At 33.8% G+C, this 1153433-nt stretch overlaps 40 protein-coding genes, 10 long non-coding RNA genes, 2 other non-coding genes and 2 pseudogenes across 71 annotated transcripts; 30 read left to right on the top strand and 24 right to left on the bottom strand.

The window, feature by feature from the left end:
* Positions 1–9659: 9659 nt before the first annotated feature.
* LOC149481349 (uncharacterized) lies at positions 9660–10548 on the bottom strand. Its single transcript, XR_016316957.1, has 3 exons — positions 10429–10548; positions 10107–10287; positions 9660–9753 (listed from the first exon to the last, which is right to left on the bottom strand). It is a non-coding gene; the product is annotated as an uncharacterized LOC149481349 (long non-coding RNA).
* A 388-nt stretch (positions 10549–10936) lies between these two features.
* Positions 10937–12033, top strand: LOC149481348 (uncharacterized). The gene is made up of 3 exons (XR_016316961.1): positions 10937–10977; positions 11127–11300; positions 11645–12033. It is a non-coding gene; the product is annotated as an uncharacterized LOC149481348 (long non-coding RNA).
* A 27087-nt stretch (positions 12034–39120) lies between these two features.
* On the top strand, positions 39121–43923 carry LOC149481347 (uncharacterized). The gene is made up of 2 exons (XM_089705645.1): positions 39121–39607; positions 42893–43923. The coding sequence occupies exons 1-2, from the start codon at positions 39272–39274 to the stop codon at positions 43334–43336; spliced, it is 780 nt and encodes a 259-aa protein (XP_089561771.1). The 5' UTR covers positions 39121–39271; the 3' UTR covers positions 43337–43923.
* Positions 43924–88142: 44219 nt separating this feature from the next.
* LOC149481346 (protein charybde-like) lies at positions 88143–90781 on the top strand. The gene is made up of 3 exons (XM_089705669.1): positions 88143–88504; positions 88990–89335; positions 89442–90781. The coding sequence occupies exons 1-3, from the start codon at positions 88450–88452 to the stop codon at positions 89524–89526; spliced, it is 486 nt and encodes a 161-aa protein (XP_089561795.1). The 5' UTR covers positions 88143–88449; the 3' UTR covers positions 89527–90781.
* Positions 90782–197912: 107131 nt separating this feature from the next.
* TRNAA-CGC (transfer RNA alanine (anticodon CGC)) lies at positions 197913–197984 on the top strand. Its single transcript has one exon. It is a non-coding gene; the product is annotated as a tRNA-Ala (tRNA).
* Positions 197985–201968: 3984 nt separating this feature from the next.
* Positions 201969–202040, top strand: TRNAA-CGC (transfer RNA alanine (anticodon CGC)). Its single transcript has one exon. It is a non-coding gene; the product is annotated as a tRNA-Ala (tRNA).
* A 31621-nt stretch (positions 202041–233661) lies between these two features.
* Positions 233662–584022, top strand: LOC149481325 (uncharacterized). The gene is made up of 3 exons (XR_016316904.1): positions 233662–233715; positions 303935–304110; positions 583855–584022. It is a non-coding gene; the product is annotated as an uncharacterized LOC149481325 (long non-coding RNA).
* Positions 281134–292637, bottom strand: LOC149481343 (uncharacterized). The gene is made up of 8 exons (XM_089705816.1): positions 292345–292637; positions 291880–292044; positions 291052–291285; positions 290574–290637; positions 290202–290297; positions 289160–289293; positions 288642–288737; positions 281134–281326 (listed from the first exon to the last, which is right to left on the bottom strand). The coding sequence occupies exons 1-8, from the start codon at positions 292476–292478 to the stop codon at positions 281254–281256; spliced, it is 996 nt and encodes a 331-aa protein (XP_089561942.1). The 5' UTR covers positions 292479–292637; the 3' UTR covers positions 281134–281253.
* LOC149481342 (uncharacterized) lies at positions 293002–296109 on the top strand. The gene is made up of 4 exons (XM_089705817.1): positions 293002–293204; positions 293419–294036; positions 294347–294511; positions 295356–296109. Exons 1-4 carry the CDS (start codon positions 293171–293173, stop codon positions 295514–295516), a joined length of 978 nt encoding a protein of 325 aa, XP_089561943.1. The 5' UTR covers positions 293002–293170; the 3' UTR covers positions 295517–296109.
* LOC149481341 (nucleoside diphosphate kinase 6, mitochondrial-like) lies at positions 297391–299121 on the bottom strand. The gene is made up of 3 exons (XM_089705957.1): positions 298707–299121; positions 298291–298451; positions 297391–297612 (listed from the first exon to the last, which is right to left on the bottom strand). Exons 1-3 carry the CDS (start codon positions 298931–298933, stop codon positions 297467–297469), a joined length of 534 nt encoding a protein of 177 aa, XP_089562083.1. The 5' UTR covers positions 298934–299121; the 3' UTR covers positions 297391–297466.
* Positions 299433–301351, top strand: LOC149481340 (uncharacterized). Its single transcript, XM_089705946.1, has 3 exons — positions 299433–299688; positions 299815–300044; positions 300458–301351. Exons 1-3 carry the CDS (start codon positions 299595–299597, stop codon positions 301316–301318), a joined length of 1185 nt encoding a protein of 394 aa, XP_089562072.1. The 5' UTR covers positions 299433–299594; the 3' UTR covers positions 301319–301351.
* LOC149481339 (U5 small nuclear ribonucleoprotein 40 kDa protein) lies at positions 301604–305492 on the bottom strand. Its single transcript, XM_089705630.1, has 6 exons — positions 305279–305492; positions 305016–305142; positions 304423–304626; positions 303609–303851; positions 302298–302476; positions 301604–301799 (listed from the first exon to the last, which is right to left on the bottom strand). Exons 1-6 carry the CDS (start codon positions 305393–305395, stop codon positions 301620–301622), a joined length of 1050 nt encoding a protein of 349 aa, XP_089561756.1. The 5' UTR covers positions 305396–305492; the 3' UTR covers positions 301604–301619.
* Sting (transmembrane protein sting) lies at positions 309895–319576 on the top strand. 2 transcript variants are annotated; one of them, XM_089705635.1, is made up of 7 exons: positions 309895–310884; positions 311566–311616; positions 311858–312096; positions 312675–312935; positions 313727–313892; positions 314368–314481; positions 318537–319576. In XM_089705635.1, exons 1-7 carry the CDS (start codon positions 310815–310817, stop codon positions 318632–318634), a joined length of 999 nt encoding a protein of 332 aa, XP_089561761.1. In that variant the 5' UTR covers positions 309895–310814; the 3' UTR covers positions 318635–319576. The 2 variants fall into 2 exon arrangements, with proteins under 2 accessions (XP_089561761.1, XP_089561762.1); XM_089705636.1 differs by lacking the exon at positions 311566–311616.
* LOC149481336 (nucleolar pre-ribosomal-associated protein 1) lies at positions 320208–367700 on the top strand. Its single transcript, XM_089706179.1, has 3 exons — positions 320208–320494; positions 361715–366428; positions 366655–367700. The coding sequence occupies exons 1-3, from the start codon at positions 320281–320283 to the stop codon at positions 367640–367642; spliced, it is 5916 nt and encodes a 1971-aa protein (XP_089562305.1). The 5' UTR covers positions 320208–320280; the 3' UTR covers positions 367643–367700.
* On the top strand, positions 330437–351587 carry LOC149481337 (uncharacterized). 2 transcript variants are annotated; one of them, XR_016316931.1, is made up of 5 exons: positions 330437–330453; positions 330726–330824; positions 349941–350002; positions 350215–350776; positions 351179–351587. It is a non-coding gene; the product is annotated as an uncharacterized LOC149481337 (long non-coding RNA). The 2 variants fall into 2 exon arrangements; XR_016316932.1 differs by lacking the exons at positions 330437–330453; positions 330726–330824 and adding an exon at positions 349850–349864.
* dgo (ankyrin repeat domain containing protein 6 diego) lies at positions 404272–469371 on the top strand. The gene is made up of 5 exons (XM_089705536.1): positions 404272–404430; positions 453038–453147; positions 465785–465886; positions 466194–466388; positions 466522–469371. Exons 2-5 carry the CDS (start codon positions 453052–453054, stop codon positions 469168–469170), a joined length of 3042 nt encoding a protein of 1013 aa, XP_089561662.1. The 5' UTR covers positions 404272–404430; positions 453038–453051; the 3' UTR covers positions 469171–469371.
* Positions 410961–459116, bottom strand: LOC149481335 (uncharacterized). 3 transcript variants are annotated; one of them, XM_089705632.1, is made up of 11 exons: positions 458860–459116; positions 420850–420978; positions 420219–420327; positions 419600–419748; positions 418948–419025; positions 418393–418475; positions 416391–416516; positions 415411–415588; positions 414615–414733; positions 412103–412260; positions 410961–411412 (listed from the first exon to the last, which is right to left on the bottom strand). In XM_089705632.1, exons 4-11 carry the CDS (start codon positions 419676–419678, stop codon positions 411187–411189), a joined length of 1047 nt encoding a protein of 348 aa, XP_089561758.1. In that variant the 5' UTR covers positions 419679–419748; positions 420219–420327; positions 420850–420978; positions 458860–459116; the 3' UTR covers positions 410961–411186. The 3 variants fall into 3 exon arrangements, with proteins under 3 accessions (XP_089561758.1, XP_089561757.1, XP_089561759.1); XM_089705631.1 differs by lacking the exon at positions 458860–459116 and adding an exon at positions 425856–426031; XM_089705633.1 differs by lacking the exons at positions 418948–419025; positions 458860–459116 and adding an exon at positions 425856–426031.
* LOC149481333 (mitochondrial tRNA methylthiotransferase CDK5RAP1) lies at positions 470985–480210 on the bottom strand. The gene is made up of 7 exons (XM_089705431.1): positions 479549–480210; positions 476208–476358; positions 475620–475834; positions 474672–474802; positions 474198–474354; positions 471681–471808; positions 470985–471416 (listed from the first exon to the last, which is right to left on the bottom strand). Exons 1-7 carry the CDS (start codon positions 480084–480086, stop codon positions 471015–471017), a joined length of 1722 nt encoding a protein of 573 aa, XP_089561557.1. The 5' UTR covers positions 480087–480210; the 3' UTR covers positions 470985–471014.
* On the top strand, positions 480448–482503 carry LOC149481332 (PEST proteolytic signal-containing nuclear protein-like). Its single transcript, XM_089705432.1, has 4 exons — positions 480448–480647; positions 480779–480937; positions 481128–481386; positions 481574–482503. The coding sequence occupies exons 1-4, from the start codon at positions 480620–480622 to the stop codon at positions 481737–481739; spliced, it is 612 nt and encodes a 203-aa protein (XP_089561558.1). The 5' UTR covers positions 480448–480619; the 3' UTR covers positions 481740–482503.
* RpS26 (ribosomal protein S26) lies at positions 482829–484013 on the bottom strand. The gene is made up of 3 exons (XM_089705504.1): positions 483907–484013; positions 483540–483717; positions 482829–483018 (listed from the first exon to the last, which is right to left on the bottom strand). The coding sequence occupies exons 1-3, from the start codon at positions 483907–483909 to the stop codon at positions 482852–482854; spliced, it is 348 nt and encodes a 115-aa protein (XP_089561630.1). The 5' UTR covers positions 483910–484013; the 3' UTR covers positions 482829–482851.
* Positions 484607–503491, top strand: LOC149481330 (uncharacterized). The gene is made up of 9 exons (XM_089705687.1): positions 484607–485069; positions 487355–487550; positions 487896–488035; positions 488955–489170; positions 493278–493587; positions 494226–494332; positions 499294–499612; positions 499958–500366; positions 501321–503491. The coding sequence occupies exons 1-9, from the start codon at positions 484889–484891 to the stop codon at positions 501387–501389; spliced, it is 1947 nt and encodes a 648-aa protein (XP_089561813.1). The 5' UTR covers positions 484607–484888; the 3' UTR covers positions 501390–503491.
* Positions 504125–515753, bottom strand: Ipk2 (Inositol phosphate kinase 2). Of its 3 annotated transcripts, none has more exons than XM_089705617.1 (7): positions 509061–509080; positions 508848–508925; positions 507904–508042; positions 506838–507083; positions 506220–506408; positions 505497–505686; positions 504125–504672 (listed from the first exon to the last, which is right to left on the bottom strand). In XM_089705617.1, exons 2-7 carry the CDS (start codon positions 508911–508913, stop codon positions 504195–504197), a joined length of 1308 nt encoding a protein of 435 aa, XP_089561743.1. In that variant the 5' UTR covers positions 508914–508925; positions 509061–509080; the 3' UTR covers positions 504125–504194. The 3 variants fall into 3 exon arrangements, with proteins under 3 accessions (XP_089561743.1, XP_089561742.1, XP_089561741.1); XM_089705615.1 differs by lacking the exon at positions 509061–509080 and adding an exon at positions 515636–515753 and having other exon boundaries at positions 504127–504672; XM_089705616.1 differs by lacking the exon at positions 509061–509080 and having other exon boundaries at positions 504126–504672; positions 508848–508944.
* On the bottom strand, positions 511638–515563 carry LOC149481329 (putative 3-hydroxyacyl-CoA dehydrogenase B0272.3). The gene is made up of 5 exons (XM_089705638.1): positions 515379–515563; positions 514768–515040; positions 513921–514006; positions 513395–513609; positions 511638–512029 (listed from the first exon to the last, which is right to left on the bottom strand). Exons 1-5 carry the CDS (start codon positions 515487–515489, stop codon positions 511794–511796), a joined length of 921 nt encoding a protein of 306 aa, XP_089561764.1. The 5' UTR covers positions 515490–515563; the 3' UTR covers positions 511638–511793.
* Positions 516341–519569, top strand: LOC149481327 (hydroxyacyl-coenzyme A dehydrogenase, mitochondrial-like). Its single transcript, XM_089705799.1, has 5 exons — positions 516341–516624; positions 517116–517391; positions 517732–517817; positions 518079–518293; positions 519224–519569. The coding sequence occupies exons 1-5, from the start codon at positions 516511–516513 to the stop codon at positions 519463–519465; spliced, it is 933 nt and encodes a 310-aa protein (XP_089561925.1). The 5' UTR covers positions 516341–516510; the 3' UTR covers positions 519466–519569.
* Positions 519930–521488, bottom strand: Taf9 (TBP-associated factor 9). The gene is made up of 4 exons (XM_089705719.1): positions 521442–521488; positions 520976–521360; positions 520516–520726; positions 519930–520089 (listed from the first exon to the last, which is right to left on the bottom strand). The coding sequence occupies exons 2-4, from the start codon at positions 521341–521343 to the stop codon at positions 519970–519972; spliced, it is 699 nt and encodes a 232-aa protein (XP_089561845.1). The 5' UTR covers positions 521344–521360; positions 521442–521488; the 3' UTR covers positions 519930–519969.
* bsk (mitogen-activated protein kinase dJNK) lies at positions 525007–616468 on the bottom strand. Of its 4 annotated transcripts, XM_089705625.1 has the most exons (14): positions 616313–616468; positions 606315–606337; positions 573740–573768; positions 549770–549829; positions 540322–540451; positions 539745–539899; positions 534474–534603; positions 533344–533541; positions 532157–532291; positions 530794–530923; positions 530234–530391; positions 529345–529470; positions 528882–529025; positions 525007–527411 (listed from the first exon to the last, which is right to left on the bottom strand). In XM_089705625.1, exons 6-13 carry the CDS (start codon positions 539888–539890, stop codon positions 528882–528884), a joined length of 1167 nt encoding a protein of 388 aa, XP_089561751.1. In that variant the 5' UTR covers positions 539891–539899; positions 540322–540451; positions 549770–549829; positions 573740–573768; positions 606315–606337; positions 616313–616468; the 3' UTR covers positions 525007–527411. The 4 variants fall into 4 exon arrangements, 1 of the variants encoding a protein (XP_089561751.1); XR_016316888.1 differs by lacking the exon at positions 525007–527411 and having other exon boundaries at positions 528885–529025; positions 529187–529470; XR_016316889.1 differs by lacking the exons at positions 525007–527411; positions 573740–573768 and having other exon boundaries at positions 528885–529025; positions 529187–529470.
* Positions 616469–617310: 842 nt separating this feature from the next.
* Positions 617311–621153, top strand: lark (RNA-binding protein lark). Of its 2 annotated transcripts, XM_089705795.1 has the most exons (5): positions 617313–617477; positions 617581–618254; positions 618483–618751; positions 619629–619670; positions 620881–621153. In XM_089705795.1, exons 2-5 carry the CDS (start codon positions 617589–617591, stop codon positions 620927–620929), a joined length of 1026 nt encoding a protein of 341 aa, XP_089561921.1. In that variant the 5' UTR covers positions 617313–617477; positions 617581–617588; the 3' UTR covers positions 620930–621153. The 2 variants fall into 2 exon arrangements, with proteins under 2 accessions (XP_089561920.1, XP_089561921.1); XM_089705794.1 differs by having other exon boundaries at positions 617311–618254.
* Positions 621154–625418: 4265 nt separating this feature from the next.
* Positions 625419–727478, bottom strand: tkv (serine/threonine receptor kinase thickveins). 3 transcript variants are annotated; one of them, XM_089705596.1, is made up of 5 exons: positions 727371–727469; positions 691534–691580; positions 680261–680351; positions 627881–628068; positions 625419–627485 (listed from the first exon to the last, which is right to left on the bottom strand). In XM_089705596.1, exons 3-5 carry the CDS (start codon positions 680325–680327, stop codon positions 626247–626249), a joined length of 1494 nt encoding a protein of 497 aa, XP_089561722.1. In that variant the 5' UTR covers positions 680328–680351; positions 691534–691580; positions 727371–727469; the 3' UTR covers positions 625419–626246. The 3 variants fall into 3 exon arrangements, with proteins under 3 accessions (XP_089561722.1, XP_089561721.1, XP_089561724.1); XM_089705595.1 differs by lacking the exon at positions 691534–691580 and having other exon boundaries at positions 727371–727478; XM_089705598.1 differs by lacking the exons at positions 680261–680351; positions 691534–691580; positions 727371–727469 and adding an exon at positions 632409–632621.
* LOC149481322 (uncharacterized) lies at positions 633870–634436 on the top strand. The gene is made up of 2 exons (XR_016316975.1): positions 633870–633948; positions 634042–634436. It is a non-coding gene; the product is annotated as an uncharacterized LOC149481322 (long non-coding RNA).
* A 343-nt stretch (positions 727479–727821) lies between the features above and the next one.
* On the top strand, positions 727822–733372 carry LOC149481320 (large ribosomal subunit protein eL34-like). Its single transcript, XM_089705885.1, has 3 exons — positions 727822–727880; positions 728006–728077; positions 733046–733372. Exons 2-3 carry the CDS (start codon positions 728013–728015, stop codon positions 733338–733340), a joined length of 360 nt encoding a protein of 119 aa, XP_089562011.1. The 5' UTR covers positions 727822–727880; positions 728006–728012; the 3' UTR covers positions 733341–733372.
* A 5361-nt stretch (positions 733373–738733) lies between these two features.
* LOC149481319 (uncharacterized) lies at positions 738734–739358 on the bottom strand. Its single transcript, XR_016316948.1, has 2 exons — positions 739206–739358; positions 738734–739033 (listed from the first exon to the last, which is right to left on the bottom strand). It is a non-coding gene; the product is annotated as an uncharacterized LOC149481319 (long non-coding RNA).
* A 258-nt stretch (positions 739359–739616) lies between these two features.
* On the top strand, positions 739617–741822 carry LOC149481318 (serine/threonine-protein kinase RIO3). Its single transcript, XM_089705585.1, has 2 exons — positions 739617–741119; positions 741292–741822. The coding sequence occupies exons 1-2, from the start codon at positions 739785–739787 to the stop codon at positions 741727–741729; spliced, it is 1773 nt and encodes a 590-aa protein (XP_089561711.1). The 5' UTR covers positions 739617–739784; the 3' UTR covers positions 741730–741822.
* Positions 741823–741863: 41 nt separating this feature from the next.
* LOC149481317 (uncharacterized) lies at positions 741864–746858 on the bottom strand. Its single transcript, XM_089705639.1, has 6 exons — positions 746678–746858; positions 746344–746593; positions 745180–745393; positions 744887–744965; positions 744440–744552; positions 741864–742452 (listed from the first exon to the last, which is right to left on the bottom strand). Exons 1-6 carry the CDS (start codon positions 746740–746742, stop codon positions 742280–742282), a joined length of 894 nt encoding a protein of 297 aa, XP_089561765.1. The 5' UTR covers positions 746743–746858; the 3' UTR covers positions 741864–742279.
* A 255-nt stretch (positions 746859–747113) lies between these two features.
* On the top strand, positions 747114–779641 carry p115 (General vesicular transport factor p115). The gene is made up of 9 exons (XM_089705548.1): positions 747114–747338; positions 748108–748242; positions 749207–750153; positions 750497–750818; positions 751836–751980; positions 753113–753361; positions 755494–755660; positions 778832–779179; positions 779441–779641. The coding sequence occupies exons 1-9, from the start codon at positions 747261–747263 to the stop codon at positions 779531–779533; spliced, it is 2484 nt and encodes an 827-aa protein (XP_089561674.1). The 5' UTR covers positions 747114–747260; the 3' UTR covers positions 779534–779641.
* A 6250-nt stretch (positions 779642–785891) lies between these two features.
* Positions 785892–791492, bottom strand: Vti1a (Vesicle transport through interaction with t-SNAREs 1a). The gene is made up of 7 exons (XM_089705696.1): positions 791204–791492; positions 790578–790636; positions 789985–790105; positions 789412–789617; positions 788886–789062; positions 786985–788451; positions 785892–786949 (listed from the first exon to the last, which is right to left on the bottom strand). The coding sequence occupies exons 1-5, from the start codon at positions 791295–791297 to the stop codon at positions 788913–788915; spliced, it is 630 nt and encodes a 209-aa protein (XP_089561822.1). The 5' UTR covers positions 791298–791492; the 3' UTR covers positions 785892–786949; positions 786985–788451; positions 788886–788912.
* Positions 791493–794696: 3204 nt separating this feature from the next.
* On the top strand, positions 794697–798514 carry LOC149481314 (tyrosine-protein phosphatase non-receptor type 13-like). Its single transcript, XM_089705456.1, has 2 exons — positions 794697–794925; positions 795225–798514. The coding sequence occupies exon 2, from the start codon at positions 795229–795231 to the stop codon at positions 798421–798423; it is 3195 nt and encodes a 1064-aa protein (XP_089561582.1). The 5' UTR covers positions 794697–794925; positions 795225–795228; the 3' UTR covers positions 798424–798514.
* A 1009-nt stretch (positions 798515–799523) lies between these two features.
* On the bottom strand, positions 799524–801612 carry LOC149481313 (heat shock protein 60A-like). The gene has a single exon (XM_089705991.1). The coding sequence runs from the start codon at positions 801456–801458 to the stop codon at positions 799740–799742; it is 1719 nt and encodes a 572-aa protein (XP_089562117.1). The 5' UTR covers positions 801459–801612; the 3' UTR covers positions 799524–799739.
* A 267-nt stretch (positions 801613–801879) lies between these two features.
* Positions 801880–809086, top strand: Adk2 (Adenosine kinase 2). Its single transcript, XM_089705992.1, has 6 exons — positions 801880–802063; positions 802386–802550; positions 803704–803847; positions 806880–807069; positions 807911–808081; positions 808393–809086. Exons 1-6 carry the CDS (start codon positions 802053–802055, stop codon positions 808759–808761), a joined length of 1050 nt encoding a protein of 349 aa, XP_089562118.1. The 5' UTR covers positions 801880–802052; the 3' UTR covers positions 808762–809086.
* A 1064-nt stretch (positions 809087–810150) lies between these two features.
* On the bottom strand, positions 810151–811521 carry LOC149481311 (uncharacterized). Its single transcript, XR_016316953.1, has 2 exons — positions 811278–811521; positions 810151–810781 (listed from the first exon to the last, which is right to left on the bottom strand). It is a non-coding gene; the product is annotated as an uncharacterized LOC149481311 (long non-coding RNA).
* A 706-nt stretch (positions 811522–812227) lies between these two features.
* LOC149481310 (uncharacterized) lies at positions 812228–816953 on the bottom strand. Its single transcript, XM_089705422.1, has 2 exons — positions 812357–816953; positions 812228–812270 (listed from the first exon to the last, which is right to left on the bottom strand). Exon 1 carries the CDS (start codon positions 816921–816923, stop codon positions 815796–815798), a length of 1128 nt encoding a protein of 375 aa, XP_089561548.1. The 5' UTR covers positions 816924–816953; the 3' UTR covers positions 812228–812270; positions 812357–815795.
* Positions 816954–817756: 803 nt separating this feature from the next.
* On the top strand, positions 817757–839298 carry LOC149481309 (uncharacterized). Of its 4 annotated transcripts, none has more exons than XM_089705507.1 (11): positions 817757–818957; positions 819378–819539; positions 822314–822465; positions 823177–824153; positions 825784–826018; positions 826521–826918; positions 827019–830964; positions 831237–831337; positions 832797–832963; positions 836288–836396; positions 837502–839298. In XM_089705507.1, the coding sequence occupies exons 1-11, from the start codon at positions 818418–818420 to the stop codon at positions 837783–837785; spliced, it is 7071 nt and encodes a 2356-aa protein (XP_089561633.1). In that variant the 5' UTR covers positions 817757–818417; the 3' UTR covers positions 837786–839298. The 4 variants fall into 4 exon arrangements, with proteins under 4 accessions (XP_089561633.1, XP_089561632.1, XP_089561635.1 ...); XM_089705506.1 differs by having other exon boundaries at positions 817758–818957; positions 832794–832963; XM_089705509.1 differs by having other exon boundaries at positions 817760–818957; positions 823177–823259.
* A 1857-nt stretch (positions 839299–841155) lies between these two features.
* Positions 841156–842470, bottom strand: jet (F-box and leucine rich repeat protein jetlag). Its single transcript, XM_089705983.1, has 3 exons — positions 842165–842470; positions 841635–842101; positions 841156–841429 (listed from the first exon to the last, which is right to left on the bottom strand). Exons 1-3 carry the CDS (start codon positions 842366–842368, stop codon positions 841276–841278), a joined length of 825 nt encoding a protein of 274 aa, XP_089562109.1. The 5' UTR covers positions 842369–842470; the 3' UTR covers positions 841156–841275.
* A 35588-nt stretch (positions 842471–878058) lies between these two features.
* On the top strand, positions 878059–892266 carry LOC149481307 (cytochrome P450 4C1-like). Its single transcript, XM_089705919.1, has 11 exons — positions 878059–878140; positions 881770–881929; positions 886891–886980; positions 887135–887245; positions 888471–888656; positions 888891–889087; positions 890139–890205; positions 890439–890640; positions 890931–891079; positions 891513–891689; positions 891988–892266. Exons 2-11 carry the CDS (start codon positions 881770–881772, stop codon positions 892146–892148), a joined length of 1500 nt encoding a protein of 499 aa, XP_089562045.1. The 5' UTR covers positions 878059–878140; the 3' UTR covers positions 892149–892266.
* A 138-nt stretch (positions 892267–892404) lies between these two features.
* Positions 892405–894003, bottom strand: LOC149481306 (uncharacterized; annotated as a pseudogene). The gene is made up of 4 exons (XR_016316910.1): positions 893903–894003; positions 893588–893783; positions 893197–893425; positions 892405–893023 (listed from the first exon to the last, which is right to left on the bottom strand). The product of XR_016316910.1 is annotated as an uncharacterized LOC149481306 (transcript).
* Positions 894004–894352: 349 nt separating this feature from the next.
* Positions 894353–895329, bottom strand: LOC149481305 (uncharacterized; annotated as a pseudogene).
* A 2237-nt stretch (positions 895330–897566) lies between these two features.
* LOC149481304 (odorant receptor 22c-like) lies at positions 897567–899134 on the top strand. The gene is made up of 2 exons (XM_089706153.1): positions 897567–897606; positions 898437–899134. Exon 2 carries the CDS (start codon positions 898448–898450, stop codon positions 899132–899134), a length of 687 nt encoding a protein of 228 aa, XP_089562279.1. The 5' UTR covers positions 897567–897606; positions 898437–898447.
* Positions 899135–901298: 2164 nt separating this feature from the next.
* LOC149481303 (uncharacterized) lies at positions 901299–904151 on the bottom strand. The gene is made up of 4 exons (XM_089705955.1): positions 904022–904151; positions 903392–903587; positions 902206–902423; positions 901299–901993 (listed from the first exon to the last, which is right to left on the bottom strand). Exons 1-4 carry the CDS (start codon positions 904149–904151, stop codon positions 901299–901301), a joined length of 1239 nt encoding a protein of 412 aa, XP_089562081.1.
* A 36797-nt stretch (positions 904152–940948) lies between these two features.
* Positions 940949–1114699, top strand: LOC149481299 (Ig-like and fibronectin type-III domain-containing protein 2). Of its 4 annotated transcripts, none has more exons than XM_089705523.1 (30): positions 940949–941104; positions 1007915–1007945; positions 1057316–1057380; positions 1068752–1068818; positions 1087192–1087437; positions 1088037–1088180; positions 1088555–1088780; positions 1089150–1089322; positions 1089705–1090038; positions 1090281–1090434; positions 1092215–1092381; positions 1092762–1092975; positions 1093381–1093506; positions 1094059–1094239; positions 1094675–1094809; positions 1095277–1095455; positions 1096460–1096595; positions 1097195–1097330; positions 1099033–1099234; positions 1101255–1101360; positions 1102943–1103083; positions 1103730–1103908; positions 1105181–1105345; positions 1108813–1108936; positions 1109324–1109525; positions 1110129–1110301; positions 1111669–1111841; positions 1112189–1112272; positions 1112599–1112780; positions 1113209–1114699. In XM_089705523.1, exons 4-30 carry the CDS (start codon positions 1068752–1068754, stop codon positions 1113216–1113218), a joined length of 4359 nt encoding a protein of 1452 aa, XP_089561649.1. In that variant the 5' UTR covers positions 940949–941104; positions 1007915–1007945; positions 1057316–1057380; the 3' UTR covers positions 1113219–1114699. The 4 variants fall into 4 exon arrangements, with proteins under 4 accessions (XP_089561649.1, XP_089561651.1, XP_089561647.1 ...); XM_089705525.1 differs by having other exon boundaries at positions 1088034–1088180; positions 1092221–1092381; XM_089705521.1 differs by having other exon boundaries at positions 1088034–1088180.
* On the bottom strand, positions 971566–1045586 carry LOC149481301 (uncharacterized). Its single transcript, XR_016316902.1, has 3 exons — positions 1044606–1045586; positions 1042957–1044557; positions 971566–971920 (listed from the first exon to the last, which is right to left on the bottom strand). It is a non-coding gene; the product is annotated as an uncharacterized LOC149481301 (long non-coding RNA).
* LOC149481302 (uncharacterized) lies at positions 1036232–1036839 on the top strand. Its single transcript, XR_016316974.1, has 2 exons — positions 1036232–1036338; positions 1036604–1036839. It is a non-coding gene; the product is annotated as an uncharacterized LOC149481302 (long non-coding RNA).
* LOC149481300 (uncharacterized) lies at positions 1084027–1084641 on the top strand. Its single transcript, XR_016316956.1, has 2 exons — positions 1084027–1084345; positions 1084440–1084641. It is a non-coding gene; the product is annotated as an uncharacterized LOC149481300 (long non-coding RNA).
* A 17129-nt stretch (positions 1114700–1131828) lies between the features above and the next one.
* Positions 1131829–1132503, top strand: LOC149481298 (uncharacterized). The gene has a single exon (XM_089706180.1). It carries the CDS (start codon positions 1131829–1131831, stop codon positions 1132501–1132503), a length of 675 nt encoding a protein of 224 aa, XP_089562306.1.
* Positions 1132504–1141995: 9492 nt separating this feature from the next.
* On the top strand, positions 1141996–1142658 carry LOC149481297 (odorant receptor coreceptor-like). The gene has a single exon (XM_089706018.1). The coding sequence runs from the start codon at positions 1142026–1142028 to the stop codon at positions 1142656–1142658; it is 633 nt and encodes a 210-aa protein (XP_089562144.1). The 5' UTR covers positions 1141996–1142025.
* Positions 1142659–1143944: 1286 nt separating this feature from the next.
* Positions 1143945–1145201, bottom strand: LOC149481296 (uncharacterized). The gene is made up of 3 exons (XM_089706119.1): positions 1145063–1145201; positions 1144439–1144633; positions 1143945–1144097 (listed from the first exon to the last, which is right to left on the bottom strand). The coding sequence occupies exons 1-3, from the start codon at positions 1145108–1145110 to the stop codon at positions 1143945–1143947; spliced, it is 396 nt and encodes a 131-aa protein (XP_089562245.1). The 5' UTR covers positions 1145111–1145201.
* Between the last annotated feature and the right edge of the window lie 8232 nt (positions 1145202–1153433).

The raw sequence follows: 1153433 nt of genomic DNA, 5'->3' as shown, positions 1-1153433 counted from the left end.
ATAGTATTGATCATACTTAGTTTATTCATTATTTTATTGACTTATAGTCTATCACAAATCAGTCCTCGAATTTGAGATGTTTTTCTTAAGTACTAGGGAAAACTAAATTAAAAACAGAACTTCTTTTTCAAAACAAAATAAACTTCTAAATAATAATAATAAACATATCAAAGCACATAATATTTATCTATGTTTGGCTTAGTTTTGAGCCTTGTCTGTACATCTTTTCCCAAGTAAAAATCACTGGAACTTCACTGTGTTTTGCCTCAGATATCTCTTCATTGTCATCGTCTTGCTCGGTTTCGTATGTCTCTTCTTGTACCTCCACGTTGTCTTCCACCTCACTGTCATTTTCGTCTTCATAGCAGAACCAGAACTTGATTCTTCCAGCAACAATCTGATTTGATCATCGTTCATTTTGACATGAAGTATGGCCTAAAAAATTGGCCAAAATATAATTTAGAGCAACATTCATACATATATTTTACTATACATACTTCATAAAGAATTCAAAGTCTGTAAAAATATATAAATGTACAAAATATATAATATTAATACTTACACAAAAAGTTGCACCTATACTCGCGTCGGTCTCATGGACCGATTGGCGCCAAATGCAAAAAAAAAATCGCACACACACGTGAACTTCTGCCGACCACGCGACGTGCACTAAAATGAAGTTAGCCCCAAATCCGGAAACTAGCAAGGAACTCGACTTCACAGGATTTACCTGCATAAAAATAATTACGAAAATGTGTTTCGTCGGTCTCACAGACCAACGCGCGAGTATAGGAAGGTTAAAAAACGTAGCTTAAGAAACACAGCACATCACAGCGCAGTACAGCGCAGCATCGTTTAATTGTTAAAAAAATGTAGCTTAAGAAACACAGCACAGCACAACGCAGTACAGCGCAGCATAGCTCGATGTTGATTTGTCACCCTTACTACTTTACATACATACAAGCTTACAATTTACATGATTTCATCAAAATCGTGTTGGATTATTACGTGCTCCTATGACGCATTTTGCAGTTGGATGTCTTCCACTAACTATAAACTATTATTGTATTTATTCATCCCTTTGGTGCAGTGGCACAGAACTGGTAAGTCCTGGGTTCAAGTCGATAGAATTTAACATATTAAGTCAAGCATAGATATATAAAACTGATTAAAACTTTTGAGTATTATAATTCGTCTGCCGTACCAAAAATGAAAATTTTAGAAGCCAACAATTTGGCATAATAAAAATGAACTAAAAAGTATAATTTTTGAACCGGACGTAATAAAAACTGTCATAAACTGAATCAAATGTCGAATGATGCAAATTGGATGAAATTCGACTTCGTGTGTGGTGCCTGTAACCTGGGGTACAAAAAGGATTCAAAATGGATATAAAATGGATTCAAAATGGGGACCTGATGGGCGCTAGATTGGCAATTTCAAACCTTTATGGGATTATATGATTTCATAAGCAATGTAGGATGTTTTTATTTGCAACATGAGGAAATTGTAGATGTTAACGATTAGCACGGGGGCGAAATTGTAAGTATTTCTCCAATAAAATGTATCTCAGTGACCTCAAAACAATAATTATACTTATTTAATACTAGCTGCGCTCCGCGGTTTCACCCGGGTCGGCTCCGCTCCTGTTGGTCTTAGCGTGATGATATATAGCCTATAGCCTTCCTCGATGAATGGGCTATCTAACACCAAAAGAATTTTTGAAATCGGACCAGTAGTTCTAGTTCCTGATATTAGCGCGTTCAAACAAACAAACTCTTCAGCTTTATAATATTAGTATAGAATTGCTATTTAAACTGTATCGTAAAATTATAGCAAGCATTTGATAAAAAAAATACGCCCAATTTCAGTAAGTATCCTTCGAAAAGAAAAACAAGAATTCAATCAGAGTAAGTCGTAAAGTCAGCAAGGCGGGCCGATCGCTTAACTTCGATCATAAAGCGGGCTTAGATGAATTAGCATTCTCTCACACGCAAGGCTTTGATTTATTCCGCCTCGTAAACTCACTGATAAATTTTATAGAGCCGTTAGGATAGGTGGGGTTTTTCGATTCTGCGAAAGTACAAAAGATACTAGTTGGTTTTATTGTTATTAAATAGTTTTTTCTAGTGTTCATTTTATTTTTTCTGTTTTAAGGTAAACTTTTCATTTTACTGTTTTTCTTGAATTTTTTATTTAGGTTAAAACTCTATGCCTCCCAATCTATCTTTGATCCAAATTTCATGCTCTATCTGTTTTTAAGCATTTTTATTTATAATATACTTAACAGTTTTTCTTGGATACTATATTCAGATTAAAAATCTATTATTTCTTCCATATTTTTTACTAGATTTCCGCCCGCGGCTTCGCCCGCGTTTTCAAAGAAAAACTCGCATAGTTCCTGTTCCCGTGGTATTTCCGGGATAAAACCTATCCTATGTGTTATCCCAAGTTACCCTCTATATGTGTGCTAAATTTCATTGTAATCGGTTCCGTAGTTTTTACGTGAAAGAGTAACAAACATCCATACAAACTTTCGCATTTATAATACTAGATTTCCGCCCGCGGCTTCGCCCGCGGCTTCGCCCGCGTTTTCAAAGGAAAACCCGCATAGTTCCCGTTCCCGTGGGATTTCCGGGATAAAACCTATCCTATGTGTTAATCCAAGTTACCCTCTATATGTGTGCTAAATTTCATTGTAATCGGTTCAGTAGTTTTTACGTGAAAGAGTAACAAACATCCATACATACATACATACATCCATACATCCAAACATCCATACATCCTTACAAACTTTCGCCTTTATAATAGTATTAAGATAAGAATAAGAATTAAGATTAGTAGGATAATTCATTCGGTGATAGAGTCACGCAATTACCATATACCTATGTACTTATTATCGACTAAGTTACATGACCTATCACAATACATAGGTACAAAAAAACAGAATGTTATATACGTATACGTGTCATATCTCGGAGTTCATCTTAGCTTGGCCATCTGCCAAACTTTTTTGCAGCTATAAATAGACTAAGGATTTGAGATTAAAAAAAACCTAACTCCAATCTATCTAGACAGCTGCTGCATTTTTTGCAATACCCAATTTTTATTATGAACTTAGATTAGCCAGATGTTAAGTGAGACCTAGGGATTCTAGCTTAGAATAAAAAATAATGAAAAATACTTTGTTTATATCAACTTTAATAGTATAGGTAAGACAAAAAACTTAAAACTAAGGTTTAGCAGCGTAGCACTGGTAAGGAGACGACTCTGCAATATACATAGTGCATACTGCATAGGCTGCATCTGCAAAAAGAAAATAAAAGTACGTGTATTAATTTTATTAAAATAAGTTGTACCAGCATAGGCGTCACGAGGTGAGTCGTTAGTGATTAGTTATATCACTACATAGTATATATAAAACAAAGTCGCTTTCAGTTTCTCTGTCCCTATGTCCCTATGTATGCTTAAATCTATAAAACTACGCAACGAATTTTGATGCGGTTTTAGTGATTCAAGAGGAAGGTTTTAGTATATATATATATATATAATTTATTATGTTTCAGACAAAGCAGGCGAAGCCGCGGGCGGAAAGCTAGTTATACTTAATAATAAAAATAAAAAAATGTTGTGTGGTTTTATGAAACCACGGTAAAAGTGAAACTGTTTGAAGTTCGAACGGTTCCGAACACTGCTTTGTGTAGCGCATGTCGCGTGTATCGCGGCTGCCGAGTATACCTACTCGGCAGCCGCGATACACGCGACATGCGCTACACAGACCAAAAAGTTTGAGACGATGTAATAAAAGTTTCACTTTAAAATTAAGTAAAATGAGTCATTTATATTACGAATAAATCTTTGTCAGTCTGTCTTATCTTGATCGAACAAACCGCTGAATGCATTTGCATGAACTTTTGATTGTAAGAAGTAATATGAATTATTATGGACATGTTAATAATTAAAAAAAACTACTGAGTATGTAAGTACCTATTGTTATGACTACATTTATTTATTTATATCTAACACCTACCTCAACCTTCAATACAAAGACAAACAATATGAAATTATTATTCAAAATACATAACTTGTTAAACATATGTTTATTCTATAAATAGTGTTTATTACTACTTATACGTGTGCGGAATCGAACCCGCGCCCCAGAGGCAAAAAACGCGTGACTGCGCTAAGAGCTTCTAGAATTAGGGTTCCTTGGGAAATAAGTGACAGTTCAACCGACATGAGAAAATATGTTCAAAACAATTTTTAAGTACACACACATAATTATCACTGGGTGTTTTTAATCTAAACCATTCTCGAATGTACGAGAAGAATCACATTTTTTATCAAAATCAGTCCATCCGTTTTGAAAAGTAAGTTACAAACATGTTTATCATATACCATTTAATGTTATTCATCAAATTTAAATTTTCACAAAATTATTAAAAAATACAAAAAAAGTATGAAGAAAACGTAATATCCTACAGAACCAATATAATTGTCCCCCCGCGGGGCCAACCTGTCGCCCCTTGCCCCACTAGGCCCCAATCCCAATCGGTTATTACCGAGGGCTCGTAATCCCCGCTTTTTTATTCAATAATGGTATTGAGTTTTCGTATAAATTGATTTGATGCCATACAAACATACATTGTGAACATTCATTGTTAGTTGGTTCAAAGGATCAGTGGTTAAATGCATGTTTAATAAAAGGTAGTAGGTTCCAAGGGTTTTGAAAAGTTCACTAAACGTATACAGAAATAAGTTATAATAACTGATAAAAGTCTCATCTACTGTCTTATTATTAAATCGAAATTTCATGGTATGAAGGTTTCTTCAAAATACACTAAACAGCTGATCGGTTTTCGATAGAATCTCCACAGAAATAGTTTAAACAAATTAATATTACCTCTAGACGTTTTAATACATAACATTACATCTCAAACATTTATTTATTCAATTAGATTTCTTCTAGAAGCACTTTTGAATCGTCATTACGTATTTTTAACATTTACCACCGATTCGGAAAGCAGTATCTACGGAGAAGAACCGGCAAGAAACTCCATAGTTGCTCTTTAGATTTAGACCTGTACAGTAGACAGTAGTCTGTATTAGGAGCGAAATAAAACCACATATTACTAAATAGTTACTATATAAGTAATAACTCTTTGTAATAGTCAAATTCTTGTTAAAAAATTGTTAAAAACTTCATCAATTCGATGCTATTTTAAGTGAAACTTTTTACTCATATAGGTACCTACCGTTAATTAATCACTTTGCTATCAAAGGTCCCATTGTCCCATGCCCCACGGTCGGGGACAAAGGCTATATATCACCTGACTACCCAAAATTGAATCCATAACCTACTATTTGTACAGGTTTAGTAAAAACTTAGCTACGATCAATAAGAAACTATATACGAGCTGAAATAAACTCTATTTTGTAGGGAATAGAGTTGGTATTTACGTGTCTCGCTTGTTACCAAGCGGTTGAAGGTATCACCAACCTTTTTCTGGGTCGCTCTGTAGCCATTTTGCTTTGAGCGACTCGTCGAAATGCCGTGTTCAGTTTAATTAATTTAATAACGTAATTTCTATTCAAAATGGCTTTGTTAATGAGATCTGAGGATTTATTTTGACGGTTATTTTATGTTTGTAATGTATGTGAAAAAATAGAAAATTCAGAGAATTCATATTTGAGTAATTTTATTATTATTTTAATCTAAACTCTATTCAAATTGGTTAATTAAACATATATGTGTAGATGATCTTGCACGTCGAACGCCGTTCCTTAAAAAATAAGAAATAATGAATTCAGAAAGCTTTTTCTTTATTACTCACAAATTGAATAAGGAAAATTGATATCAAATGCTGCCTTCTCTGGAAATATTCTCTTTGATTTCATTTCTACAAATATTTTCATCGGGACTTTTATGTTTTATATTATATTAAATAAACGTGAATTTACCTTTGTTTTTGGGGTTGTATTTATTGCTATAATATAACATAAAAGTGATATGATTATATTAAAATTCAACGTTAATTCAAACTCATCAATCTATGGATATGGCTGTATAATTTAAGTGCTACCAATATACGTCGATTCTAAAGTAATAATTAAATAATATAATGTGAAAGATTAACTACACGAATGCATAATTTATTTCTAAGCCAATTAGAAAACGTCACAATTGTCCCATCAACTGCGGTCGCTATAAAAAATAATTAATGCAAAAAGGTTGGCAACGGGAGACCGATGCCATAAATGCACTCTACCGAACCACGCCAGGCACGGAACGCAGTAAACACCTTTTCTAATTAAAATTTAAAATGAACCGTAATGCAAGGGAATAGAGGCGACGGATGTACACTTTTCTTTGTGAAGGTCGACGCCGCTAACGTCGTTTCGAAAATGGAACAGAGTTAACCACTGTTGTGTTTGTGTGCGTGTGGCCGTGTCCGTGAACGGTTAGTTGCGTCTGTGTGTACATCAACTCGGTCACGTAGGCTCAGTTGGAACTTACGAGCGCTCCGGACATTTATCACTCCGTGCGCTTTATTACGATTAATTTATTGTAAATTATTGTGTTCATTAAGGAGTTATTTGTTGACATCTGATTTAAATATAGATTAAAGTGTATATACTGTTACTACAAAACAAAATATTCGTTTTGCTTTGTTAAATTCAGAAAACACAACATTAAACTCCTTACTATTCCTCTTAACAAATTTTCACACATATTAGGCAAAAGCCAAGAAGCAGTATAGTCTTATAAGTGGTTAATTTGACGGAAGTATTGTTACAACAGTTGCACATGGCCGTTCCGCTCGTGTGTGCGCCAACACATGTCGGCCGCAGTCGGGTACCGAAGATAGGCGATGGCAGAACGCCTGTCCGCTTTGTTCAGTATTTGCTACCGAATTGCTACTTATATTGAATCATAATGTAACTATCAAATTGATTAGTTGTTGTATTTATTTAACTTGTAATATTTGTATACAGTGTACAAAATATAGTAGACACAACATACCTAATACCAATGTAATTAATTTTTGTAGTGCATGCAGTGCTCATTTTTTATTAGTTGTACTTACATCATGTCCTATATTTTTTGTGTACTTTTTATGTAAAACAATCGATGTACTGCTGCTAATGAGCCTTAATAAAATAAAAATAAAATAAAATAAAATACCTATTGAATTTGTAACTTACTATGTTATAGGTACTTGTAATCTGTATGCATAAACGATTTTAAATATAAATTATTTTAGTTTTACTGATTTACAATGTTAGTTTTCTGAACCTCTAGTAAGTAACTAATTGTTTTTAATTTTTATAATAACAAATCAAAAACAACAACCTATAAGGCTCTAAAAAACATGAATAGGCTCACCTCAGTTGGAATATAATTTGTTTATTTGTCTCCTTTTGAAACGGTACTAAAAGTGAAAACGGTAAACTATCTCTCGTATTGCTAACAAGTTGGTTGGCTAAGAATGGCTAAGATGTAATAAGCTGTATAGCAACAAGATTTTTGTGCATCTAAAAAATCTAAATTAATAAGTACCTACTAATTTAATTACATTGTCATTTTATAAAGCTGAAGAGTTTATTGATTTGTTTGAACGCGATAATCTCTGAAACTACTGGTCCGATTTGAAAAATTTTCTTTCGGTGTTTGATAGCCCATTTATCGAGGAAGGAGGATATATCATCACGCAAAGACCAACAGGAGCGGAGCCACGCGGGTGAAACCGCGGAGCGCAGCTAGTGAATAATAGAGTAAGTATGTTGAGACCTAAACAGCTGATAGAGTTAATACTACACTTTTTTTTAATGATAATAATATTATCTAAATGCACTACACATTGTGTGACAATTCTAATAAAACAAAGATTATAGAAATCGGTCCAGCCGTTCTCGAGTAATATTTAGGATTTATATTTTATACTAATCATTATCCTAATTACCTAATTAAAGATAACGGGATAGATCCCTCAGGGCTTACAATATAAAAGATGATTCAATAAATCCCACATGGCGTATCGAATGATCCATAGATCGGAACAGGGGGGTAACCGGCACCTTTAGAATAACAGTCTTATTATGGGTACGTTTTGTTGCGTTCACAAAATAATCTTACTTTTTTGGCACCGGGACCTTCTAAAACATATGGAAACCAATTGCAACAAGACTGTTTCGAGCGGTTTCGAGACGTCAATCGAAAAATTGGAACCGGCACGCTCTCTTTGACATTTAGCATTCTTGTTATAATGTCAATAATGACAGTTTTAAGCAATTTTAGTGAAGTTGTAAATATGGAACTTTTATAACATTATTTTGAATATTATTAAAAGAATACACATCAAATTTAAGTGAAACGTATGTAGTTGGAAATCTATTTAATAAATGAAGCTTTTAAAGAAGATAATACATTTATTATATTAAAAATGCAAAATTAACATAACTACATCGGGTTGTTCCAAGAAAAGGCTTCAAACCTTTTGATTTAAGAAGAATCGTGTAAATAATTTATTATTGCGAAGTGCGCAATCATCACGAGTCTCTATGAGATATGGGGGCATCATATGAACAATCTTAAAATACAATTATAACCTACAGATTTATCTGTGTAAGATAAAAGTAATGTAAGTACCATACCCAATGCAAATCTTAAGAGTATATTTAAAAATACGTTTGTTTATATGTACACATTCTCCACTTGTTATTTCTCTATTATTATTCTCTAAACATAAATTTTATCTAATACCTACTTAATGTAAATCTATAAAAGATTGTTTATTATTTCTTCTTGATTCAATTTATTTTATCATGTTATATTATTTATATAATAAAACACTTAAAAGTAAATCTACACTCAAATGCACTACCCATATTATACTTATGTTAGGGATCTCATTTAATTTTGAGAAATAATACCATTATTTATTTCCAGATTCTACAATCAATTCCGAGCACTAGGGATAAGATTACCCAGCGTAACCACATGGAAGCATTGATAGTATTCAAGAAGCTATAAAGTGCCAGCGCAACATATGAATATATTTTTTTCAATAGGAAGCAATATCATGCTTTAAATGTATTAGTGCAATTAAAAACATATTTTATAAATTCAAAATCTTTATTTAGTCCTTTTTATTTATTCATTGACAAAACATTTGCTCCTTTACTTCTCTTGATAACATTTATATATAAAAAAATGTAATAAAACATGGAATTATTTGAAAATAGATTCAATTCTATTTTGATGAAATATTAATAATTAGGTATATTACTTAAATCCAAATTTGTAAGTAAATAGCATATTAAAAAGACCCTTGATTAAAAAAATAAAGTCTTATTTATAATACCAGCCTTTAAAACTTAAAATGCAATAAACAAAAACTTTATATTTACATCACAATGAATAATTCCTGCACTAACAGTTTAATGGTATTTATATTTTTATTTTAAATTTAAATCAATTATTGTATTTGCATAATATAGAGTAGATAAATAATTCAAAAACTTGCAGCACTTATGTATACTTTTAATTTCATTTTTATTAAACTTAAAAGTTAAAATGAAAACAATGTAGGTACTATATTAAGGTACAATTAAATTTTTACATTTTCTTTGAATATTTTAAGTGTAGACATGGTGGCGCCTCCCCCAACTTGAAGTTCTCACTACCACATGATCATCTCCCAAGCCGGTACTTCCTTGTTCAATGTTTGGGCAAGCCGGCAATCAACACAACTGTGAAAGATAAATTGGATTTAAACTGATTCTTTGTTGCTTTAACATTTAATAAGTACATTTAATATGTTTACTTTTATTATTAAAGGGATTGTCATGGTGTATGTAATTTAAGATGTTTTTTTAAACAATGTCGGTATAGTTTGTTAAATAATAAATACTTTATTTGTTAATCATTTTTCAAGTATTTTAACATTTTAGTTGTTTATCTTGCAATTCTTAATATCGTATTAAAAAAAAGTTAAATGTGTAGGTGTGTAATTCCCACAGGTAATTCCTTACAAAACTGTTAATATAAGTAGCTTCTAACCAAACATAGATAGGTTTGCTTATAAATTAATATAAATATTTACTTTTGACCAGCTGCTCTAGTTTTTGTGAACTCCCAAATCATTTGCACTTAAACTTTCAGCAGAGAATTCTATCAACTTCGTCTCATCATAACTTTTACCTCGTTGGGAGTTATTCATGTACCTATCTTTGTCTTTGTAATTTCGGGGTCAGGGAGCTTCGCGCACTCTGCACAATGTTCTGCTGTAAGTTAAATAAAAATTACTTCAATTAAGTAACAATAATCAAAACAGACGAAATCATGCAAAAACCAAAACTTTATTCGTAAAAATATATCTCTGTAGTCTGTTATCATAAATCGTCCTTACTCGTACTTTATCTTACCTTGCTATTTCAATATTGCTTTTTCGCACTTTCTCATTTATCCAGAGATGAGATTCACATATTTAAGTTTATGTTTATCTGAAATTTTAGATAATAATATGAATTATTAGGACAGTGACATAACATTTTGATTTTTGACGTTTAATGTTCGATACAAATCATTACGACTTGGCCTAAAAGCCTCGTAGCCAAGCTATTAATCTTAAAAAAATAGACAAAACTTCGGAATTCATTCGCTCTTTGGACATTGTAGGCAATCGTATAGTAATCATGTTGAAAAGGCTCCCGGTACCAAAATAAAGTAAGATTATTTTGTGAACTCAACAAAACAAGGTTGTTATTATAAAAATGGCGGTGATTGAAAATTAAACGTCAAAAATCCAAATGTCATAATCACTGTCCTCGTATTATTATCTAAAATTTGGATAAATCAAATTGAAAAATTGCGAAAGATAAGTAATATCTCTCGTTAGAGAGTAGTATATTCTTTGAGTAATATGCATTAAAAAATGCATGAAAGAGGCATGAAAGAGCAATTGAAATAGCAAGGTAAGATAATATACGAGTAATAAATATATCTAAAACATTGGACGATTTATGATAACACAGATATATTTTTACGAATAAAGTATTGGTTTTTGCATGATTTCGTCTGTTTTGATTATTGTTAATTGAAGTAATTTTTATTTAACTTGCAGCAGAACATTGTGCAGAGTGCGCGAAGCTCCTTGACCCTAAAGTTACAAAGACAAAGTTACATAAATAACTCCCAACGAGTTAAAAGTTATGCTGAGACGAAGTTGATAGAATTCTCTGAAAGTATAAGTGCAAATGATTTGGGAGTTCACAAAAACTAGAGCAGCTGGTCAAAAGTAAATATTTATATTAATTTATAAGCAAACCTACTTATCTATGTTTGGTTAGAAGCTACTTATATTAAAAGTTTTCTAAGGCATTGTACCTACACATTTAAGTTTTTTTTAATACAATATTAAGAATTGCAAGATAAACAACTAAAACGTTGAAATACTTGAAAAATTATTAACAAATAAGGTATTTAACAAACCATACCGACATTGTTTAAAAAACTTCTTTTTAGACGTTTACATACACCATGACAAGCCCTTTAATAATAAAAGTAAACATATTAAATGTAAGTACTTATTAAATTTTAAAGCAACAAAGAATCAGTTTAAGTCCAATTTATCTTTCACAGTTGTGTTGATTGCCGGCTTGCCCAAACATTGAACAAGGAAGTACCGGCTTGGGAGATGATCATGTGGTAGTGAGAACTTCAAGTTGGGGGAGGCGCCACCATGTCTACACTTAAAATATTCATATTTGTATCATACATCTGAAAATGTAAAAATTTAATTGTACCTTAATATAGTACCTACATTGTTTTCATTTAAGTTTAATAAAAATGAAATTAAAAGTATACATAAGTGCTGCAAGTTTTTAAATTATTTATCTACTCTTTATTGTGCAAATACAATAATTGATTTAAATTTAAAATAAAAATATAAATACCATTAATCTATTAGTGTAGGAATTATTCATTGTGATGTAAATATAAAGTTTTTGTTTATTGCATTTTAAGTTTTAAAGGCTTAAATAAAACTTAATTTTTTTTAATCAAGGGTGTTTTTAATATGCTTTTTACTTACAAATTTGGATTTGAGTTATATATATCTACCTAATTGTTTTTAATAAATATTTAAGCTAAATAGAATTGAATCTAATTTCGAATACTTCCATGTTTTATCACTCTTTTTTTTATATAAATGATATCAAGAGAAGTAAAGGAGCAAATGATTTGTCAATAAATAAATAAAAAGGACTAAATAAAGATTTTGGATTTATAAATGTTTTTTATTGCACTTAAAGTATGATATTGCTTATGACATTTAAAGTATGATATTGCTTCCTATTGAAAAAAATATATTCATGTTGCGCTGGCACTATGGCTTCTTGAATACTATCAATGCTTCCATGTGGTTACTCTGGGTAATCTTATTCCTAGTGCTCGGAATTGATTGTAGAATCTGGAAATAAATAATGGTTTTATTTCTCAAAATTAAATGAGATCCTTAACAACAGATTAGATAAGTATAATATGGGTAGTGTATTTGAGTGTAGATTTACTTTTATAGTCTTATATTCTATATAGGTAAATAATAACATGATGAAATATATTGAATCATGAAGAAATAATAAACAATCTTTTATAGATTTACATTAAGTATTAGATAAAATTTATGTTTAGGGAATAAACTGTAGAGTTGCATTTTATTATACAGAGAAATAACAAGTGGAGAATGTGTACATAAACAGACGTATTTTTAAATAGATTTGCATTGGGTATGGTACTTACACAGATAAATCTGTAGGTTATATTGTATTTTCAAATTGTTCATATGATGCCCCCATATCTTATAGGGACTCGTGATGATTACGCACTTGTTTACTATTTAGGTACACGATTCTTCTTAAATCAAAAGGTTTGAAGCCTTTTCTTCGAACAAGCCGATGTAAAGTTCTATTATTATCTGATAACTGTCAAATTGTCAAATAGATCGCAGTTCGCACCGGTCCCAATAATTGAGTGAACTATTACGAGTGACGTCATCAAAATTGCTAGAAAAACAAAATCAGTTTAACGCTGCAACAAGCTTGCGTTAAGGGTGTCACGGTACGAAAAGACATAGTAATGTTATAATAAGCTTGCTATAAGAGATGCCGGTTACCCCCCAGGTCTTGATTTTGCCATAAACGGCTCGCACCTGTGGCTAAGCTAGCAAACCGTTATCTTGCTTTGCCTGCAATACTAGTTGAATACTGTGGGTTTGTGTCGGAAATTACTACATATTTAGTAATCCGTGGTTTTAGTGTATTTATTTGTTAAATTCTACTCAACACGGGTGAATCCGCGGGCGGATAGCTAGTAAGTATTGCTAGTGTGACCAATCGATTTGAGATGCACACAAGGACATTGAAACCGATATAATTGAACTGTTGTTTCTTTTAACTGTTAAAAAATTTAATAAATAAGTAACGCAGTAATTTAACTAGACTTTATATCGATAATCATGCATACAATTTATAATATGTAATAGAATTAAAAACAAGCGAGCAATACATTCTGAGATTAAAATTAACAGAAGCATTCATAATTATTGTTCCTCTTCAGTCTTCTGTTAAAATGGAGGTTTAAATAAAAGAAAAAAGTATTTTAAAATACCTGATACAGAAGATCTTTTATACATATTGCATGATAAAAAACTTTTGTATGTCTAAACCACGACGTTATCTTGGTCCCATAAATGTTTATGGCCCACGACCCATGGAAAAAAGGGTTACAGATAAAATATATTTCGTCATTGGACATTCTTTATTGACTCTATGGGTCAATTCTGTTTGCAGTGGGCATTTGGTTGTGTATGTCAGTTCAACCATGGTTCAACCAGTTCCATCTTTTCATTGGATTTTTATATTATGTATGTTGGTCTTCTCTGTTGTTTTTTTATTTGGATACTATGCGAGCGAAACTGTAAATAAGAATAAAACTTATAATTTTTTATTTTCTGTAATAAAACCTGTTTTCTCAAATAAAAAGCATTTGCAATTTTTTTTTGCATAATACATGCCTATTAAGAATTTTAATTTTGTCCATATCCTACGAATCCTATCCTACGAAAGTTTGTGAGGATGGATGTGTATGTGTATGTTTGTTACCCTTTCACGCAAATACCACTGAACCGATTACAATGAAATTTAGCACACATATAGATGGTAACTTAGGATAGGTTTTATCCCGGAAATCCCACGGGAACGGGAAATATGCGGGTTTTTCTTTGAAAACGCGGGCGAAGGCGCGGGCGGAAAGCTAGTTATTAATAAATTTATACATGTAGAATTATACATGTAGAATTATTAGCAATTTAGAAGCAGCGTGCATTTTTTAAAGTCGATTCTTGCAAACGTATGTTTTGTGTGTTACGTCACACTTTTAGGTATCCTTTAGGATGCCTTTAATATAGGTATTTAAAGCTCTATTAACCTAATAAATGATCAGATTACCATAGTAAATAATTAATTTGTGTATGTTCTGTCAAACAAGCACTTAAATGAATTAGCATAAAGCACACGAGACTGACATCATGATAACTGCAATCGTCACGACTTGTCTGTTGAGAATTGTCTGTTTGTCCGTGCGTGATCTTAATTGAATCTTCAAATATAGAACTTTGTGTTAACTTTATTATATTACTTTTATTTTAATTACATATACATATTTAATACATGTTTATACATCGCACGTCATCTTAATAATATATTGTATAATGTGTTATGTACCCTATCTTATTTTTCCATTTAAAACTCACTAAGTCATTTTACATTATCTTATCTATCATATTTTAAAAATTCATCCAAATGCGTTCGGTGTTTCAGACGTGATATTCACACACACTGACAGAGTTACTTTCGGACTCACACTTTTTTTGTGTAGAATTAAAAATCGTAGAAACATATTTCCAATCTGTCACAATTACATTCATCTTCAGCACTTTCATTTAATTTCATTCCTGTATTTTTTCGATTTGTTTTAGTCGTCTTATCACTGAGAGGAGATAATATGGCGCCAGAGTTTTTTCGCAACTTTTACAAAACCAGAATGTGTATGCAATAAATGTTTTATGTATTTAGAAAGAAATCTGTTTTATTTATGTAAATATGTAATTTTTATTACATAGATTAAAGTGCATGTGTGATATAGTTCTGTGCATGTGTGTAATAAAATCTACTAGGTTAGAAACAGTATCGAACTAAGAACAATCAACCTACTATGCCATCGTAAAAGATATGAAAATGTTGAGGAAAAATAAAATTTGAACAATTATTTCATTAAGTTAGCTAATAAATTTTAAGAAAGGAATCTACTTTGATATTGACTATATCTCGCTCCAGCGCTTAGAGCCTATTATACATTTTTCCTACAAAAATGTTTTTTAAAGCAAGCAAACACGCGGTAAAACATAGTTAAACAATTAAAATAACTATGAATAAATTCTCGTTCCGCCCTTCGTCGTGAAAAGGTATTGGAGTGATATCATTATTATATTTCATCTCAATGTAAATGACTGCATGCCTATTTTTAGAAATCGGTTAACATTTATAACTAGGAAGTACAGTGCAATGAAATAGATTACATTTCATTTATATTGAATTTAATTGTTATAAAATTTGTAGTGAAACTTCGTTAGGCGCGTTGTGGATAAAATTTCAAGGTCGCGTCATGGCTTTTCCGTCACAACATGGAGTAAGGCGACGATTTTGGTATTCTTGAATCCAAAGAAGTTTCATTTCTGACACGTGTGCTCGACACACGCTATTTTTTTAGGTAGAGTACCTACATGATATTACAAAACTGTACTAATATTTATTTGTAATTTTTAACGAATGGAATATTGTTAATTGAATTGAAAAGTGAAATTGCATAAGTAAACAAAATTTCTTATATCCCTATAGGCTTTCAACTATTTTCATAGAAAAAAAATGTATCGGACACAGACAAACAGACAGATTCGCATTAATAATAAATTTATTTGGATTGTTTATTATTTACATCGGAAGTGTATATTATTCACAAAACTCACTTATTTTAAATTATTGTAAATGTTGTAATTTAATTAAAGGTAGGTAATAATCTTATAATATAAAAATGAATCCCAAAATGTGTTGGTAAGCGCATAACTTGAGAACGGCTGAACCGATTTCGTTAATTCTTTTTTTATTATATTCCTTGAAGTACGAGGATGGTTCTTACGTAGAGAAAACGTAAATATGTACCACGGGCGAAGCCGGGGCAGATTGCTAGTTTAATAAAAAAATAACTTTCAGTATGACTCACATTTTTATTACAGCTTGCATAAAAATCCGCTTTGTATTCGACAGTCTGATGTAATAAGTTTATTACAGTTATAAAAACTACTGCTAAAGAATAACTATGTAATTTTTTATTATCACTTTGTCGGCACTGCTGCACTGTTAAGTGTTAAGTGAATAAAAAGTTATGTTAAGTAAATAATTCTAGAACAGTATTAAAGGTTGGATTTGAAATGTAAAAATAATTTATAGTCTATTTTTTATATTATACTAGCAGTCCGCCCCGGCTTCGCCCGTGGTACATATTTACGTTTTCTCTACGTAAGAACCATCCTCGTACTTCAAGGAATATAATAAAAAAAGAATTATCGGAATCGGTTCAGCCGTTCTCGAGTTATGCGCTTACCAACACATTTTGCGATTCATTTTTATATATAAGAAGATGTATTTAAATGCAACAAGATTTTAAAATGATAATCTTTACTAATTAATTAATTATTATAAAGCTGAAGAGTTTGTTTGTTTGTTTGAACGCGCTAATCTCGTAAACTACTGGTCCGATTTGAAAAATTCTTTCGGTGTTAGATAGCTAATTTATTGAGGAAGTCTATAGGCTATATATCATCACGCTAAGACCAACAGGAGTGGAGCAACGCGGGTAAAACCGCGCTGCACAGCTAGTTCTTGATATATTGTAAATAGACAAAGTTATGATAACTTACAATTATCTGAATCACATTTCATTGTTCTTATTATGAATATATATTTAAATATTTTAAAATAAAATTTATTATTGTAGGTAACACTAGAAAAAACCATTTTCATCATAAAACCAGTAATAGAACCCGTGCCTTCTGGCAGAAGAATGATAATATCAACCACTGCACCAATATAGCACAAAATACACACATTATACTTACATAATTAAAATTCCGTTCAAAAACGAATAATTTTAATGGTCAATGAATACTCAATAAGGCGTAATCATGCTTTCGTTGAAAATAACATTAAAACAAAAACCCTGTTATTATTTAAATTCAAATTTAAAGAGCATAGCTTTTTAGCCTCCTGCTGAAATCATATATAATTTATTCGTTATACGATATTAGATCTTAAATGTATATGTATAGAGTGCATATTTAATGTTGTTACAGGGCCAGGGGTGTGTTGTGACGTAATTAGGGGAGTTTGGAAGGTACTACGCAGTGGATAATTCTTAAATTGCTATGAACTTACAGGATTTACTTTGTTTAGATATTGAATGACTTGATCGCATTAGCGTGTAAGTATTTATGTAATTACCCGACTTAAGAAAGGTTGTTTTTGTTTTTTCACATTTAGTACCTACGTAATGTATATAATACTGTAGTACATATTTTATATAACTCAGAATTCTTAAACTTCGATTTGCAGAATTGCAGTTATAAATATTATCTTTATATTAATTGTATTTAATACAATTATATTAATATTTTCAATTGAAAAAAAAAATTTGTAATCCAGCAAAATAATTTCCTTTTTACGAAATTACATTCAATTCAAATATTTGACATTTTTTTTCGTATTTCTCATTTACAATATTAATAATAGGACCCTATATACATAGTTATAACGTATAACTCAAACAGGGATTCTAATTTGGTGCTATAAAATCGGCTATAAAAATATAATAGTAGACGATTAAAACTAGGGATATACTATAAATTAATAATTTAAAACAGACAGTATGGGGTGATATTTTGTTTAGATATTAAATCGGTTTTATTGCCACTACCTGTACTTTTATTACGAAACCTTTGAATTTTATCGTTTTGTAACGAGCCGTTTTATAACACACTAGCGGTCCGCCGCGGCTTCGCCCGTGGTACATATTTCGCAATAAAAGGTAGCCTATGTTCTTTCTCAGGGTCTAAAGATTATCTGTGCCAAATTTCATCAAAATCGGTCCAGTAGTTTATGCGTGAAAACCATACATACATACAAACCTTTCCTCTTTATAATATTAGTATAGATAACTTTCCGCGGCTTTGCCCGTGCTCTATAATTCCCCTTTTATCTACAAAAATTATATAGTATTTAGTTTCGTCTATACCTAATTTAGTCAAATTTATCCAAATTCAGGGATTTACGTAATAAATCTAAATAAACGGAGTTTCTCAAATTGTTTGCCGGTTCTGCATAGATAGGCTGTACTGCTTTCCAAATCGGTGGTAAATGTTAAAAATATGTTATGACGATTCAAAAGCGCTACTTGTAGGAGGCGAATTGAATAAATAAATGTTTGAGTTTCAGTGGTTAAGTTCGATTTAGATGAATGTATGTTACTTTCACGCATTAATAGCTGATCGTATGTACCTACTAGTAATTTGGCACACAGATAGATATACGTCCTACTATCACAAAGGTCATTTATTTGTATACACACAAGTAGAACCGCGGGTCGAAGCTAGTAAAATAACAAAAGCCTTTGTCCCTGTTTTATTCCCCACAAAATGTTTACGGTTTTGATAATAACGAAAGTTAGTTCGTAAGTATTGTTAGTTTGTAAGTTATCAAACTGTTGGTTACACTTAAACTTGAAATATGGCTTATGACGTCATTAAGTTTTTTGTTATATCAAAGGGAAGGATGTAAATAAGTAATACCTGAAAGTTAGGAAACAAATAGTACTATTATTAGAATGAATTGCATAGTTTATTTGTATGTTTGTTGATCTTGCAAAAATCATGTTTGTTTGAACGCGCTAAACTCAGAAACCACGGCTTTGATTTGAAAAATTATTTCACTGTTAGATAGTCTATTTATCGAGGAAGACTATAGGCTTATATAATCACGCTAAGACTAATAAGAGCGGAGCAATGTGGGTAAAACCGGGGGGCATAGCTAGTTTTTAATATAAAAACCTAGTCCGTATTTCCAAACCATCAATTTTAAAGCAATAAAAATATAATATATATAAGAACAATGTGGCCAGTATAAATCTCTACATAAAAGCAAATGATACCATCATTTTATGAAATCGGTTAAAACAAAGAAGTAGGTATTATTAAATTTAATGATGATAGATAATTGTGTGTTCCGAAATGGTATTATATGCAAATGTTAACAATGGAAGTCGAATTTAGGCGAAGTAATTTGTGAAGGTACATTATGTAATATGGGTATAATCTTATCTTATCTTATATATAAAATTCTCGTGTCACAATGTTAGTCTGCATACTCCTCCGAAACGGGTGGACCGATTCTCATGAAATTTTCTGTGCATATCGGGTAAGTCTGAGAATCGGCCAACATCTATTTTTCATATGTACCACGGGCGAAGCCGGGGCGGACCGCTAGTAATATTATAATATGTTCCCCTGCGGGGAGGGGAAAATATCATACATATAATCACTACATAGTAGTTACATATATAAAAAAGTCGCTTTCTCTGTCGCTTTGTCCCTATGTATGCATAAATCTTTAAAACTACGCAACGGATTTTGATGCGGTTTTTTTTTAATAGATAAGGTGATTCGAGAAGAAGGTTTTAGTATATAATTTATTAGGTTTTAGACAAAGCGGGCGAAGCCGCGGGCGGAAAGCTAGCTCGATATAAAATACAATTATCTGTTATAGAATCTCGTAATCGAGTGCCATAAATTATATTTGAAGCTAAAAAATGGCTCATTAAAAAAACGTATTGTGTTACATCAAGCAGTTTAAAATTTAAATCCAATTTGCACCCTCATATATTTCAAGCACGGAGCACCCCTTAATTAATTTATATTCCAAGGACATTATTTTTAATATATTTTGGAGATAGAGATAGAGTATACTGTATAATTATGAAAAAGTAAAAAAAAAACTAAAAACTATATTTAATTTTTTTTTTCTAAATTTCAATAGAAACAATATACCTTCTATACTTATTCATTTACACGTGTTAACGCATCGAAATAAAAACAAGTACAAACACTTAACCCATTTTTTGTCAAGTCCACAAAAACTCGCATAAATCTACCCTACCCTTATACCTGCTATGCACTTGTTAAATTACAATGCAATTTGAACTGTATCTGCTTGGATTAGAGTTTAATTTAGCTTGATCAGGGTAGGCTAAATTGGTATTACATCAATTGCATGCACATAGTTCATAGGAAAATGATATCTATGCAATATTTATACGGCTTTAATTCCAAAATCGATAGATAGAAGACCGATGATACTGGAAATTGAACTTTACGTCTTAAAGCCGAAAACAGTTATTATTTTTGTAGGGGTTTATATGACAAATAGCCCCAAAAGAGGGTTCGGTCACAGTACAAATAGTAACAGAAGTAAACTAGAGATACAACATGCTGTGTTTCATGTTGCTGTGAAACAGATGGGAAATTGGTGAAACGTTTAATTATTTTACCTAAGTGCTGTAATAATACGCAGGTTAAATAAAATAATAGTGTTAGCACAGATAATATAAAACTTATACCAGGTGTTAGCGCAACAGTAGGCTCGTTGATTGGGCCTTAGTTAGCTTACTGAGTTGTCTGCACTGTGGTTCGGTTGCTAAGGGCCAAATCCTGATCGGAGTGCGTTTCCAACTGGGATATTCCCTTGTGTAGGTTTATGTAGGGCTGTCAAAAATTATTTTTTCTTTTCAATTTAACGTGTTGAAGAATTATAGATATATTTTTGTATTGTAAAATATTTTTATTGTTAATTTCGTATATAAATGTTGTTTATCGTTTCTGAAATCCAGTTTATTTCAATAAAATATTTTTTTGCAATCATCGTGCTATTTTGAAAATTCTACGTCAAGCGGTAAAACACAACATTTTTTACTATTAAAACAATAAATAGGTACATAAAATATAAATAATAACCAAATATAATAAAATTAATAACAAAATATTATGACATAATATTTATGCAAGTGACAGCCCTATCTTATATTGCAACCCCAAAATACTAACTGCGTAATTAATAATCGTAATTGGTCAGAGATTTACAGCGCAATACCGTGGCTGTACCTACCGTAGGATTTTGTTGCGTATTGCGTAATATTAACTCTTTTGTTAAAGCCGAGAGGGTCAAAATTATTATTAAAGATTGGATAAAATCTAATCATTTAGGGACAGGTATTATCTAATAATTAGGCCGAGAATAAAAAGACAAGAAATTTGTAAAAACTGGTGGTAAGTTTATTCTTATTTCTATGTACGGATTATTGAACTTTCTTTATTCGTATTAAGTAGGTTCTACTTAGATAGCTATTATTGTGTAAAAGAGTAACAATCTTTTGAATTTATAAAATCTGATCCTACAATTAAAAATCTTTGTTTATAAGACGTTTTAATGTTGTTGTTTTTCTACAAATATAAGCTTGTCCTAGTTTGTACATTTTTACGTGTGTTTGTCAGTCTGTCAATCCTGTCAGGACCGTAATCCGCGTCACTTTAACTGATATAGTTTCCCTTCTGATGCAATTTGATACGCGTCACTCGCAGATATTCAATAAATGAAACTAAATTGATATGTAGAGTAGGTAATCATGGGGTAGTTTTCCTGTTTTTTACGTGAAAAGCATCGAATTTTTTAACCATTTATCGTAAACTAGATTACCGCCCGCGGCTTCGCCCGCGGCTTCGCCCGCTTTGTCTCAAACCTAATAAATTATACACTAAAACCTTCCTATTGAATCACTATGTATTAAAAAAAACCGCATCAAAATCCGTTCCGTAGTTTAAGATTTTAGCATACAAAGGGACATAGGGACAGAAAAAGCGAAGGTATGTAGTGATAGTGACAGTGATAATCTTCAAAACTTATTAAAAGTTTGTATACCTAATGATATATTCATTTTTGTGAACTTGTTAATCACATATTACATCCAAGATTTCAAAGCACAACACAGGAATCTCAAACAAATGTTTTAATTTGCTTGATAAATTCCAACGTGATTAAACTCTAAAATGGCGTCATTAATTTCTAAACACATGCCCCGGAATTACTCATTAGTTACTGACATTAGCGGGTCGTGGTGTCATCCCGGAATCCCCGGGGATCCCGGGATGGGATCCTACGTGGAGTTGGTGGAATATCTCATAAATTGTTGGCAATTGCGCTTTATTCTTATTTGTTTTATAGATTGTGGTAATCTCATATTTTTATAAGTAGCCTGTATGTTTGTTATGTAATATATGTAATTGTTTTTACTGTCAGCGTGTTACTTTTAGACAAAGCGGGCGAAGCCGCGGGCGCAAAGCTAGTTAGCTATAATAAAGATACGTACAAGAATAAATTATGTATGATATAGGCCCGAAAAACAGGCGCCATATTTTTTGAAAGTTTTTGTATGTTTAAATCTCAACCAACATTTACACCTAAACAAAGGTGCGTTAATTTCACATAATGGCAATAAGGATACCTTTAATATCAACATTACCCAAACTTTTTTAAAAATTCTCCAACACACATTATACCGAAACACAAAAGCACATAATGTCTATCTGTTTATACAAAGTCGCTTCCACATTCTCAATGACTCCATTATAAAAGGCTATTTATTTTTATTTACGCATCAACCCGAATGAGGTCGCAAAATCTCTGTCCTCAATTATGCAAATATTATTAAGAGGTATTTAATTTAAAGAAGCTTTTAAAAACTTCGGGCGTGCTTAATTACCCGAGTTTTATGTGAGCTTTCCCAATTTATACCTAATTCCCTTTATATTCCTTTGTTCTGTTTTTTAATATTAAGTAATGGCGTGCCTTTGTTTGGTTACGTAAATATTGTAAGAAATGGTTGAGAAGAAATTTTAAGAAAGATCTTTTTTGGTTTCTCGGTTTTCAATTTTTAAAAGAATCGTTAAAACAAAATAGCTACGACTTGGAACCTTTGTTCGATAATGTTGGCTAAAAGAATCTTCTTTAAATAAATAAAGAGTGTTCTTGTTAAAAAATTTGTCCATTTAATTAGCCATGTAAGTCATAACATAGGTATCATAATATTAAATACTAACGGCCCGCCCCGGCTTCGCCCGTGGTACATATTTCCAAATTTCATCAACATCGGTCCAGTAGTTTATGCGTGAAAACCATACATACATACATACAAACCTTTCCTCTTTATAATATTAGTATAGATTAGTATAGACAACGACATCCAACATCCCAGTCTTTCCAACCCCCAAACTTTACCCTCTAAACACTCCAGATTTCATGCCACAACACCCAACCCATATGTCAAGAAGATTTAGCGCAAATTTAATAAACGTAATGGTAGAAGAACATATTTATCGGGACCCTCGGTTCCGTTTTACGACTCTGGAAAAGAATGTATCAATGAGTTGCGTATGCTAATGTCCCGGGGACAATCCCGGGGACGGTCCCGGTCGGATTAACCAGTATTAACTATAACTCTCAATTTTATTACCTTGAGAAGAATACTTACAGAGATCCTTTGTGTCCCCGTATTATTTTATGACATTTTTTCCTTAGGCATTGTTGTATAAATACGTTACTTTTGGAAGTTGTAAAATATCACGGAATTATCGAAGCACAATTGGATTTTTTATTGGATTGACGAACAGATCGTAAAGATCGAATTTAGCACGTTATTTAGTACGTTTTTCTGTTTGGTATTAAAAAGTTTCATGTATAAAAATATGTAATAATCGTAAAACCTGTTTGTCAAGAGGGAACTTATCCATTTTTTTTTCTCGCAATAAATGCTGAATTTACTACACTAACAGTTGGATCCGTGTCTTCACACGGATATCAAATAAAAAAATATTCTAGTTTATAGTTTTATCGTAATAAAAAAATATAAAACACATAATATTTACAACAGTAATCCGAAACAAATGGCAAAATTATACTGAACTAGCTGTGCTCCGCGGTTTTACCCGCAGTGCTTCGCTCCTGTTGGTCTTAGCGTGACGATAGCCTTCCTCGATAAATGGGCTATCTAACACCGAAACAATTTTTCAAATCAGACCAGTAGTTTCCGAGATTAGCACGCAAACAAACAAACTCTTCAGCTTTATAATATTAGTATGGATAATCAGCCATTTAGCTTCCAAGTTACTATCGGTGGTAACAGAAATACCTACGAAATAACTTTAGATATTGTCAAAAATACCCAGCAGTAGCCATTTCATTTTATATTCGAATAGATGTCTCCCAGATTCATTATTTCCATACACTGAACATAAAGCCCCTGCATTGTGTGACATCGGTGCATTTTCACACAATTTAAAACATTTGAATGTATGACGTAACAATAGTTCAACCCTATACTTAACCCGTAATATTAGTGATGGTCGAACGGAACCTACTGGGTCCAAGGGACCGGCCAAACCGGACCCTTTGTGACGAAGTTTTGTAAGACGTTTGATAGCTTGTAATTAGGGCCATGTTCAATGCAGGGTTATATAATTAGAATGCTGCTGTTTTCACAAGAATTGAATATAATATTTTGTATTAAAAGAACACGTGTATTTGATAAATAATAAATTATATGTTTATAATCGTGGATTTGGTTCTGGCTGATAAAGTAACTTTTTAATGAGCTCTATTATTAGAAATCTGAAAACGGGAACTTTTCGCACATCGAGCTAAAAAAATACCTCAAAAACACATTAGCAACAAAAACTATAGTATTAAAAAATGTTTTAAACACACTATGGCAATAGAGTCATCAAACTTAACCGACTGTGCAAAGTATGATAAAGTAATCATCTAGATTGACATAACAGTAATTGCTCGACATAAAAAGGTGAAAATACATCTAGTATGTAATTAACTACATACAATGGCTCGTCAGGTAACTCGCCGGAACGAACTACTATTACTATTTTATATAAATGGTCATTAGGAGGAAATAATCATTATTTTTAGTCCACAAATAATGCAAAAAGTAAAAAAAACTTCAGGAAAAACTAAACATTGAAGTCTAATTGAATAAATAAAGTTTTGAGTTTGAGTTTGAGTTTAGTTTCATGCTAAAACCTATGATATAATCGTTTTCCTAATTATTGTAACAGTATGTAATATACTTGTTTTTAATTCTGTCGTAAAATCCACAGCCCGTAATAAGTAGGAGTTAGTATCTAGTATGTACTAGTTTTTGTCATATTTTTTATTTATTAGAAGGTAAAAAATACCACTAGCTATTCTCTAGTAATATGCTTTCATAAAATACGTTTTATCATTACGCCTAAAAGGCTTTTTGGTGATAATTCGGCAAATGTTTTTCGCAGTAAGGCTTAAGTGCCTTGGCGACGTTTTGGCGGCCTTTGGTAACTCATGGTTCTTACACTACTGCATAAAAGAGGGTATTGTTTTCAGGTTTGTATCCATGATAGCTTGTAAATGGCTGGACAGATTTAGATGTGGTTGTAGAAGTATAGGTTACAAAGGTTAGGTTACACGTTGAAGTTGTTTTGAAGTGTAATTTGTTTAGGCGCGTGGAGAGTAAAATTGCAAGGACGCGTCATGGCAATACCGTCACGTCATGGAGCAAGCGACGATTTTGGTAACTTTGAATCTATCCAAAGAAGTTTCACTTCTGACACTGATTTGACTTTTTTGTGGAATTTTTTTTGTTTGTTTAAAATTAGCGTCTTAAAAAGCAAGTGATTGACATGAGTTATATGTGTTACCGAATACCGGCCTTTGAAACGTTACAAAATATGTGTTTTTTATGTTTTGTTATTTGTTGTTTTGACCAAGATTGCCGAGTAATGAACTGAAATAATCTCCTTTATTTATTATCTTCAATTGTGTAATATTTTTTTATATCTTTATTCCTAGAGATAACTATATATCGACATTATAATTATATTAAAAATAAATCGAGTAGTATTAATATTAAAGTAAGTAGATAACTAACTATATAAATAAATTTTATTTACTAAAATAAATATTTTGTACCATGAAAATAAAAGCTTGGACTACCAATAAACTATACTGATTAAATCTTTTATTAATATAGTTAAAAATGAAAATCGTATAAATTTCAAATAATTTCCCAGCATTTAGTAGAAAAGTGGGAAATAATTTTGAATACAAGAATAGTATAATAGTCTTATTACGTAATTATAATGTGACGATCTTGATAATTCGAAAAACTTGTACATTGGGAAAACGAAGAATATAATTTTCGGTATAAGTTCAGATAGGATAACCACACTTGCTCGATTAGCGGGATATTATTAATTAATTAATGATAAGTAATTAATTAATGATATCCCGCCTTATACCTTTTTTATTATGAAATAAAAAAAGGTATTAATTATTAAAATGCATTATAAGAATATTCTAATTTATCTCAGTAATCATAATTTTTATTGATAGATACCATGTACCATGTATCTTAAAATATGGCATGTATTCAGATTATTTCTTCATTTAGGTACTATTTAAGCGAAAAATATTTTAATTTTAACTAAATGCTTGATCTAATAAGATATTTCGACGTATGGTGTATGCAAAATTTAAGTCTCCATATTTTTTAAATATCAATTAAATAGTTCACAGCTCCCTACACAATTCCCATAACCATAAGGATCAAGTATCATAAAAATATAATCCCTGAAGCGAATCTATGCAGCTTTTCACCGCGGGGAGTGCAGCTAAGTTAAGCAGTAATAAAAAAGTGTAAACTTTGTCCCCCGAAGTAACGAGGTGTGGCCACCCTAGCTCCTAATAATATGGCACGCACAATAGCAGGGTTATAAAATACCTAAGTTAAACGCGGACCCCGCGGTGCGTTCAAATTATAGCGGACTGAGTTATAAGCGAAAGCGTTTTAGGAATAAAGCTTTATTTTTTTGTGTATCATGATGGTAAATAAGTATACCATTCTCGTAATTAATGCATTTTGTTCCTACTGCACTTCGCAGGAACAAAAACCTTTGTTAGTAGCGCAGGTGCTATCGAAAAATGAGTCACAAAAAAATACACACTTACGGTTTTAAAAGTATACTAATTCCAAATCGTATTCTATACGTGCATGTATCAGAATTTAAAATGCTATAAAATAAAACTGCTTTTTCGGCTAATGCTAAGCGATTTAATAAGTGTTTATATTTATTTAGATTTTTATATAATCACTACATAGTATAAAACAAAGTCGCTTTCCCTGTCCCTATGTCCCTATGTCCCTATGTCCCTTTGTACGCTTAAATCTTTGAAACTACGCAACGGATTTTGATGCGGTTTTTTTTAATAGATAGAGTGATTCAAGAGGAAGGTTTATATGTATAATAACATCCATTAAGTAGTGGAGAAGTACTGTTATTTATGAGGTTTCTAATGTGATGTCGTAAAAAATTAAATTTTTTCCGCTTATATTGCAAACGCAGGCTAAACCCTATCAAAATAATGTACTAAGTATTATACACATTGAAAAGGTCTACAGAAAAGTCCGGGATGGTATATGTCTATCTCTTATGGATAATCCACAATAAAATTTTTTTGTCATTTACTTTTTACGACAAATAATAGCTAATTTTCGAAGCGATTTTCTCCAATACAGCATTAATTCTTAACCAATTAAATACCTTGAATACATTTTTCATTTAATATAGATCTATATGGCCCTTTACACCGTATGATTTAAGTGAATATTTTCGAAGATATTACAGATTTAAAAATTGCGGGACGTAGCATTTGCGGCGGTACCGGCCGGCCGGGCCGCTATGTTTTTATGTACAACGTTCACAGTTTTTCTGTAGTGTATTTAGTATCAGCATTGCACCCGTGCGAAGCCGGGGCGGGTCGCTAGTAGTAAATAAAGAAAACAATGTATTCGTCATTATACTTCCGCATTAAACATACCATTTAACATCCAACAATATAAGGCATATATCAATGTAGGCTAGGTATGCATGGATTACAATTAATTATTTTTTCTATATTTATGGTGTTAATGACATTTTTCTGTGTTTATAAATGGGTTCATCTCGCATTTCATTGCATTTATTTATATGGTGAGAGTGGGTGGTGCACGATCTATATTTTATATAATATATTACTCAATATAGAATGATTTATAAATATTCTAAGGTATTGGCATAGAAGCGGTTACGATAGACAATTTCAAACACGTAAATTCTCTTTTAAAGGCTAGTACCCAGAAAATCAAATCAAAATACTAAGACGCACATTAAAAACAATGGTAGTTTCTTTGTTAAAATAAATACAATTTTATTCTTACACCACACCCCAAACCCCATGAAAAGTTGTTCTGTCCGGCCGTACACAAAAATCAAGAATATACCGTCGGTGAAACTTCGGCACAATAGAATTAATGGTTACCTCTTTTGTGTTCCCGTAACTTGCCTGATGTATAGTTACCCTAATTTCGTGGGTGGAATTTTTTGTGGAATTACCTCCAATTTTGTTGGGAAATATAGTGAAGACGGTTGTGACGTCATATGAGTGACGTCACGAGTTTTCTTTGTCCCTTTGTTTAGGTCGATGTAATATTGATAGGCTTTCTTGATGTTGTTATAATATGTATTGTAATGTTTTGTTTATAATTGGCGGCATAGTTTTGCATTTACTTTAGTATATATAGCAATTAGCAATGTATTATGTTTGTTAACTTTTTAGAGGTATATTCAGTGCGATGATTAAATAAGTCTGATGTTTATGTAGTAAATTATATCAGTACTGAGAACACTTTTTCATTAATGTATTTTATGACTTTTCTTTTTATTATGTGTGTGATGAAATAAGTTTTTATCATGATATTTTATGTCACATTCCTTTGTATATGTTTCTTCTTTCATGAAAATAGTGTACAGTATAAACAATCGGATTATAATGTTTTGATAATACCTATCAGCGAAGCATACCTAATTTATGGAAATTCGACGAAACATGGCGTTTTGTCAAGTAAATGGAAAATTTCTATTTAAAATATGTACCTATATGTAATTATTTTCAATTTTTTACCTATAGAAATACATGCATAGTAGAAAAAACAGTATGTTTCTCACATTATATATTTTTCTATCGAACCTATGTACACATCGCTATAATTATTATCACGACTGCACCCAAGGGATCACCTATGGTGTGTCACATAATCTCCATAGGGACTAAAATAACCCGTATTAAAACCCTTTGGTATAAAACCTCTGATAATTTAACGGTCAGAAACCCCGCCCTAAACTTGTATCGTAAATTTTCCTCTCCATACCGTCATTTATGGAAATAACCAATTTTCATGAGCGCCCTTTGATGGAAAAGTAACTTTATGATACGGGAATAAGATTGCATTTATGAGGCAAGTTATAAAAATTACCTTTTGATTGAGACAAATTTTATGTTTCTGTTTAAGTTATTCTATTGTTTAGGATATATACATATTGTGTATCTTCTATATGCTGTATGAAGTTATTATTGTAACTAGTTTTTACGCGTGGATTCGCTCCCGTGGCTCGATTGCGGAAGCTTTGCAATTTACAAATTTGTGAGCTCTTTGTGTATCATTATTTAGATGGAGATGTTTTATAAACTACGAATTTAGATGAACATAAGATGATTTTACACAGTCAAAGTATATTTATTTAGTTTTTTCTGGTTTTTACCATAAAATGGGTATCATAAATAAATAAAAAATATGGGTAGAATTAATATTATGTTTAATTTGTACTTGTTAGGACTTAGGACTTTGGAACTTATGTAGTAGCCAGTAGGTAACTAGTTACTGTTTAGTAATAAATATGTGCCTATATCCTCACATAAGCCATCAAAAAGAGTACATATAATATGGAAATGAGAAATATAATAACGAAACAAAGGAACAAGTGAAAGGTACGCCATTAGTGATTAGACGTCGGTCATCCGGCAGCAAACAGCAAACATAACAAATGCCATGTGTCACAGTTCCGCCATTTTGTGGCAATCCCGGAAATCGGAAGTCGATGCAATATATATAATTATTTGCTATGCTTATGCTATATTTGCCGCGTGTTTTTATATGAAAAGGAATGTATATTAATTAAGATAAATTATCGGGCTTTTTTGTCTATAATATAATAACTAGGTAATTCTAAAAGTTATATTGTTTTACAATCTCTGAACTATGTTATTTTAAACATGTTCTCTGACATGTTACAGCTCTATAAAACCACTTAGTATCAGTTAATTATTAATGTTAGATTTTAATCTAGATAGACTTATGTAACTAAGTAGTGCCCTAGGTCTAAGTAACTAAGTGACGTAAGCAAGCTGATGCAACATATCAAGCGGATATCATATAAAGTTATACAATTGTTATTTTTATCAAGGAAACTATAATAAACATTTTATATATTACTAGCGGTCCGCCCCGGCTTCGCCCGTGGTACATATGAAAAATAGATGTTGGCCGATTCTCAGACTTACCGATATGCACAGAATATTTCATGAGAATCGGTCCACCCGTTTCGGAGGAGTATGCAGACTAACATTGTGACACGAGAATTTTATATATTTGAGAGAGATTTGATTAACTGTATTTAAAATTTATAATTAGCACTCTGGTAAATATTAGGTAATATAGACTACAGTTAGCTATCCCGGCAAACGTCGTACTCTGCAGTTCACCCAATATGCTCACAAAATTGCGTAAGAATCGGTCCAGCCGTTTGGAAGGAATATGGTACCTAACTAACATAGTGACACGAGAATTTTGTATACAAATACAATAGAGATAACACTCAAGCACGTAAGTACATATAAAATTTTGAAATCGGTTCAGTGTTTCCTGAATTTAGCGCTTTCAAACAAACACTTTAACTTTATATTATTGGGTATTGAAGTGATCGGTGGTAAATGTTAAAAATATGTAATGACCAAAAGTGTTTCTAGAAGAAGTCTAATGAATAAATCAATGTTTGAGTTTGAGATTATAATTTAAATTTTAAAATATGTACCTGTCGATTTCTTCACTTGTGAATAAAAGCAAAACGTGCTTACTCGATGTTTCAAAATTTTATTAGACAGTAGTATTAAATAGACATACTAATTAGTAATTAGTAATTACTAAGGTCAGTTTCATAACTTGCTGATAATGTCTCTGATAGCTTGTTCAGCACTTTTTAACACATATTTTCATATCTATACTAATATTATAAAGCTGAAGAGTTGGTTTGTTTGAACGCGCTAATCTCAGAAACTATACTGATCCGATTTGAAAAATTTTTACGGGTTTAGATAGCCTATTTATCGAGGAAGGCTGACTATATCCTATATCCTATCTATATCCTGGCTTTATATAAAACCGCAGGGCACAGCTAGTATTAGATATATTATATTGGTAATGGTTATGATTACTTACCTACTGCCTATGTAAAGTGCAAATAAAAGAAAGCGGTAGAATGAGAGTTGTTTTACAGTAATATGAATCATAATATCGATAAAAGATATTTAACAAAGCATAATTATTAGAACATACTATATTTAAGAAAATTAAAAAAAAAACATCATATATTTTCGCACATCGAAATTGATGCTAATAACATTGTTTTTCAGTAATAAATAACAAAAATGTTTACTTTCAACTATTTCACGAAAAACAAGGGTTCATTGTCACCTTTATTTTGGTGATACAGCGGCTGTTCGACAATAGACTCAAAATCAATAACTTAAGATCGAAAATAGCTTTTTATTTACAATTTACATGGGAAACGTTATCTCCATCGATCATATTCAAAAACGCAAGCGAAATTGGACTCTTTTATTATAAAAATAAGAAACCAGGCCAAAGCAAGTGATATTACATCATCTTTCAAGACCTTTTAGAGTTATTTCAGTGCAAAATAAAGAATCTATAGATTTCTTTTATCTATTAGCTCTTACGGGTCGTGGGTTCGATTCCGATATGTAAATACGGAAATTTAAAATATTATAGGTTATCAATAAAAAACGTCTTTAAATAAAAAAGTTTTATCTTCTTGTATTTACTCATACAAGTATAAATAGTAACATATACAACGAGTTCTTATTCGTGACTCGATTAACATTTTAAATCGATTATATTATTATTGTTTTTTAACCAACTTCAAAGTTTTATTTTTGTATACGAATAAATTCACAATTTATAATACGTTTACTAAAATAATTTCATGAGTTTATTATTTAAGCAAAAAGCAAAAAGAAACAATATTTATCTTCTTTTTCTCAAATGGAATCTCCCGATCCCAGTAAAGAAACATAAAGTTACATCAAATAAAGTGCATCAAGTACAATTTCCTATATAGAGACCAAAATACAATATAATAATTAAATTTAACATAATTTTGGAATGAAACGGTATATTTTGAGTGTGCGATGAGCCACCGACGGACACGGAGTGAATGTTTTGTAAACTTGTCTGTGCGTACACACAAAACAAATAAATAACGGACGTTATCAACATTTTTGTGGATCTTTTTGGAGATATTATTTATATAATTACTTATGTATATGGTAGGTATTACCCGTTACTTATAGTCCACTCAAAACTCAAACTCAGAATTTTATGTATCGGGCAAAATAAAACTGTTGTTTAAAAATAAAACGGTACGTTAGTAGTTCAATAGTACTTATATATAATTACAGTTTTTTTATCGATTTATTCCTATTCTATAAAAAATACTCTTATTAGAAGATCACGTCGCGTCGCGTCGTTAGAATTTTCAACATAACAACACCGGAAATCGAATCTGGTTCTACCATCTCATACCGTATAATATTTTATGAATTAGCAAGATATAATATAAATCCCACGTCTTATGTATTTATTTTATTAATACTGAATGCAACAATATATATCTTCGATAAATAAGTTCATCGGTATCTGGTTATTAATTTGAACAACACGAATTGTATTGAACGTTGAATTAAAATTGCATAGTAACACCAAATTTCACGTATCGATAAATATGTATGTAAATATGTTTGTTCCTTACTTGCGCACTTCCTCTCCCCCCTTTCCCCCCTTTTTCGCACTTTACATAACGTATTAAATGTTTTTTGCAAATACTTATCTATTCAATTTGCATATAACTGTAACAATAATATTATTGCAAATTTAAAAATGTTTTTTTATGAAATACTTACTATTGAGATAATCAGAATAGAGGAGGTTGTAAAAATTGAAAATATACTATCCGCTTCTCCCGGCTTCGCTCGGGTTCACCCAGGGTAAAAAATTAACTTTCTAATTGTAAAATAACAAAACAAAAATCAAACCTCATTATACCAGTTTTTTTTTATAAACTTATGGGAACTATTGTATTATTCGCGTTTATACATATACTAGCTTACTGCCCACGGCTTCGCCCGCTTTATCTAAAACCTAATAAATTATATACTCAAAACTTCCTCTTGAATCACTCTATCTATTAAAAAAAACCGCATCAAAATCCGTTGCGTAGTTTTAAAGATATAAGCATGCAAAGGGACATAGGGACAGAGAAAGCGACTTTGTTTTATACTATGTAGTGATGATGAAGTAGCATTTTTAGATCATAATTTTGGACAATCATCTAACATACATGCAGGCTTGTGAACAATGAGTGCGCTTTTACAAAACCAGTTAAGCATCGAAGCCCTATAGGAAGTGCAAACTGCAGGAAGCCAGCTCAGCCTGGCTAATTGGATCTGAGCCAAGCTGTCTAGATGGACGGTTTTATTGTTCTTACTGTAAAAGTAGCGACAGCTTCAATTGGTTGAGTATGTTGATTGAATTGTTACATTATTTGAATGAAAAAAGACGGGTTGCACTCCGGGAGTGCCGGCAGAAGTGAAAACTTGATTATTAATGTTGAGCATGTTTGATATTTTGGAATCATGGAATGGTATCCGTCTTACGCTTTTTCGATCAGGTCACGTGTCCTGACGCGAGTTTAAGATTTTATACCCATTACAGAAAAAGTGCTCAACGCCGCTAAAGAAGTTTTCACTTCAAAAAGTAGTTAATATTTTTCATCTAGGTACCTACTTACAAAAAAAACTACTTTCCATCCTTTGATTCATTTTATTCATTTAGAAATTTTTATTTTGAAACGCCTTAAAATCGGTTAAAAATTAAAATGTACTTATAGGTATAATATGTATATTGAGTGACATAGTTCGTTAGCTTATTAAAACAAAAAAAATATATAATAGATATGGAAGTTTTCTCCCCGAAGTTTCCACAGTTCTTAATTATTTACAAGAACCCCTCACATAACTGTAAATTGAAGGTTGTCATAAAAACCAGGAAGTATTAGTGGAAAAAATAACATATAGAATTCATAACGTCGGTGCGTCGGATATTGTAGCCTCAATTATATAAATTATGTCAATGAACGATATAATTTTCCATTATATTTCTCGGAACACCATTCCTACAGTTCGAAGGTTGTAAAATACATTGGAAAATAACTTGAAAGTTTTCTGTGGAAGCTTTAGCATTGAAAATTTATGAGTACCTATAAGTGAAGTCCCATATGTCTCCAAGTGGGGTCAGGGGCAGATGCATTCTTCATACATCTGTTTCACTGATCGATTTTCTTTAGGGACAAGTTGGTGATTGGCCTTCTGTGTCCTGCCAGACCGAGACATTTTTTTTTCTTCGTCTCCACCGGGAATCGAACCCAGGACCCCTCGGTTCTACGCTCACGTGTCAACCACTGTACCAATGAGTACCTATACCTACCTATAATTTATTTGTCAAAAAGTATCTAAAACGTATCTCAGATTAAATCCTTTCTCAAGAATCACAGTAAATAATCAAAACTATGAATAAAAAAACATGATGAACTTAAATCTATATACTAATACTAGCGGTCCGCCCCGGCTTCGCCCGTGGTACATGTTTACGTTTTCTCTACATAAGAACCATCCTCGTACTTCAAGGCATATAATAAAAAAATAATTATCGAAATCGGTTCAGCCGTTCTCGAGTTATGCGCTTACCAACACATTTTGCGATTCATTTTTATATATAGGTAAGATTATAAAGCTGAAGAGTTTGTTTGAACGCGCTAATCTCAGGAACTTTCGGTGTTAGATAGCCCATTTATCGAGGAAGGCTATAAGGCTATATGGGCTATGTATCATCACGCTAAGACCAACAGGAACGGAGCAATGCGGGTGAAACCGCGGGGAACAGCTAGTAAAATTATAATTACAAAGCAAATCGATGTTATATTATTGCATTCGTATTGAACAACACTCGTTCGCAGACTCCTCAATCAAAATTGTTTTTCATTTTTTGTTAACAACGAAGTATTAAATAATTAATAAATGAATAAAAACTTTATTTTATATAAATTTTCATTTTAATCCATTTCCTTTATGTACACACAAAAAAGTACAAAATAGGTATATAATATAGATATACTTATACATAACTTGCAATCCCAAGAAGAAAGAAATCCCCTAAACTAATAATATAATGTCCATATATTTTAGGGAAAAATAACCAAATCGGTACAAATACAATAAATAAAATACACGTAAAAGGAAAGAGTCGACTTTCACGAGCGATAAGCGTTGCGTAACATAATATGTTTTATTTGCGATAAGCCAGTAAATCTGTTTTGTATTACGTCATTTTTAGTTAAATCCGGCGACACGAGTTTCTTTTGTATTTGTAATAAATAAAGGAATTAAAGGTATATTTAAATTTAACAATATATACTTATTGAGAAATTAAACAATTACTTTTGATTAAAATTGCGATTTATATTGTAAACCTTGATTTATCTTAATTCTTTCAACGAAACCAAAATCATCAAAAGTGAGATTGTTTTTAAGACATGTACCAAAAGTGAGTGTTTTTAAGATACATCCACATATGTATAGAGAAAATACATATTATAGAACTGATCCTATATCCTACCTACGACGGACTTTTGTTAACTATTTTACATTGTAAGCATTCGAAAAGCATTCGAATATTCGGATCATATTTTCCAACTGAATTCATTAAAATATTAATACCTATAATATTATGTAATCCTAATACAATAAGGACTTATATTTTCCAACATGACGAGCACATTAGCGACCGAGGCCATGCGGCTGCCATAATCTTAACACATGCCGGCACTAAAAATATTCCAAACAATGAAATTATGTAAAATTTATCTGCGGATTCTGCATATACTTTATTATTTTAGGGTGATATGGAGCTGTTTTGTATTGAGCCAGCTATTGGCGTCAGTAAGTTACTGTACAAGAGCAGTATATTGTCGTGTTTTCCAGGAGAAATAGGAATCGTTTTACTAAGACACTTATTTTTCAGTAGTTTTATGAGTTTCGAATTTTCTTTGTATTTCGTTTTAAAAATAATTATGTCCAAAATATAGACTAACCTAGTGTCAATTATAATCTTGCTTTTACATTAACAAATTATCCGGTAATACATAAATAATCATAAGTGAAGTGAATATCCACACATAGTTCCACGATATCGTAAATTAAATAATTCGCAATTCTATCAAGCCAGTAACTATCACACATGCTCAAACGAGGCACTAGGTAGCAAGTTATTTCGCAGTCATAAAAGCGAGTCGTAAATTCCTCACAAATGCGTCCCTTTGTTCCGAGGGTGTCCCTCCCTTACGATAAGGCTCTCGATGACTGAGGGATGATTTGTTTATCGATATCGGCGGGTGCAGAATCACATCCGAAATGATTTAGGATGTCAATATGTTGGAGATTTTTGGTGATGGTACTTACTGTGTTTGTGATTTTATTAAAATTTCGGATTGGCAATTAGGGTTGTTGTTTACTTATTGAAAATTTTAAGTGGAAAACATTTTTTCTCTATTATATTGATCTAATATTATAAGTTACTAGCGGTCCGCCCCGGCTTCGCCCGTGGTGCATATGAAAAATAGATGTTGGCCGATTCTCAGACTTACCCGATATGCACAGAAAATTTCATGAGAATCGGTCCACCCGTTTCGGAGGAGTATGCAGACTAACATTGTGACACGAGAATTTTATATATAAGATAATATTCTAATATTTCTTAATTTCTTTTTAAGTGAAGTTATATAACACATCAATTATAACTTCCCAATTATTCATCTCCAACAACCATTAAATAATAAATAGTAATTATCTTTCATATTCATTCACTTAAATCATTAATAACAATAAAACCGTGTCAGAATAACTAAAAGCCACAAGTTTTAAACTTAAATTCCCTTTCCCATATTGTATCTAAATTACGACTTGTGTACAATGGTGCGGAAATCCCCCCCCCCCCCTCCCCTCCTGTAAGCCACCCCTTATATGATATACGTCCATTCAATTTACGCAACACCCTGTATAGGTTTAAATTATGCGTGTCTTGAAGGGCACAGATAATGTACCTAAATAAGTAAATAATAATAGTTGTATAGAAAATTTTAGATTTTTAAAGTGTTCGCGTTCAGAGTTAAATTTCAGTCACGTCATGGCAATACCGTCACGTCATGAAGTAAGGAGACGATTTTGGTATCTGTGAATCTTGCCAAAGAAGTTTCACTTTTGACATGTGTGCTCTTTTTTTATTACATATATTTAATTTTGTAATACAACTATCATGCAATAAAAATAGTCACTTCATTTTTTTTTAATACTTATGTGCTTTATTTCTTTTCATTACCAATAAAGAAAAATGTTACATGACCTATATAATCTAAACGAGTTTTATAATTATATAAAAACTTGCATAAATCTTCAATTAATAGGTATAGAGATAAGATCGAGATAACCTATAAACATATACATTTTTACAGATAAAATATGTAATAACAATTAGACTCTTTCAGTACACGAATAATAATAAAAAAAATTTTTAATAAAAAATAAGCATTTATTTTGCCATCTAAGGTAATTACAAAAAAATTAAAAGAGTAATAATAACTTTTAATAGACTTCGACAAAGAATCATTACAAACGCGTTACTCCGAATACATAATATAAATGCACATTTTAAGCTACTTGTATAAGAATTAATATTTTCTTTGCTTGGTTTTGAAATGCCCATGATTGTATGTACAGAAACGTTTAATTCTTATAATATTTATGCGGGTTCACATGCAATCGAATGCACCTGAATACACGCGGAATTTCATTAAAATCGGTCCAGCCATTAACGAGGACTTCAGTGACACACACAGAAGAAATGTGTAGAGTGCTTCACAAAAAGCCACGCCATATTTCATAAAAGTTGACACTTAAATAATATTATGTTAAGATTCATGGTCCACCAACACATAATTTACTCGTAATTCTGGGACATAAATTAGACCAGTGTGGGGACCAAATTTAATTTGCACTGGGGACGGAGCCGGGGCCATTCGGATCATTGTTATTTTGTATTATGAAAAATAACTTTTTTTGTATACGAAATAATTGTTTTGCCTATTTTTAGAATAACGAATGTATTTTGAAGACAAGTTCTGTATAATTTTGTTGTTTTATCTATTAAATAATAATAATCAAAGACAATAAAAATGCATAGATGTACGAAGAAAATAGGCTTTTAATGACAAAGCATTGATAAGGAGTGAAGTAAGTTTGAAATAAACTTTAAAGATGTGTTCTGTAGACTTTAAAACTAAAAATAATTCAAAAATTGTTTAGAGGATCAGAAAACATTTAAATCGGTATACAGTGTAAAACAAATATTAAAATACTGCTACTTTCAGAGCAGTATTTAGTATAAGCCAACGCAACGTGCATCTAAATAATATTTTCTATCGCACCAATGAATATACGCACAGAATAATATACATACGCGCAGTTCGTTCTACTGTTCTAGAAAGGTCACCGAACAGCGAACCGAGCCTGAACGAGCGCCCCTCGCCAGTCTCCGCTCGAATCGCGGGCGAACGAACGTATGCGAACGGCCCGCGCCATTTCTATACCGCTCGCCAACCCGACCGAATTAAATAACCCTCTCTCCTACCACGCGCTCCCCACGTACATGCCATCGTAAACCGGCCGCGTTATGTTCACGTCAGACGACCGCGAAGTCGAGTGGACGAACAATCAAGTGATAGCGCTAGTTAATGAATACAAAAACAGGCCGTTGCTATGGGACCAGAACCATGACTTGTTTAGAGCGCAGACCGCTAAATATGAAGCGTGGACGGAGATCGCTCAGCTGTATGACATGGAAGTCACAGATCTGCGCAAGAAATTCAACTCGATACTGGCTTCGCATCGCCGGGAGAAAGCCAAAGTTCGGTTCGGGACACGCTCCAAATGGTTCCTGTATGACCATCTCAGCTTCTTGCCGAACCACGTTGATAACCCGAAAGGCTCTGTGACGAAAGTGGTCCTGGTAATAAGTTTTACATTGCTTGTTTGTTGAGGGATTTGAATGTATTGTGAGTGCGCAATATGGTGCGCAATGTATTGTAAATACTACGAGTAAATACCTACGTGCATCTTTTGTGTAAAGTTTATAAACTTCTCACAGTAGGTATATAATTAAATTTTAAACATTGTTTAGTTGACGATAATTTTATAACATAAAAACTGATGTTTTTATTCACTGCAAAGTAAATAAAATTTATTATGCTGAGCGTATTAAGTGATATTATTAAAGTTCATGAGAATGATTTTTATACTTGGTCCATTGAAAAGTTACATTTGGGGTCGCATTTTTTAGAGGACGCAATTTTATTTTTTTGATGTGTAGGGGGGGTCAGTGTGAAGCTATCACCAAGTTTGTGGGGTCGCCACCCTTGTCCCACGACCGCCATCTTGAAAATAGCGGTTGAAATGGTTTTTACGATATATCTCTTAAACTATTTATCTGATAATAAAACAATGTTAACATTATTCGTTGCAAATTAAATTCTCTACAACTTAGGTTCAGTAACTTTTTGTCGTAGAACTATAAACAAAAAAGTTATAAGCGAAACTGTTCAGAAATTAGAGATGTTTATATTTTTCAATAAAACTTTTTTTTATAAGTTTACGAAGAAATTATATCAGACCATTTTTGTAGATTGTTTTTCGTAGAACAACTTTTATTTACAATATTTTTTCATTAAGTAAATAGCTAAGGTTTTACAGCCATCCGAAGTGAGTACTATTTTAAGTACTCTTTACTATACAGAATACGATATATTATGTGTGTAATAATAATAATTTGTCACCAGTAATTATTTTATTTTTGTTATAATAATATTTTTAATAATTAATTTTACAATATTATTAAAAATTAATTATTGAATCTTTTCCCCACAACCCAGGAGGTAGAGTCTGGAAGTGCGTTTTTTTTTACGTCGAAAAGCAGGACTAAAATGTTCTGCAGTGTGCTTCCATTGTTGTGGAGTCTGGGAAAAGAGCCAATAGCCAATTTATTATGTATAGTTACTACTGAAAAATAGTACTCACTTCTGAGCGCTGTAAAACCTTAGCTATTGACGTAATGAAAAAATGTTGTATATAAAAGTTGTTCCTCGAAAAACAATCTACAAAAATAGTCTTATATCATTTCTTCGTAAAATGATAAAAAAAAGTTTTATTGAAAAATATAAATAGCTCTAATTTCTGAACATTTTCGCTTATAACTTTTTTATTTATAGTTCTACGACAAAAAGTTACTGAATCAAAGTTGTAGAGAATTTAATTTGCAACAAATAATGTTAAAATTGTTTTATTATCAGATAAATAGTTTAAGAGATATATCGTTAAAACCATTTCCACCGCTATTTTCAAGATGGCGGCCATGGGACAAGGGTGGCGACCCCACAAACTTGGTTTTAGCTTCACACTGACCCCCCCTACACATAAAAAAAATAAAATTGCGTCCTCTAAAAAACTCAAGGTCAGGCCTAAAAAATGTAACATTTCAATGGATCAACTTATTCATTGTTGCTATGGCAACGACTATTTCAATTGGTGTTGTATTTTCAATTTTCATCATGGCGCGGACGAAAAGAAAAAGATTGAAAGGATTTTCGCATTTAATGTGGATCAGAAAATGCACTTCATAATAATTATTGTAACTATAATATAAATTAATAATCTACTTACTTATTAAATATTATTATTGAATAAAAGATTTATTAATCTTAACCTTCGATAAAATGATAAGAGGGAATATTCATTTGAAACACATATTATGTACCTACTAGATTTCCGCCCGCGGCTTCGCCCGCGTTTTCAAAGGAAAACCCGCATAGTTCCCGTTCCCGTGGGATTTCCGGGATAAAACCTATCCTATGTGTTAATCCAAGTTACCCTCTATATGTGTGCTAAATTTCATTGTAAGCGGTTCAGTAGTTTTTACGTGAAAGAGTAACAAACATCCACTCATCCATACTTACAAACTTTCGCCTTTATAATATGTAGTATTAAGATAATACTTGATTTAAATGACCATTTAATGATGAAACTGCGAATTGAAATTGTTTCGAGTGCACTAATCACTTTCTATTACCATTTACAAAGTGATACAATTTCTATCATCAAACAGTTATCTCCGCCGAGAATCGAACTAGTTACCTTTTCTCTAGAGCCTAGGTTATTCACCTTTCGTGTCAAGGGAGGCTTGTCGCCAACGGACCGCCAGTCAACATTGGCCCTGACACAGTACTGAAAACTATTAACACCAAGACAATTGTTTCAATTCCGCTCCGATAAAGTGACCTTAATGCTCCAATTGACAAACTATTTTAGTTCTTATTTCAAGGGGATAAAGTTTAAAATGTGTTATGGGTTGTTGTCAAACGATTTTCGTTCTTATTGGATGGTGTTAAGGGACGTTATGCGTATACATGGTATGCAAAATAAGATAAATGTTAACTGCTGCTCTATACACGTTCAATTTTAGGTAATTCGATCTATATAAAGGTATTTTGGTATTTCTAGTATAGATAGGAAGATAGAAAATATTAATTATTTACCCGCATTGCTCCGCTCTTAGCGTGATGATATATAGCCTATAGCCTTCTTCGATAAATGGGCTATCAAACATAGAAATAATTTTTCAAATCGGACCAGCAGATTTTGAGATTAGCGCGTTCAAACAAACAAACTCTTTATAATATTAGTTTCACATCTTTTGCATTTGATTGCAAGGGATGTATCTGAAAGGAAGTAACGTTGTGTAAACTATTATTATCTAAATGATTTTACTGTAAAAAAATAATAAATGATTTAAAAAGCAATGCTAATCTAAAAGGGAAAGTGTACATGGCGACAAACGTCGCCATTATCATTACATTACGGCGCTTTTTTATTTAAGTCCATTGTAAATTGTAATGCATTGATAAAAACAACATTAGCACAAGTGCAATGCAAGCAAGAATGAAATTGTACAATCAGTGAGAGATTTTTTTTTATTATTACCTTTTGCATCGACACATACTTCGTGCTTTTGCTGTATCCTGTCGTTTAGAAATTGAAAATTTATTTGAAAAGTAAAAGAAACACAGTACTAATTAAAATAATTAGGCATGGATTAAACGGTGTCTCTAGTCTTTCTCATTAAAAGTTATATGATCTAAAAAAAAGGTCAATCAGTTTAATTGAAAATCAAACAAATGTATCTTGATCCAGCACCAATATAATAAGTTATTCTAGCATAGCTAACATACATTTAATTCCACAGACACCGGCTGAAGAGGTAATGGACGAAGAAGAGCAGGACAGTGATTTAGACAATGACCTCGACGTGTCCCACCAAGAGATCATCATCAAAAACGAGCCAGAAGTCGCGACTCCACCCAAAAGGGTCACCTTGTACAAAAGAGAACCCCGCATCGTCAAGCACATCGCCAAACCAAGGAACGATAGACCAATATCTGAAGCTATGAAAATCATCAAAACTTCTACTCTAAAAAGGAAAGACGAATGTGATAGCTTCGGCGATTATATAGCAGTGTCTTTAAGAAAACATGATGAACGGACTCGGTCGATGATCAAACAGGCAATTAATAACATACTATTTGAACAGGAGATGAAGAAGTATAGTTCCCATCATTTCACCATGGTTGAGGTGGAAGAGAATCCGCTCAATCTTGGTGGTGAAGGAGACGGTGATTGTGATAAGTGATGGACTGACGTTAGCTTATAGTGCTTGTCATCATCATCATCATCATCAGCCCATATACGTTCCCACTGCTGGGACACGGGCCTCCTATGAGGGTACAGGCCATAATCCACCAAGCTGGCCAAGTGCGTGTTGTTGGATGACACATATCGTTGAACTTTTTAATTCTTCGACATGTCGGTTTCCTCGCAATGTTTTCCTTCACCGTTCGAGCAGTGGTGATGTTACAACATGCGCAGATAAATTGAAGAATCAATTTATTTCCTTCGCGCTCGCCTGGTTTCGAACCCCGGACTTATCGATTCGAAGTCTGAGGTCTCACCACTGAGCCACCACTGCTATAGTGCTTGTATTTACTTCTAAATAGTGTTAATTGTTATAGAAAGGTACTAATTGTTTTTTGAACCAATATCATTCCGATATACAATTTATAGGTATTTTTCTATCATTACTTCAAGAAGATTTTCGTTCGATAATGCCATTCTAGTGTAAATGGTTTGAAAAATAACATTATTTAAACATTCAAATTGTATATAATTAAGATTTAGATTAATCTTATCTAAGCTTGTGATAATAAAAAGTTGAAACCATTTGTCGTTTATATCTCTGAAATCTAGATAATAGTATTTTTCCACAGCCTGATACGTTGGACGTTTCCTGAACGAAATTCTGCGAACAGCAAGAGGAAAGATCCGAAATTATAAAAAATATTGATGTAAGAACGTCTACTATAGTCACACATAATTACTTATGAGCACGCAATGCTCCGAACAGTTTTCCTTAATTTTTTGCATCTATCCATCATGTATCTAGTCCACCTGCCTACGTGCCAACTGGCACGCTGCGTCATTACTCACAAAATGCGTTCCTTTCAAACAATTTTACATCCATTTCTCCTGACATTGCGTTAACATCGTCCGCATCGTTCACTGAGTCAGCAATGAATCCGCTATCGATGAGTTTCCTTTCGAATGCATTTAAAAAATGCATCGCCGGTATTTTATCGTGTAATTCATTCATTTCTGCGTGCGCATGCTCTGCTGAGGCGGCTTTCACTGTAAAAACGGTAATGGATGTAAAACATTCGTTGTAATGGTGGTAAAGTGTTGCATTAGAGCAGAACAGATCACGCCACTTTACGTCACGACTCACGAGCTACCTATTTATATGAATTAGCTGCAATTGCAAGTTGTTACTAACAGATTATGTTTCAGTGAAGGTTACAATGGTATAAAAACAAATAACATTGATAATCGCTATCTAGATATATGTTACGTATATCGTCATGTTTTTAGTGATTTCAAATATGAATGCCTACATTTTTTGAACAATTACTATCGGATTCCTGGCTTTACACGCGCCGTACGATGGCATTATTAAACTTAATTATGCCAATACCTCTTTTTATAGTTGTTTGTAACAAACTTCTATTTCTTTCCTTTTTACAATTAACGTCAATTTCTCAATCTCAATTTTTTTAGCATATATAGAATGCCAAGCAGTTACCATGTATGTAAATGGTAGAGTAGTCTTAAATATTATTAAATTTGTACCCTAAGATTACCTACATACTAATTAGATTGTGCAGACTTAAATGAAATTATTGTAAATATTCTATATTCTGTAACATTTTCTGCATTTTCCTTAAAAATATTGTAGGTGCAAAATTAAAAAAAATCGTAGGAAAGACAGATTTAATTTAATTTAATTTATTTATTTATTTACTCTTTAATACAACTAAACAGACTTACATACTAAAATATACAAAAATAAAAGCAAGGAGCAGTTTAGTGTATTTGGCGGCCTTATCACTTAGTAGTGATATCTTCCATGCAACCAGGACAGAAGGTAATCAGCTCAATTAAGTTATAAAGGTAGGTCGAGAGAAAAAAGAAAGAAAAAATAATATGAAATATATCAACAGAATTAACCTAGAACTCAAGAACAGTAAAATAATCTATTCAAAACACACGCTTCCACGTCAACAGATAACTTAGGTTTATTTCTAGTATTATCTAGATTATTAACCGACTTCAAAAAAAAGGAGGAGGTTATCAATTCGGCCGGTATGTTTTTTTTTTATGTATGTACACCGATTACTCCGTGGTTTCTGAACCGATTTACGTGATTCTTTTTTTGTTCGATGCGGGATGGTGTCGAATTGGTCCCATAAAAATTTTATTCGGATAGGCCCAGTAGTTTTTATTTTATGAGCATTTTTGTCTGTATTTGTAAATGTTGCAAGTGCAAGTTTGAAGTCGGTTGTTTTTAACGCAGTTATTAATAAAATATTTAATAACACGTGCGTCATACGTTTATTAGTTAAATAGATCAAAGTGTGAATAGGCTGCAATTAATAATAATGCTTGTTTTCGAGATTTTATCTGTATACTGATGAAATTGATAGCAAGTAAAACTGTGTGAATTCCTTTGTTAGTGCGATATGTAAGATCTTTCTAGATTTCTTTTTACCTCGTTATATAGGTTTGAGTGTGGTAATTAGTGTTTTTATTTTTTACTTAAGAGGTTTGTGGGTTTTTGAGTTAATTGCAAACATAGTTCTGTATGTAAAAGGAAATGATAATCTTTCTTCTTTTCGAAAAAAAATGTTTTAGAAAATTGTGTAGCTAAAAAAAATTATAGACGAATAAACATAAATACTTAAGTATATAAAATAAATGTAGTATAATTTAGCGGTTGTCTAGAGTCTAGACCTAGAAAATTCTATATTGTTATACTTATAACTGACTCATGCGTAATTATAGATGTTTTATACAAGTGAGTAACTAGATATACCTAACTATTTGAGTATATGAAGCAGATACTATTATCATAGATAATATAATGCCTACTATACTAGTACTAATATATTAGGTACTAGCGGTCCGCCCCGGCTTCGCCCGTGGTACATAGGTATTTCGCAATAAAAGGTAGCCTATGTTCTTCCTCAGGGTCTAAAGATTATCTGTGCCAAATTTCATCAAAATTGGTCCAGTAGTTTATGCGTGAAAACCATACATACATACATACATACAAACCTTTCCTCTTTATAATATTAATATAGATTATTATTAAAATAAATGAGAAAGTTTTCATTTGTTTGTCTTTCTCTCACGTCGCACCGGAGCGATTTCATGATACGATTTTTCTATTGAAAGTTAGAAGGCATGAGTATTGAGTATAACCATAGTATAACTTTATACTATGGTAAATAATCGCTGCCCTAGTTCAACAGTAAGATATTTTGAACAAAGTATGTTTTGAGTTATTCATACTTTTATGATTTTAGTGTCATTAATTCACTCGTTGTTAATTGAAATGTGGTTGATTTTTTAAAACTATAGTTTGGTTTAGGGCGCGGGCACACGATGCGTTGCGGCGCCGCACCGCAAAGATTTCACCGTGTCAGTGGGCACACGAGTGGTGCGGCGCCGTAACGTTGTTCTGTCGCAGCGGCGTCGTAGCAGCGTTGCACAGCGTGTCCTTCCTTGTGATGCAAAACAACTGAGCGGTGCCGCTCCGACGTCGCACCGCATTCACCCCTCCCCGCCTCGTCTTGGTGGTTACAAGTCCGGTGCGGCGCCGGAGCGCATCGTGTGACATGCCACAGATATTTCTATGTAAGACGACGCAGCGACACCGCTCCGGCGCCGCACCGCCGCCGCAACGCATCGTGTGCCCCCGCTCTTAATGTGTTACGGAGTTATTTATATTTCAATATTAATAAAATAATTTGAATATTAGTTTTAAGGCTTTTAATAGTAAGATAACCTTATATTGAACTCAGACTAAATAAAACATGTTTTGTATTTTTAATGTTGTCTCTAAAATGGTTTATTAAAAATTAAGTTTATATTGTAACTCATAGAGTTATTGTTTTTTGTTTTGTTTAAGAAATACTAAAGATTTATCCAACCAAGCTTCCAAATTTATGGAAAATCCACTGAGATCGACACAATTTTAAGATATCTCAGTATTACAGTACATCGATATTTGAGAATGTAAGTTGTCCGACTAAATCCGCGGAAATGTTTGGTAACGGGATAGGAAAATTAATTAAAAACTGAGAAATAGTTTGCTTGTAATGTATTATTTATTATACCTAGTATCTTAATTGCACAAATCAGTCTCATATTATAAGTTAAAATCTTATTATTATTTTTGCACAAGTCAGTTTAACTATTACTAGCTTACCGCCCGCGGCTTCGCCCGCTTTGTCTAAAACCTAATAAATTATATACTAAAACCTTCCTCTTGAATCACTCTATCTATTAAAAAAAACTGCATCAAAATCCGTTGCGTAGTTTTAACTTTTAAAGATTTAAGCATACAAAGGGAGATAGGGACAGAGAAAGCGACTTTGTGAAGCGAAGATTTTGGAGCCGAATTTGTATGGATCTTCTTTTTTTAACCGCCTTCAAAAAAAGGACGAGGTTATCAATTCGGCCGGTATATTTTTACTTGGATACATTTGATGTCACCCCATACAATTTTTTGACCATTTTCGTCTAAGTTGAAATTTTTCACCATTTTAGACAGTTTTTTCCAGTCATAAATCTGTTGGTAACCTATTTCATTGACTGTATAAGGTTTACCAGTTTTTTGGCTGATTTTAATTTTTTTTGGCAGTTAGATGTCTCAACATAGAAATGTTTTTATAATTCCATATAAGGACATTTGAAGATGTCTCTGTGTAGAAATAAAAGAAAAGTAAAAATCTTCCTGACTTTGTAAGATATCTTAAGATGTCAGATTCTTGAACTAAAGGTCGTTAAAAATATGCCAGTGAGACATTTAAATTTGGGCACTTTGGTTGCGTTTTACAAATATCTGAGTTTTGAACCAGACAGAAGAGCGAATTTTTCACATGAAACAAAACTTATCTCAATTTTGTTTTTTTTTAAGATATCTTAAGCCTTATATCCACTTGAGCATGCTCAGGCGAATGAGCGGCTCATTTGGCCGAGCCGCTCAAGTGGAGACGCCTGAGCATGTTCGGGCCGCGCGTGCTCAGGCGTCTCCACTTGAGCGGCTCGGCCAAATGAGCCGCTCATTCGCCTGAGCATGCTCAAGTGGATACAAGGCTTTACTGTTGAACTAGGACAGCAGTATAACATAGGGTACTTTTAATTACATCTCATTTCCATGTGAATTGCGTTCGACTATGTGCGAATCCGCGGGCGGAAAGCTAGTAAGTAAGTATAGTAAAAAATACTTTTCTCAATATTTCAAAATAACTAGGTCATAATATAGACAAGTCAGATAAATTGGACTTATATTATCTGCAGCTGTCGACCTTCAGAGCCATTATTCTGATATTTTATCATTTTCTCTGATGAGTGTCATTTTAATGTCTATGTATTACATTATCGGGACATTTATATGGAAAAAGCATCAAAATATGTTTTGCAGAAGAGACTAGCTCATCCCGCGACATCGTTCACTTTTACATAATATTAAAAAATAAGAATTGTTTATGAATCTTTTTTTATACATTTTTAATCCTTTCCTGTGGAATTCAACTAATAAATCTATTACAGAGTAAAAATATAAATATTGGTTAGGTTCTATTGATAACTGTTTTTCTCTGTTATAGATATTTAAAAGGAATTTCTTAAAATTAACTTACAAAAATCGTTATTCCATAAAAAAATATACGTATTACCTAATTTAATTAGATTTTTACTATTGAAAGTTGAAACAATTCTTAAATCTATACATACATTCAAAAAATAATATGAATAATTTGCCCTACATATAAATGCCTAGTGCATGTAAATGAACACTTGATATGTAATCGAATACGGAACCTTTATCATATTAGCGAAGGTTGCCTCGACACAGACAAACTGTCGCCAGGCCTGCAAATAGGTCGTATGTCCACCCCGAAGCAATTAGCAAATTTAAACCTTAATGTTTCTGTTATAAAATCTATTTTCTCTTATCAAATAATTGACGGCTTGTGTTGGCATGTGTTGTTGACAATATTCCATCTTGCGTCATAGCTTCTCTTATCTTAATGGAATAAAGTTCGGTTTTGCTTGACCGCGTGTGAGATATGTTTGTAATCTTATCGACGGGCTACAAATATAAATATGCGAATGATGACGTACTTATTGTAAGGTGATAGAGTTCATTTTCGTAAAGCATGAATGTAATATATTTTTGGAGATAATGCGCGTACGTCAGTAGCTACATTGAATAATAATAATGCATTTTAAATAATAATGTTGTTTATTTGAATGATTTTAAACATTGCATAATTAATAGGCAAATACATTGGACACGTTTTATAAACATTTCATATGAATTATAGTAAACAAAATAAACTGAGAAATGCTAATAAAATTTGAATAATACCTACCAAAATTGAATTTAAAGGGTTAAAAATATTATATTTTTGGTAATCTGAAAACTATTAGTAATCGAATCGAATCTTTATATTGTCATTCAAAACGGCTAAGCAGGTTTTGATGAAATTACCTTAAAAACTTAAAATATCGTTTACCCGGTAAAGTCAGGTTCCTATTCAAAAAAGCAATAGCATTGCGTGAATATTGATAATATTTATTTATATTTCAATAACAGTGTATCAAACTTACCGTGGAAAATCTCTCACAAACGCTGATTTGTAGAATTATTTGCTGTAGAACGAATTATTCCCGGTATTTCCATGTGATAAAATATTTTATATTGATATGAAAAATATTAAGCTATTTAATAAACTACTAGTCCGGGATCCATCGCCAATTTTTCGTGAGTAGCTTTATTTTGATGAGATGCCCAATAATTTCATGTACGAAACTCGATTGTGGTAGCTACCAGAGGAAACAAGGATAAAATATTTTGATTTGATGGTTCTCAAATATTAATTAGTAATTACTAACTGAATGTTTTTTTTTTTTGTTCAATCTCAAGAAAATTATCTAAATTATTCGAAAAAATATTTGTCCTACAAAATCTATGGTTTGATCAAAGAGTCCCCCTTTCCAATGTGTATCGATAACGAAGTCATCATAAATGATTACTAGCCAGCTGATTTTTTTATTTTCACTTATTTAATACTTATATAATTCAACAGACATATTGTCCTACAAATTGCGTAATAATTTATATTTGAGAACCGTCAAATCAAAATTTTTTATCCTTGTTACCTCTGTAAGCTACCACAATCGAGAGTTTCGTACATGAAATTATTGGGCATCTCATCAAAATAAAGCTACTCACGAAAAATTAGCTTGATAGTAATCACTTGCAAAAATGGGCGATGTATCCCGGACTATACCTACATATTTCTGAATTAGGTATGGCGGCTTGTGAATTCAATAAATAATAAAAATTCCGTCCCGCCTTTCTTGATTTATTCAAGGAGTAAAATTTAACAAATAACATTTTTATTTTTTACACAACTCTATTCATTCAATGTGTCAAAAATTTACAAATAAAATCAAAGTTTAAATTTTAAACCTACCGTTAAATTACAGATTAACCAAAATATACTTTTTAATGAAAAAATATTTACTTTTACTATAATTACTTACATATTTTTGAAATAAAACATTTTTACTCATCAACTTCTACATTCACAATTTTCCTTTGATAAAGATTTCCTATCTATGATAGATTTCCTATATTCATATAATATGTAAAATAAAAATTATTGAAAAATCCTTATCAACTCAAACAGTGGTTTAACAATAATTCGTCATACGTTGATAAGATATTGAAAAATGTCCTCCCAAAGCTGAATTAAATCCATATATGGGTAACTGCTGTATCGAGTTTTATCAGTTTCCGAGAAAGTGTTGTTATTTTCCTTGTTAAAAATATGTACATACCACGCGGTTAAAATATTGAACTACATTTTATTATGGCACGTGTTACTGAAACCATAATTAATTTGTATTTACTTACATATTAAAACTGACAAATAAATATTTTTATTGTTGAGGAAAACTGTTTTTTTTATATGTTATACAACAATCACATAATTATACTCTTATTGCCTTGCAAATATTTATTTTCTATATTAAAAAAAAATCATGTCATCAAACATCATGATTCCGTAATGAAAATTCTGAATTAAAAATCTCTAGACAAACCACTTTAAAAAATTACAACACCCAAAAATCACTAACACTGACTATAATAAAAATATAATTCCAGAAAAAAGCCAGACCTTCCCGTAATTCCTAGAAACAATATTTGTTACCCCCGTGTGTACGTGCATCGGATCACATCATACTTTTGGCGAATCATCAGCCGAGATGGACGCCATCTTGTTCTTGTTCTACTTTTCAAGGAAGTTTTAATATTATTTCTAGATAGTGTTAAGAAGAATTGGATTTTATCATTTCCACTGAAATTTACGTAAAGTGAAGTCCATATTTTTAATAGGATTTAAAAATCTCTCTGTTTAATATTAATAATTATAAGTTTAAAAAAATATAACAACAGAAATAACAACATTCAAATGTTTTATTTTTGGAAAAATAACAAAAACAAAATTGAATATGAAATGTTCTCCTATTTTAAAATATGCAGATAGGTACCATAATATGCAGATTTGAATTATAAATAATTGGATTAATCTCGCATCAATTAATTTCAAATTAGGCTAACGAAGCACAGTATTTTTTTGACCCTTCTTTTGCGACAGCCTAATTTTATTGAATGAATGTATGGATATATACATGACAAACGCAAGAGTAAAACTCCCATGAAGCTCACTATCATACTTTTCGAAAAAATTCAATCTGAATAAAAAGTACCGGTATTTTATATAATTCAATTTTAATTTTTTATTAATTTTTCTACCATTATAACACATTTTTTTGCATTGCGAGCGTCAAGGCTAGCCATAGGGCCAATTTTCGATCCATTCGGGGAAGAGCTGTGACTTCGCAATTTCGAGATAATCGCATAAATAACAAAATTTCATTTCTTTTTTTGTGACTGAACTTTTAAGAATAGGCAAATTATTTTTACTTCAAAACATAGTTATATGTATGGACTACTTCCACAAAAAAAACCGATCGCGAAAAGAGCGGGATTCGCGAGATATTAATTTCTGAAAAAGTACCGGTTCTTTAACGATTTTTTTGTATAAAATCCTAAATCACACTTTATCAATATTTTTATTTCATACTTTCATATAAAGGTAAGTAGGTACCCCAATTACTATTTCTTTTCTTTATTTATATACTTATACCACATTATACTATGAAGAGGATTACATAAATTTGTAAGTTTCCTTGTTTGTAAAATTATTAAAATAAACTTGACCTTGGATTTGGCAGGAAAAAATATGTAGCTAAGGGAGTGAAATGAAATGTGAAAATGTCTAAACTAAAAATACGTCATTTTCATTTGTTAGAATGAGTGAACTGTCTTCAATTTCAGTACAATATGATTCTTCTTCGTTGTGTTCATCTTCTTCTTCATTAAATTGAAATGGTTTCAACATTTCGATAACAGCAGAGGGCAAAGGCAATTTTTTCATACTGTTTTGGCGCATACTCAAACGTGTATTCGATATAACTGGATCGGACGATTCCAATGCCCTATGAAATAAGTCTTCCATTGTGTGTTTTCTGTCGTCTTTTCGGCTGTGATGTTCGCGGTCATATCGCCAATATTTATTTCTGGACTCTCCAGCTTGTTCGGATAAAACACCTACGGGCAGTACCGAGTTTTCTATAATTTCTTGGCCGTGAATAAGGATTTTGTGCATTGTCGTCGTCATGGGGTGCCAGTTGTAATTAGCTACATATTTTTTGGCTAAATTTCTGCAAAAAATTCCGAACTTCGTTGAGTCTACCGGTAGACCGCAGTTAATTGCCACTAAAATTACGTGTATGTCATCTACAAGCCATCTACTTATTCCTAATATGTCTGCAAATATGCCGCGACTTTCCTCATTAGCGAAAACTCTTCGAGCAGTATTTCCGTCATTAGTTGTTCCAGAGTTCGGACGTACAACATCTACTAGTATACCCAGACGATCCCGTATTTGCGCCTGAATTGTTTTTTTTCGGTCTTCAGTAATTATGCCCGCAGGTGACAACTTTGAGACTCGCCACTGTCTTACTCGGGGGTCATTTTTGTATCCCAAGTGGAGTAAGAACTCTAGAAATCTTATAAATGCATGAAGAGGGCTCAGACCATTTTTTATAGCTTCTTTATTAATTTGTGTAGAGAACGCCAAATCCAGGTCATTGAATTTAGTTGCTGTCAACCCGCAAATTGGACACCTTAGTTGAGAAAAGGTATTGTTGATGATATTGTACACCTTGCCATCTATTATACTTAATGTAAGATTACAAATAGTTTTTACTATGAAGCCTTTTGATGTGGCTGCTGCGATAGGGGACAAATTTTTTAATTGTTGTTCAACGTACTGTTTTTCTCTGAGAATAAGAGACTTTGACTCTTTTCTATATTGAATATGTAGAGGCCTGCAAGAGCGATATGATTGAGGTGTTGGATTTACCCAGAGAATTTGACTGCTGCACGTTTCCATGACCTTTAATGGTACGAAGGTTGTGGCAAATATAGTATTTTCATCATACAAAGGATCTTGGGGTGCCTTCTGCTTATATAATGATTGGCCTGTGCTGCCGTCAAAGCCCCAAGAGCCTTCAAATTTACAAGACAATTCGTCCAAATCCATTCGTTCGCAATACGCATTAATGACATCATCACAGAGACTTACAATTCTTTTAAATGTGTGTGCAAGCAGACCTTGTAGCGAAACAGAAGCTTCAACTTCATTTGCCAAGACTCCATCCTCTGGGTAACACTCCAGTTTTGCTTTTGCTACAAGTCTGTACGGTGGAAAAGCTTTAAAACCTCTTTTATTTAAATCTTGTTGTAAAAATTTATATGTTTCGACACTATATTTTCGGTCAATAAGTATACCAAGCGCTTCTTCTGGAGAGTATGGATTACTGTACTGATTTATTTTTGCCAACACTTCAGTTGATTTATTTGCAGACTCCAAACATATCTTTATCACAGCTTCTAAGTCATGGGCACTTTTTTTGCTTAGTTTTTTGTTGTCATGAGATTTAATGACTTTAGTAAATGATGAAATCAGTTTTGCTGATGGTTCATTCTGAATCAATAATTCTAGTGATTTTTGTTTTCTAAGTTGCGTTCGTTTATGAAGTTTTGCATATTCTTCATCTTTATTACAACAGGCAATTTCACGCAAGACCAAGCGATGAGGATCGGGAACTATTGGGTGTTCATCGGCTACCTCAGATGGCACGTCCAAAACCATAGGCGATACATCCAAGACGGCAGGTGGTACATTCACAACCTCAGAAGGTTTCGAAATGACATCTTGAGGAAGATCATTTATAAAAGGCTTATTCAACCAAGCGTTATTTTTTTTTCGAAATTGTGACAAAATTCTGTTGCTATCGTTATATCTTTTCTCAACTTTGTTGATAAAACGGTTTATAGCAATGTTAAAATTTTTCTCCTGTGGTTCTGAAAGGGGTGTATTTAATATAGTTGCAAAAATCGATTTTACAAAAATATTCCTTTCCGATTTGGATAAGTCAAACGGTTTTCCATAGCGACCATGGAGTTTTTTACTCTCTTGATCCAGATATATGTATATATCATATCGAGTTAGTGTATGGCAGCCTGTTTCTACATCTAGCCTGTATGAGGCCACCTCCGAAGGATAAGAGGTTCCAGCTACAGCGTTATCCATAGCCTTTACGTATACAAAACTGTATGAATGGCAGTGAAAGTATTTAATCAAATAAAATAATTGGATTAAAGAAATTAAAAAACAAAGTAAAAAAGAAAAGTCAAAAATCAACAACCAATAAATGGCTTTACAAAACGAAATAGAAGATTTAATTAGGGTTTTGACCCACAACCAACCAACTGAAACGGTTGGACCGATAAAACCAACCGATTTTTCGTTTAAAGCGGATAAAACGCTAATTCAACCAACCTTACTTTTCAAACTACCAACTTTACTTTTTTTTACTTATTTCTCCAAACCAATTAACCCAACTCATGGAAATCAGCTTACATCTTATATGTAACTAACAAAACATTTCAATAGCGCGATTCAGCGCGCAAAAGCGCCCTCTAGTCTGGATTGCGAAAACTCCACACACCCCGATAATGTCAACTAATAAGTTGAAATAAATAGTCGTAATCTTGATATCTAGTGCCTAGAGAAAGCAATTTCAATTGATGGATGAGTTGAATAAAAAAAATTTGAACTATTTATTTTTATTTATCTAATTAAATGTCATCCGACCAAACAAATAGAGAATTTATTGAAAGTCTTTTAAAGCAAAAACATTTTTATTATAACACCTTATGTCGCGATAAACGCTAAATAACATCAATAAAAAAATAATTAAGATTAATTTGTAAATGATGTAATTTTACTGCATAAAGAAATTTTGTTTAATTTTAACTCAATTTTTTTTATAACTTTTTTATTTTTTATATTTTGTTATAGACACTTCAATTTACTAACAATATGTCTCATCAAATTTTCTGTAGTATTCCGTCATCTGAGAAACGCAACTCTATATAAGTTCAATTTATATTGTGGATTTTATACAAAAAATTCGTTAAAGAACCGGTACTTTTTCAGAAATTAATATCTCGCGAATCCCGCTCTTTTCGCGATCGGTTTTTTTTGTGGAAGTAGTCCATACATATAACTATGTTTTGAAGTAAAAATAATTTGCCTATTCTTAAAAGTTCAGTCACAAAAAAAGAAATGAAATTTTGTTATTTATGCGATTATCTCGAAATTGCGAAGTCACAGCTCTTCCCCGAATGGATCGAAAATTGGCCCTATGGCTAGCCTTGACGCTCGCAATGCAAAAAAATGTGTTATAATGGTAGAAAAATTAATAAAAAATTAAAATTGAATTATATAAAATACCGGTACTTTTTATTCAGATTGAATTTTTTCGAAAAGTATGATAGTGAGCTTCATGGGAGTTTTACTCTTGCGTTTGTCATGTATATATCCATACATTCATTCAATAAAATTAGGCTGTCGCAAAAGAAGGGTCAAAAAAATACTGTGCGAAGCGACCGTAATTTTCGATGTTATTTGCTCCAGTTTTTCACAGATATTTATTAGCATATTAATATATGTAATAATATTTGATAAAATAATTAAAAATCAATAACATCTTCTTAACTATATTCCTCACAATATTTTTTGTTTAAGTTAAAAGTAGTACCTAAGTATACTACCTACTTATATTCATGTTTCATAGCTTAGCATTTTTGTAGTAAGAAATTTAAATAAAAATTCGAAAATATGAATGCTTGTCTGCCTAAATATTATTTTGAGCGTATTTTTTTAAGTACATAGGTATGTAACTACACTTTTCTTTTGGCAAATATTGAGTTTATGTAAAATTTGGTTCTTGTAGAGTTCTTTTCGAGCATACGAAATTTTAATTTATAATTTTATATATTTACAGTCCCTAATATGGATGTAGGTATATTACTTTTATCTAACTAGGTACACCTTTAAACCTTTATATTTATTATTTACTATTGATTGCACAAAACTAGAAATAAACACGTAAAAAATCCATCAAATACTTATCAAGAAAGGCAATAATCAAATTATTTATGTAACAAAGGACGTACAGAACAAGGTTCCTTAACCTGAACACCCGTCTCTGTCGCTCCTAGCGCAAGTGGTACTTCCCTCTCGCTCGCACGCTGCATAGGCTGATGAAAGTCACGTATACTTTTCAACAGCTGATTTTTAAACAGGATTTTTTGAGGTTTGACTCTAAATGGCTGTAGTTTTTACGGTATTTGTAAGGTAAAATCGTGATTTATGGGTATTTGTGGCATTTTCATATGGATTCTGCTGAAATTTAATTAACGACTAGATAAATAGAATTTTACCATTTATAAGTAAAACCAACTTATGTACATACAATATATTATGTATTTGTCATTAAAATTTCGAACACAAAATAATCACTGAATCGATGATAATTTTTAATGTAAGTAGAGTGTAGAGTGTAAATCCTAAGTAATGTAATCCTATAATAGAGTCATTGTGTAAATCTATGTAACCTAGCATGTTAAAATTATTTACAAGAGACACGTTCCTTTCTCGATTAATTCATTTTATTAGTAAACTGTAATTCTGAAAACTATACAACGAGTGGTCAACAAAAATCCGAATTTGCATAAATCTTTAAAATCCGCAGTCATTACAAGAAAATAATATCCTTGGATGTTCACCGAAACATACCGTTTCTATTTCACTTACTTGGCCTCGTGTTGAGAATAAATTATTTAAATAATATATTAAACACGCTATTTGCATTAACTCCAACAATTATGTACCTGCTCGTGGTCGAACATAAAAATAAAATTGTGAATGACTCATATCCATTATTCTTAGTTCGTAAACATGTAATTATATATTAACATACACTTTATATTTTAATTTATTTTCCAACCGTTTTGTAGGAAACTTGGCACTTTTGTTTGCTTGTGATTTTGTTGTTTATCCGCTAAGTGACGGCTAAATTTAACATTTTTGTGTGTATTTTTGGTATATAGCTCTTATTATCTATAATATATATAAAACTCAAAGGTGACTGATATAGTGATCTATCAACGCACAGCCCAAACCACTGGACGTATCGGGCTGAAATTTGGCATGCAGGTAGATGTCATAACGTAGGCGTCCCCTAAGAAAGGATTTTAGAAAATTCATCCCCTAAAGGGGTAAAATAGGGGATGAAAGTTTGTACGATGAAAATTTATCTTTTCCACGCAGGCGAAGCTGCGGGCAACAGCCTATATACCTAGCTGTTATTTTTAGTCTCTCGACAAGCTTATTTGCTTGACTTTTTATGTAGTAACCTTTGTATGAGTGCTACATAATATATGTATAGCCTCAGGAAAAATATAGTGTACCTTTATACAAAGGTAAAATAATTAATTTTTGAAATCGATCCTGAGTAATTAGCGCGTTTAAACAAATAACTAAAAACTAAATATTATAGGACATTATTACACAAATCGACCTAGTCCCACAGTTAGCTCAATAAAATTAAGGCTTGTGTTGTGGGTACTAGGCGACGATAAATATAATATTTAATAAATACATATATATAGATAATAGCACCCAGACCCAAGAACAAATAATTGAGTTCATCACACAAATATTTGCCCTGACCGGGGATCGCACCCGGGACCGTCGGCTCAGTAGGCAGTTACATTACCACTGCGCCAACCGCGTCGTCAATCTCTCCAGCTCCATATTAACTCCACAGAAGTTTAGATACCTATTACAGATTTTAATTATTTTAAATCTGTCTAGGCAAAAAGTTCAACTTGCAAGAAAAGTAGTGTATAAGTACAACGAGTTTTTTTTATATCTTCCTGTGATGAAAGCGAGCGTGCGGTTACCGAGTTCAGTCTATTGTGTTCTGTTCTAGGAATATTATAATGAATTAAAAAGATAGCAATCATTGGTGTAATATATTCATGGCAAATAAGTTTGTATGTTTGTATGGATGACGAATGGATACGTGACTTTAGAAACATATACACAAACCAGTGGAGAAAAATAGATGATGCAATAATGAAAGATTATGCATGACATTGGTATAGAAAATTTTATACATATCAATAATGAGGATTAACGTGATAGGATGTACTATATAGTTTTACTTATCACTACATAGTATAAAACAAAGTCGCATTCTCTGTCCCTATTTCCCTATGTCCCTATGTCCCTTTGTACGCTTAAATCTTTGAAACTGCACAACGGATTTTGATGCGGTTTTTTTTAATAGATAGAGTGATTCAAGAGGAAGGTTTATATGTATAATAACATCCATTAAATAGTGGAGAAGTACTGTTATTTTTGAGGTTTCTAATGTGATGTCGTAAATAATTACATTTTTTCCGCTTACATTGCAAACGCAGGCTGAACCCTACGAGTTTTATCAAAATAATGTACTAAGTATTGTACACATTGAAAAGGTCTACAGAAAAGTCCGCGATGGCATATGTCTATCTCTTATGGATTACCCACAATAACTTTTTTTGTCATTTACTTTTTACGTCAAATAATGGCTAATTTTCGAAGCGATTTAAACCAATACAGCATTAATCCATAACCAATTAAAAACCTTGAATACATTGTTCATTTAATATAGATCTATATGGCCCTTTACACCGTATGATTTAAGTGAATATTTTCGAAGATATTACAGATTTAAAAATTGCGGGACGTACCGTTTGCAGCGGTACCGGCCGGCCGGGCCGCTATGTTTTTATATACAACGTTAAAAGTTTTTCTGTAGTGTATTTAGTATCAGCATTGCACCCGTGCAAAGCCGGGGCGGGTCGCTAGTCTTAATATACAGGGTGTCCCAAGAAGTATGGATGAACTGAAGCCAGGAGGTAGAGGACCTAGAGGGCTATCCGAATCACCCCCATGTGTGTTATGCGATTTTTCGTAGTTTCGGAGTTATGACTCTTTTTTCAATTTTTCACCTATCGCCAAGTACGATGATATTTTCACTCATGGTGACGTCAACTATTGCGCTAGATGCTTGATTTTTTTTGTGTGCTAAGCTGAAAGATAGGCCAATTCAGTATGGTAACACTTACTATCGTTAGATCTTCGAATAGAATAAAAAAAAGAATTAAATGCCAAGAAAGATAAAATTACCCAGTATGTTCACAACTTCAAGGGCCCATAAAAAAATAAAATCACATAAGAAAAGTTTTCCGTTTGGCTTTTAAAAACTTGCTCTATCTATCAGGTAGCTACCCTGAAAATTTCATTTTATTATTCAGAAGGCTTCAATCGAAAAATTGAAATCTAAATGTGGTAAGTGCAAAAATTTTATTAACATGATGATCATTAAAACCAATAAATAGGTGTTTAGTTACCAGAATTTTTTTTAAAATAACCCCGCTGTTGCTCAATGCAAGTGCGACATCACCGTAAAAAGTTGTCTATTAAATGTCTTTATGCCCTTTTATAATTTTAAATGGTTTCTTCTGCTACTATGAATTTCCGGGCTATTTCGTCCAAATTGTGGCATTCTCTCAAGTAGCCGAGGTCTATTTAGTATCCCCATTGAAACAAATCAATTGGGTTTAGGTCGAGGGACCGTGGAGGCCAGGTTTTAAGACAAGCGTCACCGGCGCATGCGCAGGCTGCAACGACCAATCCATCTTTCAGGGTATCTTTACCCTTTAGCCTGGCCTGAACGGTCTCCGGACATAAACCATATTGATTTTTTTCCGTGGGGATACTACAAAGACGAGAGACTGCTACAATTTGGACGAAATAACCCGGAAATTCATAGTAGCAGAAGAAACCATTAAAAATGATAAAAGGGCATTCAGACATTTAAAAGACAACTTTTTACGGTGATGTCGCACTTGCACTGAGCAACAGCGGGGTCATTTTAAAAAATTCTGGTAATTAAACACCTATTTATTGGTTTTAATGATCATCATGTTAATAAAATTTTTGCACTTACCACATTTAGATTTCAATTTTTCGATTGAAGCCTTCTGAATAATAAAATGAAATTTTCAGGGTAGCTACCTGATAGATAGAGCAAGTTTTTAAAAGCCAAACGGAAAACATTTTTTATGTGATTTTATTTTTTTACGGACCCTTGAAGTGGTGAACATACCGGGAAATTTTACCTTTCTTGGCATTTCATCCTTTTTTTTATTCCATTCAAAGATCTAACGATAGTAAATATTACCATCCTGAATTGGCCTATCTTTCAGCGTAGCACACAAAAAAAAATCAAGCATCTTCCGCAATAATTGATGTCACCATGAGTGAAAATATCGTCGTACTCGGCGATAGGTGAAAAATTGAAAAAAGAGTCATAACTCCGAAAATACGAAAAATTGCATAACACACATGGGGGTGATTCGGATAGCCCTCTAGGTCCTCTACCTCCCAGCTTCCGTTCATCACTACTTTTTGGGACACCCTGTATATAAATCTCGTGTCACAATGTTTGTCCTCAATGGACTCCTAAACCACTTAACCGATTATAATAAAATTCGCACACCATGTGCAGTTCGATCCAACTTGAGAGATAGGATAGTTTAAACATGTAGGTACCACGGGCGAAGCCGGGGCGAACCGCTAGTAGAAATATAGTTTGATACATGGTTGAGATAGCTTCTTAAAATGGAATTAAAAGGGAGGTTTTATCGCTCGTAAGCGATTTCTTCCAAGCAACTCTATATTGATAGATAATAGATATAGTAAGCAAGAATTAAAAAAAATACCTATGTTTCTTTTAATAAAATCAACCTTTAAAGTTTAATTAGTGAACAATTATAAAGTGCTCGGTGAATTATTTGTAACAATGCATTTTGTAACTTTAACGTCAAATGTTGAAAACAACAACAAAAATAATCTCTGACGCAAATTTATTGTTTATATTTTTACGCAAATTACTATAATTTATTGAACTAATTGTGATAGGGTTTTTCTATTAAAAATGATACGCTTTTTAGCAAAATAAATACCTGTACTCAGTCTGTGTTATTCCTAGAATCCTAGATAGAGATAATTCTCTTCATATCTTATAAATTTTTATCTTAATTGGTACAAAAATATAGAATCCAAAACTTTTTCATTTCTCTTCGCTTTCAGATATAGTAATTAATCGATTGATTATGCTGTGACCACCACTTATTTAACTTAAACAAATATAGCTACCAAAAACTTATAACTAGGCGTAAAATGAAAAAAAAAATACATTCACCCTCAAAATACTAAACTCAGCATAATGACAAAATGGGTTATACCTTTTATGCAACTAGCTTTCACACGTAGCTTCGCTTGGTTTCTCTAAAACCATTCTATCTATAAAAAACACAACAAAATATATTGTGAAACAATCATACATAGAGACAGACAGCGGGAAGCGACTTTGTTTTATACTATGAACTTATGAAGTGATATGAACAGAATAGGCTCATTTTTCAGTAAAACATTATGAAAGATTACCAAATAATATTTAGTAGACTATTTGTCGCAATTCTGAGTCAGAGATAACCAGCACGGTCCTGTTCCGTGGCCACGGTGTTTTCTGTTGCTTATCTTATCTATCACGGTGGTGTGATGTGTTATTTTTAAATTATTACAGTGGATATAAGGATACTAGGTATTAGAAGATGTTTGTTATGAGTTGAGAACATTCTCGTGTGAGGAAATATGAAAATATGCTGTTGAATCTCAGATAATGTTTTTTCGTCACATTTGTTACTTCTTTTTTTAATTAAACTTATTTGTTGTAAAATGCCTGTTGTAAATATGCAATAAAATTGAATTAATTCTCTTTGTATCGTTTATTTAATTACCAACATAAATTAACACACCCAAATCTTATTTGTATAGATTTTTTTCCAAAAAATTACAACCTAAATTACTTACCTATCTTTTCACATCCCAGTTCTTAGGTATTATTAATTTCGATATACCTCAAAATTAACCTCAACTAAAACTAAAACACAATTCTAAAACAATTATTAGCATAAACATAATCATATTACATATTGTATGTCGCGCAGACAGGCCGGCGTCGCACACAGTACATACATGATACTCGACACCTTAATACGATTTGCTGATTTATTTCTTATGCAAATTATATATAACTAGCTGGAAAACAAAATGTTTTAACCTTGAGTTTTTAGTTTTATTGATGGACTAGCTTCCGCCCACGACTTTGTACGTGCATCCCCGTTTTTCCCCGTTCCCGCAAGAATTTCGGGAAATCCTTTCTTAGCGGATGCCTACGTCCTAACTCCTAACATCTACCTGCATGCCAAATTTCAGCCCGATACGTCCAGTGGTTTGGGCTGTGCGTTGATAGATCACTATATCAGTCACCTTTGAGTTTTATATAATATATATATATATATAGATTTTGGAAGGAAGGATTACGTCAATGACATGATTTTTGGAAATAAAGGTTCAGAATCAGGTTTACAGAATCCTCTTTCCTGACTAAGCATTGGACTTTAAAATACTCTACTTAACTACTAGTATCTACTATTTGATACATTTTCAATTTCATTTAGCTCTTTAAAACATTTTAGCAGGAAATATACTTATTTTTTCGTGAAACAACATATTTATGAAACAAGAATAGCTGATAAATGATAAAGTATTTTTCCATTTATTACAAAATACATGAATCAAATGTGACTATGCAAACGTATGTATAATATTATGAATAACACATATAAAATTGAATATAATATCCGGTCAATAACCTAGGTTTCATGTATGAAAAATGCAATATGGCTGGGTGTGGTCTTATCTCTTATCAATATCAGCTGTCATTGCTGATAATATTCGTCGGGAAAGCGTGAAATGATTGTCACATGTCTTGTAGGTGCAGTCATTAACTTATTATTATAAAAAGTAATATATTACTAGCTGTGCCCGCGGTTTTACCCACGTTGCTCCTGTTGGTCTTAGCGTGATGATACGCCTTCCTCGATAAATGGGCTACTAACACCGAAAGAGTTTATCAAATCGGACCAGTAATTCCTGAGATTAGCGCGTTCAAACAAACAAACTCTTCAGCTTTATAATATTAGTATAGATCGTGTGTTGAACTGCATTATTAGTATGATTTTCAGGTGTTAAGGAATGCTTGTAAAACGATGTCTTTCCTAATAAAAACTGACTGAATTTCTCTTTTATTAAGCTTTTTCCTGTGCTTTTCTGTCATGATTTTCAAGAGGAGTGAGGAGATGAAAAAAATTAATAAGTGAATCATTTATTTGCAATTAAACATGGTATATAAAGCGGTTACTATTAATTTAGTAACGCGAGCGAATGAACCAGGAGCTTTTTCATTGAGATCGAGGATGAAGACTGCTGTTTCTCTGTAAAAAAATATCCAAAAAATTAAGACTGTGGTTAAAATAAATCTAAAAAAGTTTAAAAATGTTTTTATTACGCCCCGACCCTAAATTATTACATCATATTTAGCCGTCATTTAACAGGATTATATCAGTATTTTATTTCTTACTCAAGTCTTACTCAATTATAGCACTCATGTCATCATGTGAAATCCTAGCGATTATAAAATACTAGCTGCTGTGCCCCGCGGTTTCACCCGCATTGCTCCGCTCTTGTTGGTCTTAGTGGTCTTAGCGTGATGATATATTTTTTTTTAAATCGGACCAGTAGTTCCTGAGATTAGCGCGTTCAAACAAACAAACTCTTCAGCTTTATAATATTAGTATAGATTGAATATTATTAAATTTAAAAGAAAATGCGAATGACGCATTACAATGCACCTTAACATTTCATAATAATAAATAATTCATTAATTTAAAACAAAGGGTCGCCCTAATTCACTAACCTATATTATATCGAATGATTCACGTGAACAAAACACAATCAGTATCGGTCACGCAAAACGTGACCTTAGAATAGTGAAATTGCTGACGTGCAAACATATAACATGAATCATTTTATAGTTTTAACTTTTATGAACTGTGAATCATCCTTTCTATGATTTGCATGTGTTTTATTTTTTGTATGCGTGACTTTAAGTTATATAACGAAATTCTTTACATATATGTATATATACATATTTGTTGGCTTGTTTTGCCATTTTAGTTACATTTTTTGCAAATGAACAATCTACACATTACTATATTTCATGAATTAAGTATTAGGGTATAAAAGAAGCTATATTTTGAAAGATGAAAAATGAAAACGCATTAAAAGTAGGTACATAATTATTTTTGCGATAGGAATAATAGCATCATAAATGAATGATAACTATTATTTCATTGCACGTGACAGCCACTTTACAATAGTCAGTAATCAGTATTTCAAAAGTATGATACTGACAAAAATTACACATAAACCTTATAAAACCCCCCTATTACTTGTGATTGACAATTCTTCAGTACCTAAACAAATGCCGTAAGAATTAAAAATTTGAAAAATTTACAAAAAATACCGTCCTAAATGCTCATTTCGTACACTGAAGTTAATAAATGTGATATAAATGTACCCTCGCGTTGGTAAAAATTACATTCGACTGAAGTGAAGTGATCTCGTCAAGATTTTCCGGTCTCTTATCTGTGACGTCACTTGTCGACACCTGCCCCGGGCATAAAGTCCCCTTCATTTATTTGATTGTAGCTCCTGGATGGGCAGACGGGCGACTTACTTACAGTATACCTACTACTTATTAAACCACGTGATGATAGAAACAGTCAGAATCTGGCATGTGAACATATAGACGCTTCAGGTAATACACACGCTGAATGAGTATACACGAAAAAAATAATACAAATATTGAAAATAAATTGCCGAGCTTTTTCTTCAATTCTTTTTCAGATCTCGATGCCATCTTTATTAGTAACTGGCGCGATTAAATGAGTTTTGACAATAAAATTAAGTTTCAGTTAATGCCTCTACAAATAAAATGAATATTGATAATTTAAAGGAATCTAACAGAAAATTTCTCACAGACTTATGTGCTCTATGACTACACATGCTTCCTTGCGACATTTATACCCCAAGACAAAAACGGGACAAAAAGTCGCTCGTATACCCAATCCCCCTATTTCTTTACCTTTCCGCTCACTCACGTCAGTTCATCACAGAAATGCATTTCGTTTATTCGCTCGTGTGACGAGAATCATCTGGTGTTCGGTTACAAAATATAATATTCATTGCTCAAGGAAATATACAGTATCTGGCGGTTGGTATTGGCTAAATTAAGTCAAAACAAATTTGTTTTAACAATGTAACAGTATCTTTGATTAGAAGGAAAAAGATTCAAGATTTTTTGGGAGTTCGGTTTGTATTTTCGTGACTTGTTTTATGTTTGGAAATTTGGAAGGGCAACCCTATAGAAAAAAAGAAACAGAACACCTGAGTTTTCCTGATATGCTATTATTATTAAGTCCTTTTTCATTAAATATAACGCAAAATAGGGATGTCCTGCATTTTCAAAAGTAGTTTCCAATTATAAAATATCAGAAAACAGACAATCCATTAAGGGTCTTTATATAAATTACCAGTAATTTCTAGCAGCACTAAAACACAGTTTAAACAGTAATTTTATTTACCTATGAAGTATTAGTGAAAGCGGTCCAGCCAGTTTTTAGTTCTATTTTGCTCTTAGAAAGCGATGCCTTAACGAACATAAGTCTATAATATAATCTAGTACAAATGGCACTCATATGATTTCTTTGATATAATTTACCCCTCTTGTGCTCTCGTAAATCTTTTCTGTACTTCTAGATAAAGACAGCCTTACTTGGTAAATTTGTAAAAAATATGTATAAAGCCAGGAAATCTCAACCAAATTTGTTGAATAGTTTTTGGATGAAAGAATGACACAGCACATCTTCAAACTTCTGGATTTAATGAGCGGTTGGTTATAAAACTAAGATATTGTGACTAAGATGCTATATTTATATTTTATAATTAGCTCCCGCCCACGACTTTGTACTTGCATCCCCGTTTTTCCCCGTTCCCGCAAGAATTTCGGGAAATCCTTTCTTAGCGGATGCCTACGTCCTAACATCTACCTGCATGCCAAATTTCAGCCCGATACGTCCAGTGGTTTGGGCTGTGCGTTGATAGATCACTATATCAGTCACCTTTGAGTTTTATATATGTATATACGTATATATAGAAGATTACATATATAAGTATTTACTCGTCAAAGACTTCCAGGTCTTCCACCATCCTCTTACCAGAGTCCAGAGCTTCCCTGTTGCCTGCCTTGCTGCCAGTTCTTCTCTGCAAACGTATTCAACTAATTATATAGACTCATTTCTAATAGTAAAGTGTATTGTCGATAGTCGTTTAACTTGTACTCTAACATTCATAAATTATTGTACCTGTGTCTACTTATGTATAAATGAATTATAACATACCTCGAAATGTGGACAAATACGCTTGTAGGTATGGGGACAACACACCTTATGACAACAGCAATAATATGCTAATCAAATCATAATGTCAATGATAATTTTATTATAAAAAATGCAAAAGTAACCGTGACTTTAAGTCGATGAGTAAGTAATTAAACAGCTGATCGTTTAAAAACTTCATATTAATATATTTTTGCTGATTGCATGTTACATTGATGACGTGAGTTCAATCAGCAAGAATATACAATTTCTTTGCAAGATCAAATCGAATTTGTTGCATTTTTTATCTGTTTATACAGAAATAACTTTTTACTAACACCATAAATGGCTGTGTTTTTGTCACTTTTGCACGCCTCATAAGCGAAGCGTTGAGGTGGGTACTACTGTCACTTCGCGCAAAACATCTGATTTTTCAAACTTAAAATGTCTTTATGTATCATACATTGCACTTGTAAGATAATACATACACACACATATTAAGAAAAAACACTATTTTTAACGTTCATGATATTTTTGATGTCATTTTTGTTATTTAAACTAGTTAAAAAACAGTTTAAAAAAGTTCTGTCTTGGACGTCCGTGTGTCTGTATGTGCGGATCCTTTTTCTTGTTAACACGATAGCGACCGAAATACTTTACTAATCGAGTCTTTTTTTTTCTCTTACGCTTGAGTATGCTCAGGAATAGAATCCTTTCATTTTTCAGGGTCTGATTCGATGTGGTTTAATTGTTATTAAATAAACAAAAATAATAATTAATAAATATTTATTAAAAAAAAATTATGAGGCGTGCACTTTTGGATTTTCCAAATTATTTCACACTGCAACGTGGTTATTTTTTTCGTAAGATGTTTATTCTTCATTTACGATATTTAACATTGACTGACCGGTTGGCTTGGTTGGTAGTGGCCCTGCCTTCCAAGCCAGAGGTCGTGGGTTCGATTCCCACCCGGGGCAAATATTTGTGTGATAAACATAGATGTTTGCTCTGTGTCTGGGTGTTAATTATCTATAATATATAAGTATTTATTTAAAATTATATATGTATGTTTATCAGCCATCTGGTTTCCATAACACAAGCGAAAGCTTAGTATGGGAATTGGGATCAGGATCGTGCGGTGTGTGAAAATTGTCCTGAAATATTTATTTATTTATTTATTTATTGCGTAAAAGTTTTAGCCATTGTCAAGCTCGTTCAAACCCTGGCCTTTTATTGGTAATCGGATGCCAGATGGTATATATAAGGTGTATAATAGAAAAATTCAAGAACACTAATATATCTACCATAATATATGTAATTAAAAGAATAAATTCGCCTAGCAACAGCGAGAAAAAAAACAAGTGGAAATGTCAATGTCGATTGTCGATATACATATACAGTATATCTAAACATAGCATTAAAAAAGAATTAATTATTTTCTACGGCTATATTTAGCGGTAATAGCAAGAGGCAAATTGCTATATAAGCACCGGTTTATCAAATGATTGTGGATAATGATTTCCTTTAGGAAAGTACTTTCGCGCTCAAACGAGTAAAGTTCCGCCATCTTGCAGGATTGCCATATTAATAATGCATTATTTAGACACGGTGCAATTTTATGGTGTTTTCCTGAATGTAAATAAAATTATTACTCTGTATTTCTGTTATAAATCCTACTAATATTATAAATGCGACAGTTTGTGAGGATGGATGTATGTGTATGTGTAGGTGTGTATGTTTGTTACTTTTTCACGAAAAAGCTACTGAACCGATTACAATGAAATTTAGTACAGAAATATAGAGGGTAACTTGGATTAACATCCAAGTTACCCTCTATATTTCAACACATAAAGAGGTTTTATCCCGGAAATCCCACGGGAACAGGAACTATGCGGGTTTTTCTTTGAACACACGGGCGAAGCCGCGGGCGGAAAGCTATTTTGATAAATTGAACCAAAAACTCGTAGTTTAAATTTTGCACGTGTAATTTTATTATTTCCTGTACTTGTATAATAGTAATTAAATATTTCAGGTGTATGTTACTGTGTGAGTCATACCAAGATTACCAACATAATATATTATATAGACGCCTAAATTTTAAACATTACATTTGAGTCATGAACAAATTGACTTCTATTTCTACCTCATTAAATTATAAATTACATTAACACTATATTATAATATATTTCAGGTATTTCCTGAAAGCTGTAGGTTCAGAGGGCAAGGTACAAACACAATCTGCAATGCAGATGTGAAACCACGCGTTTTGGCTGGCATTGACCCAAAATCTTTTATAATTAATTAATGTGTTGCCTAACTTTATAATACAGTGGTCACTTCCTATGTTTTCAGCGTAATTAGCTTTACTTGAGAAGAAACTGTTTGTAACTAGCTTAGGTGTTCAAGAGATGTTAGGGTGATGAACGAACATGCCAATGCTTTCTCTTATAAAAATAACTAGCGAGTTTCTGTGTATGTTTCTTTATCGCATTTCTTTTTTTCATTGTGTTTTTGGACTTAATTTTTAAGAAATTAGTACTGCATTAAATGGTATACAAATATTATTTCTTTCTTTCATTCTCCTTTTCGTGCTAGCTTTTAATTATATTTTTTTCAAATAAATTACCTACGAACTGAATATTACCATCGATTGTGAAACTAAAAAAATAATAATTTTAGAAACTTAAATTATTTGCTAAATAAGTTCGATTCCCAAAAGACTCAAAATCATTTCACGATTCACAATTTCATAAGATGATCCACATGATTTGAATATATGTTTCCGAGAACGTATTGTTTTGCTCGACCGCACGTAGTAGCCGTGAGATTTCTCCGTAAAGATAGCTTGTTGCTACGCGGCTGTTAGCGACTGAAATTAAACCGGTTTTATGACTCATTTTCGTGACGGAAACTGTGTCAGATTGTAGGTTAGTAACATTTATACGGACGTTATATAAAATTGTTATTTTTTGTACGTTTTACATAATTATTTATTTCGTATGTATAATTTATTTTTATTTTTTTGTGATGTTTTAACTTTAATATAAACAATAAACATGCTGAGTATAAATAATACTTTCTTATTATAATATTTATTCGACTCCATTAAAATACTTCACATTTTGATAGTTTGTTTTATATCTTTTACGAATAAACATTTTTTTTTTTCTTCACTACGTAATACCTATAACAATCAAAAAGAGTGTCTTAACTTTCCTATTACAGTGATAACATCACACGATATTTCTTTTGACTTAAACTAAATATAAAATAGGAAAAAAAATAATTCGCATAGACCTCGCATCTTCTCAAAATGGTTAAATACCCATTAAACATCACACAAATGACTTTATTTCCCAGTACCCACATTTCCTTAGAACTACGAATTATTTGTAATGATGTAGCAATATAAATTATAACAGAATTGAAGGCATCATGACTGGCAAGTCGTGATTCATTTCATAACTTCCTCTACTGTGGAAAATCGTACGAAAACGCGTAAAGTGATACGGTTGAAAATTATTTTAAACTAGCAGTGCTCCGCGGTTTCACCCGCGTGGCTCCGCTCCTGTTGGTCTTAGCGTGATGATACATAGGCTATATATAGCCTTCCTCGATGAATGGGCTATCTAACACCGAAAGAATTTTTCAAATCGGACCCGTATTTCCTGAGATTAGGGCGTTCAAACAAACAAACTCTCCAGCCTTATAATATTAAGTATAGATTATTCTATATCATTCTTATAAAAAAACATTATTTATATTCGAATACATAAAAAACTACCACGTGCTGGAAAGTTTCCTAAAAAATTCCATCATTAACAGACGAGTTATTTAGTACCTGTATGCCATCATGCTGAACCTGTCCATGACTCATACATTTACCTATTTCAAGTATATTTTCTCCATCAATAGGTCAGATTTATAACCTAGAAAGTTCCTGCCCCTTATGGGGTATGGGCCACATTGCTTTGCCCATTATTGCCCATTTATCGAGGAAGGCTATAGGCTATATATTATATCACAATAAGCCCAACAGGAGCGGAGCCACGCGGGTGAAACCGCGGAGCGCAGCTAGTCATAAATATGTTCACAGATAACTTATAAAAATTACTTACAGGTATTAAATAACTCGTCTGTTAATGATGGAATTTTTTTCGAAACTTTCCAGCACGTGGTACTTTTTTATGTATTCAAATATAAATAATGTTTTTTTTTTTTATAATAGACATAATTGAATTCCGTAAAGCGACCTTTAATCCAAATAAATTGATTATTAAATACAAAATAAGGAAAATAATGCAGTTATCATTTAGATGGCGTTCGCATATGTCTAGTGCGATAATAATTAATAATACACGAGTTAAATAATAATTAATAAATATTATTATTATTAAATGACCGTTAGACTCGTTTGAGTGACGTTTGAGATGATGAAATAATCACCTTCCTTGCAATAATTCTTACATCATTCCATCAGGTACTGACACGTTCTACAAAACTATCAAGGGAATATCAGCTGTATCATTCAGGAATAAGGTTTAGAATAGTGTGAACAGTTTGCATAGTAACGGCAAACTTGGCGCAAACAATGATGATCTTTTTCATTTTTTTTTATATTAATGTGGAAAGTTATGTGATTGTTATAAATAGATAGGAAATTAATTACTTACAATGCTAGAGAAAGCAAAAATACGCGGTATAATTAAACTACATGAAAAACACATAAGTATATGTTTCTTTTTATTGTTAAATATAGTTTGATTTGAATGGAAAAAGTTGTTAATTTTGAAAAAAATTTTACAGCTCTAAAACAATTTAACTTACTTACATCTATATTCTATACACATAATAAATCTGTAGAAGGGTCAATTCTGTACATTGAAAATATTGAAAAAATAAATAGCAGGGGGTGTTACTGGATCGATACCAAACCCAAATATATGTGATTAAATTTTTTTTTTATAAGATGTCATTGTCAGTTACTCAAAATGGAGAAATAAACCATCCACGCGAAGACCGACATCCGCGCGGACGGAGTTGCGGGCGGAAGCTAGTACTAATATATAAAACTCAAGTGTCGAAAAAAGCTGCATGTATGTATGCAAGTATCACATTTTGACCAATAGGAGCGCGGTAGTAAAAAGTCTAGGTAATGCTGGTAAAACCGCAGGTCACATATAGTTATCAAATAATATATATATATATAAATAATATATATATCAGATTATTTTATTCATTCGGATGACCAAAAAGTGACATATGTACTTACAAATTGCGGGCTTCGAGATGGAAAAAAATTATTTACTCCCAAAAAAAAATTTAATTACTTTCTAGAAAACAATTTTTTTTAAACCTTTGTAATTAGAATTACTTTGCAATGAATTCAGGTCGTTTTCTTAATTTATTGAAAAAGTGAAATCAAGTTTTTTTTTTATTGACGTTGCATTAATTAGTCTTTAAATATAAAATTATACATAGGTATGTAATTGAACCTTTTTTATTAATTTTAATTTTTAATGGTTTTAACAGGATATGACGTAATTTTACAGTTTTTGTCTTGTTTTTGTATTGTTATATATATTATGTGTACTTTATGTAATAATTATTAATAGCCAGCCTTGAAGTTAAGTAAAAAATTAACTTAGATAAGAATCCTATTTACATTCGCTTATAATTAACATAATCTATTTTAAAATTATTTTTTTGCATGTTTATCTCCAATTTCATGCTATATGCTTTTTTTTTCATTTATTTTTAAGGGAAACTTTAATATGACCGCCTCCTTGGTACAGTGGTTGACGCATGTGCGTAGAATCGAGGCTGGGTTCGATTCCCGGTGGAGACGAAAAGAAAAAAATGTCTCTGGCAGAACACAGAAGGCTGATCACCTACTTGTCTCTAAAGAAAATGGATTAGTGAAACAGATGTATGAATAATGGCATCTGCCCCTTACCCCACTTGGGAACACAGGACTTCATTTTTTTAATATATTAAAATTAAAAACTATCCTCTCCATGAGGCTTATCAATTTTAATAAAAAACGCATGGCATTTATTTTTTTCATTAAAGCAATTATTTTAATGGTATCTATACAGGGTGTCCGGACATGACATACCGATATTTGAAGGGGCTATTCTCCAGGTATTTTTATCGACAATTCAACCCCTCTACAGTCCCCTACCTCACCCCCCCTCAAAATGGCAAACCTATCAATTCGGATAGTGAATTTATGAAAATTATAATAACTTCGAAAGTGAGTGTCACAAAATACTAAATTTGGTTTTATTTGAACAATAACAAGTTATTCTAGGGACCACTAAACAAATTTAATTGATAAGAGTGATGAAACATACTTTAAAAAATTCGAAAACCATTTTGAGGGGGGTGAGGTAGGGGACTGTAGAGGGGTTGAATTGTCGATAAAAATACCTGGAGAATAGGCCCTTCAAATATCGGTATGTCATGTCCATGTGTACACACTGTTGTTTTCAACTGTAACTTACATGTAACATTATGTCCCACTCCCCAATTCCCCTGGGCCATAGATATAAATATTTTAATGAATTTAGTAAAGTAATAAACGAGTTATCAACCGTTTAACTAATTAGCGAGCGATTACGACTCTTTCTAGAACAGTTTCATCATTAATGATACAGTAATTACGGATTTCATTAATCTTGAAACCAATTTGATATCCAGTTATTAAGTGTATAACGAGTTATCTTAAAGTTAATAAAAATCGATTAATTGTTGTCAGACCTATTAACATTAATAGATTTAACGATCTGGTGTAAATCTTACTTACCTACTTATTACTAGACTAGCTTTCGCCCACGACTTTGTACGTGCATCCCCGTTTTTACCCGTTCCCGCAAGAATTTCGGGAAATCCTTACTTAGCGGATGCCTACGTCCTATCATCTACCTGCATGCCAAATTTCAGCCCGATACGTCCAGTGGTTTGGGCTGTGCGTTGATAGATCACTATATCAGTCACCTTTGAGTTTTATATATATAGATACTTACCGTGGTTAGTAAGTTAAGACCTGGGTTTTCCTATTAATTATACTTCCAAGTACCTAATTGAAACGTTCTAATTTTTCCAAATTTTACTTCTAGTCGATATAATAATTATTTTTAACAAAAAACTAAACCGCCTTCGCATTGTCAGCTGGGTTGCTTTGACATTCATGGATTACTATAATCATCATCAATTTTCTTTATTACTTCCCAAAATAACATTTTATTTAATTTTAATAAATACAAATAAATTGAGTCAATCATAGCAAAGGTCGCGTTAAATTCTAGTTTATATTACGTCTGCCCTTTCAACCTTCGGCGAATCATCAATATATTTGATATCTATAACTAAGAATTAAATATTGTCTGTCATATGGATAAGTAATTCATATATTTATTGTGTAATACTACCAAATCAATATACAAAAAAAAAATACAAAAAAAATATTTTTTTTAATGAAATTTTTCTATAATTAAGGAAAACATACTTAAAATATATTGTATAGGTAGGTAATCAATGAAAAATGAAAACCCCGTTCACTCGAATTTATGAATCATTATCGAGTTGCAGGGTGATGAAATACTTTAAAAAATGACAGGTACATAACCAGAATCGTAATATGATGTAAGTACTTACAGATATTTGCAATTATATTAAGACCATAGCTATTGGTTTTTTGAAGTGAAACTTCTTTATCGGGCTTGGAAAAAAATTTAGTGTAACATTTTTTCGTTACGCGTGACATTTTTCCGTTACGCGCCATCTTTTTCTTATCCCTACCACGCGTGATTCGACGTATTTCTGCAGTAGTTGCATATAGTAAATTATTTTTTGAAAAATAAGGTCATAAAGAAGTTTCACTTCTTACGTGTGTACACTAGTACACGCACACATTTTTTTTTTTGATAATATTTTGGTTGATTATAGCACTTTTTGGGATCATATTCACCAAAAATAAAAACATGATATTCTTCTTAAAAATAAACTAAACGTCCACTTCAATAATTTCCAAAAATATATACTATTATATATTTTCTTATTTAGGCAAATAATATATTTGAAGTAAAAGAACCTAAACAAGTGAACTCTGATTAATCCAATTTGTGTTAATTATTCGCGTGGGCCTAATTTAATAAAGTAGGATCTAATAAAAATGTTTTTCGTGTTAGGAATTAGGATGTTTTTAGCTTTGCTAAATAATGAACAACTACTAAAAAGGACTTCGCTTAGAATGTAACAATAATTATTGCATTTATTTGCTAATTAGATAAATTAAATAAACCTAGATTTATTTAAACAGCTTTCAAATACGATTAAATGCGTGCATTATTTTGCATTCGGTTGAGTTCGATTTTATAAAGTTAACAAAATATTCAATTTATTAGTCTATATGTCGTCGTCGTCGTCGTCGTTTCAGCCGTGGAACGTCCACTGCTGGACAAAGGCCTCCCTCAGGGTTTTCCACCACGTCCGGTCACCGGCGGCCTGCATCCAGCGGCTCCCTGCCACTCGGACCAGGTCGTCTATCCATCTTGTGGGTGGTCGTCCCACGCTATAGTCTATATGTATCTAAAATAAATAACACATACAAATAAACTTGCAAAAGCAATCAACCATGGTGTTTTCGAATCAACACGGAAAATTTACACAAAATTGATAACGTTATGTGACGTATTATTCGTCAAAAGTGCTTTTTCCACTACATTCTATTACGTTACAATTTCATCATATAATACTTTTTACCTTCATTTTAAAGTGACTCATGATCATACGATTATGACTGCAAAGAAAATTTAAATTTATATAATGTGAATCATTAAACCAATTCTGATTTCGTTTTGCCTTCATTGTAATTGTTTTACATGAAATTATCGAATCAAGTTTTAATTTATAAAATTATAATGTTAAGGTGTAAATGCTAAAATTAACTTTTTATTTGTATTTTTATATCTGAACTGTTTGTAAAAACTTGTTTTAATGTTTTCAATTAACAAAATAACCTCAATTTTGTTTTTCAGGTTTCTTTAGAGCACAATCGACCAAAAAACAAAATACTGAAAACAAAAAACTATTTGATGACACACAGCTAAATTAAATAATTAAAAACAGTGACTGTACAAACAAAAAAACTCAATTATAATTGTTAAACGTTAAAGAAATTTCCATTGTAAGTAATTATATATTTTCTTAGTATATTATATAAAATATACGAAGACGTGACGATTGACAGGCACGCTGAGTCAGACTCAGTTGATATATAATTAGACTATACCTATTCTTTGTCTTTATTGTATGGATATTGTGTATGTTTGTATGTTGGATAATGACGTTTCGAAAGTGCTTCTAGAAGAAGTCTAATTGAATAAATGAATGTTTGAGTTTAATACAGTTTTCCTTCATTCTAGACTTGTTTCATCATTTTATAGTAGACCCTTTCCGCCCGCGGCTTCGCCCGCGTTTTCAAAGAAAAAGCCGCATAGTTCCCGTTCCCGTGGGATTTCCGGGATAAGACCTATCCTATGTGTTAATCCAAGTTACCCTCTATATGTGTGCTAAATTTCATTATCATCGGTGTAGTTAGTAGTTTTTTTGTGAAAGAGTAACAACATACACACCTACACTTACACATTACACATACATCCATCCTCACAAACTTTAGCATAATATATTATATTTAATATGATAAGTATCACTTCTACTGATTAGTTCTTTTCGCAGGTAAAACCACGGTGCACAGCTAGTGTTGAATAAATATATCCGTAGCAACAACTTAACCTTTGTTACAAAAGTTATTATACCTAAAGGCAGGCTCATTATTTTTTTATCTTCGTTTTTTGTCTTTGTTAATCTTACGCGTATGAGTCACTTTTTAAACAATACACAATGTTTATAATGCAGTTTAGCGGAATTAATTATTATTAAAGATATATGAAAATTCATTTTATACGCACCTAATATAAATCTCATAGATAGCCTATATTTTTTTTTCTTTGATCTCCTTAATTTTCCTCAACAAAAACAAAAAATATAGATATAGCTGTCGTGCAAAACCAACGTCAATTATTGTTTTACATTAAAACAGATGAAAAAAAGAAAAAGATAAAACAAATAAAACGAAGAACTGTCACGTATTGAATGTATAATTGACGTAACATCGTACGACTAGATGTCTGGGATCTGCGCATGCGTCACTAAAACGTCATATAGGATAATATTGCTTATTTGATGATGTTACTATAAATATAATAAATGACAAACTTATGGACGTAAGTAAATGATTTTGAAAGAAAATTTATGATACTAGAAGTCTCTGCAGACCATCTGTTTAAAACTTGACATTGGCAGAATCCGTCCTCACTGGGATCGGGAGTTGCCTCTTGGAAAAAGAAGATGATGTTCTAGAAAAACCTTTATCTTGTCTTATATATAAAAATGAATCGCAAAATGTGTTGGTAAGCGCATAACTCGAGAACGGCTGAACCGATTTCGATAATTCTTTTTTTATTATATTCCTTGAAGTACGAGGATGGTTTTTATGTAGAGAAAACGTAAATATGTACCTACCACGGGCGAAGCCGGGGCGGACCGCTAGTCTTATATATAAAAATGAATCGCAAAATGTGTTGGTAAGCGCATAACTCGAGAACGGCTGAACCGATTTCGATAATTCTTTTTTTATTATATTCCTTGAAGTACGAGGATGGTTTTTATGTAGAGAAAACGTAAATATGTACCACGGGCGAAGCCGGGGCGGACCGCTAGTTAAAAAATAAAAATGTTACATAGAATAGGTATACCTAATCGCACATTTAATTTTCAAATTAACGTTTTAACTGTATTATGCGACGTGTGTGAGCTCTAGCAAGACAGACTAACAAACAGACCTGAAACCAGATACCAAAGATCTACACAGTAGTATTTTTCGTTATAAATAAGTTATGCTTTGATACTTTTTGATTAAAATAATTGTGACTTGTGAAGTGAAAGCATTTTTTTTATTAAATAGATATCTATATCCTGACCTCTCAACAAAAAGTACCTACTTAACATACACACACTGTGTGACACACACACGTATGTGCAATGTCTATACGTCACAACTCACAACACAGTATACCGTATACGTCATTGTTTTAACAAAAAGTGCACCGCTTTCTGTAAGCTTTCTTTATGCGAACAATGGTTTACTGTATCATACATTAATTATAGTGTTAGTTCGTGAACTATTTAATTTTGAAATAATGGTTTTATATGAGAATCGAGTGCTTTATGAATGCAGTTTAAAAGTTAGGTCAGGCGAGTTTAAAATACAATAATTTTTTTATATAGGTAGTTACCTATGATAGTTCAATTATGAAATATTAAACGGTAAGTAATATAATCCAGAATAATTATTTTATTATAAACTAGCGGTCCGCCCTGGCTTCGCCCGTGGTACATATTTCGCAATAAAAGGTAGCCTATGTTCTTTCTCAGGGTCTAAAGATTGTCTGTGCCAAATTTCATCAAAATCGGTCCAGTAGTTTATGCGTGAAAACCATACATACATACATACATAATTACAAACCTTTCCTCTTTATAATATTAGTATAGATATGTTAAATATGAACACTACACATTTAGCCTTTTTGAAGATATTTTAATTTTCGAGATATTTCTATGGCTAAAGCTAATTTGCTGCACGGATTAAATTTGCTGCTGTTAAATGATGTATTTTGATGATTGAAAAGCACTAAAAGGTCTAGTTTTTTACATTCTTTATTTATTTAGGGATTTTTGTACAAAAATACGATCTTTATTATATCTCAAACAATGAAAAGTATAGTTTAATATGGGTTGAATAAATAAATGTTTGAATTGAGTTTAAATATCCGTGCAAACGAAATTTGTCTTCACCATGAATTTAGTTGTCATCACAATAAAAATAATTGAAATGTATTGAACTAAATAAATGCCTGCCAAGTGCCAATGACTGTTTCATTGGTGGACGATTTATTTCTTTGAACATTTAGTTAATAATATTTTTATTAATAAACTATTGCATCAAGGTGAAGTAACGTTAGGGTTTTTCCAATGAATTTGAATGAGAAAATTTTATATTTTATTTATACGGAATTTTCTATAAGTATGCAAGAACAACTGACCGAATTTAGATGCAACTTACTAAAGAGATAGTTTAAATCTAACTTTGTAGCGTAAAATCTTATTTCAAGTAAAAAATGGAATGTCATCAAGGAAAAGAAAGGTGTGATAATTGTCATATCACAAAGAGTAATAATTAGTGAGCTACCCGTTTCCCACAATCGTATCATTAACGGTATATGCTAACTCGCTCTGAATACAAGCACAAACACACACCCACATATGAAGATGTTAACTGTTCTTAACCGACTTTGAAAATATGATGATGCTGTAAAGATTATTCTATAATTTGAGATACAATATATGTATGAACTATGAAATGTATTTTATTTATAATTTTGAATTATTTCATGCATCAATACGTCAATCACCCGAAAAATAATTTGTTTATAGTTTCGGCATGTGTGTAAACGGCTGAATCGATTTTGAACAAACTACACTGGAAGTTTGTAGTAGATTGCTGTGGGTTCAAACTTTAAACTCAATTATGCGCCAAATAGAATGTCACCCTCCCTGTAGTAATAATTTAATATTCTTCAAAGAAAAACCAATTTTACACTAACATATTTCACTATTATAATAAATTTCTCAATTTTAAATTACTTTTGAACTAAATGAGTTTGTACCTCTAATGAAAGAATAATATCAATAAATATCACTTAGAAACGACACAAAGTAATAAACTCTAAGTCAGAAAGTTAATTTTGCGTGTAAGAGCTATCGAATAATGTAATTACACCATTTTGTGTTGACTTGGTACCTACAGTGGTTTTTTATTGCATAGAGATTAGGATTCTTTTAGAAAATTATATTTTTGTTTTATTTATGAGGACTATATAAGTTGTTTCTTTTTTTATTAAGCTTCAAAATGTTAGAAAAAATATATCATACAATAAAATGTATTTTATCTGTTAACTAGTTTCTTTGTTAAACTGTAAATAGTATAAATTATATTTACTTAAAAATATAAACTTATGAAATGGCATCTATCCAATGTCTAAACGTTATTGTTTGTTTGTGTGTTATTTAAACCAAAAAATCAACAGATTTTGATGTTAATTTGTCACCAGTAGGTAAGTTACGCTTGCAAAACATACGCACACATATTTATTCAGTCAACCAAATCAAAGCCGGGACAGACCATAGAATATTCAAAAATGTATTTAAAAAAACGTAAAATATCTGCCAACGAGGGGAGCGCAGATTGTAGCGGGAACGAATGTCCCAATTCTGCCCCATTACCCCGTCGAGTGGCATTTGTTTTTAATTAAGCACCCGCCAACAAACATATTATTTGTTAAAAAACGTTAATTGGACGAAAATGTCAATGCATTTGTTAAATAGAAATGAATAGATGTTATAATTGTGCTTTCTGAACGACCAAAAAGTTGATTCAGTTTTTTTTAAATGTTTTCGTGTTATTGAATTATGGTTTTAGATTAGGTTCGTATAAAATAAATAAAAAAAACGTTTGGTTTTTAAAATACTGTTTTGATTAAAAATTGATACTTAAGTATACTTACAAAAAAATGATTAAGTTTTGGTGTTTGAGGTTTGACGTCACTGAGATAATATATTTCGTAGTTTAACCTGTTTTATTTTTTCTTTGTGAAACTTTTCTTAAGTATTTCTTTATATATATTTAAAGATAATAAATTATTTAATATCTCATATATTAGTCATTCAATATTGCCTACTTTTTGGCGAAAATTACTTACATCTGTAAATTCAAGTAATTTGCAGTTTATAATGCTATCGAATATCGTCTAGTTTTTTTTAACATAAAAAATAACAGCAAGCAAAGGTGTTAACATCACCCTATTTTATCATTGAGCTGTTAGTGTCCCCTTGTATGTAATCACGGCTACAGCTGCGCCCCGGCGTTACGTGCGTCCAGTTGCTATGCAGGCCGACTTACGTCACGTGACGTCACGGCAGCCATTTTAATATACCATTGATCGTTGAAGTTTATATTGTCAATAGTTTTTTTCAATTGAATTTGTGTAAAGTTTTAATGTTTGCTTGAATTATAGTTACTATACGCAGGATGATAGGTAGGTAATAAAAATAATATTTGTCATTAAAAAAAATCTGTTTCAGATAGGTAAGTCGAATTATATCAAAGTAATTTGGATGCAATTTTAGCAATATAATACGTATTGTTGAAAATATTATAATTTTTTATTATTATTCTGTAACTACTATTTTAATCTATAATTTAAATCAAACTTAACATCATATAGAGACTAACATTTTTGATTATTTCTCCACTAACATCCTCTATATCAATTACTAGCTGCTCCGCGCGGTTTCACCCCCGTGGCTCCACCCCTGTTGGTCGTAGCGTGATGATATATAGCCTATAACCTTCCTCGATAAATGGGCTATCTAACACCGAAAGAATTTTTCAAATCGGACCAGTAGTTCCCGAGATTAGCGCGTTCAAACAAACAAACAAACTCTTCAGCTTTAGCTAGTATAGATAAAAAGATATACCTAATAATGTAAAAACTAAAAACTACATACTAAATAGGCAATAAAACTTAAAACATTCAAGGAAAAACCGAGCAAAATTAGAAAAACGTAAAACGTTAACTTTTTATTTGTGAGAACTGCTCAGTTGCATTTACATGCAATAATTAATAATTACATATTTTGTTGCTATGCAGTTTTACACATTCGCTTTTATACCAACAAAGGAATATCAACCGTATTACAATGCATTAGATATCAAATTGACTTGAAGTAAAATTTAACAGCCGTGTTATTTTTGGAGGTGCATTTATTTAGACAAAGAAAAATGTTTTTGCATTGTGAGTGAAGGGTGTAATTCGTTTTATGCAATTTGACTTGTTAATTTGCGCTTTAGGTATAATTTTATTGCAATATTCAAACTAACTCATTTATTTTATCGTTTTTAAGGAACTTTGGTTTGGTCAAATTATTTATCACTTAAGGAACGACAGGACCTGTTGTATATCCTACTATAATATTATAAATGCGAAAGTTTGTGAGGATGTGTGTGTGTTTGTTACTCTTTCACGCAAATACTACTGAACCGATTACAATGAAATTTAGCATACATATAGAGGGTATTTTGGATTAACACATAGGATAGGTTTTATCCCGGAAATCGCACTCGAACGGGAACTATGCGGGTTTTTCTTTGAAAACGCGGGCGAAGCCGCGGGCGGAAAGCTAGTATTTTTATATATCCTCACATAATCAACCTAATATAAAGGCGTAAGTTTATGAGTGGATGTATGGAGAAATGCAAATAAGGCCAAATCTGTTTGTAATTTTGTAAAGAGATTGGCTTAGAATTAAAACCACTTTTGCTGAATACCACGCAAGTAAATAATATCGTAATAATTAATAACATAGGTACTTTAGATATGAACTCATTTTATTGATTTCGGGAAGGTCTAAGAGAGCATATTACGTGTGTATGTTGCAATTACTATGATATTACATACGGATGTATTGGAAGATAACCTTTTAACTCGGTTACCAATAAATTACTAAAATTAAGTGAGATATTCTGTATTGTTGCACAAAAGAATTGATTATAATTACATACGTAATATAATAACATATTAGCGTATAGTGATTTGATGATTTCTATATAATTTAGACTTTTTTACAAAGCAAATATTACGTCTAACAATAAAACATGAAAAGCAATTTACGATCTAAAAACGAAACTTTGTCGACAATGTTAAATTGCTTCAAAATTTATCGATTGAAAACTATAGTATAATTAATTCCCACAATAACAAGCATTAAACTCGATCGATATATCATAATAATCGGAAAGCGCTGTAGCGATTGTGGTATTAAATTTAAAGCGCTGCAATACGGTAGCAGTCGTAAATCAACGAAATAGCCTCAAATATCGGTGATTTTGGGCCCACGCACAACACTAATTATTATTACCTGGCTAGGGATGGGTTATCGATGTTTTTTATTGTTTTTACTTTTTAGAGATGGCGGGGTTTAGTGGGTTGTGCCGTGTGCGTGGAAGAATGTTAGTTTTCGATCACTTTGAGTTATTGTATTTTGTATGTTTTAAAGATGTAGTATTCTTTAATCTACACTAGAAAATCTAGCAGAATGTGTGAAAAAAGAATTGTTTGTTATTGAATTCATTATTTAATAATTTCGTAAAGATAATAGAAGGAAAGTTGTGATAGAGGAATGGTACGATTTTATTACTTATCACTATGGAAGCATATTATTTAACAAGAATTAAATTACGAATAGGTATTCAAAAATAAAATCAACAACATGAATTTTCATCGACAATAGGTATTATAGCACAACACTATCGCACCAAAACTTGTGTCTTATCTCTTTGTACATAATATTATATACCTAAACTAGTGTTTCAGTTTAAAATGATATTTATCAGAATTATTTACTAAAACCTTAAAGACAGTTTTCTTTAACAACAGTGATGATTCAAATTGTAGATATTATAGATTTTTCAAGGTGAAGTGATACACTACATATTATTTTAGTAATATCCTGGCCTTTGGGTTCAAATCCCGATTGAGACGAATAAGTTTCAATTCAGATTATAATTTCACTAATGTTACGTGTATAGATTTTCACAAATGGAAACGGAAAATGTATGCGCCTCATATAGAAACAAAAAAAAATCACAAATTGTAAACAGTGTACTAATGATATTCTGAAATTTGTTATAACCCAAAATTTCAATATTTGTGCATACTGCATTCTATAAGAACTACTGCACAGATTGCGATGTAATATTATGTTCGATATTTTAGTAAGTAGATAAGTTAAACATCTCTGTGGATCTATACGGAAAACTATGCCTTTTCTGGTTTATTAATTTTATTACTTTATTTTGCCAAAATATCGCTACATATATTTAATATTTAAATATACCTACGTCAATACATAAACTTGAGGTGTTTAAAAAAAGTAGATTATAATGAAAATAATATCAAACGACTTAATTATAATAATAATAAATTATCTGAAGTGTTTATCCTTACATTTAACTTTTTTCTATTCTGTAGGTATAGATATTATATAATTTTTTGCTTGTTACCAACTACTATTTAACTGAAATATTCACCAAGCAAATGAACACTTATATTGTTAAAATAATACAAATACATTTTACATTATATTCAAATAAAAAGTTTATTAAAATTCTGCCTATTCATTGCTAATTTTTATTCTAAATATTCTCAAATATAACTTTATGCGTTGATAACAAAAACTTATCATTAAAAAGAAATTAAAATACTAGTATAGATAATATAATGACACGAAAAAAATCTCATGTAATAAATTTCAACAAGTAAAGGAAAATGGGATATTTAATTTGGCGTTATTATAATGAAATAAAACAGCAAAGTATAATAACCACATTTATTAACTCAAACACATATAATACACAAATTTGAAGTCTACATAACAAGGTCACACATAACAGAATGGCACGTGTAATGATATAAACAGTTTTTAAATTGCAAATGAATGCTTGCCCAAACTCAGTAATGGACGAGTTCAGAATATTAATTACAGATTAGACAATAGGGTCGTCAACTATGTACTTTTAGAGCTGTCGAAAACATATTATAGGACAAAGGAATAAGTTAGTCCGTTCATGTAACATGTATTGACCATGTTTGATCGTGGATTACATGAAAATCGTATTTATCAAACATAACTTTTAACATTTTATTACATCAGTTAATCTGATAATACTTACTTTAATAATTTATGTCCGTGTTTTATGTTACTGAACTAGTTCATGTTATCATTCATGCAAAAAATCTATAATATACTTTTTCATATATAATTAGGTTCAAGGTTTAGACTTATTAATCGCTGACAACCCTATTACAAAAACAATTGGCCGTAAAATCCGACCAAAAATATTGGTCACGACTTTTTATTCGTTTGTTTCTTGAACCGCGTTTTGTATTCGATTGTATAATACCTGACCGATATGTGACCATATTATTTATGAGGTATTAGTCATGTTATATTATTATGTTTCACTTGGTATTAGGTACTATTATATATATTAACTTTGTGGATGCCCACTTTCACGACATGTTGTCGGTACCTTTTAAATACTCCGTCTCGTATCCCATTAATATGATATAAAAATAGCTTAGTTATTTTAAGACTACATTAAATTGACTTAAAATATTAGTTTAATGTGTAATAATAAAAAAATATGTAATAGAATTTGAGCGTGAATTTCATCTTTGTTGCCATACGATGTGTGTGAATCGGACAAAGAAAATGTACGTGAGGTGAATAATACCTTGAAATTAAGGTTTTTCGTTTTATACCGTATTACTTATTTTATTTAGGGCCGATTTTTCAATGCTTGGATAAAACTTATTCGTCGAATAATGTATAAAACTACTATTTTAAAAACGTATTCTTATTGCCCGTATTTGACAGTTTACGTGACATTTTAATATTTTCGTGTAATACTTTATTGGACGGATAAGTTTTATCCAAGCATTGAAAAATCGGCCCTTAGAAATATAGTTTTAATCACAAAATCTATTTTATACTTACATTTTTTTACATCTAAAGTTATGTTTTTGTCTAATAAATAATGGAATTACATATTTTTTTATATGTTTAGTGAATTTCTCTCACTCATATAGTGTTAAAGTCGCAACAAAAAGTTTTTTTTTCTACTTTTTATCAAGATCTTTATGATCTATTTCCGGTTCATAAGCTATAACTACCTATTCTTAGCAAACATAACAATTAAAAACCTACTAAATCATTATAATTTATAACTTAAGTTTTCGCTTTTTACTGATGTAAATTTTCACTTTCATTTCAAAGGGACAGAAAGATTAAATACATTGGAGCCTTCACAAAAAACAAAAAAGTTTTAAAACCGGCCAGCGATTTTTTTGTTGTCCCTACCTCAAACCCTGTCTTGCATCATCCTGGCAACATTAGGGAACGAGTAACAGGTTTAAACAATATGTCTATTCACGGACCGACCGGCTCGGACTTGGCTCTTTTTTGTAACTTTCAATGCATTCAAGCAATAAGACGATTTGATTACGTCAGCTTATTTCACTTGGTTTTTTTATTTGTACATCTGAAAAACAGATTTTTATAATATGTATCATTTTTTTTAATCTGTGACAAGATGTTTTGTTATTATACCTATACCTACTTTATCTCACAAAGTGAAATGACTTCTTCTTGTTTTTAAGACATTCTAACTTTTAAACAAAAGATAAGCGTATTATTACATTTCGAACATAATTACCAACGTTATCACAAACAATTGAAACAAAAACGATTTTCACGTTAGTAAACAAGATTACTTTTTTAACGGTTGACAAAAAAGCGAAGTGATGTAATTATCATCGAATATCGATCCGCTAGGGGCATAAGTGTAAAGATGAATTTAGTCACGATTCGTCGAACGCTGGTCGTTTTTGATAAGTTTCATCGTGAGTCACCGCAGGCAAGCCGGCCGGCGCTGCGTGGCAACCGAATTGCCATTTCTCTTTTATAACTTTTTTGTACTTTTTGCACGACCGTTGCTATGCCGATACGGAAACTTTTTTAACGTACCTTTGTCATGAAGAGTTATTTTTTCACCTTACATGTAGGTATAATATCTCGAAAATTAGAAATATGAAAGTTATCTCTGTCATTTGTCACGGTTTATCACGGTTATCGCTATGTAAATAAATTATAAGTTTTGGTACATCATTTGTGTAAAGGTAACGACCTTAAAGCATCCGGTGCTCATTAGAGCTAAATGTTGATGTAGAATTGTTTAAAAACTTTCTAGTAATCTGACGCAACTCTCGATGCGGTTTCAATAACTTGCACTGTTTAATAATTCTGGGCGTTTCTTATTGTGGTTTTACAGTTTATGACATTACAAGCGGTGCATAATGACTTAGTTGCTAAGCGGTTTTTTTGTTACAACAATGGGTATTGTCTTAGTCGCCTTGTATAAAGCGGTTCTTTAGCAACCCGTTACAGACAATAATTTTATGCTACCGATGTGACAAGTTTTATAGTTCTCGAAATTTCTAGAACATTACAATTTTATTAGTTTTACAAACACATATTATCGTTTTTATGACTTTTTATAATTTATAACATACTTATTTCTTTTTTTTTCAGTATGTAAAATTATAAAGTTGTGTTGTATGTTACATTCTTCAAATTAGATTTTTTAAGTAAACATGTTCGTACAATGATAACGTTCTAAGATGTTCGAACTCGGCCAGCCAAGTCGTCGCCGACCGGCTCGACCGATAACAGCTTATCTATACCGCACTACAGATATCTTACACTTATCTGTACTTACACATTGTCTGCATTTACATTGTTACAATAGAAACCAAACTTATGAACTAGACTTAAAACTAAAATAAACACATTTTTCAACTTTTATACCGTATTCGCTACGGTATTACATCACGCATACGTTAAACACTTGAAATAATTTCGATTTCGTCAAAAACTTTTTGTTCCTCCGGTGGAACGAGAACAAAGAACGCCGGCCGGCTTTTTGAGCAGAGCTCAGGTGGAGCGACAGAGAAACGTGCTCTCAGCGCCGCGAGCGATGCGAACTGGCGCGCGGGGAGGCCGCGGCCGGCCGCGGAGAGACCCCCCGCACCCCCGCCTTCGGCGCTCTATATAAACTGAAAACACTTCCCGGCAGCGTCAGTCCGTCACAGAAAGCGACAGGGTCGGGTGGGTCGAACAGTGAGCCTAGGGTGAGAGACGAAACCCTGTGGTTACGAGATCAGATCTGATGAAGTCGTGTTAACTCCGGACGTTTTCTATTCCCAATCGATCTCTACACGATTACTAGTCGCCGGTCGTGAAGCCGGCCGTTCAGTGCGCATTCGCAGTACAAAAGAGACTTGTGATATTTTTCTAGTATATAAGTTCCGGAACGGAACGCTTTAATTTTTTTGGTATTTAAAGTGTACAATATAAGTAAAAATTTGGAAAATATGGAAATCCTGCCGGTTACGAGTCAGTTTAACGTCGGATTCAATAGTGAAAAAGGTGAGTCTACTTTCTATTCTGTAGCGAGTGGTGAGGGAAGCCGGCTTTCTAAGCGCTCAGCTGTGTTGCTATGCGGCGCGCGCAGCACTCTGCCTCCGGCCTCTGACGAAATACACAATCTACTTATCTTTTGCTGCAATACCATTACATTCAGTCACACTGATTAATTAAAAAAAAAACTCATTGTCTTATAACGTCCGTTAAGTAGTGTCAACGTCAAGTCGGCTTGAGGCCCAAACGTCACGGTCAGCTGACGAAACAGCTGTTCGATCGATGCGCTCTCTCGCCCTTAATGTAGCTTTCCTTGTTCTTTTTCTGCATTGCAATAATTCTCATTCAGTAGTTTAGATAATAACTTTCAATTTACATTTAAATAATTTTATTTTACTTTTTAACGAATAGGGATGTCATGGATGCAACTTTTTATCGATACTTTTAACTTTTTGAAATTTCATTTTATAAATGTTTCGTTTCTATTGTTATAGCCTGGAATGGGCCGACGTGGCGGGAAGCGCCGGTGCCGGTTCCGACGGAAACGGCGTTGGCCCAGAGGCTCGAGAGGGAGTTGCGGGCGGCCAAGGGAGCCAGCGAGCTAGCCACCGCCGAGGTGCTGGTGCCTGCCGAGTTGCTCGCGAGAGCCTCGCGGCAGACCCTGGCGCTGGCGGAGGGCGAGCCCTGCGGCTCGCGGGGTGCCGCCGTCATTGTCGACGTGGCGGGGAGGCGGTTAGCGGCTTTCAAAATCGACCCCAACACGTTGACAACGCACGAGATCCACTTACACCTGGAGCACGATGCGACGAACTGGACCAGCCTGTTGCCGCAGTTTTTAAAGTAAGCATCGACACTCATTGATATATTCTCATTTGAAATTTATTCTTATCGGACAATTTGTCTGAATACTATGTAGCAGCATACTAATGAGCTCTCTTCTTTACAGAAATTTAACGCGAGGCGGCACCATCATCATCAGCCCCCAGTTCACGATAGAAAAGAAAAAACTTTTCCGAAGCCAGGCAGAGTGAGCCCCGGCGCGTGCGAGCGAGCCGACTGATTGCCCTCCTCGTTACTACGTATCGTTATTTTAACAAATATCAATATTATATGTATATTAATTATATTTTTAATAAGAGAAAAAAAGCACAGCGTGATATGTAATGTATAGTTGTAGAATAAGCGCGCGGTGGAGCGCATAGGGCGCGCGAAGGCGAGGCGAAATGCGCTTTGTGGCACAAAGCGTCGCTCTTCGCTCGCCGGTCGCGCGCGGCGGGCGGGCGGCCCCGATCTCGCGCTCCCGCGGCTCTGCCCACCGTAGCGGCCGCCCGCGCCGTCCGCACTCCGCACTTATGTTAATCGTTGTTGTATTTTATTGTGGGATGTCTGTCTGTTAGTGGCTGGGCGAGTGCTTGTCGCGGCGGCGTTAGGTGCGCACCGAGATCTCAGTCGCCGCCGCGCGTGTGATACTGATGATACCCTGAACGATTTAGTGTTACGTATTTTTTTGTTTCGAGTTCAATTCTATTCTGAAGTTGTGTAGACGTATATTACAATATGTCTCGTAATCGTATTTATTAGAGGCGATCTCGCGAGGGATCAGATATGTGTACGTTTTCGTAATTGTACTAGTTCGTACATTTGTTTGTGATACTACTTTTGTAATGTATAAAATTTAAATGAGAAAATATTATACTTTAATGAATAAGAGAGCACGCATGCAGATTATAATGTTGAGTGAAGTCGTAAGTGGAGGCAATAGAGGGAGAGAGCGCGGAGTTCCGCGTTGTAATATACTGCAAAGATCTCAGGTTATATTATTATAGTTATAACAAGTATTAAGTTATTTAAGTTAATATAAAGATTGTAATTTTTATAAGATTGTTTTCTATCAGCGCGCAATGCAGCGTTCTATAGTCCAGTGTGTAAAGAGAGAAATTTTGTACTAACAGTACCTTTATAGATGACGAGATATTATCGAATTAAAGCATTTTCTTCATCCAGTGTACAGTACTATGTAATGTAAATCAATAGACTAACAGTTTTTAAAGAAATCTAAATGTTTGTAGGGTCCAGTGTTTTAAAAACGCACAATATCATAGTCCTAGAATTCACTTTCATCAAAAAAACATTAAAAAAATCATACAAAAAAATACTTCTTAAACTTGGAATATACAAAAACTAACAATAAAGTGTATCAATTGTTTATAATTGATATTTATTTCATAGACAGTAAAAAAAGAAAATGTAGAAATTATAAAAAAATACATAGTTTCAAAAAATTTATTTGATTGTTTCTGTTGAACCCCTTTATTCCTGTACAACCTTTACCCGAACACATGAAGAATATCACATTTATAAAAGGAACATGATATCCAAACATAACCATACTCGCTAGCAAAAACAATCTGAAAGTTGAAGCAATAGATTTAAGAACTGGCTTGAAACCAGTCTGAGTCGGTCACCGGAGGCGCTTGGCAACCGGTTATCGACAACAACCCTCATCCTCTCAACACTACGATACATTTATACAGACCCTATAATCTAAGCAATAACCAGGTTACAACTTTTCACCTTTTATCGCTGCTATCTCGATAATTTACAATATCAGCGAGCGTTCCACATAAATAAATCGAATGGGCACTAAACGTAAATGAAAATATGAAAACAACCGCTGATAAAGCCCAGTATGAGTGCCAAGAGATTCTGAATGACCTGGATTCTATCGATTAAATTAATTCGATGTTTTTTTACAATTGGGTCACTCACTATTTTATTCAAACACGAATCTTGAAAAGAAAATAGTAGCGTGATATAAAATGATGTAGGCATTGGTTATTTTAATCTGGTATCTACTAAGCTTCTCTACGTGATATGCAGTTATAATAATTTCCAAGAATCGGTGTCGATATTATCGATTCCAAGCGGAAATTGAATCGGCAGCGACGTCATTTTGTGACATCCCTCGCCTATCTGCTCAATAAATGCTCCCTAATGTCCATCTTTCTGTACGAATGTTATTTCATACTAAGCAAATCGCATTCGCCTATCACTAAAGTTATAATATTACTCGGTCAAAAAATGTAAACTTAACAAGATTCAAAGGCTATTGTTGATACTATCATAAAATTGAATTATTCTGTTAACATTAAAACGAAGCACGAACCGAAATGTCAACGTATACAAACCATAGGTTTAGCTGGCGTTGAACAAAAGAGTTGATAGAACATTTTCCACAGAGGTCAGTGACTAGCGCTAGCGACTATGGTTTTCGGCATACCCTTGCACAATGGCCAATTTATACGAGGGTTCACTTTCTAACCGCAATGCTTTAAACAAGGCGATTGCTATCATGATTACTGGCTTCGAGACAATGAGATAATATTAAGATTATACATCGTTGAGTTTTGAAATTCAAATATCTATAATTGAACGTGATGCGTGGCTGATAGCGATGTGTTCTGCTCGTTTTATTGTTTTCAAATGATTATAGCTGTATTATGAATAGTGGTTGTTGGAAAAATACAGTTTCAATTATACCTACATGCAAGTGAAATGGAAAAAGTATCGATATGTGCAAACATCACTAAAATGAAAGATTCCGTAAATTCTAATTTCTTTGTTGAAGTGAAATCGTTATTCAAAGGAGCTAAGGAAATCTGGGTCAGGAAAAAATACTTATTAATTATTAGAATGTAATTGTTGTGGATTAATATTTTTCACATAAGGAGAACTAAAAGCAGTGTAGCTAGCGCCATCTAGTAGCATAATGCAACAACGAAGCGCGTCACGTACACAATTATAAAACAAATTGCATGATATTCCTGAATCAAATACCTACTATATTTAAAATCGTTTTCTATATTATAAATGCTGTAAAAAAGATATTAATTATAATTGGAATTTGTGAGGTACTTTTTTTTATAATAATTTGCTAAGATAATTTGGTTCAAAACTACTCTTAAAAATATACCCAGATGAAGAATTTTGCAGTAATTACTTATTTAAACATTTTTAAAGCTCCAATGTGTGTTAACTGCAACTAAATGATCGATCGTTTTAAGATAATTACAATCGTTCAGAAATTAGATAAAAATTAAAATCAAATAATTACATAATATCCCACTTTTGGGTGGATTACATAACATTTATAAAAAGTCTCATGCTTTGTGTGATTATACAAATAATATAAATCGCTTTATCCAAATGTTGTTGTCAAGATTTTGCTTACTGATAGATTTTTTTATGAATATAAAGAAAATTAGAGTGAAACCGCAAACCGATATTAGTTATTATTTCTATAATAATGTGGCGTCACGTCATTTATATTAATATCTTTATTAATTATCACTGTAATTAAGCCTATAAATTTTCATTAATTATTAGGCATGGCTATAATTTGATATTGACGGAAGCGCCATTTTGTAATATTTTAAATTGGCGGTTTATTACATGTGTATTTATTTATATGTGTTTGTACTATATGTATATTTTTATAGTACATTTAAAAAAAAAAAAATCAGTGCGTGTCGCATGAAGTATGTATTTACAAAGATATGTAGGTATCATTAAAACATGCTATAAGATGAATTACTAAAATTGTTTTCAAAAGTCAAAAAAGATTCGTAACTATTAGAATAAAAAATGAATTAAATATGACTCATTGAAAAAACTTCAAAAAATGTTGTGTGGTTTTATGAAACCACGGTAAAAGTGAAACTTTCCGAACACTGCTTTATACCTACTCGGCAGCCGACCGTCACGCGACATGCGCTACACAGACCAAAAAGTTTGAGACGATGTAATAAAAGTTTCACTTTAATAATATAATTCCAATAAGCAATATGATTCTAATCGCTCCATTCATAAAATTAAGATACCTATAAGAAAACATTATTTTTTACACGTTCGCTCGATGCTAAATTTTAATACATACTTATTTTCAGTGATCTGATATACCTACCTAATTTACCTATATTGATCATCTTCTTTACTTGTTCTCGATAAACAGTGACATGAAGTTTGATTAACTTCTTTTTTAAACTTTTTGAAGTATTCCTTTAAAAAATGTCAGTTTATGATATATCATGAAGTGCATTGAACCTAGTTTTCTTATGTACCTACAAAGTTCTATAAATACCCACCTAATTGATTCTGTAGCAATAAATACGGTTTATTATTTGTTCGATTATATTCTGGTTCGTACCGGTTTGAATCATTCGTTGATATGAAATATTGTGATAAGCGGTCATTATTTTTGTCGTTACTAAGTGCACCTAGTATAGTGCATTGTTAATATGTTGCAGCTAATTCGTTAAAACAGCCGTTTCTTTAATTGCCTAGGCTCTTTAGTCTTTACTATTTATTAATCCGCCGATTGATAAAACTACTGACATGATTAATCTGGACTTAAAATAGCGTTCAGTCTCATACATAAAACTTACTTAAAAAAAAATACGTGTAGCACTCGAGGACTGCCGCGGTAAAGCTAGCATAGCATCGCATCGCTGTGCCAGTTGGAGTGGGGGGTGTTAGGTTTTTCGTTACGGAATTTTTACATTCGGTCGCCGCGCTCAAAATCTATACTAATATTATAAAGCTGAAGAATTTGTTTTATTGTTTAAACGCAGTAATCTCGGGAACTACTGGTTCGATTTGAAAAATTCTTTCAGTATTAGATAGCTCATTTAGCGAGGAAAGCTATATGCTATATTATAACATCACGCTAAGATCAACAGGAGTCAGGAGTGGAGCCACGCGGATGAAACCGCGGGGCGCAGCTAGTCTGAGATAAAAGCTATGTATGCAATAGCTTAATATATAATGTTGTAGTATCTACAAACTAACAATACCAACTTTGTCCAGGATGAAAAGTATATTATTGTATGTTCTAGTTTTTATATTTGTAGCCTGCGTTTAAACCTACGTCTCTATTTTAAACAAATCTTTACCCTTGTTTCTGAGGCTTGTGAGTTAACATCTGACCTTTTCCTTAGTAATTTTCGATATTATATATATAGTCGTATCGATATTATAAGTATCGTAGTAGTCGTAACACAATCTTCATGATTTTATACTCAGTTCTATTGAAGCCCTTTATAATTATAACCCATAACTTTACAAAATTCATAATTTACAAGAAAACAGGTTCGATGTCAAAACAATTTGTCTGTTATACGAATAATGGGTTAAAAGCAATCGCTTTTGAGTTGAAACTTTGAAAGCTCGAGGCTTATTTTAGTAACTGGAAAGCCATTAGGTAGAAAGGGGCGGACAGAACATCCAAAGATAATTAATAGATTTTAATTTTCATAAGTGTGCATGAGTTTTTTTGGGAGACAACGTTTAATTAATTTTAAATTAGTTTCAAGATGGGATAGATACAGAAAGTAAAGATGTATTGGAAAATATATTTTGTTGTGAGTAATGTGTTTTATTTCAGATCGTAATAATCTGTGGTAATAATCTCTGAACGTGGCTTTCCTAGTCTCATCATCATATCATCAAACTGTAGGTACTCATCATCATCATCATCAGCCCATATACGTTCCCACTGCTGGGACACGGGCCTCCTATGAGGGTACATGCCATAATCCACCACGCTAGCCAAGTGCGGGTTGGCGGATGACATAATTTGTCGTCGAACTTTTGATTCTTCGACATGTCGGTTTCCTCACGATGTTTTCCTTCACCGTTCGAGCAGTGGTGATGTTACAACATGCGCAGATAAATTGAATAAACAATTTATTTCCTTGCACGCTCGCCTGGTCTCGAACCCCGGACTTATTCCTAAATAACGGGATTGGCTAGTCTAAATTACCTTTCCAAATTACTTATCCCAGTTGAAACATTGATGGTCTTATTACGAAAACTAAAATAGACCTGGTTAGAGTCCAGATTATAAAACCATGGCTTAACTTTAGTACAGAGGTTTAAATTTGTGCTTGACTAATGTCCTGAACTATGGTTTAACGCTCAAACTTGTTTTCTAATTAAACTTTTATTTAGGCCGTGGTTTTAATACGTTTTAGACCTGGTTTTAAGTTAGTCTGTGATAATAGATATTGTAATAATATGATGTAAGTTTAGGAAGCATCTAGCTTTTACGTACATGTCTTTTTTAATCTATACTAATATTATAAAGAGGAAAGGTTTGTATGTATGTATGTATGGTTTTCACGCATAATCTACTGGACCGATTTTGATGAAATTTGGCACAGATAATCTTTAGACCCTGAGAAAGAACATAGGCTACCTTTTATTGCGAAATATGTACCACGGGCAAAGCCGCGGCGGACCGCTATTAAAAATATGGTTAAAACCATGTTAAAACACATCAAACTGGCACCAACACACCCAGCACGTTATCTCAATCGAAGGAGTTGGCAATCGTTAGCTGTCACAGCCATTAGGAATATCTAAATCTTTTTTATTGGATTTTAACGAGAGTTTAAGTGACAGGTCGCCAGTGGCCTTAATGAGTGGCCATTGTTTGGAACCGGTTTTTTAATAATAGTTATATCCTAGGTTTTACTGAACTGAAATCTTGAATTTGCGAACCTCTCATTTTGGAAGTCGGTTAAATAAAGGTTTTTTTTTTTGCAAGAAAGTACACACCTACAAGTGTGAAGAAATAACATGTAGATATACAGGGTGTAATCGTTAAGTGTGCACAAGCGATTATTCCGTAACTATTGCAGATATCAAAAAACTTTAAACTGATATCGAAAGTACTTAACCTAATGAGTAAAATGGCCATAATAAATTTTAAAAAATAAAACGAGAAATATCTAAAAATGTATATTAAACGCTCCCATACCGCTCCCATAATGAAAATACATAACGCCCATAACGCTCCCATAATGAAAATACATATAAGTAAATATAAATACACATAATAAACAGAATGTTTTTCAAAGCTACCCTCATTATTCTACAAATAGCCATAAAATTATCAATGAATACAACTCCATGATAATGAACCTTCCAATTCAGAACATTTAATTAAAGCTAAGCAATAAGAACAGAGATACCCTGGGGCTGCCATATTCCTTCTCGAATTTGTTGTAAGTTCATTAAAAAAGTAAAAACTTCAAATACTTTTCAAAAGGAAATTAATTTATTGTAATAATTGGTTCTTTAAAATTTTCTCTATTTATTGTTTGATGTAAAAAAAGTTTATTTATTGACAATGGTTAATTTTCACATAGGTTAATAGGTACTTAATATTATACCAAGATACCTACATAAATTATTAAGAAATCTAGATTTAATACTAGTTATTCCTACAAATTCAAACGAGAATTATTTCATACTACAAAATATACCTATTACTTAAATAAAGACATTGCTATATTAATATACATTGAACTATCGTAATATCAGAAAACGTCATGGCAACACTGCCCTAAAGCCATTTCGGACAGTTACCAATTGTAATTAAGCGGCAACTAATTGATTATTGATTAAACCAACTTCCCTTTCACTTCAAAGCTAAATAAATCAAATGCAAACCAATTTTCATTAAAAGCACCGCATTTGGATTAAAATCCTTTCGTAATCTATACTTATAATAAATCTGTAGAGAGGCCAATTCTGTACATGAAATATATTAAAAAAAAAAACTATGAAGGGGTGATAAGGGATCGCTACTGATGCCAAAAATGCAATCAGTAAAATTTTTGTCTGTCTGTCTGTCTGTCTGTCTGTCTGTCTGTATATTCGTTATAGAAACAAAAACTACCCGACGGATTTTAACTAAATTTGGCACAATTATTCTTCATACTCCTGGGCAGGTTATAGTAAAAGAATCATGTAAATCGGTGTAGAAACACCAAAGTTATACATGAAATACGTTATAAGTCATCGCGCGTGAATACAGAATCATGCCATAAGGATTATTTTTGTGTATCAGTTGCCGCGTTCGACGCGCTGCGCGGCGGGAGCTATAAAAATTAAAAAGGCGGCGGGTCTGCACCCGTTTCGCGTTGTCACGGCATCACGTGTGAATGGCTGAACTGATTTCGATTATTCTTTTCTATTATATTCCTTCAAGTACGAGGATGGTTCTTATGTAGAGAAAACGTAAATATGTACCACGGGCGAAGCCGGGGCGGACCGCTAGTTGGAAATAAACGCGTAAATACAGTCAAATTTAGTACCGATGTACAATTGGTGCTCGTAATATAATTATAATCTTTCGACATACATTACGACTCAACGAACAATTCACATCCATCGATCGCTGCATTCGCTTCTTACTTATTTTCTTCTAACGTGTTCATACAATATAACCGTCGATGTATGTCGAATGTTAGATAGTCCCAAAAATTATGCTTTGTTTTTGGTACCGTGGTACGGGGGTCGAATGAATCCAGACTCCTACCGTTTACGAGTTGTAAACAACACAATTAAGGCCCGAGCAATTGATGGACTTTCCACGAGAGCACAGAGGCGCTCTGTGTCTAATTGTGTCGGTTTTAAACGGCCATTTTGGTGCGTTGTGCTCCTGTGTACTCCAGTTGGAAAGCCATACAAACGCAGTTGCTATGCGGAGTCGAAGTTAGTTTTGTTTGTGAATTTATTTATAACTGCAATGCATTAAGTCTATATTCGGATAATCGTGTTGATGTTTGACGTCAAATTGATCGTTTCATACTGTTTACATTTCACACAGCGATTTGGTGATTGCAATAGGGTTGCAACAGGGTTGCAGCTTTACAAGAAGAGTTATTATAGTTAAACTGATAAAAAATGAAGCATTAGGAAAAAATAGATAAAATGAGTACTTTATTTGGCTATCCAATTTAAATTTGCTGTTTTCTAGATATGAGGTAAGTAAATATGAATAAAAAAATATTCAAGATAAGGGAATAGACATACGGACCTGCCTATTACTAAAAATATATTTGACTATCTTTATTATGTGATTGATAACTTAAGACAGAGTGAATTGGGGCTTTATTTGAACCCCTGTCCCAAAAAGGGACACAAAATTCTGACAAATAAGTATAAAGTAACCCTCAAGTTAAATGGCTCATTCAACTCTCGCTTTAAATTATAAACCAACTTTATTATATTTGTTTGTGAGTTGCAAATCTGAAACGCATGAACCAATTAAGATGTAATATAGTGTTTGGATAGATATCGATATCATTTAACATTAAGATCAAGATAACATTTTTTTGCATAAAATGTTGTGGTTTTCACAAAAACAAAAGAAATGAACTACATACTCTCTTTAGATTAGAAGGAAAATTTTCACATTGTTTTTGGAAGTAGGTACATAAATAATATTTACTTTAAGTAAGTATTATAATTTATAATTCAATTGTTTATATATTTACATGTATTGTCCTTAAGTTCGCACATGTGCAAATATAAACATTTTTGCTGTTAAAAACGGAAAAATGTTAGTTATAAGAAATATTATCTTTTATAACAATAAATAGAATCGAAATGTGTATATCGTTATTGCCAAAAAGTTGAATACCTGGAGAAAAAATAAAATAACATCAACAATTAAAAACCTCAAGCAAATGGTCCTGTTTCTGATGGTCAAGTTTCAAAATCTAGCTTTTAAGTTTTTGGTACCTGAATCATCATCATAAGCTCCACATGCCATGCCCCCTATTCTGCAAAAACCTTGAAAATTCATTGATGAATAGAAATGGTTAATTTAAAATAATTTTAAAATCAACCATTATGAGCACAGAACTATATCGTTCTGACTTCTGTGATTATGACTAACTCTGTCAATAACAGGATGTTATATCGGAACATGTGAAGCTAAATGCAATATATTAATAATATAAACATATAGGTATTCTACACTTTTGTCTTTGATTTGTTTTTAACCGACTTCATAAAAGGAAGAGGTATATGTTAAGGTTTTTAGGTATGTAACTATGTTCACCTTTTTTTTTGACTTTCCATTTTTCATTAACGTTTATTTTTCATAGTAATAGGGACCATTACGTTTATACCTTTACTTACTTAAAAATATTTAATCGAAATAGGTTCATCAGGTGTGGATATAGGGATTAATTTAAATTGAAACTTTAAAAAGTGGTTAAACCATAAACCATTTGATTTTATTAAAAGAGATAAGAACACAAAGAGTTGTGCAAACAACAATTAAAATTACATCATCGTTTATAATCGTAAATGACAACTGATTGAATTTATAAATTGTTTTTCATTTCAAATGAATTTTTCTGCCTAATGAAGGATCGCAATTAGCAACAACTTTTTTCAGAAATATTTAAAATGCAAATAATTTCTTGCATTTAAAAATGTCCATTTCATTAACAAATAATTGCAATTTTTTTTTTTTTTTTTAAAATAAAAATATCTTTATTTCACAACCACAATTACAAAATATACAAAAACGATGGTCCCGTACTAGACTATAGTCTGTATTACGGGTACCGATGTCCTTCCATGTTACAGTTGAGAAATATAGTGACGTAATTTAAACAGAGAATAAAGTAAAAAAAAATATATATATATATATATATATAATGTAAAAGTTGTGTCTGTGGGTGTGTTTGTGAGTGTATGAGTGTGTGAGTGTGAGTGTGTGTGTGTGTGTGACATGTCTTACGTGTGTGCATGATTGGAGGAGTGTGGGTTCATGTAATGGTAGAAGAGCATGAGTAGAATGTGTTTACGTTTGAATAACTTATATAGACTCTCACGTTAACAGCGGGTCTTAGAGATAATTACATTTTCTGTGTAGTAGTAATCCTTTGAGAGCAGCCATTTAGTTATAGTTTTTTTACTTTTATATCGTGATAAATTAAATATTTTCAACTCTTTATTTATTACATTATATAAGTGTGGTCCCAAATATAGAAATTGCCTACGGAAAAAGGTCGTATTGAAAGTTTGATGTTTTACTACATCTCTAGTTGAACGCTGAGTTAAGTTTATGTTAGAGAAACTTACATTAATGTTTATTAGATTATGGAATTTAAGGACAGTGTCTAATATATAGAGTTGTCTAATAGATAATACATTGAATAAATTATATATATCCTTTGTGGGAAAACGAACTGGCTTAAAAGCTGACACCTTAAGTATTGACCTCTGGCATCTCTCTAAAGGTAGAAGAATAGTTTTATGAGTGCCACCCCAAGCTACAATACAATACCTAAGTATACTCTGACAGAGAGAAAGATAAACAGTTTTAAGTAGGTTAAGTTCAGCTACCTGTCGTAGTTTTTTAAAGGTCCAGATCAGTTTACGAGTACGAGAACACAAATTATCGATATGCAATTGCCACGTCAGACGGGAGTCTAGAATAACCCCTAGGTACTTAATATTATTAGCAATCTCAATTGTATGACAAGAACACAAACTTATGTTGTTATAATTACAAGTATGAGCTTTGATTGAGAGGTCGATCGGCAAAACATCATTTTTTAAACTGAAGTTAATACACTTAGTTTTTTTAAGGTTTATTGTGAGCTTATTACAACGAAGCCAGTCCAGTATGATTTGAAAACCACTTTGCGCGTTGTGAAAAACATGCCTCCAACTTATACCATTAAAAAGCAGGACCGTGTCATCCGCGAATGTAATTATTTTACAACAGTTTAAATTTAGAAGACACAGATCGTTGATGTAGGCTAAGAATAGACTAGGTCCGAGTACACTGCCTTGCGGAACGCCATAAAATACAGGCATATCGGTGCTCACAAGATTATTTATTTTAATTCTTTGGGTTCTGGCAGTTAAATAATCAGTAAAAAGATCAAGTGCAAGCCCGCGTATTCCAAAACTTTCCAATTTAGACAAAAGGATGGGAACAGAAACAGTGTCGAAAGCCTTGGTTAAGTCGAGGAAAATACCTATACATTTTTCTCTTTTATCTAGCCTATTGGTTATATAATTAGTTAAGTCCAATACTGCTCCCTCTGTAGATTTATCCGCCTGAAAACCAAATTGATTTTGAGCTATAAGCTTGTTAATAGTAAAAAAGTTCATTAATCTCTTATTTATAATTTTCTCGAAAATTTTACTGAAAACTGGTAAAACTGATATAGGTCTATAGTTTTCGACACTGTTCCTGTCACCGCCCTTAAATACCGGGGTTATGAGAGATTTCTTAAAATAGTTAGGGAAACTACCAGTTTCAATGGATAGGTTGAAAATTTTAGTTAGTGGCTTAGCCAAAATATTTTTGTTCATTTTGATTAAATGGGTAGGTATACCATCCCAGCCAGTAGCAGAATCATTTTTTAAATTATTTATTATTGATAAAATTTCGGATTCACTAGTAGGTAGCAGTACAAATGAATTACAGGGTGGATGAAAATTTACGTTTTTATGTTGTGACTGGGAACTAGAGCAATCAGGAATATTTTCAGCTAATTTCCGGCCTATGTTTGAAAAATACCTATTAATATTATTTAATGTATTTATTGGAGAATCTTTACCGCTTATTAAAGGTGTTGGGGAATTTTTATTAATATTCATTTGTGCAATTTCTTTTATGGACCGCCACAAAAGTTTTGGATTATTAAGGGATGTTTGCAATTTAGACTTCTCATAAGTTTTTTTGACATTTTTCAGCAATTTATTACAAAATGATCTGTATCTAGTATAAGTTAACTTTAAAATTTCGTTGTTAGGCTGTTTTTTAGATTTAATGTGCAATTTATCGCGGTTTTTGATACATTTTAGTATACCCGGGGTTATCCAGGGCTTAAGAATTTTTTTGCGCTTAGATCTAATAATTTTTTTAGTGTGAGCTTGGATAATTTCCTTAATGGTGTCAACTAATATGTTTGCAGCAGTGTTTGCGTTCGTAGCCTGTAAGACAGTAGTATAATCGATTTTATCTAGATCACGAGAAACCTCTTCCCAATCAGTCCTATTTACAGAATTTTCAGAGATCATAGGTTTGACAGCACGTGCATCGGTGTCCATTGTGAGCACAATCGGTTTATGATCAGTTATGAAAGAATTTATAATAAATACTTGAGCATTACAATGAGAGCCTAAAAGAACATGATCCAAACAATTTAATTCTCTTGTAGGTATGGTATGAGCTGGCAATAAACCTAGCTGAGAGGTTAGAGTTAGATAGGAACCCGAATTTTTGTCTCTAGAATCTGTTTTGATGTCTATATTCATATCACCGATTAAAACTATATTTTTAACATGTTTCACACTCTTCACAACAGTTTCCAAGCCGTTTAAAAATGTGTCAGTGGAACGAAATGATGGAGGCCTATAGACAGCAATAATAGCGCAGTCATTAACAGTTAGAATTAGACAATTCGCTTCATCAAATTTCGGTTCCCTTACATGATATTTAAGATCGCTTTTGATATATAAAGTAAGACCGTCATTTTGGTTAATATTATGGGATGAAAAATGATGATTATAGCCTTTAAGATTAGGAGGATCTTTTTCCTCGGACAACCAACATTCCGTAAGGACCAGTACATCTAAATCTAACCCCATACTGTCTAATAGGAGCTCCAATTGATCCATGTTTTTGTATATACTACGAATATTATGCGTCATTATTTTTAGTTTATCATTTACACAGTCCATAAAAGTGATACACTGGTCAGGATCGCAAACCCTTGAGTCAGCTATCGTCACCATATCAAGATCTACTTGAATATCATTTAACGAAGCCATTTTTAAGTTTTATAATATAAAGAACAGTAATAAAGCAACTATTGTAAATAAGTCTGAAAGAGTTCATTATTAGACCACATAAAGAGTTGAAAAATAAATGCCATATTATAAAACCCGATATAAATATTATGATACATGATGAGATTATACGTAAAACAGATGATATGTTAACGTGTTTGTGTGAGTCTTTAGGTGTGTTTTTTGTGTTGTAATATGAGTGTATTAAATATATAATATTAGCGTTATACGTGTTCAAGTAGATTTTGCAGTTAATTAAACAATGATAGAAAAAAATTACTAATATAACATAAATTACAGAATGAAGAGAAGTTATGTCTAAAATGTATATATTAATCCTGTTTATGATGGGCTTTAAGTTGATCCAAATCCTCCTCTCTTTCGATTCTAATTGGTGGTAAACCTTCTTTCCTGCGTAGAAACACTTTTCCACTCGCAGTCCAGCAGAATTTATAGCCAGATGTGTTAGCAAAATCTCTAGCAAGAAAAAATAGTCTTTTTGTTTTAGGAGTGAGATATTCCGACATATATATTTTATTGCTATTACCAACAATATCTAGATCGGCTGTGCATAGTTTGTTTTCCTGTTGATCTTTGTTGTACTTCTTGAAACCTGACAAAACCTTTTCCTTTATAAAAACGTTTGAGAACTTAACCACTATTGGTTTTGATTCTGGTTTCGAACCTATGCGAAAGATGTTAGAAATATCATTCGGATTAAGCGGAACACCAATTAGTTTCGTGGCTTTTGATACAATTCCTAAGAGATCATGCGTATTCTCCTTTTTTTGTGGAGGTATATTTCTAATTTCTATAATAATTGATTTTAATATTACGTTTTTTTTACACATTTCACTTATTTGAACAATCATTTTTCTAAGTTTTAATATCTCCAGGAATCGAACCCAGAACTTATTACAGTTTCCGCGCTAACCACTGCACCAAGGCGTTAATGAACGATAGAAAAACAAAAACAACACTAAACACCATCATCATGAATTAAATCGTATTAAAATTCTAAAAACCCTCACTTTCAATCTCAAATCCACATAAAACAAACTTAGTGATGTCAAAAGTGAAGAAAAACACGCGTTCATTTGAAATTATAATCACTCACGACTCGCGCGCTATTAATTTAGAATTTTAAATATAACAACACATTGCAAAACAAACCTTACCAATGAAAAAATACACTTGAAAATCAAATATACTTCACCATCCATTGCTGCTTATACACCACTTGTTTATAACATATTGTACTATACAAACGCAGCAATGGTTTGCAAAATTGATAATTGTAACATCGATGTTTGTGAACGTGCAATGTCATAATACCAGATTCTGTTATAAAGTAAATTGGCAGAATTGAGTAGCAGTAGATTGACTAATTGTAAAGATTATTTTTATACACGGAAGGCTGTAATTGAATTAAGGACGATGGTAACCTAGATAGAGTTAGTTTAGTACACGTGTGAAATAAGTTTGCCTTTTAGACTGCAACATATAAAAATTTATGCAGTAGATTAGAGGATTCGTATATAATATATAGGAGTACCTACTAATAAGATAATTTGATTCGCGTAAATCAAGTACATACTAATATTTGCGAAAGTTTGTAATTATGCATGTGTATGTGTTGGTACTTGGTGTGTATGTTTGTTACTCTTTCTTGCAAATACTACTGAACCTATTACAATGAAATTTAGCACACATACATACCTATATAGAGGGTAACTTTTATCCTGGAAATCCCACGGGAACTATAAATTAAGCTAGTCATCTATAATACGAAAAATATTAGTTTGTTATATCTCAGTAAGTTTAATTCTATGGAAAATAATAATATACGTACATTCATAGATGAATTTATATTTAGTGAAATTTTAAAATTGCATAATGTAACATGGTGTTTTGGTAATTACAAACTTTGGTAATTATGAAGATAGAGATTTCTATGTCAGTTTGTACAATCAGAATGCAATAGTGATTATGATTAAGTACATTCGTATAAGAATTAGATTCACCTACCTACATACTATTAAAAAAACATATTTCGAATAACTCTATAAGTAATATATATTTTTTAAATGCTTATGAAGTTATAAAAATTGTTTATTCTAATAAAATCATATTATGCAAAAAGTATCAGCCGTTCCATATATTAAACCGGACAAACGAAAACAAAAACTTCAAATATTAAAAAAAGGCCTAACTATTTAAGTGTTAAAAAGACTAAAAGCATTTAAAAAACTGTGAAATTACTGATACTAGTATACCTACTGTCATAAATCATAATATTGTACATATTTTTAAATTTTATGTGTAACCTTTGACCTAATGATTAAAGATTGTTAATAAAATACAATAACCATATGGATACCTACTAAACTTATATACCTACGCTAGTCTTAATATCGAAGTTCCCTGTCCCCTTTTTGGGTATGGGACATTAGGCCACATTACATATTATTAACATTGATGCACTTTGTGATATTATGACTTTTTTTAAGTTCGAATATAGGACACAGATAAAAAGGCAATCAAAATATGGCAAATTGCATGCATAAATATATTCTTTACATGATTCTGAAATTCTCTCTGATTTCCAATAGTCTTTTTAAGTTTTCCAAGCTACGTTAAAATAATAGGTACCTATGAGACAGAAAAATATTTTTAAGAAAAAATTAAAACTACAACGGATTTAAAACAAATTTATTTATTTGACCACACGTGTACATTATAAATAAATCACATTAAATTCCACGATCAGTCTAGAAAGAATCGATATCCAAAAATATGTACACACACACGCGCGGCGCACACACGCGCGCCCACGCACACATGTAGCGGGGTTCATTCACACAGAACCTTGACACACATACACTGTGACGCACACTAGCGCACGGGCATTACCTTTGACATTAGATAAGTAAATAAGTGCAAGGTATTGAGTGCTTTTTGTGGTGGCGTCCATTTTTTTGTGGAGAAAATGTATTTTTCATCCGCATTTCCAAAACTATTTTTACGGAAGAGTCGTGAGATTGCTAATGAATTTAATTTTTGCTATATGTATAGCATGCTAGCTGTGCCCCGCGGTTTTACCTGCATTGCTATTGGTCATAGCGTGATAATATTACCTATAGCCTGTATTGTCTTCCTCTATAAAAAGACTATCTAACAGCAAATAATTTTTCAAATCGGACTAGTGGTTCCTGAGATTAGCGTGTACAAGCAAACAAACATACTCTTCAGCTTTATAGTATTCGTAAGTACATATAATATACTTCAAAATTGAACATATTTTATTTTATAGGTGCTTGACGTTGACCACAATCTCGCCTGCTGGTAAGCGAAGAAGTGGCATAAGATGGAGTGTTCCTAGAAGGTACCTGTTCACTCTACGCTTGAAGACTCCCATATTGTACTCGTCGGGGATCACAGATTCAGGAAGCATTTTCTATAATAAATATTATTTTTTGCTTTTATATATTTTATTATTAAAACCTAGGGTAAAAGTGGGATAGATGCCGCACGGGGATAGATGCCCCATTTTCAAAAAACCTCACTTCCCAGAGTCGTGACTACGAATTAATGATTTAAATAGGAGCTCCTATCACCCCGCACCTCGGGTACGCATGAGCTGTTGTTTGGTGAAGACGTGTTTCGCTAGTGCGTGTTATAATATCCGGGGCGAACTTCACGAACACGTTAAAATTTAAAAAGGTTGATATTTGCCTTTGCATAACTTTATAAGTATTAATAAATTTCACTATATTTCTTATTATGTCTATACACTAGTTCATTAAGTACAAATCTAAGTGAAAATAGTGGCTCTTTTATTTTTATTTAATAAAAAAAAATACTGGGGCAGCTATCCTTATCAAAAAGGATAGTTGCCCCTTTATTTTCGAGGGATAGATGCCCTTAGGGGCCTCTAAGGGCATCTATCCCTCAATACATATGTACTGTATGTTATTATCGATAATCACAGGAACTGTTTATATTTTTACCTGATTGCGTCAGAGGTTTTCTCTATATTATCCGATTTTACTCGTTTAATTTGCTTTTTTGTTATGTATACTTATTAATGATCTGTCCTTATACTGATTGTAGGAGAACCACGCCACGAAAATACAAAAGAAAAGAAGGAGTGTGAGCGCAAGTATATTCTTGGACAACATAACAACTATGTTAACATGACATTTACTTGTTTATCATATAAATTTTATTAGATTTCGCGTTTATAGAGTATGTAAGGCATCTATCCCACTCTGTAGGCATCTATCCTCCTTAGTATTTTCATGGTGGGGCAACTATCCAACTAGGTAGGCATCTATCCTCAAAAAAGGTGTTCTACAAAAATATTTATTACACATTATCTATAAATGATAGGATAAAAAATATATATAGTAATTCAAAACAGATAATTAACCTAGCTATATTCATACAAAGTGTTCGTATAAGATTCATGTTTTTAAAATTATGAGGCTATTTCAAAAAGTGGGGCATCTATCCCACTTTTACCCTATACAAAAGAGTTCCAGAAGAAGTGGCACTGCGCAATGAACGAAAAATACAATATTCTGTATTCTAATTGGAAGAAAAAAATTTTTGATCACAATTTAAATTTTAATATTTTTATTAATTTGCAAAGTCTATAGATAACGAACACGAACAGATGGCGCCAAAGATTTGTATCACAAGATTATGAAAATGTATTTAAATAAACACGCCGAATATCTTCTTTCCAAGTTTCCATAAAAACTCATGTTCACAAAAAAACAGCACGAGTATAATTATAAAATAAACTTTATACAACATTATATCAATATTTAGGAAGTATGAACTTTGATCTTTTTGTACGAAAACAATTTTACCCACTGTGCGATGTGTTATTTATTATTATTTTTATCTGCTAGAATATATTATTTTTGGAAATTCTAGTTTAGCAAGGACGACGCAATAGGTAATTACTTAGGTAATCACTTTAAACAATGTTAATGTGAAAAACCCAATACTTTGTTGTTTATGTGTACTAAAAACTACTGAATCGATATTGCTGAAGTTTGATCAAAAGAGAGATTATACCTATAAATATCACATATTTCTGCCGGTACCACAGAATACTAATTAATAGTAGCTAACGCTACCGGTACCAATACCATGCCAGCAAAACAGCGAACCTAAACATATAGCAAAGTACATTCATATTATTATTTTATATATATGCCTATAATATAGGCCCTAAAGTGAAGTCCCGTGTCCCCGTAGTGGGGTAGGGGGCAGATGTATTATTCATACATCTGTTTCACTGATCGATTTTTCTTTAGGGACAAGTAGGTGATCAGCCTTCTGTGTCCTGCCAGACCGAGACATTTTTTTTTTCGTCTCCACCGGGAATCGAACCCAGGACCCCTCGGTTCTACGCTCACGCGTCAACCACTGTACCGAGGAGGCGGTCCTAGGCCCTAGACAGCTAATTATTGTCAGGTAAGTTTAGAATGGCATCTTTACTATGAAATGGTATGAAAATAAATCAAAGTTGATATGATTTTAAAGAAGCAACTACATGGTCACTCTGTCTGGCTCTTCTCTGTAGAATCGACTGCTTTCTGAACCGGTGGTAAATCTGAAAATTATGTATTCATAAGGAAGTTGTAAAAAAATGTTTGGGTGTGATATCGATGATCACAGTGTGTAAACCTGCAAAGTTTTTCGCGACATAATCGCGTGTTATCGCGTTATCAGTGAACCGGTCGAGTTTCAAAAACAACCGGTTAGTTTTTTTTGCGCTTTACCCACTGTTCTAAACTTTGTTACCGTTAAGTGTTACGTCATTATTTTTTTAAATGACATTTAAATGTTTATTGGCTATTAAATATGCGGGTTGATATTTATTAATTATTTGTGGCAGTTAAGATTGTATGAAGTATCTGGATTACCACTTAATATTGGCTATCGTGAATTGAAGATAAATCTAATATTATTTAAATATTTATTAAAATAAAAGTTTTTGCATAAGTTATAAGTATCATTAACAAGTAATAATATTTTTTATCGGATACATTTGAAATTAACAACGAATTAGGTACCTACTAAAAAAAAGAACAAACAAAATATCGCTAATAATCTTGAAATTCTAGACACGTGCATACTTACAAACAATTATTTTAGTTTAATCTAATCTTAGGTAAGTACCTCTTAATAATACAGATAACACAAAATTTAAACTATGTCTGCCCTTGACAGACAAACGAACATACATATTTTAATTAGTTCGAGGTAGACCGGGAACCGAGATAAAAATTTAGGCCAGGCAATTATTACTTCCCACAAAAATAAAAGAGCGTGTGTCCCGAGCACACGATTCAGAAGTGAAACTTCTTTGGCAAGATTCAAAGATACCATGATGTGACGGTATTGCCATGACGACATCTTGAAATTTTACTCTCAAGTCTCAACGCACCTACAGAAGTTGCATAAATTTAAAGAATTAAGCATACAGGGACGAACAGACAGCGACTTTGAAAAACCCGCATAGTTCCCGTTCCCGTGGGATTTCCGGGATAAAACCTAACCTATGTGTTAAATGTTAATCCATGTTACCCTCTATATGTGCTTAATTTCATTGTAATCGGTTCAGTAGTATTTGCGTGAAAGAGTAACAAACACACACATACACATCCTCACAAACTTTCGCATTTATTAACCGACTTCAAAAAAAAGGAGGAGGTTATCAATTCGGCCGGTATGTTTTTTTTTATGTATGTACACCGATTACTCCGAGGTTTCTGAACCGATTTACGTGATTCTTTTTTTGTTTGATGCGGAATGATGTCGAATTGGTCCCATAAAAAAATTATGCGGATAGGCCCAGTAGTTTTTATTTTATGAGCATTTTTGTCTGATCTCGATGACTTAACTGAAATGTAGCAAGTAACTTTGATTCACTTCCCGGTAACCGATTGAGCTGAAATTTTGTATACGTATGTAAATTGGATAGCGATGAAACAATATCATGATATAGAGCTGATTTGATGATGGAATCGGAAGGTGGCCATAGGAACTCAGTAATATATTGACTCAACTTTATCGAGTTTGGGCTCGTTTGATTCGTGTTGAAAAAAAAAATACACTCAAAAGTATTAAATAAAAATAACTACGTTAAAACAACCGACTTCAAAAACGGAAAAGTAAAAAATAAAAAAGATTTGATATTATTAATAATTACTACAAATTATTTAGATGTGCTATTGCACGCCTCATAAGCGAAGCGTTGAGGTGGGTACTACTGTCACTTCGCGCAAAACATCTGATTTTTCAAACTTAAAATGTCTTTATGTATCATACATTGCACTTGTAAGATAATACATACACACACATATTAAGAAAAAACACTATTTTTAACGTTCATGATATTTTTGATGTCATTTTTGTTATTTAAACTAGTTAAAAAACAGTTAAAAAAAGTTCTGTCTTGGACGTCCGTGTGTCTGTATGTGCGGATCCTTTTTCTTGTTAACACGATAGCGACCGAAATACTTTACTAATCGAGTCTTTTTTTTTCTCTTACGCTTGAGTATGCTCAGGAATAGAACCCTTTCATTTTTCAGGGTCTGATTCGATGTGGTTTAATTGTTATTAAATAAACAAAAATAATAATTAATAAATATTTATTAAAAAAAATTATGAGGCGTGCACTTTTGGATTTTCCAAATTATTTACTAAATAGGTTTGATGTCGGTGCACGGGCTTAATACGAAATAAATTAAATACGAAATACGAATTGCTTAGTGCTTGGCACCGACTTTTAATATTTTTAATATTAGTAGGACTATGTACTTACTGATTCATATTTTCTGACCTTTTCATGACTTATTTCATGTTTATACCTAATATGGGATTTATTCGATTATCCAAACGTCCACAAAAATCTTCAAATTTATAAAGTTGATGATAACAATATTTAAATTACTAATACCGATCTCAAGGGCAATTCAAAAAAATACCAATATTGTAAACACATTGGTTATTCATTGCCAAATCTTCCTTATTCCCATGGTATAAGGTATATTTTCGATTACGCGTCCGTTGGATCAAGGTCACAAGGTTTATTTTTAACCTAGAGCTAGCTTTAGTCGATTGAGATCGAAACTCCTGTTTACATGCAAGCTCTGTTTAAATTTTCCTTTATGGTAATATATTTTACATCTATTTTCGCCTATTTTCGCGTGTGTTTTTGTAAAATTGGTCTAAAAATATCCAAACCTTTACACCTTTTTTTAACCTTTAAACCTTTGCTTGGTTTTGTATAATTGATAAACAATTATGTTTTAATTGTTAAAAAGCTTTTTATCCTACTAATATTATAAAAAGTTTGTGAGCATGGATGGATGCAGGATGGATGTAGGTATGGATTACCTACTCTTTCACGCAATAACGCAAAATTTGAATTTGAAATTTGAATTAATCTTGTCTTCTATACAATACTACTAGCTTACCGCCCGCGGCTTCGCCCGCGTTTTCAAAGAAAAACTCACATAGTTCCTGTGGGATTTCCGGAATAAAAAGTAGCCTATGCTGGGTCTTCAGCTACTTATAAACCAAATTTCAATGTAATCGGTTCAGTAGTATTTGTGTGAAAGAGTAACAAACAAACACATACACTGCATACATCCTCACAAACTTTCGCATTTATAATAGGTAGTATGTATTAGGATAATTACCAGAAGCACAGAATACATAATAACTAGTAGCTAGAATTTATTAGAAACTAGCGGTCCGCCCCGGCTTCGCCCGTGGTACATGTTTACGTTTTCTCTACATAAGAACCATCCTCGTACTTCAAGGAATATAATAAAAAAAGAATTATCGAAATCGGTTCAGCCGTTCTCGAGTTATGCGCTTACCAACACATTTTGCGATTCATTTTTATATATAAGAAGATTTATTACAATTTAACTAAAATAAAAAGTACCATTCATAAAAGTTACAACGAGCTTGCTTTTTAGAACTACGTCAACACGAATTGTGTTGATTTATAAAAATAAAAATGCCTAGATTTATTTTTATATCAAAAAATGCGAACATTCGATTATAAAGAACACACGTATGGCCACGTGATTACTGACTATGTCTGACCTGTGACGTCACTTATTTAATCGCACGTTAGCCCAATTTTTAATCTAAATTAAATTGATGCTATTTATTTTGTAATCTATTCTTGACTGGTTTGAACCGGTATTGTGTAGTTTGACCGACTGCGCGAGTGTGGTTTATGGTTTTGTAAAACGTATTAATTGTATATACATAATTGTATTTATTCTATATTTTAAATATGTATTTAATATTTTCAATAAATTTTTCATGAATTCGCCTTTTTTACCAGTCTGTAAAATTCATTATTAAATTGTCTATTATTACAAATAATTGCAGATCTGCAGAATTCAATTTTTACGAAAAGAAAGTTGAAACATAAATGATAATTCATCTAAAGTACGGACAAAGTCGCGAAACATAACTAGTTATTGAAAGATATGACAAATAGATATCGAGACGTCAGACAGCGTCAGCCTGATAACGCACAATCACAGACATCCGACACACTTATTATTATATATTGTTATGTGATAATAAATTAAATGCATATAGTAAAGATTTTTGTAACAACTATATTATGTGTGAATTTGGTGCATGTTTTAACTGCGAGAAGGCAAAAGAAAAATAATAAAATGTATAACAAAGTTAATGAAAATCTACTAATGTATTTTTATAATACATCGTAATAAACCCAGGAATTTTATAATAGATACTGTAACAATTATTATTAAATAAAGAATAAAATAATTATTAAACTAGATTTTAGATTCAAGTCCATTTAATTGATACTGATATGACATTTTTAGTTCTTAATTTGACGTCAAACCGATATAATAGTTAAAGAAGTTACTATCGTACGCGTGATATGAGAAAGTTTTGACATACATACAAACTCACAAGTCACAACTCGATGTAAACATGGACACAATAGCTCGGAATGGGGTGACCATGAATTATTATGATTTACTTATTTTATTAACTTTAGTATTTATGACTAGCGGTGCGCCCCAGCTTCGTCCGTAGTAATATAATATATCATATAGTATTCAAGGATCATGTACATATTAAACGGTGAATGAATTGAAATCGCAGGAGCAAAGCGCAAAAACAAAAAAGAGCGTGTGTGCCGAGCACACGTGTCAGAAGTGAAACTTCTCTGGAAAGATTCAAAGGTACCAAATCGTCCCCTTACACCATGACGTGACGGTATTGCCATGACGCAACGCGCCTAAAGAAGGGTCACTTCAAAAATGTTTTTCGTATTTGTAGATTGCATATTTATAGTCAGCATTTTTTATTTTTCAATTTTAAATTATAAAGGCTCGTGAAAATTGAACGCCCACATAATAATTTTAACTTGTTTTTTTTCTTTACAAACTGGATAAAAATATGTTTTCGAGTCCATGTTTTAATTGGATTGCAGAGCTGTAGCTGATGGCAAAGTCTAAAAATAAATTAACGTTAAAAGTCTCGAAAGTCGAAACGTAATTAATAATATAAATACAATTTGTTCGAAACTTCGTTTGTTTTTAAGTCGTATTTTTAGATTATTTCATTTGCATACTAAAATGATTCATTTGTATTATTTCTTAATCCAATTTAGGTAATTTTATGTATTACAGAGCGAAAAGATTAAAGGCTATTTATTATGAAGGAACTCTTTATATGTATACTACCTTTCCGCCCGCGGCTTCGCCCGCTTTGTCTAAAACATAATAAATTATTTACTAAACCCTTCCTCTTGAATCACTCTATCTATTAAAAAAAACCGCATCAAAATCCGTTGCGTAGTTTTAAAGATTTAAGCATACATAGGGAGATAGGGACATAGGGACAGAGAAAGCGACTTTGTTTTATACTATGTAGTGATAGTGATAGTGATACTTTTGTGCATGTTATATTAAAGATCAACAAAATATACATAAAATAAATAACGAAAGTGTGTTGGCTTTTAGTATTTTGCTAGGGTTATGTATTTTTCTGGTTATTGGTGGTGGTGGAATTATAAGTTCTATCTTTGCCCTGCGGTTTTACCTGCATTTCTCCGCTCCTATTGTCTTAGCGTGATGATATAAAGCTTATATGTACTTAGAGCCTTCCTCGATAAATGGGCTATCTAATACCTAAAAAAAATTTCAAATCGGACCAGTAGTTACTGAGATTAGCGCGTTCAAACAAACAAACAAACAAACTCCTCAGCTTTATAATATTAGTATAGATTTCTAATTTCTGATAAATCATATTCACCCTAAATGATAGGTATAGATAAGAAAATATATACTTACGTCTTGTCGTCACTGTAAATAGACACTGCTACTATGTAATAAATTAATACTAATTAATTGAAAACTTTTTGAATGAAGCAAGTTTGTAAGATTCTCTAAGTATTTTAATTAATGTGTTTATACTTTATTTGTAAATTGATTACACAGAATATTATAGACTGATTTTGAATTTATAACATAGCCAGTTTAACGTAGGTAATAAATATTATAGAGATAGTAGAGATGAAAATATATTTCAGTTTTATATGTATGTTTGTTCAATATTATTTTGATAAAAATAGTACGTAAATATAATTTATACATAAGAACCCATTGCTAGTAGGTAATAATTATAACTCAAGCCGTCTATATTTTTATGAATAAGTATACATATTTTCAATAAGGTAAACAAAATAAGAAGAATTCTGTCCAATCTTGAAATATTGTAAAAAAACACTTTTTGAACACAACTTTAAGTGGTTTTAACAGGATGAATGATATCGTAAACTTAGATAAAAACCGACCATGAGGTAAAAATAAATATTTTTCGCATTTATAGAAGTAAAGTAATGAATTAAATCGCTTGTCTGTTCACAAATATTATTACAACTGAACTGTGAACTGAATAAATACATTTTTAAATAATGAATCACGATCCGTTGAACCAAAGTATTACTTACTGTTAATTAAAATACTTGAAAATAAAATATTTCAGTCGACTTGGCTTCTAGAAGTAAACTCCTTAAAATCATTAACTATGAGAATAATTTAGTATTTTAATTAGGTATTTTTGTTCGTTTGTTTATATCTGAAAAGCTCGGAAACTGTTGGAATGATTTTTCTCAATTTGGCGATAAAAAGTTATGTTTTTGCAAACGACAAAATTGCTACTAAATCGGTTAAGTAGTTTTTTAAAAAAAGTTCTCCTGCACACATGAAAAGTTGCAATATACAAAAAAAAGGAACACAGGAACCATAGAGATAATAATATGTACTACGTAGTACATATTATCTCTATGACAGGAACATTTTAAATCTTGACTCTATTTATCTCTGCTTAAAAATGTGATTTAATCACATACAAAAGATGTTCAACATACTTTTTAAGTCGTTAAAATATAAAAGTTATTTGAGAGGATGGTTGGTTGTTTGTAACTTTACAATAACAACTTATCGGATCCATATGAAATTTGCTACACATAGACATTAAAGTCTGTATTAGCATATATCTATATTTCTATAGGATACACAGTTGTTGTTTACCTCACACGTCAGTATCAATAATGTTTAGGAAAATAGATCAAGTAGGTACATTATAATAACGCACACATCCGCAGCTGTCATTTAGATAACACGGCCTCTTATTTTGCATTCATTTTATCAATTTATTTTAATAAATGCCACGGTAAACGCGACCTTATAACAAGGGAGGAAGGCACAGATTGCCGAAAATATGCAACAATGGAGGCAACTGGGTTGATACAACCAGATTGAACTGGTTATGTACGTAATAATCCTTACGCGTAACGGTGAAGATAGGAAATACAAGTGTATCCACCTGACTTTGCTTCCTTTTGATGTAATGTGAGCAGAAATTGACGGTGGCTTAGAGGCGAGGACCTCGGACTTTTAACCAGTCTGGTGTTCGAGACCAGGAGAGCGTGCAGGAAATAAAATGTTTTTTTCAATGTGCACTGCTAAACGGTGAAGTATCGTGAGGAAACCGACATGACGAGGAATCTAAAATCCGATGACTTGTTAGTTGTAACACTTGTAACATCTGCCAACCCGTACTTGACCAGCGTGGTGGACTATGGCCTGTACATAGGAGCCCCTTGTCCCAGCAGTGGGAACGTACCTATAAGGGCTTATAATGATGAGCAGAAGATGTACCTACGTAACTGATATAATTTGAACTATGTGTTAAATATAGTATAAAAAAATATATTATGTATCATAAAATTATGAAATAAAGATTTATTTACGTTTTTAATAGGTTTTTATTAAAGTATCAACATACAGACAGCGACAAGTATCACGATTTATATAGAACTAGCGACCCGCCCCGGCTTCGCACGGGTGCAATGGCGGCCGGCCGGTACCGCCGCAAACGCTGCGTTCCGCAATTTTTAAATCTGTAATATCTTCGAAAATATTCACTTAAATCATACGGTGTAAAGGGCCATATAGATCTATATTAAATGAACAATGTATTCAAGGTATTAAATTGGATAAGGATTAATGCTGTATTGGTTAAAATCGCATCGAAAATTAGCCATTATTTGTCGTAAAAAGTAAATGACAAAAAAAAAGTTATTGTGGGTTATCCATAAGAGATAGACATATACCATCCTTTTCAATGTGTATAATACTTAGTACATTATTTTGATAAAACTCGTAGGGTTCAGCCTGCGTTTGCAATATAAGCGGAAAAAAATGTAATTATTTACGACATCACATTAGAAACCTCAAAATAATAGTACTTCTCCACTATTTAATGGATGTTATTATACATATAAACCTTCCTCTTGAATCACTCTATCTATTAAAAAAAACCGCATCAAAATCCGTTGCGTAGTTTCAAAGATTTAAGCGTACAAAGGGACATAGGGACATAGGGACAGGGAAAGCGACTTTGTTTTATACTATGTAGTGATGTCTTTTCTCAAACCAAAATGAGCGTGAGAAACAAAATTTATATGACAGCATTTATTATCATTAGATATGTTAATTATATTAGTTTTTCTATCATTTATTACACGAATATGATTATTCAAAAATAGTTTATTATGCATATTAATTACGATTTCACTGTACGTTTGACAGTTGCCTTAATCCTTAGCAAGTAAACAAGATTAAAATCACATTCAAATTGTGTTTCAAAATAGTAAAAACGAATTTTTAAATTCTGGACTTTTCAGGTCATTTCGCATTGTGACATATAATTAAAAACAAATGAACTTTTAACGAAAATGTTGAAAATAAATTGAGTATAGATCACTACGTCATAGATGTAAGGGTGTGTTCTCATTGTACTGGTTAAATTAAATAAAAAAAAATACAACTACAAATTAAGAAGCCCTTTCGTTTTTATAATCGCCGTTTAAAAACAGGTACTTTTTAGTTTTTTTTTATTCTTAACATGAATAAAAAGTTTTGAGATTGAGTTTGAATAGCTGTTGATGTAAGAAATCCTTATGCATTGTAATTTGTAACACGCAACGTTTTGATAAATAATCAGGGGCCGTATTATGACTTCTTATTTCCAGAAAGTTTACGCCGTGAACTGAACCAACTGAACTGACTGGCAAATTCATAGAATACCATAATTAACCATAGCTGGTTATTGCGATCATAATATAATGTGTATAATGATATTCACGGCGTAAGCTGTTGGGAAATAAGAGGTCATAAATCATAATACGGCCCCAGTTGATGTATTTTAGCGGATTAATTTTTAGAAAATTATTACTTACATACACTTAAAAAATAATTATTTTCACCGCCCGCAAAAAAATAATTTATTATTTTGCTACGCACATGTGTACATACCTTTATTGATGACTAATCGTTTGTCACAGGAAGCATTAATATCCAAAATCATTTACAATGTAAATTTATAGTTATTTTTAATTCAAATTAAGTGCTATTACAGTGGGGACATATGCAATTTTAATTCTCTTCATATTTGTTATATTTTCGAGAAAATTTCGTGAAAATAAATTAATGTTTAGTAATTTTTTGTCTTAAATTACTATTTTATGTAATTTCTTTAAATGTATAAGTCTGGGTTTTCCATGAGTACATGTTATATACTAGGATACTTCGGAAAAAAAATAAATAAAAAGAAAAGATAATTGATTACACTGAATTACGTAATTACTATTGTTTACATAACTGAAATATGAAATAATAAATATATTTAGTGGTTGTCTCATTCCATTGGCCCTTAATCTTTCTACAGAAGGGGCTTACAAGAAAAAACTATAAAACTTTAAATAACCGCGATCAGGAAAATATTTAATAACTAGCGGTCCGCCCCGGCTTCGCCCGTGGTACCTACATGTTTAAGTTTTTTTTCATAAGAACCATCCTCGTACTTCAAGGAATAGATTCCGCAGCGCACGTTATGACAGAATTTTTAATAAGGAATTTTTTACACCTTGGGTTACTTTATCGCATTTTTGGTAAGGATCTCTAATTTTTTTGAAAATGCCATATAGCCTATGTTGCTCAGTGAAGATGCAGCTTTCTAATGGTGAAAGAATTTTTGAAATCGGTCCAGTAGTTTATGCGTGTAAACCATACTGGCATACATACATACATATATATTATATACCTTTCCTTTTTATAATATTAGTACATATAGACAAGAAAGCCTCGTAGCATCCTCGTAGCAAGTATGTCACGATTTTTAAGCCTTTGATTTTGAAGTGAAACTTCTTTTGGCGCGTTGAGAGTAAAATTTCAAGGTCTCGTCATGGCAATACCGTCAAGCCATGCCCATGATTTTATTATCTTTGAATCTTGCCAAAGAAGTTTCACTTCTGACACGTGTGCTCGGCATGCACGCTGTTTTTCTTTTGTTTGTTACAAACCAAAATAAACTCATAAGCCACCAAACTGCTTTAAAAAGTACGCAAAATGGAGTTACATAAGGCATTTTATTTTATCCCGCCTCTACCGGGGCGGAACCGGGGCGCGTGCATAGTATATTTTCCTTTTAACCGTATTAAATATAAAATAATTACAATGTTCCTTCCGCAATACATAACCTTCGTTCGTATGACTCATATACTTTACGAATTCAGGAAATAATCTTATTATTTACGAGATAAAGAACTTTGGAAAACAGATTCAATCTTTGTTCAATATTGACTTGTGTGTAATGTGCGAGGAAAAACGGTCAAATAGAGCTCAAAATGTATAAAATGTAATCCAATATCATTACTTTTATTATGTACATTATTTTGAGACGTGTATAGTTATTTTTTTATTTTGAAAGAATTTTCGAAATAAGTCCAATAGTTCCTGAGATTTGCCTGTTTAAACATACAAACTCTTCAGCTTTACATTATTAGTATTATTACTATAGATGCAATCTAAATAGTATTGTAGTGTACAGTAAATATTAAATAAAACCGATACAAAGATCAATTTGCCGCTTCCCTTAGCAACTAAGCATTAGTAATCAAGATATATCATGCTAGAACACTATTCTGGTCGAGTAGCACTTGAAAACTCAATTGAAGCACTAAAGTGTTTAAGTGCAATAAAACACTAGCATAAATAGAAATAACGTAGTGTGATGAGTGATCAAATGTGTATAATTATGATAAATTTCACAGATTTTTATACGGAACTTTAAAAATTATAAAAAAATCTAGGTATATTAATATAGGTATATACCTACACATTTTTTATAAGTGGTAATTGCATTGATGTAAAACTTAGATGATTTTATTTTTATTTAACACTCAGATTTAACATTAGGATTAAGAAAGCTCTATAATATCTTTTTAGAGCTTTGTCGAGTAAAAAAGGTTATTTTTTATCCCATTTTAACCCGGGCGAAGACGAGCCAATCAGCCAGTTAAAATATACGTACCTACTTCCTAGTATATCGCCTGGAAGAAATCGCTGATAAGCGATAAGGTCACCTTTTGTACTTTACGTCCAACCTTTTATTAAGTTTTCGCTAAGATTTCGAATTGAAACATTAAAACGTCAAATGTATTTTCTAAAATAAATCATGTAAGTACTTACTCTATAGTTTTTCAATTAATTTATGTCTGATTTTTATTTATTTTTAATTTATTCCACCATAAGACGACATACAAACAGATACATAGTCTGTATATATGAGATATACAGGGTGGAAGGTTAAGATGGGGCATGAAGGGCAGGTACCTTAACCGTTGTAGCTACATAAAAACGTTCTTAGGAGACTATCCTTAAATTCTTGAGAAATTTTAATCTGCATTCACAGATTTTTGAAAAAATGTACGGTCAGCAAAGAAATCGGCAGTTTTAAAAAAAAATTTTTTTGATGCCAATCGATCCAGTTTCTCATGGGGATCAAAACACTCTAAAAGACCAACTGAGGTATGAGTACTAGAAAAGTCAGAAATCGCGAAAAACTATTTTCATTCATGAAGAAGTAAAAAGACAAAGGCACAGCAACATAACATGCCAGCGACGCGGGGCGTGAGCGGGCGGTGGCTGGCAGCTCGTGCACGAGATGAAAAATTATGTAAATTTGAATATCAAACGAACACGTCACATTTTTAGGGCTTATGTAAACAATAACACATAGAAAACAAAAGTTACCAGAAGTCTACACTAAAAATGTCCTTAAATAATTTAGAACGTTTAGATCTGTTAGAGGCTTACTTTTTAAATAATAAAAACCCAGCAGTTGCATTGGAATGGTACAGGAATAAATACCCAATGCGACATGTACCGACGCGAAAGGTAATTGCGAATCTTGTAAAAAATCTAGCAGAAAGTGGTTCATTTAAGAAAAGCTTGACACGTCCGCGTCGTTCACGCGTATTGAATGAGAATACGGTGATAGCAATTTTAGCACTAATTGTGGAAGCATATCCCGAAATTTCTTCAAAACAAGTTGCCGTCGAAGTTGGTTGTTCGCACTGGATAGTTTTAAAAACATGGAAGAAATACGGCTACAAATGCTACCGCCATGGGCGATTAGTCCAAGCATTGCAATCTGGGGACTACATGCACGCAGAGTTGCATTTTGTAGATGGTTACGGGGCAAATTTAGTCGTCGTCGTCGTCGTCGTCGTCGTGTCAGCCGTGGGACGTCCACTGCTGGACAAAGGCCTCCCTCAGGGTTTTCCACCACGACCGGTCACCGGCGGCCTGCATCCAGCGGCTCCCTGCCACTCGGACCAGGTCGTCTGTCCATCTTGTGGCAAATTTAGTAGAGATAATGATTTTATGAGTTTTCTATTAGCGCATCTTTTGTTGAATCACTTATTTTCTTAGTGAATGTGTGGAAATAGTTTTTCGCGATTTCTGACTTTTCTAGTACTCATACCTCAGTTGGTCTTTTAGAGTGTTTTGATCCCCATGACAAAACTGGATCGATTGGCATCATAAAAATTTTTTTTGAAAACTGCCGATTTCCTTACTGACCGTACATTTTTTCAAAAATCTGTGAATGCAGATTAAAATTTCTCAAGAATTTAAGGATAGTCTCCTAAGAACGTTTTCATGTAGCTACAACGGTTAAGGTACCTGCCCTTCATGCCCCATCTTAACCTTCCACCCTGTATACAGACTATGTATCTGTATATATAGAGTTTAGCCTGGATATGACCAGACTATAAACTCTATAATCAAAAAGTACTGCATGGATTTTCTTCAAATTTTGCATTTATATTACTAACAGGTCGGGTCATCCTATAGGCTTTATCATCACGCTAAGACCAAAAGGAGCGGAATTATGCAAGTAAAACCGCGCGCGGGGCACAGCTAAAATAATAACATAATCAAACGCTAAATAGGTCACAGATAATGATAGAGCGGCTTTCTTTGCAATCTGGTTGATAGCTGATAACTGATTGATATATTACAATCTCTTATCAGCTGGTCACTTAAAGCTTTATAAGTTTTTTTCATAATATAATAAAGATTTGTTTGTTTGTTTGTGTGGTATTCGATATGGGAATTTAGTCAATCTTTGTACGTAGCGTAGTTTTTTTTTTTTTTTTTTGTGTGGTGTCTCAATGTTAGCCAGAAGGGCTTCTACATTTTAACGCGGACGCGGGGGTGAACTGAAGGTTCACCCTGGTAGCGTAAGCGTATGCACAAGGGCGTCCCCCCTTGACGGGGATCTCGAACCTCGGCTTGGGCTGTCGCTTGAGTGGAGGAGGCCAGAAGGGCCCTAATCGGACGGGACGTAGCGTAGTACGTAAAAAAAAGATGTATGTAGCGTACATCTTTTTTTTAATCGACTTGGAGCTAAGAAATCTCGGGAAAAAAAATAGATTAAAATATAAAAGTGCTGAAAAGATTAAACCAATTTTCCACGAGACATTAAAATATATAGGTATGTATTTAAAAGGTAAAATCCATACTAATATTATAAATGCGAAAGTAACTCTGTCTGTCTGTCTGTTACTCAATCACGCCTAAACTACTGAACCAATTTGCATGAAATTTGGTATGGAGATATTTTGATACCCGAGAAAGGACATAGGCTACCTTTTATTGTCAAATATGTACCACGGGCGAAGCCGGGGCGGACCTCTAGTATTTTTTAATCTAAAAAATAGTAAAGTATTTTATAATCTAATTAAAATATGTTTTTTAATTTATTTAACTAAGTACTTAATCGATTTAGCATGTTTAGCATTTGCGATTATTTGATACCAGTTAGGACTAGTTTATACTCGATGTAGAAATAATCCAAAGATTAAATAATAGAACATACTACGTTTATGTTTATGAACTCTATTTATATTATACGTGATAACATTTTTAAAGTATTAACTATCTCTACACGAAAATTTAATAAGATGGTTTTAGTAATTTTTTGACACATAAAAATAACCAGTGTGGATTTGGCTTACCACTAATTTTAATAAAAAAAATCATGTCATAATCGAACCTACTATACATTGCTGTTTTACTATTTAACCATTGCACATATTAACAGTAAGATAAGCTTGAAGCACCAATGAAATTATTATCCTTGAAGAAGTATGTTAAAAATTTATGTTTGTAAGTCAAGTAGAGTTTACCCACTGTGCTTAATAAATGTGATTATACACAATATAATTTATTTTATTATAAGGAAACATAAACAAAATTTGTTGGTTTAATTTTTAATATTTTTATTGATTTTAAGCTATACTCAGCTTTTACATCGGAAATATGATTAATTTCTATTGAAGTTTTGCAAAAATCACATGAGAATCGATTTAGAGGGTTGTGTTCATGTATAGATGAAATTAAAATATTTTGCATGAAGTTTAAAATATTTTTGGTATATTTAATTATTCCAAAAACTGACACAATCCGTCCAAATTGCCATTTGGATAGGTTTCTCTACCATCTTTTTTTTTTGGTAACGGGGAGGAACACTTTAAAAGACACTCTCTTTTGGGGAAAAAGATAGCATGTGGGATTTTTACCCACTAAAACCTCCTCGACGGCCAAACCCAAAGCTTCTCAAACACCTAGAAACACATACACTAAATTATTATTAAAGATATTTATTTCTAGAATTAGAACAGTCAGTAAACACCAATAATAATTTCTAATACCTTATCTATACTTCCGTATGGAGACGAGAGCTGATAAAACAAGACGTCAGTTACAATAAATGGTATCATTTAAGACATAATTAGCATTGAATATAAGCTTCCTTATCAATCCGTATATTTTAGGAAGTAATCTTGTTTTTCATTTCGTTTTTTTTTTATTTATTATTTCTTTATTTGTATCAGGCAGCATTGCCCATATATTGTTAGTAGTACTTATTCTAGTGTTAGTAAAACTACATATACTTATTTTTAGATTTAAGAGTTACAAGCCATTTTTTGTTGATAAAATTATGTACATTATTGAGAACTTTTAAAATAAAGTTTTGGCTTTAGTTCATTCATTAGTGTTTTACTTTATTAAATTTAAAGATAGCGTAATAAAGAAATTGTATTTATTTGGGAGTAAACAAGAAAAAATACCTGAAGACAGGATGTCACAACACATCATATAACAACAGGTAATCCTAGCCTTATTAAAAGCTAAATATGTATGTGTTTTAACGCACACATTATATTAACTCAAACTCAAACATTTATTTATTCAATTAGACTTCTTCGAGAAGCACTTTTGAAACGTCAATACATATTTTTAACATTTACCACCCATTCGGAAAGCAGTATATCTATGGAGAAGAACCGGCAAGAAACTCCATAGTTGCCTCCATAGTTAACTTTCTACCACCTGTAGCCTAACTAACATTACTTGAAGTCCGCAAAACGGCTAAGCCACGTTTTGAAGTAAGGTATAGTTTGTTAAATTAGGGCTTGTAAGTTATGGCGTGTAGAGTTGGACGCTTGGCTCTACATTAGATCTCATAGCTTTTTCAGAGTGCAAGAGAGTCTTGGCAACATTTGGCATGAAAATATTTTGTTTGGATAACATTTACTGTCTTTATATCTCTATACATATATTCATTTCATTTATTGACGTATTACATTCATTTCCTTCTATCTTAATATATATAAATCTCGTGTCACAATGTTTGTCCTCCATGGACTCCTAAACCACTTAACCGATTATAATAAAATTCGCACACCATGTGCAGTTCGATCCAACTTGAGAGATAGGATAGTTTAAACATGTAGGTACCACGGGCGAAGCCGGGGAGGACCGCTAGTATTCTAACATTTTTTTAACAATTTATGACGCTTCTTACGTCAGCGTCCCAGACAAAATCCCACTTTAAAAAATACCAATAAAATATATATCAACCGTTTAAAACTACTTCACGTATGAGCGCGTCAGAATCGCGTAGGTTATTATTTAGTTGTTTACAACTTAGATCGGTCAGCGAACCTAGGCGAGATGTGATCGAGGTGACTTCTATGATATATTTCAATCTGGTTTTGCACGTGGTTTACCTTTTTATATATTTGGGTATTGTTATCAAAGGTTGGAAAGAAATATGTTGGAATTGTTTTTTATCTATGCTAGTATTACAATGCTGAAGAGTTTGTTTGTTTGCTTGAACGTGTTAATATCAGGAAACACGAATCCGATTTGAATAATTATTTCAGCGTAGTATTATAAATACTTGTAAGTATTTGTACCTACATAGGTTGTGCAGCTACATTAATTACTTACAGAGAGAGCTTTAAACGACCACAGTGATTTGATTTTTTTGTGAGAAAAAAATCCATCTTACTTTTGTTATTCAACAAATTTTTTATGCTCCACTTTATGAAATATTGTCTCTTTTGCATTTAGCGATAAAATATTGCCAAAAAACATGTTTACCAATGAAAATCAAATGTCTTTGTTACAACACGAACCACTCGAAAGGTGTGTTTTATCACAATATTTCCTTTTGAAAATAAAATTTTCACAAAAATGGGGCAACGTCTTTAAACTGTATTTTTAGCCTCAAGCGAGAACCTGTTTAATTAAAAATGGCTAAAATTGCTAAAATCCAAGGTAACACTTGTGATAAAAACATGACTTCATTGACAAATGCGGACAAAAGAAAACATATTTATTGTACAAGTGTTTTGCGGGAAATAATACAAGTTGATACCGTGACTAATGCTGCATGTTTTGGCATTTAACGATGTTTTATTTTTGTGTTCATTTCTATTATTACTGTATATGGATAGAAATTTTTGGAAAATCAACCAACTAACTCGTAATGTGCATAACCAGTTTGATGCATTTTTTGTAGTTTTTGGTTTATAATTTCTAAAATATATGGATATTAGTGAAGTATGTTCTCTTGCATAGCATATATTAACAATGTATGTCTTGATGTGTTGACAATTGTGATGAGAAAATAAATAAAGTTAATTTAATAAATTATAATAAATTCTAACCTATACGTTCGCTTTAATCTTAGCAAAAAAAAAATGCATGTGGTGATCTAGTTTTATACTCAGTATCTACTTTACCTACATTATCTATGACTATCTATCATATATTTTGGTCGTATTTTGATAAATATTCTAATAATAAAGTATTTTATTACATGGTATCGTTATATGGTAGAGCAAAGAAATGTGTCTGAGTTTTATCGCCCACTGCCCATGGGGTAAGTAGAGCTTAAACAAGTAATATACATACATAATATATTATTTTTCTTTTATTTCATAGTGGGAGGAGTTGCTGATAGCCTGATGGTAACCGACATGAAGTTGCAGAAGTAGGACCACTGCAAAGACGGCGCTTTTAAAGGATAATCGAGTTTTTCCACTAATAATGTGCAACTTCATTTAGTTTGAAGTTTGAAGTGTTTCTATTGGTTATTTACAAAAACATTCCTCATTACACATCCTCGCACATTATTGATGGAAAAGCACCCTAGGAAAATGTGTACAAAAAATGACAAACATTACAACATTAATACAAATAAGTATATACAAATATTATTGTCGAACGGCCTTGAGCACGTGTTAGCTCACGCTACATTCTTATGTAAATAATATATTAATTAAATACAAAAAAATCTCGCAAATTGCTCGACTCGTTTCTAAGGAAAATACTTTATTTGAACATATGGTAACTCGATGTTTATCTCTTGATGATTTTGCGCGAACATGTAGAATATAAATTTTAAATAATTTTAATACAGGTTTTAGATCTGTTATAAAATGTTCTTGAAGTTTTTAAATTTAATAGAAAACAGTTAAAAATGACGTTAACGTTGAACAGGTTTTAATCCAACTAAACAATTATATATTTTTATTTAAATACCCTTTTCTTTATAATTTGTCTTTTTATGTTGTTGGTTCATTATTTTTTTTTTTTTTGTAATTAATGAGAAAATATGATAATATACAACCCTTAACGAATAACTAATCAATACATAGTATAAAACAAAGTCGCTTTCTCTGTCCCTATGTCCCTATGTATGCTTAAATCTTTAAAACTAAGAAACAGATTTTGATGCGGCTTTTTTTAATAGATAGAGTGATTCAAGAGGAATTCTTTAGTATATAATTCATTAGGTTTTAGCGGGGGAAACCACGGGTGGGAAGCTAGTTAATTATAAAACTGATTTCACTGTACATTGCAGTCTACAATCACATGAAAAATGCATTAAAAACATGTATGATAACATGAATAACACCCAATATTTGAACAACCGGAAACATTCGGATGTACATTACACACACACACACGCACACACACGAACGCAGTACACAGCTGTGGTAACAATAAATTAAATTGAAATCGATAAAAAATGTGCACTTTTAGCCGATAAAACGGTAAAAATAGCATCACGTTTAGTATATGTACTTGTTTGCTTTGACTAACTACTAAGTGCATGTATATTATACTAGCGGTCCGCCCCGGCTTCGCCCGTGGTACCTACATATGAAAAATAGATGTTGGCCGATTCTCAGACTTACCCGATATGCACAGAAAATTTCATGAGAATCGGTCCAGCCGTTTCGGAGGAGTATGGCAACGAAAACTGTGACACGAGAATTTTATACATAAGAGATATACTTTGGCTCTATGGTTTCGCTTGTTTGTTCGTAGGATGAATTACACGTAGAATGATTACAGTAGGATACATGAATTACAGTAGGATTTAATTTACACGATACACAAAAAACTGTAAAAAGTAAGAATTTGAATGTATTGCTAATTTTTTGCAAAAGTGGTTTGGTTGTTTGAAATGAATGAAAAAATATATTAGTAGGATTAGCATTTATCTGCTTGCTAAATTACCTAATGGTGTAATCTTTTAATAATATTTTTTTTTTATATTTCTATCTTCTTACGTATCTCCATGTTTATTAAACTTTACATTTTATCAAACTACGAGCGTGATAGAAAATAATATTCAGTGCAGCGTCTACTGTATAGTATATAATATGTATTATGTACTAGCGGTCCGCCCCGGCTTCGCCCGTGGTACATGTTTACGTTTTCTCTACATAAGAACCATCCTAGTACTTCAAGGAATATAATAAAAAAAGAATTATCGAAATCGGTTCAGCCGTTCTCGAGTTATGCGCTTACCAACACATTTTGCGATTCATTTTTATATATAAGAGAAGATAATACCTATTTATTATATTATGTGTGCTTCACGCAGGCTTAGCTGGCTGGCTGAAAAAAAAAAATATGATATTATGTAGATATCATCGTATACTTCCTCAACAATACACTACATATTTTTTATTTATTTATATTTATTTATTTATAGATAGTTATCTTATATATAAAAATGAATCGCAAAATGTGTTGGTAAGCGCATAACTCGAGAACGGCTGAACCGATTTCGATAATTCTTTTTTTATTATATTCCTTGAAGTACGAGGATGGTTTTTATGTAGAGAAAACATAAATATGTACCACGGGCGAAGCCGGGGCGCACCGCTAGTAATCTTTAAAAATATGTGCGTCGTAGACCAAATTTCATGATATTTCAACGCAACGTAGTCGTAGTATGATATTTTTATACTTATAATTTTTATAAATAGAACTGTTATGAATATGTTGGAGTTTTTTGTTGTGTGCCTTTCGAAGTTTAAAAAAACTACCACTCAAACTCTTAAAAAAATAATTAAAACAGTTTGCAGTTTTAATTTTGAGTAATATGACGTCATCATAATAGATCGACCAGATCCGATGCTTTCCAGTATTCATGAGTACCTAGAACCTATAATATGTAAACACTGTTTTAGTTAGAATTACTTTTTGCTCTAGATTTCTGGAGTTTATCAAACTAAATACTATTCTTAGGAAATTTGCTTTACTGGGTCTTTAACGCAGAGAATAGCTGCTAGGCTGCTACGAAATCTGAATTATATTATGATTGATTTTAAAGGTTTGTTACAAGATTAGATAGTAGATTTTTTTATCTTTTAATGTAACTACTATGAAGATCTATCCAGAAGATATATGGTTGTTTAATTCTTAGTATAAAAACTACTAAACGGATTTGATGAAATTTGACACAGAGATAATTAGTTACGATCTTGTAGAGTCCATTTACTTCTTTTAATACTACTTGAACAACCCTTGAGATTTCCGCTAGCTTAAATGTAGTTTTCTGTTCTAATCTAAATCTATACTAATATTATAATGCTAAAGATTTTGTTTGTTTGTTTGAACGCGCTAATCTCGGGAACCACTGGTCCCATTTGAAAATTCTTTCGGTGTTAGATAGCCCATTTGTCGAGGAAGGCTATAGGCTATATATCATCACGCTAAGACCAACAGGAACGGAGCATTGCGGGTAAAACCGCGGAGCACAGCTAGTAAGAATATATTTATTGAATAATAATAAATAAATAATAAATATTCAGGACAATTTTCACACACGGCACTGTCTGATCACATAGGTACTAAGCTTTCGCTTGTGTTATGGAAACCAGATGGCTGATAAGCATACATATATAATTTTAAATAAATACTTATATAGATAATTAACCCCCAGACACAGAGCAAACATCTATGTTCATCACAGAAATATTTGCCCCGGGTTGGAATCGAACCCACGACCTCTGGCTTGGAAGACAGGGCCACTACCAACCAAGCCAACCAGTTAGTCATGTTATGACTTATGACATATACAATCCAGTTTTCTATATTTAAACAAACAGAACATGAAGTATAACATTATCACATCACAATTATCACATCACAATAAATCAAGTGAATAGTAAATAAAACATTGAGCTACGTGCGCCTGCGCGTAAATCATACTGATAGGATTGTATGTGTGTGCAACGCACACATGTATGGAATTAAGGTTGATGTTTAGAGTAAGTAATTAACAAATGTTTGGACTTTTTGGGGCAATTAAACTTGTAGAAAAGAGGATATTTAAAAATAAGTTTAATTTGTGAAATTGTGAATGTCTTCTCGCGGGAAATTTGAAAACCTCGTAGAGAAGAGGATATTTAAAAATAAGTTTAATTTGTGAAATTGTGAATGTCTTCGGCATCTTGGCAGTGATTTGATTTTTATTTAGTTTTAGAGATAAGTAGTTAGGATGTAGAAACATAAATATTCGCCTCGAATATATTCAGTTTGCTGGAGCTTCTTCTTTTGCTTTCAGTTAATATATTCAGTTACATTTAATACAGGTTCTACATAATCTTGAAATTTACAGGAAAGAGAGAATGCCACCTGCACCACAGTAAAATTGACAGAAGGCGGTCTTATAAGCAATCTCTCCCGGACCACCCAAGGGACCACCCATTAGAAACGATACATTCATGGTGTTGCTATATTTCAATTATTTTTTAATAAATTGTGCAGTATACACAGGTGTTGCTACATTCCAATAATTTGTTAAAAAATTATGAATAATTATTGATTATTGTAAAGCGGCAACCCTATCACTATCGAGTATGCGAAGCGTGTTATAGCAAAGTTTATAGCTTTCCGCCGATAACTCGGAATAATAACCATTGCAGATATTAACAATATATCTGTGCCTCCAGTGAATAAGGGAGTAAGACGAGTTATTCCCTTTGGTTTTTATTGCACCATTGGATTCAGCTCGTCAAAATACACAACATATCAAAAGGTCATATCTCTAGCTGCGTCCTAACCCATTTTTTCGAATGACCCAAACGGTATAAGTAGGGTGTGATTAACGGTATAAGTTACCTTATCCATCATTTTAGGCAATCGCAAAGGAACTATTCGTCTCGAGTCAAAAGTACCCACGAACACAAAGACGTATGTGTAGTTATACTTTTTGAATAAAGACTTAATTCATTTTGTTCCATCAGTCCTAACACTATTTTAGTATAAACGCATTTGTGTCATTTTTCTAACATGAGCATAAAGGAACAACTCTTTTAGTGTCAACGGTTCAAGTGACGACATGAGACAGTTTGGCATTAATGCCGTGTTGCTATTGGTCTATTAATTGAATACTGCACGGAAACAACACACACTATTCCTTATTATTTTTAAATCGTTTCTTCAATAAATCTGCAACAACAAATCTTTATATTTTTAAAAAAAGGTATTTATCAGTTAACTTGGGATACTAATATATTTCTATGGAAATTAACTATTTTTTGCAATAGATATTAAAAATACAGTTAACACTTTGGTAATTTGCCTTTTTTATAGGAAAAAAATCCGCAATATCGATACTTCTTTGGTCCTGCATTTTCGTAAACATTTTATGGATACTCTGGTACCACATATTTTGAAAAAATTGGGCTATTGTCACGTAGAGTCTCTTCAACGTGCGTGCCATAAGTCGTATTTGCATCCAAGGCACCTTCAAATCTGTGCTTAATTTTTTCATAAAATCTTTGCGGCTCATTGTATTTTCTTTATTTATCTACATTATTTTGATATTATATGATATATAAATTATATAGATATATAAATTCTATATCATGCCGTAAAATATCGCCACTGACCACCTATAACTTTTCCTGTATTAACTGAACATACAGGAATATGGTTTTCGGGCTTCTCTTATCTCTTTATAGTGCTTGTATCCTCAATGTATACCACCATGACATTGTGGCGTTGACACTTTTATTATCTTTATTTAATTATCTGTGGCGTTCCGAAACGGAACGCACTTGATCGAATTTTAAATTGATTCGACGATTTATTTACACTAGGACAATAGTTAATACGCAAAACGCAGTACGCAGTTGATACGTATTTAATACCAATACTCAATGATTGTCTCCTGCTAACCTGTACAGACTAGACTCATTGTGGTGACTGGTGAAACACTGTATAGCATTAACAACATAGTACTGTATTATTGAAAGATCGATTAAAGGTTTATTTTACGACTTTCATTATACATGGGTATAACAAAACCCCATAACATATTCGGTTTTACTCCGGACAACATCTTCAGCCACCCAATCCCTTTGCTTGAAGTCCAAATCCAGCGGAGGACAATAATCGTCATTTACTAAAATTGAAGGTTTTTTCGTCCTAGTATAAAAGTTGTCTAGATCCCATTTTATACTCAATCTATAGTATAATACTATAGATATCATGTGAAACGTGACTTGGAAAAAATTTATTCAAATAAATCACAAAATAAAAATTTGAAACAATTTTAAAAGTTAAGAAAAGCCCAATTATACGTCAAAATGACGCACAACATCCTCTTTATAACCAAATGGCGGAATTTACCTGGATGAGCCAACTATGTACTGCTAGGTCTCGACGGCTAATAAGTTGGTTCTGGATTTTGCAGCGATTCGATGGTTAATATAGAAGAGAACATACGTCAAATTTACGAAGATTGGACTTCTAGGGTTAAATGAATACCTAAATGTTGTTTTGTTTTTATTATCTAATAACGATAAAAAAACCCGTTTATTACATTCGTTTTTCAAGCTACGTGCATAGTGTTTCCACTAAAATGCCTCAATTGAGTCATAAAGTACACAAATTTCAAGCATAATAAGTCACATCATTTCTATAAAACCAAAACTGGCAATAATATAAGTCGTGTTGTGCGATTATGAACATAGTGCATAAGGGCATAAGTCGTTATATTGCAAAGAGTAAAAAAAAAAATTATGTGAATACATTGAGTTATTCCATGAAGTACTCGTTCATAAGGCCACAACTACAAAAAAACACGAAAAAAGTATATTTATGGGGTTGTTACAATATGTGTTCATATGTAAAAATATAGTCTAACATCATATCTTACACATACAAGCTTAAAATTTTGAATTAATAAAGATTTAGTATTGATATATAGTTTTTTGTCTCTCCTGAAAAGTGCTGTTTTTGAGTTATTCCCTTATTCACTGGAGGCACAGATATTCTGTTTTGTTATGTTTACTAGATTTAAATTAAATATTATTTATAATGTCTGTTTGTTTTATTATGTCACTATTAATTTGAAATATATCATATATTATGATGGAATGTAGGTGTAGTCATTTAATTGTATTGAAAGTTTCAATAAATTGTGATAGGATAACGTAGCAAAAAAGAAGCGTGTGTGCACACGTGTCAGAAGTGAAACTTCTTTGACAATATTCAAAGATACCGAAACCGTCACCTTACTCCATGTCGTGACGGTTTTTGCCATGACGCGACCTTGAAATTATACTCTCAACGCGCATAAAGAAGTTTCACTTCAAAACTTCGTTTTTAAATGTTAGATTTTCTAAACTACATACCAGGTATCTTGGATAAGTACAAAATTTCATTGAAAATAGAATAATTACTCTTAAGGGCAAAATCCCATTAAAACCTTATATGATTTAAAAGATCATTTAAGATACTAATTACATTTGCAATATATGCAGACCTTATACCATAAAAATTATAGTATTTTTAAGCTAAAAATACTTTGCTGACGAAAGACTGATACTTTGTATGGAAACTGTGTACTTTTCTTACTGCACCAGAAATCGAACCTGAGACCTCGAGGTTCTACGCTAAAAATATACACTAAACTAAAAACTCAAACTCAAACATTTATTTATTCAATTAGACTTCTTTTAGAAGCACTTTCAAATCGTCATTACATATTTTTAACATTTACCACCGATTCGGAAAGCAAAGTATCTATGAAGAAGAACCGGCAAGAAACTCCATAGTTGCTCTTTTAAAACCATGCCAATATTACAATTCAATTGTCAATATTACGACTATTCAGCATATATTATGATATAGCGTAAGGCCGCGTTTCCATCTGCAAGAAAACTTCCGCAAGAAATGTCCGACAGTCTGTCTGACAGCAACTTGCAAGTCTACTTGCAGGTGGAAACGCGGAATTAGACTTGCAAGCTGATGTCAGACAGACTGTCGGACATTTCTTGCAATTGGACAGGCGGCCTTACTCTAAATTCAATGAAAATCAGCACAAAAAGTAAATTAATATTAAAATACAATTTCTAGAAAACTTCTCCAATTCCTATTGAATAAACTCGTCTTACATAAACTATACTAGAAATTTCTTCACTTTACGGTTTCTAAGTTATAAGTTATAACTTATAATAAACGAGGGATTATAGTTGTTAGTTGTTACAATAATAATATAATTGCAATTCCCAATTACAAATTACAATAGCAATGATTATTTAATAATATGTAAACGAGAATATCGACTTTAATGCAAACTTATCGAGCACCTGTTACTATCTGTGTTGCGGCTAAAACTAAAGTTATGGAAGTTTATAAAAAACCTGAAAATGACTTGTGTTAATTTGTTGTAATTGTTGCCAAATATTATTTATATTTTATAAAGGGAGATACAATTTCTAAATAAAGAGTCAAAGAAAAATTGAATCTATGGTACGAAGAATCTAGCTATCTATTTAAATTTTAAACTACATAACAAAGGAGATCAATAAAAAGTAAGCTTTATGTTCTTATAAAGAACCTTTGAATTTGCAATTTGCATCAAGCCAATTAATTTTCTAAGCATAGTTTCTGCACAGGAGCGGCACTTGCCTTCGCTCATATGTATTCACCATTGCAAGTCTAGCATTAGGTCCAACATAGACAGACAGGCTCCTTCTACATCCTACACATAAATCTATACTTAATATTATAAAGCTGAAGAGTTTGTTTGTTTGTTTGAACGCGCTAATCTCAGGCACTACTGGTCAGTATTGAAAAATTATTTCGGTGTTAGATAGCCCATTTATCGAGGAAGGCTAACAGGAGCGGAGCCACGCGGGTGAAACCGCGTAGAGCTTAATCTAGTTCTAGCGCCGAAGCTAGTTTTAAATAAACCTTTCTTGTAAATTGAAGAACACATGTAACGGTATTGCGTTTTCTTATCTTTCAAAATGAGCTTCTTTTCATTGAGTACTTTTGAAGTAAAACTTCAAGGTCATGTCATGGCAATACCGTCACGTCATGGAGTAAGGCAACGATTTTGGTATCTTTGAATCTTGCCAACGAAGTTTCACTGACACGTGTGCTCGGCACACACGGTCTTATTTCAAAACGTCCAGTATTGAGTAGCTGTAATTTTCCCAGTTTACCCGTAACATACAGTTCATTGCGCCGGCCCTCACCTACTTCGGGGTCGGCGAGGCAGGTCGCCTAGCCTCTATCTATCTAGATATATACAGATATATTTGTGTCAGTCTATTTGTATTATTGTTTGAGGGTGAACGGGTTTGAAGTAAATAAGAGATAAATGTAGCTTATTGGATAAATAAAGAAATATATGTTTTGTATGGATTCTCTGTTTCTTCTATGTTTTAGTGGGGAATGTATTTTTAAAGGATTAACTTTAATTTAATCTGGCTTAAAGAATTGATTTTAAACGTTTAGAATATGCACGTAAATTAGGGGAAATTTGTGAAAAATTTCTTTTTATAGTTTAATACAGTATTTTTTCTTAGAAAAGCAAATGCAATGTAGAAGTTGAGTGAACTGTGACTATTTCCAATGAACTTAATTGAACTTACAATTTACAGTTCTGTTGATAAATGCTATAAAATTAAGAAAATAAATACCATTTGTTTAGAAAACAGTTTCTTCAGAAAACTGGCAAGATAGTCCAACAGCTAACTAATTCTTAAAATAGATATTTACTGCTTCGAATGATTTATAACATTTCTGCCAATTCATGGAAAAATAAATGATAGCATTTATACATTATAGCTCTATTTCTCTGAAAACATAAACTCAAACATTTATATATTCAATAATTAGACTTCTTATAGAAGCACTTTCGAATCGTCATTACATATTTCTAACATTTACCATCGATTCGGAAAGCAGTAACTATGGAGAAGAACCTAATAATATAATGAAATACATAATATCCCCAAATTCCAGTCCAATCTATCCCTATGTATCCAGGAGCCAGAAAAGCGGGAAAACTCATTTCCATTCAAATTTTTCAATCCAGAAGCGTCCATAAAAATATCGTGCAGTAAATAATAAAATATTCAATTGCAGTACAACAAATGCAAAACACTACAGTATCTAATGTTGCCTATAAAATATTAATAATAAACACTACTGCAAGGGATTTTATATCTTAATTTTATGAGATAAGGTTGGTATTACATTGTAGATGTGTATATAGGTCGTAAGATCCTTGTGGCAGGTCAGTCACCGCAGTTCGTTAAACCTGCAATCTCTATGCAACTGCATGCTAAACAGAATCTGTTTATGTGTATTTGTTTTACTTTTAAACGGATTCTGAGGTTGCTTTTTCATTGATTTTATAGCAAAATCAGTGATATTGGAAACACGTAGTAGGTATGTAGGGAGGCATTTTGGGACTGTTAAGTGTGAAGTTGATGTTTTTATATTACTAGCTGTAGTTCTCGGTTTTACTCGCGTGGTCTCTGAGTAAAGAATAGCCTATAATTATAGTATAAAACATCCATCCAATGCAAACTTTCACTTTTAGAAAATATATAAGTAGGATAGGATGTTATGTTGAAAATTGTTTACAGATTACTTAAAATGTTGTTATTATCTTTATGAGTGATTCTATTAAATTAATGTTGTTGTTTATGAATTTGTTATTGCTTGAGTATTCAATAAGAACATGATTTATCCAAGTAATAGGAAAGTTGGTACATAGTTTTATTGAAACAATTATTGAATAGTAAATGAACTTTATCCATCTAGATATTAATATTATAAAGCTGAAGAGTTTGTTTGAACGCGCTAATCTCAGGAACTAATGGTCCGATTTGAAAAATTATTTCGGTGTTATATAGCCCATTTATCGAGGAAGGCTATTTGGCTATATAAAATCATGCTAAGAACAATAGGAGCGGAGCAATACGGGCAAAACCGCGGGGCAAGCTAGTAAAATATATCATTTAAATTTTAAATCATTTTTATAACAGAAAGCTTTTTCCAAATGTATAATAATTAATAACTACTCTATTTGCTAGCGCAAGAACGTAACACAAAAAATTGTATTGTATCCCAAACAATTCAAAAACCATGGTCACCATCTAACACCATTATTACCTAATTTCGTGAATAAACAGCCAATTTGAATAAGCCGCTTTAAAAAATAAACTATAACAATTGGCGTCGTAAAGCAGATAGCATCAAGCGCTTCACAATAAGCGCTTCAAGCGCTGTATTGTAATGGCAGATATAATTAGTTATCATAAAGCGACCGGCGTTGTTTACAAACCAGAAGGGTGGATAGGAGTTTAAATTATTTAGGATAGATATATTATATGTTTATTGTTATACAATCTCGTCGTTGGCAGATGAGAAATCACGCTTACCATCGACTGCGCTATGTACTTTTTGTAGCAGGTAGGTAGGTATATTTAATAGAAAAGGATAGGATAAATAAAAGCCAATGAAAAGTTATCAATTAAAATGAGTCTTATTTCTCAAATTTTGAATAATTTCGAAAATTTTCCGTACACTTAAATTACACTTCGCTATAAACTTAATATTACTTAATTAATATCGTCGTAAAGTTTATAATAGTACAACAAACCCGTGATTCTTTATAGACTTACCTAAACACATCATACTGTGAAATCCTTTGTCCCGTTATCAAATGTATAGATAAACTAATCAATTTTCTTAACACATGGCAAGTAAATCAACCATAAGCTCTACTAGATCGTACTTCTTCATCAAATTTACTATAGAATGATCATTTAATAAAAAAAAAATGTGAGCCGTCATGGGACGCCTGGCAGATGTGAAACATCGTTCGGTTTACAAGTGAGCCTATAGATGTGTATAGCGTGGCGACCCGTCGCCATGGCAAGCGACCAAGCGTGTTTCACATCAATAAATTTGGGACTTATCCCATAAGTTTCAAACACGTGGTCACCACACTGTAACTGTAGCCGGCTCTATCATAGCCCACCGGAAAGGCGCAAATGCAAATTAATTAGGGGACACTCATTATTCGCTTCCTGATGTAAATTGGGACAGATATGTTTTTGTTTTTTGCTATATATGTACTTATATGTGTAATAAATAAATATTTACTATTGAACAGCTGAGGTAGAGGCAATGATAATTTTGATAACAAATATTTTGTTGTTTTAACTACAGTTACTGATCTAATTCTGGTTCTTAGTTTTTTTAACAAAATAGTTTTTTTTTATATTTTAAACCTGTGCTGTTCTATTGTAGAGTAATTAATGTATTTATCTATGTATTAAATTCTAGTTATAGCTCGCAAATGGATGAACCGATTTTCATGATTAAACTGTGATTTTTTGAAATTTAAAGTCTTCTAATTGTAGCCATTATTGTAAGAAATAACTTTATTTGAATGTTATATCGGCCATATTAAGTTCAACTTTGTCAAAAATTTGCCTTTCAACCTTTCTCTTTTTCAGTGAATAATAAAAATAATTATGAAAACACAACATTCAAGTCAGTTTATGTATTTACATAATAAAATTGAATGTGATACAAATACATATTTTGCAAACATAAATGATATTATATTTATCCAAATTGGGTCAAATAATAATGTGGTTATGATAAGCTGGTTAGTTTTAATGAAAATTATGTGTTTATTTTGTATATTCTGTATTGAATAACGCAGTGGAGAGATAACAAAAACAGATTAATATATTTTGAAAATAGATTTATTGTGTGGTTTTGTATTTTACCTATATATGTTTGTTTGTATTTGTATCTGAGTTTACTAACCAACAGATCTGACTTCGTTTATATTTTTTTTATTGACACCTATTTTCTCAAAAATTTAATTAAAAATTAAAATTAGTCTAAATGATTTAAAATAAGTGAAGTTCTTACATAGATTGAACCAACAAAAAATGAAGTATCGTCATCTATCTTAAAAATATATACTTTACTTTCAGATGCCTTAAATGAAACATTCTTTACAACAAATAACGCTTCAATTTTATTTATTTGTACATATAAAACGCTTGAACGATTTCCAAGGTCCCGTCCCCATGGGGTATGGGGCAAATGATCGATTTTCCTCCAGAGAATAGTCAAGTGCCAGTCGGAAAACGTTGTATTGAGTTTTCCGTTTTCTCGCCTGTTAAATAACTTAAGAAATTATGTTGTTATGATGTTCTATTTTAAGGTGTCTTTACATTTTTATCGTCTACTAGCGGTCCGCCCCGGCTTCGCCCGTGGTACATATTTACGTTTTCTCTACATAAAAACCATCCTCGTACTTCAAGGAATATAATAAAAAAAGAATTATCGAAATCGGTTCAGCCGTTCTCGAGTTATGCGCTTACCAACACATTTTGCGATTCATTTTTATATATAAGATCTAAGTATAGGAAATCTTCTTTTTTAAACGTCAATTCAACTGTAAATATGATACTTTTTTTTTAATATTCCATACATTTCATTTTATATAGTTTAATTAGGTGTGAAATCAGTCAGTACCTTCGTATACGTAGCTAAATCATGGAACCTTAGGCAACATGTACAATATACAAGAGAGGCTTCGTAATTTATAAACATATAATCCTAACAGCTTCCCATAATTTATAGTGAAGATATATCCCAAATTCGGAGACGCAAACTAAATTTCACGTACACTGCGCCGCGTCAGTGAGCATGAGGCAATAAATCGTGCACGGTTCGCTTGTCACCCAGTAATGTATAGCTTGCTGAATGCTTTATACCAACTCCCCGGGGCTTTTATATTTTCTTCGCTTTTGGCTTAGATATTGAGGCTTTTAAACGCTGAGCGAGTTTAGAATATACCGTTTTATTGGGTTTAAATGGCGCTTGAAATTTTCTTTTATTTCGTTTTGTTTTGGGAATTGTTTTATGTAAGGTAAACACTTATATTAGATTGATCACTATTTTATTCTATCTATTTTTTAATATTTATCTACTTTTTACATTGAGGTATTATTACTATCTACGTACTAGAGGACACCACGAACAAAACCTGTGCGAGTGGCTATAGTGAGTCATACACTTTGTAGATATTCTGCCTCTTTTTACTTATCAGTTAAAACCAATCAATGTAACAAAAAAAAATGTTTGATACGATTGACTCTAACTCTTGTTACAAATAGTGTAGTAGCGATGTCCTCTCTAGTACGTAGTACATAGTAATTCAATGACTTTTTAATATCTTATACTTTGGAAGAAAACCTGTTATTTTAATTTGAAACTAAACTTTACCAATTAAATTATTTACACGTAGATTACTTACAAGTAGGCCAATAATAATAAAACAAAATCACACTTTCTACGTCATCACGTCATTGTTTCTAATATAAATATTTACAATTATGTAATTATCTTTGGTTGCAATATATAAACTTCCTTTGTATATCACGTGTAGATCAGCCTTAATCAAGTGGTCACGTTGACAACATTGTATAATTTACGTAATAACTATAATTACGTAAAATTCATCAATATTTGTTATTTGGTTCCGTATCTTGCACTCTAGTAATAGATCTCAATGGCAACTGCATAAGCAAAGTATTTGATAAGAAATGCTGCTAAAATCATCGAGGCTAAAATATGTTTCTTATAGTCGAGCTTTTAAAAGCAGAAGCTTAACTAAAAGCTAAACATCTGTTAAAGCAACTACTACTTAAGCATAAACGCAGGATATACAAGTGATAACTGCGTTAAAAACAACCGACTTCAACTTGCACTTGCAACATTTACAAATACAGACAAAAATGCTCATAAAATAAAAACTTCTAGGCCTATCATGGGCCTATCCGAATAAAATTTTTATGGGACCAATTCGACACCATCCCGCATCGAACAAAAAAAGAATCACGTAAATCGGTTCAGAAACCTCGGAGTAATCGGTGTACATACATAAAAAAAAAAACATACCGGCCGAATTGATAACCTCCTCCTTTTTTTTGAAGTCGGTTAAAAAGTATGGTCCATAATGTTATATATCCTGCAGAGAACTTCTCAAGACATATTAGTTATGTTATGTATAATAGTCGAAATTTTATTTACTTTAAAACATCATTATCACGATCAGCGATCATTTTTGCCACTGCAGGGACAGATCCTCTGAAAGTTCTGACCATAATCCGCCACGCTGGCCCAGTGCGGGTTGGCACGTCATGTCGTCGAACTTTGTTTCTTCGCAGACTTGTTTTCTTACGATGTTTTCTTTCACAGATTGGAGCAGCGATGACATGAATGATTAGCAAATACATTGAGAAATCAATTGAATTGTTAACTCAAGGAACCCTAAAACAAATTAATAAGTAAACAGATCCTTTTCAAGGTGACAATAATGAAGACTCATCAGTTTTTGTGTAAACACCAGGTGACTCACCTCGTTACTAATTCTGCTTATATTCAATCCATCCCATATACTGTACCTACCTTTAAATTTTTAGGTATTACATAGTAACAATACTTCCTATACCATACTTCATAAATAGAGCTAAATAGATATGTTAACAAGTATCAACTAATTGGATCTTAACAGACCATTTATTAAACCCTAACACAAGCCAAGCAAATGAATATTAATCCAACTTAATTGTAAACTTAGATTGAATAAGCAATATAAGTAAGTCACGCCAAATTTGAACTTTACATAGAGCGTGACATTTGGAAATGCTACAATGATCTTTCGCTTTACGCAAACGGGCCTTGGTTCGACTCCCCGCCGAGTCATAAATCTTGCTGTATGGCTCCCGGCCTCTTTACACCACTACGGTCATGTGGTTTGTTCCGCTTTGCACTAGTGATAAATATTTATAGATTTTCAGAGGAAAATGGAGACTTCTCTGTTTTAACGTGTTCACAGGTATATAGATAGCTGTTTGCTGTTATACGTAGGTAAATCTTCTTTCATCACTTGCTTAAATTGTTTGTAACTACAATTTAGTTACATAGTTCAATTTATTGAAATCGGTTTTACAACTTTGACATGAAAACAAAATTGAAAATATGCAGAGGAATAAATCAGTCGGGATTTTGATAAGTTGGAAAAAATAGTAAAGAGAAAGAGAAAAGAAGAATGCAGGTACTTAAATTGAATCAAGTTACAATATCAATTGTAATACAATATTGATTCTAAATAATTTAAAACAGATAGAAAATACACCAGAGCCAAGCAGAACAAACTGCTAATTATTATAGAACTTTGAATTTTGTAAATATCATTGTTAATAGATATAGATAGAATAATAAATTGCCAGCTCGTAATAGCAGCAGTTAAAGGAGGAGGCAACACAATAAAGAGTGAAGAAATGATAAAAATTCGATGGTATTAAAGTTAACTACTTAATTACTTATTAACTGTAACTTCCATTCAAACTAAAATATTCATATATGGAGTGACAATTTAGTTCCATATTATAATATAGACCTATACAGAAAATAAGTTTAAATGATTTGAAATTAATTTGATGACCGTTATGAATAAAACTTAGCCGATTGTACGAAAGCTTTACGGTTTTCTAAAGCTTTATATGCGATAAGATTTTGAGCTTTTCAGTGATTGCTTATGACGGTCAACGCTAAAAATTTAATATAGTATCTACATTTTTCTAGAAAACAAAAGAGTGTGTGTGGGCTAGCACACGTGTCAAAAGTGAAACTTTTTTGGCAAGATTCAGATACCAATATCGTCGTCTTTCTCAATGATGTGACGGTATTGCCATGACGCGATCTTGAAATTTTACTCTCAACGCGCCTAAAGAAGTTTCTCTTCAAAAACACCACAGAAGCACAATACGTAGAGACATTATTGAAAATCATTTACCATCAATTGCTACACATATGAAACCACGTTTAACATCCGTTTAACAGTTTCCAGAACGTTCTACTTAATATTTTCCAGTCGATAAATAGCTATATATAAATATGGGCCATTTTCGAGGTCGGCCATCATCCAGTTTAATAGTATGAGCTCGTTATGATGTTACAATGAATTAGATGTGACGAGAAGCAGATCTCATGACCTACAAACTAATGTATTACAAATATTATTGACGTGTATTTTTAAATTGGTTTAGATATCAGCCATTGAGATTACGTCCGCGAAAGTTACAAAGTTTTTAATTTTTTTGTATTTTTATCTGACTTCGAAATTTAGGTTCAAAAATTGATATAGTTCTGCTTAGATGTATGATGAGTCTATTGACAGTGATGGTTCTATTTTATTTATATATATTACTATTTTTATAATTACCTAGCTGATTCTTTTGGTTCTTTTAATCTCTACTGTAAATTTATATTAAAACCGGTGTTAACTTCATGGCGATTATTCTGTATTCCTGTCAAGATCTTCTGTTTGCGCCTGCGTCTGCTTTCTTGGTAATCTGGCTTCTGCACTGAAAAAATAAACAAAATCCATTGAAAATGACAGCACAGGTAACATTGAATGATCAACGAATCTACTTGCATTATCTTGTTTGACTTTTCAATTAAGATATGGCTTCTGCACTGTAAAATAAACATAATCCATTGAAAATTACAGTATAGGTAACATTGAATGATCAACGAATCTACTTGCATTATCTTGTTTGACTTTTCAATTAAGATAACTACATCTTCATCTCTAAAATTCTACCATTATCTCTATGCTAAAAATAGGATCATTTGCACCATATCCCGCTTATAAACATTTACAGACGTTATAGCACTCATCTTTTACACTACACTAGTTGTCCTTTCAATAAGCATCTAATTAATGTTCTAAATGTTATCAATTAATGGTCCATTCCCCACATCTCGAGATTTATGTGTTTGATAAGGGCTCATAAACAGTTTAGTAATACCACGAGACATTCGAGTTTACGGGAACATTATAGCGTAGATAATGTAATTATCGTTAAATTTTATGGCGTGGTATTAGGGCTGGTATCAGAGCCCCTTGAGAGTTAATGCCAATAAATGAGTGGATAAATAATTAAGACGTGGTTGAATTCACGTAGAAGGATGTTTATCACTGACTAGCTGTGCCACGCAGTTTCACCCGCATTGCTCCACTTTTTGGTCTTAGGATGAAAATATATAGCCTATAACCTTCCTCGATAAATGGGCTATCTAACACCGAAAGAATTTTTCAAATCGGACCCGTAGTTCCTGAGATTAGCGTGTTCAAACAAACAAACTCTTCAGTTTTATAATATTAGTATGGATACGCGCAGTTTCTGATAGGATAATATTTAATGTGGAATAGGGATATTGATAAACGAAGAATCGTTGTTAATTATGTGTAATAATGGTCCGGGTGCTAAAAGGTTGTTAGTATTATGACACGGGATGGTTTTCAATCATGTGTTTTAGTAGATACTTAATATAAATTGGTAGTAAAGAGATAAATAGCATTCAAACACTATATTTAACTTTATTCAAACTCTGTAAGTGTTAAATAATTTAAGATAAATTTCCTTGACTGCACCTTTACCTCTATCTTCATAAAATAGCTTCTTAGATTCGTTCAACTTGTTTTAATGAATAGAACTCGTATAGTTACACTCAATATTACCTCTGACGGGGCTATTTTAACTATTCGTTAATAGTTTAAAATTTTCTTTATAAACCAATTTATATTACCACTAGATTTCCGCCCGCGGCTTCGCCCGCGTTTTCAAAGAAAAACCCGCATAGTTCCTGTTCCCGTGGGATTTCCGGGATAAAACCTATCCTATGTGTTAATCCAAGTTACCCTCTATATGTGTGCTAAATTTCATTGTAATCGGTTCAGTAGTTTTTACATGAAAGAGTAACAAACAACCATACATCCATACATCCATACTTACAAACTTTCGCCTTTATAATAGTATTAAGATAAACCAATTTAAAGTGAAAAGTACACGCTTATCAATACACAATATATTCATAACTATTATTCAACTTAAAGGACTGGTTTTGAACAATATATTCTTTTGATTCTGAAAATCCTACAGAATTACTTAGATAAAACTGTTTCTCAAACCAGGAAATAAAAAATGATATAAATAGAAAAAACAATACAATTAGCGAGTGTAGCATCACGTTGTTAAATTGAATTTGCCGCGCTATTTGACCCACACAAAGGGCCAAGGTGGAAAGTGGCCGGCCAACTGTGTCTCCGGCACGTTGCGTTGTGACACGACACGATACGACACGATATAATCATACGATACGATACGATACACAACGATACGATCATACGATGCGATAATTGCAATGCAATTTAGTAAACTAAGGTAATTTGTAAGAATTAATCAAAATGGTACAGATCAGACTACTATCTGTACCAGGGACTGAAAATATTCATAAATGTGATTCTTTTCCTGCATTTTATGGATGTGTACTGTGAATTAAGTAACTTTTGAACTAATAGGTTAGTTGGACAAGTAAATAGACACACACATACGCGGTACGCCTAAACTTTCAGTAAAGGATATATACGATATATGTCTATTTTAAAACAGTGCAATGGACACAATCCCCGTTCAGATGTTATCTGGTAACAAATGACCGACTGTAGAGATACTAGATAACCGCTATTGTGATAATACGTTTTATTTCGAGCCTATCTGACCCCTGACGCACGTTGTTCACGCATTTTAATTTGATTTTTTTATTGTTTTTGTTGCGTTTCAGTTACTTTGAATGAATAGAATTAAAGTGTCTTGGATATATGTATAACATGCTTTTTATTATACTAGTCAAATGTAACAGTTTAAACATTAAAATGAGGTACTTACTTTAGTAAACAATTCATAAGTGGCCAAAATTAATATGACAATAATCAATTTTTACCTCTTTATTGACGGTTTTCTTACCTTACCACGTATTTTCATGGTGTGAGCACAATCTCATGCCCCATGATTCCATTGTTCTATATTTTCTATTCATAATTAATTAATATCATAAATCATACAAACAATTGCTTCTTTGGTATTTTTGGGAGAAAGAATTACTATATAACCAAGTTCGTTACACATGTGTACATTACATTATGTTACATATATCTAAAAAAAATTAACAACGAACATATCTTTTTGTCTGTTTGTCTTTTACATAAACGAAACATTTACAGAACTCATAAACAAGCAAAGCAAAGTTAACACAGTAATCCATTTAAAACTAGTTTTCTCGACACCAGATTCCATTTATCTAGTTTCCAATAATCTCCCTAACTTTTATAACCAAAAACAGCTTTAACTGAACTGTTTTTAAAAGTTTTCAATAAACATTATTCAAGTTGCTTCAGTTACCAAGCGCTAAAGGACGAAATAAATCGTCAGAGAGGGATAAATATAGGTCATGGTAACGAGAGGAAAGAGGACAAATACAATCACAATGGACGCAATTTATGATTCTGCCATTGTTTCAAGAACAGTTGATATTTATAGCTGTATTTCTAATGATAATGTGGGGCGTTGTTTAGTAGAAACTGTTTAAAAAATACGCTCAAAAATGGGTTTATATTCGAACGAATTGTATATTTTTATTTGGGACTTTATCATTTGTGTAACAAATTAAGGAATACAAGTTCTATTTTGAAATACGGATAGATATTATTATGTTAAATACTGTTTGGTTAATTAGAACTCATGTTACGCGTCTAACGAAGCTGAAATGTATTTTTAAAGTTAAGGGCGTAGTAATTATGTATGTATGACACCAATTTATATACGAAAATCCATAATGTAGTAATTTCCAGTAATAAAGGTCTTTCTGTATAGGTAACTTCATTGAATGTATTTCTTGAAACGGTAAAATGTAATAACTTACAATTTAAAGAAAAATCAAAGCAATAGAAAATTATTGAAAAGCGGGACAGGTTCCTTTTGCCTTTATCTTTATCCAAAAAGCCTACAAATAGTAAAAAAACATCCAATAATATCCGTGAAACACGGTTAAACGGGTATACCATATCTTAAATCCGCTAAAATTCAACACGTGCGTACAGGGCCTTTAACCTTTCGTGATTTCGTCTATCGTGAAATATATAAAATTTCCACCTATCAATGAAAGCACCTGACATTCTGAGCAGCTGATATTCCACCTGCTTATTATCTCATTAATAACTTTTACTAACGGGACTGTATTTTATTTATTTATTTATTTATTGGTTTACCAACGTTTGTTTACATTTTTACATTTTTACAAAAGTTTAGATACACAAAATAAACAAACATGGTTAATGTAACAAACACTTACTGGCAAACACAGCATGCAAAAACGTTAAACCAGTTTATTTTTTAAGTACATAAAAAAAGAAAATTAATAAAAACAGAAAAAAAAAGTATGCATATACAGTTAAACATCATCCATTAAAAGAAAAATCTTGAAAAATTTTACGGAGTTTGCTGGGGGAGTCCGAAAAAATTTCGAAAAGCTCACAGTGTTTATTAATAGTATTACAAAATCTTGGAACTGGAGAATTACGGCCCGAGACAGTTCTGCGAAGAGGAGGACAGAGTGGTAGCAAAACCTTACGTGGGTACCTAGAAGGCACTCTTATGTTGAGTCTTTGCAGTATTTGAGGACAATCGATTTTGTTATTAAACAATTTTGATACAAAAAGGACGTCTAGCATAACTCTACGATTATCCAAAGAAGTCATTTTAAAAAAAGAAAGTTGTTTTTTATAAGACGGTAGCTGTTTCTTTGATTTACCACTTGTAAAGACTAGGTGCAATAAAAATCTTCTTTGGATCCTTTCCACACGTAAGGAATGACACGCATAGTGTGGTCTCCAGACCACGGAGCCATATTCCAAAATGCTACGGACTAGGCTGTTAAATAAAGATATCTTTGATGTAGCGTTTTGTAGACCTTTCATGTTGCGAATCAAAAGGCCCAAAATTTTGGCCGCACGTGTAACAATATGGTGTATATGTGGGACGAAAGTTAATTTATTATCGAAAATGATACCTAAGTCTCTTATTTGCTCATGCTCTTGGACAATCTCAGATTTTATAAGATAATTGTGGCGTATCAGATTTATCTTGCGTGAAAATCTTACTAAGAAGCATTTTTTAGGATTAAGGTCCATTTTATTACAGTTGCACCAATCAACAAGTTTGTCAATGTCACTTTGTAGTTTGTAACAATCATCGATTGAGTTGATTGTTCTGCAAAACTTAAGATCGTCAGCGTACATAAAACTTACTGAGAAAGATAACAGGTCAGGTATATCGTTAACGAAGGTGTTAAATAATATTGGGCCTAAATGCGATCCCTGAGGAACCCCAGAATTAATATTGTGTATTGTAGAGCGAAAGCCATTGACAACTACATAAAAACTCCGCTTGGACAAGTAAGAATTAAACCATTGTAAGAACTGACCTGAGATTCCATATATGTGTAACTTTTTCAATAATAGTATGTGTGAAACCTTGTCAAAAGCTTTACTGAAATCGGTATAAATAACATCGACTTGCCCATTTTGATCTAGGGAACTAGACAGACTTTCACAAAAATCCACTAAGTTAGTCGTAGTGGACCGAGATGGCAAGAATCCGTGTTGACTAAAACTAAAGAATTGCTTGAGATGGTTCTGCAATAATGGGCAAATTAAGCATTCCAATATTTTACCGAAGGATGACAATATGGATATGGGTCTGTAGTTCTTGATTAATTCGGAAGAACCAGTTTTATGTATTGGAACGACTTTAGCAAACTTCCATTTAGTTGGAAATACACCTGAAGACAGTGATTTGTTGTATATTTTTAAGACGGGCCATGCCAACTGCTCCGCACACTCCACAATGAACACTGGAGGTATTCCGTCGGGACCTGCTCCCTTCCGTTTATCTAGACTCTTCAATTTTCTTAGAACCGTCCGATAATTCAGAGTGGGGATATTTAGATGTAAATTATTATTTCCTAATTGGTGAAGAATACTAGAAGCAGCACTTTTTTTATTATATTCACTATCGATATCATCGTCGTGCAATGTATTGTCATCACTTGTATAAACTGATGCAAAGAAGTTAGAAAACAGCTCACAAATAAGATTTCCATCTGAGGTGGTTATTGATCCATTTGTCATGGATGCAGGATAGGAGCTGCTGCCGCCCCTTTTTGATTTGATGTAGGACCAGAAAAGCTTAGGGTTACTTTGAAATTTATTTTCCAGATCTTTCATGTAGCGGGAATAGTTATCTTTTGCTAGCTTTTCGCATCTCGAACTGAGCAATTTAAGCTGCAACTCATCACGTGGATTTTTAAAAATTTTGTACCTACGTCTTACACGATGTTTTTCATTTAAACTGCGTTTTAAACTATAATCAAACCATGGAGGAAACTTTTTAGATTTAAGTTTGCGTTTTGGTACATTATCAACAATAATTTGATTTAATACCGTATAAAAGACCTCAACCATATCGTCCACAGTCCGAGAATTTGCAAATAAATCTTTCCAATTGCATTCACCTAGCAGTTTAGATATGATTTCGTAGTTAGCTTTATGAAAATTGAAATAAGCTGTTTCTTTATTATATATGAGATTCGATTCCCGATTAAACGAAATGTCAATATCTAAAGGGGGGTGTAAAACATCTATAGTACTTAAGGGGTCCAGAGACTCAGATACAATGCAAGAATTTATGTTAGACAAGACTAAATCTAGAATACGGTTAGATGTATTATAAACATGGTTATGTTGTTTCAAATTATTCAAATAAATAAAATCTACTAACGGTTGATATAAACTAGGAATTTTAAATTCAGCTGTTTCATCCCCCAACATACTCCAATTAAAGTTACTTAAATTAAAGTCACCTATTATACAGTAATGACTGGGGCGGTACACCACCAGAAATTTGTTACAATCGTTCAGAAATTGGTCCAATAACGTGCGATTAACTGGTGGAGGCAAGTAAGTGACGCAAATTGCCAACTGATGCGGTGGAAAGGATTTGAATGTGGGTGTATCAATAATCACCCAAAAGCTTTCTAGAGATGAATGTTCAAAAAAAATTGGTTTAGAGATAATTTTAGTAGAAACTGCTATCAAGACTCCACCACCATCACGTTTGCAATTTGTAGAGTCACCTCTGTCTCGCCTGTAAACAATGTATCTAGAGTCAAACAATTCACTACTGAGCACAGAACTGTTCAGCCAAGTCTCAGTTAGAACTATTACATCAAAACCGTTACACAAAACTTGTCTAGAAAAAGCGTGAGTTTTAGTTCTTAAACCACGCGTATTTTGGTAGTATAAATTCAACATTATTAATAATTATGGTCCATATACACACACACGCACTGTAAGAAATTAATTAATTTTCTTTAACACTTCCAAGCTTTTAACGATTATGTAATTGGAGCCATCATTTTTCCTCATGTAAATTCTACCATTTCGAATCCAAACATATCTGTAACCTATTTCCTTCGCTCTAATCCTTGTAGCCGCATGTAGCGCCTTGTTAGCGGGGGACAGATGTTCGCTGACAAAGATTGGACAGGAATTGCCTGAGACGCCGAGATGTGAGCTATTTAATTTATTATGTGGGTTCGATTTATTGAACTTTGCTATTGAGGCGAGTAAATCATCGCGAATCTTAACCGATGTTAAATGAACTATTATTGAGCGTGGTCTATTGCTAGTTCTGTTGACTTTAGCAGTGCGTGTGCAATTGAGGATATCTTTTTCGTTCAGGTTTGATTTAACTGTTTTACACAAATTACTGACTATTTTGCACAGATCCTCATTGTTTCGCTCCGGAACGCACTGTAGTTCAACATTATTCTGACGTAGCTGCTGTTCCGATTGACTTATTCTCGACTGTAGATCATCAACAGTATTAATCAAATTCACATTTTGCTTTTCTAATGCTGAAATCTTGCTTTTATATAGTTCCATGTCATTTTTAAATTCTTCGTATGCATTATTAAAGAAGTTCATAGAATCCTTGAGTTGAGATAGTTCCTCCTTAATTGGTTTAAATTCCTTTGTAATAGCAGCCCTTATGTTATCATTTATATTAGATAGAATTTCTTTCAAGTTCATTTTTATTGCTTCATCGACCACTTCCCTCACGAGATCACGTGTGAGTGAGTTATTTAAGTCCATAGGAGGAGAATTAAGTGCCTGCCTTTTACTACCTCTAGTGGTGGATATATTACGGATAGGCGTGTTATCGTTTTTAGAGCTTTTTGGCAAAGCTCTTACGCAATCGGGGCAGCTCCAAACGGCTTTCATCTCAGAGTTCAATAAACTCTCATCTAGAGACATGCATGCATAGTGATATTTTTTATTACACTTTTGGCACAACATATAACTCTCGCCTTCCTCATCTTTAGGAATACAGCAACCCCAACTTGAGTTATTATTCATATTTAATAAGTATGACTGATGTTTTATATAAATAATAAGCAAGAGGTCAAGCAACTTTTTCAAATCAATTCCCAGCAAAAATTACAAAATTTCATTTATTTTTATTGCGTAGGTACAATAATTATCTATTATTACTGAATAATACAATGCAGCGATACGCTTCAATTCATTGCTAGGCGAAGCACCGTTACCGTTAGTCGTCCAAGCTGTTGAAGGTGAACGGGTTTGCAAGGTCGTTGTGCGAAAAGGAGCGACAATTATTAGATGCGGCAATAAGTGCACAAGCAAGCGGGAGGGACAATACAGTCAATGAACCGGTTTGGATGTCGCACATTAGTCCACTCAATTTTTAAACGGTTTAAAAAGTTTTTAAATGATTACTCACGTATTTACTGTAGTAAAGATGTTATTATAACACTAATACGTGGATCACATCACAAGCTTTAAGATAATATGCAACACTTGTAAATTAAACTGTTAAATACTACTCTTATTTTAATAAGTATACGGAGCTAATAAAACTGGGTGCGCGCGCGCGAAGAGTTCGCGAAGTATGAAGTATTTAATAATGAAATTTAGGCGGAACGGAAGAAGGGAAATGTGTTGTGTTAAATGTAATATATATATATATATATATATATATATGTGTGTGTAATATATATATATATATATATATATATATATGTTACCGGAAATGTATGTAATCCGTCATTGTATACAATTCCTAGGAAATGTATATAATTCCTAAAATCGCACGGAAATGTGTGAAGTAAATTATTTTATACACATTTCCTAGGAAATCTATACATTTCCTAGGAAATCTATACATTTCCTAAATAGCTATCGGAAATGTAAAACATTTAAGATATTGATATGTCGCAGGCAAATTGTATATAATCTGGCCGTTTACAAACGGTTGGAATTTTGTAGTAAATATGCCGATAATTCGTAATCAGAAATTTTTGGTTTGGATAAGGGGGTGGGTTAGGTTAGGTTCGTGTTTTTTAAAACTGAATACCGCAGATTTTCGGCGGTATGGCGACCATTTGGAATCGTCCGAAAAGTATGGTATGGTGATTTTCGTAAATGGCTACACGACGATGGTTACCTGTGCAAAAGTTAGCCTGGTACAAATGGTTGAATTGTTTTTTTTTAAATCAACACATTTGCGTCGGTAGGTATGGCGGGCTGTAAGTCACACCGGAAAAGTTTGGCATGACACTACCGCCTACTTCTTTTTATGGGCTATCGGTAAATTCTAAAATTTTTGTGTTACAAATCGTTTGACTTTCGCTATTTTTACGACGAGTTCGACTAACGCCCACGCGACTAAGCCGCCGGTACCAGTGTTCACACCATCGTTTTTCTTTTTGTCATTGCGTACTAAGACCCCTGTAGAACCGCCATCCTGTTGTTGTGTGTTACAAATGACTCGAAATTTTGTGTCAGTATCTCCCGGTCTATAAATGCGAAAGTTTGTGAGGATGTGTGTGTTTTTGTTACTCTTTCATGCAAATACTACTGAACCGATTACAATGAAATTTAGCACACATATAGAGGGTAACTTGGATTAACATAGGATAGGTTTTATCCCGGAAATCCCACGGGAACGGGAAATATGCGGGTTTTCCTTTGAAACCGCGGGCGAAGTTACTTCAGTGTTTCTCACAACAATGTAATGGTTAATGAAAATTGGTATTTTCATTGTATAGCAACAAAACTTATGCTATATCTACTATCTACTATATAAAAATAAGTCGGGTTTTCCTTCCTGACGCTATAACTCCAGTACGCACGAACCGATTTCCACGGTTGTGCATTCGTTGGAAAGGTTTCGGGCTCCGTGAGGTTTATAGCAAAGAAAAGGTGTCTCTGGTGGTGAAACGGCGTTCGCCCCGTTTGCTAGTGTAATATAAATAAAAAAGGAAATGTTTCTTTGATTGTTTGAATTATTTTTTATTTAATAATTGATTAGATAAATAGATCCCAATCTACTGGACCCATTTAAAAAATTAATTTACCATCAGAATCCTACATTATCCCTGACGAACATAGGATATATTTTATGATGTTTTTATTCCAGGTCAACTCGCGCGGATCCGGGACCATCGGCTAGTATAAAATAAAGTAATAGTGTTCATGCCCTTAGTTTTATTTATAACCTCTTTAATTTAATTTTATTAATCTAAGATCGTGCATTTGGGCGCAAAATTTTGCTCCTTTGTCTGTTCAAATTTTCTGGTCTATAGAAATTCGTCGAATACAATCTATGTGAAGACAAGGCCAATAATAGGCTAATAGTATACAAACGTCACGGATGTGTAGCAACCCGGCCACCTCTGATATCATAATTATACTATAATAATCGTTTTTTCAGGCCAAGACAGTAGCGTTAATTGGTCGATCAATGGTGATTGTTTGAAACCATTTGCAATTATAATTGGTGCGAAATTGCATTGTTTCTACGCGAAACATTGAATGCATTTTAATTATAGGGTGCAAGGGATGAGATTCGAGGTGTTACATGATGGTGAGGGAAAGTGTTTTTAACAGACAGGTATTTTATTTATACAATACTAGCCCGCAAAAACCCGCATAGTTCCCGTTCCCGTGGGATTTCCGGGATTGCGTCATTTTCCCGGGATAAAAAGCAGCCTATGTCCTTTCTCAGGTATCAAAATATCTCTATACCATATTTCATGCAAATTGGTTCAGTAGTTAAGGCGTGATTGAGTAACAGACAGACAGACAGAGTTACTTTCGCATTTATAATATTAGTATGGATTGAGTGCCTGGTTCAAAATATAGGGCATAAAGAATGTTATAGGTATCAGGTTCAAATCTTTTTATTATTATATGTGTTAAAAAATATGTAATCACATTTTGTGGTATTTTTTAGGGTTCCGTAGCCAAAATGGCAAAAACGGAACCCTTATAGTTTCGTCATGTCCGTCTGTCCGTCTGTCCGTCTGTCCGTCTGTCACAGCCGATTTACTCGGAAACTATAAGTACTACAGTGATGAAATTTGATGGGAATATGTGTTGTATGAACCGCTACAAAAATATGACACTAAATAGTAAAAAAAAGAATTGGGGGTGGGGCCCCCCATACATGTAACTGAGGGATGAAATTTTTTTTTTCGATGTACATACCCGTGTGGGGTATCAATGGAAAGGTCTTTTAAAATGATATAAAGTTTTCTAAAAAACATTTTTCTTAAAGTGAACGGTTTTTGAGATATCAGCTCTCAAAGTCGTAAAAAGTATGTCCCCCCCCCTCTATTTTTATAACTACGGGGTATAAAATTCTAAAAAAAATAGAGGTGATGCATGCTAATTAACTCTTTCAACGATTTTTGGTTTGATCAAAGTATCTCTTATAGTTTTTGAGATAGGTTGATTTAACTGTAATTTATTATATTTGCTGCTACGGAACCCTTTGTGCGCGAGCCCGACTCGCACTTGGCCGGTTTTTTAGATAATAATATAGTCACATGAATATAAAATAGAGTTACTTGAAATTGAAAAGAATTAACTCTATAACGTTCCCGAAATATTTTCGTCTGTCAATTAACGTTCTAGTAACTGAGAAATACTTACAGTATTTATTTAATCTTCTAAATTTGCTATCATTATATTTTTGGGGCGGAAATTCTATATCTATAGTTGTTATCATGACCTAAATTTATCCAGAATTCATTGAAACTAATGAAGTTATTTCTTATATCCCTTAATGATAAAAATAAAGCAGAACAACGATATCCAAGAGAGAGAAATTTCCACTAAAACACGCTATTTCACCCAACTTGCACCACATTGCGTAGTGCGTCTGTTGTCATGCTACCTTGTTTTTGTCTTGACGTAACCGCTGTTGCTACGCGCGCTATCTCAACATCGCTTCTTGTGAGAGGTAACAGAGAAATAAAAGTAATACATATGTATGTGTATGTGTGGATTGATTTTACTGCCTATTTTTTGTAACAATAAATTATTATAATTTTGTTTTATTTTATTTTCCTTGCTGAGATTAATAAAACAAATTGTGAATCAACAAATAGTACACACAACACAAAATAAACAATGCCATATTCAATTCATTTTATAATACCGTTATTCCGTAAGTAGCCTAAATATTATTAATTCTGCCTACTTTCCTGCTAATAACTATGACACAAGGTACCTACATAATCCCCCCAGGGGACGACTATCCCCATTCGGGGGGACTGGCTCAAGTAACTATTTCTTTTTTAACCTTTATCTATACATATAATAAAATCGTAGGAAAGTCAAAACTGTACATTGAATATTTTTTTAAAAGAATACATAATCCATGATCTATAATCGATATAGAAGCCAAAAACATAGTTTTTAGAATTTTTGTCTGTTTGTCTGTTTGTCTGTTTGTCTGTTTGTCTGTTTGTCTGTATGTTTGTCCAGGCTAATCTCGAAAAGTACTGCATAGATTGACTTCAAATTTTGCATGAATATTACTAACAGGTCGGGTGAGGCTTTTTTAAACATATTATCATGCTATCACCTCCGGGGGAGGAGCTGTGAACCTTTTTTTTTCTTACGTATTCCGTGTATTACGACAGCGTACAATCTAAAGACTCATGTTTAAATGTTGGTTTCGGGTAAGCCATGCTATTATCTAGCTTTACACAATAAAAACTATGTCATTTACGTAATTTGGGCAGAGAATCAGTTTAATGAATTTATTAGTATACAAATTTGAAACAGCGCCATCTATGAGATTTCGTAAAAATCAAATCAATTTACATGTTAACACTACTGAACACAATGTTAAAAATTAATAATTTAAATATAATTATGTTATTTATTTATTTAACTCTTTAACCCATATCTTCCCTTCCCTATAAGGTGCGCTTATAATTCGTGTGAATATACTACATTTTTAAAAGTGAGGGTAGATGTTTATTATTTTAAGTCAAACTAGACACCATTACAGTTAATCTAATATTGATTGTGTTCATTGGTTACATTTTTAAAAATCTTCGTGTTTTAAAAATTCGATAACGAGGCGGGACTCGAACCAGCATTCTTTAGTGGTCGAATTTTTTCTATTCTTTATAAATTTATTGTTTATGAATTTATATTTATAAACAATAATACAAAAAGGTTAGTTCGTTGATAATTATTATTTCTTCATCATTTACATGTTGTAAGTAAAAATTTACTTTGACTGTTAATACTTTTGTTCAGTATTTACCTGTATGATTATTGCTTGGTAATTAATATATTTTCATGTCGTATACCTAATTAAAAACAAAAGTTTGATGTGAAACTAGCTGGATTTATTTTTACACACTCACAGTCTTATATTTTGTGTTAATGTTAAAATAGTATTTATAGTGTAAATCATAATATTTTTTCACAATTAAAAATATTTCCTTTTTTTGATGGTGTTGGCATCGAATTAAACCGCGCTGTCGTTTCGTTCACAAAAAGTGAAGTTATGAGGACCGAATATGTAGCCGCCTCAACTTACGGAAACGAGAGTAACCTGCGTTGTCTGTTAGTTATTGTATAGTCGAATTTAACGTTACATGGAAATTGGCATCTAATTATATGAATAATACTTATATTAAATCTGTAGAGGTCAATTCTGTACATGAAATATATTTCCTAAATAACTATCACGAGGTGATTAGGGATCGACACTGACGCCAAAAATTTTTGTCCGTCTGTCTGTCTGTATAACCGTTATAGAAACAAAAACTACTCGACGGATTTAAACGAAACTTGGTACAATTATTAGTATGAAAGAAATGTTCTCCATATTATATAAAAAATATCTCCCGACATCATAATTAATGTCTATCTTTTATGGTTGAGCTTAGGAGTTCAAAGCTTTCTGATTATATTTGTCTACTAGCTGTGCCCGCGACTTCGTCCGCGTGGAATAGTGACTATGGGACCTATGACCATGGGCTCAGGGTGGGGCAACAATAATTGTTTTTATTTTCATGCTTCCACTCCCACGCCCACTCCCAGGCCCACGCCAACGCCCACGCCCACTCCCCTTCACAATTGGTACCTACCAGATCAAAGCCAGGGTAAGCGCCCCACCCAGCCCCACCGTGGCTACGCCCATGCTGAATTACTACTTAACATACAATTATTGAGTAAATACGTACTACCATAAATAATTAAAAGAATTGTTATTAAAATTTCTTACTAAACTGAGCTAAAAAACTTACGTACCAACTTATTAAAGAAAATCAAGAAATGAAATGCCTAACCTATACCAAATAGTTACTACATAATATTGTAATTAAAAATTATGATTAGTATATAATATCGAAAATCAAAAAAGAAATGCCTAACTAATTCTACGTAAAATTTCTTTTAAATTATGTCATATTATTTTTTAGGAACCAGGGGGGGAGATGAGCAAATTCTATTTCCTTCCTTTCTTAAATGGATGTTTTTAATAATGTATGGTGTAGCCACTGATCAGCTTAATCGATACTCAATTTTTATCAAATCCAGCAACAAATCCAAATTAGATGTTTCCTGTCTCACGCACGTAACTAAAGGCTGAAGAGAGAGAGAGGGAGCACGTAACTTAACCGTTTAGACGAAGAAAAGTGTATAGAAAAAGGAATAAATAATTTCATAAACTTCCCAACGATCTTTAAAAATAAATTATTATATCATTTTTTTCAGTCCCACTTTTACCCCTATGTAGGTATAATAATTAGTGGATGAACCGATTTCGATACAATTTATCTAAGAACCAGCGTCGGAAAATATGCTGCCTAACAAAAAAAAGCCGTATCTAATTCGGTTTACCTGTTAGCCAGCTACGGTGCCATAGACAGACACACACACACACACAGAAATACATAGCAGTCAAACACATAACACCCGTCTTTTTGCGTCGGGGGTTAAAAATATAATACGACATAATTTAAAGGACATTTTGTGTGGAAAATTTACCTATTAGAAGTAACCATAATGTTAATTTGACCCCGCCCCCCCTACTACCTCAGCTTACCCCCAAACCCTTGGGGAATTTTGATATGATCATCTGGACATGTAAAGGAATAACTGTAGCGTTACATAACAGATAAATTACGTTTTATCGTACACTGTACAGTGTACAATAGAATGCCTTAGCAAATGTTCACCGTGATTACTTATAAATTGTCATAACTTTTTTATTTATGAACTGATTGACATGAAATAAACACTAACTGTTAAATGAAGATTACCACAATACATTAGTGGAAACCGCATCTAAATCGGATAAGCCGTTTCTGAGATTAGCGTGCACAAACATACAGACAAACAGACAAAAAAATTTTTAACTACAGTTTTGGGTTCAAGATCGATTTAATAATAACACCTGCTAATTTTTTTCTACATATTTTCATTGTACAGACATCGCTTTTCCACAATTTTATTATATGTATTGATGATGATGATGATTGATGATTATAACACTCTCAGTCCGTTTTAACTTAATTTTTATTTACTCGCATCAGTGCCACCTAAAAAATCTTTATATCGAAATTCGAGCAAAGCTAAGAAAATGAGAAATAAGAGTTCTCAAGGATCGTTAGAGGTAAGAGGCTTACTATTGACCGAAAACAACATATTGTGTTATGCCGAGAACCTGAAACCGCTTCACAACGAGAATTGCGGCTCACAGCTGACCGCGAACGGCATGTACTATCCTGTGAGACCGAAACCTTCACTGAGAGGGTATAACGTCTCACAGCTGATCGCAAATGGCATATTTTATCTCGATAATCTGAAACTTTTATTCAATATGAAGACCGATTGACAAATGATAGGGTGCACCATAATATTATTCGATCTCTTGAAGATGAACATGAGCATAAGCAATGACTAGAGTAGGGACGCGAATATTACCATTATTTGAGACAAGATTATTTGAGACAAGTACGATTAATAAGTTTGTTTAATGAAAGATTAAGAATTGAAACTATTTGGTCTCTTGAAACGGACGAATAGCGAGAGGCCCGTCTTACTGTAGACAGATTTCGACAGTCTTAATGACTTAAGAGGTAAACATAGAAGATCAATCTACGAATTCGGTGGTGTGGTCCGACAAATATAAAAGTGGGTTTGCTTATAACCTCACAATTGATTACAGATCATCTTCTGTATAGGCGATATTAACGTAGTATGTTCTTTTTGTAATGCTTTAAAGAGGAGTAAGGAGTCGGCTTTCGTTTGAAGATACACCAGAACCTTTGAAATCACTACTTTTAGAGGAACATGTGCAATCTAAACAGTTCTTAGACAATATTCGCTCTTATAGTAGTGCGTTTTAAATGATCCTTTGGTGCTCAACAATTATCAGAGGATCCTTTCATGCTTACTTTTAAGATACAAGGTCAAGTTTATCATTTGATAGGATCCCTTTTGCCTGAAGGCCAACCTAAGTTTCTTCAAATATATTTTGTATTCGACTACAACGAATAGTCGAATACAAGAAATCAATATTTCTCGAATTTAAAATATTACAATTTTTCCTACAGTAGGGCGACGAATGTATTTTCGCATAGTAACGGAGGGGAACTCGCGGGGGGTCAAGTGATGCGGGCCACGCTTACCACGCCACCACAAACATGCTTAGTTTGTTGTACCGAGCGCGAAAGAAAGTCATCGTGTTTTTAGTAAAATTACTATGTAAACTAACGTAATTTAATACTTAGGTACATATTATACAGGGTGTAATCGTTAAGTGTGCACAGGCGATTTTTCCGTAAGTATTACAGATAACAAAAAAACTTTAAACTGATATCGAAAGTACTTAACCTAATGAGTAAAATGGCCGTAATAAATTTTTAAAAATAAATCGAGAAATATCAAAAAGATTATCTTTAAACCCTCACATACATTAAGTATGAAATATGAATATCCCATATACATTTAATATGAAAGATTTTAGCTTTATTTTTCTTTTTTGGTTTTCTGCTTTAATTACTTCGCAAATTTGAAGTGGCATTTTCCACACTTCTTCCGGACATTTTCACGCATTTTCCGGATATTTTCCGGGGATTTTCCGAGCATATTCCGGGCATTTTCCAGGCATTTTCCACGCTTTTTCCGGACATTTCCACGCGTTTTCCGGATATTTTCCAGACATTTCCGGATATTTTCCAGACATTTCCCTGGCATTTTCCGGTTATTTTCCGGGATTTTCCAGACATTTTCCGGGAATTTCCCAGGGATTTTCCGAGCATTTTCCGGGGATTTTCCGAGCATATACCGGGGATTTTCCGAGCATTTCCCGGATATTTTCCAGGCATTTTCCAGGGATTTTCCACGGTTTTTCCGGAAATTTCCACGCATTTTCCGAGCATTTCCCAGGCATTTTCCGGTTATTTTCCGGGAATTTCCCAGGCTTTTCCGGGGATTTTCCGAGCATTTTCCGGGGATTTTCCGAGCAATTCCCGGGGATTTTCCGAGCATTTCCTGGATATTTTCCGGACATTTTCCAGGCATTTTTCAGGGATTTTCCCACGGTTTTTCCGGAAATTTCCACGCATTTTCCGAGCATTTCCCGGGGATTTTCCGAGCATTTCCCGGATATTTTCCGGACATTTTCACGCATTTTCCGAGCATTTCCCAGGCATTTTCCGGTTATTTTCCGGGAATTTCCCAGGATTTTCCGAGCATTTCCCGGATTTTCCGGGGAATTTCCCAGGATTTTCCGGGGATTTTCCGGATGTTTTCCAGACATTTTCCGGACATTTCCCTGGCATTTTCCGGGGATTTTCCAGACATTTTCCGGGGATTTTCCGAGCATTTCCCGGGGATTTTCCGGATGTTTTCCAGACATTTTCCGGACATTTCTCTGGCATTTTCCGGGGATTTTCCAGACATTTTCCGGGGATTTTCCCACGGTTTTTCCGGAAATTTCCACGCATTTTCCGAGCATTTCCCAGGCATTTCCGGTTATTTTCCGGGAATTTCCCAGGCTTTTCCGGGGATTTTCCGAGTATTTCCCGGGGATTTTCCGGATGTTTTCCAGACAATTTCCGGACATTTTCCTGGCATTTCCGGTTATTTTCCGGGAATTTCCCAGGCTTTTCCGGCGATTTTCCGAGTATTTCCCGGGGATTTTCCGGATGTTTTCCAGACAATTTCCGGACATTTTCCTGGCATTTTCCGGGGATTTTCCAGACATTTTCCGGGGATTTTCCGAGCATTTCCCGGGGATTTTCCGGATGTTTTCCAGAAATTTTCCGGACATTTCCCTGGCATTTTCCGGGGATTTTCCAGACATTTTCCGGGGATTTTCCGAGCATTTCCCGGGGATTTTCCGGATGTTTTCCAGACAGTTTCCGGACATTTCTCTGGCATTTTCCGGGGATTTTCCAGACATTTTCCGGGGATTTTCCCACGGTTTTTCCGAAAATTTCCACGCATTTTCCGAGCATTTCCCAGGCATTTTCCGGTTATTTTCCGGGAATTTCCCAGGCTTTTCCGGGGATTTTCCGAGCATTTTCCGGACATTTCCCTGGCATTTTCCGGGGATTTTCCAGACATTTCCCGGGGATCTTCCGAGCATTTCCCGGATATTTTCCGGACATTTTCACGCATTTTCCGAGCATTTCCCAGGCATTTTCCGGTTATTTTCCGGGAATTTCCCAGGCTTTTCCGGGGATTTTCCGAGCATTTCCCGGGGATTTTCCAGACATTTACAAAAAAAGAAAAAGAAAGCTAAAATCTTTCATATTAAATGTAGGTATATGGGATATTCATATTTCATACTTAATGTATGGGAGGGTTTAAAGATAATTTTTTTGATATTTCTCGATTTATTTTTAAAAATTTATTTTATTATTTTACTCATTAGGTTAAGTACTTTCGATATCAGTTTAAAGTTTTTTGTTATCTGTGATACTTACGGAAAAATCGCCTGTGCACACTTAACGATTACACCCTGTATAATGATGCGCTCAAACTGTTAATCTACATTTAATTTAGATTATTATTTGAATTACTAAGTAATGTAGAATTTAAATCAAATTCATGTTTTCCTCAGATTTTCGATGTCCTCCGATTTTAAGATTTTCTTATCAGAGTATTCAATTTTAATGTAGTTTATTTTTATAAGAGACAATTAAGAACATTCAAAAATAAAGTGTCACGTATTTTTTTTAAACGACGAATGACGAAAAACGACGTAATCGCGGACGAAGTCGCGGGCAACAGCTAGTAAGTAAATAAATTCAATGTAATTTTATTACTTAATAGTAATAACGATAACAATTAGTGTCACCTTTTTTAAGTCGGAATATATCGTTCTTGTTTTTCTCTTCAAGGTATAAACTTATAAGTAGGTACAATGTAATAACAATGCCCCAATTATGATTCACAATTATTGAATTACCAACACAACATAATTCATAAAAACATTAGCCTCTTTTGCATAATCGTGTAAAAACATACAATTACAAAATGAGACATCGTACCGTGGAAAAATAACATTAAATAAAGTATTTAATAATAATTTATTGTGTCCGTAAACCGAGGTAATTGTCGGTTGTGTGTATAAATTAAAGATAGTAACATAGTTTCACTTTATTTGTCTGTTTGGCCGGAATTCGTTCGCTATTTCAACTATATGCTGCACTGCAGGACATAATGAGGGAACGCTATTTTTATTTATAATAAGATATAGATTATATTATGGTTACAGTGTTTTCTTTATTAGCTTGATAATATAGCATTGCGTTTTCAAAACTAAATCGTAATCAAAAGTAGGTATTTGACTCTGTTTTATATTCTACAAAAAATACAAAATTTGCATTTAATAAGTAAAGAAAAAAATATATTTTTCAAAGTAAATTATCTATCAATCGAAGGTCGCGTAATTGTATTTCACCTGCCGATTAGCATCATTAATATAATTTTCAAATTTAATTTGTCGATTATGAGCAGATGTAGCTGTGATTTGTAGATATAATAATAATTTGCTAATGGGCACCAATCTTTTGATCGGAAGCCATGATAATAATGTCAAGGATTTGACAATTACACCTGCTTAAAATCTAGTAGAACATGTTTTTGATCGTATTTTACAGAAATCATCGCAGTAATAAACATTCCTTTTAATTTATTTCACAAGCTATAAGACATTCACAATTCAAAAAATAAAGTAAATATATTTAATTAATGTCAGAGAAGCTGTGGGAAATTATGTTATGACCATTTTTCAAAGTCGTAACATTAGTTCTAGAGATTCATACATGCAGTCTAGCCTTAGTAGTAAATCTATTCATTTAATTAACTAAGAATAACATTACATAAATCATTGTCGACCTCTAACTAGATTTAGAAACTTACTTTACTAGTTACTTATCATAAACTGTAAGGTATGACGTATAAGAAAATGTAATAAGCGCTATAAAAATACATTTACTCGCCATAGCCAACAAAAAGCTAGAAAATAATGAATCTGACGTTTTCATGACCTAATTAATACAATGCAATAATGATAATCGATAGAAAAACAAGGAAAATTGATGTAATTATCCGTACAAAACAAATTAACTATGAAGATTTATTAATTTATTCAATCGTCACTCATTATAAAATAGTAAACAATAATATTATTTATCGCGGTACATTTGTTTACAACATTCCAACTTGACACACCCACTTCGCATCCGTTATAGCGATGACTAGACTTTTAAAAGTCTACGTTGTTTTCATAGCGATCTTTTTTATAAGAAATCTCTATTTCTATATATAGTCTAAGTTAAAAATGTTTATATGTATTGTAAAGATTATAAAGATGTGTGTAATTTTTAATAAAATGATAGAATATTGTATTATTAGATATTATTATATTTTCGACATAATATTATTCAAGTTTAAAATACTGCCACACTTATTCACTAATTTACATTATTAACAGCTTAACACTGAATAAATAGAAAGAGTCGTGCAGCATACTCATATCTCTTACATGATAAGTATCAAAATCCTTATTAACTACGTGCATACAATAAGTACCATTAAAATTAACATAATAATGCCCAATCACTTAATCACAAAGCGGAAATGAAACCGAGTGTTCCCGTTTTATGTCCAGCACTGTACCTGTATGGTAACTACACCGTAGCACGCGACAACCGAAACTGTTCCCTTTTTTTTGTTATTTGTAATACTTCCTGACAATTAAAATATTTCATGGGGCCCTTTGTCGCCTATTTACAAGTTTTATGACGCTATAATATGGTACTATATGGATAGTAGGTTTTAATGTTTTTGCAAATGTATTACATTGAGTCATAGTTTGTGAATTATTACTTTGGGACAGTTTAAGCCCTTAATTAAAATTGTAGATTATTATAGAGCACATGAAAGTCATTGTTTTTTTTTTTTATAACATAAGAAGGCAAACGAGCAGACGCCTTGCCTGGTGGTAAGCTAAGTGCGCCGCCCATAGACTACCGCAACTGATGTTACGGGTGTTGCCTACTTGAAGAGGGAAATATATAGGGTAAAATAGGATATGCCATCGGTGGATTAGGGAATAGGTAGTTTATTGGCCTTTCAGGTAGCTGTAAGCTCTTTTTTTGAAGGTGTCCATATTGAAGCTGTTCGGGAATACTGACTTAGGTAGTTTATTCCATAGTAAAGCAGTACGCGGAAGAAAGTTGCGCATAAAGCGCACGGTTGTGCTTCGCCAACCATCCAGGTGGTGTGGGTGGTAGAGGTTTATGTTCTTAGTAATTTAATATCATAATGTATTATTTTTATTCGGCGTTCTCAAAGGGTAGCTTTTTTAACTGAAATAGATGAGTGTGACTGTTTACTTTCTAACTAAATAAAAATCTAGAGAACAAGAAACATAATATAATATAACAGCAAATTATTTGTATTATCTATACTAAAGCTGAAGATTTTGTTTGAACGCGTTAATCTCGGAAACTACTGGACCGATTTGAAAAATTCTTTCGGTGTTAGATAGCCCATTTGTCTAGAAAGGCTATAGGCTATATATCGTCACGCTAAGATCAACAGGACCGGAGCACTCCGGGTAAAACCGCGGAGCACAGCAAATTTTTCATAAATAGCTTGAAAACTTTATTCGAATAGGCTTTAATTATCTCTAAAGCGTTTTACCTTCTATTCAGACGATTTATAAGTTGCGAAAACATCTAGAAAAGAGAGCAAATAACATATTTGGTAAGAATAAACAACATTTGGGAGTAAAAGCCATTTCACCGCGCATTAGTGGTGATTGAATCGAGAAATCGTATTTGCGAAATTCAGTTACTGTAACTAGATTTGCTTGTTCCGAGTCACCTGACTTTCTTATTATTTATTAGTACACTAGGTTTTGCACGTGGTTTTTCCTGTTATAGTAATTTTTGTAGAGCTCTCATGGTATATCCATACTAATATTATAAATGCGAAAGTAACTCTGCCTGTCTGTCTGTTACTCAATCACGCCTTAACTACTGAACCAATTTGCATGAAATTTGGTATAGAGATATTTTGAAACCCGAGAAAGGACATAGGATAGGTTTTATCCCGGAAATCTTACGGGAACGGGTTTTTATTGAAAACGCGGGCGAAGCCGCGGGCGGAAAGCTAGTCTTTTATAATATGTATAAAAATGAATCGCAAAATGCGCATAACTCGAGAACGGTAGAACTGATTTCGTTATTTTTTTTTTTATAATATTCCTTGAAGTATGAGGATGGTTCTTATGGAGAGAAAACGTAGACTCGTACCACGGGCGAAGCCGGGGCGGACCGCTAGCGGTAGTTAAATGGATGTGAAGTTGTTAATGAAGTATCAAGTTAACTCTACATTTCAAGAGCCCTCTAATATTACTAAAAAAAAATGTTGTGTGGTTTTATGAAACCACGGTAAAAGTGAAACTGTTCGAACGGTTCCGAACACTGCTTTGTGTAGCGCATGTCGCGTGACGGTCGGCTGCCGAGTAGGTATACCTACTCGGCAGCCGCGATACACGCGACATGCGCTACACAGACCAAAAAGTTTGAGACGATGTAATAAAAGTTTCACTTTAAAACTATGAATAAAATTGACTTTATTAACTTGGCATCCCTTTAAATGTATTAAATTTTATAGTTTATTCCCCATACTTGTTCCAAGACAAAATAAATCTTAATTATCAACAATAATATATCAAACTATCTGTGTCTGGCGGTTTTACCCGCAGTGCTCTGTTAGCGTGATTATATAATATAGCCTATCGCCTTCCTCGATAAATGGGCTATCTAACACCGAAAAAAATTTTCAATTCAGACCAGTAGTTCCTGAGATTAGCTCGTTCGAACAAACAAACAAACTCATTTACATACATTATAAATAATAGTAAATTCTAATTTTATTGGCAAAAAATTAAACATCTTTACCACGTTTCTAGCGACATGTACATTTAATTCAACTTTGTACCAATCTCGATTTTAAACTTTGTGAATAAATTAAACACAAATTATCATTAATATTACAAATAGTTACAAACTCAATTCCCAATAAGTAATAAATTATTGATAACAAAAACAGCTCGATATTTTAAAATTGTATATTTTCACGCAACAAAACTATTTATGCAAGGTATAATTAAATTCACATTAATATTAAATAAGACATAATTAGATTTTCATCGATTGTTAGTCGTTTTTAACAATGACGACTGTTTCAATTACTGTACTGTATATGATTAATAGACATTACAATCTATACACATAATACAAATTAGTGCCTATTTATTTTAAAATTACAACTTTAATTTTACTACAAATATTAAAAAAAATTGGTGTTTGATGTTTGGTTAACTGTTGAAAGGATTTTGATGAAACTTGACAGTATTGAAACATAAGATTTAGGGCCGATTTTTCAATGCTTGGATAAAACTTATCCGTCCAATTAAGTATTACACGATAATATTAATATGTCACGTAAACTGTCAAATACGGGCAATTAGAATAAGTTTATAAAATGGTAGTTTTATACATTATTCGACGAATAAGTTTTAACCAAGGATTGAAAAATCAGCCCTTAGAAATACAATATACACGTATACTAACTTTTCACCCACATCTATACAGGGTGTCCCACTGTTAGTATATTAAGCTCAAAGGAGGTTATAGTTTTGCATACGCTGAGTACGTAAAAAATACTTATAAAATTCCAGACGCATTTTTTTTCAAATAGTTGAATTCTTAAAACTCTATGCGTATACCCATAACAAGCAACCCGCCCAACTTTGCCACCCGCACGTGAGCTATCGTTTAAGATTATGTTTTCATAGACAAAATGCTCAGTGCTCACACAGAAACGGTATATGCCGGCTGCGTGAAGCTAGAGAAGAAAACATTTATTTTCAGGAAAAATTTAGCAAACAATTTTTGACGTAATTTTGTTGTTTAAGTATTTTTACGTGATCAGTGTATGCAAAACTACAAGTCCCTTCGCGCTTAGTATACCGATAGTGGGACACCCTGTATATGAATTATTGTAATGACAAAAATACCTAATATTAAAAAAATCTCAACGTCTTTTCTTCGAACTAATCTATGAAGGAGCTGAAACTAAAAGTGATTTTCCGGAAGTAACCTGATCTAATAAGGCTTACTAACTTGCTAAGGTAACATTTATTTAGTAAACAGAATTAGGTTTGCCCGCATACAATCTCATTTGATGCCCCTTTGAGATTAGGTACCTTAATCCCCTTCAGAAGGGCACACATGATTTTATAGGGCGGGATGCATAAGATATTAATCTTTAAACATGTATTTTAGCGTTAATTTTGTATTTTTGTCTGTATAAACACTTGTTATAAATGGTAAATTATAGACTTCTTTGTAAGGACTTGTTTTAGTTTTTTGTATTGGAGTTTAAAATTGATTTCACCGAAACTTTGTATAATATCAATTATCAATCATTAAAAAAAGAGCGTGTGTAAGCACACGTGACACGTGTCAGAAGTGAAACATCTTTGGCAACATTCAAAGATTCCAAATCAACGCCTTACGTGACGTGACGGTATTGCCATGACGCGACCTTGAAATTTTGCTCTCAACGCACCTAAAGATGTTTCACTTCAAAAATGTGTGATATTTAATATTAGCTAAGGATACTTGAAATAAATCCACAAACACATGCAAACTAAACAAACGAAACAAGTATCTATTAAATACAAAGTAATTAAGAGGCAGAAGTGATATTGTTTTACGTTTACTGCAATGATGCAGTCAATGAGCCATAAAATATCTGTCTGAACACGCAGTTAGATTTATTTATAATAAATTATTTTACACAGAGTACACTATTTATGATAATCTTATTTCACAGCTAATCTGGGGGCACGGCAGTGCCCCCGCCAAGTCGAGCAAAAAAAAAGCGGCACGGCCGTACCATCCTTTTCTCGAAGCAATTCGGGCCTTTTTCGACCCCCTATAATTCGGTTGTGGATAAAGCAAGAAACCTGAATCTTCAGTAACTAATCCGGCATTGTATAAACACGGAATATTTAAAATTTCAGTCAATTTGAACCAGTAGTTTAAGAATGACAACTTGTTAAAGTTTCTAAATTTTGTCACTCACTGACTCACCGATCATCAAAAGTCCAAGGCACTTCTAGCAGACTTAGAAGCTTCATATTTGGAATACATATAGAGTTTAGTGTCTTAATCATGGGAAAACTTAAATATTTTGTAATTTCAGTCCAGTTTTCCAAATACACCAACTGCATCAATAACTTTGTAATCCCATATAAATATATGGGATTACAAAGTTATTTATGCAGTTGGTGGTTGGTGGTGGTTATAAATTTAATAGGTGTAGATAGGTACCTACCATATGAGGCAAGGGAGGGGGTATAGGGTGGGTAAGGGTGTGTTTAGCCCATGAAACTGAACAACATTATTACTTGTAAAATGGTCGACGTAATGAAAAACACATGATTGGACATGTCTTGAAGTACGAAAATCTAATAAAACAATATATGTATTATAATTTAAATCTGTTATATATAAATTGTTGGCGCGACTAGCCTCCTTACAGACAGACTGGCCTCTATTTTACTCTATGACTGACAAGCAAAATATACGCCAAAATGACAGAACAATGAAATGTGAATCAAGAAGTAGTACCGGAAAAGAAAAAGAGGAAGACTACATATAAAAATAAGAAAATATCATAAGACCTTTAACAAAATTCGTTAGAAGTAGATGGTATCAAAAAGAAAGGCTCTACAAAAAGAAGTGAGATCCCATCAAAAACATCCTGTAAAAAACCCAAGTCTCGCAGCTCAGTCTTTCTACCGTCAAAAGTTGTGAGATCCATGTAATACCAAGTCGGTTAATCTATTTAGTGTCTACTTGAAGGACCTTCTGTCTTAAGTTATTACATAAGTTATTATCATGCCAATATTAAAAATATTTAACGTTTTAAACAAATAGATCGACTTGGACATCGCATGAAAACAAAATGAATATTACAATATTATATTAGATTCTTTAGTCTCTCGCGCCTCACGCGATTGAAACTCTCGTTCCTGTTGGTCGCTGGCCCGTCGTGCTGTGTAGTGTGATACATACTAATAATCAAATCAAGCGATGTCCAAGTCGATCTATTTGTTTAAAACGTTAAATATTTTTAATATTGGCATGATAATAACTTATGTAATAACTTAAGACAGAAGGTCCTTCAAGTAGACACTAAATAGATTAACCGACTTGGTATTACATGGATCTCACAACTTTTGACGGTAGAAAGACTGAGCTGCGAGACTTGGGTTTTTTACAGGATGTTTTTGATGGGATTATGCTTTACAATTAATGAAGCTTAAACAGCAGTAACAAGTATTAAAATACGATAGTATAAATAAACATTTTGAAACATTTTTTAATAGTTATATAACACAGCAACTAGGTACGTTGATTAGAAAAGTAATATGTATTCTATTTCCAGACTTTATTATATGAAATAATCTTATATTATATAAAAATCTTATATATAAAAATGAATCGCAAAATGTGTTGGTAAGCGCATAACTCGAGAACGGCTGAACCGATTTCGATAATTCTTTTTTTATTATATTCCTTGAAGTACGAGGATGGTTTTTATGTAGAGAAAACGTAAATATGTACCACGGTCGAAGCTGGGGCGGACCGCTAGTGAAAAATAAATCTATATTATTCATCATCATCATCAGCCCTTATAGTTTCCACTATTGAGACACGAGCCTCCATGAAAATTATGCATCCTAAAGTTTGTATACGAAGCTACCTTCTTGTCCATAAAGAAAATCGGTTAGTGGAATATATATGAAACTTATAGCTTTCCACCCGCGGCTTCGCCCGCTTTATCTAAAACATAATAAATTATATACTAAAACCTTCCTCTTGAATCACTCTATCTATAAAAAAAACCGCATCAAAATCCGTTGCGTAGTTTTAAGATTTAAGCATACATAGGGACATAGGGACATAGGGACATAGGGACAGAGAAAGCGACTTTGTTTTATACTATCTAGTGAAGCACCTGGCCTATTCGAGGTAAACCGTTAAATAATATCGAATCTACATTATTATTATTTATTAAAAGCGCTACATAAACCCAATACAAACATTCGCAATTGCACATTATTTATTATACCAATTACTGATAAAATATCAGCAAAACGAATTTAAAAATACACTTTACATCGGCCATTGCTGACCGTACCTCATTATTTCTGCTATCAAATGTTTCCACGTCGACGCGTTTCAAATAAATCAACAATTTGAATACAATATTGATTTATTATTACATATATGTAGAATTTCAATGGATGAGAGATTTTAATACGTTTTAGTTTTTTTAATTGAATTAAATCATTTTACTTGAACGCAGATAATATTTTAATTTTTTAAACCTCTTATACAATTTAAATGTTAATTTCATCCAAAGTCTAGAAAGTTCTTGAATAGAAGAAGAAAATACACTCTTCACATATTTTCTATTTTAAGAAAATGTCACCATAAACAAAGGAAAGAATATTCTAGCATCATTGAAGTAAATGTCTAAATTTATTAATTCCCTATAATTATAATAACCAGAATTATTAACCAAAATATCCTTAATCTTAGAAATAAGAATAACGTGTGTATGACATAAGCTGCAAATAAAAACCAGAAATATTTATATCACAATCTTCCTTTATCAAATCCCAAGAAATATCAGCAAATATCAGATATTTCTCCGTTATGGCCGGTAATCCATAACGCAGGCTCGATTATAACAAAGATGGCGGCCATGTCACATCCGCTTCCGGTGACAAATGGTGCATTGAGGGCCTCTGAAAAACAACTGACCGGTCCAGGGGTGGATAACCTTTTTATTATCTATTTTTGATACAATATTTTAGTAGTTCATTAATTAAATGTTTAAAACTGATTAAGCAAAACTTAAATAGCAAAGGTACTGTACTACAAATAGTTTATTTCGAGTTCTAAATGTGAGGATAAATAAGGTAATGCGTTTTAAACCCTATGAAACGTTTCGAGTAAAGTCGAGTAGAGATTAAGAAGACGAACGAAATTAAAATAGATTAAAGTATGTTTAATCAATCAAAAAATATTATCTGAAAAATAGTATAACCAAGCTTATATAACCCTATTTTCTATGGTAAATACAATAATAAAGAGTTACTGTTAATTCTTCATGTTTAAGACAATTGAAAAATAAACAATAGTATTACAATATACAATAATTAATTATGCATACAGCCACTTTTTACAGTGTTATTCAATTGTTTAACAGTTAAAAATAAGTTAATTCATTGTTGTTTTTATGTTAAATGATTATTAAATTGTATTTGTTATTATCTGTTGGCATTAATTAATATCTACTTGTTGATTACAATGTAGTGATGATAAAAATTACAGATTGGAATAGAAATAAAAAACAACAGAAGTTTATATTATATTATATTATCAAAGACATGTGAGAAAATAACAATACGTAATTTTAATTAAAAAATAATAAAACATGAAACAAAAGTAAATTAAAAGCAGCAGAAATTGTTAAATTAGTGAAAAGCATCCTTGACAAAAATGAATAAATTATAATATTTTATCTAAAGTTATAATAAAATAAATAATAAATAAATAATTAATATTATAGGACATTATTACACAAATCGACCTAGTCCCACAGTAAGCTCAATTAAGGCTTGTGTTGTGGGTACTAGGCGACGATATTTAATAAATACATATATAGATAACACCCAGACCCAAGAACAAATAATTGAGTTCATCACACAAATATTTGCCCTGACCGGGGATCGAACCCGGGACCGTCGGCTCAGTAGGCAGTTACTTTACCACTGCGCCAACCGCGTCGTCGAAGTTTGATTTATTAATCAAACTTTAGATAAAATATTATAATTTAAAATAGGATGCTCTATTGAGCATCCTATTTTCTTTCATTTGTATCTCATGTTAAATAAATTCTAGTAATTTATTATGTTAAATTTTGCCCTAAATGTTATTTATTAAATGCAAATGACTTACTGCGTTTAACATACAAATGCTAATCATTACATGCAAAATTTCGAATATGACTTATATCCAAAATGCCCAATACCCTACGCATTAAAAAGTTGGATTAAATCATTATTCACGAAACGATTCCACAAAGATAGCATTATGTAAATGAACGGGTAAAGTTTAAATACAGCTATTATTTCTGCGTGCCAAAGGTTCATAACTACTGACAATCAGCCAAGTTATAGACGCAGAATTATGTGCGTATTATGTTCGTTTTTGTTGGCATTTTCCTAATACTATGCCTGAATCATTGGAATAGGAACCTTCCGTTTCCGTGATTGTATCTTTATTATAGAGATTTGATTGTTTGTTTGGATATACATATATAGAAAACTAATTAATCGTTTTTCTTTTTTGGAAATTTCTTCAAGAATTGTGAATTATTACTGCGAGAGGATGTATTTTTTTTTTGCGCTGGCTTTTCAAAACACCGTCGAGGTCTGGTATAAATTGCTGTTAATTTGTTTTCGTAGTGATCCAATGTTGTTTTGCAAAATTAAAAAAATATAGAGTATTCCTTTGTTGTAGCTACGTACAACCGTAGCTACAAAATAAAAATGGAAAGATAATAAGTAAAAGTTCGCCTTGATCAAAGGAAAATCTTGTGTAAAGTTTTAGTGTAAGTCAATACCGCATTAGGTTAAGCCTGTGAAGGTAATTGATGTAATGAAATAAATAAATAAATAAATAATAGTCCGGGATACATCGCCCATTTTTGCCCATTTATTACGCAATTTGTAGCCTGTAGGACAATATGTCTGTTGAATTATATAAGTATTAAATAAGTGAAAATAAAAAAATCAGCTGGTTAGTAATCATTTATGATGACTTCGTTATCGATACACATTGGAAAGGGGGACTCTTTGATCAAACCATAGATTTTGTAGGACAAATATTTTTTCGAATAATTTAGATAATTATCTTGAGATTGAACAAAAAAAAACATTCAGTTAGTAATTAATATTTGAGAACCATCAAATCAAAATATTTTATCCTTGTTTCCTCTGTAAGCTACCACAATCGAGAGTTTCGTACATGAAATTATTGGGCATCTCATCAAAATAAAGCTACTCACGAAAAATTAGCTTGATAGTAATCACTTGCAAAAATGGGCGATGTATCCCGGACTATAAATAAATATAATCAAAGGTAACTAATTGAAAGATTTGAAAGGTAACTTATTACTTTACGTTGAAATTGGTGAAATATTGCCATAATTAAATATAGGCTCTATGTTGATCCTAAATCCTGTATTGTATAAAAAAACATAAATTTCACGTTTATAATATTCCTCAGTAGGACGAAAGGCTCTTCAGTTAATCAGTTTCGGCTTTACTTAGTACAAGATGTCTTGATCCTAAATGACTTTCATTTTTTTCGTAAAAAGTAATCTCTATACAAACATAAAAACACCGAACCTTCTTCACCCAGTTAAAAACACTCATTATCGTAAGAAATAATCTCTCCCCAGCCATCTCGGTACGTAAAAACTTTGCCATTTTTGCCGTTTTATGGGCGTGTTTTCGAAAAAAACAAAAATAAATTATCCTTACGTTGTTTATCACAAAGTTACCTGTAAGTGCTGAGTGACCGCGTCTGATTTATGTGAGGGGATTTCTCTATATATCGACGTAATATTTGTTATCAATGGCTTTGTTTTTCCGCCAAATAAGGCTTTTTCTTTTTGGACACAATACATAGTGTCAGCCATGTCTCGTCTCATACAATGTGCGTCTTTGTGGAGACTGTTTACCTTTTATAAGATGAGCTTCTCTATTGTGTAGGAAGACATGGAGGTGTAAGTGCATTTATGTAACGTGTGCTTTAAAAAAAAAAGCGTAGTAAGAGGATAGTACCTATTCGTGATACAAAATTTATTATTTAAATAAATTCTGATTGAGTCACCATGGACTTTGAAATTTGTGATTATTTAGGGAATGCATGGATACCAAACAAACAAATATTTAGATGTTGTTTAAAAATAGACCAATATCCTTTTAAGTTTCATTGTTAAAATAATTATGAAAAAATAATGGCAGAAGAAAAGTGTTTAAATAGGTAAATAATATATTATTTTCCAGAAAATAACATGGCATTTTTAATAAATATTCTCCTCACAGTAGACCACCAAATTTTCTAAATCTTACACTGCCGACAAAAAAGAATTAAAATTTTCTTTTCTGTCACATTTTCCACTACACCGTAGTCACTAGACATATTCAACCCCCAGGTAGCTAAAGGTGCTAAAACGAATGCTTAGACCCCAATACTCTAACCGATTGGCATACCACAGATAACAAAAGTGCTCCCTGACAGCTTGATAGATTGACAACTTGACAGTGTAGGGCGGGAACGCCTGGCCTTCAGAAGAACAGCGTTTGGCTTATAATAACTATCCAAAAAGACTGTAAAAAGTATCTGATCTCCAACTACGCCTTATTAAAAAGAAAACAATTACTTTCTTGTTAGATATTGTTATAAAATTAACAGCGTCATTTAATATGTAGAGACATTTTTAAGTCTCAATATAACATCTTTAAAACGAATATATGTACTTAAACTAAATCTATTTGAAAAGAATTCGATTTCAAATACACATTTTCTCGTATAGAAACATCAATAAACTTATTCTCCACGCTTATTACTATCGCATTCTTTATTGATAAAAGATATTGCGACTTCAAAAGCGTTTAATAAAATAAAACGGGCGTTTAGAAGCGTGCAATCGCGCGCCGTCTGAAGCACCCTTAAGCCCAACAAAGCCCTCAATAATCATTGTGATATGTGTTGCTATCGTGAAAAAAACGCGCTATTTCTGAAATGTCATATTTCTGGCGACAATGTACAGCGTATTTTATTTGATGTTAGTTAAAAGCCATTTCGTAAATGATTACTTTTCCTGTTTGCTTTGAGGCGTGTTTTTTTACCCTAATGGATGAGGTTTGTGTATGACGTGAGGATGTTTTTAAATGTAGGTTACGTTATTTGCGAGATAAGTTTATTGCACTCAAAAAGTTAAGACTCTGATCTTAAAATAACGATAACAAGTTTATATATTGAAAATGCTTAAACAGTAATACATAAGCATTTTATATTCTGCGAGCTTTCAAAATGTTGTCAATTAAATCACGTAGATCTTTTATTAGATCTGGACAAAAATTTAAATTATTAGAACCTAATTTATACAGTTTAAGTCTTGCTTAGGTTTCTGTGAAATGCTGAACGAAGGAAAAGCCCGTTTAATAGCGCGACACTGAAATGTATTGAATAGCAAATGTATTGTCAGACAATATATTATTTATTAATACAAAAAATCCAATAACAATGACAACCATTAAATATAAAAAAAACTTTCAAGACAACAACATTCATTAAATTTGAATAACAGATAACAGTTAATTATACACCTGGCAGTAATTACATACATACATGTCATTACACGTTTCGCCACGTGCCGCCCGTTCGTGTGTACAGCGCCTAATAATATAAATCTATAAATAATTGTACGATAAAGTGATGAAAATCGTAAACATCAAACATTGAAGATATGCCAAAACGTGTTCATACGTAGTGTAAGGCACGAGAGGCTTTTGTTTTTGCATATATGAGTTTCTAATCTTAACAACGACTTATCGCAAAGTAAATACAATAAAATCCCCAAGAAATTATTTAATTGGGATCCTATTATGTCTAGGTCTATTTCAATAGGTTAAGCTCCGTAGAAATTTTCTCCATAAAAAAAAAACAAAATAGTAGGTAAAATAAATACGAATACGAAGTTGAATGTTTCATTGGTCCCAATAAAAGAAATAGTGCCAATTGTTAAATAAATTCGCATTATACAGGGTGTCCCACTGTTGGTATACCAAGCTCAAAGGAGGTTATAGTTTTGCATACGCTGAGTTCGTAAAAAATACTTATAAAATTCCAGACGCATTTTTTTTTTTCAAATAGATGAAAACTAAGAAATCTATGTGTACACCCATAACAAGCAACCCGCCCAACTTTACCACCAGTACGTGAGCTATCGTTTAAGATTATGTTTTCATAGACAAAATGCTTACATTAGAAAAGCGGTATATGCCGGTTGCGCGAAGCTAGAGAAGAAAACATGGATTTTCAGGAAAAATTAAGCAAAAAATTTTTGACGTAACTTTGTTGTTTAAGTATTTTTTACGTGATCAGTGTATGCTAAACTACAAATCTCTTCGCGCTTAGTATACAAATAGTGGGACACCTTGTATAATGCTACAAGTAGGTATACTAATTAGTCATAGAGATAATAAATACATAAAACGACGTATACGCGTGTCTTTTCTGTGTTGTTTATTCTCTCATCTTTACAAGCTGAATGGTCAATTTAAAAACAAATTATTTTCTGTCAATATTCCTTGACTCCTTCTCGGTATGAACTGACCCACTTATCAAAATGTCAAAGTTTATCAATGTTGACCTATTTGTTTCGAAAGGAATATATTTTGAGAAACGAAAAGGGATTTCGAAATAACACCTATTGTATAATAATTGATTTACAAAATATCTGTAAATTTAAAAGCTTTTTCTAGAAAATAAGTTTAATAGATCGATACCGATGAAAAGCTAGTCAAAATTACGGCCGCAATACTATTATTATATGTATTACTAGCGGTCCGCCTCGGCTTCGCCCGTGGTACATATTTACGTTTTCTCTACATAAGAACTATCCTTGTAATTCAGGGAATATAATAAAAAAGAATTATCGAAATCGGTTCAGCCGTTCACACGTGATGCCGTGACAACGCGAAACTTGTTTCATTTTGATATATATTGATGAAGGTATAATTAACAACGGTCATCATCATACCTACTATCAAGAAAAGCTACTGCACATGTATTGCAAATTAATTTACCATTAACAGTTCATAATTCTTGTGTTCTTGTTAAAAATAGTTGTTATGAAAGTAACAAGGGAGGTGTTGGCTACACGCCAGGAGAAACTTGCAGCGGTAAAGCGCTTGAATATTATCCGTTGTTGGTAAATTTAGTGGCCTTGAAATGTGTTTGGGAATGGTATCATCAATGGTTCGTAGCAGTAATGGAAAAGTAAAGAAAATTTTATACGAAAATAAACTGAAAATAGTAGTTTCCTGTTCTTTCATTTCTTCAGTTAGTAGGTATTTTCGTAAACTTCGCCTTTTCTTCGTATCTTACAAAGTGAAACTTCTTTAGCAAGAGTCAAAGTTACCAAAATCGTCGCTCTATTCCATGACGTGACGGTATTGCTATGACGCGACCTCAAAATTTTATTCTCAACGCGCCTAAAGATGTTCAAAATACCAAAAAAATTCAGCAATCAATTGTCCAATATATTAAACGACTTATTTTCCTACAGCGCTTGAAGCGCTGCCGTGTCTACCTCACGCACTAACATTGCTTCAGGTTATGATGTGTTGAATAATATACAACACTGTAATCAAGGAATAACCTATTTACAGTGTAATAGAGGGCAAGGACCCCGGGGAGATGAGAACGTGTAAAGTATTACCTATATCTATCTATATATATAAAACTCAAAGGTGACTGATATAGTGATCTATCAACGCACAGCCCAAACCACTAAACGTATCAGGCTAAAATTTGGCATGCAGGTAGATGTTAGGATGTAGGCATCCGCTAAGAAAGGATTTCCCGAAATTCTTGCGGGAACGGGGAAAAACGGAGATGCACCGTGCACGTACAAAGTCGTGGGCGGAAGCTAGTTTATTTAATAAAGAAAAAGAATTTATATCTATACTAATATTAAAAGCGTTTGTTTGTTTGCTTGAACGCGCTAATGTCAGGAACCAGTCGGTCCGATTTGAAAAATTATTTCAATATTGCTCTATGTCATTGATTTTTCAAATCGGATATCTATATCATCACGCTAAGACCAATAGGAGCGGAGCAGTGCGGGTGAAACCACGGGACACAACTAGTCATGGATAAGAATAAAAATAGAAGTAGCTATAATTAAACAAAGCTTATTTTATCACATTTGTTGTTGGTATTTAATTTATTTTAATTTTTGTCGCAGATAATAAATATTTTTTTAACTTTAGGTAGGTATATGTTTAGGTTTTTTTCTACAAGAAGTTTATAAAATGCGTGTTCTTTTTCAATAAAATGAATTAATTTTATTTATACTGAAAATGATAATTTTTATTTATAATAATACTTTGTGTTACAATATTAAATGGTTTCGCTGATAACATAATGGATGTTAATTGAAACTGCATCTTTACGGGTTTATTCGTTACATAAGTAATTAAAATCGGTCTAATATAACAAGATTACTGGTTAATCTTGGGTTAGACTTCAATTACGAACTGATGTCTATAAAATAAAGTTGATTATTGTGTGTATTTGTATGTTTGTTTGTAAATTTAATTTTTTACAACATATTTTGAAAATAAAACAACATAACATTTTTTCATACAGGAGAAAGCTAACATAACATACTACAACTACATTATTCTCATAGGTATCCATTAACCATTTTATTTATAACGTAAAATTTAATTTTGACTTTTGTTTATAAGCCCTGTCAATATCCAATCTTCGTAAATAAATCGAATCTTTTCAGAAAAACAAGTCTTTTCAGTAATTAAGGAAAATTCCAGGAAGGATCAGATGGAATCAAAATCGGAGTTTTTAATATTTTATTATGTACATTTAAATGAACAAAGATGACGATGAAACAAAAATATCACAAAATATAAATAATGTATAAGATGTTTCACGTGAACGTGTATCTTATTCACAATCAATATTATACAATAATGAATAAATCACAAATTAACTCATTAATTTTAAATTATTCTCCACGATGAAGTCATATCGATTACTAGCTGTGCCCCGTGGATTCACTCGTGAACAAAGCTTTAAAAATAGGGGATGATTTTTAAAATAAAGTTTTAGGCTCTGTGACAACTTTTAAATTCCAATTACCATTTCATGATAATAGTTTGGGCGAATAAGAAGAAAGACATACCTAAAAAATATTTTGTATCTACTATTATATCTAATTATACGCAGCTGCCCCCAGGAAATAAGTATAAAAATTGAGTGGCTCTCTATTTAGAATATCTTTATTAATCTTGACTGTATGTAACAGATGTAAAGATCTTTCTATTTTCGTAAAATAATTTAATTCCACTGACCTATCGCGTCAGAGCCGTATGGTTTTCTTAACTCAGATAAATCTTAAATAGCTTCAATTAGGGTGACCTTGACTGCGGATCATGTATTAATTTCTTTTTCTACGTTAGTAAAAATTTACTTTATGCCAAGAATGTGTCATATTTGTTAAATATACGTCATTAGGTACGATAGTATTCTTTAAAAGATAGCACGCGTTTTTTATAATAAGCTAGCGGTCCGCCCCGGCTTCGCCCGTGGTACATGTTTACGTTTTCTCTACATAAAAACCATCCTCGTACTTCCAGGAATATAATAAAAAAAGAATTATCGAAGTCGGTTCAGCCGTTCTCGAGTTATGCGCTTACCAACACATTTTGCGATTCATTTTTATATATAAGAAAGAAGATATCTGCTATTTTGACATACAAATAGGTACGTATGTTTTTTCTTTTGTTCGAATCGATTTAAAAAATAGCTCTACCTTGTTTGAATTCGAGTTCTTTTCAGTCGGAGGGTGTAATACCTACTATATTGGGAATAATTGGAAAATCAGTCTGTATCTAATAAAAATTACAGAAAAATGTATTCTCGTATCAGACGAGTATTTGGGATGTTTTTCTTTTTGTTTACTTATGCCGTGGACATTTTATTACCGTAAGCAAATAAAGCAATATGATGTATTTGGATCATCTAGATTAATTACCATGCCGAAAATAAGCGTCCAAATGAAGAATGATTTTTGGCAACAACAAACATATCAAAATATTATTTTAACTTATGACAGTTCAATAACAAAAAAGCGCGTACATTTGGCACAGTTGTAAATAATAGATTTCGTCAATTTTAATATTAGAGATTCTAATTTGATACACACGTGCAATTTTCCCGCCACGTGGCGGCCATATTGGAAATATGACAGCTGACGTCAGAGCGCGGAATTTGCGACCGGCCAGCATTTGAGGTGACAGCTGACACGAACCTCTTTGGAGTAAATGCGTTTATATTTGAAAGCACGTGTGTGGGGAATTGCAATCCGCAAGGGATTGGGATGGTAGCTATAATATACTAGCTCGTATATTTTGTGGCGTGCCAACGACTTCGCTTTCATTAGACGCATAACTATCGAGTGGCACAATTTGCTTCTCATTTTTTACATTAACATCGTGCGTTGAATTATTGTTTAGCATTGTGAAATGTAATAACTTTTATTTATGTCCACCCTTTTAATTAACCTGAATGGCTACCCGTACTATTAAATTGTAAGGTCGATGATTGTACTAAATGATTATTTCGTTATTTAATTTTTGAATAGCATTGAAGTGCAAAAATAATCCTATAACACAATAAACTCAAAAGCAAGAAAAGATTTACTGAAATTATTTACAGAATCTTTTATAAGTGCCAGAAAAAGGCGAACGGCATTCATTAATACAAATACAGCGCCATTTCAACTTCACGACTTATTTAAATTAAAACTCAATGATACATTCACAAAAATCTCTTTTATTCGGCGGGATATTATTCCCGTGTTTATGTATTTTTAAGATCTCTTCAGAGTTTCGCAACCTTTGAAGCTCGGTGTCGAAATAAGGAAAATGTAATAACAAAGAGTGGAGAGAACCTTGCTCCCCATTCAGGGGACATTTAAACGTTGTTTTTTAAAGCTTTTCTCGGTATCGGAATTTCTCCCCGTGGAAAAATTATATCTGTAATTCAATATGCTGTATATTGACTTGCAATGTCTTATTTTCCCTTTTTAATTTGGAAAACAATCGCACATTTATGTATGCGGGATTTCGAGAGTTGTGCTGTTGCTAATGCGACATCGTGCATCGCAAGGAAAGTTTTAGATCATGCCGAATACGATAGCGTATTTTGGTGTTTATTGTCTTTTGTAAGATTATGGGGACTAAAGAGAACGTCCACTTTAAATCACTACATAGTATAAAACAAAGTCGCTTTTTCTATCCCTATTTCCCTGTGTCCCTTTGTATGCTTAAATCTTTAAAACTACGCAACGGATTTTGATGCGGTTTTTTTAATAGATAGAGTGATTCAAGAGGAAGGTTTTAGTATATCTAATAAATATTATAAAGGCGAAAGTTTGTAAGGATGTATGGATGTATGGATGTATGGATGTTTGTTACTCTTTCACGTAAAAACTACTGAACCGATTACAATGAAATTTATCACACATATAGAGGGTAGCTTGGATTAACACATAGGATAGTTTTTATCCCGGAAATCCCACGGGAACGGGAACTATGCGGGTTTTCCTTTGCAAACGCGGGCGAAGCCGCGAGCGGAAATCTAGTACAGTATAATTTACTAGGTTTTAGACAAAGCGGGCAAAGCCGCGGGCGGTAAGCTAGTTAACTATAAAGTATAAAATGTAAATGCTGCATAATAATTTCGATTATGTTTTATGACTGCTGAAACGTATTATTTAATTATCTTATAACTTAAAAAAGAGTCATTTACTAGCAGTAGAAGCTCAGAATCAGATTAAATATTTTCGCGATAAGAAAGAAAGAAAGAAAGAAAGAAAGAAAGAAAGAAACATTTATTTATCAGAGACAGCACAACACACACACATACATAGACATAAAACATAAAACCGTACAAGTTAAATAAGAAAACACCGCAATAAGAAATAGTTACAATAAAAGAAGCAAATACTTAAATTAATAACATGAAAAACACGTACAAAAAAAAAAAACAAGGTATAAGTATAATATCTCCTAAAAATAAATCAGTCTTTCCAATAGCTTATTGAACTTAATTTGAAGATGAGATTTCTTAAGTATCAAATATCCCGATATTCAATTTGGGACATCTCGAAGCTAATCTTAAGATCTTCCTCTCAACTATTTTCAGTTTTCCATTGAAAGGTAATATCAATTCGATAATAAAATTGATTCAATAGAAACTTGATTAAATACGAAATATCTTGAGCTATTTTAAGGATCATTCGGTAATTCATTCGAAACTGCCACAAAAACTGCGTTTTCTGAAAATCTGGTCACATCCAGCATTATGGCCTATATCTTACACATCCCATGCTTTCTATGCCATTTTCCCACCCTCGAAAAACCATCCATAACCGGTTCAATCCAGCCAACACCGGTTCAACAATATCACGTGCCAAGTTCCTTGCACCCGAGTCTATTTGCAAATCGCGGTGCGCATTCAACGCATTGAAAAGCAAAGCTGTTCTTTATATTCAATATGCGACGTCCTCCATAATGCATGAGCGAGGTGGATTCTAATTCGAGGCCTATTTTTTATCTGTGACTGTATAGATAATGGGAATTGTCCTTTTTCAGCTAGCGATAAAGATTTTTCCGATCTATGATAGACTGGCTTTCTGGAACAATCTGCACATTTCCAGATGAAATTGTTTTCATAACATCATGCCATAACATAAGAAACATAATGAATCAAGGAAACTAACATTTACCCAGTTATGATAAGATTTATGTGGTACTCAGTAGAGGTTTGAATTGTTTACCAACTTCTGGACAATATGACAAACTGAAGCTTATACTTTCTGAGAAATTTCTCGAAATACTGAACTGCATTAAGCCAATTCTTGAAATCGAAGACCTCTCTACTGCAGCTGTCAATGCAAATGCTAAAAACTTGGCAGTTGGCAACAATCGAAATATTATGAGAAATTTTAAAGAATTGGGTTTCTTTCAATCCAACTAATAGTAAAAAGTATACTTTTTGTAAATTCTACTGCTCAATAGATAATAATGCATCCCAAATTGTTAAAAAATGTATCTGTACATTGTTGAGATAAACAGAATTACGCATTACAATATTAATAATTAAAAATCAAAAATTGATACTACAAGAAGATTTCTTGAAATTCCAAGTTCACATCCAAAGGGCAGTTATGTAAAAATTATTTCCACAACACGGAACTAACATATATTTTGTAATTTCGATTGGAACAGAGTCCGCATAGTTATTGAAACTTCGCCAAAACGTAATAGCTGAGCCTATAAAGACTTGCCAAGTACTTTCTTATACGTATAAGATTGTTATCCAGTGCTATATGTGGAGTAAATAATATATATCTTTTGTTGGAAGAAAATTTTGACATGGTAATTTATTTTCACTTTACTGTGTGTGTGATATCACAACTCAACAGAAGATGTGTGTGTAAAAGTAGAAGGAGAATGCTATTGTATTAAGTGCAATAAGGGATCCATTTTTTCTTGAAAGTAGGCAACTCGGCGGTAACCACTAGGCGAATCACCAGCTCGGCTGCTTACTGTAACATAAAAAAAAAAACAATTTGAATATTATTACTTTTAAAACTTTGACATGTATGTCAAAGTTTTAAAAGTAATAATAAAAAAAGTAATAATAAGATTAGAAATAAAGTAATAATAAGATTTTCGGTTATTTTTTTTTTAAATAACCGAAAATCTTAGTAAGGGGTCGTGCCATGTGTGAAAAATGTCCTGAAATATTTATTTATTCATCTTTCATAGTATATCTTTCTCTGCTACAAAACCTAAAGGGATTTATTGATGAGGTGCACATCGTCAAATTTAAGGGTGTGTTCGCTTTCTTGGAGGGACTTCAACTAGTGATAGATTACATGCAAATAATCCCACTGTAGGGTTGCCAAAAATTAAAAAAATTCATGTTTTAATTTTTTAAATTTATTGTAACTAACTTATTTAGGCAGTTTTAGTTTTAGAATGCTAGCTTTCGTTTTAATATCGGAATGCCCTCGTTCAAAATTTAATTTAAACAAAAAAATACATCAACATTGTTTAAAGTTTTAAACAATCAATTCATCATTTATTTGGCGTGTTTCGTGTCAATAAACTTTTCTTAGAAGATAATTTTCTTATAAACAATAGCAGCGATAGCATGCCAAAATATGTGTGCTGATAAAGTATCTCTACACTTTCTATAAAACGATGAATGGAATCCTTTTTTTTTAAGTGGGGAAATCTTATATAGATACCCACGGCCCCCGGGAAAGGAGCCGTACTAATATTATAAATGCGAAAGTTAGTGAGGATGGATGGATGGATGTTTCTAACTCTTTCACGCAAATACTATTGAATCGATTACAATGAAATTTGGTATGTAGGTAGCTGAAGACCCAGAATAAGACAAAGACATTATATCCCAGAAATCCCACGGGAATGGGAACTATGCGGGTTTTTTCTTAGGAAACGCGGGCGAATCCGCGGAAATCTAGTATATTATATAATGCAACCGATAAAGTCAAATTTGAACCGGATATTCCAGAGATTAACGTATTGAAGGAAAAAAACTCTACGATTTTATAATATTAAGTAAAGATCTCGAAAAAGCTTCTGTTGGTAATTATAACCAAAACCAATTTAAGAAATTAAACTATTTATACAAAACAAACCAATAAATCATTCTTGATTAAATATTTTAACCATATCCGAAGCCATTACCCCAAATTAAGTTTTTTCGTTCAAAATATTTTCCCATGCATATATTTCACTAGACCATTGGAGGCAATTATTGAAATATTAATGCCTATATTAATACAATTTAATAAGAACCTGGATTCCATCTGTTAATTGCAGTTTTGCCGTGTTCGGTTATTAATGTGACATAGGGCTGATTTTTCAATCCTTGGTTAAAACTTATTCGTCGAATAATGTATAAAACTACCATTTTAAAAACGTATTCTAATTGCCCGTATTTGACAGTTTACGTGACATTTTAATATTATCGTGTTAAAACTTTATTGGACGGATAAGTTTTATCCGAGCATTGAAAAATCGGCCCTAACATAATAAGTAATAAGTCCAATTCATGATAATAACCTTATAAATGTATGTGTGTCTGTTTTTGATGAGCTTTATGATTAAACTGCTGACCCAAAATAGAGACACTGAAATAATAGAAATTCAATTCAAGGTCCACGTATATACATTACTAGCTGCGCTTCGCGGTTTTACCCGCGTGGCTCCGCTCTTGTTGGTCTTAGCGTGATGATATATAATAGCCTATAGCCTTCCTCGATGAATGGGCTGTCTAACACCGAAAGAATTTTTCAAAACGGACCAGTAATTCCTGAGATGAGCGCGTTCAAACAAACAAACAAAAAAAACTCTTCAGCTTTATAATCCATACTAATATTATAAATGCGAAAGTAACTCTGTCTGTCTGTCTGTTACTCAATCACGCCTTAACTACTGAACCAATTTGCATGAAATTTGGTATAGAGATATTTTGATACCCGAGAAAGGACATAGGCCACTTTTTATTGCGAAATATGTACCACGGGCGAAGCCGGGGCGGACCGCTAGTATTAGTATAGATACACAATATATTATAATATGTGCAATAATGTGAAAAAGTAACGTGCATCAATTACTACAGGCTGGGCATGCCACACTTTATGAATTTTAAATATTGAACTTAATTTTTAAATATGTTTGATAATTGTAATAGAATCTTCTAAATTAATAAATACTGGACCGATTTCACGTGATATGCACGTGACCCCTGAGTGCTATAGGCTATATATGTACCACGGGTGCAGCCGGGGCAAACAGCAAATTGCATATAAATAAATTCTAAAACTAGCATGTGGCAGCCCTATCAGCTAGCGACAGTATTGACTGAACGGGGTTCCTTAGATAAATAACTCACGTTAAGCCCCTGACGAGCCTACATCCTCTAAGTTGAATCGCTTTGGTACTGTGCATACTAGTCTTTCACCCCGGCTTTCCTTGGTATCTCGAACCTTATACTTTTCCCGGATACAATTTTCATCTTATGAGCAAGGAGTTACAATGTATGGTATAAAATTCGGCAAATGCATAATTTACAAGATATAATAAAATAATGAGTTTTAGTGATTGCAACAAAATCACTAAGTTTCATATGTATATTTTTTATACATATATGCACTTTGCATATGCGTGTATGCAAACAATCAATAAATTATATTTGGAACTGAACTCCTTTTTAACGCATAAACCTTCGAAAAGTCAATGCATTGCAAGACATCAATGCATTGTAACATACAAACTAAGCACAAACAAAAATTGATATGTATAATACCTACTTAAAACATTAAACTCGTACACAGATAATATAATAGTCGTATTAAAAGAGTTAATGTACCACTTAACAGTCACGTGTCATCCGCCAACCCGCACTTGGCCAGCGTGGTGGATTATGGCCTGTACCCTCATAGAAGGCCCGTGTCCCAGCAGTGGGAACGTATATGGGCTGATGATGATAACAGTCACGTGGCGTTCTCCGGCAAGTAACGTGCGTTATAATTTAACGGTGCATTTACATCAAACGAAACGCAGTACGAAACGTAGAGCAAGAGCATTCTTTCGTGATCTTTTAGTGTAAATGAAAACGCGAATTCAGTGTTGTTCAGTATTAGAATTTAGAACATTTCATATAATCTTTTCGAACGCATACGCACTAAGAACAACGAAATAATACTCTACGCTTGTTTACACTAAAATAAATTGATATGTTGGGGATAGAATGAGGATTCTCTCGTTTGATGCAAATTCACCGTTATACATACATACATAAACGCTTTCTTCGATGCCCAATAGATATTTAAATTGGAGAGTTTCACCATTTCTTCGCAAATTATAAATTGAAATATCATATCACGTTGACTTCCACGCTAGTTTAATAATTTAAAATCAATTGATTTATTTTCTTCCTTTCTTTTATAGGGAAATTTTCGATCATTCGATTTTAAAGGAGATTTAGATACTAAAGGTAGTAATAATGAAATCATTATATATAAAGCTTAATAACTTTTTGAAGTGAAACTTCTTTAGGCGCGTTGAGAGTACATATTTTATGGTAATACCGTCACGTCAAGGACTAAGGCGACGATTTTGGAATCTTTGTATCTTGCTAAAGAAGTTTTACTTCTGACATGTTTGCTTGGGACACACTCTCTTTTTATATAATTAAATGTTTTGTATTCTTATCTATTTATTATTATTATTTAAGTAAAATTATAACATAGTCTCTACCAAAAAGGTTTCATACAATATGCATATTACACCCATATCTCATAATATTGTTTCTTAAAAAAAGGTTTTTTATTTCCTCAAAATAATCACATTACAACACAAGCAAGATAACTCACAACACAAAGTAAATTTGAACAAAGGCTTCAAACGAATCATACGTATATTGGGAGGCTTTCAATATGGCTTCAAAGGAAATCTTTGAATTTCGCTAAATCACGTTTGTGTGGAATATATGTACCTTCCTGTTTATTGGAAGTGTAAATTTAATTATAATTTAGTAGAATGTAAAGTGAATTTATGATTAGAAATAAGAAAACTGTTGACTGATATAGTGATCTATCAACGCACAGCCCAAACTACTGGACGTATCGGGCTGAAATTTGGCATGCAGGTAGATGTTAGGATGAAGGCATCCGCTAAAAAAGGATTTCCCGAAATTCTTGCGGGAACGGGGAAAAACGGGGATGCAAGTACAAAGTCGTGGGCGGAAGCTAGTATTGTATAGAAATTTTGTTTTTACCCCTATTCAAACAAAACTACAGATACTTAGAATTTATTCCGTAACTTCTTCTATTGAAAATGTGTCATATGATTACTTTAAATGGATACAATGCTTATAAACCAACTGCACCAACCAACCTTAACATTTAATCTATCTAATATTATAAGCTGAAGAGTTTGTTTGTTTGAACGCGCTAATCAGGAACTACTGGTCCGACTTGAAAACTTCTTTCGTTGTTAGATAGCCCATTTATCGAGGAAGGCTATAATCTATATCATCACGCTAAGTCCAACAAGGGCGGAGCACTCCGGGTAAAACCGCGGGGCACAACTAGTTTAAAATAATATTCATTTCTTACAAGCAATTATTCACATACATTTTACAGCTACAGGCTAGCTTAAATTCCCTAAACATTAAGGGCATGTTTACGATACGTAAACCCGTAGGCGTGGTACACATAAAGCGCAGGAATCGTTAAACGCACGCTTGTTCCGGCCTTATGTAGAGTTTATAAGTACACCTTAAAATTTTTACAGCAGTTTGCTGTTTGCAAGTGTTAAGCTTTTACATGATATATTTATGTGCAAATTATCTTATTGAATGTCGTTTTGTTATTTGGTGTGTTTCTAGTAGTAATTATTAAAGTTTAACTTGTTGGCTCTACCAAGAGTCTGTTCGAAATAATTATTTTTTAAGTAGTTGAACGTATTTAAATTAATTTTAAATCGATAAAACATGATGCCAAAATTGGTTATCCATCTTCCAATACAATTTAGGTTTTGTATTTTTTGCAATTTTAAGGAACTACCTGTAAAGTGTAAATATATTCCGAACAAGGTTAACAAATTGGCTAATCACAAAGCAATACTATAATATTAGTGACTTCTTAAATCAAAAATAATAATTTTAAATTAATTGACATCATAATTGACATAATATTTATTTATAATCATTTTATTACTATAATTTTGCAATGTACCTATTGAGATCTAGTGTTGTGTGAAGTATTATGTATAATGTAATTTATAATCTACACTAATATTATAAAGAGGAAAACTTTGTTTGTTTGTATGATTGTAATGAATAGGCTCATAAACTACTGGACCGATTTTAAAAATTCTTTCACCATTCGAAAGCTACATTATCCACGAGTAGCATAGGCTAGGTTTTATCCAGGAAATCCCACGGGAACGGGAACTATGCGGGTTTTTCTTTGAAAACGCGGGCGAAGCCGCAGGCGGAAAGCTAGTATAAGATATTTGCACGCTCAACTACGAGCAGAATGTCTAAGAACCTATAAAATTTGTACCTCAGCTATGTAACTACATTCAGCAAATAAAGACAATTTGAATTTGAATTTGCAATTAAGCTCTATGCCTAAGCTATACTTCCACCCTTTTTATACAAATAAAACATGCACAAATAAAACCATCTAAAAATTACATATTATTGCAAAAACTATTAAATGGCACTTAACATAAAAATAGTTGTTTTGCAAAATTTCTATGCTATTTTTACAAAAGTATCCCTTAATATTATACATTTTATATTCTGCGAGTCGTAAAAAAATGAATAAACTACAAAAAATAACGACAAAACGTGATACATTATTTATGTGAGAAACTGAGACTATCGCGAGGCAGTAAAATTTTTATTTCCATTTGAAAACAATAAAAATTTTCTTATCAAACATTTTCATGTTAAACTGCTTTGTTTACATTAACGTGCGCAATCGATTATTGTACTTATCCCTATGGTAATAAGTGTGTGTTTTGTATATTAAATACAGTGGAACATAATGATTATGTCTGGAACGTGATTCCATGACCAACCACAACGTTATCGGAAAATTTTTCAGATAAATTAAATTTTCAGTCACATGATCATATTACGACGTTCTTAAATTGCCGTAGGTCATGATTTGTTTTTACTTCTTCAGTAAAATTTAAGCTTTAATTTTACGTTCGTATTCTATGGCAGCATGTAAAAAATATGGAGAGCGAAAAATAAAATTACTAAAGAAAAAAAAAATGGGTTGGATTTGAAAGAAATTGAGATTTTACTTGCAATAATGTCAACCTGGCTTTACCACTTGTCTTCTGAATAATTAATATTAGCTGTTAAATTGGTCATTAATATATCATTCTACTGACAAGCAAAAAAAATGTTGCAATGTGGGCGCAAGTCTATGTATACAGAAATTTCCAAATGTTCTGAAAAACTTAATGAAAGAAAATTTATTAATTAACTAGCGGTCCGCCCCGGCTTCACCCGTGGTACATATTTATGTTTTCTCTACATAAGAACCATCCTGGTACTTCAAGGAATATAATAAAAAAAGAATTATCGAAATCGGTCCACCCGTTCTCGAGTTATGCGCTTACCAACACATTTTGCGATTCATTTTTATATTATAGACTAGCGGTCCGCCCCGGCTTCGCCCGTGGTACATATTTTCGTTTTCTCTACATAAAAACCATCCTCGTAGGGGAGCAAGGGGCTAGATGTAACAGGGGTAAGTAGTAACAGACCTTTTTCAATAGCAATGTAAACCATATCGATGTCTTTTTTTTACTGAATCTTACGATTATAACTGGCCACACCGCTTCATCACAGCCAGTGTCCTGCTAGCCAGATGATTAGCTAGATGTGTGCAAGGGCTTCATTGGCGCCAGTTAACGTATTATTTCACTTTCGTTAATTTTTGGGTGGCTTTACTATTTACGACTAATTAGAGTTGTATGTATTTTATTTGATGATAGAATATAACTATTAATGATGTTCTGTAATTGTTTTTAAAATTACTAAGTTGATTTAATAGTTATCGTGATAAATATTAAAAATTATACCTAGGGGCTAGTTGTAACAAAATCTCGGGGTTAGTAGTAACATGTTACAACTTGCCCCCAGATTGCTGTGAGTTCCTATTAGTATTTGTATAATGTATAATACATTACAAATACTAACAGGAACCACCATACAGGACATAGCATATTTGTTTTGATTTAGAATGAGAGAGTATAAGAGAAAGACAGAGCGGGCAATACTAAGAAGAAGAAGAGCAATGAAAGTCCAAAAGTAGGTTATGTTAAGCCTAGACAAGTATTCACAGAAGAAGAAGAACGTAAAATGTCTATATATGTATATACTTAAGTGTGCTGAAATATACTTTGGATTACTTCCTATCGAAATAAGGAAACTAGCTTACTAGTTAAAAACTTAAATCGTTAATTTGTTGATTAAGTATATAAAAAGTATGTTTCAGTTAATTATTTAATGAGAAAATACAAATTTTGGAAGTACTTAGTTAGTTATTGTTATAAATAAAGCAAAATAATTAGATATGTGAAAAAAATAAATGATTGAAGGTGTCACATTTTTGTTTTTAATTGATGTTACTACTTGCCCCAATAGATGTTACAACTAACCCCAAGCACGGGGTACGTTGTAACACTTCCCTTTTTTAAATAAAACAGTAATTGCGGAAGAGTTAGCTGGATTTTTGATATTTTTTCGATTTAACATAATAGAAGAATAGTTAAAGTTTCAATCAAAGTTTAGTTAATGATAAGCTAGCCAAGATATCGCGAGATATAAAAGTATTTTTGAAAATTGTTACAACTAGCCCCTCGCTCCCCTACTTCAAGGAATATAATAAAAAAAGAATTATCGAAATCGGTTCAGCCGTTCTCGAGTTATGCGCTTACCAACACATTTTGCGATTCATTTTTATATATAAGACTAGCGGTCCGCCCCGGCTTTGTCCGTGGTACCTACATGTTTAAACTATCCTATCTCTCAAGTTGGATCGAACTGCACATGGAGTGCGAATTTTATTATAATCGGTTAAGTGGTTTAGGAGTCCATTGAGGACAAACATTGTGACACGAGATTTATATACATATATTAAGATACTAGCGGACCGCCCCGGCTTCGCCCGTGGTACATATTTACGTTTTCTCTACATAAGAACCATCCTCGTACTTCAAGGAATATAATAGAAAAGAATTATCGAAATCGGTTCAGCCGTTCACACGTGATGCCGTGACAACGCGAAACGGGTGCGGACCCGCCGCCTTTTTATAGCTCCCGCCGCGAAGAGCGTCGAACGCGGCAACTGATACACAAAAATAATCCTTATGGCATGTAATTCACGCGCGATGACTTATAGCGTATTTCATGTATAACTTTGGTCTTTCTACACCGATTTACATGATTCTTTTACTATAACCTGCCCAGGAGTATGAAGAATAATTGTGCCAAATTTCGTTAAAATCCGTCGTGTAGTTTTTGTTTCTATAACGAATATACAGACAGACAGACAGACAGACAGACAGACAGACAAAAATTTTACTGATTGCATTTTTGGCATCAGTAGCGATCCCTTATCACCCCTTCATAGTTTTTTTTTAAATATATTTCATGTACAGAATTGGCCTCTCTACAGATTTATTATAAGTATAGATTAAGAAAATTTATTTATTAACCTATAGAAAATTGCACTTAAAGTTTATTTGGAAATGCTTTTGCATGTTTAAAAGTGTACATATCTGCCTATCTCTATGTACACCAGTAAAAGTAACAGCATGTCTATTGCAAGTTGCAACTAATGTATAATATCTTTACAACATTTTTTTTTAAGTTTTGGAATATTACATCTTTATACAGGGTGTCCCACTGTTGGTATACTAAGCTCAAAGGAGGTTATAGTTTTGCATACGCTGAGTACGTAAAAAATACTTAAAAAATTCCAGACGCATTCTTTTTTTCAAATAGATGAATTCTTAAAACTCAATGTGTACAACCCTAATAAGCAACCCGCCCATTTTTGCCACCAGCACGTGAGCTATCGTTTAAGGTTATGTTTTCATAGACAAAATGCTCACATTAGAGAAGCGGTATATGACGGCTGCGCGAAGCTAGAGAAGAAAACATGGATTTTCAGGAAAAATTTAGCAAAAATTTTTTGACGTAATTTTGTTGTTTAAGTATTTTTTACGTGATCAGTGTATGCAAAACTACAAGTCCCTTCGCGCTTAGTATACCAAATGTGGGACACCCTGTATATGTATGTATTTATATGTATAACTAGCTTTCCGCCCCCGGCTTCGCCCGCGCAGTCAAAGAAAAACAGTTCCCGTGGGATATCCAGGATAAAACCTATCCTATGTCCCGGGGTAAAAAGTAGCCTATGTCCTTTCTCGGGTATCAAAATATCTCCATACTAAATTTCATGCAAATTGGTTCAGTAGTTTAGGCGTGGTTGAGTAACAGACAGACAGACAGAGTTACTTTCGCACTTATAATATTAGTATGGATTATTCGTGCATGATTATAAAGTAGCAAACTAAAATAGATAGATTCTTGGAAACTATTATACTTAAATTAATATACATATGTATTTAGAATTTAAAATTAACGCAATTAGAATTAGATCGAATAAAACACAACTCTACATTAAATTTATAATGCCTCTAGCAGATATTTTATTTCTCTCAAGTCATATAAAACATTGCAGTGTAGTACATAACACTTATATATTTTATTTATATACTAAACTAGTATATTAAATGGTAGAAAAACGTGACCTTAGTTGTATTGCAGTACGAATTTGCTACGGATAAAAATCTACAGCATTTTCAAGGGCAAAGTATGCATTTAATTCGTTTAAAAGAAATATATTTAACATAATTTGATATATTAGTGTACATATATTAACTTTTAATGTGTGAAATTAAAATTGATATGATTTTAAAAGAGCAACTACAGTGATTCTTGCCGACAGTTCTCTGTATAAACTGCTTTCTGAATTGGTGGTAAATATTAATCTTTTTTTGATTAAAAAGCGCTTTTTAAAGTCTAGTTGAATGAATTAATGTTTGAGTTTGAGTTTTAGTTAGATTTTATATATAAGAGATTACAAATATTATATCACGGATGTATTTTATTCCTGTGAAATTGATTTTCTTTGCAGGTAAATAAGGCGATGAAACTTCTTTGATCCTTGCATGACCCGATCTCTTTTGTTTTTTTTTTTTATAATAGTAATCCTATTGCAACAATTTATTATACTACACTAATTAAAAAAGTAATTATTTAAAAACGAGTACTCTGAAGAGGGATTTATCATCAATACAGTACAAAAGAAGATTCTGGTAAATCAATGTACAAAGGTATGATTGTTACCTGATAAGTAAAAAATAAAGTAGAATAGACTTTCAACTAACTAATACTAATTTAACAATCATAAATGCAACTCCACCTAAACAAAACTTAGCACCTTGTACTCGAAAGAAACGAAGAAATCCACTGTTTTTACATTTCTAGTCGTTCAAGAAGTCACTCATGTCCCAAATGGTAATGTATCCAGCATTCACGTCTGCGACTGGTTTTTGTTGTATACTGCTATACAACCCAGAAATACGGTTCTTTGAACCGCTACCACGAAGTTTTCTAGGTGGAGTGTCGCTGAAGTGTCGCTAAGTTGTTGCGAAAATGTCGCTTAGATTCAATTCGTATATAAGACTTGAAAAATGCTTTATGGAGGATTATAATAAGTATATAGAGATAAGACTAAATTTTCATATACTTACATAACAAAAAAAAGAATATATATCACTGTATAATGAAAAGTTACTTACAATCTGATCAAAAGGAAATAAGACAGAAGGATCATACAATCTTTCTCTTATTGAAAACTACTGCTTTATACGTATTTAAAATGCAATTTAGGGCCAATTTTTCAATGCTTGGATAAAACTTATTCGTCGAATAATGTATAAAACTACCATTTTAAAAACGTATCCTAATTGCCCGTATTTGACAGTTTACGTGACATTTTAATATTATCGTGTAATACTTTATTGGACGGATAAGTTTTATCCGAGCATTGAAAAATCGGCCCTTAGTCAAATAAGATATTATTACTTACTATACTTACCACCTTATCATTGTCAAATAATGTTACCTAACTATATGTTCTATATGTGGTAATATTAACAATAATTTTTCAATTAACTTTTAAAATCAATTTATTTATCGCATGTGGCTGGAGGCATAAATTTCTAAATTTATAATTAACTGGTTATCAAATTAAAATCTCTAGTAACCGATTGCATTTTAAATAGACGCATACGAATAATAATTTAAATTAATTCACGCAATTATTTACTGTATTTTTCTATTTGTAATGATGAAACAGTGTAACGTTACACAATCTAATTTATTACATACTAGATTTCCGCCCGCGGCTTCGCCCGCGTTTGCAAAGGAAAACCCGCATAGTTCCCGTTCCCGTGGGATTTCCGGGATAAAACCTATCCTATGTGTTAATCCAAGTTACCCTCTATATGTGTGCTAAATTTCATTGTAATCGGTTCAGTAGTTTTTACGTGAAAGAGTAACAAACATCCATACATCCATACATCCATACATCCTTACAAACTTTCGCCTTTATAATATATATTAGAATATTAGATATTAGATTTCATAAGTGTTTGGAACTATTACTTATTTAATATATTATCTGTTGGAAACTAAAAAGTTCAAAGAACCTTCGGAACCTAATTAATTATTACAATAGTTTTGACGACAATTGCTTACAAAAATAGCAATGAAAACTATCATACTAATCCAGTTTTATAATGAATCTTTAATTGTGTATGTTTGTTAAAGAAGAAAGTCGTTTCAATCTTACGTAAAAAAAATACCCGTTTCAGATGAAATCTACACTTACCTTACCTAATATTGTTTTATTACCCAGAATAGCTACACCTACACCATATAGTTACATAGTTCCACGAGCAAAACCGGAGCGAAAAGCAATATCAAACAGTAGAAAATTCAATATATCTTCGTTTACAATTCCGTTAGTGGTACGGGGGCCTAGCGATACGTGTCGCAAAGAAATTAGAACGGGTCGCGTGGTAGGGGGGAGATCTGCCTTCACTTTAGTTGCTAGGCGAAAATTGTAAATGCGAGTGCAGTGCCGCGCTTAGCGATGTCGATGTAGTCGATAGGGATTTATCGACGTATCTAGTGACAAGAAGCGCAATATGATACTTAATATGTTGGGTGACTGTTAATTGAAAAGTCAATAAATATTATGCATACTTAAAAGATAATCTGATCGTATACAAATCGATAGCATCTTTTTAAGTAGATAAAACCACCACACCTACAATATTTAATTATTCAGATACATAATACTTTAACATACAATAACCTCTAAGTATGAAAACTACAACAAACATCCTTTAAATAAAGTCTATAAATAAAAACATTGAAAAGGAAACAATAAATAAAAAATACAATCCATTTATTCCAATTACAACACAATAATTATAAAAATTAACACATATGCAAATCAAGTAATCATGAACGAACAACTTTAATGCCTTACAAAACATAACAATTCCACATTCGTATAACAATTTAGCATATTTAATAATGTCTAATCATCGTTTCCGAACGTTGGGCAACACTTACGAATACGTGAAATTTCGACAATTTTCGCTGACGTTGCACAACACTATTATCGCAGAACGCACACAGACGCAAAATGTTGAATAAAATAGACAACGCAAACTTATTCTATGCATTTCGTATTCACCTGTTTAGGCTATTTCGAACTTTAACGTATTATAAATAGGGTGGAAAATGTCCAAATATGTTTGTTGTATGTATTTGCAATGTATAAAGTCATCGACCCGTATACGAACCTACCTCAATGCGAAAAATATAAGTGTTGCTAAGCGTTTGTGTTGCAATTTGATCATTTTGTTGATACACCTGTCGATTGTTAGATTTTACTGGAAACATCGATAGAAACGTGCTAACACAAGAAATATATGGAACTTATTTTGTCTGTTTGTCTCTGACCTTTTTATCTTCTTATACATATTCAGTTCATTTCGATATGATGATAAGAACGGCCTTGAAAAAAATACCTTTATATTGAAAATTTAACTTATAGGGGCTGAAAATTGAAATAGGGGATGGATTTCTATGTATTTTTATGGCGGGAAAACATTGAAGGTCTCAATGTCCTTAAATATATTTGTTGCAATTAAATATGTATTTTTATTTTTTAGTAAACAAGTTTGAGGGATTTTCTCAATATAAATGTGAGTGGTAATTTTTCCGTTTTTCATATTATGTTTTTAAATTTAAGCTCACGAGCATCAGGGGGTGTAACTCAGTGGTAGAGTGTCTGCTTCGCATGCTGAAAGTCCTGGGTTCAAATCCCAGCACCTCCAAACACATTACTTTTATGTTATTTAAAGTAAGTGATACTTACTTAATATTTATTTATAATATTTTAGGTACTTACTAAAAAATTTAAATAATTATTCTAATACGTATTTTACCCATCGCGATTTTCACCGCTTTTGTTCAACTAATTAAAACTGCATTTAAAAATGGTTCAGCAGGTTTTACATAAAAGAACAAAGAATATGAATATTTTTAAGTTGTTAGCAGGTTTTATGTTTACAACATAATAATTAGCGTATGTAGTTGCTAGACTTGTTTTTCATTATATTTTCGTTTATGTAGGTATTTATAAAATGGTTCCAAACTTTAACATATACATAGTAACTTACCTATTCATTATGTGCGTATACCTACTATTAAATTGTCTTTTCGATTAGACTGCTTCACAATTATTATATACTAGCGGTCCGCCCCGGCTTCGCCCGTGGTACATATTTACGTTTTCTCTACATAAAAACCATCCTCGTACTTCAAGGAATATAATAAAAAAAGAATTATCGAAATCGGTTCAGCCGTTCTCGAGTTATGCGCTTACCAACACATTTTGCGATTCATTTTTATATATAAGATTCATTTCTAATTATTATGTTTTACCTTATTAAGGCCTTACTCCAATGATTACCTAACATAATATCACTATAGTACAATAATTTCCAATTAATCAAATATCCAACTATGGTAAAAAAGCCATAGTATATGTAAATTATGGTTGGTGAAGTAACAATATTATGTCACTATGTAAATTGTAGGAAGCATTGTGTAACTTGACTTGTGTATGCCTTCTAGATTTTATTGACTATTTTCTTTTTTTCATCCGATTTCAAATAAATGAAGTTTTCGACTTTAATTTGTGTGTTTGTTACCGCATAATTTTCGACTGGGTGAACCGATTTTGATGATTATTTTTTAATTTTTTTCATTTGAAATTTTATCTTGTTCTTACAATTTAAAGGTTTAGTTTTTTGTCAAAAAATAATTGTTATTTAAGTTGTAAATATCTGGATATTGTAATAAATGTATGTATGTTTGTGATACAGCGCCTATTATATTGAATACAGATTGTTTGATCGAAACAAAAAAAAATCAATAGTCTACATCTACATAATAAATTGCTTTTATTGGAAATTGAATAATTTTGATTCAAAAACTTATTAATCTTATTGATATTCCAAAGAAAACTTAGGTATATTAAAAGTAGAGTAATTTTAATACTGAAAAGATGTAAATTTCGCAGCGCTTAAATATGGCCTCCAAAGCATTACATAACTTGAACATACATAAATTTCAGGCAAAATCTAAAATGTTGCCAGTCACAAAATATCAGTTTCGCAGTCCATTGAACAGAATTCTATCTGGGCGCAAATAAATCAGCTTTTCGGTATCGGATCCGGGGGAAATTAAACACGTCAAAACGGATTATAACCTGACGTTTGCCGTTAAAAAGGAAAGGTGGAAAAATTGCTTTTTAGTTTGCTCCTGACATTTGTAGGACTTATTGATGAATTAGGAAATTTTGTAAGGTTTTTACCTCTCTCGGATGTGGTTAATTCTTAGTATAAGGAAATCGATTATAAATAAGACTGATAAAATATATTATATATTTTTTTTAATTTAAAAAATGATAATATGATAAATTCAAATGATAGATTAAACACTGTGACAAAAGTAAGCTACGAATTAAGATTGCTAAATTGCTTGTAAATTGTTACATCGAAATTAATTAATGCTGTACATGTGATGTTTTTAAATGATAGAGACGTTTCACCATTGTTGATAGTTCTCCTGATTACCTGTTCGCATGTGTTTGACGTATATTTTCATACATTATCTGTCTATTAAACTAGCAGATATGTTAAATAGAAGATTTCCAGAAGCTATGAAATCGTCCAATAGTATCACTTGTGTTTCTTGAGAGACTAGATTATGCTTTTTTAACTCAGATCACTGATGGGTTATCATGAGCGCTTTTTCACTTAGCAACAGATACCTGCATCAAGTAAACTGTATTAAACACCGTAAAATACCATGATTACATTGATCAAAGAAAGCATAGACAATAATAATATGTCACGAAACAACGACGGTCGTGTGAAACAAATTGCCGTTCGCATCGCTCGTGTTCTTGCTGATAAACCGGTGTTGCTAGGCGCGGTCTGGCCTACTATACGGATAGTCGGGTGGAGAAGGGATTTTCTATATAATATAAAACCTGTAAAAGAAAATTGTGGGATAAAAACGACAAAAATGAATACAGGACACACAAGTTTTGAAGTTACTTCATATGGGATTAAAAAAACAATTTTGCCAAACCCATTTTTTGATGTGCTTATTAAAACTGAAATAGTTATCACCTACAATCTAATGCATACTGCATAGTACAATTGATTTCTAATATAATTATGTATTACTGAACTCCTCCGAAAGACTGGAACGATTTTTATTAAATTTTATTTAGGTCTTTAAATCAACATATATCTTCATAAGTGAGAATAAAATTTGACAGATCAGCTAGTATGTTATAAAATACTAGGTTTCCGCCCGCGGCTGCGCCGCGCAGTCAAAGAAAAACCCGCATAGTTCCCGTTCCCATGGTATTTCAGGGATTGCGTCATTTTCCCGGGATAAAAAGTAGCAAGTAGAGTAAAAAGTAGATGTCCTTTCTCGGGTATCAAAATATCTCCATACCAAATTTCATGAAAATTGTTCAGTAGTTTAGGCGTGATTGAGTAACAGACAGAGTTACTTTCGCATTTATAATATTAGTATGGATAAGGGAATTTAATACGTTTTTTCTGACATTTGAATTAGTAATCTATTTAGAGCGACTTGGAGAGGCCTTTGCTCAGCATTGGGACACGACAGGCTGATATAATAATAATAATATAATAAAAATCTATTTACAGAAAACGAATCGCCAAATGTGTTGCAAAGCGTAAACTTGTCCAATTCGGCTAACTAGTTTTTAACGTATATCTTAGGGCACAAGGAAAGTTCTTACATAGAGAAAGAACGTAATAGGTCAGAACAATGTTTGCAAGGGCAGCTAGTATCACTACATAGTATAAAACAAAGTCGCTTTCTCTGTCTTTATGTCCCTATGTCCCTTTGTATGCTTAAATCTTTAAAACTACGCAACGGATTTTGATGCGGTTTTTTTTAATAGATAGAGTGATTCAAGAGGATGGTTTTAGTATATAATTTATTAGGTTTTAGACAAAGCGGGCGAAGCCGCGGGTGGTAAGCTAGTATATTATAACTGACTTCTTTACCCGACTGTACATAAACGAGCGATGTTAGAAAGCGCCGGCGCCAGCTACCACTCTTAAACTTAATTATCCCAACAATAGCAATGCAATATATGAAAGTTGTGTTTGCGGACCCTACGATCTGTGCCCAAATTAATGGTACCGTGTCTCATCGCTTTAATGGATACCGTGTGATTGTATTCTAGAGGTAATATTAGCACAGATTAGAATTTAGATGTAATAGTAAATAAATACATTTATATAATAAGTAAATAAATCTGTACTTATTATAATTGATACTTTTTTTTAGAGGTAGTTAAATACTCGTAGATATACTATGAACATATTATAACAGAATGCTGTGATCGATTCGACCATTATTAATAAATAAATGAAGAGGATTTGACACACACACTTAAATGAAATATGTATAGGGGTGTGTCAAATCTGCACTCCTACTAAGTCTGCCAAATTAATAAAAAGGGATACAAAGATGGTTCACGTATATAGAAGACTAGCGAACTACCCTGGCTTCAACCGTAGTACAATCATAGCTTTTCCTATTCAGGAATCACTAAAATTTTCAGCTGTGAAAGATTTTTTTAAATCGGTAGTTCCTGAGATAAGCGGGTGCAAACAAATTATGTATATTATACCTACGTATAAAATACTGACTCATGCTTGAACTAGATTAAGTACTGTAATTTCGAACAATTGAACACCGGGGGTGTAACTCAGTGGTAGAGTGTCTGCTTCGCATGCTGAAAGTCCTGGGTTCAAATCCCAGCACCTCCAAAAGCAAAATACTTTTTATTTTTTCATTTACTTTTATTATGAATGTTTTGCTTAGATTTATTAGATTTTTTAAGAAATTTGCAACAATTTGTTTTTAGAGATGAAAATGATAATTTAAAAAGTACAATACATATTGCGCATATGATTATTTATATAACAGTATTTATTTATGTAGGTACACACTTTTTATAGTGTTAAATAGAAATAGATACGGTACAGTTAATCAAAACAAAAGAGAGACATAGTAATTGTTATAGATAACAATACAACTAGTATTAATAAAAAAACGAGTGACTTTTTATTTAACAAAAACATTAACTTCAAAGAATTACAAAGATTTAGTAAATTTTCCTATATAATGTCTACTTAAAAAATTACTGTAGTAAATTTGATATTTTTTAAGGTTAGTTTATGTTCTATAATACCTATCTAGTTTCTACATTGTATTTGCACCTCTATTCAATAAAGTCTAAGTACATACAATAATAATATCAAAATACGAAAATAATAACCTAATCTAATATCATAGTGCCAAGTGTGATCTTTAATTGATAACATACACGGGGTCAACAACCTGCCCTACATTTGGCTGATCGCAGATGAACTGTTACTATGCGCTACTATCCTATTTTCTGCATAAATTGTACAAGCCAAACCAACCCTTATTCCCTAGGCATAAATGACGATTATCGCGTGTATTATTTTTGTATTCGAAAAACGTGTGTCACCGTACACATGTGGTTTGCATGCGTCCATGTTTTATGTGCTTTCTCTTGTGATTTTACTACTTCTGGTGTAAAGGTTAACTTTTTATGTTGAAGGTGTAGATGTTTATTGCACCCTTCCACACTTTAAAGCTTGCGGAAGATATATTAGAAAATAAATAATAAATAAAAAATCCGTAAAATTGTAAATCTATAGGCGCCATGCTTCTTTACTAAAAAAATATATTTTGATATTACTTGTATGACTAGCCTGAAAAACTCAGGCCCAGAGATAAAGAAGATATTAAGAAGTAATATGAAAGTAATTAAAAAGAATTGTCTTTTGTCCGTAAAATATAATTTAGTGTACGAACTTTCAGCTCAAAGCTTACCCAACCAACAAATCGTTGCTCTATAGAAGGGATAAGAACGTTTCAGAGGTGCTAACTGTTAGTTCTATAAGGGTGATAAGAACGTTGTATAAACCCCAAAGTGGCGCATTTATAAAGCCATTTGATGGTATTGTGTTGCTGTAGCAGCAACTCAGATGCCAATCGGACCTATAGAAGAGTACACTTATAGAATCGCGATGCTGTTATAGAGCAAAGTAGTGATATAAAAGGAACCGCGATGCTGTTACAGCGCGAAGTTGTGTTTAAAGAGTTACCGCAAATCTTTTGTAGCACGAAGTTGCGATGTACAAGTCACTGCGACGCTATAATTATAATACAAAATGGTAAATCGTGTACCAATTGATAATACGAGTAAATGACTATAGGAACCATCATCGTGGTGTCGAGTATTAATTTTGTTACACTGTTAATTATGTTAGATACATAAACTGACTTGTGAATGAAATTTTACTGATAGATTATATGCATAATTACGCTGTTTTTTTCATGCCCCCCTCGAATTATTGAGTTTTAAGTAATTAAAAAACTAATTTTACACCAAATTGCTGTATAGGATGCCAAATAGCAACTCCGTGGCTATTATACGTCCGCAAACGAACGTAGTTTTGACAACTGTCATGCCATGTACTGGATTAAATTAGTAGGGTTCCCTGATGTAAATAGAAAACCCATAACATGTTTTATTTTGTATTTTCTAGTGTAAATTCCGATTTTTAGATTCCGATCCCGAAGTGTCAAGCAAAACACTAGTGTCTGAATGGTCTGCTTCTGAATTATCACAAACCACATGATGGCTGTTAACTTGGTTTTGTTCATAGGATGTAACAGATTGTACGGAATCATTGTCCGTATTCGAAGCCTCACCTTGAATTTGTCTGGTGTCAATCGTTACTGAAGCTGCGATTTTTTTAAATTCATTCAATCCATGATTATTAAATAGAACCCTTCATTTATTTACGAGACGGTGCTGACAATATGGCAGGTTTTTGTTGTTTTAAAGTGAAAGAAACTCTCTTATAGGCCGTATATCTCTCGTAAGTGTCGCATTTTACTACATTAATACGCCGTTTTTGTTACATAACAGAGTTATTAACTCTTTTATACAGTAAATCAGTCCTATAACTCTGACCACTCAGCTATTAAACCACTGCGTTATAATGGGCAGAAAAACACTAATATAATTCAATTAGGTTACAAAGAAGTGATATAAAACTCGGATATATCACCTAATTGCTGTATTATGGAGTTTCAGCAACCATGAAGATTCACAGTGCTATAATAGTAATAAGGAAAACCATTACAACACTAAATTGTCCTATTGTAGATTTTTTTACGCCTCTATAGGCATGGGACTATAAAGGTTACCCTAGAATCGTTTATTGCACTAATTTGCTGTAAAAAAGAGACCACCAGCGCTGTTATGTGATAATATCGTCCTGTTATTGCTGTACCAAAATCTGGATAAGAGCTGCTCTATAAACGCCGTATAAAATAGTGATATAAACGTTTACATCACCTTGTTATGGGACAAATTTGCTGTGTATGATTATAGAGCAAAATCATCTCATTAAACGCTATTATACAACAAGCTTGTCACCGCGACACTGTTATACGTCATTTAAAAAGCTTTTTAGTGATGTAAGTTATTGTTATAGAACATCTTTGCTGGTTGGGTACTTTAAGTTCATATACTTTTGTCCAAACTCATAATTTTTAAAAGTTACTTATCCGTCCAATAAAGTATTACACGATAATATTAAAATGTCACGTAAACTGTCAAATACGGGCAATTAGAATACCTGTTTAAAATGGTAGTTTTATACATTATTCGACGAATAAGTTTTATCCAAGCATTGAAAAATCGGCCCTAATACTATTATTAATGTGGTACAATACATAGTTTACATGTTAAATTGCAATGTTCCCTTGCGACATTGCACATTACAGCTGCTGTTTTCCTATGATTGTTTTTACTGAAAGCTCGAAAATATATTATATTTTAATTGCCTTTGTCACCAAAGCAACACAAAGTAAGTATATTTTTCATGTTATATGTTAATAGCTTACCGCCCGTCTAAAACCCAATAAATTATATACTAAAACCTTCCCCTTGAATCACTCTATCTATTAAAAAAAAACCGCATCCAAAAGATTTAAGCATACAAAGGGACATAGGGACAGAGAAAGCGACTTTGTTTTATACTATGTAGTTATATCACTACATTTTTTATTTCATAAGTTCACTTTTACAAATGTATACCTAGTAACTTAGCAAACCACTTGCAAAATAATATACCGACCCTGTCACCCTGACTTCCGAACTACTCTCTAAGAGCATTAGTTTTGTATTAGCTACTAGCGGTCCGCCCCGGCTTCGCCCGTGGTACATGTTTACGTTTTCTCTACAAAAGAACCATCCTCGTACTTCAAGGAATATAATAAAAAAAGAATTATCGAAATCGGTTCAGCCGTTCTCGAGTTATGCGCTTACCAACACATTTTGCGATTCATTTTTATATATAAGAAAGATAATAGAGAGATTTGAACAACTCAATTACATCATTATTTATTAATCATATCATTATAAGCTTGGAAGCCTCAAGCCTCTATTTACCAATAACTAAAGAACATATTATGATAATTTGAACAAACTTTACTAACTTTACAATACACCATTTAAAATTCTAGCGACACAGCCATTGCGTAGTTTTACTCCCAACAAAACTCCTATGCAAGCAAGAACTAGTAAAAAGCACTAATGAACTAATACTGTAAAGCCATAAAATTAGCATTGAACACTAACTTAAAGAATTAATGGTCCGTTACAAAACACAAGGGCTTTTAGATGAGCATCGCGGGCATTAATGTACCTTCACCATTGAATAAACTATCTTGTTACTTGGTAATTGGTTGATTTATAGACCTCTTTTTATCTCAGACTAGCTGTGCCCCGCGGTTTTCGTGTCGCAGTGCTCCGCTCCTTAGCATGATGATATATAGCCTATATCCTCGATAAATGGGCTATCTAACACCGAAAGAATTTCAAATATAAATTTCAAATCGGACCAGTAGTTCCTGAGATTAGCGCGTTCAAACAAACAAACTTTTCATACTTTATAATATAGGTTATATACACGACAAACCATTGAGTCATACGTCGACTCACGTCGATTTAAACGAAAATCTATGTTTATAAAAACAATTACTTTTCATCTGTCTCTATAGAAGTCGGGAATTACTGGACCGATTTAGCTTGTTTTGTTTGTAGAAGTTAAGGGATATTTTGACAAGTTCATAAATCGATTTATATGAATACATTATACATAGTATAAAACAAAGTCGCTTTCTCTGTCCCTATGTTCCTAAATCCTAAGGATTCCTAATTCCTTGGATATATAAAACCTAGACTTTAGAAACATTCTAATCAACACTTGTCATTGCAGTTTTCATCAGATTATCAAATAAATCAACTCATAACTTATATACATGTAAATCTACAAATAAAAAAACGAGGAACGAATACCACTAATACGAACTACTGCGAATGATTTAATATTCATTCGTATAAAAAACAATAATTAATACGTTAATGATGTGTTAACAAATACAGTATCGTGTGAAAGCTTCAATCGTAATTAACATTAAAAGAATAATTACGAAAATGTGAAGCAGAAAAGGACTGGATATTATCTACTAAGACTTGAATTAATCAGGTCAAGTTGTTAGGGACTGAATGCCATAGATGAGGGATTGTAAAAATCAGTTCAATTTTGATTTTCACCTCTTAGGAGAGTCAAAATGGAAGTTGCTTAATTATAGAAGTGAATATATTAATTTGATAATGGAATTATGTGTGAATTTATGTCCTGATCAGTAATTTATATTGCTTATAAAAATACCATAGGTAGTAACCATAGAGATCGTGATCTGTGGTAGTAACCTAACTACATTACGAAATACAATTTACGAACATTATCACTAATAAAATAAAGTTGTTAGCAAAAAAAACGAAGAGAAAGCTTTCATCATTTCCGAGAACTTCTTAAAAGCAAAGAAAAATAAATGTTTAAACTATTTTATAATAAGATATTAAAACAAAACAATATTTAAAAAAAACTTTTGCAGTTATACTATCTTCATCTTATGCTAATAAACTCAAACTCAAACATTTATTTATTCAATTAGACTTCTTCTAGAAGCACTTTTGAATCGTCATTACATATTTTTAACATTTACCACCGATTTGAAAAGCAGTATGGAGAAGAACCGGCAAAAAACTATTAAGTACTTATTGTACAAAAAAAGTTACATTCACAATCTACAATCATATTAACTTCGCATATAGAAACAGATATAAGTCCGACCACACCCTTTCATTAATCATCGTTACAATTAAAGGCACTTACTTTAATTACACATATCATTTGTTCCTTTATTTATTAGAGGAAACTGTTTTCCATATTAGCCCTATTGTCATAGTGTCATATTTTATGTAAATATTCACTTATAATACCACAAGAGCTTCAAAATTATCGGGTATTTTCCGATAGGTTCGTTGCAAACAAATGAAGGAGTCAAGTTTTTAGTCAAGGTTAAAAAATCACGAGCGCGAAGCGCGAGTGATTTTTCCTGAAAAACTTGACGACTTTATTTGTTTGCAGGGAACCTTGAGGGAAATGCCAGATAATTTTGAAGCTCGTGTGGTATTCGGGAGATTATTTTTCCGTCCAAAATGTCGGCCAATAATTTCACAATTGAATTGAACCTGTCAGTTTGACGTCAACGACCAGAGAAAATTTTCAAAAAATTATCAGTATAATACCATGTAGGTTGTACCACGTGACGTCGAATGGTGCAATTCTATTGGTCGATATTTGGGTCGGAAAAATAATCTGTATAATATACTAGCTGTTGCCCGCGACTTCGTCCGCGATTCGGTCGTTTTTCGTCATTCGTCGTTTAAAAAAAATACATGACACTTTATTTTTGAATGTTCTTAATTGTCTCTTATAAAATTTAACTACATTAAAATTGAATACTCTGATAAGAAAATCTTAAAATCATCGAAAATCATAGACATCGAATATCTGAGGAAAACATGAATGAATGTGATTTAAATTCTACATTTCGTAGTAATTAAAATAATAATCTAAATTAAATGTAGATTAACAGTTTGAGCGCACCATTATAGAATATGTACCTAAGTAATAAATTACGTTAGTTTAGATAGTAACTTTACTAAAAACACGATGACTTTCTTTCGCGCTCGGTACCACAAACTAAACATGTTTGTGGTACGTGGCCCGCGTCACTTTACCCCCCACGAGTTCCCCTCCGTTGCTATGCGAAAATACATTCGTCGCCCTACTGTAGGAAAAATTGTAATACTGTGGCCTGGGCGTTATAACACGCTCAGGGAATTCCTGAGTGCTGATAGACTTCCGTCTATCGGCATTTATACCAATTTTATATTAATATCACCATCTTGAGGAAAAGCTTCTAATGTCGATTTAAAACGCATATATACGGATTAACCTGATGAATTAACATGTTCTAAAATTGTGAAATGAGTTCAGTTTTAAATTCGAGAAATATTGATTTCTTGTATTCGATTATTCGTCGTAGTCGAATACAAAATAATATATTTAAAGAAACTTAGGTTGGCCTTCAGGCAAAAGGGATCCTATCAAATGATAAACTTGACCTTGTATCTTAAAAGTAAAAATGAAAGGAGCATCTGATAATTGTTGAGCACCAAAGGATCATTTAAAACGCAATACCATAAGAGCTAATATTGTCTAAGAACTGTTTAGATTGCACATGTTCCTCTAAAACTTAAAAGTAGTGATTTCAAAGGTTCCGGCGTATCTTCAAACGAAAGCCGACTCCTTACTCCACTTTAAAGCATTACAAAAAGAACATACTACGTTAATATCGCCTATACAGAAGATGATCTGTAATCAATTGTGAGGTTATAAGCAAACCCACTTTTATATTATTTTGTCGGACCACACCACCGAATTTGTAGATTGATCTTCTATGTTTACCTCTAAGTCATTAAGACTATGTCGAAATCTGTCTGCAGTAAGACGGGCCTCTCGCTATTCGTCCGTTTAAAGAGACCAATAGTTTCAATTCTTAATCTTTCATTAAACAAACTTATTAATCGTTCTTGTCTCAAATAATGGTAATATTCGCGTCCCTACTCTAGTCATTACTTATGCTCATGTTCATCTTCGAGAGATCGAATAATATTATGGTGCATCCTATTATTTGTCAAACGGTCTTCATATTGAGTAAAAGGTTCAGAATTCTCGAGATAAAATATGACGATCGTGATCAGCTGTGAGACGTAATTCCCTCTCAGTGAAGGTTTCGGTCTCACGGGATAGTACAATATGCCATTTGCGATCAGCTGTGAGACGTTATATATACCCTCTCAGTGAAGGTTTCGGTCTCACAGGATAGTACATGCCGTTCGCGGTCAGCTGTGAGCCGCAATTCTCGTTGTGAAGCGGTTTCAGGTTCGGCATAACACATGTTGTTTTCGGTCAATAGTAAGCCTCTTATCTCTAACGATCCTTGAGAACTCTTATTTCTCATTTTCTTAACTTTGCTCGAATTTCGATATATAAAGATTTTTTAGGTGGCACTGATGCGGGTGAATAAAAATTAAGTTAAAACGGACTAAGAGTGTTATAATCTCAATCATCATCATCAATACATATAATAAAATTGTGGAAAAGTGATGTCTGTACAATTAAAATATGTAGAAAAAAATTAGCAGGTGTTATTATTATCGAGAAATCGAGAGAAACCATTTTTTTCTCTTAAAAGCTCCCCCGCTCGCACTTCCCGAACTCCGATTGACCGTAATTTATTTTTCCTTACATTTTTATCATATCCTTTTCTAATGGGTTTCATCCTACTGCGATTTTTTTTTGTTTCAAAAATTATCTACCCTGGTGTATAGGTAAATTTTCCACATAAAATGTCCTTTAAATTATGTCGTATTATATTTTTAACCCCCGACGCAAAAAGACTGGTGTTATGTGTTTGACCGCTATGTATTTCTGTGTGTGTATGTGTGTCTGTCTATGGCACCGTAGCTGGCTAACAGGTAAACCGAATTAGATGCGGTTTTTTTTGTTAGGCAGAATATTTTCCGACGCTGGTTCTTAGATAAAGTGTATCAAAATTGGTTCATCCACTTATTATACCTACATAGGGGTAAAAGTGGGAATGAAAAAAATGAAAGTTATAATTTATTTTTAAAGATCGTCGGGAAGTTTATGAAATTATTTATTCCTTTTTCTATACACTTTTCTTCGTCTCAACGGTTTAGTTACGTGCTCTCTCTCTCTTCAGCCTTTAGTTACGTGCGTGAGACAGGAAAGATCTACTTTGGATTTGTTTCTGGATTTGATAAAAACTGAGTATCGATTAAGCTGATCAGTGGCTACTGGCTACACCATAGATTATTAAAAACATCCGTTTAAGAAAGGAAGGAAATAGAATTTGCTCCTCTCCCCCCCCCCCCTGGTTCCTAAGAAATAATATGACATAATTTAAAAGAAATTTTACGTAGAATTAGTTATAGTTAGGCATTTCTTTTTTGATTTTCGATATTATATACTAATCATAATTTTTAATTACAATAATATGTAGTAACTATTTGGTATAGGTTAGGCATTTCATTTCTTGATTTTCTTTAATAAGTTGGTACGTAAGTTTTTTAGCTCAGTTTAGTAAGAAATTTTAATAACAATTCTTTTAATTATTTATGGTAGTACAACAGTACAGTATGGTTGTACGTATTTACTCAATAATTGTATGTTATGTAGTAATTCAGCATGGGCGTAGCCACGGTGGGGCTGGGTGGGGCGCTTACCCGGGCTTTGATCTGGTAGGTACTAATTGTGAAGGGGAGTGGGCGTGGGCGTGGGATTAGGACTGAACGTGGCATATGGCGTGGGAGTGCGAGTGGGCGCGGGAGTGGGAGCATGAAAATAAAAATGATTTTTTATTGTTGCCCCACCCTGAGCCCATGGTCATAGGTCCCATAGTCACTATTCCACGCGAACGAAGTCGCGGGGACAGCTAGTAGACAAATATAATCAGAAAGCTTTGAACTCCTAAGCTCAACCATAAAAGATAGACATTTATGATGTCGGGAGATATTTTTTATATAATATGGAGAACATTTCTTTCATACTTGATTTCTGTGTAGCTTTAACCATTAAGATACACGCATTAAGAACGCACACGCGACGAAAGCTTAAAAATGGAGTTGCTGCTCTGCTCACGAATATGAAAAATAATTGTACCAAGTTTCGTTTAAATCCGTCGAGTAGTTTTTGTTTCTATAACGGTTATACAGACAGACAGACGGACAAACATTTTTGACGTCGATGTCGATCTCTAATCACCTCGTGATAGTTATTTAGGAAATATATTTCATGTGCAGAATTGACCTCTACAGATTTAATATAAGTAGGTATACATATATTTAGATTCCAATTTCCATGTAACGTTAAATTCGACTATACAATAACTAACAGACAACGCAGGTTACTCTCGTTTCCGTAAGTTGAGGCGGCTACATATTCGGTCCTAATAACATGACTTTTTGTGAACGAAACGACAGCGCGGTTTAATTCGATGGCAACACCATCAGAAAAAAGGAAATATTTTTAACTTTGAAAAAATATTATGATTTACACTATTAATACTATTTTAACATTAACACAAAATATAAGACTGTGAGTGTGTAAAAATAAATCCAGCTAGTTTCACATCACACTTATGTTTATAATTAGGTATACGACATGAAAATATATTAATTACCAAGCAATAATCATACAGATAAATACTGAACAAAAGTATTAACAGTCAAAGTATATTTTTACTAACAACATGTAAATGATGAAGGAATAATAATTATCAACGAACTAACCTTTTTGTATTAGAGTCCCGCATCGTGATCGAATTATTAAAACACGAAGATTTTTAAAAATGTAACCAATGAACACAATCAATATTAGATTAACTGTAATGGTGTCTAGTTTGACTTAAAATAATATACATCTACCCTCACTTTTAAAAATGTAGTATATTCACACGAATTATATAAGCGCACCTTATAGGGAAGGGAAGATTTATTATGGGTTAAAGAGTTAAATAAATAAATAACATAATTATATTTAAATTATTAATTTTTAACATTGTGTTCAGTAGTGATAACATGTAAATTGATTTGATTTTTACGAAATCTCATAGATGGCGCTGAATCAAATTTGTCTTTATAGTACTAAGATTCATTAAACAGTTTCTCTGCCCAAATTACGTAAATGACGTAGTTTTTATAGTGTAAAGCTAGATAATAGCATGGCTTACTCAAAAACAACATTTAAACATGAGTCTTTAGATTGTACGCTGTCGTAGTACACGGAATACGTAAGAAAAGTAAAGGTTCACAGCTCCTCCCCCGGAGGTGATAGCATGATAATATGTTTAAAAAAACCTCACACGACCTGTTAGTAATATTCATGCAAAATTTGAAGTCAATCTATGCAGTACTTTTCGAGATTAGCTCGGACAAACATACAGACAAACAGACAAACAGACAAACAGACAAACAGACAAACAGACAAAAATTCTAAAAACTATATTTTTGGCTTCTATATCGATTATAGATCATGGATTATGTATTCTTTTAAAAAAATATTCAATGTACAGTTTTGACTTTCCTACGATTTTATTATATGTATAATAGATTATGACCAATGACTATGTAAAGTCAATGTAAATATAGTTTGGAGACCTTAAACATGCTTGAATAAGATAATTTCGTGAAATTATTGTATTGACAACGATCCTTGATAAGTGTACAAAGTTGAAATTACGAGGCTAGTTTTTCAAACTAGGATAGGAGGCTAGTGTCAGTAAGCTAGCAAGCTAGTACTTCTGGCTTCGCTTCGAGTAGAGTTACAAGTATACCTACTCATATATAAGTGAAACAACAAGCGTGTTAATAAGCATACAATCACTGTTTGCCTATTATATCAATATTTTATGAGAAATATCTCTTCAACCAAACGAAGCCGCGTCTCTAGCTATATTAACAGCTGTAGTCTTGTATTTCATCTTACATAAAACTCGGAACGTTTCTCTAAAACCTGACGCAATATTTTTTAATCAAGAGAGCCAAAAAGGGCGGCCTGAGTTATATCTTAAATAATTATACATATTATGATATATTTGACATCTGCTTTAAAACAGAAAAAGCACGTACTTTCTAAACAGGTTGTTATATCATTATATGTATAAACGAATTGACTAATATTTGAAGAAGACACGGAAACTTTGAAGTGCTTAGCTTTCTAGGTATTAGATAAATATTATATTATTAATGGGACGTTTTTTTATATATTTTTCTTGTTTTCTGAACTTGGTAAGGCTTCTGATTTCAAATAAATATAATAAAAGTTTGTTGAATTATGATGAGAGACTGCGGGCTGAAACTATGTAGTTTGCTCATAGTTTGTGAGGATGAATGGATGGACGTTTATGACCTACTCTTCACGCAATTACATCTGACGTGAATAAAAAGACGTGTGGCGCTCGGGGACTGCCGCGGTAAAGCTATTGCATAGCATGCCTGCAAGCCACACCTCCGAGCCACATCTTTCTACTCATGTGTCCGAGGCCCGAGCCCGTCGGAGTGGGGAGCGTGAGGTTTTTTCGTTACGGAATTTCTCGATTCGGTCCCCGCGCTCAAGGCCCGTGATAGAAGCTATTCAATTGGATGTTGATATACATGATAGAAGCTATGGAAATTGGATTTATTGATTGATTAACATAGAGCAACACAGAGGCATCTTTTTATCCAACTACCAAACGAAACCACCGCTTAAAGCTAGAGTATTGACAAAAACATCCGCCCAAATATTGAAATAATTAAACTTCAGGATATATTTCACATAACCCAGGGCCGGCATCAGATAACCAAGTTAAAATTAAACATTAAATGTACGTGACGGAGATTTTTGAAAGTCCTGTAATGGCTTATCTAATATTCAATTCGGGTCTGGCCCGGGTGGGACATAAATTTCAACTTGGAAGGCCATTCATTTTGCAATTATTACCGGTTTTTATTTCACCCCTGCTCTTAATTACGATCAGGGCTGGGAGATGTGTGTTTTTGCGAGTACATGGAGAGTCGTGAGTACATATAAGTATAAAAAATTGTTATGTTTTTCAAGTGTAGTTTTTTGTATTTACCCTGACCTACCTACCTCGTACCTACATACATGCATTTACGAATGTAATGAAAAAAAATGATTCAGAAACCTATAAGATATTCGTGGATATACCTAGTATCATTTCAAAAACTGCATTCCGAACCGATGTTACATATCTGTTTTAATATTTTATCATTCAATTGGAATTTTGTTAGAAATTCTGAAATTTTTAACGACAGAGTTTTACTTACTTACATTTTGTAAAATTTAAATATATTTTTAATACGTGACAACCCTAAATTATCAACCCTTTCACGGACTACTATAAATATACGCCGTGATCCGAAAAATGTAACTTTATTTCATTAATTTCGGCCCCATATTTTAGATGGTTTAATTTGGAAGCTTCGATGTGTTTGATTTACGGTAATTGTTAAATGATACTACCCTTTTACATAAACGATACTTTTTAAATTTTCTTTTTTATCGTAGATATTTGAAAAAAACCACCCTACGTTTTTATATGTATGCATGGGCTAATCTATATAATTAATTTTTTTAAACATTTGTCACACTTTCATGTAAAAACTACTGGACGGATTTGGATGAAACTTTACAGGAATATAGGTTAAACATCAGAATGACATATGAGCTATAGAAATACTAGATTTTGCACGCGGGTTCTTCCGCGGATGAAATCGCGCGGCACAGCTAATAAAATATAAGCTAATAATATTATTACATACTAGCGGTCCGCCCCGGCTTCGCCCGTGGTACATATTTACGTTTTCTCTACATAAAAACCATCCTCGTACTTCAAGGAATATAATAAAAAAAGAATTATCGAAATCGGTTCAGCCGTTCTCGAGTTATGCGCTTACCAACACATTTTGCGATTCATTTTTATATATAAGAAGATTATACGTAGTCATTTTTGCGTGATTAACAAACATTTAAACAAACATATGACATTTATAATATTACTAGGCTGATTTATATTTCAAAATTGTAATTTAAATATTTAAATTAAATATTCATCGGATTTCTGAGAACTTTATTATAATTTGATTGTATAAGACCTAGTTTAATTTTATAATGTCTAGATTTTTGCAATATGTCGTTGGATTATTATCAAGATTCACAAATATAAGACCTATCTGTATTGAATAGATTTTAATAAAATGATAAAATAAAATTAGCAATTAGCTTAAATCAGATGAATATTGCTTTTTAACGGTGAAGTTAAAATATAGAAGGATGTAATTTTACGTATTTTTACCCGTCTATAGGTTAGTATAGATTTTCAGCTGCGGTATTTTAAAAAACTGCTTATTTTAATATTATTTAACAAATTACTAATTCGAGATAGTGCAATTACTTCATTTTCATTTATTCAGTATAATATAATTGTTAACAATCTTACAAAATCTTCTTAAAATCAGTAAATTTGTTTCCTAGGACACAGTGTTATGATACGAGCATTTTTAGAGCTCAGATTTTCAGTGTTTAGCTACATCAAAATGAAATCCAAACTGACATTTTTAAATCCAATAAACGAAAGAGCAATACTGAAGTTATATCCCCAGATTGAAACCGTTGCGCAGTCAATGTATAACCCGGGCGAGTCAACTTGAGACCTGCTACCTATACCCGTCTCTTTCACTCTCACGTGATAATAGAATGGAGTGAAAGGGACAGGACCATTTTTCAGGTGTCAAGTTAACTCGCGCGAGTTATAAACTAAAATAAACAGGAAGCACGCACCGGACGGAACGTTCAAATAAACAATTTTAATATAATATTCTCAGCCATTTGATTTATGGTGAAATTTCACAATCTGGTTTGCGTTATATCATGTTAGTGACAAAGATGTTCTTTTGGCTTGCGTAATTTATTCATTGGTGTGAATTAATCTTTCGATATTAATCCGACGTCTACAGATTTTGTATGTGAATAATAATTAAGTAATAACTGTTTATTTTTTTAATTACTTGCTTGTTTCAAACTGCTATTTATTTTACTCTTGTTTCAGGTAAAGGTTTTTTTCATATTGTAGGTTAGTGCATAATTTATAGGATTATAGCAATGGTACAGATAACAGAATACATAATACATAGTTGCTAACGCGCAATGGCATAAGTTCATTAAAATCAGATCAATAAATTGATTGAAAAGTTTAACAAAACAACAAATAGGTATATTCACAGGCCTTCATCATTAGGAACAACATATTAAAATACTAAAATAGAAGAATAAATAAAACAAAAATAGCTTTAAACGCGATAAGAAAACAAAGAAATCGAAAAGCAGTACTTTTTAAAAACATATAAAAAATTCAGCGACAAAGCTATAGCAATAAAGAGGTCATTGACACCAATTGAGTGTTAAAGTACTTTAAAATAGAGAAATGACCTGATGCCACCCACACAGTGCATTTGGACTATTAATGCTGAGATTATTTTTATTTTCTACAATTGTGAGACTATTTGAATATTTCATGATATTAGCTTTTGTTTGCTTTCTGTGGAGAATTTAAGATTTTTTTAATGCATACTAATATTATAAACGCGAAAGTAACTCTGTCTGTCTGTCTGTTACTCAATCACGCCTTAACTACTGAAACAATTTGCATGAAATTTGGTATAGAGATATTTTGATACCCGAGAAAGGACATAGGATAGGTTTTATCCCGGGATCGGGTTTTTCTTTGAAAACACGGACGAAGCCGCGGGCAGAAAACTAGTTACATATATATGTTTTTTATTATATTATTCTATACTCTGTTGTTAACTGTATTGAAGAAATCCCGATTTAAATGAAGTCTGGATCAGTTTCAATTATTTTATGAAATATATAAACCAACATTTTCTACAAAAACTGCTAAAACGATTTAAGATCAATTTTAGGGCGCAAATAGATTATAGTAAAATTAATAATAGTTCTCAGGTAATAAAATATAGTATAAGGTTCTCAGTAGTTCAGCTTATAATAATAATAACCACTAGACCAATTCACATTATCTTTGTTTTACGAAAACAAGCGTCATACCAGATTTAAAAAATAAACAAGAGTATTTTGAATTTTCACAATCGAAAAACACAGATCTTTAATTATTAAAACCATCACTAAAACAACAAACAGGAAAATGTATCTATACTTGTAAGGGTCGGGGTGACAAGTTGAACGAAATGCAGATTGATACTACAGTATTTATTGAGTAAACGTAACTACAGACTATTGACAATAATAACTGTGATGCGCGCCGTGCTATCAAGGTGAATCCCAACAGGGGTGGAAGTTCACTATGATAACAGCGGGAATATCTGGGTACTTGACACTAAAACGTCTCAGCAAAGGTGAAAGCGTATAGCGTGCGTGTATCCAGGCCCTAACCGGACGGAACCGAACCGAACATTTGTATGCGGCCGAAGGTCACTATTCTTAGTGAGATAAACGATAGCGAGATCTAAATATCGTGATACGACAGCTGGTGCCATCTAGTTGTGAGTGCGGTCAACTTGCATACATTGTGTTACAGATTCTCCCCCTCTGTCCATGAAGTCGACCCGACGAGTAGGACAGGAACAGGAATGTAGCTTTTATTGACGATTCTAGAAGCCTTGGTCGTTATAACTTTAGCGTCTGTGGTTTGCTTCTTAGTGGGTTCTGGCACTACGGCATCTTCAGAACGATATCTCGTTAAAGCCGAGGCATGATACACACCAACAGGTGTATTGGAATCGGTGCTTGCTAATCCAAAGGAGTGTTCAGTTTCACTCTCCCCCTGCACCAAAACTGCACCCACAGCGTAGCTACTAGCTTCAGTTTTAATTGTATACGGTACGATTCGGTTTCCATTGCCAACAGGCATTTTCTTGGTCAGACGAGTAAGTGGTTCGGCAATCTTAGCGAAAGCAGGAATGAACCTTCTGTACCATGAACATTGTTCGAATGAACAAAACTTAATAAGTGTTACGATCACGGTTCCTTCGTTCAACCGGATTTGTTTGAATACAAATGGTACACCAGTTCACTGGTGTGAATCCGTGTTGAATATTAAGGCAATACGATACATTGCTGTATCACAGAGCTCACGAACTGCGTGTCGCTGATAAACGTCTTCGACGATAAAGATCCAGTTCTGGTTCTTGGCAGTTCGGGGCAGTAGCCTGGTCACTTCGAATCGTTGATTGCTGGCTGTGGTCTGGAGTAAACCAGCGGGCACCCTCCCCCTGCACCAAAATTGCATCCAAAACGTAGCTACTAGCGTTGGTTTCATCCGCTTGGGCAAAAACTGGGGAAGACACCAAAAGCTCTCGAAGCCTTGCAAATGATTTTGTCCTCTCAATCTCCAACCCTCTTCCACTCATTAATTAATAATGTGGGTCGTCTTTCGTAGGCGTCGTAGCGCAGGCGAACGTTGTCTCGTAGATGCTCTACAGATCTCGTAGCACGTCGTAGCACGGTGACGTCACGTCGACAGGCCTCACGTCAGGGCGCCAGTTGTAAAGGGGAGGGGGTGAAGGGTGACAGTGAATGCTGGTTGATACTACAGTATTTATTGAGTAAACGTAACTACAGACTATTGACAATAATAACTGTGATGCGCGCCGTGCTATCAAGGTGAATCCCAACAGGGGTGGAAGTTCACTATGATAACAGCGGGAATATCTGGGTACTTGACACTAAAACGTCTCAGCAAAGGTGAAAGCGTATAGCGTGCGTGTATCCAGGCCCTAACCGGACGGAACCGAACCGAACATTTGTATGCGGCCGAAGGTCACTATTCTTAGTGAGATAAACGATAGCGAGATCTAAATATCGTGATACGACAGCTGGTGCCATCTAGTTGTGAGTGCGGTCAACTTGCATACATTGTGTTACATACTCAAATCCAAATGACAGTTTTTACGTTTTAACATGTAAACACATGTATAAATTTAACACGTCACATGTTACGTTGATTATTAGGGCTAGCTCACAAGAGTGGATTGATTTCTTTACTGTATTCTACTAGCTTTTTGCCCGCTACTTCGCTCGAATAATAAAAGTAAATTGACATAAAAATGTATGGCGGTGAACAGTAGCCTCCATGAATGAAGGAAAGACAAACAAATACACTTTTTTTCATTTATAACATTATAAAATAAAGATGTATATCGTATAGATGAACAATGTGGTTTTATGAGTACAGTATGACGCTTTAAAGGCACAATCACAATCTAATTCATTGTACCTAAATCGTAATGTATTAAAACAAAACATTGTATTTTGTGGCAAGTTACTTCTAGAAGAGAAACTAAAGTTAATAAACTAATAAACGTGGTATGAATGTTCTAAATTGATTATACATGGTATGTACTTAATAAGTTTATAAGAAAAAATATTTCCACTGACAACTCTACATTTCATTTACTCGTGTGTACACAGCCATAACAAAAACGATTCCTACGTGCACTGAGATTAAATAACTGTATCGTAAATAATACTATAATAGCTTTATTTTTGATGTTATAGGAGATTAAGTGAAAATATATTAACCACAACGCAACAACAATTGAAATTTATTTATAATACACTAGCGGTCCGCCCCGGCTTCGCCCGTTGTAAGTACCTACATGTTTACGTTTTTTTTCATAAGAACCATCCTCGTACTTCAAGGAATAGATTCCGCAGCGCACACGATGACAGAACTTTTATTAAGGAATTTTTTATACCTTGGGTTACATTATTGCATTTTTGGTAAGGATCTCTAATTTTTTTTGAAAATGCAATATAGCCTATGTTGCTCAGTGAAGATGCAGCTTTCTAATGGTGAAAGAATTTTTGAAATCGGTCCAGTAGTTTATGCGTGAAAACCATACATACATACATACATATATAATTACAAACCTTTCCTCTTTATAATATTAGTATAGAAGTATAGATAACATATTGAAATAAACATCTACTTATAATACGTCATTTTGCAAATTAAATATAGTGTAGCTATTATTTATACAACCGGTCATTAAGTTATTAAATCCAATATACTACCAATTTACAATCATTAAAATATAATTTTAAAGGGATTTTCAAGAAAGCGTGAAAATTAATGACATGTCTTCATGGACATCCTAATATGTTAATTTATAGGAGTAGGTATGAGCAAACAAACATTTTTAAACCAAAGATTAGGCATTTCATTTGTTTGATTTTACACAGATTTTTTTTAAATTATAACGTGCCTGATACCAATTTTTTATAAATATTGTATGTAATTATGAAAAATACTTTGCGTTGATTAGCATTTATTTTCTTAATGTGGGTTCTAAATTATTATAAGAAGGAAGTCGTTTCTTTTATATATTATATAGACTTTTTTTATTTTCGAAAAAAAAAATGTACTAATGACATTTTTTTTAAACCGAAAGAGTAGAAGAAATTCGGTTGCTATTTTTTTCTATTCTTTAAAAATATCATTTATAAAGCATTTGAATGGTACCTATAAAACAAAAAAGAAAAAACTTATTTTTCCTTCACTACGTGAGTTTTCACAAGCGGAAAAGCAATTTCGATAGAGTTAATCTCCAACCAAAGAATGTATTTATAGCAATATAATTGAAAACTGAGACATCCGCAAGCCTCGCCAGGGTCAATTCCTGGTTGTCACGCATGTTTGTTTGCGCGTCACTCGCGATTCCGTGTTTTAATATAGATTTGGTTTGTATTTGTGAAATATTTACTAAGTGAACTAGGATTTTGTATCGAAAGAAAATTTTAAGATTACTGAAATATTAACATTGTGTGTCATTTGTTACCACCAGTTCAATCTAATAGGTACACACTTTTAATGCAGTTGATAATAGTCCTACTAATATTATAAATGCGAAAGTTTGTGAGGATGTGTGTGTGTTTGTTACTCTTTCACGCAAATACTACTGAACCGATTACAATGAAATTTAGCACGGGTAACTTGGATTAACACATAGGAAAGGTTTTATCCCGGAAATCCCACGGGAACGGGAACTATGCGGGTTTTTCTTTTAAAACGCGGGCGAAGCCGCGGGCGGAAAGCTAGTGATAAAATAGATTTCCTATCTGGTTTATACATTGTATAATTTACTCGTGAAATGAGGGTCATTCATATTAATAACATGCATGTAAGGAGATATTTAAAAAACAAATCCCTTATCAACAACGTGACCTACATCAACCCTTTTTTAAATTTAGAAACGTCCCAATCTTATTTACGAATAAAACACCTGAAAATTGCGTCAAACATAAATCGCGCAGATGCGGCACCGAAGCCCGATTATACATTGTATTTTGACAGTTCTTACAACACGCACATCAATTTATATACCGTATTTATATCTCAACAAGCCGTAAAATATGTCGTGATCACGTCTAGCGCCAAGCGATTTTATAATAAAAACTCGTCTTCCTGTGAGTGTGTCCAAGTAGGCCAGTAATAATGTTCTTTTCAGTGATTATTTATATGCGTGGGCGTTAGATTGCGACCCACTTGCCTTGGTTCGCCACGAATTGACAAAGATTAAACATGTGCGCAGAGGTCAATGAAACTTTGACGTCTGATTGGAACAGATTATAAATCGATTTTGGCGGTATCTGTGTTGTTGGAATTCAGTTAAGTGTTCGATTATGTTTTGAATTTATAATACTAAATTGTTATTTAATCTGTAAGCGATAGTATTTTAATTTTTAAGTAGTTTTCGTCTGCTAATTGAATATTCAAAAAATGACCAGTTAATTTGTATTTACAAACACGTTTTTTACAAAATGGTATGTCTGTAAATAGTCTAATCTATAACCCCTAGAGTTTTAACAATAAATAAGGTTAAGCACTAACTAAAAACCGCTGACCTAGAATCTTTCATGTGACCGTGTTACCACTGATATATGGACGAGATTTCTATGTAGATTGATACAAATTACTTTCGCTAAATTATTTAAAAAACCCTATAAATAAAGAAACACGGTTAATATCTGTTAGTTATGAATTTATTTATTTTTTCATCGATTGTGATATTTATGTGCGATTTTTGTTTTGGAGACCCCTTTATGTGACATTAAAAAATATATTATATTTAGATTGATTCATAATTCTGTATATAAAGGGATACAAAACAAAGTATAATATAAAAGGATTCTTAAAATTATATATTTCTAACCGATAATTTCTTTCTTTCTTATGCTGCGGCACGCGTCTTCAACCAATAATAACTATATACTGAAATACACGTATGTAATAGAATGCAGAAATAATTAATTTATTTATACGAATATAATTCTGGTTATAACAATGAAGGTCTACCGAAATAGCACTGCAATTATAGAAAATCATGCGTGGGCTTAGTATCCATCCTTCCATAACATGTGTTGAAACATGTTCATCGATCAAATACGATTACATTAATTATTTCAAAATAAAAAAAATGTGTGCGTGTACACTCGTAAGAAGTTAAACTTTTTCAAAAAATAATTTACTATATGCAACTTTACAGAAATACGTAGAATCACGCGTCGTAGGGATAAGAAAAAGATGGCGCGTAACGGAAAAATGACACGCGTAACGAAAAAATGTTACACTAAATTTTGTTCCAACCCCGATAAAGAAGTTTCACTTCAAAAGAGCACAAAACGTTTAATCTACTATCCTACTAATATTATAAATACGAAAGTTTGTGAGGATGGATGCATGTTTTTACTCTTTCACGCAAATACTACTGAACCGATTATAATGAAATTTGGAATATAGGTAGCTGAAGACCCAGAAGACATAGGCTAATAGGAAAAATGCGAATATCTATTTAACTATAAATGAGTCAACGTCTTTTTATATTAAGTAGATTATTCGTTGCTGAAAACAAATTTCTGAGTAGGTACTTTAAAAATCTCAAATAATATAAAATTATCATATCACAAATACAGTAAAATTGAAACAACAATATTAAAATTGTAAATGATACATAACAATAATACTAATAAATAGCTACACTAGGTACCGTGAAAACTACAAATAACAGATTTCCTTGAAAATAACAATTAGATCTACCTTAGGCGGAAACCAATCTCTTCATAAACATAAGTAATATCAGAGGTCGCCAGATTGGGACCTTGTTGCAACATAAGACCTCTAAATTGTGTGCTTGTATACAGACCTTACACACTGCACGTGTTTCGACAATCTTTAATATATATAAATTTCGTGTCACAATGTTTGTCCTCAATGGACTCCTAAACCACTTAACCGATTATAATAAAATTCGCACACCATGTGCAGTTCGATCCAACTTGAGAGATAGGATAGTTTAAACATGTAGGTACCGCGGGGAAGCCGGGGCGGACCGCTAGTATTTAATATAATATTTATAGTATTTTACAACACTAACAGTCTGCCCCGGCTTCGCCCGTGGTACATGTTTACGTTTTCTCTCCATAAGAACCATCCTCGTACTGCAAGAAATATTATAAAAAAAGAATTAACGAAATCGATTCAGCCGTTCTCGAGTTTTGCGCTTAGCAACACATTTGGCGATTCATTTTTATTAAGAACCTTTATAGATATATAAATAATCTTGTTTTATGTTAAAATATAGTCAGATTTATAAAAGTTCAGATTAATTCAGAGATGGTAGACCGTAGAACTTTTAACCCTCATGTTAAGTTTAAATTTTTTACGGTAATGTAGGTAGTTAAAATTATTGATTTAAATTTAAAGATCACACATAAAGACTCATTTAAACACGAATTAACAGAAACATAATTGAAATAGTTAGTTATTTATTCTGCACAGTGAGTAAGCCCTAAGGGCCGTATTGAAATGAAACATAAATTATGCTAATATAGTATTATTGAATTTATAAGTCATATTTACGATTATATTATGTTATTTATTAGACAATGTTATTTCATCTGTGACACGAATCCATTGCAAATCGAACTAATTAAAACGGTTTCGAAATATTTACAAAATAATATTTCAGAAGCAATAAGTCATTATTTCTGTAAATTACAGAATTGGATTTCAGTGCATTATTGAAAAAGCTGCTGAAATAATAATTGAAGTGAGACTTCTTTATCGGGGTTGGAAAAAAAAATAGTGTAACATTTTTTCGTTACGCGTGACATTATTCCGTTGCGCGCCATCTGTTTCTTATCCCTACGACGCGTGATTCGACGTATTTTTGTAAAGTTGCATATAGTAAATTATTTTTTGAAAAATAAAGTCATAAAGAAGTTTCACTTCTTACCTGTGTACACTAGTACACGCACACATTTTTTTTATTGTATTTATATATTAAGTATAATATACTTGCATACTCCTACTTTTTGTTTTTATGTGTATATTGATAAGATACGAAAAATGCCCTTGTTTTAAATAAATGCTTATCAGATAAATGGGCTATCTAAAACCGAAAGAATTTTTCAAATCGGACCAGTAGTTCCTGAGATTAACGCGTTCAAACAAACAAACTCTTCAGCTTAGTATAGATGAAAATATAGGTTTCGTATCTTCCATAAAAAAGTTTATTTTTAGACCAATCAATGTGTGTTTGTTACGAAATCAATGAAACAGCACAGTGTAAGAAAGCATTGTGTAAATACAGAAATATTATATTAAATGTATCGAATAATCGATCGGTATACATATTTCATAACAATTAGCAATGAGCAGGGCCGAATCGTAGTGAGTGTTCGATTTATAGCTTCATAAACATCTCGATTGCTACACTTCGATACAGAAATACGCATTGATTTGGATGACTTTATGCAACATTGTGATTAAGTGTTTCTAATTATAATAAACCTTTTTTTATAATCTTTATCAGTTTTAAAGAGTAAGTAGCCAAATACAGTAGCACCTCTATAAGTCGAATATCAAGGGAGACGCCAAAAAATTCGAGTTATAGAGTTTTCAACTTAAGGAGGATTTCGACTTAGGCGGATTTTGATTCGACATAAAGAGTTTGAGGTTTATTCTTATAAATTTTGAGTTAGAGAGGTAAAGTACATTAAAATTCAACTTGCAGACGTGACAAACATGTTTTTATTTATTATTTATAAATCAACATTATTTCAAATCATTTTAAAATAATTTGGAAAATCCAAAAGTGCACGCCTCATAATTTTTTTTTTAATAAATATTTATTAATTATTATTTTTGTTTATTTAATAACAATTAAACCACATCGAATCAGACACTGAAAAATGAAAAGGTTCTATTCCTGAGCATACTCAAGCGTAAGAGAAAAAAAAAGACTCGATTAGTAAAGTATTTCGGTCGCTATCGTGTTAACAAGAAAAAGGATCCGCACATACAGACACACGGACGTCCAAGACAGAATTTTTTTAAACTGTTTTTTAACTAGTTTAAATAACAAAAATGACATCAAAAATATCATGAACGTTAAAAATAGTGTTTTTTCTTAATATGTGTGTGTATGTATTATCTTACAAGTGCAATGTATGATACATAAAGACATTTTAAGTTTGAAAAATCAGATGTTTTGCGCGAAGTGACAGTAGTACCCACCTCAACGCTTCGCTTATGAGGCGTGCAATAAAAAATATGGCATTAAAAAGTCAGTATTTTTTTTGCTTTAGATAATTTGGTTGTTCTCTAGCATTGTCTAATCTATAAAGAACAGAAAATTCTTCTTCTTCAGAGATACTGGTTTGCTCCATAAAATTTCGTAAGGTATTCAGTGCGGTTCTTGCCTCTTTGATGAAAACGAATGGAGCGCATGTACTATTCACGTCTTCTATGTCATCTTAATCATTAGTATGGGTTTTCTGAGCTACTGATAATTTCGTCATCAGATACCTACCTACTTAATGGAAACACGTGTTTACGTGAGTCATAAATTTATTATCGTATACTCCTAAAATGTTTTCTAAGAAACAATTATAGTGTACACTGTACTGCACTGTCGGCAAGTTGTTAAAGTCCAAATGATCAAGTTATAAAGATAAAGATTGTAAAATAAAATGTTGCCTTGTTCGAATTACAGAGGTCAAATTTAATTTTTCGAGTTATAGAGTGAAAATATGTACCAAAATGGCTTGGAGGGACTCGGTGATTATTTCGACTAACAGAGGGCCAAGATTTCAAGTTACGGAGGTTTTCGGGTTTGAAAGGAAGGGAACAAGACATTTTTTCGAGATTTGGAGGTTTTTGACTTATCGAGGTTCGACTTAACGAGGTGCTACTTTATTAAAAAGGCACACTAGTTCTAAGGCTATTCATATAAATATTCGAAGGATTTTTCGATTGTAATCCGCGGGCGCCCCGGTGTGAAAATAATCATTTTTAGATTATAAATATTTTCGTATTTTTTTACATAAAATAATAATATGATACGAGTCTAGTAGGTTTAAAATACGGTTTGAGTTTAAAGGACGTAGCCATATGCGATTTGACTCCACATGAAAAAAGTACGAAAAGTAACTGAACATCGAGAAGCTAGTAAGTAGGGAATGAAACATTAACTAAACAGGTATTTAAATATGCAAAAAATTTTAAAACACAAACAGAGCACCATACCTATTACATGAAGCGGTCCCTTACTACAACACAGCGTCGTTCAAAGGGATAGCGGTCGCAAATAGATGACCTTGGCTGAATAAATTATTATTTTGTTGTTCAAACCTCACTGCTGCTCTATTCCTGCCTCTGTGCGGGTGGTACAGCAAATTATTATTTACTGTAATGCCCTTTTTACGTTTATTTGTGTGTATTGAACCTTTATTTAGTGAAGGTATCTAACATCCGAAACTAACAGGCAACCAAAGTTTTAGGTTATGTGAAAATTCAGAATACCTCAAAAGTTTAGGTCACTTATTTACTGAATTTACTGATTACGATATCTACAAAAAAAGAATGATGATAATATTTGCACGTTTAAATGAAAATATAACTTGAGAGAGATGCAAGCAGTGAGTAAGTAAAGTAGAGATATGAAATCATCATGAATTTGTCCGTAAAAGAAACTACGAAGCCCTAACCCGATTATATTTTTGGTATCCTAACCTAACCTTTGCGATTTAAAATGAATCGATAACAAGGCATTGTCGAACACAAACAAACCTTGCGCACATCGACAGTTCGACACATTACACAATTTGTGGATTTGTTTAGGCCGAGGTTAGCTTAAAATTACCACAGAATAAACAGATGATCAGTAACCTAAAAAGGTTGAACTCTTCTTTTTAGGTTAGTATATAGTTATTCGCTTATCCGGCCAGACTGGACTCAATGCCTAGAAGATAGAAATAGGTATTGTATTGTAAGTGCTGATACACTATTAGCCCCGGGAAATTATCGCAATCTACACAAAAAAACATATGCCATATTTTGTTCGCTACAGCTAATTAATTAATTAAAAATAAAATACAGATATTGGACGGCTTTATTTATGAGTGAGGATCTATGATTTTTTGGAGAACAGAAGTCAACGGTTCGTTGAAGACCGTAGATCAAAGAAAACTTCTCTCTTATATACAAACATCCACGGTATATAAAGTGAAAACACGACAAAGAAATTTGCTTATAAATGATTTTAGTTTTTCGTGAAAGTTGATTGATTTCTTCCATATAAGTTTTATTTAAAAAATACAACGAAAAAAATAGCTTAATACAATTTTATCTCCAAAAACCTACTGTCTTACATCTTACTTATAAATACAGGGAGGAACGTAGTACAGGTATAACAAGAAAAAGCCGTTTTTGGGATTTCAATTCGTTAATATTACGATGTTTGAAGAAATAACTGCTATTTTTTAGTCTCAATGGATTTTTTTTGCAAGGATCAATCACAAAATTGTCTATTTTGTATGTTTGTTACTCTTTCACGAAATAACTACTGGGCGGATTTTGATGAAACTTTACACTAATATAGGAATATATTGCGGATTCGTCCACGGGTGAAACCGCGCGGCACAGCTAGTTGATGTGACATAAAAGTGCTTTTGAAAGATTTTTAGTCGAATGAATATCTAATATTTGCTTTACAACATTATGTAAAGTCTATCTGGAAAAGTTGTTTATGTAATAGCTGTAGGCGTTCTGTAAACACGACTAGTAGATTGAAACTAGTATTTGGGGTACGTAAATAATATACATAAAGGTCAATCAACCCTCGGGAATCGTGATTAGCGCTTTACTGAAAAGATCGAGGTTCGATTCTGCAAAACTCATACAGTTTCAAAAGTTAAAGGTGTTGGTACATACTTTTCCAGTCGATATAAGTAGATATAATTTTACAATATTTATAAAAAATTGAAAGAACGTTCTTCTTACTAAAAATATTTTAAATAAACTTGTCTGTCTGTTCAATTGTCCATTAATTATTATTAATCATGTATAATTTAAAGGCTAATAATTTGATGAATGTTTAAAAATATGCAGTATTTGAATTTTTATTACACATCGTTTATATTCGATAAACGATTTTTAAAAACAATAAAAGTTGGAAAATTATTGATTTTTTTCATCATTTCCATCTTTCTGTAGAGTTCACTACACAAACATTCAAAATCTAACACGAACCACTTCCTATAAAAAACAATCATCTTAAAATCTTGATAATATCACATGTTATCTTTAGCAATTATTTTTAAACAATTATTGATATAACCTTGCTTTACACATTAAGCTCAAAACCAATATAAAAACGAGCGTGGATCCAAAATATTATATCAACATACAAACACGCCTGGCCTCGTCTCCAATTATTGAGACAAACAAAGATTTTCTTATTAACTTCGCAAATACTTACATAAAGAGTTATGAATCGGATGTAAAAATAAAAGGTTTCTATATAATATATGGAAGCTTCGATCGTCTAAACCTATATATGTATATACATATCTATACTAATATTATAAAGCTAAAGAGTTTGTTTGTTTGTTTGAACGCGCTAATCTCCGGAACTACTGGTCCGATTTGAAAAATTATTTCGGTGTTAGATAGCACATTCATCGAAGAAGGCTATCCATACTAATATTATAAATGCGAAAGTAACTCTGTCTGTCTGTCTGTTACTCAATCACGCCTAAACTACTGAACCAATTTTCATGAAATTTGGTATGGAGATATTTTGATACCCGAGAAAGGACATAGGCTACTTTTTATCCCGGGAAAATGATGTAATCCCGGAAACCCCACGGGAACGGGAACTATGCGGGTTTTTCTTTGATTGCGCGGGCGGAAACCTAGTAGGCTATATATATCATCACGCTAAGATCAACAGGAGCGGAGCCACGCGGGTGAAACCGCGGAGCGCAGCTAGTTTGTCAATATACTTGTAAAAATTAAGTAGCATTTGTTAGAAACTTATTTGTTTAAGACATACGATATAATTTTTTTCATACCCAAAGTCTATGTCATTTATAAAAAGTTATTTTGCACACACAAAGCTATAGATAAACTAGACTTACCAAATAGTTATAGTTCGGTTTCTTATACAATTATTGAAAAGAAAATCGACATATTATCAGCATTTTCTCGTTCCTATTTTTAAGTTGCAACTGAAAAAATCATGGAGATATTAAAATATAAATATAATGTAACACTTTACTTGTGTTAAAGATTTGTAAAATAAGTTTAGTTAGTGGTAACAAAGATTATTTCCACAGATTATTTCCTACAAAAACACAAAGCACAACCTTATTTCTTTGTTGTTTAGATATATTTTTTACATTCTATATCACTAAATTTTTCAATGTTTCCTTCCGATTGAAATGTTAAGATTAAAGGGCATAAAATACATTGTATCTATTGTATCTATCTGACCTTTGAGTAAGCTTTGCGGTCAATCTTTAAATATTTACCAGCGTATAAAAGAGAAAGTTAAATCATGAGATACATTGAAAAACATAGTATATGATCATTATAAAAGAATCTAAATATCTTTGAAAAGTACAAAGCATAGGTAATAATATCATATATAATATAATATTATAATTAATTGTCTAATTTTCATTAACATTAGTACATCTATATTATAATAAAATAATTTGGAAAATCCAAAAGTGCACGCCTCATAATTTTTTTTTTAATAAATATTTATTAATTATTATTTTTGTTTATTTAATAACAATTAAACCACATCGAATCAGACCCTGAAAAATGAAAGGGTTCTATTCCTGAGCATACTCAAGCGTAAGAGAAAAAAAAAGACTCGATTAGTAAAGTATTTCGGTCGCTATCGTGTTAACAAGAAAAAGGATCCGCACATACAGACACACGGACGTCCAAGACAGAACTTTTTTAAACTGTTTTTTAACTAGTTTAAATAACAAAAATGACATCAAAAATATCATGAACGTTAAAAATAGTGTTTTTTCTTAATATGTGTGTGTATGTATTATCTTACAAGTGCAATGTATGATACATAAAGACATTTTAAGTTTGAAAAATCAGATGTTTTGCGCGAAGTGACAGTAGTACCCACCTCAACGCTTCGCTTATGAGGCGTGCAAAATGAATCGCCAAATGTGTTGGTAAGCGCAAAACTCGAGAACGGCTGAACCGATTTTATATTCCTCGAAGTACGAGGATGGTTCGCATCGAGAGCAAACGTAGACAAGTACCATGGGCGAAGCCGGGGCGGGGACTAATATAATTAATAACATAGAATCTTCCTAATTCTTATATCCCATCTATACACTTTTTTGTATTAAACTTTTGTCAAGTTATGATAAAATCTAACAACTCAAAAAATACGTTTCACAACATAGGGATAGAGTGAAAACAAACTAGCGTTTAAACTTATAATATTATTCATAGGTTAGGAAATCCAAGCAATTTAAATGCTAAGCGAGATTTAAGATCTTTATTGTTAACTATTTGAACAGCGAATATTAGCGCCACTTGATGTTTGGTCGTTTAGTAAACAAGAGAGGTTGTCGCAATTTTCAAAGTTGTACATGAAAATTGCGAAAGCTGTAATATGAACATAACAATGAGATTAAAATAACAATACAAGAATGCTATTAAGAAATGCCTAGTTTGGTGATAAAAGCTTGATTTGATATGGTTACATGAGTCTAATAATATTTTTTTCATTGCAATGGTACTTCACGAAAATAAATCTTGTTGGGATAAACTTCATGCTCCCGAGCGAAGCCGCGAGGAGCATACTACTAATGTACCCTAATTTCAACTGTCATAATACCTAAACGACATGTTCTAACTATGAAATCATCCCAGCGTCTACTTAAAAATAAAAAAGTGAAACTGAAATAAACCAATGTTTTCTATACTTCACTCTATACTTAACATCTACTTTTATTTCACGTGATTCTTCAATAAATCACCAAATAATAATTTAGATTTTGATTCAAAACTTTTCCAATTCAGATAAGGCAATCTAAACCAAGGGGTTTGAACCTGCGACCCGTGATATTATCTTGATGTCTTATCACAGAGCCATCACGATATTTATTAGATCGAACACGTTATCAAGAGAAGCCGGGCTGATAGCTAGTGCATGTTTAAATTACAATATGTTGTTTATTTGAACGGTGAACCTTCGAATCGAGCGGACTTGCGCAACTTAAAGCAAACTGTTGCTAGGCGTCATAGATTAATTGTGTAGATGTAGTGGATGTTGAAGTGTTTTATGCCGCTGAGTCTAGGAGATTGTAGAGGCAACCTCTACTGAGCTGAAATTAAGTTTTATGACAGTAAATTTAGTTTAAATGTAAGAAAAATCAATAGTTATTTCTTAAGATTTGAATGGTATGTGATTCAGCAGAATCGTCCAAAACAATTGTTTATTTGATATGTATATAATATGAGCTTATACTGCGTAATTGATAGAATTGACCCACATATAAAAGTACAACGAATACAACATATCGTTAGTAGCAATGTCAAATATGTACTAATAATAAAGTGATGTGATCTTTCACGCTTTCCCTCACAATTCACAATCCCCTTGTCATACTAATATATTCGGTACAAACAAAGTGATCACGTGACCACACCACATCTGCAGCACACAATCTATGACCATGTCATCGACCGCCATTCGAGGCTGACACACAGCAAACAGCAGAGACGCACACACGCGCACCACTTACACTTCACACGTGCGCGGGTGTGCGTGGATGTTGAAAGAGCCTTTGTATGGATTTGTTTTTTTACTATATAGCGTTACTAAATGTATTGCGAGTAAATGAATAGTTGTTATGTAATTTGAACGCGTATTTACTGTATTATCCACGCTGTATTATGGGGGTAATGTTGGTGCAATGCTTCTGAAATTGGTAGCTGTATTCTTTGTTGATATTTATTTTGTTTCTGGATCTTTTTGATGGTATAGTAATAGGTATTATATTTATAGAGTTATAGAACTATGAAAAGTCAAGAAGAAGTAATTTTAAAAGAACTTTCTTTCAGACTACCATAATTAATTAATTATTGATGGTTGAGCTATAAAACATAAACAACTTGTCAGAAATTTTCATAATTTTTGGACAATGCAAACAAAGAAACAAGAGCTCTTCATTATTTTTTACATACATTTATCAATTTATGCTCAAGCAGATAATATACGTACAAATGGAGTGAAAATTTAATTGAGTATACTAAAATTAAATGTAAATGAATTAACAAAAACATAATGAAGATGAAATTGCCACACCCTCCACACACTTGTGGAAGTTACTGCATATAACTGGGTCGTCTAATAAAAGTATACCATCTTTCTCATACAGCAAATTTAATTAATCATGCACATCATATCCTATTCCCATCTAAATTAATATGTATTTAGTAGCAAATCCTTTTATAACACACTCGTGAATCATCCAGTTGAAGTTTTTTCACTATTCCCTAATACATAATATTATAATCCATACTAATATTATAAATGCGAAAGTAACTCTGTCTGTGTGTCTGTTACTCAATCACGCCTAAACTACTGAACCAATTTGCATGAAATTTGGTATGGAGATATTTTGATACCCGAGAAAGGACATAGGCTACATTTTATTGCGAAATATGTACCACAAGCGAAGCCGGGGCGGACCACTAGTACATATACAGGGTGTCCCACTATTGGTATACTAAGCGCGAAGGGACTTGTAGTTTTGCATACATTGATCACGTAAAAAATACTTAAACAACAAAATAACATCAAAAATGTTTTGCTAATTTTTTCCTGAAAATCCATGTTTTCTTCTCTAGCTTCGCGCAGCCGGCATATACCGCTTTGCTAATTTTGCATTTTGTCTATTAAGACATAATCTTAAACGATAGCCCACGTGCGGGTGGCCAAGTAGAGCGGGCTGCTTGTTAGGGGTGTACACATAGAGTTTTTAGAATTCATTTATTTGAAAAAAAACTGCGTCTGGAATTTTATAAGTATTTTTACGTACTCAGCGTATGCAAAACTATAACCTCCTTTGAGCTTAGTATACCAACAGTGGGACACCCTGTATATTTTCTAACAGCTGTCGGGGCCTAAAAGCAGGCCATTCAAGTAGACTCTCGAGGATTCTCCCATTTTCTCTGGAGAAATAAAACCTTCCTACTTCCACATCTTAATAATTTACTTCTTTAGTTATTTACTAGCCATTCACACCGGCTCTGGCCGGATAGTATCTTTGTTTTTGTAAGGTTTTAAAATGTTAAACAGTTATTATTCTAGGTACTTACCACATGAAGATAAAACCAACAAATCGAAAATTTAATTAGTTAAAACAACTACTTAGGTACTACTTTTTTTTATTTAGGTATATCTATAGTTTACTAACTGGGCTGGTTTCATCCAGGGCAGAATTTGTATTTCTATAGCTTACCTATCTGTTATTTTCGAAGTCAGTTACATCATTACCGTCTGTTCCGTGATTTTGGCGTTAAGGGTAACAGATATACATCCATACGTTCTAACTTTCACGTTAATATTAGTAGGATTAATTATCTACAAATAAAAGCTTTTGGTGACATACTAGTTCCTTTCTCATCGCATTAAAAAATCAAGTTTTCTATATAATAGACCACGGATTAAGATAAGATTAACATCAGAATGAAATGAACTCATTAATTTTAACAAATTGTAGCGAAAGTTGTCATATTGCTATGAATATGAAAGCTTTTTTTTCTATTTTTATGTTGAAGTTTTAAAATATTTTAGTACGATTAGGTTTATAATTGGCTTTTCTTACCATCAAAAACTATCAATGTATCAAAGAGTTTTATCCTTTTAAAATAGTATCTATATGTGTCTTTTTGCCTGTTAGCTTCACTACATAGTATAAAACAAAGTCGCTTTCTCTGTCCCTATGTCCCTATGTATGCTTAAATCTTTATAACTACGCAACGGATTTTGATGCGTTTTTTTTTTAATAAAAAGATTAATTCAGGAGGAAGGTTTTAGTATATAATTTATTAGGTTTTAGACAACGCGGGCGTAGCCGCGGGCGGAAAGCTAGTATGTCAATAAACGTTAAAGCCATTGAGAAAATCCTTTATTTTTTTTCTAATTAGAAATATTGCTTATACTATATGGAAAATTAACTTCGAATTCATAGAAATTTCCAGCCAACAGAAACCCTTCTGTACTTAATTAATAGCAATGTTCATTACCTCCACATTATGTAGAGAAACATAAGAAATATGTCAAGGACAATTTTCTTATTACAGAAACGAGTACACAGGAGTTTGCGCACACTTTTTATAAAAGTGGAACTAAAAGATGAATCTCATTCATTCCTTTGAGAAGATAACAATAGACCAGTTATAATTAAATTGTAATAATGCATTTATGTTGCTTTCTTAAAAATAGAAACTAACAGGTTTCTTATTGATTTAACTTAGTCTTTTAAAATCAAATAGGTACGTATTTGTAACAATAGGCATAAGAATAATAAATAATTAGTTGTATAGAATATGGTAATTTATAATAATAAATATTATCTTTACCTATACTAACTTTATATTATAATATACTGTGAAAAAATACACAATAAATACACATTAAATATATCATTGTTTACAAAGTACAAACCATATAATAAGATAAAAAATAATTATACTCTATATAAAGAGCTGTTTATTTGGCGAATAATGAATCTATTGTATTCTATTACCCACTTGAGGTACAGTCTACAACTCATGTTTAATACCTTAAATACGTTCATGGGATTTTGAACTCTACTGCTAAAGTTTTAAGGGTGTTTAAAGGTTGATACATTTATGTAGAGGTAGTGTCACAGTGTATGCCAGTATTGTATATCAAGGTTGCAAAATTAACATACTAGAGGCAATTAATCAGCTGCACACCGACGCACACTTATAATTAAATAGGATTATATTAATTTCAATATAATATTGTTAAGGACGATTGGATAATTCATATAATTTATCTTTGTTTTGGTTCAGCTGCGATTTAGTTTGATGGAACAGTTGCATGAAAATGTATAGAAAGAGTAAGAACTAATCTAGGTGCTTTCTAGTGCTGTGCTAGTTAAGCGTAGCTTAAATGTGTTAGTTAAAAACCGTGTAAAGGTACGCTAACTAAGTATAATTACTTGCATTCTCCAATGTTTATCAGGTCTTTAAGGATCATTAATGTAAGCAGTTTAACTATTCAAAAAACAAAAAATTTTGCAGAATTTTAGCTCATCTTATATGCTTATCACTCGTTCATTGTTATTACATAGCCAGATAGGTACGGTCTACAAGGGTTATATGTCATTGAAATCATGTCTAAGTTCTTTTATGACATCTGAAATAATCTTCACAGGCTCCAAACAATAGTTTAACCATTTATTCCTAAAACCATTTAAAAATAACAATATTTTTACATAACAAGCACTCAATTAACATCCACACCGCTCAAACCCAGGACCTCATATGAACCAAAGAACCTACAACCGGTTAAGCTAAATAAGCTCATTATGGCCGTGTCTATTCCGGGCGATAAACGAGGAAACAAAATATATAAATAAATCCGACTATTAACGTCAACATCTCCCAAAATACGGTGTCTCGTTAGCCGCGGCTGCCGCTTACACCAATACGAACAGATTAAAGTAATAGTTTTTTTATTATGTATATAAAAACAAGAACTTAAAAACTTTCAAATACTTTGTTTTGTAAAATGAGTTGTACATAAGAAATAGAAGGACTTTTTTGCAAATAAAACTCAAAACAAACTCAAACTCAAACTCAAACATTCATTTATTCAATTAGACTACTATTTAGTAGCACTTTCGAATCGTCATTACATAGTATTTTTAACATTTACCACCGATTCGGAAAGCAGTATCTATGGAGAAGAATCGGCAAGAAACTCCATAGTTGCTCTTTTAAATAATGTCAATAAATTTACATAATATGTAACTTATATCTACCTAACTACATAATATGCCAAAGAACTGTCCTGTGGTTTTTACGCGACAACCCTCCATGGGTCTTTATCGTCCATATATTCCTGAATACTGTAGTACGCTCTCTGAACTAGTACATTTTTTATGTAAGTTTTAAATTTAGAACTACTAAACTCTTTAATATTGTGAGGAATTCTATTGTATAAGCGTATACCTTGACCCATAAATGAATTTTTAACTTTAGCTAATCGGAAAAATGGCATTTCAATTCTATTCTTGTTCCTTGTGCCATAATCGTGTCTATCTCCTACTCTTGTGTGTAAGTCAGAGCTTTTGTGTACATGCAAAATATTATTAAATATATACTGTGATGGTACAGTAAGGATACCAGTATTCTTAAAATGATCTCTTAGTGAGTCCCGAGCACGTAAATTATATATAGAGCGAATGGCTCTTTTCTGTAAGATAAATATAGTTTCTATATCTGCAGCCCTGCCCCACAGTAGAATTCCATAGGACATTATGCTATGAAAGTAGCTGAAATAAACCAATCTAGCCGTATCTTCATCGGTGAGATGCCTTATTTTTCGGACTGCATATGCAGCAGAACTGAGCTTACCTGCAGCGGTGTTGACATGGGCTCCCCACTGTAGTTTCTCGTCCAATGTTAACCCTAGAAATACAGTAGACTCAGTAGGATGCAATACCTCCCCGTTCAAGGTAATATCTCTGTTCAACTTTTTTACATTAGGAAGTAAAAATTCAACACAAGTGGTTTTTTTGGCATTTAATAATAAATTATTGGCAGTAAACCATTCAGATATGTGTAAAAGAGCACTGTTCACTTCGTCGACATTTGGGTCATGCCTGTCCACATTAAAAATTAATGAGGTATCATCTGCAAACAGAACTATTTCACACCTATCCTGCAAATAATAGGGAAGATCATTGACATATACCAAGAACAAGAAGGGACCTAAAATTGACCCCTGTGGAACACCAATGTTAATTGACGCACCGCTAGAACGTTCTCCATTAACAACTACAGTCTGTATCCTATCATGCAGGTATGACGCTATGAGGTTCTGGGCTTTTCCTTTTATTCCATAGTGATTAAGTTTACGTAACAAAGTACAATGTTCAACGCAGTCAAATGCCTTGGAGAGGTCACAAAATATCCCTAGATAATACAATAAATATATGTACAAGAAAAGAAAAAATGGAGAAAAACTAATAAACTGTAACAAAAGAAACTGTCGACGTATGTTGGAAGAGTTATCCTGACCTTAGAAGTAAGGCTGATTTTCAGTGCCTCAAAACATTATTTTAAGAATGTGTTGCTTGTTCGTATGTGCCATGCATGTATTTTAATACCAAATAGGAAAGAAGTTAAAGACCAAAAATTGTCAAACATTTTCAGTTCTAGAGGAATATGTTAGAAGGTGACTTCGGTTAACAATATAATGTTATGTCACAATATCAGCTTATAATAGAATGAAAGTAATACAAAAAATAGAAAAGTAAAATCTAAATAAACTAATATATTATAGTATAATCGCATAGATAACAGTTGTACAAATTGTTACATATCGGTGTAAATAGTGTTTCAATTTGTTATACAAAATAACAAGAAGCCGTGTGGTTTGGAAAGTCGATCGCTGGGTCAGCGAGACAGGTCCGTATGAATTGTATTCAATATTTGATATTTATTCAAATTATTACTCTATAAGGAAATATAATCTTCTTGTATTACATGCCTGTTATTGGAAATTGTAAATGTAACAAATAAAACGACTCGCTCAAACAGAAAACAGAAATATATTTAGTTGCTTCCCCAAATATAAACATCAATTGAAATCCTCAATAAGTTTTACAGAATTATTTTGTTTATGTCTATTTTATTTTATTAATATAACAAACTTTGCGTGTGTTTGGAATAAATAATCAGTAAAACTGCAGATTATACTTTTTTGGCAATTTATACATATATGTAGGTAGGTAAACAATTTGAAAATTATCATTCAACACTCAACAGGGAAGACCCGGGTTCGATGATTGTCTAAACAAGGGAAAATAATGGCCTAGCACAGCAGGCAACGACGCGACGTCATTACAGCTGAATATATCCCCTTTTTGCTGAAAAACAATCAATCAGAAGGACAAATTAAGATGTCCCAAATAATATGAGGTCACTTATATAAAACTAGCTTTGCTCGGCGGTTTTACCCGCAGTGCTCCGCTCCTGTTGGTCTTAGCGTGATGATAGTATATGAGTATAATATAGTCTATATTCTATAGCCTTCCTCGATAAATGGGCTATCTAACACCGAAATAATTGTTCAAATCGGATCAGTAGTTCCCGAGATTAGCGTGTTCAAACAAACAAACTCCTCAGCTTTAATATTAGTATTTTTAATATTAGTATAGATGTAACTTATCAACAAAACGCCAAGTACTACTGAATTTACTATTACCACATTACAATAAAACACCATAATAATTAATGCAAACATTGATTAAAATTCAAAAGTAAGTAAAAATAATAATAGTTTAATAAAACTAAAAAAACACGCTTTTTATAGAAAACCGAACTAAAAAATAGAAAATTTTATCAAATTAGTGTATTGTCATCGGTCCTCAATAAATCTACAAAGTTTGAACGAAGTCGGTTACAAACAAACAAACATACAGGTGAAGCTAATATAAAGCGTGTAATAATAAAGCGCATCCTTGCTTACCATCACTTAAAATATTAAAATCTCTACGCTCTAAACGGTCGTGTCAATAAAAAACTGGTTATTAAAAAATAACAATAACAAGCATTACATATGTTAACTGCTTTGTTTACTCCGATACCTCGCCCCCCCCTCCCCCGCCTCGCCATGTCACCCCCCTCTACCGTCCTTGGTGTAATATACAGGCTAAATAGATTGCGAAAATGTAGCTATTGTAGCTTCACTCTTCAGTTAATAGGTATAGCAAGTGTTTACTCTGCGGCGATTATTTTGAAACGGACATGCGTAGTGTTTGTTTTGGTGTGTTTTGCTTAAAAAAGGGCCTTCAATTATCAATAACAACTATTAATTATAATCGGAGAATAGAGCCCTATAGATCTATCTAGGAAATGACATAAAAACATGTCCCAGATACCTACACTTTTTGTCATATCAATTTATAATTATAATACCTAATTAACAATAATATATACCACTAGCTTTCCGCCCTCGGCTTCGCCCGCGCAGTCTAAGAAAAAGCCCGCATAGTTCCCGTTCCCGAGCGATTTCCGGGATAAAACCTATCCTATGTCCTTTCTCGGGTATCAAAATATCTCTATACCAAATTTCATGTAAATTGGTTCAGTAGTTAAGGCGTGATTGAGTAACAGACAGACAGACAGAGTTACTTTCGCATTTATAATATTAATATGGATTAATCACTACTATAGAGTCATACTCGACAAAATATAAAATACGAATAGCTTCGCAATTTATTCGCATTCTATTAGACGCAGGGTTTAAAAACATGACTTCATTTCAATTTAATTTACGAGTAAAGTTTGGAAGTGTCGGTATAAGCTTTTATAAGCTTTTACCACAGCTTTGTGCGTGGTAAGTGATAATATCAATTTGATTTTAAATCGTTTTTCGTGATCATCGATGTAAAGGTTATAACCTTTGTTAGGTGAAGGGACATGGGTTCAATTTTTTATATTTTGAATTGTTGTGTATGTTTTAATGATTATCTAGAATTTAAGAGGATTTGAAAATTGTTTAGTATTTAAGAATTGTAAAAGTTTTTCTCTGAATAAATGAATCCATACTAATATCATGGACGAATATTTTGGTTATATTTGTCTTTGCTAATACATATTATAAATGCGAAAGTAACTCTGTCTGTCTGTCTGTTACTCAATCACGCCTTAACTACTGAACCAATTTGCATGAAATTTGGTATAGAGATATTTTGACACCCGAGAAAGGACATAGGAATTAGGATAGGTTTTATCCCGGAAATCCCTCGGGAACTATGCGGGTTTTTCTTTGATTGCGCGGGTGATGCCGCGGGTGGAAAGCTAGTAATAAATAAATAAATAAAAAGTATTACATTCATACGCATCTATTAAAATAAATAAAAGTGAATAGTAATGAATACTTACGTGCTTTTTATCTAATGTCTTTATCCTAATTATATTAATTATTTTTTATATTTGGCTCGTTCTAGCCCAGTACATTTTGCACAAATATATCCATATAACAGCGATCAATATGAGCAGCGCACGCGCACCTAGATAGCGAGCGACGCCGGGACGCATGCTAATGTTCTATTGTTTACACGCCGCGGCACATGCTGTGCATTTGTAGGTATCATCGTGTAGACTAAGAGATGGTGTATTTTCCTTTATGTAGAACTAGATTTCCGCCCGCGGCTTCGCCCGCGTTTTTTAAAGGAAAACCCGCATAGTTCCCGTTCCCGTGGGATTTCCGGGATAAAAACTATCCTATGTGTTAATCCAAGTTACCCTCTATATGTGTGCTAAATTTCATTGTAATCGGTTCAGTAGTTTTTACGTGAAAGAGTAACAAACATCCATACATCCATACATCCTTACAAACTTTCGCCTTTATAATATATACATATTAGATTAGATATTAGATATTTATCGATTGTAAGAGGTATTTAGATATAGAGCTGTGTATGTGATTAGAGTGGCATAGACATGAGTTTTAAAAATTTAATTACATGTTAATTATGTATGTACATAAACTACACAGAACTTACAGAATAGTAGTTGTAAATATGTGCCTTAGAATAAGATATGTCTAAAAAGTAAAAATGTAGATCACAGGAACAATCAGCAATCTAGATTAGTATATAGGATAGTTTTTGTCAACTATGGAGTTTCTTGCCGATTCTTCTCCATAGATACTGCTTTCCGAATCGGTGGTAAATGTTAAAAATACTTATGTAATGACGATTCGAAAGTGCTACTAAATAGTAGTCTAATTGAATAAATGAATGTTTGAGTTTGTTTGAGTTTGAGTTTTACGGCATAATCCTAGTAGAGTCCCTGATGACAATGATTAATATCGCAAAGCCCATCTAATGCTATTACCAACACTTTAATAAGAAGGACAAATCAAAAAAAAAGACGTGTGGCACTCGAGGACTGCCGCGGTCAAGCTATTGCATAGCATGCCTTCAAGCCACACCTCCGTGCCCGTCGGAGTGGGGAGCGTGAGGTTTTTCGTTACGGAATTTCTGGATTCGGTCCCCGCGCTCAAAGCCCGCGATAGAAGCTATGCAATAGCTTAACAACCAAAAACAAATAGTCTCTTCCAACGCTACTACACTTTTTGTATTTAATAAAAAGATTCGATCAAATACTGCACCGACTCTCAAACCAAACCACACGGTAATCGTGTATCGAATACGCTGTACAGATTAAATAAAAATTATGATAAATAAATTATGCAGCACACCGCGTGATTTCAAACACAAGCTATATATAGCACTCGGCGTTGCTTGTAAACTACCCTCATTTGAGGACTCTTACGGGCCATTAGAAACACATTATGGTATACATTTTTGATTGCGGTAGGCGTTGTTGAGTACATTTTGGGCTTGATAAATTGGTCACGAAAGAATCGAAAATCTGTGTCGTTAGTTGTTATTTATTAACACAATATCAATGATTAAATACACCTGAAAACCGGTATAGGTAACATACACCAATGTTAGATAAGTATTTTATGCGAATTCTACTAAACCGTTTTGATATAGGTTATGGAATCCATACTTAATATTATAAATGCGAAAGTAACTCTGTCTGTCTGTCTGTCTGTTACTCAATCACGCCTTAACTACTGAACCAATTGATAGGTTTTATCCCGGAAATCCCACGGGAACGGGAACTATGCGGGTTTTTCTTTGACTGCGCGGGCGATGCCGCGGGTGGAAAGCTAGTTATTTATAAGTACAGGTAAGTAAGTATATAATAAGTATGCTTCCTTTTCTTCGGGCATCATTCAGTCTTCTTAAAAATTCTTAAAAGAGTTTTCTCATAAGATACCTATTATATTTTGTTTTAAGAAAGTAATAAATAAACTAATACTTTATTTTAGAAAGTAAAAGACATATCATAATCTTAGGATACTCGTTTTGTTTCCTTGGTTCTAAGAAAAAAGATAATAGTAGTCGTAAATGGCACCAGTATATCAACTCCAAGGAAATTGAAATAATACATTTATTACTACGTGAAGCATTTTTGAATCGTCATAACAGTTTTAATATTTACCACCGATTCGGAAAGCAGTATCTATGGAGTAGAACCGGCAAAACACTCCAATCTATATAACAGTTCAGTGTGGTGGATTATAGCAAAGATTACGGTCTGAACACTCATGAGAGTACTGCATCTTGTACAAAATATGAAAAATAACAACTTCTTGTGTCCTTGCAATGGGATAAATTAAACTAATTCTGACTTATATGATTTTAACTTATAACTCTATAAGCAACCTTTGATCCTAATGTGTTGTGACTCTCAAGTCTCAGTTCTTTCCGCAATACAGAAGCCAGTCTCCAATATAATAATTGAAGTCAATCTTAAAACTCGTTTAACTGTATTTCAAGAGATCCCATGGACATTGAGTACGAAGATAATTTATTATTTAACTTACAAAAACATCTGTTAATCTAAAAATAAATACCGAAAATCCCATAAAACAGTTTTATTGAGAAGTATTGGGCTGTAAAAGAGAATATATGAGAAAGAGGTTTATTTGTGACATTTATTATTTGTCCGTCTGTTTGACACACCCCAGGTGATATTTAAGTGTTGTGTCGTAAAAAATTCTTTTTTTTACATGTTCACGCCTTTGATAATTCGAGGAGTTTTCCGTTTGATTAATTTTATATTCGCTTATAAACCCTGACAAATTGAGATGTAGGTGGTAACCGTGTGTTTTATTTACAATCTGTTCATTATGGGCCCTCTTCACAATCGAGAGTGTTGGCCCAACAAATGATCGTCGATGATGGCCGCCATTAAGGCGATTATGAATTAACATCTACAATGATGGCCGATCATAGACTTTCAGGCCCTCTACGCTATCGTGATTGCCTCTACTCGCCCAACGCTGCCCATTGTGAAGAGAACCCTTACGCTTAGCGACTACTTTGCTCTATGGAATCAAAGCTAGGATTCTTTGTCTAAAGGACACCTGTTACATCTTGTTAAAATAACTTTTAAAAATGATTCATGAAGATGTTACCGTGTTCTAATTGTTCAATTAAATGTAATTTTATAATTTATTTTTGACGTGACAACGTCTTATAATTCGATAGAGCCGGCTGCACGCACGAAAAAACATGACTCATGCGGCGTTACCTCGTTCTGAGGCGTTCCATGTAAGGCTTGAAGTGCAAGCGAGAGCGCGGAACGAGCGACAAAGAAGCACAATCGGACGATGTCACGTTCAACTATCGTCAGTAAACCGACTTTACAGACAACCAATTTTTTTTTACTATATCTCCAACATCTTGTTCTGCCATTTATGCATGTTATCCTACTAATATTATAGATGCGAAAGTTTGTGAGGATATGTGTGTGTAAAACGCGGGCGAAGCCGCGGGTGGAAATCTAGTTTAATATACTAACGCCATGTTATATAATTTGCATTTTTATAACCATTATATTTTACCTTTTAGTAAAACTAGTATTATTGGAGGTATCATGACTAACACGTCTATATTTAGGTTTTAAGGCAGCCTAGATTAGACTGGACAAATAAGTTTAAATGTCTTTGCTATTAAAGGAGATGTCTATGTTAAAACCAGATTTATTGCAAAAGAGGATATTTTACTTTGTCATTATGGGAAAAAAAGGAAAAATTATCAATTCTCTTATGAGTCATATCAGTTTAACTCTTACTATGATATTTTCGATTAAAGTCCTCTGTCGATTTAATCTTTTTATGATTTGATTTATTTATTTTTTTACATTGCCCGTACGAGGTTTATTACTATTCAACACCTCAAAATGTTTATGTTATAATATTTTTAAACATAGATAAAGATGATTGATATACATATAAATAATTGATATATTTATTGTATTTTTTTTTATTGACGATAGGGATTAGGGAAGAGCTTGACCACAATCTCGCCTGATGTTGAGCTGAGATGTGGTCTAAGATGGTACGCGCTTCCCTAGAAGGTACCTGTTCACTCTACGTATACCTACTCCACTATTGTATTTGCTTTACAAAAATAAATCCTACATTTTAAACTATATAACTAACAAACAACTGTGATTGACATGATTTAAATATGTACATTAATTTAAATAATATAAATATTATAAGGCTTTTTATTATAGAGGAAGGTAAACTTGTGCCTGCATCTGTCTCATCTATGCTAATATTATAAAGCTGAAGAGTTTGTTTGTTTGTTTGAACGCGCTAATCCCAGGAACTAGGTACTGGTCCGATTTGAAAAATTCTTTCGGTGTTTAGATAGCCCATTTATCGAGGTAGGCTACTCACGCTAAGACCAACAAGAGCGGAGCAATGCGGGTGAAACCGCGGAGCACAGCTAGTATATAATATGTTGTGTTACCTTATAAAAGAGGAATTGGTTATTTTTGAGAAATCTATTTTTTCTCGTAATGATTAATATATATTCTTTTATCTGCATTTCCTATCATAAATGGTTATTTTATTCGATACTTCAAAATGCATAACCCACTTATTATTGACAAACTCGTATTTTACAATATAATACGATATAAATACTATAAAAATGCTCATTAAAATACAGTTTTGTAATAAATCCAAATACTTCTAATCGGGTTCATAGACACGAAAACAAGTTTGTCAGTCTGTCTGTCACGACCTTCTTAACGAAACCATTTGTATGATAATAGTTTTTGGCGCCACAACTTTAAGATTTATTCATTCTGCATACACATTGTGTTTAGCTGATTAAATTGGTTGTTTTCTTAATTAATTCGAATAAATTATAATATTTTATTACGCTTGAATGACTCTCATCTTGGTCAAACTGGTTAAAAATTATGAGTTTGAGAGAAACGTAAAGAAAGACGAGATTTGCTTACAGACTCTATGATTCATCAAGTATTTTCATAATTTTATTAAATAAATGTAAATGAGAAATAATAAAGGAATATCTGCCGCCAAGTCGAGCAAAACAGCGGCATGGCCGATAAAACCTAACGACTACAAATATATTAAATATTATAAAAATAAGTATACTCAGAGAAATATTCGTATATCCTTAAATTTAAAAAAAATAATCAAAGCCATTCTCCAATGATTAATCAATAAAAAAACACACCCAATTCCATGCATCCGTTCACTACAAACAGACAGACAAAACACAACACTAATATTTTACATATATTTTATTCATAACATTTCAATTCAAAATTCATAGCGAGAAGTCAGTAATTTGACCGATATTAAAGCCTCAGGCAGGCATACAGTTAGTGCCCTCGTAAAATTCTATCGGGCCATTTGTATAATACGTATACCCGAAGCAGTGGGGCAAGTCTCGTATTCAGTTTTTATATTATCAGATAATTTGGGCTGATAATGAATATGTGGAAAGAAAGAATGGAAACTATAAGTAGAAGAAAATTATGAAGATAAATGCAACACCAAAGCAACAAATAAACAATAATTAATAAAGTAGAGTCAATATTTTTAAAGTGAAACTTTTATTACATCGTCTCAAACTTTTTGGTCTGTGTAGCGCATGTCGCGTGTATCGCGGCTGCCGAGTAGGTATACCTACTCGGCAGCCGACCGTCACGCGACATGCGCTGCACAAAGCAGTGTTCGGAACCGTTCGAACAGTTTCACATTTACCGTGGTTTCATAAAACCACACAACATTTTTTTTTCTAAGTAAACCCTTTTTTTTAAAGTGGGGAAATCTTCCAAAGATACCCACGGCTCCCGGGGAAGGAGCCGTGGGTTATGTCGGATTCTTACCGACTAAAACCCCTCTGTGTTCCGTCGAGCTGCTTTAATGATGGGGCCGCGGGTATTGGTTGGAATTCTTCCGCGACCTTCTAAGTAAACCCTGTATTTGTGTGGAAACAAAGGATGTAATGCCAACAATATAACACTAGAAGTAACAAAATCAAAGCTACACAAAAACTAAACACACATAACTAACAGGATTCATATATAATGATTTTAACTTTGATAATTACCACAAAAAAATACGACGTAAAATACGTCTCGCTCGAAGAGCTCTACACAACTCTTTCAATAATATTTTATAGTAAATCTTTATGTTATACGGTTTAAAATATTTAATGATTATATTTTTTTGTATGGTAGGTTTTAAGGCTAAAAAATATCCGAATATATTCCTGTATCAATAATTATTATTATTTCCCTACCTAAACTCACTTCCTTTAGTATTATTTCTCATTCCTTTCTTGTACCAATAGCGGAATAAAATAAAATTATATTGCCAGTTATAAGTTACCTATTTAAAATAGTTTTAAACATAATTCATGTTCTATACACAATACGAATATAACACAATATATAAAAATAAACCCAAAAGCTCTTTATATATTTAGGTAGCACATAATTTGCTAAATAAGCGTTTTGAATACATTTTAAAATAGTAATTCCATCAAATTTAATTCAACAAAATATAATATTTATGCAAAGCGTTCAAAACATAATTCAAACAACTTGAGTGTACATTGAAATGGTCTAAATACGAAAGCACTCTACTAATAATTTCGTAAAAATTCGTGAAATTGTTGAAAGTTCACGTTATGAAAACTTTTAATTAATCCTGAAATTTTGGCCAGCGGAGTGTAAGGGTCAGATTGCCCTAAGAAGGAATTAAATTTGGGTAGGTACTTTATATGCCTTGGTCTAGTTTGGTTGGGTTTATTATAGAGGTCATTTTGAGGTAGTTTTTAGTATATTAAGAAAGTAATCGTAATTAATGGTATATTTTCTTTTATAACTAGTGTTCTGTGGTTAAATAAAATTATGTGAGAGGATACCTTCACAGTATGTAATAAGATTTTTATTAAAAGTTATTTCTCGTGATATCGGAGGAAAGTATAGATCCTATCTAGTAAGATTTTTTATAAATTTTGTCACATTTTAACAGGTTTCTATTAACTTCAACTGTATTTTTGAAGTGAAACTTCTTTATCGGGTTTGGAAAAAAATTTAGTGTAACATTTTTTCGTTACGCGTGACATTTTTCCGTTACGCGCCATCTTTTTCTTATCCCTACCACGCGTGATTCGACGTATTTCTGTAAAGTTGTTTGAAAAATAAGGTCATAAAGAAGTTTCACTTCTTACGTGTGCACACTAGTGCACGCACACATTTTTTTTTACTACAGTTGAAGTTAATAAAAATACTTATAAAACGAGTTTCTTAGTATTCCAGGAACAGTAGACCTGTCATTAATACAATTAAAAGTTTATCAATAAAAGTAAATGTATCAATTCTTTGACAAAGCGCTCGAACAAGTTTCGATTAAATTATAACAATTAACAACAATGAAGGGTTAAGTTAATTTAATGAATACTCCAAAGAACTTGAAATGAATTTGTAACTTCCAAGTGAATTCATGCAAAAATTTCTTTGAAACTTTGTAAAAGTGAGTTAAAATCGAATCTCTTTGTAAACGATTAATTTTGTTCGATACAGCCTGTTTCCTGTTACAATGTTGCTTATTTTATCCATACTTTGAAAGTTAGTCTGTCTGTTTGACATGCTTTCAGAGTTGTTTTCCCTTGAACAAATTTTGGTGGATTTTCCTATGTAGATACATACTTTGCAAGATTACCTATTGCTATAGAAAATCTCATAGCTGTTTTTAATAATCCCCTTTTTTTAGATTTCTAGAAGATTCCGCTGCTTGCTAGCAGCTCGATAAATGGGCTATCCGACACAAATATATTTTCAATTCGATCCAGCAGTTCCTGATATTCGCTCGTCTAAACAAACAAAAAAATAAATTCTTAATCATTCTAATATTGCACGCCTCATAAGCGAAGCGTTGAGGTGGGTACTACTGTCACTTCGCGCAAAACATCTGATTTTTCAAACTTAAAATGTCTTTATGTATCATACATTGCACTTGTAAGATAATACATACACACACATATTAAGAAAAAACACTATTTTTAACGTTCATGATATTTTTGATGTCATTTTTGTTATTTAAACTAGTTAAAAAACAGTTTAAAAAAGTTCTGTCTTGGACGTCCGTGTGTCTGTATGTGCGGATCCTTTTTCTTGTTAACACGATAGCGACCGAAATACTTTACTAATCGAGTCTTTTTTTTTCTCTTACGCTTGAGTATGCTCAGGAATAGAACCCTTTCATTTTTCAGGGTCTGATTCGATGTGGTTTAATTGTTATTAAATAAACAAAAATAATAATTAATAAATATTTATTAAAAAAAAATTATGAGGCGTGCACTTTTGGATTTTCCAAATTATTTATTTAATGAAGCCAAGTGGACATATAATTACCAGGCGAAACATGACTTTACTGGAACAACTCATAAAAGAACATAGCATTGAGACATTTTATTTTCTCATAAAAGAAACGAAAAGAAAAGATATTTTTCTTGTACTCACAGCAATTTTTTATCCGAAACTCAAATGCGAAGTTCGGAAACAATTCGTTAGAAATAACAACATCAAAGACAAATATTTAAGTTGAAAATCTAAACCAAAACTCCCATATCTCAAGTTACAAATTTTAACTTAAAGAGCCAAAGTTTAATTATCCACAAAGCTATACGAACGGATTTCCTTTAGGGCAGTTACACACGAACAAATATTAACTAAGTACATTTATTTGCAATATTAAAATTTTACAGTCTCAAGAAGGCAAAATGTTTTTTCTTAATATTGCTAATAAAATATAGAAAAGTCAAAAATGATTTTCAAATAGTAAATTACAATTTTATTTTGGATTATAATTATTTTTAAAAATGAGCATTTACGTAGTCTCAAAAAGTATTTATTTTGAATGAATGAAGAAAAAATATTTTGATAACTAACAGTGAAAATTGATTAGTAAAAAGATCTGTTTTATGGTAACTTCTACATTTTATCTGTTACACACATTTCAAAACATATACATCGTAATATAAAAGACAGACATGATTAAATCTTTTTCTAAACTATGATATTTCTAATTATAATTATACTGTCAAAAGTTCCCAAACCAAGCAAAAACGCGTACATAAAAAAGGCCTGCAAAAACTCGGTACACCAAGAACACAACTAAATGTTCGCTAAACACGGCGCAGGCTCCGAGTTGCGAAATGTATTCGTGTTTCGGGAATTTCGCGCTCATTCCGAATTATGATGATCCTGAAGAAACTTTCCTTTACAGTGCGTGGTCCAAGTTGCAATTGTAACTTTAGGGCCTTTATTCCAAGGTTTAGAATTAATGTAACGTATTATTAAATGTGTAAAATACATTATAGAATATTCTCTACATTGTAGCTTAAGATGTTATATATTGATCAGGGTTTTTAACACAATTAAGTTACGAATTATATTTGTAAGTTATCCTAGTTTTCGATTATATATTTTTGCGTAAAGTACACACAAGAACTTTTAGGTGTGCAGCATTTAAAGCAGTTTGTTATTCAAGTACTTTTTGTTCTTTACCTTTCGGTAAACAATGTGAGATATCAAGGTAAATAATTATTAATATATCAATTTCCATTACACGGAATTATCTGTAAAAAGTGTATCTAAATACATATTATTGAACAGGACAGATAATTAGAAAATAGATTTGTTTATGTACCAAGACTCAAAATTAAATAAACCATCGTCCATAAAAAAGATAACTTGTAATAAAATAACCTTTTTTTTCCATTGTACCTTAACAAATTTAACTTTTAATTTATCTTAACACTTGCACCAGCTCCCAAAACGAGATTCCATTTGGTACGCAGTGACGTCAGCTGCGGAAGCCTGCCGCCATTTTGCGTTATATACGACACGTCTTCACCTCACATTTTGTGCACGTACCTACCAGATATTTAATAAATCCCATAGCAAAGGTATTTGAGGAAAATTCACGGGGTTTGTAAAGAAACACGCTGTGAAGTAATTGCTAAAAGCGTGACTTTGCAAGGCAATAAGTAGAATATCCAAGTGGATTTTGGATGTTAATTTTTTTACTCTGTCTTGCCTTTGACTGTTTGTATGTTTAATATAATTTGTTCCTGTGTGTCATGTCTGCAATAAAAAGGAAATATCCTCCGTCTTTTCATTAAATATTAATTTACATCCCTACATACATCGAAATAAGTAAAGAACGAACCGTGATTTTACTCCATTTTAATAACCTACAATAAAACGAAAAATATTTGCAAGAAATCCTTTTTCGTTTCTTATTATCTTTACAATCAAAATAACACCCTCAGTAAAAAATACAAACCAAACATATTTCTAACCAAGCACTTAGTTCCTACACCTGCTCATAAAACCTTGATTTAAAAAAGCAGCTGTATCAAACGCAAATTATTTCCCTAGCATTGATTTGTTTTAAACACCTTTGATGACGTCATTTGTATTTACGATATCCTCAATTTAATGATATAATGAAAGGTTAATTGTAATGGACGATAGTTTATCATTTAAATCTATCTTCACCTTACCAGATTTATAAGATACGGTATAGCTATTGCGTAGTACTCTTTAAAGGTTTAGTTCTTTGAAAAATAAACTATTCATAGGGCGAGAACGTTTTGTAACTTAAATTATTATATTATGATGCACTAAATATATATTATAATATGGCTGTCAACGTTGATCGTAACGTAAAGTATCAAAAAAATGGTCCATTCCCAGAAACTGCCTACGTTTCAAGAGAACAACATCACAAAGACATTTAAGTCAAATAAATCCAACATTTTATTCTAGTAGATTATTTTATACGGTCGTAAAACTAAATGCGGAACCCGTGAACGGCTCGCTTTGAGTGCAATTTCAGTTTTATTGTTAGGTATGTTCCCCAGATTGGGAGATGGGGAAAAGCTGATGATTGCTTTTAAACTAAGTAGTGTTTTAATGGGCTTTTGTGCGTAATGTGATGTGAGGAACAATGTTTCAATTTGTTGAAGATCACTGGATCTGTGTAATAGTAGTTCTACAAATGATCATAAGTGTAAGGGTGGTTTTATATCGGAATTATTTCTTTCAATCGACATGTTGCAAAATGCAAAAGGCCTATAATAGTCCAGTAATTTGGTACAAAAAGTAGGTTTGCTTGGAAACTTTTCCGGGAGTTTTTGAAATTGGGTGTTTTTACGGCCTTCGGTGTGCTGTTTTCAAATTTCCACTTTTTCTCGTATCTTTTCTGCTCGTTCCGCCATGATAATAAATTTAGCCTATATTTCGTTGAGAATATTTCTATACTTATAGCCTAAAGTTAAACATCAGGAAACATGAAATGACGAAAATAGTTTTAAAGAAAGCCTCTTGCACATTATAGCTGACTGGCAAGTTTTATTTATTATATTTTTAAGATTATAGAAGTTTAAATCAAATAAATTTTTCTTTGTAGGTACTCAAATCTGGTAAACTTAGGATGCTTCTTTTGAACTATGCGCTCGTCGTCGTCACTTATGCTACATTTATATGCTAAAAATGTTCAAAAACACCTCTATCTATGTATCTAAGACGCTTCGCCTTGGCCTACTTTATTTCTATTGTCCATTTTTCCCTATCGCCTTTCCTCCTAACTCTTTACGACTGAGGAATAAATGTCCTTTATCTTCATCTGAATTAAGGATTTCTTTGTCATCTGCTTTTATTAGGAAATCTGTTTGTTTTTGTTACATACTGTTTATTTCTCTTTCATCATCAATGTCAACATGTCTTTCCAGGAGCAGTTTTCTGTAACAAAAAATGGTATACGGCAATGAATATCAAGGTAACAGTGTCATGTAATTATAACTTTTTATTAAAGGAAATTTTCTATTAATTTAAGAAAAATCTTGATATCCATACCTACTAATATTATAAATGCGAAAGTAACTCTGTCTGTTTGATACTCAATCACGCCTTAACTACTGAACCAATTTGCATGAAATTTGGTATAGAGATATTTTGATACCCGAGAAAGGACATAGGCTATTTTTTACCCCGGGACATAGGATAGGTTTTATTCCGGAAATCCCACGGGAACGGGTTTTTCTTTGACTGCGCGGGCGAAGCTGCGGGTGGAAAGCTAGTTCTACATAATCATTCAATTAGGTTTGCTTTCGACAAGACTTGAATATCAATACGAATTTTCGTATAATTCCAAATAAGGGCCGATTTTTCAATGCTTGGATAAAACTTATCCGTCCAATAAAGTATTACACGATAATATTAAAATGTCACGTAAACTGTCAAATACGGGCAATTAGAAGACGTTTTTAAAATGGTAGTTTTATACATTATTCGACGAATAAGTTTTATCCAAGCATTGAAAAATCGGCCCTTAATCAGTTAAAAGTGACTCATATTTAGTAAATTATGAAAATTCATATTGATATATTCAAGTCCTTATGCCAATAACAATTACTATAGAATGAACACAAAGAATAGCGACACAACTTTCAACATTGAGAATATACAACTTCCCTACATCTATCCGTGTTTTTTTTTTTTTTTGAGGTGTAAGAAGATGTGTAGGAATATCCATACTTCTTAATCTAAAACTAGAACTCATTCACACGTATACATACACATATATACATTTAACTATGAAGCTGAACGAATGAAAATAAATATCAATCTTAACACGGAAGTCTTCAGTTACACTAAATATAATATAATATTCCGTTCATAAACCACTAATAATACCATTAATTTTGAGAAACCAACTAATTAGCGTGAAGAAGCAAAACAAATGTTAAACGATGAACAGACATACAAGAAGACAGGGATTCGTCTGCGCACAGCTGTTGTAACAACGTGTTTTCGGGGTATTCCGAAAATAGTTAAAATGTGTTAAAACAGGGAGGCATTTTGCGTAGGTAGTTTAGGGCTTCATGGCTGGAGCCCATGTGAAAACGGTAAGTAAATTAATCAAACATTCACAAAAGCTGCATATCTGCGAAAATGTGTATGGTCTTCAGACCAAGTCAAAAAACTGTATTATTACTGTTAAGTCATATTTAAACTATTATTTTTAACTTCATACATTTTTAGTTCCCTTTTTTACTAAATAAAATTGAACCAAAAAGTATCGTCCCATAATATATTATGTATTTTGTGGTTGTTATTTATATTATGACTTAAGTTGAAATTCTGACAGTCTGAGTTTTATAGTAAAACCAAGTTATTTTAACTTCTCATGAACACAAACTCTACATTCCTTTACAGTTTCTTCAACACTCGAAAAGCTAGCGCCCTAAAACCTCATATTTACCAGTCTAATCCAGCCCTGTTTACAGTTGGGAGGGCGAGCGGATCTGCGGTTTTCACCTAGTCCTAAACCGCCGCTTTGTAGTCGACATTCGTTGTAAAATTTTATTACTCATAAAAAATGCTATCGCCGATCAAGCAGCCGTGTGTGGGCGAGTGTCACATAGAATTATATTAGAAAGTTATGTTTAATATCCGTTTTGTGTCATAATTTTGTATTATCATAATTTAATTAAATCAAAGGTGGTGATGAAATTCTATGAAAAGTTTTGGTACAAATACTCATTTCGTGGGGAATGTAGAATTATTGAAAACACGGCGTATTAAATTTTTTTCAGGTTAGGTACTACATAATAAATAAAATTTATTTCATTGTTTCTATTAAATGTTATTTTTTTTAATTGTTGAAAAAAATAAATGTCTATTGGAGCCACACACACATTATAATATTGAATTAAACGTTTCTTCAGTCAGAATAAATCAGTGAATCGATATTATATATAATATAACTATATATATTTACTACAAGCGCACAAACTTGCAACTATATTATATCCTACTAATATTATAAACCTGAAGTTTATGAGGATGGATATATATGTATGCTTGTTACTCTTTCGCTCGAAAACTACTGAACGTATTTTGATGATACTTGGCAGTTATACACCTTATCTGCCAGATTAATCCATAAGCTATAGAAATATTATGCTTTTGTTTATTTATTTACGGTATAGGTACGCAAAACCATACATAAAGGCAACTTGTATTAACACATAGGATAGTTTTTATCCCAAAAATCCCACTGGAGCGGGAATTATGCGGATTTTTCTTTGACTACGCGGGCAAAGCCGCGGGCGAAAAGCTAGTTATTCTATATAATGATACTCACAGTCAATAACTCAAAATGATGCACCATGTGGGATGAAATCGAGTAAAAATAATAAATAAAGGGCTCTTCACACGAGCACATGCATTTAGTTTATTGTTTCACACATTAATGGCTATCGGCTTTCGAATTTTGTGATAATAAATGGCTTTTGTAAATATGTGTGTGGTCTTAGGATATACTGAACCTTATGAAATAATAGTTACGAGAACAACAAACTCAAAATCAAACTTATACATTTATTTATTCTATAAGACTTCTTTTAGAAGCACTTTAGAATCACCATTATATATTTTTAACATTTACTATCGAATCGGATATATGGAGAAGAACTGTCAAGAAACTCCAAAGTTGCTCTTTTAAAATCATGTCAATATTACTTTATATAATAAGCATTTAATCTGTTATAAAGTCTATTTACCTATATGATTATTTTCGTTTCGCCCAATTTGGGTTAAAAAATTTCTGCCGTATTTTATAAGTAGTAACTCAAGCGACTTTCATTCTATAAAATAAATAAATCTTGACCATAACAAAAAAGACATTTATCGTCGACAATGTCGGGTTTCATCTAGTGTAAACAGTAAACTATTACTCATTAAAAACCTTCAACCCAACCTAATAAACATCAAAATAAATTCAGCAAAAACAATTGACAAACAAAAAAGAGCGAGTGTTCCGAGTACACGAGTCAGAAGTGAAACTTCTTTGCAAGATTTAAAGGTACCAAAATCGTTGCCTTACTCTATGACGTGACGGCCATTTGCATTGCCATGCCATGCCATTGCCATGACGCAACCTTGAAATTTTACTCTAAAGAAGTTTGACTCCAAAAAACAAATACGTTGCCCTTTCAACCTACCTATACATAGATAAGTATTATCTATTACTTCGTAATTTCACAGACATTACGTCTAGCAATACTATCAGAAAACATAACAATTTTATAACGTCACTTACACGTGGTGAGTTAACCAGACGCCATTACAAGTGTAGATAATTATTATGTATGCTATGTTTGTACGATCCTCGTGTCTGTTTGTAACCAAACTCCGAAACTTGACCAGTTAATATGTTTGCAATTTCTGCTCTATGGAATAATATAGTTTTATGAAAAAGAAATAGTTGACAAATACTATTGTGTCCAGGGGTGTCCCTTAACACACAAACGAAAGGGTAGAAGAAATTCGATTGCTCTGGCGAATGGCAGGATCATGGGTGGCTGAGTGGTCAGGCATCGCAATCGCGTCGAAAAGGACCTCGAAAACGATTTTTTTTTAAATTAATATCAGAAATGTATTTGTTGACTATGTTTTACTCTCCTAAAATATGATATGAATGTCCTGGCAGAACAATTTTCCCCGAGTCAGATGATACATGTAATAAATTATACTAAAAATAATAACATATACAAAATAATAACATATCAGGCTGCCTGGTAGAGATTGCTTTGTAGCAGCATGACTACCATTTGTTCAAAATTTATAAGTATTATAAATAAATAATACGCATGTAAAAAGTAACTATAAATACGTACAACAGATGAACAGACAAGAGTTAATAGAATAGAGTAAAACGATATTACTCATTCATGATATAAACTATTAATTTTTAATTGATGTGTATGAAACACAATTATTGTGCTTTTAACTCGCAAAAATGTTTTTTTTGTTTTGGAAAAGTACAATTTTTAACTAAATTTTCGTAGATTGTAAAATAATGTAGAAAATTCCAAATTGCTATTTAGCATTTTTACTTTACATCAACTACATAGATGTGTTAAACAACAAAACCCCTTTTTCATTGTGTTATTTAAAATGCTTTATGTAAAATCATGAAAGGAGCCAGGAAGAAAGTCGCAACATTTAAAATAGCACGTGTATTTAATTCATAGAAATTTCTAACAATAAAGAAACTTGACTCACTAATAAGTTAGTGAAACACTTAAAATGTAAATGCATTAAATAAATATATCCCAGAGTGACACACAATACTTATGTAACGAGAACCACGTGTGACCTTGTGTGAGCTTGTTGCAGATAAAACACAATATCAGGACATTTATGAAATGCCTAGGCCCTAGAGTAGATGTCCACTTTCATAGGGTGGCCTAGATGTACAGTGTACACTGCTTATTAAATAGATCAATACAAAGCCATCGTGTTATTTTTGCATTGTTAATAATATTTGACAGCATAATTATTATATTTATATTGAGAGCGTTGTACATGTAGGGTGCGAGTTGCAGGTATAAACTATGAAATACAGTTTATTTGAGTTACACAAAAAAATTCAAGTCTGCTTACTCGTAAAATGCCTCCATTTAGTCATTCTTTATAATAGTAGTTTAGTAATAGACGATTCCTAAGAGAATGTTTTCTTTTGCTTTTCATTACATCAATACAGTAGTAGTACATTATTATAAGATCCAATAAAACATAATACATATACAATCGCTGATTAAAACAGTATCTATCGAAGTCCCTTCCCAATATTCTGACTAAAATCTCTACTACTTTTAATATAAATACTTGTTAAATTTACTTATTTATTAGTTGATGCTTATTGATGTTAATACATTCATGTTGTTACTTCGCTGAATGTCGATATTTACATTTAAACCGCAACAAAATATAATATGGCTCTATATCTGTTATAATTGTATAATCATTTATGCTTTACGTTAATTAATATATTCTATATCGATCTCTTTGTTATTTCAAGCAATTGATTATTATCTAATATGTATAATGCAATATGGTACTTGTTTTACATAATGTGTATATGTAAATAAAATAATGTTTCTGTTATATTGTTATTTAGGTATATAATTGATTGAGTTGATAATTCGTTGAAATATTTAGCTATAAAACTAATACAAAGTTTATTGTATTTTTAAAATCTTCAATATTGGTAATGTAGAGTGGAAAAAAGTATGCTTATTTTTCCAAATTACTAGCTGTCCCGGCAAAAGGGGTATGAAATATAGATGTTAGAAAATTCTTAGACCTACCCGATATGCACAGAAAATTTCATGTGAATCGGTCCAGCCGTTTAGAGGAGTATGGTTACTTACATTGTGACACATGAGTTTTATATAATATATTAGAGATGCAATTCTATCATACTCTAGGTAGCGTTAGCTACTATTAAGTATTCTGTGCTCTAGACTAGCTCTATAAATATCGACACTTTACCAATAACATCACTACTTTTGCGTTTGTCACTAAATAAAATACATATAATATAATACCTATATGTATAATGTTATCAATTCATATTAGCGTTCCTCATGGGTCATTGAAAATAGTATTTTATCAGGCACACTCCACACACGTGGCGAACGATAAAATGTATAATATAATATATTATATAAGTATGTATATGTAGGAATCTACGCATCACATTAATAATTACGAAGTCCTTTGAAATAGTTTATTCTGGAATCTTCGGCTTAACAAACCAGATCGGATCGGCGGTTTTTAACGTGAAAGAGTGACAAACAACCATCATTTTTTACAAACATTTGCGTTTATATTATTTGAAGAAAATAGTGTGGACGGTGTGTGTCTAATATCAAGTAACTGCATTTTATTAAACTCCTTTTATGACATACACGGTAACTAGAATACTAGTACTACTAATACTAATACTAGTACTTAGAACTTCAAGAAAAGAGCGTACTCCTCCCTCAAAGGCCGGCAACGCACCCACAATACTCCAGAGTCTGTGGTTGTTCATGGGCGGCGCCAATCATCGCTTTCTGTCCGGTGACGCGCAAGCTCGTTTGCCCGCTTATACATAAAAAAAACTGTATCCAAACATAACTTTTTCTTTAACTTAAGTCTGTATAAAAAAGTATTTTCCATTCGAATATTTGTTTATTACTTGTTTTAATCGCTAGCGAATACACTGCCTTGATTCATAAGGCTAAGTAATAACTTAGAACAGTTTTATTTTGCTTAGTAAAGAAATGACTAAACTGCTCTATCTCCCAAAATATTCCTCATCAACTAACATATAAATTATTTAATAATGATAAATGGTAGAGAGTAACTTAGGACAGTTTCATTTTGGCAAAGATGAGATATAATATGTATTATTATAATTGACATGATATTTTTAAAGGAGCAAGTGCGGATTTTCGATTCTTCTTTGCAGAAACAACTTTCCGAAACTATGGTAAATGGTATAACTATGTTAGATGATGATTCAAAAGTGCTTTTAGAAGAAGTCTAATTGAATAAATAAATGTTTGAGTTTCTATATTACTAACCTACATACAACATTATTATATAACGATACATATAGTCATATATGGTTTCTAAAACTTAAAAAAAGCTTTCATAAGTCACGTAAAACGCGCATATAATTTACGGCTGTGTGCATGTGTGTGTGTTTACCGTAATTACACATGGACGTCTGTGTGGGCGGTTAAGTTATGACCGGGACACGTGGCCGCGACCCACGGGTACAGTCGAATGGAGACGTGGTTATTGGATTTTATTATATTTTTTATACTAGGTGTGCTCTGCAGTTTTACCCGCAGTGCTCCACTCCTATTGGTCTTAGCGTGATGATATAATATAGCAGAAATAATTTTTCAAATCGGACCAGTAGTTCCTGTGTTTAGCGCGTTCAAACAAACAAACAGACAAACTTCAGTTTTATATTTATTTTTTATTGGTATATGTTCCATGTAAAAAAATGCAATGAAATAGTTTTTTTAGGCGTTATTCAATCTTCTTCGTGTCCATGGCAGCTGCTTAGATTGCTAAGTTACCTACGAAGCTACCATAATAAGCCGGCTCTACATCTAGTATGTCGCCATAAACACTTAAAACAATAGTTAATTCAATTTCCAATTGTTACTGCAGCCAAATGAGGAGATACTTTTACAATTCACAATGTAACAAACAAACTAACAAACATACAATTAACAATGATTCTAAACAGCAAAGTTTCTGAAGTACTACAGATAGAGTAGTACCCACTAGTAGTGTAGAGATGAGATTTAATGTTATTTTATAATTTTGGAAAAAAGAGTTCCTTTTTTATTAGCAAATTGATTCACCTATTTATATCGATTATTTTAAATTTGAAAACACATTTTCACCCGACGATACAAAACCGAGTTGGTCGGACGTGTCTATGAAACTCTTTTTATGGATAAAATAAATAAGTCATACGTGATTTCGTCGGCTCCGGTCACGGTTTACGAAATAGCCGATTTATTTTCTACACACTTAACGTTGCATTGGTTTAACTGATGGTAATACGATAATAGCAGAGTTTAGTTTATATTTTCAAGTCACAGGCATTTTGCATGTATTTTCCAATAGCTGCGCTCCGCGGTTTCACCCGCGTGGTTCCGCTCCTGTTGGTCTTAGCGTGATGGTATATAGCCTATAGCCTTCCTCGAGGAATGGGCTATCTAACAGCGAAATAATTTTTCGAATCGGAATAGTTCCTGATATTAGCGCGTTCAAACAAACAAACAAACTCTTCAGCTTTATAATATTAGTCTAGATTCTAAGACGACATTTTTCGTAGATGTTTTAGTCAAACTCAAAGAAACAACTCAAACATTTATTTATTCAACTACTCTTATATAGGCTTTTAAAACTTTTAAACATAATTAAATCATTTACGGTCGTAGCGATGTTATATTACATCAGGTTTACGGTTACAGATTGATCTAAACTGACACAAATAAAAAATTATGCAGTAAGTTAAGTAGAAAACGACATTATTCCTCAGTGAAAATATTTGTAATAGGTATTAGGTACAAAAGAATAATATTGCTAATTGGAAGGAGGAAACCTGGGTATAAGAAAATCACTATCACTACATAGTATAAAATAAAGTCGCTTTCTCTGTCCCTATGTCCCTATGTATGCTTAAATCTTTAAAACTACGCAACGGATTTTGTTGCGGTTTTTTGTAATAGATAGAGTGATTCAAGAGGAAGGTTTTATTATATAATTTATTATGTATTAGACAAAGCGGGCGAAGCCGCGGGCGGAAAGCTAGTAATAGATACAATCTAACCTGGGTATAATCAAACCCAAAAAATTACTAAATAACAATATTGTTCGTCCAGAAAAGTTGTTGTTTCCAGCTAGTCCTAGTACATTTCCACTGAATTTAATCTTCAAATCGCCGAATATCTTGGCCCAATTGCGATCATTTCATGATCTTAGCGCTGTAAACAACTTTACAAACATCTATTCTACTCGTATTAAGATAACAATCCATCAATACAAAGCACGAATGTAGCAACTATCCTTTGATCTTCAATGTTTACGAAATAACTAATACATAAAGAATTTTTTATTTACGCTCGGCAAAATATTTAGGCAAAGAAAATGAGAGCAGGTAGAAATTGGCCGAAAGTATTGGGGAAAATCGCTTTATATTTTTGTTTTGGAGTGAAGTCCCGTTTGCATTACTGGAACGGTTTGTTGATCTAGGAGTTTAATAATTTTAGCTACCTACGATTAATGATTAAATTGCTTATTACAGGCTCCTCACCGCATAATTAATTGGTAATCGGATAAAAGCTCTATTTGATAGACTGTGTTTTAAACTCTCTGTGGCAAAATTTATTCATCCATCTTTGAATACATTTCGGATAAAGAAATAATGTAAATTCATTAACTTGTACAGTTTCCAAGAGTTTAAAGAATTTTAACTGAAAAATAACAAAACGATAACTACGGTAAGGTTGTCATATTATATGTAGTTACTTACGTTAATTTTCACAACTTGCACATGCTGTTTGGTCTAGGATATACTAGCGCCAGTACTATCCCAACACAAACGCGCCTAATGAGGGGCTAGCAGGATAAAAGGGATGATTGGGGAAGTTTCCCCTTAAAGTTTTTTGTCCTAAGTAATTTATATCGCGTTTTAACACTCGGGCCAGCTCACTAAATCATCTAAGGGATCTTAGTATTACAGTAACAAACTTTTTAATGGCAAAAAGATAATGTGCTCTTACCTTTTTATATATCTCTTTTCCAGTTCACTAGTTTTATAATCTATTTATAAGATTAAATCTATTTATAATATTCAACCTTTCTATTCTTCTGACTCGGCAAATCTTTTCTACCAGGACACCCTTATCATTTAGGGATATAAAAATAGTTTACGACATATTCTGCGACCTACCAAAATACAGAAATAATTCATATAAATCGGCCAATCCGTTTCAAAGAAGTTTTTTACAAACACACACATTTAATGATTAATATATCTCTATTTTGAAGTTACATAGGTATTTTATAATATCAACTTTGCTATCTCAAATCCCATTTTGTATAAAATAAAGAAATATTTGAATTTATTTAAATTTCTGCCCCTTATATGCAGAATTTACATAATATAACAATAAATACATATTATTATAAAACAAAGTAGCTTTCCCTTCTTTGCCTATGTATGCTTGGATCTTTAAAACTACGCAACGGATTTTGATGCGGGTTTTAATAAATAAAGTGTTTAAAGAGGAAGGTTTATAATTTATATGTATAGGATTACTAGTACTTACCTAACAATTTCAAAACATTAAAACTGCGAAAATATGATCTCTACAATAACCTCCATCATAGCCGCACCCAAAAAAATGACCAGTTTAATAAAATCGAATCTATTCGCAGTCAGTCAAGATAAGTGCTTATTATAAGTGTCGACTTTCTTGGCGCCATCATTAGAAAGGCCGGCTGCTGGCTCCATTACTGTATGTTATCTAAATGGACTCACTAGTTGGTACGCGTGGCTGCGTCCGAATTTTGATTACAAGTTTATGTGGATAGATGGTTTATTGCACACAACATTTATATGCAAACATGTGTAATAACATATATTATATGTATAATGTGTTTATTAAACTTATTATATACCTAATTTAATATTTAGTTTTATAGTATTCATATCCCTCCTAATAATCCATTATATCAAGATGAAAATCTATCTGTGTGCTTGGTAGATATGTTTTCATGGACGATTTCGATGAAATATGTATCTCAAATATATTAAGTTACCTAAATCATTTATTCCAAAATGATATCTTGAAAGTTGAAATACGCATTTACAATGACATGATAAAAATAAAAATAACGCCGTAGGTAAAATGCATTATATAAGACGCATATTAATTATAAGGTATAGCAATTTCCTCTAATGGTATCAACCTTGTATCAACCTTCTAAATTACATGGCGTATGATGGAAAGCGTTTCAAATGAAAGTAGAGTTCACTTGTATTTACCCGAATAATACAAAATGTATTAATACTAAGATCTGAATGCAATGAATGAATGAATGAATGAATGAATGATATGAAATGTAGAGCTAATATTAATTTCGCATATAGAGAATAAACATATTACAAGTATCTAAGTTTCAGAAAAAAAGAACTATTCTGTTTGTATTCTGCATGGTTTTTATAACATAACTAGCTGCGTTCTGCGGCTTCACTCGTGTAGCTCCGCTCCTGTTGGTTTTAGCGTGATAATATATAGCCTATAAGCCTTCTTCGATGAATGGGCTATCCAACACCGAAAGAATTTTTCAAAACGGACCAGTAGTTCCTGAGATTAGCGCGTTCAAACAAACAAACTCTTCAGCTTTATAATATTAGTATAGATATGTTTCAAAGCGATATGTGCTGTCTCCTTTCATAATAAGTATAACTAACGGATCTTATGTAGAAAAAAGCCAGTCAAGTCACGACCACACCTACAAATAAGGGATGTTCTAAATCAGCTTACACGCTAAGTTGGCGCGGAAGCCGCAGGAGAGTGCCCTTGAATAATACATCAATCCTTCCTTATCTTACCCCACAAGCACAACACTCTGTATAATCTGGGAACTTTGTAAATTCACTTGGACAATGTTTCGGCACACCCTGTTAATTGTGAAGCGAACGGTGTTTGCGCAACTCAATTTTGAATATAAAACGTTATTATACGTGTCAAAGTTTGGGCGTTGTTTTGTAAATTGCGCAAACAGCTGGGCGGGTGGAAAATTTCGTATTAAAGAGACTTTTTATTTTAACTCTAAGGAAAATAATGCGAAGTTATTTGAATACTGAAATACATCGTGTCCTAATGTCTATAATAGAAATAATATAATAGTCCGGGATACATCGCCCATTTTTGCAAGTGATTACTATCAAGCTAATTTTTTGTGAGTAGCTTTATTTTGATGAGATGCCCAATAATTTCATGTATAAAACTCTCGATTGTGGTAGCTACCAGAGGAAACAAGGATAAAATATTTTGATTTGATGGTTCTCAAATATTAATTACTAACTGAATGTTTTTTTTTGTTCAATATCAAGAAAATTATCTAAATTATTCGAAAAAATATTTGTCCTACAAAATCTATGGTTTGATCAAAGAGTCCCCCTTTCCAATGTGTATCGATAACGAAGTCATCATAAATGATTACTAACCAGCAGATTTTTTTATTTTCACTTATTTAATACTTATATAATTCAACAGACATATTGTCCTACAAATTGCGTAATAAATATTTGAGAACCGTCAAATCAAAAATTTTTATCCTTGTTAATTCTGTAAGCTACCACAATCGAGAGTTTCGTACATGAAATTATTGGGCATCTCATCAAAATAAAGCTACTCACGAAAAATTAGCTTGATAGTAATCACTTGCAAAAATGGGCGATGTATCCCGGACTATAAGTAAAATACAAGAAAATTATGCATTAAATCCAGGATAGTATATTATGTTATAGGTAGGTACTTCAAAATTGATATGATTTTTAAAACTATGGAGTTTCTTGCCAGTTCTTCTCCATAGATACTGCTTTCCGAATCGGTGGTAAATGTTATGTTATGACGACTCAAAAGTGCTTCTAGAAGAAGTCTCATTGAATAAATAAAATAAATGTGTTTGAGTTAAAAGAAAATTCTTATTTAATTACGGTTAAGGAAACAACTTTTCAGACAATATTTAGAAATACCTAGTACCTACTGTATATTACTTAATATCATTTTAATACGATATCATCTATTATAGTTTAAACGAAAAAAACATGTTATGTAAATCCACAACAAGTTTCTTCGATACAACAACAGTTATAATATATTTATGAGCAATTTAAATGGCGCCTTATAAATAAATGAGCAATGTTTACGTTCTCATCATTTGCATTAATTTATATTACAGTTATATTAAATTTCCGGAATAGATAAATTTTGTATCGTCTCTAGAAAATAATATTTCACAATTTTGATATACTTCTGATTATTCGTTACTTTAATAAATACTTTGATTATGTAAAATTCTCTACATATATTTAAACTAGCTTACCGCCCGCGGCTTCGCCCGCTTTGTCTAAAACCTAATAAATTATATATTAAGACCTTCCTCTTGAATCACTCTATCTATTAAACCGCAAAAACCGTTGTGTTAGTTTTAAAGATTTAAGCATACAAACGGACATAGGGAAATAGGGACAGAGAAAGCAACTTTGATTTATACTATGTAGTGATAGTGATGATACTCATAATATCTATAAATTTTTTGCAAAAGGTTTAAAAAAGTTTTACGTTGAACTGAAATATTGTGTAAAGACTTCTTCCAAAAGCTTCGAATCGTTTATTAAACGATATAGTAACGCATCAAAGCATTTTCATCAGAGGTTATTCAAAACGGCTCAAAATTCAAGCATTTTATTTTATTTTTTAAAGAGAATCAGCAAACTCATTTAGGGATTTTGATCCAATGAAGCGAATAGTGGAAATAATTGAATTAACTTCGTCCGAGCACCGAATTTCCTCCCCTGTAAATGAACTATTCAGAATCTAGACCAATGCGCTTTTAAAATTAATTGTGTATTTTAACTCTATTTTCTGCTTACCCTTGGTCGAATGAAATACCTACTGGTTGATGTAGTTTTACTTATTTTTATATCATACTAGCGGTCCGCCCCGGCTTCGCCCGTGGTACATATTTCGCAATAAAAAGTGGCCTATGTCCTTTCTCGGGTATCAAAATATCTCTATACCAAATTTCATGCAAATTGGTTCAGTAGTTAGGCGTGATTGAGTAACAGACAGACAGACAGAGTTACTTTCGCATTTATAATATTAGTATGGATGTGCTATGAATATATTAAATAGGTTTGAAGTTGGTGCCGAACATTAAGCAATTAAGCCCGTGCACCGACATCAAACCTTTTTAATAAATAGCACATATAAATAATATGTAGTAAATAATAATGTCAAATCTTTTTTATGGTACGGGAGCTATTAACGTTTTAAAAAAAGTCAATTTAGTATAGTTGGGTTTTTGATATACTGTTTCTCTTGCTATTTCGGTTAGAGTCCGCGCTGTCTGGCTGGCGGTTGTGGTTGCGTTTATTAGTGCGCACAGGAAAATATCCGTAATTTAAAGTCATTTATTAACGCGTAATTTTTAATCTTTTGCCTTTAGATAGATCCATCAGACATAAATTTGTTATTGCAAGACGTTTTTTTCGATGTTAAACAGGTGCCATACGCAATTTTTTATTTCAAAATCATTAAAATGTCATCGAAATAAGTGAAATTACATCAATGAAAATTAAGCTCTCCGTGCGATTATAGCTTTTTTGAAAATTAAGCCTCCGTGCGATTAGAGCTTTTTGTGAAAATTAAGCTCTCCATGCGATGAGAGCTTTTTGTGAAAATTAAGCTCTCCGTGCGATTAGAGCTTTTGTGAAAATTAAACTCTCCGTGCGATTAGAGCTTTTTGTGAAAATTAAGCTCTCCGTGTGATTAAGAGCTTTTTTGTGAAAATTTAGCTTTCCGTGCGAATAGAGCTTTTTGTGAAAATTAAGCTCTCCATGCGATTAGAGCTTTTTATGAAAATTAAGCTCTCCGTGTGATTAGAGCTTCTTGTGAAAATTAAGCTCTCCGTGTGATTAGAGCTTCTTGTGAAAATTAAGCTCTCTGTGTGATTAGAGCTTCTTGTGAAAATTAAGCTTTCCGTGTGATTAGAGCTTTTTGTGAAAATTAAGCTCTCCATGCGATTAGAGCTTTTATGTGAAAATTAAGCTCTCCGTGTGATTAGAGCTTTTTGTGAAAATTAAGCTTTCCGTGCGAATAGAGCTTTTTGTGAAAATTAAGCTCTCCATGCGATTAGAGCTTTTTGTGAAAATTAAGCTTTCCGTGCGATTAGAGCTTTTTTCGAAAATTAAGCTCTCCGTGCGATTAGAGCTTTTTGTGAAAATTAAGCTCTCCGTGCGATGAGAGTTTTTTGTGAAAATTAAGCTCTCCATGCGATTAGAGCTTTTTTGTGAAAATTAAGCTTTCCGTGCGAATAGAGCTTTTTGTGAATATAAAGCTTTCCGTGCGATTAGAGCTTTTTATGAAAATTAAGCTCTCCATGCGATTTGAGCTTTTATGTTAAAATTAAGCTCTCCGTGCGATTAGAGCTTTTTGTGAAAATTAAGCTTACCGTGCGATTAGAGCTTTTTGCGAAAATTAAGCTCTCCGTGCGATTAGAGCTTTTTGTGAAAATTAAGCTTTCCGTGCGATTAAAGCTTTTTGCGAAAATTAAGCTCTCCGTGCGATTAGAGCTTTTTGTGAAAATTAAGCTTTCCGTGCGATTAAAGCTTTTTGTGAAAATTAAGGTCTCCGTGCGATTAGAGCTTTTTTGTGAAAATTTAGCTCTCCATGCGATTAGAGCTTTTTTGTGAAAATTAAGCTTTCCGTGCGAATAGAGCTTTTTGTGAATATAAAGCTTTCCGTGCGATTAGAGCTTTTTATGAAAATTAAGCTCTCCATGCGATTTGAGCTTTTATGTTAAAATTAAGCTCTCCGTGCGATTAGAGCTTTTTGTGAAAATTAAGCTTACCGTGCGATTAGAGCTTTTTGCGAAAATTAAGCTCTCCGTGCGATTAGAGCTTTTTGTGAAAATTAAGCTTTCCGTGCGATTAAAGCTTTTTGCGAAAATTAAGCTCTCCGTGCGATTAGAGCTTTTTGTGAAAATTAAGCTTTCCGTGCGATTAAAGCTTTTTGTGAAAATTAAGGTCTCCGTGCGATTAGAGCTTTTTTGTGAAAATTTAGCTTTCCGTGCGATTAGAGCCTTTAATGAAAATTAAGCTCTCCATGCGATTTTATGCGGTTATCAATCCGGCCGGTATATTTTTTTTTTATGTATGTACACCGATTACTCCGAGGTTTCTGAACCGATTTACGTGATTCTTTTTTTGTTCGATGCGGGATGGTGTCGAATTGGTCCCATAAATTTTTTTTTTCGGATAGGCCCAGTAGTTTTTATTTTATGAGCATTTTTGTCTGTACTCGATGACTAAGTTGATATGTAGCAAGTAACTTTGATTCACTTCCCGGTAACCGATTGAGCTGAAATTTTGAATACGTATGTAAATTTGATAGCGATGAAACATTATCATGACATGAAGCTGATTTGATGATGGTATCGGAAGGTGGCCATAGGAACTCAGTAATATATTGACTCAACTTTATCGAGTTTGGGCTCGTTTGATTCGTGTTGGAAAATACACTAAAAAGTATTAAATAAAAATAACTGCGTTAAAAACAACCGACTTCAAAAACGGAAAAGTAAGAAATAAAAAAGATTTGATATTATTAACTACTACATAATATTATTGTACATATTTCGCAATAAAAAGTGGCCTATGTCCTTTCTCGGGTATCAAAATATCTCTATACCAAATTTCATGCAAATTGGTTCAGTAGTTAAGGCGTGATTGAGTAACAGACAGACAGACAGAGTTACTTTCGCATTTATAATATTAGTATGGATTACTCAGCAAATGATCGTAGTTTAAATATAATTCACATTTATATACCTCAAAGGAGTCATAATTTTTCAAGTTTTTTATATGAGGTATAAAAATAAATGAGTAATATTTTAATCAAACACAATAAGAAAATTTACGTGCATATTCGGGAAACCACTTTTTATTCGGCGGTTTACCATACTTTCATCCTTTCACCACTTCAATCTAGCAAATTGCTGAACCGATTTTGATGAAAAATATGTACAGACCATTATCAGAAAACTTTTTAAATAAAATCACATCGGATCACCCATTTTAGACTTATCTTACCACATACAATGATAGACATTAGAATAAAAATACCTTTTTTTAGCTTTAAATCATATAACTCGTATTACAATTTAAAAGCCAAATTGTTTCAGTATTGCATAAGCGAAAGCTTTCCATCCCGTGACGTCACAGAGCACAGCTTAGCAGTAACTAATCCCTCCCTTTCATTACTAAAGAAGTAAAGAACACTTTTTGTATCAACGACAATATGAGACGACTTGACTCGCTGGGGATAAAAACTTGTAGAACAAAGGCGGAGCGGGCGAAGCGTGTTACACAGGAACGGTGGTTCCGTATATTTACTAGTTTTGTTAAAATATATTTTATATGTATTATTAATGGGAAATTGACTTATCTCAATATAAATTTTATCTGCAGTCCATTTTCGTGCGGTTACATTTTATAAATTATTAACAGTAAATTTCGATAGTTATTATTTATTTCATTAATTTAATTATCATTCTTCCCTTTAACATTCACAAAGTGATACTTAATTGCAAATTCTCATATTTTACCAGTACTTAAATAGTATCATAATATTTTTACATCAATTAACACAAATAAAAAATCACATATTTAAGAACTTTACACATTTCGTTATTGACTTATCAAAACAGCAGTTCTAAAAAATAGCAAAACTTACAAAGACATACGGAACTCTAGGCCAGTAAAAGCTTTATTACTTGGAAGCTCATTTGCGCCGGGAGCTTTCTTACCGTCTATTTATTCTTGTACAAATAATATTAAAACTCCGGCCCGTTGTACCAAGTTTTTCTTTTTGAGATATTCGCGTTGTTTTAAAATTTGTTTAAGAGTTCCGAGTCGACTTTATGGGATGAAATTCATGTTCTTGTTTAATGAAATTGGCTGAGATATTTTATTATGACCTTCAAGGGCTATTGGGTGTCTAACATGTCCAATATACTGAAAATTTTTCATATATATTTTGTGTAGTAGATACTATGTTATTTCGTCTAACTTGAGGGAGCAGTTTTAAGTTTTATTAAAGCAAATGAAGTAAAGATATGTAGGTAATAAATTAATTAATCAGGTTGTATTTTTCAATTTTATTACTCGATGGGTTGCAATAAGTTTTCGGAGCTTTCTTTTGAGTCTCAAAATAATAATTACATATCACATCTATATATATATATAAATGAAACCCGTTTCGCGTTGTCACGGCATGGACCGATTTCGATAATCCTTTTTTTCCTCCTTGAACTACGAGGATGGTTCTTATGTAGAGAAAACGTAAATATGTACCACGGGCGAAGCCGGGGCGTACCGCTAGTTTATTATAATACCTGAAATAAAAAACATGTATTACTTTCACCACAAACATGTAATTTTGCGTGGCATCTTATAAGGTAAATGAGTTTTATATCTTACCGTTACAAAACTTCCGTCATAAAAATATATCAAGGAACAACAACGAACCCCAAAACATGAATTATTAATGACAATTTGTTTTGGTGGAATATTTATAGGTAAATAATTAAAAATATAGATGGTCGAGTAACCGTGAAATTGATCTGACGTTTTCCTTTGCACATAAATCAAGTGGTTCGGGGTTCCGTGGGGAAATGAGCTTCTTGGAAATCTAGTCATTAAATATTATATTAAAGAAATATATTTTACAGTATCTTCTTGTGATTGATGAGAGCCACGAATTTTCTGATAGAAAATGCAGCTTTGCTGACGATGTTTGAATAATGAATATCTTATTTTATATATAAAAGGTGTATTGTATTTATGTGAAACGTTTTGAATGAATAAAGTTTTATATGATACTAGCTCGGTTCAGTAGTATTTGCGTGAAAGAGTAACAAACATACACACATCCATCCTCACAAACTTTCGCATTTATAATATTAGTAGGATAGGATACTTGGCCGTAAATTCTAGCTGCGCCTCCAAAATCACGTACAAACGTAGACAATCCAATACAGTATGATAAATGATCTACAATAGATATCGAAATTGCCAGCCAAATTATTAAAACATAGCATTAGTATGCACTATATCTAAAGTAAACGAATTCAGTCACACAATCCCTCAAACAATTCCTCCCATATTTCAACAAATGTCTCGTAAAAAATACAATTTTAAGCAAAAGAACGTTCTTCATACGGAACCCTTATCTTTAAGTATTCTTCACCCTTATTGAGCTCGGAAAACGTATTTATCTTACGTAAAACTGTTTTCACAAAGGGTGATACGATGTTATAATATTCGGAGGAGTTTTATAAAAACAGGCAAGAGACTCGTTAAAATGGATTAAAACGGAAGTTGGAAAGATTTAGAATTTTGACCCACTTCAAGGAGTATTACCGCCTCCTCGGTACAGTGGTTGACGCGTGAGCGTAGAACCGAGGGGTCCTGGGTTCGATTCCCGGTGGAGACAAAAAAAAATGTCTCGGTCTGGCAGGACACAGAAGGCTGATCGCCTACTTGTCCCTAAAGAAAAATCGATCAGTGAAACAGATGTATGAATAATGCATCTGCCCCCTACCCCACTACGGGGACACGGGACTTCACTTCAAGGAGTATGGTTTCCATGGATATTAAGGATTTTAAGCTAAGCTTAAGATTATTAGTTGTTATCTTTAATACCTCTTTAGACGGAGTATAACAGGGAATAATCTTTCATTTGTTACGACTTTTAAATAGGCACTTAAGACGTGTTTTAGCAATTAATTAAATACAAAAGTATACGCTACATCTTATATATAAAAATGAATCGCAAAATGTGTTGGTAAGCGCATAACTCGAGAACGGCTGAACCGATTTCGATAATTCTTTTTTTATTATATTCCTTGAAGTACGAGGATGGTTCTTATGTAGAGAAAACGTAAACATGTGCCACGGGCGAAGCCGGGGTGGACCGCTAGTACAATATAAAAGTTATAGCAATGAAATTGTGTAACAAAATAAAAATATTACAATTATTTTACTGGTTTCTTTGAAATAATTTTACATATTGTTATAACTCTTGCGGGATACAATTAATAGCAAGCTGTATACATTATTGAATAAAAATCAAGACTCTACAATTTGTATAGTTATAAATGCAAAAGTTAAACATAACCATCAAACGCTTTTTTGAAATTAATTTGTGTTGTTGTTAAATAATAATTAGGTAATAGGTAATTAATTAAAATCCTACTAATATTATAAATGCGAAAGTTTGTGAGGATGAGTGTGTGTGTGTTTGTTACTCTTTCGCAAAAATACTATTGAACCGATAACAATGAAATTTAGCACACATATAAAGGGTAACTTGTATTAACACATGGGATATGTTTTATCCCGTAAATCCCTCGGGAACGGGAACTATGCGGGTTTTTCTTTGAAAACGCGGGCGAAGCCGCGGGCGGAAAGCTAGTACTAGGCAACATTGCTAACGGAATACTAGGAACGTAGTATGCTACAGCCCATGTGAATTAACATAAAACGGCAATAGCTGCATAAAATTTTAATCCCATGAAAATAAATCAACCGTAATAATTAATCAACAGCGAATCTTATTTAGAACACAATAAGAAAGTTTGCGTGTTAAACATCAGTTTTGAGGGTAGTTTTAAATTATACGCCATTGGAACGCCATACACCCGCCTAGTTACCGCTAAGCACGGAAAGAGTCGTAAAATTCTTGTGTAAAGTTTGATTAAAACATTTATCGGCTCACTAATTTGAAATAAAAGCGAAAATCCATTTGGATTCATGCGTTTATGGACAAGCTTTGTATGGAACAGTGGTGTTTCGTGGGTGTATGGGAGAAGTGTGGTTGTTGATGTTATATTAAATAGCTGTAATCATTCAATATGTTTAGCTATTGTATAAAAGTAAATACGTAATATCCTTTGTTCTGCATAGGTACAATCATTTAAAAGTGCTGCTACGTATAGTAGTAATTAATTTCAAGCTTCATCATAGCTACTTATGGTACCTACTCGGAAGAGAAGCTTATAATATGATGGTCCAGGTCATATCTATACACTTTTAATATGTACATTTTTCAGTTATTTACATGTTAAAACCTTCACACTTTTCCATCTGTTCAAGCCTTAATAAAAACATTTGAATGCAATAAAAACATGTATTTCTCTCTATATATATATATATACCAATCCAATATCCCTTATAAGCAACCGACTTATTCATAACTGAACTATAGAACAGACTCGTAAAAACAGTTACATCATCGGGATTCGGGAGCAGTCTTTGTAATTCCAACATCTTTGTACAACCGTAAAGTCAGAATAATATAAGGGTTTTACGAGCATATTGTACTACCCGTTCGCTTCGAGTTGGCCGCTCCCACCCTTCCCGCTTCACCGCACCGCACTCCTAGACAGACCCTGTTAGTACCGTCAGTAACGCAATCACGTGCGCTCGTTCGTCACTAATATCGCTCCCGTTGTTTTTGGTTATGTTATTTGATCGTTTTGTTAAGTTTATTATTGTTAAGTTTTATAGGTATATTTTTTTACTGCTATTAGCGAGGAAATCGCTGAAGTAAGTAATTATACAAACTGTTTTTGTTATTTTATTTTTCGGAGTGTTATTATTTTTTTTGTCAACGGTACCAGTCGATGAGCCTGTGACATCATTTTGTAACGGTCATCGACGGCCAACTCGAAGCGAACGGGTAGTAAGTCGGCAAAACTAGAAGCGTACCTATACGAAGAATATGCCTAGTTTTATAGCCAATACGTTTTACTGTTCTCATAAGTTGGCAAAGTGGCGCTAGCTGAGATGTGCGGCACCGATTTATCAAAATTGTTTTGTTGGGAGATGGAGCAAAATAGGTCGATATCTATAAAAATATTGTCGTCTAATGCACGCTGCTTATGGTCCGTTTTATGTGGGATTCTTTTATGGTATATGTAATCCAGGGTGTGGTCTTTGTTTTAGTGTATTTCACTGAGGGTTTGTCGTGATAAGCAGATGTTTATCAAGACAATGTTTGGAATGAAAAATTGAAAAACGAAAGATTATTTGATTCTGAACAATGGAACGTATTATCATTCAAGATAGGTGTTTAGTTTAGAATAAAAAATACATCATAGAAACTGCTTATTTTTAACTAGATACAGCAGCTTCAAATAACCAATTATGCGCTCAACCACATGTTCGAAAATACATGCTATTATAATGTTGCCGAGAATTTTCCATCATGTCTGCCTATATCCAAATTCAACATAAAATGATTCGGATAACAGCCCATCCATTTAAATCAGCGTGGTAAACCTCAACCGAAATAAACAGCATTTGGAGTAATAAAATTGGATATCGGATATGTCCAATAACACTCGGAAGGGAATTTAATTAAATGTTTAATTAATTGATATCTCCCTTTGGTGCTATTCGTCAATGTCATTCGCTTTCAAATAATTCACTCAATGAGTAATTTGACGAGTGTAAATCTGATTTTCCCGCCTCCAATTATTCACTTTTCTAATCATTTGGGATTGGCTTACTCGGGATTCGGTTATACAGGTTGATTTTTAATGTTAATCATTTGCATTTTTAATATTAATCACCTTTTATATATTATTGTATATTAGCTTTCACACCAGCTTTTCTTTTCATGCGTTTTATTATGTTGCAGATTCTCCATTCAATTTTCCCATTACTTTTTCAGTCTCTTGAAGTTTACATAACAAAATTATGGGTATGTTTTAGTCCAATACTCTCTGTGCTTATGTATTATTTAAAATTCATCTAAATCGATTCAGCGCTACAAATATATGGTAATTTTAGACTATTACTTGCTATTGACCGCGGATTCGCCCGCGTGTTCAAAAGATTTTGTAAAAAATATTATTTAGATTACCTTCACTCATGACTCAAAGCTGTCCTTTGTTCTACATAAAAATACTCTTATCGCTCCCAATTAAATTGAAAACTTGCCACACCTATAAAGTAACCCTGAGCAAAAACAATATAATATTTCTCGCAGAGTAATTAAGGTAGAAAGGTCGTCCAGGGAGCCATTTTCGTAGCACGTATTTTACTGCTCGAGTTTGTGAATATGACCTTTAAAATGTGCTTTAATGTGTCATTATATTATGTTGAACCCTTTATGTTATGTCGCATATATAGCTGTAGTGAAAACACCTAAGTTTGTCGCATAAATATAGTTTAATAGCGAAGGTATTGGGTTTTATTATGATGGAATAACTAAGCCCAAAGTTGTGCAGTTTACAGTTTTATTAATCAAGTTATAAATTAACTTCTAACTTTACTCTTCAATTCAAGTATTTTTCTATGAAATTGCTTATAATGCTTTATTTCTTAAATACATGCTGCCCATTTTGAAACCGTATTTGAATACAAAATTAAAACTGCATTTACTTATATTACTGAACGGAAATTATTTAAAATTGAATACGTGCTCTATCTGTATTTGCTCAAAATTAATTGATTTGAGTAAAAGAAAGAAATTTCAATACAATATTTCTCTAGATCTTTTCAAGGTATTTGCTACGATATAATATGAATCCATACTAATATTATAAATGCGAAAGTAACTCTGTCTGTCTGTCTGTTACTAAATCACGCCTTAACTACTGAACCAATTTGCATGAAATTTGGTATAGAGATGTTTTGAAACCCGAGAAAGGACATAGGATAGGTTTTTTCCCGGAAATCCTACGGGAACGGGTTTTTCTTTGAAAACGCGGGCGAAGCCGCGGGCGGAAAGCTAGTTACCTATATGTCGTATTTAAACGTACATACCTACATTATTTGATTTAAAATACAATGTAAATTGTACCTATCACCTATTTATAAGTTTATAACCTTGTCTTCTGTATTACGAACAATTACGAACTGTTAATCATATAATAATTATGCTGAAAAAACTGTACGCGTCTATATATTTTATGCATCGATACTGAAAACAATAGAGGTAGGTACTATTACCTAGTAGGTATGGAATTATTATATTATCTGTGCTATTACCACGGCCGCGGCATTAGTACTATTCTTTCTCCAAATACCGCATGAAGCCATAAATATCCTAAAACAAAACCGAATTATTCAAATAGAAGTATCTAAATTCTGAAATCTCAATACCGGCTTATCGGAATATTCGCGCAAAATAGATTTTTACCCCGAGGTCCTGGCGATTCCCCCTCATTCCGATCCTGCAGGGCCCTTTATCAATCTCTAACGTCCCTTTTTCCTTGAAATTGCAGGCTTTTTCACAGAATGTGAACTAACAAAAGCGTTTTCGTGTATAATGTGTTCATTTGGATCTTTACGGAGCATACCAGCTGGGTCACTGCTAAGTTATGGGCGATTGTGTTTTGAAGGTACTATAGGGCATAACCTCAATTTCGTAAGTAGTCCAAAATCATAATTTATTTTCGAAAAAGTACGACATGTAACACCTTCCCTATGTAAGACTGAAAAGTAATGAAGGCCGGTCTATTTTTTTTTTTTTGTTATTTTTATTCTAGCAGATTAATAAAATCGTGAAACCTGCACTGAACTTACAATAGCTTGTATATAGATAAACAATAATAATATGTTATTTGAAAAGTATAAAACTTCCATATCGTTATTGCCAAATATCAAAACAATATTTTACAAACATGAAACATGTAACATGTAACATATTAAACGTAAAATATCTTGAGAAAAAATATGTTATCAATATAACACAAAGAGATGGAAAGAAACAATTTAATAATTTCGTATTATTAACTGATAAAACGTCTTCATTCTTACAACCCTTATTTTTCCCGCGCTCCGTTCCATTTCCACAGATAACATTTATTTCGTTTCGAAAACGTCAATATAACTCTTGATATACCTACCTACCTCGTAGTTCTTCTTTACGAAGGGACTGTAACAAATTACTTTTATCTTAATCGAGTTTCTATTAAATTTTTGTTTGTTTCACTAGCAGTAACTTTTAATGAGGTTGTTTTTTAGTTATCGACTTTAAATAATATTTTGGTATCTCTGAATCTTTTGATGAATGTTTTATGGTAAATGTGAAAGCATGTTATAAATATTAAATAGCATACCTTTTCTTACTCAATATTATGAATTACTAATTTCTTAATAACATACATAATACAATCTAGTTTAGTTAATCTCCTTTTTCTGAAAACCGTTAAAACGTAGTTAAAATACATAATCCATATACCTACCTACGCAGTTACGAAATAAAGTGTCAGTCTGTCAATGTCACAACCGCTATTATGGCGCGAACTTTTTATATAGGTATCTGCCAAAGTGCTCATACATAAACTAGCGGATGTTTTTTCGGCAAAAACAATATTTGTTCGCGTCAAACACCTCGGCTAGGATATGTAAAGATCGCTCATATCCCTGGAACGTGGGTTGGCAATCCGCATTTTAGTGCAGGGTTAGTAGGGTGGGCTGGCGATGTAAGCTTGAGGTATTAAGTTGAAAATTTCGTAAGTATACAAAAAGATTATCTTTTTTTTACACCGGACAGACTTATGAATTTTTTTTTATTTTAATCTATAAAATATCTACATATGTATATAGGTACTTATGTATGTTTATAATATGTTCATGCCGTTTCATCACAGACCTGTGCGTTTCAATTTTCATCATCAAAAAGCTGCTACGGATTCGCAGTGTCTCGTTTCTAAAACTTCAATCATAAAGATCTAGATGATTTTTGCTGCGAATCTTCCTGTAAATAATTATACTTGATTAAAATTAACGACTCTTTTAATACTAAATGATTAAACAATCTAAAGAAACAATACTTAATCAGTTACTTTACCTTTAACCACTATTTCGTCCAAAAATCTCTTCGAATGCTACAACAGAAAATTGTAAGAATGTTCTCTATTAATGTTCTTATCTCTATGCTAATACCTATGGAACAGTCTAGAACTTTCCATTATCTATGGTCACAGCAGCCATTTAAACTCGGGATGACGTCACGTCGGTTCACCATCGTCCCGCTACGTGACGGGGCGCGGGACGCGTGTCACGTTGCCTGTGTACTGGTTATTGTCTAAACTAAACGATGAAGGATTGAACGCATTTGTCACGGATATGGAGGAAAATATAATAATGTATTAGAAAAGAATTTAGGATTTTTTATTGTGTAGAATTCAGTAAATAAATTGAATATATGTAGAGCTTTGTTAAGCTTTGTTTTGTTTCAGACTAAGTACTCCAATTCACTTTGGTTTTAAATTTTAATTTTAAAAATTACCAAACGAAAAAGAACAGAGCATATTACAATTTTATATGATACTAATTGGCCTCGTTAAGGATGATCAAACGATTACGTGGTTACCAAAAAAATTAAGTCTTACTTTACGTACATATTTCTAACAAAAGAGGTCTTATTTGTTGGACAAACGTGTAACGTGTATAAAATTGAACAAATTAAGAAGAAAGTAGTGAATTATTGGTAAATTACTTATATAAGACTTTTATAACAAATCAAGCAAAAGACAACAAAATTCTCCTTGAATCAAAAACATCCTACTTAATGTGATTTGTGATATACGCTGTCCTAGTTCAACAGTAAGATATCTTAAAAAAAAACAAAATTGAGATAAGTTTTGTTTCATGTGAAAAATTCGCTCTTCTGTCTGGTTCAAAACTCAGATATTTGTAAAACGCAACCAAAGTGCTCAAATTTAAATGTCTCACTGGCATATTTTTAACGACCTTTAGTTCAAGAATCTGACATCTTAAGATATCTTACAAAGTCAGGAAGATTTTTACTTTTCTTTTATTTCTACACAGAGACATCTTCAAATGTCATCATATGGAATTATAAAAACATTTCTATGTTGAGACATCTAACTGCCAAAAAAAATTAAAATCAGCCAAAAAAACTGGTAAACCTTATACAGTCAATGAAATAGGTTACCAACAGATTTATGACTGGAAAAAACTGTCTAAAATGGTGAAAAATTTCAACTTAGACGAAAATGGTCAAAAAATTGTATGGGGTGACATCAAATGTATCCAAGTAAAAATATACCAGCCGAATTGATAACCTCGTCCTTTTTTTGAAGGCGGTTAAAAAAAGAAGATCCATACAAATTTGGCTACAAAATCTTCGCTTCACAAAGTCACTTTCTCTGTCCCTATCTCCCTTTGTATGCTTAAATCTTTAAAAGTTAAAACTACGCAACGGATTTTGATGCGGTTTTTTTTAATAGATAGAGTGATTCAAGAGGAAGGTTTTAGTATATAATTTATTAGGTTTTAGACAAAGCGGGCGAAGCCGCGGGCGGTAAGCTAGTAATAGTTAAACTGACTTGTGCAAAAATAATAATAAGATTTTAACTGATAATATGAGACTGATTTGTGCAATTAAGATACTAGGTAATAAATAATACATTACAAGCAAACTAATTCTCAGTTTTTAATTAATTTTCCTATCCCGTTACCAAACATTTCCGCGGATTTAGTCGGACAACTTACATTCTCAAATATCGATGTACTGTAATACTGAGATATCTTAAAATTATGTCGATCTCTGTGGATTTTCCATAAATTTGGAAGCTTGGTTGGATAAATCTTTAGTATTTCTTAAACAAAACAAAAAACAATAACTCTATGAGTTACAATATAAACTAAATTTTTAATAAACCATTTTAGAGACAACATTAAAAATACAAAACATGTAAGTTCAATATAAGGTTATCTTCTATTAAAAGCCTTAAAACTAATATTCAAATTATTTTATTAAGTAATATTGAAATATAAATAACTCCGTAACACATTAAACCAAACTATAGTTTTAAAAAATCAACCACATTTCAATTAACAACGAGTGAATTAATGACACTAAAATCATAAAAGTATGAATAACTCAAAACATACTTTGTTCAAAATATCTTACTGTTGAACTAGGGCATAATTAACAATATGAAGTGCAAAGATTTTATTAAAATCTTTGCACTTCATATTGTTAATTAAATTACAAGTAAGAAACTATCGCTAACAGAATCGATATATAAAAACGCAATATCACTTGGGAAATTATTCGTGCGCCATAAAATTATAATAATCTACTTTATTGGTGTTCTGTTATGCGCATAATTATGTAAATGCGAGTCACGGTGCCATCGACGTTTCATATTTTACTCGCTTTACTGCCGCCGCTCAAAAGATGAACCTGTTTTTTATGTTGCAATAATTTGGAGCTAATTTTAAAGATTTAAGGACTACGTCATTTTTCCATTGTTTTGATCATGTTTACACAAAGGCATTAATTGCTATTTACTTACCACACGATCATTTAAATTACTTATACAATTCAATTGATTTTCATTAATCATTTCACCACTACTACTTTGTATCAATGCTGAAGGAAACATAGTAGGTATGGAAAATACCATGTCCAAGAACGTAAAAAATTGACGACATATTGTGTTGAAACAAAAAAGTTTTACTTTCTATCTTTGATAAAGGCAAGATATAGGTATTAAAAATATCACAAATAGGTTATTATATTATAAATAAAACACAATTATATAATTTAACTGTTTATTCAAAGAAAAAATAATGCATACTTACATGAATTGGCATAATTTCCATGATTGTTAAAGAAAAATATTACGGTAAAATAAAATGTCTGAGTAAAATTAATTTAACACAAAATCAATCTCAATGAACACCTCATTTCATTCGAATAAAATTTCTGAGAAAAATTAATTTAATACAAAATCAATCTCAATATAAGAACTCCTTAAACATTTCATTCGAACATAAACAAAAAGTCTAGGTACTCATAAAATATGAAAAAGGTAAGTAATAAATTAAACACGATTTTATACAATTGATCAGCCAAATTATCAATAGTTAAAAAATAAACAAAATTGAGACAACATATAAAACTAAAGATTTCATAATAATTATTACACATTACAGAATTTTTTTTTTTTTTTTACAGTAGAATTCTAGGAAAAACAATACTTTTTAATATAAACAAACAACCATCCCAAACACAATTTCCTGGAAAAGACTACAAAAAAACATTCCAAAATCTCAATATTTTATTACAATCATATCATATCATACTACTTCCGTTTCACGGTTTCTCCCGGGGGCGTGTCAATCTTCTCTGATGTTATTTCGTATTGCGTGTCCAACCTACAAAATGTACAATTATAATATTATCTATATTTCCTGTTTTAATTCTTGAAAAATTTAGGAAAAAAATATTTTCACAGTAACAACATGAATTAGGGAGTACACGAGGAAAATAGGAGAGCAATTTTCATAAAAATGGTGAAAAATATATTTTCTGAAGCTTAAAATTCAATTTTATTCATGCAATTGTAGCGCTATTGAATCGTCATATTATTCAATAATTATGTTCCTTAAACGATATTATACATTATGCATATTTATATTTGTTAGGTACTTTATTATTTAAAAAGGTACCTACTACAGAGGACAACTATGATCTCGATACTTCACATATTTTACGAACATTTTAACGTCTTGAGCATATTATTAAATTAGTCTTATGTAAAGCTATAAGTATATCTTCTTTACATGCCTTGAAAAGCTCACATAAAACACAATTGTTTCAGGAAGGAGCAGTCCTTCCAGGAAATACACAAGAAACAATGTAATTTATTAGACATACAACGTAACATGTTCTGTAATTTAATTAATTTAGGGAACGAGAACAAAATAACGAGAACACACAAAAATTACTCTACAACGAAACATAAAAAGCAATCTATGGAAAACTCGAGAAAATGTGTATTTGAAGACCATAAAAAAACGGAAACGTTCCAAGCTATGAAACAGGAAAGTGTAAAAAACAATATGAATACAGAAAAATTATAATCAAACGCCAACCATGTAATAGTTCCTAACGTAGCAACCTGGGGGCATCCACACCGACTATTGACCAGTAAATTTGAAGGTTAAATGTTAAAATATACGCTCGTACCGACATATTGACAAACTCTGAATGGATTATCCGAGCGTCATCTAATATTTATAGGGTAAGGAACCGATTCTTGTACACAATACTGGGAAAGAGATATTAATGTTGGAAACTCGTTGGCAACTTATCTAACTTTGAAATTGCTTATATTAGGGGTGTTTGTACAAGAATAGAGACACTTTTCATTATAGGCTAGCCGTAATTACTTTTCAGAAAACTGTAAGTTATAATAAAGACAGTATTATTATTGGGTAGGTACCTACCTAGTTACGGAACGAGGGTCGTTATTTTTTTCAGAGTTTTATCGAATTGAAGAATTCAATGTGGAAAGTTTTATACTAAGACCACTAACGAAACCACTTTTAATATCAGCTCTAGTCCTTTAATTTACGATCCAGGCAATATATTTCAGACTTCACAACCCTTATGATATCGACGCTTACCAGGAAAAATCCAACATTCGTGCCGCGTTAGCAGCAATATCCACCTTTTTATTAACATAAGCATATTTACATAAACATATTTTCAAAAGAATCCGAAGAAATTGTAAAAGTCAAAAGGACACATTTGTGATTCAACCGTATAAAAATGTCCGACTGCTGACTTCAGAATTTCCTTTAATGCCTCTTTAATGGATGCCCACTTATCGCCGTATAATGGGCTTAAAATTATACAGGTCGGGAATCGAACTGGGGACTTAGAGGTGAAAGGGCGATATCCTGGTGGCATTGACTGGACACTTCTAGAGCCGTGACGTCATCGATGGCGATGGACTGGTAATTCGGACATTATACAATGTAAGTCGGATTAGAGTAATGTAATCCGAGCATTGTAAACGAGCGATTAGAAACTTAGAATTACTTACTCATACATTTACTGCAGCAAAGTGTAATATTTATAGACTGATCTGTACTGAACTAGCACGCAGGATTTTTTTAATTTATCGATTCCGGTAGAGAAAAAAATCGGGCGGACATGATTTAATTCTGGCATAACAGCGAACGATGTCGCGGACAGCAGCTAGTCGTAAATAATGCTCGCGACATTAAATAATAACTACTTGTTTCTGATAAATGCATTGTTTTATATCACCGAGCGCTAGGATATCATAGTTTTCTATCTACATAGTTTTTTCTATATTTTCATCAGCAAAATCTGCGTAGGTATGGCATTGACTTTACTCATCTAGTCATGTACTTAATCTTAGTAAATGTAGTCTGTATTAAAGCAAGCAGTACCTGTCTTACAATTATGTAACAAATTATGTTAAATTATACAAATCCCAAGTGTCTACACTAGTTGATAAAATAAATGAGCAAGTACATTTAAAACCATTGCGATGGCAAAATTAATGTCACTTATAAACTATCTAAACATACGTTTCAATTAAACAAGGTGATTGTTAAACAAATCATAAACTGAATTTCAAAAAACAATTGTCAATTGAATTTCCACCATTTCATATTTCATACACAAAATGATGGCCAAACAAAATGCCCTACGCCCGATTGTACTTAATTATCCCCAGTCATTCATCACAGGCGACGAACAAAACCTTTTAACAGTACAAAGGACACAGGCCACCCTTTTATCGTACCATGTACGACACTACACCGGTTTGCTGTCATACTTGTTACAGAAAAACGTGTATTTTTCCTAGCTGTAGTGGATTTTATTTAGTAGCAATGGCTTTGAACGCATTGTTAAAGAAAAGACGGTTTTGAGAGATGGTATCACCTTTCAGTAGACAAGTACTTTACACAGTACTTTTTTACAGACAGACTTTGCGAAGTAAATGTCAAAACGGTTGATTGATCGTGATTTTTCATGGTAGATTATGTATCCAGGTACCATATAATTCACACTGTAGCTACAAAACGCATTAGTAACATTAAGACATTGGATAGAATAACATAATATGATAATCAATTCCAGTAATATGTATCTAATGAAAATATAATATTGGTACCTATTACTTAATATTCTACATGATGACTATCTTTTAAAACTTAGCAAACTGACTGATAGGGAGAAACTTGTTTCCATAAACTTTGGGAAACAATTCTACTATTACACCGAAGATGTAATAATCACACGACACAGGATGAAATATGCACTCACCGGCAGAATACATCATGTAGATAGGGAACCATTCCAAAAAATAGACATCACTTCAGATGATAAAATCAGTCTAAAAAGTTTCAATTATAAAATATCTATTTCCTCAACTCCACCTATTTATTTACTTCAGAATTTCTACGACTATTCCACATTATGTACTGCCCTATTATCCAACATCTAGCCGAGCCATAATGAATTGAAATGTCATACAATCATACAATTGAGGTTTTTAAGGGCCCCGTATTATAAAGGAATAAAAGATGAAGACAAGGAAGATTGTTCAATGCACTGCAGTTAAGCGCATTGAATAGCTGAATAGATGATGGGTACCCGTGCTCGGTTGTTGACCTTACACACCTGGACACTCAACCTAGGCCAGGGTTGACGATTTTAATTGAAATAATAATAATTAGTTCGATTTATTGCGTAGGTACATGTGACCACATGAAGAAATAAATTAGTGAGAAAGAAGAAGAAAATTGTTTTCTTACTATTTGACGTGCAAAAGCTATAATGACAATGGATATACTATTGAAAGCTCTGACTGAAATGTCATCATCCGAAAAACGGGAAACTTGGTTTAACTTATAGGGTATTGTAATGTGGCAAGTAGCTAGTCACAAATATTAATAAATTCTAGCATCATAAGTCTAATCTTGGTCAATTATCATCAAGCAGCAGGAGTAGCGTAGAACAGAGTAAAAAAATATGTATAGGACCGGTTGAAGGAAATTTTTACGAATGCCACATAGATTCCCAAAAACAGAAAAGGAAAAGAACCTTTAAGTTCCAAGTTTCGGATACGACACCAAAAAACTTTTCTCCAGCAACCCTGAATCAAATTCACAAGTGTTCGCATTATACACCACATTACTCGGAATATTGATAATTCTTTTTCTACCCAACAATATATTTCAGTCTGGGGTCACTGCACATGTAAATACGAAATGAGGGGGTCACTGTATTGGTGTGCCGGCATTTTGCACGTGGCGCGAGTTGCCATGGCAACCGGTTTCATCAAAGGGTTACGTTTAGAAACGCTGATTGGATCATTATCTTGACAGTTGGGGTGAAAAGGGCTTAAATAATGTATGCTGATCTGGCTAAGTTTGAGATCCGGAGGTGGTACTCATAATACGATAAAGTATACATGAACTGGCATCTATACCACAGTACCTACTGCTATACGAGCTATACTATCAGGTAACAATTGGTGATTTTGTAGGAATATAAAAGTATAATGCTTTTTTTGAAGTCGGTTGAAAAGGGAAATGGTTCACGATTTATGCTCGTGTTAACGCAAAATTGAAAATGAAAAATGAAAATGAAAAATAAATTTATTTCATACACACAATTTTCAAATACAGAAAGTGGATGAGTCCTCCTAGTAAGTTTACAAAAACCTGTGTCAGGAGGACCCGCTCTTCCTTAACTAAAGTTTACAAATATAATACGTGTGCAGATGTATATGTATAAGTGAGTGAATGAGTGTGTGTGTGTGTGTGTGTGTGTGTGTGTGTGTTTGGGTATGTTTAAGCTATTACGGAATATTATAAAATGTAGTGTAGAAGCGCCTCAGTATCCTCATAGGAAAGTGTTTTTAAATAATGAATAACTGTTTTTTTAAAATCACGATGATTAAGTCTATGTATATCCAAAATATTATTAAGACGATTATAGAGGTAAATGGACCTTGCTTTAAATTGGTGTTTAGCAAAAACTGTTTTGGTACATATAGTGTTAAAAACGTCTTTCTTTCTCCTTCTATTTTCAGTTGATTTGTCAAAAGGAGCCATTTTACGAATTTTAGTAGTAACTAAAAGAATGTACAACTGTCTAACTGTTAGAAGATCGCAGATTTTATATAGTTCCGAAGTTGAAAACCTTCGCGGTTTAAAATACATCACTTTAAGTAGACAACGATGGCCACGTTCCACGTCCAAGAGTTTAGTTTTATTTGCTCCACCCCAGATAGGGATACAATAGTTAATTACAGATTGCACAAGAGATTTATAAATTTGGTTAATGAGTTCAGGAGTGGTTATATGTCTTAACATTTTAAAAATCCATATAAATTTCCGGGTTCTTTCATTAATATAGTCTAGATGGCAATACCAAGAGAGGCGATAATCTAAAATTATGCCTAGATATTTAGTAAAGGAGACTTTTTCAATTAAATTACAATTACAATTCAAGTTATTTGTATTATTACATTCATGAAGTTTTAAAGAAAAGTTATTATTAGGTTGAGTTCTATTGTTTATTGAGAAACAAATATAATTCGTTTTTTTAATGTTTAATGTAAGTAAATTCAATTTAAGCCAATCATAAATCTTTGAGAGACCCAGTTGAGCAATAGAGTACACCATATTCCATGAGCGCCCAGAAAACACTATAGCGGTGTCATCTGCGTACGAAATGATTTTACCACCATCAATAGGAAGGTTAGTAAGATCGTTAATGTAAATTAGAAACAGAGTCGGGCCAAGGACACTACCCTGGGGTACACCAAAAGTAATGTCCATATCCCGACTCACTTGATTATCAATTTTAACTCTTTGGGTGCGGTTTAACAAATAATCCGTTAACAATTTAAGAGGTGTTCCCCGAATTCCTACACGCTCTAATTTGTGAACAAGAGTGGGAAAAGAGACGGTATCGAAGGCCTTTTTTAAGTCCAGAAAGACAGTTAAACACTTATTTCCTAGGTCAAGTTGGTCTATGATTGAAGATGTGAGAGCCAAAACTGCATCTTCAGTGGATAACCCATGTCTAAATCCGTACTGTGAATTCGAGAGTATACAGTTTTTTTCAAAGAAGTTTAACAATCTATTATTTAAGAGTCTCTCAATAACTTTAGATAAAGCAGGTAAAACTGAGATTGGCCGATAATTATTGATATCGTCCCTATCCCCACCCTTGTGCACGGGGGTAACAATTGATTTTTTTAAGAAGAGTGGAAAGACGCCCTGCCTGAAACACAAGTTTGCAAGATGGCTAATATGAGGGGCAATAGCAGTTATACATAATTTCAAAAATTTTGTTGGTATGTTGTCCCAGCCAGGGGCACTGTCAGATTTAAGAGACATAACCACACTTATAACTTCGCCAGGGTCTGTTTCTAAAAGTACAAAGGATGAGCTTGGCTGAGCAGACAAGCTAAAACTGTTATTATCTGGAGAGACGGATGGAGGATTATTCAAAAGATCATCTGCCAGAGTTTTACCAATATTCGCAAAAAAGTAATTCACAGAGTTAAGAGAATCAGTAGACGTTTGTTCTAAGTTAAGTAGTAGGTCTTTACAATGCGATTTATTTGTCTTAAAGTGAGTTATTTCTTTAATAGATTTCCATAATTTCTTCGAATTCTTAGCGGATTTTGCAAGTAATTGTCTATCATATTTACGTTTTAATTTTTTTATCAAGTTGTTACAGTGATTTCTATATCGTCTAAAGGTAAGTTTCAAAATTTCATTGTGTGGATCAGATCGAAGTTGAAGCTGCATTTTGTTTCTGTTTCGGATACATCTAAGAATGCCCTTTGTTATCCAAGGCTTGACAGTACGTTGGTTCCTCGGAAGATGTTTAGTAATTTTACTTTCTTCTAATGATTCTGTAAGGTACTTTATTAAACGTTCTGTTACTATATTAGGATCATCACAAAAAAGCAATGATTTTAAATTTTTATTAAGAAGTCTATTATAAGCGTCGTCGTAGTCAATATATTCAACATTTTTTTTATTTATTCTTGAATTTTTAATAATTTTTGAGACACTCAAAAATACAGATAAATGATCAGTTACGGTAGTATTCAATACGGCAATATTAGCAAGAAACACTTCCTTGTTTACTTTCAATATGATGTGGTCTAAGCAGCTGGATTCCCTTGTGGGTAGCTTATGGCCAGCTACTAGGCCATGAGTAGCTAGCATATTTAAATAGTAATTTTTATTATTCCGGTCATATGTTTGTTCGTTAGCACTCTGAATTGAAAATGAATGAAAATTGTTCAATAAGTTCTTAGAAACATGGCAGACAACCACCCTTTCTAAGATATCGTATATTTTTAATGAATAAATAAGGCAATTAACCATCTTGAATTGCCAGTTCTAAGAAATATTTTATAATAAGAATAAATAAGGGAAGTATCTTGTCAGTAAATTTCTGTATAAATTGCCTATTGAAAAGGTACCTGATTCTTGCATAATTTCACGATTCAAGAGCGAATGAAAAAGGCCTTTGAAAGAAACCTAATTGCCTGAATAAATGTTTGTGTAATCTGTGAAACAAATAATATAAATATCTCACATTTAAGGATATAATAATGTTTAATTAATTATTAAATAATTTGTGTAATGCAATTTTAAAGTAGTAATAACTTACCGTAAGTTCCTCAAACGACAGTCAGAAATAATACTGATTCGGGACCGGGAATCTCCGTCTAAGGGCGGAAGAGTGGCCTTTGATCTTCCAATCATGCTGTAAGAGATACTATTAATTAATTTATGATAGTATTAAGTTACGTAAATTTTATTTCGGAACTTATGAAAATATTAAATGACCGAGAATATAAAAAACTAAATAAATTTTCGAACAGTTTATATTCTTGAACACAATGAAGCCGGCTAGTAATCGGATTTGCAAAGAAATAATTCTAGTTAAGACGTATGTACTATTTACTGACCTTAATTTATACAATGTTTAAAATATTTTAGTAGAATTGTTTAGTTATCTATATTGTTCCAATACTCCAAAGGGGATTATTAGTAGATAAAAAACAAATTACATAAGTTTAACCTAGGTCTATATGTTTAATATGTACTAAGTAATGTTGTTTGTTGCAATAGGGTTGCCATGAACAATTGTTTAAAAACCTATAAATAAATTATTGAAAAAATAACCTAGGTCTGCTAAACAGTTTGCTCTTCTCAGTGAGTTTCCGCTTGGGCCGCAGACGGTCTACTATCGAATCACCAGCCCCATGCAACGATCCATCCACGGGTGTGGTGGTTTTCAACGCACTGTATGTTGACTCCTGGATGAAAAAATCTTTTCTGCAGATATTATTTCTCCACAAAAAGTAGATTATGAATTTTTTAAAGCATAAGTAAAAAATTCTTTGGGATTTTAACCCGCGTCTTTTCGGGGCGAATTTTTCTCATTTATAAAGCATTTAATGCGATAAAACGAAATATATGATAAGACTAAAGGCTAGTAGGATAGAAGCTAGATAGGCTTTTAAAAGTATGGCCTACCTGTAAACTCATTCATCAATATACATAATATATTCAACCGATTGAAGCTGTGAGCTGATGAAAAATTTATTATGTAGCAAATTTAGATGTTTAGATGATTTATTACAATTATTTGTATAAAATAATAAAACCATTATCAATACTTTCCCTTGTAAAATCCTAAATCCTGAAGTGTAGTTATTTTCATGTTCATTTTATTTTTATTGAAAACTATAGATTGTTTATGCCACACTCATGCCTCATGGTGAAGTTAGGTGACTTATCTATATAAGTTCTATTCTATAATAGGTTGGTATATAATATAGAATATACATATTTTAATCCTCTAAATACCGTTTATTTCCAGATCTATAATACTTGAGAAAATACGATTATAAGAAATACTTTGAACTCATTACATTATGTAAGATAAACATAAACAGATAAATACAAAGTGAAGTGGCCATTATTAGAAAAATTCTCGGATAATAGGATTATTTTACTCGCAACTTATTTTCAAAACAAAAATAATTTTCCAAACTCTTGAACCGATATTTACGGAACTCTACATCATAATGACGTCATTAATAATAAGCTACGAAAGAATTAAGAATTGCCAGCAACAAAATCTTTCTTTATACAGTTATCTATGTCTGTGAGTTATACATTACTACATAAATATGTTTTTAGAAATAAATTTAATACTTACCTTATGCGATATTTCCTCAGTGCTGTAGTCGGTTATCTTCTGCAATATTTCGCTCTCTGCACAAATATTCGGTTCGCTTGTTACGCTGCTCGAATCCTTTGATACGAATTAAACTTTAGTACATATAAATAATATGATCCCATATGATACGAAATGAAAATAACAAATGTGTAGCAAATTATAAGATTTAAAAAAAAAGTTTCAAAATTTACGTGAAAACTTTTTTAAGAAAAAACCTTAGCAGTTTTTGCAATAAGACGAATCCAATGTCTTCTCTAACTTCATTGGGCCGTTTATAAACCTCTACCTAACTTACTGGCTACTTGAATATAAAACTACTATGTACTTATTAATTAATGACTTCATGCTTACATAACTGAGAGTTTTATATTTATCCGTCTCACTTTCGAATGGTAGATTCACTTTACCTGGAAAGCTGTGAAAAATTATAATCATTTTTAATTTTTCATCATGAAAAATGTAGTTTTGTTATAACGTTCTGGTTCGACCACAAGGATTGGATTTTTTTCTCTCAATATAATATTATTATAGTAAGTCAGAAACATCTAGTAGTTATTAACGACTCGATTGACGATAATGAAAAAAATTATCCATATTTATATAGCTTTGCCCCGTGCCCGTGGTGCCGCTCGAACATTCCTATTTTCCATTTATATCCAAATAACGAGAACATCATTCGAATCTCGTTCAACGATAGATGAGAAAACGGAAACAGAGATACTTTCATTTTTTTTTCACTAAACATGCAAAAATAAATATAGATGATAGAATATCTTGTGAGTGAGTGAGCGAATGAATGAATGATTCGAAACATATTAGTAAATTTCACCAGCAATCAGACGGTATATCATCAACGATTGGATAATCTATCGACGAGCTGCTGGGCCACTTCTTAATGCCCTCCTCTTGGGTATCTTCTAGCACCATCAGGTCATGCTGGCACCAAGTGTCCTTGGGGCAAGGGTCTGGTGGAGTGTCCGGGGTCCACGACTCGCGTCGCTTGGGGATGTAGCAGGGGGGATACGCGCTCGGCTCCTCGCCGGGATCGTGTCGGTAGAAGTACCTGTATAGGTAGGTTTTGGCTAGATCCGGCTCGAAGGACCAATGTGCGAACCGTTTATAGCGCATTTGTATTGTTATTTGTTATAAAAATAGACGGTGACGTACTTTATTATGTAGTCGAACGATAATAGTTAAGATATGCAAACATCTACAAACAAAATTCGTGGAAATCGTTTCAGATATAATATCTTGATTTAGAAATAGTTCTATGAATAAATTCGATACTGCTTTTCAATACATTACTTTTATACTACTACTTTTCATTGTGTCATATAATTCTTATTATGTTATAGAAAAGTATATAACTACTTTAAACAATATTTCATCGAAAAAAAGAATCGTGAAGAAGCTTTCCGCTTTTTTTATCGTACACATAAAATTATTACATTCTAGCTGGCGCCAGTGAATTTACTCAAACGTAACTTAAAAAGATAGCCTATGTACTTATCAACAACATAACTTTATGTGTGCTAAATTACGTATCCAATATTTTTCAATGAAAGACCATTAAGTAATAAACATCCGCCTTACTTTTGCTTTTTATTCACATTTAATTTAGGAAATTAGGATGTTTGATAGATAAATAAATAAATACCAGTCAATCAACTTGAGCCACGCTTTAGCAGCACAATGTGCTGTAAACAAGGCGTTTTGCCGCTCCATATATTTGTCATAGCAGATCTTCATAGCTTCTTCGATTATCTCTTCCCGAATATCGAGTATCATCAAATCGTCTTCTTCCTTTTGTAGTATTTCTGCCCTAAATGTAACTTTCTATTAAAACGTTACGAAAGTAATTCTGTCGGTTTGTCTGTTCTTCTTCATATCAACCACTGAACCGATTTCAATGAAATTTGGTACAGAGATAGCTTGAGACCTGAGAAAGGACATAGGAACTATGCGGGTTTCTCCTTTGACTACGCGAACGAAACAGCGAATGTTAGTACCTACCTACATTAAAAATCTTCAAATTATGCATATAACAATACCTATTATTATTTTATCGATAACAGCTTAGAATCTGCGCTACTTTTATATTACAACAATAATATGTTCTTACCATGTCCTTTCTGGAACATCTTTGGGCAAAGCCATTAATGTTCTTTGGTCGTCTGCCAACATAAGCTTTTTCCCTCGTCGAGAAATTTTATATTTGCCCTTGTCGGGCGAGGTTTTGCCAGCACTACTCATCATGATGAAAATATCTTATTTTAAACGATAACAACAAAAATTGTTTACATTAGATTGGACAATTCCGCAAAAGCTGAAAGGTAGATATTTCATAAATTTTTCTTTAATGTCTATGGAAAGCACTCGTGTACCTAAACGATGAAAATAGGTACGGCGGTGTATTATGAAATTTATTTCCTAGCATTGAGCAGAGCAGTCAGAAAAAGTTGTCAATTTCTCCTAGGGTAGATTTTAATAACGCAAAAATGTTTTAGTTCCCGCATTAGACAATATTTTTATAGGGCTTATCTATATTATCTAAGTTCTAGTTGAATGATTTACATAATAACAAGATAACGTTCTGTAGGTGTAGTGTATAGTCGTCAGGTTTTTTGTAATTCTGTTCTGATAATAGATAACTTTATTAACGAATTAAATAATCAAAATAATTAATAACATTATTTTAATTTTTGAACACTATGTGGCCAGAAACAAAACCAAAAACATTATTGTCTATGAAGTAAACGGTTGACATATGTTTGAAAATAAAAGTGACAAAAACCGAATGCATATTGCTAGATTTTCGAAATTATTAATCTTCAGTTATTTATTTGAAAAATGAAAGGAAATTACATTTATAGTGTATAATTTGTGTGTAAAGAACTCTAAATGATGAGTGTATATTTTCTGATATTAATTTCTGTTTTTTGAGGACAATGTACACTTTGAAAGGAATTTTTCCAGAACCCAGTAAGTATTGTTTTCATCATTGAGATATTACGTAGTAATAATAGCTCAATGGTTTTTATATGAAATTACTACACTGAATTTTACTTATTCAACTCATATATATTAGGATGGCCTAATTTAAATTAAAAGTAAGTTTCGCTGACAAAGATAATGTAACTGTATTTATTGGTAAATTATCAAATACATCATCTAATGTTTTCTTTATTGTTTACAGAAAAGGAGCAAAAAAAGAACTTCATAAGAGAAAACATGAAACAATTAAAGTTTATACAAGGCAAATCACCTAAAGAACCAAAGTATACATTAAAAAGCGGGCATCCTCCACGCTTTTCGAGTTCCCTTGCGGCTTCGAACACGTTAGGTCAAGTCAAATCCTCTCCATCTAGTAAGAGTGGGAAGGTGATACTCAATATTGGCAAAACAAGTGCCTTGGGTGGCCGTAAAAAGCTCCCAGATGTAAGAATAAAGAAAGGCGATATGGCGGAATTTTTAAAGCGAAAAGAGCAAAGACAATCTAATGTACCAGAAGACCAATCAGACGATGAGGTGAAATCAACAGAATCATCAGGAAGGTTGCGGGATATAGGCTGTCAGACAATTGAAAGCAATCTCTCGCAACGCCTCGAAAGTGCCAAACTAACTATGTTGTACAATAGGGAAGAAGACAGTGAAACTAAAATAAAAGCGAGCGGAGACTCTGGTCGTCACAAAAGCTCATCACCAGTGACACACACACCCAGGCGGGCTGGTGATGATTTAATGGAAGAAAGAAATAGGAGTCGATTGAATTCTATTTTGGAAAAGAAAGATAAAGACCCATATTTGCCTTCAGGTTGATATTTTTTATGTTTTTAGAACTAGAATTAATCTAATATAAATTACCTATGTAAACTTAATACCAGTATCCTCAAAACATGTGAAAAAATAAAAAAAATTATCTTAATATATATAAATCACGTGTCACAATGTTTGTCCTCAATGGACTCCTAAACCACTTAACCGATTATAATAAAATTCACACTCCATGTGCAGTTCGATCCAACTTGAGAGATAGATAGTTTAAACATGTAGGTACCACGGGCGAAGCCGGGGCGGATCGCTAGTAAATTATATAAATCTGATTTAATAAATTAAAATTCCAGGATACCAAAAAGGAGTACTACCTCGTTATCTCCGAGAACGCAAAGAGCAAGAAGCCAAGGAGCTAGAGGGAGCCAAAGCAGATGACGATCACATTGTATGTCCCCCGGGTCATGTCACACTGCCAGATAGTGAGAAGCGAGAGACTTTGCGAATGCTGCGGAATAGTGAGTGTTTTCATGTTTAGAAATAAGTATTTGACAGCGCCAACATCAAGGTTTTAAAAAAAAACGAACAGCCAATATATAGCAGCACGCGCTCACAACTTGGGTCATTTGTTCGTCGACAGTTGCGTAGTGCACATCTATCACAAGCTTACTATAATTTATTTCTGATAGTTATAGTTATTTTTAATAATTATAATTATTAATTGTAATAGTCCAAGTGATTATTTGAAGACCTTTGTGTCCTTTTTTTAAAACAATCCCGGAGCCTGATGCCTACATATTGTTTAAATTAGTTCCACTGTTTATATCTTTTTAATATGTGTAGGTAATAGTTTATATTTAGATACATAAAAATACAAATAATTAGTATTAAATATTCTTTAGCAGCAAATAAAATACTAATTAATAAATGAAAATCTTCCTTTGGTGAGCTAAAAAGGCAGTGTTATTGTTACATCACAATCTTATGCTCACAAAAAAAAAATTAATTTATTTATTTAAATTAAATACACACAACAATTCACTATAATATATAAAACTCAATACAGGGTGTAATCGTTAAGTGTGCACAGGCGATTATTCCGTAACTATTACAGATATCAAAAATCTTTATACTGATATCGGATTGTCATATCTCATACTAAATGTATGGGAGTGTTTGTTGTAAAATTTTTGGATATTTCCTGTTTTATTTTTAAAAAGTTATTATTGTCATTTTGCTCATTAGGTAAAGGGCTTTCGATATCAGTATAAAGTTTTTTGATATCTGCAATATCTACGGAATAATTGCCTGTGCACACTTAACAATTACATCCTGTATATGTATAATATAAATATTCCACAGGTTTTGCGGAACTGGTGAGCGAGTTAAACAAAATGCCGGTCAAAACAGATACATTAAGGATGAGAAATCGCAAAATGGAACTCGAGAAGCAACTAGCGAAACTCGAGGAAGGCATCAAGGTGTTCTCTCGGCCAAAAGTGTTTGTCAAAATTGGAGAATAACTTGCTGTTTTTATAAACAGTATTGATGATTGACGATTTGTTACACTTAAATTTTTGTGATGTTACTGCAACATAAAAAAAATTAATGTGAAGAGAAGATTGTAACATAAATATGGTGAAGAATGTTTTAGATTATAATGATGACAAATGCCTAGAATGCATATATGTGACATAATATTTTTCTGATCATAATTTACTGTTAGTAATTTATGTATGTAACTAATTGGATTTTTAATATTTATTTATACTTGATGCGAAAAATGCTAGCTAATTTTTTTATGGTAAATTTTTAATAACTTGGAATTTGGATCGAGTTAAACTCGATTGTAGAATGTAGACCTACAATTCTTGCCTTTTATATTTTGTACCTGTAAAAAAATTTTAAATTATATAAAATTTTCCTGTAAAATGAAGTTAATATTTTGAATTAACTGTAAAATGTCTAAATTTTATGTATCATAGATTTTTAATTAATATCACAAATGATTCCTAAATAATACCGTCCAGTATTTAAAATTACTAGTTTAAATAAGAGAAATAGTCAAATTATTTGTTGCTATGTAGTGTCGTAATTATTGTATTTTAGTTTTAATTAATTAATGTATGTTATGTTCATGTAACTAATATAATGACGTGAATTAATGTTTGTATGATTTACAGTGTCTATAACTTTTGGAAATTTAATATATATTTGTTTCCAAAATGATTTTTTATCAATATCATCTCAACTAGCCTGTGCATCGTAATCCTTCCTAAAAAAAATTTCTACACCTGAAGCTATAATAATTTATAATATAGACAGCTATAGTAATATTGAGAAGTTATATACAGTAACAAGCTTCCCGCCCGCGGCTTCGGCCGCGTTTTCAAAGAATAACCCGCATAGTTCCTGTTCCCGTGGGATTTCCGGGATAAAACCTATCCTATGTGTTAATCCAAGTTACCCTCTATATGTGTGCTTAATTTAATTGTAATCGGTTCGGTAGTATTTGCGTGAAAGAGTAACAAACATACACATACACATCCATCCTCACAAACTTTCACATTTATAATATTAGTAGGATAGGATTTTATACACTGATACATTTGAGAACTACATAAATGATTGTATAGACCCATAGAAATCTAAATAACAAGACACATAGAAGTGCTATAATGTCATAATTCGTATGAAAACCGCTGTCGCCAAAATCAACACATTTAAACCGATAGCTAAACAGTACACACAAGTAAACTATGCCTTTTATTGGACAGCTTGATTTTAGTGAAAACTAACTTAAATATTAAATTAAGCTTTTTAATATGTATCCTAACGCACGAATTTACGGTTTATTTTAGAATAACATCCCTAAGCATATGAGACGTTTTGTTTATTTTTGCTCCAATACGCAAAAATTCGGCTTTTCTACAACAGAGGTTGTCAATTTTCAATAGATAAAACTTTGAACATAAACTCATAGAAATAAGGTTGAAATTTGTGTTAAACGTGATAATAAGAATGGTCATGGTCATGTGGCATGGTAACCACCTGAGCGGCGACAATGTCACGCGCGCTTACCACTTCTATTGCCTTGTTATTTAGATTTCTATGTATAGACCACATATAATATAATACTATACTAGGTATAGACTATTCATTTTTTTAACCTGTTAAAACAAACTACGTTGACATAAGCCTTATATTACAAATATGGTAGGCATCACTATGGTAAAGAGAAAGACGCGGGTTCGAATTCCGCCACTTTGTTCCTGCTCTACTTTCTTACGAATGTTCAATTATTTATAAATTATATTGAATGCTTTATCAAGATACTAAAAATCAAATATCAGTTGCCGTTCTTCCAAATTAAATATCGATAAATAATATGCAATAATTAAAACAAAGACTATAATTCAATATGAATAAAATTAAAGTAACATTATACTAATTAAATTAGTACATAACAAAGTTCACAGTTTTCTAACATGCTGAAACAAATGCCTATTAAATATAATGGGCCCTTTTCTGTAGAACTCTTCTTTGTTTGTGTGCCATTCGTAGAAGGAGAATTCGGGAAAGAAAAATTTGATTTCCCTCTCTGCTGATGTTGGCGAATCTGGAATAATTAGGTTTGTTATCATTAAAATTATAAAAAAAAAATTTGGGAAAAATGCATTTTATTATGACTTTCAATGTTAAGGAAATCTACATTAATATTATAGAGGAAATATTTTTTTTGTTTGTTTGTATTGAATAGGCTCCAAAAGTACTGACAGATTATAATGATTTTTTTCAGTAATAGGAAGCTGCATTATCAACAAGTAACATCCATACTAATATTATAAATGCGAAAGTAACTCTGTCTGTCTGTCTGTTACTCAATCACACCTAAACTACAGAACCAATTTTCATGAAATTTGGTACTTATGGAGATATTTTGATACCCGAGAAAGGACCTTTATTTTTATCCCGGGAAAATGACGTAATCCCGGAAATCCCACGGGAACGGGAACTACGCGGGTTTTTCTTTGACTGCGCGGGCGAAGCCGCGGGCGGAAAGCTAGTAAGCTATATTTTAAATTGCTTTTAACCTGGGCCAGCCGATTTTTTTAAAGGAAAAATACTTTGGTTTATGACTGTATTAAGGAGTAAGTATGTATTTAAAGTTATTAAAAAAGTATTTAAGCCTATACTAATACCAGCTACAGTTCTTGTTACATAGGTATTATTAAAAGTTTAAATATACAATTTTAATGTATACAGTAACTCATATAAAATAATAAATGATTTATACCTGAGCCATGAGCAACATTCCTAGTATCAGATATCCCAAACATGCCTCGCAAAGAGGTTGGATCTTCAAATTGTGCTTTGTAAACTTTGGTTGGACCTAGCATCTTTCTCCACAGTTCTATGGCATTTGTATGCCCGATTATATGCAAATCTATATAACCACTGAAAATGTTAAAAATCATTATGTATTAGCATTAAGAGATCGTTACACATTTTCTAATATTAGTTACAACTTAACCTAAGTTAAGAATTTTCTATATCAAATAAATATAGTTACATACTCTCCATGTAGGTGGTTCAAATTTGGTAATATTAATCGAATAAGGTATAATCAGTTATTTGATAAGCATCCAAAATATTAAGATTTTCTAGAGTACATATTTCTGCTAGAGTGTAATTATTTATAATAAACATTACCTAGACATGAAAGTTACAAGCCGGTTGAAGAAGAACTTTCCCGCATGTTCTATGTAGAAGTTACCGGCAGTTTCTTGATCCAGGAAAACTCTTTTCGTTTCAATCACAACAAATTTATCTTTTATAACGTTTCTTATGTATGAAAGGGCGACTGGATTTTTTACTGCATGAGGCTTGATAATAGCCAATGATAGCTGTAATTTCGACATTATGTTATGAGTACACATTTTCTCTAAAATCCATGTTTTCTAATTACCTATTTTAAAAATTATTTGAGAGTATTGTTTTGAAATTTGATCATAATATCTTGACACTTGACAGTTGGCAACTTGACATTGACATTTGAAATATTTTTTTAGTTTTGTATTTTTTTTATACAATGCAAGGCATTCACATACTGACATACATAATTTCGATTAATATATAAAATACTAGCTGCGCTCCGAGGTTTCACCCGCGTGACTCTGTTGGTCTTAGCGTGATGTCCATAGCCTTCCTCGATAAATGGGCTATCTGACACGGAAAGAATTTTTCAAATCGGACCAGTAGTTCCCGAGATTAACGCGTTCAAACAAACAAACAAACTCTTCAGCTTGATAATATTAGTATAGATATTATTTTTATGAGTAGGGTACCTATTGATTTTAAATACAATCCTCAATCCTGACAACTAGTTGTGAGTTGTCATCTTATTTGACTTTTGACTTTGAGGTTTCCTCCAGTTTCCTCCGTCGGCCGTCCTCGTCGGTTTTTAAAACTACAAATACTGCAATTTTCAAATACATGTTGTGATTTTTTTAATTTTGATACACATCAATACCCTGATGTAATACGGAAAATCGTAGAAATGATGTAAATATTTAAGAAGAACAAATACAATCGAGGAAAATGGTTATTTGTAAATATTTTCAACAAGGCTGTTGTCGTTATGGACAAAATTGCAGATATGAACATGTTTATAGTTCGAAATACACCTACCATGGTGAGTAAACATTACTCTTACATTATAACTATCTGGGGAATAACATTTGTATTACCCGAATTTTTACCGTTAGATTTGGATCTCTTAGTTAAAACTACAAGTTAACATTTTATTTTTAACTTACAGCGGGTTCAAACCAGCAACAAGCACCAGCAAGCAATACAATTACAGATGAACAGTTAATCAATCAAGTGCACCAAGATATACAAGCGGCACTTAAGGGAGGACAGTGGATATTGAGTTGTTATTCACCATATAAAGAAAAAGCATGCTTTCCCGGTATTGCAGACTTGTCGCCAGAAGAGGCTAGATTGATTATTTACGAAGCTAAATCTAATAATGCCTTAGATCAAGCGGTGAGTGGACTTGAGGCAATAATAAGTTGAATTTATTTCCATTAACATTTAATTCTTGTTGTAAACATCCATACTAATATTATAAATGCGAAAGTAACTCTGTCTGTCTGTCTGTTACTCAATCACGCCTAAACTACTGAACCAATTTGCATGAAGTTTGGTATGGAGATATTTTGATACCCGAGAAAGGACATAGGCTACCTTTTATTGCGAAATATGTACCACAGGCGAAGCCGGGGCGGACCACTAGTAACTGATAAGGTAAAATCTTTGTGTGTGGAAAAATCTAAATAACAAATAGGACAGATGTTACTTTGATAATCCTACAAACTAATATCAAGTCCTTGAATACTATTTTTACACACAGATGCATTACTGTGTAAATAAATAATGTTTAATAATTTCATTTACAGGTCACATATATGAACAATTTATTTAAAGAAACAAGACAGAAGTATGAACAATTAGTACAACCGTCGGCTCAAATAATTAAGATTTTAAGAAGCTTGTACAATGGAGAAGCAGTATCATCTCCATTTGGATCTGGTAACCAAGGTTTTGGTTCTAATGCTACTTCAATATTCCGCAGTGCAGTACAACAAGATCCCTTTAAAAACCAACAAGCTGGTGTGTTCAGCAATAATGCAAATCAAAGCACATTCAGTCAACAAACCACGAATCCACAGTCAATTTTTGCTCAAGCACGTCAGAACATATTTGGCCCTTCACAACCGTCAAATATATTCCAAACGCAACCACAAGAAACAACAGCAAAATCGATTTTCGCACAAGCCACTCAAAACAGTTTTGGACCGCCACAGCAGCAACAACAAAGTGTTTTTGCAACGAATCAACAACAACAAAATGTTTTCGCGACAAATCAACAACAGAATGTATTTGCAACAAACCCACAGAGTGTTTTTGCTACAAATCAACAACAACAAAACGTTTTCGCGCCAAATCAACAACAGAATGTATTTGCAACTAATCCACAGAACGTGTTTGCAATCAACCAATCACAACAAAATGTGTTTTCAAACAATCAACAACAGAATCCATTTAGTGTACAACAAAATCAAACATCAAATGTATTTCAACAAAATGATGTGTTTGGTGTTTCAAAGAATGCTTTTCAACAACAGCCTGTTGATGATAGCAATGTTTATAGCAAAATTGAAGACTTGTCTCCGAGTGATTTAGACGCTTTTAACAGTGCAGAGTTCAAATTAGGTTTCATACCGGAATTACCTCCACCTCATAGTTTGTGTGTTTAAAGATTATTTAATAAGTAAATTAATAAATTAACTAATTAACATAATTTTGTCTTTGACTGGTCCACTATCCACTTAATAATTTAATATTCTTCTAGTGTTTGAACTTGCTTTTCAAAATATCTTCTAATTTCACCTAATCTCTACTTTCAAATTTTTTTTTCTGGAAATAGCAGTTTCTTAAAAAAAAAGGTAACATACCTAAAAATTTATAATAAAGTTATCCAAATTTAACCAATTTTGAAAAAACCTTCACCAGATCCAAAAAATGAAAAGCAAACACTTGATAAAATATGTATTTATTCTAATTATCGATTTCTCCCAAATATATTTGTTTATCACTAGACGCAGACAGGACGATGGGCTCATTTCTATGGAAGTTGACATCGTTGACCGCACCATTGTGACCGGGCAGTTTGTACAACACCCGACGCGATGTTGTATCCCAAATGTATAGGAATCTATCTGCTGAACCAGCTGCCACCTGGAATAATAACATTTAATATTGGAATAGATTTATTATTTATATTATTAAGTTTCTACACTAATGGCTGGTTTCACAGCTTCTGAATATGATCTGTAACTTATATCAATCAAATAACAACTAATGCATGAAAATTTTAATTAAAAAAGTGTTAAACTGTCAGTCATATTAACAGGTCGAGAATAAACCCTACTTAAATTCTAAATGTAAAGATAATAGATTCTGTATGTAAAGATAAAGTTAAGTTAACAATCCAATATTTCGCCTCTTTTTACTTCTTCAAGTAATAAATACGTAAATATTAAAAAAAAATTGATAACTCAGAAACTAGTGATCAGTTGTATAATTCAAGGCGTCATTGTTTATAAGCCGCGCTTAATTTCACGTATAAAACAGATTACTTCGCGGTCGTCCACACTAGTCAGGCAATTACCTGACTTTATACCATTACAAATTTAATTTTTTTAACACTATACCAATAAATAGCAAAAAAATAACCTTAGAACCATCAGGAGACCAGGCACACCGCAGCAGGTTCTTCTCAAAGTTATGCTGATGTCCCGACATGAGTTTCACACATCTCTCCGAAGGTGCAAACGGTCTGACATCCCATATCCTTAATGTGTTGTCCATTGAGTTGGATAGTAGGTACGAACCGTCGTATGATAGCGCCATACCTGTAAATACATAAAATTTAATATTTATATATTATGTTCATATCAATGGATTACCATAATTTCTTGATTAAAATATAAACTTAAACATTTATCGGTCAATTAAGGAAAGCTGGCATGTTCACAGTACTCACACTTATGCAATTTCACTTACAGTATGTTCAAAAATAAATGCGACTCTAGTTTCATTTTAGACTTGAATTGTAAATTGGTGCGTTGTAGATATCTACTGAATATTAAAATAAACATATCCACCCACACACATATACACGTACGCATATACACACACACACACTCTCAATACTTAAAATGGCTATTATTTGTTTAAAATATATATATTCAAAACTAGCGGTCCGCCCCGGCTTCGCCCGTGGTACATATTTACGTTTTCTCTACGTAAGAACCTCCTCGTACTTCAAGGAATATAATAAAAAAAGAATTATCGAAATCGGTTCAGCCGTTCTCGAGTTATGCGCTTACCAACACATTTTGGGATTCATTTTTATATTATAAGATATATTTCTATAATATAATATATGTATTTCTTTTTTGTTGTTCTGTTATGTAATATGATGAAAGAGATTGAGACTCACAACACAGGGGATCCTAGTGTGGGGTTCAATGCAACATATGTAACAATATTATGTAAAAAATTTTTGAAACAAATAAAGAAATTTTTATTTTTATTATTTTTTTTATTAAACTAAACTTCCGTTAGTGGCGTTTTTGAATCGTCAAAATACGGAAAATTTATAATTTATCATTGGTGCGGAGAGCAGTTTCTACATTAAGAGAGCTGCACTAGAAGATCTAGCAAAAAACTCTGTAGTTACTATTATGTTCATATCAATGGATTACCATCTTCCATCAATTCATTAATACCGTGGTAAGCTACTATATTATAGTGTACTTAATTATATAAATTGCACCTAATGTAATTGGTTGAAAAGTGTAAATTAATCAAAATATATATTATTAAATTAACTGCATCACGAAAGATGCAACAGCAGGAGTGGTAGATTGATATTTAGCTAATTTTGAATGACTAGCTGCTTTTCCCGGTGTTCCACATATGATTCAAGGTATTAATTATTAGCCATAAACTGTCATTACAACAAAAATCAAAAATCCTCACCTGTAACTGTATCCGTATGTCCTTTAATCTTATAAGATACCGACTTAGTTCTAATATCCCACACTTTAATAACATTATCAAGTCCTCCAGATATGATTTTCTCGGCTGTATCATTGAACAAAACTGATGTAACTGGGTATGAACTATCTAGTGATGCGATGGGGTTGCGTTTTCTTGCATCCCACAATTTTATTGTATTGTCATCTGAAGCTGACACTAGAAGTTCTGGTCCTCTTCTAGCTCCTAAAATTAATAAAAAAATTAAGCTGAGTAAGATTTTAATTATGTGTGCTCCATTTGTTAATATATGTTATTTAGTCTGTCAGTTATTCATTAACGGCCTTACTTATAAAAAGTTAAACAATGGATAAATTTCAACCATTTCCTACCATAGCTGTGTCCTGCTCTTGCTCACATGAAACGTCATTCATAAAAACAAGACAGGTTATTGCAATAACTAATCCATTGCATAGCGAATGGGTAACATTTTATAAGTAAGACCGTTAAAGTTGTAATGTATACATATATTTTTTTTTTTTTATACAAGATAGGCAGGCGTTTGACCACTATCCCGCCTGATGTAAAGCGGTGAAGTGATCTATGAAGGAGCACGTCTGCTTAGAAGAAGCCTATTCACTCTAGACTTGAAAAGCATATAATTATTTAACATAATTTCAAAACAATTAATTACAATTTTATACCTCTCAAGACAAATTTTATAATTAAATTTACAATGCAAAACTAAATCTAGTTTCTTGTTCTAGTTGCTTTTTTTTTTATTGGCTTTGTATCTGTACTTCTATTTGAAACAAACCTGAAACAGAGTTAACAAAGTTGGCATGTCCCTTGAGCTTTTTGATCCTCGTTCCCGTGGGAACGTCCCACACGGCTACAGTATTGTCCGTCGCACATGAGTACATGTGGGCGCCATCTGGAGAGAAGCACAGCTCCATGATCGCGCCCGTGTGCCCCTTCATCACCATCACATTCTCACACTGGCCGTAAACATTCCATAGAACTGAAATTGAATGTAAATCCTACTTATTACTATTATAAAGGCGAAAGTTTGTAAGTGGATGTTTGTTACTCTTTCACGTAAAAACTACTGAATGGATTTGAATGAAATTTAGCACACATATAGAGGGTAACTGGGATTAACACATAGGATAGGTTTTATCCTGGAAATTCCACGGGAACTATGCGAGTTATGTATATATGCGAAGCCGCGGGCAGAAATCTAGTAGATTATATAATCTGTTAATATTTAGTTTACTAGATTTTTGGCAAATTGAAATTAAAGCAGTTAAATAATCGTACAATTTATAAGTGCAAGATGAAGAATGTAGATAGGTAGTTGTAAATTAATCTTACTCAGTTATATAGTTGCTTAGAGAACAGATTACTTACAGATTTGTCTGTCAAATCCTGCAGAGGCGAGATGCTTGCCCTCTGGATGGAATTTAGCTGTGAATATCTCGCCTTGATGACCTTCTAGTAACATAATCGGCGCGTACAGATTAGATGTTCGTGGAACCTAAAAAGGATCAAAAAAATGGACAGTTACAAATGTTTAGCGACTCTTTTAATAAAGAAATCTAAAGAAAGAGGTTGCTGATTGTGTTTTGTAATCATGAGAAACATTACACTTTAAAATACCAAAATCAAATTACCGTCGCAGTAACCACAGCTTTTTCTCTAGTACCGGCAACAGATATTTCATGGCGTGTCTTTTTTGCTGGCACAACCGAATATTCATCAGCTTTTCGTTTTATTTCTAACTCTGGCATTTTTAAATGTATTGATTTTAGTTATTGTTTTTAAACAAACACAAAACACACCGCAATTCCAAAACCAACTCCACAAACCACAGTCCAATTCTGTCAAGTGTCAGATCACAATCACAATTCACATATGAAATATGAATCACAGACTAATAATACCTACTTTATTACAGAGAATATGAATCCACCCATCTCGGCCACCCATAGACTACATAATATTATACTAAAGAATCCACCACAGATTATGTACTTTCTATTTTGAGCAGTTCATAACTTGATGCAGTCGTGGTCTGAGCAATGTCGTGGTCGTCGTATATGCATATATTGCATACGACGACCGTCAATATATTATAATATTCGTGCACGAGCGATGAAGTAAATCATAACTTAATCGCGTAATTATTGAGAGTAAACCGTCACGTCCGGGTCCGCGTCATGGGTAAGGCATAGATTTTGGTATTTTTGAATTCTTGATATAGAAGTTACACTTCTGAGACACGTGTGCTCGGCACACAATATACTCTTTTTTATATATTAGGTAGGTAGTTGAGTTATTTAAATTGATTAAATAAAATTATTGCATACTAGGGAAAAATTTCTACTGCACCACGCAACTCTTTCAAAGATCTGTCTACCTATATTACTTGCTCTGTGGATCGTAGGCGCGGGTCAAACACAAGCGGCGCGGGCGCCGGGCGCGGGCGTGCCGCTTGTTTTTGACGGTTGACCCGCGCCGTAGACAGAGAAGTTTCTCTGTCTACACCTCTACACTGTGGATCTGTCGCAAAAAGGTCGCAAAGAGTCGTAGAGGGAGAATGAACCAAAGAGTATATCTGTGTTACCCGTTATATTTTACCTTGATTTTACCTATTGAGTTATTCTGATTTCTGTCATCAAATGACGTTTTACAAGAAGACGGCCAAAGGGAAAAGCGTGGGAAACTTCGAAGTTGGAGGGAGTGTTTCTAAAGCTTATTTAATTTTAATTATTTTTTTCGTAGTCAGAGGTGTTTATTTTGTAAATATTACTTGTATTTATTATATATATTTGTAAATTTATATAGTTTTGTGTTATGTATATATTGGTAAGTTTTCTTTTATATTTTTAGTATGTAAGAATCCTCGTACGAGTTTCGGGCGGGAATATGAATGACCCTCAGGTCCTATTGTGGCAAGTTTACACTCGGTCCTTAAGCTCTGGAAGACTACCTGAATAGCAATGGATGATAAGATTGCTGGAGGACGGATACCAGTTGACCGAACAGCCCGTGGGTGATTACTAAATGGTCAAGAGTAGAACGATTGCGGAAAGAAAACCGCATTACATTGCAGCAGTTTTATAATCGTTACGTCTTGAGATTTACTAACTGTTCGTTTACTTGGCTTGCTTCATACACGTCTTACTTCTTTCATTTAGAGTACGCTCTACACTGATGAAACTCGCTCACCTACTGAACAGAAACGAAATGGATATCAATCAAAGCATTTATTTCGTTAATATACTACCACAGACACATTTTGAAAACACTTACACGTCTAGTCTATACAAACAACTATTAATAAGCAATTTTTCTACCGTTATTCAATAATCACCGCGGACGGCGGTGTTGAGAGTATTCGTTACTTCATTTGGTGGTTAATACAAAGATTACAACACTGCATGACCGTAGCATTTCAAAGTGTACTAGAGTCAAACCGCTACAAGAATCGCTACATTACAAAAATATTCTGCCTATACTGTTTCATAAGTAAGTGTTTCTTTTCTTTAATATTTAACACGAGAAGATTGAAGTCGAAAATTCATATAACGTGCATACACTATACTTGCCTGATACTGTGATGCTGTAACCACGTTGACAGCAGGAAGAATCACGATTTGATTTGAAACTTTATTCGTTACAGCGATGGAAAAATAGGCAGCAGTTGTAGTTGCAAGTGTACAACTCTTCCAAACATAGCCTCCTCTTCGTGAATGGTTTCAAATAATCGATAAGATACGCATGGAACTTTTTTTCATTGCTGCTGTTTACACCACTCCACCTTGTCAACATACAGTCAGTGTTTCCAACGAGCGAATGTTTGATTATTAAGATCGTGTCGCACAAGTCACAACGCAAGTTTGTGACATGATTTTCTCTTACCGGATCCGGAATAAGTTTTGGGCCCTCGGTGGCCGTCTTGGAACACGATGGTCTAGTAATGTGATCGTGAAAGAAAGCAAACTGACAGAGGCAGTTGATTATTGTGTTAGGCGCGAAGAAAGTTGTAGGCTCCAGGTCACTGTTCGCCAAGCCTGGATGTAAAAAATTAATAGAGACGCACTGATGACATATCGAGAACAGACAGTCCTGACACTTGTGCTTTCTCATAACACGATTGCAGTTTACTGATACGTTATAGAGTTTCCGACATGATTTGTAGAATAAATTTTGTAATGCTTCGGCCTGTGATTCAGTAAAACTGGACTCTCTTAGTAGGTTTTTATAATCGTTAGATCGAAACTTACTCATTACTGTATCAACCCAGAAATGGCTATCGTTGATTCTGTTTTCGGTGCTGCTAGACGCTACAGACTTGCTAGCAGATGGTTTGTTTCCAGATTTCAAGTTTGGGCCAGCCTCTTTTCTCGTTGTTTCCGATGTCGATGCTTTCGTTGTCGATGCTTTTGATGTCGATGCTTTCGTTTTCGATGCTTTTGATGTCGATGCTTTCTTTGTCGATGCTTTCGTTGTTGGTGCTTTTGATGTCGATGCTTTCGTTTTCGATGCTTTTGATGTCGATGCTTTTGATGTCGATGCTTTTGATGTCGATGCTCTTGATGTCGATGCTTTTGATGTCGATGCTTTTGATGTTGATGCTTTCGATGTCGATGCTTGCGACGTCGATGGCTGCGATGTCGACGGTTGTGACGTCGATGCTTTCGATGTCGATGGCTGCGATGTCGACGGTTGCGACGTCGATGCTTTCGAAGTCGATGGCTGCGATGTCGACGGTTGCGACGTCGATGCTTTCTGAGACTGTTTTTTCCTAGTCTCGCGTGCCGGCTTCACGTTTGGCTTATCAGAAGCCGCGAGTTCGGTTTCTTGCGACTTGTTATCAGTAACCTCACTTTGATTGCGTAATGGTTCGGTTTGTGAGCTAGCAGTCACTACCTTTGTTTCTTTTTCAACGATTTCCATGATTGGCGTGATCTGCTTTTCTTCTGGTTCGATTTGCAGCCCACCGTAGTAGGGACGTTTCTTCGGCAAGAGTATGATTGGCTTCGTTGCAGGAGAATCACCGATGACATCTTGTTCCTTATCACCACTGTTGCTCGTTCCAGCAGCCGGAACATTCTTAGTCGCTGATGTTTTTGTCGGATCCAACATTGTCAAAGGACACGTCACTTCTGTCAGAATGTCCGGTCTCCCAAGTGATAAATCAAGAGCACAGTCGGATTCGCTATTAGTATTACGCCCGTAGCACACCTCCGCTGCAGAACTATAACAGCGGAACCGCAGTAGTTTCGCTCTGTCTTGTCCCGTGTACGAGAAGCGGAACAGTAGCGAAACTGCCTGTTCTAACACATACATCTAACTATTTTTTATCTCTTTCTTCGCGCGGTTTCGCAGATCTCTTCTAACGCCAGCCACATTACCGCGCTCACGCCGCTATTTGCTTGCGGTGCCGCATTGTTTTCGCGCGTGTTTGTCAAAACCGACAAAAATAAAACGCGGAACTACATTGTTATTGTAAAAGAGTATGTAAATCATCAAAACTCTGAGGGGTCATTCTAAAAATACATATGTATATGTATAGAAACGATCTTCATGGGACTCGAGTTCTTTACATAGTAGGTTTTCTCCTAATTTCTGTCTTTTTTTATTAATCTCATGCACCCAAATTCTACGAGTTTTATGTCTTTTCAAAGTTAAAGTCCACAATAATATTTCTTCTTCCTCTGACTCCGATAACGACGTCATTTCGCTTCGATCGTTGCTTCTTGACCACATTCTTGACTGACTCACATGAGGTTTCGCCGATGCCGGTTCCACTAATCAAACTACACTTGATCACAGCGGAATTCATCTAGCGGTTCCGCGGTCATGGTATCGCAGCGGAGGTGTGCTACGGGCGTTAAAGTCAGACATTGTAACTTATAAAAACAATGAAGTGCGATAACGCCTTTAGTACACCTACGCATTCGTATGCGGCAGCGAGTCTCTGGCCTCTGCGGAACTACTGCATAGCGAAATATCTGCGGAACGTTAGTACACATCAATGTTTTCGCAACTTTTTCGCAATGATGGAAGCAATAAAGTCCCACGCCTGCTTTGAGCGTGCTGATATCCGCAATGACTCATGTTGTTTACGCCCTCCCGGCGCACGAATAAATTAGTCACGATTTTCTTCCTTTCAGTGCGGTTGTTATCGTACTCCTGATACGTTTCGGTCTTGACGTACCTGATTGAATGCTTTCGCGTGATGCAACCGTAAAACTACTATATTACTTGCTCTGTGCGTAAAACGATATTCCCAGCGTAAACAAAAACTAGTTACCCGGCGTGTGCTGGCGGCAAACGAAACTGCGATAAAACGATCGACACGTCCATTAGGTACTATATTTTTTGGTCTGTGACGTCCATCGCTGGGAATGATTTGAGCGGCACTGACCTAGTGACCTCGAGCCGCACATAAAAACGAGACGTTTTTTTTTTGCAGATAACGTGACGGAATGTGTTATCGCTTTTTTACTACCCAAGCGTGCTCACACCACCAATTTATCTAATGAGTTGCTAAGCTGACCTTGTTCTATGTTTACCATGGAGTCGAGCGACGAGCAAGGTACTATGAGCAGTTTGAGCGTTCTAGGAGGTAACATATGTCGTCAAGGGGATATTTTTATTTTGCCGAATGTCGTCACACTCTCGTGACGTCGTCGTTTTGATTTAACGCCTACGAGTGCTACCATATTGGCAAGATTTATGTGACAGTGGGTGCGATAATGTATTTTATAGCAATAATTATCTAAGCTACATGCATTTGTAAGAGTAACGGAACTTGATGCCGTAATGTATTGTATACTAAATATTTTCATTTGTGACATTGATCATGTTCCCTATTCATGTGGACGGACTGTGTAGTGTATGGACGGATTACAGAAGTTTAGGTACTCGTTGGTAGAGTCAAACTACCAAATACCAAATACTGTTCTGTGCCAACAGCCAAATACCAATCGGTTCACTAGTGACAGTCAAAGACTACAATGTTCAAACGAATGGTGAGCCGTGAGAGTGCTATAAGGTATATCTCCCACTAGAGAGCCACTATATCTCAGCAGATAACCTGTCGAATGTACAAACCCTTTGTTAGCTCCTATACTTACGGATCTTCAGAGATGTGAAGAAATGTAGATTTTGCTATGGAATTTAGAATTAAATGAAAAAATGGTCCAGGGAGATGGTAGAAATCACATTTTCGTGGCGGAAATTATATTTGCGTTAGGATTATTTGTTGGTAAGTTGAGAAACATAATATTTTTTTAAATAACTGGGGTAGGTATCTCGAAAGCCTTTATTGAAGACTAATATGCCTAATAGGTCATTCTTCACATACTTATTTAATATTACCGTTAACTATTAGAAAACACGCAGCACTATTATGTTTAATCATACTTAAAAATGATTCATAATATTATTAGGAATGTATGTTTATAACCTATTCTCCATTATGCCAGTTGGTGTGTTTACATGATAGGCTTTCTCAGAATATTTTAAATAAAACTATAACAGGAAGTGAAGCGGAGCCTTTACTTATGTCACTTTTATAAACAATGAAACACTTTGATAAGAACAGCCTTATTGTACAAATGAAATAGTGCTTTAAAAACATTAAACATTGAGATGTATATCTGTTATGGCCGCCAACCATCCCACAATGCTTGATCTAATTCTGCTTTGCAAGACTTAGCTAAATATTCCCACAAAACATTGGATGTGGTCCTAAATTTGAGAGAAAAGTTTTAAAGAGTGAACATTTCTTTATTTTCATACATATTTGAATGGTATGAAAATAATTATATATTGAAAACTCTGTTCTGTTCCTCGAGTTAACAAGAACATTGTCTTAATATCAACATGCCATTTATGAATTATCATGATTTGATTAAATATAGTGCTACTCTTATATTTTGTATAGGTTCAAGCAGTTTTGATAGTGGTAATAATATTAAATTGGCAGTCACAATTGGTGAGTTATATATATTTTATGATATTATTGTGTGAACCAAATTGATTGTATCATTTAAAATATAGAATCATGTTAATAAGAACAATTAGGAAATGTAAGAATATTTTGATTTACTTACTGTGTAAAATACAAATATTATTGATTTTATTTTAGGCAATGATTTCTACTTTTTAAACTATCCGCTAATATAATACTAAGTCCTAAGTTAATTCAAACAATTTATTTTAATTATTTATTTCAGGTCGATACATTGTGTATCTATTGATAATTAAAGTTTTTCACGAAATTTGTTCAGTGGGTTTTAATGTTATTTACCGTAAATACAAATTTGAATATGATAAAATATTAGAAAAATACAAGAACGACTTGACAGTACTAGTGGTTGCTGCTGGCTTATTGATTTATCAGAAGGAGAAAGTGTTAGAGCAAGACTTTGTTCTTTTATACATTGCATATTTATTCACAAAGTACACTGAAATGGTAATTGCATTATTTTTATTTTATAGCTGCCCCAGCAGACGGTTTTCTTCTCCATTGCCTTTTTTTCGTATTTGTACATAAGAATCTTATCTCCATAAGAATCTTTGTTATGCTTTAACAAAAATGTTAAAAAAATAGCTGAATTGGTCAAGCCATTCTCAAGTGCTTGGCAACACATTTGGCGATTTATTTTTATTATATTATAAAATATCTCATAAACCGCATTCATAATGCTAATACAATTAAGTAGTTCTTATTGGAAAAGAATGTCAATTTTCAAATTCATTTTGTTTATGAAACAAACGTGATAGAATGAAATATCAATTATCCTCTAACTAGCTGCGCTCCGCGGTTTCACCCGCGTGGCTTTGCTTCTGTTGGTCTTAGCGTGATGATATATAGCTTATAGCCTTCCTCGATAAATGGGTTATCCAACACCGAAATAATTTTTCAAATTGGACCAGTAGTTCTTGAGATTAGCGCATTAAAACAAACAAACAAACTCTTCAGCTTTATAATATTAGTATAGATGATATCAATGCACTTATGTGTATTTTATTGTAATGTTGATGTTCCAGGAGGAAAAACAAAAGTCTATAAATTATGGTATTGGAATGGCGTGTAGTTTCTTCGAGGGTTATCTGGCTCATATTATACCAAGTGATGGAGCTTCATTTGTTGGTTTTGAGGAGAATATAAACATATATGAGGCAAGGCACAATGTAGTGTTTCCAGTTAAAAAATTGTTTATTATTATAACCAAATCACTGTATTGCCCTCCGGACTTAAAGCATTTCAATAAGACGGATAAAAACTTGCCATACTTGGAGGCATGCCAGGTTAGTATGTATTTGATTTTTTATTTCATAGCTACTAGCTTAAACCTACCCTTATAAAAATCTACCATTACAAATTATATATATAGATTTAGTTGTCATAATTTTATTTACAATATACAAAACGATTTAACTCGAAAGCTACTCTACCAATAAATAATATTACTTGTTTATCTGGTGTCAATCCAATCTAATTTTATATCCATCATTTTATATCCATAAAAATGAGTATGTACACCACGGTCAACCAAATGTTGAAATGTTTTGGTTGAGTCGAGCTACGTCACTGCACATGTTGCATAGAGTCACTGCTTATACCATATACCGTACCCTTGACAAATAAAAAAAAAGGGAAGTCCCATGTCCCCTAGTGGGGTAAAGGGCAGATGCATTATACATCTGTTTCACTGATCGATATTCTTTAGGGACAAGTAAGTGATCAGCCTTCTGTGTCCTGCCAGACCGAGACATTTTTTTTTCTTCGTCTCCACCGGGAATCGAACCCAGGACCCCTCGGTTCTACGATCACGCGTCAATCACTGTACCAAGGAGGCAGTCGCTTATACCATTTAACCGTTTACAAATATGTGGTATCTAAGTCTAAGGCCGCGTTTCCATCTGCAAGAAAACTTGCGCAAGAAATGTCCGACAGTCCGTCTGACAGCAGCTTGCAAGTCTAATTCCGCGTTTCCACCTGCAAGTAGACTTGCAAGCTGCTGTCAGACAGACTGTCGGACATTTCTTGCGGAGGTTTTCTTGCAGATAGAAACGCGGCCTAACTAAATGTTGGTCAGTCGCTAGAGGGCATAGAGAAAGACGTGGCTGCGGTGAAAAACCGCAAATACTGTAACAGCGCATACAAGATTCATCGGGCAGCCCCGCCCCTGTATCTCGCGGTAGAGTGCGCTACCCCATTGCACACCTTGCATAGAGTGCTAGAGAAGCGGGCCCTTTGTGAGGGTGAGGTTCTTTCCTATTATCTATAATATAATAAGTAAATAATAATAACTGAATATTTCAGGACAATTTTCACACACGGCACGATCTGATCCCATACTAAGCTTTCGCTTGTGTTATGGAAACCAGATGGCGGATAACCATTCATAATATATAATTTTAAATAAATACTTATATATAGATAATTATGAGGCTGATGAGTTTATTTTTAAGTTTGAGTTAATTTTTTTAATTTGTAAAAAATGAGGATTAAAATTTATTCGTACATGTGTGATGTGTTGTTATATGCTATGAATTGTAGCACCTTTAAATACCATGTTTACTTGCAAATATCGATTTATTTAATGGTATATATACGTAATTTTTTTAGTAGGAATTCCCGAATCTGAAAATTTGATTCATTTTCAATTTTATTTTCAACACACAAAGACTGTAATGAATGAATATTCAGTATACATATAAGCTTTAATATTTTCAGAACTCGGCACAGTAAATGTGAAGGAAGTTGTCGACGACTTTTGTAGGACGCTCGAAACGCTTATAGAGAAAAGCCCCGACTGCCGCGGGAAGTGTGTGCTCGTGCATTTTGATGGTGAGTTGCCAGTCAATCAATTATCTATATAAAAAACTAGCGGTCCGCCCCGGCTTCGCCCGTGGTACCTACATGTTTAAACTATCCTATCTCTCAAGTTGGATCGAACTGCACATGGTGTGCGAATTTTATTATAATCGGTTAAGTGGTTTAGGAGTCCATTGAGGACAAACATTGTGACACAAGATTAATATATATTAAAACTAGCGGTCCGCCCTGGCTTCGCCCGTGGTACATATTTCGCAATAAAAAGTGGCCTATGTCCTTTCTCGGGTATCAAAATATCTCTATACCAAATTTCATGCAAGTTTGTTCAGTAGTTAAGGTGTGAATGAGTAACAGACAGACAGACAGAGTTACTTTCGCATTTATAATATTATTAAGTATGGATGTGCTATTTATTAAATAGGTTTGAAGTCGGTGCCGAACATTAAGCACTTAGTATTAAGCCCGTGCACCGACATCAAACCTTTTTAATAAATAGCACATATTAATAATAATATGTAGTAATTAATAAAATCAAATCTTTTTTATTCTTACTTTTCCGTTTTTGAAGTCGGTTGTTTTTAACGCAGTTATTTTTATTAGTGAATATTAAACTTTCCGTGCGATTAGAGCTTTTTATGAAAATTAAGCTCTCCGTGTGCTTAGAGCTTCTTGTGAAAATTAAGCTCTCCGTGCGATTAGAGCCTTTAATGAAAATTAAGCTCCGTGCGATTAGAGATTTTTGTGAAAATTAAGCTCTCCGTGCCATTAGAGCTTTTTGTGAAAATTAAGGTTTCCGTTCGATTACAGCTTTTAATGAAAATTAAGCTCTCCGTGCGATTATAGCTTTTTGTGAAAATTAAGCTCTCCGTGCGATTAGAGCTTTTTGTGAAAATTAAGCTCTCCATGCGATTAGAGCTTTTTGTGAAAATTAAGCTCTCCGTGCGATTAGAGCTTTTGTGAAAATAAAACTCTCCGTGCGATTAGAGCTTTTTGTGAAAATTAAGCTTTCCGTGTGATTAGAGCTTTTTGTGAAAATTAAGCTCTCCATGCGATTAGAGCTTTTTGTGAAAATTTAGCTTTCCGTGCGTATAGAGCTTTTTGTGAAAATTAAGCTCTCCGTGTGATTAGAGCTTTTTGTGAAAATTAAGCTCTCCGTGCGATTAAGAGCTTTTTTGTGAAAATTTAGCTTTCCGTGCGATTAGAGCTATTACGCACTGTCGAACAGTCGCCGGCGACTCAGTCGCCGGCGACTGGACTTACTCCTGGACGACTGACGACTAAGTGCGCAAGCCCCTATTTAAACTATAGTAAGTCACAGTCGCCGGCGACTGGTCGACAGTGCGTAATAGCTCTTAGAGCTTTTTATGAAAATTAAGCTCTCCGTGTGATTAGAGCTTCTTGTGAAAATTAAGCTCTCTGTGTGATTAGAGCTTCTTGTGAAAATAAAACTCTCCGTGCGATTAGAGCTTTTTGTGAAAATTAAGCTCTCCGTGCGATTAAGAGCTTTTTTGTGAAAATTTAGCTTTCCGTGCGATTAGAGCTATTACGCACTGTCGAACAGTCGCCGGCGACTCAGTCGCCGGCGACTGGACTTACTCCTGGACGACTGACGACTAAGTGCGCAAGCCCCTATTTAAACTATAGTAAGTCACAGTCGCCGGCGACTGGTCGACAGTGCGTAATAGCTCTTAGAGCTTTTTATGAAAATTAAGCTCTCCGTGTGATTAGAGCTTCTTGTGAAAATTAAGCTCTCTGTGTGATTAGAGCTTCTTGTGAAAATTATGCTTTCCGTGTGATTAGAGCTTTTTGTGAAAATTAAGCTCTCCATGCGATTAGAGCTTTTTTGTGAAAATTAAGCTTTCCGTGCGAATAGAACTTTTTGTGAATATAAAGCTTTCCGTGCGATTAGAGCTTTTTATGAAAATTAAGCTCTCCATGCGATTAGAGCTTTTTTGTGAAAATTAAGCTCTCCGTGCGATTAGAGCTTTTTGTGAAAATTAAGCTTTCCGTGCGATTAGAGCTTTTTGTGAAAATTAAGCTCTCCGTGCAATTAGAACTTTTTGTGAAAATTAAGCTTTCCGTGCGATTAAAGCTTTTTGTGAAAATTAAGCTCTCCGTGCGATGAGAGTTTTTTGTGAAAATTAAGCTCTCCGTGCGATTAGAGCTTTTTTGTGAAAATTTAGCTTTCCGTGCGATTATAGCCTTTAATGAAAATTAAGCTCTCCATGCGATTTTATGCGGTTATCAATTCGGCCGGTATATTTTTTTTATGTATGTACACCGATTACTCCGAGGTTTCTGAACCGATTTACGTGATTCTTTTTTTGTTCGATGCGGGATGGTGTCGAATTGGTCCCATAAAATTTTTTTTTCGGATAGGCCCAGTAGTTTTTGCACGCTTTATATTAGCTTCACCTGTATGTTTGTTTGTAACCGACTTCTTTGGGCGCGATTTTGACCCACTTTAAACGACCAGATTTCGTTCATACTTTGTAGATTTATTGAGGACCGATGACAATACACTAATTTGATAAAAATTTTCTATTTTTTAGTTCGGTTTTCTATAAAAAGCGTGTTTTTTAGTTTTTTTTAACTATTATTATTATTTATTATTTTATGAGCATTTTTGTCTGTACTCGATGACTAAATTTAAATGTAGCAAGCATAGAAATCTAAATAACAAGACACATAGAAGGGCTATAATGTCATAATTCGTATGAAAACCGCTGTCGCCAAAATCAACACATTCAAACCGAAAGCTAAACAGTACACACAAGTAAACTATGCCTTTTATTGGACAGCTTGATTTTAGTGAAAACTAACTATCTATTAAATTAAGCTTTTGAATATGTATCCTAACGCACGAATTTACGGTTTATTTTAGAATAACATCCCTAAGTATATGAGACTTTTTGCTCCAATACGAACAAACGTGATAATAAGAATGGTCGACTGTGTCATTCATTGTTATTTCGATTACTATGGTGACACTCGTAATACTTGTAAATATTCTATAATTTTAAGGAAAAACGGCATTATTTCTAAAAAAATATATTTTCCGATGAAATATTATTCCTTTATAAGTATAATTACAACTTGTGGAAGAATTTCCGCAATGGGAATTGCTGAAACACACTATGTATACACTCATACGTCTCCAGAGCAACTGAACAGTGACGAATGCACTGGTGATGTGCAAATCACCTGAGTGGCGACAAGGTCACGCACGCTTACGACTTCTAGTGTCTTGTTATTTAGATTTCTATGGTAGCAAGTAACTTTGATTCACTTCCCGGTAACCGATTGAGCTGAAATTTTGAATACGCATGTAAATTTGATAGCGATGAAACATTATCATGACATGAAGCTGATTTGATGATGGAATCGGAAGGTGGCCACAGGAACTCAGTAATATATTGACTCAACTTTATCGTGTTGAAAAATACACTAAAAAGTATTAAATAAAAATAACTGCGTTAAAAACAACCGACTTCAAAAACGGAAAAGTAAGAAATAAAAAAGATTTGATATTATTAACTACTACATATTATTTATACTAGCGGTCCGCCCCGGCTTCGCCCGTGGTACATATTTCGCAATAAAAAGTGGCCTATGTCCTTTCTCGGGTATCAAAATATCTCTATACCAAATTTCATGCAAATTGGTTCAGTAGTTAAGGCGTGATTGAGTAACAGACAGACAGACAGAGTTACTTTCGCATTTATAATATTAGTATGGATTAGTATGGATTAATAAAACATAAACATAAAAAGAGCGTAAATGTCGAGCACACGTGGCAGAAGTGAAACTTCTTTGGCGAGGTTCAAAGATACCAAAATCGTCGCCTTAGTCCATAGCGTAACGGTATTGCCATGACGCGACCTTGAAATTTTACTCACTACGCGCCTAAAGAAGTTTCACTTCAATAATCTTAAAAAAAATTCGGCTCCTGTTCTGTGGACATTTCTTTATATTGTTTGTGTAGTTAATTTTTAATGTTGTAGTTTTTTGCGACATGTACATAATACATATTATTATGTATTAATGTATCAATTGTTTATTTTCAGATAAAGATCCAAACCAGAATCTCGCAGACGTGCTTATAGAAAAAATACGTGAATTGGAGCCAAAGTTTGAAAGTATGATTAAGCAAGACAGGTTTTAACCTCTCTTTCTATCACTTAGAGATATCTTTTATTGAAGCGAGAAAGCATATTTTTTGTAATTAGAGTAAGAGTTATTTTTTGTCAGTCTTATTTGCTGAGTCTCATGTTATTTATAAGTTAAGGAAAGGGACAGGTATAGATTCTATAGACAAACAAGACTTAAAATATAGACTATAAGTCAAATTTTTATGTTAAAATTTAATCATAGGATTATTTCGTTTTTTTTTATTTTTATTAAGTATTGTTTTTAAGCGTTATTGATAAATCTTATAATAAATTACTATAATTACAACGCATACAAGTACTGTACATGTATGAATGTTAACAGTGAATTACTTTGGCCAATAAACCTGTTACATTGTCAGTTATGTATTAATTTATAGGTACATTTGCTGTCTTTAAATGTTAATTTTCATTTTCTCAATAGTAGTTACCTATATAAAGATGGTGTTGAATGCTAAGTCACTAGCCAACAGATAGCCAGTATATACCTGATATAGATAATATATTTTTGTATAAATTAGTATTAAGAAAAATGTTCTGAAGGTCTCAATTTATAGTTTTTTAAGTGCATAGGCACCACAGTTTCTTAGCTATCTGCTAAATAACGAAATATTTTATAATCAGTTTAGATTTTTGTATAACCTGTGAATATCTTTGACATTTATGTGCATTTGGCGCGAAATTTACAGATGTTTGTTAGTTGAATAAAAAAAATTGGGAGTTACAATAATAGTATATTTTATGTTGTGGTCAAAAGAAAAAAGTCATTAAATTATTGACTGTGATAAATAAGATGTTAGCCTTAAATATGTGAGTCCTGCTATTTTATAAGTTTTGATGCTAAACATTTAATGTGCTCGGCGCGAATATAAGAATTTTATTAATTTTGAAATTATCTTAATATTTTGATACGTGTTATTATTAAATGATGACAATTATTTTACCTAGTTTTATTTACTATTCTATAAAAAAACCCGAGATCCAACCTGTGCAAAGTTAGCCCCCCTATTCAGTAAAATAAATTTTGGTCATTTTTTTTTCGTTATGGTCATTATGGTTAACGAATATATTCTAGTCACAGGTGGTTTTCATACTAATTATAACATTAGAGCACTTCTATTTATTTTTACTGTTCTGTGATTCTAGTACATCAACTACTGGAATCACAGACATGGGGATAAGTGGCATAAAGTTTATCGTGAGTTTATCACTCAAGACTACTCAAAACATCTTTCTCACCAACAGTATTGTTTTATCGCTTAAAGATTTGAAACAATGTTTGCAAGAAAAAAAGATAGTATCAGTTCCAAAATTAGTCTTCTTTCCTTTGTCTTGTGATAATAGATTTTTAGAACCCACCACAGAACACCACAAAAACAAATAGAAGTGCTCTAAAGTTATAATTATTAGTAGTATGAAAACCAATGTGTAACCCACTTATTAGAATAAATCCATAAGTCCGATAATTTAATATTTATTATCTGTCTTTTTTGACATTTAAAATTTGTCTTTGACATAGAAATTTGACAGTGCATGATATTGTAAATTGTCAATTGTCATAACTCATAATAAACGCACATGTTAGTTTAATAGCAGAATATTTTAAAATTTTAGATAATTGTTATAGTGGAATATTTAAAATATGGGGAAAAGAAAATACAACGATGATTCTGAAGAATCTGTTAAAAGAAGCAAAAAACCTAGTGCTTCTGAAGACGACAATGAACAAAATGAAGATGCACAACCTCAAAGTGATATTAATGCTGAGAATGAAAATAAAAAGACGAAAAAGCACCTTAATTTTGATATTAAACACTTCCGAAAAGAGTTAGCGGAAAAACAGGGACAGACAATGGGTGAGGCTATTAATATAGACATTGAATAAGCTAAAAGTTTTCTTAAAACTAGATTCATAATTTCCTATAATTTCAATAACAAAGTACCTATCAGTGTTAAGTATCATTAAACGTCAGCTTTTTGTACTATTTACTATTTATATAAAATAATAAACTTGTTATTATTGATATTTCTAACTTCTAGTAATTATATTGACCGACCCGCGAAGGCGCAAAAAAAACCGAAATTTACTTATTAATAATTTATTGTAAAAAAATTACATGATAAATTATTCCTAACTTAAACTATGTCCCTCCCGTTCGATGTTGGAACAAAGAGTGCTCGTCGTCCACGGCGAAGCAACTACAGCGTCGCGGTGGCGATGATTGCCGCAACACTCTCAGGAATCGCAGGTGTGCGCGATGTCGCAATTGCTAACAGGTGCAAGTCCTTCTTGGGTGGCCCCATGCATCCTCTAATGGTTAAGGCGTGTATATACAGTACATAACACCTCCCTCCTGAAGTTCAGCGATTATTGGCGGGCAAGGCTCGTTAATATCGCTGAAATTTCACACTCCGCCGATTGATGTTCTATTTCTTCTTTTTGATTACCATGAACACTCGTAGTTTTTGGTTTTGATGTACGCACTCTCCGTACGACGTACCATGTCACTAGGGCAACTGCACTCGTTATTAATATAACATATATCGGTATGATGGAAGGCTGCATATAGAGAATCTCGTATCCGTTGTTAGTACTGATAGGCATTTCCATTGATATAGCTCTGTTACTAGCGTGTAATTTATCCAAATTTATCGAATTCAACTTCAGAACTTCTTCATCTGTATTATATTGGCTGGAATCTGGCAGGTTTGCAATTTTCATTATCTGTCCTTTGATATGGTCTTCTCTATTGACTATCTTGAAAGCCTCCGTTTGAAGAATGCAGTTTTTGGGTATTGTGGCTAAGTAGCTTCCTTTAATGACGTCATATTGATCTTGCGAGCATGATAGGTGAATTTTTGATGGCTTGGGGAAACTGATGACGTAGTGGGCGTCGTCTAATTTTTCTAGTGCGGGTGCTCCGAGCTCCACAGGCGTGAAGAGACAAGATGCGACGACTCGTTGCGTGGTAATAAGGTGATACACGCAGTCATTTTTGGATCGATGATGGTTCAGCTTGTCCTCACATAGATACCCTAGGCCAGACTTCGGGCATTCTGCCTCCATGTACATAAAATCCTCGTCGTGAATTGCCACAAAAGGATAGGGTGGAATTAGGACTTTACTATCTTTATTAGGAACTATGGATAATTTAAATAATTCAAAGGTAGCAGGAAGGACAACCGGGAACATAAAAACTATAACTATATTTCTATTACTATAATAATAGCCTAGTTTAACTAAATCAAAATATTCTCTATAATTAACTTGAGGGATTTGATCTTTGCCATAAAATTTGTTTAACTTATTTAACATTTCTTTTAGTGAATTTGAATTGAACATAAGATGATGCGTACTTTTCGCACGAATAAAACCTAATAAATTTTCTAATCTATGTAATTCCTCAGATATATCATCAATGTTATCTGATAAAATTGCTACGCGTTGAATTAAATCGATGTATATAGTAATGTTTAAATTATTTTCCTTTAAATCATTTATAGCTATTTCAATTTTTTCCTGATTTTTAATTAAGTTGTTTAAAATGTCAGATTGTTGGTTTATCCAATCTTTACTGAGGCTTATATGATTATTCATTTCTGTGACCAATCTATTTTCATTATTTTGTAATAATTTAATTGCGGTATCATATTTAATTGCATCCGTATAGTCTAGGTTACCAGAAATACTTTTTATTACTGAACCTAAACCATCTATGAGACCTCTCTTTTTGCGATTGGGTTCAAAAGTTTCTAACTGATTTGATAATTTAATAATCTTATAATGCAGGTGTTCGATATTATAATATATAAAGCTACACTACCACTGACTGACTGACATCGCTTTTCTCGGAAACTACGTGGAAAGTGGGGGGGATAACGACGTGATCGTGTAGAGGTGCGCCGAGCGACCAGAGGAAAAATATAGCGATCTCGATCATCTTCGAAAACCAAGTGGACCCCTGGAGGTGCGCAACAACGGTGATACCTGGAGGGGGGGTGTCTGAACAAAAAATGCTCGGAACTGGTGGCGATTACCAGGGGGGGTGGAAAAATGGGCATTTTCGCAAAAAAAAGATGGCCGCCGTACTTTGCCAAAATCGCCGTTTATGAATCCTTACGTCTCAAATTTGGCACACGTGCTCTGTTCGAGCCGGCGAATCGATCGGTGCCCCGTTCGAGTGGCTCCGGGCCCCCGTTTCCAACTTCCATACAACGTAAAATCCAACGGCCCGCGGAAACGGTGCGAGTTGGGTGGGGGGTCCGGGAACTAAAAATGATCACCACCCTGGGACGCTACCAGGGAGCCATAGTGGGTCGCTCGATTTTGGAATTTTTCCATTTTTGGCGCAAACATAAAAACGTAAATTTAGACGAGGTGGCGCAACGGAGAAATACACCAATGATGCATTCGTACTCGCCCAGCTCCCAGGATATCCAGAAAAATACGAAATCTTAAACTTTCTCACAGCCCGCGGAGACGGTCAACGGCCCGCGCAAACGGTAGCAGCTACATCTGGGGTGCTCAAACTAAACTTGTAGTAGACCTCGAGCAATTACCACAGATAGTGAAAAAAGTTCAAAATGGCGGAAAAAATGGCCGCCGCCATACAAATGCTAAAACGGCCATTGCTGGGCCGATCGCGCTGAAACTTGGCACAGGGGCTTTAATCGAGCCGCACATTAAGTTGGCACACTCATAATCGAGTTTCCATCGCTGGTTTCCGAGTTTCATACAACGCGAAATTCGACGGCTCTCCGAAACGGCGCCAGATAGGTGGAGGGTGTAGAACTAAAAAATGATCAGGAAGATGGGGCGCTACCAGGGCAATGGAGAAATTTCAAATTGGACGCAATTTTTTTTTCAAAAATGGCCAATTTTTCAAAGCAAGATGGTGGCGCCGGTTACTTTACGATCGGTCTGAAAATTGACTTTTGTGCTCTTATCGGTCATATTTACAAAACTGCATACTCAGAATCTCTCTCCGACCCCTGGTTTCCATTTTCCATACATCACGAAATTCAACGGCTCTCTGAACCGGTGGCACTTAGGTCGGGGTCGCCGAAGTAAAAAATGCTTCAAAACCTGGTCCGCTTCCAGGCATATAATAATTTTTGGTAAAAAGCGAAATTTTTTTTTTCGAAAATTTTGTATGGAAATTTCCATAGTAGGAAGGGTAATAGGAATAGCAACGGCAAAAGACGGCGCCGCGGGCTGCTTGCTGCCCGCGCACCGCGCAACCTCGAAGGTCGACAGCCTCCCGGAGCAGAAAATATTTATTAACTTTTGAACTACCGCACGAGCCAAGCGAGCGAAGCGAGCGAATCACGGCAGCGGCTGGCGTAAATATTCAAATAGGTAGCGAGGAGCGAAGCGACGAGCGATTTAGGTTAACTTTTGAACTTCCGCACTAGCCAAGCGAGCGAAGCGAGCAAGTCACGTCAGCGGCCTGCGTAAATATTCAAAGAAGTAGCGAGGAGCGAAGCGACGAGCGAGTTAGGTTACTTTTGAACTACCGCACTAGCCAAGCGAGTGAAGCGAGCAAGTCACGTCAGCGGCCGGCGTAAATATTCAAAGAAGTAGCGAGGAGCGAAGCGACGAGCCAGTTAGGTTAATTTTTGAACTACCGCACTAGCCAAGCGAGCGAAGCGAGCAAGTCACGTCAGCGGCCGGCGTAAATACTCAAAGAAGTAGCGAGGAGCGAAGCGACGAGCGAGTTAGGTTACTTTTGAACTACCGCACGAGCCAAGCGAGCGAAGCGAGCAAGTCACGTCAGCGGCCGGCGTAAATATTCAAATAGGTAGCGAGGAGCGAAGCGACGAGCGTGTTAAGTAAACTCTTGAACAGTTTATTATGAAAAGTCACTGCTCGCTATCGATTAGACACCTCAAATTCGGGGATCACATTTCAAGAATTTGACCAATATTTGAATAAGTAATTTATAAACAGTTTCGACTGACTGTAGAATCGCTGTTAGCAGATGTAACAAATGGACAGGAAATTCAAATTCATTTTCAAATGACTGAAGATTTCTGCCCTGGGATGAGCCGCGAGCTGCTTGCAGCTCGCGCACCACGCACCCTCGAAGGTAGACAGCCCCCCGGAATAGAAAATATTTGAATGGGAAATTTATAAGCACTTGCGATTGACTGTGGAATCGCTGTTAGCAGATATTAACAAATTGACGGGGAATTTTTATGCATTTTCAACTGACTGAAGATTTCTGCCCTGGGATGCTTCGCGGGCTGCTTGCAGCCCGCGCACCACGCACCCTCGAAGGTGGGCAGCCTCCCGAAGTGGAAAATACTTGAATGGAGAATTTATAAGCATTACCGACTGACTGTAGAATCGCTGTTAGCAGATGTAACAAATGGACAGGAAATTCAAATGCATTTTCAAATGACTGAAGATTTCTGCCCTGGGATGAGCCGCGAGCTGCTTGCAGCTCGCGCACCACGCACCCTCGAAGGTAGACAGCCCCCCGGAATAGAAAATATTTGAATGGGAAATTTATAAGCACTTGCGATTGACTGTGGAATCGCTGTTAGCAGATATTAACAAATTGACGGGGAATTTTTATGCATTTTCAACTGACTGAAGATTTCTGCCCTGGGATGCTTCGCGGGCTGCTTGCAGCCCGCGCACCACGCACCCTCGAAGGTGGGCAGCCTCCCGAAGTGGAAAATACTTGAATGGAGAATTTATAAGCATTACCGACTGACTGTAGAATCGCTGTTAGCAGATGTAACAAATGGACAGGAAATTCGAATGCATTTTCAAATGACTGCCCTATTGCTTCAACCCAGAGGCAAAAGAGGCTCGCGGGCTGCTTGCAGCCCGCGTACCACGCACCCTCGAAGGTCGACAGCATTTCAAAATAGAAAATATTTGAATTGGGAATTTATAAGCACTTCCGATTGACTGTGGAATCGCAGTTAGCAGAAAATTATAAATGGACTTGGAATTCTAACACATATTCTAATGACTGCCCTATTGCTTCAACCCAGGGGCAAAAGGGGCTCGCGGGCTGCTTGCAGCCCGCGCACAACGCACCAGCTAGTTATAATATATAAAGCTACACTACCACTCACTGACTCACTGACATCGCTTTTCTCGGAAACTACGGGGAAAGTGGGGGGGATTTTGACGTGATCGTGTAGAGGTGCGCCGAGTGACCAGAGGAAAAATATAGCGATCTCGATCACCTTCGAATACCAAGTGGACCCCTGGTGGTGCGCCAAAACGGTGGCACTTGGAGGGGGGTGTCTGAACAAAAAATGCTCGGAACTGGTGGCGATTACCAGGGGTGGTGGAAAAATGGGGATTTTCGCGAAAACAAGATGGCCGCCGTACTTTGCCAAAATCGCCGTTTATGAATCCTTACGTCTCAAATTTGGCACACGTGCTCTGTTCGAGCCGGCGAATCGATCGGTGCCCCGTTCGAGTGGCTCCGGGCTCCCGTTTCCGACTTTCATACATTGGAAAATCCAACGGCCCGCGGAAACGGTGCGAGTTGGGTGGGGGGTGTCGGAACTAAAAATGATCACCACCCTGGGACGCTACCAGGGAGCCATAGTGGGACGCTCGATTTTGGAATTTTCCCATTTTTGGCGCAAACATAAAAACGTAAATTTAGACGAGGTGGCGCAACGGAGAAATACACCAATGATGCATTCGTACTCGCCCAGCTCCCAGGATATCCAGAAAAATACGAAATCTTAAACTTTCCCTCATCTCTCGAAGACGGTCAACGGCCCGCGCAAATGGTAGCAGCTACATCTGGGGTGCTCGAACTAAACTTGGAGTAGACCTCGAGCAATTACCACAGATAGTGAAAAAAATTCAAAATGGCGGAAAAAATGGCCGCCGCCATACAATTTCTAAAACGGCCACCGCTGGGCCGATCGCGCTGAAACTTGGCACAGGGGCTTTAATCGAGCCGCACATTAAGGTGGGATACTCATCATCGAGTTTCCATCGCTGGTTTCCGAGTTTCATACAACGCGAAATTCGACGGCTCTCCGAAACGGCGCCAGATAGGTGGGGGGTGTAGAACTAAAAAATGATCAGGAAGATGGGGCGCTACCAGGGCAATGGAGAAATTTCAAATTGGACGCAATTTTTTTTTCAAAAATGGCCAATTTTTCAAAGCAAGATGGTGGCGCCGGTTACTTTACGATCGGTCTGAAAATTGACTTCTATGCTCTAATCGGCCAGATTTACAAAACTGCATACTCAGAATTTCTCTCCGACCCCCGGTTTCCATTTTCCATACATCACGAAATTCAATGGTTCTCTGAACTGGTGGCAGGTAGGTCAGGGTCGCCGAAGTAAAAAATGCTTCAAAACCTGGTCCGCTTTCAGGCATATAATATTTTTTTGTAGAAAGTGAAATTTTTTTTTTCGAAAATTTTGTATGGGAATTTCCATAGTAGGAAGGGTAATAGGAATATAGCAACGGAAAAAGATGGCACCGCGGGCTGCTTGCTGCCCGCGCACTGCGCAACCTCGAAGGTCGACAGCCTCCCGGAGTAGAAAATATTTGAATAAGTAGGTTATTTATAAGCAGTTTCGACTGACTGTGGAATCGCTGTTTTTTTTTTAGCTATCCGCGCGCCAGCGGCTTCGCCAGCGTAGTTGAAGAACCCGCATAGTTGTGAATAAAATAATAATGTAAGTAATGAACCGAGATGAGTAATTTCTATTGATGTTATTAAAACAAGTACTTAGGTATTAAAAAATCGAGGTTAAACAACCATTTTTTTTTTCTCTACGAACGGATCTCACCAGTGTTGAGATTTCGACTCGACTTATCGTAATTGACACAGTTAAACAGGACGAATAAATATTGTCCATTGATTGCTATGGGGTCTATAAACCCATCGTATATTTGCATAACAATTTTTTTCAAAAATATTTAATGTGTAGAAATCTAAGGTAGAAATGGACTGTTTAATTTTTTATTAAATATGTAAGTTACATATCGTTTCTGTAAATTTTGTTTTGTGTGCATTGTACAATAAAGTGTTTTCTATTTCTATTTCTATTTCTAAGTGGGTAAGTACATAGATTTAAATAAAAATGATTCAAGTGCGAGTTGGACTCACAACACTAAGGTTTCCGTATAAGTATGAAACTTCACTATAAGACCTTGCCAAGATTGCTTAGGTATATCTACGGTTTTTATTATTTTTGTTGTCGAAGCGACATCGACATCATGATCTCTGAAATTTTCAAATGTAGGTATCAAGGTTCATGAGATCAGAGATACAGCCTGGTAGCAGATGGACAGACAGCCAGTTAGTAATATAGTTCCCTTTTTACCCTATGAGTATAGATTCTTAAAAACAGAAAATTATCATTGTTTATAAATTTTTAAAACAATAATATTCAAGATCTGTAGAACAAGTGTAGAACCTATTATACTATCTCATTAAACATGTAAGAATAGTAATAACTAATAAGTATTTATTTATAACTAGATTTCCGCCCGCGGCTTCGCCCGTTTTGCAAAGGAAAACCCGCATAGTTCCCGTTCCCGTAGGATTTCCGGGATAAAAACTATCCTATGTGTTAATCCAAGTTACCCTCTATATGTGTGCTAAATTTCATTGTAATCGGTTCAGTAATTTTTACGTGAAAGAGTAACAAACATCCATACATCCATACATCCTTACAAACTTTCGCCTTTATAATATTTATTAGATGATTTTTTATTTCATTTAGCTTTTACCAATGTTGTACCTAATAAAAATTAAGTCTGAATAAAATGTACCTACCTACCCTCTTCAAATATTTATATGATTTCAAATCAAATTGGAATAATAAAAATTAATAATCAACAAGCATTCAATGAGAATTTTATAAATCAATATGTACTTACTTTAAAATATGCAATATGTAAAGTTAACATTAAAATATATTTTAAAAAATTATATGAAAGCAATTTAAATTATTTGTATAGCAATATATCTAAATCATTTTTTTCTACTTTATGAATATTATTACTAAGAGACACTAGATTAATAAGAAAATGAAACACATTAAAAAGTTTCCATTATAATATATTTACACTGAAAACATAATATCCAAACCATGATATTTATTTAATTTAATTATAAACATGACTTGGTGTAGGGATAGATACCATGTTTAAATTAATATTTTAATGATACAGTAACTTTTATTTCATATTTTTGTCAAGACTTCTGCAGGGATCCCAAGTTACATTGTTCTTGAAAGATATTTTTTGGATAGATATATTAAATTAATGATGTTTGGTGAATTAAAATTGATAAAGAGTACGGCCACATTACTATACTCGGTTCCTTTTTTCTTATAGCAAACAATGCTGTTTAAAATGTAGACGGCTTTCACTTATTAGGTATTTGCTTTATATTATAGTAAAAGAACTAAGAAGTATAAAATGTACAGTAACAATAGCTATCAAGTTTTCAGAGACATCATGGTTATTCAAATTGAAATTTATACACTATTTTTTCATCTATATAATACCATCAATGGGTCAATCAGTCTATGTTATTCAATATTAATAATACTAATAACTTTCTGGAATCTTTTATAAATTTAAAATGTGAGCATCTGCAAATCATAAAACATTTCCTTTATGTTTGGTAAATTCAACTTTTGTTTTTCTTCATTTTCATATTCTGATCTTATTAGATTTCACTTGTTTTACACTTGGCATTGTAGTCTTCTTTCATCACAAAAATATATTATGTTTTAATTCATCCATTGTTCGATTTTTATTCAATGACATGAAAACTTCTTATCCACTTCTTTTGGAATGATAAATTGGCAAAACATATTTTTGTTATGCATAAATAACACATAATATTTTACATTATACACAAGAAGCCGTTTTCTTATTTGTTTTCGGAAAGTTGTTTGTTGACATAAAATTATTCATTTGACGTTTCAATGATCATTTAAAATTTGACATTAGTATCAATAGTAAAAAAGTGCATTAACAATTGAAAGACTTTAATTCATTAAATCTTTAAAAGAAATATAATGACGTAAAAATAAAACAGATTTAATGAAATAAAAAATTACGAGCACGTATAACTTTTTTCCAAGTGCATTTAAATTAAAACATTGCTATTATGACTAAAAAATATATAATGTTGGCAGCATTGGATATATTTTTCTCAAATCAGAATAAACTTGAATAAAATTTATTAATTTGCAATTTATTTAAGACGATACGTTTTTGTTTACTTTAGAATAATTTTATAAATATTTTAGTTGTGTTTAATAATTATGAAAATATTGATTTCTTGTTTATGTTTATAAAAAGCATAATTTGACTTTTATCCATATTTGATATTCAAGGTATTCATAGACACAGTCTTCTATAATTATTGTGTAATAATAAAAATAAATTAAACATTAGTTTCTTGTTATTATTATATTTTATTAAAAGAAATAATAAATATATTTGTATTTAATATATTCAATATAGCATATTTTCGAAAAATAATTAAATATGAAAATAATAAAACATAAAATATTATTAGACTCCTAACAGTTGGATTTTAATATAATACATATTATTATGTTTCTAAATTATTTTATTATTATTTTAATATATTTTTTAGATTAGATTACGTATTTTAAATATTTCTTATTAATTAAAATATATTTTAATTAAAAAAAATACATAACTGTGAAATTGTCTATTCCCACTTTTTTCGTAATGTTTGCAATTATTTTTACTTCCGGTGGGAAATAAGAATAAACGCCCCGCGCCCGCGCCAATTCTCTTCCATTAACATTTCATCTGTTCGCAGGGTAAGTCGATTTACATATTTTATTATTAATTATTGGTCTCATATTGTACTTGGAGTGATTAATTAATGATTTGAGTTTTATTGTTGTCTTTCTTTATACATTTTCCTTACTAACAATTAAATTTGTTACTTTAGGTAATTATAAAATATAAAAAGACTTCATTTCAATTCATGATGATTTATTCTTTTGTTTTTTTTCAATGGTTTAATAAAAACAAGTGATGTCTGATTTTTAATGCTTTGTTTTTTTAAATAGTCATTTATCGTTTTCAGTAACTTCGAGATTCTACGTGACTTCGTGCCTCAACATGTTCCAAGCATCATCTAGCAACAATGGCGGCAACGCAGCGGCAATGGCGTGCATCGCTACCGGTAAGCTTTATTCAATTTATTAGGTTTAAAGTCAATTAATATACCTACATATATTTTCATAAGGCTCTGTTAGGTAGGTAATCAATCACTTTTATCTTTTATTGTGCAAATTGAAATGTTCTGAATAAGTTGATACCTACTTTTAATAATAACAAAGATTTTTTTTATAAAATTGGTATCTGATGTTTAACATCTTAATACCTACGTAATTACCGTTGTTGTCATGTGTGTCTATGTACTTACTACTTACCTTATAGGTTACAGAATAAAGTCATTTTCTTTAACATAAAATAGAATAGAAAATAATATTTTAAAATAATATATAATAATATGTATAAATGTAGTAGGTAATAAGTCGGTAATATATTTTTTTTCCTAATTTGTTGTACTTACATCGAAATGAGCGGGAATCGCGAACCGGCAACGCGCGCGACGAGCGGGCGCGCCGCTCGCCGCGGACGGCGTCGGTCGCCATTTTGTGTGATAGATATATTTATTATAAAAATAAATTAGATATTTGGTAATTCATTCAACATTGTAAATATCCTTAAATAGTAAAAATTTAATTATTATAAATCATGAAATTGTCTCTGATCATTCAAACACATGTTAGGTATATCAATGTTCTGTATTTTAACGTATGTTATAAGGATACATACCTACCTATTTTCTTTTTAATGAAAGCTTTCTGCCAGTGAGTAGTTAAAATTGGTCCAGACGCTTTGAAAATTTGTATGTAATTGAACGTATATTATATATTTTATTTTATATTTATTTATTTTTAACTTATCTGTGGGTATAGATAAAGTATTGATATTTTCGGTTTAATTTCAATTAATTCTTCACATTATGTAGCGAAGTTAATTTACACTATTATATTAGAAAACTAGCGACCCCGGCTTCGCACGGGTGCAATGGCGGCTGGCCGGTAGGTACCTACCGCCGCAAACGCTATGTCCCGCAATTTTTAAATCTGTAATATTTTCGAAAATATTCACTTAAGTCATACGGTGTAAAGGGCCATATAGATCTATATTAAATGAACAATGTATTCAAGGTATTTAATTGGTTAAGGATTAATGCTGTATTAGTTAAAATCGCTTCGAAAATTAACCATTATTCATTGTCGTAAAAAGTAAATGTCAGAAAAAAGTTATTGTGGGTTATCCATAAGAGATAGACATAATATACATATTATATATAACCATCACGGACTTTTCTATAGACCTTTTCAGTGTTTACAATACTTAGTATATTATTTTGATAAAACTCGTTGGGTTCAGCCTGCGTTTGCAATGTAAGCGGAAAAAATGCGTTTGATAAAATTATTTGCGACATCACATTAGAAACCTCAAAAATAACAGTACTCCATTATTTAATGGATGTTATTATACATATTATAAACCTTCCTCTTGAATCACTCTTATCTACCTATTAAAAAAAACCGTATCAAAATCCGTTGCGTAGTTTCAGATTTAAGCATACAAAGGGACATAAGGAAATAGGGACAGAGAAAGCGACTTTGTTTTATACTATGTAGTGATAGTGATGTAGATAGGTACTTACTTTCAACATTAAAGCGAGATTTATAAACCAGATTTTAGAATTACATAGGAGACGGAAGGACGACTAAGTTGTATCATATACCTACTAGAGTCATTTTACTTGATAGGTAATGAGATTAATTTTAATTTGATATTACAAATATATAAGTTATATGTATACCTACATGATTTAATAATTGCCAATAACAGTATGTAAACTATTTCCATAAAATAATAACATTCCATCATATTACGTAAGTACATAGTTTTGATAGGATTAAAATTAACATGATAAATAATTCTAGATATGTTTGATTATACGAGTATAATATTATACTGAAACGTAGATCGTCGCGAATATTTTTTTATAGATTGCGGGGTAAGGTAGAATGACGCCATATTTTCTATTCGTATTTAGTAGCGAGCTTAGTATTTTTTTTAGAGTAGTTTCGACTCCTTTTTCATTTTGGATCTCATTCTCAACCCATATCTAATCGATTTATATTTTTGTGTTACGAAATTTTAGAAATGAAGTAGTGATTTCACTAGGGATACTTTCTTTAACATATTTCATACGGATTTGTATTTTATAATCATAGGTACAACGCATTATTCTTTGTTTGGGACATTTCAATTTGCTTAACAAATTATAAATAAATTGTGCGGCACTATATAAATATTATGTTACTTCTGACCTGATAAAATCTCATTCTGTTTTTATTATTATTTTAATCGGTCAAATTATTATTAAAGGGTCAACGCATCAAGCCGATCCCCGGTTTAAGGGTAACAACGCACAATGTGTCGCGATGGCAACATGCGCGGCTGTTTACTCTTCTATTCTAAATAGAGCCGTATTTTCTCAGGAAAATATTGACACTATTTTAGACTTTGGTGACATGTTATACATTCAAGTAAGACCACTTGGGGTTGCGCATAATCATCCTCATTTATATCCTGAAGAATTGCCTTCTGATATACGTGTAGGGACCTATTTGGCTAATATTAAATCGATGGCAGACAACGATAGTTGGATCGACAACGGACTGTTTCCCACATGTGACAGCGACATAGCCACTTACACTTTACAATTAAAATTAATCCTAAAAAATAAAATATTTCACACTGCACATAACGACTCCACACATAGCTACCTTTTCACCGGCGCTAATAATACGATATCTTTTTGGAGGTCAAATAATTCATATTTTATTTTTAATAGCCATAAAGTAGACGCTAATAATAAATACGTCCATAACTCGCATTCGGTAGGAGCCGCACGTCTCTTTCAGTGCAACAATTTAGATACTCTTGCAAAGTTTTTGTTTTGGAATCCGGCGTTTGGTAGTCAATATCAAATTCATAAAATTATTTTAAATCATTTTCATAGTGTAAATATTATTAATGAATTAGTTAGTGTAGACAATCAATTAGTTAATGTAGACGACCCTAAATTGTCTAATTTAAAACCGATAGTTTTAGTTAATAAAGGTATACCCCCAAAATATGACCCTAAATTAAATTCCCTAAAACCAAAAGTTTTAATTCAAAATATTCGCGACCCTAAATTAACAACACTGACACCCGTTGTCTGCATAACAAAATTATCCGACGTTAGGATTGTAGGTAAAAAACGCGGTAGACCGGCTAAATATAATAACAAACAAAACAATATAAACGTAGATTCAGATAGTTCATCAGTAAATTCAGTAGAAGTAGGACGTAAGAGGGGACGACCAGGTAGGCGATCTATAGATGCAAATTCTCATTTAAAAGCGGTCACAAAGTATAATGAAAAACATCCCGAGGTTAATAGGCAGGCAGTTCAGAAATATAACGAAAGCAATCCTGAAATTCATAGGCGGGCAGTTCAGAAGTATAGTCAGAGTAATCCAGAAGTTAATAGGCAAGCCGTTCAAAAGTATAGTCAAAGTAACCCAGAGGTTAATAAGCAAGCAGTAGATAGGTACAATGAAGTAAATCGAAATTTAGACGTTGAATTACGGAATTCAAACAATTTAATAGGTACAAAGAGTGGCGACGGCTTAACTGTCGTCAAATTGTATAGTTTTAAAAACATTTCATTATTAGATAGGGAAGCGTTTTTGTGTAGGCACTGTAATGCTAGATTGTTCTTTGAGGAAAAGAATCGTATCAAGTGGTGCTGTGGGGCTGGCGCTTATAACGTTCAAAATTTCCCGCCTTTAAATGAACCATTTTATAGCTTTCCTTCTTTTTTGCATAAACCTAGGGCTTATAATAATTTATTTGCTTTTAGTGCTTTAGGCGTTTCACACGGATTTCAACATCCGACAACGGGGGTATCATTTTTAAAAATTCAAGGGAGGGTTTATCACAGAGTTTTCGATCTTGCGTACTCAGAAACTACTAATCCGGCTGGACTTTACATCTATGATAACAGTGAGCGAGAGAGCCTCGCTACAAATTTAAATTTAGATTTAACTGTCATTCGATCGATTACAAATTTCTTGCATAATCACAACCCTTATATAGAGTGCTTCAAGCGGCTGAGCCAAGAACCATCCGACCACGCACACCTCATTTTTGAGCACACCACACGACGCACACATGGCAACATTCTCGGTGATATGCCTTTAGGCAACGAGATTGCTGCCATTATAAGCAATGAGCAGGAGCGTTACATTCCTCGCGCCATTGCAATCTGGAAAATTGGAGACAAAAAGCCTCACACAGTAGATATAATGCATCCCCTATATGAAACTTTTCAATATCCATTATTGTATCCGCACGGTAACCCTGGATGGTTTCCTAACAAAACGGACAATAATGGAGCAAAACTAACCCAAAACAAATATGTTAGATGTCTCCTTCTGAGCGAATCCCGTTTCAACGATTTTAATCGTTTGTCCGAAGAGTGGTTAGTTGATATGCAATGTAGGATTTTAGAAGAAAGACTTCGTTACCTGTATAACATCCAAAAAGGTAACACGGATAATGCTCTCCGTTCCGCTCCATTAAGAGAAGTAGAGTCAGTTTTACAGCAGATCAGTGTAGATGAGACTATTCGAGGAGAGGGTGGGGTTGTGCCTGGTAGAGTTTATTTGCCAAGTAGTTACACGGGGGGGCCTAGATATATGAAGCAAAAGTATATGGATGCTATGGCAGTAGTTAACAGATTAGGATTGCCATCTTTTCTTTTAACTTTAACTTGCAATCCCAAATGGCCTGAAATACAAAATTCAACAACAGGTCATCATAATACGCCTTCAATTTGTGCTAGAGTTTTTAACATTAAATTACAACAACTTTTGAGGGATCTTCGCACAGGGGTTTGGTTTGGTAAAATTGTTTATATTTTATATGTAATAGAGTTCCAAAAACGGGGATTACCACACGCTCATATCTGTTTTGCAGTCGAGGGTGGTGGCCCCGTTCACGGTACTGATGTGGATAAATTTATTAGAGCAGATATTCCTGACGCTTCAGAAGTTGATGGAAAATTAAGAAAAGCTGTTTTAGATTACATGGTACATGGTCCATGCGGTCCGCCGCATAGGACAGATTTAAAATGTTGGGATAGTGAAAAAAAAAAATGTACAAGCTATTTCCCAAAACCAGAGACAGAAGTCACATATTGTAATGATAAAGGGTTTATTAACTTAAAGCGTAATAGTAAGAATACAGCCACCATTAAGTACAGAGGGAGGGATGTAGAAATTAGTGATTTGTGGATAGTACCATACAACGCTGCACTTCTTCTTAGATATGATTGCCATTTAAATTTAGAATCAGTGTCCACTCGAACAGTCATTAAATATCTCTTTAAATATATGACTAAAGGTCCAGACGAGGCTCGAGTCGCCATTGTTCCAGATGAACTAAAAAATAACGAAATAGAACAGTACGTCACAAAACGATACATCGGTTCTGGTGAGGCTGCTTGGAGAGTTTTTGAGTTTGACGTCACGGGACGTGAGCCTACTGTAAAGATGTTAGACGTGCATTTAGAAAATCATCAATCAATTTTTTTTAAGGCGGGAAATGAAGCGCGTGCAGTTCAGAATTCGGGTTCGGATCTCGTCACGTATTTTAATCGTCCCCTCGGTGAAGAATTCGATAGTTTAACATATTTAGATTTTTACGAGAGGTATATCGTTCATTCCAGCCGCCCCTCAACAAAAAATACAACCATTTATAATATGACCAACGGTAAATTTTTGACGAAAAGACAGAGGGGAGAAATAGTGACGCGTTTATTTTGGGTCGCGCCCAACAGAGGTGAACAATTTTATTTAAGATTACTGTTAGCTTTACACCCCTGCCGTAGTTACAGGGATCTTTATAACTTGGGTGGTCCAAATTGTAACACATTCCAGGAGGCCGCTAAAGCCGTTGGTATCGCCAACGATGAAGCCGAATACGAGATAGCTATGCAGGAAGCTTCATGTTTTTTGACCGGACCACGCCTGCGTAACTTTTTTGTATTATTGGCTGTTAACGGGGTAGCAGTAGCGACACTGTGGGAAAAATTTAAAAATGAGCTAGCTGAAGATATACTTAACCGCGTAAATAACGATCCGGATAGAGCGTACACCCAGGCCTTGGTTCAAATTGACCGTCTATTGCGAAAACATGGTTCGTGTTTGTTAGAGCAAGGTTTGCCTGACGCGCACGATGACACCACCGAACTAGGTCGTGAGAAGGCTCTACACGATGCAGACGGGTTACGCGAATTTGTGGATGTTTGGACGCCCAAGCTGTCTCATGACCAGCGGCAAGTGTTCGAATATGTGCAAAATTTGCTCACTGATCACGGTTTTCGCAATAGTAACGAAAGTGCTATTTATATAGACGGTCCGGCAGGCACTGGTAAAACGTTGCTATTAAATACGATAGCAGCGTACGTGAGGGGCGTACTCAACGGTGTAGTTTTATGCACAGCGAGTTCAGGTATTGCCGCGCAGAACTATGACGGCGGTATGACTGCGCACAGTATGTTTAAGTATCCGTTAAGCGCTATTGACGATTTAGGCTATTGGTATGTAACAAACGGAACCCAGAGAGCTGAACTCATACTACACTCCGATTTAATTATTTACGACGAAGCGCCGATGGTACACAAGTACCTCATTCATTTGTTAGATAGGTCTTTGCAAGACTTGACAAAGTCTAATAAAAGTTTTGGGGGAAAGGTTATCATTTTTGCTGGAGATTTTCGTCAGATTCCGCCCGTAGTTACCAACGCCAAGTGTCATTCCGATATATTTAATGCGTCAGTAAAATCATCGCCCTTATGGCAGAGTTTAAAGACGTTTTCACTAACTACACCTCAGAGGTGTAGTGAAGACAGTGTTTTTTCCGATTTTTTGCTTCAAATAGGTTCAAATAATTTGCCTTTACATTCGGTAAAGGTCGGTAGATCTTGTCAAAATTTAATAGACCTTTCACTTTTATCATTTACTACTGATTTAAATGAGTTAATTAATTTTGTTTTTTCGGATTTCCTTTTAGAAAACGAGCCAGAAGTTTGTATAGGTAGGGCCATTCTTTCCACTCACAATTCAAATATTAGAGAAATAAATAGGACTGTATTAGACCGTTTGCCAGGCGACCTTTTACATTTCTATTCAGTAGATAAAACGGCTACGGATGACACTGACGAATTGTATTTAGGCGTAGACGTGTTGAATAGTATGCACCCTAAAGGTATACCAGAACACGATCTCACTTTAAAAGTAGGATGTATTTGTATAATAATTCGTAACCTTAGTTTTTCAGATCATTTAGTTAATGGTACAAAAGTTATAATCGTAGCGACTTCACCTCGATTAATAACAGTTCGCAAACCGGGAATAGCCGAATTGTTTTTTATACCGCGAATCATGTTTAAAGCCCCCATTGATCATAATAGTCCAATAGAAATGTGTCGATTGCAATTTCCCCTTCAGGTGTGTTATGCAATGACCATTCATAAGAGTCAAGGTCAAACTATTAATAGGGTCGGCATAGATTTAAGATCGGACGTATTTAGTCACGGACAGTTGTACGTGGCATTAGGTCGCGTACGGGATAGGAACGATTTAATGCTTCTTGTACATAGGGAAAAATTAATTAACGGTAAACCTTACGTAAATAACGTCGTCATTCCACAGTTACTTTAGGGATTTCCCACCATGCATTACACTATTCACTTTGCTTGGTAGATTGACGAGTTACACTTGCAAGCATTACACACTCGGCTTCCTGGAATGAAATTGTTCACCTCCGTTCTATATCAGAAATCAATTATTAAAATCAAATCATGTTGCCAACGTTTACATTGTGCGTATTTTTTTATGAACTCTTATCATCACGACGCTAACATTAAAAAACGAATTGATTCTACGTTAAAGTTGAAACACTGTGTAACAAATTATTTGTATTAAAGTAAAATGCGAGAGCGAATGTATAAGTTTGTTATTGGTTTTAAGGTTGTATGCGCATTGTCGAGTATTTATATGTCAGTGGCGGTGACAGTAATTTATAAAATTGACTGAACTTTTCTTATATATAATAATGTTATAATGGATATGTAAAGTCATAGCAGCTGCTTGGTTCATAGGAATTTAAATGGATTTGAATGGACCTTATCGGCTCGGTGACAGGTGGAAATGCGTGTCGAGAGTCCTCTGCAAGGCGGTAGGTCGTGAGTTCCGGAGCCGGCGGCCGGCCGTGGGAGGCGCAGGAGCGACTCTGTCGCAGAGGTGAGTGCGGTGCCCTAAGTCACTTTGCATTGGCGCTGCGTCGCGCCTGCAGTGATGGCGGTGACTAGATGTAGACAGTGTCGAAACAATAGAATATTACGATTGATAATGCGGGGCGTTTCTCTCAAGTTGTATGTATTAATATTTATATTACATCTCATATAATATGTCATAATTGTGCTAACCTAACCAAAATATTTGCGTATTTGAAAAAAAATGGACAGATCACGGATACACAAAATAAAAACAATTTTATGTTCCTATAAATAATTGTTATTTATTCTAAGTATCAAATTTGATAAATGTTGAGTGAATGTTATCACTATCATGTAAACAAAATTTAAATGGATATGATTATTAATATTATTTTATTAATATACCGAGAAATATTCACAAAACGAAAGATGTCGTTTACTTTAAAAGTCAAAGCAGTATCATGAAAGGTCGGGAACCTTCAGATGCTGGGAAATGTTACCCAGGCATTTTTTTTTTCTTTTTCATATAAATCGCATTTTACTTTTCCAAAAAGCTGGTACATCTCAGTAAAATGAGCATTCTTTCGATTTCTTTTGCTGCAAAGATTTCGTAGTGGGATTATGTTGTAGGCAATAAAAAGACAAAAAAAGCAAAACAGAATATTGTTCATTGACTATTAAATAAAAATAATCATACTTTTACATTTAAGTTGTGCTTTAAATTCAGTGATTTAACTTTATTTATGGTTATTTCCGAGATACCAAATTAGGCTTATTTTTCCGAAATTAACCGAATAGAAATAATATTTATTAACTATCAAATTATGTGGTAATATAAAATGTGCTAACCCTAAGCTTCTTTTGATGCTGAGCAATGTTGTAAAATATAGATCGCTACATTATTAGGTAATTTTGCCCATCATTGTAACTTTTGTTTAAAACAACCTTCAGTGGTAGTTATAATATTTCAAACGTTATTTAATGACATATTATGAGTAAAAGAAACCTGTGTTTTCGCCATCATGCACAAACTATCGACTTGAATTTTCACCATTTTTTTTTTCCCGCGAAATAACACATGATATTCAATGAGTTACAACAAGTTGCTGATTTAAATTAGCGACACACACAATAGGCAGTGTTGACAGACAAATTAACCAACTATTTTACACCAAATACTTTGAATGTTGCCAAAGTATGAAGGTATTTTAACAATTTAAAAATTTGCATGAAGTGTTCTTCAAAGCAAAGCTGATGACCCATTGTACGCCAATCATCACATTTTCAGTACCCAATCACTTTATTACTTTATCTATGAATATTTTATTCGTATTATTATTTATCAAAATACAAACTCGATGCCATAAAGCATTGGTAGCACATCTCGTCTCTCTTTGCTTGAAGTGTTCTTCAAAGCAAAGCTGATGACCCATTGTACGCCAATCATCACATTTTCAGTACCCAATCACTTTATTAATTTATCTATGAATATTTTATTAGTATTATTATTTATCAAAATAAAACTCGATGCCATAAAGCATTGGTAGCACATCTCGTCTCTCTTTGCTTGAAGTGTTCTTCAAAGCAAAGCTGATGACCCATTGTACGCCAATCATCACATTTTCAGTACCCAACCACTATATTAACCCAGTTGTTACTATCGTTCTTTTAAAAGGACGCACCATAAATAAAATTGTTATTAACAATGAGGGCATTTTTGAAAAAAATGTTTATATTCGTTTGAAACCTCACGGTTGTAGGAATTGGAAAATTAAAGTGTTGTGTCGTTTTATAACAGTGGTATATTTTTAAATTATTTTAGAATTTCAGTCATTTTCCATTGATAAATCAAGTTAAATGTATTATCAATAAATTACAACAAATTACTTGATTTATTTTAAATACACGTAATTTGAAACGTGTTTTATCAGAAATATATATTACCTACTATTAGATTACATTTTATTTGTGATATTTATGCAGTTTTAATTGCCGTTCTTTTAAAAGGCCAGTAGTAATATGTACTACTACAGAGTACTTTTTTGCGCATGCACTCTTTGAAGAGCATCACAGCATCGGCGAAGCCATGGTGCTCTACTATGGCGGCCATCCATGCAAGCAATTCATAAGAGGGAAACCAATAAGATGGGGGTATGAATTTTGGGTGGGAGCGACACGGTTAGGTTGCAGAGTTTGGTGTGATCCATACCAAGAACAATCGAATGATGTTGGTAATCAACACAAATACCAAATGCCTCTGGGATTGGGTGCAAGCGTTGTATTACAGTATGCCGATGTACTGCGACAAATATAGGGCAAAGCTGCATTCCATTTATTTTTTAACAACTTTTTTACGTCCATTCATCTCATTGATGAACTTCGAGTACGAGGAATAAAGGCTACTGGCACAGTACGGGAAAATCGCGTCGCGAAATGCCCTTTGCCTTTGAGAATTGAAAAAGACACCACGAGGTACATTCAAGCATCAATCGACCAGAGCAGAACAAATTTATTTTGCAAATGGAATGATAACAGTGTTGTGACTGTTGCATCAAACGTTGATACGATTCAGCCTGTGTCTACGGTAAAGAGATTTTCACAACAACAGAAGAAAAATATACATGTCGTAAAAAAAGTACGAGAAAATGGGATGGGAGGGTTGGACAGATCCGACCAGAGCATCGGTTTGTACAAGACATCTATCAGAGGCAAGAAGTGGTATTTTTCTTTGACTTGTCATGGACTAGATATGGCAGTACATAATTCTTGGCAAATATATAAGTAAAAGGGGGCCATTATGATTATCTCCACATTCGTAGAAGTGTTGGAACTGCTCTGCTCGAAACATATAAGAATGAGGAACGTAAAGGTGCTAGAGTTTCCGTGAAACCTCTGGATTTGATGGAAAAGATCACATCATTAGGTACAGAGACAAGCAGCTTCGGTGTATAGAATGTCACAAGAAAGCCAATTTCTATTGTCCTAAATGTAATGGAACCTTGCATTCTAAATTATGTTTTGAAAACTTTCATATTGCTACATAAAAATATGTGAAATGTATGTTGTCATTTTAATATCATAGTCTACCTACTTAGTAGTACATATTACTACCGTCCTTTTAAAAGGACACCATTTTCCGAGATTTCCACGATAGATAAAATTTTTATACTATTTTTCCAGTTAAACTTTTTGCAATATGGACACAATATGTAAATTTCACCTTAATATGATAACAAAAATTGTTTCAGTAACATCTGGGTTAATATACCTATGAATATTTTTTTAGTATTAATTTATTATTTATCAAAATACAAACTCGATACCATAAAGCATTGGTAGCACATCTTGTCTCTCTTTGCTTGAAGTGTTCTTCAAAGCAAAGCTGATGACCCATTGTACGCCAATCATCACATTTTCAGTACCCAATCACTTTATTACTTTATCTATGAATATTTTATTCGTATTATTATTTATCAAAATACAAACTCGATGCCATAAAGCATTGGTAGCACATCTCGTCTCTCTTTGCTTGAAGTGTTCTTCAAAGCAAAGCTGATGACCCATTGTACGCCAATCATCACATTTTCAGTACCCAATCACTTTATTAATTTATCTATGAATATTTTATTAGTATTATTATTTATCAAAATAAAACTCGATGCCATAAAGCATTGGTAGCACATCTCGTCTCTCTTTGCTTGAAGTGTTCTTCAAAGCAAAGCTGATGACCCATTGTACGCCAATCATCACATTTTCAGTACCCAACCACTATATTAATATACCTATGAATATTTTTTTAGTATTAATTTATTATTTATCAAAATACAAACTCGATACCATAAAGCATTGGTAGCACATCTTGTCTCTCTTTGCTTGAAGTGTTCTTCAAAGCAAAGCTGATGACCCATTGTACGCCAATCATCACATTTTCAGTACTCAACCACTATATTAATTTACCTATGAATATTTTTTTAGTATTAATTTATTATTTATCAAAATACAAACTCGATACCATAAAGCATTGGTAGCACATCTTGTCTCTCTTTGCTTGAAGTGTTCTTCAAAGCAAAGCTGATGACCCATTGTACGCCAATCATCACATTTTCAGTACCCAATCACTTTATTAATTTATCTATGAATATTTTATTCGTATTATTATTTATCAAAATACAAACTCGATGCCATAAAGCATTGGTAGCACATCTCGTCTCTCTTTGCTTGAAGTGTTCTTCAAAGCAAAGCTGATGACCCATTGTACGCCAATCATCACATTTTCAGTACCCAATCACTTTATTAATTTATCTATGAATATTTTATTAGTATTATTATTTATCAAAATACACTCGATACCATAAAGCATTGGTTGCACATCTTGTCTCTCTTTGCTTGAAGTGTTGTTCAAAGCAAAGCTGATGACCCCCTGTACGCCAATCATCACATTTTCAGTACCCAACCACTATATTAATTTATCTATGAATATTTTATTAGTATTAATTTATTATTTATCTACTGAATGAACTATATACTGAAGCCCTATGCTTCTTGAGGAGATAAAGGAACAATCATCAACATTATTTTATTATAAGTATCGAAATATAAACTCAGCACCATAAAACATAAGAGGTACATCTTGTCTCCTCTTTTCTATTCAAAGCAAAGCTTATGATTGGGTATAATAATATACAACATTTTCAGTACTTAAATTGTAAATTATACCCGAATCCTCATAAATTGAAACTTTGATTACAGATTATATATTATAATAATCACACCTGCGCAAAGCATGCATATGCATTTACGAGTATTTTATGTAAAAAATATTGTAACAAGAATATTATGGTTATTCATCACATCGAATAAATTCAAGCGTTTGTTACTAACGTAAATAATATAAAGGGTGGAATTTTTACTTCTTAGATTATTTCGTATGCCTTTAATTTGCATAAATTAAAATGTATTTTTAATTATTCTATTTAAAACGGCAAATTGTTTAATAGCTACCAAAAAAAATACATAAAAAATATCAGAAAAAAGAAATATACAAAAAAAACACACAAAAAAGAACAAAAACAAAAAAAAATATCAGAAAAAAAGAAATATACAAAAAAAGACAAAAAAAACACTAAAAAGAACAAAAAAAAATAACAAAAAAAAAACGAAAAAATAATAATGATAGAACATCAAGAATATATTTGCCGCATCAACGAAACAAGAAACAAATACTGGAATTACATACGTTATCTAATTAAAATAGCCATTTTACTATTATAATAAACAGTCATAGCCATTTTACTATTATAGAAAGCAATGAAAACATTGGTCAGACGCAATAGCCAAACAAACATGAGTGACATGATGACTTTTTCTCACTCCAAAAATGTCTCGAAGCTGACAAAAGAAATTTTCTGTTCACCAAAGGAAACGTCGTAAGTGGACAAAATCCTTGATAAAAGCCAAAGAAAATTGACTATCACAGTGAAAGTTCACGGTAAATATAATATATGTAATTAAAAAAAATGGCATTATGATCCAGTTGCCGTCGTATGTGAGGTCACAAAGTTTTGGAACTAAACTGAAGTGCAAATTATAACCGAACGAACATGAAACTAAAATCCTAATATTAACGACATCAAATACAACACTGAAGGCTATGCTTTTATGATTGATTTGTATGATAATATTTTCTGAAACGACATCCAAACAAGAACATGAATTCTATCCGGTTGCTGATCGCACTCGCTGGGCTTCCCAAAAGGGTCTCACCCGGTGGGGTTGATCGCACGGATCCTGCAAGCAAGTGAAGTTAATGAATTTTAATTTACCTACATAAAAATACTTGACTGTATTCAGTATTGAAGTATGGTGGAATAGTTCGATATATATGTGAATAGCGTTTATTTAGTAATTCCAGTATTTTGAATCACCTCAATCAAGCAAGATCAAGATTTATTTTATAATTTAGTATAAAAAAATGTATTCGTATTAATTTATTCTTTCATCTCGTTTTAAATGGAACTAAAGTTTAAAACAAATGTTGGTTGTCGATTATTATGTACTTATGAAAAAAAAATATATTAACATACACGTTACGTTGTCAACAGTTATTTTAAAATAAATTAAAGTTATAATATTGTAATTCGTATTGCAAAAATAAAAACTTTCTTCCTTACTTTTACTCTGCCTTCTCTTCTTCGAGAGAAACTTTATTGAATTAAAGTATCAGGCAACTCTTCTATTTTTTCGCTATACCTTCTTATGTAACTCGCCCTTTTCGTTTCGTGTTATTTAATTACACCACTGTGCCTATTCTTCTTTCTCTTCTTTATATCTTCTCTAAATTCTTCTTAATACGTTATAGTTTATACTACTTATGTGTAATTTAAAAAAAAGTCAACGTTAACCTGTAATATTAAGAACTCATTGTATATAAAGTACATACTATCATTATGTAAAATACATTTTATCTTAATGTACCTAATGTTGGAATACAGCTGGTCGACTGGTTATTTATTTTGTAATTTGAAACATTTCATTGCTTGCTTGCTTAAAATAATTAAAGTGACTATGTAGTAAGTACGGTTATCGTACAAACTCCAAACCTATCGAGAACTGAAGAATTGTTATACTAACTAAGTACAATCAATTGCTTTTTTCACATGCATATAATATATCTATAAAATATAATTTTAGTTTTTATTAGATACATAAGTAGAACATTTATGTTTACGTATCACCTATAAGTTTTTGTTATTTACAATATTTTATTAAGACAATGTAAAATGTATGAAATACTCTAAGAGTTGAAAACATCTTTTGTTAGTATGATAACCATATTCTTGAATATTTTCCAACGCAAAAAAAAACTACATTATCAAAAACAATTAATCAATATCATAATTACTTCGAAAATGCATAGTGTCTTATTGTGATTTTTTTACCAAGGATATCTTTGCCCGAAGATCAATTCATAAGTCACTTTTTAAATTGCAAAAATACCTTCATACTTTGGCAACATTCAAAGTATTTGGTGTAAAATAGTTGGTTAATTTGTCTGTCAACACTGCCTATTGTGTGTGTCGCTAATTTAAATCAGCGACTTGTTGTAACTCATTGAATATCATGTGTCATTTCGCGGGAAAAAAAAATGGTGAAAATTCAAGTTGATAGTTTGTGCATGATGGCGAAAACACAGGTTTCTTTTACTCATAATATGTCATTAAATAACGTTTGAAATATTATAACTACCACTGAAGGTTGTTTTAAACAAAAGTTACAATGATGGGCAAAATTACCTAATAATGTAGCGATCTATATTTTACAACATTGCTCAGCATCAAAGAAGCTTAGGGTTAGCACATTTTATATTACCACATAATTTGATAGTTAATAAATATTATTTATAACGAAGTCGGTGCAAGTGACATTTACCCTCAGACGCGATACTTGTCCACCCGTTCAACTTAACGGAATAACAATTCCCCAGTCAGAAGATGTGCGTTACTTGGGTATATACTTGGACAGACGTCTTACATGGAAGAAACATATATTCACAAAAAGGAAAGCTCTTAGTGTACAGTTTCGCAAATTGTACTGGCTCTTGGCGCGTAACTCTGGCCTTTCACTGAACAACAAACTTCTTTTGTACAAGTCTATCCTCAAACCAATTTGGTCATATGGAGTTGAACTTTGGGGTACTGCAGCTCACTCTAATCTGGAAATTATACAACGTTTCCAGTCAAAAATACTTCGTATCATATCTCGAGCTCCGTGGTTCATTAGCAATTGTCATCTTCACCGTGACTTGTTTATTCCAACTGTTAAAGAGGAAATTCTCAAGAAACTTAAGACATATAAAAGCCGTATAAAAAATCACCCCAACATACTTGTCTGGAACATGATGGAGCCCACTCGCACTTTTAAGCGCATAAAACGGAGAGCTCCACAAGACCTCCTTCAACCGTAGAATCAGACTCACCATGATCATAGAAAATATTATATGGAGACGCCACTGGGCGTTTGCCATGCATGCCAACATTAAAACTTTTAACCACCAGCTTAATGCTTAATAAGGCAGATTGCAGGTTTAGAGGAGATTTAAAAAAAAAAAAAAAAAAAAATATTATTTCTATTCGGTTAATTTCGGAAAAATAAGCCTAATTTGGTATCTTGGAAATAACCATAAATAAAGTTAAATCACTGAATTTAAAGCACAACTTAAATGTAAAAGTATGATTATTTTTATTTAATAGTCAATGAACAATATTCTGTTTTGCTTTTTTTGTCTTTTTATTGCCTACAACATAATCCCACTACGAAATCTTTGCAGCAAAAGAAATCGAAAGAATGCTCATTTTACTGAGATGTACCAGCTTTTTGGAAAAGTAAAATGCGATTTATATGAAAAAGAGAAAAAAAATGCCTGGGTAACATTTCCCAGCATCTGAAGGTTCCCGACCTTTCATGATACTGCTTTGACTTTTAAAGTAAACGACATCTTTCGTTTTGTGAATATTTCACGGTATATTAATAAAATAATATTAATAAACATGTCCATTTAAATTTTGTTTACATGATAGTGATAACATTCACTCAACAATTACGTTTTACATCTCACTACTACAACATATTGGCTGCATCATATCGATCGCTTGGCTTCATCCTACGGTGCTTCAAAGAATTCAAGGATCCTAAAACAGCGCTTGTACTTTACAACAACTTCGTTCGTAGTCGTCTGGAGTATTGTTGTACAGTCTGGAACCCATCTTATCAAACGCATATAATTCGGATCGAGCGTTTACAAAAATTACTGGTCCGTTGTCTAGCATTCAGAACTGGAATTGGTAAAACCTGCACAAGTTATCTGGACAGACTCAATAACTTCAAGATGTTGAGCTTAAAATCTCGACGTACAATGTTAGATATATTTTTCTTATATAAAATAATTAATAATTGTATTGATTCTTCTGAATTATTGGGCAGAATATGTATTAATGTCCCCGCCAGGATCCCTCGATATCCCTGCGCTATACTCAGAACTCCTCCATTTCGAACAAACTTATGGAAGCATTCCCCAATAGTTAGACTTACCCATGAGTACAACGTTGTTGCAGCAAAGTCGCGTGAAATTGATATATTTCACAATTCACTTGCGGTATTCAAGCGTATTCTTAATAAACATTTCAATGAAACATGTCGATAAGCACCATACTATTTACAATAAATTGTAATAATAATAATAGTAGTCAGCATTAGTTTTTTAATTAGTAATTAGTAATATTAGTAAAAACGATATTATTGCAAATTTGTTTTGGATCTACTTTGGTTAATTATTATTTGTTTGTTTGTATTTCCTGCATCAGAAATTGTATTTCATTTTTTCATTAAACTAACATGATATTGTTATCCGTTTAAATATACGATTGTTGTAATTTCCTATAAGTAAAGAAACATATAGGACTTATTGTTATTATACGATAAGCTATTTTAGTATTAAGAGTTTATAAATTATGTTTTCTTTGTTGGAAATTCTTAATAAAAATAAAAACATTTATCAAATTTGATATTTATTTTAAATAACAATTATTTATAGGAACATAAAATTGTTTTTATTTTGTGTATCCGTGATCTGTCCATTTTTTTTTTCAAATACGCAAATATTTTGGTTAGGTTAGCACAATTATTATGACATATTATATGAGATGTAATATAAATATTAATACATATAACTTGAGAGAAACGCCCCGCATTATCAATCGTAATATTCTATTGTTTCGACACTGTCTACATCTAGCCACCGCCATCACTGCAGGCGCGACGCAGCGCCAATGCAAAGCGACTTAGGGCACCGCACTCACCTCTGCGTCAGAGCCGCTCCTGCGCCCGCCGCGGCGCGCGCCGGCCCGGCCACGTCTCGCCGCCGAGCGAGGCCGCTCGCGCGCAGCTCCGCCCGACACCGGCCCGGTACCGTCCGCGGATCCATTCCTTCCGTTGGACTAAAAGCGCCCGCTATCGTCTTTCATGATCCATCGTTATTCTATATTCGAAGGGCTATCATTTCATTTTTATAAATTGCATCACGTCCGACGTATATTTACAGTACAACGCGCTACATCATTACTTCTAATATCGTACTTTTACATTCGCTGAGCGCATTTTACAGTAATATTTAAATATTTTGTCTCGCTATGCTTCAATTTTCTATGTAGATCAATCAATTTTGTTTTTTAACATAAACTTACATGCACAACACAAACTATATTTTTGTGTACATAAAATCAATAAAGTTTAGTTTATAGGTATATAGACTAGAGTAAACTAGAGTAAATTAATTTAGATCGTGTAAATTATTGATGTAGAATGTAGATATTTTATTCATACATTTTATTTACGTGTATACCTAAGTATATATTTTTGATAGAATCATGGTTATATTTATTTAATTTTATTTTATTACACGCATAACGCTTTACTTAAACACGTGTCAATCATATACACACTTTACAATTTTTATTTCTTTTATAGTTAAGTATAATAGTAGTAATTAGTGTATATCGAGTACTTAGACGGTAGTTAGGTAACTCCGCCTGTGTTTGAGGGTGAATAGAATAAATTTTATAAGATTATTTTATTCTACCTCATCGCAGCCAGTCCCAAGCCTGGATAAAGGAGGAGGTGGTAGTTTTGCATTAATACAGAAAGTTTCAGATATAGGTAATCTGCTCAGTATGATGTGAAACACCTCGCTGCCAGTCAAAAAAATTGAAAACAGTGTTCCTTTTTGCGGATATTTGTCATAGGTTTATATTATCTTTTATAATATTCTTACTATCTTTCTAAATTTATGATACAACTTATATATTTCATATTTTCCAGATCGCAGAAGACGGACAAACAACACAAAAGAATAGGTTTAATATGACAACATTAAATCACAAGTTAAGTATATTATATTTGTTTGGCATAATTCCTGTTTGTCTAAAAAGAAGCATTAAAAAAACATAATATCTTGATTAAGTTTAGATAACAAAAGTATGGATGCAAAACTCTCAATAAATTTAAAAAAAGTGTATTAAAACGTTTAAAATGATTGCCAGTGATAAAAAATGAGGATAATCAAATATTTTATAAATGTTTTTTTTTTTTTCAGAAACGCCACAATTGAATCCCAGTAGAAATAGGAAAATATAAAAGACCAGTTTCATCCATAGGAAGAAAGATACTACTTATTTTACCAATAAAAGGACTTGAGGGCAAAATATTTTACATGTACATCAAGTAGCAAGTTAAGTACATAATATATTTATTGACCTAATTCCTGTTTGTGAAACATTTAAACTGCATAAATATAATAAATAACACATCATGATTAAATTTACATTTTAATCGACTTCGAAATTGGACTTATTCTCTTTTTCGCTTTGTTACATCATAATTTTTCACTGGGAAAACCGATTTTGAGAATTCTTTTTTTTTATTTGAAAGCTGCCTGCAATGTGGTGGTCCCAATTATTTGATTTAGTTTTGACAAATTGAAGGTTTTCATTAAATGTGGTTTTTTTTTTCAGAAATGCCACAAATTACTCTATAACATAAAGACAGTTTCATCAGGAGGAGGAATGACACAACCAATAAAAGGAATAATTGAAGTCAAAATATTGTACATATATAAAACAGGCTTTGTATCAGTACAAAATGGAATCACCAGTTAAGTATGTTAATTATATTTTTGGACTAATTTTTGTTTATGAAACGATCAAACTACATAAAGTATTGATGAAAAATAGTTTCCTCAATGCAACCTCTGTTACTATTAGAACAAAATATATTTTTTTATAAATTTATACTATTAACTATATTTGTTGTAAAATACATTAAAATCTTTAATGTCTAATCTAACTATAAAACTCTCGTCACAAACAATAAGTTTTATAATAAACATCGCTGTTAAAAACCAAAGTTGTGACTTTCAAGAATTCATATTATATCTATTAATAAATTGAATTTCAATCTAATTTTTATTATGGACTATTCTTGATTTTTGATTGATACTCATACTCATGCATGTGAAAAAGGATAACAAAAATATGTATTCATATTTTAAACAATTTCAGCCAGACGCGCCAGGTGCTCAAAGCAGCGTCACTAAGAAGAAACACGTGAAAGCACGAAACAGACCACCATCGTGCTCCGTGGAAGATCCGCATTGTTACGCTCCTATTGGTCTTAGCAAGATGTTATATTATATTATGTTTAGCCTTTAATATATTGATCCGACCTGTTTTTATAATATTTATTCAAAATTTTAAGTTTATCCATGCACTACTGTTTACGTCTAGCCCGGGGTAGCATATTTTTTGCTTCGATTATTATTTTGTAAATCGCACCCAAAAAATAATATTCAAGTGTATTTTCCTACGTTTTTTTTATGTATAGATTTTATTTAAGTTGTATGAAAAAATGTATTACTGTTACCATTAGTTGAATAATATAGTTATGTTAATAAAACCATTTTAGTTTCAATTATTGTTGTTTTATTCGCAATTCAAAAATAATTATTATTATTGATTTTATGAAACTAAATTTTGATATAATATGTAAATAATCTATGAAGATAGCTGTTTTATTATTGAAATAATTAAAGTTTTGATTAGATAAATTGCCTATCATCTACTACACAAGACAATGTTTAGTACTTGCCATAGAAACACATAGAAATGAACTACTAAAATCATTATTCACATGTTCGATTCAATAAACAGTGTATGAAGAACTTAACAAATTAATCATTGCAAACCGACAGATGGAACTGATATAAATAACTATATTTTTATCTTTTTATAATAAACTTTGTTATAACTTCCTAACACCTAATTCAGTAGGTACATAAATTAAAAAAGGCACTACGAGGATTATAAAATGATAGAATTAAAAAAAAAAACACTGATGAATGATATTGACAAATGAAAATTTTAAGATTTTAACTAAATAATATTATTGGTCCTAACTACTATTTAAATTATTGGCTTGCAGCTAAATTACTAAAATACCTAAGGGACTAGAAATATTGAGAAAACAACTTCAATTAAAAATCAACAAAGTCGATAAGTAAAATTATTTCGAGGTTTTACATAACGAACTACCTACCTACCTACTTAACATTTAATTTTAATATCAGCTACACTCCACAGGAGTACTTGTTTATATAATTCAGTTTTTTGTTAGTTTCAAGACAAGAGGTAATCATTATTTGTAGGTATATGAATATGTTCAATGAAATTAAAACACATTATTTAGGTATCTTATTTTGTATTGTATCTTTTAAAAACACGTTTTGCCAAGATCATTTTTTCATTAAATAATTTCAATCTTCTATTTTCATTATTGCTTCTGTTAAAAACAATCGCTTTCTATACTATCGAAGTCGTTCAAAACTGAAAGAGAAATTAGTGATATTTAAATTTTGTATTATAATGTTTAATATATAGTATTTAAAGACAAGTAATTTATCGGCTGGGATCTTAGAGACTAGGCTGCTCGAAAACTGAGCATTGATTTATTTATTTTTTCTTATATTTCGCTTTTTTATACTTTTAATTAAATAAGAAAAATAGGGTAGTACATAGTACATATTATATGATAAATGAATATCGATCAAATTATGAAGTATGGTGGTGTAAGATTTTTAAACATTATTTTTTCAATTATTATTCTTCAATATATAATATGTATATCATAATAACAATATTAAAGATTGATGTAACACAGTATAAATATACAGGTATTACATATATTTAACTTAAATGTGTCAGTTTGTTATTTTCTTTTTAGTTGGTACAACTATAAGTATGTACATACAACAAAAATACACAAATTACATTGCCAATTACATTCTGTTGTTGAAACATGTATAATGATTATAATAGAAAAAACGTACAATTTCGGTGTATTTTTTTTACATCAATGATCACATGTATATATATATATTTTATGATTATGAAACGATGAATTGCGATTAAGTACTTGTTTGTTTAATTGAGTAAGTGTTGTCTTGGACTTTTTTTTCTGACAAAATAAAAATTAGAAATTATATTGCTATAGTCCAAGAGCTGATGATAGCTAGAATAATTATAGATAAAAAAAACAACATCGTTTGTTAAAACTCTTAGAGCACACGGAAGCTCGCGGGCTGCTTGCAGCCCGCGCACAACGCACCAGCTAGTGTGAATTATAAAGCGAAAATAATCTATCGTGCAAATTAGGTGTTAATGAATTTAATTGATCCTTTACTATGGTTATACTATCGCGAATATCTTTTAAATTAATAATTTGCAAAAATGAATGATAATGTGTGACAATTCTTGCAGTTCCAATATTAAATGGTAGTATACCGGGTCCATCATCCAAGCTACTCAGGGTGGGATCCTCCGCTTGAATCAGGCACAGGATCAGAGGAAGGATTCTGTAACAATTTAGGTACCCTCTTAAACCTAAATTTAGCAACAGCGCCATATTTCTTCTTAGTATATATATGAATAGGTAAATCAGCCGGTACATCTGTTATAGGGATATCTAGAATTGAGTTCTCCGCGTCAGTATGAACTGTGACGGTGTCGGAATTTGCTTTAAGAGTATCTGATTTCGAATGTGCAGTAATCTTAATTGAATTGGAATGAACAGTAATTGTATCTGAACTTCTTTTTATTAATGAAGGTGTTGTCTCTGTTGGATTAACCGCTAAAGAATCTGTTTCCTCATTATTAATTTGAATTCGCGATAAAGCATCGGCGTTACAATTTTGTTTTCCCTGCTTATAAATTACGGTGTAATCGTATTCGCTAAGTTTGAGCCTCCAACGTGTGAGACGGGAATTAGGTTCCTTTAAATTCATGACCCATTGAAGGGGTCTATGATCAGTTATAATTTTAAACTTACGGCCAAAAAGGTAAGGGCGGAAATACTTCGTTGCCCAGACAATTGCTAATAGCTCCTTCTCAATCGTGCTATAATTAATTTCGCTACTATTAAGTGTACGTGAAGCGTACGCAATTGGTTTATCGGAACCAACGGGGCCTTGAGAGAGCACAGCACCGATAGCTAAATTCGACGCGTCAGTTGTAAGAATAAATTCTTTATTGAAATCAGGATATTGAAGAATTGGATCGTTCATTAATAATGTTTTACATCTATTGAAACATTCAATGTAATCTTTAGAAAATGTTATCTTTGAACCCTTTTTTAAGCATTGTGTCATGGGTTTCGTGATTTTAGCGAAATCTGGTATGAATTTCCTATAATAACCTAAAAGACCTAGAAATCGTTTAATGTCGGTTGGAGTTTTCGGAAGAGGATACCTTTGGATGGCAGATATCTTATCTGGGTTAGGCTTTATCCCATCTTTGCTAATAATGTGACCTAGATACGCGGTTTCAAGTTTAAGAAATTCCGATTTATCCATCTGTATTTTAAAGTTGGATTCACGCAATCTCTGAAACACTTTCCCAAGATTAACGATATGTTCCTGTAAAGAAGTGCTAAACACTATTATATCATCTAGGTAAACTAGACAAATAGAATTTTGCAAATCTCTCAGTACATTATCCATTACTCTTTGAAAAGTAGATGGACTATTCTTTAGACCCATGGGCATTCTTAAGAATTCAAAATGACCATGTTCTACACTAAAAGCAGTTTTTGGAATGTCAGCCGGGTTCATTTCCACTTGATAAAACCCACTTGCTAAATCTAGCGTTGTGAAGTATTGACAGTTACCCAATTTACGTAAGACATCTGTAATATTAGGAATCGGATATTTTTCATCCAAAGTTTTCTCATTTAACTTTCTAATCGTATAGGAGCTACCGACGTTGACAAGTGAGAATTTTAGTATAGTTGGTTCCTTGATATACTGTTCCTCTTGCTATTTCGGTTAGAGTCCGGGCTGTCTGGCTGGTCGCAGTAGTTGCGTTTAGTAGTGCGCATCTTATCTGTACAGGATAATTTCCTTAATTTTAAGTCATTTTTTAACGCGTAATTTTTAATACTTTGCCTTTAGATAGATCCATCAGACATAGTTTTTTTATTGCAAGACGTTTTTTTCGTTGTTAAATAGGTGCCAGACGCAATTTTTTATTTCGTTTTTATAAAAAATTCAAATTATTTTAGAATGTCTGTAAATTTCATATTATGTTCTTCAAACATAATATAATCTAAAATTAATTAGCCAGACGCTAATTCGATTGTTAAGTATTAAATAATGTGTATAAATAAAAAAAAGTAATGAAGCATGCAGCTCATCAGCTAGTGTATTTTAATTATGCGACAGGAAATAATTGCAAGAATACAATATTATTTACACTTGTTCTTATAAATAAAAGCTAAAATGAAAAAAAAAAACATAAAAGTGAAAAATAAAATATTAAAGTTACCATACATTGAAAATAGAATAAAATCTATAGATATCAATGAAGGTTAAACAATTACATTGTTAAATTTAAAAAGCCATCTTCATAATCATCATCATCTTCCCTCACACTGTCAGAATTATTTATGTTATCGTCTAAGGAATTGTTATTGTTTTCCAATATTCCATCATCTGTAAATAACTAGAAAATTAGTATAAATTTATAAAGAATAGAAAAAATTCGATCACGAGGCGGGACTCGAACCCGCATCCTTCGCGCCATTCCGGGGCTTTATAAATTTATATTTATAAAGCATTTGAATGCCATAAAACCAAAAAAATATAAATTCAACAAAAAAGGTCGTGTTCCATCGTTACAATATTGTATTCACTGAAAAGTGCTTCATATTGGTTGAGATGGTTGTTAAATCATCTCAATAGATGGCGCGCGGTGTGTCCCTTAAGACACATAAAACTGAAGGAATAGAATAAATTCGATTACTCAGGCGGGTCACGAGTGGCTGAGTTGGTTAGGCATCCGCCCCGGAATGGCGCGAAGGATGCGGGTTCGAGTCCCGCCTCGTGATCGAATTTTTTCTATTCTTTATAAATTTATATTTATAAAGCATTTGAATGCCATAAAACCAAAAAAATATAAATTCAACAAAAAAGGTCGTGTTCCATCGTTACAATATTGTATTCACTGAAAAGTGCTTCATATTGGTTGAGATGGTTGTTAAATCATCTCAATAGATGGCGCGCGGTGTGTCCCTTAAGACACATAAAACTGAAGGAATAGAATAAATTCGATTACTCAGGCGGGTCACGAGTGGCTGAGTTGGTTAGGCATCCGCCCCGGAATGGCGCGAAGGATGCGGGTTCGAGTCCCGCCTCGTGATCGAATTTTTTCTATTCTTTATAAATTTATATTTATAAAGCATTTGAATGCCATAAAACCAAAAAAATATAAATTCAACAAAAAAGGTCGTGTTCCATCGTTACAATATTGTATTCACTGAAAAGTGCTTCATATTGGTTGAGATGGTTGTTAAATCATCTCAATAGATGGCGCGCGGTGTGTCCCTTAAGACACATAAAACTGAAGGAATAGAATAAATTCGATTACTCAGGCGGGTCACGAGTGGCTGAGTTGGTTAGGCATCCGCCCCGGAATGGCGCGAAGGATGCGGGTTCGAGTCCCGCCTCGTGATCGAATTTTTTCTATTCTTTATAAATTTATATTTATAAAGCATTTGAATGCCATAAAACTAGAAAATTAGTTTCAATAATGATGTACACACATACACACACAACACACATACACCACACCACACCACACAAGACACACACACGTGAACACACACACAGTACACACTCACATGTTTAAGTTTGTATTGAATTTAACTAAAGTAGTTAGCATGAATTTATATAGCTAGTATACTAGCGGTCCGCCCCGGCTTCGCCCGTGATACCTACATGTTTAAACTATCCTATCTCTCAAGTTGGATCGAACTGCACATGGTGTGCGAATTTTATTATAATCGGTTAAGTGGTTTAGGAGTCCATTGAGGACAAACATTATGACACGAGATTTATGTATATATATATTAAGATTAATGAATTAATATTGTTATCATCATCACTACATGGTATAAAACAAAGTCGCTTTCTCTGTCCCTATGTCCCTTTAAATCTTTGAAACTACGCAACGGATTTTGATGCGGTTTTTTTAATAGATAGAGTGATTCAAGAGGAAGGTTTATATGTATAATAACACCCATTAAATAGTGGAAAAGTACTGTTATTTTTGAGGTTTCTAATGTGATGTCGTAAATAATTACATTTTTTCCACATACAGTGCAAACGCAGGCTGAACCCTACGAGTTTTATCAAAATAATGTACTAACTATAATAGTACACATTGAAAAGGTCTACAGAAAAGTCCGTGATGGTATATGTCTATCTCTTATGGATAACCCACAATAACTTTTTTTTGTCATTTACTTTTTACGACAAATAATAATGGCTAATTTTCGAAGCGATTTTAACCAATAGGTACAGCATTAATCCTTAACCAATTAAAGACCTTGAATACATTGTTCATTAAATATAGATCTATATGGCCCTTTACACCGTATGATTTAAGTGAATATTTTCGAAGATATTACAGATTTAAAAATTGCGGGACGTAGCGTTTGCGGCGGTACCGGCCGGCCGCCCGGCTATATATTTCTTACCCGTGCGAAGCCGGAGCGGGCCGCTATGTTTTTAAATTCAACGTTCACAGTTTTTCTGTAAGTAGTGTATTTAGTATCAGCATTGCACCCGTGCGAAGCCAGGGCCAGGCGGGTCGCTAGTTAGTTATAAAAAAAAATTGTTTTGTATAGAAGATTGTTGATGTACCCTAATAGTTTATTTTTTAGCCTAAGGAATAAAATGTACCAATGGAAGGTACTTGTTCCCACAACACAGGGAATCCTAGAGTAGGAACAATTCAATTTCTATGCATCGTATATTTTCGAAAAAAAAAAGTTATTTTTTATTGTTATTTAATTTTCGCGGCCGACCCTTTCTATCTCTCTTGCACTTTAAACTATCTCTCCATGTACACAATCACCAAATTGTTATACTTACCTACTTTCACTACGTTTTTATTTGTACATATTTAATACTTAACAATCGAATTAGCGTCTGGCTAATTAATTTTAGATTATATTATGTTTGAAGAACATAATATGAAATTTACAGACATTCTAAAATAATTTGAATTTTTTATAAAAACGAAATAAAAAATTGCGTCTGGCACCTATTTAACAACGAAAAAAACGTCTTGCATTAAAAAAATTATGTCTGATAGATCTATCTAAAGGCAAAATATTAAAAATTACGCGTTAAAAAATGACTTAAAATTAAGGAAATTATCCTGTGCAGATAAGATGCGCACTAAAAAACGCAACCACTGCGACCAGCCAGACAGCCCGGACTCTAACCGAAATAGCAAGAGGAACAGTATATCAAAAAACCAACTATACTAAAATGACTTTTTTTTTAACGTTAATAGCTCCCGTACCATAAAATCAACAACTAAACGCCATTTAACTTTACCGGATGCATCTGCCTTTTTAGGTACTACCCAAATAGGAGAGCTCCATGCTGAATCTGATGGTCTAATAATACCCTGTTCTAACATTTTACTTATCTGATTCTGTACTTCCTGCCTATGAATAAATGGATAGCGATAACTTTTCGTATAAACCGGTATTTCATCCTTAGTTCTAATAGAATGTTTAATTTTATTCGTAAATGTTAAGTTTTCTCCTTCTATATAAAATACATCCGCATACTGTGTACATAATGACTCTAAATTTAAACGTTCCTCATTATTTAAGTGGTCAGTACGCAAGCGAGATAATACCTGTTTCACACGGTCGGACGAACGTTTGGTGCGCGTGCACTCGTTATTATAAACCTCGGCACATACCGGTCGATCCATTGAAAAAATTACATCATTACGGGTTGGATTAGAAATTTCCACGATAGCGCGATTGCTCCTCGCCTTCGTTAAACATTCAGAAATATGACAATTACATATAATTTGTTCCGGTATAATAGCGTCTCCATTCTCAACATCTACGGGTAATCTAACTAATTTACTACTTCCTGCGGGTATGACGTCCTCATAAAGATTAGCGTTCCGTGAGTCATATACTAATAACCGATTCGTAGCATTGCAAGTATTTAAAGTTTTAGTTTTATAATTAATGGATGCTTCCCATTTATCTAACAAATCTGAACCTATTAAGCCGTCGAAATAATTGTGAAATTTATAAACGAAAAATGTGATATCGTCAGGGTCATTAAATTCAGGAAAACTAGGTAATGTTATAGAATAATTATTACGTGTTACAGCATGAACATTACTTACTTCAAAGGGATCATAATTAAGAGTAACGTCCGGAAAATATCTCTGTACTGCATCGGGGCTAAGAAAAGATTGGTTAGCTCCAGTATCAATTAACAATTTAAGTGGAGGATTATGAATTTGAATATAAGGAAGTTGACGTTGCGTGTGTAGATTTAATTCTATTTTGGTTTTTCTAATTTTTGGTGGATTCTGAAAATCCTGATCGTGTTCTGAACGTACGTCACACGTTTCAACAAAATTTTCAGGTGCGTCTGTCTGTTCGTAATGTACATAAGGTTCATATTCCGTACAGTAATATTCATTATTATAATAGTCATCTTCATAAGGATATAAATCGGTACAGTAATAATCTTCGTCATCTATATATTCATTATGATTCATCTCCCTAGTCTTAAAATAATTACTCGGGGGTGGATTGCCAAATTTTGACCAATCATGAGCGCGTGCAAAAGATGTCGGTGGTAAAGTCTTTGTCACGTAATGGCTAACGCCACTCATAGGATGCGGTTTCGGTTGCGCGGGATGTTTAGGCTGTAATCTGAACGTATTGCTCTGCGGGTTATAGTTAGGGGGTGCAGCGCGGAAAATTTGCATAGTACGAGTTGGACGTGCTGGTCCTTGCGGTTGATTAAAATTTCGATTAAAATTTGGTGGCTTAAATTGCGGTCTAAACGAATGTATAGGCTGTAGTTTAGAAGATATAGGTTCACTAAAATCATTATGTCTATAAAACGGTTCATGCGAGTACGGCATTCTAAAAGGTACGTGGGGTTTCCTATCAAAAGTTTCATTACGTTGTTGAAGGTATAAAGTGCTTTGTTCTTCATTAACGTATTCTAATGCCTTTTCAATGGTTGCGGGGCGCATGCAACGTATGCGTGAGCCTAACGGATCTCTTAAACCACGTAGGAAAGCCTGTAGTGTTAATTTTTGATACAGGTCCCTTTTTGCCTCACGAGTAGTAACGACTGTTTCATGTAATGCTATATACGTCATTATGGTACTAAAAAGATGCTGACATCTTTCATAGAACTCTTGAGGAGAGCTACGACCTTGCGTTAATAAGGCTAAATCGTTATAAAGGGCGGTCTCATCTCTATGGTCAGAAAAGTTATTAACTAATACGCTTCTTATACCGTGCCAAGTAGTAGGTATACCATTTGCATTAATAACTCGGGCTGCGGGCCCAGTAACTTTATTTAAAATACCATTACATAACGCGGCAGTTTTTAAAGTATTTCCGGGATCTTTATCTATAAATTCCTCAGCTAATTGGTCACTTAAATGTATAAATCTTGTTAAAACGTTAACATTACCATCAAATTCTGGCAAAAGCCTAAGTGCATTAAAAATTTTATCCAAATCTGACATTTTAAATATCTGTATTACCTATATAAAAATATATTAAATTTAATTAAATTTATTTACTTCGTTAAACTAATATAAAAAATTAATAATCTTTACCTAATATATTTGAATTATAAAATGAATTAATTAGTAAAATTCGAAAATTAATCAATTCGTAATTAATTGATATTTAAATTTATTAATCTTTTATCAACCTAATATCTATATATTTGAATTTTACAAATTGATTTTGTAAAATTCTACAATTAATTCTCGATGAATTAATATATTTCAAGCCTACGCACTACAGTTCCTCGGTTCCCGTGAATGGGTAATCTAGGAAAACTTACAATCTAGGAGTGGCAAGACACTAAGAGAATTAGTGTACTTACAGGATTTTCATTTCGGCCTTTCCTGCAGTATCAATGTTTGGATACCCTTCGCGTTGCGGCGGCCAACGGTGTAGGTTCTGGATCCCCGTCGTCGTCCCTCCGATGGAATAGCGATACTCGATGCTTGTAGTTTCGCGTTCCGAGAGACGGCTCTCAAGGATTATCCTACCGACTGCGCCAATTATATTGACCGACCCGCGAAGGCGCAAAAAAAACCGAAATTTACTTATTAATAATTTATTGTAAAAAAAATTACATGATAAATTATTCCTAACTTAAACTATGTCCCTCCCGTTCAATGTTGGAACAAAGAGTGCTCGTCGTCCACGGCGAAGCAACTACAGCGTCGCGGTGGCGATGATTGCCGCAACACTCTCAGGAATCGCAGGTGTGCGCGATGTCGCAATTGCTAACAGGTGCAAGTCCTTCTTGGGTGGCCCCATGCATCCTCTAATGGTTAAGGCGTGTATATACAGTACATAACATAGTCACTAATTGAACACTACATTGTTTTGATACTTATCTTCACATACTTAGATCTACAAATAAGGTTATAATTTATTCAAACATCTATTTTTTTCAGCTCTCACACAATTTCTTCAAGTGTGCCTGAACCCAGACAGTGATATAGACTACTTAGCGGAGTACCTTAGAGTAGGAGGCAATTCACATGAAATTCTACGCCAAATATCTACTGACAATAAAAAAAATCTATCTCTCGCCACTCCTACGTTTCATATTTTTCACTTAATCATTCTTAAGGTACAATCATCAATGCCACAAATGATTATGATAACGGAAGAGGCTTGTCGCTACTTCTTAAACACCTTTATACCTACCGTTGAGATCATGATTAGTGAGAACTCAGGGCCTCGGCACAGAAAGATTATACTCAACTTACTAACCTCAATGGTCACAATGAGCTCTGATTTAGGTGTAGAAGTACTAAATCAGCTACCGTTAACACCTAAACATTTACAATACATTGTTGAGAAACCAAATTACAAAGAGAAAGACAATGTAAGAACAGCATTTGTACATTTCATGACTTCATTCCTAGTTGATGGTCACTTACCGCTCATTAAAGCATTGCTCGAAAAGCAAGGATTGCTTCCATTAGTAATACCTGGTTTAATACAGGATGAATCAGAGGCTGTTGTTATGTTTCTCAATATTCTGGAGAAGAATGTTATCAATAATACATTGATATCGAAAACTCTGAAACTAAAAACATTCAGTCATCAGGTGCTGCACAATTTGTTCAAAGTGTTCAATTGGAAGGGACCTCCGGAATTAAATAATGATGTTCGAAATGAGTCGCGCCCAGAAATTCTAACATTGTTGTCAAATATAATAAAAACATTGTTCACATCGCACAAACTTGGATTGTATTTTGTCGATCCATATCTTGGTACGGGCGAGACAAACAAGAATCAAAATTTATACAAGGCTTTGCTCAGCTTAAAAAGGCCATGGGAGAATAATTATGAGTGTGACACAGTTCTTGAGATTGTATTTAAATGTCCCGACTTACACAGAGCACTTATTCATGTAATTGAACAAAGTTTTCAACCACAACATTCGCCGATATGGGAAAAAGCGACGGAATTTACGATTGCGCTCATAAATAAATTGCATCCGGAAGACATGGTGCCTCGTTTACATAACTTGAACTCAATGCAAACTGTTAATTTTATAAGATTTGTGACGTTACCTGTACCATTATTAAAATTAATGCAAGCAAGTATAGGAACAGATCAACAAATATCATTATACAGCATAAAAGTGCTAGTAAAGATGTTGCAATCACTTAAACGTTATATGGCCTTGCTGGAGTTGGAAGATACCAATATAAAATTGATGGAATTAAGAAGTAAACTTGAGTATTTCATTCCGAAGCATGTGCCAGCACCAAACGTCATTGTTTCCTTAATAAATGATATAACAAGTGGCAATGAAAAGGATGAAGTCTCTCAAGATTATAAGCTACCAAAATTGAATACAGCAGATTCTCTTTTATCACTTATAGATTTATTGTTGCTATACAATTACGTACATCCTGCATTTTTTGAATCTCTTGAAAGTAGTATTGACATGAAAACAATTTTGAAATTTACAAAGACATTGTCGTCAGGTCAGATTTCCCTTTTGAAGTTTAAAGTCGTGTCCTTGTGGTTGATATTGGATGAAACAGCTATATCTCTTAAAAATCCCATGTTTAAGGATCTATTTCTCATCATGCTGGAAGTTTTTACGAGTGATGAAGAGGACACATGGATAGAAGCAAAAGAAACATTGCACAATTTTTTCAAGAACACTGAAATTTTCGAAACCGATGAAAACGAAATACATTTGATGTTATATTCTTTACGCAATGCACAAGTTAACCCTATATCCATTGTAGCTGATATAGTAGAATATGTCCTAAAAAATAAAAACGATTTGACAGATTATATTAAAAATCAAATGGTTAATTTCGAGATATCTGATGAGAGTAATGAAGCTAATTTGGAGAAATTATTTAACGATTTAATGAATAATAAAAATACAGAAGATAGTATGTTTTTGGAAAATAAATTGCCTTCTCCATTTATTATTGGATCCATACAGTATATTCAAGGGAACAAAGAAGCAAAAAAGAGTTTAAAAGGATTCTTGTCATTGTTTATAGCTAATTTATTGCATTGCAATTACTCCCCAGAGTTATCGGAAGTTTTAATTGGAGACTCGAAATTAGATGTCAGGAGTTATGTGGCTGATTGGACTACAAAGCCTGTTTCTTTACCGGATACACTAGTAAAAGATGAAAGTTTGCTTAAAATATCCAACTCAATTATTAACGACGAAGATATTACTATTACTGACATATTTCCAATATTAATTAGTTCTGAAGATGATTACGACTTTGCCCTCGATAATTTATTTTATAAAATACCTTTACAAAAATCAGACAGCACTCAACTATTTATATGGGCGAAATATTTAATGTTCTGTGCAGTTGGATTATCAAAAACTGATGAACTAAACCCAGAGAAACAGAAGAAAATCATAACATATTTTCAAGTAATAATTGCGATTGGAAAAAAACATCACTTCATAGGTACCGTCAGGAATATTCTTCTAAATTTATTCAAAAATACTCACTTCCTCAAAATATTTAAGGCATTGGATGTCAGTAAGAAATCGTATATTCTCGTAACTGATTTCTTGTTACAAATTATTACACAGAATAGAGATATAGTTGATTACTTGGACAGAAAACATTTCATTTTGCGCTCATTCCAACATAAAACTTACACGGAAATTGTAAAGGCATTCATAAAAATAAATAAACGAAAAAATGTAAACAGTGATCATACAATAAAAGTACTAGATATTGTTGGACTCTCGAAAGAAAACGACAATCAAGTATTTGATCTAATTTTTAATACAGAATTAGAGTCTTGTATTAAAGATGATAAAGAACCAAGTGTGGTTATAGAAATATTAAGAGTTTTAATTGAGAAATATTCAAAATCTATTGACTTGGAACTTTCAGCTGAAATTGTAACGAAATCTATGAAGTTATACACGGATTTAATAACAAACAAAGATTTTACAATTAATTTAACAGGTTTAGAAGATGCATTAACAGATTATTTTGAGAATAAACCACACCAAGTTTTGCATGTCACAGAAGAAGAGTTTAAGAAATTTTTCCATGCAAATACAATACGAAAGTCAACATCAAATCTTGCTTCAGTTTTACTGAAATTAAATAATAAGTTCTGTATTGTATACAAAGATGAAATAAATAGACCAGAAATATTGAGTCAAAGAGAACTAACATTGCCACTTGGAAACGCTATTGTGAATCATAGTCAATTTCTGGCAAATAATAAGGATATCTTGGAAAAATTATATGATGAATATAAGTCCAATATCAATAAATATTTAGAGAAGCCCCATAAAGCGGGACAGGTATACATAGCTAGTTGGAAGTTGCTGAAGAAACTTATGACAGAATGTATGACGATACCAGATTGTAAAAAAATATTTTCTAAGATTCACAAATTCGAAGTCTTGGATTTAAGTCATGTTAAATTACTTCAAGTAATTCTATACAAAATTTATCTTAACGCTGAAGAAAATAAAATAGAATATTTTATTAATTACATTTCGGCAGTACTCAATGTAGTGTTGAATTGTTTGAAAGATGAAAAAATTAATGATTTAGATGAAACAATATCCTATGTCTATAGTACAACACAAATAGGTAAGATAAAACAATTGGTTGACAATAAAGATGAATTCAAAAAAGTAATAGATGGCGCGACGTGGAAGAACTTTTGCAAAGCGGTTCTAAAAAGTGCTCTGAAAGTAAAAACAGCGGATCAAGATAATAGCTTAGGACCGAAACTTCTGTGTTTACTTACGGTATTAGTCAAGTATTTTTATCCTGTAGATCATGAGGATGTTGCTGTTCTGTTCGACATGGTGACGTCGCATTCCGAATTCTTAAATGTCATGCTCAGTTATCACAGTCTGGAGATAAAATCTAGGTTGCTCCAGTTTCTATATAGCCTTATTACTTTGAACAAATCTATTATGAAATCACAGCAAATACCGGTTTATTTGAGTGCATATCATGCCACGAAGAACCCCTGTGATAGATTGATATTATCGATTTTACAATACTACGAAAGTAATGGATTACCTGTGAATGAGTACAAACCTTATCTCTGGGGAGATTCAGCCGCTAACTATTACGCTGTAAGGAAGAAGCGTACTGCCTCTCTATGGAGCCATCCTACACCAAACCAAGTATTAAACTTATTTGACAGAGAAATTATCGCGAAGACAGTACGTAACTTCCCAGTTGAGCAAAGATTAGACTACTATTTCGAGCTGCCTGAAACGTGCGAGTCGCTAAAAGATGTTACGATTAAGATGTATTTGGAAAATGAACATGAGCAAAAAGCGAAGATTGCCAAATGTGAAACAGTACAAGACAATGAGTCGATATTAAAGGGTTTGTTAAAAAAGGACGAATACAGCACAATTGTGAATAAATATAAGGAGAGTGATGTGTTATCTGTGTCGCATTTCGATGAAGATGACGAGATATACGATCCAGCCTTTCTATTTCCCCTCTTGAGTCATTTATTAGCTCCTGGGTCTATGGCGTCGTGTTTCAAGCTGCTTAGAACTGGTCTATTATCAGTCACGGTGGTGGCACTAGGTTCACACTGCCCAATGATGAGGGCTGCTGCTTACCATGTTCTGCATAGATTTTGCATGCTATTGGAGTTGGAAACGTAAGTATAATTTTTTGATTGCATACATTTTTCATTTTTCTAAACGCAACAGTAATTTTTTGTAACTCTAGTTTTGATAGTTGAATGTTATATTTTCGATTGTGTTTGATTCGAATATTATTAGAAATATTTGATTTTCCTTTTTCTAGTTCTAGCCTATTCTAGATTACCTATTTCTAGTTTATTTTTTCCAATATAGTTAAAATATTTATCAAATTTATTGCAGGAAACACAAAAATGACAAGCTGCTGTTAACAGATTTCGTCACAACGCTGCGCCAGAGTTTAACAAAAGCAATGAAAGATGCAGCCAAAGAAGATAGTATTTTCGGTGACTTGAAGAATCCAAAATTACCAGCGATTGGCGTTTTATATTTAGCCAAAGCGTTGACAGTTTGTACTGCGCCCTCCGAACCTCTGTACAAACCTGTTAATAACTTCTTAATAGCAAAACAATTTGTCGATCTATCTATTGTCCCAGACTTCCTTAGTCTTTTCCATGACAATGAAGTAGAAAGCCTCGAAAGACGACTCTGGATACTAGACGTGATGACGAATGGAATAAAAACAATGATAGACGTTGTTGTTGTATTCAAAAGCATGTGTTTGAAGATGCTCATGGATTTCTACACGACGGTGCTCTGCGACAAACGGACTAAAGTTAAAATTATCAGAGTCATAAATTCAATAGTCGCGATACCAAAAGCTTTTGAAATATTACTCGAAGGGCACGGTCTTATGGCGTGGTTACATTCTATTGTCTGGTACATCGCTAAAGACGATAAGGTAGTTGTTGAAGAGATTCTTGTTCTAATTAAAACTATTATCGAGAGTATGAATATCAATACTTTCCACAAACAAATGAGACTCAAAGTTTCTGATGTTAAAGTAAAAAGCGACGTTGAATACGAAATATTAAGTTTTATTTACGAATTATTGAATCATGTAGATTGTCATGATGTTGACTATGTTATTTCTTACGTTAATCTTTATAATTTAATATCTAAAAGGACTATTAAGTTTTTGACAAAGAAACAGGTAACAAATGTGGTACATAAATGTAGTGAAAAAATCAAAGGCTCCGAGAGCGTTAAGATCATAAGTCAAGCTCTAGTTTTGAAAAATCCTAGTATGTTACGGAGCAAAATTATTAAAAATGACGGTAATAGATTGGTTAGAGAATTAGACATGCTAGTTGATGCTTATATTTCATAGATATAAAACAATTGTATTGTAAAATATATAAGATAGAAATTAAATAAATACTATTGTATTATAACAAGTTTGTTTTATTGCCCAGTAAATTATCATTTTCATCTAAGTGAAGTCCCGTGTCCCCGTAGTGGGGTAGGGGGCAGATGCATTATTCATACATCTGTTTCACTGATCGATTTTTCTTTAGGGACAAGTAGGTGATCAGCCTTCTGTGTTCTGCCAGACTGAGACATTTTTTTTTCGTCTCCACCGGGAATCGAACCCAGGACCCCTCGGTTCTACGCTCACGCGTCAACCACTGTACCGAGGAGGCGGTCATCATTTTCATCTGCGTGCGTATTTTTATATTAATTCCCACTTCTGAAACATAATTTCTGTGTCACTTAATATGTGGTATCTAACTTAATATCATAATGAATCTCGCTAAAAAGTATTCGCACACTGAAGGTAAATTTCCCATTGCCTTTAGGTTTTTGGACCAAATAGATTTGACGATATTTTACTTCCAAGTTTTGAGCTCAATTTAATTATATAGGTATATAATTTTAATATGTATAAAGTTCTGCATAACATATGCCTGTACCTTTCCAATTAGAAACATACATTTGATGTTATTTGTCTTGTTGCAATCAGAGGTATTAGAAATGGTGAAACTTGTAAACTCTGCGATGTAATGTTATCTTGCGGATATGTCGATAGGTGTCGATAGATAGTGATAGCGATAGCTACAATTATTACACTGTCCCTTCTCTAGCTATAAATTTGAAACAAATAAGCAAATAGGTACCTAATAGATTTAAGGAAAGTCTACACTAATTGTCAACCGTAGCGCAAACTGCATATTTTCTTGACTTGACAACTATCTAACTAAATTTTATCCTGCAGATTAGATTTAATATGTGTATCCATAATATCCAAAGTTAAATACCCCAAAACTTTCTGGACGTAGGCGTAGCACTTATTAGAAAATGATGACCATGTGACCGTGCATAATATGAAATTTAAATATGTAATTATAATGACTCGGCTAATTGTGTTAGACGCCTACATACAGCAGCATAGCAGTTATTTAGTTTCGTAAACATGATGGTTAACTACATTGATAATAAATATCATAAGATTATTAGTTATAAATTTTAATATAACTACATCTATGTATTTGAATTATTAATCGTTCTAATCAATAAAAGTATGCTTAATTCACCACGCTTCCTACTTCTTAATTAAGTACCTACTTACGATTAATTTGAAATAACGAAAGTGTCCTTATGTAATCCAGTAGGTACATATTTTTCTTCTCTTATAGATAGATAAAAGAAAAGATATTTCCATGTTTAATACTAAACAAATCCCATGAACAGTCAAATTTGTGTACAACAACGTTTGTCGAAACCATTCGATACCTACTAGTAATTTTAATTCTTAAACATTTATCCCACTAACATATTCATATAAATTTCCGATAATTTCAATCGTTTTAATCCTATCGATATGTGTAAATACTTGCAATTTATATTTGTCTTATCTAATGGATATAAGCTTACAATACAAGGGTTATTAGCAATAAATATAGTTCCTGTGACAAGCGGTACGAGGGGCATGCCAAAAAAAACTAGATAAGTACTCGAAAACCATAATGGTTAGGGAGCCAGGTGCAAATTTGGTTAACTATTTCCTCTCAAGAGATAATTCGTCAGACGCATGAGAGTATAGTATTATAAAGCCTCGTGAACGTCAGCTGGAGCTCCGTTGGGGGGGTGAGCGGTTGTAGCCTCCCACGCACATAGGAAAAAAAATACATTCATTCATTCATTTCCTCTCAGCTAAAAATTTGTCAAATTGTAGCTAACCCAATATCTCAACGAAAAAAAATAGTCAGCTGGTTACAACATGGTGTATTATACGTCAGCTGGTGTCTCGAACATGAAAGTTAAATTTAAAGAAAAATTTATTTTCCGTTATTTCCTCTCAAACAAAAATTTACCTGATGATAGCTTATATGTAACTGTGGATAAATATATATGTCAGCTGGCTGTATCTTGGTGGAAAAACCGTCAGCTGATACGGGAGGCTACAACCGCTCTTCCCCCCAACCGAGCTCCAGCTGACGTTCACGAGGCTTCATAATACTGTACTTTGATGCATTTTACTAATTGAGTATTTGAATTAAAATTTTTTTTGTGATAAATGGAAAGATTATATATTAGTTTTATAACAAAACTGTTTTTATTTTTATTTTTTTGCAATAATTCAAAAGTTATTTCAAAATAAAAATTAGTCTTTGAATCCAGTACCGAAGCACGCCGACAACTCCCGAAGCGTCACCTGACCGCGTGTGACGTCATAATGTTAGTTTTCACTTTTCACTCATTGCAGTTGATAGAAAAATAAATATAGTTTGAAAAACTAAACAGGATAATAAGATAAATTCATGAAATTATTGTATTGTTACCGGGTTTTTATAAGTATACAAAATTTAAATTAAATCCGTCTGTTTATAGTGAGTCTAAATAGAATCGAAAGGAGAATTGGTTACATACAAACATATGTTTTAAGCTGATCCTGGCGTTCCTTATCACAATAAATTTATGATATTATTGTATTGTCATCGGACCTTGATAAGTGTTCAAAATTTGAACAAAATCCGTGGGTCAAAATCGAGTCGAAACTTCGAAAGGAGTCGGTTGCATACAAACATACAGGTGAAGCTAATAAAAGCGTGTGAATAATAAATACAGTGTTTTGATCTATTTAATTTTGTTGTCATTATTAAATTACATATTAATTATATTAATTGTTAATTATATTACTTAAATTTATATTAAAAATGGCGAACCTCAAAAGTTATCCTTTTGTACCATTATGTACGAATACTACAAAGGCAACTCCTGACAAAAATCGGTGATCATAAATATATCAACATCAAGAATATTATTTTCGTAACTAACTAACTAATTCGGAACCAACTAACAAATCGTATTTTAATTTTTAGCAATAAACTTTCAATATTATTGTCTAGTCACGTGTAATAGCCGTAAACCCTATGTACTGCAGTTAATAGCTATAACAATATGATGTCACAACTGTGGTGACCAGTCATGGCGCGTTTGTAGTCACGTGATTCTAATTTAAATTTCATCAATTTTTAATTGCTTATAATTAACGGAAAAAAAATTTTTTTGAAGTTATTTGTATTAAATATCAATATTATTAATAATAAAGTTTCAGAATACATAAAAAAAATCAATAATTTTTTTTTATTCAAATACTCAATTACCGCTTGAGAGGAACTTGGTCATAAAATCTGCTGCTGGCTCCCGGACCATAATATTTATTATTTGTTACTTATATCTATCTTTTCAAAGTATTCACCCCGAGCATGTATACACTTTTCCATGCGTTTAAACCACTTGGAAAACACCTCTGACCACTCTTTTCCAGATACCTCGGAAATTTCGAAATTATAGGCAGCCAATGCATCTTCCTTGCTCTCAAATCTATTTCCTTTCAAATTTTCTTTAATTTTGGGAAACAAGTAAAAATCACAAGGTGCCAAGTCAGGAGAGTATGGCGGGTGAGGCAGGATAGACACATTTTTTGAATTAAAAAAATCAAGTGTTCTGGCGGACGTGTGCGCCGAGGCGTTGTCGTGGTGCCAAAGAAGGTGCCGGATTCCTGACTTCGGTCGCTTGTCACACCAAGCTGACAATACTGAGGGGGCACAAATTGACACATACCACTCAGAATTAACTGTTTTTTGATCCTCTAGCACTACAGTAGCGATATGACCGGTCTTACAAAAAAACGAGGCAATCATTTGTTTTTGCGTGCTGCGTGCACGACGACATTTCGTTGGTGTTGGTTCATTATCGAAGCACCATACAGTCGATTGTCGTTTTGTTTCAGGATCGTAGTTATACAGCCATGTTTCGTCACCTGTAAGTATATCGTATACGTTTTTCTTCTCGCCTCCGTCGAATTTCTCTATCATAAATCGGCACCAATCTACCCGGCGGTCTTTCTGCTCATCGGTCAGTTTGTGCGGCACCCATCTTGAACAACGCTTACGGAGAGAAAGGTGATCATGAATAATGGTTTGCAACGCTGCTGATCCAATACCCAGTTCTCGCTCAAGCTCTACATATGTAATTCGTCGGTTTTCGCGAATAAATTTTTCAGTTGCTTGAATATTTTCTTTAGTGACTGCGGTTGGCGGCCGACCTGTCCTCGCTTCATCTTCAAAGCTTCCCCGTCCTCTTTTGAATTCAGCAAACCAATTAAAAACTGTTGCTCGTGAACAAGCAGATTCACCAAAAGTAGTAACCAAAAGTTTAAAACATTCTTGCGGCTTTAAACCTTTTTTATAATCATAATAAACTAGCGGTCCGCCCCGGCTTCGCCCGTGGTACATGTTTACGTTTTCTCTACATAAGAACCATCCTCGTACTTCAAGGAATATAATAAAAAAAGAATTATCGAAATCGGTTCAGCCGTTCTCGAGTTATGCGCTTACCAACACATTTTGCGATTCATTTTTAGGTATATATAAGATCATAGCGCGAAAATCTCGTCGATTGAGTTCCATTGTTGCAAGCAAATTCCCGCCAGATTGTCACAAAAATAAGCCTTTATGAGCAAAAAATATTTGAATTCAAATATGTTCCATATTTAAATTTGACACTAAATAACCAGTGTTTACGATGGTGTATAACTTGCCAGTATCAAATTATTAAGTAAAGAGCATCTAACAACTTTTGGCATGACCCTCGTAATTTCCCTGTCTCCATTGCAATCAAGATTATTCTTAGATCATTAATGATCTAAGAGATTATTGGTTACGAGTAAATATATTTACGTAGGTATATATTGATGTGTCGGCTTTAAAAGGTGTGTGAAATATGACTTTACTATATAGGTATCTATAATATAAATAATATGTAGTAAATGATTATTTAGGTTTTCAGCTGACAATAGTACCTAATTGGATTTGTTTCAAAGCACTATTTTTTTTGGCCGCCTCCTTGGTACAGTGGTTGACGCATGAGTTCAACACCAAGGGGTCCTGGGTTCGATTCCCGGTGGAGACGAAGAAAAAAAAATGTCTCGGTCTGGTAGGACACAGAAGGCTGATCACCAACTAGTCCCTAAAGAAAATTGATCAGTAAAACAGATGTATAATGCATCTGCCCTTTACCCCACTAGGGGACAAGGGACTTCACTTTTCAATGCATATTTTTTTGGAATGATAGGTGTGCGTGTCACCTAATTATAAGACTAATCAGGAAATAGATCATTATCAAGTTCATTATTAGAATAAAAACATGAATACCTACCTAATATACCTACGTATCCTCCTCCTACCTAAATATCTATGTACAACTAGCGGTCCGCCCCGGCTTCGCCCGTGGTACCTAGTTGGATCGAACTGCACATGGTGTGCGAATTTTATTATAATCGGTTGAGTGGTTTCTGGTTTAGGAGTCCATTGAGGACAAACATTGTGACACGAGATTTATATATAATATTTATTATTATATTCGTCCATGTATATATTAAGTTACTTAGGTACCTATATTTAAATGTATATTGCAAAGCAGGAAGGCTTAACCAAATTAAACTTGTTTATAGCAGCTATGTGACAATCTATACATCAATACATATAATAAAATCGTAGAAAAGTGATGTCTGTACAATATATAATAAATCTGTAGAAGGGTCAATTCTGTACATTGAAAATATTGAAAAAATAAATAGCAGGGGGTGTTACTGGATCGATACCAAACCCAAATATGTGATTAAAAAAATTTTTTGTTGTTGTCTGTCTGTCTGTCTGTCTGTATGTGAAGACATCACGTGAAAACTAACGGTTCGATTTCGATGAAACTTGGTATAATTATACCTTATTATCCTGGGCGTAAAATAGGATACTTTTTATCCTGAAAAAATACGAAGAAAAAAAATAATCTTAATTTTTCAGTTTTATCCATAGACGTTGTTCTGTAGAACAGCGAACACACGTTGGGTATTATTATAGGCCTAGCCGTATTTGAGTCCAATAGATATTTATAAGATGTTATTGTCAGAGTTACTCAAAATGGAGAAATGAACCATCCACGCGAAGACCGACATCCGCGCGGACGGAGTCGCGGGCGGAAGCTAGTTTGACATAAATTATTAGAACAACGTTAAGTTGACATGTTAAAGGATTAAAACCATTCTAATACAATTTTTATGCATAATCAAATGTACACAGTTGCATTGAGTTACTATGTAAATACTACGTAGGTACCTACGTAGTAATAATACCTCAATGCAATTATGTTTTTAAATGTAAACGTAATATAAAAGAGTATAATCATTTTTTCGCATTGGTAGCGTTTAGCTACTATAATGTATTCTGGCATTGATCGGGCAATGTGGCATTGGTATAATCTTAGTATTTGTAATGTCTTTTTCATATCTTATACGCTCGAAAGAGAAACAACATCCCATATTTTCAGTTGTAAGCTCATGGACTGCCTGTAGACTACAAAATTGCATAAACTATGGAAAAAATTTATGCTTTTAAGTAAAACATGAATAATATTTGATCACTTAGTTTAATAATAATTTATATTTGCTTGTGTTGTGTGTGTGTGTGAACTGTGAAATGTTTCTGTGCGATTTTACGCCAGTTAATAATATTATTTAAAGTTGTTGTCATAGCAACCTTTGAAATATCAACACCAGTTTTGAGGTGATTCCATACAATTTAAAAATGTAAGTAGTTGCTAAAGTAGGAATTAGAGATTTTATTATATATTTTTTATTAGGTAATTAAGTAGTAGTTACCTACCTAGCATGCCTGTAAAAATAATTATAAATGCCAAATTTTTTCGTAAATACTCCTTCAATGAATATTGATATAAATGAAAAAAACCCACACTAATATAATGATCACCCCTAAATTATCCAAACACACAAATTCAGAAACTACACAGCGATTTCACAAACAGATACTATCCAATCAATAAGCCAGTGTCACGATTCGTAGTTAAGATCACGAAGTGCATGTACCTATGTCCATAGAGTGCTATGTAGACACGAACATGCTCTATTATTTATGGTAAAACTGTTAGGATTCTCTAGAGGTTAAAAGCTCACTGAAATCAAGATTCCAATTTCTAAATTACTCAGAAAATATTCAATGATTTTGGATTTGTAATTGATATACTTATTATGAATTGAAATTATAACATGCATGACCTATTTATAGTCAGTAATTAATAAGATAAAGTTCGTAGTTAGTTTTGGTAAATAGAAATTCACAAATCTCTACACTCTACAAGATCCTCCGTAGCACTTTGTTTTTCGTTACAATATATGTAGGTATATACTCGATTCACAAGACAATAAATCTATTCAATTTATAAAAAAAGTCTAAAGCTGTAACTAAGTATAAATGATAGTTTTCGTATTTTTAAAAATTGACAAATTGTTCGACTGTAAATTCATCCTTTTAATATGTTAATGACTATAGGTAATATTGAACATCATATCGTAGACTAGCTGTTCCCCGCGGTTTCACCCGCATTGCTCCGCTCCTGTTGATCTTAGCGTGATATATAGCCTATAGCCTTCCTCGATAAATGGGCTATCTAACACCGAAAGAATTTTTCAAATCGGACCAGTAGTTCCCGAAATTAGCGCGTTCAAACAAACAAACAAACAAACTCTTCAGCTTTATAATATTAGTATAGATTCGTAATTGTATATTAGGTATCTAAGTAGGTATAAAAATAGATACGTTATTAAATATAATGCATACATTTTAACAAAACGTCTCGTTATAAGTACCTATTTATTACTATAAATACTTCTATTTTCGTTCGCTCCAATATTACTATTTATGCCTTAGCTATTTTAGCTATTTTAACTTTTTAAGTCTATTTGCACGCATTCGCGATCGACCAAACTTCGCTCGGGGGTCTTCTTCGCGTGTTTCAGCAAATACTTAATAGGAAATTACCTATTGACGTAGCACAGATGATATAATACTATACTAGGTAGTACATTCATGAGGCGAAACGTGGGTTGTTTTACATTTGATATTTTATTTGATTCCAAATTTTCATTGATAATTAACTCTAGACTTTTATTAGAATGCTATACAATATAAAATTATGTATGCAGAGAATAGAGCCAAAAGAAGGAATTAGGCTTGTTTACATAAACTCAAACATTTATTTATTCAATTAGACTTCTTCTAGAAGCACTTTTGAAACGTCATTACATATTTTTAACATTTACCACCGATTCGGAAAGCAGAAGAACGGAGAAGAACCGGCAAGAAACTCCATAGTTGCTCTTTTTAATAATCCCGAAGACGTACCGTAGACACACATATTTTGTTTACAAGTATACATATACATATACATGCTTAAGTTATTCCACGTTATAATTCCTAATTATTATTTGAGTATTTTTTTACCTAAGTATATTACAAAGATACCTATTATAGGTTAATTTGTTTTTTCTTGAAATTCGTCTCTACAGTAGCTACATACCTAATACATTAACAAAACTGCATTGTAAAATTATTCAATCCTTATTATACAAAACATTATACATATTATAATTTAATTATAAAATTAGAAACTCTACCTCTTTATAGCATAAAGATTAATACCTATGCATTTTATAGAGCACTCTACAGTCTAAATTGCCATTGAATTGTCAACTTAATATTCACACCTACCTATCGTCCTGAATTAACTATGTAGTTTGATCGATAACATGTATTGGGGCCATTAAATAAGCGGAAAGATTGCGCATGCGTTTATTGTAATAACTAATACTAGCAACCCGCCTGCGGCTTCGACCGCTTTGTCTAAACCTAATGAATGATATACTAAAACCTTCCTCGAGACTCTATCTATTAACAAAACCGCATAGAAATCCGTTGCGTAATTTTAAAGATTTAAGCATACATAGGGATATGGGAACAGAGAAAGCGACTTTGTTTTATACTATGTAGTGATTAAAAAAGGGTAGGTAATTCCCGGAAGACACGTACACATAAGCCTACGTAATTGTCTGCAAAGAGAATCAATCAGTGAAAGAACATAGTTTCCAAATTTTTTAGTTATTAGAAGATTTAAAATCAAAAACTTTACGTGTCTCTATGCTTGATTCAGTAAAGTTATTTCAGCAATTTTCTTTCGAACTTATGATGAATTAATGAATTCAATTCAATTCTTCAAATATGGGCAACTACATAGAAAGTTTTGATACACATTATAGAGAACAAATAATTCGCACAGACTAAATAAAACGCATACAATTTTAAGGCCCGATCCGTAACCGCGTTCTTATCGTATCGGTGTCGTATCGTTTTACACCACGTTAAGATACCGTGCGACCACGAAGCGTGAATTATGTTGCAAAAACCACATTTGTGTTGCTCATTTTTCTTTGCCCGTATTGAGGACAAAATAAGGTTTGATTACGTGTGAACTGTTAAAATTAGTTTGGTATTTTGGTATAAAACAAACTCATACTTTTATTTAGCCGTGTAATGTGTATGCATCTTTTAAAAGCAATTTCGAATCATTAAATTTATTTTTAAGCTATTGCACAGCTTTTATCTCAGATTTTGAGCGCGGTGACCGAATGTAAAAATTCCGTAACGAAAAAACGTAACACCCCCCACTCCAACCGGCACAGCGATGCATGCTTGCGATGCAATAGCTTTACCGCGGCAGTCCTCGAGTGCCACACGTATTTTTTTTTATATTCATATTCGTCGGATTGAAAAACATTGCATGCGTTTTTAATTATGTATTTCCATAAACGCGTAATTTGTCTTTATATCAAAACACAATTCTTCATACATTTAACTTTCTCATAAAAATTAATAGCTCAATAAATTGAGGTTCACATACAAATTATAGCGGCCTTGTTAATGAATTTTACGATACATTGAAAACTATAAGTCGTATATCATGCCTCGATGAATTTTACAAGTAGCTGATAACTGACGGTTTATAACTGCAACCGGCCATATTGTTTTTAATCATGCACGCTGTTTTTCTGTTAAAAGATAATAATTTGATTTATGTTAATGTGTGTTTTGCTGAATTCGAATTGATTGTGTTTATATATTATGTATTATGTAGATATGGGCGTTGAGAAGGCTTTTTTTATTATTTTAAAATTTGCAGCTCTATTTTCTACTTGTTTATTCTTATTGTAGTAGGTAGTGATGATATAAAACCGACGACTATAAACAAACAATATCTTAAGAAAAATGAAATAAAGATATAATTATGTAAGAACAGGGATAGGAGGATACTTATCATATACACATACCTACAACTCTTTAGCTAAAGCCTTCAAACTGAAATATTAAAATATACTACAAAAGCACAAGTATAAACGAAAAATGTAAAACTGTGCTGCAAAAAAAGTAAAAACGAGCGCAAATACGTTGAACACTTCTTTTATATGGAATAATAAGATTTACCAACCACTGCGGCATTTTACGTATATTGCCGACACTTTAACTTCACGAACGACGAAATATTCTCCGCAAAAACTATTACCTCCATTTGGAGAAGGTTTATTAATGCATTAAATAACTATTAACACTTATAAAGGCCCTAAAATTAAATTCCCATTCAATGCCTTTAAAGTTATAAGGAACGTGACAGGTGCTTAGGCTTGGTATACACGAACTGTTAGATCGAACGTTTTAAGTATGAAATCTTGAATTTTTGAGAAAATTCCTCATTCTCTAATTTAATTATTGTTTGTTAAATGTTTAACATGCGTCAAAAAAGCTCTCTTCACATAACAACTTCCAATTTATTTATTTAAGCACAGGAAAGCTTTAACTTAACATAGATTGATTTGTCCAATTAATATATTTATTCAGGATTTGGCACATAAGTAATTATAACTCCGCTCTATGCGCCAAAAAATATCACCAAACACTAGGCATATGTTTGCGAGCAACAAGTCAGAATATTATTAAATGAGCACAATTATGCACTCACTTATTTGAGGTATACAATTTTCTTCTATTAAAGCTATCGATTTCCAACTTTCAAATAAACTTTTCACGAAAACAGTATCCAATTTATTTCTTAGTTCTCACAGCCATTTCAAACATTACATTTACGCAATACTTTTATTTTTCAGCGTTTGTCACGTTACAAACGTGCCTTATCCCCTTCACACAACAGGCCTTATCCCCTTTAAACATAATCCGAATCATGGGCAACCACCCGCAGTGTCCGCGTAGATTTATAATCACTTGTCAAGAATAAAATCGCGTTTCTCGATGCATTGTTCAAAATAATCGTCTTATTGTGATGTGGGTATAATTTGTTTTGACTCGGCTCTGATTGAAGATGTATACTTGTGTTAAAGACGCTTCTTATTTAACGCTTTATAGTTAGAAATAGAGACTGTAACTTTAATCCTGTCGTATGTGACGTAGTAAGTGCTTAGCGCTTTCCAAAGTAGCGCCATAAATTGACTATTGCCGTTGTAGAAATAAGAAAGATACTTCGTTAAAGTTATACATATTTTAATAGCCCAGTCGTCACTCACTCCTTAATCTTAAACTCAACCTCTAGGCTCTAGCCCAGATGCAAAGCCGAATTCAAATATTTGTTAATTCAATTTATATTATTTACATAGAACATGTACAATTAGAGCAAAGTAATGAATTCCATTATTTCTTGCCAGAATTAAACTCTAGAGCCATTAGTATTTTCACAATATAACCGACGTTTACGCTAAAAGGGAGATAGGTTACGATTAACTAATTCCTATCCCGTATTATCTGCAAAGCTAAGAACAAAGTCGTGTACGACGCAAAAATAAATTACTTCGTGAGACAGAATTCAATATACCCTAGTCTATGCGTCTCGTAAATCGATGCGAATCGATAAGAAATATCGATTTACAATAAATCGGCAACTCGGTGTGCACCATTAAAGGGCTCATTCGATTTTTTAATCGATTTGAAAAATTATAATTGATTTATGGTGGCATGTAATTGTTATTATACCGATTTTATCTGCGCGGTTATAAAAAGCTTCTTTTCTGCCTCAAAAGATTAAATTAGCTATGAATTATGTAAATATTTATTGATATTGCGATTTAATGTAGAACAGGTTGGTCCTGTAGGTGGTGCTATGGAAGATTATTCAAGTGAGTGGTAGAATGATGGTGAGATCATTTTTTGTGGTCTATCTTGGTCCTGGGTGGTCGATTATGCGCGTTTATTACATAGTTGATTGAACAAATTGTTCCTTAGTTTATGCTTATCAAAATATCGAATGTGATGGAATGAATAAAAGAATTTCGGTGATTGTTTTACCGTCAATATTAAATTGTTGAAAATTGATGAGATTCTTTCAAACTGGTATCATTAACGTATCCTCGTACCTGTTATCAACTTATATAAACTAATATTATAAAGCTGAAGAGTTTGTTTGTTTGAACGCGCTAATCTCGGGAACTACTGGTCCGATCCATTCATCGAGCAAGGCTATAGGCTATATACCTATCTGCATCTAGCTAAGACCAACAGGAGCGGAGCACTGCGGGTAAAACCGTGGAGCACAGCTAGTTAAGTTATAATGACGAACAAACAGAATAAGGCGAATTGCTTAAATAGACTACTATTACTTTTGATCAACTTCGTAAAAATGTATACGAAATTAAAAGGAAGCTTTTTGTTTAACCATAAACTAACATCATTGTAAACATAGTAATTAGTAATGTCCCCTCAGTAACATAAGAATCGAAGCCAAACACTAGATAATCTATTCGATATTTAATACCGCGTGTCTACAGGTTTCTGACACTATTTAACCGTAATATATTCAGTTTACGACATGGCTGTTGCAAGATCATATTTATTTATCGACTGGTGTCTCAACGAACACTTTTTTTTCTTCTTTATGTCTATGGTACTTAAAAATATGTACTTTTATCGTGACAAAATCAAACGTTTATCTCGAGAAAAAAAGAGCGCCAAAAGTGGTTTATCGCAGATAAAACCAAAACTAAAAGTAATTACACAAAATACTCTGACAAATATCTTGCAAATGTTTTAATATAATTGTTTATGAAAAAAAAATCATAATAAGTATTACCATGTCAAGTAGAAAACGTAAAAGTGTGAAAATTAGAGCTAACTTGGTGATTTTTTTTTATCGAGTAAATTTTAATATTTTATGTTTTTGATTAAACAGAATCGTTGAACATATCATTTAGTTTGATATATATTTTATTTTTTAGATTTGGTCTTGCATATTACACGTATCATCTAATAGAAGATTGGTTATTTTGCTTTATGCGCCCCCTTAAATTTATGATATTCGCACGAACATGGCACGAACGCTAAAGTGAGATACTTCGTGTTTATGTTTTTTACTATACCTACCACTTATTCTGTGATTTTATTTCTATTATAATATAACAAATAGGTAAATTTGGTCAAAAGGATGGCTGTGACTCAATCGACTGATCAGACAGGGATCAAATAGAAAATGTGTAAATTATAATATTTTGTACCTATAGCGGTATAGCCTATTTTATTCTTTATAACTTAGTCTATTGAAACTTTTTAAGTCTTTAAAGTATTGAAAAACTAGTAAGTAACTAGTAGTTTTTCATTTCAATCCTTAACCATTCCCTATTCAATAAAATAAAATGTATATTTGTATGTATGTTAAGAGCTCGACAAAAGCTCTGCACATTTAGCACTCGCACGTATCCTCATAAATATTGTCATTACGGAGGCATCTTCAAACTTCCGTGGCCCGACTGACCAATCACGTACGCCCAATTTTAAAGATAATTTGCTTTTTATAATTATGTACAATTACTTAAGTATGACGAGGAGCGAGGTAACTGTTTACTTGTTCAATATACTGTATACCCATACTCAAACTCAAAAAATGTTTATTCAAATAAACTTTTACGTGTTTATGATCGGCAAGTAAGTCGACAGGAAAACATATAGCTACAAAAAAAATTGGTTGTCTGTAAAGTCGGTTTACTGAGACAACATCCGATTGTGCTTCTTTGTCGCTCGTTCCGCGCTCTCGCTTGCACTTCAAGCCTATGGAACGCCTCAGAGCGAGGTAACGCCGCATGAGTCATGTTTTTTCGTGCGTGTAGCCGGCTCTATCGAATTATAAGACGTTGTCACGTCAATAAACAAAATTTAAATAAGAGACTAGATTAAGGTTTACTAGATTTTAAGTTTTATTTGTATTAGAATCCTATGATTGTAATGTGGATCTGAATAAAATGCTTTTTAATTAAGTAACTCGATAGTTTTTTAAGGAATATTTGCCAATATAATAGAATATATAATAGCGTTCCCGCGGGATTTCCGGGATTGCGTCATTTTCCCGGGATAAAAAGTAGCCTATGTCCTTTCTCGGGTATCAAAATATCTCCATACCAAATTTCATGCAAATTGGTTCAGTAGTTTAGGCGTGATTGAGTAACAGACAGACAGAGCTACTTTCGCATTTATAATATTAGTATGGATTATCTGTGCCAATATTAATGAAACCTTTGATAAGGTCCCGATTAGGTGCAATACCTTTGCCTAGATAGCCCTTACCTTTCTTATTTTTTTTTTTTTTTTTTTTTTTTTTTATGTTAATAGCAGGCAAACGAGCAGACGGGTCACCTGATGTTAAGTGAACATCGTCGCCCACTTGCACCCACAATACCAGGGGTATGGCGAGTGTGTTGCCGGCCTTTAAGGTAAGTGTACGCTCTTTTCTTGAAGGTCCCCAAATCGTATCTCATTGGAAACACTGCCCGCGGGAGCAGATTCCAAATTTCCGTAGCACGAGGCAAAAAGCTTCTTTTAAAGCGAACTGTTGTTGATCGCCAGCTGTCCAGATGGTATGGATGGAATTTGAGCTTATGACGTGCTGTACGGTGGTGGAATTCAGCCGCAGGCAGTGTTCCAAACAGTTCTTCAGAGCACTCCCCATGATAAATGCGGTAGAAGACGCATAATGAGGCGACTTCTCTACGCAGTGCTAAAGAATCAAGCCGATCGGTTAGACTTGGCTCGCCAACGAGGCGCACAGCTCTCCGTTGGATTCGGTCAAATGGAAGGAGATACTGTTGAGGTGCACCGGCCCAGAGATGGGAGCAGTATTCCATATGCGGCCTGACTTGCGCCTTATAAAGGTTAAGGCGATGGCTCGGAGTGAAATACTGCCCCGCTCTACAGAGTACACCTAATTTCTGGGAAGCTAACTTAGCTTTTCCTTCCAGATGACAAGAGAACTGCACATCACTCGTGATTTCGAGACCAAGAATTCCGATACTGGCTGTGGCTTTAAGGGGAGTACTTTGAAAAATGGGAGTCGCGATAAAGGGATTCTTCTTAGCGGTAAATGCGCAGACTTGTGTCTTATTGGGGTTAAATTGGACCAGGTTAATTCGACCCCAATTCGAGACTTCATCTAAGGAAGTTTCGATTTCGGACACAAGATCGTTCCGGCACTCAATGACGCGATCCCGAGAAATATTGCTTCGGCCGGCATAAACTGCATCACACGTACTGTCATCTGCATAGCAATGAATGCTGCTAACGCGCAGCAAATCATTGATATGCAGAAGAAACAGTGTGGGAGACAGAACGCAGCCTTGTGGTACACCAGCATTCACGAGCTTAGGTTCTGAGCATGAACCGTCGACCACGACTTTCATACTACGCTCAGTGAGAAAACTGGCGACCCATCGGCAAAATTTCTCGGGAAGCCCATAGGAAGAAAGCTTCGAAAGAAGCGCTTTGTGCCAGACCCGATCAAAGGCTTTCGCTATGTCCAAACTGACCGCCAATGCTTCACCCTTGCTCTCTATCGCCTCCGCCCAACGATGTGTTAAATATACTAGAAGATCACCAGCCGATCGTCCGTGACGGAATCCATACTGACGGTCACAGATCAGCTGATGCTCCTCCAGATATTTCAGCAACTGGCGATTGATAATGGTTTCCATTATCTTGGAGAGCAAAGAAGTGATAGCTATGGGTCGATAATTGGACGGGTCCGAGCGATCGCCCTTTTTCGGGATCGGATGCACTAAAGCCGTCTTCCATGAGTTCGGGACAACGCCTGTAGAGTAGGAGTACCGGAAAAGTCGCGTCAGAACCGGAGTCAACTCAGGTGCGCACATCTTAAGCACAATGGGAGGAATACCGTCAGGGCCACTTGACTTATGGACGTCCAGGGAAAGGAGTGCTTTACGCACTGCTCTCTGACTAAAACGAATGTCAGGCATGGATGCTTCACATCGTGGGATGGTAGGTGGCAAGAACCCTGTATCGTCCAACGTCGAATTAGCAGCAAAAAGAGAGCCAAGAAGGTCGGCTTTCTCTTTTGCTGTGTGGGCCAACGAGTCATTCTCCCTGCACAGAGATGGTAGGGACGGCTGACAAAAATTCCCTTGCACAGCTTTAGCGAGGGCCCAAAAGGCTCGAGTTCCCGAAGGAAGTAGGGCAAGTCTTTCGCCAAGCTTAGCAATGTGCTCTGCTTTCGCTCTTGCAATAGCCTTCTTGAAGGACCTAGAGGCCGAGTTCAATTCTCTTTTCAATGTACGGGCGTTTGGATCACTAGACGCGAGTGCATTGGCCCAGGCCTGGAAGCAATCTTGTTTACGGCGCGATGCCGATTTGCAAGAGCGACCAAACCAAGGCTGGGACTTGCCACCCACGGGAACAACAGAGTTTGGAACAAAGAGCTCCATTCCCTGAAGCACCACATCGGCGACAGAGTCAGCACACGCACTAGGATCACTCGCGGAGAAACAAACTCGGCTCCAGGGATAAGATGAGAAGAAAGTACGCATCCCATCCCAATCTGCCGACTTATAGTGCCAAACGCGACGGTGGCCTGCACGTGGAGGCCGAGGTAAGCGCAAGATTGGCACTGAACTCCGGACTAGGCAGTGGTCGGAAGAGCCCATAGGAGCATCGACATTTACCTGGTAGCCTTCCGGGTGGGAAGTCAGCAGAAGGTCCAACAAAGAAGGCGTATGATCCTCAATGTCTGGAATTCGCGTGGGCGATGATACCAATTGCGTGAGGTTATAGGCAAGAGCGAAGTCGTGTACAGATCTACCCGCGTGGTCGGTTGTTCGAGACTTGAGAAATTCAGCATGATGAGCATTGAAGTCACCAAGGACAACAATTTCTGCAGCAGGAGTCTGATTAAGCACGGTGTCAACCGACGACTGAATGTGCTCAAAGAGTCGGTCCGATTCGTCATTTCCGCTATGGGACCTATAAAGGCACGCATAGATGCGCGGGTGGTCGTCGCATTCTACACGTAGCCAAAGGATGGAAAGGTCCCTACCTTCAAGATGACCAAGGCGACGAAAGCAGATATCTTCCCGGATATATGCGCATACACCAGCGCGGGGTAAAAAATTGTGCTCCAGGCTGAAGCCAGGGTAACTAAGGTATGATGCATCTGACGGTGAAGATATCTGAGTTTCGGTTAGAAACAGTAAGGCCGGCTTCGCCGTTTCGAGGTGGTAATGCACGGCGTTGATGTTAGAGTGAATACCCCTGATATTGCAGAAGTTAACGCGGAGCGTGGAGAGGGGTGCGCTGGTCTTTCTGCTCTTTTTGCCTGGTAGGGAAGTAACGAGCGGTATTTTGCCCTCCCCAGAATACGTAGGGCGGCCTGAACAAGATTGCTCAGGGAGGGATTCTCCAGCATCGATGGAGCTGGTACCCTCCTGGGGTAAATGTCTGTTTAAAACCGCTGCCATGATGCTTCAAGGGGGGGGGGGGGGGAGATGGGCTTCCGGATGCCTCACTTACCCAATGCGAAACGCAAATTTATGCTTCACGCCGGTTTCCTGTGAGGTAGTGGTCCTGCCCCGGACGAACTACAGCCCGTTCGTGCTACATACAGAGACTGTATGCAGCTGTAGTTCTACCACTCTAAACTAATCGCCAGAGCCTCGTTTGTAGACCAGCAGGGTGCACCACGAGCAGGTGAGGTTGGCTTTGGCCAATAGGTGTTATATGGCCATGACACCCCAAAATTCTTATTAAATACCTTTGTAGAGACCGACCCTTTTTGTCGATTTAATGCAGATCAAGTAGAGAATGGATATCGCAAGATAAAGTGGATGCAATTAACTATAGAGAAAATGATAATAATAATTATTTGGGTACTAAATTCCAATTAAGGCAACGGTGATATTGGGTTCAGTATTATATTGTTTGAAATGCATATATGCACATATTATCAAATAATTTTTCCATTTTTCCATTTTTTTTTCCTTGCTGCTCCTCTACTAAAGCTTTTCTCGTAAAAGAAGTTGTTCCTTTTATGGTAAGTTAACAATAAGCATTATAATATTCAGAGATGAGTGTAGCCAGCTACTAAGGATGAAGAACGCTAGTTGAAAGAATGTTTGAATTCTATTTATTTATTTATTTATATACTCTTTATTGCACACACAAAGTTTGACAAAATCAGGATATTATACTAAGCAATTGGCGGCTTTATTGCTTAACAGCAATTTCTTCCAAACAACCAAAGTATTTTGACACGTAATATCTTTTAAAAATCATTGCTCTATTATGTAACCGACTCTTAAACTTTAGCGACGATTTAAAATTCTCAGCTAATTATAGTAATGCACCAATAAATGACTACTGCATGAAGACTGCATGTCAGATTCAGGTAACACTTGACAGCGGGTCGATGGCCTCTGTTCCCGCGCTTTTCGCCGAATGTATTGTGACATTTCTTGCAACGCGCGTAATAAAAAAAGTATGAAAAAAACGTGAAAATTCAAAACTTATTAAGAATAAAAGTATGCATAATAATCCATAATATTCTACCTTATTTTTCTACGTTAAATCTTATATTCTGAATTCTTTAGTTCATTTCCTGCAATGCTGAAATTCAGAATTAGGTTTCAATATCAACTGCAAAGTGCAAGTCATGTTGTCAAGACAGAAAATTGTTAAGATGTTTTACATGAATTCTCATTAGAATATTCACATACATTTTTAGAGAATTTCATAGAATTACGACGACGACTATAATATCAATCGATTATTTTATATTGAAACTAGCTTTCCGCTCGCGGCTTCGCCCGCTTTGTCTAAAACCTAATAAATTATTTACTAAAACCTTCCTCTATCTATTAAAAAAAACGCATCAAAATCCGTTGCGTAATTTTAAAGATTTAAGCATACATAGGGACAGAGAGCGACTTTGTTTTATACTATGTAGTGAAGCGACATTTGTATACTTCGCTACTAATTGAAATAGGTGTTGCTATGTAAAAAATATGTATAACTTCTTTTTTAATGATATTGCATACATTCCTTTTTGAATCGTCAGCAATATTTTTAATTACAGAAACACAATGTTACCAGGTAGCTCCAAAAGCACAAAAAGCTTAACTGCAAAGTCGTGTTTAAAACTCAATTAAGTAATATACTGGTTTCACCCGCCAATTTTGTTGCTATGGCTTTTTATTATGATAACTGCTTTTATTTTCTTGTGAATCTTTTTTATAAATGATTAAATACTAAGATATAATTACTTCATGTAAGTTTATTAGTTGATAACATAATTTGTGAGTGAGAAATTAATAATTAGGAAAGTTAATTTGCGATGAAGTTGGTACCAACAATAAAAATGTAGTACATAATTTCTTTAGACTTATTGGGCAAAACATTTCTTTATACTTATTTGCCATTCTTTACTTAATATTAAACTGTGCGTGCTGCGGTTTAGCTTCAATAACTATTGGACTGTAAATCCCCTGACACTTTTTATTTATAATCTAAGCAAAAAATCTGATATTAAAATTCTTAGAAATATGGCATTTTAGTGAAGTATCTTACTTAATACTAAGCAAGTTTATTTATAGGTAACTAAAACGAAACACTTCAAACAAACGAACAAACGAAACGCTTGTTATCTTTCCACAAAATAAAGCAGAAAACACAAAATTAATCGTATTCCTATAAGCTCCGATCAGTCATGATTCAGTATCACAATACCGTAAGATTATTTTTGATGAAGTACATGTCCGTAAATGTTGAAAAAAGCAGTAATCCTATTGAAAACCAGTCCTCTCCCTCTATTGTTTTACGTTGCCTTAAAACGATTCTTGAACTCTGGTAATTGTGGCATAAGCTTTATCCATTACGGGTTGTGTATGTCATATTATGTCGATTTACGGTAGACAATGAGCATTGTAATGTCAGCAAGCGATTGGATCGTGTTAGTGAGGGTCGTGGTGGGGCGCGCTGGAGGCAAACTTGGCTGGACTGATGGGAGTGGGGTTTAAGGCAGGAGATTATTTTATATGTTAATACATGAATTTTTTAATTGGTAAAAGGTAATCTTATTACCTATGAATGGCTGAAACAGATATTATATAATACATATCATTAAAATATTAAAGTTGGATTTGGTTTATCGTATATTATATTTCTGACTTCAATTAAAATTTTTGTTTCACGTCAAAAAGCCAATACCTTATAAATATTATAATGTTCTATCAAAATTAATTCATTCAGTATCACATACAGATACTGCCGTCTGTCACATAAATAACTACTTACAGATTATATAAAAAATCGCATTCTCTTAAAACTTGCACCATGCAACGCCCGGGGACATTGTAGAGATATTTCCGAAGCTCAGTCGATGCACTCTCAAAAGGAATGTATTCATTTTATACGCCTTCACGTTACTCCAGTATTTCTAGCACTTTCTTTATGTTTGCATTATCATACTGTCTTCAGCATGCGGGTTTGCTCACGTAGCAAGCTTACAACTACCTTAAATTATTAAACTAGGCTTGAGATAAAAAATAATTTTTTATTTCAAATTGGTAGAGTACGAAATCTTTTATTATATCGTCAATAAACACTTTCAATTTAGGATTTATTTAACTTGAATATGATTTGAAAAAATTGAATTTTATGTAAAATATTGGTAATTAATACCTACTCGATATTTAATTACTTTTTCAATTTTGATCGAAACACGACTGATTTCTCAACCCTTCGAAGAAATACCATATAAAGTCCTATATTTATGCTAAAAGATCAAGTCCTATATATGCAAAAAACTTGAATAAATCTGTGTTCCATTTCTTTTCATAATCTTTTCATCTATATATTTTAACGTATGCAAGAGCAAAGTAAAAATGAATTTACATCTAACATACCTAAATGCCTCTAATTTCTAACTCATATTCATATCACATATTCACAAAAATGTATTAAATTAAACTGAATCTCGATAACGTTGAGACTGCGCGCAATCAGTACTTAAAAGGGTCTAATCATTTGAGATAACGACGACTTTACACAAATGGTTAGACTTTCCACTTAGACACCGTATTTGTTGTTTAGACTGAGCTTTATAAAGACTGTATAGTAACGTGAGCTATTCTGTTTTTCCCGCTTTTGCTTTTTTTGTTGTCTATTTTTCAGATGTTATTGATTTTTTTTTGTTTAAGCTCTACATATGTATTTCTTCAAAATTTCATGGAGCAGAAGCTATACTATTACTGCCTGCATTAACATTTTTACAAGAAATACGCATAAAGCAATCATATACACAAATTGTGACACAAATATATAATTTCACACTATGAATTATATAAGACTAGCTTTCCACCCGCGGCATCGCCCACGCAAAAGAAAGAAAAACCCGCATAGTTCCCGCTCCCGTGCAGGGATTTCCGGCATAAAACCTATCCTATGTCCTTTCTCGGGTATCAAAATATCTCTATACCAAATTTCATGCAAATTGGTTCAGTAGTTAAGGCGTGATTGAGTAACAGACAGACAGACAGTTACTTTCGCATTTATAATATTAGTATGGATTTGTAATAAATAATAATTATTAGCAATGCCTTAAGATCTAGAAATATCTCGTATCCATGGAAACGGAGGTTTATCGCAAGAACTTGCAAACTACTGATTGAGGTAAATTCCGTTCAGTGATATAATTAGCTATGAATTAAAGTACTAATTGAACGAATGTTACGCGTAAATGTCACGTTTCAAGATTTATTTATTTTTTTACTCAGAGTGGAATGTGGAATATTTGTATTTGTATTTTGCTTGATATTTGGGTATAAATTATAATAATTGGTAATGGGAACTCTCATTTAAAAAATTTATGGATTTTATTCTTTAAAACAATAAAAAGTTAGGAATTTCCAGCATCTATTTGTAAAAGCTTAGGCCCAAATTACTCGAATACGAGTTAGCTGTTAGTTGATTGAATATGTATAACTTCTTTCACGATATCACTAGATTTTCTTTCGGAGAATAAATAAATAAATAAAACATTTATTTGCACAACATAATTAAACGAATATTAATAATAAGTAAGCTAAGATAAATCGAGACGAGTAATATTTTCTCCATCTAAGCATCTTTTGATTTAACAGCTAAATTCAAGCATTGAAATTGGAACCGTGAAACAACATTTTAGAACACCATATATTTTGTACTTTTTAGGGCTGATTTCTTCAATCCATAGTTAAATTTTCTCCGTCCAATAAAACATTACACAATAATACACAGATGTTACGTGTAAAATGCCAAAAAACGGACAAGTGACACATTTTTGAAATGTACAGTTGTATAATACGATATTCAATGAATAAGTTAAGGATTGAATAATCGCCCCTTAGTATATTTGTAAATTTACAGTCATTAATCAAAGCTAGGTACATCTATTTACGCATTGATGGATGACGATTATAATCAAAGTCAGCACATTTTTTATCTTATTATCATAACACCATCTGTATGGCATCCAAATGGAGGCAACAATAAATACCAGTGATTTATCCGTCTGTCAGTTTGTATCACGATTTGTTATAGTTACCGTTTCGAGCAAATGTTATACGTTGGTAATGTGCTTTTATTTTTATGGATGGAAGAGGATTAACATTGTTGATGAATAGTGTTGTTTAAAATTTATGTACCTATATTTTATTTCTAGATGAATGTTTGTCGTAAAGATGATTGTATTTTTATATGTATTTATATGTATTTTTATAAGAATTATGTTTGGATAATTATTGGGTATAAACTACCAACTTTTTAAGTGATTACGCATAAAGGCAAAATAAAGAGGAACTCTACATAAAATATAAATTCATTGTATAGTATTGTATATTCTATGTGTATTTTTTTTTAAACTTAAACGAATTAAGTATTCATTAATCTAAGAAAAGATATCTTATGAATTTGCAAAATGATTTACTTACGTCATATCCGACATATCCGAATTATTTTAATTAGAAAACTATACTCATAAATCTGTTTCATCACAAAACTTAATTAATTCAAAGTATACAACAGTCATCAATATCAACGCCATCTTAACATCCAATTAGAGGGAAACAAATTACATTAGCACATTATTTATTATCCAATTTACATACACACGGCTTTTATAATCGAGACGTGACTGAATATTTGCTTAATTATGTTGACAGGTGCAATGGCTGAATTGACAGGCTATGCTTCTATTGTATAAAAATCAAGGCAAAGCCTGAATTGTTAAAATTGTTAATAGTGTGTTGAGGTAATTATCATGAATGATTTTAACTTGAGTTAGAAGTAGAGTCAATATAGAGAGCATTTATTTATTTATTTAGGCTTATTAAAAGATTTTTAGAATGAGTAGTTAAATAAAAAGTAATATGTAATTCAAATAATTTAAAGTAAGTAATAAGTTATTTAATGCAACGTATCGACGAAAGTATCAATATATTTGTACTTTAGAGCAAGTATGGTTACGGGTGCATAAATAAAACACATTATATCTGTTTAACTATATCTATTACTTAATGTAAATAGTAAATACATATAATTATTTCATTTAAATCCGAAAGCATTCACGTCTACGATCACAAAAACTAATTGATTAAAAAGTAAAATAAAAAGTTAAAATCCACTCATTGGTATGCAAAACAAATAGTTTTACAACTATAAAACTACTTACATTCTCATACTTTAGCAAAGTTACAGGTTTTACTCAATTTATTCTATAGAAATTTAAATGTATCAATAAACTCATATTCTTAATAGTGCTGTAAGCGCGTTATCGATTTAGCTCAAGTATCGATGTGTCGATATCGACACCATTAGCCACACTACACCGCACAGACGGACACGGCTAGGGTGACTATATTAACATTATTAATAAACCTTGCTAATATTATAAATGAAAAAGTGTTTGTTTGTCTGTCTTTCACGTCGTGATGAAGCGATTTTATGATACGATATTTATGCTTGCAGATAGGTGTCTAGAGGGTGATATAAGCTACTTTTTAATTTACTTTGACTACGCAGACGAAGCTGTGGACAACAGTTATAAATATGTAGTTATAAATAATATAGCAGTGAAATCTCTATATCCCAAATTAAGAAAACAAGTATCAGGAGTCAGCGCCCTTACCATAAAAAAATAATTAATTTCAACAGTTATGGCAATAAATAAAAAATTAGAGACAAACTATCAATCGGGTTTCAATCTACCTTTCCTATTTAACTTATCTATATTTGTTAGATCGTATCTCTAGACCCGATTTGAATATATTTCACACTTTCACACTAAGATAGAACACAGAGATTATATAGAGTTATAGAGCAACATACACACAAACTTCATACATTTAAGTTCCCATCAGGTTGCCTGGTAAAGACCACTGCTTAGCGATAAGGTCGCCTCGTGTACAAACGATGCCCTTTTTACTAATATTACTTTTGTCATACCTTAGTTTGTACACTAAAGTGTTATAATTACTGTGTTACTATTAAAAAAAATACGTGTGGCACTCGAGGACTGCCGCGGTAAAGCTATTGCATAGCATCGCATTGCTGTGTCGGTTGGAGTGGGGGGTGTTACGTTTTTTCGTTACGGAATTTTTACATTCGGTCGCCGCGCTCAAAGTCTGAGATAAAAGCTATGCAATAGCTTAATAACTTTATGATAACCAGTGAGCAAAGTGAGCCTTGCTAGTTAAAACACAATTTAAGCCATAATTGTTAAATATTCGGTAATGGCATGATGACAAGAGCAAGCTGCAAGACAAACGATGTCTTGCGACAGGTTCACTTTCGTATTTCGTTCGTAACGGTGCGGTGTGCGCCGGCGCAGCTTTTTGTTTGGAAACCAGTCACGATTTGTTCGCGAAATCTATTCTATGTAAATAGCCAGTTGTATGGTTGTCCAATTAAATGTATTGGGTTACTTAATAATGGTATTATGTACAGAATTAAGGGTTGTTAAATATAATGTATGAAACGTGGATAATAAAAGCTCAAAGAGAAATTCATTCGATAACTTATTAACCGTTTAAGTTACTTGATTTTTTTTAATCGGTAATAACCATAGGATAGTTCATTTATTTCTTTACATAATTTATATTTATTGCATTTATGCTTTATCACAATTTTATTCCACCATTAGTTTTATTTCTAAACATAATTTTGAATTTTGAATATGAAAGATACATGTATGTACCTTAAATTAATCAAGTTTTTTTTTTATAAATTCCGTACCTATACAAAATTAAATTGTCTGGCAAAAAGGTTGACCATATAAGAATTAATTTTCAAGATCTGCTTTCTTTTACTATAATTTAAATAAATTGCCTTTTTCTCTATATTTAATTACTTTAGCCAGCACAAAGCCTACGCTAGTTCTACAGGCCATTCATTAAAATGAATACGGAGTTCCGTATGTTAAACGGTAGTACACAAGGAAGGCTTTTGTTCAAAGTTCAAGCCTTAAAAGGTTGTTTTGTGTAGAACATCTGTTTCCGACCAATGCAGCTGCCTGTTTCATTTGAATTTATTTGACGGTATGTTTAGGTGAATTAAATTAAAAAAAATATGAGCAAATGGCGTAATAATGAATGGATTAGTGTGCTAAAAGGTTGGGTTCAATTCCCGTGATTGCAAATCTAAAAAACTTTTTTTCGTAAGCTTTTTTTCGTATCAAAGTTAAAAGGTGTAAAACATATTTAATTTTGCATACGTAGATTATTTTGAATGAATGCAAATACCTTTGCTGTGAGGTGTTAAGTGCCAAGTATTGTGGTTGCATCTACAGTTTATTTTTATTAACAAAACGACACAAAAAGTGTATAATGATTGCGTTGTCAGATACCAAGACTATGGTGTTACCTAGACTATAAAAGCTAAAGTCTGTCTGTCTGTATTATGTGTGTATGCATTGAATACGTTAGCCGAGAACAATACAGTACCAGGGGAACATAAAATGGACAGAGTTGGCAAACTAGTACTCGACTCCATAGAGATGTCACGACATGGGCGAAGGGTTATGCTGATTGAAAAATTAAATAACTTTCTACCTTATAACTTGAGTATAGAGTCGATTTTTCTTAATCAATGTTCGTAACATGCGTGTCTTGTTCTTTTATTTGCAGCAATAAATATATGAAACACCTAGCTCTGTTTTTGTGTGTTATTTGAAGTTGATAGTTAATATAAATCAATATGAAGCTTACATCTCTATATTCTTGAGTGATACTGAGTCTGTGATGGGAATGAGAAAGTCTTGTTTCTACTTTGTAATGAATAAAGAATTTTAGAAAATAGATTTATAAAGGTTGGTCGAGTCCTGTAATTGAAGTATATTTTACTAGCTTCCGCCCGCGGCTTCGCCCGCGTGGTGTTTTATAAAAGGTAGCCTATGTTCTTTCTTAGGGTCTAAAGATTGTCTGTGTCAAATTTCATCAAAATCGGTTGAGAGGTTTAAGCGGGAAAGCGTAACAGACAGACAGACAGAGTTACTTTCGCATTTATAATATGTATTAGTAGGGATAACGTTTAATATTATGTAAGTTGAAAAAAATGCATGTTTCTAACGAAGGTATTCTTACTTTTGCTGAAGTTTGGCGTGCTGATAAATTATGATTTATGCGAATATTTAATTTCATTTCACACTCATAACCTTTTCCAATTATTTATATTATTTAGATTATATGTACCTAATCCAAGTTTTTAAACATGTACATTAAAAAAAGAGGTTCTAAACTTTAATTTTCAAATGAAATATCCGCTTAAAACACACACAAAAGAATATTTATTACATGATTTTGTTCAACCTTTTTGTTCTCAATGAATGGCATCGATTTCATATTAATAAATAAATCCTACGTCATTCGGATTTTATTCACGTTTCGACGCAAATCGCGTTAATTTACGACAGACTAATAGTCGATAGGAATTATTGTTGAAATCGTGTTAAAAACAACAATTTTACAGTCAATTACACATTTGCTTGATGAAACGGTATTTACATAAGTCTAGCGGTTTGTGAGAGTCGTTGTTATCTTTTGATTTATGAAATAGGTACATACTAGCTTTCCGCCCGCGGCTTCGCCCGCTTTGTGTAAAACCTAATAAATTATATACTAAAACCTTCCTCTTGAATCACTCTATCTATTACAAAAAACGCATCAAAATCCGTTGCGTAGTTTCTAAGATTTAAGCATACATATGGACAGAAAAAGCGACTTTGTTTTATACTATGTAGTGATGAACGTGTCTTTGTAATGAATTGGTTCCATTTCTTTCTTTCTTTAAGTTATATTAAGTACCTAATTTTATATAAAATTAAAATTCTGAAATAAGTGCCTAAACTTTATACGATTGTATACCCTTGTTTTGTTTTCAAAGTTATTTGTACTACAGATAGAGCCAGACAATTTTAATTAAATTAATTTTTAGTTGTCATATAACTTACCTTTGTATGAAAAATAACTATACGATTTTTGTATGTTTTTCCCATTACTGCATTAGGTGCAAATAGGTTATTCAAAAATTTTAATCTAGTTAATTTATGAAAAATTAGACATAAAATACACTACTAATTACTTCAAAAATATCAAAGCGTAACCGAATCACAAAATAAAATCAAGATGCGCAAGCGTCGATCAATTCAATATGGCGTCAATTAGCTAGCCTCCCACTGCCTAGGTTCTCGATCTGGATTCCTAGAAACTATTTCTAGTCGAAGGGACTTGATAAACAACTTATTTCTTTGCGACAAGCTCGTAGGATGTGTTTTTCCATATGCCACGGTGGATTGTTCAATGTATGGTTTTATCGATATTCCTGTCTGACGTTAGAAGTTAGATGTGATTGATTTAACACAGGTTTAACCTAGCATAGGGGTCATTGTTTAAACTCTGTATGTAAAATAAAAATGTATGTCCCTGCAAATAAGATCTGTATACACCTTGTGCTTCTGTTTTTGAGTCAAATAAACTTTTTTTTTTTTTAACTCGAAGTCATATTTATTCATTCAGTTATAATCTTTGAGCTCAAATACATTAAATATATGCTAGGGTCAAATTATTACATACTATCCCTATCGTATCGCTTCACACAAATCCATAGTAAAAGTATATAAAACAAAGTGTGTTGCTAACCTTGAGAACGACTCGACCAATTCGGTTTTTTTTTACATTTTTCATATACATAGACACAGATGAAAAAGGGGCAAAGGGGCAGAACAGCTTCTGTTGGGGCAACTATTTATCATATAAAACAAAATCCAAACGTGTTGACGTGTGATCATATTATATTATTTTATTTGAGAAAACTTAAATTTCGATAAACATTAATAATAAAGAATTAATTAAAAACAACAATAGATCCTATCAAGATCAAGTCAAATCATAGTGCACCATCATGACAGTTGAAATATGATTTCAGATTGGGCTTCTGTTATGCGCGGGCGCATGCGTAACTTGATAGTATGTGAAGCCCTTTGTCTAAATACAGTGGGCTTGTAAATTAGTCTGAAGTTACGAAACCGTTTATTTTGATTTCATTAATCATCACGAAATAGCATTTTCCACTTGTGAGGTCCCTAATGTTTCACTAAAATAATATTAGACATAAAAAATACTTAGATAATGTCATCCATATTATTTACAATACAAAACACTTTATTTAACATGCACATAGTAACACAAAAAAGAAATCAATTAAGGTCTTATCTTATTTAGTATCGCATCATTACCGAAAAAGCTCTACATGGAATGTCTTTATATTATACTAGCGGTCCGCCCCGGCTTCGCCCGTGGTACATATTTCGCAATAAAAAGGAGCCTATGTTCTTTGAAATGAAATGAAATGAAATGATTTATTTGTATGAATTGTGGTTACAAAGCAAAGTTATAATAAATTTCACGTCCGCACAATTCGCCAACAATTGGCATGCAAATATTTTAATTTTATAATTTAAACTAATTCACGTAAGTTATTATTTAAGCAAAACAAAAGGGTCTTTCTCAGGGTCTAAAGATTATCTGTGCCAAATTTCATCAAAATCGGTCCAGTAGTTTATGCGTGAAAAACATACGTATACATACATAATTACAAACCTTCCCTCTTTATAATATTATTAGTATAGATACCTATATAATATGTATTTTATGACCTGAATTAATCGGTAGTTTTGAATCAACCAATTGAAGTACATATAACCATAAATGTAACCAGGCGAGAAGCTAGTACTTAATTCCCTTCGTTACCTATCCATTAGAAATAGAGCAGGCAATAAATTAATTGAATCAGACGCAAGTCGTTATCACTTTAAATAAATCCTCGTTGATAAAAGTAATTTTCCACATCGAAATCAATTTGTTAAACTGTCAGTAGCTACCTCAGAAACCGCTGAACCTAAATAAGTAAGTGGAGAGTTTAATCATTGTGACGTGTGCTTATTGGGTGTGAGATTACATTAAGTTATTTTATAGATACTGTTGATTGTACGATTTATAAAAAAACGTTTAGTTAGGAAAGGGTATAGGAAAAACGATAAGTTTAAATGTTACGATTAAACGGCATACGTTTCAGATTTATGGACGACGTTAGTATTTACATAGTATTTATAGATGAAGTTATAATTTTATATAATGAATTGAAGTTCTGTGTCCACACATCTATTACACTGATCGACTTTCTTTACAAGTAAGTGGTCAGCCTTCTGTGTCCTGCTACCGAGAATTTTTTATCAATAAATATAACTTAAGACCCCTAGGTGTTAACCACTGTACCAAGGAGGCAGACGGCAGTATCTTATTTAATGTAAAAATTTAAAAATTATTCATAATCATTAAAAGTCAAACAACAGAAGTCTCAGCAAACGGTGACTAACCTCTCGAAGCTTCAGCACGAATTTTAAGTACATAAATTGGTTTCAGATTGGATTTTTCTGATAAAAACCAACCAAACATATAGATATTTGTGTTTTTACGTAATATGTACCGTTAATCGAAATATAACGTGCTGTATAAAATCTTAATTCGATACATTCTAATTGAATTAATTACCAATATATTTAAATTATATGGATGACGTTAAGCTTAACTATTATAATTCAATCATCGTTTGTCTGATAACTCCTACGCAATAACAGTTTACAAATTCCATTTAAAAATACGAATTTTATAGATTTTGTGTATATATACAATTATTACCATATCCAAATTATTACTTTTGATTGTTTGTTTTCGTTAATTTAAATATAAAGAATGCGAAAAAGTTATTATGGCTTTCTTATAAACTTTTTTACAAATACTTTTGTTCTATTGAATTTATAAATTAGAACTTACGAACAGAAACGAGTTGGATATAATCCCATTTGATAAATAAATTCTAATTCAAACAGTACGAATCACGATTGCAATTAGTTTATATATATATTTCAAGTGCCAGTTAAATAATTGCAGTTTAAATTATTAATATTACAAGCAATGTAACACTATGTAATGAATAAATAATTGAGCAAATATCGACTCCGCGCCGTTTAATTACTCAGTAACAACTTCGATATGCTAATTAGAGATAGATTAACGATGTTATGGTTGTGGACTAAGGTCTAGATTCTAGACTTACTACTACTATAGCTACTAGCACAGATAATATAATACTAGTATATTATCTATACTAATATTATAAAGCTGAAGAGTTTGTTTGTTTGAACCCGCTAATCTCGGGAACTACTGGTCCGATTAAAAAAATTATTTCAGTGATAGATAGCTCATTTATCGAGGAAGGCTATAGGGTATATATCATCATGCTACGACCAACAGGAGTGAAGCCACGGGGGTGAAACCGCGCGGAGCAGCTAGTTACTAATAATTGACCGCTTCCTTGGTTCGGTGGTTGACGCGTGAGCATAGAACCGAGGGGTCCTGGGTTTGATTCCCGATGGAGACGAAGAAAAAAATTGTCACGGTCTGGCAGGAAATAGAAGGCTGATCACCTTCTTGTCCCTAAAGAAAATCGATCAGTGAAACAGATGTATGCATAATGCATCTGCCCCTTACCCCACTAGGGGACACGGGACTTCACTTCACTAGTAAATACTTGTTCTTTTTATATGCTGAGGAATTTGAAGGAAATGTGTGAATCGTAGTCATTGCTTTTCCTTTTATGATGTAGGCTGAAGTATTTGGAGGTAGGTACATGTCTATGATTCATGTTAATTTGCACCTTTTGTTTTTAAATCGCTTTGATGGTTAAGTAGGACCGGAAGAAAAATGCTTGATTTAAACAAGGTCATAGTTTACCTTTATTTTTAATTTCAATCGAAATGGTAAGCCAGCGTGATGGACTTTTTATACGACACGCTTTCATTTCAATTTGATTTTACATGGTTATACGAGTATAAGAGAGATTTAGTAATGGAATTATATTTTAGGCATTTTTCTTAAGATTTCTGAGGGTTTCGGGTGGAAAGCTAGTAAAACATAAAAGAAAAGGTTCTAATATTAACTTGTTTATAAGTACATAAATATTTTTAAACGCTGCATATACTAATAGAAACAAACCAACTCAATTATAGTGAAATCTCTATCGTACAAAATTATCATAACAACTCTACAATTCGCTCTAGATATCACCGGTAACGCTCTGTGAACTCTATCATTGGACATTTATATTTGTCTGTCTGTGTCTCCGACAATTGAGACGTAATGAGCGTGACAGTCAAATTACCACGACAGTTGTCAAGTCTCTGATTATTATGTAAAACTAAATATAGAGTTGTAGAGCGTAACTGTCTTGCTTAACTTTCCTAGTTTCTACTTTTTTTTAAATAATAATATCGATGGTATATTATTTAGCATTTTCCGATCAATTCAAGATCTGGCTGTGAATTATAGGAGCATACCAAGAGCATACAGTATACAATTTTTAATTATTGTCGTGATTTAATAGAATATGTAATAGTCTTAATTGTGGACACAGATGATGTAAATTGTGGACGATATGCAACTGCATCTGTGATTCACCTTATTAAAACCTCTTTGCCTATAAATGTAAGATTTCATAAAATTTCCATTTGAAAAGTTAATCTTCATACCTATAATTTATATGTAGAGGTTTTTTCACACAATGTGGTTTTACAGTTTTTACTCTTTAAACCATTCTTTTGTTATGATAATAAATAAGGTTTCCTTGCGAATGGGTAACGCGTGTAAAATTAGATGAAAAAGAAATTCAACATAGATTGGGAACCCCTCTATTTTCTGATCCGATTTGCGCTTGACCGGTTTTTTATGATTGTATTATTAAAAGTAAATTGATATGAACACAGTGTTCCAAGAATAAACGAGACGCATAATCAAAGATGTATTATTTTAAAGGGAAATGACTTAATATTAAAGTGCGTACGTAAATCGTTAAGCACGCATTTTATAGTATGTACTTAGACCTGCCTGGGGTGATGACAGAATTGCTTAATAAAATAGGAGTGTTAATTATGTACCAATTATTATTTTTATGTCCTGTTAAGAGGCCATGACATTTAATTTTAATGCCTTGTAATGGTAATGCAAAATTGTTTCGCATAGATTCAGATTTTTTATTGTCAGAGTATAAAATAATTATATATTAACAGTTAATTTTAAATTGATATTTAGTGTAATTTTGCAAATTTTAATGCTTTACAGACAGTTTTTAGTACGTTTTAAAAACATTTTTTTATATAAAATAAATGTTTCTTACTCTTTTTCTTTCATACAATAGAAAAGTACCTTCATAACACGCAACATAAAATCCACAAAATAAAGCTCAAATAATACAAAGCTTCGCTACACTGCAAAATATTATAATATATATTTAACAAGCACTTTTGCGGACCAAAATAAAACCCACGGAAACGAGAAGCATATATACTTTTATTTCAAGTCGCTTCTTCCTTAATCAGTCATGTGAAAAAACATCGATTGAATACTCTCGTCATACAGATAACAAGTTCGACTCACAAGCACTCAGTCACGTATCGAGGCGCGCCGGGGGTCAAACATAGTTCGCTCTTGAATATTAAAACGCGTGCTTTTTTGAGCGCCGCGCGCGTGACATCGGCCCGTTTTAATTTGAAATTTATCGACAAAAACTACACTACAAAAAAGGTTGCCGACGTTTCTATAACGTAAAATTAACAAATACTTTTTTTTGTGTAAATATATTTAATAGTTTTTATATTATTACAGCTCAATATCTTTATAAATAAAACTAATGGTCCGCCCGGGCTTCGCCCGTGGTACATATTTAGTATCATATGTCCTTCTCCTGGCTCTAAACTACCTCCCTGCCAATTTTCAGCTAAATCGGTTCAGCCGTTCTTGAGTTATATGTGGAGTAACTAACACGACTTTCTTTTATATATTCTTTTATATAAATGTAGAGCTCAAATGTAGAGTCATGCTTACACTAAATATAATATATTATTACATATGATACATAACAATAAAACAAAAAAGATATTTTATGCAACAAAAAAGTATAATGAAACCATTAAAAAGTTATAATTGTATTTTTACAAACTCTCATAATATAATGAAGGATAGTAAGATACACGCGAATTGTTAATCAAAGCAAAAATAATAAATCGTATATTCCTTGAAGTTTAATTATGTTCAATAACAAATAGCCCCTAAATATCGACTAATGAGCATATAGTCCTGCTACGAACCCTATTTGTCTACTAATTGGGTTCTCATAAGTCACGAATATGTCTTCTTTATTACCAGGGGTGCATAAAGAGGTAATAAGTACATTTCACCCCCCATGGGGTTTTAAAACTAGAAGCAATTCCTTTTATAAAGTTATTTATGTGATATTTATGGCAATTATAAAATGTTTGCGTTATTTAGTGGGTAAATAACTAAATAGTCAGTAGGGATGCTTTTTATTGATATAATTGGCAACGTTGAGAACTATATATGTATTTATTTAGATTCTTTATAACAGTTGATATACAAGTATAATTATAATTTTTAATCAATAACTCAGTACGTGAAAAAAAGTTAGAACTTTTATAGAGCTCTTGTGACATAAGTTATCACACTAATTTAAACAGAATTATAATACGTATACAGATAAAAACCTAAATGAGTTTTCGTATATGTAGAGTCATTTAAGTATTAAATAAATGACTGATTTATTTAATAAATAATAAGTTCGTGACATAGAGCTATAATTTTTTTTTTTCTTTATTAATTTACCATTTAGTAACACTATATAACCTTTACAAATTTTCGCCAAACTGTAAAACAGTTTGTTGGCGTTGCGCTCCTACTTATTATAGATTAACCTAGGTTATACATTGCCAAATTAGTTAGTTGATAAACAATCTTCTCGTAAACTTGTAAATTTTCTTGTAATTTCGCTTACGAAAGAATTCAAACGACTAACTAAACCAACAAAAGCCAGCTTTTAATGACTTGTTAAAAAGGCGACCCGGAAAGTCCTGGTTTCAAGGCTAAAGTTAATATTACAAAGCCTTAAGTAATAGTCGAAGTCGAAGACGTTTTGTATAGCTCTATTTAAGTTATATTACATAAACATAAACATAGTATAAGTTAAATAAAACTTATATTACATATTTTACTTACTACGTATTATTCATATCTATATTTAACTGAAAAAATATTGACATTTAAACCGTTAACACGTTCGCTGCGAAACAGGGCTTGAAACACCCTGTCCGTGTCTCGTCGTTATAGCGGTAGGAAAAAACTTAAACTTCTCTGTCGTGCGGGAGGCATAACTTCCATCTGGTTAAGTGTAGGAAAGTGATATCTATATATCTGAGATGTGCTATTGATTCCTAGTTCAATGGTATACCGACCTTAATACCGGGTTTCTTAGACCTCGTGCCGCACTGAACAAATAAAAATTCTAACACAGTGCGGAACGAGGTTGCGAACACCTCGTACCACCGCGCACCTCGTACCGCACCCTAAGCTAGCTTCACGCGGTTAGTGTTGTGCAACGCATTCGAGACTATTTGTGGAACAACTTATTGAAGCTTTTACAAAGAAGGACTTGAATGTGGATACAGGTACCTAATTTTCAAACTACTCGTTATAATAAATATCGTTAATAGAAACGTGAATGTTGAGTAACTTTCTTCAAATAGGTTGATAATCATGATTACTATTAGTGTGTTTGTTCATTGAATCAACTAGCGGCAAATCCAAAACACCCGGCAATCGGTGTATGGCTCATCAAAATTTAACTCTTGCCCAAGTCAACAAGCCAACAAACAAGGCACATCATCTCTTAAAGGGATCAAAGAAGAGGAGATGTGTAGGATGTTACGAAAAACTCCGCATCTTCTTAACAAGTCGTGACTCTTGAGGCCGACAAAAAAAGTAAAGGAAATTCTCACAGAATGCACTGGTTGCAAACAATATTCTGGTTTGGCCTGTTTTAATAAAAAACATCCATAAGTTTGATAAATAAATACAATTAAATAAAATCGATATTTCTTTTCCCATCACTAAATTATATGAAAAACTGCTATTGTTCAGTGCGGTATGGGGTACATCAGACCCCACATTTTATTTTACCCATAGAATCTAAACTAACTAATCTAACCACGGGCGGCGGTAGATTTAGGTTAATGAACTCATTGTTAATAATAATCACGACAAAAGCCGCACACTTTGTCTTATTTGGCGCCAAAAAAAGGATTTTGGTCTCCTACGGGCGGTGGGGTTTAATATGCCTCGTGCCGCCACAATCTCTGGTATAGGACAAGGTTTAAAACGACCCGTAACGCAGTAATGGAAAGTACAGATATATCTGTGCCGCAGCGAACGTGTTAAAGTTTGTTTTTCTCGTAGGTTGTGTTATGTATACTTAATGGCCAGATCTAAAGTGAAACTTTTTAGACATGTCAAAGACTTTTTACTACTGAATAACGTGGTGTTATAGCGACGTATACTAACGTCCCAGTCAGTCGTTAAAGTCCCCTCAAAGCCTTATCTCACATTTGATTAGATAAGATAAATATCACACAGAGGCTTATGAATGAGTCTGCGGTTAAAATAAAAGAAATTCATTTCCACAGACCAAACTTTGTACAAATAGTAATTTAGCACAGCTGCACTTATACAACGCAACAACTTTTTAGAAGCCAAAAAAGAGCTTTCGTTGAACTGCTCTATCTCTTTCAGATCACACGTGAGTGAGAGAGACGGGTGTAAGCGGAGTCGCGACGACGCGTCAGTTGTCGAAAACCTCCGAAACGCGAAGGTTGTATGTTATGTGGTGTTTTAAAACATTGTGAATAAAATTGTTTATTTTTGTGTGATTTTTTGTGCTTAACAGTGTATGTTGTGTGTGTTTGTGTGTGAACTCGATGCAGGCACGTTTCTTATTGGATGCATCTGAGGTGAGACGTTCGAACAGTTTTTATATGTAAATAGTCAAGGATTTTATAAGTATGTAACGTACATTCCGAAGCGATATACGATAATAAAAAACGCACTGTTTTGATCAATTTGTATGAACTACTGATGAGTTTATTAGACCTATTTGTAATAAGCAACCTTGGTTTTAATTAAATAAATGATTTGATTTTGTAATACGTAACGTTCACTTATACTGTTTTATTAACGTGCATATAAGTAATAAATACTTTTAACATTTAAATGTAGAGTTTAAGAAAAAACGAAGAGACTTTCAGTGAAAATACACGTAGGTATTTATACACAAATTATAGTACCTATCGATCCATTTATACATATTTTATTAATAATATGCAAACGTAAAAATTAAAGACATATGCATACTAAAATGACTACCTAACATGTCATGCGATTCTTACTATTATTTAAAGTCAACATCAAGTTAGAAAGTAAAAATACTTCATACTTCTTGTAAGCATCATAATTCATACTTTCCCAATTCAATTCATATTATATTTATATTCTAAAAAATATAGAGTCTCATTCTAACATATTTTTTCTATTCAATATAGAGTCTCTACAAAGATATTCTCTACCTAATAATATGTTAATCTATCATAAATAATAAAAACATTATAATTAATGATAAAAGACAATTATCAGCACATATAAATGACCTCAATACATAAGTACTGGTGAATCATTAAATCATTAAGGCGGAGCGTGATAAAAATCATCATTAATCATTAAACGAAGCCAAGATGGTGAACTTTTAATGGTCAAGCGTGAGAGCCTTGGACTTACTTAACTTAAAAGGACAACTGTTTGAACTTAAACATAAAATGTGGAGTTAACTGAAATCAACAAAATTACTAAAAACTTAATTAAATGTCGAGGAAACAATAAGTTCAAATTTGAGTTTGAATTAAGAAAAGAAATATAAAATATTTAACTTATACATTTAAATATACATAGTTTATTAAAACATTATTTTTTCGCTTTTTATTTGATTTAATGTTTACGTAACTTAAGAGTACTTACAAATATAATATAGTAATAAAAAAATGTGTGCGTGTACTAGTGTACACAGTACACACGTAAGAAGTAAAACTTCTTTATGACCTTATTTTTCAAAAAATAATTTACTATATGCAACTTTACAGAAATACGTCGAATCACGCGTGGTAGAGATAAGGAAAAAGATGGCGCGTAACGGAAAAATGTCACGCGTAACGAAAAAATGTTACACTAAATTTTTTTCCAACCCCGATAAAGAAGTTTCACTTCAAAAATTGTAATTACACTATAGTTATACATATTATACAATATTCTACACTATACAAATTCCTCGTAACTTCTAAGCTATCAACTAAACTCAGCAATTTATAGTCCTCCCGTAAGTGCAATGCCGCAGATGTTATCATAGAAAAGACATCAACGCGCTCGAATAATATCATAACCCATGCATTTGCAAGTAATATGTTAATTTTAAACGGTTTCTTACAGTTTTTATCAAGCTTTCGATAGAATATTACGCGTGAGAACGATTCGCGTAATGAATGAATATTAATGACAGCTAGACGTTGTTTATTAATATTAAATCAAACATTTTAGCGCCGCCTGTTTGTGGATTGCATTTTTTTTTCTATTTTTTTTTACATTGCTCAAGATTGCTCTATACATCTTTGAACATAATAATTATTGTATTAATTCAAAGTTTGTTAAGTGCGTAAAGTTTAATACCAATATACTATATATATAATGGATGTACAACTAAATAAGAAATTAAACACGCGTATAACATTCACCAGAATATTCGCAATAATATATTTAAATAACACTAAATAGTCCCTTTGCGATCACCTTTTAGCTACTTTTTATGCTAAATTAATGGTTTTAAGTTGTTTAAGTTTTACTTGGATTATCGACATAAACTTAAATTAATATTATAATATGCTATTAATACTTACGAGGGATGTACCTATCTCTGTCTGTGATTTTGCGAGTTTTAAAGCTTTTCTGGGTACTTTAACTAAACTCGCAAAAGCACAAACATATTTTTATTATGATTTTATATACATAGGATACCTACCATCTGTCAATGTACATAACGTATATGTATAAAATTCTTTTGTTTCTAACCTAACACCCCAGAAAAGAGCAAACACTACAGAAATGATTTTATAGATGTTTGATGTTTTGTGTACGTTCGATAAGACTGTGTATGGGCTCTTACAAATTATTTTCCTATCCTCGAAGCGATCCTGCAGCAGAATAACGTTTGTCACATTGGCTAGTTATAGGTAATATAATAATAAAAAATAAGTTTTCAAAGTAAACAAGTTTGTTAAGCAAATAATGTCACTTCGAGTTAAATCGTGGGCATTAATCTTGTTTATAAAATTATAGGAGTTATTCCACCTTCAACGAACCAACATTTAAAGTCATAAAATATCCATAAGTGTATATATTTTATTTCTACCTCTTGAAATAACACCTGAGGTCTTTAAAGATTACTGTAATCTGAACATAAAATCCGAATGAAATGGAAACTGTATGAAGCCATGAAAACGTCCTCAGAGCCCGTAAAACGCATTAACTTTGTAATATATCGCTTTCAATCTAAATTCTTTGAAATTTGACCCTTATTTGTTGGATAATAAAGTCTATTGTTATATCTTTATTTGCTTTGTGTTTGATTTGATGTTTGAATTAATTTTAATCTAATGGCAATATATTTTCTGAATGCTTATTGAGATATTTTTTACGAGTACGCGCTTTTGTTTACTCAAAATTAGCATTTTTATTGAGCACATTGTGATTAAACAGAAATCGTATCTATAAATTTGGTGTCCATGTAAAACAAGGATGCATGCTTTTTTTATGAGCTTTGAATTCTAAGAGAAATAAATAATATTTATGAACAAATTAACTTAAGTACGTGTATCATGTTTAATTTATTAACACTATAATATGAAAGAAGAAACTCAATTTAGCTGCTAGAATACAGATATATCGTGCAACTAAAACCTACAAGTGTGTTATGATATTTTAGCGCTCTGACACAAATAGTAGGTACCTGTACTAAAATCGATTCTCGAACACAAAAACATATTTAATATTTCCTTTCTCAAACCTAGCCAATTAGCCATCAATAAAATAAATATGAAACGCATTCATCCCATGCCATCTACACCACACAAGCGTGACCTCATTTAAGGCAATAAAAATTATCAATACTATAGTTTAAATTAAAAAATATGCCGGATATAAGATATTTGATGACAGTAAATGATTTATAACATAATTTACTACAAAAGGTCAGGGTGGGTCGTGAAAACAAATCTCCACAAAGGCAAACGATTTGCGAAACAGCTTGATATAATAGGACGCAATTAATCTCCTATTCGAGATGTAGGGTTGCCACTAACGCAGTTATAAATGTGAAAGTTTGTTACTTTGTGAAAGATCTTATCATTGATAAAAAAAATATCATTTCTCCTGACTCGAGAACATATCTTGGAAGCAAGCAATAAATTAAAATTTCTAATTCTTGCAAAGAAATGGTACTATAGCAATATTCATGTAAAATAAATATGTTCACTGTTTTGAAATGTTCTATATTAATATCAATTATCAGCCCAGCTTGCAAGAAAGCTATTTTATGAAGTACTATAAATAAAGAACGACAAGTAAAAAAATGAATCAATTTTAATTTATGATGTTGTAACTATGTATCAAATTGAGTGTGCTACTGGTATCCAATTTTAAGAATTAAATAATTTGTACGAACAAATTTATGCTGTAACTATTTATCTTTATATGTAATCACCAGGAAAACAACACCTAATGCACTAATCATTAGGTTAATGCTTTTTTATCGTGCGTCACCAGAAAAATTACTTCTCATGTTAGGAAATAATATTAAATAACGCGCAAAATTAGCCACGGTCACATCTCCAAGTACTAAAATAGCCTCATGTACGATTGTCATACGAAAACCTCGTTGCGACAGCCCTACTGCGTCGCGGTCTTTCACCTCGACAACTTTTTCTGTCTGTCCGTTGATTTCCAGCCTATAGATACATTTCTACGTATTCTCAATACTTATTCTCTACACGCCAAGATATATCTTATTCCATTGTAATAGCAGATACATTTAATTGAATAAATTTCGAAAGTTTGTACGTGATAGCATAAATCTTTCGATAAACGGCTGAATTAATTACCTGAGAGTATTTGGATCAAGTACTCTATTAACATATGTTGACAGTTGTTTAAGTAACTCGTCGATTTTACGTATAAATTGGCGGGAAAAGTTTGCATTCTTTTTACCATACAGTGTTTATTACACCTAGCTCTTCCTCTCGTCTTGGTTTCTATAGAAAAATATGTCGGCTGGCTGAATATTAAAAGTTTAACACTTTTGAACGGTTTTAAACGTGCTCTAAAGTAGGTATTTGGAAAATAACAGAAAAAGTAGATAATAACGCATTTAAAATCCGTTAAAAAGTTGAAATGTAGAGTAGAGAGAGAGAAATGTAGAACACATATATACACTTTTTCGATTAATAGAGATAGATATCTTAATATATTCATTTACTTTTAAAAATGTTATTGTTGAGTAATATCTAATTTAATAATAATTATATATGTCTAATTAGCGCAAAGTCAAAACATAAAATATATTATGGTGTAACATACATATAGAAATAAGGTCAAGAAAATAATAGCCTTGAAGTTTGAATAACTATGTATTTTAATTAAATTATTAACTAATATAAATTTGCATATCATTTATCTTTTAATATGTCTGATATATTTTTTTATTAATTCTATTTGTTGTACCTTATACATGTACTTACAAAAAGAAATAAAAGAATTTGATTTGGAAATAAGTTGTGTGTGTAAATATGCATCTGCTTTAAATAAGTTTTATTAACTTGTTAAGATAATTGAAAAGTCGAATCCAGATAAATAAAATCGAATATAATTTAAATATCTTTATTGCAAATATCTTTCATCAAAATTAACAAACATAAAAACATTACAAAATACACGATCACTTGAAACCGTGCTCTCATTAAAAACAGCCTTGAATATAAAAATATCTTTGATAACATCTTGATTACTTGATTGTTAATTCCACTCGTTTCACTTACGCATTTTATGGTCGATATATAGATTGGTATTTGTGTGTTTATATTGTGAATATTGAACATCAATTTAAATACATAATAGCTACAAAAAGAGCGTGCTTAGCACACGTATCAGAAGTGAAACTTATTTGGCAAGATTCATAGATACTCAAATCGTCGCCTACTCCATGAACTGACGATATTTCCATAAAATTTTACCCTCAACGCGACTAAAGAAGTTTCACTTCAAAAATATTGAAAAGTATGATTAATTTACTATCAAGCAAATATCTACCACACTTTATGTTGTGCGAACACAAAACAAAGAACCTACACCAATATTGACCAATATTAAACAAAATTGATTCAATTTGCAAGATCGAAAACATCATAAAACCGCAAGAAATGTACAGCACTAAAAAATAATGGCACATAATTTGCCGTAAAACCAGTAGCTTTTCGGGAAACAACCTGATAACACCGCAGATTGTTTGATCTACGCATCAAACACTCCGACCATTTTTTATAACCAGATTGAAGTTTGAGAGATTCTCTTAAAGATTACAGTGATATATCACCCACTTAGAATACTGGTTAAGAGTTTCAACGGAGAGGAAAGAAAAGGAAATCGATTCGCAGTAAAAATAAGTCGTTCTGATAGGTTGCTATGTCCCAGTAAAAATGCTTTTGATACATATTTGTTACCATCATTTGATCATTCATTGGCATAACTCAATCACAAAGGAACGAAATATATTAAAATTAATTAATGAAGTTAAGCTTTTGCAGATTTATGATTCTATTTAACGAATTAGCAAGCTGAAGTGGCAGTGGGCCGGTCATAAGTGCCGCAGAACGGACAACCGCTGGGGCACACATGTCTTAGAGTGGAGACCGCGGCTCGGCAAACGTAGCGTAGGACGCGCCCTGCTACACGGTGGAGTGACGACCGCGACGTCCGCAAGGTTGCTGGCCACAACTGGCGGCAAAGAGCCAACGACCGGACTCAGTGACGTGCATTAGGAGAGGCCTACGTCCAGCAGTGGACATCGAAAGGCTGATGAAGATGAAGAAGAAGATAGGATTCTATTTATATAGAATGATGCTTTTTAATTACGAGTCAGTTAATGTTTCATGAATCCATTGCCGGAACATAAAACGTACAAAGTATTAACTGCTTGTAATGTGTTGGATTTATTTGCACTTGGACAGGTATAAGAATAAACCAGGCAAGTCATTACTTAAATTAGAAACCAGTTAAATACAATAAATTTAAAATTATCACTTGTTTTCATTTTAAAATCCTGTATTCTAATACCACACTAAGTAGGGTTTCAATAAAAAAATAAAACATTTAAATGTTGTCCATGGTATTTTAATTTTTTAATAACATACATAATATAGTCATAATATTATAGTCTATACACGAGTTGGCACAGCAGGCGGTCTTATTGCTAAGGCAGCGATCTTTTTTAGACAATCTGGTGGACAACATCTTCCAGCAATACTTTCTGCACAATAACTTTTACAAAAACAGAACAAACTGGCAGTCGAAAATTACCTTAAATATAAACTACATCTTTCACAAAACCTTCGTCGTACCTACATGGCCCACCACCAAGCACTATACGGCACGAACCATTTGGTCCTCAGATATATATACGTGGGGTACCACGCGTGTGTAGACACGGTGACACGGTGAGGGTGTAGGAGGTTCTTCACGTACTCCACTTTACCGTACAGAGTGACTTCTAGAACTGCTCGAAACGAGAAGTAGAAGCGAAACTCGACGTACGCGACCGATTGGAAGTATATGAAGCATTCGTTCCTGTAATGTTTTAAAAGGGAAAAAGATTTAGAATTAAATAAGAGTTAATTTAAAGTTTTTAATGTTAACATGTCTGTTTTTTGAATGGCATCTTATTATATTCTTATGAGTTTAAAAAGATCGTCACTACTGCAAAGCAATGTTTCGAATTCCATCTCACGATAAACAAACTAGGCACCTATATATAAAAAACTTTAAGGTTACTAACCAGGGAGCTTAATTTGTACAACACAGCTGTGGAATTATTTATTTATTCGAGTACCACATCACAGATAATAGCATGCTTGTTGGACGATGTCCAAAGATAGTGTCATAGATGTATGATTAAGTAAATTCCCATGTCTTGTGGGAATGGGGCAGATGCATTATACCTACAGCTGTTTTACTAATTGTTTTTCTTTACGAAGAAGTAGGTAGAAGGTAAACAGAAGATGAATATCCATGGAATGTCGCTTAAGAATCATAAGACAGTTCTCTGGTATTATTATGTAAAATTAAAAAGATTTTTAAACAGCAATTACGGAGTTTCTTGTCAGTTCTTCTGCGTAGAAACTACTTACCGAATCGGTGGTAAGTGGCAAAACTACGTCATCATCACTCATGACGATTCAAACATGCTAGAAGGAGTCTATTTGAAGAAATAAACTTTAGAGTATGATAATAACGGCTACATCAAACTGTTTAACTTACGGTTGTAAATCCTTCTTCTTATCGAGCCGGTAGCCCGTCCTGTCCGCAGTCAGGTCTTGGTAGCAATGGTTCTCCACCCAGATCGCCGCGTTACTGCGAGCCGACACCTCTAGCACTACAGTGGCGCAAGACACCTCTGCTGCTTGCGCGACTGACATCTGAAGAAAAAGTTATTAATGTGTTGTTTATAACTTAATTAAAAGGAAGAGATTTCATGAATATTGTGATTATTGCAGTCATCTTAATATATATATATATATATATATATATAAATCTCGTGCCACAATGTTTGTCCTCAATGGACTCCTAAACCACTTAACCGATTATAATAAAACTAGCCGCTCCGCGCGGTTTCACCCCCGTGGCTCCTCTCCTGTTGGTCGTAGCGTGATGATATATAGCCTATAGCCTTCCTCGATAAATGTGTAATCTAACACCGAAAGAATTTTTCAAATCGGACCAGTAGTTCTCGAGATAAGCGCGTTCAAACAAACAAACAAACAAACAAACAAACAAACAAACAAACAAACTCTTCAGCTTTATAATATTAGTATAGATTCGCACACCATGTGCAGTTCGATCCAACTTGAGAGATAGGATAGTTTAAATCTCAAATCGTTTTAGAGAAAGCGGGCGAAGCCGCGGGCGGTAAGCTAGTCTCTATATAAAATTGAATCCCTATTTCCCTTGGTCAGGTATCACGTATGAACGACTGGACTGATTTCGATATTTGTTATTGCATAGCTTTTATCTCAGACTTTGAGCGCGGCGACCGAATGTAAAAATTCCGTAACGAAAAAACCTAAGAGGCCGTATCGATTTTAGAGTGATTTTGACTTGTTTCTGTAATTCTTTAGGAGCTCGTGCAAGAAAACTAAATTAGTAACAATGTGTTATAATATCTTAAATTAAAGATTTATTCAATATCTAAAAAGTAACCGAGACAGTTTATTGATTTTCATTGTCCAGTTTGTTTAATAGCCAATAACCTGAGGCGTGTTTCAATTTTTTCAATGCGGGGCGTTCGTGTCTTTGTAGTTTACACAGAATTTAAAAGAAGAAGTTTTCTTATAAAATATACAACAATAAAGACACTGAGACACTCTCAAAAGTGTTCGAGGAATTTTAAGTACTTTTATTCAAAAATTCAAAAAAAATCTAAGTTAAAATAGCATTACTTTGATGAAATTTTATGCGTATATGGCGTCAAATTTCTAGTACATACAACAGAGTTAAAAAAAATAAAAAAATACACATTAAATGATAGATTTATGCTTAAAAGTTTGCAATAAAAAAATACATATTATATGTTTTATGAAAGTAATGGAATAATTTAAAGTTCTCTAGAATTTTCGAATATATACGGGAGCGCAAACGCTGTTACGGCAGATCTATATAATCGAAAATTCTAGAGAACTTTAAATTATTTCATTACTTTCATAAAACATAGTAGTTAGTTTTTTTAACCGAGCTCCTAAAGAATTACAGAAACAAGTCAAAATCACTCTAAAATCGATACGGCCTCCTAACACCCCCCACTCCAACCGGCAATGCTATGCAATAGCTTTACCGCGGCAGTCCTCGAGTGTCACACGTATTTTATCACAAGATCCTTCTCCTGTCCATAAAAAATATGGACTTATGACGTACTTAAATAAGATGTCATAAATGTAATCTGTATCCTTTTTCGGAAATTCTAAAATAAAATAAATAAATAAATAAAGGAAAGATTTAGAAATTCGGTCAGACAAAAAATAAGAAAACATAACGCAAACTACACACATTTGACAGTTCTCCACGACAGAGTCTGTCGGGTCAGCTAGTCTTCTTATATATAAAAATGAATCGCAAAATGAGTTGGTAAGCGCATAACTCGAGAACGGCTGAACCGATTTCGATAATTCTTTTTTTATTATATTCCTTGAAGTACGACGATGGTTCTTATGTAGAGAAAACGTAAACATGTACCACGGGCGAAGCCGGGGCGGACCGCTAGTCTTATATATAAAAATGAATCGCAAAATGTGTTGGTAAGCGCATAACTCGAGAACGGCTGAACCGATTTCGATAATTCTTTTTTTATTATATTCCTTGAAGTACGAGGATGGTTTTTATGTAGAGAAAACGTAAACATGTACCTACCACGGGCGAAGCCGGGGCGGACCGCTAGTTATATATAAAAATGAATCGCAAAATGTGTTGGTAAGCGCATAACTCGAGAACGGCTGAACCGATTTCGATAATTCTTTTTTTATTATATTCCTTGAAGTACGAGGATGGTTCTTATGTAGAAAACGTAAACATGTACCACGGGCGAAGCCGGGGCGGACCGCTAGTTAAAAATAAATATGGTTATGAAACATGTGTTTTAGTACTAAACTAGTTCGTTCTGCATTACTTGCATTTATCCACATGGAAAAACCGAAGGCTCCAACGTCTGCGTGTTTTTTACGAATCAAAATGTATAAAAATAAGTTTTATCTTACAAAAAAAAAATGTAAGGAAAACCTACGAAAAAGAAGCCTTGTGCAAAATTCTTGGTCGCCAGAATTTCCGTGTTGTCTTTGTAAAGAACGCTTCCCCGCTTTTTTCTCTCGCACTGACCAAAGTTTTTTGGCTGTCTCACTTTGGCTGAAATGTTTAGAAGAAATCATAAAGATCACATGAATACGTGTAGGTTTTAACTAGATAGCTTTACAATTATTGTAAAAAGACAGCTTCTTTTCATGTGATTACATATTATTTAAAAAAATAAGACATTGCTAAATTAAGAATTTACACTCGATTCTTATACTCTATCGTTAAATCGTCACATTTAAAAATATTAAAAAAAAAATTAAAAAAAACATTCAACACAATATAAATTTGAATATTATAAGAACAACTATAATTATTGCCAGTCCACAAACAAAATTCCAACCATTAGCAAAACTCGAACAAAAAAAACCCGCTCCTTAGGAGCTACTCAAAAATGACTGAACTAATCAGTAATTACGATTACAAACCAGTTACAAATTGTATCTCGCATACAACGCTACTCAAGTTATAAGGTTTCAGTCACTTGTCAATGTTTGCTCGTTCATTTTTATCATAAAAAACAAAGAAACTCGGGAAACCAGTAGCGTGGAGACCGGCACGACGCGTCGCGCGTGATTGGTTGCTAACGCGTTACTCACCAGTTAGTAACTAGTCGCGTCGTGTGCGAATCTCCATAGAACATGTATGGGCTGTGACGCTCAGGCAACTCGTGAGTAATTTGAGTTTGTGACTAGTTCTTTTTGAGTAGCTCCATGAGCGAAGGGCCTTACATTTATACATAACGAGTTTGATAGGTGACACCCTTCTGAACACCAATGCCTCTTCATCCAAATATTTCTCTTGTAGTGGAGCCTGCGTGATCACTTCGTCTATCCACATGAGGTAGTCGTGGACGTTGATAAAGCGAGCTGGCGCCGCGCAGCCTGGACCACGGAGACCGAAACCTATCTAAAAAATATAAATTACTAACTTTCCGCCCGCGGTTCGCTCGCGTTTTCAAAGAAAAACCCGCATAGTTTCCGTTCCCGTGGGATTTCCGGGATAAAATCTATCCTATGTGTTAATCCAAGTTACCCTCTATATGTGTGTTAAATTTCATAGTAATCGGTTCAGTAGTATTTGCGTGAAAGAGTAACAAACATACACATACACATCCATCCTCACAAACTTTCACATTTATAATATTAGTAGGATTAGTAGGATCTTTCTATGTGATGAAGTTGTTATTCTGGTAAAATTCATTCTTATACGAATTTAAACGAATTAAGGGCCGATTTTTCAATGCTTGGATAAAACTTATCCGTCCAACACGAATGTCACGTAAACTGTCAAATACGGGCAATTAGAATACGTTTTTAACCCATTGAGCCCCGAACGGCCCGATCGGTCCACGACACAATAGATTTTCTATTGTGTCTGTGATTCCGGGGCCTGAGTTATTAAAATGGTAGTTTTATACATTATTCGACGAATAAGTTTAATCCAAGCATTGAAAAATCGGCCCTTAAACGCGAGGAATTAAAAACAAATTAAAATGATTATTCGTTGTTCAAAAGCGATCTTCGCAAAAAAAATCGATCGTTCAATCATTTTATTTGCATTTAGGTAGGTATTTTTTCAAACTAAGTAGGCTGTAAGTCATCAGTAAGTAAATCATTCGCAGTTATCACTTATCTCCTCATTGCATACAATAACTCTCGAAATAGTATTTGAAGGTATACGAATATACATATATCTAGTTAAATCATACCAACTTCCAGAAGCCCCAAGCCTGCCTGGTGATGAGAGCATAACCACCATCCCAAACACAAGGGTCCTTCATGTTTATTGATTTAGCACATAAGGGTTTAACTGGCGTCATTTTTTTGTAATTTAACTGAAAAGCAAAAAATAGTCGATATAAATGTAAACGGTTAAATAGTACTGATTATATTTATTAAACTCTAAATAAAATTAATGTAATAGACTGAGTGAGGATCAATGCGAGCAATGCGATAATGATATCAAGTATTGAATTGATTAAAAATTTATCTTATTATTAGTTACTAGCGAACCCGGCGGACTCCGTTTCGCCGCCTTATGTTTAAATACCAAACGAAATGTTACATAAGGCGCTGAAAAATGATTTTCCAGGTTTTCCCGCTTTTCTTTTGAAATGTTTCTTGAATTTTCTTTGCTACAAACCTCACGGAGCCAGAGACCTTTCCAACGAATGCAAATCCGTGGAAATCGGTTTGTGCGTTCTGGAGTTATAGCGTCAGGAAGGAAAACCTGACTTATTTTTATATAGTAGAGACGATAACAAAGTTTCTTGGCTGTTACCAGTAACCTCCAACTTAGTGCGAAACTGTTATTCAAATTAAGTTACTAAATTACAGCAAACTATTATCTATACTTATACTTATCAATACTAATATTATAAAGCTGAAGAGTTTATTTGTTTGAACGCGCTAATCTCAGGAACAACTGGTCCAATTTGAAAAATTCTTTCGGCGTTAGATAGCCCATTTATCGAGGAAGGCTATAGGCTATATATCATCTCGCTAAGACCAACAGGAGCGGAACACTGCGGGTAAAACCGCGGAGCGAAGCTAGTTATAAATATAATCTTTTTATGGTAGAGATGATGTTAAGCATAAACAATCCCAACCCTGATGATGTTACAGGTGTTTTGCTGGCCTTTTAAGGACATATATAATATATACGCTAATACCCTAAGGGCCCTTAAGGTTGGGTCGCCTAAGATCGGATGTGACATAAGATCGGATGCATGGAATAACTCGCAAACTAGGCAATATTCTCTACTGCTACCAACACTACTAGATCCGCCATTTTGTTCTGCCCCTCTCTTCACTCTGCGGCCGGCCAGCGACCAGACGGGACGTGTACACAGGTGATTCAGCAGAAAAGGTGTATTTTGTGGCGAAAATCGTCGATCCGATCTTACCTACAAAATTTTGATGGCTCATTGTGGAGAGTACTTTCATTGAAATAATGTAATTAATTATTTTGGGGCAGAATTAGCGAATCCTCTTTCCATCTGTATACTTTGATTACGCCTAGGACGTTCACAACCCAAGATCCGATCTTCCCTCCCAATGCCGAAGATCGGACCGAAGTTTAGCTCTTGACTGCGCCTTATGCAATAATGCGCAATAATTATTAACTTTTAATATATTTAACTATCCAATGACGCTATGACTATCAGACCTTAGGTACATTTTCATTATTTAGTCCTAGAACACGGAGGATAAAAGTTTGAGAAACTTAATTAGGATGAGGAGGGAAGACCGGACTAAAAAAACGCAATAAAAAAAAAAAAACTTCTTTGTCAAATTTTTTGAGGAATTTCCTGACTCAATCATTGATGCTCAATGTATGGACGTAAGTCCGGATGTTTTCCTAATGTTAACATTATTATTAAACGCATAGAAGTGAAGATACTACATAGTCCGATCTTCGGCCGAACTGTTATTTTCTTCACTATGGTAAGTCGAAAAAAGTCTGCTTTTTAGGCTCTAAATTTGCTTAGATAGATAGCATCTACGTAAACCAAAAAATTAGGGGTTAAACAATATTTTCTTGTCATCAATTTACAGTTGACCGCAACAGAAAAACGACATCGAATCATGAGAAATAAAATAAAAAATACAGTACGTATAAAATTTTCGGCATATGCGTCCGATCTTAGGCGACCCAACCTTACATGGTAGTTGTTCGTATAATTTTTTGTAATAAATAAAAATAAAAACCTTTGCCTGAAAATAGAATTCTTCACAATCTTGGTTCTCGACGAAGTTCACTTTGACTACTTCCTTTGCTAAATCTACCTTTTCTGTGAACAAATATTTCTAGCAGAATTACAATTTGTAGATATCGATAAAAATCATGAAAATAGAAAATAACACAAAGAGTTCAAATAATTTTAATATTTGTAGCTAAGATTTGTAGTATTTAAATTGAATACTTATCAAGTTAAACCTCAGGCTGAATTAATATGACTGACCGGTTGGCTTGGTTGGTAGTGGCCCTGCCTTTCAAGCCAGAGGTCGTGGGTTCGATTCCCACCCGGGGCAAATATTTGTGTGATGAACATAGATGTTTGCTCTGTGTCTGCGTGTTAATTATCTATATAAGTATTTATTTAAAATTATAATATATACAGTATGTTTATCAGCCATCTGGTTTCCATAACACAAGCGAAAGCTTAGTATGGGATCAGATCGTGCCGTGTGTAAAAATTGTCCTGAAATATAAATATAAATATTCTGCGACGTATAATATAGTAATGGTAAGTAAAAACTTACCATCAGTCATTTTTACCACATACATATCGTAAAAAGCGCCACCACCTCTAATTGGCATGCATATTGGTAACAGAGGTGCTGTAATATAAACAAAATACATTTAACAAACAGGCACTTATCGTGTCTTCAATATAAATGTTGGTCAGTGTCTAAAAATGAAATTGTGAAAGATAACATGGCTGTGGGAACTTCCTTTAACTACGCAGGTGATGACGCGGTTAAGAGCTAGTAGTATTTTGGTGTGTTTGACTACGCGAGTATTATATTTACAAAATAAATACCATTGTACGGATTTTAAACGAGATTTATTCATTGTGCTATCTTTCCGTACGCGTCTTCGCCCGCTTTGTCTAAAACCTAATAAATTATATACTGAAACCTTCCTGTTGAATCACTCTATCCGCTAAAATCCGTTGCGTAGTTTTAAAGATTTAAGCATACATAGGGACATAGGGACAGAGAAAGCGACTTTGTTTTATACTATGTAGTGATGTAGTGATGATATTATTTACCCGACGCGGACGTTACGAACACTTTGCAGCGAGCGTGGTCATGAGAAGATAATATAATAATTCATCGGGTTTAAAATCCATTACAAATGCTTTTATTATCAGCTATTATAGTAGTTAATATAGCATGAAACAAAACTCACCAATGCCAAAATCTTTCCTGGAATACAGTTCAAGAAGTGCCACAGTAGCAAACGTCTGTTTTTCATACTCAGGGTGCATGTAGTAATCAACCACGTCTATAGAATATTTATTTGTAGCTGTCTGCCATGCTATGAACTTCGTATTATTTCTATAAAGTAATAATAATTCATCTTTGGTACATAATATCTTACATCTATACTTAATATTTTAACGCCAAAGAGTTTGTTAATTTGTTGGTTTGAACGCGCTAATTTCAGGAACTACTGGTCCGATTTGAAAAGATCTTTCGGTGTTAGATAGCCTATTTATCGAGGAAGGCTATATATTATCATCACGCTAAGACCAACAGGAGCGGAGCAACGCGGGTATAACCCTGGGGCACAGCTAGTCTGTTCTATGGGGTAGAATTAATGCAAACTATAATGACTTAAGTATCAATTGATTGTATTTGTAGGGTAGAAATAATTCTGGAAGATGTATCTTTTCTAAGAACCACTAACACAATGCCCTTCGCGACACTTTCAACGAAATAAAGAATAGATAAGTTTCTAAACTAAATCTAAATCGTTTGAATACGCGCTTATTAGTGATCCAGGTATATTAAAGTATTAAACTCACACTAAAGTGGCTGGCTGTATCCTAGCTACATCTTCAGCAGGAGCAAGCACAAAAGTGGGATGGATGAGGATCCCACCCGTTATCGCGAATCTTGTAGCACCACCGATATCTAGAATTAAAAACAAAACTTGCCCAAAGAATACAGAACATTTCTTAAACAATATTTTTCTGCATGATTAAAGTGAATGTTCTTTGACGTGAGTAGAGCAGAATATAGATATAATTGATTCGAAGTGGCTTTATTTAAACTGTTAATTATTTATTTTTTTGTTTGTTTGTCTCTAAGAACAAAATATCTACAGGTTTGTACACTATGTAGTTGTAGTGTAAATTGGTAAATCTTCATTTCATTCACTTCGTATGCACTATTTATTATAATACTTATATCTATTTTAACTCTACACTGTTGAAAATTGAAATATCAAATCTATACTAATATTATAAAGCTGAAGAGTTTGTTTGTTTGTTTGAACGCGCTAATCTCAGGAACTACTGGTCCGATTTGAAAAATACTTTCAGTGTTAGATAGCCCATTCATCGAGGAAGGTTATAGGATATATCATCACCCTGAGACCAACAGGAGCTGAGCAATGCGGGTGAAACCGCGGGGCACAGTGGTATTAAAACTCACAAAAGCTATGTTGTACGACACCAAGCCACGGGAACCGTCCGATGTCAGACACTGTACCCTCCGGGAGGGTCTGCTCTATGTCACTTGAACAACTAATTTTATCCCACTTTATACTATTGCATATTAGAGCTGAAAATTTATGAAAAATAACTAATTAGTGTTACCTATAATATGTACTAAATTACTATATTGATATGTTCTAACTATGCTTATAGGAAATAGTAACCAATTAATTAAATATGATTAATATTAAATATTACAGTACTACTTGAACAAAATAACGATAATTTGATTTGATTTGATTTGACAAACCAAAAATTACCAATATTTCAGCTCTTGAATTGTTACTACCATGCGACTTTTTACATTTTAATTAAAACATATAAAGATATGAGAAATTGTATAAAATAAGTATTATTGAATAAGCATTATTAAAATGGACTGAAGTTGATTTTTACATTAAACAAGTATATTAAAGAAAGAAATCACTCATATAATAACAGCAAATCTTTTCATTTACTATATTAAATGTTTTATTACCTTGCAATCCAATTAAAACGAGAATATAAAACATTTTATTTAAAATTACGAGCCCATTTTAGTCGCACCTTCGTCACATAAATCAATGATTACTCTGTCGAAGAAGTTTTCATTGTTTACAAAATATTTGTTAATTTTCAGTAAACACAGGAACGAGAACATTTGTACATAATATCCGTGTTTTCTTACCGTGGGAAATAGATTAAGAAAGTGTTATGTTCATTGTTTTAAAGTGTAGTGACTAGTGATAGTGTATGGAAGTTTATCTCTTTATTAATCTTGCTATGTACCTCTTCGTCGTATAGTCTCTACATTTTATGTATTGAGCAAGTTACCAGCTATATATGTGCTAAATTTCATTGTAATCAGTTCAGTAGCATTTGCGTGAAAGAGTAACAAACATAATATATACACATACCCATACATTCATTATCACAAACTTTCGCATTTATAATATTAGTAGGACTTTGCTATGGTCTATGATCTTTACTAGTTATACCGACGACTGCGCGAAAAGTAATTATATGACTTCATAATTTTACAAAACTGTCGAAAACGAGGGTTAATTATTATTTTAAGGATTCGTAGATTCACTTCTAAATTAATCAATTACTTTTGCTTAAAAAGGGTGTTTAAAACATCACATTTAAAATATACAACTAACACTTTTAAAACTATCTCTATGAAAATTCCTATAATTAACAAATTTAATTAAAAATTTATTGGAATTTAGCTAAATTTGAGCTTATAATAATATAATAGAGAAATACGTGAAAGGCACTTAAGTTTCTATGCAAATGAGCTGATTCGAAGAGGTCTATTAGATTAAAGATCTCACTAAAATAAACAAGGGAGTCACGTACCGCGGTTTCTAATTTATGTAATAAAATGGAAATTTAATGTTTAAATAAGGTTTAAATATATTAAACTAGATGAACTTTGAGAGAATCCTACTTCAATTATTATAGCAAAACTAGCGGCCCGCCCCGGCTTCGCCCGTGGTACATATGAAAAATAGATGTTGGCCGATTCTCAGACTTACCCGATATGCACAGAAAATTTCATGAGAATCGGTCCACCCGTTTCGGAGGAGTATGCAGACTAACATTGTGACACGAGAATTTTATATATAAGATATTATAGGGAAGGATAGAAGTTTGATACTCTTTCACACAAAAATGGAATATCGAATCCGGATGAAATTTTGCATTTAGATAGAGGCTACTTATTTGTTAATTAAACGCTGTAACAAGCTTTATAATAGGTAATCTTGGTTCCGAGGGCGGGGACCTGGTGATCTGTGATACCGGTTAAAACCCATTTCAGACACCAGCTCCTCCAACTCCAGCTTATTGTTTGATAATTTTGTATGCATGTAGATTAATTTATGTGATTGGGAATTGTGAGGAGAAATAAATAAATGATTTGATTTGATTTGAATCTTTTAACAAAACAATACAGATTAGGTACAGATTAATTAAGTATCAGAAGTAACGTACATTCCGCCACGATGTACGTGGCGGAATTCATCTGAAAAGACATTTTCTGACAAATATATTCATTAGGTACATATTATTATAAGTAATTGACTTTATTTCAAAGCTATTATTTGAGCATATGAGAGGATTATTGCGTAGATATTTATTTAATAAGATGCCTTGTTAGTGACGCAAAAGATGGGCCAGAAGGTTATATGTACAATTTCACATGGTCAGTAGCTATTGACCATTCATTGCATGTTGTAAATTCTCAAGTGTAGCATACAATTTAACTTGTTATATATTTTTTTAATAAATTGTAAGTAACTGGCATAATGATTTCATGTCGAAACAAAATAATGTTCATTGTTTGTTTTATATCATACCTATTGAAAAAAAAAAGGTTAATTTGACACATGAATTAATTTTTATAGTTTTTAAATTTAGGGCTGATTTTTCAATCCTTGGATAAAACTTATTCGTCGAATAATATATAAAACTACCATTTTAAAAACGTATTCTAATTGTCCGTATTTGACAGTTTACGTGGCATTTTAATAGTATCGTGTAATACTTTATTGGACAGATAAGTTTTAACCAAGCATTGAAAAATCGGGCTTTAAATACATTTTTATGAAATTCACGAATAAATTATGGTAATTTAGTATAAATTATTCTGTGTATCAGCAAAAAAATGTCGATTATCAATTGTTGTCCAAAACAAAACCATGACGGATATAATCACTTGAAGGTCCAATGTGACCTCCGAGCGATATAATAACATAATGTTATTATACCATATGACGATTTGAATAATTGCTGTAATTCGGTCACTTTATTACTTGTTTGAAAATTTAATACCCAACAACACGGCAATGGTAGATACCTTAACTTTTTTGTTTTTGTGTTGTTTCTTATGTTTTGTATCCGTTCTAATATTATTTCATAATTTTAGTGGCAACAATAAAAACGTAAATCATATTATTTGCTAGGTACTAGGTATTTATTAGAATTAGAATTTGAATATATTATACATTATCATATATTTATTAAAGCAATTGTCGTTAATTAATCTCAGTAAAGATACTGCAATGATTTATACAAACCAACAGATATACCGTATCACATCACTAAATTAAAAACCATGCTACTCACAAGACTTACTGAATAATTCATTCCAAGCTTAAAATTGCCAAAGAATGTTAATTACGTACTCTCTATTCTCCAGTCCCGTGTAAGCTAATCATCTAAAAATCAGTAAATCACACTGACGTTTCGAATCGAATTTTTAGTTTTCTGATTAATTGGTCTAAAGGGAAAAATAATTACTCCCTCAGAAGCCCTCCCATGGTGATAGAAGTAATTCATTAGTTAGGGTATTTATTCCCGTTTAAAGAGCTCGATTAAAGGAACCGTGATTAATTTGAAGTGTGTTTTTAAATTGGGCATGGAGTAGGGTAGATTGGGTTAAGAGAGTAGTGTTTTTTAGGTATTTGAAATATATTTGGATGATTGTTGTTTAGTCATAATTAAAACTTCAATATTAATGGAAAATGGTAAATGTTAAAAATATGTTATGAGTTATGACGATTCAAAAGTGCTTCTAGAGTCTCATTGAATAAATAAATGTTTGAGTTCAAGTTTAATGCGTTTTTACTAAACTTGTATTTGTGTTACTAATTTGAAAATTGCAAAAAAGCCGTTTAACTGTTTACACCCATTTAAATGATTCTGTAGCGGAAACTAAACATTAAACATCACACGTCAAGCAGTAATTGCAAACATATCAAATATATTATAAATAAGTGAAAAATAGAGCCTAACAATAGCACAAATTTACGCTTTATTCGCCTTGTTAAATCTACCATAAACAACAATGAATACGGGCATACAGCCAGGGCTGTCAACCGGCAGGATTATTTCATTAATTTTATTTCTTTCAAACTGCGTGATAAATTAGATTTATGGATGATAAATTGTAATTTATGTGACACCTGCAGTAAAGCATCATAACTACTTGATACACCTACTAAGATTATTATTTATTGCCGTATTATTTGTATTTGATACAGACCACTTTCTAGACTTCATAAAAAGCTATATTTATTGGTTTAATCATATAATAAATATGTTATAATTACAAAAATTTGGTTCGTTAAAGAATCATAGGGTCTTAACTTAAGGACATAAATTATATTAATATTATTGATGTTTACATTTGTGATTATAATACACTAGCTTTCCGCCCGCGGCTTCGCCCGCATTTTCAAAGATAAACCCGCATAGTTCCCGTTCCCGTGTGATTTCCGGGATAAAACCTATCCTATGTGTTAATCCAAGTTATCCTCTATATGTGTGCTAAAATTCATTGTAATCGGTTCAGTAGTTTTTGCGTGAAAGAGTAACAAACATCCATACAAACTTTCACATTTATAATATTTATTGGATTAAACATTTATTAAGGATCATCAATTTCAAATTCAATAAATGCTTATAACATATTCTAATAGCATTTGCTTACAACGAATTAATAACTTATTTGTTACTTTTAACTCACAACAAACCTTATTCGACAGTTTTTACGCACTGCAAACATCTGCTAGAAACTTCTTGTGACAACCCTAAAAGGAGCGCGATCAGATGTCTGGAACAAATGGTTAACCTTTTCACCTTCCCTGGCGTCCTGGTCACTCACCTGGCCCTATCCTTCATATATCTTTATATCTAGCTTAAGAAATAAATAATTAAACGGCCGGTTTGCAAATCGCCAATTATACTCTGACCTGACATCCTGTTAAACCACAGTTAAACGCAGTTTTATTGTTTGATTGGATGACGCTCTCGGCTTTATCTTTTTTTGGTAAAGCCTATATTATGCGTATCTTATTTTAGCGAAATACGTTTTATTGATTTGTGCGAAAAAAACATTGCATTTTTAAGTACCTACTATCATAGTCTTTTCTAAATTCATTTAATATATATATATACATATAACTATCTTAGGAATATCGCGTTAAAAACTTTTAAATTTCTATATCTACTATCACTAGGTATACGATTTTGCCGCGTCAATGTTAAATAAAACTTTAAATAAGAAATGTTAAATAAAACTTTGTTTGTAGAACGGAAAAATTAACACGTCACGAACGCATGTGTGAAATAGTACTTTCTATTGTTCAAACTAATTGTTTCACTACTTTTCACTCCATCAAAGGCCTCGTACAATGCCGTAATGAATGAACAGCGTGCTATAAAAGAAACGGAAGGAAACAAATTACTACAAACTATGTAAAGACTATGTAAAAACTATGTATCTATACATATAATAAAATCGTAGGAAAGTCAAAACTGTACATTGAATATTTTTTTAAAAGAATACATAATCCATGATCTATAATCGATATAGAAGCCAAAAATATAGTTTTTAGAATTTTTGTCTGTTTGTCTGTTTGTCTGTTTGTCTGTTTGTCTGTATGTTTGACCGAGCTAATCTCGAAAAGTACTGCATAGATTTACTTCAAATTTTGCATGAATATTCCTAAGAGGTCGGGTGAGGATAGTTTAAACATATTATCATGATATCACCTTCGGGGGAGGAGCTGTGAACCTTTATTTTTCTTACATATTCCGTGTACTACGACAGCGTACAATCTAAAGACTCATGTTTAAATGTTGGTTTCGAGTAAGCCATGCTATTATCTAGCTTTACAAAATAAAAACAATGTCATTTACGTAATTTGGGCAGAGAAACAGTTTAATGAATTTAGTAGTATAAAGACAAATCTGAAACAGCGCCATCTATGAGATTTCGTAAAAATCAAATCAATTTACATGTTAACACTACTGAAAATACTGTTGAAAATTAATAATTTAAATATAATCATGTTATTTATTTAACTCTTTAACCCATATCTTCCCTTCCCTATAAGGTGCGCTTATATTTCGTGTGAATATACTACATTTTTAAAAGTGAGGGTAGATGTTTATTATAGTAGACACCATTACAATCTCAGAGCAATATTACAATTAATCTAATATTGATTGTGTTCATTGGTTACATTTTTAAAATCTTCGTGTTTTATAAATTTATAAAGAATAGAAAAAATTCGATCACGAGGCGGGACTCGAACCCACATAATTTCGTGATCGAATGTTTCTATTCTTTATAAATTTATTATTTATAAATTTATATTTATAAAGCATTTGAATGTCATAAAACCAAAAATATCAAATTCAATCTTTGTGTTTTGTGAATTTTCACCCTGCGTTCCCACAAAAGGTAAGTTGTTACTTTTATAGGTATTTATTATTTATAATGATAGCAATTCATGTTTTTTAAAGTGAAACTTTTATTACATCGTCTCAAACTTTTTGGTCTGTGTAGCGCATGTCGCGTGACGGTCGAACCGTACGATAATTATCGTACAAATACGATAATTTTGTGCCTAAGTTTCACTTTTACCGTGGTTTCATAAAACCACACAACATTTTTATTGGTTTTATAAAGGTTTTATATTACACTTTTAGAATGAAATAATAAAATGATGAATTCTTTTTGACTTTTACAAGATTTTGAGGTGCGTTGGGAACAGTAGTTTGTTGATAAAATTTTATTTGTAAGTAGCTTTTTTTATAGATTTACAGTTAACTTTTGATTTTTTATTTACAGATTCAATGTTCATAAAATTATATCGCCTTTGGAAGACGATTTCTGCTGACAATTTTACAACACCACTTGAAAATTGATGATTTGATGATGAAGATAGTGGCAGCGAGGATTAAGTGGAAATTAGTAGATAATCATCCGCTTCGTCAATTTTTGACTGAAGTTAATGTCCAACGTATGGTTCAATCATTGGAAGTATCTCGGGTAATTTTGGAGGATATTTTTCAGGAAGGAGAGAAGGGGCAGCCAACCACATATCAAAGTACTACGTTTTAGTACCGAAAAAAATGTTATTGCCAAATGAAACATAAATTTTGCACTCACAACTGTACAAGTTATGATTTTTATTCTGACTTTGCTGTTATCTAATTATAATATTTATCGTTATGGCTATCGACCGTACTGGGATGAGAGTACATGATATACTCATCATCCAGGATTGCATAGAGCATTTTCACACTGAAAAAGATGTTTTCTTTGAATCGTAGTTGCTTCATTTATTTATTTTTAATCATTTTACATAATATGTTTTATATTTGCCCATTTTCATTATATTTTATAAATAAAATGGAACCAACATAACTTTGTTGTGTATCATTTCTCTATTAATAACCCGTAGGCATATTTTCCAAGCGCCCCATTTAAGGTGCGGTCCTGAAATTTTAATGTAGACTTTTGCCTAATATAAGCTCAAGCTCATTTTTAGATGAAAATAACAAAGAGAACTTATTTATTAAAATTTAGTAGATAAAAGAAATTATGTTACGATTTTATAAGAAAACACAGTATATTTATTAGGCGGCGGTGATTTTCCAGGCAAAAGATATTCATCAGCTCAATAAAATTGAATAGTATGTTGTTAGTTATTCTTTAAATTCACAGATTGTAATGAGCGTTTCCGCATGCAAGTTGTATCGTAGTTTAGATATATCATAGTTTTGACACATTAAAGTTCCAACAAAACCCTCAAAATTTTGAGCAGAGTTGAGCAAGATAATTTAAAAAATGTGCTGTGTTAAGTATTATAGAAAAGGTTAGTTCGTTGATAATTATTATTTCTTCATCATTTACATGTTGTTAAATGTTAGTAAAAATAAACTTTGACTGTTAATACTTTTGTTCAGTATTTACCTGTATGATTATTGCTTGGTAATTAATATGTATATTTTCATGTCGTATAGCTAATTATACACATAAGTGTGATGTGAAACTAGCTGGATTTATTTTTACACACTCACAGCCATATATTTTATATTAAAATAGTGTTAATAGTGTAAATCATAATATTTTTTCACAATTAAAAATATTTCCTTTTTTCCGATGGTATTGGCATCGAATTAAACCGCGCTGTCGTTTCGTTCACTAAAAGTGATGTTATGAGGATTGAGGACCGAATATGTAGCCGCCTCAACTTACGGAAACGAGAGTAACCTGCGTTGTCTGTTAGTTATTGTATAGTCGAATTTAACGTTACATGGAAATTGGAATCTAAATATATTATTGTAGTATATGAGTGAGGGTAGATAAAAATAATGTCACCGATCGTGTGTCAGTTAACTCAGTTTTGTTGTGTCAAATAAAAGTGATTGCATCATCCTTGTGTTTTAATATAAATTAAGCCTCAAATACCATAATTGGCGACGAGGAAATAGTAATTCACACGTGAAAAAGTACAAAGAATACAGTGAAATATGTCTTTTGTTGGAAATGCATCATTTGGCAGCAATCTCACGTTCGACCACCGCGCGCAAGAATGGAGTATATTCATTAGTCGTTTTAAGCAGTATTGCACGGCTAACAGCATTGATGAAAATACAGACAAAGCCGGGGTGAAGCGCCGCGCGTTGTTGTTAACAGCGTTGGTAGAAGACACTTATCGCGTCGCTAAAGATTTAGTATTTCCTTCGGATTTAGAAAACATCGAGTACGCTACACTCGTACAGAAGTTAAACGATCATTTTATCTCGAAGAGAAGTACTTTTGCTGAAAGATATTTGTTTTATAAGGCTGAACAAAGACCGGGGGAAGATTTAACTGAATGGGCGGCGCGAGTACGACATTTAGCGCAACATTGTGGCTTCAAGGGCGAATTGGACACAGCACTACGTGATAGATTCGTATTGGGTCTAGTATATGCCAAAGAAAAAGAAAAGTTATTCGCTGAGAATATCGATAATTTGTCTTTCAACAAGGCGTTGGAGATGGCATTAAGCGTGCAGTGTGCCCGCTTGGCATTGCAAAGTGCTGATTCGGCATCATCGGCGAGTTTGCAGCCGGGAGTTGAACGAGGTCCGGTTGGTGTGTTCGCCGTCCGTCCCGGCGCCCCCGGGAGGGCGGCCCGGGGCCCCAGCTTCAGTGAGAAAGTGTTATGTGTAGTGTGCGGTGGTAAAGGCCATTCAAAAGAGCAGTGTCGTTTTAAAAGTTATAGTTGTAATAAGTGCGGTAAACAAGGGCATTTACAACGAGTTTGTAACGTTAATGTTAAGCGTAATAATTATGTAGAAATGCACGGCGAGGACTCTGAAGTTGGTGAGTTATTTAATATTAAATGTTTAAATGGAGAACCTATGCGTCTTTCGGTGTTGTTGGATTCGTTAAAGTTTATTTGTGAAATCGACAGCGGTAGTGCAGTATCCGTTTTGCCATATCTTATTTATGAAAAATATTTTAAACGTAAACTGTTGTTACAACCGAGTAGTGTGGTGTTTAATTGTTATAACGGGACTAGAATTAACCCATTGGGTTATATTTGTATGAACGTTACCTATGATAATATTGTTAAACCGATTAATTTTTTTATTGTAAACACACACAAAAACCAACCGATACTTTTAGGCCGTGATTTTATTTCTATTTTTAGTTTGGAGTTTAGTTCGTGTAACTACAACAGTTTAGAATCAAACGGACTTGCAGATAAGATTTTAAATAAATATTCTGTACTTTTTAGTGATACCTTAGGTACGTTTAATAAATATAAAGTGACTTTAAAAATCAAACCAGGGAGTCAATTGAAATTTTTTAAACCTAGACCGGTGCCGATTCCATTGAAAGCTAAAGTGGAGGCGGAATTAAATCGTTTACTTGATTTAGGTATTTTGGAAAAGGTTGATTACTCTGATTTTGCAACACCTATCGTTCCCGTTTTAAAACCCGACGGTAATATAAGAATTTGTGGGGATTTTTCAGTAACTTTAAACAAAGTGTTGTACATCGATAATTATCCTCTGCCTAGGATCGAAGATATTTTTTCTAAATTACACGGAGGGTTAGAATTTTCAAAGCTAGATCTTTCTAGGGCTTACAATCAATTATTACTAGATAATTCCAAAGAATTGACATGTATCAATACTCATTTAGGTCTCTTTCGATACAATAGACTGGTTTTTGGTTTATCGAATGCTCCGTGCATTTTTCAGCGTACTATGGATCAGTTATTGGTGGGTATTGAGGGAGTTTGCGTCTTTTTGGATGATATTTTGATAACGGGTCCTACAAAAGCATTGCATTTGCAGAGATTGGAGCTGGTTTTGAATAGATTGCAAGATGCGGGTTTACGTGTAAAACGAGAGAAATGTAAATTATTTCAGACGTCTATCGAATATCTCGGTTTCGTCATAGATAAAAACGGTCTACATAAATCAAAACAAAAAGTTGAAGCTATTTTAAACGCAAGTTGCCCAAAGAACGTTAGTGAGTTGAAATCTTTTCTAGGTATGGTAAATTATTATAGATGTTTCATACCAAACACGTCGAGTGTTTTGGATCCGTTACATTTGTTATTAAAAAAAGATACAAAATGGTTTTGGGGCCGTGAACAGAATGAGGCGTTTTGTAGAATTAAACAAGAATTATCATCAGATCGGGTGCTGGCCCACTTCAACCCCGAGCTGTGTACGATAGTGACGGCGGACGCGGGGCCGGCGGGGCTGGGCGCCGTGCTGGCACAGCGGCAGCCGGACGGTGCTGAGCGGGTCGTGGCGTATGCGTCGCGGTCGTTGGCGCCCGCGGAGCGTAATTATGCGCAGATTCAGAAAGAGGCATCTGCTATAGTTTTTGCAATAAAAAAATTCCATCATTATTTGTACGGTCGTACTGTTCCTTTCACCTTACGAACTGATCATAAGCCTTTGTTGTCGATATTTGCATCAAAAAAGGGTATTCCCGAACTCGCTGCGAACCGTTTGCAGCGATATGCGTTGTTTTTATCGGCATACAATTTTAATATCGAATATATTAATAGCAATAACAATGTTGCAGATTTTTTGTCTCGATCGGTTCTAGAAACTCCGTCTGAATCTGAATGTGATTTAAATACAACCGACTCGTGTTCATACGTCAATTTTATTGCGAATTTGTTTTTAAAACCTATATCTTTTAACGAAATTAAGAGCGCTACTGAAAATGATAATATTTTCCTTAAAATTATAAATTTCATTAAGCACGGTTGGCCTAAAAAGCTAGAGGACGTAGATTTAAAACCCTATTTTATGTGTAGAAATGAACTTTCATATGAAGACGGTTGCATTATGCGCGGCCATAAGATTGTAATTCCTACCATTTTACGTGAACGTTTATTGAATGAATTGCATAGTTCTCATTTTGGAATCGTTAAAACTAAGAATGAAGCGCGCACTCGTATGTGGTGGCCTAACATCGATAAGCATATTGAGCAGAAAATTGGTTCATGTAGTATTTGCAATGTTTTTCGTAGCAGCCCCCCGCGCGCGCCCCTCGCTCATTGGTCCTACCCCGAGCGTCCTTGGGAGCGCATTCATTTAGATATGTTTTCATTGAACAATAAAAATTTTTTAGTAGCAGTTGATGCATATTCTAAATGGGTAGAATGTTTTATTATGTCAACGACAGATAGTGAAGCGGTGGTATTGAGAGTCAGTGAAATGTTTAGTAGATTTGGATTAGTTAAAGTTATAGTGACGGATAATGGAACAAATTTTTGTTCAGCTTATTTTGAAAATTTTTGTCAACGCAATGGAGTAAAACATGTAACTATTGCACCGTACCACCCAGCGTCTAACGGTCAGGCCGAAAATACTGTGAAAACATTTAAACGCAGCATTCAGGTGATTTTAAACGAAGGCAGCTCCAAAATTTTAGTTGATAAATTATACGAATATTTATTTAATTATAGAAATTCGGCTCACTGCACTACCGGTGTCTCTCCCGCAGAGTTGATGTTTGGCCGTAAATTACGTTGCCGTTTAGATTTACTTTGTGAACGTAGTACGGTGGCTGGTGGCACTTCACCAACCTCAGAGTCTTTGTCAAGTATCATTAAGGATAATGTTCATGCTAAACAGATTTCACAAAGTAATGCCTATGGGGGTCATCGTAAAATTATATTTAAAACCGGAGATGAAGTTTTGTTTAAACACTTTTATAAAAATGGAACTAAACATACATATAAATTTGGTATAATTAAAAAAAACATTGGCTCAAGAATGTATTTGGTTTATGTACCAGAACAAAATGTCTATGTTCGCAAACATATAGATCAAATTTTGATTTATAAGGGTTCTAAAAAATACAATGAACATGTTACTGATGATGTGAGTTGTTTCGGAGACTACTCTTCTAATGAGGTGACTGAATCTTCAGTTCCTGTGGAGCATGATACGGAACAAGATCCACCGCAATTGCAGGGGGTTCCTCAGGATTCAAACGTCTTGTCATCGCCAGCTCCTCAACAAGAGCAGGTAGAGGAGGAGAGTGAATCGGTACCAGTTGGCTCAGATTCTGAAGGAAGCTCTGTCACTACTGGCGTGAGTTCTCCTTCCGCCCCTATAGACCCTCGGAGTGACGATCAGTTGACACCTCGTAGATATCCTTTGCGTATACGTAAAAAACGTAAATTTCTGTAATACCTAGTTATTAAGTTGTAAATAAAGGTGGAGGGATTGTAGTATATGAGTGAGGGTAGATAAAAATAATGTCACCGATCGTGTGTCAGTTAACTCAGTTTTGTTGTGTCAAATAAAAGTGATTGCATCATCCTTGTGTTTTAATATAAATTAAGCCTCAAATACCATAATTATGTATACTTACTATATTAAATCTGTACATGAAATATATTTCCTAAATAACTATCACGGGGTGATTAGGGATTGACACTGATGCCAACGAAGCAAACAGTAAAATTTTTGTCCGTCTGTCTGTCCGTATAACCGTTATAGAAACAAAAACTACTCGACGGATTTAAACGAAACTTGGTACAATAATTATTTTACATATTCCTGAGCAGAGCAGTAAAAGTAGAGTTAAAGCTACACAGAAATCATATTGTATGAAAGAAATGTTCTCCTTATTATATAAAAAATATCTCCCGACATCATAAATGTATATCTTTTATGGTTGACTCACAATAACACGTGTAACTTCCGATAGCTTAGGAGTTCGAAGCTTTCTGATTATATTTGTCTATAACACTCTCAGTCCGTTTCAACTCAATTTTTATTTTCATGCATCAGTGCCACCTAAAAAATCTTTATCTCGAAAATCGAGCAAAGCTAAGAAAATGAGAAATAAGAGTTCTCAAGAATCGTTAGAGGTTAGAGGCTTACTATAGGCCGAAAACAACATGTGTTATGCCGAGAACCTGAAACCGCTTCACAACGAGAATTGCGGCTCACAGCTGACCGTGAACGGCATGTACTATCCCGTGAGACCGAAACCTTCACTGAGAGGGTATAATGTCTCACAGCTGATCACGGCCGTCATATTTTATCTCGAGAATCTGAAACTTTTACTCAATATGAAGACCGTTTGACAAATGATAGGGTGCACCATAATATTATTCGATCTCTTGAAGATGAACATGAGCATAAGCAATGACTAGAGTAAGGACGCGAATATTACAATTAATTGAGACAAAAACGATTAATAAGTTTGTTTAATGAAAGATTAAGAATTGAAACTATTCGGTCTCTGGAAACGGACGAATAGCAAGAGGCCCCTCTTACTGCAGACTGATTTCGACATAGTCTTAATGACTTAAATTAGAGGTAAACATAGAAGATCAATCTACTAATTCGGTGGTGGGGTCCGACAAATATAAAAGTGGGTTTGCTTATAACCTCACAATTGATTACAGATCATCTTCTGTATAGGCGATATTAACGTAGTATGCTATTTTTGTAATGCTTTAAAGTGGAGTAAGGACAATTTTAGAACATGTTTCATCAGGTTAATTCGTATGTATGCAGTTTTAAATCGACATTAGAAGCTTTTCCTCAAGATGGTGAATGGTGATATTAATATAAAATTGTTATAAATGCCGATAGACGGACGTCTATCGGCACTCAGGAACTTCCTGGGCGTGTTATAACGCCCAGGCCACAGTATTACAATTTTTTCTACAGCAGGGCGACGAATGTATTTTCGCATAGCAACGGAGGGGAACTCGCGGGGGGTCAAGTGACGCGGGCCACGTACCATTAACATGCTTAGTTTGTGGTACCGAGCGCGAAAGAAAGTCATCGTGTTTTTGTTTTGTTACTATGTAAACTAACGTAATTTAATACTTAGGTACAATATATTCTATAACGGTGCGCTCAAACTGTTAATCTACATTTAATTTAGATTATTATTTGAAATACTAAGTAATGTAGAATTTAAATCACATTCATTCATGTTTTCCTCAGATTTTCGATTTCCTCCGATTTTAAGATTTTCTTATCAGTGTTCAATTTTAATTTAGTTACATTTTATAAGAGACAATTAAGAATATTCAAAAATAAAGTGTCACGTATTTTTTTAAACGACGAATGACGAAAAACGACGTAATCGCGGACGAAGTCGCGGGCAACAGCTAGTAGTAAATAAAACGAAACTCTAGAAGAAAATTATACATAATGTGAATACAGTTATATATTAGCATAGTTCCTAGTTCTACTTTTATTTTAAACTAGCTTACCATCCGCGGTTTCGACCGTATTGTCTAACACCTAATAAATTATATACTTACCTTCCTCTTGAATCACTCTATCTATTAAAATCTGTTCCGTAGTTTTAAAGATTTAAAAATTAAACATACAAAGGGACATAGGGACAGAGAAAGCGACTTTGTTTTATACTATGTAGTGATATAAATAAATAAAAAAAAAAAAATATATATATAAATTGATATAAATAGCAACGTAATCTAGTATAATATGTACCTATAAGTACGTTTTGTACGTAGGAATACATATATTGTCTTTATGCTTTTGTCAACATTGTATAAGGTATTTATTGAACGAGGCATTTTTATGACAAAAAAGGAAAGTATCACTTTAATACATAGGTAACAAGTTATCCCTGGTAATAGCTAATTACTTATGGATACAGGAACATTTAATTTAATTTAGTTGAGTACTAAAGTTTTATGTAGGTAATAATGATCTATCTCCAATAACACTCTATATTTATACGCCATAAAATCGGAATCTTCAACTCAGCTTCAACAGGTTTTAAATATAATCTAGGTTTTTATTTTTATTTTACACGGGTAGGAAGGAACCAAGGTACACGTGGGACCATAAATAATCTGTCTTATCAGTATCACTATCAATTTATTTGAGAATCCATACTAATATTATAAATGCGAGTAACTCTGTCTGTCTGTCTGTTACTCAATCACGCCTTAACTACTGAACCAATTTGCATGAAATTTGGTATAGAGATATTTTGATACCCGAGAAAGGACATAGGCTCTTTTTTATCCCGGGAAATAGGATAGGTTTTATCCCGGAAATCCCACGGGAGCGGGAACTACGCGGGTATTTCTTTGACTGCGCGGGCGAAGCTGCGGGTGGAAAGCTAGTAGGAAGAATAAATAAAGGACTGACATTTGAATACCTTGATTGAAATGGTTAATAAGTAAAAGCCACGTAAAAGCGTTTAAAATCAGAAATCTTTGGAAGCGGTAGTAAGTATGTATTTAAATTTAATGAATTATAACGTTTTCAATACATCGTAAATTCTATAAATTATTATTTTCATTAAAAAGTCTATTAAATTAAGTTGGATTAAATTTGTCGGTCAGTTCTTAGACGAATCATAAATTATTACAGAAGATCCGCTAAACTATTCAAGTTTAAATAACGATTACACTTTCATTTTTCATATCAATGAATGTAATTCAGCTTGTTTAAACCATGTTTAAACTGAGATATTTTCAGTCTTAGAAACAAAACCTTTCACTATATCCATATCCTATAATACCTATACTCACACGCATTTCACCAGCAGGATGAAATATTGCCTAAACCTTCTAACTCAAACTCAAAACATAATATCTTCTATAGCTAAATTCCCTAAAACCTAAAACCATATTGCTAAGCATGTAGACCTATTGTTTTTAAAAATAGGGTTAACCTCGTGTTGCTGTCAAATCGTGATTCCTCTTATTTCGTTTTAATAAAGTAATTCTCAAAAAATAATTGAGTACAATAATGATATAGATATTATTAATAGAGAGTAGGTACTATAGAAGATATGAATCTATAGTGGTTATTATGTGTATAGTACCTTCTAAATAGGACAAAAATTATGATCGACAGCTTGGAGAGTCACTGCCATCCTTATTATACAATCATCTCATTTAATTCAAGGTATTAATAATTATAAAACGATCCCTTTAAGTGGGATGCTGGGCTATGAATTGAAAAATAAACTTTATTTCAAGTGAATGTGGTGCATTTTGGATTGTTTATTAAATCGGCATAGTCACTATGCTTTTAATTTTGGTGAATATGAAATGCTATAATTTATGTGAGACATGGGTATATTTTGAAGTCGATTTAAATTCTTGCTTTTTTGCATTTCAAAGATGAACTAATTGCCAGATTAAATTTAAATTATACTAACCACAGATTAGATAGAGATATTTTATTTAAATTAAGAAAAAAATATATAAGTAGGTACGATACGGTTTTCGGCATTCTTTGTAATAAAATCCAATATTAATATATAAATCTCGTGTCACAATGTTTGTCCTCAATGGACTCCTAAACCACTTAACCGGATTATAATAAAATTCGCACACCATGTGCAATTCGATCCAACTTGAGAGATAGGATAGTTTAAACATGTAGGTACCACGGGCGAAGCCAGGGCGGACCGCTAGTATATATGTATATGTCGTGGTCATATCGTAGATTTGATCATTTCATGATATGAGTGGCCGTTTCACGAAATGGTCGCATATCGTGAAATGCCCAACATAGTTTGATCAGATCGTTAAATCGTCAACGTTTCACGATTTGGTCATCCACATTTGGCCAGATCGTATAAAATATAAAGAGTCCATAAAATATTAAAAAAATTCAGAATAACTATATTCTAAAAACTTGTTTAATGTCATTAAAGTTAGTGCCGCGGCAGCGGCCGGCGAATGCCAGAAGCGAATCGTTTTTGCAATAGAAAACAGTTAGGTTAGGTTAGGTTAGACTTTGATAAACAACGCACGAGCCGAGCGAGCAAAGCGAGCGTGCCGCGGCAGCGGCCGGCGAGTGCCAGAAGCGGATCGCTTTATAAAAAACAAACAATTATAATAATATAGTAGTAGTTTCTTAAATTATTTTATTTAAGTCGCATTTTTTCTTAAATACATATAAGATATCCACATTTTCCATAGTACTCGTACCTCTTCGTCGTAAATTCTTTGCTATGACTTTCTTCATAATATTGTTATTAAACGAATTATGAAGTTTTTAACTGCGAATAATTTAATTTTCGCCAGCGGCCGCCATCTTATCACATAAACACAGAGCTTGCAGCGCCTCTACCAACGATTAATGTAACTATTTTACGATATGATCAAATAATTTTGATCATTTCATGAAAAAACCGTGCGTTAATTGGCCATATCGTGAAACGATTTCTTATCATTGATCTGCCCAAACCACATCATGATGTGGCCAAACTAAATTGGCCATTTCACGATATGCGACCATTTCGTGAAATGGCCACTCATATCATGAAATGATCAAATCTACGATATGACCACGACATATATATACGTTAGAGATATTTTACTAGATATTGAATGAAAAATTCGTACTTTACGACTTTCGTATCTATTTACACTCCCATAAATTAAGTTAATAATATATTGTATGAGAAAGATATAGTATCTTTATTACTTAATTTATGTCCTTAAACCGATAAAACGGCTTGTTACGGTATCAAAAAGATATGAGTTAAGGCAATGTCCATTTTAGAAGATAGAAAAATATATATTTTATTATCTTAATATTATTTTTAATTAAACGTACGCATTTTAAATCGTGTTCTACATTTAAATTAGATTAGACATAATCTTAATTTCTACAAAAAACAGATATCCAAAATGTATATCCGCCATGTTGCTTTTTAGTTTTTTTACCGACACATGTCCCTTTATACCCAAAGATAGAGATTACAATATCTTAATACACACATTTTTAATTAAAATTCTGAATAGAATGTTATTGAAGTGTATTCCTTTTACTCAACGATAATACAAGCTATAATTTTACATACAAATGACGTCTTTCAACTCGTTTCTTGTCCACAAGGCACAAACTAAAACCACATCTTGATGTTCAAATAAATCATTTAATAATATATGAACTGTAGGTTTGAAATAAGACGTTCAAACGCCATAAATTTTCTTAATGTGTTCAACAATATATCGTAAATGGTGGAATGAAGTGATAAATTTAAAGTTTTTTATGGCCCGTTCGTGTTGGACCAAATACCGCTGTAACAAGGATAAAAAAACTACAAATAAGGAATTTTAAGGAATGAATCGATGCAGATATGTGACTGTTTTTACCTTTTTTATTTTATTCTCGATGTTTTTAGCGAAATACAAGATACTTAATTGGATGGTAATCAAGTGAATGTTTTTATATTGAGGTGTAGGTACTTTTCATCACTACATAGTATAAAACAAAGTCGCTTTCTCTGTCCCTATGTCCCTTTGTATGCTTAAATCTTTAAAACTACGCAACGGATTTTGATGCGGTTTTTTTAATAGATAGAGTGATTCAAGAGGAAGGTTTTAGTATATAATTTATTAGGTTTTAGACAAAGAGGGCGAAGCCGCGGGCGGTAAGCTAGCTTATTATATAAATTATTTTATAATTTGCTGTCTGTCCGGACTCCGGTGTCCTTATGTTGGTTCTTATTCTTAGATCTGTTAAACTACGTAACGGATTTCGATGCGGTATTTTTAATAACCATTTGTTGATTTAGATAATTTGTAACTACATTCTTGCAAATAAATATAAGTAAGTAATTTGAATTTGATATTCATTTCTAAGTTGATAAATTGCTGAGCCAAAGGCCCTTGCTCTATTCTAATCGTCAATCCTTTCCTAATCCCAAAAAGAAAAGTTCTATCAATATTGTTGCAGCCAATTCTGAAATAAATTTGTTTTTCTTTTATAAGGTTAGGTACGTTCGATTAAGCAGTTCCGAATTGCAATAAACAATACATTTATATTAAATAATATATTATTTGATAAAGGAAGCATTCGATATTCTTATCTCCAACAATTTGTTTCGTATTGGATAGAGGTTTTGCATTATTAATAAGGGTCGTCGTTAATCTGTCTTGTAACTGTGTGAACATGTCGTTAATAATTTGCTTAAATGTTGCATTTAAACTAATTTAAATCCACACATATATTTGAATATATTTAAATGCAAGTATTTTAATTCTTCACATTTTTGTATCAGCAGAAGGCTCCACTCTCAAGGCTGTTTTGTGTGCCATTTGTGATTATGAAGTGAAACTTCTTTAGGCGCGTTGAGAGTAGATTCGTCATAACAATACCGTCACGCAATGGAGTAAGGCGACGATTTTGGTATCTTTGAAGCTTGCCAAAGAAGTTTCACTTCCGACATGTGCTCGGCACACACGCTATTTTGATTTCATGCATTTATAAAAAAATAGCGTTTAAAAATATAACACTTATGTTCAGTACGTATCTATACTAATATTATAAAGAGGAAAGGTTTGTATGTATGTATGTATGGTTTTCACACACAAACTACTGGACCGATTATGATGAAATTTGGCACAGATAATCTTTAGACCCTGAGACAGAAGATAGGCTACCTTTTATTGCGAAAGGCTATTTACCACGAGCGAAGCCGGGGCGGACCGCTAGTAAATAATTAATCACGTGAATATACAGAATAAATCACGTGAAGTCATTTCTCTAATTTCTAAATGCCAAGATTCTAGATTACACTATCGATTTATCAAAGTCACCATTAAGTTTGCATTGTCCGAGACTATTAGCATACCTATTACTAGTATAGTATATAGATATTATATTATATGTGCTACTAGCTTTCCGCCCGCGGCTTCGCCCGCGTTTTCAGAGAAAATCCCGTTCCCGTAGGATTTCCGGGATAAAACCTATCCTATGTCCTTTCTCGGGTATCAAAATATATCTATACCAAATTTCATGCAAATTGGTTCAGTAGTTCAGGCGTGATTGAGTAACAGACAGACAGACAGAGTTACTTTCGCATTTATAATATTAGTATGGATTACTTCCATTATAACGGGAATTGCTATTGTTCCATAGTCATGTTGGTTTATTAGATAGTTTTATTTAAATACTAGCTTTCCACCCGCGGCTTCGCCCGCGTTTTCAAAGAAAAACCCGCATATTTTCCATTCTAAACTATATTGAAGAATGCTTATTTTAACAGAATTATTAAATATTAAATCTCTTGTACCTACTATATTTTTCGTACCTAGTTTGTATCTAAAACAAGCTGCTCCCCGCGGTTTCGTTCCTTCCTTGATAAATGGGCTATTTAAGGGGGCGCATAAAGCAAAATAACCAATCTTCTATTAGATGATACGTGTAATATGCAAGACCAAACCTAAAAAATAAAATATATATCAAACTAGATGATATGTTCAACGATTCTGTTTAATCAAAAACATAAAATATTAAAATTTACTCGATAAAAAAAAATCACCAAGTTAGCTCTAATTTTCACACTTTTACGTTTTCTACTTGACATGGTAATACTTATTATGATTTTTTTTTCATAAACAATTATATTAAAACATTTGCAAGATATTTGTCAGAGCATTTTGTGTAATTACTTTTAGTTTTGGTTTTATCTGCGATAAACCACTTTTATCGTGACAAAATCAAACGTTTATCTCGAGAAAAAAAGAGCGCCAAAAGTGGTTTATCGCAGATAAAACCAAAACTAAAAGTAATTACACAAAATGCTCTGACAAATATCTTGCAAATGTTTTAATATAATTGTTTATGAAAAAAAAATCATAATAAGTATTACCATGTCAAGTAGAAAACGTAAAAGTGTGAAAATTAGAGCTAACTTGGTGATTTTTTTTTATCGAGTAAATTTTAATATTTTATGTTTTTGATTAAACAGAATCGTTGAACATATCATCTAGTTTGATATATATTTTATTTTTTAGATTTGGTCTTGCATATTACACGTATCATCTAATAGAAGATTGGTTATTTTGCTTTATGCGCCCCCTTAACACCGAAAGAGTTTGTCAAATCGGTCCAGTAAGTCCTGATATTAGCGCGTTCAAATAAATAAACAAACTCTTCAGTTTTATAATATTCGTATAGATAACCTTTTGTAATTTAAACTTATATTTCCTCCAAAGTGAAATGTTACCAGGAATAAGATAAACATTCACTTTCAAACAATAACCTGCGTGGGTGTAAATCATTGTTTTGTATGTATGTAGGTGACAAAGCTATAAATTACTCACCCACTAATATTTTTACATTTTGATAGCTCCATAGAGATATAAAATAGCGTATAAATGAGATATGTCTTTAAAATATATTGAAGATTTATTTTTAAAAGCTTTATTTAGTTGTATCGCCATAAAACTTTGTTGTTTTTAATTTGTTTTATTCGTGAAAAGGCGTTACAACTTAATTTTTCAAGTTTGGTTGTACATGTCATTTAAAACTTACCTAAATTAAGATTTTTAATGATTCATGACAGTAGATAATAAATCCTTTATCATTTATTTTATTTTTTAGAATAGGATACTCAAAATGGGATTCGATTAGTCGATTACCCATACATTTCCTACCTTCTGATCCTAGAAATAACCTAGTATAAGAAATAACACGCGTACTGCGATTCTACAGAGCTACCTAATTGATGTATGTACTATGTAGTTGATAACAAATCGCAGCAAGTCAACGACTATTAGCAAAGTTAAGGTATAGTTGGGTCGAACGTCGTCGTCGACAACTACATTGGCAACTAAACATCCACAAAAATATTAAATCAAAAGTTTCGTCTAACACTAGAATATCCAAAATTATATTGAGCTACTATAGAAGATATGAATTTTTACAAATTACCATTAAAATATCCTATTTACATATGTCGGTTTATAGGTACGCTTGTGGAGATTAACAAAAAAAATCCTTTGAAATATGTGCACAAAATTTATCAGATGGAATTTCAATGTGAATTTTGTTTATCCAACATCCATGTTAGGATTTTGGTACATTACTAGCGACTCGTCTCAGCTTCGCATGTATATAATAATTATGCTTGTAACTTTCCGCCCGCGGCTTCACCCGCTTTGTCTAAAATCTAATAAATTATATACTAACACCTTCCTCTTGAATAACTCTACCATGAAAAATCGCTCTATGTATACACTATTATTTACCGAATCGATTCAATATTAAATGAAAAATCTTTACTGATTAATATTTATATATTCTACAAGCATTTCTTTCAGTAGTTAATACGGTTCGTAGTTACAGTAAGGAAAGCATTAGCCATAATTATAGACCGGGCTAACTTATAAGGTCTACATCTAGGTTGTAGCGCCAAATAAAAACTATCTAGACAGACTATCTGCTAAACGGTTGGTTATAAAGTTCTGTTACAATTTGCCTTTCATTTAGGAATGGAAAATAAAATCAGAAATATGTGCCTAGTTACTTAGTATACCTATTTATCATTTTAAATGCCTCCAATATTAATGTAAAATGAAATGAAGCTCTTTCCCACTTCATTGCATATTTTTTTGGTAACGTGTAAAAGTTCATAATATTATTTTAAAAAATTAGAATTGGAAAATTCTTCGAGTTACTAGTTATTATTCTATGCCTAAAATAAAGAATCCTACGGAAAAAACTTACATAAAGAAGAACCATTTTTTTTCTTTTTATCCCTCTTTATGAGAAAGCAAAAAAGGTTTCTTTTTTATATATACAAAGAAATATGCAGAGATCAAATTTTCTCTACTGGCAATAAATTTTCATATATTTTAAAGCTGACGCGATTTCGTCAGCTCACACCACATAAATATAAACGGAGATACCATGTACAAGTGTAAATGTAGATATTGAAAGAGTTAAACAATTTAAATACCTTGGGCATGTGCTTACCGATGACCTCCGAGACAATGTGGACATTGAGCGGGAGCGACGGGCGTTGGCGGTTAGAGCCAATATGTTGGCTCGTAGATTTGCTCGTTGTAGTAAGGACGTAAAAATAATGCTTTTTAAGGCGTTCTGTCAGAATCTCTACACGAGCAGTCTATGGGCCAGCTATGCGGATCGATCGCTAAATACTCTTCGTGTCCTGTATAACAATGCCTTCCGAATGCTGTTGAAACTGCCACGCTTCTGCAGCGCCTCCGGGATGTTTGCTCAAGCACACACATCGGATTTCTGGGCCGTGATTCGCAAACAAACAGCTTCTCTTTTAAGGAGAGTGCGGGGCAGTTCCAACAGTATAATAAGGACCATCGCGGAGGATGTAAGTGCGCCCATCATGGGACACTTTGTGCGTACACTTGTTGCATCAAAGCGACTTGTCTATGCGTAGAGTGTCCTATGGTGGACTTAGTTATTAGTTATTAGGACTTAGTTTTTAGTTTTTTAGATATAATTATTAACACTAATACTTAGGTTTTTTTTATTTTACTAACAAAATATGGATCTGCGATATCCGAATTGTATGCAAATAAATAATAAATAAATAAATAAATAACACATATATTTAAATCTATTTGCTATTAATACTAAATTTACAGCTTGTATTAACGATACGCAGGTTTCACTTAATTATAAAAACTCTAATGTTTGATAATTTGCATAATGACTATATTACGAATATAATTAATCAGAAGGCACAGGTTACAAACCTGTTGATTTTTAGAAAAAAATGTTTTTTAGGCTTTTTAATGTCATTATTTGGATGTATAATTCCTTTTCTAATGGTTAATGCGCATAATTAACTACCTATATTATAAGATATAATATATATCTAGAAAATTTAAAGTTTATAATATAGGTATTAATTAGTTAACTAGTTTATTGAACAAATCGAAAATCAAGAGAGGCAGACTAACATTCATGTTATGATTGTTTTATTATAATCTCCAAAATAGTGAAGGAGAAACTATTAAAAAGGCGTTGTTTGATTCACATTACATAAAAACTTTATGTTTTAGTGTTATTTTCACATTATAAATCCTAATATCTCAAAAGTTAACTGCACTTCTTATGATATTTACCACCATTTATATTTTCACCAAATAATTAAATAAATCCTATGATTTAAAAAAACTCAAATCATTATGTACAAAAAGTTGACGATTTCTGCATTCAACTACAAAATTACATAACTACGTTTCCGTTCGTCACGCATGAACCTTACACATTGGCTTACATCTGTCGTTAATTAATTTAATTCCTATCAAATGTTACTAGCACAGGTCAATTATAACGTGGGAATGTTTAATTTTTAGGGGAATTTAATTTGTTCGATTGGTTTAGAATTATTGAGTAATATGTTATGTTATCCGCCAACCCGCACTTGGCCAGCGTGGTGGATTATGGCCTGTACCCTCATAGGAGGCCCGTGTTCCAGCAGTGGGAACGTATATGGGCTGATGATGAGGTATGATGTTATGGAGATAGATTTCTTGTGATGACCTTAATTCAATCTGTAAGTTAACGAGCATATTGGAATAAAAGCAGAAATAAAGGCTCCACACTTTAATGTGCATTTACATCAAGCGAGCTAATGCTCTTTCTAACCCCACTATGTCAAATTCTTTTAGTGTAAACTCAGTAAAGGCGTAGAGCATTCATTCGTTGTTCTTAGTGCGTTAAAAGATTCCATGCAATGCTCTAATACTGAATACGAGTTTTCGTTTACACTAAAAGATCAGGAAAGAATGTTCTTGCTCTAGCTCTAGCTCTATGTTCGGTTGATGTAATTGCACTGATATAGTTTTCAAATCGAAATAACATTATAAACTCTATCACACTTTTTTATAGTTTTGAATAACATATTATTATTATTGAATCATGGCTATAATCGTAAAAATATATTTATGCAAATTTAACTTTATGTCTCTGTTAGAAGTAATAAAAGCCAAAGTAACAAGCCCGAAAAGTGATGGAGAAATAAACTCTTATCTTAACGATTCACATAAAATTTTTATATTTCAACCTAGAACTTGGGATGTCTTAAAATACACTTAATTTAAGATAAAACCGTAGGTATTATTAAAAACGAGGACTAAATCTTTATTATATAATTTTCTACAAATACTCGTATAAAAGTTACACCCAAATCGGTTCAGAAATAGAGAAATTATCTTTGTAAGAATCACAAACATACATTAGTACTGACCCCAATGATATTTTGTTTGTATAATATATACAGTGTGTCCGGACATGACATACCGATATTTGAAGGGGCTATTCTCCAGGTATTTTTATCGACAATTCAACCCCTCTACAGTCCCCTACCTCACCCCCCTCAAAATGGCAAACCTATCAATTCGGATAGTGAATTTATGAAAATTGTAATAACTTCGAAAGTGAGTGTCACAAAATACTAAATTTGGTTTCATTTGAACAATAACAAGTTATTCTAGGGACCACTAAACAAATTTAATTGATAAGAGTGATGAAACATACTTTAAAAAATTCGAAAACCATTTTGAGGGGGGTGAGGTAGGGGACTGTAGAGGGGTTGAATTGTCGATAAAAATACCTGGAGAATAGCCCCTTCAAATATCGGTATGTCATGTCCGGACACACTGTATTATTATTGACTGACCCCACTAATTGTCTCTTGTAAAATATAGTGGCTTAAATCTAATTGGCACTTCAGCTGCCAAGCTTAATTATAATTTGTTTAAATCCTTTGAAAAAATCAATTGTTATTCCGTTTTTTTACCCACTATACTAACGAGGCTATGACAGTTTAATGATCCATTATAAAAACAAGATAAAACTATTTAACGTTATCAAAACCTCTACAGCAAATATATCATCTAACACAGTCACGACTAAGTCTCAAAGTCAATCTCTTTGTCACTCTGGTGTCAATAACTCAATCTCATTGTCTTTCTAATCACCAGTTTAACTTGACCCAAAGCGATGGAATTTTGATGGCTCGGAGACGAGATAATGTGACATTGTTGAGTTGTTTTTTGCTATCATAATGATATGTATGTGGATTGGTCGTGAGTCGATCGAAGAGGGTTTTATTGCAATTCCAAGTTACTTTGTTGTCAGCTTTAATTATTGGATTCGGTGTATTTGATGTTGTTTTATAGCGTATACACTATACAGGGTGTCCCACCGTCGGTATTCTAAAGTCAATGGAGGTTATAGTTTTGCAAACGCTGAGTACGTAAAAAATACTTAAAAAATCCAGATGCATCTTTTTTTCAAATAGATGAATTCTTAAAATTATTTGTGTACACAAGCAACCCGCCCAACTTAACCACCCGCACGTGAGCTATCGTTTATGATTCGGTTTTCATAGACAAAATGCTCACATCAGCAAAGCGTTATATGCCGGCTGCGCGAAGCTAGAGAAGGAAACATGAACTTTAAGGAAAAATTTAGCAAAAAAATTTTTGGCGTTATTTTGTTGTTTCAGTATTTTTTACATGATCAGTGTATGCACACGACAACAAGTCCCTTCGCGCTTAGTATACCGATAGTGGGACACCCTGTATATTTTATATTGGTAACATTTTATACCTTAAAAACGTGGTGATATAAATCAGTCATCATTAATGGTTAATGGCATGTACACATCATTAATATTGGGGAGAAATCATTAAGATAGGACTTTACTGGGAAAAAGACTGATGTGGAAAATTGGCAGACATTTTTCCGCAGATATCCTGTTTATTGATGTAGAAAAAGTTGTTCACCAGGATCCGCTCCAGTTCATTAGTATTGCATTTTTATTTACAGTATAAAAAACAGATTTAAGCAAAAGAATATTATTCAGTTTGATTTTTAGGTATTGGAGATAAATGTACCTAAATCTATACTAATATTATACAGAGGAAAAGTTTGTAATTATGTATGTATGTATGGTTTTCATTCATAAACTACTGGACCGATTTTGATGAAATTTGGCACAGATAATCTTTAGACCCTGAGAAAGAACATAGGACATAGAACCTTTTATTGCGAAATATGTACCACGGGCGAAGCCGGGGCGGACCGCTAGTCATAAATACAAAGATTCTAAGTGTGTAGCCATTAGTTATTTGCAAGTTATAAAATTAATATATTATCGAGATATGAGAAATATTAAAATTAATAGTTCCTGGTGACATTCATTAAATAATTATGCAAATAAAACAACTCCATATCTGCGTGGCATCCATTCAAACCACGCATCCACTAAAGACCAAATTACACATAATAGTCATGTAAATTGGTGTCTAGACTTCGCAACCGGTTAGGCTTTGTATTGTAGTGTAAATATACTAAGAATATTATAACGTAACATGAAATGGAAAGACTTGCTTTATCGGAAATTATTTTCTCAGATTGCACACAAACAGAAAATACAAATTTTACTTAATAGGAGGACATATTTTGTCAAAAGGCGTAGGTACCTAATGTTTAAGTAAAACTCAAATTTTAATGTTCATTCAAAAAACTAATCTATCTACAATTGTCATGAATAACTTGAAGTTCATGTTTTTAAGAGTTCGATCATTGATATAATAAACAGAAATGTATAATCTTCTTAATTATTTTAACGGTCGGGCTAGGTATATAAACTAAAAAGTATACGTAGATATTCATAAAAATGTTCAAAAAATTATTACCAGTTATTTAAACCTTTGACAGTCTATTTTTTACATTTTAGTTACATCTATTTAATATCTCCTCCATTTTTAGCTCTTACTATCTTTATTCTAACATAAATAAGACTTTTGCAACTACAAGTTTTAAACTACACTTCCTCTTTACTTGGTAGTAAAGCAAGACCGTGACGTATAAATCTATTTATTTGTAAGCCATTCAACAGTCAATCACTAGTAATATTTGGTAGAAGGAGTGTCTGCATTGGACCGTAAATAATTCCTTATTGTTAAGAATACTACTAGATACGTGTGTTGTAAGCATACGCGATTTTATAGACGGCTAAAAGACCTGATATAAATTCATATATTTATAGAAGAATTCGTAAAATAAACTTTGAAACAGATGAAATAAAAAACTTTGAGAAGGATTTGTTGGGCTACGGTTTCATTTTACACTGGACTTCTATTTTTGCTACTATATTCTTTCTCAAAATATACGTTTTGTAGATAAAGGCGACGTATAGAGCAACTTAAATATAATTAATATTTGCGGTCTTTATTTTTAATATTCTTATAGAACACATTTCTTTAATTGGGTTTCTCCCAACTATAAATTAGAATTAACAGCTGCTGGACAATTATTAAGAAAAATATTTACATCCAATAAAAACAAATATACTACCTATATCGCTGTCGCTTATATTCAAAGCTATGAATATATTTTACAAATACAATCAATAAGTATGTCAAATATATGGATCAGATATCAGTTTAGATCAAGATGAGCATACGATTGCACTATTGTTTAGTTCAATAATATTGTTATACCACAGATAATATAATACCATAGATAAATAATATACTAGTTATACTGTTGAACTTTAGGCGTGAATGGTAAGTTTTTGAAACAGAATCAAAAAATCTATTGTTATTTTTATGTTTGTATTGAATCGTAAATTGTGATTTTAAAATAAGAAATGTAAAGCGTTCGTAAAATGTTTTTGTAAATGACACTAAAATTTCATTTAGTATATTTGAAAGTATAAATTTTAAAAAGTAGGTACTAAAATAAAAAAATGAATTAAAATAAGACAATAAACTTTAAAGACAAAAAACGTCAACAATTCAGTTTTAAAATAAAATAAAAATATTATCAATTTCCACATAGTATCGAACGAATTTACATTAAAAGAATTAAGTCCACCGTTTTAACTTTTAATACCTATATTATTAAAACATATCTCATCACACATTCTGCTGTTTTTACCGCACCCCATTATTCGACGTCAATCACAACGTCAATCATATTTTAAATTACATCCAACTTCGTTACAAGAATGCTGTTTCTCGCACGAATATGTATCAGAATGTTCATATTATTTCATAAACGTAGATATTGATATGTCATTTTGCACAACTCATCACTCCGATCATATTCAGCCGAGTAATATAGATCCAGCTAACGACTGGAATTTCATAAAATGTGATTTCATACAATTATATCAGTTATTATCACAGACGTCTTGGCTAGATGTGTTGCATGCCCAGAATGTGGATGTTGCTTGCAATCTATTTTATTCTAAAATTTACACTATATTTGATTCTTGTGTACCCAGGAAGAAGCGTAAGAATTCAAGCTGCAGACGCTACCCAGTTTGGTTTTCCAATGATATTATTAAAGAGATTAAGATCAAATCTGAATTGCATGCAGTGTGGAAGCGTTCAAAGTCCTGCGAAAGTTACACACATTTTTCGAATCATAGAGCGCAGTTAAAAATTCGAATAGAAACTGCCTACATAAACTATATGAAAGCAATCGAGGACAACATTAAAGTGGCCCCACGTAAGTTTTGGCAGCACATTTCGAATCTCAGATCGAAGGGAGGCTTTGAGCCTACCGTTTCCTATATGAGTTCAACTTTCTCGGGACCTGCGGCTGCTGAGGCTTTTGCTAATTACTTCGCTAGTGTATTTTTGCCAGATTCTCCGACCTTGAATGTCGATGAGTGTAATATATCGGATAGCTCATCTAATAGTAATTACATAAACATAAAAAATATCACCACCGATGATGTCGTCACTGGTATTAACAAGTTGAAGCTCAGTAGCGCTGTGGGACCTGATTGTCTTCCTCCTGCTTTTATCAAAGGAGCTAGAGATTTCCTTTCTGTACCATTATGTCATATTTTCAACCTTGGCCTCAAGTCGGGTGTCTACCCAGCAACATGGAAGCTGTCTAGAGTTATACCCATCCCTAAGAGCTCAAACAAATTACTAGTTGAAGAGTATCGACCAATAGCTATTCTATCCTCAGCTGCTAAAATTTTCGAAAGCATCCTACATAAATATATTTACATGCAGGTGAATAAGTATCTGTGTAATGAACAGCATGGATTCAGGACCATGAGATCGGTTGATACAAATTTAATGACTCTTGTCGAATATATTTCGGTTCGACTCGATCGAGGGCGTCAAGTTGATGTACTTTACTTTGACTTCCAGAAGGCCTTTGATAGAGTGAACAATGACATATTGTTGGCGAAGCTCTGTGCTATAGGTTTTTCTCCGGGACTTCTTCGGCTGCTGGCGGATTATTTGCGTGACCGACAACAGTTCGTCAGACTCGGTCTGTATGAATCTAAATCCTACCACACGCGTTCAGGAGTTAGTCAAGGTTCCATACTGGGGCCTCTCTTATTTTTGATCATGGTAAACGACCTACCTAGAGTGGTATCTCATGCTAGGAGTCTTCTTTACGCTGATGATTTCAAATTGTATTTGGAAATCGGGTCTGAGTTAGATTGCTTAGCTCTTCAACATGACATCGATGCTATTTATGAGTGGAGCATTAGAAACAAATTGGAATTTAACATAGAGAAATGCTTTGTGATGACCTTCGGTCGGATGAGGCACCCGATACACTTTGATTACAAGATCAAAAATACATCCATTAAAAGAAGCACTGTAATTAAGGACTTGGGTGTCACATTTGATCGCGGGCTCACATTTCACGATCATGTGGCAATGTTGGCAAAGGAATCTTTTAGACGGCTTGGGTTTGTTCTTCGGAATGTGCGTGATTTTCGAACCGGACGCGCCATAGGGCTTGTATATGGAGCCCTGGTCCGCAGCAAGTTGGAGGCTAGTTCTTGTGTATGGAACACACACGAGGGAAAATATACCCTGATGCTCGAAAAAATCCAAAAGGCTTTCCTTCGGTTCCTGTTCAAGCATCAATTTGGGTACTATCCCTATTTATATCCGACAATGTTTTTGCTAGGCTGTCTTGGGTACAACTCATTGGAGACACGTAGGAAATACAATCAATTAGCCTTTGTCTGCAAGATTCTGCGTGGCAAAATTGACGCTATTGATTTGAGTGATGAGGTGTGTAAATTATTTGTGCCTGATAATTACTGTCGAGCGCGCAAGCATGTGCTCTTTGCTATACCGCCGGCTCACACTACAGCCCGAGCCTTATCACCACGCGCTCTCACTGCGCTCAATGCTCTCCTCAATAACAACCCCGAATGCGATCTGTTCGCGGATGGATGGGGCTCGTTGTTGTCGGCGTGCTTGAGCTTTTCTGAAAAGTTTTGAATGGTTTTTGTTTTTAATACTAGCAATCAATTTATCATATTTATTGCTGGTGTTGGGAACAGAAACCATTCATTGTATTAATTCATTATATATTAATTTATTGTTATTCTTTTTATATGTAATTTGTAATTTGATTTAATTTTATTTTATTTTTTGTAATATAATTTATGTAATTTTTTATAATTAATGTAATTGGTGCAATACCGTTTTAATTATAATAATAAATAAATAAATAAATAAATTTATTGTCTGTCTTTGTAACTTTAAAGAAAAGGTCGGGGTTTTCGTTCTTAAAGACCTTAAAACACATGCAAATTAACAATTTTCAATTTTATAATTATACTTTATAGCTGTTTACAATATAATGTTACGAGTTAGTGAAATTAGATTAATTATGCTTGTATCGTTGTCCGTTTCATTTATCCACCAATCCAAATTTCCTGGCATTATCGTTTTTATAGCTAGTCCATTTAACTTACTCTACACTGCTCTATAATCTATACTAACTGCGCTCCACGGTTTTACTCGCGTGGCTCCGCTTCTGTTGGTCTTAGCGTGATGATATACATATAGCCTATATAGCCTTCACCGAAAGAATTTTTCAAATCGGACCAGTAGTTTTTGAGATTAGCGCGTTCAAACAGCAAACTCTTCAGCTTCATAAAATTAGTATAGATTAAAGTATTCAGCCAACTATAAGACTTTCACAATACCCAGCAGTATTATATAGACTGTTCATTAACTATTTCACAGTTCACTAATATAATATCTTATTTGTTCCAGTAATGCAATAGCGTATGGGTGGCGCGCTGCTGGAAGCGGCGGCGCGCGGCGACGCGGGGCGCATCGCGAGCCTCCTGCGAGCCGGGGCTCCCGTCGACGAGACTGACGAGGTATGTAGCCCTTCCAAGGCCCTCTTTATATATCTGGACAAGATACCTATATACGCTATTATGTAAAACAATTCGTAAGTAACGCGACTTTAAAAAAAACAATTCGTAGGACTAGATACACCACAGAGCTACCGTGTGTACGGTATCCAGTGTATACAGTAAAGGTGTACACTGGGCAATACAGTCAAACAATTCATGACACTTCACACTTCTTACCGCCCGACTTACTAAGACAAACGGTGTTTATATTTCATATATTTTTCATATTCAAATTATTCGCTCAACGCTAACTGTTAATTCTAATAAAATATACGGCTGGTATTAGATCTGTACACTGTACAGATAATTAATTAATATTTAATAATCCTAGTGATAAAGAGGATCTTAATTATTTACCACTCTACTGGTCTGACATCATGAACATTATTATCACCTTGATTACGCTTTTCAGGATTGTGTCGCAACAAATTATTGTAAAATATTGTAATCCACGTATCTTTTAGTGTGAAACACTGACAAATACACAACTTACTCTACAATATTGTAAAGATATGGTAAGATTCATAACATTTCTGCATGGCCACCCACTAGCTTAATATAATCTGTCAAATGCCTTACATAGAGAATGTATATCATGCGAACATAATATTTGCGTATTATTATGCTGAAAAGCGTCTGTATAAACAGACAGTAACGTCTTGTTCCATTCAATGTAGATTCTTATATTAAGACTATGTTAACGTATCATTTATCTGTATCTTGCAAATCACGTAATATATTGCATTTGAATGCATAGGTATTTATTAAGATAAATATCCAAAAGCTTATACGCATATCGTTTGTTCAATTAACATAGTTAAAGTTACTACTAGAAGCATTTGAGTGCTTTGAGCGGACGAAGCATACCAGCTTACCGCCCGCGGTTTTGTCTAAAACCTAATAAATTATATACTAAAACCTTCTTCTTGAATCACTATCTATTTAAAAAACGCATCAATATCCATTCCATAGTTTTAAAGATTTAAGCATACAAACGGATATGGACAGAGAAAGCGACTTTGTTTTATACTATGTAGTGAAGAATAAATCTGTGTCAATATATCGTGGGTTAATCGATTTTTTTTATATTCTGTAGAACTATTCAATAACACCTGTCCATTAAAATAACTCACACCCAATTACTCTCATAATTGCAATATGGCATAATATTTCGCAATTTATCACCTGATAAATTAACTTAATAAATGAACCATACCATACGTCGGCATACATCCAACATTCAACTCAGTAGCGATGCATATAGCTGCAATGCTGGCACCCTACTGAGACTGAATTAATGCCTTGAAACACCTCTAACATTCTATTTTAAATTCTATATTATACACAATAAAGTTCAATTTTACTTACCCAGTCAACAGATTACATTATAAAGGTAGTACACACTACAATTCATGTCGCGTCCACACCACATTTGGTATGAATAATTAAATTCGATATTTCGCTCAATACGTATAGAATAATCGATAAATCAATGTGACGATTAATATATCGCGTGGTGTATACAAAATAGATCTCATTAAATTGAGTCTAGCGAACGTCTCAACCTAACTTTGATGCACATATATTGAATAATATTGATATTTATTAAAGATTGCTATAAAATTCGAAGATTGATGTAATGAAAATTACTTAACTAATGTGTACACGTCCTGTTATATTTTGATATTTTTAAGATAAAATAATGTAGTTAAAATTCCTTCTTAATTGTTATCTGTATAAAGCCGAAAGTATTCTACTTGAGATTGCCTATAAAGCGACCAATTTGAAATTACACTTAAATTTATGGCTCTACGTTCCAAGGAACACGCCTACTAAATCTTTATTGGCTATAATATCTTTGATTACCTACATTTTTTTAGCATATAATGATCATCTATAAATACTTCTTTTTTCGACTAATTATAAAGAACAGTTTATTATCTTTCATCAAATTAAAAGCTAGTGCAAAAAGTTTTACATTTTTATATTCAACATAACTATAGCAAAAAGCCGAAATTACTGCAAAACTTTATAATAAAATTACATTGCCAATTATGTATATGAGATGTGTCATGTACATAAATATTAATAAGGAATTCCATCGCGAATGTGTTTTGAATAAAATATTATGATCAGAGAAACTGGTTCATCTATGCAATGCAATAAATAATTCGTTTGTTATTTATTTTATCTGTGAACGGGAATGGCGGGAACAGTTTATTATCTGTGCTTGAAGTTGAGCGTGTCCGCAGTCGATATCGCAGTTACAACGAAATTGAAGAAAAAGTACAAGAGACTGTAACCGGTTTTCTGGACTAGTTTTTTAATGATGCCCTGCGACTGAGCTGAGACTAGATGACAGATGATAAAAGTTTCCAATACCGATACATTTGATACGTTAGCGTCTAAACTGTGATTCGGTTTTTGTGAATCACATTCCAAGATAATCTGTTATTGTCGTGTTAAAACATTTTCAGCTTTTTATGAAAGATATTTCATTTTGATTTGCACTTTATGTGAGATTTTTTAATACAATAAGAGCTTCTAACTTGTATATATATTCTATTGTTTTTTCTCAACGACATTCCGAATAAGCAGTCGTTAACCTTTTGACCGCCAGAGCAAAAACGCATCGCCGTGCCCTCCACGCCAAGCCACAAATTCAATGAGATAACCTTGAAAATAGTAGGGATTCCAAAATGTTATCGATAAACATAATAATTCACGTCTGAATATTTGAATAAACAGCTTATAACACAAAAATAATATTTATTTAACCTCATCTCCTACTGTAAAAACTTAAGACCACATGAAATAGCAACTATCAACAAAAAAATCAACCTTTTGAGATACAAAAATACATATAAAATTGCAGCAAGTTACAGCACTATTCTCTATCAGTTACGCCCCATTGGCATGTATACATGCCAATGGCGCGGGCAACCATCCTTTTTTTTATAATCTCTCGCTTCTGATTAGGGATGTGTAGCTGTATACCTATTATTATAACTTATCGAGTTTATTTATTAAGTTTATATGAACTATGGGTATTATTGTGGAGTGTTTATTTGTAAATATCAAAACAACTATTACCTTTAAATAAAGGGAATTGCATTATGAGCTATTACGCACTGTCGACCAGTCGCCGGCGACTCAGTCGCCGGCGACTGGACTTACTCCTGGACGACAGTGCGCAAGCCCCTATTTAAACTATAGTAAGTCACAGTCGCCGGCGACTTGTCGACAGTGCGTAATAGCTCTAAAACTACATATTTATTTTCCAATCATTTAGTTTAATACTTGAGTTATTACAAATACTAATTATATGTAGGTTACCATATTTTGATATGACATAGCGACAATTTGTATCATAAGAATATTCTAATAAAGGCACTCACACTCTCGGCAATACTCGATAAAATATTTTTACAACTTTCCGCACTTAACAACACGGCACGCGCTTACGACGTCACCAGTCCGACATCTATTCATGTCAATGGCGCAGAAGGGATTGCATATCGATACTGTGCTAGGGATGCGCATGATTGGCGAAAAGGAAAATATTCAAATCAACAATATCCACAATATAGACAATATGGTATTATACCAAAGAATGTAGTATTTACCTTTTTTCTCAGTGACTAAGCTTATATATTTTTTTTGTAGTTATTACAAAAATGAAGCGAATTAGAGTAATTTCGCTGAAATTTTAATGAAGTTACTTGAATATTACACTACATCACTAGTAGGCACGTATACATGTCATTGGCGCGAGAGAACATGCTTTTTTAGCCATTAATTAAGTTATTTTTTGTCATCAAATATTTGAATAACTACTTGGCAATTTTGTTTACTGTGTACAATTATGTAATAACTGGGGATTCAGTTCATAAACTGTATAAATAAAACACGTAAAAGTAAAGGTTTAATATGTTTATTTTGTATTTATCTATGATCTGTTTCTTGGCATGTATAGGTGTCGTTGGCGCACAGGGCACGATTGCGCATGACATCTATAGATGTCATTGGCGTTCAAAAGGTTAAAAAAGGGACCACTCATTTAACACTTGAAAAAATCCACACGACAAAAAGTTTGAAAGTAAAGAGTTTGTATACCTCTTTTATTTCCAAATTAAACGACAAAAAAACTTTCCATGTCCAATTAGGTACTTAATTAATATGTATTGGCCCGGACTGAGACATTTTACATTTAAAGTAATTAACCTTTAAGGCATTCGAGATAAAAATAAACATTGTGGTCGAAGGTATTTCACAGTTTCACGCTGCAGTGCTTTTCAATATTAGATTGTGTGCATTAACCGAAGTTGTATTCCGAAGCATGCTCCGTGGCAGAATTGTTTTGTAAATACTATAATGACCTGTCGGTCTGTCTGTGGTCTGAAATAGCTTTCTTTCAATATGCCTACAATTTATGGGGGAGGAATGAAAGGCTGCGTTTGTTTTGTGAAATGATTTATGTGGAATAGATAGGTATAATATGGTTACATTTACTTTATCTATTGTAAATCTTTTGTTTGCTCGTAATGTATCTATATATCAAGATTTCGTAATATCTATTCATTGAAAGATTTTAAGCATAAATTTCAGTTTTTACAGATAACGTGTAATTGTAATACATTAAAAACTGGAATTGCAATCACGAGAGTTATTAATCCTATTTATTTTAACCCTCTTTTGAAGCCGCAATGCCGCATAATAATATTGATTACTATGTCAGTCTTAATACCTATAGGTAAAGCAAATACGATACAACAACTAAGAAACTATCTAATTTAAGTAACTAATAGGTACTATTTTAATAAGATCTTGTTAGTTATTCTATTTCCCTATTACCATGTTTAAGAATACAGTGACTGGGAAACGGGTACAATTGCGATCGTACGTTAAAATAACGGGTCTGTGTCCCACAAGCTTGCTTCTGCCCTCGACGTCGTTTGTAGTTTAAATTAAATACTAGAGTACTTAGTCTTTTCCCTTACGGGTTTTCTTTGAAGATTTCTTAAGAAGCAGTGGCAGGTAACTTATTTTTTTTTTATATGACGAGAAAGCAATGCTTATAGAAGCCCAGGTGAAGAAATTGGTTGTAGAATATTAGATGATAAATTGATACAAATATAATAGTTAGTAGTTATGCCAATTATGTGCGTTATCTTAAACACGTGTTAGATTAGTTTTTCAATATTTAAAAGGCAAAGATATTCAAATAAAAAAATGTGGTTTGTAAGCATATAGATAGGTGTCGATTCTTGAAATTCTATTAACACTATATAATACCTTGTACATATTTAGATAATGTATGTTAATATTTTTTAACTCTGATAGAGTCATAAAATTTACGCTATTTTTCTAAAATTTTCAATCATAAAAAACTTTTTTTCCAACAAAAATCGTAGATAATATTTACTTAACTATAAATATACTTTTACCTACATGTTGAACATTAATATCGATAATCGATACGCTTACGAAACGGTGAACATAATCACCTAATTTAAATTCTGTTCATCGAATGTTTTTCCTGCAAGGCAGCCATCTTGTGTTAAGAACCGCTGCACATCATTTCCTGATCTCATTCAAATATGATTGATTATGTGTTATTCGTGACTACTTAGGCACTAATCCATAAGAAGTGTTACTAAATATATAACTTACGTAAATTGCTATAGAGCCCGTAGCTTCACTGACACGGTAGGGAACTACTCAAGCAAAAAGTAGCCTCCCGTCCGATTAGGGCCCTACTGGCCTCCTCCACTCAAGCGACAGCCTAAGCCGAGGTTCGAGATCCCCGTCAAGGGGGGACGCCCTTGTGCATGTCGCTACCAGGGTGAACCTTCAGTTCACCACCGCGTCCGCGTTAAAATGTAGAAGCCCTTCTGGCTAACATTGAGAAACACCACACAAAAAAAAGTAGCCTATGTACCTAGTATTCCTATACACTATCTAGCTTTGTATAAAGTTTCTTACAAATCGTTCACCTGTTTTTTGAAAGAGTGAAAAACATAAATATAGTTTCTCTCTTTATTATCTATTGTACATATAATATGTATGTACAGTGCGACACAAAAGAGATGAAAATAAATGAGGGCGCCACCGTCGCTCATATAGCAACACTGATACTGCGACGCAAGCGATCTTGATACTATAGAATAAAAATCCAAAAATCTATATAATATAATCTAAAATAAATACCGCGATTTAAACCGTTATAATTGTTTCATTGTAGCAATAGTGTAAAATATTTAAGACAAAAATACATTAGTATTTTAATTGACCTACCTAGGTCAAATTTTACTTAAATGTATTTGGAATTAGTTATTTTATAAAAATCGGTCAAGTGTTTAGACTGCAGAGGCGCACATAGAATCAAACATACAAACAAACAAGCATACATGCAGCTCAAAAACATTACCCTCTTTCTGGGTCCGTCGGGTAGAAAAAAACAAGGCGATTTGAAAACCACATATTTTTATTTTTTTTGTAGATAAATTTTGTACATTAATATAATTCATCAAAATTTAAATATTCTACTCCTTCAAAGGACTGATCATCAATCTGTTTCGAAGTACTGGCAAGAGGGTACGCGGCATCTTCAGTATCTGTAAATATGATACAGTAAATATGATTTTTTTTCTTATGGTTTGATTGATTAATAGATAGATAGCTGTATGAAAACAGTTATCACTATACTATGTAGTAAAATCTAAACTAGGTACTTTATTTGAGGCTGGTTGGATTGGATATAACTTCTTGACTCAAATTGTGCTGGTCGCACTATAAAAACTAGTTTTTGTTTACATACAAATAACCTCAAATTAAATTGCGAAAACGTAATAATCGCCATACATACATACATTAAACACTCGTCACTAATGGAATATTCTATTTTACGTAGTACTGAGCAAAAATAAATGGAATCTCACCGGTATATTCTGATGTACGTTTGTAAACGTTTTCCAAATCAGTCAATAAATTTCCAGCTTGAAATTCGGACAAACACCGAATAAAAACTTTATACACCACATCACGGACACCGCTACGTTTAACCTTTTTCATGATGACTCCTTTTTTATTTAAATTTCTTGTTCTAAATAACAATTTTATCTCAATAATTCTCCACTTCACGAAAAAAACAAAAAATTTTTATTCAACTTGACAGCTACATTGCCAATTCAGGGTTGCCAGGTAATGAAAAACGAATTAGTTCCAAAATAATTAATTTCATCTCTTTTATGTCGTACTATATTGTGCTGTAAAAATTTGAACCAAGAAGTTAAAATCCATTTTAATGTATGTCGCTCATTCAGTGTACGTAAACATTTTTTTTTATTCTACGTTCTTATGTATCTAACAATATAAACATTTTAGATAAATTTAAAAAAACGACGGAGGTTTATTCTTAACATTTTTTAAGTTGAATATAAATAATCTACTTAAAAATTGCCAGAAAATGCCACAGATAAAATATAATCTTTGTCTATGAATAGTCAGCTTACAGCGCGATCGATCAATTCAAAACCAGCCTAAATTAGTCATTCTGATTAATAGTGGTCGAGATAAAATGTACTATGAATAAAACATTTGACAATTTGATAGAAACTGCTTTTATATTTTTTTTCTGTATTCATTCCATTTTTTAACCTCTTCTAATTGTGATTAACGATGAATACACGCCTTTTTTATAGTGGGGAAATCTTCCAAAGATACCCACGGCCCCCGGGGAAGGAGCCGTGGGTTATGTCGGGTTCTTACCGACTAAAACCCCACTGTGTTCCGTCGAGCCGCTTTAATGATGGGGCCGCGGGTATTTGTTAGAATTCTTCCGCGACATGAATACACGCCTGAGATCTTGAGAACGAGAAGTTTATTTTGTTAAGCTTACAAAATATTTAAGAAACTAACACATCATTCCCACGGGACTCTAACTAGATATCAAAATGCAGTAATCGTGATGACAAACTAAAAAAACATTACAACTAGTAATAGTAAACACGCATTGCCCGTTAAACACAAATAACGTATTTATTTGTAGGTACCATTACTTTAAAAGGCTTTCTGCTTCCAATTATAGCAGCCTCACTAATAACATTAAAAGCTTCCGTTTACAAAGAAAATGAAAGTGATTAAGTATATATACCGTTTCCTACAACCGTAAAAATCATTTTAAGGTTATGTAAGAGTTCAGACTTTAGTTGAATGAAAGAAAAAGTTTAAATGCTTGTAATTCCTGTTCTAATGAGAAACACTTATAATAAAAACGTAAAAAACATGTATGCATTTACGATCGTTTAAAGCATTTTAATTTTTAATGTAACGAACATGTTTTTTAACTGTATGTTTTGCTCTTGATACGCTATTTTAATTTGATAGCTTCTACATATTTTATTAGAATTGAGCAGAGCGTTCCTTTCCATAAGAAAACTAAAGTGTTGACATCGTTCTTTATTACCTACCCTAAGATAATAAACAAATCTTTTGTTGCTCTCATTTGTACGCAATTGTGAATGTACAATTTTTAAATAATTTATGTACACTAATTCACCCAATTCTACATTTTACATAATCTAAATAGACTAATTTAAATTTAAAAACCGAAACTTGATCGAGCCCCTTTTTGCGTTCAAAAACAAATTTGAATTTATAACCGGCTTTTAATTACCTAGCCGCTTGTTTAATGTTCGCTTTCAAATAGTGTTGAAAGAGGTTAAAAACTTATAATAAAGGCATTTTGTTGTAAAACCTGTAATATATTCATAAACGGGCCTCATAATTGAATAACAGCATTTTATAGCAATCTTTAATTGAGTTGAATGAAATATTATCGTATGTGAGTATGGACAAGATCGTTCATAATTTCTGCACGTATCTTGACAATTATTATTATGCAAAGTGCAAAGATTAACTTCTCAAGTGCGTTTCAGTTAACTAAAATAAAGATCTGAAGTGTTATGCTTTCTAAAGACGCAATAAAATGGAAGACATGAAAGAATTTTACGTATTCTTCATTCTAAAAACTAATATTACAAATAGTAAATACTACCAATATGCGAGTTTTAACCACTTATGGTTCTCCGCCGTAGAGCATTTCTCCTCCTAAATAATGTTATGTAAGTAATTGAGTTGATACATCCTGTTTGCAGTTTTATTTTCACAACAAAAAGTATCTACTGAATCTGCTTCTAGTAAGAAATAAGCTAAAATATACCATAGGTACTTCGAATTATTTCAGTTATAAGGTATCTATTATAAAACTATTTACCAAGGAAAACAAATAGGTATACAGTTGTGAATTGTAATGTCTGCATATGAATGTCATCAAGTCCCGCAAGCATCTCAATCGACTCTAATTTATAGAAAATTTCCTCTGTTTTCATAAAATGGGTTTGGGATTACGGGTATAACACAATCTATTGGAATGTCTTGTGTATTTACTGGAGTGTATTTAACGTTTTTGTATAAGTATCTTTCATTATTTATTATATGTATTCGTAATTTAGCACAGATAATATAATGCTAAATTAGTCGTTGTAGCAGACGATATTGGATAGCAAAAAACTTTTTTCTTTTAAATGAAGCTCAGAATAAAATATGGAAAACATTGAAACAGCTAGTTTATTTCTGTAATTGGTTGACTATCGAATTGATGATACTTATACTTAGGTATAATTTGTAATAAAAAAATTATAAGACCTTCCAAAACATTACCTACTATCGAGTACTTTTGTATTTTTTCTTTAATTAAATTACAATTATTTGCGATCAGAGCACTAAAATATTTTAAGAATCGGAATCGAAAATTGATTTTATAAAATAGTTAGCAGAATAGATACGGTTTTTATTTAACTTAGAAAAATTTTGCGATTGTTAAGTTTGATTTAACGAAGCTATTAAACATTTTATACTTACTTTTAACCTTATTATTTTAGATAAAATACACGATTTTATAAAAAAAAATACCGGGACTAATCGATTCTTCTTGGCAAAACTATATTCTTAGAAATATTTTTTACATACCTATGTTAGTGAAACCAATCTTTCTAAGAAAAATGTAAGGTATTATTAAGTATTAATTAAGTAATAATAATGTAAAGTTATATAAAACTGAAAGCACTATTATTGTCGTTTTATTACATTTATAATTCTAGTATTTTTCTACCGTGCGTCGCTAGTCTGATATTATTTTATTAGAATCTGCCTGGAATTTTTCTTTCCCACGAGAATTTCTGCATGTAAAACTCACATATACAGGGTGTCCCACTGTTGGTATACTAAGCTCAAAGGAGGTTATAGTTTTGCATACGCTGAGTACGTAAAAAATACTTATAAAATTCCAGACGCATTTTTTTTTCAAATAGATGAATTCTTAAAACTCTATGTGTACACCCCTAACAAGCAACCCGCCTAACTTTGCCACCAGCAAGTGAGCTATCGTTTAAGATTATGTTTTCATAGATGAAATGTTCACATTAGAGAAGCGGTATATGCCGGCTGCGCGAAGCTAGAGAAGAAAACATGGATTTTCAGGAAAAATTTAGCAAAAAATTTTTGACGTAATTTTTTTGTTTAAGTATTTTTTACGTGATCAGTGTATGCAAAACTACAAGTCCCTTCGCGCTTAGTATACCAATAGTGGGACACCCTGTATAGAAAAATACAAAGGTCGATTATTCTTCTATTTTTATGGAAATACCTAATGAAGCTAGTAATATTTACATACTTACCCATCTACATATTGCATTAGGCCTTAGCATTAGGCACATATGTATTTAAAAATGAAATATTCCAGATTTTGAAGTTTTCGCTTAAAAATAGTACTTATAAGTATTATTCGGTCACAAGAGTCAAGAAGTTTTTGGAAAATTATATTTGATAAATAAAAATGTCACACTTAAATACCTAGTTAGATTATAGGTACCTTTTTTAATTGCATATGTGTATATGCCCTTATTAGTAAGGTACGTTTTTGTTGTCCCTCTCTTAATTGGTTACATAGATAAAACGTCCACCGTATTGTGCCGTTTAATCCACCATAAATTAAACGAATCAGACTCGTTCAGAAATGCACTGAATCGACCGATTTACAGCCCAATTACATGGTCGGTTCCCTTACATAAACCCAGACAAAGTTTACGACTACCGCCGCGAGTAATCGTTGAAAAACAACATTCGCATTGTTTATGTGGGATAAAGGATAATTTAAATAAAAGAAGGTTCGAGAACAGATGTCGGGAAAATTCCGGAGACGTTTGTTTATTGCCAACAAATCTGCAATGTCAACCATACCGTGTACTGTCTACTTATCATGGCATTGAAGTTTTCAAGAAATTCCGATTTCAAAACTTTATTCACACAACTAAAGTTAACGATGATTTAGTGAACTTATGTGCATAACTCATGAGTTTAATGTCCTAGAGATCCTGTATTAAGGCCATACTGAAAATTAAATAACAAAAGACAGTTCTTCTTAATCAATTAAAGGAATAGATCATATTATGTACCTATATCTAGCCAATAATAATCAAAGGAAGGACGTCGAAATTGTAGAGCACTGTGAACCTAATTTATTTTAGTACCAACGCACCCTCAATTAGGTAATAAATGCTGTTTTGTATCCAAGTACATATAATAATCGATCTTATATACTAACAAACAATCATCAAATACTGCAAATATATACAACTAGCGGTCCGCCCCGGCTTCGCCCGTGGTATACTAACCTACTACTAAACTAAACTACTATATGTTTACGTTTTCTCTACATAAGAACCATCCTCGTACTTCCAGGAATATAATAAAAAAGAATTATCGAAATCGGTTCAGCCGTTCTCGAGTTATGCGCTTACCAACACATTTTGCGATTCATTTTTATATATAAGTTTAAGACATGCAACACTACAAAACAGTTCATTCTGAGCCTACGCTTCGGAAAAACAATTCGTTAAACAGGTGCTCCATATTGAATCGGCCATCTTGTTTTTGTGACACGTCAAACGGCTGACATTTCGTAACGTCTACACAGTTATGTAATAATTATAGCCTTAGCAGCTTGATAACGTAACTGTATTAGGAAAGTTGAGGAATGTGTATCATTTATTATTATTAAATCTCTAATAAAAACATGTATCGTTTTTTGTAAAATAGTACGAACGATGGACACTGTTAGCTGGCTTGTTATCTGAAATTAGTTACCGTTATTTTTAAAAAACGTTGTAAACACATTCAATGTATTGAACACATAAGAGCAATATTTCAGTATGGATAGGACATGTATTTTTCCTTCCATAGTTACATTAGAAGTAAATATCATCGAACTATTTTCTCAGTTATTCCTTTATCCCCACTAAAGAACACAGTTGTAATATACCTAGCTATCCGCCCGCGGCTTCGCCCGCTTTGCCTAAAACCTTTTAAATTATATACTAAAAAACCTTCCTCTTGAATCACTCCTATTAAAAAACCGCATCAAAGCCGTTGCGTAGTTTTAAAGGTTTAGAGAATATCGGAACATAGGAACAGAGAAAGCTACTTTGTTTTATACTACGCAGTGATGCAAAATTCATTTTCAATCAATAAATTTCAGAATGGGTGCAGTGCGTTGCAGAGAGCCGCCGCAGATGGGCACGTGGAGGTCGTCAAATTGCTGCTGGAGCAGGGAGCTGATCCAAATAAACAGGATAACCTGGTAAATTAACTAATATATAGATAAATCATGAATTTATTTTACCTTATTTATTTGCTAAATTGTTGCTTTATTTTCCCTAATTTATAAACTAACTATAGGTACCTAGTCTTTAATTATTTCATCTGGAAAAAAAATCGTTTGAAATTCTCTATAGGTATAGCGTGTGTTCTCTATAGGTATATATAAGGCGACCATTAATTGGTATCTTTAAACATTGCCTAAGAAGTTTCACCTCTGACACGTGTGCTTGGAACATATGCTCTTTTTTAAATTAATGTATATTTTAATATGCACATATATTTTTCAGCACGGCAACACAGCAGCCCACGAAGCAGCATGGAAAGGCTATTCACGTTGCGTCGCGCTCCTGTCGCGGTGCTGCGACCTGCGCGTGCGCAACGCGGCCGGTTTCGCACCGTTACACCTCGCGACACAGAACGGACATAATCAGTCTGCTAGAGAAATACTATTGGCTGGCGCACCGCCTGATTTACAGAACAATGCAAGTATCTATTGGAGCCGATTGACTTTAAACCCGCTATTTCAAGTAGACCGAAATATCATAATTTAATAACTCAGTATTGATATCTGTATTCTGGTATAGCGAAAAGTTAACAATTTGCTTGTTATTTCAGTATGGAGACACCTCACTTCACACGGCAGCGCGCTATGGTCACGCCGGTGTCACGCGGATCCTTATTTCTGCCCAGTGCAGAGTCTCCGAACAAAATAAGAACGGAGACACCGCTCTACACATAGCAGCCGCAATGGGAAGGAGGAAATTGACCAGGATATTACTCGAAGCTGGTTGCGATAAGTCACTAAGAAACCACCAGAGTGAAACCGCCAGAGATATCGCTACTAGAAAAGGGTTGGATGAAATTATCGCTATACTCAACACACCAGTAGCGAAACAACCAAAAAAGAAAGAAAAGCAAAGAGATAAAAGCAAAGAACGCGGGATCGATGAACCGGATGATGGCAAGAAGAGAGACAGAAGTAAAGAAAAGAAGAAGAAGAATGTTCATTTCGAAACTCCTCCTGTTCAGTGGTCACCTTACGGTTGCCATTATTATCCTGATCCAAAATATTTCCCTAAACCTAAGCTAAGTTCCCTACCCACCGAACCGTTGAAGAAAGGCGAACAGTATTATTTGGACTTAGCTGGTAATATAAAGAAGGGTCCAATTGGAGCAGGATACACTTGTTATTGTGCACCGTTCTTTAAGCACATGGAAGATAAACTTAATGGAGATAAAAAAGACTTAAAGAAACACATAGATCGAGCGCATGAGAGGCTAGACCAAAAAGTCACAGATTTGGAAATGAAGACACAGGGACAGATATCTGAATTAACACGGTTCGTAGCAGCAGAACGAGCTATGTGCAAAGAAAGGCATAAACATTTAGAGCAATGGTTAACCCGAGGTATGATGTTCCGAGCATCAGAAAGAGTAAAGAAATTAGACTTTAGTCCAAAGGGATCGTTAGACATACCACCGATAAAAAGGACAAGAAGCTTAGAACTCTTAGATGCAAATGCAGAATGGGGAACAGTTAATCATTTAATTAAAAACTTCAACGACGGCTCAGATCGTTATGAATGCCATACCAAAGATATGGATTGTAAAGCCACGTCAAAAAGCACTGAAGGTTTAGATAGATCACCTCGCAGCCCAAGGCGAAAACATATTCTTAAGAATTCAAGAAGCAGTGATCATTTAGATGCTGGACCCAGCAGATGTTCCCGATCACCTCTAAGTGTAGCGCCTCATATGACTTGTATTACCGACTCGACACATAATGTAACAGCAGAAATACACGTCAAGTCAAATAAAGTATCAGTATCTCAATCGCCTGTATCAAATGACGGAGCAAGTGTAAGTGATAGAGAGAGATATGTATCACCCGGTCGACAATCTCAACCATTATCACCAAACAGTATGAAGTCTCCAGTTAGTCAAACAGATGATATTGAAACTGAACATAGAAGTCAGTATGAAAGTTCCCAAAACGTGCCTGCGTGGAAAAGTCAAGTGCTACAAAGAACTGCAGATGATATACGAAAGAGAGTTATGTTGGAAAAAGAAATGGCAGATGTATTAAATAGAAATTCACAATCCTTAGATATATCACAGGACGGGTACGTTAGATTAACTAAGCCTGTGAATCAACAAGAAAGCAATATTGAAAGGGAGCCAAGAAAATCAGTACAAGAATTAGTAGCGCAAGTGGAACACCATCAAAGGTGTACTTCGCCTGAACGTTTGCCATTATCTATAAAAGTACCTGAAAGAGAACAAGCAATGCCGAGTAAACCACAACCGATACAGCCAATATTGAAGATGCCACAACAGCCGCAGCGGCCCGCTCCCGTTCTAAAGGAAAAACCACCGAAAACCAAACGATTTAGCCTACATAATCTCATACCGTTCCCAACGAGAAAAGCATTTCAAAGTCCACCTAAGGAAAACGATAATAACTCTGAAAGTAGTGATGAAGAAGATAATCCTATAAGGACTACTAATCAACCCGGCCCTATGCGCAATACAAATCTGCTTCAAACTTTACCTCTTCCAAACTATGAAACGATGTCCACTAAATCGCAATCACCCGCCCCGCAAGTCCAGTCCTACCCGCACGACGTACGCATGATTCCGAAAGACGCTTACTTCCACGAAATACCCAACAGACAAGTTCACCATCAAATGCCATACAGAGACATGATCGACAACGGTCTGCCCATGCCACAGTATAATTGTCAAAATCAATACGATTATAACGAACCGGGTCTACCTCAAGCGCAGCCACAAAGTCGAAGCAGAAACCCTATATACCACCATCAAACAGGAGTTTTCAACGCTATGATGCAGGACCACATCATCCGTGAAATAGAGAGAATACCTCATTGCTATAGCGAGCATTTGGATCAAAATACAGAGGTTGAGATAGCTAATCAAAACGAGCACTTTCGAGGTTACTACGATAACCGTCCACCAATGTATCCCAACTTTGGAAGAAACCCTCACGGATTGAGGAAGCCAGACCACAATTTACTTCACAGCAGACTGCAGTCTCTCGCTATAAACACGCATTTAACAGAAACACAAAGCCAAACAGACAGAGAGTCGCATAATGACTCCGGTTATAGTACAAAAGTTTATGGCAGTTCGCAGGGCCCGTCACCGAGTCTTTCTGGACACGTAGAAGATAATCTCTCTGGACAAAGAGTGAATGTTATGAACGGTAAAGATGGACAGATTGGCGCCTCAAGCCTTGTGTAGAATACGCTTCTAAATGAGAATCGTTTATTGCAGGGATGCATTTTCGACGAAATGTTTAACTAGATCTTATTATATTTCATGCATACATTAAAGAAATTTACATTGTTAATTACAATATGGGTCTTTTTTAAAGAACAATCTATTTGTATAATCCCAGTAATAGTTATGTATTCCACATTTTATACGCACTTTTAATATTACGGCCGAGCTTTCATCTATACTTATAATAAATCTGTAGAGAGGCCAATTCTGTACATGAAATATATTAAAAAAAAACTATGAAGGGGTGATAAGGGATCGCTACTGATGCCAAAAATGCAATCAGTAAAATTTTTGTCTGTCTGTCTGTCTGTCTGTATATTCGTTATAGAAACAAAAACTACACGACGGATTTTAACCAAATTTGGCACAATTATTCTTCATACTCCTGGGCAGGTTATAGTAAAAGAATCATGTAAATCGGTGTAGAAACACCAAAGTTATACATGAAATACGCTATAAGTCATCGCGCGTGAATACAGAATCATGCCATAAGGATTATTTTTGTGTGTCAGTTGCCGCGTTCGACGCGCTTCGCGGCGGGAGCTATAAAAAGGCGGCGGGTCTGCACCCGTTTCGCGTTGTCATGGCATCACGTGTGAACGGCTGAACCGATTTCGATAATTCTTTTCTATTATATTCCTTGAAGTACGAGGATGGTTTTTATGTAGAGAAAACGTAAATATGTACCACGGGCGAAGCGGGGGCGGACCGCTAGTTTTAAATAAAATTGTTAGTGTGAGAACATTTATGGACAACATAGTGGATTTTAAAATTGTTTTAAAAATATGTACATGTATAATAATACTAAGCTATTAAGAGTCACTATTTTTGTATAATTTTGATAACCAAAATTGAATTGTGTATTTGAGATGAGAAAACATTATATACCTATTTATAAAAGCAATTTGTTTAATGGAGTAATACTTCTGTAATCCTGCAAGTAAAGTGAATAAAGAAGTCTTCGAATTTAGCCACCAGCATTTTCTTAACTTTAAGTGACACTCACAGGTGACACTATAAGAAGAATTTGGAATATTATTGAGAGATTTTAAATCATATCTGGCGTAAATACGCACTCACTTTAGACTTATATCACGGGCACCAACACAAATACATAAATAGGCATGTCTGGTCAAAGTAAATATTTACTCAAGTCAGTATAAAAAGAATTAAAATATTACAGACTGATAAAAGCTCTTTGCGATTTCCGACAAGAATCACTTATCTATATACCTACTAGAAGAATAGACGCTTCCTAACCTTACATTACACAAATGAATCCGTCTAAAATAATTTGTATTCTAATACCATGGACTACACTTACTAATGAAAAAACCTACAATAATAATATTATATTATTAATTATTAACTTACTTTGACCAAACATGTGAAAAATCACAATTTCACAAGTACAAATATTAATAATTGTTGCCATCACAATAAACTATCTTGTCTAGTTATTAAAGGCTGATTCTTGTAAAATAACGCAGTCTTATTTTGTATGATAGTTTTAATGCGTGTTAATGTAAAGTAATATAGCATATATTTATTGTATTTAACATTTAAGGTACGTTTTTACTGATTTGAACACAATAAATGCACTTTTGAAGTGACATAACTATAATTTTGTTTTATTTTATTCATTTATTGTATCTAATTTCTTCTGTTAATAATGTTAATTCTGCCATATCATCAATGCTGAAATTAGAATAAATATTAGTAGAAAAGTAAACTATTTCAATGATATTAATTCTTAGGTATAAAATGAAAATGGCTTTTTCTAATTTGATCATTTTTATTTTTTATGCTACTAAATTATTTACAAGTTTATGCCTATCCGCCCAACCAAAGTCTTTATAAAACTCCCTAATACTAGTATGATACAAAGCTTCTCCATTTAACACTGACGACCTAGCCGAAGTTATCTTTACACTAACATAATCCCCTGGTTTCACTTCTCTGTTTCCATCACTTGAGGGCAAAGAAGTTTGATCAAAAAGAACTTTCAAATAGAATTCATTTCTGCCAATAATTTTGCCAGATTTTGGTACCACTCCCTCAACTAAAACAAGGTGGATGTTGCCAATCTCTAATTCATTTAATTGTTGACATGTCCGTCTGTACAATTCGATCATTCTATTATGTCTCTCTTTTTTAACCTCTTCAGGAACGTCGTCTTGGTAGCGACGGTAGGCAGCGGTTTTCTGTAATGTCATTAATTCATGTAAGAAATAGCAAAGGCTCAAGTGGTGCTCCCTGAAGCACCCCGTATTAAAACACCTTTAATAAAGATACAAATAAATAAATAATAGATTTTTTTAGATTATACATAAAAACAAATTCACACTCGATATGATTTTTAAGAGAATGTAACAAAAAATAATAATAGCTCAACAAAGTTTGCACTGTAAATAATATTTTTAAAGAAAGTAATATTAAAAATGTTACCTAAAATGCTATATACATACCTCTCTCATGCTGTAGGGAAAAAGGAAAGCCACGTTATAATTAACCTCCTTCATCAAAGTGAGGGTCTCTTCAAACTCTTCATCTGTTTCACCGCAGAACCCACAAATCATATCTGTAGATAGACCCACTGGAAAATATATGAAAACATAATAAATAAATAATATAAAGCTATAAAATATATTTGATCGTTCAATTTGGACGCGGTTACGTCAGGAACTTTTGGTTGTAATTAAAATAATAATAAGTTAAATGCCCATTTATTTATGAATCTTAATAAACTATATTTTGAGACGTCTACAAACAACAGGCGCCGAAAATCAAAGATAAATTATGTATGTATTTTTGCAAAAACTCATCGATTCACGAAAATAAAGTACCTAGCGAGCTGATAAAAGTAAGCACCCTGTATCAAAAATAAGAAAAAAATTACAATTACAAATATTTAAATACTAGCTTTCCGCCTGCAGCTTCGCCTGCGTTTCAAAGAAAAACCCGCATAGTTCCCGTTCCCGAATCCAAGTTACCCTCTATATGTGTGCTAAATTTCATTGGAATCGGTTCAGTAGTATTTGCGTGAAAGAGTAACAAACACACACACACATACATCCTCACAAACTTTCGCATTTATGTGTGTCTGTGCCTAGCACACGTGTCAGAAGTGAAACTTCTTTAGCAAGATTCAAAGATACCAAAATCGTCGCCTTATTCCATGACATGAAATTGCCATGAAATTGATTTGATTGACCTTCAAATTTTAATCTCAACGCGCCGAAAGAGGTTTCACTTCAATTATATCACTCACTCACTCACACTCACACTCACTCACTCACACTCACTTACTCACACACTCACTCACACTAACTCACTCACACTCACTCACACTCACTCACTCCCACATCCACCCACTCACTCACACTCCCACACCCACTCACTCACTCACACTCACTCACACTAACTCACACACACTCACTCACTTCACAAGGTTCAGTACTGGGTCCCCTTCTATGGAATATTATGTACGATGGACTGCTCAAATGTAAAGTACCAAGTGAAACACAACTCGTTGCATTCGCCGATGATCTGGCATTGGTGGTAGTAGCCAAATACTTGGAGGAAGTAAATTGGGTATTTGATAGGACCTTTCAAGTAATTCAAGAGTGGATGAACTCTGCTGGATTGGAGCTAGCAAAACACAAAACTGAGGCCGTACTTATTACCAGTAGGAAACTGACAGAAACAATGTCACTCAAAGTCGGCAACTATGAGGTTACAACGCAGCCATACGTACGCTACCTTGGGATAATGCTTGATTCACGGCTAAACTTCAAACATCATGCCGAACACATAGCAACCAAAGCAGCGGTGGTAGCGACAACGTTAGCCCGACTTATGCCCAATATTGGAGGTCCCAAACAACATAGAAGAAGACTTTTATCATCTGTGTCAACGTCGGTACTCCTGTATGGTGCTCCACTCTGGTCTGACGTGCTGCAAAAACAACAACCCAAACGACAGGTCGCGTCGACGTACAGGGTCAGCGCATTACGTATTGCCAGCGCATTCCGCACCGTGTCCGTGGAGGCATCATGCGTGATCTCAGGATTACTTCCAATTGAAGTCCTAGCAGAAGAACGGAAGAACCTATACAATCGCAAGAAATCCAGCACAACACTCACAATGGCTGAGTTGAAAAGGGATGAAAGACGAAGGAGTGTCGAAAGGTGGCAACATATATGGGATACCTCCACTAAAGGAAGATGGACTCACCGCCTCATCCCGCAAATTAAACCCTGGGTCAACCGAAATCATGGCGAGGTCAATTATTACCTGACTCAAATGCTTTCTGGCCACGGTTGTTACCGAGAATACCTGCACCGGTTCAAACACGAAGACTCTCCAGACTGCACAACATGCAGCGGACAGGACGAAAACGCCGAACATGTATTCTTCGCATGTCCAGATTACCAGGAAGCTCGGCAGACCTGGAAAAGTATAGTAGGAGCAGAAGTTTGTCCTGAAACGCTAGTAGCAGCGATGCTCTCATCAAAACAAGCATGGGAAGCAACAAGCAACTTCGCAACAGAGGTATTAAAAGACCTACGAAGCAAGGAGCAGATGCGAAAAGCTGTGGCGTAATACCTAAATAAGAGGAAGAGCAGCAATGCTATACGTCCCCCCGTGAAGTAAAGCCTAACGGCCATCCCACGGGGATACGGACTGGAGAAAGAGGGTTGTTTTAGTCGGTATGGACCATGAGACCATGATCGAGACCGACATACCAGGTCACAGATCTAGACCTGAGATACTCAACGGTATTTTTTCCCTCTATAATAAAAAAAAAAAAAAAAAAAAAAACACTCACTCACTTACACTCACTCCCACACCCACTAACTCACACACTCACTCACACATCCTCCCACTCACTCACACACTCACTCACACCCACTCACTCACTCCCACATCCACCCACTCACTCACACCCACTCACTCACACTCACTCACTCACTCACACTCACCGCTCGGTATAACCCCGCGGACCCGTTCCACCAGCCGCAGATACGCGTCGCGCGTGTACCCGCGGCGCATGCGCTGTAGCACGGCGCTCGAACCCGACTGCGCGGGCAGGTGTAGTAATTTACATATGTTGGGACGCTCGGCTATCACTTGTAAAACCTGTTTAATGAAAAAAGAGCGTGTGTACCGAGCACACGTATAATAATACGCACTAATTTTTTGAAAAAATAATTTACTATATATGCAACTTTACAGAAATATGTCAACCACGCGTAGTAGGGATAAAAACAAGATGGCGCGTAACGGAAAAATGTCACGCGTAACGAAAAAATGTTACACAAATTTTTTTTCCAACCCCGATAAAGAAGTTTCACTTCAAAAATAATGAATGAATTTCTTAAAATAATTAATTTCTTAAAATAGGATAGTTATAGTTACGTTCAATCTTGTCAGAAATAAAAACTCATAAGTCATACCTCATCAGGAAAGTCCTTAGGGTGTGCGGCTGTGAATCGAATCCTCATTTCGGGATCTATAGATGATACTTTGTCTAGTAAATCTGCAAATCTCATCCCACCCTTTTTGCTCTTGTATACTGTTTTAAAACCTATACAATTACAAATCTATGTTAATTTCATAAAACCATATAATTCTACAGATAAAGTAACTAAATCATTGTAAAAGACTGAAAACAAATTACAAAAAAAAAAACTTTTAATTGCTATGTCCACATAAAATGCACGCTCATCATGCACAATAACGCACGCTTTTGTGAATTATTGATGATTTCAAAACGCAGGCATTTGTCTTGCGTAGAACAATCAAAATCCGACGCGCAACGCGACGTTGTCGTTTTGTGAACGCACCACGGCAACGTCGCGTCAGCCGCACGTCGTGCGTTCATCTCGCAGCGCGTGCGCGGATATATGTCTTTATATTTTGACCGACTATCGAGATGCTATGTAGGTAGCGTGCATTCGTCATGTAACGCATCCATATACAATGAATAGGTCTTACTTGTTATTGTTATTACAAAACACATTTAAATTATTAAATTATTTTTTTTAGGTTTATCATTTTACACACTCCACTAAAGTCAGTTTTATAAGTGAAAGTAAAATAGGGCGGCTTCTTAACTGCCGTTTCAAAATACAATATTGTTGGTGTATAAACTATCTATCACTTGACAAGGCATTGGTAATCTATACTAATATCTATACTCATATTATAAAGAGGATAGTTTTGTATGTATATTTGTATGGTTTTCAAGCATAAACTACTGGACCGGTTTTGATGAAATCTGGCACAGATAATTTTAGATCCTGAGAAAGAACATAGGCTACCTTCCATTGCGAAATATGTACCACGGTCGAAGCCGGGGCGGGCCGCTAGTGATTAATAAAATTATATTTCATTCAACTCACCGGGCGCTAAATTCGTTTCAAACTTCTCTGTCCTCTGCGTAACATCCCTATAACTGTTCACATTCTGTCCCAACAGCGTCACTTCCTTCACCCCTTGGTCAGATAGTTGTCCTACTTCCTCCACTATGGAGTCCACTGGACGCGATCTCTCGCGGCCTCTCGTGAACGGCACTATGCAATAGGTGCACATGTTGTCACATCCACGCATGATCGAACTAAAATAAAGATATTTTTCTCGTTGAGTATGAAGCAACTTTTCTTGCTTAGTATGAAGCCACTGTTTACAGTTTAAGCAAGATTGATGGTAAAAAAATTAAAGTTAACAAAAGTTACAAGTTGTTAAATTGGCAAAATTCTACAAACTTTGGAAATTTATTTTTTTCATCTCCATTATTGATCAAATTGGTATAATATATTAGAAAGGCAAAAAAATCTGAATGCAATAAGTATTATAATGACTAATGTACACTTTGTTGGTTGAATTATTTACCTACAAATTGTTTTAAAAATCAAACGAATTAAGAGAAAAATAAAAATTTATATGTTAAAATATATCTGTAGCATATTAAAAACAATAATAATTCTTACATAAAAGCAGAAACACTATCCTGGTTCAACCTAACAGGCACCACATCAGCGTAGGTTTCATCCAAAGACAACAACACATTAACAGCTGTTTGCCCATTGTCTGTGAGAGCTAACAATCTCGGCAGATCTCTGTAGCTATCTGGTCCGGCAACTGTGAAAAGCAATGTGCTTGAACAATTTGGTAAATATTTATATCTGTAGAAAAACAGTTATGTGATTTTACACACAGACATGGGGGCCTGAACCTCAATCCAATGTGACAAATTAATGTATGAATTCAAATAAAGATTTTATTCATTTATTTATTTACCATTTATTGTACACACCACATAATGATATTTTTGCATAAGTTATTTCTTTTATTCAACAAGGAAAATTTCATCTAAATTATAACATTAAATTTACTAGCATTTTATATTTATAGTAAAACTAGCTGGTGCGTTGTGCGCGGGCTGCAAGCAGCCCGCGAGCCCCTTTTGCCCCTGGGTTGAAGCAATAGGGCAGTCATTTGAAAATGCATCAAAATCCCCCGTCAATTTGTTATTATTTGCCAACAGCGATTCCACAGTCAATCGGAAGTGCTTATAAAGTCCCAATTCAAATATTTTCTATTTTGAAATGCTGTCGACCTTCGAGGGTGCGTGGTGCGCGGGCTGCAAGCAGCCCGCGAGCCTCTTTTGCCTCTGGGTTGAAGCAATAGGGCAGTCATTTGAAAATGCATTCGAATTTCCTGTCCATTTGTTACATCTGCTAACAGCGATTCTAAAGTCTGTCGGTAATGCTTATAAATTCTCCATTCAAGTATTTTCCACTTCGGGAGGCTGCCCACCTTCGAGGGTGCGTGGTGCGCGGGCTGCAAGCAGCCCGCGAAGCATCCCAGGGAAGAAATCTTCAGTCAGTTGAAAATGCATAAAAATTCCCCGTCAATTTGTTAATATCTGCTAACAGCGATTCCACAGTCAATCGGAAGTGCTTATAAATTTCCCATTCAAATATTTTCTATTCCGGGGGGCTGTATACCTTCGAGGGTGCGTGGTGCGCGAGCTGCAAGCAGCTCGCGGCTCATCCCAGGACAGAAATCTTCAGTCATTTGAAAATGCATTTGAATTTCCTGTCCATTTGTTACATCTGCTAACAGCGATTCTACAGTCAGTCGAAACTGTTTATAAATTACTTATTCAAATATTGGTTAAATTCTTGAAACGTGATCCCCGAATTTCATCATTTTGAGGTGTCTAATCGATAGCGGGCAGTGACTTTTCATAATAAACTGTTAAAGAGTTTACTTAACACGCTCGTCGCTTCGCTCCTCGCTACCTATTTGAATATTTAAGCCGGCCGCTGACGTGACTTGCTCGCTTCGCTCGCTTGGCTAGTGCGGTAGTTCAAAAGTAACCTAACTCGCTCGTCGCTTCGCTCCTCGCTACTTCTTTGAATATATACGCCGGCCGCTGACGTGACTTGCTCGCTTCGCTCGCTTGGCTAGTGCAGTAGTTCAAAAGTTAACCTAACTCGCTCGTCGCTTCGCTCCTCGCTACTTCTTTGAATATTTACGCCGGCCGCTGACGTGACTTGCTCGCTTCGCTCGCTTGGCTAGTGCGGTAGTTCAAAAGTTAACCTAACTCGCTCGTCGCTTCGCTCCTCGCTACCTATTTGAATATTTACGCCAGCCGCTGCCGTGATTCGCTCGCTTCGCTCGCTTGGCTCGTGCGGTAGTTCAAAAGTTAATAAATATTTTCTACTCCGGGAGGCTGTCGACCTTCGAGGTTGCGCGGTGCGCGGGCAGCAAGCAGCCCGCGGCGCCGTCTTTTGCCGTTGCTATTCAATTACCCTTCCTACTATGGAAATTTCCATACAAAATTTTCGAAAAAAAAAAATTTCGCTTTTTACCAAAAATTTTTATATGCCTGGAAGCGGACCAGGTTTTGAAGCATTTTTTACTTCGGCGACCCCGACCTACCTGCCACCGGTTCAGAGAGCCGTTGAATTTCGTGATGTATGGAAAATGGAAACCGGGGGTCGGAAAGAAATTCTGAGTATGCAGTATTGTAAATCTGACCGATTAGAGCACAAAAGTCAATTTTCAGACCGATCGTAAAGTAATCGGCGCCACCATCTTGCTTTGAAAAATTGGCCATTTTTGAAAAAAAAAAATTGCGTCCAATTTGAAATTTCTCCATTGCCCTGGTAGCGCCCCATTTTCCTGATCATTTTTTAGTTCTACACCCCCCACCTATCTGGCGCCGTTTCGGAGAGCCGTCGAATTTCGCGTTGTATGAAACTCGGAAACCAGCTATGGAAACTCGATGATGAGTATGCCAACGTAATGTGAGGCTCGATTAAAGCCCCTGTGCCAAGTTTCAGCGCGATCGGACCAGCGATGGCCGTTTTAGCATTTGTATGGCGGCGGCCATTTTTTCCGCCATTTTGAATTTTTTTCACTATCTGTGGTAATTGCTCGAGGTCTACTCCAACTTTCGTTTGAGCACCCCAGATGTAGCTGCTACCGTTTGCGCGGGCCGTTGACCGTCTTCGAGAGATGAGGGAAAGTTTAAGATTTCGTATTTTTCTGGATATCCTGGGAGCTGGGCGAGTACGAATTCATCATTGGTGTATTTCTCCGTTGCGCCACCTCGTCTAAATTTACGTTTTTATGTTTGCGCCAAAAATGGAAAAATTCCAAAATCGAGTGACCCACTATGGCTCCCTGGTAGCGTCCCAGGGTGGTGATCATTTTTAGTTCCGGGACCCCCCACCCAACTCGCACTGTTTCCGCGGGCCGTTGGATTTTACGTTGTATGGAAGTTGGAAACTGGGGCCCGGAGCCACTCGAACGGGGCACCGATCGATTTGCCGGCTCGAACAGAGCACGTGTGCCAAATTTGAGACGTAAGGATTCATAAACGGCGATTTTGGCAAAGTACGGCGGCCATCTTGTTTTCGCGAAAATCCCCATTTTTCCATCACCCCTGGTAATCGCCACCAGTTCCGAGCATTTTTTCTTCAGACACCCCCCCTCCAGGTGGCACCGTTTCTGCGCACCACCAGGGGTCCACTCGGTATTCAAAGAGGATCGAGATCGCTATATTTTTCCTCTGGTCACTCGGCGCACCTCTACACGATCACGTCGTTATCCCCCCCACTTTCCACGTAGTTTCCGAGAAAACCGATGTCAGTGAGTCAGTGAGTGGTAGTGTAGCTTTATATATTTATAGTAAAATACAGGTTTAATCCAAGTGGCAATAAAATGTACCTATTATTGTTAATCTATTCCAGATAATAAATGAAATACAAAATATGTTGCTACAAACTTAACTAACTTTACTAAAACTTAAACTCACCAACATCTACTGCTTTTTCCTTCTCAATAAGTTTCTCCTTCAACCGTTCAGCCATACAACCCAAAATACCGATCTTAACTGGTCTGTTCCTGTTCTTAGACAAAGCCCTTCGGCGCTTATAGCCCCGCAAGTGATCTAAACGGTACCAAATCTTCGATTCAGCACCTTCTCTGATAGCGCACGTCATAACGAGAAATATATCTGCTTCTTCCTCTACGTCTGTCCTCACAAAACCATCTTTCTTCAATATTGACCACACAATTTCGGTGTCACTCAAATTCATTTGGCATCCAAATACATCGAAGAAAACTTTTCGTTTTGACGTATCCTGAATACTATCTGGCAAATATGGTATGTGAGGAGGATGTGTTATCACTTCTGTTACACCAGTAGAAGCTGTTATAAAGTCCTTTAAACTTGGTCCATCCTTGAGTTTGTTTTTCACCGGCGCACTAATCTGATCAGATTTACATCGACATCGTAGAGCTGAATTGCTTAATAACTTGAATAACCGCTTGCCACGAGGTAATAATAACATTTTATAAGATTAACGCAAATGGGCTCTCTTTTGAAATAAGTAAATTGTTGTATAATAACACACAAAATAAAAATAACCTCACATGTTATCAGCTGTGTATGACAATCCGCAGATGTCAAATATGATGTGACAAATGACATCATGACGTGAGCTTGGATTCGTTCGTATTCAATTTTAAAATAATGTAATATTATAATAATATTTCGAGTATTTACACTCGAAGAAAGCCATATTTATATTCCATTATAACATGACTCATGAAAATATATATGGACAATATGGCTCTTTTTTTAGAAAGTTTTCGAATAACATTCATTCATTTTAGAACGAATCATTTTTTTATGACGTTTGAATGACATTGCCTGTTGACGTTTACCAGTAATATGGCGATCTAAAAAAAAGCCAAGCTGAAAACTTGATTTTACGAGCTCGCTTAATACTTATATTTCACAAGTATTCATAATTCCCTTCCTGAATAGATGAAAATAGTTTATCAAATATTTTTTAATGATTGAACAGTATAAGGCACAAACATGAGTGAGCGTTACCGAGATTATAAAGGTATTCGATAGTTAAGGGTAAACTTTACTTTGTCTCTAAACTTAGAGAAAATGATGGCTAGAGCAGCCAATTGTTCCATTTTGTACGGATATGCACTTTATTTATCTTTGCCAGTGTTTTTACATTGGCAGGGTCATCTCGATCGTCGCGTGATGATTCTAGGAGGTATGCTGAGAGCTATGGACGAAAGACGCGGTCCAGGTCGAGGTCCCCGACGCGAAAGCATTCACGGAGCCCCTATAGGAAGTCGCCCGATAGCAGGAGTCGAGACAGAGATACATATTATGAAGGTTGGATGGCTTTATCTTTTTCCTTTCAAGTATTTACTTATGACGCGTAATTAGTTCACATGCGTGAACTTGAAAATACTTAAAACTAATTAAAATAACATTATTATGTACGAAGATTAACTAATTCAACCTTCAAATGTTTTTCCCTTCTGAAAATATTATGTAATTTAATAAAATCTAACTATTTTAGAAAAACAAAGGCACTCACCTGAATCATGGGATTCTGACGAAGAAGTCCCTGCGCCGCCGCCTCCGCCACGCATTAGTAAAATATCTATTGGATTCACAAAGCCCAAGGCACCAATTAAGATGTCTCTAGGTGGGTCGTCGAAACCTGTACCAATGGTTGTGCCTAAGCCAACAGTAGCGTCAGTGTTCAACACTGATGATGATGATGAGCCTGAAGAAATGCCAGCTGAAGCTCGAATGAGGATGAGAAATATTGGCAGGTATGTTACCAAGCTAGAGATAAGTTTGCACCTAAAGCTCAGATATAAACTTGTCAATTTTTGTTTCATTTTTTACAGAACTATTTAAAAGTCGAGTCTTAAGAAAACGATAGTATGTAGTGATAATTTAAATCTGTATTCTATCATTATTTGTATATGACTGTTTTTAATTTGAATGTCCTTACAGGGAGACGCCAACATCCGCTGGACCAAATTCCTTTGGCAAAACAAAACAAGGCTTCTGTGATGCAAAAAAGGTGTTTGAGAAAAACCTCAAGCAAGCCCTTGAAACAGCTGAAAAGCCAGACTTCACAAAGTTACCCAAAACTATATATAAACTACAAGGGCCATAAACAATTTGAATTTATTAGTGTAGGCTTGTTTATTATTTAGGCATGCTAAGTTTGCTGTATGAAGATTGTAGTAATCTATTTTTATATTTCAATAAATATTCTGACAAGTAGAGATCTAATACAATAAGATCAAGCAATGTATTATAACCCTTTTACTTCCATATACTAGTAATTGAATATTATTTGTAATAAAATGCCATTCTATATTAATAAATGCTATTTGTTATGTCCATTTTACAAGCATGTTTTATTCAATAGAAATCAATGTAGGTACCAATTTTATTACATCATCCATTGCACCAGATTATATTATCGTTGGTGTCTTAGTATTATTTTTTGACCCTAAACAGATTTATGTGTATGTATCAGGAAATTAATCTTCAATTAACATGCAGTTGAATTTTTTTACAAAAATATTCAAAAATAGAGATAGAAAATTTTGTAATATCTGGTTCGGATCAAGACAAGACAAATGGAATATCAATAAAATTTCATAATATAAATATCTCCCTTTGATATTTTTATAATAACCACTCAGAAAGTAGTTACAATAGATGTTTTTGCAAAATAGAGAACACAGTATGAAAATGTGTTAACTAATACAAAATTCAAATTTGATTTGTGATTCACAGGTTATAAGGGTTAGTGATCCTTATGTAAAAATGAAAATAATAAAATGTATATCAAAATGCTCTCGTTTTACTAAATGGTACTCCATTGTATTGTATAATTCTGTACATTGAAATTAATAAATTTTAGCTGAATTAATTTTTATTTTATTGTAAGACCTATGGACCCTTATTTTAGTAAAGATTGTAAAATTTCTTGAACATAATTCTCTCATCAATTATGAATTAAAGTTTATTCTCTCAAAACTAATTTTTTAATAGCAGCAGTAAAATTTTTACTACATAATAACTCAGGCCCCGGAATCACAAACACAATAGAAAATCTATTGTGTCGTGGTCCGATTGGGCCATTCGGGGTTAAATGGTGTAAAAACATTTGTATATCTCTCATTTGATTTTGCCACTAACTACAATTTTTTTCAAGCTATGTAGAATGTGGGGCAAAAATAACACAAGTCAATGGATTTTTACAAATTTATTAAATTACTTCCTCTGTACATTTTGCGGACGCTGCATGTCTCTTGGGAAGTTGCTCTTGGGTGGAGTACGGATACGCCTGTCCTTCTTGGACCTGTTGCGCACTACTTTACTGTGGATTGCGCATGACACGCAGTAATGCAACTTTGCATATAACTTGGGCAGCTGGAATGCTGTAACAAAATGGTTTTATGTTCAATTGGTATTTTTCAAGAGTTGTTGTGGAAAACTAACCTAAGGATATTCTTTTCTTTGTATAATAATTCATCAAACAATAAAAATGAGGTTGTAATGTAGTCACTCATAGGGTAAGGGGAAAATGGGACTAATGGCTTGGTTCACATTATTTATTTGAACATTGTTTAGTCTAAAAAGGTTCAAGATAAGATTTTAAAATTCGTGTTTTATGTTCTATGCTTTTTCAACCTCTAATGTAGATTATAATTCTAAGAAATAAAATGATAATCGAACACAAAAAGAAATAAAAGGCAGGCTTTCTACAAAACTACATTCAATAAATAAATGATATTTTCACATACAATTTCCAAAATCAATTTCTGGCAATGGATCGCGATAACGTTACGATTCGTAGCTGCGATTGTCAAGATACTTCAGAATTTTGGTCAAAGATTTACCAAATAAATTATTTAATGCTTATCAGGCATTCTAAAACTGAATAACAATAAGCACTTACAGGTGTAAACGGAGGCTTCGTTTATATCTCTCACAGCGGCAGCTTCAACGATATTCCTGATCACAAACTTTTTGATAGCCTTGTCCTTTGGCACGCAACGAGCGCAGTTGGTGCATCTCACGGCCTTAACGTGTCCACGGCCGTGCTTGGCTCGTCCTCCGTTACGGCGTTTGCGTGTCTGAAACCAAAAATTACACCTTCACACCACATGCCTGACATGACAACCACCACGCGTGCATTCCAAATACAATCATTTACGAGAAATTACAATGAAATAATAGCTCTCCTTCAAAACTGTGGCAATTTAAATGCATTTTAACATTTATTAACTTTTATCAACCACTTTTAACTTAAAAATTTTACGCACCATTTTTATAACCTCTACAGTAAACGAAGAAGCACGGAAAAGAAAGACTTGATACGCATAGACAACGAAAATTGTATGTAGAGGTGTATCCGAAAGATGTTAATGTCAACCATAGATTAAATAAGGTTGAAAAATATTTGATAAATTATATTATTTAGTTTAGAGAGATTAATTTAATAAAATAACAAATTAAATAATACATCCTTAACATTTTAAATATGAATATATTGAAAATAATTCAGCCTTTCAACATTGCCTGTATAATTTGGAGAAAAACATATAGAATAATTTATTACTTAAATATAATTTCGAACAGATTTTTGTAGGTATTTCAACAGTTTTCAAGAAGTTTCAGAAGTTACTTCACTTGACACTTCTTAAAATACACATACCTAGTTTATCAAAGTGTATACTCTTCATACTATTATCCTTAGCTGTTTCTAAATTAAATGTGCTTTTTAAATGTGCTTTTTAAATGTGCTTTAATTTTTCTTCAAAACTGAGAGAAACAGAAATACGGCTTTAGATTTACCCGTTATATCTGATATTCAATAATACATTAAAAATTTAATATATTGATATGAAAAATATTGTGGAAAAATAAGTTTGAGGATGAGGACACAGTTTATTTAAATTTTCCCACTCAGGTTCATAGACAATTTTGGACGTGGAATTTGTTTTTCTACATCAATCAAATTTTTATAATCTGTGGCTGGTAAAAATATTTCCTTCATTCAATCGTTGTGTGTAATATTATTTTTGTTGCTAAATAGTCTCAGTTTCTTTAAATTTTTATTTGTTCTGCTTACTTTTCTTCTTCCAAACATTCAATTAAACATATAACGAAATAATTCAAGATTTGCAAACGATTAAGTTTTATTCGTCATCAAGTGTGTAACCATTTTATCACAATCAAAGTGCTATAAAAATTCTTTGAAGTGCAATGTGGCGCAGGTAGTTAATTGTTTGTACCGCGTGTGAAATGTCACAACATGGATACCCTGAGAGACTATCGAATACATCGAAGGGCTTCCAGGAAGATGTGTCCAGCCAACAGACCATGGAAGTCTTGGTGGAAACCCTCACTGGGACAGCGTTCGAAATCACTGTCTCGCCTTCCGACACTATTTTCGATATAAAGTCGAAAATATATAGAGTAGAAGGTGAGTATTGGGTTTTTCATGTGATTACACAATATATTGTTTCTTGTTATCACGCGTCATCTCGACAAAGAATGTCGTGGCTTTTGTACTGCGTAAATCATACAAATTTATAGCGTATAGCTTGAACACTTGTTGATATGAACTAAAATATTATTTCCCTGTTATTTAAGGTCAGTATATCAGTAGATATCCTCAAAATAGTCCAATAAAATTGTCAGACTTTGAACTTTTAAATATTGTAAATAAAAGAATTTGTTGTAATGCATTAATTGTATTGAATGTAATAATTATTTTACCAATGTCTCTATTACACATATTCTAAAACATGTAGCATGATAAGCACTTATTAAAAATTATTATAATCTCAAAACTATGACTAATAGGTACATTTCATAACATAAGTTTGAAATGTGTTTTCTAATCATGCTTGTTACAGTCTGTAGAACATTAAGTTGTTTGGTTATATCTATTGGAGAGTCCTATAAGAAAATAAGTTCATTGTTTATAAAGTAAAGAAAGAAATTCTTAACTTATTATGGGTACAAAAAAAGCTTTCACAAATATAACTTAAAAATAGTCCAATTTATTATTATGTATATTTTATTCAGTAAAACTAAAAAGTAATCAGTAATAACACAAAGTTTATGTGAGGTCTAATATATATATTTTTTATATTGCCACTACAAATAAAAACTATGTTACAAATTATGTTAACTACTTTCTGAAGATTAAACAGTGCTCAAAATCAGAACAGATATTATTAAGAGGAAAGATATCAAATCTTATATAAATTGTATGTTTTGAATGTTGTAAATGCATAATACTCAGAAACAATAACAAAAGGTCCTTGAATCTACATTTTTGGTTAATTAGTTCTGCAACTTCCTTCTTCCTGAGTGACATAATATTTATTTTTGCAAAAAGTTAATATAATTCATAAAATTTGCATTATTTCCCTCTCTTCATATGCAATCATAATTATTTTATTATAAATGGCAAATATTCATAAACCTTTAATTTTAATTATATCAGCCACAATACTAAAATATTCTGTACATAATGAAATATGTAGAAAACACACAAATAACACAGAATATTTTTCTTTTCCAAAAAGAAAGCTACAAAAAGCCTAGGATGATTCATAGGATAAAAATAATTAATTCATAAGCCAAGTGGTAGCTTGGCCAACCAACCAAGCCTATGATTTGAACATAAACTCTTTTGAAGAAGCCCCTGTTTTTGATCCACAATCAATGTTCCTATCAAACTGTATTAACACTAGTTTTAATATTGACTGTTCTGAATGCACAGTTTGATCATACCCTGATTTATATCTCAAATAATGAAATTTCATCACATGTTCTCTCAAAGACTGTACTCAATGAACATACTAGTGTTTGTTTAATTGTTCCTCTATATCTATAAATTAATTTGTATGTACATCTCGACTTTTCAGAAATTATAAAAATTGCATAGCAACAGAAAATACATGGTTTTCTTTATAATTCAATGTCAGGAGCGGTGAAAGTGATGATTTCATCTGGCCTTCCTCCAAATTCAGTGAATCATCATGTGACATATAGTGCATATGATAGTGTTTAGCTAGTGAATGACCACCTGCCATGAAACTATACTAGAACATGTCTATGGCTTCACTTGTATTTTATAGAGATAATATAGTTTATCTAAAATCGTACCTGGGATAACTCACTTCTATAAAAGGAAAGCACCTTTTTTGAAATGATAATTTCAGTCACTAAAACAATAAAAAATTTATGGTGTAAATAATGTATATGACCTAAAAACTAATGATCAAATCAAAAGAAGTTGTATTTATTATCATTTTGCATTTGCAGCAATAACAAAACAACACATTTGCAATGGTTCAATTAATTTTTAAGCTTTATATAAACTTCTAATCTGATTTGTAATACATAAATGCTCCTCCAATCTATATTTTTACCACATTCTACATTCTACCTTAATTCTACTATTCTACATACTTACCTTGATATTTTCATGAAAGGATTTCTATCTATCTACTAACTTTTCGTCCGCTTTGTCTAAAGCCTAATAAATTATATACTAAAACATTCATCTTCTATTATTCCACCTATTAAAAATAACTGCATGAAATCCATTGTATAGTTTTAAAGATCTAAGCATACATATGACAGTCGCGGGAAGTGTAGCTTTCTGTTTCTACTATGTAGTGTTAATACATCCATATTTTTGTGACTTTACAAAAATGTCACTATAGGTATCTTCTTAACACACGTATTCAGGTATCCCAGTAGCGCAACAGCACCTAGTTTACAACCTCCGCGAGCTGGAAGACGCGCGTTCCCTCCGCGAGCAGTCCGTGTGCGATGGGGCGAAGCTCCGCCTGGTGCTCGGGCTCCGCGGTGGGCCGGTGGCCACGCGACGCCTGCCGCCGCCCGAGCCTTGGCACGATATTGAGCGGCTGCTTGCTTCTAAAAGGTAGTTTTTTTTATTACAGATTTAAATATTTTTTTTGACGTTTGACGTCATCACCATACTGCAGGGGCACAAACCTTCTATTGATAATTTAAGTAAAAAGTGATTTTATGAAGTCACATCTAGGTTACATTTTGTTTTATTTATTCCAGTTTTAATATGTTGTTTATTTGCTAATTGTTGTTCACATGACTGTTATTATTAAGACATGAATAAACTGCCTTTTTAGAAAGATTTTATATACATTTAACGATGGAAGTGAGATTTTCAATGATTGCTAGATGTTAAATCTTACATAATGTGTTTGTAATTTAATTTTTAGCTACTAATTTACATGTAAATCCGTAGCGGCGAATGCGAGAGCAGCTCGGGCAGCGGCTGCAAGGTGACGGTGGTTGTGTTCCGCGAGGGGGAGCGCGTGAACATGCTGCGCGTCCGGGAGAACAAGGACGGCACCTACTCGCCCATCGATAGCAATAAGTGTGAGTGTGAGTTGGGTTTAGTGTGCACACACATACTCAAACATTCATTTATTCAATGAGACTACTATTTAGTAGCACTTTCGAATCGACATTACATAAGTAGGTATTTTTAACATTTACCACCGATTCGGAAAGCAGTATCTATGGAGAAGAATCGGCAAGAAACTCCATATTAGGGAATAAAGTGTGCTGATGTGTGGTGCGGTGTGCTGACACCCCCTGTTGTGTAGTGTTACGGCACAGAATACATAATAGTAGCTAAATGCTACAGAACGGACACTCTCCGCCTCCCGCCAAAATTAAACTTACCTCACCCCCGCGCGATCAGACATAAAATGGGCCATATTTTTCTGCAAGGACGATACGCAACGAAGATTGACAACATTAATCAAATTGACTGAAAGTAATTTTATTATTTTGGATTTGTGATTATCGTTTTCGTAGAAAATGGTTAGATATTGTGCTGTTTACGGATGTATTTCATCAGAAAAACGCGAATTTTTTTTTACCCTAGTCACAAATGTGCCAACCATAAAGCGTTAACACACACATTTGCAGTCTCTACAGTGTGACTGTCAAAATGATCATTTTGTATGGAGTGTCCGGGGTGTGGTTACGGTCCAATACAAAACACGCTTGATGACACCGCATTGTGAACACTGTAAAAGAGCCACAACAAAAGCTTTAGCTCTAATGAAAATGCTCCGTCACTCATGTTATTAGAGAAATTTGTGTTATGTCTGATATGCTATTCCACCACGATGCGTTGTGGCAATACAATGAAAAAAAGCTATGCCAAATTTAAAATCCATGATGGCCGCCATACATCCCTGAAGATTTTTTTATTTAAATTTAAGTTAAGTTTTTAACCCGGAAGTTGAGAGAGAGTAGCAGAAGAATTCAAATTCCCTTATATTTTTCACAGACTCATCGTCCCTCAGTCACCTAGTGGAGTGCGACACGGACGAGTGTGTCATCGGCGCCTCCAGAGCCCCGGGGCCGAGCACCAGTGGAGCCCCCGGAGCCCCCGGAGCCCCTGGAGCCCCCGGGGCCACTGGGGGACAGGAAAACGCGGTCACGATGGCAAAGATGATGCAGCTGAGGCAAAGGATGCACTCGCTCACCACTAGGACACCTGTTGGTTAGTGTTTAACGATATTTATTTATTTATTACTAGCTTCCGCCCGCGACTCCGTCCGCGCGGATGTCGGTCTTCACGTGGATGGTTTATATCTCCATTTTGAGTACCTAACTCTGACAATGACATCTTAGAACCCAAATACGGCTGGCCTATAATAATACGCAACGTGTGTTCGCGGTTCTACAGAACAACGTCTATGGATAAAACTGAAAAATTAAGATTAATTTTTTTCTACGTGTTTTTCCAGGATAAAAAGTATCCTATTTTACGCCCAGGATAATAAGGTATAATTATACCAAGTTTCATCGAAATCGAACCGGTAGTTTTCACGTGATATCTTCACATACAGACAGACAGACAGACAGACAAAAATTTTTTTAATCACATATTTGTGTTTGGTATCGATCCAGTAAAACCCCCTGCTATTTTTTCAATATTTTCAATGTACAGAATTGACCCTTCTACAGATTTATTATATGTATAGATTACATAAATCAATAACCTTTACCAGGATAAACCCAATGCGGTACTGACTATTGTAGAGCCATTTTAATAGGCAACATTTGACAGTTCAACAAAATTCAACAACGTAACCTAGTAACCACGACATAGAATAACATGATATTTCGTTTTGTTAGAACTGCACATTTGTTTAACTTTTTTCAATTACGATTACATATTTATAATAATAATGACCGATAGAAGTAATTTTAGGACTTGATTTTACTGATAAACCATTCTAAACATAATGAACAATTTCTGATTTAAAGAACTGACGTCGCTACAATTTTGTGTCAATAAACCTTTTTTCTTTTTAAATACCAGAGACGTTACTCTAAAAATCGAAATCTGACATCTAGAATCGAATGCATTGATTACTTGGGAATAAAAATTATCATAAATTATTGACATGTGTTTCAAGTTCGATTGACAAATGTTTCAAGTCCGTATCGATTAATTCACTTTAATCGATGTTTTTAAGCAGGTTACCACCCTATGAAGATAAAATTGATAGACGTCAAATGTTGCCTATTAAATTGGCTCTACTATAACACTATAATTCTATACTAATTTATATATGTTTCTTGGTAAAAATACTACTAATTTCTTGATATTATAAAAATACAAGCTGGAAACTTTATTAAAGAAAGTCTCGCTAACTTGAACCAAGCATTATGCCGGAATAATCCTCAAGAAAAAGAAGATGATTGCGATCGCTATGGAAAAATATTGGCAAATAAGCTAAGACAATTGCCAGAATACGAAAGATTAATTTTCATGCACCAAATTGATGGCATGTTCATACAACGGCGACGTAGTGTAAATCAGAATAACATTTCATCACCGATATTTGTTTCGTCTCCTTCACCTTCTCCCTCTCCCAATATCCTGTAGTCTCTTCAACAATATACGGGTAGGCCCGAGTCTTCTTTTACTTCCTATTCTGAACCTATATTGTTACATAGGACATATTATGATCCAAACCATGATTCCGAAATGGCTCAATCTGAACCAATAATTGACAACACAACTAACATCATGCAATATCCCCCCGTTATACAACTACCTAAGCAATCCAATACAAACACCACTACAATCAGAATTCTGTCTAATGAAATAGTTTCACCTCCCCGTACTCAAACTGAATCCATTTCCCAATCTCAAAACAAGTACAATTTAATTGCCAATGCATTTGAGAATGCTTGATTTTTACTGTAGTGTTTAGGAATGTTTTTAATATTAAGCTATGTTTAATTCAAGTAAGAACATAAATAAAAAAATATAAACCTATTGAATGCATTTTTACTCACCTTGATTTCATTCCTTAATAAATGAACCAGCGCTTTACATACTTCAGGTACAATTTCTGATATAAGCTTTGGTGATATTTTAAATAGGAAGTGCAGGCTATGAGAATAGCTGTCTCCTGATGCCAGAAACCGTAATGTTATGGCTAAACGAATTATTTCTGGTATTGATGGTCTAATTGGGTATCTGCTTTGGAAATAATTGGAGAAACTTTCTGAAGTAAATATTCAAAGTCCACTGTTGACATTCGAGTAAGTTAGCTAATGACGTATAAATACACAAAATTTAATAACTTTATTATAGCAACAAATTAAATTTAAGACTTTATTGAAATTGGAATTTTAAATTTCGTGTCACTACTACACATGCTACAATTGCTCGCAACGCTTTTGGAAATGCAACCTAAACAATCGTTGTCCTGAATGAAGTTCAAATATTCGATAACAGATGGCGCCACTATGTAGGGTTGGAATGTTCCTTATATCTTTAGAAACACGTCCTTTAGATTAAAACGGGAACTTTCTAGCTTCTGTAGCGGTAGCGTATGTAGTAAAGGCGCGAAATTTAAAAACCTAAATTTTTAAATGTTTTGAGAACTAATTTGGATAACTAAAATTATGTCGCTTTAACTCCAAAATATACGTTAAATAATGACGTATAAATACACAAAATTTAAATTTAAGATTTTATTCAAATTTGAATTTTAAATTTCGCGCCACTACTACACATGCTGCAATGACTCACAACTATGGAGACTATACACTATTGGAGTGTATAGTCTCCGAAGTTCAAATATTCGATAACAGATGGCGCCACTGCACTTAAAATCCAAGTTGAAGGGTCGGAAAGTCCCTTATATCTTTAAAAACATGCCCTTTAGATTAAAACGGGAACTTTCTTGTTCGAGGGGGGATAAAGGGCTATCACACCACATAAGTCCCTTTATCGTGTCGGGACTCCTTTTTAAGTTTTATCGGCACGCACATTTTATCGACTTAGTTTTATTATATACTAGCGGTCCGCCCCGGCTTCGCCCGTGGTACATATTTACGTTTTCTCTACGTAAGAACCATCCTCGTACTTCAAGGAATATAATAAAAAAAAGAATTAACGAAATCGGTTCAGCCGTTCTCGAGTTATGCGCTTACCAACACATTTTGCGATTCATTTTTATATATAAGAAGATATAGATTACTCAAAAAATAAGTGTAACTATAACTTAGAAAAAATATGTGACGAAATTAGAAATGTGTAATAATTAGTTAACAAATATTTAGTACATTTTTATACTCAAGTATTATATTATGTAATGTAATATTAATATTGGAAATGTGAATGTTTGTCTGTCCGTGTCATGTTTACAAGGTGAAACCGCTAAATCGATTTTTATTGGCATGTAGATAGTTAAGGATTCAAGGTCATATATTTGCTACTTTTACTTTCAAGAAATTTCCCTTTAATAACATATGTAAACAACATTCTTGTTAATAATTTAGTCTTCGAGTAATTTTTGAATTTAATATTAATATTGTGTAATGTGTTTATCCAATTGTTTATTCATTATTTTTTAAAGTGAAACTTTTATTACATCGTCTCAAACTTTTTGGTCTGTGTAGCGCATGTCGCGTGTCGGTCGGCTGCCGAGTAGGTATACCTACTCGGCAGCCGACCGTCACGCGACATGCGCTACACAAAGCAGTGTTCGGAACCGTTCGAACAGTTTCACTTTTACCGTGGTTTCATAAAACCACACAACATTTTTTTATATACATATCATGTTAAGATATTCAAGCGTTGTATTCAAAAATTGCCCACATGTTTTGCATGACTTGATTTTAATTTGATAATTAACATTCCTTACTTTTACTAGACATTGTGAATGGTTCTCTTTAGTAACACTTAATTGTTTTTAAAGACCCTTCTTTAAAATTCAAAGATAGCTTGTTTTTATATATTACTAGCTTTCCGCCCGCGGCTTCGCCTGCTTTATCAAAAACCTAATAAGTTATATATTAAAATCTCTTGAATCACTCTATCTATTAAAAACCGCATCAATATCCGTTGCGTCAGTTTTAAAGATTTAAGCATACATAGGGATAGAGAAAGCGACTATGCAGTAGCGACATGACATTTTGATCTCAAAATATTTTTGATAAAATACTTCATGTTACTTTTATAATTTACAATCAGAAGATAACATGAATGTATTTGTATGTAATGTACATGTTATTTTCACACCATAACGATTATTTATTGAAAAAACAATAATTATAATACAATTTTAATAAATTTTTGCAGGCAAACGAGATATACAAAAGACTAGAAGCGAAGAAATTTTATCCGTCCCTAGTTTACTAGACGATACCGAGTACCGAGCGTTCAGCCCGGCTGAGGATTCGTACCCATATTCTCACGGACTCGAGTACTCGCGAGGTCTAGAGTACTCACGAGGTTTAGAGTACTCACGAGGCCTAGAGTACTCACGAGGTCTCGAGTACTCACGAGGACTCGAGTGTGCAAGAGGGTTGGAGTGCTCGCTGGGAGAAAGATATGCTTTGCTCCCGCCCAGTGCGGGTTCGGAACCCGATTTGCCTGATGCGGATGACAGGTGAGTTTTTTTTTAAGTTTATTATAAAATGTAAATTCTTGCTAAAATTAACAGTGTGAAAATGTTTGACTTTGTTTGACCTTTTTTCAGCTATTTTATGCCATGATATTTTTTCTGGTGTTAAATATACTAGATAGTGGCATAGGGTTTCTTTTTGGTGCAGTGAAATATCTCAAATTGTTAAATATTTCATGCCCATGAGAAGATCCATTATGATGCGCATTTGGTTTTCTGAAATGAATTTACTACAGATGAAATGAATTTATTCGCAAGAAAAGTGGTTATACATTGGTGATATGAGAAAACACAATTCGCCAGTCACAGCTGGTATATGGTAAATGGTAAAACTGACGATTCGAAAGCTTCTAGAAGAAAAATGTTTGAGTTTGGAATTTGTATATAGTGTTAAAAATGTTTGATACATACGTTTCAATAAAAAAAAGACGGGTTGCACTCCGGGAGTGCCGGCAGAAGTGAAAACTTGATTATTAACGTTGAGCATGTTTGATATCCATCCGTTACGCTTTTTCGATCAGGCCACGTGTCCTGACGCGAGTTTAAGATTTTATATCCATTACAGAAAAAGTGCTCAACGCCGCTAAAGAAGTTTTCACTTCAAAAATGTAACTTGTCCGCAGGCTGAAGCTATCGGACGCGCTGTCCGGGCCGATACTGGTGAAGCGCAGCAGCGGCGCGGGCGAGCCGCCCGAGCGGGACGCGCACCTCGCCTTGCGCGCTGACGCGGGTGAGTGACACAGTATACAGATACAACCAATGATCATACAGGCTGAAGCTATCGGACGCGCTGTCCGGGCCGATACTGGTGAAGCGCAGCAGCGGCGCGGGCGAGCCGCCCGAGCGGGACGCGCACCTCGCCTTGCGCGCTGACGCGGGTGAGTGACACAGTATACAGATACAACCAATGATCATACAGGCTGAAGCTATCGGACGCGCTGTCCGGGCCGATACTGGTGAAGCGCAGCAGCGGCGCGGGCGAGCCGCCCGAGCGGGACGCGCACCTCGCCTTGCGCGCTGACGCGGGTGAGTGACACAGTATACAGATACAACCAATGATCATACAGGCTGAAGCTATCGGACGCGCTGTCCGGGCCGATACTGGTGAAGCGCAGCAGCGGCGCGGGCGAGCCGCCCGAGCGGGACGCGCACCTCGCCTTGCGCGCTGACGCGGGTGAGTGACACAGTATACAGATACAACCAATGATCATACAGGCTGAAGCTATCGGACGCGCTGTCCGGGCCGATACTGGTGAAGCGCAGCAGCGGCGCGGGCGAGCCGCCCGAGCGGGACGCGCACCTCGCCTTGCGCGCTGACGCGGGTGAGTAACGGGCCTTATTTGTATTACTTACTTACTTACTTACAGTGGGATCCGTTTATAATGACACTAGCTGTGTCCCGCGGTTTCACCCGCATTGCTTCGCTCCTGTTGATCGTAGCGTGATGATATATAGCCTATAGCCTTCCTCGATAAATGAGCTATCTAACACCGAAAGAATTTTTCAAATCGGACCAGTAGTTCCCGAGATTAGCGCGTTCAAACAAACTCTTCAGCTTTATAATATTAGTATAAATCTGCCGGTGCTCCCACAGTATACATAATACATATACAACCAGTAGGGATAACTTCATAGAACACGTTCGAAATGGCTCACGCACGGAGGCTTTATATTTTATCTGCCGGTGTTGTCACAGTATACAGATACAACCAGTAGGGATAACTTCATAGAACACATTCGAAATGGCTCACGCACGGAGGCTTTATATTTTATCTGCTGGTGTTGTCACAGTATACAGATACAACCAGTAGGGATACATCCATAGAACACGTTCGAAATGGCTCACGCACGGAGGCTTTATATTTTATCTGCCGGTGTTGTCACAGTATACAGATACAACCAGTAGGGATAACTTCATAGAACACATTCGAAATGGCTCACGCACGGAGGCTTTATATTTTATCTGCCGGTGTTGTCACAGTATACAGATACAACCAGTAGTGATAACTTCATAGAACACGTTCGAAATGGCTCACGCACGGAGGCTTTATATTTTATCTGCCGGTGTTGTCACAGTATACAGATACAACCAGTAGGGATAACTTCATAGAACACGTTCGAAATGGCTCACGCACACAAGCAAGCGTATTTACGAGAATCGTAATTCTGACTGACCGGTTGGCTTAGTTGGTAGTGCCAAACTTTCAAGCCAGAGGTTGTGGGTTCCATTCCCAACTGGGGCAAAATTAATATTTGTGTGATAAACATAGATATTTGCTCTGTGTCTGGGTGTTAATTATCTATATAAGTATTTATTTAAAATTATATATGTACTAGAGGTCCGCCCCGGCTTCGCCCGTGGTACATATTTCGCAATAAAAGGTAGCCTATGTCCTTTCTCGGGTATCAAAATATGTCCATACCAAATTTCATGCAAATTGGTTCAGTAGTTTAGGCGTGATTGAGTAACAGACAGACAGACAGAGTTACTTTCGCATTTATAATATTAAGTATGGATGTGCTATTTATTAAATAGGTTTGAAGTCGGTGCCGAACATTAACCACTTAGTATTAAGTAGATAAATAATATGAATTAATTAATTATATCAAATCTTTTTTATTTCTTACTTTTCCGTTTTTGAAGTCGGTTGTTTTTAACGCAGTTATTTTTATTAGTGAATATTAAGCTTTCCGTGCGATTAGAGCTTTTTATGAAAATTAAGCTCTCCGTGCGATGAGAGCTTTTTGTGAAAATTAAGCTCTCCGTGCGATTAGAGCTTTTTTGTGAAAATTTAGCTTTCCGTGCGAATAGAGCTTTTCGTGAAAATTAAGCTTTCCGTGCGATTAGAGCTTTTTGTGATAATTAAGCTCTCCGTGCGATGAGAGTTTTTTGTGAACATTAAGCTCTCCGTGCGATTAGAGCTTTTTTGTGAAAATTTAGCTTTCCGTGCGAATAGAGCTTTTTATGAAAATTAAGCTCTCCGTGCGATTAGAGCTTTTTGTGAAAATTAAGCTCTCCGTGCGATGAGAGCTTTCTGTGAAAATTAAGCTCTCCGTGCGATTAGAGCTTTTTTTTTAAATTTAGCTTTCCGTGCGAATATAGCTTTTTGTGAAAATTAAGCTTTCCGTGCGATTAGAGCTTTTTGTGAAAATTAAGCTTTCCGTGCGATTAGAGCTTTTTGTGAAAATTAAGCTCTCCGTGCGATGAGAGTTTTTTGTGAACATTAAGCTCTCCGTGCGATTAAAGCTTTTTTGTGAAAATTTAGCTTTCCGTGCGAATAGAGCTTTTTGTGAAAATTAAGCTCTCCGTGCGATTAGAGCTTTTTTTGAAAATTAAGCTCTCCGTGCGATTAGAGCTTTTTGTGAAAATTAAGCTCCCCGTGCGATTAGAGCCTTTAATGAAAATTAAGCTCTCCGTGCGATGAGATTTTTTTGTGAAAATTGGGCTCTCCGTGCGATTAGAGCTTTTTTGTGAAAATTTAGCTTTCCGTGCGAATAGAGCTTTTTGTGAAAATTAAGCTTTCCGTGCGATTAGAGCTTTTTGTGAAAATTAAGCTCTCCGTGCGATTAGAGCCTTTAATGAAAATTAAGCTCTCCATGCGATGAGAGCCTTTAATGAAAATATTAAGCTCTCCATGCGATTAGAGCTTTCTGTGAAAATTAAGCTCTCCGTGCGATTAGAGCTTTTTTTTAAAATTTAGCTTTCCGTGCGAATATAGCTTTTTGTGAAAATTAAGCTTTCCGTGCGATTAGAGCTTTTTGTGAAAATTAAGCTTTCCGTGCGATTAGAGCTTTTTGTGAAAATTAAGCTCTCCGTGCGATGAGAGTTTTTTGTGAACATTAAGCTCTCCGTGCGATTAGAGCTTTTTTGTGAAAATTTAGCTTTCCGTGCGAATAGAGCTTTTTGTGAAAATTAAGCTCTCCGTGCGATTAGAGCTTTTTTTGAAAATTAAGCTCTCCGTGCGATTAGAGCTTTTTGTGAAAATTAAGCTCCCCGTGCGATTAGAGCCTTTAATGAAAATTAAGCTCTCCGTGCGATGAGATTTTTTTGTGAAAATTGGGCTCTCCGTGCGATTAGAGCTTTTTTGTGAAAATTTAGCTTTCCGTGCGAATAGAGCTTTTTGTGAAAATTAAGCTTTCCGTGCGATTAGAGCTTTTTGTGAAAATTAAGCTCTCCGTGCGATTAGAGCCTTTAATGAAAATTAAGCTCTCCATGCGATGAGAGCCTTTAATGAAAATATTAAGCTCTCCATGCGATTAGAGCTTTTTTGTGAAAATTAAGCTCCCCGTGCGATTAGAGCCTTTAATGAAAATTAAGCTCTCCGTGCGATGAGATTTTTTTGTGAAAATTGGGCTCTCCGTGCGATTAGAGCTTTTTTGTGAAAATTTAGCTTTCCGTGCGAATAGAGCTTTTTGTGAAAATTAAGCTTTCCGTGCGATTAGAGCTTTTTGTGAAAATTAAGCTCTCCGTGCGATTAGAGCCTTTAATGAAAATTAAGCTCTCCATGCGATGAGAGCCTTTAATGAAAATATTAAGCTCTCCATGCGATTAGAGCTTTTTTGTGAAAATTAAGCTTTCCGTGCGAATAGAGCTTTTTTGTGAATATTAAGCTTTCCGTGCGATTAGAGCTTTTTGTGAAAATTAAGCTCTCCGTGCGATTAGGTTTTAACAGACTTCAAAAAAAGGAGGAGGCAATTCGGCCGGTATATATTTTTTTTTATGTATGTACACCGATTACTCCGAGGTTTCTGAACCGATTTACGTGATTCTTTTTTTGTTCGATGCGGGATGGTGTCGAATTGGTCCCATTTTTTCGGATAGGCCCAGTAGTTTTTATTTTATGAGCATTTTTGTCTGTACTCGATGACTAAATTGAAATGTAGCAAGTAACTTTGATTCACTTCCCGGTAACCGATTGAGCTGAAATTTTGTATACGTGTGTAAATTTGATAGCGATGAAACATTATCATAACATGAAGTTGATTTGATGATGGAATCGGAAGGTGGCCATAGGAACTCAGTACCTAATATATTGACTCAACTTTATCGAGTTTGGGCTCGTTTGATTCGTGTTGAAAAATACACTAAAAAGTATTAAATAAAAATAACTGCGTTAAAAACAACCGACTTCAAAAACGGAAAAGTAAGAAATAAAAAAGATTTGATATTATTAACTACTACATATTATTTATACTAGCGGTCCGCCCCGGCTTCGCCCGTGGTACATATTTCGCAATAAAAAGTGGCCTATGTCCTTTCTCGGGTATCAAAATATCTCTATACAAAATTTCATGCAAATTGGTTCAGTAGTTAAGGCGTGATTGAGTAACAGACAGACAGAGTTACTTTCGCATTTATAATATTAGTATGGATGTTTATTAGCTGGTTATCTGGTTTCCATACCACAAGCGAAAGCTTAATTTGGGACCAGATCGTGCCGTGTGTGAAAATTGTCCTGAAAAATATTTATTTATTCTTATATCTGTCAATTATTATCATTACACCCGGACCCTTACAATTCTCATGTCTGAAAGAACACTCGTTGTATCTGTATATTGTGTTTGAGTGGTGCCTTTATGTTTAACTTTTTTTTTGTTTTGACACTTGGTTGACAGGAGGGAGAGTGCAAGTTTCATCAATTGTAATAAATTTCAAAGACATATATTTATCAACATAATTTCACATTCCAGGTCCGCTAGTAGTTGGCGAGAGTGGCTGGCGAGCCCGTGGTTTTGGCTCTAGTTCGCAATTAGCCGGAGGAAGTCTTGCTGGCTCATTGGCCGGAGGTCTTACTGGCTCATTAGCCGGGGGACTTACTGGCTCATTAGCCGGAGGTCTTACTGGCTCATTAGCCGGGGGACTGGCCGGTAGTCTGGCTCCAGGGGCTGTGGGTTCGTCGTCAGCGTTGCACGTGCGGAGCGCCCGCCATACTGCCAGGGCTTCGCCCCCGCTGTCTGATGCGCTGTTCTCTTCGTCAACGTCCGATTTGGAGCATTTGAAGAGAAATAGGTGGGTAGGATCAAGTGAAAGTGATTTTTTTTTCAAGATGACGACTAGTACTTTGTATATTTTCTTCTTATTCGGCTTATAGTTACATGATTTTATTTTTTTTTTTTATAGCATGTTTATTATTAAAAGTTAAAGTAAATAATATTAGAAAATGTATTTGTAACTGGTAATTTGTAAAACTTGACACACAAAACATACGTAATTTTATGCGTGATTTCTATTAAATTCAACTAGTTTGATCAGCCGTTAAATATAAAATAAACAGCCTACATTTTCGGTTGATTGAACTGCGTCATTTCCATAACGTCATAACACATATTTCTATCCAAAAATCACAAATTCCAGAATCCTGCCAGCCCTCAGCCGACACCGTAACCGCGAACACTTACACTTGAGCGACGAGCGTCTAGACACTGACCAACCCCCAACCATCCAACCCCCACAACCCTCACAACCCCCACGGAACAAGGAAGTCGGCAGCGAACGGCGGCAGCGACGCATAGACAAGATCACGGAACTCGAACAGAAGGAACAACGTGAACAGAAGGAACAGCGTGAACAGAATGAACAACGTGAACATCGTGAACAGAATGAACAAAAAGAACAGAAAGAACAGAAGAAGAAGATAAAGATTCGGTGCGCGTTCTGCAAGAAACGATTGAGTATAGCGACGGTTCACACGTGTAGGTGCGGAGTGGAATTTTGTGCGCCGCATAGATATGCAGAGGTGCATGGGTGTGCGTATGATTATAAGGTGGGTTGAGCTTTTTATTGTAATTTAAGTGAAATAAGAATAAAAAAAAAGACGGGTTGCACTCCGGGAGTGCCGGCAGAAGTGAAAACTTGATTATTAACGTTGAGCATGTTTGATATCCATCCGTCTTACGCTTTTTCGATCAGGTCACGTGTCCTGACGCGAGTTTAAGATTTATACCCATTACAGAAAAAGTGCTCAACGCTGCTAAAGAAGTTTTCACTTCGAAAACTTGCTTTAGTTATCATATTATTTCTCTTGAAGTACAGAATTTGACATTTCAATTTAGGTAATGTATATTTAACATTTTAAAATTTAAACCAATAAAATTAAGTTATAATATGTGGACTTTGCTGTCAAGTTTCAAGCAGTTGTTGGTAATAGTTAATTAAATAGTTAATTAAATTTTGCCTGACTAATATTAAATTTAAATTCTTAACTTTGATTATCATAATGATTCCTTTGATTTAATAACAGTTGCAGTGACGTCACAAATAGACGCAGGATCGATCCTTTTCATCATTTTTGATTCAATTATAATTTTTGTATAGTTTAGACTTTAGAATTTGAAATGAAACACAATTCACTAGTTCCACTTTTATTGGTTTTTGAATGCGATTATTTCCAAAAACACGAACAGCTACGTAGCAGCATCGTGAAGTATAATTTATTATTCAAATTCATTTATTTCCTTTATTTTATTATTGAAGTGAAACTTCTTTATCGGGGTTGGACAAAAATTTAGTGTAACATTTTTTTCGTTACGCGCCATCTTGTTTTTATCCCTACCACGCGTGATTGACGTATTTCTGTAAAGTTGCATATAGTAAATTATTTTTTGAAAAATAAGGTCATAAAGAAGTTTCACTTCTTACGTGTGTACACTAGTACACGCACACATTTTTTGTATCTAATTGATTGTATAAATAAATAAAACATAATATATAATTCCAGGCGGGAGCCCACTTATACCTGCAGCGCGCAAACCCGCTCGTTAGCGCGCCGAAGCTGCCCAAGATATGAGTGATAATAAAGTGTGCGGTTGTGTAGTGATAGTGATAGTGATAGTGCGGACCCACTCAGTGTAAAACCACCTCGAGGTGGTTCCTTCAAATTTCTGTTCAAGTGCCTGTCGAGATGAGTTTTGGAACGAAATGTATGTATCTTTTGACTAATTTAATGATTTAATTGTAGCAATGTTTTTTTAATTTGTGTTTGGAATTTTAAGATTTTTTTTTACACTTTCCCCGTTCAAAACCAGTCTACAACCGCACTCGTATGTATGGACGGATATGTCATAACGTCAAGTGTCTTATTGCTAACGGTTACTAATTATACATATATCCATTGTTTGTTTATATTAGCTGTAACGTCACTGGGGAGTTTTTCCGACTACATGTATACACTGTTGCGTAATGATAAGGTTGACTCGGAATTGTTCAATTCACCAATTGATTTTGATTTGCGTATTTTGAAACGATTTTTGAGTGAAATAAACGATGTTTAAATTTTCAACATGCTTGCCGTAAATGACATGTTAGTGACTGCTGTTTAAACATTGGTTGTTTTATTGATGATTGTTGTAAAATATCATGTGGTTTTATCCATATTTCAATTTGTTGGTGAAGTGTAGCTATGTTACTATGATTCAAATATGCTGTAACCACACATAAAACATGTTAACTAAAGAACTCAGTGTTTGAAGATTTATAAGCCCAGCTATATTGTGCCTATAATTTGTTTAAAAATTATTAAAAGTTTATAAAAATATCCTAAAATAAAGATTAATGACAAAACATGTTTTAGTGTGGGTTGCAATGTGTTTGAATGTTTGGAGACTATAAGCCCTGCTTGCAAATAATTATATTCTATATTGTACAATAATTTTCAGAATTATAAATACTTTGAAAAACTCCTGCGCGACCCGGGGTGTATCCCCATTTTGCGTATTCTTAGTTGCTTGTACTAATTGGTGGGAAAGGAAAGTGGGGGGAGACACTCGCTCGATTTTATTTGTAAAATTACAGCGAGGCGGGGCACCTAATGAATGTGATATATAACTAAATTAAGTTTAAAATGTTATATAATGCCATTTGTGTGTTTGTTTTCGTAATTAAATATAATTAATGAAAAAAAAAATTATCAAAAAAATATATAAATATTAATAAATATAAATAAATACTCCGGTTATGACCTTAGTTGAGGTGCTTTGTGCTAGTTTGTACCATTTCTATATTTTTCCGTTTTATATTGTAATGCATAGATTAATGCTTTATTTTCTGTGGTCGGTGTGATTATGTACAATGTGCGAGACGCGTGCGACGAAGAGTTTTGTTGTCGTCGCTCGCGTGTCGCCGGCCTAATATTCACTCTAATGTTGATTTGGAACGATCCCTCGTGGGTATTTTTGTAGAAGTTTTGATACTTCTGTTAAAATTGTCTATTATTCAACATTGTATGTCGTCTACATCGAGTATTGTGCTCTAAGTGGTGTTCATTTGATATTGTAGCAACGTTTTTGTACAGTTTTTGACCAGAATACAAAGAATTTTCGAATTAAATCACAATTCTGTGCAATTTTTTTTTGCTTTTTTATTGTTAATATTTTGGGGTGTTGAAAATAGTTTGCATTAGTTCAATTTTTATCGTTAATTTTGTCTGATTGAAAAACAATGAAATAGTTCTGTAACAATATGTTATAATATGTGTAAGGCAAAGAATTAAAACCTATTAACTTAGGCAACTTGTATTTGAGGCTAACATAGTAACCATTTAAACTTTTCAAGATTTATCAATTTTTTGGTGCACAAAAATATAAGCAGTCAAAAACATTTTAAATATGTACTATAAAATTTAAAATATATCTAGTATTATATGTCCTCATACTCGCAGGTTACATTGCTGCTGGCAGTAATTTATTATATTTATGTAATTGTGATTATAAAAATATCTAAAATTGTAATATGTATTATAATATGAAAAAGCAATTGTTACTAGCACTTACCATTTAGAGCAAATGAACCACGTTTTCGTACTAGACTGTATATTTAAGTTTATAGAATCATTTTATTTGGGAGAATAATTTTGGCTGATTTTGAAATAAAATATTTATAATGCGAAAGCGATATCTGTATTTCATTTTACCTATAAGTACATTTTATTACAAAAATAAACTATGCTATCTAATGTACAACTATAATAATATAATCATTTTACACATTTGAGCTTCTATAATAACAATTTAAAATTTTATTTCTCTATTAGAGCTAGCGCGCACGAGCAACTTTGTCTCTGCAACTATTTTGTCTCTCCACCCATGGGCTAGTATGAAAGTGCGCGCACGTAGCGACGCAACTCCCCATACAATTGATGGGAGAGACAAAATAGTTGCGGAGACAAAGTTGCTTGTGCGCGCTAGCTCTTATAAAATTTTGCTTACACACTACAAGTTAGTACCAACAATGAAACTTCTAACAAAATAACATCATTTTAAGGATGAACAATGGACAATTTCTACATTATATTACTAATAATACACACTATATATCTATTATTTACAATATAACTTTTACATTTTTCGATCTTTGACCATTTTTAAGATATGTATATTGTATATGTAGTTTTGAATATATTTGTTTCTCTAAATTTACGAAAAATACTTAAACTTATTTGAAATGAAAATCAATTACATATGGATAACATGTTTAACTATTGACAAACATAAGTAAAACTATAGAAATTAACTTTAATTTTGTATTCTTATATACATTTATATCAAAAACTAACAATTCATAACACTTAAATAATACTTCAGCAACAAACGAACAATCAAAAAACCTGATCGTCCGTTTCTCTCAACAGATTTTCAAATATACTCACAAAATTATCCAAACCTTCTTTAAAATTGTAATCCACTGATTTTTCCTCATCATTAAAGAACGCATGAGCAAAGTCAATCACTTTGACCGTTCCCCACGGATTAGGTGCAGGTGTCTCTTGAGATAATTGGTCCAATTGAGCTCGATAATTCATCTTTATTTTACACAATTTATCTTCATAGTTGTTCTCGAAGGAGTGGTTATGGTTTAGTTTGTCCAGGGCTTCCGTCCAGGGTGAGGTTATGGGTGGTGGGGGTGAGAAGGTGGTTCTGCTGTTCATGGGGCTTAGGGGAACGGAGCTAAGTTTCTTGTAAACAGGGCCTTTGGATGAGATCTGTCCGCTGAAGTTGGAGCCTGCTACGGGGCTTATCGAGTGGATGGATTTGCGGCGCCCTATCGGTTCTGATGGACGGCATTTTATTTTCGATCTAGAATGTGGAATATTTATAATTTAGTTTTATAATTATTTTTGAGACGAAAAATGCGAATGAAAGTTCTGTTTCTTTGTAAACGCCTTAATCTTTTCCAGTTTTTATGGTACAAATGAAGATATTATGTATTGATACCTTAGAAATTTATCTAAATAGGAGCGAAATTGTAAAATAAATAAAAATATTAAAATCAGCAATATATCTACAGGTATTGCAGTAGTTATATATGCGGAAGGTGTATTTTTATCTAATCCCCTATTATTAACTTGTTTATTACTGCTGTTTATCAAGTAATAATAATTATTGTTGGCTCATAAATTGCCTCTCAAGTGGTGCTTTGATGTTTTAATAAATTCTCCGTATTTTCTTTGTCATATACAATCCATACTAATATTATAAATACGAAAGTAATTCTGTCTGTCTGTCTGTTACTCAATCAGGCCTAAACTACTAAACCAATTTTCATGAAATTTGGTATGGAGATATTTTGATACCCGAGAAAGGACATGGCTACTTTTTATCCCGGGAAAATGACGCAATCCCAGAAATCCCACGGGAACGGGAATTATGGTTTTTCTTTGACTGCGCGGGCGGAAACCTAGTATAATATAAAGGAATTTAAGGTTTTTTATTTTTTACATGGTCTAGACTAGATTGTGATTTTTCGTTATTTTTGACATTAGGTAGGTACATACGATTTCTTCTCATTGACTACCTTCATAAGTTTACTTTACAAACATTTTCAAATTTTTAATGCGTCCAGTTCCATACTTTCATCAATTCTTGCAAACTTAACAATTCTAAATAGTTTAAAACCTTACCCGGTAGCCACATCCCCACAGCACTCTCTCAGTTTAGCAGCATCATACGCCAGCAACAAGGAAGCTGAATATAACTTCACGGCCGTTTGTCTCGCGGCCCATTTCTGTAGCGCCCATAGAGATGAGAGGAATTGTAGTATTAACGCACGGCATAGACGGGCCCCGAGACCATTGAGGTAGTTTTTTATCGCTGAAATTGTAATAATCTTATATACAAATAGTTTCGTTGGAGTTGTTTTTATCCGACTGTGACAGAAGGAAGGTTATGTTTTTGTCTAGTCTAGAAGTTTGAACCTAAACGGCTTATCGTATTTTTTATGTTAGCGGTATCAATAGAATCGTCTTAGTTTCGTCAGTGACACAGGGCACATCAAAATTAAAAAAAAATAGCGCCAAAAAATAATTTATAGTAAAATTTTCACTCAGGTTGTTTTTTTTTATCACTGGATTTTGTTGATAGCATTAGAAATAGCGTAGATTGATCGGGAAAATTTTACTGCTTATGTGTGATGTGTCGTGTCTCATGTGTGCTGCGTCGTGACTCGTGTGGCAATCTGTTGTCGCGCATGCGATTCATAGCGTCCTTGCCGTAGCATAGCAGTGTGTGTTTAGCGTTGTGTGCACAGATTAAGTATAAGTTACTACGTAAGTTATGTCATCTAGATATGTATATGTATAATGTCGTGTGTAGTATGTCACGTGTGTGTGTATAATGTGTCTCACCGGCGGTGACCATGTGCCCGCGCAGTCTCTTCCCCGCGTCCTTGCCGTACCGCAGCAGGCGGCCGCTGTCCAGGCGCCGCACGCAGTACCCGGGGATGCAGAAGCCCCACTGAGATTTGCAAGCAGCGTATTTGCTGCGTTCGCGGGCTATTTTGTCTTCGGACGCGAATGGGTCCCATGTTCGCTTGCCTGTGAGACGTTATGACGTCGTGTACGATATTGAGGTGGAATATTGCGGTTTACATGTAAGCTAGTTTAAAAAGGCTAATCAACAAGTAAATTGAAGTATGTACATGGGTTTTTTGCTGGTGTTGATATAGATTTATGGTGAGGGTCAATACCAATAGCAAAAAAATAAAATGCCTATCACAAAAAAATCTATCAATGGACTGTGGAAGATGTCTATTTTGTCATGAAGTGTATTGACTACCTGACCAACCAGAAACTTTGTTGTTCTTTTAAATCTAATTTAAACTAATAAAGATACCAGAGAATGGTCGTCATTTTAAATCATACCAATATTACAAAATTTTTCTTTTGTAATAATAACGATGGCAGAGAACTGTCCCACCACATTCATAACCAAAAAAATCTCACATTCTGCCCAAAAAAACTCACCAATCTTAACATCCATGATACACGGCTCCAGCATGCCAACTGTAAGATCCTCCATGATAATATACTCCTGCTCGAAGCCATTGTACGTGAACTTCTTACTACCGAAGAACTTCGGCACATACTTCCGCAGTTCCACCAGATCCTCGTCGCGGGAAGAGAAGACGGTCTTGTAGAAGTCTACTTCCCGTTGCTGGCATTCCTTGAGTATTGGTTTTAGAACTGTTCCATCATTACATTGGAGTAGACCTGTACAGCATTTATGATAATAATAGAGGTGCTAAATTGTATATTTGAAGTGTTCTTCTAAAAAAGGCTTCTTGAGAGCAAAATTTAAAGTCGCGTGATGGCAATACTATCACGTCATGGAGTAAGGCGACGATTTTGTTATCTTTGAATCTTGCCAAAGAATATTCTCTTCTGACACGTGTGCTCGGCACACACCGAAGTTTATTGGAGTATTATGACTTATGAGTCAACCGGTTGAGTAGATTACGTATCATTCCGCTACACAAATAAAAGATTTATCTCTATTGTTGGCTCAAAAATAATTTTGATCCGTAAGTTGTAATCAATGATTAACTAGAATTAAGATACAATCTAATTTGCGAAGGTATATAATATTATATACTTAGTCATAAATAAAATAAGTATAATCCACTACTTGAAAACACATCCGCTACATTCTTCTAAAGGCTTATTAATGAAGTGTTTTGTTTTCTTGACCATGTCCTTTTCAAGATCTTGGTAGATATCCTTTCAGACAAACAGACATATTCGTATTATAACTTCTCTACTTCCTACCCATAGGTTTGGCAAATTTATGATCTCAAAGCAACCTATATATTTTTTTATTATTTTTTTAAATAATTATCCTATCGTATGATCGCAGAAAAGCGAAAAAGTAATAGGTAGTATTTGTATTATGTATTTTGTTCAATTCTCTTTAATGCCCATACCTATCTAATAAATAGTACCTACCTATTACCAACTTCGCGTTCGTCATAATTAAATTAATTGGAAGTATCACGTACATAGAACTTGATTTCCATATGTTACAAAAACTCACCCAAATATTTAGTATCGCTATCAGTTCCCTTGTGGCCTGCGACTTGCTGGCTGTACTTCTGCAGCTCCACAGATGCTGTCGGCGGGATGAGCGGCTTGGCCGTCATCTCGTCGGTGCGCGGGCGCAGGTTGTAATGCACCTTAGGCAATAAATATATAGATTTTAAATTTTTAAATATACATAGTTATTTGGTAAATAATATATGGATTTTTTACGTCATCTGTATTGTTGACAACACTGACTGAAAAATAACATCGATCGTTCGTAATTAATCTCCTATATTAGGTAGGTACCTATAAATTATATTGCGAAAGAAAAAGCCAATGCGTTTAATTTATTTTTAATCAACTTTAGTGACAACAAACACCAATACCTAAAACACTGAACGATGTTCCTATTGACCCTACATGGATAAACTATTGTTTTTAACCGACTTCAAAAAAAAGGAGGAGGTTATCAATTCGGCCGGTATGTTTTTTTTTTTTATGTATGTACACCGATTACTCCGTGGTTTCTGAACCGATTTACGTGATTCTTTTTTTGTTCGATGCGGGATGGTGTCGAATTGGTCCCATAAAAATTTTATTCGGATAGGCCCAGTAGTTTTTATTTTATGAGCATTTTTGTCTGTATTTGTAAATGTTGCAAGTGCAAGTTTGAAGTCGGTTGTTTTTAACGCAGTTATTGACTTGTTTATTATCTAATTTATTTAACACTTTTACGATAATTATAAAAAAAAGAAATAGTTCCTACTCCTACGACATACAGTTAAAAATAATGAAGGTATGTTTTTAAGGGACATCTTAATCCTCAAAATAATGCCAATTAATTATTTTAAGTAAAAAATGTACACCTAAAATAATCTCACTCAGTAATATTGTAACTGGTTAGTTAACTAGTTACTTTGCAAAAAAAAACCTTTTAAAAAACAGTACGTTAATTACCTGACAAATGGACCTCTGTCGCCTCGGTGGTATCCGTTCCTTCGTTCGTTGGGATACATCACTCATTTAGCAGATTACCTAAAACAAAAATTATACTTTAAATCCACGCCAAACACCAAAAAAAGAATCGCCCAAAAACAATACAGTCGTTATTTCACAAAACAAAACAAAGATATAGCGTGACGTTCGGTTTTTACAATCACTTTACAATACCCGCATAAAAACGACGCAGTTATCATTAATGAATGGTGTCAAAAACACGATTTCAAGCTATAAATATTCAAAATGAGCAACACACACGCGACAGACAAAAAAAAATAATCAAAAGAGTAAAACAATACTACAGAAAGAATAATGTTGTGTGGTTTTATGAAATCACGGTAAAAGTGAAACTGTTCGAACGGTTCCGAACACTGCTTTGTGTAGCGCATGTCGCGGACGGTCGGCTGCCGAGTAGGTATACCTACTCGGCAGCCGACCGTCCGCGACATGCGCTACACAGACCAAAAAGTTTGAGACGATGTAATAAAAGTTTCACTTTAATAATTCAAGGTACGAGTTAGAAAACCCAACGAATCCGTTGTAAATAAGGAAAATATTCATGACGAATATAATATGTAAATGAATAACGAAAGTTGTGTCATCGCAGGTACAATATTAAAATAAATAATTCACTATACTTATTTGGTAAGTATAGAATAACCGTAATAACTAATCACACAACATTTTATAAATTTAAATAATGGACATCTAAACGTTCTACAGTACCTACTTGCGTTAAAACACGATTTTCTATTATGTTACAAAGAAACATTAATATGGATAGCAAACTACAAAGCAAACTTAATTAAAAATAACGACATATTACAAAATACAATGTAAGCAGAATATATATCAGTGCATCTCTTACAAAGGCAACTCAGTTTTTAGCTGCGATTTTTGTAGCATCGCAGTTTTTAAGTACACTGAACAACAAAAGTGATTAAAAATCAACAAACCTTAATGACCACAAAACAAAAGCAATGAACGAGCGAAATTAACAATGTGAAACGTAAAGACTGACCAAGTAAAGATTTCCAATAAGAACTATTTATCTTATCTCACACAAATCAATCGTCTTATCAAATTTACAACACCATATTCGCATTTTATAATCAATATTATTCATATTCACGTGTTGTTCATAAAAATGTTGCTGATATCATACTTTTTTTGCTACAATTATATTAGTTGACTTTTAAAAGAGCTCAAGTACGTTATTTTTATGATTTGAATAAGGTACGGCTCATTTTTCCTATTTTGAGAATATTATCTCGGACTATGAAAATTATGGAATCGTCTTGAAAGGACTCAACATTAATGATTAAAGTTGAGGGAGGCGGGATCGGCTTTATAGTCCACTTATAAAATAATTCAATGTCTGCACGACTGTCTCAAAAGAGAAACGATCGGACTGAATGTTAATGTTTGTGAACTAGTTTTATCCTCCCATGACTAAATATTTGACCCGATGTAAAGGGTTTTATTAAAATTTTTGCAGTCGTAAAAATCATATTAAATTAATTAGTTAGGTACTTATTTGTGTGTTTTTTGTTAGAGATAATTAACGATCGTTTTTATAATGCGAAAGATTGCACCTATTTATTAAATACGTCAAGTATGGTAAGTTTGGTTATTTATTCATGATTTAGGTATTACTCATATTAACCATTATTTTATTATCGTAGGTATATCGGCGGCATTAAGTACCCACGATACAGATATAGGTAGTTAAAGGTTTACAATTTCTTTCAAAGAATACCTACTCGTTAATCTTATCGGCGTGAAACCCAAATATTCTATTTCTTATGTAGGTAAACAGTGATTTAACAGGGTAATTAAAAAACACACAAACTAGCGCTAATCATTTAATTAACAATCAAAATCTATGATATTACACCAGTTACATAATATTCGATTTAAATTCATTAATATTTATATATACCCTCCCCTGATTTTCTGCCAAGTTTGCCCTCTTCAACTAATTTATTCAACAACGGTATAGGTTCAAACACTGGGTTGCCAGTTTTTTCCAACATTACAGCTAGAATAGCCTTTTTATTGTCTAAGCCAGTGTAATCGGATAGTTCCAGGGGGCCCATGGGATAACCTGCGCCTAACTTCATGGCTGTATCGATGTCTTCAGCTGATGCATCCCCTAGAATAGAATTTTAAAGGAAAACACATGATTTTAGTAGGGATCTTCGATTACGTGGAGTTTTGTCACCTCTGTAAGGATCGGAATAACTATAAATATTTTACTTGTTATGCCCTTTAAAGTCGCGGTCGGTTGGTTGCCGGCGGAATTAAAGTTAAGTGATAATATGCCAAGTTTTATGTAAATAGAGTTACTCATCATTTTAAAATTTATAAAAAAAAACGTTTTTGCGATCTCAAGTAAGGCTACTTTGCTCAGTTAACGAAAATATGCTTAGTTTCTGAACATATAATTTTTGGGATTTATTTGGGATCCTGTAGTGTACTTGTTATACAATATATGTATTCAATGTCAGGCTCATTTCTCATTAGTATTTATTTAAAATGCGATTATATTATATATCTAATTATGTAATGCGTTAGGTGCTTATGATAACGATATACCTATTTTTATCGAATACGTCATGATGTGATAATTGGAGTCGGTCTAATTCATTATTGATTATGTAAATAAGTATATTTTCATACAGTATCATAAATTAACAGGAAAGACATAAGATAAATGCATAGCTGGGTACGAAATAAAAGTAACAGTTATAAATTTAAAATCGTTTATTATAAACTGTAAAAATCCAATAAGTAAAAATACAAAACAGTCTTACAAAAATAAGAGCTTTAATCATTTCATTTCTTATAACTATTTTTGGAAAAATATATCTTGATCAAATCAATTTAACATTATACAATTGATTACTTCTTATACTTATAGAATCCTTCCCCACTTTTGATTCCCAATTTTCCCTCAGCTACCATTTTGTCCAATAACGGGATAGGTTTGAACACTGGATCTTTGGTCTTTTCATACAAAACCTGAAGAACGAATTTATTAGTATCCAGACCGGTGTAGTCGGCTAGTTCTAACGGTCCCATTGGATAACCTGCGCCTAACTTCATGCCAATGTCAATGTCCTCTTTGGAAGCGTCACCTGGAATGTTCCATGAAAAATGAATAGTGAATATAGATGGCACATTCTTTATATAAGATAAACACGTAAAACGCAAAAAGCAACGGATATGATTGAGATGAACACTGGCATCCTGGCAGTTAGATTTTAAGTTAGTTACCCTCTATATGTGAGCTAAATTTCATTGTAATCGGTTCAGTAGTATTTGCGTGAAAGAGTAACACACACACACACACACATCCTCACAAACTTTCGCATTTATAATATTAGTAGGATAGGATACAAGAAGGAAGCCATTTATTAACACAATATGTATATGTTACGGCTAAAGGTAGGTGAGAACATAAACTTAAGATTAGCCGGCTAAACTTAGGTTTATTTTCGACGAGGTGTTAATGTTAGTTTGTTCTATCTTTAGCCGGCTAAACTTAAGTGTAACCGCAGGCCCGTGGCTAAAAATGTCGGGGTGGGTAGATTTGGTTACTATAGTACATGTAAGGAACAGGGCGAGTGTTTTCTGGCACTTCGCCGGCTGCTGCCGCAGCACGCTCGCTGCGCTCGCTCGGCTCGTGCGGGTCTTAAGAGTTCTAACCTAACCTAACCTAGCCACCAGCTTTCTGCCCTGAGTCGGGGTGGGTAGATTTGGTTACTATAATACATGTAAGGAACAGGGCGAGTGTTTTCTGGCACTGTGCGGGCCCATCAAGCCCTCCACCGGCCCGGCGCTAACCAAATCTACCCACCCCGACATTTTTAGCCACGGGCCTGCGGTTACACTTAAGTTTAGCCGGCTAAAGATAGAACAAACTAACATTAACACCTCGTCGAAAATAAACCTAAGTTTAGCCGGCTAATCTTAAGTTTATGTTCTCACCTACCTTTAGCCGTGACATATACAACTAAAATATAAAGGAAGTGAATCATAAATACTTACATACATAAATAGGCATAAGTTTAATGTAGCATGCACAATCTTAATTAGCATAACACCCATGCAATAATAATATATAATTTTATATGACGTACTTAAATATAAAATATATTAAATACCCAAATTTCAATTAACTTAGACTTTTAGATAATTATTTCCGCGAATATTAATCAACATTACGTGTAAGCTTTCGAAGAAAAAGCGGAATCTTGACAAACTATGTTTGGAACCCACATAAAACCACTTATTACCATTTGTAACTACTTATTAGTTATTACCGTTTTATACCACTAATTACCAAACATCAACCCATTACACCCCATTATTATTAATTCCATAATACCTTATTAAGTAATATCCACCACAAATTACCAGATATGAACCACATATTACTACTTATTACCAAAAGTCACCCCTTTATACCATTTATTACAAAAATATTACATGAAATATACCTCTCTCATACATCCTCAAAGCCTCTGCACTGTATGGACCCAGTAATCTATTGACCACAAAGCCAGGAGTATCCTTGCAAGTGATACAAGTCTTGCCCACTGACTTTCCCCACTCCATCATGGCTTGGTAGGTCTCTTCAGAAATATGGTCGCCTTTAATAACTTCTAGAAGACGCATCACTGGGACAGGGTTGAAGAAATGGAGACCACCAAACCTAAAAAATATCTTTTTTGCTACTAATCACTATTATGGTGTGAATTTGAAAGTAACTTGTATAGTGAACTCAGAATTATTTTTTTAATTTTGCACATGCATTTTCTATAGCTGAGAAAAACGGGAGATCGGAGAAAAATAATACATCCTATTTTATGTTGAAAATATGACAAATAAGATTTTTGGATGAACAACACAGAAAAATAGATCTGAATTTTCAAATTTTAAAAAGAAGATGGATGACAAACTACAATTAAATTGGATATAGCGACTCTAGGATGTGCTGAAGCTATTTATAACTATATATCTCACCTGTCTTTCCTCTTAATTCCAGCACCAATTTCATTGATGGATATTGAAGATGTATTTGTAGCCAGAATTGTGTGCTGCGGAGCTAGCTAAAAATTGTTACAAATAATTTGCATACAATTTTATTCGTAATTTAAATTTATGTAGACCTATAAAACGAATTTAGTTAAGTCATTATTAATCATTGTTTTTGTTGAACGTGTGGCAGAAATATTTGACCATTAAGTTTTTTGTTTTATTTATATAATTATTAATTAAAATTTATTTCAATACTTAATCTTATAAGTACAGTAATATAAGGTAAAATCCTCCTTTATATACAGTGTGTCCGGACATGACATACCGATATTTGAAGGGGCTATTCTCCAGGTATTTTTATCGACAATTCAACCCCTCTACAGTCCCCTACCTCACCCCCCTCAAAATGGTTTTCGAATTTTTTAAAGTATGTTTCATCACTCTTATCAATTAAATTTGTTTAGTGGTCCCTAGAATAACTTGTTATTGTTCAAATAAAACCAAATTTAGTATTTTGTGACACTCACTTTCGAAGTTATTACAATTTTCATAAATTCACTATCCGAATTGATAGGTTTGCCATTTTGAGGGGGGTGAGGTAGGGGACTGTAGAGGGGTTGAATTGTCGATAAAAATACCTGGAGAATAGCCCCTTCAAATATCGGTATGTCATGTCCGGACACACTGTATAAGTAAACAAATCATTCTTTTGCATGGTTACAGACACACTATCAGTTGATAAATAACAGCAATTTTAATATTCTATTCAATAATAAACAATATTTAGGAATGTTATAGAAATGTTTTTTCTTAGATATATTATATGTATTACCTCATCAAGTTTATTAAACAATTGCTGTTTAATATCCAATTTCTCAACAATGGCCTCAATAATGAGATCTGCGTTCACGCCATCTTCAACTTTAGTGGACACTTTGATTCTATCAAATGATTCCTTGACATAATTATCAATTTTACTCGCATCATCCTTGTGGATCTTCTTTGCGACTCTTCTTAGATTGTTCTCAATGGACTTTTGGCTCTTTTGCAATATATCTGGGCTTAAATCTACTAGTGTTACATTTTGACCGGCTTGCGCTGAAACCTGTGAAGAAATATCTTTGTACTGGATTATAGTGTAGAAATAAAATAAAAAAATTAATGAATTTAAGAATCCAATATTACTTTTTCATTAAGCACTGCATAGTCAGTACTTTTGTCTAGCGTTTAAAATTAGCATTGTTTCAAATGTAATTTTAACCTTTGACCCCTTGAGTTCCTTGACCTTCATTAACACAATAGTAACATTTATGTTTTCTAGTACATCTATAAATATTGTATGGATAATGGAAACAACCAGTAAATAAAATATACAGACTTAGGTACCTACTGATCTAGGTGAATTCTTGATTACCTATTTAAAAATATTAAGTAACAACTTACCTGCGCTATTCCACTGCCCATAAGCCCGCCACCTACCACAGTAACAGTTTTGATTGCATTTAATGAAGAGGAACTAGAAAAATTTCTAGTTAAACCCACTAATTTATTCATTATAACGTGTTATCAACGCGACGGAGCTCGGCAAATGACGAGAAAGTTGCCGGGAACTTGCACCGGCTCTACAAGTACCTATTGAGTAGGCACAGCGCGAAAAACGTTGATAAATTAGATAACTTGTAGGTAGGGCTTTATCTTACCTGCCGTAAATAAAGTGTTGATCCCCATTATATCAGTGAAGATACCACATTCCTATCGCTATATTTTTGATAACACAATTTAAAGATAAGGTATTGTTTATCACAAAAAATAAATCATGTCATATTGGTATTTATGTTATGTCATAGACTCAAATTTCAATGTCAAATCAAGTCAAATGTCTGTAGCCTCAGAGGAATAAACCTATCCTCTGAGTCTGTAGCTCTATTCCTCTGAGGTCTGTAGCCTCTCTGTAGCTATTAGGTAGCTATATATTATTTGTTAAATTCTGTCAATCACAAATCAAGAGTCCACCAGCGATACTTTTTATGCGTTTAATTAAAATCCTGCAAATATAGCGAATTGTTTTGGTTTGTTTCATCTACAATATCACAGCATCTACCGAAGAAAAAGAAATAATAAATTATAGAAGCGCATTGTAGAAGCGCCAACGGCCAAATTAATTTGAATGGCGAACATAGCCTACGTACGACATAATATACATCCAGTATACATCCACGCATTCATTTATGAAGGGGTTAATTTAATGTTACAAACAGACACTCCAATTAAATGAAGGTGTATAGATTTTCATGCCATGCAAATTTGGCCATAGATAATGTTATTTTGCTGGTAATATTGTCTATTGACATAGTGCAGCGCTGGCACTTGGCACTTGGCAAATGGCAGTGACCTAAGGCAGTGACACTCACTTGTTTTTAATCCAACTTCCGATTCCGATTGTCAAAGATTAGAAATTGAACTTTGGAATTAATTTAAATTTAAAAGTTTTTTTATGTATTTTTTCCCGTTTAAAATACAGTACTCAGTAAAACCGGTTTAAATCTATTCGTATTTTAAATAATAACTTTATAAAATGATTCAATTTGGAATAATCGCTAGGAACTTTTCAAGTTCCTCAGCTGTTCAAAGTGCAATTAAAAATGTTACCGTTATAGGAGGTGGATTGATGGGATCAGGAATTGCCCAGGTATTTAAATATTTTATATATAGCATAAACCTCTCTATTAAAAAATAAAAATTTAAAATACCCACATTTTAAACTCTCTTATCACCTGTTGTTTTTTGAAGTGAAAACGTTTATGAATTAAATGTTTTTTTAATTAATTCATTAATAAATAATTATTTTCTTGGATGTGACTACAGTACTACTAGTTTGGCCATACAGAAATATTTATTTTGTCTAACCATGAAAGAGCAACGCCCTTCTACAGCTAATTTAGTCTTATCTCCTAACTCATACCTATATAATTAACATATTTTATTGTTTATACAAAAAACCTTCTTCCCCGTTTCTTAATATCTTTTTTAATTGATTCATTAGATCTGTAAAATGTGTATTGAGTAATATCAGAGTCATTGGTGTAGGACACGGGTTCAAATTCCACCACATCTGTGAAATTTTAAGAATAATGCTATCAATCTAAAATTAAAATAATTAATTATGCTTTTTTTTCACAGATAACAGCACAAGCTGGCCAAAATGTAACCTTAGTAGATGTAAACTCGGATGTATTAGCCAAATCCCAAAAGTCAATTCAGAACAGCCTCGGCAAAGTTGCCAAGAAAATATACAAAGATAATCCTCAAGAGGCTGAGAAGTTTATGACTGAGTCGTTTGCCAGAATTAAGACTTCCACAGACCCTGTTAGTGCGGTACAGGGCACGGATTTGGTGATTGAAGCCATTGTTGAGAATATTGATGTTAAACACACACTTTTCCAGAAACTTGATAGCGTGAGTATATTGTTATTTGACTTTAAAATACTGTTATTTTCATATATATTTTAATTAAGTGTACTTATAGATGATTCTGTTACTGATTATGATCATAATATGTACAATCTGCTTGAAGTTTACTGTTATGCAATAAGTATTTTAAATCTTATTCTTATAATTAAGAGATGTACTGAGTAGGGAACTTGGTATGTACATATATTGATTCCTCTGTGTATTTTAAAGATGGTTTGGTGGAAATTATTAAAAAAAAATCAATTATTTTTTTGTAAGTACCTACCTATTTCTTTTTTGCAGTGTTACATATTTTTTATGCAACGATACCCTTTCGTTTTTATAGGCTGCCCCAGACCACACTATATTTGCATCAAACACCTCATCATTATCAATCAATGAAATTGCGTCCATTGTGAAGAGGAAGGATAAGTATGTTGGATTTTATTAAATAACAAATCTATACAACAACAACAACAACACTAACAAATCTATATTATAAAGCTGAAGAGTTTGTTTGAACGCGCTAATCTTGGGAAATGCTGGTCCGATTTGAAAAATATGTTCGGTGTTAGATAGCCCATCGAGGAAGGCTAAGGCTATCATCTTGCTAAGACCAACAGGAGTGGAGCACTGCGGGTAAAACCGCGGAGCACAGCTAGTAAGAATATATATAATACTTATTAATTACAGATTTGGTGGCCTCCATTTCTTCAACCCCGTCCCCGTAATGCGTCTCCTCGAAGTAGTCCGAGGCAGTGAGACCTCAGACACCACATATAATACAATGATGCAATGGGGCAAGTCAGTGGGCAAGACGTGTGTAGCTTGCAAGGATACGCCTGGGTTCATTGTGAATAGACTGCTTGTGCCGTATATGGCTGAGGCTTTAAGGTTGTTGGAGAGAGGTTGGTCTTATATTTTTTCTGTTTTAATTCTATTTAAAAACCACCTTATTCATAAAACAAAACCCATACAAAGGTTGTCTGGCAGATATTGCTTATATTATTCGACCAAGCCAACTAGACGCTCGGGTGGAATGCGGCCTCCCCGCCCGCTTACCGCCTCAGGTACCGCGTGGCGCGTTCGCCTTAGTACGGTTCGCAGCATCGACGCATTCGTACGTTTCGCATCGCTAGTTATTTCTGTACTTTTTATTATTAATCGTTAAAGCTTGTTGTTGACTGTTAAGTTTTTTGTTGTTATTTGTTTAAGTTTTTACTGTGTTGTTATTCATAGACAGCCCTCGAAATGGGGAAAAATAAGACTATTCATAGCGGAGAGCGAACAGTGATATTATTAATATTTTTTTTTTGCTATCTGTACCCGAGAAATGGGCGGGTGACGTCACAGCTGAAAAGGGTCTAGTTGGCTTGGTCACGTAGTAAGTGATAAGGCTGTGTATTGAACATGTTAAATCCTTCCTACTAATATTATAAATATTAAATGCGAAAGTTTGTGAAGGTGAATGTTTGTTACTCTTTCATGCAAATACAAATGAACCGATTACAATGAAATTTAGCACACATAAAGGGTAACTTAGATTAACATTTAGGATAGGTTTTATCCCAGACATCCCCCGGGAACGGGAATTATAAGAATGAAAGAAAGAAAGAAAACGTTTATTTAATGGCACATGGCCTCACAAGTACATATTGAAAACAATTTATACAATACTATATGGTATTAAAAATACACATTATACAGGTTTTTCTTTGAAAACGCGGGCGAAGCCGCGGGCGGAAAGCTAGTTATATTATAATTAACAATTCGCGGTTAAAATCCGTTGAAATCTTTAATTTATAAAACATCAAATAATTTTTTTAATTTCTCAACAGGTGATGCTTCCGCCCGCGACATCGACGTGGCTATGAAGTTAGGAGCGGGCTATCCCATGGGTCCCATTGAATTGGTAGACTATGTGGGATTAGATACTACCAAATTCATTCTCGATGGTTGGCACAAAAAGTTCCCGGACCAACCTTTGTTCAAACCTATCGCTATTATGAACAAATTGGTCGCTGAAGGCAAGCTCGGAGTCAAGACTGGGGAAGGTTTCTACAAATATGAAAAGAAATAGAGTATTTATAAAGAGATTATACAGTTTTTTGAATGTTTTATAGATAAGCGAAGATATTATGTATTTTTGAAAGTGTTATTGTATTAAATATTTAATTTTATTAATTAGTTGTTTTATTTATTCCACCAGTGGGTTATTAGTGTTTCTTTTTACATAAATTAAACCTATTATTGAACTGAAAGCTTTTCTATTGTAAAAACATTAGAATTAAAATACATACTCATACAAGTTTTAAATTAGCAAGGAGCAATGTATGCAACTGAATTCCTGACTGGGTTGATTTTTATGAAATTTATGTGTGCAGTAAAATTTTACAAGTAGTTTAAATTCAATCCAATAGGTTTACTGTACCATACTACATTCACATTTCAAAATTTTACCAGTACAATTTATTCATTGCATTTTACTAAAGACTAATGTTAGATTTCGTATAGGAAAATTGGGTAAAAAATGAAAACCAAATCTTGAAAAAAAGTACTTTAATTGCTCTTAAACTAAATAAATCTACATATCATAGTCATCATCTTCCCTCTTTCTTTTCTGTGAAATTTCATCGATCTCCATTTTAACTGGGTTCTGTTGCGGAGGACCAGCGGTCACACGCACTGCTGGCTTGGCTACTACCTGTACAATGAAAAAACATGTTTTAATTATAACTTATACAATGAGGCAAAATAATTGGTAGTTAGTATGTGGTAATGAGCAAAGTAATAAGATTATTTACAACTAGTGGTTCGCCCCTGGTTCGCCCCGGCTTCGCCTGTGGTACATATTTAGTATCCTATGTCCTTCTCCTGGCTCTAAACTACCTCCCTGCCAATTTTCAGCTAAATTGGTTCAGCCGTTCTTGAGTTATAAGTGGAGTAACTAACACGACTTTCTTTGATATATATAGATTTTACTATGCTTTTTCGTTTAAATTTTTATAAACTAGAAATTTTATATACTGTTATATTTATTTATACAATATATCATGCTGTTACTGTCTCTCTGGTTGAAAATTTTAATTTATTTTATTTGGTTGTCTATGTTGATAATGGAATAGCTTACCTTACTCCCAGAAGTAAATTTAAGGACAGGTTTTGGAGCTGCCTTAGTGCTGACGTTAACGATGGCCCCCGGGGGTCTCTTCACAACAACATTCTGTGAGGATTTGGGAGCGGTGACAGTTTTGATTGTGGGAGTAGTGGGGACTGGGGGTTTGGCTGTTGTCTTCTTTGTGACTGATTTTAGACGGTAATTGCAGGCTGATAAGCAGTAACTGAAAATGGTAATGTTTGTAAAATAGTAAATACATTTGGAAATAAATAGATATAAGTTTTCTTCAGCTAAGTATTACAGTAAATTGATATGCAAAATCTATCTTTCTAAAGCATTTTATAATATTGTGAGATCAATTATTTAACTTGAAATGGGGTTGCATTACTTCAGCATAATACAAGATCTTTGTAATGGTATATCAAATGTGATTCTTTTATTAATCTGAAATATTCATTTACTCATAGCTTACCGGTCAGGTGGCAATCTCAATCCACAATGTGGTTTGATCAAAGGGAGTGGATTAACATTCTTAACTCTAGCGAGTTCCAGCAACACTTCTCTCGGCGGTGGACTCGTGAAGGACTTATCCAATTGCATCTGCACAGCAAGTCTAACATCATCTAGATCGATAGTCTTTTTCTTAGCGTGATTAGCAAAAACGCGCGCGTCGTCCAACACAGAAGTTACATATCTGTAGGTGAATTCTAAAAGCTGATTGACCACTCGGGGCTCATAGTCTGTGATACCAACTTCTTTCATAATAGACATAATCACTTGAGCATCTTTTGGGATGTGTTTTGTTTGGTTGTTTGCTTTCGATTTATCTTTTTCAGACATTTTTGTGAATGTGGCAGCTAATTAGGTTAAAAATAGGTAAAATTTAATGCAACATTCATAAAATTATCAAAACTAATTAGAATTAAATATAGAGTAACCCAAAAATATTAGAAATAAGGTAATTATAATAATTATTTTCGTATGTACACAAGCAACAAACTAGAAATTGCCAAATGTCAAATGACAAGTTGAAGTTTGGGTGACAGCGTCAACACAATGTCGTAATCATGGACGTATAAAAAAAGACGGACGCCGTATTACGAACAAACAACGTGAAGCCACCATAGTAAGCTAGCGATCGTGTAAAGACAATAAACACGCACACACTCTCACCATAGTAAGCTAGTCGGCCGCCATTACGTCGTGAACTACCGACTGATTAACTGCGTCACTGTTTCACAAAAAATATTTAAAATGCCGTCTTGCGTGGTTAAATGGTGTCGCAACAGTACAATTTTAAATAACAAAACACAAGGGATTACATTCCACAGGGAAGCAAGTTATTTCTTTTATGTTTTAATGACAAAATTACTACCGTCATATCCTCCAACATTGCCCGCTTTTCACAGTGTTTTGATCATATACAAGAAAAAACAAAATATGGACAGAATTGATGCTGTTATTTGAGTAGGGAATTGAATTTAGAATGAATAGATATACTTGAAATAATTATATTCTTAATAGTTTCTCTAAAAATAAGGAAGAAAGAGGTGGGCGAAATAAGGTGGAAAAGTATACAACTTTGCCCACCTTTAATATTTCAGCCATTTTAAGACTTACGTAGCTGTTTTTAAGAGACAAAGTACAAGACAAGGCAAAGATGCTGAATCTCTTACAAAATATGATCCAAAATAAGTAGATCTTCATTAAATTGTATGGGCAAAGTTAGGTGTAATTTTCTCACAATCTTCATACAAAAATCTTTAGGGTTTAGGGTTGTCACTTGTCACAAAAAAATAAACTAGGTAAAGGATGAAAAAATTAAGTTTAATAAAATATGTAGGTGGGTAACAAGTAATAGGTAGGTACACATGCAATAATATTGCGTTCGTACTGTTTCTAGGTATATCTTTAAAATGAAATTGAAATTATGAATATTTATGTACCTATACGTAACTTCTACTAAACATTTAAAAAGTACCTAGCTAGGCATACATACTCGTACAATCCTACCTAGGTACGTAAAAGAAAAAACATGCTGTGTACTTAATTTACACCTAAAAAAAATTACCTTGCTACCTATTTGAGAAGTCTGTTAAAAATGTGTCAGCCCTAGCACCTCAAAACGGTTGGGCAATGTTGGGATAGGTCATACTACGTTTATTAACCTAACATTGCCCAGCGACAAAACTCCTATAATACTACGTATTTTTGCTTGGAAATAACAAATAACCTCCTTTTTTATATTCTAGTTTAATAAATAATAAGAAATATTCACGTATTCTAATTGATTCCCAGTGATCAGAGACAAGTTTTTTTAGAAAAATTTGGCACCACCAAAAAATCTCCTTCTTTGTCGACATGTAGCAGCAGACTGATTGACGTTATACATGTGCTATCTAATCAGTATTGCGAGAAAAGACTTTAATTTTCTACCAAAAAACAAAACAAGTCTTAAATGTCATGCTACTCCACATAAACACTCGGGAAAGTTAAAATTTCTATTTGGGCAAAGATAGGCTGGAAAGGCAATGTTGGAGGATATGACGGTACGGAAAAATTTATAGAAAAAATTACAGCCGCCATTGTCATCAGGACAGCTGTTGCCATGGGAACATGGCACACACACATGGATGTTTCGCCGCCATTACTAGGCTTCACTCAATGTTTAGGCGATATACCGTCCGTCTTTTTTTATACGTCCATGGTCGTAATTTATAGCGAGTCTACACCATATACACCATCCACACTAATATTTGTATACGTAGTATATTATTATTAGTCTGTGCTAATATTATAAATGCGAAAGTAACTCTGTCTGTCTGTCTGTTACTCAATCACGCCTTAACTACTGAAAGAATTTGCATGAAATTTGGTATAGAGATATTTTGATACCCGAGAAAGGACATAGGCCACTTTTATTGCGAAATATGTACCACGGGCGAAGCCGGGGCGGACCGCTAGTAGTCTATATATTTAATACAGAGAGTCTACACAACACTAATTTGGAGAACTTGTGTTTGCGCAAGCGGAACGTGTCGCGTAGTTTTGTTTAATTTACCTTTTCAAACCAATAAAAATATCGATACAATCTCCATACAGTTTTGTTGGCGCTTAGATCCAAATTGAGTATTGACTTTGGAATAAAAATTAAATTTGAAGTAATTTATGAGATCCTTTTCTTCATTTATAAACAACTAGATTTCCGCCCGCGTTTTCAAAGAAAATCCCGCATAGTTCCTGTTCCCGTGGGATTTCTGGGATAAACCTATCCTGTGTTAATCCTCTGTGCTAATTTTCATTGTAATCGGTTCATTAGTATTTGCGTGACAGAGTAACAAACATCCATATATCCATCCTCAAACTCTCTAATCTTATATATAAAAATGAATCCCAAAATGTGTTGGTAAGCGCATAACTTGAGAACGGCTGAACCGATTTCGTTAATTCTTTTTTTATTATATTCCTTGAAGTACGAGGATGGTTCTTACGTAGAGAAAACGTAAACATGTACCACGGGCGAAGCCGGGGCGGACTGCTAGTTTATAATATTAGTAGGATATTATCTAAGGATATTATGATTTGCTTAAATTACGCTTATTTATGTTTACAGTTTTATAAAGTGATTGTACTTCCATATTACGATTGTAGTCCTTTCCCAGTCACAATCGATCAGTGTGTAATCTCGTTCAAGACTAGCTAATTTTCAACGATATATAATAGGTATTTATTATCTATAATAATATTAAAAAGCTGAAGAGTTTGTTTGTTTGAACGCGCTAATCTCAGGAACCACTGGTCCGATTTGAAAAATTCTTTCGGTTTTAAATATTCTCTATTTATGGAGGAAGGCTATATATTATTATCATCACACTAGAGTATTAGCATGCGAGTCAATGAACACGGATTACACGGAAGCATTCACTTCTATCCTTTTACCATTTTTTTCATTCTTTATAATAAGTACTATGGGTTGTAATGAAATAGGTTTGAAATTTTGAATTCCTTTCTATGATCATTAAAAAAATACATAATTATTCATTCACGTTGGTATTGGTTGAAGATTCCTTTGTTTCCTAACTATTTATCTATTCATTTTGAAAGCGATTTTTATTATTCTTATGTAATTCTTGTGAGTGTTAATAGTTGCCATACTTCTCGGAAATTAATGGACCAATTTTGATGGACCAATTTCCATGAAATTTTATATATTAAGGTCTGAATGTAAAGAATTCATTACCTACTAAGTGAAAAGTAACTGGCGGAACAACGTTTTCCGAGTCAGTTAGCGAAGATAACATTTTAGAGCATAACATTTGCGTAAGAAATATTTTACTTGAAATGATCTTGATTCGCTCAATTACTTAATTTTGTTAAGGCTCGTGAGAGCTCAGCACTCAGTTCACCTTATAATTTCTAATTCTTAGGTTGATCGTGATATCTTTATAATTGAATGGATATACAACTTAAAGGTAGTGAAGTAGGGGTGAAAAATCAAACACGTTTTATAATAACCATTTCAATTTATTCAGTTAAAATATGAAATAACTTACGTGTACAGTAAAAATAAGTTGTTTTAGATAGTCATCGAAGTGTAACTCAAAGAATACCGCTAAGCGCCGCTCGGCCTCAACATCGCTACCTTAAACCTCGTGTACTAAAATACAATCTAAAGATTACATTATTGTAATTTGCATTAGGTACATTTAACATATAAATGGACAATTTGGACGTACAGTGTGAACTTTATCGTTACTATAGCGAAACAGAATGTGCTATAGATAGTACCCATGCTCTTCACTTTCGTTCCATTCAGCCTATACGATTACTTAATATTTACATACTTATAATTAATTAAATATTTTTGTTTATTTTTAGGTTATATACGAATACGATGCACTTGTAAATGGTTAACACTTTTGACAGTTGCATTTCCCGCCATTCCGCGCATTCTCTATGGAACAAAAGTAAAGCAACATTCGCTTGCAGAGCGGCTGCTTACTGCTCACTGCTTACTGCTTACTGCTCACTGCTCAGAGCAGCTTCGACACAATCTATCTATTGCGACCTCTGATATGTTCCATGACGAAATATAATCAACTGCTAAGTGAGGAAGGATAACATATTAACATTATTGCTTATTTGCTCTCTCAACCGTTTAGCGCCCGTTTTCTCTATAGCTAATAAATTGTGCTACTTCATGAAACCATCCTTTATGACTATCGTCATCCATTATTCTTATTTTAATATTATATCACCTAGTGAGGTTTCAAACAATAACCTACTGTCCCTCACACGTTTTGTTAAATTTCATCGATATATTTTTATCTATGGTCTTCAATATTCATAACGGGAAAATATTCCTCACAATCGATAAAAACGTACTTAAATTATTAATAATTACTCGAATACAATATCGATTGTTACAATATGAGTGTATTTCTTCAGGTTGACGCATAATATCGTATATTTTTGTTTATCTCAACGTGTGAGGCGACCTAAATAATCTACTTAGGTAAAAATGTACTTATATTTCTACTTATACAGTCAACAACGCAACTAGGGTCTACTTACGAAAAACTATGAACATCACCAAATTCCGATTGGCTATATGACGTAATAAAAATTTCGTTATATGTTCGGAAATTTTGGGATAATCTGCGCTAATTTGCGGGTAAAAATGTCGGTCGGGTTACGTTCTACAAAAATAAAAAAGTCCTACTGGATACGAACGACTCATTCCACGTCAGAATATACATCCATATACGCAACATCCATATATTTTCCAAAATTAAAAAAAAAAAAGTTCACAAAAAATTGGCGGCAACACCAAAAATTCGTTCAAAAATTCATTGATTGCCATAAAATTTATTATGTCACACGCAAACGCATTCAGCCGATACACAATAAAAATAATGATTGCACATAAAAATAACATAACAACACATAAGCTCAATACATAAATAAACTTAGCGCATAAAAAAATACCCTTACGCGTCAAATAACAAAAAAAAACGTACATATAAAAAATATTCGTACAATTCTGACAGATTACTAGTAAAAGGCACTCTTTTTCGCAAATGAAAAGAAAAAACGTTGGGTAGGAACCTATATGTGTGGGAGGGGGGGGTGTATGTGTGGGGAGGGGGGGGGGTTGCTTACACTATAAGAACAGGAAGAATACAATAGACGAGCCGGTCCGTGCCGCTTGTGTGAGACCCGCTGCGTTCCGTTCCACGAGCGAGTGCGGTTACAATGTCACTTGGATAAATAAATAAACGGCACGAACGATCGTTTCACTCAATATTTGTAGATGTATTTGTGATTTATTTTTTTCTTTCTTAACTTTGTTTAGTCATCTGACCATCCGTCAGTCAATTGAAAGCTTTCAATTAAATTTGATAACTTTTTTATAGCATATAAATGCTTTACAAATGATCCATTCTCTCGGGTAGCCGCCTAGACGTTGCCACGGAATGGCAAAAAGACGTGTGATCGAATCCCGGGTAGTCATCGATTTTTAAGCTATTGCATAGCTTCTATCGCGGGCCTTGAGCGCGGGGACCGAATCCAGAAATTGCGTAACGAGAAACCTCACGCTCCCCACTCCGACGGGCGCGGAGGTGTGGCTTGAAGGCATAGCATGCAATAGCTTTACCGCGGCAGTCCCCGAGTGCCACACGTCTTTTTTTTTAAATTTCTCAGCTTTCAAGTATCGCATTTATATTGAAACGATCGTTCATGCCATTTGTTTATCACATTTTAACCCCGCTTTCGAGTGACATTATCATATGTACGTCACTTTTATATTGCACAGAGTATATCAAGTCCGCGGCGCAGAGACGACACTCCTCGACTATTGTCCTTGCACGTGCTATGTTTATGTCGCCGGGGTGGGGCTGTCGTACCTGTGGGATTAGATGAATAAAAAAAAAAGATTAAAAAAAAACACGTTTAAAAAAAATGTATAGGGTAATATTGAAAATTGTGATTTAAAGTCAAAACAAATATAAATAAATTGGTATTTTATAGTATTCGACAACATCTACGCATGACTATCAAACGTGATTACGGTTAAATGTCTGCTGTTTTTAATAAAAAAAAAAATGTAATGTAAGGGATGATGGGATGGGGGAATATCGTGTTACATAGTATAGTTAAAAATCATGTTTTACAATAGTTTATATAAATGACAGCGGATGCATCAGATGCATGGGAATGCATCTATACTAATATTATAAAGCTGATGAGTTTGTTATTTGTTTGAATGTGCTAATCTACTGAAAAATTAATTCGGTGTTAGATAGCCCATTTATCGAGGAATTGGCTATATATCATCACGTTAAGAGCGTATACGCATTATGCGGGTAGCCGTCCGGCTGACCGCAATCACAATTATGTACGTAATATTCATTTCTATGCGCACTGTGCGGTCTGCGGTAGCCGCATCGCAGTGCGCATAGAAATGAATATTACGTACATAATTGTGCTTGCGGTCAGCCGGACGGCTACCCGCAATGCGGCTACCCGCATAGTGCGTATACGCTCTTAGAGTTAAGAGTTAAGACCAATAGGAGCGGAGCAATGCTGGTTAATCCGCAGAGCACAGCTAGTATGGAAAATACGTGATTGGTATGTGTGAGTGAGTGAGTGAGTGAGTGAGTGAGTGAGTGAGTGAAGGCGAGTGAGTGAAAGTGAGAGTGAGTGAGTGAGTGTGAGTGAGTGAGTGAGTGCGAGTGAGTGAGTGAGTGAGTGCGAGTGAGTGAGTGCGAGTGAGTGAGTGAGTTCGAGTGAGTGAGTGTGAGTGAGATTGAGTGAGTGAGTGAAAATAAGGGAGAGTGTGAGTGAGAGCGAGTGAGTGAGTGAGTTCGAGTGAGTGAGTGAGTGCGAGTGAGTGAGTTCGAGTGAGTGAGAGCGAGTGAGTGAGTGAGTGAGTTCGAGTGAGTGTCAGTGAGTGAGTTCGAGTGAGTGAGTTCGAGTAAGTGAGTGTGAGTGAGTTCGAGTGAGTTCGAGTAAGTGAGTTCGAGTGAGTGAGTGGCGAGTGCGAGTGAGTGAGTGAGTTCGAGTGAGTGAGTGCGAGTGAGTGAGTTCGAGTGAGTGAGTGAGTTCGAGTGAGTGCGAGTGAGTGAGTGCGAGTGAGTGAGTGCGAGTGAGTGAGTGAGTTCGAGTGAGTGAGTGAGTGAGAGTGAGTGAGTTCGAGTGAGTGAGTTCGAGTGAGTGAGTGCGAGTGAGTGCGAGTGAGTGAGTGCGAGTGAGTGAGTGAGTTCGAGTGAGTGAGTGAGTGCGAGTGAGTGAGTGAGTGCGAGTGAGTGAGTGCGAGTGAGTGAGTGAGTTCGAGTGAGTGAGTGCGAGTGAGTGTGTGAGTGAGAGTGTAATACCTAGGAGATGGCGGGCGCGGGGTCGGGCGCGGCGAGGTGCGGCGCGGGCGCGTACTCCACCACCTCGGTGTAGATCAGCTGCTTCCACTGCTCCACCGTGTGCTCGCGCTCGTCCACCGAGTGGTCGTACGCGGCGGGCGCCGGCTGTACAGTGTTACACCCGCGTTACAGGATTATGTCAATCGGTGACACACACAGAATGGCAAATAATTATTTCATTGCGATCCCACTATGCGGATTTTTCTTTGACTGCGCGAGCGAAGCCGCGGGTAGAAAGCTAGTAAATAAATAAATAATTGACTGACCGCATTGACCTCCCCCTCGTCGTACCACACGTTGATGTAGGGGTGCAGCAGCGCCTCGTCCACGGAGATGCGCCGCTCGGGGTCGATCACCAGCATGCGGGACAGCAGGTCGCGCGCTTGGGACGCCTGCCAGACATACATACAGACAGATAACTGACCGCATTGACCTCCCCCTCGTCGTACCACACGTTGATGTAGGGGTGCAGCAGCGCCTCGTCCACGGAGATGCGCCGCTCGGGGTCGATCACCAGCATGCGGGACAGCAGGTCGCGCGCTTGGGACGCCTGACAGACATACATACTGATATTAGCCCATGACAAAACAAAGAGAAAGACATGTGAGTGAAGTCCCATGTCCCCAAGTGGGGTAAGGGGCGGATGCATTATACATCTGTTTCACTGATCGATTTTCTTTAAGGACAAGTAGGTGATCAGCCTTCTGTGTCCTACCAGACCAAGACATTTTTTTTTTCTTCGTCTCCACCGGGAATCGAACCCAGGATCCCACGGTGCTACGCTCACGCGTCAACCACTGTACCAAGGAGGCGGTCAAGAGAAAGACATATACATGGAATTATTGTATTAGTATTAGTCAAAAGTGCTTTTATAGGAAATCTTATTGAATAAATAAATGTTTGAGTTTGAGTTAGTCTATGATCCTACAGTAGGATTAGTGCATTCATCGATTTTGCTAAAACCAAAATTTTATTTATATGTAATTAATAAATTTTATTATATAATTAGGAGAATATGTATATCGATTAGGTTGCCAGTCAAATTTAAAAAGGTCGTGTTCCATCGTTACAATATTGTGAAAAATGTTTCGTGTTGGTTGAGATGGTTGTTAATCATCTCAATAGATGGCGCGCGGTGTGTCCCTTAGACACATAAAACTGAAGGAATAGAATAAATTCGATCGCTCTGGCGGGTCACGAGTGGCCGAGTTGGTCAGGCATCCGCCCCGGTTTGGCGCGAAAGGATGCGGGTTCGAATCCCGCCTCGTGATCGAATTCTTTCTATTCTTTATAAATTTACAACTATATTTTACCTTGAGCCGGTTGTGCTCGTTGCTGTCGGAGGGGAACAGTATGTCGGGGAAGAGCCGCTCGAACGTGTAGCCGGCGTAGCGCGGTCTGTTCTCCACGTAGTTGCGCACTGTGGGCTGCAGCCGCGCCATGAACGCGGCCGACGGGGTGCCCAGTTGCTCTGTAACATGAGCAATAAGTGAAATTTAAAACTACCCACAGGATTTAAAATTTTTAAATAATAAAAAAATTGCTTATAGGGTGAAATAATTGCTTCGTAACACGTGAAATTGAAATTTGTAAACTACCCCCATGTTTAAAAAATAAAAATAAATCATCATGAGGCAAAATTCGAACCTGTGACCTCATTCATTAATGAATGTATGTATAATAATGTTTTTGGTTCAATAAATCTTTTTCGTAGCAATGTTAGAGTTGACACCTCTTTGCGTGTGTGTGCGCGCGTATTATTATGCAAGATTATTAAATGTTGTCATATATGTAATATGTGTGTGTGTGTGATTGATATGCGTGTATGTGCATAATTGCGCCCCTTTCACATCTTTTTGTATGTATGTCTCACCGATGATCTTGTTCCACTGGTCGATGTGGTCGGTGCCGGGGAACAGCACTCCGCCGCGGATCATCTCGCCCATGATGCAGCCCACCGACCAGATGTCTACGTTCTCTGTATAGCCCATGCCGAGGATCACCTGAAGATGACAAAGAAATAAATTATTTAACAAATAATATAATCATCTCAATAGATGGCGCGCCATGTGTCCCTTAGACACATAAATCTGAAGGAATAGAATAAATTCGATCGCTCTGGCGGGTCAACCCGCGTTACGATCGAAGATCATTTAATTATATCTTCTTGCCGAGTAATTCTTCTGTACATGTACTATTAACTATTCTATGGCCAAAATGTCGCTTTTTGATCTGGTGGAAACATCTAATACCTTCTATTATCTCCCATGTGTAAACGTTTACTTTACACTTATCAATATTGGGGCTAAGTGGTGTGATAAGTACTAAGTACTAAGTCTGCATTAACTGGGCATAAAACTTACGAATAAAATATGTCACTATCTATACTCATTAACATTGTAAAGCTGAAGAGTTTGTTTTTTTGTTTGAACGCGTTAATCTCGGAAACTACTGGTCCGATTTGAAAAATTCTTTCAGTGTTAGATAGCCCATTTATCGAGAAAGGCTATAGGCTATATATCATCTCGCTAAGACCAACAGGAGCGGGGAACACTGCGGGTAAAACCGCGGAGCACAGCTAGTTTTATATAAACTGCTATTGTGTTAAACACCGATCGATATTATTTTCCGATTTCGCTCACCTCAGGCGCGCGATAGTATCTCGTGACGACGTAGGGCGTCATCATGAAGGTGGTGCCGGCCGTGCGCGCGAGACCGAAGTGTTAGTATAGATGACTCACCTCAGGCGCGCGATAGTATCTCGTGACGACGTAGGGCGTCATCATGAAGGTGGTGCCGGCCGTGCGCGCGAGACCGAAGTGTTAGTATAGATGACTCACCTCAGGCGCGCGATAGTATCTCGTGACGACGTAGGGCGTCATCATGAAGGTGGTGCCGGCCGTGCGCGCGAGACCGAAGTGTTAGTATAGATGACTCACCTCAGGCGCGCGATAGTATCTCGTGACGACGTAGGGCGTCATCATGAAGGTGGTGCCGGCCGTGCGCGCGAGACCGAAGTGTTAGTATAGATGACTCACCTCAGGCGCGCGATAGTATCTCGTGACGACGTAGGGCGTCATCATGAAGGTGGTGCCGGCCGTGCGCGCGAGACCGAAGTGTTAGTATAGATGACTCACCTCAGGCGCGCGATAGTATCTCGTGACGACGTAGGGCGTCATCATGAAGGTGGTGCCGGCCGTGCGCGCGAGACCGAAGTGTTAGTATAGATGACTCACCTCAGGCGCGCGATAGTATCTCGTGACGACGTAGGGCGTCATCATGAAGGTGGTGCCGGCCGTGCGCGCGAGACCGAAGTCCAGGATCTTCAGCGTGCAGTCGCTCTTCACCACTATGTTGGACGGCTTCAGGTCCTGCAAGAGTGTATGAATGAATGAATGAATGAATTGAACACCATACAAAATAGAAAAAAAACAGACATACATTATACAGCGGCATTAATGGCTACTAAATCTCTTCCAGATAACCAAACACAAAAAATAACATAGTGTGTTATGGAGGGAATAGTATTCGGAATTCAAAATATTGTTTTTTTTGATATACCTAATTCAGATTATGACAGTATTCTTAATACAAATTCTGTTTCTTTTTAATGGCATAATAGAATAAGCATATGTAACATATTGTATAAAAATAATTCAAATTTTGTTCCTTTTTAATGGCATAGTCAGGAATAATTTAAAATTTGTTCCATTCTAATGGCATAGCCAGGAATAATTCAAAATTTGTTCCATTTTAATGGCATAGCCAGGAATAATTCAAAATTTGTTCCATTTTAATGGCATAGCCAGGAATAATTCAAAATTTGTTCCATTTTAATGGCATAGCCAGGAATAACTCAAAATTTGTTCCTATCTAATGGCATTGAAGTCCCGTGTACCCGTAGTGGGGTAGGGGGCAGATGCATTATTCATACATCTGTTTCACTGATCGATTTTTCTTTAGGGACAAGTAGGTGATCAGCATTCTGTGTCCTGCCAGACCGAGACATTTTTTTTTTCGTCTCCACCGGGAATCGAACCCAGGACCCCTCGGTTCTACGCTCACGCGTCAACCACTGTACCGAGGAGGCGGTAATGGCATAGCCAGGAATAATTAAAAAAAAATTTAATGGTATGAGCATGTATAACTTTTCGAATCATAATGCTCTAAAATTAAATTATCAATGTTTTGTTTGTTATAATTTAAATTACATAAAATAATTCTAATCTTCTTATATATAAAAATGAATCTCAAAATGTGTTGGTAAGCGCATAACTCGAGAACGGCTGAGCCGATTTCGATAATTCTTTTTTTATTATATTCCTTGAAGTACGAGGATGGTTCTTACGTAGAGAAAACGTAAATATGTACCACGGGTGAAGCCGGGGCGGACTGCTAGTGAATAAATAGACATAAATCTCACCCGATGCACGATCCCAGCCAAGTGCAGATGCTTGATGCCGCACAGCATCTGGTACAGCAGGTAGCTCATCCGCTCGTGGTCCAGGTCCATCTGGATCACCTGGCACAGGTTCGCGTCCATCAGCTCCATCACCAGGTACACGTCCTGGAACTCCTCGAGGCTCTTCTGTGGTGTGAACGCGTTTAGGAGCCCGATAATCTGGAATAGGATGATGAGATAGTAAATAAATAGATAAAAAAAAGACGGGTTGCACTCCGGCAGAAGTGAAAACTTGATTATTAACGTTCAGCATGTTTGATATTTTGGAATGGTATCCGTCTTACGCATGGAATATAAGGGCTAAAAAAAAAAATCCGTCTTACGCTTTTTCGATCAGGCCACGTGTCCTGACGGGAATTTAAGTTTTTAAACCCAACGCCGCTAAAGAAGTGTTCACTTCAATAATTTATTTTCACATAATAATTTTACAAATCAAAGTGACCCAGGATAGTAAAAACTGTTTTTCAGGAGCCTGTATCTTCCATTTACAAATTACACGGACACGAATATATCAGTGACAATTTAAATAGAATCGAAAATAAATTAAAATTTACATGCAAGTAAAAATATACTAATTGATTCATTTAGATAATATCTCAAATATCATTATAATTGCATCTGGTATTCCGTAATAAACATATGGATGGATTCCACGGGGAATGATGTTATTGCTATTGCTGTTATTACTTAATCGTTTAGCAGTTATTTGGGATCATTATTATTTTACAATAAAAAAATTGTCGTTAAATTTATACGAATTCTTACTACAGAATGACTTGCAGCTCTTCTCTGTAGCTTACTACTTCTATATACATAATTAAATTATGTATTGTGAAGATTTAAATGCGCTTCAACTATAGAATTCTAGTTGAATGAATTATAAAATATTATATGACATAATATCTACTTATATCATAGTTTGTTTAGTTGGCAAGGACTCAGTTCTTTGATTTAAATATATATTTCAAGTTATTTTACCATTTAGCACTGATTTTTTGTAACCAGTAACTCCCACATTCTTTCCAAATACATACAGCAATCCATCATGTTAGAATTCAATATTTTGTAGAGATAAACATAAATATACTTACATTTTTATGATTGACGAGTTTCATCAGCTTGAACTCGCGGTAAGCGCGCTTCGCGTGCGTGACATTCTGGAACGGTCTAGAAAGTTTCTTGATCGCGACGTTCTGCTGCGTCACCGTGTCGTATGCCGCGCTGTTGACAACGTGCTCATGTGAAATGGCGCGAAAATTACTTTTATTTTTTTATTTCTTTTTACAGACTATGCAAGTAGTAGCTGTCAAGAAAGGTGAGGTTCTAATACAGTTTTTTTTTTAATTTTTATACATGACGTTTTTGTGCTTGTAATGGATTCTCAGCTTTTTTATAGTCTCCGCTTGGAATAGGGTTAATGCTTAATAGATATACGACATAGATTAGAAGGTTTTATGTTTCTGAATTTAAAGGATTAAGAGAATAGAGATTAGTGTTCTAGTGTAGGGTCCTAAGTGTTACAAAAATATTAAAAAACAATTTTAAGCTATTGCATAGCTTCTATCGCGGGCCTTGAGCGCGGGGACCGAATCGAGAAATTCCGTAACGAAAAAACCTCACGCTCCCCACTCCGACGGGCTCGGAGGTGTGGCTTGAAGGCATGCTATGCAATAGCTTTAGGGTGACAAATCAACATCGAGCTATGCTGCGCTGTACTGCGCTGTGCTGTGTTTAGTCAACTCGCTCGTTTAATATTTTAATGAGGATACAAACAAACCATGCTGTGCTGCGCTGTGTGAGGCTACGCTCTGTTTAAAAACGCAGCAGTTTCGAGCGAGGCGCGCTACCCGCCGTGCTGAGCCGCGCTGTGCCGAACTGTGCTATGTTTTTATGGAGCTCTGCCATGCTGCGCTGTGTCTTAATTCAATTCTTCAATTAAATTCTCCGTATTTTTCACGTATGGTGTGAGGTAACAAGCTACCGTGACTGGACTCTTTTAACGACAAAATAACACATAAAATATCCATATCCGCTTCTTCTTCACTTTCATCTTCATCGGATTCAACTATGTCGTAATGTTTACGTTTTTTTGAAAATAGGGTCATATTTGACGAGATAAACGACTACACGAGCTGCTGATTACTTTATACTGAGCTAGATTGTTAAAAAACGTAGCTTAAGAAACACAGCACAGCACAGCGCAATACAGCGCAGCATAGCTCGATGTTGATTTGTCACCCTTACCGCGGCAGTCCCCGAGTGCCACACGTCTTTTTTTTTCACTATTTTCAAACTAAATGCTAAACAATAAACACCAGATATATTTTTTTTATGTCTCTTTTGGAACAAATTCAAAAACAAAAAATTTCCTCGAAAATAGTACAGACTTTGAAATATTAAACTAGAAGTAAGTTTTATTTATGATGTCACATAAAATAGACAGAATTAATTTCAGAAGCTAATGAAACTTTAGTTATAAGTCCATTGGTTCTCAACCATTCATGATAAAAAGTACTTTAACAGAATTTCCTATTAAATATCTATTTTAAAACGAAATTATTAATTAAATACAGAAACTTTAAGCTCTATATTAACAATATTAAATATTTTGTATTGAATGGTAGGTATTTAATTTCTTATATTCATAAAATAGTTTTATGTTTATTATTCCAGTTATAAGATAGTTTATTATAAAAATTAAAACATAAACAATATAGAAAAGAGTACAACACACATATTTAAAAACATTGAATGCCTCCAAGTCCAAATGAAAAAATAATATATGAAGAAATACAAAAAGCCATGCAACAAAATACAATAAAAATTAATGAGTGTGATATAAATAAATAATATTATTATAAATTATAATATAAAAGATGTGAGACAATGATTAGAAATATTTAGCAGCCTAGCACATTTTAATTTGTTTGTGTTCAAAATACAGCGAATCTTGGTTTCTCTAGTAAGGTTAGTTAGAAAATATCTATTATGTTATTTATTTTATAGGTGTTATTTTTGCGAGCTTTTAATATTGGTAAATAATAAATATGTTAACAGTCTCTAAACATCTTATCGTATTATTAATAAGATTTCTGACACACTTTTTACAAACAGCTATTATTCTAGATCCCAATACAAGTTCAAAATAGTAACATTTAAATCCCACCCTATTTCTAATCCAATAAACGACATTTATTAATAGAAAAATGACGAGATATTAAATAAAACGCATCAATACTTCAAATTTATTCATCCGAAAAAAATTTAACTTCAATTTCGTATCTAATAAAATTGTTCCGTTACGAAGGAAGGAAGCATGTATTAATAAAATTTTCATAACGTTATCGCATTCGTATTATTGAAAATATATCTGAAAATCTTTTATTTATGATCCAATAAACATCGTATGTTTCATCAAAGCGTTTTCGATTATATTTAACGTACGACTGACAATTCGTATGAATTTTCTCGTATATTCTAATAAAAACAGAAGTTTTAGCGATTGTCATATCTTTTCTTTGAAGTACCGCTAAATATACGAATTCAAATAAAACCCTAATCATAAATACAGACATCGATTACGTAACAACAATTTCCTCTTTTTTATTAAAAAATTAATTTAAAAACACGAGATTATACTTTATGTATGATCTAATAAAAGACATTACATTTTCGAGATTAAAATTACAATATGCCTTTGCCCTTTATCTTTCCTTAAAATTTCTATTTTAACTTTTATTAAATAGTGATATTTTAGTTATCGGTCACATTGGACCTTCAGTGGTTAGTAAATAACGGTGACCCAGACGTTCACTTAAAAATATTTTAGGGCCGAAATTGTACAGTTATCTTCTGTCAATAAATAATTATTGAGTGTTATTTACATCCCTTTCCAATCACCCCATACAACTGGCAACAACAACTAATTTTACACCTTACAATGTACCATCTCGTACACGACAAATTTCGACATCATTTTACTTTACACTATATGCACATAACCTACGACATTTTGAATCCCTATCAAAATACCATAAAAAACCCGACATCGCTTACCCTATACATAACCTAACTCACATAAAACTCAACGATATCACAATCCCCGTAACTCAAAACCTCAACCGGCACACCAATCAGCATTAGTCACTATATTAGTCCTGTGAACCAAAGCGATGAAAAAGCGCTCGCTTACCAAACCGTGCCCTGCGCGCCGGCGCCGCGGCGCACTAGCTCCGTATACCGCGTGGGTACCGTGAACACCGTGTCACCGAGTGTGACCGAGTAAAACTGAACCATCGCTACCGGTTATATACACTCGATCAGCTATAACAGAAATATATTGCATAGTAAAAAGAGTGAAGTTATCTTCGGACAGAGGTACATCGCGCCGTATGTACGCGGAGCGCTTGACCACGCCCCCCGTTCATGTACGTACGCAAGCTTGCGTGCGCACACAACACCGCTCAGTTCCTAATCATGGACCGATCTCGTGAGGGCCGTGCCAATTCTGTGAGCGGTCGGTGTTTGTTTATACAATTATTTAAAATATCAATGTGACAAGTGACAACCCTGTGCGGCGCTAAACTGTGGCTAAACGCTGGGAGTTGGCCTACTTCTCTCTTTTTACTATGTATATTATGCAGTTCTGCGTCGCCGTTCGCCTGTGTGCCTGTGTAAGCTGAGAATCTTGGGTACGAAATGGACTTAAAACATCTAACCAACTTAATAGTGATGTATAGGAAAGCTCATACCCTGTATCTAACCATGTTGCCTTACATGTATTGGAATGATTTTGGTGAAGTTGACTATTGAGTATTGACATTTGATAAGCTGAGTTAACTTTAAATTGCATGATGATTTACAAGACTATTTTCTATCAAGTGAATGCCATAGATAATAAACTAATATGTTATTTTGTACATAGAGAAATTAACATAAATTTAATAGTCATATCTTCTTGAAAAAATAACAAATTTATAGAAAGGAACTTACAGTCCATAAATGTAGGTCAGGAATGAAATCGTTAATCTATAACCGACATTATTGAATACATAATGTGCTGAGGTTGTTTTTACTTTGTATTTTATTACAATTCATACAATGTATGTATGTATCTTGAATTAAAAATAAGTTTTCTGCATCAACATTCTGCATTTTATTCATAAATACACAGAATAAAAATATAAAAGTCCAGAAATAATAAATGTAACTTAAAAAAAAAGAATGTATATATTGTGAATCGTGCTCTAAAATAAACGCGCACAAAATAACTACATAAATTAAAATAAAGGCTCTTTTCACTACACGTACATACATAAATGAATGGAATAAACAAAATAAAAATGTGAATATATTTGCATGCAGCAAGTTGAGGCGTGATTGTATACAGCGTGCTTCCAAACAAAAATAAATTATGCTTCACGATGAGAGTAATGAAGTTATAATAAAATAAGAGTGAGAATTTCTATTTCAACATTTAGTTATAATTTTAAATCCACATTTGAATATGTATGTTTTACAGTGGTTTTACATTTTTTGAATAACATAAATTTCAATTTATAATTTTGTATAACTAAAGAGTTAAGGTTGTACTGTCAAAAGTATATTGTATTTACTTACCTATATCTTTGAATATTTTTATCACAAAACGTTTTAAAACCATACTAAATTAATACTATTTTTACTATTCTGTCATGTTTAAATAATCTGCTAATAATTATTCAAAAACCCGTTGTTTAATAACAAGGTTAACTTTTATCATATTTCAAAAACCCGATGTACATAATATGAATAATTTAACAATAATATTCAAAGCAGTTCCGAGAGTTATAAAGACAAACATTGACATTTCAAATAACATGGAATAAACAAAGGAAACCAGTTAAAGATGCAAAGTTATAATTTTACGTACTTTCTTGTGTAACATGAAGATTTTAAACATTGTTTTTACATTGTTTTTGATAATAAAGTTAATTGTTACGATACCTACGATTCTACCATCAGATTATGATAATGATGATCTAATCCAAAACATATCGTATTAATAAATGCTCAATTTACGAAAAATTGCTTAAAGATTAGCAACAATACCCAATATCCCTAAACTCGTTTGATATGATGATGAAAAAAAAACTATGATATCCTCGAAAAATAACCTTAATCTATTCCTAAACACATTTTATTTACCCTACCAACAACAATTTATGACATACCCCGATAAATCGCCTATAAGAAGTATTTTTCAACATAAAACCCTAACGACAAACAAGAAAAAACATTCTAATATACTCCTAACAACAAAAAATCACAAAAAATTACAAAAAATTACAAAAAAACTACAAAAAATACCAAAAAACCCTCACCACACGATCCCCTGAGCGCCCGATCCGATCGGCTTCAAGTTCTGGTAGCGCTTGAGAATGGTGAAGCGTGTGTCGCCGACCTCGACCGTGTAGAAGTGCGGGTGGCGGGGCGGGGTCGACATGCTGGCGGGCGCCGCGTGGGGCATCGACTACCCCTGGAATAAGGGGTGGATAAGTGAGTAAAAAATAGGAAAAAATGCACAAAGAAGAAAAAATAATGTAAAAACATCATATTTCTAAAAATTGTGTTATAAATATAAAGGGACAGTTATATCGAATACAATTAGAAAATAAAATCAATGGTACAGTGTTTCAAATATAAAAAAAATAAAGAAAAGTAGGGCAACAGTTGTTTTTTTTTAACAAAAAACTTGGTGATATTGTATTTCACTGAGAAATCAAATGTTGTGAAATCCTTTTAAAAAACAGCGGAGAAGTAGAAAGAACATTATCAAGTTATAATATTTAAAGCTCAATTTTTTTGGCATTGGCCTGTATACTGTATACATTAGGTTACACTTATTACATAGAAAATCATCACTTTTAAACTTTTAGTGCAAAAAATGTTAAAACTAACCTTAAAATGTCTTCAATGTAGAATTTGTCCTGGTCTCCATAAAGCGATGCCGGGGTATCAAACTAGTTGCGTCTCCAAGAACTGAATATCGCACGTGCGCTCTTTTCACAGGTCAACACTATTGTTGCGTCTGTAATAAAAATAAACAATAATTATAGAAGGCATAGACATATCTATTTATTCTAAGAAGTAGGTATATTTTCTGGGACATGAAAGAAAAATTTTCTACAAAATGATTTGTAGTATTATATTGTTTTACACTTGATCATACTATCATCAACAAATAGCAAAGAATTCACTTAAAAATCCGATAACTGATCAATACACAGATATCTCTCTCATGAAATTGATGTCCATTTAAAAACAAAACAATTAAAACGACACAACAAACTCTACTTGACTAATGAAATAATTTAACGCTATCAAAACTTCAAACACGCCGCGTTCAAGTTATCATTTCATTACATCTATTACAGTTATTCTGAAGCTCGTTACATTTAGTGCAGAAAGGAAACACTCACGAAACCCTTATTTCCACAAATATTTCTTGGAAGGATAAATTGTTTGAGCTATTATAATTTACTTCGTGACAACTTAATTTCGTTTTTCAGCGTTTCCTTTTCAAATTTAGAACTTTAGAATAAATCGATGACTTTTTTTTATTCGGTGTAAGTTCGGTGTAATGTTACACAGATAAAAAAGGTGAAAAAGTTTTTTTTTTAAAAAAGGTTAAATAAATCCGTCAGCCAGTATTTAATTTGTAAATTCAAATTTATTCCTTAATTGCTTTAAAATTTAAATGTTACTGAACGACATCGTTAAGCTTTTCCCCGTTTTAATGTTCTCCAATAGGAACGAAAATTACCGTTTAAATTCTTTGTTTAAAATTTAAAATAAAAATATGGGATCAACAAACATTTGCGCTACAAAATAACGAGCTATAAACTTTAAAGCTCATGTAGGTAGGAATTTTAAATGACAATTTAAAACGAAATTGCCAGGAGCCTTAACACCTAACGCGGATCATAAAAATAATTGATAATCTCACCGTCAAAATGAGGTTTGGCGGGAAATTACTTTTTATTTAAAAGTGGCAATTTCGTGGCCATTTAGGTTAGTCGTTTTATTGAATATTCATTCCTTTTTAATATAAAATGGGAAAAGGTGTTTCGGATTAAGATTCTAATACTTTTGAAATTCTTTCGAGTTTCGATACTATAATAACTTCGTAAAACGATTATGAATAGTTTATCTAATTCTCTTTCTTTCCTTCAAAATGAAAAGGGAATTTCGAACGTAAACCTGAAATTACTAAATACTTGAAAATAAAATCATTATCATAAACGTTTCGTATTTTATAAATTTAAAAACCAGAGAACCTATTCCATTCCATTTTACATAGACAACCAATGAATAGACTAAAACGTAGGTAATTGATGGATTATTTCCCAGTGCAGTCAAAGCCGCTTCAGAATCAACATCTATTCAAATCTACATATTGTATGTTTTGAGTTAAACTCAAGCTTTTCAATGAAACCGCAGTTTAAAATTAAACCTTCATTCATTGAAAATTATTTGCAGATATATTGTAACTGGCAACATTACGCTCGCTATCTGTGCCCGCTTTACATGTAGGCGTAATTAATGTTTTTAATCTGTTTCGTAATTTAAATTTAGCGGAATATTATATGCACTTTGTGTCTATATCTCATAATAATCAGGCTTTTTAAACATTAATTAAATGGGAATAATTTTGAACTCAATAAAGCATAAAAAACTGTGAACGTAGTAATACAATTTTTTAATGATAAATTATTGTCGAAGTGGAAATTAAACTGTTGATTTAGAAATTTTCTAATTTAAATACATAATTAGTAACCACTCTTTAGTGGTTAATATTAATATGTGTTACTAACGAGAACTATAATAAGACAAACGACGGAGATTGGCAATGTCTTATTCATTATCTAACAATCAACAACATTTCGATAATGACTTCATTAGCACTATTTAATTCATGACTACATATTCACCACAAACTACAATAAATTTAAAGCTATGCTTACAAACAGCGCCGAATATTCCCCAAAGAACGAACACTGCCAAATAAATTAAACAGTTCAAAATCCCATAAGAACCAAGTTTTCGTCTTCCTCATTCGTTCAATCCGGAACGTGACTTAGCTGGACTTAAACCATTGAGATACAAAACACACAAATAATACAAATAATACGGAAAAGTGCAAAGGAATAACTTTCATCGTTAAGTACCTAACTAGATAATAATTTTTAAAACTTAGAGCAAAAAAATGGCGCACAGATTTTGTTCGTGGTGTCTCCTCCATACGTAGTAATATTATCTCAATGACTTAAACCAAGTTTACATAAACCGATGTTTTACATAATCACGTTTAAATAACATTAGATAAAAAACTGCGAACAGGGATGGTGGGGCATTTTATAAAAAAGAATAATTATAATTGGGCGGTACTTTCGGGTACGTGTGCGTGTTTAGTCGTGGTCCTCATTAATTTCCATGAATTTATCACTGTTAAAAGGTTAAGGCCCTGTAATAAAATCTTTTCGGTATTACTTTTTTATTTTCCATTTTCTAGCACCAAAGCGTTGCTAAATCAAAATATACATATAATATAATACATGTCAAAATATATAAAAGAAATAACGTGTGAAAAAACCAACATCTTTGGTTTTACCGCAGCGATGCGACTACTTCTATAAACATAGACATGTATAATATATAAAATTCCTCATTCCGTCCGTCCCTGTGTCCACTTCAAGTAAGTAGCGCCACTTGTACCGCAACTAAAATTAGCCATGTGTTAATTAAAATGAAGCTAAACTTTTCAGAAAATTTAAAACCTTAGATTTAAAATGTAAATTATGTCGAGAAAACAGGAACGGTGTTAATTACTTGTTGATGAATTTATAAATCTCTACTGTTACATAAGAAGAAGTGAATTTATCTGAATAAAAAATAAAAAGACGTGTGGCACTCGGGGACTGCCGCGGTAAAAGCTATTGCATAGCATGCCTTCAAGCCACACCTCCGAGCCCGTCGGAGTGGGGAGCGTGAGGTTTTTTCGTTACGGAATTTCTCGATTCGGTCCCCGCACTCAAGGCCCGCAATAGAAGCTATGCAATAGCTTAACATATTGTTTAAAGGAAATCTTATTTTCTCAATTAATGTTATGTAATAAATGTCTTGTATTATGAATGAATGAAATACTCTTTATTGTACATACACAGTAATAAATTTTGTTACATAGTTAAGCTTATAATAGAGATGTACAAAGAGCGGCTTTATCGCTCGTGAGCGATTTTTTCCAAGCAACTCGATGTAGATATAGATATATTGCGCAAGAATTAAACAGTACCTAGAGTAAGACAAGAAAAGAAGAAACAGTAAACATAGAATAATTTGGAAAATCCAAAAGTGCACGCCTCATAATTTTTTTTTTAATAAATATTTATTAATTATTATTTTTGTTTATTTAATAACAATTAAACCACATCGAATCAGACCCTGAAAAATGAAAGGGTTCTATTCCTGAGCATACTCAAGCGTAAGAGAAAAAAAAAGACTCGATTAGTAAAGTATTTCGGTCGCTATCGTGTTAACAAGAAAAAGGATCCGCACATACAGACACACGGACGTCCAAGACAGAACTTTTTTAAACTGTTTTTTAACTAGTTTAAATAACAAAAATGACATCAAAAATATCATGAACGTTAAAAATAGTGTTTTTTCTTAATATGTGTGTGTATGTATTATCTTACAAGTGCAATGTATGATACATAAAGACATTTTAAGTTTGAAAAATCAGATGTTTTGCGCGAAGTGACAGTAGTACCCACCTCAACGCTTCGCTTATGAGGCGTGCAAAAGTATTATACATTACTCGTTTGATCGCCTTATTCTTCACCGGTTGAAACAGTGATAAACTACAGAATAAGGTTGACCAACTGAGTTTAGAAACTCAGATTACTAAACCGTGACTGCGTCTAGAACCTTCGACTATTCACTATAGATTTTATTCAGAGGCATGGAGTGAGGCTTCTAAGTACTTAACCCCGACAAGGTCCGATTCTAACCTATAACATATTGAAACGTATTTATTAACGAACTTTGTAAAATACATGGCAACAGCAGGAAAATTTTTCCAATTAGAATTCTTGGATAGATGCTTGGATAGTTTTCTTTAGGATACCATAAAATCAAGCCATATTTTAATAATGAGAAACATAAAATCTCTCATAACTCTGGTACTACACAAGATCATCTATTTAATAAAATTACGAGGCCAGGAGCGTTCCTTTTATATTTTAACGACTTTCTATCGCAAGTATGTCAAGTGCGACCGTAATTGGCGCGTCCCTTCCCCCTTCCAAGGGGGAGGAGAGGGACAAACATAGTGTTGGCTGTTAGATCGGTTTTAATGTATTATGTATATAGAAATTATAACTAAAAGAACACAATAACCATTAATTTAAAAGAATAGAGGAAAAAACAGCGACATCATAATAAAGTAAAAATCATGTGCTGTTTGTTGCTAATATGAATAGCATACAGATACCATAGATGACATTATTTTTATTACAAAAATTTGCGAAGACACTTCTTCAGTATAGTTATACCGTTGAGATGGCTTTTTATTGAGTAAGCTCCATACAATGTTTTATACATTTCTGTTCATAACAGGTAAATTTACAAAATGGAACCAAATACGACCTCTATTTTCCCTAGGGCAAGTCTATTCGCATTACATCAGACATTCGTCCATCATTCAGTTATTTTGGAACAGGCTCTGGGGAGCAAGTTGAATCAGGGTAAACCGTTACATCCGCATTACTAAAAACAACCAAACATTTGTGTTGATTAGGCAAATGAAGAATTTTTGATGACGGCATTCTAAATTCACAGCCTATTCTAGAGAATGTCGGTAAGTAAACAACAAAAGTTAAGTAACTAATAAACGACGAAGATTTATCTGCACATAGTTTTATAATTATTTAATTCAATGCTATGCAAAGCAATGTGCTAATAATAGTAGTAGCATTTTTTATATCACAATAGAGTGTGTAGAACTTCAAAGTTATTAAAAACTAGTTTATTAATTCCTCTTGGTTTTTGTTTAGTACATATACATATAGTTATAATCATCACAGTTAGCGTTTCTTTTATAGAAAACTAGAGGTCCGCCCCGGCTTCGCCCGTGGTACATATTATTTCGCAATAAAAGGTAGCCCATGTCCTTTTTCGGGTATCAAAATATCTTCATACCAAATTTCATGCAAATTGGTTCAGTAGTTTAGGCGTGATTGAGTAACAGACAGACAGTCAGAGTTACTTTCGCATTTATAATATTAGTATGGATGTAATACCATATACACATCTTTTACAAACACCATTGCTTTATCCGAGCACCTACCCTGTTTTTTAGTGCCAAAACATTACAAGTACCAAGTCCACCTAGTCTCCTCTAAGTGCTGACAGATACATTTCAACACTGGCAGACGATCGCTCTTCTCGATTTATGATATAAGCTGTGAGGAGTGATAGCCGACTATCTCGACGATATCCTGATATTTATGATCTTTAAAATCGCCGACGTGATGTAGCGTGATTAATTAACGGACAATACAACGTTTGTGTCTTTGTTGTCTATTAATAGTAGGTATTGAGGAAAATATATTGACGTAAAGTTATGATGGAACAAGGAACAGCGGACATACCTTCAATAAACAAATTTACACAAGTTAGAAGATAACATAATATGAGATAGTTACAACCACAGAAAGTCACTCCAACTAAAAATAAACTTTAAAAATTTCATGTTAAAGAAACTACATTCGAGAAAAACGAAAAAATATTGGTTTTAGGCTTTATTACCTGCAGTTATGGTCATTTTGTGATACGACAGTGACATTTCCTCTGGTATTTGATAAATTAACTCCGCATTCCCAAACATTCCGCACACCAGCTGAACTCTATTAAGCAGGGCAGATCCTCAATCAATATCCGTGCAGAAATAATTTTCCAGCATCGTGTCGAGCATACTTAATGGGTGCTTAACTTCCCTTATCATTAATAGACCCCTGGGACAAGTCTAGACACGTTCGTCACCAACAAATCTACAGTATTTCACTATTCGGGCATGAAATTATAGGAATTCATTAAGTTAGGGGTCTATTTTGGTACTTGATCGGTAGGTTTGATAGGAAACGATACGCAGGGAGTATTGGTAGGGAATTTCGGATTGTTCCTATAAGAAAATATTGCTTACTTTTATACTTTTTATGTATATTAATGCTGGAATTTTATAATTAATGTATGTTTTTAATTGTTGGAGAAGGATTCCTAATACGTTTAAAACTTTTTCGTTGATTTTAAAATATGACTAATTTATGGCGGCAGTTCAGGCGTTCTACAGTAAGCGAGGCCACGGGTAGACATCGACGTATTTTGTGTACCTACTAAGATCAGACAATTGTATCATTTCTAGATTGCCATTCTATTCGACAATGGGTGCATTTGATACTATAATAGGTAGGTATCATGAACCAATATCTCCTTTCAAATTAATTTCTAATAAACCCATCGGAGCAAGAATTCTCGAGTAATATCATGAAAACAGAGCAAATAACGATCAAAAGGTTCACCGATGTGACAACACGAGGCGTAATAGATTTCCCCAGGAATCCTCCGCATTACTAAAGCGACGTTCCTCAAAGGATTTTATTATTAGCAATTTTAAGAACTATACGATAAAAATGTCGTAAATCAAAGTAACATTGAGTCAGCGTTCGAGGGAGCGGGAATAAAATCTCAGGGATTTATTCCATTTGGGGGTCAGGGGAAAACGTCTCTTGAAATATTGGAACCAATTATAACAATATGATTTGCTGTGAACACGGACTGTTGGAGGGCGTTTTTTGTTATAAAGAGAATAATAAATGTTGCTTTTGAGTAGTTTTAAAATTGAGTGTTATTCTTTTTGTCACTTATGTTGAAAGTTACGAGTTACCATCATACTTAGCCATCATACTTGGAACGCCTTTTTTATGTTTTTAATTTCTTGACAATCTGTTTTCCTGATATTATTTTTAATAGAAATCGTTTGAAAGCGCTGTGGCTCTGTTTAACTTTGAAAATTTATTTTCAAGTATTCATTGAAATATCGAAGAATTCTATTAAAATATTAACTGTTAATGTAACTAAAATGGAAGCGCTTCAAAGTCTAGTTGCAAGTAAATATTCAAGTTCAAGAAGTGTTTGACGGACCTATCTAAATAAGAAATTCGATACTTGACTCGCAAAAGGTAGAAACTTTCAGATCTGAAAGGTCAAAGGTCAGAATACACCCACGCTCACTTGACTTGAACCTAGCGTTTAGACATTCATGTATTTTTAAAGCATCTATTTAATAACATTTCATTGAAATAACTCCCTACTTGAATTAATTTTGTTATAGACTTTATGAATGGGTTGGACATTGTTGACCTTTTTAATAGTGGGATGATATATATTTTCAGAACAAAAGGACTTGATACACGTTTATTTACAAAGACAATGTCCACAAGATAAAGGGACTTTTGTAATCAATTTAAAATAGAAACAAAACCAATCTTTAGTGAGGTTTTTACAACACAACATTTTTACCAAGATTACTTAACCTAATCTTTCACAAAATTTTACAGAACAGACCCAGAGGCAATATCCCATTTTCATGAGGCAGCAGCAGGCACATAAGACACATTATAAATGAGAAATTATATTTTCTGTAGTAGTATTGAATCTATGATCTCTCGATTAAAATAATCATGCACATAGATATAGCATAGCATGATAGAAGCAGAAGTAATCAATATTATCTAAATAAAATAATAAATTTAAATAAAACCCAATCATCTTATAATTCACCACCAAAATATTACAAAATCAAACACTCATCCGGAATAACAAAGCTGTTTATAACAATAGTATTTGCTCGCTCATTTGCCGAGCTCGGAGCTAATCCTCGATCGATGTTCTTCACTCCAAATTGCGGAGATAACGCTTTACTGCCTTCGAGACGTTATTGTCAAGACAAATTAACATTGGTTATAGATAATTAGTCGATATTTACAAGTGATGTTACGGTTAATTGGATTTTATTGATCTATCATTATTATAGGCAGCTTTGATTGGATTTCGATTCACAGAGAATTTCGCAATGAAACGTATATTTGACAAATATGCATGGTTACGCGAATAAAATGATAAATAAGGCAGATATCTCTTAAATACAAAATAGTAGACGTATTATTTCTTATGACGTATAGAAAGGGTATCTATTTTAAGTGTAGGATAGGCGACCTCCTACATGTCGTAGGGATATGAGGATACCAGGGATTTAAGAAATCGTTTGGATATTATTGTTACTTAAATGTTCTTAATAATCTTTTAGAGATAGGTAGGACAGGAAAGTAATACAACGCCTCTAGCTGTTACTCATAGCAAGTCATATCTCGTAGCGTTTTCTAGACACTTAATCAGTACCATGATTTACCTATTTGACAGATGCTTTCGAGAAATACTGTCAATCGAATGCCGTAAGAACGCAAGATTCGATTGCGAACTCATGGTAAGGGTACTGTTATCTCAAGCGAGGGCCATCAAAGCACGTTTATATGCAAAATAGAATCGATCCCCGTCAGGGGCTCAGCGAAATGGGACCATTCAGGGCCGTGACGGGGCCATTCGAATACTTCGCAATGACGGCTTAGATTTGTATAAACAATACAAGATAATTAGACTCGTTGGAATATTTTAATGGTTGTTTTCAAAACTTCTGGAAATTTTCTATTCAGTTGACTGTTAGTTAAAATGACAAATAATAGAAAAATTCAACGTCAAAGTGTTAAATAGGCGTACAGGATACTAGTTACTTTATAAATATGAGGTTATGTTATTATTATTACATTTATGTACTTATTATAATAAAAAAAATGACACTCACTCGATAATAGATAAATGGATAGAAAGATAAAAAGTAATCTTCAAGAAAACCGTCTAAAAACCTTTTAATATCGCAAACCTAATCAAATACAGTTACATCTTTGAAAAAGGTCTTCAATCGTACTTTGTTACTTTTTTAATAATTGTTCGAGGTCTAAAATTAGACTTATTGGATTTTCGCAAGATCAGTAATATTTATTCCATGAGTAGAGGCACTTTAGTTCTTAGAATTTGTGGATGCAAGATATTGCTGATTGGTTATAATTTATTTCAAAATGTACATGTTCCTATAGGTATTTTATATTTTGACCAATGACCATACTGTACAGGGCAATCTTTTTGTTTTGCCTGATAAAATAAAGTTTTCATGTGTACATTTTATTAGTTCTTTTATATTTTTACGTTACAAGTAAAAAAAAAATTCGCTTACCATAAGATCCATGCATCCATTTTGCGACGAAATAATATTCTGGATGTTTTCAGCTACTGTCTGAAACAATAAAAATGTATATATAAGTTGTAATAATGCAGTAAATTATGAATCATGTAATTTTCTTTTTCTTAATTTAAGCTATAATATGTTTCAAAATACTTTTATTAGTTCAAATATGATTCAGCCTATTTATAGCATACGAATACTTTAAAATATAAGAAGAAAATTATATTTATTTTAATTTTAACTACAATATAAATAACACTTTATATAGATGTCTTGTATTAAATTTGAAAACCCTGTATTTCCCCTTTTTTTTGTGTGGTGTCTCTCAATGTTAGCCAGAAGGGCTTCTACATTTACATACGTGGGGCAGTTATTCCATAAATACTAGAAATATTATTTAATAGATCCCCAATGAGCCATTCCCAAACTAGACGATCGTCCCTCAAAGATACGCCTAACCGCGACGCCTATAGAAAGGCATAGAGTCGCCTATCGCTACATAAATCTATCAATAACCGCTCCACGGTTATCCTATATTCTGATGTTAATCCACCCGGAATGGTCCGGATTATGGGCGTTCAACCACTGATGTGCTGTATATTGAATTTTTCGCTAGAAAATATCAATTTCTGTGATGGAAAATTGTATTGGTTTATGTATAGAGGACATGTGGATATTGCCTTTTAGAGTGATATAGTAAAATGAATGGAATGGAATAGTTTTATAACAATTTTTATTTAACGTTGCGTGTTAGGAAAATTGTGTGGACTTTAAAACTATCAGAATTCATCAAATCGACAGGAAATTTCTTTTCAGTTATTTAGCATGTATTTCTTAAGAATTTGCAATAAAAACATGTTAACACTAACTTTAAAAAAAATATGTAACTCCATGCATCGCTCGTACACTTTCAAGATTTGCAAATTATCGAACGTACCCCGGACAAAGTCGCGGATATCAACTAGTACGTCAATAAAAGTTCTTTTCCTTTCTTTCAACTACCCAATAGCGTTAATATATAGTGGTTTTTCTTATTTCAAACGCCTTGGCCGACATAGCCATTGTAACATTCTGCCGCAGGCAATTCGTGGGTAAAGCGGAATGTGTCAGAAGGGAGTTTCTTTATGAGGAAAAAGTGAAAATACGTTTATTACATAGATGAAATACTCTATAATCTTCTTATATATAAAAATGAATCGCAAAATGTGTTGGTAAGCGCATAACTCGAGAACGGCTGAACCGATTTCGATAATTCTTTTTTATTATATTCCTTGAAGTACGAGGATGGTTCTTATGTAGAGAAAACGTAAACATGTACCACGGGCGAAGCCGGGGCGGACCGCTAGTAAAGAATAAAAGTCTGCCTTTTAAATGTGTTGATTACAATTCTGTTGGAGATTAGCAAAAATGTCTCAATCTAGCAGAAGGTAGAAATACGTCTAATAATAATCTGTAAAACAGTATTATTACTATATGTGATTTATACTATTACAAATTTAAATTAAATCCTCTTTTTTTCAATAGAATTTAATTCTAGTTCATTGTAACCACGTAATCTCAAATTGTTACAGAGAATTTCCCTCTAAAACGAGAACTATACAAAATATTTCCAAGTTTCTGAATTTCCAACTCTTGATAAGAAATAATGCTTTGAAGACGGCAAAGTTTGCGTTTGCGGCATTGCTAGCCCTTGATACACTTCAATAGTTTGTATTAGAATAAAATATTGCATTTACTTTATCATTACATAGTATAAAACAAAGTCACTTTCTATCTCCCTTTGTATGCTTAAATCTTTAACACTAAGTAACGGATTTTGATTTTTTAATAGATAGTTTGGTTCTCGGGGAAGGTATTAGTATATAATTTGTTAAGTTTTAAACAAAGCAGGCGAAGCCGCGGGCGGATAGTTAAGATTAGTATATTATTCTACTTGATTATTACACACTAGCTGTTCCCCGCGGTTTCACATGCATTGCTCCGCTCCTGTTGGTCTTAGCGTGATGATATATAGCCTATAACCTTCCTCGATAAATGGGCTATCTAACACCGAAAGAATTTTTCAAATCGGACCAGTAGTTTCTGAGATTAGCGCGTTCAAACAAACAAACAAACTCTTCAGCTTTATAATATTAGTATAGATTACTACAAAACTAATACGTATACATTATTAATTAATCAGTACATAAATACTATATTAAACGGTGCGTTTAATAGCGTTTTATTTTAGGATACTTATACAATGTGAGTTTACTCCAGCGAGTATATCGACTGAGTTCACAACCAATGGTCTGAGTAATTGTTTGATGTTTACCGCTAAAGGATATGCGCCTTTGCCAGGTTCAAGGGAATAATATGTTTATTGCGAGCTATTACATACTACCCGCTTTTTTGTGCTTTTAAATGGGTATTGGAACAACTTTAAAAGGGACTCTTAGTTTGTTAGAAAGTAAAGCCTTTTCGATGCAGTTAACGCAACTTTATTTTTCATTGTGTTTTAAACGTTGCTATTTATTTTTAGACATTATAGTATCATAATAATATATTGCCAGTTCGCACCAGGCGACGCGTCTGCTCGTTTGCTCACTTATAGCATAAAAAAGTCCTATATCCGGTCGAAAAGCTTTCGAATTTGTAAATAATATTATGAAGTAAATCGTGGATTAAACCCGCTGTAAAATTGTAAGAAGTACACAGCAGAAATAAATTCTGTAGTTACTTTTGTTAACGTTATACAAACTTTCATATAAAACAATTCCCCAGTATATTACATTTTCTTTAATGAACTGACACAATGTTCACAAGAGATAAGCAATTCCTTTGTCATAATTATAATACCTTTTCGCTCCAAGCCAATCACTCACGGTAAGTGGGATCCCAAATTATCTGATCCGATATTGAGATGGGAAAAATAAAACTTGTTCTTTTGATCTCGAGATATTTCTGCCGTGTTTTCACGTCGCGTTTATTTTGAAAATGTTTATCTTTTCCTTTCTGGCAAATTCTATAGATGCAATAAGTTAAAAAGTAATTTAAATATTTGACTATACGTTAAATTTCCGTTATTTATGTTAACCAGTAAACATCATTTTTGACACACTTTGCAAGGGGCTTATTGAACTGGTTTCTTAAAATATCTATTACTTGTTAGTAGCTTATTGAAGTGGAAAATGCCTCGGCTGCCTTGATCGTTTATAAGCGAGAGGATATCTCTACAATTTGTATTTCTAACACTTTAATGTAATAGTAGGTAAATCGGTGATTTCAATAATGTTCAGCAGTCTTACTAACCACCCATATAATACCTGAAAATATATAATAAATAACTCCGATCCGTTTCAACGTACGTTAGTTGCATAGAAGATAACTTTAAATCAAAATTTAGATAAACATAAAGCCCTTCTCCCTCCGACTCTTCAAATTAAACGCCTTCCAAAAATTTCATATCTTTTCAAACATAGCCCTTCTCTACAAGACATCTAGACTAGACCACACCAAAAATTGCCTATTTATTCAGGGGCACTACGATAATTGGGTCGCATAGCGTCATAAAAACGATATCGGCCTAAATATGATAATATATACGAGGGTAGAATATTTGCAAGTTTCGCCTTTTGCCTTTGTCGAAATGAAACGAGAATTAACATTTCTTTCCTCGATGCTAAGTTAAGTGATTTCATTTGAATAAATACGTTATTTTGTTTATTAAGGGCGGAGTGATGAGGCAGGTATCATTACGTATTACGGTTATTCTGACTTCATTATCTTCATTAGTTTTATTCATTAACTTTCAAGTCATTGACTTAAGATTCATTATTCATTTTTTATTTGGTCAAATTTAAATTATGAAAATACATTTTTGTAAGTTGCTGTTTGTTTATACTTGATCTACAATCAAACAAATTTCATCCATTTCTTTATAAAAACACTAGCGGTCCAGTAGTTTATGCGTGAAAACCATACATACATACAAACCTTTCCTCTTTATAATATTATAAGTATAAGTATAGATTAATTCAAATTACGTATTAAAATCTTATTAAGGCAATAAGTATCTTAGGTAAGTATACCTACGTGCGTTAGACAAATAAAGTAGGTAGGTATTAAAGAAACAACTTATGCGAAATTTATAACGATAATATTTTAAAGAAAACGTACATTTATGAATCCAAAGAACCACTCCCTGACTCACTTATATATTACCTATATACACGACTAATCCTCAGATATCTTTGCAAGATAATGTACTGGTTTTGTTTGCGTATATCTGGGCTTAAAGCTCGTCGGAGCTTGGAGCTTATGCAAATAAGCTTACACGGGAGAAATTGAAAGCTTTCACGACGCTTTTTCGTAGACATTTCTCCGCACACTTGTCGCTTTGGAAGCTCGTTTTTCTAAATTATTCAGTATTTATTAGTCTACAGTTTGATAGTGGTTTGATAGATATATTTTTCTTTGTTGGCGCCATAAATTGGACATTGATAATCTGTGGTACTTACAGCGCCACATGGCAACACTGTTATTCGGGAAGACATCTTTGATTTACATTTTACACGGCATTCTATACAATCCTTTTTTGTTAACCTACTTTTTACTTTTGTTAGATGAACTAAAGTACATAATTGAGATAAATTGCTTTCTATTATACAACCCGACATACATAACATTCTTGGATATTCCGTTTTCATCAAATTTTCAACCCACTCTGTAACCTATGTATTTAAGTAAAAAGTAAAAAGTAAAAGTAAAAAATTATTTATTCTTTAAGACACGTACATCAGTCATAATACATACATTATTACATAGTGCTTAATACAGTTTCTTAAAGAAAAACGTTAAAATACAGGAAATAAAATCATTGGTTCCCGCACTAGGCAATGCATAAGAACTTTTTGATAGGCAAGTTATCATAGGTATATTTGTTCATAAATTATCTATACTTCTATACTAATATTATAAAGAGGAAAAGTTTGTAAGTATGTATGTAAGTATGTATGTATGGTTTTCACGCAAAAACTACTGGACCGATTTCAAAAATTCTTTCACCATTAGAAAGCTGCATCTTTACTGAGCAACATAGGCTATATTGCATTTTCAAAAAAATTAGAGATCCTTACCAAAAATGCAATAATGTAACCCAAGGTGTAAAAAAATCCTCAATAAAACTTCTGTCATCGCGTGCGCTGCGGAATCTATTGAAGATAGAACAAAAAAATGTTCTACGGTATTATAGAATGGATCAATATCTACAAGAAAGTCCGCGATACCATATGTCCATCTTCAGTAGTTATGTTACTACAACAACTTTTTTACGTTTTCAAAGTAAATAGAAGTGCCGACAGTAATCAAACCATGTTATCCATACACATATATTAATCCTTATCCCATTAAATGATGTTTTATTATAGACTGTTTCAATACCAGCAAAATACTTTTTAAATGAAAAGAATTGGATATTCCATTCAAAAGATATAACGAATTTTTAAAAGTGTCAATCTACAGAAAATAGTAGGTATACTGTTCGAGCAGGCCGTAGTGCGGGGGTCACGGAGGAATTCTACCAATATGCGTCTTGACGGAACACAGTGGGGTTTTGGTCGGTAGGAATCCGACATAACCCACGGCCCCTCCCCCGGAGGCCGTGGGTATCTATGAAAGATTTCCCCACTAAAACAAAAAAAAAGGCCTTAGTGCGGGACGGGGTAAAGGTGATTTTCATGTGATTAAAAATTAAACCTATAGTCCGACCTATAGTAGACTTTTCACTGTAACGATATCGCTATCTATGCGTGTGAAACCGCAGGGCATTGCTAGTATTATATAAAAAAGTCTCATCTGGTTATCAGATGGGTGAATTCCATCTTAATTCAGATTTTAGTCTATCATATATTTTTTAAAGAAAACTGAGACATGACTGTCTTTTTAGTATATGCATATTAGTTTTTTTTAAATATAATGAATCAATTAGATATCTTTAAATATACATATTCAGAAACAATAAAATACTAATTCCGTTTGTTCTTATTCTAACGTCTTAATTTATGAACTAATTATCTAATTAAGAATTCATCTAAATCCATGATAATTTTACGTGTATTCGGAAAAGTTTTCAATAAATGAGAAAGAAGTACAAAAGGAACTTACAAATGAATAAAATATATATCCGTATTGAACAGTAGAAAAGCTTCGTGTTTTATCTGAATTATTAAGCATTTGTCCACATGTTGTCCTTCAATTACTTTCCAAAGTAACTTATCTCTTTTACTTTTCGTAAAGCAATTTGCCTGATAAATAAAAAACAAGGCGAAATCACCCTCTCAGCAGCTTTTTAAATTTATGTCTAATTAGTCCGGGATACATCGTCCATTTTTGCAAGTGATTACTATCAAGCTAATTTTTCGTGAGTAGCTTTATTTTGATGAGATGCCCAATAATTTCATGTACAAAACTCTCGATTGTGGTAGCTACCAGAGGAAACAAGGATAAAATATTTTGATTTGATGGTTCTCAAATATTAATTACCAACTGAATGTTTTTTTTTGTTCAATCTCAAGATAATTATCTAAATTATTCGAAAAAATATTTGTCCTACAAAATCTATGGTTTGATCAAAGAGTCCCCCTTTCCAATGTGTATCGATAACGAAGTCATCATAAATGATTACTAACCAGCTGATTTTTTTATTTTAACTTATTTAATACTTGTATAATTCAACGGACATATTGTCCTACAAATTGCGTAATAAATATTTGAGAACCGTCAAATCAAAAATTTTTATCCTTGTTACCTCTGTAAGCTACCACAATCGAGAGTTTCGTATATGAAATTATTGGGCATCTCATCAAAATAAAGCTACTCACGAAAAATTAGCTTGATAGTAATCACTTGCAAAAATGGGCGATGTATCCCGGACTAAATATTATATACCTAGCGTTTCTTTGTTTTAAAAATCTAAACTCTGGAACGTTTAAAATGAAAAATTATTTTGTGCTCGATATTACATTTATCGAAGGCTACTAGCAATATTAAATCACGCTACGACCAATATACGAAATATATTTTCCGAGGAAAAGGCAACAAGAATTAAATTATTTTCAAGAGGAAAATATGATCTATGTTTAAATTAGGTGTGCCAGTTTTATCACTATGTTTTGTTCACCGATCAGAGTTGATATTATATCGTTTTCTTTCGTGCAAAAAAACGGTTTTCTCAGTTTCAACATCATATTCTACTTAAGAAATTGAAGTAAATCAACACATTTTGAAAAGATTTTCTGCACTCTTTACATTTAAACGTTTAATTATCACCGACACCTTTTGCTAGCAGACAAGAGGCTACTACATATCATATTAAATTTCCCCCCACAAAACATATAATACGCCATTTTTTAATATCACCGGACATTGATTTACGAACACCACACGTAGCAAATAAAACGCAATCGATAGCAGCAAGGCCAACACCTGTTCAGCTCACATTTCATGTCGACGAACTTTTGCCTTGATTTGCATTATTTAGGAAGTTTTATTGATGTGTTTTCGCAACTTTGGTAAGTAGTGTCTGTTGGTATCTTTTGTACATTTAAAATTAATAGATTAGATGATTAAACAACATCTTGTATTTGTTTTATTTGTATAAAGTAGATAGTCCAGTGGATATATCATTGTCTGAGTAACATAGGCTATATTTTTGTTTTTATTTTCGTTAAGTTATTATCTATACTAATATTATAAAGCTGAAGTTTGCTTGTTTGTTTGTTTGAACGCGCTAATTTCAGGAACTACTGGTCCGATTTGAAAAATTCTTTCGGTATAGTGTAGTGCCCATTTATCGAGGAAGGCCAAAGGCTATATTATATCATCACGCTAAGATCAACAGGAGTGGATCAATGCGGGTGAAACCGCGGGGCGCAGCTGGAAACTTTATAATATACAATCAGAATGTAAAGAATATGCGCACGAAAGATTTGAGAAAGCTTATGTCGCATACAAAAAAATATTTAAACAACATTTTATGCAATAAACAGCATTTTTTGAGACGTTCTTAACGTACAGTATTCAATTCAGAAACCGGTCGTATATCAAGTAAACAAACATTAGTATCATGCATCCACCACCTTATCGTATATCAAGTAAACAAACATTAGTATCATGCATCCACCTTTACACACTAAAGCTGGGTTTCCATTAACCACCATCCCATAGTGGATGCCATTAAATTGGATGCGAATCCAATTTGACGTGAGCCTTCACAATTCCCAGTGTCAGGCACAAGTGTACAGGCAGCTTAGCTCTACGTAACAATAACAAAGCCAGAACAGTATTTGAAGATAAAAGATGCATTTGAAACAATATTCATCACGGCTTGCTTTGTAAGCTTTACTAGCTTTGACATGTCGAGTTAAAAACCTATTGATTTTATAAAGTTTGAAGTTGAATTTTTCATATACTTGAAATTTAAAATAATTCAAGTAAATTATATTCGTACTAGCAATCGCTAATCTCATAATTTTGTTTTATTAAATTAAAACTGCAATAAGTCCATGCTTGTATGATAGGTACTTTCGAATCACTTCACGATCGCTTTATTTATCTCTCAAAACATTTGGCAATATGATATAGTCACACGAATTTAAATAACGTCTGGACCAATATTAAATCAAGCCGAGTCACTATTTTATTATTTAAAAAAATCCAATACAAATAATAACATAGCAGTTTAAATAAACCTATAATGACCTCACATATCATTATAAATTATCTCCTGCTATAATATTTCTCGATAGACGTCAACCAACACGCCCCCCCACTCTGACGTCACACCCTCCCAGATAGCGCTGTTCCCTTTGTTACCCCGGCTTCCTGTCTTATTCTATTTGTGTACTGTTACGAATATAATCGATGAAGGTTTATTCCACTTTGTATCGTGTATTTTGTAACAGGCGGTGGACTTTGATGATCGATTTAGCAATATGTTTGGATTTTTATACAGATTAGACATTTTTATCCCGTTATATATACCAGGTGAAAGGTAAGACGTTAGAAAAATTTAGACAGGAGCTTCTACTCATGAAACTGAACAACTTTTGTTCTACAACTTTGCTGCATTCGTAAAAAAAAATTGGACTTTGTAAGGAAACTTCGCTAATCAGCTGACCGATTTCCATACAAAGTCCAAATTTTTTTCTACGAATTCAGCAAAGTTGTTCAGTTTCATGCGAAGAAGCTCCTGTCAAAATGCGTCTGACGTCTTACCAGTCACCCTGTATACTTAATCCATACTTATAATATTATAAATGCGAAAGTAACTCTGTCTGTCTGTCTGTTACTCAATCACGCCTCAACTACTGAACCAATTTGTATGAAATTTGGTATGGAGATATTTTGATACCCGAGAAAGGACATAGGCTACCTTTTATTGCGAAATATGTACCTACCACGGGCGAAGCCGGGGCGGACCTCTAGTACGTAATAAATTATAAATGTACGTAATAAAATCAAGTCGTATTAGGTACTCCATATAAGGTGCTGAGAATATCACTTTAACTAGCCGACACAAAAATTAAAATGAACAATCAAAATATAAAATATTAGCTTTTACTTACATAAAAAAATATACAAAGGAAAATTCCGAAACATTTGTTATTAAAACCTTGACCTTGAGTTCTTCACCCTGATAAAGAACACATAATAAACGAAATTCAAATAAATAATTGGTACTTAACTTTTGCTATAAATGAATAATTTAGTCAGTAATATGAGGCCAAATAAAATTTACCCAATTACACACAAAAAACATTCTTAAAAACGTCCAAAATAAAGTAATCAATGATTAGAATCGCGTGCACACTCGTTATTAAGCCATCTAGATTTGAGATACAGTCACAACGACACCACGCGCCATCGGTACGGGTATCGGTACCGATATCTGGCACCGTTGCCAAAATAACGGTTTTATTGCGCTCTCAGTTATGAAGGTTCGGTGCCAAAGTGAAATAACAAATGTCAAGGCTATAGGATGCTGTAGAATGTAGATGATTCGATTATAGACTAAGTAAAAGTTATGGATAGGCCAAATGGAAATTATATTGTTTGCGTACGCGAATTTAAAGTTTTTTTTTGATAATAAATAAATGTCATTTGCATATTGTGATTTCTATTAAAAAAATACATGTTACAATTTTGCGTTCAATATGAATCGAAAGGTTTTGGACTAGAAGCTGTTTTATTGGCCAATATTGATACATGTATTGCGTATTAAAACATCAATTAACTACATATTTATTTCAAAATAATATTTTCAAAGAAAAAGCAGTCATTCTGTGATACACATATTTATTCAACAGCCATACTGCATAAACAAAACTGAAACATAAATATTCATACACTATTGTGATTCGTAAAGTTTATATAATACTATATCTTCAACACCAAATTCACAAGGGAGGCTATACCGCCTGAGTTGCCACAACTAAAATATGGCTTAAGCAAAATTGTGAACTGTACACACTACCGGGCCCGGCGGGACATTAAAAATTTTAAACATTCTTTATATTCCGACCAAATTACATGAACTGTACTTAAGAATAGTGCTTAAAGAATTATTGTCATGTCCTGCGAATTTTATTTAAAAGAAATTTTATTATTTGTATGCGAATAAACTATAAAAAATCCAATCTATTCCGCAGTACATAAGGATATCTAAAGATAAACCTAGTTCCTGATCTGTATATACCTAAGTATTATGTACTTTACGGATGTATTTTTCTGCAACGAACAGGCTTGACGTAATACAAGCTTACGCAAGAACCCGCAACGTACATGAGACGGGAATTAATAAATAAACTAGCAACTTGGACTCAATTCCATGGTAGGTCAAGGGATAAAAGTGAACAGTTTATAGAAAAAAATAAAACTTGGCACTACTTTTGATTTAATCTGTTCATAGACAACTCATTACAAATCAATACACACCCTAGCCGTAAAAAAAACAATCATACTTTTTTTTCTTTATGGCCAGGAAACCATACATGCAAATTATTACATTTGCAAATTCTGTTCCATTTTCAAATACGTTCCTAATGCAATTTTTTATCTGTGCCATTTCATTTTTAAATTCACGAATGGAATAACCAGTCAATAGGCATGACGAAAGATTTTGAAATCCTCTTCCATAATGTGTGTATACGTTTACTATACAAGAAAAACCCTATATTTCGGTAATATACTTAAATTTAACGAAGATTAAAGCCATTTTTCAAAAAATATTTAATATCTGTGCCAAAACAGCTCGCAGGTGTCATGGCGTAGGCGTGACGTCAAACTTTGGTAAATACGTAATTATTTGTACGCATTGTGAAGAAAATTAAAAAAGTCTTTATTTAATATGTGTTATATAAACGAATTTCAAAGTTTATGAGTGGTGTGCAGCATTGCAGTATGAATCCACATAAAAATAATGCTCAAAAATGTGTTAGTAATTATTTCAAGCGAGAAATAATAAGAAATGATTGTATATAGTTGGTGCGGAGAACCCCGAACCACGTATTCGTGAATTCCCAATTGTATTTATGTTCTGAGTCGATAAAGCATACGTGAAACAATAGAAAATAAATAAAAATGCGTATTCTCAACATATTCATAACATCAAAACACATCTGACGCGAGTTGTTTACTTATGCGTGACGTCACGCGTGTTTTAGTCAAAATGGCTAACTGCAGAATTTCAATGTTTTATTTTATTGATAATCTCATTAATCTTAATGGTTTTAAGATTTCTAAGTCACTATATTGAATTTATTTATTGTACATTTTCCCTTAAAAACACTAATACGATCATTTATGGATACTGTCGTCATGCCTATTCTGAAACAGTTTGCAATGATGCGTGTCAAACGGTCCCGCCGATATTTCATTTTTCCCGCCATTTTCACTCTGTTATACGATTATGCTTATTCGCATTACCAATTGAGTGCGTTTCGTGGTCGCGTATTAATAAAAGGTTTGCTTTTGGAATACGATATTTCGATAACAGTGGTGGTGTGTGCCAACAAAATGTAGTGTGAACCAGAAGAGAAATATTATTTAAAAATAACCAATGTATTCAAGGTATGTATATTTTTTACGATTCATTATTTTGATGCAATGCAGTAAAAATGTATTTTGGTATCCTTCCATAAATTTAATGAAAAACTTTACTTCATACGTAGTTAGCAAACAAAATCTAATATAAAATCAAAATATTCAAGTTCTTATTGCACCCCACGGAGAACCAATGTGCATAGACTTAGACGAACTTATTTATAGCTTACGTAGCTTTAAGTTGCAACTTTAAACTTGTGGCTATAAAATATTCAATGCGATTGCACTCAGGCTATAAATAAGAACAACTTCCTACAAATTGTAGATTTTACCCCTTTCACCAACCTTATGATACAGTAAAATAGGAGAGTATAGTTCAAAATGTTTTTTATCCTGCACCTTTATCCTGCACCGTAACCATAATATAACAAATCGATATTAATCCATCAGTCCTCGGAATCACAGACACAATAGAAAATCTATTGTGTCGCGCCCCGATCGGGCCTTACGGTGGTCAATGGGTTAATATGGTTTATTTAAATACTAGCTATACGAGCACGGCTTCGTCCGCTTTGTAGAAAAATTAACAAATTATAGACTAAAACACCTCCTCTTTAATCACTATCTTTTAAAAATGCCGATCAAAATCAGTTGCGTAATTTTAAAGATCTAAGCGTACAGACACCCAGACCGCGGAAAGGGACTTCTTTTTATATACTATGTAGTTATTTATTTGAATTTCATTATGTTACATAACAAAACATGAAATTTAAAGCTTTCTGTATAAAATTAGAATGAAATACAGCAGTAATTTTAAAGAAATTTTCGTACAATACAGGAAAGTATGTCAAACGCGCATCCATTGAGAACACGGAAGCCTGCATGTGCTCCGTCTCTTTCACACCCGCTTGCTATCTCCCTCTATAAAGCTCAGTTCACGAATGCAGCACGCTATTGCGATTATAGAAATGAATATTTACTGTAATTGTATGCATGACCTAAAGAGGATGGTTCTCTCACTTTAATTTCAAACAGAATATTATGTATAATTTAATTGCTTTTTAGATAACTTATGCGTACGTTTTGTATTGGATAATATTTTGTAATATTGACTGTCTGGCCCCTGTCTGTAGTGTGGCCAACAGCGTAGTCTATTAAACGATAAATTTCTTATATTCTTGAAATTACAAACACCCTTTATTTTAGCACAGTTTTGTCGCAATATGTTTACAAATACTTTTTTCTCACATTATTGGTATATTTAGTTTAGAAATTTACATATATTTTACATAAATTCTCTTGCATATACAACTGAAACTAAACCTCACACCACTTTAAACAAATCAAAGAGACAAACACACACTATACCGAGAACTAAAACGCATTCAGTTCATAACAGTCGCTGCAATAGTCGCTCGATCGACTGCAGAGCAACGACCTAACACAACAACATTGTGAAATGACTTCAGCATTGTTTCCTTGTGACATAAAACTGTCGTGTTGGTATGAAATTCTAAATTAATATTCACTTTAGAAGGGTAGTTTTGTTTAGTATAATTTTTTTAGTAGACTATAAGTTTTTGGGGTATAATCTTATATATAACTAGCGGTCCGCCCCGGCTTCGCCCGTGGTACATGTTTATTGTTTACGTTTTCTCTACATAAAAACCATCCTCGTACTTCAAGGAATATAATAAAAAAAGAATTATCGAAATCGGTTCAGCCATTCTCGAGTTATGCGCTTACCAACACATTTTGCGATTCATTTTTATATATAAGAAAATGAATCGCAAAATGTGTTGGTAAGCGCATAACTCGAGAACGGCTGAACCGATTTCGATAATTCTTTTTTTATTATATTCCTTGAAGTACGAGGATGGTTTTTATGTAGAGAAAACGTAAACATGTACCACGGGCGAAGCCGGGGCGGACCGCTAGTTATTTATATTTCTAATCATTTAAACCATGATTCTTTGTACTTTTAACATGTTTTATTTTAGGGCATTATTTTTTATATTTCATCAGATTATTATTACAATTTTGTAAAATCTTTGGGCTCTTAGCCATTTCGTATCTCTTTTCATGATAAAATGTTACATTTAGATAAAGATTTATCCGAAACTACCCGCAAATGTCCGATCATCGATAAAAGTGGGATTTATTTGATAATAAGCCTCGGTTCACGCTTCCTACACTTGACAAATAGCAATGAAATACCCGGGGATATTTTTGTTACAATCTTTTGAATATTCGTATAAGTTTGTAGTAGTAGGGGAGGCCAAGAGGGGGATTTTGGGATTTACTCGAGCGCGTCAGATTAGTATAAGGGACGGTACCTTAGCTATTCATTAGTACCTCTAGTCAATATGAGCAGTTATGGTTGGTGGGTGCGCTCAGGGGCCCCGCTGGAAAATTTGAATAATCCATAATTCCCTAAGGTTGAGCTCGAATCGTCAGATTAGCGAAATGGGGACTTCTTATATTGTAATTAACCCCCCCATATATTAATCTGACGCGCTCGAGTAATATTACTTTAATTTTTTACCCTTTCTTCATAGCGATTAAATCGCCACTTAAATCGTCAGATTAACGTATACTTTTTTTCAGTGACGTCCTGGAGCATGCAAAATATCAATATCTAACGCGCTTGAGTATTTCCAAGCCAATTTTTTTCTTTTTTAAATTAAAAAAAAATCAAAAAACCCTTCCCCACCGCTAAAAGTGAAAACATTATAGGACCTTTTTTTCTCGCTATGGTCTAATCTACCAATTCTAATAGGTTCCCGTGACGCTCGAGTAAATCCACATTTAGCATCCTGGGCTCCCCTACTATAGCACATTAGACAGACCGGTTGGCTTGGTTGGTAGTGGGTTGGCCTTCCAAGCCAAGAGGTATTGGGTTCGATTCCCACCCGGGGCAAATATTTGTGTGATGAACATAGATGTTTGCTCTGTGTCTGGGTGTTAATTATCTATGTAAGTATTTATTTAAAAAATTGTATATGTATGTTTATCAGCCATCTGGTTTCCATAACACAAGCGAAAGCGTAGTATGGGATCAGATTGTGCCGTGTGTGAAAACTATCCTGAAATATTTATTTATTTATTTCACATTACATATTTTATTATGAGAAAAGTTGAGATATGGTCGTCTGATATGAACTCCACTATCTACCGAATCTATAGTGTATAAACTCTATACAATTAAATTTAACGAAGTGTCTAGTCGTCCGCTAAACGGATGAATAAAATAAATTAGTCGTCCGATTACCGGATGAATAAAATAATTTAATCGTCCGATTATTCGGATTAATAGATAACCTTTTAACACTAAAGCTAGTTGGGTTGGACTAAAGCAAAGGGGGCGCAGGACTTAGAAAATTTTTGATGGAGTTGGTGTCATTATAACACCTGTTTATTATTGTTTTATCGTAAAGATTACGCTAATATAAGCATGTTTTATAGGAACAACTTTTCTCTAAAATCAAAAATGGCCGAGATATTCGCCCTTAATTCGTTAGGTTAGGTTTAGGTTAGGTTAGCCGTTAGGTTACGTTAGGTTAGGTTTCTTAAAAAAAAAACTACACAGAAATAGGAGCCCCGCGAAGCGGGGCTCCGTCGACGCGCAAAAAAAATCAAGTTTTAGGTTAGGTTAGCCGTTAGGTTAGGTTACTTAAAAAAAAAACTACACAGAAATAGGAGACCCGCGAAGCGGGGCTCCGTCGACGCGCAAAAAAATAATCAAGGTTAGGTTAGCCGTTAGGTTACGTTAGGTTAGGTTTCTTAAAAAAAAAACTAAACAGAAATAGGAGCCCCGCGAAGCGGGGCTCCGTCGACGCGCAAAAAAAAATCAAGTTTAGGTTAGGTTAGGTTTCTTAAAAAAAAAACTACACAGAAATAGGAGCCCCGCGAAGCGGGGCTCTGTCGACGCGCAAAAAAAAATCAAGTTTAGGTTAGGTTAGGTTAGGTTAGGTTAGGTTAGGTTAGGTTTCTTAAAAAAAAAACTACACAGAAATAGGAGCCCCGCAAAGCGGGGCTCCGTCGGCGCGCAAAAAAAAAATCAAATACCAACGTGTGCCCTCCTCCCCCCTCCTCCCCCCACAAAAAACCTATAATACGTGCGGCAGTTCTCTAAAGAAACCCCGATAACCTAACTATATAGATAAATAGATGTTATCGGACGATTAAATTATTTTATTCATCCGGTAATCGGACGACTAATTTATTTTATTCATCCGTTTAGCGGACGACTAGCTTTGTCCTAAATTTAAAACATGAAATTTAAAAATTATCGGTCAATATATAATAGAGAATCCATTTACAAAGATGTCGTCGTTGACAATCTATTTTACCATATTGTATAGAAACCTATGCCCCTCATAGCACATGAGGGTAAGATGTAGAAACTGTTTTACAAGGAAAATACAAAACTTATTGTTATTACAATATCTTCATAGTACTAGTACATAATAATAGTTACACAGTACAGTATAATTTTCAACACCAGTACATTGAGCGCTCCGCATTGAGGCTACGATAGTTTGCTTCCATTGTGGCATTAATATCGTGCGAACAAAAGTGCTTTTTGTTCCAATGTAATTACGATTTACATTTCAATTACAAGCCTAAAAAAAGTGCGAAGCTATGGAACTTTTTGTAACTAGGTGGTAAAAAATGTTTTTAAATTTTATTTTAAACTAGCTGTGCCTCGCGGTTTTACCCGCGTGGCTCCGCTCCTGTCGGTCAGCGTGATGATAATATATAGCCTATAGCCTTCCTCGATAAATGGGCTATCTAACACCGTAATAATTTTTCAAATTAAATCAGTAGTTCCTGAGATTAGCGCGTTCAAACAAACAAACAGTTCACCTTTATAATATTAGTATATTATAGTATATACATATTACGTCGGGCGTACGTACGTTCATCGTAAATATATTTAACAGCTCTTCGAAAGTATATCACCGCTACTGTATCTAAAACTTTTCATAAAAATAGCTTCTAAGTACTATATCTTCCATTCACACTATCTTACTTATAACACCCCATATTAACCATTTTAAATTCATTTTTAATTACATCACCAATTTAACCCACAACTCTTTCACACCGTACATTCACACAACACCCTGTATACCCCAAGACACCATCAATCATTAACACAAAACAAACAGGGTGTTCCCTAGGCAGGCCAACGCCCCGGCAACAAGGTCGCGCGAACGATGACTTGCAAATGCAGCATGTGATTTCATAACCGTTTGCTACAACTGTGCTTATATGAACATACTTATGTATAGATAGTAATAGAGATATGTTTGAAATATGAGTACATAGTCATGATAGTTACTTGTGTTGGGTATTATGCGAGTCAGCATTTATCACTACACAGTATAAAACAAAGTCACTTTCCCTGTCCCTATGTCCCTTTGTACGCTTAAATCTTTGAAACTACGCAACGGATTTTAATGCGGTTTTTTGTAATAGATAGAGTGATTCAAGAGGAAGGTTTATATGTATAATAACATCCATTAAATAGTGGAGAAGTACTGTTATTTTTGAGGTTTCTAATGTGATGTCGTAAATAATTACATTTTTTTCGCTTACATTGCAAACACAGGCTGAACCCTACGAGTTTTATCAAAATAATGTACTAAGTATTATACACATTGAAAAGGTCTACAAAAAAGTCCACGATGGTATATGTCTATCTCTTATGGATAACCCACAATAACTCTTTTTTGTCATTTACTTTTTACGACAAATAATGGCTAATTTTCGAAGCGATTTTAACCAAACCATACGTCAAAGCCATAAGAATCATTTTAACCGTCGTTCGAAATCCTCGAGATCCAAAAGTAACGATACTTTAAATATCATCAGTACAATTGTATCCATTCCTTTAAGTAGGCTTTCAGTCTGAAATATGTTCCCAGTAAAACGGGGCCGACTTGTAACAAATGAGGGTACTGCGGAAATTCCCTTCTCCGTCATCTTCTAGATGAAATTAAGCTATTATTATACTACTACTTGGCTTCGCTTCACTTTAATCTAAGTTTATTCAAAGAACTGTTGTCAAAAGGTGTATTTGCACATAGGAATTGTTATATTTGTATTTTTAATATAAGAAAAATGTCTCTATGACTAAGAAGTAAATCACAAAAAGAAATAAATCAGATTTAATTTCGTACTGAAAATGAAACATTTCAATAAGAATTTGATTGGTACTTGATTATTACATATTAGCACATATTATAACCATTATTATATAGCATTTCTACATATCTATAAATGCTATTTCTGTCAGAAAAAAATGACCAATATTAGTAGACGTTTCAAGAAATAAACAACTAAAACTTAGACGCAACACAATTTATTTAGTCGTGCTCAAACATAAAATAATACACTATGAATAAATAAATAAATACACAGTGTCTTAAAATTGAATATCTTCAAAGTAAAAAGACTTCTTACTCGTAGATATTCTGACTTCTGCCACTTATAAATTCTGAAACCACGTAATTACTAGCATATTTTGTAATTACGGAGTTCAAAGTGAATTAATAATGGTAAGAAGAGGGAGAGTTACATTGAGAGGGCACTTGAGAGTTCCTGAGGACTGCATCAAGTGGTAACAAATTGTACCCTAGACTTACTTATCCAGGTTTCAGACTTAGTACGTACCTACTTTCAGAATTGAAACCTTATTTGTACAATAATTTGGAGTATAAATTTTAACAGGTTCTCAATGCGGGTGTATCATTATTATTTCGACAGTAGGTACTATGCACTGGGTGTAACGATTTTGATATTTTTTTTTATACATGGTGTTTTCCAGTCCCTATTAAATTTGGTTAAGTTCTAGCAATTTAAAGGCGATTTAGTTTTTTGTTAAAAATTATTATTATTGAATAACATGATCATAATATTGCTATTTTATCATTTAGTAATTTATTTTGTTCTTATCTTCGTAAACAAACAATTTAGATTAAGTATTTGGAAACGACTAATTGGAGGATATTTATGGAACAAAGAAATAATGAAAATAAAAGGTTTCGGCAAGAATATTTCACTTATTCCTATAAGGAAGTAATTTGATGAATACGAAAAGTTACCGGGAGGGTTCTAGCTCCTTCATTACGTTAATTAATGAAGAATTTTAATAAAACGAAACTTTTACGGGTTTACGGATTTATACGCGAATGGATATTGAATTTCTAATGTTTTTTTTTTCTTTCTTAATGAAGGTAAGATAATATTATGGATATTTATTTTAAACAATTGTTAAGTTAATAATACAATAAAGTTAACGTTGAGAAAATTAAATATACACACAAATATTAATCACATTTCTTCCGTAGAAACTTGGCAATAAAAACCAGCACAATAAAACAAATAAACGAAACATTTAAAACACCAAAATAAATGACTACTAACGTTTAATTAATGGGTTTTATATTCAAAAGTAGCTTAGATTCCGCCATTAAATAGCTAAGACCTTGAGACCATTAAAATGCCAACTTTCTGCTCCCCAACGGAAGCCTCTATTATTTAACGAAAGCTTACAAGCTCAGACGCTAGTTTCAAAAGCTTTCATAATTGTAATTTCCTACAAGGGAACTAGCGGCCCTTGCCTTCTCAATGATTCCTTTAGTACATTTCTATGTTACAAGAACCTGTATACCTAAGTTCTAAAATAGTTAATGAAGTAAGCCTATGATATTATATAGAGTAGTATTATCTTAGAGAACGACATTAAAAAGTCACAACGTAGCACATTTCGTAGCCGTGCTACGTCGCTACGGCGTCCCGTAGCAAACAATTGAGATCCAGTGCTTTAATCTCAAAGATTTCAGCATATAAATGTACACAGTAAGGACTCAACATAAATGCGTTGCCTGAATGGACGTACGAAGATACGTCTTAAGATAAAAGGATGCTCTGTGCTGCTCATGCCGCCCTGGTACTTTGTTAAAATCGTTTCGAAGTAATTGGGACAGAAACTCGTTTTGTATATGGATGCTGGAAAATTTTGGATTTAGGTCTTCGCTTTAGTTCTACTATAGAGCCTAAATAAATGAAATTTAATTGGGTTTTATTGTATGTTACGTAGAACACTTTACTCCCGTGGATAGGCAGAAAAAAATATTGTTTGTATAAAAATATTGCATACTAGAGAACAATCATTAAAAATAATTACAATATAAAATGTATACCTTTAATTGTTTTCTCGAATCACAAACATCATTAGAAACCTAAATAAATCACACAATAGTTTCTTTGAAAACCGAAAATACACCCATTATATGAACTAAGAAGAAAATAAAATACATGATTTATAGCGGTATAAATCTCAGTAATATAGAAATAATTGGACATAGCGGCGCGCACTCAATAATGAGCGTGTTTGCAATTACTTTTAATGATATTCCCACATGACGTATTCCAAAATCGTTGGGAATACGAATAAATACAAACCCTATCTCAATTTGGAACAATTATTCCCGAAAAACACATTTCATTTCGCATATTGAATACGTTCATTGTGCGAGTTGATTTTTACGATCGTGTCTGCCAATTTTGCGTGAAAAATGTTAGAAATTTTAGCATTTTGTGAACTAATGAACGAATCAAATTGAACGTTTTGAAAGGATTGTATTTTTTATGAAATGGCGTCGTTTATTGTTACTTCGAGCATATTAAGAATATGTTTCAGTTCAGTAGTGCACTTAAATTTGCAGATTTAAATTTACTACATAAATCTGCACCTTACGTAGGACGACTTATCCATATGATTCGTATCTTTACCTAGGTTCTAGAACATAGCAACCTTTTGGGACAACCGGCTATACATTGACACAAAATTATACCTCGTAAACAGTACAAAGCTCTACAGTACAACAAAGATAACTTTACAGATACACACACAGGTACACATTGAAACAAAATAACGTAGTACTGCAGTACAATACTAATAATATTACAGATTACAGTACACATTATAATAACAGTACATAGCCGTTACACTGATAACATTACAGATTACAGTACATTACAATAAGAGTACATAGCACTGCAGTACATACTGATAACATAGCAACAGTACAAGTAATGATTGCGAGCCGTGGAAGCCTGCCAGGACGTATTACCGCGGCGCGAATGTTGATTACATTAACGCTGGGATATTTTTTGGCACATATATACGGTAGAGAGGGATTATGTGAAAATTAAGCAAATATAGGTTGACGGAATTGTAGTAATGCAATCTGAAAGTAACCAGCTTATATTTTGTGTTTGCCTATTCGCGACTACTGTTTTTAGGGTTCCGTAGCCAAAATGGCAAAAACGGAACCCTTATAGTTTCGTCATGTCCGTCTGTCCGTCTGTCCGTCTGTCCGTCTGTCACAGCCGATTTACTCGGAAACTATAAGTACTACAGTGATGAAATTTGATGGGAATATGTGTTGTATGAACCGCTACAAAAATATGACACTAAATAGTAAAAAAAAGAATTGGGGGTGGGGCCCCCCATACATGTAACTGAGGGATGAAATTTTTTTTTTCGATGTACATACCCGTGTGGGGTATCAATGGAAAGGTCTTTTAAAATGATATAAAGTTTTCTAAAAAACATTTTTCTTAAAGTGAACGGTTTTTGAGATATCAGCTCTCAAAGTCGTAAAAAGTATGTCCCCCCCCCTCTATTTTTATAACTACGGGGTATAAAATTCTAAAAAAAATAGAGGTGATGCATGCTAATTAACTCTTTCAACGATTTTTGGTTTGATCAAAGTATCTCTTATAGTTTTTGAGATAGGTTGATTTAACTGTAATTTATTATATTTGCTGCTACGGAACCCTTTGTGCGCGAGCCCGACTCGCACTTGGCCGGTTTATTTATACAAAAATATCTTACGACAAAATATATGGGAAAGATAATATAATCGATAAATAACGTTTTAGTTCCATTGGCAGTCGTAAATTTTGAAATAAAGTTAAATCAAGTCTTATAAGTGATTCTATAAACAAATCAGTTTTTCTCTTCTATCATAAAGATAACAAATACGTTTGTAATTACTTGACACATTCACGACACGACACGACAATTATCACATTTCAAAATGATTATCGCAAATATATTTAAAATTCTTATTTTCCTGATACCACGGAAACTTCGGCATAAAACAATCCGATTATGTTATATTCCAAATTATCGAGGCACCCTCACACGACCAAGCTCAAAATAAACACGTAAAATTCGCGAAACATCGACCAGATTACGCGATAAGCGCGACGTGACGCGGCTACCGCTAAATTTGATACGCTGAGTAAATAAGTTTACGCTTTTGCGCAATTTTGCCAGGTACTAGCTAAGACATGATGTTAAGTTAGTAGGTATTTTTTACTTTACGGGGTGTAAATATAACAGAAACGGTAGGTGGTGGATCGATAATAATCCATCAAACCAGTAGCAACTATAAAACAAAACATAAAACTAAGTTAACCTTCACAGACTAAAAAGATTAATTATTTATTACTTTAAAACTGATATAAATTACACACATTACAAGCAATTCGTAAATTCATAAATATTTTCTCGTCTATTATTTACAACGACGATAGCTACCGGCTTACTCGTGTAAATTAAAATGCAGGAAAACATTCAAAATTGCGTTCAAAAATACGACATGAATTACTCGTAAAAAATATAAAAGCATCACGGTCATACCACATACAGCATAGAACGCATAAATAATATTTTGACGTTTTCGAAATGTGAATTTGAATTTAAAAAACCAACCGTTTTCACTCACATCACCGACCAATGTTCACGGTCCGATGCAAAAACATACGCTTGAAAAAAAAGCAGATACCCAACTCTATCGTAGGGTAATTTGAATAAAGTAATTTAGTCTGTGGTTCCGCTGTGGTGTACAAACAGATCCGTCAAGTGTGTGTTCTTTTATATTCATTTGACTATATTTGCATAAAAGATGTTTATAAATAACTTGGTGTGAACGTATTCTGTGAATTTATTGGAGGTTTAAGTAAAAATATTTTATAATAATTGTTATCAAGTTATCGGCAATATTCTGTATGAAATCTTAGTGTTTAGTTAATTTGAAATTAGTAATTTAACGAACCTTATCGATCACAGAGTTTTTGAAACTCATTCAAGTAGCATAAAAAGCCATAAAATTAAGCCTTCACAAAGTATTTCACAAAATCCAAAGTTATTTCATATCGGCTCAATATTTTCTATAATATACTAGAGGCAATACTACTAGCTTACTATTTCATAATACATATTTAAATTAAAGATTCACCTTATAATAAGCTCATATATTTATATAGCAATGTATTTTTGAGTTACCTCAACAAAACATTACTCAACAAAGCACCATTTAACGATATTGGCTCAGGTTCGACCGCATGGCTTTATCCGCTCACAATTACAATTCTACCCTCACAAAATTCAAACAGCTTTACATTTGAAATACGACCTTCTATATATATACAGCTATAGTTCAAATTCCCTCATCACTCTACCGTATAAAACACGCCAGCGGAAATTACACTCTAACATCCTAGATGTAGGTGTGAAAATCGTCTCAAACGAGGGTAGGAAACGTTTACGGTGTTGGAAGGAACTGAAGGTTCGTTGACCTCCATCTCCTGAAAGTGTCACGGTTCACTTAGTGGGGTTCAGATGTTTTATTGTTTCTGCGCACAACTTTACAGAAACCGTTATTAAAATACAGGTATATTTTTTTAATGAAAATATATTCTGAAAGTTTCGCGGTTTTAATGTAAACGTACAATTTTTAATCTTGTGACGTAATCATAATTTGTGAAATTTTACATACGGGAGGAAGTACTTACCAATGAATGTTATTTAGCCCTCTCTCTATCTGTAACAAAAATAATATAATTAACAATGCTGTAATTAATACAGAGTTCAATATTATGAAATTTTTTGTTAGGTTTGTTTCTTGGGACGAACATTTTTTATGTTTATGCATCAATCGTCTAATCAACTCAATTTAAATACTAAAAAGCATTTCTGAAAAAAATATCGCGTTATTTTTATTACGTAAATCTCAATAAACTTTTATACCATTCAACAATAAGAAAACAACAACCAACAGAGTGCAATACTCGAAAGAAATATCAATAAAAGCAATTCCCATTTGGAGTATCGAGGCTTAGCCTACTTATTGTGCTGCTCCGAACAGACTGCACAATTTTCAATTCGATTTTATACTTTACGAACTTTAATTAGCATTCTTTTAAGTGGATGTACTGAATGTGGAAGCGAGATAATTAGACTTGTGAAAACCTTTAAAATTTAGTTTAAAGATGACATTTTGTAATTTTGATATTTTTGATAAAACATCCTTAATAATTCAGTGATAGAAACATCCTAATTAATTTAAACATTTTTCTTTTGCATATAGTTTTTCATGTTCTATATAAATTTTATAACGCAATTATTATATTGAAAAAGCTTTACGAAGAAAATATTTGTAAATAAATAGTTCGCGTCCATGCAATTTATTAGAATAACGATAAATTCTCACCTTTTTTTTATAATGATGAAAAATAAAAAGCCTTTTGAGCCCTTTGAAATTTAACGCGTCTTTGACCCTTTGAACCTGGCTTATTATCATAGATACAAACAAAATACCTTAACTGGATATCCACTTATATTCAATGGTACTTCGGAACGTAGATATTTACTAAATTGGATAGTTTCCATCTAGAAGCATATTTCGATTGTTGAGTTTACAGAACAATAGTTCGTACATACACTTATGAGGATACCAAGCTTAATAATGACGACTATCATACTAGTATACAGACTAGCTGTTGTCCACGGTTTCACACGAGTGGTCACAGCAATTCTATCTTCATAGGAATAAGATATTATACTGCAGTAAAAAGTAGCCTTAAAATAGCGCCGTGGCGCTGTGAAAGTAGGATTATGTGTGTAACTTGAAAAGTATGAGGATGGTATTTTAATCCATTGGAAGTTCCAGCATTAGCATGAAAAACAATACAAAACTATTAAGTGATTGTTACTTTTGATCATTAATTTTCTGTTGTTATACCTACAAAATTTTATAGCTATAAAGCTGCCAATAAATGATGTCATTGAAGGCCTGAAGGGTGCTAGGCTTGTTCTAGCGTTTATAAATAATTAATTGATTCCATTTGTTTTGTCCCTAAAATAGAACCTACGAAGGTCGTCTGACCTACGCCACACCTATCACAGACCATACAAATTAACTATTTTATGAGCCTTACATACTTGAATAGTATCTGCTTATATCCCTATGTATAAAAACATATATTTGTCAGTATTTATAGAACATAATCATGTGATGATCTTCAGCAAAGTGTTGTGCATGAGCTCACTAAGGTACCTGAGCTGGTTGGTAATCCAGTGTAAAAGTACAGTACTGTAAAAGTTCTAGGTGATTAGTGTGTGGTTTGTTCTGGCAGAACAACGTTTACTTGTTAAGTTGGTTTATATTATAGGTTGGATATTGTTGGACAAGCAACAACGAATGAGAACCCAAAAGCTCTTCGAGTGCTAGTATAATTGCTGCATTGCAAAGTCTTGAGTTTTGTAGATATAAGATAAGGTATATGTATCTACATTCTACATGGAAATAATACACCTTGCCGTAAAATTTGCTTTAGTGTAGAGTTGGCAAAATCTCAGCAATAACTCTGAATAAAATTATGTACTCACGGAAGGTTATAAAAGTCACTTTCACCATTACGAAGTCTCGCCATTCCTTAATTATAGAGGCCATACAAATAATAATTTTCGAGGTATTGGTAAGTTATGAAAGTCATTTTTACGTAATGTAATATTTACAGAATTAATCATATTTTTGCCCCATCAAGGGCACGAACTTGGGTATAGGATATTGGGAAATATTAATTTTTCTTTGAGGTAAATATTTCAATTTTCAATAGAGATAGAGAGAGGAATTCTAACTTAATGTATGACAAGAAACTGTCAGAGATTTCCAAGTGTTTGTATGCAACTTACCGTAGAAGATCGTTCAAAACAGGAATTTGTCATGCAAAAGCAAATCAAAAATCCTGCAAGGCTTAAACCCGAGCTGTCAAAGTGCGAAACCATCGCATTAGGTGGCAATAGTTCTGCCAATTTGCACTGTCCATCTAGCGACCAGATCGTCACTAGTGGACAGAGATACAACTAATTGAATGGAGAAACAAACGCTTCAAACCAGCATTAGAAAACAGTTCTAAAGAGCAATTTGTCATGCAAAAGCAATGCAAATTCCTGCATTTAGAAGACATAAACTCGAATTGTCAGAGCGCGACACCATCGCATTAGTTCTACCAATTTATTGAATGAAGAAACATTCACTTTAATTATATTATAATATATAACATTCCAGCATAAAAGAACATATCAAAACAGTAATTTGTAATGCAAAATCGTGCATTTAGAAGACATAAACTCGAGATATATCAGATTAGTTCTGCCAATTTGCGCAGCGCCATCTAGCGGGCAGCTTGACCATTTAGCCGCTAGTGTACAAAGATGCAATTAATCGAATGAGCCAGACGTGTTTGTGGACGCTCCCTTTGTGAATAAATTAATCTGCACGCCGTTAGTGTTTATGTCTGTCGGCTGTTATTTTAGCATAATGCTTTTACAACGTGATGTCTGCAAGTTCAACAACTCATGTGCACTATTTTAAGCTGTTCATTTGTGCATGTTATATTTTTAATAAAGTCAAATTTATGCGCGTTTTATTTATATGAGGGTGTTGTATATGTAAATCTCATAGTCTGCTTCTTAATACAATCACATCTAATATGTACATTGTACTTTTTATTAATTACATACGTATATATCTAGATCTAATCGAACGGCCACACTCTTTATTTTTATAAAACCTCCATTTCTAAAACAAATATTTAATTTACGCGTTTCTACTAACCAGTAAGATTCATTATTTTTTTAATGGTCACATTTTAGTATATAGTTATATTTCAACAGTCTCAAATTCTATAATTTACCTCAATACCTACTCTTCATTCGAACTTCATCCCACAAAACCCAGTATTTTACTTTCTATTATCAACTCAACCATATTGAAATGAAATTCCACAACTGGCAAGTTACACGATCCGCTTAACCTCAGCTTAACTAATCCGCCGGTCAAATCCATCCAACTAATTGTAACTGCGAACTAAACTCGGAATGTGCTAGCCCATTAATGAGGTGATGTTTCAAACTTTGTCGTCCGTTAACAGCTTTGCAATGGCCGTTTTAGGACGATGCATGACCATTGAGCATAAAATTCTCTATAGCTTTACGATACGTAAAATCTTCAAGTGTATATTAGGAGTTTTTTTTAATACTTTTAATGAATTTTATTGCATCTAGTAATTTATGTGGCAGATCTACAGTATAAAGTACTAGCATTCCGCCCGCGGGTTCGCCCGCGTTTTCAAAGAAAAACCGGCATAGTTCCCGTTCTCGTGGTATTTCCGGGATAAAACTTATCCTATGTGTTAATCAAAATTACCCTCTATATGTGTGCTTAGTTTCATTGTAATCGGTTCAGTAGTATTTGCGTGAAAGACTAACAAACACACACATACACATCCTCACAAACTTTCGCATTTATAATATTAGGAGGAAGTATAATAAATATATATATAATATATATATATTATTCATAATATATATATATTATTCATAATATATGACGAACCACTGCAAATTACACGCTCGCAAAAAATAGAGCTCCGCAAATTAAAATAGTACCAATTTTTTTTCAATATGCATTTGACACCATTGTTTTCTAAATTTTCGAAAAATAATAACAATTACCTATGTGGTACACTCTCCGAAGAACTTAATCCTTACTTATATTAAAATTCAATGTTAACTTTTTTTATCTTAATAATACTTAGGCTACACAAGCGTGCACACAATTTCTTGAAATATTTGTTTAACATTATCACTCAAAAAATTATCCATTAACATTACCCAGCATTAAAAACATTAATTAATGTTCACTCTTAAGCGAAACCACTATCAGTGTGCACCGCGCCTTATCCGCATCGAATCGTACGAGCACATTATCAACGCATGACTGAAATATAAATTGGACTCTCCATTTAAAACAGAAATTATTTTAAACGTGCCCGGGGATTTAATGTTATTAAAATATGGAATTTATTTATTCTGTGGCTACTGAATGTTGAAATCGCGGCTTGGTTTTTGTTTATTGACAGTTTCAGGTCGACTTTTACATGTGTAGTAAAGATAATTAAAGTAATGTTTTTGATTGGTATTATTGGTAGATATATTAAGATTGTAATAAAGATATCGTTTATAGATATAAACAAACCTTGACAATATTAGAGAGATCTCTAATATTGTCAAGGTTTGTTTAAATGAAGACACATTAAATACATAGAATAACAATTTCTTCTCTCTATCTGGTTATAATTTTTACTATGACCGCAGTAGCTGTACATCCGCTAGATTTTATTAATTCCTAAAAAAATAAGACTTGCATGGTACCTTGTACATGCGTATTATTTATCTCTATACGAGGCTATCCATCAACACTACATATCTCCAATCCCTAATAGTTCCCATTTAGTTCCCAAATCCGTGTTAAATCGACACCCACCCGGCGGGAGACGCGATGACATGTATTTACGCAACCCCCGTGATTAATCGCTATCTCGACTACGTTGTGGGATTATCTTGAGTAGTATGTACTACTAGTAGTAGTCTGTTTGATACTAAACAAAAAGTACCTTAATTGGTATTGTTCTTTATTTTTTATACTTAAGTCAAAATTAAAGTAGCTTTGCAAACAATAAAATTGAGTTTCAAAATACAAATATTTTTTTTGCAAGACTGTACTTATATTTTTAGCACCTTTTAGTGTGTTATTATTATTACATATATATTATAAAGGGCAGAATACACTATTATTTGGGTGTGCAAATAATGACTTGATTAAATAATGAACTTGGGATTGACTTTAGGGGGTTTAAAATTGAAGCATATTTTTTTGCAAATTAAAATACTTCATAGTGAGTAATTATTTCAGCATTTTGATATAAACCACAGTAAAACAACACGACTCTTCAAATTCAAACTTGTCTTACCGCATCTAACTAACAACAAGTAACTTTGAAAGAACAATAGACAACTTTTAAAAGTTGCCCTTATCTTGAAATGGCAATTATCAAGGAAGCCTATAGGCTATACATAATATATCACCATGCTTAAACCGGAAAATAGGAGCGAAGCAATGCGGATAAAACCGCGGGGCACAGCTATTTATTTTATAAATTCACAAAAAACTTTTCCTTCGTTCTAAAACAGATTTTACACTCAAAAAAAGTAAACGAAAATTCCCCTTCCAGTTTCCTCAAGGGAATATTATGATTGATTGTCTCTTTAAACGAAATTCATTCGAAAACAACCCCTAAAATCTAATCCCCTTATAGCGTCCACACTTACATAATAAATTGTATGTTTATATTGATACTGTCACGTTATTTTCTACCTATTAAATATGAATGGACCTGGGTATATGAACTGGAATTTTATAAACACACGCCATGAATCAAGGCTATTTTATACGGTTATTTTCGAAAATAGTCCAATAATAATTTTGGAACGAAGTTCCTTGTCGCACGTTGTGAAAGGGGGCAGGGGGAAAGGTTCTTACGAAAAGTTGTCACGACACTTTTTGCTAGAGTTGTAAGCCGTGCGGCGTGCGCGTGGTTCTCTTTCTGTCTCTCTCTAACTTATTTATTTATTTATTTAATCATTTATTGTACCACACCATTTAATATTTCAATATGTACAGTATAATATATATCTGTTTGGATGCGAAGTACAAAAGGTGACCTTATCGCTTAAAAGCGATTTCTTCCAGGCCACCTAGGTAGAGAATAGATAATATATAATACATATAATTAATGTAACTTAGCACTTCGTTTCATCCGGATGTCCCTTGACATCGCTATAGTTTTTTTTTTATATCTTAAACGTCTTGTATATTCGTCCTTAGTTTTAGAATTAATCCTAAGAATTCCTTCATTATAGTTCTATGACAATAAGGAAACAAATGAAAAGGGAATCTCTATTGTATTTTATTAAGATCGCTAATTTTAATCAAGTTTACCCAACTTTAACAAATAATTACGCAGAACACAAAATCTAGCTTACATTTAGACACAAATTGAATATACGACGCAAAAGCATTTCCATATCCGTGTAAGCGAGATGGACATATCCTCTGCACTCGTCACACTACGTAAAGGGGTAATATTAGGGTTGTCAATTCAAATAAAACTCGTGTAACTATTTTTAGATAGAAAGTTGATTTGGATCTGTGTAAACTAGTATGTGTTATAGATAGGATGAGTGTTTTAAATCATAATCTTTTTAAAACCCGAATCTATTGATATCTACCTTTGGCACTGGCACATCTGTTAAATACAAAATAAAAATAATAACTTGTTTTTTGGAAATCAAAAGTACCCAACCTATACTTAAGTTTAAAAAGTCGAGCCTAATAAAACACGCAACAATGATGTTTAAATACACTCTAGTGACAACCCTACCTGTTTATATCCAGAACAATGACGCCCCTGATAAAGTGCCTATCTAGCAAGGGTGTAATTATGTATAGGGATCAGGCTTTGAGCTAATTACGTGTTTAATATTAATGGAAACTAGAATGTCGCTGGTCTTGAGCTAAGATGTATCGATTAATCATTAGGCTAAAGATAACCGATCTGCCCCCCTAGACAAGTGGCTTTCTATTAGCGTAAAGTTCAAGAGAATAGATTACGAATGTATGAGATTGACGTTTGATTACGACGACGACGACGATTGATTACGTCAATCTCATACATTCATAATCTATTCTATTGAACTTTACGCTAATAGAAAGCCACTTGTCTAGGGGGGCTGTTATAGGGCATCTGTAAACTTATTAGCATGTCAATTTATATAATTTATTGATACATACATTGTAAGTTGTTCGTAAAGGGATTCTTCACACGTCAGGGTGTATAATCGAATCAAATTTTAGATAATATCTAATGTTAGGCAGTTGTTTGAAGTTCGTGAAGTTAATTAAAATATGTTTGAAACAGTTGTATCTATTTAAAATGTGTATTTAAATATTCGTATACAAGTATGAATAGATAATATACTTACCTTTATTTTTCTATTTGTCCATCACTTGTTAATTTCGAGATTGCGTGGTCATAATTTTTACCAAAAAAACGAAAATTATTATCCATAATAAGTTACAACATCTCATGCGAGAATTCTAAAATTAAAGTCACGTATAAATGTATTATTTATATCATGTTTAAATCGCATGTCGGTCCCAAAAGCGAGAGATCAAAGACATCAACTATTGTGCAGAATTATTCATTACCTACTAAAGAACGAGGGAGCAGATTAACGAGACTTCCTTCAAATATTAATGAAAAATAGCTATTAATAGAACATTTCCTGAGGGAAAATGGAGGTTTAATTACGTATTTTTCCTTTGAGCGAGTTATCTGCAGGGATTAATTTATATACATAAAATTTTAGTTGCTTAATTCTCGTGTTTTTTATTTAGGCATAAAATCTATAAAACAACGAATGTACATCCTGGTATAACGGTTATAATGTAAGTATAGAACCGAGGGGTCCAGAGTTCAAATCCCAGAGGAGAAAAAGGGTACAAAGGCTGGTCACCTATTTGCCCGTTAGAGAATCGGTCAATAAAACAGATGTGATATGTAGGGGATATATAGAAATCCATACTTAATATTATAAATGCGAAAGTAAGTAGTAACTCTGTCTGTCTGTCTGTTACTCAATCACGCCTTAACTTCTGAACCAATTTGCATGAAATTTGGTATAGAAATATTTTGATACCCGAGAAAGGACATAGGCTACTTTTTATCCCGGGACATAGGATAGGTTTTATCCCGGAAATCTCACGGGAACGGGAACTATGTGGGTTTTTCTTTGACTACGCGGGCGAAGCTGCGGGTGGAAAGCTAGTTTATTATATTTTATCATACGAGTAGGAACTAAGCCAAACCACGTGCATATCTAGTTCTTAAGCTAAACCGTATTTATCAGAAATGTAGGTCGCTACTTCCTAGAAGGATCCTAGAAAAGATTTATCGTGTACCTCAAGGTATACCTTACTAAGGTATACAGGTAGGTACAGTATTGTAGGTCAATGCCAGTTTATGCCATAAAATTCAGTTTTATTGCCTACATTTACGATCAACTTTCACACGCAGCTTCACTTCTCTGTTGCTAAGGAAAATAAAAATATTTGTAATAGAATTACACACATATTTGTTAAAAGGTTATTAACCTTTATCTTAAATATCAAATAGAATTATAGCTTTTGTGCAAAGAATAATATTCTGTAATTAAAATATAGGTATTCGTATATTAGTTTAATTTGTATGTTAACAAAATATATTTCTTTGATGGAAATTAATAAACCTAAAAGTATACAAAGAGCATTTTAATTAATATTTAGAATTGTTATCCTTGGAACCAGACGCCATTTAACACGTTTGTCACTTACCATTTATTAATTTTTAAGTACTTTTGCGTCATCATGCGCTACTAGACCGGGAGATACTGACACAAAATTTCGAGTCATTTGTAACAAGGATGGCGGTTCTACAGGGGTCTTAGTACGCAATGACAAAAAGAAAAATGATGGTGTGAACGCTGGTACCGGTGGCTTAGTCGCGTGGGCGTTTGTCGAACTCGTCGGAAAAATAGCGAAAGTCAAACGATTTGTAACACAAAAATTTTAGAATTTGCCGATAGCCCATAAAAAAGTAGTAGGCGGTAGTGTCATGCCATACTTTTCCGGTGTGACTTACAGCCCGCCATACCGACGCGAATGTGTTGATTTAAATAAAACAATCATTCAACCATTTGTACCAGGCTAACTTTTGCACAGGTAACTATCGTCGTGCAGCCATTTACGAAAATCGCCATGCCATACTTTTCGGACGATTCCAAATGGTCGCCATACCGCCGAAAATCTGCAAAAAATTTTTATTTCGCCAAACTTTTTGTACCAGTATTGCATTTGGATTTTTGGAGAGTATTTGATAAAATGTGACCATTATTATATTTGCCATACTTCTAGTAGGGGGAAAAAGTGCTGTCATACTTGAAAACTTAATTTATTATTAATTTATATAAGTGAAGATTTCCAACACATAGATCTTTGAAATTTTGTATTTATATTTGTTGATCCTCAAACTTACAGGAAAAATAAGTGCCATACTGTTACAAATCGTTTGACTTTCGCTATTTTCCGACGAGTTCGACTAACGCCCACGCGACTAAGCCGCCGGTACCAGCGTTCACGCCATCGTTTTTCTTTTTGTCATTGCGTACTAAGACCCCTGTAGAACCGCCATCCTGTTACAAATCACTCGAAATTTTGTGTCAGTATCTCCCGGTCTATACGCTGTGTTAATAACCATAGCAGTACTACGACACATGTTTATTTCGTCTACGACGCTACGGCGCTACGGCGTAGCGGTCACGTACAGGTGAACGTGTTTAGATTATATTTAGCTAAATTGTTCAAAGGTATTTTGTTGTATATCTGTGGATATATAAAAAAGTAAATGTAAGACAGCTTGTAGATACATTTCTTGGGTTCATTAATAGATTAAATTCGCAAGGTAGGGCGTAGAGTAATTTTACGACTCACACAAATTATTCACTGCTACCGATTCACATAAAAGTAAAGAAAATAAAAAATGCGCTGAAATAGTATGACAGGTAAGACAACAATCAAATTATTAACAACTGAGAATTTTACACATAGGTACATTTAGCTTACAATGACAATAAACGATAAAATTTGTATAGGACCATAAAAAGGCCGTTTTTATCTCAATACTAGCGGTCCGCCCCGGCTTCGCCCGTGGTACGTGTTAACATTTTCTCTCCATAAGAACCATCCTCATACTTCAAGGAATATTATAAAAAAAGAATTAGCGAAATCGGTTCAGCCGTTCTCGAGTTATGCGCTTACCAACACATTTTGCGATTCATTTTTATATATAAGAAGAAGATAACCTCACTACGACCACATAATTATTTAATCACTGTCACATTTAAATCATTCACAAAACCACGTATTTGCATCCACAAATCTATTTCCAACTAAATCAAAACCAGTCAATCTTGAATAAAACAAGCAACCCTGCACGCCTGTCAGTTACGAAATCAATTAAGGCCCTATAAATATTTCCTACGGCTCCGCTCGCTAATCTCTCTGCCTGTGACAGCTCACTCGGGTAATTGTATTACGGCAACGCCGCAATATCTGTAGTTATACCAAAGGATCCTAAACAATGTCAGTCTAAACGTCTGATATGAGAATACTGCAATGATATTATAAGAAAAAAGCTTTCTTTTAATCGATCTTGCCTGCTGGTAAGCTTATTATGAGACCAAATATGGAGCGCTCTTCCCTAGAAGGTTCCCTGTTCACTCTTCTATTGATATTTCTACGTAGATAGGTTATTAGCGCTCCGGGGTGGCACAAAATGTGGCTAATTAGCCAGTATTTACTTCAGTTGTGTCTTTCGCTCAAGATAATTAAATGCAATCTTACTTTGACGTCTAATCTTGCGTTTGCCGTTTTTGATGATCGAATGTAGTGATAGTAACATACCCCTTTTCGCTTATAATATACATTGGAATATTGAGTTTAAACTAGTCCGAGATATTACAAACTCAATTTTCACCGCAATATTGCAACTATAGACAGAAACTATTGATCGCTCGTTGAGTAATGGATCGCATATGTGGGAAGCTTTCTGTGAAAACTTTAATAGTCGTGTTCTTTAGAATAAAGGATGTGAAGTTGGAATGATAAATATCTTTGGGTTTAAATTGGATATATTTTTACGATTCGAAATGGGATATATTTGATGTTATTTTATAATGCGAACAAAGAGGCTATGTTGTAAATTGATAAAGTATCCAAATATTTTTTTTCGTTTTACAGCATTGATGCTATAAAATAACGAGTATATGAAAAAAAAATTTTTTCAAAGCGATTATAATTACATGCTCTATCTACTCCTCCAAAAATTTATAACAGTACTAGTGGTCCGCCCCGGCTTCGCCCGTGGTACCTACATGTTTAAACTATCCTATCTCTCAAGTTGGATCGAACTGCACATGGTGTGCGAATTTTATTATAATCGGTTAAGTGGTTTAGGAGTCCATTGAGGACAAACATTGTGACACGAGATTTATATATATTAAGATTTACTCGACAAACTCACAAAAATACGCATTTCCACATTACAACAGTCACGAAAAATATTCAGCCATATTTCATAAGCCCGTCACGCTCCCAGGGGCCTTTTATGTTTTCCAATATGCAGCCTTCTTCAAGTAAAAAAACGAAAACCGACGAAACCCGCAGATGTTGAAACGAAACCAATTAGATGGACCCTTGCAAATAGAAACGGCACCGGACCGTATTGTTTTACGAACACAAGCCTTCCACGCGAATTACAATTCTATATCTGCATGAGTAAGGTCTGAATTCGATTTCTATTATGTTAGATAAGGGTTGCCTATACTATCCGGAAGAGGACTTATTTTGTGTCTATTAATACCGTCGAAAGGCTGTGAATATTGCCTGCAGTAAAATCATTACTAAAACAATGAACTATGACGGGAATGGTATCATTCCTGATTTTAATATTTTTCTGTTATATTTCCCACTAAGTAGTTTGTTATTTCATAATACCTAACAGCTGAACGTCTAGATCTTCAACAGTTTATGTAATCATTGCCGAAAATTTCTGAAGTCACAGATTATTATATGTATAAAATATCACTAATTTCTCTTATATTAAGAACTAGCTTTCCGCCCGCGGCTTCACCCGCGTTTTCAAAGAAAAACCCGTTCCCGTAGGATTTCCGGGATAAAACCTATCCTATGTCCTTTCTCGGGTATCAAAATATCTGTATACCAAATTTCATGCAAATTGGTTCAGTAGTTGAGGCATGATTGAGTAACAGACAGACAGACAGAGTTACTTTCGCATTTATAATATTAGTATGGATTGGATATCTCTCATTTGTCAAACAGACACGTTCGTTTAATTTTTCACGGTAGTTAGTATCTCATGCAATGTTATGTTCTCAATTTCTCTCTCAATATTGTTAAAATATATTTTACCAAAACATTTGACGTAGCAGCCATGAAAGCGAGGTCTATGTCATCGAGCGAACTATGCATGAATTCACGTCACTCGCTAGCCAGATATAATAGACTTCAAATTTGTATAGCTTGGACAACCCTATTCTAGCATACGACACTACAGAGCGCGTCCCACGAATATAGACTTTATTACAAGTAATTAACTACCATATTTGTAAGCACGTTGCGCTAACATTACACCGTCTGTCAATTCATGCAATTATAATCGTTAATGCTTTGGTTTTAGTTTCAAACTTCCGTGCACCCGAGGGTTAAGCCGAAGAATAATGAATTGAATTTAAAATAGCACTTCTCTCGTCTCAATTAACGGAAAGAATTCGTTGTTGGAAATTTTTCACGAGTTTTTATAAGACAACATTGTCTATTTTATTCAGATTGAAATTCTTTTTTAATGGTGATTTTCTTAAAATAATGCAAACAATTATATTCCTTATTTTAATTAATGAATACAATAAGAAATAGGACGTAGGTTTTGTAATATCTGTAATGCAACTACCCGAGTAAACAATGACAAATGAAAATAAATAGTGATATCACCTACTAGTATTTCTATTTAATATTTTTATCCGAGGCAATGCACTCGACATTGCAGACAATAGCTAATTGGATGAAATCTCTCAGCGAATCGTGTTGAGCGTTCAAAACGTTTTGTTTTTAAAATTAGATAAAGATTTATACTTGACTAGCTTACCGCCCACGGCTTCGCCCCCTTTGTCTAAAAACCTAATAAACGGTACACTTAAACCTTCCTCTAACCCTATATTTATTTATTATCCCTATATTAAAAAAAAAAAACTGCATCAATATTCGTTGTTCAGTTTTAAAGATCTAACCGCATACATACAGACAGACGCGGGAAGCGACTTTGCTTTATACTATACATTAAATTATATTTGTTTACCATACATCCATACTAATATTATAAATGCGAAAGTAACTCTGTCTGTCTGTCTGTTACTCAATCACGCCTAAACTACTGAACCAATTTGCATGAAATTTGGTATGGAGATATTTTGATACCCGAGAAAGGACATAGGCTACATTTTATTGCGAAATATGTACCACGGGCGAAGCCGGGGCGGACCACTAGTTAATAAATAAATAAACATTATATTGTATGGCTCAGTATACATGCACTAATGCACTTCTCTATTCCATCAATATTATATTATAATACAAACACGGATAGCTCGTGCTCATATTTCTTGCTCTTAATGGGAAAGGGAGAACTCAATGGGACAATTACATTTTAATGAGGGGTTACTTAGAATCTCAAATATCTATGAAACTCATATGTATGCTTTAATAACCTATTCATGAGCTTCTAAAATAAAAACATACGACATCATATACGATAGAAAACATCACTTCGCTACATAATATAAAACAATATCGCTTCCTCTTTTTGTATATGTCTATCCCTATGCATATAGCTTCACAGATTTACAAATAATTTTGATGCACTTTTTAAACAGATAGAGTAGTTCTCGAAGACGGTTTCAGTATATTATAAAACGGACATTATTTAAAAGAGCAACTATGGAGTTTCATGCCGGTTCTTCTCCGTAGATAGCTTTCCGAACGTGTGGTAAATGTTAAAAATTTGTAATAACGTTTCAAAAGTGCTTCTAGAAGAAGTCTAATTGAATAAATAAATGTTTGAGTTTATAATTTTTTAAGTTTTAGATAAGGCGCTTACCACTGGCGAAAACAGTAGATAATAAATCTTAATTTAATTAAAATATTGTAAATTTCCTGATCCTAAAACAACGGGTTTCTTAATCATATAATAATGATCTTTAAACTAAAGCAATACCGTTAAAGCAACAAGGAGTAATGGCATATAGGTGAAAAAGCTAATGTGAGCCGATCACGCAATCGTTATGATTTACTGAACTTGTAATTAATGTATTATTCTGAACTATTTATAGAAGTTTGTTCCAATTAGTTACGAACGTATAAAATTTTATTTTGGTTCTTATCTAAAGAACGAAATAATTTGATAATAATTTTTTTTTCTTTATGTTGGTAGGACAAATGCGTTTTCGTCGGATACATTTTCGTTTAATTTGGATGAGGAGTTATTATTCCATAATTAATAGTTTTAACTTGAAAAATTCATTATCAAAAAGCGATTCTGATAAGTTTCTATAATAATGGAAATCTAGTACAGATTTCCGCCCGCGGCTTCGCCCGCGTTTTCAAAGGAAAACCCGCATAGTTCCCGTTCCCGTGGGATTTCCGGGATAAAACCTATCCTATGTGTTAATCCAAGTTACCCTCTATATGTGTGCTAAATTTCATTGTAATCGGTTCAGTAGTTTTTACGTGAAAGAGTAACAAACATCCATACATCCATACATCCATACATCCATACATCCATACATCCATACATCCATACAAACTTTCGCCTTTATAATAGTATTTAGATTAGATTTAGATATAACCTTGCTATGTCCTACTACTATTCAAAACTACCCGTGGCTTCATTCGCATTCCTGCACTGCATATAACATTACCTTGACTCAATCACCATTGCAGATTACACGTGTATTATTTTATGTAAAAATGTAAGTCCGCTAACGATACAACAGAACCCTCATAAATAAAACCTACTTCAAAAATCGCAAATAAAAATAAATAATGAGTAAAAAATTTCTACGTACCGAGTACCGACGGTGCTCAGCGCGTCCTCGCGAAATAAAATAAAAAGCTTCGAAAGGCTTAAATCCGAAAGCAAAAAGGCATTATGTCAATTAATTTGCAACCGGAATGCGAATGAAAAACCTTGTTTTCTTTTCATTGCTGTTTAATGAACGTCAATGAGTTATAAGTGGGCTACAAAATGCATCAGCTATGGTGCAGTTTTTGAAAGTATAGTTCAACAATTACGTTCGCTATTGGAAATGTTTTTATGTATTAATTAGGTCGAGATCGTTGTATGCTTTATTGCTTTCAAAACAAAACCAGAATAAGGGCCGATTTTTCAATGCCCAGATAAACAGCTAGATAGACTTTATTCTTCAGTTAACAAAATATTCAATTTTTCAATAGACGAATAGGACTTATCTATCGAATAACTACGTTATTTGAGGAATAAATCTATTTGCCGCTCCAACGGCCAGATAGCGCGCTATTCGACGGTTAGGCGTTTGAGTTGACAACTGACGCGTCAAATTTGGGATATTTTCGTATGTCATAACATAGAGCGTAGAATTATTAACAATTAAACCTCTTTCTATATAATTATTATCAATTAAAATCATATTGAAATTGATGTTTTTGATAGTACTGATGACCATGCCATTGAAAATTTGCCGAACGCTGCCTTTAAGTATGTCGTTTCCATCGTAAAATATATAAATTGAAACACAAATTTAACCAAACTCTTTACTTGAATCAAAACAACAATCAACAATCATAGAAGACAAGTGCACTCCTGACGTGAGTCATAATGACGGTTGTTGACAAATTGCAAGAGTTGACTCTATCCCGCTCTAACCTGACTAATTTAATATGTTTGTTTCGCCACTCCGAGAGCAGAGCTGCCAATATGGAAATATTTGGTCAGATAGTTATTCATCAAATAAATCACGATTGAAAAATAGGCGAGCCGTTATGAGTTAGATAAATAATTGAATAAATCTATTCGACGGGTAGTTATTAGACTGTTTATCTCGGGATTGAAAAATCGGCCCTAAGTATGTCAAACGTTCATAAATCATTATTCATTCAACTGTTAACTTATTTGAATTCTGACTACCTATTGATACAGTTCGATCTATCCTGTCTTTACAAGACGAGCCCCTGTAATGGGGGTGTCTGTAATGTAACCCTTAGCAAATGTTTTCATTGTCACCACCGTGAACTGTTTGCATTTGGTTTGTTGCGAAGCTATTGCTTATTTTAATGTTACTTACAGAAACTTCAGAATGTTCAGAATATTTTCGAAGAATATTTTTCGCAAAGTAGCAATAGTGAATTTATAAATTACTAGCTGCTCCGCGCTACTATTCCGATTTGAAAAATTCTTTCGGTGTTAGATACCCCATTTATCGAGGAAGGCTATAGGCTATAATATCATCACGCTACGACCAACAAGATCGGAGCAATGCGGGTGAAACCGCCGAGCATAGCTAGTTTATAATAATCACTGACTAAAAACCATCTCGGGTGCGTACCGGACATGCGAACGGTGACGTCAGCGAACACCTAATCAATATTGGGGTGAACACCCTCGCGTGTGTCAATGGGCAAGTTTGCGTATGTACTAGTTGCGATTTGTACGGATTTTATAACTTGGGGTTACAATGTCCCTACGTCGCTTTGTGACACTACTAGACTTTTTTTTTGAGGCGACTTTGGTAATACAGACATTTTAGGCAGATTTAACTTTTATTTGGAACTTTATCGGTATAGGGTAAAACGAAAAATACATATTAATAATTTGTATCTCTATCTCTATATTCTATCTTCTCTATTAAGTTAGTTACCATACTCCTCTGCAACGGCTGCCAACATCTATTTTTCATACCCCTAAGACCTACCTCTAAGTGATAAGAGTAAGGCAGAATAGAGTTTGCCGGGACACCTAGTGTTCACATAAATTTAGATTTTCTTCTCCTGTACGGTTGGCAACGGAAGCACTTACTTGTTTGCGGTAAAATATAATAGTGCTATTTCGTGTTATGCTACAACGTTGAATTGTGTGCTCTATTTTATTCATCAAAATGTGAAATTAATAGCAACGTTATGTAAAATGCTACTTTTAAAATGCGAAAATCGTATTTATTTTTACACAAACTGTAATTGGTTGCTCACTGCGAACTTCCTTTTTATGAATCTAACGTTTATAAAACGGAAAACATTTAAAATAAACCCTTTACTGCAATCGAAACCTAACTATTACCCTTTCCTTTTCTAATCACAATCTACTTAGCAACGAATACAACACGACCTCTCAAAGAATCCCGTCATTTCTCATAAACACCCTAAATCAAACTGAAGTTTAATAAGAACAAATAGTCCCACGATAGACAACCGAAAGCGTCCAATCATGGCGCCACCGGTCTAGACAATGGGGCGGTTGTCTCACCTTGAGAATAGAAATCTTGAACAGCTGAGAAACTGTTCAGAACGTGTCAAGATCGAAACATATTTTGTGTTAAAGGTCACTTGTTTGTGCACTGTGAAAAGTGGCTACATGGCACGTGTTTTTAAAATTGGTCACAGATCTAAAATTCGATACCTTCTATAAAACTAGATGTCTTTAAATATAATTTATGTAAATGTTTATTCCACTTTTTATTCCACGCATAGATATGTGGACAATGGACATTAGAACCTCAACCGCTTTGGAAGGAGGTACCAATAAATTTGTTTTATTTCTAAACCATCGCAATTTATGGTTTAAAATTGAAACATTAATTTATTTATACATGTACAGAACCAGACAGAAGTCTTGTAGATACTAAAGGAGTAAAATTGTATAATCGAAATTTCAATAAAACTTAAGTTAAACAAGATCATAAGGCAGATAAATTGTAATTGTAAATTATAAATTTATAACTTAGCTTGACAGTTCCACCCCAACTAATGAATTTTAATTTAAAACTTCAAATACCAACGTTCTAAGTTGAAGTTTTGTGTACTAAGTAAGTACTAAGTACTAGCCTCAATGGCAGTCAAGAAGGAAATTAAAGCCTTTAAGAGAAGTTTCGAATATTTAAGTTACGTACTTATTTCCTCTCGAGTCCTGCCGGAAAACTTTCGTACTTGGTGTGCAGTTACTAAATATACGCTTATTAAAGTGTTTCAAACTAAATTCGAGGTGAAAGAAAATTATTTCGCTTCAAAGAACATGATTATTAACTTTTTAAATATGTTAAAAATATACAAAATAAGTAATAAATCACATCATAATATAATTCATATAGTATACGTTATGGAATAGTTTGAAACTATAAAATATATTATTTAAAAATTATGTATTAATTCAACGCAATATACATACTTTTATGGAAAAACCTAACAACTTTCTAAAAATATACAATCATACAATCACAATAAACAATATTCAACCGCCATAACCCCAACCAGCACATACACAACCCTCGAATCCGAGCGCCATTTTACAAAAATGTCGGAATACATTTTAAAACGTTCTCAGACAATTTACTATTATTGGCCATCTAGGTTCCACACGTTCCATGCGTCACTGTCAGAGCGTCTGTCTAGACTTGCCTTTGTTATCTTGTATCTCTGTGGAAATATTGTGGTATTGATAGTGTGATCATTCTGTAGAAATTGAGTGGTATAGTGCCACAAACTTATCTGACCCGGTGACAGGTGTCACTGATGTCGCTTTCTTTTATATAAACAAAATATTTCGTATGAAAAGTCTGTGAAAATGTGACATTTCAAAATGGCGGCACGTAGTTCCAGTTTTTGCCACCGGGTCAGATAAGTTTGTGGCACTGTAGTGTGATAATGTACCACTACATAGTATAAAACAAAGTCGCTTTCTCTGTCCCTTTGTATGCTTAAATCTTTAAAAGTAACAAAAAGATTTTGATGCGGTTTTTTTAATAGATAGAGTGATTCATGAGGAAGGTTTTAGTATATAATTTATTAGGTTTTAGACAAAGCGAGCGAAGCCGCTGGCGGTAAGCTAGTTAGTAATATATCTATCACTTAAAGTTATAGATAATTTTTTTATGACGATACACGGATTTTAGAGACATAAAAAACAAACAATTATCAGAAAGTAGAAATATTGTGATATTGTTATTATAGTAATTCTGTCTACAACAAATCGATTTACAATCTCTAAATAGTTACCTTGTAAATCGATTTGTTGAAGATCCTGGGTGGATTTTAAATGCAGATAGATGTATTTTACAGAAAGACATAAAAATCTTGTCGAATATAAACTTGCATGTATAAATGGGAGATGAAAATTGCTACAATCACGAGATTACGTGATCTGCATACAACTAACTTCTCTCAAGAATTTTCTGGCAACATTACTTTGACGTTAAGCAGCTGACATCCCCGTGACCCTTAACTTTGGCGCCGTCACGTTGAATAAAAAATGGCTTCTTGCAGACGCGTTGCTAACGATTACATCAACCAGTAAAATTTGAGTTTTGATATTGAGAATTATTAACAGGCTCAAATGTATTTATCTTAACAATTTCGGTACTCTCTCGCTACTCACAATTTAGCAAGCAAGCCAATGTTAGGAGTTACTTAGATAAATATATTTATCTAAGGAGTAAGATTAGCTCACAGTCTAAAGTCATTTAGGGCCGATTTTTCAATGCTTTGTTAAAATTTATCCGTCCAATAAAGTATTACAAGATAATATTAAAACGTCACTAGACTGTCAAATACGGGCAATTAGAATACGTTTTTAAAATGGTAGTTTACATTATTCGACGAATAAGTTTTATCCAAGGATTGAAAAATCGGCCCTCAAAATCATACCACTCTAAAACGTCTCTCTTATAGTAAATTCATAACAAAAATAAACTCCGAAACTACATTTATACACTTGAACGAACCTTACGTAACGACTTGAAACACAAAACTTTTCACAAAAGTTTGCCCGCATCAAAAGCCCATATTCCCCCGCCCGGGGGAGCCGAGCTAATATTTTACAGTTGTCAAGCCGGCCACAAAACATTGGGAATGACGAAGGACACTCCCGAATTATGTAGGACGGTTAGAGGCGCCCACTTAATGTATCTTTTGGCATACGTTTTAAGCCTTTATAATAGAAACGACTTTATACTGACTGGTTACTTGGGAAAATATTTGAATAGGTAACACATAAATTAATGACCACATCAATTTATTTCGTTTAATACACAATTTTTCTTTTGTCAGGTTTTATTGCATTACATTTATTATTATTAGAGCAAATTATATGGCATTCGATAAATCTTAATATATATAAATCTCGTGTCACAATGTTTGTCCTCAATGGACTCCTAAACCACTTAACCGATTATAATAAAATTCGCACACCATGTGCAGTTCGATCCAACTTGAGAGATAGGATAGTTTAAACATGTAGGTACCACGGGCGAAGCCGGGGCGGACTGCTAGTATTTTTGTATATAAAGAATATCTATTGACCTTAATCTAATAATGTTAACACAAATACAAGAACAAAACATCACACCGATAAATACTCCAACAATCAGACGAAACGGCGCGGCGGGCCTGACGAAAAAAATACAGTTGCAAATAACAGGAAACAGTAGGACTTGGAAAATATGGTGCAAACAAAATAGAAACGTCAAATAATTAACCTAAAATAAGCCACTACTAGCGAACTTCATTACCACGAAAGAAAAATACAACATGATTAGGTTAAACTTTGAGGAACGAATATAATAAAGAACGGGTCTGCTGTATGCTTGAATTATTTTTAATAATGAGTAATCGTAGTTAGTAAAAGTAGAATAAAGTGATGATGAAGTTTTTGCTTTTATTCGTGATGTAGGCCTTTTCTTTCATTTACTATAGGCTTCCCTAGCATTTCTGTAGTGTATGTCCTTCCCTATTATCGGCTCTTAGACGCACACGACCTCTCACTCCGACCGCCTGCAGCCAACTGAGCTGTGTGAGCGGTGTCACCGTTGCACGTGCGCAAGAGATGACATAATACTTCCATCTCTTTCACTCACATACACTACATCCCTCCTTTATTTTAGAAATTTTTAATTTTTTCAATTAATTTTATTAAATAAAATATTATGTTCTATTCGGGTATGTTATATGCATGCTTCTATTCTAGTCTATACCTAAGCACCAGTATCAGTCAAGTATCAGTTAGTAAACACAGCTCAGGGTCCGCTCCATACCAGCGATAGAGTAGAATGTGTCACCTGGCCTAGTAATATAATTCTATCTATATGCAACATCTCTCCTTTTCATTTTTTTTTCTTTTTTTTCCATTAAGTATATGTATATTCAAAATTATAATAATTTTTACAATATATGTATTCAAATCGATATTAATTAATAATTTTTTCAAACTCAAACCTTCATTCATCAACCATACCTCGTCCAGAAACGTTTAAAACGTTTCGTTTAAGGACAAAATATGAATTTACCACTGGTTCGGAAAGCCGCCTCAACAGAGAAGAGCCGGCAATAATATATAGGCATATAGTCGCTCCTTCAAAATCATAGAAATGTAACATCTTACATAGGTATTTATAATAACAATAATGACAATTTATTCAAGTATACGACAATCTATCATGAATAAGTTGTATACTTATATTTAAGTTTATTAAGTCATTATTTATTTATTAACCAATGGGACGAAATCGTTTTCAGTAACTTAATGTTCCTTCTGTAACTTAACTATACTTTTGACTAACTGTACCTGTACTGTACCTGTACTGTACCTGTTCTGTACCTGTTCTGTACCTGTACTGTACTTAACCTGTTTTATTTTTTCCTTACATGACTATTGCACTACCTTGTTGATATGTTGCACTCACTATTTATCATGACCTGCACTCCAGGTCATTTAGAAGAGGTGAATGCTGCTTCTCCTGACGCATAATTTAATTCACTTTACCTGCACCGGCATCTGCACCATCTAAGTAACCACTGTTTTCCCACATATTAAAATTATTAATAAACGATAGCTGCAAACCGAATTATTACCAAGTGAAATGCCTATAGACTGGGTACATAATTAAATGCTCGGTTATTATTTAATATCTATATTCTGTATATGTACTTCGTTACTAAAACAATATATGTTCCGATTTTAATTCAATATACCTAATAAAATCGGAATGTAATATAATATGTATATATCTGTACCCTAAATAATATAATAAATATTATACGGCAGAATTGTAACCAAACATTAATTGGTTCATTATTTATTCTTATTTAAGCAACAACAACTTATCATATGATCCTTAGGCACAAGGAAGATTTGTTTATTTATTCGTTTGTCCGTCTCTCTTTCATATCGCAATAAAGCGATTTATGATATATTTTTGGGTGATAGTTTAGAGGCTAGAAAGTGGCAGCCTTTTTTATAGCGCATTAAATATATTTAATTCATACAGATACATAGTATTACAACGTTAAGGTTCATAATTATCGATTATTTAAATACCAACTTTTGGGTATAAACCACTCTGACAGAATTATAGTCTTAGTGGAGCTTGCTCTGCAACAGTACAATATCATACTATACTGTGCCATTGACTTCTATTGAACCGTTTTTAGCTTCACCTGTATGTTCGTATGACTGTATGCAACCGATTCTTTTCGATTCGCTTATGACCTACCCAAACCGTACAGATTTAACTTCAGTGACAATATTACAACAATTTATTGACAATACAATAATGAATATTTAGTAAAGCGTGATTAATAATGTATTACTTTTTTTTATACTTCTTATTGTAACCTCAACACACACGCGGTGTTGTTCATTGTATGATTATTACATTAATAACACATAGGTATTTAAAATTCCATTAATGTAACGAACCTAAAACGAATCAAAATGTATCATTTTGTTGATGACTTTTTTTATTTGTTACTTATGATAACATTTGTATTTGTATTACTGACAACTTAATAGCCACTTGAAAAAGAAAAAGAATATAACTTAATGACAATAATAATGGCTAGACATTAATCACACATTAATGGTCTGAAAATAAGTAGTTGGATACATATTTTTTTTTAACTGTACAATGTTAACTGTAACAATCAGTAATACAAATTTAACTGTAACAATCAGTAATACAAATTTAACTGTAACAATCAATAAAAACTTTGTTTTCCTATAACTATATAAGTATTTGCATAAATTAAGTAATTAACTTGAATTTACAATATTCAATTTTGCATTTCGAAATCAATACACCTCAATATTGTAGAGATTAATACTTGGAATTTATATTCTGACTAATGCACGAATGGTGACCTTTTCGCGATAATACATTTTTTTTTTGCTTTGACAAGAAATCTTTACCGTATTTCTTAATTGATAATCTTTTATTCAATCTAGTACGATATCCATTATTTTTTCGCAGCGGTGTTAATGCATTAGGTGCGATATTTAATGTTCAAAAGATGAGCTCTTAAAAGATGTATTACGTAAGTACCTACTTTATGAATATGAAATCAGACCAGTCTTACAAACCACCATTAAAACTTGGATTTTATATGAATTACTACGTTGTAAATCTTATTAAATTCTTAATAACTTTTTAAACTTGTAAATAAAATTATTAGTGTATTGACTTTTATAATACTATTCACGTTGATGTTTGTGTTGCTGATTTTCTCGTCTATTATAAAATTGGTGTTTTTTAATTAAAAACAGTCGTTCGTTATTAATATAGTAATAACTAGATGCACATGGTGTATGATTTTACCATGGTTCTTACATATACCTTGCATATACCAATATTTGCGGTATGATGTGGTTATGATCCATTTTTTATTTTACATTAAATGTTCGTCTTGAAATTGACCTTTATTATCTATCTAAAAATTTCAAGTGTATATTTGACAGGTTGTTTGTCACTGTACACTATCTATCAAAGTAATCTACTATATAAAAATAAGTCGGGTTTTCCTTCCTGACGCTACAACTCCAGAACGCACGAACCGATTTCCACGGCTTTGCACTCGTTGGAAAGGTCTCGGGCTCCGTGAGGTTTATAACAAGGAAAAGGTGTCTCTGGTGCGAAACGGACTTCGCCAGGTTTGCTAGTTATTAACAATTAACGATTCATATTTTATGCCAACTGTCTATTGTCCAACTTTTGTCTTTCACGGTATATTATTGTATAAATTACGTAAAAGTCGTTTTCAACGTTCCAACATGTAATGATTAACAGTGTGTTATACCTAACCCCAAACCGGGGTGCTACATTTCCGCTGAGAGAGTGGTGTTATGCTACTGCTACGTTCCGTTTAGAAAGCTTCTACATACCCGCAACGTTCCCGCGCAGGGAATTGTCGCGTCCTTGCCACGTTCCGATAAGGAACCTCATACGCTGCTACATACCGCTTAAGACCCATCTTCAGTAGTACTACGACATTGCTACGATTGCCGCTGAGGAAATCCTTCTACATCTTGCTTGCTTCGGCTCCTTAATTCCTGTTGAAGGAATTCAGCGACCAACCCTAAAGACACCCTACCGCCTAGCATTCGCAACGAGACGCGCACTCCATCTTACGTCCACCTATATCAGTAAGAGCCCTACCGGAGGGTTTGGACCTAGGCACACCACGACCCTTATTGTTACTGATATTTGTATTTTATTTTATTAAATAACTAAATTAATTGCCGACTGTATGGTGAGTATCTAGTTCTCATGATTATTTTTTTGTTTCCACCTCACCTACAACGCCACATAGTATATACAATAAAAATGAATAGCCAAATATGTTGCTAAGTGTAAAACTCAAACCTCGGCACGCAGCGTATCGGCTCGACCAATTCGGATAATATTCATGTTCCAATTCGTTTAACGAACCGATAAAAGGCGAAAGAGCATTACAACGTCTGCCAGGTGGGTAGTTTGAAATAATGAATATTGAGACTACTCTGTATGTCTCTCATTCCATTTATTTTTGTTTTCGAATATTCATTGTTTTATTACCTTACCCTGTTTATCATTATTATATTATCACTTAACCTGTCTAACTTTATAGTTGTCGGATGTGCAATACCTATCGCAGATATTTTAGGTATTGTTATCATTATGATTATTCTTTCGTTGTTTAACAAAATCTGCTATGAAATTATGAAAATATTAAGTCACTTTTAGATAAGAATAATAAAATCTACTGTAAATATTTTAGTATTTACTGTATGCTCTTAAAAATTGTATTATTCCATTTTTTATTTGGATATCAATACTAACCGTAAGTAATTTCGAAGATACAATCTATCTTACGAACAATACTTCACTGTGAAATGGTGACGAACTATCACTTTTTTTTTTTAAGATCGCGTATTTAAGTGCATGAATTCGCAATAGGGGCATCACCCAAAATATAAACATTTTATACGAGCATCACCCGTATCACATCACTACAGGCATCACCTGTATTGTAATTATATTACGACTACCAGGCATCATTTGGTATAAAATTACAAAGTACACACGGGCGTCACCCGATTTTTGTTTTTGCACCACCAGGCATCATCTGGTATAACATTATAAAATACACACGGGCGTCACCCGATTTTTGTTTTTTGCACCACCAGGCATCATCTGGTATAACATTATAAAATACACACGGGCGTCACCGATTTTTCTTGACCACCAGGCATTATCTGGTAACACAGTACAAATTACGTACACGGGCGTTACCCTTTTTAAAGTGAAACTTTTATTACATCGTCTCAAACTTTTTGGTCTGTGTAGCGCATGTCGCGTGACGGTCGGCTGCCGAGTAGGTATAAAGCAGTGTTCGGAACCGTTCGAACAGTTTCACTTTTACCGTGGTTTCATAAAACCACACAACATTTTTTTTTTGTCAGGCTTCATCTTGTAACATTATAGCTTAACAACAACAACTTTAGAAATCCCTTGTCGTGGTCCACATCACCATCGAAACACATACATCGACTTACATGAACTTCCATAATGTTACTATATTAGCCTGTCCAGGAAACTTACGTTCCTTGCATGATAACCATTAATTAATTCTTTATGCAATAATGAATAATCTTAAATAATACTCATGCAACTTCACATCGAGTAATTAAATAAGATATAAGTGGGTATTTGGTATAATTATATTTTTGTAACCAGACAAATCTATTCTGAGCTGATAGGGAATCGAACCTTCTTAGCTCATTTAATCATGTTTAACCAATCCTTTAAGCAGGTTTTTACATATCAGTATCAATAAATTTATATGTAAACAAATGTCCCAAAATAATAATCTACAGCCTCGACTAAACAAAATATCACATTTAGTCTCGCATAACGCAGTTACAGTCCTATGCATGACTACGTGAGTACATATACTGGACGACGCTAGCTGTATACCCGTACACTGTACAGTGTATTTATCAAACAGGCACCATACGCTCGAGCAATAAAGACAGCCCGCGTATGCATTGGTATCAGTGTAGTTATGTATACGAGAAACAATTGACAACACCTACTTTATCCTTCTGGCTACAATTATTTAAGAGGTTTTGCTAAATCTTTATGAAAACGAAACCTTCGTTTTCTACGGCGCGGAGGCCGGAGGCCTCTCGAAAGGCACGCACATGTTATTTATCTACTTTGTGCGGATATTTTTTTTTTATGTAAGCGGCACAAAATATCATAATGAAAATAGGTATGTGTGTATATTATTATTAACTTTAATATTCCCTTCGATGTAACTCGACTGTGGATATAATTAGTTCAATAGTTATCACAGCACACCTATTTCCTCCCTTTTTTTTGTTTTGTAATTTTTTTTTTATTATCAAAAAAAAAATTACTTACATTTATTCCCGATTTACCTCGTCGCCAAAAATGTAGTGTATGTCCTTCCCTATTATCGGCTCTTAGACGCACACGACCTCTCACTCCGACCGCCTGCAGCCAACTGAGCTGTGTGAGCGGTGTCACCGTTGCACGTGCGCAAGAGATGACATAATACTTCCATCTCTTTCACTCACATACACTACAATTTCAAAGGTTTTTGTAAAAAATAACGCATGTTACGTATTAACAGCATACGAGTAGAACTGCATGAAATACGAAAGTCTTTATTTCTGCCTAAACAACTACACATACACGAATTGGGCATTACTTCGGATATTTTCACTATCCCCAAATATTATGTACAAAGCCTGTTCATATACTGTAAATAATAAGCAAACAGCTTCCAGGCACAGGGTAAGCCAACCGACTAACATTGTAATCGCTGCTACACATCTACGAGCGTAGCCTATAGCGTAGCACTCGTAGCATGGTATTTATTACACATGGATACCTCGTAGCGCTCTTGTAGCGTGAGATATGTAACCCAATTATACGTAGCTACGTGCTACGGTATGTGGAAACCAGTGGCTTGTTTGCGGTTGTGTACACAACTAGTGCAAGTATTGATTAATGCTTGGAAAGTGTCCCTGCTATCGATTATATGTAGAGGACATTAGACTTTTATGCCAGGAATTGGTGAAAACCAACAAATTTGATCACTGAACTACAAACACAGACACACAATACACACACGGTGTAGGTATATATCACATTATGGAATATAGAGATTTTCATAATTATTCTATTATTAATTAAACATTTAAAAATTCTAATTTCTAATGAACATGAGGAAACTTTATTTTCAATTAGCTGTAATGTTTTATCCAATACCGCATAGTTAATACATGGTATAACGATATACCAGTCGCGGTTAGGATATACATTATAATTAGTCAAGCGCAAGCCTAGCCACGATTTATCTACATGTTATTTTTTGCATCCATTTTAACACACGATACGATTTTTGTTATTCTCGTATTATTATTTATTATTTTCTTTATTGGAAAACATACAGAGACAAAGACAGAGATGTATAATACAAAAAAATCTTATTAACTAAAGATACATGAAAATGCCTCTTTATAGTGTTTGTTTTTTCACTGGGAACATATATTATTATTTTTGCCAACACTCAGCAGTAAGAGAGACAAAGAAAACTAATCGATAATAATTAATAATTATCATGCGTACATAAAGACGGAGGTAAACAGTAAACACGTATTTGCAAAATCTTTACACATTAACATTCTTAATTGAGTTTGGTAGCCAAATAATCTATTTAATGCTAAAAGTGGTACTTTTGTGTTGTTTCAATTCTATCTAAATATTCTATCATTTGTAATACTGTGAATATAACATTTATGTTCACAAAAATGTTTGAATTTGATTCGATACTCAAATAGTTTTCCACTTTTATGCAGAATAAAAACCAATAATATCACAATTCTCTTCAATTCCTACAACTACCACCACAAATAAAACGTGTCACGTCACGTGCGGCCCAGTTCAACTTCGTATCGTGTCACAATGGAGCCGCACACCTGTCCCCCAGGTACTGTGTAGTTACAGCCAAGTGGCAGATACCTCGTGTAATTATTTCCACGATTACGCCGCCATTGGCTCGCATTGTTCCAGACGTGTAACGAGAACTTGCTAGGTATAGTAGGTACAAATTATGGGGAAAGATAGCTGTAATGGGTTTCCGTTTTTTTCGTAAATTATCTGTAATCTTATGAAATTCGATACCTACAAAATCAACTACCTGGCCTTTATTTATTTACTAAAAGATATTCTCCTTTTTCTCTTAATGAGGGTATCCGCTCAATTAGTAATTTGAATTAGTAAGGGTAATTATTAAAACAAACCCTCGACAATTCTTGAGTAAGATAAATCACCTTTTGACATCAAAACAAAAGCAAAACGTTGAAAGGTCGAAAGATACTTTATTTTTACAATACATAAGTAAAATACAAATTCAGCTGTATACTTTACAATTATGAAAAGTAATCTAACAATTATAGTTCTAATTTAGACATTCAGAACAATTACTTACTAGAGGTATGAAACCTATACCTGGCCTTCAACACGATTCGTCAATTAAAACTTCATCCCCATTGTTTACATTTAGTTGGGCGTAATAAACAAAATTTCCTTTGTTGGCTGCACCTGATAGCCCGCGGCTTACGTACCCCACTCTTGAGGGGGATCCTGTATTCTAGCTATGTATTGCGAGGGAGATCACTTAACGATCCGGGTATGATAAGCGCTTACTACTTGGGGAGCGGAAACCATCTTTAGTTACTTGGATTAGCTTTCGACTTGTACCTTGTTACAGTTGGACAATACCGTGGCAACTTTATTTAAACTGCAAAAGAAGCGTGAAATAAGGTCGCTGATATTAAAGAATATATTATTTATCGCATGTTGTTTTTTCTGAAACCTTTTTAATTTGTAAAAAATGGAAATCTAACCACTTATATAATGAAATGCTAAAGCTGTTATCACGTGTAACTCTTCTGCATGGGCACTCTTAATGAAAATTCTTAATCTCGTGGAATCTATAAACTTAAACGCTACAGCAACGGAGAATTCAGGAGAATTCACGTGAAAAACCACGTCTCGACTTCACGCGAACGAAATCGCAGACACAGCTAGTAATTAACAAGTTGATAAGTCACTTTTCAAGGCTTTATTTTGCTTACTTCAGCGAAATGGAAAGTGCTTTAATTCCAATACGTTCTATCCACTATCATTGTTATATATTATTATGTATGTAAGTGGCAGGCAAATTGTACGATTTCAAATATTCAAAGTTCGTCAAATTGCGTACCTAGTTTTATAATATGCTGAGAACTTGTAATTATAATTTTGGTTTGGTTAACTATTTAGTAAAAATCTATCAACAATAGTATGTTCTTTGCTACTCCTTTCACCAGAAGTGTTATTATAATGTACAAGGTTTCCGCACGTGGCTTCGCCCGTGCAGTCAAAGGAAAACCCGCATAGTTCCCGTTCCCGTGGGATTTCCGGGATTGCGTCATTTTCCCGGGATAAAATGTAGCCTATGTCTTTTATCAGGTATCAAAATATCTCTATACCAAATTTCATGAAAATTGGTTCAGTAGTTTAGGCGTGATTGAGTAACAGACAGACAGACAGAGTTACTTTCGCATTTATAATATTAGTATAGTATGGATTAAAGCAGTATTAATTCCAGTGTGGCAAAGTGATGGGGCTAGACGACCTATAGTAATAGTTCTATCGTTTTACCCTGGAATTAACACTGCTTCAAGACATGGCACCCCAGTACCCATATCACGAACTCCGTATGCACACGGCGTCCGTATCGACCGAGCATACCAACTTCGCAGCTGAAGTGACACTCACAAACTTTGTCACTTTACAACCGAGATAAACAATTTAAAATTTTATCACGCAAGAGACTGCAGCGTGCAAATCTTTTGTGTGAACTTATTTATTACTCACTTGGAAATTATATTTACTGCAAAATGTGAAAGCTCCTAAAATTGTTGTTATAAAGGAGATATAAAATAAAGATAGTAGTTTTTTTATGTAATTGTTGATTCATTGAATAGGGAAAGAGAAGAGATTTACATATTATCCAGAAAAAGAAAAAGAAAGTAGGCAAGTACATATTTATTGTAAATAATTATAGAAGGGCAATTTTAAAGGGCAATTTTTTACAAAATTCTAATATACCTACCATGTTATACTAAACATTTTATAAGAAATATATTAATGGTCAAACATATTATTATATAAGTACATGTGATAAATCATTCCTCCGCAGGTGGTATGCGAGCTCATTTTTCTAAAGAGTGGGCGGGTATTCGAACATTTATATTTTCTTCAGGTTTTGGTATTTCTTTAGTGTGTATACTAGGTTATAAAATACACCATTTATCTACTTTTCGTTCTAAGATAAATATTCTATGAGCTTTTATTTTATACTAGCGGTCCGCCCCGGCTTCACCCGTAGTACATGTTTACGTTTTCTCTACATAAGAACCATCCTCGTACTTCAAGGAATATAATAAAAAAAGAATTATCGAAATCGGTCCACCCGTTCACGCGTGATGCCATGACAACGCGAAACGGGTTTCATTTTTATATTTATACTAGCGGTCCGCCCCGGCTTCGCCCGTGGTACATATTTATGTTTTCTCTACATAAGAACCATCCTGGTACTTCAAGGAATATAATAAAAAAAGAATTATCGAAATCGGTCCACCCGTTCTCGAGTTATGCGCTTACCAACACATTTTGCGATTCATTTTTTTTTTATATTTATATAGATTATATCCTAGATTTTAAATATCACCGTTAGATATGTCTTGTACGTGATACGTGAGTGCAATATGCTACGGGTGAAGCCAGGTCGGACCGCTGGTTATTTATAAAAAAAATCCGCAATAGACTCAGATATTAATAATCATCCTTTTAAAGCACAATTATATACCACGTTAAAATACCACTACCTACTTTAGTACTTATGCGATAGGCGTTCAAACTTGCATGCCAAATAAACATTCCGAATGCCAGTTACACAAGTTACAAACACGCCACTCGAAGTATTTAAAGGGGTCACTGCTGTCCAATCAGTTGCGCAAATTTTCCTTTATATTTGTCCAACACAATAATTTATTCAACGTCAAACAGGAAAGAAACACAACCTAAATTTAAATTAACCAAAAATTGAAACAGGTCTTATTTATATAGACTGCAACCATACTTTAAAGACGAAAATGTAATATACAGTGACTATAAGATTTTGGACTGAATAGTGCAACCAATATAGACTAAGTAAAGTTATCATCCATATGCATGCAGGCAAAATATTACTATTGTTGTGATCATGAAACCACTTCAAAGATACGGTCAAACTATAAAAACATCCAAACTCATTTGCAGCACTTTTGAAACGTCATAACATTTACCATTTAACACCGATTCGATAAAGAATATATCAATCAAAACTTTAACAAATTCTTAACAACGAGCAGCCCTGACTCCGCAATCAATAATTCATAGGATTCAATAAATACTGATGATTTCCACTGGGAGCCGCTAACTCGACCCTCGAGAACGTCTTTGCTGAGATACACGTTTTAATTGTTGACATTGTGTCTATAATTACGTTGATTTTACAAGCACTTGAGTTTTCTTTTATTTTGGTAAGAAAATTTGGTAAAGAACATAAATATTTTGCATTTTTGTGCAAAAAATAAGGAAAAGATATTAGTATATTAATTTCATAATATTATAACACAAGACATCATTTATTAGTGTATTATGTATTTATATTCTTAATTTCAGTTTTTACTGTGAATAAAAACTAGCATTTTTAAAAGGCGGTACAACTGAAAACTATATAATACCAATCTATAGAAATACTCAAACTCAATAGAAATACAATAATTGCCGTATAATATAAACGATCGTTTAAATGCTACGAGTTGCCTACGTAACATGCTACGTCGTAGCGTTCAGAACTTTGAAATTGCCGAGAAACGAAATAGCACTTAAACTTACCGGGGTAGCTGCAGACACAGTATCTGTGGAAGATAACAATTTATATTAATATCAAGTACAAAAAATATTAAAAAAGGAATAAATAAGTAAGGATAGTATTTTAATTTCCAATCAAGATATATCACTATAACAATAAACTAGTTACTTTAAACTTTTTAGAATAATTTCATATTAAATTAAATAATTTAATTTCATATTAAAAACCCACTCAAAGCTTTTAAATGTAACTTTAAACTTATCATTATTTTTTCATTTCTATTCAGTAAAATTTATGTTACGTATTTATTCTCATAACTTGTTACAACCGTAATTATTACCGCTAATTTCCACAAGGCACAACCCTAATTGTAAACCCTTTATTATTTTAAAAAATACGTAGCAACCTTCCTATAGTAGCTATAAGTAAAAATAAAAGAGGGAAACAAACGGTCCCCTTTCCACATTCACCTACAAAAACTCCACTACATAAATTACATGAAGCCGAACACTAACGAGCAAATGCACACCAATCTAGATCTAATTGACACCGTCGCTAGATCTTAATTCCCTTAATTACTCTCGAACTAGCGTCTAATAGGGGTGGTCCAAACTATTAGAGCGGAGGTCAAATGAATTACTAAGTTAGGAATAGGATATGTTAGATTTAACCACCTGTATTTACAAGAGACTTACAAAATAACTGTATAAAAAGCTACAATTTACAAACAGAACAGTGTATCTATACTTAATATAAGCTGAAGAGTTTGTTTGTTTGAACGCGCTAATCTCGGGAACTACTGGTCCTATTTGAAAAATTATTTCGGTGTTAGATAGCCATTTATCGAGGAAGGCTTTATCATCTCGCTAAGACAAACAGGAGCGGAGCAATGCGGCTAAAACCGCAGAGCACAGCTAGTAGCTTATAAAACCCTGCTATAAATCAATAATTTCACAAAAGAAACAAGTTCTAGTTTCTATCTTATAAACTCCCCCAGTGTTTGAGACTGTGTATTGAATTTCAATTAGGTACCAATAAAAGAATACACTGGCGAGTGTTTATTTATTCTAACTTTATTGCATCCGTAATAGATTATCTAGACAACTTTTCAATTACCACTTGTTATTTTTTCAGGAATATAGAATTTTATTTAACGCAGTATTCTATAAATTTATAAGTAACGTAACATTTAAATCTTTGACTATTATTAAACATCAGACTTGATATTATAACCCACAGAAACTCCCTTTTATATTTAAAGGGTCCAAAGGTCATACCGGTATATAATAGTCGGTATATAATATTCAAAGCTGAAGAGCTTCGATTTCCTTTTCGACACCACACTGAAAATTTGAAACCATGTTTGTCTAACTGTTGATATTATAATTCTTATTATGCTCCTTTTTTGTGTATGTACTTTGCAATATTTTGTCCTAGTCCTTTCAATCTACTTACACACGACAAATTCATCTCACTGACCAGCCAACATTTCTAACTACATACTCCAAATGTCAATTTCCTAGGCCATTTATGTAACATGTATTGAATAGGCTTATGTCAGCCGTTGGTGGCCGGCTCGGATACATTTCAGAACACGCAACATTGGCCTAACTTCTGTGCCTATGTTGAATCAAATATTTAACAATGCCAAACTTTCAGTGGCAAACGAATTAAAACAGAACTGTTTCTAAAATTCATATCTATCTTCAATTTATCATTTTGAGTTTAAACTTTAAACAAATTATCGATATAATAAATGTCCTCCATTGTAGGACTATTTGTTGGTAAAATAAATAGTCCTACAATTGAGATCGCTTAAATAGTTGCATGAATTTCGATCAAATTTAATGCGTACAACCTAAGCGTACAACAGCTTAAGATAGAATACATGTGTAGGATAATATCCTAATTAAAACTGGCCTAAATCTAAATTTCTCCTCTAAATTCTAGAATATATTTAAATAATTTGGAAAATCCAAAAGTGCACGCCTCATAATTTTTTTTTAATAAATATTTATTAATTATTATTTTTGTTTATTTAATAACAATTAAACCACATCGAATCAGACCCTGAAAAATGAAAGGGTTCTATTCCTGAGCATACTCAAGCGTAAGAGAAAAAAAAAGACTCGATTAGTAAAGTATTTCGGTCGCTATCGTGTTAACAAGAAAAAGGATCCGCACATACAGACACACGGACGTCCAAGACAGAACTTTTTTAAACTGTTTATAACTAGTTTAAATAACAAAAATGACATCAAAAATATCATGAACGTTAAAAATAGTGTTTTTTCTTAATATGTGTGTGTATGTATTATCTTACAAGTGCAATGTATGATACATAAAGACATTTTAAGTTTGAAAAATCAGATGTTTTGCGCGAAGTGACAGTAGTACCCACCTCAACGCTTCGCTTATGAGGCGTGCAATAGTAGGAAAAAATGTCAATAGGCAAAAATATTCGAATCATTTTAATACCGACTTAGAAACATGGCTGAAAGGTTTTACATATTGTCTGGTAACCAGGTCACAATAATTATCTGTTAATACGATTAGAGAAGGTTTAATTATCAGCTTTGCGCTTATATAATAAAAACCAAATAAAGGTTTCTAATATATATAAAGTCAACCTAGAAATTCATGGGAAGAATGGATAATGACCCTAATTTTGAAAATATTAGTCAGAAATCTCAATAAAGACTCCGAAATAATAGTCATTTGATCTTTCTGACAAAATGTAAAATGTATTTTTCTATGCATTATAAAGGTTTTGTGTGAGTACTCGTGACTCCATAGATCCTCAGCATTGTGCAGATTTTGAACCTCTTTGCAAATCAAAAGAAGCAAACTATCGTACCTTTATCACTATCACTACATAGTATAAAACAAAGTCGCCTTTTCCGTCCCTATGTCCCTTTGTATGCTTAAATCTTTAAAACCACGCAACGGATTTTGATGCGGTTTTTTTTAATAGAGTGATTCAAGAGGGAGGTTTTAGTGTATAATTTATTAGAATTTGACAAAGCGGGCGAAGCCGCGAGCGGTAAGCTAGTGATATAATAAGTTAAAATTAATGGAAGTATAACTAAACTGTCGTATAACCAACTTTAATACGGGCCGGGTTAGCTAGCTTACTAACTTCATTATTCAAGTTATCAAATATGAGTCTAGTTTCCATGTTGAAATTATCATCTTTAATATTCATGCCAGTTAGCCCGACGAGCTTTTGACCGCTTATTTCAGTCCAGATATGACAATCGGTATTTGTAGGAAAGGATGGCTTTTCCGGGAATTTTTAGCTGTTCTTTTGAATATCTGTAATTACTATTGCAATGAATGTTTTTATTCTAGTATTATTCATTCGCCATAACTTATTAATAAAAATTATTTTATTCCGGCTTATAATAGATATTATAAGGTTCAGCGTGACTCGACGCCTTTCCGGCTTCCTTCCACCGGCATGTTGGCTGAACGCTATTTCCGTTACACCGAAAATAATTAAGTAGGTCATATCTACTACTTGCTGTTCTACATCCGATATATAAACAATAATGGAATAAAAACAGCATTATGTAATAAATATCTTAAAAATAAAAGCATTACAACTGCAATAGTGACGCGGTGTACCAACGCCATCTATCCCGCGCGGCGGGAACTAAACGTATTACATAAAACTCACCGCGCAAATTTCAAAATCGAACAGAACACGACGAGAGCACAGACAAAGCACTGTTTATGTCACAGTTAGCACAAAGGTATATTATCAGCGGCAAGTGTTCGTTCGCACGTGTGACGGGCCCGGGCGGCGCGGGCGGACTGCCGCGGCGCTGCGCCCCAACCTGCGCGGACCTAACCCGAATACCTACCCGGGCAAAGAGTAAAAAACTTAGATGTGCTGTGACGTAGATATTAGATAACTTAGAGGGATGCGTAGGCAAAGAATGTGCACGTTAGACACAGCATCGATCGAAGGTGGAATGTATAACCTATACATTTTCTCATTTATGATTTTTTTTTATACTCCCTATATAGTGGAACCAACATTATCTGTTAAACATGCGATAGATAATGGTGTGGCTTCGTAATAGCCGCATTATTATATTGTATAAAATAATAAAAGCCAGCACTTTATACGGAAATAATATTCTTTTGTTCCAAATAAAAATCGTAGCAGTTGCTACGCGGATTTTTGTTTCACTATTATAATGTACGTTGATCAAAAAATACGTTCTCAGCTATTTAAATGTTTTACTTTATACACATGTTGTGAATGTACCTATAAAAGTGGTATTTAGGCTATGGATGAAATACTTAGTTTATGCATGAAAAATAAGGACACTCGAAAAGATGTTGCTAGCCAAAGAATGATCGAACAATTTCTGACGCGGAAAATGTTACCTCCGAGTATAATTCGTAAACCTCAAGCTATGAATGTGAAATTTGATTTCTTATAATATTTCAATCGAATAATCGGCATCATTATACTAGGTAGAGACAATCTATTTTATCCTCGAAAAGACATCTGACTAAATTCGCTAGTATGTATATATTTATAAACATTTTTTTTAAGTTTGTATCAGGCGTAGAACGTTTATGCTTGTTTCGATAAGCTCGACTGTGTGTGTTACTCTAAACTTCGATTAACCCATATATTTGATGCCATTATTGCTCTACATTCTGACCAGTCATTTCAAAGGCTACATTCGTCAGTCAAAATCAGCGTTATTACTTTTTCTGCAACACTTGCTGATATGCGAACCATTTTGGCACTTTTTTGCTTTATGCACTTACTAGCTGCCCCGGCAGACGTTGTTCTGCCCTACTCTGCTCTTTTTTTACGTGAAATTAAAATTGGCCGAATAGGTCGAGTTTATGTTTTGCGCTTAGCAACACGTTTGTCGATTCATTTATATATTATTGTGATTTTTTTACGTCAAATAACATTATACCTATGCATATGCTAGATTTACGATTGCACTTTAATCGACAGTAACAACTACATAGTTAAGCATATACCATCAATATCATAGTAAACATTTGATCAACGTTGACGTGCTCAGAGAGGAAGCCCCACAAGAGGCGAGCTATTTACGGCCCTCCTTGCAACCTCTCGACACACTTCCACGAAGATAAATTAAATAAAAACCCTCTTTAATAAATAAAACTAGCGCTGACCTGGCCTTAATTAAGTTAATTGTGATATTTCGTTTTACGTTGTTGGTCACATATTGATATTCTGTGTAAGTCGTTGCTACGGTTATCTATTTAATTAGAAACACAAATTCCCATACTTGCTGTATGTTAGCATGTATAAATTTTCTGCGAAAGCAAACTGTGCAACTTACTAAGGTCATTTTCGTTTTAAGAAAATTGTAATTCTGACCATTCAGTTCAAAGGTTATCTGTTCCACTAATACTAGTTCTAATAAATATAAATATTAAATAAATAAATCGAAAAACACAAATGATTATTAAATACCTAACGGGTAAAAAGTTTAAATCTACTTATTTTTAGTTAACTTCGTAGCTAGCTACAAAGCTAATCTTGAATTTGTAAATGTATATCCTGAAGAAGCCACCAGATAACACCGGGAACAGATAATAATATCGCGGGTAATTTTATTATAATTTCATCGTTTACAAACGCACGCCATTTTGAAAAATGCTCAGAATTAGGCAATTAGCATTTTCCAAAGATACACATGGAACCGGTTGCAGGCCGACATAGTCCTATATTGCTGTGTAATCCTACTTCTACTGTGTGATAAAAATTAAAAATGAATCTCCAAATATGTTACTAAGCGCAAATCTCGAGAACAGCTCACGTTTTTAAAGGCACAAAGATTTATTTTGTAGAAAAAACACGAGGAACAAAATTAAACCAAATATTCCTGATACCGAATTCTCGACATATTACGTTTTATGCGTATTGGTTTAGGGTCTTCATATAGATAATATCTACATAATATATAACATCTATATAATATATAGATATATATAAGTAACATCTATCTGCATAGCAATTACTCTATTCAAAAAAAATATTAATGATACAGAAAAAGTCTTGTTTTCTTCGTTTCTTATATTTGTAGATAACAGACATAATATCAGGAAGATTTTAACGGATTTTAAACGCGTATTCATTATATTATCCCGACGTTTCGCACACTTTGCAGTAAGCATGGTCACGGGGAGACAGTCCCCAGTCTCCCTAGGCCCCAGTCTAAATTAAACAAAACACTATAATAGTTAATACTTGTGAATTCCAAAATCGGTCAAATTGTTTCAAGTTTTTTTATTAGGTACGTATACAAAGAAGCAAAAAAAAATAGCGTTGACACTTCTTGTGGATAGCTAAGAAACTCAAACATAAACTACGAAATAAAAAAGATTCAAAATGTTCCATACATTTATTAAGCAAAAATAAGCCAAACACTTCAACTTAAAATGCAAATAAAAACAAGATACAAAAAGCTATAATACGACAAACACAATTGTAAAAGTAATGCTTTATTAAAAAAATATTTATGTATGTATTATAAAATGGATTCAAAATTAAATCAAAAGGAAATGATATAAAAACGGTTGGACAAGAAAGACGGAATAGAATTTTATATTATAACTAGCGGTCCGCCCCGGCTTCGCCCGTGGTACATATGAAAAATAGATGTTGGCCGATTCTCAGACTTACCCGATATGCACAGAAAATTTCATGAGAATCGGTCCACCCGTTTCGGAGGAGTATGCAGACTAACATTGTGACACGAGAATTTTATATATAAGATAATCTATGTTTTGGAGAGACCTCTGTCATCTGTGCATGATAAAGCCATACTATTTTTTTTATTATTATCAGTAATAAAAAAACCCAAATACCCCAAAAAACAACCTCTAAATTATCAAAATGTAAAGTGATTAAAAAAATTATATCTTAAATGCTATTTAACCTTTGTTTTGTATAAAATATATGATTTTTCAGTTAAATGATCATAGTTTTTGTGGTGTTATCTCCCTTCATGCTCATACGCATTTTATAAGAACGATTTACATTACTTGCAAACGACATAAATTTGCACATTACAATATAAAAGAGAATAGAGAGCAGAAACATTATTATGTAGCTCTGTTTCTTATTTCATCGGGTAAATATTTGATGTAATGTATCAATTCTTGATTTATCTCTATGCTTGTATTAACGGATTTTGAATATGATTCAACACAAATGTTGTTCAAAGAGTTAGTTGTATTGAGGAGGGCTTCCATCAATGTTAGATCAAGAGGTGGAGACATTCTGCAGTATTCACTCTTGTTGCCTGTTAAACAAATTCTTATTTAACCCATTGACCACCGTAAGGCCCGATCGGGGCGCGACACAATAGATTTTCTATTGTGTCTGTGATTCCGAGGACTGATGGATTAATACTGATCATTTGCAAATGCAGTTAAGGCGATCCTCACACTGCCCCGCATCATGCTGCATGTTGCGTGACTGCGTGTTTAACGTTACTTGTAAGTATCTCCGTTTGTATAGAAAACACGCACAGTCCAACACACTGAAAATGCAACCACGCGCGTTCATGCGGGTCACGCGCATACACGCGGAGAAACATGCATCCCCGCGCGTAGATGCGGGGCGAGACGCAAGGTATGGCACACCGAATCCCGCAGTGCCGCGCGTGATTTTGAATGGGCGTGACGTATGTGTTAGAAAATGGATCTCGATATCGATCGATTTAAATAAGGATGTATCCAGTATCTTCTATAGGCACGATTTCTTTTAATTTGACCGTACAAAAACCAAGCAGCGTCCTGAATGAGTTCCACACTATTAACCATTTTTATCAAAACTATCGTGATGCTCACACCACAGAGAACGGCGAATAAATGATTAATGAGAGCCGCCGCGCCGTGTGTGAATCTACAAATGCACCTACGCGCGTGAGTGCGCAAAAAACCCGCACGATGATGCAGATCTGCACTCCCGCAGGAACGCGCGTAGGTGCTTCGACATGCAACATGCAGCGTGATGCGGGGCAGTGTGAGGATCGCCTAAATATCTTCAATATTTTTGGGATTTATAATCAAAACAGATTAGTTCATAAAACTGACTGTTGATAAATACTAGAATAACTTTAAATATACATAACTAATAATTGCATGAATAAAATGGATTATTAAGAATATTACATACATGTAACAAAAATGTTTTAAAACAAATAATTTCATTTATACACTTAAGAAGCAATAGAGATACATATATATCTGAAGCCATACATACATCTAAACTTATTAACCTAATAAGGTTTGAAAAAATGTGTAGGCCTATTTCAATATATTTCTATATACCATCATCTCTGCATTTTGTGAAATTATCTTAAAAATTGATTTGGTAAATTGAATTAGTTGACACAGTAACACAAAATGTTGTTTGTGTTTCATGGCAGTCATGTACAGTAACACAAAATGTTGTTTGTGTGTTTCATGGCACTGGCAATGACTTGAAAACTTTCGTTCAAAAGTGATATATTCGGTTCAAATGTGACATTTTTTGGTCTTGCATGCATTTCTCGGAGAACACAGTTTCATTTGATGGATATGTTTATGGTTTATAGAAGCTAATCTTCATCTTTGTGGGATCCCCAACTTGCGTCATACTGAAGAAGAGATTTACGCTTATAATAATTTAAGAATTGTAAAAGTCATGCTTTTTTCAAAATAAATTATAAATAAATAAATAAGAGATTAATATTAAATAATTTAAGTCTCATGTGTCGCTTTAATGATGTAATCAATGCACTTTTTATCAAAATTAAATTATAAAACACATATTTTACCTCTTTAACCTATGTGTTAATCAATACAAGTATTCACTCTATACAGTATAAAAATCAATTGCTGTGTAATAAATTGATCTAACAATTTATCTGTGCATGTAATAACATCAACACTGCTCAAAACTTTAAACATTTTGAGGAAACTGACATGATGAAGAATCAAAAGTTTGACAACATTTGACATCCGCCAACCCGCAATGGCCAGCGTGGTAATTATAGCCTGATCCCAGAGGAGGTCCATGTCCCAGCAGTGAGAACATATATTGGCCGATAATGATGAAGGTACATGTTTGATGTTATCCATCATTATGACAGATTAACAAGAGTTTCTTATTTTCAGTATTTAAAGCATTTACTGTATATGATGATTCAAAAGAGCTTCTGAATGAAGTCTAGTTAAATAAATAAATGTTTGAGTAAGGGCCGATTTTTCAATGCTTGGATAAAACTTATCCGTCCAATAAAGTATTACACGATAATATTAAAATGTCACGTAAACTGTCAAATACGGGCAATTAGAATACCTTTTTAAAATATGGTAGTTTTATACATTATTTGACGAATAAGTTTTAACCAAGGATTGAAAAACCAGCCCTAAGTAACACATTAAATCTAGGATGTTTTATCATATGGTGACTTAATTATGTACAAAGATAAAAACAAAATTGTTTACTGATTAGCAAGACATTGTACCTATTTCAAAGACACAATTTATAAGGATTTAAATAATGTAAAGCTGATTGAAAAAATACTTATGACATTGAGTATTGAAGACAGTAATAACACCAATTAACCTTCAATTAGATTTTAAACTATTGATTACATAGAAATGTTAAAATTTGGACACCACTTTCCAAAGAAATATTAATTAGGTAATAGGTAATTAACAAAGACAGTTAAGAATTCATATTTTAATTATTCCTATAGAGTATATTTCACAAAATTATGAATGTAAATTTCAAAATGTCAAGTAGAGAAGTTGGTAGCAAAGATTTCCAATATTAAAAACATGCTGTTTAAAGACAATTAACTTCAAATATTCATACGTTTTATTAAACTGTTCATATTTTTCAATGCGTCAGTCACCTATTTTTTTACTAGTACATTCAAGAGAAACTCCTATTCGGCAATCGGCATATTGCTTTTACTAAAAATATACAATATAAAAGAAAATAAACAATACATACCAAAGAAGATAAAACAGAGATGAAGCGCACACTCGTTCAATTAAAACACGTTATTAAATAACACAGGAAATAAAAGTATATTGTTTGTTCTAATAGGACTTTTTCCAATATTTTCAGACCACCACAGTAAAATTAAATGACATTAAATTGTCAAACGCAGAATGCAGATAGCACAGAGTAAGTAACACAGATAACTATAGTCAGGTAAGTAATTGACAGATAGGTAATAGAGAATAGAATAACTAAATATGTGCTGTGCACGGCTGTGCATGTAAAGCTAGTGAGAAAAAAAAATGACTTTTTAATTTTTCATTAGATTCAAAAAAACGTGACGATATTTTTTTTTGAGTGAGGAGTAATGATGATTTTATTTTTATGAATAACTGGCTTTCCACCCGCGGCTTCGCCCGCGCAGTCAAAGAAAAACCCGCATAGTTCTCGTCCCCGTGGGATTTCCGGGATAAAACCTATCCTATGTCCCTGGTTAAAAAGTAGCCTATTTCCTTTCTCGGGTATCAAAATATCTCTAAACCAAATTTCATGCAAATTAATTCAGTAGTTAAGGCGTGATTGAGTAACAGACAGAGTAACTCGCATTTATAATATTAAATGGATTAAAATAGTAAATGTCACACGTCTTGTTCATTTTCCTATTTTTCAGTAGTTTTACAAATTGTAGAAAATATTTTTTTTAATCCTGATAAAAAATTAAATAGTTTACATTCTTCTTTGCGTTAAATTTACTTCTACAGTTACAAATTAGATAATGTAATGCATACAGTAAATATAAACATTATTACATAAATTTTATTTTCAGAAAAGAACTAGGAAGGTTTGTTGAAATTTATAAATGTTTCATCAATATCTATAGGATTCATATTTTATATTATTAAATTTAAATAACACACAAAGAAAATATTTCGTGTGCATCGTGTTATATTAATTATGTACTTTATAGAGGCAACTGGCAAGTATCAGTTACTGGCAACACTGTATTTTTACGGAAACACGGAAACTCTGTAATTTGACAACGTGGTGGCCATTTTGTGGTGAATTTTGCGTTGGTGGTGATTTTTAGCATAGAAGTAGTATTTAACGTTTTGTAGTGAAGATTGTTTTTCAATTGTGATATAGAAATCAATTTAAGTGTTATTTTTATACAAAGGTAAGTGCAGGTGAATAAGCGTGACCGATCATCAATACCGACCGATCTTCGACCATACAAATGGACGCTTCTGACTCACTTAGCCCAATTATGTGCGTTTCAGAAACTAAAATGCCGGGCGCCGGTACTTTCAAAATCTTCGTCGGGAATCTATCCGATAAAACGACAGACGCTGATTTAAGACCGTTGTTCGAAAAGTACGGTACGGTCGTAGAATGCGATATCGTCAGAAATTACGGTTTCGTGCATATGGAAAACGAGCAAGTCGGCCGCGAAGCCATTCAAAACCTTAACGGAGAGATAGTTCATGGTCAGGCGATTAAAATAGAAGCGGCCAAGAGTCGAAAGGCGCCGTCGACGCCGACCACTAAAATCTTCGTCGGTAACCTCACGGACAAAACGCGCGCGCCCGAAGTCCGCGAACTGTTTCAGAAGTTCGGCACGGTCGTGGAATGCGATATCGTTCGTAACTATGGCTTCGTGCACTTGGACGCGACGGGCGACGTGAACGAAGCGATTAAAGAGTTGAACGGTATGATGGTAGACGGGCAGCCCATGAAGGTGCAGTTGTCGACGAGCCGGGTGCGGCAGCGGCCGGGCATGGGCGACCCCGAGCAGTGCTACCGCTGCGGCCGCGGCGGCCACTGGTCCAAGGAGTGCCCCAAGGTCATGGGCCCGGACCGCAACGGTTTCCGCGATCGAGCGTTCGGCCGCGACCCCTACCCCCCGCCGCCGCCGCCGCCCTTCCTCCGCGATCGCATGATGGGAGGATTTGGGGTAACGCGTTGTTTTATTTCGTAATTCGTACCGGTACCGAAATGCATGCCGAGCGTGGTCGACTTCCGTACGCGGTTGTATCTCGGGTCGGGTCTCACCACGGGCTTGTAATGCTTTGACAAAAGTTTAAACAGCTATAGACAGTTGGAAGTAATTTGAAGTGTACGAATATTGTGCAGTTTAATTTCACAGGTAGGATAATGTGTTAATGATTGTCTATTCTACCAGGATCCGTATGACACCTACTATGATCGTGCACGTTTTGACTCGCCGAGGGATCTGTTCGAGCGCCGATACCCTGTTGGGAGTGCCAGGGGACTAGAAATGGGTGCGACAAGAGCAAGAGGTGACTTTGTGTCTCCCCCACTGCGGCGCGAGCCAATGCCGCCGATGCCCAGCTTGCCTCCCATGAGCAGAAGCATGGGGTCGATGCGCTCATCATATGACGCTATGTACAGCCGTAGAAGTCCCCCGAGAGGACCACAAATGTCTAGAGGGTAAGATTTTTGACACATATGCCATAGATTATTGCCAAGATTTTTTCAAAAAATTTATATCAGTATGTAAATTTGGCTGGGAAAAAAAATTCATTCTTATCTTGATTTTGCATAGTACATAGTTAAATTCATTGACAGCAACTGGTTGCATTTAGTTTTATTCATGATAAACATTTGTATTACAAACAAGTTTAATCAACACCTGCCAACTTGTTTACAAAACACCTTGGTAACATAAAACACCAAGAACATACAAACCTATTTATATAATACTAGTTGTGCTCCGCGGTTTCACCCGTAGTGCTCCGCTCCTGTTGGTCTTAACAAGATGATATATAGCTTTCATCGATAAATGGGCTATCTAACACCGAATTTTTCAAATCAAACCAAAAGAAATTTAAAATCGGACCAATAGTTCCTGAGATTAGTGCATTCAAACAAACAAACTCTTCAGCTTTATAATATTAGTATAGATATGGGGATGGTGTTAATTAAAAAGCAAAATTAGCTTATTTAAATTTATTTTTCCTTTACCAAACAAAATACAACACCATAACTTATTACAAATTACAATCCGTAGAGAATCCAATAAAAGAGTGAAGCTCCTTTTGACAGATTATCGTAACACAAAATACAGAGTAAAAATATAGTTTATGACAACATTCCTTATTTTTTAATTTAAGTCATTCAGCTTATTCCCACATAATATATTTTAATTTTAATTAATTATTAAAATTTACTACATCTTCATAAATTCTAACAATATGTAAACATGAGGTGCTTTCCCCAATTTAAAAAAAATGAAACTCAACACAACAATACTGTTAAAGAACAACAAATTTCTATAGGATTTAAAACCATTAATTTTCATTTTCAGATTATATGAAGACTTCAGTAGAGACACATTTGATGACCGAAGGTAAATATGATGCACACTAAAATTTTTACTAGCTTCACCTGTATGTTTATTTATGTAAACAATTCTTTTAGACTCAATTTTGAAACACTTAAAACGAACAGATTTATTTCAAACTTTGTACACTGATCAATGATGCGAGTAAGGATCAGTGACAATACAATGATTTCATGATTTTAAGCTTGTTTTTGAGTAAAATGGAGATAAATAATTAGACAATTTCAAGACAAATTGTTTCATTTAATACATAGGAGCAATCTAAACGCGATGCGTGACGCGACGTTGCCGTATCGCACGACGCACTCATTACGGTGCATTTACATCAAGCGAACATTGAGCAAGAGCATTCTTTCGTGATCTTTTAGTTTAAAGGAAAATTCGTTTTCAGTGCTGTTCAGTTTTATAACATTGCATAGAATCTTTTCGAACGCACTAAGAACAACGAAAGAATGCTCTTCGCCTGTTTACACTAAAATAATGACATGGATGGGGTTAGAATGAGCATTCGCTCGTTTGATGTAAATGCAACGAGCAATGTCGCGTCACACATCACGTTTTGATAGTTTCTATGCAGATGCTCATTATGAGTGCGTTGTGCGGTGCGGCAACGCAGCGTCACCCGCTCGTCATGCGTTTTTTGTGCGACCGTGGATACAGTTTTGTTTTGTAGCATTTGTCATGCAATCGTCAATTGAAGAACGTGCGTAAATTTGGACAAAAAGCCTAATTAAATTGAAAAAGTAATTTCTATACAATATGAGAGTTTTAAAGACGAGAAAACAATCAATCAATAACGTTAAAACTACTGGGCAAAAGAAAAGTTACTAAGAAACGTGGTCGGTATTTTCTTCATACAAATTCTCACGCAGTTTTCTCCCGGAATATTGATCATAAAGCGTTGAATTTTTATAGCAGAATAATTATTATCTATAGCAAGCAAATTCTCCCCCTTTTGTAAAGAGCACGCATGATTTAAAGTATCTTCCCTAATTTCATAAGTCCCGGGCACAATAAGTTCTATACTCTTTTCAGACTCAAATGTTATAGATGACTTAAAATTTAAAAAATATACATTTGCAATGAGAAATTTTTAAATTCAAACATTGTCTATTCTTTAAAAATATTCTCATGTATAAGCATTTCATTTCCATAGAATAAATAAAGGTCTGTTTAATGTCAATTATGATTATTAATTGTGTTTATTTTGTTCCAGGCCAGGACTGCGCGGGCCGTCTCCCTCCAGAAGATACGCGCCATACTGAAATATTTGCTTACATGAGCACAAAGCTACAGTCCTTTAGTGTGATTACTAATTATTTTTGACTACCTTAGATATCAAATCTTACAAATATGGACAATATTTTACTGGTTTAGGTGACCGCAAATGACTGATTTGCAGATTTTTAATATTTGTGCGTGATTGTATGGTTGCTGGATGAATGTAATGCTAACGAATGTTTATAGGATAATAAATATCATATAAGTACATGTTTCGTTTTATTTTCTTCCTTCTGACCTAAAAATGTTATTTATGAATCATTTTAAAGCTCATAAAAATTTCAAAATGGTCCTTGATTCTAAGTCATCGCAGTAGTTTAAGCATCTGCTTACCGAATAATCTATATATAATATTTGTATTTAGGACGTAAGTGAAATGCTAAGTCCATGGATAATAATCTATATATAGCCTATATAATATTGTAATAGGGTATAAAATAGTCAAATTATCAAACTAATCTCAGATACCAATCACATGACAAAATTACATACAAGTAAAAATCCGTCAAGCCGTTTCTGAAGAGCAATTAACACTGACACGAGAAAAACTGAAAAGTAAGTTTGTAGGAAATTAAACTAAGTTCACAATAATTGTAGGCTACATATTACCACGATCGAAGCCGGGCACAGAACAGTAAAGTAGATAGAAGTGTGATGTGGGCGTGGCCCACGTGTCACTTGTAAGGTAAGATCCACAGAACAGTAAAAACATATAGAAGTGCTGTAATGTCTAATTAGTATGAAAACCAGTGTCGCCAAAGCCACACATTTAAACCGATAGTTATACAGTACACTACAAGTAAACTATGCCTTTGATTGGACAGCTTAATTTGAGTAAAAACTGACTTAGGTTATAAATTCAGCATTTCAATATGTACCCTAACGCACCATGTTACGGTTTATTTTAGTATAACATCCCTAGGTATATTAGCTGTTTTGTTTCTCATTGCACAGAAATTCCAAATTCGAAAACATTCAGCTACTCCACAACAGAGGGCGTTAGTTTTCGATAGATATAAATTTGAAACGCAACACATAGAGATAAGGTTGAAATTTGTGTAACTCAACATTAATGACATTAACTTGATATTTATCTGATGCTATGCTCTGAGGGATGTCAGCCTTGTTATCGATAATTCACAAATAAATATTTTTTGTGTATTTTTTTTTCTTTCGTTTATATGAGTATAGTATAATGCGTCACATTTTGGAGTATGTTTATTACTACTAAGTACGTCTTTTTATATTATTATTATTAAATAAAAAACGGAATAGAATAGTATAAATCTATATTTACAAAATACAAACAGAAAATATGCATTATTTTAAATCTTGAACTGCTGTAGGTTTGATGTATCGGTGGCCTTTGTTAGACTGCTTAGTGCTGTTCGACATCCAGTTAACTCGTCACGTTGCATTTATCCATTTCTCTTTTAAATAAGCCTCTTTGGGAAATCTATAAAATAAATTGGACAAATGAAAGCTTTAAAAAGCTAAGGAAAAATAAAATAAAATTTAATATTTATAATGTTTGTCTTTTCTAAAGTATCGATACTGTCGATATGCGCCACAAGCATCACTAAACCGACATTCGTTTGTTTATTGCAATAATATTCTAGAAAGTCTTGTTTGCTGTTTAATCTATAATAGTACTAATTTCTTATGGGTTAAGGTTCATTTTGACTAGATATTTGTGTACAATTTTGACAAATTACGACAAGCGAAGTTATAACATAAAATATATGTAAAATAAATAAAAATAAGACTTACCGATGGTATGAAATGCCTCCATTGCTGATATTATTTCGTCTGCTATCATTTTTGCACTCTAATTCCTAAAACACACGTCCTAATTAATGAATAAATATGGAAAAAAGGTTTGACAGCTGACAACCGACTCGAATATTTTTCTGCGCACAACTGAGAGCAAGTTAGGTGATCTTACCTTACTTGTGACACGTGGGCCACGCCCACATCACACTTCTATTTGTTTTTACTGTTCTGTGTTGTGGTGCATATCGACAGTATCGATACTTTAGAAAAGACAAACATTATAAATATTAAATTTTATTTTATTTTTCCTTAGCTTTCATTTGTCTAATTTATTTATAGATTTCCCAAAGAGGCTAATTTAAAAGAGAAATGGATAAATGCAACGTGACGAGTTAACTGGATGCCGAACAGTACTAAGCGGTCTAACAAAGGCCACCGATACATCAAACCTACAGCAGTTCCAAGATCTAAAATAATGCATATTTTCTGTTTGTATTTTGTAAATATAGATTTATACTATTCTATTCCGTTTTTTATTTAATAATAATAATATAAAAAGACGTACTTAGTAGTAATAAACATACTCCAAAATGTGACGCATTATACTATACTCATATAAACGAAAGAAAAAAAAATACACAAAAAATATTTATTTGTGAATTATCGATAACAAGGCTGACATCCCTCAGAGCATAGCATCAGATAAATATCAAGTTAATGTCATTAATGTTGAGTTACACAAATTTCAACCTTATCTCTATGTGTTGCGTTTCAAATTTATATCTATCGAAAACTAACGCCCTCTGTTGTGGAGTAGCTGAATGTTTTCGAATTTGGAATTTCTGTGCAATGAGAAACAAAACAGCTAATATACCTAGGGATGTTATACTAAAATAAACCGTAACATGGTGCGTTAGGGTACATATTGAAATGCTGAATTTATAACCTAAGTCAGTTTTTACTCAAATTAAGCTGTCCAATCAAAGGCATAGTTTACTTGTAGTGTACTGTATAACTATCGGTTTAAATGTGTGGCTTTGGCGACACTGGTTTTCATACTAATTAGACATTACAGCACTTCTATATGTTTTTACTGTTCTGTGAAGCCGGGGTAGTTGGTTAAACTTATAAAATTCCACTTGATTGATCGTCAAATGACAACAAAAAGCATACAACACACAAAATTTGTAACAGGTAGCTTGTCTACAAGATATGAATATTTTGATTAGAGCTTTTTTTGTGAAAATTTAGCTTTCCGTGTGAATAGAGCTTTTTGTGAAAATTAAGCTTTTTGTGAAAATAAAGCTCTCCGTGCGATGAGTTTTTGTGAAAATTAAGCTCTCCGTGCGATTAGAGCTTTTTGTGAAAATTAAGCTCTCCGTGCGATGAGAGTTTTTTGTGAAAATTAAGCTCCGTGCGATTAGAGCTTTTTTGTGAAAATTTAGCTTTCCGTGCGAATAGTTTTTGTGAAAATTAAGCTCTCCATGCGATTAGAGCTTTTTTCGAAAGGTGGCCATAGGAACAGGAATATATTGACTCAACTTTATCGAGTTTGGGCTCGTTTGATTCGTGTTGAAAAATACACTAAAAAGTATTAAATAAAAATAACTGCGTAAAAAACAACCGACTTCAAAAACGGAAAAGTAAGAAATAAAAAAGATTAACTACTACATATTATTTATACTAGCGGTCCGCCCCGGCTTCGCCCGTGGTACATATTTCGCAATAAAAAGTGGCCTATGTCCTTTCTCGGGTATCAAAATATCTCTATACCAAATTTCATGCAAATTGGTTCAGTAGTTAAGGCGTGATTGACAGACACAGAGTTACTTTCGCATTTATAATATTAATAGTATAGATAGTATGGATTGTTAAGTATGTCAGACTGTCTCTTCATCAAAAACTTCATAGGGAAGTACAAAATTTTGTAGTCTACAGGAGTGAAACCACCGGAGGAAGCAGTAGATTGATTTAAATTATGTGAACTAGACAGAAGATTCAAGACTTTATGTCTTGAATCTTCTGTCTAGTATATTACCTACAATATTATCTGAGCTCTTGCTTAATATTTGTATGATAGAATAGAAACATTTACATTTGCTAGAGAATTCAGAATATTAGAACTTTAATGTATTTAGTAGCCAATAGATGGCGTTGCTATTGATCGCGGTCGGTCGAATTATTCGACCGACACCAAGTACTAGAAAAGGCGATGTGCATTTACAAAATATCAAATATATTTTACTAAGATTTTTCATTTCATACTTTACATTTCAATGAGCTTCTAACAAAATATGTACCTAACTTTTGTTTAGCATGATGGCAAATTAATAGACTGAAATAACTTGAACTGAATTGATTTTAATGAAATTTGGCACTATTTTCGTGGCTTAGACTTTACCATGCCCAGTTTGACCTCGAATAAAAAAATAATTTATTGTAATAAAGTTAGGAAGTTCGATATAGTTAATAGTAATTGTATAGCTTTCTAGAGGTAAAAGAATGCTTAAAATCAGATCGGTAGTTTTTGGCACTATTTGTAAGTTAAGGTTAATGTCAAATTTAACAGTCACGGTGCCTTTCATAGAGACAGCGAAATGGGTTGCACCTGGGCATTTTTTAGCATAGTTGAAGTTATCAAAGTTTCAATAATCATTGGGTAAACTAAAATAATTTTAGGGTAAATAAAAGTCAGCAATATTCCATATATATTTTATTGTAACTTAACTAAAAACATGTATTAGATACTACACTAACACTATATATACACAACACTGTACATTAAATGCATCGCTGGCACTTGATTCGAACTTCAGTAATGTCTCCATATTGGAATGTAAAAAGCCTATTGTTTAAAAGAGTCGTTAAATTAATATTTCAGCTATTTGAAAATAGTTTAATTTGGGTAAAATCATGTCAAAATTTCACAGATGATAGGATCGAATCAAGCGCGTCGCGACAGACATACAATAATACTACTCGAAGGCATCTCAAAGACTCATTCGTTTCTAATACTTTCCACGCCTTTTAATTAGTCTTTTAACACATCTCTTAAGTACAATCCCTAGAAACATCCGCCACTCACACGTATGAACACTTTCGGCTCGACGTCGGTCGAGCGACACCTCATTCGTAAAACTTATTGTCGAAATATCACAATTCACTCGACGAAAGCGCATCGAGCGTCCGTCTACAGAGCTGCCATCTATCGGAAGACTTCAACGCTGAACCCCGGCGCTAATCTACATCATCGTTCGGGTCGGGCCGGCTCGGCCTATCTGTCTATTTTACAATCTTATAAATACAAAAAGTCGGCGGCCGTCCCGCCCGAAGGAACGAACTAAATATGTACAACAAAATCGACGACACCATCAGAACGAAACAGAGATTCCGGGAGGGGGCGAAACGAGTCACTGGGAGTCAATTTCGAATTCACTATCAACTTAACAATACTGAGATTTCCGGGCGGCGGTCGCGGGGCGGGGGGCGGGGGGGCAGGGCACGGGGGGCAGGGTGCAGGGGCACGGCTCACACGAGCTTGACGGCCGAGTCGGCGCGCAGGCGCGCGAGCGACTTCTTGACGCGCAGCGCCGTGAGCCTGACGGGCGGGTTGTGGTGCCAGCACTCGGCCGCCAGGCGCGCCAGGCCCGCCAGCGGCGGGCTGCGGGCCCAGCGGGGGGGCGCGGCGGGCCGCTCGCGCGCGCGCACCACCACCGCGTGCATGTCCTCGAAGCTGGGGTCGGGCGGCACGCGGCCCGCGTACGGCAGCGCGTAGGGCTCCGCGCGCCCGTCCGCCGTGGCGCAGCGCCGCCCGAGCTCCCACAGCACGAGCCCGAGCGAGTACACGTCGGCCATCTTGAACGCCTCGAAGTTGGTGACGTCGAGCCGCTCGTCGAGCACCTCGGGCGCCATGTAGCGGCGCGTGCCGACCCGCGTGTTGGGCGCGATGTCCACCTCGTCGCGCTCCGCCACGTAGCGCACGGCGAGCCCGAAGTCCGCGATGGCGCACTGCCCGTTGCGCTTCACGAGGATGTTCTTGCTCTTGATGTCGCGGTGCGCGATCGCCGGCTTGCCCTTCGTGCCGAAGATGTCCATGTGCAGGTGCGCCAGCCCGCTCACTATCGAGTAGGCCATCGTCAGCATGCCGTTCGTGTCCAGTACAACAGTCTGCAGGTAATCATGGAGCGAGCCGTGCTCGTGGTAGTCGGTGATGAGCAGCATCTGCGTCCAGGAGCCGGTGCCCTTGATGTCGGCGGCGATGAAGCCGAGGATGTTCTCGTGGCGCATGAGCACCGTCTGGTAGATCTCGGTCTCGCGGAACCAGGACGCCTCCTCGGTGGTGAAGAACACCTTGACGGCGACCTTCTCGCCGCGCCACGTGGCGAGCCACACCTCGCCGTAGCGGCCCTTGCCGATGGACTCGAGCATCTGGATCTGCTTGGCGACGGTGCGCTGCACGAGCAGCGGCAGGCCGGAGCCGGAGCCCGAGGAGGCGTCGGGCGGCGGCGCGGGCGGGGAGGGGGGCCGCTTGGGCCCGCGGCGCCGCAGCAGCAGCCACAGCGCGGCCAGCGCGGCCAGCAGCGCCACGCCCAGCGCGGCGGCGGCCAGCGCGCCCGGGCTGGCCCCGCCCGCCGCCGCCCCGCGCGGCGCCTCCGTCACCTCGGGCGGCGGCTCGGGCAGCGCGGGGTGCAGGCGCCGGTTGCACAGGTCGCGCGAGCAGCACTCGATCACCTTCGGGTGCTGGTGCGGCACTTGCGAGCTCTTGCACTGGAATAAATAACATCGACACGTTACATACACTATATTTCACATATTAATGCTTATGGATAATAAAAAAATATTATTATATAAATGAATTTTCGGTTATAGAATATCATCATAACATATCATCATAACGGTAAACTCATGTATTCAATCGGAAAAATAATTTCTTTAAACGTAATTTCATAAAAATTAAGAACACCTATAGGTGTTACCCAGCCAAGACACTAATTTTCTTTTACCTACTTTAATTAATTTTTTTTTATAAAAAAATCGTATTTATTCTATAAAAACACATTTTTAGGTTATTGATACATATTGTTATTCTAGCCGTGAGAATCTGTAAATAGAATAAAGCTGTAGATAATCCTAAAACATAAATAAATAAAAGATCCCCTCACCTGCATGAACCCCGATTCATCCGGCGGCAGGCAGCCGGCGGTCCTGTCGAGCACGACCAGCCCATTGTCGTCGAGCACCTCCTCCACGGACACGAAGCAGTAGCCGCCGGGCTGCGTGCTGCACGTGCCGTTGGGCGCGCCGTCGGGGCACGCGCTCGCGCCCGAGCACTCGCACAGTATGCCCCGACCTGCGAAATAAACAAAGTGTGGGTTAGATATTTGTAAATAGATAACACGATAAAAATCTGTAGCATATCATTGTTACAGTCAAAACTAAAATCACTTTTCAAACTCAAATCAAACTCAAACTAAACTTTTGACTGTAAAAATCAGCCAAAAACATTTTTGACCAACGCACTTAATCAAAAATGTTTTTAAAGCATAAAGCGTTTTATTATATTACATTAGATTTTAAGACATTCGTAATTAATGAGAAATCACATGTTGTAACTTGTGTAGAACATCAGTAAATTATTAATCCATTCATATGCTATTTTGCATTACAAACAGGTTCAGACGAAATGAATATAAACTGTAGCCATATTTGCATTATGAAATCGTCTAGATAAGTACGTCACAACATGAAAATTATTTATTTAAATCTGTTAACAGACACATTTAAATACAATAATGACTTAGATGTAAGTATTATTTTGTTATACCCTAACTTCTCAAACCAAAATGCAAATATCAAAATACTTGGCCAGCGTAGTGGAAGAACCTGAAATCTCATGGGAGGCCCGTATCCTATCAGTGGGAACATATAATGCATACAACAGCTGATGATGATGATATCAAAATAAAAAGAACAATGGCGGTCCGCGCCGGCTCGTCTCAACATCTTGTTGCACTCATATGCGCAAGCGCATAACACAATACACCCGCAACCTGACCTAGGCAAACTTGGAGACGTGCCATACACACGGAAGTGCACGATGCCCTCGCCCGCTTGCTCGTTATGAATTAACACATGCAAAGACATAACTTGTGCTGTAACGACTGTCACTCCCATCTGCAGGACGAACGAGAATTGTGATCCAAACTACTATTTTTAAACCCTTCTTCTCCGTAGAAACTGCTTTCCGAATCGGTGGTAAATGGTAAAACTATGTTATGACGAAAGTGCTTGCAGAAGAATTCTAATTGAATAAATAAATGTTTAAGTTTGAGTTAATTAAAACTTTCATGAGCTGGGTCCCACAGCTATACAGATAGCTCGATGAGCTGTATTTGCGAGAAAGAATAACAAACATAAAAAACACCCTTTCTTATTACAAACTTTCACGTTCCTAATATTAGTAGGAGTAGGATAGAAGGAACTAAGATAGCAGGATAATTCGTTTGTTCCAACAAAATACTGCAACAAAAGTGATCCTATTAGACGACCATATAATCCCGTCGATAGGTGTCAGTGCACAAATTCAATAACTTAGATCGGACAAAGGCTATTACGAGCAAAATGCAAATCTGGCGAATTGATCTCGTTACTAACACGTGGTAAAGCTGGGGTTTTGTTTAATACTGTTAAGGTTACACTATCAGGAGGTTACCATGAGGTCTTAAAGCAGTATTATTTTCAGAATGGAGAAGTGCTGGCACTAGACGACCTATTCAGCTCTGTCATTTTTCTACACGGGAAATAAAACTGCTTTAAGACATCATGGTATTTACTTGGTGTAACATAACAGTCTTATCTTGATGAATAGAGAGAGAAAACATCTGTTGTTCTAAATACTCATTAATTTAAACAATATTCGATATCGGAAGCAAATATGTACTTCGTTCCAATAATTGGGGATGAGAGACATCATCCTGTAATTACATTGGCAATGATAATTAATTCCAGGTAAGTTGGATAACTGGGACACACGTTACGGCGCAAGAGGAAAAACGTCACGTTCGATTCATAATTATTTTAATGCGTCATTGCGACTAATACGAAAGGATGTATGATATAGGGAAAACCGTGATATGTAGTATGAACAACTGTGGTTACGGTTGTCATAATAGTCCGGGATACATCGCCCATTTTTGCAAGTGATTACTATCAAGCTAATTTTTCGTGAGTAGCTTTATTTTGATGAGATGGTTAGTAAGTTAAGCTGGTTAGTAATCATTTATGATGACTTCGTTATCGATACACATTGGAAACACACACTCTTTGATCAAACCATAGATTTTGAAGGACAAATATTTTTTCGAATAATTTAGATAATTATCTTGAGATTGAACAAAAAAAACATTCAGTTAGTAATTAATATTTGAGAACCGTCAAATCAAAATTTTTTATCCTTGTTACTTCTATAAGCTACCACAATCGAGAGTTTCGTACATGAAATTATTGGGCATCTCATCAAAATAAAGCTACTCACGAAAAATTAGCTTGATAGTAATCACTTGCAAAAATGGGCGATGTATCCCGGACTATAATCTATCTAGTCAGATTGAACATCATAGAGTTACTAAGAAATAGATCAAACTTCAGTCCGGCTGAATATCATAAAGTTAATAATAGATCAGACAGTCTGTTAATTTTATTTTCAGTTCATATCTTTATGAAAATAGTGTTCTCTTATTTCATTCAATTCAATATTTAGTTGATCAAGTGGTAGGTATACAAACTGCGTTGTTGTCATCCTACGTATGAGTTGTATGTTTATAATTTTTAACAACTTGTTAGAAGCGTATTGAATATTTCGAAACCATAAAAATTAACTATTGTCTAATAAACTGGAGAAAATAAATGCAATAGATATCAAACTAACTAGTAAGAGTGATAGTAATTGTTAAATCGATTAAATCATTACTATCAAGGTTTATTTAAGTACACAATATAAAATCGAACCAAGATTGCTACTGTCTAGACTAAAACATTTATGAAAATGAGATTCGAATAACTGGCATTCAATCGCTATGGTAAATGTAGCGGAGAATAATTTAAATTTATGAGCAGATAAATCTATTTCTCGTCTTATATTTAAAGATATATTTAATGTTGATTTACAATTGTATTATCTATTTGAACAATGGAATACTAATGCAACTGAAGATAAAAGTTTTACAAATTGCGTTATTCTGAAATTCTCTAAAATCTATCATTTCGCTAAAGAATCGGGACAAATTTTCAAGGGATGGAAAATATCAAGTTCTTTCAATGTAGAGAAGGAAAACAATACGATATCGAGAAGTCGTGTTACAGCTGAGAATGGCAATTAATAAACTTATGAGGCTTGATTTATATAGTTTAGCAATTACAATCCCGCACATACGTACATTGATTGCGCGACAAATGCGAACTACCATGTATGCAATGTCCAAGGTAGATATTTATCGCGTCTTCATAAAATTTTCCACTCCACCTAACATTATATGCTATTTTTATATCATATCGGAGCGAGTTATTAATTCCAATTACCCCAGTTATGATAAGTCGCTAATCAATCGTGGAAACGTTTTCATTATTTTTATCGTCACCTGGATTTGTTTGTTTTGGATCATGGATATCATCAAATTCACTACTTTCATTGTCATGGATATGATCAATTTTATAATTATTATTTACATTCGAACTCAATTCCTTCCTTCTAATAAATTGAATATATTTTATATTTTTATTGCAGCAGTCATGTGAAAGAAACGTAGTTTCTATTTATAATAACTGATGTTTGAGCGGAGAATGAATAGGGCTCCGGTTTTTTGGCACATTCGACAGGTACCCGGCCCTTAGACCCATATAAGGGATCAGCGTGAATCTTAAAAACAACAATAGGCACCGATGGCAGGTAGGCTTTTGAGAGACGGATAGATGTGTTTACTTTCCAAAGTATTAAAACTCATCTATTTCTGATCTCTGATGTTTTAAATCTGTGGACTACTTTATCTAAATTAATTCAATTAGGATATACCTACTAACATTTTATAATATGTTGTTAGGCTTGTTTTCTTGTGAAGCATTTGATAAAATATTACGATCCAAATAACAACGATCTTTGGACATAACATTATTTAATATCCTATGGCAGATGATACTAATACTATTTTGGTATGAAAATTCAGCATGGTAGAATTGAAAAAACTTTTCTAAACAGCAAAGCATTCAATCAATCTTATAATTAAGAATCTAACGAGAAGGGATCCAATTATAAAACATCATTAGTGCTGGAATCCTAGCAATGTAAAACAGAAACGTAGCTATAATTAGATATAAACTATGCTAGTTAATAACTGATATCGAATGTAATGTGAGATACATCGTAAATGTTACAAATAAACTGGCCCTATGACGCGACTTAGCGATAAAACTGAATGAACTATTGTCACTACGGTTTATTCTTGGCCATTCGCGAGGACGTTTAGCATAATCTAGGCTTACTTACGACTCGGAACGAACTACAAAGACAGGAAACGACCCAACCTCATCCTCTAGCCATAGAACCACTCACTGGCCAACGATACCGATACACAAAAGTGAAATCACAACACCAACACATAAATATAGCAATGGAGTATATGAGATAAAACCACGTACTCTCACGTAATCTCATGTCGGAGAAAATCCGTAGCGGTCCAGGCGAAGCGTCCGCGCTATCATTTAAATTTAACTTGGGACACCGCCGTCTGTCGCCGGCTATATTTTTACACCGCGTATAATTCACGACACACGCAGTCTCAGCAGAGGAACGTTTGACTCTAAACGCACGCGTCTCTCGCAACGGATGCGGCGCGAATGAGTCGTGCGCGGCTCGCGGCGTCCCCCTCGGCCGCGTGTCCCCCGCGCCCGCCCCCCGCGCCGCCCCCGCTCGCGCCCCGCGCCCTCTCCGGTGCAGTATGCACTACAGCCTCCACATGGCTCGAGCTCGAAGCACGCCGGGCCGATAGCGCGCGAGCATTCATTGACTGCCGAGATAATAGCAACATTTTGTACACGTAAACATTACAACGGGGCGTCCGGCCAAATCGACACTAATCAAAAGACGCCGCGCCTGTGATCATGATTGTTTTGAAATGTATGTTTATTTATGTGTCATGAATTTTTATGTTTTCCTATTAAACGCGGCTTTTTCTTTGGAAGTCTCAAAGTAAATTCTGAATAAATGAAATATTCAATTTCACATTCCTTATCGGGCAACCATCTAAACATATACAAGAATAGTTATACTGTGTACAAAGTACATTAAATTTCGACCACAACAACTGTTTTGTAACAAACACATATAAAGAAATCTTTGTTTCTAACACAAGAACGCTTATTCACGAACGAGGAAGTGGGATAAATAAATTTATTTTCGGTACAACAGACAGAGAATATTATCTCAAAGTTCATGAACAGCTTTCATAATATACAAAATGTATCATTGTGTTATATCTACAAGATTTTCCTTGATGGATCCACGGGTGGATTACAAAGATAACAATGTCTATAGATAATATTTTTGGACACACGTGTATCATCAATTATTTCATATTGTGATATAATAATTGCGAAATTCGTTTTATGATACAAATACATATATAATGAGCGAACTTATAATATCTAATTGTAACCTTTTGGATTTATGAACCAAAACACATAAAATAAACAAAACACGTAACACCTAACCAGACATACAAATAAATCATTTAACACAAACTAATAAGTAGCTTTGTATTTAATACCAAATTTTCTCATCGATTATGCCTATGTACATAGTATAAAAAGAACAAGTAAGTTTAATCTTCGTTCATGTACGTACACAAGCTTGACGCACGCACACAACGCCGCTCGGTTCCTTCTCATGGACCGGTCTGGTGAGGGCCGCGCCGCGCCATTGCTGTGACCGGTCGGTGTTTGTTTATACAATTAACCCTTAATTACTCGCGTGGGGTATATCTAACCCCACGGCGTATTTGAAGCGTCCTATCTCCGCCATTTTTAAAGCTACCTGCGTGCCTTTCTTAGTAGCTGCCTAAATATCTTCCCCTGCCGTGAATCATCGCGAGCGCTGCTCTATGTCGTGTGGTTGTGCCAGGAGATCGCGTCTGGGGTATATATTGCCCCACGCGAGTATTCGTGCAACTTTTTTGGACGAGTGAGTATGTGTATTTTTATTTTATAATGTGCAGTACATATACTAAATGGTTCGTTTTTTTACTTATCTTTGTTTTATGTTTATTTGTTTTAGGTTAGAACGCCTAAAATGGCAAGTAAGCGTCTTTCTGACTACCAGATTGTTGAGCGTTTGGAAGACGACGAAGAAAGCATCATAGATAGTTCCGATGAAGATGAGGTAGACGAGGACGTGATCCATAGTGATCACAACTCAACCAAATGTGTGCTAACTATAACGTCGGCAGACGAACAAAAATATGGCCTATGGTTTATATTTACCACACTGCCTAGGGCTATACAAAAACGGCTAAAAAAATGCTCAAGTTCAGGATCCTAGCCCCACTTCCAGAGGTGGTCCATCGACAACTTATAAAAGGTGTCATATCTGTCCAAGGTCAAAGGATAAAAAAACACGATTTATGTGTGCCAAATCCCACCAGCAAGTTTGTCACGACCATTCCACTATGATATGTGATAAATGTATTGAATAAAAAGGTCCTAACTTTATAGTTTCATCTTTAAAAGTTTATTATATTTATATTGATTAGAGATAGTATTATAATTTAGAACAATGTTGTCTCTTTCTAATTTTTATAATAAAAATAAAAGTATGTCATTAAAAATATGTTTTATTGTACCTTTAAAATTGGGGTTAAATATACCCCACGCGAGCGTAAGTGTAACTAAATGGACGCGAGTAATTAAGGGTTAATAAAAATATCAACGTGACAAGTGATAACCCTGCGCCTCGCGAGTTTACGTACCGTGCGCTCCTAAACACCGGGAATCTGCCTACTTGTTCTCTTTATACTATGGCTACGTATCCCTAACGCTATAAAACGTAATTGCTATGATCTAATCAACCATTAAACGATACTTTTACTACTGGACCCACATTATTTTAATGGCTACAGTTCAAAATTATGAGTTGCACTTATCTTTATTTATCAACTAGATTTCCGCCCGCGGCTTCGCCCGCGTTTTCAAAGGAAAACCCGCATAGTTCCCGTTTCCGTGGGATTTCCGGGATAAAACCTACCCTATGTGTTAATCCAAGTTATCCTCTATATGTGTGCTAAATTTCATTGTAATCGGTTCAGTAGTTTTTACGTGAAAGAGTAACAAACATCCATACATCCATACATCCTTACTAACTTTCGCCTTTATAATATATATTAGATATTAGATATTAGACTAGCTAGGTGCCCGTGGCGCCGTTCACATGCACATCGTATTTTAACTATTAACTAGTATGTAACGCAATTTGTTTTCGTGACAAAGGTAGATGAACATAGTCTTGTTCTGCTCAAAATATTTTTTTATAATATTGGACCATTTTCGTTCAGTAGACTTGAAAATAGCTTTAAGTCAATATTTGGGTCACGGTATTTAAGACTTTAGGAATTTTATCTAGTGTTCGCATTTAATAATTTTAGAAATATAACGAATAGGTATGGACTATACCTAGGTATAGTCTACCTATGCCTAGGTGAGCCACAGGTATAGAGCTAACATTTGAGACAGAGATACTGAAATCTATCAGAATCTTGGAAATATTTTCAATGAAAATAAGTTACTAATTACAAGACAAATTCGCCTCAATTCCTCAAAAGAAACAACAACACATACATTCCTCCATAGTCTATCACACGAAAATCGAATACCCTCTTGCCTACATGTATCTTGCACATACTTTTCACGATTCACGCGATTTTTTCCCATTTCCTAACAAATGTACGTTTATTTGTACCAGAATCGTGTACATAATTTGGGCGTGCACATGTTCCCGAGGTACCGATATATCTCCGATCGGCCATTAATGCATCTCAAGGATGCGCCGCGGACTTTGCGCAGGGTTGCATTTCGTATAATGAATTAATGTTTTAATTGATAAAGTGGATGCCAGAATTATATTAAAACTACGCAAATTTAGAATTTAAAGACATAATCGTCATTTTCTTCATCCTATCGGCTATCGCCATGTTCAGTGACTTGCCAGTCATGACAAAATTATCAATATGCACGCTAATTTTCAAAATTATGTGTAAAAAAGGGTTTCGATAAAGAGAATTAGGTAATCCATGATTATTTGAACAGAGTTGAATCGTGGGGCTTTTCTTATTAAATTTTCTTCAATCGAATACACGTTTGTTAACCGACTTCAAAAAAAAAAAGGAGGAGGTTATCAATTCGGCCGGTATATATATATTTTTTTTTCAATTTATATTAATCTAGAATCCTAGAATATTATTGTTATTGATGTGTATTAGATATAACTTGTAGTTCATTTATTTATGGGTTTTTTATCTGTGCAATCTTATCAGACACTTACAGATTAAAAAGTTTGTCCTAAATTGTATAAAATTCGTAACACTTTTATAAAACACATTTATCACTATGTGTGTATACAATGTTATTCTTATCATCAATTGACTGAACAAAATGGTTGATTAAAATTTACAAGTTATCGATGTGTACATCATCTTTTATTTTTAAATGTGACAAAATTGTAAGACCTTGATATGAAATGCAGTAATTTGAGGAAGCATGGCGAGAATGTTCTGAGTTATTTAGCTTGACGATTGTGAAACAAGTTTATTATATAATTTTGTATAATAAACTAGCGGTCCGCCCCGGCTTCGCCCGTGGTACATGTTTACGTTTTCTCTACATAAGAACCATCCTCGTACTTCAAGGAATATAATAAAAAAAGAATTATTGAAATCGGTTCAGCCGTTCTCGAGTTATGCGCTTACCAACATATTTTGCGATTCATTTTTTTTTTATATATAAGATTTAAATGACATAATATGCTTTTCACCAATATATTTGCTGATGTATGATAATATAATATGCTAAAGGATTTTCGTGGCACATTTTAGCTCGTACTTCAATAAATACAATTTTGATAATGATAAAAATGCAAACATTATTTATTACCAACACAAACGCACGTCCATCATTCTGATCCAAATCCAAATTCCAAAACTTTCCAACCAAGATGCAATCACATCGAGTGCGAAAGTTGATAACTCAATCGATTAGACGCAATCGAGTTCTCGCTACCGATGTATCGATTATAATCGATTAGTTGTATACACGCAGGCGAATCGGGGGCACAGTGATGTATGTATTGCATCTCAGTCAATCAGATTTAGATACGAGTGCCACTGGAGTCTGGATTGCAGAACGAATTGGAGTTGTTCCATAAACTTTTAAGAGCTTTTGATCGAATTTTGTTCCAATTACCTATTATCATTGTTAGAATAAACTTTTAAAGATAGTTTTCGTGACACGATGGCGTAAATAACCTGAAAAAGTTTAAACAGTATTTTCTGACTATGCTTCTGAAACTTGGTAGAATACTGCAGCTTGCCGTACGAAGTCGAATTATAATTTAAAAGGTAAAATAAAGTTGATCTCAACAATTATGTTTTTTTAAATCTACTCTTTTTTATAATAAATACGATATCTTTCAATCACACGTAACAAACAAACTCCCCTAAGCCACCCCTCATTCCACAAATCATCTCGACAAAACCAATATCATTTAACGTAATCACAGCATCCCACCTCACTTAGCTATTAACTTAATAAATAATAATATACTTGCTAGACAAAATAAAGTTGATTCTTCAGAATCACGTCTGAGTTTAAACTATACTAATATTATAAAGCTGAAGAGTTTGTTTGTTTGTTTGTTTGTTTGATTATAATCTCGGGAACTACTGATCCGATTTGAAAAATTCTTTCGGTGTTAGATAGCCCATTTATCGAGGAAGGTTATAGGCTATATATCATCACGCTACGACCAACAGGGGTGGAGCCACGGGGGTTAAACCGCGCGGAGCAGCTAGTAGATAATAAGTAGTAGTAGATAGTAGATACATAATATTAAGGTAATAGATAAATCCCTAAAAAGACAATAAATTTTGCAGTGGTAATAGTTTAAAGGCTAATCACAAACATTTGTAAAATTTTACATTCATAAAAATATTTTACACTTTTCAGTTTTGATTCGACATTTCAACTAAATATTCCAAACTAATCCTGCGCAGACGCATACCTAGTTCCCATTACACACGCTTGTCAAGTCGCATCTATCGAGGCGCGTATTATGGTCCCGCTCCCAAATCTCGGGCACAAAAAACCCCAGAATCCAGTTTGAAGGCGGCGCGCGCGCCACCCCGCCGCCATATAAATTATGCTCTAGTGCTCACGCCTGTTAGCCGTGGTACCACACTACACTACACTTGAAATTTGGATCCGTTTACGTATTAAAATCTATACTAACATTATAAATCTTGTTTGTTTGTTTGAACGCGCTAATCTCGGGAACTACTGATCCTATTAGAAAAATTCTTTCGGTGTGGGCTATTTATCGAGGAAGGCTATTATAGGTAAAAGTACTGCGGGTAAAACCGTGGAGCACAGCTAGTACAAAATATATGCTCACTCCATTCACCAATTCGTGAGGTCGGAGTGACCTACGCCACGTCGAATGCGCGGGAGTCACGAGTCACGACACGGTAACGGGAGCAGGCTACGTGTGCACCAGCCTTGATTAATTAGGCTACGGTTTGCTAATATGTAAACCACATAGCCAAGGGCTCTATAAATGTTGAGGCTACTTATGTCGATATACGAGAACCACACACAAATCCCTCTTCCATTGACCACTTAGTGTGGTCAGCATGGTATCGAGTGTGGACTGTGGAGTGACCCTCGCCACATCACGGAATGCGCGGGAGTCACGAGTCACGACACGGTAACGGGTGCAGGCCTTCATTAATTAGCTAGCGGTTTGCTGATATGTGAAGCACATATCAAAAGGCTTGTCAAACAATGTCTTTGTAGATAGAAGTTTGAGTTAGGTGGCGGTAGAGTCAGCAAAAAAGGAATGTAAAACATTTTTGACGTGACAACGTCTTATAATTCGATAGAGCGGTTGCACGCACGAAAAAACATGACTCATGCGGCGTTACCTCGCTCTGCGGCGTTACCTCGCTCTGAGGCGTTCCATGTAAGGCTTGAAGTGCAAGCGAGAGCGCGGAACGAGCGACAAAGAAGCACAATCGGACGTTGTCACGTTCAACTATCGTCAGTAAACTGACTTTACAGACAACCAATTTTTTTTTACACATTAAGCATAACTATGAATTTCTATAAATATAAAGAGGTGCTACATGTATTCTGGACTTTATATACCTAATTAAGAATAACTTACATTCTAAAATAGCGATGGTAATAAGATCTAATAATACTAACAACCCTTTCCAAGAACTCAGTTTATGTAAATTCCTTATATTATAAAACTCCTACGACGCCTCGGACTGCCCAGGGCTGTACTTCTATAAGTGTAGCCATAACCTAGCTGCCTCTGGCTACTGCATCTAGTTTCGTTATTCCAGCTTAAAATCTCAACTGCACACGCATAAGCATTCATTATTGGAAATAACGAAGTCGTCGTAAGGTACGGGAGCTTTTTGGTTTTACTCCAAAATTAATAAAAGAACTAAGAAGAGTCTTCATTTACAAGAGACATCTTTACTATATCATTCATCTTATATATAAAATTCTCGTGTCACAATGTTAGTCTGCATACTCCTCCGAAACGGGTGGACCGATTCTCATGAAATTTTCTGTGCATATCGGGTTAGTCTGAGAATCGGCCAACATCTATTTTTCATATGTACCACGGGCGAAGCCGGGGCGGACCGCTAGTATTCTATAGAGGAAAGATAATTTGTTTTCTAGGTACCATTAAACTCAGCATACACTCGACGAAATTTAAAAACACATTTAACATTTGAAATCTGTACGGAGTAGATATCATAGGCTATATTTTAATAAAGCGGGGATAGTTACCTACTTTTAATTATAAAGAAGAATCTATACATACAGGGTGTACCAAAAAGTAGTGATGAACGGAAGCTGAGAGGTAGAGGACCTAGAGGGCTATCCGAATCACCCCCATGTATGTTATGCGATTTTTCGTATTTTCGGAGTTATGACGATTTTTTCAATTTTTCACCTATCGCCGAGTACGATGATATTTTCACTCATGCTGATGTCAATGATTGCGGAAGATGCTTGATTTTTTTTGTGTGCTAAGCTGAAAGATAGGCTAATTCAGTATGGTAACATTTACTATCGTTAGATCTTTGAATGGAATACAAAAAAAGAATTAAATGGCAAGAAAGATAAAATTACCCAGTATGTTCACCACTTCAAGGGCCCGTAAAAAAATAAAATCACATAAAAAAAGTTTTCCGTTTGACTTTTAAAAACTTGCTCTATCTATCAGATAGCTACCCTGAAAATTTCATTTTATTATTCAGAAGGCTTCAATCGAAAAATTTAAATCTAAATGTGGTAAGTGCAAAAATTGAATTAACATGATGATCATTAAAACCAATAAATAGGTGTTTAATTACCAGAAATTTTTAAAATAACCCCGCTGTTGCTCAATGCAAGTGCGACATCACCGTAAAAAGTTGTCTTTTAAATGCCTGAATGCCCTTTTATCATTTTTAATGGATTCTTCTGCTACTATGAATTTCCGGGTTATTTCGTCCAAATTGTGGCATTCTCTCATGTAGCCGAGGTATTTTTAATATTCCCATTGAAACAAATCAATGGGGTTTAGGTCGAGGGACCGTGGAGGCCAGGCTTTAAGGCAGGCGTCACCGGCGCATGCGCAGGCTGCAACGACCAATCCATCTTTCAGGGTATCTTTGCCCTTTAGCCTGGCCTGCGCGGTCCCCGGACATAAACCCTATTGATTTTTTTCCGTGGGGATACTACAAAGACGAGAGACTGCCACAATTTGGACGAAATAACCCGGAAATTCATAGTAGCAGAAGAAACCATTAAAAATGATAAAAGGGCATTCAGACATTTAAAAGACAACTTTTTACGGTGATGTCGCACTTGCATTGAGCAACAGCGGGGTTATTTTAAAAATTTCTGGTAATTAAACACCTATTTATTGGTTTTAATGATCATCATGTTAATTCAATTTTTGCACTTACCACATTTAGATTTAAATTTTTCGATTGAAGCCTTCTGAATAATAAAATGAAATTTTCAGGGTAGCTATCTGATAGATAGAGCAAGTTTTTAAAAGTCAAACGGAAAACTTTTTTTATGTGATTTTGTTTTTTTACGGGCCCTTGAAGTGGTGAACATACTGGGTAATTTTATCTTTCTTGCCATTTAATTATTTTTTTTATTCCATTCAAAGATCTAACGATAGTAAATGTTACCATACTGAATTGGCCTATCTTTCAGCTTAGCACACAAAAAAAATCAAGCATCTTCCGCAATCATTGACGTCAGCATGAGTGAAAATATCATCGTACTCGGCGATAGGTGAAAAATTGAAAAAATCGTCATAACTCCGAAAATACGAAAAATCGCATAACATACATGGGGGTGATTCGGATAGCCCTCTAGGTCCTCTACCTCTCAGCTTCCGTTCATCACTACTTTTTGGTACACCCTGTATAATAAATCTGTAGAAGGGTCAATTCTGTACATTGAAAATATTGAAAAAATAAATAGCAGGGGGTGTTACTGGATCGATACCAAACCCAAATATGTGATTAAAAAAATTTTTGTCTGTCTGTCTGTCTGTATGTGAAGGCATCACGTGAAAACTAACGGTTCGATTTTGATGAAACTTGGTACAATTATACCTTATTATCCTGGGCATAAAATAGGATACTTTTTATCCCGGAAAAATATGTAGAAAAAAAATAAATCTTATTTTTTCTTAATTTTTACGCGCGGACGGAGTCGCGGGCGGAAGCTAGTATAGAAATAATAACTCTACTAGCAAGAGAAACTATCCGTAAAAACTAAAAACATAGGATTCCGTACTCCCACACGATGTATGTTCCAAACGTAACCCAACCCTAACCAACCAGTTTTATTTATTTCAAAATCAGATAGCATACCCATCATTGGAGAGATACGGGCGTTCGTTGATAACGCGGCTCGTTATCAGCCAGCTATACACACGTAAATAAACTTACGAAACATTGAACTCGTTGCTAAATATTTTCTTTTACTATAAATATCTAAGCGTATGTTATGTCCGGGTTTTGCTATCGTTGGTTTAAGAGCTTTGTAAAATAATTATATCCAGATAATTGAAAAGTAATTACATAATATAATATACTAGCGGTACGCCCCGGCTTCGCCCGTGGTACCTACATGTTTAAACTATCCTATCTCTCAAGTTGGATCGAACTGCACATGGTGTGCGAATTTTATTATAATCGGTTAAGTGGTTTAGGAGTCCATTGAGGACAAACATTGTGACACGAGATTTATATATGTTACCGGAAATGTATGAAATCAAGGAATTGTATACAATTCCTAGGAAATGTGTACAATTCCGATACCATTTAGGAAATGTATAAAATATTGTTTAAAAAACTATTTAATGCATGCATATCCTAGGAAATGTATAATCTTCCCAGGAATTGTATACAATTCCAATATCGTATTAGGAAATGTGTAAAGTAAATGCTTTCTGTAATAAAACACGTTGTTATTTTTTTATTATAGCTCTTATTGATACAATCGGGTAACAGTCATACCGTAAAATTGTAATAATATTATGTTCATATTATTATCTTACTAATTAACATTTTAAAAATCGTAGTTTTAAAAAACACGAACCTAACCTAACCCACCCCCTTATCCAGACCAAAAATTTCTGATTACGAATTATCGGCATAGTTACTACAAAATGCCGACCGTTTGTAAACGGCCAGATTATATACAATTAGCCTGCGACGTATCAATATCTTAAATGTTTTACCTTTTCCGATAGCTATTTAGGAAATGTATAGATTTCCTAGGAAATGTGTATAAAATAATTAATTTCACACATTTCCGTGCGATTTTAGGAATTGTATACATTTCCTAGGAATTGTATACAATGACGGATTACATACATTTCCGGTAACATATACATATATTAAGATGTTAATATAGAACGATGCAGCAAACTTGACAGTTGACACACATCATGAATATAAAAATTATAAGGCATAACTACTGAGATATACTATCTAGAAATCTAAGGGTGTTTGCCACCAATAATGTGCGAGGATGTGTAGTGAGGAATATGTTTGTAAAGAACCAATCATATCGCTTCATTTAGATTGAAGCGTTTCGCGTTTGAAGCGATAGATATGTACTATTGGTTATTTACAAACATGATGGAAAAGCACCGTAATGGTAGAGATCATTACATACAAATACATATTTTCAACGTATAAAAACTTACCACCATCATAAATTTATATAATAATTAAAGGAATAGGTATACAAGTTATAAAATAAATAAAATAAAAATAGTTTATTTCGTAACAATACATAAATACAAAACAAATTAGACACGACGATCGCCTCAACTAGGAACATTCCTGTGCTAGAGACGGTCGACGCCTTCCTCTCCAGACTTTGTTTAGTTAACTTATATACTAGTAGACAAGTTTAAAACGATTAATAAGATGAACGCTCTGTGATTTCTAACAAGTAACGATACGCGTAAATAATCTTTCATTAGCATAAAATATTTTATTGGTATTTAAACGAGTATGAAACATAACTATTCTAAAATTAGATTAGAATTTTTAGAATCTTCACCGCTGATTTATAGTATTAAATATTTTAATGTGAGATCACATTGTCCTAGTAGTATTATAAAATTAATTTTGTTTATTCACATGTGTGGCTCAATTCAGTCACACAAAAATATGATGCGGATAAAATGCGATGTAGCTTTAATCCCTCTTCTGAAGTGAGATGGTTTGCCTACAAAAACATAGATAGACGAACAGCAAGTAAAGAAAATAACATATTAAATATCCATTGCAATGTAGGTACTATACTTAAATCACATTAATAGTGTAGTAATGTATAGTACGTATAAATATATTATCTCATATTACTATAAATGGGAAAATAAAATAGAAGAAAATATCCTGGCTCATAAAAAAATAGCAGACACTTCAATCTCGCCAAGTACACACATATTTACAGAACTGTTATCTCCATAGTTACCTGCCGTGAGAATTATTATTACCTCACTTATCGGTTAACGACGGATTGAACCCGAGACTCTGTTTACATGCGAATGTATCACTATACCCTTATCGGCTTATATAATTTGCATATTATGTGCATGATGAAATGTGTGTGCTATTTTTAAGAGTGCGAAGATAAAAAATAATGAGATATAAACTTCAGTCTTGATCTTTATATTTTATCACGAATGTGAAGATGTCGAACTGCACCGGATTAATTTTGTTGATTTCATTTATTTTCTGTACTTAAAATTAAAACAGAAGAGATTTCACTGTTCGTTTGTTACAGTTTAACTTCAAAACTTGACAAAATTTAAATGATTGTGATTATAATTTATACCATTAGAAAGCTTCATGTTTGCCTAGTACTTATAAGTTATATTTTTTAACTCAAACAAAGCTGAGATGTACTGTATGTATTTCTAAATCGCAACATATACCTAAACCTTAATTTAATATGAGGATATACTATACAAGACAAATAAACAAATAAGAAATACTAAATAGTACACGTACAAAAATATTAACACAAAATTTTACCAACCAGATTATTTTTAGTTATCTGTCTTGACACAAAAAAAAACAATTATCTATTTGGATTTTTAGTGTCTAATTAAAACTTTATTGGCGCCTTAAATCTATTATTATCAATGGATTCAATTAATTTATCGTTAGCACGTACAGAACGCATGCCGAGCGTTTGTTATATTATTTTTTTTATAATATTATTCTTTCAACAGACCATTGACACGACATTCGTATACAAAACAATGTTTGGGGATCTTCCTAATAATATGTACATGAAAGTTAAATATAATTCTAACTCGTTCATTTATTAAAATTTAAGTTTTACAATTCGGAGGTTATTGCCGAATTACAGAACTTATAGAATAACTCTTCAAATCTGGAATCTAAATACTTTTAAAATGTTCGTTTTATGAATTTTTGTGAAAAATAAACTCTTTTTTTTTTTTTTTTTTACTCTAGATAGGGAAGCGCTTGACCACAATCTCGCCTGATGGAAAGCTAAGATGTGGTCTAAGATGGTACACGCTTCCCTAGTAGGTACCGGTTCACTCTTCGCTTGAAGTATGTATAATATTAGTACATAATATATAATGAAGGTAATTAGAGATTAAATGTGTTTTAATCGTTAAGGCTTAAGCTATATTTAATCGTTAAGGACGCTGTCACAAATCTGCGTTACTCAAATTTAGGTATCTAACGACGTAACTTTGTTCGCGGCAATATCACGCTCACGTAAACATAGCGCATTCCATTTTATAGACCATCTTCATACTTGATATTATTTTTAATTTTTGATATTATGTATTTTTATTGAAATTGATTCCAGAAGATTACTAGGAACTTTAAAAATTCATTTTGTTACTTTTATTAGTAGGTACGATCCTAATAAGTATGTTAGTATATTCAAACAACTTAAAAAAGTGTGACTATTTTACATCATTATTTCATTGAATAATAATCTATGAATTGTATACAATATCAAATCTTTTTAAGAAATGTAGAATTATTATCATACATATGATGTTACCGGCACTGTATTAAATCCGGCATTGTATACAATTCTTAGTAAATGTATGTTATTCCGAAAAATAGTCGGAATGAAATAAATTATAGGTATTCGTCACATAACACATTACCTAGGATACTCTTAAATCTGAACTTTTCCTACGTAGCAAACACATTTGCAAGTGTGGGTAGTTTTTGGGGTAGCTATTAACCAATATGAGGTCAAAACTAAAATCCAAGATGGCGCCGACGAAAATTTTACATCTTTTCGTCATGGGTGTCATTTTCAAGGTTTTGGAGTAGCTCTTAACAAATATGAGGTCAAAACTAAAATCCAAGATGGCGCCGACGAAAATTTGACTTTTTTCGTGATGGGTGTCATTTTCATGGTTTTTGGGGTAGCTATTAACGAATATGAGGTTAAAACCAAAATCCAAGATGGCGCCGACGAAAATTTGACATCTTTTCTTAATAATAAAGAAGTAAACTAAAATAAAATAACAAAGATTTTCGTCGGCGCCATCTTGGATTTTATTTTTGACCTCATATTGGTTAATAGCTACCCCAAAAACCATGAAAATGACACCCATGACGAAAAGATGTAAAATTTTCGTCGGCGCCATCTTGGATTTTAGTTTTGACCTCATATTAGTTAATAGCTACCCCAAAAACCATGAAAATGACACCCATGATGAAAAGATGTAAAATTTTCGTCGGCGCCATCTTGGATTTTATTTTTGACCTCATATTGGTTAATAGCTACCCCAAAAACCATGAAAATGACACCCATGACGAAAAGATGGCAAATTTTCGTCGGCGCCATTTTGGATTTAAGTTTTGTCAAATTGCTTTACCCCACCAATCCGTTCAACAACCCATAAAAAAAGAGGATCTCAGTCAACATAATTTTTAAAACATAATTTTAAATTACAAATAACTGGAATATGAAATTTATACAGTTTACTCTTATAAAGTATCAAATATTTCAAATCACGAAAACGACAGTATACGCACAATAATCTTTTTCTAATTCGATTTTATTTTTGGGACGAGGAGCGATACACCCGTCCTTCCAAGAGCGCTTCTGAGCGCGGTCTGACGACCCGCGAGAGCAAAATGTATGAAGAAATCGACAAGTATTTTTAATTTAGCTTATAATTGAAATAAAATTTTGATTTAGATACAAAAAAATTATCACAATCTATAAAGGACTATATATCCCTCAATAATTTATAGGTAAGAAGATAGATTAGGCTTTTAATTTTCTTAAAAGTGTACCGTTTTAGACCCCATTTTTTTGCATTTTATGCGATCATTGTGCTGGGAAAATCGTATTTCAGTGACAATTTTGTATGACGTCGTACAATTTTTATAAGATGATCGTAGAACTGAATATATTATCTTTAAATTAAGATATTACTTTGTTCTCACGTGTAAGTGCTTTGAGTTAAAATTGTACCGTAAAATAGCGGTTTTTGTTAAAAATCTGTTATAGCACCCTTAAACACATTTAGGCTTATAATATCAAAAATTTTTTATCGTGTTAAAAATATCTGTAAGACAATTATAATAAACCAGGGATTACCATAAATAGATTCTTATTTCTTATCATAATGTTTTTAAAGATAAAATCGATGACTGTGTGACAAGTAAAGCCGAATAATTTTGTTGTATAATTAAATCGATGAATGATAACTCATTGAGCATTTCTGTGAAACTATATTTTATTAATAAAAACGAAATCATATCTTGAGGAAATGCAATATCTGATACTGAAATTCCATTCGAATTCGCGGACTAGTAATATTATTTTACTACACAATTCAATCTAGATATTATAATGTAAGTATTATGAGTACCTATTGTTTAATTCAGAACGACTGAACCGAAGTTTGTGATATATCCGCCTCAGAGAGCGGAATTATAACTATAAATGCGAAAGTATGTTGTATTCTGTGGTTGTATTGTTCGACCGCCTCGTCGGCACAGTGGTTGACGCGTGAGCGTAACACCGAGGGGTCCTGGGTTCAATTCCCGGTGGAGACGAAGAAAAAAAAATGTCTTGGTCTGGTAGGACACAGAAGGCTGATCACCTACTTGTCCCTAAAGAAAATCGATCAGTGAAACAGATGTATAATGCATCTGCCCCTTACTCCACTAGGGGACATGGGACTTCACTTTGTTGTATTGTTGGTCTTTTTCACATCGTAACAGAGCAATTTTTTCGTATATTCCTTTTAAATTTACCTACTTTGAATACACAGAAGCCGCGGGCCACAGTATCTAATAAACCATTTAATAGATTATTTCAATACATCACTTCACGCGTACATAGACTCACATTACGAAACGTTACCAAATGCCAAACTGTTGACTCTCCCAGCTCGTCTTCATTGTGGCGATAACATTTTTCTCATAGCGAACTGCAATGCCGGTGGTCGCCGTGAATTATTATATATTATGTACATATGTACACGCTTTATTTATGGTTTTGTGACACGTGGATTAGGGTCACCACCCGTACATTGAAGAACTTTGGCTTGCCAATGTATTTACAAAAAAGAATTGGAAAAATGTGTTTTTTTTTGTATATAGATATGTGAAACTTTTTTTTTGTCTTTTTCTTATTATGCCCTGCTACAAACACGATTACATTTTTACAGTAAAATTTTATATAAATAGGTATCAAATTCTTCGATTTTAAATTTCAATATTATCTTTCTCGATAATAAATAAGGTTTTGTTATATACAGGGTAGGCAGCCCTACCATCGATATTATAATACATGGAAAAATTAATCACTTATGCAACAGCACTTAGGTCGGTTTTTATAAACGGACAACTGGCTTATTTGTCTGTTTTGTGTTCGTTAAGATTATAATTGATACTGGAATCGTTTGAGGAATGTTTTCTTGAGAACACTGAATTATTTATTGCGCGGATTGTTATACATTATTGTGATATGATATTGTCGTTATTATATAGGAGGAAGTTTATTCAAATCCATACTAATATTATAAATTCGAAAGTAACTCTGTCTGTCTGTTACTCAATCACGCCTAAACTACTGAACCAATTTTCATGAAATTTGGTATGGAGATATTTTGATACACGAGAAAGGACATAGGCTACTTTTTATCCCGGGAAAATGACACAATCCCGGAAATCCTACGGGAACGGGAACTATGCGGGTTTTTCTTTGACTGCGCGGGCGAAGCCGCGGGCGGAAACCTAGTTAATTATATTGGATTAAACGATACGTTGAGAAATATATCAATTATCAGGAAAAGAGAGACATAGCAGACTTTACATTAAATTCTGATTTCTCATATAATGATATTTAATAGCTATATGCATTTCCAACACGATTTTTTTTTATAATTTGTCGCCAGATAGTTATTACATATCTATACAAATATTATAAAGAGGAAAGGTTTGATTTTTTGTTTGTTTGTTTGTTTGTATGAATTGAATAGGCTCCGAAACTACTTGGCAGATTTGAAAAATTCTTTCACTGTTGGAAAGCTACATCATTTCTGAGTGACATAGGCTAGGTTTTATCCCGGAAATCCCACGGGAACGGGAACTATGCGGGTTTTTTTTTGAAAACGCGGGCGAAGCCGCAGGCGGAAAGCTAGTTGAATTATAATGGATTGACTGCGTTCAAATTTAAATTCACATCCCACTAACTTTAAAACGAATAAAAATAACCATGCTCCAAAATTAAATTGACAAAAAATTAACATCTAATCTAGCATTCGAATAAATAACCTCCAAATCTAGCGATCAACATAATATTATAACGCTATTAACCGTCCAATATGGCGCGAGTTCATTTGTTACATTAATGCACAACATATTAAAACCACGCCATTAACCGTTGACCTGCGCGAGCGCAATTTATCGAAAGCCCTCAGGCTGTGTGTGGACGCAACTTTCACGGGCGTAGGCGGCTGTGCTTTACCGTACCATTAGCTTTACTTCAAGCAAAACTACACCCAACTCAATACACAATAAGACATAAATTTCCTTGTCACAAATACAGATATGGATCCTAATAATCGTGTATGCTAATATATCCTCTATTATGCAGATTATAAGTCGGATAATTGTTCGATAACAAATCGCCCACTGAATCCAGTATTGCGTTAGGGTCGCTCGGATATGTCACTACAGATGCAGAGCTGGTACATACATAGGTCTCGTGGAAATGCTAATTTGATATTAATATACAAGATTAATTAATAATTATGTTTTTTTTCTGTTTCACAATAAAGATCATTATGAATTTTCTAATAAAATTACTCATCTGTGGTTGAAGAAAAAAGTGTTATTGACTGGAGTCATGTGTTCAAAGCATGATTATGGGTATATTAATAATTTTTAAATTAAACTTTATTATTCACTATTCCCTATATGCTTTTGCGGTCGAACTGGGTTAAAACCTGAAAACTACAGAAAAATGTATCTTACCCTATTGGTAATACAATTTTCCCAACCTAATTCAGTTACCAAACTTTTAGGTCATTTTTTGCCACCAAATCCACCACCCAAGCGACTCATTTTTTATCACTTAACCTAGCAAATATCCACCGTCACACCCGTGTACATATTTAGCCATACACATGCGCGTGCGACGCCTACACGCGATTTGTTCGACATCGCTTGACACCTTAATGCATGTCAAACGGGACATGGTGTATGGGCGTTGTGATTTGATTCGAGACAAAAAATGTCGTTAATATGACGTGATAATGGACACAATAATTCTGAGTAAAGGTAAACTAACAACTAGCAATCAATACTTAGTAAACAACAATTGACTTCAAGGTTTTCTTTTGAATCAAACTGTGAAAGTAATAACTACTCACTTTGTTATTATAAACACTTATTTTATTAACGTTGAAATAGAGAACTTCATTCTGTCTAAAGCCAATCAACTAGTATAATAAAGTTACAATGACAAGATGACAAAGATTTCCCTCCACAGTCTAAAGTTTCACTGTTCAATTAGGAAATTTGAGAACCATAAAAACAAACGTATCTTTAAACGAAGATAAAATGGATGTGTAATTGACAATTTAAATGCAAATACCGTTGCTGATGTCAGCCAACAACCTACAGCGATGTACGGACTTACCTACCTAATAATGCTCTAAACACGTAACTGTTGTAATCGATTTGATAATGAATTTATCAAGCCATTGTTTCATCACCGGGCTTATCTATCAACTGCGCAGCGAACGAGATCCGATCAACAAAATATATCAAAATATTGTAAATATGTGAATCATGTACTTTTCGAAGAAGATGACGCTGCTAAACGCAATAAATTAGGCGGAGATCTAATTTATTGCCTTAAACAGCATCTTCATCATTATATTCGAGTTCTTATAATTGCAGTAATGCATGAATAAGTAATTAGTGAACAAATAATACTAATTTATATTTTCTGATCGAAAATTGACACGATTTAATTAAATCAATACAAAATAGCAAAATACTTCAACTCCACTCCAGTACTCCTTTGCGTACCCTATAAGCTTTTGTCTAGGCAAAAAAACGCTTGCCAGTACAACACCACGACGACTGCTTGCAGAGTCTCGTCGATGCGCATGTTTGAGTGAGCCATTTCACCGTATTGCAGATAGTTTCCGAACTGTTCAGTGTTCATATTCTATTTACTGTGTTCACTCACCTATCACCAACACCCTTGCAAACTCACTACGATCACTATCCGCACGCGTGATGTCGATGCACCAGCTCGCTATCAGATATCACAGACACCTCTCAGCCGATAGCGGCCGCGCCCCTCTCATTAAGATTACGGCTGCTTAGATAACGCTACTGCGCAGTTCCACTGTTTCAGGGTTGACGGGTATGGGAGATAAGGTGGCGACAATTTATGATGGAAATTTAAAGCTTGTTCAAATTTGAGAGGATAATATCTACGTAATCTATTTAACTGGGATGAGTAAGCTTTGGTAATACGGAATTACAAACAAGACCATTTTAGTTCAAATGAAAGATGGGTGGATAGTCTTCAGAGGCTAACAAATTAACAATGCTCTTCATTTAATTGTTTTTATCTGGAATCGGCAATTATCATTTCATATGATAATGCAAAAAAAATATTAATAGATACAAATTTAATATCGTCTATTTTTAACAAAAACGCCATTCAAGTACTGTTAGATCTTAGACGAAACAATGTTAACCATAACATATTATAATGACACAGACAGTAAAGTCCAACTAAGATTATAAGATATTATTATTGATAGTTCTTGGTTTATTAAAAACGCGTTAGCATATAATTAATTAAAATTCGAGGTTACCAAAATTCTTTACTACACCACCCAAACTAAACATCCCCGGCGCTTCGAGCATTATCATCACAGATAGTATAATACTATACTATTGTTATTAAGATCACGAACCTGACATATTGGCAATTAATTATTATTTGCCAACTTTATTATGAATAGATCTACAGCATACAAATTCACGCGTATCACAAATTCGCGATGGGCATGCGCACGCGCCGTTTAATGGCGGACGTAATAAATTCATGTCATCGTATCGCCGCTGCTGGAAGTTTTGTCAACAACATTGTCTTTGCCGTTTGCTTTGGGCTTATCGTACGTGTAAATTCTAGTGTTAACATGGGCGATAATTTTAAACTTTTCTACATTATAAGACTGGCATGGCATGTTTGGGTTAAAAACTTTGGAGCATCCACGCAGAGTCGTTAGGTATGTAAGCGTAAAATTAAAGAATATAATATGTGATATGCAAGATTTATTTCGTCACGAGTCGTTATTTTAATAGATTAGTGATAATAGTAGTAGTAATTTATGTTGTCGTCCGCTCCATAAATTAACATCTTCACTCAGGAATAGAAAAATTCATTCACGACATGCTCATTAAGTTAATTTTTAAAACACTTTACTAAAACAGGTCCGAAACAAGCTCTTCTACGAGCGATCGAAACATAAAACCACAAAAGAACAGCTGTTTATCCGACATTAATAAAAACTAAACCAATTGGAAATTTGATATTTTCAAGACCGCTCGAATTACACTATCGAATTTGAGGCAATAAAAATCGTATGATCATTAGTTTCCATTCGGTTTTACATCGCCACCCACTGGGAATGCACCGCTGGGTTCATGCGACAGGCGACGAGTCAGTGGCCAAGAAAAATCCTACAGAAAAGACTTAGTTTATACAGAATTTTTCTACAATCTATTATTACACTCGCAATTTTCCATGGTATCTGAAACTTTTAACATTTTGGATATATACAATACATATAGGAAATTAGAAGAGACGAAAAGATACTCAATACTTCTTCAACTACCACCATACTTAGCAATGACAATAGACTCAATCCATACTAATATTATAAATGCGAAAGTAACTCTGTCTGTCTGTCTGTTACTCAATCACGCCTAAACTACTGAACCAATATTCATGAAATTTGGTATGGAGATATTTTGATACCCGAGAAAGGACATAGGCTACTTTTTATCCCGGGAAAATGACGCAATCCCGGAAATCCCACGGGAACTATGCGGGTTTTTCTTTGACTGCGCGGGCGAAGCCGCGGGTGGAAACCTAGTAGTCTATAAACACACTTCCAAAATATCAAGCGTTATATCCAGCCTTCAATCTTTCCGACGAAAGTCTAATTTCCCAACGAATCCTCTTACTTCAAAGCATTACGTCACAGTTCACTAGTCGATGATAATTAAATCCACCGCCAACGCCAACTTTTCCCACTATCCTATGGATCTAAAATTGCGATACGGGACCGGCCCACGCGCGGCGAGAGGTCACACGCCTACAGTACATGGTACTGCGTTATGTCATAAGTAACAGATGCATACGTTTTGTTTTGATTGTTATTTTACTTATCATTTTGCTACATAATTTGTTAGGAGCTTCGATGACAAGGCGTAAGGATAAAGCAATCATTTTGAGCCTTAGCGGAAATGCGCAAAGTACCAGTATTTTCCAATATAACGTATAAAGCACATTGTTTTCGTTTTCAACTCATATTATTATATTCAGGAGTAAGTTTTTCTAATTCTAATTATTATTTTCGGATGTTGCCGCCATTTCTAAGACTTGCTTGCATACTTCATTGCAATACTTCAACGATACCTCAATGAAAACTATCAAGTACATTTTCAATAAGTCAACCTCTAAATTCTAAGCCACAAGCTACATAACATTTGCAAGGGTGATTACTGATTACATACATGACTGTTCACGCATTAACTCGCGGGGGAGGCAAGTACTTCGTTCTCTGTACTCTATAGATAGACTATAGAGTATACTGTATAGAGGAAAACTATACAAATGACTGAAACCTTACTATTTAAGAGCATTTCAACATTCCATGCCAATTAAGCTTTGCACTGAGCTACGCTTTGTTGTTTTTCGATATCACTTGAACGGCTTGTAATGGTATTAGTGGTGAATATTTTAAATTCCGTATCATTTTGATTTTCCGATTCATTTATTTAGCATGACTTACTTATGTTGACGACATAGTTAGAAAAATATTTTCTCGTAATGTATGAATTTGTATTTGATGAGTCGACTGGTTTATTTAATTTAAAATTATTTTTAAAATTTTATTGTTCTGCTCTTTGATCACGTTTTTTTAAACAATACAAATCCACTTTCCATACCTAAATTTAAACTTCACAACCCGATCCGAAATCGACCATTGTCTCACTTTACAACACTATAGAAGCCGCCAAAAACCATAAACCACATATCTCGAAAACAATAAAACTTTAGAAAGGTAATCTATTAAAGTAAAAGGCCCGTATGAGGAAATTCCGATGGTCGCGTGCCGGGTCATAGGTGGGCGACACAACCGCCGTTCGAGCATAAAATAATAATAATCAACCTCCGCACATAGTCCGATCGTTTAGGACGCGGTGTCGACTGTCGAAATTCTTTGGAATTTTTGTTAAGGTGCGGTTATACCTACGATTTTCATTCTAAGGGTGCACTCACACACATCAGTCACCGTCACGGCACGTCACCGGACAGGATTAAAAAAAAATATGTATCAATAGTTCTAGTATGACTCTGTTCCCACACGACAGTCGCCGGCACGAAATCTATCAGTGACGTCACCGGTCAGGCACGTCAAATAATCTTTCCATACATGTATCATACTTTTATCCCCACTCACCCGGTGCCGTCACGTCTCAGTTCAGTCAGCGTCGTGCTACCGTCAATAATTGCTACATGTTCTCTAGCGTGACACACGTCTAATCACTGACTAACCTGATGTATGTGTTCAATGATTCAGTCAAACCGGCGACGTGACTGACGGACAACATGACGGTGACTGGTGTTTGTGGATACGTACACAAACCGTCACCGATCAGTCATCGGTGACTTGACGGTGACTGATGTGTGTGAGTGCACCCTAAGGGTGCACTCACACACATCAGTCACCGTCACGGCACGTCACCGGACAGGATTAAAAAAAAATATGTATCAATAGTTCTAGTATGACTCTGTTCCCACACGACAGTCGCCGGCACGAAATCTATCAGTGACGTCACCGGTCAGGCACGTCAAATAATCTTTCCATACATGTATCATACTTTTATCCCCACTCACCCGGTGCCGTCACGTCTCAGTTCAGTCAGCGTCGTGCTACCGTCAATAATTGCTACATGTTCTCTAGCGTGACACACGTCTAATCACTGACTAACCTGATGTATGTGTTCAATGATTCAGTCAAACCGGCGACGTGACTGACGGACAACATGACGGTGACTGGTGTTTGTGGATACGTACACAAACCGTCACCGATCAGTCATCGGTGCCGTGACGGTGACTGATGTGTGTGAGTGCACCCTAAATCAAACAATACGCCGAAACTTCTATATTATTTGAAACAAAATATTTACACTAGACAATATTCTTTATAATTTGATACGTATGCAAAATTTTATTTTTACAAAATAATGTGATTAATTTGTAAGTCCAAAGCGGACAAAAATGTGACTTTGACAACCTAAAATACAATTTACTATATTGAGCTACAACAGCTTTAATTTTATAAATCTTTGTTGTTTTTTCGAATAAAATTCTTGCTGCTGGCAGCAGTGCTTTGCTGTCCATAATCATTCAAATTCATTTATAAGCCAGTTAACAACTTTAATACAATGATGATAAAAAAAAATTATTTACTACGCTAACGCTTGAACTCATCTTCGCCTTAACAGTTCTAATGGGTTCACTCTTCCCTTATCTACGGAAGGTATATTTTAATTAGACGATTGAGCAATGCTATGAATTGAAATGAAGCTTACAAATTTACTTGTTTAATTCTTTATTTTGTAACACGTAGCTTTTCGTTTTACATTGAAAGCATTACGAAATAACTTGATGGATATTAATATCACTCGGTACGCTACCTTGAAATACTTCAATTATATCAATTGTAACTATTTAACAGTTTATTATTTTATTTTTATTACCGTTTTGTCATTAAGACATTCCATTCAAAATTAATTTGAAATTCACCAAACTTTATATATCTATATGCTTATAGAAATTCCCTTAATTATATAGGTGCGTCAACACAGCATCATCATTAGGTGACAACAGATAATAAATAATCAATTACACCAATAATGTATCTTTACGAGCGCATGCGCAGACGACACGCTGCTACTAACGGTCCCTCGAAAGGTCTTGTTAATATTGACCCTGACAAACATTTTTATTGGATTCCAGTAACGATGCAAGATTAGCATTTCCACGGGCCCTTACCGTCACAAACATGTTAATAAGTATGCATAGGTACTAGCTTGTAGTTATATGCCTCATTTAGAATGCAAATTATAATTTACTACTAACTACTAATGATAATACCATTATAATGTGATCTTTGAAATGTATGACAACTAGTAGATTATAGAGACCAACCTATATGCATATGACCCGAACAAATTTTGTGCGATGTGTATTTAAATCGATTAATGTATGCGATATTGATGCATAATTTAATATTTAAACATTAACATATTGCAACACCAAAATAAACTAACTTTTTATCAGAGCATAGTAAAGTTACATTTGGAATAAATGAAAATGTTCATTAAAAAAACAATACACGATAAAAACGGAGTAAACCTACTTACAAACTATACAAGAAAGAAAGATAACTTATTTTTAGATTTATTTATAAACTAGAAAAACGACACGAAAAGCATAAAACCGTTCAAGATATTATTGCATTAATAACCCCGAATTCGCAAATGAGTCAGAATTCAGAAAGCATCGCGTGAAAGGTGAGCCGTTGTCCAAAATCGCGTCCAAATATGGTAATTTTAAGAGTTTAATATATTGGGCGCCATCAGACACCTGTTAAGTGAAAATATTAGTTGCGAAATGGAGAAAAAAAAGCTCCAGTCTCGAGAACCGGTTGTCGTTTAATTGAGCCGGAGATCTCGCCAAGTTTTCAACTAATTTGGTAGTGGTTTACGAAACACGAAGAAATACAAGGGGGCTATAAATGGCGCTGGCGCAAGGAATGTAGATTGTTGGGATATTTTTATTGGGTTCAATCGTAATAAAGTGGAAGTCGGATTATCTAATGCGGGTAGGCGGAAAGGTTAATGTGGTCATGTTACGCGCTTAAATTCAAAACTAAGTTCAAGCGCCATAAAATCGAAACTGCCTACCTACTACATAAATAAATAATTTATTGATTTGAAACTAAATTATGCACATTGTGTTAGCAATACATATTAATGAAATCGCGTCCCCATAATCGTTTATGGCAGGACAATAATGAGTACCCAAATAAAAGTCATCTTATGACCTTCCGCCAAGCCACACAAACTTCAGCATTTCAAGACCAGCCAACGGGTTCGTCGCCAGGTTATCGATTTTCTTTCTCAAGACCAGTTAGTAGTTAGTACCCATCAATTACCCAACACCTAACCTCCGTCAAAAAAGCGCATGAATCACGCCAACACGCAAACCGGTACGTCTACGTTACGTCGACCCCAATCGTCTCTATAGATGAATGGAGATGGCGAAGCACTGCTGAGACCATTGACGACATAGCTTATAACGGTGTACTTGCATGTCATTATGTTCGCCGTTCATTGATAAAAAGCTCGTCTTTATTTAACATGGTTACGACTTCCGCGATTCCACACCTGACTAGTGACCATATATTAAAGTTTAATTAGTATATGGTACACCTTGTGAGAACTAAGTCAAAATTTGGATTTTGTGAATGGCATTATTAATTGCTGTGTGAACGATACGGATGTCATCCATTTGCGTTTATTAGACGTCTTATATAATACGCAAAAATTATGACAGTAATGTAAATAATATTTAAATTTGTATTTTAAAAACTGTCAATATAAATTGGCAACATTTTGCATTTTAAGCACTTATTAATAACAAAATTCATGTTTAATAATCTTATGTTATTATTAAAAATTACAAGTTAAGTTACATTCATAAATTTGGACACTTCTAGTATAAATTTGACATATCCTAAACATACATGACCATCTATTACAATAACTATGAACAGTTCTCCATAGATAGAGTCGTAGGCAATCACCTCGTAGCGACGGCGTCGTCTACCGGATACCCTTGTCATCCAGATCTACACAACACAATTATAGCAATGGTACCGATACCAGCTGCAGCTCACGCCTGTCTGGACATCTTAGATTCATTTGTCAATAACAGATAAGTGATCGAGACTATTTTGTAATTTGTACTGATCATATTACACCTCTCACGTATTAGCTGTAAGGTTGGATATTAAATGGACATGAAAAAGAATGTAGATTCCATTATTTATGTACTTATCGAGATTTCTGAAATAAACCTCTTTTGTAAGAACATTAGAACTATCACTGAAGTACTGAACAAAATATAGATCTTCTTATATATAAAAATGAATCGCAAAATGTGTTGGTAAGCGCATAACTCGAGAACGGCTGAACCGATTTCGATAATTCTTTTTTTATTATATTCCTTGAAGTACGAGGATGGTTTTTATGTAGAGAAAACGTAAATATGTACCACGGACGAAGCCGGGGCGGACCGCTAGTATAGAATACAATCGATATGAAATTACTTTACTAGCTGAATGTAGTAACATTTATGGTAAGATTCTTTAAAATAATAAGATTAAATTGTAATGAAGACACAACATTATGTTTTAGGTCATTTCAGATATCTTAAGCCTTGTTTCCACTTGAGCATGCTCAGGCGAATGAGCGGCTCATTTGGCCGAGCCGCTCAAGTGGAGACGCCTGAGCATGCCCGGGCCGCGCGTGCTCAGGCGTCTCCACTTGAGCGGCTCGGCCAGATGAGCCGCTCATTCGCCTGAGCATGCTCAAGTGGAAACAAGGCTTAAGACGAGTGAACGTACAAGCTTTTCGTATTCACGTCTACCATAACCAATTATAGATTCCAGTTTTACACCTAGACCATCCAAAACCAAAACTAGTTCTGCACACAACCTGCACCGCATCCGGTACAAATTTCGACAAGACGCGTCTGTGGGAGCGCCTCCATTCACAGTTCCCGACGAAACCAGTTTGATTTCGCGATGTAACAGCGGATATTAAATCAGTCGTCTATAACTGATTGATGAGTGATTAGACGTGTGATCGATGTACGATTTATACGACGGCTGCGGTCATTAAATTAGCTGCTATAGATAGATAGATATGATCAATGAGCCCGCGAACCGTGTTCACGTTGCTGGGAACCGAACCGCCGATTTGCGGCACTATTGCTCGACAGGTTCGAGATGAGAAATTTGTATCGAAATCAATCGTCTGGTTTTTATTGGGTGCAGTTTTAATGAGATACATTTATTCAAAGGCCACTGGTACGGTTGGTTAATATGAGCACAACGAAAGACTTAAAGAGGATTTAAAATCATACATTTCGCGCTCTTTAAAATCCAAAAAGTAAACATACATAGTTGTATTGATGACTTTTGGAAACATAACCTTTGTTTACATACATTGAATTGCCTTTACAATTTACATGCCTGTCTACCTACATACTCGTTCAATAAATGATTTTTATTATTTTTTTTTTGTATTTCCTCACCTTCCCCATAAACTCTCACAAACCCAAACTGATCAGATTCTAACACCGTACAGAGTAATGTGCTGGGTTCGTAGTTTGTACCCAGCATTACTACGACAACATCTAGTTAGTAAGACACTATCTATGTGACGTCAATGTCGAGCGTCGTCCACTGTCCATCAGTACGCGTCGCACGCAACAATCATAAAGGCCCTTCCAGACTCACGCCGAGAACACCCGAGAACACCCGAGAAGCGTGAATGTGAACAGTTTCTCGCCTTCTCGTTCTCGTTCTCGCCTGTTCTCCGATCGTTGTCGGTTTTTTTGCCCGCTTCAAAGGGTTTCTCGGGCGTGAACCGAGAACAGTACTACATTCTCGTTTTGTCTCAGTTGTAACCAAGGCGCCGTCAGAGAGTGACGTACATGTATTGTTAATTTTGTCTTTAAATATCTTACGCGTCAACCATGTGGACCAACGAATTATCCTTATCTATAATATATAATTAGTTATCCTAATCCTTTTTTTTGTTTTATTTTTGGCTAAAACATAATGAAAGTACGCAATGGCACATAAAGTCAATCCTGCTGCCGTCTCCGTAGCGTCGTCCATATCGGTTGGGAGCGAGATGACTAATGAGAACATTTGAGAATGTGAATACTTTCTTGTTCTCGGCGAAAAGTCTTGGCGAGACTTCTCGCCGAGACTTCTCGCGTGAGTCTGGAGGTGCTATAACATAAATACCGGCGCATCTCGCATGGCTTCGTTCAACAATTGCAAGTGTATCAAGCGAGCTATGACACGTCACATAATTCTATTGCTACTGTTTTTAAATAGTAATTGGCTATTTGAGAGATTGTATCTTCTGATTTATTATTGATCACTTAACAATATTTGAGCTGAATGTATATCGAGATAATATTAAGAATCGATGTTTGTAAAATGTACATGTGTATAATAGTCTCTTTTAAGATAACATTATATTAGGATCTGATGCTCATATTATTTTTAAATTGACGCCAAAACGAATGAAAACCCATTCACTTTAACATTCGCTTTAAGACTTGAGACCTCTCTTCGTCTATCGTAACTCGTAAGCGTAAGTTCAATTACATATAAAACAAACAAGACCAATCTAACCTCGCAGGTCATGAAGCGAATGCATCAGCTCGCTCGTGCAGTATTAAGTCACAAGTAATAACTCATAACATCACGTGAGCTACATCATTCGCGTAGTAATGGCTGAATTTCACCCGCACAAACACAAACATACGCCATACACACACACATGCGTCATACATATTACATACATACACACGCGCTGCGCATACGCACGCGTGCGTCTGTGTGCGTTTCCGGTCGCATCTGTGACTGATCGAGTCCGATGTCCAGTGTACTACTCATCAGATAGGCTAATAACAACCTTATATCTATTGACGTAGAGATTATTTTCAATCGACGTGTAATTCGATGCACTAAATAGTAAAGAGTTATGGAATAAAATATTTAAACCGGGTAGAAACGCATTTGCATAATGACTTAATTACAAAGTGATCCCGGATTACTTAATGAAATAACTGCAGTTTATGACGGACACCTGATCGTTCTCATGAGGTGATTGAATCCATGCTTAGAGTTGAAATCTAATTAGGGGAATATGTACTTGTATGTACGACTGTAACGGGAAATAAAAAAAAATAAAAACATTTTGTAAAATAATCTTACAAATGCTTTTTATTTGATCTTATAGGATAAGTAAAATAAAATATTCTTTCCATGGTGTATCTAATTTTCCAAACCTCAAGTCAAAACATAAATTATTGTACAAAAATCAAATCAAAGACAAAAATTATTGTACAAAACATCGCGATCGCTAGTACCTACCATACAATTTATTAGAAGTAACAAACATTCCTGTGACAAAGATATTTTCAGAATATCGCGATACAGACGTCTGGTCGTGTACAGACTATAATTACACACGTTTCAGACACAACAAAAACAATGCGATCTATATCTGTACATTCTCTAATTATCTCCGATACAGTGGTACTGTAAAGGTATGCGTCTCTATATACTTGCATGAAATAATTTTATGAACGACAAATCTATGGATAAATCACTACATATAGACTACAAGCCCGCATATGAAAAAAATATGGGTCAAATGAACCACCAGGGGTCATATCTAGAACGAAAGAAGAGCAAAAAATAATAAGATTCATCACTATGCCGTCACTTGTAAGCTGTCCAACTGAGTGCAGATGAGAATTGAAAAGTACAGGTAGACTCGGTAAATTTTGGTCATATATTTTTGTACGGCATTCTTAACCATCGATAGATCCATTAAAAATAATAAGAAACCGCTCAGTGCCGTACAAAAATGTTGGTCCACCAAGTCGGAATTTTAATTTAATTTCCGAGAGTTACCGGGGGTAAATTTGGTCATTTGACCATGTACGGCATCTGTGTCATACTATTGCTATACTGCTTTTAATCCATTATTCCGCAACGCCGTACAAAAATCAATGGGGACAAGGGGAAAAAATCGAGAGTTGCAATCCCCTCTCTTTCCCCACTCCAGGGGGTCATTTGACTAAGTACGGCTTCGGTTCCAAAACATTATCTAGCACTCAAAAGTACTATTAAAAGCAATGCCGTCAAAAAATAATTGTTCTTTTAAATGTATACCAATAATCATCTTAATTTCATCGAATTCTTGATATATAAAGAGCTGTAAGGTCATTTGACCCTGTACGGGAACTTTTTTTTTAACATGATATTGTAAAATTCAATTGTTGTATAGTATTGCCGTTCAAAAGAAACCGTTCTAAAAAAAGTTATAGAGAAATGCAAAACCAGAAATTTTGTTAAAGTTTAAACATCGTAGATTAATGAAATATAATAGTTTTCTACACTTTATTCGTTGTTTTAAATAGTATTAACATAGATAAATTAGGATAAAACGATGCCGTACATTTTTGTGCAGACCACATCTTTTAGGCTGATGAAAGCGACGAAAGCTACAATTTTAAGGGTGCTTTATGGCCATTTGATACAGTACGGCATTAACATATTTTTACCCAACTACGGCAAAGCAAAAGGAGGGTTATGGTTTTGACAGGTCATGTATGTATGTTCATCTATTCCCTCGTAACTTCTAAACTACTTATCAGAATTCGACAAATAACATATCATTAGAAGCATCTGAATTGTTCACTGGATAACCAGCGACCAGCTAGCTAAAGGCTATATGGGGTTTCACAAAATCTAATGTGGCGCCCTCTAGCGGACAAAACATACAGAGTAAAAAAATAAAGTTAAGATAAATATGCCGTGTTTGGTATCATTTGAAAGCGCTTTACTTGTACATTTTGAATATGTATATAATACTAGCATTTGCTTGTGACTTTACCTGTATTCATGGGCTGATTGCATATAATTCACATCTTTTCGTTCATAGCTTTTTTATTAGTTCATCAATTTAACGGAGTCCATTCCACTTGACTCCGACTTTCCAAGGTGATAATTAACCACCTCGAGCTTCTTAATTTTAATGTATATTTATATTTTATTATCAAAATAAAAAGCAAACATTTCGTTATATGGATTTTTTCTTTTTCAGATTTTTCCCCTTTGAACCAACGAAAATGTACGGCACATGAAAAAATATTATCTATGCATAAAATACTTTAAAAATAAATTTATTTCGTGGTGTGTCAAATGACCCCCTGGAGTGGGGAAAGAGAGGGGATTACAACTCTCGATTTTTTCCCCTTGTCCCCATGATTTTTGTACGGCGTTGCGGAATAATGGATTAAAAGCAGTATAGCAATAGTATGACACAGATGCCGTACATGGTCAAATGACCAAATTTACCCCCGGTAACTCTCGGAAATTAAATAAAAATTCCGACTTGGTGGACCAACATTTTTGTACGGCACTGAGCGGTTTCTTATTATTTTTAATGGATCTATCGATGGTTAAGAATGCCGTACAAAAATATATGACCAAAATTTACCGAGTCTACCTGTACTTTTCAATTCTCATCTGCACTCAGTTGGACAGCTTACAAGTGACGGCATAATGATGAATCTTATTATTTTTTGCTCTTCTTTCGTACTAGATATGTCCCGTGGTGGTTCATTTGACCCATATTTTTTTCATATGCGGGCTTGTAGTCTAATACTATAAAACAAAGTCGCCTTCTCTTCCCTACGTATGCTTAAATCTTTAAAACTACGCCGCCGACTTTAATGCAGTTTTGTTTTAATAGATAGGTATAGTGATTCAAGAAAATGGTTTTACTATATCATTAAATAGGATTTAGACAAAACGGGCAAAGCCGCGGACGTAAAGCTATAATATGTATTATAAATTTTTACGCTACTCGTTCACACGATTTGACATGTCTGACATTTCCGTTACAATTGTGTCGTCAATGTGACATTTTAGAAATGAAGCCGGTGAATGCGCCGGTTTTAAATTATCTGTATAAGTAAAAAGTGCTGTAAATAAAGGAACACGTGAGATACCAAATTGTTGTCGGATTATTCTTTATCTATTTCCTACCACAACGCCCGCGCCGTACCGCCGTACGCGAGAATAACCACGTACCAAAACTACTCAAAATCAGTATTTACAAAAAATACGTGAGATACTATTTTGACGTCGGATTATTTTCTATCCATATTCCATAACGAAAAACAAATAATCCCAAAAGAATCTCTCAAACCAAATATATACTAGAATATATTGTCTTGAATAAAATTAAATTTGAAATTTTTACTAACATTATTAGTATATTAGAAAATTGTAACTGACAAGTGGACCAATGATGTTTCGATAAATAAATGAATTAGTATTATAACTAGTGACAAATCTCAATACCATTGTAGCAGTGTTCAATCACGCTATATTTATAGAAACAAGACAATGTAGACGTGAGGGCGGTGCGCGAGCGTCTAATTACCGCACTAAGTTCGTGAGACGGCCCGGCGCGAATCGCTTCTGCCAAACACGCCGCCTACAATATTCTGTCGGAAATTTTCAGTTTGTAGCGTTCTCTGCTTCATGTGAATTTAAAAAAACCCTACCACAATCCCTATCCCTTTAATCACTACTGCTACATTTCGCGCAATATATCGATTTAATTTCTGTGGGTAGAGTATCATTCATATATTATATTTAAAAATAGTCTGAAACACTTATTGTTTTAACTATATTAAAAAAAATATAGTTAAAACATGAAGTGTCTATGTTTTAGATATTTTTTCATATCGTAATAACTAATAATATTAAAGAAAAACAAAGTGTTGAAAACGTTATTTAAAAACTAAAGCTACATCGCACTTAACTCAAAAGTTTACAATACAATGTCTTAATTTTTTCGCCTCACATACATAAATAAATTATTAAATTAATCGAGCTAAATTTAATGGCCCCGAAACATCGCTATAAAATTTAGCGAAGCGATACTTTATTGCACTAAAGGGACACATCCAGGTATTTGATCATTAAAATCTTTTGTCCTTTTTTACATTTGTAAACTAATAAAATGTAGACAACAATAAAAACAACATAAATATCTATTCAGTATACAGTATACCTAAAGATTTAATAAATACCATTTCATCTCCCTACTTGGAATTTATCATACACAGTAACTTACAAAATCTCTACAACAGTATTTTTTTTCATACAACTGCAACGGAGTAATTACCTACCAATCAGAGAATTTTTCAAAAACAGATTTAAATGTATTTATATCATAGTATAAACTAAAAGTGTTACATTTATACATTTTTCAATATCTTAAGTCCAATTACACCCAAAGAGCCATAAACGCAAGAACGTATACAAAAGAAACTTGAGAACAACAACAATACATTCATCTACGAATTCATTTCCATAAATTCAGACGACAAATCGCTTTATAATAACATAGACTCGAAGCGAACGCCCCGCTGCATAAATTGCATAAATAACACAGCAAGTACAATTTCAATTATTAATGAAACGACAACAATTCGCCGCCGCATCGCGCAGGTACATTTTGCAAGACGCCCACAACCTCTCTGATATTACCAAACTGCATTATACAATCAACATCAACAGTACTAAACTCAACTCCATTATACGCGACATTATTTCAAAATGCCACAACTATAATCCCATAAAAATGATAGAACCAGACAATAACATTGGACGCAGGTAAAGCGCTCCTCCAATCTTTTGTTCGACTTCCATAGCCGACAGCAAGTCTGCCAGGTGTCCATTGTGCAGTTTTCTATTAAATTCCCAGAAATCGAAGCATTTGTCGCACATGTGCCTGTAAATGTACCTGTGCTCGTAAACTCCTTTGTGAAACACACGTGAATAGCTTCGGAATATTTCCAAAGGTTAGTCGAGCATAGAAAACGTCCGAGAAGCTTATGGACATTTTAAATTACTTTTGTCAAGCATTAATAAAAGTCTATTGATATTTTATGTTACGCTCAAATTGTTTTCGTTTATAGAGGAAGTGGATAAAATTGAAAAGATGTTAATGCACTCCGCAAAAAATGCCATACAGGAAAATGAGATAGTCAATAATCGTCGTGTCTCATGTATGTAAACTTTTATGATGTGGGTCCAAATAAATATTTTTTCATTTCATTTTTTCATTTCATTTCAATTAGTTAATAAATCCTAGAATTTATGGCACGTTTTTAATTTATCGTGGGAAATTATTAACAGCAGACAGCACATCCGTTTTGGATATAAGACGTCTCAAAACAGTTAATTGCAAAAAATTACTATCTAAATGTATTATGCTTTCACAAAAAATTAATTAAAATAGCTTTTTTCATACTAATAGCATAAAAAATATGTGACGCGTATACTTCCTTACCTACCTACTTAGATGTCAGTCTGTCCTTATTTAGGGGTGTAAACAACATTATTATTACAACACGTTAGGATGATCCCCAAGAAAAATTTCATAACTAAGTTAACACCAAAATCACCAATAGATAAAATAATAAATTTACCTACAAAATTACCTACATTTGGTCAAATAAAATAGCACCAACACCTACACGAACACTATTACCAACTAAATCCCTACCGTTCTCGAATGTCACGTAACCGTATCCAATCCGATGCATGCACACCTCGCTGATAGCTGGAAACAAGACACCGAGACCAGCCAATGACCCCGTACGAACAGACCACATAGTGTATAATATGTATGTGAGTTTTAAGCAGCGTGTGAAGGTAATTAATGAATGGTAAACTCAAGCCCTTTATTCATTGTTAACATATTAAGAAACAAAGTTGATGCACGAGTTGATAACACCGATAAAGCCAAAGAGCGACAATATTTACATTATTCACTAATATTAAAAGTTTCCACTTTCCAGCAATAAAATCAATTGTTGTACAACAAATAATGATACGAAAAGATGGTAAAAGTTCCTCAGGACAATTATACAAATTCTTGAAAAAATACTGATTGCCAAGCTCAGTCTCAGCTCAGTCGTTGAATTTTTCTCTCCATTAAATAAATGAAATTCTCTATTTATGTTGATTGGCCTCAACCTTTATCGGTTAAGCCTAAGGCATTGCCATTACTATAAATATACAAACAAATCAGTCAGACTTTGAATTGTGCCAATGAAATCTTCGAAAATAAAATCAGTTCACGACCTAAAAGCTGAATTTTCGCAAAATAGGTCAGTATGTAGATTATCTTCTTGTTTTGATAAAAAAAAAACACAAACACAAAATAAAGAACTTCCATGACGTCTACCATACTTCAAAAATTGTATCATTAAAAAATTTAAGGTGCTTCATTTTACCAATTCTAGTTAAACTCTCTCTACCCATAACCCAAGGTCAAACAACGTCTTCCAAACATCAAAAATTTAAAATACTCTATTTTTGCCTATATTTTTTTCCCATGTTAAACATTCTCCCTTTCCAAGGTCACCCAACATCTTCCCTATATCAAACTACTAATAAGACCAAACTGCATCACAAAGGCAAACGCATACATCAAGCGCAGACGGAAAAGCAAGATCGTTTCGCGTTAGTGATTACGATAAACATCAGTGTTAGTGTCAATCCGACACGAGAACATTGCACCAAACACTGTCATTATTACACTATCATTACAACACGTTTCCCATGGGTTTCTTTCCTGTTTGTAATAATATGGACAATCATGTAGATAGCGATTTTACTTGTAAACTGGGTGAAATAACGCTAAATGATTTTTTCATTTAGCCAAATAATTGGTATATCTCTTCGCTTGATTTCTCTACTTCGTTATTACTTATTAATACAAAATATGACGATTTGATTGGTTGTACGTACGTAGTTTAATCTATATACATATTATAGAAAAATGAAACCCATTTTCTTTGGTCACGGCATCACGCGTGAACGGGTGGACCGATTTCGATAATTTTTTTTTATTCTATTCCTTGAAGTACGAGGATGGTTCTTATGTAGAGAAAACGTAAATATGTACCACGGGCGAAGCCGGGGCGGACCGCTAGTAACGGATAAATTGAAAAACTACTAAAAAAATGACTGAAAATGAACTGATTCCCAGTTCAATTCGAGCGAGTGTTTAGTTAATAAAGATATTTAAAAAATACTTTCTTTAAAACATTGGAACGTAGAATTCGATACGAAAGGGTTAAATAGTTAAATACCAACGAACGAGTGTACCCTTTAACCATCGTGCATTCCATACTATGAGCGAGCAACCGATAGCTTTACACCTAAACCACATTCACTGCAAGAAGATTAACGGAAAAGTAATGAAGTTACAGTTTATTTTAGGTAAAACAGATAATGTACTTTTAAATGTCAATTTAATTTAATTACCATGCTAGTAATAAGGTATTTTTGCAGTTCGCGCTGATTACAATCATAAAATCGAATTTTGAATTTGGAATAAAATGTCACATCTCTACAGGCTACAGAAAGCATGACAGATCACAAACAATCGAGCAAATTTTAAATTTCAAATTTTAAATCAAATTTAGAATTTAGAACAAAATGTCATCTGCACACAGTCTACAGCGTCGATGACAGTTCGCGTCGATCGCAATTTAACAGGAACCGATGTTGGCGCGCCCACATACAGAACGGGAATGCAGAAATAGATGTGTCGCGCGTGCGATGACAGGCTTATTATGCAACGGCTAAAGATCAATCCACACCGGCCACTGTACTAAATTTAATTTCACTTACACAAAGTTTGTATGGATGCCTAGGATATCTTTGATTTATGAACAGATGACTAGTAGATGGTATGCTCATAAATATATTTACAGAATAATGAAATTTTGGCATTAATGACATTATATCAGATCACTTTTTGTTAAATGATTTTGTGAAAAACAATGGTTTATTTATTTATGTATATTCACAAAGCTACAAGTAAATTTTAATCACTACGTACCTACATAGTATATAAAATACACTACATAGTATCTATACATATAATAAAATCGTAGGAAAGTCAAAACTGTACATTGAATATTTTTTTAAAAGAATACATAATCCATGATCTATAATCGATATAGAAGCCAAAAATATAGTTTTTAGAATTTTTGTCTGTTTGTCTGTTTGTCTGTTTGTCTGTATGTTTGTCCGAGCTAATCTCGAAAAGTACTGCATAGATTGACTTCAAATTTTGCATGAATATTACTAACAGGTCGTGTGAGGTTTTTTTAAACATATTATCATGCTATCACCTCCGGGGGAGGAGCTGTTAACCTTTACTTTTCTTACGTATTCCGTGAACTACGACAGCGTACAATCTAAAGACTCATGTTTAAATGTTGTTTTTGAGTAAGCCATGCTATTATCTAGCTTTACACTATAAAAACTACGTCATTTACGTTATTTGGGCAGAGAAACTGTTTAATGAATCTTAGTACTATAAAGACAAATTTGATTCAGCGCCATCTATGAGATTTCGTAAAAATCAAATCAATTTACATGTTAACACTACTGAACACAATGTTAAAAATTAATAATTTAAATATAATTATGTTATTTATTTATTTAACTCTTTAACCCATAATAAATCTTCCCTTCCCTATAAGGTGCGCTTATATAATTCGTGTGAATATACTACATTTTTAAAAGTGAGGGTAGATGTATATTATTTTAAGTCAAACTAGACACCATTACAGTTAATCTAATATTGATTGTGTTCATTGGTTACATTTTTAAAAATCTTCGTGTTTTAATAATTCGATCACGAGGCGGGACTCTAATACAAAAAGGTTAGTTCGTTGATAATTATTATTCCTTCATCATTTACATGTTGTTAGTAAAAATATACTTTGACTGTTAATACTTTTGTTCAGTATTTATCTGTATGATTATTGCTTGGTAATTAATATATTTTCATGTCGTTTACCTAATTATAAATATAAGTGTGATGTGAAACTAGCTGGATTTATTTTTACACACTCACAGTCTTATATTTTGTGTTAATGTTAAAATAGTATTAATAGTGTAAATCATAATATTTTTTCAAAGTTAAAAATATTTCCTTTTTTCTGATGGTGTTGCCATCGAATTAAACCGCGCTGTCGTTTCGTTCACAAAAAGTCATGTTATTAGGACCGAATATGTAGCCGCCTCAACTTACGGAAACGAGAGTAACCTGCGTTGTCTGTTAGTTATTATATAGTCGAATTTAACGTTACATGGAAATTGGAATCTAAATATATGTATACCTACTTATATTAAATCTGTAGAGGTCAATTCTGCACATGAAATATATTTCCTAAATAACTATCACGAGGTGATTAGAGATCGACATCGACGTCAAAAATGTTTGTCCGTCTGTCTGTCTGTATAACCGTTATAGAAACAAAAACTACTCGACGGATTTAAACGAAACTTGGTACAATTATTTTTCATATTCGTGAGCAGAGCAGCAACTCCATTTTTAAGCTTTCGTCGCGTGTGCGTTCTTAATGCGTGTATCTTAATGGTTAAAGCTACACAGAAATCAAGTATGAAAGAAATGTTCTCCATATTATATAAAAAATATCTCCCGACATCATAAATGTCTATCTTTTATGGTTGAGCTTAGGAGTTCAAAGCTTTCTGATTATATTTGTCTACTAGCTGTCCCCGCGACTTCGTTCGCGTGGAATAGTGACTATGGGACCTATGACATGGCATGGGCATATATATGGGCAACAATAAAAAATCATTTTTATTTTCATGCTCCCACTCCCGCGCCCACTCGCACTCCCACGCCATATGCCACGTTCAGTCCCAATCCCACGCCCACGCCCACTCCCCTTCACAATTAGTACCTACCAGATCAAAGCCAGGGTAAGCGCCCCACCCAGCCCCACCGTGGCTACGCCCATGCTGAATTACTACTTAACATACAATTATTGAGTAAATACGTACAACCATACTGTACTGTTGTACTACCATAAATAATTAAAAGAATTGTTATTAAAATTTCTTACTAAACTGAGCTAAAAAACTTACGTACCAAATTATTAAAGAAAATCAAGAAATGAAATGCCTAACCTATACCAAATAGTTACTACATATTGTAATTAAAAATTATGATTAGTATATAATATCGAAAATCAAAAAAGAAATGCCTAACTAATTCTACGTAAAATTTCTTTTAAATTATGTCATATTATTTTTTAGGAACCAGGGGGGGGGAGAGGAGCAAATTCTATTTCCTTCCTTTCTTAAACGGATGTTTTTAATAATCTATGGTGTAGCCAGTAGCCACTGATCAGCTTAATCGATACTCAGTTTTTATCAAATCCAGAAACAAATCCAAATTAGATCTTTCCTGTCTCACGCACGTAACTAAAGGCTGAAGAGAGAGAGAGCACGTAACTAAACCGTTTAGACGAAGAAAAGTGTATAGAAAAAGGAATAAATAATTTCATAAACTTCCCGACGATCTTTAAAAATAAATTATAACTTTCATTTTTTTCATTCCCACTTTTACCCCTATGTAGGTATAATAAGTGGATGAACCAATTTTGATACACTTTATCTAAGAACCAGCGTCGGAAAATATTCTGCCTAACAAAAAAAACCGCATCTAATTCGGTTTACCTGTTAGCCAGCTACGGTGCCATAGACAGACACACACACACACACAGAAATACATAGCGGTCAAACACATAACACCAGTCTTTTTGCGTCGGGGGTTAAAAATATAATACGACATAATTTAAAGGACATTTTATGTGGAAAATTTACCTATACACCAGGGTAGATAATTTTTGAAACAAAAAAAAATCGCAGTAGGATGAAACCCATTAGAAAAGGATATGATAAAAATGTAAGGAAAAATAAATTACGGTCAATCGGAGTTCGGGAAGTGGGAGGGGGGGAGCTTTTAAGAGAAAAAAATGGTTTCTCTCGATTTCTCGATAATAATAACACCTGCTAATTTTTTTCTACATATTTTAATTGTACAGACATCACTTTTCCACAATTTTATTATATGTATTGATGATGATGATTGAGATTATAACACTCTTAGTCCGTTTTAATTTTTATTCACCCGCATCAGTGCCACCTAAAAAATCTTTATATATCGAAATTCGAGCAAAGTTAAGAAAATGAGAAATAAGAGTTCTCAAGGATCGTTAGAGATAAGAGGCTTACTATTGACCGAAAACAACATGTGTTATGCCGAACCTGAAACCGCTTCACAACGAGAATTGCGGCTCACAGCTGACCGCGAACGGCATGTACTATCCTGTGAGACCGAAACCTTCACTGAGGGTATATATAACGTCTCACAGCTGATCGCAAATGGCATATTGTACTATCCCGTGAGACCGAAACCCTCACTGAGAGGGAATTACGTCTCACAGCTGATCACGATCGTCATATTTTATCTCGAGAATTCTGAAACTTTTACTCAATATGAAGACCGTTTGACAAATAATAGGGTGCACCATAATATTATTCGATCTCTCGAAGATGAACATGAGCATAAGCAATGACTAGAGTAGGGACGCGAATATTACCATTATTTGAGACAAGAACGATTAATAAGTTTGTTTAATGTAAGATTAAGAATTGAAACTATTGGTCTCTTTAAACGGACGAATAGCGAGAGGCCCGTCTTATTGCAAACAGATTTCGACATAGTCTTAATGACTTAGAGGTAAACATAGAAGATCAATCTACAAATTCGGTGGTGTGGTCCGACAAAATAATATAAAAGTGGGTTTGCTTATAACCTCACAATTGATTACAGATCATCTTCTGTATAGGCGATATTAACGTAGTATGTTCTTTTTGTAATGCTTTAAAGTGGAGTAAGGAGTCGGCTTTCGTTTGAAGATACGCCGGAACCTTTGAAATCACTACTTTTAAGTTTTAGAGGAACATGTGCAATCTTAACAGTTCTTAGACAATATTAGCTCTTATAGTATTGCGTTTTAAATGATCCTTTGGTGCTCAACAATTATTAGATGCTCCTTTCATTCTTACTTTTAAGATACAAGGTCAAGTTTATCATTTGATAGGATCCCTTTTGCCTGAAGGCCAACCTAAGTTTCTTTAAATATATTTTGTATTCGACTACGACGAATAATCGAATACAAGAAATCAATATTTCTCGAATTTAAAACTGAACTCATTTCACAATTTTAGAACATGTTACTTCATCAGGTTAATCCGTATATATGCGTTTTAAATCGACATTAGAAGCTTTTCCTCAAGATGGTGATATTAATATAAAATTGGTATAAATGCCGATAGACGGAAGTCTATCAGCACTCAGGAATTCCCTGAGCGTGTTATAACGCCCAGGCCGCAGTATTACAATTTTTCCTACAGTAGGGCGACGAATGTATTTTCGCATAGCAACGGAGGGGAACTCGTGGGGGGTAAAGTGACGCGGGCCACGTACCACAAACATGTTTAGTTTGTGGTACCGAGCGCGAAAGAAAGTCATCGTGTTTTTAGTAAAGTTACAATGTAAACTAACGTAATTTATTACTTAGGTACATATTCTATAATGGTGCGCTCAAACTGTTAATCTACATTTAATTTAGATTATTATTTTAATTACTAAGAAATGTAGAATTTAAATCACATTCATTCATGTTTTCTTCAGATATTCGATGTCTATGATTTTCGATGATTTTAAGATTTTCTTATCAGAGTATTCAATTTTAATGTAGTTAAATTTTATAAGAGACAATTAAGAACATTCAAAAATAAAGTGTCACGTATTTTTTTTAAACGACGAATGACGAAAAACGACCGAATCGCGGACGAAGTCGCGGGCAACAGCTAGTATACTATATACCTATACAGTATAAAACTAATTCGCTGCCCGCTGTCTGTCTGTACCTATGTATGCTTAGGTAAATCTATAAAACTCGCAACAGATGTTGATGCGGTTTTTTAATAGATAGAGTGATTCTAGAGGAATATTTAGGAATGTCATTTGTTAAATTTAGACAACGCGGACGAAAGGTAAGTACCTACAATACAGAATTGTTTGACATGTGTAGGTCCTATACCTACCTAAATCAAAATTCAAATTCAAATTAATTATTTCACAATAAAACACAAAGAGTAACACGCTAATCGCCTCTCCATCCTGACACAAAATTAGATTAGCACAGATTTATTAGTGTTCTTATTAATTCAGACTGAAACGTGATTGATGCAGCTCCCGAAATAACTATCAAAGTGATCGTACCAAAGTATCTGGTCATATTTCATTAATATTACAATATATATATTATAATATTATCATACCTTAAGGTTGAGCAATGAAACTGGTTGCGTTAGAGACAAAGTGTTTTATTACATTGTTGAATTATTTTAAACTTACTTGATAACTAGTTAAAAAGGAAATTATGTAAAAAAAACTAGTTGACCTATATGTTGTTATGCCAGGACAACCTAATCAATTAAAGGTATGATTTTTTGAAGTGAAACTTCTTTAGGCACGTTGAGAGTAAAATTTCAAGGTCACGTCATGGCAATACCGTCACGTCATGAGGTAAGGCGACGATTTTGGTATCTTTGATTAGGCCAATGATGTTTCACTTCTGAGTTCTGACACGACGTGTGCTCGGCACACACGCTCTTTTTTATTAGGGTTCCGTACCTCAAAAGGAAAAAACGGAACCCTTATAGGATCACTTTGTTGTCCGTCTGTCCGTCCGTCCGTCCGTCCGTCTGTCAAGACCCTTTTTCTCAGGAACGCGTGGAGGTATGAAGCTGAAATTTATATCAATTACTCAGGTATACTGTCCCTTGAAGCTGTGAAAAAATCAAACTTCTAAGGCAACGCAATCAAAAGATACAGCCGTTTATGCCGCAAATTTTCGACACTTGCAAGGGAATCAAAACCTACAGGGTGCTTCCCGTGAACTCAGAATCTTGAAATTTGGTACGAAGCAACGTCTTATAGCATAGATAAAGGAAAAATTACGAAAACCATAAATTTTTAGTTATATCACATAATATATTTTTTTTAATAATTTTAAACTTACTACCCATTTCCTCATAAACGCGTAGAGGTATTAAATTGAAATTCATACCAAATACTCAGGTCTATAATACCTTTAAGCTGTAACAAAATCAAACTTCTATGTCAACGCAATCAAAAGAAACAAGGTTTGTACGGAACCCTCGGTGCGCGAGTCCGACTCGCACTTGGCCGGTATTTTTATAATCGGTGAAGCCGTTCCCGACTTTAGAGTATTTTGAGTTTTATAATTCAATTTTATAAAATACTAGCTTTCCGCCCGCGGCTTCGCCAAATACCCTCCATAATCCAAGTTACCCTCTATATGTGTGCTTAATTTCATTGTAATCGGTTCAGTAGTATTTGCGTGAAAGAGTAACAACTAACAAACATCCATACATACAAACTTTCGCCTTTATAATACATAGTATTAGGATGTATGTATTACCAAATTTTTCTGACTTGTTTAACCAAACATTTTGCATTAAAATTCGAATAGATTATTCCAAATGTATGCAGCTTAGCATAACGAATTTAAAGTTGTATTAAATTGATCTAGTTTTGTTTGAGCAATGATAAATTGAGCTTTTTTAAATATTAAATTAAATGTAAATGCCAACTAATTATAATTGTAAATATACTAACTAGCTTAACATTGCAATCGACGGTATTTAAATAAACATTACAACCTAAACATTTTTAAAACACAGTGGTTTTATCGACAAACATAAATTTTGCATTAATTTATAAACATCATTAAATAATTTATTAAAACTTAGAATAATTACCATTAAAAATACATAAGAATTATGAGATACCATTTTTTTATTTCTGGTCGTATTTGATTACTATTCAGACATACAGTCAACTTTTTATAACGACCAATTTCTAATCACCATCATCTACCATTAATTCCACCAAGAAGTACCCAAATAAGCTCACGACCAACCCACCTTGGCCACGGACACCGGCGGCGCGACCGACGGCGCGACGGGCGGCGCGGCGATTCGCGCGGCGCGGTAAGCACGCCACGGGCAGTTGCGTTCGCCGCCGCGACCAGTGTAGACGAGGAGACGAGATGGCTTTATCAAAGTTAGCTCGACGTTGTTTGGAGAGTAGCAGCTTTTTTGCTCAAGATTTAATGTTTGGAAGATATAGTGGAGTACACGAATTAAATAGAAATCGTGTTACAGACGGAGAATTCCACCAAAAATATGAAAAATATAGGCATGATGAAAAATTATGTTGCGGGTGGCTAGACTTCCAAATAGCTGGTCTAGCTAGAATTTCTGCAATAAAAGCTTCCGTCTCCATTTTCGCGAAAAAAAAACAAACTATTTTAAATTAAGTTCGCTCCGGGAGTAGTCGCCGCGTCTGCCGCTCGACTCCGTGGCCTGCGCCGTAATAACTCATACATTTGTTTCGATCGCTAGTCGTGCCGCGCGATTCGCTCGGGGAAATTCGCCGGTCGTCTCGCTGGTCGCCGCTGCGCGTGGCATGCCCAGTACATTTCCATACATTTGATTCATTCGCAAGACGCGCCGCCAGTCGCGCCGCGCGAATTTTCGCTATAGCGAATTGTCCGTGGCCAGCACGTTAATAATGTACATTGTGTACATCTTCAATCACACAATATACACAGCGCAATACAATCTAATTATATTATTGCATGATTGATGTTCCCAAAATAACAATCAAAGAGATCGTCTAAAACAAACCGCCAGCATAATGTTCCATATCGTATCCATGACTACTAATGACTACTTATGAAGAAGCTGCGTTAAAACATCCTAGAGGTCAAGAACAGATAAACATAAATATATTTACAAATGTGAAACACAAACTTAAAATTCAGAATATCACTTACAAATTTTATCGCTCGATACTTATTAAAAACAACTTAACAATGATTTTATACACCCTTAATTGTGTTGTCACCGAACCATAAACACGATTTTACAAAATTATGATAACGCGTATCTCACTGGGCTTGTTCCTCTAACCGCAATTTATAAGTATAAGGACGACCAAAATCGGTTGCATTATTTTTTAATCGAGGCGGACCGTTTGATGCACCATTAATTATATTCACACCTTCGCCGTCCGTTTTCGGTTTTAGGTTTTTTTACATGACGTTCTCGGAAAGATGGCGGCGCGCGGCAAAAAGAGCAAGAGTCGGGGACTCGGGGCGGCGGGATGCCGTGGCCACGTGACATTCGGACACGCTCACTCGCTTTTGCTTTTATTTCACAAACAAAACGCTTTGTTGGACAAACGTTTTGTGATTCTTGCCCAGTTTTATGTGTGCAAGCTATAACCACATCCTCTTCTTATTCTAGACGTATGAGGTATGCGCGTAACTAAAAACTTCCACGAAATCATCGAATAAAATTGTCTTCCACGTCGCGTTTAGCGTCTACAAACAATTCATCTGTAATCTTTATGACATCATCTAAACCGTCCGAATAGTGATTTTATCAATTATCGCCGTATTCTGAGTTGACATAACGAGGCGAATGTTCGCAGCGCATAAAATTAAATGTAACTAGATGACCCGCGCGATACCACGGGGATAGGTATTTCGGGAAATTCCGAGACATCGCCGCTACAAAGGCTGGATTCTCTGAACGAGTAACTGCGGCTTGTTTTTTTCGTTGGTCGCGAACAAACATTTCACACTTGAGAATGTTATACATTCAAGCACACGTTCGAAGCTTTCTTGGTAGTCTAGGCTTTTGGGTTTTTATTTTTAAACCCGTAAAGCGTCTGTTAAAGCCTTGTGTTTACGCTGAGAAGAAAAATTCCTGTCGCCAAGTTTGTTATATAGTATAATGAAACAATTTCAATACAGCCTTGAATTAAAAGATAATCTCATGCTATACGGTGTAGATGTATAAAATATCCGGCACGATTTAATTAATTTTGCATTAACGCCGCCTCCGTATGACTGGGCAGATGGAGGTTTTAAATCTCAATATAATCTGACTCTGAAATTAATTTTAAGTTTGTCATAAGCCAGAATTATTATTGAATCGCATCAATTTCAAAGGGTCGATTAATTGATGCAAACATAATCTCACCTCATATATTTTGGAAGACCAAAACTTTTGATAAATAATCAGTCCTGAATTATAATTTAATGTAACTAATGAGACTATTAAAACCGACCAAATTGTTACAAATTGGACCACATTTTTAATAAACAAATCTTAAACTGGAAAAATTTAATTCAATAATTTATATTATGGGAATGCATTTTAAGATTCAATACAATGAAATAACTACAACATAAGGTACATATTATGATATCAAAATTTCTTCTTATACATCTCTAAAGATTTCTTTAAAAAACACACACACCCTAATTAATAAGGCCGTAACTCACACGGAGCGTGAAACAAAAGCCCGCAATGACCGGGCAATGCTAATTATTGTTCAGTCAATCGAATCACTTGATCAAGCGTGCAAGGTCGACGGACTGCACGGTCTGATGCTGGAGAGGCATAGACTGCATGTCTTCACTACATGGTATAAAGCAAAGTTGCTTGTCGCGTCTGCCTGTATGTATGCTTAAATCTTTAAAACTACGCAACGGATTTTGATGCGTTTAATAGATAGATTCAAGAGGAAGGTTTGAGTATATAATTTATTAGGTTTTAGACAAAGCGGACGAAGCTGCGCGCGGAAAGTTAGTAACTAATAAGTTAGCATATTCGTACGCTTTGCTTGTTACCGTTGATTCCCGTCAACTTCTTGATACTAACTATCTATATGTGAAATGAGAGCATCGGATAAAAAAATTGTCAGTCGATAATTTCGATGTGACGAGAATGACAAACAAATAATCTATTAGTATTTATAATAGTGATGATACATAGGTATGTATGGTTGGGATGATGAGTATGACCTAGTTAAATTAGATTTTATTTGCACTTCATTAGTTAAATTTAAAGCTTCTAATTATTTTTTTACATCGGTTTGGCGACATTCAAAATGTGGACAGCATTAGAATAATTAGTAAAAACACTGGAAATAGATGACCCAATAACATATTCTACATATTTAAAAATATCTTAACCATTTTAAATACACCAACCATCAAGACTATTTATATTCAGAGACAATAATCAAATCCACATCTTATCTAGATACGATATTATAAGATTTATCTATCATGTTGTTACCACACAAAATCTACACCATCATCTATAGGTACTAATAATATTATAAAGCTGAAGAATTTGTTTGTTTGTTTGTTTGTAGGCGCTAATCTCAGAAACTGCTGGTCCAATTTGAAAAATTATTTCGGTGTTATATAGCCCATTTACCGAGGAAGGCAATATATGATCACACTACGTCTACGACCAACAGGGGTGGAGCACTGCGGGTAAAACCACACGGCACAGCGTCATTACATACAGTCTATCCTACACAGCCTTGCCTTCAAAATCATATCCAAAAGCACAAAATAACAATCACTACATCCATGATCTATCTCAGTGCCAGATGCGATCGCAGTTATCTATTTACGTAAGTGTACCAGTGGAGCGGACGCAATAACCATCCACCGGCCGAGCTGTGACGCGCTTCCGACATCCCGATTCCCTTCGAGAATGGACATCTGGTTATTCACTTTCCTTGTGGCTTTTGGAATACTGCATTCATTATTGCATGAGGTATAACGTGTTTTAAAGTACAAGTTATGTCACAAAATATTGTAGATACAATTTGCAAGGTTGAATATATTCCAAAAATCCTTGAAATGGACAAAATTTGGCACTTCAATTGCCTAGTGAGTGTCGGGAATACTGTCTTTGCTATAACGATAGGTAAAACGTGTATTAAAGTACCAAGTTACGAACTTGTGTACAATCTGCACGGTTTAAAAGTTAATAATCAACCTCAAAAAAAATATATATATACCTACATAAAAATAAGAAAATTTTATTTTCTACAAAATAATTAGCTATCCCTATATGTCTTCATTATATATAAATGAAGACATAACAGTCGACAAACCTTTACGCAGTGGCAGGAGCGTCGGCTTCTTGTTCGGCGCAGACATCATATGTCGTTCGAATGTCATTGGTGGGTTGGCTCCGTTACATATCTGCAATGAAAACAAATACTATTAGTTATATGCGTAATTAGTGTGTGTCTATGTATTTATTAATAATGGAATACAAATAAAAAATCAGATCTAAACTAAAAGAGTACAAAATTTTATAATCAAATCTTTGTTATTAACAAAAAAGTATTCGTTTAGACATTTCTATAGTTTATAAACTCGATTTTTGTATTAGGTACCATTCAAAATGAATTTCTGAAAGAAATACTGTTAAAAACATACATAACAGAAAAACCTTTTCTCAACAATATTTGCTCATAAAGAATCTCATCAACGCACTATCATACCTACGTAGAACTATGTAAGTAAGTACTATTAAGTATCATATGGAAGAACGCAAACAATTAATAAATAGCATTATATGTACTATCAAAGCTAACCACCGAGCGCGGAGCGGCCCGATCGGGCCACGACAATGTCTGTGATTCCGGGGGCTGAGGCATCTAAGAATCTATCTTAACAAAGTGTAAACCATATATAGCAGGTACTACAAGATTCCTAAGCAAAAACATCCATATGACCACTGCTACGGTTCATCGATGGGCTATGCGTATGACACACAATAGCAAATACATATTTGTCATATACGCATTGCACATGGCCATCATTCCTTCACGTTTTGTTGTTTCCGCATGTCATAATATACTTATACAAATAATCATAATATACACATAGAAATAGTTTGCTAACTGGAGCGACTTAGCTTACATTGTACGGTATACCTGGTTAAAAAGTGAATGAAATAGTTAAAGGTTAACGATCCTATATGCTTATCCAGACTACAATGTACCTCTGTACCAAGTTTCATAAATATAGCATTATTTTTGGGTGAATGAGTAAAAACCATACATCTTTTTATTCTTAAAATATTTCAGTATCTACATTTTTTAAGTTAATTATTTTAGATTATGAAATCTATCGTGTGAACTTTATCCGACGAAATCTTCCCAGCTCAACTTATCATCTCCGATATCCGATATCACCATCTAATCTAACTGTGAGATAACTAACAGATTATTAAAATAAATTAATTCCACATTAACCCGTAATAGGGTCAGGAGACAGACCATCAACCGCTGTACCATTTAGGGACAGATAAACCAAAAACGTAGCACTTTTTACCTGTACATACAAACATGGCTAGTACAATCTATGCTACACGCTACATAGCTATTCCCACAGCAATGAATTAAATAATAAAAAGCAGTTCCCTCTACTTGGGCACGATTTAATAGCTACGTGTCAATCTCCCAGAGACCTTAAAAGGGATGTGGAGAAAAAGGGCAAAATGATATGTCAACGAGAGAGCGTGTAGGGTGTACACTGTACACGTATCATGCTTGGTATGTACCTTTTATAATTTCTTTGCTATATATAAAACTATTTGGAACCAATATACAAGCGGATTCGGGTGAGATTGAATTTGATAAAGAAATAACAATTTACTTTACCATATTTGAGAACGAAACAATTTAAACTCTTATTCAGTTTTTTGATATCCGTCGTTGAAACAAGCAGAGAGATTATTAATGAAGGAAGATCTAAATAAGATTTCAGTATCATAACATGTATACGTATGGTAGTAGGTATATTCCCGACCCTATGTGTTATAACGTAGAAAACGACAGCTAAAATTAATTTTATATTTATGCATCTGTGATATAAAGATTACTACAGCCAAAACTCAACAAAAACGAATCAGTCCAGTAAGGTCTCGCATCACAGTCACCCTACAGCTAGATAATAGATGCAAACAGACACCGGCTCGTTGGCCTGTGCAAACGGACAAACAGACAAACAGGCGAACACACAAACAGCCTCTATTTACCCCGGCGCGTACAATATTTGAGCACAATTTGAAGGTACGACGCCGTCGACGTCTGCCCAATTAGCAAGAATGTCGACGACATTTCGAGAATATTCTATAAGTAAATAGGGATATTCAAAGTAAATGCTCCAATGTAAATAAATAAACACACCAACGTGACTCTTGTACACGGTGCATGCTTATTTTCGGGTAAAGTGTTGGTTTGTAGAGCCTTGTTTGTTCTGAGTAAGTAGTGTAGGTTTCGAAATTTTAGGGTTTTTCCATGTTACATAAAATAAACACAGACACAAATACGACAGGAATACTATACATTAGTTACATGGTACAAATTGAAAATCATGATGCTTCAAACTTCTACTAATCATCCATGAAGCATCATTCGATGCTTAAGAACGCAAATACATATTCTATTACACCTGGGAAGGTAAGTACCCCCCACACGAGCCAACTAATTAATACCCAAGATTGGATATTACTAGACATTACAAACTAACGGATATATGTATTTATAATCGAGCTGTAGAAAGCGCTGGCCGCACTATATACGGTATTGCTCGCTACCAAGTTACAAACGCAAAAGGCTTTCACATACAATATTAATATACCATAATTATAAACAGAAGAAATCGCATACTAATTATACTTATTATATCAATTAATTAATTTTGTTTAGCGTTTTATATGTCGAAATAACAATATTGTAATTGTTTTGACGATTAGAATAACAAAAAATATTCATAAAAAGTTAAACGCAATCGTCTGTTGATCTTCGCTGTAACGAATTTCGCCTCACGTAATATTTACCCATGAATATAATCCTTTGTTACAAAAGTTGTTGATTAGAAAACATACAATAATAGGACAAAAAATAATACAGTACACACAAGATTATGTAAGACCTGTGGTAAGACTTAAGTTTTTACACCGAATATTTCATTTACTTATAAATCAAGGAGTGTGGCAATATTAACAAATATCCTTTCTATTCTTATAAAATACATAACAAAATGATCAGACCACCACGTCCATACAAAAACGAGGAGACAATCCGAGCAGTCCATAACGAGCATATAATTAAGCAGCACTTAAAAGCGCCGGTTAATAAAAATACCTTCATGTACAACAATGAATCTATTTATACATAGCAGCGGCTCAGTCGCGTCAAAGGCACCACTCTGAGTGGACGTGTCGCGCTGCCGTGTTCGACATAGCGACACGGTTTTGCTCTTACGCCCGACATTTTTGTTACAATCCCCGTTTTTCACGCACGCTTCTCGCCTTTGCCGGAATTTAAACGATCGATTTTCGAGCCGGCTCGACGGGAAGTAATGTTTTGTTGTTGGGTTTGGTTAAATCACGTTCGGTGGTTTAGTTTTCGAATTCGTAAAGATTTTTTACAGAGTTATCACATAACGCTGAAATAATTAAGTGATAATAATTACTAATAAAGTAGAGTAGATGCAGAGATAAAGTTTTGCACGTAGCTTTTGACTAACATGAATCACTATTAGTATATGTGACAAAACTATTTATCCTAATGAAATTACGTTTCGAAGTCAATACTCCTTGCTGTCCTTACCTAAATTATAATAATTTCACGTCTGCTCTCGATAATTTTAATACAATAGCTCATATTACTAATTTTCATTGTACCAATTCATTACCTTACCGACCGAAATTACATTTGAATGCGCATCAATATTAAATATCAAAAAATTTACTATTAAACTTAAACAAATATACTTCGTTTAGGAGCGGTTTTGAATCAAAATACAGGGCAAATAATTTTTTACAATGATGATAATTCAGCCATCCCATACCTACCTACCCTACCAACCAGAACCAGAGCAACCTACACACCAAAAAAACCCAACTCATATTCCATACCGCCAACCTTTGAATCAAGATGCCATCGGGAATGTATAACAAAACCACCATTGTACCTTGTGTTTTAGCTGCGCCGGCCGGCGCGGGCGCGGCTACATAGTGACCGCGGCGCCGCGCATGCGCCGTCGCACGAATAGCAAATACCACGCCGTGTGCGGCCTGCTATCTGTGTATTGATGGACGCAGGAGGAAATAAAACTTTCGTTTTAGGAAAATATATTTGTTTACGTTTGTAAAACAGATGTGATGATGATTAGGTGGTTGTTGGCATTTTCTATCACCGTGACTTAAAAAATTGACCACGTCCCTATAAAGTACAAAATATAGGGTCAAGAGCTTTTTAGGCGACGTATTATAGGTCGCCTAAAATAGTGCATCACGTTTTGTGTTTTAAATTTCTAGGAAACTTAAAATTAATTACCTATAGTTACACTGAAAACTGGCATTTGTAATAGTTATTAATAATAATATCTACGAGAAGTTAGTTTTAAACACGACAAATAAAAAATGTTAATCCGAAACGGATAATCTTAAAAATATATTCACAGTAAAAACTATAATACCAACTCAATAAATAAAAAAACGCCGTGCGTGCGTCCCATACATTAGAACTATAAAGATACGAGAGAAGTAATACCAATTACTGTATATTTGCAATTTATTACGCCTTCACGGCTATACCATCTTTATGGTTGAATATAAATGTTTCAACCGAGTAAATTGAATTTCCACAGTTTATTAATATTATAATATGAAACAATAAAAAATAATTATGAAATTTCATCCTTTGCCATCAATTTTTATTTAAACCTATGGTCGTAAATTATTTAACCCAATTTATTTTAAAAACACTTAAAAATCAACATCATATTTATATATTTGTTTTTATACATTTTACTAGCTTTCCGCCCGCGGCTTCGCCAGCCATGTCCAAAACCTAAAAATTAATACCTTCCTCTTGAATCACTTCATCTATCAAAAAAACCGCATCAAAATACGTCGCGTAGTTTTACATAGGCATACATAGTTAGCCCCCAATTATTTTAAAAACAATTATTGCTCTCCTTACCTAAATAACAATAATTTCACGTCTGCTCTCGATAATTTCAATACAAAAGCTCATATTATTAATTTTCATAGTACCAATTCACTGTACCAATGACCGAAATGTCACGTTTTGTGTTTTAAGTCTTTAGGAAACTTACTATGTAGTGATGCGCATTGTGCATATTAACTTTTCCGGTATAATTCTTTGCTATACTATTTCTAGTATCAATATCACAACAAAAGAGACTTTATCCACATTGTACAAATTCCATTACCAACACATTCAATCACGAAACCATTTCATTCCGATCGAATGTACGAGCTCAAAACAATTGTCTCAAGCCGTGTCAAACCATTTAAAGCACTTCCACATTCCTGCATTGAAGCACTTAACGCTTGATTTACAGATACCGGATCGATTAAGCACCAACAAAATGGTTATTATTACGAAATCGTAACATTGTTCGAGCGGATAGCGTTCATTGTGTAGCAGAAATAGCGCTGTTACAAAATCCATGGCGTTACCATAAAGCGCTTTATGGCTGGACGTAGATGGCGATCGCCGTACATGGTGTGGGGATTATACATGGTATTTCTGTGCGCATGCGCTTTGTTTCTTTACTTACATATATTAGGGGAACTTTCCTTGGACGTGGACAGTCCACCTTTAACATTAAGGGCATGTTTCAGAATGTCCACGATAATTGTTTCGAGGATAAATTTAATGTCTTCTCAAATCATTTATAACAGAACTGTTTTAGCATTTACCCTAACATATTACAACTTTAAAAAATGCAAATTGCTGCATCATACCAAGCATTCTTATTTCTTACTAATACCATCTCTGTCTTCTCCCCACTATCGTACAATGTTGCCCCACAAATTCGCTATTACCCTCCTCAAATGGTTACCAACCACCACAAAAACTCCAATGATAATATGTTACATTACAATACATAATTCATTCCGTGTTCAGCAAAGCATAGGTGTTTTTAACCCCATATCGATGGTAATGGTCTGTCCAATAGTCCATAACAGTATAGTCTCGTATGCGATTTAATTGACTCCATTATAGCAAGTTAATTGCAAAATTACATCGCTTTTAAGGCAGAAGAATTGTAGTAAGAACGTATTTACTGCGATTTGAATTTTATTGATGGTATGGACGCATCTAGAGGAGAGAATATTATGTATGATTATTAAACAAAGAAAAAATAAGAAAAATTTGTGTCACAAAAAAATGTTAAAGTTTAATATTTGTTTACTGCGGCCATAGTCCTTTTTGTAATTTACACATGAATCCATGCCAAGAACTAGTTAGAATATTTACAAGTAAAACATTCTAAACACAATGCATTTATCATATTATTTTCATGCAAAATCTCATCAAAATCCCATCCCCCATTTTCGTGTGAAATTACAATAACAAACACCCATATATCCTTACGAAGTATATTATACCACTAGGGTTTTTACATGACAATGTCTGCCTCCCGGAGAGCCCCGCTGCGCCACTCGTGTCCTCTCACATCAATTTACTTCCCTTATTACATTTTATTCATATGGCTTTAGACACGGTTGGTAACGTTGAATTAATCTAATTGGAGGTATAGTGATTTATTTGATTAATTTGTAACAATAAATACTAATAATAATATAAAAGATGGGCTTGAGCTCTGTTCAAAATGATAATATTATTAAAATATTGAGAGATTGATAGGTTAAAGTAAGTTAAAGTTTAAACTGTATTAAACTTAAAATTAACAATATAAATAAAGATTGGTTGAGACTTGAGAAACATCAATCTGCTAGGTTTCAGAAATATGTGTAAACCCTTATGCCCTCGATTGCCTGAATCATATTTCCCTTTAATTTATTTCACAAACCTTCGAATAAGAAACGCAAGGTTGATGTGAGGTATGACACAGCATTAAAAGTGTTTAAGATTATAACTCAATTAAATTATTTCAATACTATTAATTTTAGTAATAATTGCTCAGATTATTTACTACTTGAAGTACAAAGTCTTTGAACAGAACTACTTACGAAATCAATTCATGATTCACTATCTTCACGGACGGTTGAATGTGGACAAACTTAACAAAACAGCAGTTTCAGGCCAGACAACAATTATAAGTGAACATAAATGACCCAAATTATATTAAAAGATGGAATGTGAAAAACGTAAACTTTCAGGAAAGGCTACAACGAACCTCAGTCTTTTATGTTAACATCAGTTAAAATAATCAAAATTACTCGAAGAAAGACAAAAAAGTCTCATAAGACACCACTTTACTCGACAAGAAAACGCCCTAATAAATTTCTCAAAAGAAAAACACCTAAACCGCAAATTCCTCCCCTGTCCTTGGTGCAAGAATTTAGAAGGTAAGCCTACCGTATCCGCGATGCAGGCCACTACAACACTTGCATATAACATAATCACAATTTGATTACAAATTCAAATTAGCTTTGATTTATCATCGACCACCTGAATGCTGCTGTCACGATTAAATTAGTCTTGGGCTTGCTGTGCGATGTTGTTTAGAATGTGCTGACTTTTGTTGCCCTTGTTGCTATGTGCTGCAATATTGGTTTAACATTGTCGTTGATTATTGTAGTTATGGTCTGTGTTATAATGAATTAAAAGTGTTGTAGTTGTATTTGTGATCAAACGTATTTTCAATTGATAATAGTAGAATCTGTTAAACACTGAAAAATTTATCTTGCTGGAAGGGTAAGTAAAAGCGAAATAACAAGCACCTTTTTGTGACTATAATAGAAGTAGGCTATTTAGCAATGTGTATTTACAAATCATTTAAAACAGGTGGTACAAACCACACCACAAAAACAGCAAAACAAAACAACAGATCTCACTCAACACGCCGATTACAGAACACCGGTAACATCCACGACACAAGATCGCCCAGAGCGTTTCCTAAACGTCCTCAATTCAAACCGCGTCTAGTCTAGCATTAAGCTATAAACGTAAATGCAGTACCACAGCACTTTTAGCCCAGGGCTGATTGCAAATGCCGACATCGCTCGAGGCTCTGCATTAAGTGAAAAACCAAATTGACCAATACGCATCGATTCGCTGAAATTATCCGGACATACCGCATTCGTATAATCAATCACCATTAAGTTTTATTAACGCCGATGGAGACGAATCCATGTGGCTATAATGATATGACGATGCGAAGAAAGTTCGTAATGGCGTTCGTGTCATTTGCGAGACGCTGGGTACGTGTTGTCCAACCTGTTCATTATGGTGCTTTTTATGGAATGAGGCATAAATGAGAAGAGGTACGTCATCGTGCTAAAAATAGCTAATTTTCTAAATGTCCCTGATTTAATAATATAGAATAGTCGTGTGAACTAAAGAAAGGTTAATTTTACAGATAACAATATAACTAACACTACACTGCTTTACAGTTTATGTTCGATACAATCACATCTACCTACATATAAGAAGCTTGAACACTAGAATCAAAACCAACCGCTTACATCACCAATTCAAAAGACACACGTCTTAACAGACAAAACGACCAACGTTTTACCACTTCCCGCCCAACGGGACGACACATTAAAATCAAACACCCATTGCACATTACGATCAATCATAATTCAATAAACGATCCTCATCCGCTCCACCCATCGCAGCATCCTGCTGCAATCACCACAATTGGAGCGAATGGAGACAATAACACTATTATATACCTACCCGCATGTGACAATTGAACGCCGGCCACCGGTTGACCTTAGAGATTTTGTTGTCTTTAATTTACTTAATAATTCAATCGACACACCACTGTGCCTTAATTGACGTACTATAAATGAAACACACTATACAGACTAAATAAAATAAATTAAATACACAATAAATACGCTACGTACAACTATAAAATTTCTAGCCAATAGTGCCAAAATGAATCTACTACCTATTTCTTATCTTTATAATCATTAATCACACAACATACATATTTCCAGCGATGAAGATAGAAGTCACAAGTCATCTTAAAACTCAAACCGAATTAAACTACACTAGATATTTAACTTTACAACAATTCATACTGCGCTCAAACTCATACTCAGAAAAGTTAGAGCAAAATTAAACCATCACATCACACTTCCTAACTTTGTACCACAACTTTGTACATGCAACGCTATCAATAATTCTTCTAATCTATACTTATACTTAATATTATAAAGCTGAAGAGTTTGTTTGCTTGAACACGCTAATCTCAGGAACTGCTGGTCCGATTTGAAAAATTCTTTCGGTGTTAGATAGCCCATTTATCGAGGAAGGCTTATAGGCTATATAGAACTGCGGGTAAAACCGCAGGGCACAGCTAGTAATGCATATTATTAGTTGAATCATTTAAGTATCTAGTTATCAAGTAGCCGGTAGCCAGGGTCCCCGTTCGTCCATCATGATGAGGGAGACAGTCTCAATTGAAATTAAATTGGCCCGTCTCATTGGTAATTGGTTACATCGATGAAATCTGACGTCGCTATAATTTTATTACAGCTACTACATGATGGTAATGTTTGAGTGAATTCAAAAGGTACAGTTAAATTAACTGTACTTATTCATTTAACTATTTATATGTTTGAAACTTGTGGTCATTCTTTTAGCCAACTTTCCGTATTTACTTTACAAATTCATTGTTTACGTTCTATAGTTTTTAGTAGATATCTTCAACATTTGAAGTCGTTTAGTGCGGCAAAGATTACAATATTTTTCCAAGACGACATTTAGTATACCATAAATTCGTACAGAGCGTTAATAAATTGTACTCGATGATTTTTTAAATAACGTCAAGTCTATATAAAATTCTTCAACGCACCTATTGGCGGTGACTTCTTACTCATAATTTAAATCTCATGTATTTAAATTTAAAGTTCAAAAATCCTCTTTTATTCTCATCTATCTTTTATCTTCAATTTGATCATTGAATACAACATACAAACATATTTCGTTATAACAGATTATTAAAAATATTGTAAAAACGGTAGCGACGCTCTGGTAAAATTTTCTCCGGTCCTAAGCATATAATAACATGAGTGATTGATGATAATCCAACGCAGTCAAATTGTTTATTAAAAAGTCGCCGGTAGCCATCCATCACGGCAGATTACTGATATTTCATATATTTTATTAGGTGAATACAAACAAATTGATTTTTGAATACACATCTCATATAACGGAAGTATATTTTACGAAATTATAATTATAAGGTCCAATACGTTACTCTTAAATGGTGTGTTTGTATTTGAGTAATTAAATACATATTACGTTTTCTTTCTGTGTGATATGAAAGCATATATATTTAGTTTTTCCATTGGTTCGATTTCATTATGTATGACAGAAATAAAACTAGAAGCTCTTTACAGTCAGTAGGTAATAAAGGTCAAAAATCTCTCGTTCCAAATTACAGAACATGAAATTAGTTCAACCTTATGCTAATAGAAGCTCACTTATATAAAGATTCCATAGATAAAACGTACAATATTAGCAAGAACCGCAAATAGCATTCAGCTAATACCAACAACACTGTCAAACATCATTAGAAAACCGATACTTGTAGGTATAATAAATTATCTAATGTCACGTATATAATTAAGAACGGGATTGTAGAATTTTAACCATAGTATAAAGAGAACAAGTACCTAAGTTATCTTCAAACAAAGGTTTATCGCGCCGCGGCCGTTTTGTATGTACATATATACATAGTATAAAGAGAACAAGTAAGTTATCTTCGAACAAAGGTACATCGCGCCGTTTGTATGTACGCGGAGCGCTTGGCCACGACCCCCGTTCATATGCGTACGCAAGCTTGACGCACGCACACAACGCCGCTCGGTTCCTTCTCATGGACCGTTCTCGTGAGGGTCGCGCCATTGCTGTGAACAGACGGTGTTTGTTTATACAATTATTTAAAATATTAATGTGACAAGTGACAACCCAGCGCCTCGCGTGTTTAGCTGTTTAGGTACCGTGCGCTCCTACGCCGGGAGTCTGCCTACTTGTTCTCTTTATACTGTGTTAAAATAAAACAGTTGGGCGCGTTATCCAATTATTATCGTTATCTCATTCCGCAAACAAGACTTGCAAATGAAACCTTGTAGATTCTAGATTGCTTACACTTCCAATTTATTGAGAGCGAAATGTATCGTTGATGTTTAGCGATAAATTGGAGCTCTAAATGCACAAGTCTAGGGCTAAAAGTGCATTTTAGATGAACTTTCTTTTAAGTTTAGTGCTCTAGTTAAATTTAAAAAAGAACATTATACTCCTACTTTATACTTATACGTGATTTGTTTTTTATGTATACTAATAAAATATATAATAGAAACATGTTTGTAAATTCAATAATGTCATGCATAATTAATTTAACTCACATAAATCCATAGATTTTTGGAAATCCAGCTTATTTCCCTTTACGTACCTGAAACAAAATAATCGAATTATAAATTAAGCTAAATACTAAACAGCATTTAAATAAATAGCATTAAGAGAAATTTCTTTGTACTTATAGTTTTAAGCTTTATCTACACAAAACTGTCAAATATAAGAAAAATAATAAGAAGTGTATCTTTTTCTTTTACCATATATTTTCCCTAAGAATGAAACCATCTTGCCTCTTGTATCTTTTCCTCCATTATACCGACAAAAGTATTTTATATCAATTTATTCTACATATTCCATTCATATTCAACACCATCAGAACGAGTCGAAGAATTCCTAAAATTTCACCTCTGCGCGGGCGCTCATCTAAAATTCCGATTTATATTAACACGATGACAAGTGTCAACATTATGTTAATTCTTAAGTAGCCCCTACACCGTAATGTAAGCATGGCATGCGTTTACGGGAATTGTAATGTTACATGAAAAAAAATGTTGTGTGGTTTTATGAAACCACGGTAAAAGTGAAACTGTTCGAACGGTTCCGAACACTGCTTTGTGTAGCGCATGTCGCGTGTCGGTCGGCTGCCGAGTAGGTGTATTATACCTACTCGGCAGCCGCGATACACGCGACATGCGCTACACAGACCAAAAAGTTTGAGACGATGTAATAAAAGTTTCACTTTAATATTGAAATCAAAATTCATACATTTTGCTCATCAAGCTCGATCAAGCTGCATGACAGTCAAACTTGCAGGATAGAAAATAGTTTTACCAATCAGCTGCCAAAACGAAGTTTTCATATCATTCATTTCAATCATCGACCCAAACGATCATTCATGCATGACACCATGCACGCATGTCATGCTCCATTATCCGTCTAGGGCCAACTTTATACAGTAACGCGTGGGCTGGGCCAAACAAAACTGCCTACAACGACTAAATTGATTATAATAATATTTAGAAACGTTTTAGTCGCGTATAATTTGTCAGATTATTTTATTTTATTAGCGTTTTGAATAAACGTTACCATTTATGGATCCTAATGTATGACACTTTATTTGAATCGATTTCAATGATAGGCCAGAGGTTTTCAATTTGACCCGTGAATAGTTTTGTAAGGTCAAGATATTATTTAATAAAATTCAATCTATACTAATATTATAAAGCTGAAGAGTTTGTTTGTTTATTTGAACGCGCTAATCTCGGGAACTACTGGTCCGATTTGAAAAATTCTTTCGGTGTTAGATAGCCCATTTATCGAGGAAGGTTATAGGCTATATATCATCGCGCTACGACCAACAGGGGTGGAGCCACGGGGGTGAAACCGCGCGGAGCAGCTAGTTAGATAATAAAATAACACGAGTTTTATAAATGAACTAGCTTTCCGCCCGCGGCTTCGCCCGCTTTGTCTAAAACATAATAAATTACATATATACTAAAACCTTCCTCTTGAATCACTCTATCTATTAAAAAAAACCGCATCAAAATCCGTTGCGTAGTTTTAAAGATTTAAGCATTAGAAATACATAATAATATGTAATAGTTTTATTTTATCGAAAAAAGTACATCCAACATAGGATGTTTCTTTACGTAAAATTAAAAATAAAATTTAGCTCGTTATTCGTGACACAGATATTAAAATCAGTGAACCTTGTAGTCACATTTGTAATGATTCTTTCTCGTAAAACAAGAGTTCTTATATAATAAAACCTTCCAAGTATTTATTGTGGCATTTTAGAAACCAGACACAACTGCCTTCTAGGGGAAAATATAAATTTACATGAATGCATCTTAAATTCCTAAGTACATGTAGTTTAACTTGAAATTTTTTTAACCGACTCCTTGATTTGACTCGCTTTAAACGGACAGATTCAATTCAAACTTTGTAGACATATCAAGGATCACTGAAAATACAATAATTTCATGAGTTTGTGTTTTGTAGTTTTTTTTAACTATATTATTTCTCTTTGTACGATAAGTCAGATAATTCACAACTTCAGTATTCTAATCAAAAGTTCAAAAACAAGAAGGAGAAACTCAACATAAATATCACCATTGTCTTTGCTCATTTAATTTCGTAACTATGTGTCTATGGTATGAATGGTTAATCATAAACAAACGAAACTTAATTAAAGACGTTTGATCGACAGCTTGCATTATGATTCTTCTATAGTAAATGGTATTCGTTATATCATTATAATTACGTATTGTCCATGTGTCTTGAAAAATTAAAATTTTAACATTTTAATCGCGTTAACGCTCATGATTTTCTTCGGCTTTGTGTGGTTAATTTAATTGGTTAAAGTTAGTTTCTCAATATGAGCATACCTACTATATATTTTTTTAAATTCCAGGATCGACTAAATTCAAATTTGCATTCGCATTTAATTTGATTTGAAATGAGAATCACCTTGATCACACATCGCCCAACGCGATTTAATATATTTTTATTTGAATTTAAATTCTCACTTGACTTGATTTGATTTGATTTGAATTCCAAATCTCACACAATCACCACACACCACACTATAGAGCGGCGTCTTTGACACCCGACACCGCGGACGCACACCGCCGCTCGCAACCCGACACTCGGCGGACCCACCAATAGCAGTCATGTCATATCATTGTGATTACCGGCCGTGTGACTTCATAATATGTCGTCTAATGTATCATTGAACACATCACCCATCGTCCATCATAATATTTTTTTTTAGTTTAAATTAAAATTTCAAATTCACGAAATTTTAATTTTTGAAATTTGAAATTCGAAACTCGAATTCACATTAGAACTGAGAACAATCCGTTTCTAAGTAAGACAAATCACTTCTCAGCATAGAGCGGCTCCTTTGCCACCCGACACCACGGTCGACACTCGGTCACCCACCAATAGCAGTCATGTCATATTATCAATGTGATTGCTATAACCCGTCTGATTTCATATTATGTTGACGTATCATGATACTATTAAGTTTTTTTTTTTATTATTATAAAAAACATCCAGTACGTTATACTTGTGATATTTTCAATTAATTAACGTTCATACAAATAATAATGTGGATGTTGTTAGGTACTGTGTAGCATTTAGAATTTTTATGCAGGTATGAAATCCAAAGGAACATTGCACCTTTTTAGTGTACTAAATCAAACACTAAATTAACTCAAGTAACCAATAAAAACAACAATGCTTGCCCTGAGAAGTGTCGAACAAAACATTAGACACCATTATGGTAAAATTAAGAGGCAATTATGAATTTGATGACAAATATTTTCCGCTTACACAATATCGATATAACGACGCCGATTCACAAATTAAAATAAAAACTCATATATTAAAGAAAACTTGAATATGCAAATAAATATTCGACCAGCATGAGGTCTGAACACTTAATTATTTTTAACAAATAAGGAGTGTCATTTAATACAAAAAAATAAAACGAGAAATCTGAGAGCCACCTGACAGACATTTTCTAGCAAGTCTGGCTTTCCTATAACATACCTGTTTTATCGGAAATAAAGGAGATTTATAATCTAAATGTTAATTTATCTTCATCACATTTGTTCTATCTTCTCCATTCATTTCTTCTAACGTCTAAAAATATCTACTTCCAATTTCCAAACTTACGCAACAAAGTATAATACTTTTTATCCTAATAAACAAAACTCATAGTTCTTCATATGATCTATTTTAATTCTACAAAAATATAAATAAGAAAAGAGCAAACCCGTCGTAAGGATGAACATTATATTATACTAGCTTACCGCCCGCGGCTTCGCCCGCTTTGTCTAAAACCCAATAAATTATATACTAAAACCTTCCTCTTGAATCACTCTATCTATTTAAAAAAAACCGCATCCAAATCCGTTGCGTAGTTTTAAAAATTTAAGCATACAAAGGGACATAGGGAAAAAGGGACAGAAAAAACGACTTTGTTTTATACTATGTAGTGAAACGCAACTGAACAAGAAAGAAACCTTATGCAATAAACTGCATACAAAGGACATCCGACATTCCGCTACAAAACAAACAATTGTCTTCTCGAATAAAGCTCAAACGTTTAATACATAACAGTACCATATTCGCGTTATTAAATCATATCAAAATCGCCATTTTATCTCGTTCTTGGCTCCGAAATGCGGTTGGCTGAAGCTGCTCCTATAATACATTTCGACTATATTGTACGACCGGACAATTACCATTTTCGGTACATTTTCGCAATTTTGGCGCTGACTCACAAGGTTTAAATTTAAACGTTCAAAAATGCATGCTTTCGTAAATTTTGCGAATTTAATGTGCTCACTTTCAAACCTAATTGAATTTCAATGTTGCTCGTTTTAAAACTTTTTGTTCGTGTATACTTTTACATGTTTTATTGGCACTGCTATTGAGAGCAAAATGTGGTATCAGGAATGTACCTACGCCTTTAATTAATCGATTAACACATACAAAATTAACTAAAGAGCAAATTACAATCGAGCAATCAAACTTCGCTTTAAAAATAACCTCCGAACCCTCATCTCATACGTATTCATATTCATGCCACTTCATACGGCCAACGTCATCAAATCTCATCCACATTTCGCCGAAGCGAACAATTGTTCCCCATGATTAATGGATACCAAACATCGAACAATACGTTCAAACAAACGAGAGTGTAAGGGTGCTTTTTCACCAACAATGTGTGAGGAATGTGCTTTTTTTTTTTGGCAATAGGGAAGCGCTTGACCACAATCTCGCCTGATGTTAAGCTGAGATGTGGTCTAAGGTGGAACGCGCTTCCCTAGAAGGTACCTGTTCACTCTACGCTTGAAGACCCCCATGTTGTACTCGTCGGGGAACACAGACTCAGGAAGCATGTTCCAGTCCCTCGCGGTTCGGATAAAGAATGTGGAACCGAACCGCTTAGTCCAGGTACATGGAACGTCCACCATATGGCGATGCCTAGAATCTGTTTGTAAATATCCAATAGTATCGCTTCGAACGCTCAACGCTTCAAACTTCAAACTAAATGAAGCGATATGATTGGTTTCTACAAACACGTTCCTCGCTACACATCCTCGCACATCATTGGTGGAAAAGCACCTTTAATCTATTAATCACCAGCTGATCAACACGACGTGTGCCTGTCATCGATCATGAGCCCGTCGTACGGACAGATCGACAAGATTTACAGGCGTTCGACTGGTGCATTGATAGAGGTCTCACTTGAACGATTGCGAAGTTGATCTCAAATTGGCATTTTACTAGCACTAATGTGTTCTTGATGTAGCTACAACTTGTTGTTGTAATTCTTAAAGTATATATCTTCATGAATATCATCAATCTGTAATAACATCGATACCAAATGATAACGTGTTTTGGGTATATTTAAAATAAAATCACGTATTTCGTTTACTTTCTTTTATTCTTCTATTTCAGTTATTTCGGTCACAGTTTATCAAACTTTGCTTAAAAATTAAAAGTTACATAATAGCCACGACACATTATCTTCACGATCGATATACGACACGAGATGTCGTCAGGACCCAATGAAACCGGCACTAAATCTAAACTTAGCTGTTTATACGTGGCCGCCCTTTGATACTGCACCTTTTGATGTTATATCATGCAGGGACAGGCCGCGGACATTAACGTTTGATCCAAAGATCTGATCCAAAAAGATCGTCGACCTCGTTTTTGAGGTTATTAACAGTCCAACATTTAAGGAAAAAGTGATTGTATAAATAACTCTGCGTCCTATTTTTCCGAAATACGCTAAGAATTCGACAGAGCGTCATTACCAACAGGCGTTTTATTCAGAGCTTTATAGAGCTTTATATGACCACTAATATAGAAATCAACTATTTCTTATCATTATGCAAATGAATAGTTTCAAGAAAAATTAAAGTATTAGAGTGTTTAATAGACATGCAGGTAATACTTATAATTTGATATCTTAAGTGAATTTCGTAGCAGGATGTCAATTAAGACTACGCTAGTGCAAATCGTTGACCCAACATAAATTGTTTCCGTAATTATCCTGTACGTATATTTTATGCTTGATTTATTAAAGCTAAAGGCCAAAATCATGAAATCGAGAGACATAGAAAATGATGATTAAACGAACTATACAGCGAACATAACAAAAAAAAGAGCGTGTGTGCCGAGCACATGTGTCAGAAGTGAAACTTCTTTAGCAAGATTCAAAGAACCATAATCGTCGCCTTACGCCATGACGTGACGGTATTGCCATGACGCGACTGGAAATTTTTCTCTCAACGTGCCTACTTTGCACGCCATTTAAATGGCAGTATAATATGTGATTTTTTTTACATAGGTAAAAAAACCACCTTTAAATTACCATATACGAGCAAATAAACATGTTTGATTTGATTTGAAAAAACTTTTAATTAGCCTAAACAACATAAACACACTATATGCCTATTAGACCAGCAAGGTACCAACGTAGGCGCTAGCCGTGGGCGACTAACGGTCAAGTCAGAGGGCACCACTCGTGCCTCCATTCCGTCCACAATCCGTTTCACAATGCCCCTAAACGATATCTCGGGTCATTATCATAATAGTGCCGTTCTATTGGCTTTTACCAATGATTTAGTACTACGTTTCTTTGGAAGATTTGGTGATCTACTTTCGGAATGCTTAATTTTATAGATACGTCCAAGTGATCGTGATTGTAAATCCATACGATAAATACCGAAGCAGTTCAGCTCAAACAGTCCTGGTACCTTACCTATTATCAAATTCAAATTCAAATGATTTATTGTGATTCACAGGTTATACATTGTATGAGGGTTATTAGTTATTACATTGTATGAGGAGATCCGCTGTGATCTGCCATGTGGCGTATCGATTCTATCTTAAATTAAAACCAATTCATCATACGGATTTTTTTCACGTTTCTATCTCAACATACTTTGACTGTTATGTCCGATATATTCCTTCTCGCATATTTGCTTAATCATTAGATGACCAGAGATTCAGGTCAGAGTAACAAACAAAGTTTGGTCTGGGTCAAACCAAACCTTACTATGGAGAGTCATTACTAACTAGTAACTACCACATACCAAATTGCCATAACTTTTTCCCATTAAGAAAACAAGCAATATATAAGTGGGCGTCACATCCCACGTTGATTTCTATTTAACAAATCTATTAATTCACCAATTAGATACTTTTAATGAATCCAAGATATCATCTTAATCGTACGAACATGCTGCAGTGTTTCATTACTTTCATTTTATTGCAGCTTGATGGGGAATTAATTTATTTTAATTATTGTACAAACCGATTTACCATTACCATTGAAACATAGGAGAATTTAAATTTCTACCGTATTAGGCGCGCCAATTAAGTACCCATTGAAGAACATCGAAACATTCATTTCGGCAGTATGCAGAATTTAACATATACAATTTTACAAGAAAATTATATGTTTGAAAGCACGTACAAATAGCCAATTTTTCCATCTTAAGTTAGGTATATGTAAATTAGGATACGAAGAAATAAATCTAAATTTAAATACATTTTAAAATATTATCTCTAAAACATATACATATTCTAATGATACGGAACGGCGCTGTCGAATTCGCGTTTTATTTCTATCGCTATAGCGCATATAAAAATAAACTTTAAAAATAAACGACACAAAAAATTACCTAACAACGCAACAGCAATTGCATAACAGAGTCCATGTCATAAAAACGCAGTTTATTTTCAAATTACATTGAAATTATGTTTTATAGCAAGGAAACATAAACATTTACGATCTGAATATGTTACGGGGAAAGCAAATGATTTCGCCCTGGTGTGAGATAAACAGGAACCCGTCATTATTGCACGCCTAATAAAACATTGAATATATAAAACATAAATATTATTTATGGAGTGAATAAAAATATTGTTTATTAGTTTGTTGATTGCCAAATTGTTAAAAATGCCTTTGAACTAAGTCTATACGATTTTAATAATCTTTTGATTTAGTATCTGCATAGTAGAAATGGAGTAACTGTTATCTAATCTGTGACTGTGCTATTAATTTAGATAACTTATACTAAGTTGATCAAGAAAAGGTGCATTGCAAAAGGTGCCCTATTATTCAAACTGGTCCATATATATAAATAAATACACACAAACAATCATTCTTATGACGTCACAAGTACAATTGCAAGTCTATTAAAGAACACGATAACACATCGTGACACCAGACGACCAATCAATGAAACAAACAATAAATAAATAATTTACACCCGCGATAACCCAACCTAAATCGTAACACGCTTCCACGGTTCACCTAACTACGATATTTGAGATATCTCCATTGAAGAACGACAATTAGATCAAAAACATTTAGATAATATAATTTTACGACGCAATTTATGTGGAGGCATTAGCGAAATTAACGACTGAGATGGAATTTGATATTCATAATAGTTAATAACGTTTTGTACGAGAAATCTTTGCTCATAAGTCATAACTCATAACAATAACATTAACATAGGCTTTTAAATTTTTATGAATTGATCTCGACTATAAAGTTGCAGGTAGCTGTAATCTTAGGGTAGATAATGTTAAATTGCAAATTATTTTTAAACAATTCAAGTCTACTAAAATCAGTAGCCGTACATCCGTTCATAGTTCGTAGTTCGCACCAAACAAAGAGATCTTAGAAAAATAAAGTTTAATAAACACCCATAGAGCAACAATCGACTATGTAAAAGAATCATCAAAAATCTCAGCAACAATCCAGTGCAATAAAATCACACCAATCAGTCGGGGTCACGTCCGCCGCAGGAGTGCAATCCACAATCTACAATGTTGTCACAGATACTATTAACCCTTCCCCTCCCTCCCCCCTCACCGCAACGCGCGATACAATACCGTTTACGGAAACCCGATCTCATCTACATACACCTGACCGCAAGGGAGGTGCATCACACAATTTTGATACATATATTTAGCAATATAAGGTATAAATTTGTCTGTGTTCTGGAGATCTGGTTTATGATTTTATGATCATTCGCCGCGCATACAATGATAGCCAGTGAATCGTGAACACAGACGAGTTTTCTTACATAATGTAAGCCGTTTTGAAGTTCTCATCATTTGCACATTTGTATTTATTAAATATTAACTATTCCTTTAAAGGGATATTGCAATTCAGATATTTTTTTCATAAATCTATTCAAGCGTACTTAGAGCAGACTAAACTATACTCGGTGTTCGCAAAGCAATCTTGATACAAAATAGAGTTGTGAAACCAAATAACCATTTAACAACAGAATTTATGAACGAGAGAAAACCGCGAAAAGTACCTATAGTACATATTATATTATATGAAAATTAACTAACATTAAAAATTGAACTTCTAATCAATCAACTACCCCCTTAGTAAAACACCTACTCTTCCTACCGGAGTACTAGCAACAAAATAGACAATCATAAAAACAATTTTTCCAACAATCTATCGATATGGAACGCAATAAATCGCAATGCCCATTTAAATGCAGTCACCATTGCCTTAACTAGCATTAATTGACTTCATAGTGAATTTATGCGACCAGAGTCATGTGCGTACTCTGAATACTGTTGGGAACGCGTGTGAACTGATCATGGGAGTATGCCAATTATATTACTTTCCGAAATACAATTTCTTATATAACTACCGTCAATTTATGGCTATACTTGTAAAGAAACCCGGAGAAAATTTTATAATTTTTAAGACCCTAATCTCTTTGTACGTGTACAGATTTTCGACAAATCTTAGATAGATTTTTCCTGTTACTTTTTGGTGAAAGTATTTTGTAAGGAGTACATCTTGATGAGCTCCTGATAGTGTCTGAAAAACAAGATAATACTTTGGCTCTAGCTTAAGAAGTTTTACAGATTTAGAACTTTAGAAGATTCACCGATTAAGTTTTTATCTAAGATTTACAGCAGATCCACCATTACATCTACGAGACCTTTCAAATATTAAAAAAGTTATAATTTGAGCTTGTTATTTAATTTTATAAATAATAAACTATCGAGGAAGATGGTATTCACAAAACTGTTTTGACTAAGGTCTACGAGGAAAATAATGCACAAAAGTAAAATTACAATTATTTTTTTGCAGAAAAAGGAGGTTGCGCACTACAACTGGAATAAGAAGTCTTCAAAAGAAGATTCGCAAAATAAATCATAACAAACAAAACGCAAACAACGCCACTTGTATCTACTAGTCTACCCTCAGTTCTCAATACACTCGCAGCAAATGACAGACGAGACACACTCGCGAACAAAACACGCGTTCGTTTATCTCTCCCGTGTTTACAGTTGCGCTGCGCGGCCTGCGCGGGCGCCGCCGAGTCGCCAGCGCGCGAGCGCTTGGATAATTCATAAGAACCACGCGTTAGGGTTGTCACATCACTAGATTTGTTGTGTATGTGAAGCTTATGTCTCTAATAATGTTGTGTGCAATCAATCAAATCTGATTGATTTGTTGTAAAGTATTACATAGTTGTGTTTAAAACAAAACTAATATTTAGATTACAGATTAGTTAATATAACCATAAAGTCGTCTAAAAAGCTTTTTTACATAAAACTAATGCACAATTAATAAAATATTTATGATGCTTTGTGAAGTAAATAAAGCAGAAGATGAATCAGTCTATGTGAACTCAAAATAAATATTATACTGTTAGTTTTAAATAACGGATCATCAGCAAATTAATGATACAGTAGCAGCGTTAACTTATCTTACTTCTAGTCATTATAGCTGATCTATAAGGTGACACCCCTATTTGGAGTACGGCACCGATTTGTGGAGGACAACGTTTCCGGGCTTCCTTATCTGCTTTTATAGCCCACCTAAAATGGTAGTATTATAATGCAAGGCTTCGAATTAAAGTCATTTATCATCGTCGTGTAGCGGTATCCATCAAAAAAACACGTGACACGGATAGAAATATGCAAATATAGTTATCATACGGGCGATTTGTTAAGTGGAGTTAATTTTAACGTTTCGTGTGCCTCTATCTATTTAGAACTACATATCAATGCAATTAGGGACGAGATTAAAGTCCGAAAAACAAAGCCATTTATACCGTTAAGGAAAGCTCCTCAAATCCAAGTAAATACGTCATCATACAAATAAAAAAGCCTTTGAACAATATAAAGATGAACTCTTAAAAAGCAATAAAAAAATTAGCATCGAACTATCAACTCTCTTTATTCACATAACATAAAGAGAAAATGACAGCGCGAAGTCGCGAAACGACCCATTTTAATGGTCCATATTGGTGCTGAATAAAAACTGGAGTCGTTTAGACCTGTTCCTGCAGGACCGCTGGCGCCTCGCCTTTGTTATTTGTTGAGTTGACCTGGCGGAGGGCATAAAACATCAAATCATAAATTACTCTCGCACTCAACTTTAACGAGTGCAACGAAAACGAGCCTCTCAAAAAAATCGCTTACGTCTTTAGATAATTTACATTCGCAACAGATCACTCACCAGATTGCGATCGTGAGATTTGTTTGCTGTTCTCATTTCTACGCAAAAATTAATTATTCAACGTCCGTTACGCGCCGCGTTTGCGAATGTCACAGCGCTGAATCGACATAAACATTCACTGCAGAAAAAAAGACAGTTCAAATCGTTCCCAGTAAACGTTACCAGCGATACATGTCCGATGTCGTGTCTCGTCCCGTGGTGGGCGATGGTAAAAACTCTTGTCGTCCCAATAAGGACGTAGCTACGTGCTCGGACACTACCGTTTGCGATTATCTCACGGCCCGAAGAATAGGGTCATGTGGGAATAATTGCATCCGAACTAAGTAATACGTAAAAAGTGAACAAACCATATTCCGTAGTCACGGAATAGCTGGTCGTGCGCGATGCAAATGATAAGTATTTAGATAAAAAGTACAAGACGTGGATATGATATTACTTAACTATGGAACCAGTTGGTAATAATGGAGGCTGCGTGCACAGAGTTTCTATAATTAGACCGAGTTGAGGTAAAACGTGCGACAGAGTAGTTTCTGCTAATGTAGAAATGTATGTTAGCGCTAAGGCACTAACCGCACTGTGAAACTTTAAACACTTGAAACATTGTAATCTTATCATTAATATTGCTAAGTGTAAGTTGCAAAATGTGCGGTGTAGCAAAAGTAACAAAGCTGCGGTGTTTGTCATACCACTTCAATAATATTTTATTTGATCACATTTTATTAAATGTTCTGTAGCTATATGTAATTTAAAGACACAAATCGTTTTTTTTATTTCAATACATATATTGTATTCTATTTATATTACATTGCCACTTTTCTGTTTATTACTGTGATTCCGCATTGCATGTCACGTTTGAACCTTACATACGAGCACTTTCTTGAATGAAAATTGCAAATACCAGAAACATGTTCGCTACTCGGCACAGGACAAATACGACGAAACTGTTTACAAGAAAAACAAACAAAGAATTCTATAATCAAGTACAGGAAATTACTAATGGGCAGAGTGACCGTTGATCAAAATAATTGTTAAAGAAAGTTGTTACGAACTTGCGAGTCCGTTTTTGCTATTGAATTTTCTTTGTAACCTCAATACGGCATCGATGTCCGAGGTAGCTCACAGTAATTAACCAGTAAAGGCATTTTAATACGCACGATAACAGAACCCGTGGGGCTACGACTCGAGTAGGTAATAAATATTAATGACCAGTCTTGACGCCTTTTTTGACTCGGGCAAGACGCAAACAGAAATCTAAGCGGATAAAAACTTAGAATACTGAGCGCTTTTAAAAAACATTAGTTTTATTTTCATATGATTATAGCCGAAAGGCGAGGTGTATCAAGATGCTGAGAGCCATAAACGAAAAACGGACCGGTTTGTGTTATCGATGGCGAGCCGCGATAGGGGGCGAGGCGCCTGCCCGCCGACCACCGCCGTCAGAATAATTGGAAGCCACAGGACTTCACACCATCCTCGCAACCATTGACCCAAACACCTGCGCCCTCTCGCTCCCACCCGCCCCAACTTGCATTGTGTAGAGAAGAATGCACTGCGGGAACGTATCTCCATAAATGGTTATAGCACTTGACGATTCGAATCGAAAATTGGAATCAACATAATGTATGATATGAGACTGGAATTTGGATCGTTAGATGTAATCGAAATTGTGTATTTTCATTATAATGAGATCGTTTTTAGTAGCTTAAAGTTTGTTTATATCATTTATGTACCTAAATACTGCGCAGGATTTGGTCAGTGCAGAGTGCAGAAGGACAAAATATATTAAGTTGGGTTCGCAACGTCGTCGACCCAACGAGACGTCGCGGAATCTAGGGAGAGAATGAGTATTTCGGTCCGAACGGATGTTCATAGGCTTCCTCGGCAGTAAATCCACAAAATATATAAATAACTCGACTTTAAAGCAACATAAACTCCACTGACTTTTATGACGGAGGCAGTCGATAAGAGTTTACGATTGTACCGATTATGCCCATTGAACATTCATAGACCAGTGTAACAGAGACTAGAAACTTTACTACATTTCTATAGGAGAATGATATTCTAGGGTAGTATTATGAAACTAGACAGGGCTCTTGCTTTACTGGTCGCTATTTGCCAAAGGCGTCAGCGACAACAATGTAATAAGTAGATTTAAGTATTCACTAGAAAGCCAACAAGTAAACACTAATATTTGTGATCGACTTGCAACGAAAGCTCAAAGTACGATTCACAGAATTTCTTATTGCCCCAAGTAACTGCGATTCGAATTCTGAGAGCAAACATCAAAAGCGAATATATTTGAATAAACAACAGAAAATATATTTACAATGTTATTTTATTTTTTATTGCATTTCCCTAAACTGATTTCTAGCTACACGATGATTATAACAACGAATATTCTCGAATAGATTTTAATTAATTTGTTTATGAAGATGTTTTTTTTTCACCAGTAATTAAATGCCAATTGGCCGCAATATATAGCAATAAATAAGTATTTTAAACGGATCGTTTCACAAATACATTTGAAGCAGATTTAATGCCAGCTACCAGGGCAACATAAAAAGATAAGAACAAGAGGTGCGATCTTAATAAGATCGTGGGAGTAAAGTGTGGGCTGGTCGAAGCCCCCGACTAATTAAAAAGATTTTGTAAGCTGTCAACGGGAGATAAAATTCACTTTGATGACGCCGCTTACATATTAAAGAATTAAGCTGGGCGATTTCAACAAAAACTGTAATCCTAATTCAATTAGAATTAAAATAGCTTTATAGAGCCGTTTTAGATAAGTCGGTTAAGACGTTAATTTTGTAATTAATCAATATGCTTTAGAAAGCTATATCAATTACATTACGACATTTGCATTAGTTATGCTATTTCGGAAACACTAATTTGTCTAGGAAACGAGTTTATTTCAGTTTTACGTATCAACAAATACTGGAATAATTAAAAACATAATAAATTCATTTGAAGGATCATCTAAATGTCATATTAAAAAAAATTAAGCCTTTGTAATCGTAATCAAATTGTCTACAAAACAGAAATATACCTGTAATTATTATTTTACTGCTTTCAAACAAAGTAATTAAAATTTTATAGTCTACAAAAAGAAGCATCCCTTTATAAATTTGAAAATTTACAGCTTGATTTGAGGGCTGCGATAAAAATTTCTCAAACGTTCTTCCAACAAAAAGTTTTTAATTGCTACCCTCTTTTCACATCTGCTGTTAAACAGTTACTACTTATCTTAAAACTTTTTGCGATCTTTTTTAGTATCAACCAACTATACTCTCACATAAAAACTATCAACGCTACGGCGAACTTACGAACTCCCATAAAATAAAATTTATCAAAAACGATAACCTTATCGTGAAACAACGTTTACTACCCTAAAGAAATATTAACGAATTCAGATCTATGAGAATCACCACCTATCTCAATATATCAACTTAATCAGATAAGAAAAATAAGTAAGTTATGCATGGTAACTACATCCGTCGATGTTAAATCTATGAATCGCGTATAGTACCTTACTAAATGAATGATACTAGTAAAATCAAACTGTAAGTACCTACATACGCGGCTAATTTCAAAGGCTGCGAGGTCACAGATGGAATAGAAACACTAAGCTCATTTAAAACTATAGAAACAAAAGGCACCCAGGATGAGATCACCGCAAAGCACTGACAATTGCAAAGCAAATATTTGGAACAATGTGTGTCACTTTGATTAGAGCTCGCCTCGCCTCAATTGTCGCAGTATTGATGATTTGCAAACAACAATTGGGTATTATATGGAGTATTTACATAGGAAATACAGACCATAGAGTCTTGCACTTTTCTTTGGATCAAACCTAGCCAAATGTAATTAGGTTAGATTACGTAAGGAACTTTTGGATAGTTCAAAATAAATAATTTCAATATCAGTGTATGAGGTCAATTCTCAAAACGCACTTGTAGTTTTTGTGACCGTGTATTATAAATGTTAAACCAATATCTTCCGCATATATCAATCTTAGAGACCAAACTAAAAAATTTCCAAACCAAAATATTAAAGCCGTGATTAATAGCAGACATAAAGCCTTCATCTTTTAACTCCAAACCCACGTATGTCACCTCTCTTAACGATGTATAGAAGTGATAAATAAGCCGAATTTTTTCTTCTTCTAACAACAGCGCACAATGGTCCTCTAACGAAAGGATTCGACCCGGGTTCGGTTCTGTAATGAGACCCTTTGTGAGCCGCTAGACGGGAAATCATTATTTAACCGTAGCCAATGTACACTCGAATGAAAAAGTGAATAGGGAAAAATACAACGTCCCTTCGTGTTTAGGCTTCATTTTAATACGTGTTCGTGGTCTGGGAACCGATTGAGCTTTTAAATTTCGTGGTGTAATGTCATGGTTAGAATTGTATAATATTTTTTCATAATTTAGTTAGGAGATAACATTATGAGCTAACAGGAAGATGAACACCTAGGATAAATGCAAGATGTTATCAGAGGTTGCCTTTTTTTCTTATAAGGACGAATCGACGAATCTTGAATTTGGACAAAGTGTAATTTACTAAATCGAGTGTCACGAATTAGGTACTATATCGTATTTGTTGACATTGTTATTGTTATATATACTATATCAATTTATTTCTTTAGATACCTACTTATAAAAATTAATATAATATGTAATACATGCATACATTGAAATTGCTCATACATTTTTTGCTTTTATCACAATTCATACTTGACTAATTAGAATAAATTCACCGAAGCGGGTCCAGCCAGTATAAAGGGGACTAACGGAACTTATTATAAATATTCCGCGAAATCCAGAGAACTTACCGGATGCGGGATGTATTAATGCGATGTGAATTCATGCGCCTAATACGATCTTTGCGAAATAAATTTCAAATTTAATAAGACGGCATTTATCAAGCATTTAAAGATAAACTCTGCTGCAAATATCTCTGATGATTTTGAAGTTGTTACTCGCGCCAGAAAATTACATTCCTATTTCTTCCATATTTTACTTCATGTTCGACTTGAAGGGCTTTCGCATATTGCTGGAGGCACCTTAAAACCTTCATATCAAATGCACTTTGACATAGGGAATGCAATCCGGATTACCCGGAATCCGATAAATCCGGATTTTGCTCGAATTTAAATAGGCTTTTAAATCCGGATATAAAGAATGGAATCCGGATTTTTTGAACATATTAATTATTAGCACAGTATTACAATATTTATAGGTTCTAATGTTTCTTTCGTTAGACGATAGATGGCACTGTAAGTGCATCCCGTTCCCGCGCAAGCAGTCGAATTTGGCGCGAATCGCGACACGTCGCGAAGCGGGCCTAGAAATAATACGTTTGAATTTAGATCTTATCACATTGCATTACTGTTGACTTTTGTTTACAACAATTTATCACCATTCGAAGCGTCGACTGGAACGTATTTCAGCTTACGCAGCTTCGAGTATTCGAGTGAAGACAGGCTAAGTAATGGAGTAGCTTCCATTTATAATGTTTTATTTTAGCTATGATTAATAAGTTTTTTTTTTTAACTTTGTAGAATCTTGTTTATTGAAGTTATACTTTGTGTGTAGTTGTGTTCATGAAAATTTGAATTTTGTTATTACTGATTTTGATAAAAATAAGAACTCTGATTGAAAGACTGTCATCATTACTAATATAGAATGAAAAAGCAAAATAGGATTTTGCTTACCTACTGATTTAGAAAATTGAAGCTGTTTCGTTTTAATATGTTTGTATATGATGAAAACTCTGTTTGCAATTTATGTTGTTTCTATTATCTAAGAAAATATTAAATGTTTTGTTATAATGTTTATATGTCTGATGGATGTGACAAGGAGTCTGCTTTATGTTTTTTCTTTACCAAAGTGTAAAAGTTTTTATTTTATTAGAATTTTAGAGTTTGTCCAGTTAATTTCTAGGTATTGAAAAATATAAATACATTTGATTTAACTAAGATTCATGTTTTTTATTGATTTTACATAATAATAAACGTTTCAAATGGAAAAGTCAAATTTTTCATTCAAAATCCGCTAAATCCGGATTCTCCGGATTATTGTATAAATCCGTTTTTCAAAATCCGGATTTTTTAAAGTAAACGGATTTGCATTCCCTACTTTGACATCGTTAACCCGCAAACAACCAGCAACATGCTTCATAAATAATTCCAACGTCCACTGCGGTACTTGTGTCGCTCAGTGTACATTTACATTTTTAATTTATAAGGTGTCCACGGTTTGTTTAGAGTGGACGTTACGCCCACGTAAACTTTCATTCCGACCATCGGGTCTGTGACTTGGCAATAAAATTCGTGATTTAGACATTTTTAACAGACTCAAATTAGACTGCACCTTTATCATGAATAATGAATATATTTCGAAATATAGACGGTATGATGGCTTTATCGAACGTTGATTGTTATTTAGTGTGCGTTTCATTGACATTTTGAAATCTATTGTCTTTGGCGGTTTAGTGTTGAAAATGTTTCATAACGCTATGTACAATATCATATATCCAGGGCATTATTAAGGATGAATCAATTTTTATTTCTACTTGTATTTACTACCCTTTTCAGACATTACTCAAATAGATGATGACGACTTATTCAAAAAAAGGTCAAAATTATCCAAAGAAGAAATTCAAACAGAAAAACATCTCCTTTTTTTAATCCATAGACCTCTAAAAATACCCACTCACATAGCAAATTCAAACACAAACATACAAACAAACCAGTTAAGTAGTGATATCCTCACTAATCCTTGCTGGCGCCTCGCGTCACTCATTGTGACTGACGGACATACAAATGAAGATTGACTGCAAGATGGATTGTTTATAATACAACTTCTAACTAGTTTGGGATCATCTCACTGATGAATATGGAATCTATTCAGTGTTGTATTGAAGAATTCTCTTTGGATGTAGTGGAATAGGTTATGTACGTTATTAAAATGATATGGGAGACTAAAGAAAAGATTGATCGAGTTTAATAGAAACAAGTACACTAGTACAGTACAATAACAATATTACAATTGCAATACAAATAAATCAAATGAAATATAAACTTTTTTTTATCAACAACTTCTTTCATTGTTATCAAATCGACACGCGCTGACTAAATTTTCAAATAAGCATATTTTAAATTTGAAGATACGTTTCAAAGGTGATACCTAAAGCGAGAGGACACGTATTCTGCGTAATTCAAGAAATACTTAACTACAGCTTTTATAAAAGCACATGAATAATACAAAACAACAATTAACAATTAAGTAATCTCCCGTATATAAAACTCGTTTCGCATGTCTGTCCTTTCAACAGACAGACTTTGATCTTAATCTTAACTAGAATATAAATATAAATAGATTTTCAAAGCAATTGAATCACCTTCCAAAAGTTAAATTACCTAAGTTATTTATCGTACACTATATTGCACGCCTCATAAGCGAAGCGTTGAGGTGGGTACTACTGTCACTTCGCGCAAAACATCTGATTTTTCAAACTTATAATGTCTTTATGTATCATACATTGCACTTGTAAGATAATACATACACACACATATTAAGAAAAAACACTATTTTTAACGTTCATGATATTTTTGATGTCATTTTTGTTATTTAAACTAGTTAAAAAACAGTTTAAAAAAGTTCTGTCTTGGACGTCCGTGTGTCTGTATGTGCGGATCCTTTTTCTTGTTAACACGATAGCGACCGAAATACTTTACTAATCGAGTCTTTTTTTTTCTCTTACGCTTGAGTATGCTCAGGAATAGAACCCTTTCATTTTTCAGGGTCTGATTCGATGTGGTTTAATTGTTATTAAATAAACAAAAATAATAATTAATAAATATTTATTAAAAAAAAATTATGAGGCGTGCACTTTTGGATTTTCCAAATTATTTTTTATATGTATAGTATTAAGTATAGTTTAGGCAGAACATAACTGTTTATAAAATGCTGAATAGATTTTTGTGTCATACAAAAAATGCAGTAATTCTGAAAGAGCATCTAACAATCTAAATCTAAAAGGTATTGAAATGTAATGTCTATGTTATTACATGAAGGTGAATTATAATCAAATCAAAATCTTCACTTATTCATAGGTATCATGAATAGAGACATTTCAACTGTGCATTTCAAAGAACATACAACATTTATAGACACAGTTACGAATTACGATACCATAAACACCCACCTATTTTGACACCACACGCACGACAAGAACCATTTAGAGGTCAATAAATCCCAACAAATTCACTCTATCCTCTACACAGGAAATCCTATCCTATCCTACTAATATTATAAATGCGAAAGTTTGTGAGGACGGATGTATGTGTATGTGTTTGTAAGTCTTTCACGCAAATACTACTGAACCTATTAAAATGAAATTTAGCACACATCTAGAGGGTAACTTGGATTAACACATAGGATAGCTTTTATCCCTGAAGTCCCAAGGGTAGGGGAACTATGCGTATGCGGGTTTTTCTTAGAAAACCGCGGGCGAAACCGCGGCCGGAAAGCTAGTATCGTCATAAACCCAAGCTCACGAATATCGTATCAATCAACTTTTACTATCAAATATTATGGGCACGACATTGAATTACTTGCGAAAGAGCTGCGCTGAATTACATAAGCGAATAATTGTTACAAGTGTAATTAATTTCCTTTCCTTTTATATTTTTAATACCTCACAAATTGATTTTATCGCACAAATTCTGGTTATCGTTCAAACATAATTAAGATTAAAACGAAAAAAATACAAAAGGTATAAGATTGAAGATGCAAAACATGCATATTATTTTGTGAGCAGTGTTATCACGCGCACGTTAGAAAAAATCTAATCAACCTATGTAGAGAACTTCTTTTTTTCTATGAAACGTACATCAACCAAAAATTCTATATTTTTTTAACCATTTACATATGCTGATTAATTTTCAATACATACACTAGTGACTAGCCTATAACACGTTTGATAAGCACATATTATACACATAACATTACAACGCTTAGCGGCTTCAGCTAAGCCTCTTAGGGACAAATTATGACCCCACAGAGCCCAGTAATAGTCCCGTATCGAATGCCATTCACCACGCGAGTAATGTCGATGGCTGTATCTACTAATCTGATTTATGCATACCAATGTGTTCTGAATAATAATCCTCTCGAACGCGACACGGCAATATTTCATGTTATTAGACAAATGTGGGTAACAAATAAAAAAATATTGAAAAAAATGAGGGATTGGGATGGTTGGGTTGGCTGTTTTGAGAGGTTTTTTGTAATTAATAATGATTTATAACTGTTTGTAATTTACTGACTGGCAATGCATTAATTTGTCTTATTAGATACACGATGTAAATGCATTAGCTAATGAGTTATTGAAACCTGCGCTATCATTTAACAGAATTAAAATTATACATACTCCTTAATATGAAAGGCTCTACAATCTATTGCAATCCTGGGTAATATTGTACTTAATAAACACTATGATTTTAATTTGAAATCCAGTTCCAAGTAATGTTAAAGGTTAAACCCGAACTCAGTACGTCAGAACATAAATACAAAATGGACACCTGCTTGAAATCCAGTCCACAATCTATACAAACCACACCATTAATATCAATAACGCATTAATATCAATAGCATTGTATTCTCGAAAAGCATTAGCAACCCACGTAGGTACCATAGTATAAAGAGAACAAGTAGGCCGACTCAAAGCGTTTAGGAGCGCACGGTACCTAAACTCGCGAGGTGCAGGGTTGTCACTTCTTACATTGATATTTTAAATAATTGTATAAAAAAACACGAACCGATCGCAGCAATGGCGCGGCCCTCACGAGAATGGTCCATGAGAAGGAACCGAGCGACGTTGTGTGCGTGCGTCAAGCTTGCGTACGCACATGAACGGGGGTCGTGGCCAAGCGCTCCGCGTACATACAAACGGCGCGATGTACCTTTATCCGAAGATAACTTACTTGTTCTCTTTATACTATGTAGGTACCATCTGAAGAAATCCAACGAAACCCGTCAATCAAAACTCAAAAGCTATTCAATTTGTACAATAACCGCTCCATCTGTATGTAGATAGGACGATGACATTGTATTTGTATTCATTTATTTTTATCTTAAATATTCGTCTTTAGCTATTATTGGTACGAGATTATTTTAAACTTTATAGTACATATAATCTTTCTCCTACTATCTATTAATAGCATTCAGATCTACTTTTCTATCGTAACGTACCGTCCTTAAACAACTTTATAAGATCGTCTTTGAGATTCTTCTTATAAATGAGATAATACGATTAAATACCACATCTGTAATTTAGTTAAAACTAATAAAAGCATATTTTTTCCGTAACCTAATTTTAAAACTTTAAGTGATATTAAAAGGAAACAAAAACTATTAATTAATGCCCTATATCCTGCCGTTAGGCGCGACATCACTAACAAGTCAAATTAGTTTTATAAAACTTACACGTTTCCGAAAACAATTCAAACTACTAATAAGGTTAAAAAGGGATTAAATTAAAATTCAAGAAACGCACCTCATATCCGGATTCTCACAGATAATAATCAGATTATCCAGTAAAGGATCGCAATTAGCACTTATTAGCATTAATGATTACAAATCGTTACAATTAAACTTAAAAAACTATATAAGGTAAAATAGGTACTTACTAAAATTATGTAACACGCAATGGGAAACGACACAAAGGTTAATTTATACACCTATAGTCTATACATATGTACCTACTTATATTATGTTTAAATTGTTTCATAGATATTACAAATAAATAATAATATAATCTCAGACAGTAAACCAACGCCATCTAGTGAAAAGCTCAGCGAAACTTATGCAACTAGGCACTTGTAAAATTATTTCCAATTTCCGCAAAAGCACAGTGAATCGAAACAGATAATATTGCTGCAAAGCAAAAGGTTACAGCCAAAAGTAATGTAAAAATTAAATTGATAAATAATACAAGTAATGTACGAAAAATACGTCCTACTTCTTAGACGTAGACTATACGATAAGACAGATATTACATACACACCACTTACAGAGCCTAGCATCTAGGCTACACATAATATTTTTATTCAAAGAAATTCTGAAGCCCTTTTTATCAGACGGAAGCCAATTAGCATACATTCTTGAGATAAGTGAATTCTGACCCGAAAGCGGCATAGCAGTGCACTTGAATAATTTGAATTTTACCCAGAAGCGCAATTAAAGCATTTTGGGTTACTTTGGCCGAATATTTTCCAAAATTGCCGCTTGAGAGGAATTTTTAAGTTCTAATTAGCCGCTCGAATTATAACTGCTGTGTGTGTTGTACCGCTGAGAATTACTTGTATGTGTTATGTAAGTAGGTATATACTGTATATCAAGAAATACTTATATGCAAAAGTTAACGAAGTTCGTATTAGATTAGATTTGATATAAAAGGTGAAGTTAGAAGAAAAGATGAAGTTAGTAAGTTCACGGAAACAAATTATTCGAATATAATTGTTTTTATCATCAATTAAAAACACTCCTATTAAGTATTACGAAAATCCGTAATCTTATCTTCACACACTCCAGATAAAAATACGCTTTATATCCCACCTACAAGTAGTTCAAAATAGCATAAACTATTTGAGGCTCATTAACGGAAACCTAAAAACGCAATTAACCCAAAACCGAGCAATCAACATCACTAAACTTTGGCCATTTTCATAATGCGCCATACCTACCTACCATCCGTATTCTTAATCATCTATATTAGTGTAAAAACACACACGTTCTTACGACTGATTTGATTTATAAGCTCCATAAATCGCTGAGTCCAACGAACTTGAATATAGGCTTTATTTCTTGCGCAATAAGGATGCGGGTAGATAAATATTACGGCGAAGGTCCGGGCAGGCGCCACGAGGTGCGTTTTTTTAGTCTGTGATTTTATTTTATAATTCGATACGGGATCAGAATACCAATTATGCTGGGTACGGACACAGGTAGATGCGGCGCGGTTTGTGACCATAACGCGATGGTAATGTCGTTGATCCGTACGGAATCGTTGGTTTCTGTAAAAAATTGATTGTTACTTGTACATCTATTGCGAGCTATTTACCCGGCTTTTTGCGCACGATTGCATATGTATACCATTTGTATTGCGTTCAATATTGATACATCTCCGCAATTCGATGTTAATCGAGCTGAGTTATGTAAATGACGCATAGTAATATACGATGTAACGTTTTAATTAAAAAAAATGTTGCCTAAAAACTTTGTTTATTTATTACGTCGACAAGTTCGTTAATTCAAGCGACAAAAAACAGTGTCATCGGTATTTATTTGTTTCCGAACATCCAATTAATTTAAAATGCAACCGTTTTCTTGCATATAAATTAAAGAATCTTTATTATCCTCACACGCGTACGTTTGACTTTTAAGTACATTGGAATCGACTTTTCTTAGAATTATTATTAATAAATCTTAAATTCTTGTATTAGTCGACACCTCAATAATAAAAAAGATCGCCCAAAGGGTTCACAAACACAACACTTAAACTTGAAGCTTTCACGAAAATCGATATCCCACATTAGCGTCTCTATTATAAAATTACATTGTTACTAAAAGCATTCGGTAGAGGATTCTCATTCGAAATAATGACTACAATCAGCCAAATGGAATCTATCATTGGATCAATTTATGTGGCTCGTATTGTGCACCCATACATTAGGGTATTGAAACCCTGCGCCGGCGCAGGCGTCCGTCATTTTGTAATTTAACAGTAGCCGAGCGTTTATCTTAATCCGACCGGTCGTTCTCATTTTTAAATATCATTTTATGTTGTTATTCTTATATAAAAAAATGCTAGCCATGAGAAATAAGAATGGTTCGTATATGGAGTGATTTGAAAATGTTTGTGTTTATTACAGAGAATCTGAAGAATACATAAATCTATGTTTTTGAAACAAAAATTATATATGTAAAAGAAGCCTATTAATGGAAGTACATACAGTAAAATAAAATCTGAGTTATAATTCGCATGGAGATGCTAGTTGGTAATTATTGTTAAAGCAAGTAATCCAAAGTAAAGATGTCGTAACTTTTGCAGCAAATATCAAAAATGTTATAAGACCCAAAACATCCATACTAATATTATAAATGCGAAAGTAACTCTGTCTGTCTATCTGTTACTCAATCACGCCTAAACTACTGAACCAATTTTCATGAAATTTGGTATGGAGATATTTTGATACCCGAGAAAGGACATAGGCTACTTTTTATCCCGGGAAAATGACGCAATCCCGGAAATACCACGGGCGGAAACCTAGTAAATTATAAAACTGATTCTCTTACCTATGAGACCCATTTTCTATGGTTGTTAGTTATAATGACCATTTTACACTAAATCACTGTAATTATATCAAAATTTAAGCGCTTCCGTATATGTTTACCTAATAATACCTAACCTAACCTAATAATATGACAAGACTTCCAAGAGTTATATCAAAGTTATTTCATGTCTGTATATTTACTATTTTAAACTTGCGTGAGAAAACAAAATCGTTATGTTGAAGCGATTTATTCTTCCTTGGCAAAAAATAAGCATGTATTTAAAAATACATAATATACAGATACAAATTATCTCTAAATGTCATCATCAGGTATAAAAGTCATATTTAAACGTTTTTACTAGACTAGAGAACAAACTTAAGATATTTAAAGCAATATAGCGTGTTGTAACTACATTTTTATTTATGTAGCCTTTTATATTACAGACTACAAGGAATCATTGTTCTCTATATGTAACAAATAAAAAAAAATCCCTAACACTATTTAGATTGTCGAAGTGCAATACAGAAACTCTGGTATAGATAAACCTAAAACCATTTGTCCAAGGTAACAGTAACAATATGTAGGTACCTACCAACCTAGAAAGCCTACATCTAACACAAAAAAGCTCAGCTATCTATCTACAGTCACGTAATCAGGATGGTCTAGAATACTCAATTAAAATATTTAACTAACTCAGCACCGAGATAAGTATTGAGGGCGAGATTACGTTAGAAAAATCGCCATTTTCATGTCTCTAGATAGGAAATATTTACTCATTAGCTGAGTAAGTACTACTAAGTAAGTACTCACACCTTATCGTGAAGTATTCCATCTATCTTTTGGCGTAATAGATAATGTCTATTTTAGGAATTGGAGGCGAGACCTTTTTATGCACTTCAAAGTTACATAATATGTAAGTAAAAACGATAAAATGTTTAACGAAAGTAAAAGTGTAGTCCCAAGTGTTATATGCAGTATTAAATTAATATTTATTGCTCTGTGTTCGTAGTAAATACACTTACTCCTAGGTCAATTTAAATTCAATAATTATAAGTCTTATAGTAGCTTCTTCCTTTTAATTAAGAACAAGATATCTCAAAGACATTAACTGAATCAAGTTTAGGTGAAACTAGGTACTTATAGTCAAGTAACGTAGCAGAAGAACCTTACAAATTTATAGTACCAGTATTATCACCAACTATCAAGTAAATATTCCTTGTTAATTAACTCGATAGCGTAATACAACAGCAAAACATAATCTCATATCACTAAGTTACACATAAAAATAGGCCATTAAAAGACAAGCCACACCACGCAAAGAAACTTTTTATCTGTCATCTCCTCACTAAACTACAAACCTTATAATTAATTATCCATAGCTTGTTTTCGCGAGTGTGGCGTGCCCCGCGATAACAAGGTCGCCTGCGCCGGCGCCGGCCGTGCACGAGCCGATGGGCGATGGCAAATTACTCCTAAGTGACGCCTCCCTTACTATCATTATGTATAAGACGTATTTATGTAATTCTTTAATTACTTAAATATGTAGTAGTAAATGGGACTGATGACAAACGCGTATTGTAAATATAGACGCAATTCAATAACGAGTCATCAATAAGGTAAAATATGTAAGTCAGCAAAAAGCTATAGGTATACATAAAGGTTTTTGCTGACCTTACGTACTATGTACCAATGTACTACGATTTTGTTGTTATAATTCAAATTCTAAATAAAGACTTCAGTAGTTACATTGAACTTACAAACCCCGGGAGTAACTCATTGTATATTGGCCATAAATTTGATTAAACCAGTCGACATACACAAATGCTAACATGATTAATATCACATTAATTAATAAAGTTATTGCGCATTTATTACGTATAAATCTTCTAAAACGAGTTTCAATCAAATGTCAAATTGTTAAATTTAACTATCCTCTAATAAAAACAAAATACATTCCTAATCAAAATTATCTCTGCTCAGACGGGCATTTAATCAAGGCCAATCATAATCGATTGTCAACGGTGCAGCGGGGAAAATTAAACGACAATTTCGGGCGAACAAAACTCCAACGCTATAAATCCGATCCTGACATTAAAAACACGCCCAAAAAGAGTTAAGCGTTCGGGAGATCGTCGAATACAGATTACTGGACGCAGGTGTTAAATAAAAATAATAAAATCCGACGCGGGCGAAGCAAAAAGAGGAGTGGATGCGGCCGTTCGGCGCCGAACGAGGCATAATTTCGTTCGCAACGCCCGAACAACAAAAAAGACGTGTACCCGTCCAGTTAAACCAAACTCCGAGCACGCCTCGACATTCGCCATTCAGAGAGAATCCGATGCGATTACCGCGCTTTATTGCCTTATAAGCACACCCATAACTTACCGTCACTGTACACCTAATAGGGTATGGAGATAATCATAAAATATTGCCATAATTTATCAGGAAGTCGCATGCTATTTCTAATGGAGTTCTAACAAAGAGCACTGCAGCAGTAAAAGCGGTGAATATCGATACTTGGGAATATTTCGCGGGGAAAATTATCGGTTGTAATGCGAGTGCGAGTTGCAATAAGGAAGGTAATAGCTCTTCTCACGTACGTACAAATTACAGGCAATATCAGAGGCTCGGGATTCGTGCGCAAAAACTGCTTGCCATTCCCTGCACGCACTGCTCATATAAAGATCTAAATAATTTATTTACATCTGGCATCTTGTATTTTTGTAAAATAAAAACTAATGGTATATTCAGGTAGGAAGAATTAACAAAATTATTTATTCAAATTTTAACTAGAAGTGAGTTTAATACTGCCATATCATTTTTCTAATGAAAATTTTATCTTCTCTTGGAAGGAAAGGACGTAATCATACAAAAATGTCATAGCAATTACACAGCACAAGCACCGTCAGTTGGAACTTACAAAATTGCTAGCGATAGACAAGATAAAACACTGGTTTGCTATCTGATGCAGGTATATGATATTACATTAAGTACGTGAACACAGCCAGTGAAGGCAACCGTTATCGTCAACAAAAGTCAGTCGTTGCCACAATAGATGCGACGATCACGCAAGATGCTCAGATAATCCGAAAATTTATACCTCGCCTTACAGTTGAATAAACTTCTCAAATATCTATAGGTATTTTTATAGGGGTTCGCTAGTAAATCAGATGTTAAGCTTTTAAGATCTGTTTTGTTAGGGTTCGGAAAGTCATTGGAGCGCATGTGGAAAAATAATATTAAATCTTTATAAGCTTTGATGCGTGTTATTCGACACTCTACTAGGAATAACATTTTTACTACTAATACGTTTCATAGTGGAATAATAAGTCCAATTAGATTAAGTTATTTTTTCAAAAAACATTTCATCATTTAGAAATTATTCGACGTTATAATTTATAAATATTAATTTTATACTGTTCAACGTTATTTTATACCTTAGCAATTTTAGTACACTTGTCTATTTAGTTTTAGGCCACTAAACTATTATTTTAATGGAAAGTCACCTCTACGATCAAGATCATGCAGTCCAAATCCGCTTGATCAGTAAATCACAAATAAGTAAAACCAATATTCGATTGTTTCATTAGCGATTATACAATCTCAGGTTCTCGTGACAAAAGACAAGAGGGCACACCCACATTCCCGAGGCTCTAATCTTGCATGCTTTGTATTTAGATTGAACATTAATATTCATTATTTGAACGGAATTTAGTTAACTGTTGGAAATCATTTCAACGATACACGACTTTCTAGATATCGCCGGTTCCTATAACAGCGATGTTATTTACTTAATGTAATTCGTATTAATTCTGTATTATTGTTTTAAAAGATGTTCTTTGTTTTGTCGAGCCTAATCTTTATGTACAAAATGAAACAATTACAAATTAAATCATTGGATAAGTTAACTCCTTTCCTTGGAAATCTATATAACCATTTAAAGTAACGACGGTTTTATCTAACTTTTCGACTGCATCTAAATCGTACATGAACAATATAACTAGCATTTCATATTTAGCGCTTGAATCAAAGACGTGTACTCAACTTCGCAATTACCGACACCTTGTTATTCGAATGCGTTAATTACATTCAATAGAAACGCAGCAACTTGCATTACGCGGCGTATTTACGGTCGGGAACGGTTTCGGAACATGAGTAACAACATTTGCGTAGAATTCGTAAGGAAATCCGAATGGAATGCGATACCGTGTTTACTCGGCAAACAATGTATTGTTTTACAATAAATACCTCGATTTAGAGGGGTAACGCCCTAGATCGTAAACTGTTAAACTTAAAACAATACGTTCTTAGTATTTTATGTTGGGGTCGTCGACTTGTAAACATACGTGAGCGATTCTTACGAGCACGCTTGTACGCTGTCGTAAGGCTGTGACGTAAGCCGGGATCGATGTGGACACTCCATTTCGGCTATATTTATCTTTAGCCTTCGGAGCAGCACCAAACTCGCGGGAACCGTGACTGCATGCTGTTTGCCTGTTTATTTAGCGATGTTTGTGTTTTCTTAGACTTTTCTTATGTAAAGCGTGTTGATTACGGAATATGATACAAGATATGATTTGTTTACCTGTCTGATGAATGTGAATCGTGTTCTTTAATCAACAAAGCGCATTCCGTGCTCATAATTCACAGTTGAAAGTTATTTTTAACATGAATAATAATTTGATAATAACACAAAGCAATAAGCCTCTTATCCTAATATTGAGCATACTTGTATAAATGTAATAACTAATAAGCATAATTACAATACACACCAACACTTATTAGTATCGATTACTCAAATAATTCAATAGGGATTACGACATGTTTTTCATTTTCAAATATATTATGATACGGATTAACTTAAAAACGAAATTTATAGCATAACATTAATCCGTATATAAATTTCAATTATATGAAATATCACAGTCCCATCTTGAGAGCCTTCCAATAGGTTGTAATCGTAAGCCGAGAATCTAAAAATTATGGCCAACAAAACGAATGGACTATTGTTGTCAGGATCAAATTGATGGACGTTAGTTGTACCTATATTTCCGAGTAAAAAATATACTTTGAATTTATTCTATTCATAAATGTTATGAGGCAGTTTCTTTAAATGTACCTACAGTACAAACTTCATTTTTTTTTATAGATGCATTTATTTTGATATATTAAAATATATTAATAGAATCATAGGTACAATTCGAAAAGTTTTAGGATGGTACATCCTACTCGTTACAGTATAATACGTTTCATTTACGCTCGGCTCTTAATACTATGTCTTACGATACAACGAAGTAAAATAACAGACGAGGCCAGGCTTAGGTCGAAATAACTTTGAATATATAAAAATATATCACTGTAACAAAAAGTTATAACATCGAGCGTGATAATCTAATGGTGTTCGGCGCACATTACTGTCAGTTTCAGATTGGTCACGGCAAAAATAAGGGGTTATAGCGTCCCCGAAAACACCTTTGCTTTTTCATACCGTGGTGGATTAGTTCTAATGTGCCTTTGAGATTAATTTTCCCACGAAAATTCGTTTATATATGGTTCGCATAATTCGAAGTCCGTGAAGATGAATGTAAGTTTGTTCCTCTTTCACCCAAAAACAATTCAGCGTTTTGACTGAAATTTTCAAAGTAGATTATGGTCTAGAATCTAATAAATATTATAAAGGCTAAAGTTTGTAAGGATGTATGGATGTATGGATGTATGGATGTTTGTTACTCTTTCACGTAAAAACTACTCAACCGATTACAATGAAATTTAGCACACATATAGAGGGTAACTTGGATTAACACATAGGATAGTTTTTATCCCGGAAATCCCACGGGAACGGGAACTATGCGGGTTTTCCTTTGCAAACGCGGGCGAAGCCGCGGGCGGAAATCTAGTGTGAAATATACAACTATCCTAATTTCTTGCTCCTTAATTAAAGGTCTCCTTTCTCCTTAGCAGGGCACGACGCCAAAAAGCCAAGACGGTTAGTCCTGCTGGTGTGACAAAATATGTTCATCTTCAAAAGCTTTGTGCATAATAACTTCGTAAGCATAGCTGACTATTCCCTGTATAACTAGCATAAATCGTGTATGCTCCACCTATAACTAGAACCTCTAAGCATCAGAGTGAGCCATCTATTACCGCCCCCGGCCCCATGGTACCAGCGTAGGATGGATATCATCCCACGAGTCTAATGAGAGCTTTGCTATTTATTCCTTTAGCGATTACATTATTCCATCTTGATTTAGGCATAACGTTGCTTTGCTTAATTTGCTGTATCTCATTTCGCTGGTCTTAAATATAGCCAACGAATAGCTTTATTCCTAATCTGAATTGTATCTATGTGATGAAATATAATTTATAAATATTTATTTCCTCAATCTCTACCAAAATGGAACTATCTATTTTTATTTATTTGAATACGTATGGTTAAATGTATATTTTGTATAGATTCGTACTAGAATATCCAAATTGATGATATTATTGGAAAATTCGAAATTGTAAATAAAATATATTTCGAAATATAGGAATTGGGGTCACATGCATGTGGCTACGGAAGCAACAACAATTACCTATTGCTATTTGCTGTCATACCTACATGTTACATGAACATCATCATTTCATAGAAATTCCTCTCCAAAACGGACGAAGGTGTAACAATATTAGTAATACAGAATGTTCTGAGGGACGTCGGGTTAAAATGAACAATAGTGGTTTTCAAGGGCGCGCGCATTGTCGCGAGGTGTTGCCGCGTCTCGAAAATAAGAAAAAAGTTAACCCGCTCTCTGATCCTATGCATGAGGGTTGTCGGCCGAGATTTCTTAATTTATTTGTATTACGTATGTAATTGTTATAACTATTTATACTTAGTGAACGTTATCATCTGTATAAAAAAATACAAATTAATGCGGTAATATTAAAAAGCTTTATGTAACTTTTTTTGGATAACACTTACACTGTAAGGTCTCTAAAATTTGTATTCACTTATTTGTAAGTAAAATTAGCTTAATATTTTTTTTTCCTAAATTCAACAGATCTTGACTTGATAAAAATTAAATTGGGCCACCATAAACACTAACTCATCTTAATCTCACATCACTATATAAATAGCACAACTGAATAATTGTAGCACTCGTTCAAATTTCTATAAATAGCGGTGCGAAAGCGAAAACAATGTTATTCATTAGCCACACAATTAACTTCATTCATGAATGTTACTCGTAAGAAATATGTCCGGTGCGCGATGATTCATTTTACGCGACCGCAGAAATATGGAAATTAGTTTGGCAAATAAACGCTAATGATTAACGAATTTGTTACCGGTTGTTCATTGAACAAATGTAGAATTTTAATTATCCGCAACAAACTCATTTCAAACCGACATATCCAAAAATTCGGAAGTACTCAATTTGTAACGTGTTTTATTAGTAACGTTCACGTTATACGTTGAAAATACGTAAGTACTAATAGTTACTAATTATTAGAAAAGCATTTCTATAAAAATTCATTAATTTCAAGTTTTGAATAACAATATTCAATATAATAAAAATAATAAAACCTAAAATCAGCGTTTCCCAACCCTATTCCGCCGCATTGTTATTCCAAAATGACCCATCTCAATGTCGATGAATTCCCCGAAGCCCGAACCAACAACGTAAGCGCCTTTGAGCGCTGTAAAGGCTTATTTCTGACACCTCCAATGAAACATGGCGGCCGACGTTTAACATTTAAAAGAAAAAAAAAACACCCGCCGAATGTCTGATTTGTTACGATATTTTTTATAGGAATCATCTCGAGACCTTATCTCCGTGCCGACCGCAACTTTGTCAGTATAAGTTATAAAATGTTACATTGATATTAATTAAAATTTAGCTGTTCATTTTTATTATGCAATCCTTTAACTAAATTTGATTGAGAATGGCGGTACGTTATGTTATAAAACAAGACATATTAATCAAAGAGCTTTTTTTAAATATGCTATAGATATGGAATATAGATGATTTAATAATTTTTTTCAACAATATGTTTTTTCAGATGCTGTACAGATGTGCTCTGATGAAGTTTTTAGTATTGGGATTAAATTATTAATTTTACTTGTATGTAATCTATATAATAATAAAACTCAAAGGTGACTGATATAGTGATCTATCAACGCACAGCCCAAACCACTGGACGTATCGGGCTGAAATTTGGCATGCAGGTAGATGTCATAACGTAGGCGTCCCCTAAGAAAGGATTTTAGAAAATTCATCCCCCAAGGGGATCAAATAGGGGATGAAAGTTTGTACCATGAAAATTTATCTTTTCCACGCAGGCGAAGCTGCGGGCAACAGCTAGTAAAGTAATAAAATTCATTAGGAATTCAAAAAAATTATCTGAAAATATTAAACAAGACTTATTTGACTATTCTTTATTTCTTTACTGAATAAAATAGTGTGGGGAACAACAACAAATTTAATAAGTAGGTATTAATTGTGAAAGTTTTTCAAAGTAACATTATGATATCTTTCAAGTCACTTGGCAATCTCAGAAGTTTATTTACACTAAAGTAGTTTATTTATTATACAAACTAAATTAAACAATTAAGAAAAATAAATATTTGCATAAATAACTATCTAATGTATGCCTATTTGTTTGCAAACATGAAATTATACATTGTATATTTTATTTAAATATAATAAGGGTATCATTTAATCTATCACCAATTTAATTAGTTTTGTGTTTCTTAAATAATAGGGTTTGTCCTCAAAATAGTAGATCTGTCACCAAAATGTAGTCACCAAACAATGCAAAATCAGTTCCACAATAAATCACCTAAAATCCTGAGATATAAGGTCTAGTACCAAATAAATGTTTTTGTATATATTATAATAGGTGTGTCCTAATAAGTATTTAAGCAAACTAATTTAAAGAGATCACCAATAAATCATATTATGTTACTAGAAAATTGCATTAAGTTCAAATAAAAAATTAGGGTTGTCATCATCGTTTCAACCAAAAGATTCTGCTACCTTACTAGACTCCCAAGGTTCTAAATTCCCACTGGTAGTATAAATTATATTTAAATTTAGCAGAGTAGTAAATAAAACAATTAAAGTCAAAATAATCAATATTTATTCTTATTGTTTAAAATAATTACCACTGAACAATCAGCGCTGGTTTAAAATAGCTGGCTTATGGCTAGCAGAATAGAAGATAAAACACTTAATTAAAGTTAAAATAATCAATATTTATTCTTAATTTTTAAAGCGCGCCAATTTGTCTCCGCCCCTTTGATCATTTTTTCATTTAAATTATAAATTGATGTATTAAATTGGTAACGAATACTATTAATTTCATATCTGAACGAAATAAAATGTTACTATGTATTGGTGACAAAATATCAAATAAAAAGGAGTCGCAGTCAGGGATCGATAATCGATTTATTTGGTGACAGATCTACCATTCTGAGCACAGAGCTATTATTTAAGTAACAAAACTGTTATTATAAGAACAAAGTTTATATTCATGTAATGCAATATAATTTTATTTTTTATCGATCTCTTATTTAAAACATATATATTAACATTAATTTGATAATTGATACCTGGGAGCAATTTTTGTTTATCTGAGAACGAAAATATTTCGTGGTGATAGATCTATTTATTAGATGATACAACTTGATGACAAATATAAATTTTGGTGATAGAAAATATAGTTCCCATATAATAATTTATGAAGGCTAGTGTTTAAGTGAGTGACTGTAAATTAAAGTTTTACGTGACAAAAATAATGTATACCCCATTACAGAATACACAGTGACAGAATTACTAAGTGAGCTACTAACTGCGAGTGACTTAAAATTATTATATAGTTAATGCTCATGTTAGGAAAAATCACTATTATTATAAATTATAGTGATTTTTCCTAACATGAGCATTAACTTAAACTGACCATCCGTTAAAAACTTGACATTGACAGAATCCGTCCTCACTGGGATCGGGAGTTGCCATTTGAAAAAAAGAAGAAGACTTAAATTCATGAGAACAGTGAAAACATTAATTTGAGAACTTAAAATACAAAATGAGAAGTTTCATAATATTTGAGCCGTAAAATATTTGTTTGAGTGACAATATTACATCCTGATTAATATTTTATGTTTTATCTCAAATGATATGTTACAATAGAAAAATCAAACTAAGAGCGAGTTTAAACCAAAACAATCAACAACTGCTTTTCCAAAATAATTACATATTTTAAAATTAGTGACAAAAACATTAATGGAAAGTGGTAAATCTAATGAGCGGAAAAACAATTATTACATAAACATTGTATCGTTGTGTTGACCTTGTCGTTGGTGACTGCGAATGTGAATTTTTATAATTACCGATTTTAACTGAACATGAAGGTATTGAATACTAATAGGTATACCTATTTGAATTTTAACCAGAAAATATTGAAACAATGTTATGAAGATATCAATATTTATAAGACATTTATATAGTTAACCAATACTTGCAAATTTGTAGCACAACTAATATTAATTTATGGCTATGTTCTGAAACTATTAATTGCCATTTCTTTATAATGTATTACAATGGTTTTTAAGTATATTCAAGTCAGTAGGAATCAATCATAGGTATAAGAAACAGATGGTATTACAAAATTCTAGTATTAATTAAATAAATAATGAGAATCTGCTTGTGTTTATAATTTATATGACGAATGTATGTAGGTATATATTAAATTGATTTATGTGTCCATTAAGTCACGACAAACACCAAATAACTTTTTCTTATAAATAGTACTGTATCGAAAATATATTTCTCAAACTATTTGGCCGTAAAACAACATCCACAAATAGTACACTGAAAAGAAGTTGTGATTTTTTTGTAATGTTGTTATCTCATAAAATTCCTGTCATCTTTCTTAGACATATATCTTTGTATTGGTCCCATAGATGAGTTCGTTGAGGTACATATATTGTATTAGGGGTTGTAATAAATATACAACTTACCCATTCTATTAAAAATTTCACTGAATACACGATATTTATTACTTTAAACACAAACACTACAAAACATCACATAAGAGCGGCCATCTTACTAACCTTGCATTATTGTTACCATGTATAAATATTTAAGGGAGTTAGTTCTCAATTCACAATTTGTAGATTTTTCAATAAAGAGTTTATTAATATTATTTATCAAACAAACAATATTTGTCTGCAAAGAGAAATACTAAATAAATGAAACTTGATAAATATTTAATAAATTGCTTTAAATTTTATTATATAAAACAATTTTAAGATGTAAATACATTAAAATTATCATTTAGTACAATAATACTATAAATAAAAATAATTGAAATTAACTTCTTGTAGCATATTGATTTATTTAAAAATTAAAAATTTTCATAATAAACTTTGGAAAATAAATTTGAAAAAGGGACAATGAAAACAAACTTATGCGAGTGTTACCATCTAAAAGAAATTGTTTTTCTTTTCTTGTCAACAGCTGTCAAATAGGTACGGTTCAAAGTGGAAAATAAATTAATCGAATGAAATCATTAATAAATCTCGTTAAAAACTATCGGTGAATGGTGAAATAAAAACATCTACGTGTGTTAATTATAATTTATTTCATATTTCAGCTTCAAAATGGTACAGCGTCTAACATTTAGACGGCGATTGTCGTACAATACCAAGTCAAACCAGAGGAGAATGTAAGTGAATCTATTATATTATTCTGTAATAATGAGCAGTCTTACAGTTAAATAGATGACATACATATTTCTAACGATATTTAAAATGAAAATGTATTTGATTTGGTAAGTATACAAATACATAACCTATAATGTTTACGGCTAACCTATGTGATGGTGAATGATATATGTACTTTACTTCGCTTTTTCCTGTGTTTCAAACTCATTTTAGTCGTATATACTTCACAACACTTGCGGTATTACTTCTCTACCAATTATGAAACTTTCAAATACAGTATTACAAAGATTCAATGTTACAACTTGTATGCATCACTAAATACTTCAAGAAGTAAATACGCCTCTGTGGAGTTTTTATATCAATTAACATTTTACCACATTTTCTTGAAATAGTATAAAAACTTCAATGAAATATAATGATGTTACAAAATGTGTCTTCCAACAATATATTGTTAAAACTCATCACACTAACCATACATTATAAACATTGCTATCAGTTCCATTGTTTGAAACAGAGTTTAATTGATGAATCGAACTATAGTTAAATCAAAAAACATTTACTGTTATTAAATATTTCTGTAACAGAATGCCTAGAGCTTTAAATTTGGCTTTTATATGATCATGTCTAATTTTATTTTACATACTAGTTCAAGTGTCAGTATTTCATATTAAAATTCACCATATCCTGAAGTATATCTTCTTATATATAAAAATGAATCGCAAAATGTGTTGGTAAGCGCATAACTTTAGAACGGCTGAACCACAGACATGTATATTTTAGTAGACAACGCAAGTACCGCGATCTGTATGAAAACCAAGCGTGTCATATTTTTTGTACTGACCTTGACGCGTTATGACGTCACGAGCGCTTTTTAGTGATGGTAATTTCATTTTACGCTAAATCGATTAGGACGCCACTCGCGCGGCGATTCTAGTATCGTCCTATCCCATCGAAGTAAATCGAAAGAAATCAGATCAAACGGTTCTAAGAGGTAGACAGATCTATGTCTAAGAGGTAGTTAAATAAATGAATCGTGATCGATTACTAAATCGATTCAAGACAGAAAAATGATAATTACCATAGACAGAGGAATGATAAAATAAAATTATAAACCTTTTAATATTCTAACAAGTAAACTAATGTGTTTTAGCTTTTTCTTACATATGCCCATTGAGTTACCATGTACTACGTACTAGAGAGGCCATCGAAAGAAAGTAATGAAACTGTCAATCATGAATCAATCAATCTTTATGTCCCGTTGCATCGATCCATTTTTCTTTTATGTTCGGGTTACTTGGAAAACTGAAAAAACAAACATAGTCTAAGCAATAAGGAGTTTTCTTAAAAAACTCCCAAGATGACACTTAAACTAATGGCGTCCATGTCATAATATTTATTTTTAGTACCTTTGTATTAAAATACTTAAAAGTTCTAGGTCAAGTCCTATTAAATGACAAAAAAAAATCTATGCCTTTTTTTCTGAAAAATTGCTACTTCAAATTATCATTTTTCTGTTCGATTATAAAATCGATTAGAATCGAGAACTGTTGCATCAAATGAACATCACTAACCACAAAATTGGACAGAAAAATGAGAACAGAAAAATGAGAAGACGCTATTCATTGCTTGTTATCATACGACGCGATCTTTACCGTGCCAAGTAAAAGCCGCAATGTATTCCGAATCATTTCGTATGAGTTGGTATCCGTGTTTGTCACGATCGTTTTCCACAGATATTCTTTATTTGATTTTAAAATAAATAGTGCATATTCTGATTAGAAAATTACTTGCCGGTGGAAGGAAACATCTCTGCTAACTCGGCCACTCACAGTTGTGGAGTTTCTACAGTTTATAACGGCGCAATTCGGCATTTTACTTTATTCAGCTTCACGTCTTTCCTTGGCGAACTGCAAGCGCGGACTGAGTGTAGGCCAGCGTCAAGTAAGAGTCATAAACTTAGTTTGGACACGGGAAGTACATACACTCGCTTAGTCTATCTTGATACACGTCTGTGGGCTGAACCGATTTCGATAATTCTTTTTTTATTATATTCCTTGAAGTACGAGGATGGTTTTTATGTAGAGAAAATGTAAATATGTACCACGGGCGAAGCCGGGGCGAACCGCTAGTTGTAAAATAAATATGCTTGCTGCTGTCTGTCCCTATTGCGCTGATTACACCTAACGAGTACAGTGGCGAGTCAGTAAATACGCTTTCTGCCGAGACAGTTGCCGAACCGAGTGGGTGTTTACACGTATTTCACTAGTGGTGAGTCAGTTCAGTTTTGATCACGACGCGGACGTCTGCAATGGATCGAAAAAAAAAAAGAATTTAAACGGGTTTTAAATCGGCTGTTACCAGATATTATTAACGAATTGTGGGATTTATTAGAAATAATAAATAAAAATAATAATTCTTTGAAAAAATACAATGACGAAACGAACGAGTGGCGAGTGGCCGAGTGACGCGACGAGTGCGTGTTTATACCTGCCGAGCGGGATAGCGAGTGGGTACTCGGCCGAGTAAACAAATTGGGATTCTAGTGACTGTCTCGCCGCTCTTCTCGGCCGAGTACTCGGCCGAGCACTCGTTGAAGTGTTTATACCAACCGAGCACTCGGCCGAGGACACTGACTCGCCACTGTACTCGTTAGGTGTAATCGCCGCATATGTATGATTTTATACTTTGCAACAGATTTTATTGGGGCTGTTTATTAATAGAAACTCAAGATGAATATTTGAATGTATATCAGCTGACCCAACAGACATACTGTCTTTGCATAAATTGCCGAACCCATGAAGTTTATATGGCTGTTATATTTTCGCATTATTTTTAATCTTGGCGCAATTTTTTGCGATTTTTTTTCATAAATTCACCTGACAACAATGCACACATCTAAATAAGGGATTTATTTTTAACAAATTTCACTATATATAGGAATTTGCTGCATACACTTATTAAACTTCAGCTATTTTTATATCACTAAGTGATACTAATGATGTTCATCTTATAGTTTAGTAATTTAATAAAATATCCTTAATAGGATTCCAATTTCCACTACATAAATTTGTTCTGATAAAATAATAAAAAAAATTTGGAAAATCCAAAAGTGCACGCCTCATAATTTTTTTTTAATAAATATTTATTAATTATTATTTTTGTTTATTTAATAACAATTAAACCACATCGAATCAGACCCTGAAAAATGAAAGGGTTCTATTCCTGAGCATACTCAAGCGTAAGAGAAAAAAAAAGACTCGATTAGTAAAGTATTTCGGTCGCTATCGTGTTAACAAGAAAAAGGATCCGCACATACAGACACACGGACGTCCAAGACAGAACTTTTTTAAACTGTTTTTTAACTAGTTTAAATAACAAAAATGACATCAAAAATATCATGAACGTTAAAAATAGTGTTTTTTCTTAATATGTGTGTGTATGTATTATCTTACAAGTGCAATGTATGATACATAAAGACATTTTAAGTTTGAAAAATCAGATGTTTTGCGCGAAGTGACAGTAGTACCCACCTCAACGCTTCGCTTATGAGGCGTGCAATTATGTGTTCCACATCTTAATTTGTTGAATCTTACTAGCTGCTTGATCTAGTTTACAAAAATAGCCTTTGCCATTCCTTCAGGCCCTGCGCAGACGGCACACTTTTTGTGCGATCGAGTCTGCGGCGCACAAAAAGTCTGCATGGCGCGCAAAAAGTCGGTCGCGGATTTTTCACAGACTCAACGCACACGACGCACATCTTCGATCATTTTGTCGGCAGAGCTGTAGGGACGTAGACGCTATGGAAATCGTATAAAGTGTGCGCCGTCTGCGTTAGCGCGCGTTGAAGCAAACGTTCAATTCTTTTCACACACTTTTGTGCGGAGCGGCGCGGTGCGGTCTGCCCGAATTACACGGATTTTTTGTGCGCCGGACTTTTTGCGCGTCGTGTGCGTTACTGCATATAATTTCATAGGTTCTATTTTCACAGACTAAAAAGTGCGTCACGGATAGTCTGTCGTCTGCGTATGGCCTTATGCAATTCATTTTTACTATATAGATTATACTCCAGTCAGTTAAGACAATCAATTCACAATAATTCCAAAAGTTTTCAAACTTCGGTCAAGTGAATGGTACATTGGGGCGAAAATAAATCTCATTTTGCAACCTTGTCCGCAGTCCGGAACTGCAATTAAATTATTTTTTGCTGTATGGTCGTGAAAAAAATTCCAAAAGTTCTGCAAACTTGGGGAAGTTTTCGATATAATATTTCATATCACGTATTAAATTTGCAACCAATCTCAGTGTACGGAACATCTTTTGATATTGAATATTAATGTTTTTTTTATTTATTTAACTGAATGAGGTTGCAAATTTGTAAATGTATCAGAATATATGTTTTCGAAGTTTGCAACCAAGTTCCAAAACTTTTGTAATTATTCCGAGACCACCTTACTCGAAAAAATGACCACGAATTAAAAATAATTATAAATAAACATGTTCCGGTCAACGAAAAAGGTTGCAAATTTATACAACTGTTCGGTATATATTTCCGATATCTGTGTCGAGTTTGCAGAACTTTTGGAATTTTTTTCACGACCATACAGCAAAAAATAATTTAATTGCAATTTTAACAATGTTCCGTACACTTAGATTGGTTGCAAATTTAATACGTGATATGAAATATTATATCGAAAACTTTCCCAAGTTTGCAGAACTTTTGGAATTTTTTTCACGACCATACAGCAAAAAAATAATTTAATTGCAATTTTAACAATGTTCCGGACTGCGGACAAGGTTGCAAAATGAGATTTATTGTCGTCCCAATGTACTATTCACTTGACCGAAGTTTGAAAACTTTTGGAATTATTGTTAAATTTTCGATTTCGGATGTCGATTCTGACTGATCTATTAGTATAGTCAATTGTGTTATGAATGAACATTCACTAATCTATATCCTATTTCAATTACAGAGTACGAACACCTGGTGGCCGTCTAGTCTACCAATACGTCAAGAAGCCCAAGAAGATCCCGAGATGTGGCCAATGCAAGAGCAAGCTCAGGGGTATCCAACCTGCCAGGCCCGCGGAACGTTCCAGACTGTGCTACCGTAAAAAGACCGTAAAACGCGTATACGGTGGAGTCCTCTGCCACAAGTGCGTCAAACAACGCATCGTCAGAGCTTTCCTCATTGAAGAACAAAAGATCGTTAAGGTTCTCAAGGCACAGCAAGCGACGGCGCGGGCTGGCAAGAAGGCCGCGAAATGAGGATAAGGTGTAAATATAACTAAAAAATCCAACAGTTGTTTTATTGTAATCACCAATCATAATAGGTTTCTAATGTGATGTCGTAAAAAACATTTTTTCCGCTTACATTGCAAACGCAGGCTGAACCCTGCGAGTTTTATCAAAATAATGTACTAAGTATTATACACATTGAATAGGTCTACAGAAAAGTCCGCGATGGTATATGTCCATCTCTTATGGATAACCCACAATAACTTTTTTTTGTCATTTACTTATTACGACAAATAATGGCTAATGTTTGATGCGATTTTAACCAATACAGCGATACGATTTTAATCCTTAACCAATTAAATACCTTGAATACATTGTTCATCTTCTTATATATAAAAATGAATCGCAAAATGTGTTGGTAAGCGCATAACTCGAGAACGGCTGAACCGATTTCGATAATTCTTTTTTTATTATATTCATTATTAAGTACGAGGATGGTTCTTATTTAGAGAAAACGTAAACATGTACCACGGGCGAAGCCGAGGCGGACCGCTAGTTTAATATAGATCTATATGGCCCTTTACACCGTATGATTTAGGGCCGATTTTTCAATGCCCAGATAAACAGCTAGATAGACTTTATTCTTCAGTTAACAAAATATTCAATTTTTCAATAGACGAATAGGACTTATCTTTCGAATAACTACGTTATTTGAGGAATAAATCTATTTGCCACTCCAACGGCCAGATAGCGCGCTATTCGACGGTTAGGCGTTTGAGTTGACAACTGACGCGTCAAATTTGGGATATTTTCGTATGTCATAACATAGAGCGTAGAATTATTAACAATTAAACCTCTTTCTATATAATTATTATCAATTAAAATCATATTGAAATTGATGTTTTTGATAGTACTGATGACCATGCCATTGAAAATTTGCCGAACGCTGCCTTTAGGTATGTCGTTTCCATCGTAAAATATATAAATTGAAACAAAAATTTAACCAAACTCTTTACTCGAATCAAAACAACAATCAACAATCATAGAAGACGAGCAATACAAGACAAACTTAAAATGCACTTCTGACGTGAGTCATAATGACGGTTGTTGACAAATTGCAAGAGTTGACTCTATCCCGCTCTAACCTGACTAATTTAATATGTTTGTTTCGCCACTCCGAGAGCAGAGCTGCCAATATGGAAATATTTGGTCAGATAGTTATTCATCAAATAAATCACGATTGAAAAATAGGAGAGCCGTTATGAGTTAGATAAATAATTGAATAAATCTATTCGAGGGGTAGTTATTAGTCTGTTTATCTCGGGAATGAAAAATCGGCCCTTAAGTGAATATTTTCGAAGATATTACAGATTTAAAAATTGCTGGACGTAGCGTTTGCGGCGGTACCCGCCGCCGGCCGCCCGGCTATCTATTTTATACCCGTACGAAGTCGAAGCGGGCCGCTATGTTTTTATATACAACGTTCACAGTTTTTTTGTAGTGTATTTAGTATCAGCATTGCACCCGTGCGAAGCCGGGGCGGGTCGCTAGTTATAAATAATTTAGGTACATTAAATAGCCTTCGGCGTCCATATTTTTACCCATATTGTCTTTAAACAAATATATCCAGAGCATGTAGTTCGCTTTATTAATTACTAGCGGTCCGCCCCGGCTTCGCCCGTGGTACATATGAAAAATAGATGTTGGCTGATTCTCAGACTTAGAGCGTATACGCACTATGCGGGTAGCCGCATTGCGGGTAGCCGTCCGGCTGACCGCAAGCACAATTATGTACGTAATATTCATTTCTATGCGCACTGCGATGCGGCTACCGCAGACCGCATAGTGCGCTATCTATTTTATACCCGTACGAAGTCGAAGCGGGCCGCTATGTTTTTATATACAACGTTCACAGTTTTTTTGTAGTGTATTTAGTATCAGCATTGCACCCGTGCGAAGCCGGGGCGGGTCGCTAGTTATAAATAATTGGTACATTAAATAGCCTTCGGCGTCCATATTTTTACCCATATTGTCTTTAAACAAATATATCCAGAGCATGTAGTTCGCTTTATTAATTACTAGCGGTCCGCCCCGGCTTCGCCCGTGGTACATATGAAAAATAGATGTTGGCCGATTCTCAGACTTAGAGCGTATACGCACTATGCGGGTAGCCGTCCGGCTGACCGCAAGCACAATTATGTACGTAATATTCATTTCTATGCGCACTATGCGGTCTGCGTTTAAATTTTCTTTTGTATAACGTAGGTATACTGTTAAGAATTTAATGGGAGAAGCCACTGGCTCCTGAGACACAGTATTTAACTAATTCAGGAGCCTATGGATTCATATTTAAGCTGTACCTATTTATTTATGTCAATAAAGTTATTATTATTATTATGTTTCTCTGTTCCATAATACTCGGGTACCACCAGAAGGACGGTACCCGGATCTTTGGAAGGCTTACGTGGGGACACGGATCCAACACGCAGAGGCCCTTTCGAGAATTTTAATGTGTTGTGGGACACCAGCCGCGGCCTGCCCATGACTGCACTATAGAGATACAGCCCTAGGCAGTCCGCGGCCGATGTAGGACTATTGCAAGATAAGGGAATAAAAATAAACTGCGGTAGCCGCATCGCAGTGCGCATAGAAATGAATATTACGTACATAATTGTGCTTGCGGTCAGCTGGACGGCTACCCGCATAGTGCGTATACGCTCTTACCCGATATGCACAGAAAATTACATGAGAATCGGTCCACCCGTTTCGGAGGAGTATGCAGACTAACATTGTGACACGAGAATTTTATATATAAGATTATTAACCCTTAAATGCATATTGTATCAAAAACGAAACGGAAAGTTTTATACGATTCAGAGCCCTTTAAATTTTTATTACGCATAATTTTGACTTATAATGTAAAAGAATACTTAGTAGTTTCTGAACGAAAAAGTAAAGCATTGTGATTGGTCCGCCATTTCGTAATGCGTTCATATGTCATTGTTCGCTGACAGTTACAAATGAGGTTACAAATTTTAAACTTGTCGTTTTATTATGTAGGCTTGTAGGTAGGTATTTGATTAGCATAAATTCTTCATCGATAGTAAAATGTTTCATAAGACAGTGCGCGCACGAGCAACTTTGTCTCCGCAACTATTTTGTCTCCGCAACTATTTTGTCTCTCCCACCTATGGGCTAGTATGAAAGTGCGCGCACGTAGCGACGCAACTCCCCATACAAATTGATGGGAGAGACAAAATAGTTGCGGAGACAAAGTTGCTCGTGCGCGCTCGCTCTAATACAGTACCGTCATATCCTCCAACATTGCCTTTCCAGCCTATCTTTGCCCAAATATAAATTTTAACTTTCCCGAGTGTTTATGTGGAGTAGCATGACATTTAAGACTTGTTTTGTTTTTTTATAGAAAATTAAAGTCTTTTCTCGCAACACTGATTAGATAACACATGTATAAGACAGTGCGCGCACGAGCAACTTTGTCTCCGCAACTATTTTGTCTCCGCAACTATTTTGTCTCTCCCACCTATGGGCTAGTATGAAAGTGCGCGCACGTAGCGACGCAACTCCCCATACAAATTGATGGGAGAGACAAAATAGTTGCGGAGACAAAGTTGCTCGTGCGCGCTCGCTCTAACGTCAATCACCCCGTTTTCCAATTACAGCACTAGAGCGCATTATGCGGCATAATGCTTAACGTTGAATGTTCCAACTACAGCAACGCTTCGCACAATCGAGCACTAGAAAAAGTAATGGGCGTGAATTGATGCGTGCAATCGATTTATTGTTAGTAATTATTAATTGTTGGAAAAAAATTTAAAGCTTTCGTTTCATTGTAGTTTTTTCGAAATAATCAAAGTTAATTCAAATTGTGTTAAAAAAATAAATATAAGTATGGATGAAGGTACAAACATTGAAAATAATGTTTATGAAAAAATCGAAATCCAAATTACTTAAAATAACCGTAAATATTTTTCAACCAATTATTATGTATACCATTTTATTTACACATTAATGAGGTTATTGCTAACTCTAAGAATTTTTTTTTTCAACACTGAACTTAGCGCAACCTGCTGGTGCGTTTCACGTTCCAATTAAGCATCAGCATAATTCGGCATTGTGCGGCACTGAGTCGCATTATGCTCTGTAATTGGAAAACGGGGTCAGTCTGCTGCTACATGTCGACAAAGAAGGAGGTGTTTTGGTGGTGCCAAATTTTTCTAAAAAAACTTGTCTCTGATCACTGGGAATCAATTAGAATACGTGAATATTTCTTATTATTTATTAAACTAGAATATAAAAAAGGAGGTTATTTGTTATTTCCAAGCAAAAATACGTAGTATTATAGGAGTTTTGTCGCTGGGCAATGTTAGGTTAATAAATGTAGTGTGACCTATCCCAACATTGCCCAACCGTTTTGAGGTGCTAGGGCTGACACATTTTTAACAGACTTCTCAAATAGGTAGCAAGGTAATTTTTTTTAGGTATAAATTAAGTACAAAGCATGTTTTTTCTTTTAGGTACCTAGGTAGGATTGTACGAGTATGTATGCCTACCTAGGTACTTTTTAAATGTTTAGTAGAAGCATAGAAGTTACGTATAGGTACATAAATATTCATAATTTCAGTTTCATTTTAAAGATATACCTAGAAACAGTACGAACGCAATATTATTGCATGTGTACCTACCTGTTACTTGTTACCCACCTACATATTTTATTAAACTTAATTTTTTTCATCCTTTACCTAGTTGATTTTTTTGTGACAACCCTAAACCCTAAAGATTTTTGTATGAAGATTGTGAGAAAATTACACCTAACTTTGCCCATACAATTTAATGAAGATCTACTTATTTTGGATCATTTTTTGTAAGAGATTCGGCATCTTTGCCTTGTCTTGTACTTTGTCTCTTAAAAACAGCTACGTAAGTCTTAAAATGGCTGAAATATTAAAGGTGGGCAAAGTTGTATACTTTTCCACCTTATTTCGCCCACCACTTTCTTCCTTATTTTTAGAGAAACTATTAAGAATATGATTATTTCAAGTATATCTATTCATTCTAAATTCAATTCCCTACTCAAATAACAGCATCAATTCTGTCCATATTTTGTTTTTTCTTGTATATGATCAAAACACTGTGAAAAGCGGGCAATGTTGGAGGATATTGTCTGGCTAACGAAAGATGAGACTGGAAAAAGGCGGCAAATTCAAAAAATCAACATATGGCAAACTAGGTTATAGTTGGAAATATAGTTTTAATACTTTTATTTATTATTTTCTCTTACGAGCAAAAAAAAAACAACAAACTCTTCATCTGTATAATATTGTTTTATGTAATATAGTACAGTTAAGTGATACAGATAGACAAAAAAGAACACCGAATGAAAGCAAGAAAAAACACAATAAAAATACAATTAAAGTTTGTTTAATCAATATAATCATATTAAATCTAAAAATTCAACCGCGAGTGAATAGTAAGAATCACTATCATTATCTCTGACTCTTATTATGAACTCTTCCATTTCTGCAGTTATTCCATCTCGTTTTTTATACTATCTTCAACACGAATAACATGGTCCGGTCATAGAAGAAATCTCGTCAAGATACTGATTTTGTGTCTTTAAACATTTTGAACGAAACAGATCATTCAATTTTTTTTATTGTTGCTTGAATAGTTTATAACTGAACTATTGGTATCATCCATATTACCTGCAAAATAATAAATATTAAACAATGCAATCAAAATGAATAGTATCAAAATATCAAAGTCACACTTAACAATGCATTGAGATATTTCACGTAAACACTCTTGTTTTTCCTTGAAAACTACATCTCTTTCAACTTGTTTCTTTTCAAATTTACTAATCATAGTAAAAAGAACCTTTTTTAAGTCGCTTTTCAATGTTTTCGTCTCGTTTTCAATTAGAAATCACTAAAATCGCGGAAATAATTTTCACTTTGACACATCAACAACTCAGGTTTTATTGACAATTACGTAATTATAAGTGTTGCCATATAAATTTTCGAAATAAAAAGCCAGTCTCATCTTTCGTTAGCCAAACTCTATGACGGTAAGATTTTTAAGTAAATTAATTTAATTTAACTTTGTTTCTTGAAGTAATGGAGATAATCCTGTGAGATAAAATCCTTAGAATAAAATCACAGGAGTTAATTGCATCGTCAAACCAAGGTCAAACCAGACACGTTTCATCCAAAGCTACTATTATGTATTCTGTGGTATAAGTATTCTTTGATTTTATCTATGGTCATTGATTTGTCAATTGTATTTTTGACATTTCATCATATTGTGAAAATTGTGAAATCACAATTCACAAATCAATTTGTTTGGTCGGAACTTGGAATTACTATAAATAGTTTTATTTTAAATATTATACGCAATTTTTATTTTAATTTTAACCTGAAGCAATCTAATATCTGTGATAATTATTATTTAAGCAATATGTCGAATCCGTGGAAAAGAGTGTCAGCACCTGTTGATGTGCAAAACCTATCAGATATTATGTCTGAAGAATACGCTAAGGGATTACAAGTAAAAGAGGAATTAAAGTTCGCGGAGCATATATCGGATAACAATGTTACTTCCGAATCCAATGAACTATCCCCTGAAATTCTTAGACAAATCGAAGAGTCCAATGTAAAGGAATATTGCGACTCAGATGCTATAATTGCAAAAGTTTTGCAATGCCAGTTCGATAAAGAATACGATGATGAGTTAAAGCGCGTGGAGAAAAAGAAGAACGGAGAATCCAAGGTGTCTGTATCATATGATAATTATCGGACGGTACCTGAACATTTAGTTTATGATTCTGACTCCGATGACGACGGTGAAATCACTGAAAGAAAGGACTGGGACAGATTTGAAACTAACGAAAAAGAGTTCGCTAGTTTGCCAAAGAGGGGTTACATTATAAAAGATGGGGAAATGGTTACAAAACACGACGGCGTTATAAACGCTCGAAGAAATGCATGCAGAGTGATGGCATTCCCACCAGAAGTGTGTACTGGCGATGGCGCCGGATTCGACATGAAATTACCCAATCATGTGTTCAACCAACTCAAAGAGCATACAAGATGGAACACTGCCCGTAAACACAAAATGTTAGACAGAAAAGAGAGTCAAGCTACAGCTGAAATGGGTCTCGATGAATCCACCAGACTTATCCTCTTCAAACTGATCAACAACGGTCTACTGGAGGATATCAATGGAGTCATATCAACTGGCAAAGAATCAGTTGTCCTCCATGCTAACAGCGATCCTTCCTATCCAGATATGGTGCTGCCAAAAGAATGCGCTATCAAAGTCTTCAAAACTACACTCAATGAGTTCAAAACTCGTGATAAGTACATTGAAGCGGACTATAGATTTAAAGATCGGTTTTCCAAGCAGAATCCTCGTAAAATTGTGCACATGTGGGCTGAAAAGGAAATGCATAATATGATGCGTATACAGAAAGTTGGCTTAAATTGCCCTGAAATGGTTTGCTTGAAGAAGCACATCCTTGTGATGTCCTTTATTGGGAAAGATAATAAGCCTGCTCCTAAGTTGAGAGATGTCATATTGAAGCCAGATCAATGGGAGAGTGTGTACCATGAGATTGTGGATGCAATGAACAAGTTGTATAATGTAGGACATCTGGTACATGCTGATTTGTCCGAATACAATATTCTGTGGTGGGACAACAAATGCTGGTTCATAGATGTGTCGCAGTCTGTTCAGCCTGATCATCCTAATGGTTTGGAGTTCCTTTTGAGGGATTGCAAAAACATTATCAATGTAAGTATTTATTGTTTATATTTTGAAATTTACGAGTCAAGTCGCATTATGCAACATTGTAAACAATTGCATAACAATTTACAATATCATGCCAAGGTGTAAATTGCTTTCAATGTTATTTATTACATAATTAATCAAAGATTTATATAATAATGTGTCAATTTATTTTCAGTTCTTTGAAAAGAAAGGAGTACCAAGTATAAAAACAGCTGATGAATTGTTCAAATTCATTACTGGATTTGAAGAAGTAGATGTCAATTTATTGGAAGGAGTCCATACAACATATAACTCCTTGTCTTCTCGTTTTGAAATAGCTCTGGATGATAATCGCAATGTCAGCTATCCGTTTGAGTATTGCTGGCAAAAGACAAATGAAAAGCCCAAGTCTGAAAAGGATTCTGGAAGCGATGACGAGTTTGATGAAATGTGGATACATTCTCAGAAGAATAGAGCTATTGATATAGCTACTAACTTCGCGAATGAAGTAAAAATTGGCGACGAAAGTATTGTCGTCGATAAAGAGGCAAACTTCGGAAATGTCATTAAGGATCCGTCTTTGGAAACTGATGGGATTACTAGTACTAGTAGTCGTATTGATAAAAAGTCTTAATCGCAATTGTTTCTATTTTGAATTGAATTTACATATACATACTCTGTATTGAAAATAATCAAACAGAATTTAGTGAAGCTGTTTAAGAAAAACTGTTGAACAAAAAAAAAATGGGAGAAAAACAAATAAAAATGTGCAATGGTTCTTAATATTTTATTTCAACGTATTACATTATATTATACAAATATTATGAGATCACAAAAATAACACTTAAAAATAAAATGTAACATTTGTGCTTATAAAAATTGAACAAATTAAAAAATGTTACAAAATGTACAATCTTATTCTACTTCTTCTAAAATGCTCTTCAAACAAATATACAAACAATACATAGTTACATAATTCATTAATGTAGGTACTTTAAAATAATTATCCTCCTAAAATGAGACAAAACTATCTTCACCAGTCTTAAAAAAGGGGAAACCGTAATAACTCAGGCCCTGGAATCACAGACACAATAGAAAATCTATTGTGTCATGGACCGATCGGGCCGTTCGGGGCTCAATGGGTTAAATAACATTATTTATTATTCCATATTATAATCACAATTTTACTGCTCTTCTTGTAGTTTCTCAATTAGTATATCAAGTAGATCACTTTGCTGACTTGTCAAATGTAGTTTAGTGTCTGACGAAATATTGATAAGGGCCTGTTGGTCTGACATGTTGGTTGATATAATAATTGACTGCAACTTCAGTTTTAGATCTGGGTTGAATGGTATTGCTGAAATAAACACATTCTAGATATAAAAATTAATTATATAAAAATTATTAATGGTTAGACATCACTGCAATGAAAATACATGTTATATAAATTCAAATACAAATAAATTAGTTGAAAAGATGAACATAATATTATAGTGTGGTTTAAGTTTCAGAGCATTCATTATAGAATGAATTTAGGTAACATATTATCTTAAAAATACAGTGGTGGTCACATAATTAAAGACACCCCCTAATTGACCATAAAATATTTAGATTAGGAAGTACAATTATCTGAAAAAGGTATTTAATCTAGTATTATTTTTATTAAACCATACAAGACAATATGTTCTTTAAAATGAGGGATAAAAAATAGTTATATTCCTTATTAGTTTCGACATTTGCTCTCTGTGGGAATGTAACACAAACTTTGTTAACGTACGTGTAGCTGGCCACTTAATTAAAGACAACAAGAAATGAGCTATAATTTTTATAAATAAAAATAAACGGCATTGTGCTTTACTTCGTTTTGTCGCGTAATTTCATAAATCGTTGACGCTCTATAATTTCTTTGGGTATTTTTAACTTTTAAAATTAAAATTCGTACGTTTAATAGTTTTAATATCAATTATTATGGTTAAAAACAAGAGTTGCGACTCGTCCATAAGAAAAAATATTTTTAACTTCCATGATAATTAAACTGTTTCAAGGATATGATTATGAATGCTATAAAACATGTCAAGATGTTCCACACGACCGAAAACGTACTCAGAAAAGCAAAACCAAGTGAAACTACTCGGCCGAAAGATTAAAAAATGGTGTTTATGGCTAAAACGATCTATTTAAAGGGTCGGAACTGATACAGTTCAGAGTTGTATGGTGCAGCAGGCTTGAAGAGGGTGTCTGCAAGGACAATTAGACGGAGACTGTCTGAGAAAATCTTGCACTGAAGAGTATCTCGGAAAGTAGCACTTTTGACAAAACAAAATGTGAAGGCAAGATTTCACTTTGCTACAAAATACGAACACTGGACTGAACGAGAGTGGAAACATGTGCTGTTTTGGCATGAAACTAAGATTAATCTGATTAATTCTGTCAGAAAACAATATGTAAGACGCCATCTCAATAAGGAAATGGATCCAAGATACTCTAAAAAGTAGTCATACATGGGGGTGGAAATATCAAAGTGTGGCGCTGTTTTTCTGGACTTGGTTTTGGACCTGTCAAAAAGACAGAAGGCAACATGGATAAATTCCAGTACAAGTATATTTTAGAGCAATCCATGCTGCCCTATGCAGAGGAAAATTTACCTTTTGTCTGGACTTTTAAACACGATAATGATCCTAAGCACACAGCAAAAGTAGTGAAGTGCTTGTTAAGGAACCAATCTGTAACTGTTTTGGATTGGCCCCCCTTCAGTCCGGATTCAAATCCGATCGAAAACTTATGAAATCAAGAAAGAAAGAAGTCGCGGCAAAGCGATCGTCAAACATCGACTACCTTTGCAAAGCATTTTCGAAGAATGGAACCAATTTAGTGATGCAACTTGAACAAAATTAGTTGCTTCAATGCCCAAGAGATGTAAACCGTCATTACTGCCAAAGGATATGCAACCAAATATTGAAAAGTGTAAAAATGTTTTGTAAATACGTCAGGTATTTTGTGTTGTAAAAATAATCTCATTAAAATAATATTTTTTTATATTTCTTATAAGCGAGTCTAATGTCTTTAATTATATGGCCAGACCTTTGCTAGGTTAAAACTGCTAGTAGTAAGGATGAACCGAATAAAATCTAACAAACCGACAAGTTTTGTAGATAAAATTTAGTTTAGCATTAGACAACACATACCTGAATATTTTAAAATTATTTAACAAGCTCCAATGGTAGTGTAAAAAATAATTTTGAGAGAATTGTCTTGGGTAGTATAAAATGTTCTTAGTGTCTTTAATTATGTGACCACCACTGTAAATATGTTATTAAAAATGAATTACTTGATAAGTAACTTACAATAATTATCTTCATCATTCATTATATCTGATAGCAATTTTTTCAAAGATTCTGTTCTGTTTGCTTCGTCCATATCAACAATAAGAGCAAGGAGAATTCTGCATACTTGTACTCTGTAAAAATATACATTATAATATAGTGAAAAATAAATGTTACCCTTAATATATGTATACCTTGACAACTAATTATAAAGTAAGATTATGTTATTTATTATTATACTAGCTTACCGCCCGCGGCTTCGCCCGCTTTGTCTAAAACCTAATAAATTATATTATACTAAAACCTTCCTCTTGAATCACTCGTATCTATTAAAAAAACCGCATCAAAATCCGTTGCGTAGTTTTAAAGATTTAAGCATACAAAGGGACATAGGGACAGAGAAAGCGACTTTGCTTTATACTATGTAGTGATATTGTTATAGAATATAGATAGATTTAATATTCTTACTCCGCTAATATCCTCTCTGGTTTATGGTAGTCAAAATCTACAATAGTATTGCCAGTTATCAAAGCTCTTTCAAGTTTACCTGAAATAAAAATATCATCATTCATTTAAAATTTGAACATAACTTTAAAAAATATGCAAAAGCCATAATTCTTATTTATAACAATTATGATAATTATTTATGTTCAGTCCATTAGCACTGTTTATGCTAAAGTACGGATCAAATCAGTAGTAATTCTTAATTTTTATTGTTATTCAATATAAATTTCACTCAGTAATTATTAAAAAACTCTCACCAGCATCTATTTGCATATTCATCAGCTTAAACAAGCACATTAGCTTTAGAGCCTCTTCTTCAATTGTATCTATTGCTTGTTCATAATATGCTATAGCTTCCAGTTTATGATCTAATTCTAGAAGGTCATTTGATATTTCCATCAGAACAGAAGTGCGTAATGGTGACTTTTCAGGATACTTATGTAACGCTTGCAGAAAACATCCTATTGCTGCCTGAAATGAAAAGCATTTAATTATAGACTTTTAAATGACACTCATAGTTGTATGGATATATCTTAATATAATTTATAAATCTCGTGACACAATGTTTGTCCTCAATGGACTCCTAAACCACTTAACCGATAATAATAAAATTCGCACACATGTGCAGTTCGATCCGACTTGAGAGATAGGATAGTTTAAACATGTAGGTAGGTAGGGGTGGACCGCTAGTAAGTTTATAAGGTAAATGGATTCACATGATCCAACCAGATGGTTGGATCATGTGAAAAAAATAAAACCGGCCAAGTGCGAGTCGGGCTCGCGCACAAAGGGTTCCGTAGCAGCAAATATAATAAATTACAGTTAAATCAACCTATCTCAAAAACTATAAGAGATACTTTGATCAAACCAAAAATCGTTGAAAGAGTTAATTAGCATGCATCACCTCTATTTTTTTTAGAATTTTATACCCCGTAGTTATAAAAATAGAGGGGGGGGGACATACTTTTTACGACTTTGAGAGCTGATATCTCAAAAACCGTTCACTTTAAGAAAAATGTTTTTTAGAAAACTTTATATCATTTTAAAAGACCTTTCCATTGATACCCCACACGGGTATGTACATCGAAAAAAAAAATTTCATCCCTCAGTTACATGTATGGGGGGCCCCACCCCCAATTCTTTTTTTTACTATTTAGTGTCATATTTTTGTAGCGGTTCATACAACACATATTCCCATCAAATTTCATCACTGTAGTACTTATAGTTTCCGAGTAAATCGGCTGTGACAGACGGACAGACGGACAGACGGACAGACGGACATGACGAAACTATAAGGGTTCCGTTTTTGCCATTTTGGCTACGGAACCCTAAAAAGGAGATCCTTTAAATGTCAATTACACTATTTAAATCTGATAGATAAACTTTTATGTAATGGAATAGTTTGCAATATTACAACTTACCTCTAAATTTTCTCTATCAGGGCTATACAATTTTAAAGCGGATATTTTTTTCTCAGCCTTCATAAACTGCCGAGCTGCGTTAATGTACTGTTCAGCTTCGCCAAGTGAGTTTCCTGCGGATGCTTCACATTTCGCAGCACCGATATACGTTTGTCCAGCGAAAGATGGTTGCTCTGAATGTTCACACTGAATTGCAAGCCCTATAAACTCGTTTGTGGCTTCAGAAACATTTGGCTTACGCATGAAGCGTCTGCAAAGGAAGCAATGTATTTAATAACATTATTTATGTATTTTCTAATAAGAATTGTACAGCTGATGAAGGTAAAAGCTATACTTTTTAAGTTTCGTATTTATATTGATGTACTGCTCGTTGAAACTTGCACTTAGATCTGTAGACATAATGAAAACTTTTGCGCTTGAATTGATTAAAATAGAGTAGAAGATTTAAGAATAATCTTAATAATTAAATAATATGAAATAAGTAAACAATAATCGCTCTGAGTGCATCAATCAAATGACAAACACCACAGATTATTCATTCTCTGTCTACGGAAATGCAATTTATTTTTCCTTCTGTCACTATTATTATAAGCTAAAAATAAGATTTGCGTATTTATACCTAAAACACCATGAATATTATTTAAGTACATATGTTTCTTAAAACAGTTATAATTAGTTCTTGCATTTAACTAGCTTTACTGAGAGCTGTAAACAGTTTACACCTTACTCTGTGGTACACAATACAATTGACATTGACATTGACAGCTATTTTGATTGATGTTTGAATGTTGTAATCCAAAATGCTTTGACGTGTACTCGTATCCTTATATTTTGGAAATTAACGCGATTATTATGTATTTCATATATTAAATATTTAGGGAATAAGTGAAAACGAAAGTATTCATACTTATAACAAAATGGATTTCTTTAAAAGTGGGTTGAAGACTGTTTTAGGGGCGCCGGAACCCGGCCAACTGCCTTCTGGAGCTGAAACAGTGAGTTTTCTCTAAATATCCTACTTGAACTATTAATAATATTCACTTTTTTGTATTTTCGGTGTTCATGCAATATGTGTGGGCGATTTTATTTAAGAAAATCGCAGTCTGTGGAAATTTTCAGTCAGATACAATGGTAGGAATTATGAAATGTCTGCTAATTAAATTCATTTAATGAGATATAAACAAGTTTCTCAATCTAGTTTTTGCCTGTGCTGGATTATGTGTCTTAGATAGTAGTAATCGATTTTTTTGTATGTCTTCAAATTAATAATATTACGTTTTCTAAATGCATTCTTAATTTTAAATCTATTATTTCAAGTCTTATTTTTAAATTATTGGTTTTAGATCACTTTTAGTGTAAACAGTTTACATCCAACAAATATGTTGTGATAAAATATGATTAAAAAAAATACATTACACTATGTTTAACTAGCTAACTTCTTTAAATCTTAGATTATGGCTTGTGTGAAACACCAACACCAATTTAGCTTTGTTTATATTGAAATTATAACAACCAATTAAGAATTTTTTTTACGCATCTTCAAATCCCTCCTCGTGATTGTATTTTTTCTAGTCTTCAAAAATTTATATTTATAAGGTTTTGTGTTTAACTCTTTATTATAATGATCAAGTGACATTGCATTTCTATCAGGTATATCAAAGTACCCACATTATAATTAATAATTAATATTACAACCAAAGTATCAAATTCATGAATTAAGACTATACTAAAAAATATTCATAAATATTTATTCACACAATACAGGTTGAACGTCTAGTGGACAGGGTCAACAACTCAACACTTCTGGAAGATCGACGAGATGCCTGCCGTGCCTTGAAAGCTATGTCTAGGAAGTACAGGGTGGAGGTGGGCGCTCAGGGCATTGATACATTGAAACAGGTAATTTTAAGTTTATTGTGATGATTTGTATGTTAAGTTGTAAATTTATGTTGTGTTTATTATTCTCACTCTTCAATAAAATTGTTTAAAGAGCTTATAACTAATTAAATTTTTAAATACAGAAAACTATTTATTGGGCCGCCTTATTACTTAGAAGTGATATTTAATATTTAGGTTAATAATCAAACAAAATGTACACATGAAATCCACAAAATATAAATAAATGTAAAACCAACATATAAAATATTATAGATACTGTTGTTCTGTGGAAAAAAACTATAAAATTTATTTAGAATTAATAAATCAAAATAAGCTTATGTAAAGCAGTACTATTTTTGGATATATTGCAATCAGTCACTCTACTTTTAATATTACCATAAAATAAAAATAAAATCCACATCCACAAATGGAAGACCACATCCATCTCTATCATACCTTTCACGAGAAAGTCACCTTATTTAATACTAGCGGTCCGCCCCGGCTTCGCCCGTGGTACATATTTCGCAATAAAAGGTAGCCTATGTTCTTTCTCAGGGTCTAAAGATTGTCTATGCCAAATTTCATCAAAATCGGTTAAGAGGTTTATGCGTGAAAACCATACATACATACATAATTACGTAATTACAAACTTTTCCTCTTTATAATATTAGTATAGATATCAAAAGCACCTGAAATCTCATATCTTCCGATTGACAAACTATCATTCAACAGATATTTTACAAAACAATACGCCTATGAGAGGATTTATGTGTAAAATGGCTGTTGTCTCGTAATTCATGCACATTATGTAACAATACATGTTTGATATGAGTACGATTTCAACTCCTGTGTCAAGGAGTTTTTCGCATTTATAAGTAGTATTTGTGGGCATTGAACATGAAAAGACATTATTTTTCTTTGACATTTTTCCAAACAATGGAATCTACTGAATGTTATGTTTTTTTATCTACTTTCATATTTACAGGTGTTAGAACTTGATCGCGCGGACAATGAAACAATAAACTATGCCTTAGACACCCTAAATAACATAATGTCACCGTCACAATTTGAAGAAGAGGAAGATAATCCTCACGTTCCTATGAATATCGGTGAGCAATTCACTGAGATGTTCATAAAGGACCCGCACAATATTCAACTTGTGTTAGATCTCTTAGATGAATACGATTTTAGAGTTCGACTGTCTGCCGTTCAATTATTAACCTCCCTTCTTACAAATAGGACTAAGGACATTCAGGAAATAATTCTAGTCAAACCTATGGGTGTCTCCAAAATGATGGATTTACTTGGAGACACTAGAGAAGTTATCCGTAACGAAACTCTCCTTCTACTAATAAAATTGACGAAGGGCAATGCGAATATACAAAAGATTGTCGCTTTCGAAAACGCGTTCGATAGATTGTTCGAAATAGTTTCGAGCGAGGGCTATTCGGATGGAGGGATCATTGTCGAAGATTGTTTATTGCTCATGTTGAATCTATTGAAGAATAACAGTAGTAATATAAACTTCTTTAAAGAGGGTAGTTATATACAGAAGACATTGCCGATGTTCAATATGCCCGATGATTCGGAAGACGTGGGTTGGTCACCTCAGAAAGTATCGAACGTTCATTGTATGCTACAAATAGTGAGAACATTGGTGTCTCCGAGCAATTCAGCACAGATTATATCGAGTTGTCAGAAAATTATGAAAAATGTTGGATTGTTGAATGCTCTGTGCAATATTTTGATGGCGAGTGGAGTTCCAGCAGATATACTTACGGAGACGATAAATACAGTCGGTGAAGTGGTAAGAGGTGATCTAGCTAATCAGGACTTCATTGGGAACGTAATGGCGCCGTCGAATCCGCCGCGACCAGCTATCGTCGTTCTGCTTATGTCCATGGTAAATGAAAAGCAACCCTTCGCTCTTAGGTAAGCTTAAAAACTTACTTAAAACAAGTATAATAGTTTTATAATATCAGTAATATTTGGTTACAAAAAGGGGTTTTTATGTTTCGTCGTTATCTAACGAATTTCCTGTTCGCCATCTTATCTTTTTGAATAATGGCGTCGTAAAGCAGTTTTTGACTACATCCGTTACAAGTCATCTTACGTCTGAAAATATTTGTGTCCAAAATTAAAAAGGAAAATAAAATATGTCCTAACCATCATTTCCTAAACGCTATAGTTCCGGGCTCCGGCGTACGAGCTCTGCAAAGTTTAACTCAATATGTATTTTCGCGAAATAATTCTAAAGTGAATTATATTTTCCCAGGTGTGCAGTGCTCTACTGCTTCCAATGCTATCTGTACCATAATGAGATGAGCCAAGCATCTCTGGTACAGACTCTCCTACCATCGTCCACAGATGTCTCTAGCCTCACAAGTGGTCAATTACTCTGTGGCGGGCTATTCTCCTCCGATGTTCTATCCAATTGGTTCTCTGCTGTTGCTCTAATGCACTCTTTGATAGATAATCCTGGACAGAAGGAGCAGTTACTTAGGGTACTGTTGGCCACAAATGTTGGCAGTACGCCGGTGTCTCTGTTGCATCAGTGCACTGTGCTGCTGCAGCAGACTACGAAACTGCAGTCTAAAGTAAGTTCAGAATATTTTTTCTCTATGATAAAAAAAATTCGGGTGCAAATTTCCAGTGCGAAAACATTGTTTCTGCACATTTAAATGTTCTGAGCAGGAGCAGGATATATTTTGATAATTTTTTTCTATTCGGATTCGAACCCGCGTCTTTAACCATCCCGGGCCGATTTTTATGAAGCGTTTTTTAAATAAAAGCATTATTTTAGTACCTGTTTCATATTTTTATGTACCTACCCTCTTTTGCTGCTAATGATTTTAAGTTTTTCGTCCATTCTATCCAAGTGTACATGATAAATATTTCCCATTGAGTTCAGTAAATAGTTCAAGTAAATAGCTGCGCTCCGCGGTTTCTCCCGCGTGGCTCCGCTCCTGTTGGTCTTAGCGAGATGATATATAGCCTCGATAAATGGGTTATCTAACACCGAAAGAATTTTTCAAATCGGACTAGTAGTTCCCGAGATTAGCGCGTTCAAACAAACAAACAAACTCTTCAGCTTTATAATATTAGTATAGATTTGTATGCTACTTTGATGAAATTGATTTGAATTCTGGTTTAATATCCAGGTGTACGTAATAAACATCATTATGCAGCACATTTCTATAATTGAAATCTTGTTGAAACTAATAAATTTTTTGAGGATTATTTGTTGAGCATTAAGTTATAAGTTATAATATACTAGCTTCCGCCCACGACTTTGTACGTGCACCCCCGTTTTTCCCCTTTCCCGCAAGAATTTCGGGAAATCCTTTCTTAGCGGATGCCTACGTCCTAACATCTACCTGCATGCCAAATTTCAGCCCGATACGTCTAGCGGGGCTGTGCGTTGATAGATCACTATATCAGTCACCTTTGAGTTTTATATATATAGAAGCAAGAAGCTTATATCTAATACACTGGAGATTTCATTATGAACATTAACTTGTAACAAGAAAATATGACATTGAATGACGCCTGTATGTTTTTTATCCCTTTCACACCTAAAGCTTCTTGTATATAAGTAATGACCACGTTTCCAGGTAGCACTACTAATGCTACTATCGCAGTGGATGAGCCACTGTCCGGGCGCAGTGAGTGCGTTCCTGCAAGTGCCCGGGGGAGTGGGCTACCTCGTCAACCAGACCTGCTCCAATGAACACGACGATAACGAGTATCTGCTGCAAGGTGAGTAGCACTACTGCACTTATCTAATTGGATTACAGCTGAATTTGATATTTTTGGTTTTATTGCATTCAAATCCATACTAATATTATAAATATTATAAATGCTCTGTCTGTCTGTCTGTTACTCAATCACGCCTAAACTACTGAACCAATTTGCATGAAATTTGGTATGGAGATATTTTGATACCCGAGAAAGGACATAGGCTACTTTTTATTGCGAAATATGTACCACGGGCGAAGCCGAGGCGGACCGCTAGTGCTTTATAAATATAAATTTATAAAGAATACAAAAAATTCGTACACGAGGTGGAACTCGAACCCGTGTGTCCCTTAGACAAAATGAAAGAATAGAATAAATTCGATCGCTCTGGCGGGTCACAGGGATCACAATGGCTGAGTTGGTCAAGCATCCGCCCCAGATTTGCGTAAAAGGATGTCGATTACAGCTAATAATATATTATTAAATGACAAAATAACAACTTGTTGAATTTTTATTTCCTTACATACAAAAACTAGTAGATACTGCTGTTTGAACCGGGGGTAAATTTTTATTTTTCTGCATTTTGATGATTCTTTCATTAAATAAATGTTTGAGTTTGCAATACTGGAGTAATAAGATTATCTCTTCCAGGTTCATTGCTGATAGTAGGTCTGGGTAGTCCGTCTAGTCGTGAAGTGAAAAATATACTCCCACATATACTCTCATGTACTCCCAAGAGCATCTGCTGCAGAATTTCCACTTGGTAGCTATTGCTATATACAGAAAAAGACCAGAAGAATATAGACCAAAATAAAAATTCATGTTCTGGTATACTTTTCCAAGAATAAGTGATAAAGTAAAATATAAACTAGATCTGTTAATTGTCTCTACTAAAACAAAACAGACTATCTAGACACGTGGTAGCGTGTCAAGCCAAGTTTATTATATAAACAATTAAAAAAATATATCAATGTTTGTTACAGGGGCTGTACCTTTTTAAATTTGAATTTGAATTATGGTATTATAAGAATTTGCCAGTCAGTTCAATTCCCGGCGTAACTTGACTGGAAATTAGAGGTCATAATACGGCCCCTGCTAATAACAATTAATTTGTTTTTTTTTTTACCAAAACAGTATGTAACTAATATTTCAGGTCTGTCCGCGTTCCTGCTGGCGATCTGCATACACTTCAACGACGACTCCGTAGAGAGTTACTCGCAAGAGTCCCTCAAGCAACTGCTGACCAAGAGGATAGGAGTCGAGACCTTTACTGCGAAACTCAGCGAAGTATCCAAACATGAACTGTACAATAAAGCGGCGAAACACCCGCAGTTAAGGGTCAAGATAGCGTCAGAAATATTGATCGACTACGAATTCTGTAGACTGTTCAAAGTTTTGGAGAGTGAGTTGATCGTTTATTTTTATGGTGGAGCAGTTGTTTTATCGTTTTTATCAAGCGAAATATTTTTTATGAGAAAGCCGAAGTGTGAAATATTTTTGGATTCAAAAATTGGTTGTGGTTGTCACGCTGGTATCTATTTTGTGGATATCTACCTACAAAATTTAGGAAACTGCACAGTTTACAATCCTAATCCATACTAATATTATTAATGCGAAAGTAACTCTGTCTGTCTGTCTGTTACTCAATCACGCCTTAACTACTGAACCAATTTGCATGAAATTTGGTATAGAGATATTTTGATACCCGAGAAAGGACATAGGCCACTTTTTATTGCGAAATATCGCTATCAAATTTACATACGTATACAAAATTTCAGCTCAATCGGTTACCGGGAAGTGAATCAAAGTTACTTGCTACATTTCAATTTAGTCATCGAGTACAGACAAAAATGTTCATAAAATAAAAACTACTGGGCCTATCCGAAAAAAAAATTTATGGGACCAATTCGACACCATCCCGCATCGAACAAAAAAAAAACGAAACCAAGGAGTAATCGAAAAATATACCGGCCGAATTGATAACCTCCTCCTTTTTTTGAAGTCGGTTAAAAACTAATCGCACGGAGAGCTTAATTTTCACAAAAAGCTCTAATCGCACAGAAAGCTTAATTTTCACAAAAAGCTCTAATCACACGGAAAGCTTAATATTCACTAAAAACTAATCGCATGCAGAGCTTAATTTTCATTAAAGGCTCTAATCGCACGGAGAGCTTAATTTTCACAAAAAGCTCTAATCGCACGGAGAGCTTAATTTTCACAAAAAGCTCTAATCGCATGGAGAGTTTAATTTTCACAAAAAGCTCTAATCGCACGGAAAGATAAATTTTCACAAAAAAGGTCTAATCGCACGTAGAGCTTAATTTTCACAAAAAAATTCTCATCGCACGGAGAGCTTAATTTTCACAAAAAGCTCTAATCGCACGGAAAGCTTAATTTTCACAAAAAGCTCGATTCGCACGGAAAGCTTAATTTTCACAAAAAAGCTCTAATCGCACGGAGAGCTTAATTTTCACAAAAAGCTCTCATCGTACGGAGAGCTTAATTTTCACAAAAAGCTCTAATCGCACGGATAGCTTAATTTTCATAAAAAGCTCTAATCGCACGGAAAGCTTAATATTCACTAAAAACTAATCGCATGAAGAGCTTAATTTTCATTAAAGGCTCTAATCGCACGGAGAGCCTAATTTTCACAAAAAACTAATCGCACGGAAAGCTTAATAAACACTATCTATTAAAAAAACTGCATCAAAATCCGTTGCGTAGTTTCAAAGATTTAAGAGTACAAAGGGACATAGGGATATAGGGACATAGGGACAGAGAAAGCGACTTTGTTTTATACTATGTAGTGATATGTGCTATTTATTAAAAAGGTTTGATGTCGGTGCACGGGCTTAATACTAAATGCTTAATGTTCGGCACCGACTTCAAACCTATTTAATAAATAGCACATCCATACTAATATTATAAATGCGAAAGTAACTCTGTCTGTCTGGCACACACATACACACATAGGCCACTTTTTATTGCGAAATATGTACCACGGGCGAAGCCGGGGCGGACCGCTAGTATATAATAATTTGAAATTGACATAAACCTTACTAGCATTTGCCTGCTATTGCTATAAGTTTCGCTCGCGTGTTCAAAGAAAATTTGCATAAATAAGACCTTATTACATACCGCGCGGTAAAATTACCCATTTAACTTTCTACCGTCAAATTTTCTTCAAACACAAAAATTATATAATTAAACATGAAAAAGAGACAAGAACATAAACACACTTTCTCATTTATAATATAACGCGAATCATGTAAAAAGAACGCTGGATGAAAGCGATGGGGTGTGTTTTGGCATGTATCGAGTTTAGCACGAAAGTTATTTGCTGCTTATTTTATTTTTGAAGTAGGCTCTCGAGTCGTGGCTTCTCAACTACATATTTGTTATTCTTATACCACCTCATAACACCAAATAGACCAATAAATCGCCAATGCGCAGCTTAACCGTCAGCGTTCTTTTTACATGACGCGACCTATATGACTACTAATAAAGACTCATTCCAGATACCCATATTTCCAGACGTGCTGATCCAAAGCGTGTCCCAGAAGCAAGAGAACGGTCCCGAAACGGTCGCTGCTGAAGATAACCTCGAGCAGTACAAGTCACTGATCCGGCAACAAGATGCAAGGCTCCAGGAGCTCGTGCACCAGCTGGAAGCGCTCGTGCAGCAGAACCGCCTGCTGCAGGTGCGTGCGTCACGCTGTGTGCTGCGTCACGCTGTGTGCTGCGTCACGCTGTGTGCTGCGTCACGCTGTGTGCTGCGTCACGCTGTGTGCTGCGTCACGCTGTGTGCTGCGGCACGCGTAGTATCAAAATATCGTTAGTTTTGTGACACGTGGCTTATAGCGTGCCACATTGTCAAAATTTCGCTGTGAGTAGCGTGGGAATAAGGTCAAAATGTTCCAGTAAGTTGCGTGACACTTCGCGTATCGTCAAAATATTGCTGTAAGTACTGTGCCGCTTCGGGAATTGAAGAAATGTTGCTGTGAGCTGCGTGACATTTCACGCATAGTCAACATGTTGCTGTAAGCTGTGTGACACTTCACGCATCGTCAACATGTTGCTGTAAGTACCGTGCCACTTAGGCCATCATCAAAATGTTATTGTAAGCTGCGTGCAGCGTGATACTTCGCACATCATACAAATGTTGCTGTAAGCTGCGTGACACTTCACGCATCGTCAAAATGTTGCTGTAAACTGCGTGACACTTCGCGCATCGTCAAAATATTGCTGTAAGCTGCGTGACACTTCGCGCATCGTCAAAATGTTGCTGCAAGCTACGTGACACTTCGCGCATCGTCAAAATGTTGCTGTAAGCTGCCTGACACTTCACGCATCGTCAAAATGTTGCTGTAAGTACCGTGCCGCTTGGGCCATCATCAAAATGTTATTATAAGCTGTGTGACACTTCACGCATCGTCAACATGTTGCTGTAAGTACCGTGCCACTTAGGCCATCATCAAAATGTTATTGTAAGCTGCGTGCAGCGTGATTCTTCGCACATCATACAAATGTTGCTGTAAGCTGCGTGACACTTCACGCATCGTCAAAATGTTGCTGTAAGCTGCGTGACACTTCGCGCATCGTCAAAATATTGCTGTAAGCTGCGTGACACTTCGCGCATCGTCAAAATATTGCTGTAAGCTGCGTGACACTTCGCGCATCGTCAAAATATTGCTGTAAGTACCGTGCCGCTTCGGGAATTGAAGAAATGTTGCTGCAAGCTACGTGACACTTCGCGCATCGTCAAAATGTTGCTGCAAGCTACGTGACACTTCGCGCATCGTCAAAATGTTGCTGTAAGCTGCCTGACACATCACGCATCGTCAAAATGTTGCTGTAAGTACCGTGCCGCTTGGGCCATCATCAAAATGTTATTATAAGCTGTGTGACACTTCGCGCATCGTCAAAATGTTGCTGCAAGCTACGTGACACTTCGCGCATCGTCAAAATGTTGCTGTAAGCTGCCTGACACTTCACACATCGTCAAAATGTTGCTGTAAGCTGCGTGACACTTCGCGCATCGTCAAAATGTTGCTGTAAGTACCGTGCCCCTTGGGCCATCATCAAAATGTTATTATAAGCTGTGTGACACTTCACACATCGTCAAAATGTTGCTGTAAGCTGCGTGACACTTCACGCATCGTCAAAATGTTGCTGTAAGCTGCGTGACACTTCACGCATCGTCAAAATGTTGCTGTAAGCTGCGTGACACTTCACACATCGTCAAAATGTTGCTGTAAGTACCGTGCCGCTTGGGCCATCATCAAAATGTTATTATAAGCTGTGTGACACTTCACACATCGTCAAAATGTTGCTGTAAGCTGCGTGACACTTCACGCATCGTCAAAATGTTGCTGTAAGCTGCCTGACACTTCATGCATCGTCAAAATGTTGCTGTAAGCTGCCTGACACTTCACGCATCGTCAAAATGTTGCTGTAAGCTGCCTGACACTTCACGCATCGTCAAAATGTTGCTGTAAGTACCGTGCCGCTTGGGCCATCATCAAAATGTTATTATAAGCTGTGTGACACTTCACACATCGTCAAAATGTTGCTGCAAGCTACGTGACACTTCGCGCATCGTCAAAATGTTGCTGCAAGCTACGTGACACTTCGCGCATCGTCAAAATGTTGCTGTAAGCTGCCTGACACTTCATGCATCGTCAAAATGTTGCTGTAAGTACCGTGCCGCTTGGGCCATCATCAAAATGTTATTATAAGCTGTGTGACACTTCACGCATCGTCAACATGTTGCTGTAAGTACCGTGCCACTTAGGCCATCATCAAAATGTTATTGTAAGCTGCGTGCAGCGTGATACTTCGCACATCATACAAATGTTGCTGTAAGCTGCGTGACACTTCACGCATCGTCAAAATGTTGCTGTAAGCTGCGTGACACTTCGCGCATCGTCAAAATATTGCTGTAAGCTGCGTGACACTTCGCGCATCGTCAAAATATTGCTGTAAGCTGGGTGACACTTCGCGCATCGTCAAAATATTGCTGTAAGTACCGTGCCGCTTCGGGAATTGAAGAAATGTTGCTGCAAGCTACGTGACACTTCGCGCATCGTCAAAATGTTGCTGCAAGCTACGTGACACTTCGCGCATCGTCAAAATGTTGCTGTAAGCTGCCTGACACTTCACGCATCGTCAAAATGTTGCTGTAAGTACCGTGCCACTTGGGCCATCATCAAAATGTTATTATAAGCTGTGTGACACTTCGCGCATCGTCAAAATGTTGCTGCAAGCTACGTGACACTTCGCGCATCGTCAAAATGTTGCTGTAAGCTGCCTGACACTTCACACATCGTCAAAATGTTGCTGTAAGCTGCGTGACACTTCGCGCATCGTCAAAATGTTGCTGTAAGTACCGTGCCCCTTGGGCCATCATCAAAATGTTATTATAAGCTGTGTGACACTTCACACATCGTCAAAATGTTGCTGTAAGCTGCGTGACACTTCACGCATCGTCAAAATGTTGCTGTAACTACCGTGCCGCTTGGGCCATCATCAAAATGTTATTATAAGCTGCGTGACACTTCACGCATCGTCAAAATGTTGCTGTAAGCTGCCTGACACTTCACGCATCGTCAAAATGTTGCTGTAAGTACCGTGCCGCTTGGGCCATCATCAAAATGTTATTATAAGCTGTGTGACACTTCACACATCGTCAAAATGTTGCTGTAAGCTGCGTGACACTTCACACATCGTCAAAATGTTGCTGTAAGCTGCCTGACACTTCACGCATCGTCAAAATGTTTCTTTAAGCTGCGTGACACTTCACGCATCGTCAAAATGTTGCTGTAAGCTGCCTGACACTTCACGCATCGTCAAAATGTTGCTGTAAGCTGCCTGACACTTCACGCATCGTCAAAATGTTGCTGTAAGCTGCGTGACACTTCACACATCGTCAAAATGTTGCTGTAAGTACCGTGCCGCTTGGGACATTGTCAAAATGTTATTATAAGCTGTGTGACACTTCACACATCGTCAAAATGTTGCTGTAAGCTGCGTGACACTTCGCGCATCGTCAAAATGTTGCTGTAAGTACCGTGCCACTTGGGACATTGTCAAAATGTTATTATAAGCTGCGTGACACTTCACGCATCGTCAAAATGTTGCTGTAAGCTGCCTGACACTTCACGCATCGTCAACATGTTGCTGTAAGTACCGTGCCGCTTGGGCCATCATCAAAATGTTATTATAAGCTGTGTGACACTTCACGCATCGTCAAAATGTTGCTGTAAGCTGCGTGACACTTCACACATCGTCAAAATGTTGCTGTAAGTACCGTGCCGCTTGGGCCATCATCAAAATGTTATTATAAGCTGCGTGACACTTCACGCATCGTCAAAATGTTGCTGTAAGCTGCCTGACACTTCACGCATCGTCAAAATGTTGCTGTAAGCTGCCTGACACTTCACGCATCGTCAAAATGTTGCTGTAAGCTGCGTGACACTTCACGCATCGTCAAAATGTTGCTGTAAGCTGCGTGACACTTCACACATCGTCAAAATGTTGCTGTAACTACCGTGCCGCTTGGGCCATCATCAAAATGTTATTATAAGCTGCGTGACACTTCACACATCGTCAAAATGTTGCTGTAAGCTGCGTGACACTTCGCGCATCGTCAAAATGTTGCTGTAAGTACCGTGCCGCTTGGGCCATCATCAAAATGTTATTATAAGCTGTGTAACACTTCACACATCGTCAAAATGTTGCTGTAAGCTGCGTGACACTTCGCGCATCGTCAACATGTTGCTGTAAGTACCGTGCCGCTTGGGCCATCATCAAAATGTTATTATAAGCTGTGTGACACTTCACACAGCGTCAAAATGTTGCTGTAAGCTGCGTGACACTTCACACATCGTCAAAATGTTGCTGTAAGTACCATGCCGCTTGGGCCATCATCAAAATGTTATTATAAGCTGTGTGACACTTCACACATCGTCAAAATGTTGCTGTAAGCTGCGTGACACTTCACACATCGTCAAAATGTTGCTGTAAGTACCGTGCCGCTTGGGCCATCATCAAAATGTTATTATAAGCTGTGTGACACTTCACACATCGTCAAAATGTTGCTGTAAGCTGCGTGACACTTCGCGCATCGTCAAAATGTTGCTGTAAGTACCGTGCCACTTGGGACATTGTCAAAATGTTATTATAAGCTGCGTGACACTTCACGCATCGTCAAAATGTTGCTGTAAGCTGCCTGCCACTTCACGCATCGTCAAAATGTTGCTGTAAGTACCGTGCCGCTTGGGCCATCATCAAAATGTTATTATAAGCTGTGTGACACTTCACACATCGTCAAAATGTTGCTGTAAGCTGCGTGACACTTCGCGCATCGTCAAAATGTTGCTGTAAGTACCGTGCCACTTGGGACATTGTCAAAATGTTATTATAAGCTGCGTGACACTTCACGCATCGTCAAAATGTTGCTGTAAGCTGCCTGACACTTCACGCATCGTCAACATGTTGCTGTAAGTACCGTGCCGCTTGGGCCATCATCAAAATGTTATTATAAGCTGTGTGACAATTCACACATCGTCAAAATGTTGCTGTAAGCTGCGTGACACTTCACACATCGTCAAAATGTTGCTGTAAGTACCATGCCGCTTGGGCCATCATCAAAATGTTATTATAAGCTGTGTGACACTTCACACATCGTCAAAATGTTGCTGTTAGCTGCGTGACTTTTCACACATCGTCAAAATGTTGCTGTAAGTACCGTGCCGCTTGGGCCATCATCAAAATGTTATTATAAGCTGTGTGACACTTCACACATCGTCAAAATGTTGCTGTAAGCTGCGTGACACTTCACGCATCGTCAAAATGTTGCTGTAAGCTGCCTGACACTTCACGCATCGTCAAAATGTTGCTGTAAGCTGCCTGACACTTCACGCATCGTCAAAATGTTGCTTTAAGCTGCGTGACACTTCACGCATCGTCAAAATGTTGCTGTAAGCTGCGTGACACTTCACGCATCGTCAAAATGTTGCTGTAAGCTGCCTGACACTTCACGCATCGTCAAAATGTTGCTGTAAGCTGCGTGACACTTCACGCATCGTCAAAATGTTGCTGTAAGCTGCCTGACACTTCACGCATCGTCAAAATGTTGCTGTAAGCTGCGTGACACTTCACACATCGTCAAAATGTTGCTGTAAGTACCGTGCCGCTTGGGCCATCATTAAAATGTTATTATAAGCTGTGTGACACTTCACACATCGTCAAAATGTTGCTGTAAGCTGCGTGACACTTCACACATCGTCAAAATGTTGCTGTAAGTACCGGGCCGCTTGGGCCATCATCAAAATGTTATTATAAGCTGTGTGACACTTCACACATCGTCAAAATGTTGCTGTAAGCTGCGTGACACTTCACACATCGTCAAAATGTTGCTGTAAGCTGCCTGACACTTCACGCATCGTCAAAATGTTTCTGTAAGCTGCGTGACACTTCATGCATCGTCAAAATGTTGCTGGAAGCTGCCTGACACTTCACGCATCGTCAAAATGTTGCTGTAAGCTGCCTGACACTTCACGCATCGTCAAAATGTTGCTGTATGCTGCGTGACACTTCACGCATCGTCAAAATGTTGCTGTAAGCTGCGTGACACTTCGCGCATCGTCAACATGTTGCTGTAAGTACCGTGCCGCTTGGGCCATCATCAAAATGTTATTATAAGCTGTGTGACACTTCACACAGCGTCAAAATGTTGCTGTAAGCTGCGTGACACTTCACACATCGTCAAAATGTTGCTGTAAGTACCATGCCGCTTGGGCCATCATCAAAATGTTATTATAAGCTGTGTGACACTTCACACATCGTCAAAATGTTGCTGTAAGCTGCGTGACACTTCACACATCGTCAAAATGTTGCTGTAAGTACCGTGCCGCTTGGGCCATCATCAAAATGTTATTATAAGCTGTGTGACACTTCACACATCGTCAAAATGTTGCTGTAAGCTGCGTGACACTTCGCGCATCGTCAAAATGTTGCTGTAAGTACCGTGCCACTTGGGACATTGTCAAAATGTTATTATAAGCTGCGTGACACTTCACGCATCGTCAAAATGTTGCTGTAAGCTGCCTGCCACTTCACGCATCGTCAAAATGTTGCTGTAAGTACCGTGCCGCTTGGGCCATCATCAAAATGTTTTTATAAGCTGTGTGACACTTCACACATCGTCAAAATGTTGCTGTAAGCTGCGTGACACTTCGCGCATCGTCAAAATGTTGCTGTAAGTACCGTGCCACTTGGGACATTGTCAAAATGTTATTATAAGCTGCGTGACACTTCACGCATCGTCAAAATGTTGCTGTAAGCTGCCTGACACTTCACGCATCGTCAACATGTTGCTGTAAGTACCGTGCCGCTTGGGCCATCATCAAAATGTTATTATAAGCTGTGTGACACTTCACACATCGTCAAAATGTTGCTGTAAGCTGCGTGACACTTCACACATCGTCAAAATGTTGCTGTAAGTACCATGCCGCTTGGGCCATCATCAAAATGTTATTATAAGCTGTGTGACACTTCACACATCGTCAAAATGTTGCTGTTAGCTGCGTGACTTTTCACACATCGTCAAAATGTTGCTGTAAGTACCGTGCCGCTTGGGCCATCATCAAAATGTTATTATGTTCAGTCATATCAGTTTAGATCTGGTGTCGTATGTGACTAGACATTCTCCTGATTGTTGTTTGAAGTGTTTAAAATTTTTAAAATTAAAGTTTTTGCTCACCGCGCCCGCGTGGATTAGAACTCGGATTTCTAATTCGATAGTCCGACCCTACGACAGCGCAGCTATTTATGCTAAGAGACTCCGCGCGAAATACGTGAACGCTTATCTACGTACGTCGTATAAGATTTGTGTGGTGTCCCCAACCTTCGGTATGAATAATTGTAAGCGCTGCAACGAAAAAGTATCTGATGGCGCTCTTTGTTCGAGCTGCCGTAACACTTACCACTTCCACTGTGCGACGTTATCTGAAATTGGCTGGCGGAGACTTGGCACTGAACGACAAAATTCTTGGTGCTGTCCTGACTGTAGAAACTCTGTCTCATCCGGTGACGCCGTTAAACCTAGTACTGAGCCTAATTCCTATCAGTCATCTTTGAATAGGATTGAGGAAATGCTATCACCGCTCTCTACTCTGCCGGAAAAGGTTGAAAAGTTAAGGAGTGATTTGAACGACTTAACGAGCAAAATAAATGCAAATGTGATTGAAGATTTATACAAAAGACTGGAAGATATAGACTGCAAGTTATCCATAGTTGACAGACTAAACGAAGATATGAAGAAGTTAAAGTCAGATATGAAGGGATTTGGAGAACGCTTTCAAAGGTCAGAAGTTGAAGCAGCTAAGAGTCGTAACACTATAAATACTCTTCTAGCGAAAATCTCTGCCCTGGAACTTGAACAAGGTCGCACAGAACAAAAGAATAGATTTTTAAATGTGGAAATTATCGGTGTGCCTGAAGAATCAAATGAAAACTTACAAAAAGTATTCCTTCGTCTAGCCTCCGCTATTAGCTGTAACCTCAACCAGGAAGATGTTGAATTCATTACAAGGGTTCAATCATTCAGAGACAAGAAGGACAGCCCACGAAAGATAATAGTCAAACTGAAAGACAAAGCCACAAAGGATACTTTGATCAATAACTTTAAAAAGTCTAACAAAGTAAAAGGCATAACATCACATGACCTTGGTTTCACGGGTAACTCCCTGAAGATATTTATTAATGAACATCTTACAATCGCTAATAAATTATTACTTAACAACTGCAAGCAACGTGCCAAAGAAAGAAACATTAAGTTCGTTTGGATCAGAAATTGCACCATATATTTACGCGCACATGAGAAAGCGCCGGCGAAGGTCATAGCTTCGGATGAAGACCTGAAGAATTTTTTAGAAACCTGCCCTTAACCATTTATTTCAATAGCAATTTACTTCTTTTAGTTATGTTATTAATTTTAAGTTTTGATCATGCCCTACATATTACATACGCTTTTATATCCTCAGTATCCACCACTTACAATTTTTTAACATACTTAAACACTACACAATATAAATACATTTTAATTTACATTATACGTGAGCTCTCAATAAATTATTTTACGTCAACTTCATATATAAATAATTATTATTACGACTTCATTATAAAAGGTTCCGCTCCCCTATACTGCATTACTTTTTTCAGAACTGCCCGCAATATTTTTAACAATTTTTGTCGTGTTCCGATAGTTTTATTCTATAATTATCGTTATGATATTCATGTGAATAGTGTAATATTAATAAAAATACTTAAGATAGGTAAATGTATTGCCGCGATAATACTTTATATAACTTGTAAGTTAATATTATTTCGATTTAATCGATTACTTTGCTATTGTACTTTACTTAACATTTAAATTGTTTTATACTTGTTCTCAATGACTTCCAAACGTAATTATATTAACATTTACTACCAAAACACTCGCGGCTTGCGAACTAAGTTACCGGAACTGCATAAAAATATCGTTTTAAGCAATTATGATATTATTATTTTAACGGAAAGTTGGTTGTGTGATGGAATTCTTGACTCAGAGATTTGTGATTCACGCTATGACGTTTTCAGATTTGATAGGAAACATAAAATGAAAGGCGGAGGCGTTGTTATATGCGTTAAAAAAGCGTTTTGTGGTTACTTAACTCAAAATATTACGTGCGGTAACGTGGAAAGTGTCTGGCTAACTATACCTGGTAAGTCTTTTAACTGTCAATTTGGTAAAAGTCAAGGTGACCTTCACATTGTTGCTGTGTACTTGCCTCCTAATTCTGATTTGCCTGGTAATATAAGATCTTTAAACGCAGCGTTACTGTCCTTGTATGAATGTTACCCTAATAACAAATATTTGATAGTGGGCGATTTTAATTTGCCGTTTATTACTTGGTTGAAGGATCACTCTTTTATTATTACAGATACCTGTACTAATGATCTTTTAGATGCCTCTCTGGACCTAATGAATTTAACAACCTTAATGGGGGCTAATCAGTACAACCTATCACCTAACTGTTGTGGTAATATTTTAGATCTCGTGTTCTCTAATTTATCTATTGATTGTAATGATATTATATCCTCTGATTCCCTTGTCAACATTGATCGATACCATCAACCATTTGTAATTACAATAAAAGATGTTTATATACAACCGTTACGTTCCCAGTTTTCTAAAATAAAAAAATTCTATAAGGCTGATTATACTACAATAAATCGTGAAATTAGTAAAATAAATTGGACTGACGTTTTAAATTCCGCATCAATTAATATTTCCATCGATAAATTTTATAATGTTTTAAATTCTCTTATAGAGAAATACGTACCGTCTGTTAGGATTTCATCTCGTCGTCAATATCCGAAATGGTATACGCCTGCATTAATTAATTTAATAAAAGAAAAATATAAGTTTCACTTTCGTTGGAAGAAATACAAAAATCCAAACGATTACGCGTCTTTTTCACTGCTTAGAACTAGAGTAAAAAAACTTCAGGACGAAGCGTACTTAAAATACATTTTACGTTGCCAAAAATCTATTAAAACCACGCCTAAAGAATTCTGGACGTATATTAAAGACAAACGAAATAACTCTAGTTACCCATGCAGTATGATTTTCCGTGAACGCAACCTTACTGATGGTAACGACATTTGTTCAGCGTTTAGTGAATTTTTTTTATCCGTTTTTCAATCCGATGATAATACTACTGACCCAATTACTACTGTAGACGATTTTGAGCTTGCTGATAGCCTTTGCTCAATCACAATTAAAGATCAGGAGATTATTAAGCTAATTCGGGATTTGGACTATAGAAAGGGAGCCGGGTCGGATGGCATACCGGCTGTCTTCATTAAAAACTGTGGAACTAGTCTTAGAACACCTTTACGCATACTCTTCCAACGTTCCATAACCGAAGGAATTTTCCCAGACTTATGGAAAAAGGCTTTAATTGTGCCCATACATAAAAAAGGCTCGAAGAAAGATATAACTAACTATAGGGGCATATCACTACTTAATATATTTGCTAAAATGCTGGAAAAAGTAGTATACCAAAAAATCTACACTCATACACTTAAATGTATTCCTACTCAACAACACGGTTTTATTAAATCACGGAACGTTACTACTAACTTATTAGACTTAACACATTACACAAATAACAACATGAGTGAAGGAGCACAGGTCGATGTAATTTACACAGATTTCGAGAAGGCATTTGATAGAGTAAGTCATAATGTTCTTATCCGTAAGCTTTATGCGGTGGGTATCAGGGGTGATCTTCTCAGATGGATAGAGTCTTATATCAGGAACCGCAGTCAATCGGTGATTCTAGGAGGGTTTAAATCAGATTTTGTTGATATTACTTCGGGCGTCCCGCAGGGATCGCATCTCGGTCCCTTATTGTATAACATTTATTTATTCGACATTGGTAACAGCTTTGTAAATTCTAATTTCTTACTTTATGCTGATGATAAAAAAATATTCAGAAAAGTCACTTCCTCTTACGATTGTCAATGTCTTCAGGATGATCTTAATAGATTAAGTGACTATTATAAATTAAATAAAATATCAATTAATATAAAAAAATGCCAAAAAATAAGTTTTACCCGTAATAGAAATAATAATATTATTTGTTTTGATTATAAAATTAATAGTGAATCTATACCTGCTGTTACTTCAGTAAGGGACCTAGGTGTGATTCTGGACGTCAAACTTGCATATCGTACACACGTGGATTTTATTGTTCATAAAGCCTACAAAAATCTTGGTTTCATCTTGCGACAAGCTGATCCATTTAACGACATTACTTGCTTGAAAGTTCTTTATTTTGCCTACGTACGTAGTGTTCTCGAATTTGCAAGTGTGATCTGGCGACCGCAATATAAATGTCACATTAAAAGATTGGAAGCAATACAAAAAATATTTGTGAACAAAATGAATTATAAAACAAAACATTATTCGTTGAATTATGAACAGGCTTGCTCACATTATGGGTTAAATACGTTGGAGGATAGGAGAGATATAATAGACATTATGCTGTTATACGATATCGTGAACAACAAGTTTGACTATTCCACAGCGTTGGAAAATATAAAGTTTCTTGTACCCACACAGCGTACTCGCCATACACGCCTATTCCACGTGCCGGCTACATCAACTAATTATCTAAAAATGTCACCGCTCCATAGGCTCCCGGACATTTATAATAAAAAATTTTCTTCTGTGGATCCCTTCTGTTTATCGCGTACTAGTTTTAAAAAGCAAATTTTACAATTAATCAATACTGAAGCTCAGCTCACATAATAATATAATACATTAGCTTCTTACACTCACTGCTATTACACTCACACATTCTCATACACGCACTTTCACACACACACACACACTCACACTCACAATCACATCCTACTTACCTGGTTTTACTTAATATTAAATTAAGTTGGTTTTAATTTATTATGAATTCATAGATATTTAAAACATTTCCTTTCTTTATAAATACTTATTGGGCTTGATCAATGCTTACTTTACCTACATGAAATTAAAATATTTTCTCTTATCATTTGTAAAATTCTTATACTAGTCTTTGTTCACATACGTATATTATTTTTACTACCTATCGGTGTACCTTTTAATTGGCGTAGCTTAGTATTTATTCATCTCAAAAATTGTATCACTAGCTGTAAGGTACCTTATCATAAATAAATAAATAAATAAATAAATAAATAAATAAATAAATTATAAGCTGTGTGACACTTCACACATCGTCAAAATGTTGCTGTAAGCTGCGTGACACTTCACGCATCGTCAAAATGTTGCTGTAAGCTGCCTGACACTTCACGCATCGTCAAAATGTTGCTGTAAGCTGCCTGACACTTCACGCATCGTCAAAATGTTGCTTTAAGCTGCGTGACACTTCACGCATCGTCAAAATGTTGCTGTAAGCTGCGTGACACTTCACGCATCGTCAAAATGTTGCTGTAAGCTGCCTGACACTTCACGCATCGTCAAAATGTTGCTGTAAGCTGCGTGACACTTCACGCATCGTCAAAATGTTGCTGTAAGCTGCCTGACACTTCACGCATCGTCAAAATGTTGCTGTAAGCTGCGTGACACTTCACACATCGTCAAAATGTTGCTGTAAGTACCGTGCCGCTTGGGCCATCATTAAAATGTTATTATAAGCTGTGTGACACTTCACACATCGTCAAAATGTTGCTGTAAGCTGCGTGACACTTCACACATCGTCAAAATGTTGCTGTAAGTACCGGGCCGCTTGGGCCATCATCAAAATGTTATTATAAGCTGTGTGACACTTCACACATCGTCAAAATGTTGCTGTAAGCTGCGTGACACTTCACACATCGTCAAAATGTTGCTGTAAGCTGCCTGACACTTCACGCATCGTCAAAATGTTTCTGTAAGCTGCGTGACACTTCGCGCATCGTCAAAATGTTGCTGTAAGTACCGTGCCACTTGGGACATTGTCAAAATGTTATTATAAGCTGCGTGACACTTCACGCATCGTCAAAATGTTGCTGTAAGCTGCCTGCCACTTCACGCATCGTCAAAATGTTGCTGTAAGTACCGTGCCGCTTGGGCCATCATCAAAATGTTATTATAAGCTGTGTGACACTTCACACATCGTCAAAATGTTGCTGTAAGCTGCGTGACACTTCGCGCATCGTCAAAATGTTGCTGTAAGTACCGTGCCACTTGGGACATTGTCAAAATGTTATTATAAGCTGCGTGACACTTCACGCATCGTCAAAATGTTGCTGTAAGCTGCCTGACACTTCACGCATCGTCAACATGTTGCTGTAAGTACCGTGCCGCTTGGGCCATCATCAAAATGTTATTATAAGCTGTGTGACAATTCACACATCGTCAAAATGTTGCTGTAAGCTGCGTGACACTTCACACATCGTCAAAATGTTGCTGTAAGTACCATGCCGCTTGGGCCATCATCAAAATGTTATTATAAGCTGTGTGACACTTCACACATCGTCAAAATGTTGCTGTTAGCTGCGTGACTTTTCACACATCGTCAAAATGTTGCTGTAAGTACCGTGCCGCTTGGGCCATCATCAAAATGTTATTATAAGCTGTGTGACACTTCACACATCGTCAAAATGTTGCTGTAAGCTGCGTGACACTTCACGCATCGTCAAAATGTTGCTGTAAGCTGCCTGACACTTCACGCATCGTCAAAATGTTGCTGTAAGCTGCCTGACACTTCACGCATCGTCAAAATGTTGCTTTAAGCTGCGTGACACTTCACGCATCGTCAAAATGTTGCTGTAAGCTGCGTGACACTTCACGCATCGTCAAAATGTTGCTGTAAGCTGCCTGACACTTCACGCATCGTCAAAATGTTGCTGTAAGCTGCGTGACACTTCACGCATCGTCAAAATGTTGCTGTAAGCTGCCTGACACTTCACGCATCGTCAAAATGTTGCTGTAAGCTGCGTGACACTTCACACATCGTCAAAATGTTGCTGTAAGTACCGTGCCGCTTGGGCCATCATTAAAATGTTATTATAAGCTGTGTGACACTTCACACATCGTCAAAATGTTGCTGTAAGCTGCGTGACACTTCACACATCGTCAAAATGTTGCTGTAAGTACCGGGCCGCTTGGGCCATCATCAAAATGTTATTATAAGCTGTGTGACACTTCACACATCGTCAAAATGTTGCTGTAAGCTGCGTGACACTTCACACATCGTCAAAATGTTGCTGTAAGCTGCCTGACACTTCACGCATCGTCAAAATGTTTCTGTAAGCTGCGTGACACTTCATGCATCGTCAAAATGTTGCTGGAAGCTGCCTGACACTTCACGCATCGTCAAAATGTTGCTGTAAGCTGCCTGACACTTCACGCATCGTCAAAATGTTGCTGTATGCTGCGTGACACTTCACGCATCGTCAAAATGTTGCTGTAAGCTGCGTGACACTTCGCGCATCGTCAACATGTTGCTGTAAGTACCGTGCCGCTTGGGCCATCATCAAAATGTTATTATAAGCTGTGTGACACTTCACACAGCGTCAAAATGTTGCTGTAAGCTGCGTGACACTTCACACATCGTCAAAATGTTGCTGTAAGTACCATGCCGCTTGGGCCATCATCAAAATGTTATTATAAGCTGTGTGACACTTCACACATCGTCAAAATGTTGCTGTAAGCTGCGTGACACTTCACACATCGTCAAAATGTTGCTGTAAGTACCGTGCCGCTTGGGCCATCATCAAAATGTTATTATAAGCTGTGTGACACTTCACACATCGTCAAAATGTTGCTGTAAGCTGCGTGACACTTCGCGCATCGTCAAAATGTTGCTGTAAGTACCGTGCCACTTGGGACATTGTCAAAATGTTATTATAAGCTGCGTGACACTTCACGCATCGTCAAAATGTTGCTGTAAGCTGCCTGCCACTTCACGCATCGTCAAAATGTTGCTGTAAGTACCGTGCCGCTTGGGCCATCATCAAAATGTTATTATAAGCTGTGTGACACTTCACACATCGTCAAAATGTTGCTGTAAGCTGCGTGACACTTCGCGCATCGTCAAAATGTTGCTGTAAGTACCGTGCCACTTGGGACATTGTCAAAATGTTATTATAAGCTGCGTGACACTTCACGCATCGTCAAAATGTTGCTGTAAGCTGCCTGACACTTCACGCATCGTCAACATGTTGCTGTAAGTACCGTGCCGCTTGGGCCATCATCAAAATGTTATTATAAGCTGTGTGACACTTCACACATCGTCAAAATGTTGCTGTAAGCTGCGTGACACTTCACACATCGTCAAAATGTTGCTGTAAGTACCATGCCGCTTGGGCCATCATCAAAATGTTATTATAAGCTGTGTGACACTTCACACATCGTCAAAATGTTGCTGTTAGCTGCGTGACTTTTCACACATCGTCAAAATGTTGCTGTAAGTACCGTGCCGCTTGGGCCATCATCAAAATGTTATTATAAGCTGTGTGACACTTCACACATCGTCAAAATGTTGCTGTAAGCTGCGTGACACTTCACGCATCGTCAAAATGTTGCTGTAAGCTGCCTGACACTTCACGCATCGTCAAAATGTTGCTGTAAGCTGCCTGACACTTCACGCATCGTCAAAATGTTGCTTTAAGCTGCGTGACACTTCACGCATCGTCAAAATGTTGCTGTAAGCTGCGTGACACTTCACGCATCGTCAAAATGTTGCTGTAAGCTGCCTGACACTTCACGCATCGTCAAAATGTTGCTGTAAGCTGCGTGACACTTCACGCATCGTCAAAATGTTGCTGTAAGCTGCCTGACACTTCACGCATCGTCAAAATGTTGCTGTAAGCTGCGTGACACTTCACACATCGTCAAAATGTTGCTGTAAGTACCGTGCCGCTTGGGCCATCATTAAAATGTTATTATAAGCTGTGTGACACTTCACACATCGTCAAAATGTTGCTGTAAGCTGCGTGACACTTCACACATCGTCAAAATGTTGCTGTAAGTACCGGGCCGCTTGGGCCATCATCAAAATGTTATTATAAGCTGTGTGACACTTCACACATCGTCAAAATGTTGCTGTAAGCTGCGTGACACTTCACACATCGTCAAAATGTTGCTGTAAGCTGCCTGACACTTCACGCATCGTCAAAATGTTTCTGTAAGCTGCGTGACACTTCACGCATCGTCAAAATGTTGCTGGAAGCTGCCTGACACTTCACGCATCGTCAAAATGTTGCTGTAAGCTGCCTGACACTTCACGCATCGTCAAAATGTTGCTGTATGCTGCGTGACACTTCACGCATCGTCAAAATGTTGCCGTAAGCTGCGTGACACTTCACACATCGTCAAAATGTTGCTGTAAGTACCGTGCCGATTGGGCCATCATCAAAATGTTATTATAAGCTGCGTGACACTTCACGCATCGTCAAAATGTTGCTGTAAGCTGCCTGACACTTCACGCATCGTCAAAATGTTGCTGTAAGTACCGTGCCGCTTGGGCCATCATCAAAATGTTATTATAAGCTGTGTGACACTTCACACATCGTCAAAATGTTGCTGTAAGCTGCGTGACACTTCACACATCGTCAAAATGTTGCTGTAAGCTGCCTGACACTTCACGCATCGTCAAAATGTTTCTTTAAGCTGCGTGACACTTCACGCATCGTCAAAATATTGCTGTAAGCTGCCTGACACTTCACGCATCGTCAAAATGTTGCTGTAAGCTGCCTGACACTTCACGCATCGTCAAAATGTTGCTGTAAGCTGCGTGACACTTCACACATCGTCAAAATGTTGCTGTAAGTACCGTGCCGCTTGGGACATTGTCAAAATGTTATTATAAGCTGTGTGACACTTCACACATCGTCAAAATGTTGCTGTAAGCTGCGTGACACTTCGCGCATCGTCAAAATGTTGCTGTAAGTACCGTGCCACTTGGGACATTGTCAAAATGTTATTATAAGCTGCGTGACACTTCACGCATCGTCAAAATGTTGCTGTAAGCTGCCTGACACTTCACGCATCGTCAACATGTTGCTGTAAGTACCGTGCCGCTTGGGCCATCATCAAAATGTTATTATAAGCTGTGTGACACTTCACACATCGTCAAAATGTTGCTGTAAGCTGCGTGACACTTCACACATCGTCAAAATGTTGCTGTAAGTACCATGCCGCTTGGGCCATCATCAAAATGTTATTATAAGCTGTGTGACACTTCACACATCGTCAAAATGTTGCTGTAAGCTGCGTGACACTTCGCGCATCGTCAAAATGTTGCTGTAAGTACCGTGCCACTTGGGACATTGTCAAAATGTTATTATAAGCTGCGTGACACTTCACGCATCGTCAAAATGTTGCTGTAAGCTGTGTGACACTTCACGCATCGTCAAAATGTTGCTGTAAGTACCGTGCCGCTTGGGCCATCATCAAAATGTTATTATAAGCTGTGTAACACTTCACACATCGTCAAAATGTTGCTGTAAGCTGCGTGACACTTCGCGCATCGTCAAAATGTTGCTGTAAGTACCGTGCCACTTGGGACATTGTCAAAATGTTATTATAAGCTGCGTGACACTTCACGCATCGTCAAAATGTTGCTGTAAGCTGCCTGACACTTCACGCATCGTCAAAATGTTGCTATAAGCTGCGAGACACTTCACGCATCGTCAAAATGTTGCTGTAAGCTGCGTGACACTTCACGCATCGTCAAAATGTTGCTGTAAGCTGCCTGACACTTCACGCATCGTCAAAATGTTGCTGTAAGCTGCGTGACACTTCACGCATCGTCAAAATGTTGCTGTAAGCTGCCTGACACTTCACGCATCGTCAAAATGTTGCTGTAAGTACCGTGCCGCTTGGGCCATCATCAAAATGTTATTATAAGCTGTGTGACACTTCACACATCGTCAAAATGTTGCTGTAAGCTGCCTGACACTTCACGCATCGTCAAAATGTTGCTGTAAGCTGCCTGACACTTCACGCATCGTCAAAATGTTGCTGTAAGCTGCGTGACACTTCACGCATCGTCAAAATGTTGCTGTAAGCTGCGTGACACTTCACACATCGTCAAAATGTTGCTGTAACTACCGTGCCGCTTGGGCCATCATCAAAATGTTATTATAAGCTGCGTGACACTTCACACATCGTCAAAATGTTGCTGTAAGCTGCGTGACACTTCGCGCATCGTCAAAATGTTGCTGTAAGTACCGTGCCGCTTGGGCCATCATCAAAATGTTATTATAAGCTGTGTAACACTTCACACATCGTCAAAATGTTGCTGTAAGCTGCGTGACACTTCGCGCATCGTCAACATGTTGCTGTAAGTACCGTGCCGCTTGGGCCATCATCAAAATGTTATTATAAGCTGTGTGACACTTCACACAGCGTCAAAATGTTGCTGTAAGCTGCGTGACACTTCACACATCGTCAAAATGTTGCTGTAAGTACCATGCCGCTTGGGCCATCATCAAAATGTTATTATAAGCTGTGTGACACTTCACACATCGTCAAAATGTTGCTGTAAGCTGCGTGACACTTCACACATCGTCAAAATGTTGCTGTAAGTACCGTGCCGCTTGGGCCATCATCAAAATGTTATTATAAGCTGTGTGACACTTCACACATCGTCAAAATGTTGCTGTAAGCTGCTCGACACTTCGCGCATCGTCAAAATGTTGCTGTAAGTACCGTGCCACTTGGGACATTGTCAAAATGTTATTATAAGCTGCGTGACACTTCACGCATCGTCAAAATGTTGCTGTAAGCTGCCTGCCACTTCACGCATCGTCAAAATGTTGCTGTAAGTACCGTGCCGCTTGGGCCATCATCAAAATGTTATTATAAGCTGTGTGACACTTCACACATCGTCAAAATGTTGCTGTAAGCTGCGTGACACTTCGCGCATCGTCAAAATGTTGCTGTAAGTACCGTGCCACTTGGGACATTGTCAAAATGTTATTGTAAGCTGCGTGACACTTCACGCATCGTCAAAATGTTGCTGTAAGCTGCCTGACACTTCGCGCATCGTCAACATGTTGCTGTAAGTACCGTGCCGCTTGGGCCATCATCAAAATGTTATTATAAGCTGTGTGACACTTCACACATCGTCAAAATGTTGCTGTAAGCTGCGTGACACTTCACACATCGTCAAAATGTTGCTGTAAGTACCATGCCGCTTGGGCCATCATCAAAATGTTATTATAAGCTGTGTGACACTTCACACATCGTCAAAATGTTGCTGTTAGCTGCGTGACTTTTCACACATCGTCAAAATGTTGCTGTAAGTACCGTGCCGCTTGGGCCATCATCAAAATGTTATTATAAGCTGTGTGACACTTCACACATCGTCAAAATGTTGCTGTAAGCTGCCTGACACTTCACGCATCGTCAAAATGTTGCTGTAAGCTGCCTGACACTTCACGCATCGTCAAAATGTTGCTTTAAGCTGCGTGACACTTCACGCATCGTCAAAATGTTGCTGTAAGCTGCGTGACACTTCACGCATCGTCAAAATGTTGCTGTAAGCTGCCTGACACTTCACGCATCGTCAAAATGTTGCTGTAAGCTGCGTGACACTTCACGCATCGTCAAAATGTTGCTGTAAGCTGCCTGACACTTCACGCATCGTCAAAATGTTGCTGTAAGCTGCGTGACACTTCACACATCGTCAAAATGTTGCTGTAAGTACCGTGCCGCTTGGGCCATCATTAAAATGTTATTATAAGCTGTGTGACACTTCACACATCGTCAAAATGTTGCTGTAAGCTGCGTGACACTTCACACATCGTCAAAATGTTGCTGTAAGTACCGTGCCGCTTGGGCCATCATCAAAATGTTATTATAAGCTGTGTGACACTTCACACATCGTCAAAATGTTGCTGTAAGCTGCGTGACACTTCACACATCGTCAAAATGTTGCTGTAAGCTGCCTGACACTTCACGCATCGTCAAAATGTTTCTGTAAGCTGCGTGACACTTCACGCATCGTCAAAATGTTGCTGGAAGCTGCCTGACACTTCACGCATCGTCAAAATGTTGCTGTAAGCTGCCTGACACTTCACGCATCGTCAAAATGTTGCTGTAAGCTGCGTGACACTTCACGCATCGTCAAAATGTTGCTGTAAGCTGCGTGACACTTCACACATCGTCAAAATGTTGCTGTAAGTACCGTGCCGATTGGGCCATCATCAAAATGTTATTATAAGCTGTGTGACACTTCACACATCGTCAAAATGTTGCTGTAAGCTGCGTGACACTTCACACATCGTCAAAATGTTGCTGTAAGCTGCGTGACACTTCACGCATCGTCAAAATGTTGCTGTAAGCTGCCTGACACTTCACGCACCGTCAAAATGTTGCTGTAAGCTGCCTGACACTTCACGCATCGTCAAAATGTTGCTGTAAGCTGCGTGACACTTCACGCATCGTCAAAATGTTGCTGTAAGCTGCGTGACACTTCACGCATCGTCAAAATGTTGCTGTAAGCTGCGTGACACTTCACACATCGTCAAAATGTTGCTGTAAGCTGCGTGACACTTCACACATCGTCAAAATGTTGCTGTAAGTACCGTGCCGCTTGGGCCATCATCAAAATGTTATTATAAGCTGTGTGACACTTCACACATCGTCAAAATGTTGCTGTAAGCTGCTCGACACTTCGCGCATCGTCAAAATGTTGCTGTAAGTACCGTGCCACTTGGGACATTGTCAAAATGTTATTATAAGCTGCGTGACACTTCACGCATCGTCAAAATGTTGCTGTAAGCTGCCTGCCACTTCACGCATCGTCAAAATGTTGCTGTAAGTACCGTGCCGCTTGGGCCATCATCAAAATGTTATTATAAGCTGTGTGACACTTCACACATCGTCAAAATGTTGCTGTAAGCTGCGTGACACTTCGCGCATCGTCAAAATGTTGCTGTAAGTACCGTGCCACTTGGGACATTGTCAAAATGTTATTGTAAGCTGCGTGACACTTCACGCATCGTCAAAATGTTGCTGTAAGCTGCCTGACACTTCGCGCATCGTCAACATGTTGCTGTAAGTACCGTGCCGCTTGGGCCATCATCAAAATGTTATTATAAGCTGTGTGACACTTCACACATCGTCAAAATGTTGCTGTAAGCTGCGTGACACTTCACACATCGTCAAAATGTTGCTGTAAGTACCATGCCGCTTGGGCCATCATCAAAATGTTATTATAAGCTGTGTGACACTTCACACATCGTCAAAATGTTGCTGTTAGCTGCGTGACTTTTCACACATCGTCAAAATGTTGCTGTAAGTACCGTGCCGCTTGGGCCATCATCAAAATGTTATTATAAGCTGTGTGACACTTCACACATCGTCAAAATGTTGCTGTAAGCTGCCTGACACTTCACGCATCGTCAAAATGTTGCTGTAAGCTGCCTGACACTTCACGCATCGTCAAAATGTTGCTTTAAGCTGCGTGACACTTCACGCATCGTCAAAATGTTGCTGTAAGCTGCGTGACACTTCACGCATCGTCAAAATGTTGCTGTAAGCTGCCTGACACTTCACGCATCGTCAAAATGTTGCTGTAAGCTGCGTGACACTTCACGCATCGTCAAAATGTTGCTGTAAGCTGCCTGACACTTCACGCATCGTCAAAATGTTGCTGTAAGCTGCGTGACACTTCACACATCGTCAAAATGTTGCTGTAAGTACCGTGCCGCTTGGGCCATCATTAAAATGTTATTATAAGCTGTGTGACACTTCACACATCGTCAAAATGTTGCTGTAAGCTGCGTGACACTTCACACATCGTCAAAATGTTGCTGTAAGTACCGTGCCGCTTGGGCCATCATCAAAATGTTATTATAAGCTGTGTGACACTTCACACATCGTCAAAATGTTGCTGTAAGCTGCGTGACACTTCACACATCGTCAAAATGTTGCTGTAAGCTGCCTGACACTTCACGCATCGTCAAAATGTTTCTGTAAGCTGCGTGACACTTCACGCATCGTCAAAATGTTGCTGGAAGCTGCCTGACACTTCACGCATCGTCAAAATGTTGCTGTAAGCTGCCTGACACTTCACGCATCGTCAAAATGTTGCTGTAAGCTGCGTGACACTTCACGCATCGTCAAAATGTTGCTGTAAGCTGCGTGACACTTCACACATCGTCAAAATGTTGCTGTAAGTACCGTGCCGATTGGGCCATCATCAAAATGTTATTATAAGCTGTGTGACACTTCACACATCGTCAAAATGTTGCTGTAAGCTGCGTGACACTTCACACATCGTCAAAATGTTGCTGTAAGCTGCGTGACACTTCACGCATCGTCAAAATGTTGCTGTAAGCTGCCTGACACTTCACGCACCGTCAAAATGTTGCTGTAAGCTGCCTGACACTTCACGCATCGTCAAAATGTTGCTGTAAGCTGCGTGACACTTCACGCATCGTCAAAATGTTGCTGTAAGCTGCGTGACACTTCACGCATCGTCAAAATGTTGCTGTAAGCTGCGTGACACTTCACACATCGTCAAAATGTTGCTGTAAGTACCGTGCCGCTTGGGCCATCATCAAAATGTTATTATAAGCTGTGTGACACTTCACACATCGTCAAAATGTTGCTGTAAGCTGCCTGACACTTCACGCACCGTCAAAATGTTGCTGTAAGCTGCCTGACACTTCACGCATCGTCAAAATGTTGCTGTAAGCTGCGTGACACTTCACGCATCGTCAAAATGTTGCTGTAAGCTGCGTGACACTTCACGCATCGTCAAAATGTTGCTGTAAGCTGCGTGACACTTCACACATCGTCAAAATGTTGCTGTAAGTACCGTGCCGCTTGGGCCATCATCAAAATGTTATTATAAGCTGTGTGACACTTCACACATCGTCAAAATGTTGCTGTAAGCTGCCTGACACTTCATGCATCGTCAAAATGTTGCTGTAAGCTGCGTGACACTTCACGCATCGTCAAAATGTTGCTGTAAGCTGCGTGACACTTCGCGCATCGTCAAAATGTTGCTGTAAGTACCGTGCCGCTTGGGCCATCATCAAAATGTTATTATAAGCTGTGTGACACTTCACACATCGTCAAAATGTTGCTGTAAGCTGCGTGACACTTCACGCATCGTCAAAATGTTGCTGTTAGTACCGTGCCGCTTGGGCCATCATCAAAATGTTATTATAAGCTGTGTGACACTTCACACATCGTCAAAATGTTGCTGTAAGCTGCGTGACACTTCACACATCGTCAAAATGTTGCTGTAAGCTGCGTGACACTTTACGCATCGTCAAAATGTTTCTATAAGCTGCGTACTAAAATAAATTATTTTTCCAGGGTGCCCTCAACGACTCGATAGCATCGAATTCGCTCCTCAAAGACGAGAATACGCTGCTAAAAGCGCAAGTTTCCGCCAAATTACCAAACCAAATGCAAATACAACAAATGAGTCAGTCAAGCCAGGCCACGCCGGGGCAAACCCACCAATCCAGTCAAGCTAATCATGTAGCCCCAAACCAAGATTTTCTGGTCGAATATGATAACAAAATACAAGCTTTGAATGCAGAAGTGAACAGACTAAATGAGGTGTTGAATAGTTCTGAAGAAGGGAAAAGAAATTCTGAACAGGAGTTGGAGAAATTGAGGAAGGATCAAGATGACTTGCTGGAATTGCTCGCTGATCAGGTTTGTGTTTTGGAAATATCTAGACCGACTTTAGAATATTACCTAGCTTTTTTGTTTGTTTGTAATAAACGCAAAAACTATGAAAGCGAGTAGAAAGTTTATTTTCCTGTACAAAACTTCATTTATAAGTCTGCAATGAGAATTTATTTAATCTTGCATGCTCTTTTAAATTCACTTTTTACATCTTATAAAATCCGGGGAAAAAATGTACCCCTAAAATAATTTGTCAACTTTTACACTTACAAATATTTTCTTTTACAGGATTTGAAAATAAACGAATATAAAATGCGATTGATGTCTTTGGGCCAAAATGTAGATGAAGAAGCCGCGGAAACGGAACTCAATCTGACGTAGAGCCTACACATGTATTAAATTATAAGATGTATCGTTTTCGTTAGAAATTTATTTTACGATCCACTATGTATAATAAAATGATGTTTTAATATATGTTGTATTTATTAATGTGGTGTTTTATTTAATGGCCTGATTTCCCAAAACGAGGAACAATCTTAGGATATATTATAATATGACTATTAGAGTAAAACTATAGCTATAAATTTAATTAATATGAACACAAAAAGGTCAATAGTTGCAGGTTCGAATCCCGCCTCAAGATCAAATATTTCTATATTTTAAAAAATTATATGAATACAAAATGAATAGGAACTGAGTTAACGACATAAAAATAATCCTTGTGATCTTATAGCTGTGCACTTATCTGAGTTTAAACTGTAGCGTTATTTTTTGTAATCGACTTAATTTACTGGTTTTAACTTTATTTATGAAAAAAGGCTTCCTATAATTTTGTAAAGCATTGTATTTTTTGGTTCTTGATGCATTTAGACCAAACGAACATAGAGCTAAAGCGAAAACTCGTATTCAGTGTTGTTCAGTATTAGAACATTGCATATAATCTATTCGAACACACTGAACAACAAAAGAATGTTCTAAGCCTGTTTACACAAAAATAATTTGACTTAGCAAATGCACCGTTACACTTTTGCAAAAGTATGGAAGGCAGGCAAAATTAAACCGCGCCTTGCCTGGTGTAGGTCTGCTAAATTCAGTCAAGTGTTAAAAATATGATATAGAAGTGTAGGTACTATATTGTTTTTTGCAAGTACCTAACGTCACGTTCATGCAAATATTAGACGCTCGGTGTGGCGCAATTCTCACAGCGAGTGTTCTTCACTGTAACATTTTGTTGTACCTTACATAAACTATTAGTTAAAAATACAATATAACTATTATAAAGGCGAAAGTTTGTATGGATGTATGGATGTTTGTTACTCTTTCACGTAAAAATAACTATTATAAAGGCGAAAGTTTGTATGGATGTATGGATGTTTGTTACTCTTTCACGTAAAAACTACTGAACCGATTACAATGAAATTTAGCACACATATAGAGGGTAACTTGGATTAACACATAGGATAGGTTTTATCCCGGAAATCCCACGGGAACGGGAACTATCCGGGTTTTCCTTTGAAAACGCGGGCGAAGCCGCGGGCGGAAATCTAGTACAATATAATAGTACTCTTTATATTTGAATCTATTAGGTTTTTGATGAATAGAACATTATACGGAACATTGAGCATTCGTCATTTTTAAATTTGTGAGCATCAGGGTGCTTTTCAATCGGAGATGTGCTATGCTACGTTGCTGTGGATGCATTTGTTATCCACCATCATATTCATTGGTGCAATGGTGGAAACGGATTCAGCTAAGCTACTTTTATACAGGGTGTAATCGTTAAATGTGCACAGGCGATTATTCCGTAACTATTACAGATATTAAAAAACTTTAAACTGATATCGAAAGTACTTTACCTAATCACTAATGAGTAAAATGGCCATAATAAATTTTTAAAAATAAAACGAGGAATATCCATAGTTTCGGAATAATCGCTTGTGCACACATAACGATTACACACTGTATATGAAAGGATGCGTGCTGTGTGCTATGGTTGCTTATTTATACCATTTTATACTATAGATGTGTGCTGTCACGAGTGATTTATAGTCAGGGCCGTCTTAGACTATGCCGGGGCCCTTGGGCACACAAGAATTGGGGGCCCTTTGAAACATAAAGAAATCAAACTATAATAGGTATACAAATTTTTTCCCACAATTATATGTTTTTGCCCTAAATTGAAAATTAAAAAAGTAATAAGAAACGAGAAAATTTCTATGTAAAATTTTTGCTCCATTTTTTTAATACATTTTACAAAAAAGTTACTTCTGACCAATCTTGTATTATATGGTCTTTTGAGGAAATTTTTTTTCCTTATTTTTTTTATATAATTCATTTGAAACGCTGCTGCTGTAATGGCGATCCAAAGTTGACTTAAATTTAATTTAATTAAGAAATATTTAAAGAATTACTTTTTGAAATTACCTTTCTCTTTTTCAAATTTATCTTTTTAATTAGCGTCTTGATTTTTTCATTCGTAGCCGTTTCAAATTGATCAAAATTATTGCGTGCATTATTAACATAATTTATTCAAGGCCAAGGCAAATGGCAAAAGTCAAAACGCTTGTCATCTATTCGTATAGAAATGGTCCGGTGTGAACAGAGTTCACTAAACCTTTAAAACTACAAAATTTCATATCCAGCAGAAAATTAGTAAAATTGTTCAAAGGATTACTAAAAATAAAATACAAAATTACATTCAATACATTCCAGGTTATAAATAAAAAAAATAGGTGATTTCGCGATTAATACTGAAACGATAAGTTTTATCATAAAATCATTTAGGTGTGAAGTGATTTAAGAAACGTGTGCATATTATAAGGATGGGATGAGTTTATAAATCGTTATATCTTAGAAAATGGTAGGAAGCTACATCTTATGAAAATAATGTATTGATTCTTTTGTATAGATAATTTTATGATCTACAATTTGGGTAAAAGTGGTTATATGATAAAACTTACCGTTTCGGTAAAAATCACGAAAAACCTATATATTATCTATTGACTTTTAGGAATTTTTTTTCCTAGTAACAGAAGGATAGGAAATTTTAATATATTTTTGAAGTGAAACTTCTTTAGGCGCGTTGAGAGTAAAATTTCAAGGTCGCATCATAACAATACCGTAACGTTATGAAGTAATTCAACGATTTTGGTATCTTATAATCTTGCCAAAGAAGTGGGCTATTTAGCACCGAAATAATTTTTCGAATCGCACCAGTAGTTCCCGAGATTAGCGCGTTCAAACAAAAAAAACAAACTCTTCAGCTTTATAATATTAAGTATAGATTGTGTTTTTAATAATTTTACCAAATTTCGGCTGGATGGGAATTTTGGTCGTGGTCGTCGTCGTCCTTGGTAGTGTGACCGAAACATTAGCAAAACGTCATAAGCATATATCAATTAGTATCAATAGCGGATTCTATTCTCTAGCGTTTCTGCCACTTGTCTAGAGGCCCAGAGATTAAAGTTTTGTCACAACGCCGTTGTATGCTATTCTGTAAACTTAGACTTGTTATTAATTTTCATAATTCCCAAAATAATTCAAGTAAAAATATATGTCTGATAAGTTAATTATAATGGTGTTCGAATCACTCGAATTATTCCTATACATAGATGTTTTGATTCGAATAAATCTGAAAATGATCTGACATTCTGGCAACGAGAAAAGTGTATTGCTTTTTAATAAAATATTTTGAGATTTATGTGAGAAAAATTGTCAGTCCTACATCTCCAGGGGGGCCCCCAGACGATGGGGGGCCCTGGGCACTGGCCCCCTGTGCCCCTATGGTAAAGACGGTAATGTTTATAGTCCTTTCCACCTAAGATGATTTCTGTGACACATCGATTTTTGACACGTGTAGAGATGTCGGTTACTGAAATCGTATCAATTGTTTCCGATAATCGATAATATTCTATATGGAAATGAAATCGATTTGAATAAAGTACCAAAATTAGTTTTTTCGGCATTTCGCCAACAATTAACTAAGGAAGCTTAGCAAACAACAGCAACAAAAAGTCAACAATAACAATTAGTAAAAATAACAGAATACCACGTAAAGTATCAATATAAAAAAGCAACTTGTATACAAGGCTGACGTACTCGTACAGACGATTGTCTCGATTGACAAACGATCACAAGATGGGCGCCGATTATATGATTTTCCAACTCTATGATTTTTCAACGATCCATTTCATGTACACGAATTGCGTAGGTATTATATTTTTGTGTTATTTTATTTTATTTTTCATTATATTAAACTAAACAATACTGTTTTTGATTTATAAGCTTAAGATGTTTCATTTTTATATTTTTGGTAATAATGCCGCCATAAAATAAAAATATTATGCACTAAAATTATTTTGACTTTTTAAACATAAAATACGTAATTCGGAACACGATGAAGTGTCACAGGAATCATCCTAAATCTCGGAGCAATTAACAAGCCTGGAGAAGTAACAATTAATTGAACGTTTCTTATATAGTGGCTCTCTTTTATTCAATACCCTTATTAATGCGATAGAAAGAGACAACACACTGTTATCGGCTTGGCATTCAAATCCACATGTAGCCACTTTTTGTTCTAAAAAGGTAGTGCTTGCCACTTTATCGAATACTAAAATATCGATAAATAAAAAAATTAAGTTATAAAATTGCTTGAAGATAATTTAAGATCCTTTTAATTTTGAATTATGGATAGGTAATTCCAAATTTTAAGATTCGTTTAATTTGGAATTATTCATTTACGATGCGTATTGACTGCCTTGCATTGTATGGTAGTGGTATTTATAAAAAAATATTATTAGGTATTTCGGTTTCGATTGTTTTTTATGGTTTCGTAAAAAGGTACGTATTTTTTCCTGTTTTCATAGATTCATTCATAGAATTATACGGAACCCTTCGTGCGCGAATCTGACTTCCACCTGGTTGATCTTTTTACAAATCAATAATCGTATCCTACTAATATTATAAAAGCAAAAATATATAAGAATGGACATCTGATATTCTTTCACGAAAAAACTACTGAATGAGTTTTTATGGAACTTTACAATTATACATATTATAGATTAAACATCAGAATAACATATAGGCTACAATTTACCGCGGGAAAATAACTCATTCCCACAGGAAAAAAATTGGTAAAAGTTTAAAATAAATTGCTTCAAATAAAACAAATAAAATTTAAAAATTTTTTTTACAACATTTTATTTCGATACTTAATTAACAAATTACAATATTTATTATTTAAAATAGATGCCACCTTAAACTTGTGGCACAGCATCTCTGCAAAGCACTTTACTTTTCTTCCCGTCTGATTCGAAATGATTTGAACAAGGCCGAGAATGTTTTGAAGGCTTCCAATTTTCCCTTTGCTATAGCTTTAACCCAAACATCTTTTAATTTTTCTCAAGCCAGAAACCTGCAAATATCAATAAAATCCATACTTAAATACCTTTTTTTTTTCTCCTAACCTAAAGCAGTCATTATCAATGAAGTACTTCGTACCTACTCAAGTATCGATAATTGCACAACACTATGGAAGTTATATTTTGCATTTTTTCTAAAAACAAAGCTGATTATGATTTCATTTCAATGATTACGGTTAGATAAAACATAGATGATTATGAAAATAACGTAAATTTACTTATTTATAATACAATTAACAAAAAAATTGATCAAAACACTAACCTGTGAAAAGACAAATTCCAATCTTCATCCGATTTCCCAGTACTACGGCTTTTGCAGCCGTGAACAACACAAGCCATGTAATCTTTAGTAAATTATCTTTTCAGAAAATAACTTAAGAAACTAGAAAACACGTTTTTCACTTCAAAAACAATAATTAAAATCACCATGCGTTAGTGACCAGACTGGTCACTAAAACAAATTGTAATGAGCACATGTCATTTCAAACTGTCGAACTGACATATATCTATCCTCTTTTTTCGCATGACATTTTGCCATAAGCCAAAAAGGCCAAACTAGTGCTTTATTGTTCAATTAATTGTTACTTCTCCAGGCTTGTTAATTGCTCCGAGTCCTAAATGAAAAGGACTATAGTTATGTACTTATGTGCGGTGCCTACTATTAATTGATACCTTACAATTAAGCTCGAGCCACGGATCTTCATAGCGCATCTTACTCACACCGCTACATAGCTTAGTATCAGTGGAAACGGTCACATACTTTCATAACATAGCTATTAGCTATTACATTTTCGTAGCATAGCTGCATTGAACATCTCTGGTGGAAAAACACCCTTACTCTGAACAGAGCATCGACCAATCGCAGAAATCTTTATCATTTCATGTTCTACGAATGATCTTTGCTGCTTTTTTATGTTCTGAATTCAGAACACGCATATTTTTGATAGTGAGCATTCGGTATGCTCATTATCGTTTGCTGTGTAACAAAATTGGTGTGTTTTGACTAACTTTTTACTCTTTAATATTATAATAATATGTAGAACAGAAAATAATCCCTATATTTTATGAGTCAATTACTGTTTTATTTTATTGACATTATGAGGATAAATCGAATGTTTTCATTTTTTTATTATATTATGTAGATAAAAGTATGAAATTAAATAAGTATAAATTTAAGCTTAGTCCGCAATTGTGGTGGATTTTATTACGGGAATCGAACCCCACTTTTCTATATGCACAAGCTACTGTAGTTGGCTTTTACTCATTTCTTCAGCAGTAATCTCCTAACTTATCAGGAAAAGGAAACAAAATAAAAACACAGAATAAGTATAAGTCATTTATTGAAAAAGGTAGGCCAATAAGTACATTTACTACCTAAACTACAGACAGTCTCACATCAAGATATTATAAAATAGTGAATATTGTGTTATTTACAAGAAGGATGACAGTAAGCATAGTGGGCTAGCTTAGTTATAAAAAGCCTTGACTATATAGAATCTGTAGGGTCTATAGCTCAAGTATCAGACTAATTTCGTTATTTTAATAATACTAGGTATAGGTTTAAGTAGTTAATCATCCGATTGTAGATATTATAATATGAGATGTATTGAACAGAACTTAATTAAAATATAAGCTACTGTTAACAGTCATTCTCATTATAAGTTTACAATGTTTTTTGTTTCAACACATGTTGATGAAAGAACGATACATACACATTACAAATTTTATTTCAGTCATCTTAACAAGTACATATTGTATTAGCGAGTATAATTAAGATGATAGTTCTTCTTCATTCCAGTTAGTTTCCATTTAGATTGCAGCAATTATGTCGCGTCGATAAAATATGATAAGTTTTAATATTAGTGAAAGCAAATATTTTGATGAAGTTAAAAATATGTTTATCTAGATGAAAATGTACTGGTTCTAATTGAATTTTAATGATACTTATACTATTTTTTGATTAACATTCAACAGAACATTACAGATTTATTATGAAAAAAAGAAACATATTTCTGCACCATTTAATAACGAACGAACGAATTAAAGAATTAAATAGTAGGTAACAGTAGGTATCCTTAAAAAAGCAAAAAGAAAATTAATTTTAATGTAAAACAATAAAAAATCATGATTTATAAGAATTGGGCTAAATAGTCGCGAAAAATTTAAAGGATAAATAAATTTGTACTAAAGACTATTTAATAAATACTTATCTAACGAAATAGTTACCTAATAGACTAAAGCCATACATATCATTTTTATTGCACAACCGTATAGGTACTATAAATAAATTAATACATTTCAAGCAACATTTCAATTTAGAATTAAAAATGATTCCTATAGCAATTTTTATTACTATTAGTGTATGTATCTTAGACTCTTAGATCATTACTTACTGATCTAAGGTTAGACTATAAGGATGATTTTATGAATGTATTTTAAAAATTCGTATAATTTAAATTCACTACTACATATATGATTAACAGTATATCCCGTGACAAAAAGGAAGTAAATACATTGTTTTGGTGTGTTTTATTGAGAGATAAATTAAATTAATTCTTATAGTATAGGTTTTGTAGCAATGACAACTAGTTTTAACCCAAATAAACTTTATTACAATATGTTACTGCGAAAGTATACTATCGAAATTATATTTTTTAATTAAGGATTACTTAAACAATGACACCAACACCCTATCTTCACATTGATTATATACAAGTAGCATTGCTCGCGCAAAAAAATGTTTTGATACAAACTTTCATCCCCTATTTTATCCCCTTGTGGGTAGAATTCATCAAAATCCTTTCTTAGCGAAAGCCTGCTATGATACTGCCTATCAGCATGCCAAATTCCATCCCGATCGGTTTAGTAGTTTAGGCTGTGCGTTCATACCTACATCAGTCAGTCACAATGCATCCAATACAGTTAGATTTAAATATTTAATGATTAAAATCTATGATTACAGGTCATTTATCGAAATATACCGATGATTATTAATCTACGATCTGTACAAATTCATCACACGCCAATCACTTTCCCTTACACCATGTAAAACACTGAAAAACTCACTAAGTTTGTTCCCACTTATTCTAATATCTATCCACTCCAAGGTCTTCCAAATATTGCCTGTACCAGTTCAATCATTCATCCATATCTTATAATTATTATTTTATAAATATTCGAAAGAAATTTTTACTTTTTTTATTGATGGTAGATTAAAATTGTTATACATATTAACTCAGTACATAGTAACTCAATGGCATAAAGATTATTTTTTTCAATTGTTCTAAATACAATGTCTAAATATAAGAAAACAGTATGGATTCTATAGATTTATATGCGTAAAGCCGAGATCAGTGAAGCCTCCAGGAATGTACACATTTCATTAAATTTCCTAATATTTCGTTAGGAATATAGAATGTATGTAGTTAATTCTTAAAATATCTACAAATTACAAGATATTGCAGTCAATTGAGTACGCCTGTTGTGTGCAAAATGTTAAAAACTATTTTGTATCGTGAAAACAGCTTTTTTTCTATGCAGCAATCTGCAATGCCCGCGCAAAATTGAAATCTGTCATTTGTTTGCACAGATAATAATTAATAACATTTTCATGTCACATATCGATGTCAACCACAGACAAGAAATATTGTTCCCGCGCAAAACTTCCACATTTTTTTTTTTGACATTGACACTTGCACAGATAACGATAGTGTTCTAGTAATACCCGCGCAAAACTTTATACTTAAAACGTAGTATAGCAAGTACTAGTTTTGCGAACAGGAAGATCCTTAAACCTGTGGGCAATATCTTGGTGCAGATCATGTAGAGATAGTAGATCCACTGTGCTAGGACTCTGTGATCCAGGTAGAAATATTCCTGAAAATTAAAAAAAAATCACTTATTAGAATAAATTAATTTAACGTTATTCTTAATTAAGGCGTTTTGAAAGTTTAACGAAAACAAAAAAAAAGGTTTACAAAATTGTCCTTATTATTAAATCTTTTAAATAATGTATTCATTACACGACAGTTAGTTTGTTTTTTTTTTTCATTAATTTTTGAAGTGAACTTCTTAGGGCAAGTTGAGAGTAAAATTTCAAGGACGCGTCATGGCAATACCGTCACGTCAAAGAAGTTTCACTTCTGACACGTGTGCTCGGTGCACGCTCTTTTTTTATCAAATCTTTAAATGACATGACATATTACACGACTGTTTTATTTTTTTTATTTTTTTTTATTTCACACTAGCAACACCGTCGCCACACGTCACCCAGCAGCGCCAGCAGCACCAGCACCACGTGTCACACGCACCTGGCAGTGCCCCAGCAGCAGGCGTAGCTAGGTGACGTACAGGTAGAGCCCGAGCGCGGCCAGCAGCGCCAGCAGCACCAGCACGGCGCCCAGCACCAGCCGCGTTTGTAGAGCTCGCGCTAACATGCTCTGTGCTACCCGCCCGGAGCGGGACAGCGTCGCGTCTGTCTCGCGCAACTGAAATAGAAAAGTACTGCTTTAATGCGCGTACTCGTACAAATAATGCACGTTTTTGTTGAAATAAATCCGTCCAGGATTTCCAAAGTTACAAGGATGGTCATTTCGGTTATGAGTGTGTTCTTCGGGCAGTACTTCAATGACGTCTTGCTGTGAGCATCATGTCCGATTTCAACCACAATCGCAGTGTTGCTACTTGCTAGTAAAGAATAACTGAATAAAGGTTTTATTTATTTTTTAATGTTCAATAATTTTGTATTTTTATATGTTCAAAAAATCGCAATAAAAAAAAGAAAATTTCTTGTTAAGACAAAGAAAATTTTTTTTAATCAAAAAATGACGTCCATACCCTTCCCCTGGACCGCTGTATAGTCTCTCGCTGGCTGTGCAAGTCTTGCAGCACGGCGGCACCGATCTGTTCCGTCTCCAGCACCACCCGGTAGCCCTCGGTGAGGTTCTTGCCAGTTCGCTCTAGACGTTCAGTGTTGTCGAGCAGCTTACGTCGCTGCTCGTTCACTGTCGACCAGTCTTCGTACTCGTCGGGGTCTATGTTGTCTGCGAATGGATGCGTTATTGTTATAATATTGTAGTTTCTTGTTAATTTAGGCATATTTATTTCTATTTTGAGTCATATTAACATTGAACATAGTTTAATAAAACCACGTAAAACCACGGCAAACGTGGCGTAACATGTCCATGTTCTTAACACACCTTTTTTTTTCTATAATACTGGCTGTTTTACTATTTGTGGACATGATTGCATAAAATACAAAGATTCTTTTTGAAAAAAATCATTAATTAAAAAAAAAATTATTGATTGCAAATAGTGTTAATTACTATAAAACTACAAGTACTATTTTATCACAAAAAGTAGTATTATTTTCTTCAATTAATATTTACAAAAATCACACAAAAAACTCACATGTAGCGGAGTTATTAAACACGGAGCGATACTCTTCGCGCACGCGCTGCAACTCCGCTCGGTACGCCGCGACGCGGGACCCGGCGCCCGAGCCACGGTACTCCAACTCTAGTTGCTCAAGCTTAAAAGCAATACAAACAGTTTGAAAATTTAATATAAAAATCCAATTTTATATTTTTAATTTTTTAAAGTGAAACTTTTATTACATCGTCTCAAACTTTTTGGTCTGTGTAGCGCATGTTGCGTAGGTACGTATCGCGAGTAGGTATCTACTCGGCAGCCGACCGTCACGCGACATGCGCTACACAAAGCAGTGTTCGGAACCGTTCAAACAGTTTCACTTCTACCGTGGTTTCATAAAACCACACAACATTTTTTTAATATTTAAAAATTTGCTATATGTTATGTTTCAGAATCCAGACATGTTTCGGTTTCATCGAACCATGGGATTTTTGATAGCATGAATAACATGAAATTTATAGTTTGAAAGAGCAAAATTCTCCCAAAACACCTAGTAAAATAAAAAATAAACAACATAAATTAAATAAAACAAATTCGCAACAATGAGTTTTATTTTTCTTTCTTGTACTTACCAAGTCATTGGCTTCTTCAAAGTTAGACTGAATCTCTCTGGAGAGTTTATCACGGTCCTCTGAAAGAAAAAAAATATAAGTTGGAACTCTAGTTTCAAATAAATCATTAATGCAAGGCTTTTTTATTTCTCTATGAGCTAAACCACCAAAAGTTACCCTTACCACTAACTACATACATAAGAGTTTAAAAAATAATACAACATAATTAGTCAGCAAATCTAATTAATATGCACATAAAAAATAATAAAAAACTGTCAGCCACTACCCAACCATATTTTTGTGTTTGGTTTGTTTGAGAAAAAAAATTTAAAAAAGGGTCGCCTAACTTCGAAATTTAAATCTTATTATCTTAGTTTAAACTTTAAGAGATGGTTTCTTCTGCCTCTGATGAAAATCCAATTAAAACACAAATTGTAATTTGCACAGTTACCACTTGAGATAAAGGAAGATAGTCATACAAAGACTAGAATTTATTGTATAGTTTACAACACAATAGACTCAATTTCCCTAAATTCAAATCCTATAAGATCAACAAAAGTTTATTTGCCAAGTTGATTAAAATTTAACAATACAAATTTATTGAACGACAAGCAAAAATGTAATATGTTCATCAAATAAATACATACCGTCGTTTCCAGATTTCAGACGACCAATTTTTGCAGTAATGTCAGCAGTTAAAACTGAATATTGTTGTTCGTATGATTGAATTAAAGTAGCCATCTTATTTAATTGCAAACACTAACAACTGCACACATTATTCGATACACAAAGCCACAATTGTGATTAATGGAATGATATTCTTACAATCGCACCTCATAAAATTTATATTGCAATTTAATACGAAATAAGAACGATTTTTATATTTTGCTGGAGAAATTTCGAAGATTTTGATCCATCAAAATACCTCACTTACCGCTGTCATTAATTTGACAAATTATGTCAAAAGCGGAAAGCCATAACCAATAGTCATCGATTCTCAAATTCTCAGATTGCGGATGATGAATGGATGATGATGATGTTAAGATATTATAATATGTATTGCTAAAAAATTACTAGGTACCTACTTCAAATTCACTTTTTTCTAATTAATTCTACCAATCTTCCAATCTTCTTTTATTTAATGATCAAACTTTTATGTAGGAAGAACTCATTTAATAATTTCTCGAAATAATAAAATAGCATGGGATAGCGTGATAATAAATATATTTTATCCGAAAAATTATCGTTAAAAAGAGTGTGTATGCCGAGCACATGAGTCAGAAGTGAAACTTCTTTGGCAGGATTTAAATATATACCAAAGAGTAAAGTAATACATACGGAAATATACCAAAATCGTCGCTCTTAGGAGAGAGTACACATTAGGCCAAAGAGTATAATGTATAATAGGGCATTAGGCGCATGGCATGGCGTTGCGCTAGGCGCGCGTTGGTAGCGTATAGCTATAGTACTATAGTCCATTGAATGAGTCCCTCCAAGGGGGGTCTAGAGTGCGTGAGTTAGTAACGTAAGATGTTTCTTCGGAAACATGTCAAGAGTCCCTAGGTAATAAACATACTAAAACCCCGGGACATTAGGAGGAGCCCCGGAGTGGGGGGAGGGGGGAAAAGGGTCCATTTTTTTCATTTTTCGCTTAAATCTCAAAAACGGGACATGTTAGAGAAAAACTTTCAAGGAAACGTTGAAAGGCCATAAAATTATCTACAAGTTGTACCTCAATCATTTTTTACTATATCCTACCGTTTCTGAGTTATACGCAGTAAAAAATGATTTTGGCTCAAACAATTTCCCCATACTACAATCAATCGATCAAAAAATATGTCTTTCTTCCAAAAAACTCAAATGTGCAACTTGTGACGGGTACTGATAGATTGCTCATAATTAGGTCTATAATTGGTAAAATAAACACATTCCTCCATGGAAGCCTTTAGGAGGAATCGATTGTCAAAATATTATATTAGGGCGTATTCAGAAAGAAAGCTTGAAACTTATAAGCGCTTATCGGCGCTTGTCATGTTCATATATTTTCCTGCGCGGGTTACCAGCACTGACAGGAAAATATATGAACATGACAAGCGCCGATAAGCGCTTATAAGTTTCAAGCTTTCTTTCTGAATACGCCCTTAGGGTAGTTTGAGTTACTGAACTTGATCTTTTTATTTTTTTCTTCCAAAAAACTCAAAAGTGCAACTTGTGACCGGTACAGATAAATTGTTCATAATTAGGTCTATCATTGATAAAAATACTAGATTCCACCACGGAGGCGTTTACGGGGAATTGAATTTTATTAGGGTAGTTACGATACTTGAACTTTTTATTTTTTTTCTTCGAAAAAACTCAAAAGTGCAACTTGTGACCGACACCGATAGATTGCTCATAATTAGGTCTATCATTGATAAAAAAACCAGATTCCACCATGGAGGCGTTTAGGAGGTATTGAATTTTATTAGGGTAGTTACGATACTTGAACTTTTTAACTAACTACACTAATAAAATTCAATTCCCCGTAAACGCCTCCATGGTGGAATCTGTTTTTTTTATCAATGATAGACCTAATTATGAGCAATCTATCGGTACCGGTCACAAGTTGCACTTTTGAGTTTTTTGGAAGAAAAAAAATAAAAAGTTCAAGTATCGAAACTACCCTAATAAAATTCAATTCCCCGTAAACGCCTCCGTGGTGGAATCTAGTATTTTTATCAATGATAGACCTAATTAAGATCAATCTATCTGTAACGGTCACAAGTTGCACTTTTGAGTTTTTTGGAAGAAAAAAATAAAAAGATCAAGTTCAGTAACTCAAACTGCCCTAATATAATATTTTGACAATCGATTCCTCCTAAAGGCTTCCATGTAGGAATGTGTTTATTTTACCAATTATAGACCTAATTAAGAGCAATCTATCAATACCGGTCACAAGTTGCACTTTTGAGTTTTTTGGAAGAAAAAAATAAAAAGATCAAGTTCAGTAACTCAAACTACCCTAATATAATATTTTAACAATCGATTCCTCCTAAAGGCTTCCATGGAGGAATGTGTTTATTTTACCAATTATAGACCTAATTAAGAGTAATCTATCAGTACCGGTCACAAGTTGCACTTTTGAGTTTTTTGGAAGAAAAAAATAAAAAGATCAAGTTCAGTAACTACCCTAATCAAAATTCAATTCCCCGTAAACGCCTCCGTCGTGGGAACTGGTATTTTTATCAATGATAGACCTAATTATGAGCAATCTATCTGTACCGGTCACAAGTTGCACTTTTGAGTTTTTTGGAAGAAAAAAATAAAAAGATCAAGTTCACAAACTCAAATTACCCTAATATAATATTTTGACAATCGATTCCTCCTAAAGGCTCCCATTGAGGAATGTGTTTATTTTACCAATTATAGACCTAATTAAGAGCAATCTATCAGTACCGGTCACAAGTTGCACATTTGAGTTTTTTGGAAGAAAGAAATATTTTTTGATCGATTGATGTGTAGTATGGGGAAATTGTTTGAGCGAAAATCATTTTTTACTGCGTATAACTCAGAAACGGTAGGATATAGGAAAAAATGATTGAGGTACAACTTGTAGATAATTTTATGGCCTTTCAACTTTTCCTTGAAAGTTTTTCTCTAACATGTACCGTTTTTGAGATTTAAGCGAAAAATGAAAAAAATGGTCCCATTTCCCCCCTCCCCCCACTCCGGGGCTCCTCCTAGTGTCCCGGGGTTTTAGTATGTTTATTACCTAGGGACTCTTGACATGTTTCCGAAAAAACATCTTACGTTACTAACTCACGCACTCTAGAACTTTTTATTCAATGGACTACTAGTAATCTATTAAATATAAAAGTTTCACTGCAATACGGTGTACAAAGACGGTGGTTCTTCTCTTTTCCACAAGTATTGATAATAGACAACTAGGTATTACTCGCATTACTAATTTATTAGAAGTGTAATTAATTATATGTCGTAAGCTAATCCATATTCCATATAATATTAAAAAATCTTAAAATGATAGCAATAAAGAAGCGCATTTAAATATATTTTAAAAACAATTATTTTTTGCTTAATGTTTTGATTAAAACTTATCTAGTGGCAAGTGGCAACTCTATGATTAATTCCTCACTGCTCACTACAAGTGGATTTTTTTTATAAACTGAACAAGTGCGTCCAAACAAAGTAACAGGTGTATTTACTAGTTATAAATTTTTCTATAAATTATCATTTGTAATGTAAACAATGCGGAAGAACCTTGCGGAAATGTATTTCATAGTTTCATTAGATTAAATAAAACAATTGCTATTTACTTTACAACAAGATACGTTGGAGAAGTGCTTTGAAGTTTGAAAAGTTTCACGAATGTGTAAGTTCAATATTTTTAAACGTTTATTGATTTATTTCATTATAATTAGGAATTAATATAGCAATATAATTTATTACGAGAATTCTCAGTATTTACAGAGATTATAAATTTATGTAAATTTACATAACTTTGTACTTTTACTTGCGCTATGGCGAATGACTAAACTTATTAACTTGCATAATTAAATCATAGATTGTCCGTATATGGTAATTTAACGACCTCTTGTTTCTAGAGTTTCTTTGTTATGGATTTAATTATCATTAATATTGTTAAATAATTATATTTTTTTTTATTTTCAGAATTATGCCGCGAAATTATGAAGAGGATTCTGGACGCAGCTCATGTTCCGCCGCGTCTATAACCTTAAGCCCTGTTATCGATTACCATTTCGAACAGCCACTTTCATACAAATCAGATGATATACAACCTCCAGATACTAACTTGGTAGTGAGTACAAAACCTAGGAGTTATGTTAACCTCGTGAAATCGCCAGACGAAAAGGATCCATTCCCTAGTTGTAGATTACCAAACAAACAGAGAAAACCAGTGTTAAACTTTTTTGATACTCCACGCATGGGTGGACTGAGCAATGCTCACTCAACATTGAATATTGCTTGTAGCACCCAAATAGAAACATCTAATACTCAAAATGCTGTGTCCATGAATGCCTTACACAAAGAGAAATTGGTTAAAAACAAGCAATTCTCAAACAGTAATTTTAGAAGAACCAAACCAGTGCAAAGAGCAGCATCTCGTTTATATAAAGCAGAGACGTTGAAAGGAAAGGATGGCTGTGTTGGCCCAGAATTTATTGTTCGGGCATCACAGCCTGCAAAAAGTATAGATTTAACAATTTCCGCTTTGTGTGATAAGAAAGTAATAACAGTTGTTCTATTAAACGGACAAAAGATAGACATTTTATGTGACCCAAATAGTGTAACAGTTGGTCAAATATTTGAAGCTCTTGTTCATAGTGAAAAATATGAGCACAATTTCATGTTAGGCATTGCTGTACTTATTGGAGGAGATTTTGTATTTTTACCCGACGATTATAAAATAAAGAAAATAGCACCTGAAAATTGGCATAAGAATAGTAATAAGAAACACAAAAATGCAGATGAAGATATTTCTTTAACAGTATTTTTAAGAATTAAATTTTTCTTGCCTAAAAATATTGCCAGTAATATTCAAGGTGGAGAATGGAGGTATCGGGTATATTTGCAGTTAAGGAGAGCAACAGTTGAAGGACAAATGATCTCAACGATACAGAATCTCATTTTATTAGCTGGTTATGCATTGCATATAGAGTTTGGTGAATTTTCATATAGAGAACATGGCACTGCAGATTATTTTTTACTAGAACATTATTTACCGGAATCACTGATCACTAATGATATGGCAGATATTAAGTTACGAATGAAAAGAGCTCATGAATCTCGAAGGGGCTTAGAAAGGAATAGAGCAATAGTAAATTATATAACACTAGCACAAACATTTCGTGATTATGGTGCACATTTTTATTCAGCTATTTGGGCTACGAGAGATGGGTTTTGTAGGGATGTTTGGTTGTCAATAGGACCTAGAGGAATAACGCTATATTCAAGGACAAGCCAGATTCTCGATTCACCAAATAGCAGTACAAACCGCATTGTGTTACAAAGCTTACCATGGCATCATATTCACAATTTTTACTACAATAAGAAAAGCCTCTATATTGTACCTAACGCATATTCAGGACTATCAAAAATCGGAATTAAATATAAGTTAAAAATGACCGACAATAAAAGTTATTTTATATTCTGGCTAGCATCACTTCATCATAGATTATATTTAAAACTTTATGCTAAGGAAGACTTTATCAGTTATTTGTCCAGTGAATTAAGTTGTCCATTCACTACCGATAGCCCAAAGAAGGCAGAAGTGAGCAATTACCAGGATAGTTATAATCTCGCTGTGAGAAACCCTGTGCGGGTAAGACGACCTGTACGGCGAAGATTCAAAGTAGATCTGTTTGGTGATAAAAAAGCGCAAAATAAAGAAAATGAAAAACCTAACACTGAGGAATTGTTACGGCGAATATTGTCGCCCCAAAATAGCGATGATAGTATTTTAAACAGTCCACCTGGTCATGGTAGTTCTTCTAATGATGGCTTATCATCATCTGAAAGTAGCTTACCAAGAAGGCATGGCGTTAAAATGGGAACACGAGTTTTCAATGGAATGAAATCATCAGGATTAAATAACACTTTAAGATCGCCACAATATATGTATATGCATTCTGAGGGTGACCTGGTCGCAACACAGAGTGATTCAGATGACTTAAGCTCAGAACAAAAACAGCATTGTAATGTAAATAGCATGAAACTGTTACCCGAAAGGGCTTATAGCCAAAACATGTCACAAGCACCTACAGCTTATGTACTGGAATCACCAAAAGTATATTCAGATGTATTTAATTACAATGAAGGAAATGAATCTTGTGTAAATACATCCATTTTTGAGAAACTAGACAATATGGAATGTGTTCAAGGTGAAAGAGTATTTGTGACAGCTGTTTTAGAAAGAGATGATAATAATGCTTTAGGTCTACAGGTTGCAGAGGGCTCTGATGGAAATGTATACATAAAATCTATCACACCTGATAGTTCTGCAGATTTAAATAAGAAATTATTGCCTGGAGACCAAATAATATCTGTTAATGGACAAACTTTATTAAATTTAAAATATGACAAAGCCTTATCTCTGTTACAATCGGCTCCCAAAGAAGTAGAATTGATAGTTCTTCAAAATACATTAAAAAGTACAACTGCAGAACACCAAGAGGACAGAAGTGATACAAGCAAAAGCAGAGAAAACAAATTTAAAGAAAGCATTGTGTCTCTAGATGCTGAGCTGACAGATGATGAACTGTTAAATGAAGAAGCTTTGAAGACAATATATGCACTTATAAAGTTAACGAAAGAGAAAGTTGTGAATAGAATAAAAGAAAAGTCTAGCAGACAAAATACACCTGTTAGAAGTAACTTGCAAAAATGTTACTCTGAGAACAGAGTATATGATGAATCTGATTTAGGTGATCAATCTTCACAGGACAATTCGCCTGCTAAGAAAAATGACCAGAAATTCAATTCTTGGCGCGGGATTGTCCCTAATTCAAAGTATAAGCGGCGACCGTTAAGTTTAAGCATTCCGTCCGATGTTAATTTACCTGATAACTATTTAGATGACACCAGTGATATTTTAAAGAAGTCTTCTTTAAAATCTATACAATCTTCACTGAATAGTGTAGATAAGACTGGTAATAGCGGTTCTATGAAGAATGTGGCTTTGCCCCGTAATTTTGGGTTGAGCAGAAGGTGGTTAGGTCCAGTAAAATACCCAGTAACTCCCTGTAAAAATACAAATACTGACAATACAGCAGTAAGCAGCGATGTCGTACGGACGAGGCATTTTGTTTACGGCACTGGTGATTCAGATGAAGATCAAATATTTTTATAGTACCTTACTATTTTTACATAAATGTACATATTATATACGTGTAGTTTTTATTGACAAATATTTAAGAAATAAATATGATTCTTATACACCACCAATTGTCTTTCATTTGTTATTAAATTCTCTTGTAAGCAATTGCTTTCTTTTATACCTAAGTTACTTACCCACCTACATAAAGTTTTCGGTAAATAAGAAGTCATTAGAATATTACAATCGTATGTAGGTACTATATGATGAACTAGGTATCAGATAAGAAATAAAAGATAAGTTACAAGACAATTTAATTTATATTTTAAGTAGGTATCTAAGTAACTGAGATACATTATCGTATTACGTAACGTAAATACCTATTGGAGTCTGTAATTCATATTGTAGGTGATTGTAGGTACCTAGCTACTCTACTTTGAGACAAACTAGTGCGTATTAAATATTATGCTAATGAGTTTTAGGCTTTATCGCAATGAGATAATGTCGAAAGCATTATGATGTAGGCATAATATTTACCCCTTGACCTACCTATTAGCACAGAATACATAATAGTAGCTAAACGCTACTATTCGATTATAAGTTGATATCCAATTATATTTTATGTTTACCTAATCAATAATGTATGCATGTATTTATCGCCATCTCCTGGTTGATATAAGAACCTAATTGCATATAGCTGACTACTGGGTTATTGACCGCATGTGCTAAGTAGTCTATTATTACACATCGCGAGCTTTAACTTTGTCCAAGTACAACAAATTGCATTTCAATTTGTATTACTTATAACTTGGCGACTATGTATTCAACCGATTCATAAAAATATTTTTTAAATTGAAAGCTACTTCATTACCATCTGACTTCTCTTAATTTATTGTCGAACACTCGGTTATTACATAATAGGTATTCGAATAAATAAGTTTTAACATAAATCTAGGTACAAAAAAATACAATAAAGGGATATTAGGAGTTAAACTATTTATATTTTTAATGCATCATGCAGATAAAATTAATTCAACTCATTGTCATGATAGGTAGAAGTAGATAATAAGAAGGTAAAATATATTTTTTTGTCAAATGATACAGATGGTTAGAAGGAAGAATAAAAGACAGAAATAAACAACATTATGTATTTTAAAAATAACACCTTGCTCCACTGAAGCAAACATTAAACTAAATAATTCTAAGACGGATGTCTTTCTAATCTAACACAATCAGACTCAATAAAAAATATATTCATTCACTGCACATATAAATTGCATAACTCATTCACTGCAACCTTAGGAGAAAATTGTCCTTTATTATTAAATGCAATTGCAAATGCTATAGACGGCTTACATCATACCACCCATGCCCCCCATTCCACCCATACCACCCATTCCTGCCATGGGGTTTGGTTCCTTCTCTTGTGGAATATCACAAATGACAGCCTCTGCTGTTGTCAAGAGCGAGGCAACACCGCTGGCATCTGTCAGTGCTGTCCTCACAACCTTCGTGGGGTCAATGATTCCCTTCTCAATCATGTTCACATACTCATTGTTCAGGGCATCATATCCAAATTCAGGTCCAAGTTCTTCTACTTTAGCTACAACAACAGAGCCATCGATACCAGCATTACGGGCAATGGTCATGCACGGCATTCTTAAAGCTTTCTTGATGATTTCTACACCAGTGGCCTGGTCGGTGTTACTTGTTTTCAGTTCATTCAGCATTGGGATACATCTGAGAAGGGCTGAACCACCACCAGGAACAATACCTTCTTCAACAGCTGCTCTGGTTGCATTTAAAGCATCATTAACCCTGTCTTTCTTCTCATTTACTTCTACTTCACTGGAACCTCCAACGTGTAGAACAGCAACACCAGATGCTAGCCTGGCAAGACGCTCCTGGAGCTTTTCCTTTTCATATTCAGAGGTGGTTTCTTGAATTTGATCACGGATTTGCTCTGCTCTCCTGTCAATGTCAGATTTCTTACCTTTGCCCTTCAAGAATAGTGTGTCGTCCTTTGTAATGACAACCTCACCTACTTGGCCTAGGTCTGATAACTGTACATCTTCAAGTTTGATCAGGTTAGCATCATCACCAAAAACAACACCGCCAGCAGCAATGGCCATGTCACTGAGTGTAGCTTTCCTGTTGTCGCCGAAGCCTGGGGCTTTCACGGCAGCTACCTGTAGACCAATCTTTAATCTATTAACAACCAATGTGGAAAGAGCCTCGCCATCAACATCTTCGGCAACAATGACCAAGGGCTTTCTCTGTTGGTTAGCCAACTCCAAAGCAGGAATGATTGTTTGTACATTGCTGATCTTCTTTTCAGAGAATAAAATGAGCGCATCTTGGAATTCAACCTTTGCACCCTTTGAAGAGTTGATGAAATATGGTGAAATGTAACCTCTATCGAATTTCATACCTTCAATTACTTCCAATTCGTCGGTGAGTGTTTTACCATCCTTTACTGTGATAACTCCATCGCGTCCAACCTTCTTCATGGCATCGGCGATGAGCTGGCCAATGGCAATATCACCGTTAGCAGAGATGGTGGCTACCTGCGCGATCTCTTCTGGTGTCGTAACAGGCTTGGACATACCCTTCAATTTGTCTTTAACGGCATCTACGGCCATCATTACGCCGCGGCGAATCTCGATCGGGTTAGCGCCTTTCGAAATCTTCTCGAAACCTTCCTTTGCAATAGCTCTGGCAAGTACTGTAGCTGTTGTAGTTCCATCACCGGCTTCTTCGTTTGTGTTGTTTGCAACATTTTGTACTAACTTAGCTCCAATGTTCTGGAATTTGTCTTTTAATTCTATTCCCTTGGCAACTGTTACGCCGTCTTTGGTTATCTTTGGTGAGCCCCACGATTGCTCCAGAATCACGTTTCGGCCTTTAGGGCCCATTGTGACTGCAACCGCATCGGCTAAGACGTCCACACCCTGGAGCATGAGAGCTCTTACATCAGCACCGAATCTTACATCTTTGGCATAAAATCTTGAAAGTTGGTGCGATTTTTGTATGGAGACGCTTTGACGAACAACACGAGGCAGACGCAACATTTTTAAGTGAACTTAAACTGGAATGATAAAACAGACTTCGCAGAAGACTTCGAACTCACACTTCTCGAAGATTCTCACTGTTCTATGAAGAATCGCGAAACGTGATTTTGTGCACCGGGTTCTAGGTTATGTCACAAAGCAGAGACAATAGAGTAGAATAAACTTTTTATAATACCAATAAGAATTCTGATAAAAAGGTTAAAATATATACTAGCTTTTTACTATATATCTGTAATATGTTCTAAAAATTGGTATGCATTTCTAACAAAACAATTAAACAGATAGTGATTTAATTATAAGAAAGTATTTAGAATATTATCCCAGAAATTTTTATTTTCAATGGCAATACCAATAGATAAACGAAGTCAGCTGTCATGTTATATGTCAAAGCAATAATGTCAACAATTCGTGTTCGTTTTTTTTTGCATTCTTCAGTTACGTAGACGTCTGAGAGCACGTTTTTGTTAGAAAAACATGCGGTGATTTTCATTACGCTAAAATTATTGATATTGTTTTTAATTTAGTGTATTTCTTACTAGCGACGCTTTCGGTCGTTTGATTACTGTTTATTTCTTCGGGATCAATTATTACATAATGGATAATAGGTGACTTTTTGCATTTATTAGACATCCTTTTGCGATGGCCATAATTAATTCGCTTAAATTGAACTATAATTAAATGATAATTTTTTATCACTACAAAGCAAATTTAAGTGCACGCTAGGAACTTTAACGTCATCTGTATTGAAAACTAGAATATGTTTATGTTATACATATATTATTTCACAGCCTTTACATATTATTTCCTAATTAATTGTCGCTTATATTTTAAATAAGATTAAATATTATTAAATCTTGCGCAATCGGCGGATTTATTAAACAGAGACAGAGAAAGTCAAATATATTTTACTATATGCATCATTTACAGCTGCATTTGTGTTCGGGACGGAGTCCTCGTAGGCATTGGTAATCCCTTGTTGGATATCTCTGCTATTGTTGATGAAGCGTTACTCAAGAAATATGGCCTCCAAGCTGATGATGCTATCATGGCTGAGGACAAACACATGCCGCTGTATAAGGAACTTATGGAGAAGTAGGTTTTATTTCTATTATTATTTTTTAATTGACGGAAATACTTTTTCGTACTCGTTTTACTATAGATGTTCATAGAGTATTAGTTTTGTGTAACAACTTTATAATTTATCACAATTTTTATATTTTAACACTCAGTAAAACAGTTTTTTTTTATTCATTGCACTGTTATGCGCATAGATAGTCATGATGGTTATTCATGTTTGTTTGCAACCATTACTTTAATATTATACTTTAACCCATTGAGCTCCGAACGGCCCGATCGGTCTACGACACAATAGATTTTCTATTGTGTCTGTGATTCCAGGGCCTGAGTTATTAATATTATTATTACTTAAAATTATTTTATAATAATTTATAACAAATTTTTATATTTGAAAAATATATGGTGATAATTATTTTATGTAAGAAAAATATAAAAATTTTAATTTGAATGTATCAATAGTAATTATACAAACAAACAATTTATTCCTTGGCTCAACGCCCAGTATTCTTGCTGCTACGTCAGTTGTATGTTGATTGTCAGAAGTATCAATCTAAATGGCAATAAATCATTTGTATATTATTTAAGAGAATTTCTATAACTCATACGCACTTTGATCCATGACGTAGTGGCTTCATCTGAAGTATGTAGGGTATTTGCTTGATTATAGCACAGCCAAAAAATGGCTTATGATATTAGTTTTGTACAAGCTGTTCTCGCGCCTTTGCTCGCGTGTATTTTACGTTATTGCTTAGTAGCCGAATATATTTTCTATCCATTTTTCTTTGGCAAGATTTTGTGGCAGAATGCAGTAATATTATGTCTATCACTGTTCCAAAATTTGATCGAAGTTGGATTAGCGGTTTAGGGATTTATGTCCAATATTATTAATATTAATTCAAAATTTTCTGTTCTTCTTAAGTACCACAATGTGTTACTTATTACAATGTTAAATCAGTAACAATTCCAGCGTGGAAAAAGACACTGCTATATATAGGTCGTCTAGCGCCATCACTTTCTCACTGGGAATACTCCTTTCAAGACATCATGGTAACCTGATTCGGATCTGATTCTGATTCTTATCCCATCGACGATTCCGTTAACTTTATATTCTGTATTATTTTCTGTTTCTTTAAAATTAGTTTACAAAAGTTTGCTATATTTTTTACAGATATAACGCCGAGTTCATAGCTGGAGGCAGTGTACAGAACTCTCTACGAGTCGCTCAGTGGATTCTAAAGAAACCTAAGCTATGTGTATACTTTGGTTGTGTTGGAAATGATGACTATGCCAAAATATTAAAGGAGAGAGCCGAGTTAGTAGTTTTGTAAATGTCGTATCTATAAGGCGTCTATGGTGCGATATTATATTTTATGAGCTATTTATAAAGTAGAACGTGGTATTGCCATGTATCAAAGAAATTAGTGTTGAAATCAGGGTGTACTTGATAGTGACCCTGATGTTCTGACAGAGAATGTTCATTTGATCCCACTTCTGAAGCAATATCATCTTTATTTATATCTTCTAGTTTTCATAGGACAGGATTTGCTTAGCCTAGGATTAGTTGAGATTAGATAAAATATAGATAGCGTAAAATTACGTTCGATTCAGCGAAACGTTCTTAATATAGTTCATACTACGATTTCTTTACAATACATTATTCATTAATGTTAGACGCACATCAATCAAGATAACCGAACACTCGTCCATTGATAGACACGATTGATAAGGCATTGATGGTGTTATCTTTGATTATCGGCCTAGTATTTGTGGGCATATTTTGGTAATTCGTGAGGTGAGGTGAGGCTTATCGTAATGATAGGTGTTAATTACCGCAAACAAAAGATAAACTTAGTAGTTTAAATATTTTTAATGTGAGGGAAAAAAAGTCACGACATGACAGACTATTATTTCAAAAGACTGTTAGAATATGTTTTTTTTAGTAAATTTAAATGTTTACCTGAATATTTTGTAAAGATTTGTTAAGATAATTAAAATGGAGATTAAAAAATATTATGTGTGATGACATCTTCTAATTTTTAGCGCAAAAGTCTGACCTTAAGGGTGCACTCACACACATCAGTCACCGTCAAGTCACCGATGACTGATCGGTGACGGTTTGTGTACGTATCCACAAACACCAGTCACCGTCATGTTGTCCGTCAGTCACGTCGCCGGTTTGACTGAATCATTGAACACATACATCAGGTTAGTGAGTGATTAGACGTGTGTCACGCTAGAGAACATGTAGCAATTGACGGTAGCACGACGCTGACTGAACTGAGACGTGACGGCACCGGGTGAGTGGGGATAAAAGTATGATACATGTATGGAAAGATTATTTGACGTGCCTGACCGGGGACGTCACTGATAGATTTCGTGCCGGCGACTGTCGTGTGGGAACAGAGTCATACTAGAACTATTGATACATATTTTTTTTTAATCCTGTCCGGTGACGTGCCGTGACGGTGACTGATGTGTGTGAGTGCACCCTAATACTATGCAATTTTTAGAGGTAGACTTCTCAATATACTGCGTGGAACTATTCCTCTGCAATATTATTACTATCTCTTTTTAAATTATGCTTCTGTGAAAAACAAACAAGTTATTTCCACGTATATCGCTTGCTTAACAAGCGTCTCTCTAAAGGAGTTGTTTATCATCCCATCGAGATAACATTTGGCCGTCTTATCTTGTTCGTGACAAGATATCACTCGCATTGTCGTGACGAATTACATCATTCCTTTGGTTTTGGTTAACTTATAACGATGTATTGTATGAAATTTTATAAATGTACGGCAACTTTTCCAAGTAAATGATTACGAAATACATTGTTTCGTTGCTTTTCCAAGCAAGTCATTTTTACGTGTCTCAAAAAATATCTGAGAATTGTAAAAATGTCTTCTATCGGAATGAATTCTCGTATTATCAAAGACATTTTTGGTCTGAAAATAGTTGATAAAATTTTATTTCTTCTCGAACTCTAGATAAAAGAGAAATTATCTACTCTGGCTCCTAAGACGCAGTTTTAAACTAGTTCGGGAGCCAAAGGATTATCTAGACCTGTATAATTGTTATTATGTCAATAAAGATTTTTTTTATTATTTTTATTTATAAACGGCATTTAAGAGAAAGTTTGGTTAATCCATAAAATAAAATGTGTCATCATAATCCACACTATAGTAACTAAGTTACGTTGATAATGAAGTAGTTATCGTCCGACCTTTCCGAAAATTTGCACGGTGATAAGAATAATACTTGAACGTAAAACAACAAAAGGAAATTGTTCGTGAATTGGACGTGGTAATATATTCACCACAGTTAATACCAATAGCAATATTAATTAGATACGGTAGACACTGTTCTACTGGCTGTTTATTAAGATAGCGTTTATACTAATTTATTCTAGCTGTGCAATACACAGTAATTTATAAATACCACGATTGGAATTTTAATCATGATACTTCCATATACTTCTTATTCACAATATAATTTAAATAAATATACATCATGATACCGATTCGCTATATACTATGGTCGAAGCGTTTGGTCCTTCGAGATGACTAATAATAAAGCATTTGGTCCTTCGAGTCCATATAAATGACTTTAGAATAATAAAATATATTTACATTTAAATATCTCATAATATTTCCAGCACTGGTTATATTTAGCCGATATAATATTAGATGTGTGATAAACTGATGACATTACATGATTTCATAGATACCATTTCAGTTGTGCAAATATGGGTTGCAAATTTGCAATTCATCTATTCGCTGATAACATTATAGTATATTATTTGTCTGAGCATTTTCAGTCGCATAGATACTCATGTTATTTGAACAACTAACATTCTTATCTGTTTGTGTAATGTTATTAATATGATAGGAACAGAAAATGGGTGTTTAGACTTTATCCGTTTGAATAACAACAATATCGCATGGTTATTATTCGTGTATTTTAACGGGCTTCTGTTAGGATTATTCTATTATTTTCCATTTTTTCTTCATTTTATAACTAGCTTACCGCCCGCGGCTTCGCCCGCTTTGTCTAAAACCTTATAAATTATATACTAAAACCTTCCTCTTGAATCACTTTGTCTATTAAAAAAAACGCATCAAAATCCGTTGCGTAGTTATAAGATTTAAGCATACAAAGGGACATAGGGACAGAGAAAGCGACTTTGTTTTATACTATGTAGTGATGTCAAGATCACCTTCAGAGATATAACAAAAAAAGTAATCAAACAGGTCATCAAAAAATACCTTGATCCAGTAATTTTTCAATCATTTTAACATAATTTTAATTTAGAAAGGTACCTGATATACTCAAGTCCCACAATTTCAGAGCGGACGGCGTATCGGTCCAATACCAGATATGCGATACCACGCCGACGGGCACGTGCGCGGTGCTCGTCACGGGCACGCACCGCTCGCTGTGCGCGAATCTGGCCGCGGCGCAGAAGTTCACAGTTGACCATCTTGCGAAGGACGAGTGCAAGAAGAGTATAGAGGGCGCGCGGTTCTTTTATGCGTCTGTAAGTTTTGAATACTGGAAACGATTTTCTTTTATTTCAGAGCAAGCTATATGAGATATATTTAATTGTTGATGAATTTAGAATGATCCTTTATATTGTAAAAACCAACTATAGCACTTAAATTCTGGAAAATAAATTATTTAATTTGAAAAAAAAAAGCAAAGGGGCAGGTGATGTAAAGTGGTCACCACCGCCCCATATACACTTGTATCACTGGTGGTTTTACAGGTATTATGCCGGCCTTTTAAGGACAAATAAGTTCTTTTATTGAAGGCCCCAATGTCATAGTTTTTATGTATTTTTGCATGGTTGAACAGGGAAAATAAAAAAATTATTATGTAAGTCATTTTTTTAGTTAGTAAAAATGTAGATGTCTCTCGGTGAAAATCAAATGTAAAAAAATGCTTTTTGAAAGACAGAATAGACTATAGACTATCCTTTTCAAAAACTGTAATAAAATACAAATGGAATTAAATTCACACTATTTGACATCAAAGACAGCGAACAACCCTATTTTCACAAGTTTCTTGTGAAAATAGGGTTGATGTTAAAATAACAATTCGACGACGCGGTTGGCGCAGTGGTAAAGTAACTGCCTACTGAGCCGACGGTCCCGGGTTCGATCCCCGGTCAGGGCAAATATTTGTGTGATGAACTCAACTATTTGTTCTTGGGTCTGGGTGTTATTATCTATATATGTATTTATTAAATATTATATTTATCGTCGCCTAGTACCCACAACACAAGCCTTAATTGAGCTTACTGTGGGACTAGGTCGATTTGTGTAATAATGTCCTATAATATTTATTTATTTATTTAACAATGATTAACAACATTACAGGGTTTCTTCGTAGCAGTATCCCCTGAGTCCATAATGCAGCTCGCCAACCACGCAAACGCGAACAACCACACGTTCATAATGAATTTGAGCGCGCCGTTCGTGTCGCAGTTCTATAAGGAGCCGTTGGCGGAAATAATGCCCTATGTGGATGTACTGTTTGGTAATGAATCGGTGAGTTGTTTTTTTAATCTGTGAACGTATTTTTTGATGCAAATAGTTTTTAAGATTTTACGGGGGAATGGGTATTAAAAAAAATGTATATATTATCAAGAAATGAATAATAAATCAAAAAGAATTTGGTATTTTCAATCCATTCTTGATATTTTATCTTGTTCGTGTCTTATATGTATTCAAAATTAAAAATGGCAATAATCAACTTGCCAGTAAAAAAAAATAGAAATATGTGTTATAATTTGTATTTCTTAAATTCCAATAAAAGTTACATGTACCTTAATTTTCTTGTTTTATCTACATTTTCACAGGAAGCCGACGCGTTCGCCAAAGCGTTCGACATATCGGAAACAAATGTTAAAGACATTGCATTGAAAATAGCAGCGCTACCGAAACAAAACGAAGCGCGGCCACGTGTCGTAGTAATCACACAAGGCAAAGAGCCCGTTATATTAGTAGAGGGTACTAAAGTAACGTTCATTCCAGTTATTTGCCTCACTAGAGAACAAATTGTCGATACAAATGGCGCGGGAGACGCGTTCGCGGGCGGTTTTCTCAGCCAAATGGTTCTAAACAAATCGTATGAAACGTGCGTCAAGTGTGGTATCTACAGCGCGACGCACATCATACAACACTCCGGTTGTACGTTTAGCGGCGACAGCGACTTTCAAGAAAGTTAATGATTGTTTTTTTTAATAATCAATTTTTTTTCTTTATTGTTTGTCATGTTTTGTTGTAACTGGTAAGTGGATTTTGTGACCATAGACAATGGAATGGTTGTATTTGAATTTAGAATTTTGAACTGGAAATATTGTGTGTGGTTTTGAAAAAAGCTATTGGAGCTTCCATATTTGAAAAATATGTTTGCGATTTGCACTAAATTTGTTTATTGAGCAATATTTAAAGCAATATTATGGGATAAGTTTTACACTTTTTGTTTAAATAAAATATGTTACCAATATAATTATTGAAAAATGCATGAATATAGACAATAGATTTAGATATTATATAGATTGATAATATTGTTATAGGTAAACCAGAATCTGATGGCAATTAGGGAAATCAAAATTTTGAGTGTGCAACCCTAGGGAAAATGGACTGAACGATCTTGATACTTTTTATTTTTTTTTTGCCCTCAATATCATTAGTCACATTACACAAGTGGATAATACTGTAATTAATAATGAGATATCCACGTAATATTATGGAGGTACTTATTACATGTATAATATACATATTATTTTTCTAAAGGTAATACATAATATTATGTATTTACACATACCTATATAATTATGGCATGTGAAAATAATTATGGATGTAATGATAATGCAGATCAAAACTTATTTACTATATTTAACGATTGTTTATAATTTTTTATAAAATAAAACAATAATAAAATAAAATCATGTTTATTTTCGTAAGTAATACACATTATTAAATTGACTTGTACACCTTGGATTTGACAAATAGCCGAATTGGAAACTCCTGTAATAAGTTTTCATAAAATTATATTTTAATCAACAAACAATATTATAGTGACCTATTTATAACATTTTTAATTTAAAGTATCAAAACGGGTAAGTCCACCTTAGCAATAAAATCTTTCACGCGCTTTAAAATTGAAAATTGTGATGTGTTTGACCCTTCTTCATCGAATATTTTTCTATACACATTGTAAACAACACCTCCTGCTTGTGATCGCAGCGGTTTTATCGACATTTCGAAGATTTTGAAGACAAAATCCTAAAAATTAATCATCAACACAAATAATTTGACAACCAATTTGATAGTTGTCAAATAAAGTTGCCACATGAATATCTTTTATTTTTTAAATATAAATATGCCATCAGATTCTGGTAGACCTATACTGGCTGGTTTCAGAAATATGCAATAGTACTTGTTTTGTTTGGACAAGTTTATAAAGAGGATAAAATCTTAAAGTCATAGACTCGAATAAAAAGTGAATATTAATTTTAAACTATACATAGTGATAGAAATAAAATAACCATGTTATGTTTTATTTTTTAATGTAAGATAGAAAATTTAAAAAAGTTAACATTTATGTCAAAAGTAAATGTATTTGAGAAAAAATAAACACGATATTTATAACTTTGTCACATTATAAACTTAACAGTCAGTTAAAGTTGTTTTTTTATATTTAACAAAAGTATGTCATAAAATACAGCTACAAAAACTAAACACTTAAAAATTACCAACTTTTTTCATTCATTTTAAACTAATAGTATATGAAGGCACATCAATGACTTAAAGTAAGGTTTTGCTTAAGAACTAACAAAGTTTTGCTAAGCAATACTGATTGAAAACTACCACTAGCTTACAACTACATTAACAAGAATATATATGAAAAATATGGCAAATTTTACCTTGCATGGTAATTCTTAGTATAAAAATTGGATAAAAACAGGAACGCTTAAGTCAAAATACTACAGAAAATAAGACTAATGACCAAAAACAACAGAGTAACGCACAGCATGGACATCCCAATATGGAATGTTATACTCGTCTCCCAAAAGGGGCATACATCTATACACTTCTATTAAGGAAAAATTGTTAATAGCTTGGAGAATCTTACTTATCTGTCTTGTAACTCTCCTGTCTGGATTTATTGTGTAATAGTAATGTGGTACTTGTTCGACTGCTTCCTGCTTCTCTTTCTTCTTGGCGTTTTTGGTTTTATTTCTGAAAATGTATTGTATAAATTACTACTGAGAAACTTTGTTATTGTTTATGCAATATTTGGCAATATGTTATTCTTTATGAATTGTATATTAAGTATAATATTCAAAAGATATCAGAAAGATGTGGTTGTACTTATAATGGCTGATGTGAATAAAACAATTTTCCTAGTGAACATTTTATTTTTATTTTCCTTTTCTCTTTAGTAGTTTAAAAATTAAATATGTTGCCCTCTGGTAAACACAGACATTTAATTAGAATATTATTTAGTACGTACATAATTTTTTTCGAAAAGAAAGGAGGTTCTATGGCCCACTGTATTTTTAGACATTTAAAAGGTAGTAAATTAGGTACATACTGGTTGTGGCGCAAATTACTTCTTAGTAGTAGGCATTAAATAAAATTTTCACCGAGCTTAATACCATTCTACATATCTCAGGGCTAATTCAAACTACGAAATTAGAACTTTGTTTATAAACAACAGTTTCAAATCACTCACCCAATTCTTTGTTGTTTCATATTGCGTCTATTCTTTCGAGGCATTTTGGCGAATAAAAAATTCAATTTATAAAATAACTTTTTATGAAGTTACAACTTAAAAATATATGTTGTTTAAAAGTACTTTTTTCGTATCCTTTCCTTTATATCATTGATAATCCATGTTGATATTTTTAAGTTTGTGTTAATACCCACAAATAGTTGAGACAAAATTTACCTAAAGAAATATTGCAACTCTGCATTCTGCACTGTGCGGAATTTTTTAAATAATTTCGCCGCCAACGTTCTGTCAAGTGTCATTAATGATACTTGTCACTTGTCAATTTGCCTATTGAAAAGGGGCTTACAAAATTTCGATCTACCTTCATATTATAAATAAATCTACGAAATAAATGCATTGTTCTTAAAAACTTGCGTACTCAGAGGAATAAACCTATCCTCTGAGCTTGCGTACCTATATAAGGTGTGACGTCAATTTAAGAACTACGACTTTTTTTTACAGTTCATGCATGTATATTAAAACTCAAACGAATTCAGCTTATGGCCAAACCAATGGGCTCAACGTGGGCTAAACTGATTAAGGAACCAGCTGCCCCGGTACGAGCGGCACGATGCTGTTCTACCCTATTTATTGCCCCCTTTTCGTGTCTTTCTCCGTAAGAACCTTCCTTGTGCATTAACAAAAATGTTAAAATAAAATTAGCCGAATTGGTCGAGCCATTCTCGCTTTTCAACACATTTATCATTTTAGTTAGTAGTTATAGATTTCGTAAAATAAACGATTTTTTTTCTCTCAATCTATACTTGTCTTATTATGTAATTAAACTCTAAATTATATATGTATAGAGTAAGGTAAACTTTTTAACATTGTTTGCATGTTTGTTTGTACTTTGTACTGGGAGTAATCTTCAAAAGAATTGATGTGGCTGTGAAAATTTTATTTTATTTTGTATGTAATGGTGAATTATAGAAACAAAAAACCAAAGTTGTTGCTCTGTAACAAGAGATTTATTTTTATTTTCACAAAACACAATTATTTTACAATTAAACATTTAATACAAGTTATACTTAATTACTAACCTGTAACAAGAGAAACAACATTAAAAGCTATTGCTTCAAATAATGTTTGCTCTTAAATATTTCTTTATAAAATAAACCACGTTGCTTAATCACTTTAAAAAACCAGAGAGTATAAATTTTAAGGAATGAACCATAACGAGCAGAGCTGTCACCACAGATTAAATACTTTAAAATTAATAAATGTAAAAGACAATGTTATTCAAAATGCAATGAAGTAGGGAAAGAGCTTCATTTCATTTTACATCTCCCCCCCTAAAATGTTATACAGCTAAATAATAGAATGACATATTATGTAGTTATTTAATAGAATGATAATGCTATTTAGACAGTGGTATAAGCTTGGTAATGTGAAACAAGTTAGATTCAAATTTTTTGTAACCCGTATTTACTTTATAAATAGAGTTAGATAATTTTTCCAAAATTTCATAAGGTCCAATCTTTAATTCGTCAAGTTTTTTCCTGTTTAACCGATTGCCATTTTCCACATAGACAAAGTCTCCTGCTTTCAATTGAATATTTTTTCTATTTTTGTCGAATTGTTGCTTATTATAATTATGTGATTTGATAGTTCTCTCCAAAGCGATCTTCCTATCTTGTAATAAATCATTTTGTGTTTTATGTTCTCTCAATTCGTCAGGTAACATATCAATAACTCTTCCTTCCATTAAATATATTGGTGAAAATCCGGTCACAGTGTGTTCAGTTTCATTATATTTCCGGGTACATTCATGGGCAATAGTTGTCCATGCTACTTTATCGTTCTTTTCATTTATTTTACACCTTATCCTGTTCACTAACGTTTGGTTTAAGCGTTCATTTATTCCATTTGAAAACGGTGCATTTACTGCGGTAAAGACAATAGGTATGTTTTCTTGTTTTAAGAAATTTTTGAACTCTTTAGAATTTATTCCTGGGTATTGATCTGATAGGATCATCCCAATTTTATTTTCAGGAGTAATTTTTTTTACAAGTTTTATAAAATCATTTCCGCTTTGAGTTTTTGATGTCAATATGTAAGCATACCTAGTGAAATGGTCAATTAAAAGATGTAAATAGGTCTTAGTAGAGCGAGAGCCCCCAAATCCACCAATGGTATCTATTGAGACTATTTCAAAGGGATACGAAGCGGGACCCAGATGAGACATTAGTCCATATTTAAATTTAGTTCTGGATTTATTTTTAATGCATATTTCACAATTATCACATATTTGTTTAATATTATGTATTAAATTTTTTGCTGTATAATATGGTTTGATTTTATTTTCTGTTTGTGTTCTTCCTATATGACAATATGTATGGTGTATGTTTTTTATTAATTTTTTACTAAATTCTTCGGTGAGTATAATTTTCTCTTTTTTTCCTATTTTTTTTAAATATATTTTATCTTTTAATATAAGTTTATTTTTATATAGTCTTATACTTTCATTGTTCTCTTGATCATTCTTGATGTCTTCTATATTAATAAAATTTACTGTTTTCAAAATTTCATCCTGATTTATATGTGGTTCTAATACAGGGTTTCTGCTTAAACTGTCTGCTTCTAAATTATACTTTCCCGGTGAGTATATAATTTCAAAGTTAAATTGTGATAAGTAATATGTAAGATCTCCAAGTTCTTCATCCGTTCTTGCCTTTATATTCATTTTTTCTAACGGTTTATGATCTGTAAACACTTTAAATTTTTTTCCTATGAGCCAATGTTGCCAGTATTTTACGGCTTCTTTAATCGCTAAACATTCAAGATAAATAGCTTTTTTCCGTTTTTGACTTTCATTTAATTTTCTCGAAAAATAGGCGCATGGCTTTTCTTCTCCATTTTCTTGGAGTTGTTTCAAAATAGCCCCTATACCTTGTATGCTTGCATCTGTATAAATATGTATGGGTAAATTTGGATCAAATATTTCTAAAATAGGTTTCATGCAAAGCAATTTTTTTATGGTATCAAAAGTTTCTTGACATTTTTCTGTCCAATAAAATTTTTGATCTTTCCTTAATAAATTATGGATTGGATCTAGCATGATAGATATATTTGGTATATATTTACCATAGAAATTTATTTTTCCTAAAAACTGTCGAATGTTTTTCTTCGTTTTTGGAATCGGAAAATCTTTTATAGCTATTAAATTGTCCTTGAGTGGAGAAACTGTGTTATTTCTTATTATGTGACCTAGATACTTCACAGAATCCTGAGCAAAAGTACATTTAGAGAATTTTAATCTAAAGCCCTCCTTTGAAATAGCTTCTAATAATAATGATAAATGTTTAATGTGTTCAGCGAATGTCTGTGAAAAAACTAAAATGTCATCAATAAAATTTACTGTAAAATTGGATAGTTGATGTTTTCTAATAATGCTAGTTAGTATTCTTTGGAAAATTGCAGGAGAAGTTTTTAAACCAAATGGTAGACAGGTCCATTGAAAGTGATTTTCCTGAGTAACAAACGCTGTTTTTTTCCTGTCTTCCACTTTTAAAGGAATAGACCAGAATGCAGAATTTATATCTAATGTAGAGAAAAATTTACAATTTCTTGTTTTAACCATTAAATCCTCTATAAGCGGAAATGGTTGAGACTGAGGAACCACTATTTTATTGAGATCCCTGAAATCGATGCATAATCTAGACTTTCGGCCTTCTTCTTTTTTGTAGGCTAATGTTACAGGGGCCGCAAAAGGACTATAAGATTCTTCAATTAGGTTTTTCTCTAACAATTTTGAAACTTGTTTTTCTATTTCTTTTTTATCCTCAAAATTGCACCTATATGGCCTCTTGCTACAATATGTGTCGACTAGTAAATCTATATGTGCTTCATAGCCCTGCACTGAACCTACATCATATTTATCTTTTGCAAATAGTGTTTTATATTTGCTAATTAAATCATCTATTTCTGACCGTTGCTGAATGTTCAAGTGATTCACTGAGATATTAAAGTTTTTGACTTCTATGTGTTCATTAAAGTTTACTTTATATTTATCATTCATAAAAAAATTATTTGTTACTTCCCTATCCTTGTTTACATCCATGAAATATTGTTTGTTTTGAATCTTATCCCCTGTTGAGTCAGAAACATTCTTGTTTATTTGACTTATCTTGTCAATTGATTTTTGTGTAATCTCTAAATTTTCATTTTGAATCAGTTGAAAAGATTTAATGCAATCCAATCCAATCAAAAAATCATATTCAAAATTTTGTTCATCTATGACAAAAACAGGTATATTTTTTTCCATTTCAAATATTTTAATTTTTAATGTTACTATTCCTGTTGACTTTTTTACACCATTAATCGTCCTTAAATTTGCCTGACAACTGCTGTGGTTGTTGGGGTTATTTTTTTTTGCTAATAATCTTGAATTAATTAAACTTACATTTGAACCTGAATCATAAACCCCTAATGTTTCCACAGAATCATTTATTATTAACTTAATTTTGATTAATGGTGGAATTAACAGTTTTTTGGATCTATTTCATTTAGACTTAATTCTAATTCAGAATTGTTAACACTTCTAATAAGTTCTTTTTTTGAGCGATCACCGTCTTTATTTTTGTACCAACATACCGATTCAGAATGATAACGAGTAGCTTTCTTTTCTTTCTCACAGATCCGACATGGTCGGTCTTTTAAATTATCTTCTTTAATTTTTTTCGGGTCGACTCCCTTTTTATCTAAAATTTTCTTATTTATTAAATGTTCTAAGCCCCGAATACTATTAAACAAATCCTCAGTCTCTTTCAATTGATTTCTATCAATTTTATCAGCAATAAAATTAGGTAACCCAATTACAATTAAATCAATTAAAGTAGGTTTATCTATTAATTTGTTTATCTCTAATAAAAGTCTTTCCTTCTTTAGAGCATATTCTAACAATGAGCCCTGCCTATATTTAAACAAAAAAGCATACCTTATTGGTGTCCAGCCCTTGGTCGCATAAGTTTCACAAAAGTTTTTTTTCCAAATATACCATTTTGAACTTATTGTATATTTTATAAGCATAGAATTATACCAATCTTGACATGAGTCGTCCAAAAATAACCTAAACACTTGAATCTTCTGAATATCTTCATCGATGCCTATACGAGTACACTCAGCTTCAAAGATGTCCATCCACTGTGTTACACTTGATGTTCTTTTTGTGAATTTTTCTATTACAAACTTTTCAGATATTGATTTCAAATTAAACTGTTTAGAATCTTTCTTCAATTCCGAGAAATTTTCCAAAATTCTTGTAAGAACTTCTGTTGAAGGTTCATTCGTAAATACCTGCTGTTGTGCTTTTTCTTCCAGAAAATACCCTTTAAATTGCATGTTTCCATCTTCGTCCATATAAGCATCATGTAACTCGGGTGTTAGTGCAATCCATACGTGTCTTTTTTCGTGCCTTCTTTGCAGCGTGGCTTTTAATTTTTGAAAATGTTGGGTTTTTATTACCACGTCGTGTAATCTCACCGGTTGAAATTGTTCCGGAATGAGGAAAGTGTGGTTATCAGCGTCCATAATTGAGGTTATGCATATTACATTTGTTTTTGGATCCTCGCTTTGTTTTACGGTAAATTCGAATTTTAATTTCTCCATTGTTTAAATATTAGCTTTTTTAATGTTGTTTTGTAATGGTGAATTATAGAAACAAAAAACCAAAGTTGTTGCTCTGTAACAAGAGATTTATTTTTATTTTCACAAAACACAATTATTTTACAATTAAACATTTAATACAAGTTATACTTAATTACTAACCTGTAACAAGAGAAACAACATTAAAAGCTATTGCTTCAAATAATGTTTGCTCTTAAATATTTCTTTATAAAATAAACCACGTTGCTTAATCACTTTAAAAAACCAGAGAGTATAAATTTTAAGGAATGAACCATAACGAGCAGAGCTGTCACCACAGATTAAATACTTTAAAATTAATAAATGTAAAAGACAATGTTATTCAAAATGCAATGAAGTAGGGAAAGAGCTTCATTTCATTTTACATGTATATAAAGGAATAAAATTTATAAGTAACAGTAGAAGTAAATTTTAGTGGGATGAGTATTATATTCAGCGTAGGAGGCGGCTACTATTAAGTATTCTGTGGTAGGAGTTCACTTGTATTTCTTATTTTCCATCTTCTTAATTTACATAGATTTGAATTATGTGTGTTTATTTTTAATTTAATAAGAACAGTCTGAAGAACATAAATAGTTATTTTATTAATATATAAAATAAAAGAGGACAATGAATTACGATTACACGATCGTCTTTGTATACAATATTCACAGATATTCTAAAAATATTTTTAATCTTTAATAACCATAGACAAACCTAACAAATGATTAGACCATAAACAAAATACGAGTACAAAGTGTGTAGATAATGGTAAATTAAAATTAAAATGGCAATACAATATTACCGACAGGATATCAAAATTGTTTTTTCATGTAGCAAGAAATCTGATTGATGGTTTGATAGCCATTTTGAAGAGCCTTTTGTTGGTGTTTTGTGAATGTTTTTATGATAAATTAGCAGAAATTTAAATACATGACAACTGATTAAGCACAAAAAATAAAATAAATTTAAATACGAGCAATCATTAGCCAAAAATAACAGTGTTATTTGTTTTGTGAAGACGCATTGTGAGAAAAAAAAAACCGGAACAACTACTAAGTGTATTTCAATATTGTAATGACGTATTATTTTTAGTGATTTAAATATAAAGTGTTTTGGATGTAAAACGAACTGGAAAAGGATGATTGTGCATTTATGAATAAATACTTTTATTTACGTTGTGTGTAGATTTATTCAAGACGTAAATTGTAATTGCCACAAGATGGCCGCCATTGGATACTCGCTCCGCCAAAACCCGCTTGTGAGGCCCGATGTGTCATCCGTGAGTGAGCACCTTGCGCGCATGTTGTAAGCTGGCGTCTCGTATCGCGGCCGAATTTTCCGGCCGCTTCCAGCGAGGTTCCATTTTATAAAATGGAATTTCGCTCGGGGCGCCAAAATACAATGGGTGTTGACATATCTCAAGCGACTATACCGTACCGTTACTCAGACGGCCGTAACAAATAATCTAAAACAAAAATGATTGAACCAGACGACGTCGGAAAAGAAGTGTGGAAGCGATGGATTCTTGAAGCGATACATAAAATACGATCGCAAAAGCAGAGGCCGAGCGTTGAACGCATCTGTCATGCGATAAGACAGCATCACAACTATCACGAAGATGTTGTTTCGGAGCGTTTAGAGAGAGCCGTGCGCGATGGTGCCGTGTTAAAAGTGTACAATAAGGGTCAGAGCACGTACAAGGATCCATGTGGAGTGCAAAATAAAATTCTGCGGATAGCTGCAGACGCGGATATCACCCGTGTTGTGGCTAAAGCGGTCCGAGAGTTGGGCGAACGAGATGGTTCCAACTTGAAAACAATTGAAAAACATTTGCGGCAAGCATACCAAGTGTCAGTGGAGGAAAACACGGATGTGCGTGCTTTGTTACGAGCTGCCGCGAAGCGTGCGGTGGCTCGGGGGCTGTTGACCAACGTATCTGGTAACTACCAGGTCACGGACCGTCCAGCTGGCGTGGAGCGTCAGAAACTGAAGAAAAGCTCGGAGTCACCCGAAAAGGTAAGTACCTAATACAATGTAAACAAATGTTTTGTAAACAGTATCTGATTAGAAAAACTACAACATGTTAAAAATCATTGTTTACTTTCGTTAGCATTGGTTGTTTGGCAATGTGAAACTAAAGTTCTAAATGTTTTTATTTAAGTTTTTGTTTAATTATATCATTATACATAATTTTTTATTTCAAATTTTTTTCTGAAGTTACATTTGGTTTTTACTTAAACAAACAATCCACATGGATTTGTATCAAAAAGATTCCCAAGTTACTTTTATTTTATTTATTTACTGTAACTTCCATTTTATAACAATCAATATCCACTTTGTCTTTTATGGAGTTAATAGTTTGATAAAAGTAAATACAATATTAAAACAAGAATAATGTAATATTGTAGCATTAAAAAGAACACTACAATATTTCAGAAGCTAATTGGAGGAGTGCCTGTCTGTGCAGAGTGTCTAGGGACAGATGCAAGGAATCGCCTGGGTTCTGCGGAGGCGTTGATCTGCTGCACCCAGTGCAAGTCCTATGCGCACCCTACTTGCTTGAATTTATTGGAATATGTCAACCTAAATACTATTAAGGTATGCTTTTGTTTTATTTAATAAAGATTCAAATTTGAATGCATTTATTTAAGAATTAAAATAAAATTTACATGCTATATTATTAAATTAATTTATTTAGTACATGCTTAGTAGAATACATATATTATGTAGTAATACAAATATATACATACAAATGTATATTGCACCATTTATTAAAAGTATTTTGAAACATTTTTATAACAATAAAACAGCCATAAAAAGAATCAGAAAATGAAAAACATAAATGCTAATTAAATAGAACAGGTTTTTAGATTATACTTATGTTCAATATAATATGCTTTAAAATAAATAATTGAATGGATTATTTTTGTATAAAAAAATTATATGTTGGTTTTTAACAACAAATATTTTGTTAACCCATTGAGCCCCGAACGGCCCGATCGGTCCTCAACACAATAGATTTTCTATTGTGTCTGTGATTCTGGGGCCTGAGTTATTACATTGAGCAGCCAGATACTAAATGCTAAGTCTAAAATATTATCTATTTTTAGAAATCATTTGTGTATCCCTCACTTGATTAATTAAACTAATTATTATTATTGCCATCAAATGCATGAAGATAAGCATGATTTACAAAAGTATGTGTTAGGTTTATTTTTAACAACATATAATATCTATTATAATCTATGTAATCAAATGATTGATACATACAATTTCCAATACACAGTGCAGGAAAATGTAATGCAATTATTTACATAATTGTTTTCTTAGATTACATGCATATTAAAACAATGCTGCTTTAATCATGAAATAAAATCACTACATAAAACAAAGTCTCTTCCTGCTATAATATAATATGCTTAGATTTTTAAAACTGCTAAGGACATGCAGTATAGATAGAGAGGTATTCAAGTAAGGTTTTATATTATTTGTTGATAAAGAGGGTAGACAGGTTAGTTAGTTTTATATAAATAGTTTAATTTGTTTCTGAACATTATGTATATGTAATTTTGATGAAGATGTAGTCATCTGCCCTGAAAATTGAAATGACAACTATATCATTCTAGTAGTAGATGGGCAGCGATGAGCGAGTAGAGGCAATCACGATAGTGTAGCCTAAATGTCTAATCGGCCATCATTTTAGATGTCTATTCATAATCGCCATAATGTCAAACCTTGACGATTAATTGTTGGGCTAAAACTGCCCATTGTGATATAATATAACTAGCAATGCCCTGCGGTTTCACCCGCATAGGTAGCGATATCGTTACAGTGAAAAGTCTACTATAGGTCCGACTATAGGTTTAATTTTTAATCACATGAAAATCACCTTTACCCCGTCCCGCACTACGGCCTTTTTTTTTGTTTTAGTGGGGAAATCTTTCATAGATACCCACGGCCTCCGGGGGAAGGGCCGTGGGTTATATCGGATTCCTACCGACCAAAACCCCACTGTGTTCCGTCAAGACGCATATTGGTAGAATTCCTCCGTGACCCCCGCACTACGGCCTGCTCGAACAGTATACCTACTATTTTCTGTAGATTGACACTTTTAAAAATTCGTTATATCTTTTGAATGGAATATCCAATTCTTTTCATTTAAAAAGTATTTTGCTGGTATTGAAACAGTCTATAATAAAACATCATTTAATGGGATAAGGATTAATATATGTGTATGGATAACATGGTTTGATTACTGTCGGCACTTCTATTTACTTTGAAAACGTAAAAAAGTTGTTGTAGTAACATAACTACTGAAGATGGACATATGGTATCGCGGACTTTCTTGTAGATATTGATCCATTCTATAATACCGTAGAACATTTTTTTGTTCTATCTTCAATAGATTCCGCAGCGCACGCGATGACAGAAGTTTTATTGAGGATTTTTTTACACCTTGGGTTACATTATTGCATTTTTGGTAAAGATCTCAATTTTTTTTGAAAATGCAATATAGCCTATGTTGCTCAGTAAAGATGCAGCTTTCTAATGGTGAAAGAATTTTTGAAATCGGTCCAGTAGTTTTTGCGTGAAAACCATACATACATACATACATACATACATACTTACAAACTTTTCCTCTTTATAATATTAGTATAGAAGTATAGATAGGGTCTATAATAATTTGTATACAAACTTTTCAAATTCAAAATCAAATGATTTATTGTTCTTCACAGGTTATAAGGGTTATTACGTATGGAGTGATCCGCTGTGATCTGCCATGTGGCGTACAATTTTTAAAAATGTTTTACATAGATAATTAATTAATTTTGCAACTCAAAGTTGCGTAATTCAACTATGTCTGACCGGTTGGCTTGGTTGGTAGTGGCCCTGCCTTCCAAGCCAGAGATCGTGGGTTCGATTTCCACCCGGGGCAAATATTTGTGTGATGAACATAGATGTTTGCTCTGTGTCTGGGTGTTAATTAATTATATAAGTATTTATTTAAAATTATATATGTATGTTTATCAGTCATCTGGTTTCCATAACACAAGCGAAAGCTTAGTATGGGAACAGATCGTGCTGTGTGTGAAATTTATATTATACAGGGTGACTGGTAAGACGTCAGACGCATTTTGACAGGAGCTTCTTCTCATGAAACTGAACAACTTTGCTGAATTTGTTGAAAAAAATTTGTACTTTATATGGAAATCGGTCAGCTGATTAGCGAAGTTTCCTTACAAAGTCCAATTTTTTTTACGAATTCAGCAAAGTTGTTCAGTTTTATGAGTAGAAGCTCCTGTCTAAATTCGTCTAACGTCTTACCTTTCACCTGGTATATTATTATGTAGTAAAAAGTAATGTGTGTGTAGAGCGGCCGGTGGTGCTGCGGCGAGTGCGCGCGGTGCGCACTGTGCGGCGCGCGCGGCGAGTGGGCGGCGCGCTGCTCGGCGTGCAGCAGCGTCGCGCACCCGCGCTGCGCGCCGCCGCCCTTCACGTGCGAGACCTGCGCGACTAGGCCTAGGTATGGGAGTATAATTAATTCATTTCGGCTGTTTGTGTAGAAATTAAAGATTTTTAACGAATTTTAAACGCGATTTATTCATTATACATATTATTTTCCCGACGTTTCGCAAATTTTGCAGCGAGCATGGTCACGGGGAGACTGAAATGTTATATGTCTTGACGCCTTGACGGTCTCGGTTTGTAAACTGCAAAGTGTGCGAAACGTCGGGAAAATAATATAATGAATAAATCGCGTTTAAAATCCGTCAAAAATCTTCAGCTGTTTGTTTATGAAAAATGATAGAAGTGATTAACTATTTTTTCTAGTTATGAATATGGAATTGTATTGTTGTTGTATTATGTTTGAGTTAATGATTTAGATGTTTTTTAATGATGATAAATGAATTAACTTGCAACTGTGAAATATTATTTTTTAAATGTTGGTCGAGTGAATAAATTTTTAAAGAAAAGATAATGTTACGATTTTTTTGTTGAGTAAAATTAAAGTACTACGTGTTTAATGATGTACTTGAATCTAACAGCATATATTTTGGGATATAGGTTATTCTAGTTTGTCAAGTTTAGTAGTAAATACACTTTATTTTTAAGTTTATCTACACATTACAAACATTGTAACTAGTAAAAAATGGTTATTTAAAGAATCTTTATACACCTTTTAATTTGTTAAACTTGTCGCTATCACAGTATGGATTACTTTTATCATTTTCAGGATGACAATGAGCGGGACGCCCAAGAAACGGAAACCAAAAGCGGCGGCGCGGCGGGCCGACTCCGACGACGAGCCGTCCGACGGTAATGCCTCCCCATACCGCGTCCCGTCCGAACAGAGAATGTCCAAGGAGAAACAAAAGTTCTTCAGATTCTCCGCGTTCAACCTCGTCAAGCGGCGCCGGCGCGAGTCGTCCGAGGACAGCTGGGAGGGCAGCCAGTGGGGCGGCGTGCGAGTCACCCGCGTGCAGCGCCTCGAGCTGCGCCTGCGCCGCTCGCCGGAGCCCGAGCCGCCCCCGCCCGCGCCCACCCTGTTCGAGCGGCTCGCCACCGAACCCGCTACCGTCTGGGGCTTCGCGGCAGAAGCGCAGAAGCAGCCGCTCCTGCGAGAGGAGCCGCCCCGACTGAGCCCTCCCCGACCGAGCCCTCCCCGAACGAGCTCCCCCCGTCCGAGTTCACGGGCCTCGAGACCTAATCTAGCAGAGATACGGCAAAGGAGACGCAGCAGATGCAGCGATAGACTGCTCTCGACGCTATTCGACGGCCTGTCTGAATTCTATTCGGTGCGGACTGCGTCTAGATCGCAATCGCGGCACAGATCCCGGCCTCCGAAACGCGAAGAGAGTCCGGAGGCGGAGGACAGGCAGGTGTTGAAGGAGACGAGGAGTACGTTTCGGAGGTATCAAGCGTCGCTAAAGAAGGAGAAATGCGAGGGGGAGGGTGAGAGGGAGATGGAGGGTGAGAGGGAGATGGAGGGTGAGAGGGAGATGGAGGGTGAGAGGGAGATGGAGGGTGAGAGGGAGATGGAGGAGAGGGGGCGGGGCTTGGTGCGGCTGAGCGCGAGCGCGCTGGTGCGCAGCCTGGCGGCGGGCAAGCGCGCGGGCGGCGCGGGGCGCGGCGGGAGCGCGGGGCGCGGCGGGAGCGCGGAGGACGCCAAACTATCGCGCGGCCTAGCGCTGGCGGCCACCAATCAGACGGGTAAGATCGGTTCGCGGCGCGGTGAAAGTGTTCGGTGGATCTGACCGTCTCGCTCTGATTGTTGGCCGCCGGCGCGACGCGATTGCGAGATCTCGATCCCTCCATTGATATACGCCCCTTTAGCGGCGCGGGCGCTCTGATTCTCTGTTTCGATTTGTTGTCGCTATATCAATGGACTCGTCTCGGTTCTGGTATGGGTGTCTCGCAGTCGGCCGCGTGCGAGTCGGGCTTCAGTCGCGATACGATCCAATGCGACGGTGTTTTACGTTAAATTGCGCTTTCATTTTTATTCCCTGTTCGGACGGTGAGTTGTACGTTTTCTCTGTTCGGACGTGTCACTTCGGCAGTATCCACACATGCACTTTCGCTCGCGCGTCTTTATATTGTTACTGTGTGTGTTTTATTATTAATTTTATGTTTTTTATTTGTGTGTGGAAATAACTGCATGTATATTTTATGTTCAGTTTGGTTGCCACAATCTATTCAATTTATTCTCAGACCTTTATATTGTCAGGCTTTTTCATGTTTCCTCTAAGAATTTGTAATCTTAAATATTTGCATATACATCTCATCATTCATATTCACAACCTATTATGTAACAAAATATCCTCATTAACAAGATAAAAAGTAAAACAACTAAAACCCAACTACGACAAAAAACGACGCTGAAAAAGTATAAAACAAAAGTTAAATTGATGAACTAATAAAGAAGCTATGAACGAAAAGATGTGAATTATATGCAATCAGCCCATGAATACAGGTAAAGTCACAAGCAAATGCTAGTAATATATATATATTCAAAATGTGCAAGTAAAAAGCTTTCAAATGATACCAAACACGGCATATTTATCTTAACTTTATTTTTTTACTCTGTATATTTTGTCCGCTAGAGGGCGCCACATTAGATTTTGTGAAACCCCATATAGCCTATAACCAGCGGACAATTAAGACGCTTCTAATGATATGTCATTTGTCGAATTCTGATAAGTAGTTTAGAAGTTACGAGGGAACAGATGAACATACATACATACATACATACATACATACATACATATATACATACATACATACATACATACATACATAGCCTGTCAAAATCATAACCCTCCTTTTGCTTTGCCGTAGTCGGGTAAAAATCATGAGCCACATAGTTATGTAAATCAAAAAGATGTTATGATATCAATAACTACTTTGTACTTGAACATATAAAAATAAAGTAATTTTTTTCTTATGTAACCCTTCCTGTCTTTGATCTTTAAAAACAACTAGATACACAATCCTAAACAAAAACGAAATTAAAACTGCCCTAAAATATGTACCTATATCCAAATTCCAAAGAATCAAACTTTAAAGCAAATAAAGCTTATTAACATTTGTATATTGACAAAATGAACCAAAACGATAATTTTAACGCTAGTTCCGCGTAAAAATGCTGGTCAATATACAAAAAATAAATTCAACCTGAGTCAAATGAAATATTGTCGAATTTACAATGCACCGAAAAAATCACTATTTATTTTGGTGATGACGTTGTCTTTGCTTGTGTATCTAGTTGTTATTAACGATCGAAGCTTTTTGTACCAAGACTTTTTTTAAAGACCGACCATAAAAAAGTAAAACAATTTTACAGAAGGGAAGCGTCTCCCTCCCGGCGTAACAGAAGCGGATGCAGAATTATTTGCAGCTGCTAGAACAGCGGGGGGTGGGGAGGAGACTTCGGGGGCAGGGTTGGGGGCAAGTTCAGGGTTGGGGGCAAGTTCTGGGGCAGGGGCAAGTTCGGGGGCAAGGTGCCCCTCGGCGATCGAGTTTGGCCAGTGGGAGATCGAGACGTGGTACTCGAGTCCGTTCCCGCAGGAGTATGCGAGGTGAGTCATGTGTATATTATAAATAAATAAATAAATAAATAGATCCTTATTTCAGATACCAAACTCCATATTTATATAATTACAATTACATGTACAATTTTGAATATTTTAGGAACACTTAACTGTTTCATTTAAAATACTATAAAATTCAACTATTTACGGTTCTTATTCAGATGAACACATAACCAATACTTAAGAATGGGACTGTTCAAGTATTCGGACAGCGTATATAATATAATTTTGTTATTAGAGGAGCGTATACGCGACCAAAAAAGATGCTATTTATAATGTAGTAGGTAAATAATATTTTGAAATGTGAAGTCTAAAGTGAATTGGATAAAATATGTTCGTGATTTTTTTGTTATACTAGACATTGTTTAAAGATTTAAATTGTAAAACAACAAGATAATAAACAGTTAACACAATGCAGAAGAAATAACTTAGGTTTAATTTTGTTTCTACATTATTTCTTAAAGTATAACAAAAAAATATCCTCTTGCAGATTACCGAAGCTGTTCCTTTGCGAGTTTTGCCTTAAATACGCGAAAAGCCGCGCAGTGTTAGTGCGGCACCTTGACAAGTGCCTCTGGAGACACCCTCCAGCCACGGAGATATACCGACGTGGGGATATTTCCGTCTTCGAAGTAGACGGAAATGCCAATAAGAGCTATTGCCAAAACCTCTGTCTCTTGGCGAAATTGTTCCTCGACCACAAAACCCTGTACTACGATGTCGAACCCTTCCTTTTCTATGTGTTGACGAAAAATGACAGCAAAGGATGTCATCTAGTTGGATACTTTTCTAAGGAGAAACATTGCCAGCAAAAGTATAACGTGTCGTGCATCATGACAATGCCGCAGTATCAAAGACAGGGCTTTGGACGATTCTTGATACATTTTAGTGAGTGGTGAAATTATTTTTCTTTATTAATTCTGAAATGTTATTTGTTTTTGCGTATAATTGTATGGGACTTGTATTAATTTCGCTATTTCTTTCACAGGTTATTTACTCTCGAAGGAAGAAGGTCAGCCAGGAACTCCAGAAAAACCTTTGTCTGATTTAGGCAGAGTTTCGTATCACGCCTATTGGAAATCTGTTATTCTGGAATTCCTTGATGAATATAGAAATAAGCCATTCACATTTGAAGATATTGCCTTGACCACGGGAATGCATATGAATGACATAGCTATCACATTTCAGCTGCTTGGTTTTGTAAGATATGTTCCAAGTGACGATACTGTCAAATTAGGCATTTGCGTCGATTGGAATAGGGTCGATAATCACATGAAAAAGCTAAGGGCTAAACCACGGCTGGAAATTGATCCTGAATGTCTAAGGTGGACTCCACTATTAGCACCAACAGTGAATCCCTTCAGATCACCGGAAGAGAACTCGGGTGACCAAGAAACAGAAAACGATGAAGGCGATTTGAAAACAGAGAGTGAACACACTGAAACAGAGCCTGAAATGCCATCTAAAGCGGATAGTGCAGTTAATAACACGGAAAAGGCACCCGACAGCCAAGTAGAAGTTACATCTTCAGGTAGAAGAAGAACGAGGCCGCTCAAGTACAGCGAAAGTACGTATCAAACTACGCCAACAATTAGTGACGGTACAAGAAAACGGAAACGTGACAGTAACAGAAAAATATCGGAAACAATTGAAGAAGAAAAGAAAGATGAAGTTGTCAGAAGGCCGAGAAGTAAAAGTGTGGCGCGTCGATCATCGCGAGTCTTACAGAATGAAGCTAATGAAATTGTTGAAAATAATGTACAGAGTGGTAAAGATGCGTATGCTTCAGACAGTCAAGATAGTCAGGAGAGTTTGGAAACGCGAGTAACTCCGGCTAGCAAAGTAAAGAGTAAGCGAAAACTCGTGTGGCGTGGAAGACAAACTAAGCGGCAACGAATGAACAAGGCCAAAAAAAGGAGCGATTCGCCCGTCGCAAAGAAAACAAAACTCGATGAAGATACATGTAAATCGAATGATATTGATCATAAGGATGAACCAGTGCCTGAAAAAGAAACTGCAGTTCAGGTCAACGATGAAAAAGTTGAAGAGAAAGCTAAGAATTCGGAAGAGAGTTCGGAAGACTCCTCAGGTGAGGCGGACGATGAAATGGATGTTGAGGAAGGAGAAGATAGGAAGAGCGTCGCAAGTAAACCCGCTACGCCACGACCCATCGAGGAAAACAGTACGGATAACCACACCAGTGATATGGAACTTGATAGCATTCACATGGATTCACCAAAATCGATCGCGGAAAAAGATCAAGTTATCAATGAAACAACAGATAATAAATGCGACCGTGAACCTCCTTTACAAAATCTGGAAAACCTTAATGTGAATGCTGATGAAAGCGAAAACAAAGCCAGTGAACCTGAACCAAAAGAGAAAGAATTAACCAGGAATGGAGAAATTAAATCACCAGCGAAATCAGTTCTAGATGATAAGGACACGATCATCATTTCAGAATCGGACGATAATAATAGCCAAAGTTGTCCACTTCCATCTCCTAAAGCAAATGATATAATACCAGTTCAAAATAGTGAGTCAAAACCAAAGGAAATACAAGAAAATGAAAGTCCTTCCAAAGTTATGCCTGTAGTGACCACAGAAAATGCGCACATAGTCTTAGATGCAAAAGGACCTGAAGATATCAGCAGGAATAAATCATCAATAGACCTTATTGTACCGAATGTTGCTAAAATACATCAAATAGAAACTATAGTTGTGGAAGGAGAGTCAGATAATCCTAATTCACCTCAAACAGGCATTTCTCCTAAGAAAAACGATAAAACCGTCATAAGTGAATCGCCAAAAGCGAAGAAATCACCAGAAAAAATGAATGCCGATATTATTTCTGAACAGAAAAGGTTTGAAATGCGAAAAGAGACAGTTATACATCAGAATATGGATGACACAAAAAACACAGAGAAAAAGTCACCAAATAAAATCGAGTCTATCATTCAAAGTTTAGATCCACACAGAGATGTTATAAGTATGAAACGGCCTGATCCACCAAAAACAGATTCATTCATAGACATTACAAGTAAATTGCATAATCCGATTACCAGCCAAGAAAGTGAGATAACGTTTCGAAATGATACATTAAATACTCGTAAAGATGAGATTGTCGTATCCAGGAGTATTATTGAGACCAACATGCAAAATTATCAAACATCTATGAGTAATTCTATGACAATCCAACCAATAAACTCGATGCAGCATTCTTATATGAATCATAGGCCGCCAGTCACTAAGGAATCGCAAGGAGTCCAAACTGACAAAGTTCTCATTAAAAATAGTGAACAAAATAGAGTCATGACAAGTATGCCGGACTCAACACCCGTTATTAGTAAAACAACGACGAAACTCGAAGTTCCACATCCTATATCATCTCCTGTAGTTAATCCTGTATCGATACCAAAAGTCCCAAACGTGACTGATATTAATTTTTTACCGCGATGTCAAAGCGCTAACGCCGCTGTCAATATGGGCTTGGAAAGAACTGATTTGGATCATACGTTTGCAAACAACTCGTTACAAACTGCGTTAAGTGGCTCTATGAACATAATACAAACAAGTTCTCAAGATAAGAACGATCCCAACCAAAGGCCAAGAGAGAAAAGTAAACTTCGGGACGTTAGAGTTAACTCTGCGCACAGTAAATTAGAGAAAACTGATAAAAAGCCGTCTAAAAATGATACGCCAAGAAGCACTCCGGAGCCGAAGATGTTTTTTCCAGACCAAAGTGCAAACGCAAGGAAGCCAGAGACGTCTGTGCCAATAAACGTCATAAATTCCGTCACGGTCACGAGCAAATCTGATACTAAATCCAGTGAGGCGCCGAAGAAGCAAGATTTTTTTAAGAAGGAAAAATCTAACACCACAAAATGCGAGACAAAAAACGTTTCTGCTAAACATGACAAGACTTGCAGCTCGCAGCTATTAAAAGCGGATCAAAATGATTTAAACAAAATGTTGCCGAAATTTAAATATGACAATGAACTCGTTCCAAAGGCGGACTATACGATGAATCAAATCCCGAACTACCATACAACACACGCTCAATATCCACAATGGCCGCCGTGGGATCCGACGAGGTTGCAGAGCACGTGGGATCACAACAGGTTTCTTGACATGAAGAACAACGACAAAACCTACCTCGACAAATTCCAAGGGTTCAACTTGCCGCATTTAGATCAAATGCAGAAGTCGCCGCAAAAGTTCAACCAGAAAGATTTTCACAATATCGCGTACAGTGCGCTCTCTAGCAGCATTTACACGACGCAGCTGTCGCACTATAAGGAGGCTAAAGCTCCGACAAGCAAAGCTTCTGAATGCAGCCAAAAGAACGAATGCAAGCCAACTAAGCAGTCGAAAATCACGACCGGTTGTCAGACGCAATGCGAGCCGAAGAAGTCGCAGTCGCACAACGAAGCTCAAATGAAGCAAATGATGCAGCGGCAAGTGAACAAGCAGCCCGAAGTGGCGACGAGTTGCGCGGAGTACCGGCAACAGAGCCCGCAAGTTCTCACCTCGCCGGGCTGCAAGTCGTACCAGAACGGACCTTGCATACAGGAGAAGGAAATCGAGAAGAAGTCTCGCCAGCATTCGAAGAAAGAAGAGTCTCCGAAAGAGAACAGTAAAGAAGAGATGTGCGAGTCTGTTAGTCCAGCTCTACAGTCTATGGGGGTGTATACGCCGGACTCTACGAGTAACTCGGTGCATTCAGTGCAGTACCCGGCTTGTGAATTAGATGTTAGCCAGTTGGGACTGGAATCTCCGACCAGTATAGGCTCAGACCTGGCGTCTCCATGCTCCATGATGCACATGCACCCGGCTCCAAGCCCGCAGTACCCGCACTCGTCGATACACATACCGTCAATCATGAGCCAGCCCAACCAGCCGCCGAAACAACAGAAGATCAATAATCGGAATAGGTTAGTTGATTTTTATTGGTACAGTTATGATTAAAGTATGTTTTCGCATAGACTTAAAAAAAACTGTAGACTATAAAAAATTCTAATTTGTATTTGTTGCTTTTTTATAGCCAAAGTAAAAATAACCTAAGTTTTATTTAAATAATTCAATTAGATACGTGTATTAATTCGTAAATTTCATGCTTTATATTTACTTCAAAATCAGTTTCATATAATTACAATTATATTTGCGTGAATGTGTCGTGATATTTATGACTTGTTTATTTTAATAGGAACAGCTCAGCCAGCGGCAACGCGGAGAGCAAAGCGATGCGCAGCGCGGCAACGCCGCCCGCGAGACATCGTGCAACGCCGCCCGCGCACCAGCCGCATGGTAAGATTCTTAGTTACTATTTGTTTGGGAAAATAATAAACAAATTAAAAATAATAAATATGCACTTTGTTGAAAAGTTTATTCATGCTCTGTTAATTTTTTTATTACACGCTTTATATTAGCTTCACCTGTAGGTTTGTAACCGACTTCTTTGGGCGCGATTTTGACCCACTTTAAACGGCCAGATTTCGTTCAAACTTTGTAGATTTATTGAGGACCGATGACAATACACTAATTTGATAAAAATTTTCTATTTTTTAGTTCGGTTTTCTATAAAAAGCGTGTTTTTTAGTTTTTTTAAACTATTATTATTTCTTTTCACATCCTTCGGTCCATAATTGTGATGAAATCAAGCACGGGCTGCGGTTTAATTTACGTATATCACAATTTTCCATCTACATATTATATTGTACAATGTTCAACATTTCATTTTTCCACTTAATTGTACCTTTTTTTGTATCGTAATTTTCCACATAATTTTACCGATTTCCACAGTTTGTGTTTTTCATATCCTTGAGTCTGTATGTTGGAATTCACTACTTGTCTGTACCATTTACACGGTGTACTTATGTCGAAAATTACGTCACACTAATTACGAACTTTAGTACACCATGTTTGAATTTTTTTTTTATGTCAGAGCAAGCAAAGAGGCAGGTGGGCCACCTGATGTTAAGTGGTCACCACCGCCCATAAACACTTGTAACACTAGAAGTGTTGCAGGTGCTTTGCCGGCCTGTTATGGATAAATAAGCTCTTTTCTGATTGATGATTCGAAAGTGCTTCTAGAAGATGACTAAGGAATGAAATAAATGTTTGTTTTTAAGCTATTGCATAGCTTCTATCGCGGGCCTTGAGCGCGGGGACCGAATCCAGAAATTCCGTAACGTAAAAACCTCACGCTCCCCTCTCCGACGGGCACGGAGGTGTGGCTTGAAGGCATAGCATGCAATAGCTTTACCGCGGCAGTCCTCGAGTGCCACACGTCTTTTTTTTACACGCTTTTTATTAGCTTCACCTGTATGTTTGTTTGTAACCGACTTCTTTGGGCGCGATTTTGACCCACTTTAAACGGCCAGATTTCGTTCAAACTTTGTAGATTTATTGAGGACCGATGACAAATGACAATTCACTAATTTGATAAAACTATTCCATTTTTCAATTTGCGAAATATTTTCTATTTTTTAGTTCGGTTTTCTATAAAAAGCGTGTTTTTTAGTTTTTGAAGTGAAAACTTCTTTAGCGGCGTTGGGTATAAAATCTTAAACTCGCGTCAGGACACGTGGCCTGATCGAAAAAGCGTAAGACGGATTTTTTTTTAGCACTTATATTCCATGCGTAAGACGGATACCATTCCAAAATATCAAACATGCTGAACGTTAATAATCAAGTTTTCACTTCTGCCGGCACTCCCGGAGAGCAACCCGTCTTTTTTTAAACTATTAATTATTATGTTTAGCAGGCGTGATGCAATCAAGTACGAGTGGTGGGGGCGGGTACCAGGGCGGCTACCTGGGGTTCCAGCAGCAGCAGCAGTACCACGCGGGCTGGGCGCCGTCGTGCTCGCTCGCCAAGCTGCAGCAGATGGCCGACGCGCCGCAGCACCCGCCGCACACGCCTCCCGCGCAGGTTATATTCAAACTCAAACTCAAACATTTATTTATTCAATTAGACTTCTTATAGAAACACTTTTGAAACGTCATTACATATTTTAAAATTTACCACCGATTCGGAAAGCAGTATCTACGGAGAAGAACCGACAAGAAACTCCATAGTTGCTCTTTTAAATCATGTCAGTTTTACAATTTTACAAAATACATATGTAATATCATATATTATAATTCAACTATCTATAATTATCAAACACATCTATTTATCGACAATTCACCTACTTTACGTACAGCGAGAAAAAACTGTTTATGATGTAGAAAATAGTTTGGATTTGTGTCACCCTTGAACAAGAATTTTGTATACATTAGTTTACTATTGCGTGAATAATGATAACTTTATACTAATACAGCCGTACAAATAAACGAGTTATAACATTTTATGAAAAGAATAAACTAAGAATAAGGAAAAATCATACTACAATCTAAATTTGAGATAATAGCAATGAGAGTAATACGAGAAGTAGAAAAAGTTCAGCAAATTAATAATTTCATTACGTACCTATTGAAATGGAAAATTTAGTATGAACTGTCAAAATATACGAAATTATGAAAAACCCTTTTGATATTTATAATGATTTATTTATTTACGACATGCGCCAAACCATACATACATAAAACACTTATTGCACGCCTCATAAGCGAAGCGTTGAGGTGGGTACTACTGTCGCTTCGCGCAAAACATCTGATTTTTCAAACTTAAAATGTCTTTATGTATCATACATTGCACTTTTAAGATAATACATACACACACATATTAAGAAAAAACACTATTTTTAACGTTCATGATATTTTTGATGTCATTTTTGTTATTTAAACTAGTTAAAAAACAGTTTAAAAAAGTTCTGTCTTGGACGTCCGTGTGTCTGTATGTGCGGATCCTTTTTCTTGTTAACACGATAGCGACCGAAATACTTTACTAATCGAGTCTTTTTTTTTCTCTTACGCTTGAGTATGCTCAGGAATAGAACCCTTTCATTTTTCAGGGTCTGATTCGATGTGGTTTAATTGTTATTAAATAAACAAAAATAATAATTAATAAATAATTATTAAAAAAAAATTATGAGGCGTGCACTTTTGGATTTTCCAAACTATTTCTAAACTTATCACAATAATATAAACTTTCGTTGAAAATATAAATCTTCTAAGCTTGGAGTTGTATGTTTTGAGTACCAGTTATTTGCAACTCTCTATCTCAAGGTGGGTTTATCTTCTGTTCTCCGGACATTGGATAGCGTTCTCTTTCATTTGCTTGCATATTTAATGATATATTTAAATTATTTCAAATAAATATTTAAAAAATAAATAAACAGAACATCGTATGATGAAACTTCACAACAAATTCGACGAAGTCAAACAAGCGTCAATATGACAGCACCAAGGTTTAACCGTAGACAATTTCAATGTTTTTCATAATTTTGTGAATGAATTGCTACGTTGCCGCTCCGCGCCTATTGCATAGCGTGAGCATAGTTACATCGACGTTATTCCAAATTTATTTGTAAGAAATTATGACATCCTTATTCTTTATTTATTCTTATCATATCTATTCATTGCATAAGGTTTGAATAAGCAAGTTTTTATTTGTACGGCTGATTATATATAAGCTGAAGAGTTTGTTTGTTTGTTTGAACGCACTAATCTCGGGAACTACTGGTCCGATTTGAAAAATTATTTCGGTGTTAGATAGCCCATTTATCGAGGAAGGTTATAGGCTATACAGGGTGTAATCGTTAAGTGTGCACAGGCGATTTTTCCGTAAGTATTACAGATAACAAAAAACTTTAAACTGATATCGAAAGTACTTAACCTAATGAGTAAAATGGCCGTAATAAATTTTTAAAAATAAATCGAGAAATATCAAAAAAATTATTTAACTGAATATGAAATATGAATATCCCATATACATTTAATATGAAAGATTTTAGCTTTCTTTTTCTTTTTTTGGTTTTCTGCTTTAATTACTTCGCAAATTTGAAGTGGCATTTTCCACGCTTTTTCCGGACATTTTCACGCATTTTCCGGATATTTTCCAGATATTTTCCAGGCATTTCACAGACATTTTCCAGGCATTTTCCGGACATTTCCCTGACATTTTCCGGGGATTTTCCAGGCATTTTCCACGCTTTTCCCGGGGATTTTCCCAGGCATTTTCCACGCTTTTCCGGACATTTTCACACATTTTCCGGACATTTTCACGCTTTTTCCGGGAAATTTTCCGGGCAATTTCCCAGACATTTTACGGGAATTACCCAGGCATTTTCCGGGGATTTTCCAAGCATTCCCCAGGCATTTTCCGGGGATTTTCCAAGCATTCCCCAGGCATTATCCGGGATTTTCCCGGGCATTTTCCGGGGATTTTCCAGGCATTTTCCATGCTTTTTCCGGACTTTTTCACGCGTTTTCCGGATATTTTCCAGGCATTTTCCGGGAATTTCCCAGGCATTTTCCGGGATTTTCCCGGACATTTCCCAAGCATTTCCCAGGCATTTTCCGGATATTTTCCAGGCATTTCCCAGACATTTTCCGGACATTTCCCTGGCATTTTCCGGGGATTTTCCAGGCATTTTCCACGCTTGTCCCGGATATTTTCCGGAAAATGCGTGAGAATATCCGGGACAAGCGTGGAAAATTCCTGGAAAATCCCCCGAAAATGCCAGGATAATGTCCGGAAAATGTCTGGAAAATATCCGGAAAATGCCTGGGAAATGCCTGGAAAATCCCCAGGAAATGTCCGGAAAATGCCTGGAAAATATCTGGAAAATGCGTGAAAATGTCCGGAAAAGCGTGGAAATTGCCTGGAAAATCCCCGGAAAATGCCCGGGAAATGCCCGGAAAATTCCCGGAAAATATCCGTTGGATTTAGTTATGTTTTGATAGCTTGTTAAAGTTATTGTTTACGCGTAGAATAAACGAGTTTTGACGAAAGTTAGTGCTGACTGCAGGAGTAAAGATAGGAGTATATTTACGAGATAAAATATGTTGGTATTAAGGCGGCAAGCAGTCGGTCTCAACTGCTTGAAGCAGTCCGTGTGCGGCTTCCTCGCTGAATGGACTATCTAACACCGAAATAATTTTTCAAATAGGACCAGTATTTTCTGAAATTAGCGCGTACAAACAAACAAACTCTTCAGCTTTATCATATTAGTATAGATATACAGTAAAACCATAGAATAAATACTCTAACGCGACAAGAAGCGACACTGAAGCATGTGTGCTCGTAAAATTTCTGTGTAAATATACTTATGAAGTTGTTAACAAAAATGTTTTTATTCTTATCTTCCAGTACGGACAACAAGCGGGCACCCCGCCAAGTGGTCACTACCACGCGCCGAAGTACTATGCGCCGGCGCATAACCAACTCGACTCGCCACGGAACACAAGAAACGCTACCAGTTAGTATGCCTGTTTTATTAAGCTATTGCATAGCTTCTATCGCGGGCCTTGAGCGCGGGGACCGAATCCAGAAATTGCGTAACGAAAAACCTCACGCTCCCCACTCCGACGGGCGCGGAGGTGTGGCTTGAAGGCATAGCATACAATAGCTTTACCGCGGCAGTCCTCGAGTGCCACACGTCTTTTTTATTTTATGTTTTGTTTATAATTGTCACGTTATGACTTACTAGCTTACTAGCTTCGCCCGCAACTTTGCCCGCATAGTCAGAGGAAAACCCGCGTAGTTCCCGTTGCCGTAAGATTTTTGGCATAAAAACTGTATTATGTGTTAATCCAAGTTAACCTCTATGAGTGCCAAATTTCACGAAAATCGGTTCAAAATTTTTTTTCTTGAAGGAGTAACAAACAAAAAACAAATAAACATACATATAAACTTTCGTATTTATAATATTGGCAGGATACATATGTTTATGTGAGTTAAAAAATTGAAGCACAAAAAAATTGTTATGTATGAATAAGACAATTCGTATGTATGATTTGTTAATTTAATTTTTCATTATACAAAATGCAGATGGAAAATTTATAGTTTTAGTATTTTTCCTTTGTTGTAATGTCATAAAAAGCGAAAAAAGGTTATGTAAATTTGTTTTAAATATAATTATCTGCATTTATGTGATGAATCATTTTTGCATCTTTGTTATTTTTTTTTTATTATAATGAATATTTAACCTCTATCCAAACTTGATCCAAACTTATGGGAAATATTTATGTGGTCTACTTGAGTGAATGTCTGTCTAGAAGGAATCTATTCTTCATTGTTTGCAATAATAACTGTTGGAGCTAATTTGAACTTTTTGGACGTGAACAAACCCATTCACTACAGGACATTGGCAAAATTGTGGCAACGCAGTACTGTCATAAATTAAAAAAGACGGGTTGCACTTCGGGAGTGCCGGCAGAAGTGAAAACTTGATTATTAACGTTCAGCATTTGATATTTTGGAATGGTATCCGTCTTACGCATGGAATATAAAAGCTAAAAAAAAAAAGTCCGTCTTACGCTATATTGAATTGAATTGCAATAATAATGTTTCAATACTTGCAGGTAACCTCAGTCAAATCCAACACGTGCCGATGGGCCCCGGTTCGCGTATGTCGCCGAACTTGAACACGCATCTCCTCAATCAATACAGTTTAAACGGTTACCGAGTGCCTCCACAGCAGCAGTTCAACAACCTGCCCGTGCAAATGATGAACGTACAACCAAGTGTACAGTACCCTGCCCCAGATCCAAGGGCACAACAACCTAATGTGTACGCCTATGCGGGGTATATCAACCCCCCACCACCTTTGACCATGCAAACTTTAAATTCCACTATGCGTCGGTAGCCTCGACCGAAGACACAGTGCAAGTGATAGTGCAGTGAAAGTGCAGAAATAGTGATTAAACTGTGTACTAAGAATTGTATCGGACGTTTGTTTGGGACGGTTTCGCGAAATTTAACTGCGTTGTGAATACTTATGCGGGAACTGATTGACCACGAGTGTTAAGTTATAGTACAAATAATGTTAGTGTAAATATGGAAACGTAACACCACTTGAGTTGCCTTGTCAGTGTTTCAGTTGGGGCAGCTTTTTGTTTAAGGGCGTATGTGTAAGGGGTGGGGCAAATTGCTGTTAACATAGCATAATTATGTCATGAAATGCTTCCGAATTTCGTCCAAATGTTTTTAAATGGTAATTGTAACTATGTTTTCTGTTTATTTATTATTTTTAATAATTTTATCAATTTATATAGAGTGTAATGTTTTATTAATTTTTGGGCAATTTGTTCAGGTTTTTGTTATGAATTGATCACTACAATTTGGCCCCACCCCAACTCGCAACGATGTTTGTAAAAATAATGTGTATGTAGATTCTCTCTGAGGAAACTGACGAAATGCTGAGAAAAGTACAAAATTACTGAATAAAAATGTATTTAAAGACTTATTTTGTATTTGTACCGTCAATGAAATGTAGCATAATAATTGTATAGTGCAATAAAGTGTGGATACAATTGCAATTTTTATCTGTTTACAGTTTAGATATCGGCACATGAACTGTGATAATCTTTTGATCGGACAGTAATATATCGGGGCGTGTTAAATCATGTAATTAATATTTTATAACTCCCAAAGAAATCATAAGTATTAAGTGTTTTAATGAGAGTTGCGTGCAATCGATTCGGAAATTGTACCGTTTATGTAAAAATTTGTTTAAAATGCTTATGTTTTATGTGTATATGCTGTTTTGTTTTTCCATTGAGATGTAATATACATACATTATCTGTACAGTCCGTGAATAGTAATAATATTATCATAGGTCCGTCTGATCTGTTCATAAAAGTGCCTCTTTCTCGTCCCAAACTATGCTTAATTCCAGTGTAAGATATTGTAAATGGACCGCTTTACTTAACACAAGGCTGTATTCATAGGATCAATGACGCTAGTGTATTTGTATAATAATTTTAATTTTATCCATGTGATAGGATAGGTTCACGTTAGCGAGTATGATTGGTGAGCCATTTCATATGAAACGGGCCTAAAGATTAATTTTATATTTTTTTAATATAAGTTTTAACAAGCTAATTTCTTTTACGCTTTACGTTTAAGGGTTATTTTTCGTGTTATCCTAGTTATTTATTGCCAAATGTTATTAACAATCGCGGTAATTAAATTTTAAGTTACGATTAGTTGCCCGTCGTCGCGAGACGAGGCGTCCCTACAGTAAATTATTTGTAAGATCTGCTCCTTACGTTATGAATGTTATTTGTTACTAATGTGTAGAATAAAAAATATTGTAAATACAATAACAATAAGACCTTGTAGCAGGTGTTATCACACAAAATATAATTTTGTGAAAATTTGTGCAGTTTTATTTCATACCTGGTGTACTACCACATAAACTCATACCCTCACCATTTTATTTTTGGAAAATTTATTCTGCATGACGACTCGACCACTTTTTCATGCTGTGTAGATTCGAAAGCGAATAAAATTATTTCTTATATGAAATATAAAATAATCGATTTTTAATGTTCAAACATCGTTACATACCTTCATTCATACGAAAGTGTGCGTAACGTGGCCAAAGTTCGGCATGGTTACTGTTACGCCTGCTATTTGAATTATTGACGACACAATGCCATCTTCGCTTCGCCTGGGCGTAAGTTCAGCGGCAACTTATTTTGTAGAACATACATTATCCAGGGCAAAAATTAGGTTTGATAGCCATTACGCCAGGACGCTCGAGACATTGAATACAACCAGAAAGTTGCGCTTCAGTGTGCTAAGTGTGTGTGTGCATACTAATTCGGCTATGACGCAGACGCGATAATAACGTTTCGTACTCGATCAAACTCACACTAGGGGTACTGAATCCTGCTACAGTTCGACGAAACATGTATACTATGTGTATTATTTATTTTATTTGGTCAACCAACTAAAATCATAACTAATATACCTAGCTTTTCCTCCGCTTAGTGCATGCCCATGACAATGAGATGTTTCACTTTCACATAAAGTAGAGCCTCCTATCTCCAGATAAAAATAATCGTCATAAAATCGTTCTGTTGCGACGTGAAAGACCAACAAACAAACATTTTTTTCATATATAATATTTATAATGCAAGATACATTCGTCATTATTTCTATACATTGTGGATAATAATAGTTTTATATTTCTTATATTTCACTAGCTTTCTGCTTTTGTAGGACATGGAAATTTCCATTGAACTACTTTTACTTTGGCATAATTTCATAAAATTTTACTTTTGTACCTACGTGTACAGATAGAGAAGTATACTAAACGATGATTAAATAAAACAAAAGAGTCCATTGTATTTATTTATTTCCTATAATTTAATAAAAATATTGTCATCATAATAATTATAGGTACTATATACAAAGTTGAGATCTCAAGCCTATTGTTATAAAAACTAACAGGCGGAAAAGCTACTTGAAACTAAATGAATACAAAACAACATATTATTCAATAAAATCAACACTTATTACACAAAACAAAGATAAACATTTTTTTATGGGTAAGGTCAACATTCTTAAGATATTCTATGATATTTGGTGTATGTACTCAAAAGTCAAATAAATATCAACAAAAAACAGTTTCAAAATAAAATAAACCATTTCATTTACTAGTAACATTCTCTGGTATTCAATTACTTATCTATGGCAAGATGATTAATTTCTTGCAAATTATAAAAATAAAACACATAGAGCAGAAACATTTATTTCCATGTTTAAGAGAAACTTAAACATCTATTATAATCTGCCTAAAATGTACCTAACTACATTAAACATAAAAAAATCTTACAAAGTTGTAATGCAAAATATCTTACAAGACATAGATTGGATGCTTTTTTAATTTTTACAAATATACAAATAAAAATCAGAATTTAGACATATTTAAAATATCAAAATATTATTTTTAACTTAACAAAGTCAATGAAAAATTATTAAAAAAATACAGAAACTTTATCCACAATACTATTATATATCATCTCACATTGCAAGGGTTCCTTATATACAATATTTATAGTAAAGTATTAAGACTAGTTATTTCTTATACAAAACACAAAAAGTAGAATACACTAATTACAATAATAAAATATTAGTTGACACAACTCATCAATCATTTCAACAAATAAGGATAATTTTCAGAAAACAACATGATAACTGGGAAAAATAAACATTATTTATTCCACTAAAGCATTTTCATAATATTAATAGCCAATTGCTTCCATAGACGACCATGTTGGCCAAAATAATATCAATTACAAGGAACCCTGCACACTAAGCATAAACGCTAGAAATAGCACAACCATTCAAATTTGCACATAAACAGGTAACGGCACAGCCTGAGCTGGTCTCCGATCCAGGTGGACCCTGTCTCTCATTAATCGGAGACTATTCTCGGTAACTTTAGTACAGCCGCGCACGAGTAGGCCCTCTAGTTGCGGTAAATGGAGTGCTAGAGCTCTGGAAAATTAAGAAGTGAATAATTATATAATTGTTTCAACTTTTACTATTACTTCCAACAAATATCAACAAACTAACTTCTATGTTATTTAATTAATAGGGAAATATATTTTTTTAACTTAAACAAGGTTTATAAGAACTTGCAATATCATATTGCAATGTAAAAATATATACGAGTGCTTAAAAATACTAAATGTAATCTCACCTCACTCCCTTGTCCGTTATGTCACAACATCCACCCAAATTGAGGAGTTTTAACGATTTACTATATTTGGACATTGTATATAGACACTTATCAGTTACTTGCTTATTACCCTCTAAGTTTAAAGTCTTTATTTGCCTAAACTTCTTAATGAATATCAGAATACAACTCTCAGAAATTGAAACACAATATGCTAAATCTACATCCTCCAATTTACTCTGGTGAAGGGCCAAAGCTTCCACTGCACCAGTCGTAAGCCAAGCGCATCGTGCGAGCTTTAATATTTGCAAATTATCACAATATAGGATCACTGGCTGTAGACTTTTAGCGCTCAGGTTATTGCACTGACTAAGATTCAAGTTGATAAGCCCAGTATTACGTCGTAACATCGGTATCAACTCAGCATCTGTAATCGTCGCACATTTGCTTAAATTCAGCAGTTTTAACTTCGTACAAGTGGTACCGAAAACCTGTAAATATTACATTGTTATTATTTATCCAACAGATTTACATTTCATTCAAAATTTACTTACATTGAACGTGTGAGGCGAGAAGCCTTTGTTCATCAATTTTAGAGACTTCAATTTCGAGAAATACATATCCACAATTTGAAGACAAGTCCGTGAAACACATCGAAATATGAAACATTCTTGTATTGAAAGAAAGGGCATAATTTTGGCCACTATGATATCTTCCCAATATAAATCAAATAAATGCGTTTTCCTCTTCCTGTTCATGTTGTCTTATTTTCAATTCGGCTTGCACAGAAATAGGACAATAAATATTTATAATGTTCGGTCAATTTCCAGATTTATCGATCATTTTGTGTTTTTGTTCAAATGTCTACTTGACTATTTACATGTCACATTGACAAAGCATGACATAATAAGCATAAGTCCATAACAGGGTGCGTTCATTGTTTCAAGTTTCTTTCACTACGAGCTTTATTCCACCTTTAATCGAATACATATTTTTAAAAGATCTTTGGAGTGTCATTTTATTTTAATTATTATTATTAATTAATTGAAAACAAAAGTAATATGCTACATTTTTAAAATGCAATATATTTTTATGTTGTTGGTTTTATTTCGAAGTGCTAACTACATAGACCGGGAGATACTGACACAAAATTTCGAGTCATTTGTAACAAGGATGGCGGTTCTACAGGGGTCTTAGTACGCAATGACAAAAAGAAAAATGATGGTGTGAACGCTGGTACCGGTGGCTTAGTCGCGTGGGCGTTTGTCGAACTCGTCGGAAAAATAGCGAAAGTCAAACGATTTGTAACACAAAAATTTTAGAATTTACCGATAGCCCATAAAAAAGTAGTAGGCGGTAGTGTCATGCCATACTTTTCCGGTGTGACTTACAGCCCGCCATACCGACGCGAATGTGTTGATTTAAATAAAACAATCATTCAACCATTTGTACCAGGCTAACTTTTGCACAGGTAACTATCGTCGTGCAGCCATTTACGAAAATCGCCATACCATACTTTTCGGACGATTCCAAATGGTCGCCGTACCGCCGAAAATCTGCAAAAAATTTTTATTTCGCCAAACTTTTTGTACCAGTATTGCATTTGGATTTTTGGAGAGTATTTGATAAAATGTGACCATTATTATATTTGCCATACTTCTAGTAGGGGGAAAAAGTGCTGTCATACTTGAAAACTTAATTTATTATTAATTTATATAAGTGAAGATGTCCAACACATAGATCTTTGAAATTTTGTATTTATATTTGTTGATCCTCAAACTTACAGGAAAAATAAGTGCCATACTGTTACAAATCGTTTGACTTTCGCTATTTTCCGACGAGTTCGACTAACGCCCACGCGACTAAGCCGCCGGTACCAGCGTTCACGCCATCGTTTTTCTTTTTGTCATTGCGTACTAAGACCCCTGTAGAACCGCCATCCTGTTACAAATAACTCGAAATTTTGTGTCAGTATCTCCCGGTCTAACAAATTTCATTTATTTGTCCTAGACTTCATGTTTTAATGTTACTTCTTAGAACCACCAAAACTTGTAGGCCTCTACGTCGATTCATACGTTTTTCACATATTGTGAAAGGATTTTTTTATTATAAATCATCCTCGATAATCAAGAAAAACATGATTAAATTAAATATATTTTATTCCTAAAACTGTTAGGTACACCAGTTAGATCGTATTTCATGCATGAGTGCACTTATTTGTGGTAGAGTAAGTTCAAATTGAACTCATAATGTACGGTTGTCATAAATAAAGACTTAAATACCGTATCAGATGGGTAATAAATGACTAGGTTATCATTATATGGGTAGGGTAAGTGCACCAGTGAATGAAACCTTAAGGCAATTCTCAACTTTGATGCGGGTAATTAAAAACAATTTCAGTAATATAGCATCATGACCTCTACCATCGTGACTGCAAACTATTCAAGATTTATTAAAACGCATGTTTCGAGCTACAATTAGAACCGTTATCAAAATATTTGATAATTTAACCGAAAATACCCTAAAACACCAGTGAATGAACGCCATTTTCTAGTAAATGAACCCAATAAAAACCAGTAAATGAACACAAATATTGTATTTATTAAAGTGTGAAAAAACAACAACAGGCAATCAACAATAAGTACCTAGGTATTATTTATAACAATTTTTTAAAGTCTTATTTCAACCACTGTCTTAAGACTATAAAACCAACTAAAATCTACATCTCAGTCTTTAAAAATTAAACTTAAAAAGTGTTCTTCAACGTAATTATTAAATTCAATAAAGATATGCTTAATCTGAAATTCAGTCTCAAAATTAACGATTATATGTGAATTTTTGGAAAAAAAATATTCGCGGTCATGGTGACTTTGGACAGTAATTGAACTATTGGTGTCATTGGTTGTAATTGGTAATTGTAATTGGTGGTGTGGTAAAGTATCATACCACGGCAATGGTATAGGACTTCTAAGTTTTTCATAATTGTAATTGTTTGTTTCATTTTGGATAATAAAGTTTACTATGTCGTCTGTGGTCTCAAGCCGTGACTTATTACTAGTGTCGAATAGAATGTTGTCGTCAAGAAGAATGCTGCAGACTTGCAGCATTCTTCTTGACGACCGAACGGAATTCCGAACGGATGGATTGACTTCATTTTCCTCAGTGCATACATGAATTTGGGCTGATTCAGTAATAGTCAACACGACAGGACTGCTTGGATTAGGTGAGGAAAGATGAGGCTCTTGGTCAACGAAAGAATTAGTCTCTTGATTTTCAGCAGACGTATTAGATAAATCAAGTGGAGTATCTGTGGCTGGTGGGGGTTTCATAGGTTGACGTCGGTTCTCAAGTTTTGCCTCACATTTACTCCATCAAGCATATAAATGGTGTACATGAGCTCGATTAGTAATATAAGACTGCAGCAATTAGTTTTTGATAGTGTGTCCAACTTCGTATTCGATCACCTTCATTGTACTTCTTAAATCGTCCTTTTGATCATCAGTAATGCTCGCGTCCATATCTTTAGCTATTTGTTGTCTTCTTGTATTGATGCACTTAGAATAGTCAACTGCATTTGGGTCAATAGGAAATAGCCCACAAGTCTTGAAAGCCTTTTGTACAATTTCGACTTTGATTGATTTGTCATAAGCCTACACTTTTACCAGGTCTATTATTAGTGAATTTGGTATTTCTTTGATTTGTGTCCAAGAAATTTTTAACTGTATCATAAACCTCTTTTGGATGCATAGGAACACCAACCTTGGCTTTATTTAAAATCCAGCGAGCAAGTTTTCGCTCTTCTTCAAACGTTAGCTGCGACACTGGACCCATTTTTCGTTGCCACGGAACTTTATTGTTGATTTTGTTGTGTAGAGTTGACTTTGGTATGTTATATGTTTTGCTCGCTTTATTTATAGGTACTAGTTTCACCTCTGATTATAGCATTCAGTGCTTTCTCCAGTGTCTCTTGGCTGTACCGAAATCTAGTATATGACTTTTTGATGGGATCTATTGTATTTGCCTTAAAAAATAAAACAAGAATTTTGAAATATAATATAGTTACATTTATAGTGTCTTGCCATGGCCAGCTATCAGCCGAATACGACCTACCTACATAATAATTAGCAATCACAAAGTAAAATTTGATTTTCGTTCATTCATTGGATCAATAAAAGTTAAATTACCGGTAATTGAACACGTCAGTTTTTCATAGTCCATTCGATGGATTTTAAAAACCAATGAATGAACACCTGTGTTCCAATACTAGCCAAAAGATTTGAAATCATTTTCGGAACGTGATTTGTAAAAATAAACTTATTACCATCAGCCGAAGTTAACTTATTAATAAATCTTTAAAATTTTTGATGTCCCAGTGAATGAACGGCCGTTCATTCACTAGGATTTTGGCAATTTTTAGAGCTAGTGCATGAACACGTGTTTTATTCAAATTCTACTAGCAAATATGAATAAAATTGACTGAAAATATAAGCAATAATTTATCTACAACCTCTATGTAAACAAAAACCAGTCTAAAACCTTGAAATATGACTACAAAGCTACGATATGAATAACAGTGTCTTACCTGGATCCTAAATTCCTGTCCATACAAAATATATTTGCCTCACACGCGTTAACTTTCCATAGATGCCATTTTGCAACTAAGCTATCTATTTAACAAGAATTGGTGTAACTATCTCCGAAACAATGTTACCAATGAAAAAAATACAAAGTAGGTTGGTAGAAGTTGTTTATTTTCTTATTCTGGAGAAAAAACCACGTTCCGTTCATTCACTGGGGTGTGTTCATTTATTGGTGCACTTACCCTATTTATCTGTATTGTCCAGTTGCCCAGACTGTTCACGTAACCGGTAACGTTAATGTTTTTCTTCACATAGTAACATATATTTCCTAGCTGACCAAACATTGTTCTACTAGTTCGTTGGATCTACCGAATTTACATTTAAAATTGAAAATTTCTTAAAAATCGGTCAAGCCGTTTCCGAAGAGTAAAGCAACGACACACAGAAGTAAAGAAAAGGACAGTTACTGCCAGCATCGGTTCCTATTAAATTTGTATCGCTGTTTCTCTCTCTTCAAAAACTTATTTTACAATCGAAAGCCCTAGTTACGCTTATTTTCAACCTATGTACACGAACAATTTATTATTTGTTTTGGCGTAAAAACACAATGCAATTAATAAAAAAAATTGTTTGATTGTATTGACCTACAATTACTTAGGCTTATGTATGTACAATACAGGGTTACTTGTAAAACTCCAGCAACCTCGCAGGACAAGATAGATAACATCATAAGTAACAACATTTGTTCTACGAATTTTGATAATTTGTTAGATTTTATTTTCATACAAAAATAAATATTCATTTAATTTTCTGTCATCCCAAAAATTACGTAAACAAGAAGTGAACGAGAGGGGGAAGGGGGCGTCGCGTTGTCCTTTCGATAATGAATAGAACATAGACTTATAAATGTTAGTAGAGTACAATAAAAGCTTAAAAAATAATTTAAAAATAATTTATTGCGTTATGCGAATAGTCGTAGAACAATTAATGTTGTTACTTATGATGTTAGCTATCTTATCCTGCGAGGTTTCTGGTGTTTTATAAATGACCCTGTATATCTATGAGGGTGCATTCAATACAAGAGTAACATATTAAAATTCAATCGAGAGGTTGTTTTTTCTCAAAAATTCAGCCTTCAAATTCAAATTCATGTATTCGCATGAAAATATAATTTTTTTTTTGTTCTTTTGACATACTAGCATAACTACCTACCTATTTCCAGTAGTTAATAACATTAATAAGAAAATTCTTAAATTATTCTTTCATATATTATGGTTTATACTATAAATATATTTAAATAAATCCATATTAGTGATGTAAATGTAGATACTTCTTTTGCAACGTTAAAAACTTTACGTAGTAAATAGTAGGTACATATTATATAATAATTAAATAGTATACATTAACAAAACTTGGTGTAGTTAAGTAATTTAAACAGTAAAAAGGTGTCATCTCCAAATAATAAATAATAATACCTACTATATTATTTTACAACAATAACATGACAATCAACATTGTTTTCAGTTTTCACCAAGAAGCTTATATCTAATACACTCACAATATACACGCTCTCACAAAAACAATATAGACTACAAGCCCGCATAGGACAAAAATATGGGTCAAATGAACCACCAGGGGACATATCTAGAACGATAGCAGAGCAAAAAATAATAAGATTCATCACTATGCCGTCACTTGTAAGCTGTCCAACTGAGTGCAGATGAGAATTGAAAAGTACAGGTAGACTCGGTAAATTTTGGTCATATATTTTTGTACGGCATTCTTAACCATCGATAGATCCATTAAAAATAATAAGAAACCGCTCAGTGCCGTACAAAAATGGTGGTCCACCAAGTCGGAATTTTTATTTAATTTCCGAGAGTTACCGGGGGTAAATTTGGTCATTTGACCATGTACGGCATCTGTGTCATACTATTGCTATACTGCTTTTAATCCATTATTCCGCAACGCCGTACAAAAATCATGGGGACAAGGGGAAAAAATCGAGAGATACAATCCCCTCTCTTTCCCCACTCCAGGGGGTCATTTGACTAAGTACGGCTTCGGTTCCAAAACATTATCTAGCACTCAAAAGTACTATTAAAAGCAATGCCGTCAAAAAATAATTGTTCTTTTAAATGTATACCAATAATCATCTTAATTTCATCGAATTCTTGATATAAAGAGCTGTAAGGTCATTTGACCCTGTACGGGAACTTTTTTTTTAACATGATATTGTAAAATTCAATTGTTGTATAGTATTGCCGTTCCAAAGAAACCGTTCTAAAAAAAGTTATAGAGAAATGCAAAACCAGAAATTTTGTTAAAGTTTAAACATCGTAGATTAATGAAATATAATAGTTTTCTACACTTTATCCGTTGTTTTAAATAGTATTAACATAGATAAATTAGGAAAAAACGATGCCGTACATTTTTGTGCAGACCACATCTTTTAGGCTGATGAAAGCGACGAAAGCTACAATTTTAAGAGTGCTGTATGGCCATTTGATACAGTACGGCATTAACATATTTTTACCCAACTACGGCAAAGCAAAAGGAGGGTTATGGTTGTTTACAGGTCATGTATGTATGTTCATCTATTCCCTCGTAACTTCTAAACTACTTATCAGAATTCGACAAATGACATATCATTAGAGGAGTCTGAATTGTTCACTGGATAACCAACGACCAGCTAGCTAAAGGCTATATGGGGTTTCACAAAATCTAATGTGGCGCCCTCTAGCGGACAAAACATACAGAGTAAAAAAATAAAGTTAAGATAAATATGCAGTGTTTGGTATCATTTGAAAGCGCTTTACTTGTACATTTTGAATATGTATATATTACTAGCATTTGCTTGTGACTTTACCTGTATTCATGGACCGATTGCATATAATTCACATCTTTTCGTTCATAGCTTTTTTATTAGTTCATCAATTTAACGGAGTCCATTCCACCTGACTCCGACTTTCCAATTTGATAATTAACCACCTCGAGCTTCTTAATATTAATGTATATTTATATTTTATTATAAAAATATAAAGCAAACATTTCGTTATATGGATTTTTTTCTTTTTCAGATTTTTCCCCTATGAACCAACGAAAATGTACGGCACATGAAAAAATATTATCTATGCATAAAATACTTTAAAAATAAATTTATTTCGTGTTGTGTCAAATGACCCCCTGGAGTGGGGAAAGAGAGGGGATTACAACTCTCGATTTTTTCCCCTTGTCCCCATGATTTTTGTACGGCGTTGCGGCATAATGGATTAAAAGAAGTATAGCAATAGTATGACACAGATGCCGTACATGGTCAAATGACCAAATTTACCCCCGGTAACTCTCGGAAATTAAATAAAAATTCCGACTTGGTGGACCACCATTTTTGTACGGCACTGAGCGGTTTCTTATTATTTTTAATGGATCTATCGATGGTTAAGAATGCCGTACAAAAATATATGACCAAAATTTACCGAGTCTACCTGTACTTTTCAATTCTCATCTGCACTCAGTTGGACAGCTTACAAGTGACGGCATAGTGATGAATCTTATTATTTTTTGCTCTGCTATCGTTCTAGATATGTCCCCTGGTGGTTCATTTGACCCATATTTTTGTCCTATGCGGGCTTGTAGTCTAATAGAGCAACAAGTGATTATTGTCATTATGGATTTTTTTTTTATATCATGAGAAGATAAGAATAAAAATTATTACATATTATGGTATTTGAACTTTGTAATGGCATTTTTTTTAAATAACAATAAACACATTGTAGTGTAGTACCTAATTTCGCAGTTATTTGTTAGATCTTCAGATCTATCCTTTTTTGTGTTTTGATATTCAAATAAATGTATGAAGCTAGCTGTATATTACACGACTCGACAAAAAAATTTTCGTTCTTTGTCCTAAAGTTTATACTATTATTTTCCAGTTAGTTATGCACAAAAACGAAAAGAAAATACCTTTTTTCGGTATAAAGTTTGCTTTTGTGATAGTTATAATAATAATACTCATTTTTCAATTTTTTCATAAATTTTAATTGATTTTAATATTTTTAAAAAGACCACGCGGTGAGAGTGGGGTGTTAACGTTTACAATGTGCCGCTAGATGGCACCCGAGTGATAAACAACCATCAGGTGTTATTTACAAGCCCAGAATAACTTAAAATGTCGTCACGAAAGTGCAAATACGATGCTGATGCATTTTGTTTTATATGTGGTCAATTTATTAAAGTTCGAGACGTGAAATATGAACTAAAGACATCTCATGTTCTCTGTGAAGCCTATGAAGCATATTTTGACTGTCCTGTACGGAATCAACATAAGCCATGGGCTCCACATGTTGCTTGTAGTTATTGTAAAAGGTGTTTGGAAGGTAAGGCAAATTACAAATTTTAAGGCCATGGGCTGCAGGATGTCATTAAAAGTACATATGCTGCATGCTCATTTGGATAAATTTAAAAACAATATGGGAGCCTATTCCGAAGAGCAAGGAGAACGTTTCCATCAGGACATCATAAATTTTGAACAACGCTATCAAGGCCAATTCAATGAAAACATGATGGGCGACTATATTTGGGGTTTATTGAGAGAAAGTAGCTATGAACATAAAAGAAAAATTAAAAGTGTGCACTTTTAAGTTATTTTCCCACTTTTCTGTAAGCTAATTTGATAGTAAAACTTAATAAAAATAATAAACATTTTTATTTCAATAGTTTTATTTTCAATCAAAAATTAAAATCCGAGATTTTTAAAAATTTCGTTCAATCAGTCTTCTAAGCACAAAAGCAAAGTTTTTCATGCCATATATTTTTTTTCCGTCTAATTACGACCTAAACTACCAAATTTAATGCTTTGCAATCAAAGTCAAATTTCATGGTGACCCGTTGTTATTCGCCAAAAATTTAGATTTCTAATTTTATTAGAATTTATGGAATCGGTCAAGTAGTTTTTGATTTAAATCGTAGGTCTGATGAACACACATTGTTGGTCGACCGCCTCCTTGGTACTGTGGTTGACGCGTGAGCGTAGGACCGAGGGGTCCTGGGTTCGATTCCCGGTGGATACGATGAAAAAAAATGTCTCGGTTTCGCAGGACACAGAACTCAGAAGGCTGATCACATACTTGTCCCTAAAGAAAATTGATCAGTGAAACAGAGTAGATATAATGCATGATGCATCTGCCCCTTTCCTCACCATGGGATATGGCACTTCACTTCTTTTATTTGTTCAATTATAAGTTGTCAAATATATCACTTCACAATTGTTTTGCGTATCATAACTCGTAATATTTATGCGTTATGACCTGTGGTTATGAGTTATGACTATGCCAGATTAGTGTACCGTCGTAAAGATGCAAAAACGTTTTTATTTATATGCGTAGCGTAGGTCAATACTGTTGAGATTTTGACCCGCGATATTCGACTATGCACAAAAACTATAAAGTTTTTCTTAGGTTTATGTTGTATCCGTTACAAAAATAATGAAATTTCTTCTTATATACAAGGTAAGTGTTTCCTACTGAAAAACTATTGAATAGAACAGAGCTAAGATAATTATGTAAAATCCTTGCTAAATCTTGTTGCAACATTTAAATAAATTACAAGACAATTCTGAACAATTTATTGAGAGGTTACCGATAGATTTAAATTTGTTTCTAATTATTACGAGTGGCATAGTGAGTTCTTAGGTTTAGAGCAGTAGTCGCGGAAGAATTCCAACCAATACCCGCGGGCCCATCATTATAGCGGCTCGATGGAACACAGTGGGGTTTTAGAATCCGACATAACCCACGGCTCCTTCCCCGGGGGCCGTGGGTGTCTTTGGAAGATTTCCCCACTATAAAAAAAAGTTTAGAGCAGTAGGTATTAAAGTATGTGCAGCAATCAGCTATACCTATAGGATGTTATAGTCAATTTAGGTGCGTATAAAGCAAAATTACCAATCTTCTATTAGATGATACGTGTAATATTCAAGACCAAATCTAAAAAATAAAATATATGGGTGATTATACAAAAATGGGGTAACTCGATGTCATCAGCCAATTTAAACAAAGTCTTATTATATTTTATTCAAATAACAATCTTTTTTAAAACAATGAAGCGTCCTTTATTTGGTCACTCAATTTCACTTCTTTATTTAAAATACAAATGAATAAAAAAAATAAATTAATACCTCAAACGTCAGTACTTTGGCATGTCACAACTCCGAAAACCAACAATCAAGTGACTATCGTTTAAACATTATCATCGATTTAAGAAAACTTACTAATTCACTACAATCTTTGATGTACATAGTATTATATACTACAACTTTCATAACGCAATGTTTTCCATTTTATTTAAAAAATAAAATTAAACTTTGTCATCGTTTTCACTAGTCAGTCCGTTGTGTGTTTTTTAAATTCGAAATTCTCGCTAAATATCACCAAGTCGAGGTCAAATCCCTGTCTAAGTATTAATGTTGGTAATGAAGTTACTTGTGCACCGCATATTTTGACGGCCGTCATAACTGTACCAGCGCTAGGGTTGTGTTTGTCCTCTAAAATCTTGCTGCGCCAGTCAACATTTCAGTCCTATGGTGAGTCGTTATTTTATTGTTAATCCGATTTTTATTTTCATTTATAAATGGTTAACTATGATTTGTAAAAATATAGTTTGTTGATATTAGAAATTAGGCAAAAAAACATAATTTGTGATTATAACCTCATATTAAGTCCCTTTTCATCAATCCGCTGGCATCAGTCCTTTGTCAGATATCGTGCCAGAGGACTGACACGACCCCATAGTACTGATGATTCTGTCGTTTTTGAGAACTTTTATCTTGATTGCTATTGGTATAAGCATTTCTATTTCATATTTCAGTTTAAAACATCATGCGCCACGCTAAAAGAACCTGAATTTGACTAGGGAAGAAACATTTAAGAAAGAGTAGCAAAGAAAAGAGCTATTGAAACAAACTACTACTAATTTTATTAAAAAAGATCTTATTTTATTTTAATTATTGATTTTGATGCTTTCAGGGCATAGCTTTTTATATTTATCAGATAAATACGTATACGTATATTACTGTGAAGTAAAATTACCTCAAAATAACATAAAAGTTAATTAATATACTTAATAACATTATAAAAATGTCAAGGGGCTCTTATGAAAACTCAGATGAGACTTTCATTCGAGACTTTGGTTTTTAATTTTACTATAATTAGTACTTTTAACATAAATATTGGTAGATTTTTAGGGCTCCGGACCTCAAAAGGAAAAAACAGAACCCTTATAGGATCACTTTGTTATCCGTTTGTCTGTTAAGACGTTTTTTTTGGAACGCGTGGAGGTATCAATCTGAAATTTATATTGGATACTCAAGATTAAGAACCCTTGGGGCTGTAAAAAAATCAAACTTATAACGCAACGCAATCAAAAGATACCTACATCCGTTAATACTGCAAATTTCCGCAAAATTCAATATTCGCAAGGGAATAAAAAAACACACAGGATGCTTGCCGTGTATACAGTCTACTATAAACTGCTATATAGTTTACTTCTACTTGGTAAATAGCAACGTCTTATAACACAGATAAGGAAAAATTGCTAAAAGTGTAAATTTTTAGTTACAAACATAATAAAAAATAGGTTTTTTAGGACTCCAACTCGCACTTGGCCGTTTTTTTGTTTCTATTGTTTGTGAATTACTTGAAATATCAAGTAAAACTAAGTCAAAGTAGAAAAAGTTAAGTAAGAGGGTAAGAATATTCACGTAGCGTTAAATGTCAGAAGGCTGTTTTGAAACTTGAGACTTTGTTTTTTCCCAGTATCACATATTATTAATTATCATTTTTAAACGTAACTAAGTGATTTTAATACTTAAAAGACATGTGCCATTATTAAAACTGAGAGATTTGTAGTAATTTTCATTCAATTTCTTTAAGAATATTACAAAATTGTGTTTTTTATCAGTACCATGTTAGCCTCGTCAGTCCCCTGGAGGCCAATTCCAGAAAATTTAAAATATCTCACAATCTACTTAAAAAACTGGCTGGCCCGATTTGGAACAATATATTCATTAGATTAGCTATCATATACACCCTAATTTGTAACAATCTGATATAAAAAATATAGTAAACAAAATATCCTCAAAAGTTACCCCATTTTTGTATAATCACCCATATATCAAACTAGATGATATGTTCAACGATTCTGTTTAATCAAAAACATAAAATATTAAAATTTACTCGAAAAAAAAAATCACCAAGTTAGCTCTAATTTTCACACTTTTACGTTTTCTACTTGACATGGTAATACTTATTATGATTTTTTTTTTTCCTGAAAAACTTGACGACTTTATTTGTATGCAGGGAACCTTGAGGGAAATGCCAGATAATCTTGAAGCTCGTGTGGTATTCGGGAGATTATTTTTCCGTCCCAAATGTCGGCCAATAATTTCACAATTGAATTGAACTTGTCAGTTTGACGTCAACAACCAGAGAATATTTTCAAAAAATTATCAGTATAATACCATGTAGGTTGTACCACGTGACGTCGAATGGTGCAATTCTATTGGTCGATATTTGGGTCGGAAAAATAATCCATAATAAATCCCATCATTTCAGAGACGCGAAAGAAAAGAACGTCTTAACGGAACCAATTTTTATATTACAACCAATTTTTGATACTATGTATATATAATTAATAAATTTTAAGAAATTAAAGGACTTATTTGCCTCGACATAAATTGATGGGGTTAAGTTGGCAATTTATGAATAAAACTAGCTGTCCCGGCAAACGTTATTCTGCCGTACTCTTGTCACTTATTGGTAAGAAAAAAGATGTTGGCCGATTCTCAGATCTACCCAATAGACATACAAAATTTTACGAAAATCGGTCCAGCCGTTTTGGAGGAGTATGGTAACTAACATTGTGACGCAAAATGTGAAGAAGCCGCGGGCGATAAGCTAGTAATATTGTGATTTGACTTTCCCTTGTGCTACATGTTTTTTTTTCAGTTAACAATGGGAAGCCCAAATTATTGTTGTTTTGTCAGTGACAAATGAATAAATAACTATTTTTTTTGTATCTATTTTATTATTTGTACTAAACATAAATTGATAAATATCTATGCATAGTAATTTAAGTAAACACATTCCTAGCAGTCTGTAAGAAATAACTTTTTTAATACAATGTTATAAACAAACTCAAACTCAAACTCAAACTCAAACATTTATTTATTCAATTAGACTTCTTCAGTCCATGGAAAACTTGTTAGAATTTGCGAACAGCATTTGTTTATTAAATTTTTAATTTTTAATACCCTGTCTTATTAATAGCCTAAGTTTCGGATTATATTTAGAACTAGAGGTCCGCCCCGGCTTCGCCCGTGGTACATATTTCGCAATAAAAGGTAGCCTATGTCCTTTCTCGGGTATCAAAATATCTCCATACCAAATTTCATGCAAATTGGTTCAGTAGTTTAGGCGTGATTGAGTAACAGACAGACAGACAGAGTTACTTTCGCATTTATAATATTAGTATGGATAACAAGTTGTTATGTATGTCGGGTTGTATAATAGAAAGCAATTAATCTCAAGTATGTACTTTATTTCATGTAACAAATGTAAAAATAAATTAACAGAAAAGGATTGTATAGAATGCCGTGTAAAATGTAAATCAAAGATGTCTATTGTCTTCCCGAATAATAGTGTTGGTGTTGCCAGGTGGCGCTGTAACTAGCACAGATTATCAATGTCCAATTTATGGCGCCAACACAAGTAATTATAAAAATTAAGTAGACAAACAAGTTAATTATATTTTTTATCATAAAGTGTTTAATTATAAGTACTAACTTTTCCATATGCAATCACGGCCGATGCCATTTTCGTATCATTTCTTGGAATTCATTAATATAGATACTCGGTTTTGTTATTTAGGTTAGTAATCTTTGTGTTCAAGTACACCAAGATACAATTAATATCATCATCAGCCCATATATAATCCACCACGATGGCCAAGTGCGGGTTGACAGTTGACACATGTCGTCGAACTTATGATGATTCTTCGACATGTCGGTTTACTCACGATGCATGTATTCCTATTTCCTGCACGCTCGCCTGGTCTCGAACCCCTGACTTATCGATTTGAAGACCGAGGTCCTCACCACTGAGACACAGCACCATTACCTATAACTAAAATTAATAATAATATAGTGTATAGTCAAGTGGACAGTCATTACTGTTGCACATGGTTCGCAAAATGTGACTTGCACGGGCTTAATATAACTTCAATATAGACGGGTATAATTTTTAATTAATAAGCATGTACACGTAATAACATATATTATACGTTATTGATGGCATATTTGTATTAATAGCTAGTAGTTACCGACTGCATATCAAAAGTTCCGGTTATGCCTTAATAACCTATTGTAAATAAATGCATAATTTTGTTTCTTAACTGGCTAAGCATTTTTGCGGAAATATAAATAGCCTTAAAAACTTCTACTATAATTCTAAATTATTAATATCTATTTCTTTTTGATATGAATTAATACGACGTTAAAATAATAAGCGAAATCAGTCGAGCCGCTTACGCGTTAAACCATGACCTAGGTAAATAGGGTTACGTACCTACATAGAGACTTAGGCTGTATCCGCACAGTGGTATTTCACCGGAAGGTTTTTGTTCTTGTGTCTTCAATTCCGTTTAGTTGTACCTAGCACACACTGCGAATGCATTTGTTGAATTCAGTTCTCAGCTGAGAAACACGTGTAAAATGGATGGATCTTATAGCACAGCTGAGCGAAACGCGAATTTTATTCCAGTGCGGACATAGCCATACCAGTATTATGGTCTATTAAAAACAAGAGCGGTATAGGCTACCCACGGCGCGGCGGTAGCGGATACCGCTCTATTTTGAATTGGCCTTCATATTATCTGTGGCCATACTTACTGTGGCCTTACTGCACGAAATATTCGCGCAGAAATAGTTCGCACCGCTTCGCTTTCAATTTGCAGCACATCAGAATTATTTTCCGCGCGAATTTTCTACCACCACTGCGGAAACGTCCTTTCGATTCAATGTGTTTAAAAAATTGCAAAAATCCGCGCGGTGTTATATCGCAGTGCGGACAAGCCCTTAGAGTCTTTGATATGACGATCATTTATAAAAAGTAAAAACCCAAGGGGAAAATTGTTAAAATAGTTTTAAACATTAATAACTGTCAACCAGAGTATGTTTCCATCAAATAAATATATACCTAGGTATAGGCTGGTTAATTTATGTATTGAATGATAATTGCACTAATGATGATAATTATTTGTCAGTTTTATCCTCAATGCAGTTCCTTATCTAAAGATTATAAAATCTTTAGCATTCACAATGTAATTGGAGTTAGATCCTGGATTCATTATTATGTACACGTAGAATTCTGAGTTGGCAATAATTTCGTCAATTTAAGGTTGATGTTCCGACCGTCCCTCCATACATTTTTGATTACCTCTAAACACTTAACACAGACACTATTTCTTTAAAACTAATCATTTTATCACTTCTCTATAATGAAATGTGTGCGCGTTCGACCTTTTTAATCAATAATTTACAATATTTACTTAGAAAAACAACAGTAAAATACCGGAAAAATTTGACACTTCTACAGTAGTGTGCGTGACTTTTGCCAAGCGAAACACGACATAAAGCACGACATCTAGCGCATAGACTATATACTTATTACAGATCTAGCGCGTCAATGTCTAAACGAAAGGCGATGTTTAGACATTGACGCGCTAGATGTCGTGCATTCGCGTTCGTTATCTTATGCATAATGAGCATAATTCTAATAAATCAAAGTTCTGTGTAAAAATTGAGTAATTTCATTTCCAATCGTTCAAAGAAAATAACAATAAAATAAAATAAAACTAATGAGTAATGACCTTAGAAACTATGTTTTTTTTTATTTATTACTCATTATTGTTCGTCCGTCGTAGGTCTGTAAACTGTATTGTACACTGAAGGTAAATGGTACTGTAGGTACTTTAGTTCGGCGTCGTCGCTCGTCGGCTTGATATAAAATTACATTCTTGATTTCATTGACACGCGCTATGATTTGCGCGCGGAATTTCTTGTGTTGTGAATTTATTTTTGTATGCTATGCATTTTAATTGATTCAAATTGCAATGTTTCTCTAGTATGCATTTGAGACTATATTGTAAATTGTAATAATTGATCGTGGGTATAGTAATTAATTATTCTAATAACGCAATTAGTAATATATGTATTTTCGGTGGGATTCAAAACAAAAAATTGGCCCGTGATTTTTATGAAATTTCACCACATTGCAAATCACATCAATCATAGTTCATACACATGTATGACGAAAGTGATTAGTATTGTGGCTAACATTGACTCATCAGTTCATCACTGAAACCAGTGATAAATCAGTACCTATATCATATTGTGTTTGAATATTTTTAAACAATGATATAAGTATACAATTATTATAAATCGGTAAACTATCAAAGTAATCACAAACTTGCAAACATTGGTAAAATGTCCAGTAGTTTATGAGCCTATTCATTACAATCAAACAAACAAACAAAGTTTTCCTCTTTATAATATTAGTGTAGACAAACACTATGAATACGATCACGAATGCAAATTCGGGGATTTTCTAATTATTGCTAAATAATAATTGAATTCGTTTTGAAATACTCTATAATTTTTAGTGTATAAATAGACATTTATAATGTGGTGCTCATTTTTTTTGTACTGCTAACGCTATTGTAGGTACCTATTTTCGTTGTTTTATTTCAAGTGAACACGGCCATACAATTTTGTCACGAGCCGCCTATGATTGTAGGTACTTTTGTTAGGCTCCTTCGTCGTCCGCGTCGGCTCGAAAGTTCTTGATTTCATTGTCACGCGCTATGATTTGCGCGCGGATTTTCTTGTGTTGTGAATTTATTTTTGTATTATTATTATTTTTTATTTATTTTTTTATTTTATTGATTCAAATAAAATATTTCACTAGTATGCATTTGAGACTATATTGTATTATGTATAATTTATCGTAGGTATAGTTATTCTTATAACGCAGTTATATTTTCGGTGGGACAATTTGACCCGTGATTTTTCTGAAATATCACCACGTTGCAAATCACATCAATCATACACACGTATGACGAAAGTATAGTGGCTATAATTGACTCATCAGTTCATCACTGAAACCAGTGATAAATCAGTACATATATCATATTTTATTGTGTTTGAATATTTTTTAAACAACGATATATACAATATTATTATAAATCGGTAAACTACCAAAGTACTTCCGAATTTTCAGACAGACAAACAAGTAGTTTGAACACGCAGTTTTCTTATACTAGTAGCAAAAATCAAAACCATAATATTATGTTTCCCTACTATATTTTACTAAAAGTCGAGTGCGTCGAAATCGTAAATAATAATATGTTTTTCACCTTCCTGGTTATTTTCCCATAGTAAATAGTGTTTTAGGTTTGTTGTTGTAGGTAGGAATAATAATAATTATTCTTACATGTTGGTTATGAAATGTATATTGAAATAATTTACTTTTACAAATCATTAGTGATATAAGTTTTGAGTGAAAATGCTTGGATCAGCATAATATTATATGGTACTTCAAATACATGTTTTGATAAAAAAAAACAATAGTGTAATAAAATAAAACTGCGTTTTATTGTAATCAATGTTGACAATTTTAAATTCCAAAATTATTGATCAATAAAATAGTTTACACCAACAAATATAACTTTTATTTTTATAACAATCGTTCATAATATAAACCGTAGCAGGTGGCGTTTTGAAGTTCTGTCTACTCATACAGAAAAATGGAAAACTTGTTTTTTTTGTAAACAATTTATTACTCATGTTGTTTGGCAACTCGAAGCGTGGTCGTCCGTCGTAGGTACTTTTGTTCGGCGTCGCGTCGTCGTCCGCGTCGGCTTGATATAAAACATTCTTGATTTCATTGACACGCGCTATGATTTGCGCGCGGAATTTCTTGTGTTGTGAATTTATTTTTGTATGCTATGCATTTTAATTGAATCAAATTGCAATATTTCTCTAGTATGCATTTGAGACTATATTGTAATAATTGATCGTGGGTAGGTATAGTAATTAATTATTCTAATAACGCAATTATATTTTCGGTGGGATTCAAAACAAAAAATTGGCCCGTGATTTTTATGAAATTTCACCACATTGCAAATTATATATTATACAATTACAATTACAATTATTATAAATCGGTAAACTATCAAAGTAATTACAAACTTGCAAAATATGCTTTTCCGAATTTTCAGACAGACACACAATTTTATTAGTTTGTTTTAGCAAAGTAGGTACCTATACCTATACGCTTACGTCGCGCGTCGCGTCGTCGAAAACGGTGCGCCCAGAAACAAACATACCTAATTCAGTTACAATCCTTTTTTTGTTCCGTAATTTATTGTATTTATTCTAATACGATTTTTTTTTATTCGTCGGCCAGTTCTACTAGGTATAAAAAGATAAAATTGAAATATAATTATTGTAGCGACAGCCATATTATGTTACTATGTTTTCGTAAATATGTTTTTCACCTTCCTGATTATTTTCACATAATCTTATCTTATATATAAAAATGAATCGCAAAATGTGTTGGTAAGCGCATAACTCGAGAACGGCTGAACCGATTTCGATCATTCTTTTTTTATTATATTCCTTGAAGTACGAGGATGGTTTTTATGTAGAGAAAACGTAAATATTATGTACCACGGGCGAAGCCGGGGCGGACCGCTAGTATATATATATAAATGAATCGCAAAATGTGTTGGTAAGCGCATAACTCGAGAACGGCTGAACCGATTTCGATAATTCTTTTTTTATTATATTCCTTGAAGTACGAGGATGGTTCTTATGTAGAGAAAACGTAAACATGTACCACGGGCGAAGCCGGGGCGGACCGCTAGTCTTATATATAAAAATGAATCGCAAAATGTGTTGGTAAGCGCATAACTCGAGAACGGCTGAACCGATTTCGATAATTCTTTTTTTATTATATCCCTTGAAGTACGAGGATGGTTCTTATAGCTAGAGAGCTAGTTAGTTTAGTTTTAGTGCAGTGGCAGTGTAAATGTTGTTGTTGAGGTTATGTAAATTTAACACTTTAGTTAACTACCAAGATATAAAGAAATGAGGATAGGACACAATAACTATTGGTTGAGGTATTTATAAACTCATAATATACTTTTAAAAAAATCACGTTTTAATAAATTTCTAGAATTAAATTAGAACAGCTGATTCAAAATAGCCTAAAAAATCTTAATAATAATAATTACGCTTCACAGCAAGAAGAAATGTACCATATGTACCCGCACAAAGTCGATATTGTGTTGCCTACCGTTCGACTCAATGGCTAGGGTTGTAACTACCTTTAATAATTATTACCAAACTAATAAACCGAGTGATGCGAAATAACCATAATTCTTTTAGAGTTTGATAAAATGATCAGGCAGGTATTTTCTTTAATCCTCTGAATTCTCGGTTACTAAATTGTATCGTTGAAATTATTCTTAATCGCGTAAATTTAATAAATAATCATATGGAAAACACTTTTCATTTGTTTTTTTACTTTCACGCCCAACTACTATACAATAATTACGTTGTTTCGGTATTTTGACGAGAAAACGCAGGAAACATCCGTTGTATCATTTTAGATAGATTGTATATTTTGTATCTGTAGAATTGAAATCAAAGCTATGTATATGTTGTCTCCATTCTTTTCTTATCGGATTGTTGATCCCAATGCGAATGCGTCACTTAAATTTTATAAAAGACAATTAAGAACATCAAAAATAAAGTGATACGTAAATATTTCACAGTGCAATATATTATGTAATTAATAATAATTACATATTTATGAAAAAATAATTACATCAGATTTAATAATAGCAATTGTTTTGAATGTACATAATATGAATAAATGATTACATCATAATAGTAATAATCACAATTGTTTTATTTCCCATTTGTTGCAACCCTAGCATATTTTCATGTAGCAGCAGAAGTACCTACACTGGCGGCGCGGCGGCATCGTGCGACATCAAAGGCATTGCCTTACTAGGTAAGTTTATAATGACTCATTTCTTTTATTATATAATTTACGTTTTACTTTTACAGAATCCGATTCAATGGATTATGAAGACGAGTCACACAACGCCATACGATAGTGATGATGAATGAACATTTCAATAAATGCATGCGTGTTTTTTTATGTTGTTTTGTAATTGTTAATTGTTTCTTAAATAAAGAAATAAACTAAATATTTAAATGATGATTTGTTATTTGCAACACAACTTTATATTTGAGATTCTTTACAAATGTATATTTAGTTTTGTATCATCAAATTTATAAATTTTATTCCATAGTTTTCAAAATTAAATGTAAATGACCATAAAAACATTAATAAAGTAAATCATTGATGTAAGGTCAGGGAACGTAATACATATATACATCTGACCATGTAGAAGCTAAGTCTTGTTGACTGCTGAAGTCTGTAAAGTTTTGTTGTCTGCTGAAGTCTGTACGCAATGAAAATGTCTGCCGTTTCGAAAATAAGTTTTTAAGACCCTAATAAATAAAATATATGAATGGCAGATCTGGTCAAATACTTTCAAAATTGTAATTTTTTCAGCACTTTCATAAGTGTCTGCCAGAATGTTATCCGCGTGATAATGGTCTGCCATTGTTATTTTCCGATAGTAATAATAATCTATTTTCAAATATCAAAATGGCAGACGTGGTCAAATGGTTTCAAAGTTCGCCAAAAATTTCCACCTGTCTTACCTAAGCGCGCGCCCCGTCCACCACTCTGGGCTTAGTGACTCCTCATCTCATGTATAGTAGGTATAGGGGAATCAACACACAAAAATCCAGGTCTGGTCAAATACATACAGGTAGCTTTGCGCTAGCTCTCTAGCTATTACTTCTTATGGAGAGAAAACGTAAACATGTACCACGGGCGAAGCCGGGGCGGACCGCTAGTAAATAATAAAATAATAAATAGTGTATTAGATTTGTTATTGTATCTTGTATACCTACGAATAATTATTCTTACGTCTTGTTGGGAAATGTTCAAATACCTACCTATTGAAATAATTTACTGTTACAAATCATTAGTGTTATTAGTTTTGAGTGAATAGGCATGGATCAGAAATTCAGAATATAATATGCTACTAACTACTCAAATACATACATGTTTACACAACAAACACCACTGACCTCTATAACTATAAGTTATAGAGGTCAGTGACCGTCAGTGACAAACACTATGGATACCTACGCTCGCGAATGCAAATTCGGTGATTTACTAATTATTGATACCTAGTCATTGAATTCGTTTTGAAATAGCCTGTACTTTGTAATTTTTAGTGTTATAGACATTTATAAAATGTGGTGCTCATTTTTTTGTAATAAATCATCCCGAACGCTATTGTATTTTCGTTGTTTTATTTCAAGTGAACACCTATACAATTTTGTCACGAGCCGCCTCTGGCCTCTGGGTGAAATAAACAAGTCAAATGATTTTTGTTCTAATTGTATTTTGGTAGTAGTTTGTTTAGAATTTACATTACCATTGTTTAATTTTTATTTTGTATTTGCAGTAAAATAAAAAGATGAAAAACTTCATTAGGTATATTGTACGACACCTCACTCTGAATCGCGCTAGCGAAATTTTTTCGTTACAGAGCACATATACAACTTTCGGACAATCTTCATTGAGGCCGGCCGGTAAATCGAGTATGTCGAGAAACTTCACTTATTCGATGGAGGTATTCTACCTTCCTTCCTCCACAGTTGTGGGACCCCGACGTGCATGGAACACGCAGCTTTCTGATACTAGTAGCTAAAATCAAAACCACAGATATGTCTGTGATCAAAACCATAATAATATTTTTACCTATTATTTTACTAAAAGTCGAGTGCATCGAAATCGTAAATATGTTTTTCACCTTCCTGGTTTTTTGTCCATAGTAAATAGTGTTTTTGATTTGTTGTTGTATGAATAATTATTCTTACTTGTTGGTTATGAAATGTATTTTGAAATAATTTACTTTTACAAATCATTAGTGATATTAGTTTTGAGTGAAAATGCTTGGATCAGCATAATATCATATTTGCTACTTCAAATACATGTTTTGATAAAAAAAAAACAATAGTGTAATGTAGGTAATAAAATAAAACTGCGTTTTATTGTAGGTAATCAATTTTGACATTATTTATTTCCCAAAATTACAATAAAATAGTTTACGCCAACAAATATAACTTTTATTTTTATAACAATCCTACTTCCTACTAATGCGAAAGTTCATACATGTTTCAAAAGAAAAACTTTTACTTTTACTATTATTTCAATTTATCCGGTTTAATTAAGACTTAATATTGATACATATGATCATTATAAATACAAATAGGAATTAACAATATAACGAATACGTGGCACAACTAAAATTTTACCGATACCACCCGTGGTCATTCTCCTTTGTGGGTCATTTGTAACAGGATGGCGGTTCTACAGCGAAAAAAGAAAAATGATGGTCAGAACGCTGATACCGGATACCTTAAGATACTGTAATATAAAATATTACTAGATTAGATAAAATATTATAGGTAGTATCTTCACCGTGTGTGACGCGCTTTACATTCACGCCATCTAGAGTTAAATCTTTATCATTTTTGTATACGTCTGTGTGTGTAAACGACCCTGTATGCAATGACAGATGTTAAAACGCATAATTTTACCGAATTGGGTGGATTATATAACATATTTCAATAAAATATAATATTCAGTAACCGCCATGACTATTCCTAGGTTTGATGACTATTCCAATTACGCAAAAACTCAAATAAACTAGAAATGTAGAATTCAGCGCCATCTAGCGGGATATTGGCTGGGAACAGATCGTTGCAATCACCTTAAGGTTGATGTTCCGACCGTCCCTCCATACATTTTTGATTACCTCTAAACACTTAACACAGACACTATTTCTTTAAAACTAATCATTTTATCACTTCTCTATAATGAAATGTGTGCGCGTTCGACCTTTTTAATCAATAATTTACAATATTTACTTAGAAAAACAACAGTAAAATACCGGAAAAATTTGACACTTCTACAGTAGTGTGCGTGACTTTTGCCAAGCGAAACACGACATAAAGCACGACATCTAGCGCATAGACTATATACTTATTACAGATCTAGCGCGTCAATGTCTAAACGAAAGGCGATGTTTAGACATTGACGCGCTAGATGTCGTGCATTCGCGTTCGTTATCTTATGCATAATGAGCATAATTCTAATAAATCAAAGTTCTGTGTAAAAATTGAGTAATTTCATTTCCAATCGTTCAAAGAAAATAACAATAAAATAAAATAAAACTAATGACCTTAGAAACTATGTTTTTTTTATTTATTACTCATTATTGTTCGTCCGTCGTAGGTCTGTAAACTGTATTGTACACTGAAGGTAAATGGTACTGTAGGTACTTTAGTTCGGCGTCGTCGCTCGTCGGCTTGATATAAAATTACATTCTTGATTTCATTGACACGCGCTATGATTTGCGCGCGGAATTTCTTGTGTTGTGAATTTATTTTTGTATGCTATGCATTTTAATTGATTCAAATTGCAATGTTTCTCTAGTATGCATTTGAGACTATATTGTAAATTGTAATAATTGATCGTGGGTATAGTAATTAATTATTCTAATAACGCAATTAGTAATATATGTATTTTCGGTGGGATTCAAAACAAAAAATTGGCCCGTGATTTTTATGAAATTTCACCACATTGCAAATCACATCAATCATAGTTCATACACATGTATGACGAAAGTGATTAGTATTGTGGCTAACATTGACTCATCAGTTCATCACTGAAACCAGTGATAAATCAGTACCTATATCATATTGTGTTTGAATATTTTTAAACAATGATATAAGTATACAATTATTATAAATCGGTAAACTATCAAAGTAACCACAAACTTGCAAACATTGGTAAAATGTCCAGTAGTTTATGAGCCTATTCATTACAATCAAACAAACAAACAAAGTTTTCCTCTTTATAATATTAGTGTAGACAAACACTATGAATACGATCACGAATGCAAATTCGGGGATTTTCTAATTATTGCTAAATAATAATTGAATTCGTTTTGAAATACTCTATAATTTTTAGTGTATAAATAGACATTTATAATGTGGTGCTCATTTTTTTTGTACTGCTAACGCTATTGTAGGTACCTATTTTCGTTGTTTTATTTCAAGTGAACACGGCCATACAATTTTGTCACGAGCCGCCTATGATTGTAGGTACTTTTGTTAGGCTCCTTCGTCGTCCGCGTCGGCTCGAAAGTTCTTGATTTCATTGTCACGCGCTATGATTTGCGCGCGGATTTTCTTGTGTTGTGAATTTATTTTTGTATTATTATTATTTTTTATTTATTTTTTTTATTTTATTGATTCAAATAAAATATTTCACTAGTATGCATTTGAGACTATATTGTATTATGTATAATTTATCGTAGGTATAGTTATTCTTATAACGCAGTTATATTTTCGGTGGGACAATTTGACCCGTGATTTTTCTGAAATATCACCACGTTGCAAATCACATCAATCATACACACGTATGACGAAAGTATAGTGGCTATAATTGACTCATCAGTTCATCACTGAAACCAGTGATAAATCAGTACATATATCATATTTTATTGTGTTTGAATATTTTTTAAACAACGATATATACAATATTATTATAAATCGGTAAACTACCAAAGTACTTCCGAATTTTCAGACAGACAAACAAGTAGTTTGAACACGCAGTTTTCTTATACTAGTAGCAAAAATCAAAACCATAATATTATGTTTCCCTACTATATTTTACTAAAAGTCGAGTGCGTCGAAATCGTAAATAATAATATGTTTTTCACCTTCCTGGTTATTTTCCCATAGTAAATAGTGTTTTAGGTTTGTTGTTGTAGGTAGGAATAATAATAATTATTCTTACATGTTGGTTATGAAATGTATATTGAAATAATTTACTTTTACAAATCATTAGTGATATAAGTTTTGAGTGAAAATGCTTGGATCAGCAGGTACTTCAAATACATGTTTTGATAAAAAAAACAATAGTGTAATAAAATAAAACTGCGTTTTATTGTAATCAATGTTGACAATTTTAAATTCCAAAATTATTGATCAATAAAATAGTTTACACCAACAAATATAACTTTTATTTTTATAACAATCGTTCATAATATAAACCGTAGCAGGTGGCGTTTTGAAGTTCTGTCTACTCATACAGAAAAATGGAAAACTTGTTTTTTTTGTAAACAATTTATTACTCATGTTGTTTGGCAACTCGAAGCGTGGTCGTCCGTCGTAGGTACTTTTGTTCGGCGTCGCGTCGTCGTCCGCGTCGGCTTGATATAAAACATTCTTGATTTCATTGACACGCGCTATGATTTGCGCGCGGAATTTCTTGTGTTGTGAATTTATTTTTGTATGCTATGCATTTTAATTGAATCAAATTGCAATATTTCTCTAGTATGCATTTGAGACTATATTGTAATAATTGATCGTGGGTAGGTATAGTAATTAATTATTCTAATAACGCAATTATATTTTCGGTGGGATTCAAAACAAAAAATTGGCCCGTGATTTTTATGAAATTTCACCACATTGCAAATTATATATTATACAATTACAATTACAATTATTATAAATCGGTAAACTATCAAAGTAATTACAAACTTGCAAAATATGCTTTTCCGAATTTTCAGACAGACACACAATTTTATTAGTTTGTTTTAGCAAAGTAGGTACCTATACCTATACGCTTACGTCGCGCGTCGCGTCGTCGAAAACGGTGCGCCCAGAAACAAACATACCTAATTCAGTTACAATCCTTTTTTTGTTCCGTAATTTATTGTATTTATTCTAATACGTTTTTTTTATTCGTCGGCCAGTTCTACTAGGTATAAAAAGATAAAATTGAAATATAATTATTGTAGCGACAGCCATATTATGTTACTATGTTTTCGTAAATATGTTTTTCACCTTCCTGGTTATTTTCACATAATCTTATCTATAATATAAAAATGAATACCAAAATGTGTTGGTAAGCGCATAACTTGAGAACGGCTGAACCGATTTCGTTAATTCTTTTTTTATTATATTCCTTGAAGTACGAGGATGGTTCTTATGTAGAGAAAACGTAAATATGTACCACGGGCGAAGCCGGGGCGGACTGCTAGTCTTATATATAAAAATGAATCGCAAAATGTGTTGGTAAGCGCATAACTCGAGAACGGCTGAACCGATTTCGATCATTCTTTTTTTATTATATTCCTTGAAGTACGAGGATGGTTTTTATGTAGAGAAAACGTAAATATTATGTACCACGGGCGAAGCCGGGGCGGACCGCTAGTATATATATATAAATGAATCGCAAAATGTGTTGGTAAGCGCATAGCTCGAGAACGGCTGAACCGATTTCGATAATTCTTTTTTTATTATATTCCTTGAAGTACGAGGATGGTTCTTATGTAGAGAAAACGTAAACATGTACCACGGGCGAAGCCGGGGCGGACCGCTAGTCTTATATATAAAAATGAATCGCAAAATGTGTTGGTAAGCGCATAACTCGAGAACGGCTGAACCGATTTCGATAATTCTTTTTTTATTATATCCCTTGAAGTACGAGGATGGTTCTTATAGCTAGAGAGCTAGTTAGTTTAGTTTTAGTGCAGTGGCAGTGTAAATGTTGTTGTTGAGGTTATGTAAATTTAACACTTTAGTTAACTACCAAGATATAAAGAAATGAGGATAGGACACAATAACTATTGGTTGAGGTATTTATAAACTCATAATATACTTTTAAAAAAATCACGTTTTAATAAATTTCTAGAATTAAATTAGAACAGCTGATTCAAAATAGCCTAAAAAATCTTAATAATAATAATTACGCTTCACAGCAAGAAGAAATGTACCATATGTACCCGCACAAAGTCGATATTGTGTTGCCTACCGTTCGACTCAATGGCTAGGGTTGTAACTACCTTTAATAATTATTACCAAACTAATAAACCGAGTGATGCGAAATAACCATAATTCTTTTAGAGTTTGATAAAATGATCAGGCAGGTATTTTCTTTAATCCTCTGAATTCTCGGTTACTAAATTGTATCGTTGAAATTATTCTTAATCGCGTAAATTTAATAAATAATCATATGGAAAACACTTTTCATTTGTTTTTTTACTTTCACGCCCAACTACTATACAATAATTACGTTGTTTCGGTATTTTGACGAGAAAACGCAGGAAACATCCGTTGTATCATTTTAGATAGATTGTATATTTTGTATCTGTAGAATTGAAATCAAAGCTATGTATATGTTGTCTCCATTCTTTTCTTATCGGATTGTTGATCCCAATGCGAATGCGTCACTTAAATTTTATAAAAGACAATTAAGAACATCAAAAATAAAGTGATACGTAAATATTTCACAGTGCAATATATTATGTAATTAATAATAATTATATATTTATGAAAAAATAATTACATCAGATTTAATAATAGCAATTGTTTTGAATGTACATAATATGAATAAATGATTACATCATAATAGTAATAATCACAATTGTTTTATTTCCCATTTGTTGCAACCCTAGCATATTTTCATGTAGCAGCAGAAGTACCTACACTGGCGGCGCGGCCGCGGCATCGTGCGACATCAAAGGCATTGCCTTACTAGGTAAGTTTATAATGACTCATTTCTTTTATTATATAATTTACGTTTTACTTTTACAGAATCCGATTCAATGGATTATGAAGACGAGTCACACAACGCCATACGATAGTGATGATGAATGAACATTTCAATAAATGCATGCGTGTTTTTTTATGTTGTTTTGTAATTATTGTTAATTGTTTCTTAAATAAAGAAATAAACTAAATATTTAAATGATGATTTGTTATTTGCAACACAACTTTATATTTGAGATTCTTTACAAATGTATATTTAGTTTTGTATCATCAAATTTATAAATTTTATTCCATAGTTTTCAAAATTAAATGTAAATGACCATAAAAACATTAATAAAGTAAATCATTGATGTAAGGTCAGGGAACGTAATACATATATACATCTGACCATGTAGAAGCTAAGTCTTGTTGACTGCTGAAGTCTGTAAAGTTTTGTTGTCTGCTGAAGTCTGTACGCAATGAAAATGTCTGCCGTTTCGAAAATAAGTTTTTAAGACCCTAATAAATAAAATATATGAATGGCAGATCTGGTCAAATACTTTCAAAATTGTATTTTTTTCAGCACTTTCATAAGTGTCTGCCAGAATGTTATCCGCGTGATAATGGTCTGCCATTGTTATTTTCCGATAGTAATAATAATCTATTTTCAAATATCAAAATGGCAGACGTGGTCAAATGGTTTCAAAGTTCGCCAAAAATTTCCACCTGTCTTACCTAAGCGCGCGCCCCGTCCACCACTCTGGGCTTAGTGACTCCTCATCTCATGTATAGTAGGTATAGGGGAATCAACACACAAAAATCCAGGTCTGGTCAAATACATACAGGTAGCTTTGCGCTAGCTCTCTAGCTATTACTTCTTATGGAGAGAAAACGTAAACATGTACCACGGGCGAAGCCGGGGCGGACCGCTAGTAAATAATAAAATAATAAATAGTGTATTAGATTTGTTATTGTATCTTGTATACCTACGAATAATTATTCTTACGTCTTGTTGGGAAATGTTCAAATACCTACCTATTGAAATAATTTACTGTTACAAATCATTAGTGTTATTAGTTTTGAGTGAATAGGCATGGATCAGAAATTCAGAATATAATATGCTACTAACTACTCAAATACATACATGTTTACACAACAAACACCACTGACCTCTATAACTATAAGTTATAGAGGTCAGTGACCGTCAGTGACAAACACTATGGATACCTACGCTCGCGAATGCAAATTCGGTGATTTACTAATTATTGATACCTAGTCATTGAATTCGTTTTGAAATAGCCTGTACTTTGTAATTTTTAGTGTTATAGACATTTATAAAATGTGGTGCTCATTTTTTTGTAATAAATCATCCCGAACGCTATTGTATTTTCGTTGTTTTATTTCAAGTGAACACCTATACAATTTTGTCACGAGCCGCCTCTGGCCTCTGGGTGAAATAAACAAGTCAAATGATTTTTGTTCTAATTGTATTTTGGTAGTAGTTTGTTTAGAATTTACATTACCATTGTTTAATTTTTATTTTGTATTTGCAGTAAAATAAAAAGATGAAAAACTTCATTAGGTATATTGTACGACACCTCACTCTGAATCGCGCTAGCGAAATTTTTTCGTTATAGAGCACATATACAACTTTCGGACAATCTTCATTGAGGCCGGCCGGCAAATCGAGTATGTCGAGAAACTTCACTTATTCGATGGAGGTATTCTACCTTCCTTCCTCCACAGTTGTGGGACCCCGACGTGCATTGAACACGCAGCTTTCTGATACTAGTAGCTAATATCAAAACCACAGATATGTCTGTGATCAAAACCATAATAATATTTTTACCTATTATTTTACTAAAAGTCGAGTGCATCGAAATCGTAAATATGTTTTTCACCTTCCTGGTTTTTTTTCCATAGTAAATAGTGTTTTTGATTTGTTGTTGTATGAATAATTATTCTTACTTGTTGGTTATGAAATGTATTTTGAAATAATTTACTTTTACAAATCATTAGTGATATTAGTTTTGAGTGAAAATGCTTGGATCAGCATAATATCATATTTGCTACTTCAAATACATGTTTTGATAAAAAAAAAACAATAGTGTAATGTAGGTAATAAAATAAAACTGCGTTTTATTGTAGGTAATCAATTTTGACATTATTTATTTCCCAAAATTACAATAAAATAGTTTACGCCAACAAATATAACTTTTATTTTTATAACAATCCTACTTCCTACTAATGCGAAAGTTCATACATGTTTCAAAAGAAAAACTTTTACTTTTACTATTATTTCAATTTATCCGGTTTAATTAAGACTTAATATTGATACATATGATCATTATAAATACAAATAGGAATTAACAATATAACGAATACGTGGCACAACTAAAATTTTACCGATACCACCCGTGGTCATTCTCCTTTGTGGGTCATTTGTAACAGGATGGCGGTTCTACAGCGAAAAAAGAAAAATGATGGTCAGAACGCTGATACCGGATACCTTAAGATACTGTAATATAAAATATTACTAGATTAGATAAAATATTATAGGTAGTATCTTCACCGTGTGTGACGCGCTTTACATTCACGCCATCTAGAGTTAAATCTTTATCATTTTTGTATACGTCTGTGTGTGTAAACGACCCTGTATGCAATGACAGATGTTAAAACGCATAATTTTACCGAATTGGGTGGATTTTAAGGCAATGATATAACATATTTCAATAAAATATAATATTCAGTAACCGCCATGACTATTCCTAGGTTTGATGACTATTCCAATTACGCAAAAACTCAAATAAACTAGAAATGTAGAATTCAGCGCCATCTAGCGGGATATTGGCTGGGAACAGATCGTTGCAATCACCTTAAATAAGACCTTTATCTATAGTCCTTTCCACCTAAGATGATTTCTGTGACACATCGATTTTTGACACGTGTAGAGATGTTGGTTACTGAAATCGTATCAATTGTTTCCGATAATCGATAATATTTTATATGGAAATGAAATCGATTTGAATAAAGTACCAAAATTAGTTTTTTCGGCATTTCGCCAACAATTAACTAAGGAAACTTAGCAAACAACAGCAACAAAAAGTCAACAATAACAATTTGTAACAATAACAGAATATCACGTAAAGTATCAATATAAAAATGCAACTTGTATACAAGGCTGATGCACTCGTACAGACGATTGACTCGATTGACAAACGATCACAAGATGGGCGCCGATTATATGATTTTCCAACTCTATGATTTTTCAACGATCCATTTCATGTACACGAATTGCGTAGGTATTATATTTTTGTGTTATTTTATTTTATTTTTCATTATATTAAACTAAACAATACTGTTTTTGATTTATAAGCTTAAGATGTTTCTTTTTTAAATTTTTGATAATAATGCCCCCATAAAATAAAAATATTATGCACTAAAATTATTTTGGCTTTTTAAACATAAATACGTAATTCGGAACACGATGAAGTGTCACAGGAATCATCATAGGTGAAAAGGACTATAGTTAGTGTTTTCCGCTTTATGGGAAATATGTCCCGCTTCGGCATAGGCCGTGGTACATATTTACGTTTTCTCCACATAAAAACCATCCTCGTACTTCAAGGAATATAATCAAAAAAGAATCATCGAAATCGGTTCACGCGTGATGCCGTGATCAAGGAAAACGGGTTTCATTTTTATATAATACTAGCTTTCCGCCCGCGGCTTCATTCATTTTCAAAGAAAAATCCGTTCCCGTAGGATTTCCGGGATAAAACCTATCCTATGTCCTTTCTCGGGTATCAAAATATCTCTATACCAAATTTCATGCAAATTGGTTCAGTAGTTAAGGCGTGATTGAGTAACAGACAGACAGACAGAGTTACTTTCGCATTTATAATATTAGTATGGATTATACAGATATAGATATAGACTAGTTATTATTCTGTGATATAGATTAGCTCCGACTCCAACCGGTCACATTTTATTTGGAAGCTTCATCATCATCAGCCCATATATGTTCCCACTGCTGGGACACGGGCCTCCTATGAGGGTACAGGCCATAATCCACCACGCTGGCCAAGCGTGGAAGCTTACTTGAAGCTTATATACTTTTACAGATTATTATCTTGACAAATCCAACAAACCATAAATCATAAAAATCTCGTCTGCCGTTCTAGAGTTATACTAGACTTTATTTTTTTATTGATTTACCTAATAAATAACTTAATAATGTGATATTTCATGACGTGAATGCATTACACAAGGGTATGAATGACGTCACTCTTAAGTGATTGATGACGTTTATTAAAATTCGCCTAAAGAAAAACTTCACACGAACAACACAGTAGGTACAAAAACTTAATACGTATTATTATCGACGTCATCATCGCATTTATTTTTTTTTAAACTTATGACCCTGCGAATTACGCATCTCAAAATAAATATATGGGTTACCATGTCTATCAAAAAAGGTAAGAAAAAATATGACAATCGGCTCTGTCGTCATTCGTCGTGATCAAACCTTTACAGGAGTAATAGAGTTTTTCCGGCTATCTCTACAGGGTGATTGGAAATTCGACGTGATCCTTCAAAGGGTACTAGAGGTCATTTGCAACAAATTAAGTCCAGTTAACCAGGGGTCAAAAATGGATGGTTATATAATTTTGTTATGTTATATAAAATAAAGGAAGTTGCAGGCCCGTATCCTTCTGGGCTTCTGGAAGTGCGTTGCTTAAAAGGCAACATTTCCAGGAGCCTCTGCAAATGTTCATGGGCGGTGATGGTGGTTGCTTAACATCAGGGTCTATTATAAAAAGTAAACAATACCTAATTGTATAAAGTGAAAGTCGGGTTAGCTACATCAACTTTAACAGAAAAAAAAATTGAACTCGGGCTGAGCCGGAACTAATGATTTAGGTTTTTAAAATTAACTATAATGGTTGAGATTAGATCCTCAGCCTTGGCAAATGTGAATTAGGATAAACCTAGGGCTAATTACTAATTTAACTTTACCCTTACCCTTATCCTCCCTTCATTAGTATCGAGTCCTAAAACCCTTGTAAGTGGTTAAGCCATGGAATATATGGTATAACCCTATACTAAAAATATTACAAACTATGTGCCACCCGCGACTTTGTTTTACATAATTGAGTGTTTATAGGAGTTTCCAAATAAGAAGTTATTCCAAAAGACGTATTTATATTATGATGTTGCAGTGAAAGTTCCATAAAAATAATTCTATCCCGTGAATAGATTTGAAAAAAGCAGGAAGATATAGGTACAGAAAAAATGTAGTTTATTTTGACAAATTATTGCATTGGATTAAAAAAGCCTAAAAGTCTTTACCCATATAAACGTATTGCATATTTGCCAAGAAGCTTATGTCTAATACACTGGAGATTTCAGTATGAACATTAACTTGTAACAAGAAAATATGACCTTGAATGACGCCTGTATGTTTTTTTATCCCTTTCACACCTAACTAACTACCTAACTACCTAATAAATCTGTAGAAGGGTCAATTCTGTACATTGAAAATATTGAAAAAGTAACTAGCAGGGAGGTAACTAGGGGGGGTGTTACTGGATTGATACCAAACCCAAATATGTTATTAAAAAAAATTGGTTGTCTGTAAAGTCGGTTTACTGACGATAGTTGAACGTGACAACGTCCGATTGTGCTTCTTTGTCGCTCGTTCCGCGCTCTCGCTTGCACTTCAAGCCTTACATGGAACGCCTCAGAGCGAGGTAACGCCGCATGAGTCATGTTTTTTCGTGCGTGCAGCCGGCTCTATCGAATTATAAGACGTTGTCACGTCAAAAAACCTGTCACCTGGGCGTAAAATAGGATACTTTTTATCCTGGAAAAATACGTAGCAAAAAAAATAAATCTTAATTTTTCAGTTTTATCCATAGACGTTGTTCTGTAGAACCGCGAACACACGTTGCGTATATGCCTAGCCATATTTGGGTCTAATAGATATTTATAAGATGTCATTGTCAGAGTTACTCAAAATGGAGAAATAAACCATTCACGCGAAGACCGATATCCGTTCGGACGGAGTCGCAGGCGGAAGCTAGTATAGCATAAAATTAATGCATGCATATGTAAAAAGATAGATAAAATTGGAGTGTTTATATATGTTTATGACAAATTAGCCTTCATTGTATTTTTTTTTGTTTCTATAATCACAAAAACTACGCGAATCGATTGTAATTTATTTAATAATTTACAGGCGATTTGTACCTATTGTCTTTAAATATATTTTTTGTTTCATTATTTAAATTCAGTGTGAATTTGTATAGAGTACAGTCGAATGCGGAGGCCAATTGAAAAGAAATAAATAAACTTAGTGAAATATAAATATTTGGAGAAATATAGATTGAAGTACGTAGAAGTACATATTTAAAAAAACTAATCACTATATATATATTAAGTTTTCAAAAGAACAAAGATTTTAATGTTCTTATACATATCTATTTTACATAATTATATCTGAAATCTACGAAAAACTATATTACATTTAAGAATACTATGGAAGACAAGTGATAAATATAATCTATACTAATATTATAAAGAGGAAAGGTTTGTATGTATGTATGTATGTATGGTTTTCACGCATAAACTACTGGACCGATTTTGATGAAATTTGGCACAGATAATCTTTAGACCCTGAGAAAGAACATAGGCTACCTTTTATTGCGAAATATGTACCACGGGCGAAGCCGGGGCGGACCGCTAGTAAATAATAAATAGGTATAATGATTAAAAACATATGCAACACATATTTTACTATTAAGCTGTGTAAGGTTATTATACACTAAACACAAAAAATTTAAACGCTAGTGTGAAATATAGTTTTAAATGAAACTTCTTTAGGCGCGTTGAATAAAAAATTCAAGGTCGCGTCATGGAAATACCGTCACGTCATGGAGTAAGGCGACGATTTTGGTAGCTTTGAATCTTGCCAAAGAAGTTTCACTTCTGACACGTGAGCTCGGCTCATGATCTTTTTTATATGATATATTTCATTTCATAGATCGCAGATGTAGTTACATTATTACGGGAAAATTTAGATCCACGCAAGCTAGTTATTAAAATAGAATAGAATAGAATAGAATAGAAACACATTTATTCCCAAAAAAATGATACAGTACTTTAGATACAGAAAATACTTATAACTTAAAAAACAAGGTATAACTGGGTAAAACAATATATTGTGTAGACGTAATAATATTATATTTTATCTGTATCACCTCAGGGAAAAGGATTACTGACTCAGCATGAATGTTACAGCTGAGGCTGTAACGCTGTTATTCTGTCAGCACCATATAAGCACAGACTAATAATAATATACTACGATATAAGTAGAGAGGAGTGACTAATAAAAGTAGGTATAATTTTAAAGCACGGACTAAATTATGCTATACAGTATTACAATAAAGTAAGAAGATTTTGATGTATGAAGTATGTAACATAGTTTGCCAGTCAGAACGTAAAATCGGCTGAGTGAGTTGAGAGGAAACGAATCAGTAATAAAAAATAAATAGTGTGTAATAATGAATTTATGTGTAATTTATGAATTTATATTGCCAACGCCAAGTACGTAGAAGAAGTTAAAGACATCCTTTCCAGAACAATAATATATAAAACGTAGAATATAGATGAAGTAAAAGAAGGACACAATTTTAATGAATATCAAGTAGATGTAGGGCGTTTTTGTTTACATTTGTATAAATGTCCTCAATCAAAAGAGGCTGTCCTCTTTCTAAGGTCAGAATGGAAACCATGTTCAAACTACTATTTATTTTAATGAAGTTCATTCGGTGCCCATTTTCCTTAAATACAACACAACTTAAATAGAAGAAATTTACGAAATAAAAAATATTAAATTTTGTCAGATAATTCATATTATAACATTAAAAAGTGTAAAATCCTAGTTGTCTTAAATATTTTTGACTTTTACATTAAAAGTGTGTTGAAATTAAAAATTTTAAAATTGAATGAAAATAGTTTTGTATTCTATAAGTGACTGTACAGGACACGAGAGTACTAGATATATTTTATTTGTTATATAGTACAGTGCACGCAGTCTTATTGAGAAGTTTAGAACAGTAAAACGTCTAGAAGTGAGTAAATTAAAATTTGTATACGATATTTAATATAGAGATCTGTAACTATAGAACTAGTGATTAATTTATAGAAATTGTTTCATATATTCTGGAAAATTTTAAATTTTATAGTTTCACCCCGATAAAAGGTAGGTGTGACAACGAGAAATAATATAATTTTTATAAAAGGTGACATTCATACACGTCAAATAGTATAGTATTATTCATAATTTTTAAATTATTAAATGTATATTATTATAATTCTCTTAAATTTTAAGAGCAGCATTCATTTTTGCTAAATAATTAAATTTTTTGTAAAAAAAAATGTCAATTTCCAAATTCATTACATTAAAATATTTACTTACTGACTTTTAAAAATCACCTTGAACAATGGTTATTTTCCGAAAATGTACCGTAGATAAATAACAAGTAAATAGAGATGCTATCTGCATTTGGATATAAAAACATTTGGAGCTTACGTACCTATCAATAATACTTATGCTAATTTCATAGGAATTACTGAATTATTCATAAAAAATGGGTATTTTATTGTTTATTTTTCTTGTTTCGGTGTTACAAAAAATCATTGGGTTTAGGACTTCTGTAGTCATACAAAATCTACTTTATTTGAAATTTATTTTTCTATTCAAGATTTAAACATCACTACAAAGCATAAAACAAAGTGGATTTCTCTGTCTCTATGTCCCTTTGTGTGCTTAAATCTTTGAAACTACGCAACGGATTTTGATGCGGTTTTTTTAAATAGATATAGTGATTCAAGAGGAAGGTTTTAGTATATTATTTATTAGGTACTAGATTTCCGCCCGCGGCTTCGCCCGCGTTTTCAAGGAAAACCCGCATAGTTCCCGTTCCCGTGGGATTAAACGTGGGATTAAATTTCCGGGATAAAACCTATCCTATGTGTTATTCTGATGTATAAGCTATATTGTGGTAAAGTTTCATTCAAATCCATTCAGTAGTTTTTACGTGAAAGAGTAACAAATATCCATACATCCATACATCCATACTTACAAACTTTCGCCTTTTTATAAGTAGTAGGATTAGCCAAAGCGGGCGAAGCTGTGGGCAGTAAGTAATAAATTTCGTTGAAAATGAATTAAAAATATTGTGGCATTGTTACATGTATTAAGTATAAAATTACAACTCGGCATACAAACATACAATTGTCTTCAAATTATGTAAACATAAAGTGATTAAAACCGATGAGATTTACTTTTGAAATGACATTGTGTTGTAAAATTTTAAAGATCCGGTGTTTGCCAAATTGTATGTTATCAAAATATTTATTTGCTTTAAATTTTAATGAAAATAATAAATAACTTTTAGTCTAGAGGTGCTCATCTTTAAAATTGCGCAACAGATTTTGATGAGATAGAGTGGTTCTTGAAGAAAGTTTTAGTATACATATATGTAATTTACTAGGTTTTAGACAAAGTGGGCAAAAGCTAGCTATATTAAAACAGCGGACGACGCACGCACGCAGGCAAAGACTGTCTGGTCGCGGAAGAATTCCAAACAATACCCGCGGCCCCATCATTAACGTGCTGGCCACGGACAATTCGCTATAGCGAAAATTCGCGCGGCGCGACTGGCGGCGCGTCTTGCGAATGAATCAAATGTATGGAAATGTACTGGGCATGCCACGCGCAGCGGCGACCAGCGAGACGACCGGCGAATTTCCCCGAGCGAATCGCGCGGCACGACTAGCGATCGAAACAAATGTATGAGTTATTACGGCGCAGGCCACGGAGTCGAGCGGCAGACGCGGCGACTACTCCCGGAGCGAACTTAATTTAAAATAGTTTGTTTTTTTTTTCGCGAAAATGGAGACGGAAGCTTTTATTGCAGAAATTCTAGCTAGACCAGCTATTTGGAAGTCTAGCCACCCGCAACATAATTTTTCATCATGCCTATATTTTTCATATTTTTGGTGGAATTCTCCGTCTGTTGTTACAGACGGAGAATTCCATTTCTATTTAATTCGTGTACTCCACTATATCTTCCAAACATTAAATCTTGAGCAAAAAAGCTGCTACTCCAAACAACGTCGAGCTAACTTTGATAAAGCCATCTCGTCTCCTCGTCTACACTGGTCGCGGCGGCGAACGCAACTGCCCGTGGCATGCTTACCGCGCCGCGCGAATTGCCGCGCCGCCCGTCGCGCCGTCGGTCGCGCCGCCGGTGTCCGTGGCCAAGGTGTAAAGCGGCTCGATGGAACACAGTGGGGTTTTAGTCGGTAAGAATCCGACATAACCCACGGCTCCTTCCCCGTAGGCCGAGGGTATCTTTGGAAGATTTCCCCACTATAAAAAAAGGCAAAGTCTGTCTACGCGACCATTGTAAACTCAAACTCAAACTCAAACATTCATTTATTCAATTAGACTACTATTTAGTAGCACTTTCGAATCGTCATTACTCAAGTATTTTTAACATTTACCACCGATTCGGAAAGCAGTATCTATGCAGAAGATTCGGCAAGAAACTCCATAGTTGCTCTTTTAAAATCATATATTTTTAAGTCCGCAAATAAAAAAATATCTTTTTTTCAATCTTTGCTACCAATTAAAACAAATGTTAGTGAAAAAGAGAGATTTAGCACAAGAATGTGCGACGAAAATGCTTTATCATATTAGTATTTGATTTGACGTTTAACTTAAATATTGTTTACTAGCTTTCCGCCTGCGGCTTCGCCCGCTTTGTCTAAAACCTAAGAAAATATATAATAAAACCTTCCTCATAAATCTCTCTATCTATTAAAAAAAACCGCATCAAAATCCGTTGGGTAGTTTTAAAGATTTATGCATACATAGGGACTAAGGGACAGAGAAAGCGACTTTGTTTTATACTAAGTACTAGCGGTCCGCCCCGGCTTCGCCCGTGGTACATATTTACGTTTTCTCTACTTAAGAACCATCCTCGTACTTCAAGGAATATAATAAAAAAAGAATTATCGAAATCGGTTCAGCCGTTCTCGAGTTATGCGCTTACCAACACATTTTGGGATTCATTTTTATATTATAAGACTAGCGGTCCGCCGCGGCTTCGCCTGTGGTACATATTTACGTTTACTCTACATAAGAACCATCCTCGTACTTCAAGGAATATAATAAGAAAATAATTATCGAAATCGGTTCAGCCGTTCTCGAGTTATGCGCTTACCAACACATTTTGCGATTCATTTTTATATATAAAGAAGATGTAGGGATGGTTCATCCAACCTTGCTCGTCTAACATAAATGGATAAATATCACATATTCCTTACATAAAGATGTCATCAATATTTTAATTGCTATAATACAGAACAGATGTAATCTTCTTCTTCTTCTTCTTATATATAAAAATGAATCGCAAAATGTGTTGGTAAGCGCATAACTCGAGAACGGCTGAACCGATTTCGATAATTCTTTTTTTATTATATTCCTTGAAGTACGAGGATGGTTTATATGTAGAGAAAACGTAAATATGTACCACGGGCGAAGCCGGGGCGGACCGCTAGTAACTTATAGAAGTATTTTTTAAGTGAAACCGTTTTAGATGTTTAGTATACAATTATTATGTGTATTTGTCTCTATAAATTTGAAGTATTTTTAAGTGATGTCTTAGTTTATTTACAATGTATTTTTCAGATGTATCTCTGGGTGTACCTGTGTGTTGTTTTATGTGTATGCATATATTTAACCACGCTGGCGTTAAGCTGGCGTGCAAAGAGGAATTATGCACATTTACCGACCTATACCAACTATCCTATCATTGGCGCTATATACAAATTTTATGGAGATACACAAAGTGAGTAATTATTTATTATATATTGTGCTGCCATAATAAAAAATAAGATATTAAATAGAAACCTTATGTACCTTTTGTTAAGGAAATGTATTTATTAAATTTCAGTTTTAGATCCAAAATTTTGAGTAACATTTGATTTTTTGGACAAGTCATAGTTTTTTTATTTGTATGTATGATTTCGAATGTATTCATTTCAATGAAATTATATTGTTTGGCAACTTTTAAGCAAAGCTACTACTTACTATGTTAATTACCATAGTTGAATCCTATAAATTGAGCGTTTTAAATTTTAAGTAATTTTTTCTTTATAATTTATTTAAAGCGGAGAAAGCTTACAGTATAATTAAATCTAATTTGCTTCAAAATACATAGCCTCTATTTATATTTTGACTTCGTTCAAAAACAGCACAACAACAATCTAAAAAATGTTGTAACTTGTACCTATACCGATAAATTGTACCCCTTTTCTACTGGAGGAAAAAAAATACTTTGGTTGTATAAAAATTAAATTAAAAAAGTAACATTTCATCAAATATCTGTGCTCAGTTCATTCTGGTAGAATAAAACTTTTTAATTAATTTTTAGTTATATAACAAACCAGATTTCCGCCCGCGGCTTCGCGTTTTCAAAGGAAAACCCGCATATTATGTCCCGTTCCCGTGGGATTTCCGGGATCAAACCTATCCTTTATGTTAATACAAGTTACCCTCTATATGTGTACTAAATTTGATTGTAATCGGTTCAGTAGAATTTGGGTGAAAGAGTAACAAACACAAACACACACACATCCTAACAAACTTTCGCATTTATAATATTAGTAGTATAATTTTTAAGTTATAATTTCTGTGAAAAGTAAAAATATGTACTTATTAAGTACATAATTATCTTTACTAGATATTTGAAATACGATCAATGTAGTTTAAAATCACCATAAAATAAAGTTTACCTTAACGACAATAATATTGCAAATAGTGATTTCATATAATTCCAAGTATTTTACACATTTAAAATTTAAATATTTAAATCACAAAAAATTTCATTATTATACCTAAGCGAGTTAATGACCAGAACATCACAAGACTTAGCATTAATCTATTTTTTTGTATGTCTTGACTACGAAAAAAATTCTTTTGTTTTTAAACATTCTTGGTATTACCACAAAAAAATTTAAACACGTTTAGACTGTGTTCATCTAATCGTGTGTTAATCTAAGTCTTTAAACCAGGGATCTGTCACTATAGTTGTCTACAGGGTGTAATCGTTAAGCGTGCACAGGCGATTATTCCGTAACTATTGCAGATATAAAAAAAACTTTGAACTAATATCGAAAGCCCTGTAACTAATGCGTAAAATGTCAATAATAAATTTTTAAAAATAAAACGGGAAATATCTAAAAAAATTACATAAAACACTCCCATACATTTGGTATGAGATATGACTATCCCAAACATGAAACATGTAATAAGGAAAATTTTGGTTCTTTTTTGGTTTTGTGCTTAAATTACTTCGTAAATTTTAATGAAAATTCATTTAGAAACTGTAAATAGAGTTCGATGTGGAATACAATTGTATTCCAAAACGAGGACGTCACTTTGAACATTTGCTTTGAATGCAAAATGTATGGGAAATTAAATGTATGGGAGATGTTTTATGTAAATTTTTTAGATATTTATCGTTTTATTTTTAAAAAGTTTATGATTGTCATTTTACTCATTAGTTAAAGGGCTTTCAATATCAGTTTAAAGTTTTTTGGATTACACCCTGTATATGATATACGACAAAACCAAAACCCCTGTCTAAAAGTTTTTTGTGGTAAGACAGTCTGTTTTTATGCTTTTAAAGCATTTTTTATACATTATGATATTTTTTTGAATGGAATAAATATATAACAGCATTGTATTTGGGTTTTAAGCGGAAGTTAATATTTTAGAAACAATACTTTTAATGCATTAAAAAATAAAATCTAAGGAATGTGTGTTTATTTTTTACGCATTCATATGTGAGTAATACGTATACAATGTATAATGTGTGGTTTTACCGTTTAACTTTTGGATCTAAATAACAAACCGCAAATAAAGATCATGGAAAGATTGTGGCTTTTCAAGGCGAATTGGTTCGCTCGTCGTCAAAGGAAATTCCTATTTAGAGATTAGAGATCGGTGTAAAATATATTCTCTAGGCTTCTCAAAAATCTAATGTATAATTAGGCTGCGTTTCCACTTGAGATGTGCGAGGATGCGTAGCGAGGGATGCGTTTTTAAACAACAGTATCACTTCAACTAGCTAGTAGTTCCGCTAAATGAAGCGATTTAAGGCCTTAATAGGGGCTAGCGACCTTGCTAGGTGATTTACAAGGCGGGATCGGGGGAACGGCCGCGGCCCGAATCTACCGTAGTAAAAGTACGTATAAAAATTATTAAAAATATATTTGTATATGGAATCAAAATTTAAAACCATGTGTTTCAATTTCATAAACACACTGTAAAAACACTACAATAATTGACGTTATATTGATTTAGCGTTTTGGTTTAAAGTCCAAAAATCGACCTCAGTTCATGATTTTTTTCCAAAAAACCTGATTGTAAAATAAACAAATTAAAACAACCATGCCCTTTATCATATTCGAAACTTTAATATACATTTTTTAGATATGTACATTAAGAATCTAAGAAAAAAAAAACGGTTATAACTAGAGTTAATTTTCGGTATTAAAAGGGAATTCTACCCGATTCAGGCCTTAATTGGTTCTTTACAAACACTCTCCGCATCCTGGCACATCTCTGGTGAAAGAGCACCTTTAAACTGAGCAGTTTATTTGTTTGTTTGTTTTATTGGTCGCGATAAAACCGCGGGTCACATCTAGTCATATCCATCGCTCCGATGCGACGTTAAAAAAAGGACAGACAAAACAAACTCATTTTTTATTATTAGTAATCTGAATGAAACGGGTTTATGTTTTAATATCTTGTGGTTTTCCATCTATATATTTTGGTATTAAATTTATTAAATTTATCATATGTATTTATGACACTTTGAGAATGGAAAAATATTGCAATATGTAAGCGACTCGCACTTGACCACTTTTTTATAAGACACTTGCGACATTGCTTGTAATCCTATACAATAGCTGATTATCTAGCATTTACATTTTAATTATGTTTAATTTGAAAAATATCATGATTTGCTCTGACATATTAATTGTATTACTTAATTACTCTTACTGGATTTTTTTTTATAATCAAAATGTAAATTATTTCTGTTTAAAATGTAAATTATTATGTTAATTAATTCATGATGTATAACTTAATAACTTATTCTGCTTATTTAAGATAGGTATAAATTGTATGTCAGTAAGGCTGACGAACACGAAGAAAAAATGTATATTGTGACATATACAATATAAAGTTTTTTTCAGATAGCACGCGTAGTTAGCGCGCGTCAGCTTTACCTGACTCTGCAATATGACGCCGAATTGTGTCGTGCTACGCGGTAATATCAAAGTGTGGTCAAAGTGAGCGACAATGCTATGACGCGTGCCCAGAACGCAATCTATTAGACGAAAACTTTATATATTAAAAGATGTCACAATATAAAATTTTCCTTTTATTCATCAGCCTTAGGGAGGATATTATACGCACCCACAGCAATGTAGCAAAGCACATTTCTGGTGGAAAAGCACCCTTTTTTTTATAGCGGGGAAATCTTCCAAAGATACCCACGGCCCCCGGGGAAGGAGCCGTGGGTTATGTCGGATTCTTACCGACTAAAACCCCACTGTGTTCCGTCAAGCCGCTTTAATGATGGGGCCACGGGTATTTGTTAGAATTTTTCCGCGACGTGGAAAAGCACCCTACTAATGGTTTGATTAATAAAAAAAAAATATAATTTGAATTTACCAAATAATTTCCGTTTTATACGGTAATAGATACTAATTGCGGTAATAGTGCCCAAATTTAAGGGACTATTAAGGATACATTAAAAGCCTGTAAACAAATAAAAGTCTAAAAACTGTAATAAAAATATTATAGATTCGGGTTATTCGTGACTAAGCTTAATTGTAGTTTATTTAACACATTATAGGAATAAGTGACTTCTCAATAACACCAAAAGACATACGTAGGTGTATTTTAGCAAGCCAATTGAGTACGAAGTAAAACTATAGTGTAGTAGAGCCACAGAATACTTCATCATCATCATCATCACCAGCCCATACACGTTCCCACTGCTGGGACACGGCCCTCCTTTGAGAGTACATGGAATAATCTACTACGCTGGCCAAATGCGAGTTGGCGGATGACACATGTCGTCGAACTTTTGATTCTTCGACATGTCGGTTTCCTCACCATGTTTTTCTTTACCGTTCGAATACATATAGTAGCTAACGCTAGTAGTAGAGTAGAACTGGGTGGGTATCGGGAAAAAAAGGACAATTACAACTATCAATTATCCATACTAATATTATAAATGCGAAAGTAACTCTGTCTGTCTGTTACTCAATCACGCCTAAACTACTGAACCAATTTGCATGAAATTTGGTATGGAGATATTTTGATAAACGAGAAAGGACATAGGCTACCTTTTATTGCGAAATATGTACAACGGGCGAAGCCGGGGCGGACCACTAGTTAAAGATAAATCCATACTAATATTATAAATGCGAAAGTAACTCTGTCTGTCTGTCTGTTACTCAATCACGCCTTAACTACTGAACCAATTTGCATGAAATTTTGTATAGAGACATTTTGATACCCGAGAAAGGACATAGGATAGGTTTTATCCTGGAAATCCCACGGGAACGGGAACTATGCGGGTTTTTCTTTGACTGCGCGGGCGATGCCGCGGGTGGAAAGCTAGTAACTATATAAATTCATAATTGACGTAATTTGAATTAACAAACTTATGTTTAGTACCTACGTTATAAAATGCGCAATATATTTACTAGTTGTTTTTTTCGTTTTTAGATCTTTTCAAACGTTTCCTTGAAATGACGGAGATAGCAGAGAAGACTGACATGCCGTTTGCGTTGTGGTTTGGACCAGTTCCCTGCTTGTGTGAGTTTAAAAAAAATACAGCAAATGAATATTTGGCTGGCGGATAAGTTCATGTAGTACTTGAAAAGGATTTTCTGTGTGCCGATTAATTCATAAAAACCCAGATAAAGAAGGTAGCTAGATCGTGTTCGTTCAAATAATTAATTGTTTTCAGTTCTCAACGACCCAGACGACATTCGTGTGGCATCCAACGCGTTCGTAGATAAGCCTTATTACTACAGCTTCGCGAAAGTGTGGCTTGGAGACGGATTAGTGACAGCGCCGGGTGAGCAATTATCTCTAAGAGCGTATACGCACTATGCGGGTAGCCGCATTGCGGGTAGCCGTCCGGCTGACCGCAATCACAATTATGTACGTAATATTCATTTCTATGCGCACTGCGATGCGGCTACCGCAGACCGCACAGTGCGCATAGAAATGAATATTACGTACATAATTGTGCTTGCGGTCAGCCGGACGGCTACCCGCATAGTGCGTATACGTTCTTAAACTATTAGCTTTGAATGCTCTGTTTTTGTTTTACAACTTGAAATAATAAGCTTTGTTCTAAGAGCGAGAGATAGGATCTTTTGGGTACTTTTACACTAAATAATGTGCGAGGATGTGTAGCGAGGGGTGTTTGTAAAAAACCAATCATATCGCTTCATTTAGTTTGAACTTTGAAGCGCAGTGTTTGAAGTGATACTATTGTTTACTTACAAAGACATTCTTCGAAACACATCTTCGCGCATTATTGGTAAAAAGGTCCCTTAGGTTAGGCTACAGAGCGAGCAGCCTCGCGAAGCAATTGTTTTGCGAAGCTACTCGGTTAGTATGGACGTAGAAAGAAAATGACGTCACAAGCTCCTATGCCGAGCCTCGGCTCCACGACGCACACTGACCCGCCTTTCAAACTCAAACATTTATTTACTCAATTAGACTTCTTCGAGAAGCTTTTATCTATCGTTACGAAGAAACGCTTTAAAGTCAAACCCGTCATGCTTTTTATGGTCACTGTCAAGTATGTTGTTATGTTTTGGTAATCGTAAAAACAAATGACGATCATTATAGCAATATGTTTAGTTCATAAACGTGACAGGAAAGAACCACTTAAATCCACGCAGATCTATAAACACGTTTCAATGTAGTTGGACATAAGAACTATTTATATCTGTTATGAAAATCACAAGAAAAACAGACGTGATAATAATTTTACATCGATGTCATTAATTTCTAATCTGTACTATTTTTAATATTATGAAGCTGAAAAGTTTGTTTATTTGTTTGAACGCGCTAATCTCAGGAACTACTGGTCCGATTTGAAAAATTATTTCGGTGTTAGATAGCCCATTTATCGAGGAAGGCTATATTTTATCACGCTAAGACCAACAGGAGCGGAGCCAAGCGGGTGAAACCGCGGAGCGCAGCTAGTTATGAGAATAAAAGTAAAGGTCTTCTTAAAAATACCTGCACACCTATTCTACTTCTTTTTAACCAATACATACTTTTAGGTTGGATATGGAAGAAGAATGTAAAGAAAATAGCCAGCACGTTCATCGGTCCTGCTATAGACAGCTATCAGATAATTTTCAATGAAAATGCGGACAAGTTGGTCAAGTATTTGAAACCTGAAGTCGACGGTGACTTCTTTGACTCCATGCCTCACTTCTCTCTGTCTACGATGGAAACAATATGTCGTTAGTATTTTCAAATACACTTATAAAATGGGTTTATAGTATTTCTGAGTAAAATTGATCTCTTTATCAGTATAAAAAGAAGGTAAATTATGAGATCGTGCCGCATGTTTATCATAATTATAATTCATAACTTTCTTACCAACATAGTTTTAATTATCTTTCCTAAAAATACTCAATAATACTCTTAAGTCTAATCGATGAAACATTCTAACTATTAAATATATTTATCAACAGAAGCGGGACTTGGTGTGTCAAAAATATCGGATAATTTCGTCACAGACACATATTACAAGGCTTTTAACCGCACTCTAGAGCTGATCATAATTAGAGGCCTGAATCTATTCATGCATTGGGGCTTCATCTACCGCCTCACAGCAGCTCATAAGGAGATGTTGGAATGCGTCTCCGTGCTACATAAGGTGTCGAGTACTGTGAGTAAAGCTGTCTTCGATATTTTAAAGTTTTATGAAAATTATAGATAGGCTTTTATCAATAGCCCCTTTAATGATTTTCATCTTTTGCAAGTATTGTTATTTCGCTAAATAGTAAGTAATCTGTGTTTTTTCCAACTAATATATAAAAATATGTTCAGTTATACAGTCAGTTCATTTCGGCGTAAAAATGGAAGTAAGATATATTCATATGATAGTGTTAGTAGGGGTTTCAAATGTTTGAAGAAGAAACTTTATTAAAAAAAAAGACGGATTGCACTCCGGGAGTGCCGGCAGAAGTGAAAACTTGATTATTAACGTTGAGCATGTTTGATATTTTGGAATGGTATCCGTCTTAGGGCCGGCGCCCACTGCCGGCACGGCGTGGCATGGCAGGGCAGAGGATTTTATTACTAATGAAGTTATTTTGAATCTTATTTCAATCAGTTTAGAATTCAAGTTACTTTATTTCGATGCCACGATGCCGCGACGTATCGCAGGATGCTGCAGCATGACGCGGCACGCCGCAGGATGCGGCGGCATGACGTGTCTTGCTGTTTCATTCCAAGGAATGCCGCGGCGCGCCATTGCATCCCGCGAGGCGTATGCGTCACTTTGGGGTCGAGTAATTATGATTGCTAGCTAGTTGAAATAAGGTTGAAACTTATGCAGCATTAGTGGGGCTTTTAGCAGGATACCACGGCATGCCACTGAATGCCGCGGGATCACGCAGCACGCCGCGGGATGCCACTGCACGCCGCGGGATGCCATTGCACGCTGCGGGATGCTCTGCCGTGCCATGCCGTGCCGTGCCGGCAGTGGGCGCCGGCCCTTACGCTTTTTCGATCAGTTCACGTGTCCTGACGCGAGTTTAAGATTTTATACCCATTACAGAAAAAGTGCTCAACGCCGCTAAAGAAGTTTTCACTTCAAAAATCCTTCAGAATAACAATGTACAATGAACATTATAGTTTAGAAGGATGTTCTATGTTAGTTCAATTAATAGTTATCTATTATAAAGTACTGAATACATACAAAAAAATGATTGCAGGTAATTAAAGAAAAGAAAACTGCAAGAAAACTTAAGGAGAGTGCCAACAAAGATGGAGCTAGGAATGGTAATGGTAACATAAGTATATATTATCGTCCTATAATAAAAACGCCGTTGTACGGATTACACGCAAAAACTATTGGATGAATCTGTATTTTTTTGCCCTTGGCAACAAGCAATATATAATTTATGTTGAAAAATATAATTTGAATTACAATCTATGCATGCGCGAACCAAATTGCGGACAAAGAATTGTATAAAGAAACTAACTTAGAATAATTTTCTTTGTTATTTTTTCAGAAGAAGACAAGCCAAGTATTAAAGCGTTCATAGACCTGATGCTCGAAATGAGTGAAAAGGACCCGAGTTTTACGGAAAGTCAGATTATAGATGAAATCAATACGATCATATTAGCTGGACAGGAGACAGTTGCCACTACACTGTTTTATACTCTTCTTGTTATTGGAAGCCGAAAGGATGTTCAGCAGAATCTTTATGACGAGTAAGAAATACACATATATTTTGCAAGCAAAAGAAAACATATTGACTGTAAAATATGTTTTAATGAACTAGCTTAATTCCCGCGTAGTTAAAGGAAATTTTCATGTAAATAAGATGTGCTCTCAGTCAAAAGTAACCTATGTCACTTTCTAGTCTCCTATCTCCAGACAAAAATAGGGTCGCTCCATGGTCGCTCCCTTGCGACATCAAAGAAGGACAAAATTTCGTGTTTATAATTTAGTAACGATAGTAAAGATAAGGATAATTGATAATTTATTTCTTCCATTTTAGAATCAAAAGAGTTCTGGGTGACAGGAAGGATGTCCAAAAGGAAGATCTTGCGCAGCTCACATACTGCGAAGCTGTTATTAACGAGAGTCTTCGCTTGTATCCACCAGTTGTTGGTGTGATGAGATACGCTGATAATGATTTGAAGCTTAGTAAGTAGAATTTCTTATGAGAGGAGAAGTATATCATCTTTGGTCATTGGTGGTCGATATTAGTCAGGTTACGTTTTGTTTAAAATGAATCTATCTTTTAAGATGACTTGATATTGAATGGTTACCTTATATTTAGATACCTATGATTACAACATGTTTTAAAATTTGTGATATTTGGATTCGTTATTTGAATAATTACATATTTTACGGTCTTTTAAAATTTCAATTCGAGTGTGTACAATTCGAAGAATGTAATTTAAGTATTTTTTAAAGTGTTTACACTCATAGCTTCATGGTTAATCAACTGATTGAAGTTATTATTTCTTTTAGATTTGCTTTTTCTTGTTTTGTTTTATATTTATATATATGCCCTAGTTTTCTTTGTTTTTGTTTGTGTCTTGTTGAATAAACGTATTTTCTTTCTTTATTTTAGAATCAGTAACAGTAACAAAGGGAACCACGATAGTTCTGAATCTTTGGGGCGTGTCAAGGTCACCAAGGCATTGGGGATCTGACGCTGAGGAGTTCAAACCAGAAAGATGGCTGCCTCCCAACAATCCAAGTGTTTACGCGCATCTTCCATTTAGCTCGGGCAAGAGGGCTTGTATAGGCAAGTAACAATTCATGCTCGGAATTAGATCAATACCAAATGTAATTTTAGTTCAGTTATTAGCATGGCTATAAGTTTAAATTGTATAATTTGCAAAGTTCTAATCGCTTCTCTACTTTATCTCTATTTTTTTGCCTAGAAAAAGATCTACATATTTCTTTGAGGAAGTTGACGGTCAAATGAATCATTCTGATTACAGGGAAAAAATAAACCAAATTTTTACTTCATTCATTTCTAAAAATTTATAAAATTTACTTGGTCCGCTGGGTAAGGAAAGTAATACTGATATTATTTACAGGAAAGAGGTACGCCATGGCGTTTTTGAAGACAATATTAGTGCATGTACTTCGCGAGTATGAAGTTATATCCGAAGATACTTTCAACAAAATGGAATTCAAATTGGATCTCGCACTTCGACCTGTCAACGGCCATCTCATGAAACTACGGTTACGAGATTGATCTAGATATATTTGAAAAATTAGGCTAATAATAATTTATGCCGAGTGAATTTCAACTCACCTTATATTTAAGAGAATAAGTATATTATTTTTTATGCTATTACTAGCTTTATTTAAAAACCATGTATCGTATGATAAGTAAAAAATGGTATCTAATAAAGTGAGATTTTGTTCTATTTAGATTCTTTAATTTACAACCATCCTTAAAGTAGTATACATTGAGTAACACATCTTAACAAATATATCTCTATATACAAGCATAATCCAGGACTGCTATACCACCAGCCGTTAAGGTCAATGTCTTTTAAGAATTCTGAAGTATTATGCTCACAGTCTTCATGTTTTCAACGTTAAAATTCTCCCAATTACAGCTATAGACAGCTTCTTCAAAAACCTCACAAGCATCTATCAACCTCTGTCCGCCAACACAATCTATATAAATTAACGCAAATGTAAACGGCATCTGTACGTATGTGTTTTCAATGCCTCCAAGCAGTTCCGTTATTATTGAGTACATGCCAATCAGAAATTCCAACGCTTTCGACAATCGAAATGTGTATTCTAAATTTTTTATATTTTGTATATTCACAACGTGTAAATGGACTATTTGTGCAAGCTGTGTCTTCACAAACATATTTTTCATATCTTCTATATGAACTCCTTCGATTGTCGTATTTGTATCTGTATATTGATTAGCCCTGTCCCATAGATTTAACATTTCTTCACCAAGAGTTAGCATATGAGCTTCAGTATAACCAACAAGGATTAGTATAAGTGATGTTACGTTAGCTAAGGAAAATACGGTAAATACTACGCTTATGTTCATCATGAAATTAGCGATTTCGAAATTTGGGGATTCGAACATGGGTTCCAAACCTGCAAAGAATTATTGCGTAGGTACATAATTCTGTGAACAATATTGTGAGAACTAATTAAAAAAGGTGTGTAAAAATATAAATACAGTATTGATTGTACAGTTGCATTCAGTTTATAATGTTGTGTGAATACATTTAAGCGAAAATATTAGAAACAAGCTGAAAGTAACGTACCGTAAACTACAAATAAGTCTTCTGGGAAATGCCGTCCAGGTATTGGGTCATCATCATCAAGGGTATTGATATGTAAGCTATGCCGTTAATAATTAACGATGACCATACGAATATAACACGTTTCTTTATCTTCCTTAAGTTAACTCGCAGGTTAATAGCAAAGCTTTCTCCAGGAGGCTTCATAGCGTCGAATTGTAAATAGCTGTCCACTAGAGTTTGAATTCTTTTTCTACAAAATGGTTAAAAATGTCACTATTCGGATTGATAACTAATATCTTAAAATTTGGTATATAATTCATCTATATCATGAGTTTTTCGAGCAGTAAAATCATTATGACCCAAGCTTTTTATAATATTTACTAAAAAAAGTTCACTCATATTTTCAACTTACGCGAAGAGAATGGCGTACACAATCTTGATTACTGAGACCTGGCTACAGCCGGCGAGGGACAACTCGACCATGCCAGTGGTCCAGTCTTTGGTTTGGGGTGTCCGGACGAAGAGAAACCACAATACGGAGAAGAAATACACGTACAAGTAGCAAGAGAGAGCAAAGAGGACGAAGATGCGGGAACAGATGTGAATAGCTGCAAATAAAATAACAGTCATTCGCATATATTGAGGTTAGTTTGATATTTATTAATGCTTCGATAGAAAACTTTGGAATAAAAGCTCATAGAAAAGGTGTCGGAGGCGACTACTTAACATTTGCAGATAATGTGCATGCTCCTTTGCAGCACCCACCAACGTAAACAGCAACACTTACGTTTCACTTTATGTAATTTTTAAAATATAAACACAGTCGCAGATAAGGTCATCCGTTTAAAAATATATTTTATTAATCATGGTGAACTACTCTATATGTTTCCAATATAACTTTTAGAACAATGTAATTGTATACAAAAATAGTTTAAAAAATATATAATTTAAATAAATTGGATATTACTTCATCCCATCAACGACCAACTGATGAAAGAAGGTGCGATAGCGAGTACATTTTAAAATTTAGCCTAAGAATAAATTATCAGGAGTTAACATTTTCAATTTATGTTACAGAGAATATGTACATAATAACCCCCCCTAATTTAATCATAAAACAATGTAGGATTTGATATTAAAATGGTAAGAAATTGAAATATCGTTTTAATTAGACTTTTTAATTTACCACCATCCTTAAAGTAGTATACATTGAGTAACAGAATTTAAAAAACGACACCATACAAGCATAATCCAGGACTGCTATACCGCCAGCCGTTAAGGTCAACGTCTTTTGTGAATTCTGCAGTATTATGCTCACAGTCTTCATGTTTTCAACGTTGAAGTACTCCCAATTACAGCTATAGACAGCTTCTTCAAAAACCTGGCAAGCGTCTATCAACCTCTGACCAGCAACACAGTCGATATAAATTAATGCAAACGTGTACGGCATCTGTATGAATGTGTTCTCAATGCCTCCAAGCAGTTCAGTTATTATGGAGTTCATACCGATCAAAAATTCCAACGCTTTTGATAAACGAAATGTATACTCTAGCTTTCTTATATTTTGTATATTCACTACGTGCAAATGAGCTATTTGCGCAAGCTGGGTTTTCACAAAAATATTTTTCATATCGTCTATATTTACGCCTTCGATTTTTCTTTTAGCATCTGTGTGTTGATTAGCTTTGTCCCATAGATTTAACATTTCTTCACCAAGCGTTAACATTTGCGCTTCAGTATAACCAACAAGGATCAGTATAAGTGCCGTTACGTTAGCTAAGGAAAACACACTAAAAACTATGCTAATGTTCATCATAAGGTTGGCAATTTCAAAATTTGGAGTTTCAAACATTGGTTCCAAGCCTGGAAGGAAATTATTGAGTTGTTTCATAATTATTTCAACAATAAACCGAGGATATTAAAAATACAGTAAGTAATGTAATATGTAGTAGAAAAGATTTGCTACAAGCTACAAATAACGTACCGTAAACTACAAATAAGTCTTCTGGGAAGTGTCTTCCAGGTGTCACTAAGGGTATAACAATGTATGCTACACCGTTAATTATCAACGCTGAATATGAAAATAACACGTTTCTTTATTTTCCTTAAATTAATTCTCAGGTTGATAGCAAAGCTTTGTCCAGGAGGCTTCATAGCGTCAAATTGTAAATAGCTGTCCACCAGAGATTGTATTCTTTTTCTACGAAATGGTAAAATGTGACTATAACGTAATTAGGTATATACGTATATTGTAATTTTGTATTTCCGTAATACTGGCGTAGATAATACTTCAGCAGATGAAAAATAACTAGATGTTAAAAAGTTTCTCTATAAACGACTTACGCGAAGAGAATGGCGTACACAATTTTGATTATTGAGACTTCACTACAGAAGGCGAGGGACAACTCGACCATACCAGCTGTCCAGTCTTGAGTTTGGGGCGTCCGGACAAATACAAACCACAATACGGAGAAGAAATAGACGTACATGTAGCAAGAGAGAGCAATGACGACAAAAATGTGGGAAAGGATGTGGATACCTACGAATAAATAATCATACGTATATTATTTGGTATTTATTAACGCTTCTAAAGAAAGTGAAACAAAAGCACTGTCGACATATAAGCGGCGGTGACAACTCAACAGATCACGCATGCTTGTTTTTTAAATATACCATTAAAATAAATACTTATCTTATAGAAAAGTATCAGCGGTGGTAACTGCCTTATATCTGTAGGTGATTTGAGTGCTGATTTGAGTGCTCCATCAAAAGACATGGTTGGACTTACGTTTTTGATTGTTTTTGAAAATATTAACGCTGACCAGTCGCAGCAAAGCACCTATGTTTAAAAACATAGTTTCTAAGTCACAGTGATCTGCACCGTATGTTTTTAATGTAACAATAATGCGTTGTATTCTAGAAGTCATGTTGCAGGTGAAAATGTACTATTAGGCTGGTAATTCTGGATTTCCCTAGTTGGTTCTTTTTATGAAAACAAATAAGTTATTGTGTAAGGTTCTGTTTGATCTATTTAAAAGTGTTTAATTTTAGTTCAGTTTTCCGTTCTTTTATATATTTTTCAAAACTTTTTTCCTTGAGCTATTGCAATTATTTCATTAAAACTGTCAATCAAAGGTAAAGGACGAAAGAAATATAATTTTAGAGATCTGCACTATTTGTGTGGTGTTTTTGTTTTTGAGTCGAATTGTGTATCAACCTTCAAGCCTTCAACCTTCAGCCCGTGTCCCTGCAGTGGGAACATGTTATCTGGGCTGATGATGATGATCACAGGAATCCAAAGTATGGTCAAACTTGTCACGAGATAGGTATGATATCTAGTGTGTAGTAGATTATTAAGACCTGACTTCAACTTTTTACAACAAAATACCTGAATTTTAAACTTAATTCTGTCGCTTTTAAAGCTGTGGGTACTATTAGTGTTGTAACTATTGTAATGTGGTAAGAGTAAAAGGAAAAAGCACATATGAAAGTTTATAACTAAATAGCACCTTGAATAGGGCCTATTATAGCTCAAATGTATAGTAATAACTGATAGAATCGGTAAAATAAACAGAAGTTATACCGATGATGACATGATGCATTGATTACACGAATGCGAAGGCAGTTGTGCTTCAAAACTATAAGGAACAGTTATTTTTTGTAGTCAAGTTTTTGAAATGGTATTCAAATAAAAACATGTTCATTAGATATAATAAAGATAGAAGTAAATTGTTTTTTTATTCAACCCATAATTAAAAATACGAAGATAATTACTTAATGAAATTCTTTGTAAAAATTTTCACCTATAATTTTGATTCACATGGAGTGTATCAATTAATGCTAATTTCGATGTCAATCAAATTGTCGCAAACGCTTGATAATTATGCGATTAAAAATTTAAACTGATTAAAGTGTGACTTCTTTGACCTGGATTTATAGAAAAACTCACAGAAAATTATATATGAAGATCCTTATTCTCTCTTTAATTCGGCACGAGAATAAAGAGAACCATTACTAAAGTAACAGTCAAAGAAAGAAGTAATAAAAAGGAAAGCGCATTTGCTAAATATAAAGAAATAGACTGAGATGTTGGAACGACTAAAGAAATTTGGTTTGAATCACTGCGACTTGCAGACAATGATTGCGAACGTATCTGTTTTGTTACGCCTACTTGTGATTAATATTGATAAACGAGATAAAAACAGTAAGTAACAATAAATACTCTTCTATATACTTTATTTTAAACAGACACTTCTTTAACAAATCTATAACAATGAAAATATTTGCTTAACTTGGTAGTTCATCTCTAATATTTCTTCATTAATTTGTTTGTCATAAATATTTTGATAATCAGGTATGTTGATTCTTTTACTTAACACGTTTCAGAAATTCCCTTGATATCCTACATAGTGACATTTGTAGCTTCAGCTTGTTACTTCTATGTATACATCGTGTCCATGGTTTGGTTCGTTTTCTGGCGTTGTGTGGAGACTGGTGACACCATCGCTGGGATCGTGGTCTTTTCACTTGGTATAGCTAGTGAGATCGCTGCTTTTAAACTCTTGTATATGTATATGTACAGGTATGTTAAGGTTCTGTATTTGGAATCACTGCTAGCGTTAGCTCTAGTATTCTGTGTACTGCACCTAAATAATTACGAAGAACAAGATTATCAGCTTTTTAAGGATTTGAATTGCTGAATTTCTATTAAAGGCATATTGTAACATTAAGAATAACAGAACCACCGGTGTGGTTGATTGTATTTGAATTTATACTAATTTTTTACGAATCTTGCTTTCCTTGCATTGAAACACGAAAAAGTCAAATAGTCAAGAGTAGAGCCACATTAATATATAGATGATTTTTCATTTCAGTGAAACTATAAAGAACATAGTCGCAGGTTATATAACCTTGGACAGTGAAGTGATCTCAGGCAGTCGAAAATCCTACTACTTGACAAAATTTCTTAGATCTGTGAAAAAACGGGCCATTCTGTTTTGGTGTGTTATCGTCAGTAATGGTTTCGTGTACATTGGAAAAGCTGTCCTGCTGCCTGGAAGGCATTTCATGGAGGACTCGTTTATATTTTTAGGTATGATTTTACTGATAATTAAAAACTTGAATACGACCACGTATAAATTATCCTATCAAAAATAGAAAGATTGTTGAGCAGATATTATTTCTAGCAAATAATAATATAATAAACTGACCACAGTCTGAAATTTTTGCAATGTAAAGAAGACAATGAATTTCTGTTACAGGACTAGAACCAATGTTTGAGACGCCAAACTATCAAATTGCTTTTTTTGCCAATACCATGGGCGTTTTCTTTACGTGCTATTTAACGTCGAGCATAAGCGCATTCTTCATAATAATAGCTGGATATACAGAAGCTCAAATGTTAGCTATTAGTAAAGATCTTATTCATTTATGGGATGATGCCAATAAAGATATTCTTAATACTATTGATCAGGATGAAATTGAAGCTTCTACAAGACAAGTTGAAATCCTAAACAATAACGTAAACAAACGTTTAATAGAAATAATTAAATGCCACACAATGAACATAGATTTAATAAAAAGGATCGAAAATGTTTTCCAAGGAGCGATAGCAATAGAGTTTCTACTTTTAATAGTGTCGTTAATAGCAGAACTGCTAGGTGGTTTAGAGAATACATATTTACAACTGCCATTTGCATTGATGCAAGTAGCAATGGACTGTATAACAGGACAGAGGCTGATGGATTCCAGTTTTACGTTCGCTATGGCAGTTTATGACAGCAAGTGGGAGAATTTTGATGTAAAGAATGCTAAAATTGTTCTGCTGATGTTACAAAATGCACAGAAGACTTTGAAGCTGTCTGCGGGGGGTATCACGATGCTTAGTTTTGCTTGCCTTATGTCGGTGTTAAGGTCTATTTATTCGGCTTATACTACGCTTCGGAGTACAATGAATTAGATAGTTTATAATAAGTAAGAAAATTCTGTTTTAATTGTGGGTACTGTGTACTAATTTTAAATAGGATATTATTACACTGTCTTAGACAAGTAACAAAATGAATTAAATGTTCGTAGTCTTAGTTAAGTAGTTAAGGAATAATAGGGTTTTTCTCTTTCATAGTGTTTTTCTCTTCCTATCTATAAACTATTTATGTATTGCAACGAAATGGACAAAATAATCTTACTATTGTTATTTTTACTTAAAATATTAAGGTTCCATGTTTTCGTGTTCTGTTAAAACAATGAATTTCATCCAATCTAAATGAATTTTAAGATCCTTGTATTTCTAATCAATATAAAAAATAAATGACCTCATGAAGTCGTCTAGATGCCAAACAAGAAAAACTAATAATACTAAGATTTATCTAACTGAATTAAAATAAAGATTAGTATCACTGCAATAAAAAATAAAACTTATATAGTTATGAATAATAATTGAATACCATATGTATATCTATACTAATATTATAAAGCTGAAGAGTTTGTATGTTTGTTTGAACGCGCTAATCTCGGGAACTATTGGTCCGATTTGAAAAATTCTTTCGGTGTTAGATAGCCCATTTATCGAGGAAGGCTATATATCATCACGCTAAGACTAACAGAAGCGGACCCACGGCGGGTGAAACCGCGGAGTGTAGCTAGTATATTATAATTTGACCCCGGTCCTCAGATTAATTAGTTTGTTTACAAAATACATAAATGGAAAGATCATTTCAAAGTATCATCGTTATTCTTTGAGTTTTCTTTTATTTGTTTTTTGCACAATAAATTTAGAAGCTCTAAAATTAATAGTTGTTTTGTTATTGCGAAGGTTTATAAATGTGATATTAAAAATGTTTGTTTTCGACTATGTATACCTAAATTATTAAATATAATTCGTATTTTATTATAATCATCATCGTCATAATTGTCCAGACTGCATAACTTCTTATGTAGTTTCATAGTCGACCACGCTGGCCAAATGGGGATTAGCTGATGAGAATCGACGTTGAACTTCAGATTTTTGGATTTAATGATTTTCTCAAGAGATTTATAGTCACTGATTAAGGGTGCTTCTTCACCAATAATGTGAGATGATGAATAGCGAGGAATGTGTTTCTAACCAATCATATCACTTCATTGAGTTTGAAGTTTGAAGCGTTTAGCGTTTGAAGCGATATTGTTGGTTATACAAACACACTCCTCACTACAAATCTTCGTACATTATTGGTGGCAAAGCAACCTAAAGCAGTGGTGCAGTAAATAATTGTACTCAATTTAAGAAAAAAAACAATGTTACTTTTGCACGCTCTCGTCTGTCTCTCGATTTTTGGAGTTAAAAATTAAAACAAAAACTTCCACAATTAATTTTCCTGCAACATCAAAGAAATGCTTAAAAGTTTTAAATACGTTTACTTTATCTTTTCGGCCTTTTTTCTTACTTGGAAAAATATAATCATAAAATGACTTTAAAATGTTGTAGAAAAACAATTATTAATTTTAATTGTTACTTTATGTTACTTATATAATAAAAAATACGTCATTGTCTGCGTATATTTTGGTAAAAAGTTAGGTTTATAAAAACTTATTTACTATTGTCTTAAATTCTATAGACAATTATCATTCAAAAACTTTAAATTTCGATTTTGAATCAAATTTTTAGAATCCATCTTAAAATCAAAGGCATCGAAAGCTATGAAGGGATGATGATGAAAATACTAAGAGATACAAAAATAAACATAAGAAAAAAATTGAAATTAATTTATTTCAAAGATTTAATAATTGACACATCTTGGGGAAATTGATTGTCAATAACTTCTGAACAGTCATTTCAATGTATCTTAAATAAAAACAACGGAAAGGTTAATTTATTTATTTCTCATTCTTACTGAAATAGGTTTCTGTTTATGCAAAGGTGATAAAAACTTTGTAAACGAATGTACAGAGTTTCGTTAACGGTATTTAACTTTTCTTTATTTCGAGCTTTCTTGCATTTAAAAGTTCTAACAGGAAATCATTTTAACCTGTATAATGATGTTCTTTGTTTATCAGAAATACTAATTTCGGAATCTTTGACTGTAGAATGAACTTTGAATATTATTTGATACATTATTTGGGAAGAAAATGTAAGAATTTTAAGACCTTCAATTCACCATTAATCGCAGGGTATTGTAAGTAGAATAACTAAACTTCATAACAGATAGGAGACACGCAAAATTCAGTACAGCCATCCCTCCTGCTGATATACTCAAGGTTTTCTGAGCACTTACAAGCATCATTAAGATGGTTCTCCTGTTGCTGACACTAAACTTCTCCCAATTGCAATTATAAATTGCCTTTTCGAACATTTCACAAGCGTCCATCAACTTTTGCCCAGCAAAACACTCCATCAGTATCAAAACAAATGAAAAAGGTATCTGCAAATATGTGTTCTCAATGCCTCCGAGCAGTTCTGATATAATAGCCAGTATGCAAAATATGAACTCAATCGCTTTAGTGATGCTAAAAACGCTTTCGAATTCTTCTATGACTTGTATGTTCCTTATATGTAAGAATATGATTTCTTTTAGCCGCTCTGTTATGTATGCGTTGATTATACTGGTTTTGGTAGCGTATTTATATACGACGCGTTTCTGAAGCGACGTGGTAAAGTCTTTGGCGTCTTGCCATAGATAATTGAGTTCCTTACTAAGGGATATCATTTGGGATTCGCTGTACCCTAAGATTATTAAATTCATAGCTGTGATGCTGCCGAGAGAACACACGCATAAGTACACACTAATTCCAATCATGGCGGATGCTATCTCGAAGTTGGGAGATTCGAGCATTGGTTCCAATCCTGGAAAGTTTTAATATTGTTTAAGTGTTAGATTTTTAGTTTAAAATTTAATATTTTATTGATAAATATAATGTGAAAGTATTATAAACTAGTATTTTTTACATAGAATATCATATAAAAACAGTATATGGGGATATTATATTATACTTAGTAATAAATTAACAAAAACTCAAATTAAATACTTTCGCAACTGAATTAAATCAATACATTACCATAGATAACAAGGTAATCCTCAGCCAAATGTCGCCCAGGCATAAATATAGGTACAGCAATGTACAAAATACCATTGATGGCCATAGTAGCCCATACTGTGGTAGCACGTTTCTTGATAAATCGGAGTTGTGTGTGCAGGTTCTTTGAGAATGAGCTTTGAGGTTTAACAAGTTGGTTCAGTAGGAGATAGTTTTGGACTAGGCTCTGAACTTTTTTCCTGGAAGAAGATATTGTGTTATTAAATTCCGAGCAGTAATGCAATAATACTTAAACTCAAACTCAAACTCAAACATTTATTTATTCAATTAGACTTCTTGGAGAAGCACTTTTGAAACGTCAATACATATTTTTTACATTTACCACCGATTCGGAAAGCAGTATCTATGGAGAAGAACCGGCAAGAAACTGCATAGTTGCTCTTTTAAATCATATCAGTATTACAATTTAATTTTACAAAATATGTAACTGTATATGTATTATCATAATATGCCAGAGAACTGTCCTGTGGTTTTTACGCGATAACCCTCCATGGGTTTTTATCTTCCATATATTCCTTAATGCTGTAATAGGCTCTCTGAACTAATAATACGTTTTTTACATAATTTTTAAATTTAGCACTACTAAACTCTTTGTACTGTACTGTCTTACTTAATTTAATTGGCGTACTGAATTTGTAAAATGTTTTATTTAATGTATGATTAGCTGGTAGGTACCTTGTACAAATAAATAAATAAATATTTGTATTTAGAACTATGTCTATGTAAAACAATTATGGTCCCAATATTAAAAAAAATTAAATGTTTCATGGCGTATTCAGAGTATTACCCATGGTAATACTTATTCCAATGCATTTGAATTTCTCCAGAGATTTTTAAAAAGTTTAGGTAATTCGCAAATCCTATAAAAAGCGTGTCTGCCGAACACACGTGTCAGAAGTGAAACTTCTTTGGCAAGTTTCAAAGATACCAAAATCCTTCCGTATTGATAAGGCGCGAACTTGAAATTTAACTCTCAACGTGCCTAAAGAAGTTTCACTTCAAAAAATTATTCCATATTCTTCGGAAATTATTAAATAAATAAATAAATAAAAAAATGTTAAACTTTTTAAAAATTTAACATTTAATTTTAAACATTTATTAAAAATGTTAAATATTATATCAACTGACTATTCTAAATTTGACTCACTTATAAATGATCATATAGAACATTTTAATGAAGGAAGGCTGGCTGCACATAGCCAGGGAGATCACAACAGACGCAGCAATGAGATTCCCGGTTTGCGGACATCTGACGATCACAAACCAACACACGGAGAACACGTATACATAGTAATAGCAGATGTTACTGATAATCCAGAGAATGTAGAGGAAGATGTTGATAGCTGGAATAAAAGGATGGATATATTTGACAATGATGGTGAAAGAGCAAGTGAAGGAAGTTATTGTAAATTCGTAATATGAATTCATTACACAAAGCTATGGATGCTAAAGTTAAATGCTAATTTAATAGGTTACTTCAGTTATTGCGTGGTTATGAGCATGCATTGGAACAATTGGAAACTTAAGAATATGTGTAGGTATGTTATTTAGTTATGAATTTTGTTTCTCCATAAATAAATGTTGCCTCGAATATTATAGTAAATATTTTGGGGGTTAATAGAAACTCATTCTCAGCTAAATATATTGATAGGTATTTAATTATTAGAATTCATTTTTTAAGTTAAAAAAATTACTCCTTTGTGAATATAATCATAACATTTTCTCAGTGTAAAATTAAACTAGATTTTGTGTAATATTTTATAAGTTATCAACTTACGGCCGTCATTATTTTCATGTATCTTAACATTGAATACTCTTAGCAAGACGTCTAGATTTTCAAGCATTGTTGGCAAATCACAATAATCTAGACCGAATTTACGAAAACTCATCATTAATGTCTCTTCCATTTAAAAAATAATATTACAAGAGTATAATAAACTGCACTATCACTCTCCCCAGAAATGTTTAAACTTCTGAAATAGCTATCTTTCATTTTAAGTGACCTTTAAAAAAAAAAAAACTTTATCGGTATGAAATTAATGAAATAATTTGTATAATTGGATCATTTAAAGCTGTTTAATTCTAATTTTCAACTTAAATCGAATCATTAAGATCCCTAAATTAATGTTAATTTGATAATTATATTAATTAAAACATTTTTCACTTTAAAACATAGCAGACGTTTGATTCATGTCCATTAAAATTAATACTGAAAATCGTTTTTATAAGCGAAATACGGTCAGCATAGCTTTGTATTATTAGATAATAATATTAATCTTTGTATGCAATTGCAAATTTATAAAAAAGGATGTAAAAAATAGAAGTTTATCTGATATTCATAATTAATATCCTATTATCCTACTAATATTATAAATATTTGTTTGGATGTCTATGCAAACAAATATCTATGCATTATTTATCGAAAAACTTCTAAAGAGAAAGCTGAAACTTTATACTTGATAGATGATGAAAGAAGATAATGTAAGACTATACTTATATATAACATCCATAAGAGGGGTTAGGCGGTCAGCGAAAATTCAGCTTCTGTGACTTTATTTGGGTAGTAAAATAGTATAAAAAATAAAATAAAAAAAACAAAACAAATAAAGTAACAAAATTAAATTGCCATGAAAATTCGAATACACAACCATTTTATAAACAAGCAATATAATTACCATATTTTTCGTAAATTGATGGTGTAATAGCCCCTTGTCAACGAATAGGTCTCAGCCTCGGCTGTCAGCTTTGTGATTTATCTTCCTCATCCCCTTGTATTATGAAACTGATGAAGTCAAGATTGCCTTAAATCTATACTAATACTAGCGGTCCGCCCCGGCTTCGCCCGTGGTACATATTTATGTTTTCTCTACATAAGAACCATCCTGGTACTTCAAGGAATATAATAAAAAAAGAATTATAGAAATCGGTCTACCCGTTCTCGAGTTATGCGCTTACCAACACATTTTGCGATTCATTTTTATATTATAGATTATAAAGTTTGTTTGTTTGAAAGTGCTAATTTCAGGAATCACGGATCTGATTTGAAAAATTATTTCACTATTAGATAGTTCATTTAACGAGGAAGGCTATGGGCTATATATCATCACGCTTAGACCAATAGGAGCGGAGCAATGCGGGTAAAACCGCGGTTCACAAACAGCTAGTAAAACACAGACGTTTTACTGAGATAAACTGATAAAATTAATGTATTGTCATTTGTCACCGATTCTCGATGTGTATAAAATTAGAATTAAATCTGTCCGTTAAAAGTGGAAAGTCGAGTCAAAAGATTACTAAAATACAGGTGAAGCTAATATTATATAAGCGTGTTAAAAATAGACACTATTTTATCCTTAGAGATAAGTTGTAAGATTCTTTGTAAACAGACGGGACAGACCTAATTAGGTTAGGTCATAGAAATCTAAATAACAAGACACTAGAAGTCGTAAGCGTGCGTGACCTTGTCGCCACTCAGGTGATTTGCACATCACCAGTGCATTCGTCACTGTTCAGTTGCTCTGGAGACGTATGAGTGTATTGTGTTTTTCCAACTCCCATTGCGGAAATTCTTCCACAAGTTGTAATTCTGTGGTGTTTGGTATATACCTCGTAAGTGCAAAAATGGCCATTTTTTGTTTTTGGGCCATCTATACTGATAAAAACGTCCTCTTTCGTTTCGTCTATGTCACATAAGCCTATTGATAGTAGAAATACCTTAAATAGGTTGTATCAAAACCACTTAAGTACAAAAAAAAATATTTTTATTTGATACAAATATATTAATATAACTTAATATAGACTTGTAACACGAATACTCAATTCAACGAACGGCCATTTACAACGTAAGAGCACTTAACATAATTAGACCAAACTTGAATAATTATTATCATCACTTAACTTATTTGTACCAAATCAAATAAAATTATTTGTGAACTTAACAGGTCTTCTCTGAGTTCTCCCTTACTTAAATATAACGTTATTTGGCACATAATTTAAATCTTCAGACATTAGGTCTCAAGCCTATTATCTATAAAGAAACATTCATGTGATGCAAGATCTCTTAGACTTAGTGTGTTCAGAAACGTTTACCAATCTTTAAATCGATTTAAAGATTGGTAAACGTTTAAAAAGCCAAATAACGATACCTACATGCACAAGGTTTGATTCTTTGTCTCTTCAAATTCATTCTTTCATGTCAGATTAGAATAGATTTAGAAAAATCGGAGCTTATGGCAACATTTCACTATGAAACTAAAAGATAAAAGCTGTTTGTTTACAGATTCCAAATTTAACTGCATCTGTAGCCTTTTATAAAAGAAACTTTGGGCTTTTAATTTAAAAATCCGCAAAGTTACTACTAAACGAACATTCCATTATGTTATGTATGAAGGAATAGCTCAAAGAGGTGCGGATGAAATCGCATCATGCTTATGGCATTTTATTAACCGTTTGGCAGAAGAAGTAGAGTAGCTTATTTTATATTCAGTGTTTTCCAGGTCAAAAACGGTATAATATCTTGCCTGTTAAGCAGATATTGAAAGATTCATTCAAAAAAGAAACAGCACCATCTCCGTTCCCCGAGATAAATGAAAATGACCAGCAATCGCCATGATGTAAAATTAATTAATGAATCTGACTTCTTTCCATTTTCGAAACTATTGACTACCTACTCATTTTATCAAAAGAAATACTGCAACAGACAAAACTACATTTGGTTAGAACTGTATTTTCTGGTTGATGTATGAAAAGTCTAATGACGTAGATTTTAAATACTCTTTGAGTGAAAATGAAGAGTTTCTGTATTTCTGGTTTAAGAGAACTGAGAAAAAATAGAATTCTCCGAAGTGGCTTTGCCATTGGCCTCTAATGAGCCTATCAATATCGATGCTCTGAAATTCAAAGATATCTTAGATCTTCTGCCAATAAGTGATCCAATTTATGATATTATTATTTCAAATCATTGTCTCATGGTCCGACTAGAAACAATCTTATGACTATCAGTGACAGTGATGACGACTATGAATTAATGTTGTAGTGGTACGTTTTACAAACAAATTTTATTTGACTGGATCCAGCTCGTAACTATTTGCAGGGTAAAGACATCTTCTCACAAGGAGAAGACATGAGCAGTAATCACCACGCTTGCTCACTGCTGGTTGGTGATTTCAGACCATAATCCCGGTTGCCATCACGATGTTTTCCTGTTATTAGAAATGATGATGTTTTCTTGTTATAGAAGATGTATCTCTGGTTATTAGAGAATCTACTTATGCATCCGAAAAAGACACATTGGTACATGTCGGTTGATGGGATCGATCCCGCAGCATCTAGCACGGCAGGCAAGCGAACTACCGTGACTTCTGAACCACACACACACACGCACACACACTACTTTTAGGATTTTACTTTGTAGAGAGAGTATCAGAGAATTGCATATTGCACGAAAATCACAATATTTCCTGGCTTTTTTATCAGTACTTATTTGTGGCAAATCACACTCCTATTCGTTTTTGTTTTTATATATGGTTAAATCTATTTGTATGGAAGACGTTTCCCCATAATATTTGTTTTTTAATGTCTGTTTATTGTCTCCGTCGAAAAAAAAAGAAAAATCCTTTCCATTAAGGTAAAAATAGGAATAAATACTAATTAAGAGTACAAATAAATATGCTCTAATCCACTTAAGTACACACGTTTTAGACATTTTCACATCATTTTCACATTTTTTCTTTTGGTACAAACATGTTAAGTAACAATTACTCTAGAACTAGAACATTTTTTTTATTTTTTTTGTAAGTGTTCAAAACTTGAATATAATAGACATTTAAATATCATAAATTTGTTTTACTCAAGTGTTTATTCCGATCTGTAGCAACAGGGTAGCAACCGTGAAAACTTTCAAACGCTCATACCCAAAAATCACCATTTTGCACTTAAGTGGTACGTACCAAATACCACAGAATTATACTTATAAAGGAATAATATTTCATCGGAAAATATTTTTTTTAGAAATAATGCCGTTTTTCCTTAAAATTATAGAATATTTACAAGTATTACGAGTGTCACCATAGTAATCGAAATAACAATGAATGACACAGTCTACCATTCTTATTATCACGTTTGTTCGTATTGGAGCAAAAAGTCTCATATACTTAGGGATGTTATTCTAAAATAAACCGTAAATTCGTGCGTTAGGATACATATTCAAAAGCTTAATTTAATAGTTAAGTTAGTTTGCACTAAAATCGAGCTGTCCAATAAAAGGCATAGTTTACTTGTGTGTACTGTTTAGCTTTCGGTTTGAATGTGTTGATTTTGGCGACAGCGGTTTTCATACGAATTATGACAATAAAGCACTTCTATGTGTCTTGTTATTTAGATTTCTATGGGTTAGGTCTAAATGAATTATTAATTTCGAGTCGCTTGTTCTAATTTAGATTGGGAAAAGGCTGGGATAAAATATTTATAGCTAATTACATTTATAGTCTGTCTCAATTGTATTCCATTTTATTAATTCGTAACTATTTTAGTCGTCAAAGTTAAAATATCCATTTATACATTCATATCTTCTTCTTCTTATATATAAAATTCTCGTGTCACAATGTTAGTCTGCATACTCCTCCGAAACGGGTGGACCGATTCTCATGAAATTTTCTGTGCATATCGGGTAAGTCTGAGAATCGGCCAACATCTATTTTTCATATGTACCACGGGCGACGCCGGGACTGGCCGCTAGTATTATATAAAACTCAAAGGTGACTCATATAGTGTTCTATCAACGCACAGCCCAAACCACTGGACGTATCGGGCTGAAATTTGGCATGCAGGTAGATGTCATAACGTAGGCGTCCCCTAAGAAAGGATTTTAGAAAATTCATCCCCCAAGGGGATCAAATAGGGGATGAAAGTTTGTACCATGAAAATTTATCTTTTCCACGCAGGCGAAGCTGCGGGCAACAGCTAGTTGCAACATATTTTCCTTTTGAGTATAATATTATAATACTTCCGTTACATGGTTACCGTTTATTTTTTGACGTGAAACTTCTTTATGCGTGTTGAGAGTAAAATTTCAAGGTCAGAGTAAGGTGACGATATTGGTATCTTTTAATCTTGTCAAAGAAGTTTCACTTCTGACACGTGTGATCGGCACACACGCTCTCATGTTTTGAAATATTTAAAACCAGAATAAAAATGTACATTTTGATATTTTTTTCGGTTGGTGAAAATCGTACTTTGTTATATATTTTATTTAATTGATCATTTTTGCTGACCGTACCAGATAGTGAGATATCAAAACGATCAATTGAAACAAATATTTGTTAATACAATATTGGCGTCATTATTATTTCTGTGAATTAATTGTTAAGTCTCTTTGCATTTGTTCGTTATTATAAATCAATATTCGTTTTTTGCTATCTGCTAATGAGGTTTATGAAGAAAAAAATATTCGTTGTTTTATTTACATTGTATTGAGTAGTTTTTTAATACGATAATAGTATCATTTATTTATTTTACTCTTTATTACAACTACAACACACAGTCTTAGATAGTAAGTACTATAATATCCAAAAATTAAAGCAAGAAACAATTTAGTGTAATTGACGGCCTTATCACTTAGCAGTGATCTCTTCCAGGCAACCAGAGAAGAATAAAGTTTTTAAAGGTAGGTAGTATCTATTTTTACCGTGCTTTTAACTAGTTAAAATGTACAAATTGTCGTTTTATGAATCGCATTTAATTATGATGTTAATATTTATTTCTAAATAGTACTTTTTTAGTCATGCCGATTAGTAATGTATACGATCAGCAAAATATCACCAACATACATATTTTATACCTATGTTTTTTCAACACTTTATTTCATACATTAGCGTCTCAGGTGGTCTTCAAACAGTGCAAGTCACTATCCATAGACATTTTGAGCCTATTTATCATAATATATTCTAATGCTATTCAATAATGCTGAGCTGGTTATAGTACGAGATCTGAAGTAAGATCGATATTCACTAATAGGTTATCAAAATAATGAAAGAAAGTGCACTAAAGTTAATTACGTAAATTAACAATAACCCTACATTTTTGATAGGCAAGTTATTATAGGCATATTTGTTAATATGTAAATTGTTTTGATAAAAAATTTCGTGTGTGCTGAGCACTCGTGTCAGAAGTGAAACTTCTTTGGTAAGATTCGAAGATACCAAAATTGTCACCTTCCTCCATGACGTGACGGTTTTGCCATGACGTGACCTTAAAATTTTACTCTCAACGCACCTAAAGAAGTTTCACTTCAAAAATACGTGGTTATCAGATTGGTGAAGGTAGGTTCCCCTCGGGCTCTTGGACTATAAGTTCGGAAACTATGATAAATGGAGGATCAATCATCGGTGTTGGCTCGGACGCGTCACAAACGCAAAACGGTGTATTGTAGCGATATTATGAACAAGGTGTAGGAAAAAATGGATGCTGCATGAATTTTATTTGATATGAGGTGTTTGGTTAGTTGCTTTAGAAACGAATTACAATATTCGATTAATAAGGAAAAAATATAGTTCAAGAGATTTCTTGCAAGTATTCTTGGTTGCAAATACAATAAGGATTTCAAGAAACTAAGTAGTCGTTGTCAAAAGCAGTGATAATAAAATAAAAAAAAGACATGTGGCACTCGGGGACTGCCGCGGTAAAGCTATTGCATGCTATGCCTTCAAGCCACACCTCCGTGCCCGTCGGAGTGGGGAGCGTGAGGTTTTTTCGTTGATGAATTTCTGGATTCGGTCCCCGCGCTCAAGGCCCGCGATAGAAGCTGTGCAATAGCTTAAAACTTTTTTGAAGTTGAATTTGCGAAGAAATATCTAAGATATCATTGTATTTGTAGACGTATCTACACATTTTGTCCATAGGTTTAAAGTTCGTTAATTTAACATATATAAACCAACCATCAGGACGTGACAATAAGTTTTCGGTCACAATCTTGTTAATCCTTGATGATTTAATGATCATTTTTTTTACCATATTCACATTCTTGAATACATATCAAGACCTATATTTTTCTGGTTTAATATAAAAATTTTAAAGTCTAGATTATCTAGCTTAAGCTGCTGGCTAGCAGCAGCATCGCTTCGCCTGATGGAAAGTGACATGCGTGGTCTAGGATGGAGCATTTTTTTTATTATTGCGAATAGGGAAGCGCTTGATACAACGCAATGTGGTCAAAGATGGTACGCGCTTCCCTATAAGGTACCTGTTCACTCTACACTTGAAGATGCTGACCTAATAAATAAAATATTTCAGGACAATTTTCACACACAGCACGATCTGATCCCATACTAAGCTTTCGCTTGTGTTATGGAAACATGCCTATTCACTTTATTTCTCACAAACCAGACTGCCTTCTCCAAAGTTAATAGCTCTACTATTAAACGGAGGTAAAGCGGCAAGTCGGAAATGAGCTATTGGCGAACGTAGGAAATTGCGAGCTGCGCGTTTGATCGCGCACAATACTGCAATCAAATAGCTATTGTTTTTGAGCTTTTCGTGGTAATAAATGGTACCTTTGTGTTTGAGATGTGATTGTTACTTTTATGGTTCATCAGATAGGTGAGGTAGCTGTAAATGATATTTGTTGGGTGGTCCTTTTGAGGAATATTTAATTAATTTTATAGGTTTTGATGATGTTGTGCTAATATCGTCATCTATAGAAAGTAGTATCGTTGTTATAAATATAAACTGATATGCAATAAGTATGCCAATTGAGTATTAAATAATATTTTACAATAATTTAGTCTTCTAACTTGTTTCCTGTATTCTCTATTAAAGTTTCTTTTAGTTGATTTACATTACGTTTATTCCTGAAAAGTTTTAAAACATCATATAATTAAACAAGTACTCAAGCTTTAAGCAAACACACGCCTATCCTCTTACCAGGGGCATAGCTACCGCCGTATCTGCCGTATCAATTATACGGGGCCCCCGCGCAAAGGGGGCCCCCAACGTGCGCTTTTGTGAGAAATCTTTACCCTTCCTAAGGGCCCCCAAACAAATTTTTATACAGGGCACGCTACGCTTCTGCCTCTTACGCAAAATACCACAGTACGATCACAGATAAATAGTATACTGAACCATGACTGAACCACTATAAATCCGACGCAATACAAAACTCGAAGTCGAGTGAACTGTGCAAACAAGATAAAACTTGTGTCATCTCAAACCATTGTTTTGTGGATCTAATCCTGGTTACCATCTTATAGCAGTATTATTCCCAGTGTGGGAAAGGGAAGGCGCTATACGACCTATATAGCGCTGTCACTTTCCTACACTGGAAGTAATACTGCTTAAAGATTCCGCAAATATATAGATATTGCGAACTCGGATAATATTAAGGTCGCGATAACATATCGAATGACAGATGATACAACTAACTTTGAGGTTTCCATTGTTTTCAAGATGGAGTTTTGGTTACAGACTTTTGATGTAGAGATAGCTTGGAATCAGGATTGGATAAATAATAATATAGGTTGCAGAATGATTGAAGTAAGTTTTAAGATCAATATATCTGTTTGAATCTCTAAGGCTTGGTAAGGTATATTGTTTTAATTTCGTTGTAAATATGATGTGAATGAATGTGAATGATTTGATATTAATCACCTACATTTCTATTTTCATAAGCATCAGCTATTCTTATTCTAGATAAAAATATATAATTCTTGTAATTTGAGTGTTCAGAGTTACACACATACATACAAAATTTAATTACAACTTCGTAGATTTTTGATAGATTTGAAGATGGATGAAATTACACATCTATACTAATATTATAAAGCTGAAGAGTTTGTTTGTTTGTTTGTTTGAACGCGCTAATCTCAGGAACAGGTCCGATTTGAAAAATTCTTTCTGTGTTAGATAGCCCATTTATCGAGGAAGGCTATATACATAATCACGCTAAGACCAATAGGTTCTGAGCAATGCGGGTGAAACCGCAGGGCACGGCTAGTTAATAATACAATGATGAAAATTCTATTTTATTTGGAACTCGAGTGAAACAACAAACTGCTAGTTAATAAACACGGTACCTTAAACAAATCGTGTGACACGAAGACAAACCCAACATGTGGTAAATAATAAATATAAAACAACTTTGTTTTGTGACTTTTCACGTATTTATGGGTAAAACCGCGTCATTAAAATAGAAATTCGGGCTGTTTGTTTCGACGTTGACTTTTGAGGGTTCTGTTTACAGAAGTGAATTTATTATATACTTACGTATGTATGTACATATGCGCAATGCGACTTAATTATTATGTCGTTTTAAAGAATATAAACCTTGTGTACACGGTTTTAGATGCTAGTATTGTGTGCAACCAACTTTAGGGATAATTTTCTTCCTATTGTAGGAACGCTTTCTCTTATGAAGTGATAGGTTTTAACTTTTAATCCGACATGCCATCAAACTTTTGCTCTGAATTTGGAAAATCTAAAAAAATATGGATGTGATTCAAACACTCAAACAAACACAAATTATATAATTGAATATAACTAAAAGTATTTGTTACAATGTGATAATATTGTTTAAAATTAGTCTAATATGATTTATATATATACTTTGTCCTTTTTTTTACATCTTAATAAAATCTATAAAATTATTTGAAATGTTGTTTCATCTCCAGTGTTATCTTAATCTTAACACTATTATAAAGGCGAAAGTTTGTATGGATGTATGGATGTATGGATGTTTGTCACTTTTTCACGTAAAAACTACTGAACCGATTACAATGAAATTTAGCACACATATAGAGGGTAACTTGGATTAACACATAGGATAGGTTTTATCCCGGAAATCCCACGGGAACGGGAACTATGCGGGTTTTCCTTTGAAAATGCGGGCGAAGCCGCGGGCGGAAATCTAGTCCTAAAATAAAGTAGCATCTTTGGTGAACCGGAATATATCAAAAGGTCATAAAAATTAGTGATATTTCCCGTACGTTATCATAAATTACTCTGTCAATCCAATGTTCACGGGATCCGAATGGGATATGGATCTTTCTATATTTGTTTCCAAGCCTCGTGTGATCATTGTAAATAATATTATTGAACTCGTTTATTTTAGTTTGGTTCTTTGTTTGTGGTATTTATCCAGCATTGTCTATCATCAATTTCATAAAAAATATACATTTTTATCAGAATTAGGTGAAGGAGTTATCATAGGTGGAGAAATCGTAGTTTTTTTTTAATTGTACTCTTTCGACAATTTTTTTTTCATGTGTTAATTTAGTTACCTATGGAATGTATCTATGTTAGGGCTTTATGTATATGTACGTAGGCGGTGGGGTCATCGTTGGGTTTTAGTGGGTATGGCCTTTCGCGTGTCCCACATACCCCCTCATGCAGAAAAATTGCAGAGAGGGATGCGTATATGCATTTCCCAACGTAAAAAAAGGGCTGTATATATATTGTTGATAGATTTTCACTAGGTAGTAGCATTAGCAGTATACGTTAGCAATTAAAATTAATTTGTATAAAATTCTAGCTATGTACTTATCTGTTATTATTGCCAATTTAAAACAATATAATATGATAATTATTTATCATTAAAATAATCACGTATAATTAATCGTAGTATCGAGTGCATAATGTACAGAATTTATATCTATCTAATGATATAAAGAAATGTTTCACTGAAAGAAAAATATTATAATAGAGTGATTATAAAATCTTTAAAAATTTGTCTATTTATATTTTAGAAAAAAATCGTATCTACCTCTAAAGCTTTTCATGTGTATTGGCTTGAAAAAAACCGTAATTAAAAAATTACATAAATCTTAAATAAATCATCAGAGGCAATGAAAAACATCATACAACTATTATCTACGTCCTGTCCATTAATGCTTTTAAATAAAGAGGTAAAAGAACGTAACCTCTAACATTACAAAAAAAAGAAAATGGCGCGAGCACGTGTTTTGGCGCGCGAAAAGTCACAGTCAGAACGGATTAAATATGGCGTCCATAAGTATTATCCACAGTATTATCTATTACGTTCATACGGAGCGTAAACCGTACGTAATACGAAACGTTTGGGGAAGATATCACTCAGGAAAATAAACAAGTCTAGCTATTGATATGAAAATCTGTTCACCTTTGTATGCTTTGTTTCAGAAAATATGTAGACCGTATTATCTCTCGTAGTAGTTACAACAAATAATTATGATACTTAAATATTATGGTAGGTACTCATTTTTAGTTTTCTTTTATTAGAATTAGAAAAATTTTACAAACTTCAATAATTATCAATGAATGTACCGAATTAACAATTTAAAACGACTTCAAAACTTTAAAAAGCTTAAAAAACCTGTAATTATTTCTTTGTGATGTTAAAATATAAGTAATACTAAGATTTTAATACTATTTTGGGACATAAATTTATATAAATTTATAATTTTGGGACGATTAAGTTTTAAAAGGTGTCTTTACAATTTATTTATCTAATGTTTAACGCTTCTTAAACAATAAAAATATACATCAGATAATTTGTAGTGCCTACTTCTTAAAGTTTTCTATGGTAAAAGGTTTTTGCTAATAATAAATAGCAAGGATGCGGAATTTTCGAATCTTGGTTTGGAATTACGCCTGTTATTTCTATTAGGATTATAAAATTATGTGTGGAAGGGAAGTGGAATAGGCAACTTAAGTTGTTTCATGTTTAAAACTATAAAGATTGTAATTAAAATATTAGTGAACATTAATTACTCAGGAGTCAGGACTCTTTGGACGGAAGCACAGACGGAAGGCTATTTGGCACGCACTATATTATTTACAAAACGCAAAGGTCACAGAGCAGGTGGAATTAAGTAAACATTGATAAACTGAAAGCGCGTATACATTTTGTTACAGTGACTGAAATGCTAGTATAAGTACTACTGTGTTTGTTTGTTTGTTCGTCTCTCTTTTACGTCGCAACGGACTTTTGTAGAGTCTGGAAATATTGAAAATATAAGTCATACTTCCTTTCACTACGCGGGCGAAAGACAAGTACTAGACTAGACTAGACACTAACTATACGAAGCTTCAATTTATAGTAAACTAGATTTCCGCCCGCGGCTTCGCCCGCGTTTACAAAGGAAAACCCGCATAGTTCCCGTTCCCGTGGGATTTCCGGGATAAAAACTATCCTATGTGTTAATCAAAGTTACCCTCTATATGTGTGCTAAATTTCATTGTAATCGGTTCAGTAGTTTTTACGTGAAAGAGTAACAAACATCCATACATCCATACATCCTTACAAACTTTCGCCTTTATAATATATATTAGAATATTAGAATATTAGATATTAGATATTATTTACCTACTTAGATAATTACTTAATGATCTAAGTTTACCTACTCTTTTACGAACATAACATAGTAGTAGTTGCAACTTGCAATCATAAGTGCAAGGTTTTGCTCATAATTTTTTCCCCGTGTAATTGTTAAACAGGTGTGTAATAAAGGAATTCTTGTATTGAATATTAAGTGATTAATCATTGGACGTGTCTTTGTGCTCATTGCGCGGATTCCACATAATCTTGTATAAGCTTTGAAGCCATAGAATATTTCTCAGATACGGCATAATCTGTTTATGGCTACAAGATCGGAATTTGGAGCGTTGACCTGTATTATTTTCTTGGAAGGTTTGAGATAATTGTTTGCGTGATTAAAATATTACAACTAGATTATTTTAATATTTTTCTAAACTATTCTGAAATAGCAGGATGATTTGGATTTTTCAAGCTGACTTATAATATGTAGATATAAAATTTATTAGATACCAAATTAATGAAAATCTTTAAAATTTTAAGATGTTCAAGTTTATTGGGAGAACTATGTTTAATGTTTTATAAAATAAACACAGTTTTTAGAAAAGAGGACGATTAAATGCCGACTAATTGCACAGGAGGTCCAATACTATATCATATACATACATCAGTTGATATTATTAAGCTTTTATTGTTTATTTGAACGTGTCAATCTCATGAATATTGATAGAAACTCCAGTCCTTCCAATAACTATCCTACTATCCTATCCTATTCCTACTAATATTATAAATGCGATACTTTGTGAGGATGGATGTATGTATATGTGTGTGTATGTTTGTTACTCTTTCACGAAAAAACTACTGAACTGAGTATATTGTGTGTCACGTGTACACGGAAGCACAGTAACTTTGATTAACACAAAGGATAGATTTAATCACACGTGATTATGCGGGTTTTTCTTTGAAAACGCGGGCGAAACCGCGGGCGGAAAGCTAGTATAATTTATAAGTAAAGCTAATATAATTTCATAGTATTGATAGAAGAACACATTAACATTCGATGAACGTTCAGTTCTATCATATTGATCACTGCATAGTCTATGACTCGGTAAGGTTAAATTAATAACGCAGTACACGCGTAAACTAAACGATTGGTTATCATACTACGTTTACATAAGCCTATTTCATTATAATTATTTAACATGGAGATAAGTTTGATATTAGTTGATCCCGAAATTTGATTGGAAATATCAAATATTCATGGTTGTTGTCATTTAATGTGTGAAGTCCCATGTCCCCTAGTGGGGTAAGGGGCAGATGCATTATACATTTGTTTCACTGATCGATTTTCTTTTAGGGACAAGTAGGTGATCAGCCTATCCTTCCTTCTGTGTCCTACCAGACCGAGACATTTTTTTCTTCGTCTTCACCGGGAATCGAACCCAGGACCCCTTGGAGCTACGCTCACGCGTCAACCACTGTACCAAGGAGGCGGTCAAGTCATTCAATGTAATGAAAGTGTAGTGTTTTAATTGGTTACATTATATGCTTTGTTTGATAGAGATAAAATTAAAAGGGTGACTCTCTTTGAATGTGAAAATAACGTTGAATTTTATTTATTTATTTAAAAAAAAAAAAAAAAAAGGAAAGGAAAAAAAAATTTTGAAATGATGTTCCCAAAAATGGAGAGATAAAAAATATCCATAGGTATTAAGAATTGGCGATATAATTAGATACTTATTTCAAGTTAATCAAGACTTTTTATTTGGTTAAATGTTGGCTAAGTTTATAGCAAAGTTTAAAATAGTTTGGAAAATCCAAAAGTGCACGCCTCATTATTTTTTTTAATAATTATTTATTAATTATTATTTTTGTTTATTTAATAACAATTAAACCAAATCGAATCAGACCCTGAAAAATGAAAGGGTTCTATTCCTGAGCATACTCAAGCGTAAGAGAAAAAAAAGACTCGATTAGTAAAGTATTTCGGTCGCTATCGTGTTAACAAGAAAATCCTTCGCACATACACTATACAGACACACGGACGTCCAAGACAGAACTTTTTTAAACTGTTTTTTAACTAGTTTAAATAACAAAAATGACATCAAAAATATCATGAATGTTAAAAATAGTGTCTTTTCTTAATATGTGTGTGTATGTATTATCTTACAAGTGCAATGTATGATACATAAAGACATTTTAAGTTTGAAAAATCAGATGTTTTGCGCGAAGTGACAGTAGTACCCACCTCAACGCTTCGCTTATGAGGCGTGCAATGAAATAAAAAAATTTTTTAGCAAGAAGAAATTGTCGAAACTGAGTAGAAAATATTTATATAAGATTGAAATTCCGATATAGCGTAGGTCGTTTCAGCCGTGGGACGTCCACTGCTGGACAAAGGCCTCCCTCAGGGTTTTCCACCACGACCGGTCACCGGCGGCCTGCATCCAGCGGCTCCCTGCCACTCGGACCAGGTCGTCTGTCCATCTTGTGGGTGGTCGTCCCACGCTTCGTCGCCCAGTACGTGGTCTCCATTCGAGAACCTTTCTGCCCCAACGGCCATCGGTTCTGCGGGCTATGTGCCCAGCCCATTGCCACTTCAGCGTGCTAATCCGGCGAGCTATGTCGGTGACACCGGTTCTCCTACGGATCTCCTCATTTCTGATTCGATCTCGTAGGGAAACTCCGAGCATAGCCCTTTCCATAGCACGTTGAGCGACGCTGAGCTTGTGCACAAGGCCCAGGGTTAGAGACCACGTTTCTGTACCGTATGTCATCACTGGCAACACACACTGCTCGAAGACTTTTGTCTTCAGGCACTGAGGGATTTTGGATGAAAAGATGTTATGTAACTTCCCGAACGCTGCCCATCCGAGTCGGATTCGACGATTGACCTCTTTCCCGAAGTTGGACCTGCCTAGTTGGACCGTTTGTCCGAGGTAGACATATTCGTCAACAACTTCGAGAGTAGAGTTTCCAACAGAGACTGGAGTGGGCACAACATGGACATTCGACATGATTTTCGTCTTGTCCATGTTCATGCTAAGGCCCACTTGTTGTGAAACTCTGTAGAGGTCATCGAGCATTGTATTAAGGTCTTCCAGGGATTCTGCCATGACTACGATGTCGTCGGCAAATCGAAGATGAGAGATGTACTCGCCATTGATATTGATGCCAAGTCCTTTCCATTCTAGGAGTTTAAAGGCATCTTCCAAAGCAGCGGTAAAAAGTTTTGGTGATATCACGTCTCCTTGTCTGACACCGCGCTGCAAAGGAATCGCCCCTGTACACTGTTCTTGTACTCGGACTGACATGGTGGCGTGTTCGTACAAACTTCTCAATACTTCAATATACCGATAGTCAATGCGGCACCGCTGGAGAGACCTTAATACGGCCCAGGTCTCGATCGAATCGAAGGCTTTTTCATAGTCCACAAACGCTAAGCATAATGGCAAATTATACTCCTCGGTCTTCTGTATAATTTGCCGCAGCGTATGGATGTGGTCTATGGTGCTAAAGCCTTTACGGAAACCGGCTTGTTCGGGAGGCTGGAAGTCATCTAACCTGCGTTCGAGACGATTCGTGATAACCCTTGAAAACAGCTTATAAACATGACTCAGAAGTGATATCGGTCTGTAGTTCTTCAGTAGGGTCTTGGTCATGTGAGGTACCTACGCTATAGCGTAGGTACCTCACATGATTAAGTTAAGCCTATGGACACCTCTCAAGTTAAAATCAATTAACTTTCCGTAGCAATTTTAATTTGACATGGATCAATCCTTACTTGGCTAACATTTCTAGCCTAAAATGAATAAAGACAGGTGATGATGATTAAGCTAATAATGATGATGTCTTATAATGTTTTCTCAATACTCATTGACTTATTACGAAGCAATATTGTCTACCTTCCGCACTTTGTCATAACCTTGCAAGGAAACCACTTGGCAAAACATAATACGTACAATGGTAAAGGAATACATAATTAAATGCTTCGATAAAGTACTAGCGAATATAGCACGACAATATAGGTGGCGTGCCAAACATGTGATTCGGCTTTGTTTATACCGCGTTGCTATGGCAACTATCACTACATAATATAAAACAGTCGCTTTCCGCCGTCCGTGCGTCTGCTTAGATCTTTAAAATTACGCAATAGATTTTGATATGATTTTTGAAGTGAAACTTCTTTATCGGGGTTGGAAAAAAATTTAGTGTAACATTTTTTCGTTACTCGCGATTAGGTTTTAGACACAGCGGGCGAAACTGCGGGCGTAAAGCTAGATTGTCCAGTTAAAATAAATGTGTTCTGGAATGCTCTACAATTTGGTATTATCTTATAAGGTAAATATTATGACATAGTTATTATATTATATTAGTTAATAACTTAATAGTTACCCTGCATGGCTATTTCTTAAAAATGAGAAAATTATGAGTAGTTACGTATTTACTATGTGTTGGGGGTATGGGTTGCCATGATGTCTTAAATCAGTATTATTTCCAGTGTGGGATAGAGATGGCGCTTGACCGACCTATATTATAATTACTATCATTTTCTGCACTCGAAATAATCGGTAACTACTACGGTCTTATTTGAAAAATTATTTCGGTGTTAGATAGCCCATTTATCGAAGAAGGCTATATGAGGCTATATGTCATCACGCTGAGAGCAACAGGAGCGGATCACTGCGGGTAAAACCGCGGAGCACAGCTAGTACTGTTATAAGAATTTGGTACGGGGGCTGATTAGATATTTAATGTTTGCTTCCTATAATTGACGTTTTACTTTTTTTATGTAATTAAATGGCACCGAATTATTGTGGAATTATGCAGCTATTTTTAATAGGAAATTGCGTGCTGTCATAGTGAAGTTATTTAAAGTGGACAATTAATTATGTTTTATGGGCGTTTAACATCCACCCATACAAACATCCGGACAGTTACGGAAAAATTATATTAATTATTGTTTATTATATTGAACGGAAAAGTATAATGTAAGCTTAATATGTAAATGATAATATTTCTTATTACAGATGATCATTAAAAAGCATTGTACTTGCAATTTATAATTAAGAGCAATGCTATATGGACAAAGATAAAAAATATACTTGATAATTATTATAAGAAAAACCCGCATAGTTACCGTTCCTGAGGTATCTTTTGGGTAAAAGCTATCCTATGTGTTAAGCTTAGTTACCGTCTATGTGTGTGCCCATGAAAACCGGTTAAGCAGTTTTTGCGTGAAGGAGTACCAATTAAACAAACGTAGGTATACCAACTTTCGCATTTATAATATTAGAAGGATATATCTATAATAATTAAAATTATTTGACATTGATTAACTTACGTTCCCTGTTTCTTCCGCATTAACCTATCCTAACCAATAATAGAGTCGGTTTCCTCACGATGTTTTTTGTAATAAGATAAACCCATTAAATTATCGTATTGTCACTGATCCTGATAAGTATACACAGTTTGAATTAAATTTGTCCGTTTAAGGTAGGTCAAAATCAAAAGAGTCATACATACAAACATACAGGTGAAGCTAATATAAGCGTGTTAAAAAGTCTCAAAGTTGATTTTGATATTTTTGGTTTTATGGCATTCAAATGCTTTATAAATATAAATTTATAAAAAATAGAAAAAATTCGATCACGAGGCGGGACTCGAACCCGCATCTTTTCGTGCCATTCCGGGGCTGATGCCTGACCAACTCTCAATAGATGGCGCGCGGTGTGTAACTTAGACACATAAAACTGAAAGAATAGAATAAATTCGATCGCTCTGGCGGGTCACGAGTGGCTGAGTTGGTCAGGCATCAGCCCCGGAATGGCGCGAAAGGATGCGGGTTCGAGTCCCGCCTCGTGATCGAATTTTTTCTATTCTTTATGTTTATATAAGTCTCAAAGTACTTGTATAAAGCGTGCATATATAAGCAGATAATTACATAATATGCATGTAATTGTAATGCGCAGATAAATAATGTTGGATTATATAATTTGCGCATAATATTTTTGTACGTGATTGCGTGTTTTGTTAATTTAGGATGAGTTTTGATTAGATCTGTCATGGATGCTATTTGCAATTGAAAATCTGTGATTGTCTATGGACAACAATTTAATAGTAGTTAATATTCATGACTTGTTATGGCAATTATTATTGTTTTAATGTCATGATTTATTTTGTATTGTTTCATTTTATACCTATATTTATAGGCCTCCGGCTGAGTGGCCAGACGGCCGGAGCCTAGGGCGACTGATTGAGGAACCTACGGACTATCCGAGCAGGACTGCCCGCTGTATCCCCACTGTCATGGGCTTCACCGGCAAATCCAACCTCCTAAAATATTGTTTTTTGTAACATTTATTATTAACATTATAACGAACACTAGCTTTCCGCCCGCGGCTTCGCCCGCTTTCTCTAAGACTTATTCTCTACAGTCTACACTATTCAATTGAACACAGAACATTCGTATTTAAATTGCAAAAAAATCATTACATGTATGTTATTTCTTAATAATATTTAATTAATAAATAATTAAAAAGAACATTCAATTTGTGAATAAACAGTTCGATCAGCACCTTTAAACAGTCTGTATAACGAATTGATTTTTAACCTGACCTTGTCATTTGATCTTAATTTGTTTGATTTATTAATAAGAAAAACTAATGAACGATCTAAATTATTAACTGCAAAGGTATTGAGGTTAAGTTTAATATAAAAAGCTAGATATTATAGTACCTATAGATTGAATGTCAATGAAAAGAAGAGTCTTAATTTTAAATACAATATATTACTTTACTATTAGTTTTCTAAAATATTTTGTCTTATACTTTTTCATATTATGAGACAAAACTCATACTCTATATCTACATGCATTTCAGAATATAACACTGCTTGATCCAATTTCAATGCACATTTATAATTTAACTAGCTGCGCCCTGCGGTTTCACCCATGTGGCTCCGCTCCGATTGAAATTAGCGAGATGATATATAGCCTATAAGCCTTCTCCGATAAATGGGCTATCTAACACCGAAAAAATTTTTCAAATTGGACCAGTAGTTCCCGAGATTAGCGCGTTCAAACAAACAAACTCTTCAGATTTATAATATTAGTATAGATAACCCACTTAGATGTTAAATAGATAATAAAAATTAAAAATACAGTACGCTTTTTTAATTAATGGTAGACCGTAGAGTGATTATGCTTTAGTAATAAACGATTTACGTCACAGCACTTATTTGGTATTTTATTTTGGTCTATCAGTCATTAAATTGTCATTAAAATGCTGTTAGTGATATACGGGCGGAAAGTAATAGTGAGGAATGTGGGGCATTTCAATATATTTCACTGCCTTTGCTCTACGGTTTTGCTCGTTGTATATTTATAGTTTTATTAGCGGTCCGCCCGGGTACATATTTACGTTTTCTCTCCATAAGTGCAATCCTCGTACTTCAAGGAATATTATAAAAAAAAAGAATTAACGAAATTAGTTTAGCCGTTCTCGAGTTTTGCGCTTAGCAACACATTTTTCGATTCATTTTATTGTATACTAGCTGTCCCGGAAAATGTTGTTCTACCTTACTCTTATCACTTAGGGGTATGAAAAATAGATGTTGGCTGATTCTCAGACCTACCCGATATACACAAAAAATTTCAGGAGAATCGGTCCAGCCGTTTTCGAGGAGTATGGTAACTAACATTGTGACACGAGAATTTTATATATTCGATTTTTAATTTTTCATTGTTTTGTGTTAGGTTTTAGTGTTTTATATAGGTAAGTAAATAAGTGAAGATAGGTTATTAGCAAATAATTGAATTATGCCATCTCACGTTGACGCCTAATCGTGTGTGTGTGCAGTTTTTGAAGATCTATAGTTGTGTTGGTAGCCTACACCTTTTACTTATAAAATTGTATGTAAGTATTACTAGTGCAGAAATTAAAAAACTTTTTTCGTAACTAAAACGAGATTTATTCATTGCGATTTTTTATTCTTATTATTTTATACTTGAAGTCTGTAGACATGGTTGATGAACACAAAATAAGTGGAAAAAGAACGTCCAAAATTGTATAAAGAATGTAAAACAAAATATGTTTAATATTTGACCCTGAGATCGTTTCAGATTAACACTAGAGATTAATTAAGCGTTTGCCATTCTTACAGTTAACTAATAGGCAAGTTGGAAAGCACACTTGCGTTTTTCTAGTTCTTTCTTTTGTTTTGTTTTTCTCTTGCAATATTTTTTTTATTCATATATTCATTTCAGTCTATATTTGAACAATTGTTTAGATATTGTTACAAAAAATACCGACAAAGCTCTATATCTTCATATTAATATTTTTAAAATTTGTTATACTGCTTCATTGGCGTAAAAACGAACTCAAAAATATGCATGCTGTTGACTTTGAATTGGTAATTATAAGTTGTGCTTTATCCTATGGTGGTAGATATAGCTTTGCATAAAAATAAAACTAACGCCTACAGAAAATACTCATAAAAATGCTAGTATTTTATCTTGTTTAGTTTTTCGTATCACTTAAGACGATACACAAAAAAAAATCCACTGCTTGGCGGGCGGAGTCTAATAGCTCGCTATCGCGAACGCGGGTGTGCGCGAAGTTCATTCTTGCAAACTCGCCACGCTGCCGCTGGCCGACTCGGGACAAACATGTATGGAGTCGTCATACAGTTATAATATTGTTATACATTTATTTAATTGTTGATTTATTGGTTTTATTTTCTTGCTATAAACAAATAATCTTCTTTTCAACAACTACTTAGACATTATTAATAATTATTATTATTTCGTAATGTTTACTTTATTACAAAATAATACAGGTTATAAATAATCTTTAAAATAACAAAAAATATTGTTACTCTGAAAAAATGAAATGGTAGGTACTCAATAACGCGGACTACTGAATTCATTTAGATAGAATTTGATGCTGACGTAGATATTACATCATGCCCAGAAATGAAAGGTACTATTTCTGAAAGAAGTTATAAATCCTCATTCTTCTCAGTCAAAGTCAAGAGTGGAAGATATCACTAATACAGTAAAACTGATGCGAAACTTTGGATGTTAATTTGTATATTTTTTTGTTAGTTGTTACTTAATCACGTCAAGACTACATTACCAATTTTGATAAAATATAGCTAATTGCCTGGATTTACACATAGGATACTTTTTATCCGAACTGAACACTTCTGTGGGAAAAAACAGGATTCACGATATAACCTAATTCCACGCGGGCAAAGCCGCGGTCGGAATGATATTTTTTTAAATAAAAAAATTGTTTAAAAAAAAAACACAAAATATATTGACGCATGTATTTATTTTTTGCACTCTATTATAATTGTAATTATTCATTACAAATAATCAAAATAAAATAGCCAGAACAAAGTTAGGCCCTGGTAGGGTAGGTAGGCAGGTACAGCAATGTGAGACGAACACTGGCTTATTTATACACATAATAATGTATTATAAACATTAAATTAAGTTTACTTTCTAACAACAAAAATACATAATATTAGCTAATGTGAAAACGAATCAACCAATCATCCCACAACAATGAAATGTGCACACAAATATTCATCCAAATCGGTTCATGTGATTAGGAGGAGTGACTGCAGCGCCATCTTCCGGGCCCAATTGTGTTTCCAGATCACCCAGGAACTCAATTTAATATACTTACACAAAATTATTCGAAATGAAAACTCACATTACTATGTAAATATGAATATAAACCTGTTTTAGTACTAAGCAATTTCCCGCACAGGTGTAGTAAGTATAAATGAAATAAATATCAACATCAAATTCTTTATACAACATACTTATCTACCACCTACTAAGAAATGTAATTCTTGAAATTTTTTCGTATTTTTTTAAATATAATACTACTCCAATGAGCTCCTGTTCCATATTATGTCCACCATACTTCCACTAAGTTCACCATGATTTTTTATTTCTTTGCACTTTGTTGCTTTTTGCTAAAAATGGAATCATGCGATAAAACCAGTAGAGCGTTGATAACATACATTTTTGACTGAATAAAGGTACTTACGAAAGAGTGGGTTCACATTGTGAACAATCAGTGGGTTTATTTTCCTTCTGGATTCCAGATTTCTGAAAAGATTATCTATGCTATAAATGAAAAAATCTTACACGTTCGTTATGTACTTAAAACAGGGGTACATATCAAACATCGTCTATAATACAATTATCATCAAATTTAAAATAAAACCAACTTACTTCATTAATTTGTTCCAATTGTAAGCATTCTTTTTCCTCCAACCTTTATATTTATTCTTCTTATTTTCTTTATTGTCCCCATTTGTCTTATCGTGTTGTCACCCTTTGTTACGATTGCGCGAGCGACACAAGTTCCCCGTGTGACGGCCGTAGCGGGAATGACTCGTGCAGCGATCGGGGTAGGAAGGTACAGGGCGGCTCTCGCTATATTGGCTGGTCGCGCGCTAATTTCAAGTATTTCTTGTTTATTTCAAAACCATCGCATATTTCAAAATTCTAAATCGGTAGACGTATCGGTTGTATATTTTATAGTTAATATCCAAAAAGTCGTAACTTTACGTTTGTTATTTTGAAGATGCCAGAGATTAAAAAAAAATAACAATGAGAACTTTGTATTTTTTTTCTATCGAGAAAATATTATGGAATCATGTTTCTAAAACGGTAGACGTATTGTGTTACTATTGAACTTTCTTGTCAAGAATTTTCATCACGACAACTTTAATAATATAAAAATTACGAAGGTTTAAAAAGGGCCGTAAATGTTAGAAAAATTAATTCATCACCTTAAACGTAACATAGTTTGACACACATACACACAATTAAAGATGAGATAATCAATGAAATCTATACTCGAGTCGCACGCAACAAATAATTATTACTTAACGTTTATGTTTAAGATGGATATCTATCATACTTAACAATGTAGAATTTATGATTTTATACAAAAAACTATAAGGTTGATAATCGTTTGTTTTGTAATTTTTGCATATTAAATAATCGTGATTGTTCTGCATGCTTGCTGTTGACCTTCGAGTGTTCACGCGGGTACAATTATATGCTAAAGTGTTATATATTATGTTTCTAGAACATGCGAACATTGTAACGCATTGCGGTTGAAATTCACAGGTTTTCAAAGAAGTTAGGTCATTTAAAACTAGGTTTAACTGTTCACTGAATTTCGTGGTCACTATACCAATCTTAAAAGCATTCAGTCAGCAGTACAAAAAATATTAGAATCAATCTAGGAGGATAAGATAATATGTAATAGAGCACGAGAAAGTAGCCCCACAGGATATGATATCAGACTTTTGAAGGTAAAGATAAGATGCAGGAAAAATTGTGTCTCTCAAGGTACGAGGTGCTTTAAATCTAGCTCAAATAACTATTCTTGATTCCGTGACATATTGGCCTGTAGTAACCATACTGTCTAATCAACTGTTAGCATAACATTTTTAAAATATGTCCTCTTTCCTACTGTAACAAAATATGTTATGTAAGACATCCTCAAATCCTTATTGTCGTCGTAGCGCCGTCTAAGCATCACTTTAAAAACCTTTGTAGTTTTGCGGTGAATGTCAAAATCTTAATACAGATACAAAATAACCTTTAACATTTACAAACTGACATAAATAATTTAACAACGAATGTTGTGACCTTTCTTAAACAGTACTGAAAATAATATTATATTATTGTATATCTATTTGTTAGCTAGCCTGAAATACATACGTATTTGGAAGTGCGAGTCAATTGTGGTTTTTTGATTGAAATCGTTCGAAAGTAAATTGCATTCGAAGAAACAGCAATCAACATTCAATACTGCTCTTTTTCTACATCTAAGGAGTAGGTCTCAATAAAATAAAATTAAAGCTTCCTCGTTTCAAGCTCAAGTTGTAGAGTACCTTCTCTATAGAGATCCATGTCCACTTAATAGTATTATTTCCAATATAGGAAAGTACCTAATGACACTATTTCTACCAATCAACGGAAGTTGAATATTTCTAAGAAATAAGCCTAAACGTCCAATAAGAGCAATAGCAGTAGGGATCCGTCATTTTTAACCGACTTCAAAAAAAAGGAGGAGGTTATCAATTCGGCCGGTATGTTTTTTTTTTTTTTTTATTTTTATGTATGTACACCGATTACTCCGTGGTTTCTGAACCGATTTACGTGATTCTTTTTTTGTTCGATGCGGGATGGTGTCGAATTGGTCCCATAAAAATTTTATTCGGATAGGCCCAGTAGTTTTTATTTTATGAGCATTTTTGTCTGTATTTGTAAATGTTGCAAGTGCAAGTTTGAAGTCGGTTGTTTTTAACGCAGTTATTGACTTGTTCCACACTTGAATGATAACTGCTTTAAGACATCATGGTAATAACCCAGAAACTTCCAGAATTTTCGATCACTAGTCTGTGACTGCATCTAATTGCTGAATGACATCCTGAAAGTGTCTCTGACATTCAGTTTGACAATGGAGGGATTCAATGCAAGGTCGTCGCAGTGTCATGTAATTGTAACGTGATGTAATGTCAATCATAAACAATACATTGTTATAATTGATAGCCTTTATTTATTGAGTTAAATAAAAAATAATTGGAGACGTTTTTAATTATATTTTTATTTTTATTGTGCACAGAATCAATCGAAGAATATTCTATACACTGAAAATTGATAGAATAAATTTTTAAGGAAACATACTATTAAAACCAAAATTTACAATTCAGATTCTTATACTGTTTTAATTAGTCATTACTCATTATAGCTAAGTATTTGCGGTGCGAATTAGAAGTCCATTTAAACATATAGGTATACTTTAGATGAATAAAAACGCTCTTAGTTTTTTTTTTAATTTATTCGATAGATTATTCTTCATTTCTTCAATCATTCTCCTTCTTTTATCACTATGACAATAGATTCAAACTCAAACATTTATTTATTCAATAGGACTTCTTCTATAAGCACTTTTGAATCGTCATAACATATTTTTAGCATATTTACCACCGATTCAGAAAGCAGTATAAATGCAGCAGTATAAAAGGAGAAGAACCGGCAAGAAACTCCACATATTATGACGTTTGAATTATGTAGGTTTTTTAAATATTTACCTACAATATTAATTATCTACAAGACTGTACATATCATATACATCGCAAATCAGAAGTCAAGAACTATTACGCAACAAACTAATGCAACTGTGACTTATTGCTTTTAATGTAAAGTCTAAAATAAACATTCAAGTTTTTAACATTTTTAGCTCCGGTGTGAATTCCAAATTTGTGGGAATTTATGGTTCTAATGCTTAAGGATATAAGGTCGTGTTTTTTCGTAATGCGTAGTAAAAAATTGTTTAATTAAAAGAAAAACAAAGGCAAGTTACATGGAGGTTTTTGTTGTGTGCCTGGCTGTGCTATCGCTTCGAGATAATTACGCCTTATTATCTTTCTTATGTAAGAATTGTATAGTGATTGAGGGATTAAATTAAATCCTGTAGAGATATTTTTTTTGTAGAACATACCTACTATGGTGGTTAATTAAAAACAATTGGTTGTCTGTAAAGTCGGTTTACTGACGATAGTTGAACGTGACAACGTCCGATTGTGCTTCTTTGTCACTCGTATCGCACTCTCGCTTGCACTTCAAGCCTTACATGGAACGCCTCAGAGCGAGGTAACGCCGCATGAGTCATGTTTTTTCGTGCAACCGGCTCTATCGAATTATAAGACGTTGTCACGTCAAAATTCTTCAATAATCATTTAGTGAGTTTTAGAATCTTGAGTGGGTTTCCCCATTTCAATGTTTAAGCTTTGTTTAGTAATTTATTATGTAACAAAGCAAGTATAAGAAATGATTACATATTTTATCTTTGACTAGCTGTGCCCTGCGGTTTTACCCGCAGTGCTCCACTCCTGTTGATCTTAGCGTGATGATATAATATAGCCTATAGCCTTCTTCGATAAATGGACTATCTAACACCGAAAGAATTTTTCAAATCGGACCAGTAGTTCCTGAGATTAGTGGGTTCAAACAAACAAACAAACTCTTCAGCTTTATAATATTAGTATAGATGTAAAACCTCTACCTCAGAATAAATCACTCATAAGTTTTTCCGTTAAGCGTTGGTTTAGTTCCTCGTTTTAGGACTAGGAGGCGTCGTGTGCAATGTATAAAAATTTTTTTTTTATATATTTATTTCTATGCGTTATCAAACCGTTGAACAAATTTCAATCGGATTTGAACTTTCGTCCTCTTCTAGGTAAGTAGAGGTTGGGCAGGACCTCTTTCCTTTTACTGCAAACATTATAACCAAGCCTTCTGTAAATATTCTAAATCCTTTCCCCTTTAAACCGTATCATAATTTAAAAACATTTTTCTTTTTCCTATATCCCCTTTTCAGTAAAACCTGTTTTGGTACACGTGGAAAATATGAATAAACTGATAAAACGCATACAATAAAATTAGATTTCGGATAATTCGGTTATTTTCAAATTTGTCAGCCTATGACGTCACTGTCCATACACGCAGCGAACCGGAAACACGTAACAGATTCAATTGTGCTTTCAAAAAGTGTTTTTTCAGGAATATTTGTTGAATTTCCGCTAGATAGTGTTCGAATTTCAATGAATCAAAATATGTTTGTCGCACGTGGTATACGCCTGTTTGTAAAATATGTAGGTACTATAGATATTCAATTTTATTTGGTTTGAAAATGCAGAAAAATGGATTGCTATATTATTAATATTGTTTCTTTCATAACTTAAATCATAACTGCCTAGATACTCGTAATAATTTATTACAACTAAATTCAGCTGTGTAGATAATGATTTATTTTTAAGATATGTAAGTACTTTAATAAGAAAATAATGTTACAAATGTCTTGAAAGAGCGTGTGGTACTGAATGCAAGTTTAAAACTACAATTTTTAAATCTGTTTCATTTTACACAAATAGAGGTAGATATGACTTATGAGATACTACACATACAATAAAAACCGCTTCTAAATCGATCAATCTGTTTTGAGCACAGACATGTATCAAGATAGACTAAGCGAGTGTATGTACTTCCCGTGTCCAAACTAAGTTTATGAAACTTACTTGACGCTGGCCTACACTCAGTCCGCGCTTGAAGTTCGCCAAGGAAAGACGTGAAGCTGAATAAAGTAAAATGCCGAATTGCGCCGTTATAAACTGTAGAAACTCCACAGCTGTGAGTGGCCGAGTTAGCAGAGATGTTTCCTTCCACCGGTAAGTAATTTTCTAATCAGAATATGCACTATTTATTTTAAAATCAAATAAAGAATATCTGTGGAAAACGATCGTGACAAACACGGATACCAAATCATACGAAATGATTCGGAATACATTGCGGCTTTTACTTGGCACGGTAAAGATCGCGTCGTATGATAACAAGCAATGAATAGCGTCTTCTCATTTTTCTGTTCTCATTTTTCTGTCCAATTTTGTGGTTAGTGATGTTCATTTGATGCAACAGTTCTCGATTCTAATCGATTTTATAATCGAACAGAAAAATGATAATTTGAATGAGCAATTTTTCAGAAAAAAAGGCATAGATTTTTTTTGTCATTTAATACGACTTGACCTAGAACTTTTAAGTATTTTAATACAAAGGTACTAAAAATAAATATTATGACATGGACGCCATTAGTTAAAGTGTCATCTTGGGAGTTTTTTAAGAAAACTCCTTATTGCTTAGACTATGTTTGTTTTTTCAGTTTTCCAAGTAACCCGAACATAAAAGGAAAATGGATCGATGCAACGGGACATAAAGATTGATTGATTGACAGTTTCATTACTTTCTTTCGATGGCCTCTCTAGTACGTAGTACATGGTAACTCAATGGGCATATGTAAGAAAAAGCTAAAACACATTAGTTTACTTGTTAGAATATTAAAAGGTTTATAACTTTATTTTATCATCCCTCGGTCTATGGTAATTATCATTTTTCTGTCTTGAATCGATTTAGTAATCGATTACGATTCATTTATTTGACTACCTCTTAGACATAGATCTAGTTTGATCTGATTTCTTTCGATTTACTTCGATGGGATAGGACGATACTAGAATCGCCGCGCGAGTGGCGGCCTAATCGATTTAGCATAAAATGAAATTAACATCACTAAAAAGCGCTCGTGACGTCATAACGCGTCAAGGTCAGTACGAAAAATATGACACGCTTGGTTTTCATACAGATCGCGGTACTTGCGTTGTCTACTTAAATATACATGTCTGTGGTTTTGAGCTATAATGACACAAATAACACCACTATTTTTCATCGAGATTTACAATAACTTGTCACAGCGCAATCTCGTAACAAAATTAATTACACCAAGACTACATTTTGGAAAAACAACCTCAATTTCTAAATCGGAGCACTAAAGCAGCTTTCAATCAATCTCAATTTATTACTCTAAATTCGTTAGGCTGAAGACAAGTTCAGAAGAAACGTTCCGAGATCCATTATTGGCGTAATTGACATAAATATAAATAACCTTTATGTGAATAAGATACGTAATGTATGGAAATATACGGAGAAAGAACAATTTGATTTATACAGGGTACGTTATTACAAGGTTACTTCATATAATAATATAAGGTGTATCTTGCATTGAAACAGGATTTTGACGAAGTGTAGTTGAGTAGAAGTGAAGTGTGCCTATTAAAATATTATGTTATTCAATTTACTTTACAGGGCAATTTACTCAATACTTATTCTTCATATTATTTGCTTTAAAATTGGATGAAAATTCTTCGGAATTTTGAAATGGATTGAATACAATCGATTTGAATTTAACTTTTCTGAAGTCGGTAAAAATGGATACGTCAACTAAGTTCCATACGCATTAATATTCTGTTTACGTTTAAGGCTTTCGCTTTTTACAGTGTGATAATTCAATCTTGACACATAATATTAAGAGAATTAAAAGTGAAGTCCCATGTCCCCAAGTGGGGTAAGGGGCAGATGCATTATACATCTGTTTCACTGATCGATTTTCTTTAGAGATAAGTAGGTGATCAGCCTTCTGTGTCCTACCAGACCAAGACATTTTTTTTCTTCGTCTTCACTGGGAATCGAACTTAGGACCCCTCGGCGCTACGCTCACGCGTCAACCACTGTACCAAGGAGGCGGTTAAGGGAATGAGAATTAATACCCAGTTATGTCACAAATACTCCATTCATAAAAATACGAGAAAGTTTTAATTGCCAGCCATTTATAATAAGTTCTCACATTTATTAGCAGGATTTATAAAATATAATTAGGGAGCGCTGAGCGAGTCGCTAAAGAATCTACTGACGTAGGCTTTCTTGGAAAGAAAGGCAAGAAAACGCTTTATTCGACTATTTTGTTTAGTTTAAAAGCATTGAAATATATTCGTTTAAACTATACACACGAAGTATACGGCGTTGCATTGAAATTTAATTTATGTATTTTAAAAGTAAGTGCTTGTTTGTAGAGAAGTATTTATTTTTAATTTTGCAATTCTATGGCGGTAATAGAAAGCATAAATTGCATGCACACTTGATCGTGAATAATTTTGTTTTTGATTATACTTAATTATTAAGAAATATACTTATATAGTATTAAACATAAGTACTTATATTTGTTGATAAAATGGATTATTTTTAATCACACACACAGACAGAAACATTGGTATATCTAATTTTGACAAGCAAAACTTGCGCAAAAAATCAAAATGTTACGTACTGTTTAGACCATGTAGGTAATTTATTGCTTCAATTTTATTGTATGCAACAGGCAAGAAACTTGCATCATGTAAATGGCGCTTTAATCATTTTCCAGCGATTTGTTCGCACAAAATCTCAATGATGTCGCTACTTCAAGTTTTGTTTTTGCGATAGAAAGTATCCTACGTTCTTCAATAAGATTTCAGTTTTTTTTAAACAGAATGAAATTCAGTGAAATATTTTTTCAGTTTATCACGAAGACAGACAGAAAGAAAGTGGGCGACTTTGTATAAAAATAATATGTAGTAGTCGCGGGGAAATGATGATATCAAAGATTTCACGAAATCCCTACCATGAAATCACGGAAGATGTCGAATTGTTTTATCTATAACAAATGTTATATTGCATTTTCTTAAACCAAGTTTAATTGTCAAACAAATGTTAATCTTCTTAAACCCAGTTAATAGCGGGTAGATTCTTTCATTACATTGCAATTTCCAATCAAACCATACTAAACGCTAAAATACAATTCGTATGTAAATGGCGTGCCATACGTTATCAAGTCACGTTCCTTGTTATGTCACTCTGGCGGAGATTAGGTCGATGTTAACAAATTCCTCGCTTTCATTGTTCCTTAGTAGTCAGAGCGCGTTGCGTTTAGAAATTGCTATATTTTTACTGTGACAGGTTGTCGGTGACGATTGTGATTTTTTTTTATTTATTACGTGAATTTGTATGATTGGAATTTTTGGGTTATTGTTTTTGTAGGGAAGAGAACAAGATAAACTAGCGAACTTTGTACCACTTGTGTTACCGTGCATTTACACCAAACGAACATAGAGCTAGAGCAAGAGCATTATTTCGTAATCTTTTAGTATAAATGAAAACTCGTATTCAGTATTGTTCAGCATTAGAACATTGCATTGAAACTTTTCAAATGCACTAAGAACAACGAAAGAATGCTCTAGGCCTGTTTACACTAAAATAATCTGACGTAATGGGGTTAGAATGGGTTAGAATGAGCATTGATGGAAGTTTTGATTTTATTTGAATTAAAATCGGTTCAGTAGTTCATTGCGCATAAACGTAGGGAACACCGAACAAGATATTTTTATATTTTAACTGAAATTTTAAATGTTTCTCAAAATATTGATAACCTAAACTTATTTAAGTTTTATTTTACAAATTTGCACCAAAGTCAAGGAGACTATATGAGTATGAGGAAAATCCTTTAATTTATGCACTTCTTTTTTACCCTCATTTATACTTTATGTAGATTTTATACCTATTGCTTTTTTTGGTATTAATTTGAATTACTTTGTTTTGAAGTTTTTATGTTAATGGAATAAAAATTGAATTATTATTTATTAACTAGCGGTCCACCCCGGCTTCGCCCGTGGTACATATTTACGTTTTCTCTACATAAGAACCATCCTCGTACTTCAAGAATATAATAAAAAAAGAATTATCGAAATCGGTTCAGCCCACGGACATATATCAAGATAGACTAAGCGAGTGTATGTACTTCCCGTGTCCAAACTACGATTATGAAACCTACTTGACGCTGGCCTACACTCAGTCCGCGCTTGCAGTTCGCCAAGGAAAGACGTGAAGCTGAATAAAGTAAAATGCCGAATTACGCCGTTATAAACTGTAGAAACTCCACAGCTGTGAGTGGCCGAGTTAGCAGAGATGTTTCCTTCCACCGATAAGTAATTTTCTAATCAGAATATGCACTATTTATTTTAAAATCAAATAAAGAATATCTGTGGAAAACGATCGTGACAAACACGGATACCAAATCATACGAAATGATTCGGAATACATTGCGGCTTTTACTTGGCACGGTAAAGATCGCGTCGTATGATAACAAGCAATGAATAGCGTCTTCTCATTTTTCTGTTCTCATTTTTCTGTCCAATTTTGTGGTTAGTGATGTTCATTTGATGCAACAATTCTCGATTCTAATCGATTTTATAATCGAACAGATAAATGATAATTTGAAGGAGCAATTTTTCAGAAAAAAAGGCATAGATTTTTTTTGTCATTTAATACGACTTGACCTAGAACTTTTAAGTATTTTAATACAAAGGTACTAAAAATAAATATTATGACATGGACGCCATTAGTTAAAGTGTCATCTTGGGAGTTTTTTAAGAAAACTCCTTATTGCTTAGACTATGTTTGTTTTTTCAGTTTTCCAAGTAACCCGAACATAAAAGGAAAATGGATCGATGCAACGGGACATAAAGATTGATTGATTGACAGTTTCATTACTTTCTTTCGATGGCCTCTCTAGTACGTAGTACATGGTAACTCAATGGGCATATGTAAGAAAAAGCTAAAACACATTAGTTTACTTGTTAGAATATTAAAAGGTTTATAACTTTATTTTATCATCCCTCTGTCTATGGTAATTATCATTTTTCTGTCTTGAATCGATTTAGTAATCGATTACGATTCATTTATTTGACTACCTCTTAGACATAGATCTAGTTTGATCTGATTTCTTTCGATTTACTTCGATGGGATAGGACGATACTAGAATCGCCGCGCGAGTGGCGGCCTAATCGATTTAGCGTAAAATGAAATTAACATCACTAAAAAGCGCTCGTGACGTCATAACGCGTCAAGGTCAGTACAAAAAATATGACACGCTTGGTTTTCATACAGATCGCGGTACTTGCGTTGTCTACTTATATATACATGTCTGTGGTTCAGCCGTTCAACGCGAAACGGGTTTCATCCCTACTTAATATTATAAATGCGAAAGTAACTCTGTCTGTCTGTCTGTTACGCTTTCCCGCTTAAACCTCTCAACCGATTTTGATGAAATTTGGCACAAACAATCTTTAGACTCTGAGAAAGAACATAGGCTACCTTTTATCAAAACACCACGCGGGCGAAGCCGCGGGCGTAAGCTAGTTTTTATATATTATATAGATATTGATAATGAACTCATATTAAATTTATGTATCCCAAAGCAAGTGGTCAAATAATATCAACGTCGTAGAAAGAATCGACAAAGAACCTGTATTTACTCAAATTTGCAATAAGTGAAAGAACCAGCTAAGTTATATTTATTTCTTTAACTCTATAATATGGATCTTCAAAGCATCTTCCATCTTCTACAGATATCTATGCACCAAATCGAACAATAATGAAAAAAATACTTTATTTATTTTTTATTTTACGCAACATCGTCCATTAGAATAACTAACTTTACCCAATATTACTTTACTATGCCCAACCCATTAAAACTGCACTAAATGTCGTAAGAAATCGTAAAGTGAAATCGATAATTGTCACGGCGCTCGCACAATCGAGTCGACACATCTCACGTTACAGTTCAACGATCATAACTTAAATGGTGGATGTACACAATCGAATAACGAGGCATAACGAGGCAAGCGAACACGCATTACACATGTAAATGGGGCAATCGTTATTCGCCTTGAAATATGTGTATTCGTATCCGTTTATAGACACTGTAAATAGGTGTAGATAAGTAGGGATAGGACCAAAACAACATTTGATCTTCAAAAATGGTACATTTACGCATACACGATTAGACATCAAAGTAAATTTTTGCTAAATAGCCATATTTCAACGTTCTCCCGGTACTCATTTGACCTATTTATTATTTACACCTTTTTACCTAGAATATAATTTTTTGTAGATTGATTTTTCGGATCCATCAAAGGGAAGACGAATGTATGAATATTGTTTCGCGTCCACGAACGCGTTCGCGACTGTGTAAATGCACCATAATCGATTTGTACTAATCGATTTAAACCTTATTCGATACAAGGCGACAACTGTTAGCGCTTTGGCCTTGGGGATAGGTCATTATCGGATCTGTGGCCTCACATTGATTATCATGTACAAACTATTGTTTGTTGTGACAGTTTGATGTGATGACTGGGTGATATTAATTTTAATCCGTGCAAATGTGGAGTATTTTGGTTTCTGAGTTTGGGAAAGAAACAGAACCTTATTAAATATGAGTATAGGATGGATTAGGATAATGTTTAAACTAATTAAGTAATTATTATCGTGAAATACGGTTGTAATGAGCATTTAGGTACTTATATGATATTTTAGAGGTAATTTCAGGATTTTTTTTTATCGAGCAAAATTTTTCCAATTGTGTTTTGGAATTGTGTAATACATACCATCACACATACGTTCTGTAATACATATTAGAAATTTGAGTGCGAACTTCAATATTTTCAATTATAGCTCATAGATAACAGTCCATTTTGCCGTTTTCACCTACGGGCCCTTAATTAACGACACCAATTGAAAATACATGCACAAAATTTAAATAACAAAAAACAAAAATGATTCAGTGATATAATTTTGACAGCTCATTGTCTGGTGTTGCTACATGCATTTAATAATACATAATATACATAATAAGTTTGCGCGTCCTATTGTCACTTTTTCGGCCTTCCCTCGAGGCTGCGTATTAATATTTAAATTCATTGTCATCTTATATTGTTATTGTCAATACAAATCGCAAGCGGACATTTTGTTTTTAAAATAACAATTTTAATGATTACTAAAAGATGAATAAAAAGCTAAAATCTAATTCAATTAGAAATAGGCAGATTAAATAAAGATGAACTCGATTTTGAAGTGAAACTTCTTATAGGCGCGTTTAGAGTTAAATTTCAAGGTCCCGTCATGGCAATACCGTAACGTCATGGCAAAGACGACAATTTTAGTTTCTTTAAGTAAATCTTACTTAAGAAGTTTAGAAGTTTCACTTCTGACACATGTGCTCCGCAAACGCTCTTTTTTGTACTTTTCTTTATCTACTTAATTTATTTTTAAGCTCACATTTATATACCTATACATTCTTACTATGCCTTTATAAGGTTTAAGTTTATCCTATCTATAAATATGTTTTAAACGCAGTTTATAATCCCTCTCCGTATTTCTTTCCCGTAAAACTACACAGTACTTTGCAACTCCACTGCTATTTTTTTCGTTCTAAATCTGGGTTGATTAAATTTCTACTTTTATAAATAATGGAAGTGCCGTGTTCAATTGAGAGGATTGGAAACCGAAATTAAAAATAGTTTACGAACGAAAATTATGAATGCCCGCTAGTTTGATTTAGTTTGCTTTCCGTTGATTGTTTTTCTAACGTGGAATCTAGCGCAACGGTCTAATTTAGATGTAGTATTTCTATCTGAAACCTAAGTGGACTGACCGATTGGCTTGGTTGGTAGTGGCCCTGCCTTCCAAGCCAGAGGTCGTGGGTTCGATTCCCACCCGGGGCAAATATTTGTGTGATGAACATAGATGTTTGCTCTGTGTCTGGGTGTTGAATATCTATATAAGTATTTATTTAAAATTATATACCTATGTATGTTTATCAGCCATCTGGTTTCCATAACACAAGCGAAAGCTTAGTATGGGATCAGATCGTGCCGTGTGTGAAAAATTGTCCTGAAAATATTTATAAAAAAATAAATAAATAAAGGATAGAAAATTGATTGCGAAATTTATGTCTTTACTTTTTAATGGAATTTAAACGGTTTATACTTTATAGTAGCTATTTATATCGACGGTTACAATCTTAATACTATTATAAAGGCGAAAGTTTGTATGGATGTATGGATGTATGGATGTTTGTTACTCTTTCACGTAAAAACTACTGAACCGATTACAATGAAATTTAGCACACATATAGAGGGTAACTTGGATTAACACATAGGATAGGTTTTATCCCGGAAATCCCACGGGAACGGGAACTATGCGGGTTTTCCTTTGAAAACGCGGGAGAAGCCGCGGGCGGAAATCTAGTTACTTTACATAATATAGTAACATCTCAGTCTTAATGTGGTAGCGGTCGCTGTATAATAAATCGCGTTTTATATTCGTTAATATTCTCAATAAATGTAGGTAAAAGTGTTCGAATCTAGGTAACAAAATTTACTAAAACTATGAAATACTTATAGAAATTCATAGTTTATACAATATTATTTCATAGTATTAGATTATCATTTCATGTTTTCTTGGTTAAAATAAGATCCAAATTACTGCGTAGAAATGAAGACACCGATGCATCGCTAGAAATGTAATTTAAAAATAGGCTCCATTCCGAACATAAGAATTTTCTCTACAACGCGCTCTACTTTATAGAAAATGCAATTGTTGTAATAAATAATAAAAATATGTGTAAACTTAGAACTTAGCTCTATATAATGAGAGTTTTCGCTATGAGTTATGGTTCCTCGTTTGTAGAGACATGCTCTAATGTAGAGTCTTTTTGTAGAGATTTTTAAATGTAGAGACAAACTTTTGTTTGTAAATAACATCAATAATGAACATTTGTTTGTAAGCTCTTAATATTATGTACTAATGTAGAGTCTTTTTTGTAGAGATTTTGAAATGTAGAGATACGAAATGTAGAGAACTTATGGCAGTAAATAAAATCAATTGTTGACATTCGTTTGTTTATATGTAATTGAAGTTCTCTAGCTATCAAAGAATCGAATTCATACAAACGTTACTCATCTTATAAACTATAAGCGACGACACGGCATTTAGTTAGTGTTACTAAATACTGGATCTAGCATGAGGTTAAGTCAAGGTTTGTAAAAATCATAATACACCAATTGTACATAAACAATATACGCTCATTGTTTTTATGAGCGAGGAAAATTGTGCCCTCAGTGAGCTCCGGTCGCTTCAGTCGTCCCGCGTCGACTGCAGCGCGCACACGGTCGGTAGCTGATAGATTCAATTTCGCGCCGCGTGTGTTCGAATTTTGAATTTGTGTTTTTTTTTTATTTTGTCTGTGTGCAGTGCAAGGATTTAATTCGAGCAAAGAGGTTTGATTATTTTTTAATATGTTTATTTTTGAGTGTTGGTAGAGCGTTAGATGAAATAGGTTTTGCAGGTGATTTTGAGATACCTATCTTACAGGATAGAATAGAATTATTACGTATATTTTATTGATAAAAATATTATAATTTAAAATTATAATAATTTGTTATATTACTGGACTTATTGCACACGGTATATAATACACGGAAGCAAAGATAATTATTACACAGCATTAGGAAATGAAATAAAATTAAGTAGAGTCTAAAACGATTGTTTTGTTTGTTATGGTCGATATAAATATAATCTTGACTCATTGTTATTAAGCGTAAAAAAAGGCGATCGAATTTTTATTTTTTAATGAACCTGTTTTTTTGTATCTGCCATAAACTAAGAAAAAAAATCTTATTTACTTTATTACGCACTCTATGTTGCAATTATGAAAAATTCAATTCAGGAAAAACAGGAAATAAAGGCTAAGATATTATATAAAATGCATAATTAAAAAAAAATATATTTAAAATATTGTTTGCGTCCTTGTGTTTTTTTATATTTTATTCATATTCTTTTATTAATTAATAAACATTTAATTGTTATAGATGGTTGATGAAATTCGTGCAATGTTTTTTGAGCAATTCTAATCTCAAGGGCATTAGGATACACTTTTATATTTTTATTTATTTATTTTTATGTTGTAATAAGGATTAATTGGGGAATTCAGAGATCCTGTTTCGTATTTCTTATAGGAGATGAGAAACAAAAATATTCTTATTTTTTGTAAATCTTTAAATTTAGATAATAACACCTGTATGTTCTTCCAGAATTTTTGACCTATGAGATTTAACTTTAGGTATCTATCCTTTGCAATACTAAGACATCTGTGACCGGTCCTTTTTAAGAATTTACTAACAACTTTTGGTCTATAGATAAAGCTGTTTAATTAAAAATGTTTAATGGAATAAAATAATTTTTATTTGAAACACTGTTTCAAATGCGAAATATCGTTTAATATGTTTAACGCTCAACTGCTCAATAGTTTTTCATGAAACTATGAATACAGGTCAGGAATACAGAAATGTAGAGTTTCGAATATTGTAAGTGAAAAAGTGAGTGAAGTCCCGTATCCCCGTAGTGGGGTAAGGGGCAGATGCATTATGCATACATCTGTTTCACTGATCGATTTTCTTTAGGGACAAGTAGGTGATCAGCCTTCTGTGTCCTGCCAGACCGAGACATTTTTTTTCTTCGTCTCCACCGGGAATCGAACCCAGGACTCTCGGTTCTACGCTCACGCGTCAACCACTGTGCCAAGGAGGCGGTCAAATTGTAAGTGAAGACGCAGGTAAATAGTAGTATGTGTTACCTCTATATCATAACCTTTATGATTAAAATAAAATAAACTATTTAGCCGACTGTGCTAGTAAAAAGGGGTTAAGTTTACATAGTAACTTTGGCACTCTTTATTTTGTTAATAGTAAAATGATGAATATTAGTTTGAGGGGTGTTATAAGATACATCTCCAAGTAATCTACGTTACTCCTTATAACATCAGCTATTTATCAGTGAATGCCTCGTCAAAATCGGTCCAGCCATTTCAGAGATTATGAAGTTTTTCTGCAAATCCGAGAAATCAATGTAGAGTCAATATCAGTGAAGAATTATTTTAAGTTTTTTTCTAATTATAACACATAGTCGAGTTTATCACAAATAGAAACTTGTTTATATTGTTATCGATAGTGATAGATCTTGAAGGATTTACAAGGTGATTAGTAAGTTGGGATAATGGTCGAAACTATTTCCAGGAGAACCTAAAAGATTGATCGTGATTAATTCGTCAATTATTTAATTATGTGTTCAAAATATAGAATAAGATAATATTAAAAAGCCAGACATTTTTGTTAGGTCGATTATTTACATTCGTTTGAGCAGTCACTAGTGGAGCCGATAATCTTCTAGCTCCATTCTAAGAGTTTTTCATATTAGCATAAAGGACATTTTGAAGTGAAACTTCTGTAGGCGCGTTGAGAGTAAAATTTCAAGGTCGCGTCATGGCAATACCATGACGTCATGGATTAAGACGACGATTTTGGTATCTTTGAATCTTGCCAAAGAAGTTTCACTTCTGACACGTGTGCTCGGCAAACATTGGCATGTACTAAATAGAAAAGAAGTTCAATGACATAGCATGAAGTGGATATAGCCTTAATACCCATAGGCGGACTGTATGGACATGAAAATCGGAACAAAATGTGGCTGATACAGATTAATATTGCTAAACATTTTATTACAACTAATTTATTTAGGTATCTTACAACAATAGGTACCGAAAAACATAAATACATTGTATAATGCAAAATGCTCCTAATTTTTTATATAATAGTTTTGTATTTGTAATCGACTTACAAGTACAGTTGTTCGATAGTATTTTTGTAGTTAATTTATCTTCATTTAGTTAATAGTTATATAATGGTTATGGTACTGTTATATTAATCGATTTCTTACGTGTTATGATTAGACTATGTCTGAGAGTTACGTCACGTTACGTAGGTATACTGGATTTTGAATAAGGACTCAATATCTATACTAATATTATAAAGCTGAAGAGTTTGTTTGTTTGAACGCGCTAATCTCGGGAACTACTGGTCCGATTTGAAAAATTTTTTCGGTGTAAAGCTTTGGTCTGGTGATCATGACGCACAACGCTGAGGTATACGGTTTGCGATGCCGGACACTATCATATGAAAAACGTCGACAATGTTCTCTTGTTCCGTCGCAGTATGCGTCCGCGGCGAAGGGCAAGCGCGGTGAGTGGGGAGGTGTACTCCCGCACAGCGCGGCGTCATTCTCGATTGAACGCTGCGGTGTGCGGGTATGCGTCACGGCATATATGAATGCGACAATATGAATTTTTTCGAAGACAATTTAATAGAATTAGTTCGCAGCTATCCTTCTTTATATAAAAATAAAGACAAAAAACATAGAAGTTTGATAATTACAGCAAAATTGTTCATGTTCACGTCTACCTTGGTAGCTGCGGCAAAATCAACTGACCACCTCTCCGCAGGGACGGTAAATGCTGCGTCGTGACGCTGCGTTGGGGCGCATACCTCAGCTTTGTGCGTCATGATCACCAGACCAAAGCTTTAGATAGCCCATTTATCGAGGAAGGCTATAGGCTACATATCATCACGCTGAGACCAATAGGAGCAGAGCAATGTGGGTGAAACCGCGGGGCACAGCTAGTTAAATATAAACGTAGTGAGAAATGTATTCAAGACGGAAAACAAACAAAACTACTTGCCGTATCTTGATTGACCCGCTTACATTTATTAAACATTTAGTGAATAAACACTTGATAATTAATATTATAATAGAGAGGTGACATTGTTTGAAATATCTGTGGTATTTATTGTACAAGTTTATACGATTTATCGTAAAAAAGGGCTAATTTTAAATATTTTATTTTAAAATTAAAATTCATTATTTTATTATGGTAGGGGTAAAAGTAATTGTTTTTAGAGGATAAAACTATAAATAGAACATGGCAATATCATAGTTTTTAAGAGTTTCGTTTCAAAGAGGTTGAACAAATTGCATGTCGAATATTGCAATTAATTCATGAGGGTCGAACGAAGTCGGGTGTATCAACTAGTGATAAATAAAAATAGACCAGTTTACAAACATAATATAAATAAAATAGGTATTGTTTAACCGATCAATAGGCCATTGTTAAAAGAGAAATTATCACAATGCTCTCTTAGTCAGCCATTTTGTGCCACAGATAAAATAGAATCTCTCATTTATTCGTTATTTATGATCTGTTTGTGTCAAGGTTTGTTCTATTCATTATTTGAACTATATCCGTTATTGATAATTTCAAATAATTTCCGTTTCAATTAATAGTCCCGGTCAATTCTATTGACCTATGTTTAGAAATACTTGTATTTTTTGGAACAACATAATTTTTTTATCTACTAGCGGTCCGCCCCGGCTTCGCCCGTGGTACATATTTACGTTTTCTCTACATAAAAACCATCCTCGTACTTCAAGGAATATATTAAAAAAAGAATTATCGAAATCGGTTCAGCCGTTCTCGAGTTATGCGCTTACCAACACATTTTGCGATTCTTTTTTATATATAAGAGAAGATAACATGTAGGTAAGTAATATATTTCCAAGTATGCAGCTGCAATCAATACTAATTTAGGATATATAGCTACTAGATATGTACGCCTAAATATTATCATAAAAAATTAAGATTATTAGTCAATGACTTAGACAATGAGTAATAATAATTTAACGACAACTTAATCATAATTTAATTTAAGTGCTCTTTTAATTAAATATCTAATTACACACATATTATATTTCACAAAGATAAAAATATGTAATCTATAATGGTTTCATAAATATCTAAAGGGATGAAACGTGCGAAATGTACAGAAATCCGTAATTTTCGTAAATCCATGTAAATTGGTTTAAGCTTAACATTAGGGAATGATAAGGGATTTAAGATATCTGAATCTGAAACGTATTCCTTATAAAATTAAAGGGATGTTAATGGTAAGCCTATCTGATTTATGACTTGGAAATTTGGCTGTCGTGCGTTTGGTAAATTATTAATTTTATATACCTACTAGCTTTCCGCCCACGGCTTCGCCTGCGTTTTCAAAGAAAAACCCGCACAGTTCCCGTTCCCGTGGGATTTCCGGGATAAAACCTATCCTATGTGTTAATCCAATTTACCCTCTATATGTGTGATAAATTTAATTGTAATCGGTTGAGTAGTATTTGCGTGAAAGAGTAACAAACATACATACACATACATCCATCCTCACAAACTTTCGCATTTATAATATTACTAGAGGTCCGCCCCGGCTTCGCCCGTGGTACATATTTCGTAATAAAAGGTAGCCTATGTCCTTTCTCGGGTATCAAAATATCTCCATACCAAATTACATGCAAATTGGTTCAGTAGTTTAGGCGTGATTGAGTAACAGACAGACAGACAGAGTTACTTTCGCATTTATAATATTAGTATATTATAGTAGGATAGGATAGGACGTATTTTAATTGTCTTAATTATGTATAGTAATTGAATTGTCTCTTATTTATCATAAGGACGCTTTGTTTATAGATTAGCTAAACTCAAAGTGAAGTAAAGAAACCATTTCTAAGGACAACAGTATATTTAAATTAACTGAAAACAGATTCGTAGCACATTAACAACTCTATATACATTTCTAACAAAATGTCTCGTTTATGGCGTGTACTTTAATTAATTATAATGTAATTAAATTATAATTAATATCAGATTTTCATATGGCTTCCCTAGCATTTCACTTTATCACGCGTTCGTAACATACTTCGCTAGGTTTTCGCTACAAAAAGGTGTTTTAAACGTTCCTTATCTATCTATACTAATATTATAAAGCTGAAGAGTTTGATTGTTTGTTTGAACGCGCTAATCTCAGGAACTACTGGTCCGATTTGAAAAATTATTTCAGTGTTAGGTAGCCCATTCATCGAGGAAGGCTATACATATATATCATCACGCTAAGACCAACAGGAGCAGAGCCACGCGGGTGAAACCGCGGAGCGCAGCGAGTCTAAAATATAGGTTATAATTGCACTATAGATAAAAGAAGTCGAGGTGCAATATTGTACTTATAATGACGTAATTGTAGTTGAATTGCTAGCGAAGGTGAATAACCTTGACCTTTCGGAATAATACTTTAACCACTCTGCGAGCTATTATTTCGAATAAACGCTTCAAATTTAAAACAGGGTTTTAAGGTCAGTGTGAGGGTATAATGGAGTTAAGATGAGCTTTTGAAAGCTAAGTCCGGGTGTTTCTGAAATGGCGTAGTTACAGAAAATATTAAATAAATAAATAAATAAATCATTTAATTGCAAGTAAACATGGTATACATACGCGTTAAGAATAAGATACATTATTTCAGCATGTTTAGCCGTTATTCAACGGCATGCAAATACATTTTTCATTAGATATACATTTTATATTATGTCTTCTTAATTTTATAATATTAAAAATCAATTCATTTGTTATCATTCACATTATTATAATTAATATTTCACAATTCATTCATATTGGTGTGTGGTTAGATGTATGTATAAATTATAATGTTATACGTCCAAATCCAATCTATGTACATAAATATTAATAGATTAACGGTTTAAAAAATTAAAAAATAATGTGTATCGGGCATCTTATGTATTTATAAAGAGGGGAGACATTTTGTGCTATTAAATAAGGTTTGAAACTAATGAAAGAAATTGAGAATTCTTTCTCGTCATTATTATCTTAATAAATCTTATATATAAAAATGAATCGCAAAATGTGTTGGTAAGCGCATAACTCGAGAACGGGTGGACCGATTTCGATAATTCTTTTTTTATTATATTCCTTGAAGTACGAGAATGGTTCTTATGTAGAGAAAACGTAAACATGTACCACGGGCGAAGCCGGGGCGGACCGCTAGTAAATAAATAAATAAATATAGGATACATTTTTATTGTTTTTATCCCTATAAGAGGTTTTATTTTTTATGGTTACCTCGCAGTAGGGGCAAGAGGGGTATAAATGAATATACAGAGGGTCATATTTAAGTGACCCTCCTCGTATTGAAGCTTATTATGTTGTTGTTGTTAACCCGATGTAACGTACTGTGTGAATCATACGTGAAGAGTTACTATAACTATATAATATGTTATACTGTACAAGCTGCTCCGCGCGGTTTCACCCCCGTTGCTCCACTCCTGTTGGTCGTAGCATGATGATATATAGCCTATAACCTTCCTCGATAAATGGACTATCTAACACCGAAAGAATTTTTCAAATCGGTCCAGTAGTTCCTGAGATTAGCGCGTTCAAACAAACAAACTCTTCAGCTTTATAAGTATAGAAGATTACTGTTGTACTTATAGATTTTTAGGGAGTTAAATGTTATATGATATAGAATTTCATGAATTCGGTGCAAAACCTTATTTCTAGGCAAACTAGACCAGAAATCTTGGTAAGATATTCATATAATTTTAATGCTACGACTTAGCTAACACATTTTGCAAAAAAAAGATGTAGTAGATATTATGTATCTCATTAAAATTGAGGGTTTTATAGAGTTCTTGTTCTTAGCTATGATGGTTTTTTCCACCATCAACCGAACCGATAATTAAACTTATCACAAACAACAAACATCATAATGATTCCAGTTCCTATTGTAGATTAAGCTATATATTTAGTACGTATAAATCAGCGCTGCTCCATAGTTTTTATAGCCCTGGCCTTGGTGGTAAGAGCAAAAACTGTTCGCTTCAAAACTAGTCTCTTGTCTTGACATTGAAATAGCTATATTGAATAATGTAACAGTCATTGACCATAATTGTGTATTATATTGTGTGATTTTATTTATTATCGTGGAATAATCTAGAATTCTTTAGTTACCAAATAATGTAATGATTTTCATTAAATGCTCTATGCATGCCTCTACTCTGGTAGGTAATTTAATCAGAAATAAAAATAAACAGAAAAAAATATAATTATAATCATGGACGTATAAAAAAAGACGGACGGTATATCGCCTAAACATTGAGTGAAGCCTAGTAATGGCGGCGAAACACCCATGTGTGTGTGCCATGTTGCCATGGCAACCTGCTGTGTTGATGACAATGGCGGCTGTATTTTTTTCTATAAATTTTGCCGTAATAATTTTGTCATTAAAACATAAAAGAAATAACTTGCTTCCCTGTGGAATGTAATCCCTTGTGTTTTGTTATTTAAAATTGTACTGTTGCGACACCATTTAACCACGCAAGACGGCATTTTAAATATTTTTTGTGAAACAGTGACGCAGTTAATCAGTCGGTAGTTCACGACGTAATGGCGGCCGACTAGCTTACTATGGTGAGAGAGTGTGCGTGTTTATTGTCTTTACACGATCGCTAGCTTACTATGGTGGCTTCACGTTGTTTGTTCGTAATACGGCGTCCGTCTTTTTTTATACGTCCATGATTATAATAGGAAATTTTGGAAAACATATTTTTGCTTTTGACCAAAATTTAAATGTACATTTAGGACATTGCATGACATGCAACATTAAAAAGTTAGAGCCCGTTAAAACTTTTTTCTGCATATTTATTATTTACACTCCTTATTCAAACACCAGGAAACACTACTTACCAATTAATTAATATGCTGTTACAAATATTTTGAATATTATGTTATTTTTATTTTACAACTAGCGGTCCGCCCCGGCTTCGCCCGTGGTACATAATATTTACGTTTTCTCTACATAAGAACCATCCTCGTACTTCAAGGAATATAATAAAAAAAGAATTATCGAAATCGATTCAGCCGTTCTCGAGTTATGCGCTTACCAACACATTTTGCGATTCATTTTTATATATAAGATAAAGATAGAAGGAATATAAGATGTTGCGCAATATTTATCAAGCAGTAAGGATAGAGTCCAAATTAATTGGTCTAATTAAAGCCAGGATCACTAACCACTTTATTGGAAATCCTCTTATTCTTATATTTTGAATAAAATAATATTATTTTACGTACTAATAATAAGACATATGAAAACATATTATTATAACACTAGCTTTCCCAAAACATACCTACTTTACACACATACACTATCAAATCTCTACAAAGTATAAAGCAAAATGGCTTTCCGCGTCTATTCGTAGGTATCTATGTATCTTTAAAAGTACACAACAGATTTTGATGCAGTTTTTTTTAAAGATAAGAGTGATTCAAGAGGAAGGTTTTAGTATATAATTTATTTGGTTTTAAACAAATCGCGCGAAGACGCGGGCGGAATACTTGTATATACTCGTACTATTAGTAAAGATTGTGATCGATAATTTGTTCCTGTGATTTTATCGTTTTGACCTTATATTAGAAATTAATTCGCTTGCAACACTGCCCTATATATTAACATACTTATATACTAATAGAGGAAATGTGCGTCGATGTTACGTATCCAAGGAAGTCGTCACACTTTCATAAATCCAATTGTTTTTAATGAAACAATAGACATTTTCGTTTTTTTTAGCCTTGTTAATTTTTGTTGCTTTGGCTTTGATATTGAAATAATTAGACCATTTGTAATAAATAAGGTTAAAGAAAGAAGTATATAAGCTGTGTTTTATTAAAATTGTTATAAAAAATAATTTGAGGATAAACTTAGTAGGTAATATAATAGTAAAACGGAATATATATTTTTTTTAAATTGGGCAGACATTTTATTTTCCCAACTAAATGAAATAATTTTGATACAGCGATATACAATGTTTTATTATCAACTCGCACTTAAATATTAATTTATTTGCGTAAAATTTAATAACATCAACTCAATACACTTAACAATATGCGCTGCAATTTATAAAACGTAAAACAAACGTAGCAAAGAATTAATATTCTAAAATGGGTATTTCTTAGATGCTCTTTCATTCCGTGAAACGGAACGTACACAATGCAAGACGTGCAAAGGAGCAGCGTCATTAACCTGAATTCGCGCCATTTTTAACACGTCGCCATTGCTGAAAACTGCTTTGTGCATGACGAAAATGTGTGTAGAATGGTAATAATTATATTAATAGAATAAAAAATGTGTGCGTGTACTAGTGTACACACGTAAGAAGTGAAACTTCTTTATGACCTTATTTTTCAAAAAATAATTAACTATATGAAACTTTACAGAAATACGTCGAATCACGCGTGGTAGGGAGAAAACGCGTAACGGAAAAATGTCACGCGTAACGAAAAAATGTTACACTAAATTTTTTTCCAACCCCGATAAAGAAGTTTCACTTCAATAATATGTATAAATAGCAAAATAATGGACTTTTAATCATAATGGACTTCTTGTTTTTTCGATAGCGTTTTACAAATGCTAACTAACACTATATGTAATTAATAAATTAATATAGGCACAATGTAACATAACGATTCAGCCGTAGTTGACTCTGAAAACAAATAAATTATTTCATACATTTGAGAATAATGTAGCTTTAAAAAAATAGTTTACACAATCAGTAATTTGATTTTAATGGGCATTAGGCCGCGTTTCCATCTGCAAGAAAACTTCCGCAAGAAATGTCCGACAGTCTGCCTGACAGCAACTTGCAAGTCTACTTGCAGGTGGAAACGCGGAATTAGACTTACAAGCTGCTGTCAGACAGACTGTCGGACATTTCTTGCGGAAGTTTTCTTGCAGATGGACAGGCGGCCTTCATTTCACAAAACATTCATTATTCAAAACATTTTAACATTTTTTAATTCAATTCAATACATTTTTTGTTAGCGCCTATCTTTTTGTTTATTTTCGAACATTGTTGGAGCAATTTCTAGTCTATAATAATGAATCTATATTAAATTGCATTGATTCATTCATAGGTATCAACAAACTGTCAATATACTCAAACCTTTCAAACTTTCAATCTCACGTGAGAGTAAAAAGTGGTCTTGTAATGGAAAAACAACAGCATTGTTTAAAGTATTGCAGATCGTTTAGAAACAACAGTTGGTTAATCTGTATAATTTTTATGTTGTACACAACTGTATAAGTTACTTTTAAATAAATCTTTATGATTGCTGTTTAAATTTAAGCGGTATCTGTTATTGTAGTTGTACAGTGTACACTTAGGAGATTTTGTATTTTATTAATAAACTAGTTTCCACCCGCGGCTTCGCCCTCTGCGCCTGAAACCTAAACAATTATATACCAAAACCTTCCTCTTGAAACACTCTATCTATTAAAAAAAACCACATCAAAATCTGTTGCGTAGTTTTAAATATTTAAGCATACATAGGAACGGAAAAAGCGACATTGTTTTATACTATTTAGTGAAGATTCGATTAAGTTACTTTAAGTAGGTACTAAGTTTAACATTGGCTGCTTAATAATAAAGAGAATTCTTTGTTCCACTGAGACATTCAAAGAAGAAAATTATTCAACTAAAATATCATTGAACGGTCACCCATCAATTCAGTGACCGCTACTTAAGTTGCTTAACTGTACTTAAATAAAACGCTTGTATGTATAAATTTTTTTATATACATATTTGTTTTGTTGGTTGCTGAGGACTTTCTTCCTTGTAACAACACTCGTCACCATAGTTACTAAAGCAATTCACAGCTCATCATCTTTTTACCCAATTATATTTATACAAGTATATAAAATACATTTTATATACAAAGTACAAACTATTATATTTACGATATGTACATACTTTGACTTCTTCTTGGGCGGGATTCGAATACGTGTTTTTCTATAACATGTTACATAACTATACTCCTTGTATTATGTACACATTTATTTGTATAATATGGGTATGTATTTATTTATTGAACTTTATTATGAGATAATGAATTTATTTAATATTAATTATAAGTTATAATCTTATATATAAAAATGAATCGCAAAATGTGTTGGTAAGCGCATAACTCGAGAACGGCTGAACCGATTTCGATAATTCTTTTTTTATTATATTCCTTGAAGTACGAGGATGGTTCTTATGTAGAGAAAACGTAAATATGTACCACGGGCGAAGCCGGGGCGGACCGCTAGTCTTATATATAAAAATGAATCGCAAAATCGCAAAATGTGTTGGTAAGCGCATAACTCGAGAACGGGTGGACCGATTTCGATAATTCTTTTTTTATTATATTCCTTGAAGTACCAGGATGGTTCTTATGTAGAGAAAACGTAAACATGTACCACGGGCGAAGCCGGGGCGGACCGCTAGTTATTAAACAAGCAGGTTGCAACTCTACAATCAAGTATTATTAAATGCAAATACATTAGCGATTAAACATCTATTTGTGGTTATATAAATTGGTAAATAATTATTGTTTATACATTAATTACAAATAAATTGACTTGTAATTACTCATTTTGTTTGATACGGTGATGATATACCGAACTTATGTTGATAAGTAAATAAAGACCTTAGTGCATTTATTAAGTGTTCCTATAATTAATTAAAAATTATATAAACAACTCCCTAAGGCCTAAGCCGTATTAGATACAGTTAATTACAGATAATAACGCAGGTATCAGATAGTTTTACGTTTTTATAAAATTGGGTATTAATCATAGAAAATCCCTAAGCCTAACCTTAGGCTTGCTGTGTTAAATGCAGAAATGTCGCAGGTAACAACTAGTATTCCGTAAAACGTTCATATAAAGCCTTCTTCAGATATTATGTAAGTGCGGCGAGTTTTGCTCACTGCAATGCAATATTTACAAACAAACAGACACATTGTTATGCAAATATCACCACTATTACAAGGCGCTAAGGTTCTGAATCACAAGATGACGATCTCGCTTGACCGTGTACACAGAACGGGTCATGGCCAGTATGACGTCACTAGGGCGTTTTTTGTTTGATCACAAAAGTATAAGAAACGATAGACCTTATTATGTTTTTGTGCACGCTCTGGCTTGACGGTTTTCAGTATTTTTATTGTATTAAAGATTAATGGATCGAATTATGTAAATGATTTTGTGAATATTATAGGTAGGTACGTTATAACTTATAAGAAGGTTGTTAGTTTTTTTAACTGGGTTTTAAACTCGATTTATTTATGGAATATAATTATAACTTTGCTTGTGACCAAGCTCGCTTTGATGGAACATCGGCGCAGTAGAACTATAGAATATAATGTATTAAAACCACTTTTTAATTTTTATGTTTCCTGTTTGTTTTTGTTAATCTTAGAAACGTCACAATCTATTTCGATTTTATGAATGTACTAGTGGTCCGCCCCGGCTTCGCCCGTGGTACATATTTCGCAATGAAAGGTAGCCTATGTCCTTTCTCGGGTATCAAAATATCTCAATACCAAATTTCATGCAAATTGGTTCAGTAGTTTAGGCGTGATTGAGTAACAGACAGAGTTACTTTCGCATTTATAATATTAGTATGGATTGTGGTAATATTGATCACACGCGTGGCTCCTCTCCTGTTGGTCTTAGCGTGATGTTATATAGCCTATAACCTTCCTCGATGAATGGGCTATCTAACACCGAAAGAATTTTTCAAATCGGACCAGTATTTCCTGAGATTAGCGCGTACAAACAAACAAACAAACTCTTCAGCTTTATAATATTAGTATAGATAAAAACGTTGTACACTTAACCAAATTTAGGTGATACCAATAAATACTAAAAAGTTCTATATCCGACTGAGGTTCAAAGAGTCCTCCACTATATACAATGTTATCAGTTTTGCTGTCAAGTGCTCTCAGCAAATACTGAAACGCAATTCATTAAATTTAGGACATTTAAGAGCCCCTTGACAATGTTAAGATCCCTTGTGGATTTCGTTCAAATGGTCGAAAATATGAGTTAGGTGTTAGGAAAGTTTTTAGAGCGTTAAAAACGATTTAATCGTTATATTTTTTTTTACTTTACTATTTTTTACCTTTATCTCATAATCTTTTAATAAAAGAATTTCAGCATATTGATAAAATAAAATATGGAAAAGGAATATACTTACTCGCAAAAAAAAAGACGGGTTGCACTCCGGGAGTGCCGGCAGAAGTGAAAACTAGATTATTAACGTTGAGCATGTTTGATATCCATCCGTCTTACGCTTTTTCGATCAGGTCACGTGTCCTGACGCGAGTTTAAGATTTTATACCCATTACAGAAAAAACGGAGTGCTCAAAAAAAAAAGTGCTCAACGCCGCTAAAGAAGTTTTCACTTCAAAAATAAAGGAACATGACTGTGAAATAAACTTTTGAAATTTAAGCGCAAGAAGCAAGGCGGAAATATATTTAATATTACAATTTAACGAAGAATAAAATGAAGGAATGAAAAAACATTAAAATAACTATGGTATAAAAATGTGTGCGTGTACTAGTGTGTACACACGTAAGAAGTGAAACTTCTTTATGACCTTATTCTTCAAAAAATAATTTACTATATGCAACTTTACAGAAATACGTCGAATTACGCGTGGTAGGGATAAGAAAAAGATGGCGCGTAACGGAAAAATGTCACGTGTAACGAAAAAATGTTACACTAAATTTTTTCCAACCCCGATATAGAAGTTTCACTTCAAAAAGTGTTTGCTTAATTCGCAGCATTATTAAAGGTAACGCTAGTTACTAGGTAAATTCACGCAATATAGGAACAAATTACACATTAACAATTTATAGGCTAATATCAATCACAATGTTATTATTATTAATTTGATGACATAGCCATAATTAATTATTAATTAGTTTATATATTGGCTTTCGGTCTAGTGTTTAATATGTAGGGATCAATGTACGTGGTAGGTTGTTAAGAGGAACCAATTATATTATAGCTCATATATCTGTTTGTTGGTCTGTCTATTACTTGAAAATAGCGGGACTGATTTTGATAGAAAGATTTGTCACGTTTGTTTTATAATCGATACTCATACACTATTTAAATAATTTTGATTGTTGTTTGAAAAAAATGTCTTAACAGAAGAAAGCTTCAGAAACATAAGTGTAAGTGAAGTCCCATGGCCCCAGGTGGGGTATGGGGCAGATGCATTAAGTATACATCTGTTTCACTGATCGATTGTCTTTAGAGACAAGTAGGTGATCAGCCTTCTGTGTCCTGCCAGACCGAGACTTTTTTTTTTTCTTCGTCTCCACCGGGAATCGAACCCGGGACCCCTCGGTGTTACGCTCACGCGTCAACCACTGTACCAAGGAGGCGGTCATACTACAGTTTTTGAAAGTGATCATTATTTATCTATTACTTTATAGTAAATTAATTCAAAATTGGTTCCTATTACGTAACAAATTGTTAAAAGTCCTTTAGCGCTTTGTAATTGGAAAAATATTTATTCAGTAAATGAGGGCAGAATACTGAACAATAACTGACGGGACTAAAGGCTTATTGGACACAATATCAATCAGCTTCAAAGTGCTTAAATATATTTTAGAGCCTTTTCAAACAAAAGTTCGTGACATCGTTCTATTGCTTTTAGCAGCTTGCCTTGGACACGAGCGAAGTAGGTATAAAATCTGAAAAAAAAAATAGCTTATAATGAGAAGAATTTTTAAAGCATTTAATTAGATACAAAAAATATCCTTGTAATAATACCTATATACTTATACTAATATTAATTATTATAAATGCGAAAGTAACTCTGTCTGTCTGTCTGTTACGCTTTCCCGCTTAAACCTCTCAACCGATTTTGATGAAATTTGGCACAGACAATCTTTAGACCCCGAGAAAGAACGTAGGCTACCTTTTAACAAAACACCACGCGAAGCCGCGGGCGGAAGCCAGTACCTATATATATCTGCTCTTTGCTAATACAACAGCTAAGGAAAAAACTGAAAGCGCTGCATGGTTATCGATGAAATTTTACAAAAAGATTATAACCAACGTTATAACAGATACATAAAGGATTATATTCATCACATATAGATTTAGAAACTTTCATCTTGTGAAGTAACATAATAATCATTCATTGATTTAATATTAAAACGGCATAATTATTCGTCACAGATATTATCATTATTTTACTACGCCTTAATTATTGTTTATCCATGAAAATCGTTGTTTGTAGAAGAAATGGCGACCTTGTTACAGTGATGGGGAATTATTTATCAAACCGTGGCATGTTTACGTAAGCTTAAGTGTTTCTACCAAATTACTAGCTCTCGAGTGAATCGGCAATTTGTTTTATCTTAAATGGACTATAATAACTAACTGGTTATTTAACTAAATAAGACAACTCTGGTGTGTTTCTATTACTAATATAATAAATTGAAAAGTGTGTTTGTTTGTATTTCTAGCACGTCACAACGGAGCGATTTTATGATATGATTATAGCATAGAATATAATTTAGGCACTCTAACGAGTATAGTAACGAGGCTTGGCCATGAGTCGTAACATAAGCTACTTTTTACCGCGGTAACATTCCATCTCATTCGTATGAGAATTTACTTTAACTGCGCGGCCGAAGCCGGGAGCAGAAATCTAGTACATAATATAAGAGTACATATATTTCTGGATAATATGTTGGACATTATTATCAGTATGTCATTGTTCCCGATAGGTAGTCTCTCTATTAGAGATTATCATAATCCATCGCGCTAAACGCGGATAAAACGGACTTTTTTTATAATAGTTTTATTGAAAGTTAAAGAAAAATGAAGTAAGCACTTTTTATACGCTCATCAACATTTTCTGAGTCTATATTATATTCATGAAAGTTAATTTCTCAAGATCTACTGTTCTTTGTTGATGTAGTAGTAAAACTATTCATTGGTATATCTTAATCTATCTATAATATAAAAATGAATCCCTAAATGTGTTGGTAAGCGCATAACTTGAGAGAGGCTGAACCGATTTCGTTAATTCTTTTTTTATTATATTCCTTGAAGTACGAGGATGGTTCTTACGTAGAGAAAACGTAAATATGTACCACGGGCGAAGCCGGGGCGGACTGCTAGTACTATTATAAAGGCGAAAGTTTGTATGGATGTTTGTTACTCTTTCACGTAAAAACTACTGAACCGATTACAATGAAATTTGGCACACATATAGAGGGTAACTTGGATTAACACATAGGATAGGTTTTATCCCGGAAATCCCAAGGGAACGGGAACTATGCGGGTTTTCCTTTGAAAACGCGGGCGAAGCCGCGGGCGGAAATCTAGTGGGTCCATAAAGTAGGTACCTAAACATTTTTCTCTGGCATTAAAGTTTCAGCTACAGTACTATAAGAGAACCTTTAGCTGTTTAATTATCGTTATTCAAATACACAAATCCTATTGCAAATAAATGCACTTCCCCTAACGCAATACTTAACAATTAAAACAATATTTAATAAACGCAATACGATTAAACATTACAATACAGTTACAATAACAGTATGATATCCGGTGAGGTCTTACGAAAAGATTTATTATTCCCTACATGAGGTTATGGCCAGTGAAATGGTTTGCGTAGAACGCGTTCACGCACGAATAGATTGCTTGTGAAACATAGAACGAATTAAGCAACTGTTGCTTTGTATCATTAATTGTATTAGGATTTGGAGCTTTATGCTGGAAACCCATGACTGGCTAGCATAATTATCATGAAATAAGGCCATCAAATCTTTACTTATACCACACAAAGCGGGCAACGCATTTGCAGAAGCCCCTACCTCTGCATGTTACGGTGATTGCTTACCATCAGCCGAATCACCAGTTCTGTTGCTTGCTCCAACATAAAACATGAGTAAATAAGGTCTACATGTAAAAGATCATTGGTTGTATCAGTTTCCAGCGGAGCTGTTTAAATAGAAAATACCAAAACGAAAATTTATTTGCCACAAAAAGCATAAAGTTGTTGCTTCTGTGCCTAATCTGTTGCTTATTGGATTCTAAGATAGTTTAAAGAAGGAGACAAAAAATTTTCTACTTGAAAAACCAGAGCTGTCAGTCCTAACTCTCCAGTCGTGTCAGTTTTGCGTCAGCGCTATTAGTGATGGAACGGGGAGAGCACGTGTGCAGTGCACGGGAGTGCATCATTTAATAAATAAAACGCAGAGGTGACTCACTAACTTACTGATCTATCAACGCACAGAAACTAACTGAACTGTATGGACCTGAAATTTGCGCTGCAGATAGCCACGGTGCAGGCTGAGAAAGGATTTTGATAAATGCATTTATCAAAATCCTTTCTCAGCCTGCGCTTTCACCAAAGGGAAGCTTTCATAAAGGGTGAAAGTTAGTACCATAAAAAATATTTTGACCACAGAAAAGCTGTGGGCAACTGCTAGTAAAACATATAAAATACTTTAAAATTCGTATTTACTGAACAGAAACCTCGAAATTATTAAAACCTTGGTGAGTGGCTTTAATGTTCGAATCTTCTTACGTCACATTTCAATTATTGAGACTGCAATAAACATCCTTCGTATTATAATAACGTTCACTTCATGTAATTATTTTTCAAGACTTTGATAAGGTTTCATGATTCTTTATATATAACTAGCGGTCCGCCCCGGCTTCGCCCGTGGTACCTACATGTTTAAACTATCCTATCTCTCAAGTTGGATCGAACTGCACATGGTGTGCGAATCATCACTATCACTACATAGTATAAAACAAAGTCGCATTCTCTGTCCCTATGTCCTTATGTCCCTATGTCCCTTTGTACGCTTAAATCTTTGAAACTACGCAACGGATTTTGATGCGGTTTTTTTTAATAGATAGAGTGATTCAAGAGGAAGGTTTATATGTATAATAACATCCATTAAATAGTGGAGAAGTACTGTTATTTTTGAGGTTTCTAAAGTGATGTCGTAAAAAATTTCATTTTTTCCGCTTACATTGCAAACGCAGGCTGAACCCTACGAGTTTTATCAAAATAATGTACTAAGTATTATACACATTGAAAAGGTCTATAGAAAAGTCCGCGATGGTATATGTCTATCTCTTATGGATAACCCACAATAACATTTTTTTGTCATTTACTTTTTACGAAAAATAATGGCTAATTTTCGATGCGATTTTAACCAATACAGCATTAATCCTTAACCAATTAAATACCTTGAATACATTGTTCGTTTAATATAGATCTATATGGCCCTTTACACCGTATGATTTAAGTGAATATTTTCGAAGATATTACAGATTTAAAAATTGCGGGACGTAGCGTTTGCGGCGGTACCGGCCGGTCGCCAGGCTATCTATACGAAGTCGGAGCGGGCCGCTATGTTTTTATACATATACAACGTTCACAGTTTTTCTGTAGTGTATTTAGTATCAGCATTGCACCCGTGCGAAGCCGGGGCGGGTCGCTAGTGTTTTTATATACAACGTTAAAAGTTTTTCTGTAGTGTATTTAGTATCAGCATTGCACCCGTGCGAAGCCGGGGCGGGTCGCTAGTTTTTTATTATAATCGGTTGTTTAGGAGTCCATTGAGGACAAACATTGTGACACGAGATTTACATATATTAAGATATGTTGGTAGTTATTTGAAAATGTAAATGTGGGTGGTGGTAATCGTTTACTATCAGATGAACATCACCAGCTTGATTGCCCCGCACAGCTACTAAACTAATAAACTTAAAGTAAATAATATAGGTAGTATAATCTACTCTACTTACAATTATCAACATATTTTAGTAAAAGTTAAAAATTATGAGGCAAAAGCATTTTCAGGCATCAGTTCAGCCAAAGTAGCATGGAAGTAGAAGATAGGCATACATATATAGACATTCTGATTTATTAGGATACTATCTTACTGCCCGCGGCTTCGCTCGCTTTGTCTAAAACCCAATAAATTATATACTAAAACCTGACTTGAATCACTCTATCTATTAAAAAAAACCGCATCCAAATCCGTTGCGTAGTTTTAAAGATTTAAGCATACAAAGGGACATAGGGACAGAGAAAGCGACTTTGTTTTATACTATGTAGTGATGATAATACAGATACGGATATATTACAGAATAATTACGGAAATTGTACACCGTAACCGAGATTTGTCACATTATTTGGCTAATAATTCTGTGGTTTGATCATTATTTGCATACTTTTGTAACCCTGTCTTTGTAGGCCTTGCATTATATCTATATAACTTACTAGCTTTCCGCCTGCGGCTTCGCCCGCGTTTTCAAAGAAAAACCCGCATAGTTCCCGTTCCCGTGGGATTTCCGGGATAAAACCTAGCCTATGTTACTCGTGGATAATGTAGCTTTCGAATGGTGAAAGAATTTTTAAAATCGGTCCAGTAGTTTATGAGCCTATTCATTACAATCAAACAAACAAACAAACAAAGTTTTTCTCTTTATAATATTAGTGTAGATGTAGATAGTTAAACTTTGCGGGAGCGATTTGACTTTTTTAAAAAATAAAATAAAATTAAAATTAAACTTATTTAATTATTACTTAACTATAACAAGTGGACGATTTGGAGTCACAAATGTTAATGCCAGAATTACATGCAATCATACAATCGATACCTTATTGCGAAATAAATGTTTTTCAATAACTGCAACGCTTATGCTAAATTGCAAGAACTCTCCGGTGGTCTTGCTGAGGCCAGCGGAAGGCTATTGCTCAACCTAATACCGAGGGTTGGGGTGGATGCGTAACTCCTCCCTCCTTAAGTGCGAAATTATCGGTTTGTTCATTTTTAATAACTATCCGATGATTTCGCAGACATGTTACATTTAATATCTTATAACGAAGTAAGTAAAGTAAAAATAGAATTACAAGTACAAAGATTAAAAATAGAGACGTATAGCCTAAAGTAGCACTGAATCTAAAATTTCTTTCACTGTTAACCATTTCACTATCACTGAACACTGATTGCTTTAATATCGTTGACATATATTTAACTTCGTCCAAGTTGATGCCTCGCATATTGAGTACACGTGTACTGGATAATATTGGAGTTCTATTCACAGGTAATTGCGGCAAAACTATAATTTTTGTTGGTTCTACAGGATCATTCTCAGTGATTACTTGGTGAGGGCGAATCGTTATATTCTGGATCTCGATGCTACATGGTTCGTCGATGGTCATTATATATGTGCCCACGACAGGATATTTGCTGACATCACCATTGCAAATTTGAGTCAGAGTATTTCTGTATTTTGAGAAAAGTATCCAACTTATAGGTGTGATTCTTTGAATTCTTACATTCTCTATATTGATTAGCTGTTGTTCGCAGTGCATTGGGTTTCCTTCAAATTTAAGCAGTTGTTCTATGCAAGTAGTTTCAGGATATGGCGTTTGATTTTGTTCATCGCATAGAAATTGTTCTCCAGCAGCGAGCGATCGGCAAGGTTTTACGATCGGTAGGTATTTCATCCCCTTTGCCAACAGGTAAGGATATTTAGGAAAAATGGAAAGGGTTTTACTATCGGATGCACGGTACATAGGTAAAGAGTATAATTTGTAATAGTTATAAGTATAATTATCTGTAATTGGAACCTCCATTATGAACGTAATCTGGTTTTGTTTAATATACGATTTAACAGTAATAGTTTCTTCTAGTTTTACTAAATTTGCCTCACTCGCTTTAAACACTAAATTTTCAGTTTGAGATATAAGAATTAAATGTTGCAACAGCTCAGTAGAATAAATAATACTTTGATGTAATATGGATACTTTACTAAATGCTAGAGCAGTCTCTATTTCTCCTAATTTTATAAAAATAGAACGAAAATTACTAACAAATAAATTTAAAAGGCTTACAACATAAGTAGTATAAACCCAATGATTATCCTTAGATGCTAATTCCTTAATCATAGATTCTACAATTTTTAAACGCTTATCTAATATATTAGAATTTTGATTTAAGACTTCAGTAGAATTGATAAAACTATCGAGCATTTTAGATATTAAGGTAATCTTATTTCTAATGATAGTTTGATCGTTTTCAAGTTTAGCTGTAAGTTTATCGTATCTCATTGGTTCACTATTGTAGTTGAAGGGACAGCGCGGACTTCATCACTATCAGCCAATACCACAACGCGGAAGGCGTTTTACATTTTTAATAGGGACCATAGTCTTCCTTTTACCAATCTCTATCGGTATAACGTTCCTTGAACCTTGTCCTATAACCTTAGCTTTATGGAATCGCGGCTTATCCTTGCTTTTTCGCTTATTAACGTCTTTCGCAAATATAATTTTTCCTGAAGGGATTTGATCTTCACCAACTCTCCTATCCTTTACTTTTTGCTTTTCACGTGAAAGGTCGTGAACTTGCATTTCGTTCTTAAACCACGTATATACTAAAATTTGATTTGGTTTCGTATCTATTGCTTCGTGTAATATAGGTATACCGGACGATTCTACTATATTAGCTGAATGAACTGTATCCGATTTTGACGTTACAGATGGTGACCTGACTGGGTAGTCACATGTTCTAGGAGAACTTAGCGCCGATAGAGTTTCAGAGTCGGGAATAGATATCGTTTCACTAGAATCGCGTTCTGGTATAGAAATTGTACTAGAGTCGTTACGCGTTCTTGGCCTATTGTCTCTATCGCCTATATTAACAACCATGGATTCGTTTTCATTATCGGAATGCGTAGCGTTAACTCTAATTCTAGATAAAGCGTCCGCGTTAAAATTTTGCTTCCCAGTATCAACCATAAATTTGGAATTAATTTCAGGAATATAAATGTGTGGCAATTTCAGATTTGGATCGCAATTTAATTCTATGATTTTTTCTTTATAGAGGCTTTCGTTTGAAAATTTTCTTCATCAGACGGAAGCACATTAATGTCTTGAGTATCATCAGTGGGTGTATAAATCTCATTCTCATCGTATTCGTAATTCGTATAGTCATAAGGATTATAGTCATAGTAATTCGTATAGTCGTAAGGATGATAGTCATAGTAATAATTGTCATATAGTGAATTGTCATTAAGTTGTAAGTCGGTTTCATTCACTCTAAAACCTGGCTGAGTTATATTTTGTGGTCGAGGGGGTGCCGTCCTCATGGAAGCGTCAGTAGACTCAAAGCGGTTATTTTGAGGAGGTTTTTGACCGAAATTCTGTGGCGTCATACCAAAAGTTTCAGGAGGCCTATAACCAAATTGTGGGTTTTGATTAAATGTTGGCCTATAACCGAATTGTGGATTTTGATTTAATGTTGGTCTATAACCAAATTGTGGATTTTGATTGAATGAAGGCCTATACCCGAACTGTGGGTTTTTATTAAACGGTGGCTTATAACCAAATTGTGGATTTTTATTAAAAGGTTCTTGGGGTGTGAATTTAAAACCAAATTTTTGAGGTACATTTGGTGTCCCAAAATTAAATCTTTGTTGAGGATTTTGTAAAAATTGGGGCACCGTTGTATTATTATGGGTACGATTGCGCGACTGATATTGTTCGTGAAAATTAACTTCTTCTAACACAATTTCTAGAGCCTGTTCTAATGTATTAGGCGATTTTAGTCTAACAATTCGCACCATATTTTCGGGCAAATTATACAAGAAAACGTTCAGGGCTGTATGATTATAAATCGCAATTTTCGCGCGTTTAATTTCCGTATCTACCGATAAATTAACCTTCGATATTAGTAACGATCTAATATTCTGTATCCTATTACAAAATTCAAGATAACTTTCCCCGGATTTTATTTTACAGGACTCGAGAGAGATTTTTATGCAATCCTCAGTTCGCGGATCGCCAAAATGTTGTTCCAGTAATTCTTTTAGCGCGGGCCAAGTGTTAATATCTTCGCGCTCGGATAATAACGCGGCGGCATCGCCTATTAATCTACTAGTTATTGCATGTAAAACGTAAATATTCTGCTCTTCATGCCCTCTAAATTTATTAATTATATATTCACATTTTCGAAAGAATAGATTCAAAATTCTTTTGTCTCCACCAAAAAGAGGAATAAGCTTTAACATATCACTCGGAATTGTTATCACGTTTACGCTTTCCATGTTAAATAAGTACAGAGTAATTAAAGTTCTGAAGTCTTTAACCAATTACAATAATTTCGAATTATAAAAATCACACACACAGAAATCAATTTAAAACACAATATAATAAAAATTCTTAAAATATAGCACAATAAAAAAATTATATGTTATCAATTACTATAAAAATTAAAACTTGAAATAAGTTATAAAATCACATATAAAATATAAAAATCATTAATTGAATTACGATCGATTTTGAGATCAATTAAATCAATTAATATTAATATTTCTTTATGCAAAAATCATTTAATTTTCTTATGTAAAACTTTTATTTAAGTTACACTCTATAGCTAATTAGTCTGTGCAGAGTTTTATGCAAGACAATTTCTTAGAATTAAATACGATATTTCTTATGTATAACTAATTACTGATTTAATAGAATTTCATATTAAAACCAGATCCGTTATAATGCGAGACGTTCAATCCCAAAATAACAGTTAAAAATAGTTAAAAGTCAAAATTACACTCTCGTGAAAAGGATATGGGAATATATCAGAAAGGATGGCAAAAAGTTTTACTCACCAACCGATCGTCGATCCCATTATTCCTCGTCGTGGTCGTTTAACAAATTTATTTTTCGGTTCTTTTAGGATAGCACGGCCTTTATAGCAATGTTCTAGGGCTAATTTTGAAGACCTCTAGACATGCAGACCTTATGTGGCTATCCTACCGGCTGCGCCAGTTAAACTTTGCGGGAGCGATTTGACTTTTTTAAAAAATAAAATAAAATTAAAATTAAACTTATTTAATTATTACTTAACTATAACAAGTGGACGATTTGGAGTCACAAATGTTAATGCCAGAATTACATGCAATCATACAATCGATACCTTATTGCGAAATAAATGTTTTTCAATAACTGCAACGCTTATGCTAAATTGCAAGAACTCTCCGGTGGTCTTGCTGAGGCCAGCGGAAGGCTATTGCTCAACCTAATACCGAGGGTTGGGGTGGATGCGTAACTAGATTGGTTACTTTCATTGTTTGACAAAATATATAATGAAAAAATTGACGAATGATTAATTACATATTGTACGATCTCATAGATTTTCTCATAATATGTTTTTTCATCACCTTATTGAAGAAAGTAATGTATATTAACAAAAGAAGTACTTTATTAAAATAACAAATATAGAAAACGACGATCGTTCAAAATGGACGAAAAGCAATTTGTAAAACGCAACACTTCATTAAGCTAGACTAGATCTTATTTCATTAGGAACAAGGGCCTTATTCCCTTAAATTCAGATACTATTAAATTAACAAAACAATATTTAATAATGACATCAATACAGAGTAATAACGTCGTGAAATTTGTTAGTACAGAAGGATCGTAAATCAAGCCTTAGATTCAACAGGACACAAATCCTCGGGAGGACAAATTAAAATTAATAGCTCCGTTTTTTCTTTTATATTGCGTGGTGTATGTTATAAGCTAACGAACTTCAATGAACGATAATTCGACCGCCTCCTTGGTACAGTGGTTAACGCGTGAGCGTAGCAACGAGGGGTCCGGGGTTCGATTCCCGGTGGGACACAGAAGGCTGATCTTGTCCCTAAAGAAAATCGATCAATGAAATATCTATATGTATCTGCCCCTTACCCCACTAGGGGACATGGGACTTCACTACTACACTACTAATAAACGATAAAGTTGAATGAATAGAAAATTTTGAAGTCAAGTACTTGCTGAAATCCTGGCAGAAGTGCAAATGACAAAGGAATGTTTATAAATCGTTATAATGAAATTTAGGTCTTCAAAAAACTAAAGAACTATCTAGAAAGATATAACTATGTAATTGACAAACACATTCGAGAAAACAAACCACGCACCTATTGTTTTTAGCTTTGTTAGATTCGTCTCTGAGTAAGGATAATGGAGAGCATATATGTATAAAATAAAAATCTATTTACATTAAAAATAATGAGCTTATAACTTGTACCACAACCGAAAAATAACTACCACTTGTAAGTATACGAATGAAAAATTGCCAATTCGTTCGGGATTGTTTTGAAGCGAATTCATTAGGGTTTCTTTTACAAGATTGATCCTTTATTGTCATTTACCTGATTCATTGCTATAACTGGAATATTTGCTTTCATTTTGTCAAAAATTATTGGTTCGAAGGAAAATGTTTTTTAATTTTTGATTTGATTTCGATGAATTTAAAAAGTGTTTTTCATTATTTTTTTCGTAGTTTTGGATGCTGTCTTATTCAATTGAATGTTATTCAGTTTCTAGAATTTAATAGCATTCTTAGATACTGTAATAATTATCGGTAAGTAGTGTAACTAATAACTAATATTTACTAAATATGCTATTTGCTCGTTTGATGATGGAAAGATACACACATACATACCCTACAATCTCCATACCCACTAAATCTATTTATATAAAACTCAAAGGTGACTGATATAGTGATCTATCAACGCACAGCCCAAACCACTGGACGTATCGGACTGAAATTTGACATGCAGGTATATGTTAGGACGTAGGCATCCACTTAGAAAGGATTTCCCGAAATTCTTGCGGGAACGGGGAAAAACGGAGATGCACGTACAAAGTCGTGGGCGGAAGCTAGTTAAATATATGTTTGCAAGGCACATAATATATATTATGAGGAATAAATATTTCTAAAAATAAATACACGCCGAATCGTAAATCTTGAATCAAGATATTAAAAACCGCTAAAGCGAAAAGTAATTTTAATTTTATTGTAGTGAGCAGTGAAGGGTTAAGCCCATTTGACTCACGTTACCTCAGAGTGACCGATATGACCGATCAACCCTTTATAATCTTGTAACAGGGATTTATTTCGCGACACGGGTCTTTTCGACCAATGCTTATGAAGTGTACTTAACTTTTTATAGGGTTGGCTTGGTTTTTTGTTGCGTCTTTATTCATTTGGTTTGTGGATGCGGATAACCAATTTTAGATTTCTCAAATAATCAATTAATAAAATAGACCGCGCATAGTTGACTTCCAAATAACGCATTCAAATCACTATATTGGAATGGTAAAAAATACAAATTATGACATTAAAAACATTGTTGTACACAATAGTTTCAAAGCAAAACGGACAAGAACTAATTATTTTGCAATTTTCGAGTATTTTGTATTAAAAAAAAAATCAAAATTAAACCCATTTAAATAAAACAATGGAGTAATCCTATCGTGGGATATAACTAAGTGCTAAACGCGTGTGAGTATAGCACTATATTATATTTGTTACGAGTTACCTGCAGACAGGAAATCCTAATTAGCAAATCGTGTTGCCAATAGATTGCATGTTCACGCTACTGTAGCGATAAATCTAGTATTCATGTACATTGTCTGATAATAGAGCAATAATAATTGCTTTTTTCGGATTACAAGCTGGCAACATTTTGACGCTGGCTGAATGTAAAGTCTATTTAAAAAAAATATTTTGAAAAAGGAACGCGGTTTTCGATTTGGCGCGGCTCAAGATGTTTTTTTTTCGATTGATGAGAAAATTAAGTTTACATACATCGATGACTTTTTAAACGTGTATGACTGTTTTTTTATATAAGTAACAGATAAATTAGCTAATTCAATTTTAAAATAAAATCGAATGAAAACAATATATCAAACAGTACTGGCTGGTTAGATAACGTCGAGTCGGTAGAAAAAAAAACAGTTTATTTCATATTGGCTTAGAAGGAAATGAATAGTCGAGTGTAGCACTCGTCGCTAAATTATTTTCTTCGGTCGTCGTTTATTGAATCCCTCGCTCAGGACTCTAATCTACGTTGGATATAGGTACATCGGAGTACGTAGTAAGAGTAACTTCTCTTTAGTTTTATTCTAGGATCGAACCATTCAATTTAAATGCATAGTTGCTTCAAGATGTTATTGTACTTTCAATATTTTTATTAGATTCTAGATAGTATTCTTTCTTCTCAGTCTGTTTAAATGTTTATAAAAATATTAATCTTTATTATGTAGCTGCAGAGTTTGTTTGGTTACACGCGCAAATCTCAGGAACTATGGGACTGATTTAAAACTTCTTTCATAGTTTGAAAGTCCATTTATTGAATAAGACAATAATATAGTAATCACGCTAAAACTAATAGGAGAGGAGCAATGCGGGTAAAACCGCGTGGCACAGCTAGTTATAAGATAAGTAATTATAATAAAGCATGAACTTATAAAGAAACAGTCACATTGATGGTATGTATGAATGTGCATTTAATAATTACTTTAAAACATATATTTTGTCCAAATGAATCGTGACAACCATTGCTCAGAAGTCAGAGCGTCTAATCACAAGAGACCTATTATCTACTGACGTCAAACCTGAACAATTTAGAACAATGACATAATTTTGTACGACAGTAATTACTGACAGACATACGTAAATCCTTACTAATTATTATCATTTTTTATTAAATGCTATAGATGCGAAAATAACACTGTTTGTATGATTGTCTGTCTCTTCTAAACCACTGAACCGATTTTGATGAAATTTGGAACAAATAGTTTGAGACCTGAGAAAGAAATATAACCAAAAGTAATTGTACGGGTTTTCCTTTGAAGAACTTCATAAGAATTTTGACATACTAAGTATTAAAATCATTTGGATAATAATGTTAATATAATAACGATTGAATATTATTATAATAGATAGACCTGTCATGTTTATGGTTGTGAAATATACGAAATTGCATAGCGTGTTAATTAATTACTGTAATCGTGTTGTTAATTAATTAGGTTATGTTTAGTTGCCTCTATAATATTTACTTTATTTGACCAACATTGTGTTTCGAATATACAGGATGTATCTATTGGTATACTAAGCGCGAAGGGACTTGTAGTTTTGCATACACTGATCACGAAAAAAATACTTAAACAACAAAATTACATCAAAAAATTTTTCCTGGAAATCCATGTTTTCTTCTCTAGCTTCGCTCAGCCGGCATATACCGCTTCTCTAATGTGAGCATTTTGTCTATGAAAACATAATCTTAAACGATAAGTCACGTGCTGGTAGCAAAGCTGGGCGGGTTGCTTGTTAGGGGTGTACACATAGAGTTTAAAGAATTCAAAGTTCAAACATTTGAAAAAAAAACTGCTTCTTGAATTTTATAAGTATTTTTTACGTACTCAGCGTATGCAAAACTATAACCTCCTTTGAGCTTAGTATACCAACAGTGGGACACCCTGTATAATAAAATGACTATATCGTATTTAATTTTTCCTGGGTCGAGCCGAGACGGGCAACTAGTGTATATGTCGCAGTCACCTGGTAAATCTGCTATTTAATTGAATGACTAGCAAGTTCATTGAACACGACTAAGGGACTCGTCAAGTTTTCGTTTTCGTCAATGCACGGGCTAGTCATTCAACCAAATAGCAGATACAACCAGATGACGGTAACATATAAACTGCATTAACAATATCATTGAACAAACAGCTGAGTTATTTACCAACGTCTGACAACGCATGTCTATATTTAGTGGCCGACCCTGGACCCAATTCTAATATGCACTCCATCTTTGATACAACCGGCTGTGAATCTATGTAGAAATTTAATAGTTTAGTATGAACCAGCGAAAGATTTTAGGTGGTAAATATGTCATGATTATTCAAAAGTGCTTTTTAAGATGAATAAATAAATGGTAGAGTTTGAGTTTGAGTGAAGGTTTATAGCTGTTAAGAATTATATGGATAAGGCACTTTTCTGTGTTTTTGTATGAAATTGTAGCATAAACTTCATTATGTATATAAATAGTTAAATAAATAGATGTATAAATAGTATTTTAATAGATTTTAATTAATGGTTTGAAAAGGAACCCATTCTATGGTTACATATTAATTATTTCTGTCACTGACACATTGATAATATAATATAATTTCATTTCGACAATTAAGTCCGTAAAATATATCTTTCTACTCGCTTCATACTCGTAATGACATGACTTTAGATAACAGTTTAATAATTATTAATTAATGAACCTTTCGCGTGAGACAATATCAAGACTTACAACACGATTTTTATAAAACGGCAACACTTATAGCACGATACATATAAATGTCAGCATTAGAGAGTGCTCGATGACCGAAAATTTTGTTTTGCCTTGATTCCACAACTATTTAATTGATTACAAGATTGGTAATCCATATATTCTCCTAAATCTGCTCTAATCTGGATATTAATACTATATCTGGTATTGAATAAACAGAATATAACTGGAAAAAATGTAGAGATAGACAAAGAAAAATCTATTTTTTCGTATCAATATGTTTTTTTCCATATAACAAATTCTGGTCCTAAATTATTCAAACTCTCATACCTAATTAATACATAATACTATTCGAATACAGTTCTTATTTCACACATGAATAGCTCTTTTATAATCTATACATATAATAAATCTGTAGAAGGGTCAATTCTGTATATTGAAAATATTGAAAAAATAAATAGCAGGGGGTGTTACTGGATCGATACCAAACCCAAATATGTGATTAAAAAAATTTTTGTCTGTCTGTCTGTCTGTCTGTCTGTCTGTCTGTCTGTCTGTATGTTCAGGCATCACGTAAAAACTAACGCTTCGATTTCGATGAAACTTGGTATAATTATACCTTATTATCCTGGGCGTAAAATAGGATACTTTTTATCCTGGAAAAATACGTAAAAAAAAATTAATCTTAATTTTTCAGTTTTATCCATAGACGTTGTTCTGTAGAACCGCGAACACACGTTGCGTATTATTATAGGCCTAGCCGTATTTGGGTCCAATAGATATTTATAAGATGTCATTGTCAGAGTTACTCAAAATGGAGAAATAAACCATCCACGCGAAGACCGACATCCGCGCGGACGGAGTCGCGGGCGGAAGCTAGTCTAAAATATAACAGTTAAGCTTTATTTAAACGCCAGTCTTCTCTTATCGAATTACGCCAAAGTTTTTACACCGTGACGAGATCTAGGTAAATTTAATAAACATTTTGTTACCTCTTTAGACTACAAGCCCGCATATGAAAAAAATATGGGTCAAATGAACCACCAGGGGTCATATCTAGAACGAAAGAAGAGCAAAAAATAATAAGATTCATCACTATGCCGTCACTTGTAAGCTGTCCAACTGAGTGCAGATGAGAATTGAAAAGTACAGGTTGACTCGGTAAATTTTGGTCATATATTTTTGTACGGCATTCTTAACCATCGATAGATCCATTAAAAATAATAAGAAACCGCTCAGTGCCGTACAAAAATGTTGGTCCACCAAATCGGAATTTTTATTTAATTTCCGAGAGTTACCGGGGGTAAATTTGGTCATTTGACCATGTACGGCATCTGTGTCATACTATTGCTATACTGCTTTTAATCCATTATTCCGCAACGCCGTACAAAAATCATGGGGACAAGGGGAAAAAATCGAGAGTTGCAATCCCCTCTCTTTCCCCACTCCAGGGGGTCATTTGACTAAGTACGGCTTCGGTTCCAAAACATTATCTAGCACTCAAAAGTACTATTAAAAGCAATGCCGTCAAAAAATAATTGTTCTTTTAAATGTATACCAATAATCATCTTAATTTCATCGAATTCTTGATATAAAGAGCTGTAAGGTCATTTGACCCTGTACGGGAACTTTTTTTTAACATGATATTGTAAAATTCAATTGTTGTATAGTATTGCCGTTCAAAAGAAACCGTTCTAAAAAAAGTTATAGAGAAATGCAAAACCAGAAATTTTGTTAAAGTTTAAACATCGTAGATTAATGAAATATAATAGTTTTCTACACTTTATTCGTTGTTTTAAATAGTATTAACATAGATAAATTAGGAAAAAACGATGCCGTACATTTTTGTGCAGACCACATCTTTTAGGCTGATGAAAGCGACGAAAGCTACAATTTTAAGGGTGCTTTTTGGCCATTTGATACAGTACGGCATTAACATATTTTTACCCAACTACGGCAAAGCAAAAGGAGGGTTATGGTTTTGACAGGTCATATATGTATGTTCATCTATTCCCTCGTAACTTCTAAACTACTTATCAGAATTCGACAAATAACATATCATTAGAAGCATCTGAATTGTTCACTGGATAACCAGCGACCAGCTAGCTAAAGGCTATATGGGGTTTCACAAAATCTAATGTGGCGCCCTCTAGCGGACAAAACATACAGAGTAAAAAAATAAAGTTAAGATAAATATGCCGTGTTTGGTATCATTTGAAAGCGCTTTACTTGTACATTTTGAATATGTATATAATACTAGCATTTGCTTGTGACTTTACCTGTATTCGTGGGCTGATTGCATATAATTCACATCTTTTCGTTCATAGCTTTTTTATTAGTTCATCAATTTAACGGAGTCCATTCCACTTGACTCCGACTTTCCAAGGTGATAATTAACCACCTCGAGCTTCTTAATATTAATGTATATTTATATTTTATTATCAAAATATAAAGCAAACATTTCGTTATATGGATTTTTTCTTTTTCAGATTTTTCCCCTTTGAACCAACGAAAATGTACGGCACATGAAAAAATATTATCTATGCATAAAATACTTTAAAAATAAATTTATTTCGTGTTGTGTCAAATGACCCCCTGGAGTGGGGAAAGAGAGGGGATTGCAACTCTCGATTTTTTCCCCTTGTCCCCATGATTTTTGTACGGCGTTGCGGAATAATGGATTAAAAGCAGTATAGCAATAGTATGACACAGATGCCGTACATGGTCAAATGACCAAATTTACCCCCGGTAACTCTCGGAAATTAAATAAAAATTCCGACTTGGTGGACCAACATTTTTGTACGGCACTGAGCGGTTTCTTATTATTTTTAATGGATCTATCGATGGTTAAGAATGCCGTACAAAAATATATGACCAAAATTTACCGAGTCTACCTGTACTTTTCAATTCTCATCTGCACTCAGTTGGACAACTTACAAGTGACGGCATAGTGATGAATCTTATTATTTTTTGCTCTTCTTTCGTACTAGATATGTCCCGTGGTGGTTCATTTGACCCATATTTTTTTCATATGCGGGCTTGTAGTCTACTTGAGTGACGTGGATTGGATTGGATCCCCGCGTCACGGACGGATTTCTATTTGGCATTTTGTTGGAATTGTATTTGAAAATAAGATATTTAATGGTAGATACAAATAACATTAAATCCTGATGAACAGAACTGTATCTATACTAATATTATAAAGCTGAAGAGTTTGTTTGTTTGTTTGAACGCGCTAATCTCGGGAACTACTGGTCCGATTTGAAAAATTCTTTCGGTGTTCGATAGCTCATTTATCGAAGAAGGCTATATATTATCACGCTACGATCAACAGGTGACGAGCCACGGGGGTGAAACCGCGCGGAGCAGCTAGTAATAAGATAAAACTCTTTGTTATAGTTAGTTCTTTTTAAATCGTGTGATTGTAAACATATTAGCTGTCCCGGCAAACGTTTTTCTGCCTTACTCTTATCTCTTAGGAATAATAGATGTTAGCCGATTCTCAGATCTACCCGATATGCACACAAAATTTCATGAGAATCGGTCCAGCCGTTTCGGAGGAGTATGGTAACTAACATTGTAAATAATCTTATACAATATAGAGTCTGCGATTTAAGCTAGAGTGACACATGATTCTACAATTGAAATTGATGGTCCCCCGTTTATCTTGAAGATAAGGAAGAATAAGGAAAATATTATATCATTACCACGTTTACATCACCTCTGTAAGCTTCAGCTGTAGATTAATTGTAAACGACTTTTACACGACCTTTATACTCGATTTTGACCCACTTTTATCATCATAACAATATATTATTATCAAAGAAAGCTGACAAAACCCATGTTCTTTAGATTTTTTTAGCTATTTTTGTAATATAAACTTCCAAATTTCCTCTATCAATTTCGTCCAAAACTTACGTAAACAGACTATAACATCGCAAAATAACCTTAGAATAATCCAAGCACAATAATTTTATCCTACAGTCCAACTATGATGCATAAATCCTACACCATCCGTTCCTCTCTAGCACATTGTAAATAACGATAGTGCGAGTGGAACGGCACGACAATAGCTTGTATTATAGAATAATGACGGGTTTTGTGCGGTATTCAGTATAATAAAGGAACAAAATGGACATATCCTGTGGGACACTTGATTAGACTTTCAATCTCGTCTGTTGAAATATGCTTCGTATTTTCTTATTTTGTGACAATGTTTATAACGTTTATGGAGGGAAATTTGTATTGTTCGCGTAATGAGATGCTAAATGGTTGATTGAATTTTGATTTGGTTTAGGGCCGATTTTTCAATGCTTGGATAAAACTTATCCGTCTAATAAAGTATTACACGATAATATTAAAATGTCACGTAAACTGTCAAATACGGGCAATTAGAATACGTTTTTAAAATGGTAGTTTTATACATTATTCGACGAATAAGCTTTATCCAAGCATTGAAAAATCGGCCCTTAGTGTTATGGGGGTTTTAAAATTTTGTTTCTTTTAAGAACTACGTAGGTATTTGGTTCAAAGACGATTTTAAAGAGAGAGTTTTTATTAGATTTTAATTTATCTAATGCAACATTCACTCACTCACGTACATAAGTTGCAATAATCCAAGGAATCAATTTATATGTGTGTATGTTTGATAGAGCCTGAAACTCAGAAAAAAATCGATACCGTTTCATTATATTTACATTAATATACTGAATGTCGAAGATTAATCTTAATCACTTGTTAAAGATTCACGCCAATTAAATCCTATTTACCTTTAACTACGTTTTGTTTCTGTAAAGTAAGAATGAAAATTCATTTCTATTGAAAATACTTCTCCATAGAACATTGGAAGCTACAATAATGCAGGCTCGGCTTTAATTAGTGACGTCATAATCTTCACAACCTACCTGACGAATAAATTGCTATTACATGACTGTATGAAATTCATAGATATATAAGAACATCACATGAAAATTCAAAGAAAAATGTTTCAAGATTATTTTGTATCCCACAAATATTAAGGCTATATGAGAAGACAATCTATAATATGCTAGCGCTTCGCCCGTGGTCCCATGTTTAAACTATCCTATCTCTCAAGTTGGATCGAACTGCACATGGTGTGCGAATTTTATTATAATCGGTTAAGTGGTTTAGGAGTCCATTGAGGACAAACATTGTGACATGAGATTTATATATATATTAAGATTATTTAATTAGATATTATATTCAGGATTGATTAGTCTACCTATTCATAGCTTGAGAATAAGACGTAACTCGTGATAACTGGGGACCAAAGGGACATTTCCCGGGACGACTATTGTATAAAAAAGTAGATTGAATAAAAAAATCGTCAAAGAACATTTAAAACCTCCCAGAAAAAGTAGGAAATTGAGCAAATTTTCGCGTTAATAATGATTAAAATTACAAGAAACACTGAAGTCATTGTTACATTAGTACGAAAAGTTTTGGAATTTCATATTTTACTGTCCGAAATATCTTAAATATATACGAAAATAGGGATAGTGATAGGGCTGTCAAAACCGTTTACTAAAAAAATATTAAAAAAAAAAACAGACGTGTGGCACTCGGGGACTGCCGCGGTAAAGCTATTGCATAGCATGCCTTCAAGCCACACCTCCGAGCCCGTCGGAGTGGGGAGCGTGAGATTTTTTCGTTACGGAATTTCTCGATTCGGTCCCCGCGCTCAAGGCCCGCGATAGAAGCTATTCAATAGCAAAGTAATTCTACAAAGCAAAATACGTGTAAAATATCCTTTTCCCGAACCATTTCTTATACAATACCGAAAAGGCGTATCGTGAAAATACTTTCTTCAAATAGGAAGTTATATCATACTCTCGTCCATTGGGAATAGAATTATGGTCCCGGGTGAGCAAATCGTATGCGATACTTAGAGGCTCGTAGGTGTAGCATTCTTATAAGCTGTATGGTTGTTTGATGATCGATTTAGTTTTTGAAGTGAAAACTTCTTTAGCGGCGTTGAGCACTTTTTCTGTAATGGGTATAAAATCTTAAACTCGCGTCAGGACACGTGACCTGATCGAAAAAGCGTAAGACGGATACCATTCCAAAATATCAAACATGCTCAACGTTAATAATCAAGTTTTCACTTCTGCCGGCACTCCCGTCCCGTGCAACCCGTCTTTTTTTTTTTGATTATTTGAGTTTTGACACCAGATGCAGAATAATATGATACGTTATTATACGATAATATGTTTTTTTTGGATTAAATATTAATACAGATGTGTGTTTGAGTTTGCTTTGTTTTAATATAAAGTTACATAATACCTTAATTCTAGCTTGCTTTAAATTTTGCTTTAATAATTAATTTTGACGTGACAACGTCTTATAATTCGATAGAGCCGGCTGCACGCACGAAAAAACATGACTCATGCGGCGTTACCTCGCTCTGAGGCGTTCCATGGCTTGAAGTGCAAGCGAGAGCGCGGAACGAGCGACAAAGAAGCACAATCGGACGTTGTCACGTTCAACTATCGTCAGTAAACCGACTTTACAGACAACCAATTTTTTATTTTATTTACTTCTCTAAATATCGCTTTTTTACACATCTCTATTTACTAAAATAAATTGTAAAAATATATTTTATATTTAATTAACGTTAAAAAGAAACAAGTGACAACCCTATAACAGTTGAAAGGTTCTGCAACTTTCAGCGTTGTCATGTCTTAACAATTTTTGTTGAAGCCCTTTGATGTTGATCAAATTTGACAGCGAGATAGCTTAACTTTTCTGCAGTGTTGCTGTATAACACTTAGCTTTTTTGGTGGAAAATCGATTTTTGTCTTGGCTATTGCAGGAGGTAGAATATTTTTTTTACACCGATTTTTACATAATAATTCATGTAAAAATGTAACATTGGATAGCCATAATTCATTTTATTTAGAAAACTTGTTTAAAATATGTATAATTCAAATAGATTGAACCTCAAATATGTATTCGTAATATGTATTACTAGCAGTCCGCCCCGGCTTCGCCCGTGGTACATATTTCGCAATAAAAGTTAGCCTATGTTCTTTCTCAGGGTCTAAAGATTATCTGTGCCAAATTTCATCAAAATCGGTCCAGTAGTTTATGCGTGAAAACCATACATACATACAAACCTTTCCTCTTTATAATATTAGTATAGATTATTTTAATGTTGCAGTGTAATAAAATTCCTTCCCTCATTATTCATTAAAAAAGAAAAAGGTGAAATTTTCCTTTCAATTGCATAAATTACGTTATTTCTGGCAATATTTTCAAGATTCAGTGAGTTCTGTTTGCTCAATGCCGTCACAAAAAAGGCTGTTTTGTGAGACACTAGAATGGCTAAGCTTAGCACTAGTGATTTCTTATTTGAAGTAAAAAATAGGGTCAAAATAACAAAAACATAGAGATAGTTTGTTATTTAACAACTTTTTACGCTGTGATGTCTTCATTACGTTATAGATAACGTAAAGAAGGTTTAAAGTTCTTACAAAATATATAATTTCAGTATTTGACAACCGAGTAAGAAATAGATTGTGGTCAACCGTGAACATGTTTTGCACAATTAAATCATCTTATTTAGAAATAAGATGAGTAAGTAATACCTGAATGGTTTTTGGCAACCATTTTTGCATTTCACATTCATAAGTTAAATATGTACATTACAAATGTATCAATTACATTTCATTTACCTACTGACGAAAAAATAAGAAGTCGGTTAAAAAGGAAGATGTATGTAAACACATTTTTTAAGATAAAGGTTTTCAGTACAAAGCTTTATAATAATTTAAGAACACTAAGAATTAATCAATACCTAAAAATGTGCTTCTAAAATACTGCGTTCTGAATTTAGCTTTCAGTATTAGAAACAGCGATCACGCTACAAATAATTACTTCACAAATTTTTAATATAAAATTACACCCCTACAAGATACGCCCAAGATTCTTTGGCGTAATTAAAAATGACTTTCGTCGGAATTTAATTTCTTTGAAGTCGTGCAAATGAGTGCTGATATTCTGAAGGTTTTGTTACATGAACGGGGGGTTACCATTATGTCTTATAGCAGTATTATTTCCAGTATGATGGTGCTAGGACAACGTATTATATCTGTCCTTTTTCCACACTGGAATTATTACTGCTTTAAGACACGATGATAATATCCTGGCTGCTCCTGAAATACGAAATATATATGTATAAATAAATAGGTATAGTGGAAAATGGTTCCATTTATTCAGTTATTGTAAACCAAATCAACCGAATACATTTCTGAATCGAGATTCCCAACTATTTTCTTAGGAAGAGTTTTCTGTTTCACTCGTATTGTTTTAAGTTCCGAACTTTGATTTCATTTTTAATCAGTTCGATGGAAGAGTTTTGATAAGTTTTTTTTTGTGAAATAATATAAAAATTAAATAATATACCTAATATAAAAGCTTTACTGTTTATTCTTTTAACTTTTGAGCCATAATTTTGGAGGTTACGAATACGAATCAATTTGCTTTCTTCATAATACCTTAGCATCTGAATTGCCTGGTAAAGGTAAATTAAAATTAATGTAGTTCAAATTAAAATTAATGTAGTTCAATAGCATACATTGTACAAATTACTATCTCTACATCTAACTTCATCAATACAAATTCACTAGTTTCGATGTCTAAAGTTAATTGCACGCCTCATAAGCGAAGCGTTGAGGTGGGTACTACTGTCACTTCGCGCAAAACATCTGATTTTTCAAACTTAAAATGTCTTTATGTATCATACATTGCACTTGTAAGATAATACATACACACACATATTAAGAAAAAACACTATTTTTAACGTTCATGATATTTTTGATGTCATTTTTGTTATTTAAACTAGTTAAAAAACAGTTTAAAAAAGTTCTGTCTTGGACGTCCGTGTGTCTGTATGTGCGGATCCTTTTTCTTGTTAACACGATAGCGACCGAAATACTTTACTAATCGAGTCTTTTTTTTTCTCTTACGCTTGAGTATGTTCAGGAATAGAACCCTTTCATTTTTCAGGGTCTGATTCGATGTGGTTTAATTGTTATTAAATAAACAAAAATAATAATTAATAAATATTTATTAAAAAAAAATTATGAGGCGTGCACTTTTGGATTTTCCAAATTATTTTATTTTATTTTAAAATATGATATTTTAACCATATTTCAAGATTTATCGTTACATTGCTTTTCTTTATAATGATGTTATGCACCTGCTATCATATTATAGAAGCAAGTTGAATTTTCTGCTTAAGTACACTTTGTAGATAAAATTACATCTTCGAGAAAGCGAAGAAAATTTATTCCTTGAACCGCGTCGACCATCGAGGATTGGCTTTCAATATTCTACTAGTGGTTTGCCCCTGGTTCGTCCGGCATTTTAAATAGGGTAGTACAATATTAACATTTATATGGAGTCATTTCTATTGGACTGTTTTTATGAATGTTAAAGTTTATTGATGACTCTATCAAGCGAATCTGGTTAGAGGTATTAATATATATATTATAGGTTGGTTTTTTAAAGATACTTTTTTATGAAGCAACTCTTTAGAATTATGGTCTAAAAGAGCTGTTATGTGTTGGGGATGTGCAAAAACATAATACATAATGTGTCTGAGACATATTATATTATGACTTATACAAGATACCAAAGGAAACGTATAAGCAAATATTATCAAATACCTACCTACATACTATTTCGTTTCCATGTAATATTACTGTATCGAGGTCAAAATAGAACAAAATTAATGTATTTTTAACTCATTTCTTACTAAATATTCTTCACAAAGATTTTATACTCTGTGATGATGTAAATAATCTTGTGATGATAGGAATTAGGCGAATATACTCTAAATAAATAATTGAGGATGTGTTTATTAAAGCAGTGACCGCTTGTGCATTCACGTCATAGATCTAGAAACTAAAAGATTACTAGAATAAGTGCATGTACCTAGACATAAAGTGAAGTCCCATGTCCCTTAGTGGGGTAAGAGGCAGATGCATTATACATCTGTTTCACTGATCGATTTTCTTTGGGGACAAGTAGGTGATCAGCCTTCTGTGTCCTGCCAGATCGAGACATTTTTTTTTCTTCGTCTCCACCGGGAATCGAACCCAGGACCCCTCGGTGCTACGCTGGCGCGTCAACCACTGTACCAAGGAGGCGGTACCTACATGAATCTCCTTTAATAGATTTAAAACACGATTTTATTGTTATGCTATTTATCAAGACGTTTATAACAATTTATTTATTTCCTTTTAATTTTAATTGAATTTTTTTGGCTGAAATTTTTTGAAGAAATGTGTTAAGTGTGTGCATTATTATATCTATTAACTTAATGATTTTCATGAAAAATATTTAAATGAATATTTCTTTTCCTTTCAGGTAATACACGGTCAATTACGAGGAAGGATCTTCACGATTTTAGGTCACACGTAAATCAGACGCTTGTAGAAAAATAAATATTTTTAGAAAATACAATTAATTTAAACATTAGAGCGAAAGCAAAAGATCACATATTTTAGAATGTGATTACTATGAAAATCACACTTTACTATTCACAACTATCTCACTTCATTCGATTTGAATTTATAGTTTCATAGTTTTCATCAAAATTCAACATTTCTGGAAGCAAGATCAAATGCCAATATGTCCCGAGCGAGGTTGGCATTAAATATGATTTCGACTTTAATCGTCTCCAATTAAACTGAGTCGTACCGGAGTGAGTTTCTACTTTATGCATATTGTATAACATTGGTAAGGTTATATTAGGTAGGTACCTATATATTTAACTAGCTTTCCACCCGCCGCTTCGCTCATGTTGTTTAAAACTTAACAAATTATATAATATTGATAAAAATGGAATGAAAATTGGTGCAGTTGTTTTTATGTTTATCGCGAAACAAACAGACAAGTACAAGGCTTTGTTTTATAATATTTGAATTGCTCTTTACCTTCATTTTCAAATGATAAATGTATAGATGGATGAAATTTTTGAGAGAGATTTTTATTTCTTGTCGCAATATTATAGTTGTGTAGTCGTCGTCATCTACGTCGAAATTAGAATAGAGGATAGACTGTAAATATAAGTATTATACCTTACACTATTAAATAATAAAAAGTAAAAAAACTAAAACCCAACTACGACAAAAAACGACGCTGAAAAAGTATACTTAAAACAAGATTTTCAGAATTCCACTATGTAGAGATAAATTTTCATGTTTGGAAAGGCGTAGTCACACGTTGTCAAAGTGCTACGGTAGATATATGTAACGTGTGACTACGCCTTTCCAAACATGAAAATTTATCTCTACATAGTGGAATTCTGAAAATCTTGTTTTATACTTTTTCAGCGTCGTTTTTTGTCGTAGTTGGGTTTTAGTTTTTTTACTTTTTATTATTTGTACTATTTTGGTGTTAAAGTGTATTTGTGGCGCAAAATATTAACAAAAGTTAAATTGATGAACTAATAAAGAAGCTATGAACGAAAAGATGTGAATTATATGCAATCAGCCCATGAATACAAGTAAAGTCACAAGCAAATGCTAGTAATATATATATGGGTAGTTCTACAAAGTAAGGAATTTTTAGCGGCTCAGCCAAATTATACTAAAAAAAACGTTTCAAAGTAATTAATTTGTACGGAATACTGTTATTTAAAGCTGCTTCTTGTTGGTCACTGAAAATAATTAATAAAAACATTTATTTATGCCACTAAATCTTTGTTCAAAGTGTCAAATTCTCAGGATCCTGAACTGTCCCTCGGACAAATTCTGGTTTAAAGTTCGTCGTGATTTATTTACTTTTCTGTATCAAGGTAATTTGAAAGCCAAATCGATGAGTTTACTGTGTTTTCTTGCTAGGTAGAATAATTATTATCTTATTTTCCCAAAAAAACATTAAAAAAATATTGTCAACATTTTGTCCCCACGCTTTCATATCAGGATCCTGGTCGATGTAAAATAAGCAAATAACAGCTAGGTTTTTTGTCATGCGATGTTGCCGTTCAGCTGAGTCAATCAGACGTACGAAGAGACAAAGAATATCATCTAGCTATTCACATCTAGCGCGTAGTACAGTCAGCCCGGCGCGGTAAGTAAGGGAAGTGGTGTCGTAATCAGTGAAGTTCCCAGAATCCTGGTAAGATATTTTTTACGTAATTAATAAATAATATTAGGAAATATAGCGTTTTGATACGTAAGATGCTGACGCAAAGGCCTAGTTTTGCTTAATTCTGGTTAAATGTTGTAAATTGATATGTTTTTTTAAATATTAGACAGATATTCTCAGGATCCTGGTCTCAGGTTCCTGTCAAATTGAAAGCCAGGATACTGAGGACCATCCAGAATCCTGATAAGTTCACACTAAAACATTGTTTTTGCGTAAGATAATTTAAAACTTTCTACCTATAAACATTAAACTACGTATAAATTAATGAAATAAATCATTTGAGTAGCTGTCGTAATTAAATATCTACAGATAATTAGTATTGGTAATGGTCATCTTTAAGTATGCACGTAATCTTTTAGAAACTTCGGAAAAAAGCATAAAACATTACTTTTACCGATCTTGGCAGTTCCTAGTACTATTTTGACTGTAGGTGTTTACACTACAACTTAACTTATGTCATGACTTAGTAGAAAAATAAATCTTTAATAGTCTAATAACAATGATTATACACGTCATGTAAGTGTAAAATAAAGTTGGTTGCATTGCACTGTATTTTGAACACTAAATATTATATTTTGTTGTACAGAAAAAATTGCGAAACCAAAGAAAAGCTAGAAATTGAGGTATGAAAAATTAAAATAGATCCCCTGAGATTGGCAGCTGAAAAAGAAAAAAGACAGACTACGATAAAAAAACAGACTCAAAACAGAAGCGAAAATTGAATTCCAAGAAATGTAGAGGCAAAGAAAAAAATGGAAAGGAAAATAAATACACTGACTGTGAGTGCCTTATCTGTGGTGGTCTCACAGCGAAAATACTACAGGAAATGACTGGTTCCAGTGTCTAGTATGCAATAATTGGGCACATGATGGATGCATTAAAGGCGATTCTATATTGTTTACATGCCCTGACTGCTCAGCTGACTGTGATTTTAAAATTTAGCCTAAAAATAATATAGTATTGAAACCACCAAAGTTTAAATTTATAAAGAATAGAAAAAATTAGATCACGAGGTGGGACTCAAACCCACATCCTTTCACGCCATTCCGGGGCGGATGCCTGACCAATTCAGCCACTCGTGACCCACCAGAGCAATCTAATTTATTCTATTCTTTCAGTTTTATGTGTCTAAGGGACACACCACGTGCCATCTATTGAGATGATTAACAACCATCTCAACCAATATGAAACACTTTTTAGTGAATACAATATTGTAACGATGGAACACGACCTTTTTTTTTGTTGAAATTGATATTTTTTGTTTTATGGCATTCAAAAGCTTTATAAATATAAATTTATATTTTTAATTTATATATTTAAACAAAAAGTATCAATTTCAACCGCCAAAGTTATTAATACTTACCTTTTTTATTATTTATTTTTACTAGATTTAAGTACAATGCTAGTATGAAGTGTCATTATGTCTCAGACTTCATTATTTTCATGTTGTTAACTATCTTTAAGAAGATTTTACTGAATTAAACTTAGAATTAGATTTTACTTAATTCTTAATGCTCAATGATCATTTGATGAATAGAGTTCCTGTTCAAGACTCTTTAAGTATAGAATTAGTATGTAAGCCATAGAGCTATTTTTCGTTATTATTAAAGGTACTAGTACCATTAAAAATTTATTAAATAATACAAATTCATGTAAAACATGATAAATAAACGTTGATCTCGTTGATATCTACCGATTTTTGTTGTTTTTCTCAGTTTCCTGGTGACCTGCTCAGTTTCCTGTGGCTTGATTTCCTTAAAATGGTCATAAATCGAAAACTATTACATATTCTGACTGTTCCGCTCTATATACTTTTAGAGACGTTGTACTCTTGTCATTAGACTGAATTCCGCAAACAGAACGTTTAAAAAAATGTGGGCCGAAATGAGACTCATTTTCTTCCATACTTTGTAGAACTACCCATATATATTCAAAATGTGCAAGTAAAAAGCTTTCAAATGATACCAAACACGGCATATTTATCTTAACTTTATTTTTTTACTCTGTATGTTTTGTCCGCTAGAGGGCGCCACATAAAATTTTGTGAAACCCCATAATATAGCTTATAACCAGCGGACAATTAAGACGCTTCTAATGATATGTCATTTGTCGAATTCTGATAAGTAGTTTAGAAGTTACGAGGGAACAGATGAACATACATATATACATACATACATACATACATACATAGCCTGTCAAAATCATAACCCTCCTTTTGCTTTGCCGTAGTCGGGTAAAAACCAACGCTTAATTGCTTTTTGTTTAATATTCAAAAAATTACCTGTAATATTTTATATCAAAAGCCCGACTTCGCGCCGTTTACGCGGTGATGCTGCAAATTTCTTTAGCAAATTGCTGACTTTACAGTTTCCCTTTTGCATAAAGATGTCTGTAAATAATGTATTTACGCGGGATTCGAGGTATTGTTACGTTTTGTTGTGTCAAAAGGTCTTTTATGACTTTTTGATGATAAGGGATAACCCCTTATTTGTGTAGGCAACCCTGGGATGGAAAGGTAGCATATTATGCTACTTGCTGTGGTATTATAATAGTCGCTTGCTTCGGTCGGCAAAACTCGGGATAAAAATAAATTTTAATATAAAGGAATAAATTATAGTGCTCATACGTAAAATAAATATTAATTCGCGTAAGAATTTAAAAAATAATATCAATTTACTATAATCGTAGTTAAAAAAAAATTCGTAATTTACTTTTTTATCTGTCTGAAAAACGCGCGAAACAGTTGTCATGGGTTGTTTATTTTTTAATTTTCGAAAAAGGCGCGCGAGATTTGCCTTCATTTAGTTTTTTAAATTATTTATCTGTGCGAAAAAGCGCGCGAAGACGGCACATTCGTTTAGCAATGCTCTACATACCAGCATTGTTACGCATATAATTGCATATGCAGACATGAATGACATATTACATGGTTTTTATATAATCGTCGCGTGCTAAACGCGTTATCGTTTGGTGTGGTGTAAGTTTGTGTGATGAAAATAAAATTATTCTTGTGAGTTGAGAACTTGGAAATGTAAGAATTGTTAAAGATTTAAACTGCTTTTTAGGGTTCCGTAGCCAAAATGGCAAAAACGGAACCCTTATAGTTTCGTCATGTCCGTCTGTCCGTCTGTCCGTCTGTCCGTCTGTCACAGCCGATTTACTCGGAAACTATAAGTACTACAGTGATGAAATTTGATGGGAATATGTGTTGTATGAACCGCTACAAAAATATGACACTAAATAGTAAAAAAAAGAATTGGGGGTGGGGCCCCCCATACATGTAACTGAGGGATGAAATTTTTTTTTTCGATGTACATACCCGTGTGGGGTATCAATGGAAAGGTCTTTTAAAATGATATAAAGTTTTCTAAAAAACATTTTTCTTAAAGTGAACGGTTTTTGAGATATCAGCTCTCAAAGTCGTAAAAAGTATGTCCCCCCCCCTCTATTTTTATAACTACGGGGTATAAAATTCTAAAAAAAATAGAGGTGATGCATGCTAATTAACTCTTTCAACGATTTTTGGTTTGATCAAAGTATCTCTTATAGTTTTTGAGATAGGTTGATTTAACTGTAATTTATTATATTTGCTGCTACGGAACCCTTTGTGCGCGAGCCCGACTCGCACTTGGCCGGTTTTTTATGTAAGTTATTTTCTTGTTATTTCTAAGTTTTCTGTATTATTAACTTAGTAGATATTGGAAATGTAAGAATTTTAAATATTTGAACTGCGTTTAATGTAAGTAACCATTTAATTATTGCTTTCCGATATTTTTTAACCTAAAAAATAAGTTAATTTTAAATACCTGAACTTTTTACCTTGTAATTAATATTTAGGCAAGTGGGGTGAGGTGGTTAATATAATTTCGGGTTTTTAGCGGTTTACAAAACGTTCTAATTATTTAATTTTGACTTGATATTATTTGAAATTAATAGTCATTATTTTAAGTCTATGAAAAATAGTTATACGCTTATATAATAAGTTTTATACATTAAATTAATCAATAAATCGCTATCCACTTACAACTTAACCGACTTCAAAGAAAGTGTTTTTGTTACGCACGTGACGGATCCGCTTCCGACATGCGCGTGCGATGTTTCTTACGTATTTATTATGTAGTTGATTTATATTATATTTTAAATTTAGTAATTGATTTTAATGATAGGAAATGTTTTGATTAATGTGTGTTATACGTTTTAATTGGTTATGAGGGTATGAGTGTAGAAATACTTTCGAAGTTTTTTGGTAGGTTCTTAAAGAGTCTGAATATGTTGTCTACGATTTAAAAATATATAAATCAACTATTTGCAGGAAATCATCAACTATATAACTGTATTCGATACGGTTAATCTTTACATAAAGCTGAATTAAAAATAACTTATAAAAGAAGACTCTTACTTTTGCCATTCATGTAAAAAATATAATACATATAATAAACCATTGCTACTTTTAAAAGTTAAAGTAATGAGCAAGTATCCTACGCGCACTCGAAAAAACTATAAACATTTTCCCCTACACCTTTCAAAGAAACGGCAATACAAAAGCGATTTTGACCGTTTAAGCCTAAAGGCTTATAAATATATTCAAGGCCCAGTTGTACGGTGCGCCGTAAATCGCAGAATTCTGGATTATTCATGCGGACCAAGCTGTTTGGAGGCGCTCCGTTGAACTACAGTTATTTGTAACTATGAAATTGATCTGCATTGCGCAATTGCATTGTACTTCTAACACTTTCGTTAAAGAGTTCTGATAAGATAGCTGAAAGAAGTAGAAGAAGAAGAAGTAGAACAAATAGTAGTTGAAGTTCTAGAAGATTCGGTGAGCAAGAGTTCTAGTTTCGATAAGAGAAAAAGAGCGAAGTAAAGACGCATGCTGATTTAATGGTAGATAGCTCACTTTATTATTGGTTGTAATAATGCAACAAGGAATCAGGATTTATGGTTCTCTAGAGTCTAGTCTAATATACTACAAGTACCATAATATTGGTTATATTTTTGCTCGAGGGACGAATCCAGAAGCCAGAAGTTACATTACGTGTGGTACAGAGTACAGACTACAGTGCATCTTCTTTTATTTCCCTCAGTCACAGAATAATAACTAGTAGATAGCTACCTCAGTGGAAGAATGGTTAGAAAACACATCAATATAGAAACTAGAGGTAGCTTTGAAACCATGTGGATACTAATGAAATAAGTCTCAGTAACAGATGGTTGATTATATGTTTTCCTGTATTGAAAATTGGATCAGTGAAACAGATGTGCGCTGTATACCTTAGGATACAGGGGATTTTACTCCTTGATTCAAACTTAAATTTAGTTTAATTTGTTTTAACTAATTCACCATATTAAATGGTACCAGTTGAGAAATAAGTTTCTAAAGAAACGTTGTCTCTATGAAAATGTATTTCTTTCTCCGTAATTACAAATAGGTACTAAAGGTTGAAATATGTAAAATATTCTTCCAAATGTTACATCTTATATATAAAAATGAATCGCAAAATGTGTTGGTAAGCGCATAACTCGAGAACGGCTGAACCGATTTCGATAATTCTTTTTTATGAATCGCAAAATGTGTTGGTAAGCGCATAACTCGAGAACGGCTGAACCGATTTCGATAATTATTTTTTTATTATATTCCTTGAAGTACGAGGATGGTTCTTATGTAGAGAAAACGTAAACATGTACCACGGGCGAAGCCGGGGCGGACCGCTAGTATAACATAATACTTTTCAGTTCAGCCAAACATCACTATAAAATCAAATACACGAACCCATAAAAGCAATACGTTTGAAAATATTAAAATCGCAGATACACAGAAACTCATATGAAAATTGGATATTATTTAATGTTCCATATGATCCAGTGCATCTCGATATGAATTTCACTTGTATAAATGATGCGAGATTATAGACGGAGTTTTCATATCGGATTTTAATGATATTGAAAGTTGTGTAAGCTATACTTATATACACACTAGATTTCCGCCCCCGGCTTCGCCCGCGTTTTCAAAGGAAAACCCGCATAGTTCCTGTTCCCGTGGGATTTCCGGGATAAAACCTATCCTATGTGTTAATCCAAGTTACCCTCTATATGTGTGCTAAATTTCATTGTAATCGATTCAGAAGTTTTTACGTGAAAGAGTAACAAACATCCATACATCCATACATCCATACATCCATACAAACTTTCGCCTTTATAATAGTATTAAGATACGAGCATAGATAGGAGTATCTATAATACCCCAATGTGTGAGAAAATTTTAATTTAATAAAATATACACATACAGATTCAGAATAATATAAACAGATTATAAAATTGCGCTCAGTGCGCTACCGGTGTAAAAGATGTCTAAGATATTTTTAATGGAAGTTATTTTTATTGACGTGTTATGTTCTTTGCATATCTCAAACAAGACAGTATGAATATATATGTTTAGAATCGCATGCCATGAGTAAACTATGTTTCATACCATTCTTTACATTTATATTTTAAGTAAAGAAAAATTAAGGCAATGTAATCTGTGTAATTTAGACGTCGTTACATTTATTATTTTCTGTAATGGAAGTAAATTTAGAAAATAATTAAAGCAACACATATTTTCCACATCTACGAGCATAAAACGTGTACCCGCGTATAATATAATATAATATGTATAATCCTTCCGCATGTTTGCGTAAAAAATTAACGTATTCCAAACGACCTCGGGTTCCCGTGAAAGGGAAATGGGGCACATGTGGATTTTCTATTTGAATTGAATAAGATTTTTTGGCTCTAAATGCACTGGATAGATCCTGTTTGCAGTGGACTTTGAGCGTGCTTTAGTTTTAAGGGATTTTTTAGGAACTAGCTTTAGAAGGCATATAAAAATGTATGAGCGTGTGGTTAAAAAAATAATAACCGAAAACCACAAATATGTTACTCTTATTTATTTTGAATTCTGTTTTTGTTACAAACTAAGAATCCTATTTTTGTAACTAAGACCAGTGAACGCAGATTATTTAAAACATTTTTTGAAGTAAATTCATATTTAGGAATAATTAACCGTATTTCACGGATATTAGATATATGCGTTAAATTGTTTGTCCTTTTGTTTTTGAAGAATAACTTTTAAACAAAACACAGACATCGTCGTGGATAATTGCTAGTAAACATTTTGCATATTGAAACATGTATTTTACATTGACCTGCTTCAATCTGTTTGTTAAGATGTTTTAGACTGAGCCATGGTCATTCTCTTTGTACACTAAATAATATTCAATAAGCTGTGTTATTTTAAATTAGATATTTTGCTTCTTATATTATTCAAGGTATAAGAGATATAAGAATACCTAAGTTTTTTTCTATATGTATTTGTGTGTCAGGGTGTGAATACAGAAATACATACCTATAGAAAACTTTTATTATAATATCAAAAATTACCAAACGGAAAAAAGTAAAATAAAAAATATTCAATAGAGAATACAGCACTGAAAAAAGAAGCGTTTCATTTTATTACTACATATTTTTTTATTGAAAACCGGGGAGATTTCAGTCCATTCAGCTCAAAACAAAGACAAGCCGTGATATAGCGTAGTGCAGTCGATTGACAACGCTCTCAAAGCGGTGTCAACACGGCAACACCTAGCCGACGTTTGGCAGTGTTGCCAACACAAGATTTTGTCAGGCAATTTCGGGAAAATGATTGTATTGTAGGGTGCAATAAAGCTGCGTGATTGACAGATATGACGTTAAAATTTATAGGTAGCTAGGTGGTAGTAATAATATTTGCTTATTCAATTAGTCTGTCTGCTTTTTTGTATCTATGTATTATCACGTCTATACCAAATTTCCAAAACCATACCTATAAAAATGTTAAAATAAATTTTATAGCCCTCATTCAAATATTGTTCGACTTTATATCTCACTAAGAGCAACGACCTGCATCCCGAAATATAGATAAAAGAAAATGAGCGCGAAATTTTCGATCACAGAAAACTATAAAATATGAATTAATTTCTTTCAAAAAGAGACTCTATTTTATAAGACATAGAATGCATTTTCCAATAGCAGATTAACATACCATAGGCAATATCATGTCTGGCTTGTAGCTTCGCATTGCATCTATGTAACCGATTTTGATGTTAACTGATACTGATTCCAAACGCTTTGATTAGTAACATTTGATTGTATTAAAATAATTCAAATAGTAGTGATTATATAATTTATATTCATTTACTTATAGGTTACCTTTAACTTCACAAATAAACCTGTAACTTCACAAATACAGCGATTTCTTCATTGAGAGTGCAGTATAATAACGCATACAGACTCTTTATGAAACTGCCCAGGTTCTGTAGTGCATCTGGCATGTTTTTGGAGACCAGGGTCTCAGATTTCAGGGCCATAATGCGATCTCGAATCGCAAGTTTTTGGGATAGAATGAAACGCTCCAGTAATAGTATTCTGGTGGCTGTCTGTAACTATTGTGACAATCCTTTACTTCTGTACTGGTGCAATGTTATTTATTTTTATTACAAATTCTAGATATTACATTGTAACTTCCATATGGGAACACAATGTGTCCTGAAATAAAACAATGTTATTTTATTTATTTATTTACTTATTTAACGTTACAAACAAACTTGACAAGTATGTTAGGGGGAGTAAATCAAGGGAAAAGATTGTATGATGTGCATGCAAGAGAAATCATGGGTCGTTAGGTAGTTTTTTTCTTTTTCAACAAGTAAAATATTTTAGTGTATATAGTTATCTACTTAATATAAAAACATACTGGCTGAAACTTTCTTAGATTGGCTTCGTCACAAAAGATGGATAGATTACCTATGTAGTTTAAAATGACAATAAAGAGGGACCTACGATGCAACAGGCAGTCTACCAGATGCAAAATAATATTTATATGTATAATACATACTTATTTTACTTATGTACTACACGACTACAAACAAATAGTAGTAAAAATCTACGCATATTTCAGAAATCATTCAACATCCCACCAAACATTTCAAATAATTCATATGTAAAGTAACAAATATACCGCGAATTCATTTTAATTATCTCAAACAAGCTTTAATTCACCCACGAATGCGTTTTAAAGCAAAATTTACAAATGCACGTCTTTTTGGTTCAAACACTGCGGCTTATTACTATTTTTTTAGTGTTCAGTGAATTTTAAATGGGAAAAGTTCAATGTTCCGCTCTGCCAAATAAAATACGGCTGGCTGCCAACAAGTTACTCATAAAACGAATTAATTGCCTATTATTTTTGTATTATTTATCCGTTTATTGATGTTGCTCGGATATTATTGGTATTAGGGCTGATTTTTCAATCCTCGGTTAAAACTTATACGTCGAACAACGTATTAAACTACCATTTCAAAATGTATTCCTATTGCATGCAATTGACAGTGACACGTGACATTTTAACATTATCGTGTAATATACTTTATTAGACGGGTAAGTTTTAACCAAGGATTGAAAAGTCGGCCCTTAATTAAATAGGTTTAAGGAAGCGTATTTGAATGTATGTGTTTGTTTGTGTAATGAAGCGTGTATGTAAAACAAAGCCAGTACAAATAAATATTTTATTATTAGAACCAATTATTTAAATTGAGATCGTATTAAATCGCTATCTGTATTATCTGTGCGAATATACAGGAGTATTGGCGCGAAACGACAACGAATTTCAATATTCGAAGTACAAGTTTCTATATAAAAGGAAAAATACATAAACGTCAAATAAACCGCGATAGTATAAAACCTCGGAGTGGTTTCTATCCATGGACAATAAAATATTTTTATATTATTTCCTCGCCAGTGGGGTAAGAGGCAGATGCATTATACATCTGTTTCACTGATCGATTTTCTTTGGGGACAAGTAGGTGATCAGCCTTCTGTGTCCTGCCAGATCGAGACATTTTTTTTTCTTCGTCTCCACCGGGAATCGAACCCAGGACCCCTCGGTGCTACGCTGGCGCGTCAACCACTGTACCAAGGAGGCGGTACCTACATGAATCTCCTTTAATAGATTTAAAACACGATTTTATTGTTATGCTATTTATCAAGACGTTTATAACAATTTATTTATTTCCTTTTAATTTTAATTGAATTTTTTTGGCTGAAATTTTTTGAAGAAATGTGTTAAGTGTGTGCATTATTATATCTATTAACTTAATGATTTTCATGAAAAATATTTAAATGAATATTTCTTTTCCTTTCAGGTAATACACGGTCAATTACGAGGAAGGATCTTCACGATTTTAGGTCACACGTAAATCAGACGCTTGTAGAAAAATAAATATTTTTAGAAAATACAATTAATTTAAACATTAGAGCGAAAGCAAAAGATCACATATTTTAGAATGTGATTACTATGAAAATCACACTTTACTATTCACAACTATCTCACTTCATTCGATTTGAATTTATAGTTTCATAGTTTTCATCAAAATTCAACATTTCTGGAAGCAAGATCAAATGCCAATATGTCCCGAGCGAGGTTGGCATTAAATATGATTTCGACTTTAATCGTCTCCAATTAAACTGAGTCGTACCGGAGTGAGTTTCTACTTTATGCATATTGTATAACATTGGTAAGGTTATATTAGGTAGGTACCTATATATTTAACTAGCTTTCCACCCGCCGCTTCGCTCATGTTGTTTAAAACTTAACAAATTATATAATATTGATAAAAATGGAATGAAAATTGGTGCAGTTGTTTTTATGTTTATCGCGAAACAAACAGACAAGTACAAGGCTTTGTTTTATAATATTTGAATTGCTCTTTACCTTCATTTTCAAATGATAAATGTATAGATGGATGAAATTTTTGAGAGAGATTTTTATTTCTTGTCGCAATATTATAGTTGTGTAGTCGTCGTCATCTACGTCGAAATTAGAATAGAGGATAGACTGTAAATATAAGTATTATACCTTACACTATTAAATAATAAAAAGTAAAAAAACTAAAACCCAACTACGACAAAAAACGACGCTGAAAAAGTATACTTAAAACAAGATTTTCAGAATTCCACTATGTAGAGATAAATTTTCATGTTTGGAAAGGCGTAGTCACACGTTGTCAAAGTGCTACGGTAGATATATGTAACGTGTGACTACGCCTTTCCAAACATGAAAATTTATCTCTACATAGTGGAATTCTGAAAATCTTGTTTTATACTTTTTCAGCGTCGTTTTTTGTCGTAGTTGGGTTTTAGTTTTTTTACTTTTTATTATTTGTACTATTTTGGTGTTAAAGTGTATTTGTGGCGCAAAATATTAACAAAAGTTAAATTGATGAACTAATAAAGAAGCTATGAACGAAAAGATGTGAATTATATGCAATCAGCCCATGAATACAAGTAAAGTCACAAGCAAATGCTAGTAATATATATATATATTCAAAATGTGCAAGTAAAAAGCTTTCAAATGATACCAAACACGGCATATTTATCTTAACTTTATTTTTTTACTCTGTATGTTTTGTCCGCTAGAGGGCGCCACATAAAATTTTGTGAAACCCCATAATATAGCTTATAACCAGCGGACAATTAAGACGCTTCTAATGATATGTCATTTGTCGAATTCTGATAAGTAGTTTAGAAGTTACGAGGGAACAGATGAACATACATATATACATACATACATACATACATACATAGCCTGTCAAAATCATAACCCTCCTTTTGCTTTGCCGTAGTCGGGTAAAAACCAACGCTTAATTGCTTTTTGTTTAATATTCAAAAAATTACCTGTAATATTTTATATCAAAAGCCCGACTTCGCGCCGTTTACGCGGTGATGCTGCAAATTTCTTTAGCAAATTGCTGACTTTACAGTTTCCCTTTTGCATAAAGATGTCTGTAAATAATGTATTTACGCGGGATTCGAGGTATTGTTACGTTTTGTTGTGTCAAAAGGTCTTTTATGACTTTTTGATGATAAGGGATAACCCCTTATTTGTGTAGGCAACCCTGGGATGGAAAGGTAGCATATTATGCTACTTGCTGTGGTATTATAATAGTCGCTTGCTTCGGTCGGCAAAACTCGGGATAAAAATAAATTTTAATATAAAGGAATAAATTATAGTGCTCATACGTAAAATAAATATTAATTCGCGTAAGAATTTAAAAAATAATATCAATTTACTATAATCGTAGTTAAAAAAAAATTCGTAATTTACTTTTTTATCTGTCTGAAAAACGCGCGAAACAGTTGTCATGGGTTGTTTATTTTTTAATTTTCGAAAAAGGCGCGCGAGATTTGCCTTCATTTAGTTTTTTAAATTATTTATCTGTGCGAAAAAGCGCGCGAAGACGGCACATTCGTTTAGCAATGCTCTACATACCAGCATTGTTACGCATATAATTGCATATGCAGACATGAATGACATATTACATGGTTTTTATATAATCGTCGCGTGCTAAACGCGTTATCGTTTGGTGTGGTGTAAGTTTGTGTGATGAAAATAAAATTATTCTTGTGAGTTGAGAACTTGGAAATGTAAGAATTGTTAAAGATTTAAACTGCTTTTTAGGGTTCCGTAGCCAAAATGGCAAAAACGGAACCCTTATAGTTTCGTCATGTCCGTCTGTCCGTCTGTCCGTCTGTCCGTCTGTCACAGCCGATTTACTCGGAAACTATAAGTACTACAGTGATGAAATTTGATGGGAATATGTGTTGTATGAACCGCTACAAAAATATGACACTAAATAGTAAAAAAAAGAATTGGGGGTGGGGCCCCCCATACATGTAACTGAGGGATGAAATTTTTTTTTTCGATGTACATACCCGTGTGGGGTATCAATGGAAAGGTCTTTTAAAATGATATAAAGTTTTCTAAAAAACATTTTTCTTAAAGTGAACGGTTTTTGAGATATCAGCTCTCAAAGTCGTAAAAAGTATGTCCCCCCCCCTCTATTTTTATAACTACGGGGTATAAAATTCTAAAAAAAATAGAGGTGATGCATGCTAATTAACTCTTTCAACGATTTTTGGTTTGATCAAAGTATCTCTTATAGTTTTTGAGATAGGTTGATTTAACTGTAATTTATTATATTTGCTGCTACGGAACCCTTTGTGCGCGAGCCCGACTCGCACTTGGCCGGTTTTTTATGTAAGTTATTTTCTTGTTATTTCTAAGTTTTCTGTATTATTAACTTAGTAGATATTGGAAATGTAAGAATTTTAAATATTTGAACTGCGTTTAATGTAAGTAACCATTTAATTATTGCTTTCCGATATTTTTTAACCTAAAAAATAAGTTAATTTTAAATACCTGAACTTTTTACCTTGTAATTAATATTTAGGCAAGTGGGGTGAGGTGGTTAATATAATTTCGGGTTTTTAGCGGTTTACAAAACGTTCTAATTATTTAATTTTGACTTGATATTATTTGAAATTAATAGTCATTATTTTAAGTCTATGAAAAATAGTTATACGCTTATATAATAAGTTTTATACATTAAATTAATCAATAAATCGCTATCCACTTACAACTTAACCGACTTCAAAGAAAGTGTTTTTGTTACGCACGTGACGGATCCGCTTCCGACATGCGCGTGCGATGTTTCTTACGTATTTATTATGTAGTTGATTTATATTATATTTTAAATTTAGTAATTGATTTTAATGATAGGAAATGTTTTGATTAATGTGTGTTATACGTTTTAATTGGTTATGAGGGTATGAGTGTAGAAATACTTTCGAAGTTTTTTGGTAGGTTCTTAAAGAGTCTGAATATGTTGTCTACGATTTAAAAATATATAAATCAACTATTTGCAGGAAATCATCAACTATATAACTGTATTCGATACGGTTAATCTTTACATAAAGCTGAATTAAAAATAACTTATAAAAGAAGACTCTTACTTTTGCCATTCATGTAAAAAATATAATACATATAATAAACCATTGCTACTTTTAAAAGTTAAAGTAATGAGCAAGTATCCTACGCGCACTCGAAAAAACTATAAACATTTTCCCCTACACCTTTCAAAGAAACGGCAATACAAAAGCGATTTTGACCGTTTAAGCCTAAAGGCTTATAAATATATTCAAGGCCCAGTTGTACGGTGCGCCGTAAATCGCAGAATTCTGGATTATTCATGCGGACCAAGCTGTTTGGAGGCGCTCCGTTGAACTACAGTTATTTGTAACTATGAAATTGATCTGCATTGCGCAATTGCATTGTACTTCTAACACTTTCGTTAAAGAGTTCTGATAAGATAGCTGAAAGAAGTAGAAGAAGAAGAAGTAGAACAAATAGTAGTTGAAGTTCTAGAAGATTCGGTGAGCAAGAGTTCTAGTTTCGATAAGAGAAAAAGAGCGAAGTAAAGACGCATGCTGATTTAATGGTAGATAGCTCACTTTATTATTGGTTGTAATAATGCAACAAGGAATCAGGATTTATGGTTCTCTAGAGTCTAGTCTAATATACTACAAGTACCATAATATTGGTTATATTTTTGCTCGAGGGACGAATCCAGAAGCCAGAAGTTACATTACGTGTGGTACAGAGTACAGACTACAGTGCATCTTCTTTTATTTCCCTCAGTCACAGAATAATAACTAGTAGATAGCTACCTCAGTGGAAGAATGGTTAGAAAACACATCAATATAGAAACTAGAGGTAGCTTTGAAACCATGTGGATACTAATGAAATAAGTCTCAGTAACAGATGGTTGATTATATGTTTTCCTGTATTGAAAATTGGATCAGTGAAACAGATGTGCGCTGTATACCTTAGGATACAGGGGATTTTACTCCTTGATTCAAACTTAAATTTAGTTTAATTTGTTTTAACTAATTCACCATATTAAATGGTACCAGTTGAGAAATAAGTTTCTAAAGAAACGTTGTCTCTATGAAAATGTATTTCTTTCTCCGTAATTACAAATAGGTACTAAAGGTTGAAATATGTAAAATATTCTTCCAAATGTTACATCTTATATATAAAAATGAATCGCAAAATGTGTTGGTAAGCGCATAACTCGAGAACGGCTGAACCGATTTCGATAATTCTTTTTTATGAATCGCAAAATGTGTTGGTAAGCGCATAACTCGAGAACGGCTGAACCGATTTCGATAATTATTTTTTTATTATATTCCTTGAAGTACGAGGATGGTTCTTATGTAGAGAAAACGTAAACATGTACCACGGGCGAAGCCGGGGCGGACCGCTAGTATAACATAATACTTTTCAGTTCAGCCAAACATCACTATAAAATCAAATACACGAACCCATAAAAGCAATACGTTTGAAAATATTAAAATCGCAGATACACAGAAACTCATATGAAAATTGGATATTATTTAATGTTCCATATGATCCAGTGCATCTCGATATGAATTTCACTTGTATAAATGATGCGAGATTATAGACGGAGTTTTCATATCGGATTTTAATGATATTGAAAGTTGTGTAAGCTATACTTATATACACACTAGATTTCCGCCCCCGGCTTCGCCCGCGTTTTCAAAGGAAAACCCGCATAGTTCCTGTTCCCGTGGGATTTCCGGGATAAAACCTATCCTATGTGTTAATCCAAGTTACCCTCTATATGTGTGCTAAATTTCATTGTAATCGATTCAGAAGTTTTTACGTGAAAGAGTAACAAACATCCATACATCCATACATCCATACATCCATACAAACTTTCGCCTTTATAATAGTATTAAGATACGAGCATAGATAGGAGTATCTATAATACCCCAATGTGTGAGAAAATTTTAATTTAATAAAATATACACATACAGATTCAGAATAATATAAACAGATTATAAAATTGCGCTCAGTGCGCTACCGGTGTAAAAGATGTCTAAGATATTTTTAATGGAAGTTATTTTTATTGACGTGTTATGTTCTTTGCATATCTCAAACAAGACAGTATGAATATATATGTTTAGAATCGCATGCCATGAGTAAACTATGTTTCATACCATTCTTTACATTTATATTTTAAGTAAAGAAAAATTAAGGCAATGTAATCTGTGTAATTTAGACGTCGTTACATTTATTATTTTCTGTAATGGAAGTAAATTTAGAAAATAATTAAAGCAACACATATTTTCCACATCTACGAGCATAAAACGTGTACCCGCGTATAATATAATATAATATGTATAATCCTTCCGCATGTTTGCGTAAAAAATTAACGTATTCCAAACGACCTCGGGTTCCCGTGAAAGGGAAATGGGGCACATGTGGATTTTCTATTTGAATTGAATAAGATTTTTTGGCTCTAAATGCACTGGATAGATCCTGTTTGCAGTGGACTTTGAGCGTGCTTTAGTTTTAAGGGATTTTTTAGGAACTAGCTTTAGAAGGCATATAAAAATGTATGAGCGTGTGGTTAAAAAAATAATAACCGAAAACCACAAATATGTTACTCTTATTTATTTTGAATTCTGTTTTTGTTACAAACTAAGAATCCTATTTTTGTAACTAAGACCAGTGAACGCAGATTATTTAAAACATTTTTTGAAGTAAATTCATATTTAGGAATAATTAACCGTATTTCACGGATATTAGATATATGCGTTAAATTGTTTGTCCTTTTGTTTTTGAAGAATAACTTTTAAACAAAACACAGACATCGTCGTGGATAATTGCTAGTAAACATTTTGCATATTGAAACATGTATTTTACATTGACCTGCTTCAATCTGTTTGTTAAGATGTTTTAGACTGAGCCATGGTCATTCTCTTTGTACACTAAATAATATTCAATAAGCTGTGTTATTTTAAATTAGATATTTTGCTTCTTATATTATTCAAGGTATAAGAGATATAAGAATACCTAAGTTTTTTTCTATATGTATTTGTGTGTCAGGGTGTGAATACAGAAATACATACCTATAGAAAACTTTTATTATAATATCAAAAATTACCAAACGGAAAAAAGTAAAATAAAAAATATTCAATAGAGAATACAGCACTGAAAAAAGAAGCGTTTCATTTTATTACTACATATTTTTTTATTGAAAACCGGGGAGATTTCAGTCCATTCAGCTCAAAACAAAGACAAGCCGTGATATAGCGTAGTGCAGTCGATTGACAACGCTCTCAAAGCGGTGTCAACACGGCAACACCTAGCCGACGTTTGGCAGTGTTGCCAACACAAGATTTTGTCAGGCAATTTCGGGAAAATGATTGTATTGTAGGGTGCAATAAAGCTGCGTGATTGACAGATATGACGTTAAAATTTATAGGTAGCTAGGTGGTAGTAATAATATTTGCTTATTCAATTAGTCTGTCTGCTTTTTTGTATCTATGTATTATCACGTCTATACCAAATTTCCAAAACCATACCTATAAAAATGTTAAAATAAATTTTATAGCCCTCATTCAAATATTGTTCGACTTTATATCTCACTAAGAGCAACGACCTGCATCCCGAAATATAGATAAAAGAAAATGAGCGCGAAATTTTCGATCACAGAAAACTATAAAATATGAATTAATTTCTTTCAAAAAGAGACTCTATTTTATAAGACATAGAATGCATTTTCCAATAGCAGATTAACATACCATAGGCAATATCATGTCTGGCTTGTAGCTTCGCATTGCATCTATGTAACCGATTTTGATGTTAACTGATACTGATTCCAAACGCTTTGATTAGTAACATTTGATTGTATTAAAATAATTCAAATAGTAGTGATTATATAATTTATATTCATTTACTTATAGGTTACCTTTAACTTCACAAATAAACCTGTAACTTCACAAATACAGCGATTTCTTCATTGAGAGTGCAGTATAATAACGCATACAGACTCTTTATGAAACTGCCCAGGTTCTGTAGTGCATCTGGCATGTTTTTGGAGACCAGGGTCTCAGATTTCAGGGCCATAATGCGATCTCGAATCGCAAGTTTTTGGGATAGAATGAAACGCTCCAGTAATAGTATTCTGGTGGCTGTCTGTAACTATTGTGACAATCCTTTACTTCTGTACTGGTGCAATGTTATTTATTTTTATTACAAATTCTAGATATTACATTGTAACTTCCATATGGGAACACAATGTGTCCTGAAATAAAACAATGTTATTTTATTTATTTATTTACTTATTTAACGTTACAAACAAACTTGACAAGTATGTTAGGGGGAGTAAATCAAGGGAAAAGATTGTATGATGTGCATGCAAGAGAAATCATGGGTCGTTAGGTAGTTTTTTTCTTTTTCAACAAGTAAAATATTTTAGTGTATATAGTTATCTACTTAATATAAAAACATACTGGCTGAAACTTTCTTAGATTGGCTTCGTCACAAAAGATGGATAGATTACCTATGTAGTTTAAAATGACAATAAAGAGGGACCTACGATGCAACAGGCAGTCTACCAGATGCAAAATAATATTTATATGTATAATACATACTTATTTTACTTATGTACTACACGACTACAAACAAATAGTAGTAAAAATCTACGCATATTTCAGAAATCATTCAACATCCCACCAAACATTTCAAATAATTCATATGTAAAGTAACAAATATACCGCGAATTCATTTTAATTATCTCAAACAAGCTTTAATTCACCCACGAATGCGTTTTAAAGCAAAATTTACAAATGCACGTCTTTTTGGTTCAAACACTGCGGCTTATTACTATTTTTTTAGTGTTCAGTGAATTTTAAATGGGAAAAGTTCAATGTTCCGCTCTGCCAAATAAAATACGGCTGGCTGCCAACAAGTTACTCATAAAACGAATTAATTGCCTATTATTTTTGTATTATTTATCCGTTTATTGATGTTGCTCGGATATTATTGGTATTAGGGCTGATTTTTCAATCCTCGGTTAAAACTTATACGTCGAACAACGTATTAAACTACCATTTCAAAATGTATTCCTATTGCATGCAATTGACAGTGACACGTGACATTTTAACATTATCGTGTAATATACTTTATTAGACGGGTAAGTTTTAACCAAGGATTGAAAAGTCGGCCCTTAATTAAATAGGTTTAAGGAAGCGTATTTGAATGTATGTGTTTGTTTGTGTAATGAAGCGTGTATGTAAAACAAAGCCAGTACAAATAAATATTTTATTATTAGAACCAATTATTTAAATTGAGATCGTATTAAATCGCTATCTGTATTATCTGTGCGAATATACAGGAGTATTGGCGCGAAACGACAACGAATTTCAATATTCGAAGTACAAGTTTCTATATAAAAGGAAAAATACATAAACGTCAAATAAACCGCGATAGTATAAAACCTCGGAGTGGTTTCTATCCATGGACAATAAAATATTTTTATATTATTTCCTCGCCAGGGTTGCCCGTTTACGATCTCGGCGCGAGATACAAAATGGCGATATTTTCAATGTGATAAAATTGGATGTGCAAATATATTCAAGTAAAGTGTTTATGTAGATTTATATGTCTGAAAATATTAAATTTGGACGTGAAAGAAATGATAGAGTTCAATCACAATATGTCTGTAAATTTAAAAATTATTCAAACTAAAATTGTTCACAACGTAGGTTCGTCTTTCGTCATTAACGTTTTAGAATCCAATCAACCAAATGTAAATGGAAATTAATAGTTGGAAAAATTATATAGGTATTTTACCAAGACTTAAAAAAAATGGTATATTTTTTTTCTATTCTTTATAAATTTATATTTATAAAGCATTTGAATGCCATAAAAACCAAAATATCAATTTCAATAAAAATGGTGGTGAAGATATACATATAAACGATCAAATAGGTAATAAAAATTATTCTGTGAAAATTCCTGCGACCCAATTACGAACATGATAACAATATAACCTATCAAAGAACGGAATTCATCAGGCGTGAATGAAAATCTGTTTTTACTTAATTTGAACTAGACTTTTCATGAAGACTTTCAATATACGAACATTTTAATTTATAATAGCTAGCTTTTATACTTTTAAAACTATTATATACTTATACTTAGTCCGCGGCTTCGCTTGCGTATATTTTATGGAGTCTAAACAGTCACCTCACCTCAGTTCACCTCCAAGTTTCGTGCAAGTTCGTATATGCATATAATATATGCTTTCGTATAAAGTACCTATAAGGAAAGGCAATTACGAAGGGATGTAATTTTGTAATACCCAAATTTATTATTATGTCCTCATAAATAATATGAACTAGGAAATAATTTTGTATCCACCACTATAAACAATTAGTCGTGCTAAAACTTAATTAAGTACGCAGGAAAAATTTTGATTTTTTCCATTACTTATTTGTATTTTAAGTATTTAATGATTTTATACAATTTTAAACACGAATTTGCTTTGTACTCAGCTCTAGAGGTCAACAGCTGAACCACGTGCACGAAGAATATAATATTAAAGTTAATTATTAAAAAATTCAAGGCAATCAATACACGTGGCCTTGACATACGAAACAATATACAAGCGGAAGTGCACATCAGATATGAACACAATAGAATATCAAAATGGCGGACATTTCTACACAGATAAAACAAGATAGATAGATCATAGAACGATAGAACGTCACCTTTGACGGTTGGTGTCACTTCCTGAAAATAATGGAGACTGTTTTTGTCATAAAGGCATTCCATTCAATAAATTAGTCATCAATTTATGTTAATGCTGGTCACCCACCTTAGTGGATAATCCATACTAATATTATAAATGCGAAAGTAACTCTGTCTGTCTGTCTGTTACTCAATCACGCATAAACTACTGAACCAATTTTCATGAAATTTGGTATAGATATATTTTGATACCCGAGAAAGGACATAGGCTACTTTTTACTCCGGGAAATAGGATAGGTTTTATCCCGGAAATCCCACGGGAACGGGAACTATGCGGGTTTTTCTTTGTTTGCGCGGGCGAAGCTGCGGGTGGAAAGCTAGTAATCTATACATATATACATAATATAAAAAAAAGTACGAGGTTGGTTCTTATGTAGAGAAAACTTAAACATGTACCACGGGCGAAGCCGGGGCGGACCGCTATTTATTCTTATAAAAGTAGAATACATTTATATTTATATACATTTAAACGGTTGTAAGGTTTCGTAATACTTTTAAATGTTTTCAATATGTAGGTATGTAAATGTAAATGTGTAAATACAATGTATAAGAAAGTTCTTCCATACTGTTTGATCGAATGGAAAATACAATTTTAGTATGAAAATGATTTGATATTATTTTTTGCACAAAGAAATCGACAACGTGTATGGAATTTTGTTTTATATAAATAAGTATATGTAATAAGTATGCTATAATATGTATCAGTATTCATGTATTTTTTTTTCATAATTTTATTATGAATGGAAAGAGTTTTTAAATGTAAAATTTTAGGAAAATCGTATCGGTGCGTAGTTATTTTTTATTATTGAATTATTTAACACTATGTTTGAAATTAGCCCAATTTAGTGAATAAAGTTGAAGTTTATTAATGGCGAACAAAAGATATTGCAAAGGCTCCGTTTCAAATTAAATAAAACTGAAAAGATACTTTCTGTAAACAAGAAGTTTAGTAACAAATTCAATAAAGGACATTTATTAATAATAAGTATTATGCCAAATAATTTAAATTCCAGAGATTTGTAAAGTAACTATGTAAAAGTGTCAATTATAATTTTAAAACGCGATTAAAATCAACAGAGAAAGCAAAATATTGGTAACTAGCTTTCCACCCGCAGCTTCGCCCGCGCAGTCAAAGAAAAACCCGCATAGTTCCTGTTCCCGTGGGATTTCCGGGATAAAACCAATCCTATTTCCCGGGTTAAAAAGTAGCCTATGTCCTTTCTCGGGTATCAAAATATCTCCATACCAAATTTCATGTAAATTGGTTCAGTAGTTAAGACGTGATTGAGTAACCGACAGACAGACAGAGTTACTTTCGCATTTATAATATTAGTATGGAAGTATGGATTATGTAAAAGTTTGTTACAATTATAATTTTAAAACGCGATAAAAATCAAGAAAATTCAGAGAAAGCAAAATATTGGTAATTTTCCTCTATATTTAGTAAACTAGAGTCAACATTCAAATATGTATGCATTATTGATTATTATGCTCCTAATTTGCGTAAGGCATTCTACTATATATAGAGTTATGTAACAATAGACCGGACTTCACACTTATTCACTGTTTTGTAAATTAAACTTGTTTTAATAAATAACAAGGCAACAACGCTGAAATTGTAAAATAGTTGACCGATAAATTTCAATAATTTTAAATACGATAAAAATTATGAAAGAAAAAATTGTTAAGTTCGTTACAACATGGGCTCGCAATATTAATAATTAATAAGTATATTTCAGTGTAATTTCATAAATACTAAATTAAAAATAACCTTTCATAGGTACTCATAAAATTGCTTATTTACCACCTTCTTTTGTGTAACGTAACGGATATATTATTATGGTGTAATGGATAAACATACATAGGTATCGTAGATGTCACAAAATGTCCTACTTTTTAAAGAATTCGAACACACGTATTTTATACAGGGTGTCCCACTATTAGTACACTAAGCGCGAAGGGACTTGTAGTTTTGCACACACTGATCACGTAAAAAATATTTAAACAATAACAAAAAAATTTTGCCAAAATTTTCCTGAAAATCCATGTTTTCTTCTCTAGCTTCGCGCAGCCAGCATATACCGCTTCTCTAATGTGAGCATTTTATCTATGAAAACATAATCTTAAACGATAGCTCACGTGCTGGTGGCAAGGTTTTGCGGGTTGCTTAATGTTATGGGTGTACAACATAGTTTTAAGAATTCATCTATTTGAAAAAAAATGCGTCTGGAATTTTATAAGTATTTTTTACGTACTCAACGTATGCAAAACTATAACCTCCTTTGAGCTTAGTATACCAACAGTGGGACACCCTGTATACTAATGCGTGCTGAAATTCTTTCTTTCTCACGTACTTTTCCGACCGTTTATCCTTTTAATTTCTTCTAAAGAATGTGTGAATAGGATTGATTTAAAACATTAGCTTCTGATATTTTTCCCAGATAATTATAACAATTATATAAAGAGGAATGTATTAAATCTCGAGGGAAACGTCGTTAAAGTTTACATAACAATATCGAAAGATAAAACTTCATCTCAAACATGTTATGAAACTTGAGTAATTTAAGATTTAATATCAAACTTTGCGTGGAAGTCTGAGAATGTTTAACTATCTTATCCATACTTAATATTATAAATGCGAAAGTAACTCTGTCTGTCTGTCTGTTACTCAATCACGCCTTAACTACTGAACCAATTTGCATGAAATTTGGTATGGAGATATTTTGATACCCGAGAAAGGACATAGGCTACCTTTTATTGCGAAATATGTACCACGGGCGAAGCCGGGGCGGACCTCTAGTTAATAATAAATGTAACGCTCTGTCGTATAAGGCTTAGTGGATTTTAGTATCGTTATATTTTTCCTAAGTGAGGATGACGCTAAGTTTATAAAGAATAAGTTTAAGTGACAGACTTCCCAATAAATAAAATTTGGTGGTTCTAAAGTTTTCTTTAAGATCATTTTTAGTACATGGGTAGGTACATCAAAATATAATGATATGGGGTTTTCAAGAAAATATCCTTTAGATCTTTACAAGACGTCAAAGAACATGCAACTCTATCAATTTCGCATGTATTTTCTTCCTTGATTTTACGCGTTTTAAATCGGTTAAAAGTCTTAAATTTCAAAATTCTGAGTCTGTTTATACATATATATGGAGACAGCTGCTTTTCATCAGATGTCTAATCTGTCTTTGCTTGCTCTACAGAAGCTATAAAATTATCTATATCTGCTTGTTACCTAAAATAAAAAGAACTAGCGAATCTCCTTCAATACCCAGTATGTATTGCAAATTCCTGCATGACAAATGAGACATCGGAACACCAATACATGTCGGAAGTAGTCAACGGGTGCCAATGTCCTGGCCGTGATTGGTCGGCATTGGAATGGCGCCAAACGTTATTTATCGCATTAACAGCTCTTCGATAAGTGAACATTGAGGTTATGTAATATGACAACCTTGGGTTTTTGTGATGCATTTATGTCGTCTAATATGTTTAGGGTCGTATAGAGGTACCTATTATTGGTAGAGACCCGTCATGTTTGACTGACCGGTTGGCTTGGTTGGTATAGTGGCCCTGCCTTCCAAGTCAGAGGTCGTGGGTTCGATTCCCAGCCGGGGCAAATATTTGTGTGATGAACATAGATGTTTGCTCTGTGTCTGGGTGTTAATTATCTATATAAATATTTATTTAAAACTAGCTTTCCGCCCGCGGCTTCGCCCGCGTTTTCAAAGAAAAACCCGTTCCCGTAGGATTTCCGGGATAAAACCTATCCTATGTCCTTTCTCGGGTATCGAAATATCTCTATACCAAATTTCATGCAAATTGGTTCAGTAGTTAAGGCGTGATTGAGTAACAGTCAGACAGAGTTACTTTCGCATTTATAATATTAGTATGGATTATATATGTATGTTTATCAGCCATCTGGTTTCCATAACACAAGCGAAAGCTTAGTATGGGATCAGATCGTGCCGTGTGTGAAAATTGTCATGAAATATAAATAAATATAAATATTTAAATGTTTTGTGCTATACCAACACAAAATTCGATCATTAAAAATGGCATTTTGATCAGATGCTGGCCTTATCTCTATCACAGATAATAAAATACTCGGTGCTAAGCGACCATTTTCCGGTATTTGTACAAAAGAAAATATCGTTATATTTATACCTACTTACGTTTAAAATATCGTGTTCGCTACAATAATGGCTGTATTCTTATTGGCCAATAAATCTCGCTGCATCCATAATTCAAAAGTATTGCGCAGAAACTTCCGCTATATATACTGAATGTGATGTCAATTCTTATAAATAATCATTATAGAATAATAAAATAATCATTAAAACCACGTGCATTTATTTAACAACAATAATGTTCTTAGTTATTACAAAATAACTAGCTTTCCACCCGCGGCTTCGCCCGCTTTGTCTAAAACCTAATAAATTATATACTAAAACCTTCCTCTTGAATCACTCTATCTATTACAAAAAAACGCATCAAAATCCGTTGCGTAGTTTTAAAGATTTAAGCATACATAGGGACATAGGGACAGAAAAAGCGACTTTGTTTTATACTATGTAGAGATTTAAAATCGATAAAATAGTCACTAATGAATATTATAATTTTGTTACAGATACCAGCACAAACCAGCTCAACATAACATTGTAAGTAAAAGTTCCGCTAGTAAGCTTTCGCGCGGCTTCGCCCGCGTTTTCAGAGAAAAACCCGCATAGTTCCCGTTCCCGTGCGATTTCCGGGATAAAACCTATCCTATGTGTTAATCCAAGTTAACCTCTATATGTGTGCTAAATTTCATTGTAATCGGTTCAGTAGTATTTGCGTGAAAGAGTAACAAACATACATACACATACATCCATCCTCACAAACATTCGCATTTATAATATTAGTAGAAAGGATAGGATTAGTTTTAGTTTTTACATAATGTTTTTTTAGAAAGATATTCGAAGCATCGACGTTAAAAAAATGTCTCCTTCAAGTTTCTCTGTGTATCTTATAAATATGAAATTATTTACCATAAATAATTAATATAAAAATGAATGTCATGTGAACAATGCAACACAAATAGACAATGTAGAAAATTCTAAGCCATAATTAGACGTGACCATAGCCTTGAATATTGTGAATCTGTTGCTTGCATAATCTGTGATCTTTTCCTTGTCATGATAAAAGAGCGCGAAATTCTTTATTGGTAATTATTAATGCAAACGAATATTTTTTACATTTGAAAATAATTAATTATTGTTGTAGTTAACATTATTTATTCCTGTAAATTCAATTTAATGTCAATGAAACTTCGTACATAGAAATTCATTAAAATAAGACAAAACGTACGTGTTATTTTATGATTTGAAACATCTGGAATATCCATATTTTTATACAAATACCAATAACACAATAAATTGTTATGTTAATCAAACTATTTTAATATGCCGTACATATTTTTCCATTGTTTTTTCTTATTGTAAGATTACTTTAACAAACTCATAGAATTATGTTTAATTACATTCCAACAGCGGCTTCAAATAATCTGCATCTGTCCTCAATTTGCGTTACGTCATTTTTCCCGCCATTAAATGAACGCACAGATTAAATAATACCGTGTTCAGTGTTGCCAGTAAAAACCTGTTTGTGCGAACTTGACATTATTGTGGTGCTCAAAGCATATCTATATGCATTGTGAAGTCGTTAAGTGTGAGGTTTAAGGGCGCGTCTTTTAAATATTACGAGGCACAATATCTAGAACTTATTTTCCAAAAGTTTAAAAAAATATGTACCTAGCGGTGTGTGGTCCTAAAATTTGGGTGATATACATTCTAACTTTCAATTCACTTTGGCATGCATCACTTGATAAATATTACAGATTGTGTAAAATTATTTTGACACATTTGTAAGTACAATATACTAATCGATTATGTAGACTGCGCGTCTATAAAAGCAGCATTTGTCTCTTAATTTAACAATATTGTTATACTATAAAATAGCGGCATCAATCTTATTCAAAAACAGGTGTCGTCTCGAAAGATCGCTACAATAATTAATTACACTGTGTACAAGTACGATAGTAAATAAATGGATCCATCTTTTACTCTACAACACGTTTTAGACCCTTCAACCGATTTCGCAAAACGTTGCTTAAATTTTTAACAAGCTTTTGCCCGCGAAAGGAAATTCTCTTGGAAATGAGATTTTTCACCGCTGAAAAAGAAGTCTGTCTCTTTCTCCAGTCACAAAAATCATATAAAGATCGCTTCGTTGCGACGTGAAATATGGGCAAACAAACAGACAACACTTTAGCAATCATAATATGTATTACTTAGTAACTAAATAGTATGTATATAATAGACCGGGAGATACTGACACAAAATTTCGAGTCATTTGTAACAGGATGGCGGTTCTACAGGGGTCTTAGTACGCAATAAACAAAAAGAAAAACGATGGCGTGAACGCTGGTACCGGCGGCTTAGTCGCGTGGGCGTTAGTCGAACTCGTCGGAAAATAGCGAAAGTCAAACGATTTGTAACAGTATGGCACTTATTTTTCCTGTAAGTTTGAGGATCAACAAATATAAATACAAAATTTCAAAGATCTATGTGTTGGAAATCTTCACTTATATAAATTAATAATAAATTAAGTTTTCAAGTATGACAGCACTTTTTCCCCCTACTAGAAGTATGGCAAATATAATAATGGTCACATTTTATCAAATACTCTCCAAAAATCCAAATGCAATACTGGTACAAAAAGTTTGGCGAAATAAAATTTTTTTGCAGATTTTCGGCGGTATGGCGACCATTTGGAATCGTCCGAAAAGTATGGCATGGCGATTTTTGTAAATGGCTGTACGACGATAGTTACCTGTGCAAAAGTTAGCCTGGTACAAATGGTTGAATGATTGTTTTATTTAAATCAACACATTCGCATCGGTATGGCGGGCTGTAAGTCACACCGGAAAAGTATGGCATGACACTACCGCCTACTACTTTTTTATGGGCTATCGGTAAATTCTAAAATTTTTGTGTTACAAATCGTTTGACTTTCGCTATTTTTCCGACGAGTTCGACAAACGCCCACGCGACTAAGCCACCGGTACCAGCGTTCACACCATCATTTTTCTTTTTGTCATTGCGTACTAAGACCCCTGTAAAACCGCCATCCTTGTTACAAATGACTCGAAATTTTGTGTCAGTATCTCCCGGTCTATAATGTAATAGTAACTATATTTTAATTGATGTCCCTGTAACATTGACGTTTAAAACCACAACTTTAAAGCAACTACACAGCCTTGTGACTGATATTTGAATGCATGTAAACCGCATCTTTCGACCTCATCTTAATTAGGATTTGATTGTAAATAGTTGAAATGTTATTGAACTAGAAACCCATTTGATGATCCGACCGGTTCGTCTTCAATACCTATAATTGGCCGTGATGCCATGTGATAATTGTATTTTTAATTTAATTACTGGCAACATTTGTATAATTATATCTCTTTTACATTGAAACTATTTAAAATATAATATGTTATTTTCGTATGTTACATAAATAATATTGTGTTTTAATTCGAATATTTTCAAATGGATTTGTATAGAAATTATTTATTATTTTTAACGTTATTTTCAAGCATGTGCTGTTAGCTTATAAGTCATAATTAAAGTGAAACTTTTATTACATCGTCTCAAACTTTTTGGTCTGTGTAGCGCATGTCGCGTGACGGTCGAACCGTACGATAATTATCGTACAAATACGATAATTTTGTGCCTAAGTTTCACTTTTACCGTGGTTTCATAAAACCACACAACATTTTTTATCATGTATTTGATTGTTGATTGCAATCATCTCTATGGCGTTAAGAATTGTAGGCTTTTCTTAAAAAATAACAAAATATAGGTACATAAAATATGATAACAGTCAAGGTTTCCTGTGACAAATAAACGAAGATTCTTGCAATACTTAAAATGCAAAAGGAACATAAAAGTAGCAATAAAATGGATGCCTAATAGTGTTTATTGTTGTTTTATCGTCAGTCGCTCGTTTACAGCCGTTTGACGGACTTCAGACGGACAGAATTGAGAATACAATAATTCGTTTATGAACTTACAATGTTTCTTTAGGAATTATAGTAATACTAGCTTTACGCCCGCGGCTTCGCTCGCGCAGTCAAAGAAAAACCCGCATAGTTCCCGTTCCCGTGGGATTTCCAGGATTGCGTCATTTTCCCGGGATAAAAAGTAGCCTATGTCCTTTCTCGGGTATCAAAATATCTCTATACCAAATTTCATGCAAATTGGTTCAGTAGTTAAGGCGTGATTGAGTAACAGACAGACAGACAGAGTTACTTTCGCATTTATAATATTAGTATGGATACTGAAATGTGATAAATTCAAATAAAGATACGTAAGCGATAAGTGAAGAGCGAATAGGATAAATTATTGCAATTAGAGAAATGGTATAAAATTAAAATAATTAATTAAACTATGACTCAACAAAAAATGTTTAAAAGTACACATCCCCATACAATGTTCAAGCCTAAAAGTAAATAAAAATCAACGCTAAAACTACTTTAGAAGCAACCGGATGTACTATCAAACTGACAAAACTTTTTTCAACTTACCCGCAACATTTTCTAGAGAAACTTCTAGACGTTCTTAATAAAACACTAACAATAAATAAGGAGAGGATTCCGATGCATTGTTACTCGTATCGTCTAATTAATTAATTGTTATTGATATCTTCGTATGTACAAATGGGCTTAGGTTTTGTGTTTTGCTAATACCTAAAGAATCTAATCTACCTAATTGTGAAGAATCTATGTTGTTACCACTTACCAGGCAAAGATTATTTTATAGATAAGGCCATATTTAATTTTTACCTATGCAGAAAAAATGTATTTTGTAACATTCTTATTTTTCTGGTATTTTGATAGAGCGATAGAGCACACCAAATAATATATAATGTTAACATAAAATTAAAAACAGTTAAACTTCGATTGGTTGTAATCTGCAGAACAATAATTCATTAAATTAAAAGCTGTACCTATGTTATGGATCACAATTTTTCGATAGTTAGTCGCGAAATCGCGAATAAATGATGTTTACAATTTAACAGCGACATATGAGAAACATAACCTCCATCCAACACAAATTGGAAAAATGAAAAAACAGTCTCATTAAACAAATTAACGCATAACGAATCTATCAAAACGTAATTGCTCATTGTTCAAACAAGTCATTTAAATGTTGATTTTATGCAATATAATAGGATATTGGTTTTAACATAGTTAATAAGCTTCCGACACAATCAATCAAGACTTCCATTGTTTTTATGTTATCCTAATGTGCCTTCCGTGATTTATCAATGTCGATGGAATCACGATATTTGGACTTATGTTGCTAATGTTCATATATACAGCAAGTTTATTTGATAGGGATTTTATAGACCTATAATTAATTATGTTTCAAAAACGTGTAGACAATTCATCTATCTGCATTGAAAAGTCTTAACAAAGTAGATTTAGGTTTTTTGGGTATATTTCGAAGATACAACATAACATTGATCACATGTAAGGTGAATGGTGGTGGTGTTCTCGAAATAAAATAAGCCTATTTTACTACCCACCTTTTCCCATAATATAATAATCCATACTTAATATTATAAATGCGAAAGTAACTCTGTCTGTCTGTCTGTTACTCAATCACGCCTAAACTACTGAACCAATTTGCATGAAATTTGGTATGGAGATATTTTGATACCCGAGAAAGGACTTAGGATAGGTTTTATCCCGGAAATCCTACGGGAAAGGGATTTTCTTTGAAAACGCGAGCGAAGCCGCGGGCGGAAAGCTAGTCTACCATAATTAAGGGGTTTCAGACGTCTAATTAATTGAAATATGGAAAAGTTAGGAATTCTAGCTTTTGCTAGTAATTTTCTTTGCAGTATACAATTTGTATGTTTATTCTTATATATTATTATATTCTATTGTATCCTTATTTGTACTTCTTTCTATGGTGCACAATTAAGCATTTTTGTTTGTTTGAGTGTTGTATTACACTTATAGTTGTAAAATCACATAAATCGATCGGTGGTCTAAATTCAACCCCATTCAAGATGGCATTCCCACCTGTATCGCAATGAAACATACATGAGTCAAATCTGCATAATAGTACGAAAACAACGATATACCTATGTATATTTTGAGAACACTCTAAATTGCGGACGAGAATACGGCCTTCTGCCTTACTTCTACTAGCTGTGCCCTGCGGTTTTATCCGCATTGCTTCACTCCTATTGGTCTTAGCGTGATGATATACCTACAGCCTATAACCATCTGTGAATTCGTCTGTAAATGAGCTGAAATAATTTTTCAAATCGGACTCGCAGTTCCTGATATTTGCACGATCAATCAAACAAACAAGCTCAGCTTTATAATACATATTGGTATAGATTTCTAGGAATATGAAAGTGATGGAAAATATTTCTATTTTCACAAGCACCATAACACCATAATATTGATTTAGTTAAGCCTCTTCTAAGTATATCGTGGGATGATTCGGTCAGGAAGATTATTTTAATTCATCCGCAAATAAATGCGGGGTCGAGTGTATGTTATATTTTATATTATATGTATGTTCTATGTATGAATGTTTCTTTGGCATGTTCTGAAGCGAACACAGCTTGATGTAGCTAGAGAAGTGTCGTTATATGTGTATATTTGTATTTAAAAAAGCCGAGTTTCTGTACATTTTTAACCGACTTCAAAAAAAAAGAGGAGGTTATCAATTCGGCCGGTATGTTTTTTTTTTATGTATGTACACCGATTACTCCGAGGTTTCTGAACCGATTTACGTGATTCTTTTTTTGTTCGATGCGGAATGGTGTCGAATTGGTCCCATAAAAATTTTATTCGGATAGGCCCAGTAGTTTTTATTTTATAAGCATTTTTGTCTGTATTTGTAAATGTTGCAAGTGCAAGTTTGAAGTCGGTTGTTTTTAACGCAGTTATCACTTGTCGATAATCGATTTACGTATATGTTTGGCTAGCCTCTTGCACAGTCAAAACTCAAAAATATGAAGTCTCTGTTATTCCATATTGAAATCGGTCGAGTATTCATTGAGTTTAATCGTTACAAACAATGAAACAACAAAACAATCTTCCCACTTTAAACTACATAATATTAGCACAGTATTACAATATTATTTCCTACAGTAAGGAATCGCCTTTGATGTCGCGCGATGCCGCCGCCAGCGTAGGTACTTACGCTGCCACACGATAATACGCTAGGGTTGCAACAAATGGGAAATAAAACAATTTTGATTATTAATATTATGATGAAATCATTTATTCATATGTACATTCAAAATAATTGCGATTATTAAATCTGATGTAATTATTTGTTCATAAATATATAATTACAGATATTGCACTGCTAAATATTATTTACGTGGACACTTTATTTTTGGATGTTCTTAACCCTTAAATTGATTTCGTCCGTTTTAAAGGACATAGTATTTACACACATGCTGGCGCTGTTATAGCAGACCTAAGCTTCGCTAATCGGTATATTGGGAAGGGACTAGCTATGTCCTTCGCGTACATGTAGGTTTTTTTACCAAAGCGAAGTACAGTCGCGAATGGTGACCATTTGAAAATTGCAAAAAACGGATCTCTTGACTCTCCTGACAAAATTGATAATAACTGTAAATATTTTGGCTATTTTGCTTATAATGTTATATTATTAGTTAGAATACGATTGTAAGTATAGTATTTTGACATAATTTTTACATATTTTACAATATTTGGAATACAAATCTTAGTTTATATACGATGTCCCATAAAACGGACGTTGACAACTTGGAGTATATACTAGGGTATTCTTCACATGTCCTATGTAACGGACGTTGCCAATAAGGCCATCCATTTTCAACGTCATCATTTTGATATATTTTTCTCTATTTTTAATATGTTTTAGAGGAGCATGACTTGGCAATCAATAAAAAATTCCCTACCTATCTCTGGCGGAAGCTGAAGAGTCTGGCGTTGAGTTGAGATGACGATTTTGAAGGAAATGTAGACCTACGGGAGTGATTTCACTATGATAACAGTGTCAATCATTTACCCCCAGCACCATACCTTCGGAATTATGCGACATATTGATTTGAGACACAATGAAGACCCAAAAAGTCAGAATTTTTACCATCAACAAAATATTATTGCTGCAGAATTACAGCCATTACATGCGGTGCGAGATGAATCTTCCCTACTTCTCAGTAGTTCTTCAGCCACAGCATGATGTTACTTACCAGAAATATCACCCAATGTTGAAAAATTAAAATAATAATACCTTACAAATTAAAAAAACTGGCAGAAAATGGATATAATATATGCCAAAGAATCCAAAAAAAGCGATTTAAATTTCGTGTTTGTTTTGGTACTTCAGGCATGGTATACGACTTCTTTGCATACGATGAAGCAAACACATTTCAGTCTGTACAATATAAGGAATGGGAAGAGAACTTTCTTGGTGTATTAGATAAGTTCTCAGGTTATGTAATACTATTTATATTCCAATTCTTAGCATATTCTTAGGCTGTGATTTTTGGTAGTGTCGTTTTTTAAAATCCATTATTTTAAACGATATCGTTAAAGTTTTAACCAACATTTTAAGACAGATGTTTGAAAAGCTTATTCTAGATCGTCCATAATTATAATTTGATAATAATTTTGAATTACAGAGTTGAAAATGTGCATTGTATTCATGTACCACGGTTGCAGGAATAATGTGCAATGTCCGTTATATGTGACGGTTCGAACATGTACATATAATTGGCAGTGTCCGTTTTATGTGACATAGTGAAAACAATAGAAAAAATTAAAATTTTTAATTTTTTTTTTCATTTTCCTCTTTTCTATCCTAATTCCAACACATCCTCCAAATTTGGACATTATAAACACAAGTTATCTAGGGGTGACAATTTAAGGGTTAATTGTATATTATACCATTTAACTAAGTAATGCATTCGCATTGGGATGTACAATCTGATTAGAAAATAATGAGGACAACATATACATAGCTTTGATTTTAATTCAACAGATACAATTAATACAATCTTTCTGAAATATTGTTTCCTTCTGGGATTTCAATGTAGATTTACATCCGTAAACGGAACAGTTTTTGCGCGTCATAATAGAATATGTAAGTACCTATGTATAATAAAATTATTACACAAAAAATACGACTGCGTCGTCCTTTCGCGATAGTTAATGCAAACTCAGCGTGATTGCATTAAGCGGCCCGCGTCGCCCGACCCCCCGCCAATTCCCCTCCGTTTCTCTGCACAAGTACATTCGTCGCCATACTGTAGGATGGTAATACTGTGATATTAGCTTATAGTAACAACGATAATTTTAAAATGTAGAGTTGTATTCTGTGCTTGCGATAAAAATAAAAAATATAAGGTTGTTTACAAACACAAGTTTCGATCTAAAGATGAGCTCCATATTGCGAAGGTATACTCCTGCATTGACTGCGCAATACAGTATGATAATATTATGCAAATTGTATCAATTAAGAACGCTTCTATAATCCATAGGTAATTTATAAAGGTCACGTGGCTTTACGATCAATATGTATATTTCTTGACCACGTGTTTTTGGCACACTTATATTAGATGTTTCTATGGTTGTATGTAACAAGTAACCGACTCCTGTAGACTCAATTTTGATGTAAAGATTTGACAAACTTTGTACACTTATCAAGTATCCTGTATCGGTGACAATACAATAATTTCTTGAGTTTCTTGATTTTTTTCCAGCACAATATTTAAAAAAATAAAATAAAATAAAATAGTTTATTTCCTTTCTAAATTTTACACAATTTGGAGTAGTAGGGCCCTCCTAGTAAGTTTATTTATTATATTTATTTATTTATAGGAATATTATAATCTTTATAAAAGTAGATGGATGCTATGCTTTATGTGCATGTTTAAGAGGATAATTATTCTTTATTGTTTTTCCATACTGTATTAAGACTTCTAATAGCACAATTAAAAACAGCTGCTGCGTAGATATATGTAGAGACTATTATTACATATATTTATAAGTTTATAAATTTAAATCAACCTTAAACTTAATAACAACGGGCATATTTTTTGTTTGTTTGTTGTGTTTGGGTTGGCAACCCTGGAAAAATAAAGAAAACATTCACGGACTTTTATATGAATAATGGAGGCGGGATTGTGTTAATTTATTATCGCGACTTAAGGCCGTGTACGCGGTCCGTGCGCTGTTTGGCTCAAATATGTGATTTTTCAAACCAGATTGTCCATCAACCACTTATCTTACAAACATATGAATTACTAATAATTTTAGGTAATTTTATTGTCTATGTAGTTAGTTAAGAGTTTTTTTCAATTAATACAGTATTTGTGAATACCATCAAGATAACTGAGCCGATGATTACTTGATTTCACTTTTAGTGTCAATTTCGAAGCTAAAAATATCTGAAATTGCTGACAGATCTAACACACAATTATTTTTAACTGACTGCAAAAATCCTTATTAAAATAGTTAGTTAAAAGATTTTTTTATTTTGGACTCCTTACTTACGCAATTAAAATCCGAACAATGTGAATTTTTTTAGAAATTATAGTTGACAAAATGATTGTTTTCACCAAGATATTTGACTTTATTGAATATAATTTATACATATTGCAATAAAAGAATGTCTTACTTATAAGATAAAATTTAAAAAATCAACTAAGGTACCTCTATTATTTTTCTACAAATTTTTATAAAGTACTATAAAACACTGCGCGACCCGATTAAAATCAGTCGGCAGCGAGCCTTTCCAGAGAGAGGGCATGTTGCTCGGCGCTCTCCTGTGGACCTATGCTGTTCATAGTAAAAGGATAGCGCAAGCCGCGATCTATCGTAATAGATCGCGGAGATTTTGACTTGCGTTAAATTGAATAAGCCCTCTTAATTTGGTATTAAAACCAAATCGTATCAAAGGATGAAAAAACGACTACAATATAGCATCTTAACTTATAATTGAATAACAATTTAGTACGGTGAAGATAGGATCTTTATTATAATATAATATTGTAAACACATAAATTATACGTAGGTATTCAAATTTATTCATCTTAGCATACATAAATCGATATCTCCTGACCCTAATACGCTGAAAACCTAAAATATCTCCGCGCAAAGGAAAGTGGTATATCAGCACATGCAATAGAATACAAAATCGTTTGGCGGGAAATTTTACGCGGGAATAAAAAAAGGTGTTTTAACCGAGCGAGCCTTGACGAATGTACTTTTTGCTGCACCTAGGTTTTTAATTAAAAGGTTCGCAAAGAAATTCAACAAAAACAACGGATGGACGGATTATAAAAAATTCCATCTCGGTTTTTCCATATCCTAAAACTTTGGGTGAATCCGAAGTTCAATCTAGTTTTATATGCCTTTTATCGAAATAATTTATTAAAACTTCGTAGGTACCTTTATTTGCTTATTTGTTTTCCTTGGCATTAGAATATATACCTTTTAAAAAATCGCGGTTATATAAACAAAAATATTCGGATGATAGTTTTAATTCGGGGAAGAACCTAGGTTAGGTATTTAAAAATTTCCCACGTAAATATACATTAATATCTTTGTTGTTCAATAATAATCCTCCAATGCATAGAACAGATGCGAATTGTAAAAAAATAATAACAATATCTGGAAAGATATCGGATTGAGAATCGATTTTATTGGCATAATTTATGCTGATGCTTCTAATTTTGCAATGCAAAATACAATTTTATTACCTGTTTAGGTCTTTGACTTTAATAGTCCAAGAGCTAGATAAAAAAGGGGTTATTTTTTAATTATTTACTATGCGTAAGGATATGTTTTAAATATTTGACATATTTTATTTTAAGTCGAGATTAAATGAAATTGTAAAACCTACATAAAATTAATTTAAATTTAGCAAATTATCAAAAAAAAAAATCAAATATTTCTGAAACTAACAAGTTTCAGCTAGTTCATGTTTACTGTATTAGGTACTTCAACTGAATTATACTGTCACCCCTTTAAAACTATTACACCTTAGAAATCAGCCTGTATATAAAAATGGAGAGCTTCTATTTGTTAGAAATAACAAAAAAGCCGCAGGCTCTTACGCTAAAACTAGTTTGTCACTATTTCTAAAGGTCATATGTTTGTTTATAACAAATATGTCCGTTCAATGAACCCAGGGGTCACTTTGGCAATTATCCAGTTTTAAACCCATTATAGCGGGTTTGGAAGCTGATATGGTAAAAATCTACATCTGTTGGAAATGTGACTTAATTCTTTGATTATATTTACTCTAACTACAGAACACTTAATACTATTTTATGAAAAGAAGAATAGATACAGGTGAACGAAGTCGCGGGCAACAGCTAGTAAAATAATAGTCTCTGTCCGTTAGTGTGGTATGGGGTATTTTTCATGTTTCACAAGGGCAATTTTCTTTCCTTTCAAACATTTATTATATCTAATTTATATGAGGAACAAAACCTGTAACTGAAGAAGCATTTATTATAAAGAAAGAAAGATATTTTTCAAAGTTATTAAAAGTATACATCACTACATAGTATACAACAAAGTCGCTTTTTCTGTCCCTATCTATGTATGCTTAAATCTTTAAAACTACGCAACGGATTTTGATGCGGTTTTTTTTAATAGATAGAGTGATTCAAGAGGAAGGTTTTAGTATATAATTAATTAGGTTTTAGACAAAGCGGGCAAAGCCGCGGGCGGTAAGCTAGTACTGTATATTTAAAACAATGGTTTGGCACATAAAACAGCTAGGCTCATTAAATTTTTATTCCTTGTTTTGTTTTCTCTAGAAGTTTTATCTCCGAAGGTAAATATAAGAATATGTTGAAAAAGTCGCGTGAATAAGAAATTGAGCTGTCTGCTTTATTTTATAAGTTTGTGAGAAAATAACCATTCACCCCTGTTTGACTTGGGTTTAAATATTATTTATTAGGATAAAGAAGAAAGACATAAAAATAAGTTATTTAAGTAATTATAAATGATAATTAATTAGGTAATTCTGTCAAGGGGATAAAAATAAGAGAACTTCTCAGCTGTACGATTCTCTAATATTTTACAAATGACGTTTTTCATTATTTACAAATGAAGTTTAAAATTATCTTAGCATTTCTGAATACATTTTACTTTAAAAATATAATTGTCGCTACAATACAAATAATTTAACAAGAATCTCATAAACATATAGATTACCAATAAGAAAACAATGTCCCGTTTTTATTTGTACATTAACTTTTAAACGAAACATATATTAAGATATATTAAATTTACAACCGTCAAAATTAATTGGTGATCCTCAGTATGAATTTAATTGTGCTGTTTGTCGACATCTTTATGGATCGTAAACTTGGTCGATTCTTGTGATTTAATTCGAATTATTTTCTACATAATTATTGTTTTAATTAAAATACTAAAGAGATACAAGAAGAGGGTTCAATGTCCTTAAAGTATAAGGTCGATGAAAAATTCAAATTTATCGAAATAGTTTTATCGGTTTTTGTTTCTCTATTGAGTTTTTAGGGTTCCGTAGCCAAAATGGCAAAAACGGAACCCTTATAGTTTCGTCATGTCCGTCTGTCCGTCTGTCCGTCTGTCCGTCTGTCACAGCCGATTTACTCGGAAACTATAAGTACTACAGTGATGAAATTTGATGGGAATATGTGTTGTATGAACCGCTACAAAAATATGACACTAAATAGTAAAAAAAAGAATTGGGGGTGGGGCCCCCCATACATGTAACTGAGGGATGAAATTTTTTTTTTCGATGTACATACCCGTGTGGGGTATCAATGGAAAGGTCTTTTAAAATGATATAAAGTTTTCTAAAAAACATTTTTCTTAAAGTGAACGGTTTTTGAGATATCAGCTCTCAAAGTCGTAAAAAGTATGTCCCCCCCCCTCTATTTTTATAACTACGGGGTATAAAATTCTAAAAAAAATAGAGGTGATGCATGCTAATTAACTCTTTCAACGATTTTTGGTTTGATCAAAGTATCTCTTATAGTTTTTGAGATAGGTTGATTTAACTGTAATTTATTATATTTGCTGCTACGGAACCCTTTGTGCGCGAGCCCGACTCGCACTTGGCCGGTTTTATTTGAGTTAATTATAGTTGCTTAAATTAAAAAGACTCAAACTTAACAAGTTATGCAATGCACTTTATTGTTTTATTTATGACTAGCTTTCCGCCCGCGGCTTCGCCCGCTTTTTCAAAGAAAAACCCGTTCCCGTAGGATTTCCGGGATAAAACCTATCCTATGTCCTTTCTCGGGTATCAAAATATCTCTATACAAAAATTTCATGCAAATTGGTTCAGCAGTTAAGGCGTGATTGAGTAACAGACAGACAGACAGAGTTACTTTCGCATTTATAATATTAGTATGGATTTTATTCATGTTTTCTTGATGTGGCAATACAACAATGCGATGCCTAGTGAAAGAATGCCGAACAAACACACTCTCGCATTAATAATATCAGTAAAGATTATGCACATCATCTCTTACAGTTCACGTACACAACAAATCAATCGTTATAAAAATATTTAGCTACCTTTGTCCGCCATTAGAAGCAAGGCTATGCCTTAAGGCGTGAATCGGGTAGAATGACCTTTTAATACCGAAAATTAACTCTAGTTATAACCGTTTTTCTTCTTAGATTCTTAATGTACATATCTAAAAAAAATGAATATTAAAGTTTCGAATATGATAAAGGGCATGGTTGTTTTAATTTGTATATTTTACAATCAGGTTTTTTGGAAAAAAATCATGAACTGAGGTAGATTTTTGGACTTTAAACCAAAACGCTAAGTCAATATAACGTCAATTATTGTAGTATTTTTACAGTGTGTTTATGAAATTGAAACACAGGGCATGGTTGTTTTAAATTTTGATTCCATACCCAAATATCATTTTAAATAATTTTTATACGTACTTTTACTACGGTAGATTCGCGCCGGTCCCCCGATCCCGCCTTGTAAATCGTCGTCAAGGTCGCTAGCCCCTATTAACGCCTTAAAGGGCGAGCTTGGTAGTACTCACTTTGTATTCTGAGCCATCAAGGCCAGCTGCATTGCAATTGGTAACCGATACATCGCAATTAACTATTGCGTATTTGATGCTCTACTGAAGTTGTTAATGTTGTTTAATAATATGATATACAGAGTGTAAGTCGACGTATTCCGTATTATATTATAAAATATTATTGTATCTATAATAAAGAAATTAGCATTCAGAGAAATTTCTTTCTGAAGAACCAGCGACAGAAAGTATTGATTATCGTACTCAAAAACAACGGAGCTTTTAAATTTATATGTTTTAATTTTCTACAGCAATAATGTAACATAATTCAGTGTGATTTTCAACGAGATCAGTTTTTAGGATAATTCGTTAATATAGTAAAGTTTTTCCTTCCTTAATACCGCCATTCCTAAATATAATAAAACTTTTAAGTCCTTGCTTCTGATATTTGTATTTCGAGTTTCTTCTACAAATAAAAATTAAAGCATTTCGACCCTTTATAAACCGCACAATTTAAAGATTACCCGAATAAACCGATGTCGCGAAGGGAGCCCGATTGAGGTCGAATAGCCTCAAATATTGAAGGTCCGTAGCCTTGTTTGTTCAAAGTAAATATTTGTTAAGACTCTTGCTATTTCTTTGAACGATACGGGTAAAGATTGTGATTTATGACGTTTACTTTTTGGGTCAATTATCAAGGATTGATACAATTGGCAAGGGGATTCATTCTAATAGTATAACTTTTTTTAATCGCCTGCGTAAATTTTTCGGCTATAAAATATTAATCAGTCAAAAAAATGCTAAACGTGAACTTAATGTTAAATCCAAGGGCGGATCCAGCTTTAGTGCCAGGGGGGGGTCACATAGACGTGGTCAATTTTCAAAAGCTATATTTTGGTAATTTAATTGATACGTAGATTTAAAAAAAATTGGTCAAGTGCGAGTCGGATTGGCGAACCAAGAGTTCCGTACAAACATTTTTATATGTTTTAATATTAAATTTATGCTTTTTGCAATTTTTCCTTTATCTGTGCTATAAGACGTAAGTTTCTATTAAATAAAGATTAAATATCAAGATTCTGTGTTCACGGAAAGTACCCTGTAGGTTTTGATTCCTGGCAACACTTGCGAATGTTGATAAGCATGAAATGTATGTTTTAGCAATTTTTCCTCCATCTTTGCTGACATTGCTTTTAACCAAATTTCAGAACTCTGTGTTCACAGGAAGTAGTACAATACCTATAGATTTTGATTCCCTTGCGATAATGTCGAAATTTGCGATAATTTACGGCATAAACGGCTGTATCTTTTGATTGCGTTGGCTTATAAGTTTGATTTTTTCACAGATATAAGGAACCGTAGATTTGAGTATTCGGTATGAATTTCAGATTGATACCTCCACGCGTTCCTGAGAAAAAGGGTCTTGATAGGCAGACAAACTTGAAAAATATATATTTTTTGCAATTATTCCTGTATCTGTATTATAAGATGTTGCTTTGTACCGAATTTAAAGATTCTGAGTTTACGGAAAGTACCCTGTAGGTTTTGAGTTTTGATTCCCTTGCGAATGTCGAAATTTGCGAAATTTTTCGGCATCTACGGCTGTATCTTCTGATTCGTTGACATAGAAGTTTGATTTTATTATAGCGTAAAGGTATTATAGACTTGAGTTTTTGGTATGAATATCAAGTTAATACATGTCAGCGTTCATGAGTAAGAGGGTTGTAAGTTAAATTTTTTTTTAAATATTTTTTTATATTATAATCTAAGGAAAAATTCATGCTTTTCGCAATTAGTAAACAAAGTCGTTGTATCTGTGCCTATGTCCCTATGTATGATTAAATCTTTAAAACTACGCAACGAATTTCGTTGCAGTTTTTTTAAAGATAGAGTGATTCAAGAGGAATAGTATATAATTTATAAGGTTTTAGAGAAAGCGGGCGAAGCCGCGGGCGGTAAGCTAGTCTGCGTTATAAGACGTTTGATTGTACTAAATTTCATGACTCTGTGTACTCGGGAACTACCCTGTAGGTTTTGATTTCTTAGGGAGTGTCGAAAAATTTCAGCAATTACAGTTGCATCTTTTGATTGCGTTGGCTAAAACGTTTGAATTTTTCACAGCATCAAAGGACCGTAGACCGTAGGATTTCGACATTAGCAAGGGAATCAATACCTGCAGGGAGCACCCTGTCCCGTAAACACAGTCTTGAAATAGAGTAAAAAGTATCGTGTTATAGCACAATGTAGTAATAACTGCGAAAACCCTAATTATTTAATTAAAATCAATAAAAATATATTTTTTAAATAATTTAAACTTACAATCCCTTTACTCATGAACATCTACATGTACTTAATTGATATTCACATCAGAACTCAGGTCTATAATAACTTAAATCTGTTATTTAATTCAAATTCTACGTCAACGCAATCTGAAGAAAAAGCAATTAGAGCCGCATATTCTGTAATTCGCAACTAGGTACTTAGTTGCAAGGGAATCATCAATCAAAACCTACAAGGTACTTCCCGTGAACACAGTCTTGAATTTTGGTTAAAAGCAACGACTTAAGCACTTACAAGCACAGATAAAGAAAAAAATCCTTTAAACAAAATTGTAAGATACAACATAATGAAAAAATATGTTTGCTCGGAGTCCTCGGTGCGCGAGTCCGACGCGCACTTGGCCGATTTTTTGTTGTAATTTGACTGTATTTCTATTGTTCATTTAAAAAAAATTTGCTATTTTATGTCTTATCCACGAACTGGGATATTTCGATATTTGAGGTTTTGTGTGAAAAGTGTAACAGCAAAAGTTGTAGAAAAAAGATTAATTACATACAACTTTACCATTACACTTTATTCCGCAGTTATAGTTTTTTTTTTAAATCGAAAAACATATTTGTCCTTAAATTACGACCACAGGTCGACCCTAATAAACTTTTTCTATAATTTTTGTTATATTCTCTTCCGTTACCGTTTGTAATTGATTTCATTGTTCTATATTACTTTTATGTCTCAAAATTCAATAAAAACATCATATTGAACAGTATTAATTTGTTAATTTAAAAAAAGTTAATATAAAATTAGTGGTCCACTTAGGTCGTGGACCTAGCCCAGGGGGGGGTCATGACCCCGTGACCCCCCCCCCCTGGATCCGCGCTTGGTTAAATCTGTAGGTATGTACACTACTTTAGACATTACATTTCTGACATTAAATAATAGTTTGTTAAAGCCTTACATATCCTTATACTGTGTAGCCACAATTTATCAACTGCACGGGCTGACCCCAATGTTAACTTTAAACTGCACATAAGTTTAGCTATTCGACTTCAATACGAAATCTCTTATTGTTTCCGCCATAGCCCTGATTACAGGCGTCCATTTTACCCCTAGCCATTGTGAGAATCCTTTTATAGCCGGCTATTCGGGATAAGAATTCATCTCTTTTGTTTTTCGTTTCAATGGCGGCCATCTTTTTTCCATCAGCGTCGATTCCTGTTGTGCCGTTTGAAATTCAAATTTCGAATAGTGCTTCCCGCGCATTTGCTATTCATACTTTTTTATTGTCGTGGCGTGGGAATAGTTAAATATTTATAGACACTTTTCTACAATTGACACGGAATAATAGAATTTAAAATGCATTTAATTTACATATTTTGGGGCTGGTTAAAAGGAATAGAATAGTTGTTACTATTTTTAATAACCTTTAAAACTGCATTTTAAAATACAAACCAGATTCCGGCTTGTGTTTAATTCAAGTTTGTAGTGGAACTATTTTAAAGCTAAGTCTTTGTTCTTTTTATATTCAAAACCCGCATAGATCCCGTTCCCGTGGGATTTCCTGGATAAACCTAGCCTATGTTGCTCAGTGAAGATGCAGCTTTCTAATGGTGAAAGAATTTTTGAAATCGGTCCAGTAGTTTATGCGTGAAAACCATACATACATACATACATAATAACATAATTACAAACCTTTCCTCTTTATAATATTAGTATAGATTAAGAACCTACTTAATAATGCAGTGTAGGTGTGTAATGTACTTATGGCTATACGGCTATGATTATCATTATTGAAATGGTCCGATTTTTGCATTTTGCATGTTTTAAGTACAATCTTCTTTGAAATTATTTTAAAAATCTCTAAACTTTTTATCATCTATACGAACTGACTCGTAACGTCAGATACCTAAGTGTAAATCACAGCGTAAACCTAAAGTTACATTGCCACGAGCAGAAAAGAAACTATATTAAATTCCAAAGCACTTCCCGCAAGACATTCTCAAATTTATGAAAGAAAATTTGTGTAACGATGTGTGTAACTCGCGAAACGAGTGTAAAACAATAAAATCCAGATTTTGGCGGGAAGCCAACAACGTTTGTGTATCTCTGCGAATATATGTTACAACTCAATTGTTTTCAAAAGTTCCTCAACGACATGCTTTGTCACAGACTTAATATGGCTGTTAAAATGAAAACTAAGTAATTCCGCTCGAAATTTACTCTTACACTTTTCAGTTAATTTAGAGCGTCGTACCGTTTTATTAAGTGCGCGTACTTTTGCACAACTTTGTTCATATGAAATATGTTTTAAACACATATGTTTAATAGTTTTTAATGAATGTACAATGTTCGTATTTTATGCATGTAATATGTTTTCTTTATTTGTAACTAATAGCTAGGATTGAACTGAGATAAAAAGTATCCCGTATTTAAAACAGGTTATCGTGATTTATATTTAATATTAGCGGTCCGCCCCCGATTTGCCCGTGGTACATATTTCGCAATAAAAGGTAGCCTATGTTCTTTCTCAGGGTCTAAAATTATCTGTGCCAAATTTCATCAAAATCGCTGCAGTAGTTTGTGTGTAAACCATACATACATAATTACAAACCTTTCCTCTTTATATATTAGTATAGATTAATACAAATAGGTTAAAAAGTACGATATCTTTATGCTGTAATATATATTTTTATATTGTGAATTATAAAATAATTTATCATAAAAGCAGCTCCCGCATTATTTAGCTAAATTTTAAACCTATCAATTAACATCAGACGGTTCATAGTACTCAATTATTAAACCGAGCTTAAAATCAAGTGAAATTCAATGTACATTTCTGTAAATTAAACAAGAGGAAAACATTAAACCCTGAAGTTCAGACTTTACAAAATTAATTATTAAATCAGTCGGTTATATTTCGGTCTAGCTTACTTTAGTACTAAAATTTATCTAAAAAGGTATATACTAGTTATAACTCATCGTGGTTTTAAGAATATATCAATATATGCGTATTTTCTACAAGAGTTTATTTTATAAGCAGTCTTTTAAAAAATATCTTTAAGAAAAGGTTTAAAAGGCTTATTACACTACCCGATATGAAGGGCCCTGCATCTAGGGTGGGCGTGTTCCCTAGTTAGTGTGGCGCTTATTACACTTCTCTGTGAATTGGGCCCTAACTCAGTTTATACGCGAATGTCTAGAGAGATAAACGTATTGTTGCATTTTACATTATGCCGCCGTCAGTATCGAAACTTCAAAAAATTGCTGTAGCAGTGGCAACCGTTGACCCAATAACAAATATTAAAAAAAGAAGAGAAAGATCTGGGTGAAAGAGTATTTGCGGTTACGTGAAAAGCTTTCAAATATGCAAATACTAAGCGTGCTTGAACCGGGAGCGTGTTTTAATGAATTAATTAGAGTAGGTGCAATTTGAGCACTTGTTGAGTTTTAAAACAATTAAATAAACAATTGATTTAAACAATTTATTTATTTGTTAACATGGCGGTGTGATCACAAACATTTGGAACTTCCCTTTTAAGTTATATAAACCTGTAGTAGGGAAGTTTGGTGACACCTTACATACAAAAGCAGCCACTCCACGCACTAGTCGCGCGGCAACTGAGCTCCCTAACCGCCCTAAACGTTATTACATTACCCAATCTGTAGGGCGCTTAGGGAGCTAGGCAGATCGGGCAGACCCGATCGCCCTAAATCGGGACACTAACTCCCTAAGTCTTATTACACCACTCTTAGTTAGGGTTAGGGTCCCTAAAAATTGGGTGGTCTAATAAGCCTTTAAAAGTCAGGTATGCAAAGGATAAATAAAAGTCGTTACCGCATCATCATCATCGACTTTTTGCATGTTCTATACCTCTATGGTATTATCGATACTTTTAATCTGAATTAGTTCAACAAGTAGGTAGATTACTTTGTAAGCAGTCAAAGTTATAAGACTATAAAGAAAATATATAGCTACACCTTAACATTATCCTGAAAATAACCATTTTTCTGTAGGCGTGATAAAACACAGTTATTAGAATGCAGAAACGCGCGTCACCTTTATATTCAGTACGGTTTATTGTCGGCGACAAATAGCAAACAACGGCTAACCTCTGCTTGGAATTTGAAAATTCCATTTCACGTTGGAAACTCATCAGAATTCGCTTTGCGTTAAAAGTGTTCAAAATTGCACTTTATTACGTTTGACGATATCACGTTTAACTAGATCTGAATTATTGCGAACCTCCAGTTTCAAGTGCGGAGTTTTCGTATTAAAACCGTTGCCATGGAGACGAAACGTGTCGCAATAACTTCCTACTATGAACACTTTTTTGTGTGAATTTGTCTGACACAAAGCCTTCTACAAAATTTATCAAATATCCATACTTAATATTATAAATGCGAAAGTAACTCTGTCTGTCTGTCTGTTACTCAATCACGCCTACTTGCTACTTTTTATCCCGGAAAAATGATGCAATCCCGGAAATCCCTCTCCCGGCGGAAACCTAGTACTTTATAAATCTCTTGTATTTTTAACAGAACTATCTCGTAGATTGCATAATGTTTTTCTTATAAATGCTATTCCACAATATGTCTTACATTTTACTAAGTTTTGGAATTGTGAAGCGGAAAATTCTTTCAATTCAGACCACTTGGTGCAGTTTGAAACTAGGCTGATTGATTATTGTGGAAAAGTTATGTGTGTTGAATGAGGGAGAAATTTCGCTTGCATTTGTTGGGATTCGTGTTACCGACTTGTTACTTGTTACCGACTTCCTATGTCTATAGTTATGTGACTAGGCAACATAACTATAGACATAGGAAGGATTATCTTCTTATATATAAAATTCTCGTGTCACAATGTTAGTCTGCATACTCCTCCGAAACGGGTGGACCGATTCTCATGAAATTTTCTGTGCATATCGGGTAAGTCTGAGAATCGGCCAACATCTATTTTTCATATGTACCACGGGCGAAGCCGGGGCGGGCCGCTAGTAGGACTATAGATTTATAATAGAAAGGGCGCCAATTACGAGACACTGTGCAATAATTTTCGAAAAAAAGGAAATACTTATAAACTGAAATTTCATTAATCACCCCATTTCATGAACTGTGAAGTTTCCCTGAATATAAGGACTTGAAACAATATTTTTAAGAAAATGCATCAGACGAAGGTTTCTAGTTTTAGTTCACGTAACTGCCTGTTTATTTTATTTAAAAGATTGATAAGTTTACATATTATAGAGCACAGTCATTCCAAAAATAAAATTCCAGTCTACAACATTTCCTCCACTATTATTCCAATAATAAAACAATTCATACATTGCTACTCTTATTTACCCACGTACACAGTCAGGTATACACGAGAAAGTTGCGTAAGCATTCGCAAACATGGCTTTGCTTTCCGTGTCACGGCCAAGGGCCAACCCTCTTCAGAACATCTTGACTGCACATGCCTTATTTACTTGAGAAACTGTTAAACTGTGTATAATTTATACTGTCTACAGTAGGGAATGTTTGTTATTATTGTTAACTAGCTTCCGCCCGCGGCTTCGCCCGCGTCGTGTTTTGATAAAAAGTAGCCTATGTTCTTTCTCAGGGTCTAAAGATTGTCTGTGCCAAATTTCATCAAAATCGGTTGAGAGGTTTAAGCGGGAAAGCGTAACAGACAGACAGACAGACAGAGTTACTTTCGCATTTATAATATGTATTATGTAGGGATTACTTTAACTGCTCTTACTTGAATATGAGTTAACTTTATATTTGGACAATGATTGCTGTCTTTTTTTTGTGTATGTCTTAACCGTTGGTCTTAACTAACAAAATAAATAAAATAATATAAATATGCGCTGTTACTAACACATTTGTGACATGTGTTCTGATTATAAATAAATAATTATAATCCGTTAAGTACACGAATATATTATACTGTGATATTATATAATAAGCGAAATTGTCTTAGTAACTACTGGTTCCGATTAATCATTGCTGTGTTGGATAAGAATCCATTTAACGAGATTATTATATTCCCAAAAATGTTAATTTAATCCTTATGACTCTACTGCAATGTAAAATGATATCAAAGGGAGTTTTAATTAGAAGAATTAATTTGACCATCTGTTTTATGTAAGTCTTCACACTCACAGTTAAAATTTTGAATGGTCGAATTTGCGAAGCTATACAAAAAACAGACAAAGAAATGTTGGCTTCGTAATACGTTCTCTCGAACACTCGTTCGTGCCACGTGCCGGTGTTTGCGTGTATGTTAGGAGTGATATCTGCTGCCGTCGTCTCACCATCCATGAAGCTGACGATCTATCTATTATCTGGCTGCATATTGACTTCAGGCCGTATTTATGCCTGCCTTTATAGATCTCACTGCGGAAATACCGGCACTGACAAGCTCTTCGAACACGTGCAGAATATGTCCGATAGAATTCTGCAGCAGTACCCCTCCAGTGAGCTTATAGTACTAGGTGACTTCAATGCTCACCACTCTGACTGGCTCGGTTCGCGGGTTACCGATCATGCGGGGAGAACGGTCTATAACTTTGCCTTATCCTATAGTCTTACGCAGTTAGTCTCTTCACCTACACGAATACCAGATATAGACGACCACAGTCCCTCTCTACTGGACTTGCTGTTGACTACACACCCAGAAAACTACCAAGTATCGGTTGACGCTCCAATTGGATCGTCTGATCACTGCCTGATCCGTAGTGTAGTGCCCGTCGATCTCGTTCAACGGCAAGGACAGGCAGCCTGCCGCCGAGTTTGGCATTTCAAATCAGCCGATTGGGATGGACTGCGAACTTTCTATGCGTCCTACCCATGGAGCCGAATTTGCTTTTCAACGGACGATCCTAACGACTGTGCCAGTTCTGTTGCCGACGTGGTCCTGCAGGGTATGGAACTCTTTATTCCATCCTCAGTAGTGCCCGTTGGTGGCAAAACTAAGCCTTGGTTCGATCGTGCCTGTTCTAGGGCGTCCCGCCGAAAGCAGGAACACTTTCGAGTTTGGGCTCAGGCGCAGGCGTTATCTGATCCTAACCTTAAATCGTATAAAAAAAAGTATAATTCGGCCTCCCGGGCTTACAAAAAAGAAATTGCCTTGGCGAAGGCAGATTATATTAAGAGGCTTGGACAGAGACTTGCTAGACTTCCATCTGGTACCCGTGCATTTTGGTCGCTGGCTAAGGCGATCCAAAATAATTTCAGTCAATCGTCCTTTCCAACCATGCGCAGGGGGGATCACAGTCTGGCCCATCTTGCAAAAGACAAAGCTGACCTCTTGGGCTCTATCTTTGCAGCAAACTCGACCTTGGACGATAGAGGAACCTCACCACCTTCAATCCCACGGTGTAATACGACAATGCCTGAGATTCGTTTCACACAACGTGCCGTTCGTAAAGCACTGTTCTCCTTGGACACCTCAAAGTCGAGCGGGCTAGATGGCATTTCCCCTACTGTCTTGAAAACGTGCGCTCCGGAGTTGACACCAATATTAACGCGCTTATTTCGACTCTCATATACAAAACGCGTGGTTCCGAATTGTTGGAAGACTGCCATGGTCCACCCGATCCCTAAAAAAGGCGATCGCACTGATCCAACAAACTACAGACCTATCGCCATAACCTCCTTACTCTCAAAAATAATGGAAAACATTATTAACTGCCAGCTTCTGTGTTATCTAGAAGAAAATCAGCTGTTAAATGATCGCCAATACGGCTTTAGACGCGGCCGATCAGCTGGCGACTTACTATCCTATTTAACACACAAATGGGCGGAAGCAGTTGAGAGTAAGGGAGAGGCGTTGGCTGTTAGTTTGGATGTCGCGAAAGCCTTCGATCGGGTTTGGCACAAAGCGCTTCTTTCAAAACTACCATCTTACGGGCTACCTGGAGGATTGTGCGAATGGATTGCCAGCTTTCTCGCGGAGAGGAGCATCAAGGTCGTTATCGACGGATCATGCTCCGATCCTCTGCCGATAAATGCTGGTGTCCCTCAAGGCTGCGTGCTATCTCCTACTCTGTTCCTTCTGCATATCAATGATATGTTGCAAGTTAGCAACATACATTGCTATGCAGACGACAGTACAGGGGATGCTAGCTATACCGGCCAGAAAATGTTCACTTATGTGTTTCACTTATTTATTTTAATCGGTGACGAGGAGCTAAAGCTATTCCCACTTGAACTTTAACTTACCAACACTTACTTAGATAATAATTATAGGTCAATGCTTGGTCAATGTATATAAAATAACAATACCGACTTCTCAAATCTCATTGCCAACTAAAAGAAAGTAAAACAAGAGCTTGCTTTCAATTGGCATATGCAGTAAAAACAGTAAAATCCGAGCAAGTGGGCATTCGAAAACAATTATACCTACAGCGACTCGTAGACACAAAAAACCATCCGGAATAGGGAAAAGTAAAATGTCGGACAGTAAAATTACGTATAGTGCACAAGCTAGTATATAGATTAAGGGCGCTTGTGCACTACAAGGAATTTTACTGTCCGGCATTCCGATTTTTTACGGTCCGGTGTGGCATGAAAAAACCGATGAATTGCTTGTGCACCTGACCGTCTTTACTCGGATCAGTGCGGTACAGTTCAAGGAAGTTTGGCGGTATAATGCTATCATAAATGATTGTTTTTGTATTTTACAAGAAACGAGTAAAAAATATAGAAGGTGAAATATTATATTACTTCGTTATAATAAAAAGTAAAGTTCCGTAAGAGATTTAAAATGCGTGTTTCACTTATTTATTTTAATCGGTGACGAGGAGCTAATTAAGCTATTCCCACTTGAACTTTAACTTACCAACACTTACTTAGATAATAATTATAGGTCAATGCTTGGTCAATGTATATAAAATAACAATACCGACTTCTCAAATCTCATTGCCAATTAAAAGAAAGTAAAACAAGAGCTTGCTTTTAATTGGCATATGCAGTAAAAACAGTAAAATCCAAGCAAGTGGGCATTCGAAAACAATTATACTTACAGCGACTCGTAGACACAAAAAACCATCCGGAATAGGGAAAAGTAAAATGTCGGACAATAAAATTACGTATAGTGCACAAGCTAGTATATAGATTAATGGCGTGCCATACCGGACCGTAAAAAATCGGAATGCCGGACCGTAAAATTCCTTGTAGTGGACAAACGCCCTAATGGCGTGCCATACCGGACAGTAAAAAATCGGAATGCCGGACCGTAAAATTCCTTGTAGTGGACAAACGCCCTTAGTTTGGCACTTTTCAGTTAATTTAGAGCGTCGTACCGTTTTATTAAGTGCGCGTACTTTTGCACAACTTTGTTCATATGAAATATGTTTTGAACACTTATGTTTAATAGCTTTTAATGAATGTACAATGTTCTTATTTTATGCATACTAATACATTAGGTAATATGTTTCCTTTGTTTGTAACTACTAGCTCGGATTGAACTAAGATAAAAAGTATCCCATATGTAAATCCGTAAAACTACTGAACCGATTACAATGAAATTTAGCACACATATAGAGGGTAACTTGGATTAACACATAGGATAGGTTTTATCCCGGAAATCCCACGGGAACGGGAACTATGCGGGTTTTCCTTTGAAAACGCGGGCGAAGCCGCGGGCGGAAATCTAGTGATTTATATTTTAATACCTATATCTAAGAATAGGTTTAAACGGACGGAAACTAGCGGTCCGCCCCGGCTTCGCCCGTGGTACATAATATTTACGTTTTCTCTACATAAAAACCATCCTCGTACTTCAAGGAATATAATAAAAAAGAATTATAGAAATCGGTTCAGCCGTTCTCGAGTTATGCGCTTACCAACACATTTTGCGATTCATTTTTATATATAAGAAGATTATAAAATAATTTACCATAAAAGCAGCTCTACTGTAGGTATGTATTTACTAAATTTTAAGCCTATCAATTAAAATCAGACGGTTCATAGTACTCAATTATTAAACCGAGCTTAAAATCAAGTGAAATTCAATGTACATTTCTGTAAATTAAACAAGAGGAAAACATTAAACCCTGACGTTCAGACTTTACAAAATTAATTATTAAATCAGTCGGTTATATTTTGGTCTGTTTTAGTAGTAAAATTTATCTAAAAAGGTATATATACTTGTTATAACTCATCGTGGTTTTAAGAATATTTCAACGTATTTGTAGTATTATTTGCTGTTATATTTTGAACAGAAAACATAACCATTTTTCGGTAGGCGTGATAAAACAAAGTTATTAGAATGCAGAAACGCGCGTCACCTTTATATTCAGTACGGTTTATTGTCGGCGACAAATAGCAAACAACGGCTAACCTCTGCTTGGAATTTGAAAATTCCATTTCACGTTGGAAACTCATCAGAATTCGCTTTGCGTTAAAAGTGTTCAAAATTGCACTTTATTACGTTTGACGATATCACGTTTAACTAGATCTGAATTATTGCGAACCTCCAGTTTCAAGTGCGGAGTTTTCGTATTAAAACCGTTGCCATGGAGACGAAACGTGTCATAATAACTTCCTAACTTTGCACTATTTTGTGTAGACTTTTCTGACACAGAGCCTTCGACTAAATTTATCAAATATACTTTATAAATCTCTTGTATTTGGAACAGAACTATCTCGTAGATTGTGAAGCGGAAAATTCTTTCAATTCAGACCACTTGGTGCAGTTTGAATCTAGGCTGATTGATTATTGTGGAAAAGTTATGTGTGTTGAATGAGGGAGAAATTTCGCTTGCATTAAATTGCAAAGAAGGACTTGAAACAATATTTTTAAGAAAATGCATCAGACGAAGGTTTCTAGTTTTAGTTCACGTAATTGCTTGTTTATTTTATTTAAAAGATTGATAAGTTTACATATTATAGAGCACAGTCACAAATTCCAGTCTACAACATTTCCTCCCCTATTATTCCAATAATAAAACAATTCATAAATTGCAACTCTTATTTACCCACGTACACATTCAGGTATACACGAGAAAGTTGCGTAAGCATTCGCAAACATGGCTTTGCTTTCCGTGTCACGGCCAAGGGCCAACCCTCTTCAGAACATCTTGACTGCACATGCCTTATTTACTTGAGAAACTGTTAAACTATGTATAATTTATATTGTCTACAGTAGGGAATGTTTGTTATTATTGCTAACTAGCTTCCGCCCGCGGCTTCGCCCGCGTGGTGTTTTGATAAAAAGTAGCCTATGTTCTTTCTCAGGGTCTAAAGATTGTCTGTGCCAAATTTCATCAAAATCGGTTGAGAGGTTTAAGCGGGAAAGCGTAACAGACAGACAGACAGAGTTACTTTCGCATTTATAATATGTATTATGTAGGGATAAGTTTAACTGCTCTTACTTGAATATGAGTTAACTTTATATTTGGACAATGATTGTCGGATATTTTTTGTGTATGTCTTAACTGTTGGTCTTAACCCTTTACAACCGGTCTGATAAGATCGTGAGTCTTGACTTTAAAAAAATCTGGACCAAAATCAAATCAATTTTTGCGAACGTAACCTATGCCGATCGTTAGTGAGTCTATCTGAGAACGCGCGAAAAACTGGTTTATTAGTGTAGACACAAGTCATAACTTGTCAGAAGCCCAGAGGCCGCAGGAAGGATGGCTGCGTTCTTCGACAACGATTCCCGCTCGCGTAAGTACCTAATATTTACGTAATTTAAACAGATATTTAAACAACTTTCTATGTGTATCGTGTGTTTATGAGTTGCTTTAAAGTATATCAAGTGTTTTTTGTACTTTACATCGATAGTTTTATTAGAATCTTCTTCGAAATTTAAACACTCACGGTCGTGTGATACCGGTCGTAGTACGTACAATTAATTTGTTTTGTTGTGGTGCATTTTTAAGTTGGTTTTGAGTATTATGCTTCCTAAATATGGTTTTATTTTTTATTTTAGGGCTTAAGCTTACTGATGACATGATAGCAGACCTATTAAATGATGGAAATAATTCAGAGCTAGAAGATTTTGACGAAGACGACCTGGAATTATTCGATCAAGATGTCTTATTTAGGCAAACTAATGATGAAAATCACTTTGAAGGGGAGCGGGTCGATGAAGTTGTCCCTGAGAGTTCCTTTATGGCTCCTTCGACGTCATCTACTCCAGTAGTGCCATAACTTTCTCCGTTGATTGAGATACAAATCCCGCCGACACCAAGAAACACTGTTCGGGCATCTAGAAGATCACGCCAAGACAATTCAACTTCTGCTACACATGATAGGTCCAGCTTATCAGAAGTTGTTCTGGAAGCTGTTCGAGGAAGAGTTTCAGCATCAGCACCCAGGCCAACGAGAAAGAGAGTATGGAAGCAAACTACATTCGCAGAGAAAGCGCACGACTATCCTGCTCTGCAAATAAAGCCGGCAAGGCTGGACGCCTTGCCGGCTTTATTTGCGGCTTGATTATTTTAACGACTATTTTGACACTGAGTATCGCGTTGCACAAACGTATATTTCCTACGCACTACAGGCCGTGAACTCAAAATATGTACAAGTGCAGAGATCGCTTAATTATTTGCAGCACATATCATCATGGGCTGCATTTCCTTTCCTCGACTGCCGAGGTATTGGAGAGCTGGTACTAAGTTAGAGCTGGTATCTCGTCTTATGTCACGAGACAGGTTCCTTGTCCTTCGTAATGCACTCCATGTTATTGATTCTGATACTCCGGCTGCAAAAGATACAGGTAATCCGCTATGGAAGGTACAACGTTGAAAGTTCTCATACACTTCTTGGATCTTGCGCTGGTCAACTCTTGGAGGCTTTACCGAAACGATTGTTTAGCCATTAAGTTACCTAGAAAAGAATCACTGGCTCTGCTTGATTTTCGTTTGAATGTTGCTGATAGCTTATCCTGCATACCAGATCGTTTTCGTAGAGAAGAAAATGAGGATTATTTACCATCAGTTCCTCCTCGACATTATAAAATATTCAGACCAGCTAATGTTCCATCAGAAGCAGAGGTATGACGGATATGAACACTATCCTGTCTTTGATGACATTAAAGCACCCAGATGCTGTCGAATGGAAGGTTGTGGAAGTCGCTCTAAAATTAAATGTACCAAATGTGATGGGTATTTATGTTTGTCTCGTGACAAAAATTGTTTTATGTCCTATCATGTTAAAAATATGTAGTCTTTATCTTTATTAGTATCTACTAAGGCTGATTATTGTTATAAATCCTATTGTACTTGACATTACAATTTACAATTACATACTTTGATCTCTTGGAAGTTAATATTTACCATTAATTTTGATTTTATCGTTATTGTGTCTTGAAGACTGATTAAAAATTATAAAAGAATGTTGAATTTGAGTTTTTTTATTGAAATAAATATATTAAAATATGAAATTTTCTTTTTTTAATCTATAAATAAATGTAAATATATCGATCAGAACAAACACGATCATGCGACTTACAAATTATTCCTGAGACTCACGATCGTGAGGGTCTGATTGCTGGAGACCAGCATGAACAGGATTTTTTCAAATATTTTTCTTACATTATAAGGACCATAAGGAAAGGACAGAATAAGATTTTAACTGGTTTTGACAAAATTTTTGCTCCCGGTTGTAAAGGGTTAACTAACAAAATAAAATAATTAATATAATTATGCGCTGTTACTAACACATTTGTGACATGTGTTCTGATTATAAATAAATAATTCTAATCCGTTAAGTACTCGAATATAATAAGCGAAATTGTCTTAGTAACTACTGGTTCCGATTAAACATTGTTGTGTTGGATAATAATCCATTTAACGAGAGAAATAAATAAATAAAAATGTATGCGTGTACTAGAGTACACACGTAAGAAGTGAAACTTCTTTATGACCTTAAAAATGTCACGAGTATGGCGTAACGCAAAAATGTCACGCGTACGGCGTAACGCAAAAATGTCACGCGTACGGCGTAACGCAAATATGTTACACTAAATTTTTGTCCAACCCCGATAAAGAAGTTTCACTTCAATAAATTCCCAAAATTGTACATTTAATCCTTATGACTCTACAGTCTACTGCAATGTAAAATGATATCAAAGGGAGTTTTAATTAGAAGAATTAATTTGACCATCTGTTTTATGTAAGTCTTCACACTCACAATTAAAATTTAGAATTGTCGAATTTGCGAAGCTATACAAAAAGCATACAAAGAAATGTTGACTTCTTAAAATGTAACATTGATCAGTTATAACTAATTTATTCATCATCATAGACATAAGGGTAAGGTAAACGAGAAAATCATTTTAAGATACCACATATAAAAGCCATATGTATTACTATGTAGGTACCTACTACCTATCGATCAAGAGATCAAATATTCACGTTTATTTTCATCCAGCGAAGTTATGAAACAACTTTTTTCCTAAATAGCTGTGCTATGCATTTTCGCTCGTATTTCTCCGCTCCTGTTGGTCTTAGCGTGATGATATATACCTAGCCTTCCTCGATAAATGGGCTATCTAACACCGAAAGAATTTTTTCAAATCGGACCAGTAGTTTCTGAGATTAGCGCGTTCAAACAAACAAACTCTTCAGATCTATATTATTGGTATAGATACCTACTATTATAAATAGATATCCAAATGAACACGGAAGACCCTACTTCTAATTATAACTACTAATATTTCTGTCACAAATCTGTCTTGCTGTGAACCATAAGCTCCAAGTGACATGACAGAGGCTTCGCCCTGTCGCAGTTAATACTCAAGCCGCTAATTGCTTGTATGCCCCGATTATGTCAAAATGAACGCTTCAATGTTATTTTAGTTGAAATAAATCCTAATGGAAACGGCAGGTCTTGAAGATGTATAGTTTGTAATGTGTTTTTCTTAGACTATAAGTTTTAATGATTCCTCAACTAATCCTGTAAGTATAATAACATTATATATAAATCTCGTGTCACAATGTTTGTCCTCAATGGACTCCTAAACCACTTAACTGATTATAATAAAATTCGCACACCATGTGCAGTTCGATCCAACTTGAGAGATAGGATAGTTTAAACATGTAGGTACCACGGGCGAAGCCGGGGCGGACCACTAGTAACATTATAAATGTGTATTATTGTGAGGACAAATGTATGATACAGAGATATGTAACTATAGTCTTTAGTTTGTTACATTTAACAGGACTCAATTAGCCATAGTTCATAATGTTATAAGAACAGTAGCTGTTTGTGATATTTTCACGTTTAAACTGCTGAATGGATTTTGATGAATTTTCATAAAAAGACGGAAGTATAGAAAAATATAAGAATACCTATAGATGAAATGGATTATCTACAACAATATCTGTAGGTAGATACTCCTTCCTCACAATAATGGAAAACCGCATTTTTCGCCTTAATATATACAAAAATACCTATGGAATATTTTAAATAACAGTAGAGCAGAGTAATTCCCTCTACAAAGAAATTTTAGGTATAATTTTTTTGCATATTCTAAAGTGCTTTAAAATTAAATAATTCATATATGAATTCATAAAATATCCGGATAGTAAAATTCATTTCCCATACAGATGCAATTAACGAATCAATCAATGTCAATCGAACGTCAATTGATGTTGATTGCGTTTCAATTGAAAACAACTGAAGAGCTAAATAATAACTTTCAATATTTCATAAATAATTTATTTATTAAATTAATAAAAAACAAACCAAAAATAACATTCATCCAGAGAGAGTTTATTCATGTAGGTACATACTATTCTAATTCTAATTTAAGGAATGAGTTTGGCAATGCTACTAAAATAAAAGAAAAGACAAACAGTATTTTTAAGCTATTACATAGCTTCTATCGCGGGCCTTGAGCGCGGGGACCGAATCCAGAAATTCCGTGACGAAAAGAACCTCACGCTCCCCATAGCATGCAATAGCTTTACCGCGGCAGTCCCCGAGTGCCTAGTATCTACCTACTGAAATAGCAGTCCCATGAATTCTAGCATGACTGTTTCTATTCCCACAAACCATATGTTGTTATCTTGTTGGTATAGTCAATAAAAACCCAGGTGCACGTTTTACAAGAAAAACTTTATTAAGATGAAAAATATACGTGTTACACGAGCAATGTCCGCAGAGAAGAGGAAGTACAAAACAAAATGTTGCCATTACATGAAAAGTGACCACAGATTATTGAAGGCGCAAATTTATTACAACACTCCTCCTAAATTAATGCCTTCAGAATGCAACAATTTTACAATTTTACAGAAATTTAACTTTTACTGTTAAAAACAAACACATTATAATTATTTGCCGTACCGTACAGTTAACAAGTTATTGTGATTACTCAAGTATTTTATGTCGTTAAAAATAGTTAAAAGTGTTATTTTTTCTTAAAAATTTGTGAGTTAATGTGTGTAGTGCTTATTGACGTTAAAAGTGCACCATAAGTGATCCCCAATAAACAATAAAGGTACAATCCGTGAAAAAATATTCCTACTTGAATATAAATCTACCGTTCGATCATCGACAAAGCAGCTTCACGAAAAAACGCGTAAGCGCCGCGATATGCATGGCGCTTAAGACCTTTTCGACGCCGTCTCACTGTTTGAATGCTTACGGTCTGTGAAACTAAACAGAACTTTGCTATTTTGTTTTAATGAGTCCATGCTAATTACTAAATACAATTTATAATGCAGTGTTTAGCATGTCCACAACTAATTGACCGCCATGAACTTATTATATGCGTGGCTTGTAAGGGTACATATCATTATCAATGCGTGAATATTTCTTCTGTGTATTATCGTGAAAAGGGTTCGGAACTTAAAAAGTATTGGAAATGCCCTGGTTGCGAGAATATCGCAGCGCGCCCTCGCCGAAACGATAATACACCAGTACGCCGCGTCCGGGATTCAACCCATGACATTTCAGTAATGTCCTGCGACGATGAAACATTAGCCAAACCTCAACATCTTGACCCGCATTCTATTCCATACAGTGAATTCGGTCAACTGCTCGATATAAAACTGCAGAATATAGTCGAGACAATTTCTGAAAAAGTATTAATCGCCATAAAGTCAGAAATAAACACAGCCTTAGATAAACTTCGATCAGAATTCACACAAACAACCGATTTCCTGGCTGACGAGCAAAGAGAATTAAAGTCTAAACTGACGTCTGTCTCTAAAACTTTAAAAGAGGTCCAGACTGAGAACGCGCGTTTACGGGAATCCGTCATAAAATTAAACTCGAAAATAGAGACCATAGATAACATTTCCAGATCTTGTAATCTTGAGATTCACTCTGTACCCGAGCGAAAAGACGAGAACACTGTTGCCCTATTCAAAAAACTCTGTGAGGTGTGTAAAATACAATGCGATGACCCATCAATTCGCGCCTGCCGTCGTGTTACTAGGACGCAATCTTCTCCACGACCTCGTAATATTCTAGTTACGCTTGGATCTTCGCGTCAGCGAGATGAAATCATTTCTGCTATTCACCGTCACAACAAAAATCACCCTAATGACCACATAAACTCATCCCACCTGGGTATAGAAGGTTCACCTGCCAAAATTTATGTTGCAGAGCATTTATCACCTGAAATGAAATACCTTTACTACGAAACTAGACGGACGGCGAAAATAAAATCTTTTAAATTTGTTTGGGTTCGCTTTGGAAAGATTTACGTACGTCGAAATGAGTCATCTAACGCTATTTTAATAAAAAACATTGACACTCTCAGTGCACTTTAGTTTTAATCTAACTCACACGGACTTATGTACATGTTGTCATTTTATTTTTTCTATTTTATGGACGTATTTTATCAAAATGTAAATAGGATAAGATCTAAAACTAAGGACATTTATCTTAATATCTTAAGTAACGACTACGACATCATCTGTTTAACCGAAACAAATTTAAACGACTCTATAAATGACAACGAATTGTTCGATGATCGCTATATCATTTATCGAAGAGATAGATACACAACGAATATTACAAAGAAAGAGGGTGGAGGAATTTTAATTGCTATAAATAAAAGGCTTAATGTAGTTCGTAAGTATCAATGGGAAAGTGTGATTGAAGATCTTTGGGTGACGATTATCCCATCCCAATCAAATAATAGGTGTATACATTTATGTTTATGTTACTTACCACCAGATTTAACTTTACCCTATATCAAAAGTTTTTATCAATCTATTCATAATATAGTTCTTCAATCTGATAATACTGACGAATTTATATGCCTTGGTGACTTTAATACTACTAATATTGATTGGCTGAAAAGCTCCGATAATTTCTCACTATTACCTTCTAATCCACGGGATCAAAAAGCTAACCTTCTCTTAGAATCTATTAATCTTTGCAATTTTTACCAATTTAATCATATTAAGAACATTAATAATCGTTATCTTGACTTAGTCTTATCAACAATAACTAGTGTTTCAGTAAATGATGCAGACCCCATAAGCCGAGTTGACCGCCACCATCCCGCATTGTCAGTTACTGTAAATTATACAGTTAATCACTGCCCATCACCCCGCTTCAAACAACCTAAGCGTCCCAATTTTAATAAGTGTAATTTCTCGCGTGCTCGGTATGAAGTTTCTCAAATTGAATGGAACAACGTGCTTTGTTCCAACGATATTGACGTCAACGTCGATATATTTTACGGCATAATAAATAAAATCATTCACGATACATGCCCTTTAACATCCAAAAGAACCGATGAATTTCCCTTATGGTTTACGCCTGCATTGAAACGATGTGTTCGTGAAAAATTAAAGTTTCACAAAAAATTTAAAAAGTTTAAAAATCCACGCGATTACGATACATACTCTCTATTACGTCGTCGCAGTAAATTGCTTATTTCTAAATCTTATAATAACTTTATCTCCTCAACTGAAAGTGCCTTGCAGGATAATATTAAATGTTTTTGGCGGTACGTTAATGATAAGAAATCTTCCAAGTCCTCAATTCCTAAGACGATGAAGTATGGTGATCTAGCATGTTCTGATAGTAGGGGGATATGTGAGTTGTTTTCTAATTATTTTAATTCTGTTTATCAAGGCGCGCAATCCTCCACTTCATCATTTACCGATAATACATTCTCTGCATCTTTAAGCAACTCTGTACTCAACAACATCGCAGTCAGTAAGCAGAAGATTATTACAACAATTCGAAAACTTGATGTGCGTAAGGGAGCAGGACCAGATGGAATACCACCCCTCTTTATAAAAAATTGTTGCAAGGAATTGGCGATTCCATTAACGATCATGTTTAATCAATCCCTGAAGACTGGTACATTTCCTAGGGTATGGAAAACGGCTCACATAATACCCATTTTGAAGTCTGGTGACAAATCGAGCTGTGAGAATTACCGACCGATTAGCATACTATCTTGCCTGGCTAAATTATTTGAAGCAGTAGTCTACGATACACTGTATTTTCATCTCCTTCCCTTGATTTCTCCGAATCAACACGGATTTATAAGACAACGCTCGACAACTACAAATCTCCTGACTTACCACTCATATTTATGCTCTGCTTTTGAAAAAAGACAACAAGTGGACGCCATCTATACCGATTTTTCCAAGGCTTTCGATAGAGTAAACCACATTATACTTTGTAATAAACTAAGTGCTTGGGGAATACATGGTAATTTACTCCGATGGATTACTTCCTACCTGTCCAACCGTAGTCAGCTTGTTGCTCTTAATGGCTCATTATCCTCACCTGTTCTAATACCTTCTGGCGTCCCGCAAGGGTCCCATCTCGGACCCTTACTCTTTATCGTATTTATCAATGACCTCATCGACAACTTAAAATGCCCATCTCTTATGTATGCTGACGACTTAAAGGTATTCTCCACTGTGGCCAATATTCAAGATGCTTATATACTACAAAATGACCTAGATTCTATAGCGAAATGGTGTGAACTTAACCAAATGACCCTGAACGTTCATAAATGTGCTGTTATAAGCTTTACGCGAAAGTTTAACAAATTAAATTTTAATTACAGTTTTAACAGTCAGGTTCTTCCTCGTGTTTCCGTCATTAAAGATCTCGGTGTTTACTTTGACGATAAATTGTCTTTTAGAAGTCATTTCGATGATATTATCAATAGAAGCTCTCGTCTCCTTGGGTTTATCTCAAGGATCACGAAGGGTTTTAAAACACCATCTAGTCTTTTACATTTATTTGAAACCCTGATTCGTTCAATCCTAGAATTTAACTGTGTCATATGGTCACCGCACTATACAATTCACATCAAACGCATTGAACGACTTCAGAAGCGTTGCTTAAGGCTGGTTTCTCTTCGTTACCACATCGGTCGAAGTGGATCTAGCTACGAAAGTCTTCTTGAGAAATTTAATCTTGTCTCGTTGGAAAAGCGTCGACAGAGGCTAGAACTCATAACACTCCATAAAATCGTTCACTCATCTATTCACTCTCCGTCACTACTGTCAACTGTTAATTTTAATGCTTCATTTCGCTTCCGGACTAACAAAACTTTCTCTTTACCTTTAACCAGGAATAATACCTCCTTTTATAACCCCATATCTCGTTTCTGCCGTTTGTACAATGATTTATCCACAAGATTCCCCGATTTTGATATATTTGATCATCGAATAAACATATTCAAAGAACATGTCTGTCGAATCTTGAAATGATGTCCTAGTTTTGTTGTTAATGTATTGTGTAATGTAACCATTATTTTTATTGTCTTTCTTTTATATGTAATATTGAATTATCGAATTTTTAAATATGAATTTATTGTAATACGCTTTAGATAACTTTAAGCTGTATCCCATTGTAGTATTGTAATTGTACACATTTTGTTGGGTTGCGATCTGCTCGTAAAATTGATGTGGCGCCTATGGACCCGGCAAGATCGTAGCCTGTTGTGTGTATTTAATTTGAATAAATAAATAAATAAATATTACACGGTACACAAAAGTTTACATTTACTGCATAGCTCTCATTTAACGTTTGCTACAATACTCAACAATCTTAACTTCATACAAAACAAATAAAAGAAACAACTTAACATTTTCAAAAAGAAAACTAATAACTTAACACTTGATATTTGTTAGAATTCTAACAGACAGTTTACAGAAACAGTTTTACCTTTTATACACAGAAATACATGAAATTAAAATAATTAAAATAATTTATAAACAAAGTTTACATTGGCTTATACAATATAAATAATCAAGTGTTACTGGTTACAATATTGAATTCCAATTTTGTCTCTCAGATAACTAAATTTTACTTTAGACAGTGGTTTGGTAAAGATATCAGCAAGTTGCTCATCGCTACATACATAGTTTAAATCTATAACTTTACTATAATATTTCTCTTTAATAAAATGAAATTTAATATCTATATGCTTACATCTTTTATGAAAGTTAATTTTTTTTATTACACTTATGGCACTTTGGTTGTCTAAGTTCAAACATACTGATTTTTGATTAAATTCACCTATATCACATAACAATTGCTTAACCCACATAGCCTCTTTGGTCGCAGCGCAGGCTGCCATGAATTCAGCCTCGGTAGTGGAGAGGGCAACTGTCTGCTGCCTTTGAGAAGCCCATGTGACTGCTCCTCCATTCCTCATAAAGACATATCCCGTGACTGAACGTCTAGTGCTGGGGTCGTTTGCATAATCGGCATCACTATAGCCAACGATTGTGTTAGGTTCAGACATTGGAGTGTAACATAGACCATAATCTTTAGTCTCTTTTAAATATTTAAAGATTTTCTTAACAGCGCTCCAATGGTCTTTGTCATAAGAATTTAAAAAACGGCTTACCAAACTCACAGCATATGAAATGTCAGGTCGGCTTACTGTAGCTAGATGCATCAATGAACCAACCGCCTCTCGATATGGAATGTTCTTTTCATTTTCCCCTTCTCCTTTTTCTAGTTTTAAATGTGGATCAACTGGAATGCTGTTGGGATTACAATTATATAAATTAAATTTGTTTAATAACTTTTCAATATAACTTGACTGATGTATGAAAATATACTTGTCACTTTTCTCTATTTCCATACCCACAAAGTTTCTGAGTGAGCAAGTTTTAATTTCAAATATTGATTGTAAATCATTGATCAACTCCTTTAATGTTGATTCATCTTTTGAAAATAATAATCCATCATCAACATACAGACATAGGTAACATTTTTCTCCATTGATAGTGCCAATATACACACATTGATCAGCTTTACTATTAACTAGTCCAAATTTCTTTAAAACAGTATCAAATTTAGAGTTCCAGCATCTGGAAGCCTGCTTTAAGCCATATAAAGATTTATTAAGCTTACATACCTTGTTTGCATCATAGGTTAAGCCCTCTGGTATGGTCATGTATATGTCTTCTTCAAGCTCACCATACAGGAATGCTGTTTTAACATCTAGCTGTATTATCTGAAGATTCTGTTGGACAGATTCTGAAAGTAAAATACGTATGGAATCATACCTGACTGTCGGAGAGAATGTTTCCTGGTAATCGATACCTTTTGTCTGTGAATATCCTTTGGCACAAAGCCTTGACTTAAATCGTGGACCTGTAGTTTCCTCTTTAATGCGAAATACCCATTTACAACCAATTATTTTCATATCAGGGGTTTTATCCACTAAAGTCCATGTGTTATTTTGTTGATGAGAATAAAGTTCTTCGTTAATTGACTTTATCCATTTAGCAGCATCAACAGAATTAATTGCTTTTTCATAATTATAAGAACTTCATAATCTGGTTGATCTCCATAGCACAGGTAAGAGCTTTCACTTTTATTTTTAATATTTAAACAGATATATTATCATCCGACGAGTCATATTCAATTTCTTCTACATTCTGAGTTTTATTTAAACTTTTATTTGTGGCTGATTCAATAGGCACATAATCTCTTTTCACTGTTGATTCTAAGAATATAGCGTCTCTGCTTTTAATTGATTTTCTTGTATTAGACGCTATAAATCTGTATCCAGTACACATCTCTTCTGGTGTTTTATAAGATAGCGATCTTGTCGGAGAGCGATTAACCAGGTACTCAGCTGTGTACGTTTGGACAACTGTTGGTCTGCGGACAGCTGTAATTGGTCTACGGACAGCTGTTGGTCTACGGACAGCTGTTGGTCTACGGACAGCTGTTGGTCTACGGACAGCTGTTGATCTGCGGACAGCTGTTGGTCTTCGGACAGCTGTTGGTCTACGGACAGCTGTTGATCTGCGGACAGCTGTTGGTCTACGGACAGCTGTTGATCTGCGGACAGCTGTTGATCTACGGACATCTGTTGGTCTTCGGACAGATGTTTGTCTGCGGACAGCTGTTGGTCTACGGACAGCTGTTGATCTTCGGACAGCTGTTGGTCTGCGGACAGCTGTTGATCTACGGACATCTGTTGGTCTTCGGACAGATGTTGGTCTGCGGACATTACTCAGTGCAACACATATATTTTTCATCGTCTGAAAGTTCAACTGACCCATTCTCTGGTGCCACAGGTAAGTATCTTGCTTGATTACATCAGATATGCATGCATAGCCACCAGGCATATTTAGGCGATACATATTATTAATCAAATTTGCTGTAGCTATGATAACATTTTTATTGTTCAGTATAGCACAACCATTCTTATTAAATCTTACTTGGCCACCATTGTTAACAATTTGACTGACAGAAAGCAGGTTTGTAGTGAGTTCAGGTACATATAAAACATTTGTAAATATTATTTCATTTTCATGGCCTCTATCGTTAAAAACACTCAAGCTAATTTTTCCTGAGCTTTGAACAGGTAGTGTTTTGTTGTTTGCAACTTTAATTGATTTAATATTTGAAGTATATTCCTCTATGAATAAGTTTTTATGTTTTGTCATATGTGCAGAAGCGCCAGAATCAATATACCAGTAATCAGAGCACTCAGAAGATGCTATAAATACAGCAGCATATGATGACCTGCTAGTCGGTTTATAAGAAATCTTCCGATCATTATTTACTGTATTTGATTTACACTCAGGACTTTTATGACCATATTTGTTGCATGTATAGCAGCGGGGGCCTTTAGAATTTCTTTTACATTTATTATTAAATCTCTGACTTGAAGCAAAAGCTCTATCACTATTTGATTGTTTGACATCCTGTAATAATTTTGATTTGACGGAGTCTGATGAAATTTTCATGCCTGAACTTTCTATTGCTATAATCATTGGTTTATAAGTTTCAGGTAGACCGGAAAGCAGCATGGTGCCGAGCCACTCATCATCTACTTGAAAACCAATATTTCTTAATTTATGAGCAGTAGTCATAATTTTACTCACGTATTCCTCAACGTTCGGACATCCCTCAAGCGTTGTGTTACATAAGTCACGCAGAAGACCAACTCGCCGTGTCAGCCCGGAGTCATCGAAGACACGAGACAAATTTTCCCAGACTTCTTTCGCAGTTTTAGCTTCTTGTATGTGCACATAATTTACCGGATCAACTAAAAGAATGATCTTTGATCTTGCTTTTGTATCTTTTCTCTTGTCCAATGTCTGATCATCCACAATGCAGTCCCACAGTTCTTCGTGTTGAAGATATGTTTGGACAGCAAAACGCCATGTGGCGTAATTATCGCGGCCTGTTAATTTCTTAATTAATGCCAATGTGTTTGACGACATACTGATATTGTTGTTGAAAGAACTTTACCACGAATCTTTACACTTCAGAACACGTGGCGTGACCGGTACAATTATTGTTACTTTTTCTTCGTAGGTTTTTATACTGATTGACTATATTTTGTTTCGTAGTCTGGGCCCATAACCTGTTGTTATCTTGTTGGTATAGTCAATAAAAACCCAGGTGCACGTTTTACAAGAAAAACTTTATTAAGATGAAAAATATACGTGTTACACGAGCAATGTCCGCAGAGAAGAGGAAGTACAAAACAAAATGTTGCCATTACATGAAAAGTGACCACAGATTATTGAAGGCGCAAATTTATTACAACACCATAAATAAGAAAGATCGTGTAAAACTCAAACTCAAATATTTATTTATTCAATTAGACTTCTTCTAGAAGCACTTTTGAATTGTCATAACATATTTTTAACATTTACCACCGATTCGGAAATCAGTATCTATGGAGAAGAACCGGCAAGAAACTCCACAGTTGCTCTTCTAAAAGATAAGTCGAATAATCTGTCTGCATGTTCTGACAGACACACAGATGAACACGTTATACTGTTAAGACGGATCATAAACATTTTATCTAGAGATACAATAGATGTTCTCGCTATAAAATTGTCAAAACCTGTATAAACATATTATACATTTTAATTCAGGTTTTTCGAGGTAAATGAACTTAAAACTATGCATATTTAATATTTTTGACTAATCGAATATGTATTCGTTCTGAAATAGGTTTTTTTAATAGCAGAGTAAGTTTTTTAGTTATTAGTATAACTCGACGCCCCCCGCGAATAATCCGGTAATCGTAAAAGTGAAAATGTTCAGGAAAAATAAAAAACCATTTTTCCTTAATAACTCCATTAAACAAAAAGTATCAGAGACTTTTAATATCGCATATGGAAGCTAATTTTTTCAGCTATCTGGTTATTTCAACAAAATTTAAGTAGTCCCAAGGGCTTCGTTATAATTTAGCTGGATGCATTTTACTATACTAGTGTAGGTCAAGCTCTGGTCAGTAATGTCACTTACGATATTGTTCGTGTAAATTTATATTTTCGACGGCAACAGTAATATCTTGTTGCGCTAATATTCGTGTTATTTGTTTTGTATACTGAACATTTGTAAAAATCTATTATTTGGTTATTCGATTGTTTAACAGTAACGTACATTTTATTGTTATAACTATTACTGTTTATTCGAATAGTTTACTTAAGTATTATTTGATGATTATTATAGTATATTTTATGAAATACAGGACATTTTAGTAAATGAAACAACTTTGGATTGTTTCACAAAACACGATAGTTATTATTATTATAAAAAATAGACACTGCACTGAAGACACGACTATTACACATGATTACATAATCATGAAAATTATACTATGGTCCTATTACAGTTAAAAATTTAATCAGAATCCTCATCAGAACCTCACAGAATGCGAATCTACCGTGACCAGTCAATACTTGTGTGGTGTGGTGTGTGATGTCTTTTTCCCGACTACCTTATATGCAGCAGCAGCGCTTGGGAAAAAGAGCTTCGTGACTCCGGCCGTTAATCCTACATCGTATCTCCTATCCCATTCGCTGATCGTAGCCTGTCTCAAAATACGCTTGACGAATGAAACAGGATACAGATCGTAATCCGGTTTCCTCCTCGACCCCAGAGCGGCCTCCTTGGCTAACTCGTCTGCCCGTTCGTTCCCCGCCCTGCGTGCGCCTTAATCCAAAACAGGGAGACCTCCCGCCTCTGCAATGCAGCTTTTCGGAGGGCCGCCCGTGTTTGTACAGTCAGGGGATGAGGGGAACTCAGGGTAACCGCCTGGAGCGCCGATCTGGAGTCAATAAGGACACCGTCCTTTGCCGCTCCACTCTTGCAGGCTATGTCTACTGCTCTTTTGAGCGCTAGGAGCTCAGCCTGATAGACGGTACAATACGGTGGCAACGCAAGCTTAATTGCCTTTGTTTCGGCATCACCTTTCCATACGGAAAAGACGGCTCCGACTCGACCCTCAATCTTGCTGCCGTCCGTATAGACCCTGTGGACGTGGCTGTTAACCACGTCAGCATAGGTGTCCTCATTTATCAAGCCGAGCCCCAGCTCTACCTGCTCTGCCGAATGTGGGTCCTCAATCGCAAGAGCCATTCGTTCCACCTCCCTGTCCCTCAACACCGCCGGGTGCGACACACCCCTCTTGATCTCATAAAGCCTCGAAGCTTCGAGTATCCTGAGGTCAAGAGGGAGAATCCCAGCCAACAGCATCGCAGAGTTCAGGGAGACAGTCCGATATGCTCTGCAGATCTTCTGGGCAAAACCCCGTTGAACGGTGTTAAGCCTCTTTTGGACCCCCATCTTTTCCGTAGTGGGTGCCCACGCTGCTGATGCATACAAGATAGTCGGTTCTATAACTGCGATATATATAGTCTTAACTACTTGGGAGTTAAGCCCCCAATTTACTCTAGCTGCTCTTGCTAATAGCTTATAACGGGCGATTGCCTTTTTGCAAACGCTCCCGACGTTTCGGTCAATATCAGGCCGCCATCAATAGTAAGGCTCAGTATCTTAATACTTTCGAAATATTGGATGTCCACACTCCCCATTACAAGTCGTGGCATGTCAAATTTTAATTTTCGTGTCGAGAGCAGGGCACATGTCTTGTGTGGTGCGAATTTTTGTTTATTTCTGACACCCCATTCGTCAATTTTCCTCAATGTGCAGTTTGTCTTCGTCTCTACTTCTAAAGCAGTATCTCCATCAAACACTAGCACAATGTCGTCGGCAAAAGCCTGACAAAACACATCCATCTCCTCTAACATCCACAGCAGAGGATCCAGCAAGAGGACCCACAGGAGCGGCCCACCTATGGAACCCTGCACGCACCCCTTGTTGGTCTCTCTACTCACTTCACATCCGCAGGTATGCGGGGGACAAGAGGTGTGAAAGTTAGGTAACTTTCACACCTCTTCCACTCAGGTATCTGCTGATCACCCGCCTTACGTTCCCCGGACACCCATCTTTGGCCAACCGCACCTTTATGACTGGCCACCAGGCGCTGTCGAAGGCTCCCTTTATGTCCAGAAATACCACAACAGAAATCTTCTTCTCCTCCCTCTTATTTCTGATGGCCCACCAGTATATAGAGGGCGTCCTCGGTGCTCCTCTGTGGCATGAAGCCATACTGATGGGGGCTTATAATTGTGGGCAGCAGGTAGAACCTGAGTCGGACGACCAGCATCTAATGAAGATGAAGATGAAGGTTTCGATGTGGTCTATTCTGATGCCTGCCTCGTTTATCTATCAAACTTTCATCTCTTTTAATTTTTCTAAGGCCGTGTAAATCATTTGCTCAGTAATAGAAAGTGTTTATACCTTGCATTGCATTGCAGTGTTTATACCTTACATACCAATACCTTGCATACTTGCACTCCATAATGAATGTATCTGGAAATCGATTTCTTAATAAAACCCCGAATAAGCCTGTACTAGCACTTACTTAAATAATGTAGAAAACCATTTACCTGAATAATATCGTAACAATGTTTACTGTCGAAGCATATTGATATTATTTTTCGTAAAGATCTAAAACCATATTATTCGTTTAAAATACATTTTAATGTTATTTTATGGAATATACGCGTAATTTTTCATATCTTCGTAAATAAAGATAGAAAAATTCTGAAAAAAATTTACATGGTGTATTTTAACTTCTAGATGCCGAAAAACGCATAACATGAAAAACCCCGTAATAGGTCATTACCGGATTATTCGCGGGGGGCGTCGAACTGGTCTTTAGTGAAATATAACTGTATTCAGAGTTCAATTATACAAAAAATGTCTATATGTAAATAACTGTCCTTTATGGAAAATATAACAGATGTTTTAAAATTTTATGAAGTATCAAAAAAATTAGAACGAAACCGATTGATAAGGTCAATACTCCGGCCCAGTTCACATCAAACCGTTGCCGAATCTGAAACTTTTCAGTAAAAATTACACAATAGATTCGCCTCTTTAGAAGCCAGCAGTGGACAAACATGGGCTGTTCATGATGATGACGATGATGAAGTATCAAATATTTGGTATAGGTAACCAATAAAAGGGGAAATCCAAAACTAAGTAAATATACACCAAAACATAAATTGTATCTAAGTATAGATCGATCGGCTTACTAGCTTGAAGGGGATGATATAGAGGGTGAAATTTATATCAGACCCGGTGCAAGATAACGTCAATAGATAGAGAGGTCATAGGAGGAAATATTGTAGGTATATACCTATTGAAACTATTCGATTGAAGTTGCAAATGTTGGCTCGTATCTATAATGTAAACCCCCACAGTTGGATCAACCTGACTTTGTAATAATTAAAATTAATGTTATAAATGCGAAAGTAACTCTGTACGTCTGTCTCTTTTCCACGCCTCATCGGACACACTCTGAGATCCGAGAGAGGACATGGGATAGTTTTTATCTCGGAAATCTCGCGGGAACTATGCCGGTTTTATTTTTCTACGCGGGCGAAAAGCTAGTATGCTACATTTATATAAATCAATATCCATACTAATATTATAAATGCGAAAGTAACTCTGTCTGTCTGTCTGTTACTCAATCACGCCTATACTACTGAACCAATTTGCATGAAATTTGGTATGGAGATATTTTGATACCCGAGAAAGGACATAGGCTACCTTTGTTGCGAAATATGTACCACGGGCGAAGCCGGGTCGGACCACTAGTTTACTATAATTGGATTTACCGGTCAAGCACCACAATGTTCATTACAGATAATAATTTCCTTATTTCCTTCCAAATGACCAAGAACGTCCCTTTCCATGAAACCTAAATATAGTGAGAGACTAAATAATCTTAATATATACCTATAAATCTCGTGTCACAATGTTTGTCCTCAATGAACTCCTAAACCACTTAACTGATTATAATAAAATTCGCACACCATGTGCAGTTCGATCCAACTTGAGAGATAGGATAGTTTAAACAATGTAGGTACCACGGGCGAAGCCGGGGCGGACCGCTAGTAATATTATAAATTATAATTATGTATAGTTTTAGATTGAAATATATCGTCATCAATATGAATGAGCTCTACCTAAGGCTCTACCAGACAACTGTGAAAAATAGTCATAAAAGAATTTATCATCTTGAAACTCAAACTCAATCATTTATTTATCCGTCTATACTTCGTTTGGAAGCGCTTTGGAATCGTCAAAATACAGAAAAACAATACATATTGGTTACTAGTAACGTGAATTAGAAGCAATATTTAACACAAATAAAGGCCACCGTACACTGATGTAACAGTGATCGCTTTGACATCCCCCAATAGATTACATTTACACCCGTGCGAAAAGTTTTTCCAACTTGTATTGTCTGGTTAAAGCTTGTACAGACGATGGATTCGTGTATAATTTGGATAGAAACAATATTTTTTAAAGGGAAAGATTAATATTGTTGAATAACTCACAAAAATAAAATTAATATTAAAAAATAACATAGCTATAGTGCTATTTTGTAAGATCAGATTCAGTAAAAGTCTTAACACAGTTTTTATAGGAACTTAAAATATATTGTTGAATTGAAAACATAGAAAATAAACTATAACAAAATGCTATTTAGTGCAAGATCAGATTCAGTAAAAGTTTTTTCACTAGTTTTTATAGGAACATAGAATAAATTGTTAAAGATACATTGAATATGTTCCCAGCCTAACTTCGACCGGACTCCAACAATGTACAGGTATAGAAAAGGTGACGAAAACTTGGAAAGTATTGACAAGTTTCTGTTCCGATGTTTATGGACGTGGAAGTAAATGTATTGTCAACCTTATAACATATGGATAAAAGAGATGAAGGTACATTTAAGTCATATTTATAAGATAGGAAAACTAGTAGATATTATTGGGTAAAAATAATCATGTATTATTCCGATACTTTTGGAGTTCCTGAGTTGTTACTTATGGATTCTTTATTATAAACTACTGCTTACCGCCCGCGGCTTCTTCCGCTTTGTCTAAAACCTTATCACTATCACTATCACTATATATAGTATAAAACAAAGTCGCTTTCTCTGTCCCTATTTCTATATACAAATCTTTCTATATATACTTAAACATTCCTCTTGAATCACTCTATCTATTAAAAAAACTGTATCGAAATCCATTGCGTAGTTTTAAAGATTTAAGCGTACAAAGGGACATAGGGAAAAAAATCGACTTTGTTTTATACTATAGCTATGTAGTGAAATAGCTAGGCTACATATACGACTACGAGAACTTAGTAGTACAGTATGTATAGTATTAGGTATATTATATGTATGTGATATTATAGTTCTTGGAACTACCTTATTTTTACGTGAAATACCTATGAATATAATAATCATTATTATAAGGTGATTTTATTTATCCTAAAATGCTTGATGATACATAACATTATCCCACAACATGTGACCAGAATCAATTTGGCAAAACGCATAAAAATCTATGATACCGATTAACGTGGTATGGTTGGTAATGACAATTTCAAGGGTTTCTGATAAAATCGGGTCTATCCCGACGACCGCAAGGTCTCCAGGGTGACCGAAGGGAACCGATTTATTTCTATTACCTATCTACGTATGTTATATTTTATTATGTGTAGAATGGATTTAATGTTATAATAAATAAATAGTGTAGATACAATTTGGAAACATAAAAAATGAAGGATGAATATAAAAATTTGGTCCATTCTATAACATTTTGGTTATAAACAGCTGATGTTTCGATTTTATTACGCGTGTGTGAAATTTTGGAGTTAGAAACAATTTATTTCATGATGTTTAATTTTATGGAATACCTGGAAATTATTTAACTTATGTTGTACAGTCCAGTCCAGTTCAATTAGAAAGGCAAATAAATACATGTGTAGCGGATATATTGTAGATCTACTTCCTTTTATTTTAATTTACTTAATCATTCCTAAAGCGTCATTTCTTTTAACTATAGTTCTTTAAGTACAATCGAAAAGACTTCCAAGTCAGAAAGATCCGTTTAATCCCCTTGAAAGTAAGTCATTTGTAGTTTTAACAACGCTTCCAAATCGTAAAATGAAGCTACGTCCTTTATGATACAGGGAACCTTTTGGCAATTCGATTATTTTATCAATCGGTCGGTCAACCTCGATATTATTTAGGTTTACGGGTCGAGAGAGGTAGTGTAAAGAACTGACCCTCTTTGGGCGCCATGTTTATAAATATTTAATGTGTTCCCGGGTATAAAATGCGTATCGATTGGGGAAACGGATTAAATAATACACGTTTCTTCTAGCTGGTGATATATCGGTCTTTACCTTTTAGTTTTTACTCTTTGCTTTGGCTGTGAACGTTAATTTGATAGAAACGTGCAGTTTCTTAATTGAGTTTTCATTGCATTTCTCGTGTGATAATTGAATTATAGTTATGATGGAAGATCGTATAGAGTTGCCAACTTAAATAATAAAAAGCGTTATATTAAGCAGAAAAATATGTTCTTAAGTAGGCATTATATTTAGCTTTGTGTTAAAATTAAGTACATACTTATAAATCTGCTATATACAAAAGTAGTGAAAATATTGAAGCTATACTTTATCACGAATAGTCCCAAAATATAAAAGCAAAGTCCACGAATCATTAGTTTGCTCGTTCATTGGGAAAGGCCCGCAATTATAAGCCCAAGTCTAATATAAATAATAAGCGAAGAATTTAAACATATTTTAGCTTTATTAATGATTCTTGTAAAGTTGATAACGTAAAGTCTCACTGGCTTGTTATTTTAAAGCACACCGATTGTATCTCACACTAGCTATTCTCCGCGGTTTTACAGTGTGATAATATATAGCCTTCGTCGATAAATGGGCTATTTAGTACTGATTTTTTTTAATCGTATCAGTTGTTCCTGATATTAGCGTGTTTCATGTGTGTATAATATAAGCATAGATAAATAATACATTGTTTGTTTATTTTTTACAGGTCTCGCATGCACTCAGAAAGCTAGCGGCTGCTCAACACCAGGGTCTAGAACCCTTAACATAAACGTAAGTTATTTTCAACTTAACTATACATATAGAAAAACATTATTTATTCATATTATTTATTTATCAATATCTCTATCGACGGCGCACTTAGCATTACTACTATGCAATGCATTTGCCTTCTTATAATGTAAAAAGCACTGAAATTATCTATACTAATCTATACTAATATTATAAAGAGGAAAGGTTTGTATGTATGTATGTATGTATGGTTTTCACGCATAAACTACTGGACCGATTTTGATGAAATTTGGCACAGATAATCTTTAGACCCTGAGAAAGAACATAGGCTACCTTTTATTGCGAAATATGTACCACGGGCGAAGCCGGGGCGAACCGCTAGTTTATTAATAAATTAACAGTTTTACATGTAACCAAAAAATAAGGAAAAAAAACTATGGTTTATAGCATCAATATACATAATTTTAAAGCTTGGTGAATAAATTTCTAACCATTTATTTCGGCGCGAAACTGTCCGCTTAGTAAGATGATAAAAGTGCTATGAAATTGTGAGACTTACCAATTATTTGTGAAAATGTTTTGGTGAAATCAGTTATAAATAATTATAATATTCTGTTATTGTAAAAAACGTGGACTTGCGTATTATTAATAAAAATATAAGAAACTTACGTGATTTTACAATTTCGTATGCAAATAAACATTCTCGGTTAATTAAATACAACAGCGAAAAATACATTACCAAACATTGGTTTCGACAATACCTTTCGGGCAATATAGGTACCACAATACCCCAAAATAGACATTAATAATGAAATCAACATCAAAATCAAAAGCGTTCGGTACCAAATTGAATTACGTATCTCCTATTTTCCTTGAATACGTATCCCCGGTTCCCATTGGACATAATATATCACAGCCCTAGCCTGAATTATTTATATTGCGATAGAAATAAATCTAGTCACTTATCTGGTTCGGACTTCATGACGAGCTATTTGTATCCTTCGTCGTGTGGTTATGTGATATCTTGTTATATTTATTAAATTGGTGAATGAATGGGTGTGTGTGTGTAGTGTCTTATAAATAGGGTACGGTTTGTATGTGTGTGGGTGTGTGTGTGTGTGGTGCTTCGTTATAAATTCGTTGATTTGATTTGCATAAGTCTGTGATAAGCTTTTTAAGTATTGTCAGACTGACTTTTAGTCTCTAGGAAATCACACCTTAGGTTTAGAGCTTTCGTGGAAATATCACATAAAAAGCCTTTAAGTATGATTATTGTCATGTTAATATTATTTAATAACAAAAAGATGTACAATAACAATTGTTATTATAAATGTATTCATTTATAAAATTTCCAAGCAACAGACAAAATAGCCAAAAATAGAAGTAACAATGGTATTAAATATATAATATATAAAATACATCTTAATTGAACGTAAGCTTACGAGGGAAACATTTTAGGGCGTTTAATTCATGTTATACTTGTCGTTGTTATGAATGAGTTAAAAATAAACCATTGAACAGGATCAAATTGCAATTGATTTTTTTTAATAAAAATTTTTGCTTGAATGGCATTGATTTCTACTTCTGAGTGTGTAATACAACACCTGAAGTACTGAAATTTGTTAAAAAAAATATCTATCGCAGGTTACGAACCCGCGTCTTTTCGTCGTCAGCAATCGAACGGTCATGCCTCTCGGGTCATGATTGATTTTTCTATAATCTATATATATAAAACTCAAAGGTGACTGATATAGTGATCTATCAACGCACAGCCCAAACCACTGGACGTATCGGGCTGAAATTTGGCATGCAGGTAGATGTTAGGTTGTAGGCATCCGCTAAGAAAGGATTTCCCGAAATTCTTGCGGGATCGGGGAAAAACGGGGATGCGCGTACAAAGTCGTGGGCGGATGCTAGTTTACAATAATTTTCAAACAACTTTTCAAAGTTTTTTCAATGCTATCAAACTACTTATTAAAGTACTGCCCCAAAACCCCTCTGTATAAGTTGACATCGGTCTCTAATAGAGACACACGATTCTTCAATTAATATATATTATTTATGGGAAATTTGGGTATCCAACCTTTAAACTGAAATAAATCATTAATCACTTAGGAGAGGACATTATTAGTCCAAGTTAATAAACTACGAGAAAATGAGAATGTACTTTATTGTTTACTCCGATTAAGGTATATATATGCAAACGAAACTTGAAAAGGAACTTATTACTTATATTTAATATTTTCAAATAGCAAGCTGTTCTGTAGTAAAAATAAATAAGACTTATTGCAATCAAAATTTAATCAAATTACAATTCATATTTAAAAAGTTGTTCTCTACAAACACGAAAATATATTACATAACTAGCTGTGCCCGCGACTTCGTCCGCGTGGAATAGTGACTGCATAGTAGTTACTACTTAACACACAATTATTGAGTAAACACGTCTTGAAACACGTATTATCATATACAACTAAATTATAAGTACTTACACATTATTATAAAGTTAAGAAATAAAATAAATAATAGCACAAAAGAACTGTTAGTAAAATTTATTACTAAACTGAGCTATAAAACTTAGGTAAGAAGAGTTCAAAATTTCCAGGATGTGGTTATTCTCCCGCTCCCATATTTCTTCTACTTTCACAGACTTTCAACTTTTCCCTTTCACCCCTAGTAAATGGCAGAACCGATTTTGATCTAAACCATGTCTAATCATACCTATATATTTACATGTCATATCCTTTCGTTTGGTACTCCATTTGGATTATTTATCCCCACTATCACCCCTAAGGTGCCCTATATGCTTACCTATATGTAATAAACAGATTAACCAATTTTGATAAAACATGACTAATTGTAATTCACACGTCATTTGATATGCCGCTTGATTATATTATTTGACCACATTCGATTATTCATTCCCACTTTTACCGCTATAAATCAATAAATGGATGAACCGATTTTGATTAAATATGCCTCATTATACTTCTCATGTCAGGTCATGCCCTTTCATTTGATATGCCACTTGGGTATATTATTTGACAACTTTTATTCCCACTTTTATACCTTACTTATATCCAATAAATGGATGAACCAATTTTGATAAAATATGTCTTTTTGTACTTTACACGCCATGTCTTTCATTAGATAAGTCACTTGAGTATATTTGATAAAATTTATTTATTTATTCCCACTTTTACCCCTAAGTATATTAAATAAATGGATGAACCGATTTTGATAACATTGGACTACTTAATTGTTTCTGACAGGTCGTCTTTTTTCATTTGATATATCACTTGGGTATAACAGACAGCATTCGTTTTGCTCATTCCCACTTTTGCCCTACATATAATTATTGGATGAACCGATTTTGATTAAATATGCCTCATTATACTTCTCACGTCAGGTCATGCCCTTTCATTTGATATGCCACTTGGGTATATTCGACAACTTTTATTCCCACTTATATACCTACATATTATGTATATACAATAAATGGATGAACCAATTTTGATAAAATATGATTGTCTTATTGTACTTTACACGTCATGTCTTTCATTAGATACGTCACTTGAGTATATTTGATAAAATTCATTTATTTATTCCCACTTTTACCCCTATATCAAATAAATGGATGAACCGATTTTGATAAAATTTGACTAATTGTTTCAAACATGTCGTCTATTTTCATTTGATATATCACTTGGGTATAACCTACATTAACAACCTACATTAACAACTATCATTCGTTTTTTTCATTCCCACTTACCCCTATATAATATAATAAACAACTAATGTAACAAAAAAAACGCATCTAATTCGTATTACCCGTTAGCGAGCTACGGTGGCAGTTGGCACAGACAGACACGCAAACACACATAGCGGACATAACACCCCTCTTTTTGCGTCGGGGGTTAAAAATATAATACCTACGACATAATTTCAAAGACCTTTTATATATGTATAAAATTTACCTAGAAGTAACCATAATGCTATTTGTGCAGGTTTTAGACTTATGAGCAAAAATCTAAATAAAGGTCCTTTGACCCCCCCTACTACCCCCTGAGCATAACCACCCCCCCCCCCCCCACGCTTGGGGACTTTCGATATGATCATCTGGAGATGTCAAGGAATAACTTTAGCGTATAATTTACGTAATAAAGTAATTCATGTATAGAATGCCTTAGCAAATGTTCGCTGTGATTACTTAAATGGTCATAACTTTTTTATTTATGAACCGATTGACATGAAATAAACACTAAATGTTAAATGAAGCTTACCACAATATATTAGTGAAAACCGCATCTAAATCGGATAATCCGTTTCTGAGATTAGCGTGTTCAAACATACAGACAAACAGACAAAATTTTTTTTAACAACAGTTTTGGGTTTGGGATCGATTTAGTAATAACCCCTGCTAATTTTTTTTTACATATTTTCATTGTACAGACACCACTTTTCTAGAATTTTATTATATGTATTGATATATATATATTGAATGAGTTTAAAAAGCAACTAAATATTTACTATTTATCTTTATAATATCCGTATGTATGTATATGTATACTATGTGTAGTCTTATACTTATTTATGTAATGATTTTTGTGTTCTGCACCATCAACCTCATCATAAAACGTAATTCTCATAATCCTCGACTAAAGGTTGCCTGGAAGAGATCGCTGCTTTAGCGATAAGGCCGCCTTTTTGTACGTGTTTGTTTGTATGTGTTTTTTTCGTATTGTTTCCTTGTTTTGGTGCAAATAAAGTATTTTAATTAATTCATTCATTCATTCATTCAAATATATTACATATGAACAAAATTATGTAACCACAAGCCCCGAAGCAATTTGCATCCGTAGAATTTTCTAGCTCTTTTATTTGGACCTTAATTGGTGGACTGACTAGGGATTGTTTTTGTGAATAATGTGGAAGAGTATATATTATCAAAGTTGTGTTAGTTTACAAAGCTTGACTTTGAAATTGTGAAAAAATTCGAGTCACCAAAATTCTGTCCCATCGGTTATTATAACATTATAATAGACTGGTTTCCGCGTGCGGCTTCAGTCGCTTTGTAGAAAACTTAACAAATTATATATTGAAACCTAGAGAACCGCTCTATCTAGATGGCAAAAAAAATTCATTAAATTCATTACTTAGTTTTAAAGATGTAAGCAAACATAGGGGCGGACAGACAGCGACAGCGACTTTCTGATGTAGTGATTACTAAGTTGTGTATGTTTAAATATATCTTAGGATATAGTGTTTGAAAGACAATTTTTATCCACTATACTGCATAGGGATAGCTATCAAATTCTGCATAATATAATCGTTCGTATAAATAAATGTGGTTAACAAGTAATCGATTTGATCCAGCTGTTAGCGAAACTAACGTCCGTCAACTAGACGATTAACAAAGTGTGATTAGTTGTGTTCGTAGATTGGACGAAGGTTATGCAATTTGTAACAATTGCAATGCGTTGATATTGGATAAAACAAAATTGTAATTTTTGTGTTGTATAAATAATGTCTACAAACATAATTACTAATTGTTGAATTTTTCTGCTTGTTGGAACGGAACTAAAAATATGTGCCATCGTTTTTCATACGTTTATTAAATTAAAAAAAAAACTCTTTTATTTATATATTAAAAATATTTACTGTTTCCTAGTTAGATAATTTATCGCTTCAATGTATGTAAGTTATTGCTATGTCTATTGTAAAAAGTGCTTTGCAATTTCTTATTCTGTAGGTTACTCAAATAATTATAATCAACATTTTAATTTTTATAATTACCGCTGTACACAAAATAATTGTACGAAATTGCAATATAGATTCATAAAAATTTTGCATAATACATTTTATCTTCTATCTAAATCTTGGCATGCATCTCCCAATATTCTGAAACCCATAACAATATTCTATGAATACGTACTTGACGCTGCAGGAACTAGTCTATACAAATATTATAAAGAGGAAAGGTTTGATTTTTTGTTTGTTTGTTTGTATGAATTGAATAGGCTCCGAAACTACTTGGCAGATTTGAAAAATTCTTTCACTGTTGGAAAGCTACATCATTTCTGAGTGACATAGGCTAGGTTTTATCCCGGAAATCCCACGGGAACGGGAACTATGCGGGTTTTTTTTTGAAAACGCGGGCGAAGCCGCAGGCGGAAAGCTAGTATTTAATAAAGGAATATATTGAATAGACTATCAAGTGCATCAAACAAAGGTCTGTCTATACCAAGAGATAGTGCAAGATTAATTGAAACCGAATTCGCCTGGAGCACGCTTGAATCGACTATAGTTTGATGCATAACTTAAATAGTCTCCAAATTATTTCTGTAGTTTCAAACAAATATTTAGTACAACAAAAGGTGTCCAAGTTTTGGTTTTGAAGTTCAATTGAAGGTAATGGTTTGTCTGTTGCGAATATTTAGTGAGCTGTACGCATCTATTCATTTTAAAGTCTGTAAATAAACAATAATATCTCAGGATGGTTGATTTTTTGACAGAAAAACAAAGGAGCATAGGCGTAACTGGTCACCCATAAATAATATTATTTAAACAATATCATGTCCGTATCAAAAAGAGCAATAAGTAGGCCCTTAAAAATATTCAGTAGTTCTTACAAAATCTTTCATAAAAAAAGTTAACAATACAAACGAACAGGATAAGCGAATAAACTTAGCTTCATTCATATTCTGTCTGTTTTGTGCATAATTAAAACAACAGGAACCAACGCAGTCTACCAAATGACATGAATAAATGAGTGTTAAAAATTTTCCAGCATATTTCTTGTTAGAACGAGCCGGAAAAAGGTTGCGTAGAATTTTTCATTTGGTCTCATTTTGACGTTTTTTGTTAATAAATTGTGTAGTTGTTAAGCCTTTGATAAATTGGTTTAAAGTTTCGCTCGTTAAACGTTTCCTAGATTTAGTGTGTTTTTATTGCTTCCTTACATCCTTTTTAGTGCTTGAATTTTTATAGTTTTATAGATATCTTCCCTCTAAATTAAAAGATTTTTGTTTTTTTGGCGCCATTGTAAACATCTCGATGGGCTTAGGTGGAACAGAGAGAATATGTAAACCTAATTAACTATGTTATGAAAACAATAATCCACAGATATTATATAAAACAGTTAAGTAACCAGTCTCACTGGCCAGCGGCTACTAAATTTACCACTTTTTATTTTACCGTAGACCATTAGAAGTTTAATTACATTTTTTTTCATAGTTTTCAAAATACGGACATACCAGACTATTAATTATTCATGAACACTCAACGCAACACAACAAAATTCGTCGAAAATGGGTCTGAAAAGCCGAAATGTGCCTGAATCCTTTGCCTTGTGTTTAAATTTAGCTTTACAAATTAGGTACACTAGGACGAGCTTAACATTTTTAATTACATACATATTTAGATGCTTTTTGTGTCTTCGTACCTTTTTATTTGCTTAAATCAAAATGTTAAAGGTTAGGTAGGGTTGAATATTCGCGAAATGGAGAATTATTTTAAAACTCAGGTAAAATATTTGAAATTGTTTGAATGATGAATTTTAAATTTATTGGATTCTGAAATTGTAAGTTGAGTGCTTGGTTTTAGCTATTTCAACAAAGTTGTAAAAGGTTATTCCTTTTCTACTGGGCTAGATATATTTTTTACATTTCATAATGTTTATGTCTCTAGAATTTAAGAAAACAATCAATAAATATAAAACCATACAAACAGTTACTGTTATCAATAACATTACATACAGTTCATATTTTATTGCCTTAAAAAGATAATGTAAATTGTTTAGCATGCCATAAACGTATGTTAAAACACGTACATAATGTACGATCTGCCAACTAAATAACTTGAAAACTTGCAAAGGAAACCCATGATAAAATGCACCTGTATACCTTAGTAGTTAAACTAAAATACTAGGCTATCGGAATGGGTCGTGAGTCGTGACCTAACCACAAGTCTCTTAGATAGATTGGTACACGCAACCTTTGAATCGACGATGAACGATTTTTTCAAAGTACATAAATAATAAAGTTATTCATAGAAAAACCAATAATTCCCTAACTGTTATCAATGCAAAACTATATGAAAAACGATCGGGATTCAGATTAAAATTGGCACAGTTTTAACGAATAAACTTCGCTCAATTCAAACGCAAAATAGTTAACAAATAAAAGCCAGTTATTGAAATAGATTTAATAACATAATTTTCCTCTCCAGGTAACAAAATACTCACATTTTCATTTCATTTTTGCAAAGAAACGTCTGGGAATATGAAAACAATTTTACACTCAAATAAAAAGGAACATTTCACGGTGATATTAATCACAATGAGATAACGCGATGAATGATGATGTATTTGAATTTCTTAAGAATTATTTTTTTTCGGCGACAATGTTGTTTTGTAAACAATGGATAGCTTTTGTTTTTTCTACCATTTTACAGAGGCTCAAGATGTTTCGGTAATGAGATTAGCCCTTAGCTAAAAACGTGTGATGATAATTAACGTTTGTTTGTAAAGTTAATTAAATAGGTGTTAATTAATTTTAAACACCTCTATAATTAATGGAATTTCATGAACATGTGACTGGAACGTGTACTAATTAACGTTTCAAAACTAGTTGATAAAGGAGTTGTTCAGAAATGTTACTTGAAAGAAGAAAAGGATATTTGGAATTCTTCGCTACAATATTGGCAGAATTGGTGCTAGTTTCAATTAGGGCCGATTTTTCAATGCTTGGATAAAACTAATCCGTCCAATAAAGTATTACACGATAATATTAAAATGTCACGTAAACCGTCAAATACGGGCAATTAGAATACGTTTTTAAAATGGTAGTTTTATACATTATTCGACGAATAAGTTTTATCCAAGCATTGAAAAATCGGCCCTTAGAGATGTATAACGGATGACTACTTTAATTTCTAATAAGATTTTAGATTACAAAGCGCAAATCAAATTGTTTCATTCGTTTATGAAATACGTTGTAACATATGGTCAAACATACTGTGTTTACTAAAACTCTTGTGTTTATAGGGACAACAAAAACTGGGTTAGACGCGATATAAACATAAATTCTAACAGTAAGGTACAGTTTATAAGTATGTTTGATTAATATATAATTAATAGTGGTTGACCAAGCCTAGGGTGTGTTATACTGAATAAAAAGGGCGACGACTAGTCGCAGTATCGCATTGCAATAATAAAGTTAATTCTTATTTTTGTAAATTATGAATGATTTGAAATTACTGATTCCTCAGTCAATTGACTTCGCAGATAAACGAAATAACCAAATAACTTTTTATTGAATTAATTATGTCGGTTGACTTCGGAGATATTTCATAAAAGAAAATCAAGGACTGTCGATAGTTGGTATTGTGACAGTAGTAGTATTGTTTTGTTCGATTGACTTTGTTACATTTAACGAGCTAAACTATCCACAGCAATTATTGAACATTGTAACAAACTATACAATACGTCATTGTTTGCAATACAATGCAACTTATTTATTAAAATAATAAAATTGGTGCCAGCGTGGATTTGGATTCATTTTATTTGTAATTATTATTCCAAAAAATTAAGCCTGGAGCGTTTGTGAATAGTGTAAAAGAGAATCACCAATAAATTGTATTTTTCATTTCGATTTCTCCTTACGAGAATATAACATTATTATTTTTCATAGTTGTTAATTATACAGAATTAAGAACTAACTGTTTATACTAGTAATATAAAGAATTACCCCGTAGCACATGCCAAATTCGCGCGTAGCACATCTTATGCCATGCGTAGCAGTCGTAGCTCGTAGCGGTCGAGTCGCATGAACCCACCCTAAAAACGGTAAGCGGCTTAAAACGTTCCACGGTACTTTGTAAATTAATTTAAGTTTGTTGCTTACACGGGGTATTTCACAATAACTAACACGACTATAGTATTCAGGGAAATAGGGGCTTTGGAATTTTAGTGCTACGCTCGTATTAGTTTTAGCATGGTGAAATGGTGTGCAAAGAACCGTGTGACATTACCCATACATTAAATATTATTGATAGGCTTGGAAAATAGTATGTTCATTAATAATATTGCGATGAAATACTTTTAAACGGAGTGCTCTATCGTAAAAGATAAATGGTGGAAATATTTATATTTTTTGTCTTAATTCGATTTCTAATACCCTAAAGAAATTTCGATATATCCAATTCAACATCCTTAAAATAAAACATTTACCTTATATACAGTAATCTTATAAATTCTTCCTTCGCGAGAGCCCTAAAAATACATAACAATGAAAGAAAGAAGCTTAAAATACTGTAAATATCGGATACAGCGCAACAATCCCTGGATATAAACCAATTTATGAGTTCGCTTACGCATTTCCCGCGCAACGTGGCGGTTCCCAAGCTTAATGTTTTCTTTTTAACTGAAACCATGCCGATTGCATGAGGAAAAGCTTATATTAAGGGGCTTGCCATACCATAGAGTTTCAGGAAGAAGGAAAACCTTGTTTCGAGAGTTTCGACAAGTAGAAGATTTTAATGTAGGCTTTTGAATTTGCTTACTTCACACGAATCTGTGGTTATTAGGAATTTAAATTCAGTTAAGTGCCGTCATATTGCCCTACGAATTAACGTTTCTTTCCATACTTCTGCCATCTAACTAGTGCACGGAGGAATCAAAACTTCGCTTCATTTAGTCAGCCCAATAAAATTTTAAAAAATCTGTATAGTATACTTAATTTTGATAGGAAGAAACAAATGTTATTGAAAATGTCTCTAGGTATTACAATTACTTGTTTAAAAAAATATTTTAACACGTTCTTCTAATTTTGAAGCGAATCTCAATTATTAATAATATGTCACTGTCACGTAAAAATACAAATCAAATCTCCAAGTTTGACCCATGAATTCAAACATAGGATTTTGGAATATCGTCACGTCATGCGCAGTAAACAGTACATGTATTGTAATATATAATATTTCCTGGAACAGAGTTGAGCGGACCACGTGTAAGTAACCGTTTTGAATTCACGGTAAAACTCTATAAATAATGATCAAAGCATCGAATAAAATTAAAATATCGCCGAATGTGCCGTTTAAAATCGTTTTTGCTTTTTAATTATTGTTCAATACCTCATGTCACAGTTTACTCTGGTTAAATAAGTATTTTTTTTATCATATTCTTATCTTGCTGATAGTATATACGTGAGAGTATGTGAGAATGAATGAATGTATGTGTTTGGTATTCTTTCATAGCATAACCACTATAACTATAGACATTTATTTATTTATTGGTAAATACATACTTGCCTTTGCCGGCGGGTGGCACCGCGAGTTATTTATCCATATTAAAAAAATAATAAACAATGTTTTTATGTAAAAGAAATAATCATAAATAATGTTTTTGTTTCAGATGAGAGCGCTTACGCTCAGCGTAGCTCTATTGGCCGCGCTTTCTACTTGTCTAGCACAATCAGATGGTAAGAATTATTATTATTTAATTTTTTAACATTTAAAAAGCCTGCTGTCTCATTAAAAAATAGACTAATATTTCGTATAGGGACTAAAATCCTAACAGAATATTCGTTAAACTCTAAAAACAACAGAATTAATTTAGATTATTTTTGTAAAATATAACACAAACTGTATATTAATTAAAATTTAATTGCAACATTTAGGTCTGTAATAAAACTTTACTCCTCATTTTGTAAGAATACCACAAAAGAACAAAACACAAAACAAATAGGTACAAGATTATTATTGGATCCCATCTTACTTTACGAGATTTTTCCTCGACTATAGCAAAGCTAATGGCGGTCATTACTGCTCATTTAATTGATTCAAAGCTTAACGGAATGCCAATAAATATATTTTGTAAGAATTTATTATTTGAGGTAAATTTTGTAATAATTGACTGACCGGATGGCTTGGTTGGTAGTGGCCTGCCTTCCAAGCCAGAGGTTGTGGGTTCGATTCCCACCCGGGGCAAATATTTGTGTGATGAACATAGATGTTTGCTCTGTTTCTGGGTGTTAATTATCTATATAAGTATTTATTTAAAAATTATATAATATGTATGTTTATCAGCCATCTGGTTTCCATAACACAAGCGAAAGCTTAGTATGGGATCAGATCGTGCCGTGTGTGAAAATTGTCCTGAATATTTATTTATTTATTCCAGGTGAAAGGTAAGGCGTTAGACGAATTTAGACAGGAGCTTCTACTCATGAAACTGAACAACATTTGTTCTACAACTTTGCTGAATTTGTAAAAAAAAATTGGACTTTGTGAGGAAACTTCGCTAATCAGCTGACCGATTTCCATACAAAGTCCAATTTTTTTTCTACGAATTAAGCAAAGTTGTAGAACAAAAGTTGTTTAGTTTCATGAGAAGAAGCTCCTGTCAAAATGCGTCTGACGTCTTACCAGTCACCCTGTTTAATTTTTTGCGTCCTACCGTACTAAAACTCACTAGTCTCACAGGACATCGGCTATAGATCAAATTAATAAACAGATAGAAAACAAGAAACGCATTACACATAGTTATAAAATATAAATAAAGTTTAAATAAAAAATACAGCTGCTCAGTGCAATATCACTGATTTTTCAAAAGCTAGATGGAAGCTAAAAGATGTATGCAATCACTTTCTAATAATATCGTCCATAAACGAGATAAAGTTTCGCCAACAGTTATAAGTTCAGTTGCTAATGCGTAAGTTTTTAATAAATTATACAATACACTCGATTAAAAGTGCACTAAAAAATAACGAGGTTTAAATCGCATCATAATACTAAAGCTAAACTTGCGTCATTCCAACGCAGGAGTCATTAGACTGCCGTTATACTAAAAGTCATTCTTGTAAGCGTCGCTATTACGGGCCGGAGCGGTCATGGAAAGCGAGAGGGCGATTATAGAGATAGTATTTTTTAATGCTTAACAAAAATGGAAATGGAAGCTACTTTTACTGCATTACCGCCTCCTTAGTACAGCTAACGCGTGTGTGTAGAACCGAGAGTTCTTGGGTTCGATTACCGGTGGAGATAAGGTCAAAAAAGTCAGTCTGACAGGATATAAGGCACAATACTCACTTGTCCCTAAAGAAAATCGATCAGTGAAACAGATGCTGCATAATGCATTGCCCCATTACTACATACACATGTCACATATGAATAGACAGAAAGAATAGCTAGAAAAGCACTACGTTTATCGCATTTTTTTTCTAATAAAAAGATCGTAGGAAACGTTAAAATGCTAATTTTGGCGTAAAAATCAAGGCTGTCACAACTGAACCACGGGTACTTTGGTTTGTGTAGATTATTACGTACCTAAATTTTCATTAAGTTTCAGCGATTTATTTTACAATCAAAATCGCCTTCGCTCACGCTTATATCTGTATCATGAAGTTTTATGTATAATGGACCATCGAGCAGTTCTCGAGCCATTTGACAATTATTCAGGGTCAGATTTAGGTGTCATTTATAGGGGATACAATTACTAACGGCTATGTGGACTAACGGATTATCTTGAGAGTAATTATCCTCTTAATTAGTGTCCTAAGGGCTCGTATAGTGTTTGGGTATATTTTATGTGTGATCATGTTGTTAGAATTTTATGGCAAAAGTCGGAGTGTTCTGTTTTTTAAATACATCCTTTGAGTCCTTTATGTTCGTATTGTATGTATTTATCACTATCTTATCGATATTTCGATAGAATCCTACTTTATAGCTTATGTAATTTATTTTATATATTTTACGTTATTTCCCTCCAGGGCCCAAAGAAGATTTACCTTCTGTATGTATGCTGTCCTGTCCTGTTATGTTTAAAAAATGATAATGAATTTGCAACACGAGGAACCTAAAACCTTTTAATTATAAACACCAGGGATTCATTAACAAGAAGCTGTTCAAATTGGTAGCGAATAAAAACAATGAAAGTGAATAAAATTGAAATATTATTTCTGGTACACGACAAAGACGCGACTGTACGCCCACGGTATAGACGTGGTCCTTAGTCACTGAGTGTAACGGTTATAAATAGCTAATAATAATTCTTTGTTTTAGAGAATCTATTATTTGTAGGTATCCATTTTCATAACTTCTAGACACATATGCAGTGGGTAATGTATACGTCAAAAAGTTCTCAATAGCCTTACAGATAAACTTATCAGTAAGTTATAAAACAGTCCCTTATATTTTTACATCTATTATTGTTATCGATCACCAACGATCTCTTTAATTGTCTGTTTAAGCAGTGACATCGTTCATGTAATTAATTCCAAAAGAATTTCATTCACAACTCGCTCAAAAGAACACTGAATCAAAAATGTCTAAGAACATTTCTGACAATCCGAGAAAGAAGTGAAGTCTATCTTCTCTTACTACGTGTACAAAAGTTCTTTACAGATACTGAAAACCTTTTCAATTTTCAATTCAAATTGTTAAGCGAACTTATGAAACTGTTTGCATTGTCTGCTTATTCGGATTTTTCAATATTTCCCACGTCGTATTATCTATCACAGCTGCCTCGTGTTCTTTTAATGATATCGTTCTGTTAATTTGAAGGATTGTGTACAATGTACATTGCGGGTTATGTTTGGTTAGGAAATTGTGTTGTTTGATTTGTTGGTATGGAGCAAGCAATGGATTTTGGTTTTTGGTTGTTTAGTTTTGGATCTCTTCAAGGCTTTTTATCCGTGTCGTAAGAAACTATTCTTTTTTAAAGCGTCTAGTTATTTTTACTTAGGTACGTGTTTGTTTAATTGTTAATATTGTGATTAAATTTTATGCATACTTGTAGGTAATATAAATATTACATCAAATATAATTAAAAATCAATATTGTAATATTTTCGTAATCTAGCGCAGTAGTAAATACAAACCTATTAACATAATTTGCACAATATCCAGTAAATTATATATGTATACTATGTAGTAGATAATCATTCCGCAAAGCATTACTATATAATTTTATCTAATAAAGTATCTAAATATATTCGTCCTATTAGTTTCCATTCAAGCTTATATCCTCATTCGTTTACGTACTGCTGTTCAAGCTTACACTGAGCTTACTCGTTTTCGTATAACGTCCGAGATTTACCAAAACTTTTTACGTTAAATCGCATCGAAAACACACGAGGGACTCAAAGATATATCATTTGACGACAAGCGGTGGGATAGGGTTCCCTCAAATACGGCTAATGGATTCGCTCCAAGATTGAAGTTGGTGAAATATTGGAAACTCGTGTTAACGTGATGCACTTTTTCATTTAGACGGCTTTTAAACGTATGTAGTTGGATATGTTAAGGATTTGTGGTAGGTATATTAAAATAGGTATTTATTTCTCGAACTATCTAGTTAATGTATTTAATGTACAATTAAATTAAATACCTTTGCCATGGACTCGGGTTCCAATTCCGCGGTATGATCAAATTTATTCTATATTTTTTTTTAATTATATGATTAATTAAATTAAAGAACGTTTATACAAACATCAAATTAATAGAAATAAGTAAGTATTAATAACTTTTTACGTTTTTGTTGCTAATGTGGAATTAATATTCAGCAATTATTATTTATTAGTATTTAATCCCGGACCAATTTTTATAAGAAATATTATACAGAATACAATGATCTTCAAACTCATGCTAAACAAAGAATAAAAACCTATTCTTCTTAAAATATTTCATTATACCTCTTATATTTGATAGAGCTCTGTCAACACAAATTTAATGGATCCCACTCAAATCCCACTATCAAAATATTCTAAGTTGGGATAAACGCGTTCAAATGTTACAAGTAATAAAATGAGACACAGTGTTGTAGTGTTTGATAAACTTGTAATTATTTGTAATTCCTTGATACTCGTCATAGATTTACCTAAAAATGCAAATACATACTTACGAAAAATGGTATTATAGTCAGGAGTCGCGTCGTGAAAATCATAATATTGATCAGAAAATGGTTTCCTGTAAAAAAAAATGTTGTGTGGTTTTATGAAACCACGGTAAAAGTGATACTGTTCGAACGGTTCCGAACACTGCTTTGTGTAGCGCATGTCGCGTGACGGTAGGTATACCTACTCGGCAGCCGCGATACACGCGACATGCGCTACACAGACCAAAAAGTTTGAGACGATGTAATAAAAGTTTCACTTTAAAAATTAAATCAAATGCTCGCAGTGAACTCAACTCTATAAAAAAATTAGAATAATTTTGTCATAATACTATTGTGTTCTTATTACACGTACACTTGGTATAAAAATTTTCGTTTAAAACATGATGTAAAACGTTCCAAACGTAATCCATACTAATATTATAAATGCGAAAGTAACTCTGTCTGTCTGTCTGTTACTCAATCACGCCTTAACTACTGAACCAATTTGCATGAAATTTGGTATAGAGATATTTTGATACTCGAGAAAGGACATAGGATAGGTTTTATCCCGGAAATCCTACGGGAACGGGTTTTTCTTTGAAAACGCGGGCGAAGCCGCGGGCGGAAAGCTAGTAATGCATATGTATAACATTGTATTAAATAAGTAATACATATTATTAAATCTCTAACAATTATTAGATTGCTCATCCGTGTGTATCAACAATGAGATAGCAAATATATAAAGTCACATATCACTGGGGGAGAGATCTTTCATTTCTTATCTCGATCAAAAGGCCATAGTAAATCCTCGGTTATCTGGTTTGCTGAGCACTATTAAATTAATTGAGAAACTTTGTATAGACGTATATTTGTACTGAGAAGTGGGAATATTAGGATTTTAATACAAATAGCGAGTCATTCTGCGAAATATAGGTTGGTACACAAGGTTGGTACTTTCAAGAATAGGCTTTAGAAATAGTGAAATTAAAATCTCATATAGTATAATACAATCGATTAATTCGTAAATAACGAGTATACCACCTTTCAGCCATTTTAAGGAACGGTTATCACCGCGGAACCGAACTATATCCATCCAATATGCATACAAATGTCAAAAATCACTATAAATATTTAAATACTGTATTTCCTACAAATGATTACCCGTATAAACAGCTATAAGTTAAATATGCTCGAACTAAAAATAAACTAAACCTATATCCAGATTTATTATTAAAATTATATAATATAAGACATAATGTTTACTTCATATTAACAGAGTCAGGACAATCTATCAAGCGTTTAGCATTTAGTACCTACACAAAATTAAACATAGGAGCGAAAGGGCAACGGAGCGAATAAATTTGCTCTCACGGTTTAAAGAGAATGTTCCAAAATTTATAGGATACTGTTATTTTTAATGAAAAAACATGGAATTTGTGTAGCTTAAGTGTGGAATGGATTATATGAGATTATGGGACCATCTGGAGATCCTGGAGTCGCCTAAATGTTAATTAAAACCTAAAAGTAACTCATGAGTTATGAAAGATTTGTTTACGAGGTTAGTGTTTAACTATCTGTTGGCTGCAATAGAAAGACTTTGAAAAATCTTCACCATGGATTATAGTTAGGCCTTCAGGTGTGGATTTCACTAAAATTATATACTTAATAATCTAAATTTATACCAACTATTATAATGATTGTGATAGCAGTACACAGATTATAGGTTATGATTTCTCTCATTCAAATCCGTAAATTCGATACTATTATTATAATGAAAAACACACATACAAACAATATAACCCACCAAGTACACACTGATAAATGAATATTGAAGATTCCACAAACATTTTAATCCAAACTCCATCTAGTAATAATGTTGACGTTGCATGTTTGTAGTGCGAGCGCTGGCTGTAATTTACCGAACATTATTTAACTTGGGAACGCATAAACTTGCTCCACGACCTGCCGTGACACTTCAAACCTCTTTAATGTTTGTAGGCAGGGAGCTGAACGCAAATACCATGATAAATATCGGAGAAAATGGTTGAATGAATTTTCGGTCTGCTTTGTTGTGTTTTATTATAATGAAGCCGCGCCCGGTTTTTAAAAGGCAATAAATTAAGAAGAAATAAACTTGGAAAGCAAAGACGTAATTTCTTAGTAGAAATCTTAGAAATATTTATTTGCCCCTTAGAATAAATAACCAAGAATACACAAATTACAAAACAACGCTAATTTCGTTCAACTCTTTATTCGATCTAAATATCTGAAGTTACGAAGCAACTTCTTAGACAAGAGCACAGTCCATTTGGTTCTTCCCTATAGCTACGAATTCAAAAAAATTCTAACACTTTTCGTCATTAATTAAAAACCCCATCCCTTGCATCACAAGTCAACACATGAAAACAGTACACTGCAGATACTCAATTCACGTTAAAATATTTCATTAAACGCTTCCAATGACGTCGCGAATTCATTATGACGGAGTTGAACAAAGTTTCATACAATTAAGTGAGGGTTATAAGTGCAGAATATAGCACACTCCGAACTTTCTTGCTACGTGTTGACGATCAACTTGGAACAGTTATTGTGGTGTGAACACGTTCTTGGAAGTGAAGAACTTTATTATTATTAAGTATTCTTTTAATTAAGGCTAACTGCCTCTCGTAGTATTCACGCTTTCAGCTTAAATACAATTTTCTGCAGACATTAAAAATGCAAGTTTACTAAGTTAGCACAATATAATAAAGCTCTACCTCGTTGGTGCAGCACTAGTGGTAAAATGACGTAACAAAATAGGGAAGTCAAAATTTTATTAGCAGGGAAGTAAAAATATTAGTCCTCGTCTTTTATTTGAATGTCGAGTATTTTGATACTTGGGTGAATTTTTTAAGATTTTTAGATTGTTAGAGTCGGCTCTCGTCAAAAATACACTCCTAACAAAATGCTTATAGCTTACACAAAATATACAACAAAATAGGGAAGTTAAAATGTTATTAGCAGGGAAGTATATATTAGTCCTCATCTTCCATTTCAAGTGGAGTATTTTGTTACTTGGGTGTTTTGAATATTTGAAGAATTTTAGATTGGTAGAGTTGGCTCTCGTCAAAAATATATACCGCTTATAGCTAGATAACATTATAAACACTCTAACTATAACATAATCAAGATAACATCAAACTTAGGAGCAACACACCAAACAATATAATAACAATATGAACCAAAACACAACACCGGCTCTTAGTCTACAAGCTGAGTGTACTGTCGACGATTAATTCAAGTGAAATAGTTATTACTTGACACGAAATATCTACACTGTAGACAACAATTTACGAATCATCATGCTTAACTTTGGTCTATCTTGAACTTAATATGTATGAGTCTTATATAAATCTGAACGCTTGTAAGAAGAGTCTCTCTAATTGAGTTTCATTGTTGGTTTCATTAAACATATAATATTTTCTATTAACAGTTTCATATTCCATACATTAAGATATGTACGTATTTCGGCTATCATTTATCCATCCCTCATAACAAATAGACCGGGAGATACTGACACAAAATTTCGAGTCATTTGCAACAGGATGGCGGTTCTACAGGGGTCTTAGTACGCAATGACAAAAAGAAAAACGATGGCGTGAACGCTGGTACCGGCGGCTTAGTCGCGTGGGCGTTAGTCGAACTCGTCGGAAAATAGCGAAAGTCAAACGATTTGTAACAGTATGGCACTTATTTTTCCTGTAAGTTTGAGGATCAACAAATATAAATACAAAATTTCAAAGATCTATGTGTTGGAAATCTTCACTTATATAAATTAATAATAAATTAAGTTTTCAAGTATGACAGCACTTTTTCCCCCTACTAGAAGTATGGCAAATATAATAATGGTCACATTTTATCAAATACTCTCCAAAAATCCAAATGCAATACTGGTACAAAAAGTTTGGCGTAATAAAAATTTTTTGCAGATTGTCGACGGTATGGCGACCATTTGGAATCGTCCGAAAAGTATGGCATGGCGATTTTCGTAAATGGCTGCACGACGATAGTTACCTGTGCAAAAGTTAGCCTGGTACAAATGGTTGAATGATTGTTTTATTTAAATCAACACATTCGCGTCGGTATGGCGGGCTGTAAGTCACACCGGAAAAGTATGGCATGACACTACCGCCTACTACTTTTTTATGGGCTATCGGTAAATTCTAAAATTTTTGTGTTACAAATCGTTTGACTTTCGCTATTTTTCCGACGAGTTCGACAAACGCCCACGCGACTAAGCCACCGGTACCAGCGTTCACACCATCATTTTTCTTTTTGTCATTGCGTACTAAGACCCCTGTAGAACCGCCATCCTTGTTACAAATGACTCGAAATTTTGTGTCAGTATCTCCCGGTCTAAAACCTTTTAGTTATATTTCTGCAACAAAAAATATTCAATCTCTCTCAAGGAGCTACTATTAAGTATTTTGTGCTCAAGCGTTAATCTATCGCTATAAACAAAGACTTCTATATTCTGCGAAACAAAATTTAATTACCAAATGAATGAAATGGTTGAATTAACAAACCACAGCTTTTTACGTAGTCTATTTTTGCATAATATCATTATTTGACGAAAACTATTTTTATATTATAAAATTTAAAGCGTGTAAAGTCAGTCCCCTTACCTACTATAACCCCGTATAACCCTGAGCCGTTGTCAGTAGGATTTCTTAGTAACCATTAGCCCTTTCATCTGTCATAAGCTTATTTCCGATTAGCTGTCAGAGCGAAACTTAATATTTATTACTTTACGGAAATATGAGGTGGGCCCTTTGGAAGAAAATACATTACAGGTCGCTTTAGGATTATGAAAAATGACCTTTAAAATGTAATTATGTGTGAAAATAGGTTTTTTTGGATTTGAAATTATATTAGAAAATTTTATAAACACGTTACAAAAGGCGTTATTTTTTGTAGAGACATTTTTTCTAGTAATATTCTATTATGCTTCTATTCAATCAAATTTGACATATTTTTAGATCCAACATTTAATTGCTACACCGAGAGACGAACGACGTACTTTAATAAAACATTCAGAAACTTTATTCTTCATATTATATTGAACTACGATTTCCTTAGATCAATAGACGAGTCGCAATAAGACCAATTTTATAATAAAAGCAAAATATTACTTCAATTTTACATATTTATAAGCCTAAGGTCCATTATAAGGGTCGCATCAAAGAGTTTGTAAGTACCTAATGTCCGATAGCATTATCCTAAATACATACTGTTTCTAGAACGCATGTTATTTATTAATAGCATATATATTACCTTTGTGAATATAAATAATGTTTTCTTTACACGACTGAAAAGACTCAAAATGGTAAGCGGAAGCGACACATGAAAATAATAAAATAATAATCATCATCAAATCCACCACATACATATAGCTCACTTATATTATATTACGAACTATTGAATCGTAAACAATGGACTATTGTTAATTATTTAAAACTAGCCGCTCCGCGCGGTTTCACCCCCGTGGCTCCTCTCCTGTTGGTCGTAGCGTGATGATATATAGCCTATAGCCTTCCTCGATAAATGAGCTATCTAACACCGAAAGAATTTTTTAAATCGGACCAGTAGTACCCGAGATTAGCGCGTTCAAACAAACAAACAAACAAACTCTTCAGCTTTATAATATGTACTAGCAATGCCCTGCGGTTTCACCCGCATAGATAGCGATATCGTTACAGTGAAAAGTCTACTATAGGTCGGACTATAGGTTTAATTTTTAATCACATGAAAATCACCTTTACCCCGTCCCGCACTACGGCCTTTTTTTTTTGTTTTAGTGGGGAAATCTTTCATAGATACCCACGGCCTCCAGGGGAGGGGCCGTGGGTTATCTCGGATTCCTACCGACCAAAACCCCACTGTGTTCCGTCAAGACGCATATTGGTAGAATTCCTCCGTGACCCCCGCACTACGGCCTGCTCGAACAGTATACCTACTATTTTCTGTAGATTGACACTTTCAAATTCGTTATATCTTTTGAATGGAACATCCAATTCTTTTCATTTAAAAAGTATTTTGCTGGTATTGAAACAGTCTGTAATAAAACATCATTTAATGGGATAAGGATTTATATATGTGTATGGATAACATGGTTTGATTACTGTCGGCACTTCTATTTACTTTGAAAACGTAAAAAAGTTGTTGTAGTAACATAACTACTGAAGATGGACATATGGTATCGCGGACTTTCTTGTAGATATTGATCCATTCTATAATACTGTAGAACATTTTTTTGTTCTATCTTCAATAGATTCCGCAGCGCACGCGATGACAGAAGTTTTATTGAGGATTTTTTTACACCTTGGGTTACATTATTGCATTTTTGGTAAGGATCTCTAATTTTTTTGAAAAGGCAATATAGCCTATGTTGCTCAGTAAAGATGCAGCTTTCTAATGGTGAAAGAATTTTTGAAATCGGTCCAGTAGTTTTTGCGTGAAAACCATACATACATACATACATACTTACATACATACTTACAAACTTTTCCTCTTTATAATATTAGTATAGATATAGATAATAATTTAAAAAATATATTCATGAGTTTTCAACTTAGATCATTAAGTAATGGATAACACACGCAGGCGTTTCCCCTTTTGCCGAGGTATAAGATTATTCGAATCGAAAAATCTTATGCTTTCATAAAAACTACTTGCGTAATCGATTACGAACACTCTGCGTATTCGTAAAACATCGAAAGGACGTCTGCGAGTGCTCCGCTAAAAATGCCGTTTTGCACTGTCAAGTCTTGCAGAAGCAATTCAAACATGTCGAATATTAAAAAAGATGGAATAACCTTTCATTTGTGTATATTTTTTTATTTTTTTTTTTTAACGTACATTTCTAATTAAATGCAATTTCTAATAATCGTCGATGTATCGTTTAGCGATATGATCAAGACAAATAATCGAGTCATGTGTGTACTCGATCATTGATGCGGCCTCACGAGACTATCATGGAAAGAAAATATACAAATTTAATCTTTATGAACTAAGCGATAAAGTTGAATTTAGAACGCGATATTGAACCGCACTCCCCACGAGACTATAAAGTGATGTAGCGAGACTATCTTGAAGAGAAAATATACAAATTTAATCTTTATGAACTAAGCGATAAAGTTGAATTTAGAACGCAATATTGAACCGCACTCCCCACGAGACTATAAAGTGATGTAGCGAGACTATCTTGAAGATAAATTCAAATTTAATCTTTATGAACTTAGTGATAGAGTTGAATTTAAAAACTCGTCGCTTAAAAGGTCGTTAATTTTTACGACTTTCTTAGTGACGGACTGCTTTTAACTTGAACGTCGATAAAAAAATATTTTTCTAAGTATAATTTGAAATGAGATGAGAATTAATCTTTATTATATTAAAATTTTACACAACTGCATAAAAAGGAGTATATATAATGTTTATTTTGTAAGTCTTGTATATATTTATTAAAATTTACGCTCGGTTACTTTTAACTGGCAGAAGATTTTAATGGTACGGAACCCTTCGTGCGCGAGTCCGACTCGCATTTAGCCGTTTTTTTTTTGTAATGTTAATCTTGTAATTATTCTATTATGTAATCTATACTAATATTATAAAGCTGAAGAGTTTGTTTGTTTGTTTGTTTGTTTGAACGCGCTATTCTCGGGAACTACTGGTCCGATTTGAAAAATTCTTTCGGTGTTAGATAGCCCATTTATCGAGGAAGGTATATATCATCACGCTACGACCAACAGGAGTGGAGCCGCGGGGGTGAAACCGCGCGGAGCAGCTACTTTATTTATATGTATGTACGAATATTGCGTATATTTCAGATTTACAAAAAATCCTGCTTTAAGGCTAAGGTGGATTGAATGCTGTGGGAGAAAATCAGAATGGACACCTCGGTACAGAAATAATAAAAATTTCTGGACCGATATTTATTTTATTGAATATAATATGTGATGTGTTGAATAAATACATATTTAAATACAAATAAAATGGCGTTTTATTGTTTTTTCGTATGCATATAATAATGATGAAAACGTTACAAATGACCTGTGTAGTATTTTTTATGAATATAATATTAATGTTACCATTTCTAATTTCAACAAAATTATTATTTTTGTAATATCGATATGGTTACATCCCTTTAGAGCGATTGTATTATTACGTATATGTATAGAGATTTTTCTGTGTAATCGATGTATGTGTGCAAAAACATGCTAGTCTGTCCATTTTGTAATAGTTTGAGTTTGTAAAGACACAAATTATTTTTGTGAATGTGTGATAGTGTTTCAAAGTGTGAGTTACCCTCCCCGCACCAAAACCGGCAGAAAGTTTAGTTAGAACATTTGCCAGCGTGCTCCATCCATTACTTAATGATCTAAGGTTTTCAATCTATAGTGGTTTAAAGTTAACTCAAAAATGGAGCATTTTCGTAAATTTTCTAAAAAATCTTAGAGAATGTGTAAGAAATGTTATAGTATGCTATATATTCGTGATCTACTCAATAAGCTCTTTCATTTGATACCCCACACGGCATGTTTTGGAAATTTTTATTTTTTTCTTTGTATGCCATATTTAATTACCGGGGTGCGGGGAAGGGGACCACAAAACTGGTTGGCAACATCTGTCTATAGGATGTCTGGGATCTATACAATATAAATCAAAAGTCAGATTTAGGTCCGCTATTTTTGCAAACGAAACTCCTTGGAGCCTGCTCTAGTAACAATATCTAGTAATAGATAAAACCATATCTACTTATATCATGAATACAGTCAAGAGAGTCAGTTAGTTCATCCATTTTTCTGTGTTATAAGAATAAAATAAAGGATAAATAAATAAAACTATGGATAAGTTTATTAAAGGTTATACTTCGTTGTAATAATAAAACGAGCAATATGAGTCAGTCTAAAAAATAACAGTTACAAAATTTAACTTGGAGTCAGAAGATCTTTCTTATAAAATTAACTAGTTTAACTAACTTCGAAATGCGTTAAAAGGGATTCTTATACATTGTTTAAATATTCTTTTTCCGCCGCGGAAATTTTCCTTTTCATAACTTTTTCGTAATTCTTGTTTGGAAAACAAAATAATCTGTTCCAGGTGCGAATGATCTCACAATACTTTTTGGAAATATTATATTTTTGTAACAGTACAAAATACCTATAAATCGTAGCATATAATAATAATTATAAACATAATAGGTATATGAAAATATTCCATTTCAGTATTTGTGGAAATCAAAGGCAATGTATTCAAGTAGGCTTTGCAATAAAAGCTTTCATTTGCTACTAAAAAGTCAAATTTAAAGGCATATTTTTAAATCTATAAAAGTGAAGTCTATTACACTAATCGTTTTTCGTTCACATCCATTACACATCGATTTTATTTGAACGTAAGGTTTCGTTGTATGATGATATGTGGTGACCCTTCTTTATCTTTACAGTATAAGGTCCATTCATACATATAATTTTTCTATAGATGTTCAAGCCTAGAACGTATCCATTATAATAATCATGCTTGCATGCATTGTTACTTGAATACACTATTACAAGTCAATGTTCAATATCTCAGCCAAAATATATATAACAACCCGCTAACTGGTTGGGCGCTTGTTAAATCAACGTTCGGGCTAGTCATTCAATCAAAAAGCAGATTCAACCAGATGACTACGATACCAATATCTATTCACTATTAACCCAATTTCAATTAGACGCGTATTTAAACTCCACATCATCCACACAAAAGAAGCAAAAATTTGAGAATTTCCATCTAGAATATTCCGAAAATATACAAGGAAATCCCACCATCTGTAACGACATTGTCCCACAATAATGAAGAATTTCCGAGGGCTCACGTCTTTTGTTTCTACTTGCATTGTACGATGCATTTTTAAGACTCTCCGAAGCTACAAAAGGCCTTGGGATGAAATGACTAGCGGGAGCTATGCGGCTACGGATTAACGTTAAATTCATAATGCTTTTGTTATTAGCTACGGTATAGAAAGTTTGGTATTTATGAAATATGGGTTAAAAGGTATTGATTTTGGTCACATATTTATACTGTTTTTGTCACTTTACTTGTTTTATAGTACTAATGCGTTGGATATGATTTCATATTGTAGTTCAGTAATGTAGCTAAGAATTCGAAGTATTGCTTATAAAATACAGTATAATTGGCATTTAATATTGCAATAGTTGGCTGGGGTGTATAGATCTATCAAATAATTATATTCTTATTTTTGCCTGTGTCTGTTAGTTACAGAGCCAGCTATGTTGATCTATTACCAACTGAAGGAATCATCTTGTTAATATTCTACTGCTTTCATAAAAAATAAAAGTAAAGTATGCTAAACCACATTACGTGAATTGTCACGTTAATACACGCAACATAATTTTTTTTAATAACTATGGAAATCTCCAACAAATAAATATGCTTAATACACACGTAACCAGAGAATGTTGTTATATTAATTAGTCTGCAATTTGATATTTTCCTTGTTATTTAACGTTGTATAAAGTAGTGTTACATATATTTTTGAAGTGAAACTTCTTTATCGGGGTTGGAAAAAAATTTAGTGTAACATTTTTCCGTTACGCGCCATCTTGTTTTTATCCCTACCACGCGTAATTGCCGTATTTCTGTAAAGTTGCATATATGTATAGTAAATTATTTTTTGAAAAATAAGGTCATAAAGAAGTTTCACTTCTTACGTGTGTACACTAGTACACGCACACATTTTTCTTATTTGTTATCGAATAATAAGAAAACCGGGCTAAAGGAGAATGGGCAAATTGGGCCTGAAACTTGGGCTAAGACCAATACACACGAAATATTGTTTTTGTGATAGATCATTACACATACCTTACGAAAAAAATAAAATACAAAAATAAATCAACCGGGTTCTTGTACAGTCAAGGCAAAAAGTTTTATTCATTTGCCTATTATTTTGCGCACAATAACGGTGTTTTTAATTCGAGTGAAGTAAGCATAAATCTAAATGTCACTGGAGTGACTGAGTTTAACCACAAAAAACGTCTAACTACGTTAAATTATAATAAACACGGTATAGGTACCTGTTACAAAACATAATATTAGTGTATTTCGCTTATTTGAAGGCTAAAGATTAGTACGTATTTGTAAGTGAAAGTGAATTGGAGTAACATAAAGATATTGTCATTGTCTTATAACAGTTATTTATTGCAAAAAATATTATACACAAAGAAATAAAACTTGATGTGACTGTACAAAAACCCGGTTGATTATTTTTTTATATATATTTTTCCCGTTATGTTTGTGTTATGATCTATTATAAAAACAATATCTCATGTGTATTGGTCCAACTCAAGGGTTCAGGCCCAACTTCCATAGTAAAATGCCCATTCTCCTTTATAATATACCTACTCTTCAATTGATAAAGTATAAACGTTCAATACAATAGAAAAGATATAAGGAAAGAAGTATTTCACAGACGCTTTCGAAATCATATCAATCCGGTAGTTCAATTCACTCTAAATCAATGAGATAAATTGTATCAAACAACTTTCGCTCCTATCGTGTGCGTTTAACGTCGTTTATCGCGTGACGTATTATTATGAAATCATAAAAAGCTTAAGCCAGAGGCAGCTGTTATCATACAGATTGATTCATTGTAAGATTATGTGGGAGGCGGTCGCTCAATTTGCCTTCATTTCTTTATACTGGGCCGCTGCGAGGAGACGCGTGGAATCCAAATGACCTTACTGTATTCGGGCAGAGTGTTAGCGATGAGATTGATTTTAAATCCTTAGAATTGCTGTGATCCTGGTATGATATTGGAGCGAAATTATGGTTTTACGAGGATATGTTCAGTCTTGTAGATTTCACTGGATGTGGATAATAATAATAGCCTTTCAACCTGTGCTTTCAACCACGTTAAATGAAAAAAAAAAGAATTTGTACACTTATCAAGGATAGATGATAATAGAGTTTATCTTATTAAGGCGTGTTTTTTTGTACACTATATTTATTTTAAGCAGTATAGCTACGTTGTTCAGCTCTTTCATGTGCTCTGGCATATGTGCAATGGCATAAGTAGTTATTTGTTATTTTGGTCACTAGAGCCTATACTATTAATGAAACGGTTGATTTAACAATTTAGCTGCGACATAAAAAACTTGTTATTGACACTGAAACTCGGAGCTCGAACAATACCCAATTAAAAAGGAATTACAGGTTCACATTTTCGTAGTTATAACGATAATGGCTATTCTGTTATCTGTATAAGCAGAAATGACTGCATGTTTTATGAAACACTCGATCGATATATTTATTTATTTGAAGACAATTTAATAGTCAATAATTTGAACTGAAATCTTAGTGTGTGTCTGTGTTTAATCATTTAAATGTAGTAGTTTCTCCTTATTTACAATTCGCAACTGTAGCAACGATTTAAATATTTAAATCTGGGCTTAAAAACTGTCACCTCCTGTGCTACGAATATTGAGGAGAAAACTGCATTCAATGGTATTATGAATTAACATTTACATTTTGTGAGAATCATGAAAACAAACAGACAAATACAAATTTAAATATTGTTTTAAAATCTGAATCGAATAAAATTGTAGAGTATCAAATATATAAAATTACAATCACAGTCTTTGCTTATTACAAACTGCGAATTATTTCATAACTAGCTTTCCGCCCGCGGCTTCGCCCGCGTTTTCAAAGCAAAACCTGCATAGTTCCCGTTCCCATGGTATTTCCGGGTTAAAACCTATCCTATGTGTTATTCCAAGTAACCCTTTATATGTGTGCTAAATTTCATTGTTCAGTAGTATTTGCGTGAAAGAGTAACAAACATACACATACACATCCATCCTCACAAACTTTCGCATTTATAATATTAGTAGGATAACTGTTTTTTCATCGCTATAAAAGAGGCGCTACAGCATCTTGACATTTATATTCGCAAGGAAGCTACGAAGGGACCGACCTTAGAGAGGTGAGGGCACAAATTGGCCCCAAATCCTTTGGGCTTTTACTTGGGAACTATTTTTGACCGATTGCGCATGCTAATTAACTTCGGATTTCCCTTGAGATCGTGTGGTCATGATTTTACAGCTTTGATGATACCTACTGTTTGAATATAAAATAACCTTTATTAATGAGTAATCATCGAGGAGGAATAAATAAGTTTCTTGTTTATCTTCTCACTCATATTGAATTAAAAAGGCTCGTGCAATTTTCAGTCGTTTTCTTACTATGTTTTTGTCAGTCAGTTTGTTTATGATAACTGATATTGTCATTTTAACATTTTTTTAAATACACAGTATATAAATACGGAGAAGGAAATAGGAATTCAAATAGTCAACATCAAAACTGCAATAAATTATATCTTTTATTATATCCTCTCGAGTGAAGAGGACTTCGTAATGTAACTTACTTATATAATGTGGGATAGTCACGTAACATGCAACAATTTGTTGGTAAACTATTTGTTGCGATGTACTTTACGTACTTACTACTTATACTAAGTGAGATACTTTTAGTAAGCATAAAAGAGTTTTAGAGTGAGTTATTATTGCTCTATGGATTGCATTTTATATTTAAACCGGTTGTGAGTTATAGGTATTTTATTTATTAAAAGCATTTCATTTTTATAACGTGTACAGGTAGATACAAATATTTACTACATTTCAAATCGAATATTTATAATTATGTAGCGTTTAATTAAACATATATTGTGATTAATTAAATGTTGGTACGAAAAATATTAGCAAAAAACGCAAAATGCATTCCATGTAGACTTTTTGCATTAAAATGTTTGCAAAATATTTAATTTATATTTTGTTCATTTATTTGATGATTTATTATATATCTTAATATAATTTTTCTACCTTTTTACAAATTAAATCATAAGAGTTAATTAAATATTACATTAAATCATCGTTTTATTATTTACAGATACCAAAGAAACTGTAGAAAGCGCGAGCACAAGCAGTTCGGATGACGAGCCCAAAGAGGCGTGGATGCGGGCGCCCGCGGGGACGGTAGCGGTGCGCAGCGGGGAGGACGCTCTGCTCACCTGCGTGGTGCTCGGGGCAAGGGGCAAGCCAGTGCTGTGGCGGAGGGCAAGGGACTCTTCCTTGCTGACAGCGGGTGGGGTACGAGTGACGAGAGACGAAAGGGTCAAGGTCCTGCATGATGATGGTGAGGTTTATGGCAAAACGTGCGAGAGGTAGGGCAAAGTTTTGTGGAGGACGCTCTGCTCACCTGCGTGGTGCTCGGGGCAAGGGGCAAGCCCGTACTGTGGCGGAGGGCAAGGGACTCTTCTCTGCTGACAGTGTGTTGTACTTGTAATTTTTGACGGCTAAACCGTTAGTATGAAATTGGAAATATACACTGACATAGATAAAAAAGTTAATGGATATTGGAGCAATGTAGCACAGATGACATCGCGTGAAAAAGTGTAATATCAGGCATAAAAATATTTTATTGTATATATTAACTATCTTTGTTCAATGGGCCACCTGCTAGTGCTACTATCATTCAATCAGCAATCCCTTATCATTCATGCTATAACGGAACAATATAATTTTATCACACACAAAATTTAAACTTATATTCAACTAGACTTCTTATGCCCTCTTGAATAGTCATATTACAAAAAACAATATCCATTTACCACTCACGTGTATAAAACCAGTTATTGAAGAACTTTAACTGTCAAAAGAACCATCTAATTTTAGCTAACGTATAAATGGCAGAACAAAAAGCGTGGAAAATTTAAAAATCTCTTTCAACAGCAGACGAGCCTCTCCAAGGGCCAGGGATCAGGAAAGGTGGTGACGTGTGGGCGCTCGTCATCAAATCGGTGAAGTCTTCAGACGCAGGACTGTATACCTGTGAGCTGAACACAGAACCACCTGTGAGGAGCTTCCATAGACTTACAGGTAAGTTGGGTATCAAGTTGAATGATTCGGTCTAACCAATAAATATAGCATTAAAATTGAATCTGAAAATATATGTGCCAAAAATTATTATGATTGCAAAGTACAAGCTATGTTTATAGATACGGAAAATAATCATGTCTAGAGTATGTATTAAAAATATTATATTTGTACATACATTTAAAATAATAAATTTTTACTATTTCACTGAAAACTAAGCGGGTTAGCTTTATAAAACGTTGCTACAACCTTATTCCTTCTGTTCTCGGAAAAAAATATTTATTCTATTTCTTTAAATAATTTAAACGAGTTTCAAAAGTAGCATAAAAGTAATATCATCATCTATTCTAAACCACTAATATATTCTTATTTTCCAGTAATATCCCGTGGCCTCACACCACCAGAAGCTCAGAACACAACAGACTCCTACTCAGGAAATAACCCAACACTTTCCACACTCGCTTTATCCCATAACTATACGGATTGCTGCATGAGCGCCAACGTGTCCAAGGGATGTCTCGGCTTCTGCAGCATACAGACCATTCTAGAAGGAACTGGGCAGGATCCGGAGACCTGTCAACCAGATTTTCCGGCTATTGTTAAGTATGTATTATAAGCGACATTAATTTATTGTGTGACAGAATTATAGCTAATTTGGGAAATGTTGATTTGGAAACAATAAAAATGGCTGAAAACTAAACACTATAATATAATGCTACGATTAAAATATATGCAAAGAAATTTTAATCTATAAAATAATACTCTGATGAAGATATTGCATGAAGAGTTTCCTGTAAAAATAACAATGACAATACAAGTTTTACTAATAATGTTGTTTCTTTTTCTTCTTCTAGTGCATTTAGCATAGCCTTGTAGTCTACAGCAAGTATGAGCATTGAATGTACCCATTTTCAACTTAACTTACAATTTTTCATCCAGGAAATCAATAAAATTTTGTTATTTTCTTCCTAGATGTATGGCAGACGGTCGCAACCACGTGCCATGCTGTGTACAAGAACATGTACCAGATATCTGCCAAGATGTCTGCCGCGGGGAATTCACCCCTGTGACTGATAATATTAAGACTCATTATAGCTGCGCAGCGTATATGGAGAAGACGTTGGCGTGTATTGTTGAAGGCATTGGTAAGAAAATCTAAAGAGTCTTATAATTAAATTATAATATATAATTAAATAAAACTTCTGGGGAAAAGAAGGAAACTATAATGTTATACGAATGTTTACATGATTATAAGATACGTCCCTTATTAAACGATTGAATTCATATAATATCAAATGGCTCTTTTAAAAACCTGCATGTGCAATTAACACACTAAATATACAAATTAATTTCGTCTGCTTTCCTTGTAAACATTGCTTGTGTAGAAATTCAAGCTTAAGATAAAGTACCTAATACTATATTTATCGTTATTTACGTGATAAAAGTAAACAACTTTTTAATTCTATTGTTATTTATGTAACGTCTTAATCATGCTACAAAATTATTAATTCATGCCAACATTTTCAGAACTTCTTCCAAGTCCACCAGAAGACGTCGAAGTGGAACCTTTAAGCGAAAAACAACTGAACATAACCTGGAGTCCGCCATTAGAAAACACAGAATCGGTCACAGAATATGTAGTCAATATAACCACCCTGCGCTCATTTGATGCCCACTTAATAGATCCCTCTGAGAGTTCAATGCGTAACACAAGTATGAAAATGAGCCAGCCAATGACGTACAAAGTACCTGCGAATAAGAATTTCTTAGTATTAAATGACTTGCTACCGTTTACGATGTATGAGATTTCAGTCACTTCGTACAATATTCATGGATCGAGTCTACCGAGCTACAGTATTAGGTAAATATTCAAGTTTATTACTGTTGTTGATGATAATAAAGATACGTACGGGGAAATGTTAGCAATTCTGTGTATTGTGAAAGTTTTATCAAATTCTCTGTATAAAACACGGAAAATTTTCATTTTAGTTTTTAATGTTCATGTTTATGTTTATATTCATGTTCACGGTCATATGATCAATTCCATTTTCATTTTCATTACGGTTTCCGTAATATTTATCATACTGTATGTTTCAAATACAGATCCTTAACCCTAACTCCTGGTAAGATGAAGACCACAGCAGTGGCTTCAGCTCCAAAACTCCCAGATGTCAGAAGCTGTTGCCTCTCCGCTGGTATCAACCACTATGGTTGTGTGGACAAACTCTGCGATCCAACAAAGACATTCGAGATTGGTGTAAGTATTTGTGTGTTTCATGCTCATTTTGTGTCGCATCTGTTTTGTTTGTTCTTTGGATCTATGGTTACAGGCCTATTCAAACTATAAATTTATATAAATTTATAAAGAATAGAAAAAATTCGATCACGAGGCGGGACTCGAACCCGCATCCTTTCGCGCCATTCCGGGGCGGATGCCTGACCAACTCAGCCACTCGTGACCCGCCAGAGCAATCGAATTTATTCTATTCTTTCAGTTTTGTGTCTGTAGGGACACACCGCGCGCCATCTATTGAGATGATTAACAACCATTTCAACCAATATGAAGCACTTTTCAGTGAATACAATATTGTAACGATGGAACACGACCTTTTTTGTTGAATTTATATTTTTTGGTTTTATGGCATTCAAATGCTTTATAAATATAAATTTATAAAGAATAGAAAAAATTCAATCACGAGGGTGTCCCTACAGACACATAAAACTGAAAGAATAGAATAAATTCGATTGCTCTGGCGGGTCACGAGTGGCTGAGTTGGTCAGGCATCCGCCCCGGAATGGCGCGAAAGGATGCGGGTTCGAGTCCCGCCTCGTGATCGAATTTTTTCTATTCTTTATAAATCTATTCAAACTAGTTTGGTATGATAATAGTATAATATACTACGTATAATAAGAGATTTAATCGCATATTTATCGGCATATCGCTACCCACAGTAGCGGATACAGCTCTAGTTTTAATAGGCCTTAAATGTTATTACATAAATCACTCGTAAAATAGATATTATGTCGGAAAATTAAACGAAGTACACTATTTATTTGTTTTCAATTGGATAAACATTTTGTGAACGTCACAAAATTAAAATATCGTTAATGCAATGCAATGCAATTAATTCAGAAATCGAAATAATCTTAATATACAATTAAAAAATCCGGGATAAGAATTGTCCATTACCAAACCGCTTTAAAAAACAGATAGGAATCTTTAATAGATTATCCTACCCAAAACAAGCCAACCAAAACGTGGGCACAAAAACATGATTTAAATAGTAAATCGTCAGCAAATAACAGCCAACAATTATTTCTGTCAACATCCATAAATGCACAATCGTAAACAGCCTCATGAATTCCACATTTGTTCCGTGCGTTAAACCCAGTTAAAGTTATGTATCGTTTTAATATTCGTTTTCATATTTCCGCACTAAAGAATTGGAGTGGATAGGTGGATCGTTCAATTTGCCGTATATTTTTTCGTTTCGCTTAAAAACACATTTCAATTTAACAAATAATAGTGAACTAGTGTTTTTGACTAAATCAATATTGCACTCGAAATTCGTTTTGGGACGCAAAAATAACTGTGGTAAAACATGGCAAACCAGTCGTTCAATTCTAGGAGAACGCTAAGGAAAATAATTATCTTGCGAAAATTGTAATTTATACGCATTAGTTATTTGATTAGTCTATGTGCGGAAAATGAAAAATAGTCAAGTAATATTTTGATATTTCTTCCTCTACTGAATACAGTATTTATTCATCTTTTTAAATATTACCTAGAATTCCTATATCTAGTTACTTTAATCTATATGTATACCTACTAGCTGTCCCGGCAATCGTTGTTCTATTTTACTATAACTTAGGGCCATATTAAAAATAGATTTTAGCCGATTCTCAGGTGACCGCGACACTTTTTTGATGTATTAGATATAGTTAACTAAATGTCTATCTGTGCTAACACCACCAACCACCGCACCTCACCTCATTGTGACTAACGCACTCACCACGTGGCAGCATCTAATCACCAGTTGCAGGTGACAGATCTGATGATATGCGCGCCGTGGGCGGGAGTCACGTTCGGGTGCTTGGCCAATGGCATGGACCATACGCCCTGCTGTAGGGCCAGGGGACTGCCTGAAGCCTGTTTACCGCTGTGCAGCGGGAATATTACCAATTTGGACTTTAATCATTTTAAGTGAGTATTGTTTTGATTGAAGCTTTTTTTTACTTGATGTCGTCTTGATGAAGTCGTTGATTGTTGTGGATACGAAATGTAGGTTCTAAATTATTTCTATTCAAAGCGTTAATGTAAATGTAAAATTTCGTTGATTAAATAATATCTAAATTGATGCGTCAATTACTACTTGAAAGAGCAGTTGATTTGCTAAATTTTTAGGACTCAATCATTTTGGTGATATTTTTAAATTTTCCCATATTTAATGCTCTAAGTTTCATCGTGTATTTTTATACGTAACTCAGGAATAGTGTCACGTCCTGTTTATGAAGAATTTATCAAAATTAAATTGAGTGGAAACATCCAATTTTGTCTCTTTACAACATTGCTAAATCCCACAGATGTCTCCGCTTCATGTCGGGATACACAAACTGCCTGTTACATGGCTATGGAGTGCTCCCGGGACCACCAACTCGCCTCCATCTCACCAATATCGACACAGACTTCGCCGTGGTCCACTGGGCACCACCAAACGCATTGGCTGATACTGTCCAGTTCTATAACTTGCATTATAAGGCATTGCAACTGGAAGAGGAGTACAAAACTGTGGAGAGGGTGAGTAATAAAAAAAACACAAAAAAATCACATAAAACTCTGATACTTTACAGGGTACATTTTAAGGTACTGCAGTTAGGAGAGGATTTCAAAATTGTTACTTTAAAAAATGCAAGAACAAAAAAAACATATTTTTCTCAGTCGTCACTCTACGGAAATGGACTTTTTATATGCTTGATAATTTACTTGATGATTTGTAAGATTAAGGATAATATTATACATGCTTACATTGCACAAAGTTAGGTCTCTTACAAGATATTATTTATTTACTCTTTATATTATGTGGTGGTCCAATTCCACGCTATGGTTCGACATCGGATTCATACAAAATTAAATATCATATTATAATAAGACATGTTCTAAAAAATATGTTAAATATAATTCCTCTAAAAATATATTAAACAGGTTCAATCACCATTCATCTTAGAAGACTTGGAATCTAATACCGACTACGAGATATTCGTGGAAGCGGTCAATGAACACGGACTGGGAGAAGCTTCGCCTAGATTGATATTTAGAACTCAGAGTTTGGTAAGATATTGAAATTATACGATTTTCTATAATATGAAAATATTATGTAGAAATAACTTTTCCGAAAAAAATGTATTCGTAGCTGGCGCTAATTAGGTATATTACTGACATAATAAGCATTCATACGCACGCTTTTGACAATTTACGATACTAAGAAGAAAGCTTGAATCTTGCGTAGAAAATAAATGTATCTACGTAGCGGCAACGTCTCGCCGGACGACATACGCATGACGAGCGGTTAACGCGACGTTGCCGCTCCGTGAAAAATAGCGCGTCACATGCGTATAACATGATACAATAGGCTAATGAAAATTTAATTAATAAATAAAACATAACGGCCGAATTGAGAACCTCCTTTTTTTGAAGTCGGTTAATAAATAAATATGTCAGGACAAAAAATGTATCAATTGTCTTTTCTGTTCTTTTTTTGGTCCATTACATGATTTGGCTTTCAATTTCTTTTAAAACTAATTTTCATTTCAAGAAATATACCAGTTATCATCAATTCATAATGTTTTCAATAAAGAAATTCGTAATTTCTACATCTAACAGGCATTAGAAGAAGAAGAAGAAGTATCAAACGCGTACAACGTAACCGCCTGTTGTGAAAAGGTACAAGTGGCGACAGTTTGTATGCCGCTCTGTTCCTATGACGCTAAGATGTCGGATTTGAGGACTTTGGCACCGCTGTGTGCGCAGGAGTTCCATAAGCTGTTGAGATGTGGGGCTGGAGGTAAGAGATAGGAAAAATTGAAATAAGTAAACAAAGATAAAAACTATAGCTATGAGATGATAAATTAGGGAAAAAAATAAGTCTTTTATAACATTTGAAATAACCTTTAAGTGAGGTTCCAAGATTTGTGATCATAAAAAGACTGGCCCTCTATGAGCGGAAGTTTCACTGACTGCGATTTATTATGGGGCTGGAAGAAAAATACTTTTACAGTCGTTTAAAAAATACAAAAATATTTTTATAATCATAATTATTAATTTTATTGGATAGGCTATTCTTTATTCCTGTTTTAAAGCAATATGTATCTGAAGATAAATAAATGAATTTAATGTTAAATACATTATATCTCTTCCGCAGTTGCTCTCATTGAGAGCCATTGCCTTTGACCAATTTAATTAATTAAAAGATATAATAATTAATATATTATTTCCACAGGCCGTAACCACGAAGCATGTTGCGCCCGTCGCGGAGTGCTCCCATCGTGTCGCGGTGTGTGCGCGGGAGCACCGCGTGGTAGTGTCAACTCGTGTGTGTCGTATGTTGGCAACATCGTGCAGTGCTTTGAGGAAGGTGAGTTGTGTTATGTTGGTAATATTAATTATTAAACAGTGTTTTAAAGAAGTTAGTGGAGATTGAGTGGTTGTTTTGTTCTGTTTGGTATTTTGTTGTGTAAATATCATTTTCATTATTTTTGATAATTTTAAAATGATCTTCAATTATTGTCTTGAAACAGGCTTAAATTAACATTTTCTGTTAATTAAGTAAAATAATTACGACATTATGAGTACATGCAGCATCAAATTCTATGCTTGTGTCAATAACGATCTTAAATTTTATTTTATCAGCCATCAACAATTTAATCTACCATTATTAAATTAAACCATTTAAAATAAAAAAGCCTTTTATATTATGAAGCACTAACTTACCATAACTAACTTCCCCATATTCAGTATCTTCATACTATTCCACGATACGTAATACTAACGTTTAACGTACCTCATTATTAAACATAAAATAAAAACGTGGCCCCACTACAGGCACCGGGATACTCCCGGGCCCGCCCCGCGAGCTGCACGCGGTGGTGAGCCACGACAAGCTGTTCCTGGACTGGGCTCCCCCGCAGGACGGGGCCAATGCAACCTCGTACGTAGTGCATTGGCAGAAGGTCGATAATAACTCGCAGCCCTACTACTATAACACGCTGCAATTGGACAATGTAAGTAGAGAAATCTAAAATGTAAAATTAAGCTTGATTTTTTTTGAAGTAAAACTTCTTTTGGCACGTTAAGTTTAAAAGTCACGTCATGGTAATACCATCACGTTATGTAAGGCGACGATTTTGGCTTTGAATCTTAAAGAAGTTTCACTTCTAACTCGTGTGCTCAGCACACACGCTCTTTTTTTGTAATGTAATTGTAAATATTGTTGTTAAAATAAGACAAGCAATGCGACATATTAGTACAACATAAATAACAACATGATGTACAGAATGTAGCGTCCAATTAGTCAACCCAATGAATACGTTCTCAAATGCCGCAAACAATACCAATTCATTTGCCGCGCGACAGAATTAAAAACAACTAAAAATGTGATTGATTCTTAGAAATATCCAATACAAAAGCAATACAGTGGATAAAATCCAGAGAGATTTATTAGAAGTCCGTGCTCCGTGATCAGAGCGATTCAATCTAGACGGACAATAAGTCTCCACAATGGAAATATAAGCTGGAAATTTCTAGAATAGATCTGGGTTTTTTTCGTTTTCGCAACATTCGTCTGACCATTGTTTCGTGGACTATTGTGAGAATTTCATTCGTACAAAATTTCGAGCTTTGAATACTCAGACGCGTCTATATTACAATCTCGATTGATTCTGTTGAATGTTGATGCTTCAAGTGAAATGTTGGAAGTTTAATCTTTTCGATGTTTTAATTAAGAAAATGTTTCAATTTCATTTGTAGTGTACTGCTGCACTTGATAAATAGAGTACTATCGGAAAAATTTAACTTGATACTGATTGAACAGAATATTTATTTTCTCGAAGTGGAATATTCTGGAAAACGTTAAAATTATATTAACTACAAATAACATGACTATTTTAACTTTCAAGGGTATTTTTCTATAGAAAAATTCCAGCATTTTTCTTAAAATTTTTCAAAATAAAATTTGATAAATAGGTACCTGAAATATCTTATCTTCTAAAAAATATAATTCCATCAGAAAATGAACGTGACCCAAACCATGGCGCGTCTAGAAGGCCTGGACGTGAACAGTACGTACCACGTGTTCGTGGTGGCTGCTAATGAGCATGGAACCTCTCTACCATCTAGCATGCTGCTGCTTAATATTACTGAAGGTGAGATAATATTTGTACTTATTTTTATTTTCAGGAAAGATTTCATATTTGAATTCAAGTCTTAAATATTATTTATCCGTATTATGTTAATTGTCCTTTTTCAGTTTAATTTGCGATTTTGTTTCTTTATTAGCTGCTGAAAAAACAGAACTGAAACAAATAACAAAGTATCAGACCAGAATCCTCATACATGATGTCTTCTTTAAAATTGCAATATATATATCTTGAAAGTTTTGTAAATGAACATCAATTAAAGTTAACATAATGATGACCCCCTAGATTGTATGCCTTAAATTAAGACTTGATAATTTTTTGATCTTGAAATTGTTCCCGATTTATTTCTGCTCTGCAATGACCTTTACTGTCAATTGTAATTTAGCTATATAGTGAACTTCTTATCGTCAAAATCGACACAATATGTCTTGTGATCAGAACTGAGTAATAATTACTCAATTATTAAAAAAATAAAACATTTTTTTTATAACGTTGGTTTCTGTTTCGTAGTTTGCTATAGAGGTACATTTTATTACGGAATTAAAACTTAGAATTTTTACACGAATTTATTGACCAAAACACCTGAAAGATAATTTTTCCTCCAGACATAGAAAACAAGGAAGTATCAGGTATCCCGTCTCCCCCCCACTCGCTGTCAGTCTCCTCCCACTCGGCGACCTGGCTCTCACTGACGTGGCAACCACCGCAGTTCTCACAGCCTGATGAGAAGATCACTTATACGTAAGTAGAACTTATAAGTGAGTAGCAAATGTGTCAGTATAACTTACACGTAAATAGCACACATATAAGTATCACTTCTACGTAAGTAGCACATATGTAAGTGTCACTTACACGTAAGTAGCACGTGTGTAAGTATTTCTTACACGTAAATATCACTAAATACGTAATTATCATTTCATTTTTACACTTTTTAAAATATTTTTGGGTTTTTGTTCATTTTTTAATGTTTAGAGTCTGATAACACATTTCAATTTCACAATTTACTAAAAAGGAAAATTTTTATTTCAATATCTAACATACGCGTAAAATAACTCAATAAAATAAATATTTTGTTAAACTTTATTCTCATAAAAAAAAATACTTACATTAACTCTGTGTCAAAACTAATATAGGACAGAGTTTGCTCTTAATTTACGTAAGGTAAATGTGGTTAATATCATACATCTTCATTATACACGGTTCAAGTATAATCTCGAGGGCATTTAAGTGTAGTGCATCGTAATTACATTAAACATAACTAGTTCAAGCTTGCTAAACTAATATTACATTTGTGAATGACATTAATTTGAGTCACGGCTCATTTACGACTAAGAACTCTATGTAAATTCACTCTAAATTATATATTTATAAACATCATTAAAAGATGTACAGTAATTGATAATAATTGCAAATAAGATTAAATATTTAGATTATCGTTCTTTATCTAACCGATTCATAGCAAAATAAATAACCGAAACCTTCAAATTTCCCTGAGCCAAGCCAAGTCAATAATGTCGTCGATCCTTAGCTGCCTTCTACAAATAATAAAAAGGGAAATATGAAGGTTTAGCCTTTTTCCATTCGTCGTCGACCGCCTCCTTGGTACAGTGATTAGCCGCGTCCAGACCGGCTCAGACTTCCTGCTCGCGAGCCATGGCACCAGAGCTATTTGTGAAAAGTTCCGAGCCGCGCTCGCGAGCCAAGGTGAGCCGGTTTGAGCATTCAGTTTATCTCCGTATAACGATGGAAAACCACTTTTTATTAGCTGCTGCGGCGCTTGTATTGTCTGGATATATCATAAAAAAAAGAAAAAAGAAACAAAAAATCTGGATTAAAAAAGTGTACCAAAACCGAAATTTTTATTTAAATGATCTGGATCTTTCGAATCCCATAACATTTTGAAGCTTCCGTAAAGTTGTACTAAGCGAATACTGTCTTCTTTATCCATTTTTGATTCTGGCTCGCGAGCGTCGTTAAGTCCGTCCACACCGGGCGAGCAGCTCAGACTGAGCCGCCTTTGAGCATCGCCAAAAACCGACAACGCATGGCTCGGGGCTGAGCGGCGCTCGGCCGAGCCAACGTGCGCCCGAGGAAGCCCGAGCGCCGTCCACACCGGCCGAACTATTGGCTCGCGAGCGGGACTCGCGAGCCGCGCTCGGTCGGTCTGGACGCGGCTATTGACGCATGAGCGTAACACCAAGGGGTCCTGAGTTCGATTCCCGGTGGAGACGAAGAAAAAAAAAAATGTCTCGGTCTGGTAGGACACAGAAGGCTGATCACCTACTTGTCCATTAAGAAAATCGATCAGTGAAACAGATGTATAATGCATCTGCCCCTTACCCCACCAGGGGACATGGGACTTCACATTCGTCGATTAATTAAAGAAAACTAAAATATATCGTCATAGGATAGGCTATTCACATCAGCTAATCATTACTTCTAGATTATTCTACAAGTCACCCGCCCAACTCGGCACGAGCAACGTGACCAAGATATCCACGTCTGTACCAGGACATACCCTGGAGAAGCTCAGCCCCAACACACAATATGTGGTCTGGGTGAAGGCACATGCGGTAGCTGGAGATTCGCTACCTTCAGAGACTTTATTAGCTTGGACAGATCCTGCTTATCCAGCCTTTGTTGAAGTAAGTCCTATAAATAGTAGTAGGTGACTAGATTTAGTTAGTAGTAGGTAACTAGCTCAGGTCAAATATGCAATATGTGGTCTGGGTACACATGCTGTAGCTGGGGACTCGCTACCTTCAGAGACGTTATTGGCTTGGACAGATCCAGCTTTTGTTGAAGTGAGTTCTGTATTATATATACTAGCAGGAGACTACGGTCTCACTCGCGAAAAACATCTGCGAAGAAATTATAAATGAATTCTCAAATCTTATAATTAAATCGGAAGGTATGGATGGATGCGGTATGACTAAAGCGATAGAAATTGAATTTATACCTAAAAGAGACTTTAACAAAGATACATAATATGTATCTTTGTCATATTATGAATAACATATAAAATATTCCATATCCATATTAATACAGAGTAACTATAAACTACGTTATTACAACTTAACTTATCAGTAATTAAAAGTTACAAAGTTATAAATACTTAACATAACATTTCTATTTGTTATTTAATATTTTAATTATCCATGCGTAAACAAACATAACTGAACCTATATAACATAATAAATATCACGACAACACTTATAAGGTAGCTAATTAGAGGGGTGATAATGAAATTTTCACCTCGTCATTGTAAATTTTGCGAATCACGTGGAACATCGATCGCTCTTACGTTGTTTTCGTACAAAGATATTCATCAATCATTATTATTTCGTGCACAGTGATTTTCCACATAAAACCTTGTTATGATGTTTTTTTAATTCCGTCTCGGATTTGTCTATTTTTAGTAATCTCAAACTTAACAAGTATAAATTGATAATAATAAAAATTATACGAGTGATGATAAGAAAAATATTTAGGCGTTACCACGGTACAGCAAAAGACATAGGTAAGAATTCCACCTCATGGTCGCCTTTTTTTTATTTAAAAATAAAATTTTACTGTTGAAAATATACATATATCAAAACCATTATAAATGTTAAACTATAATATTGACTGGTAATTCGATTCAAGTTTTAGTTAAGTGTTGAATATTATCAAGAGAATTACGCTGCTATGGATCTTAGACACTTGTGGAAACATAGATTGCCTAAAAACAATTCCTGGCTATTAAGATTATGACCTCAATTATTTATCCCCAAAAACTTTAGCTTAGAATATCTTTAACTATCCAAGTTAGATTGTTAATATCATAATGAGTGCCATTAATAATTTTAGCGATAAAACTCAGCCCATAATGAGCTCGGAAGTTTTAATGAAATAATTGCTCATTGGCTCGTGTCAGCGGTTTTAATCTATACCTTAATGTTAATTAATTACTTCGTTTATACTGGAATTATTGCTAAACATTATTTTATAGAATTAATGTAATCGCATAGAAAGCTCTTTAATGTCTTTGTCGTATTTATTCTTTACTGGCAACTCGTTCCGTCTTCAGACTTAGTACAAAAATTAAATATTAAATTATCCTAGTTATATAGTTGTCACTCAGGAATATTGTGGATTTTCTACTAGTAAAATAATAAGATGGTTAGGAACTTATTTCGCATGAACAAATTGTAGAACCTTTCCTGTTTTGTTCACAATTATATTGATAAGAAGTCTACGCTAATTTGATGAAAATCGTTTATCTCTTCACGGTTTACTATGAAGGCTAGCTCAATAGAATACACTTTGTATTTTTACACTTTGTATTTCCTAAATATATTACTACACCTAGGATTATCACAAGCTTAAAATAAAAAAATGTGTGCGTGTACTAGTGTACACACGTAAGAAGTGAATCTTCTTTATGGCCTTATTTTTCAAAAATTTCATATTATAGTAATTTCAAAAATTTACTATATGCAACTTTACCAGAAATACATCAAATCACGCGTGGTACACTAAATTTTTTTCCAACCCCGTTAAAGAAGTTTCACTTCAATTATACCCACCAAATTGACAATCCTTTTTTTAAAGGCGGTTTATAACGACTATAAAACATTAATCTCGTTTATTAAAACCAATATCTAAACCCAGAACTTCTTCCAGCCGCCTACAATAAATCCCGTGAACCTGGTGGTGGAAGGCTCCAGTATGACGATCCTTTGCATCGCGATGGGCACACCTACACCTACTATATCACTTTATATATCTGGTAAGAAATTACTTTTATATGTAACTAGAGGTCCGCCCCGGCTTCGCCCGTGGTACATATTTCGCAATAAAAGGTAGCCTAAGTCCTTTCTCGGGTATCAAAATATCTCCATACCAAATTTCATGCAAATTGGTTCAGTAGTTTAGGCGTGATTGAGTAACAGACAGACAGACAGAGTTACTTTCGCATTTATAACATTAGTATGGATTATGTAATTTAATGGTACAAGTATGTTCGAGGATGTTCTAGAATTATATCGTAGGAAAGTGACGTTCCAGAACCTTCTAGTAGGTATCATATAGTAGGAAGAAACACATTGCAAATCCAATTATTTTGGTCCTAAACTATCAAGACAAAAATAAACATGTAATTAATGTAGGTACAGCTCTTTAATTTAAATAGACATTTTGTTATTCAAAAATGAAGAAGAATACCTAAATGTAAATAAATGATGTATTCCAATTTACAGATCGAAAACTAAATGAAAAAATCCAGTTAAATGTAAATTTAAAATCTATTTAATAGTGATTTCGTTCTTTAATGCCACGTGAATCTTTGTAACTTTGTGCTAAATGGTACTTGATCGATGAACTACTATAGAACCATTTCACGCCAAGATACGCTTGAAAACTTGTCACATTTCAAAGTTCATCTTTCGATTTTCTTTACAAATCTTTTGTAGTACAACTTTTCATTAAATGTGCAAAATTTAATAAAATTTAGTTTTAATATTTCTCACAAATTATTAAAATATCTTAAATTCTACGTAGAATTTCACAAAAAGCTCCAATGTCGTTTTTTGTCGGTAAACAATTGTCTCATTAAACGACGCACGGCGCTTCTTAAATATTTAATTATAATTAACACGACTGTAATAAACGCGTTTTAATTACTTTCACTTCAAGTTTTTGACACAATAAACTGCCTTCGTAATCTGCTTCACTAATAAGGGTTTTAAACTCGACGCTTTTAATTAAAGAAATAAAAACACAATTTGTAAATATAAAATCTAGTAACTCAAAATTCATTTTCATAAATTAAATTCAACTATGCGTTGTAACATCTTACATATTCACATTTTAAAGTTATTTCTTTACATTAAAACATATTTAATAATGTGATATAAAAAATTACCCATATTTAACCATTATATTATCTTAATATGGACTCCTAAACCACTTAACCGATTATAATAAAATTCGCACACCATGTGCAGTTCGATCCAACTTGAGAGATAGGATAGCTTAAACATGTAGGTACCACGGGCAAGCCGGGGCTGACCGCTAGTATATATTAAGACTAGCTGTTGCCCGCAGCTTCGCCTGCGTGGAAAAGATAAATTTTCATCGTACAAACTTTCATCCCCTATTTTACCCCTTTAGGGGATGAATTTTCTAAAATCCTTTCTTAGGGGACGCCTACGTTATGACATCTACCTGCATGCCAAATTTCAGCCCGATACGTCCAGTGGTTTGGGCTGTGCGTTGATAGATCACTATATCAGTCACCTTTGAGTTTTATATATATAGATTTAAACCATAAAACAAATAACAATTAAAAATGCCAATTCAACCCGTCACAGGCCGCCTAGTCCGGCAAGAGGTAACCCGTCACATGGTGACCGTGATCCACAACGTGACGCGCGACATGTCGCAGGTGTCGTGCTACGCGGACAACGGGTACGGCACGCCGATGCAGGCGTCGCGCAAGATCAATATATCGCGTGAGTTTTGGTTATTGAGTTTTTATTCCTGTAGATGTGTGTCTAGATGTGATTATGTATTTGAAATTTTATGTAGGTCACGCTATAAATATGCAATTATTCCAGTAATTTGTTTCAAAAATATAGGTTGACTGGACGCTTTTTTTCAAATGGCAGCTCAAGCGGAAAAGATACGTGGTAGAGCTCAGAGCAAAATCTGAAAAATCACTCTTTTTTTTAAACACCCGAATTTTTTTGGCAAAACTACCCAGGTATCTGGACCAAATTATTGAATCAACTAGGGTACTTAATTTCCCCCATTTTTCCATTATCATTATGTTTGCCATACGATTACTTGTTTTTAAATTTTAACATACCTGTTGATCACACTTTAGACCCGATCAAAGCCTGATACTATAAACCTTAAAGAATAAATACAGCAAAAGTTTTGGTTACTTTTGTATGGACTAGAGCGTCATGAACTTTCACGGCCAGTAATGAAACTTAGATATTTTGAAAGAGCAATATATTGTGAGCAAAAGTTTAGTATTTATTTATTATAAGATTCTTCTTCTTCTTCTTCTACTCTGACACATATTTATCAACAATTCTGTACCTAAACCTTCAAATTCACCCTTACCTACATATTTATTAACTTTTACTACAGACGTACCAACAATCCAAGCCTCTGGTATAACAATGGCCGCGGCCGGGGACTCCGTAATACTCGAGTGTCGTGTGGAAGCGTTGCCCAAACCAACTGTAGCGTTCTGGAGAGACCCCAGCGGCAGGACGCCCGTTATAGATGGACCCAATTATAGTATTCAGCTGTTAGCCGATCTTGAGGTAATTTAAGGATAATTTTTTTAAACTTTTCTGTATACTGTGTTATTAAAACTAGTAATCATATTTTTTAGAAACGATGGGTATGTCTGATTGGTTTAACACTTTATGTTGTGAATTTTATTAATTTAAACATTTTAAATTTTTAACGTTCATATACGAAGAATTCTTCTATTTTTCCTGGGTTATTTAGCCCGTTAGTGATTCGAACACTTACTGTGCTTATAACGATACATACTGCTATAAAATATCTAATTAAAAAAATAAGAGGAAGGCTATATAAGACCATATTACGCCACGATAATCAGAGTAGTACATGAATGTAGTATCTGATAAGATGTTAATTATCAATAAACTGCACTTTATGGGATTGGGAAGGCCATAGACAAAAAAGAAGAAGAAGAACTGCACTTTATTCGGCTATAATTCCATATTAAAATAACTGTTTTACATTCGTAAAACGATGATACGAAAACGTTAACAGGAAATAAACTCAAAAACGTTTTCAGATTAAATTTACAAACGAAATAATTCCTCCAATCCGTTAATACACTTTAAAGCTGTTACTTAATTGATAACATTGCATACCTGGATGTTTGTTGATCTACAATAAACTTTATTTCAAGCAGAAAATTGGATTAATTAGCCTATTAACTTTTCTGAAGCATTCACAATCTCTGCAATATTCCTGGAAGAATTTCATTAAATACGTCGCTTTTAAGTTACTGGGAAAAGCGTTTATCTCGTTTCTGTTGTTTATACGTTTTATATGAAAACGATTTAATTTTAAACTCATGTGTATTAGCATATTATTTGTATATTATGTTCTAAGTAATAAGAGTGTTATTTATATATAGGTTAATAATGCTGAATAGTGTTAAAAATAATGATAAAATTATTAAAATTGAGTTGCTATTTTAAATGTACTCTCACTTCAACGTGTATCTTAATATCTATACTACGTTATGACAAATTTAGCTAAAAACATAGTTTAATCTAAATATGCATTGCGTAGAGCCACTACGAAAATTCATTCGTAGCTCCTATTCGTAGCTCCTATGTTTTAGTAACTGTGAATTAAAGCCTCTAAAGATAAATCAAGGAATGATTCAATGGAATGATTTTCCATTCAATCATTTTATTATAAAATACACGGAAAAGATTTCAAACGCGATTTATTTTCAACTTTAAATATCTCGACATATAAAACTAAATCAGCGCATAAATTAAAAAAAAAATAAAAATAAAAATTATAAAATATAACCTTTCCAACAGGAACCAACAAAATACACAATGCGTTTAACAATAAAGAAGATCACAGAAACAGATGAAGGTGATTACTTCTGTCACGCGGAGAACGCGTTCGGGAAGACGCTGCGACCCGTGTCCGTGCGATTGCGCAGTTCTGCACATCATAATGTTACGGAGTGTTGTACTCAGGTATGTGAGAATTTAAAAGGAAATTAAAATTATTAAAATTAAGTCTATATTGTGTACAAACTGCCTTGCCAGATGTAGTTCTGCCCTATTGCCCCTTTCATGTCTTTTTTCCATAAGAACCTTCCTTGCCCTTTAACAAAACCTCGAGTTCTCCAGCTTGGCGACGGAATTGGTAATGCTTATTCATATAGGATGTAAGAATAAATAAATGATGGAGAAGTACATAAAAATCGTCTGTTTGTGATTTGAAAGTATATTATGGTAAATGTTATGTTATTACGATTCAAGTGTCTCTAAAAGAAGTGTTATTAAATGAACGCTTATTAGAGTTGAGTCTGGATGCTTCTTCACTACATAGTATCTTGACAGAATACCAGCGCTGTAGTCGCAGCTTGCTGCGATTATGGCAGAAAGCTGAGTCAAGACCCTTTTCTGGAAATGCAGTGCACACACAGTACCAGATTCTCAACAAACATGGCGTCTAATTTATGTCTAATTTTATTATGTATCGTACTTTCTTTTTTCTTCTATTTTGTGTTTTCTTCTTGTGTGTGTATGTACCTTTATCTAGAAATAAATGTCTTTTCTTTCTTTCTTTCTTTCTAGTATAAAACAAAGTCGCTTTATCTGTCTCTATGTCCTTATGTAGGCTTAAATCTTTAAAACTACGTAACGGATTTTGATGCGGTTTGTTTTAATAGATAGAGTGGTTCTCGAGGAAGGTTTTAGTGTATAATTTATTAGGTTTTAGGCAAAGCGGGCGAAGCCGGGGGTGGAAAGCTAGTTTATTATAATCTCTAGTAAATCAAATTTTTGCTAAGCGTACCTTGAATTTTTGTTACAATTGCTTTTTATGAATTATCCAGTGTATAAAAAGTAATTATAATATATTCGGAGTGGAAATGAATCGAATAAATCAAAATCACAAAAATGGATCCGCCCAAGCTTACATTATAAATGATATTACTAACGCCTCTGTTTTATTTTGTATTTTCTATATAAATGACCCATAAACAAGTCTTGATGAAACCTTACTGAACCTAAAACTTGTTATCGCTGAGTCAATCTTATTTCAGTTTATAAATTGACATCGGGCGGGTAGTTAGAGAAAAAGTTAAACGAATTTTGTTGTGAATCTTTTAATGTTATTATAAAGTAATGTTCCATTAGACTTGGATTTTGTTTGTTTGGTTTTGATAATATAATATCCATTATCCACATAAACATATCAAATTGAACTCTTTTAGACTCGGGATCTTTAGTAGAACGTATATACATTCGTATACGAAATAAACTAAAAATTAAAGCTTCAAAAATTAATGCTTCAAGATATAATTTACATCATCCTATCCAATAATAATTTACTAAAGGAGAAACGAGAAATCCAAAATTTGATATCTTAACACGTTCACTGCGGCACCTAAAATGCCAAACTTACCGTTGTTGCGGCATGTCTTCCATACTTCACATCGGCAAGTTCACCACTGTGCGTCATGAGCCATTTTTATCACATCGCACCTTCTGACTTTGAAGGTTAATAATTTCATGAAAGTTCAAGATATTTCAATTTTTTTTTTCAGATAATAGTATATATAGTCTAGTATATACCGCATAAATAGCTTTTAGTTTGACCCAATAGTTTAAAAGATATGAGGGAAAATGTAAACCCCTGATTTTGTGAAAAATTATTTGCCATCCCGCACTGCGTTGATACGGCATGTTTACAGTAATAGCGATGGGAAACACTGTAGAATAAAACATCGATATCGATATAAATCAATTTTGTATATTTCAGTTGGTTTGTTAACAGATAACGAGATCGTCGATACAAAAAAAAAACACATATAAAACAAGGTACTTGATAGAGTACTATCAGGAAATTGTTCAGTAACTTTTGTTTTAATTTGTTCAGTAACTATTTTTTTAATGTTTTATATTATTTTCACAACTGTCATCACATTTTTGCATTTATGCTACGAAATAAAAGAAAGTAAAAAAACCAAAGCTTCTAAGGTATCATTGTCATTTAAAAAAACTCAAAAGAAAAGTGCTTCGGTCCTGGTGCATCACTATGCGAGACTGACAAGCGGCGCGCTCGCAGTACAGTGCGGCATGAGGTGCTTGTCCATGGCAAAATATTTGACATGCCGCACACAAAAGAAATGGTTTCTTTTCTATGCGTTAGTCCAATATTTTGCCATACGATTTTTAAACGAAATTGAGTCCTACTTCAAACTGTGATCACAAAAATATATTTGTCTCTTTTCTAGTCATTGATTAACATATAAAAAACCTCGCCGCACCACGGTGAAAACTGCGATTTTGGGCGCCGCACTGTGGTGTAGTCGCTGATGGCCCGATACTGGACATGCCGCAGTGAACGTGTTAAGAAGGATTAAACACATTGCTCAGAGAATTCGTTACATAAATAAATAAGTATTTATAATTTATCAAATCGACAATCGTGAAACTTTGAAGCTTAATTTCAAGAGTTTAAATTAACATCAGCTGTAAAGAATACGAAATTTAGAACCTTAAAGTTAGAATGGAACGATAACAAAAGTTAATCGCAAAAAGAAAATGTTTCACAATGCTGTGAACCTTTACAGATTATAAATACAAAGGGCTGTAAACGAGCCGAATCAATGACGCAAGAGAAAAACTTGGAGTTTAGTTAGGTATTCATTTGTAAGCGTATTATTTATCATATATATTTATTATATTATTCATCCTACCAATATTATAAACGCGATGGATGTGGATGGATGTTTGTTATTCTTTCGCTCAAAAACTACTGAACCGATTACAATGAAATTTGGTATGTAGAGGTAGCTGAAGACCCAGAGTAACTACCCCCTTTTTATCCCGGAAATCCCACAGGAACGGGAACTATGCGGGCTTGAAAACGCAGGAGAAGCCGCAGGCGGAAATTTAGTTTGTAATAAAGATCGAAATATTGGGTAATTTTTAAAAATTAAAATTGACGAATATTCCAAATTTTAAGTGTTCAAATGAGTAATAAACACTTAGTAAGTTACTTACTTAACTTGCACTAAACACATTTATCATTTTTCATTACGTAATAATATATTAGTGTAGTGAGGATCATACTGATACCCTCAGGCGTAGAAAGGATCAAAAGCCTCATTGAATTAGGTAAAGGTTATAAAGCCAATTGAAAACCGAATTCGTGGAAATTTTAACTCAGAATTTCGGGTTTTCTAGGAATAAGAGATTAATATTTGAGCTGCTAAAGGGTTTAGAACAACGGGAATTATTATAAAAGTGAAGAATCATGATCGGTTTTGCTGTTTAAATAGACTATATTTGTTTTTCGCGTTTACAAAAGTACCAAGAAGGCTTTGTCCTTGACTTGGCGTATTACAAATCTCATACTATAATGTTCCTTGCTATATCTTTATCCTTATTTTTGACTAAATTATTAAATGATTGTAAATTTTGTTTAGATGAATGTATCATCATCGTGCATAGACGCCTGCAGCTTCCACCTTGATATGGACAATATAATGGACCGACCGGAGTGCATGGATGACTTCGAGAAACTTATGAAGTGTGCTGCTGATGGCTCAGGTAAATATGTGTGTAGTATTGGTGATTAATTTATAAAGTTTAATAGACCTAGATTTTAGATAAAAAAATCTGATAATTCATAAATTCTTTAACATATTCTTCTGATTGTGTAGTGAAAATCAATCGCATCAAGTAGGTATAGCTAATCGAATTTAAACGATACAAAAATAAATCAGATTGAAGTATTTAATATTTTATAGCTCTTTGAATAGAATTTTTGTACACTTGCCACTAGTATCACCATTACAATTTTAAACAACTACCTTATCATTTTTCTTGTTCTGATACCATATTAATTTTTAATTTCAAAATCACGTATTTTTTTTAATTAATGTTATTTCTGTCATAACTTAGTTTGTGAAATAAAGTGTTATAAATAAATATCAGACCATCGTGGTTGTTGCGCATCTTGGGGCGTGCCCCGCAACTGCCTCGAGCTGTGTCGCGGCGGGCCGGTGTCCCGCACGTGCGCGCTGCAGCACGCGAGACGAGCGCTCGCCTGCTTCAGGGACGCGGGGGCGAAGCTCCCGGGGCCTCCACGGAACTTGAAGGCACATGTCGCGCCTACGCCTCATGCTGTTTTGTTGAGGTGAGATAGTGACTCAAACAAAGTTATAGGTCTCCTGAATTGCATTCGAAAAAGTTATATTTGGTAAAGGTAAAGCATATCAGTTATAGGTATTGATCCGAAGAAGACTATAAATTGTATCATTTCAGACTCGCAATTTGGTGCCAAAAATTTTATGGGAAACGAGAAGTCTTGTTACGATTATAATTAAACTAAGATTGTCTTAAACGGTTCTTTCCAGCATTTAATTGTTCGATACATGACCTCATTTTACCATTGAAGCTGAAAGTTCTGCAAGGCCTCATTATAAACCAGTACCCATTCTTATCAATTGTTCAGAATGAAATTACTTCTAACTACTAAATATGACTTTCTTCTGCAAAGGAAAAGTCAAAAAACTCTTAAAAAAATACAATTACAGTCAATCAGATTAACAAAGCCTCATTTTAAAGCAGTTCCCATTATTATTAATTGTTCAGAACATAATTACTTCTTGCTATTACATTAGACTTTCTTCAGAGCACAGGAAAAGCCTAGGAAATCTTTAAAATAATTATATTACTTAGTCTCAAATACAAACATTAACTCAAATCTAAAATAGTACTAATACCAAACATTTTTCAGTTGGGATGCTCCAGTAAAGAACCCGCAAACAGTATACCTATACAGGGTGTTCTGGCGGGCATATGGGGCCAAAGTGCCAGAGAAACTTGACACTAGTGAGACGAGTGTAGTACTAACTGGCTTGCAAGATGACGTGCGGTATGAATGCGTGGTTAAGGCTGCTAATGATGTTGGTAAGTGGACTGTTTTAAGGCATTTGTAACATATTTGATTATATTTCAGGCATATCAAAATTAAAAGGATAAAGTTAAAAACACAACCTCTGTCTGTTTTGACAATTTTAACACGTTCACTGCGGCACCTAAAATGCCAAACTTACCGTTGTTGCGGCATGTCTTCCATACTTCACATCGGCAAGTTCACCACTGTGCGTCATGAGCCATTTTTATCACATCGCACCTTCTGACTTTGAAGGTTAATAATTTCATGAAATTTCAAGATATTTCAAAAATTTTTTTTACAGATAATAGTATATATAGTCTAGTATATACCGCATAAATAGCTTTTAGTTTGACCCAATAGTTTAAAAGATATGAGGGAAAATGTAAACCCCTGATTTTGTGAAAAATTATTTGCCATCCCGCACTTCGTTGGTACGGCATGTTTACAGTAATAGCGATGGGAAACACTGTAAAATAAAACATCGATATCGATATAAATCAATTTTGTATATTTCAGTCTGTTTGTTAACAGATAACGAGATCGTCGATACAAAAAAAAACACATATAAAACAAGGTACTTGATAGAGTACTATCAGGAAATTGTTCAGTAAATTTTGTTTTAATTTGTTCAGTAACTATTGTTTTAATGTTTTATATTATTTTCACAACTGTCATCACATTTTTGCATTTATGCTACGAAATAAAAGAAAGTAAAAAAACTAAAGCCTCTAAGGTATCATTGTCATTTAAAAAAACTCAAAAGAAAAGTGCTTCGGTCCTGGTGCATCACTATGCGAGACTGACACGCGGCGCGCTCGCAGTACAGTGCGGCATGAGGTGCTTGTCCATGGCAAAATATTTGACATGCCGCACACAAAAGAAATGGTTTCTTTTCTATGCGTTAGTCCAATATTTTGCCATACGATTTTTAAACGAAATTGAGTCCTACCTCAAACTGTGATCACAAAAATATATTTGTCTCTTTTCTAGTCATTGATTAACATATAAAAAACCTCGCCGCACCACGGTGAAAACTGCGATTTTGGGCGCCGCACTGTGGTGTAGTCGCTGATGGCCCGATACTGGACATGCCGCAGTGAACGTGTTAATATTTTTTTTAGATCATTTTACTATCAAAATCGGTCACTAAATTTTACTGTATGTTATCCGCATACGGTAAGGTAGGGTACGGTATTTGCAATTTTGTATACGTTAAGTATTTGCCCTTTTATCCCCAGCACCTAGAATAAAAAGTGACGGTCTCAGAATTGATCCTTGTGGTACTCCCCTAAAATTCAAACTCAAACCTTTTATTAAGCTGTGAATATCATCTTAAATTTTTGATCGCGTAAAAAAGTTTTAAATTTCAAATCCCCAGGAACATCATCCCTCAGCCAGTCCATAATGTTCACAACCGCGGGCCAAGAGCCTGGAGCCTCTGCAGCACCAGGCTCTGGCTCGAACACCGCGTCAGCTGTCGGCGGGGCCGTGGCTTGTATACTGGTCGCTGCTATACTGCTAGCTGCTGGACTGTATTATAGACATCGGAAGGTAAGAGGTAGAGTTGGTTTGGTTAGGCATCGGAAAGTATTACAAATGTGGTAAGCTTGGTAAAATGGTTGAGTAAACTTTGTTGAAGTGAAAGTTGGTAAGACTTGGTTATTGGAAAATATCCAACATAACCCACGGTTTCTTTGAAAAAAACAATGTAATGGGAAAGAAGCAAAATTCGATGGTAAAGATTGTGATGAAAAGGTGAAATAATATGGTTGAATGAAAACTTGAAATGTGATATGTTATATTCAAAGATAACATGGGACATTTCATTATATATCTTTGTGGTTAATTTTTTCATTTCTTCTGATTGTACTTATCTGATTCTTTTTTTTCCTCTACAGAATCTGCGACTCAAGGCTCAAGGAGGAGTTGCATTTGAAAACCCCAGCTATTTGAGAGAACCAAATCCAGATAACGTTGTAAACGTAAGTTATTATAATTGACTGACCGGTTGGCTTAGTTGGTAGTGACCCTGCCTTCCAAGCCAGAGGTCGTGGGTTCGATTCCCACCCAGGGCAAATATTCGATTGATGAACATAGATGTTTGCTCTGTGTCTGGGTGTTAATTATTATCTATATAAGTATTTATTTAAAATTACATATGTATATTTATCAGCGATTTGGTTTCCACAACAAAAGCTTAGTGTGGGATCAGATCGTGCCGTGTGTGAAAAATTGTCTTGATTAAAAAAAATCCCAATACATACATATTTTCCTACATATGTATCATGTTCCAATCTATCTTGTTCAGGGTACAGTACCAAACGGAAACACAGCAAATGGTAACGGGGTAGCAAACAGCATCTCAAACAGCACAGCCTGGAGACAGGAGACGCTACAGAACCCGAGCACCGCGATACCGGCCGCGAGGGAAGTGGACCCCACGCTGTATGAGGAGCTCAAGCTTGGACAGGATGGGGCTGGGTTTAAAAGGTAACTATTAAAAAGTTTAAATAGAATAAATAACTATTTAATAATGATTCAACAAAAAACTGACGCCTAAACCACTGAACAGATTTGGATGATTTTTTTAGAAGTATTTTAGTTTATGGAGAGCATACTTTTCATTAAAAGGCCGGCAGAGCAGCAGTAACCCTACCAGTTTTACTAGTGTTTATGGGCGGTGGTGACTAATTTTATCATCAGCATCTGCCTCTTTGCTTTTGCGATTAATTTTTGTACTCAATAAAGATATTTTTTATAGTGGTAATTTATCTTTCAGAGTGCCTTTTATTTTTGTTACATTTTCCTGTGATGCTGTTAATAAATGGTATTGCCTAATAAATTTATTCTTAATAAAAATATTTTTTTCTGTGCCTTATAATTTATCCGTATTCAATTTTTTTTTCTTTTTCCAAAAGACTGAAATAGCCCTCGGCGCGCCGCTCGCCGCTCCGCTCGCCGCGGCTGTCGGCGCGCGTCGCGCCGGAGCACTGAGCGGCGCCCGCCCGAGCGCGGGCTTATATAGCCTCGCCATGTGACGTCACTAATACGTCACAGTCGTGTAACTATTGTAACAGACGTTTTGGTGTGATATAACTGTCGCGGCATTTTGTGATTGACAAAACTGAGGGTAGATGGATGGATTCAAATTTTTCTTTACAATGAGGTCAAAATTATGTAGTATTGAATATAATGATGCAGTGTCTGCTGTCTTTTGTAGGTTTAAACTTTTGGAAACTAAGATTTTGTTGTAAATTTTCCTCAAATTCATAGTGAATTTTATTTTGTAAACAGCGCGGTACGAGCGGAGCTTAGTAAATAGAAATGCAATATATTTTCCATAGTTAATGTGATTAAAACCAAAAATAAGATGTCTATATACTTAAATATTATCTTTCTTTTCATAAGCGAATATAGTAAATACGAAACATTAAAGCAATAGTTGCAACTTATTGCAAATACAAAATAACTTATATTGACCTTCATAAGGGCCGTTTCACACTGTTACCCCAAACATTCCAACGCGAATGAGTGTGAAGAGGCCGTTACAAAAAAATGTAGATATGTTGTAAAAAATATATTAGATCGTTCTATAAAAAATGTGCCTTCGAACAATATATAGTAGAATAAATGTAAAATTACGTATATATTATATATTAGTGATTATCGGCCTGTTATCGATCGAATATTGTAAATACATTCCGTAGAATGTAGGATTAGTACGAAACGGGTGAACTTGAATCTTGTTTTGTTCTAAAATGAATTTATTTTAAGATAATTTTTCTCTATTTTCATTGATAGTTACCCTGTTTCTTTATACTGAGTTTTCACACGCTGCGCATGCGTTGAATATAATTTTTTAATAATATCTTTTTACACTTTTTAACATGTTTTCTGAGTAAAATTTGATTTATTATGGTTTTAAATAATCTGCTAAAAATATTTTGTTTTCAAACTTTCGACCAGACTTTGTATTTTTTATTTTAAGCTATTGCATAGCTTCTATCGTGGGCCTTGAGCGCGGGGACCGAATCCAGAAATTACGTAACGAAAAACCTCACGCTCCCCACTCCGACGGACACGGAGGTGTGGCTTGAAGGCATGCTATGCAATAGCTTTACCGCGGCAGTCCCCGAGTGCCACACGTCTTTTTTTTTGTATTTTATATTTTGCGCATACGCAGCGTAATCTTTTTGTGTGTTTGCTCAGACAAAGATTGTGATTATTAGTGTATAATATTAGATAATTCGTGTACGATCTAGCAAAAGTTTTAGATTCATAAAAACGCGGGATACATCAAATATATACATTACATTTCTGTCTCTAAAACTTTTACTGGAACCATTATTTAGGTAAGAAAGACCGATGTGATTAGATTTGTAAATAATAATAAAAAATATAAATTATTACTTTTGTGTTTTTATTTCACCTTACTAACACAAACCTTATTTTATACAAGTATTGTTATTATTATAATGAAAACAAAAAATCCAACTGCTAATTCATATAAACGACTACTCGGGAGATTGCAACGACTCCTCATAAGTCAAAATCCGTCCAGCGGTTTGGGCTGTTAAATAAATGAACATTCATACATACACTCTTGAACATAACCATTCTTCTTTTGTATTCGGGTAAAAATAATATATAAGATCATAATATTAGGTACAATTTTTTGAGCAAGAGCCTTAGCTTAGTGAATAGTCTATGTCTGGACAGGCGTCTGTCTCGCCTGTCATTTACCTGTCTACCAAATATACAAGATAAATTTTACAGAGTATTTATTTATGCTCTAATGCACTTTGAATTAATATACTAGCTATTAATACATAAACACAACTTGTGATATTATTGCTACAAATCAAATTTTTCACGACAACCTTTACATCCGCCAGAAATCGAACCCAGTACCCACGATCTGTTGGAAACTTCCTTCCCCTTTAAACAAGTCACAGTTCTTCCTACAAAAACGGAATCTACTAATATTATTTACTATTATTGTAATAAATAAGGATAGTAAATTTATTAAAAAATATTTCACAAACGAATAAAATGACATGTAGAATATTTATGGAAAAAACAAAAACTTACTGCATTATTCAGCATACAACTTAACTGAGTATCAACAATACATCAAGAAAATACATAAAAATACTTAAAAGGATTTCACCAGGTATTGAACGACTAAAGTTTACTTTCCCAAAAGCGTCTGAAAAAGGTTTTAGCGCACATAAGAGACCTCTTCCTAGCAAAACCTATAAATCCTTTTAACCTAGACTTCTAAAATAATACGTTATTTGGTCCTTTAAAAAATAGAAACCTTTGTACTAGTTCGACCATACTTCGACACATTATCTAACCTAACTTAGATCAAGATCTATTCTAATACTAGCGGTCCGCCCTGGATTCGCCCGTGGTACCTACATGTTTAAACTATCCTATCTCTCAAGTTGGGTCGAACTGCACATGGTGTGCGAATTTTATTATAATCGGTTAAGTGGTTTAGGAGTCCATTGAGGACAAACATTGTGACACGAGATATAAATCTCGTCACGAGATATAAACCTTTGGGTATGTGGGTTTAAGGTTTGTAATTATGTATGTATGTATGGTTTTCACGCATAAACCACTGGACCGATTTCAAAATTTCTTTCACCATTAGAAAGCCGCATCTGCACTGAGCAACATAGGCTATGTTACATTTTCAAAAAAATTAGAGATCCTTACCAAAAATGCAATAATGTAACCCAAGGTGTAAAATTTATTAAGGAATTCTTTATAAATTTTACATTATTATATCATTACTATATCATTGTGTCATCGCGTGCGCTGCGGAATCTATTCCTTGAAGTACGAGGATGGTTCTTTTGAAAAAAAACGTAAACATGTAGGTACCACGGGCGAAGCCGGGGCGGACCGCTAGTAAATCATAAAACAAACATTGAATGCAGTGCTTTCATGAGAGGAATTATAATAGTGGAATTAATCCCGTAAAGTCCCGTAATAGTTTACTTCAATGTAAAAACACTGAGGTAAACTTTATAACATGTAAACTGTACCTACATTATTAATTTAGGATGATTACATTACGCTACACTGAGGAAATGGGCCTAATTTTGACTTGTACTTTGTGTACAAAGTCACAATTATTATTACAAAAAATATGTGATATAAATACAACATTATAAGAAACGGAAACACAAATCAATTTAATTCGAGTCAAAAGAAATCCTACCACGTTTTGAAAGTTATTATGACAAATGAATCTGAATACATATGCACTAAAAATCCAATCATTTTTTCAGCAAAAATAGCTGTTGGAATGTTGCTATATTTTTTGCGAAATGATTTATGTTCGGAATTTGTAAGAAAAAGCCATTTAGCGCACCTGATCTAATGTCATTTTTATTTCCCTACATGTATGGTTAAACAGAGATTTCATGACATCGATCATTGTTAGGTACATACTGTGTCATATATATTGTTAAAGCTTCAGTAATACTTCAAAATAAGCTCTATTTGTACAAAAACTTTAATATGTTCGTTCACATATTATTACCACTGTAAGGCGTGACAGTGAACAAGTAGTGGGATAAATAACTATCATTTGGTTGAAAAGGAAACATAAAACATCAGTTAACAATACCACGAAGAAGTAACAGCACAGGTAACAGTACAAAACCAACATTTCTAGTACATTTCTAGTTATTTCTTAGTCTCAAAGGATTCGATAAAAGACTGGGGCATATTAGTTCATAAGATTTGTTCGGTTTGGTTGATTGGTTTTTTTAAGGGAAGCTCGTATGGATACATATTTTAAAACAATTTCTTTATGATTATTTTATACTGTTTAATTAAACATAATGCGTTTATGTATATATATGCGTATTTCCCAATAACATTGATCACACATCGAAAATAACACTCATTACATTTACACATCATCAGAAATAGGAATTAATCAAAACCAACAGTTTAACACAAACACGAAATCTGATCCCCGTATTAGTCCGATTCAATATTGACCAACGTAAATTTGAATGAACCATAGTAGATAGTTGAAACTTAATTAAAACTACCTTCCCGCCCGCGGCTTCGCCCGCTCTGTCTAAAACCTAATAAATTATATACTAAACCCTTTTTCGAGATTCACTATATCTATTTAAAAAAAACACATCCAAATCCGTTGCGTAGTTTTAAAGATTTAAGCATAGGTACATAGGGATAGAGAAAACTTTGTTTTATAACAGTACTAGCTTACCACCCGCGGCTTCGCCCGCTTTATCTAAAACCTAATAAATTATATACTAAAACCTTCCTCTTGAATCACTCTATCTATTAAAAAAAACCGCATCAAAATCCGTTGGGTAGTTTTAAAGATTTAAGCATACAAAGGGACATAGGGAAATAGGGACATAGGGACAGAGAAAGCGACTTTGTTTTATACTATGTAGTGATAATAGGTATAGGTATATATGATACATAGGTACTGAGGAAGTATGTCCTACAGCGATCTTAACATCAAACAATCGATGGCTGCTGGATCAAAGACAAGGAACAAAGCTTGTTTTGTGCTAAAACAAACTCTTTGATTGTGCTAACGTTTATTTAGTCTCAAAGGGTTCGATAAAAGACTCTGGGGCATATTAGTTCCTGAATTTTGTTGGGTGTTGTGCGCAGTGCTGATTGGTTTTGTAATTTACGAAGTTTAATGAAATATCTGTATTTGAAATTGCTAAGGACTTCTAATTATTACCTACAGATAATTAATATATAATCTATACCAATATTATAAAGCTGAAGATTTTGTTTATTTGTTTGAACGCGCTAATCTCAAGAATTACTAGTCCGATTTGAAAAATTATTTCGGTGTTGGATAGCCCATTTATCGAGAAAGGTTGAATATCATCACGCTAAGACCAACAGAAGCGGAGACACGCGGGTGAAACCGCAGAGCGCAGCTAGTAGTTTATATATGTTCGTTTATAAAAATTTTATTAATATGTGAAACAGAGCTGTATTATAAGGCTAAGTAGAAAATGATTGTAATTTTATGCTAGACAAAAGATATGTAATAAGAAATATTTTCGCTTCAATGAACACTATGATAATTTCTATGAATAATGATTAGACACAAAAACAACAGACTTACTTGTGAAGGTGAAACTTTTTTAGTTTTCGTAGGTCACCTTGTTCTTATAAAAATAAAACGAAATCATAGCTACAAAAAATCTCTCTTTTATTTTTATGACCCAGTCATACATCTTTTAAAAGCCTGTATACTATCAATAATCATCAACACTTAAATATATTCTTATTTAAGTAATCGTTGTTTATTTTAACTCCAGAATTGAACGTGTAATAAATAGGACTGTGTATTTTATTGCAAGCTTCACATGTCACCATGTTTATTGTTATAAATTTGACACAGATAAGTGTAACTGGATGTGACACATGTTTTCTTACATGTTAAGCTTTACGAAAATTTACCTACAATTCAAAAACACTCCCTCATATAAAATAAATAACTAAAATATTGAGATGCTTTATTTCCATAAAGCATTTTTCAGACTGTATTATAATTACCTCTAGGTGTCTACATTTACACCTAGAGGTAATTATAATACAGTCTGACAACAAAAATCCACATTCTAACCCTCAAAGCTTTTTTATAAAATTAAATCCAATATGAGTTTATACAGCCATTTTCCATATATCGATTATACACATATTAAAAAAGCGTGACGCGTAATATTGTAAACACGTTTAACACGATCAAACAGATTGTTTCGTGATTGAACGTGCTCATATAATGAAGAAACCACTTTGTATATTTTCTTGTTTACACGAGACTGCCTAATTTCCCATTTAAGCTATTGCATAGCTTCTATCGTGGGCCGTGAGCCCGGTTACCGAATCAAGAAATTCCGTAACGAAAAAACCTCACGCTCCCTACTCCGACGGGCACGGAGGTGTGGCTTGAAGGCATGCTATGCAATAGCTTTACCGCGGCAGTCCCCGAGTGCCACACGTCTTTTTTATATTGTATTGGATAGAATGTTAAAACAATGTCACACACTTAGGTCACACATAATATATTTTTATACAGATAGAGCTAACGACAAATATCGGCATTATTATGTGTATAAACTTCTTAAACTTAAATAAAATTTTAGAAATTTAAATGTAATTGCATATCATATGATCTGCTACAGATCAAATAGGCCATCGACGAAACTTCTTAAAATAAACATTTCATTATTCTAACTTCAGTATATTTGAAGTATGTATAATCATTTTAAATAAATAAATACATCCCATGTCTTACTTAAAATCACTTTTATGCACATTTTTCAGTCTTCACCATATTCTTGAAAAATCTTTTCTATGAACTATAGCTCAAAATGGCCGCTATATATCCACGTACAAAGTTGAGCAAATAAATTTCATTAGTATGACGCTAACGACTTCACATCTGCGTCTGCATTCGTAAAAGCTGCTGCCGCTGTAACTTTCACAAACTTCCTTATTTTTTAAATAAACAAATGTTTAAGATTTGCAAAGTACCCGTTTGTATACATTTTTCACTTTTTTCTTTGATGTTTTGTCACGAGTACAAATAAACGCATGAAAATAATGAAATGGTAATTAATTTAAAAATTTTATTGTTTATATAAAAATACTTGCTTTCAGTACACAAATTAGACCTTTATTGTTTTCCATTTTCTTTATTTTTACAAAGTTCAGGTTTTTTGGAATCCACATTCACTTAATTCTTGTCTGTCTAGATTATCTAGAATTTAGAATCAAATTTTTTTTCAACTCGGTTTTTTTAAATAACAAAAGAGATTTTCTCATAATCGTCGAAACTACATCACAAGCGTCTACTTCATAACAAGCTCAACCGAACAACAATTTAAATGCCAGTCGACTCCTTTACATACTAAAGCAGAAAATTCCGTGAAAATTGCACCATTTTAATGTGAACGAAGTACCGGAAGGAAGTTAGCGCGGAAAGTTTATTTTTTTTAATTATTAATATTTCAGAAAATTGCTCCTTAAATGCTCCATCAGAATCTGTAATTGCTCCACTTCTATAATTATTAGTTTATTTATAATTAATTTTTAAAAAAATCCAAATACTGAAAACTTGATTTCCCTATAGAATGAAAAATATTCACTTTTCATAGAAAATTTTTTTGCAAAAAAATTGCTCCCGATTTGCTCTATCAATTACAAAAAAAAAATTATTTAATTTTGATAATTTTTACAATAGTTGACTGAAAAACTATGTTTGCATAGTAAACTATAACTGCGCTGTGGCGTCATCAATTATTGTCGTTGCGACGCAGGGCCATATTTACATGTATCAGCACTGCAGCGATATCTGTAGACCTTAATGTTTATGTTTTCTTATTTATATTATTTACTTGATTTCCGCCCGCGGCTTCGCCCGCGCAGTCAAAGAAAAACCCGCATAGATTTTCGGGATTGCGTCATTTTCTCGAGATAGCCTATGTCCTTTCTCGGGTATCAAAATATATCCATGCAGCATTTCATGAAAATTGGTTCAGTAGTTTAGGCGTGATTGAGTAACAGACAGAGTTACTTTCGCATTTATAATATTAGTATGGATAGTGATTGAGTCAACAATTGAATAACAAGTGTAAGTACTATTTTATTCAATAGTAATGAACAATTAATACATATTTCTACTGTCAATCATCATCAAAGTATTAAATTGGTATTAATAATTGAATTTGAATTTCTGTTTACTAGAAAAATTAATATGCACTTTTTATTTCAGGGTGTGAAGGGATTCAGTCAAGGAGTTTTTAATTATTGAAGAGTGGTAATTATTTAGAAGTAGGGTTCGCGAAAAAAATTGAGCCCTACTTTTATAATATAATCACTGGAAAATTTTTCACTAGAGTATAAATAATTCTTTATAATTATATAAAGAATTATTTTTGACAATAGGTTTTACATAAAAATTTTACTTATTACATAAATTAATTATTGAGTTTCATCTAGCAAAAGTTGAAAGAAACAGATATTATTATGTATTTAAAATCATTCTTATTATAGGTATGTTTATAAACATTTCCCTACCCATCCCTAAACTCGCATATTACGTTTATTCGTATTATTAAAACTTCAAGTAATTTTTAATTAATTTGTGTTTCAGTCGCTTGTTTCATCTTTCGGTGTCAAGTTGCTATCGTTTGCGGGAACTATGCGGGTTTTCCTTTGAAAACGCGGGCGAAGCCGCGGGCGGAAATCTAGTAAATTATATAAATAAGAAAACATAAACATTAAGGTCTACAGATATCGCTGCAGTGCTGATACATGTAAATATGGCCCTGCGTCGCAACGACAATAATTGATGACGCCACAGCGCAGTTATAGTTTACTATGCAAACATAGTTTTTCAGTCAACTATTGTAAAAATTATCAAAATTAAATAATTTTTTTTTGTAATTGATAGAGCAAATCGGGAGCAATTTTTTTGCAAAAAAATTTTTTATGAAAAGTGAATATTTTTCATTCTATAGGGAAATCAAGTTTTCAGTATTTGGATTTTTTTTTTAATTAATTATAAATAAACTAATAATTGTAGAAGTGGAGCAATTACAGATTCTGATGGAGCATTTAAGGAGCAATTTTTTGAGATATTAATAATTAAAAAAAATAAACTTTCCGCGCTAACTTCCTTCCGGTGAACGAAGTAACTTAAAAAGTTTGCAATGTATTTAGGATAGCGCTACGCTTAGTCGACTGTAAATCCGTAGCAGTTCGCTACGCTCCGCTACGTCATTACTACGTTTTTGCTACGAGATAGTCCTTCCTTTTCTTGCTGGGAAATAAGAATTGAGCTTAGCGCTTCAAAAGTGTGAATCTGTTTGGATGAAGAGAAATAAATTTGAAGTAGTTTTAACATAAATTAAAATGTATTGACATAAACTTTTAAATGCTAAAGAATTTCTATGAAAAATAAATAACAATTTATATTTAAGTATCAATTAACATTTTCTTAATGTATTGAAAACAAAATACATATTTTGATAAAACAATTATAATACGAATCTCAATTATATTAAATCTTAAGCTACAGGCGTAGCAGATTTCATGTCTTTTATAAGAAAAAAACTTTATCAAACAAACTTTTTACCTAATATATCCTAAATTTTATATAAACGATTTTATTATTTCTGCGTAATTTATTCAAAAATTCAAACACAGAAGTTTCACATTCATAGATAAAATTCGTATAATTTTGCAATAAACGGAAATTTGGTAAAACAATTTGATATCACGATTACAAACAGTTTCAATATATTTGTTAATTTAAAACAAAATGAATTGTGCAATGACTATAAAATTCAATTGAATGAATATCTAATGAAAATCCAATCGAATGCGATTATAGAAATCGTATATAATTGCTGTATAAATGTTTCATTTTAATTAATAAACATTCATAATTATTTAGTCAATTAAACTATAGTAATAGTTTCAAAATACAATTTCATTTTATTATCAAGGTAGCATTCGATACAGAAGCTTCATAAGCGTGTAATTGTTTAGTACAAAAGCACATATGAACCTAAAAGTATAAAAAGCTCTAAAAAATAGATACAAAAGCTGAAAAAATATAATAATCGTCTCTAAATCAAAAGTATAAGGTAAGTAATAAACCACATTACGAAGTAATTTATGTACCTACTTGGTTCTTGGTGACGATTTAATAAATATTTATTGTAAACGGATATACCAAGAAACAATTTATTCCTAAAACATCATCAACAAATCCTAAAAAAATTAGGCATTATTAAATGTCCTACCAGACTCCTTGTTATCTAATTGATACCTAAATATGTTACACAGACATATGCATAGAGAAATGTTTTAGTTCATTCACATTATGTACCTTTCAAATATGTTACACAGACATGATGCATAGAGAAATGTTTTAGTTCATTCACATTATGTACCTTTCAAATATGTTACACAGACATGATGCATAGAGAAATGTTTTAGTTCATTCACATTATGTACCTTTCAAATAAGAACACAACTTCCTCCAATGTTAAATCGTATTGTTTGCTCTACTAGCATTTAGTTCTAATGAGCGTTTGTCTAATGCGGCTTAGAGAGAAAGCGTCTAAATATCCCGGATCCCGGATCCTGAATCCTGGATCCCGCATGAAATGTTGGATTAACGTCGCATTACGAAAACGCCACTTCTGAATAAATCCATACTAATATGAATAAGCTGAAGAGCTTGTTTGTTTGTTTACTACCCGCTAATCTCAGGAACAACTGGCCCGATTTGAAAAATTTCGGTGTTAGATAGCCCATTTATCGAGGAAGGCTATAGGCTATATCATCACGCTAAGAGCAACAAGAGCGGAGCACTGCGAGTGAAACCGCGTGGAACAGCTAGTTTTATATACAATGCAAATTTATTGCACACGATTTCACGATTAATGATTACGATTGTGATGTATTGTCGAGGATTCGATTTAATTTTCCAGCGAACACGGTGTAAATAATTCCTGTTATTAGGTGTAGATAGAATTTTTGTGAGGCTTATTGTGCATGCAATTCTATTGCAAAATTCAGTTTTGTCCTTGTTATATTTGATGTGTGTCATGAATCACGATCTATATTTTATTATTACTCAATAAATTCTAACTTTTTTACGTAATAAATGTATTAATTCCTTATTTTGTTAAAGTTGTCGGCCTGAATAGATATCTCATCAAATATCTCATTTCAAAAACTTGCGAAAGCTTTAAAAGATTATATATCTATATTACCTATTGGGTATTTAAAAACAATATCCTATTAAAAATTTTTTGCATATTTTAAGGACTGTTTGCAGTCGTACCCAGCTTAAAACCTGAGTGTTTAGCATATAATGTTTAATAATTGTAGCCAAATCACAACAGGTTCCATTTAACACGGATGAATGCTGAACTTAGTACAATTCCAGAATAATTAAGTGTATGGTTCGGACGTTTTGTAGCAGTTTCAATATGTTACTAGCTTTGAAACTCGTTGATTAAAATTCGGCCCACGTCAGAACATTGACACAGCGCGGCGGTGCGGTTAAGGAAATTTCGAATTAATTGAACCTGTTTTTGTTGCTATTTAGTGAAGGTGTATTCAAATTCAAATTCAAATAATTTATTGCTTACCAATACATTTTTACATATTTGTAACCTTATGCAGGTATTGCAATACTTACTATCATAATGTTATATTTAAGTTACATAATACTACCAATCCGGGTTGCCTGGAAGAGATTGCTTTTGAACAATAAGGCCGCCTTTTAGTACGTATGTGCCGTGTGTTTTCATTGTATTTAATTATAGTATAGCTTATTTATATTTGGTATATTATGTACAATAAAGAATAAATAAATAAAAATAAATAATAAAATACTATCTCATACATTTAAATTTGACAAAAATTAGATTACAAAAATAACAAAAATAATAATGTACAATTTATATATGTCCGGAATTATACATAATATAAAGTGGGTTTTTGATGCGTAGGATAAATTAGCTTAAGACGTTATTGAAAATACTCACATAGATATGAATTACAATAGCATTATATTCATATTTTAGATAATCTAACATTAGTCTTTTTGTCTTTACATCAATAAATGCTATCATTTTTATTATATTGATAAATAACTTGGCTAAGTAGTTGTACATGAGTAATTTTTTTATTCACGTGCTTACTAAATTTTTCAGCATATCAAACGATTTATTTTAATATAAACAATAGCTTTTACCCCGACTTTACCTGGGTTGTACCACTATAAGAACCTGAAGAAGTTCTGCGGCTAAATAAAATATACATATATTCAAAATAGATTAAGCTAATTTTACTCATAAGGGGGTTTAATACTTTTAAACCATAAAATCTTTCTTTTCACTCTACTATGCTATTATTTAATAAAACACAATAAAACTAAATATGCAATATAATATTCCCAAATAACATATGTATATCGATCCATTACCCCGTTACGTCCCGAGTCCCAAATTGGAACGGTTTTGAATACAAAACGATGGACGCAAAGACAATTTGGGCCAGTTTAGCCCCGAGTATTGTTCAATTTTACACACCATTGCCTTATGTCCAGATAGAAGTCAATTTGCCTAAAAGCCACGAGTTACTTGCCCGGAATAATTTTATCGGAAGACGATGCAGCTATGTGTCTGAATATAGGATATGTATATTGTAGATATTTACTTGGTAGACGTTATGCAAAATGGTTATTGTGAATTTAAATCGTTTGTTCGCATGGTTTATGAAATGTAGTTTAAGTTTTTTTTGAAGTGAAAACTTCTTTAGCGGCGTTGAGCACTTTTTCTGTAATGGGTATAAAATCTTAAACTCGCGTCAGGACACGTGACCTGATCGAAAAAGCGTAAAGCTTTGGTCTGGTGATCATGACGCACACCGCTGAGGTATGCGCCCCAACGCAGCGTCACGACGCAGCATTTACCGTCCCTGCGGAGAGGTGGTCAGTTGATTTTGCCGCAGCTACCAAGGTAGACGTGAACATGAACAATTTTTCTGTAATTATCAAACTTTTATGTTTTTTGTCTTTATTTTTATATAAAGAAGGATAGCTGCGAACTAATTCTATTAAATTATCTTCGAAAAAATTCATATTGTCGCATTCATATATGCCGTGACGCATACCCGCACACCGCAGTGTTCAATCGAGAATGACGCCGCGCTGTGCGGGAGTACACCTCCCCACTCACCGCGCTTGCCCTTCGCCGCGGACGCATACTGCGGCGGAACAAGAGAACATTGTCGACGTTTTTCATATGATTGAGTGTCCGGCATCGCAAACCGTATACCTCAGCGTTGTGCGTCATGATCACCAGACCAAAGCTTAAGACGGATACCATTCCAAAATATCAAACATGCTCAACGTTAATAATCAAGTTTTCACTTCTGCCGGCACTCCCGGAGTGCAACCCGTCTTTTTTTTTATTTAAATGCGTTAAGAATGAATGAAGAATGAATGTAACATAAAGAAAGGCTCAAATCAATAACAAAGGTAGTTTGGCGTTAATGTTGTAAAATGGAAAAACTACGAATTTCATATTTCCAATCTGTATTTTTTTTTTCTATGAAATACTCTTCCGAATTCGGGATATTATAATCATGTTTTCTTCAATTTAATAAACTTGCTCCATAATTTATAAATACCTGCTAAAGCTCACGTACCTATAACAGCATGATAAAAACTAACACATTGCAAGTACGAGTCACATAGGGACTTGTACTTGCAATGTGTTAAACTAAAGCACTCTGCATTAAAAGCTTACTGCTTACTTTGTTTACGAAATAAACTAAAGAGTTAAGACAAACAGTAAAATTTCGTCACAACTACAAGGTAACTGTTAGTAGAAACTGGGGCCGTATTATGACCTCTTATTTCCAGACAGTTTACGCTGTGAATTGAACTGACTGGCAAATTCATATAATACCAAATCAACCATGTCTGGTTATTGCCATCATAATATGAATTTGCCAGTCAGTTGAATTCACAGCGTAAACTGTCTGGAAATACGGCCCTTGAAACGAAAAAAGCATGGCTTGGCCTTATGACAAATGATATAGAAACACGACTAAATATATAAATAACCTTATAAAATATTTATTAATCAAACTGATTATAACACATTTCCATAACTAAAACCCATAACACTAACAAATAAATTGGTACAAAAATAAAGCATAAAGATATGTAAAACCATTAAAACTAAGAGCGGTTCGCAATAACAGTATAATGTCCGACACGCCCTTAGCCGTTATGACATGCAATGAATTTTAACAACCCTCGCTCCTGATTTAAATAAACCGTACACAAGTTATCTAAATTGCTGTTTAAACTCAACAATTTAAGGTAAAAATTGGTTGAACAAGAGTATCGTTTTGTTAAAAGTTCTTAACTAACGTGATATAAAACTAATTTTCAGGAAGTGATAAACATATACGATATTATCATATTTCCGTTTAAAAATATAATAATATGAAGGGTATCGCAAGTAATAATTACTACAGTGCTGAAAACAAAATCTGTAGAGTAAGGTTAGTTACATGGTTTGCATAACATTTTTCTTCTTTAATTTACAACAATCGTTATTACTTACACGTATTAACTATCTAATCTGTGCTACAACTACAATAATAACATTAGTAGTTCTGAAACTCAATGACTCTAGTATAGTCCAAAGTCCAAACCATACGCTTAATTAGTTCGAGCATTTGCAAACATCAAGCCAGGCTATACATCAAAACTGTCTAAATTATTATATTAATTAGCAATAAGTTGTTTGCATCTGTTTAAAACTTAGTTATTGTCAAATGATCTATCTATTTGTTTAATAATATACTAATAATAATTAATAACTTGTCCCACTATAATATTTAATATATTTTTATACGATACGATTTGCCACCTGCGGTGTTCCCGAACAACTACGACATTGGGGCCTTCAAGAAAAGAGCTTATTTGTCCATAAAAGGCCGGCAAAGTACTTGTAACACTAAAGTGTTACAGGTGTTTATGGGTGGTGGTGACCACTTAACATCAGGTGGCCCATCTGCTCCTTTGCTTGCTCTGATATATAAAAAAAAATTCAATAACATTCTAATGTAATCGACGTTCCCAGTGAAATTAGTTTACAGTCTTACTATTTATGCAAAGTTTAAACCAACACCATTCACGATGCAAATTACAAGAAAAGTTACCGTCGCCGACAAATAGTTAATATAAGATGGGATCAAAGGAACTTAAAATGGATCTATGTTCCCTGGAATAACTGTCAAGATTAAAAGCATTAATATTAGTATAGTTTTGGGAAAGTAATTCGGGGATTACAAATTACTCTTTCCGCCCGCGGCTTCGCCCACTTTGCCTAAAACCTAATAAATTATATACTAAAACCTTCCTCTTGAATCACTCTGTTTTAAAAAACCGCATCAAAATCCGTTGCGTAGTTTTAAAGATTTCATACATAGGGACATAGGGACGGAGAAAGCGACTATATTATATGTGATATTATACTATGTAGCGATTATGCAAAAAATTTCCCATCAAGACGTGATGATGATCCCGATGACGTCATCGAGTTAATATACTCTTGCTCTATGTTATGGTCTAAGATTTCATCTGGTGGCCCTGACATCCTACTTCATAGAACAATAATTTCTGGTATCAAAGCTAATATTAAGCAAATAGTAGCTATTAAAAAGGCTATTGCCACTGTTGATCTCCTTTTAGTAACTGTCAAATACCATTCGGAAATTCCTTTAAAAAGGAAGCATCGGTTATGAGAATAATTAAATTGAATTTTGCTTTGATTGAAATGGGTTCTCCAGTATTCTTACAGCCATAGATAACATCTAAAAGTTTTCTAATAACAATCCTGAACTTCATCAGTTCCTCTCGATAACAACTCAACTCTAATCTGTGCTTTCAAACTTACACAAACAATTGATAAAAGATGTCTGACGTTTGACAGACATTAATTGTTCGGAATAATTCGAAATTCTATTGTTAATATAGAAACTCCTTTGACTTTCGTTTAATTAAATGTCTTCTAATTTTCAAAGTTTGCCTTTTTGTTTCAGTTTTAAATTCATTAAGTGAATCCTGTGCTTTTGTTTCGAGTGTTGGGTATATGTCGCAATAGAATATTGTTAACTCGAGAAAACATTATATTTGAAATTCTATTATCATTATTTTTATATTATATGTCACTGACTCTACTGACGATATTAATCCTCTTGTCTCTCCCAAAATATTAAATTTGAAATGTAAAAATTTGAAATGAATTCTCTATTTGAAATGTGTAACTTAGGGATAGTAAAATTAAAGTTTTTTGTGATTTAGCATAACGTTAGTTTAACGTAAAATCATTACTTGCAAAAAAAACTGTGTTGTAATTACAACTTTTTACACGCTTTATATTAGCTTCACCTGTATGTTTGTTTGTAACCGACTTCTTTGGGCGCGATTTTGACCCACTTTAAACGGCCAGATTTCGTTCAAACTTTGTAGATTTATTGAGGACCGATGACAATACAATAATTTGATAAAATTTTCTATTTTTTTAGTTCGGTTTTCTATGAAAAGCGTGTTTTTTAGTTTTTTTTAACTACATATTATTATTAAATGTATCTTTAGAATTTGTTAAATACGCTTTCTATGTAAAAATTAACATATTTATCATACAAATTACTCGTATATAAAAAGTAAGCATCCAAGCTTGATCTATCTGTTCATTATAAAGCATATAAAAACGATCTCCCGGAAGAAAGAAGCTAAAACTTCAAGAAAAGAGTAAGTTAGCAAAGTAATAACGCCAACGTACAAAGTAATTAATCAAAATGCAGTTCAAAAGCAAAATTTAATTTGTCATAAAGGGTGAAATTTCTCAGTGAAAAATTTTATAAGTTTCCCAAGTGTTCGCTTTTGTGCGCACGGCAATTAATTTTCTCTTTTATAGACGTATACAAAGTTGTTAGGATTATTATGTAGTTTCATTGTTCATTATTGTAAATAGCATAATAATTGAAAATTAGGTGTGCTTATAAAAGTGGCGTTATTTTGTTAGATATTAAAATATCGTAAGAGAACACCTTATTTGTTTTCTGGTAGATATATGGTAAAATTTATGAAATTATTTTGGCTGAACTTATACTGATGATAATGCATCAAAGGACAGCCTTTATTATGAAATTTAATACATAATACATCAAGAATAATCTATATAAAACTCAAAGGTGACTGATATAGTGATCTATCAACGCACAGCCCAAACCACTGGACGTATCGGGCTGAAATTTGGCATACAGGTAGATGTTAGGACGTAGGCATCCGCTAAGAAAGGATTTCCCGAAATTCTTGCGGGAACGGGGAAAAACGGAGATGCACGTACAAAGTCGTGGGCGGAAGCTAGTCCTAGATAAATTTGAATGTAACTTCAAGACACAAATTAATAAGTGTGGTCTATACCCCAGTTAAACTTTATAAACTAGTTTAAATCCTGGAATTCGATTTATTATTTAAAAATTTAATTTAAATATTTCGTTCATTCGTTACTGAAAAATGCAAGTGAGTGAATCAAGATACTCAATCAATCATTGTAAGTTAATTTTCAGCGAAAAGAAGCCATGAATATTAAGGGTATGTTAACTGAATTTTACGAGTCTATTAGCAAATTTGGGCCAGATCACTGTGAGTTGGAGGAGATGATATCCAATGTTAATGTCTTAATGAGGTACAATGGTGTTAACATCGATAAAAGGGAAACGAAGCGTAAGTAGAACTTCTATCTAGCCAAAAGATTAATGCTGATGATGATTATTCTTATGAATTTAATATGATTGATACACTTCAGTAAGTTCTTAATAAGAAAATGCTGTTTTCTTCTTGTCTAATGATCCAATCAAAGCTTTCGGATTTTCCGGCACATCGAGAAAGTGTGTTAAATTATTGCGTTTAATAAATATGTAGTTCAAAATCTAAATAGACTTGAGGCAAGTTATCATGATAATGATGGAATTTATTCAATTTGACAAGCTTGCACAAAGTTCAAACTTGTATAATCTCAACAAAATTCTAATTCCTTCTAGCAATACCAATGTTCGTCTACTTCTTGATTATCGTCGGGTTCGTGTGCTACTACTACGTATACCTCTTCTCAATGTTATGGTGTACCTTTGTGTTATACCCTCGGACTGGCTACTTCATTGGATCTATCATCGTGTTCTCTATAGGATCCTATAGCGAATCTTGCGCTATTCGGTTCCTTTTCATCGTCATAAACAGGTTCACATTTGTCTGTTTTAAATTTTACTTTTGCCCTGTAAGCAATTTCTAATATTACATTTAAAAAATTACGAAATTCTTGAATTCTGCAGATCTTTTAATTTTATTTTCGATACTTAACACTACTTACTAAAATAGAATGCTTTGAGAACAGTTTTTCATCTCGTATCTTCTCTTAAAGAATGTTTATTTCATACAATCTAACTCTTCACAGGAAATTGATAAGAGATGTTGTGGAAGTATATCGGCTCTGCAATGATCAAGTTCCACCGGACAGTCGATTTTCCCGAAACATACTGAAACATTTGAGAATAGTCAAGAAACGAGCCACAATCATTTGGCTAGGATTGATAATAAATGCCTATATTTACCTGGTTCTACCATTTTTTCGGCCAGGAAAGCAGTTTGCGGAAAACAGACTTATTATTTTTGGTAAGTAAATGATATCCTTTGAATTTCAAAGCATTAATGTTACTCCAATTTATGTCTTATCAAATTATATCTCAAATGGTAAGTAAATTAATATCTAAAATTTTTGATGTATAATAACACAATTGAAAGCATCTTTGACGATTCATTAGTCACTAAGAGATATCTGCGTATTTTTCAACATTCCACACTTTAACTAGTTTTGTATTTTCAGGACTAGATCCTATGACCGTGTCCCCAAATTACGAAATATCACAATCCATGATTTGCATGGCCATCCCCACGCTATCACACAGCCTTGCTAACTGTATGGTATTAGTAATCATTTTGTATGGTTACACAGAAGCCCAGCTTCTATCTCTTAGTGAGGAACTCCTCTGTATGTGGGATGACGCAAAAGTAAGCTATAAAGAAACTGTCCATGAAGAAACCATGACAAAAGTACAATTCATGAACAGCTTTGTGCAGCAGAGATTAAGGTTCATAATCAAACTACACGTTGACAATATGACGATGCTAAAACGACTTGAGAATGTCCTTCGGGTGAGCATGGCATTGGAATTCCTTGTACTCATGGCTGGGTTAATAGCCGAACTCCTTGGTGGTATCGAAAATACGTTCCTGCAGATACCGTTTACATTCGCGCAAATCTTCATGAACTGTTACTTAGGACAGAAGATAATAAATGCAAGCAATAGCTTTGAAACTGCTGTATACAATTGCAGATGGGAGAATTTCAATAAATCTAATATGAAAACTGTTCTTATAATGCTACAGAACTCGCAAAAGACGTTACAGCTTTCTGCAGGTGGAGTCGCTATATTGGGATTTGAGTGTTTGATGACAGTGGTAAAATCCTGCTACTCCTTCTATACAACTCTGCAGTCTACACTTAAATAAATATTATTCATAAAAATCTGCAGTCTAGAACTCTATACAGATAAAACTATGTCTCCTTTATACTTTTTAGCAACGGTTACGAAGTTTTTTTAAGCTATTGCATAGCTTCTATCGCGGGCCTTGAGCGCGGGGACCGAATTCAGAAATTTCGTAACGAAAAAACCTCACGCTCCCCACTCCGACGGGCACGGCGGAGGTGTGGCTTGAAGGCATGCTATGCAATAGCTTTACCGCGGCAGTCCCCGAGTGCCACACGTCTTTTTTTATTGTTATTTCAATACTTATGCTATAGTGCTCTTTTGATCAGCGTAGATTTTGATAAATAAAATAAATACTTTAAAGCTATGCTATCTTTTGATTGAATGTCTCATTCTATAAACCTAGGAGTACATAATATAGAGCTACAACTGAAAACGACACCGCATATTTTTAAATCTATTCAGAATAGGTGAAATTACCTTTGTATTTTCTGCAGTCACGATACAAATTAGATAGAAATTGGTAAAAATAAATAACATTTAAGGAAATACATTAAATATAATCAAAGGAATCAAAACCTTTAACTGGTATTTCTGAAGTTAATTATCATTTTATAATCATTGTTTCAAAATGCCAAACGGTTTAACGTTTATAAGCTTTTTTTCCACAAAATGAGATCCCTTGAAACAAAAAATGTTTGGCTTTCACAAATTTCCTGTTTCAAAATTGCTTTTCTGACCTTAGTATGTAAATTTTTCAATCAAGCATCAAATTTTCAGCGAAACAATGAACACGTAAAGCGGTTTATTATTTTGCCACAGAATCAATATTGTTTTATATTCTGTGCTATTTTTGTCCTTTTACAAACTGCCAACTCAACAGTAATAACATTTCAGTTTTGTAAATTTTAGAGGCTATTAATATGGGTATATATTCATACCATAAAGCCAAAGCAATATGTAATGCTTATAAGTCTACTTGAGACACCGTTTTATAAAAAAACTTAATAAATGATATGAATCCTTAATTATTTAAGATGAAAAGAAATCTTTTCCATTTCACGGAACAACGAAATCTTGCGTGTATTCCTCTTACAGTGAATTTACAACAAACGAACACAGAGTTAGAACTAGATCAAGAGAATAATGCTCTACGCCTGTTTACACTAAAAAAAACCGGCCAAGTGCGAGTCGGACTCGCGCACCGAGGGTTCCGTACAAATAAGTTTAAAATTATTAAAAAAAATATATATTATGTGAAGTAACTAAAAATTTATGGTTTTCGTAATTTTTCCTTTATCTATGCTATAAGACGTTGCTTCGTACCTAATTTCAAGATTCTGAGTTCACGGGAAGCACCCTGTAGGTTTTGATTCCCTTGCAAGTGTCGAAAATTTGCGGCATAAACGGCTGTATCTTTTGATTGCGTTGGCTTAGAAGTTTGATTTTTTCACAGCTTCAAGAGACAGTAGACTTGAGTAATTGATATAAATTTCAGCTTCATACCTCCACGCGTTCCTGAGAAAAAGGGTCTTGACAGACGGACGGACGGACGGACGGACAGACGGACAACAAAGTGATCCTATAAGGGTTCCGTTTTTTCCTTTTGAGGTACGGAACCCTAAAAATGGACATAGCGGGGTTAGAATGAGCATTCGCTCGTTTGATGTAGGTAAATGCACCGTTACACTGATCGATTCTTTGTCATAAACATCAAAACCACATTCGTTTTCAAACATCAAACACTTTATTGTACTTTAAAATAGAATGCTGAAAGTTTGTACAGAATTCCAGTCACCTACCAATATCCGTTCTCAACCAATTATGGCAAACGAACGGGATATTGAAGTTGTCACAGACTTACAAATGGACAAATGAATGCTTTAAACCTTAATGTCGATAAGATTTGTTTCTCTTTCTTTACGATCAGCTTCCTAATAGCATCTATAACACAGCCTATGCTGAAAATCAGCTCTGTGGATTTGTTTATTATTAAATATTTAACACAATAAAAGATTTCACAAAACTCCTTTAAAAATTTATTAGAGCAATAATTTGTTTTTAAAATCTAAAGCGTCAACGTCTGCTCCTGAAAGCCACTTGAAAATATGTTCAGTTTTTAAGTTTTTCACCGAGAGAGAGGCGCGATGTGAGCCTCCCTTTTGTTATTACTGTTAAGTAGATCAAAAACTAAAATATAAAAGTATCATACTATATTAATAATGTATTATATTTTAAAGTAATTAACTTTAACAAATAGATCCAATCATTTAAATTGGAGAAGTTATAATTCATCAATCGTTTGTAAAATTAAACGCTTATTTAGCCTTTCGTTTGCCTTTGATCTTTATTAGTTTTCATTTAGTTAAATTACAATATAATATCGAATGTTATTCTAAATAAATATACGAGTATATGACTTAATTTAATGTGTTTTTCTTATATCTATCTATATTATATAAAAATGAAACCCGTTTTCCTTAGTCACGGCATTACGCGTGAACGGGTGGACCGATTTCGATAATTCTTTTTTTATAATATTCCCTGATGTACGAGGATGGTTCTTATGGAAAGAAAACATAGACATGTACCACGGGCGAAGCCGAGGCGGACCGCTAGTTTATGTATAAAATGCCTATTGACAATCACTATTTTTATAACGTTCTCATTCATTAAATACTCTATCCTATTTATAGGATATATTCTATTTGGTTATATTCTATATTCTATTTGGTTTATACTAACTCACATCAAGGGATGAAATAAAGAAATTCTATAGGAGTCACCAGTAGGTGAATAGAAAGCTGCCGCGTGTCTCCATTATTACTCTGCTATTATTGTCCTTGAGGTATAAAATACTTACTCCTTTCCTTATACCATTAATCCCCTTGACTAAACGCTTACTAATCCTACAATCGCCCAGATTAAATCCAAGTAATTTCATCAAACAATCCTTGAGCGCTCAATCAAAACCAAGCCGTAATTGTAGAAATTAAAATATTTAAACGATTTATGCTAAAATTATACTAATGCCCGCTCCGGCCGACTCATCTGCATTTAGATTATGCTTTAAATAACGCTAAGGAAGAGCTGTCCGGCTTGTTCTTACATCTAAATCGAATTTATACAATTTGTTATTGGATTTTCTTAAGAATGTGGGAGGGAAGCGTCTGGTTTAAGTTTAATGTTGGTGTGATGTTTTTTTCTAATCTTTTTACTTTTTTGTGCAAATAGAGTGTTGCTATGACACAATTTTATGATGATGTTGTGGTTTATCCTGATGTTTTAGCTAGTTGAAATTCTATATGCCACCTTGTGAGGTATAAATTTTGTCGTATCTCTGGGGTCTGAGTCCAAAAATATAACACCTCCCTGAATTATGCGATCAAAAAATAGTTATTATTAGTTGAATGTAAATCAACTTTAGTATAAAAAATCATGTTGTGAAAGAACTCGAATACTCTTTTTTAGTTATTAATAGTAGTTCTAAACAAAACTTCCCATTTTACTGTCCTCTTGTGACCGGACCTTAATCTCCTAACCACTGGCCCTTCGTTAGGCTGCCGCAATAAATACGCTATGGACACATCCAATTTTACCGATACTGTACTTGTCTAAGAGAATGGCTTTTGCAAAAAATATTACCTTATTGCTCTGCTATACTATTTTCACGGACTGCGGACCTTTTTCTGAAGTGACGTATATAAATAGAAGTATAAACTATCTTTAGGTACTAATATTAGAGAAGAGTTTGTTTCGTTAATTATTTAACTCAGTTTATCTCGTAAATAAATGGTTACCATATGGTTACAATTGAACAATGATATTTGTATGTGTCTTTTTCAACACTTTTTTAACATCACGCTATGTTCAATAGAAGCGGAGGATCAATAAAAATGTTAAAAAAATTGAGAAAAGCTTTTGACGGCGCATTTCTTGGTTCAGCTGCTGTAGTATAAATCTCCTGTAAGTAATAAAATGTCTGGAAATATAAGTTATCTATAACTACAATAGGACTTAAAGGTATTAAAAAATGGTACTGGCGTTCATGTCTATGCTGAACAGATTAAAATGTTTTGATTTGATTGTATACTTACTATAGAAACCTATTTGAATATTTTTCTTCGGACTACTTATTGCACGCCTCATAAGCGAAGCGTTGAGGTGGGTACTACTGTCACTTCGCGCAAAACATCTGATTTTTCAAACTTAAAATGTCTTTATGTATCATACATTGCACTTGTAAGATAATACATACACACACATATTAAGAAAAAACACTATTTTTAACATTCATGATATTTTTGATGTCATTTTTGTTATTTAAACTAGTTAAAAAACAGTTTAAAAAAGTTCTGTCTTGGACGTCCGTGTGTCTGTATGTGCGGAGGATTTTCTTGTTAACACGATAGCGACCGAAATACTTTACTAATCGAGTCTTTTTTTTCTCTTACGCTTGAGTATGCTCAGGAATAGAACCCTTTCATTTTTCAGGGTCTGATTCGATGTGGTTTAATTGTTATTAAATAAACAAAAATAATAATTAATAAATAATTATTAAAAAAAAATTATGAGGCGTGCACTTTTGGATTTTCCAAATTATTTTATCTTACGGTTAGTTTCATTTATATTCTCAGTAGTCTTATCTCCACCCAGAAGTAAAGCAAACTTAAAACAGGCCAATACTAACCAAACATTAATAATCTTTGCAACTTCATTAATTCGTTCAAGCAAATAATAAGACAATCAACTTCAAAAGACGAGTTACACGATCCCGTTAAACAAAGTTTAATCATTAATTAACGATATTATATTTGATCGCTACAATCCCTGCCCGTTTTATTACGAATCTCTGATGAGATTTGCTATCAATCAACGAACAAGTGATATTAATGTTTTTGACCCACGGAAAGTTTGTTACAAAGTTATTTAGAACTAATTGTAATTTGTTTAAGTTGATCTCAAAATTACGTAGACTTAGGAGTAGGCTTCTTGTTTTTTACATTTTAATTTTCAAAGCTTCGGTTGTGTTACTTGGATCTCAATTACCTACTTTTAAGTGTTAAAATGTTTTTATTACGACAAACCAAGATACGTTTAAGCATTTTCATTTGTCTAGTTAAATTGGTTTCTTTGGAAGTAATTTGAAATATATCAGAATTAGTACCTATGTGTGTAAGATTTCACGCCAAAATTGCATAAACATACAAACAGATTTAATCTTAGAAGCTTGAATGCCGCTCTATAAAGCGAAATTAAATCCATTTACGGCTGTCGTAGATTCAAATAATTCAAGATTAGCTTAAGTTGTAGGTGTTTATACGGTATACCAAGGAGTAATGACAGAAAAAAGAAATATTAAATTTTTAAATTAAATATCAATAATTGTCATTTTTTTAATTCATTTATCTGTTCGTTATCCAGCAAACCGTCGATTAAAATGGGTTTAATTTCTATGCTCGTGCAACCCTTCAAACATACTACATATCTTCGAAGCGTTAATAAACCATTACAGGCGACCAATTAATTACTTAATTGAAACATACAGCAATATAATTAGGAGATAATAGTGTGAATGTTCACACCTCACACTACTACATGAGTATAAAGCAAATCTTTGTTATATTTTATTAGTACAAGCTTTTCAGTAGTTCTTTTTAGAGGTATATTATTCGTAAAAGTAATAAAAGTTTTTGAAGTGAAACCTCTTTAGGTGCGTTGAGAGTAAAATTTCAAAGTCGCGTCATTGCAATACCGTCACGTCATGGAGTAAGGCGACGATTTTGATACCTTTAAATCTTGCCATGGAAGTTTCACTTCTGACAATTGTGCTCGACACACATGCCCTTTAATTTATTAATTTAATTATGAAACTAAACCAAGTTAGATAAAAGTTTAGTGTAGTAACCGTAGCAGTGTTTGTAACCAACCTCCGAAACGAATTGACCGATTCTTAGGATTTTTTAAAGTATAGCTGCAGCATTGCAAAGGTTGTATGATACTATTTGTGTACACCCCGTCGTTTGGTAGAACAACATTTGGCATAACATAAAACTAAATGGTTTTGTAACAACGTGCAAATAACAACAAAATCCAACCCATCGCGATTGTTAATTGTTTTCAAATTTGAAATAGCTTATTTGGATATCTGTATTTACAACCTATCACACATTCTAGTTAAGCGTATCCGACAGAATTATAGAACAAACATACAGTTTATATTACAGAGTTCGTGAATTCTGTAAACTAATATTTGAAAACCATTTGCAATGAAATCCCGTGTTTACCCGCCGAACTTACTCTGGTATTAAGTTCATATTGAAACATTTTAACAAACATTCTCTAGGAATAATAATAATAGTGTATAATTGTATATGTATTGTTTAAAATTTATAAGTAATATTGTTTAAAAAAGAATGCAGCAGCTAAGTATATTCAAGAGCGATTTTTGCTAGAGAAACATACACACAATTTAACAAAAATATTTATATGAAATGAAATGAAATGAAATGAAATGAAATGAAATGAAATGAAATGAAATGAAATAATTTATTTGCAATGAAATATACACAAATCAAGTAACAATTAGAAACAACATTTAACGATATCTATGTAAGCGCACATTTAATATTTATACAGATAACAAAAACTTTAGTATCATAAACAACTTTAATAAAAGTATTACTAAATAAGTAAAAACAAAATATGGATATAAAATCCAAGTTATTAAATTTCTGCAAAATCATACGCAAATACGGATTGGATTATTGTGAACTTGAAGATATGTTGATGAATGTTGGAGTCTTACTGAGAACTGTTACTTTGAACATTGATAAATGGAATGTGAAACGTAAGGAATTTAACTTACTTATATCTATGTACCTAATCTAATATATATCTAATCTAATCTAATATCTAATATATATTACAAAGGCGAAAGTTTGTAAGGATGTATGGATGTATGGATGTATGGATGTTTGTTACTATTTCACGTAAAAACTACTGAACCGATTACAACGAAATTTAGCACACATATAGAGGGTAACTTGGATTAACACATATGATAGTTTTTATCCCGGAAATCCCACGGGAACGGGAACTATGCGGGTTTTCCTTTGCAAACGCGGGCGAAGCCGCGGGCGGAAATCTAGTATCTTAATATAGAGAATTACATAATATATTGTATATCATAATTGTAGTGTCTATCTGAGTTCCGTTCTGGGGTTCTGTAATCTTATATATAAAAATGAATCGCAAAATGTGTTGGTAAGCGCATAACTCGAGAACGGCTGAACCGATTTCGATAATTCTTTTTTTATTATATTCCTTGAAGTACGAGGATGGTTCTTATGTAGAGAAAACGTAAACATGTACCACGGGCGAAGCCGGGGCGGTCCGCTAGTAATATATAGATATATTTAGTTCTTTGTGTTAATCAATCGAGTATTACATACATTTTGTAACTTAGTACATGAATGTGTAAAACAAATCTATTAATGAATTTTTTACCGAATCGTGATCAATGATCATATTGATCTCAATGTAAAAGAATTTTCATGTATAATAAATTCTCTTATCTTTTAGCAATTTAAGTTACTTCTAAAAAAACTATGACTATCTGTTACGGTCAAGCTTATGAATGATAGTCACACTTAACACAACTCAAGTTACTGGATCTTGTCTACAGATTATTTCCTTATATTACAGGTATTCCTCTAATCAGCTACATCTTCACTATAATCGGGTTCCTCTGCTACTTCTACATATACTTCTTCTCCATGATCTGGTGTGCGTTTGTCCGCTACAGGAAGTCTGGCTACTTCATTGGATCTGTGATTGTGTTCTCTCTTGGAGCCTACACAGAGTCCTGCGCGATACGCTTGTTGTTTATGGTGATCAATGGGTATTGAAAATATATCTATATTTATATTTTAAAGAGATCTAGATCTAAAGAACTTAGTAGAATGTAGGCTCTGTAGACTTTCTACGGTCTTTCCATGACTGTTTCTTATCATTAAGTTCGTCTCTTTAGGCGTCTAATGAGGAGGAAAATTACATTAATAACATAAAATTAGGATCTAAGATATCATATCATAAATTTATTGAATATCCTCTATAAATCAGTATTAACTTACCCTCATGAAACCAACAATAAAAAGATGTAGGGTAAGGTTGCTCAAGTCGTACCCCCTAAGGAAATTATGCTATAATATTCACGACAATTGAAATAATACAAAATAATCCACATTTACTGAATCTTTATTTAGTTGTCTATTATTAAAAAATCACAGAAACTTACAATGTTAATATTAAAATATATATTTTAACGTTTTTCAAAAACATACCTTCGGTACGATTAAGGCGCCTAGTTGCCTAATTCGTACCACATACAGCCTAAGTCGTACTTAGAAAATACACTTTAGTGAAGATATAATAAACTATATAGAAAAATTCTTAATAATAAGAGATCAATTTTAAGTAAGTTAAAATTACAAATAATTCAGTCTGAGATTAACTTAAGCATATTATTTGGTAATTATTTTAGTGAATAACAAAATCTTAGACCTAATAGAAGTACGAGTAAATAATTTTTAACAGGTACGACTTAAGCATACTTATCTTTGAGGTTGAAAAATAAAATTACTAACACAACCTAAAAATTTTCTCCTGTTTGAGTATGCCCAAACGATTGACAGATAAGCATTAAAAATCGTTGTTAACAAAGACAAAATATAAAGATAACATTCCTGCCGTAAAAAGCTTATGAATGAGTCGTTAATTTTACATGAAAAGTGATAAAAAACTTATTTTTTGAATTATTTTCGCTGCACGAAGCCGACCGCCTGACCACTTGTTTACGCTTGCTCGCGCGACTAAATAGTTCACGTTAACAACACTAGATGGCCCAATTCAATGGTATCAGACGAGATATTGGTGGGGTACGACTAACGCCGTGGTACGACTTGAGCAACCTTACCCTATCAGTCAAAGAGGAGAACTTTAAATTGGCTGATGTATTAGGTACTCTTACAAAATGTACTTTCTCTCTTGGTACTCTACTTTAGGTACTTATACAAAATGTATGTTACAGTAAAACAATAAGAGAAGTAGTGGATAGATACAGAACCTGTAATAAGCAAGTAGAGCCCGGTACTCGACTATCAAGGAATATTCTGAAGCATTTGAAAACGGTAAAGAAAAGAGCAACCTATATATGGCTAGGACTCGTTGTAAACGCTTATATCTATTTAATTCTGCCATTTTTTCTACCGGGAAAGCAGTTTGCGGAAAATACGTTGATAATTTATGGTAAGTACTGATTTAAAAAACAGATTAAACAGATTGAATTAACTAACAAAATTTAAAAATTAGATTCTGTTGTCAGTTCGCATATGGACTTACTGAATAATTTCATATTTCAGTTTAAATATCAACACGTATGTATGGTATAAATAATAAGTTTCTAAATTAAAACTATTATGTTTGCCCTTTTCCAGGTCTAGAACCCATAACAGAATCACCAAACTATGAAATTGCGCAAGCTATGTATTGTTTCGCGATACCAACAGCGACAAACAGTCTCGCAAACTGCACAGCATTCATTATAATATTATTCGGTTACACTGAAGCATCTCTTCTATCACTAAGCGAAGAATTACTCAACATGTGGCGCGACGCCGAAACATTTTACAAGGGAGGAATTCACGAAAATTCCAAGTCGAAAATCATGAACGAATTCGTGAAACAGCGCTTAAAATTCATCATAAAGTTGCACAACGAAAACATAATTCTGTTAAAGCAGCTAGAGTACGTACTACGAGTTAGCATGGCGTTGGAATTTCTAGTGCTCATGGCAGGCGTAATCGCCGCGCTATTGGGAGGTATCGAGAACACGTATTTGGAAATTCCGTTCGCGTTCGCGCAGCTTTTCATGAACTGCTATTTGGGGCAAAAGATAATTAACGCTAGCAACACCTTTGAGAGTGCGGTGTACGGTTGCAAGTGGGAAAACTTTGATAATGCGAACATGCGAACGGTGCTTATAGTGCTGCAGAACTCGCAGAAGAAATTGCATCTTTCCGCGGGCGGGGTTGCCGTGCTCAGTTTTGAATGCTTGATGTCTGTAGTTAAGTCTTGCTATTCGTTTTATACGACTTTGCAATCAACACTCAAATGAGAAGTGGCGAAAAGCTGCGAAATTCAATTTGTATTCAGCTTGCACGTAGATAACGTACACAAGTAGTATCGCATTGTTTAAAAGTATTATTTTCAATTAAAAATTGCGCACGAATACTTTTCGTTTTTGCTAAAATTAAGGTTTTAAATATTTGCTAAGCGTTTAAAATATTCTGTTCTCAGTATCCGCAACTGTAGATATCGGAAGTACCTACGTAGAACATAAAATGTAAAGATTTTTTATATTGTTGCAAAACATTTTTGAAGTGAAACTTCTGAGAGTAATATTTCGAAGTCGTGTCATGGCAATAGCGTCACGTCATGGAATAAGGCGACGATTTTGTATTATATGGCAATCCAATTATTATTTATCAGTTTTCACTAATTACAACAAACATTTTCCTAGTAAAATTAATTAAAACACTCTCTTGTACTTTATACAAATAATTTATGATCAAATTCTCAACTTCAATTGCTAGCAATTATTTACCTACCAGTTATGAGTACAGCGATCACTTGCTAAATAACCATTTAATTGATATAAATTGCTCACTTATAGGAATAGGTAATATCTAGAACAAATTAACTACCTTATCGAGTATAACTTCGATATTAATTAATCATCTATTACGCTGTGATTCAGTATACAGGGTGTCCCACTATTGGTATTATACTTAGCGTGAAGGAACTTGTAGATTTGCATACACTGATCACGAAAAAACATACTTAAACAACAAAATTACGTCAAAATTTTTTTTCTAAATTTTTCCCGAAAATCCATGTTTTCTTCTCTAGTTTCGCGCAACTGGCATATACCGCTTCGCTACTACCGCTTCGTATTTTGTCTATGAAAACATAATCTTAAACACGTGCTAGTGGCAAAGCTGGGCGGGTTGCTTGTTATGAATGTACACAGAGTTTTAAGAATTCATCTATTTGAAAAAAAATGCGTCTGGAATTTTATAAGTATTTTTACGAACTCAGCGTATGCAAAACTATAACCTCCTTTGAGCTTAGTACACCAATAGTGGGACACCCTGTATAGGTGAAAATCTATACTAATAAAGCTGAAGATTTTCTTTTTTTTGCTTAAACGCGATCTCAAATCATCTCAGGAATCATAATGGTGTTGGAATAATTAATTATTATCATAGATGATTAACTATTGTTATTAGGTGCAGGTGTTTTATATTTCAACCAAAGACAAAACAACTTTATGTTACTTTTTCAATTAAGAAGTTTAATAATATATTATTTCAAATTCCAATTCCTTTATTGATAAATTCATTAATAAAAGTTTTTGATCTCCAAATCAATATACATCTCAGCCACTAGTTCCTTGTGCACGGTAACGTTAATGTAAATTCGTCCTTTTTGAAACGGGAAGCTTCTATACAAAGGACTACGAGGAGTCGTCATGTTCACAAGGTCGTATTTCCCCTGAAACAAACAATAATATTTTTATACATAAAAAACGTCGATAGTTTTTTTTTAAGATATACTTCTTTAGGCGCATTGAGAGTAAAATTTCAAGGTTGCGTCATGGCAATACCGTCACGTCATGGAGTAAGGCGACGATTTCGGTATCTTTGAATCTTGCCAAAGAAGTTTCACTTCTGACACGTGTGCTTGGCACACATGCTCTTATTTTTGTATCTGGAGACTCTGGAATAGAGTGACATAGTCTACTTTTTAAAGACGCAGAAACAGACATAATACGCATTAAAATTTAATATAATAGGTACCGATATAATAATAGTAACTAGTAACTTAGTATTTACCGGTGGATACGGGCAATGCGTAGAATTAGTCACTCGCTGGTCTGGAGGCTGCTGGTCCAGCATCTTCTGCAGCGCGTTCCTCATGGAGACACCGATCACGAAGTCATCCTTCTCCATGTCGCACATCTTGACGTGGGCTTCCACGAAGGTCGGCATGTACCGGTTTGACAGGAACTCATAGTAGAAGAAGTGAACCTATTTTGTTGTAAAAGTTTTTTTTTCAGTATTTTTAACGAAATCAAATAATAGAAATATGTATTGGAGAGTAGTATCAATATAAAATGAAGAAGAATCGTTAAATAGATTCAATGAGATAGATTTTTAGAGTTGTCCAAAAATTTATAAAATCATATACCTAGGCATACATTAAGTACCTACTTGATACAAAAAAGAAGTCGTCTTCTTTCTATCACTTTAAAATTGTAAGCACCGGTGGATTACAGTTTTATGAAGAATCAAAAATTGCATGCGATTGTTCCAGATCACAATTTTTGGACAGCTTACAATCTCGCGATTTTGAATATTTTTTTTACGGGTCGTAAGGGCGTCGGCGCGGCGTCTCTATATAATAATTTTCAATAATAAGTGTAAATTTCTTAGTAATTAATATATCATCGTACACACCACAACATTATTATCAATTTTAAAAAGCGTCAAAGCATGCAACTCCATATAATATATAGGGCTGCGACGACTGTATCTTCTTGCTGTAAGGTTCAAATATTCAAAATATTTTAAGTTCACGTAGGTAACGTTGGGTCGTTCAGCACTGGGGTAAACCTCCTGTGGATAAATATTGATAATTATATACTTAAGGAAATATTGTAACTATAAGGATAATTAAAAAAAAAATTGTCGGCAATATTTTTTCAAACAGGTAAAGGTAGTTCTATGAAGATTAATTTCGCTATTTTTAACTTAAAATCGTAGTTAAATAAACTCATGCTCATCTTAGTGAAAATTCATAAAAATATTAATTGATGTCGTTCGTTATTTTAACATTTATCTTCATTTTAGATTTGAATTAAATAATTAATAATTGTTGCCAAGTTCGCTTTTTGTAATTTACTGTAATCGCTTTTTTTTCTAAATTAATTGTTTGTCTGTTTCAACTATCCTGAATTCTAAAGATAAATAAAATGAATACCCTGCACTCGATTGAAAACAAAATGTTTATGAAAATATAAACAAAATAAAAGTAGAAACACAATCTTAATAATTTAAGTGACATTTCCACGACTGAAATGTTCGAAAACAAGTTTAAAACAACATTAAAATGATATCAATAACATAATTTAAACGTAATTATTTAAAGTAAATTAAGTCATTGTCAAATAGAAAATTACACAGATAAATATTCATTCGATCTTTTTAACCGACTTTCCCAAAAGAACGGAAGGTTGAAGGTCCTCAGTTCGTAGAATGTGGTACCTACAATTTTTTTTGTCCAATGCCAAGCTTACCAAATAAATATGTAAGAAACAGTAAAAAAAAGGAACGAAGAATTAAGAAGTCAGTATTATTCGATTTTTAAATAAAAAAGGGGGAAAAGACACATTATTACTTATAATTTTTTTTTTCTTTTCTGATACTGCCACAAATAATTAGATTGGCTATCTTGCTCCAAAAATTTAAATAACATTTAACAATAAACTTTTATAGTAACGTCAAGGCAAAATAAAATGACATAATAATAATTTACATCCGTTTACAAAATTGCTCTTGCTAATATCAATTTCATTACGGAGATTTATAACGTGTTTGTTTTCATTGAAATGACAAAAGACCCCATATTTTTTATAAAGGTCGTAATAAAATATCTGAACTTTGGATGGCTATATGTACAGATTAATGATATCACAGACACACTTTTATTCTTTCACAAATATCTACGACTAGCTGCGCTTCGCGGTTTCACCCGCGTGGCTACGCTCAGCGTAATGATATTATATTATAGCCTTCCTCAATAAATGGGCTATCTAACACCGAAAGAATTTTTCAAATCGGACCAATAGTATCCTGAGATAAGCGCGTTAGAACAAACAAACAAATAAACGCTTCAGCTTTATAATATTAGTAGGGGAGACCGGGTACAAAAGTAACGGTGGGTCGAAAGTAACAAATGCTCTCTAGATTTATCCAATGGGCGAACATCGCTAAGCCTCTGTCAGGCGATAGCCGAGAGCGTCCCCCTTAATTGTATCCATTCGCCGCGTGCGCCACGCGCTGTTAGGCTGTGTGACAGGACGCTACGTGTTTTCACGAATCAAAAGTAAGATTTTCGACATTTTTTTATTAACCGTTTACGTAGTCTTAAAAGGATGATAGAAAACTGAATGTTTGCATATCCATTCTTGATTAGAGTAATTGTACATTGCTCATAATCATTTTTATGTAGCACGTTCCGTTTTAAAGTTTTGTTGCACGTCTTGGCAAAAATATAGACGGGTACAAAAGTAACATAGCCCTATGGGTACAAAAGTAACATGTTATTTTTGTCCCATTATGATTATGTATATTTTTATGTACATCTTTACTTCAACAGAATGCCGCGACAACGCATTAGAACTACTGATCGAGGAATTACCAACACGGCTGAAGAGCATTTTGAAAGATGGTGCAACAATTAGAGGCCTTGCAAAAATATAATATGTATTTGCCATGTAACATTATATAGATTTATAAAAAAATTATAAGCCGTAATACAAGTGCAGCTACCTTGCATCGATCGAGATTTACTAATAACAAGTAAAGTAATCTACGCGACTATTTAATCGAGTGCTCTGCAGTTTATTTTCAGTTATCTCCATCAACGAGCATAATGTGAATAATTTTTTTGATAACCTTGCTGAGGTATTGTGAAAGATACCAATTTGAGCCAAAAGATACTTGGAATATGGACGAGACAGGGGTGACCACAAACCAAATTTGTAGATTAAAAAGGGATTAAACAAATAGGTGCCATAACCTTAGCAGAGCCTGGAAAATTAGTAACTGTTGCTGTTGCCATTAATGCTCTAGGAGAACACATTCCGCTTTTTTCGTATTGCCGAGGGTCCTGTTGGTTGTGCTGGAGCTGGGAATGCTAGTGGATGGATGCAGGATGCAGAATTTTTAATTATAAAATAATGATTCCCTTAATTAATCTCATGACTTGAACTTCGAATATTTTTTATCGATTGTTTTGTATTATATTTGCAAGTATTATATTTAAAATACAAAAGTTGATGTGTGTTATTAATACAAAGTCTTTAAACAAATAATTTGTTGATTTACCATCATAATATTGTATTAATTACCAACCCCTTTGTCTTGTTACTTTCGACCCACGACGTGTTACTTTCGACCTGCTTACGGGGTCGAAAGTAACAACTGACGATTTTTTTTTAAACTTACTTTATGAATATAAAACACTACATAATATAATAAATTGAGGTGCTAGTGTAAAGAATATAAACTAAATTTATATATGGTTATATTAATTTAATGATAACAGTAACACCCAGTCAGAAATCAAGGTACAAGTACAAAGTGTTACTTTTGTACCCGGTCTCCCCTATACATAAATATAAAAAGGATGTAATCACATGAAATTTTAATCTTTTATAAGCTTTCATTTATTATTCTTGCTTGAGTATAAAATAAATACAAAAACTAGATATACACAAACAATTTAACAGATTGTTAGTTCATTACTTCATTGTTAGATACTTTAGTTATTTTAATCGCCTAATTATTACTTGACTTTAGAGAATACCTATTACAAATAATAGTAATATTTCATCTCTTAAAATAAAACTAGTAAAATAATCTTAATAATCTCTACATGTAACACGCAATCCTATTTCACATTATTTCATTGCCTCTGTTCGTTGAATATCTGTAATAATTGGCATCTCCACAAATATTTACTTGTACGAAAACCTTTTATAGGTATAATAGAGTTATTCATCAGTAAGGGATTACTGTTAGATGTAGGTATAGACCAATTTAACAGAGAGGGTTGAGATTATATTGTGAAAGTTTAAAAGTATTTTATGTGATAACTAAAGACGTTAAACATCACTGATATTTTTATTCATTAGGAAACGAAAATAATAATTTTTATTGTATCAATTTTTATAGCTCCTTCTTTCTTTCTTTTTCATTTTCGGAAAACATAATTCGAAATTATTAGGTACATAAATAGGCACTTACACATAAAACTATATTTAATATATGTTTGTAATTAAAGTAAATAAATACATGATTGAGTCAATTAAACTTTTGGAACGAAGTTCCTTATCGCGCGTTGTGAAAGGGGGCTAGACGGAAAAAATTCTTACGAAAAGTTGTCACGACACTTTTTGCTAGAGTTGTAAGCCGTGCGGCGTGCGCTTGGTTCGCTGTCTGTCTCTCTCTAACTTAACACTTCGTTCCATCCGGATGTCCCTTGACATCACTCAAGTTTTTTATTTTAACTTCTTATCTATCTTTTCTAAGGTTTCAGCAATAAAACTAATAACATACTGCGATTTATAGAATTTTACGATCACAACAATCTATAATTTAGTAATAACTATTGATATTTCGTTACATTTTACGACGCTATGAATCATTGTCCAAAATTAATGGGACTTTGTATAAAATAAACAAAACACTTTTATTTCGCATTAGCAACATTGGTTCAAATCGTTCAACAATAGATATAGTAAAACGCAATCGCTTTGAGATTTACGTTTGAAATATTTTACATACGGATATGAAATCTCATTGTTCAAATTAAAAAAAAAGCAATAACAAAAGTTCATAGGTAAAAAAAAGCTTTTTCATCAAGGGACATTTATTTAAGACTATTTTGTATGTACAAAGCTGCATATATTTTGTAAAAGTATTTTTAAGAAAACAACATTCGTATCAAAATAAAACCAATTCTACTATCTTCACATATACTAGATTATCTGTATCTATGAAAATCAATTCAATAGTATAATTTTATCTACCGGATTATAACTTGTTATAAATATAAAAACTAAAACATAAAAGTGAACAGCTAAAGCAAAAATTTTATGGGTATTTACCGCAAAACAAAAAAATTATCGGCTCACAAAACAGATAAATAACATATTATTATCACAATAATACGATATTGGATACGGTATAGGCTTTACACCTCTATGCTCGTGAATCCGATTGTTTTCATTTTTTCCGTACCCCGTTTTTTCTAGGAAGTATGCCTTTGTATTTTAAATTTCCTCTAGCTATAAAAAAAGCTTTGTTCTATATCGAATTTCTAAATTCTATAAATGTCCTCTCCAGTATATAAAACATACAAACAAAATCAAAATGGTATTTATTTTCAAAATCCCATACATTCAGAGGAGGAATAGCAAAAGGTCCAAAGATGTAGAGATATTCTTTTTATAGCTCTATGTAATCAATATAATTATTTCTTTTTTAAAAACAGCTCGCTCTTGAACCGCTTCCTTCAAATCAACAAAAAAAAACAGTCAAACAGTCAGATGACAATTGTCTCATTATTATTATTTAGTAGTGGCTTGAGTAGTGGCATATATCTCGTTCATTCAAAGCAAGACATAAAAACTAGAGCTAGCGCGCAAGAGCAACTTTTGTCTCCGCAACTATTTTGTCTCTCCCATCAACTCTATGGGCTAGAAAGTGCGCGCACGTAGCGACGCAACTCCCGGGAGACTTTTTTATTAGCCCATAGAGTTGATGGGAGAGACAAAATAGTTGCGGAGACAAAAGTTGCTCTTGCGCGCCAGCTCTTACATTATTCCAACTACATACATCTAAATTCTACAAAACTGAACTTCAATCAACATGGGATTCATTCACGTAATTCCTTTGCTATAGTTAATTATCTCTCGCTCAATGCAATGACGTAGACGATGCAATATATAATGCAAATTCTAGTAAATACTTAGACTGGAATCAGGTTGACTTCCATTAACCAACATTCAGAATGGCGGTTGAATTTGTTATTCAAATTTCGCTTTCGTGTTGCCGTCAGATACATGGGGAAATCTTTTTATTGTATACGGCTCAGCGTGATACGTATACATTATAGGTTACGGTTTCGTTTGTATTTAAAGTCGAAGTGGATACATCGTGTTCGAATTCGAAGATAAATGTACCTGTATGCATAGGTAGGAATTAATAAATCATTTACTTATATCTTTCAGGACTTATTTTTGCAACTAAAAGATTAAGAGATGGATAACATTCAAATAAATAACTTCCACTATGTAACTACTCCAAAGATTGTAAAATGATAAATCTCTGCTCTGTCTCTGTTTATTACATTATCTCCTAAAAAATCCCGAAAAGAAAAGTTTCAATATATTATTTTCATGACCACTGATGTCCTTAAAACATGCAATAGATACAATTTAAAATTACTAGAATCTCAATTACGTAATATTGTATAATAAATGATAGAGCTTCTTTACCCTGCCTTTACGTGCAGCATGACACATAAGCGAGAATTTTTGCACAAACTACAGAGTTACCTGAGAATGACATCAGCTATTATTATCGTGTTACGTACCAAGTACTAAAGTACTTAGCAAATACAAAAACATTGTTCTCTCTCGATTTTCCGCATCTGCTGTGTATTACAAGAAAATTCGGCGCCAATGGACATTTTTACGATAATTTTAAGTAGGCATTTGGAAATGTAACGAGGCAGCGACATCTGGTGGATATTATCGTTCTGTTTAATGTTCCCGGAAAACTTCGTTAAAAGAAATAATATAGTTTAATAATTTGATTATCGGTGTACCTACGCATTTGAATACAATATTTGAGATAGGTGATTCTTTAATTTGTCAACATGGTAGTCAAACGTATAAAGAGCAGCAGGAATATAGATCACACTAAGGGGGAAAATGCAGTATTTATTTATTTATTTTATTTATTTATTTAACATAATATTAATTCTTATGATCTAATTTACATTGATGCAATCATAAACTCATTCAAGTTTTTCTGTGCACCATAAGCCCACAAACCGCTACATATGTTTTAATACTTATTGTTAGTTCTTAATCCTAATAAAAATTTTCTAAGTACCCTCTACTTAGAAAATTTTTAGTGACGAGCGACGACGAGCGAGTAGATATGTTTTTTCTTTTAAAAATTCAATATAATCCTTATTTCCTCAAAAATTGTTATCATATTCTCATAGTACCTAATAGTACTTAGCCATGCACAGAAACACCTAGATACTCATTATTTGTATCCTGCGATCCGTAAATTGTACTCGAGAGGCAGGTGTTGCAAACCCTTTTTCAATTTTTATGCAAAATATTTTTAAGAATTTCTCTTAAAATTAAAAAGAAAAGTACTTTTTAAATTTTAACTTGACGTTATTTGCATCTTCAAAGACTGTTTTTTTTTGTAACTATTGGTAGGCTCTATTGTCATTTTTTATTTATGAGCATTTAGTAGTAAACAGTATTGTGCCATATAATTAAAATTACTACTAGATACCTATACGTTAAAACACTCGTCATTACTTATTACTATTAAAATTTTACGGACATTCACCGGATTTAAAACCCGATCACGTCCGTAAATGTGTATTATTTCAAAGAAAATTATTATACTTATAAAAAATTTTATAAGAAATATTTTTTAAGGTTTACAATACACGCTAAACCGTCAGTTTGTAGCAGTAACTATACACATTGTGCCATCAAAAAGCTACGGACGAGGAACTGTGGCGATGCCAAAGGCTTGTGTGAATACGTATTTCTTTTATGTACAAGCACGAACTATTTGTCTATGAGAACGCTAGATTTTATCCACGCTGAAATGTTGGATTTTGAATTTTACAGTGTAATTAAAATGCTCGTTTGGTTTTAGAAGTCTTTTTTGAAACGACTTCGACTTCAGTTAATGTTCTTAGATATTACTAGCGGTCCGCCCCGGCTTCGCCCGTGGTACATATGAAAAATAGATGTTGGCCGATTCTCAGACTTACCCGATATGCACAGAAAATTTCATGAGAATCGGTCCACCCGTTTCGGAGGAGTATGCAGACTAACATTGTGACACGAGAATTTTATATATAAGATAAGAAGATTTACCGTGACGTACTTTTTTTGCCTTTTATTTACACCTGCATTATACATGTAGATATATATAATAGAATAAGTATACATACTGAAACCCAATTAAAAGAAGATGTATGTAAAAATATAAAAATTGTGTAATAAATGTATAGCAGGAATTTTGTATTGTTTTATAGAACAGGTGCGTGTGACACTAAAAACGATAAAAGCTAGGGAACAACTATATGTTATTTGAACTTGCTTTAAACCTATGTAACTTTTGTCACAGCGACTTATATTCAAAGAGAGTATTGTTCGTAAAGTTATCCATATCAAATTCGCAACAAAATGTGCAAGACGTCTTTCTTCCTATTACCTACCTGCGTATTTTATATTTCACATAAGTTGTTCTCAATTTCCTTTCTAGTTTCTAGTATTCTCTGCTATAAATATTGCGTAATTTGCAACTACCTATGTGATTAAATAAAATATTATTTGATTATTATAACAGGAAACACATAATTATTTTCGCATTATTCAGCAATTGTTATATTATGATGATATTCCTATTTCAACATTTGATTCATCACTTCTAAATGATTTAAAAACAATAAAACCCATATAAATAAACTTTCCCGAGTATTAAATAAATGCGAATTGTTTGTATTCGTCATTAAATAAATACATATTTGAGATTTCGCGTAAATATTTTCTGCGAGATACCTACGTCGCATCGCGGTCGTAAGAATAAATACTTACAAAAATCTTCCGATTCAAATTATTGTAACATGTCTGCGTCTCGTCTTGAGATATCGACATTTTCGTATCGTAATTGCTTGAAAATCTGATCCTGCATCTAACATTTGCTATTTTAAGTTAACAACTAACTAAATCCAGACTTTGTTATAAACACATTATTGCATTATCGTTGAATGTTT

This window comes from Colias philodice, chromosome 17, assembly GCF_061535455.1.
Source record: "Colias philodice isolate Cphi_HAF_F1 chromosome 17, ilColPhil1 Martin Lab GWU primary, whole genome shotgun sequence".
In the NCBI taxonomy this organism is placed as follows: domain Eukaryota; kingdom Metazoa; phylum Arthropoda; class Insecta; order Lepidoptera; family Pieridae; genus Colias; species Colias philodice.
The sequence above is the reverse complement of the archived record's forward strand: the minus strand, read 5'-3'. Positions and strand labels throughout refer to the sequence as shown.

Excerpts from the sequence above, each read along its gene's own strand:
- LOC149481347 (XM_089705645.1), top strand. The coding sequence starts at position 39,272 with ATGTTCACGTCAGACGACCGCGAAGTCGAGTGGACGAACAATCAAGTG. Across the intron at positions 39,608-42,892 it reads CTGTGACGAAAGTGGTCCTG|ACACCGGCTGAAGAGGTAAT; the intron begins GTAATAAGTTTT and ends TTAATTCCACAG.
- LOC149481346 (XM_089705669.1), top strand. The coding sequence starts at position 88,450 with ATGGAAATCCTGCCGGTTACGAGTCAGTTTAACGTCGGATTCAATAGT. Across the intron at positions 88,505-88,989 it reads CGGATTCAATAGTGAAAAAG|CCTGGAATGGGCCGACGTGG; the intron begins GTGAGTCTACTT and ends CTATTGTTATAG. Across the intron at positions 89,336-89,441 it reads CTGTTGCCGCAGTTTTTAAA|AAATTTAACGCGAGGCGGCA; the intron begins GTAAGCATCGAC and ends TCTTCTTTACAG.
- LOC149481343 (XM_089705816.1), bottom strand. The coding sequence starts at position 292,478 with ATGATGAGTAGTGCTGGCAAAACCTCGCCCGACAAGGGCAAATATAAA. Across the intron at positions 290,638-291,051 it reads GATATACCGTCTGATTGCTG|CTTTCCAGGTAAAGTGAATC; the intron begins GTGAAATTTACT and ends AATTTTTCACAG. Across the intron at positions 290,298-290,573 it reads AATATAAAACTCTCAGTTAT|GATTCGAGCAGCGTAACAAG; the intron begins GTAAGCATGAAG and ends TTCGTATCAAAG.
- LOC149481342 (XM_089705817.1), top strand. The coding sequence starts at position 293,171 with ATGTACACTTTGAAAGGAATTTTTCCAGAACCCA. Across the intron at positions 294,037-294,346 it reads AGACCCATATTTGCCTTCAG|GATACCAAAAAGGAGTACTA; the intron begins GTTGATATTTTT and ends TTAAAATTCCAG. Across the intron at positions 294,512-295,355 it reads TTTGCGAATGCTGCGGAATA|GTTTTGCGGAACTGGTGAGC; the intron begins GTGAGTGTTTTC and ends AATATTCCACAG.
- LOC149481341 (XM_089705957.1), bottom strand. The coding sequence starts at position 298,933 with ATGTGTACTCATAACATAATGTCGAAATTACAGCTATCATTGGCTATT. Across the intron at positions 298,452-298,706 it reads CTTGTAACTTTCATGTCTAG|TGGTTATATAGATTTGCATA; the intron begins GTAATGTTTATT and ends TAACATTTTCAG. Across the intron at positions 297,613-298,290 it reads GAATGTTGCTCATGGCTCAG|ATTCGCCAACATCAGCAGAG; the intron begins GTATAAATCATT and ends TAATTATTCCAG.
- LOC149481340 (XM_089705946.1), top strand. The coding sequence starts at position 299,595 with ATGGTTATTTGTAAATATTTTCAACAAGGCTGTTGTCGTTATGGACAA. Across the intron at positions 299,689-299,814 it reads TTCGAAATACACCTACCATG|CGGGTTCAAACCAGCAACAA; the intron begins GTGAGTAAACAT and ends TTTAACTTACAG. Across the intron at positions 300,045-300,457 it reads ATAATGCCTTAGATCAAGCG|GTCACATATATGAACAATTT; the intron begins GTGAGTGGACTT and ends TTTCATTTACAG.
- LOC149481339 (XM_089705630.1), bottom strand. The coding sequence starts at position 305,395 with ATGCCAGAGTTAGAAATAAAACGAAAAGCTGATGAATATTCGGTTGTG. Across the intron at positions 304,627-305,015 it reads AGGATTTGACAGACAAATCT|TTCTATGGAATGTTTACGGC; the intron begins GTAAGTAATCTG and ends ATTCAATTTCAG. Across the intron at positions 301,800-302,297 it reads GGTCTCCTGATGGTTCTAAG|GTGGCAGCTGGTTCAGCAGA; the intron begins GTTATTTTTTTG and ends TTATTATTCCAG.
- Sting (XM_089705635.1), top strand. The coding sequence starts at position 310,815 with ATGGTCCAGGGAGATGGTAGAAATCACATTTTCGTGGCGGAAATTATA. Across the intron at positions 310,885-311,565 it reads TGCGTTAGGATTATTTGTTG|GTTCAAGCAGTTTTGATAGT; the intron begins GTAAGTTGAGAA and ends TATTTTGTATAG. Across the intron at positions 312,936-313,726 it reads CATACTTGGAGGCATGCCAG|TCGCTAGAGGGCATAGAGAA; the intron begins GTTAGTATGTAT and ends AATGTTGGTCAG.
- LOC149481336 (XM_089706179.1), top strand. The coding sequence starts at position 320,281 with ATGGGGAAAAGAAAATACAACGATGATTCTGAAGAATCTGTTAAAAGA. Across the intron at positions 320,495-361,714 it reads AAAACAGGGACAGACAATGG|CTCTCACACAATTTCTTCAA; the intron begins GTGAGGCTATTA and ends TATTTTTTTCAG. Across the intron at positions 366,429-366,654 it reads ATGCTATTGGAGTTGGAAAC|GAAACACAAAAATGACAAGC; the intron begins GTAAGTATAATT and ends AATTTATTGCAG.
- LOC149481335 (XM_089705632.1), bottom strand. The coding sequence starts at position 419,678 with ATGCACCCTGAGTATGAAAAACAGACGTTTGCTACTGTGGCACTTCTT. Across the intron at positions 418,476-418,947 it reads TGTGGTAAAAATGACTGATG|AAAAGGTAGATTTAGCAAAG; the intron begins GTAAGTTTTTAC and ends ATTTGTTCACAG. Across the intron at positions 414,734-415,410 it reads CAAACTCGTTATGTATAAAT|CCAAAGTGAGACAGCCAAAA; the intron begins GTAAGGCCCTTC and ends TAAACATTTCAG.
- dgo (XM_089705536.1), top strand. The coding sequence starts at position 453,052 with ATGGGTGGCGCGCTGCTGGAAGCGGCGGCGCGCGGCGACGCGGGGCGC. Across the intron at positions 453,148-465,784 it reads CCGTCGACGAGACTGACGAG|AATGGGTGCAGTGCGTTGCA; the intron begins GTATGTAGCCCT and ends AATAAATTTCAG. Across the intron at positions 465,887-466,193 it reads CAAATAAACAGGATAACCTG|CACGGCAACACAGCAGCCCA; the intron begins GTAAATTAACTA and ends TATATTTTTCAG.
- LOC149481333 (XM_089705431.1), bottom strand. The coding sequence starts at position 480,086 with ATGTTATTATTACCTCGTGGCAAGCGGTTATTCAAGTTATTAAGCAAT. Across the intron at positions 475,835-476,207 it reads GATAGTGTTTCTGCTTTTAT|TTCGATCATGCGTGGATGTG; the intron begins GTAAGAATTATT and ends TCTTTATTTTAG. Across the intron at positions 471,809-474,197 it reads CCGCGGGGTTATACCGAGCG|TGGGTCTATCTACAGATATG; the intron begins GTGAGTGTGAGT and ends TATATTTTCCAG.
- LOC149481332 (XM_089705432.1), top strand. The coding sequence starts at position 480,620 with ATGAGTGAGCGTTACCGAGATTATAAAG. Across the intron at positions 480,938-481,127 it reads CAGAGATACATATTATGAAG|AAAAACAAAGGCACTCACCT; the intron begins GTTGGATGGCTT and ends TAACTATTTTAG. Across the intron at positions 481,387-481,573 it reads AGGATGAGAAATATTGGCAG|GGAGACGCCAACATCCGCTG; the intron begins GTATGTTACCAA and ends ATGTCCTTACAG.
- RpS26 (XM_089705504.1), bottom strand. Across the intron at positions 483,019-483,539 it reads CGAAGCCTCCGTTTACACCT|CATTCCAGCTGCCCAAGTTA; the intron begins GTAAGTGCTTAT and ends ATTTTGTTACAG.
- LOC149481330 (XM_089705687.1), top strand. The coding sequence starts at position 484,889 with ATGTCACAACATGGATACCCTGAGAGACTATCGAATACATCGAAGGGC. Across the intron at positions 487,551-487,895 it reads CGGCTGCTTGCTTCTAAAAG|CGGCGAATGCGAGAGCAGCT; the intron begins GTAGTTTTTTTT and ends GTAAATCCGTAG. Across the intron at positions 493,588-494,225 it reads TTGCCTGATGCGGATGACAG|GCTGAAGCTATCGGACGCGC; the intron begins GTGAGTTTTTTT and ends ACTTGTCCGCAG.
- Ipk2 (XM_089705615.1), bottom strand. The coding sequence starts at position 508,913 with ATGAGTGATGTATCCCAACGAACGAAGGAACGGATACCACCGAGGCGA. Across the intron at positions 508,043-508,847 it reads GACAGAGGTCCATTTGTCAG|GTGCATTACAACCTGCGCCC; the intron begins GTAATTAACGTA and ends TTATTGCCTAAG. Across the intron at positions 504,673-505,496 it reads TGTGGGGATGTGGCTACCGG|ATCGAAAATAAAATGCCGTC; the intron begins GTAAGGTTTTAA and ends TCCACATTCTAG.
- LOC149481329 (XM_089705638.1), bottom strand. The coding sequence starts at position 515,489 with ATGAATAAATTAGTGGGTTTAACTAGAAATTTTTCTAGTTCCTCTTCA. Across the intron at positions 515,041-515,378 it reads TGGGCAGTGGAATAGCGCAG|GTTTCAGCGCAAGCCGGTCA; the intron begins GTAAGTTGTTAC and ends ATTTCTTCACAG. Across the intron at positions 513,610-513,920 it reads GGAATTAAGAGGAAAGACAG|GTTTGGTGGTCTCCATTTCT; the intron begins GTGAGATATATA and ends GATATTTTTTAG.
- LOC149481327 (XM_089705799.1), top strand. The coding sequence starts at position 516,511 with ATGATTCAATTTGGAATAATCGCTAGGAACTTTTCAAGTTCCTCAGCT. Across the intron at positions 517,818-518,078 it reads ATTGTGAAGAGGAAGGATAA|ATTTGGTGGCCTCCATTTCT; the intron begins GTATGTTGGATT and ends TATTAATTACAG. Across the intron at positions 518,294-519,223 it reads TTTAAGGTTGTTGGAGAGAG|GTGATGCTTCCGCCCGCGAC; the intron begins GTTGGTCTTATA and ends ATTTCTCAACAG.
- Taf9 (XM_089705719.1), bottom strand. The coding sequence starts at position 521,343 with ATGTCTGAAAAAGATAAATCGAAAGCAAACAACCAAACAAAACACATC. Across the intron at positions 520,727-520,975 it reads TTGAGATTGCCACCTGACCG|TTACTGCTTATCAGCCTGCA; the intron begins GTAAGCTATGAG and ends TACCATTTTCAG. Across the intron at positions 520,090-520,515 it reads AATTTACTTCTGGGAGTAAG|GTAGTAGCCAAGCCAGCAGT; the intron begins GTAAGCTATTCC and ends TTCATTGTACAG.
- bsk (XM_089705625.1), bottom strand. The coding sequence starts at position 539,890 with ATGCCCCACGCGGCGCCCGCCAGCATGTCGACCCCGCCCCGCCACCCG. Across the intron at positions 532,292-533,343 it reads TGGCTGGGATCGTGCATCGG|GACCTGAAGCCGTCCAACAT; the intron begins GTGAGATTTATG and ends ACACTCTTGCAG. Across the intron at positions 529,026-529,344 it reads ACGAGGGGGAGGTCAATGCG|CCGGCGCCCGCCGCGTACGA; the intron begins GTCAGTTATCTG and ends AACACTGTACAG.
- lark (XM_089705794.1), top strand. The coding sequence starts at position 617,538 with ATGGACGCTTCTGACTCACTTAGCCCAATTATGTGCGTTTCAGAAACT. Across the intron at positions 618,255-618,482 it reads GCATGATGGGAGGATTTGGG|GATCCGTATGACACCTACTA; the intron begins GTAACGCGTTGT and ends CTATTCTACCAG. Across the intron at positions 618,752-619,628 it reads GGACCACAAATGTCTAGAGG|ATTATATGAAGACTTCAGTA; the intron begins GTAAGATTTTTG and ends TTTCATTTTCAG.
- tkv (XM_089705595.1), bottom strand. The coding sequence starts at position 680,327 with ATGACATTCGAACGACATATGATGTCTGCGCCGAACAAGAAGCCGACG. Across the intron at positions 628,069-680,260 it reads GCTCCTGCCACTGCGTAAAG|GTCGGGGCATACTGTGCGAG; the intron begins GTTTGTCGACTG and ends TTTATTTCGCAG. Across the intron at positions 627,486-627,880 it reads ATGAATCGGGGTTCATGCAG|TGCAAGAGCTCGCAAGTGCC; the intron begins GTGAGGGGATCT and ends TATTTATTCCAG.
- LOC149481320 (XM_089705885.1), top strand. The coding sequence starts at position 728,013 with ATGGTACAGCGTCTAACATTTAGACGGCGATTGTCGTACAATACCAAG. Across the intron at positions 728,078-733,045 it reads AAGTCAAACCAGAGGAGAAT|AGTACGAACACCTGGTGGCC; the intron begins GTAAGTGAATCT and ends TTTCAATTACAG.
- LOC149481318 (XM_089705585.1), top strand. The coding sequence starts at position 739,785 with ATGTCGAATCCGTGGAAAAGAGTGTCAGCACCTGTTGATGTGCAAAAC. Across the intron at positions 741,120-741,291 it reads ATTGCAAAAACATTATCAAT|TTCTTTGAAAAGAAAGGAGT; the intron begins GTAAGTATTTAT and ends ATTTATTTTCAG.
- LOC149481317 (XM_089705639.1), bottom strand. The coding sequence starts at position 746,742 with ATGTCTACAGATCTAAGTGCAAGTTTCAACGAGCAGTACATCAATATA. Across the intron at positions 746,594-746,677 it reads ATAAATACGAAACTTAAAAA|ACGCTTCATGCGTAAGCCAA; the intron begins GTATAGCTTTTA and ends CTTCCTTTGCAG. Across the intron at positions 744,553-744,886 it reads CCAGAGAGGATATTAGCGGA|AGTACAAGTATGCAGAATTC; the intron begins GTAAGAATATTA and ends ATATTTTTACAG.
- p115 (XM_089705548.1), top strand. The coding sequence starts at position 747,261 with ATGGATTTCTTTAAAAGTGGGTTGAAGACTGTTTTAGGGGCGCCGGAA. Across the intron at positions 748,243-749,206 it reads GCATTGATACATTGAAACAG|GTGTTAGAACTTGATCGCGC; the intron begins GTAATTTTAAGT and ends TCATATTTACAG. Across the intron at positions 750,819-751,835 it reads CTACGAAACTGCAGTCTAAA|GTAGCACTACTAATGCTACT; the intron begins GTAAGTTCAGAA and ends CCACGTTTCCAG.
- Vti1a (XM_089705696.1), bottom strand. The coding sequence starts at position 791,297 with ATGGCTACTTTAATTCAATCATACGAACAACAATATTCAGTTTTAACT. Across the intron at positions 790,637-791,203 it reads TCTGAAATCTGGAAACGACG|AGGACCGTGATAAACTCTCC; the intron begins GTATGTATTTAT and ends TTTTTCTTTCAG. Across the intron at positions 790,106-790,577 it reads TTGAAGAAGCCAATGACTTG|CTTGAGCAACTAGAGTTGGA; the intron begins GTAAGTACAAGA and ends ATTGCTTTTAAG.
- LOC149481314 (XM_089705456.1), top strand. The coding sequence starts at position 795,229 with ATGCCGCGAAATTATGAAGAGGATTCTGGACGCAGCTCATGTTCCGCC.
- LOC149481313 (XM_089705991.1), bottom strand. The coding sequence starts at position 801,458 with ATGTTGCGTCTGCCTCGTGTTGTTCGTCAAAGCGTCTCCATACAAAAA.
- Adk2 (XM_089705992.1), top strand. Across the intron at positions 803,848-806,879 it reads ATATTAAAGGAGAGAGCCGA|AGCGGACGGCGTATCGGTCC; the intron begins GTTAGTAGTTTT and ends CCACAATTTCAG. Across the intron at positions 807,070-807,910 it reads CGCGGTTCTTTTATGCGTCT|GGTTTCTTCGTAGCAGTATC; the intron begins GTAAGTTTTGAA and ends ACAACATTACAG.
- LOC149481310 (XM_089705422.1), bottom strand. The coding sequence starts at position 816,923 with ATGGAGAAATTAAAATTCGAATTTACCGTAAAACAAAGCGAGGATCCA.
- LOC149481309 (XM_089705506.1), top strand. The coding sequence starts at position 818,418 with ATGATTGAACCAGACGACGTCGGAAAAGAAGTGTGGAAGCGATGGATT. Across the intron at positions 819,540-822,313 it reads TCAACCTAAATACTATTAAG|AGCGGCCGGTGGTGCTGCGG; the intron begins GTATGCTTTTGT and ends ATGTGTGTGTAG. Across the intron at positions 826,919-827,018 it reads ACGATTCTTGATACATTTTA|GTTATTTACTCTCGAAGGAA; the intron begins GTGAGTGGTGAA and ends TTTCTTTCACAG.
- jet (XM_089705983.1), bottom strand. The coding sequence starts at position 842,368 with ATGAACAGGAAGAGGAAAACGCATTTATTTGATTTATATTGGGAAGAT. Across the intron at positions 842,102-842,164 it reads TCTCGCCTCACACGTTCAAT|GTTTTCGGTACCACTTGTAC; the intron begins GTAAGTAAATTT and ends TAATATTTACAG. Across the intron at positions 841,430-841,634 it reads ATAACGGACAAGGGAGTGAG|AGCTCTAGCACTCCATTTAC; the intron begins GTGAGATTACAT and ends TTAATTTTCCAG.
- LOC149481307 (XM_089705919.1), top strand. The coding sequence starts at position 881,770 with ATGTATCTCTGGGTGTACCTGTGTGTTGTTTTATGTGTATGCATATAT. Across the intron at positions 886,981-887,134 it reads TGGACCAGTTCCCTGCTTGT|TTCTCAACGACCCAGACGAC; the intron begins GTGAGTTTAAAA and ends AATTGTTTTCAG. Across the intron at positions 888,657-888,890 it reads TACGATGGAAACAATATGTC|AAGCGGGACTTGGTGTGTCA; the intron begins GTTAGTATTTTC and ends ATTTATCAACAG.
- LOC149481304 (XM_089706153.1), top strand. The coding sequence starts at position 898,448 with ATGTTTGAGACGCCAAACTATCAAATTGCTTTTTTTGCCAATACCATG.
- LOC149481303 (XM_089705955.1), bottom strand. The coding sequence starts at position 904,151 with ATGGAAGAGACATTAATGATGAGTTTTCGTAAATTCGGTCTAGATTAT. Across the intron at positions 902,424-903,391 it reads TTCTATATGATCATTTATAA|GAAAAAAGTTCAGAGCCTAG; the intron begins GTGAGTCAAATT and ends ATCTTCTTCCAG. Across the intron at positions 901,994-902,205 it reads GGATTACCTTGTTATCTATG|GATTGGAACCAATGCTCGAA; the intron begins GTAATGTATTGA and ends AAAACTTTCCAG.
- LOC149481299 (XM_089705521.1), top strand. The coding sequence starts at position 1,068,752 with ATGAGAGCGCTTACGCTCAGCGTAGCTCTATTGGCCGCGCTTTCTACT. Across the intron at positions 1,105,346-1,108,812 it reads TTACGGAGTGTTGTACTCAG|ATGAATGTATCATCATCGTG; the intron begins GTATGTGAGAAT and ends AATTTTGTTTAG. Across the intron at positions 1,109,526-1,110,128 it reads CCTCATGCTGTTTTGTTGAG|TTGGGATGCTCCAGTAAAGA; the intron begins GTGAGATAGTGA and ends AACATTTTTCAG.
- LOC149481298 (XM_089706180.1), top strand. The coding sequence starts at position 1,131,829 with ATGACCGTGTCCCCAAATTACGAAATATCACAATCCATGATTTGCATG.
- LOC149481297 (XM_089706018.1), top strand. The coding sequence starts at position 1,142,026 with ATGTATTGTTTCGCGATACCAACAGCGACAAACAGTCTCGCAAACTGC.
- LOC149481296 (XM_089706119.1), bottom strand. The coding sequence starts at position 1,145,110 with ATGGAGTTGCATGCTTTGACGCTTTTTAAAATTGATAATAATGTTGTG. Across the intron at positions 1,144,634-1,145,062 it reads AAATTGATAATAATGTTGTG|GTTCACTTCTTCTACTATGA; the intron begins GTGTGTACGATG and ends ACAACAAAATAG. Across the intron at positions 1,144,098-1,144,438 it reads CGCATTGCCCGTATCCACCG|GGGAAATACGACCTTGTGAA; the intron begins GTAAATACTAAG and ends TGTTTGTTTCAG.